The following is a 1,153,433-nucleotide window of genomic DNA, read 5'->3' on the forward strand; positions in this document are numbered from 1 at the left end:
ACAACCGTAGATGGAAACATAATAGACCAAAGACACTATTAGCAAGAAACTTAACATCTATGGTCCATAGCACGCTAACACGACAGTACTGGTGAGCCCCTGCAACACAGCTACTACTAGCAACCCCAGATGCTCGACCCGCCGAAAAACAGGCAATCGCAGGGAAGCCGTACTGTACACAACACGCAAACCAGCCACACACACACACACCCTACACTGTGAGCTGATCTATGGTCTATCGCCCACTAATGTATGACGACCTGGAACTGTTACAGGGACGCAGCAGCTGCAGCAGGCCCTACAATGAGCACCCGCAACGACAAAGGCGATACACGATACCTCACACTAACATAACCACATCTTGCATGCAATGTTGCAGCTAGCAAGCCGCTACTGCCCTTACTACCCGTCCTACTGTCGCAGAGGTTTTTTTTCCTCCTCTTGGCGCTTGCCTTGGCACTTTTTCCCTCTGCCCTTACAAACCGCTACCCTTCCATCGCTTTCGTCCACTTTCTGTCTCCTGATGGACCATGTCAATGAGTAATCCTACCCAGACGCATGGACAACATCACAGCCTGCGTCCTGTGACTCCTGATTTGAAAACTAACATGTTATACGTACGGAGGTGAAAGTAGAACTTTTGGTTTGGTCACCACGTCGGTGTGGGCGTGGAAGGGCCCCATCCTTAGCAGAAACAAAAACATCCACGCGCTAGCCAAGCCCGGTAGCGCGTAGCTTCGATGATCTGACGGGAGCCGGTGCTATCACTGCGACAAGGCCGTTGGCGAGAGTAAATAATAATGTACATTAGATGTGTTCTATCTCCGGAAACCATTAGGAACAGATCATTTATCCATATTAAATTTTTTCTTTCAAACGATCGATCCTGTCATACCCCTAAATTATGACCATTCTTTGGGGACCTTGTATAAAAGGGTTATGCAAGGGAAATGAACTTTAAGGGAATATTATAGGAAAGGAAGAGGATGTAGATAAAGATGAGAAGGGAGATACATTGCGAGAAGAATTCGACAATGCACTGACAGACCTAAGTTGAAAACAAGACCCCTGGCGGTAGACGACATTCCCACAGAATTACTGATGTCCTTGGGAGAGTCAGCTGTAACAAAACTCTACATTCCCACAGAATTACTGATGTCCTTGGGAGAGTCAGCTGTAACAAAACTCTACCATCTGAGGAAACTATTCCACCTTGTGTGCAAGATATATGAGATAGGCAAAACACCCTCAGACTTCAAGATGAAATTATAATCCCAATTCCAATGAAAACAAATGCTGTCAGACGTGAATATTATCAAACCGTCAGTCAAATAATTCATGCTTGCAATATACTGACACAACTTTTTGATGGAAGAATGGAAAAACTGGCACAAACTGACATCGGGGAAGATCAGTTTGTACTCCAGACATGCGGGGCAATACTGACCCAACGACTTACCTTAGAAGATAGGTTAAGCAAAGGAAAACCTATGTTTATAGCAATTGTTGATTTTGGAGATAGGTTTTGACAATGTTTACTGCAAAACACTCTTTATATTTATGGCGGTAGCAGGGGAAGATACAGTAAGAGGAAGGTTGTTTACAACTCGCAGAGAAACCATGCGGTTATTAGAAGAGCCGAATGGCGTGAAAAGAAAGCTGTGGTTGAGAAAGGAGTGAGACAGGGTTATAGCGTATCTCCGATATTACTGAATTTGTACACTGAGCAAGCAGTAAGAGAAACCAAGGAGCAATTTGGAATGGGTGTTAAGGCAAAGAACTTAGAAGAGCAGTTGTATGGAGTGGATTGTGCCTCGTCAAGAGGTTATAAGATGAACATTGACAAAAGTAAAACGAGGGTACTGGAATGTAGTAGAATTAAATCAGGCGATGCTGAGGGAATAAGATTTGGAAATGAGACACTCACTGAAAGTAGTAGATCAGTTTAGACATTTGGGCAACAGAGTAATTGACTATGGCTGAAGAAGAGAGGATGTATAATGCGGACTGGCTATAGCACGAAAAGCACCGTTTGAAAAAGAGTAGGCTGATTTGTTAGCATCTACTATAAATTTAATTGTTAGAAAGTCTTTTCTGAAGGTATTTGTCTGGAGTGTGGCCTTTTTGGGAAGACAAACGTGCACGATAAGAGGTTCAGATACGAAGAGAATAAGTAGAAGCTTTTTAAAAGTGGTGCTACAGAAGAACGCTGGCCATTAAAAGAGGTAAAACGAGTAACTAATGAGGAGGTACTGAATAGAGCTGGGGAAGAAAAAATTATATGGCACAACTTGACTAAAACACAATGTTGATACGACACGTCGTCCGTTTGGTAATGGAGATGCCCTCGTAGTTATTCCAAGACGAACTGCCTAACAAAGGATGGATAGCGTGGAGAGCTGCACCAAACCAGTTCTCGGATTGAGACACCACCACCAACAACAAGAAGAAACAAAAGAAAACGAACTGTTATTTTCTTATCATTGCATTGATCAATTCGTGCTCCTTGTACTTTGATCTGGTGCTTGTCGCATTTCAGATATTTTATCCGACGCATGAGAGAAGACCGGTATGGCACCTGAGCGCGAACTGTTGTCACAGTTTCCTTATTGCAACACTTCAACAATTTACATACCGGTATATCAAGAGTTCTGTTAGATTTTACCTACCTACAGGGGCTAAATGCTGTTTCCTTACGATATTAGTGCGTAAGTCTCAATTTCTGTTTGAAGAAAAAAAAAATCTGTTTCAGTCCATCTCTCCATTTCCTGAAATTTTTTACCAAGGCTTCATCAACTTTTTGATATGTTACACCGTATTCAGCAACGTTCACTTGCACATGCCTACACACATGTTTCACACACACACACCCATTTTTATTACGATTCACGTATCGTTATTTGTTGCCTCTAGTTGTGATTGTTACATTCATAAAAAAAAAAAATAATAGGATTCGCAAAAGGGGCCACTTCAGGAATTCTCCCCAAGGTCCCGTATGATAATTACATATTTGTTCGACAACTCTGATTATTTGAAATCAGCAGAAAGTTCAGAAAATATACCGAGAATCCACCCAGACTTACTGATTTGTGATTTGATCCAATTACACAAATCGTTTATAATGTTTAGCGGATGGACTACAACAGCCTGTTGTAATGGTTCACGTTTTACCTTAGCATTTGTGTATTGTTCTTTGTCAGAAAGAAGCAAATCATACGCCGATGGGCTTCGATAAGATCTTATTTATGTCTTCTTAGGAAAATGATATTCGCATACCTTTCACCGAAATGCTGGTACAAGCTAATTGTCAGTTCCATAGACCACAACAGCTCGTTATAACGGTTCACATGTTCCCTTAGCACTTGTTTGTTATTTGGCAGAAAGAAGCAAATCATACGCCGATATGTTTTGATAAGATCTTATGTCTTCTTAAGAAAACAATATTCGCATTCTTCTCACCGAAATCTTGGTACAAGTTAATTTGCCAGTTCCATTCTTTCAAATAACCTAGATTTGTTCTTGTGTGTTCAGCTAGATATGAATGTTAATTTCATTAACACTATAACTGCAGAAAAGCAGGACGCGGTCAATTTAATTACGTAAATCCATGAAACTCAGATAGCGTACTAAACTACTGACATTGAAAAACCATACAGGCTCCGCGATCGGCCAACAATGGGTTACTTCTGATTATACGATCACAAAAGCAATCAGGCGCTTTTCTATGTAAGCATGTTGCCACCATCACGAGGCAAAATACTTAAGAAATGCATCGTTTTCCACAATTCATTAAAACTGCTTCGGCAGTTTCTTGAGCGTCGGCTTTTGAAATCACTCTCCAAGGACAAATTTCCGTGACATTCGAAGAATAGGAAACCATAGTCTAGGACTACTCACTTTTGAGTGACCGTGGCTTGGCTTGTTTGCGACGTGACATCCTGAGGAAATGATGCGTTTCGGCGTCTTCTAATTGATCACAGCATCAGCATGCGAAAATAGCCGACCTGTTGTCACTGACCTGCATCAACTGACATCGCGCAATTCAGATGAAATTAAGGATATAATAAACCACAGTTTCTTTCACTCGCACGTTTTTCAGATGGGCATTTCCGAAATATGAAGATATCGCACTTCAGGTTTTGGTCGCCGCTTATGAAAAAGAATAACATCATTTTTACTGAATAGCATTTACTCATAGGCCATTTCATTTTAGCTCTTGAAAGTATTCATTGTTATTGTCTATTCAAATCGAAATCATACAGCTGTTTTCTCAAACCGAAGCTAGCCAACGCGACGCGAAATAACTGTGTGTACCACATAGGACCTACAGTCTGTCCGGAGCCAGACTGTCTGCTCAACTGATATAACTGAGGACTTTATTGTAGGGGGAGGTGCACACCCCAAGCTTCGCGCGCAGAAGCGAAGTAAGTCTATCGCCGACCGCACCGAACTGTGGAGCCACCCGTCGATGTATACCTTGCAGGCTTCGGTAAGTCGGGTGTTCTCTCGCACGAGAGCCATCTATGGCCGATTAATGCAACTAAATTTAGCCATCTATTGGCGCAAGAAGTAATTACAACGGATCAACTAATCCTGGATGCGCTAAGACTTCCTCGTAATTGTCAGTTAAGCGCTGATAGTGTGGAGAGTATTGTGTTAGGTAGATAGTCAACATAAAGTAAGATTGCTGTTCAAGTCGGACAGCATGGTAGCAGGCGAAAACGGTTAGTAACATTGCTTACTGTATAAGCAGTTGAGTTGTTTATTTTTGTGCGGTAATGAAGTGATGCGGAAGCTGCTACTGATTTTGTTGTGATTTTCTTCTCTAATATATTTTGAGATTTTGAACAGACAAGGACTCAGGCCAACAATAATGACGAATGGTTTCCAATCCGTCCAGTTTCATCTTCCGATAGAGGTAAATAACAACGACATATTCATTTTAATTTCATGTGTCTTTGTTATATTGTGTGAACTTGATATTGACCTTGAAGTGCGCTATAAAATTACAAGATCTTATTACCACGTATTACTTAACTGATTAGACAAACAATGAGTAAAGTAATGTACAAATTCAAGGTTCCTACGTACTTAGTTTTCTTTATATCTATCGATGTATGTAATTGTGACGTAAAAGCCGAGCGGTGAACAAAGGAAATGCTTAATCATTTGAGTTTTTGGTACTGGCTCTGTAAATATTAATGTTTGCATTCAAACAAAACTATCCTAATATACTATCTAGTACTGTATAATTCTCTATCTTAAGACTATGAGCTGCTTCTGCAGAAAGTCGAGCTTTAATTTTTTCACACTTTGTTTCAGATCGTTATTCATATCATGAAGTACCTGCCACTTGCTGACAGAATATGTGCTAGTCAAGTGTGTCGTTTGTGGTATGAAGCTGCACAAGAATTCGGTCTTCACAAGAATGAAGTTGTTGTCTTGCATGGTGACTTAACTCGCCCACTGGAAGTTCTGGAAAGCAGCAGTGGATCGTTCATGCATTTTGTTTTTAAAGAAGTTGAACTTGGAAATAAGTTAAAGGGGTTTTGGGATAAATTTTGCCCACAAATGAGATCCCTAGCATTGCATAATTGTGATGTTTCTGAAAAAATGTTTGTTGATATACTACTGAAATGTGTTAAGCTCGAAAGCCTAAGCATTAACGGTTGCAGAGAGCTGTTAATGTCTGGGCGAGTGCTAGAAGTTGACACAGACATAAGTAGGCTCATTAAAACATTAAAGAAGCTTCGCAGGCTATGTCTTGCATTTAACAGATACTTGTCTGATGCATTGTTCAATAGGTTTGTAGCTGTAGCTTCAAATTTGGAAGATTTGTCATTGAAGGGTTGCTATATATCTTTTAACAGGGGGCTGTATAAGAAATTTTATCCTGATTTTATGATGAAGTCTGGCAACTGTGTTGCATCAGAGAGTGTCCTTACATTTCATAATATTCTGACTTATGTCACAAAGCAAGCAAAAATGTTACAGAAACTACGGTTTGGTTGTACACTAATTGATAATGCAGCTCTGATGCAATTGGCAACTGTGCCTCATCTTTCTTTGACTACTCTTCACTTACAGTCGTGTGATCAGCTAACTGATGCAGGTATTGTAAGTCTCGCAGAACATCAGAATCAACTGTTAGAATTAGATCTGAGTGCTTGTTCGCGTGTTGGAGATGTAGCAGTAAATTCAATCTCTGATAAACTCGTTCATTTAGAAAGCTTAAATTTAAGAAACTGTAGATCATTGACTGACTCCGGTGTTAGTACTTTAAATAAACTTAAGAAATTAAGGAATCTCAATCTGTCACATTGTGAGCAAGTTACTGGTAAAGGCATTGAAACTGCACTCTGTTGTAGCATAAATCCACGATTCCGAAGACTGTATTTGACAGCACTTGCTGTTGATGAACGTACTGTTTGTAAATTAGCTGAACATCTTCCAGGACTCACACATCTTGACCTGGGGTGGTGTTTTAATGGTGTTACTGACAAGTCATTGCAGATGATTTGTAAATATCAGGTTCGCCTTCAGTTTTTGAAACTTGCTGCTTGCAATAAGATAACAGATGCTGGACTTACTGGTATGGGGCTTACAACTGAGCAAGATGGCACAACTGTTATGTCTGATGACAATTCTGAGGCAATGCAGTATCAAGAAATAATTGGAAGTGAACAAGTGATTAATGGTGAAAATGGGCATTATGGTGAAAACGTTGATCCAGGATTTAATATATCACTGAGAACTAAAGCCGAGCAAGAAATCATTAATGACGCCAAGAGAAAAAAAATTGTATCACAGCTATGTGAAGAAAATCTTACTAGTACGGATTCTAGTGGACATTCCCTCATCCATTTAAAAGGTATGTCTTATTTTAGATTATGTTGTTACATTTGTTACCATGTTAATAACTGTTAATCTGTAAAACTGTATAAAATCAATCGGTAATTTTAATGTGGACCTTTCAGCTTACTGGAGTAATCTATCTGAAGGCCCTGTAATTTTAAGAAGTGACCTCCAATCCAGTCATTTCCATGTCATCACATCTGTCTAGCTATCCATGCTTTAGTCAATTATCTGTATACCAGATGTCTTCCAGTTTTCAACATTAGGTATTTATATGACCAATTAACTGTTTGTGAGCCACTTTTCTCGTTCGTCCGTAATGCTCATGTATTTGATGCACGTAGGCATTTCTTCTTTTTAAAACTTACTACTTTTAATAATGTAATAGGTTTATTATTTATTGGTATGGGAGCTGTCCTTTAAGAGCTGCTTATTGCTGCTAACAAAAAGTCTTTCTCCTGGTCTCTTCTTGGGGACTCTGGTCAAAGCATATTTAGGAGGCCTTGTCAGGAGCTCTTTGTAGTCTGAATGCCTCATTTTCAACCTTAGCTTTCTTCAGGTAGTTTCAATTGTTATCTTGTCCATCGTTGGTGGTAGTATGGATGGATTTCATATCTGCTGCCTTAATTGTGTTAAGTATTCCTTGCTATATCCAGCCTCATGTGTTCCTTACACATGAAAAATATTTGGTGATGCTGTATTATATAATTTGGAAACTTTTTGTGTGCTGTTATCCGTGCCTTTATTTGTCATGAAAGTAAACAAAAATAACTTAAAACAAAGTTGCCCGCAATGGTTACTGTTTTTCCACTTCTATATGGAACTGCCGCTCAACACCAAACTTGGCATCATGAATGCTGGTTTTCAAGACTTGACTGTAATAAATTCTCCAAATTTATTTATTTATTACTGTTTGTGAAACTTTAGCCATTATGATGAAGAGAAATTATGAAAGGTAGGTTCCTTGAATATTTTTTATCCTTATGTGTACTTCAGCACTAGAATACTAAAGGGGGATAATGTTACATTATTACTAAACCTTTTTAAATTTTACTGCTCCATAAGTCATTCAAAAGCAGTCAAAATTTATTGTTTATGCAGTAGTTAATTACAATTATAAGATATCCAATGGTGTCTCATACAAAATAAGTACAGCATGATCTGTTTTACACGCTATACAGTCAATACCAGATTGGTGGGAACCATGAATTGGTACCATCTGCTATGATAAAGTTTACATGGGTGTAATAATCTAAGGCTGAGTAAAGCAGTCATCAACTCTAAGATTGTTTTGGACACCACATCGCTTTGCTGGGCAAGGACCTGTTAGAGGTGGTATGCCTATTCCTTCCTCTGACTTTTGAATTGACTTACCCTGTCATTTACAGGAAACTCACAATTCATCGTGGATTCCGAACCACAGAGCAACTTGGCATTTTTCACACCAGGAAACATTATGTTGATGTAAAGAAGATGAATATTAATAGTAACTAGGTGTGAGGTATGTCCAGAAAGGAAGTACTTTTCTGAAAAAAAACTCATAAAATTGTTTTCTTCAAGCCAAAATTTATTTTTACGAGAGCATTTCACGAACTGTTTTCTACAAAGTTGCTACCATTGTTCAGACATTTGTCGTAATGAGAAACCAATTTTTTATAAGCTCTTCATAGAAAGATGTCACCAATGAAGAACACTGTTTCTTGTGTTTTTTCTGCTTGTTGAGTTCCTTCCCAGCAGTAGGCCTAAATCTCTCACTGTTGTGTGATACTGTGAAACATTGAGAAAACTTCGGTGCACAATTCAAAACAAATTGAGTGGAATGCTCGGTTAAGGCATCTTGTTGCTTCATGACAAAACAAGTACCCATTCAGCGGGCGTCACACAAAACCATTTTCAGCAATTCGGTTGGGAGTAGTTTGATCACTTGTTATCAGCCCTGACTCTGCACCTTCTGGCTACCACTTGTTCTTGACGTATGATTTTATAGGAAGGCATTTTGACACATGACAATGCAAAGAAACTGTTCGGCAATGGTTGCCTTCACTGGCAGCATCTTTCTATGAGGGCATTGAAAAGTTGGCTTCCAGATATGAAAAATGTCTGAACACTGCTGGTAACTATGGCAAATGCTCTTTCTTGGGAAATACAGAAGCGTCAGATCCCACCCGTCTGCTTTGATACATGACGTCACAAATATGGTGGAAACGACCATAAACCATGATTCCAATATGGCGTATACAAAGTTGTTACGTACACATTATGAGGACGAAAATACATCGAAAAACAAACACACACACGTTCCACAAAAAGCCTAAACAAATTTAGAAACCCACCCCCATACAAAACCACGCAAGACGATGAAAAAAACCGACAGCACAAAACTCCCCAAATACCACTAAACACAATATCATCTGGAATCGGACACTTCCCTTGACCTACATAGCTCAACAGCAGCTCCCGATCTCATAAATTGGGATCGAACACTTCCCTTGACCTGTTATCCTTAAGATATCTCCACATACAGCCGTCTCTGGTCCAAGACGCCGGAAATAATCCTCATTTCTTCACGACATACTGAACACTTCACGACTTCATCCAAAAATCTGAATAGTTGAAGAATTTTATTAGAGACAACGCACTGTCCCACATTATAGCCGACAACCGAAAACTGTTGACCCTGTCAGTCATATCCAAACCTACCAAAGACATAAAAAAAGCAATTTACCAAAATTCACACACGACGCCACACTCGCAAACTAAACCAAAAGCACCACCTAACACACCACCAGAGAGCACCACCAATCTCATCAAAACGACACCTACAAACACACCACTCTCACAAACTAAATTCTGCGCCGTCGTGACATCACACACCACAACAGCCTTACATCACGGGTCAAAGCCGACAGGTGGGATCGGACGCTTCGGTTGACCCCTTTCTTGTAAAAGTAAATTTTGGTTTTAAGAAAGTATTTAAAGAGTTTTATTTCTCCAAAACTGTAATTAATTATTTGACATGCCCTTTATGATGTTGGGGTTGCAATGTAAATTTTGTAACAAAAGAAACAATTGTTTAAGATACTCCGAATATTATTATAAGAACAGACAATGAAAACTGCTTGTAGCAAGGAATGACTATTATTACAGAAAATCCTTTGCTGTCCAATCATTTGCCTCGCATAAAGATAATCTGCTTATGTCATAAATAACAATCATATAGGTCAAGATGTAACAGACCTATTTCCTTCCATTCATTAAGTTTTGATGTGGTCCTTAAGAAGACTGCTACATGTTATAAGTTAAGATGCACTCTATTGATGCTGTATCGTATGTGCCACATACAAGTAAATTGGATGGTTACAGTTCAAACAAAAATATGTGATTGTGGTGGTGGTGGTGGTGGTTGTTGTGGTTTCCAGTCAGGAGACTAATTTGATGCAGTTCTCCATGCTACTCAATCCTGTGAAAGCTTCATCATCTCCAAATAACTACTGCAACTGACATACTTCTGAATCTGCTCACTATATTCATCTCTTGTCTCCCTCTATGATTCCTCCCCCCCCCCCCCCCCTTTCCTCCAGTACTAAAATGGCGATCCCTTGCTGGCTCAGAATGTTACCTATCAACCAATACCTTCTTCTTGTCAAATTGTGCCATATATTTTTTCTCCTCCCCAGTTCTATTCAGTACCTCCTCATTAGTTACGTGATCTACCCATCTAGTCTTTATCATTCTTCTGTAGCACCACACCTCAGGAGCTACTATCCTCTTTTTGTCTAAACTGTTTTTGTCCATGTCTTGCTTCCATGCGTGGCTACAGTCCATACAATAAGTTCAGAAAAGACTTCTTAACACATAATTTATATTTGATGGTAATAAAATACGTCTTCTTCAGAAACACTTCGCTTGTCATTGCCCTTCTACTTTTTTGATACTTTCTACTTTGACCATCATGAGTTATTTTATTACCCAAATAGCGAAATTCAACTGCTTTTAGTGTCTTGTTTCCTAATCTAATTCCCTCAGCCTCACATTATTTAGTTAGACTACATTCCATTGTCCTCATTTTCTGTCTGTTGATGTTCATCTTACATCCTCTTCCAGGTCCATTGCTGTCTCTAACAGAATTACAGTGTCATCAGCAAACCTCAATGTTTTTATTTCTTTTCCCAGAATTTTAATGCCTACTCAAAATTTTTCTTTGGTTTCCTTTATGGCTTGCTCAATGTAGAGACTGAATAACACTGGGGATAGCCTACAACCCTGTTTCACTCCTTTCTCAACCACTGTATCCCTTGCGTGCCCTTCAATTCCTATAACTGACGTCTGGTTTCTGTGTCAAGTTGTAAATAGCCTTTCGCTACCGGTATTTTACCCCTTCAATTTTCAGAAATTCAAAAAGTGAACACTGTCAAAAGCTTTCTGTAAGTCTATAAATGCTATAAACGTGGGTTTGTCATTCCTTAGTCTGTCTTGTGAGATAAGTCGTAGGGTCAGTAGTGCCTCGCTTGTTTCTACATTTTTCCAGAATCCAAATGGATCTTCTCCAAGGTCGGCTTCTATCAGTTTTTCAGTTCTTCTGTATGGAAATTGTGTTAGTTTCTTGCAACCATGACTTGCTCATTATTCAAAACATTCACACCTGTCAGTACCTGCTTTCTTTATATTTGGAATTATATTCTTCTTGAAGGCTGAGGATATTTTGCCTGTCTTATACATCTTGCACACCAGATGGAAATGTTGTCATGTCTGGTTGTCCCAAGGCTATCTGTAGTCCTGACAGAATGTTGTGTACTCCTGGGGTCTTGTTTCAACTAAAGCCTTTCAGTGCTTTGTCAAATTCTTCTCACAGCATCATATCTGCCATCTCATCTTCATCTGCACCCTGTTCCATTTCTATAATACTGCTCTGGAGAGTACATCTCCCTTTTATAGGTCCTTTACACTCTTTCCAGCTTTCACTTCTTTGCTAAGCCCTGATTTTCCATCTGAGCTCTTGATATTCATACAGCCGCGTTTTTTTTCTCCAAAGGCCTCTTTAATTTTACTTTAGGCGGTATCTATCTTAACCTTAGTGATATAGCTTCCAAATCACATTTGTTCTGTGTAGCCATTCCTGTTTAGCCATTTTGCAGTTCCTGTCAATCTCATTTTTTGGATGTTTGTATCCCATAATGCATTTTTATATTTTCTCCTTTCATCAGTTACATTCAGTGTCTTGTGTTATCCAAAGATTTCCACTGGGTCTTGTCTTTTTACCCATTTGATCATCTGCTGCCTTCACTATCATCTCTCAAAGCTACCAATTTGTCTTCTCTGTTCTCCTTTCTCATGTTCTAGTCCATCATTGGCTAATGCTCCATCTGAAACCTTCAACAACCTCTGGTTCTTTAAACTTATCCAGGTCCCATTTCCTTAATTTCGTATCTTTTTGCTATTTCTTCATTTTTAACCTGCAGTTCACAACCTATAAATTGTGGTCAGAATCCACATCTGCCCTGGAAATGTCTTACTATTTAAAATCTGTCTCTGATTTGAGATCTCTTCCATGTGTATGACCTTCTTTCATGATTCTCAAGGAAACATAAGAGGCTAAATAAAATCAAGCAGTTGCTTCTCTACATTGGTACCTAGAAACTAACTTCTTTGTTTAGTGTGCTACAGTGAACCTACAGTATCTGCTTTGGAAATGTGTGTGATGCAGCTGCACATATCCTTTTCATAAGAAGAGTGTCCATATTTATTTGTTAAAAAGATTGCACAGTTAACAAAACTGAGCTGAGTGTGGCAATCACAACCTTGTACAATAGCTGACAATAGCTTACAGTAATATTAAGACACCACAGCAGGGAATTTTATTGCATGTGTGACCATCTTCAGTGCATTCTGGCTTTAATTTTATTGCTGAAATTTTGTGTTTACTTTCAGTATATCAACATTAGAGCTACAATATATAAATATTTATTATTACTTCACTAAAATATCATGACAGCTCAAGAATTGACACAGGCTTTATAAAGGAAAATTGTTTCATATTTGACACAGTTGATTCAAATTGAGGGGGGGGGGGGGGGGCAGGACTTTTTCACCCTTAAAGAATTGTGCAGCATAGTCCAGAATGTTATGAGTCACCTTAATTTTTGCTTCTGTGTCCATAGCAATCACTTATTCCCACATTGTTAAGTGCTGCTTTAATGTAGATAATTTTTCCAATGTAGATGGCTTTTGGTTACCAGTTAAGTAGAATACATTGTGGTAAATCAAATACAGAGTGGAAAACTTCCTGCTTGCCAGGTAACAGCACACAGCAAGACTGCACAGTACACAGCGAAAATTCACAAACACAAATTCAGAAAAGACGTGCACATGATTATGTTCCAGAAAAGTATGAGAAATTTATCAAAGGCCAAGTGTAGGCACAAATAATAAATATTGAAATGCTAGCAACATTATAAGTGCATTTAGTAAGTAAGAGAGGAGGAAATCATTGAATTGAAATACATGCATTGAAAGTAACCAAAAGAAGAAGAGAAGGAAGAGAAACCACTGAGAAGAATCAGCTGAGGGAAGAAAAGACAGCAAGATATAAGAGAGAATGATTAAGTATGTGAAGTGACAGGAAGAATTAAGGGAGGAAAGAGGGAGGGGAGAGGTTATTCACAGTGAAAAGAACAACTAGTATATGTTTAGCTAATGCTTACACTGCAGAGTCAGTGCCCCAACAGTGAAGTTCTGAGATACTGTTTCATTCACTCATTCATAATGTCTCAGCCGTATTATAAATGAGAATATGAATGAATCGGGTAGGTGAATGTAAAAGTATGCAATTTTGTTTTTACTACTAAATATTTAAAAGGAACCTGCAACAATGTTTTATTAATGATGCACACACGCCTAGTTTGACATCTTGGTGACATTGAGTAAAAATTTCAGTGCCATCCAATAATTATTAGAAGGGTAATAAAAGGTTTCGTAAAAAGTAATTTTGCATACTGTTAACCTACACTGTGGGGTAAAAGTACGCAGGTCTTGAGCAAGACTGCACAGTACAATTTTTATCCCCAGCTACAGAAAATAAAAAAGTTTGCAAACAAAGACATGGAAAAATAAATTAAGAACTCTATTTAAAAAAAAAATCACATAAATGCAATTATATTGTAATTAGGAACAGCCTGTTATGCATTATAATTTCACAAGTCACTGAAATTAGTTTACTAGGAAGGTTTATTGCACCTAACTTTGAATAGAGACATAACTAAAATGGAAATGAAACAAAATACACATTTCTCTTGTTGAACAGTGGAAAGTAACAGAAATGAGCCATTTTGAAAGTAAGATTCTTTAACCTGATGAATAGAAAAGGGAAAAGTGTAAAGATCAGAGGTTGCCTATCCTTACCTGCATTTGAATGACAATTCAGTAAATTGGTAAGCTGGACAGATCGTCAGCAAAAGTAACTGTATTCGCAGACCTTCCAGGGCGTTTATAAATTGGTCTTGGTAGCTTTTTAGAAATGTCTTTATTTTTGACATAACCTTCTTTGTCTGTTTCCCGAAATCTTGGTGTTTGTGAGAGACGCTTGTAAAAAAACTCCCTCCTAACCATGACTGAAGCAACAATGCTCTTTCAGTAGGTAAAGACGAAATGAAGTTCTAGTTTTTCCGTGGACCTGTCACTGGTTCAGCTATGTTATACAAGCTCAAGACTTGTGTGGGATGACATACATTCCACGAATCTACGGCCCTGTCGTAAGATGCCTTGTAAGGCTGGAAAAAGTTGCAGTCATGTGGCTGCGTCTTATGGCTGCTATGGGGTGGCAAACTGAGCATGTGTATGTTACTATCTTGGACAAACAAAATGACCTCCGGGCTTGTGTGGGTGATAAGGTTATCCAAGATTAATAAAATGGGTTTGACGACTGTGGGATTTGTAAACTTTTGAAATGATTAAACCATGTAATAGATGTTATTGTGGTCACGTAGCCTTTATCAGGTACAGCCATATCACATCCCGTTGGACCCCATTTATCAGTGAGGGATTACTTTGCTTCCATGCAAAAAGGAAGGATGGGTATGGTGTCCCACAGCACTCGTGGATTAGACAACGGTGACTGTTTGCCCCTGTTTTGCAGTCATGATTTCCCTACTTCTCTCTTCCCTGTTGGAATGAAATGTTTAGGGAACTTATTAGGACAGTTCAAATGCCTGTCTTGTTAATGTTGTAAATATGGTCGGGAGGAGACCCAAATTTCTTGAAGGCTGCTTCCAAATTGACCACCGAGCGAGGTGGTGCAGTGGTTTGCACACTGGACTCGCATTCGGTAGAACAACGGTTCAATCTCGCGTCCAGTCATCGTGAGTTAGACTTTCCGTGATTTACCTAAACCGCTCAAGGCAAATACTGGGATGGTTCCTTTAAAAGGGCACGGCTGACTTCCTTCCCCATCCTTCCCTAATCTGATGAGACCGATGACCTCGCTGTTTGGTCTCTTCCCCCAAACAACCCAACCCAAATTGTCAAAATATTTGTTTCAGCCTTGTAAACTCCATCATTCATGCCATGCTGGTTTTCCAGGCAATTCCAAGGAGCAATTTATTTCTTTTCGTAAACTTATAGGTGAATTCTCTACCAGCAAGTCGTTTTTCATCTGGGATTTCCCTCCCTCTCCCCTCCCTTCCTCACTCCTTTTTTCCGCCGAATTCCAAAAGTAAATGTTGTAATGATCTGAGAGTAAACCCAAAAAAAAGGTTTATTGTGGGAGGTGCAATGCTGCACTATTGCTTGTTCTTCCTCCAATGAAAAAGCTTTTGTGAATCGGCCATGGTGCTTAGTACCTTTGCCAGTTGTAAGATGTTTTTGCAAGGCAGCCTCTGAAAACTTAATAGCTTTGAATGCTTGCCATATTGAGTTCCCATTTTTGACAAGACCAACAGTTTGGCGGTAGAGCTGCTCTGTTAAGGACTGTTGAGTTGATTTTCTTGGTCAGTGTATGGAAAAAGATGCTGTTATGGAAGATGTGGTTGTATTAGAAGTGTATTTGAGAGGTATGTCTTTGAAGGGGGGGGGGGGGGGAGGAAAAAAAAGCACTTCCCAACAAAAGAAAAAGTAGAGAAAAGAAAAATTAATTTAAATTCTCTTAAGTGAATGACGAGGCATCCGAGGTAAATAAACATGGGCGAAATATGCTAGAATGCCCCGAAGGTACTGCACAAGTCAAAGTACTGATTATGAGGCAAAAGTTTGCAGATAGTTTCTTGATGGGTTGAAAGTGTGCACTGCAAACTTCTACCCCCATTACAGCTGCATACTTTTACCCCGTTCTGCTACTTTCTTTTTCAGCAATCTACACAACACATATAACTAAAGTCATGGAAATGAAAGTGGATTTTAGAAGCTAATAGCCACCAGTTCCACTAATCCTTTATCTAATTTTTAAATAGATTTAGGTTCATGTAACTTTCAATGAAAAGTAAACAAATTTTACATCAAAAACATACAAGTGACTTACCACATCTTCTCCAGCTGGTAAGCATCTGACTACCATGTGGTTCCAGATTAGAAATGAGGAAAGGACAACGTTTGCGCTGCCTGGTGGTAAAATAGTGAACTTCTGCTTTAGGGACATGAAAGATTGATGCGTACTCTTGCCCCATGCGTACTTTCACCCCCACCAGTGCTGTGGAGTGAGACAATGAATACATTAAAAAATGTAGAAATGTGTTTCAGAAACCTAATTCTGTATGCTAAATGACTGGTTTTTAATATTTGTAGTATTCTGTTGCAACAAAAAATAAAAATTATGAGAAACACGTCTACTCTGAAACAAGCTTATTCTATAGTTGTATTGAGTGCTAGGAGGAAAAACTGAAATTGCCCATATTGCGAAGAAGATGCCGTAGTCACAGCTGTCATTGCTGTGCCACTCTGTACTTTTTTGTCATCAAAATAGACTTTTTAACACAAAGCTATATCACAGTGATGAATATTTCATGATCAAAATAACAAAAAATGGAGAAAGGCCATCACTCTCCCATGGTTCATTTATGTGTGTCATGTGGTCACATGTAACAAGCTCTACTAGCTTTGAAACTACAATTGTTTCTCTAGCTTAAGTACACTGCCAAAAATGAGAAGATTTGGATGTCTGCGTGCTGTTTTCTGGGAAAATTTGTACATAAACTAGGAAAAAAGAGCTGTTTTTAGAAGGTTAGTAAAGTCTGTACTTGTATTGATGTGCTATGTGTGAATAAATTTCAAGTGATTAGCTGCCTTTCCTCATTTTTGTTTATTGTGAGCACAAGCTGTTTCAAACATAATTGTCCCATTGTGTATTTGATGAAGTGTGTCAAGGTATATGTGAAACCAGTGTGGGAAGGAAGTTGAACTTTACACTATTATTTGCATGTGCATCATCCTTAAATCCTTAAATGTGCCCCCCCGCCACCCCCCCCCCCTCCCGCCCCCCCAATCGTAGGAGAGCATTTGTGGATTTCACTCATGTATAATTTATAAACACTGATTTTTTTTGCAGACTAGTATGCTTTGAAAGAAGGCATCAGTGGATGTAAATGTAGATGGTAAGGTAACTGAAAATTTTGGGATCAATGAAAGCCAGATGTGTCCACCAACTTCTATAAATAGGTTTTTTAATGATAAAATTTGGTAAGAGGCTGGTCTGTTTGCTACTAAAAATACAGTCAGTAAATTCAAGAGTGTATTATGTGAAAACTATAGAATTGTGAGACAATTTTTGGTCCTTATCTACCTTCGGGAGGCAAAATATCTGTTCTGCCACGAGGCACGTGTAAAATTACTCGACGCTATTTTAACTTTGAGAAGTAACATTTCCTTCTTTGGTGATTAGAGATGGATAGGTTAACACACTATTTAGCTTGAAGAATACTGCCTAGCAAGGCAGTCATCAGAAATTTGACTCACTTTTTCCAGAGCTGATTGGTATGATATCTGCACAAAATTTGACACAAATTTGCAGTAATCAGACTAGAGTCTCTTCAAATCTCTGGGTGCAGGAAGATTGTTAGTCACTTAAACATGGGCCTCAGACCATATTTGCCCAATATATGGTCAAGATAGTCAATGCTTTGTTGGAGAAAGACTACACTTTCTTAATTTACATTTGATCCAACCAGTTCTTCTTAATTTAATTTGGTCCCACTCACTCTGAAGTCTGTTAAATAGCTATTATAAATTGAGTTGTGCTCCCAAATAACCTTGCTGACTATAATCTCATCTATGTAATTCACAGATTAAGGTAACCCCCCCCCCCCCCCTCCATGTAAGATACACAGTTGTCTTAAAAAAATAATCTAAGAGCATTTTCTATGTCAAAAGGTCATCTAGTTTGGCATAAGCCAAAAAGAATATTGATCGCCATAAAACATAACTTTGCCAGTAGCTGTTCCAGATATGGAATCAGATAAACCTCTATAATAGGTTGAGCTTCAATAGGTGATTTAAAATCATCACAAATCCAAGTTGTGCTGATCCACTTTTCAGTTACAACCATAAGTGTCATCCATTGGATGGATATGATTGGTGTCACAAAACCGGATCACCATAAACTATTGAGTTCCACTTTTTCCTCCTTCATAACGAAAAGCATGGGTCTAGTTAGGTTTTACTAATATATGTGCCACAAAGTTTTGTGCACGGCTTCTATAAGATTCAAATAAAGCACAACATTCCTTATATAAAGCATCCAAATCACGAAACAGAATAATATTAGATAATATATTAGCTGAGTCTTGTATTTAAGTCCAAGACTGGTAAAGGCGTCCAGACCAAAAATTCTATTTGCTACTGGCACAAACACTACAAAAAAGTTTGATTGGTCTGCTAACATGTTTGTAGGTAATGGTTTTCTGTTAGTTTGCCTATTAAAGTAATATAATGGTTACTGTGTTTGAGCATATGTTGTTTAATTGCCTCAATAGGTGGTAATGGCTTACCTGTGTGTTTCATTGTTAATTAGGTAAAGTCCATACCCTCAGTGTTGCTGACTAATGGGATCATCAGTTTCAGTGAAATTTTGCTATAGGCTGATGGTACGTGCCTGATGGTATACGATAGTGCCTTTGACAAGTGGTGGTCACATGGCCACATTTGTTACAAGAAAGATATGTAGGTTTGTGTTGTCTGTGACTACAGAAACACTCAGTGCACATTTCCTTGTTTTTACTACACTTTGTGAACTATAACTATGATAACTACTACTATAGTTTGTATTTATACCACATTACATTTTTCCTAGCACTGATGAGGAGGAATTTCTGACTAACTCATAATCAGCTTGCTTGCACATTCATGTGATGGTGCTGTGGAATCTGTGTAGATGATGACATTATTTTACCACAAGTTGAATTTAGAAAATAATGCTGTCTGGAATATACTTTTGCCATGTTTAAGTCAATGTAGGATGCACATTATGCAGCTGACACTTTGTGATGACTGAGCTATTTCAAGACCCTCATTTAAATCAGTATCCAACTCCCTAAGATAGATAGCTTGAATTTATTGGTCAGGAGCTAGACACTCAACCACACCGTGCAATAAAAGTTTACCGAGTACATGACTTGGTGCTGAAATAATCATCATTTGGATGTTGTGCATTTTTTTAAAAAGATCTTGCGTTGGACAGTGTCGCACTTTGACAACAAAAAATTGCACTGCAGGCTAATAAACTACAGGTTATACGACCGGGAGATATATAACTAGTCTGGTTTTTTCTGACACTGATGGAAGCTCAGTGTAGCAGCCACTGAATGCATTTGGACAAAAGCCACACAAGACTTTGAACTGCAAGCAGTGAGGATCTGTGAGTGGTCATAATTTGCGGACCAGCTCGTAAATGGGACTACTGAAGACAATAACAAAGCAGGCTTAACTTGAGTATCAGAAATTGTACTAGCCTTCAAAAACAGTGGAAACCATTGGATTAATTAAAAGTTTTCTTCAAATCGTCAAACACCAGAAATGTAGGAATTGACACTGCCTGTGTAGTGCCAATAGTGTTGACCAAAATATTGCCCCGCTTTGTTACACTTTCAACAAGTTGCTCTGCAATTTCTGTTATATCTGAAAAGTTCTGTATCTGAGTTTACTTTTGATGGTGCTGTTACTGTTACAGCATGAGCTGTGGATGTCACAATTAAACAAACTTTCCATTAACAATGCACTAATAACCCTTAAGGCTTTGATTTCACCTACATCTACATCCATACTCTGCAAATCACTGAAGTGCATGGCAGAAGGTACACCTCATTGTGTCAGTTATTCATGTTCTTTTTTTTCCCCCATTCCATCACATATGGAGTACACAAAGAATGATTGTTTGAATGCCTCTGTGCATGTTGTAATTATTCAGATCTTGTTTGCATGACCACTATGTGAGCTATATGTAGGAGATTGTAGTATATTCCTAGAGTCATCATTCGAAGCTGTTTCTTGAAACTTTGTTGTTCTTGAAACTTTGATGCCTTGTCTTCAAGAGTCTGCCAGTTCTGTTTCTTCAGCATCACTGTAACAGTTGCCCATGAGTGAAACAAACGTGTGACCATTTGCGCTGCCGTTCTCTGTGTATGTTCAATATCCTCTGTTAGTCCTATTTGGTATGGTTCTCATATACTTGAGCAATATTCTCGAGTGATTTGTAAGCAGTCTCTTTCACAGACTCATTGCACTTCCCCAATGTTCTACCAATAAACTGAAGTCTACCAACACCTTTATCCACAGCTGAGCCAATAACATAATTCCATTTCATCCATCTATAAAATGTTACACCCAAACATTTGAATGAGTTGGCTAGCTCCGTCTGTGACTCATTGATATTATAGTCATAGGATACTAGATTTTTTATGTTTTTTTAAGTACACAATTTTATATTTCTGAACATTTAGAGCAAGTTGCCAGTCTTTGCATCACTTTGAAATCTTATTGAGATTTGACTGAATATTTATGCAGACAGTATTTCACTGCAGGTAACTGCATCACCTGTAACTATTAATACTGTCTCCAAGGTTGTTAAAGTACTACATGAACAGCAGGTGTCTGAAAAAGCTTCCCTGGGGCACACCTAAAGTTACTACCACATCTGACAATGACTCAAAATCCAAGATAACTTGCTGTGTCCTCCCAACCAAAAAGTCCTCAACCCAGTCAGAAATTTCACTTGATACACCATATCACTGAACTTTCGAGAATAAGCTTAGGCGTAGCACTGAGTCATATGCTATTTGGAAAGCAAGAAATACTGCATCTACCTGATTGCCTAGATCCAAAGCTTTCAGTATGTCATGTGAGGAAAGTACAAATTGGGTTTCACATGATCATTGTTTTCGGAATCCATGCTGATTGGTATGGAGGAGATCATTTTGTTCAAGACACCTCATTATGTTTGAACTAAGGACATTTTTTTAAGATTCTACAACAAATTAATGTCAGGGATATTTGACAGTAGTCTTGTGTATCACTTCTGTTATCCTTCTTGTAGACGCGCGTGATTTGTGCTTTCTTCCAACTAGGGGGCACGGCTTTTTGTTCGAGGGATCTAAGATACATTGTAATTAGAAGAGGGGCTAAATAAACCACATAGTGATTCCATCAGGCCCTGGAGCTTTCTCCGGTTTTAACGATTTCAGGTATTTCTCAACACCATTGAGACAAATGTGTATTCCACTCATCTTCTCAGTGGTAAGAGGATTAAATTGGAAGCATTTCAGCTTTTGCTTTGCTACCTCCAGTTTCAATTGCTGTTTCATTTGCTAGGGACTGGACACTTACATTTGTGCCACTAACAACCTTTACATATAACCAGAATTTCTTGGGGTTTTCTGAAATATCATTTGACAATATTATGCTGTGGTGGTCATTGAATGCTCCGTGCATTGCTCTCTTGACAACCAAATGCATTTTATTCATCATCTCCCTATCTGTAGTACTATGCTTTGTTTTAATCTGTTACGCAGCAGTCCTGGTTTTATTACAGTGACTTTATACCGCAGAGGGTCCATTCTATTATGAACTGTTCTACTGGGTTCATATCTAACCATTGCTTGGTCAACTATTCTTTTATATGTGAGCCATAGTTCCTCTGCATGCTCATGCCCTGCGCTGAAAGTTTGAAGTTCCTCACTGAGACCAGACACTACTGATTTTTTTTAACCTACTTTACTGTATATAATCTTTCTAGTCATTTTAGTTATCCTCTGTATTTTGGTAATCATTATTGCCCATCATCACTTAAATATCATAGCCTGACACTAAATTGAGCAAGTTATTGCAACATGCCAAAGCATTTGGAAACAAGATTGGTGCTAAGTCAATAGTCAGAAATGTCAGAAGCAAATCATACAACTACTATTAACAAGAGTGCGAATCAGAACCAACGAATGAGATTTGTCTTATCAGTAAACAAAAATATAAACTCCAACAGAGTTCAACACAACAGAGTTCAACACTCAAGCTCCAGGTCCAGAAAGCAAGGTAATAGCTGTATTCAAGAGTCAGTGTAACTAAGCTTTCAGCAATTAATTAAAACTGCTTGCTCTGCCTGCTGTGCCGGATATTTATTTTAGGAATAATGGTCATACCTATGTGATGTGTTTTCTGCAACCCGTAGGTTTGTGGCTGCCGAAGGCTATGAGCTGTACAAATAATATTGCTGGCAGTCTCTGAGCCCATGTCTTTATCATTGGGGAGGCAGGATATTAAGTATGGAATTGTAAATTAATAGGAAGAGAACAAGGTGTAGAATTTTATGCTTTCTGTTTTAACCCATTAGCGCCGGAATTAATTTTTTCGTGATTTAAAAAAAAAAATTGCATTATTATGTCTGTAAAAGGCATAAATTACACAACAGATTTGTTTCGACGAAAGTCACTACCGCCATTAGCGAGATATTTGATGTTGCCATATGGCAACGCTAAGCGCTTTCACTACCTAAATTTATATGGATTACAACTTCAAGTAAAATAAGTAGGTTATTGAAATTTCTTATTACATATACAAGTTTTGTGCTGATTTATTATTCAGTCTTCATCGTACAATTGATACTTTATAACACAGTACAATTAATAATCAAAAGTCAAACCTTGAACTCAGCATTATTTTACATGAAATGGTATATAACAGTCAATACACAATCCCACATTACACTTTGAACACATTGTTCTCACAATAGATTTACAGTTCTTGTGTGCACACCTTTTCTTCTTCTTCTTTCCTTCTGTGTGCTGGACGAGGTGGTCAGTCTTATCAAACCTAATTGAATCTGATAAGTGACTGTCAGAACATGCCCTTGATGCAGGTCTCCTGGCTCCTTTTGGTAAAGCTTGGTGTCTTTGCAAGTACACTGTTGCTACTTCTCTCTTGAAATCAAGCTGAGAAATAGTTTGGTTCCTTGCTTTATTATACAAAATCCAACTGTTTTGTATGGCGACATCTAACATCCATGTAAAGAGACACCAGGGCCATTTCTTGCTTCTTATTGCAATGCAATAGCATGCTAGATTCTGATCCATCTGATCAGTACCTCCCATTATGTATTATATTTGGCTACCAGTTTTGGTCTGGGAATCATTATATTTCGCTTTTTTAGTTCCGAGAATCTCTTGACTTGGCCAACTTCTGGTACACCACATGAAGAAGAGATCATTGTGACAAATGAATTGTCCAGCCACAGCACATACAATAATCCATCGTTCTTCTGTATTCGGATCTGGACACATCACCACCTTCAATATCGTCATTATAAATAATCTCCAGCGCCTCAGCAAGCGAGAAAACTCTTCTAAAACAAAAAAGACAAAATTCGTCCTTTTACTGAGTACAAGCGCCTAGCGTTGCCATATGGCAACACCGACGTTCAAACGGCCTAAATGAACGTAATTTATTTCACAGCAAGCAGTAACCTCCAAAGAATATATATTTGAGTATTTAAAGCACAACCACACTAAAAAACCAAATTATATATTGTAAGTTACTGTGCAAAACATACTTACTCAAACTTATACTCCATTTTTCTTCGTCGTTCAGCAAATGACGACTTCCAATACTGCTTACGTCGCAGAATTTAAATGTATTGTTAAAACTGTTGCATTGTAGTGATCTTTACAGTCTTGCGGAACGGAATCCAGTGCTGCTAACACTCTCGCTTCATTGATGTCATGGAATCAACAATTTTAAAAAACTGTTACAAATGTTGCCATATGGCAATGCACGGCACTAATGGGTTAAATTGCATTTGATGTGCAGGGTAAGTCACTAGCTATTGCCACCAAGAATAACTCCAAAAGAATGATAGGAGCTGAAAAGTTTGTGGGACAAAAGTTACATGGGACAATGGGGGCCATAATATGACGTTGGATTTTTGTCGCTAGGTGGGGTCACTTCAGAGGTATGAAGGCCAACTTTGTTTTTTTTAATGGGATGCTATAGTTTAGTGCTTACTTCTGATAGTAGTTATCAAGATGCATCCAATGATGTGTAACAGTAAGGTCTTTGAAGGTCAATGAAGGTCACAAAGGTGGCATGAACATCCATTTACAGAAGGTGTTCGAAGTGATGACCGTTGGTATCAATGCAGTCCTGCAATATTCTTATCCTGGGTTGACTGATATTCCTTATCATACTGGCACTTATCGAAGCACGTGCTCTGACAATTCTCTCTCACATATCTTCAGGTGTAGATAGAACATCTTTATAAACAATGTCTTTTATGAATCCCCACAAGTTAAAATCCAGAGGCTTCAAGTCTGGTGAAGAAGCTGGCCACAACACATCTCCTCCGCGTCCAATCCAACAATTTGGAAGTTGTCTCTGCAACTCATTTCTAGCCATTAGCAAAAAATGTGCCGGACACCTATTGTGTTGATACCACATTCTGTTCCTTGTTCCTGAAGGTATTTCTTCCAATAACAGACCTAATGTTTCTTGCAGGAATGCAGTGTACTTCCTACCATTAAGATTTCCTTCGGTGAAATAGGGGCTTATATGTCCTTCAGAGTCCCACACCGTACATTCACCGACCACGATTTTTGGTGTGCAACTTGCCGCAGCAAACATGGATTTTCAGTTGCCCAATAATGCAAGTTATGCAAATTAACATTTCCATTCTTCTGTAGCCTCATCAGTAAATAAAATCAAATTAATAAATGTGTCATCCTTCTGAATCTGAAGTTGAACCCATTGGCAGAATTCAGTGTAACGCATACAATCTGTACCAGTTAGTTCTTGGTTGAGACTGATATGGTAAGGATGATATTTATGGTGATGCAGAACACAAACAACACTACTCTGGCTCATGCCAGATTCCCTTGTGATGTGATGCAGACTAACACAAGGATCTCAAACCCCAGTGGCAGGAGTACCAATTTCTGTTTCCTCGTTATTATCTTTCCTTTGCCAGGTATATTTCCGATGCGTTAAAAATCCAGTTGTTCACAATTTATCATACACACATTTAAATGTATGACGTGTAGGGTGAGTACATTGAGGATATCTTTCAGCATATAAGTCCTTAGCTCTCACTGAATTTTGTTGGCATTCTGCTTAAATGAGAAGCATATTGACTTGTTCTTCGAAGGAATACATCATTCACATTCACTTGATTTCATGATACTAGTCTTACTGTTCCTGTTAGTGTTGCATTGTGAAACTGTTGAATGGTATTTACTTGTCAGTGGCACGTTAGATGGATATGCCGTATTCGATGAATATTTACCATTTGCACAATATACGAGAGAGAATAGTCAGAGTATGTGCTTTGATAAGTGCTGAAGTGATAAGGAATACCACTCAATCCACGATAAGAAGATTGCAGCACTGCATTGATACCAATGGTCATCACTTTGAACACCTTCTGTAAATGGGCATTCATGCCACCAAAGACCTTTGTTGACCTTCAAAAACCTTACTGTTACACATCATTGGATTTGTCTCAACAGCCGCGGTCAGAAAATGAGTACCAAACTATAGCATCCCATTTAAAAAAAAAAAAAAAAAAAAAAAAAAAAAAAAAAAAAAAAAAAAAAAAAAAAAAAAAAAAAAGTTGACCCTCATATCTCTGAGGGGACCCCACCTAGCAACAAAAAACAAACATCATATTATGGCTCCCATTGTCCCATGCAACATTTGTCCCACAAACTTTTCAGCTACTGTGGTGTCACCACCAGACACCACACTTGCTAGGTGGTAGCCTTTAAATCGGCCGCGGTCCGGTAGTATACGTCGGACCCGCGTGTCGCCACTATCAGTGATTGCAGACCGAGCGCCGCCACACGGCAGGTCGAGAGAGACTTCCTAGCACTCGCCCCAGTTGTACAGCCAACTTTGCTGGTGATGGTTCACTGCCTACGTACGTTCTCATTTGCCGAGACGATAGTTTAGCATAGCCTTCAGCTACGTCATTTGCTACGACCTAGCAAGGCGCCATATTCAGTTACTATTGATATTGTGAATCATACCTCACGCCAGTCTGCGTGAGCTAAAACGCGTGCATTTCGGCCTCCTCTAGTAACACGGTGTTGGCTCTCCTGCCAACCACAACAGCTACTATCATACTTTCACAGTTACTCTAGGTGGCATTATTACTTACCCTGTATACATGTAAGATGTAGAAATATTTTTGTGTGAAACTGATAGTAGCAAAAGTATCTAGACGAATAAAGAATATCCAGTTTCATTATATGCTGAGGTTGCAGAACAAATGCCACTTTTCTAGATTACATTTTTAAGAAGGGTTACAGAACTTAATGTAACCGTGTGGAACAGGTTCTAGTTTATCACTGAAATCAGTTTGATATTGATTTCTAGGACAGTATTTGTGCTGGAACTTGACATTTGCATTGTTGTTAAACAATGCACTGATGGAATTGGCACCAAAATAAACAGCTCTTTCTGTTCAGTGAATATAAATGCTGAATTTAACTTTTATTCTTCAAAGGGCTTTTAACATTCTTCTACATTCTTATCTACATGTTTTTCACTCTTCCATCCATTCTGTTCTCTATTACTCCTCACACATCCCCTGTTCTCTGCCACATGTGTCACTGCAAAAATGTCCAAACCTTCCTCTTCCCCTTTAGTTGTGCTTCTTTTTTGTTCTCTCTGAATTTATTGTTGCCTTTGTCTTGCCCTTACCTCTTTTTCTTTCATCTTTCTTTCTATGGCCACTATTTACTTTATTTCAGATTTGCATCACACATTTGTTTCTTTATTTTGACATTTTTTTTGTCTGCTGCCTTCTATAATATTTGTGTCTCCTACTGCACAGTGCAGTGTTTTCAGTTATTAACTATTTTCATGGGCCCCGAAATAACCATCATCATTTTCGTTTTTCATGTGTGGGCTTCTATCATCTGTCAAGTAGGTATCATAATTATTACTCTTTGTCAGATGTACACTTTACAATTGCCACTGCACCAGTATATCTGAAGTTTATAAAGGGGAATATGCTGTACCAAATTTTTTATCTGTTTTGCACAATGCTCTTTTTTTTCCAATCCAACATGTCCGGTCACTCAGTTCTAGGGAGTTACACATAAAATTAAGTCCTCTTCTCAGAAGACTTATGAAAAACTGTGTCTTCTCTTTTCCAGGGCTTCAAAGGCTTGATCTAAGTGGTTGCAATCGAATCACAGATGTCAGCCTGAAATATGCCTTTCGTTTCAAGGAGTTGAGGTATTTGGATCTCAGTCAGTGTCAGCAGGTTAGTGTCAACAAACAATTTCTATTTCGTGTATGCTTGTAATTTTATGTTTCTCTCTTGTTAAATATTGTTTTGTTCTGTTGCAGATAACGCATGTTGGTTTGTCCTACTTAGCTGTCCATAACCCCAGCATTGAAACATTGATTCTCAGCCATTGTTATAATATTGCTGATAGTGGTGTCCTCAGTTTTATTAAATGCCTATGCAGGCTTAAGCATCTGGAATTAAAGGTATAGAACAATAATTTTGTGAATTAGTGATGAAACTGAATCTCATTTGTATTGCTGTTTGGTGCAGTGGACACTGTAAACAGAAATGATAAGTCTCACATTTCTTTGTCTTGCTTCTATAAGCTATTTCCTTTTTTTATCGTTTTGTACAAAATAATGTGGTGAAAGGTTTGTAAGATGTTAGGTGTGTCTTATCATCTAACTAAGGATATAATATAAGACATATGTTGGAGCAAAATTAAGCTAACAGTAATTTTTTATTGTAAATATGAGTACCTTTAATGTGACACTTTTTTATTGTGAATATTTGTGTTCACTAAAGTAGGCGTTGTTAGCAGATGTAGATATTTGTGTCATGTTTAGAAAAGTAACATTGTGTACATTGTTTCCTGTTGTGTTTGTTACATTAGTTACATGAACAAAGTTGTCTTAAGTATTTGGCTTTCTGTTTCTGTGTTTGTGTTGTGCATGTAACTTGTACTGGATGTGTGTGTGTCTAGAAATATTTTTTTTTACTCTGTCCTCCTCCCTGTGTGTTTTTTGTATACTTTGAACAGAACTGTTAAGTAAATAAACTACAAATGTGACTGTGGCTTCCATTTCTTCATATAAAATGCAAAACGGTTATTGAAATAAAGAGCAGGCAGATGATTGTATAGAATATATGCATATAACTTAATTTGTTGCCTCAAAATGTTTATGATGGGTAGTAGGCATTTATTCAACTGTTATGTTTTCCTGGTAGACCTAAGTAACAGCATTGGTAATTCCTTTATCATCTCTCTCTCTCTCTCTCTCTCTCTCTCTCTCTCTCTCTCTCTCTCTCAGACCTCTTATTGTTTCATTTATTAAACTAAATGCTCCATAAGCACAGAGCAGTGTGTTTGCATGCTCATCCTTTGCCATGTTTTGAATGATTACTTTTATTCCACCTTTTGTTTCTGATGTGATCTGCAAGAGTCGTCCAGAAAATAAATTTTTGATTGCATCCAGAGATGGCATGGGTAGTCAGGCAGGGGACACGGGTCTATAATGTGGTGTAGTTTAATTGTTGGGATGGAAATCATTATAAGGCATGTTCAGAATATAAATGAACTAAATTTATATATTTTTTTTCTTTAGAAAATGTATATTTGAAAAAAATTACAAGATGTTGTTGATATGCTTCTTAATTATTTTTGCACATAAGCATTATCCCATTTAGTGTATGTGGTGAGCCACGGCACAAGCTTCTTTATTCCCTCCTCATAGGAGGAGGTGGAGGTGGTTGTTTAGAACCTCCCAACTAAATCAGTCCCAAGGGTGCCTTGGTGGCTGTGGTCATGTGGTGTGTGGGAACCTGTGGTGTCATGAAACAAGTATACTTGTCTTGTCAGCACTCCCCTCCTCCTGTTTTGAACGTGCCTTCATGGTATCAAAATATCGTTGTGCATTGATGATGTCCACCTGAGGCAGAAATTCGTCCAAAATGATGCCTTTTTGGTCCCAAAACACTGGGGCCATGATTTTTTCGCCCAAAATAGTGATTTTGAATTTTTTGGTAGGTGGGGAATTGATGTTATGCCATTGTGACAACTGTCTTTTTGTCTCAGGCATGTTATGATCCAATCATGTTTCATCTCCAGTCACAATAGAGTTCAGAAAATTGTTACCGTCCAGTTCAAGTCACTCAAGAAACTCACAGGCACTATTGACCACAATTTTTCTTGTGGTGCTCTGTCAACTGTTTTGGGACCCATCTTGCACACAGTTTCTGGTATTCCAGCATTTCTGTAACTGGCTATCTTGTATAAGAGAGTTCTGGAGAGTAGTGGAAACATTGCAGAAATTTCATCCACAGTCAAACAGTGGTGTTTATGAACAGTTTCCTCCTTTTTTGCACCAACTCATCAGTCAAAATGGAAGGTTTCCCACACCTCTGTTCATCATGCGCATTTGTTCTGCCTCTACTAAACACTCTACACCACTTAAACACACTCATTCTGTTCATATCATATCACCTCCATTGTAAATGATTTTGATTCTTGAAAAAAATTGGTTGTTGTTCCTTCCATGAGTAGCAAGCAGTTCACGGGGATTTCTTACCGACTTCTTTCATGCAACAGGACATAACAACATGAGTTTACGTACTACCTTGTTCCTGCGATGGTTGCTCTGATCAGGGGATCGCCCACTACCTGTCAGTGTTGTCACCCCTCAAAGAACAAAAAATCACAGCCCGTTATGGTCACAGTACATTTACTATCTGAACACGCCTTGTATTTCACAGGGCCAGGAGAAAGTGGCAGCACTAATATTGTCTTCCACCAACAGCAAAGCATAGTGATACTTGCAGTTCACTGAAAGTCAAATCAAGGAATGCAGTGAAGACATAGCCACAACATTTTCAAATCTTTGTTAATGTTTAAGTGTACCTGACAATATTAAATTTTTCTTTAATTGCTGTTTTTAGAAAGGTCCAGGTGATTAATTTTTTTCAGTGATGAACATTCATATGTGTTAGGAACACAAAGGAAATGAACTAGAAAAACATACAACAGCAGTATATACAGTATCTAAGATATAATACATCATCTTAGCATACTTAAATATAATGTCCACTTTAAGACACTGCCGTTGTACTTATTTCAAGGTGGTTAACTTTGTTTTAAAGAGATCTTAAGGTGTTCATTGGTGAAAACATTTAAATATCTAGATCTTTTTATTTTAAAAACTAAATAAGATAATAACAAAACAGATCATAGCGGCTGACCACTTCAGATGTTGCCAGAACTGATGAAACTTGTGCAGCAAGCAACTTCACAATTACAGTACTCTTTGATTAATTTTTCCAGATCTCTTGATAATTACTGCGCAAAATCATCACTTGCTGGCTTGGTTTTCACGGAGTGTGTGCAAGATAGGTACCAATGTTGTTGAAAGTGAATGAAAGCCAAACATTTGAGTGCAGCATTGAGATATCTCTGGTGGTATTAAGTGAAGATTATGAGTTTCTTGCTAGTATCGTCACCGTGGACGAAATATGGTTACCACCTTTCACACCAGAAATAAAATAACTATCTGTACATCAGCAGCACAGTGGTTGACCTGGGAGAAGCTAACCCAAGCAGACTGTATTCATTAAAATATTCATGTGCAGTGCCTTCCTGGGCCAATATGGTGTATTCCTGATTAAATTTTTACTGTGAGGAGAGGCTGTAAATGTTGATCAGCATCATAGGTGCCTGAATAGGGGGGCTGGGGGGCAGGCAAATGTGAGGGCATTTGCGCCCTCCTGGAATCTGGGGTACAGAATTCTCTCTCAGGTTGCTCATGGGAAAGTATTCCTTGTCTTTGGTGTAGCAGTGATTGTGGCCTTCTGCTGCAATCAAGGTGGCTGCGAAGATTTACACAACATTGCCAAAATAGTTCCCAAACTTTTCTGTCCTTCCTCATATAGTCTCTATTGGGCTTTAGAAAGACTTCATCCCAACATGCTGAGGCACAAATTCTGGAGTGTCCCGGGATAAAATTAACATGGCTGATTGTAAGTGTCCACTATCCATCCCCAATTCCCACAAAGATGACTCCTTCTGCTGCTGCATAACTTAATCACAACATTAGTTAACCATTTGTCTGTGGTCAAGAAAGACACTTCATGACTTGCTGACACCACATTCACTTGTACAATCACAGAGAAATTGGTGTAGACTGTGGTCGTGTGTTCGTCTTTAAGTCCTCTGTTTACCAGAGTACATGAAATAGAAGCTCCTAAAATAAAATAAAAAAATTTTTTTTTTAATGACATCTTGGGTTGTCGGGTATTCTGCCGGATATCAGCGTCGTACTTGCACGATATTTTGGTCACGTAGCTCGTGGCCTTCATCAGGTATGACGCTGATATCCGGCAGAACACCCGACAACCCAAGATGTCATTAGATCACCGGGAAAGCCTGAAGAGTTACAACATTTTTAATGTTTATTTCCTCTTTCTTCATTTTCAGATGTGTTAATCAGAGGCAGGCTTGCTGGTTATTTTTATTAATAAACAGGACATTCTCAAGTGTTCTGATATAAAAATGACAGTTTTAAAATCTTGCCCTTCTAGTGTCAATTTCTGTGAGCATCCGCAATCGGTATTGTCAGGCATCATAAAATGTTTCCAGAATGAAATTTGCACTCTGCAACAGTGTGTGCGCTGATAGGAAACTTCCTGACAGATCAGAACTGTGTGCCAGACTGAGACTTGAACTCGGGACCTTTGCCTTTCGCGGGCAAGTGCTCTACTATCTGAGCTACCCAAGCATGACTCACAACCCATTCAAGTCTCGATCTGGCACACAGTTTTGATCTGCCAGGAAGTTTCATTGTAAAATGTACAAAGTATGACCTGTACAAAGAGAAGTGGAATGATAAATGGTGGCATTACTGTTTTCCTTGCCTTCATGTAACCCAGATTTCACAGAATCAGTTGATTCACTTTTGCTTGCATATCTTCAACCATCCATCCCGAAGTCCTGATCTTGCAGCATGTGACTTGCATTTGTTCCATCTCGTGTACTTTCTGGCAGGAAAAAGATTTCTACAGCTATTCTGAGGTAGAAATAGCAGTGATGTCAGGGCTCTAGGCTTGGCAGTGAAGTGACAAGGGCATATAGTTTTTGGTACACCACTAGTACAAAAAATATGTTAATAAAGGTGATGACTATGTTGAAAAGTAGGTGGTGAATCCCTGTGAATACTGAGCTGAAAGATCTTTAATCATTGATGTTTTTGTTTTCTTTATGAGACTTTCAAAATTAATCTCTGGATGACCTAATACTTAAAAACGAATGTAAAAAGTTAAGTATCAACATTATTTGAGACAGAAGAGAATCATCATAGTTGGATCTTGATGGACAAATACATAAATTAGAAAATACAGCAGAACACTAAGTTTGGTAACTTTTAAGAATGCTCAAAGCACGAGAAAATGATGCATTGGAAATCAGAAAAACAAGGGATAAGAATGGGAAAAGTTTCTGAAAAGAAAAAAAAAGTTGCTGCACGCCATGGGCCACCTTCAGATGCAGTTTGAGAAGATTTTTCCACACAAGCAACTTATCATTTGGCCTCCCCTGCCCCTCTCTCAATCCCTCCTCCTCCCCCTTTTCCACTGTACAATTTCACACGTGGTGGTTTTCGCTGCAAAATATATACGGATCTTGCATTTGGGTGCCTCTCTCAGCTTGCGCACAAAGTGCCTGCTACTAACTGTGATATGTCCTGTTTAGAAATCTTACAGTTAAGGAGCCTCTGGTACACCTCTGTTTGATTTTGCTATTTATTGCAATATTTGTGTTATGTTTAAGTGTTATATATTGGTACCTGTTTCTTTCTGCTTATCTGTAACATATTGTTTATTCCTTCTATCATATGTTTTGTGTGGCTTTTAGTATGTTCTCAGTTACACATTAAATTTATCAGATATTGTGAAATCCATTGAAGAAACAGAAAGACAAAGCTGTCCACATATCTAAAAAATAATTACTGCAACCAGTTAGCTCTTCATTTGTACTACATCTACATAGTTTTACTACATATGGTTGAAACATAATTTTTCAGTAGCCTGTTTGTTATGTAGTTAGCATATGTCCTTAATTTATTCTATGGTAAACCTGTTGGCATATTTGTATCAAAGTGATGTCCACTGATAATAGTACTTAGTTTATCTGTGCTTTCAGTAACTGTTGTTGCCAAACATTTCTTTAAATTAGTTCACATGGGTTTTTTGAAATATTGTCTTTTTGGATGCTAATAATTACACTGCTGTTCGGAAATAGATTCTTCATTGCAGTTTCTCATCACAGTTAAGCTGTCTTATGAGGTAAATAGTTCCTTCATTTCAGTTTATTTTCTTTTAGTCCTGCCAGTCAGGAGATTTGTCTTGAATTAGAGAATTACTTTTATTGACTAGATTTCTTGAGTGTTTTTCTCCAACATTTGAGACACAACAAATAATACGATTGGTGTATTCCTGCACTGCTATGCTGTTGCTTCCACACCAGTTGAGTGAAGTAGAAATCTGCCTTTGTCTTAAAAATTTTGTTGGCAGCAAACATTTAAATAGAATGTTGATGATGATACATAAGTAGGCCATGGTGTAAAGAGACAGTGTGTGCAAAGTTATTTCTGTGCTTTCACTTGATGTGGAAACAACTGCTACAACTTAGTTGCCTGCACTTGACTGAGACAATATAATCACCTGACTGAGATGACACAATCAGCTTGTTTTTAAATGAATAATGCTTTCAACAGACAAATTGTCTGTGTTTTTTCATTTAGTGGGTTTTAACTTCAGCCATTGCAATGAACAGCATACATAAAACTGGCAGCAGTTTCATTTTTTTGTTTGTGAAATGATAAAACGTGTCTTATGTATTGTAATACTAATAATCATATTCATCCAGTTCAAGTCATCTCCTCCAACTCTCTTGTGGTGGAACTACATGGGCAGCTGTACTAGGGAGGTGTGTGTGTTTTTCATATATTTGGGTTAATTTTTCTCAAGCTGAGGCAATATGAGGTTGTTGGTCCTCTGTCTATGCATGCTCAAATAAAGATTACTGAAAGTGGCAGTAATATATTGAGTGTTAGTCAGAGCATAGATGGGCATTTTGTTGCAAGATAATGAGGTCAGGTAAAAAAGAACACTCTCATTCTTAATGTGACATAAATTTCAAGGGAGTGAATTGACATTGAGTGAAACGTTAACCAATGTGAAACATTGCACAAGTTATACTTTTCCAACATCTGAGCAGAATTTTATTCCCCAGGCTGTTTTCAAAACTAACATTGACCCGAGAATCAACACTATAGTTGTGAAGTTGCTCTTAACAATTAACAACAAGACTAGTCCTGATCAAATTTCATGAAGAGTACTAGAGTCATAATGCCTTTGTTCCAGTAAAATGTCTAGACGGCTTGTTTGAGAAAGTTCCTTCTAGTGTGTGTGTGTGTGTGTGTGTGTGTGTGTGTGTGTGTGTGTGTGTGTGTGTTACAGATTGAGAAATATGTTGGTTCTTTAGACAACCCACTTCTGGTTCTTACCCTCATTCTTCTCCAACTAACAAGAACTTTGACTCCATTAGGACATTTAACTCATGTGACCCTTCCTTGTTTTTACACCATGAGTGTTTTGATGTACAAGATATTATGAACAGTGTCACATTAATGGTTAATAAAGATTTAAGTTTCATCAGTTGTCATTATACAAAATTGCATGAAAAAGGTTAATACTGCAATACTAATAACAGAAGACTATATATTGATTTTTAATTCACGTTTCTCACTTGTCTGCTTTGAAACACCACAAGTTTACCTTCATTCCGATTAAGTATGTGAATCAGTAAAAATACAGCTATAAACTCTGATTTCTAAAACACTAAAGATTCCTACATAGTGGTGTATGACTTTGCATGAATGAGGTAGAACATTTCAGTCTGCATTAATATTTTAACACAAAGGCTGTGCTGTATTTTTGTGCATGAAAAAGAAATAATTACTTGAGGCTGGGATATAGATGTTCCATGAAGACCAGCTCATACAATTTGCAACTACTTTTGGATCAGCACTGAGGACAACAGCAAAAATTGTGCTGGTGCAATCTACTGATGCACCCATTAACACATGTACATTAAAGCAATGTGCAAATGCCCTTTCTATAAAGTGTTTGTGAAAAATGGGTAATCACTCATATCTTGCTTGCTTGATTCTGGATTCGTGAAAAGGGAAAGCAGGTTTATATATGATGAAGGTTAAGTGTTGCAACAGAAGACATATAGAAGATGGCAACTGTGACTAGTAAATACTATTTAAAAAGATAAAAAGAATTGTAAGAGCATTGCAGATAAGGTACAGTTGTAATAGGGTTTAAAAGAAGAAAACACAATTACCAACTTTTTTGTATTTATCCTGTATTGTACCCTAAAATGAGCGATGTTATCCTCAAAAATCTTGTCATCCATCCCAATTGGTATTCTACTGACTATTTCAAATACATAACCCAACCCATTCTCAAATCACACCAAATTATGCCCAGTGGGTGTAAATCTTGTGAAAGACATACGTGCTCAACACTCTAATGCATCTACTACTTGTTCTACTTCAGTCTGATCAGTCACATACACTGAAGTCATATACCTACTTGATTAGAATAGATCCACAGTGTTCTGTGTGGATATGAACAGGCAAACCGCCACTTCATATGAATGAATGGGGGAAAATTTTATGGTAAATGATGTAATTAGGTCGCATAAGCTCACAAGAATGATATAGATGTTGTTTGATAAAAAGGAACTTCGTGTAATCTCGGAAGAGTCATAACAAATGCCAGGTATCATTTCAGTGATTAATAACTTGAGCATTGTGTTGTATCAGAAAGTAATATTTTGAGTTGGGACCTTTCAAGTGTGTAGTTAAAGTAGCAAAAAGGTAAGGCAGTTACTGCTCGTGAAAGTAATAGTCTAATTGGGGTTTTATGAGATATTTTGTACCTCTCTCTTGTCTCTCCATATGGAAATGCCATTTTCTGGAACCAAATCAGTTTTAGAACCTTGGCATGAAAACTTTTTCCATGTGACAAAATTTGATTGGACACCACATTCATAAACATTTCAGCTATCAGAGTTACTTGTTTGTACAGTATGTTGTACTTAATGTGGAACATGGAGATCTTCAAAGAACAGGGCCAAGAAATTGCTTCTTTTATACCTTTTTGCAATTTGTGAACATTAGAAAAAGAGTTTTGGATATGTGTTACAGAGACAACTTGCAGCACACACATAGTGAATGTTACATGTGAGGCTTATAAACTACCTGACTGATTCATGTTTGCCCATGTGCTGCATTCTGTCACTCAGTTAATATAGGCAATACACATTACTGTCACACTGTAGGGACAACATTTCTCAAGTGACTGGCAAGGGGGTGCAGTGTTTAAGGCACTGGACTCGCACTCAGGAGTAATGGGATTCAAATACCTACACAGCCGTCCTGATTTAGGTTTTTCATAGTTTAATTTACTTGAGATGAAAAAAGGTATGGTCCATTAAAGGGATGAAGCTGTTTTCCTTCCTTGCCGTTATCATAACTGTGCTTGTGCCCTGTCAGTAATGATCTTTACATCCTAATAGTCCTTTCTTTTTTTCCCTTAAGGGCTTCAGCATTCATAAGAAATTTATGGAATAGAACAATGTCAGCAGTAAATCTGCTGTTCACAAAAGGAATATGCTGCTGTTGTCGTTAATTGTGTGTGTGTGTGTGTGTGTGTGTGTGTGTGTGTGTGTGTAGGAGGGGGAGGGGGGGGGGGGGAGGTCACTGGCACCTTTGATGATGACTCCTCCTCCCTCTCCCCCTCCTTCCCTACCATCCTACCTCTTAAAATAATCATCTTTAGTAGCGAAGACACTAGAAGAGTCGTACCTCAAAAACAAATCAACCATAACAATACTTACAAGTAAAGTCCCCAGTGGCGGGATCAAGTTTTTAAATCATATATACGGTGATGTAGTTTAAGGTCCCAGGTATCGCTACTTGCAGCCATTCACTCTGGTGGACCCTCATTTGTGAGTAATCAATGAACAAATATTTAGCATTTTGCAAGGGGGACTGTAGTTTTATTAGACCAATATGTGACAGACTGGTTGTGTAGCATAATGGTGAAGGCATAGGCATCACAAACAAAAGGTTCTGGATTCAAATCTCATCCAGAGGTTCAAAGACTTTAATTTTTTATTGAAACGAGTTTTTTTTCCATTATTTATATTGAATTAATTGAGTGAAATGTAATTTTTTGTTTCTGTTCCTATGTCATTATTTTAATCACCATATTATTGTTTTCAGTTTCTCTCATTTTTCTTCCTGTCATTCTTTTCCATTTGGAATCTTTGTACATATCAACTTAATACTTTTAATTTATCTATTGTAGTATTTAAACATTTGAAACTGCCGATGAACTGGCTGAAAAATAAACAGATTGGAAGGTGTCAGTCAGATTAACAGATGCAGTAGAGATGGGAGGATAAGAGAACAGCATTGCCACAAAATAATAAAGACTGATGACTTCCAGAACAAAAATAAATACACGAAAACAGAGCAACAAATTGAAGGGCACTGTATTAAGTGATTGGCATTCAGACTTGTCCAGATGTGAGAAAGTAAATAAATTTCTTTTCCATCTATGGTACAAAAAACAGAAGATAATTGACTGAGGCCCTTTCATAGCAGATTTAACTTAGATTCATTTTCACTAACTCTGGCATTTACTGCGATATAAAACTGGCTTCTAGACTTATACGCCCATTACAGTATGCAGCTACATGCAGCCAAGATGCCCTTGCTTATTTTCTAATGTTTTATGCCCACCTGTGATTTGTTCCTTGTCTCAGCCGTTTCTTATCTCTTCAAACCCAGCAAAAAGCTTTTTCAGTAATCAACCATGCAATTGATTGGCCCATCTCCATTTAATTTTCATTATGGTCATCATTAACTCTTCTGCCACAGACTGTACCCTTACTGGTTTGTTAGATTTCTTGTCTCTAGTAATTCCCATTATGCATCTCTTCATTGTTTGCCGAGCTTCTCTCTGGAAGTCAAAACCACCGATTATAAATTTCTCTTTCACGCACATCAGAAGCATTGTTTATACCAAAACGTCTCCATGTAAATTTTGCTCATTTGTTTATACCTTTGATGTCTGTTCAGTTATCTTCAGCTGCCATAAATCATCAACAGGTTGTTAAATTGTACACATTTTTTTTCTTTTTGGTGGGTTGATTTTTATATTATGTCAGTCTTGTTGATTTTCAAGCTTACTTTCAAACTTGCTCTATTAATTAAGTTCCTCCATCCCTTGCTGAAGTTCATCTGCACCAGAGATAAGCAGTACAGTGTCATCAGCAAAATAAATTGGTTCAGATATGTCGCACAAACACACATTCCTTCATTGTTTTTCCAGTTAAAGGGTCAGAAAGTTTTCTGAATGAGAATAGCTTTGATGATAAGGAACCTCCACCTCCTTTCCTGACTCCTATTTCAATTCCAGACTTGTTACTATCCCGAAGAAATCTAAGGGAAGCTTTTGCATTTACATGTATACTCTTTAGTATACTCATATATAAAAACAAAGATGAGGTGACTTACCGAACGAAAGCGATGGCAGGCCGATAGACACACAAACATACACACAAAATTCAAGCTTTCGCAACAAACTGTTGCCTCATCAGGAAAGAGGGAAGGAGAGGGGAAGACGAAAGGAAGTGGGTTTTAAGGGAGAGGGTAAGGAGTCATTCCAATCCCGGGAGCGGAAAGACTTACCTTAGGGGGAAAAAAGGACAGGTATACACTCGCACACACGCACATATCCATCCACACATACAGACACAAGCAGACATATGTCTGCTTGTGTCTGTATGTGTGGATGGATATGTCTGCTTGTGTCTGCATGTGTGGATGGATATGTGCGTGTGTGTGAGTGTATACCTGTCCTTTTTTCCCCCTAAGGTAAGTCTTTCCGCTCCCGGGATTGGAATGACTCCTTACCCTCTCCCTTAAAACCCACTTCCTTTCGTCTTCCCCTCTCCTTCCCTCTTTCCCGATGAGGCAACAGTTTGTTGCGAAAGCTTGAATTTTGTGTGTATGTTTGTGTTTGTTTGTGTGTCTATCGACCTGCCAGCGCTTTCGTTCGGTAAGTCACCTCATCTTTGTTTTTATATATAATTTTTCCCACGTGGAATGTTTCCTTCTATTATATTGATATCTTTAGTATACTCAAATAGATAGATTTAGTGCCATGTTTCTGTTTGGCTGCTCATTCATAATGAGTCAAAAAATGTTCTCAAAATCTATGGTTATATACTCTGCTAAATATACTTAATACGTCTGGTGAATGACACTTTTCTAATTTCTTAATATGATGTAAAAAATACATAAAATTTTGCCATCAGTATTTCCTCCTTGAATCCATATTTCATAACAGAAGTTATTGTCCCTATCTTTCCCTATACGAGAATAAAATTTAATTGACCTATGGCTTGTGCAGCAGCTACAGTCGCCTGTTGCCCAATATTTGTAATTCTTGTTTACACATTTAATGTTTCATATTTTTGTAGTCTGTTTACTTTTAATAAGTCAGTAAGCTTTCTATACTCAAAAGTGAATTCATAAGCATTCTGTAAACATTTTGTGCCATTTCCCAAGATATTCTCTTCTTATGTTTTACATTAACTTTTCAAGTAATTACAATACTGATGAATATTGTGTCTCCAGCATGTACATGTGTTCTGTGTATTTACAATATGTGTCATTCTTGTGTTATAAAATCACAAATATACAGAATAGCTTGTCAGTAACTTACCTGTAGAGGTGAAATTCCAAGTACTGCTGATAGACATACTCATACAAAAGAAGAAAAAAATTATGCTAGCATCTAGAACTGTTAGTTTCTTTCTCAAGGAGAAAAAGAGGACAAGATTGTGAAAGGCTGGAAAGGAGGTGCAGGTCATTCAGACCACAGGCTGAGGGATGCCTATTGTGAGGTTGAGGGGAGCTTGACAGGGTCTGCAGATACAAAAACATTTGTTGCTTGAACAAGGCTTTTAAGCAACACATTGGCTGGCACAAGGCCTCTGTCATTTGACTCAGTGAATATTCACCTGTAGTTTGTTTTTTCTGTTTTTGTTTTTGTGTGTCTATTGGGAGTATTGGGATTTTGCTACTATCGGTAAGACTTGGGTAGCCAAATCTTAAAATGATTTCGACATGAGCTGCACATTCAACTGTGTAGTTATTATAGGAAGTTTTATATACTCAGCAGGTTGTAATCTCTGTACTCTGTAACTCTGATAACATCATTTCAGCTCAGTGGCTGAACTGTATCAAGTGTTGTCACCGTTTACTTTTATTGACATTACTTTAAGAAGGCCATTTTATGATTGACAAACAAAGCACTTATAAAATGAGTTATGGAATGATTGTCTTTACTGAAACCATATTACGCCATTTTTTCATATATTGTTTTGTACAAACTTGAGATACTTCTTTTGTTATAATTATTGTTTTCAGACTAGTATTATCATTCAAATATCATTAATGCATGCACACATTAATGTATTTCATCATCTTTCATACTTTAGGGCTGCACCCAACTAACAGACATCACTCTAGAAGGCATTGGGAAGCACTGTGACATCCTGAAATACCTAGATGTCAGTCTTTGTAGTACTATGACCACTGAAGCAGCAGAGGCTACAGAGCTGGCATTACCATCCTTGTACACTGTTCATAAGTTGGGATTAATATCAAAGAATAATTCACAGCCTAACACTGAGAAATTTAGTTGCCCTTCACCGCCTCCACCCCCAAGAAGATTTAAGTGTTCGTTAATGTGCTGAATAATGGATGGTACCTTCATCATGCAACGTAATCTGAGAAGAGTTTTCAGTGGCAGTAGTGCAAATTAATTAATAATGTTCTTGTTACTGTTGAAGTTGATTGTTAATTTTTTTCTCTCGCCGTACCAAGATGACACATCATATTGTGTGTTTTAAATGCTGTTATATTTTAAAAATTGTTTGAGTGTAGTAGTCGTAAATGTTACAGAGTTAAATAATATTCAGTTTTCTTCACTCAGATTCTTGTTCATCTGTTGATTAAAATGCTGGGTATTGTCTGAATGCCAATCAATAAAATCGTGCAGAACAAGTGTTGTTTTAATCTTTTTTAATTGTTGTTTTCATGGTCATTAAAATGAAAATACATAATTTAATGTCTCCAGGATTACTTGATCCAACATAAGTGTAAAGTGAAGTTATGTGGTAAGTACCAGTTATTGCTGCATGGATTATGCAACAAACAAAATAGGAATAAGCTCCTCTATGGTAATTTTTTAATTGTTGTTTGCGTGTGAGACCCATTTATAACATACATTTTTCTTTCAGATCTAAATAACTTGTTGTAATGTGAAGTAGAATAACGTTTACCTTGAGAAAAAATTAGATCATTTTTGTCCACCGAGTAACTGTGGTTCTGGAATATGTATAAATGTAAACAAAGTAGAATATTGATGACAAAAATGATATTTCTTCTATAGAAAAATTGTTATCCATACAGTTCAGGGAGAGTAATTGTCGCAATTACCTTTAATGCCTTGTTGATTGACATGATGCACATGGTACCTGAATTTCAGTACTCTGTGCACTGCAACTGTAGAAAAAAGCATTTTTTCCCCCCATCCTTACATGTGGAATACCTGAAGTTGTGTACTGTAATCTGTACAGTTACCTTGCTTCAGCATATAACATGCAGATTAAAGGAAATTAATTTCTACATATTACAACAACATTATACTGTATATATTTTTGGTATAACAATTGGCCTAGTCACTTTTTAATACTGTTAACTTAATGTACAAACATATAAAAAATATATATTTATTGGAAAACTTCCTTGTATTTTTTTTTATGTATCATAAACCATAAATGTTAGAAATTTGATTGATAGTGAAGAAAATAACTGTTTCTGATCTCACGAAGGAACATTGTCAGAGTTTCGAAAACAGTGGTATTAAAGTGTTGATTAAGTGTAGCGCACTCTTTGCAACAGTGTATGGAATTAATCCAAGATAAACAGTGCAAAAATTTTCTCAGAAGTGGTATAGTAGTTTGGAACACTGAGTTATGTATAAGAATGGGCAGTATGATGGTTTCTCACTGTCTGCAATAAATTCATGTATGTGCAGATCTGTGTCTTCATATTACAGCAATTAATTTTGAATGACACACATAGCAAAAATCCTGTCACTTTACTGTGAGATCTCCAAATAACTGCATTTTATAAATACTAAAACCACATTTTAAATGTCTCATCTGTTTCTTGTTGTTTTAAAGTCCATTACCTTTTAAACCAGTATTAAGTGTTGACTTATTGCTACAACTTGTCTGTCCATCTCACTTTTTCAAGCATTTTTCAATATACATTCATATTCAGACATGGAATATAATGAAACCCTTCTAACAAACATTTTCCTCACAGTTTTGTTTTCTTTGTGCTTTACTAGAGCGCAGCTGGAACTGTACAATACAGTGGAAGCCCAATATACTGCGGATTTGGATACAACTCAATATAAAGTATGTCCCCCAAAATAAAATATCATTTATGAATGATTTTTACATTCTGTGTACTTTATAAACTGTAAAAAAATGTTATTACAGTCTACATGAGGTCTTTCTGCAGTGTAATTTACTGCTGCATTCTACATGCTCCCTAAACAGCAACCAAAACCGATGAACATGATTAAACTCAAGCTTTGGTTTGCCTTATTGACATCAGGATTGTTGCTGGACAGAAGCTTTGAATACATATCTCACAGTTAACATTGTGACACAGTTGATAGTGATTATGTGACAGTGCTGGGTGATAATTGAACACAATCATCATGTGAATCATAAATTATTCATTGTCTAGATTTCTGTGTCCTTGTTGCGATGTACTAGAAATAGAAAGAGTACTCTGTGACTGAGAAATTAAAAATTATTGATTATGTGAAGAAAGATGGAACTAAAGCAGGTTCATCCCATGAGTGTCGTGTATTGCTTTAAGAAGCATTCCATTGAAGAAAGTGCGACATAGATTTCAACAGCTGTGACATCCATTCTGCATGTGATGTTGTATAGTGCACCTTGATATTGAAGACTTGAACTGTTGAGTACTTGTTGACAATGAAGAATTGATTTCAGAGATCATAAATGACAAGGACATTGTTAATGCTGTCCTAAATGAGAGTAGTGTAGCTGTCGAGGATGAGGACGATGAAGTTGAAGAAGAAAGTATAGATGATAATCCCAGTAAACGTGTAATATTGGATAATATAAGTACAACGATAATGTAGATGGAGCAACAAAGTGAACCAAGCCAAAGTGAGTTGTTGCATTTGGTGAGCATAAAGCAATACACACCAAAGAAAATGCATGAAATGACCTGCCAAAGAAAGCTGGCGGATTTCTTTAAAGCAGTAGAACAATGACTTGCTGCATCTTGTGTGTAAAGTTGTAAATTATCATACTGTATGTGATAGTGTGCTTTATCTACTGTATTGAAACTCATGTTACTGTTTGGTTAACATTCGAGTGAAGTTTGTCTAATTGATGTACCCTGTTTGGTAAATTTCTGAGATGTTTTTACCTCTAATGTCCTTTAAATTTAAATATAGCATAGTACAGTATGCATAATATTACATTATGTGTGCTTCCTAACTTTCCATGCATAGTTTGTCATGGTACATATCACTCGCAATGTACCAGGAGTAAAACATCTCCCCTGACAACTGCATTATATCAGGCTTCCACTGTACTAATAAAGGTATGTTAAATAAATTGCGATCCTATGTCCCATTCATTCCATTAGGAAGCATAGTACTTGCGTATTGTAGCAGACTAGTAATTTTCCATACCAATTTGGCAGCATATGATCTGACATATATGAAGTTAATATTGTGTAACTGAATTTCATACTCAACTTTTTGAAATTCATATTACTTATTTGGATACATACTACAGTTTTTTACATTCTGATGATTTTTGCCGTATAGTACCAACAAGTTTTATTTATTAGTTCTCCTGAGATGTCTTTTAGGAAATACTTTTCTATCTGAATGAGAATTACTAGATGTTCCAAAAAGATTGTCAGTGTTTTAAAGCTTTGCATTAGATATTAACATTGACATGCAATGATAAACAATTCAGAAAATGTTAAATATAGCTCAGTTTGGTCTAAAAATGTTCAACATTAGCATCACCTGTCGCACATATACATTTCGATTCTGAGCAATTATCTCATGTCTGTTGACGGATGCTACATTGGGGAAATGATTGACAGTAACCATTAGTGTAAGCCTAAAGTACTATAATTGCAGTGTTTTGGTCATTATGCAAGATACATGTTCAGGTACTACAACATGAACCATGGACCTTCCTGTTGGTGGGTGGCTTGTGTGCTTCAGCAATACAGGTAGTTATACCGTAGGTGCAACTACATCAGAGGGGTCTCTGTTGAGAGGCTATGCATATGTGTGGTTCCAGGGTCAGCAGTCTTGATGAGTGACTGGTCAGGTCATGTAACATCAACCAAAACAACCTTACTGTGCTGGTACTGCGAACAGCTGAAAGCAAGGGGAAACTACGGTTGCAATTTTCCTCGAGGGCATGCAGTTAAACTGTATGGTTAAATGATGATGGCATCCTCTTGGGCGAAATTTTGCAGAGGTAAAATAGCCCGCATTCGGATCTCCAGAAGGGTGCTACTCAGGAGGATGCTGTCATCACGAGAAACAAAATTTGTGTTCTATGAGTTGGAGTGTGGAATCCCTTAATCAGGTAGATAGGTTAGAAAATTTAAAAAGGAAAATGGTTAAGTAGAAGTTAGCTATAGTGGGAATTCGTGAATTTCAGTGGCAGGAGGACCAAGACATCTAGTCAGGTAAATGATGTTGTTGTTGTTATTGTGGTGCTGGTCTTCAGTCCAGAGATTGGTTTGATGCAGCTCTCCATGCTACTCTATCCTGTGCAAGCTTCGTCTCTGAGTAACTACTGCAAACTGCATCCTTTTGAATCTGCTTAGTGTATTCATCTCTTGGTCTCACTCTATGGTTTTTACCCTCCACGCTTCCCTGCAATACTAAATTGGTGATCCGTTGGTGCCTCAGAACGTGCGCTTCTTTTAGTCAGGTTGCGCCACAAATTCCTCAGCTCTATTCAGTACTATCTCATTAGTTACATGATCTACCCATCTAATATTCAACATTCTTCTGTAGCACCACATTTCAAAAGCTTCTATTCTCTTCTTGTCTAAACTATTTATCGTCAGTGTTTCACTTCCACACACAGCTACACTCCATACAAATACTATCAGAAATGCTTTCTTTGCCATAGCCAGTCTACATTTTGTATCCTCTCTACTTGACCATCATCAGTTATTTTGCTTCCCAAGTAACAAAACTCACCTACTACTTTCAGTGTCTCATTTCCTAATCTAATTCCTTCAGCATCACTGATTTAATTCTACTACATTCCATTATCCTCATTTTGCTTTTGTTGATACTCATCTTATATCCTCCTTTCAAGACACTGTCCATTCCGTTCAACTGCTCTTCCAAGTCCTTTGCTGTCCCTGACAGAATTACAATGTCATTGGCGAACCTCCAAGTTTTTATTTCTTCTCCATGGATTTTAATTCTTTCTTCAAAATTTCCTTTACTGCTTGCTCAATACACAGATTGAATAACATCAGGGATAGTTACAACCCTGTCGCACTCCCTTCTCAGGCACTGCTTCCCTTTCGTGCCCCATGATGCTTATAACTACCATCTGGTTTCTGTAAAAATTGTAAATAGCCTTTTGCTCCCTGTATTTGACCCCTGTCACCTTCAGAATTTGAAAGAGAGTATTCCAGTCAACATTGTCAAAAGCTTTTTCTAAGTCTACAAATGCTATAAACGTATGTTTGCCTTTCCTTAATCTACCTTCGAAGATAAGTCGTAGGGTCAGTATTGCCTAACATTGCCAACATTTCTTCGGAATACAAACTGATCTTTCCCGAGGTCAGCTTCTGCCAGTTTTCCATTTGCCTATAAAGAATTCGTGTTAGTATTTTGCAGCCATGACTTAATGACTTATTAAACTAATAGTTTGGTAATTTTCACACCTGTCGGCACTTCCTTTCTTTGGGATTCGAATTATTATATTCTTCTTGAAGTCTGAGGGTATTTTGCCTGTCTCATACATCTTGCTCACCAGATAGAAGAGTTTTGTCATGGCTGGCCCTTCCAAGGCTATGAGTACTTCCAATGTAATTGTCTACTAGTGGGGCCTTGTTTTGACTCAGGTCTTTCAGTGCTCTGCCAAATTCTTCACGCAGTATCAAATCTCCCGTTTCATATTCGTCCACATCCTCTTCCGTTTCCATAATGTTGACCTGAAGTACGTCGCCCTTATATAGACCCTCTATATACTCCTTCCACCTTTCTGCTTTCCCTTCTGAGCTCTTGGTATTCATACATGTGGTTCTCTTTTCTCCAAAAGTCTCTTCAGTTTTCTTGTAGGCAGTATCTCTCTAACTCTTAGTGATTTGTGCCTCTACATCCATACATTTGTCCTCTAGCCATCCCTGCTTAGTCATTTTGCACTTCCTGTCAATCTCATTTTTGAGATGTTTGTATTCCTTTTCGTCTGCTTCATTTACAGTAATTTTATATTTTCTCCTTTCATCGATTAAGTTCAATACCTCTTCTGTTACCCAAGAATTTCTACTAGCCCTCGTCTTTTTACCTACTTGATCCTGCCTTCCCTATTTCATCTTTCGAAGCTACCCATTCTTCTTCTAATGTATTCCATTCCCTTGTAATTGTCGATCATTCTTTAATGCTGTCTCTGAACTTCTCTACAACCTCTGGTTCTTTCAGTTTATCCAGGTTCCATCTCCTTGAATTCCTACCTTTTTGCCATTTTAATCTACAGTTCATAACAAATTGTGGTCAGAGTCCACATCTGCCCCAGGAAATGTCTTACAGTTTAAAACCTGGTTCCTAAATCTCTTATACCATTATATAATCTATCTGAAATCTTCCAGTGTCTTCAGACCTCATCCACATATACAACAACCTTCTTTAATAACGGCAACGGCCTTGCCGCAGTGGATACACCAGTTCCCGTGAGATCACCGAAGTTAAGCGCTGTCGGGCGTGGCCGGCACTTGGATGAGTGACCATCCAGCCGCCATGGGCTGTTGCCACTTTTCGGGGTGCACTCAGCCTCGTGATGCCAATTGAGAAGCTACTCGACCGAGTAGTAGCGGCTCCGGTCAAAGAAAACCATCATAACGACCGGGAGAGCGGTGTGCTGACCACTCGCCCCTCCTATCCGCATCCTCAACTGAGGCTGACACGGCGATCGGATGGTCCCGATGGGCCACTTGTGGCCTGAAGACAGAGTGCTTTTCTTTAATAACAGCTGTCAGGTAAATAAAGGGTTGTAAATGAAAAGCTCAAATTTTCAAATGTGTGTGAATTCCTAAGGGACCAAACTACTGAGCCCATTGGTTCCTAGACTTACACACTACTTAAACTAACTTATGCTAAGAACAACATGCACACCCATGCCCGAGGGAGAACTCGAACCTCCGGCAAGATGGGCCACGCAGTCCGTGACATGGCGCCTCTAACTGCGTGGCAAATAAAAATCAAATAGTGTTAATGCAGGAGTGAACAGCATAATGGACACATTATAGTAGCCAAGGTAGACACAAAGCCCACATCTACGCAGTAGTGAAAGGTTACGTGCCAACTAGCTTCACAGATGATGAAGAATTGAAGAAATGTATGGTGAGATAAAAGAAATTATTTGGATTGTTAAGGGAGATAAAACTTTATGGGGGGGACTGGAATTTGATAGCAGGAAGAGGAGAAGGAAAATTTGTTGGCGAAAATGGACTGGGGGAAAGAAATGGAAGAGGGGTAGAACTTTTAGACAGAGCATAATTTAATCAGTGTTAGCACTTTAAGAATCATGAACAAAGGCTGCATATGAAGAAGAGACCTGGAGACTCCGGAAGGTTTCAGATTGATTATATAATGATATGACAGACATTTAGGAACCATGCTTTAAATTGTAAGGCGTTTTTAGGGATAGATGTGGACTCTGGCCACAATTTATTGGTCATGAAATGTAGATTAAAAACTGAAATTGCAAAAATTAAGAAGTTGGGACCTGAATAAGTTGAAAGAATCGCAAGTTGTTGAGAGCTTGAGGAAGCATTAGGCAATAATTAACAGGAAAGGAATACAGTAGAAGGCGAAGGGGTAATAGCGAAAGCAATCAAGGATCAAATAGGTAAAGAGACAAGGCTTAGTAGAAATCCTTCGCTAACATAGGAGATATTGTATTTAGTTGATGAAAGGGGAAATTATAAAAAAAGTGGCTAAGTGGGAATGGCTAGGGGACAAATGTAAGGCTTTACAAGCATATTTCTCTAGGGGAAAGATAGATGCCTACAGGAAAATTAAAGAGGCAGCTGAACAAGTATCAGAACTCAGATGGAAAACCAGTCCTACACAAAGAGAAAACTGAAAGCTCAAAGGTGAAAGCAATACATAGAGGATCTATAAAGGGGAGAGAAAATTGAAGGAAATATTATAGAAATGGAAGGGATTATAGGTAAAGATGAGATGGAGATATAGTACTGCAAAAAAAAAAAGTGGGGGGGGGGGGGGGGCGCAGAGTACTGAAAGACCTCAGTTGAAATGAGGCCCCAGGAGTAGACACTATTTCGTCAGAACTACTGATTGTCTTGGGAGAGCAAACCATGAGAAAACTCTTCCATCTGGTGTGCAGGATGTGTGAGACAGGTGAAATACCCTGAGACTTCAAGAGGAATACAATAACTGCAATCCCAAAGAAAGGTGTTGTCAGGTGTGGATATTACTGAATTATCAGTTTAATAAGTTGTTGCAAAATGCTGACACACATCCTTTACAGAAGAACGAAAAATCTGGTAGAAGCTGACCTTGCGGAAGATCAGTTTGGATTCTGGAGAAATGTAGAAATGTGTGAGGCAGTACTGAGCCTACAACTTAACTTAGAAGATAGGTTAAGGAAAGGCAAACTTATGTTCATAGCATTTATAGACTTTGAGAAAGCTTTTGACGGTGTTGGCTGTTTGAAATTCTGAAGGTGGCAGGGGCAAAATAGAGAAAGCGAAATACTATTTACAACTTGCACAGAAACCAGATGGCAGTTATAAGAATCAAGGGGCACAAAAGGATGCAGTGTTTGAGGAGGGAATGAGACAGGGTTGAAGGTTATCCCTGATATTAATCAATCTGTACACTGAGCAAGCAGTGAAGGAAACGAAAGAAAAATTTGGAGTAGGAATTAAAATTCAGGGAGAAGAAATAAAAACATTGAGGTTTGCCAATTACATTGAAATTCCGTCAGAGACAGCAAAGGACTTGGAAGAGAGCAGTTGAACAGAATGGACAAGGGGGGATATAAGATGAACATCTACAAAAGGAAAACAAGGATTAGGGAATGTAGTCTAATTAAATCGGTTGATGCTGAGGGAACTAGATTAGGAAACAAGGCACTATAAGTAGTAAAAGAGAGTTGTTGTTTGGGCAGAAAAATAACTGATGATGGCTGAAATAGAGAGGCTCTAAAATGTAGACTGGCAATGGCAGGAAAAGCGTTTCTGAAGAAGAGTAATCTGTTCACATCAGATATAGATTTGAGTGTTAGGAAATCTTTTCTGAAGGTGTTTGCCTAGTGGTCTGTAGCCATGTATGGAAGTGAAACATGGACAATAAACAGTTTTGACAAGAAGAGAATGTAGTGCTACAGAAGAATACTAAAGATTAGAGGGAGTAGATCTTGTATCTAATGAGGAGGTACTGAATAGAATTGGGGACACAAGAAATTGTGACACAACTGGATTAAAAGAAGGGATTGTTTTATAGGAAACATTCTGAGACATCAAGGGATCAACAATTTAGTACTGGAGGGAAGTGTGGGGGTAAAAATTTTAGAGGCAGACCAGGAGATGAAAGCAGTAAACAGGTTCAAAACAACGTAGGTTGCAGTAATTACTCGTCTTACACAGGATAGAGTAACATGGAGAGCTGCATCAAACCAGTCTTCGGACTGAAGGCCACGATGATACATGTTGAAGTAAAGAATGATTCTTGAATCATATTGGAATATGAATTTTCAGAAATTTTGAAAAAAAATTTTGTGATTTGTGACACCTTTCGTGTATGCCTCCCACTGGTGTTTAAGAATCATCATGTAGTTCTGCTTTGAATCTTCTTTATTTCTAACATTGACCTAACAATGGAAAGCCCTGGTTGGAATAGCAACAATATTAAGAAAAGGATAGATTGTTACTCACCATACAGGTGGCAGGGGTAAAATACAGGGAGCGAAAGGCTATTTACAATTTGTACAGAAAGCAGATGGCAATTATAAGAGTCGAGAGGCATGAAAGGGAAGCAGTGGTTGGGAAGGGAGAGAGACAGGGTAGTAGCCTCTCCCCGATGTTATTCAATCTGTATATTGAGCAAGCAGTAAAGGAAACAAAAGAAAAAAACCGGAGTAGGTATTAAAATCCATGGAGAAGAAGTAAAAACTTTGAGGTTTGCCGATGACATTGTAATTCTGTCAGAGACAGCAAAGGACTTGGAAGAGCAGTTGAATGGAATGGACAGTGTCTTGAAAGGAGGATATAAGATGAACATCAACAAAAGCAAAACAAGGATAATGGAATGTAGTTAAATTAAGTCGGGTGATGCTGAGGGAATTAGATTAGGAAATGAGACACTTAAAGTAGTAAAGGAGTTTTGCTATTTGGGGAGCAAAATAACTGATGATGGTCGAAGTAGAGAGGATATAAAATGTAGACTGGCAATGGCAAGGAAAGCGTTTCTGAAGAAAAGAAATTTGTTAACATCGAGTATAGATTTAAGTGTCAGGAAGTCGTTTCTGAAAGTATTTGTATGGAGTGTAGCCATGTATGGAAGTGAAACATGGACAATAAATAGTTTGGACAAGAAGAGAATAGAAGCTTTCGAAATGTGGTGCTACAGAAGAATGTTGAAGATTAGGTGGGTAGATAACGTAACTAATGAGGAGGTATTGAATAGGATTGGGGAGAAGAAAAGTTTGTGGCACAACTTGACTAGAAGAAGGGATCGGTTGGTAGGACATGTCTTGAGGCATCAAGGAATCACAAATTTAGCATTGGAGGGCAGCGTGGAGGGTAAAAATCGTAGAGGGAGACCAAGAGATGAATACACTAAGCAGATTCAGAAAGATGTAGGTTGCAGTAGGTACTGGGAGATGAAAGAGCTTGAACAGGATAGATTAGCATGGAGAGCTGCATCAAACCAGTCTCAGGACTGAAGACCACAACAACAACATACAGGTGACTTGGTGAGTTACCGACAGGCATGATGGGGAGGGGATTTGGCACTGCCTTGCAGAGCATGCAGTGACTAGATCTGGCCGAAATCTTATATGTAAGTCTTTTTGTTGTGCCTGTCTGCAACTCAGTGTGTCATCTGTACAGTAAGTAGAAATCTGTCCTTTTCATAATAGTGTCTACTTTAATGTAATACATTAGGGGTTTGAGACTGATGAACAGTTCTCAAGAATTTGGTCAAATGAAGGCTTCGTAAGAGACGTCTTTCGAGGTTAAATTAAAGTTACTTAAGGTATGGATGATATTCATTCATTAGGTGAATTATTACGTTGACTGCCACATGGTCGCCCCACCACACCCGACGCAGTGGTCTAGCCTGATGGTGAAACATCCATCACTAGGCATGTGGCAGTCAGCACTTTGGTCAGTATTCCAGTAGGGGTACAACCATTACAGCCAATCTAGTAGTTGGGGAAAAAGTTGTTTAAAAAGTCTACAAAATTGGACTATTTTAGAAAGATGCATGGGAAGCAGAGAAAAGGAGCCTAGCCTCACATGTAGATAGCTGTGGGAAGAGAGACATTGTGGAGTGATCATGCATTACACTGCTCACACAGTGCAGGCACCACATCCATGCTCTACCCTGGAAGTAAGAAGAAATGACACACTGGTCTCTCTCATTTAAATACGTAAACTGGAGTAATGTGCTGTCTAAAAGTTATTTGTTTTGAGTCATTGGGGCATCTACATAATCACCCAAAAGTTGTGAAGCTTAAGTCTGCCACTTGATTTTCAGAAGTTACAAAGTTCACACATCATCTATGCATCTCTCAAAAATGATTGACATAAAGGACTTTTAAACTGTATTGGATGAACAAAAGTTAAAGGAACATGAAATAGCTGATACATCATCTACATCTATACACTGCAAATCACCGTGAGGTGCATGGCAGAGGGGTACATCCCATAGGGCTTCTTGCTGTTTCATTCACATATGGAATATGGGAAGAAATATTGCTTGAATGTCTCCCACACACTTACCACTGGTACTAAGAAAAAGTTTGCTGCATTTTACGTGAAGACATACTGATCAAAAGATAACCAATTTCTCAACATTTTGGGCCATTTTAAAAAGAACTGAGCAATTTTGTTGACTGCTCTGTTAGTGTGAATGAGACATTTGCAGAAATGCAGCATCAACAAAAGCATTGGGTGTTAGTGGCTCTGCCAAAAAAAAAAAAAAAAAAAAAAAAAAAAAAAAAAAAAAAAAAACCACACATTATTCTGAAGGATGTAAATAGGCAGAAAACCACTGTCTTAAATTTTCTACAAATATGAAGAGGATTACTGCTAGCATTAAGTGTCAATTGCTAAAATGAATTGTTGTATAACTGACTGAAATGTAACAAAACTCTAGACGCTATCATCTATCTTAAGCAATGATGTGAATCCATAAACTGATGGGAAAGCAAATTGCAACACAAAAAAATAATTAATGTAGAGTGATGAAATTTCAGGAATACATCTGTCTAGGTAGCATATTTAAGTGATTAACATTGCAAGATCATAGGTTAATGTGAGCTTGCAATAAGCCATTGCAAATGGGAAATGCTGATGTGTTACTAACCAGTGTAACTGCCAGAATGTTGAATCCCAGGATGCATTGTGTTGTACAGGTGCTGGGTGTCAGTATGGGGGATGGAGTTCCATGGCTGTTACACTTGGTCAGTCAATAGAGGGACAGTTAATGCTGTTTATGGATGATGTCCCATATGTGCTTGATTAGAGATAGATTTGATGAGTGAGCAGGCCAAGGCAACACGTTGCCACACTGCAAAGCATATTGGGTTACAACAGCAGCATGTGGGTGAGTGTTGGAATACGCCCCCTGGAATGCTGTTCATGAATGGCAGCACAACAGGTCAAATCACCAGACTGATGTAAAAATTTGCAGTCAGATGCACGGGGTAACCACGAGAGTGCTCCTGCTGTCATACAAAATTGCACACCATTCTATAACTCCCTGTGTAGGTCCAGCGTGTCTAGCACGCAGGTAGGTTGGTAGCAGACCTTCAACTGGCCTCCTCCTAACCAACCCACAGCCATCACTGGCTCCAAATGAAACAAGCTTTCATTAGAAAACATAACAGACCTCCACCCTGCCCAGCAATGAGCTCTTACTTGACACCACAGAAGCCGCAAATGGTGCTGGTTTGTGGTTAGCGGAATGCAGCTACAGGACGTCTGGCTTGGAGCTGTCCTTGAAGCAACCGATTTGCAACAGTTCGTTGTGTCACTGTGGTGCTATCTGCTGCTCAAATTGCTTCTGCAGATGCAGTACGATGCGCCAGAGCCATTCGCTGAACACGATGGTCTTCTCTCTCAGTAGTGCCACATGGCCATCTGGAGCCCCGTCTTCTTGTGATTGTACGTTCTCATGACAGCTGTGACCAGCAAATATGTACAGTGGCTACATTCTTGCAAAGTCTATTCTGCAGTGTCACAGAAAGAACATCCAGCTTCTCATAGCCCTATTACATGACCTCACTGAAACACAGTGGTGTGCTGATAACGGAGTCCTTATCACCTTAAAGGCATTCTTGATTAGGATTAATTCACCACGTCCAATCTTTAAGGTAATTAATGCTCACGACCGTTACAGCATATATTTAAAGCAAATGTGATTTCCATCCTCATAGCCATGCTAGTGGCACTCTTACGTGACTGGTGCAAAATTCGAGTAGACATCATCTTTCAGATGTAGAAACACACCTACTAACTTTCATTTCTGTAGCACAACTTCTCTTTAGTGTGGCGATCGCCCCCCCCCCCCCTTCTTCCCCAGTCATTATATTTAGGTCAACTGATTTAATTCACTGAAATAAAATATTTGTGGATGAAATTAATTAAGTGCAGTGATGTGAAATCTGTTTAGAAAAGCTGAACCTAACAAATATATACTGGCAAATGAAAATTGGTGGACAACTGATTTCAGTCCAGATCACTTGTACTCCAGGGGCAAATGTCTGGTATTAGTGTTTATAAATAATAGATGAGCAACATCAAAGACATTCATACAGAGGAGCTTTGCCTAGATGGTTGAAATTGCTGCTTACAGGGTATTTGAAACCTGATCTGGCACAAATTTTCATTTGTTGCCAACATTTCTGAAAGGTTTGTGAATCTTGTAGCATAACATTAATCATTTTGATGTAAGTTAAGCCTTAGTGTGTCACATTCTTTCCTCTGGTTGCGCTTTTCTGTCAGAACAACACTTTTTGTTATTTGTCCAGGATAATAGAAGGAAAACATTAGATACACTGAATGTTTAGACCAGTCTCAAGAATTATGCTCTGATGGCTTAAATGGTTAAGTTAAATGTCCTTAAATTTTATTTTCACTACAGGAATTAATCAGCATTAATGATGTCTTAAAAAAAGGTAAAATCACTAAGCTCATACAAAACCTTGTCACACTGTAATCATAGATGTTATCAATACCCAGGTTCAACTGGTGGTGATAATTTTTCATTGCAGAGTTATGAAGTAGAAAAATTCTCAGATTATGAGAAGGGCAGATTGCCCTACACAAAGGGTTACTGAATAAACCCATAACGTTATTGTTTAAAATTATGTAGTGTCACACATCTGCTGCATAATCCACTTGTTTGTATTGTACTGCCTGCTTTCAGACAGTACTACAACCTGGAGTAATTTTTGTCTGGGTTTTACATTTATTGGTTTACATATCAAGTACTGCTGTTCTTATACTCACTGAAGAATCCAATCAATGGGTTTACCCATAAAGTAACCAATAATGTTAATAATATAGTCTCCCAAAATAATGAATTTTTTTATAGTGCCTTCATTGTTTTTAAGATTAAAGCTGTCAGCATTCTGTCCATCCAATCAGCAACTCAAGTAGCAACTATATGACATACTGCATGTGCATATCATCTAAAATAATCTTATGGAGTACTACTATTTATATAGCTCGACAGGTACTGAGCAACCAACTGGTCCACAATGCTGAGAGTATGTTGCTTGCGGTGTATCTTAGTGAAGGTAGTTTTGTACAATGAATGAGCAAACAGCATTGGAAAGAAAGATAACATATGAAACTTCAACTATCTCTTATGTAGTCAAGACTTTTCTTAATAATTCCTTGCTTTGAAAGGTATTAAGCATGTAAAAGTTGATTTACTTCCCTAGATTGGGTATCAGTAATTCGATTCTATTCGCTGAATAAGATTTGCAGTGCATTTAACCAACTACCGATGTAACAAATTTGCCTATGTGAGCAACAATTTCCTAACAAACTTGACTGAAAAGTATGTAAAATTGTATTTAATTATAAAGCTACCAGAATTTGAAGGTTGCTATGAAATTTTACTTTATGTTTTATTATAATGATTACTCACCCTTACATTACTATAATCATTCTGCTGTTCTGCTTCAACAGAAGAAGTGGCTGATGAAGTTTGCTGTCTCAGAAATTTTTGTGGTGTTATTTTTTGCAAGGTACAGCTGAAGTAAGACACCCTCCACTTTCAACAATGGCAAAGTAAGAAGACAAGTAGTTTGATAAAATTGTTGCTGACAGTTGAACACCTGTTTATAAATGTGTAAGTATCCCTTTTGTCTTCTGTACACCTATTAACAGAGGTCTCATGAACTTAATGGCCACTTAAGGTGATTTACATTGTGTTGTGTTGAAAGGTGGCACAATGTGGGCTCATCCATTGTGATACAATTACTGGAAAACACACTTGTGTTCCTACACTGGTGCCATAGGTCCATGTTCTTACCAGTAAGAATATGACACATTACACTGCCACTTGCATCCGCCTAGATTCATTATATGATAGGTCAATAGCCTCATAATAGTGATCATTAATCTTTCACTATGCTCCATAGTTACATAAGGAGTTTGCCATTTCTTTACATTGGTACCACTTCTCAATTTGTGTCTCATTTTCATGTTTTTGGCTTTTGTTTCTTGTCACTGCTGAATTTCAAACTCTTGTTTATTTATGCTCAATCCAATTTACTGGGCTCAGCTAGTTCTACATTCATGTGTAACAGTTACAAGTCTGTTACTGAGCTGCAGCTTACTCTTTGTTTGGCCTGAGTGGGCATGACGACTCCAGTTGAAAACCAAGTAAGGTTATGTGCAGGGAGGAGACCCCCCCCCCCCCCCAAGAGGGATCATTGCCAACAAAATTTTATTAAATAAATTTTCTATGCATAATGTATGGCCGTAGCCGGCTTGGGCATACTGTGGTGGAAGGTGCTGGCCGGAAGGCCGTGGTCGGCACATTCCTGCCACGTGCTCCTCGGTCAGACTCAAGTCCCACGGGTTGGTTGCGCTGACGGGGGTACGCTACTAGCAAGACGCGTTGGCGGAATCAATCCTCCAATCAGAGACTAATCGTGTGACCATGTGAGGACACGGCCATGAGCGGCGAGGGCGGCTTGGAAACAGCTCCGCGCTCTCTTAGCTTCAGACCTCGGCCCCGAGTAGTCGCTCCTTTAGCCTCTGCCTCTCTGATGAGCAGACGGCAACCCCTCTTGGGGCTGCTCAGCCCTACGTAGGCACCAATGCATCATTCTTACAGGAATAAACTGGGTCCATTCCACTTCATTACTTTTCATTTTACAACGCCTTCCGCTCCTGACCTCTATCCTGACGAACAAGTGTTGTCAGAAGTGGGATACGACCCACCTTACGGTTGTAAAATCAACTCATCAGTTGAGTGTGAGTACTACAAAGGGGCCGAGGCTGAGCAAGTAAAGGAAACTAGACCGAACGTGGCGAGGCTGCAGCGCGCCATGCGCGTGCCAGCCGGTCGCCTGCGTTGCAGAATGTGCGTGGCCGCGCACTAGCGCGCCACAAGCGTAAGCAGTTCGCCGCCGGACGCGAGCCGAGGAGGGTCCCCGATGCAGTCACGCTCGCCCGCCGCCGCTATCCGTAGCTGCCATGGGTCACCGCCTGCGCCAGGGTCCGGGGTGCGGTCCTCGCGCCGCCCCGCCGTCGCAGCTGTCCGTGCTGTCGCCCGCCGCCTGCTGCGCCCGCGCGTGATCAACGCGCCTGCCGCCGCTCATCGACACCGCCGCTGTCCGTCGTCTGCACGCCACCAAATAATTTAAGTCGCTAGCGACGCTACGGTGGTGTAGATGCCCACACTATTGTAACATGCCGATCACCAGGCAGCAATCGGAGGCAGGAGCAGCCGGAGAGGATAAAGATCCCCTCTTGGCGCTGCAGTCCCAGTTAAATCAATTAATTTTAACTAACGCGGAGCTTAAGCAACAGATAGATGATCTAAAAATGGCTTCTCCGCAGTCTAATGTTGCTAAGCAAGTGCTAGTGGAAGAACAGCCGAAGCAGGTGACTCCACCACTCACTAGTGCAGAATCACCTGTGGCAGTAGCCACCTCTACTTTGGTGCAGAGCTTTCCAGCAGTAGCGTTTATTCCGGCGTTCGCTGGAAAGCCGCACGAGGATATTCAAACGCTTGTCCAGAATATCCAGGACATCGGAAAGCTTTGCGGTTGGCCAGATGAATTTCTCTTAAACGTGATGAAAATGAAACTCACCGGCGAAGCGCGGAACTACGTGCAGTCGGTCGAGAGCTTGAAAAATGCCCCTATCTTCCAGTCCCTTGCAACAGGGTTGACTGAAAGGTATACAGACAAACGTGGTACTAGTTACTATCGCGACTTGCTTTCCACCCTTAAGCAAAAAACGGGTGAAGATTTAGAAGCACTCGCAGACAGGATTAGAAGCGTCGCATGCCACACGTACGCACTAAGTGCCAGTTCTGCTCGTAACGAGGTTCTGTTGGAAGAATCAGAATGTCGTGCGATAGACGTGTTTATTCGTGGCATAAACCCTCAAATAGGGGGCGAAATCAAGGTAGCTTCCCCCCGCACCTTACACGAAGCCGTGCGATTAGCACTCTTGAGAGAGGAGGCGAGCCGATTTGTGGCCGTCTCCGCGCGGCAAAGCGAGCCCCGACGTGTCTTTTCGAACGATACTAAGTGTGGCCGCTGTAATAGACAAGGACATGTGGCAGAGCAATGTCGCGTGCCATATTGTCATCAGTGCAGGAACATGGGTCACCAAAGCGTGCATTGTCCAAATAGTAGGCCACAACCGCCTGCAAATTCCAGGCGAAATGCAAACCAACCACAGAATTCGGGAAACGGCCGCGGGGCAGGAAGTGCCACCCCTCCCGGCCACCGTTAAAAATAGTGACCCCCCTAGTTGATAAGGGAATCACGCAGGTGCCAAGCGTGGTTGTCGATGGTGTTAGAGGCCGCAAACCAATACGCGTGCTAATTGACACAGGTGCACAGATCAGCTTGGCTTTTTTATCGAAGAGAGATAAAAGAACATTGCAACCGCCGCGGTACCATATCAGTGGTATTGGTCCCGGCATAGTGAAACCTGATGGCAGCTGTTGGGTTGAGTTCATGTTGGACTCCACAGAATATGCTTTTACGATGGAGGTTGTACGGAACAGGCGCACGGATTATGACATCATCCTGGGAAGTGACTTTCTGCATCATTTACAGGGGGTTATTGACTATAGGTTAAATACCGTCCAATTCGGCAACAACGTGCACCGTTTTGGACGTGACTGCACGTTGCGGGCGAGCGGAGCTGGGAAAAAGGATCCGTTTCCCAAGTTTCGGAGTCTCCCGTAACGATGCTAAAAGCCGATAATCCCGTGGAGATACCAGAAGGCACAGGAAAGATCCTTTGGGTGCCTGTCGGGACACGTGAATCCGAAGAGGTTCATTTCTTGGTAGATCCACTCCGCCAGAATGAAACTCTTGACCAGATGCAGGTCCACGTAAAACGTAGCCTGTGCAAAGCGCAGCAAGTACAGAAAGAAAATTGCGTACCCGTGTGTTTAGACAATTTTAGTCACAAGCAAGCTTTAATACCGCGTGGTACAGTATTATCCAGCTTACAGTTTATCACAGAAGATGAGTTGCCAATGAGAACCCCTTCTCTGAAAAAGAAAAAGACTGCTGCCGCCTCTCAACACCTTTTGACAATCACGTCACATCTGACAGATAAGTTTAAAGCTAAGCTTAGTCACCTCCCATTGCATGAACAAAAGCTAATAAATGAAGTATTGAATGAGTATTCATGGTTGTTTGAAGACAGGAAATATTTACCAGCAACAGATCTAATCCAACATGAGATTCCAACCAGAAATGCTAGGCCAATAGCTCAAAAAGGGTACCGAATTCCCTACCATCTTCAGTCAGTGGTAGAGGAAACTATACAACAGCAACTAGAAGCAGGAATAATACAATCCTCTTCTAGTGCGTGGTCTAGCCCAATTGTAGTCGTTCCAAAGAAATCTATAGACGGAGAAAAATCCTATCGCCTCTGTGTAGATATGCGAGCAGTAAACAAAGTTACTACTCCAGATCATTATCCATTACCCCGGATTGATGAAACACTCGATCGTCTGGGCAATTGCCGGTACTTACAACATTAGACACGCGCAGTTGCTCCTCAAGATCGAGCTAAGACAGCTTTCGTTGTTCCTGGTGGCTTATATGAATTCTTAAGGATGCCTTTCGGGCTTCGCAACGCGCCAGCAACCTTTCAGCGATTTGCAGATCTGCTATTACGTGGGTTGAAACCTACTATGTGCCTTGTGTATCTTGATGATATAATTATATTTTCAAAATCCATTGCCGAACATGCTGAACATCTACGCGGTGCACTGTTGCGCTTGAAAAATGCTAATTTAACCTTAAAATTAGAAAAATGTTCTTTTGCTCAATCACAAGTGCAGTATTTAGGTCATGTAATCAGTTCCAGCGGAGTCAAGCCAGATCCACGATTAACTGAAGCAGTAGACACTTTTCCTATTCCAACAAATTTAAAGGAATTACAATCCTTCCTTGGCCTTGCAAATTATTACCGCCGTTTTGTTAAAGATTATGCTACTATTACCAAACCACTTACTAAATTGTTGAAAAAGGATACTCCTTTTGTTTGGACGGATGAATGTTCGACCGCCTTTCAAACAGTGAAAACTATTTTAACTAGTTCACCTCTACTTGTTTACTCAGACTTCGCTGAACCTTTTATTTTATCGTGTGACGCATCTGATTTTTCTGTAGGATGTGTCCTAAGCCAAGTGCAAGATGGTGAGGAAAAACCCGTTGGGTATGCCTCTCGTCAACTGAATAAAGCAGAAACTAATTACAGTACTACCGAAAAGGAATTGCTTGCCCTTCTTTTTGGAATTAATTATTTTAGATGTTACCTTTATGGTCGCAAGTTTACAGTTCTTACCGATCACTCTGCTCTGCAGTGGTTATTGAATCTTAAAGACCCTAGCAGCAAACTTATGCGCTGGGCCATGAAACTGTCAGAATATGATTTTGAAGTTCGGCACAAGCCTGGTCGGTTGCATCAAAATGCTGATGCGTTAAGTAGAACAGTGCGTGTCATTCAATCAGATGAGGTATCAATTGAAGAGTTAAAAGAAGCACAGCAGGTGGACGTTCAATGTCAAAGATACGCCACCTTGCCAGAATTTGAAGTAATAGACGACCTTTTGTATCGAAGAACTCCCCATGGAAATCGTTTGGTAATACCGGAATGCATGCAGCAACGTATAATACAACAATGCCGTGATACAATCCCAGCATGTCACAGCGGAAAACGCGCTACGAACGCTCGAATTGCGACACGTTATTGGTGGCAATGAACCATAGACCTTGCCGTCGGTGGGGAGGCTTGCGTGCCTCAGCGATACAGATGGCCGTACCGTAGGTGCAACCACAACGGAGGGGTATCTGTTGAGAGGCCAGACAAACATGTGGTTCCTGAAGAGGAGCAGCAGCCTTTTCAGTAGTTGCAGGGGCAACAGTCTGGATGATTGACTGATCTGGCCTTGTAACATTAACCAAAACGGCCTTGCTGTGCTGGTACTGCGAACGGCTGAAAGCAAGGGGAAACTACAGCCGTAATTTTTCCCGAGGACATGCAGCTTTACTGTATGATTAAATGATGATGGTGGCCTCTTGGGTAAAATATTCCGGAGGTAAAATAGTCTCCCATTCGGATCTCCGGGCGGGGTCTACTAAAGAGGATGTCGTTATCAGGAGAAAGAAAGCTGGCGTTCTACGAATCGGAGCGTGGAATGTCAGATCCCTTAATCGGGCAGGTAGGTTAGAAAATTTAAGAAGGGAAATGGATAGGTTAAAGTTAGATATAGTGGGAATTAGTGAAGTTCGGTGGCAGGAGGAACAAGACTTTTGGTCAGGTAAATACAGGGTTATAAATACAAAATCAAATAGGGGTAATGCAGGAGTAGGTTTCATAATGAATAAAAAAATAGGAGTGCAGGTTAGCTACTGCAAGCAGCATAGTGAACGCATTATTGTGGCCAAGATAGACACAAAGCCCATGCCTACTACAGTAGTACAAGTTTATATGCCAACTAGCTCTGCAGATGATGAAGAAATTGAAGAAATTTATGACGAGATAAAATAAATTATTCAGGTAGTGAAGGGAGAAGAAAATTTAATAGTCATGGGTGACTGGAATTCGTCAGTAGGAAAAGGAAGAGAAGGAAACATAGTAGGTGAATATGGATTGGGGGGAAGAAATGGAAGAGGAAGCCGCCTTGTAGAATTTTGCACAGAGCATAACTTAATCATAGCTAACACTTGGTTCAAGAATCATAAAAGAAGGTTGTATACATGGAAGAATCCTGGAGATTATATAATGGTAAGACAGAGATTTAGGAACCAGGTTTTAAATTGTAAGACATTTCCAGGGGCAGATGTGGATTCTGACCACAATCTATTGGTTATGAACTGCAGATTGAAACTGAAGAAACTGCAAAAAGGTGGGAATTTAAGGAGATGGGACCTGGATAAATTGAAAGAACCAGAGGTTGTAGAGAGTTTCAGGGAGAGCATAAGGGAACAATTGACAGGAATGGGGGAAAGAAATACAGTAGAAGAAGAATGGGTAGCTCTGAGGGATGAAGTAGTGAAGGCAGCAGATGATCAAGTAGGTAAAAAGGCGAGGGCTAATAGAAATCCTTGGGTAACAGAAGAAATATTGAATTTAATTGATGAAAGGAGAAAATATAAAAATGCAGTGAATGAAGCAGGCAAAAAGGAATACAAACGTCTCAAAAGTGAGATCGACAGGAAGTGCAAAATGGCTAAGCAGGGATGGCTAGAGGACAAATGTAAGGATATAGAGGCTTGTCTCACTAGGGGTAAGATAGCTACTGCCTACAGGAAAATTAAAGAGACATTTGGAGAGAAGAGAACCACTTGTATGAATATCAAGAGCTCAGATGGCAACCCAGTTCTAAGCAAAGAAGGGAAGGCAGAAAGGTGGAAGGAGTATATAGAAGGTTTATACAAGGGCGATGTACTTGAGGACAATATTATGGAAATGGAAGAGGATGTAGACGAAGACGAAATGTGAGATAAGATACTGCGTGAAGAGTTTGACAGAGCACTGAAAGACCTGAGTCGAAACAAGGCCCCGGGAGTAGACAACATTCCATTAGAACTACTGATGGCCTTGGGAGAGCCAGTCCTGACAAAACTCTACCATCTGGTGAGCAAGATGTATGAGACAGGCGAAATACCCTCAGACTTCAAGAAGAATATAATAATTCCAATCCCAAAGAAAGCAGGTGTTGACAGATGTGAAAATTACCGAACTATCAGTTTAATAAGTCACAGCTGCAATATACTAACACGAATTCTTTATAGACGAATGGAAAAACTGGTAGAAGCCGACCTCGGGGAAGATCAGTTTGGATTCCGTAGAAATGTTGGAACACGTGAGGCAATACTAACCTTACGACTTATCTTAGAAGAAAGATTAAGAAAAGGCAAACCTACGTTTCTAGCATTTGTAGACTTAGAGAAAGCTTTTGACAATGTTAGCTGGAATACTCTCTTTCAAATTCTGAAGGTGGCAGGGGGAAAATACAGGGAGCGAAAGGCTATTTACAATTTGTACAGAAACCAGATGGCAGTTATAAGAGTCGAGGGGCATGAAAGGGAAACAGTGGTTGGGAAAGGAGTGAGACAGGGTTGTAGCCTCTCCCCGATGTTATTCAATCTGTATATTGAGCAAGCAGTAAAGGAAACAAAAGAAAAATTCGGAGTAGGTATTAACATCCATGGAGAAGAAGTAAAAACTTTGAGGTTTGCTGATGACATTGTAATTCTGTCAGAGACAGCAAAGGACTTGGAAGATCAGTTGAACGGAATGGACAGTGTCTTGAAAGGAGGATATAAGATGAACATCAACAAAAGCAAAACGAGGATAATGGAATGTAGTCGAATTAAGTCGGGTGATGCTGAGGGAATTAGATTAGGAAATGAGACACTTAAAGTAGTAAAGGAGTTTTGCTATTTAGGGAGTAAAATAACTGATGATGGTCGAAGTAGAGAGGATATAAAATGTAGACTGGCAATGGCAAGGAAATCGTTTCTGAAGAAGAGAAATTTGTTAACATCGGGTATAGATTTAAGTGTCAGGAAGTGGTTTCTGAAAGTATTTGTATGGAGTGTAGCCATGTATGGAAGTGAAACATGGACGATAACTAGTTTGGACAAGAAGAGAATAGAAGCTTTCGAAATGTGGTGCTACAGAAGAATGCTGAAGATAAGGTGGGTAGATCACGTAACTAATGAGGAGGTATTGAATAGGATTGGGGAGAAGAGAAGTTTGTGGCACAACTTGACTAGAAGAAGGGATCGGTTGGTAGGACATGTCTTGAGGCATCAAGGGATCACAAATTTAGCATTGGAGGGCAGTGTGGAGGGTAAAAATCGTAGAGGGAGACCAAGAGATGAATACACTAAGCAGATTCAGAAGGATGTAGGCTGCAGTTGGTACTGGGAGATGAAGAAGATTGCACAGGATAGAGTAGCATGGAGAGCTGCATCAAACCAGTCTCAGGACTGAAGACCACAACAACAACAACAACATTGGTGGCAATACCGACAACGTGACGTGGACAGGTATGTAAGATCTTGCCTGCCGTGTGCACAACGAGCACAAAATAGGCATCCGCGAGTGCCGCTGCAAACACTTCCTCAGGCATCTTCACCTTTCGAAATTCTTGCTTTAGGTTTCCAAGGTCCTTTTCCACAGTCGCAACAAGGTAACAAATACATTTTGTCTGTTATTGATCACTTTTCACGTTATCTAATTTTGGTTCCCCTCTCCGACATGACAGCTGAAACTGTGGCGAGAGAGTTTGTAAATCGTGTGATACTACCTTTTGGAAGTCCTGATGCCATTTTAACGGATCAAGGAACCAATTTCATGTATGCTTTATTTGTACAAGTTTGTAAATTGCCAAGAATAAAAAAATGGCGTACAACTCCCTTCCATCCTAAAGCCAAAGGTCGCGTTGAATGCACACCGTACAATTTGTAAAATGTTATCCTATTATGTTGCAAAAACGCACGCTGATTGGGACAGATATGTACCGTATATTTCTTCTGCATACAACACCCGAATACATGAATCCACGGGGTATACCCCTTACGAAGCTGTGTTTGGACGGCCGATGAATTCGCCGTTCGAAATAGACAAACTACCTCAAGGTGTAGAAATAAAGGAAGTAAAAGGTTTAGCCCGCCGGCTAAAAGCGATCTGGTATAAGGTAAAGAGGAATAATATCAAAGCTACTAATAAACAGTTGCGCAGGCAGAACAAAAATGCTGTTTTATCGACTTATCAAACAGGTGATTTAGTGTTACTACGAAACCCGGCAATCAAAAAGGGACGAACTAAAAAGTTCTCTCCCCGCTTTGAAGGACCGTATCGGATTGTACGGTTGGCCTCACCAGTCAATGCAGAACTGCAATTAACCGATCGTACGGTGATAGTGCACTTTGACCGCCTGCAACCTTACCACGGTAGGGCTGTCACCACAACAGGTCGCAGCCCCCGATCCGCCTGTGTCACCTCCACCTCAAGTGGAACAAAGAAAAAACGGAGGAGATTACCTCCACAGGGTTGTAGATACCCTTTGCGGAATCGACACCCTTATGGGTTGAGGTCGCGTGATTAATCACGCCTAATTAGAGTTTTATGTTATGTTTTATTGCAGCTTAGTTTAAGTCATTTTCTCCAGGGACTTGGAAGCAAGAAATGCCTGGCCACCACGGAGTTCCCAGCCATTCTCAATTGTCAATTTCCAGTCCTGTCATGTATTTTTGCTAATTTTTATATGTATGATTATGTTTTATGTTTTGCAAGCAATGCCACGCATTAGGCGTCACGCAACTAACTTGCTTCAAATGCAACCATTACACTTGGTGTTGGCAGTACCGCGGCTGCTAACTCCGAACAATATTCTTCAATGTCCTCTATTGCCATCTATTTGGCAAACCAGTACATGTGGATTATTTTTACTCCGAGCTTCTCTTAATACTTGTTACGTTGACGACTAGTGTATTGTATTATATGTCGTGGTTCTGTATTTGCTGCAGCTAATCGTAAGTAATCGGAACAGATAAAGCCAGGACTTGAAATGCACACGCCTCGTATGCTTTGTTTACGGGACCAGCTGTTGGCGGGGCAACACATCAGCAGGCGCCCCCCTTCCTCTCAGCGCTGTCCCATCTCCTCGCCAAGAACCAACACCGACTCAAAGGAAGGCCTCGGCGCTTGTTCGTGACGTCACGTCAGCTAGGCATGGCGAACGCCAGGTCTGTTGCAGGCACACTCATAATGGTGGTGTCTCCCTCTCTGACACAGGAAAATGTGAAACTATTAGCGGTAGTTGACCAACACACTGTTCCGAGAGATTTCTGCAATCAATTAATTGTGCAATTCATTACACTTCTTAACAAATAGTGTACTCCTGAACTTAAATTTCCACCTGTTTTAAGGATTGACATACAAAAACAACTTCATGGTCCAGCAGCAACTGAATTCGTGCTTCTTTACCTTATTTGTAAACCTGAGGAAGTTACGTTTGTACTGGGTTGCTTTTACAAGAAACTGTGAACATATTGGTGCTCTTCTTTAGGTATCTTGGTTGACTATGGGGTGAGGAGCACTGAATGTTAATGAAATATCTTGCGATTGTACACGTTGGGGGAGGGGGTGGGGGACAGAAGAAGAGGCAGAAGAGAGATACTTGTTTTATCAAATAAAATTTTTTTATGTTATAAAGTTTCTCCTTTCAGTTGCAAGAGGGGAATGTTTACCTTTTCTAATGTGCATGTTAAAAAAGTTTAAGCTCAGTAGTATTTTCGATGTATGAAGTTATTTTGTTTCCTGTTTAGAATTCCTTTCGTTGAAAACGACTGTAATCTAATGACTGGCAACAGTTGGACATTTACACGTCTAAATTAGTTCACATTTCCAGTGACGATGTCAAACGAAAATAAATAAATAAATAAAAGAAACGATTTCATTGTAAGGGGATTGGGTTAAGTTCCGATAACAAAATGGATCAAGTAAATATAGTTACTTGAATGTAAAATTTCCAAAGCTTGCAATGGGGTAAAGCATCTTCTGATATTGATCTACGTTTGTTTCGACAGAATTCAGTAATACAGAACTATGATCTTCATTTGTAGCTTTACAATAGCAAGAAAATCTTTCATTTAAATAAAACTGCAGAATACAAAACAATACCAAACATTTTGTCCAAAAATAAGAGATTTATAGTGATAAGCATGCCCAGGCATTTCTGCCTGCAACAGACCTGGCGTTAGCCGTGCCTAGCTGACGTGACGTCACCAACAAGCGCCAAGGCCTTCAAATGGCTCTGAGCACTATGGGACTCAACTGCTGAGGTCATTAGTCCCCTAGAACTTAGAACTAGTTAAACCTAACTAACCTAAGGACATCACACACATCCATGCCCGAGGCAGGATTCGAACCTGCGACCGTAGCGGTCTCGCGGTTCCAGACTGCAGCGCCAGAACCGCGCGGCCACTTCGGCCGGCGCCAAGGCCTTCCTTTGAGTCGGTGTTGCAAGAACTGGCCAGCGGCCATCATTTTTTCTCAGCCAGTAACAGCGCTCCGCGCGATGACGTATCTTATCACCACGTGCGCTGCCGCCTCCAGCGTCTCAACACGCGGCGTGTCCGAGTAGTTACAAGAACAAACCGCAAATTACTGCCCTATCCTCCGTGTATGACAGACTGCAATGCACTTACCATCATTTTATATAACTAACAGCCTTTTTTTTAAAAAAAAACTCTTATTCTAGATAATTAGCAATTTCTAATTCATCGTTATTTCTTGTACACGCTAAGCGCGTGATATTTGTGGCTGCAGTAGCGGCCGGTCTCTCGCGGCTACACGCCGTCTCACATAACCGCTGACGTGCCGGTGCCTACTCCGCACCTACGCGTGCGCTGCGCGCTCGCTAACAGCTCCAAGCTGGTTTCTTTCATGCAGCCGGAAGACACGGCAAACAAAATTCATTCAAACATCCCAATAAATCTTAACATAAATATTAAGTAGATGTGATTCATTGTTTAAATTCTTTTCCTTGTTTTGTTTCACATTAGCTGGATAAATCACACGAAGTTCTTAACGATTTACATTATTCTGCATACCTTAGTCTGTGAAGTTTCACTACTGCTTTGATTCATTGCATAAGCTACAAACTACAGCCCTAACCCTCTTACACATCGAACTATGAGGACATTTAACGTTATCTTCCTTGGACAAGGCCAGATATGGGCAAACCAATGCAATGCCACAGGTACAGTGTGCACCCATCTGCAGGTGGTCGCTCATGTCGGCACTAATGATGTGTGTCGCTATGGATCGGAGGAAATTCTCTCTGGCTTCCGGTGGCTATCTGATTTGGTGAAGACTGCCAGTCTCGCTAGCGGGATGAAAGCAGAGCTCACCATCTGCAGCATCGTCGACAGGACTGATTGCGGACCTTTGGTACAGAGCCGAGTGGAGGGTCTGAATCAGAGGCTGAGACGGTTCTGCGACCGTGTGGGCTGCAGATTCCTCGACTTGCGCCATAGGGTGGTGGGGTTTCGGGTTCCGCTGGATAGGTCAGGAGTCCACTACACGCAACAAGCGGCTACACGGGTAGCAGGGGTTGTGTGGCGTGGGCTGGGCGGTTTTTTAGGTTAGATGACATTGGGCAAGTACAGAAAGGGCAACAGCCTCAACGGGTGCGGGGCAAAGTCAGGACATGCGGGGACCAAGCAGCAATCGGTATTGTAATTGTAAACCGTCGAAGCTGCGTTGGTAAAGTACCGGAACTTCAAGCGCTGATAGAAAGCACCGAAGCTGAAATCGTTATAGGTACAGAAAGCTGGCTGAAGCCAGAGATAAATTCTGCCGAAATTTTTACAAAGGTACAGACGGTGTTTAGAAAGGATAGATTGAATGCAACCGGTGGTGGAGTGTTCGTCGCTGTTAGTAGTAGTTTATCCTGTAGTGAAGTAGAAGTGGATAGTTTCTGTGAATTATTATGGGTGGAGGTTACACTCAACAACCAAGCTAGGTTAATAATTGGCTCCTTTTACCGACCTCCCGACTCAACAGCATTAGTGGCAGAACAACTGAGAGAAAATTTGGAATACATTTCACATACTAAAATGTAAACTTTCACGGCCGGAAATATCATGTCCATTATAATTATCTGGGCTGTTATGCCGTGGTCGGTTAATGAATTCTGAGGTGATTCCCAACGTTTCGTCTCCGACTGCGGGAGATAACTTCAAGGGGGTCCGTAGCTTGATGGAAGGTCCAACACACACACTGGCTCGCTACTGACTGCCGCTAAATTCCGTGTTCGCGCACCCCCGCGCCGCGGCGTGACGTCATGTGTTTTGAAAACGTCAGTACAATTGGCCGCTGTCCGTCGCCGTCGATCGCCGTTGCCATCACCCAGTAGTGGACGAGTGGTATACATCTTCTTTAACACCGGCATCCATATACCGTTTAATTTGACGCCCTCCTCCTTTCGGTTGAAATTATTTGGGTGTTTAGCAATTTCGATTGCCTCCCTGTAGAGCCTTTTGTAGTATCCGCTCGTGGTCGCTAGTACTTGCGTCTCCTCGAAACGAATATTACTGTTCCCTGGCTGGAAAGCATGCTCCGCAACAGCTGATCGTTCCGTTTCTCCTCTTCTACAATTTCCCTTGTGTTCTTCCAAACGTTTAGAAACAGTTCTTTTGGTGGTACCCAAATAAACATCACCACAGCTGCATGGGATCCTTTACACTCCAGATTTTTCCAATGGTTTGCGAGCGTCCTTGGCAGGCCTAAGGTATTCCTGTATCTTCCTGGTGGGCTCGTAAATTACGGTAATATTCCGCTTCGTCAAGATCCTCCCTATTCTTTCCGTAACATTTTTAACAAACGTCAGGAAAACCTTAGATTTTGCAGTAGCCTGTACGTCAGTATGATTTCTGCGTGGCTGCCTCAACACACGTTTTATTTCGGCGGACGAATATCCGTTCTTCGTTAGTGCATTGTGGAGATGTTCCATCTCAGCGTCGAGCAACTCAGGTTCACAAATATTTCTAGCTCTGTCCGCTAACGTCTTGATAACACCCCGCTTCTGTTGTTGGTGATGGTTCGAATCCCGGTGCAAATAACAGTCCGTGTGCGTGGGTTTGCAGTACACTGAGTGGCCCAAACTACCATTTTCGTTTCTAAACACAAGCACATCGAGGAAATGTAGTTTGCCGTCTACCTCCTCCTCCATAGTAAACTGAATTCTTGAGTTTATACTGTTCAGATGTTCGTGGAATCGGCTTAGTTCCTCCCTACCATGTCTCCACAACACAAACGTGTCATCCACGTATCGGAACCATACATTTGGTTTCTTGCTGGCAGTACCTAAAGCCTGTTCTTCGAATTTCTCCATAAAGAAGTTTGGAATTACGGGACTTAGGGGGCTTCCCATAGCCACTTTATATACGAGTCCGAACGGCCCACATGTGGTTTTAACAGCGTAGTCAAAAACTTGGCTAACGAGTAGGTGGGCGAACCAATGGCACTTAGTATCGGTCTTAACGGAACATTTTCTTTATGAATTTTGGGCAATCCATAAAGCCTCGGTGGTAGTGCAACCGAACTGCAGAGACCTTTCTCTCACACTCTCTTCAATGGAGGACTTTTTTATTAACCGCGACACAGTTCTGAGAACGTTCAGCTTCCTATATGCTTGCGGATCCAGTAGATCCGTAATTTTTCTCTGATAGTCGGCCACATCCATAACCACCGTTGGAGAGACATTAACTTACAGTTTGTGCTTGCCAAGTCCCGTCGGGTCTGCTGAATGCGCTCTCGTAGTAAGGCCTCGCTCTCGTAGTAAGGCCTCCTCAGTCCGTTTGAAAATGCGTTGTGCCTTTCCCGAATAGAACAGTCGCTTTATCTTCAGAAACTTTGGTATAACGCAGACGGCTCTGCAACGAGACAGGAATGTGAGGGAACACAAAAGCTGCACTCTCTTCTTCTGGAGTCCTTCCAGGCGTCGCACTTCTCTTGACATCTCCTCCCCGTAGAGGCGTCTGATACTAAAATGTAAACTTTCACGGCCGGAAATATCATGTCCATTATAATTATCCGGGCTGTTATGCCGTGGTCGGTTGATGAATTCTGAGGTGATTCCCAACGTTTCGTCTCCGACTGCGGGAGACATCTTCAAGGCATAACAGCCCGGATAATTATAATGGACACATTTCACATAAATTTTCTCAGCATGTTATAGTCCTAGGTGGAGATTTCAATTTACCAGATATAGACTGGGACACTCAGATGTTTAGGACGGGTGGTAGGGACAGAGCATCGAGTGACATTATGCTGAGTGCACTATCCGAAAATTACCTCGAGCAATTAAACAGAGAACCGACTCGTGGAGATAACATCTTGGATCTACTGATAACAAACAGACCGGAACTTTTCGACTCTGTAACTGCAGAACAGGGAATCAGCGATCATAAGGCCATTGCAGCATCCCTGAATATGGAAGTTAATAGGAATATAAAAAAAGGAAGGAAGGTTTATCTGTTTAGCAAGAGTAATAGAAGGCACATTTCAGACTACCTAACAGATCAAAACGAAAATTTCTGTTCCGACACTGACAATGTTGAGTGTTTATGGAAAAAGTTCAAGGCAATCGTAAAATGCGTTTTAGATAGGTACGTGCCGAGTAAAACTGTGAGGGACGGGAAAAACCCACCGTGGTACAACAACAAAGTTAGGAAACTACTGCGAAAGCAAAGAGAGCTTCACTCTAAGTTTAAACGCAGCCAAAACCTCTCAGACAAACAGAAGCTAAACGATGTAAAAGTTAGCGTAAGGAGGGCTATGCGTGAAGCGTTCAGTGAATTCGAAAGCAAAATTCTATGTACCGACTTGACAGAAAATCCTAGGAAGTTCTAGTCTTACGTTAAATCAGTAAGTGGCTCGAAACAGCATATCCAGACACTCCGGGATGATGATGGCATTGAAACAGAGGATGACACGCGTAAAGCTGAAATACTAAACACCTTTTTCCAAAGCTGTTTCACAGAGGAAGACCGCACTGCAGTTCCTTCTCTAAATTCTCGCACAAACGAAAAAATGGCTGACATCGAAATAAGATTCCAAGGAATAGAAAAGCAACTGGAATCACTCAACAGAGGAAAGTCTACTAGACCTGATGGGATACCAATTCGATTGTACACAGAGTACGCGAAAGAACTTGCCCCCCTTCTAACAGCCGTGTACCGCAAGTCTCTAGAGGAACGGAAGGTTCCAAATGATTGGAAAATAGCACAGGTAGTCCCAGTCTTCAAGAAGGGTCGTCGAGCAGATGCGCAAAACTATAGACCTAGCTCTGACTTCGATCTGTTGTAGAATTTTAGAACATGTTTTTTGCTCGAGTATCATGTCGTTTTTGGAAACGCAGAATCTACTCTGTAGGAATCAACATGGATTCCGGAAACAGCGATCGTGTGAAACCTAACTCGCTTTATTTGTTCATGAGACCCAGAAAATATTAGATACAGGCTCCCAGGTAGATGCTATTTTTCTTGACTTCCGGAAGGCACTGTCGCCTGATAAACAAAGTAAGAGCCTACGGAATATCAGACCAGCTGTGTTCCTGGACTGAAGAGTTTTTAGCAAACAGAACACAGCATGTTGTTATCAATGGAGAGACGTCTACAGACGTTAAAGTAACCTCTGGCGTGCCACAGGGGACCATTGCTTTTCACAATATATATAAATGACCTGGTAGATAGTGTCGAAAGTTCCATGCGGCTTTTCGCGGATGATGCTGTAGTATACAGAGAAGTTGCAGCATTAGAAAATTGTAGCGAAATGCAGGAAGATCTGCAGTGGATAAGCACTTGGTGCAGGGAGTGGCAACTGACCCTTAACATAGACAAATGTTATGTATTGTGAATACATAGAAAGAAGGATCCTTTATTGTATGATTATATGATAGCGGAACAAACACTGGTAGCAGTTACTTCTGTAAAATATCTGGGAGTATGCGTGCGGAACGATTTGAAGTGGATTGATCATATAAAATTAATTGTTGGTAAGGTGGGTACCAGGTTGAGATTCATTGGGAGAGTCCTTAGAAAATGTAGTCCATCAACAAAGGAGGTGGCTTACAAAACACTCGTTCGACCTATACTTGAGTATTGCTCATCAGTGTGGGATCCGTACCAGATCGGGTTGACGGAGGAGACAGAGAAGATCCAAAGAAGAGCGGCGCGTTTCGTCACAGGGTTATTTGGTAACCGTGATAGCGTTACGGAGATGTTTAACAAACTCAAGTGGCAGACTCTGCAAGAGAGGTGCTCTGCATCGCAGTGTAGCTTGCTCGCCAGGTTTCGAGAGGGTGCGTTTGTGGATGAGGTATCGAATATATTGCTTCCCCCTACTTATACCTCCCGAGGAGATCACAAATGTAAAATTAGAGAGATTCGAGCGCGCACGGAAGCTTTCGGACAGTCGTTCTTCCCGCAAACCATACGCAACTGGAACAGGAAAGGGAGGTAATGACAGTGGCACGTAAAGTGCCCTCCGCCACACACCGCTGGGTGGCTTGCGGAGTATAAATGTAGATGTAGATGTTTTTCACGCTACTGACGAGGCACAAACGACCAATCGTCCGGGCTGCCGTATGTCGGTGGGCGATTGTTCCTTGGTTGCTACGCAGTTATTTTTGCCCTCCCCATTTATTTTACTCTACCGCCGTGGTCATTGTTCTATCCTGTTTTCCTTCTTCTGTCGATGAGGAGGCCCCTACAACATGTTAGGTACCCTCTTCCGACAGTACCGGTCTTTTAATCTTACCACCCATTTACACCGAGATATTGCTCTCCCTTGTTGCAGTCTCGCCCCAAAATATCGGCCGATGATCCATTGTGAGATACGTACTTTGCCTCTAATTAGCCGGTGATGTAAGCGCTATGGGAACTGTGCCTAGTTGTCCTTTCGGTTCAATTTGTTATCGTCAGTTTTAAAACTAACACACACGCAGCCTAGCAGCCAGCCCCAGATGGCCAGTGTTACACGTTAACGTTGAGCGTTCCGACTACTTACAGCGTTATTATTATACATCATTGTGTTTTTATTTTCCTGTCAATATATGTCTTTGTGTTTAATTATGTCATTATGCTAGCGCTAGTGATTTATAGTTCATGATTTTCATTTTATGTAGTGTTATGTACTGCGCGCACAAAAAGTGACGCTATTTATGCGTGTATGCTATTCTAGCTTCAGAGCTATTTTTATTGCTTGAACAGTCGACATTTTTCTAGTACAGCAGGTCGCTAATAACGTCGCTGATACTTTTATTCCATGTATCGCAGGAAACCCATGTGCCTACACTAATTCTTATTAAGTCAGACGGACGCCCTTAGGCCCGCTGAACCACGGTATCGCAGATAGCTCCAATGCACTGCCTATCCCTCAATTATTAGACAGGTTGCCTTAGCACTGTCAAAAAAATGGCTCTGAGCACTATGCGACTTAACTTCTGAGGTCATCAGTCGCCTAGAGCTTAGAACTAATTAAACCTAACTAACCTAAGGACATCACACACATCCATGCCCGAGGCAGGATTCGAACCTGCGACCGTAGCGGACGCTCGGTTCCAGACTGTAGCGCTCAGAACCGCAGGGCCACTCTGGCCGGCTTTAGCACTGTCCGCAGGTTGCTCCATTGCCCTGCAAATTATATAATCATCAATCCAAGTCTGCAGATTGCACTAATGCACTGCTGAACTTATTAGTCGAGTCACTCGCAGGTAGCTCATTCGCACCGCGAACTTGTACTTACACATCTCCGAATCCTAGGCTCCTCGGTTGACCACAAAACAATTCATACATTAATTACCGTGAGACAATTTGCGCTCACACTACGCCTTTGGCACTCAACCACAAATGAACTGAGCCCCAGACGGTCTTTTATTACATTTTATACAACGCCACTTTCTTCTACATGGCAATTCCATTGCAAAATCATCGGATTCTGCCAAAGATTCAGATACTGTTCCCCAAATGGTAGCCTTTTCCGTTGCTGAACGGATTCGTTGCTTTTCACCATCTGACAGTGCAAACTGCACTTTTAAGAACAATGTTGTTATATACACACACTGTCGGATTCTACTGACGTAGTCCCTTATGCACTTCGTCAACCGACTAAAAAACAACATCCCCTGACGGATTTCGTATCCGATTCGGAAGTTTATGTTCGGGAAATATTCCCTTTATTTTATTTCTTGTCAATTATTACTACTTCAATGTCATGCTTTATTGTTATCAATTTATAGTTATGATTAATGTTTGTACACTTTATGGTTATACGTTATTTTTGTGTCATATTCGGCATTCCCTTTTAATTTTCATTGTTTCTCGACTGGAAGTATCTCTGATAGCACCTATTGGCCTTCAATTCGTATCCGCCATCAGCTACCATTAGTCACACATTTACACAACGCTTCATACGCCCAATAACTTACAACACACTCACACTGTTCATATCCACACTACCTTGGTGTAACTTGTTGATGTTACCAGACCTCTATTGTCATATACTAAGTACATGAACAAGGCTTTTATCGTTTATGCCCTCCGCTCTTCGGAAGGGGAAAGGGAAGTACGTACGTATGTACATTATGTTCAGTAGCAGTTTCTTTTAATCAACAATGTAATCAACTTACCTGTTGAACACTTAAGTTGTTCTGTTAAAATGGAATCAAACGTCTTTGTGACATCAGCTATTTGTTTATTATTGCTTTGCAATAAACTGTTACTTTTAAGTTGCACTTAACAATGTCCTAGTCTCGGACGCAGAGCCACTAGCGCTCTCCGACACTGTTATCTGAGCTCAGCACTCTGCCGGCTCAGCGCTGATAAAGCTGCGCTGCGCCGCCTCCACTGCTTCACGCCCAGCCTCTGTATTCACGAGCAACAGACTCGCTCTCGCCAACATTCATTTCCGACTTCAGTACAGTTAATCTCTCTATTGACCACTTCTGTAAGTAAAGATCCTATGATTATTGAGTTGTCCTACCCTCATTCGGGTTTTCTACAGCTGAAAAACCACTCAGTATTATTTCTGAAATTTATGAAGTACTTCACCTGTCTCGCCGTGTCGAGCCTTAGCGGGGTGGGTGCCCCTGTGTAGTGGCCAATGCGTGGGAGGTGCCTAAGCTGTGCAGGTTTACACCGCGATCACAGGATTCCGTCTCATTTTATTCATTAAAAAAAAAAAAAAACTTTCTTCGTACAAAATCTCAAATTAATTAACGACACTTGGCCTTCGTCCCGTAGCAGGTTGAAAAATTTTTCCAACGAGTTACGCTTAGTCTGCGCTGCGTAGTACTGCCTCCGCGTTCAGCGTCTTTTTTGCTGACACGTGATTGATCAGCGGATACTCAGTGTTGAATTACACCATTGTCTTGCCGCCTTGTTACCCCCACGGCTGCCAAACTGTTGCCTGCCTGCCGTGATTCTACACTCCTGGAAATGGAAAAAAGAACACATTGACACCGGTGTGTCAGACCCACCATACTTGCTCCGGACACTGCGAGAGGGCTGTACAAGCAATGATCACACGCACGGCACAGCGGACACACCAGGAACCGCGGTGTTGGCCGTCGAATGGCGCTAGCTGCGCAGCATTTGTGCACCGCCGCCGTCAGTGTCAGCCAGTTTGCCGTGGCATACGGAGCTCCATCGCAGTCTTTAACACTGGTAGCATGCCGCGACAGCGTGGACGTGAACCGTATGTGCAGTTGACGGACTTTGAGCGAGGGCGTATAGTGGGCATGCGGGAGGCCGGGTGGACGTACCGCCGAATTGCTCAACACGTGGGGCGTGAGGTCTCCACAGTACATCGATGTTATCGCCAGTGGTCGGCGGAAGGTGCACGTGCCCGTCGACCTGGGACCGGACCGCAGCGACGCACGGATGCACGCCAAGACCGTAGGATCCTACGCAGTGCCGTAGGGGACCGCACCGCCACTTCCCAGCAAATTAGGGACACTGTTGCTCCTGGGGTATCGGCGAGGACCATTCGCAACCGTCTCCATGAAGCTGGGCTACGGTCCCGCACACCGTTAGGCCGTCTTCCGCTCACGCCCCAACATCGTGCAGCCCGCCTCCAGTGGTGTCGCGACAGGTGTGAATGGAGGGATGAATGGAGACGTGTCGTCTTCAGCGATGAGAGTCGCTTCTGCCTTGGTGCCAATGATGGTCATATGCGTGTTTGGCGCCGTGCAGGTGAGCGCCACAATCAGGACTGCATACGACCGAGGCACACAGGGCCAATACCCGGCGTCATGGTGTGGGGAGCGATCTCCTACACTGGCCGTACACCACTGGTGATCGTCGAGGGGACACTGAATAGTGCACGGTACATCCAAACCGTCATCGAACCCATCGTTCTACCATTCCTAGACCGGCAAGGGAACTTGCTGTTGCAACAGAACAATGCACGTCCGCATGTATCCCGTGCCACCCAACGTGCTCTAGAAGGTGTAAGTCAACTACCCTGGCCAGCAAGATCTCCGGATCTGTCCCCCATTGAGCATGTTTGGGACTGGATGAAGCGTCGTCTCACGCGGTCTGCACGTCCAGCACGAACACTGGTCCAACTGAGGCGCCAGGTGGAAATGGCATGGCAAGCCGTTCCACAGGACTACATCCAGCATCTCTACGATCGTCTCCATGGGAGAATAGCAGCCTGCATTGCTGCGAAAGGTGGATATACACTGTACTAGTGCCGACATTGTGCATGCTGTGTTGCCTGTGTCTATGTGCCTGTGGTTCTGTCAGTGTGATCATGTGATGTATCTGACCCCAGGAATGTGTCAATAAAGTTTCCCCTTCCTGGGACAATGAATTCACGGTGTTCTTATTTCAATTTCCAGGAGTGTACTTTGTGGCCTTCTTCATCAGTAAGCGTGACTGAACTGGTCCATCGTCACTACTTGCCAGGTAATTATTGCTACAACGTTGTACCCCCTCTGTCATCTCTGAATTACTCATCAAGTAAGCCAGGAAATTTTTACTTGAAGGGTCACTAATACTTTCTCTCGCAGTCGACCGTTATCAACATTGGAAGCTGAAAGCAGCCGCCGTTCAAATGGCTGTCAATTTATCATCCGCAATGGGAAGCATGTTAACCTAAATGGTTGTCGTCGTCGCCGTTAAGGCGCCTCCATGTCACGTCTACCCTTCCACATCTGCCGTGCTTTTTGGACGTCGTCACAATCTGGTGCATACTCCACATTATGCTATTGTGTTAGCTGATGTCAACTTAACATTATTAGAAGAGGAAGACCGTGCTTTATATGATACAGCTCAGCAATTGTCAAAATATGAAACCTTCTTGACGCAGACGAAGGAACATGAGTTTCTCCGATCTTTTTGGGAAGTGACTAGAATTATTTCAACCCTTCGAAGTCAATTGAACAGTATTAGGGATGCAGTACCACGGCCTCATTTCAAACGAGCCTGGTTGCCCGTTGGAGGTACATTATTAAAATCTCTCTTTGGGACTCCTGACGAAACAGACGCAAAACGCTGGGATTTGGACACACAGCAAGCGCTTTCGGAAACACCAGTTAATCACGAAGTGTTGGTACATCAACAGGTGCGCCTGACACATCTTGAGAATAACCTGTTAGCCACAACTAGACAAATAAAGTTGTAGCCAACAGATTAACACGACACTATGGTGCACTTGAACAATCCTTTAACCAAGAGGGGACTCATCTTTGCCCGGGATTACGTAATCTGACTATCACACTGGACATTGTGAAGACCACGCAGATTCTTTTATTTAATATACACACAGCACAGTTACACGTGCACATGTTACACTCGGCCATTCAACTCGGACTGCAAGGAAAGCTCAGTCCACATCTGTTACCCTCAGAGCCCTTCTTGCACATCCTACACCATGTGTCGTTGCAAATTTTGGCCCCTAAACAAATGCTTTATGCTGTGCGGGAAAGCAACCTCTCCTTTTACTATGCTGCGTTGGAGGTCTGACTTACCCGTAATTCGGATGCGAATGAGGTTGCCAATCACGTGCGCAAATTGCGAATACGAGTGCTACCCTTCACCACCATGTTGTTTGGCAGACTCAAGAATTTTTAATAGTTAGTCGGGATCGACAAACTCACGCCACACTTTCTCGCGCTGAACTATCCAGCTGCTTCCATACAACACATTACTTATGCTCCACGCTAATTTTACACACTAACACTACTGAGTGCGAGATGTCACTGTTTTTAGCTGAAACTACTACACCTCCATGTCCCTGTGTTCTAGTCTCACTTTGTCAACCAATAATTCAGCCTGTTGGCAACAGTTTTCTGTTCGCTGTTCCACAGACTGTCACCGCCACCCTGGTGTGCCACCGTTCAATGTCAGAGACTGAATCGTACCGGGTAACACTGAATAATAGTGGCCTAGTGTATAATAGTTCAAGATGTGACATATACGCTGCTTCCATGAGGATATCAGCTCAATTGCACTCCACCTTTCATGTCACCATTCCCACATTTACCTTATACCTTCCTGAACTCTCTTTTAAACTCCATCACCATGAGAAGCTAAAGAATGTACCGAATACCAGTGATTCAGATCTACTCCAATTGATCAATCATCTCCTTACCCAGGAACATAACCAAGTTGCTCTTGACCAAGTGGCCTCACATATTGCTGATTGGCACCAAACTAAGTGATTAACCACTTGTATTGCCCAGCGCTGGTTCGGTAATCATCATTGTAATAATTCTGATTATAGTATCCTGGATACTCTGTAAAAGAGGATTTTGCAAATGTTTCACTTCCTTCCGAGAAGTAGTACCACCCCCACAACCTGAAGGTGAATATTACACCTGAAACTAACTGCCAACCTTGGTGCATGGAATCAGGCATGATCCCCCCCCCCCGCTTATTAGAATTAAGTTGTAGTCTAGGTGTCAGGTCAATGAACTAATTTTTTAATGGATTTGTATTTCTATGTAAAGTCTATGGAATCACAATTTAACTGTCGAGTCTTAACCCTCATGTAAGTCATTTTGTTTTCTCTTTAAATTTTTGTCATTTTGTAATGTTCTCATTCACCCACTTGGGCAATTACTATTGTAATCCTAGATTTAAGAACTCAAAGTAATATTACGGGGAAAACCCCCTTGTGACTGTTAGGCCTGGGAGCATTCTCTCAACCCCACGAGGGTGGAGTGTTTCAGTGTGCTGTGCTCCAGTGCCCCTCATCATCGCCTGGGTACCCACCACCACTGATACTGCTGACACACTCACAGCATGGCGTCGCCCCACTGCCGTCGCACCAACTTCACAAGTTTGTTATTCAAGAGCCTTCCTTCAGGCCACTTTGTAACTTTTGCACTTATTGATATCACTATGTTATGGATGTTAATTTCTGGGACCCTAAATAATGATCATATATTTTTTAAATGGAATAATCAATTAGAATAAGCTCATTCATTTTCATCCAGAGAGCCTTCTTCGGAAGGGGAAAGGATGTGCAGGGAGGAGACCCCCCAAGAGGGATCATTGCCAACAAAATTTTATTAAATAAATTTTCCATGCATAATGTTCGGCCGAAGCCGGCATGGGCATACTGTGGTGGAAGGTGCTGGCCGGAAGACCATGGTCAGCACATTCCTGCCACGTGCTCCTCGGTCAGACTCAAGTCCCACGGGTTGGTTGCGCTGACGGGGGTACACTACTAGCATGGCACGTTGGCGGAATCAATCTTCCAATCAGAGACTAATCGTGTGATCACGTGGGGACACGGCCGGGAGGTGAGGGCGGCTTGGAAACAGCTCCGCGCTCTCTTAGCTTCAGACCTCGGCCCCGAGTAGTCGCTCCTCTAGCCTCTGCCTCTCTGACGAGCAGACGGCAAACCCTCTTGGGGCTGCTCAGCCCTACGTAGGCACCAATGTATCATCGTTACAGGAATAAACTGGGTCCATTCCACTTCATTACTTTTCATTTTACAACGCCCTCCGCTCCTGACCTCTATCCTGACGAACAGTTAGCACAAAGGACTCCCGACAGTTCATATCCGCATCCAAAAACCATCTTGATGTAGGTGTTTTGACATTTCCCTGAATCACTCCACGCAAATGCCAATGCAGTTTTTTTCAAAGGACAAGGCCAATTTCCTTCCCCATCCTTGAATCATTCCGAACTAGTGCCCCATCTCTAACGACCCCAGTGTCAACAGGATGTTAAAGCCGAATCTCGTAATCTTCCTTCCTTCCCAAATGAAAAAACACCTACTCCATGATGTAAGTATGCAAGCAAATGGACAGTACCACACCCCACCAACCAATATGTGCAGCCATGGCTTACTGTAGCACAAGACAACATTATTTGGCAAGCCTCTAAAAGTGTTGGGCCCTGAACTAGCACAATTTTAGAAGTGTCTTAATGTCAGAAGTAATTATTCTAAGAATACATGCATAGGTTGCATAAACCAATATAAACTGAACTAACATAGTTCACGGCCAAGTTTGTTATCCAAAACAACCTGAATGTTCTTACAACTAAATTCTGACTAGGAGACCATGAGATTTTGTACCATTCCAACAAAACCGTTACGATTTCTTAGCAGTATTACAGGAAAGTACAACATTTTTAACTTTTGTTTCAATAATATTCTAATCAAATGCGAAAGACATGTACGATTTGTTGATTCACCTTTGTGGTCATCAGACACATGTTGAGTGGTGTGCTATCAGAGCCCACTAGAAACCATGACATGATCATCCAAACCATCACAGAACCTCCACTATTCTCTACAGATGAAATAAAATAGTATGGATTGGAAGCACTGATGGAATAAAATAGTCTGGCTTGGACGCTTCCCCTGATGCTTTCTAAACGTCAACAATGTAAAAATGACTCGTTCAACCACTTTACAATTTCCATTGATCAATACTCTAGATTTTGTGTTGCTTTCACAACTAAATACTCTTATTTCTATTCAACTGGTTTAATGCATGTCTGGCAAAAGCTAGTTATCCATGGGTGTTGTATACATGCTATAAATACATTAGTTCTAGTCACCTCTAGTAGATTTGCTTGTGGGTGGATCACAAGAATGTTATGACGACTGCAGCTTTCATGTTAGATTATGAAACTTCCAGAGATGTTGCAGCCAAAGGGGGTACACAATGTCAGTGCATTATAGGTAAGTCAGGAAATAAACCCCTTGAAATATATAGGATGTATCTGAAATGAATGTAGAAAATGTGGGGGCTGGTGGAGTGGGTCATAAAAAGAATATTTCACATAAGAACCCATGTCCACATCCCTTAGTGCTGGAACACACTCTCAACAGGCTTGTATGTTCAACAGCCACAATCAAAATGTGTGGGCGTAGAAAATCTTCACACTGTCTTTGTTTGTGGTCACCAAGATCGCTTTGCACTCAACATTTGGGCCAGGTTGGTAGGTGATAATTTGGTCAGTCCATCATGTCCCTCCAGCGAAAGAACGTAACCAGATACTTAATCTTTGTATGAGAACTCTGCCAGAGGTTTTGGAACACGTTCCACTCAACATGCAACAACGAATGTGATACCAACGTGATGGTGCTCCTAAGTAATTCGCAGATGCAATTAGAATGCATTTGGATGAAACTTTTGGCGAGTAATGGATAACGTGCAGTGGGCCAGCTACAGGGCCTGCACATTCCCACCCCAACTTGATGCCTATTGATTTTTTCTTCTGGGGCCACCTGATCTGTTGTATATGAAACACCCATTGATACTGATGAAGATAGCATAGTGTGTATTATAGCAGTCTCCCCTATAATTTTTACATTGCCAGGAGTGTTTGAAAGGGTGCAACAGTCACTCCAGTGGCATTGCATGGCACATATTCAAGCAGGAGGGCGTAATCTCAAGCACTTTTTGCAACCGTCTTCAAACAAAGGTTATAAAACTTCACTCCAACTTCTCATTTACCTTGGGGGCCACAAATACATTGAAAACGTTACCCTGCAGACCTGATACCACAACAGCTTACTTGGCATGTCTTAAGTCTATCCTCTTGGTGGTATGCAATGCTGTTCAACAATGCCCAGTGCTAACTGAAATATGCTTGTTATGACCCACTCTATCAGCCCTCTCATTTTCTCCATTCGTTTCAAATACACCTTATATATTTAGATTAGAATGTTAACATTATTTTATCAAACTGACTTATAGATACATCATATGAATAGTTTACAGTAGCGATAAAACTGTGGAAGTCATGTATGAATATCAGAACAAATCTAAAAAAGAAGGTCCCCCGTGTAACGTCACTGCCTGGTAGAAATAAGGTGTTACACAAAATCCATACAGAGGAGAATATAATCTTCCAAACAAGTTGTCAAAATAGGAAAAGGTAATTGGATATCAATTTGAATGGCCTCAAAAGAGACATTCTATCTCCTTACACAGAACTCATGTGATTTTAGGTATTGTGAATAATAATATTAAAAGCATTCCCTACTCATATATCTAGTTGTTGTTGCTGTTGGTTTAAAAGGAGAGAGAAAGGGACCGAACTGCTTGGTCATCAGTCCCATATATCTAGTTCTCTCCATTAAACTTGTGCATGTAAAATAGGTGCATTGTGTGTGTGTCTGTTGCGTGACGAATCTGTCAGGTGTGATGAACTATTACTGCAAAGCTCAGCAAAATAACATCATGTACAGGGAAGTGAGCATCAGGCTGAAGCCCTGACACCATTTGACAAGAAGGCGTATTCAGAACAAAAGAGTGGTTATTCAGGGGTTGATGAAGTGGGAAAAGTTCGCCTACACCTCTGAATGGTGACGTTAGGCAATAGTACAGCTCCGGCTAGGCTCTTGCAGAAGCTAGCTAAACGAGGAAAGCTGAACCCAATGCTGACACCTGTCTGCTATAGTCTGTTGTCTCTTCCGCAGTGGGGGTGCTGCTGTTGGAGAAGTACTGGTCAGCTGACTTCCTATAAATACTCCCTCCTAAATCAGGTACTCATTCACAGATCCTTGCCAACCTGTAGATGACCGTATGAGAGTGGACATGATGCCAACCACCACTAATCTTCATAAGCTGCTGCAAAGACTGCTGCAGTGCTAAATGAAGCATCTAGTCGCCTTGTGAGGACTTTGTCTTCAGTAGTTGCAGGCAACTGCCTGGGCTGGCGACCACATCCAGACTTGATGCCTTCCACTGCTGCTTGTTCAAGCCTTGGTCAGGGGCTGCCCAGTCTACATTGATTCGTGAGGGCATTCATCACTGCTGACCACTATCCAGTGTGGGCTTGTGTCTTGAACTTTGGTGACGCTGAATGTTACAGTTTAAACATCGTGGTACATGGCGACCGCAAGTTAATCAGGCTGCCAGGAACTGTCTCTGAAATACTTTGGCACCAGTTCCATTGGTGTCAACATCCGGAGCTGCTAATGTGAGTTGTCCTCTGAGGCTGACCTATGAATGGCCAATTTCTCTGCCCTCCACCTCCCCTCCCCACACCCTTCCTGGGTTGTGTCCTAACCACAACACTTCTTTGATGTCAGTTTCCTGTTAAAGACAATGGTGGACATTGTCAAAAGCTTAGCAGTTTAGTAAGAATTAATGCAACAATGCTCTGACAACATTTAATACTACAAATCACATTCCTAAAGCATTTAAGAATACACATTTTTGTGCCTTGCAGATTAGCAGTAAATGTAGTACATTCATGGTACGACTATAACTGTGCATGTAATTTACGAATTTTAAGATCACTACGATTTTATCTTTGAAAACTATTTATTTGTTCATAGACATTCCACAGATTGCATTAGAAGGGATGGCATTTTAGGCTTCATGTACAATTTTAAATACATTAATAGAGAGAAGCACCTAATATATAAGGTTACGTCCAAAAATTAAAATTCTTCAAAGTAGTTACCGTTAGTATATACACAGTTTTTTCTAGCACTTCACTCATGATTGGTAAGCCACCAGGAAGGCTTCAACCGGAACCTCATTTAAGATCGTTGTCACAGCCTTTTGGATGTACTCAGTGCTCTCAAAATGGCGTACTTTGAGTGCGGTTTTAGTCCCGGGGAACAGGAAGAAGCCATATTGTAGGGATGGCAGCAGCAGCATTGCCAAGTTATGCTTGGCCAGATACTCGTGTACGTGCAGAGACATGTGGCTGAGCACATGGTTATGATGCAGCTGCCAGGTAGCAGCAACATCTTTTTGCATTAGGAGGACCTTTTTTCTTAATCTTTCCAGATCAATGACGTAGCAAAGAGCATTAATGGTATGTCCTTCGGGTACAAACTCTGTGCTCCACACCCTTGCTGTTGAAGAAGACAATCAGCATAGTTTTCACCTAAGATTTGCTCATTCTTGCCTTCTCGGGTTTTCTAAGGTGTGCTATTCTGATCTTTCGTGTTTTATTTCCAGCTCATATGTGAAAGTCCTTGTCTCCTCACCAGTAACAAAGCTATCCAAATAATCCAGCTCAGTGTCCATACTTTCCAACAGTTCAGTCACAATCAACACTCAATTGGCCTTTTGCTTGTCAGACAAAATTTTTGGAACCAGCTTGGCACACACCTCCCCCATGTGCAACTCCTCCATAACAATGCTGAACACGGAACTTTTTTGAAATGTTCAGTGTGTCAGCTAAAAAGTGAACACTCACTCAGCAGTCAGAATTCAACAATTCATGCACACGATTAACATTGTCTTCGTTTCTGCTTGTCAATGGTCTTCCAGTGCACGGGTCATCACTCATCCCTTCCTAGCCATCCTTAAACTCTTCACCCACCTTGTAACTTGCTTGTAACTCATCGCAGACTCCCTATAGGCTTGCTTTAACATTGCGTGAGTCTGTGAAGGCTTTTTATGAAGCTTTGTGCAAAACGTGATGCCCATGTTGTTCAACTGAACCAACCATCACGCATTGTGACAAAGCCGCGAAACAGAGGTACACTTATTCAACTCCGCTGATGCAGACTGAGGTTTGGTGCACTGTAACCCAACTGGTCCAAGCTTGCTGTGATAAATAGTGACACAGCAAACAAATATATTTCATGACTCTTTTTGAACACACCTTGTACAGTGCTTCACCATAAATTATTCTGGTCCGAGCTGCCGGAGATGGCAGTTATGTATGCATGAGGTGTGCTCACTTGTGTGAATGAATTTGTGTGTTTCTTTTCTTGAGAAGGCTTTGACCAAAAGCGAAGTGCGTAACTATCTTTTCATTGTGCCTATCTACAACTTGTCTTCTTTACAGTGAGTAGTAATCTCTTTTTTTCCTTATATTGTTATTTACATTTAAAATACACACAGGATGTATACCTCATTTGGGGAAAAAAAGGACAGTGAACAAACGCTGCTGATTTCCAGATATAACATCCACCATTTTATTGACTATTGGATAATGTATATTTATGTGAATGCAGGGACACTTACTATAAATACAAGAAGCTATTTTTACTTTATTACTCTATAAGTAGTAACTGGTCTTCATTCTCTCTGTTTAAATATTCAGATAATTTATAGAAGTCATTGACATAGCAACCTTTTAATTTATTTTTGCAGTATCCCAATTTCATGAGTTATGCCTATTGAAAACATGTCAAAGGCTTCTGCAACAGAATGTAGAACTCTGCACAACCTTCAACATGAATGCATGAAGAAGAAAAAGAGAGGAGGGATTGACAAGAGCTTAATACAGTGCATCTGAAAACTATTCTTCCTATAAGTCGCAAATTCTTCTACAGAAAATGTATTGATATTTTGGGTTTAATTACAACAAATGACATAACAACAAGAAAATTGTTTTCATCGTTTTGTGTTGTTGTTGTGCGTTAACAGTTTCCGGACAACTTATAGCAAGGGACAAGATCAAAAAGTATACAGAATGTGGTGGTAAAGCTATCACTTTCACTTTCTCCTTAGCTTTTACTTTCTCTGTGTGCAGTGTCTCATGATTTAGTTAAGTAAACCCATCAGCTAACAAGCCATTACAAACAAGAAACAGCCATGTCCACCAAAAAAGTGTGGAGCTCTTTTATTATAAAAGAAGAGGAGTACTACTACTGAAAGTCACACTGCGAATGTAAGAGGAATATTCATCCGGAAAGATCTGATGTATATGCCTTTCATGCTTAAGCTGCAGCATGCAACATCATAAGAGCCAAAATTAAGATGGCTGCACACTGCAATTTCCTTGAAGAATAAGGCAAATGTTTGTTACGATGGTCTCCCCCCCCCCCCCCCCCCCCCCATTCCACGTGAAAAAGTCTTTACTGTGGATGCTATGGAGTGTCACAACAATGGGATTTGTTAGCTCATGATCATGAGGGTGTTCCTGATACGACCAAACCACGTTCCCAAGTAGAGTTTATCTATGCGGAGCTATTTTGAGTAACAGTAACATCATACTGCCTCAGTTTATTTAGAATTAATGAAAAATAATTCAACTGCTCTCTCTTATTAAAATGTAAGAAAAAAATCTACAGGACTGCATGTGACATTGAATTTTAAATGTTGAGAAAAACATATGAACAAATTTATGTATGTATGGATGATGATAAAATAGATTAATGTAATGGATAGAGGCATTTATTACCAGTGTAGCAACACCAAACAGCTCCAAAAATAGAACATGGTATGACATAATTTTGTAAAAAAGGACAACACTTAAGGATGTTAGAGAATAATTTAAGTTTTTTGTGCCTGAATGCAGAATCCTTACTTATATTCATCTGAATTGCAACAGTCATGGTCATTCCTACCGTAATGGATAAGATTTAAGTCGCAATTGAAACATCAAATTAAGTATTATGTTATCAACAGACTTTCAAGCAAAAATCACTAAGCAGCTAGAATAAAATTTACTTTTTGGCGCTTTGCAAATATTAACAGCAAATTATAAATCTGAAAATTCCAGGAAAAAAAGGAGGAAAGGCAACCACTAACCTAAAGATGAATGGAAAGTGGCCCACACACTCTTATTAACTGGAGGAAAACACGACAAGCTTTTGTACTGTTTCTAATAACAATGTGCTCTTCACACACTAGTTCAAACATAGAGAAACGCAAATTTACAACTCTGCAGCCATGTGAGCTTCAAAGTGTGATGTGATCTCTGTGTGTGTGTGTGTGTGAGTGTGTGTGTGTGTGTGTGTGTGTGTGTGTGTGTGTGATAAGAAGGGCGAAGGATCAAAAGCTTATGCAGTTTTCTGACCTATTAAAGTTGTTCATGTGCCACTTGTCATTAATCTGAGGGGTTGGTTAGCTTTCGTGCTTTTTGTTTTACTGAGCAGTATGGAAAAAAAAGGAAGATACATTATTTATAGACATAGGTTAACAGTATGAATATTTAGTTCCTATACAGCTGATTTTATACAGTATATCAATGTATGTTCAGATCCTGAGACATTCAAAGCTTATAAGTTAAGGTACTATTTGTTGTTACTTAAATGAACTACGAAGCGAGTCCTAAATGAAATCTGTGAAACATATTTATACCATGATTCAAAATTACTTTTGTTACAAATTATAAAAACAAAATGTTTTAGCAGATTCCATGTAATGAGTGGAAATTAACTGCCAATGCAGTTCTACATAAACGTTGACGCAGCGCATCATGTAGCATAACCTTGCTACATAATGCATGAAACTCATCAATATGCAGAACAAAACTGAAAGAAACTATGTTAGTTTCTTAGTGTATCTTACTTTGTTGCTCTCAAGTGTTCAGTAAACTGTCTGTCATACCAGCTGCAGCAACACACACACACACACACACACACACACACACACACACACACACACACACCTCACTTCCATTGCAGCTGCCTCCCCCCCCCCCCCCCCCCCGTGCCACACACACACACACACACACACACACACACAGACCTCACTCCCCCCCCTCCCCCCAACACATAGTAAATACTTTTACAAATATATTAAACAAATACAGGAAATTATATTACATATATTTAGGTACAATAAGGAGATTAGATTACTTAATATTTAACAAATAACAATGTATTCTTATTTCATATGACCCCATTATTCATATAAGCAGCTTCTAAGAACCTGTTAATAACAAGTACTACAGCTTGATACTGTCACTTGTAAGAAGAATGAAACGATGACATACCTTGCTCATGACTTTTCTGAACAAGACTTCAGTCATTTAAAAATGAAACACAGAAAAGACGACTAAATGAAGCCTAATGTACCTCATATTTTTTGGAAAGTTAACAGTCTGGGCCAATGAAACACAAAAGAATACTGTTTACTTCACACTCACACATAGTATGATGAATGATTTTTGCTACATTGTAAGTCTCCATTACAAGAAGTAGTCTCGAAACTTCGAATTATTTTCACTTAATTCTCTAAGGAAGGATAACAATATACTGAAGAAATTAATGCTCAAAGTTTGTGCCAATTAGAATTTTATGAAAATAAAAAAGTAATGTGTGTACAAAATTTCATTTTAGTGAAAGCGCATGAACAAGATATGTATTATACAAAAACATCCATGTTTTCACCCATGTAATTGTACATGCTATTGTCATACAACAGCTTTCATAAATACATATGTGCAAGTAGTAGCTCCATTACTTCCATAAGTATGAGTTTCTTTTTATACAATTATTTTTATTTACACTTTCTATGACCGTATCCAATACCAAAACTAGATTACAACATTAAATGCACATTTAAAAGCACAGAAGTAACACAGTTTCAATAACAGTCCTAGAACACTCAGCTGTTCCAGTAAACATTGTAGCTGGCTGAATATAATCGCTTATTCCAGATGCTTTTACATTTGTGTGTATGTTTACATATAAAACAATATTTGTTAAATGTATAGCAGCTAAGATCACAATCTATAAATAATACCAGGCAGACAAATTTTACAAGCAGAAAGTAAAATTCATTGACATATTTTAGGGGTGTTCAGACTCTGCGGACTAGGCGTTGCTAGATCTGTAGTTGGGTTGGCTGAAGGTGACCCACTATTGAAGTGGAAGTCTGGTGGTGATCCAGGTAAAATCCATTCTTCCTCTGAACTCTGGCACATATCAGAAAAGTCTAAAATGTCCCCAGGATATGTCATTAACTCACTTCCTGAAACGAGTGGATCTGCCATAAGAAAAAATAAATAAATAAATAAATCTTCATTACACAAGTGTATTTAATCACAGTAATGTCAACTCTACTTTGACTGCCTCAAATTCAGTAGTAACCCATTTAAAAATGACTAATAATCAACTAGAAATCAGTGACAGTAATGTCTCTGGAGCATTAATAAATTTCTTATTTGCACAAGAGTTGTTAGCATTACTGCTGATAAAACTGTAAACATACCAAGATGGAGCAAAGTGATGTACAGAAAGACTTCATTAAAATTAAAATTTTGTCTAAGTCCATAAACCCTTAATGGATGCACTGAACAGAGCTTGTGCAAAATGTGTAGTTTCTTACCTCTCAGTATGTTTATACTAACACATACTAATGAAACAATAAAATTTATCTGAATATTATTTGGCACATCCCTTTGAAATACGACACAAATAGCTTCAATTTATGAGATAAGATAGGAACTGAACAGATGACCTCAAAAAGTTATTGCAGGAAAATGGCACCAGTAAGTGACTCATGTTTAGACAATGGAAACAATACCCGACTTAACTGTAGTACTGTTGAATGCAATGAGACACCATTTTCTCAATGGAACAATACAGAACTGTCAGTGGGTGGTGGTTCTTTCCAAACAGGAAACCATCAAAGTAACAATCAAATGAAAGTTCAGTTGACTACATTAGAAAATATGCAGGACAACCTTGTAAACAAGACAAAATTGCATACACAAAATTTAAAATCATTATGAATGGAGAAGCTTGAAAGAGGCTGAATGCCAAATAGTTGAAGGTGCACAGTACTCATGTATTTAGAAATAGTTCAAAATATTACACGATGATTTCTACTTGTGCCTTTAGTTATCTATTCTCTGGTAGCCCTGTGCCAGGCGAGACATCCGAGTTTTTGTGCTCGTTTTCACTTTCCTTTACGCATTAGTCCATAAAATGCAGAAAAATTGTAAGGTTGGATTGTAATAGTATACCTGTTTATGTTTTGGCGCAATTAACTTGGGGAATCCTGCTTAACTGTTCTGCTTTTCTTTCTGACAATTTAATTTGAGTGTGTCCATTCACTGTTACATTCATATTTCCAGAAATTAGCATAAATCTTAAATTTGTTTGATTTAGAATCTTTCACACTAGTCAGTCATTTACATGCAGTTTGCACACAATAAAGTTATATTCTGTCGTGAGTAACATAATTTAATGGATACTACAGTTGAGTACGACAACTTGTACTTACAGGCATTACTTTGCCCCTGGTGGGGTACAGTCTAAGCTGGGTTGCTGTTCCTGCAGTTAATTTTCTTTTAGGTCCTTTTTTATTCCTGGCTTTATGGATCGGCTTGTGATGTTATGTGGTATGGGTATGTCCTCTGGCTGGTGGGTGTAATTTTCACTCCCTCAACAGATCACACCATCTTGTTGGCCTATGGTGGACTGGATTCCCTAAATCCCTAATCAGCTGATTTGCTGATAGTTCTGACTTGGCATAAAAGGCCCTGGCAGACTGGCAGATGTGATTGTGCAACAGAGAAATGCCTGTATCCTCATGGAATAAATGTGTTGGGTATTTGCGTGGAAGGCGTAGGGCAAGCTTGACAGCATGGATTTGTGCCCACTGGAGCATTTTGATATGGGTTGGGGCAGCTTTGCCTCACACCACGACCACATACTCCAGCAGTAGTCTGACCACTACCAGATACAGCGTGATGCTGTGGTGCAAAAGCATAATTGATTCTGGGTTGAGGAGTGGGTACAATGCACGAAGGTGCCCCAATGTCCTACCCCTAATGTGCCTGACATGCGGAAGCTTGGTTAATCTCAAGTCTTGGGTTACCCCAAGGTACTTCCCTGTCTTGCTCCATGGGATGGGGCATCACATAATGGTGACAGGTGTCAAGTCTGGGGGCAGCATCCTCCTTGTAAATACCATGCCTGGGTTTTTGTGGCATTAAATTTTGAATGACATTTTGTTGACCAGGCTCCTAATGCCTCGCACCCTGACTGGAGCCGATGGTGCATTGTTGTTGCATTCATACTCCAGGTATGCAACACAATGTTGTCGGCATATAGTGTCAACGACATGGACACCAATCTCAGAGCGTCAGCTGTGTACAGGGAGTACAGCGCATGGCCAAGGACTGACCCCTGCGGCACACCTACATGTATCAGCAGCCTGGTTGATGTGCTGTCGTTAGTCCTGACATGAAAGGTCCTCCCTATGAGACAGGATCTGACCAGGACCACATGTGCCTTCGGGACCCCGAGTACAAACAATTTGTACATGAGCCGGTGTGCCACATGGAGTTGAAGGCCTTAGACATGTCGAGCAGTACTGTCCCAAGGTGCTCTCAGATCTCCAGGGCTCTCGTGGCTTCCTCCACTAGTTATAAGAGCTGGTGGGTGGTGGAGTGGCTGGGACGAAATCCGAACTGTTAATCCTGTAGCTGGTTTTCCTCTGTTATGTGACACATCAGGTGCCTGGCATATAGTCTCTTTAAGACTTTAGAGAGAGACGGGAGCAAGCTGGTAAATCGGTAGTTCTCAGCCAGTCGTGGGTCTGTCTTTGTTTTTGAGACTACTACCATTTCTGCATGTTTCCACGTCGAAGGGTAGATTCCTGAGCACACAACCGATTTAAAAATGTCCACTAAGGGGTGGTAGATCCCCGGCAGTAGAAGGAATAGCAGCATGTTATCGTCACCTCCCACTCTCGTAGGGACGAGCATTTTAATATATGTGCCTACTTCCTCGTTGGTTATAGGTTCAATGACATCATCATCAGCCCCAGCCACCAGGAAGGTGGGCAGTTCCACAGCGACACGGTGGACGTAGTCAGAGTCGACGACGTCCTCCATTGGCCTGAAGTCTACTGTGAAGGAACTGGCCAGGATGTCTGTCTTTGCGTCAGACCCACATATGTATTCCTGGACTACTTGGGGTAGAGGGATTATCTGTCTGCGGCACAGGAACCGTTTTAATATCTGCCAGGTGCCGCCATCGTCAGGGGAGAGTGTGTCTACAAGGTCAGCCCATTCTCGACTACGGAATTCCTCGACCACTACCTTGATTTCACACTGCATTGTGTTTAATCAACACTTCGTTTAGGGATGCTGCATTGTTCTCAGCGTGGCCACATTGGCAGCTCACAAAATTTGCCGACTGAAGAATGCCATTTACACAGTCACTCACCAGATTGTACAAATACGAGGGTTGAAACTTAAATACTGGCAACTATTTATTCACAATCGATAAAAGAGTTACATGTTTGCACCTGTTACTGTCCTTCAATGTAGTCACAAGCGTAGTGTAGAACCCGTTGCCAGCGATGTGGAAGGCGTAGTATACTGTTAGCAGAGGCTGTTCTGTTGATGGTGCGAATGGAGTGGTCTACTGCCTGTCGAATCTCTGGAGCAGTTCTAAAGCAAATGCCACCAAGTGGTTCCTTCATCTTCGGAATCAAATCAAAGTAACAAGGACTAAGTCCAGGGAGTATGGTGGATGGTACAGTACTTCCCAGTCCCATCGACTGAACAGAACAGCCACAGCTTGCGCTGTATGCACCCGTGCATTGTCATGCAAAACAATGGGTGGGTTGCGCAGAAAGTGTCGGCGCTTCTTTCACAAAGGTGGTCGCAGGTGATGCTCCAAAAACGAACAGTAATACTGTGCACTGACGGTCTGCTGCGGAGGAATGTAATGCGTTAGGATAATGCCACCACAGTCCTACACGACAATCACCGTAACTTTCACCACACTGGGGCTCTGATGCACTTTCGACTTTGGCGCCAACCCGTAATGACGCCATTCATTGGATTGGCGTTTCAATTTTGGCTCGTACAATGTGGCCCATGTGTCATCCAATGTTATGATATGGCGTAAGAAAGCCCCTCCCTCGCACTCATTGCACTCCAAGTGCATCTGAGCAGCGTCATAATGTATACATTTCTGCATTTACATCAAGTCATGCAGAACCCATCGTGATGCAAATTTTCGCATGCCCAGGCGTTTCTTCAGGATGTGAAGCACAGTCGTATGTGCTAATCTGGTTACATGGGCAAGCTCGTGAATCGAATGGCATTGATCTTGTCTACTAACGTGGCAACAGCATGCACTACTTCTTCAGAGACAATAGGACGACATACCCGATGCATGTCTGCCACAGTTTGCAAACCTTCGTTGAAGCCTTTTACCCAATGTGCCACTACTCTGTATGCCAATGCTGATTCCCCACATGCCTCTTGAAGACCTTGATGACACTGTCGTGCTATATGACCTCTGGCGCATTCAATCTTGATCCAACTCTGTTGTTCCTGTTTCAAAAACATAGTGACACCATTAAATTAGACCGCTCGCTCACAAATGACGGCGTTTCCCTCAATTGTGTGCACGCCGGTGTCATGGGACAGGCGAGTCCATTTGCTCGGAGGTAAGGTAGATATGTCAACAACGCGTGCTATCAGTGACAATAGTAGATTCCATTGCGTAGTGTCTGCACAGTAGTGTTGCCACTATTGAAGTTCCAACCTCCGTAAATAATAAAACAGTGCTGGCTGGTATTTTCTGCAACTTTTCTAAGACATCTGACACTGTGAATCACAGTATTCTCCTATGCAAAATGAATTTTATGGGTTTGTTGTTACAGTCAATCAAAGAAATATGTCATATCTAATGAAAAGAATGCAGAAAGTCGTACATAATTCAAGCAATATAGTCCATGAACATAATTCTGACTCGGGGGAAATCATGTATGGGGTTCCCCAACCCTCAATCTTAGGTCCACTACTGTTCCTCATATATGTAAACGATCTTAGCATACAAGCAGAATTATTTCTTTTTGCAGGTGACACTAGTATTGTAATCAATCCAAGTGTACATACTGAAATGGAAGAAATGGGAAACAAAGCTCTTAAAAGTATCATTGACCGGTTTTCTGGAAACGATTTCACCCTCAATTTTACAAAGACACAACATTTTAGGTTCTGCACATAGAGGTACTACATCAGTGGTAAGAGTAACATATGGTGAGGAAATAATGAATAAGGTGGGAACTTCAGAATTCTTAGGGATCCATACTAATGAGAATTTAGATTAAAAAAAAAAAAAATCTGATCTTCTAAAACAACTTAGTTCAGCCACATTTGCACCTAGAATCATTGCAAATCTTGGGCAGAGACAAACCAGTAAGTTGACATATTCTGCATATTTTCACTCAATAATGTCTTAAGGAATAATGTTCTAGGGTAATTCACCTTTAAGAAAGAAATTCTTCATTGCACAGAAACATGCTGTAAGAATAACGTGTCGTGCTCACCCATCTTGTGGACATCTGTTTTAAGGAGTTGGGCATTCCGACTATTTCTTTACAGTGTATTCGTTCCCTCATGAAGTTTGTTTTAAATAATCCACTACAGTTCAAAAGGAACAATGAGGTACATAGTTGCAATACCAGAAGGAAAAATGACATTCATTACTCCACATTAAGGTTGCCTTTAGCACAAAAAGGGGTGCATAATGCTGCAACAAAAAGTTTTGATCACTTACTCAGTGATATAAAATGTCTGACATATAGCACAATAAAATTTGATAACAAACAGAGAAAGTTTCTCCTGGACAACTACTTCCATTCTGTAGAAGAATTTCTTTCCTTGTAATGTGTGAAAGGTAGTAGGTAGGTGTTACTAACTCACATCTATTTTTACAATATAGAAATGTTCAGAATGTAACCGTATGTACAAATTAATGCAATGCAAATGTAAAATGACTTATTCTACATCATTGTGATCTATCATGCCAAATAATCTGTGGAATATGTAATTAACTAACTAACTAACAACTAAAGCAGAGAGCACATACAAAAGCAGTCACAGTACTACCATGTACCATAAATGATGAAGTACGTGATCTGTCAAATTCATTCATTCTTCATTATGATTATCATTGAATCTGAAAATACTATGCAAATTAAGCTTACTATTTCTGGTATTTCAGTAATACAACTGATCCAAGTTTACTCATAATCTCATATTAACCCTCTAACAGCGGGTGATTTTCTAATTTTTCCATCCAAAATCAAGGAGCATTTTTATTTGATAATTAGAATGGTTTTAGGGATAGAATTACAGGACTTTACTTTAGATTTGATTTTTAATTAACATTTAACATAAATAATGTTGGAAACAGAAAAATCATGTTCAACATTACACAAGCAGAATAAACTTATTGATTAATGTTCTGAGCATTGAACATCTTAAAGCAAGATTCTACACACAAGCCTAGGAATTTGGATATGAATTGCTGCCACAAGAAGGTGTATGTGTAAGTATATAAGTGAAATGGGAGAATGTGTAAAACACAGCTCCCGTGGCTTTAGGCAGGAAAATGGCAACCTCCAATGTTTCGGAGAAGAAGAAAAAGATCTGACAGGAAAATAGCAGTCTACAATAACCCAGAGCAACAGAAAAGTATTTGAGCGGAAAACTGCAACTTGCAAATAGAGCAGAAATTACATATGACGTGATAATCGCAGACCACAAAAATTGTCTAGAAAGAGTGGAATGCACATACCCGTGTTGCTTGTGGCTGGAGGGTTAAAGACAGATATACAAATGACTCTACTGTTTCTTCATTATAATGTCTACTGTCATCATCACAAGCATTTTCTTTGATTTTCCAGCAATTGATATACCTACCTAGGTTTTGCTGATTTAATCAAATCAACATGAAGGGAACTCGAGTAGTACCGCAATATGAGCCTCCCAGCATATTTTTTACAAAAATGCAATTTAACAGATATTTACTTAGCACAGTGGTCAATCAGTTATAATCAAGAAATATGACAATTGAAAAAAGGATAGTGGCATTTTGATATAGTTCTATTGAACTCACTGCTCTTTACATAAATCTGATTTCAACTGCGACCATATATCTATTTCAAACTGACTGCTTCATATGAAAACTCTTTTGCAAACAATAACCTAAAATTATATGTAATAAAAGTTGGTTCTGATTTAACACAAGACACACTATCAGCTACAACATAAATCTGCTTGAAATTATCCGGCCCTTTCCACATCAATCTTTATATTTGTTTCTACTTTATCAACTTTCTTTGTGTGGTTCAAGTATTTGTATTTGGTTTCTCTTTCAGAAATTATCCCCAGATTTACTTACATGTATTGGGATTCACTACCAGCTCTTATTCACAGTGACATAATAGAGTTTGGTGGTTTGCTACCCAGAACTAATTCTGCAAAGCCTGACACTCTTTTAAAAAAGCCTTTTGAAGCAATTACAGTATTTCAATTGAAGAAAAATATCAAAACACCTGAAATCGGGTGACTAGTTTTCCTTAAATGATGACACTTTAATTACTATCAGTTAGTTAAAAGACAGAGAAAGAATCATTCTCATAATTCTTTTCCTAGGCAAAATTTAATTTCAGTTTTCTAATCCTCTGACTGAATGGAATTTTTTGAGATACGCCATGACAACATTCTGTTTGATTTTTGTCCCTGGCATTTTTCTAGTGATTTTTATTTTTGTATTTTTTTTCTCCCTTTCAACTCCCATTCAACTTGGTTAAACCAATATACAATAAACATGATTTGCTTGCAAACAGAAATGGCAGTTTGTGAGAGACTCCCAATGTCATCTGGATCTACCGAATTATCTGTATAATTATTCATCAGCATATCTTAAAATTATATTACATTTAAATTGATTCATAAGACACATTGTAATGCTGACAGAGGTCTTGTATGATGCCATGGCAATGATGTCACTAGCTACAACATAAACGTGTAACCTCAGGTGAATGTGGGCAACTGTGGGGACAGTATTCACAAAATCGATGGGTTTAGCAAGCAGACACTTTGATAGCTACATATGTAATATTTCAGTGCATTACAACTGTGTTATTGTTTTTGTACTTAACAATGATAAATGAACATTACACAAAGTTTAGTTGTTTGTTATTTATAAAGTTAAAAAACACTCCAATTGAAATGTGAAGCTGTGGACCTGCGACCCTGGACAACTAATAACCACACAATAAGTAAATCCACATGAGTTGTGGATTTGAGAATTTGCTGATGAAGTTTGTATTTTATAAACTAAACAACAAAACATAGGGAGCTCAGCACACCATTTTGTGGCACAATTTGTATTTAGAGCTCACAGCTGATTCCTGCTTCAACGAAATATCTTGAAGAAGAATGATTTTTTTGTTGTTGTTGCAAGACATTCAAATATTACAGAATGTGAAGAATTGCTTAAGCCTTGAGGAAGATCTCCTGAATTTCTGCACAATGTTATTGTCATAAATGATTTTATGGCTTCTGCACACATCATTTTGTGAGCTACCTAACAAAATTGAACAAGTGTTTTTTTCCATCAGAAAATGGTGAAATATATCATACTTTATCATCTGGGTAGGACTCACTACCAAATTGCAAGTGTATAATTTATTTGTATGTTTCAATATTTTATTTTTTCATAAATTGTATTAAGTTGTTAACATAATGGTTAATACAAACATTAACTTGCATATGTAAGTTATATTTTAACAGTGAATTACAGTTTATTATAATATTATAACTGAAAGAGAGCCACCAGAACAGATTAGCAAATTTAAGTCCATGGGCAGTACTATCACTGCAGAAGAGAAGAAGGAAGAAGGATTTATATTTAAAGCAGATGGAAGGGATATTAAAAGGGACAGATTAGCTGTATATAGATCTTACTACATCCCAAAATTAACCTAAGGATGCAAAAGTTGAACAGTGAGGAAGTGAACAAAAAAAATCTGATCTAAATAGTAGATGTGAAATACCTCTGAAAAATAGAAAATAATATTTGGAAGGGAACAATTAAAAAACAGCCATACAAAAAATTTGTAATGCAAATAAACAGACAAAAAGGACAATTAATAAATACTTCTGTAATTTGACAAGGAAGAATATATTTTTACTATTAATTAAGGGAAAAAAAATTAATTTCGTACCTGTCAATTTTGAAAAGGGCTATCAGTAAAACTCAGGCACGACAAAATCTAACAGTTTTCAACATACTCCAGCTTGATAAAAATAATTCTTATGGGCTACAAAATACAATAATTCATGCATTACAAACAGGATACTTCAATGAAAACACATCTACTTAGATCATAGGCCAATGATTTGTAGATGAACAAAACAATCTAGAAGAAATGCATAACAACAGCAGCGGGCGTGGTGAACATTGATTTGGAGCTTTCTTGATGAATTAAGAAGATATGTGATAACTGGAAAAGGCTTTACACAATAAAAGTTGTTTAACATAACACAGACAAGAAATAATATAATACACACTACAAATCACATGCTAGTTCAACTTTAAAGTCACACTTGTGGCCTTTTTAACTTCCTGCAAAAAGTCTTGAGAAAATGTTTTGTCATAAAAGGGACCAGAACTCCTGGGCTTCAAAACAGAATCAGAAATTCATTGTACATGGATGAGCTGAACTCTGTTCTATTTTTCTTCACACGGCTGAAAACACAATCACAGTCTGCACTGCTATGGGGCATGGTGAGAATAGAGATCATTAATCGAGAAATTCTGTTATACTTAAGAAGCCTATCAGTTACACGAATTCTTGATATTTGTGCCCAACTGGAATCACTTGCAGCATGTTCATTTGCTGCCAAAGTGTCATCTACCTGAACAGCTGTGAACTGCCTCTGAAGCTCATTCACCACCTTAATTGTAGTTTCATTCCCTTCCTTGCATAACATGATACGAAACTATTCCAAGAGAAAAGGAATGGAAGAATACTGTGTATATTACATTTTGTATAATGTAGCAACTTGAGGATGCTTTAACACACCATCCTTGAGTGGAAACTTGTTGATGATGTAGTCACAGGGAGTATAAAAGTAGTTTCCCACTGATGAAAAGAAAAGGGATTGAGTCAACGGAAGTGACTAATTCTGTCTGCTTTGACCTGTGACGTAATGGTGTTGAGGGGTGTGACGTCATTACGGCGCAGAGTTTTTGAGTTGGTTGTGTTTGTAGATGTTGTGTTGTTTGTTTTATATGCCAAAAGAGAATTATAAGAGCCATAGAAAATGCTGCATCAAGTAGCTCATGCAAGCCCTTATTCAAGAAACTACATATTCTTCCGCTACCATGTCTGTACATTTTACAAGTAATCATATTTGTAAGGAAAATCTTAGAAAATAGCAACAATCTTGTGTCAACTAACCAGAGTATCCAACTGTATAACACAAGGAGAAAGCAGGACATACATATTCAACATGCACACACAACACTAAAACAGAATGGACCACTGCAAACAGGAAACAGACTATACAATAAGCTACCTACAAACATTAAAACAATAAAAGACACTTCAAAATTTAAAACTGCTATCCATAAATATTTATTGTAAAAATGTTATTATAGTACAGATGAATATCTTGAAACATAAAAAACATTGAATTACTTGGGTTAAATACAATGTATGGAAGCTGAACCTTCAGTTGTGATAAAATTAAGCCTAAATCAATGTAAATATTATTGTAAATCACAATTACTTGTCCAGTATCATATTGTATACCTTGTACAACAAGTGACCAAAAGGACCAATAAAAATTTAATGTAATGTATTTGATGGTACCCTCTGGTGGTGTGTGTGTGTGTGGGGGGGGGGGGGGCGTTTTAATTAGGTTTGATTAGTTTGATGTTTGTAGTGTGGAAAGATGTCTAAATTCTTTTTACTGCTTATCTGTTAGGTACAGATATAACAGTGAAGTTCACAAGTGTATCATTACGTTCTGAGATGGGTGATGATATGATGTCTACCATAAATTTGTATTTATTTATTCACACGTCAAGTCCGTAGGACAAAATTGTGGAGCAAATCTCCAAGGTCATGGAACGTGATTGCACATGAAATTACAATGTAAAAGTAATAACAGATAAAAATAAAATGTTTATGAACCCAAAAAAATTCAAGGTATAAGTAAATGCAATCAACAATACGACATAAGAATCAGCTTTATTTTTCAAGGAGCTCCTCGACAGAATGGAAGGACTGACCCATGAGGAAACTCTTCAGTTTCAAATTGAAAGTGCATGGACTACGGCAAAGATTTTTAAATTCTTGTGTTAGCTTATTGAACATGGATGCAGCAGTATACAGCATGCCTTTCTGCACTTGTGTTAAGGAAATCCAATCCAAATGCAGGTTGGATTTCTATCGAGTATTAACTGAGTGAAAGTTACTTATTCTTGGGAATAAGCTGATATTGTTAACAAGAAACGATAGTGAAGAATATGTATATTGAGAGGCCATTGTGAAAATACCCAGGCTAGTGAAAAGGATCGACAAGAGGTTTGTGAACTTACACCACTTATTGCCTGAACCACCTGTTTCTGAGCCAAAAATATCCTTTTAGAATGGGAAGAGTTACCCCAAAATATATTAACATACGACATAACTGAATGAAAATAAGCAAAGTAGACTAATTTTTGTGTCAAATGATCCCCTACTTCAGATACCATTCGAATAGTAGGCACCATTAAGTCATGGACAAGATCCTGAATGTGGGCTTTCTACGACAGTTTACTATCTACCTGAACACCTAGAAATTTCAACTGTTCAGTTTCACTAATAATATGCAACTGTTCAGCTTCACTAATCGTATGTCTATACCGTGAAATTAAAATGTAGGGTTTTGTTGAATTGTGTGTCAGAAACTGTAAAAACTGAGTCTTATTGTGATTTATCATTAGTTTATTTTCTACAAGCCATGAACTTTATGTCATGAACTGTACTATTTGAAACCGAGCCAACATTGAACACAACATCCTTTACCACCAAGCATGTGTCACCAACAAACAGAAATATTTTAGAGTTACCCATAATACTAAAGGGCGTATCATTTACATAAATAAGGAACAGGAGTGGCCCCAACACTGATCCCTGGGGCACCCTTCACTTGACCGTACCCTACTCGGACCCCACATCACAGCCATTCTCAGCACTGTGAATAATGACCTTTTGCTGTCTGTTGCTAAAGTAAGAAGTTAACCAATTGTGAACTACTCCCAATATTCCGTAATGGTCCAACTTTTGCGATCAACACAATTAAACGCCTTAGTTAAATCAAAAAAATGCCTAGTGTTTGAAACCTTTTGTTTAACCCATCCAGTACCTCACAGAGAAAAGAGAATATAGCATTTTACGTTGTTAAGCGACTTCTAAAGCCAAACTGTATATTTGATAGCAAATCGAGTGATATAAAATGATCAATTATCCTTACACACACACAGCCTTTTCAATAACTTTAGCAAACATTGATGGTATAGAAATAGGCCTAAAATTGTCTAAATTATCCCTTTCTCCCTTTTTACAAAGCAACTTTACTACTGAGTACTTTAATAGTTCAGGGAACTGACCATTCCTAAAGGAAAAAATTTCAAATATGGTTAAATACAGGGCTAGCATGTGCAGCACAGTAATATTCTGCTAAGCACTCCATCATATCCATGAGAGTCCTTAGTGATTTAATTATTGACTCAATCTACCCCTTGTCTGTATCACTGAGGAGTCTTTCAGGCATCAATCTCGGAAAGACATTTGCCATAGTTTGTAATTATATGTGACACTTGTTTGAGTACAAAAGTCTTTTAGTGTTAAAATTTGTGCACCATGGTCTGAAAGGCCATTCACCGTTTTACTAATAGAATGTGCACCTAGTAATGAAGAACGAATAAAAATATTGTCTATGTCTGTGTTACTGTTGCCCTGCACCCTAGTTGGAAAAAACAGTCTGCATCAGATCGTATTACTTTAGGAGATCTACCAACATCCTTTTTCTTGCACTACATATACAAAATTAATATTGAAGTCACAACATATTATTAAACAACATATTATTAAATTCTGGTACTTTCTATAAAGTGAATCAAGAACCCTCTCTAGCTTGAGCAGAAATGCTCTGAAATCAGAGTTAGGGGACCAATAAACAACAAAAATTAGAAGTTTAGTTTCACTAAATTCAACTGCCCCTTCACAACATTCAAATATCTGTTCAGTGCAGTGCCGTGATACATCTATGGACTCAAATGGAATAATGTTTTTTACATACATGGCCACTTCCCCACTCCACAAGGAAGTCCTTGAAAAACAGCCAGCTAATCTGTATCCTGGTAAAGGAAGCCTCTGAACTGTCAAATTATTTAACTGGTGCTCCGATACACCAATAATTTCAGAGTCAATATCTTCATCTCTAATACTGCTTATATTTTAATGAAATATGCTAATTCCTTCTCTGCTTGGAAACATGACATCCGCTGAAGGCGATTCTTTAGTTAAACGGACTTTCTTCAAGCACGTATTCCTATCAGCTGACTTAATCTAAAAAAGGTGCAGCTCTAACACTAAGTATTACAGGAATTTTTCCGTAAGTGATCCCACCACCACCCATTACACTGTCACCTATAAGCTTTGCCAGCCTCCCCTTCCCATACCTACTGAGGTGCAAGCCATGCAGATGTTCGGTCTTTTGGCTACGTTGAGACTGACGAGAGTTCCGGTGGCTCAGACCATGGACAAGTATATGTGGAGTCGTGTGTGTGTGTGTGTGTGTGTGTGTGTGGGGGGGGGGGGGGGCTGACATAGGTGGTATTGCCAGAAGCTTTTCTTGGCAAGTAGTTTTGGTTTTATTCTGTAGTAATTGTGAGGTTATGTGTATATGTATGGTAGGTTGGTGGTTGCGTTTTAACTGATGTACTGAATATGGGATGTATGGGATATTTGAGTTTTTGAGTTGGTGCAGTTTGGCTCCACTTTTTAGAGTTGTAGGTGGTGTTTTTTTGGTATTGACAGCTGCAGTTGAGCTATATCGGTCAAGGTAAATGTCTGGTTCCACTTTTTGGGGTTATTTGTATTGTTTTTTTGATATCAATAGCTGCGGCTGAGCTACACAGGTCAAGGAAAATGTACAGTTCCTGTGGTTTTATTTCTATAGCGGAAAGCTGTAATTTAAACTGTTTTGGGATGGTGCAGTGTTTTTTTTATTGTTGTGTACTTAGCTTGCCCCCATCCTAAACCCCCAATTTTCTGCAATTGTCCTGTTAGTTCCATTTACTTTTTAGAATGAGACGTTACTGTGTCATTTTTATTTTTGTTTGCGTTTGTTGGCACGTGTATGCAGTGACATCATTGTGATTTTGTATATGTTGGAAGAAGCCATTTCCACCATATTAATGATGTCATGTGTCAAAGCAGATGTGTGGAATCAGATGTTGCTGTGATGCCAAGGGATTTATCTGTATCCTGGAGATCATTCACTATGTTCGAAGTCTGAATGCCAATGACTAACTCATCATCTCTTCTTTGATTTTGAATCAAGTTGTACTGAACTTCAAGCAATGGGGAGATTTTGACATTTTTGGGCTTAACAAACTTGGTGAACAACTGCTTTAGCAAATCTATAAGAAATTCTACTAAAAAGTGAACTTGTGGGGAAGAAGTCTGAAGGGCAAAATTAAATTTGTCAAATACAGGAATAGTCACATGAAAGAAAGTGCAAAAGGTCTTGTTGAAGTTTGAGAACAGGAACATAGACAATTTTTTTTCACATGTTGTAGCAGAAGTCTTATTTTTACGCTGAGTTTTTCACATTTAGGAGAATATGCTATTTTATTAGGGGCCTGTGTAGTAGCAGTATCAAGAATGCTCTTCTTCTGATACTCTTTGGACCCAGTTTGCTCAACTCTAAGTATTCTGAAAGATGTCATGCTTCTGCAAATGTATTGGGTACTTCCTCCTTAAAGAAAGAAAGAAGCGGATCCCACTGGTCCAACAGTCTATCCACATATCTGCATAAAGATAACCACCTAATACACACATGCTTCAGAATTTTCTTTGCTTCTTTATTGCCCGAGTTCCGAAATTTATGAATGCAATCTTTTCTTTTGACACTCTTCTTTAAGAAATAAAATATATCAACAAGTATCTCATCCACTTTAAGTAGTAATCTTCCAGCACCTTTCTCAGCTGCTTGATTATTAATCAGGTAGCAAATGCCACCTACGATAGCAATACCTGGTTGAAATTACTTCAGAACTGCTGAAACCCCAATTTTGAGTCCTATCATAACAGGAGTATTGTCAGAGTAGAAAGCCACACGGTTTTCAGTTAGTATGCTATGAAGATTCAGCTGCAGTAACATCAGGTTACCTATGTTTTGCCCTTTTGAGTCCCTGTCTAATGTTGGTGTGGACAGCACAGTGCTCACTACTTCTTCCTGCAGAATATCATAGAATGTAACAATAGGATACAATTTGCCACTTGTATCGCTGCTTCCATTTGTTGCCAAAGAAAATGGTCCATTCTGAAAGCACTTAACAACTTCAGCTGATGCATTTTTTGCGATTTCATTTACAATTCATGTTGTTTTTGTGTGACCACAGCTATATTTCCTTGCAACTTCTGATGTGGGAAATATCTTCCTAAAAAATGCACCAGCATGATCAGCTGCACTTAAGGGCCTATTGTGTTTCACCAAAAAGGAAGTAAACAGCCACACTGCCCTAATTACTTTACTGACTTGGCAAAAAATATGTTGATTTTCTCGTCATCTTCCTCTGATTTAACATAACTTACATGTTTACTGCACTTCACATGATTACTTAAATTGCTGCTTCCACCACATGCAATATTAATATCACAACCACATACCGTGCATAAGGCACATTTTTCTCCCTTTCTTGATTTTAGTATGCATGGAAAATCAACAGAATATGATCCTTTAAATGTCTGGAAGTACTGTTTCTTGTTGGATTAATTCATGAATCCTACAATAGGAATATAACGTATAAAAATGTCTGAAAACAAATGTCTTGGTATGTACTGAAACATCGAAAGGAACCTAGATCATTGAATGTCACATAAAATTATAACAAACAACCAATAAGTGAACATGATGTTTACCTCATGACAAAGAATATGCACATGGTACAAAACACACACACACACACACACACACACACACACACACACACACACACACACACACAAAGGTGGAATGAATGTAATTAGCCCACACGTGGTCAAAGAACATGGGTTAGATCACAAGAAGCGAATGGAACGGAACAAAGAATTTGCGGAACAGAGCCTCTTGACACACGAGATTCACATGGAAGAACTGTTATCCCAGCTTAAACTTCAATTCCAATGACAACATGGACATGATATCAAAGAATGAGTTATTGAGTATTGTGCACTGGCCTTCAATCCATGTAAACTATCGGCTGTACAGAAGTGGGCTGATTAACAAACGTCAAGGTTTCAAATTTTTGTCCACAAAGTCGTAAAATGACACCGTCCATCCTTAAAACCGTAAAATATAGCAATTACCATAAATTTTACGGATACATCATAAAAGTCGCTACGATAAGTGCCTTAATTTAAATGGCAACTATGTAGAAAAGTAGTATTTAAGTGTGGCTTTCATCTGTATATAATAAAAAAATTTCCAATACTTTATTTATTTTTAATTCCAAAACGTAACGTACTTTGTGGATAGCCCTCGTATTCCAAGAAAGACTACTTACAAAGTTCCAAGAACTTATTTTAAATGATGACTCAAGGAATATATTATAGCCCTCTATGTATCGCTCCCATAAGGATCGCGAAGGGCAAGATTACACTAGTTCCAGCAAAAACAGAATTTTGTAAACAATAATTCTTCTCACACTCCATATATGAATGGAATGAGAAGAAGCCCATATAAATGGTACAGTGGGGAAGTATCCTCTGTTGTGCACTTTACAGGGCTTTGGAGAGCATGAATGTAGTTATAGGATGTAACCTAGTTGCTTCTCTTAATCTTCAAAAAAATTTGTAATCAAGGGCCCTTTCTCTAGTGGTGATAGTAGTGTGTGTGCGTGTGTGTGTGTGTAGGAGGAGGAATGTGAGGGGACGGGGGGAGAGGGGGGAGAGAGGGGGGAGGAGGGGGGAGAGGGGGGGGGGGATATTGAGCCCAAATTTTACATGGTGGTTTTTTTTACTCTGCTTATAAATATAAACTGTACAGATAAATCACTGATATTATAGCCCTTCCTAGTTTTTTCGGACTGTCTTTGTTTTACTGACGTGAATGCTTCATTCAGGTCAGAAAGAGGAGGGAGTGGGAGGAATGAAGGGAGCGAGCAAAAGGAAGGTCAGTGGAAGAGAGAATATCAATATCAAGGACTAAATGCTGTTATATCTATTATGCACCTTTGTTCACATATGCAATATGTTTATGACATGTTTCCCTCATCAAATGCCATCAAAAGAAGTGGCGAATGTGGAACTACAAATTTCTATCTGATCGATCACTTGGTTGTCACTGCATTTTCATAAAGCTAACACAAAAAGGAATATATAATTAGGGATATATGTACATCTTTAGATTATTACATATCCCTTGTTTGAATCAATATTACTTATTAAATTTTACCTCTTTAATTAATTATAATTCAAAATAAATTTCTGCATTACACTCATACATAAAGCAAACTGTCTTCATAAATCTTATTTTCACTTACCAGCCACATTGTTATCTTTACGTTTTTGTTCACCTTCTGGTCCTGGAGCTAGATGAATACCATACGAAATAAGGTCATCTCCTCCAAATAGCTGAAAACGTAAATGATCATCAGGTTTGAAGTCTATAAATAAAATGTCTCTATCACATTTAAAAGTACGTTTATCCACTGGCTAAGATGCTACAAAAACACTGTATGATACAAATAATACCAATTATTAAAATATACTTGTTGACTCTTCTGCCAAAAAAGCTTAAGAACATTTATAAGCTCACCATTCACCTTTCTCATATGAGTACTGTACTCTTACGCTCACCTACCATCTCAAAATACTCAACGAATTTCCAAAGGAAAAAAGGCTGACCTAGTAAACACTATTAGAAATAAAACACAATAAAAGAGGTTATGTAGCACAAGATATTATAGTACTGATAGTTCACTTGATAGACAGGGGAAATACCCTCAGACTTCAAGAAGACTTGGGAAAGATCAGTTTGAATTCTGACAAAATGTAGGAATACATGAGGCAATAATGATCCTATGACTTCTCAATACAGGTCAAGGAAAGGCAAACCTATGTCTATAGCATTTGTAGACTTAGAGAAAGCTTTTGATAATGCTGACTGGAATACATTCACTGAGTCTGAAGATAGCATGGGTAGAATGCAGGGAGCAAGACATCATTTCCAACTTGTACAGAAACCACACTTCAATTATGGGAGTTGAAGGGCATGAAAAGGAAGTAACAGCTGAGAAGGGGGAGCAACATGGTTGTAGTGTATGTCTGATCTTGATGTTATTCCATCTGCATATTGAGCAAGAAGTATAGGAAACCAAACATACATTTCCATAAGGAATTGTAGTTCAGAGAAAAGAAATAAAAGCTTTGAAGTTTGCTGATGACACCGAAATTTTGTCATAGACAGCAAAGGACTTGGAACAGCAGTTGAATGGAATGGAAAGTGCCATGAAAGGAGAATACAAGATGAACATCACAAAAGCAAAATAAGGGTAATGGAATGCAGTAAAAATAAATCAGGCAATGCTGATGGGATCAGATTAGAAAATGAGACACTAAAAGTAATAGATGAATTTTACTATTTGGGCAGTATATAATTTAAGAGGAGGATATAAAATGTAGACTGTCAATGATAAGAAAAGAGAAAAGTGAAACAGAAAAAAAGAGAAATTTTTTACAACCAAATACAAATTTACGTGTTGTTATTGTTGTTGTTGATGTGGTCTTCAGTCTTGAGACTGGTTTGATGCAGCTCTCCATGCTACTCTATCCTGTGCAAGCCTCTTCATCTCCCAATACCTACTGCAGCCTACATCCTTCTGAATCTACTTAGTGTATTCATCTCTTGGTCTCCCTCTACAATTTTTACCCTCCACGTTGCCCTCCAACACTAAATTGGTGATCCCTCAATGCCTCAGAACATGTCCTACCAACCGATCCCTTCTTCTAGTCAAGTTGTGCCACAAACTCCTCTTCTCCCCAATTCTATTCAATACCTCCTCATTAGTTATGTGATCTACCGATCTAATCTTCAGCATTCTTCTGTAGCACCACATTTCGAAAGCTTCTATTCTCTTCTTGTCCAAACTATTTATCGTCCATGTTTCACTTCCATACATGGCTACACTCCATACAAATACTTTCAGAAACCACTTCCTGACACTTAAATCTATACTCGATGTTAACAAATTTCTCTTCTTCAGAAACGCTTTCCTTGCCATTGCCAGCCTACATTTTATATCCTCTCTACTTCGACCATCATCAGTTATTTTGCTCCCCAAATAGCAAAACTCCTTTACTACTTTAAGTGTCTCATTTCCTAATCCAATTCCCTCAGCAACACCTGACTTATTTCGACGACAGTCCATTATCCTCGTTCTGCTTTTGTTGATGTTCATCTTATACCCTCCTTTCTAGACACTGTCCATTCGGTTCAACTGCTCTTCCAAGTCTTTTGCTGTCTCTGACAGAATTACAATGTCATCGGCGAACCTCAAAGTTTTTATTTCTTCTCCATGGATTTTAATACCTACTCCAAGCTTTTCTTTCATTTCCTTTACTGCCTGCTCAATATACAGATAAAATAGCATCGGGGAGAGGCTACAACCCTGTCCGACTACCTTCCCAACCACTGCTTCCCTTTCATGCCCCTCGACTCTTATAACTGCCATCTGCTTTCTGTACAAATTGTTAATAGCATTTTGCTCCCTGTATTTTACCCCTGCCACCTTCAGGATTTGAAAGAGAGTATTCTAGTCAACTTTGTCAAAAGCTATCTCTAAGTCTACAAATGCTGGAAAGGTAGGTTTGCCCTTCCTTAATCTAGCTTCTAAGATAAGTCGTACGGTCAGTATTGCCTCACGTGTTCCAACATTTCTACGGAATCCAAACTGATCTTCCCCGAGGTCGGCTTCTACCAGTTTTTCCATTCGTGTTAGTATTTTGCAGCTGTGACTTATTAAAATGATAGTTCGTTAATTTTCACATCTGTCGACACCTGCTTTCTTTGGGATTGGAATTATTATATTCTTCTTGAAGCCTGAGGGAATTTCGCCTGTCTCTCACATTTTGCTCATCAGATGGTAGAGTTTTGTCAGGGTTGGCTCTCTCAAGGCTGTCAGTAGTTCTAATGGAATGTTGTCTACTCCCAGGGCCTTGTTTCAACTTAGGTCTTTCAGTGCTCTGTCAAACTCTTCACGCAGTATCATATCTCCCACTTCATCTTCATCTAAATCCTCTTCGATTTCCATAATATTGTCCTCAAGAACATCGCCCCTGTATAGACCCTCTATATGCTCCTTCCACCTTTCTGCTATCCCTTCTTTGCTTAGAACTGGGTTTCCATCTGAGCTCATGATATTCATGCAAATGGTTCTCTTTTCTCCAAAGGTCTCTTTAATTTTCCAGTAGGTAGTATCTATCTTACCCCTCGTGAGATAAGCCTCTACATCCTTACATTTGTCCTCCAGCCATCCCTGCTTAGCCATTTTGCACTTCCTGTCAATCTCATTTTTGAGACGTTTATCTTCTTTTTTGCCTGCTTCACTTACTGCATTTTTGTATTTCCTCCTTTCATCAATTAAATTCAGTATCTCTCCTGTTACCCAAGGATTTCTACTAGGTTTCATCTTTTTACCTACTTGATCCTCTGCTGCCTTCACTATTTCATTCCTCAAAGCTACCCATTTAAGTGTTAGGAAGTCTTTTCTGAAGACATTTGAGTGCAGCTTTGCACAGAAGTGAAATATAGGATGCTAAGCCACTGAGAACAAAAATAAAATTGAGGCTTTTGAAATGTGGTGCTACAGAAGAATGATGACAGTTAAATGGGTAGATTAAGTAACTAATGAGGAGGTACTGAATAGAATCAGAGAGAAAACAATTTTGTGGCATAATTTGAATAAAAGAAGGCACTTGTCGATAGGGCACATTTGAGTCATCAAGGAATTGTCATATTACTATTTGAGGGAAGTGTGGATGGGCTACAAATTGTAACAGGAGATCAAGAGATGAGTACAGTGAGCAGCAGGTTCTAATAGATGTGGGCTGCAGCAGTTATTCAGAAATAAAGAGGCTTGCACAGGATAGACTAGCGTGGAGAGCAGCATCAAACCAGTCTTTGGACTGAACTGCAGAACAACAGTTAACCTGCACCTGTAAGAGTTGTGTGTGATTCTAATAATTAATTGAAGCTTACGAGGTTCAATTTCCTATTCCCTACTTCCCATTAAACAGGTGACAAAAAGAAAGCAAACATTTTTAAGTTAATAGAATAAGGAAAAAGCTGCATACAGGCACAACAAAAAGACACTTACACATTAGCTTTTGGCCAAAACCCTTCATCAGAAAAGGAAACCCGAACACATTCATTCATTCATACAAGCAAGTATATCTCACACATACGAGATGGCCATCTATGGCAGTGCTGACTGGAGCTGCCATAGATGGGGATCATCTATATGGTAAGCCGCAATCTACCTTCTTCCTTATATTGTTGATACTCCAATCTGGAGTTTCCACTGTTTTAAATTAAACGAACAAAAACATATTTGCAGAAGAGACTGTTGTATCACAAGCTGCCACATCTTGCAGGTTTTCATCTGCCATTAGTGCAGCGAAGCTGACTGGCACAAGCCACCACTGCCATACAGGCACTGATTAAAGTAATCAGTTGATACAGCATTTCACCATCACAGCCAGACTCAGTAAATTTGTAAGGCTACTTGGTTGTCAATCAGCAACGTTACCAAAATTCAGGACACTTCTGCGACAATGCTACAGGAGAGCTACGTGACACCTGAGGTATCTGCATGTCAACAATCTTGATCTTGGCATGTATATCCAGCTGGAAAAAGGGATAGAGTCAATGGCCATTGTGGAGTGGGCGACTGCCATGTGGCCTGGAGAAGCATCGTCGGTCTACTGTTATCTGCTGGTGCAATCATAAAGTCTGCCATTCTGCAAGACCACTTGCTGTACTGTCCAACATCCTATAGGCCATGATTCAAACAAGGATCCTTCCAGTCATTGACCTGCTTTGCGACTACCATTGCCATGTGCCATCAGCCACACATCAGTAGCCACAGTTCACTCCCTGGATGACACTCGCCCTCACTGCAAGTTTCTGCCTGGTTGGCCACAAAGACCAGCAGCGTCAGGTGTTGGTCCAACATGCAAGTACTACTACGAGTCATACTGCACTGCTGTTTACATGCTTGAACCAATATCCTGACAGGCACTGCTTCCAAGTAAGCAAGGAACGTGGGTTCAATCCCCACCACTGAATGTAAGCATTGTATTTCTGACATATATGCTGAACTAGAGACATAAATCAACTTTCACCAACCTGAGTGTGACTGGATATTCTCCTGCTCCAACCAAAAAAAACCCATCCACATGTTCGGTACCACCTAATACCATTACTTTACACTGACTATTTACTGGTGATTACACTCCTCCTTTGTTTAACAACTTCAGACTTAATTTGTTTTTTATTTTCATTTGAGGACTACTAATGAAACATTTCTGTTTAGAATTACTTATAATTTTTGTTGTACTGCTGACAGATACCGCTGATTACGATGAAGGAATGCTTAGACCAGCCTGTCCTTGGGATACGAATAATTTGCCACCACACTCCAGCAACACACTCCAACATTTTCAATTGTTGCAAATCTTTGTAACTCAATCAATCAATTTCGCAGTGCTGTCCCCAGACACTGAGAAATAATGTAATATTTTTTAGCTTACTCACTTTCAACACTCAGTTCCTGATTTGTCAGTAGTGTGGTAAGTTTCTAAGATGTAAGTTACATTCACCACAGACGTACTCTTCATATTGTGAACAAGCTAACTGCCACACTACTTACTTGTTCTAGCAATGTAAGCTATATGAGCAATTGCCAATATTTCCTCACATGATGTGTTTCTAGCAATCCACAACCACAATACTAGAAATATGATGGACAACCAACAAATGGACTGTGGAATGGTTCAATTCAAAAGTAACTGCCATACATATTAAGGCATTTAACCCCTTGGGGAGATGAGACAATCTATTTCTGTTCTTTAGAATGCAGTCAGCTGCTGATGGATCCACAATAGCACCCATTCTCACACTTCCTTGTCCAACATCCACCCAAATGTCACCAAAGATATGAAAATCACACACTGAAAGATCTGGGCTGTACAGAGGATGCTGCAGTGTTTCCATCCAAATCACTGGAGCGTAGCCTTTGTCAGACTGGCAGTGTGGGGCAGGCATTATCGTGCAACAGGATGACTCTGCCTGACGGAATTCTTGGGCATTTTGTATTTATGGTTTGTTGCAGATTCAGCAAAGTGTCTTTGTAGTGCTGCACACTGACTGTGTTTCCACGCTCAAGAGGCTTGACAACCACAGGGGGCCTTCAGTAAAAGAAGTAGTTCATCATGACCTTATTGGGACTAGTGTGTACAGCTTTTGATTTTTCTGGCAGGGGAGATGTGCAATGTTTCCACTGTTGGCTTGACCATTTGCCTTCAGGCATGAGGTACCACATTTTGTCCTCTGTGACGATATGGGCTAGAAACACATGTCCTTCCTCGTGGTACCACAGCAGATGACTCAGACTTAACACAGTTCTGTCCATCTTTTGTCCCTCTGTCACGTGATATGAAACCCACTGTGCACAAACTTGTTGGTAATGCATATGGTCTTTGAAGATGGCATGCACAGAGGCATAGCTAATGCTGACCTGAACACAAATTTTATCGTCCGTGATTCATCAGTCTTCCAGATAAGGCCACCAATCCGCCCCATCAAATCAGGGGTAATGGCTTGATGGGCCTGTCCTGGGCTTAGATCATCTTGCAGTGATGTGCACCCTTCCCAGAACCTACTCCGCCACTTGTGCACCAATGTCAGGGATGTGTAGTGTTCACCATACACAGCACACATATGACTTATGAATATTGTGTTTCCTAGCACTCACAGCCACCAAAAAATGAACCACACCTCAGTGCTGTTCTTGGCTTGCCTCCATGTCAATAGCTGGATGAAAATACTAGACCAGTCCACCAACAACCAAGGTCATAACAACAGTATGCACCTGTGGTGTGGCACTATGCCATTCCCCCTACAACAGCAGTAACAGTATCTAAATGTAACAACAGTGAGGCCACTTGTGCAGGTTGTACTCATATATTATGGTGGGAGTTCAGTTTTCATTCGACCGCCCCTTATAGAAATAATTTTCATATCGACTATGCATCCCTCTCTTGGATTCATAATAGAGTTTTATATTCTGATGTAGAAGTCTATAACCTGGTTGCCAGTAAACATCAGGCAGGAAACTGACAAGCCCCAAATATTTAAATATGAAGCAAAAGAATACCTCAGTAGCCACACCTTCTACAATACATCAGACTACTTGGACTCAAGAAAGTAAATTCTGTCAAACTCAATTATTTGTGTCGGATACATCCTGATTTTGACAGTACAAAGACAGTTAATAGTCATTTTTGTAACGTTTTAATACTTCGTTTGAAGCATAAGATAATAATGACAGCTGAGTAGTACAGGAGAAGGAACAGTGGCTTTTTTTCCAAAATTATTGTTTTTCTCCTAACAGAGACATATAAAGCAATAAAGAAGTAATTATCATAACTATTAGTGTGAACAGATTAGCATCATCCGCATTTGTTGTGTGTATATGTTGCAGAAGTAGCTAGCAGTGATTGCATCTGCATGTTAATATACAACTTTGCTAATTCTATATATCTGAAGGGATGGGATTGACAAACACGATAGTGTGAATAAATGAATTTAAATAGCTTTGTATTATGTAAAATGAACATGATAACTATCTGTGGTGATAGGCCAGCAAATAATTTAGAGCTTCACTAGCTGTATCAATATCCACTGCCCCTGTATATTCTATGTCCAACAAACCACTCTTTGAGGCTGCAAGCAACAATGTAAGTGTCCAGGTTCAGGTACGCTAACTGGTAAATACTACAGTTTCAAGGCAAACATCTCATTACCCACCATCTTGTTAATACCGAAACTGACCTACATCGTATAAAGCATTTCACCATTTACACTTTGCATGTGAAGAATTTTCTACCCTCTGCAGTGCAGTTACCAAACTTACACAGCCTGTTCGGTTGTAGACCATTTCTATTATGTGAAGTCCCTCTTCCATTTTCTTGTATGCAACAAACTCAAAGTGGTCTTCCTCCGAGATAAAATGGGCGACAGAGCATCTACACAGATATAGATTGGCCTGTGTACTAAATCAGTGAGAGAAATTTGAGTGCTTAACAAAAGCTGTTGAAGCACGTTGCAAAACCATATTGCTTGCACATGAAGCAACTCAAAATAATTTTGCATATAGGATCTAATGGGTCAGGGAGTCAGAGAGAGAGAGAGAGAGAGAGAGAGAGAGAGAGAGAGAGAGAGAGAGAGAGCTCATCAAAAGACTCATGGATCTCATGTAAGGAGAAGTTTCCCTTTCTTCTGCAAAGTTTCGTTCTCAACACACTACATTGTAACAAATTCTGCAGTTCTCGCGTCTGAATTGCGCAGTCTTTTTACTGTGGCATACCGTAATTGTACAGTGTAATTTGAACAGCCAACTCCCAAAACACTTTAAAGTGACCATATATTGTGAGTTACTGATGATTCTTGATTTTGTTTAGGAGATGTTAAATACATTTGTAAAAAACAAGTATGCAGAAAGTAAATCACACAGACTAGCAAACAACTGCTTAACTAAGGTACCACTATCTAAAGATACTTTTGTTTAGTAGGCCTATCCAAGTTGCTTTATGACAGGATGATATATTTCAACAGAGTTTCATACTTTCTTCAAACCCTAGGTAACAAAATGATGAGCCTCATTCTTTCAAATAGTTCAGTATCAGATCCTATTATATGAGGTGCTTTCAATAAGTAATGCAACGCTTTTTTCTGAAAGCAGGTTGGTTTTATTCCAGATTCCAATACACCATATTATTCTCCACCCTGTTGGCTACAAAACCCTACTGTCAACATAATCTCCAGTCAATGATCTCCGTTCAATGTGAAGGCTTGCATCACCTTACTGGGAAGGCCTGTATGTCTGCATGGTGCCACATTTCCCGTTGACATCGGAGCCAATGTCTTGCTGCATCAGTAACCTCTACATCATCCACGTACTGCACGCCACAGAGTGCGTCCTACATTGGGTCAAAGAGATGGAAGTCAGAAGGTGAGAGGATCTAAGCCGTAGTGTGGATGAGGAAATACAGTCCAATGACGTTCTGGGAATGCCTATGGGCCGTGCGGACTTGTGTGAGGCCTTGTGTTGTCATCGAGAAGAAGTAGTTCGTTTGTATTTTGGTGGCGACAAAAATGCTGCAGTCATTTCTTCAGTTTCCTAAGGGTAGCACAAAACACTTCACTTCACAAATTGATCACTGCACCATGAGGGAGATATAGAATAACCCTTCAGAGTCTCAGAAGATGGTTGCCGTGACTTTACTGCGAGAAGAAATTCCGCACAGACAGTCCTTTGTTGTTGTTTATGGTCTTCTGTTAGGCGGCGAGGAGCCCAGTGGGCATACACCTTAGAGAACCCCAACTGGTGGACAAGAGTGTCAGCACTACCAACAGAAGTGTACAGTTGAGCAGCGAGGTGTCTGACTGTGATCCATCGCTCACCTTGAATGAGAGCATCTGCACATCCCAACATTGCAGGAGTCACAGCCATGTGTGCCCTGCCAGCTCACGGGAGATCAGACATGTTTGCGTGACATTTTTATTTTTGTTCGCTGCCACGTCTCCGCAGACATTCTGAAAGTGCCTAGGAATATCTGCAACTCTCTGTTTTTCCATCAAGAAAAACTTAACAACATCTATCTGCTTGGAACACAAATATTTAAAGGTATGTACAGTGCCACCACCTACAGCAGCTGAAGCAGGAATATTCCACGATGTCCCTAAACAAATTCCACATTTTTTCAACTGAAACAGGTTGAGAATAAAATGTGTCACATTACTTATTGAACACCCCTCGTAGTTATAGGAATTTTCTCTTGCAGTACTGAAAGAATGCCAAAAGATTGCATTAATAAATGTCCTCAACATTAAGTTACAAATATTTACTTTTCAATACCCATGGACCATGGAGCTAGACCCACTGACGAGGCTTTTGCGACTATGTTGGAGGTGTATCTGTGGAGAGGCCATGTTAGCATATGGTTCCTGAAAAGAGGCAAGTAATTTCCATGGAGTAGAATAACAAGTAATCCACACATCCAATTACTAATCGGTACAGACAATAAGAATGCAATACTGACAGCGAATAAGGCAGTATTTATCGGAGACCAAACGACAACCCTGCAAACTCTCCAATACAGAAAAGACTGCATAAGGTGTCATTGTAGCAGACCATTCGAAGTCACTGTCATTCACCTCACAGTATGTCCGTAACCCCCACCCCCACCAATATTCTAAGCTTTATGAAAACTTCCCAATTTTTAAAACTTCTAAATGTACGAGGGCGGTTCAGAAAGTAACCTCCGATTGGTCACAGTGCGGGTTGTGGGGGGAGTAGCGACGCCATCTGTGCGTTCACGCACTCAACAGGTCAGTCGGCATCAAGCCGTGGTCGAGTGAACGTCATACCTGCGCTAGTTTAGTTTTTGTGGCAGTTTGAAATGTGTGCTGCAATAGAAAACCCCGCCAAATGTGAAGTGCGTGCTGTCATAAGGTTTTTTACAGCCAAAGGATATTCTGCAGCAGATATTCATTGTGAGCTTTGTGCCGTGTACGGACCAAGAGTTATGAGTGAAGGAGTTGTCCGTGAATGGGTACGTTTATTTAAAAGTGGACGAGAAAACGTTCATGATGAAGAGAGGAGTGGTAGACCATCATTGGTGACTGACGAACTCGTTCAGACAGTTGATGCAAAAGTTCGTGAAAATCGACGTTTCTCAATGTCGGAGTTGTCTACTGGTTTTCCACAGATTTCTAAGACTCTCTTGTACGAGATAGTGACAGCAAGATTGGGTTACCGTAAGTTCTGTGCACGATGGGTGCCCAAAATTCTTACCGACCACCACAAAACTCAAAGAATGGCCTCTGCATTAGACTTTCTGTCACGTTATGAGGACGAAGGAGAACCATTGTTAAACAGAATCGTGACCGGTGACGAAACCTGGATTAAGTACGTGAACCCTGAGACAAAAGAACAATCAAAGATGTGGGCACATTCAAATTCACCTACCAAACCAAGAAAAGCCTCGGAAGATTTTTCTGCCAGAAAACTGATGGCAACGGTGTTTTGGGATGCCAAAGGGGTGTTGTTGGTTGAATTCATGGAACGTGGTACGACCATTAATCAAGACGTGTACTGTGAAACAATAAAAAAGTTACGACGGGCTATACAGAACAAACGCCGTGGTATGCTGACTTCCGGTATCATTTTTTTGCATGATAACGCCCGTCCTCACTCTGCTCGCAGAACAACGGCCCTTCTTGAGTCCTTCAAGTGGGACGTTATCAACCATCCACCTTACAGCCCAGACCTGGCGCCAAGTGATTATCACCTCTTCATGCATTTGAAGAAATGGCTCGGGTCACAGCGGTTTGATGACGACGAAGTGCTCAAAGATGCGGTCACAGGCTGGCTCCAGGCACAAGTGGGTGATTTTTATGCAGAAGGAATTTCAAAGCTTGTGAAGAGATACGATAAGTGCCTCAATCGCTATGGAGACTATGTAGAAAAATAGTGCAAAGATGTAGTTGTAAGATGTATATATTAAAATATTTTTATTTAACTTGGTGTATTTTTTTAAATCAACCGGAGGTTACTTTCTGAACGGCCCTCGTATTATACAAAAATATTGTAAAATATAAACATAAAATTATATGTGGTCTATAGTGTCATGGAGTTTGATTTAGTTTAGTTTATGATCAAGAAACATTTTTGAACTTGTGCTGCCCTCCCCTCCTCCCCAAAAATGAGACCCCAAATTACACCCATGATCTTTACTGTTTTTCAATAAAATTATTCTTTTCACACAATACAACAAATAGGAGATGACTTTGACAACACAAACTTGCAGCTACAATGTGAACCACCTTTGAAGTATAATCCTTTAAAATAATTTTTATTTATTTAAAGTTTACATTTTAAAAAATACAACATTTATACTTTTATTAGTAGCTTTTTTCCAGATATGTAGCTTATTTTCATTCTACACCAAATGTTTTTATAACTGACTTCTTTATTCCTGCTAGTTGCTTTCCTATATTGTTGATTAAAGTCCTATATCTCATTTTTTATAGGTAGCCAACCAGCATCGTCCAAATTATGTACACATTCATTACACTTACGTCGATCATTTAGAAGAAAACCACCGATGGCCAGGCCTTGTGTCTCTCTTCTCACTGTAGCATCATATCTTCTAGTTCATGGTGTCACTGCCACCTTCTGTGGCTTTGTATGTCATTATAATTTCAGGCTTCTTTATTTCTGATAGTGATAACTTTTGTTGGTCATGAACAGAACTATGGACTTTAACAACTTTGTTCATCTTAAGAACATAGAAGGCTATCATAACATTTGATAGAAGCCTAAACAATAGAGAATGTACTTTATGTCCTTTAGGTGTAATAAATTCGCTAGGCAGTTCACTTTTGTTTTTCAAATTAGTACCAAACAGTGTCAGATCTTTTGACAACAAATAGTGAGCTAAATAAAGCTCTGTAAAAAAATTATGGCAGATGATACTATGTCCAGATCTTTTAAGTTCAATCACGTTTCCACGGCATTCTCTCCAAGTCACACAGCTGTGGTTTCTTCCTTCCTTCCCAAATACACTTTCCTATACCAGCAGTAGCTTGTTGCACTGTCACACACTGCCCAGAACTTTATTCGGTATACTCAGGATGAGGCAGAAAGGTTGGACCTTTTTTAGAACAGCTAGTATTCAGGCTCAGGCAGTCGGAGTGGGGCAGAGTGATATGGTAATGTGATCAGTAGCTCCAGCCATTTTGTTTAGTCAAGGTCATGGAGCCGCAATAATGAGTCTATAATTGCAGTGCAGTGCGAGTTTTGTCACCATTTCAATCTTGCTAGACATGATAGAGTTCCCACTCGTAACACCATTTTCTGTTGGGTAGAATCATTTCGAACACGAGGGACAGTTGTGAATAAAAAACCATCAGGAGCTCCTCGCTCAGTTTGGACGCAAGAAAATGTGGACAGAGTTCGGCAAGCCATATTCCGTAGTCCTGGTTGATCTGCTAGAAGACACTCGGCTGAGCTGCACCTCAGTAATCGCTCGGTAAGGCATATTTTGCATACTATCCTAAAATTTCATCCCTACAAACAGGCCATTGTGCAGAGATTACGAACAGCAGCTAAATTTTGCCCGAGAAATGGAAGCCATATTTGAGCAAAATGACAACATTATTTTGCTTATGAGTGATGAACCTCATTTCCATTTGAATGGAATGGTAAATCAGCAGAACTGTTGTTACTGGGCCAGTGAAAACCCAAAACTACTGGATGAGAAACCATTACATAGTCCCAAGGTGACTGTTTGATGTGCTGTCACAGGTACAGATGTTATTGGTCCATACTTTTTCCAAGCCAAGAACGAGAACACTGTAACCATAACATCTAAACAATATAGAGAGATGATCACTGAATCCTTCCTACCGGAATTAAGAAGGAAACATATTCCTATCCAGCAAATGTGGTTTCAGCAGGATGGAGCTACAGATAAAATGGCAAGTCGACTATGGAAGCAATTAAGACTGTTTTTTGTGGTAGAGTTATTTCCCGGTTCGGGGACCATTCATTGGCCTCCTCGTTCCCCTGACCTATCCATGTGTGACTATTTTTTGTGGGGTTACCTAAAATCACGTGTGTACGTGCATAAGCCACGTACACTTGAAGAATTGAAGGAAGCTGTTTGTGTGGAAATCAGCCAAATAGACAGGGGCACGTCACAGAGAGTTGAAGCCAGGTTCCGAGAACGCCTTGAGCAGTGCATTGCTGAAAACGACCGTCACCTGGGAGATGTTGTTTTCAAGCATTAATTTTGTTAAATATCAACATTATTTGAGTGTTATTATGTAGTTAAAATTTTTTTTGAAGCATTACTAACGATGTATTGTTCATTTGAAAACCGTTCATCCTTTATGCCTCACCCTGTACCAGGTCTCGATAGCATGTATTGTCAAAATGGATGACAACCTTGAAATGTGACCAACTGCTCATCCACAGTCATGCACCAACCTGAACACAGGCATCCCTCAGCGTAGTTTCACACATCACTTGACCTATATTAATGTTGGGGTGCTGCAGTGTCAAAGTGCAATGTCTTAGAAGAGCATGGAAGCGGTTGTGAGACATAAATTCACCAAACAGTGATCAGCCATCCTCAACACTCCATAGCTGACTGATACTTCCATCACTGAACTTGTAAAACCACTCAGGATCAGAACATCAAAAAACTTTTTTATTTTATGCAAATCTATATCTTTTCAGTCTTTGTAAGAGATTTGACCTTCCTTGTTGGTCCACATACACATTTCTCAATGAGGGGAACACAAGAGAACAACAAGAAACAAGACTTTTCATTATCATAGTTCCTAATCAAGTACCTTGTAGATCCCTGGTTGTCTTTCCTGAAGGACTATAGACCATATTTAACTCCCATTACGAGAAAACAATAAGTCACACTCAAATCAATTTGTGCTAAATTGTTCTTTTCCTTCTTTTTCAAGGGATTCATCATAATTCTCATCATCTTCATGTTGTTCTGAGCTTTCAGTGATGTCTATCTCCTCATTATCATCATCACTGGAAAATTCAAATTCACTACATGGGTTTTCAGAATCTTTTCATCTGATAGTCCTTTTACCCGTAAGAGTTTCAATTTATAGAACAGACAACTGTTGTGCAGTTAGTTTCTCAGCCTCTGCCACTCCCAACACAATTTGCTGGTTTCAATGTGTCTACAAAAAAGGTGGTAGAATTACCTGTGACAGTTCTTGCTGCACTGCAATGTAAGGCACATCGTCAATCTAATTGATAATACCGCTCTTCTGTTGTCCAGTAGCATGGGTTTATACAAAGTTGTCAAAAATCATAAGACCTCCGCTGAGCCTGACAAGCTTCCCTTTGATAAGCTTTTTATGTTGCTTTTGCTGTACTTCGGACATCAAACCCATGTGATGCTGGCATGGTTGCAGTTATACCAGCACCACATGCTCCCTGGCCAGTCGTATGCGTCATGGATCACTGATTTGTAGAGTCTCTCGTGAAGTGTCAGTTTGAGTATTGCAAATGTGCTATCCCTTATGCAAGTCACTAATCTGGGATGTGATTGTCCTGTTAGCTCCCAATATCAAGGTTCAGACGAAGGAGTTAACCTTGTCCGACCCTTCATTAGTCGACATTGCCCACATTGCAGAATTGCATGAACTCCGTGGTAGCAAGACATGTCCTTTTACACAATTGGCAGGTGGCTGAATTAGGCGCCACTGCTCCATGGGGTACCCCAAGCAACCTCAACTCCTGCAGAGTCACTGTGTGTTGCCACCATTAATGATTCCGGTGCAGTAGCGTCACAGCACTACACACCTCTGCCCTTGTCGAGTTCAGCAGGTTAGTGACAATCACAGCCATGTAATTCATGTTCACGACAGTTTTTAGGTCCTCAGCATCATTTGCTGCACGTTTGACATGACTGCCTGCAAATGGACGCCACGTGTGGGGTATGCCATTGTTTGTTACAGGCGGTGGGCTGCAAGTCAGTTGTCAGACACCCCTGTGTTTTCACTGGACTCTGGGGTTGTCTTTGATGCCCCACGTATTGCCCTGGTGTATTTTCCAGATGTTAGTAGTGGATTGGTGACCAGTCAGATTTCAGTTAGACATGGCAGCAACTGTCAGCCTCATTAATTTAGATACATACAGGCTCTTGGGATGCCCAGAGTAGCAATGGTTGCTTAGTCAGGTTGTCTCTTATAGTAAACAATGGATTCTTCTGCGTAGGTGATTCTCCGTCTCTGTGTGTTACAAGGAAGTGGAATGGCGACTTAGACAGTTAGTGGTCAATTCACTGTTAGTGCAAAATATTTTCTGGCCTGATGCTTTCCCTGTTTTTTTACTTCCAGATGGAGGAAGTGCATTTAGTGTCTCAATCTGTACCTTTTCACGATTTGGACTCCTTACTGTGGTCACATATAGTTCACTGTCTGAGAATACTTTGAGATGGGCAGAAAATTTCAAGTGACATGTTTCTCTTAAGCCATTGGCAGTACTTAAATACTGTCGCCCTCCATGCACGAGAAGGTAATGGCCGAGTTGCAGTGTTGGCTGGATCAAGGCATCATTTCTTCTATTTCGTCGAGTCATTGGGCTACCCCTTTGATTGTGACTCAGAAGCTCGATGGTGACATGTGCTAACTTTAAACAGATGGTCACATTATGTAATGTGCATCAGATTCTTATCCAATGCCAAAGCTGGAGAGTTCTTGATGAAACTGTCGGTAGTCAGCATTTTTCACAAATAGACTTGCACTATGCCTACCTGCAGCTGCTACTGGATGCAATTTCTCGGACTTCCTCAGTCTTCAATACTTCCTGTGGGCTCTGCCAGTTTTATAAGTTGCCTGTTGGAAATTTGCCTGCACCATAATTTATCAACAGTATTTAGAGCAGTTGATTCCGGACATTGCCTGCTGCATCAATTACCTGGATGACATCCAGCTAACATTCCAAGCAATTCCAGAACCTCCAGTTACTTTCCCAACGTCTCCTGGAGAATGGCCTTACCTGTGAGCTGGAAATGTGCAGTTTTTTCTCCCCAAGGTGCATTTTTTGGAATATATGCTTCACAAAGGTGACCTCATCCCTATTATTTTTATTATCACAACAAATATATTTATAATTAACAACAAGTTAATGAGCAAATGCATAAAGTTTTCCTGAAAATGTGCCTGTAATGGTTTCTGAAATCCCTTATGTCTGCAGTCATGTAAGGTACAAAGAACTGCTTTGCACCTGGATGTTTCGATCTGCACACACAGGTTTCTATGACAAGGGACAGGCTTAGAAAGCCCAAGTCAAACATTGACAAACAAAGGTGTAAATAACTTTATTCAATCATACAATGAGTTACAATTGCAGAACAATCACTGGAAGCAATTACTTCCACAAAATATCTGGGAGTATGCATCAAATTAATCGTAGGGAAGGTAGACGCTAGCCTGAGATTCCTTGGAAGAATAATGAGAAAATGTGATCGGTCAGTAAAGGATGTACCTTATGAAGCCTTCATTCAATCCAACTTGAATATTGCCTGTCACAGTGGTATCCGTATCAGATAGGATTGATAAAGAAAATAGGAAGCTCCAAAGAAGAATAGCGCATTTTGTTACAGTTTCATTCAGTAAGCATGGAAGCATCTCCAGGGGCAGACGCTGCAAGAGAGGCATTCTACATCACTGCATCAAGGTGTGGTAGACTGCTAAAGTTCCAAGAACGTACATTCCTAGAATAGTCAACAAATGTATTGCTTCCTCCTGTGTATACATCACAAAAAGACCATGAGGATAAAGTTACAGACAATTGGGCCCACGAGAAAGCTTACCTGCCCTCATCTTTCTGTGAACCTTTCACAACTTGGAACAGGAAAGGAGGTTAGTGTGAGTGGTAAACCAAGGGCCCTCTACCATACACTACAAAGTGGCTTGTGGAGTATAGATGTAGACTTAGAGAGGGAGGATGAGGTTGGTTGGTTTAAAGGCAGGAAAGCGACCAAACTACGAGGTCATCAGTCACTTATTCCTAATAAAACAATGCCACAAGTGAGAGAATAAAATGGACGAAACATATAACACAAAACAGAAGGAAAGGAAAAGCCTCAAGAACAAAGAGAAGGCAACGAACACTAAAAGTAACAAGAGAGGCCAAGAAAACAACAAAGAGATGCTAGAAACAGAAGAGAGTAAAACATGAAAGCAGATTACAGTGGCTGGCCAACCACGAGAATAAAAAGCGAAAGCCAGCCACTCTGCAACACATTAAAACCTCCACCCTAAAAAGCACTAGGGTGGAGGACACAGAGGGGCAAATGACATGCGCTAAAACCTACACAGAAGTATAAAACCCACTCTCACGGATAAAATGTAAAACTAAAGCTGCTGTGGGAGGCATTGCCGCCCAACACTGAAGGCAGGGTGCTGGGAAAGTTAAAAGTCTGCCGCAGAGCGGCTAGAAGTGGGCAGTCCAGCAAGAGGTGGACGACTGTCATTTGGGAGCCATAGCGACACTGAGGTGGGTCCTCGCGACAGAGTAGGTAACCATGCATTAGCCACTCATGGCCAATGCGGAGCCGGCAGAGGACAACTTATTCCCTGCGAGAGGCCTGCATGGAAGACTTCCACACATTCATAGTCTTCTTAATGACACGCAGTTTGTTGCACGTGCTGTTATGCCATTCCGTCTCCCAAAGCAGGAAAACCCTGCGGCGTAAGACAGAACACAGGTCAGCTTCGGAGATGCTTATCTGCAGAAACGGTTTCCGCATCTCCTGTTTGGCCAGCCTGTCGGCAAGTTCGTTTCTGGGGATTCCGACGTGTCCTGGGGTCCACACCAACACCACGGAACGGCGGGACTGTTCCAGGGCATAGATTGACTCCTGAATGCATGCTACCAGAGTCACAGTGGAGAGCGGCGGGCTTAACAGAGTCCTTGGGGTCATGCAAACGGTCCAGACAAAGCTGCGGCCGAGGTGTACACCATGGAGGCATACGTGAACGGACCGCAAGTAGAGGTGGTAAAAGGGAAGGCCTCCATTTCTGAGAGAAGGGACTGCACACAAACCATAATCGTTAGCCCCGATCTGGGCTGCTGATGCCAGAGATGGACTGCCTCGGGCGGGAAAAGGAGACAGTTATTCGCATGCTCAGGGGAACTATGAACGTGTGCTGCGTAACTGGCGAGCAGTTGCGCATGTCTGATCTGCAGTGGAGGGACACCAGCCTCTACCAGTACGCTGGTCACTGGACTTGTCCTAAAAGCTCCTGTCGCTAATTGAACCCCACAGTGGTGCACAGGGTCGAGTAAATACAATGCTGAAGGTGCTGCCGAACCATAAACCACACTCCCATAGTCAATTCGGGACTGAACAAGGGCTTTGTAGAGCTTCAGCAGTGTACCGCGATCTGCACCCCGATTGGTGTTGCTCTGTCGTCTTGTTTAAGAACGGATTCAGTGAATTGTGGATAGTTAACTGTCGCCAAGAACCACAGATCCTTCCAAGATGCATGTGTGTAGCAAATGCTGAGCCATTAATTGCAGAACAACTGAGCGTCATAGAAACCTCCCATGCCTAGTCTGTGCGCGAAATTAGTGCTACCACTACGAGACAAGATCTTCTAGCTCGACTATCACCAAATTTCACTAAGGAACAGCAGAAGAAGCTACTTAGCATTCATCAAGAGTTCTCTGAATGCTTCAATCCACAGGTGAAGAGCAAATTAGACAAATCAACAGTGAAGCACCGGATTAGCACTGGAGACCATCAACCAATAAGCCAGAAAGCATACTGTGTGTCAGCAACGGAGTGTCGAATAATTCACAGCGAGGAAGAGAAAATGACTAAGAATGACATCATTCAGCCTTCGCAGAGCCCACGGTCATCACGAGTGGTCCTCATCAGGAAGGAGGATGGCAATTGGTGCTTTTGTGTTGATTACAGGAAGTTTAATAAGATAACTAAAAAGGACGTTTACCCTCTACCACGAATTGACGATACACTAGATTGCCTGAAGGGGGCTAAGTTTTTCTCAACCATTGACATGTACTCGGGATACTGGCAAATCGAAGTAGATGAGGCTGATCGTGAGAAAACTGCATTCATCATCCCTGAGGGCCTGTATGAGTTTAAGGTCATGCCATTTGGTTTGTGTAATGCACCAGCAACTGTTGAACGGATGATGGATAATCTTCTAAGACACCTGAAGTGGACAATGCGCCTTTGTTATTTAGATGACATTATGGTGTTCTCAGAGACATTTGATGAACACATAAAAAGACTGAGGGCCATTCTAAAGTATCACCAACAAGCCAGACTGAAACATAATCCAAGAAAGTGTTTCTCTGGAGCAAAAGAAATCAAAATATTTGGACACCTTGTGTCAAACGAAGGTGTGCGGCCAGACCCACGAAACGTGAGATCTATAACAGAATTTCCTATTCCTAAAAGTATTAGAGATGTGAAAAGCTTCCTCAGATTATGTTCTTATTACTGTTGTATTAGCAAAGACTTTTGTATCAAAGCCAGGCCACTCCAAGAGTTGTTAAAAGCTGATTCTAAATTTATCTGGGGTGGTGCTCAACAAGATTCTTTCGATGCGCTGCGAAAAGCTCTGACGACTGACACTGTACTTGGTCTGTATGATGAAAGAGCACCTACATAACTACACACAGATGCCAGTGGGTATGGGATTGGGTGCTGTTCTGGTGCAGATTTGGGATGGGAGAGAGAAGGTTATAGCCTATGCTTCTAGGGCACTTACAAAAACCGAGAGAAACTACTCAACTACAGAAAGAGAATGTCTTGCTGTGATCTGGGCCATGCGCAAATTTTGTCAGTATCTCTATGGAAGGCCATTCACAGTTTTTACAGACCATCACTCACTTTGTTGATTGGCAGGTCTTAAGGATCCAACAGGACGACTCGCCAGGTGGGCACTACGTCTTCAAGAGTATGACATTACCACAGTGTACAAAAGTGGAAGAAAACACCAAGATGCCGACTATCTCTCAAGAAACACTGTGCAAGACCATCAAGACTTTGATGAAGATAGTGACTGTCTCGCTGCACTCCAGGATCTCTCTGCTAAGCAAAAGGAGGATGCCAAGATATCTCAAATTATGCTTGCCTTAAATCAGTCAGAGGATGTGAAAGGACAATTTAAGATAGTTAATGGATTACTTTGCAAGAAAAACTTCGATCCGTTTGGAAAGAGGTGGCTAGCAGTGATTCCTAAACACATGCGCTTAGATGTTCAACAGAAATTCCATGACACACCCGAGGCCGGACGTTTAGGATTTATTAAGACATACGATAGAATATGCAAGAGATTTTTCTGGCCAGGTTTATTTAGGAGTGTCTGTCACATGTGTCGCACTGTTGAGAGTGCTAGAGGAGAAAGGCAGTTCCTCAGAAACCACCTGGCCGACTCATACCAATTCCACTAGCCGAAATGCCTTTCCAGCGTGTTAGGATTGACCTCCTCAGACGGCTTCCAACGTCTGCTGGTGGCAATAGATGGATTATTGTTTTCACTGATTATCTGACCCGCTATGCCATTACAAAAGCTGTGGAAACAGCTGAAGCATTTGAGGAAACCAAATTCATTGTAGAAGACATTGTATTAAAATATAGTGCCCCAAGGTTGTTAATTACGGATCGAGGGAAAAGTTTTTCAATTGAATCTTGTGACAAACATAAACCGTCGGTGCAACATTACTCATCATATGACGACTGCCTACCATCCACAAACTAACGGGCTTACTGAATGCTGTAATACGACCTTGGCTGACATGCTATCAATGTTCGTCAATGTTGAACAGAGCATCTGGGGTGAAGTGCCACCTTTCGTGACGTTTGCCTACAACACCACCAAACAAGACACCACAGGATTTACGCCATTTTACCTGGTGCATGGGCTTGGGGCCACAATGACGATGGACACTGTGTTTCCGTTACATCCTGATGACGTGGACAATGACTACATCGGTCAGGTGTTAACCAGAGCTGAGGAAGCTTGGCAGTTAGCTCAACTCCGCACGCTCAAGGAAACGATCACTGAAGGTATGACGCGAGCCATTGCTCTGTTGTCTACCAGCCTGGTGACCTCGTTTGGATCTTCACTCCTGTTCAGAAGGTTGGTCTTTCTGAGAAGCTCCTCAGGCGCTACTTTGGATGTTATAAAGTTGTAAGACAGTTGTTTGAAGTTACCTATGAAGTTGAAGATTTCGAACCCGACACAAGACAACGAAAGATCAGAGATACGGTCCATGTCCTTCGAATGAAGCCACATAAGGATCCTGCAACACCGGGTAAATTCAAAGCTTCAGCGACAGGCAACAAGCGGAAAGGTAACGAAGAACGTAGCAGCAAGAGAAGTTCTAACAAGATTACCGTCAGGGCGAACATCAATCATCGGGCGTGGAAGTATGGAGGACCAATGACTTGTTCTCGAACTAGGATGACGTAACACTGAGACGCTGTTCTCTTAAGGAGGGAGCAATGTCGCAGAAGAAGCTGAGTAACACAGTCGTTATAGTGTAGTGGTTATGACACTAAACTGTTGCGTGGAGGGTTGTGAGTTCAAACGTCACCTGAACTGAAAAATTTTAATTTCTATATTTGGTTCGAGTTTCTTCTATAAGTATAAACACAACTGACAAGAATCATTCATTGGAATGTTTTGTAGCTGTACATATACCGTATGTGTTCTGGCCGGAGGCAGTTCGCTCCGCACTCTTGTATGTGCATGTGCTGAATAAACCTTTGTTAAGTGAAGTTAGTGTTCATCATTCATCTACTTACACCCTCTTCTACGTGACAATATTATGTTTGCTTCTTTTCGGTCAGTTAGCCATACTGCCTTAATTTTTTTTCTAATCAGATGTGATCATTTGCATAGTGAGATAAAATAAAAATGAAAAGCTACTTTTTCTGTTCTATACCTTTTTTTTTTCCAAACTGCGTTTCAAAGTAGTTGTTGTTGCTATGTTACTGCTACTACTACCAAGTGAAGTGATGCAGTGTAAGACACTGGTTATTTTTTTAAAAGGACAGCAGGTCAAATCAAAATCTAGGTTTTCTGGTTTCTCTAAATTGCCAAAAGGTTACGCAAGTATAGTTGCATTCAAAAGGACAAGGTCAGTTTCCTTCCCCATTGTTCCATAATTCAAACCTGTGCTTCGTCTGTAACAACTTTGTCATTGATGGAACACCGAATCTTAATATTCATATTAGTTTTTCATTTATTACTACTGCTGTAAACAATATCACTAAAGTACACTCATCAGGTGGTGGTGGTCAATGAGGAAATTTCCATTCCAAATATTGGTGTTGGAAGAAAAGGGAGGTGAGGTTGTGATGGAATGCTTCTGATCAGTAACATATACACCTACTCTGCATCCCACATTAGTGCGATCACACAGTAATGGTCTCTCCGTCCCCCATATATATACAGCATTTTGACTTCTCTGTATAAAATAGCATCATCCACAAAAAGCCCTAATGAACTTCCAGTGTTGTCTATTACATTCATTTATACATATCGTGAAAAGTTTTTGGACCCATAACATTTCCTGGGGCACGCCCGACATTACTTTTACATCTGAAGACTTCTCTCCATTGAGAATGACACGCTGTATTCTGCTTGCTAGTAATTCTTCAATCCACTCACGCTGTTGGTCTGATATTCGATATGCTCATATTTTGCTCTTTAAGCGGCATTATGGAACAGTATTGAATGCCTTACGGAAGTCGAAGAACACAACATCTACCTGGGAGCTGCTATCTCTCACCTTCTAGGTCTCGTGGATGAACCGACTGAGCTAGATTCTACACGATCATTATTTTTAAAACCCAATCCATGTTGATTCCTACAGAGTGGACTTTTAGTCTAAGTATAAAATAATGTTCCAAAATTCAACAACAGACTGATGTCAGAGTGGCCTATTGTTTCGTGCATTTGTTCGATGACACTTCTTTAAAACGGGAATGACCTGTGCTTTTTTTCCAATCATCAGGAAAACTTCATTCCTCCAGAGACCCCACAGCTAGATGAGGGGCACTTTCTTTTGCATACTCTATGTAGAATCACACTGGTATCCCATTAGATCTAGCGGACTTCCCTGTGTTGAGCAATTGCAGCTGCTTTTCTATCCCTTGATCACTTACTTCAATATAAGTCACTCTGTCATACGTGCAACGATTTTAAGGAGGTATTACAGTTCATTGTTCTTCTGTGAAACAGTTTTGGAAAAAGATATTAGTATTTCAACATTTTCTGTTTCATCCTCCATTTCAACATCACTGTTATCACTCAGAGCCTGGACAAATTGCTTTGATTTGTTTACTGATTTAATCTAAGATAAAAATTCTTAATATTTTCTGTCAAGTTGGTGGACAGAATTTTACTTTTGAATTCACTGAACACTTCAAACACAGCTTTCCTTACAATAATTTTGGCTTCATTTAATTCTTTTGTCTGTGAAGCTTTGGCTATGTCTAGGTTTGCAATGAAGCTCTCTTTGTTTTCATAGAAGCTTTCTAACATGGCTGTTTAAGCACAATGGGTCTTTTCCATTCCTCACAGCTTTGGGTGGCACATACATGTCTAACAAATATTGTACAATCCTCTTGAACTTTGTCCATTGATACTCAATGTTGTTAGTGCTGGAAACAATCACTGACTCCCTGTGTTGTGCTAATGGAGTGGAAAAGTTCAGGTCTGTTTGCTAACAGCTGATTTAAGATGTTACCTTCACGAATCAGTTCTTTGATCAACTGCTCAAGGTAATTATTGGATACAACATTTAGAACAATTTCACATGATTCCCTGTCACTACCACCTGCCTCCGTCACTTGAGTCTCCAACTCTGTAGCTGCTACATTGTGATCTCCACCTAATACTACAATATGATCACACAAATATTCTCCACATTTACCCTCAAATGTTCTGTCACTACTGTTCCTGAGGCAGGAGATCTATAAAAGTCTCTCTCTGCGTCCATCTCCTCCTCCCCCTCTGCATGTCCATCTCCTCCCTCCTCTCAATATACATCTCCTCCACCCCCCTCCCGCTGCTCAGTCATGCCCTGAAAGGCATGACAATACTAGCCAATCCACATGCCTGTCATGCAGGGCAGTCTACAAGTCAGAGGTGAAAAAACCTTTTCTGCTTGTATCTCCATTCCTATAGGAATTAGGTCTGTGGTCGTCAAACTGCAGCCAAATCAAGTGTTAGTGCAGCCTGAAATTCTCTGTGTATCATAGCAAGTCTAGATTTACTTCATTAGGAAGTTGATCAGTTACTACAACACACAAAAAACATTCGTTCATTTTACTATAACTCTTTAATGTAAAATGCTTAACTTAAATGCTCCTTGCACATTTAATGACAATATCTAATTGCTACTGTTGCAGAGCACAACAAATGGTTTCTACTTGAATAGTACTAAAAGATAGCCAAGGTACATTTAACTTTAAATTATTTAATAGGGTAGATAAAAAATGTACTCATCTAGTGATGGCAGAACACACACATAAAAGACAGTTGTAATTGGCAAGCTTTTGCAGCCAGTGGCACCTTTTCAGGCCGAAGGGGTGAAGGGGAAGGAAAAGAACTGGAGACGTCTAGGAAAAGGGGTAGATTTTGGAACAGTCACTCAGAACCACGAGTAAGGGGAGACTTACCGTATGGGATGAGAAAGAAAGACTGATTGTTGGGGACTGCATCGGATGAGATTTCAAAACCTGAGAGCTTAAAGATGGAACAGGGTAATATGCAGACACTCATTACTGCTTAAACATCATGCAGGAGTTAATAAGAGTGAAAAGGTGTATGTCACAGAGGTGGGGGGCAGTGAAAAATAGATGGGAAAGACAATGAAAGGATGTAGAAAACTAAAACAGAGTAAAGCAAAGAGTAGTTACAGTGAAGAAATGCTGAGACGGAAGAAATTACCATACATTAAAGCCAGGAGAGTGGCAAGAACTAAGGACATGTTGCAGTGCTAGTTTCCACCCGCAGAATTCTGGGAAACTAGTGTCTGGGGGAAGAATCCAGATGGCGCTTGTGATGAAATGCATTGAGGTCACGAATGTCATGTTGTACAGCATGCTCTGCAACAGGATATTTTGAGTTGCCAGTATACACCCTCTGCTTATGCCCATTCATCCTAATTGATAATTTGGTGGTAGTCATGCCAATGTAGAACACCAAACAGTGTTTTACATAACAGCTGGTAAGTGACGTGTCGTTTTGCAGGTGGCTCTCCCTTTGATAGTATATGTTTTGCCAGTTACAGGGCTGTTATAGGTGGTGGTAAAAAGGTGCATAGGGCAAGTCTTGCAGCAATGCGATCTCAGGTGTAGGAGCCACAGGGTAGGGAGATGGGTGCAGAAGGAGCATAGGGTATGACAAGAATATTGCAGGGATTGGGAGGGCAATGGAAAGCTATTCTGTAGTCTACTCAAAATTACTTTAGTATTGACAGCTGCGACAGAAGTGGTAGGGAGAAGGCCACGCCGGAGGCACCGCTCAGATTCAGCTAATCCTGTGACGCCTGTAGCCTCATCCCAGTGGGCACATGCACCCTGAGTTACTAAATCTCAGTCCACAACACTTCCAATTGTACCACAATTTAGTTGCGGTGAGTGCCTGTGCGATCGCTGCACGTTGTATTTGTTTCATTGCAGTTTAGGAGCTACCATATTGTTTTTGTGACAGTTATTTGTTGTGTCTTATTTGACAGGTCAGAAGAAAGTACACCGAAAGTTAGTAGCGGAAAAGTTCGACGTCATTCTCATGGACAGCGGATTGCTTTATGAGGACAGTGTAGAGAATTGGTTTGTTCGTTAAGAGCTTATGTTGAGAGTGAAAAACTTAATGGTGGCCCACTACTCTCCATTAGCAAGGTAGTAGATAGAATGGCAGCAGCACTGAATATCAACAAAAACACTGTTGTAAAAATTGGGAAGGAACTGTGAGACAGAAAAGGAAGTTGGAGAACTCTCCAAATTTGGTACTCCCGGGAAGAAACGTTCTATGGATAAGCATGTTAAGAATTTAGATTCATTTGCAGAGGATGCAATTCATCGACATGTTTACGATTATTATCGCAGAAAGGAACATCCCACACTCTCAAAGTCATTGATGACACTTAAAGAACCAGGACTTTTTCAGGGCAGTTGAACATCGTTATTCACAGTTTAGCACAATGTAGGATTTCACTATGGACAATTTTGTGGCCGTAAGCTATTGATGGAAAGGAAGGATATTGCTGCATGGTGATGCCAATTTTTAAGACAAATATTAAACATAAATGTTAACGAAGTGGTTTGGCTCGATGAAACATGGGTTAATTCTGGTCACGTAGTTAATCAGGGGTGGACAAACAACACGATTAAAGGGAAAATGCAGATGCCGTCTGGTAACGTGGGCAAATTGATTCTACTGCATGCAGGCACTTCGCAAGGTTTCGTACCAAACTGTCTCCTTCTCTTTAAATCAAAGAAGATAGAAGATTATGATGAAGATATGAACCACATTACATTCACAAAGTGGTTTGTAGAAGCTCTAATACCCAATCTAGATAAACCGTCAACAATTGTTTTACACACCGCTCCATATCAGTCAGTTGTTGTTGATAAAGCACCTACCATGGCAAAGCGAGAGGAGGAAATGATTAATCGGCTTGAGTGTCTTAACTTAAATGTATCTGATGTCCTTGAAGAAGGTTGAGCTTACGGAAAAAATAATTTTCCATAAACCGCAATTTCCAAAATATGAAATCGACGAACTGCCAAAAACATATGGGCATACAATCGTCAAGCTGCTACTGTACCACTGCCGCTTCAACCCTATAGAAATGATATAGGCCTAAATTAAAGGTTACGTTGCCAGCAGAAACCAAAAATTTACGCTCTCCACAGTACAACCATGTACTAAAGAAGCTATTACTCACGTTACCGCTGAAGACTGGAAGAAAGCCATACAAGAATGTACTAAAGAAGCTATTACTCACGTTACCGCTGAAGACTGGAAGAAAGCCATACAAGACTGTACTAAAGAAGCTATTACTCACGTTACCGCTGAAGACTGGAAGAAAGCCATCAAACACACACTCAACATTATGGAAAGAGCATGGCAGGATAAAGGTGCTTTGGAGACTTCAGTGGAAGAGATGATTATCTCTTTAAATGACAAGAGTGACAGGGAAACATCAAGTGCCTGTAATAGCGACAAGAGTGATGTCAGTGGAGTTTTACCATTATCCATATAGAGATGCAGCACAAACGGATTCAGCTACACGTATGGAGTGCCCAGTTTGCACTTGTAAGAACTAGCATAACAAAATTAATTCACACCACGTTTTGAAATTTTAATATGGCAAGATTATCAAATATTAATTCCAAAGAAAGTACATTTCTAGAATTCAATTTGTGCATACATATTACAGTATACAAAATAATGTATGCAATACAATGACCGTACTTGTATTGTTTTAGTTTCTCAGAATAGATGTTGCCCAATTTAAGGTACCAAACAAGCATTATTTTATTTTTTGTTGTGTTGGAAATAAGGATGCATATCAGAAATATATCAGGTCTTTACAAATATAGATATCTGTTGCCTATCGCTACTGTACATGAGCAGACAATTATGTGTCATATTATTTACAGTCCTGTATCTCGCGTTAGAGATCTTCGACACAGTTAATGTTTGAAACAGATGAAAATTTGATGTTTTCTTGACATTTCATTCTTACTCAAATAACAAAAAACTTTCTCGCATGTCGAAAATTTGATAATGTCGTCGGAAAGTTGTTTCTCAAAAACTGTAGTATGTCTGCTTGTGTCTGTATATGTGTGGATGGATGTGTGTGTGTGTGTGTGTGTGTGTGTGTGTGTGTGTGTGTGGGCGCGCGCGCGCGCGCGCGCGGGCGAGTGTATACCCATCCTTTTTTCCCCCCTAAGGTAAGTCTTTCCGCTCCTGGGATTGGAATGACTCCTTAGCCTCTTCCTTAAAATCCACATCCTTTCGTCTTTCCCTCTCCTTCCCTCTTTCCTGATGAGGCAACAGTTTGTTGCGAAAGCTTGAATTTTGTGTGTATGTTTGTGTGTCTATTGACCTGCCAGCGCTTTCGTTTGGTAAGTCACATCATCTTTGTTTTTAGATATATTTTTCCCACACAGAATGTTTCCCTCTATTATATTAAACTGTAGTTTTATTGTCACAACTAATTACAGTCGGCTCCACATTTAAAGATCTAATAGTTAGCATGTGTGAGTTAGTTGAATGAAACATGAGATTACGTGCGAGTTCCGTGCGGGACTTGGCAACTCTGTTCCGCACTCACCTATGCTACTTCCGAACTGTCAATCCTTAAGTAATTCTGAATGCACTATAGGTGTGATGGTCAGAATTTCAGACAGAATAGATCTCATTTCAGGGCATGATTTTAGGAAGTCATGGCCCTGTTGAAGTAACTGATTAGCACATTCCAGACCAGGACAGTACTAAGTCACAAATGGTGTGCTCCGAAGTTGTTTTTTGGAAGGATCAGCAGTACCAGGATTGAATGTGATGGCCCAGGAAATCTGCTTTTTAACTAAGCAGGTGGGGTAATTATGTGCAGGAAGGCTGAGGTGAGAATGGTGGGGTATTACTGTAAAGAGTCTGCATTCGAACAAATACGTTTGTCTCAGATGCCAAGGCTGTATGGGTGGGAACATTTGACATGGACAGGGTGGCAACTGTCACAATTTAAGTACTGTTGTTTGTTGGTATGTTTAATGTGGATAGAAGTGTGTAGCTGGCCTTCAGTGATGACAAGATCAACATCAAGGAAAGTGGCATGGGATGTGGAATAGGACCAAGTGAAATTTAAATGGGAGAAGATATTTAAAGATTCCAGGAATTTTAGCAGGTTAGCCTCACCATGATGGTCAGGATGTCATCAATGTATATAAACCAAACCAGGGGCTGAAGACTTATGGATCCCAGGAAAGCTCCCGCCAAGCGGCCCATGAAAAGGTTGGCACAGGAAGGAGCCATCCTGGTTCGCATGGCTGTAGCCCTGATCTGTTTGTATGTCTGCCCCTCAAAGGTGAAGTAGCTGTTTTTCCTACTCACCTCAATCATCATCTACTTCACCTTTGAGGGGTAGACATACAAACAGATATCAGGGGTACAGCCATGAGAACCAGGATGGCTCCTTACTATGCCAACCTTTTCATGGGTTAGCTGGATGGGGCTTTCTTGGGATCCATAAGTCTTCAGCCACTGATTTGGTTTAGATACATTGATAACATCTTTACCATATGGACTCATTGTGAGACTGACATGCTAAAATTCCTGGAACTCTTAATACCTTCTCTGGATTAAATTTCACATTGTTCTATTCCAAATACCATGCTACTTTCCTTGATGTTGATCTTGTCCTCACTGAAGGCCAGCTACAAGCTTCTGTCCACATTAAACCTACAAACTAACAACAGTACTTACATTTTGATAGTTTCCCATCCTTTCCATGTCAAATGTTCCCTCCCACACAGCCTTGGTATCTGAAACAAACATATTTGTTTGGATGCATACTCTTTACAACAACACACCACCATTCTCACCTCAGCCTTCACTGCACATAATTACCCCACCTGCCTAGTTAAAAAGCAGATTTCCTGAGCCATCACATCCAATCCTGGTACTGCTTATCCTTTCAAAAAACTACTTCAGAGCACACCATGGGTGACTCAGTACTATCCCGGTATGGAATGTGTTAATCAGTTACTTCAACAGAGCCATGACATCCTAAAATCATGCCGTGAAATGAGATCTATTCTGTCACAAATTTCGGCCACCACACCTAGAATAGCTTTCCGTCACCCTCCCAATCTCCGCAATATTCTTGTCAGACCCTATGCTCATTCTGCACCCATCTCCCTACCCTACGGTTCCTACCCCTGAGACCGTCCTTGCTGCAAGACTTGTCCTATACACCCTCCTACCACCACCTGTAACAGCCCTGTAACTGGCAAATCGTATACTATCAAAGGGAGAGCCACCTGCAAAACGACATGTCACTTACCCGCTGTTATGTAAAGACTGTTAGGCTTTCTACACTGGAGTGACTACCACCAAATTATCAATTAGGATGAATGGGAATAAGCAGAGGGTGTATACTGGCAACTCAAAATATCCTGTTGCAGAGCATGCTGTACAACATGACATTCATGACCTCAGTGCATTTCATCACAAGCGCCATCTGGATCCTAACCCCAGACACCAGTTTCCCAGAATTCTGCAGGTGGGAAATAGCACTACAATATGCCCTTAGTTCTTGCCACTCTCCTGGCTTTAATGTATGGTAATTTCTTCCGTCTCAGCATTTCTTCACTGTACCTACTCTTTGCTTCACTCCGTTTTAGTCTGCTATATCTATCACTGTCTTTCCCGTCTATTTTTCATACCCCCCCTACCATCTGTTATGTACAATGCACTTAGCTTTTTTCTCTTTTTAACTCATGCATGATGTTTAAGCAGTAATCTGTGTCTGCATATTACCCTGTCTTCCACCTTTAAGCTCTCAGGTTTTCAAATCTTGTCCGATGCTGCCCCAACAATCAGCCTTTCCTTCTCATCCCGTGCAGTAAGTCTCCCCTGACCCGCAGTCCTGGGTGACTTTCTTGGTATCTACCCCTTTTCCCAGACCTCTCCAGTCCTTTTCCTTCAGCCCTCTTCCTTCCCCTTCAACCCTTCCACCTGAAGAAGAAGCCACTGGCTCCAAAAGCTTGCCAATTACAACCATCTTTTATGTGTATGTTCTGTCGCTGCTTTGTGAATAAACTTTTTGTCTATCCTATTAAATAATTTTGTAAATAATTGATTGTTTTCATTGTTTTAACTTTAAACTATAATACACAGTTCTGACTAATAAACCTTGTGCTGCCATATTAGAGCTAGGTTGATGCTGTAGTCGTTGTTGGCAATCAAGGCGTATGGAACCTCTTGAGGGTTGTCTTCACCAACAAGTCTCATTCATGGCTGCATCTGCCAATGACTGTCTTTAGCTTGTGGTGCTACTATAATGTACCAACTGCAACCTGGAACCTCACTCTTTGGACAAAACCACAATATGTATCTAGCAAGTAACAGCTGAATCAAGTAAAGTCAACACTCTTTAGAGTGCAGCTTTCTTGCTAAGTGAGAAAGAAACACACATACAGGCAGAGTTATATCTTAACAGGTGTTTAATTTTTAATCAACGCTGGTGAAATTGTCCATGAGCTAAGTAAAACTGGCTGCTTACCTCAGGGGCAGAGAGGTAAGCAGTGCAATCACTGCAAGGTTAGCAGATGTGAGAGGAGGAATTATTGTTTGCATTCCAGTTCTGACAACTCAAGGGCTTGTGTGCCTCGTATCGATCAGCTGCTATGGTACAAATTTCAACAGAAGCAATACAGATTCATGAATGTGATTACAGAGACAATCAATGTTAGGTGTGGGACATTCATAGCAAGGAAAATTAAACTAAACTAAGACTGTTGTAATACATTATACACTTTGGTGATCATGTTGCATATTATATACTGCATTAAAATGTAAGTACAATTCCTATTATTAATCAATTAACCATCCTTTCACTCAGACAACACAACACTTTGTCATGCAATTACAGTATAAAAACTTTGGGGTTGCTGAGGGTGGTGGCAATCTGAATCAGAGTACAATTGACACAAAGTGTTTTGATCAGTTCTTTGAGGAGGGCAACCAAATTATCTTGAGTCTATTGGGGGAACATAACATACTAACTTATGTAGGTAACCAATTATTAATAAGATGCATGACCCAAGGTGCCGCCCCATAATATCCGTATTGGCTCTTGAGCAAAAAAAGTTGGACAAGCACTGAGCTAGGCAATTCTCTCGCCACAGTGTTGATTCTTACATAGCACAAAGAATATGTACCACATTTGGTTGAAATCAATCCACTGGTTTAGGAGGAGATGCTGGACATACTCATATACATTGCATGCATACTTTTTTTTTGTACACACACACACACACACACACACACACACACACACACACACACACACACACACACAACTGCGGTTTGATAAGTCTGGTAATAAACCAAGGAAAAAAAGCTTGTTTCATAAACAAATCACCTTGTTTCTAGGCATAGTCTCCTTTGAAGGATATTTCATTGGACCAGCAATCCTTCAGCTTTTTCATCCCATCAGAAAAAAAGATTCAGTCAAACTTTACAAAAATGTTTGTCGACTTCCTCATTTAATGAAAATTTCTTCCCAGAAAGACAAAGTTTCAAGTTAGGAAACAAAAAGTCACTTGGGGCTAAGCCTTGTGAATAGGGTGGATGAGGAACCAATTCAAAGCCCAGTTCATGCACTTTTGCCATAGTTATCGCAGAGGTGTGGGATGGTGCATTCACTTGGTGAAACAGCACCTTTCTGCAAGCTAACCTTGGCCTTTTTACAGCCAACGCAAGTTTCGAACGATTCAACAATGAAGTGTCATAGGATCCAGTTATGCTTCTGCCTTTTTTCAAGTACTCTATGTGGATTATTCCTCGGGAATTCCAAAAAACATTGGCCATTGCCTTAAGAGCTGACAAAATGGTCTTTGCCTTTTATGGTGCACTTCCACCACCCTTTGTCCATTGTTTTGACTGCTGTTCTGACTATCATATGTAATGATGGATCCTGGTTTCATCAACAGTCACAAATTGGTGCAAAACGCCTTATGGATTGTGATTAGTCATCAACAGACATTGTGTTGAAAACTTGTGCCAGAAGTGCTTTTGGCCAACTGTGAGCAATCGCGTTGCCCAACTCGCACATGGCTTCTTCATAGCCAATTCTCCATGTAGGGTATCATGCACTCACTCAGTTGAATGCCGACAGTCTCACACCAATCTCATGAGTTTTTATTTGGTGGTCTTGCATTACCTTATGATTGATTTTGTCAGTGGTTTCCTTTGTGGTGACAAAAGGATAACTGGAGAACACTTTGTCTCCGGTGCTTGTATGACCATGTTTAAAATTTTTATAGAGTTGAGCCTCTATGGACTGCGTGGTAATAACCAATTTCATTTTAGTGTCTAGGTCTTGCTCTTGTTCCAGCTTTGACTTCCTGCCGGTATCTTCTGAGCCCACCAAGAAGTGCCTGTTTATGCTCTTCGGATAAAGGTCCTCTCCGTCTTTTGGATGTTGATGCCATTTTAAAACCTTGGTAGTTGTTCACTAATCTTCTAAATTTGTTCCTGTCAGTAATCTCTCTCTCTGAGATACCAATCTGCCTAAGATATTTTTCACATTCTTCGAACCATCTCAGCCTTGTTTTCTTAGATTGGAGGAAACTCCATTTTGTTTTTGTTTGTCGGTCACTGTCCATCCTCATGAGATGACTGTAAAATAACAATCGCCTCTTCTTAATGGATGACGTGATAGGTTCTGTCTTGCTGTTGAAGTCCTTATTTGCTCTCCACCAACCTATCTATTACCTAGGATTTTCCTTAATATGCTCTCGCTTTTCCAGGTCAAAGTTTCAGACACATGTAAGCCCTCAGGTTTTACAACTGTATTATAATGTCGGAACTTGGGCCCTATACTCATAGACTTTTTGTTATAGATATTCTTTGTCAGTTGGTGTGCCTGGTCTAACTTCCACATCCTGACATAAATTGCTGCTTCTTCTAATCCATTTTCCTGGATAACTTCACCGAGATACCTGAAATTTTTAACTCTTCCGATTTTTACCATATTGGTGATCACCCATCCAGGTCCATCATAGTTGTTTGTCATACATTTTGCTTTTTGAACAGAGATCTGGAGTCCAACTTTTTCATCAATTTCTGACAGCCTATTGACCTTGTTGACTGCTGACTATGTTGTAAGCAAAAATGGTCAAGTAATCCGCAAAGGCCAAGCAGTCCACGTACACCCCTTTGTTCTTAGGACCAAGTCTGAACTGCTCTTCATTTGTTTCTTCTTGGGCTAACAACTACCTCCACTCTTGAATGACCTTTTCCAAGACGCAGTTGAAAAGGAGTGGGGATAGTCCATCTCCTTGTCTTATGCCCATTTAAATTTATTAATTCAAAAGTAAATAGTCTTCAACGATTGTGCAGAGACTGTGTGAACTTACTTTCTGTTTTGATTTGTATAGCAAAACAATGCTTCCAATGAAAATGTTTAATAACACCACAAAAAACTGTTTTCTTAATTTTCAATCACAGTTGACACACTAATCAATTCAGACTGCTATCAACAATGAACTGTACACTGTAAATTGTTGAAATTCTTTATACACAGCTTGGAGTAATCAAGCTTATTGACCATGAAAGCACAACAAAAAATTTTCCGTTCTTTCATGGAAATTTACCAGACTTAGCAAACCAACCTTGTATAAGGATTCAGACCTATTTTTTACACACCTGCTTAAGAAGGAAACTAAGGGCCAAAGATGGTTTGGAAAACGTGAATTTCAGAATGACTATAACAGAAGTTGGTTTAGATTCTCATTGTAATACTTCATCTCAGCTGAAAGTGTGACACTAGATTTGTTCACAAACACATTTAATTCTGTACATGGGGAAGAAAGGAGAGGGCTAGACACACATTACGAGAGACCTTTGAAGTGTAATCACATCACTGAAAAACCTGGTTAAGAACAACCATTAAGGTACAATGCGCAATTCCTAGGAATAAGGTCTGAATGTTGAATGTTTGTAACACCACCCCGCTCCCCCTCCCCCCAGACAATTATTTCCCCTTTTCTTCCCGGGAAGAAGTAACAAGTGGTAATTAAATGAATCAGAATTTTGAAGCCTCATCTATTTTAACTTGTCATGCAAACAGAGAGTACTTAATTTGTCTGCATCATGTACTGCTGATCACAGTATCATATTATTAAATATTTAAATTCCAGTTCATACGATACTTTCGTTAATAAGGCTTACAATAGAGATGCTAGTGTAAATGATTTTTCAATAATGCTGCATACACTTTGAAAGGTCTGATATCACAGAATTAAAAATTAGTGTAACATAAATAAAGGCATAGATATATTAAAACACTAAAAACACCACCAGAATCAAGAATACCTACATTAGAAAATGAACCATTACTGTTTGAGCAACATCAGGAATTAAAATATTACCGCTAAAGGTGAAAACTACAACTAACAAAGACACACCATTAACAAAGTGCCATCAAGACAATGTCAAAATTCAACAATTGTAACAAATGGACATAAACAGAGACATCAAACTTTGAATTTCATTATCAAGGGATACATTTTATTCTCTATACTGGTTAATTTGTAAGCAGGTATTATTGTGTCTGGCAGTGCATCTACCTTTAGCATGGCATCTTTTTCAAGGCCAAGCACGGTTTGACGTACCCCCAGAAGGGTGTTGGCATCCAAACTGTAGCCTTCACCTTTCAGTAACTCCTTCAGACCATCCAGATCATTCTGCATTGAATCCAGATGGGAGTCCAGTTCTTCTCTACATAAAACAAAATACCTTTCAACTGTTTGCCACACTATAAAGATGCAGAAGACACTAAAATGAAGTGAGAAACTAAGGAATGAATTCTCAACAGCTATCACGCTGAGGAAAGTGTACTTCAAACTCTGCATTGTTACACCATGAAGGCTGATGTGAAAAAGTACACGTCATCAAGTCACGAAAATGGGGGAAAATGGATGGGCAAGGAAGATAACGGGCATCAAGAGGCATGTTTGTTTGGTGGGACAACAAAAGGCATCCTCTATGGAAGTGAATTGGTTACTTCATTGCTACCATTTCCACTATATTCCTTTTCACAGATTTGTTTGTAACCTATAGTTTGTCAAATTTTTAATCTGTACACTGTGCACAGAAGTTAACAATAACATCACTCTTCAATTAACAAACTGTCACTCCATTCACAGCATACATGACAAAACAAGTTGAGCTCAGTTTTCTAGAAAAGTGTATCAGAAGAATGGCATAGCTGTGTTAAGGCAATGATCTACAAATGGAAGTAGTTGAAGTAATCTACATGTTGTTGTTGTTGTTGTGGTCTTCAGTCCTGAGACTGGTTTGATGCAGCTCTCCATGCTACTCTATCCTGTGCAAGCTTCTTCATCTCCCAGTACCTACTGCAACCTACACCCTTCTGAATCTGCTTAGTGTATTCATCTCTTGGTCTCCCTCTACGATTTTTACCCTCCACACTGCCCTCCAATGCTAAATTTGTGATCCATTGATGCCTCAAAACATGTCCTACCAACCGATCCCTTCTTCTAGTCAAGTTGTGCCACAAACTTCTTTTCTCCCCAATCTTATTCAATACCTCCTCATTAGTTATGTGATCTACCCACCTTATCTTCAGCATTCTTCTGTAGCACCACATTTCGAAAGCTTCTATTGTCTTCTTGTCCATACTAGTTATCGTCCATGTTTCACTTCCATACATGGCTACACTCCATACAAATACTTTCAGAAACCACTTCCTGACACTTAAATCTATACTCGATGTTAACAAATTTCTCTTCTTCAGAAACGATTTCCTTGCCATTGCCAGTCTACATTTTATATCCTCTCTACTTTGACCATCATCAGTTATTTTACTCCCTAAATAGCAAAACTCCTTTACTACTTTAAGTGTCTCATTTCCTAATCTAATTCCCTCAGCATCACCCGATTTAATTTGACTACATTCCATTATCCTCGTTTTGCTTTTGTTGATGTTCATCTTATACCCTCCTTTCAAGACACTGTCCAGTCCGTTCAACTGCTCTTCCAAGTCCTTTGCTGTCTCTGACAGAATTACAATGTCATCGGCGAACCTCAACGTTTTTATTTCTTCTCCATGAATTTTAATACCTACTCCGAATTTTTCTTTTGTTTCCTTTACTGCTTGCTCAACATACAGATTGAATAACATCGGGGAGAGGCTACAACCCTGTCTCACTCCTTTCCCAACCACTGCTTCCCTCTCATACCCCTCGACTCTTATAACTGCCATCTGGTTTCTGTACAAATTGTAAATAGCCTTTCGCTCCCTGTATTTTACCCCTGCCACCTTTAGAATGTGAAAGAGAGTATTCCAGTCAACATTGTCAAAAGCTTTCTCTAAGTCTAGAAATGCTAGAAACGTAGATTTGACTTTTCTTAATCTTTCTTCTAAGATAAGTCGTAAGGTTAGTATTGCCTCACGTGTTCCAACATTTCTACGGAATCCAAACTGATCTTCCCCGAGGTCCGCTTCTACCAGTTTTTCCATTCGTCTGTAAAGAATTTGCGTTAGTATTTTGCAGCTGTGACTTATTAAACTGATAGTTCGGTAATTTTCACATCTGTCAACACCTGCTTTCTTTGGGATTGGAATTATTATATTCTTCTTTAAGTCTGAGGGTATTTCACCTGTCTCATACATCTTGCTCACCAGATGGTAGAGTTTTGTCAGGACTGGCTCTCCCAAGGCCGTCAGTGGTTCTAATGGAATGTTGTCTACTCCCAGGGCCTTGTTTCGACTCAGGTCTTTCAGTGCTCTGTCAAACTCTCCACGCAGTATCTTATCTCCCATTTCATCTTCATCTACATCCTCTTCCATTTCCATAATATTGTCCTCAAGTACATCGCCCTTGTATAAACCCTCTATATACTCCTTCCACCTCTCTGCCTTCCCTTCTTTGCTTAGAACTGGGTTGCCATCTGAGCTCTTGATATTCATACAAGTGGTTCTCTTCTCTCCAAAGGTCTCTTTAATTTTCCTGTAGGCAGTATCTATCTTACCCCTAGTGAGATAAGCCTCTACATCCTTACATTTGTCCTCTGGCCATCCCTGCCATTTTGCACTTCCTGTCGATCTCATTTTTGAGATGTTTGTATTCCTTTTTGCCTGCTTCATTTACTGCATTTTTATATTTTCTCCTTTCATCAATTAAATTCAATATTTCTTCTGTTACCCAACGATTTCTATTAGCCCTCGTCTTTTTACCTACTTGATCGTCTGCTGCCTTCACTACTTCATCCCTCAGAGCTACCCATTCTTCTTCTACTGTATTTCTTTCCCCCATTTCTGTCAATTGTTCCCTTATGCTCTCCCTGAAACTCTGTACAACCTCTGGTTCTTTCAGTTTATCCAGGTCCCATCTCCTTAAATTCCCACCTTTTTGCAGTTTCTTCAGTTTCAATCTGCAGTTCATAACCAAGAGATTGTGGTCAGAATCCATATCTGCCCCTGGAAATGTCTTACAATTTAAAACCTGGTTCCTAAATCTCTGTCTTACCATTATATAATCTATCTGATAACTTTTAGTATCTCCAGGATTCTTCCAGGTATACAACCTTCTTTTATGATTCTTGAACCAAGTGTTAGCTATGATTAAGTTATGCTCTGCGCAAAATTCTACAAGGCGGCTTCCTCTTTCATTTCTTCCCCCCAATCCATATTCACCTACTATGTTTCGTTCTCTCCCTTTTCCTACTGACGAATTCCAGTCACCCATGACTATTAAATTTTCGTCTCCCTTCACTACCTGAATAATTTCTTTTATCTCATCATACATTTCATCAATTTCTTCATCATCTGCAGAGCTAGTTGGCATATAAACTTGTACTAATGTAGTACGCATGGGCTTCGTGTCTATCTTGGCCACAATAATGCGTTCACTATTCTGTTTGTAGTAGCTTACCTGCAGTCCTATTTTTTTTATTCATTATTAAACCTACTCCCACATTACCCCTATTTGATTTTGTATTTATAACCCTGTAATCACCTGACCAAAAGTCTTGTTCCTCCTGCCACCGAACTTCACTAATTCCCACTATATCTAACTTTAACCTATCCATTTCTCTTTTTAAATTTTCTAACCTACCTGCCCGATTAAGGGATCTGACATTCCACGCTCCGATCCGTAGAACGCCAGTTTTCTTTCTCCTGATAACGACGTCCTCTTGAGTACTCCCCGCCCGGAGATCCGAATGGGGGACTATTTTACCTCCGGAATATTTTACCCAAGAGGACGCCATCATCATTTAATCATACAGTAAAGCTGCATGTCCTCGGGAAAAATTACGGCTGTAGTTTCCCCTTGCTTTCAGCCGTTCGCAGTACCAGCACAGCAAGGCCGTTTTGGTTAATGTTACAAGGCCAGATCAGTCAATCATCCAGACTGTTGGCCCTGCAACTACTGAAAAGGCTGCCGCTCCTCTTCAGGAACCACATGTTTGTCTGGCCTCTCAACAGATACCCCTCCATTGTGGTTGCACCTACGGTACGGCCATCTGTATCGCTGAGGCACGCAAGCCTCCCCACCAACGGCAAGGTCCATGGTTCATGGGGGAGTAATCTACATATGCATAATAAATTTCCATCTCTGTTGCTTGATTGATAACAAGCAGGCATCTTTTACATTGTCCCTTTCCAATGCTTAATTCCTGTAATGATTCCATAGTGAATATGTTGAGCAGTAGTCCACATCGAAAACGCTTCTCCTCTTTCAATTTCACAACCTTCCTGTCTCAGAAAAGTTGCAGGGTGACAGAAGATGTCTTTCACACTTTTTTTCCCAGGCACACATCTGCACGCGCAGATGCATACATAAAGGTACGTGCACGTTCACATGTGCGCACCCCCCCCCCCCCCCCCCCCCACACACACACACACTATTTTTCTCTGCACATTTCAACTATTCTATTTATCATGGCCCTTATATTCTTTCATGAGAACTTTGGAGTATGAAAGAACGTTCCTGCTGCGAATTTTACAATGCCTTACCTCTCCTGAATTACATAATTTATAATTTAGGATACCATCACATTTCCAACAGTAAATGAATTATCACAAATTTGAAGTTACTTTCATTGGTATTTACATATTGCCACCAGATTTAACAAAAAGGTTGCATTACCATAAAAAAATATCACTTTCAGTATCTCGAATCTGTGACATATGGTCATCTCCCTACAACATGAATAAAAATAGTCCTAATTTTGGTCCCTGTAATGCAGATATGAGTCATTATGCACACATCCCACACATCTTAATAAAAATGTGTGCATTCTTTTTGTTAATGCAAGATGAAAACCCGTTAGTTAGTTGGCTGCGTGTTCCATTGATCAATCACACGGTACGGTACCCGTTATGATGTGGAACGTGTCAAAAGCATAAGCAATGCACATATGAAACATGATATATATATATATATATATTTTACAGAGTTAAAGATCAATATTTCTATTATTTACCCCATTCCCTTAAATGGCACAAAATGCATATACAATATTTACAGATTTATTTATTCCTATTCAAGAATTCATCCATGGTATAGGAGTTGTCAAGAAGATACGATTTCAATTTATTTTTGATGCTATTACTGTTTCATTTTATTTCAACTGGTAATTTGTCAAAAAATTTTATAGCAGCATATTTTATCCCTTTCTGTGGCAAAGATAGGTTGAGTAAAGGATAGTGTAAGTCTTTCTTTTTTCTGGTATTATAATCATGAATGTCACTGTTGTTTTTAAACTTGTCCATGTTGTTGAGAATAAATTTCATTAGTGAGTAACTGTGCTGTGAGGCTGTTGTACGAATTCCCAATCTTTTAAAAAGATGCCAACAAGATGTGTGACTATGAACCCCACATATTATTCTAACCACTTTCTTTTGCGCAGTGATTACTTTTTGTCTAAATGTTGAGTTACCCCAAAATATTATTCCGTATGACATCAGAGAGTGAACGTATGCAAAATATGTTAGCTTACTAATTTCTGTATCCTCAGTATTGGCAATTATTCTGATTGGTGAAGTTGCTGAACCTAGTCACTTTAGAAGATACAAAATATGAATTTTCCAATTAAGATTCTCATCTATATGTACACCTAACAACTTAGTATGCTCTACCCTGTCTACTGACTTCTGTTGAGTGTTATATTTATTAAAGGAACTGTACTTTTTGCAGCAGAAAATTGGATGTACTGTGTTTTCTCAAAGTTTAGAGCAAGCCCATTTGCAGAAAACCAATTAATGACTTTTCCAAAGACCTTATTTGTATAATATTCAATTGGAGTTTCTTTTACTGGATTAATAATGATGCTTGTATTATCAGCAAACAGTGTCAGTTAAGCTTCCTGTTTCAGATAGGAAGGGAGGTTGTTCACATATATCAAGAACAGAAGGGGACCCTTGATTGAACCCTGTGGAACACCTAATGTAATTTCACCCCAGTTAGATGAAGTCACAAATTTATTTAAATCACTTAACTCATATAAAGAAACTTTTTTCTTCCTGTTCTGTAGGTATGACTTAAACCACTCATATGCTATTCCATTTATACCATAGAATTGTAAATTCTGTAACATTTGCTGATATTTGACTTATGGGCATAATTCACCGCCTAATGGTTCATCTTCCACTGCTGAAGACATCATCAGAGACTTTATTGACACAGAAAGCTGTTACAGGCTCAAACAAGAGCAACAAGCTGAACTGTTTATATGTCACCCAACAGTCAGTTCGTGATGTCATCAGGCCACATCTTAAGATTGCGGAGTTGTGCCGAGGTGGCAGTGTTTGTTTTATTTGGTACTGAGGTCCACAACTTGTCTAATTTCAATCCATCTTCTTTTCAGTTGAAATTGTGAGATTTTGAATTCCTATGGTCTCTCCCTGCATCTTAGTGTAGCCATTACTAGATCTTGTTAAAACCACAGTGTTAGAGAAATGAATTTAGTGGTTTCCTAGTCCTAGTGCATGATCTGGTACTGATGATTTACTACTTTTGCAGTGTTTAAATATACATGCACCTTTCATGGTTTAAACACTGTTAACAATACAGTGTTTTCTGAGTACTTTGCTAATGCAATCTGTGACAGTTCTTACAAATAGAATGAAAAGTTTCCCTTAGTTGGTTCTTTCCATTAAAAGCTCTAGATCTTTTAGAATGTAGTGCCCAGGTTGTCTCTTTGTCAGAGCAGCCGTTTCTTCTGAAAGCTGTAATGGATCTGGGAGATGTTATTTTTTTACCGTATTTGTCGATACCGAATTGTAAATGTTTTCTTATATTTTTGTCAGAATTTATTATAATTTGTCTTATTATATGTTAATTTACTTCTGTTTTTGAGAGTAAAAGCATATTGGTTACTATTAGAAAATGTATCGAAGAGTAGCAAAGAGACTGATTACAAGTGGAAACTTGTGAATTGTGTAAAATATCTTTGACGCTGGAGTCGTCTTTGACTATAGTCAGTCGGCAGCTAACTCTTGGTGTGTGTTGACGGAAGAACAATGTGAAGGTCGCAGTCATAAATAATTTTGAATTACGTTACTATTATTTTTGTATTAACTAAAAAGAAGAAACTACATTTGAAGAAACTGTATTTGAAACACCGAAATGAGAGAAACACGTTGAACCACGTCATTTCTGCAGCTGACATAGATGCATTGTGGAATCATACTTAGACAACTGAAGCCAAGACTAATATCGCCTTGCAAACGTCTAACGGAAAAGGTACTGTCACGAAATATGGCAAATTTAAGTAAATAAAAAATAGTGACCATATTTTCAACTTGTGTCAGCCGGGAAGCCATATTTCAACTGTGTCTCAGCCGGCATGCCACATTTCAAAGCTGATCTTAAGTGATCGAGCTCGTCTACCAAGTACTGTTGCTGTTGTTGTGGTCCGTGCTACTCTATCCTGCGCAAGCCTCATCATCCCGGAGTAGCTAGTGCAACCTCCACCCTTTTGAATATGCTTAGTGTATTCATCTTTTGGTCTCCCTCTACGATTTTTACCCTCCATGCTTCCCTCCAGTACTAAATTGGTGATCCCTTGATGCCTCTGAATGTATCCTTCCAATTGATTCCTCCTCCTAGTCAAATTGTGCCACAAATCCTTCTTCTCCCCAATTCTATTCAGTACCACCTCATTAGCTACGTGATCTACCCATCAAATCTTCAGCATTCTTCTGTAGCACCACATTTAAAAAGTTTCTATTCTCTTTTTGTCAAAACTGTTTATCGTCCATGTTTCACATCCATACATGGCTACACTCCATACAAATACTTTCAGGAAAGATTTCCTGACACTTAAATCTGTACTCGATATTAACAAATTTCTCTTCTTCAGAAATGCTTTTCTTACCATTGCCAGTCTACATTTCATATCCTCTCTACTTCGACCATCACCACTTAATTTGCTCCCCAAATAGCAAAACCCATCTACTACTTTGAGTGCCTCATTTCCTAATCTAATTCCATCAGCATCACCTGATTTAATTCTACGACATTCCATAATCCTCGTTTTGGTTTTGTTGATGTTCATGTTATATCCACCTTTCAAGACATTGTCCATTCCATTCAACTGTCTTCCAAGTCCTTTGCTGTCTCTGACAGAATTACAATGCCATCGGCGAACCTCTGAGTTTTTATTTCTTCTCCATGGATTTTAATTCCCATTACAAATTTTTCTTTGATTTCCTTTACTGCCCATTCAATGTACAGATTGAATAACATCAGGGATAGGCTACAACTCTGTCTCACTCCCTTCTCAACCAGTGCTTCCCGTCCATGCCCCTAGATTCTTATAACTGCCGTTGGTATCTGTACAAATTGTATATAGCCTTTCGCTCCCTGTATTTTACTCCTGCCATCTTCAGAATTTGAAAGAAAGTATTCCAGTCAACACTGTCAAAACTTTCTCTAAGTACAAATGCTAGAAACAGAGGTTTGCCTTTCCTTAACCTAGTTTCTAAGATGAGTCACAAGGTCAATATTGCCTTGTGTGTTCCCACATTTCTATGGAATCCAAACTGATCTTCCCCAAAGTTGGCTTCTACCAGTTTTTCCATTTGTCCGTAAAGAGTTCGTGTTAGTATTTTGCAACCGTGACTTATTAAGCTGATAGTTAGGTAATTTTCGCACCTGTCAGCACCTGCTTTCTTTGGAATTGGAATTGTTATATTCTTCTTGAAGTCTGAGGGTATTTCGCCTGTCTTTTACATCTTGCCCAACTTCCATATTCAGGGATGCTGCAATGGCCTTATGATCACTGATTCCCTGTTCTACACTTACAGAGTCGAAAAGTTTGCGTCTGTTTGTTATCAGTAGGTCCAAGATGTTATCTCCATGAGTCGGTTCTCTGTTTAATTGCTCAAGGTAATTTTCGGATAGTGCACTCAGTATAATGTCACTCGATGCTCTGTCCCTACCACCCGCCCTAAACATCTGAGTGTCCCAGTCTATATCTGGTAAATTGAAATCTCCACCTAAGACTATAACATGCTGAGAAAATTTGTGTGGAATGCATTCCAAATTTTCTTTCAGTTGTTCTGCCACTAAATGCTGCTGAGTCGGGAGGTCGGTAAAAGGAGCCAATTATTAACCTAGCTCGGTGGTTGAGTGTTGTTCTGCCGAGTTCCATTTGATACACAGTATTTTGATAGCTGACTCAGCCATCTTCTTCAGGTGCAGAGAGTTTTTCTGTTACATGTTCTCGCTGACTCAACACCAACCAGACTGAGAACATCATCATTGGTTGCATGCTGCTATTTATACCGGAGTTCAATTCCCAACACCCACTACATCCTTTGATAATCTTTTGTTTTTCAGAGCAGGCACTGATATTCTGTGAACTGCAAATTCTTGCATTATCTGCCAACTGTGCTACAAGTGATGGCCGGCAAGATATTAATAAACTGAGTGCCGGATCTCACGCACTATTTAAATTGGGTCTGAGAACCCTGTTTATTGTTTTTTGACATCTTTGACATCTTTATTTCAATAGATTCCTTAATTATGCTGTCCCAGAACCTTCACTTCTCCACTATGATACCGGTCTCATGGTATTTCATGCCATGATTGTATTCCAGGCAGTGCTCGACGCCATCTGGTTGTCTTAGTTGGATATGTTGCTAATATTCCTTGCATCTCTCTGCAATTGTTCTGATGGTCTCCCCAATGTAAAAGAGGCCACATTTGCATGGAATCCAATGAACACCCAGCTTTCGGAAACCTGGTGGTTCTTTAACATTACAAAGAATATTTTTTATCATGTTGAAGGGAATAATGCACACCAGATGCTATGTTTCTGTAGGAGTCTACCAGTCTTTTGGCATATTGAGCCAGCATAAGGTAAATAGTGAGTTTTGCCATTTCTTCCATGGTCACAAGTCACAAGTCTCAACCTCTTTGTCAGGTGTTCTTGATTTTGTTTGTATTGCCCATTCAATTTGATAATCTGTGTATCCATTCCTTCAGAAAACTATTTGTAGGTGTTGTAATTCTTTGGTGATCTCTCTTTGTATGAAACTGCTTGAGCTCTATGGACAACAGCCTTTAGCATCAAATTTCTTTGTGACAGATGGTGATTGCTCAAAGCATGGAGACAAGAGAGCAGTGTGCGTAGGTTTTCTACATACACCTGTAACCCAAGGATCCATCCGTTGTTCTCTTAACTAACACATCAAAGAAAGGTAGTTGGCCCTCTTTTTCTATTTCCATCATGAATATTACATTATGATGCTGGAGTTTAAATGCTCCAGGAACTCTTGAGGCTTCTTTGCTTAATGTGATCACACTACAAATGTGTCATCCTTGTAACTGATAGAAACACGATGGCTTCAACTTGGCGGATTCTAGAGCCTTTGTGTCAAAATGTTCCAGGTATAGCTTCACCATGACAGGTGATAACTGATTACCCACTGCTACACCATCAGTTTGTTCATAATATTTCCCATCAAGTAGGAAATAAGTAGATGTCAGAAAATGCCTAAAAGGTTCTGTGAAACAATCTTCAAACTTTTCTGTGACTACTTCCATGGAATCAAAAAGTGCAGCTCTTTTAAAGGTGAAGACTATGTCAAAACTGACTGTGATATCCACTTCCTGGAGCCACAACTGACAGAGTTGTGGATGTAGTGAGTGCACTTCCCCACACATTCGCTGAGAGTGTTTTTACACGTATTTTGTCAGCTGGTATGTAGGTCCACCAATATTAGTAACTATGGGTCTTAGCAGAATTCTTCCTTGTGTACCTCAATAAGGCCATATAGTCGTGGTGGCACTGCTGATTCTGTTTAAAGAGTTTTAACGATATGATGTGGTAAGCCTGACTCATGGAGAAGAGTCATTACCTTCCTCACAATTTTATTTGTAGAATCAACATCCATCTGTCTGTATGCAACATCATCCAAAAGATCGAAAATCATCTTATTGTACCCCACATGTGACAGTAGAACCTTAGCACTGCTCTTGTCCGCTGGCAGAACTACAGTTCTTGTCCTCCCACAGATTTCTCGGTGTTACTTATTCTCCCTTGGACACGTTTGATCTTAGCATTGGCGACTTTTATTAAGTTCTGCGGTGAACCTCTTCTGCTGTTCCTGGTGGGAGAGAAGCTACAACATGCTACACATACTTGATGTAATCTGTTATTGGTAGCATTTTTGCAGTGAGCACAAAATTAACCTTTTAGTGAGTAACTTCACTTTAACCTCACCAAGAAGTTTGTCATTGAGAATAATTATAGTATGGGTCCCAGTATCTTGTCTTGGCTTTTTGTGCAAATGACAGAATTTTGCTTTCTGGTGTGAAGACATTTTCTCCTTGTGACCGCCCATGCCCAAGAATCAACAGGGTGTTTAGCTGACATGAAAAGATGGGGATGAAAAAGCTCTTTTAAAGTTAGTTAGTTTTAGCATCTGTCAGGTGTCACAAATCCTCTCTCTACTAGAGCCAGGCTTGCACGTCACATAATTGTATTCACCACTGGAATGTTACAGTAATGTTTGATTTTAGCACTTGTAGGTACAACTTTTTCATCTCGACACCTTGTTAGGAAGATCAGTGTACTGAGAAATTGACCTTTCTTTCGGTGAATTTTTTCCAACTTCTGTACATTGTGAACATCTTCTCACTATAGAGTGGAGTAATGTCATCTCTTAGGTTTTTTTGGCACGACTGTGTTTCCGGGTGTTCTGCCAAGTTGTTGTTTCTATTTGATGCACAATATTTCAACAATCAACACAGCTGCCTTCTTCAAGTGCTGGGAATTTTGCTGTTATGTGTACTCACTGTCTGAACTCCAACCAGATTGTGAACTATGTTGGTCTCATGCCACTATTTATAGCAGATTTCAATTCCCAATGTCCTCTACACCCTTTGCTGCTCTTTTGTTTTTCAGAGCCAGCTTTGACAGTCTGTGATATCATAATTAAGGAGTCTACCAAAATAATAATATCAGAAAAACAAACTAACAACAGAGCCAGTGGTTTCAATTTAAATAATGCACGAGGTCTGGCTCTGAATTTATTAAACTCTGATGAAGTGATTCAAGGGACAGAGGCATCAGAGCTGCATGGACACAGCAGATGAACAGCTCAGTAGCCGGTCAAAATCATCTGTCAAAAACGCCAATCGACGACATACTGATGAAGTGATTCAAGAGGCACGTTCATCAGGGCTCACAACCAGCTACTTTAAAATCATGAGAGAAATGAATCAAGAAGAAAAACACTGAATTTTTTCCAAACCGACAATTTATGTTGCTAACTGGCTACAGCTGTGAGATATTTACCAGGTGTAAAAGTATGAAAGGCACATTTTAGACAACAGATGTTGCACTAATGCAGTTTGTGCTATAAAGATTTGACACTTCGCCGTTTTGTTGTGTCATCAACAAGTGTAAGACATGCACGAGTGATAAATTGGAAAACTGTGTGCAGAGTGTTCTTTTGTTGCGTTCAATATGTCGAAATCTATACTGAACAAAGGTCATTTGTGGACAGCATTCATTTTTTTTTTAACTGAAGAAAACTGCTGCTGAATCATACTAATTACTACGAGATGCTTATGGTGAACCTGCTCCATTGCAAGATACATGTGAACGATGGTTTTGGAGTTTCAAAAATGGTAACTTCAATGTTGCAAACAAGGAATGTGGAAAATGGCCAAAACAATGCAAAGATTTGGGATTGGAAATGTTGTTGCATGAAGATGATTCACAAAAACAAAAGCATCTCACCAAGCAATTGGGCATGAGTCAACAAACTGTTTCCAAATAGTTACAAGAGATGGAAAAGATTCAGAAGACCAACAGATGGGTACCACATCAGTTGAACGATAGGCAAATGGAAAAGCACAAAAACACACATGAGATTGTGCTCAATCAGTACAAAAGTCATTTCGCATTGTATAGTTACAGGGGATGAAAAGTGGATTTATTCTGAGAATCCCAAGTGCAAAAGATCACGGGTAGATGCAGGCACATCGACTGCAAGACTGAATCACTTTGGCAGAAAGATGATGCTCTGTGTTTGGTGGTACCAGAGGGGTGTGGTCTATTACGAGCTGTTAAAAACCTGGGGAATGATTAATATTCAAAGCTACCAACAACAATCAACTGATATGAATAGTTTGCTGCTTGAAAAAAAAAAAAAAAAAGGCCACAGTACCGAAAGAGGCAACAGAAAGTCATTTATCTTCATGATAATGCTCCTTCACATACGGAAAAACTAGTTCGCAACATGTTGGAAGCACTACCCCATGCAGCTTACTCAAGACTTGGCCCCCTCTGATTACCAACTGTTTACATCAATGGGTCACGGACTTGCTGAGCAGCACTTTGTTTCATAAGAAGCTGCGAAAAAATGGCACGATGAATGGTTCACAACAAAAGGGAAAAATGTATAATAAATGATGGAACATACTTTGAATACCGCACTATTTATCATTCTTCTGAATTTAACATTTTTTAAGAAAAAAAAAGATCCACATTTCATACTTCGACACCTGATATAGAAGAATGATGATATCATGAAAAGGATAGATCACTATTCGCCATATGATGGACATGCTGGGTCGCAGGCAGGCACAACAGAAAGACTGCTAAACAAATGAGTTTTTGACCAAAGGGCCTTCTTCTCAATTTTGGGGGGGGGGGGGGGGGGGCACGCACACACACACACACACACACACACACACACACACACACACACACACACACAAAAACCCTGAGTGTGGTGAGGTAAGGAGGAGGCTGGGGCAGGGAGGGAGAGGGGATAACCAGACAGGTCTGGGGGACAGTAAAGTACTGCTTGTGGCAGCATACAGCGGTGAAATGGGGAAAGGGTAGGGCATCTAGGTGTACCTGGGATGTTAGATGGGATGAGGAGGGGAGGACGTAAAAGGAGAGAAGTGAAAAGACTGTAGGTGCAGTGGTGGAATAGAAGGCTGTGTAATGCTAGAGTGGAAACAAGGAAGGGAAGAGGGGATGAAGGACAGTAACTGACGAAGGATGTGATCAGGAGGGCTATGGGAACATAGGATGTATTGCAAGGGGAAATCCCACCTGCACAATAAAAAAAGCTGGTGTTGGTAGAAAGGATCCATATGGCACAGGCTGTGAAACAATCACTGAAATCAATAACATTGTATGGGCAGTGTGCTCAGCAACTGGGTGGTCCAGCTGTTTATCTTGGCCACAGTTTGTCGGTGACCATTCATGTGGACAGATAGCTTGTTGGTTGTCATGTCCACATAGATCACAGCACAGTGGTTGCAGCTTAGCTTCTGGATCACTTGACTGGTTTCACATGTAGCCCTGTCTTGATGGGATAGGTGATGCTTGTGGCTGGACAAGAGTAGGTGGTGATATGAGGAAAAGCCTTTATCTAGGTCCACTGCAGGGATACGAGCCATTATGTGTGGGTTTGGGATCAGGGTTTGAGTAGGGACAGACAAGGATATTGTGTGGGTGTTCTGTAGGTGGCAGAAGGTGGAATCCCACTGCGGGATAGTGGGTAAAACATTTGGGTAGGACATTCCTCATTTCAGGGTATGACGAGAGGTAGTCGAAACCTTGGTGGAGAATGTAATTCAATCGCTCTAGTCCTGGGTTGTACTGAGTCGCAAGGGGAATGCTCCTCTGTGGCCAGACAACATGGAATTTTGAGAGGTGATGGGTGACTGGAGAGATGAGGCATGGGAGATGTGTTTCTGTGCAAGGTTGGGACAGTAATTACAGTCTGTGAAGTCCTCAGTGAGACCCTTGGTGTATTTCGTGATGGACTGCTTGTCACTACAGATGTGACGACTGTGAGTGGCTAGGCTGTATAGAAGGGATTTCTCGGTATGGAATGGGTGCCAGCTGTCAAAGTAGAGGTACTGATGGTGGTTGGTATGTATGATATAGATTGAGGTACTCATGTAGCCACCTTTGAGGTGGAGGTCAACTCAAGGAAGGTGACTTTTCACGTTTAGGAGGACCACATGAAGCAAATATGGGAGAAGGTGTAGAGGCTCTGGAGAATGTGGATATGGTGATCTCACCCTTGATCCAAATCATGAAAATGTCAGCAAATCTGTACCAGATGAGGGGTGTGGGATCTGAGAGGTCAGGAAGGATTCCTGTAGATGGATCATGAATAAGTTGGCATACAATGGTGCTGTGTGGATGCTCATTGCCACACCCAGATTTGTTTGTAGGTGACGCCTTGAAAGGAGAAGAGATTGCAGGTGAGGATATAGTAGGTCATGGAGACCAGGGAACAGGTTGTAGGTTTGGAATCTTTTAGGCACTGGGGAAGGTCATGGACACAAGGGATGTTAAGTGTCCATATCAAACTTACCAACCACCAGCAATACTTCCACTTTGACAGCTGCCACCCATTCCATGCAAATAAATCCCTTGCATACAGCCTAACCAACTGTGGCCATTGCATCTGTAGTGACAAGCAGTCCCTCTCGAAATAAACCAAGGATCTCCCTGAAGCCTTCACAGACAGTAATACCTTTCCAACCCTGTACAGAAACAGATCTCCCGTGCCTTTTCTCTCTTGGCTTTGGGTTGAGTATGACTGGTAGGGTTGGTGGTGAAAAAGTGTTTCCACTGTAACACCTAGGAGAAGGAGAGTCTTTAACAAGTCCATCACGACTGTATTTGAGAGTGGAGCTAGAGATAAGGCCTTTGGAAAGGACTCATACTTCTGTGGAGCTGAGGTTTTTGGAGCAAAGGTTAATGATTGTGTTTCAGGTCTGATTAGATTCTGGATTCTATATGGTGATGGGAGGGAGTTTCTGAAGGAGTGGTAAATGCTGTAGGTGTGTGAGGCATTGTTTGCTGGTTATGAGGAGTCGGGGAGGTTTGGAGGCTGTTGTAAAGGTGGTGGAAGGTGGGAGCAGGAGGTGAACAGGTTGGAAAGTATTTTGAGGTGGCGTCTGCATACTGCTCTTGTTCCTGGAGGCCAAGTGTTCCAATGTGAGAGATGGGATGCAGGAATTTGGGATTACAGAGCAGGAGAATTTTATGGATGGAGATGAGGAATTAGGATGGCGAGGGCTGACGGAATCTGAACAGATGGAGGTCACCATGGAAGGACGGGTTGCAGACAGAGATGGGTAATTTGATGGTACGGTCATTTGGTGATAAGATTCTATGAGCTAGGCAACAATGCAGTAACAATATGTGGGACTGGGTTCTCACGAGGGATGAGGAAACTTTTCTGTATTGGCCCAGATGGAAGGGGCAAGGATCTACAGAAGAAGATAAAAATTGGGTAAAAGTTAAGTAAATTACATAAAAATATGTGGATGAAAACCACGAGACAAACGGAACAGATGAGGTATGAGGAAAAAAAGTGAAAGCTGAGGGAGTAGGCCTGACATTGAAAGGTAAAAATGAACTGAACTAATTATGAAAACACAATGCGATCAAAGACAAAAATTAATAGAAAGATGACAATGTGGGATGCAGCTCGGTGGGTGGATGTATGTGTGAAGAGAGATGACAGCATTTGTAAATGTATTGAAGAAGGTTAGTACCTGCATTCTGGAATAAGGGAAGAAAACTAGATATTTTTTTTTTTTTTTTTTTTTTTTTTTTTTTTTTTTTTTTTTTGGGGGGGGGGGGGAGGGGGAGGGGGGCTGGTGGTCGGGAGGTAGGTCGAGGTTCAACAAGTTCATATGGCACAGGAGGAAGGTACAGAAAATAACATGCAAAAATACATGAGAATGAGTGAGGAAGAGTGGCAATTTGAAGGTCTAGGATAAATTATATCACCCACCCAGCAACAAAGGAGCACTGCCTTCATGACTCAGTACCACACAGGACTGAAGCAACTGAATCACATTCTCCACCAGGGTCTCAACTACCTCTCGTTGCACCCTGAAATGAGGAATATTCTACCCACCATCCTCCACACTCCTCCCAGAGTGGTATTCCACCACCCACAGAACCAACACAGTATCATCGCCCAACCCTACACAACACCTGCACCCAATCCCTTGGCTCACAGCTCACATCCCTGCGGCAGACCTACATGCAAGACCAATCCCATACATCCTCCTCCCACCACCACCACCACCACCACCACCTACTCCAGGCTGGTAACAGGCACCTCCTATCCTATCAAAGGCTATCTATGAAAGCAGCCATGTGATCTATAAATTAAGGTTGAACCATTGCAATGCTTTCTACTCGGACATGGCAACCAACAAGCAATCTATCCACATGAATGGTCACTTACAAGTTGCGGCCAAGTGACAACTGGAACACCCCATTGCTGAACATGCTGCCCAACACACTGTACTTCACTTCAATGACTGCTTCACAGTCTGTGTCATCTGGATTTTCCCTACCAACACTAGCTTTACAGAACTGTGCATGTGGGAACTCTCCTTGCAATATATCCTACGTTTCCGTAGCCCCACTGGCCTAAACTTTTTCAAGTCCCTCAACTACACCTATCCATCCCGTTCACAACATACCCACAAGTCTCCATACCCCTCCTTTACTCCGCCCCCGAAGAACGTCCTCACAGCATTTAGCAGCCCTACCCTGTCCCCACCATGTCCCTGAAAGCTCCCACAGGCAGCACTACACTTTCTTCCACATTTACCCTGGTACACCTCATCCTCCTGCCTCAGCCTCCTCCTTATTCCTACCAACCACAGATCACTGTCCCATCAGGCACAGTTGCTCTACACAGTTCACCCTCAGCAGCCAGAGATAGTGGCCATGCGTGTGTGAGTTGTGCTTTTGTGGTTGTGTTTGTTTTCTACTTTAGATTAAGGCCTTGTGGCTACAAGCTCAAATGCACCAGTCTTTTTGTTATGCCTGTCTGCAACTCAATGTCTCCTCTACATGATGAGCAATCTATCATTTCCATAATATTGTTGTTTACTAATATAGACTACATTACTCCAAGAAAGATAATTTGTATGCATTTCAGTTCTTTTAAACAAACTGTTACATTAAACTATGCTAAGAACACAAAAAACAAGACTGAGAAGAAGTCCTTCCCTTGCTGTTATTTGAATTCTTGGGCCAAATTAGCTTAATTACAAATTAAAGGGTGTAATAAATTAAGAAGTAATGAGTGCATATCATTCTGATCCTTGGATGCAGAGAAGTATATATAACAGAAACAACAGACAAAAAGAGAACCCAATGCTACATAAATTAAAAAAAGAGTGAAAAGACAATGATTCAAAGACTGCAAAACCAAAGTATACACGATTACAGAAAACATTAGAAAAAGAAGTACATTGGAACCTTCTTTTTTGGACTATTCAACAATAAGTCATCTGGATACTTAAAAATCTGGATACTCCAGGTCACAAAAAACTGAGTAACATGGATTAAATGTTGTGACATATGTTGTATTTATTTTCAGATGAAGAAAAAAATATACATTAGCTATATTATTCAAAGGACATACTGCTATTCACCATGAAGAGGACATACTGAGTTGCAGACTGAAAAGAAAACACACACACATTTACACAAGCAATCACACCTCACGCAGTCATGGTCACTATCCCAGTCCGTTTTTATTTCTGACGAAGGATTTGGCCAAAAGCTCATTGTGTAACAGTCTTTTCACTGTCCCTGTCTGCAACTCAACATGTAATCTTTACTGTGAGTAGCAATCTATCGTTTTCATAATATTTTGATATTACAACCTAGACTTTCTATTGTCAAATTATACATTATTTTCACATAAATACTGACTGGATATTGAAAGGGAAAAAGGAAGTTTTATACACTGAAACAATCAGGAACTTTCTTTTGGGCCATATTTTTATGTGACTTATATGCAGTACCATCACATAGACATTTCACTAGCAACAGTTCAGCTGACATTATTTTCATCTACCATTCTAAATAAGCCATTATTAAGACCATCTGTATTGTTGCCTCTGTACATGCCATAATTGTGGTAAACCCACAGTTACCAGTACTTTTCACCATCTGCCTCACTCCCGATCTGTATGCTGTGCTGGCTGCATGTGCAACTGACTGTGCCAGCAGACCACAGATGTTGTTCGATGCACTGAGCTAAAGCTTGCTCGCCCTAGATGCAGGGATCGACACCAGAGGCTCCACTGTTGGCCTACTGTGCACGGCTACACCACCAGCTCTGCACACAGACTAAAAAATAGCACCACAACATCAGTGATGTCTACGCTTGTCTATATCTAGGCCAACAAGAGCCTTCCACCTTCAGTCAACACTGTGCTGTCACCTGTTACTTATCATGCAGCCCCCAAGATTTAGACGATGTTATGTTACTGACCTTCTATCTCCTCCGGCCAGTTTCATGTTATTGTACAGTGTGCCATCATGTGTTTTAGCCTACCAATAAACAGATTCAATAACCAATTTCATTTGCTGTGTGCCACAACAATACTGTCTTCAGATTGAATACTAATTTTGTCAGATACTCCATCATAGTTGGCATCATAGTCATTTCACAGCCACTCGTTCACACCTGTAACTTGTGCCTGACAAGGAGAGGTCCCCAGCAGTGGGACTGACTTTTTGAAATTATCTACATTCTGATTTACGTCAAGGTCCCAGGTCACACCCTGTAGCCATACACTCTGGTCGGCCCTAATTTGCGAGCAATCGGTGAAAAAATATTAGGAATTTCGGGTGAGTGTCTACAAATTTGGAAAAGGCATGCCATTCACTCTGGTGGGCCCTAATTTGCGAGCAATCGGTGGAAAAATATTAGGAATTTCGGGTGAGTGTCTACAAATTTGGAAAAGGGATGTTTAAGAGACTGGATGAGCAGTGTAATGGTCAAGGAGGAAGCCTCACATCCTAAAGGTTGTGGGTTCAAACCTCATCAGGGGGTTGGAAAATTTTTATTTTTTATCTTTATTAAAATGACTTTCATCATTATTTTTAACCAATTAATTGGTTTAAATGTAATTTTTTATTTCCACTGCTTTGTCACGTCAATTAAATTTTTTCGTTTACTCTCATTTTTCTTCCTAACACCCTTTTTCCACTTGGAATCTTTGTTCATGAGATTTTAATTACTATTGTGCATTCACTTACATTAATTTCTACCATTTTAACATCCTATATTTATGTCCTCATTAATGCATTCGTTATTTCTGTTCCTCAATTTGCTTGAATTTTGAATTATTTGTCATCCTCTTTTTTGATTAAATCTTCATCTGCATTATTTCATCCATAGAGCAATAGTAATTTATTACAAATGAATTTTTGACACTACTACATAGTCAATATAAACAGGTTTTTTCTTCTTTTATTTTGTAACCAATACTTCGGCAGTTTCAAATGTTTCAGTATCATGACAGATAAATAAAAAAAATTAAATTCAAATGCACAAAGATTCCAAATTGAAAAACAATGATGGAAGAAAAATGAGAGCAGTTGAGAAGGTTAATACAGTGATTAAAATGAACTGACAAAGAAATATAAATAAAAAAATACATTTACCCCAATTAACTGGATAAAAAATTGCCACAGTATTAAGATAATGATTTAAAAATACAAAATTTCGAAGTACCTGACAAGATTTGAACACACTACTTTTTGGAAGTGAGGCTTGTACCTTGGCCATTAGGCTGCTTAACCTGGCTGATGTGACAAAGAAATAGAAATAAAAAATTACACTCAACCCATTTAATTGGATAAAGAATAGCCAAGCTGAATAAAAAATAGCCAAGGTATTTAGATAATTATTTAAAAATAAAAAAAATTCAAAGTATCTGATGTTATTAGAATCCACTATCTTTTGCATTGATGTCTGTACCTTGACCATTATGCTGCACTACCAGTCTGTTAAACATACCTTTTTTATAAAGTTAAACAGCATCAAAATATTCTGAAATTTATTTAGACAATTACTCGCAAACTAGAACCCACCAGGGCGAATGGCTACAGGGTGTGATACTTGGGACCTTGATTTAATCACCATATAGATGATTTCAAAAAGTTAATCCCACCACTGGGAACCTCTCCTTGTGAGCATCATGGAATCAAAACAATGCTTCAATGTAAAACATGTCAGCAATATTTTTCTACAATTCTTTTTTATCCGTCCTTGGCAGTGCATCTAACTTTTTGTCCATGGACACTACCGCCTTCTTTCTCTTTAATGTCATTTTACACTCACAACAAAAGGGGACAATATAGTACTGTACAAGTAATGCCAACTTGTTAACTGAAAAATTGTCAGAATATGCGTAAGGTGACTGGGTGAACTTAAATTTAATGATTCTGGGCATATATTGTTGCCACTATTGATCTTGAGTATCAATCAAACACTGTCCAGTTACTGCCCTATTAAGGAAAATGCTATGGGTCAATCAGATCCCGATAAATGAGTTCCCACAATACAACAAAATTAGGCTATAAATAAAGGTCATTAAATATAGATCAGAGGTTCAGGTGGGGAAGGAAATTGACTTTGTGACTTTCTCTCTTCCAAATAAAACATTTAAATATTCAATATAATTAATTTACAGAAACCACATAATCAGAAACCAATAAATCGGATGTTTAGAGGGATTTGAACCCCCACTTCTCCTGAAAGTGACATCTGTGTACTAAACGCTGTGTCATGTCGCTTTCAAAGATATTAGAAATGGATGTAAAGGAATTAACACAAGCAGTTCCAAAACTGTAGACATTGTTGAGGAAAGAGGAATGGTTTGAGCTAACAGAGAAAATTAGTACACATGACGTGAAATGAGGAATATCATCCCCACTATACTCCCCACCCTTCCCATGATGGTCTTCTACTGTCCACACAACCTAAACAATCTCACTGTCTGTCTCTACACTAACCCTGCTTTCAACTCATTGCCTCATGGCTCATACCCCTGTAACAGACCTAGGTGCACGATCTGTTCCACACATCGTACGTACATACCACCACCACCACCACCACCACCACCACCACCACCACCACCTTCAGCCCTGACAGGCATCTCCCAGCCCTGTTGCAGGTATCCCACACCCCCTCACAACCAACTAAAGGCAGGGTCATCTGTGAAAGCAGCCATGTGATCTACCAACTTAGCTACAACCACTGTGCTACATTCTACATGGGTATGACAACGAACAAGCTGCCTGTCCACATGAATGGCTATCGTCAAACTGTGGCCAAGAGACGGCTGGACGACCCACCTACTCAGCATGCCTCTCAACACGTTGTACTTCATGTTAACAACTGCTTCAGACAGCCTGCGCCACCTGAATTTTTCCCACGGACACCAACTCGTTTGAACTGTGCAAGAGGGAACTCTCTCTTCACAATATCATTCATTCGCATAACCAGTTTCAACCTCAGGCATTGTGTGTCCTTCACCTGCTTATTCCCTTCCCTGCTCCCAATCCAGTAACACACATGCCATCTATCCTGCATAGTAGTTCCCCTTCTTTACTTCTCTCCTCTCCTCTCCTCTTTCTCCCTCATCCAATCTCCCCCCCCCCCCCCCCCCCCCCGCTCCCATCAGCACAGTTGCATCTAACAGCCCTAGTCGATCGCCACTACATCCATAGCCGTTACTACAGGCAGTACCAGCATCTTCCCTCACCACTGCCTATGTATTGTGCTTGTGTGAAAGTGGGCGAGATTTCTGCACCTGATGAAGACTGTGGCATTCTAATCACTCATCCACTACTGCTGCTATTTTGACACTGATAACTCTTAAATGTAGAATCTGTATCAAACAGTCTTTCCTTCTCATCCCACCCAGTAAGTCTCCCCTGACCCGGGGTTCTGGGTGACTTTTCTGAACTGTACCCCTTTCCCTAAACCTCTCCAGTCCTTTTCCTTCACCCCTCTTCCTTCCCTTCCAACTCTTCTTGCCAGAAGAAGGAGCCACTGGCTCCAAAGTTAAATCCTTTTGTGTGCATGTTCCCTTGCCGCCACTTGGTGAGTAGATTTTTTTATCTATATGTTTATATTATATTATCATAATTGATTATTTTCATTGTTAAACATATTCATCTGATGGTTTGGAACAGTATTAGAGTATGGCCTCTTTCCTATAACAGTTCAAAGTTCCACTACGCACTCTGCCCTAATACTATGCAGAAAATACACAATATCTTAAAGTCAAAATCTTCTACCATCACTTTATAGCTGCCTAAATATCAATTACTATGTCCTCTCACTTGTCAGAAAAACCACTGGTTCATTATTATTTTAATGATTCTTTGGGACTAAGTGGTGAGCATTAGCTACAGAGTCATGGAAGGTACCAACTGGTAAATAATAGAACGATATCTTTTCAATTAAAGAAGTGGTTGCTTTCAAGAGCATTAACATGAAACAAAGAATATTTTTTTCACACAATAGCAAACACATTTTCAGCAGTGCTTTTCACATAAGTTCTTGAAACATCTATTTCCCACTGTCCATTCTGTCCTACCAATTTGTACCTGAAATATATACAAAATTGCGTGTTTCTTTTCAGATTAAAAAAAAAAAAAAATGCCTCTTGGACATAAGGTCTTAAGAGCAGAGATGAGTGGAAAGAATCAGTCACAGCCTAAACAAAGGATGCATTCCAGTACTTATGTGTGATGGTTTATATGAAAAAAACTAAATTAGGATGACTGGAAAGATGCAATTCCATAACATAACAACTGTACCAGCTCACACAGTATAAGCCAGAAGAGAGAAACTTTGTATTTACATATTACTTATGCTGAAACTGAATGAAAACTACACTATCACAATTTTTTAATTAAAAAAATAAGGAAAAGAATTTATTTACACTGCCACAAATAATTAAAGTCACATAATTGCATTTTCAGTATCTGTAATTACTGGAAGAGGCTAGAATGCTCCTTGTGAATTTACAAATATAAAAAGCTACTGGAAATACAGGAGCTTAACATGAATAAATTATATTAGAAATAAAAAAAAAAAAAATTTGCAAGTAACTCAAAATAACCGCACCTGTTAATAAAATTCTCAGATGCATTGTTGCCAGCACATGCAAGAGTCAAGTTCGCTTCTCCATTTGAAGCACTGGATGGTGGCACTTTGTCAATATTCAAAGGCTCACTTGGAACAAATGTTTTGCAATCTGATGATCCTAATGTATCAGTCTCAGTCTTTGCTACTGCTGCAGCAGCTGCTGCTGCATTACTAATAGCAGAAATAGCAGCATCATTTGCAGCCACCAAAGATATCTCAATGTCATCTGTTCCACTTTTTGGTATTGTCTTCCCACTATTTTCATATACGTAGGAGTTTACTTTGTCATTAACTCTCTCCAGTGTAATGGACCTGAAGAATAAAATAAACTATGATCACTCTTAAGATAAAGACTAAGGCTAAAAGAAATAATTACCGTAGATAATCACTGAAAAATACACTTCAAAGAAATGAGGCACATTTCTTCAATGCCACCATTCATTGCCTTATAAAACAAAAACTCCGGCTCTGCAGTGTATAAGATTCACACATGACTGGATGCTGGAGTTGGAGAGGAAGAAAACTGATGATCTCTATGGTAATCCAGATGTGGATTTTATTGTTCCCATGGTGTCTGGTGGCAGTTAGGATATGGTCAGTTTCTTGTGTATCTTCCACAGAAGTGTTTGTGGCTACCTCTTGAGCTCAGTCTATTCGTTCACTAGCTACTGCTGGCAGCCACGATAATGGATTCCTTAAACCATCATTGTAGTTAGTGGAGGACTTCACTATCTCAGTCAAAACCTTTTACAATATTTTACAAGATGAGATAAACTCTGGCCCTGAAAGCCTACAAATTTTCTTGAGACTTTAGCGGACAAGAGAATCCCCTAGCTCTGAACATTTGAACTCATCCCTTCTTCTGTCAGTGTACACTGAGCCTCAACATTCTTGCTACATATCTGAGGTGTATGTTGGCTTGTATTTCTCCCTTATTTACGATAGATAGTGTGTGGTCAAATTTCGGTACTAATATGAAGCCTTACTACAAGTTTTTGTAACTGCAAGTATTATCAAACATGAAAAACATCATTTTAACAACACTACCTTTACTACTCATGGCACAAAAAAAAGACATTCTTTAGAAGAAAAAAAACCTTGTCTGATATTTTCATTTGTGGTGTATTGATGTGCTTACCTGTCAAGTTGATATTTCTTCTGAGGTACAGTTTTATGTTTAAGATTATTCAGCAGTTTACTTTTGCGCTTCTTTGCCTTTGAACTTTCTATTTTCACTTTTGATTTCTGTGTTTTTGATACATTTTCTGTCAAATTATCTGTTTCAGAAACTGATATAAGAATTTCTGGATTTAATGGATATTCTTCAGCCAGTTCTAACAGTACATCAGGATCTTCCAATGTAGAGTTTCTCGTGTTCTGAGTTTTCTCTGCAGGAGATGCTGGACTACGCACTTCACCAATTTCAGCACTGTATAGACTGAAATTATTAGCTTCTATGAAACTCAATATTATATGCAGTCAAAAATATACACAAGTTTGGAAAACTGAACACTTACTTTGATGCTAGGAAATCATTGTTAGGCATCTCTTCCGTAACTGTTCCACAGTCGTCCAGCAGTTCTGTTGGATCTAATTCATGAATGACTGGCCCAGTAGGAGAGTGATTATCCTACATAAAAGAACCATAAGTACTACAAAGATATGCTAGCAGAAGACAGAATTTTTCAGTGGCACACTTACTGTAACAGAATTCATTTCTGAAGTGTCTTCACTCAGCTTGGGTGACTTGCTTGGTCGATTTGTGATATCATTGAGCATAAGGGGGTAATGCCTCTTCACTCCAATGCCTCCATTTCGTGATGACTGCACCATTGATACGAGGAATTGAATTAACTGTAAGCGACAGACACATGTAAGTGTATGTACAAATGACCTTGAGCTTTACGTAAAGCTTACATCCGTAATCTCCAACCTTGTTCACAATTTGTTGCTGTTTCATGTGTTTTTGTCTTAATACAGCCACTTCCCTCCACAGAACTTCATTTTCTCTTTTCATTGCAGCAAGTTGAGAATCCAAAGTGTCCTGACGTCCTTTCATATTTTTTACTTCATTTAAAACCTTATTTACAAGTTCTGGCTTTGTTCCCGAACGGCCATCTTCTGTTTTGTTAACAGGTATCTGTAAATAATATATTGCCAGCCGATAACAATCAATAATTACAGCATTTAAAAAAATTGTAACAAAAATTAAATACACACAGTGAACTTCCAGTTAGTTCCTGTCTGCTCTTCACAGCTTCACACAGCACCTTTAGACTACTACAAAACATTATTATGAATTTCATTCTTTCATTTTGTTGTATATATTGTGTCAAGAAATAATATTCAAACACTCCATTTTTGATGCAAGTTAACAAACCACTCAGAGAAGGAAGTTTCTGTTTATTATGAAAACAATAGTGCCTTGTACTAACAAGCACTTGCACTTTTGAAGTTCTTAATATTTTTGTGAATTACTATGGTAAATAATATAGATTCATTCAAAAGTAACTGCAAAACTCAAACAATAAACACTGGCCAGAGAAATGATAAACACCTTGACGACACTTCTTCAACCACTGTTTATAAAGGTATGTACTATTCTGCAGGTTTTGCTTTCAACATACTTCCAGCAGAAATGAAAAATTTGAATGACAATTGCAGTGACGCATACACTTACTTTTAAATGGTTGCACATTCGGCAGTGCTGTATCCTCCACACATGGCACCTCAGTTGTGTGTGTGTGTGTGTGTGTGTGTGTGTGTGTGTGTGTGTGACCACCTTCAGAGCCCGCCCCGGATCCAGGATTTGATCAGGAGGAATTGCTTTGTTTCCACATTGATATTGCCAAACAGCAGATGGTTGACGGTTTTTCTGTAACATCAGCATCATGAGCACTATCGCCAGAGCCGATGTCTGAGGTCAACATGGAAACAACCTAGGTGCCCTGGTGTTGCCATATGATTTGACATGGGAAGATGTGTGCAGAATGTGTCTGCACCCAAAGCACTTCCGGCCATATGCTCCCGTTGCAGCATGCCACCTTAGCCAGGGACCAGCAAATGAGGACAGCATGGATGTCTCAATAACCCATGACCACCCTAACAAAGAAGGAATGCAGTGATGTGTGGGCATACTTTAAAAAAGCCACGCTCCTGTGGAATAAAGTTGTGTTCAGTCTACTGGTTGTCTTCTAATTATACCAAATTCAACACAAATCACATATTTTGAACTATCAAACATGGGAAAATCCAGGATGAAGTGTAACAATATTAAGAAAAGGATAGTTGCTACTCACCATACAGTGGGGATGCTGAACTACAAATAGGCAAACAAAAAGACTGTCAGAAAGTGAGCATTCAGCCAACAAAACCTTCATAGAAACTGGAAAACACACACACACACACACACACACACACACACACACACCGACAAGCCAGACTGCAAGTAGCAGTGCATGATGGGAGAGGCAACCAAGTGTTGGGTGTAGGTAGGAGTTGGAGACAATGAAAAACATTTTTCATCTCAATGACTGCTTCACAGCTTGCACCATCTGGATCTTTCCCACCAGCACCAGCTTTTCTAATTTGCACAGGTGGGAACTCTTACTGCAGTAAATCCCATGTTCCCGTAACCCTCCTGGCCTCAACCTCCGTTAGTCATTTTCCTTACCCTTCTACCCCATTCCCTCTTCCCATTCCAGCACTACACAGCCCTCTATTCCACCAACAGACGCTCAGTCTGTTTACTTCTCTCCTTTTCTGCTACCCCCCCCCCCCTTCCGTCTAACCTTCCGAATGCACCCAGCTGTCCCACCCTCGCTCCACCTCATCCCTGTACGCTCCCACAAGCAGCACTACTTTACCATTTCTACCTCCTCCTCCTCCTCCTCCTCCTCCTCCTCCTCCTCCCCCCCCCCCCCCCCCCCCCGGTTAACTCTCACATCATGTGCTGCTGCTCAGTCTGGCTTTGCCAGCTACAGACTGTGTGTGTGTGTGTGTGTGTGTGTGTGTGTGTGTGTGTGTGTGTGGTGGGGGGGGGGGGGGGAGGGGCATGTTATGTTTATGTGAGTGTGTATGTAGTCTATTTTCAATGAAGGACTTATTGGGTGAAAGCTCACTTTCTGATTGTCTTTTTGTTGTGCCAATCTGCAACTCAGTATATATGCTGTATGGTGAGTAGTAACTATTCTTTTCATAATACTGTTATATTTTGAACTACGTGTAAAGGCCTCCTTTGGCACACTAATTTTATTGTGGACAGGTATTTGTTGCAGTAATTGAGAGCCTTGTATGGTGAAGTACTGCTGTATACAGTACAGTAAATGTTTATTTCTCTAATTTTTATAGTCCTCTCCATTACTTTTAAATTTAATCAGTTTTCCGTGAATCATGTAGTGACTCATTCCACATAACTCTGGCTATCTATGTTCTCACAGAACCTGACGAATTTACGGATAAATAAATGAGAAATTAAATTACACTGTAAGCTGCTGCTACACGAAGAAATGAAAGTGAAACATATGTAAGTGGTTGTTAAACCAATAAAACTGCTACCCTTCCGGAATTCTTGATCAAGACGAGTTCCAAGACTCAGTCTTTCACGTCACCTTCATATATATCTTTTTTCAAGTGAGGGAGAATGGCCAGAAAACAAAAAAAAAAATTACATTGCCTTATTTGTAATTCATCAATGTGATTTCTTCACTATGCCTTCAGCTTCTGAATCTACTTCTAATTCATCCATATGCAATTCAGTCACAGAAGAAGCAAGTATAAAGCAAAAGCAGTACAAGCCTTAGTTTTATTTTTTTCAATTCCTGACTCAATTGAGTATAGTGATCTATTCTAAACACAATTATTCTAAAAATAATGTACCTACCTTCCTTTTAATGTGCTCCAACAGGTAAGGATGACCCATTAGGAAACACTGATGTGCAAATTCCATCTCGTCTTTATCAACTTTCAAACCACCACTTTCAATTGACACAACTTTATGGAAACCATCTGTAACAAGAACAAGATAAGACAGAAAAATAAATTATTTGCTTCTGTTGCTGTAAGTCTTAGATAACTCTTAGACCATAAGGAACATTAGTAACATCACTTCAAGCTAATTTAATTGTGCTTTCAACATCAAAAAGCAAGCAATTTTTGTACATTGGATAATGGGTGTTGATAAATTAAAGCAATTTTGGGAAATGTATTAAATAAATTTTAGTGCAGTGAGAGTGCAAACATTAAGCCATGTCCACGTTACGAGGTGCAGCACCATGCACGATTGCACAGAGCAGATCCACAAAAAATGTAGTCGAGTGGTCGTAGGTACGACACCAATGCCAAAAAGTTGAAAGATATTTGGCAGAAGTGAGTGATTTATATATTAGTAATGATTGGTAGTATATCAACGATAAGATTTGCAAATGGCATTTCTATTCTCAGTTAAAGCAATAAAGACTTGCAGGATATACTGAAAGAGAGAGACTGACAAGGGGAGGCTGCCAATTGTGAAATTCAGATCCGATTCATACTGCGCATAATAAAAGCTCATGGCCAGAGGTGTAATGTGGCAAAGCACCAAGATGCACTTCTCAGCCGTTCTCGAGAAAATCGACAGTTAAAAGAAACCGTTGTGGTGAAATACTCTCTACGATTAGCAATTTTCTACAGCGTGGTGGTGCAGCAGTAAGCGCTTGAGTTCGAAATCCGAAGCTCGCCGGATCGAATCTCGCTCCATGCAACTTTTCAATTATGCTTATAATAAGTTGTTGAAAGTCGTTTTGTCGTGGAAAAACTGGCGACTTCGAACATCATTATGTTTTCCGCAAACAAAGTTGTATTTCACAAATGTTATTAATTGTCTTCATAATGTTAACCACGTATAGTTAACAGAAGACATAGAAACGAATACGTATAGCGTAAGTCAAACGTTCGAATTAGAATAGAGACCCCACGAACACAAACTTGCTGTGGCAGGTATGAAATATAAACTCCGTTACTCGCTCGTTACACTTGAAGGACAGATGTTGAATGGGCCGAAACGAGCCGCCCCATAACAGCGTAGTTGCCTGCTAACTTCGAAAGAAGGTAGATGCGGTCCCTAGCGCAACTTATAACACCATCGAAAGTCAGTGCGGACGGGACCCTGTTAAACAAACGGAAAAATGGAGGCGGTACTATTGGAGAGCGATCCGCCTTCACCAACATGCATAAGCAATTCATTAAAAAAAAATTATATATATATATATATATATATATATATATATATATATATATATTGCAAAAAACTAATAATAAAAAGATATTGCATGGCGAGAGATTCGATCCGGCGACCTTTGGATTACGAACCGCTGCGCTATGACGCTGCAGAAAATCGTTAATCGTAGAGAGTATTTCACCGCAACGGTTTCTTTTAACTGTCGATTTTCTCGACAACGGCTGAGAAATGCATCTTGGTGCTTTGCCACATTACACCTCAGGCCATGAGCTTTTATTATGTGCAGTATGAATCGAATCTGAATTTCACAATTGGCGGCCTCCCCTTGTGAGAGTGAACTGGAGAAAAATTAAAGAAGTGAAGAGTAGCAGAAATGAGATTAGTGAGACATTTACCTTCAAGTAGACGACCATTAAGTAGAAAAACTGAAGCAATCGTGCTTTCTTGGAAGCAAAATAACACATGACGGTTGCAGCAGACATAAGAAGACAAAGAGGACATTCCTGGCATGTATCAAACATAGACCTTAATTTGAGGAAAAAATTTATGAACATGTACATTTGGAGCCATCATTGTATGGAACTGAATAAGGGACTGCGGGCAAATCGGAAAAGAGAATTAAGCATTTGAGATGTGGTCCTATAGAAGAATATTCATAATTAAGTTGAATGCCAAGAAATGAGAAAGTTTTCGACAGAATCGGTGAGGAGAGAAACATATGGGAAATCAACAATGCAGGAAGAGACAGATTGCTACCTACCATAAAGAAGACTATCCAAGTCGCAGACAGGCACAGTTAAAAACAAGCTAGAACACCTCATGCACACACAACTGCCAACGCCAGCATCTCTGGTCAGAATTGAACTATCACATTGGACGTAAGCAGCAATCTGGAGAGGGCGGGGATGTGGAAGGGATAGTAGTGTATGGGTGGAGTGAGACGAATGTTCTCTGGTGGAGTGTGCAAGGACTAGACTGTCTACACGTGCAGCGTCACGAGATAGCGGGCACGGAGGCAGGGAAAAAGGAACAAAAAAGGAGAGCAGCAGAGAAAGATGGGCATATGCATTGGCAGAGGGCTGCAAATAAACGTGGGCAGGGGGGTGGGGATGAGAATGGGGAGGAGGAGGAGGAGATGATAGGACAGTGGGGGTGGAAACTGTTGGATGGGTTGGTTGGTTATTTGTTTTGTTTAAAAGAGGGGGGGGGGAAAGGACCAAGCTGCTACGTCATCAGTCTCTTGTTCCGAATAACAGAATGCCACATGGGTGAGAATAAAACAAGCAAGACTGACAACATAAAAAAGGAAAAAAGGACAAGAGCGATGGAAGGGCAACAAACACTTACATGGAAAAAAGGGGAGAAGAAAACCACAGAAACGCAAGAAACAGGTAGAAGAGATTAAAACGACAAAACAGATTACCATGGCTGGCTGACCATGAGAATAAAAATGAGAAGCCAGCCACTCTGCACCACATTAAAACCCCCACCCTAAAAGCACTAGGGTGGAGGGCACAGCGAGACAAAGGAAATGCGCTAAAATTTAGATCAAATGATAAAACCCATCATCATGAATAAAATGTAAAACTAAATCAGCCGAGACACGTTGTCTGATAAAATTTGCGTCAATGAGCCCGGTAACCAAAGATTTTGTAACAAAGCACTCAAAGTGGGACAGAGCACCCGCTGTCATCCGGGCACCGCGTCAACACTGAGGCGGGACTTCATGGCACAGGAGGTAGCCGTGGATCGCCCAAGCGTGGCCAATTCGGAGCCAGCAGAGAACTACCAAGTCCCTGCGAGAGGCCCGCATGGAGGACTGCCACACATTCGTAGTCTCCTTAATGGCACGCAGTTTGTTGTGCATACTGAGACTATGCCATTCCGTCTCCCTAAGCCTGAAAACCTGTTGACGTAAAAACGAACGCAGGTCAGTTATTGGAATGCTGATCTCCATAAGCGATTTCTGTGTAGTCTGTTTGGTCAGCCTGTCACAGCAAGTTTGTTGTCTAGGATTCCGATGTATCCTGGGGTCCACACAAACACCACTGAACGACCGGACCATTCCAGGGCATAGATGGACTCCTGGATGGTCACTACGAAAGGATGACGAGGGTAGCACTGGTTGATAGCTTGTAGGCAGCTCAAGGAGTCATTACACAGAAGAAACGAATCCCCAGGGCATGAATGGATGTGCTCAAGAGCATGAGATATAGCTACCAGTCCTGCAGTGAAAACACTGGAGCCATCAGGCAAGGAATGCTGTCCAATATGTCCTACATGGGCACACGGGAAGCCGACGTGACCATCAGCCATTGAGCCGTCAGTGTAAACCACTTCATGGCCTCAGTACATGTCAAGAATCGAGATGAAGTGACAGCGGAGAGCCACAGGGTAAACTGAGTCTTTTGGGCTATGTGAACGGTCCAGGTGAAGTTGCAGCCTAGGTGTACACCATGGAGATGTATGCAACTGGACCTCGAGTATACATGGTAAAGGCAAGGACTCCAGTTCAGATACAAGGGATCGGACGTGAACTGGAATCGTAAGCCCAGACATTGGCTGCCGATGCAGGATATGAACCGCCATGGGTGGGAAAAGGAGACGGTAATTTGTATGCGCAGGAGAACTAAGAATGTGTGCAATGTACTTGGGGAGCAGTTGTGCATGCCTGACCTGCAATGGAGGGACTCCAGCCTCCGCAAGGATGTTGGTCACTGGACTCATCCTAAAAGCTCCCGTTGCTAGCCGTCCTGACGGAGCCAGTAAGCCACGTGACTCCAGGACCCAACCCAACTGCCGACATACCATACATTCTAGCAGCATACAAAGAATGTTGGTGACGCTGATGGGCCGATAGCTATCCACATCAAGCTGGTTTTTATTGGGTTTGAGCACCAGAATGATGGTGCTCTCCCACCACTGCGATGGAAAGATACCATTGCACCAGATCCAGTTGAAGATGACGAGAAGATGTCGCTTGTAGTCAGATGAGGGATGTTTAATCATCTGGCTGTGGATGTGATCAGGCCCAGGAGCTGTTTCGGGGCAATGTGCAAGGGCACTGAGGAGCTCCCACTCTGTAAATGGGGCGTTATAGGATTCACTGCAGCGTGTAGTAAATGAGAGGATGTTCCCTTCCTGCCGCCGTTTGAGTGTGCGAAAGGCTGGCGAGTTATTCTCTGATGCAGAGGCTCGAGCAAAGTGCTCCGCCAAGTGTTCGGTAGGTGATTTGGGAGCAACGGAGGAAGATTTGCCCCCTACCATCAAGGAGGCAGATGTATTCTGGTTGCCTGGAGGGCCCACTGTTCATGGCACAAAGTGAGGAACCACTGGCACTCGGGACGGTGATGGTGATGTAGCTGCAGCGTATGTCAGCATCAACCGAATGGGGCATAATTTTTCGAATTTACATTTAGCGTCTGAGTAAAGCTTAACAGTTGCCGTATCTCAGCCAGTTGGTGGAAAAAACCGACACAATTCCACTGGAGGATGACGTTACTGTGAGGCTGGGAAGGCATGAAGCATGCAGAGAGGCAGGTTATGCTTCACGGTCACCTGCTGTCAGTTCAGGGTCTTGTACTCCATCATTTTCTGCTCCTTTTGGGGTACTGAGCAGTCTGGCGAGCAGGGGGAGTGGTGCCCTCCACAGTTGATGCAATTGGGAGGTGGCGCACATGGAGTACCTGGATGCAGTGGACCTGCGCAGTCTCAACATGTGGTACTGAAAGTGCAGCGGGAAGACAATATTTTCCCATTTCAGCAGTTGCCAGAGAGCGCAGATAACAGGTGACACCGCACTTGCGCAGCTATCATGACGTAGGAAGCCCATATGTACGTATGTGTAAAACATTGAAAGATCATACATTAGTCATAAAAGAAACAAGACGTCAGAGGATACTCCTAGAGCATCAGAATTTCGTGACCCATACTAAAATGTGCACATTTAGAGTACATATTTAAAGTGCACATTTGTATGTCCAGATTCCCAATGGAGTAGAACTTGACCTGATATTAAGCTTTTCAGTGTGGTTTTCGGGGTGTAAATTTTCTTGGAGCACCAGTACAGTATTATATTATGTTTGGTTCTTTATTATGACATGATGCCATATGTGCCAGAAGATGAAAACGTGCACTTGAAATGCAGCGAACAGTTTAAACTAGCCAGTACTGTGGCATTAAACATTTCGCTTCAAATACATTGACTGCCTCTGCGGAAATGGTTAATAAAAGTCCAATTTTTAGTTTCAGATTTTATTTTCCAAAATTATGTGAATGTATTTTAATGCACTTGATAGCTCCCGGCCACAGATATCCGTTTTGTTTTCATTTGACGTGAGAGTAAACGAAGAGAAAACAGCACAATCACTAAATGTAAACACTGGTCACATGGAGACTACCCACTATAACTCAAGACTGTTCTGCGTATCAGATCCAGATCTATGGTATTTGCGAACCAGGACAATACTGAAAAAAAAATCTAATTTTCAAAAATATCTTCATCTTGTAGCGCACATCTTTCTGAAAAGTGTGAAACATAAAACATGTGTGTTCGAGGAAATGTAAGACACATTATTTGGTCTTAAGTGTGCCAAAGTGCAGTGCCACACCTCTTCATAAAGCATTCTTCTATCACACGTCACTGTATTTCGCTCTGTGGAAATGAAACATGTATATTTTCTAATGAATGCCATCAAACTATATTCAGGACAGTGGAAATTGAAATGTCCTCTGGTTCCTCTCCTGCTCCCAGTCGGCCGGCTTGACAATCGGGAGAACAAGAACTCTTTCAGAAAATTTGCACTCTTTATTGCCTATTAGCTAATAACTTGCTGTTTTGTGTGACATAAAATTAAATATAGGATACATAAAACCAATAAAGACAAGAGACAAGCAAGAAAGTACACATTTCTTCAATCCTTAGCTCCTAGCATTTTTCTCTCTGTAATCTTGCTACAGCTTTACACGGAGTGCTTTCCTTTCTGCAAAAGAATCTATTACCTCATCAAAGTTCGTCAAACGTTTCGCTACATGAAAAATCAGTATGTCGTTATCTAATACTGAAAAAGCTGTTAACACAAATAATATCCAAGACTGGTGTGGTTTCTTGATCTGATTGCATCTATTTTGTCACTGTCTGCTAGATAAAACAAAATAGCCCTTTCTAATATTGCAGCAATTTTGTATCACACACACCAAATAAACGAGACTGTTTTGGGACAAATGGCCATTCTTATAACATGACAGAATTCACGAAGCACCAATATCAAATGCCTCTTAGGCCTACTACAAGCAAAAAAGCTTTATGTTAGGAAATAGTTTCACATTTCATTCATACACACCAGTTTCTCAAGCATGAGACAGAAAAATAGTATTACGAAATTTTTATATAAGTTTGGAATAATCTTATTCTTCCATAATTTGTGTGATGTCCCCGTTTCTTCCTTCCTCGTTCTAACAAACAATCTTGTCATCACCAATTCTGTAGCTATTCCTGCCATGGTCAAAATTTGTTCGCCGATTAACTCCACTAACCCTGCCAGAATCACAGGTTTATTTTCCGGTTAGGCATTATTACGTGTTCGTACAACATGTTTTCCGCGTTACTTCCAGAATAGAACTTAAGCAGCTGCTAGCCAGGTACTGTGCAACTGGTCCTTACTAGTGTTGTGATCTGGCCAAAAATTTTCTGTCAAAATTTCACTTTCTTGGATACACCGAGAAGATAATAAGTAATCTTTCTCACCTGTTATTCCTGTCAGTCGTTTATTTCCATTCTGGTAGTCTGAATCTATGGATTTTGCTAGTAATTATAAAAACGCTGATCATTCGCAGACCCAAATCAACCACATAATCAGACAGCGATTGGCATTCATCTGTTGGGCTTTACTCTGCTCAGCTCGTATAGCCCCATCCCCTTTTGTCTGTAGAAAGTTTATTTCCACATGGGATGAGGATTCTCCTGACAGAGACATCACGTACACTATGCACGCATTCAGAAATCAACTCACGATTCCTTCAGAAATCAACTTAAAGTGTGTTCAAAAACCAACAGGAAAGTGTTTCAAAATCATATGAATAATCAATAGACAAACGCCGCTGGATGCAAGGCGCTTCCTGAAGAACATGAATTTGGCGCCCCCTTTTCCGGTAGCATCTCGCTGCTTGCTGCTACTGCTTGCACAGCCCAGCTAACAGCCACATTCCTGTAGCCAGAAGCGGGAGAATCTACTACTCAAATACGACTCAACTGCGCATGCGCATGAGCCCGCTCGTAACTGCTAAAGCGAGTCTAATGTAAACAGTTGTGACTTCATGCTCATCGGAGGCAATTTGTTGTTATGAAGCATTGCATAGTCTTCTTAAAGCATTTGACACAATTTGCTGTTGCCAGACGCTTTGCATGGGCATTGTGTGTCGTTGCATATGCTGCATTTCCTTTACAATTTTAGTTATTTTAGTTTTTTTCTTTCATTTATGTTTTACTGTTGAAGTATTATTCTGCAGTAGCGGGATACAGTAATATCCTTTGTTAGAGCATCGGTTCTTACCATTCAAAAAAATTAACTGAAAACTAAAACAATGAAAAATTCTCGAAATTCTAAAAAATTTCCGGGTTTTTCAACGTTTTCTCCCAGATGAAAACATTCCCAGGTTTTTCATGGATCTTCCGGTTGTCCCAGCTCGTATACACCCTGCCATCGGTTCTGCTGCAGACTAAAAACCGAGGCGAATATGACTCACTCTGTTCTGTAGCTCTACGTTCCTCCAATGGTGTAACGAGGGAGGGAAACGATTTAAGGTCATACCTGTCGACAGTGTAGTCTATCTTGCCGTTCTTAGAAACTACTGGTGCCATACAGTCACCAGCAAGAGATGACTTAGTCCACTTCATTGCGGTTCATCCGCCCTGATGCCACCAACTCCAATCAGGGGCTCTCCTCAAGGGCGCCACCCAGCCACAGCAAAGGCAAACTGGCATGATAGCCGTTGCTGGGAGTCCTGTTGCCCCAGGAAGACAGGCATCTACTCCTTGGCACACGTGGGGAGTTTACAGCTCAGGCATCAGCAGTGTTGTCAGGGCGTTACAACCAAATGGATACATGAAGGCCCCACCACAATGGACGGGCTACCGTGCTGGATATTGGGTGCAGAGAAATCCAATATTGTCATGGGGACGAGGGAGGACAGGAGACAACGGAAGAAGGTGACATACCCCGTAAAGTGTCCTCGCCCAAATAGTTGAATCACAGGTGGGGATGCCAAGCTATGACAAGAGATCGAATCTAAGGGCACTTGGGCATCACGTAAGGCATCCTTCCCCATATGGCCTGCACTTCTGTAGAATTTTGAAAGTGGCAGGTCAAACCATAGAATGGGACCTTAACTCATAGGGCCAGAAAGTGTGAGACCCCTTTTAGTCACCTCTTATGACAGGCAGGAATACCTCGGGCCTATTCTAACCCCTGGACCCGCAGGGGTGTATGTTGGATGGGGAATGCGGGGTCAGTATGTTACCATAGGTTGAGGCTGGGATAATTACGGGAGTGGAGAATGTGTTGTAAGAATAACTCTCCCATCAGCACAGCTCAGAAAAGCTGGTGATGGAGGGAAGGATCCAGATGGCTCTGGCAGTGAAGCAGCCATTGAAATCGAGTGTGTTATGTTCAGCTGCATGTTGTGCATGTCGGCCATAGATGCTGGGAGATGGCAGTTGCGTGTGTGTGTGAGGTGTGCTTGCTTGTGTGTGCGAATGGTCTCTCTCTCTCTCTCTCTCTCTCTCTCTCTCTCTCTCTCACTGATGAAGGCTGAGGCTGAAAGCTTTATGTAACTGTGTTTCAATTGTGTCTGTCTGCAACTCGACGTGTCTTCTTTACAGTAAGTAGCAATCTGTATTTTCCTGCATTGCATCAACCTTATGTTTCCACTGTCTGATTTTTTCCAAACGTATGGGAAACATTGACAAGAAGAGACAGGATGATAGAACATGTGTTAATACACCAGAGAATAACTTCCAGGTGTACAATGTATATAAAGTACCCGTAGTCTAGGGGTTGCGTCTTTGATTCATAATCAAAACGTCTTCGGTCCCGGGTTCGATCCCCGCCACTGCCTAAATTTTGATAAATAATCAGCATTGGCGGCCGAAGACTTCCGGCATAAGAAGTCAGCCTCATTCTGCCAACGGCCTTGTCAAAGAGGGCAGAGGAGCGGATAGAGGTTCAGGGCACTCTCTTGTCCTAGGGGTGGGAAATTGCCCCTAAAGGCGGAAGAATCAGCAATTATCAATGACATGAGGATGCAGAAGGCAATGGAAACCACTGCATTAAAGACACGTAACGTGTATCCTCAGGACATGTGACCTGTAATTGAAGAAGGGTCATGATGATCTCTCCATTGGCAAAAGATTCCGGAATAGTCCCCCATTAGGATCTCCGGGAGGGGACTGCCAAGGGGGAGGTTACCATGAGAAAAAGATTGAATAATCAACGAAAGGATAATGTTCTACGAGTTGGGGCATGGAATGTCAGTAGCTTGAACGTGATAGGGACACTAGAAAATCTGAAAAGGGAAATGCAAAGGCTCAATCTAGATATAGTAGGAGTCAGTGAAGTGAAGTGGAAGGAAGACAAGGATTTCTGGTCAGATGAGTATCGGGTAATATCAACAGCAGCAGAAAATGGTATAACAGGTGTAGGATTCGTTATGAATAGGAAGGTAGGGCAGAGGGTGTGTTACTGTGAACAGTTCAGTGAACGGGTTGTTCTAATCAGAATCGACAGCAGACCAACACCGACAACGATAGTTCTGGTATACACGCAGACGTCGCAAGCTGAAGATGAACAGATAGAGAAAGTGTATGAGGGTATTGAAAGGGTAATGCAGTATGTAAAGGGGGACGAAAATCTAATAGTCATGGGCGACTGGAATGCAGTTGTAGGGGAAGGAGTAGAAGAAAAGGTTACAGGAGAATATGGGCTTGGGACAAGGAATGAAAGAGGAGAAAGTCTAATTGAGTGCTGTAACAAGTTTCAGCTAGTAATAGCGAATACCCTGTTCAAGAATCACAAGAGGAGGTATACTTGGAAAAGGCCGGGAGATACGGGAAGATTTCAATTAGATTACATCATGATCAGACAGATTCCAAAATCAGATACTGGATTGTAAGGCGTACCCAGGAGCAGATATAGACTCGGATCACAATATAGTTGTGATGAAGAGTAGGCTGAAGTTCAAGACATTAGTTAGGAAGAATCAATACGCAAAGAAGTGGGATACGGAAGTACTAAGGAATGACAAGATGCATTTGAACTTCTCTAACGCTATAGATACAGCAATAAGGAATAGCGCAGTAGGCAGTACAGTTGAAGAGGAATGGACATCTCTAAAAAGGGCCATCACAGAAGTTGGGAAGGAAAACATAGGTACAAAGAAGGTAGCTGCGAAGAAACCATGGGTAACAGAAGAAATACTTCAGTTGATTAATGAAAGGAGGAAGTACAAACATGTTCCGGGAAAATCAGGAATACAGAAATACAAGTCGCTGAGGAATGAAATAAATAGGAAGTGCAGCGAAGCTAAGACGAAATGGCTGCAGGAAAAATGTGAAGACATCGAAAAAGATATGATTGTCGGAAGGACAGACTCAGCATACAGGAAAGTCAAAACAACCTTTGGTGACATTAAAAGCAACGGTGGTAACATTAAGAGTGCAACGGGAATTCCACTGTTAAACGCAGAGGAGAGAGCATATAGGTGGAAAGAATACATTGAAAGCCTCTATGAGGGTGAAGATTTGTCTGATGTTAGAAGAAGAAACAGGAGTCGATTTAGAAGAGATAGGGGATCCAGTATTAGAATCGGAATTTAAAAGAGCTTTTGAGGACTTACTGTCAAATAAGGCAGAAGGGATAGATAACATTCTATCAGAATTTCTAAAATCATTGGGGAAAGTGGCAACAAAACGACTATTCACGTTGGTCTGTAGAATATATGAGTCTGGCGACATACCATCTTACTTTCGGAAAAGCATCATCCACACAATTCCGAAGACGGCAAGAGCTGACAAGTGCGAGAATTATCGCACAATCAGCTTAACAGCTCATGCATCGAAGCTGCTTACAAGAATAATATACAGAAGAATGGAAAAGAAAATTGAGAATGCGCTAGGTGACAATCAGTTTGGCTTTAGGAAAAGTAAAGGGACGAGAGAGGCAATTCTGACGTTACGGCTAATAATGGAAGCAAGGCTAAAGAAAAATCAAGACACTTTCATAGGATTTGTCGACCTGGAAAAAGCGTTCGACAATATAAAATGGTGCAATCTGTTTGAGATTCCGAAAAAAGTAGAGGTAAGCTATAGGGAGAGACGGGTCATATACAATATGTACAACAACCAAGAGGGAATAATTAAGAGTGGACGATCAAGAACGAAGTGCTCGTATTAAGAAGGGTGTAAGACAAGGCTGTAGCCTTTCACCCCTACTCTTCAATCTATACATCGAGGAAGCAATGATGGGAATAAAAGAAAGGTTCAGGAGTGGAATTAAAATACAAGGTGAAAGGATATCAATGATACGATTTGCTGATGACATTGCTATCCTGAGTGAAAGTGAAGAAGAATTAAATGATCTGCTGAACGGAATGAACAGTCTAATGAGTACACAGTATGGTTTATTAGTAAATCAGAGAAAGACGAAGGTAATGAGAAGTAGTAGAAATGAGAACAGCGAGAAACTTAACATCAGGATTGATGGTCACGAAGTCAATGAAGTTAAGGGATTCTGCTACCTAGGCAGTAAAATAACCAATGACGGACAGAGCAAGGAGGACATCAAAAGCAGACTCGCTATGGCAAAAAAGGCATTTCTGGCCAAGAGAAGTCTACTAATATCAAATACCGGCCTTAACTTGAGGAAGAAATTTCTGAGGATGTACGTCTGGAGTACAGCATTGTATGGTAGTGAAACATTGACTGTGGGAAAACCGGAACAGAAGAGAATCGATGCATTTGAGACGTGGTGCTACAGACGAATGTTGAAAATTTGGTGGACTGATATAGACCTATATCTCTGACGTCGATCTGTTGTAGAATTTTAGAACATGTATTTTGCTCGAGTATCATGTCGTTTTTGGAAACCCAGAATCTACTATGTAGGAATCAACATGGATTCCGGAAACAGCGATCGTGTGAGACCCAACTCGCTTTATTTGTTCATGAGACCCAGAAAATATTAGATACAGGCTCCCAGGTAGATGCTATTTTTCTTGACTTCCGGAAGGCGTTCGATACAGTTCCGCACTGTCGCCTGATAAACAAAGTAAGAGCCTACGGAATATCAAACCACCTGTGTGGCTGGATTGAAGAGTTTTTAGCAAACAGAACACAGCATGTTATCAATGGAGAGACGTCTACAAACGTTCAAGTAACCTCTGGTGTGCCACAGGGGAGTGTAATGGGACCATTGCTTTTCACAATATATATAAATGACCTAGTAGATAGTGTCGGAAGTTCCATGCGGCTTTTCGCAGATGATGCTGTAGTATACAGAGAAGTTGCAGCATTAGAAAATTGTAGCGAAATGCAGGAAGATCTGCAGCGGATAGGCACTTGGTGCAGGGAGTGGCAACTGACCCTTAAAATAGACAAATGTAATGTATTGCGAATACATAGAAAGAAGGATCCTTTATTGTATGATTATATGATAGCGGAACAAACACTGGTAGCAGTTACTTCTGTAAAATATCTGGGAGTATGCGTACGGAACGATTTGAAGTGGAATGATCATATAAAATTAATTGTTGGTAAGGCGGGTACCAGGTTGAGATTCATTGGGAGAGTGCTTAGAAAGTGTAGTCCATCAACAAAGGAGGTGGCTTACAAAACACTCGTTCGACCTATACTTGAGTATTGCTCATCAGTGTGGGATCCGTACCAGGTCGGGTTGACGGAGGAGATAGAAAAGATCCAAAGAAGAGCGGCGCGTTTCGTCACCGGGTTATTTGGTAACCGTGATAGCGTTACGGAGATGTTTAATAAACTCAAGTGGCAGACTCTGCAAGAGAGGCGCTCTGCATCGCGGTGTAGCTTGCTGTCCAGGTTTTCGAGAGGGTGCGTTTCTGGATGAGGTATCGAATATATTGCTTCCCCCTACTTATACCTCCCGAGGAGATCACAAATGTAAAATTAGAGAGATTAGAGCGCGCACGGAAGCTTTCAGACAGTCGTTCTTCCCGCAAACCATATGCAACTGGAACAGGAAAGGGAGGTAATGACAGTGGCACGTTAAGTGCCCTCCGCCACACACAGTTGGGTGGCTTGCGGAGTATAAATGTAGATGTAGATGTAGATAAGGTAAGGAATGAGGAGGTTCTACGCAGAATCGGAGAGGAAAGGAATATGTGGAAAACACTGACAAGGAGAAGGGACAGCATGATAGGACATCTGCTAAGACATGAGGGAATGACTTCCATGGTACTAGAGGGAGCTGTAGAGGGCAAAAACTGTAGAGGAAGACAGAGATTGGAGTACGTCAAACAAGTAATTGAGGACGTAGGTTGCAAGTGCTTCTCTGAGATGAAGAGGTTAGCACAGGAAAGGAATTCGTGGCGGGCCGCATTAAACCAGTCAGTAGACTGATGGGGGGGAGGGGGGGGGGAAGGGTACTGTAACAGCCTCCATTTTCTGATCCTCCTCCTCCTGAGGCTCGGACATGGAAATGAGGTCCCACAAGATGAACCACCAGTGCTGGTACTTTGGTGTCAGTGAAGATGGTGCGGCTCTTTCCAGATGACGAATGCGCTTTTTTCCAATCAGATCAAGAGAGTTTTACCTAATTGCCTCCTCCTGTGTAGGACCCTTATATACTTCTTTCCAATAAATCATTTTGGTGTCAATTATGCCTTCATTTTGTTACCTCTGAATTCACAGCCTATCCTGTCACCCATTCTCCTACCTTGGCCATTCTGTGCATTGTATGGTGAACTGGGATCTGACCCGTAGCCTTTTAGCCTACTATAGTCCAATCCAAGAACAAAGACGGTTCACTCACGTCGAGACAATGACATGGACTGAATTGTTGGTGGTTCAAAGCAACAGGTTCAGTATGCGGATACACATGCTATGCACTTGTTGAAAGCATGTATCCTGCAAATTATGTCTCTTGTGTCCACATGCAAAATTTGTCACTTACCACCACCATCAACCATGACAACTCACAATAAATGGAATAAAAATTCACTTAAACAATTCGCTGCTATCATGTTAAATGGTCGCACTGCATGCAAATTCACAGCAGGGCGCATGAGTTGTGTACATCTATAGGATGCTAGTATCTCACTGCCTGGACAGCTGCCTGCCTCTTTGTCATAGCAGAGGGTCGTGGGGGTCAGCTCCTGCTCCGCTACACAACTGCGCATCGGCAGCTGGCTGTGCTCCACCGACATCACCACTCTCCTCACAACCAGAAGATGCCAACTGTGAGTGCTGAACTGTTGTTATTCTAGGCCACCTTGGTGACTGTTGATCCAGAAAACATTAAGGAAAGTAAGAAAATCTATTTTGAACTGAATCCTAAAAATTCGTTTGGGGGGGGGGGGGGGGGGGGATGTGGAGCCCCCGCAATAATTTATGAAAATTATTATTTATATTATGCTTTGTAAAATTAGAAAATTATGCTGGAATTTTTTATGATGAGTTGATGATACTGCAAGTCAACCTCCAACAATTATTGTATCGTCAATTGCTTCGTCATCTTCAGGCAAGAACCAATCACAGCTGAAAACTGGACATCCGGTAAGGGAAGATCATTTCAACAGAACACAGCTGAAAACTGGACAATCCGGTAAGGGAAGATCATTTCAGAAGTCTTGGTTGATCAAATGTACATGGCTAGAATATGAAGCATCTACCGAAAAAGTTTTTTACAAAACCTGCAAAGAGGCAGATGATAAAAATCTATTACAATTTTCTTCAAAAAATATGCATTTACTTCCATAGGGTTTTCTAACTGGGAAAAGGTTTTGGAAAATTCCGTCTTCATGAAAATACGTTTGTGCACAAAGAAAGTGTTCTGAAACTAAATTCTGTCACTAACCGAAGTATGGCCTCCCAATTGAATGAACAGTTAGATAGTGATACGAAGAAAGGCCGTTTAGCTCTTGAGACAATGTTTGCTTCCATGCAATTTCTATGCCAACAAGGACTAGCAATTAGAGGGCACGAAGATGTAAACTCAAAAGTTTTTTCAATTGTTGGAATGCCAATAAAATGACATACCTGATTTTAAAGATTGGTTAGAGCATTCAGGGTATAAGTGGACGTCCCACAATATTCAAAACAAAATCATTGATCTGCTAGGAAAGTCTGTGCTGAGAAAGGTACTGGCTTCAATCAAGACGACTGAACATTTTTCTATTATGGTTGACGAAACAAGTGATTGTTCAGTTCACGAACAAGTTTAATTTGTATTTGTACTGTCAATGATTCCTTAATCATCGACGAAGACTTCATTGGCTTATACGAGACCCCCAACACTGGTGAAGTGTCAGTGCAGCAGCAGTGCAGTAGCGAGTCACATATTTAGCTTTCATATTTGTTTTGTTCTTCGATTCTTAATTTCTTTCTGAGTGTTTGTGCGCTTGCATATTTAATTAAATAAAATCCTTGCATATTCTCGTATTTGAGAGGAGTTATATTGCTTATTGATAGCTGTAAGGTATAAATTCGCGGAGTTGTTAGTCAGTTGTTTGTTTTGGACAGCCAGTGCTTTCTGTTTACTTCGTAGAGTCAGTTAGCAGCAGACAGATGCCAGTGCAGTTTCATCTGTGCTTGCGGAGTGACGTGTGCGAGCAGAACCTAGTCGTATATTCAGTTTTTCGTATTAGTTCCGCAGGTTTAATTCAAATTACTTTGTGTGTTTGTGTACTTGCGTGCTGAAATTTTTCGGATCTTTGCGTATTTTCGAATTAGAAAGGGGTAGTATCAAATTTTAATAACGGTAGAGTGTAACATTGCGTAGACAGTTGTGATTTGTTCTAAGACAGGGGTAGGATCGCACTGTAATATCTGTACAGTGGCGTAATCGTGGTCATTTGATTGCTTAGTTCGTAAGTAATTGTTCATATATCGCAGCTCAATCTGGCGCTGGTGACGCAACTGTGCAATCGCATATTGCTGTTTGATTTGTCGCAACTCTATACATCCAGATATTAGCAGTAGGATGGATAGGGTGTGTGCATGCTGTGTGCGGGCGCAGGAGGAACTGGCCGCACTTCGTGAGCAGCTGAGCATGCTGTTGGCCAAGGTCAGCTGCCTTCAAGCTGCTGCCTCGAGGTGCAGTGACAGCGTAGGGTCTGGCGCGTCACTTGAGACACCCCAGGTGTCACTTGCTGCGTCCGCTGACTCAGCCGCCGATGCACCTTCTAGTGTACTCGGCGAGTTGGGGCCAGCCTCACCTCAGGGTCGGTGGCGGACTGCAACGCGTTCGCGTCGCTCGAGGTGGAGGGTCAATGTGGAGGCTGGCCGGATGGCCTCGCCTGTTCATCCTGTCAGTGGGCAGGTGGCCGCTCGTTCAGCAGGGTCCGAGCAGGTACACGGGGGCAAAGGCTTGCTGGTTACTGGGAGTTCCAACGTTAGGCAGGAAATAGTGTACAGGGCTGGAAAGAATTCCAATGTGCATTCAGTTTGTCTGCCGGGGGGCCTCATCCAAGATGTGCAGGCGGCCTTGCCTGCGGCTGTCAAGCATACAGGGTGCAGTCACCTGCAAGTAGTTGCTTACGTCGGCACCAATGATGCCTGTCGCTTGGGTTCTGAGGCGATCGTACAGGCGGCTGGCAGATTTCGTGAAGATCGCTGGCCTCGCACGCGGGTTGCAAGCAGAGCTCTCTATTTGTAGCATCGTTCCCAGAGTGGATCAGGGTCCTTTGGTTTGAAGCCGAGTGGAGGGTCTCAACCAGAGGCTTCGTCGACTCTGTGATGGTCTTCGCTGCGGATTTCTAGACTTGCGCCATTAGGTGGGGAATTGTAGGATGCCCTTAGATAGGTCAGGGGTGCACTACACAAAGGAAGCGTCTACTCGGGTAGCAGAGTACTTGCGGCATGCACATAGGGGTTTTTTAGGCTAGGCAGTAGAGCGAGGTGTCCTGATGAACACTCACCAGTCGACGTGCAGGCAGGGAAATCAGGATGCGCTCAGTGTAAAGACACTTCAGCTATCAAGATATTAGCAGTAAATTTTCAGAGTGTTCGGAATAAAGTTCCTGAATTTACTGCCCTCCAGGAAGCCATGTGGCGTGCAAATTATTCTCAGGACTGAGACCTGGCTGAACCCTGAGATAGGAAGTTCTGAAATATTCAGTGAGCGTTGGAACGTGTATCGGAAAGACAGATTAGACACCGTAGGAGGTGGTGTCTTCACTGCAGTTGACAAAAATATTGTGTCTACTGAGGGCGAAGTAGAGTGTGATTGTGAAGTTATCTGGACACGTTTAACAGGGCTAGGAGAAATAAAGTTAATTGTTGGGTGTTATTACCAGCCACCAGGTTCCACCGTGACAGTTCTAGAATCATTCAAAGGGAGTCTACACTCTGTATTGCAGAAGTACCCGGATCATGCTATATTAGTCGGAGGCGACTTCAACCTACCTAGTATAGACTGGGATGTCTATGGATTCATTACAGGTGGTACAGACAAAGCCGTCGTGTGAATTACTTTTGAACACATTATCCGAAAACTGTCTTGAGCAGCTAAATTGACAGCCAACGCGTAATGGAAATATTTTAGATCTGGTAGCCACAAACAGACCAGACCTCATCGATGGTGTCAGTGTTGAGACAGGGATTAGTGAGCATGATGTTGTCATTACGACTATGGTTACGAAAGTTAAAAAGTTGGTCAAGAAGGCTAGGAGGATATTCTTACTAGAAAGAGCAGATAAGCAGTTGTTAGCATCCCACTTAATAAATGAATTGACTTCATTTACTTCTGGTACGATGGACGTGGAAGAATTATGGGCAAATTTTAAACACACTGTAAATCGTGCATTGGAGAAGTATGTGCCGAAAAAGTGGGTTACGGACGGAAAAGACCCACCGTGGTTTAACAGCGCAATTTGGAGAATGTTCAGGAAGCAATGACAGTTGCACTCGCGGTACAAGAAAGATTGGGAGAACGAGGACAGGCAAAAGTTAGTAGAGATTCGTGCTGCTGTAAAAAGAGCAATGCACGAAGTATACAACCACTACCACCGTCATACCTTAGCAAAAGATCTTTCTGAAAACCCAAGGGGAAATTCTGGTGTTACGTAAAATCGTTAAGCGCGTCGAAGGCTTCCATCCAGTCACTCACTGATCAGTCTGGCCTGGCAACAGAAGACAGCAAAACGAAAGCTGAAATTTTAAATTTAGCATTTGAGAAATCTTTCACGCAGGAGGATCGTACAAACATACCGCCGTTTGAGTCTCATACAGATTCCCGTATGGAGGACATAGTGATAGACATCCCTGGGGTTGTGAAGCAGCTGAATGGGTTGAAAATAAATAAATCGCCAGATCCTGATGGGATACCAATTCAGTTTTACAGAGAGTACTCTACTGCATTGGCTCCTTACTTAGCTTGCATTTATCGCGAATCTCTTGCCCAACATAAAGTCCCGAGTGACTGGAAAAAAGCTCGGGTGACGCCTGTATATAAGAAGGGTAGAAGGATGGATCCTTAAAATTACAGACCAATATCCTTAAAATCGGTTTGTTGCAGGATTCTTGAACATATTCTCAGTTCAAATATAATGAATTTCCTTGAGACAGAGAAGTTGCTGTCCATGCATCAGCATGGCTTTAGAAAGCATCGCTCCTGCGAAACACAACTCGCCCTTTTTTCACATATCTTGCGAACCATGGATGAAGGGTATCAGATGGATGCCATATTCCTTGACTTCCGCAATGCGTTTGACTCGTGTGGGAGTCTCTGGAGGAAAGGAGGCATTCTTTTCATGAATCGCTACTGAGGAAATTTAGAAAACCAGCATTTGAGGCTGACTGCAGTACAATTTTACTGCCGCCACCTTATATTTCGCGGAAAGACTACAAAGATATGATAAGAGAGATTAAAGCTCGTACAGAGGCATATAGGCAGTCATTTTTCCCTCGTTCTGTTTGGGAGTGGAACAGGGAGAGAAGATGCTAGTTGTGGTACGAGGTACCCTCCGCCACACACCGTATGGTGGATTGTGGAGTATGTATGTAGATGTAGAATCACAAACTCTGTTTAGTACTTTAAAAGACTTTTATGCTTGTCTTGATCTGTCAATGGATAACTTAAGAGGACAGTGCTATGACGGTGCCTCGAATATGAGAGGTAAGTTCAAAGGACTAAAAAAGTTAGCTTTGGATATACAACCAAAAGCACGTTATGTGCACTGCACTGCTCACAGTTCAGACTTGGCAGTTGTAGACAGTCTCTGCCATCTTACGTCTATGAGGGATACTATGGCTTTAGCCAAGGACTTAGTAAACACCGTAAGGGAATCCAACAAAAGGCTGGGACTTTCCAGAAGCATACGCTGAAAGTGCCAACGACCAAGCTGGTCTACGACCCCTTTGCCCGACTCGATGGACTATGCGAGCTTCTAGTACCTTGAGAATATAGAAAAATTTTGAAGGAGTTCGAGTTTTTTGAAACATTTTCTGCATAGGACGAAACAGAGGCAGGTTACAAATGTGCAGGCTACCTTGAGTCAATGTTACAATTCACGACTTATTTCTTTTTATGTCCTTATTGCCATGCAATGAACCCAGTAGAGGATGTCAATGAAAAAATTGAATGCTTTCATCTAAGTGTTGCTGAACTCGAAAAAATAAATGAGGGCTTGATTTGTATATCAAATGGAAGCCGTGATAGTTTTTAACACTTTTGGGAAAGGTGTTTAAAAGAAAAGCCTTCACAAGTTGATGACCCTTCACTTCCTCGGAATCAAAGTGTACCAAAGAAATATGAAAACAATGAAGCCAGCTCACTACACACTTTCAAAACCCCAAAGGAATACTACAAAGCTATTTACATTGAAGCTTGTGAAACTGTGCAATTTTGCATTACTAAGCGGTTTGCTTCAACTGGATTCACACAGGTCATTGCAGCTGAACAAGAGTGTTTGCTTTTAGTAAACATGGTGAAAAATTTGGAAAAATCAACTGAGTTTTTCAAAAATGACCTAGACATTGAGAGACTGCACTTACACTTGAATATGTTAGCCGATATCGCTAATAAAAAACAACTGGTCTTATAAAACATGCGTGATGTAAGAAAGTTTACTGCACAAGGGCCTGCAGTTGGTGAAATGTTATGTGAAGTATTGATGTGCATTAAGCTTCCCTTCCAATCATGACAACAACAGCAGAACAGTCATTTAGAGCCCTTAGACGTCTGAAGTCATATCTCCAATCATCAATGGGACAGAAGCGATAGAACAACTTGGCTGTTCTTCATGCCCACCGAGATGTTTTGGATGAATTGGATATCTGACTAGTCATCAACGACTTCATATTCAGTAATCCAGTCAGACGGTCAACATTTGCACCTTTCTAAAGACACTCTAGGCCTAATAATAGCATTTAGAGCAATATTAAAAATCTTAATAACGTAGAGAATTAAATACATACATAATGTTAAGTTTTCAGTTTCGAAATATTAGTACTAGTTTAGTACTGTACTACAGTATTACTATAGTACTGTATTAGTTATTTTCAAATACTTAAATATTTTTGGGTGTAAGACCCAATCAAAACCCGCTATTTACATACTTTCTGACAAAGTATTAGGCTTACTGTATTAAAGCATTAACTTTGAGATATTGTTTTTATTTAATGATAGCCTAATGTTTTATTCTTTTGATCATAGTTAAGGATTTATTTAAATATAATTTCAGTCTTTTCAGAGCTACTGGAAATTAAATTAGCTTTTTACAAAAACACTGTGCGTGTTTATGTTTTGTTTCTTTTTTCAAAACCAAAAAAAGCGTCAGGCTTGTCGATGATGATGATTTGGTTTGGATTTGGGGGCGTTCGACATCATGGCCATCAGTGCCCTGACGAAAAGTCAACATGCAAATCTCATGGGTGGGGACAAAGGCTGTCCCCGCCTGCAGAGCAGTTTATAACGTATTTAAGTCTGCCGCCCTTCCCCACCAGTTTAGGGATGAGGCCTGACAGTTCACAAAATTTCACCACTCTTGTAACACTGGCATCGGTATCTGCGAGGATAGTGGGCAGATCTCCAGCGAGACCAAGGGCTGCCCTAATACCAGTATACAGAACAAACGTAGCCTCAATATGCTGAACTGAAAGCGGCACGCCACAAACTTCACAGAATGGTGGATCCTCCCACCAGAGGAGGAAGCCATGTGTGTAAGGGATATGCCCAATGCGCAGTCTGGTAAGCAAAACTTCCTTCCAGCGGAGAGGCTAACATGAAGTCCGCCAAGCCTTTGTGGTCGATTTAAGAGACTGCAGTTTGTTGTCTGTCACCTGTGACCATTCAGTCTCCTATTGACCCAAGATGCACCTGTCAGAAAATGAGATAATGGCGTGCAATGGGATGGGACATTGATGGACAGCACCATCCCAACACGCTTCCTTGTCAGCTTTATCAGCCATGTCGTTACCCTGTATCCCAATATGGCCAGGTATCCAGCAAAAGATCACTTCCTTGCCACGGTGTCGGAGCCACTGTAAGGAGTCATGGATTATCTGCATCAGCGGGTCTACCGGACACATTTGGGGAAGTGTCTGCAGTGCATTAAGAGAGTCGGAACAGACAAGAAAACTTGTACAGTGATATCTGTGAACCCTCTCCAGTGCCATCAGAATGCTGTATAACTCTGAATCATAAATTGTAAATTGTTCTGGATGACACATTTTAAAAACCCCATCAGGGAAAACCGCAGAACAACTGAGAGCATTCCCCTGCTGGGATCCATCTGTATAAATAACAATAAAACTGTGGTACATACTTAAAATAAACGAAAACAAAGTTGTAAAAACCAAATCTGAAGTATAACTTTTTGTGTACTGTGTCAAGCTTAAAATCACGTTGGGCCTACGAAGACATCAAGGCGGCAGTGTGTTCCATCCGTGGGTGTGTATTTTCATGCCCGAGAGATCCAGATCCTTGAGACAGTCTGTAGCACGTATACCAAATGGCTGGGTCACTTGGGGCCGATTCCTGAACAGTCGTTCAAAGGTGGGTTGGATCACTGAACTAAATACCAATGACTGAGGTGATGCTGAGATTTTCAGTGCCTGTCAAACCAAGAGGAGACGTCGCAACTCAAGATTGGTGGTTCACCAGCCTCTGCACACAGACTCTGAACTGGGCCGATTCGAAAGGCTGCAGTCGATATGCAAATGCCCTCATGGTGGACAGCATCTAATATCTGGAGGCAGGAAGGACGGGCCGATTCATAGACCATGTTGCCTTAGTCTAAGCGTGATCAAACAAATTCCCTATAAAACTGCAGGTGGCGAGACCTGTCAACCCCCCATGTTTTTCCGCCAAGGCATTTCAAAATGTTCAACAACCGGAAGCCCTTTGTTCATAGGTCTTTCCGGTGTGTGAGCCATGTTAATTTAGAGTCAAATTATAAACCCAAAAAGCGCACAGTGTTTTGAAAACGTAAAATATGGTCTCCCCATTGTAAGCTCTGGTTGGTTAAAACTCCGACGTCATGATTAAAATGGACACATACAATCTTCTCAGGTGAGAACCGAAAACCAGTTGTCTGGGCCAAGGTTTTCAGCCTCCTGATGCTCAGCTGTAGCTGCCTTGTCGTCATCGTAAGATCAGAAGATGAGTAGAAGATTGTGAAGTCATCCACAAACAAAGAGCATTTGACAGGGCTCCTGACTATGGAGGAAATGCCATTGCTAACGATGGCAAACAATGTGACACTGAGGACATTGCCCTGGGACACACCAGTCTCCTGATCATAGCAATAAGACATAGAATTGCCAATTCGATAACGAAAACAACGGTCCTCGAGAAAGGACTGGATCAGAAGCGGCAAGCGTCCACATAGTTCCCATTCATGAAGTTGGCGAAGGATGTTGTACATCCAAGTAGTGTCATATGCTTTTTCAAGGTCAAAATAACACAAACTAAATGGTTTTGGCATGACTCCTATATTGCCGTCTCCAGTAGAATGGTAGCACTGGAAGCGGCTAAGGTGACCTCGGGACTTATGCAGCCAGACGAGGCGGCGGTTGACCATGTGTTCAAGAGTCTTACCCATACAACTGGAAGGGCGACACTCCGATAAATGTTAGGGGCGCTACAGCCCTTGCCTGGTTTTTAGAATGGAATTAATATTGCCTCCTTCCAAGTGGTGTACTGTCCATCAAACCAGATCTGATTGAAACAAGAGAGGACATGACCTTTTGCTTCAGAGCACAGATGATGAAGCATGGTATAATGGAGCTCATCAGGTCCTGGAGCAGTGTCTTTGGCTGCAGGTAAATCTGATTCCAGTTCCCAAATGAAGAATGGAAGGTGGTAAACTTCCTCATTACGTGAGAAGAAATTGAGCTTCCTCATCTCTGCAGTCCGACGGAATGCCTGAACAGCAGGAGCTTGTCTGGCTGACTTAGTAACGTAAAGAAGTAAAACTTCCTGGCAGATTAAAACTGTGTGCCGGACCGAGACTCGAACTCGGCACCTTTGCCTAGGCAAATGCTCTACCAGCTGAGCTACCCAAGCATGACTCACACCCGGTCCTCACAGCTTTACTTCTGGCAGTACCTCGTCTCCTACCTTCCAAACTTTACAGAAGCTCTCCTGCGAACCTCGCAGAACTAGCACTCCTGAAAGAAAGGATACTGTGGAGACATGGCTTAGCGACAGCCTGGGGGATGTTTCTAGACTGAAATTTTCACTCTACAGCGGAGTGTGCCCTGATATGAAACTTCCTGGCGGATTAAAACTGTGTGCCGGACCGAGACTCGAACTCGGGACCTTTGCCTTCGCGGGCAAGTGCTCTATCAACTGAGCTACCCAAGCACGACTCATGCGCCGTCCTCACAGCTTTACTTCTGCCAGTACCTCGTCTCCTACCTTCCAAACTTTACAGAAGCTCTCCTGCGAAACTTGCAGAACTAGCACTCCTGAAAGAAAGGATATTGCGGAGACATGGCTTAGCCACAGCCTGGTGGATGCTTCCAGAATGAGATTTTTCACTCTGCAGCGGAGTGTGCGCTGATATGAAACTTCCTGGCAGATTAAAACTGTGTGCCAGACCGAGACTAGAACTCTGGCAAAGGTAAAGCTGTGAGGACAGGGTGTGAGTTGTGCTTGGGTAGCTCAGTTGGTAGAGCATTTGCCCGCAAAAGGCAAAGGTCCCGAGTTCGAGTCTCGGTCCAGCACACAGTTTTAATCTGCCAGGAAGTTTCATATCAGCACACGCTCTGCTGCAGAGTGAAAATCTCATTCAGTAAAGAAGTATTCAGCTAAAATGAGAGCCATGTCTTCTGGCGTGTCCACCAAGATCACATTATTTGACAATGCCGTAAGGGGATGTGGATTACCCTTGCCTGAAATCCGTCTTGTTGATTCCCAAATGTGCGCAGCGGAAGTGGACTGATTAATGGAAGTTGTGAATTCCCTCCAGGAAGCCCTCTTCTGTTCTTTCCTCACTCGCCTTGCATGTGCTCTCGCAGACCTGAAGGCATGAAAATTGTCTGTAGTTGGGCACTGTTTGAAGTGTCTGCAGAGCTGTCTGTCTGGCCCTGATGGCCAATCAACAGTCATCATTCCACCAAGCTACAGGCCGTCCGTCGTCGGAGGCGGTTACTAGACCTGGGGATGGATTCTGCAGCAGCCCTTTGGACCTCAGGAGTGATATGGGCCACCACCTCCTGTGCACAATCCTTTTGTTCGAAAATAGCCTGATTGTACTGTAACCAATTTGCTCTTTGTATCATCCATCTGCGTGGTCTCCTGTTGGCCACCGTCCTAGTCAGCAGACAGATCCACACTTGAAAGTGGTCACTAGAATGTAAATCTGGAGACACTTCCCACTGAACCGAGTCTGCAATAACTGGGGAACAACAACAAAGGTCAATAGCTGAAAAAGACTCTGTAGCTGTGGAAAAGTGTGTCATCTGACCCGCATTCAGAAGGCAGATATTCTCAGAATGGATGAGTCGCTCGATCATCCGACCCCTGGTGCAAGTAGTAGCTGAGCCCCACAGCACATTGTGGGCATTGAAGCCCCCCGCAACGAGGAATGGGTGTGGGGGTGCCTGGAAGAGGTCTGCCATTGCGTCTGCATCCAAAGCGTCATTGGGGGGGGGGGGGGGGGGGGGGAGGCAGGTACCAAGAACACACTGTGATAGTAAAGGATGCGAGAACTATCACAGCAATTGCTTGCATCATTGTGGTAAGAGGGACAGGAGAGGAGTGGCACCTGTCATCAAGGAAAATAGCCACTCCACCTTTAGCCCTGTCTCCAGTAGTATCGTCCTTCCTGTATACATGGTAGCCCCGTAATACAGATGTGTCTGTGACTTTAAGATACGTTTCTTGTAAGCAGATGCAGAGAGATTTATCCTGGATCAGCAGCTGCAGTTCTTCCAAATTTGAGCGATATCCATTCAAATTCCACTGCAAACACAAAAGTCCCTGTGGAAGCCATTGGTTAGCGATGGTGGTTCTTTTCTTTCCCACTCGGAGGAGGTGATTTACAGGGGAGGTCAGGGGGAATGTTAGCCGGTTCCGTGATCTCTGGTTCCTCCGACTGGAAGACCATATCCTCAAGAGCATAGTCTCCATCAGAAAGTGAGAGAGCTCGCCGATCCAAAGGTTTACCTACCGCTTTCTTGGACTTAGAACTACTTTTCAAAGAACGTTTTTCTTTACTGACAGGAGGAGGCAGTTGCCTGGGTTGCGGGGATCTCTTAGTTGGCTTCTGATGTTGGGGAGTGGTATGTGGCTTAGGTGGTAAGCCTTCTGCTGATGGCTTCTGAACCACATAAATTGCAAGCAGAGCATTTCCCCCACAGGTACATCGACAAGTGCATGTGCTCGTACGAATCTGTGGTCTGAGTTTGTGTGGAGGCATCACACTTAGCAATTGGTGTCTTAAGGGCTGATGCAAAAGAAGTAGCAAAAACCAGAGGTTGCATGGCTTTGAAAGCCTTTTAGCTTCACCATAGGGTATGCATCTCTTTACTTTCAACTCTTGAATTTTCCTTTCCTCGTTGTAAACCCCACACTTTCTGCTCCACAGTGGGTGATCCCCAGAGCAGTTTACAAATTTCGGAGGAAGTGCACAAGTCTTTGACTCATGAGCGGAGCCTCCACAATTGCCACATGTAGCCATTTACATCCCATAGTGGTATGGCCAAATCTTTGATGTTTACAGCATCACATGGGGTTAGGAACAAAAGGGCGAACCTTAAAGTGGATATAGCTTGCAAAACATTAGAATAAACGTTGCCGATTTTTCCAATTTGCCACTGACTCTCCTCATATAATTCTGCACCTCCATGACGCCCACATTCTTCCACTCTTCACGTAACTCCGCAGGGCCCACCTCCATTGTATCAGAGCAGGTAACCAAGCCCTTACTAAAGTTAAGGGTGTTATGCAACTCAGCCTCGACTGTGTAGTCACCTAAGGCCTTACATCCCAGAAGCTTAGACATTTGGTTGGAATTAGCAGTTTCAACTAAAGCATTCCATTACAAAGTCGTTAGACATTTTTCAGAGACCCAGCAATACCTTCCAATGCCTAATGAATATAGAAAGGGGATATCTTCTCAAAGCTTCCCCCATTTTGCTTGATTACAATGAAAGTGTTATGGCACACTAATGCCCTGTACTATTACTCTGAGGCTTTTTTTCGGGAGGACTCCCCAACTGAGCTCTCTTTGACGAGTGGGTGTAGGTGCTGCCTAACAGTACACCCATCTTGTCAGGAGTAGTAGTTTCATGAGACAGTTCCATAGGGATCCCATGAGACGCTAGAGAAACAACCGTCAACCCATGCAGAGGGGGGGCATAAGATGCCCCAGAGGTTGCCCACTAAAGACTGTTTTACCTCAACAGCCATTCACCTCCTCAGCACATAGCACACCTTGAGGTTGAGGTTTTTTTTTATAGCGGAGTGCACCTTCCTCGCAGTTCAGATGGTGAAGCCAAGACACCCATTCTCCAACACACACAACATTCCACTGCTGCACTGCACGATGGTCGCTGAAGTATGACCAGAGCTTACGGTGACAAGAGGACTGGTGGTGCTTAATAGTACTCAGCTCAGGAACCCTGGGGTCGCCAAGCCTGTACAACGAATGCTGAGCCCCTGAGGGGCTTGTCGAGTTTCCTGGAGTGTCAAGTTATCGAGAGTCCAGTTTTTGGGGTTCCAATGTTGATCATATGACTCTAAAATGCTTAGAAAAACTTTAACACTCATTATTTTCCATCTCATCTAAATTTTAGCAAATTTCCTGGGGGCAAGACCCCTAGTATGGGGTCCCCCAAATATTTTTTATCAGTCAGCACCCCTGAATTGGGGAATGGATCTTGGTCCCAGAGAGCCATCGGGGGTCGTCCCACCTGGCATTTTTGCTATCCCAAAGTACACAACAACACTGTGCATGCAACTGTTTACAATGAATGCAGTTTGCCATAATAGGATGATGGCGAAAAACATGGAGAGCATGTCTCCATGCGCGAATTACGCTGCATCATGCCCCAGTCCACCAAGGGACCAGAACGCGGCGTAGTAAAGAGGAAGTATGGGGAATGGAATGTTCTGCGGCAGTAAGGATAACATTTGTAAGATATTGGTTGGTTGGTTTAAAGGGGGGGAGAAGGGACCAAACTAAGAGGTCATCGGTCCTTTCTTCCTAATAAAACAATGCCACAAATGTGACGAAACATACAACACAAAAAAACAGAAAGAAAGGAAGACACACAAGAAGAAACGGAAGGCAACAAACACAAACACTAGAAGCAACTAAAGAGGACACGAAAACAACAGAGAGACACTAGGAACAGAAGAGAGTAAAACATGGAAGCAGATTACAGTGGCTGGCCAACCATGAGAATAAAAAGGGAAAGCCAGCCACTTTGCAACACATTAAAACCTCCACCCTAAAAGCATAGGGTGGAGGACACAAAGGGACAAAGGACATGTGCTAAAACCTGCATAGAAGTATAAAACCCATTCTCACAGATAAAACGTAAAACTAAAGCTGCTGTGGAGGCAATGCTGAAGGCGCTGCCTAACTATAAACCATGGTCCCATAGTCTATATGGGATTGGACAAAGGCTCTGTAGAGCTGCAGCAGCGTACAGCGATCTGCACCCCGATTGGTGTTGCTCATGCAATGGAGGGCATCGAGGTGCTGCCAGAACTTCTGCTTAAGCTGACGAAGATGAGGTAGCCAAGTCAATCAAGCGTCAAAAACCAGTCCGAGGAAATTTTATGTCTCCACTACAATGAGTGGGTCGTCATTAAGGTAAAATGCATGTTCCAGATGAACAGTATGACGCCGACAGATGTGCATGACACACCACTTTGCGGTTGAAAACTGGACCCATGGGATACAGCCCATGACTGCGCCTTATGGATGGCTGCCTGGAGGCGCCACTCAGCAACAACAGTACTGGAGCAGCAGTACGAAATGCAAATGCTTCTGCATACAGAGAAGGTGAGACGGAGGGCCCGACAGCTGCTGCTAGACCGTTAATGGCCACTAAAAATAAAGAGACACTCAATACAGAGCCCTACGAGACTCCATTCTCCTGGATATGGATGCAATTATGGGTGTCACCAACTTGGACACAGTATGGAGCGACAGGAAGTGTTGGATAAAAATCAGGAGTGGTCTCCGGAGACCCCACTCGTACAATAGGCAAGGATATGGTGTCATCAAATCGTTCGTATGCTTTACATAAGTAAAAAAAGATGGCAATCAGGTGTTGCTGTCCGGAAAAGGCTGTTTGGATGACAGACTCGATGGACACAAGATTATCAGTGGTAGAGCGACCCTGGCGGAAGCCATCCTGACATGGAGCCAGGAAGCCACGTGACTCCAGGACCCAACCCAACTGCCGACATACCATACATTCTAGCAGCTTACAAAGAACGTTGGTGACGCTGATGGGCCGATAGCTATCCACATCAAGCGGGTTTTTATTGGGTTTGAGCACCAGAATGATGGTGCTCTCCCGCCACTGCGATGGAAAGATGCCATCGCACCAGATCCAGTTGAAGATGACGAGAAGATGTCGCTTGTAGTCAGATGAGGGATATTTAATCATCTGGCTGTGGATGTGATCAGGCCCAGGACCTGTGTCGGGGCGTTATAGGATTCACTGCAGCTTGTAGTGAATGAGAGCATGTTCCCTTCCTGCCGCCGTTTGAGTGTGCGAAAGGCTGGGGGTATATTCTCTGATGCAGAGGATCGAGCAAAGTGCTCGGTAATCGCGTTTGAGACGGTACATAACTCACCATTTATGGTAACACTGGGGATAGCTGTTGGGGCCTGGTACCCGAAAAGGCGTCTGATCTTTGCCCAAACTTGGGAAGGTGACGTGTGGCACCCAATGGTGGAGACGTATCTCTCCCAACACTCCTTCTCCCGTTGTTCCATAAGGTGTCAAACACAGGCATGGAGCCGTTTAAAGGTTATGAGGTGCTCCAGGGCAGGGTGCCGCTTATGCCGCTCTAGAGCTCGCCGAGGCTCCTTAATTGCTTCAGCGACTTCTGGTGACCACCAAGGGACTGCCATACGCCTCAGGCACCCAAAAGAGCAAGGGATAGCATTTTCTGCCGCAGAAACAATTGTGCTAGTCACCCGCTCAACCATCACATCGATGTTCCCGTGTGGGGGAAATTCAGCGGTGACAACAGTGGTGAAAGTTCCCCAGTCCACCTTGTTTAAAGCCCATCTGGGCAGGCTTCCATGCACCTGACACTGGGGCAATGACAGGAAGATGGGCAAGTGGTCACTACCACACAGGTCGTCATGTGCTCTCCAGTGGATAGATGGGAGAAGTCCTGAGCTGCAAATTGATAAATCAATGCCTGAGTAACTAGCATGAGCCACACTGAAACGTGTGGCGGTCCCAGTACTCAAGAGGCAGAGATCGAATTGGAATTGCGACATTAAAGTTTCAACGTCTCTGCCTCGGCCAGTAACCATGGTACCACCCCACAAGGGGTTATGGGCATTAAAATCTCCCAGAAGTAGGAAAGGTTTATGGAGTTGATCAATCAACGTAGCTAATACATTCAGGGCTACTGCACCATCTGGAGGAAGATATACACTGCAGACAGTTATTTCCTGTGTCGTCCTTATTCTGACAGCCACAGCTTCAAGAAGGGTTTGAAGAGGCACAGGCTCACCACAGATTGAGTTAATGCATAAACGCAAGTTCCACCTAACACTCAATTATAGTTGCTATGGTTCCTGTAATATCCCTTATAGCCGCGGAGGGCAGGGGTCCACATTGCTGGGAACCAGGTTTCCTGGAGGGCAGTGCAGGTAGCAGGTGTAATGCTTAACAGTTGCTGTAGCTCAGCCAGGTGGTGAAAGGAACCTCCGCAATTCCACTCGAGGATGATGTCTTCGTGAGACTGGGAAGCCATGGAACATTCAATGAGGTAGTTTATGCCTCATAGTCACCTGCTGCCACCAATTTATTGCCTGAGCAATCTGTATCCATTATGTCTGAGGGTCTGGTGAGATCTAGGTCTTCAGCAGATGCCAAATTCTCCACCCCATCCCCAGATGCAGAGCTTGTAGGTAGCGTGGAGTGGAAGACACCGCAATTTCCTTGGTCTTAGGCGTTTTCTTTTTGGATTTCTCTCACTGCTACTTGGGTTTTCCTGGCTGGGAGGACTTCACTGGCTTAGTCTCCGGGACTGACAATGAGCGTGAAGCCCTACGACCAGATGCTTTTTGGCTCTTCAGCCACTGACAGGTGTCATTTTTCCCACTAGCAGAAACCTGGGAAGGGAGTGACCAAGGGACCTCTTCCTAGTGAGAGAAGCCGAAGAAGACTTACGCTTCTCCGTCTTAGAAGTGGGGACGGACATCTCCGATGGTTGGAGGGGTGTTGCTCCTGAAGTAGGTAGTGCAGGAGCAACAGGGAGGGAAATGTCCCCCCCATCATCAAGGCGGCAGGTGTAGCCTTCCGGCTCTGAGAGGTGACTGGGGTTGGTGGAGCTGATGGTGGGAGAGCTGTTGTAGCGGCAGCGTAAGACGATGTCGTGCGCACAAGATGCAGGCGTTCAAATTTTCTCTTAGCCTCAGTGTAGGTCAGTCGGTCCAGGGCCTTGTACTCCGTGATTTTCCTTTCTTTCTGGAGAATCCTGCAGTCTGGCGAGCAAGGCGAATGGTGCTCTCCGCAGTTGATGCCGATGGAAGGTGGGGCACATGGAGTATTCGGATGTGATGGGCATCCGCAATCTCGACACGTGACGCTGGAAGTACAGCGGGAAGACATATGGCCAAACTTCCAGCACTTAAAGCACCGCTTCGGGCTTTACATCACAGCGGTAGACCATCACTTTGACCTTCTCGGGCAATTTATCACCCTCGAAGGCCAAGTGAAGACACCGGTGGCAACTTGATTATCCCTCAGACTCCGGTGGACATGCCGGACGAAATGTACACCTCACCACTCTAAACTGGCATGCAGCTCATTGTCAGACTGCAAAAGAAGGCCCCTCTGAAATATGATACCCTTGAACATATTTAAGCTGATATGGGGCGTGATGGTTACAGAAACATCCCCCAGCTTGTCACAAGCGAGTAACACCCGTGACTAGGCTGAGGATGCTGTTTTGATCAAGACTGACCCAGATCTCATTGTGGACAAGCCCTCCACCTCCCCAAATTTGTTCTCTAAATACTCAACAAAAAACTGGGCTTTGTTGTCATGAAAGTTTCCCCTTCAGCTCTTGAACATAGAAGGTACCGGGGTGAATAAGATCTGCTGCCATCCTTTGGCTGACGTTCCTCCCATGGTGTGGCCAGGGAGAGGGAACGATTTGGGGTCATACCTCTGTGCGTTGAATTGAGCTCATGAACACTTACAGACTGCTGGTGTTTCACCACCAGCAAGAGATGATGGACTATGCTTCATCATGTGTCATCTGCCCTGATACCACCCACTCTGACCAGTGGCCGTCCCCACAGCCGCCACTCAGCCACAGCATAGGCCACCTGGCAGGATGACCATTGCCAGGAGTTCCGATGCCCCAGGGGGATGGGCATCTATCCCTTGGCATACGTGGGGAGTTAACGGCGCAGGCATCACCAGAGTGATCCTTGTGTGGTCAGGGGGCTACAACCAACAGGGTACATGGCGGCCCCAGCACAATGGACTGGCTACCATGCTGGATATCAGGTGCAAAGAAGTCCATGGTCATCGTCGATGCAGAAATCGACACTGCATAGTGCTTAGTGGAAAACGCAGCCAGGAAGGTGTCCTTGCCCATGAGATGGAGAATAGGTGGGATTGCAATGTGACAACAAGAAAGTGGGCTAAAGATCTCAATGCATGATGGACACAATGCACCATGTAAGGCGCCGTTTCCCAATTGGCTCACTCTTCAGGAAAATTTTGAAGAATTGAGGTCAAACCTTACAGAGGACCATCACATAAGGCCGAAACCTGAGAGACTCATTTTAGTCGCCTCTTACGACAGGCAGGATTACCTCGGGCCTATTCTAACCCCCAGACCCACGGAAGAAAAATGGTTGGCGGTGCGGATTGGCGACACGAACGTGGGGTGGGAGTATCATATGGAGACACTGTCAAAGAACATCTCCGTGTCGACAAAGGAGACGACCACTTGCCTTTTTTTTGAGTTCTTGGAGCCTTTCCGGTTGGCAGATGAAGACTCAGTTGTTTGTTGGCTGGAGGGACATAGGAAGTCCTCGCAGGAATATTCCTTCTGTCCTTTCCAGCCTGCCAGTTGTGTAGCCATTGACTTTGCCCCAGGAGGCAAATGCTTGGTGACTTGTTGCACACACGGACAAGGAGACAGTGATGCTACCATGACGCTGGGCGGTTTCACAACCGCAGTGTTGAATTTGACGTCGCACATCTACGTTGCCATATCCTTCATGGAACGAGATGTAGCAAGAACACTACTGTAAGTGCCCGACAGTAGAATGAAGGGTTTGCTACTAGCCAATAACTTTCAAGCAACTAGGTGAGGCACTTTCTCATTTACCCAGATCTCCTGGACAGTCTGCTCATCGAGATACAAGGGACAATCTCGAGAGGCAATGACATGGTAGCCACTGCAGTTGATACAGTGGGGAGCAGGAAGTGGACAATCACCATTGTGCGCATCCCTACCACAGGTTACACATTTGGCCGGGTGTCGACAAGACATTCGAAAGTGGCTGAAACAATGAAACTGGCAGCAATGCATTGGGTTAGGAATGTATGGTCGTATTGTGATAACTTTATAGCCTGCTTTGACCTTGTACGTAAGCCCCACTCTATCAAAGGTGAGAAAACAGTTTGTGTGGGCACTAAGGATGCAACTACCTTTTTTTGTCACCCGATGGACAGCAGTGACACCCTGGTCAGAGAGGTATGTTCGAATTTCTGCCTCGGTCAGACCATCGAGCAGCCTAGTGTAAATAACACCACAGGAAGATTCAGAGTTCTGTGGGCCTCAACACGAACAGGATAGCTGCAGAGAAGCAAATTGGTAAGCAGCTGCTGTGCTTGAGAATCAGAAGTAGTCTCCAAAAGCAAAATGCCAGCAACTGCATCAATACCTTTCTGAATAAGAAACGGATTTACCATTGTGAAAGAGTGACTGTTTTCAGTACGTGAAACACGAGTGACCATGGTGCAGCTGGGAGGATATTTGAATCGGGACCTTCATTCCGTTTAAGGTTGGTAGACATGGACTGCGAAGATCCCTCAGAAGGGGGCGCACCCACCTTAGGTGATTGTTCGCACCTCATGAATACCTGACAGAGGGACCAATTGGCAATTTGAGAAGGTAGCAGCTCAGGCAATCACCCCTCCCTGGGCCTGGCCTGTACCAGGGGGTATGTGCAAACCCTACCTGTCAACCCAGGGCTGGGAATTACGTGTTACCCAGCCACCTGTTACATGTCAGACGCATGGGCCGGACTTCAAGAGCACACAGGTAGGGAGAAGAAAAAGAAGAATCTCGAACACCAAAGTGAAGGAAGGATAGGAGAAGGCGGACGAAGAAAGGAAAAAAGGAACAAAAAAAGTAGTGACTCTGGTCTTATGTCAGCTACTGAAAATGCAGAACATATTCCCAAAAACACCACAGCAATGTTCCCTAAGGGAGGGAAAAAGGAATGGCAAGAGGTTAGACACACAACATGGAAGGGAAAAGGTGCTGCAAAGGCTGGGACCCTGTGGTGGCCAAGCACAACCTGCCAGACAGTGGTGAGCCCCCTGAGCGGATAACTGTGTGATGAATTTAGTAAATATGGATCAATTAGGTTGGTAGCAGCTGCCAACTGCTGCACTCTTGTTAGAAAAACAACAACTGGAAGAAAGTTTAAACAAGACAGTTGCAGCTGCAGCAGTGTCCAATGGAGACGAAAAGATGCAAACCATTTCTTCAGTGGCAACTGCATCAAAGTTGCTGTGGCTGCACCATCTGTGGCAACAGCACTTAATCTGGTAATACACGTTTTCTTGAGTAATTTTGTACAGTCTTTTTCAGGGAAGCAAAATGAAAACATGCCCATATTTCTTCAGAATATTCGAGATGTGTGTCATACGTGCACATGGTCGTGTTAGTTTCAACTGATAATAACTATTTGAACTGCCTGGTGATGCGAGAGGCTATGTTGAGGCTGTAGATTCATTCAGAAAGGATTCCTCTTTTGAAACATTTGTGTGCAAGTTGATGCAATGTTTCGCAGACAAAAAGTGTTAGCTTTCGTCAGCATAAGTTACTCACATTGAGGAAAAAACCTGCCAAAGACGTTGAATAATTTGCAGACAGAATCTGGGCTGTCTTGACAGAATGGTAAGAACACGATATCTGGTAGCAATTGATGTCTTTGTAAGAGGGATCAGTTCAAGAATAGAAAGCAAGATGAAGTTCGCATCCCCTGATACCTTACAAGAAGTGATGATACTTGCTCTATGAAGGGAGGAGGTAAACTAATTTGTAACAACTGCAAGCTGTGGGGCTAATGTATGCCCTGTCTTTGTAACTGGCACTCTGTGTAGCTGCTGATAATGACCAGGACACTGTTCGCATGAGTGCTGAGCGCTTTGTTGCGCACCCTGTCCAGAAATACGTCATATGCAACAGGCACGTCCTTGGCTACGATACCAGCAAAATAGGAATTCCTTGAGTGAAAGAGGTGACCGCGGAGGAGATAATAGAGGCCAAAATTTGGGAAACACATTGGAACCTGGAGTAGCCCCACCCTGAGCACACTGTCTCGGATTAACACTGTGATGAGCCGAAGATTAAAAAAGACGGGAAATGTGACGTTGAACAGAGAATTAGACAAAAAACTGAAGATACTTTCTGATCCTGGAGTGGAGGTATGTTTAATATTTGCTCCCCTTAGAGACAGGTGTGGCTCATGGCAGCCTTGCTGTTGTCCGAGTGGGTTAGGAAGTGAAATAATACAACCTATAGGCTTACCAGAGATTAATTTGAAGATTGACAAATAGTATGTGTGTTTATAGTAGAGGTATTGTCACAGGAAAATCCAAATTTTGTGGTGCTCCTAGACTGTGATTTTCTGCTCTGTACTCACGGTGCAGTTGACTTTGAGCTGTGCACTGTCCAAATCGGTGACCAAGAATTACTATTTGGCAGTGAAAGTATTATACAGGCATCGAGGAATGGCAGGAAAGGATCTGTCATACCATTCTTAGAAGATCAACACACATAGGTGAAACAAAGTTGAATGAGAAGTATTCTCTGGATCAATGTTGAACCTAAATTCCCCCACGGACTTAGTTGTTCTGGTAGATCCGATTCAGAAAAATGAGTTGCAAGTACACACAAGAAGAATTGTACATCAACCAGTTGCACTGAATGAAGAAATGTTTTTGCCAACTAGTACTGCTAATTTTTACAACACAGATGTCATGATACCCAAGGGAATAGTTTTAGCAACTATATAAGAGTAGTCAGCAAATGAAATTGAGAAACGGGAAGACAAAGGAAAAGGAAAGAACAAGAGGAAATTAAGTTGTGGAAGAGTATTTGTAAATAATGTAGATGTGACAACCCACTTACAATAAAAGTTGATACAGCAGCCTGAGAAGGATATAAATCTGTTGCATTCACTATGTGAAGAATGTAGCACTGTTTTTGAAGAGCGGTAGAATTCGCTTACTACAAATCTGATGCATCAGGAGATTCCCACTAGAGACGCTAGACTGATCAGTCAACAACTACACAGAATTCCACTTTATTTGCAATCTCTGACTGAACAGAACATCAGAGAACAGTTGGAAGTGGGGATAGTACAGGTGTCATGTAGTCCCTGGTCTTCGCCTATTGTCATGGACAAAAGATGGAGAAAAAGCTTACCGAATATACTTCGAGATGCAAGCTTTGAATAAGTAACAACTCCAGATTCATATTCTCTGCCCACAATAGATGGAATATTGGACCATTTTGGCAACTGCCAATATTTCATAATGCTAGACATGTGTTCTGGCTATCAATAAATACCCCTTGCCTGAGCTTACTGTGAGAAGACTGCATTTGTCATACCATCAGGGCACTATGAGTATCAGAGGACAGCTTTTGGATTATGAAACACATCTGCAACATTCCAACGGATTTATTGCTGAGTTGACTGCAATCTTCCATGTGGCTAGTGTACCTAGATGATGTTACTGTGTTTTTCAGTTGCCTAGAAGAAAGTGTACAACTAAGAGCTGTACTTTCATGTATACAAAACACAAATCACAGCCAAAATGCAAATCTACAGAACCACAAGTTAATTATTTGGGCCACATAATATTGGGCAATCAGGATCAACCCAATACACGGTTAACTGACAGTTTAAAAGACTTCTCCCTTGATAACATGAAAGAATTAAATTGGTTTCTCAGTTTAGCAAACTATTACCATCATTTTCTGCCCGAATGTGCCACTATTGCCAAACCTCTTCCAAATTGTTAAAGAAGGGAGTAATATTTACGTGGCTCCTGAGTGTGAAACAGCAGTGTTCAGATTAAAAGAAATTCCAACACAATCAGGTTTTGCAGCCCCAATTTTGAGAAACCATTTATAATCTATGTGGTGCCAGTGATTTAGCAAGTGAGTGTATCCTTAGCCAAGTAAACAGGGAATTTGAACATCCTACTGGATGTGCATCTCGACAATTAATTCACACCGAGCTAGAGTATAGCACAACACAGAAGGAGCTAGTAGCTCTAGTGTAAGCAGTGAAATATTTTAAATGTTACTATGTGGGAGAAAATTCACTGCTGAGCAAGTATGACTACTCAGTAAGGCACAAGCCAGAAAAGCTCCATCAAAATGCTGACACCTTAGGTCGAAGAGTTTGGTATATATGGGCTGACAAGGTCCTGATTGCTGAACTGGAGAAAAAAACAGCAAGTGGATGAAGAATGCAAGCAATCTGCAGCACCCCTAGACTTCATGGTTGTTGATACAATCCTTTATCATAAAGCGCCCCAAGGCAATCAGCTGGTTTTCCCAAAACCCCTAAGGTAAAGAATTCTGCGACAGACACAGGACAGTATACAAGCATGCCTTAGTGATAAGAAGGCAACTAATGTACGAACAGCCTTACAGTTTTGGTCGCCTACTCATAAGAAGAACCTTGAACGTTATGTATGGTCTTGCTTACTATGTGTGCAAATGGTACATCATGTAAAACTAAAAATTCTCCTTCAAACTTTTCCAGAAGCCACCAAACCATTTGAACTGGTTGGCTCTTACAATGTGGAACCATTCAATTACTGATCACTTTTCCAGTTTTTTAATTATGACGATTCTGGCAGATATGACTGCAGACAAAGCAGCCAAAGCTTCAGTGACATTTATTTTGCTGCATGGAAGCTCAAAATAATCATAACAGATCAGGGGAGTAAATTCTTGCTCTCTCTTTTCACACAGGTTTGCAAGTTACAAAACAAGAAATGGCAAACTATCCCCTTCCATTCAAAAAGTAATGGCTGTGTAGAGTGTACATAACTCTCTTCTCAAAATGTTCTCATATTATTTGAATCAAAGCCATACAGATTGGAACTAACTGTTTCAGTTCATCATGTCTTCAAGATGGTATAAGGAGGAAAAATGTGTTCGCCATTTGAACTAGACAAGTTGCCCCCAGAAGTTGATGCCTTGTCAGTATAACCGCTGTCCAGATGCTCAAGAGCTGTCTGGAAGCAGGTAGAGAGGTAGAGAAAAGTAATGCAGCTGCTGTTGCTAGGCAAAGTAAACCAACTGAAAAGAATGCAATAATTTCCAATTGTCAGCCTGAGCAGGCAATAAGTCTTGTGCAGAAATTTTGTTGTAAAAATGGGGCAAGACTAAAAAGTTCACACCTCTACGATAAGGCCACTGCCAGATAACATTTCTAACCTTGCCAGTAAATCCAGAATTACAGCTGCCAAATCGAGTAGTTGTGGTGCTCTCTTTGGCCAGCTGCAACTTTACCAGGCATACAATGGCAGTGATCAGTAGAAATCAGCCGACACAATGCTCTAGATTCTTAAAGGCTAGCCATGCATACCAAAACAGTGTCTTAGCAGGGAGCGTACCATTACATGCTGGTTAATCTACAATCAATCAGCACCTCCATATCAGCTTCGTTCTAAGGACCGAACAGCTACCAGATATGAGAGTAGAAAGATTTAAGACAGTTATTGCTAGCAGCCAGAACAGCTACTATTTCTACTGTATACAACTAATATATACATGATTAAAGACCGCAGCTTGTGGTCTCGCGGTATCGTTCTCACTTCCCGAGCATGGGGTCCCAGGTTCAATTCCTGGCAGGGTCAGGGATTTTTAACTGACCTGAGATGACTGGGTGGTGTTGTGTCGTCACCACCACCACCACCACCACCACCACCACCATTCATCCCCATTATGGTTGGAGGAAGGCAACGACAAACCACCTCCATTAGGACCTTGCCTAGTACGGCGGTGTGGGTCTCCCGCATTGTTCGGTTACGCTCTGCCAAGATGCATGTTGACTTCATTTACATTTACATGATTAAAATTATGTGTTATTCACTTTGTCCCTTGTTTTGATGTGTACTGAACGAAAAAGTTATACGAATGGTTGACAGCTTCTCAATGATAAAGTAGGTTAAGTATGGTAATGTGTTCTGTTTTATGGTTTATGAATATGTACCTTTTATGTATGATGAATACAAATGAAGAGATAAATAATGTTAGCTTAGGCAGATATTGATTGATATAATGAATGCCTCTACCTCAGTACTTGTATTAGAGTAGGGTTCAACAGCAAGTAGTACAGATTTGTGGTAATAGACATGTCAGTGGATATGTTGACAGAAAGGTGTGAAGCTACGCCACACTTGCGCAGTCGCCCTCGGAAATGAGAGTCGAGTGGACTAAATTTTTTCTTTTGTTTGTAAAAAGAAGAAAGTGAACTTTTATTTTATTTTATTTTTTTTTTTTGACGCAAAACTGCTACGTTCATTAAGGCCCGGTCTGTAACTTACGAAAAGGTAAAAAAATGAAACCGGAAACCAGCAGCAATGGGAACGAAACTCAAAAAATTGGAGAAACTAAAAACAGAAAGAAAGCTTCAAAAACCACTATAGAAGGGGGTTGGTTGTCCCCAAAAAGAGTGTCAAATGACTGACGTCATATCACTGGCATTAATAAACTCGAGAATGCGATCGGCTGAGCGCGTGTCATCTGCTAAAATGGAAGATATATCAGGCGACAGCTGTAGACGGGCGCGTAATGGAGTAAAATAGGGGCACTCAAGTAAAAGGTGTCTTACCGTCCACAGCTGAGAGCAGTGGGGACAGAGTGGGGGAGGATCGCCACTTAAAAGATGTCGATGGCTAAAAAGACAGTGCCCTATCCTGAGTCTAGTTAAAATTACCTCCTCCCGACGACGCGTTCGGGAGGAAGAGGTCCAAGCACAGGGAAGAGCTTTCACGTCCCGCAATTTATTATTGGGAAGTGTCGACCAATGTGCGTGCCATAAAAGAGCAACACGACGACATAAAACTCTCCATAGATCAGCGAAGGGAATCATGCGAATAGCTGGCTGAAGAAGAGAGACTGCAGCCTTGGCCGCTATATCGGCCGCCTCATTTCCACAGATACCAACGTGTCCTGGGATCCAGAGGAACGCCACAGAGACGATCCCCAAGTGGCGGCAGTCCTGAATCCGGTGGACCAGAGGGTGGACAGGGTAGAGGGCTTGGAGACTGAGGAGAGAGCTGAGAGAATCTGAACAGATAACATACTGTAGCCGCTGATGGCGACGGATGTATTGGACAGCCTGGAGAACAGCGTAAAGCTCCGCAGGAAAAACCGAACACTGGTCGGGAAGCCGAAATCGATTTGGGGTGTCGCCAACAATATAGGCACGCCCTACACCAAACAATGTTTTTGAGCCATCAGTGTATATAAATGTGGCTTCCTTCATTTGTGCACATAGAGCAGCAAATGCCCGACGATAAACAAGTGAAGGGGTACCATCCTTGGGAAACTGACAAAGGTCATGGAACAGGCAGGTCCGGCGACGGAGCCAAGGCGGTGCTGTACCCCAAGATGTCAAGAAAGTTTTAGGAAAGCAGAAGGAAAGAGAATGGAGCAGTTGACGGAAGCAGACTCCCGGTGGTAGTAGGGAGGAAGGGCGGCCTGCATACCCTAAATCCAAGGAGGTGTTAAAAAAAGTGTCATGGGCCGGATTAGCAGGTATGGAAGACAGATGGCTAGCATAACGACTCAGAAGGACAGCTCGCCGATTGGACAGCGGAGGTTCAGCAGTCTCAGCATAAAGGCTTTCCACAGGGCTCCAGGCACTAAACGTAATCCACAGTGGTGGATAGAGTCGAGATGCCGAAGAATAGACGGCCGAGCGGAGTAGTAGACTATGCTTCCATAGTCCAATTTCGAGCGCACTAAGGTGCGATAGAGGCGGAGAAGGACCACTCGGTCCGCTCCCCAGGAGGTACCATTCTGGACACAGAGGGTGTTGAGGCATCGCAGACAGCGAGCCGAAAGATAGGAAACGTGGGAGGACCAGCACAGTTTTCTGTCCAACATAAGACCCAAGAATTTAGCGACATCCAAAAACAGAAGGTTGACAAGTCCTAGATGTAAGGAAGGTGGAAGAAACTCCGTACGATGCCAAAAATTAACACAAACGGTCTTACTGGGAGATAAGCGGAAGCCTGTTTCGATGTTCCAAGAGTGGAGGTGATCGAGACATCCTTGAAGACGTCGTTCAAGAAGGCTGGTCCGTTGAGAGCTGTAGTAGATCGCAAAATCATCCACAAAGAGCGAGCCCAAGACATCAGGAAGGAGACAATCCATAATTGGATTTATGGCGATGGCAAACAGTACAACACTTAGCACGGAGCCCTGGGGTACCCCGTTTTCTTGGGAGAAAGTATGGGAGAGAGCAGTGTTCACCCGCACTCTAAATGTGCGCTCTGCCAAAAATTCGCGAAGAAAAAGGGGCAGCCGAACTCGAAAGCCCCAAGAGAACAGTGTGCAGAGGATGCCTGTCCTCCAACAGGTATTGTATCCTCTCTCCAGATCAAAAAATATTGCTACTGTATGGCGTTTCCGGAGAAAATTGTTCATGATATAAGTGGAGAGAGAAACAAGGCGCTCAACTGCAGAACGATGCTTTCGGAAACCACATTGGGCAGGTGTTAAAAGACTGCGGGACTCCAGCCACCAAGCTAAACGGCAATTCACCATACGCTCCAAAACCTTACACACACTACTCGTGAGAGAAATGGGGCGATAGCTAGAGGGGAGATGTTTGTCCTTTCCAGGTTTCGGAACAGGAACGACGGATAGCTTCCCGCCATCGTCTGGGAAAAGTACTGTCGGTCCAAATTCGATTATAAAGGCGAAGGAGGTAACGCAGACTAGGGTATGATAAATGCAGCAACATTTGGATGTGGATACCATCCAGTCCTGGGACGGAGGAGTGAGAAGAAGAGAGTGCATGTTGGAGTTCCTGCATGGAGAAAACAGTGTTGTAGCTTTCGCAATTTTGAGAGGAGAAAGCAAGAGGTTGCACTTCCGCTGCAGGTTTCTTCGGGAGAAACACTGGCGGGTAATTAGAAGAGTTCAGCAAAGTGTTGACTCAATGGGTTAGAAATTGCGACGGGGTCCACTAATGTATCATGCGCGACAGTGAGCCCAGAGACCGGAGAGAAACTAGGCGCGCCAGATAACCGTCGAATCCGACTCCAAACTTCTGAGGAGGAAGTGAAGGTGTTAAATGAGCTAGTAAACAAGTCCCTTCTAGCTATCACAGATGATGCGACGGCATGGCGCACGGAACTGCTTATAGCGGATACAGTTGGCCAAAGTAGGATGGTGTCTGAAAACGTGAAGAGCAGCCGCCACTCACTCACGTATTGCATCACGGCATGCCTCATTCCACCTAGGAACTGGGGGGCGCCGGGGCAATTCGGATGTGCAAGGTATTGAACGTTCCGCAGCTGTAAGAGTAACGCCTGTAATATGAGTGACCTCATCATCGACGCTAGGAAAGTGACTGTCATTGAATGTCGCTAGAGAAGAAAAAAGTGTCCAATCAGCTTGGGGAAACTTCCAGTGTCGCAGGCACATATATGGCAGTTGTGGCTGCAATCAAAGGACACATGGAAAGTGGTCACTGGAGTGTGTATCAGCAAGGCCGAACCATTAGAAGCGCCGAGCTAGCGGAACAGTACCGACCGAAAGGTCCAAATGAGAGAAATTTGTCGTGGAGGTAGACAAAAATGTATGGTCCCCAGTGTTGAGGCAAACTAGATCCACTTGGTGGAAGACGTCTATCAATAGTGAGCCACCCGGATAAGGATGTGGAGATCCCCAAAGCGGGTGATGGGCATTGAAGTCCCCAACCAGCAAATAGGGGGGGGGGGGGGGGGGGGGGGGGGGTGGAAGCTGATCAAGAAGATGAAGGAGATCAGCTCATGCCATTGGTGTGGACGATCGAATGTATACAGTACAAAGAGAGAAGGTGTATCCAGAAAGGGAAAGACGGACAGCGACAGCTTGGAAGGAAGTGTTTAAGGGGATTGGGTGATAATGGTGAGTATCATGGAGAAGAATCATGAGTCATCTATGTGCTGGAGTGCCTGCAACAGAGGGGAGATCAAATCGGACTAACTGAAAATGGGGGAAAACAAAGCGGTCGTGGGGACGCAGCTTTGATTCCTGAAGACAGAAGATGACCGGCGAGTAGGATTGTAAGAGGATCGACAATTCAGCGTGATTGGCTTGAATGCCGCGTATATTCCAATGGATAATGGATATAGGGTGTACAGAAAATGGATGAATGTGACCAAGGCTGCCCTCATCTCAACGACTGCTCAGAGCTTGCGACCGACAGCGTGGAACGGCAGTCAGCCGAAGACAGAAGATCCTGATCCATAGGTTGTTCAGGAGCAGCTCCTGCCACCAGCAGTGCGCCTCGGCGACACAGAAGATGGCCGAGGGCGGCTACCGCCAGGTGGTGCTGTAGATGAGACACGCCGTGGCAGAGGAGGAGAGGAACTGGGTTTCTTATTAGCCTTCTTGGAAACAGAACGTTTAGATGAAGGAGGAACTGATGGTTGTGAAGTTGGGGTACGTAAAAAATCTTCACGAGTAGGCTCTTTTTTGGAAGTCCGGGTGTCTGACTTTTGGGCTCGAGATTTAGCAGAACCCAATGAAGGGTGAGCCACAGAGTGAGCAGACGAAAGTGGCGAGGTTGAACGGGCGATCTTTGCACTGGCCGATCTGACGACTGTGGCACTAAAGGTGAGATCACAAGTCTGCGTGGCCGCCTCCTTTGTTGGCCGAGGAGAGGCAAGGACAGTGCTGTATTTACCTGCCTGAGGCACAGTGGGCTTTCAACTGGCGAATAATTTTTGAGCAGCAAAGGTTGACACCTTTTCCTTCACTCTGATTTCCTGAATGAGCTTTTTGTCTTTAAAAATGGGGCAATCTCTAGAGGAAGCAGCGTGGTCACCCATACAGTTGACGCAATGAGGGGATGGAGGTGGACAAGCACCCTCATGGGCATCCTTGCCACCTGTAACACATTTGGCCGGATTGGAACAGGACTGGCTGGTATGATTGAACTGCTGACACTGATAGCAACACGTAGGGTTTGGGATGTAAGGGCGAATGGAAAATTATCTCATAGCCTGCTTTGATTTTCGATGGGAGTTGAACTTTGTCAAATGTCAAGAAGACAGTACGGATTGGAACGATGTTCGTGTCAACCCTTTTCATGACTCTATGAACAGCTGTTACGCCCTGGTCAGACAGGTAGTGTTGAATTCCCTCGTCGGACAATCCGTCGAGGGAGTGTGTATAAACGACCCCACGTGAGGAATTTAAAGTGCGGTGCACTTCCACCCAGACAGGGAAGGTGTGTAGCAGTCAAGCACGCAGCAATTTTTGTGCCTGGAGGGCACTGACTGTTTCTAACAACAAGGTGCCATTTCGTAATCTGGAACAAGACTTTACAGGACCTGCAATTGCGTCAAAACCTTTCTGAATAATGAAAGGGTTGACAGTGGAAAACTCGTGACCTTCGTCAGACCGAGAAACAACGAGGAACTGTGGCAACGATGGAAGAACTGACTGTGGCTGAGACTCATTGAACTTACGCTTGTGAGCAGACATAGTAGAAGATGAGGAAACCATTGCAGAAGTATCCCCCATGATTACCGGCGTCTCCGATGGCGCGCTCCTCCCTCATGGGGGCCCTCTCTGAGGGCACTCCCGCCTTAGGTGATTGTTCACACCTCAGGTCACACCTCCCGAGAAATGGACAGAGGGACCAATCGGCACTTTCGGAAGGTATCAGCTCAGGTTATCACCCCTCCCTGGGCCTGGCTGTTACCAGGGGGTACGTACGTGTCCTACCTGTCTACCCGGGGCGGGGAATTACGCGTTACCCCGTCACTGGCTACGCATGGAAATGTGTGGGTCAGCCTTCAGACACGCACAGGGAGGAAAAAAGAGAAAGGGAAAAACAAAGAAAGGGAAAGGAAAGAAGAGAGGTCTCAAACGCCGCAGCGGAGAAAACGGTAAACAGAAGAGGTAAGGAAAAGAGAAGGACAAAGGAAGGACGAAGACTTGCAAGCAGAGAAAGCGAAGAATGTGTTACATTTTTGAGCGTCCGTCACCGGACGTAGGCACAAAACATACTCCCAGAGGGGGAGAAAGGGAAGGAAAGAAGAGGCGGAGGTGGGGGGGGTGGGGGTGGGGGGGTGAAGATGGGGGATGGGGAAGGATGCGGAAAAGGAAGGTAAGCAGCCCGGAAAGGAAGGAGGGCCACATTAGCTCAGGGTCCCGTGCTCGCTACGCACGTATCCGTAAAAGAGTTGTGGACCCCCTGGGGGGATCTGGTTTGTGTTGTGATTTGTTAGCAGAAGTAATCTTCCACGAGGATGGTGTGATACAGCCCATTTTGTATTCCTGTGATTTCCTCATACCTTCTGAACCAAAGCCTAGTTTACTACAGTAGCTTCAAGGAATCCACCACCCTCTATTTCGTTCAGAGAAGTACACAGGTTTCTACTGCACTTCATGACAATGTTGACAGCTTACAGGTATAAGAAAAAGACATAGAATCATGTGCTCCTTTGAGCCAAACCCTGATTCATCATTATCCCTCATAACCAGATAATTCCATTTCACTATAGTGTGATCGTGCATTCTCGATGAAAGAGAAATAGCTTGGATGACCAGAGAGACCATTTTCCTAGCCCGCCATGATTTCATGTATGCATTGGATATCTTTCACAACCGAATAATGTTTTTACTATAGCATGTCTATTCCCTTTTTTAAAAAAATCAGTACCCACAGTTCCTATGTTTATATTCCGTTGATCAGTCCTGCTTATAAATTAATATCAGATCTACAATGGGGCTACCCAAACTAGCATTATGTAGAACCATCCAAGCATGTAATAATGCCACTGAGGTTCTCTTATAACTAGTGATATTTGTTCTATAGTATATAAAAAACCAGCTTATCAAATAACAAAAATCACTGATCATAAACAATAGCCTTTTTGCATCAGAATTTTCATTGCTGAGTTCATTTGCTGTAGGTTTGCCATTCTTACAAGTCAGCTTTACATTATCATAAACTCTGTGCTACTACATAAACTAGCTGACTGCAAACATCCCCACCTACCACACAAGTGTCTCTTATCACTTTCACTCTACTGCACCTTGCCCAATCTTAGCTCTTGTGTCGTTCTTAAGCACTATTCTGCTATCACCAGCAGCCATCGGCTGCTATTTTTGCACATTTTCTATCTATCAATTTAACAGTTTTGTTATAACAAAATACTTAACCCAAAGTATCTCATTAATAATCACAACTATATTAATCATGGGAATGTTTGAACCACTGTAGAATGGAAGATCCCCCATTTCCTGCTGACATCCTGCCTAATCCATATACTAAACGAAATCACAGCCGACAAGAATCAACAGGTACTGGTGTGTAACTGTATATGATTAATCTAATATTGGTTATGCTTACACACGTGCAAATCACTATATATGTCAGTTGTAGCATTTGAAATAAAATTTTTTGGTGAAAGCTGTAGTTTAGGACTTTATTCCCTAAAATGTGTTTAGCTTTCTTAAGGGATAGATCGGGATGCATTACCTTGGTGTACCCTTGTCATTTAACTGGTGTACCCACTTTAGAGATCATTCTATTTAAAACAGCATCCACGGAAGAAGTCCAAGCTATCTTATCTATCCCCCCCCCCCCCTTTTCATCCTACCTCACCAAAGAGAGTAATCTTATTTCTTGTATATTATATTTACCTTTTGCGACACTGGATGCACATAATTCTTGCATACAGGCACTTACGAATGTTCTTCTAAGTTTATATAAAAACAAAGATGAGGTGACTTACCGAACAAAAGCGCTGGCAGGTCGATAGACACACAAACAAACACAAACATACACACAAAATTCAAGCTTTCGCAACAAACTGTTGCCTCATCAGGAAAGAGGGAAGGAGAGGGGAAGACGAAAGGAAGTGGGTTTTAAGGGAGAGGGTAAGGAGTCATTCCAATCCCGGGAGCGGAAAGACTTACCTTAGGGGGAAAAAATGATGTCTGCTTGTGTCTGTATGTGTGGATGGATATGTGCGTGTGTGCGAGTGTATACCTGTCCTTTTTTCCCCCTAAGGTAAGTCTTTCCGCTCCCGGGATTGGAATGACTCCTTACCCTCTCCCTTAAAACCCACTTCCTTTCGTCTTCCCCTCTCCTTCCCTCTTTCCTGATGAGGCAACAGTTTGTTGCGAAAGCTTGAATTTTGTGTGTACGTTTGTGTTTGTTTGTGTGTCTATCGACCTGCCAGCGCTTTTGTTCGGTAAGTCACCTCATCTTTGTTTTTATATATAATTTTTCCCACGTGGAATGTTTCCTTCCATTATATTGTTCTTCTAATTTCATATTCATGTTAACATTTTCCTAACTGAAGACTTATGTCTGCATCCATGTGATTTCCTATAAAGCCCCATTGCTGCAGAAATGAAATCTGTGTAATGCCTATGTTGTCCCATTACAGAATTTTTTGAGTAAGGGTAACTAGAGGAGGATGTTATTGCTATTATGACATCTACAGAAGAAATCTCTCCCTTTCTTTTAGATAAGTTCTGAAGATGATCTGGATCCTTTTGCTGTACTCAAGTTATACCTAGATGATCAGTGTAATGTCCACATATTTTCTTAGTCTACTTTGAAGTAAATATTTTAAAACCCAATAAACCACTGTGAACATGCAGCTATTTAGATAATTTAGTGTGGCATATTATGACGGATTAATTATATTTAGTTTAAGGCAATCTTTCACGATTCCCAGTAAGAGATACGAATTATTTAACTTTGATTTTTGTCACTGCTCTTCTTAATGCAATAATACGTTGCCATTTCATTAAAAAAATACAATAAAATAAAAATATAAAACCAACAGGGAGGGAGGGGACGGGGGAGGGGGGGAGAGAGGGAGGGGGGGAGAGAGGGAGGGAGGGAGAGAGACAAATTACTGTTCATTTCTAATTTCTGTGAATCAACTGACAGTTTTAAATTCTAATGTTCCACAACCTTCCTTGTAGTATCATAATGTGGTACTTCCCCAGTCACTACATTCATAGAAGCACATGAGTTCTAGCTCACCTCCATGAACCAAGCAGCCAGTACCAGCCTGGCAACTACTTTACCTTGTCTGCTGCCTTTGTCTGACTGCCACGTCACAGCCATTGCTTGTTGGAAAACCAGTCGCATAAATGTTATTGTTATAGTTGCTTTCATGGCCTTTGACAATTGCATTTAGTAATGTAACCTCTTTAAACTCTTCTCCTTCTTTAATAATCTCTCCCTTAGTTTTAAGCCCCCAATCAGCGAAAAACTAAGTTAACACATGTACCTTTGTCAAGGGGGAGAAGTGTACAATGTATAACTATTAGTATGTATTGTAACAGTCTAGATATTTATGATCCTCCTCCCGACGCTGAGGCAAAGCAGCGAGCACTCTGATGCCATACCAACAATGTTGAGAGTGCCATGTCCACGCTTCCCAGACGATTAATGAGCTATTTCCCCAACAGGTCATGGAACTTTTACCTACAGTGGAGGTGGGAGGCTGCTCACTCTCTCTGTTACTGGCGTGGAAAACATTGGATTGATCTCGCACAGACTGAAGTTTCTTGCAATGCCTCTCCCTACGTAGGATCTCTGTATCCTTTCTTACCAATAAATCATGTCTTATTTCTGCATATTAAACTATTAGGCTACTGCTGGGGACACTTTTTTATGTTGTTTAATAGATTGATATAAGGGTCACCTTACATTTACAGATGAAGCTTGGGCTACTGAGGTCCAATGCACATTTATTTTGAAGAATTTGAAAAGTTAGGTAGGAAAAAAGCACTCGAACGGGTCTGAGATTTCCTGATATGCCAAAGCACTCAATAAAATAGCGGCCTAGCTTGAACAATCACATGGCGTTTGACTCATGCAGCACTAGTCCAAGGGATATATGAGGAACTATGGTCTAGCCACCAGCACAGTCTACTGCTCTGCTTAACATTTGACAATTTTGTGTAATATAGCACGACACACAATTCAATGCTATCATCTTACAAACTCTTGTTGTATCTGAACAGGTTTGCAATAAAAGTTCTCACACATGTATTAGAATACCGTGAAAGAAAACCATTACCACCTTTTAATTAGCTTAACAAGATGGTTACATTCAGGTGAATCGATAAAGAAAATTAACGCAAAATTAAATATTTAAGAAACAAAATAAATCATGAAAATAAATTACAGCAGGAAGAGCTGTCCTGGAGATAGCATTAATAGAGGTCACTAGATCGCAGGATGAGTGAAAGATTGAGAATTTTGCGGAATATCAGGAGTTATAGAAAAGATGTCATTACTACTACTTCTACTCGTGATTTTACATTTCATTGCTGAGACTAGGACACACTATCTTCTCTCGAACTCAAAAGCAACATATAGGATGTGTAAGTGAAACTTTCAATACCACTGAAACATCGAAGTCATATTTTATTTATTAAATAACACATTTCACAAAGCATACTGTTATGATGGTAACACTTAAAACTGTGTACACAAGATATTACTGCAGACATTGTATGGAAAACATTGGCATACTGCAAATAATTTCAGAGTAAAGGTTACTACTCACCAAACAGTAGAAGCATTCGCGTTGTCGACAGGCACACAAAAAAATAACGAAAACTGCAGTTTTCGGATGAGACCTTTCCGAGTCAGATAGTGAAGTTCTCATTTATTTGGTGTTTTGGTAATCTTACCCCTAAATTAATTACACAATTAATTTTTTAACAAAAGGTGGCTATTGTGTGCCACCTTATAACAATGTCTGTTATCCAAAACTAATACCTTCTTGTACTCTCAGAAAGCAATCCTCCTGAGTCCAGCGATATTCAGTCTTTCTAGAAATCAATTCCTGATAAGAGCAAGGGTGCAATGCAGGAACTCCCTAATTCTTAAAAAAAAAAAAAGGGAGAAAGAATTGCAGATATCAATTTAATTGTCTTTTCTTTACATACAGATATATTCAATGTTTTATTTCATTAGGTTCCGAAAACAATATCTTGAAGGTGGCATATGTTCTACTCAGTGCACTCAGAGAGTCAAAATCTGAAGTTTTGCCCACTTTGTTCAGCACGTCTCTGTCTATGTTGGCAATAGCAGCACAAATATTATTTTACAGTTCACCCAAGGTCCATGGACTTTCGCTGCACACCAAGGATTTAAGATAGCCCCCATAAGAAATAGTTGTGGGGGGCTTAATCTGGCAAGTGTGCTGGCAACTGAAGATCCTCCCTCAAAGAGACAAAACAGTTGGAGAAGTGTTCATGAAAGAGTGTCATTGACATTCATGCCATGTAGGCTGTTGGAATCAGACATTCTGTTGGAACCAGACATTCCACATGGCTGTTTCTTCAAACCTGGGAAGAAAAAACTCCTCAATCTTCTGGATACATTGCTAAGAAGTGATCATAACTGCCCTATTGTTCTTCTTAAAAAACCGTGGGCCACTAATGCCAATTCTGACTAATGCTTACCAAATAGTCACACATTCTGCAGGCAGGGGCTGCTCTTTAAGTTCTTTGGGATTCATGCCACTCCAATATTGTGTGTCTTGTATGAATCACACTTCTAGACAAATGAAAATGTGACTCATCACTGAAGAACATGAGGACGTAATGAGGTAGGTTCTCGATCAAAGCATCATATGCATTTTTTCATGAAACAAAATTATGTGAATTAAGTGTATGCACCAGTGCCACTTTGTATGGACGAAATTTCAAGTCTTCATGAACAATTTGTCTCACTATGCAATCAGAAATTGCAAGAGCAGCTGCATGTTTGTGGACAGATTGTTTGGGGAATTCAAAATCGCCGGTCTTACTTTCTTGAGGTTTTCTGGTGTCCTGATGGTTCTCGAGGGTCTCGATTTCCATTTTTGCACACTACCAATACCCATCCCAAACACATGTCCAGCCACATAACAATTTATTTTTTATCAGGAACACTGCAGTGCTTCGAGAATTTCAGCATAAATTCTAGAACCGCTCGTCCTTCAGCCGTCTCGAACACACGATATTTTAAAAATAAGTGGGAGAGTGAAAACATATCTACTACGCCACCTGTTTCTGTGTGCAGGTTGGAAGTTTGTTATGAGAAGACTATAAGCATGGAGGTCGAACGATGTCAACAAGTGTTTGCCACTAGCACCACAGAAGCTGTGATGAAAGAACAAGGAGTAATTATGTAGTATTCTTTGCTGTTTTAGTGACTGTGATTATCGTTAAAGAAAAATGAACAATTTAATATAGACTTTGAAGTACTTCACGCATTGGACTCGCTAGAGGCAAGACGGATTCATAAATTATGTGGTTGTTAATCCAATTTTATTGCAGATGTATTTTATCGAGTCTAACATGAGACGAATCGGTTGACTTGTAAACACTCTAATATTAATGTTAGAAATGGTGAATGTGTTCTTGGTGGAAGTTGAAATATACCGAGACTGAACTAAAAGTATTCTTCAAGTACTAAATTATTTCAAAAGTATAGAGAGAGTCTTATAAATTCCTGTAACCAGCATTATTCTTAGGGGAAGAAGGTTTTGGAGATCGACGGAGCTGGCAATCCAGAGAAGAAGATCGGCTGTGCAGATCAAGTAACTCAACTGATGTGAGAGAGGTGTGAATTTTCCAATCCAACTTCACATCACTTCGGGCCGTCTACAGCATTAGAACATGGCAACCAGTGAAAAGAACTAAAAAAAAAAACGGGTATTTTGAAAGGAAATTGAAACAGAATATATGATGCATTGCAATAGCAACTAGGTATAACAAGACAAGGGGACTATTTCGCGTAATTGAATTAAGTCCAAAAATCAAATTAAAAAATTTGTGAATGCAACACAGTGAAAGACGTACGAAAGTGATAACATTAAAAGAACAGAAAGAAGACCTCAATGTATTAGACTAAGAAGAGATACAACGAGAATAATTCAACTAAGAAGATCCAGTGTGGGAAGTGTACAGCTCTCTCATGCATTGCGGGGACGGAGGTGCGGAGACAACATCCAACACCACCGGCACCAGTTGCTAACCAGTGCTGATTCTACATCAGCTCACCGATGCCGACGCTGAAACCAGTAACCGACGCCACCAGCACCAGTTACTGTTCAGCGGTGCTGATTCCACACCTGCTCACCGACGCAGCTTAAAACTCTACGCCAGACGAGAGAAAAACAATAATTGTTCGCGTATAAAGTTGAAAAAAACCACTCACTAGACTGTATTAGTGTAGTTATTATGCTCAGTTTTTTTAATGATTACTAGATCTAAAGTTGATAAAACCATGGAAAACGTACAGCCAGCTGAAGAGACTTCCGAACCAGGAGTGGCTATGAGAATTGCTAGAGAGGGACCTGACTGGTCTGAGTTAGCAAATCTCATCAAAGCTCAGAGTTTGCAGTAAAATTCTAGATTAGATGCACAAAGTAAAGAATTAGGCTTAATGAATGCCCAAAATGTTTCTTTAAAAAAAGGAACTAAGTGAAGAACTAGGCTTAATGAATGCCCAATATACTTCTTTAAGAAAGGAACTACCTCTTAAATTAGACTCAGTAAATACTCAATTAAATGATAAAATAGATGACCAGGGTGCTTCTTTGAGAAATGAAATAAGTGCAATTTTAAGTGAAAAACTTGGTGCACAGAGTGCTAATTTAAGTAGAGAGTTAGATACAGTTAATACTCAATTAAATAATAAATTGGATGTTCAGAATAAAAATTTAGGATTGTTAAGTGCTAAGGTAGATTCACAAAGTAAAGACTTTAGTAATTGATGTGAAGGTATCGGAAATTTGAAGACTGAATTTGATGCTTTAACTATTAAAGTAGAAAATCTTAAAATAGATTTGAAAGGTGAATTAACTAGTTCTTTAAGCAGTCATGTAAATCAACTGTTCACTGACTTTAATCAGGGGCAGAATGATCAATTCCAGAATTTGAAAAAAAGTTAGAATTTGATATTGAAGATAAATGTAATAGTGTAGAAACTGAACTGAGTGGAAAATTTAGGTCATTTCAAAATGTATGTAATGTTACGTTTGATGCTGTAAACTAGAAGTTGCATACTTAAAAGAAAATGTTGAAAAGCAGGCTAAGTTAATACCATAGTCCAGTCGCAAACTGCAAGCATTAACATTAAAGTAGATAATGTGGAAAGAAAGTTTAAAGAGAAACTAGCAACCTCAGACATAATAAACATAAGCAGTCTGGAGAACAGGTAGAAGACATGATAAGACTGAAAAGTTGCCGCGAGAGTAATCTCCGAAAACGTATCTCCTGTTTTATCTTCTGAGCTTAGTAAACCAAGAGAGGTATGGATGAACTATGGAAAGAATTCAAACTTATTCAGGACAAAATAGATAATAGGCTGATGTCTCCTAATGCGGTATTGACTAGTGAGGTAATGACGGATTTACAATGGGGAGCCAATTCTGGATTATCCAGGCAATTCCCTAAGTTTAAGCCGGATGGGGAAGTACATCTTACCCATTTTTTGAAAAGGTTTAACCAAGCCTTGCCCAAGAACTGGGAGGATTAAAAAAAAGATTGAGTTTGCTGTGGGGTATCTATTAGGGGCAGCCTCAGAGAGGGGTACAGTAAACATTGAGAACTTTTCCTCTTGGAGAGATTTTCAAAAGAAGTTTAAAGAGAAGTATTGGTCAGGAAGTGCCCAGGAAAAATTAATATCGGACTTGTGGGACCCGAAGTATTACAATAATACGTGGGAGACAACGAGAAAGTATTTCGACTGGCATTTAACACAGGCGAAGTACTTAGATAAGGCAATGGAGGAAGAGAGGTTAGTTCGAATTTTAATAAGACGATTACCCATTTACACACGGAAAGATATATTATGTAGTGGGTGGAAAACAGTAGAAGGGTAGTTGTCCTTTATGGACGCACTGGATGCCTCAAATAAAGAGCGCAATGAGAACGTACACCAAAGTGAAAAATCAGAATTACAAAAGGAATAGTAAAAAAAAAAAAAAAAAACCATGAGGCCAACTTAGCCAGAGTACACCAGTGCAATAGAAATAATGGTAATGGTAATGATAATTATCAGAAGCAGCTTCCATCTTCGAATTTAGGTCCAGTAACTTCACAGGAATTCGTGCCAAGTAATAACAGAGCACAAAGTGGTAACGTAGTACCCCGATTTGGTAACCAACCAGTGATTACTAATAATGACGAAAACACCGTGTGATCTGGATCCAGGGTCGCGGTCCAGGTCGTAGACATACACTAGGAGGCCTGGTTCATATTAAGTATGTTAATTTCACGCACAAAATACCTACAAAAGAATGGTTGTTGCTGGGAGAACCAAGCTTGACTACCCAATAACCCATAACCAATAATAGCAGGAACCATTGAGACTTCTAGAGTTATAGATTCAGGAAGTGACATATCACTCATTTCTAGCATGTTCTTTAGCACATTACAGACTAGACATCAATTACTTCTGTTACCAATAACAGAAGTTTACATAGTTGGTATAACAGCAACGAAGAGCAAAGTTGTGAAACATGAAACCCAGGTGAACTGTTACATTGGAAACAATTTGTTTCGTCAGACATAGTTAATAGTAGAAAGCATCAATAGATGTATTATTTTGGTTAGACTGGCTATTAGAATTTAAAGTCAATTTAAACTTTGAGGAAAATCTTCTATGTTTTGGGAAAGGGGACAGTAGATATTGTGTACCGTTTGTGACAAGACAGCTACATTGGTAAACAAACAACTGAGTATCAATGTCGACGATTAACGGCTACAGCACAATTGTCACCAGAGATTGATAATTTAAATCATGTATCACATCGAGCTGATGTACAAAACAAAGTAAATGAATCTCCACTATTAATCAAAGAACAAAAACTAGATTTATATAGAATTCTAATGGAATATGAAAAAGTATTTTCCAATTGTCCCAGTAATATCAGCGATTACATATGTAAGTTTAAAATCAAAGATGACACTCCATTTTTCTGTAAGTCATATCCAATACCAGTAAGTCTGAAAGAAGCAGTTACGGAGGAATTGACAAAACGATTGACAACAATATAATAGAACGTAGTTCTAGCATCATGAATAACCCTTTAGTAGTGGTAAAAAAAGTTACAGGAGGTGTGGGATTAGTGCTAGACACATGCACATTGAATAAGCATATAGAGACAGAACGAGACAGACCCATTAACATCGATGAATTGTTATCCAAATTTGAGAAAGCAAGGTTTTTTAGCACAATGGACCTGACTGTGGGATATTGGCAAATTAGGTTACATTCTGAATCACAGAAGTATACTGCGTTTCTGTTTGATGGTAAATCGTATCATTTCAGTGTGTTACCGTTTGGACTTAACATCTCAGTATCAATATTTATACACGCGTGGGACGAGGCATTAGGGAGAGATTTGTCAAAGGATTTAATAATATATGTAGACAATATCCTCATAATCTCAGCTATCTGGGAAGAACATTGCCTAACCTTGATAAAGACCCTGAAAAAATTTAAAGAAGAAGGTATTACAGTGAAATTGTCTAAATTGCACTTTGTGTGGCAAGAGCTTAAGTTTTTGGGGCATATTGTAGGGGTGCAGGGGCTTAAGACAGAGACATATACCAGAAAGCAGATATATATCAGCTACAGTGTAACACCTGTGAAAGCACATACATAGGACAAACAGGTAGAACATTTGATGTCAGATACAAAGAACACACGAGAGCTTGAAAATATGGGACAAAACACTCCACATTTGCAGAACACCTAAGAGAAAATACCCACAAACCAACCACTATAGAAGATGACATGAAAATAATTAGAATCAACAATAAAAAAATACCTCCTAACTATGCAAGAAAATTACCACATACCAAAAACCAAAGCAGAGGGGAAAATCCTGTTGAATGACTAAATACACATGCCAAGCAATTCATTATTTACACTAATAGATAAAATAATAGAATAACATTTGCAAAAATGTATTAATATAATAATACTGCCCAATTTAATAATAATGAAACCATAATAATACTGCCCAATTTAATAATAATAAAACCAAACATCTTTACACTCACTCATCCATGAACCCCTCCACAGAATATTGAAACGCAAAGTCAAATCCGCTGTCACCAAAGTTTTCAACCACCCGCTAACAGCTAGTACCCCCCCCCCCCCCCCCTCTCTCACTCATACACACACACGGTATAAACATCATAAATAGAAGGTAGTCTTGAACATGTACTTTGTTAGGTTGGCAACAAATAGGTAAACATAACAAAGAAGATGAAACACGTAATGGACTCGCAATATTTACATTGTGAAAAACAGTTTATTACAAAATAGTTGTATCGAGTGACAAAAGAACAATAGTGCACCACAAAAAAGAGTGAGAAACAAGGTGAACAGTGTGTGGAAGGTGAGAGCACAAAAATGTGATTATACGGCAGTGATAAAAGTGGTAGTGCGACCTCCAGGTCAGATGTGACGAAACGCAGATCACAGCAAATCGTAAGTAATTACTTTTTTACAAAAAAATCATGAAGTGAACTGTTTAATAATCGAAAACTGACAAAACTTTATTTTTATAGATCCCACTGATGATGCCTTAGAACAGGAGAAGGAGAAACACGTATGGGATAAATAAAGTAACTAGCAGCAGGAAAAGGCAATTTTATTTACAAAACAAGTATAAAAACTTTGAGCTAATTTTAAATGAATTATCACATTTATCAACTGGATTAACACATTTAGAAGTAATAGGCAAACCTTTTGTAGGAGAACGTCTGATTAAATGTTTCAATTGGCCTGAACAACCTACTGTTGATTACTATCTTAATCAGGAAATAGTTTCCAGACATTTAGTTGAAAAGACACAACAAAGAGTGAGTAAATAATGAGAACTCAGTTGAACCTCAGTACAAGTTTGATGACCTAGTTCTGGTAAAACAACATCTTCAGAGCTCTGGCCTGAAGAAAGAGACACAAAAGTTTATTCAGAAATATGAAGGACCTTACTGAATACAAACAGTAATACATTCCAAATCCTTATTCTTAGTAGATCCTACAACTGGATCAGAGAAGTGAAAAAAACAATATAAAGGACATAAAGTTGTATATCTCCCAGGGACATTAATGTTCAGTGTTAACGGGCAGAGTGACGACCGTCGGATCGTTGTACATGGTGTTTCTTCTGTGATAAAACTTTCCTGCACCAAATTCCCCAACTTCTTACACAACCCCCCCCCCCCCCCCTACTTCTTACACTATTGTATCATTCCCCACTTACAGTTTATTAGAGAAACATACCAGCGAGAACTTGTTATTACGTCACCCAAAACTGCTCCTAGTAGGTGACTGTGTCATCCTCGGTTGTTAGAGAGTTGTGCCCGCTAGGAATTTTGATTGCGTCGTCTTCGGTTATTCCAGGGTGTCCCTACCTGTCCTCATGACTCATCCCGTCTTATTCCAACTTATTCTGACTTGCTAGGTGGCGACATGAGATGGGAATTGGTGCACACATTACCCCTGGGGCAAGACAGACTAAATCTGCCTAGCCAGCCAGTCTCTCCTGCTCTCCACGTATAGTTAGGTTGAATTCTTGCGTGATTTAATCTTTGTAAGTAATCGCTTCATCATCAGTTTCTGTGCAAGTCTGTGGACAGAAGTCTGGGTGAAGTCAAGGTCATTAAATCTATTAATATGAATAATTCCAAAAAATGATTTTCTTGAAAGCTGCCTGGTGATCCTAGTCTTAAATAAATAGGAAGAACCATACCTGGCACATAACTTTTGAAGTAATTTCCGAATTCATGAGAATACCCTTCTCACACTGAATGTAAGGTAATCAAGTTAAAGTCGCTGAAGCATAATTTTCATAGTAAACTGAATGGAATATTATATTTGTGGAAAACATAATATTGTGTGACTAGTTAATGACTGTGATAATGGAATAGAAAATTTTATACTTGGTACAGAATATTTTATACCTTTTATGAGATGTGATTTAGAGGGGAGGGTTTGTATCAATTTTGAAAGGGGGTGCGTATTATAGGTAAAAGTACGATTTAAACTAACAGATAAACCATGACTAACACAAAACACACATCACACCTTTCAAATGACCCTCGCAAACAAGTGTGCCTGATTCTTCATCATTTTTCGTTTCCGTAGCGTTGCTAAGACTTTCATCAGGGACCTCAAAAGCGAAGGTGGGAATGTCCGTTCTGTAGGAGGTGATTTAACACTATACCTCCTCCGGCTTCTCACTCAAGTACCGGTGAAGTATGGGTCCTGGGGAAGGGGGTGGGAAGGGTTTCCCATTTTTGGGGCTGTATTCTTTCTCTTCTTTGATCTTGGCAACCACATCTATTTTTTTTCCTTTCTTACTTCTCGTTTGAGGACCTATCTATTTCTCCCTCTTTCCATACTCATCTACTTCTATTGCAGAAGTCCTTCCTGGTTTCTGGGGCTTCCTATAACCCACAACTTATCTTCAGATAAGAAGGTCGAAGCACCAAGCTGCACAAATACACATCAGCATACACACAAAGACACATGGGTATGCAAACAATGGAACTACTGACGAGAAACCTGTCAAAAAATGAGAACCGTCAAGTGTTGTAGGGGGAAGGTATGTGTATATCGGGAAATATGCACACATTGTTGTCTATTGTGATGGATATATATTAAAATAATTAAGGATGCCACATCGAGTATATAAGAAGGAGGCGTGAGAAAGGAAAGAGAACGTAAGCCAGAGAGGAATCGATTGAGATAATTATTAAGGAATGTCAGTTTAACAAATATTCTGACAATTTGTAGCATAGTGGGACTAAGTAAACATATTATATAAACAGTAAGTATAAGTAAACATATTATATATTAAATAGTGTATAGAGACATAGTATATACCAAGTAAGTAAAAGTTGAAAAGTAGGGGAGGACTCCTGGGTCTAAATGAAGTATCAAGACGTGAGAGTGAAGTGTAAAATAGATTTTTATTTTTACCAGGAAATATTTAATTATAGTGTACATAAATATGTCTACTAGGGCAATGAACCATGAGGCCTACTCACAAAATACAAGGAGGGGGGGGGGGCGTACCTTGCTTTTGCTAAGGATATAGGGCAGGCGTACCTACATAGAGATAGGACAACCTGTGGCCTGATGAATAGGGATGATTTATATGGGGTGTACCTACCAGAACGGAAGGAGGAAGTGCAGTCATAGGGTCAACCCACATGTAAGGTACAGGTACTGATCCTAGGGGAAAAGAACAGTGTGTTGTTGTTGTGGTCTTCAGTCCTGAGACTGGTTTGATGCAGCTCTCCATGCTACTCTATCCTGCGCAAGTTTTTTCATCTCCCAGTACCTACCGCAGCCTACATCCTTCTGAATCTGCTTAGTGTATTCATCTCTTGGTCTCGCTCTACGATTTTTTACCCTCCACGCTGCCCTCCAATACTAAATTGGTGATCCCTCGATGTCTCAGAACATGTCCTACCAACTGATCCCTTCTTCTAGTCAAGTTGTGCCACAAGCTCCTCTTCTCCCAATTCTATTCAATACCTCCTCATTAGTTATGTGATCTACCCATCTATTCTTCAGCATTCTTCTGTAGCACCACATTTTGAAAGCTTCTATTCTCTTCTTGTCCAAACTATTTATCGTCCATGTTTCACTTACATACATGGCTACACTCCATACAAATACTTTCAGAAACGACTTCCTGACATTTAAATCTAAACTCTATGTTAACAAATTTTTCTTCTTCAGAAATGCTTTTCTTGCCATTGCCAGTCTACATTTTATATCCTCTCTACTTCGAACATCATCAGTTATTTTGCTCCCCAAATAGCAAAACTCCTTTACTACTCTGAGCATCTCATTTCCTAATCTAATTCCCTCAGCATCACCTGACTTAATTCGACTACATTCCATTATCCTCGTTTTGCTTTTGTTGATGTTCATCTTATACCCTCCTTTCAAGACACTGTCCATTCCGTTCAACTGATCTTCCAAGACGTTTGCTGTCTCTGACAGAATTACAATGTTATCGGCGAATCTCATAGTGTTTTTATTCTTCTCCATGGATTTTAATACCTACTCCGAATTTTTCTTTAGTTTCCTTTATTGCTTGCTCAATATACAGATTGAATAACATCGGGGAGAGGCTACAACCCTGTCTCACTCCCTTCCCAACCACTGCTTCCCTTTCATACCCCTCGACTCTTATAATTGCCATCTGGTTTCTGTACAAATTGTAAATAGCCTTTTGCTCGCTGTATTTTACCCCTGCCACCTTCAGAATTTGAAAGAGAGTATTCCAGTCAACATTGTCAAAAGCTTTCTCTAAGTCTACAAATGCTAGAAATGTAGGTTTGCCGTTCCTTAATCTAGCTTCTAAGATAAGTCCTAGTGTCAGTATTGCCTCACATGTTCCAATATTTCTATGGAATGCAAACTGATCTTCCCCAAGGTCAGCTTCTACCAGTTTTTCCCATTCATCTGTAAAGAATTCGCGTTAGTATTTTGCATCCGTGACTTATTAAGCTGACTGTTCGGTAATTTTCGCATCTGTTAGCACATGCTTTCTTTGTGATTGAAATTATTATATTCTTCTTGAAGTCTGAGGGTATTTCGCCTGTCTCGTACATCTTGCTCACCAGATGGTAGAGTTTTGTCAGGACTGGCTCTCCAAAGGCCGTCAGTAGTTCTAATGGAATGTTGTCTACTCCCGGAGCCTTGTTTCGACTCACGTCTTTCAGTGCTCTATCAAACTCTTCACGCAGTATCATATCTCCCATTTCATCTTCATCTACATCCTCTTCCATTTCCATAATATTGTCCTGAAGTACATCACCCTTGTATAGCCCCCTATATACTCCTTCCACCTTTTTGCTTTCCCTTCTTTGCTTAGAACTGAGTTTCCATCAAAGCTCTTGATATTCATGCAAGTGGTTCTCCTTTCTCCAAAGGTCTCTTTAATTTTCCTGTAGGCAGTATCTATCTTACCCCTTGTGAGATAAGCCTCTACATCCTTACATTTGTCCTCTAGCCATCCCTGCTTAGCCATTTTGCACTTCCTGTCAATCTCATTTTTGAGACGTTTGTATTCCTTTTTGCCTGCTTCATTTACTGCATTTTTATATTTTCTCCTTTCATCAATTAAATTCAATATTTCTTCTGTTACCCAAGGGTTTCTACTAGCCCTCGTCGTTTTACTTATTTGATCCTCTGCTGTCTTCACTATTTCATCCCTCAAAGCTACCCACTCTTCTACTACTGTATTTCTTTCCCCTATTCCTGTCAATTGTTCCCTTATGCTCTCCCTGAAACTCTGTACAACCTCTGGTTCTTTCAGTTTATCCAGGTCCCATCTCCTTAAATTCCCACCTTTTTGCAGTTTCTTCAGTTTTAATCTACAGGTCATAACCAATAGATTGTGTTCAGAGTCCACATCTGCCCCTGGAAATGTCTTACAATTTAAAACCTGGTTCCTTAATCTCTGTCTTACTATTATATAATCTATTTGATACGTTTTCATATCTCCAGGGTTCTTCCATGTATACAATCTTCCTTCATGATTCTTGAACCAAGTGTTAGCTATGATTTAGTTATGCTCTGCGCAAAATTCTACCATGCGGCTTCCTCTTTCATTTCCTAGCCCCAATCCATATTCATCTACTATGTTTCCTTCTCTCCCTTTTCCTACTACCGAATTCCAGTCACACATGACTATTAAATTTTCGTCTCCCTTCACAATCTGAATAATTTCTTTTATTTCATCATACATTTCTTCAATTTCTTCGTCATCTGCAGAGCTAGTTGGCATATAAACTTGTACTACTGTAGTAGGTGTGGGCTTCGTGTCTATCTTGGCCACAATAATGCGTTCACTATGCTGTTTGCAGTATCTTACCCGCACTCCTATTTTTTTATTCATTATTAAACCTACTCCTGCATTACCCCTATTTGATTTTGTATTTATAACCCTGTATTCACCTGACCAAAAGTCTTGCTCCACCAGCCACCGAACTTCACTAATTCCCACTATATCTAACTTTAACCTATCCATTTCCCTTCTTAAATTTGCTAACCTACCTGCCTGATTAAGGGATCTGACATTCCACACTCCGATCCGTAAAACGCCAGTTTTCTTTCTCCTGATAACAACGTCCTCTTGAGTAGTCCCCGCCCGGAGATCCGAATGGGGGGACTATTTTACCTCCGGAATATTTTACTCAAGAGGACACAATCATCATTCAATCATACAGTAAAGCTGCATGCCCTTGGGAAAAATTACAGCTGTAGTTTCCCCTTGCTTTCAGCCGTTCGCAGTACCAGAACAGCAAGGCCATTTTGGTCAGTGTTACAAGGCCAGATCAGTCAGTCATCCAGACTGTTGCCCCGGCAACTACTGAAAAGGCTGCTGCCCCTCTTCAGGAACCACACGTTTGTCTGGCCTCTCAACAGATACCCCTCCACTGTGGTTGCACCTACGGTACGGCTATCTGTATTGTTGAGGCACGTAAGCCTCCCCACCAACGGCAAGGTCCATGGTTCATGAGGGAAGGAAAAGAACAGTATCGTGACAGAAGTCACATTTTATAGGAATTATTCTGGTATTTGAATTCTATATACCACTAGCATTATTATGTGTTACGAGTATCGGAAAGAACACTTTCATTTGCCCAGTGTTCCTCCAGACTACAAACTACTGTGAATACTGAAACTAGTACGTGCTCAAGAAAAAATGGTACAAAGAATTAGAATAAAGGATGAAATAATCAAGTGTCTATTACACCTGGAGTTTATGATTGGAAATCAGAAATGTTGTCCGCACGTTTCCTACATACTAAAGAACTGACTGGAGCAATTTTGTAGTATTCTTTCTGTTTTAATGACTGTGATTATTGTTAATGGAAAATGAACAATTGAATATAGACTTTTAAGTACTTCATGTACTGGACTCACTAGAGGCAAGACGGGTTCATAAATTATGTGGTTGTTAAACCAATTTTATTGCAGATGTATTTTTATCGAATCTAACATGAGACCAATCTGTTGACTTGTAAACATTCTAATATTAATGTGAGAAATGGTGAATATTTTATTGATGGAAGCTGAAATATATTGAGACTGAACTAAAAGTATTCTTCGAGTACTAAGTTATTCCAAAAGTAGAGAGAGAGTCTTATAAATTCCTGTAACCAGCATTATTCTTCGGAAAAGAAAGTTTTGGAGATCGACGGAGCTGGCAACCCAGAGAAGAAGATCGGCTGTGCAGATCAAGTAAGTCAACTAATGTGAGAGAGGTGTGAATTCTGCAGTCCCACTTCACATCACTTCGAGTCATCTAAAGTGTTAGAACACGACCTGCAGCTGCAATTATAACTGATCCTTGAATGCATGCATGCTGGGTTACGATGACCAAAGGGCCATTGGAAAAATAAGTCGGCATGGTGAACGTGTGCTCCACTCTCGTCGTTACTAAAAAGAAAACAACACCCTTTCGAAAGTGCTCAACCCCACAGAACAATGAATAACAGCCACTGTGCAGTACACATTTCAAATAAGCAATTAGCAGGTTACCTGTACAATTAATAAATCTAAGAAAAATGATATAAAATGAAATTATTAAGTAAATGAAAGAAAATATCTAGGAATACTGTTATTAGTAAATGCCCACTCTCCACATGTTGTTAAACAAGATAAGTTGTCCTCCTACATCTGCACCCAACTCTGTAGACTATGTTCTTAAATGGCAAACAGAAAGGAGAATCCACGAGACAGACAGCCATGCACAGATGTGTTAAAATTCTCTATCTTATCACATCTGTCACTGGTGTGGTCATCACAGTGGCTGGCCAAGTGTTTGCTGTGGTTACTGCACCTCTCTTTCCTTCCTGGCATGATTTCTAACAGCCGTAAGGAAACCTTATTTGTTAAATTGTTCAGTTTGCGCTATAACCTTCTTATAGATATTGCTTTTTATACAGGCTGTTTTATTCTGGAAGAAATTCCCATCATTATCTGTCACTACTCCCAAATCACAAGATATTAGGAAGATCCAAAGTTCTTTCACAGCCTCAGCCACATTAACTGCTCAATCTTCAGTTTATTTTCAGATAGTTCAGGCATGGCCTGCAACCAGTCATATAATGAATCATTCCCAAATGGGTTCTGTTACTGCTGTGTCCTACGAAAGCTCCCAGAATAGTTCTGTATGCATATGTGATACTAAGAATAATGCTGCTTCATTCCTACATAACTGGGCTTGTGCTAGTTTCACCAGCAGCAACATGTGAGCCCAAACACTAGATATGTAGACTGAAATAGCTGACTGAATGGTCGATATATTTGGCTACTTTGTAACAGGAATTTTAAACCTTGCATGTCCCATAAAAAATAATTTGTTCATTATGTAAAGTCCTTATGTAGCAGACGTTGTATGTGGGAGCAGAAATTTTGTCTTGTCTAACAGCAAATCTAGATGTCTAGTGGCCTCTTGTCATTTTGGCTGTTTTTAAATTATTTTTACTTTAAGATTTTTGCTTTGTGGAAGCTTCTATTTGAGCATTCAGCAGATTGATTTGTGTGCAGGCATTTCAAGTTTATTCTCTGAATACCATTCTTGCAGTGTTTGTAGAATGTGTTTGCAGTTGTATTTTAGACTGTGTCTAAAATCAGCTACTAGTACCAATAGTATGAAATCCAAGTGTGCGATGCAATCTCTTGCGTGTCTCATCTTTTTTGCTTTGCCAATGATGACCTAAGGGAAATGTCCCATAAAACAGGCCAAGAAACAGAGCCTTTGTTTAGTTATTTCAAAAATTATTCTACGAGGAAAGTCACTCTGGCTCTTATGACACAGCAGTAGCTCCTGAGAGAATTACTGAGGGCTCCTGGACATCTGATGTCCCCTCCATTGCAAGAACAAAATGGGCACAGGTTATCATTACAAAACACTGCTGCACGATAGTTTCATTGAAAGAGGAGCGTCTGCTGATGCTTCGCGTATGTAGCAAAAAAGGAAGTGTGTTAGTCAGCTAACTTTACAACAGTTAAAATATTTTTCTATGAAACCACATTTTGTTTCAACATTTGCAAACTACACTGTTGAAATAAAAAAAGAATTTAAATATGTTTTGTAAATGACATCATGATCGCCTTCGACTGTAATTGTTTATTTGTACAAACCCTTGTCGGGTACCTATGTTACACGGTTTTTTTTTTTTTTTTTTTTTTTTTTTTTTTAGAACTGATATGTATTATGGCACACTGTAAGTCTTATTGTTTGCATTTTATTTTATTACACAACTGTTATGATGTGAGCCCCAGTTTATTTATACACTGCGTTTTTGCATTTTCCCTTCTGTAGTATACTACTTGAAATGGTCACACAGTCGAATTTACAACAATGTGTTGCACAAATACACAATTACAGTCAAAGGTGACCATGATGTCATTTACAAAATTGTTCACGATTGTGAACCCGCTTATGAGAAGTTAATCAATTTAATTACATTTTATGGGCTTTGTGTAAGGAGTTTTTGAAGATCCATACAAAATGTTAAAGGGTAAATACTTACACATGTTCAACTGCCGAACAAAGCTAGCCATATTGTTATGTTTATAGTACAAAGGTAACAGTTCTCGAGCAAATCGAGCCTGGTCGCGTATAAAGAAACTTGTGCCAGTCTGAAACAAAATTCACAGACTCAGCACAATAATAATGAAATGAAAGATCAGAGTATAGTTTAAAACAATACAATAACATTTTTAAAGATTTTAAATAAATTTTACAGGATATTTAGCAATCTGTCTAACAAACACATACGTAGAATTAAAAGAAATATTTATATGCTAACAATTGGATTCTGTAAAGGAAACTGAAGACAAACTAATGATTTATGCACTGAACAACTATTAAGATTCCAGTCTTCCATCAAACTCAGTTATCCAACACAATGTGGAAATTAGAACAATTTATCTTTACAATTGTTATCTACTTTCCTTGTTTACTGTACATCCTATTTAGCTGAACTGTTCCTGACAAACTGTGTACTATAACTACCAAGAATACCAGCTGGTAAAATTTTTCTCCAACTACAAGAAAAAGTGCAGGTGTAATACTGTTGTCTGCAAGATATTTTGCATTATATACTTCAAATTCTGCTATATGTACAGAACACTGATCTACAAGAAACACTTATTATTCTAACACTTTGTAATATGAAAATAGCTCATCTTCAAACTCATAACAATGACTGTAATTCCCTGTTGGCTGTGCAAACTGTAACGCTTGGAAAAATATCTATGTAAAAAATTTACAGTACAGGTGTATATCTCCAGACAACTGTAATAGAATCATTGTACATGTCGTCAAGCACCAGAAACTTCCGAGTTGAACAAGCTTAGATGTAAACAAGACATCACTGCATAAATTTCATCTCTATAGGAATGTGTCTCAAATCTCATCACAGTTAATCACTACAAAAAGAGTGCATTACAAACAGCAAACAAATTTTAAACATAATGAGATTGCTGGAGCAGTCTACCTAGTCCAAAAACACCATCTGATTGTAATGTAAAAGATATAAATCAGAAGTATGGTGGTCTGGGAGGCAGGTGTGGGTAGGGGGCTGGGGGAGGTCAGTGGTTAATGGATGGTTACATACATCAACAATGCACAACGGGACCTCACAGATGAACAATGGTGCAACTGGTACACTTCTACAGCACCACTGACCTCAACTGGTCAGTAACACCTCATGTTGGTGCTAAAGCACACTAAGAGTTATATTATGGTAGTGGTGCCAACTACATCTTTAAAGAATGTAGTCTATTTTGTGTCCATTCCGGAAATTACAAATGACCTTTCATCGTGAGTGACATTTTAAAATCTTGAAATTTATCACACAAGTTACATTTGAAGACGCAAATGGCTCCACAGTCAGGGTAATGGCTTGCTTCACAAATCCGACATGATATGTTTCAATCAAGGAAAATGCAATGTCATTTCTGCACCACTGCACTCAATGGTCTCTCAGAGAATTATCCTTAGACCCAAATTAAACAAACTGTACAAAAGGTCGTATTCTGTGGAAAGGGAATATTACAACTTCCTAGTTCCAAAATCACCCAATGTGTAGCTGCATGAACATATGAGAAATATGCCAGTCCTGCCCCCAGAGGAGTTCCGTATTTTCCAATCAACTCCATGTTTTGATGCCGTGTAGAAACTTTTGTTAGTCCATTCACTTGGGGGTCTTCATCCACAACCAATTTTGTCAGTGAAAATCCTTGTGTAGTGCTGAAAATGAAATGAAGTATACTTGTGTCACAAGTCAATTCTGGAGTAAATTCTCCTGGTTTCATTATTTCCAGGTGCTGCGATTTTTGCAAACAACACTGTAATGATACACAGTCTGTATACAACAGCACACCTGATTTTAGTTATAGGCCACACTAATAATAATGATGATGACAGAAAACTTAGGAAGACAAATTAAATTATTTTAAAGATAAAGAATCAATCATCTTAAAGATGAAGCCACAAGTAATATAACAGGACAAACTAAAAACAGCTCAAAGTTTATTTGCATTTGAATCCCTACAATATTTTGCACATATTTAAAGCATTTAAAGCATCTAGGTTACGAGTGACGTCATCTACTACCACTCTATTCCTATAGCTGGAAATGACTGTAAGGGGCCCAGTAAGGGCAGCAAGGAATACGAAGTTGGAGCAGCAAGTGCCTCTAGAATTCGGAAGGGAATGATCGATATAAGTAGAAACAACGTTGCATAAGTAATTTCTGCAGGTGGCTCCTGTTGTTAAAATGTCCCCACAAGCTCACAGGAAACCTGTGCTGGAGGGCTTGTGGATGTTCCAGCCACCTTAGTTTAACACTTAACAAGAGTCCTGAGAATACTAACACAATACCATCCTTACCTTGTCAGCTGAATTTTCTCAGCAAAAAATTCATTTAGGAGTACCTAAGTTAGGAAACTGTCAGGGTCTGCCCCAAGGATGGACTTTATAGTTTAGCAGGGAAGATGAACACCTACACCAATTCTAGAAGATTGTTAATAATAATTCAAATACAACCAATCAGGAAGTTTTACAATACGAACTGGGTAGCAGGTAATCATTCAAGGACAGGGAAAAATGGATTGAGTGATAAGCGAGATACCAGAACAGGAAACTGAAGATGACAATGGCCTAGTGAGTTCAGCAGTGGCAGGAGAATAGGTAGGAGCAGCAGTGAACAAGTGCAGTCGGCAGCAAGTAGCCATCTAACTGACATGAATTTAAGACACTGAATCATTTCATCTGTAATGGCAGTGTGTGGCTGGAAGGAAAACACTGAATCTTCCCAGCAGAAGAATGGATGCAGTGGTAAAGAATTGTACAGCAGAGTTTGCCGCAGCAAACTGGTGAGAAGTGTGCAACCATTTACATGTGTTACCAATGCTAATTTTTTTATCGAAACTGAGAAAGTATTTTTTTGTAGTTTAGTGAGTTCAGCAGTGGCAGGAGAATAGGTAGGAGCAGCAGTGAACAAGTGCAGTCGGCAGCAAGTAGCCATCTAACTGACATGAATTTAAGACACTGAATCATTTCATCTGTAATGGCAGTGTGTGGCTGGAAGGAAAACACTGAATCTTCCCAGCAGAAGAATGGATGCAGTGGTAAAGAATTGTACAGCAGAGTTTGCCGCAGCAAACTGGTGAGAAGTGTGCAACCATTTACATGTGTTACCAATGCTAATTTTTTTATCGAAACTGAGAAAGTATTTTTTTGTAGTTGTATTTCAAGTGATAAACCCCCCCCCCTCCCCCCCCCCCCCCCCAAATAAAACAATGAACAATGTACCTTGCCAAGGTGCGATGGCTTGGGGTATCAATCATAGACGTAGTTGAACTGTAAGCAAGTCTGGATGACCAATTTCTTCAACCTTGCAACAATGTCCAACATGGCTTAGCTATGTTGGTATTGCAAACAGTTGAAAATATGGGGAAATTATAGCCATTATTTTTCCCCGTCAGCATGCAGCTCTATTGTGTGGCCTTATGATAATGGTATCCCCTTGTATATAACATTCTGGAGGTAAAATAGTCCTCCACTTGGATCTCCGTGCAGGGACTACTCATGAGGACATTACTAGGAAAAATGAAACTGGTGCTGTACTGGTCAGTGCATGAAATGTTAATCACTTAATTAGGTACATAGGGAGAATTTAAAAGGAAAATGGATAGCTTGAAGTTAGATACAGTAGCACTTAGTCAAGTGTGGTGGCAATAACAACGGGACTTCTGGTCTGAGGAATATAGGTTTGTAAATAGAGAATCAAATAGAGGTAATGCAGGAATGCCTCTTATCATGAATAAGGAAATAAACACATGGGTAAGCTATTACGAACAGCACAGTAAACCCATTATTGTAATCAAAATAGAAACAAAGTCAAACCCACTACATCAGTACACATTTATATATCTACTAGCTCCACAGATGATGAAGAGATTGAAACAATGTATGATGAGATAAAAGATATTATTCAAATGGCTATGGGAAACAAAAATTTAATTATCATGAGCGAGCAGAATTCAATAGTAGGAAAAGGACAAGTAGCAGGAGAAAATGAAATTGGGAGAAAAGAAATGAAAGGGGAAACCATCTGGTATAAAACTTCCTGGCAGATTAAAACTGTGTGCCGGACCGAGACTCGAACTCGGGACTTTTGCCTTTCGCGGGCAAGTGCTACGAGCTGAGCTACCCAAGCACAACTCACGCCTCGTCCTCACAGCTTCACTTCTGCCAGTACCTCGTCTCCTACATTCCAAACTTCACAGAAGTTCTCCTGCGAACCTTGCAGAACTAGCACTCCTGAAAGAAAGGATATTGCGGAGACATGGCTTAACCACAGCCTCGGGGATGTTTCCAGAATGAGATTTTCACTCTGCAGCGGAGTGTGCGCTGATATGAAACTTCCTGGCAGATTAAAACTGTGTGCCGGACCAAGACTCGAACTCGGGACCTTTGCCTTTCCTTTAAAGAAGCTCTCCCCCCCCCCCCTCCCCCAAATCACCAGCAGGTGCCAAAAAAAGGGGGACAATTCTCCGGCCAGGTAGGGAGGGTAAGCCCACCTGGAGGTGGTCTTGAGAGCCCCAGGAGAGGGGGTGACGGGACTGGGGTAAGGAGGGGGGACGAGCAGGGAAGAATGTAAGAGAGGCAAAGTTAGATATCATAGACACAGGGTGAAAATGGTCATATATCTGACAAGCCTCAGTGTATAATAAACAATCAAGGGTCATATCCTCCTGTATCTCCTATTCCTTCTTGTCGGACAATCTGGCGAGCAAGAAGAGCGATGGTCATGGCCATTAACACACATGGGCGGTGGAACACAGGAGCTCCCCTCATGGAGTGGGTGTAAACATTCACTGCATAAAGGGTCTGCTGTACAGTGGGAAGACATGTGCCCGAAATGCAAACACTAAGAACACATCATGGGTGGCGGGTTGTATGACTTCATATTACACCAATAACACATAACACTTGACTTTCGCTGGGAGGGTATTCCCATCAAATGTCACAATAAAAGCACTGGTGTCAATGCAATTATCCTTATGGCCTTTCTGAACATGCCAAACAAAATGATGCCCCACCTTTTCAGATTGGCCTGGAGTTCCTCTTCAGAATAATGGATGAGATCCCTACGAAAAATGACTTCTTTAACCACATTCAAAGGCTGGTGTGAAGTAATGGACACAGGGATGTTGCCAGGATGGTCACAGGTATTAAGGGCCACTGTCTGAGTGATGCAATAAGTTCTGATCAACAGTGAACCCGACTGCATCTTACTCAGTGTGTCCAGTTTGCCAAACTTGTCTTCGATAGATTCTACAAAAAATAATGGCTTACTAGAGGTAAAAGTGCCCACTTAAGTCCAAGTGCAGACCAGTTATTGGGAAAAGGGATCCAAAGCTGGCACACCTGGCCCTCCTTCCGAGGTTTAGGCCGGGAACTGAAGGCCACAAAGTTATAAGAAGCAACTTTAAAAGAACCACTGTCAACTAAAGACACTAAGAGGAACAGCCAGCTTGAAACTTAATGCATTTCTTATGTAAAGTGTTTGCCCTGATACCACCCACTCCAATCAGGGGCTCTCCCCCTGGAACCATCCATCACAGTAGGGGCCACTTGGAACAGCAGTCATTGCTGGGAGTTCTGATGTTCCAGAATGACAAGCAACCACTCCTAGGCATACACAAGGATGTAGCAGCTCATGTATCAGAAACGTGATCCCCACATTGTCAGAGAGCTCAACCAAAAGAGTAGATAATGATCCCACTACACGGACTGGCTACTGTTCTGGCTATCTAGCATTAAAGAAAATTGGTTCTGAGGAAAAGATGGAAGAAGCCATAAAGCGACATGCCGAAGACACTAAATGGTGTTGTCCAGTTAGCTCACAATGCAGAGAGAAAATTTAGAAGGGACTTCAAACTTCGCAGCATGACAAAATATGCTTTTTTAAAAAAAAAAAAAAAAAACCAGGTACAAAAACCTGAAGGAATACTGGAATTCAGCCCGGAGGCTGGCCATGCCGACATAAGCATGGACATCAAGAGAGGGGAAGGAAGGGGCAGAGAGGAGTGAACAAAGACAGGGAGGAAGGAGCATGAGGAAGGGAATATAGCCCAGAGGGAAAAAAGGGCCACAACAGCTCGGAGCCCTAAGTGCGCCATGTATGAACTCGTGTAAGAGCTGTGAGGCCCGGGGGTTATTGGGTTATATTGGGATGGTTTGCTAAATTTGCTAAAAACACAAGAAAAAATGTTCGTTTCATAAAGAACTTGCCTCACTTCTCGGCACATATTCTTTTGAGGGATATACACTCGATAAAGTGATCCCTCAGCTTTCCATCCCATCGGAAAAGCAGGTTCTGTCAAACTTTGCAAAATACTTGTTGACTGCAACCATCACTTTCTCATTTGATGAAAATTTCTTCACAGCAAGCCGAAGTTTCAAGTTAGGAAAGAAACAGGAAGAAGTCAGTTGGGGCCAAGTCTGGTGAACAGGATGTATGAGGAACCAATTCACAGATCAATTCATGCACCTTCACCTTTGTTATCACTGATGTGGATGTGGTGCATTATCCTGGTGAAAGAGCCCTTTTTTGCGTGCCAATATATACCCAACACAGGTTTCAAACAATTTAACAATGAAGTGTAATAGGCTCCAGTTATGCTTCTGCCTTTTTCTCAAGTAATCTAAGAGGATTATTCCTTTAGAATCCTAAGAAACATTGGCCATCGCCTTAACAGCTGACAAAATGATCTTAGCCTTCTACAGTACACTAAGCCTTTGCCCTTTGTTTTTGCTGCCGTTTTGACTTTGGTGTGTAATGATGGATCTAAGTTCCAGCAACAGTCACAAATTGGCATAAAAGTCTTGTGGATTGCAATTAAACATTGCCAGACACCGTTTTGAAATAGTGTGATAGATGTACTTTTGGTCATCTGGGAACAATCGTGGCATTCACCTCATATACAGCTTGTTTAAGGCCAATTCTTCGAGCAAAATATTATGCATTCACTCAGTTGAGCTGCCTAGTCTCAGCAATCTCACGAATTTTTATTTGGTAGTCTTGCATTACCACGTGATGGATTTAGCCAATGATTTCCATTGTGGTGACCTCAATTGGACAGCCGGGTGCACTTTGTCTTCTGTGGTTGTCCGATCATGTTTAAATTCATTAATATAAAAGTAAGTGTCTTCAACGATGGTGCAGATTCCAGATGACCTTCATTCAATTCAGTTTTGATTGAGTTCAACTTTTCAAATTAAAATGTTTAATAAAAGCATGAAATTCAGTTTTCTCCATTTTCAATCACAGTACGAGCTTTTGTAGATGCCAAGATATGCAAACATTTTCATCTGTAAGTTCCAAGAAATTGTAGTAATATGGGTCTTATGAACAATGTGATCCATCAGTGTATTCTTTATTCCTGAAAGCTTACATTGCATACTGATGTCTGTGATGTTTTAATTAGCGTGTTTCAGTTGTAATGTTGTTTGTGTTGTTCATTTAGTTATTATGGGAATAGCTTACATCAACATGTATGCCAGATATACAGGTCCAGTGCATATTGGTGCACCTATTGAAGATCATGTGGCTGCTAATTTGTTTTCATAGTTGTCTTCCTGGGAAGAAAGGGAGTGGGCAGCAGGACGGGGTGGGGGGGGGGGGGGGGGGGGGGGGGCAAACAAGAGGGGGCATTTGTTACAGGATTCTCAACCTTTCCTCGAAATGAGTGTCTGTGGTGCTGCTACATTTCAGATTTAGCAATGCTGAGAACAACAACAAATACTGTAGCTTTTAGTAAGCAGTATACAACTTGGGTTTGTTTGATTGTCTGGATGTTCACAGTAAATTTCAGCATTTACCTCAACTGGTTCCCATATCGGCTCATTTTACAGTAATGGCAGATGCAGGTATCATGTTACCAATTGCATGGTCCATGTGACACAACTGCACAACAATGTATCAAACTGAGGAGACGCAGACTATATTCATTCAGTCTTAGGTTGACAAGTCTTGGTTCTACCAGTCAACTCGAGGGTTATGTCAATAGATTTCTCACATTTATCCCATCAAATGCTTACACTAAAAAATTTTGCTTTTGAGATAAATTTTGTTAATACTGTATTACGGCAGTCAACATAACAAAAAGAGTCATAAAATAATGATATAAAACCATTAGAATGGCATCAAAGTTGAATAAGCATGATTTTTATAATTATTTCCTGTGTCTCCACTTAGAGGAGTTTCAAAGAGGGGAATTTTTATGGTTATTTTTGTTAATATCGTGTAGTGTTTCCATTGACATATTAATAAAAATGCAATTTGCAAATATTTTAAGGCTGTAGTTTGTAACATGTATGATTTAATAATGTTACAAAAATTGTACTAATGAAATATGCTCATCTTTTAGATACGAAAACAATCTTATGTTCAGATGCATACCAACGGGATAATTGTGGAACATTTGAGGAACAGTACGCTTTGTGTACTTCAGTCAGCTTAAGTTGGTAGGACACAATTTCTCAAACTCCTCAAATTAGTTATATAAAAAGGGCAATTTTAGAATCTTGCCTTCTCTTGGTAAACTTATGAGTACCCCCATGTTTGTTTAGAATATTTCTTTGGAATTATTTGATGGCAGCTGCAATGACACTTATCTGTAGCATCCAAGACTTACATTAGGTTGGAAGTTGACAAATTAGTTGAGAGTCAGCAAAGTCAGTTAATGTTTCTGGCAATTTTCTTTTTTTTCCCTCCTTATAGGCCTACACTGTGTAGTACCCCTATTCTATTACATGTCTGGTGAAAACCTCTACCTTTTTTTCCACTAGCAAGACTGTACCCATAAAAAACTACTACTGTTGTGGTGCCATTAATTTGTCGGTTTTGTGTTGCTAACGTTTTTGTTTTGTTTCTTCAGACATGTATCTATGGTACCTTAATTATGCCATCATTCTGTTGAGGCTTTACTGAATCGTTTACTAATTCCTTACAATGGCTAGAGGTGGAAATGTGCCAGACATCATTTATTACAACTAAATTAAATTACATGAATTGTATTTAATGCACCCCACAGTGAGGAATATCTGGACTTTAGGAAGAAGTCAAGGATGTTCATTTTATTTTGAGTGAAATGTGATAAAATTATGCAACTTCAGGACACATGCGCGCGCGCACACACACACACACACACACACACACACACACACACACACAACTCTAATACACACATCACAGAGACAGTATGTGTATGTGAGTTGTGCTTGCATGAATGTGTGTGTATGTTTTCTACTTCAGAAGATGGCCTTTTGTCGGCAAGCTCAAATACGTCTTTTTGTTGTGCCTATCTGAGATTCTTTGTTTGACATTAATTTCCGAAGTTTCTGTGAAGATGCTCCTCAACGGAGTAAGAGCTGCACATTAGAAAGTTTTTAATTTGGTCTTAAATTCAACTGCATTATCCATAAGGTAGGCTTTCCAGGTTGCTTAACACATGCATACCTACACATTCGACTCCTTTCTGCACCAATGTTAAATACTTGAGGTTATGTAATTGTTGTTTTTGGTCTTCTTTTTGAGAAAAGAGAAACACTGGCAATTAGAAGTTTTTATATTCTGAAACTGTTGTCTCTTAAGTTGAATTTCTCCAACAACTGACTTTATAACCCATTAGAGAATGTAAATCTGTAGAATTAATTAAACTCTTGATTTTTCAAGTACCTACAGCTGCACTCATGCATAGTGCAAATGTAGTTGAAATGAGAAGATTCATTAATTCCAGTGCAACAGTTTGCCAATAACTGTTGTGATCCTACCTGTAGTTCTATAAAAATTGTGACAAACAATTTCAATCAACTTCCTTCCAAATTCACTGGAAAATTATAGACTAGCAGCTTGTGTAGGACAAACATACTGACTGGGACGTACTGTAAAGATTACTGGAGGGGGGGGGGGGGGGGGGGGGGGAAATTGAAGGAAGATAAAGGCTTGATTTCAAACTGAGACCACTACAGAGAGATTGAAAGAGGAAATTACTCGTGTTCTTTTCAGAGGAAATTAACAATTAACATCATGACTTTCGTCTAAGTGATTAATATCAACCAAAGAAAAATCTAAATTAGGATTGTAAATCAAGGAATTGAACTGTCATCATCTTGAAGGCAAGTCCAATCTGGTAACTCATTCATGGGTATAAAGCAAGAAGTCACCTGGAACAGAACTTTTACCACCGGAAATTTGAATGGGTAAGCATACTGATTCCCTTTCTAAGATACTTAGAAAACAGCCTGACACAAGATATATCATTTTATAGTGAAAGCAAATACATTGTGACTCACAAATTTTCTGCTCGAAAAGTTTTGCAAAATTACATTCTGTGGAGGAGGCAAGGAATATATTATTGATTTGCTACATGTTTATGGCATCATTACTACCACAATCAATTAAAATTATGTGATCATACAGAAATATACAAGCAGTCATTTCACATGCACATCATCCACAAATGGGATATAAAAGGGAAGTAATGATACCAAAGGCAACTGATAACTCTAACAAATAAATGGCATGTCACTGTTCATGGAGAACAAATATAAATACAGACACGCACTCATTTATTTGCCTTGCCTGAAAGTAATATTTGGCAATCAACAGCAAGTGGTGCTACTTTTAATGACTATTTCAATAACGCCCAACAAAAACACAGAATATACCAAGAGTAGTTTAAATTTGCACAAGATTCCAACAACATGACAAACAATTCCACAAACAAAAGCGATCTCTGGGAGAAAGCGTTACGGATATGGCAGACATACTAGTCTTGTCAGGTGCACAGCACTGTCTTTAATAGTAATAATATTATGGATTATTTTGCGCAACAAAGAAAGGGGGCTGATCAATTCTTAATTGCTCCTTTCCAACTACATGTGATCAATAAAAACAGTAATAATACCCTTAATTCTGCAACGGTATGGTAGTTATCGTATAAGAACTGTTGAAGAAGGTAACATTAAACAAACTACTCATTCAAACTGTTGAAGAAGGTAACATTAAACATAATCTACTCTTTCGAACACCTCATATCGCGAATACTGCACTTGTCTATTGCAACCCGAGTTAGGCTTGGCGTGGGTTCAATAGACCATATCAATGAAACCCTTACAATTTCATATAAACACTTCAGAACGAGTTACACGAAAATCATATACTGTTCTCAAAGTTGAAATCTAAGAAAACAACAGTTACAACACAAAGCAGACACTTTCGGTAATTCTTTGTATGTGACAACTCATTTCACGTCATTTAAAACTTTTTCACAATAACAGACTTCTCTCTTATTCAAAATAATTAATGTTTCAAAATCCTATTTACATACCGAACTCCAACTTATTAAGTCATTCGTCTGAGGGTCTTCAACCATTTTCCATAATTTTGCTAGGAATGCGGGAACGTTTGTCCCGAGTTCTTCAATAGAATGCATCCTGAATTATGTTTGGAACGAAAATATCAGATCTACTGCCTCTCAACACCTTGACACATCAGATCATAACGTTCAATGGCGAATAAACAACTGAACTAAGTGCGAACAACAAACTTGAAACCATAAATGGCACATATAGACTCTCTGAAATTCTATTAAGTGTAATAATTTTCTTCAGCTATTTTGCTTCGCACTTGCTCTTCAAATGTAAATAATCAACAGCACAACACATTCAACGTCAGTATGTCGGCAACTGCTTCTACAGTTCTTCCAACCAATTACATTGTGACTTTCCTAAGTTGTCACGTTGCAGGCAGCGTGTTACCAGGCTCTGTACAGTACGACTAAAATCTTCTGAAACAATTATGTAAACCCATGGGTACTTATACGCCAAATCTCACGCAGTTTCTCCTATATAAACTAACCAAAGTAAGCACTGTGTTTAAAAATTTCACGAGTAGAAAACAAACGTTTATGACATGCTGGGTACCGTAAAAACAGTTTCTGCTTCTAATGGTGCAATACTTTTGGAGACTTCGCCATACGGAGAACGTGTTAGTACACGTGACTACGATCAAAGACATACTATGTTGTTGTGGGTCTTTCTCTTTCTACATTTATTTTTGTTTGTCAAATGATGTGTGTTTTTTGATGATATTCTGTTGAAATAGTGAAATCAAGCGTGGAATTATATTAGTCTTACAAATAAACATTTTAACGAAAATAAGTATATAATATGACGGCACCTCTGAGGCGAAGCTATTATCGATTTTGGAACAGTAAATACTTGTGCATCGAACATGCTGTAAAGTCAGCTGATTAAACTATTAAAGATCAGTACTGTTAATCGTAAAGGCTGAGCAATGGTTGCAGTGGAAAACCTCGGACGCGTACTGAGTGATCTTTTTCAGAGAAAAGGAAAAGGTTCTAATTTGTGATCTTCTTGATGATACTTCCCGTTCTTTATTTACATTAAAATAGTATTTTTGTAGAACATTTATGCTTATTACAATATTTAGATACACCGGAATACTGTCAACAAAAGATATCATTACTACTAAAGTGCTGTAGTGATACACAAAAGTATTTTGATATTTCACTTTGTATAATTGATTGTACGCATGCTTTTTTCCGCATGAGCATGTTCCATTACGTAATGTTAACGAAGTTATTGACTGATGCGAAGCGCGAGTTTGTCAGTGTACATAAACAAGTTTGACTACCAATATTTTTGAATGTTTGAATATTATTGCAAGGAACACAAGATAGATTCTGCAGTCTGTTTTTGTGGAGTCTTATTATTTTTAACGATTCATCATTGCCAGCTTTGTCGTATTTTGATTGCGTATTGTATCGACAGCTTTACAGGATAAATTCAGTGGCATGAAATAGGATTTGTTAGAGCAAAGGGCCACATAAATATATTTAGTTTATGGTGCAATATTATGCGGTCCTATGATTTTATGTCATTCAGTTGCCTTTAGCGCGTCGTTGTACTATCTGTGGAACTAACTTCGCATTCTGTAACAGAAATTTAGAGTAGAAACTGGAAATGGAAAAAAACTGATCTCTCAAAGGCCTTTGATTGTGTAAATCATGGAATTATTTTAGATAAGGTAAATCATTATGGTTTGAGGGGGGCGTTGCAGAAATGGTTTAATTCATACTTAACTGGAAGAATGCAGAAAGTTGAAATAAGTGGTTCATGTAATGTTAAAACAACAGTTGATTCCTCAAACTGGGGGGCTATCAAGTACGGGGTCCCACATGGTTTGGTCTTAGGTCCTTTACTGTTCTTGATATACATTAATGACTTACCATCCCACATTGATGAAGATGCAAAGTTAGTTCTTTTTGCTGATGATACAAGTATAGTAATAACATCCAAAAACCAAGAACTAAGTGATGTAATTGTAAATGATGTTTTTCACAAAATTATTAAGTGGTTCTCAGCAAATGGACTCTCTTTAAATTTTGATAAAACACAGTATATACAGTTCCGTACAGTAAATGGCACAACTCCAGTAATAAATATAGACTTTGAACAGAAGTCTGTAGCTAAGGTAGAATTTTCAAAATTTTTAGGTGTGTCCATTGATGAGAGGTTAAACTGGAAGCAACACATTGATGGTCTGTTGAAACGTCTGAGCTCAGCTACGTATGCTATTAGGGTTATTGCAAATTTTGGTGATACGAATCTCAGTAAATTAGCTTACTATGCCTACTTTTATTCACTGCTTTCGTATGGCATCATATTCTGGGGTAATTCATCGTTGAGTAGAAAAGTATTCATTGCTCAAAAACGTCTAATCAGAATAATTGCTGGAGCCCACCCACGTTCATCCTGCAGACATCTATTTAAGGATCTAGGGATCCTCACAGAATACATATATTTGTTGTTAATAATCCAACCCAGTTCAAAAGTAATAACAGTGTGCATAGCTATAACACCAGGAGAAAGGATGATCTTCACTATGCAGGGTTAAATCTGACTTTGGCACAGAAAGGGTAAATTATGCTGTCTTTGGTCACCTACCAAACAGCATCAAAAGCCTGACAGATAGCCAACCAACATTTAAAAATAAATTAAAAGAATTTCTAGATGACAACTAGGCCTACTCCTACTCATTGGCTGAATTTTTAGATATAAATTAAGGGGGGGGGGGAACCCTTAAACATTAGTGTCATGCAATATTTTGTGTAATGTAATATCTTGTACAGACATCTTTTATTAAACTGACACGTTCCACATCATTACGAAGTGTTGTATTCATGATCTATGGAATATGTATTAATCTAATCTAATCTACTGTGAATCCGTCATCACATGTCAGTTAAAATATTAATAATAGAATTGAGTACCTTGTGTATAGTTAAAAATTCATCTGTCACCCTGAAAATGAAAGAGTGGACATTTGTTTCTGAATGTTAGATTTTTTAAATTTTAAATGATTTTTTTTGTACTTAGCAGTATTCTGTCATATGATTGAGTACTTTTAGTTGCTGCTGCACATTTGATAGTGTACCGCCAGTTTCCCAAAATTAGTTGGAACAAAGGCTTGAAATGAAGAGGATTACTATGGTTTCTTCATCTTGACAACTATTTTCTAGTGGACCTACCGTGTTGTAATGCAAATTGAGTTAGAGTCAAATGCCTGCATGATGATGGTCATGTTATTTCACAACATATCTACACTCCTTTACATTATTCATAGCAAATGCCCTTCAAACAAACTAACTAACAAAAGACCTTAGAATGTGGTACCTGGTTAATACTTTTACACTGAAAATTATTTACTCGCTGTACATTCCGAATGTAGATCTGCTATGGGATTACCCACATAGAAACTTTTTTAAATGACAAAGATTTATTCTACCTATTACAAGATTCATAACCATACAACTTGAAACAAAGCCCTTGTTGACAAACATAATTTCAGCAACATATGTTGTTAGCAGTTTAATGGCAAAGTTCGGTACTGAGTAACACCAGAATTCTAGTACAGTTGCTTCTTGATTTCAATATTTTCTCAATTCTTTTTAAAGTCGTTTAGTACACTTTGTTGCTAGATGGAGGAGAAGACCATGGTAAAAATTACATGTTGGATTCCCCTTGCAAATTTCAATGTAGTGCGAACATAAATTTTTGGCTGGTTAATTTGTTACCCCAGTCAGAGTTACTGCCTTTACATTTTTTTGGCTTTGCCAACTAGCAGCCAAACTGTAACCTTTCAACCTAACCACCTAGACCATGGGTTGTGCTACAGATCAGTCTTTTACAGCAACAAAGATTTTTTAATTTTTTTTTTTTTTGTGGGGGGGGGGGGGGGCTGCCCTGTACGTAACTTTTGCTAAAGACAATTAATACTGCCATGTAAGGGTAAGGCTTAAGTACCCTCTGACAAATGGATGCATGTAACTGACCATTGGGATAACCATCATACAAAGTTTTCACATGTTTTTAGTGGAAAAAACCTGTGTAAGTGATTCTTATCACTTTATAGTGTGGAACAGTATTTGTGAATTAAGTCTACACCCCTTAAATTACATACTAGCAGGTTCTTAGCTATGACACTGAACAGTTCTTCATTTTAGTTACCTGAGTAACTTATCAACAGTAACAAGAGTGACAAATTAATAGTTGTACAGGTGTAAGGAATCATTCTTGTAACATATCGCATCAGGTTTTTGCATATATTTATCCATAAATGTATTGCTGAATAAATCAGTTGAATTGTTATTGACAGTTTTGTCTTCCTGGGAATAAACCATTTTTTCTTTGTCATCTTTTGCAGCGAATATGCTTCGTAAAATTTCCAATTTTTTTCCCCCTGCACTAATGCAGCAGGTTCTGGAATAAGCAAAAAATTTTAGTTTTGATTCAAATTCTGGGAATAGTGGTTTATTGAGGAACTTAATGATATTTTGTAGGTAAAGATGAGTAGTTCTCTATAAATATGTGTGAGCATTTTGAATGTGTTGCACAAATTCAAAATTTTAAGTTATGCTTTATCGTTCTAGAGGTGGATGTATGCAGACTGATAGTGAAAATTATATTATAAAAGCAACCTACTATTTTAAATTCTTAGAAGTTAACCTCGCTGTATTTCTCAAACCTTGCTTCATCATGTGGTGTAAACTCTACTGACATGTCTTGTCTTTCAATGTGCTGCTAAGCTACCTATGGCCACTATTAAATGTTTCCAGGAGTGGGGTCCCAGTCCGATGTGAACTTGTGCTCTAGTTTACTACAGTTTTCTTAAATCACCTCAGATGATGATTACTTAAAACAGCTGCTTGGGTGATTTCTACATTATTTTTTTGTAGTGTGATCCAACTCTAATAAGGTCAACTAGATATTGGGCGTAACCTTTGTTTTATCTTGACACACAATTTAAATTTAGAAATGAAGAGCAGTGTCAAAGATTCTATAGCCAAAGAGGCAATGTTCAAGTACAAGTCAGCATTGTTTTGCTTTAAGGAGGAGGAATAAAATTGTATGAATGCAGCATGAAATCTTGGGAACCAGGCTTGCTTTTATGCTGTAGATGTCCTTGTGACTGCATAATTCTGGAAATATTATTGGAATATGGCATTACTAAGAAGTGTAGCCAAGAAAAAGAATTATACCGTGAAATTGAGGGAAAACTCTGAAAAGAAAAAAAAGATGCATTTGAAATATGTTGATTAAAAGTAATTCATGTGGTTTGCACTGCCAAAAATGATTTGTGATGTTTCTCAAGATGGTGCGGTAAATGTATATGAAACACAAAGATGATTAAAGTATATTGTCTGAAAGTTTTTATTTCAAAACACACTTCAATCTTCTTAACAAAACACTGGAAAAATTAATTAAATCATGAGAAAAGTTGAGAATCACTGGATTATTAGCAGTGATAATATTTTTAAGAAACTAAGCATTGATCATGAAATAGTTGTGAATCCTATAGATTAGACTGTATTGTAATAACATAGTTCCACTTTGATGGATCATAATTCCTTCTATGAAAAATATGTAACAGAACAAATTTCCATCTTTTTGTGACTGCTTGTTGCAGCTGACAATAACCAAAACATCAGTGACTGTGAGTTGGGGCAGATGGCCTCTTTAGTATGGTCCCTTCAAATCTCACAAACCAACCAACTGTGAGTTGCTTTTGAATCAAACTGTTTCAAAATGGTGCCCTATTGGCATTCTATGAGATTTTACTCCTACAGATGAAAATTTTAGACTAATAGCCCATAATAGTAGAGAAGCACAACACTCTTGGCTTCAACAGATATGTTGTAAACTACAGGAACATGAAAGTTATAAATACCACTGAACTGGAAAAAGACTGAGAAGTGGAAGGATTCAAAGAAGTGGAAAATTTTATTGAAAAAAGTCCACTGTGACAAAAAAACTATTGCTCCTCTTTTAACAAACAGTTCTCTGATGGCCTCAGAACTGTGTTTACCTGCCTTATGTATCCTATTTTATGTGTTGCAATAAAATGTGGGAGATATTGTTGTACAATGGCAACCTGGGAAAAATGTGCAGAAATCTTACCTTCCGTGTTCATTCCCAAAAATGTATATAGACTCAGGGTTGCAACAGGTTCTGGAAATCAGGCTTTATCAGGGAATTTCAAACAAGTCAGGGCAATATCAAGGAAGAAAAGGAAAAAAAAAAAAACCTGGAAAAATCTCGTTTTTGTCTCAGTAGATGAAATTGTTTGTTTATTGAAGTGTCGTGCATTGTTGCTGGCTGGTTGCAGCTGAGTACCTGCACCGCTTCCCTACTCCTTCATTACTACTGCTTCTCCTCTTCCTACCACTTCCCTCTGCTTGCAGTCAGTGCTGCCACAACTTCATGTCACTAGTCTAGCAGCTGCCGACAAGAGGCAGGGAAGCATGAAATGTCTATTGTTCGTCTATTGTTTGGACACGATTCTCAGAGATTGTAGACGCAGTGGCCAGAGACAGTGGTCAGTGTGCATGAGTTGTGTCTGAATGATTGCGTGAATGTGTGTGTGCTCCCATTTTCTGGCAAAAGCTATGGCTGAAAATTTAATTCTGAGAGTCTGATTGCCTTTTCTATGTGCCTGTCTGCGACTCAGCAATCATCTTTACGGTGAGTTGCTTCCTATCCTCATTATTATTGATTCTCAGAGTACTTGAACATTATATTTGTTGCATGGATTGCTCACTGTTATCTCATTTCATCAACATGCTGTCAGTGGCTCATGAATATCTGGCCACACAAGTGGATTTCTGCACCCAGCCAAAACTGAAGGCCATTTTATGGGTGTCTGTAATGGATTGGGCCTGCCAATCTGAAGCCATTCGGTTCCCACTAATGTGCAGGCCCTGCCCATAGGATCTAGTCTCACCAATCAGCCCGTAGGCCGGGTCTGTTGGTGTGTGGCGTAATGCCGCGGATTTTCATGGTTTATCCGTAGACCCAGGACTGCAGTGCTTCTCAGCAGGCGAGAGACCAGGGGCGATGTATTTCAGGAATTGTGACTGTCTCATAACAAGTATGTTGTACAGTGTGGCGTTTTATAGACATTTTATTTGCCCTAGTACATTCTGGCACTTCAAAAGTACTTTATATCCTAGACAGTATGGATGATAAGAAGAAGAAAATCGTGTCAGTCGCTGATGGTTTGTATGCTACGTACTCGTGCATTTCTCGAAAGAAAAATCACACATTACCTGTAAAATCATAGATATAGCACAGTGAGTAATTACTAACAATAATGGACATAGTAGAGCCAACATTTTATTGGTTGTCACCCACAGTGTTGGTTTACACATTTCTTCCTTGCCTTATACACTTCTTTCAAGAGGCCTACTTTCTTCTGAGGTTATTTCTGAAATCAGTAAAGGTAGGCTATTTTAAATGTCTTGTGACTCCAAGCAAAGGCGTATTTTTGTCACAAAATGTGTTTCATTTTATTGAAATAAAATAACATCTCTGGTCTTAATGGAACACGTGTACTATTTGGCTTGCTTTCTCCATCTAAATACAGTTCATTACAAAAGATGTTGATTTTAGTACTTAAGTTTTTTGCTCACATCAGGAAATGCCATCTGCTTGCAAGTTCATTTTCATACATCATAACTTACCGTTCAGATCTCAAAATTTGTCAGGGAAAAATGCTAAAACTTGTATGGAAATCAGGGAAATGTCACGGAATTTCACTTGGGGAAACTTGTGGCAACCCAGAACTACTAAAATACTCACTTCACTAGAAACAGGAACTGTTCAGTATACATAAGTGAGACCCTGTAGCTCATGAAGAACTAACCGTGTCAGCTCCTCCCATCTCGGAGACTTCAGAGCTTATGATGGGTCGTGGGGCTCTGCGTACATCTGCTGCAGGGGTCATTTGGCTGAGGTTTGCTTCTAAACAACTGTACATTGTTCCAAACACAGAAACAGCAACACACTTACAAGAGCTAGCCATAAAGTTTTAGTTACTATCTTGAAAAACATCTAGCTGTGACCATGAAACATGTTGTTATTGTTGTGGTCTTCAGTCCTGAGACTGGTTTGATGCAGCTCTCCATGCTACTCTATTGTGTCCAAGCTTCTTCATCTCCCAGTACCTACATCCTTCTGTATCTGTTTAGTGTATTCATTTCTTGGTCTCCCTCTACGATTTTTACCCTCCACGCTGCCCTCCAATACTAAATTGGTGATCCCTTGGTGCCTCAGAACATGTCCTACCAACCGATCCCTTCTTCTAGTCAGGTTGTGCCACAAACTCATCTTCTCCCCAATCCTATTCAATACCTCCTCATTAGTTATATAATCTACCAATCTAATCTTCAGCATTCTTCTGTAGCACCACATTTCGAAAGCTTCTATTCTCTTCTTGTCCACACTAGTTATCGCCCATGTTTCATTTCCATACATGGCCACACTCCATACAAATACTTTCAGAAACGACTTCCTGACACTTAAATCTATACTCGATGTTAACAAATTTCTCTTCTTCAGAAACGCTTTCCTTGCCATTGCCAGCCTACATTTTATATCCTCTCTACTTCGAACATCATCAGTTATTTTGCTCCCCAAATAGCAAAACTCCTTTACTACTTTAAGTGTCTCATTTCCTAACCTAATTCCCTCAGCATCACCCGACTTAATTAGACTACATTTCATTATACTCGTTTTGCTTTTGTTGATGTTCATCTTATATCCTCCTTTCAAGACACTGTCCATTCTGTTCAACTGCTCTTCCAAGTCCTTTGCTGTCTCTGACAGAATTACAATGTCATCGGCAAACCTCAAGGTTTTTATTTCTTCTCCATGGATTTTAATACCTACTCCAAATTTTTCTTTTGTTTCCTTCACTGCTTGCTCAATATACAGATTGAATAACACCGGGGAGAGGCTACAACCCTGTCTCACTCCCTTCCCAACCACTGCTTCCCTTGCACACCCCTCAACTCTTATAACTGCCATCTGCTTTCTGTACAAATTGTAAATAGCCTTTCGCTCACTGTATTTTACCCCTGCCACCTTCAGAATTTGAAAGAGAGTATTCCAGTCAACGTTGTCAAAAGCTTTCTCTAAGTCTACAAATGCTAGAAACGTAGGTTTGCCATTCCTTAATCTAGCTTCTAAGATAAGTCCTAGTGTCAGTATTGCCTCACATGTTCCAATATTTCTATGGAATGCAAACTGATCTTCCCCAAGGTCGGCTTCTACCAGTTTTTCCATTCGTCTGTGAAGAATTCGCTGATTGTTCGGTAATTTTCACATCTGTTAGAACATGCTTTCTTTGGGATTGGAATTATTATATTCTTCCTGAAGTCTGAGGGTATTTCGCCTGTCTCGTACATCTTGCTCACCAGATGGTAGAGTTTTGTCAGGACTGGCTTTCCAAAGGCCGTCAGTAGCTCAGGAGAGCTTCTGTAAAGTTTGGAAGGTAGGAGACGAGATACTGGCAGAAGTAAAGCTGTGAGGACCGGGTGTGAGTCATGCTTTGGTAGCTCAGATGGTAGAGCACTTGCTCGCGAAAGGCAAAGGTCCCGAGATCGAGTCTCGATCGGGCACACAGTTTTAATCTGCCAGGAAGTTTCATATCAGCGCACACTCCGCTGCAGAGTGAAAATCTCATTCTTTCCATTTCCCTTTTTAAATTTTCTAACATACTTGCTCGATTATGGGATCTGACATTCCACACTCCGATCCGTAGAACGCCAGTTTTCTTTCTCCTGATAACGACATCCTCCTGAGTAGTCCCCGCCTGGAGATCCGAATGGGGGACTATTTTACCTCCAGAATATTTTACCCAAGAGGACGCCATCATCATTTAACCATACAGTAAAGCTGCATACCCTCGGGAAAAATTACGGCTGTAGTTGCCCCTTGCTTTCAGCCGTTCGCAGTACCAGCACAGCAAGGCCATTTTGGTTAGTGTTAAAAGGCCAGATCAGTCAATCATCCAGACTGTTGCCCTTGCAACTACTGAAAAGGCTGCTGCCCCTCTTCAGGAACCACACGTTTGTCTGGCCTCTCAACAGAGACCCCTCCGTTATGGTTGCACCTACGGTACGGCTATCTGTGTCACTGAGGCACGCAAGCCTCCCCACCAACGGCAAGGTCCATGGTTCATGGGGGGGGGGGGGGGGGTGATATTAATTCTTCGTTACAGTTCCTTCTTCAGTGGGACACTTTTTCCTTTCCATGTAATGGATGATTTCTAGTTCATCTCCTTGTCATTCTGAAAATGCTTGCAACTCAACAGTTTCTCCAACAACAGAGAGTAAGAAATTTCTGGGTGCAATTCCAGGAGAAGGGGGGAAGTGGGAGAAGGCAAAATTTTGGAAATTTCGGTAGTATTTTCCTGAAACAGTTTGCCCGTAACAAGTACAACCTGTTACCTGTTACTACTACATCATAACAGATGCTCACTTTTGTTAGTGAGGATCTGGTCTTTGCCGTTTTTGGTAGTGGGAATTCATATATTTCCACTGCATGCAATGCTGTTTAGTCACAGTGATGCAACCAGCACTCGTCCATGGTGATTAGGTGGCCAAAGAAGTCATCTGAATTAGACTGACACAGCTGCAACATTTCCACTGCTGCCTTGGTTTGGCTGGATTTTTGAATGGGTGTGAGCATTTGAAGAACCCAGCTGGTGGCTGCTTTCATCACACTCAAAGTATTGTGCAAGATGTCAGAAACTGATTCCTGAATTGATTATTCACATTTTTCAGCATTGCCTCGATTCTGGTATGTCAGCTTTCGCACACCACACTCTACGCTTCTCATGGAATTCCTGGTTCTTCGCAGAGAGGTGGCCTACCTCTCTGTTCTTTATCATCCAGACTGGTTTGACCACACTGGAAGCATTTGTCCCATCTAACTAGAGGCAAATGATGGTGCATTGCTGCTGCATACTTCCACCAACTCATCATGGATTGTTGCAATGTTGTTCACCTTCAAACACAGAAAAAAAAATTCCTGCACAATTCTCCACTTTATGAGGACGTTGTCTTTCTGTTCAAGGTCCTCTGCTGGTGTGCTACGGTACTGTGCCTTGATGATTTCAATGTGAATTAGGAGTGCAGATAAATGTCTGCATATGAACACAAAAAAAGAAAGGTTAAGTAACTATTTTTAAGGTGTTATTTCCTTAACGATGGATCTACCTGTTCTCTTTCATCAGTCATTGCAGTGCAGTGGGAAATGGCTGATGATTTCAGTTTGAGTGACCATTTCCTTCTAAGGAGAGAGACAGAGAGGATGGGAGAGGGAAGTTGCTGTGCCCTGTTCAAAGGAACCATCTTGACATTTGCCTCAAGCAATGTAGGGAAATCATGGAAAGCCTAAATCCGGGTGTGTGGGTGGGATTTGAACAGTTGTCCTCCCAAATGTGAGTCCAGTGTGCTAACCACTGCCAACTCGTTCGGCATCTAGAACAGCCTGTCAAGTACAGCATGGTCCAAAAGGAAGCTGCCAGAATGTTGACGCTTACCAGAACCAACACTATACCACCAACCAGGGAAGGGGGGGGGGGGGGGGGGGAAGAAATGTGTCCTGGACTTGATAGATCAACACTGTGTTTATTGTGAGTTGCTCGATCTTGCACATCTTCATCTTGGGCCATTCACGGTTTCTATTTTACTTCTTTTTTTCACAGTTCAGTACACCTTGTTCTTGTTTTCGTGCTTGATCTGCACTCAGTTGTTGAGGGGCTATCTGCTTTGTGGGGCTGCAGTGGGGAGTTTTCCTTGTCAGCAGTGCCCTTAGTGAATAATGGTGTTGTCACAGCCACAACACGTGCTGTCAGTCAGATAATGACATGAAACTTACACAGAATAACATGAGAAGTGAGCCTTTCACCTTGTCCCACTGTAATAATCAGTCCCGGCAAAGGGGCACACTAACACAAAAAAGTACTAACCTAATAACACAATACTAAACATCAATATTATGCACCTCTTCAGATCAAAACTTTACAGTGAACAGAGCATGAATTATCTTATGAGGGAAAAAAAAATACATTTGTACCAAAGGGAGAACACGAGGATACATGATCATCATCATCAGTTATCTGCTTTATTAACATGTCCTTTGCCTCTCCATTTTCTGCGATCCATTGCTTCCTTCTTAAGGCTACTGTATGTTGTACTGTCCATCATGTCATCCAGTATCTGGAATCTCTTCCTTCCTCGCTTCCTTTTCCCTTCTACATAACCTTCTAAAACTGTTTTTATCAGTCTGTCATTCTTTCTTAATATATGCCCAATCCAATTTCTTTTTCTTCTTTTTATTACATCTAGTAACTGTCTTTACTATCCCAGTCTTCTCATTACCTCTTCATTTTTTACTCTGTCCATCCAACTTATTCTTTCCATCTTCTGCCATGTCCAGATCTCAAAAGCCTCCACCCTTTCTCTTGTCTTTTTTCCTCATAGTCCACGTTTCAGCGCCATATAGAAGATCACTCCATACAAGACATTTTATGAGTCTCTTTCTGAGTTCTGTGTCCAGACCGCTACAGAAGATTCTCCTTTTCTTATAAAACACTTCTTTTGCCATTGCTATCTTTGTTTTAATTTCTGTAGTGCACTTCCAGTCGGTGTCTATCCTGCTTCCAAGATACTTAAAATTTTGCACCTGTCATAGTATTTCTCCATTCAGCATAATTTTTATTTCATTATTTCCTCCTAGTGCCAATACTTTTGTTTTATTTGTGTTAATTTTCATTCCATATTTTTTTCCGTTAGTTGCAATGGTGTCCACCAAATCCTGTAATTCTTTTTCCCCTGTGGCTAGAAGGACCATGTCATCAGCAAATCTCAAACACCCTACTCTTCTTCCTCCAATTTCTACTCCTTTGTCATCTAATGAGCATTGGTCAATCATATTTTCCAAGTAGAGGTTGAAAAGAGTAGGTGATAAACAGCATCCTTGTCTTACTCATTTTCCTAGTCTGATCCAGTCTGTACTTTCTCTTCTCACTTTAATTGAAACTTTTTGATTAAGATATAATGAGTTTATAAGTCTTCTGGTTTTCCAGTCCACTCTCTTTTCCCTCATTATAGTCGCCAGCTTGTCCCAAACCACACTGTCAAATGCCTTTTCTAGATCGATGAAGCACATATATAGGTCTCTTCCTTTTTCAATAAACCTTTCTCTCAAGATTCGTAGGAGCCCTATCGCATCTCTGGTGCCCGTATTCTGTCTAAAGCCAAACTGCTCCTCACCAAGATTCTCCTGCATTACTTTTACAAGTCTTTTATTAATTATTCTTAACATCACTTTGGCTGTATGTGAAATGAGGCTGATTGCCCTGTGCTCGCTGCATTTCTTGGTTCCTTGTTTTTTCGGTAATGGAATCATTACTGTTGTCAGAAAGTCCTCAGGCCATTCACCACTGTCATGTATTTTATTGCATAACCCCAATATTTCTCTTATTCCATTGTGGTTCAAGCACTTTAGTATTTCTCCCGGTATTGTATCTGTACCTACCGCTTTGCCATTTTTCATTGCAACTATGGCAGACTTTACTACTTCCATTATGATGGTCGGTCCTTTCTCGTCATCACTTACACTGTTGTGCAATTCAAGTTCCAGAGTTTCTGGTTTGCTAATTGTGTCATATAGCTCCTTTATATATTCTTCCCATCTCTGGAGGACACCGCCACGATCTTTGTACACTACCTCTTCATCTTTACTCAGCCCCCCTGCGGGTCCGGGGTAAGAATAGGCCCGAGGTATTCCTGCCTGTCGTAAGAGGCGACTAACAGGAGTTTCAACCGTTTCGGCCTTCTATGTGATGGTCCCCCTTGGGGTTTGACCTCCATTTTTCAAAATTCTACAGAAGTACGAGCCTTTTGGGGAAGGACACCTTACATGGTGTACCACTGGTCCTAAGTGCACTAAGACCTTGGCACTCAGCATTGCACCGGCGTTGTCACCATACCCATTATTCCTCAAATTGGGCCTAAACGCCTGATGGGTTGTCCAAGTTACGCCCATAGTGCATCTCCATCTGCACCAGCGATCATGATGGACTTTCCATGGCACCAGAAATCCAGCACGGTAGCCAGCCCGTTGTGGTGGGGTCGTCATGTACCCTCTAGGTTGTAGCCCCCTGACAACACAGGGATCGTACTGCCGATACCTGAGCTGCACCCTCCCCACGTTGGCCAAGGAGTAGATGCCCGTCTCCTTGGGGCATCAGGACTCCCGGCAATGGTCATCCTGCCAGGTGGCCCTTGCTGTGGCTGGGTGGCGCCCGTGGGGAGAGCCCCTGGTCGGAGTGGGTGGTATCGGGGCGGACGTTTCGCACATGCAACGTCAACACGTATCAGGTCGCTCTGCGGCCGAGTCTTCCAAAAGAAAAGGTACCGTTTCTAGTTCTGGTTCTCCTGCCCTTTCCCCCTTGGCCACTCCATGGGAGGAGGGACAGGCCCGCCGGCTTGGGGCGAAGTACTTCCCCCGCTATTTGGTCTGTTCTCGAACAGATGGGGGGACGTTCGCCACCTCCAAGCCCATGTTCTTTGTTCAGCACATTGAGGACGTCTTCGTGGAAATCGAGGCTCTCAGCAAGATGCAATCAGGGTCCGTTCTTATCAAGACCACCTCTGCCACACATTCGGCGGCACTCCAGGCGTGCGACCGCCTAGGGGACATCCCAGTACCCATTGTCCCACATCTGGCACTAAATAGGACACAGGGGGTTATTTTTCATCGTGACCTCCTGCTACAATCTGATGAGGAGCTCAGGGCCAACCTGGAGCGCTGCGGCGTGCATTTCGTCCGGCGAGTCCAGCGCGGCCCCAAAGACCGTCGCATCGACACCGGGGCCTTTATCCTCGCCTTCGAGGGGGACGTTCTCCCGGAGAAGGTAAAGGTGATGTGCTACCGGTGCGACGTGCGACCTTACGTCCCGCCTCCTATGCGCTGTTTTAGGTGTTTGTGCTTTGGGCACATGTCGTCCCGGTGTGAGGCTGAGCCCCTTTGTGGCGACTGTGGACGTCCTCTTCGTGAGGAACATACTTGCACCCCACCACCTCGGTGCCCTAATTGTCCTGGCGTCCACTCGCCTAGATCCCCAGACTGCCCCGCCTATCAGAAGGAGAAAAAGATACAAGAAATCAAAACTTTGGATCGGCTCTCTTATTCTGAGGCCAGGAAGAAGTATGACCGCCTTCATCCCGTGTCACTGGCCACTTCGTTTGCCTCAGTTGTGTCCACTCCTTCCGCTGTATCCTCACCTCTATCCTGTCCCCCCCTCCGCCTCCTCTGCCCATCAGGGGGCTCTGCCTCCGCCTCCCAAATCCCTCCCTTCCAAATCCTCCTCCCCCGCGGCCCCCACTCCCCCCTGCCCCAGGGGCAACCCTTCCTCCTCCTCCTCTCCCCACGCCACCTGAGAAGCGATCCTCTTCTCAGGCGTCCATCGGGGAAACGTTCCGGACCCCAGCTTCCGAGGTCCGGCGTTCCAAAACGGACCCCGCGCGTGAGGACCTTCTTCGGGTCCAGCCCACCATCCCTGTGCCTCCTCGGCCTTCCAAGAAGAAGTCTCTATCCCCCTCTCCACCCCGGCGCGTTTCATCTGACGCTTCATCCGTGAGTCGCTGCTCCCGGCCGTCCTCAGTTTCGCCGGGACGCTCTGCTGCCAGGCGTTCCGCCGGCCTTTTGTCGGCAAATGATGCGGCCCCTCCTACACAATCAGGGACAGCGGCCGCAGCTGGCGACGAGTCGATGGAACAGGATCCGCCTGCCGTCAGTTGTAGCGTTGTTGCCTCGCAACCTGGCCCTCCGCGGCCATCGAGGTGACCAGCTCTTCCCCGTCTCGTTCCCCCAACATTTTGACTAGCAATGGCGTTGTTTCATTGGAACATAAGAGGTATTCGATCTAATCGGGAGGAATTACAACTGCTCCTCCGCCTGCACTGTCCGCTCGTCCTTGGTCTCCAGGAAACCAAGTTGCGCCCGACTGACCGTATTGCCTTTTCCCACTATACCTCGGAGCGGTATGACCTCACCCCTGTGGACGGTATCCCAGCTCATGGTGGGGTCATGTTGCTCGTTCGGGACGATGTCTATTACCATCCCATCCCATTGACCACCCCACTCCAAGCAATAGCTATCCGCATTACTCTTTCTGCTTTTACTTTTTCAGTTTGTACCGTCTACACTCCACCGTCATCTGCTGTTAGTCGGGCTGACATGATGCACCTGATCGATCAGCTTCCCCCGCCGTTCTTATTGTTTGGCAACTTCAATGCCCATCATCCCCTTTGGGGCTCTCCTGCATCCTGTCAAAGAGGCTCACTCTTGGCGGATGTCTTCAACCATCTCAATCTTGTCTGCCTCAATACCGGCGCCCCGACTTTCCTCTCGGACTCTACTCATACCTACTCCCACTTGGACCTCTCGATCTGTTCTACCACTCTTGCCCGTCGGTTCGAGTGGTATGTCCTTTCTGACACCTATTCGAGCGACCACTTCCCCTGTGTCGTTCGTCTCCTGCACCACACCCCATCCCCACGTCCTTCGCGCTGGAACATACTGAAAGCTGACTGGGGACTTTACTCCTCCCTGGCGACCTTTCCGGACCACGATTTTCCCAGTTGTGACAGTCAGGTCGAATACCTCACGGCTGTTATTATCCATGCTGCCGAACGTTCCATACCTCGTACTACTTCTTCTTCACGTCGCGTTTCCGTCCCCTGGTGGAACGAGGCTTGTAGGGACGCTATCCGTGCTCGACGACGTGCTTTACGCACCTTTCGCCGCCATCCTACGTTGGCGAATTGTATTGAATACAAACGACTCCGAGCGCAATGCCGTAGAGTCATCAAAGACAGCAAAAAAGCTTGCTGGGCCTCTTTCACGAGCTCCTTTACCAGTTTTACTCCCTCTTCCGTTGTTTGGGGTAGCCTGCGCCGGCTGTCGGGCATTAAGGCCCACTCCTCAGTACCTGGCCTGACCTCAGGTAATGAGGTCCTTGTTGATCCTGTGGCCGCTTTTTCGCGGAGGTTTCAAGCTCCGCCCATTACCATCCTGCCTTCCTTCCCAGGAAAGAGGCAGACGAGGCTCGGCGACCTTCCTTCCACTCGCTGAATCTGGAAACTTACAATGCCCCCTTTACTATGCGGGAACTCGAACGTGCGCTTGCACTGTCCCGGTCCTCTGCTCCGGGGCCAGATGCCATTCACGTTCAGATGCTGGCTCACCTTTCTCCGGCGGGCAAAAGCTTCCTTCTTCGTACCTACAATCGCGTCTGGACCGAAGGTCAGGTCCCCATGCGTTGGCGTGACGCCGTTGTTGTTCCTATACCCAAACCCGGGAAGGATAGACACCTTCCTTCTAGTTACCACCCCATTTCTCTTACAAGCTGTGTCTGTAAGGTGATGGAGCGCATGGTTAATGCTCGGTTAGTTTGGATTCTTGAATCTCGACTACTACTTACTAATGTCCAATGCGGCTTTCGTCGCCGCCACTCCGCTGTTGACCACCTTGTGACCTTGTCGACATTCATCATGAACAACTTTTTGCGAAGGCGCCAAACGGTAGCCGTGTTCTTCGACTTGGAGAAGGCTTATGATACCTGTTGGAGAGGAGGTATCCTCCGCACTATGCACAAGTGGGGCCTACGCGGTCGTCTGCCCCTTTTTATTGATTCCTTTTTAACGGATCGAAAGTTTAGGGTACGTGTGGGTTCCGTATTGTCCGACGTCTTCCTCCAGGAGAACGGAGTGCCTCAGGGCTCCGTCTTGAGCGTAGCCCTTTTTGCCATCGCGATCAATCCAATTATGGATTGCATTCCACCTACTGTCTCAGGCTCTCTCTTTGTCGATGACTTCGCGATCTACTGCAGTGCCCAGAGAACATGCCTCCTGGAGCGCTGCCTTCAGCGTTGTCTAGACAGCCTCTACTCATGGAGCGTGGCAAATGGCTTCCGGTTCTCTGAAGAGAAGACGGTTTGTATCAACTTTTGGCGATATAAAGCGTTCCTTCCGCCATCCTTACATCTCGGTCCCGTTGTTCTCCCATTCGTGGACACAACTAAGTTTCTAGGGCTCACATTGGACCGGAAACTGTGTTGGTCTCCACATGTCTCTTATTTGGCGGCCCGTTGTACACGTTCCCTTAATGTCCTCAGAGTTCTTAGCGGTTCATCTTGGGGAGCGGATCGCACTGTCCTGCTTCGCTTGTATCGGTCCATAGTCCGATCGAAGCTGGATTATGGGAGCTTCGTCTACTCGTCCGCTCGGCCATCCCTCTTACGCCGGCTCAACTCCATCCACCATCGGGGGATACGTCTTGCGACCGGAGCCTTCTACACTAGTCCTGTCGAGAGTCTTTATGCTGAAGCTGCCGAGTTACCATTGACCTACCGGCGCGACATACTGCTGTGTCGGTATGCCTGCCGGCTGTTGTCTATGCCCGAACACCCCTCTTACAAGTCCTTCTTCGCCGATTCTCTCGACTGTCAGTACGGGTTGTATGTGTCTGCCCTGCTGCCCCCCGGAGTCCGCTTCCGTCGCCTGCTTCGACAATTGGATTTTGCCCTCCCTACCACCTTCAGAGAGGGTGAGAGCCCGACACCACCTTGGCTCCAGGCTCCGGTTCGTATTTATCTCGACCTCAGCTCACTCCCGAAGGAGGGTACTCCGGCTGCAGTGTATTGCTCACGGTTTGTCGAACTTCGTGCTCGACTTGCTGGTCACACCTTTATTTACACCGATGGCTCCAAAACTGACGATGGTGTCGGCTGTGCCTTTGTCGTCGGGACCGCCACCTTTAAATACCGGCTCCTTGACCAATGTTCCAGCTTTACGGCCGAGCTTTTTGCTCTCCATCAGGCCATTCAGTATGCCCGCCGCCACCGCCATTCATCGTATGTACTCTGCACTGACTCACTCAGTGCTCTTCAGAGCCTTGGGGCTCCCTATCCGGTCCATCCCTTGATTCAACGAATACAGCAGTCCCTCCATTCTTTCGCTGATAATGGCGGTTCTGTCAGCTTTCTGTGGGTCCCCGGACATGTAGGAGTGCCTGGGAATGAGGCTGCGGATGCTGCAGCCAAGGCTGCAGTCCTCCAGCCTCGGCCAGCCTCCCATTGTGTCCCGTCATCTGACGTTTGTGGGGATGTATGTAAGAGGCTTGTGTCCTTGTGGTGGGATGCTTGGTCATCCCTCCAAGGAAACAAGCTCCAGGCAGTAAAACCGCTCCCAACTGCTTGGACAACTTCCTCCCGACCATCTCGGCGCGAGGAGGTCCTTCTGACCAGGTTGCGGATTGGGCATTGCCGGTTTAGCCACCGCTACCTGCTCTCTGGTGACCCAGCCCCGCAGTGCCCTTGTGGTCAGGCATTAACGGTGCGCCATGTTTTTATTGTCGTGTCCCCGTTTTAGTCAATTTCGTGTTGTCCTGTCCCAGCCATCTACCTTACCGGATGTTTTAGCTGATGACGCTTGAGCAGCTGCTCGTCTTCTGCGTTTTATAACTTTAACTGGCTTGACCAAAGACATTTAACCTTTTTACTTATTTAATCTGCATCTTTGTCAGGTCCTTTTGATGTCCCCCCATCCCCTTGCGTTTTAGCAGGTTCCTTGTGCTCTAACACCAGTGACTGGGCGCTAATGACCTCAGCAGTTGAGCGCCCTTAAACCCTACCAAAAAAAAAAAAAAATCTTTACTCAAAATTTCCATAGTAGCACTTCCTGCTCTGTTGTGTTCCCATGTCATAGTCTTTACTCTGTTGTATAGTAAGTCGTATCTTCCCTTCTTCAATTTCATCACATTCCTCTTTTAGCCATTTTTCCTAGCCTGCTCTGTTTCTCTTCGCAGTTCATTATTTAACCTTCGGTATATCTTTCTTGCATCTTCAGTGTTCTTGTTTTTCAATTTTCTTCTCTCCTCCAGCTTGGAAATCATTTCTTGTGTGACCCAAGGTTTTTTTGACCTTTTCCCTTTTACATATCTTATATTTTGCTGTCCTGCTTTAATGATTCCTTCTTTCAGCATATTCCAGTACTCGTTGGCATTATCAGGTGCTTCTTGGTCTCGTAATGTATTTAGAAACTCCCGAGACAGCATTTCTGTAGTTTGTTCTTTGTTGGATCTTATCTTCTCTAAATCCCACTTCTTCACCATGGTCGCCTTCTTCAGTTTTTTCATTCTTATTTCTATTTCTGCCATAAGGTAGTTGTGGTCGCTATTAATATCTGCACCTGGTAATTTGTGCACCTTCTTGATTCCATTCCTGTATCTTTCTTCTACCAGTATAAAATCAATTTGGTTTCTGTATTTATCCCCTGGTGATTTCAAAGTGTAGAGCCGTCTCTTGTGGTTCTTGAACCATGTGTTTGCTGCTATCAGCTGCCTTTCCCTGCAGAAGTCAATTAACCATTCGCCTCTGTCATTTCTCTTTCCAAGACCATGACTGCCTACTATGTTTCCCTCTTTCCCTTCTCCCATAATGGTGTTTGTCTCCCATTACTATTTTGCTGCATTTTTTATTTTCGTCCATTATTCTCTCTATTACATTGTACGTTTCCTCTACAATTTGGTCATCATGTTCTGAAGTTGGCATATACACCTGGACAATCAGCAAATCTCTTTGTGCTCCTTTCAGCCTTACACCAATAACCTGGTCATTTGCAGTCTACATATTCCACACATTTAGCCAATTCCTTTGTCATAATCATTCCTACTCCACCAATTCCTTTTACTTCTCCTCCTGAGTAGTAGAATACATATTCATCTGACTGTAACTCTCCATGTCCATTCCATCTTGCCTCAGCAACTCCTACGAGGTCCATATGATTCTTTTCCATCTCTCTTTTAAGGTCTTCTAGTTTTCCTGCTTGTAGCAGAGTTCTGACATTCCAGGCATCAATTCTCATTTTGATTTTTTGCCTCCTTTCAACTTGTCCCCCCCTCCCCGGAGATCCGAATGGGGGACTATTTTACCTCTGGACACTGATTTAACATGAGAGGAAGCCATTTTTTGTGCATAAAATGGAGACTGCATTATGCAGGGAAGATAATCTGCGGTGGTATTCCGTTGCCTTACGCAGTTCTGGAGGCCGCCCCTAACATGGGATACAGAAGCCTTTTGCAGCCACCCGCTCCGGGTCAGACACTGCATGTGAAGTATAGGTTGGAAAATGAAAGACCCCTAGCCCTCGAAACCTAATAGTGTCAGAGTCGGAAAAGAAAAAGAGCTGGCCAAGGGTGGCCAGATAGGAAAGATAAAAGTGAGGAGCCTGGCGTAAGTAAGTGGAAGCAATGACAGGACTCAGCTCGGGGCCCCGTGGTCGCCAGCCACGTATCACTAGGTGTGACTCCCTGAGGGAATGATCATACAATACACCTAACCAAGGCTGACTGACACCTTGCGCTGACTCTAGACAGACAACACAAAAGGTAGACACAGTTAATAATAAGGCATTAATAATATTTACACCCAGTAGCAAGACAAAGAAAGCAACAGCAATAAAAATCAAAATTCTGCATAGAACACAATTCAGTCAAACTGAGCACTGCTCTGTAATTCCATGGCTAACTGCAACCTCGTTGTGCTTCTGCAACATAAAACTTGCTTCTGCAACATAAACTTGGCATACTTAGGTAGGCCAGCACGTAGGCACAACTGTTTGCACAATAAAATAACATGAGGCACCACAATACACTGTCTTCCAGTGGCACATAGCAGGAAACACTATCTAGCAAGCAGTTCAATACTGCCAGCTATGCCATATCCCCTGCACTTGCAGAAACTGTACACTTCTCCAGCTGAGACAATGACCTAAGTTGGCAGCAAGCTACACTTGTCCTCGGCTGCCCAGCTGCCTTGCTGCTCCAGTTCCTTCTCCAGTCAGCTGCTCTTGAGCTCCAACGTGCTAGCTCTGTTGCTTTTGCTGGCCAATTATAGCACACCAAGTCTTGTCAGCCACTGCTATCGGCTGCCCGGCACTTCCTCCTAGTTGAAGTCACCACTTCAGTTGTGTACATTAGACTGTAATCCACTCCTACTTGTGTCCTGTGGCACTGTTCTCGGCAACTGGCTGACACACTTACTCTCTGGCATGTCAAATGCATGAACAGCAACGGTGCAGCAGATATATGGGGCAGGAATTAGTGTGTGCTGTGGAATTGGTAATTCACGGCACAAGACCTTAGCAGCAAGGCCAGATTGCCAATCCCCTGCCCTTCCTATGAGAAATCTGTATGTTTAAATTATTACAGAGGGTGTTTCATTTTTAATTAACCAAATTTATGACAGGGAGCATTTCTAATACCCCCACCTAACCTAACAGATCTAAAATGCAGAACGCTAAAGAGAGAGGAAAACTGGGATGGGACTACAGCAATGAGATGAGATGTAGAATGAAAGAAAGGCCAGAGGGGAAAGGAGATGCTGAAGAGGTGAACTTGTTGAGGTTTAAGGCAGACTTCCTTCTTTGCTTCAGGAGTTGAACTGGTTTGCAAAATGAATCGCTACTGACAGGTAGCATATTGTTCTGTTGCAGGGAACTTGGGAAACGTCCTTTGAACTGTGCATGTAACTTTTGCATGTATTCATTTATTTTTCATTCATCACTAACAACTATAAAAGAAATGTGTGGTATTTCTTCAATCATGGCACCTCTCCATTTTCTGAATTGTTTTGGCAATCCTAGGCAAAGCACATACAGAATCTTCACCTTTTGATGTATTTGGCTTCCTTTGCCATTCTACTTTATTGTATAATGTAATTGCGAAGGCTATTGACTTGCTGCTGTGTAATGTGTATTTCATGTCACTCTGCAGCCAGTCAATGTAGACCCTTCCTCATGATCTTCATGTTTCAGCATTCATCTCGTACAGGTGTGGTGCTTTGTCATGCACAGTGATATTGGGCAAGACTTCCCCCCTCTCCCTCCTTTCCCCCCTCTCCCTCCTTTCCCCCCTCTCCCTCCTTTCCCCCCTCTCCCTCCTTTCCCCCCGTCTCCCCCCGTCTCCCCCCCCCGTCTCCCCCCCCCGTCTCCACCCCCCCGTCTCCACCCCCCCCCGTCTCCAACCCCCCCCCGTCTCCAACCCCCCCCGTCTCCAACACACCCCCCGTCTCCAACCCCCCCCCCGTCTCCAACCCCCCCCCCCGTCTCCAACCCCCCCCCCCCCGTCTCCAACACCCCCCCCCCCGTCTCCAACCCCCCCCCCGTCTCCAAACCCCCGTCTCCAACCCCCCCCCCCCGTCTCCACACACCCCCGTTCCCACCCCCCCGTCTCCACGCCCCCCCCGTCTCCACCCACCCACCCCCCGTCTCCACCCCCCCCCACCCCCCCCCCGTTCCCCCGTCTCCACCCCCCCCCCCCCCGTCCCCACCGCCCCCGTCTCCACCCCACCCCCCGTCTCCACCCCCCCAGTCTCCACACCCCCAGTCTCCACCCCCCCCCCCGTCTCCACCCCACCCCCCCTCTCCACCCCCCCGTCTCCACCCCCCGTCTCCACTCCCACCCCCGTCTCCACCCGCCTCCCCCCGTCTCCACCCGCCTCCCCCCGTCTCCACCCGCCTCCCCCCGTCTCCACCCTCCCCCCCGTCTCCACCCTCCCCCCGTCTCCACCCTCCCCCCCGTCTCCACCCCCCCAGTCTCCACACCCCCAGTCTCCACCCCCCCCCGTCTCCACCCCACCCCCCCTCTCCACCCTCCGTCTCCACCCCCCCCCGTCTCCACCCCCCCCCCCCGTCTCCACCCCCCCCCCGTCTCCACCCCCCCCGTCTCCACCCCCACCCCCGTCTCCACCCCCACCCCCGTCTCCACCCCCACCCCCGTCTCCACCCCCACCCCCGTCTCCACCCCCACCCCCGTCTCCACCCCCACCCCCGTCTCCACCCCCACCCCCGTCTCCACCCCCACCCCCGTCTCCACCCCCACCCCCGTCTCCACCCCCACCCCCGTCTCCACCCCCACCCCCGTCTCCACCCCCACCCCCCGTCTCCACCCGCCTCCCCCCGTCTCCACCCGCCTCCCCCCGTCTCCACCCGCCTCCCCCCGTCTCCACCCGCCTCCCCCCGTCTCCACCCGCCTCCCCCCGTCTCCACCCGCCTCCCCCCGTCTCCACCCGCCTCCCCCCGTCTCCACCCGCCTCCCCCCGTCTCCACCCGCCTCCCCCCGTCTCCACCCGCCTCCCCCCGTCTCCACCCGCCTCCCCCCGTCTCCACCCGCCTGCCCCCGTCTCCACCCTCCCCCCCCCGTCTCCACCCTCCCCCCCCGTCTCCACCCTCCCCCCCGTCTCCACCCTCCCCCCCCGTCTCCACCCTCCCCCCCCGTTTCCACCCTCCCCCCCCGTCTCCACCCGCCTCCCCCCGTCTCCACCCGCCTCCCCCCGTCTCCACCCGCCTCCCCCCGTCTCCACCCGCCTCCCCCCGTCTCCACCCGCCTCCCCCCGTCTCCACCCGCCTCCCCCCGTCTCCACCCGCCTGCCCCCGTCTCCACCCGCCTGCCCCCGTCTCCACCCTCCCCCCCCCGTCTCCACCCTCCCCCCCCGTCTCCACCCTCCCCCCCGTCTCCACACTCCCCCCCCGTCTCCACCCTCCCCCCCGTCTCCACCCTCCCCCCCCGTCTCCACCCTCCCCCCCCATTTCCACCCTCCCCCCCGTCTCCACCCTCCCCCCCCCCGTCTCCACCCCCCCCCCCCGTCTCCACCCTCCCCCCCCGTCTCCACCCTCACCCCCCCCGTCTCCACCCTCACCCCCCGTCTCCACCCTCACCCCCCCGTCTCCCCCCCCACCCCGTCTCCCCCCCCCACCCCGTCTCCCCCCCACCCCGTTTCCCCCCCACCCCCCACCCCGTCTCCCCCCCCCACCCCGTCCCCCCCCCCCCACCCCGTCTCCCCCCCACCACCCCGTCTCCCCCCCACCACCCCGTATCCCCCCCACCCCGTCTTCCCCCCACCACCACCCCGTTTCCCCCCACCACCACCCCGTTTCCCCCCCCCCCCCCCCCCCCCCCACCCCGTCTCCCCCCCCCCCCCCCCACCACACCACCCCGTCTCCCCCCCGCACCCCGTCTCCCCCCCACCCCGTCTCCCCCCCACCCCGTCTCCCCCCCCCCACCCCGTCCCCCCCCCCCCACCCCGTCTCCCCCCCCCCACCCCGTCTCCCCCCCCCCCCCCCCCCCCCGTCTCCCCCCACCCCGTCTCCCGCCCCACCCCGTCTCCCCCCCACCCCGTCTCCCCTTCCATTATGTGAGAATATCATCATTATAAATATTTAGTAATGTGTGAGAAATGCTAAAAATCTTGTCTTTGATAATTTCTTGCTAATGATGTGTAGCAAGTTTTATTTTAATGTTATATTTGTATAAATTCTTTTGAGAGACCATGTTACTTGTTCTTGTCTCCATATCTTTATATGAGTGGCATCATAATGTTAGTTATTTTTGTTTGTTTCTAAATGTTGTAACTCTGTGTTATCTCCTAGTGATCTGCCAACCACATTTGTCATAGGCAAGCAGGTGCAGTGATTTAGTCTCCTGCTCGTTTTATACAAGTCATGCTGTGGCCAGCCTTTAGCAAGTGACAAGTTATACATAATTACAATGTTGTGATGGTTAATACTATATTCAGGCACCAATTGAAGTGCAAGTGTGGTATTTTTTAATGTTGTGCACTCTTATAAAAATCCATGTTTTTTAAAAGAACTGTTAGATTTTTGCATAAATGGAAAAGCAATTTTTTCTATTTATTTCTTAGATCTGAGGATGGCTGCTAGTGAACTGGTTATCATCTAGTTGTTGTTATATTGCAATTAAGAACAATAACATTTGTACTAGATCGTATTTTGTGCTTTGGAAAACCTCTTCCATTAGTTACAGACCACAACTTCACCCTATTTACTAAGTTACAGTCTAACATGGACAATTCCCTGGTTAGCTATTTCAAATATCATTAAAATTAATCTTTGTGGCTTCATGACAGTGCTCTCATCATAAATGCACCATGACATAGTTCTGAGTTAAACCCAGAGACCTCATTTCTCACACTGAAAACAAAATCCTTGTCTGAGGGACAGCAGTGGTTTTTCATTAGGATGCTGTTAAAATTATTTTGCATTGTATAAATCAGTACATTGTTATATTACCATTAATCCTTCCCAAATACAGTTCACACTAAAACACACTTCTTGCTGGTTACATTTTTGTTGTTTATTGAGTTAAGAAACAAGTACTGTAAAACTTCCTGGCAGATTGAAACTGTGCGCCTGACTGAGACTCGAACTCGGGACCTTTGCCTTTCGTGGGCAAGTGCTCTACAATCTGATCTACCGAAGCACGACTCATGCCCGGTACTCACAGCTTTACTTCTGGCAGTATCTCGTCTCCTACCTTCCAAACTTTACAGAAGCTCTCCTGTGAACCTTGCAGAACTAGCACTCCTGAAAGAAAGGATACTGCGGAGACATGGCTTAGCCACAGCCTGGGGGATGTTTCCAGAATGAGATTTTCACTCTGCAGCAGAGTGTGCGCTGATATGAAACTTCCTGGCAGATTAAAACTGTGTGCCTGACCGAGACTCGAACTCGGGACCTTTGCCTTTCGCGGGCAAGTGCTCTACCATCTGAGCTACCGAAGCACGACTCACGCCCGGTCCTCACAGCTTTACTTCTGCCAGTATCTCGTCTCCTACCTTCCAAACTTTACAGAAGCTCTCCTGCGGAGGTCGGGCACACAGTTTAACTAAGGATTCATCACACTCAGAATTTCTGTCTTGATGAGGGAGTCTTGAGCTTTAATACAAACTGAAATCTGAGTCTTTATAGCACGTAAATTCATATGGAGTAAGCTTTATCAGTGTCAAACATGACAAGTGTTCAGAAGAGACCTGTGGTTGGAGAGACTTTATGTTTTTAACAGAAAAGATTGACAGGCTGCTTAACTTAACCATAAAATTTCAAGTGCATAAATTTTGTTATGTGACAGTGTTATTGTCATTTAAAAAAATCATTGTATCTACATCTATGTAGCAAAGTAGCTACTCATAATAAATCACCTGACAGAGGGTTCAATGAACCACCTTCAGACTGTCTCTCTACCATTCAACTCTTGGATGGCGTGGGGGAAAAACAAGTACTTAAATTTTTTCGTGTCAGCCCTGAGATTTCTCTTATTTTATCATGATTATCATTTCTCCCTATGGGGTGCCAACAGAATGTTTCCACAATCAGAGCATAAAACTGGTGATTGAAATTTCATGAGAAGCTCCAGTCGCAACGAAAATGTCTTTGTTCTAATGATTGTCACTCCCATTCACATATCATGTCTGTGGGACTATCTCGATAATACAAAATGAGCTCCCTTCTTTGAATTTTTTTAATAACCGTCAGTCCCACCTGATTCGGATCCCATACTACACAGTAATACCCGAGGATAGGACGGACAAGCATGGTGTAAGCAGTCTCTTTAGTAGACGTGTTGCACCTTCTAGCTGTTCCGCCAATGAATCGCAGCCTTTGATTTGCTCTAGCCCCAACATTATCTATGTGATTGTTCCAATTTCGGTTATTTGTAATTGTAATCCCTAAGTATTTAGTTGAATTTACAGCCTTCAGATTTGTGTGACTTATCGCGTAATCGAAATTTAGTGGATTTCTTTTAGTACTCATATGGATAACTTCACATGTTTTTTTATTCGGGGTCAATTGCCACTTTTTGCATCATACAGATATCTTATCTAAATCATTTTTCAATTCGTTTTGGTCATCTGGTGATGTTACAAGACGGTAAATGACAGCATCATCTGGAAACAATCTAAGAGGGCTACTCAGACTGCCTCATAGGTCGCTAATATGGCTTAAGAACAATAGAGGACCCATAACACTTCCTTGTGGAATGCCAGATATTATTTCTGTTTTGCTCAATGACTTTTGCATCTATTACTATGAACTGTGACCTTTCTGACAGGAAATCACAAATCCAGTCACACAACTGAGGTGATATCCCATAGGCACGCAGTTTGGTTAGAAGATGCTTGTGAGGAATGGTGTCGAAAGCCTTCTGGAAATCTAAAAATATGGAATCAATTTGATATCCTTGTCAATAGCATTCATTCCTTCATGAGTATAAAGAGCTAGTCATGTTTAACAAGAATGATATTTTCTGAATACGTGCTGACTGTGTGTCAGCAATTTTCCAGTCCTTAGATATGTATCTTTCTGTGAGCGAGCAGTTGTATATAGTTGCTAAATATGGAGCTATTGTATCAGCATACTCTGAAAGGAACCTAACCAGTATACAGCCTTGACCAGAGGCCTTGCCTTTGTTAAGTGATTTAAGCTGCTTTGCTACACTGAAGATATCTGCTTCTATGTTTCTCATCTTGGCAGTTGTTCATGATTGGAATTCAGGAATATTAACTTCATCTTCTTTGGTAAATATTTCTTAGAAAACTATGTTTAATAACTGAGCTTTAGTGACACTGTCATCAGTGACTTCACCGTTGTTATCGCCCTGTGAAGGTATTGATTGCGTCTTGCCACTGGTGTGCTTAATGTATGACCAGAATCTCTTTGGGTTTTCTCCCAGATTCTGAGACAAAGTTTTGTTGTCGAAGTTATTAAAAGCTTCTCACATTGAAGCACGCGCAATATTTCAAACTTCTACAAAACTTAGCAAATCTTGGGGATTTTGCTTTCTTTTAAATTTGGTGTGCTTTTTTCGTTGCTTCTGTGACAGTGATCTGACCTGTTATGTGTACCATGGGGGATCAGTACCAGCGCTTATTAATTTCTGTGGTATATATGTCTCAGTTGCTGTCAATACTATCTCTTTGTAATCATTCCACATCTTTTCTACACTTACTTAATCAGATCAGGAGGAGTGGAGACTCTGTCTTAAAAAGGCATTAAAGAGCATTTTTATCAGCTTTTTTAAATAAATGTACTTTGCATTTATTTTTTATGGTTGTGGGTATTATGATATTCAACCTAGCAGCAACTGCCTTGTGGTCGCCAATCCCTGTATCCATCATGATACTGCCTATTTGTCCAGTATTATTTGTTGCTAAGAGGTCAAGCCCCCCCCCCCCCCCCCCCCCCCATGAACCATGGACCTTGCCGTTGGTGGGGAGGCTTGCGTGCCTCAGCGATACAGATAGCCGTACCATAGGTGCAACCACAACGGAGGGGTATCTGTTGAGAGGCCAGACAAACATGTGGTTCCTGAAGAGGGGCAGCAGCCTTTTCAGTAGTTGCAAGGGCAACAGTCTGGATGATTGACTGATCTGGCCTTGTAACAATAACCAAAACGGCCTTGCTGTGCTGGTACTGCGAACGGCTGAAAGCAATGGGAAACTACAGCCGTAATTTTTCCCGAGGGCATGCAGCTTTACTGTATGATTAAATGATGATGGCGTCCTCTTGGGTAAAATATTCCGGAGGTAAAATAGTCCCCCATTCGGATCTCCGGGCGGGGACTACTAAAGAGGATGTCGTTATCAGGAGAAAGAAAACTGGCGTTCTACGGATCGGAGCGTGGAATGTCAGATCCCTTAATCGGGCAGGTAGGTTAGAAAATTTAAGAAGGGAAATGGATAGGTTGAAGTTATAGTGGGAATTAGTGAAGTTCGCTGGCAGCAGGAACAAGACTTCTGGTCAGGTGACTACAGGGTTATAAACACAAAATCAAATAGGGGTAATGCAGGAGTAGGTTTAATAATGAATAGGAAAATAGGAATGCGGGTAAGCTACTACAAACAGCATAGTGAACGCATTATTGTGGCCAAGATAGATACGAAGCCCACACCTACTACAGTAGTACAAGTTTATATGCCAACTAGCTCTGCAGATGACGAAGAAATTGAAGAAATGTATGATGAAAGAAAATAAATTATTCAGATTGTGAAGGGAGACGAAAATTTAATAGTCACGGGTGACTGGAATTCGACTGTAGGAAAAGGGAGAGAAGGAAACATAGTAGGTGAATATGGATTGGGGCTAAGAAATGAAAGAGGAAGCCGCCTGGTAGAATTTTGCACAGAGCACAACATAATCATAACTAACTCTTGGTTTAAGAATAATGAAAGAAGGTTGTATACATGGAAGAACCCTGGAGATACTAAAAGGTATCAGATAGATTATATAATGGTAAGACAGAGATTTAGGAACCAGGTTTTAAATTGTAAGACATTTCCAGGGGCAGATGTGGACTCTGAACACAATCTATTGGTTATGACCTGTAGATTAAAACTGAAGAAACTGCAAAAAGGTGGGAATTTAAGGAGATGGGACCTGGATAAACTGAAAGAACCAGAGGTTGTAGAGAGTTTCAGGGAGAGCATAAGGGAACAATTGACAGGAATGGGGGAAAGAAATACAGTAGAAGAAGAATGGGTAGCTCTGAGGGATGAAGTAGTGAAGGCAGCAGATGATCAAGTAGGTAAAAAGGCGAGGGCTAATAGAAATCCTTGGGTAACAGAAGAAATATTGAATTTAATTGATGAAAGGAGAAAATATAAAGATGCAGTGTATGAAGCAGGCAAAAAGGAATACAAATGTCTCAAAAATGAGATCGACAGGAAGTGCAACATGGCTAAGCAGGGATGGCTAGAGGACAAATGTAAGGATGTAGAGGCTTATCTCACAAGGGGTAAGATAGATACTGCCTACAGGAAAATTAAAGAGACCTTTGGAGAAAGGAGAACCACTTGCATGAATATCAAGAGCTCAGATGGAAACCCAGTTCTAAGCAAAGAAGGGAAAGCAGAAAGGTGGAAGCAGTATATAGAGGGTCTATACAAGGGCGATGTACTTGAGGACAATATTATGGGAATGGAAGAGGATGTAGATGAAGATGAAATGGGAGATATGATACTGCGTGAAGAGTTTGACAGAGCACTGAAAGACCTGAGTCGAAACAAGGCCCCCGGAGTAGACAACATTCCATTGGAACTACTGACGGTCTTGGGAGAGCCAGTCCTGACAAAACTCTACCATCTGGTGAGCAAGATGTATGAAACAGGCGAAATACCCTCAGACTTCAAGAAGAATATAATAATTCCAATCCCAAAGAAAGCAGGTGTTGACAGATGTGAAAATTACCGAACTATCAGTTTAATAAGTCACAGCTGCAAAATACTTACACGAATTGTTTACAGACGAATGGAAAAACTAGTAGAAGCCGACCTCGGGGAAGATCAGTTTGGATTCTGTAGAAACACTGGAACACTTGAGGCAATACTCACCTTACGACTAATCTTAGAAGAAAGATTAAGGAAAGGCAAACCTATGTTTCTAGCATTTGAAGACTTAGAGAAAGCTTTTGACAATGTTGACTGGAATACTCTCTTTCAAATTCTAAAGGTGGCAGGGGTAAAATACAGGGAGCGAAAGGCTATTTACAATTTGTACAGAAACCAGATGGCAGTTATAAGAGTCGAGGGACATGAAAGGGAAGCAGTGGTTGGGAAGGGAGTAAGACAGGGTTGTAGCCTCTCCCCGATGTTGTTCAATCTGTATATTGAGCAAGCAGTAAAGGAAACAAAAGAAAAATTTGGAGTAGGTATTAAAATTCATGGAGAAGAAATAAAAACTTTGAGGTTCGCCGATGACATTGTAATTCTGTCAGAGACAGCAAAGGACTTGGAAGAGCAGTTGAATAGAATGGACAGTGTCTTGAAAGGAGGATATAAGATGAACATCAACAAAAGCAAAACAAGGATAATGGAATGTAATCTAATTAAGTCGGGTGATGCTGAGGGAATTAGATTAGGAAATGAGACACTTAAAGTAGTAAAGGAGTTTTGCTATTTGGGGAGCAAAATAACTGATGATGGTTGAAGTAGAGAGGATATAAAATGTAGGCTGGCAATGGCAAGGAAAGCGTTTCTGAAGAAGAGAAATTTGTTAACATCGAGTATAGGTTTAAGTGTCAGGAAGTCGTTTCTGAAAGTATTTGTATGGAGTGTAGCCATGTATGGAAGTGAAACATGGACAATAAATAGTTTGGACAAGAAGAGAATAGAAGCTTTCAAAATGTGGTGCTACAGAAGAATGCTGAAGATTAGATGGGTAGTGTAGTGTCGGTAGCTGGACCGACACCGTGAAGTTTATTGTTGAAAATGAAAGCTAGACTAACGCTGTAGCCGATAGTGCACGCAAGGCTAAAGCAGACGGGCGTGAAGTCTGGAACATGAGAACTTATAAATGAATAAGAAGAAAAGTAGGTAGATGCTTTTTACTTATCTTCTATTTAGGCCTTGGAATACATCTCTCTTGAATACTCGTAAGCTATAGGCACTGATCAAATGGCTCCTTGCTAGTTCGTAGCCATTAACTTAGCTGATGGCTATTCTGTCTCTCGGCTAATGAGAGAGAAAGGCTTCGTACAACTGGGCGATAGCTAGGTTCGCGTACAACTGGGCGGTAGCTTGGTTCTCGTACAACTGGGGCGAGTCCACTCTCGTATCACGAGACCTGCCTAGGTGGTGGCGCTAGGTCTGCGATCACAGTGGCGACACGCGGGTCCGACATGTACTACATGGACCGCGGCCGATTTAAGCTACCACCTAGCAAGTGTGGTGTCTGGCGGTGACACCACATTCCTCCCCCGCAAATCGGCGAACGGTCGTGAGATAAGGCTTCCGCCCGCCGTGGGGAGGACCACATGTTGACGTATGCGATGAGGTGGGGAGCCTAACAACAGGCGAGGCTGTGCCACCCGCACCCGGCCATCCGGTCCGAGGGGAGCTAGGAAACGCCTGCAAAACTAGTCCAGGGTGCACGTCAACATGCGGTGTATGCGCCCGTAAAGAAACAGGAGGGGCCAAAGTGTCGACCTCCATTGCGTCGGGGTAGCCGACGCGCGATGACGTCATGTGGTCCGGAGCGGTCGGGAGTTCCATGGCGGCGGACAGCTGGTCACGGGAAGCGATCGGCGGCGCGTGACCCTGGGAGGCGCCTGGCGGCTGCAACGAAGCGTCGAATGCGGGCGCCGGCGGCGGCGGCGGCTGCTGCTGCTGCTGCTGCTGCGGCGGCGGCGGCGCGTCGCCATGGGGCAAAATGGAAGGCATCGTCGGTAACACCTGGGGATGAGGCGAGCCAGTAGATGGGTCCCCAGGGCGCTGACCGGACGGCACCGTCGCTGAAAGCAGACGGGGAACGGCAGAACCCGAGCGACGACAGAGGCGCAGCTGATTGAGATGCCGACGCACCTCACCAGAGGCCCCCAAAACCAAATACATCGCGCGGCCGAGGCAGCGAAGAATGCGCCCTGCGAGCCAACGCCGTGAACCTCGATAGTTGCGATAAAATACAACGTCGCCTGGAGCAAAAGCAGGAGTCTGCCGCTGCACAGGAACCTGATGCGGCGGATGCAGCAAAGACATCAAGGTGCGATGAGGACGACCGTGGAGCAACTCAGCCGGCGAGCGCCCATCTCGGGGCTGAGAGCGATACGAAGACAAAAAGAGCAACAATGCGTCCTCCCGAGAATGCGACTCTTTCAATTTCAACATCTGCGACTTGAAAGTCCGGACCAATCGTTCAGCGGCACCGTTGGACTGAGGCGAAAACGGCGCGGATGTCAGATGTTGAATACCATTGGCCTGGCAGAAAGACTGGAATTCTGCGGACATGAATTGTGGGCCATTGTCGGAAACAATAGTCTGCGGAAGACCTTCAATGCAAAAGATAGCAGACAACGCTTGGATGGTGGCGGAGGACGTCGTGGAAGACATCCGGACAACAAAAGGAAAATTACTGAAGGCGTCGACCAGAACCAACCATCGAGCATTCCAGAACGGACCAGCAAAATCAATGTGCAAGCGTTGCCAAGGGGAAGTGGCTTTTGGCCACGCAAAGACTTTCCGCGGCGGTGCGGACTGTTGTTCGGCACACGCCGGGCACGAAGAACACATATTCGTAATCGCAGCATCGATTCCGAACCAAGTACAGTGCTGACGAGCAAGTTGTTTCGTTCGCACTATACCCCAATGTCCTTGGTGAAGAAGCCGTAAAACAGAGGACTGTAACGAACGTGGGACCACGACTCTGGACTGATCATTATCAGAACGCAACAACAAAACACCACGTCGAACAAAAAGTCTCTCCTTGTGAGCAAAAAATCGGCGAACCAACGGATCCTCGATCCGAGACTTTGACAAAGGCCATTGCGTAGCAACAAAACGTAAAACAGTAGCAAGGACAGGGTCAGCAGCTGTGGCTGTAGCGACACGACGAAAATCAATCGGAAACGATTCGACCACTTCATCGGTTTCCGAATCAATGAACATGCAAGCAAGTTCGGAAGAATCGAATGCTTTATCCTCAGCAACAGGCAAACGGGACAACGCATCGGCGTTTCCGTGCTTAGCAGTGGACCGATACAAGATATCGTAGCGGTACTGCGAGAGGAAAATAGACCAGCGAATGAATTTCTGCGCTGTACGTGGAGGTACAGGCTTGGTCGGATGAAAAAGCGATGTCAAAGGTTTGTGGTCTGTGATGATGGTAAAGTGACGACCATACAAGAAATCATGGAACTTAGTAACACCAAACACGAGAGCCAAAGCTTCTTTCTCTATCTGTGAATAATTTCTTTGCGCAGACGAGAGCAATTTGGACGCAAAGGCAATAGGGCGATCATGGGAGCCAACTTTGTGCGCAAGCACAGCACCGATCCCGAAATCCGATGCATCTACCATCAACAAAAGGGGTTTCTGGGGATCGAATGGCGTAAGGCAAGTATTAGAAAGCAACGCCGATTTCAACTGGCGAAAGGCGCGTTCACATTCCGTCGTCCAGACGAACGGAACACCTTTACGGCGTAAGCGATGAAGCGGAGCTGAAATGGAAGAGGCATTGCGCACATATTTATGGTAATAATTAATTTTACCCAACACACTCTGTAGCTGTTTGAGATTTTGAGGGGACGGCAAGTCTTGTATGGCACGGAGGTGCTCTGGACTCGGATGTATGCCTTGGGCATTAATGACATGTCCCAGGTATGGTAAGTCACGAGCAAAAAACACACATTTGTCCTTCCTCAAGCGAAGACCATTTTGCCGCAAGACCTGAAATAATGTTCGTAAATTCTCAAGATGATCTTCTTCTGTCTGTCCGGAGATCACTATATCGTCCAGATAGTTTGCTGCAGTAGGGACCGACGCACAAATAGTTTGTAAATATTGCTGAAACAAGGCAGGGGCGGATGCACACCCGAATGGCAGTCTTTTGAAGCGGTACAATCCAAGATGCGTGTTAACCACCAATACGCGCTGGGATTCGTCGTCCACCGGTATTTGCAAGTACGCATCTGCTAGGTCCAACTTTGAAAAATATTTTCCTGGGCACAGTTTAGCAAAAAGATCTTCCGGGCGGGGCAAAGGAAAAGTAGCAGTCACTAGCTGTGGATTCACTGTGGCCTTGAAGTCCACGCAAAGTCTCAATTTTCCGGAAGGTTTTGGCAAAATTACTAAGGGTGAGGCCCAGAGAGAAGCTTGCACACGTTCAATTACACCCTGTGATTCGAGATCGTGTAACGTTCTTGCGACCTCATCATGCAATGCGTGGGGAACATTGCGCGCCCTGAAAAATTTCGGTTGCGCGTTTACCTTCAGTTCTAAATGTGCTTCATAGTTTTTAGCGCAACCTAAGCCCGGTGCAAAAATATCTGCAAATTCGTCACATAAGCGAGAAACACTGTCTGTAGGCACAGTCTGATTCACTGATAGGACCTGATTTACAATAGACATGTTAAACAACTTAAATAAATCTAGACCAAACAAGTTCACTGCAGAAGAAGAACGAAGAACGTAAAATGACACCAGTTTTGTTTGTCCCTTGTATGTGGCAAGAAGACTGCACTGTCCTAACACAGGAATTTTCTGTCCGGAATATGTAGTTAGCTTAACATTTGCGGAACGCAACGGAGGTGCGCCCAGTTGTTTGTATGTGTCGTGATTGAGCAATGAAACTGCAGCTCCGGTATCGAGCTGGAATGGTATCACTTGGCCGTCAAAGTCTAAGTCCACAAAAAGTTTATTGTCCTGCTGACGACAAGAGAGACTGTTTTGTGCAATTTGAATAGACACTGGTACAGAATCACTTGCTAATTGACGTGATTTCCGGCGACGTCGACGCACAGTTTTTGTGGGACGATCACAGTTACTGTTAGAGAAAGTGTCACTGGACGAAGCGGAATGAACGACATGAATGTCCATAGGCGAAGGTCCACGAGCCTGAGTGTCCTTGGTTCGATTCCGGCGCAAAGCAAAGGGCCTGGAATGATTGTGATTGTCTGATCGGAGCTTTTTCTGGCAAACACTTTGAACATGTCCTTTCTTATTGCAGAAAAAGCAAATAGCTTGGCGTGACGGGCAATGTTCACGCGAATGTCTAGTAGCACACCGCGGGCATGATTTCACTGCATTTGTGGGCTGGCGCGGCACACCTGGCTTAGCACGCGGCGTCAGCTGTGCGGACGGCCGCGAGGGCAGTTGACCGGGCCGCGTTGCGCGAGCGCGCCCGGCGGGCCGGTTAATGTTACACACAGCTGGCGAAGTTTCAAAAGATTCCTGAGCACAGTCAAGTGTGTCCTGTCTATCCAATATGTCTATCACTTGTTGAAGGGAGGGATTAACTAGTTTCAAAATTTGCTCCCGTATGCGAACATCAGAAACGTTCTGTGCAATTGCATCACGCACCATTGTATCTGAATAAGAAAGACCACAGTCACATTCAAAGGCACAGTCCCTAGTAAGTCCTTGCAATGTTGCTACCCACTCCCTATTAGTTTGACCGGCCGTACGTTTTGTACGAAAAAACGTATACCGCTTTGCAACCACATTAACTGTTTCTTTGAAATAGGCATCTAATGCAGACAAAATTTCCTCGTATGACAGAGTTGCTACGTCTCGTCGGGGAAACAATTTCACTATCACACGGTAGGTGGACACACCGACACAAGAAAGCAAAAACGGCTGCCGCTCTTTACCTTGAATTCTGTAGGCAGCGAGGTGGAAGGCAAACTGGCGGGACCACTCTTGCCAGGTCTCGTGGTTCGGGTCGTAGTGCCTAAAAGGCGGCGCAACGGCAGGTTGTGGCTGCGGTAGCGGTGAAGCGGCTGCGGCCGCATCGGTGTGAATGGTACGTTGACCCTGGACGAGCTGTCCAAGGGCATCCAGTAACGCCTGCGTCTGCTGAGTCTGCAAGCGATAAAATTCGGACAGTACATCTGGAGAATGTGGCGAAGCCATGACACAATTAAATGTAAGCAATCAGAAATAAATGTAAGCAATCAGAAAAAGGTCCTTTTCCCTCGTCGCCAATAATTGTAGTGTCGGTAGCTGGACCGACACCGTGAAGTTTATTGTTGAAAATGAAAGCTAGACTAACGCTGTAGCCGATAGTGCACGCAAGGCTAAAGCAGACGGGCGTGAAGTCTGGAACATGAGAACTTATAAATGAATAAGAAGAAAAGTAGGTAGATGCTTTTTACTTATCTTCTATTTAGGCCTTGGAATACATCTCTCTTGAATACTCGTAAGCTATAGGCACTGATCAAATGGCTCCTTGCTAGTTCGTGGCCATTAACTTAGCTGATGGCTATTCTGTCTCTCGGCTAATGAGAGAGAAAGGCTTCGTACAACTGGGCGATAGCTAGGTTCGCGTACAACTGGGCGGTAGCTTGGTTCTCGTACAACTGGGGCGAGTCCACTCTCGTATCACGAGACCTGCCTAGGTGGTGGCGCTAGGTCTGCGATCACAGTGGCGACACGCGGGTCCGACATGTACTACATGGACCGCGGCCGATTTAAGCTACCACCTAGCAAGTGTGGTGTCTGGCGGTGACACCACAGGTAGATCACATAACTAATGAGGAAGTATTGAATAGGATTGGGGAGAAGAGAAATTTGTGGCACAACTTGAACAGAAGAAGGGATCGGTTGGTAGGACATGTTCTGAGGCATCAAGGTATCACCAATTTAGTATTGGAGGGCAGCGTGGAGGGTAAAAATCGTAGAGGGAGACCAAGAGATGAATACACTAAGCAGATTCAGAAGGATGTAGGTTGCAGTAGGTACTGGGAGATGAAAAAGCTTGCACAGGATAGAGTAGCATGGAGAGCTGCATCAAACCAGTCTCAGGACTGAAGACCAGAACAACAACAACAAGAGGTCAAGTATGCTTTCGCAACCATTTATACTTGGAGTGGGCTTATGAACTAATTGTTGAAAATAATTTTCTGAGAAAGCATTCACTACAATTTTGGATGATGTTTTATGCTTGACACAGGCTTTAAACATATATTTTTTCCAGCATATTGAGGGTAGATTGAAGTCACCACTGACTATAATTGTTTGAGTGGGGCACCTATTTGAAATGAGACTCGAGTTTTCTTTGAACTGTTCAGCAACTATATCTTCTGAGTCGGGGAATTGGCAAAAGGCTCCAATTAATATTTTGGTGTGATTGTCAAGTATAACCTCTACCCATACTATGTAACAGGAACTATCTTTCAAGTATAACCTCTACCCATACTATGTAACAGGAACTATCTTTCAAGTATAACCTCTACTCATACTATTTAACAGGAACTATCTACTTCAATTTCACTACAAGGTAAACTACTTCTGACAGTAACTGTATTTAATCTTCTTTTGAGAATACTGTTAGCTTGTTTGAAAAACTTTCGGCTGGTCTTATTTCCAGCTTTAGCCAACTTTCCATACCTATAACTATTTGAGTTTCAGTGCTTTCTATTAGGGATTGGAGCTCTGATTCTTTCCCAACAGAGCTATGACAATTTACGACTACAATTCCTATTGTTGCTACAACTACCTTACTGTCTTTTACCTGCCCCCTTTTAGATGGACACCCTTTCTGTAGTTTCCTGATACCCCCTAACCTAATAAACCACGCAGTTCTTTCCACACAGCCCCCACTACCCGTGTAGCCGCTTCTGTGTGTAGTGAACTCCTGACGTATTAAGCGGATCCAGAAACCCACCATCCAATGGTGCAAGTCAGGGAATCTGCAGCCTACATGGTCACAGAACCGCACGGGCCTCTGATTCACACACTCTGCTCTGCTCTGCATCAAAGGACCACAATTAGTTTTATCGATGATGCTGCAGATGGTGGGCTTTACCTTAATCCCACAAGCAAGACTGGCAGTCTGCCAGCCGCCCAAAACCAGAGAGAATCTCCTCTGATCCAAAGCGACATGTCATTGGTACTGACATGAGCCACCTCTTGGACCTGTACTCTTCAAGGCATCCGGAAGCAGCCTTTCCAATGACTACTCCTGGTATGCACACGGAGTGCACACTGGCTTCCTTCCCCTCCTTGGTAGCCATGTTCTTAAGGGGCCTCATTACGCGTCTAAGGTTGGAGCTCCCTGCTACCAGCAAACCCACCCTCTGTGAATGCCCTGACTTTGCGGGCCGAGTGGCTTCCTCTGGAACAGGGTGGACGACTGCATCCAGATTAGAGACTTCATCAGCCACAATAAACACCCAAAACCTGTTCGTTAAATGTACCAGGGAGGCTCTATGATTGGCCGCTGGGAGAGTCTTTCACTGCCTGTCAGACTTTTCGAAAGATCTGCCACTTGACCTTGGGTGAGGGGTCACCTCAGTGCAGGCAGTACCCAGGGCGGCCACAGCAGTGGACCATTTGGAGGACACGTGGGATGTATTTTTTGACGCCCCTCATCCCTACATCCCTGCGTCCGACCCCCCCCCCCCCCCCCCCCCACACACACACACACACACACACACAATGATGCCCCTTGGCAGCTGCCCCATGCCGTGTGACGGAAGCAAACATTGCCTGGAGCAGTAAGTGAAGGGTCACCAACTCAGCTCGTATCTGTACACTGTAATCACAGTTCCTATCCATTACTGAAGTCGCTACTGTTTGAAGCTTATAAAAATATATAACAAGTGAATGGTGTACTTGGCTTATTAACAGCAGGAACTCGAGGTGCTCTTTCACTGATGGTCTAACCGACACTGGGGTACACTAAACAAAACAAACAAGAGCCTATGTGACACAAGGGTCAATACAAGCATCGATAACAACGCCGGTACTGTATGCTACACTGTTATTAAAAATAAAAAATAAACTAGTAACTACACAGATAACTGAAAATAAGTCATTCCTGTTTGAAGCTCCAAAAATATATATAACAAACCAATGGTGTACTTACCTTATTAGCAGCAGGAACGCGACATGCTCTTCTCACTGATGGTCTAACCGACACTGAACTATACCAACCAAAAAAGAATAGTCACCGAAGTTGGAAACAATGCTAGACATTCAACATTTTTGAGTTCAGTTGTATCTGAAAGTAAAAGTAAGTATGATTCAATATTTTCTTTCACATTGATGATTCTTTCATGCATTCTAATTGTTTGCTGTTAATAAAAGTATATTTCAACAGATCCCTAACATCATTGTATTCAGCAAATGATCCAAAATATTTGTGCAATAAAACCTGCTTTTGATGTGCTGTTTTCTTTCCAAATTTGAATGGCAAAATGTTGTAACATTACTAGTGAGTGTTATAGAAATTCTGTCATAGAAAATTCCCTCAGCAATAAACTGTCAACACTGCAAAGTATGGTGTATAAATCTTTCTAACATTAGATCCTAAATATGGTAGTGACTTCGTGTTTTTTGTCTTTGAAGTTCATAAGATCCAGATCTAGACTATTTTTATGATAATGTCCCTCATCAGTGTTTTTACGGTCATACACTTGTTCCATTTATTGATACTGTAGCAGATGTAATATGATATACAAATAAACAATAAATCATGCAACAAAAATTAAAAATTTATTTTAAGAATATTGTGTGGCATAGCGTTCCATTTCCCAGTACTGCTTCCTGTCTTTGAGTGCATAAACTGTATATTTATTTTAAATTTGAAAGAGATCGGCTGTCTTTCTGGCTGGCCAGTACTTAACTTCAGAAAGTGAAAATCTGAATACTTGCCAAACAAACCACTTAAAACTAGAAAATATGCATCCTACTTTTAGAACTTTGAGGAATTGAATGGAAAAGGGGGTAAATCGAGGAAGGTTTGGAAGGAGAGACATTTCACTCAGACCACAGATTGTGAGGGGCATGCCTGTAGTGAGGATGAAGAGAAAGTTGTCATTAAGAATATGTGATAACTGGAAACACTGTTATAATGAGAAATTTTAAAAGTGAAGCCAACATTGTTCTACACTGATCAGCCATATGATTATGACCACTTGCTTAATAGCCTGTAGGCACTTCAGCAGCGATTCTGTGCGGCATGGATGGGCTGGTGATTTGTGGATGTGGAACGTCTTCGATGTGTTCCGACCAGTTCAGCTCAGGCAAAATTGATGGCTAAAACATAAGGACGAGTTTAGTATCATGCCTCCCAAACCACTGTAGCACAATTCTGGGTTTGTGACAGACAGTTATGCTTCTGCAAGATGCAGTTATGATCTGGGAAGACATCGGGCCTGAAGGGATGCAGATGGTCCTCAGTAATGGGCTCATTGTCCACAGGCATCATAAGGCTGAAGATTATTACTACAGGCCGCACAGAAACTGAGGTGAGTATCCCCCCCTTCGTGTAATACTGCCTCCACTGGCCTGCATCCTTGGTGCAGTGAATATTTTGAGCAGTCGTTCTCTTGGATGACAGGGTATATAGACCTGACCGTTGACCTAGTGTGCCCAGAAATGGGATTCAGACGACCAGATGGCATATTTTCACAGATTCATAATCCAGTCCTGATGATCTTATGCCCATTGCAGTCTTAATTGACACCATCATAGGGTTAATGTGGGTACGTGGAGACTGTCGTGTTGCGAAGCTCTGAACTGAGTGCTCTGAAACACTTGTGCCTGCACTGACATTGTACTGCCTCATCAGGTCTGCCCAACATCGTCTATCATGCTTTAGATGAGCAAATTACTCTGGCTTTATTTTATACACAACTTAATCATGCATCAGCCTGTTTGCTTTGGCGGTATGAGCCTGCTTCTCTCTCTCTCTCTCTCTCTCTCTCTCTCTCTCTCTCTCTCTCTCTCTCTCTCTCTCTCTGACATTCAGTGAGTCTGGGATGATAATAGATAATAGGGAGTGTTAACCTCTCATCTTTTTTTTTTTTTTTTTGTGTAAAACCTGAGAGCCCTTTCCAGGTGATACAAGTTGTTTTAATTTTGCAGGTATCCATTTTGGCCTCTACCATGGTGTGGCAGGAAACTGCAACCCTTTTCATATAAAAGTATTATTTCTAAATGAATCATTATAGTGTAAGTGGCAGTCAAATGAAAACAAGGCAGACTGTATAATGAGCATGGCATGGATGTTAGTAATGCAGGTAAGTTTGTGTACAGAAGTGCCATCTAATGGGAACCAGGAAGGAACAGGGTAAACATTCAGTACTGTGTCATTTGTCTGTTAAATGTGCTCGATGTGAGGTCAGTGAGTTTGGTGTGCATCCAACTTCACTGTGGGGGACAGGAAAGAGAAACAGCAAGACCTGGTGTGTTCTTCTTTTTTTTACTGTGGAGGGCAAGTCAGAAAGTGAAATTCATGTCCAAATGTCTGCTGTGTATGATGAACACAGTAAGTCACATGTATGTGTTTGTGTGGAATAAATGATTTCGAGAAGGTCTGGTGTCATTGAAAGATGACAGTCAGGTAGAACAGACTCATCATGTCATTACCAGATCTGTCAGTGCCGGTGTAGACGCTACCATCAGAAATGACAGGGGTAGACGCTACCATCAGAAATGACAGGGGTAGACGCTACCATCAGAAATGACAGGGGTAGATGCTACCATCAGAAATGACAGGGGTAGACGCTACCATCAGAAATGACAGAAGGTGGACAGTGGGAGACATAAGGCTCATGGGCATCAGTCCCAGTGTTGCTGTCACTATTATGACTGAGCATATAACATTCCAGGAAATCTGTGCACAGGGGGTTCCACAGAAGTTGAGCAGAATGTCGACATCATTGTAGCAGCTGGAGCAGTATCGTGATGAAGAATATAGTTTTCTGCCTCATATTGTTGCGGGAAATGGAACATGATGTCATCATTTTGAGCCAGTGAGCAAGCATCTGAACAGATAGCGGGAGCACATGGATTCATCCTAAAAAATCCAAAGAAGGGCATGCAAGCTCTGAGAAAGTCATACTGATATTTTTCTTTGACTCCAAAGGCTCACTTTTCATTGGCTTTCTGGAACATGGTGCCACAATTAATGCACAGTGCTGTGTGGACACTTTTCAGAAATTGACACACGCTATCAAGTGGAAATGCCCAGGAATGTTGACAAACGGCTTCATTCTGTTGTAAGATAAAGCTGACCGACATGTTGGCAAGGTTTTTTAGACTATGCTGCAGATGTTTTGCTCGGGGCCTTTACACATCCTCCATACAGTCCTGATCTCTTCCCATGCAATTTCCATATTTTTTGAACACTGAAGCAAGAAGTTTGTGGCTGTCAATTTGCTTCAGACAAAGAGGCAACTTCTAGGTACAATGATGGTCCATGGTCCCCTAGGCAGCAGAAGGCATTTTTCCATTAAGGCATTGTCTGTCTTGTCCCACAGGTGGATAAATGTATTAATAGTTTTGGTGTTACTTCTGAAATAATAAACAGTTCACTTACTTTTTTCCCAACTGTCTTGTTTTCATTTGACTGTCCCATATACTGTATAATAGAGGGCCTGATAACCAGGCAGTTTAATCCATTAAAATCTCAATGTAATCCAAACCTCATCATTATCAGGGTTATCAGAAAAAAAACTACCAGCAAGGGGAAAGTAAATATAGGCATTGGCAGTGGCCTTCTAAAATAGCTATACCAACATTTATTTGAAGTGATAGAGGGAAATTGTGACAAACGTAAATCTGCACCTAATATAAACTTTTCATTTTTCTATAATGAGATATCAATTTCTTAAGCCTTGCACTATCACACTTAGTTCACTGGTTGGCTTAGTGATAACTTAATCAGTTTTTCACTGTTAATGACCTTATCTTTCACTATCTATAAAATATTTATGTAAAATTAATGTAGACGACATGATGGTTTATTGTTGTTGACAGTTGATTAAGTTTTTTGTACCATCTGTTTTCCTACTGGTAGTTCGTCTATATCCAGGAGGCGCTCAACTCTTTCTTGAGTGAGAGCATGGCATGGTGCCCCAAGTCATTGCAGTACTTTTTCCTTTTCTGTACTGTAATCTTACTGTCTGACCTTATCTTTTCTCAAACAATGGAAAATCCAGGATGGAATGTAACAATATTGTGAAAAGGATAGTTGCTACTCACCATATAGCAGAGATGCTGAGTCGCAGATAGGCACAACAAAAATACTGTCACTGAATAAGCATTCGGCCAACAAGATCTTTTGTCAAACATAGGTCACACACACACACACACACACACACACACACACACACACACACACACACACACAAGCGCAAACGCAGCTCGCAAACACGTGACCACAGTCTCTAGTAGCTGAAGCTGCTCTATGAGCAGCAGCAGCAGCAGTGCATGATGGTAGAGGCAACTGGGTGGGGGTAAGGAGGAGGCAGGGGCAGGGAGGGGGAGGAATAGCGGGGTAGGGGTGGGGGACGATGAAGTGCTGCTGGGGAGTGTGCAGGGATGAAATTGATTTGTTACAAGTCACGCAGTGAGACTGAACCGCAGAGAACAGTCTGTTGTGAAATCGTGAATGTGAGAAAAGTCAGAACAGTGCATTGAGTTTTTATAATATTAATTGCTCTGTTAAGGCTGCTTCCAGTATACTTTCTGGCTGCAGGTGTCTGTTATTGCATTTGGCCCCTCAGGTTGGCAGATTTATCTTTTGTTGGAATGTGAGTGCAAAGTGAGTTTCATAATATGTCATATACATACATCAAGAAAAGTTTTGCATCAGCCCAGTTCCCAGAACTCCTGAAGTTAGACGTCGACTGTGGATATTGTATCACAGACACAGTCCCATTGACTGTTCAGAGATGTCACTAAACCTGCCCAAAGATTTAAAGAACCATGCATGAGCAGTGCTTATTAGACGGAAGGGGTCCGACAGCTGATCAGTTCCAGTCATTCCACCAGGAAGGAGGTACATGGATTGTGTTGTCTGTAGTTCAACCATGCCTGGACGGTCAATACCACTGTTTGATCCGTCCGCATTGTTACTTTGCACCAGTAAGGGCTCTCAACAAGGTAAGTGTCCATGCATCTCGGCGTGAACTAAAGCGATGTTGTTTGGACATGGAGGAGAACAAAGAGACAGGAACTGTTGATGGCATGCCTCGGTCAGGCCGCCCAATGGCTACTACTGCAGTGGATGACCGCTACTTATGGATTTTGGCTCGGAGTAACCCTGACAGCATGTTGAATAATGCTTTTCGTGCAGCCACAGGACATCGTATTATGACTCAAACAGTGCGCAATAGGCTGCATGATGTGCAGCTTCACTCCTGACGTCCTTGGCGAGGTCCATCTTTGCAACCACAACACCATGCAGTGTGGTACAGATGGGCCCAACAACTGCTAAGGATTGGCATCATGTTCTCTTCACTGATTAGTGTTCCATATGCCTTCAACCAGACAATCATCAGAGACGTGTTTGGATCCAACCTGGTCAGGCTGAACACCTTAGACACATGGTCCGGCGAGTGGAGCAAGGTGGAGGTTCCCTGCTGCTTTGGGGTGGCATTATGTGGGGCCACCATACGTCGCTGGTGGTCATGGAAGGCGCTGTAACAACTGTACGATATGTGAATGCCATCCTCCGGCTGATAGTGCAACCATATTGGCAGCATATTGCCGAGGCATTCATCTTCATGGACGACAATTTGCGTCCCCCATCATGCACATCTTGTGAATCACTTCCTTCATGATAATGACATCACTCAACTAGAGTGGCCAGCATCTTCTCCAGATATGAACCCTGTCGAACATACCTGGGATAGATTGAAAAGGGCTGTTTATGGATGACATGACCCGCCAACCACTCAGGGATGTACGTCGAATCACCATTGAGGAGTGGGATAATCAGGACCAACAATGCTTAGATGAACTTGTGGATAGTATGTGATGACGAATACATACTTGCATGCATCAATGCAAGAGGACATGCTATTGGGATTAGAGGTACTGTTGTGTACAGCAATCTGGACCACCACCTCTGAAGGTTTTGCTGTATGGTGGTACAACATGCAACATGTGGTTTTCAAGAGCAGTAAAAAGGGCGGAAATTTTTATGTTGATCTCTCTTCCAATTTTCTGTACAGTGTTTGGAATTCTCGGAACCGCAGTGATGCAAAACTTTTTTTGGTGTGTGTAGTTGTAATATAAACATTTTCCCAGTCAAAACAGGGGTGGCAATCATACAGAGGAAATAAGAGCAAGCACAATGTCATTTCAAGCGATGCTTGTCACACAATATTATTTGCCATTAATGCTGCATGTTCCCTAGTGTAATCTCTTACTTGAGAACTTTCCTCTGTTTATTCAAAGATATACAAGGATGAAGAACACTGTATTCTAAATATTCCAGCTATCATATTTTTCCTCTTAAGTTTCATCTACAGATGGTTGGAAAATTCAGATGTGATGCTAAGAGCAAAGACAATCACTCTGCATACCAAGAAATTCATTGAAAATTGGGAGGAGGACAAACTCAATACAAGAGCTATAAAGTAGTCATCAAGATTGCTGATGATAAAGTGTTAGGTGTTACTCTCATATAATACATTACATGGCATGGTATCTAAATGGGTCGTGTCTGCCATGTAAGTAATGATAATGTGAATGTCAACATGGTGGGCCCAATGTACGAACAAGCTGTGACCTCAGAGAATGTGATAGGCAAGCCAAGAACAACTGATTCAGCATTTCAGCAACAATATGGAATAGACAGAATGTGCTTCTGTAATGAAGCTAAATGTAGTAACTTCACTTAGATGTGTCATAAGACCACCCTTCAGGATGCAAACTTCGTGTCCAGGAACTCTCTGATACCCTGAAGTTAGAGATTACAGCAGCCAAGAGAACTGACAGGCTCAGAAAATGAGAGCAAGTTCGCTTACCAGTGTTGTGGGGAGGGGGGGAGGTCATATCATCGCTTACTATAAAACCACCGCCCTCCACAACCTCATTCTCAGTGTTAAGTCATCCCATCTGTATTACAGATGCTGATGGAAAACCAGCTGTACTAAGTTGCAAGATGCTCTGGTGAATTCAACAAGTGTGTGTAAGATGCTGCCAACTTTGAGTCCACTGCTTCAAATCCATAGCTGTCTGGGCTTGTAGGGGACTTATGATCTGCCAGCTGCATCCCTGCCAGTCACAGCGGTGACTGAGGATGGGGACTGAGCCTATCTTTCGTGGATGAACAACCAATATGCCCATCTGCAGGCTGTTCAACTCAGGTGATGGGCACGTGTGTCACCACTGCCTGGACAATCCTTACCAACTGTACACTGGGTCCTCCACTTGGGCTGTCATTCTGTTGCTGGTGGGTCTTCCACCTACATGCCCTCTCAACTACAGACAACAGGGGTATGCAGACTTCTGGAGCTGAGCAGAAATGCAGCTCCACTCATTGAGAGTGCTGAGGCTCTGATGCCAGGCCAGGCTGCAGGTATGCATGGCTACCACCTCCTCCTGCAACAGAGCTACAGCACTGAAAACTCGCAGTGCAGGATCTGTGTTCAGCAATTTCCTTGCGGGGCACCGACATGCCACTTCATGCCTTCAAGCAGTGTAGACTCAGCGTAGTCACAGAATGGTCAATTGCAAAATTCTGACCAATGGAAAAAAGTGGAAATGTCGTGTGACGAGGGCCTCCCGTTGGGTAGACCATTCGCCTGGTGCAAGTCTTTCGATTTGATGCCACTTCGGCGACTTGCGTGCCAATGGGGATGAAATGATGATGATTAGGACAACACAATACCCAGTCCCTGAGCGGAGAAAATCTCTGACCCAGCCGGGAATTGAACCAGGGCCCTTTGGATTGACAGTTTGTCACACTGACCACTCAGCTATCGGGGGTGGACACTCTGGCCAATAAATGATTGTTAATTGAATGATGTTTCATTGGTCTCCTAGTGCTTAACAGGATCACTCAACCCCGCTCTTCACACAACCTCCTGATAGCATGAAGATCCTGGCTTGTATTGTAACCATACATTTTCAAATTAGAAAATGACAACAGCTGTGTCAAAATGATATATTTATGATGAGTAGTGTCATGACATTATTGTCACATCTTCAGGTAATAAACTGTTGACCAAAAGAAGATAAAAAAATTGTAATTAGAAGTAGCTTGAAACAGGAACTACTGAATTAATATAATGTTGATTAGCAGGTGAGGTATAGTGAGCTTTCAATACATGTCCTTAAAATCTCCATGAGGCTGAGTGATGGAAGTCCTCTATCTTCCTGCACAGAATTGATGTCATTAAGTACACAGCCTTCAAGACTAAAGTAACCAATATAAATACAAAAAGACATAGTCATATCTAAAAACAAAGATGATGTGACTTACCAAATGAAAGTGCTGGCAGGTCGATAGACACACAAACAAACACAAACATACACACAAAATTCAAGCTTTCGCAACAAACTGTTGCCTCATCAGGAAAGAGGGAAGGAGAGGGAAAGACGAAAGGATGTGGGTTTTAAGGGAGAGGGTAAGGAGTCATTCCAATCCCGGGAGCGGAAAGACTTACCTTAGGGAGGAAAAAAGGACGGGTATACACTCGCGAGCGAGCGCGCGCGCGCGCGCGCACACACACACACACACACACACACACACACACATCCATCCACACATATACAGACACAAGCAGACATATTTAAAGACAAAGAGTTTGGGCAGAGATGTCAGTCGAGGCGGAAGTGCAGAGGCAAAGATGTTGTTGAATGACAGGTGAGGTATGAGTGGCGGCAACTTGAAATTAGCGGAGATTGAGGCCTGGTGGGTAACGGGAAGAGAGAATATATTGAAGAGCAAGTTCCCATCTCTGGAGTTCGGGTAGGTTGGTGTTGGTGGGAAGTATCCAGATAACCTGGATGGTGTAACACTGTGCCAAGATGTGCTAGCCGTGCACCAAGGCATGTTTAGCCACAGGATGATCCTCACTACCAACAAACACTGTCTGCGTGTGTCCATTCATGCGAATGGACAGTTTGTTGCTGGTCATTCCCACATAGAATGCATCACAGTGTAGGCAGGTCAGTTGGTAAATCACGTGGGTGCTTTCACACGTGGCTCTGCCTTTGATCGTGTACACCTTCCGGGTTACAGGACTGGAGTAGGTGGTGGTGGGAGGGTGCATGGGATAGGGTTTACACCGGGGGCGGTTACAAGGATAGGAGCCAGAGGGTAGGGAAGGTGGTTTGGGGATTTCATAGGGATGGAACTAACAGGTTACGAAGATTAGGTGGACGGCAGAAAGACACTCTTGGTGGAGTCGGGAGGATTTCATGAAGGATGGATCTCATTTCAGGGCAGGATTTGAGGAAGTCGTATCCCTGCTGGAGAGCCACATTCAGAGTCTGGTCCAGTCCCGGAAAGTATCCTGTCACAAGTGGGGCACTTTTGGGGTTCTTCTGTGGGAGGTTCTGGGTTTGAGGGGATGAGGAAGTGGCTCTGGTTATTTGCTTCTGTACCAGGTTGGGAGGGTAGTTACGGGATGCGAAAGCTGTTGTAGCATGAGGTTTTAACTCAGAACCTTTTGCTTAGCAGCTAAACACCTTAACCATTACGCTAACGCAACTTGTCATTCAATGGAAATCCTGGTGTACTTTAAACAATCACTCAAAATACCGACAAACACTGTTGGTATGAGTATGAATTACTCACATTTCATCGAAGTACAATAGGAAATAAACAATTACCACTGTTCTTTATTGCGAAAAAGCATTTAGTGAGAATGAATTTCCTTGCTATCGCCTAAATTAGGAGGCTTATTGCTTGTTTGGTTTGTTTAATTAATTAATAGAATATGAAACAGTTGGTATAAAGAATGCTTTTTCCAAACTTTCTTTTATTGAAAGTCTGCTATCAAGACATTGCTTTTGTTCAATTTGTTGTGGATTGGCAAGAGAGCCAACCCGTTTTGGAGAGGAAGCCGAAAGTCACCCATTTTAGCTCACGCAGGCTGGCATGAGGTCTGGAACAGGTCAAGGAAATTAGACTAGCAAAAAAGGACGTAGCTGTGGAATACTTAACTTTAATACACAAATGGTGAACAGTGCTCTTGACGGTACATGTTTTACAGCATCAATAGTAACTGGTAATGGCGCCTTGCTAGGTTGTAGCAAATGACGTAGCTGAAGGCTATGCTAACTATCATCTCGGCAAATGAGAGCGTATTTTGTCAGTGAACCATCGCTAGCAAAGTCGGCTGTACAACTGGGGCGTGTGCTAGGAAGTCTCTCTAGACCTGCCATGTGGCGGCGCTCGGTCTGCAATCACTGATAGTGGCGACACGCGGGTCCAATGTATACTAACGGACCGCGGCCGATTTAAAGGCTACCACCTACCAAGTGTGGTGTCTGGCGGTGACACCACACAATTTCTTTATTTATGACTGAAAGTTTCTAAAACTGAAGACACTCATCCATGCTCTGCACTGCAGTCGAGCTCTGGCAACGTTATTCTCTGTTCATTGGCTGACTGTGTTTTGTGATGTCAGATGCGCAGAACGAACCTAAACTCGGCCACCGTCGAAAATGACGTGCACTTTAGTAAGTATACTTTGTCTCATCGTAAAAGCACTACTTATACTGGATAGCACACCTTATGAATAACTTAGTACTAAGCAGCTCTAGGTTTTTAGCACTAGCCTTGGTATTTATAACAACTTATGGCAGAAAAGCTGCAACAAATAATCCCTTAATTAGCAATCAGTGTAGCCTTATTCACCATTCAGATCTTACACTGATAATTAATCTTAGCCTAGAACTGCAGAGCTAACTCAGCGTATTTGATTGTAGCCACCTACTTGTAGCTTACGAAAAGGAACGAGAGAGCTGCACTTTATCACATGTAAACAAATCAACAGCAGTAAGCATGGCTACTAACACTGTCCACACACTGCACTGATGACGTAAACCAACATTTGGGCACATCCACAGTGTAGCCTCCATAGTAACGGCCAACAGAATGTTTTAATAAATTTAATCAATGCACAAGGAACACTGATTTCAATCTTCATAAATGAACACAATAGGTTAAATAACTCATCATTCACCAAATACAGCACCTCAAGCAAGCTGCACCAACAGCCAACTATGGTGAATTGAGCTAAAGCCACTAGCACAGGACCAAGACAATTCTTCGGCATGGGAAAACAGCTTGCCCACAGGAAACTTAACATGGCTAAATGCTCCATACCAACGACATAGTAAGTAATACACATCCTTATCTGCAGCACCTGTGGTGAGCAGGAATTACTCACTTATCCTGTCACTTTAGTCCGTAGTAATTGTTGTGTGGGTAGGGCAAAGCTTATGCAGAACCATTGATTCTCATAGTTGTCGCATCATTAGCAACCCCATCGTTCACAGCAAGACTACACCACCTTGTAGTAAGAAGGTACCAGCACACGCAGCAAACAACTTAATTATTGTAATAATGCAGAGCCTCATGGCAGTAATGTTCAATAAAAAATCCTCGGGTTTCCAGCTGCATAAAGAGATTAAAATTACAAGAGCTTTCGTCCAAGCACTCCTTCACGACTGTCAAGAGATATGACTGCCAGTGGGCTACTGGTGTGCCTCTTCTATACAACAGCTGCCAGCTGTGATGTCACTGGTGCTCATGGCATCACCATACATGGGTGTATGTTGACTCGGCATTTGATATGCCCGCTTCAACTGAGCAGTTGCTAGATCCCAGGCTATGCTGAGCTGCTGGTCACTGTCTCTATTTAGGATGTTATCAGTTATTTTTATTTCAATGGTTTCCTTAATTACACAGTCATAGGAGCCATTAGTATGTTTCATCAAATTTAATTTAGTGATGACTTTCTAAAGCATATTCAGTTACAGCATGGGGCAGGGTATCAGTGTCTGATATCATTCTTGTATAATGCATCAATGTTTACACAATACACTTCTGTGGTGTGTGGTGATGGCTGATGGTGTGCAAGTACAGATTGTGTGTGGATTTTCTACAAATGCTGTGGCAGAGGCTTCCATCTCATTTATGGCTGTTGAGGATTTTGAAAAAGGGCAATGGTTTGTCTTTTTCTACCTCCATGGTGAACTGGATGCTACTGTTAATGCCATGTAGGTGTTCAAAGAACTTGTCTAATTTCCCATGTCCATGGGGCCAAATGACAAATTTGTTGTCAATGTATTGAAAGAAACATCTAGGCTTTAATGGCGTCATGTCAAGGGAATATCTTCAAATTTATCCCTGAACAGCTTTGCAACAGCTGGAACTAAAAGGCTATCCATTTCCGTGCCGTCCATCTGATCGTAAAATGGGCCATTGTACAGAAAGTACAGTGGCCACTTCACTTACAATGAACTGAGATACTATGTCTGAAGAGGTTTTGATAGTCACATTCATACATTCATAAACAGTGCCACTGTATCAAAACTGTCCATTATATCACCCTCGCTAAGTCAAAGACAGGTAAATTTGGCTGATATAATCTTCTGACTTTTTAACATGAGGCTCTCGCAGTGTCCAGCATGTTGAGTGAGAAGATTGGCAAGTACTTCACCAGTTTGTATGTTGCTGAACCAGTGATGGGTAAAACGAGGCAGAAATGTGTCTCTTCCTTGTTGTTCTTTGGTAAAGCGTAAGTAATAGGTGGCCTATGTGCCCGTGGGAGAAGATTCTTGACCACACTGTCTTCTACCGATGACTGCTTGGGAAGTTCATATGTCTTTCTTATTTATCTATGTTGCGTCATCTGAGAGTTTCCTATAAGTATCTTTGTTAAGTAGTGCACAGATCTTCATATTATAGTCGGCATATTCAGTAATTATAGCTGCATTTCCTTTGTCAGCAGGAAGGAGCACAATGCTTATATCATTACATAGTGCTTGCGGGCCAATGCACTCAGCCCTGGACATGTTTGGTGCCGGTAACTGTATTTTTGTGAAAATATGTCTTGTTTCATGTTGTATTTTTTCCGCTGATTCATTAGGGAGTCTGTGAGTCTGCAGACTGCCCGTTTGACATCACTTATTTCACAGACAGGGTAGTCCCTTGCCAAACATACAAAATTGAATCTTTTCTTAAGAACCGTCACTGTAAATGAGTCTGTTTCTTGTCGTCAAGTTGATAATGGGGTATTCTGAAAATCTGTGGACTGCACTGTCTTATTGTCACCAAAGGCGGCTGAACTCTTCAGTGTGAAACAAGCCGTTTTCTCACAAAAGCCAAGTTACCAGCACCAACATGTCCAGGGCTGATGAATGATGAAAGCATTGTGGTCCTTCCTGCTGATAGGAGTAATGCAGCCATAATTATGGAATATGCGGACTGTAATACGAGGATCTGTGCACTACTGGATGAAGACACCTACTGGTAAGCCCATGTGACCCAGCACCACGAATAATAGGAAAGAGGTCATAACTTCTCGAGTGCTTATCGATGGAAGACAGTGTGATCAAGAATCTTGTCTCACAGGCAGACAACCTTCTGCTTATGCTTTACCAAAGATCCACAAGATTGGGACACCATTCTGCCTCATCGTATCCAACATACGAGGGGTGTTTGAAAAGTCCATGCAAAAATAAAAACTGCTTATGTGTTTGGGGTAAACCTTTTTTATTTTTCGACATAGTCTCCTCTTAGGCTTATACACTTCACACTACGCTGTTCTAATTTATTGAGCCCTTCTGAATAATTGTCCAAGTCTGCAAAGTAGGTATTAGTTGCTGCAATCACCATCTCGTTCGAATAAAATCATTGTCCCGCCAGCCATTTCTTCATATTGGGTAACAAATAGTAGTCTGAGGGAGCCAAGTCTGGAGAATAGGGGGGATGTGAAATGAGTTGGAATCCTATTTCCATTAATTTGGCAACCACAACTGCTGAGTTGTGTGCTGGTGCATTTTTGTGATGAAAAAGGACTTTTGCGGTCCAATCACCGGTGTTTTTCTTGCATCTCAGTTTTCAAACAGTCCAATAACGATGAATAATATGCACCTGTAACAGTTTTACCCTTTTCCAGATAGTCAATGAGGATTATCCCTTGCGAATCCAAAAAGACAGTCGCCATAACCTTTCCGGCCGAAGGAATGGTCTTCGCCTTTTTTGGTGCAGATTCTCCCTTGGTAACCCATTGTTTAGATTGTTGTTTGGTCTCAGGAGTATAGTAATGTATCCATGTTTCATCCACAGTGAGAAAACTACGCTTAAAGTCCTGTGGATTCTTCCTGAACAGCTGCAAACTATCCTTGCAACACTTCACACGATTCCGTTTTTGGTCAAGCATGAGCAATCGTGGAACCCATCTTGCGGATAGCTTTCTCATGTCCAAATGTTTATGCAAAATATTATGTACCCATTCATTCGAGATGCCCACAGCACTAACAATCTCACACACCTTAACTCTTCTGTCATCCATCACCATATCATGGATTTTATCAGTGATTTCTGGAGTCGTAACCTCCACAGGGCGTCCAGAACGTTCAGCATCACTTGTGCCCATATATCCATTCCAAAAATTTGAAAACCACTGATAAACTTTTCTAATCAAAGGTGCAAAGTCACCATAATGTTTATCAAGTTTCTCTTTAGTTTCCTGAGGCATTTTGTCTTTCAAAAAGTAATGTTGAATCACTACACGAAATTCTTTTTTGTCCATTTTTTGACAGTCACTCGACTTCCTTGATTCACACGAATGCGAACCACAAAGAAATAGACCAATATGGCTGAAACTTGGTATGCATTCTTTCCAAAGGTGCTACCAACTAAACATGACCTCGATACATGCCGGTGGTGCCATCTCTCGGACTTTGCATGGACTTTTCAAATGCCCCTCGTACAAGCTGCTGAAGTACCTAGCCAAGCTCCCTGTGCCACATATGAAACACTGCAAACATCATATTAAAAGCTAATATGATTTTATCAGCCGAATTAACTGTCTTTGACTTAGTGACGATGATATTATGGTCAGTTTTGATGTGATGGTGTTGTTTATGGATGTACCTATTAAAGACTCTTTGGACATCCCAGTTCTTTGTAGCTGACGTGGTCAGGCTATTTAGGCAAACTCTTCCGTCTTCTTGTTTTCTGTACAACAGCCAGGATTATGATCAGGTGGATGGCATTAAATTGGGTAGCCTGTTAGCTCCAGCTGTTGCAAACCTGTTCATGGGGAATTTTGAGGATATCATCTTAGACATGGTGCCATTAAACCTAGCATCAATACTTTGATGACACATTTGTCATTTGTCCCCACAGACATGAGAAACTGAGAAACTTGATGAGTTCTTGGAACATCTGAACAGCATTAACAGTACCATCCTGTTCACCATGGAGGTAGAAAATGACAGTGCATTGCCCTTCCTCGATGTCCTTGTCTCCTGCAAATGAAGCGTGTGCCTTAGCCATGGTTTCTATAGAAAACCCATCAACATGTACTTGCGTGCCATCAGCCATCATCACTCTGCACAGAAGTGTTCCATGTTACAAACATTTGTGTACTGCGCAAGAATATCAGATGCTGATAGCTTGCCCCATTATCTAAGTGACCTGTGCAAGGTCTTCAGAAACAATGGCTATAATGTTTATCAAATAAATGAAGTGATTTCTAACAAGAATCACAATAAACCACTGACAAGGAGCAGGAAAACAACCTTGCTTTCTTGTCATTCTGAGGCTGCATGTTGGGCAAGATAAGCCACATGCTGAAAAAGACACAAGATCAAATTGACTTTCAATCCTCTGACAAAAATGTGTCAATTACTGAGACCAGTTAAAGATTCAGCTGGTCTCAGAACACCTGGAGCCTACAGGATACCTTGTAAATGTGGCTAGTCTTACATCAAACAGCACACATTGTGGAACGACGCAGGAAGGAGCATGAGAGGCTTTATTGCCTATGCTACACCAAGAAATCTGTTTTAGCTAAACATGCTGTAGAAAATGGTCACCAGATAAAATTTGATGAAACATCCGTCATGGCTCGCATTAACAGTTCCTGTGATTGTGTAATTACGGAAGCCTTTGAAATTATAGTAACCAACAACATCCTAAATAGAGGCGGTGGCCAGCAGCTCAGCACAACATGGGATTCAGCTATTGTGCAGTGGAAGCAGGGACGTTGAACGCAGAGTCAATGTATGCCCACATATGGTGACGCCGCAAGCACCAATGATGTCACAGCCGGCAGTTAGTGTATATGAGGGGCATGCCAGAAGCCCATTGGCAGTCATATCACTTGGCAATGGCCAAGGAGTGCTTGGCCAAAAAGCTAGTGTAATTGTAATCACTTGACTTGACTTAAATAAGCCCACAGCAGAAACCGCCTCAGCATGACATCCACAAATTTAGCCAGACATGGTTCCTAAACATGAGCTAGTATAAACCTCGCAACCAAGGCATCAACTCTGATCCCAATTCAACAATGTAATAAGGACAGTAGCAACTACAATGTATCCCACAAAATAAAATGTAAAGAGAAATTGTGTGACTTTGAATGTTAATTATTCAATGTTGAGACACATCACATTGACGACATCAAGAGGATAACAACAACAATAATAACAACAGTAATAATAATAGCTTGGAGCTGTAAACTTTTCAATTTGTAATAAAAATCAAAATTCTTTTGTGTTGCTTTATCTTTAAATAGTAATTTTTGAAAGCATTTTTTATGGAGATAAAACAGCAATCTCAGTAGAATATTTTATTATTGAAATTAAACAGTCTTAGTAGCAATAGAATTGTGATTAAGACTTTTTGTAATGTAGTTTTATAATCTTTAAATACCTGATAGAATTAAAAATTGAAATGGTCAGGCACAGAAGCTGTTTTGGGAAGTGGTAAAGTGTGTAGATAGAGGGCTGTGATGATGATTTGTTTAAATGCAACAAATGATTTGCACAGTAACAACAGTTAAAAGGTATAAACTTCAGGCTGGCCTTGTGAAAACATAACTGTGCACAAGATAGTGCACTAATGACACATGACCATTGCATTATCAAACTGTCCATTTCCAACTGACTCAATAAGCTGAAAGCATATAAAAAGCTTACAACCAGTAGAAATTCATCCACGAAGTCAATGGAAGACCGAAATATCCACCTTGTTCCACAACTGCAGGAATCCAAAAGCCTACGCGACATCTGAACTACAAAGACCTACTGGTCCAACAAAGCTGCCTCTGGCACTCCTTACAACAAAACAGTCACTGTATTGCAGGAGTTACACATCATGTCATATTGGTATAGGCAATATAATGAATGGCTTGTGGTGGAAGATAGGGGGTTTATATTATTGAGCCTTATGGGGATTTTAAGGGCATTATGTGCTGAAAGGTCCATATACCTTACTTACTAATCAACAAATTATTAATTTGGTAGTTCGTGTTTTAAGGTAGTTCTGATAATATCTTCTTTAGGTTAGCAGTTTCTGAATATGAGACTATAATATCATGAAACTAGTTGGGTTTTATAAATCATTTTGATGCAGCTGTCGCAGTTTTCATAATTTGAAATTTACTATCACAACTGTACTTGCCCCTCATACCAAGTGATTCACCTGCTATTTTATTTCATGTTATCTGATGTAGAGCTATTTCTCCAAAAATTTAAGACAAATCATCCAGTTGTTCAATTTCTGCACATTGCCGTGACATTGATTTTCAAAAATTTATTGCAATGGTAGAGCCATAAGCAATGAAGACACCCGCATTGACAACATTTCAAATTGTTTAAAATGACAATAATTTACTTTTGCAAACTTCTCACATTGTATCTGGTTGCATGTTTAGTTATCTTTTCACTAAAACTGCAAAATATTATTGATTCTGGCATGATTGGAGCTAATCCTTATTTGAGTTAGAAATTCTTGGATGAACTTTATTCATTATGTGTGGAAATGACATTGTGGTTTCATAGTAAAGCTAAATGTGCAACTATAAATTACACAAAAATAATGATTGAGAACATACATCTTTACAGGAAAACATATTAACCATTCCTGAAACAACAGATTTATAAACTAAATTGTGTGTTTGGAAAGCAGTGCTTTCCTGAAAATGCCTGAGTCTGAGAATATGAAGGAAGGAGTTTGTCATCCCATGTCGGCTAGCATATGAAACCATACCATTTCCTCTTTGGAAAAGATATTATAAAATGTTTAAAATTTTCTTCCATAATTTTGCTAGAAATTTTTTTGGCTGGATGTTATTTTTCAAACATTATAAAAATATTAAGTTTCATACAATCTTGTTCTCACTTTTAATTGAACTACGAATACTCACTAACAACATGACAGTTCAAGAAATTCACTCACAGCTAAGAGAACTTGTAAAGCAAAGCTTTCATGTACAACGAAAACCAGTTTGGGGAAAGCTGGCATTTCCTCTTGGAAATTTTTAATTGGATAAAACTGTTGTATTTTAATCTTCCACAATCATCACTAACATCACAACAGAAAGGGAAAGGAAAAAAAGAGAGAGACTTTTTTGGGCATTGTTTCCATTTTCCAGAACATGAGCCACTGAGAACTTATATGGTGACAATGAGGATATTTTAAATTGACTCTTGCTGCCGTTTTTGTTATTACAACACAGATACTTGTGCACTCTCACTGATGCTCCCCTTTCCTTGCCCTGTTCAACTGCCTGTACATCAGTTTCTCATTTGTAAAGACTCATGCTTATTGTTAAAGTAGGTATTCCAACATTCCCCATTACAGGTTATCTCAAAACATACGGTTTCAAGGTCCATAATCTCCAGCTGACTCAAGTTGTTGATTGGAATATCATTGTAATAGATTAGTAAGTTTTGAGTAAATAACAAATCATTACTTTCAGGACTGCTGACTTGTGGCTTTATATTCCTGTATATCTGTCTAATTGCAGCCAGTCATTTATTTCGTAAGTTCAACACAGTGTACATGCATGCCACATGTCAAGCCTCTTTACATTGTATGTACAATGATGGTTCATGTTTAGAGTACATGGGAACAGCATAATTAGCAAACATGTTGAGTGTAATAATTTCAACACTAATTGTAGCACTAATAAGTCTGGTAAATGGAAATGAGCGTTTGGCGTCATTGGCCGGGAGGCCCCTTATGGGGCAGGTCCGGCCACCTTGGTGCAGGTCTTATTACATTTGACACCACATTGGGTGACCTGCGCACCAATGGGGATGAAATGATGATGAAGACAACACAACACCCAGTCCCTGAGCGGAGTAAATCCTCGACCTAGTCAGGAATCGAACCCAGGCCCCTTAGGACGGCAGTCCATCATGCTGACCATTCAGCTATAGGAGTTGACAATAAGTCTGGTGAATTGTGAAATGCAAGACTTAACATAGTTTCTGAGGGTAAGCAAATATTGCACACTGTTAAATTCAGTGTCGACATGCATTTAGTTTTGATGGTGGTGTCACTGCAGCCAGTGTCTGGAAGTAATAATGTGTGTTACTAAATGACTAAAATGGTGCAAGTTTCCAATTCCAGTTGCTTGCCTGACGGCTTCGGGGGTAAACAAAAATTAGAGTTTCAGTATTTCAAAAAATTACTGACCAACTTTAAAAATTTAAAATGCTAACATAATTGAATGATTAATGGGTATAATCTGACATTGAAGGTTGAACACAGTAAGTAAAATATGAAAGCTAGAAACAGTATATATGCCTTGAGGCAATATAACTCACAGTGTGCAAATTATCCAGACTACATTTGTAATAAACCACCTATTACTATACCTACTGCCCACAGTAGGCTTGAGTTGGGTCAACGGCAAGCTTAGTGCACGCTGACATTTAGTCAGTGTGCTCACAGCTATCTGAGGCGGTCGCCAGGAGCAGCCCAGTCGGGGACCGCAGCCACCTGTTCCACTGTGCGCATGCAGCACAACTCCAACAATCTAGATGGAGGCAGTGTTTTTATAATGCCATACAAGGGCCTCGGAGCTCTCGGTTATCAAATTAATTCCTTACTTAACTACAACCAGTGTATCCTTCTTGTTGTCACTCCGTGACCTAATAAATCATATTTGTTTTACAACTTTGTGCTTCCTTGTCTTCTAGTTAGAACACAAGTGACAACAAGTGAGGGCTGGGTTTTCATGTGTTTCGGATGATATTTATGTTGTTCGGCTCTTCATTAGAGGCTCTACTCCAGTCAGTCCTGCAACAACAGCAGATGAACATGACTGTATTGGTATGATTGTTGGCTACGTTGACAAACACATTGTTGGCATCAGGGACAGTGAATGCAATTTCCTTCACGCCCATCTTGATTTGTGCAGCATGCCACAAAGGGTGGATCTCCTGTGGCGGGGCGGGGGGGGGGGGGGGTCATGTAGTGGCATGCTGTGCAAACCACCATGAAGTGCATGGTAGAGGGCACTTCCTATTGTACCAGTTATTAGGGTTTCTTCCTGTTCCATTCACTTATGGAGCATGGGAAGAATGATTGATGGATTGCATATGTGCATCTTGTCCTCATGATCTGTATGTGAGTGATAAGTAGGAGCGCATACTGTATTCCTAGAATCATGATTTAAAGATGGTTTTTGGAACTTTTTTAGTATATTTTCTCTGGATAGTTTACATGTGCCTTCAAGATTGCACTTGTGACTCACTGATATTATAGCCAGAGGAACTATTAATTTTTTTTCATTTTGTGAAGTGCATAATTTTATATTTCCGAACATTTAAAGCAAGTTGCTGATGTTTGCACCACTTTGAAGTCTTATCAAGATCTGATTGAATATTTGTAAGCTTCTTTCAAATGGTACTTCATTATAGATAACTGCATCACCTGCTAAAAGTCTGAGGTTACTATTAATATTGTCCACAAATTCATTAATATAAAATTTGGACAGCAAGGATCCCAGCACTTTCCCCTGGGGCCCACCTGAAGTTAGTTGTATACCTGACAGTTATGCTGTATCCTAGATGACACACTGCGACTTCCCTACCAAAAAGGCATCAGTCCTGTCACAGATTTCACTTGATACTTTTGACAAGTGTAAGTGTTGTACTGAGTCAAATGCTCTTTGGAAATCAAGAAAAATTCATTGCATCTACCAGATTCCCTTGATCCAAAGCTCTTATAATCTCTTGTGAGAAAAGAGTGAGTTGGGTTTCACATGATTGATGATCTTGGAATCCATGCTTTTTGCCACTAAGGAGGTCATTCTATTCAGGATTCGTCCTTATGTTTGAGCTCAGAATATGTTATAAGATTCTACAAGAAACTGATGTCAAGGATATTGGACAGTAGTTCTGTGATCACTTTTGCTACCCTTCTTGTAGATGTGTGTGACCTGCACTTTCTTCCAACTACTGGGCACCTTTTTTTTGAGATGGATCTACAATAGATTATAATTAGAAGAGGGGCTAACTCAGCCACAAATTCGGTATAGCCTCTGACTGGGATTCCATTGAGCCCTGGAGCTTTGTTCTGTTTTAACAATTTCACCTGCATACAAGCATCATTGACACTGATACTTATTTCAGTCATATTTTCAGTGGTACAAGGATTAAATTGGGGCATTTTACTGGGTTTTCCTTTCTAAAAGAACAATTGAAAATGGAGTTAAGCATTTCAGCTTTTGCTTTACTACCCTCAATTTCAGTTCCTTTCTCATTCACTGGGAACTGGACACTAACCTTACTATCACCAACGGCCTTTACATATGGCCGGAACTTCTTTGGGTTCTTTGAAAGATCATTGGACAATATTCTGACATGGTAGTCATTGAAGGCTTCACCCATTGCTCTCTTGACAGACAAATGCATTTCATTCAGCATCTCTCTTCATTACTATTATAAACTCTTCAACTGGGTACATATCCATCTAGTGCATGGTCAATTATTCTTTTAAACTTGAGCCATAGTTCCTCTACATGCACATGGCCACTGACACCAGTTTTGACATGGATATCATCAAAGATGTCAAGTCTGTCTGTTGTCACTAGATCCATTGTCAATCTCTGTCCCCTCAAGAGTCGTTGCAGGACTCAATCAACATCGATATTTATATTCCTTGTCATTGTGTTCGCTACTGTCTGCCAGCCACAACAAACTTTTCACTTAAGCACGGGTGGTGGATCAGCTGTTACGCCTACAAATTGACATGAGAACTGCCATGTCCCTATTCAACTCCCAGACTTGGGTACCCACTGTTGGCGTGCATCGAGCACAGGTTGGTAAGGTGTAACAAACAGGAGATTCATATTGGTGTCCAGTTCATGGCTGACAAACCTTACAGGTGAGTTGTCTGTTCCATCACATGCTAAATGGTTAATGATGCGAGTACTGAAACTTTGTTTAGCTTAGATGCTTTTCTACTTTTGGTCTTTCTTTTATGGGTGCAGTGCATTTGGTGTCACAACCTGCCCAATCATGAATTGAGTTTCCTTGTGTTCTGAATTAAGTTGTGCAAATAATTTCACAGTACACATCAAGCTCAAACTCTCTGCCTGTCCGCACTTTTTTCAGGAACGACCAATACCAGTAGATTTAAGTGACCAAGCCATGGCGGAGCTAGATCGCTTAATGTCACTGAGAGTGATTGTATTGGTTTTTTCAAGTGAATGGGTTATGCCCTTAGTGATCATAAAGACACTGTCTAGTAAAATTTAGCTCTGTGGCGACTTCAAGGTCCCTGTTAATGCATGAGCAATCATGGACACCTACCTGCTCCCTGTCTTGGAGGTGTTGCTCACGAAGTTGGCTGGGGATCTGTTCTTTCTGAAAATCGATTGGCTGAAGCCTACCTCCATATTCCATTGGATGAAGCATGAATACAGTTCTTTGTGGTTAATACGCCTTTTGGCCTCTGTCAGTATCAACGGCTAATATTCAGGTGCACCTGCCATCTGTCAACATTTTTTTTTTTAACGGGTTACATTGGTTGTCCCTCAGTGCATTAACTGTCTCGATGATATTATTGTGACAGGTGCTACCACAGAGTATCACCTCTGTAACCTTCATATTTTGTTTATGGTTGTATAAGCTGTGCACTTGAGATTTAGCTTTGCCAAGTCTCGTTTTCTCCAGCCTGTGATTGTTTATTTGGGTCATAAAATTTTCCAGCAGGGCATGTGCTCCTTGTAACAACATACAACCATGATCACGATTATGGCTTTGCCCTGTCTGTTTATTTGGATCATAAAATTTTCCAGCAGGGCATGTGCTCCTTGTAACAACATACAGCCACCATTATGGCTTTGCGCCATCTATTTAATGTACAAGAATTTAAGGCATTCCTCACCAGTGCCGCATACTATCATGATTTCATTCCCATGGTGGCTACTGTTACCCACCCCTTGCATCTATTGTTGTAGAAATGTGCTTCTTTTTTTGATCTGCAGCTTGTGAGCATACTTTTGTGCAGCTTAAGAATAGTCCTTGCTCTGAGCCATGTCTTGCAACTTTTCAACCTGACAAGCATCTTGTTCTGGCCATGGACACATCTGAGTACAGGGCAGGGGCAGTCCTGGCCCACTACTGCCATTCAGATGTCTCTGAACAGCCTATTGCCTTTGCATTGAAAATGCCCATCTTTTCTCAGCAACAGTATTCCCAGTCAGAAAAAGCAGCTCTTGCTATTGTCTATGCCTTAAAAGATTTTAATGTGTTCTAGTATGGTACAAAGTTTCATTTAATTACTGACCATAATCCTTTGTTTCCATGTTTATCCAATTAGCAATCTTACTGGACAAAGCCGCTCATTATCTTCAGCTTTGGGCTCTGTTCTTGCCCCAGCACAATTATGAAATTTATTTTCTTAGCATGTCATAACATGCTCTGTCCTGACTTCCTATGGGCCCTGACAAGGAGGATCTGCCTTTTTCAACTGGGTATGGAGGCAAGGCCCATGGTGGTTGGCTTCCCCATCACCAGTTCTCATATTGCTTCTGCTTTGGCATTGGGGTTGGTGCTCTGGCAGGTTGTATGTGTGGTAGAGCAGTGGTGGCCCGACAATATGCTGGGCCAGGCTTCAGAGCTGCTTCACACTGCGCCATCATTTCTCCCTCTTGTATGGTGCTATTCTCCTGCCAATGGAAGAGTGAACTCCCCATGTTGTGGTTCCAGTGGCTTTGCAGCAGGAGGTCCATCAATAATTACATCAAGGTCACAGGGTAATCTCTTGCACAGACTTGTTAGTGCACCTTCATGTGTTTTGGCTGGTATCGATTGGGAAGTGGAATATCCTGTCACGGCCTGCCACAGATGCTTGTGTCAGCAGGTGGTGCTGCACGCACTTTTTTTCCACCATGCTTGGTCCCTACACAGTCTTGGAAAAGAGTCCACATTCATTTCAATGGTCCATTTATTAGACCCTTTCTGTTTATTGAACATTGGTGCTTTTCATCATTTTTCTTATGTTGTTTATTGTCCATCAATGACAGCAGACACAACTGACAAGGTATTGTCGAAGATATTCTTCATAGAAGGCTTGTCTTACACTGTGGTTTCTGACAGTGCTCTCCAATTCATGGCACAATCTTTCAAGGACTTTTCTACATGCAATGGCATTCGCCACATCATGGTGCCTCCCTTCTATCCACAGTCAAATGACAAGGTGGGACACCTTGTTCAGATGTTTAAGATGCAGATGTGCAAGTACATAGGATATTTCCAGGCCACAGAGTCTGTCACAGCTTTTGAAACTCTTAGAAACTGATGCCAATTGGGACCAAAAATTCCACCGAGCTCTTGCACAGCCGACAGCCACAGATGCCACTCGCCCTTCTGCTACCGAGCAGGTATCCCTAAACAACACTGGTTTCATCGAAGTTTGTGCCCAGTGCACCAGTCTGGGCCTTGGGTTTTGGATGTCACCCTCACTAGATTCCAGTTGTCATCCTCAGCCGATGCGATTTTCATTGTTCACACTGAAGATTGACTTATGGCATGCCACCAGAACTAGTTCCATTCCAGGAAGGCCCCCCCCCCCCCCCCCACCTATGGCAAAGTGTGATATCTCATTCTTCAGTGCCCCTAGCCACTCCCAGTCTCGGGCAGGCCTAATGGTGGCCCCTTTCTGGTGTTCGGGGTTTTGTCAGCACTGATGGAAGGTTTGCTTCTTGCGGCCAGGGCCTCCATCTCACATTGCGCTGAGCTGGCGCTTTGTCAGTGGGGACAGAAGCAGCATCTTTGTTGTTACAGCCTCTTCTCTCCAATCTGCCATTGACGGTCTCTGTAACGACATCCCTTGTGGCGGACTACCAATGTCCAGATGGCTCCTGCCTGCAGTTGCCAGTCCCGTACATCAATCACCCAGGCATCTGTGGGCATTGGGGGTGTCCTTGTACCAGTCACTTTTGTCTATATGTACATGGCTGAGTGGATGAGATACTTCTCACACCTTGACTATCACCACCTGACACTGCCACGCATACGTGGATGTCTATGCAGTTACAGCATCATGGATGGTGATGCCTGGTTCTTCCCCATGCAAGGAAGGAGGAGTGTCATCACCTGCCAGTTACTGCACTCCCGCCACAGTAGACGTGAGTTGGGCCATTACAGCTATCGTAGTGCGCGTCAACATTCAAACGGCACACCCACTGCCACTTCAGGTGGCCGCCAGGGGTAGCACAGTCACCGACTGCCATCACCTGTTCCGCTGTGTGTACACTGAACTACTCCAGCGACACAGTAAAGAGACAGCATCTTTATATGGCCATGCATGGGCCTCTGGGCTCTCAGTTGTCATGTGTATTCGTTACTTGTAATGTCTGCCCCCAGTAGCTGAATGGTCAGCATGACGGATTGTCTATCCTCTGAGCCCGGGTTCGATTCCTGGCTGGGTCGGGGAATTTTCTCCACCCAGGGACTAGGTGTTGTGCTGTCCTCATCATCATCCTAGCATCCTCATTGACTGCAGGTCGCCAAAGTGGCATCAAATTGAAAAACCGGCACCTGGCAAATGGCCTGCCCGACGGGCAGCCCTAGCCATATGATTAAATAATTAAATTACTTGTAACTATATCCAGTGTATTCTTGTTGTTGTCACTCTGTGACCTAATAAACCATAATTGTTTTATGACAGTGTGTTCCCTTGTGTTCTTGGTTAGAACAATATTCATCCAGTATTTGTGAATGAGAGCTCTTAGATACTTCCAGCAAACTTTGAACATGTGTTTCATATGTGTGAATGCAATTTTTAAAGAATTAGGGCTGTTATGTTACTGGTCTTTGACTTGGGGGAACAAGCAATCATGATTCATAATGATCTGAAGGAGTTTCTGTTATCTAGATCCATTGAAGTTAAAAGAGTCAGCAGTTGATGATTATGGAGTCACAGTAACTGCCCAAAAGTGTCATATGCCATTTTGTATCAAATTGTTAGTGAACAGTTTCAGTATTATCGAATCTATGTGTGATGGATACCACAAATGTTTATATGGCTGGCACTGTGTAAGTTAAAGTACCAATTTTTTTGAGCATGGTAATATATATTTTTCTGCTACTCTTGGAATATAATAATTCCATTTTCAAACAAGTATTCATAGATAGATAGTTGAAATTAACCTTACCTTTCAATAAAAAGCATTGCTGTAAATTATCCAATTTACAACTATGCTATATTGTATTAAGCTTTTACAAAGATTTTGAGAGTGTAAGCATGTAGATAACACAGTTTTTCAAAATTGTATACAGCCACGCAGGCTAAGCACATGGTCTGAGTCAAGTTGGTTTCTTTTATTTATAATTACTATAACTCTGACTAATTTATTACAACTCTGACTAATTTCCAATGACGTTGTTTACTGATTCTCGTTATTAGTTGCAATTACTTCATCTGTGCCGGTTCTTTTGAAATGAAACAAGTATATTCCGGCACTAGAAGCAAAAGTAAAGATTACCAATTGCAATAAAGGTGGTGCTTTAAAACCAGAATCCCGTAATGCTGGTTGAGAAATGTCCATCAGAGGCAAAGATTCTGGGTTGATATCCTGGTCAAGCACACAGTTTTAACCTGGCAGGAAATTTCAAATCAGTGCAGACTGAAAATTCGTTATGGAAACAATCCTTTAAGCTGTGTCTAAGTCATTTCTCCGCTATATTGTTTCTTTTCAGAGTATGAAGCCGACAAGGTATGCTGGAGGACTTTTGTGAAACTTGGAAGGTAGGAGAGAGGAACTAGCGGAAGTAAACTTGTGAGTCGTATCTGAATAGCTCAGTAGCTGGAGGAATTGCCTGTGAAAACCAAAGGTTCTTGTTTCATGTTCTGGATCAACACAAAGTTTTAATCTACCAGGAACTTCATCATCAGTCCCAGATTCAGTCTGCTGCTATAATATGTATTTAAACATGCAGAACGTAATGACTTTTTTAGTTATCTGGAAAAATGACATCTCTGTTATGTGCTTGAGTTATTACATATTATATGGGTATACAGTCATAACTAAATTATCTTACAGGATGTATATGAGCGTCAAATAATATGCGATGCCTTGCAGTGCAACCATTACTTGTACACTTGATGATATTTGGATAAGTACCTTTTTATTTACTTTTTCTACACATAATTTTGCTTGATGACACTGGTTGCATGTTGTTGTTGTTGTGGTCTTCAGTCCTGAGACTGGTTTGATGCAGCTCTCCATGCTACTCTATCCTGTGCAAGCTTTTTCATCTCCCAGTACCTACTGCAACCTACATCCTTCTGAATCTGCTTAGTGTATTCATCTCTTGGTCTCCCTCTACGATTTTTACCCTCCACGCTGCCCTCCAATACTAAATTGGTGATACCTTGATGCCTCAGAACATGTCCTACCAACCGATCCCTTCTTCTGGTCAAGTTGTGCCACAAATTTCTCTTCTCCCCAATCCTATTCAATACTTCCTCATTAGTTATGTGATCTACCCATCTAATCTTCAGCATTCTTCTGTAGCACCACATTTCGAAAGCTTCTATTCTCTTCTTGTCCACACTAGTTATCGCCCATGTTTCATTTCCATACATGGCCACACTCCATACAAATACTTTCAGAAACGACTTCCTGACACTTAAATCTATACTGGATGTTAACAAATTTCTCTTCTTCAGAAACGCTTTCCTTGCCATTGCCAGCCTACATTTTATATCCTCTCTACTTCAACCATCATCAGTTATTTTGCTCCCCAAATAGCAAAACTCGTTTACTACTTTAAGTGTCTCATTTCCTAATCTAATTCCCTCAGCATCACCTGACTTAATTCGACTACATTCCATTATCCTCGTTTTGCTTTTGTTGATGTTCATCTTATATCCTCCTTTCAAGACACTGTCCATTCTATTCAACTGCTCTTCCAAGTCCTTTGCTGTCTCTGACAGAATTACAATGTCATCGGCGAACCTCAAAGTTTTTATTTCTTCTCCATGAATTTTAATACCTACTCCAAATTTTTCTTTTGTTTCCTTTACTGCTTGCTCAACATACAGATTGAATAACATTGGGGAGAGGCTACAACCCTGTCTCACTCCTTTCCCAACCACTGCTTCCCTCTCATACCCCTCGACTCTTATAACTGCCATCTGGTTTCTGTACAAATTGTAAATAGCCTTTCGCTCCCTGTATTTTACCCCTGCCACCTTTAGAATTTGAAAGAGAGTATTCCAGTCAACATTGTCAAAAGCTTTCTCTAAGTCTACAAATGCTAGAAACGTAGGTTTGCCTTTCCTTAATCTTTCTTCTAAGATAAGTCGTAAGGTCAGTATTGCCTCACGTGTTTCAGTGTTTCTACGGAATCCAAACTGATCTTCCCCGAGGTTGGCTTCTACTAGTTTTTCCATTCGTCTGTAAAGAATTCGTGTTAGTATTTTGCAGCTGTGATGTATTAAACTGATAGTTCGGTAATTTTCACATCTGTCAACACCTGCCTTCTTTGGGATTGGAATTATTATAGTCTTCTTGAAGTCTGAGGGTATTTCGCCTGTTTCATACATCTTGCTCACCAGATGGTAGAGTTTTGTCAGGACTGGCTGTCCCACGGCCGTCAGTAGTTCCAATGGAATATTGTCTACTCCGGGGGCCTTGTTTTGACTCAGGTCTTTCAGTGCTCTGTCAAACTCTTCACGCAGTATCATATCTCCCATTTCATCTTCATCCTCTTCCATTTCCATAACACTGTCCTCAAGTACATCGCCCTTGTATAGACCCTCTATATACTCCTTCCACCTTTCTGCTTTCCCTTCCTTGGTTGCATGTAATGATGCTTGAAGATGATTGAAGCGTTTGTATTTAGTTCTAATAGTTATGGATATATATTGGTATTGTCACTGAGATAAGCCACAGAACCATGCTCCAATGTGACAGTTGTTTGTTCATGACAGTGCATGCCTACAGTCTGATATTATGCAGTAGCTTTCACTGTATAACTTATTATTGCCCACACAATCCAAACATGATGCCCTTAGACTAATATTTGTTGTGTGACTGCCAAATAGCTGTGCAGACAGAGACACTTCTTAATTGTGTGGAAAATCCTGATGCCCCTGACTACTTAACAGTTAGCCAACATCACATACCATTATTGCACTCAAGCAATCACACTACCAAAATACCTATGGCAACCCTATCTTTTTAAGATAAAGCCATAAAAACCACAGCTACATCTATTGTTGCTTTCAGAGTATATTACAAGCAGGGGGCCAGTGAAACAAAAACTTATTCTACAGTTTCAGAAGTGTCATTTATGTATTTTTATAATGTTAATTATCATATTATGTTCATTTTAACTTTTAACAAAAGCTTTCACTTCCAACCCTGATAAACTTTTGGCTGACTCTATAATTTACTACTTCAGGTCTTCCATTGTTTAACTGAGACTTGACTGTTAGTATTGAGAAATACATTGATCAGCCAGAACATTATGACCACTGACCTACTATCAATATAAACCCATCCAAGCAATAGCATCATCACCTGATGAGGAATAACTACTAGTTAGGAACACACACGGTGCACGTTGTATTGGTGAGTGTGCTGTCCATGTGTAGAATGGGGAAGGAGTGTGATCTATCTGAGTGCTGTGGTGTGCATCTATAACATGTGGCGGGGTTGGATGACCACCCTTCATTAAAGATGTCAGACATTGTGAGCTGGAAGACAGGTAAAACAGGGCAGTTGGCAAACTGTGGCAGAACAAATATCAGACTTTAGTACTGGGCAAAGTACAAGTGTGTCTGAAAACGCAGTGCACTGAACACTCCTAAGAATGGGCCTTTGCAATTGATGACCCATGCATGTGCCAATGTTAACACCACGACATCACCAACTACGATTGAAATGGGCACGTGACCATGAGCACTTGACATTGGTGCAGTGACAGAGTGTTGTGAGGTCTGATGAACCCCAATATCTTCTTTGTTATGCCAGTGGGAGGGCACAAATCCGTCGTCTTGTAGGGGAACAGCTCCTTGACACCTGCACTGTGGGATAGAGCCAAAATCGGTGGCAGCTCCATTATTCTCTGGGAAACTTGCATGTGGGCATCCATGGGTCTAGGGGAGCTTGTGCAAGGCACCATGACAGCCACAGAGTATTGTACCGTGGTTGCAGACCTTGTACACCCCTTCAGGATGATCATGTTTCCAGATGGCACTGGCATTTTTCGACAAGATGGTGCACCATGTCATAAGGCAAGGAGTGTGATGGAGTGGTTTGAACCCCTTAAAACACATCTGGGATGAGATTGAACGTGGTATCAGAGCTCAACACCCCCTCCCCACAATTTTCAGGAAGTAGGTGACTTGTAAAGGAAGGTGTCATGCCAACTCCCTCCAGCCACCTACCAAGACCTCATTACTTCCTTGGCACGATGTGTTGCCCATGTTATCCTTGCCAAAGTTGGACATACCAGCTATTAGGTCAGTGATCATGATGATGTGGCTGATCATTGTATGACAGATGCGTCTCCTCTCAAAGACCATGATGCAACTGACAGGTATCTATGCTTAATGTTGGACTTCAGAATCTCAATTTCTTATTTCTAAATCTAAACCTACAGAGTGTTTCACAAGTACTTTTACAAACTTTAGGGACGGGTTCCTTACATCAAAAGAAGAAAAAATGTTCACTTGTACACACATCCGAAAAGCCTTTATTTTTTGGTTATTAATGAACATTTACAATTCAGGTTATATGAACTCAACATATAAACTTGTAATAAATGGTATAAATGTATCCTCTACAAATCACAGTGTCGTGAATGGCAGAGGGTACTTCCTATTGCACCTCTTGCTACAGAAAGCTCTGGAGTAACAATAATTTATACCCCATTGTGCATTCTGTTATTTGTCTTGTCTTGTCTTTGCAATTCCTGGGGGAGTGATTGAAGGGGCGTGTAGTATATTCCTGAATTTTTCACTCAAAGCTAATTCTTGTAGGTAATCTTTCATCAGGTGGTTTTTTCAGTTTTTTCAGCATCTCTGATATTTTCCCATGGGTCAAACAAACGTGGGGCCATTTGTTTGCCCTTTTTTGTATACATTCAATATCATCTGTTAGTTCTATTTGGTATGAGTCCCACACATTTGAGCAATATTCCAGGATGGGTTGGTTAAGTGTTTTGTAAGAAATCTCGGTGTTTATACATTCATTCACTCATTTTACTTAGCTCCCAAGTGCTAGCAAATTATAAAGAAGAAAACACCAGCAGAATTTAGTGACATGTTTGTTATACATTGTCTTTGTAAAACATACCAAAATATTCAAATTCTTGCAAAGATTGAGGCTTGGAGGTTTGCAGAATCTATAGAGATATTGGAAGGAAGATACTATTATCAGTGTAATTAATATAAGTTAGCATGGGGGGGGGGGGGGGTCCAGTTGGCACAATTTGTGAATCAGCCATTAAAGTCCAACATGTTTTACTCAGCAGCATGTCAGCCACAGGGTGGTCATCCATGCTCTTGACTGTAGTTTGTCAGTGGCCATTCTTTTGGGTGGACAGTTGGTTGGTGGTTCTGCCCACTTGAATGGCAATGCAAAAGTTACAACAAAGCCAGCAAATGATATGACTTCTTTCACAAGGATTCCTGCCTCTGACTGGGTAGAATATGTCTATGACAGAGTGGAATATAGGGATGTGTTGGATGGGTGTGTAGAACAAGTGTTGCAGCTTGGTCTTCCGCAAGGATATGACCCACGTGGCAAGGTGTTCAGAGCTGGTGTGACACAAATATGGCTCAATTATAAAAATAAACTAATATTTCATTAAACAATTGGTTGCCACTGTTTGTACCTAAAATTAATTTTTCTGAAGTTTCTTAGAAACTACACTCAATGTCTCAAGGATTGTCTCAAAGATGACTTAGAATGTTGACTTGGTACTTAGTAATTTCTGCAGCAAGAACAAATGCAATTTATGGAATGTATTACTTTATTGAAAAACATGTAAAATACAATGAAGTACAGGTTGTACAATGAACACATCGACTGGATAACAGTAATACAGGTTATGGAATAGGCCAAGCACTTGTTTGCAATCACTTAAATAGTATTGTTTCATTGGCAGTCACCAGAGCATGCCAGGAGGCCAACCCAGATAGCCCCTCTGAATGGGCCTGTGAACTGTGGATGTGCGGTCTCTGAAGTTGTGTGCATCATAAGTGGAGGTACATCACCCCTTCCTTCCAGTTGTGGGAAAACCACATACATACATAAAATCACTAGGCAAAAAATTACTGGTACAAAAAAAGCACTGGTACCATGAAAGGAGAAAAAAAGCAAAAGAAAGGGGAAAAAGGCACTTATCTCTCACAAGGCACTGAGACTAAAAGTCATGGGGAACACCAGTGACAACGCTGACGTCCACTTTATCGCCCAACGACAGTGACTGCAGCAGCATGCAGTGGGCAGGCACCAGTGAATAGGGGTAGATGTGATGAGGGGCTGGTTTGGTGTGCCATCCCACCTCTTGTGAGAGGTTGTAGGGCCTGGACCGGGGATGACATCTTGATAGCGATGTCCTCTTTGAGGTCAGCAGTTGGCACCAGAGTCATCAGCGGGGTTGTTGGAGATGATGGCTGCATAGGACCCAGCAACAGAGGTGGTGGCAGCTGCGGCATCCATTGCAGAGGGGGCTGTGTCGGCGATGACAGTCAAGGAGTGCAGGAACCCCAGACAGTAATCTTCCAGGCAGCGACCCCCATTTTGGTGCAAACTGACCATCTGTAAACCAGGAACAGGCATTGGCAGCATCGAGAGCAGGGGAGATGGTGGGCCCTCCAGAATAGACAGTGCTGTGCACAGCCACAGCTGGTTGAAGTGACAGGATGACCACCCGTAAGGAGTGCACACAACGCACAGGTGCAAGCCCCGATGACGCTCAATGAAGGCATGAACCCAGTTGAGCCGGTGGCCAAAACCACAAGCCCTGACAGACGCACCTGGCTGGAACTGTTGCAGAACCAGTGTGGTCATTGGATGTGGCATTAGATGAAGTAGGTAAAAGAGGGCCCGTGGGTGACACCTATGTGGCAGCTTTACTGGGCTTTTGTCCTCAACTGGAGTGAAACAGTACCAACTCAAAAAATGGTTTGACACAGTTTCAGGTGACCTGCCAGATACATCTAAGTTTTAAACATCTGAACAAAGTGTTCTTCCTCATCATTAGACAGAGGATGAGATGGGTGAGCTGAGAGATGGCAAACACCACTAGCCTGACAAAAAGATGTATGCTGTGGATGTGGATAGACAATGCACCATGTAGGGAAACTTGGAATAGATGTCCACTACAATAAGCGAAGACTGATTTAGGAAGGACCCAGCAAAATTGACATGTAGACGCTCCCACGGATGCCATGTCATCAGCCAGGATGAAAAAGTCATCTGCGAGGCCACATGTTGCTGAACACAGTAAGTACAAAGCAATGATAAGCCATGTAATATCCCCCTCTATGCCCGGCCATCCCCCAATGACCAACATGCAGAAGCCAGAGTACATTATGGCATTAGGAAGCAGGAATCACAACCTGAGGAGCTGCATCCTCCATAGCTAACAAAAAAACTCTGTCAAACACATAATGACAGTGCGCAAGGAATCTGAGGCACTAGTCGGGGGTTTTTCCAGCCAACAGTGCTGCACAAAAGCGAGGAACCAGCTAAGTACAGGATCCACAGTGATGACGAATGCTATAGTGGCACTAGTGATGTTAAAACCATTGACCATGTTGTGGTTCTCAATATCTAAATAGAAACAAAGCAACTCATCGTGATTGAACTCATGGTTCAACCAGATCAGAAGGCGAGATAAGGCATCGGCATTGGTGTATTGCACCGTCAGCCAGTAATGGATCTGATAATGATAATGGGAGAGAAAGAGAGTCCACTGCTGCAAACAATGCTCTGCCTGACTGGTACGGATGCCGAAGGGTTAAAAAGAGTAACCAATACCTTGTGCTCTGTGATTAAATGGAACTTTGAACCATACAAGAAGACATAAAATTTCTTGATGGCGAACACAATCACTAAAGCCTCCTTTTCAATCTGAGAATACTGCTGTGAACGGGAGTTAAAGTCTTAGAATCATAAGCAGTGGGTCATTCAGACCCATCTGCGTATTTTTGCACCAACACCAAGACCATGCTGAGAGGCATCTATAGCCAACAAGAAGTGCTGACCCAGCTGAAAAGTGGTCAGACATGTGGCAGATTGAAGCTTAGATTTAAGCAAAGAGAACACTCAGCCACAAGCTGGGGATCACGGAAAAAAGGCACATTTTTACACAGAAGTGTGCATAGTGCCTGAGCAACAGTGGATGCGTCCTGTAAAAAATTATGGTAGTACGCAACTTTATCTAGAAATGCCGACAGTTCCTTAATGGACGTTGGTTGCGACAAATCTGCAGTTGCATCAGCATGGTGACGCAATGGCTTGACCCCTGTGTGGTATACCTCAAAACCTAGGCACTCAGTTGATGATGGCTGGAAAAATTGATATTTTTTGAAATTGCACTTTAGCCTCACAGACAGCAAAACAGAAAACAATGATTGGAGTTTGATAATGTGTTCTTTGGGGGAAGAACCCAAAATAGCGATATTGGCGAGGTAATTGATGTAGCCAGGTGCAGAGGCTGTCAGCTGTTCTAAAAAACTGAAAAATTGTGGGCGTGCTAGTGATGCCGAAAGACAAGTGTTGTTATTGGTATAGCCGAAAGTTGTATTGACAACGAGAAGGTGCCTAGTGGCCTCATCCAAGGGGAGCTAGAAGTCCACTTCTGATAAATTGATCTTGGAAATGTAGTGGCCGCCTGACAATTTTGTGAGCAACTCATTGGGGCAGGTCAGAGAATATATCTATCATGAACTGTGCATTAATTGTGACACTGAAGTCACCGCAGAGGTGAAGCTTAGCCGTCAGCTTCTTAACAATGACCTGTGGTGTAGCCGATTCACTGGAGGAAATAAGCCAAATGACATCGACTGATGTCAGATTATCTAATTCGGCCTTGACAGAGTTGCACAACACAACAGGCACCTGTTGGCCCTGAAAAAAATGAGGGCGGGCAAACTCTTTCATAGTAATGTGGGCCTGTCAAATGGTAGCACAGCTGAGCCCAGGGGAAAATGGAGATGAAAACCCAGAGCAGAGGGACTCCAGTTGCTGATACAGAAACAGATCTGACACTAAATTTAGCTAATTGGCAATGGAGATACAGAAAGCACTAAAAGCGTCTCACCCAAATAGGTTTGCAATATGGAAATGATCCACAACAAAGAAGGTGAAAGGGTAAACAAAAGATTTGTAAGAGACAGGAGCAGAGAACTGACCTATGGTCAGAATCTACTGTTTAATGTAAATAACAAACTTACGTGAAATGTGAGATGAGGGGAGCCCACGTCCATGTTTACTAAAGCTGTGCAGCCCCTGTGTCCACTTGCATTTATAGCGGTTTATTAAACACACACAGGTCAATAAACAGTTTGTTTGGAGAAACAGTCATTGTAGCAACACATTTTATGTCAATCAGTACCACTGTGTTTTGCCACGTTTGAAGAGGAGTTACACACTGATGCAATGTGGTCTTTCTTTCAACACTTACTGCAAACTGCCCAGTGCTTAGTGCACACAGCATGCTCATATTGAATAAAGCTTTATGGACAAGACAGAAGTAGGGAACGTGGCTGCTGCTGTGTCATGGCCTGTTGCTGCTGTGATCATAACCGACACTGCCTCATGTGACGCTGAGTCGTAGGTTGTACTCCTGCAATGACTTCCCCATTATCCTGAGCACTTACTGCATGCCTAAGAGTGGTTGACTGCAATTTCTGATACCTCTTCACACACTGCAATCTGACTGCCTGTGGTCGGTGTCACTTCAAAGGACTTTGCTGTATCGAGCACATCCATAAGCTTCGGATTCCCACATTGACGTGCTTTTTCACAGACTTCCCTATCCAGGACCAGACAAATAATATCATCATTCACCACATGATTAGTGTAGGATTCATGATGGTTACTAGGGACAAATTTACAATGATGGCTCATCCCATGTACTTCTGCAGCCCAGGCTTTGTAAGATTGGTTTGGGTGTTTCTGACAATGGTCACGTGTCGCAGTGACATGTGTTCTATCACAGTAATAGGTTGAGAGAAGCCTGCATATTTCATCAAATGATGAACTAGCCGGTTGTTGTAAAGGCAAAAGTTGCTACAGCAACTGATAAATGCACGGTGAAAGCAAGCCTGACACAGGTTTACATCATCCATGAGAAAAACCTCAAAATGTTGGTGTAACCTTGTCTTGTAGGGGGGAAAGTAAACCGCCACAAAAATGCTGATGCCACTTGATTTAGAATAGTGGTGAGAGCCTGTTGATGTTCCACAAAGGCTTGCTGCTGGACAATGAGATGTTGGAATATTTCTTCCATTGAGATGTTTGTCAAGTGACTTAGCATTGACACTAAGGTGTAGAGAAAATGTAACCCTCACTTGTTGCCAAGTTCGCTACAGCAAGAACAAATATGATTTATGGAATGTAGTACTTTATAGAGAAATGTGTAAAATACTGTGAAGTATAGGTTGTGCACTGAACACATTGATTGAACAACAGTAATACAGGTTACAGTATAGTCCAACCACTCATTTGTAATTGCTTAAGTAATACAGTTTCTTTGGTGGCTCACTGGAGAGTGCCAAGGGGCTACCCAGGTGGCCTCTTTAAGTGAGTTTGTGAACTGTACGGACAGGCTTGTGTTATGAGTGAAGATACATCAGTAATGAACTGTTTGAAAGTGATTTTAAAATTTTTATGAATTGTTAAATTATGATACTAGAATGCAAGTACTAACTGCGAAAGTATGTTTCTGGTAAATATTAGCTTGTGATGTCAGCTTGCACATCACTGCTATTTATATGTCATCCTTGATATTAAAATGCTATTCTATCTAATGTTACATTACAAAGGTATTAGTTCATTACATAATTTTAATTATATTGCAAGTTGATTTTAAATGTGACAATTTAGTTCTTATCTAGACTGTGTTCTGTGAGTGTTCACCAGATTTATAGAAGTACTTATATACAGAAAAATGTATTCTGTGACATATATGTCATTTGAAATAAAAAGAGATTTATTTCTTTATTTTTTAGGTACTGTCAGAGAATGGAAGCCGTTGGGTCAGGAGCAAGATGGGTGCCTAATAATAGGATGGTGGCTGGAACTGCAGACTGAAGATGAGAACTGTCACAAACTTCAGACTTACATTGGAAAATACTATCATGAAGGCAACAGTTTAAAGGTTTGTCACATAATACATAACTCAAGACTGCTCCATAACTTTTAATTAGAGCACAGCTTGTGGTGATGAACATGAATATCACACAATCAACATAAATGTTTACTGGGTATGGTGCTATGTTGTATTATAAAATTACTGTCACTAACGTTTTGGTCATGGTCATGGTGGTCTTCATCTGTGTGTACTGGTATAATGTGTTGCCCAGTGTCCATTATATTTGTCATGTCCTCCTAGTGATTGTGAAATTGCATCTCATTTTTGGAAACAATTGATATTATTGGTCTCCTGTGGTGGAAGGAGTGGAAACTTTGTTAGATTGCTTTCCATTGGTGGACGGAGTGGGTATGTAGTGTTTGTTGCTTCAGTATAGCATGAACCATGACTGGCAGGCATCAGAGAACGGGGTTTTCCTCCTGGTTGACATTACTCGCTCAGCGGCAGTTTCTCGATTGTAATGCTCATGTTTCAAGTTGTATCTGCAGTCTGTAGGGCTCTGATGGCTGGCAGCCAGTGAGGTATAAGTCTATAGGGAGTCTCTCTGTTCATGTCATTATGACATTTTAATGTTGCAGAGGCCTCCTTGGTCTTTCACTTGACCACTTCTTGCTGCTTGGCGAGCACACAGATTTAACTGAATTTCATTTTCCTGCCACAGTTTTTCTGATGTTTGGTCTCCCAATGTGTAGCACTCGTGCTCCCATGTGTGTTTTGCAGCTGGCATGCCAATTTCTCTGCTGTATATGTCTCCACACTCAGAGTCCACATTGCACATATCTGCAGTAGATGGAGCTTCCTTCACATAAGGTAAGCACGCTGCTGGCTGCAGTTGATCTATGTCCTGCCTGTCTTTCATTCTTTTATTGGTTTTTGTAGTTCTGTGTATTAGTTTGGGATGGTAACCATCAGGCAGGGACATTAATGAGTGGGCAGGTGGCTTGAATTTGTCTGTGTTGGGTGATTGTGAGATACAGCATGGAAGTACCTGTCCATATGTGTTGGGTTTTAGTAAGCTCTATGTGATAGTGTCCCATCCAGTGTCATTAATATGTTCACTTGTTTGAATATTGATAAAACATGTATAGTTCTGCCTTACTGGCATGGACCATACGATGAACAGTTTGTCCATTGGAGCTGAACTAAGTGCCATTGCTTCAAATAAAGGCACCTGTTAATATGTCAGCTGCTAATGAGAAGAGGAGAGAACTCAATGCTAAACTGTCTGTCTGTGATATTTTCCTCATGATTTGAAGCAAGTTGATAACAAAAATAGCTCAGTCTGGTCTGGCAGATCAGTTTCATATAGTGACAAGTTTCTAAATAGTGTTTTATGTCGAAGCTAACCATGAGATCCATTGTTAAAATTGTCTCTCTCTTTGTGCGTATTAAACACACTGGACAAAAGGTGTTAGTCCCTCAGAAAACACAATGCTAATATCATGTCAAACTAACTCTAGTATTGAATTTAACTCTAGTATTGATAACACTGTCAATTCACAAGTTTCTTCTGGTATGCCAGAGCCATCTGAAGCCACTCATTGATAATTAGATCCAATAGAGCTACTGAATTACAGAAATATTGACTACTATTTTCAACTAATGTTTCAAATAGTTTTCATTTGATCTGTGTCTGAGTGATTTAACAGGCAAGTTGAGATGTGATAGGATGTCTTACACCCTTGTCAAACAGTGAATGTGGGCATGCAACTGTCATCATGAAGAACAAAGAACGACACTTTGTCACCAAGAATGTTGAAATTAACATCCTTGTCCACATTCGTGGTACCCTGAATGAGTGGACCCAAGTCATTGTATGGAAAATGCCCTCAAAACATTGCAAAACCACTTACAGTGAACCATACCCTCCACACACTGAGGGTTAAATGCCTCATTGGATTGCCAGTCCACTCTAAATCTTACATAATTGGAAAAGTGGCAATCCGCAACTTGTCAAATCACACTACACGTGTCCAGTGAGGTACTCTCCAGTTTTTGTGTTGTTTGGTCCATTTAACATGTGTGCTTTATGTACTGCTGTGAGCAAAGGCCTGTTGCAAGATACTCAATTTTACATGTTCGTTGCATGCAGTTCACTTCAAAATGGTCACTCGGAATGGTTGAGGTGGTCCTGCAATTACTGAAAGCAGTAATTTCTACGATTTGATTCCGATTGTCATTGACAAGGCTTGACACTTGCCTCCGCCACTCTCAGTTATGATATTTTTTGTACAACCACCTTGCTTATGTAGGCAACTTCATTCAGAATGTAGTTATGAGCAGGTCCAAACACAATAGCTGCTTTCTGCCATTCTCTTATGTCTTCACATCATTCCATCCTAGTCTGTTGGTTCAAATGGCTGATTGGCATATATACATCATTTAACAGCCATTACTTAAGTCAATGGCGAATGGACACATGGCCACCATGTACCAGTTCTGCACTGTCATTAGCACTCCAAAGTAATTAATGTGCTCTTTGAAACAAATAACTAATATTTTGTTTGGGGAGTTTATAAAGTGTGTAGAAGGCTTTATGTAAGAACCTGTTTTGCCAACTAGATATCTTAATTTACAAACTGAATAATGGATGCGTACAACTTAAATATGTTACAGCATTAAAACTAATTAAGATGCTTGTACCATTTTTGGCTTATGTAACGCATTATTTCGCAAAGTTTTTGTATTATCACAAAATAGGGGAGATAGTGCCACAGACATGATACGTGAATTGGAATGGCAATCATTAAAACAAAGGCATTTTGTGTTGCGACAGGATCTTCTCATGAAATTTCAATCACCAGTTTTCTCCTCCGATTGCAAAAACATTCTGTTGGTGTCCACCTACATAGGGAGAAATTATCATTTAAGAGAAATCAGGGCTCGCACAGAAAAATTTAAGTGATTGTTTTTCCTGTGCATCGGTCAAGAATGGAATGGTAGAGAGACAACTTGAAGGTGGTTCATTGAACCCTCTTCCAGGAGCTTTATTGTGAATAGCAGAGTAATCACTTAGATGTAGATGTAGATGCCGCTCAATCAGATTCAATATGTGCATCTTTGGTGAACACACAACAACCATGAAAGTTCCTGGCAGATTAAAACTGTGTGCCCGACCGAGACTCGAACTCGGGACCTTTGCCTTTCGCGGGCAAGTGCTCAACCATCTGAGCTACTGAAGCATGACTCACGCCCGGTCCTCACAGCTTTACTTCTGCCAGTATCTTGTCTCCTACCTTCCAAACTTTACAGAAGCTCTCCTGCGGAGAGCTGTGAGGACCAGTCATGAGTCGTGCTTTGGTAGCTCAGATGGTTGAGCACTTGCCCGCGAAAGGCAAAGGTCCTGAGTTCGAGTCTCGGTTGGCCACACAGTTTTAATCTGCCAGGAAGTTTCATATCAGTGCACACTCCACTGCAGAGTGAAAATCACATTCTGGACTCAACAACCAGTTTGTATTCAAGTTCTATCCACACTCAGTATAACATACCCACATCAACTGTGGCTGTGGCAGCAATGATTCAGTTCTTTAAATCTTCGATGTGGTTGACAGGCATTTGGTAGACTGTGTCTTTGAGGTACCCCCATAGAAAGAAGTCCATCAGTTTAATGTCAGGTGACTTAGGAGGCCAGGGAATTGAGCCATCCCTGCCAATAACGTGATCTGAAAACACCTGATCTACAACATATCACACAATCTCAGCCTAGTGTGATGGTGCATCATCTTGTTGGAAAATGACAGTGTCTTGGTGCTCACTCAGTTATGTTAACACTAACAGCTCTAGTATATCAAGGTAATTGTTAGAGTTAAGTGGGCTTTTTCCGAGAAAAAAATTGTTCCACAATGCATTCAATCATCAAACGGCACCACACATTCATTTTCAGGCTGTCACACGCTTCTTCCAACACATATGCAGATTGGTTGTGCTCCAGATCCAAACATTGTAACTGTTTACTGGACCACACACATAGAATGTTGTCTCATCAGAAAATAATAGATTGTTTAGAAAATTTACACCTTGCTCTAAATGGTAAAGAACATCCACAGTGAACTGCATACCTTATGGTTTGTCATCTGGTTTCAATGCAAGCAATAGCTGCAATTAGTATGGGTACGTCTGTAATTGTTTCCAGAGGACCCGGTGCACGGTCACCTTTGGGGTTTGCAGCACCTGTGTCACTCCAAACAGACTTCTCAGGTGAAAAACCAACCATATCCATTCTGTTTTGGCTTCACTTGGTCCAGATCATCGATTATGATGCTTCATGTCAACGCTTTGTGTCTGTGTAAAATTCCTGTACCACCAGTGTATTGATGTCTGTGAGAATGAGTGCTTCCTATTCCATATTTGGAAGTTCCTTTGAACCTGGGCCTTTTCTTAAAATGTTGTCATTATACTTCACTCATGACAACCTGGAGCACACACAAACAAAACTTTGTGAGTTTGTCACATAAGCCAAACATGGTGTGAATACCTTAATTAGTTTGGGTGATATAAGGCACTGAAGTTGTTGCATACCTTTTGAGACACACTGTATGTTGCCAAGTTGTATGCTGTGTAAGTTGATTACATTTACTATCGCACACTATGGCCTTCATTGTGTATTTTTGGTACTCCATAAATTCTAGGCATGAGTGAAATTCTTTGCTTGAGTCCCTTGACTATGTCAGCCTCAGTTCCTTAAGGTCTTTGTCTTTAAAACTAACTCAACCATAGAGTGCTCCCTCGTTTCTTTATAAATGGATTAGGATCAGAGAGGCCATTGAAATATTAAAACAACCTAACAATATGAATAAGAGGATTGCTATAAGCTTGCTCTTTCTTGGTTGCCAGCTATCAGAATGCAATAAGCTGCTTAAGCAATTTGAGACAAGAGCATTACCAGGAAGAAACAGCTATTGCATCACCCATGTCTAGCATGAGGAAAACAGGAATCTACACCCCATTTGCCAATGACTAACTGTCATGACTCATACTATATGGGGAAATAGACATCAGCAGATCCCCACTCCCTCTGGCACAGGAAAACAATCAATTAAAGTTTCTCACATCTTCACCACAGGAGATGAATAAAGTCAGTGGTGTTCTGAAATTGTGATGTAATGTCAAGCTCAATAGAGGGACGTGATGAAATAGCCAGTGTCCTAAAAAGAATATCTGTATTTTGAACTCATATATTTGTTAAGCTGTAAGACAGACAACTATGAAGCCTGGGACACACATTTACGAATCTCTAAAATTTAGGTTACAGATGTTCAATATGCCCTTTAGCAGCAATATGAACAAGATCACATTGGTACTCGAATGCCTCCAGTAATCAGGTAACCATGCCCATCGTCAGTGATGTTATGGCAGTATGAATCCAGCTCTTCAAGTGTTCTAGGCTATGTGGTAGTGTTGGTGCATAAATATTGTCCTTAATGAAAACCCATAGGAAGAAATCACAGAGCATCAAATCCATTGACCAAGGAGGCCAAATGAGAAGTCTGATGACTTTTCCAAGGCTCAGTAGAGTTTCATTCAGATATTCATGCACTTTGTGACTCTAGTGATGGTGTGCCCTGTCTTGTTGAAAAATAATTTTCCCTCATTCAGCCTCGGATACAACTAGTTTTGTTATACAGGGTGAGTCACTAACTATTTCCACCAAGAATAACTCTGAAAGTATGATAGGTGCAACATGAAGAAACGTTTATACTGCTGAATTAAACTTCAGAGAGAATAATAGGTAAATGATGATACACAAACAAAAAGGGTTACAGAACTTTAAATGACTGCTAAGTTTGAGAGTTTAATATGGTGTGAATCCCTGTGTACTCTAGTATCAGCCTCTAAATATCATAACACTGTGGCAGCGGGAGGGGGGTAATTATTCTATCTCCTTCCATGTGGTGTGTATTTTAAACATATAATCTATTTAAGACATAGAATCCATAATGGTTGCTAGAGAACTATGACAGACATGTTTCCTAGTAATTATGTGCCATACACAACTGCTGGGTGATGTATCTTATGATTATACAGGGAATGGGGGAAGTGGTACATATAATTATTTGAAGAAGGTTTGTACATTCCTCGCCACATATGGCTGGGTACTTTCCTGCAATAGTATGACATGTGGAGATACTGTGAAACATTTGTGATTAATTGTTACTGATCAAATTGTCCTCAAAATGTGAAACTCAGTTCGTGTATCACACACTGGCAAGAACAGTGACACAACTCAAAAGTGCAATACTTGAGGAGAATAATCAACTGTGAATACAGAATGACATATTCATATCAATGTTGCATAGAATGTAATGAAATTTACTGTCTAAAATACTTACTTGTAATTAAAACGAAGCTTATACTGTTTCAATATAAGTAGTGTTGATTTCTTTAATTCTATTTTTCTTGGGTATTGCACTTTTGAATTGTGTCAGTGTTCTTCCTGGGGTACGTTGTACTCACTACCTGCCTGTCCACCACAATTGTCCCATGTACATTACACAGCTCGCAATAATGCATACTATCAGACTTGCCACTAAGGAGCACTCAAATGAAAAGGTACAAAACCTCGTAACAACCAAACCAGTTGAAGAACATGTGCTGCTGTGGGATAACTTAGCAAGACATCTAGACCCTGGTAGCATGCATTATCACCTCCCCGTAAAACATTCAAACCTTTGCCCTCAGTGGGCAAGGTGGTGCTCATCATCTTTTCAACATCCAAGGTCTGATACTCATTCAGTTCCTGGAGCATGGAAAAACCATTAACAGTGACATGTACTGTGAAGCACTCCATAACCATCAAAAGCAAATGAGATGGGCTGCTCATGAAGGGAATGATTCTGCTACACAATATAAAATGCACATCCAATGTTCCAGTCTCACACAAAATGCAATGGCCAAGCTCAAATGGGAGTAGTTTGACATCTGCCCTACAGCCTGGTACACTAAATAAACATATCAGAGGAAAACACTTCAACTCAGATGACAATCTGAGGCGCACAGTGGGTGACTGGCTCCTGTCACAGTACAGGAATTCTGGGAGCAGGTAATTCTTCAACTCATGGAACTGTGGGATAGTTGTGCTCAGGCCTCTGGTGATTACTTTCAAATAAAGATTTCAGTTGCACCCATAGTGTAGTTTCGTACACCCCTCATATAATGCCATCACTAAAGAACAGGTTAAAGTGGGAGTCACCCAAAAGGACTACATTTGGTTTACCACCTAGCACACCAACAATTCTGTTTGTGTGTCCATTGCAATCTGTGGTGTTTCTGTTTTCTGGACAATAAATAAATGGTCTGTGTGCCACCAGTCCAAGCTGCAGCATGTAACTTCAAACTGTTGAAGCAGACATGTTCATACCTGTTGAAGAGCTCCACTATTGTGGCAACAATTTGGACAAAACAGTGGAACATTGCAAATAAGAGGATGGTTATTCCTCATTTTGTTCCAATTGTGTGGTCCAGCACCCACTCATCACTGCATATGACCCTCTTCTGTCCACTGTGTGCATACATAGTTCACTACATTTGCTGTATGCCTTGCACAAGTTGAATCAGAGGTGACAAAAGAATTACACTAGGGATACTACACTTGCTTTAAAATTTCCACTTTTTAATGGACTGTCTTTGACTTAGCTTGAAGTGACTGTGGTCTTTCCAGTTACATAAGACAGGCTGCTGCTAAACCGACATGTACTGGTTGATCAAACAGTCAGTATAAATTTGAAAAATTAATAAACCATGGAATAATGTAGATAGAGAGGTAAAAATTGACACACGTGCTTGGAATGACATGGGGTTTTGTTAGAACCACCCCATATTGCTAGACGCGTGAAGGATCTCTTGTGTGCGTCGTTTGGTGATGACGTGTGCTTAGCTGCCACTTTCGTCATGCTTGGCCTCCCAGGTCCCCAGACCTCACTCCGTGCGATTATTGGCTTTGGGGTTACCTGAAGTCGCAAGTGTATTGTAATCGACCGACATCTCTAGGGATGCTGAAAGACAACATCCGACGCCAATGCCTCACCATAACTCTGGACATGCTTTACAGTGCTGTTCACAACATTATTCCTCAACTACAGCTATTGTTGAGGAATGATGGTGGACATATTGAGCATTTCCTGTAAAGAACATCATCTTTGCTTTGTCTTACTTTGTTACGCAAATTATTGCTATTCTGATCAGATGAAGTGCCATCTGTCGGACTTTTCTGAACTTTTTTATTTTTTTGGTCCTAATAAAACCCCATGTCGTTTCAAGCATGTGTGTCAATTTGTACCTCTCTATCTACATTATTCTGTGATTTATTCAGTTTTCAAATTTATACTGACTTTTTGATCACCCGGTATATCATTCATGAAAAGCTTAATCAGATGCATTTCATGAAAAGCTTAATCACATGCTGATACAAGGTTCTACATGCCCTCCATGTTTGGATTCACATGAGCCTTTCTTTCTGGGTAACATTAATGAGTGTTAGCATAGTAAAAAAAAAGAAGATAATATAGTGGAAATGAAAATTAATCTTCGTATATAATGAAGATTTCTGACCAGCATAGAGCTCTGTTAAACTGTAACCACAGTATTTATTTTGGCCTTTCAATAAATTCCATAATCTGCACATGACTGTGGAATTTAGTTTCACATACTATTATCAACTAAAACACTTTATTACCAGGATGTATTTTGTTTTGTAAATCCGTAGATTTTCTTTCTGGTCACAGCTGTGCTCAGCTTTTATTGACACAGAACAAGAACAGTTCACACACGTAAATGAATGGAAAGTCAACAGAGTGGCCTAGTGGCTGTTGACTAGCACAAAATGTGATGTGAAAGGTTTCCTCACAAATCAAGTCCATGCAACTTGTAGGTGACCAGTCCAATCCAGAATGCATGATTATATTCATATCCACCTGCAAAGTAGTGGTTCCATATGCCAGTTCCACCTGTGTTGGTGCCTCGTGCACCATGAGTACACCACCTCCGAGTACCATTGCAGACCAATTTGTTTTTAGTATCAATAAGCAGGGTTGCCACAAGTTATGGAAATCAGGGAATATCAGGAAGTTTCTAACATATCAGGAGAATCAGGGAAATATTGTACATTTTATAGTGCATTGTTTTATAGACATTTTATTTATTCTAGTTCATTTTGTCACTTCGAAAGTAGTTTATATCTTAGAAACCATGGACGATAAGAAGAAGAAAATTGTGGCAGTCACTGGCGGTTAGTACACTGTGTACTCCTGTATTTCTTGATAGAAACATCTGTAGAATCACAGTGGGTAATACCTGACAGTAAAGAACATGGTAGAACCAAAATTTTATTCGATACATTTCTTTCAAGAGGCCTACTTTTTTCTGAGGGTATTTCTGAAAGAAGTGAAGGTATCTTAAATCTGTCTTGTGCCTCCAACAAAATGTGTATTTTTATCGCCAAATGTGTTTCACTGTATTGAAATAAAATAACATTAGTGGTCTTAATGAAACGTATATACTATCTGGCATGCTTTCTCCATCTAAAAGCAGTTCATTATACAAGATGTTGATGTTAGTACTTAAGATTTTTGCCCACTCGTTTAGAAATGCAGAAGTCCTTAAAATTTTTGTCAAGTTATGTCTTTACTAACCCTTGAGATCTCAAAATTTGTCAGGGAAAAATGCTAAAACTTGTCTGGAAATCAAGGAAATATCACGGAATTTCACTTGGGGAAACTTATGGCAACCCTGATAAGTGTTCTGCTGCCTGGACACCTCTACCAAGAAATCCTGCAAAATGTTGCTATTTCACACCAGCATCTGAGCCACAGCTATCTTTGTTTAATAAAAGATCTGGCTTTCCCCCCCTACCCTCCTCAAAACCAGCTGATGTGGCTGGGAAAAGTCTCAGTCTTTGGCAGGAGCTTCACCAGTAGATTGGGAGGGGGTAAAATTTGTGGATATCCTGGGTGTTGGGAGCTGTGTCTCTATATTGGTTGGCAGTTTGACCTTGGTTGGTACTGGGAGCCCAACAGATGCCAACAGTGGCAGCAGTACTGAGTGCTCCTCTCGTGTATGTGTGGTCAGAGTTGATTGGCATGCCCTGTTACTATTCGCCTCACATATATTTGAGCTGAAAACCATGTTGATAATGTTGGGGAAACCATCCTGGGGTCTTCCCCAGGGTGTGTGTCCAAACCACTCAGCTAACTCCATTGGGCTGCATGTCTGGTAGTTTGGAGTGCTGGTGCTGAGAGTACAAAATCTAGTAATGTGATGTGGCAGAAGCCATGAAGAAGTACCACTGATGACTTCCCTTTGACTGAATCATGCAGCAAGATGCCAGGAAGCAGTTAAGAATGCCTCATTTGCTAAAAGATGTCACCACTTTTATCATCTGCATTTTAATTTTTCAGATGAAGTGTTTGGCTTTGCCATTCGAGGCCAGATGTAATGATGCTGAAGTGAGATGCCATTCCTTTTTCAGAAATCCTGAAACAGGCCATTCATAAACTGAACACCATTATCTGATATGAGGGTTTGTGGGGAGATGAAAATGTTCTCTAAGACTTTGATGGTAGCTGCTGACATCACACTGTTTGCACACATCACATATAGGAAGTATGAGTATGTGTCTTCTACCAAGAGCCGAAAGCTCACATAGGTGTTGCCAAGGTGGCCAAGATAAGAACTTTTGTAGTGGTACCACTTGTGACACATTACAGAGGTGTAGGCTCTTTGCTTGATCTGTGCTGAGATGCCTGGTGAGTAGATGTGGCACAGGGCAAGCATCTTCCATCTCATGATGGTTTAATGACTGAGACATGCGTAAGGTCTGGAAAATGAACTTCCAATAGTCATTTAATTTACTTAAAAAAGAGATTAGTTCATTGATATTTGTAGATGGAGTTAGCTGACTAACTGCTTCAACATAATTCTGAGTTGAATGAAAACATTTTTTGCTAATGATGTGTTCCAGTAGTTTGATTTCAGGTGTGAAGAATTCACGCTTCTGAAGATTACATCACAAACCATATGTTTGTAATGTCTGGAATAATTTAAGATTTTTTCCTTTAGAACTACCACTGGCTGTGATATTGCATTAGTAGTTTGCATGATGAGGAATGTCCTGTATTAATTGTTCTAGGTATAGTGGAAAATCACTGGAGTGGTAGCTACACCTAATGGTAACCACTTATAATGATACATACAAAATGACTCTCTAGACTAGTCACCTAACTGTAGCTGAAAATATGCTTTTGACATGCCCATCATGGAAAAATATTGTCCAGAGGCTAATTTTGGAATGAGCTCTTCATATCATGTAATCGGATGTATGTCAATGACTGACTGAATATATATTGTGGCTTTTAATGTTGTCACATACACAAAGTTGGCCATCTTGTTTTCTTAAAAACAATACAGTCCATCGTGACTAAGAAACTGGTGAGGGAATATGGAATAGTTGTAGGTAAACAACTAGAATTCACTCAGATACAGATTTATTCACACTTAGCTTCTTCACAGATACAAGTCCGGAGGCTAACTGCCGTTAGCATCCCACATCCTGCCCAAAGCCCTCTCCTCAAAGATAGCACACTTACGCACAGAACAAATATCAATATTTATGGCGCTCTACGCCACATAGACCCCCCCCCCCCTCCCGCACAGTATGGAGTACGTCCCTGTGAATGGAGGGGGGGGGGGGTGAGAAGTTAGGAAGGTAACACACAGTTCTTCTGCGTCAGGTGGAAGCGGTCGACTGGTAGGAGACCGGGGGGTGAATCCCGGTACATCGACGGTGCAGTCAGCAAGCGACGCCGGCGGCTGAAGACGACGTCCCGTCCTGGAGTGGAGGTGTAGCACTTCGGCAGCCGGCAGGCAGAGAATCACCTTGCCAGAAGGCCTAACAAAGGCACGCAAATTGCCGCGTGCAGCACTTCTGCTCAATTTAAAGCAGTGCACCACACAAGATTCTGCACTTCCTCCCTCAATATTGTCACACACGAGTACCACACACACCGTATCGCCATCTACGACAACAGATAATTTATGTATGTCAGCAGGGTGCACATATGTTGTGAATTCTTGGATGGCACCTGTACGAGCAATGGTAGGGAGGCAGGGAGGTGTGAGAAAGCCATGGCAGGGGGAAGCATCTGCTAAGAGGGGGGTGGCAGGTGCACTGGACTGCGCAGGAGACAACCTCGGGCGATCAGCTGACAGACGAGGGAGTGTGACCGAAGGCAATGAGGAGCCAGCGTGGATTGAACGGTGTGACAAAGAGCTGTCACACGAAGATGGTAACCCAATGGTAGAATCCGAGTGGTTGGCAGTTTGACTGCGAGGGCTGTGAGGAGTGAAGCCCCGAAAAGATTGGCCACTCGAATTAGATGAATGCGGAGAAGGATCAGTGCTCGGCAGAGAAGCACGCTGTGGAGAATCAGTACCCGAATGCATGGTGTGGGAAGATGGATGGCCGCTCGAAGCAGGAGTGGGAGAAATAGGGGCAGAATCAGGGAGGTTCACCTGAGGCTCAATGAAAGCTGGTTTCACTCGGTTGAGTGAGACCGTGATTACAGAGTCTTTTACGAGGAGATCCATGTTATTCTCAGAGTGTTTGACGACCTTGTAAGGACCTGTGTAGGGCGACTGAAGCGGGGCTTTGACTGAGTTGTCTCTGAGAAACACGTACTCACAAGAGTCTAGTGTGCGCGGCACGTACACGCGCGGAGGTGTATGAGCAGCCGGAGGTGGCGGCTGAATTTTGCTGCAGTGCAAGCGCACCCGCTCGAGAAGTGAAGGGAGCTCAGAGGGCCGTGGAAGTGGGGTCGGAGTGACTAATTCTCCAGGCAAAACCAGAGGTTGGCCATACACAAACTCGGCTACGGAACCCTTGAGGTCTTCCTTGAAAGTCGCACGAAGGCCAAGAAGCACGAAGGGCAGTGCCTCTGTCCATAGTGAGTCTTGGCAGCGCAGGGCAGACTTGAAGGTGCAATGCCATCGCTCGACAAGCCCATTGCTTTGGGGGTGGTATGCAGAAGTATGAATTTTGACGATACCACACATTTTACATAAGTCAGAAAAAACTGAAGACTCGAATTGTCGCTCCTGGTCAGTGGTGAGGTAAACAGGTGAGCCAAATCTAGAGATCCACGAAACTAAGAATGCTCGACTTACTGTCTCGGAGGTAATGTTCAGAATAGGCACAGCCTCAGCCCACCGAGTCACCCTGTCAATAGCTGTAAACAAGTAACGGAAACCCTCGGAGGGGGGCAAAGGGCCTACGAGGTCGACATGAACATGGTGAAACCGGCCTGGCGGTTAGGCAAAACAGCCAAGGGGTGGAGAAGTGTGCCTGGAAACTTTGTTCTGTTGACACACCATGCATGCCCTTGCCCAAGACTGACAGTCACGGCGCGTGTCTCTCCAGACAAACCGTTCAGCTACCAGACGGGTGGAAGCTTTGACACCGGGGTGTGCTAATGTTTGTAGTTTGTCAAAGACCTGGCGTTGAAGGGGCTTAGGAATGAATGGCCGCAATGTACCAGTCGATTCATCACACCACACTAAGTCAGATATGCCAGGGAAAGTAGAGTGTACCAGTTGGAGAGAGGAGCTGTGGTCTGAATTTAACTGCATGGTATCGGGGTCTGCCGATTACAGCCGAGGTAGGTCCGTTAAGTCAATTAAGGCTGTGACAGCACCAACACGTGAGAGAAAATCAGCAACCACATTGTCCGCTCCTCGGATGTAGCGAATGTCATTTGTAAATTGCAAGATGTAATCGATGTGACGAAAGCGTCGTGGGGGCGGATCAGCCGCAGGATTTTTTATGGCAGGAACGAACGGCTTGTGATCAGTGAGCACATAGAAATCTCGTCCCTCAACATCAGTTCTGAAGTGTCTTATGGCCTCGTAAACCACAAGTAATTCTCTGTCGAATGCTGAGTATTTCTTCTGCGAGTTGTTTAGCTTTTTTGAGAAAAACTGCAGGGGGGTCGTAACATCGTTGTATGTCTGACTCGGTACTGCGCCGATAGCATTGTCATTGTCACTAGCGTCAGTAGTGATAAACAGTGTGGCGTCTGCCCATGGGTGAGCAATAGTGACAGCGGAGGCCAACAGCTGTTTGAGTTCATTAAATGCCTTGTCCACGTCTGGTGTCTATGGTACCTGGCGGGTGCCAGAAGTTTGTGGGCCAGTGAGAGCATCTGTGAGAGGAGCCTGCACTGCAGAAGCAGCTGGCAAATGTTTCTGGTAATAATTAACTGTTCTGATGAACCTGCATAATACCCTATAGGTCTGAGGGCGTAGCATCTCGAGAACAGGCTTGATCTTGTCCTGTGGTGGTGTCAGACCGTCCGATGACACAACATAACTTAGGAATGTGACGGATGACTGGTGCAATTGAGTCTTTTTATTGTTCAGTTCAATACCAGCGGCTGCTAAAATATCTGTCACGTCTTGAACACGCTCCTCACTCTGTTCCAAAGTAGAAGCAAAAACCAATATGTCGTCCATGTATACAAAACAAAAGTCTAGATGGGATAAAGTTTGATTGATGATACGCTGCCACGTTTGGGGGGCGTTTTTCAACCCAAACAGCATAAATTTGTATTGGAACAGCCCGAAGGGAGTGGTTATGGCAGTCTTTTCAATATCCTCCGGAGCCATAGGAATCTGATGAAATGCATGCTTACAGTCCAAAACAGAGAAGTACTTTGCACCTGCGAGCGCATGATTGAAGTCTGCAATGTGTGGGACCGGATATTTATCAATGATGGTGTGGGCATTTAAACACCTATAGTCTCCGACCATGCGCCAAGTACCGTCTTTCTTTTGGTCGAACAGGATAGGACTAGCCCAGCAACCGGAAGAAGGTTCAATTATTCCCTTTTGTAACAGATCGTCCAATTGTTCTTTTGCTATTTTCATAAATTCCGGCTTGAGGCGGCGTGGGCGTTCGATATGGGCGGCCCATCAGTTAGACGTAGCCGATGAACTGTGCCATTAGTGACTACTGCAATACGTGGCGCGGCATGACAGTCAGATGTCCGTGAAGCGGAGCAGGCAGTGGTGGACGGGCCAAGCTGTGGCGCTGAGGGCACGGAAGTACAGGTGTGCCACCCGCTCGTAGGCTGCGTAAAGGCCGCACACATGTTAACATGGGCGAGGTTGGTACACTGGTTCTTGGTAGCGGGCCGTGCCACTACGAGCGCTGTAGGCACGAGTGGGTGTGGCCGAACAGCAGATGGCCGTAGTTCATTGCCACGAGCTTGACAAGTTAATTGTCCATTCGGAACGCAAGGAGCATGAGCACTCGGGCATACCCTATCATTACAAAAGGGGGTGCTGACACAGTTTACAGAGTTCACGACATTGTCGTTAACGTGCGCGGGCACGGGAACACCAGATTGGCATGGACTGACCTTGTCTGTAGCCGACGAGTCGTCTGCTTGTAGTGCCGCGAGGCGTTGTTGTGTGGAGGCCAACTCGTGGTGTATGTCGTGGAGATGCAGCAGCATTTCCGTACGTTCCATCCGCAACTTCGAAGACTTGGTGCACTCCACTAGCCACTTGTTTGTCCAAGATTGCAGTTCCAAGGATAGGTTTACACACTTCTTAGCACAGCACACATGTTTGGTGTTAGCCGAACTGTCACTCGGTGAAGCAAAAGGAATATGTTTGTTAAGGGGGGGGGGGGGGGGGGTAAAACACAGTATTTTGCACAAAATCTAGTGACAACTGACAGTGCTTGAGGAAATCAATTCCGAGAATAGGTTCTTCAATTGTTGACACTAGAAACATCCACTCCAGCTTGCACTCGGACGAAAGTTTCACTGTATACAAAGTGGAACCCGAACACTGTAGGGTAGACAAGTTCACTGCACGAAGTACTGTTTTGTGTGGTTGCACTTTATTGGTTGCTAGGCGAAACGGCAACAAAGAGACGTCTGCGCCAGTGTCTACCAGAAAACATACACTTGATCGTAAATCACGAACATAGACTCGACCACACTTACTGTTATTGTCCGAAACGGAGTGCAACGTAGGATGGTGCCCGTTGTTTACATCGCAGGAGGTGGCACCGTAGCCTACCTGTGGTTGGAGTTTGGGTAAGAACACGGTGACTGGCATTTGCGAGCTTGCTCCCCGAATCTCGCGTGGAAGAAACAGTAAGGTTGGGCGGGCCTGTGCTCCTGTGGGTAGTTGCTAGGTGACGGAGTATGTTCCCCAGAGTCTTCCACAGAGGCCGATGCACTGTCGTTGTGGGGAGTTGAAGGTGCAGGCAGGGCGGCTAGTTTAACAAACTTGTTATTAGCAGCACCAGACAAGGGCGTGGCGTCAGAAAGCGTCTTAGTGCGGTCACGTCCAGAATGCAGTGCACGGAGCTCACGTTGCCTGGCGGAGTATGCCCTGTTGGCGGCGCGTAAACGTTCATTTACTGGCCTACCTTCATACGCAGACATTGCAGTCTGGACAGGCAAAGGCAGCTTTTGAGTCCAGATTTCTGCGAGCGTGTCATCAGGCATAACTTGCTCATCGACGAGAAGATGGATGCACCACCACAGCTGGGACAGAGACCTGTCTCCGAGACGCTCTTCGTAGATGAGCTGTCGCACATTTTCTCTCCTGGTTTTAGAGACACGCTCCAGTATCGTCTGTTTCACCACAGCATACTTCCCTGCTAGGGGGGGGTGCTTTGACCAAATCGTAAATTAAATCGACGCGGTCGTGAAGATGGTTCATGAGGCAGGCGAAGCGTGCGTCATCGTCCAAAGCACAGACATTGAATGTTTGCTCAACCAGGTTAAACCAGAACTCCGGGTGAGCGGGTTTGAATTCTGGTAATTTCGGCAGATTCGGCACTACAGTCACTGCGGAGGTGCGCCTATTACTTCGGACGGAAGTAGAGCATGCAGAAGATTGCGAGTCCGAATTATTGGCATCCCGTAATGCGGGAATCGCGAAATTCACTTGACGCCGGGGGACGGCTGAGAAACGACGGACGCTCGAACGGTGTGAGGATCGTAGTTAAAATGTGCATTCTCATTGACGTTGTAGCTCGGAGAGAAGCCACAAGTGCTTAAGTACGCCGGTGAATGTCCGTTATGCACACAGTATTCACTCGACCGTGAGTGGTGGGGCTGGTTGCAGATGTCGGAGTAATTACTGTCCAGCACAGAATTGTTGATTTGATTAGAAGCAACACAAGGATCCTACACACATCCACTAGGATGCACACTAGGTGTGATATTTGCTGTTTGGCGAGGATTGAACACCTGTTGACTAGCCGGCACGGAAGGATATACACGTGGCGGGAACTGATTCGAGTTTGAATTTACTACTGGATTTTCCAAAGTAGCAAAACCTAGCTTGACGCCACGAACTGTATTGAATTGTGTGTTCGACACAGGAGTAGGAATGTTCCGACCAACACTCTGTGGAGAACACGTGGGAAGGTCCAGGCTAACAAAGCCAGAGACCGTTGGCAGTTGGAAGAAACTGGCGGCACTCGATGAATTCCATTGCATGTTCTGGCTGAAGGATTCTGAAGATTCTTGCGGCATGTCCACTATGATGGCAGGAGTGCTGGAGAGGTGTTGCTGGAATCTGGGCGGCGGTGATTGCTGAAAGGCCATTGTCTGGAGCTGAACAAAGGCCCTCGCGATCACGGAGAAACCCGACGCGGTAGGCGCGTAAATAACCTTCGGGCAGTAACTCGGACGCGTATTACACAAAAACGGGGTCACCAGTGAGGGAATATGGAATAGTTGTAGGTAAGCAACTAGAATTCACTCAGATACAGATTTATTCACACTTAGCTTCTTCACAGATACAAGTCTGGAGGCTAACTGCCGTTAGCATCCCACATCCTGCCCAAAGCCCTCTCCTCAAAGATAGCACACTTACGCACAGAACAAATATCGATATTTATGGCGCTCTACGCCACACTGGTATAAGAATACCTTGTGCTATTGATCTAATTCCTTATTGAGAACATTGCGTATTGCTACAGAGATAGGATTGGCTCCTCAGAAATGAGATGTCGTTGATGACTGTAATGAAATGTGGACAGATAAATTCTCAGTACATCTTAGACCTAGCTCTAATAATTTACCCAAAATGAATCAGTATCATGAAAAGGTAATTCTGTCGAAATTGCATGGACTTCATCTAATATTTGAAAGCCATATGCTTGAAGTGCATCTAGACCAAAAAATAGTTGGAAGTTGTTCAGATGCCACAACATAAGAAGCTGTATTACTTAATTGTACATGGTATATTTAGAACACAATAACAGTATAAACCTCCCCATGAACCATGGACCTTGCCGTTGGTAGGGAGGCTTGTGTGCCTTAACGATACAGATAGCCGTACTGTAGGTGCAACCACAATGGAGGGGTATCTGTTGAGAGGCCAGACAAACATGTGGTTCCTGAAGAGGGGCAGCAGCTGTTTCAGTAGTTGCAGGGGCAACAGTCTGGATGATTGACTGATCTGGCCTTGTAACATTAACCAAAACGGTCTTGTTACACTGATACTGCCAATGGCTGAAAGCAAGGGGAAACTACGACCGTAATTTTTCCCGAGGGCATGCAGCTTTACTTTACGGTTAAATGATGGCATCCTCTTGGGAAAAATATTCTGGAGGTAAAATAATTTCCCATTTGGTGGCCGTTTTAAACGTTCTGTAGGACACTGTGAGCCTGCATTTCTATCAAAATGGTTTGCAGTCTTTCGGAGCACTGCACGACCTCAATTTTTGCTCATGTGTACAGGATGGTGCCACGAGGGAAGTGATCCGAAGCAGAATGGGTACTTAGGCTTTTTCAGTGTGCAGACTCAGTAGGCATAAATACTACATATAAATGGACAAGTGGAAAGTTTGAGAACAAAAGACGTCATAGTACTAGAAGTGTAGCTGAAAATGAATTTCTCTTAATTGGTGATTCCATGTTGAAAAATGTCATAGTGCCTACCTGTGAAGTTGAAGTCTGCCCAGGAATTAGGTGTCATCAGGGAATTAGGTGTCATCAGCTCAGTAATTATTTCAAAAATATTAAAAATTCAAGAGAAAACATCAAAAAGGAATCGAACAAAAATTATAAAGCCGTTTTCATCCCTGTTGGTACAAATTCCCTCAAAGGATACAGCAAAGAGGAAATTATTAACCGATTAAAAAAATATAATCCGATCATCCAGAAAAATTTACCCTGCTTCGGGATAGTAATCAGCGGAATCATAAACAGGAGGTCGGTGAGTGACAGTTACATCAATCGAATCAATTGCAGAATTAATGAGTGTTGTGACAGACTAGGTGCAATATTTATAAACTCAAATATGTTTTTGGGCAAGGAATGTCTAGCCAAGGATGGACTGCATCCAAACAGACTAGGATTGATGGCCTTCAGCAAAATGTTTATGGGTGTTTGTAAAATCATTAAAACTAAGGGAAACTAATATTTACTGGAGGGGATGTAAAAGAAAAATGCCTGTTAGCTGAAAAAAAATCTGCTAAAGAGTGTCTACGAAAATGTATGCTTAATACCATTAAAACAAGCAAAAGTTCTTATTTGATGCACTGGAATATAAATGGCTTAAGTTCTAAATCTTCCAGCAGCCTAAGCTATAAACTCAACGAGTTACAAATTCTTCTCTCAGAATATAAAAACATAAAAATTTGTTTAAATGACCACTGGCTTAGCTCTAATACAATAAATATTTTAAATAAAATTGAAAACTTCAATGTTGCAACCAGCTATTGCAGGGAGAAAAAATCTCACGGAGGTTGCTGCATACTCCTGGACTCTTCTATAAGCTGTGAAGTGAAAACAGATTTTAATTGTTTAAATGGTGATGCATATTCGAAAGTTGTTGCGTAGAGCTTAAAGACCTTAATATGTTGATCATTTCAATTAATAGAATTCCGGAAAGGGCTTTAGTTGCGCCATTCCTCTCTAAATTCCAGTGCTTGCTAGATAAACTAAAGAAACAAAAGAAGAAAAAAATTGTAATAGCAGCAGATTTTAATATAAACACTGCAAATTACAATAAAGAATCAACAACATTTATTGATTCAATTAAAAAGTCTGGTTTTAAACTAAATTTTTCGGAGTTCCCCAGAGAAACTATTCACTCAGCAACATGACAACATTGTAACAAATTACTACTTTGATATTGTACATAAATTCTGTCTAGACTTAGGACTTTCTGATCACTCAGCCTTATTTGTCCCACTGCCAAAAACTGACAAACATAATATAAGAAAAACGTATATCAAAAGAAGTTTCAGTAAAACAAATATTGAAATATTCTGTGAGAAACTAAGTAAAGTTAAGTGGTGTTTTGGGGATGGTGATTAAACAAATGTTAACTTTAGTACATTCTTAAACAGTTTTCTTGAAGTATTTAATGAAGCTTTCCCACCAAGATCATATTGCAACAAAACATCAAGTAAGATAAGATGGATCACACCAGGAATAAAAATATCAAGTGAGAGGAAAAGGAAGCTGCACCTCAACTGAAGTACAACGAAGATCCTGATTTTGTAAAATATGTTAGAAACTATAAAACTACTTTTGAAAAAGTTGTGAAAGCTTCAAAACAAATGGCAAATAATGAATTCATTCTAGGCCAGAAAAATAAAACAAGGGCAGTATGGTCTGTAGTTAAGCCTGAATTAGGTGTCTGAAATCGTAAACAAGACATTTTAGAAATCAAAATTAAGGAAAAATCGGTTGTAAATCCAGCTCAAATATCTGAGTGCTTCAATGAGTACTTCATAAATGTAGCAAAATCTGATTTAGACATAGCAAATTATGAGCAGAAAGTAAATGGTTTTGGGTTAAAAGGCAACACCAGTGAATGTCTCAAAAAATTCAACACAGTCTCAGCAAAATTTGTTGAAAATGTCATACTCTCCTTAAAAGACAAAAACTCTGCTGGCTGGGATTGGATACCCACCAAAATAATTAAAAAAGTTTACAGCATAATAGCTCATCCTCTCTCTCTCATACTAAACAAATCCTTGAAGAAGGTTACTTCTCTGATCTCTTGAAATGTGCGGAAGTAAAACTATTGTTTAAGAAAGGTTCAAAATATGATATGGGAAATTATTGCCCCACCTCTATACTCCATGTCATATCAAAAATATTTGAAAACATTACTGCTTTACAGATACAAAGCTTCATCGCACAGTATGATATCATTTCACATAACCAATTTGGCTTCCAACAAGGCAAAAACACAGTAGATGCGATAAATGAGTTTATCGAAAAAATTACTTCATCACTAGATAGGAAAGCTAAGGTCACAGGAATATTCTGTGATCTTACAAAAGCATTCAACTCTGTAAACCATGCCATGATGCTTTTCAAACTCAACTGGTATGGAATAAGGGATGTTGCTTTGAAATGGTTTGAATCAAATCTTTTGGAGAGGAAACAAATGATAGTAATCACATCAAATGGAGCAGATCACTTCTCTGAGTGGAAAACAGTGTCACAAGGTGTTCCTCAAGGCCCAGTCCTTGGACCCATTTTATTCCTGTTCTGTGTAAATGACCTGCCTCTCAATGGAAATGGTCATTTAACTTTGTTTGCAGATGATACTTCTGCCCTAGCTGAAAATGAAAATTCTGACAACATACCACAGAGTGTAATGAATACGTTAAGTAACCTGGAAACAGGGTTCAGTCAAGTGGTTGTTCCTTGTTACCATAGATAAATCCATAGTTAGTTTCTTCTTTCCATGACAGAGTTTATTGACATAAATCAAGAACAGTTCACATATACAAAACAAAAGTCAGTGGAGTGATCTGGCTGACAAAACTTGTTTCGAAAGTTTCCAGTCAGGTTTATAATCACAAACCAAGTTCATTCACAGGATGCAACTAAACAGTCTGATCCAGACTCCAACACTCGTAAAACTTCACAACACTGGCAGGATCCTAGTGGTGTTCTACTCAAAGTTATAGAAGCTACTGATTGAGACACAAACTGCTGGTTTCATCTGGAGTTTCCACTCTTATTGGATTTTCTTTTCTCAGGGTATCACCTCATGTAATACAATTGGTGCATCCCCTGCAGGTTCGGGGATTAGAATAGGCCCGAGGTATTTCTGCCTGTCGTAAGACGCGACTAAAAGGACTCTCACACATTTCTGCCTTTATGTGATGGTCCCCTGTAGCGTTTGATCTCCATTTTCAAAATTTTCCTGAAGAGCGAGCCAACTGGCAAAGGGCACCTTACATGGTGCATTGTGTACATCATGCCTTGAGATCTGTAGCGCACTTTCTTGTCATCGTTTTGCAGTCCAGCTCATTCTCCATCTCTTTGGTGAGGATACCTTCCTGGGTGCATTTTCCACCATGCACTATGCAGTGTCACTTTCTGCACTGACGGTTACCATGGACTTCTTTGCACCTCATATCCAGCATGGTAGCCAGTCCATTTTGGTGGGGCTGCCATGTACTCTGGTGGTTGTAGCTCCCTCACAACACAGGGATTGCTCTGCTGATGCCTGTGCCATTAACTCTCCAAGTATGCCAAGGAGTAGATGCCCGTCATCCTGGGGGGCATCGGGACTCTCAGCAAAGGCCATCCTGCCAGGTGGCATTTGCTGCGGCTGGTTGGCGCCCATGGGGAGGGCCCCTGGTTGGAGTGGGTGGCATCAGGGCGGATGACACACGATGAAGCGTACCACATCATCACTTGTTGGTGATCAGACACCAGCAGTCTCTAAGCATTCCAAGTCTCAGTACAATGCAAGAAAGTATGACCCTAATCATTCCCCTCCCTGGCCACACCATGGGCAGAATGCCAGGCTAAACCTTATTCACCCCGGTACCTTGTATGTATGAGAACTGATGGGGACTCTTTTGTTTCGATGAAGCCACAGCTTTTGTAGAGCATTTAGAGGATAAGTTTGGGGAGGGGGAGGGCTTGTCCAAAATGCGCTCTGGGTCAGTGTTGATAAAAACAGCATCCTCTGCCCAGTCACAGGCTTTACTCGCTTGTAACATGTTGTGCGATGTTTCTGTTACCATCACGCCACATAAGAACTTAAATATGGTCCAGGGTATTGTATTCCAGAGGGACCTTCTTTTGCAGTCTGATGACGAGCTGTGTGCCAGTTCAGAGTGGCGAGGTGTTAATTTCATGCGGCGCGTCTACCGGGGTCCGAGGGATAATCAGGATGCCACTAGTGCCTTCATCTTGGCCTTTGAGGGTGACACCTTACTCGAGAAGCTCAAGGTGATGGTCTACCACTGTGATGTCAGACCATACATCCCTCCTCCAATGTGGTGCTTTAAGTGCTGGAAGTTCAGCTATATTTCTTCCCCCTGTACTTCCATCATCACATGTCAAGATTGTGGACGTCCATCAAATCCCAATACTCCATGTGCCACCTCACACAAGCGTCAACTGCAGAGAGTATCATTCACCTTGCTCACCAGACTGCAGGATTTTAAAGAAAGAGAGGAAAATCATGGAATACAAGACTGGACCGAATGACCTACACTGAGACTAAGAGAAAATATGAGTGCCTACATCCTGTGGCTATGACCTCCTCCTAATACGCCACCACTACAAGAACAGTTGTAGCCCCATCAGTTCCGTGAATTCCAGTTGGCCCTCAGAGCCAGAAGGCTACACCTGCCTCCTTGATGGTGGGGGCAATTCCCCCCACCCCTTCCCCTCCCTGTTGCTCCTGGACCACCTACCTTGGGAGCACTGTCCTCCCAACCATTGGGGACATCAGTCCCAACTTCCCATCCAGAGAAGCGCAAGTCTTCTATGGCTGCTCTCGCCAGGAAGGGATCCCTTGGGTCACTCCCTTCCCAGGTCTCTGCTAGTGGGAAACATGACGCCCGCCAGTGACTGAAGTGCCCAAAAGCAGGCCCATAACCCCTTATGGGGTGGCACCATGCTTACTGGCCGAGGCAGAGATGTTGACACTTTACTGTCTCAGTTAGACCTCTGCCTCCTAAATACTGGAGCCACCACACATTTCAGTGGTGCTCATGGTAGTTACTTGGCCATTGATTTACCATATGCAGTCCAGGACTTCTCTCATCCATCCACTGGAGAGCACATGACGACCTGTGTGGTAGCGACCACTTCCCCATCTTCCTGTCACTGCCCAAGCATCATGTCCATGGATGCTTGCCCAGATGGACTTTAATCAATGCTGACTGGGAAACTTTCACCTCTGTGGTCACGGTTGACTCTCCTCCATTTGGTAACTTCGATGTGATAGTTGAGCAGGTGATTACAACAGTCGTTAATGCGGCGGAAAATGTGATCCCTCACTCTTTAGGGTGCCCCCAGTGAAAGGTGGTCCCTTGGTGGTCGCCAGATGTTGCTGAGGCAATTAAAGAGTGTCGGCAAGCTCTACAGTGCCATAAGTGGCACCCTTCCCTGGAGCATCTCATACCCTTTAAGCAGCTCCATGCCCGTGTTTGCCAGCTTATCAAAAGAGTGAAGCAGGAGTGTTGGGAGAGGTACATCTCAACCATTGGATGCCATATGTCACTTTCCCAAGTCTGGACGAAGATCAGACGTCTCTTTGGGTACCAGACCCCAACGGGTGTCCCTGGCATTAACATCAATGGCGTCTTGTCTACCGACGCTCACACGATTGCTGAACACTATGCTCGAGCCTTCTTGTCAGAGAACTACCCCCCAGCCTTTTGTACCCTCAAATGGCAGATGGAAAGGAAAGTCCTCTCGTTCACTACATGCCACATTGAACCCTGTAACGCCCCATTTACAGATTGGGAGCTCCTCAGTGCCCTTGCACATTGCCCCGACACAGCTCCTGGGCCAGGTCAGATCCACTCAGATGATTAAACATCTGTCATCTGACTACAAGCGACATCTCCTCGTCGTCTTCAACCGGATCTGGTGCAATGACGTTGTTCCATGACAGTGGCGGGAGAGCACCTTCATGCCGGCGTTTAAACCCGGTAAAAACCACTTGATGTGGTTAGCTATTGGCCCATCAGTCTCATCAACATTCTTTGTAAGCTGCTGGAATGTACGGTGTGTCGGCAGTTGGGTTTGTTCCTGGAGTCACGTGGCGTACTAGCTCCAGGGCAGCTTCCGCCTGGTTCGCTCTACCACTAATAATCTTGTGTCCCTTATGTCTGCCATCCGAACAGCCTTTTCCAGATGCCCACACCTGGTTGCCATCTTTTTTTATTTATGAAAAGCATACGACATGACCTAGCGACTTCATGTCTTTGCTTCATTATACAAGTGGGGTCTCTGAGGCCTGCTCACAATTTTTATCCAAAATTTCCTGTTGCTTCATACTTTCCGTGTCCAAATTGGTGCCTCCCATAGTTCGCCCCATATCCAGAAGAATGGGGTCCCGCAGAGCTCCGTATTGAGTGTATCTCTATTTTTAGTGCCCATTAATGGTCTAGCAGCAGCTGTAGGGCTGTCCATCTCACCGTCTCTGTATGCAGACGACTTCTGCATTTTGTACTGCTCCACCAGTACTGGTGCTGCTGAGCAACGCCTACAGGGAGCCATCCACAAGGTGCAGTCATAGGGTCTAGCCCATGGGTTCCAGTTTTCGGCCACAACGTCATGTGTTATGCACTTCTGTCAGCGTCGTACCGTTCATCCGGAACCAGAACTTTACCTTAATGATGATCCATTCACTGTAGTGGAGACATATTGATTCTTAGGACTGGTTTTCGATGCCTGATTGACTTGGCTTCCTCACTTTCGTCAGCTTAAGCGGAAGTACTGGCAGCACCTCAATGCCCTCCACTGCCTGAGCAACACCAACTGGGTTGCAGATCACTCAACACTGCTGCAGCTCTACAGAGCCCTTCTTCAATCTTGCCATGACTATGGGATACTGGTTTGCGGTTTGGCGGCATCCTCAGCATTGCGTTTACTCGACTCGGTGCACCACTGAGGCATTCGCCTAGCGGCAGGAGCTTTTAGGACAAGTCCGGTGACCAGTGTCCTGGTGTCAGCTGGAGTTCCTCCATTGCAGGTTAGGCATGTGCAATTGCTCTCCAGTTATGTTGGACATGTTCGTAGTTCTCCTGTGCATCAGAATTAGCGTCTCCTTTTCCCGCCCACGGCGGTTCATCTCTCTCATCGGCGTCCTAGGTCAGGGCTTACAATTGCAGTTCGTCTGCGATCCCTTCTCTCCAAACTGGAGTCCTTGCCTTTACCACATGTTCTAGAGGTTCATTCATGAACACCCCTATGGTGTACACCTAGGCCACGGCTTCGCCTGGACCTTTCATGTGGGCCTAAGGACTCAGTTAACCCTGCGACTTTTCGCTGTCACTTCCTCTCGATTCTCGACATGTACCAGGCTCCATGAAGTGGTGTACACTGATGGCTCGATGGCTGATGGTCACGTTGGCTTTGCCTATGTTTATGGAGGACGTATAGAACAGCACTGCTTGCCAGATGGCTGCAGTGTTTTCACTGCAGAGCTGGCGGCCATATCTCATGCTATTGAGCACATCCACTCATGCCCAGGTGAGTCATTTCTCCTGTGTACTGCCCCCTTGAGCAGCCTACAAGCTATTGACTAGTGCTACCCTCATCATCCTTTGGTAATGACCATCCAGGAGTCCATCTATGCCCTGGAACAGTCCAGCGTTCAGTGGTGTTTGTCTGGACCCCAGGTCATGTCGGAATCCCATGCAACAAACTTGCCGAAGGCTGGCCAAACAGGCTATGCAGAAACTGCTTATGGAGATCGGCTTCTCTGCAACTGACCTGCATTCAGTATTACGCCGCAAGGTTTTGTGGCTTTGGGAGATGGAATGGCATAACCTCAATACGCACAATATGCTGGGTGCCATTAAGGAAACTACGAATGTGTGGAAGACCTCTGTGCGTGCCTCTCGCAGAGACTCTGTGGTTCTCTGTCGGCTCCGCATTGGCCATACGCGGCTGGCACATGGTTGCCTCCTGCATCGCGAGGACCCACCTCGGTGTTGCTGTGGCTCACAAATGATGGTCGTCCATCTCTTACTGGACTGGCCACTTTTAGCCGCTCTTCAGCGGACTTTTAACTTTCCCAGCACCCTACCTTTGGTGTTAAACGACAGTGCCTCAACAGAAGCTTTAGTTTTACATTTTATTCATGAGGGTGAGTTTTATCATTTGCTCTAAGTTTTAGCACATGTCCTTTGTCCCTGTGTGTCCACCAACCTAGTGCTTTCAGGGTGGGGGTTTTAATGTGTTGCAGAGTGGCTGGCTTTTCCTTTTTATCCTCATGGTCATGCAGCCATGGTAACCTGCTTTCTTGTTTTAACCTCTTCTACCTGTTTCTTGCATCTTTGTGGTTTTATTGTCCCCTTTTGTCCATTTAAGAGTTTGTTGCTCTTCAGTCATTGTTGTGGTTTCTCCTTTCATTCTGTTTTGTATTGTCTCATTGCCTTATTCTCACCCCTGTGGCATTGTTTCCTTCGGAACAAGGGAACGATGACCTCATAGTTGGTCCCTTCCCCCCTCTTTTAAACCAACAGTTAGTTCACCATTTGGTGATGCCATTACAGATCAATTAGTCCATAGTATTGATAGGTGTTTTGCTGTAGTATTACCTCTGGCTACATGTCTTCTGCCAGAAATCCAGTGAACTTCATCATTTCAAAGTCAGTACCTGAGCTGTTATCTTTAAGGAAAGACTGTTGACAAACTTGCATGTTCTGTAAGGAAGAATTGATACCTAATTCATTCTTCCTGCAAAAGTCATTAAAGCTGAGTCAATGGCTAACCCTTCAAAAGAGACAGTTAAAATTGCATCTTATTTGTGCAGAATTAGTAAATATAGCCAAATTCTTTCACTTATGAGTTGGAGCCTGGTATTGTAATTCATGAAGTTGTTCTTGGTACACTAAATTTTAAGGTAAATGCTTTCCAGTTGCTTGGTAACAATGATCTCGATATAACAACACCTGTATTCAAGAAGCCATTTTATTGTGTGTGGCAGAAGCTACTTTTGGCACTATGTTTTCCTGTTCCATTTGTAGATGGCACATGAGCAGAATGATTGTTGATAAACCTCCGTATTAGTTCCAGTGTCTCTGATTTTCTCTTCATGATGATTTTGCGATACATGTTTTTGAGGAGGTAATCTGTTGGCCAATGGTTCTTGGAACATACACTCTCTAAATTTCAACAGTAAACCTCTGTGTGATGCACAATACATCTTTTGCAGTAGCTGCTACTAGAGTTTATTGAGCATCTTCATAATGCTCTCGCACCAAGTAAATGATCCCGAGATGAAATGTGCCTCTCTTCTGAAACAGTAGGGAGCTAGGTTGGTAAGTGGTAAGGTGAAAATCAAATAAATTGATACAGCTTCAATTTGGTGATTTAGCAATTAGATTAAACATAAAAAACAACAAGTAATTTTAGCTCTTTAAATGTTCCAGGCAGACACTTTAGAAAAGCAATTTACACCCTAATAACTTTTTCACTCTGGTAAACACTCAGAATAATGAGGGAACAATCAATAAAAAATGAAAAACAAATGAAACTACACTGACAAATAAATAAATAAATAAATAAATAAATAAATAAAAATCGCAACACCAAGAAGGAGCTGATGTTAGTGAAGAAGCTTTCAAGGCAACAAAGATGCTATTATCAGCACCTCACTGAGTTTGAACAGGATCATGTAATAGGGCTACAAGAAACTGCATGTTCATTCTGCAATACTACAGGGAGGCTTGGCAGGAACATAGCCTCTGTATGCCATTGCTGGCAGTGGTGATCAGGAGACTGTATGGTCGCAAGAAAATCGCTCTCTGGACGGTCATGAGGCTTACCAGAGGTAAGACTATTGTGTTCGGCATATGGCTCTGTCTCATTGTACTGCATCTGCAGCAGCAATTTGAGTAGCAGTTGGTACTACAGTGACACAACAAACTGCTGCAAATCGGTTAAGGACAACTCTGAGCCAGATGTCCCATAGCCTGCATTCCAGTGACCTCAAACCAATGCCATATGTGGCTTCAGTGGTGTCAAGCAATAACTCATTGGAGGGTGGTATGGAGGTCTGTTGTGTTTTCTGATGAAAGGTGGTTCTGCCTCAGTGCCAGTGATGGCCTTGGAGTTATGATCTAGGGTGCAATTTTGTATGACAGCAGGAGCACTCTCATGGTTTTCCTAAACACCCTGACTGCAAATTTGTACATCGGTTTAGTGATTTGACCTCTTACATTGCTAGTCATGCACTGCAGACAGTGTTCTCCTACATACCACTGTCATATCCCAACATCTGCTACAGAGTGTCTACACATTCCCTTGACATGCTCAGTCACTAGATCTGTCTCCAATAGAGCACATATGAGACATGATCAGATGACAACTCCAGTGTCATCCATAAACAGTATTAACTGTCCGTATATTGACTGACCAAATGCAACAGCCACAGAACTCCATCCCACAAACTGGCATCCTGCACCTGTATAATATAATGCATGCACATCTGCATGCTTGCATTAAACAGTCTATCAGTTACACTGATTATTAATGTACCAGCATTTCACATTTGCAGTGGCTTATCCTGCACTTACATTACCCTGTGATCTTGCTATGTTAATTAGTAAAATATGTTACCTAGACAAATTCATTACTCTACATTAATTATTTTTTGGAAAATTCAGGATGGGATGTAACAGTATTATGAGAAGGAAAGTTGCTACTCACCATATAGCGGAGATGCTGAGTCACAGATAGGCACAACAAAAAGACTCTCACAATTAAAGCTTTCAGCCATTAAGGCCTTCGTCAACAATACACACACACATACGCACGCGCGTGCACAGATTAATCTGCAGCACCTCCAGCCTCCGTCTTGCTGCCATCATTGGCTTAGAGGTCTTTGGTAACCCTGACTGTGACCTGCGAGAACCCTAAAAACAATTTCAGGTCTTGCTCTCGCATCGCCTCTCCAACCTCCACCACCAGGGTTTGTGCTTTTGGTACAACCTTCTGGTTGATCACTCTCCAGTCTTGTATCAAGACTTTTGGGTTCCAAACCCCCATTTTCCCGATCAGAGTCTTAGGGGAGACATCCTTAATGATCTTAGGTACCCATAGTGATACCTTTGTGGTCCCATATTGATACCTTTGCAATCTTAAGAAGCTCTGCTGCCATCTTGGCCAGGAGCTTCGCATCTTCCCATGGGAATATCATGAGCACCTTGTCCTTAAGCCATTCCACCATGTACACCCCTTCACAGACAAAAATGAGGGCACCACGATCCAGATAGACCCTCTTGAAGTTGGGTCCTAGACCAGTGTCCCCCCACCCCCACCCCCACCCCAAATCTTTTCAAGGAGGACCATCTGTACAAGTTCCTCCTGCTGCGAAGTGATGGCCACCAGTGGATAGCCTTCCTGGTTAACTGCCATCTTAAAAAAGTACTATAGGTCTGTTTCCCTATTTCTTGCTTCAGTTTTTTCTGGGCTCACGTATCCATGGAGGAGGGAGTCTTAGATTCCTCCCTTATCCTATCGCTACCAGTCTTCGATGTTGTGGGGGTTTGCGTATTCCATTCAACCTGAGACAGTTTTTCTTGGGGATCTTAGATTCAAGCCCCTTTAATTCCCTCCACTTGTCTTTAGGAAGCCATTCTTTCCCTTCCTTTTTCCCTGTTCCCTGAGTAGTTTCCTCCTCTGGGCCCCAGACAATTCTTTAATCTTCAACTGGTCCATCTTCTCGGTTACAGTTCCCACTTCTGGCTCAGGTCTAGACCCTGATTCAGTAGTGGGAATGCCTTCTATCGGTCCTGACACCAATGTTTGCATGTCTGAGGTCTCAGTTTGCCCCTCAGTTTGTTTTAATTTATTTTCTTTAGTCATTTCAATGCTGGTGCCATGAGATTTTGGGATCTACCTGGTCCACACCACGAATACCCCGACCGGTGTAAGGCTACTTACTCAGGGAGGTTCTCCGGTATGCCTGAGGCTCCGTTTGCGACATATATTCCCACGTGCCACACACCCCTTGGCATGGATCGCATCACACCTTGGGTTGGGAAAGGGAATTCAGTAAGGCCTAAGAGTGGATAGGGAAGATGGGACATTGTGGGACACTCTTAGTCTGATCCATCAGCTGAGGCCTTTCTGGCAGTAGGTCCTTCTACCTTTGGCACAGCCCTCAGATTCATGCGGATACGCAAGCCTCTCCACCAGCATGGATAGTGCTTTGTCAAGGTGATGTCCCCAGAGAGGAGGTTAAAGTTAGTATTGGATCCATTTTAACACAGCATTTTGATGTTAGGAGGATCACAGCAAAAATTGTGCCAAAGTTACTAACAGCTCAGCAGAAGCAACTTCATTTGGAGATGGCACAGGACATGATGGATACTGTGAAGAGTAGTCCAAATTTCTTAACACTGTGATCACTGGTAATAAGTTCTGGGTTTATGGGTGTGGCCCAGAAACAAAGTTCCAGCCATTGGAATGGAAACATCCATAATCCCAGAGATCCAAAATAGTAATGGAGGTCCGCAGCAATGTGAAAGATTTTTTTTTTTTTAAATGGCATGGTCCATCATGAGTATGCCCCAGAAGGTATTAATGTCAATAAGAAGTACTACCTAGCTGTTCTGCATTACCTTTGTGAACCAGTGAGGCATGAATAGCAGACTTGCGGCAGCAGACTGTTGGCACATTCGCCATGATTATGCACTCACTAATCATTCTCAATTAATTCAGAGTTTTCTGGTGAAACAGAATATGACTGTGGTTTTTCAGCCTCCCTGTTCCCCAGACCTAGCACTGAGTGGCTTCTGATTTTTCCCTAAACTGAAAAAGATCCTGAAAGGGATCAGATTTCGGAACAGGGAAGACATTATACCGAATTCAGCAGAGCAGCTGCGCACCGTGCTAAAAAAGGATTTTCAATGATGCTTTCAGCAGCAGCAGCAGCAGCGTTGGGAGAGGTGTGTAGAAGCTGAAAGGGACTACTTTGAAGGTGACTAGTGCCAAACAATACTCAAGCTAGGTTTCTCATTGTACCAAGTAGCTGCAGGAACATTTCCTTCCTAAGCTGCAGTAGGACTTCCATTTATTAGGTATACAGCAGAACCAACAGCTTCTGATCAGAATGTCTTACGTAATTTGCATTGATGTATCAAACAGTGAGCCTTCTCAGTAAGAGTTCTGTTCATTTGCTCTGAGACACCATTTTTTGTGAGGGGTGCATCTGATTCTAAACTCAAACTGTGTTCCTTGTTTTTCAAAAAATTGCTTCCACTCATTGAATGTAAATTCACGATTATTGTCATGCCACAATCTACTGATCTTCAAGTTGAAATGAGCTGTAGCCATGGCATGAAACATTTTCAGATAGCGAGCTACCGCCGACTTCAGTTCCAGTGCATAGGCCATTGTGAAATGTGTAAAGTCGCTTATGGTTGGTTGGTTGGTTTGGGGAAGGAGACCAGACAGCGTGGTCATCGGTCTCATCGGATTAGGGAAGGAGGGGGAAGGGAGTCGGCCGTGCCCTTTCAGAGGAACCATCCCGGCATTTGCCTGGAGTGATTTAGGGAAATCATGGAAAACCTAAATCAGGATGGCCGGATGCGGGATTGAACCGTCGTCCTTCCAAATGCGAGTCCAGTGTCTAACCACTGCGCCACCTCGCTCGGTAAAGTCGCTTATGAACATGAGCACATATGTCTTACCATCGAATGATTCTGGTGAGATTGGTCCACACAGGTCACTGTGGATCAACTCAAAGAGATCTGTTAGCATGTTTCCTTGTATGATTGTATGGTAGCTGTGATTGTTTTTGTTCAACACAATCTAACCATTGTTCCATGGAGACTGTTCAAGTGTCCAGTTCCATATCATCAACTTGTGACTGAAGGCATTTAATGTTATCATAACTAAAATGGCCTAATCTGTGGTGCTACAGTTTCACATCAGTTTAAGTCGAAGCTGCTGACAACGCTTTATGTTGCAAAAAATTTAAAACATATAGCTGAGATTCATTTCTATTTGCAATGGCAATTATTTCTTTTCCCTTTTTAATTAAACATTAAGCTTTTTTAAATTTGGTAATAAAACCAATTTTCTAATTGACAGCATATTATAATTAAGATCAGGTACAGATGAAACATCTTTGATTGTTATCCGAATTTCCTTTCCTCTTATAAGACTATGACTTTAATTTCTCATTTTACTTTAGCCTCAAGAAAATTGCCTGTCTTAGCTACTTTAACTTTAATTCGTTGTTCCAGTTTCTTTAAATGAGTGGGAGGTGTTTTATTGTTGTAGTGGCTACTTTTGCCACTGAATGTATCAGGATGACCAAGTGTAGCGGGAAGAGGTAGTGAGCCAAAAAGTTGCCCGCCGCTGGCTGGCTATGGACCCCGCGTCAGCCTCAGAGAGTCAAACCAGCGACCCGCTGTGGACTGGAACGCTGGCGCCCCATCTGCTGCTGCGTGTAGCTGGTAGTGTGACATGCCCTGCCGTCCAGGAGAGCTGCCACACTTGAATGAATCTCGTTAGAAACCTATTTATACGCGACTGTGCGCCTCTGTTTTGCCATACACGTCACTTTGTGTCACGTACTCATAACATGCTAGGTTGGCCAGTGGGCCCCTTCTGCCTGTGATTTGTGACATGCAAAACCACTATGTATACTCTTTCAGCAATTTGACGGCCCTGTGGTCTCTATTCTACTTCACAATTGTTGGTATGCGTAACTCACTGCAATCCGGCTCGCACCTGGCTGTAACTTGTGCTCAGAATATTGCACGAAACTAACTTTTCCTATCCTAGAGTGTGGTGCCGCTACACTGTTAATCAAATGTTCCATTGCTCCAGAGTCCAAGAACCAGTTTATGTTCTTGACTGATTGACTATCACTTGATGCTGCAAAACAAATACCATTTTTCTCTTTAACTTAGCCACAACCACTGAACTGCTGGTCCCTGAGTTCTGGTTTGATAACTTAACCCTGCAGTTAGCCCTTTTGCGACCAGGCTTTCCACAGCAATGATGAGTAAAGTTGAATGAGTTCCCTATTTCTTGTTTTACTGGCACCTGACAAATTTTTTCTGACACCATTGAGTCTGAAAAGCCATCAGTGGTGGTGGTGTGTCTTCATTTTTGTTTTTCCTGATGACTACCTCCCACTTTGACTCTTAATCCAGTAGCCTGTTTTTCATGAAGCTCAGCATAAATCTTTCATTGAGAGCATTTTGACTGCAGTGACCTCTAAATTGTATTCTGCAGGTATTGTTAAAAGTAGATGGCATACAATGTCTCTTTCTTTGACAGTAGCTCCAGTCATATGTAAATCTCAAATAAGTTTGTCAGAGTTAAGATAGTGATTAATTAGCACATCATTTGAAGCATTAGATTTCATAGTTAACAACTGTTTTCTCAACAGAAGTTGACTTGCAATTCCTTTTCTTTCAAACACGTAGCACAGAGATGTGCATAAATCGAAAGAGAGTGCCTTATATTTCCCATATTCCAAGTTACTATTGTCTATGCATTGAATAAGATGAGGATTAAATTTCTGATATTGTTTAGTCAGTTCAGTCAGTTGTGTTTCCTTTGCGACACACTGTGTGTCCACCTCTCCTTCAGCAAAATCCACCTTTGTGAGATAATTCACTTGCACAAATGGTAAAAGTTCCATTCCTCGAGAAGAGTTTCAATTCTGAATTTTCAGTTGCTGACATTTGTTCCATCAAATAAAGGAATACGATATTTTGCCACTTCAGTTGCCATATCAAAAATGAATGTCCACTCATGACAAGGTATTTCATTACAAATTCTATTTTAAAACAAACATGGGCCCTTAACCTGATAAATTTTCAATTTCTCACCCTTAAGTGTAACACTCATAAAATATTAAATATTATTATCAGTTGGTTTTATTAAAATTAACTGAAGACAACTGAGCACAGAGTAATGACAGCAGCAAATACTTTTTTTATCTTTGGAGTTATTTTACATAAATCACACCTATTATCATTGAAATTGGACTCTCAGAGTCACTGAATTCTTCACAGAAGTAAATATGCTTCCTGCCAATATATGTGTCAAACCTACCTTACCATTATATTTTCCAATCTATATGTAGGATTTTGCTGTTTTTTGCTTCTGGTTTCAGCCAACTTTCTGTTCTCAATACAACGTGAGCATTATCACCTTTAACAAACAGTGCCAATTCTGGGACCTTGCCATGGATGGTCTTGCAGTTTACTAATCACATTACCATCTTCCCCTTTCAACCTGCAAGGATGAATGTTCTATGAGAGAAATGTGGCTGATTTAGCTTTGATTTCGGCCAGCAGTTGATTATTGACCCAAAGGAAAAGTTCCTCTAACCTAAAAAGTGTCCATGTGTATGCCACATCTACTCTACTACCTGATTAACAGCTTACTTTGTTTACTGCAAACCTGGCATTCTGAGGGGGACACTACAATTCTCGGCCAGATAGCAGAGGTTGAGAGATCTAGACTCACGTAAGCCTATGTAGTATACCTTCAGTGGCTCTAAACCAGATATCCATAATCAACTATGGTAGGATTCTGCAGAGAGTGAGCCATGCTTGCTTCCCGTATTCTTTGTATTTTGCCATCACAACCTAGCCGACCACCTAAGAGAACTGACGGTGGCTTCAGAATCATGGCAGCAAGTGTTAATGAGCTATGGTTTGCAGCCTGTAATTTATGTTTTCCTCATAATCATTATAGTGTTGTTGTGAAAAGTACTGGCAGCCATTTTGTATCTTTCTAATTTTACAGAATTATTATGTAAGTAAGATTGACTGTACTATTTTTCCTCTTAATTTATGTTGTTTGTTTAGTTTATTTCATCCTCACTGTAAACATTCCTGGATTCAATTTGATTTCGCTATATGAAGGTCTCTTGATTTATCCTTGATTTAATCATTACTATTATTAACAGAGAGCATATTTTCCTCAATGTCTTTAAAGTTTCTATTGTAGTCTAAATAACCCAACATTAAAAAGTAGGAGGAAGACAACTTTGCTTGAAGGAGAGAGATCAGTTTTGGATGTGGCTGTACAGTCTGTAGTGGTTATTGGAATGTGCCAGTTGCAGCTATTTCTAGAATAGAACTGATTTAAATATTCATGTTGTTACTAGCCATATTAGATAAAAGGAGCATTGGTGGAATTATTAACTGTTTGTGTTTGTACAGAATGTAACTTAGAAACAAATGTCGCTATTAATCAGATGCATTCATTTTATGATCATCATCCGTTTTCAAAGAGAAACGCTAATAATTCCTTTTACTTGATAATATGTGTTTGCTCAGTGCTTTTGTATGATTTTATATTGGTGACCGTACTTCATTATTTACTTCTTCAAGTCAAGTCATATATTTGTATATTTTAATGACTTGGTAAACTGTTGGAAGGCAATATCTTATGAATCTATTTTTGTTTTTGTTTGTTGCAGGTCTTGTACATCATCAACTCTCTTGTCAATGTTGTTCAGGCATCAGTAAATGCATCAGACACATTACTGGGTAAGTGCAGAATCGAAAATACTGAACTTTCCAGAATGTGTTACTTAATTTTTGCAATATTTGCACTTAAGTTGTTTCTTTCTCTTTTACATGTTGTTGTTATTGTAGGTAATAAACATTTCTAATTTTTGTTTTCTGCCTGTCTCATTTCAATAATGATTTCTTCTTCAGCACAATTTCTGTACTTTTATTTTATAGTCAGGGAAGAGCCTACCGTTTGTGCTTGTTACATAATTAGTAATGAGTTCCTTGATTGTGTTACTCTTAATCAGTTAGTGTGCTTCTGCAAAAGCTTCTCAGTAGGTTATTTACCATTTATATATAGATGCTCATGTGTATTTTAATGTCCACCTGTTGGTTGGTCATTCTTGAAGTTTAAATCCGCTTCAAGCAGTGAATGCTAAATTTTATAATTGCCTCTGATTGACTGTGAAGGCATCAGTTGTAATCTTCTTCACTGAGTTATGCAGTATATGTTGGAACACCGTGGTTGAGTACAGCATTAAATTACTTGAATAAATATGATGCCACTTCTCATAAACTTGTGTCACATATCTTTTCATTTCAGTACAATAATCTTCCTTTAACAAATACTTAATTCTTCAAGATATGTATTGATAATGAATGTGAAAATCAGTGTGACAATTCTGAGTGACATCTCTGAATACTAATTACAATACAGTCTTTATTTGTCTTCCAAAGTGTATACAGTCATTGTTTTTGTACGGCATTTACTCTGAGATGACCCGCAGCTCCAGCATAGGCCAGTGATACACAGAGCATTGATATTATGTCTATGCAGATATTTCCTGTGACTGCTATCCCACCTTGAAGACACATATTGTTCCTGAACAAGGCTCACAACATGAAAATAAATAATATATTCTCACAGTAGTTCCACTCTCCTATATAATAATATAATTCTATCATTCATGGGTATCATTTGTCGGGAAGGCAACTATAGGGCTACACATCACTCTTTCAGAGTAATATAGTACACCACAGTATTCTGTTGATTGTATGTGACACCAGAATCCAAACACAGATCCCTCCCCTTTGTGGACATTATGCTACAAATTATACCACCCAAGATTTCTCCCAGACCAATGCACAGATTCAGCTTCTCATTAGCTCACCCCTTTTCTTTGTTCAGTTCACTTCATCATGAGGTACACTAAGGATTTGGAACAAGTTAAATGAATGTGTAAGTGAACTGAAAAGATTTATAACTTTCTCTATTTGTCAGTGTGAGTTGCTGTGAAGAAAAAATTCTACGTTAGCTCTAATGTAACAGTTAGGCACACCAATCTTCTTCCTTTGGTCATGACGAAATGTGATTGTTATTGAAAGCTACATTTTACTCCTGTCAAAGTTACTGTGTTCCTGACCATGTAGTGCAAATTGAATATGTCAGTTTAAACCACTGAAGTTAGATGAATGTGTAGTATGTTATTGGAGTATTGCTGATACATGTATACAAAAATACAAAGGCCCAAAATTTGGTTTTACCCTACATCAAGGTATTAGCTGAGGAAAATAGAGAGTAAGCAATTGATATGGAAGTTATAGCTGAAATAGGGAATTAACTCAAAACCAAAATTAACAAACACATTTTTGAAGGCTTGGACAAGAAATAAAAGGCAACAGGTAAGATTTAAATTCCAAATTGCTGAAAAAGAAAGAAAACAGTTCTCAGAGATAACAGTCAACAAGTCAGAGAGCTCATTATAGTGTAGTTTACAGTGTAATTGGAGGCTAATTGATTTGGAGAGGAGGGGGATTAGTGGGGCTAAAACAGAAAAAGAGGGAGAAGTTGTCTGAAGCAGTGAACCCAATGGGCGCTATGCAAGAGCACTTTTACTTTCAATCTCAACTCCCTGTCCTTCAACTGGCAGACCCTGCAAGACTTGGCACAAGAAATATGATCTCTCCCAACGTGGTTGGTTAGCCTCTGAAGTGTCTTCATTTACTAGCAATTATTGACACTTTTGTGAGCATTCGTGTTATGAGCATTGAACCCCAAGCCACTGCAAGTATTTTTTCCATTCCTATGTTGTAGTTTCCTCCCTGAAAACATTACTTTCCCTCTGACTTACAGTTTATCTTCTTGATTTGGACTTGGCCTCCCTGTGGACTCTAATTTTACTTGCCCTTTTCCCCTTCTCTGCCTATATTTCACTCCTTCCTATTTTGGATAACTATCATGCCAGCTCTTAGCAAGGTAGATGTTCCCCTCCTCCTTTTCATTGACACTTTGCAGTAGCTCAGGCCATAGGGGAAAGTCTCTCAATATGGCACACATCCCATTCGTTCTGCTCTTCTAACCTAAGTCTAAAGTGCCCAAAACTGCAATCGTCATCGGGGAAGGGGGGGCTGGGGGGGGGGGGGGTGCTCTAAAGTACCTGCACCATATTAACCTCCAGACAATTCAGGGATTTCACTATCAGTGCCAGAGCTGTGAACTCACGATTGATAGTTAGGAACATGTATCTGAGATATGGTAACTCTGTGTAGCAGTTTCCATGAGAGTTGTGTTACTGTAGCAGAATGGCACCAATTAGGAGAGCCCTATTTCAGAGCAGGTGACACCAAGATGGACAGATCACATTGTAAAGACTTGAACCTTGTCAAAAAACTCTCAGTAATCCAGTGGGTAAATTCATCAAAAGCTGCCAATATTTTTGTAGGTAACCGCTGTATTTCCAAGGCACTAACTGCATCCTAATTTGCTGGTACTCAACAATATAAAATCACTGTGAGTGAGGCGGCACAGACACAGACTTCCCCTGCCAAAAATAGACCATGTAATTGACACTAATGTCACTGCCAATGATAATAGAGAACAGGAGTTACATTTTCAGTAGAAAAAGAGCAGCAGCCCATACAGAATCCAAACAAATTTTTCCTTCCATATTTTGTGGTCACAAACTAATTTAATTTCAATGGATTCTGTTGTAACACAGTTGCAATAGTTGGAGCTGTAGACCAAAATTTTCATACTGTTGTACTCCATGTGCCGGCCAGTATCAGAGCAACGTTATGCAGTCACTGAGTTACTGCTGCAACTGTGTGTAACTGTATTGTTTTGTATGACACAGTTTTTAACAGTCCTGACAGTCTGGCTGATGCAAAGCTACGAATATAATGAACCTGATTGACACCTGCCTTACATAGACCTACATTATCCTTCACGGACCGTGAAAGAGCCCTGATCTTCGAGGGACGCTAGAAAGCACACTTAATTCAATAATGGCCAATCTTGTTTTTAAATGATACCTGCACAGGAAAGTTTGAATTTGACTAGACTCCCAGGTGTTTACGCATTGATGATTTTTATTATTTCTGTTGAACAAGCAGTTTAATAATTACTTTGGTACAGTGTTGAGGAGGTCCCTCTTTCTTGGCCTCCCTCATAGTGGAGGGAGAGCAAATTATCCTAATATAAAAACCAGAGAAGATACTTCATTTGATGTACAGTTATAGACTCATCTGCCTTACAAATTTCCTGTACAAGTGATATGCATTACCTCCTGCCCTGCCTGACGTCCCCATCATCAACATCTCATTGATATTTTGTCTTTCAAAGAGGCTGGAATACTATATGGCATCATCATTAGTGTTTTGTTACCACTCTACATGAGTAGACATTAGTGGCCCCCTCCCCATTTTCATCTGAAACTTTTTGTGTTATCAGTCCTTTCAAGTTGTAAGTAATCACTTCTTACTATGCTCATGTACAGTAAAATGGGATCCCCCTTCGGTTCTGTTCACAGTGCATCCCCTCTTCTTAATAGTAATCAGTTGACTGTGTGGTTTGTAGTCTGAACAACTTAATATGTTGATGATTCGTGTAGCTGTTATAGTTCTTCATATGAGTGTTGTTGATCACCATCTCCAGGGTGCCATAGTATAAATGCACACTCTTTGGTCCATACTCATGGTTTCTATTTAATCACTATCAGAATGTTGTTACATGCTTCTGTCTGCAAGTGCAGAACTGCTCATCTACACCAAGAGCTCTAACAACACTAAGATATACCTAGTTTAGTCAAGAAGTACTTTATGGGGCTAGGTTTTGGCATCAAACTAGCTGTGCTATTTCACATGTATATTATCTCCTACTGAAGTGCTAGTTAAAACTCAAAACCCTATGCTACCTGAGTAGTACCTCCAAGAGTGTGGATTGTTCCATGTTTTTATAGCTCTACAAAGTCCTTATCGTATCCTTCTTCAGTTATGGAAGTCTGGCTTACATAGTGGCTGGTCCATCAGTGCTGTGGCTCGGTCCTGATTTACCAATTTTGGATCAATCTTGATTGGTGCTTTTTAGATAAGCCCTGTTGGCAGCCTGTTGACAGAGCCAAGGGTTACTCTTTATGGATCAGACACCAACAGCTTGTACTTAACTGTGTTTTGCATGTCCATCATCATCTGGAGTATCCAAATCACTGAATTCTTCCCCCAGCTAGAGGATACAAGTGCCACAAAAGTGAACCCAGTCTACCCTTGCCACTCATTGATGCTGACTTCATGTGTGTGGTAATGGGATATTGATGAGATCCTTATAGACTCCAAAACAGAAGAGATAGAGAAGATCCAATGGAGAGCAGCACGCTTCGTTACAGGATCATTTAGTAATTGCGAAAGTGTTACGGAGATGATAGATAAGCTCCAGTGGAAGGCTCTGCAGGAGAGACGCTCAGTAGCTCGGTACGGGCTTTTGTTAAAGTTTCGAGAACATACCTTCACTGAAGAGTCAAGCAGTATATTGCTCCCTCCTACGTATATCTCACGAAGAGACCATGAGAATAAAATCAAAGAGATTAGATCCCACACAGAAGCATACCGACAATCCTTCTTTCCACGAACAATACGAGACTGGAATAGAAGGGAGAACCAATATAGGTACTCTCCGCCACACACCGTCAGGTGGCTTGCGGAGCATGGATATAGATGTAGATGTAGAACTCAGAAAAGGCTTACTTGAAGTCCAGTTAGCTAAGGAAGCTACCAAGAAAGACACTGGAAATAAAGATGCCAGGACCTGACCTGCAGATGACACTATTGTCAACTCATGGAGGTATGTCATGGCCACCATAAATAAATTATGTACTATAAAAAGCATCCATAATTATATGACAGTATTTCTTTTGAGCATCTCAATAAGAATGTACAATTTTCTTACACCCTTGTTTTGGCCTGTGTTCACATCCTTAGAAAAGTTGCTCCCTCACTGCATTTGTGACATCCACATCAGTTGCACATTTCTTGTTAGTGTATCACAGTTTTGTTGCTACATTGTGAACCATGAAAACAAGCTAACTCACTAAATTTAGTCTTAGCTGATGACGGCCAAGCAGCAAATCACTGCAGCTGGTAAACCTGCCTGAATCCATATTGATTGTTTTTTTTAAGCTTTTGAACTTCCTGTTCTTTTTATCAAGGTACTTTTTTAATTCGTAATGCAATTTAATAGATTTGACCAACTTATCAGCTGGGGGTTGCCAATTGGATGTGGAAGGTGTGGCTCATGCCGTACTGCAAGCCCTGGGGGGGACTCTGCTGCTTACAGACAACATATCTCGACCACCTCACTGTATTTTATTCTCCTTTCACAGCTGTTTTACTGTTACTCATCTTTTACTTGTTTCATCATTTTAAAAGAACCCATTAAGTGTCAGTTTGGCTGATTGCAGTGTTTCTTCTAAGAGGAACCTTACTTGATATAAAACCATAGGATGAAAGTACCAATGACCCTATAGTTTGTTCCCATTATCTGCATCGATCATATCCAGCTCCTTTCCCTGACTTGCTCTCTGCTCTTTCTCTTACTGCTTTCACAAAACAGGCTGGCTCTTCTTCACTTTAGCATCTTTTATTTTATTCATATTCCCTATACTTTTTCCGCTGATCTCATCTTGTAGAAGGTGCAATACCTAGGTCTTCCTTCAGTTTTCGTCATCTGTCCTGGGATTTTTACCTCAAGGTAATTACTTATCAGCCCATGTTTTTTATGTAAATATAAAATTTTTATGTTTGAATTTCATTTATTCATTAGATTGATAGTCATGGTATTGGTGTAAATTGTTTAGATTTGCAAGTTATGTTATTGGCACTTTTGATTTAATACTTAGGCTGTAGTCAAAGCACAGAAGTATGTTCATTACACTACATTTAGTATGCCTAGTGTTGCCTTCCATCGACTGCTCCAGGTACTTTTTGTTTTGCACATTTTTTTAATGTCCTCACAGTTCTTAAAATAAAATTCTTTTCCATAACCAACACCAGAATTATCTGAAGACAGTTCATAGATATGTTGATATCTGACAAATCATTTACAAACTTGCAGCATGCTGTATGTAAAAACTAGGTCTGCAACTTGTCTTACAACTGAAATAAATGGTTGTAGCTCCATCATAAGTTGCAATGAGAAGTACCTATTTTTTATGTCATGATAGTGACCAGTTTCAGACACCAGTGACCATTTTTGAACCATCCATGCTGTAAGTGTGACAAATACAGGCAGTAGCCCATGTACAGAAACTGCCCACACAGTAATCAAAGCAGAACACACCCAACTTAACAACGGCAAAATATTCCATGTAGGATGGACATTAGAATTCTCTAATATCCATCCTATGCGGTGTATTTTCCTTTTGTTAAATTGGCCATAGACCGCTTTGATTACTGCAGGGGCACAATCTTTACATGGGTTGTCATCTGTATTTGTGATGCTTACAGCATGGATGGTTTGAAAATGGTTACAGGTGTCCAAAACTAGTCCCCACCATCAAGAAATAAAAAATAGATCCTTCTCAATCAACTTATGACAGAGCTACAACCATTTATTGCAAATCATGTACGTGTGACAAAGAGCAGCAATTCCATTACACTTCCTTGAGGCATGTCTGATGTTACATTCATGTCTCCACCTAGGACAACAAACAGAATCGGCTAATAATCCTCTGCTATCTCCGCTCATATTTTGAATGCATGTGTCTTGTTTAACCACGAAGTCTCTCGTGGCAGATTTGTTGCAGTAAATATTCTTGGTGTAGTTGTCACATTAATTTTCTATGAAAATACAAAAGTCTGACAATATCCACCTGTGTCTTCACCATGAAAGCAACTGACTGTTGAAGAAATAATGGAATCACACAGATGTAACTGATGCAGTATTTCCCATTGTGCCCGGAAGTTAACATTTGCACCAGTGATGACATGTTACTCACAATGTCTTTGTTTCCATCATGATCTATATGTCAGGACATACCTGAGTGCCTGCTTCCACCACATAGTGATTGTTTGGTTGATTCATGCAGGGAGACAAAACAACAGTGGGATTGGAAGATTAAATGTGGTGTGGTTTCAACTCCCTCATCACATCATCTGCGTTTAGGGACTTCTTTCTCTGTGCCCATTGTGTGTAGATGTTTCCCATGGCAAGTCATGAGTCCTACCATCAATTTATTCTCTCTCCTGTTCAAGCCCAGGATTACAGAACTTCTCTTGAAACATGGTTTTGGCATCATTAGCTTGCCATATTTCTGTTTTTGGATCTTAGTCCAATATTCTGTGTGCTAGCTCCTAACCCAGCTACATAGGTTTGTTCTTGCCATTACCTTAGTGAATGCATGTAGATGCCACAATCCTTGTAGCACCAATGGAAACTCTCCTCCACTCTTACTGCTACAGCAGATATTTCCACTTGGAGTACCATGGCCAGAGAGCACTATAGAGAGATATCACTCTGTAGCCTAGGCTGTACTCCATATACCCTGACCTCAGCACCTCCATCTGTTTTTGATCCTCCAGTAAGCCAGCCATATTAAGAGTCATTCTTCCACTGCTCCCTGCTTCCATTTAATTCCTTGAAAGGTTTATGAAGCAGCTGGAAGTTATTGTATAGTCAGTTGGTATTTCCCTAACCAGTTGTATATTTATACCACATTCAGTATATTAGTGTGGGATTTTGGGTTTCCTAATGGTTTCCAGTTATTTCAAGTTTTTAACCTGTTTGACCCTGCTGCTGCCTCAAGTGTAACTCAAATGTCAAGCATGGTCTCCATCCCAGCAGTTGGTATGCTGCTAATTCTGCCTGTTATGGTTTTCAGATGGAAAACCAGTTCTAAGTAAAGAAGGGAAAGCAAAAAGGTGGAAGGAGTATATAGAGGGTCTATACAAGGGCGATGTACTTAAGGGCAATATTATGGAAATGGAAGAGAACATACCTCCCACAAGTCCAACCCCTCATCCAAGTCGTGGCAGATGAGCAATGGCATTAGGTAGGGGATTGCCTGTAGGAGCAAGGTACAGTGAGGACTGTGTGTGCCTCGGGACACAGTAGCTGTGAAGGTCCTACAGGAACCCTGTAAAGTGGCAGCTAAATAGGCTCTGGTGAAGCTATGATAGGCCCAGCAAGGCAGTAGTGGATTATGATTTCTGCTTTCAAAAATAGAATGGGCCTCAGAAGGGATAGATTTAATTAATGAAGAGTTGGCTATAAACAAGGACTAAGATTTGGAACATTAAATATACAAACATTGACTGGAAAGGTAGAGGAGATGGTAGACATGATGGAAAGAAGGAAGATAGACCTATTGGGGTTAGCTGAAACGAGATGGAAAGGATAAGGAAGGAGAGAACTGAGGGAAGGCTACCAGCTGTACTGGAGTGGAAATCAGGAGGGAAAGAGAAATGGAGTTTGAATAGTAGTAAGAGATGGATTAAAAGAGGAAGTGAAGAGAATAAGTGATAGGATGATGAAGACCAAAATATCACTCAAGGGGATGACCATAGAGGTAATTCAAGTGTATGCGCTGCAGGTGGGTTGCACTTCTGAGGAGAAGCAAGAGTTTGAAGAGGAAATGCAGAAGCAGATGGGAAGGAAGAATATGATAGTAATGGGGGATTTAAACGCACATGTTGGAGGAGAAAGATAAGGCTGTGAAAGTGTGCTTGGACCAGACGGTTGGGGCTGCTGAAATGAGGAAGGTGAAAGGCTATTGGAGTTCTGTCAAAGGAATGGCTTGCTGATTGGGAACTCTTGGTTCAGGAAAAGAGAGAGCCACAAGATTACCTGGTACAGTCAAGACTTAAAGAGAAAGTCAATAGTTGACTACTTCCTGTACGATAGTGAGATGAATAGGAACATCATTGACATTAAGGTAATACCATCAGAGACCTTGGATACCGACCACCATTTGCTGGTAATGAACTTGAGAGGGACTAAGGGTAATAAAGGGACAGAAAACCAAGAAAGACATATAAGGTTACGGAAGTTGAAGCAGGAAGAAAGCAGGCTGCAGTACCTACAAGTAGTAAAGAAAAGCATCCCAAAGGATGAACCAAAAATGGTAGAAGGGGAATGGGGTGGATTTAAGGGAACATTAGTAAGTGCGGCAGAATCAATATGTAGGGGGACAAGCAAAAAAAGAGATGGAAAGAAACACACTGGTGGAATGATAAAACAAAGGATATAGTATAAAAGAAAAATATAGCCTTTAGCGTATGGTTCCAGAAGGGAACAGTAGAGACAAGAAAAGAGTATCAGGCAAGAAAGAAAGAAGCAAAAAGAGTGGTGGCAGAGGAAAGAAGAAAGTGGATAGAACAGTGGACCAGAATGATGGAGGAGGATAGTGAAGGTTCAAAAAAGGTGTTATGTGGGATGATTAAAAGTAAGAGGAAGAACGGTATGACAGATTATGCTCGAATGGTGAACAAAAGTGAACAAGATGTGGAGAATAAGGAGGAATTCAAGAAAATGTGGAAGGAGTATTTTGAAGTACTCCTGAACCCAAATGGAGACCTGGATGAAGAGGAACAAGCCGAGGAGAAAAAAGAGGAGGAACAGCAAATAGAAAAAGACCTTACATGGGGAGAAGTGGAAGAGGTATTGGGCAAGATGAAGGGAGGGAAGTCACCAGGTCTGGATGAGATATGTGTAGAGATGGTGAGAGCAGCAGGAGAGGTGGGGATACAATGGGTATATTGAGTAATGAAAATTGTGTGGAAACAGAAGGTGATCCCAGAAGACTGGAAGAAGGGAATAATTGTCCTGATATTTGAGAAGGGAAATAGAAAAGAGTGCAAGAACTATTGCGGGATAACATTGATGAGTCATTATACAGTGATTTTTGAGAAAATTTTGGACGCGTTAATTCGGGCAAAATTAGAAGGAAGAATGAGAGAAGATCAAGGTCCACGGTGGATCCAATTTTTGCTAGAAGACAACTGCAGGAGCAGCACTATGAACATGGAATAGATCTACTACTGAACTTCCTGGACATTGAAAAAGCATACGATACTGTACGTAGAAGCAAACTGTGGGAAACCCTGGAGAACAGAGGAGTAGCAAAACAGATTATTTGGAGGATAAGGGAAATGTACCATGGAAATGTGAGCTGTGTGAAAGTGGGAAGAGAGAGACCAGCTTGGATTGATCAGAAGAATGGCTTGAGGCAAGGAAGTACACTTTCACCATTACTCTTCATTGTAGTGATGGATGATATTATGAGTACAGTAGCACAAGTAATTGGTGAAAGGAAGATGAAAGCTATGGCATTTGCAGGTGATCCGATGATTTGGGGGAATAAGGAGGAGGAAGTATAAGAGCAGTTGGACGTATGGGAATGAAGAGTACAAGAATATGGGATGACATTTAGTATAAGTAAGAGTGAGATGATTATCACAACAAGAAAGAAGGAGAGAGGGCCAACTGGAATAACAAATGGTGACAAATGATTGAGGAGAGTAGAGAGTTTCAAATACCTAGGAAGCCTGATACAGGAAGATGGAAAAAATGACAGAGAAATAACGAACGACCGGGGGAGAAAAGCGGAAGCATTTCGGAAGAGTGTCAGAAGCCTGATATGGAGCAAACATGTACCCCAAATCAGTAAAACGGTTATATACCCGATCCTGACAAATGCATCAGAAACCTGGGTTATGAAGGGAAGAGAGTAAAGCAAAGTACAAACTAGTCAGATGAAATTCTTGAGAAACAGTATTGGAGTGACAAAGATAGACAGGTTAAGAAATGAGAGGATCAGAGAGTCAATGAAGGTGGAATCATTACAGGAGGAGATAGAGAAATCAAGGCTGAGATGGTATGGACATGTTAAGAGAATGTAGGAGAAGAGGATACCCAGGAGGATACACAAGATGAAACTGGAAGGAAAGAGACCAAGAGGATGACCGAGAGACAGATGGCTAAAAGGAGTAGAGGAATGCATCCAGAAGAAAGGAGAAGACTGGACCAAGACGAAGATGGTGGCAAGACAGAAGACAATGGAGAGGCCTATTTTCCATACAGACCCAGCCAGAGGCTGGAAAATGTCGAAGATGATGATGATGGTGAGGATGTAGGTAAAGATGAAATGGGAGATATGATACTGCATAAAGAATTTGACAGAGCACTGAAAGACCCAAGTCGAAACAAGGGCCCGGGAGTAGACAACATTCCAATAGAACTACTGACAGCCTTTGGAGAGCCAGCCCTGACAAAACTCTACCATCTGGTGAGCAAATTGTATGAGACAGGCGAAATACCCTCATACTTTAAGAAGAATATAATAATTCCAATCCTAAAGAAAGCAGGTGTCGACAGGTGTGAAAATTACCGAACTATCAGCTTAATAAGGCACAGATGCAAAATACTGACACGAATTCTTTAGATACTAATTGAAAAACTGGTAGAAACTGACCTTGGGGAAGATCAGTTCAGATTCTATAGAAATGTTGGAACACGTGAGGTAATACTGACCCTACATCTTACCTTAGAAGATAGATTAAGGAAAGATAAACCTATGTTTCTAGCATTTGTAGACTTACAGAAAGCTATTGACAATATTGACTGGTATACTCTCTTTCAAATTCTGAAGGTGGCAGGGGTCAAATACAGGGAGCAAAAGGCTATGTACAATTTGTATAGAAACCAGATGGCAGTTATGAGAGCTGAGGGCCATGAAAGGGAAGCAGTGGTTGGGAAGGGAGTGAGACAGGGTTGTAGCCTATCCCTAATGCTATTCAATCTGTATAATGAGCAAGCAGTAAAGGAAACAAAAGAAAAATTTGGAGTAGGAATTAATATCCATGGTGAAGAAATAAAAACTTTGTGGTTTGCCGATGACATCATAATTCGATCAGAGACAGCAAAGGACCTGGAAGAGCAGTTGAATCGAATGGACAGTATGTTGAAAGGAGGATATAAGATGAACATCAACAAAAGCAAAACGAGGATAATGGAATGTAGTCGAATTAAGTCAGGTGATGCTGAGGGAATTAGATTAGGAAATGAGACATTTGAAGTAGTAGATGAGTTTTGCTATTTAGGGAACAAAATAACTGATGATGGCTGAAGTAGGGAGGATATAAAATGTAGACTGGCAATGGCAAGAAAAGTGTTTCTGAAGAAAAAAAATTTGTTAACATCGAGCATAGATTTAAGTGAAAGGGAGTCTTTTCTGAAAGTATTTTTATGGAGTGTAGCCATGTGTGGATGTGAAACATGGACAAAAAATCGTTTAGACAAGAAGAGAATATAAGCTTTCAAAATATGATGCTCCAGAAAAATACTGAAGATTAGATGGGTAGATTGTGTAACTAATGAGGAGGTACTGAATAGAATTTGGGAGAAGAGGAATATGTGGCACAACTTGACCAGAAGAAGGGATCGGTTGGTAGGACATGTTCTGAGTCATCCAACGATCACCAATTTAGTATGGGAGGGCAGTGTGGAGGGTAAAAATCACAGATGGGGACCAAGAGATGAATACACTAAACAGATTCAGAAGGATGTAGGGTGCAGTAGTTATTCAGAGATGAAGAAGCCTGCACAAGATAGAGCAGCATGGAGAGCTGCATCAAACCAGTCTCTGGACTGAAGACCACAACAACAACAACAACAACAACATGGCTAAGCAGGCCAGTCTGTGATCTTACCAATCTCCTTAGCTGGTAGCTTCTGTTGTACTTTATTCCACCATACTGGAGCCCCATAACTTATCTTATTACTGTGGTGTATATCTAGTCCAAGGTAGTTGCACATTTAGGATTATGCTTAGATAGTTCACTGTTCCCTCTACTCATAGAGGTTTCTTAAAGAGCTTGAGATTTCAGTGTATTTTCCGGATATGCTTCCTTACAAATGGTACTACAACAGTAATCTTGGGACTGATCCTTAGATCCTGTTTTCTGCACCAGTTCTGCACTGTGCTCAACATTGTACCTTTGTTCTAATTGTACTAGCAGATTTGCCAAACATTACTATGAATAAATTATCTTAATATCACTAGCAAAAGTAACATGTAATAGTTAACTTTTTGATGAGTTTGTTCACTGCTATATTCCTCAGTAATGGGGACAGAACCCCTCCTTGTGGATACCATCTTCTGGTGTTTCTCATTCAATGTGATAGCTTCTACTTTTCATTAACTCAGCATGATCTTACAATCGACCTACTTATGTGGTCTCAAAGTGTAATAACTTCAAGTTGAACAAATATATTTCAAGGAAGACGCAATACATGAAAGTCACAGATCAAGTAAACAGAGTAAGACGTGTGTACACTTTAAAGTCAAATCATAACTGAGTCCAAGCCTAGTGGCCGCTGGCTGGCTGGTCGCTTAGGCGGCGCTGCTGCTGCATGGCTGGCAGACAGCGCCTCATGTAGGGGACGCGCGTAACTGCGCGGCGGCACTTTGAAAGATCGGCGAGTCACAACACTTTTTCCCCCTCTGAAGTTTTTGCACAGGTCTTGATGGAGGTGACCTGTAGATTACTAATGTCCATAAGTGTTGTTTGAATGGCCGTAAAGTCTCAAGGAGGAGGCTTCCCGTAAGGACGGAAGTGTCCCCGATGATAACGGGTCGAGATGACAGGAGACATGGGGGTCGAACCTGCTGGGGACCCGTGCACCAATCTGCCCATTGCGGCAAGTCCGGTTGTTATAACAGGAGACATGGGCGATGTGTCCACGTCCATAGGAGAAGGAGGCGAGTAGAATTGCTCCGACAGATGATGGTCATTTGGTTCCTGCATGGGCATGTGTCCTGGTGGCGTCAGTTCTTGTACTGGCACCGATGTGATGGTGAGAGGACTGCGCTGTGAGTAATGAGAGATTCCAGTATGCCAAGTGTCAGGTAGAGCCGAAGGTGGTATAGCGTAATCTGGAACAGGCGTTGCCAGCACACGAGGCTGAAGCTGGTCCGAATGACGCACTGCAACATCCGTGTCCATCTGGATTTCATACAGGCGTTGGCCACGGTGTCGTAAGATGCGGCCAGGACTCCATTTTGGCCACCTGCCATATCCCCGTACCCAAACAAGGTCTTAGACGGTGAACTGGCCAAGTGAAGGCACCCACGGCCATGAGGTGGAAGGCCGCAGAAGATGAAGTAGCGTGCGGGGCTGTCAGCCATGTAAGAGCTCAGCCCATGGGGGTTAAACGGGAAGAATCCAGAAATTGGAGAAGCACATCTTCAGCAGAAGAAGTCAGGAGCTCCCTCATCTGAGCCTTAAATGTGCGGACCAGTCGTTCAGCCTCACCGTTTGACTGTGGATGGAACGGAGGGGCTGTGACATGCATGACGCCATGACAGGCGCAAAAATCCACAAAATCAGAAGAGGCAAATTGCGGACCATTATCAGTAACAAGAGTAGAGGGAAGGCCTTCCAAAGAGAAAATGGTGGTTGCCGCGGTGATAGGCGAAGTGCTACGGACAATGAAAGGAAAGTTAGAGTAGGCATCAACAATGAGAAGCCAATAAGTACCTAAAAAAAGTCCCGCGAAGTCAGCATGAATACGCTCCCAGGGCTTCTCAGGCGAAGGCCACGGTGACAAAGATGACTTCGGGGCGGCGGCCTGTGACGCACAAGGGCCACAGGCAGCGACCATGTGTGCGATTTCAGAGTTGATGCCGGGCCAGTACACATGACAGCGCGCCAGAGATTTTGTGCGAGAGGCACCCCAGTGCCCTTGGTGAAGGAGGCGCAAGATCGAAGCACGCAAAGACGCAGGTACCACAACACGCGGAGAAGCATTTTCGGTGGAAAGGAGGATAACACCATCCCTAACCGTGAGGCAGTAACGCAAAGCGTAGTAGTTCCACAACGGATCAGAAGTCTTAGTGGATGGACGATCTGACCAACCCTTCTGAATACAGTGTAAAACCCGGGAGAGGGTAGGGTCAGAACCCGTAGCAGCTGCCAGCCGGTCCCCGGTGATGGGGAATCCATCCACAACCCGCTGCTCGGCAACATCCAGGTGGAAACACAAAAGTTCGTCCATATCGAATGCCAGATCAGGACCCATGAGAAGGTGAGACATTGCATCAGCATTCGCATGTTGAGCCGTCGGCTGGAAATGAATCTCATAATTGAAACGAGACAAGTAAAGAGCCCAACACTGGAGGCAGTGTGCAGCCTTGTCGGGAAGTGAAGTTAATGGATGAAACAAGAAAACGAATGATTTGTGATCCATAACAAGATGAAATTTGGATCCATAGAGAAAAACACCAAACTTATGAAGAGCATAAATAATGGCCAAAGCTTCTTTTTCAGTTTGAGAATACTTTTGTTGGGCACCCATGAGCGTTTTGGAGGCATAAGCAATGAGTTGTTCAGAACCGTCAGAAAAACGGTGCACAAGGACTGCACCTACCCCGTATTGAGAGGCACCCATGGCAAAAACAAGATGTTGGCCAGGTCGGTAAGTAGCCAGGCACAGGGCCTGTTTCACCACAGTCTTCAATTTCTGGAAAGCCGCATCACATGACATGGACCAGTGAAAAGGCAATTTTTTATGCAACAGACGATGCAACGGCTGAGCTGCCGAAGCAGCAGATGGTAAAAACTAGTGATAGTATGCTATTTTCCCCAAGAAGGCCTGCAGTTCCTTAACAGATGTAGGGCGAGGAAGGGTATCGATCGCAGCGACAGTTTGCTGAAACAGACGAATACTATCCCGAGAGAGTTGAACCCCGAAGTACGTGATAGATGCCTGAAAAAATTTTGATTTCTGAAGATTACACCTAAGACCGGCAGTCTGTAAGACATGAAAAAGTGTGCGGAGATTTTGAAGATTTTCATCAGTGGTGGAGCCAGTGACAACAGTGTCGTCCTGGTAATTTATACACCCAGGGACAGTGAGCAATAATTGTTCCAAGAATTGCTGAAATAGAGCAGGGGCACTGGCAACCCCGAATGGCAATCGTTGGTATTGATAGAGGCCAAAAGGCGTGTTAAGGACCAGAAACTGCCGGGAAGCAGCATCGAGAGGAAGTTGATGATAAGCTTCTGACAGGTCAAGTTTAGAAAAATACTGGCCTCCAGCAAGTTTAGTGAACAATTCTTCAGGTCGAGGCATAGGGTAAGTGTCGATAAGGCATTGAGCATTTACAGTGGCTTTGAAATCGCCACAGAGATGAATATCTCCATTTGGCTTAGCAACGACAACGACAGGAGAGGACCACTCACTGGAAGTGACATGAAGCAAGACCCTTGAAGCAGTGAGACGATCCAGCTCCCGTTTGACCTGATCACGAAGGGCCACAGGAATTGGCCGAGCCCAAAAAACTTAGGCCGAGGAGTGGATTTGAGCGTGATAGGAACTTCAAAGTCATTTGCATGGCCTTACCCAGGAGAAAAAAGGGACGAAAATGTCGTCGACAAGGAATCCACTTGAGCATAAGGAACAGCATCAGAGATGATATTGACAGAGTCATCTATGGAGAACGCAAAAATGCGAAAGGCATTGAAACCAAAAAGATTCTCCGTGTTACTATGGTCGACCACAAATATAGGAAAAGTGCGAATGACAGATTTGTAAGATACCTCAGCATCAAATTATCCCAGAGAGAAATCTTCTGTTTATTGTAAGTCCGTAATTGCCTAGTGACAGGTGACAGGATTGGAGAACCCAACTGAAGATACGTGTGAGAATTGATGATAGTGGCAGCAGAACCAGTATCCACCTGCATGCGAACCTCTCGACCAAGTATTTGGACAGTGAGGAATAACTTCCCTGAAAGGGAAGAAGTACAATTGACAGACAACACAGAATCAGAATCAGCATCATGTTCATGAACATCATGTATGCGGTCGGATTTGCAAACAGATGACACATGACCCTTTTTTTTTGCATTTGTGACACACGGACACCACGGACATGGAGGAAGTTGCTGTGGGTTTTGCTGCAGTTTCTTAGAGGTTTGTTTACGGTTAGGCTGAGGCTGTGCTCGGGAGTGTACTGCGGCCATGTTGGCTGGCAGGGACACACCACACGCTTCGTCAACATTGCACAGAGGTTGTATTTCCCCAATGTCGCCCCATGCCTCTATTTTCGCTCCAGCAGCGCGAGAAATTTCAAAAGACTGAGCGATGGATAGCACTTCATCTAGAGTCAGATTTGCCAACTGAAGGGCACATTGCCTAACTTCTTTGTCAGGCGCCGATCGGATAATAGCATCCCATACCATGGAATCAGCATAGGATTCTTTGTGAACTTCAGTAACAAATTGACACTTTCTACTGAAGGCGTGAAGTTCAGCAGCCCAAGCTCGATAGGATTGATTCGGTTGTTTTTGACAATGATAAAAGGCAACACGAGAGGCTACCACATGTGTTTGCTTTTGAAAATAGACGGACAGAAGTGAGCACATTTCAGCATAGGACAAAGACGCAGGATCTTTCAAAGGAGCCAATTGCGACAACAACCGATACATTTGAGGTGAAATCCATGAAAGGAACAGAGACTTACATGTTTGTTCATCTGTGACATGAAATGTCAAGAAGTGCTGTTGAAGACGTTTTTCGAATCAGACCAGTCTTCCGCCATCTCGTCGTAATGAGGAAAAGTAGGTAGAGACAATGACGAGAGACGCCTCGCATTTGATGGTGCAATGAAATCACGAATCGCATTTGTGAGAAGCATTTGCTGTTCTATGAGACCTTGCAATAGTTGCTCTAAAGTATCCATGGAAACATGTGGGTCAACTATGGAAAAGAAAAATCCCATCCTCGTCGCCAATTGTAATAACTTCAAGTTGAACAAATATATTTCAAGGAAGATGCAATACGTGAAAATTACAGATCAAGTAAACAGAGTAAGACGTGTGTACACTTTAACAGTCAATTCATAACTGAGTCCGAGTCTAGCGGCCGCTGGCTGGCTGGCTGCTTAGGTGGCACTGCTACTGCATGGCTGGCAGACAGCGCCACATGTAGAGGACACGCGTAACTGCGCGGCGGCACTTTGAAAGATTGGTGAGTCACAACAGAAAGTCATGCTCTTTTGCAGCTCTAACCATGGATTTGAAGGTCATGTTGTTAGAAGCCCCTTCAGCATCTAGGAAGGTGCAGAGGGCAATTTCCTGAATGTGTAGTGCTTTTTCCAGCCTCTCAACAAGTTGTGAAGTACTGTTTCACATTATTTTCCTGGCTGATATGCACGGTGGTTTTCATTCAGAGAAACCTTATTTAACCTCCCTTCCCTAACATGCACGTTAACCAGTTTTTCTAATTCCTTGAGGAGGAGGAGGACAGGCTGATGAACTTCACATCCTCAGCCTTGGTATGATCAAGTCCCCTTGCCTTTTGAATGAAAACAACCTTCACTGTCCTCCTAGCATTAGGAATGACTCCTGCTTATAAGCTGACTCCAAACAGTTTGCATAGGAATATAATTCACCCCTCTCTTGCTTGTTTCAGTACAGTTGGAAAATATCCGTTAGGTCCTGGTGATTTGAACGTTTGAAACATTCCCAAAATCTACTAGATAAAAAAAAAAAAAAATCACATTCGCTGGCATGTTCCCAGTTCTCCAGTTGGCTTCCCGTAAACCAATACCTCAATACCTCCAAGATACTGAATCATGGTCTGTGTTACCTACCAGAGTGCACTGGGTGAAGTGAGTCTTGAGCAGCACATCCAGCATCTCATGCTCTGTCCTTGTCTATTCACAATACTCCTTCCTCAGGGATCCTCATGGATTGTTTGGTATTATAGTGAGGCACATGTATATGTACCTTCCACCTCCTCACAGAATAAATTTCAGGATGGTAACATTGCTTGCTTAATCACAAGGTTGTGTTTGGCTAAGACCTTCCAATAATTTGCCCATCGACCTTTCCATCTTACTGTGTTGGCGGTTTATCTGCATCATTTACAACCACCAACTTACCGCCATGGTCACTTCTGATGTCTTTGTAACCTGATGGTAACCTGCGAGAACCTCAAGTACAAATCCAGGCCTTGTTGTCATGTTGCCCTCATGGACTTGTCACCGACTTCCACTACAAGGCTTTGCTGTCAAGAGCTTCTGGTTCTGTGCCTGTACTCGCTCAAACAGAGTATTTTTAGGAGTAACTGTAAGAAGTTTTGCTATCCAAATTGATATCTTTGTGGTCATGAAGACCTCGGCCACTCTCTGGACCAGCATCTTCATCTCCTCCCATGTTGATATCTTGGGCACCATCCTGTTAAGCCAATCCACTGTCCCCACCCTCAAACAGACAGAGATTGGAGCACTTTTTTCCAGATAGATCCTCCTGCCTTTGCTTCCCACTCAGTTTTGTCAAAGAGAGCGTCTGAATGAGCTCCACCTGCTGCAAGGTGATGTTGACCAGTGGATATCCCTTTTGGATAATTGCCATCCTGAAAACCAAATCTGTAGTGCCATAGGTCTGTTTCTGTACTGTTTTGCCTTGGCTTTTTCTGAATCTGATCATCCTGAGAAGTGGGAGTATTAAACTCCGCCTATGTTCTCTTATTCCCTGTGTTGACAGTAGACGAGGTCTGTTTATCCCCTTTACTCTGAGACTGTCTTTCTTGGAGGTCTTAGGTTCAAGACCTTTTAATTTCCTCCATTTATGTTTAAGGAACCATTTTTGGCTTCCTTTTTCTCTCTGTTATTTGAGAATTTTCCTTCTCTGAGCCCCAGACAAGGATTTGATCTTGGGCTGGTCCAACTTCTCAGTGATGATTTTTACTTCTTGGTCCAGTTTATTTCCCAATCCAGTTGTGTAAACAGCTTTCATTGGTTCCAACCGCAATGATTTGGCGTTTGAAGTCTCACAAAGTCCCTCAGCTTTTTTTTGTCTGTTTTTTTTTTGTGTTCTCCATTTTAGTCCCGTGGGAACTGGAGATTTATTCAGTCGACACCACAGAGCCCCATGTGGTGCAAACACCACAGAGCCCCATGTGGTGCAAGTCTCATTACTCAGGGAGGTCACCCAGCATATCTGGGCACCATCCATGACACATCTTCCCACCCGTCACCATGGATTGCATCATATCTTAGCTTGGATACCTGGGATATTGGGGAAGCACTGTGAGAGTGGGTGTGGGAGAGTTGTGGCATTATGGAACACTGAATCTGGTTCATCCCCTGAGGCCAAACTGGCATGGGAGGCCCTGCCAATAGCTGCACTACAGACAGCATAGCCATCAGCTTCAAGAAACGTACAATCCTCTCCTCCCACATGGTCAGTTCTTTGACAAGGTGGTGTCCCCCTGGAGAGTTCCCGCGCATTACTGTGTGGATGTCCCAAATCTCTAATAAAAGTGTTGACATACATTCTAATTTCAACAAATAAAGTGTACCTCCAAGTCCTACTTTTAGTACAGTTGGCCCCCAACATATAGATTGGCCAATAAATAATGCACATGTATTGTTGGTCACTTTGATCGATGATTTACAAACTTGTGGATGTTTGCTGACATCACCAAACAAAGAAGAATTGATGCAGATCGCCACAAGGTCAGTAATGTTGTTGTATATCTATTTACAAAAGTGCTTCATACACAGAGTTTACTCCCTGACCACTTCATTCCAATAATCTGCAAATCTTTCAATACAAATTGAATATAATTTTGTGCCGCTGGGAAGTATTATGAAATGACCAATGGGTTCACTTTTGTGGCTAATTTTTTCATAGGTTGTACCTTTGTCATTTGGCCCCAGCGAAAGGAAACATTGGAGTAATTCATTGATCACATCCCACCAAAAAGTTCAACAGAAGTAAAATTACACTTCTGTTGTTGTGCAATGGAAGGTAGATGAACAGCCTGATCACTCAAGGAAATGTGACCTGACCTACACAGACAGTTATCTCAACAGGCACAGTTCCCATTATTCCACCCAAAAGAGTGCTGTGCTGAATACTCTGATATATAGAGGGAAATGCTGTACTGGTGCCATAAGAAGATGTTAATAATTTGGATTATTTTGAAGTGTGGGGCTGGCAGGTACTTTCACCATCAGAAACTCACGTGTCTAAGTCTGTACCTCCACAGTCTCTTGCTATGATTACCACTGTAAAAGTCTAAATTGATTGATGTATTAACTCTCTTTGGAACAGAGTGATATTTACCTCTTCTTTCTTGAAGAAAAAGATGCAGCATCCAGTTCTGTGATGAAGAAGGCAGTATAGTACAATCACAAATAATGTTGCCATGTTTTCTGAAGTTTGCAGGCTATGATGTATCCAGCTATCATTTTCAAGATGAAGCAGTTTAGAAAAGAAAGAAACTGTCTCCCTTTCCAGAAGATGTATTGTAAAAACTTTACACAAATATATATTATTGTCTGACATATACACAATATGTCCACACAGAATCACAGATGGGAAGAGACCAACAGTTGAAGAATGAAAAATTTGCTATAAACTTTAGAAAACAGTAGAATGCCTCATCTTTATTTCTGTACATATCTCATTTTGGTGTGAGCATGTTTATATTGCATCTCTGCCTGGTACAGTGTTCATATACTTATGAAACAACATATGATATATGGCTAAACCAAAATAAGATCTATCACAACTACCCCCCCCTTTCACTGTACATACATAACATAAATAATAAAATTTCATGTGGAAGCACCACTTAAACTTCTTTATGGCATGGCTGGAGTTTAAATCTCCTTATCTGTGGCCTGTTTATGTTTTATTTATCCCCTGAGTGTGTCAGCTTTGTTTGTGTTCTAATTAATTTACATGAAATTTAATAAACTTTGAAGGTTCAGTTTCTGAGAGATCGTGACTTGACAAAGGGTATGTTTGAAATAGTCTTTTGCTTCATTATTGAGGTGTAACCACCACCCATGATTTGCACTGCCACATCTCCACACATTAAGGGGTGTTCATTGTTTGCATACCTTGTGGTGCCATCACTGCAATTATGGAAAACAGTTCAGCGTTAGATTAGATCTGTACCTTTGTAGACAACGACAAATTGCATGTCATTATAGTGCCCATAAGATAGCTCTGTAAGGTAAGTGCACATTGATGTGTGTTTGGTTAAAAAAACTGATTCTGCGACATAGACACTATAAAGTTCTAACCATTGTTGTATAGACCACATCATCTGTCACATATTTCAGTGGCCCAAAGGCCATCCTGTATCATCAGCATCACATTCAGGGTTCACCATATTCCAGGTAAGTCCATAAATTACTTGATTTCATTCCTCCTTCATAGACAAGTTCAGCACCCAACACCACCATGAAGGGCATTTATACCTTTTTTGTCATTGTAGACATACACAAGTTTGATCACTACTTCACATGAGTGTGTATTCCTCATTCAACACACACACTAAACATATGATATTTAGACACTTTTTCTTAAAGTCTCTTTTCATTTCACATATGCTACGCTTACTTTTCATCAACAGTTTTCCTTACATGTCATTGTACAAGTGCGTAAAATTTTAAATGATTTAAATAAAAACATGATGTAAATTTGCTCCTTATAACTACACATAAATCTCATTTTAATATTAGCTGACAAGCAATGTCTAATACATGTTACATATATACAAGTTTATACATGTATTTGTCACATCATTTTCAATGTTTGTATAACAATATTATACAAGCCAATAACATTTAAGAAGTCATTTTCACCTTAAAAATTCATAAGGCAGCATTTCCATGACAAGTTATTTCATGTTAATTCTCACCATTGATAACTCATTTATGTTTACAATTTTTATGATGAGCTAGTACTCTCCTTAACTTTTAAACTCATGGCTCATGATGTAATCTTTATTTACACAAGTAATTTGCAAAACGTATTAAATGTCAGGACAGACTCTATATAGCATTTCCAACATAAGCAAACATAACTATGCTTAGCCATGCCTCTCTCAAATATACCAGGTGGTGGTGTATGAGTGTACAGAGAGTTATGATAAGGAATGGAATGTACCCTTTGTCATCTCCTGCTGAAATCCATCGTTTGCACATCACATAATAATTGAGCAAATTCTCTGTGAACATTTCTTTGTGTTTTGTGACAAACTATTTACTCAGCATTTGCAGCACTTATAGATAAAATTCTAACACCATTGTGTCATGCATGTTTATTAATGTCATTTGGTTAAAAGTACCTATAATAATTGTACTTCAGTGTACTTAATTTATACTTTTCACTGCGGGGTGCAATTCCCATATACTACAATATGTATATATGTAAATACTTTACTACGAAACTTGTGTCAAAAGAAATGTTCATGGGAGGACATTCAGGTAAGCCATAACCATGTGTAATTGTGTTGTGAACACTAATATTCGGCATTCATATCTATTACTTGCATTTTTCAATGTTCGGGTCACACTACCACGTTCATACAAAAATTTATCTATAAATAATCAGTCATATTACATGTGGCCCATTTCTTTTGGGACCAGCTACCTAAATTCTCTTTCTTCTTATTACTGGGATGTGTCCTTGCATCATTCCATGTAAAAAAACCTTAATATTAACTAATAAACTATGTATGTAGTTGCTCCAAGGCCAGTCAATGTATCATTCACACTTACCACATGTATATTTTCATTCACCACACAAATGTTTTTAGTTCATTATTTTCTGACTGATTCTCAGATTTCAACCCTTTTTTGTAAGAGTGCAAATATTACAGCATGTCCTTTGCTTTGACTTATCATTTCTGTCTCTTCCACATTTATACATGAGTGCACATGAAATGAATAGGTATCTTTCTGGAAGAGGCACCGTGTCATTATCCTCTCTCATAGCTTATTCAGAGTGTGAGGCTATCTCTAGATTTATTCATTCTACCATGGTATATACAGATTTCTTATAGCATAGTGCTTAATTTATTTTGTTTATAGCCATAATGTAATTTTTGTGTGTAAATTGTAAACAGTAACCTTATATGTAGATGTCTTCCTGTAGTTAGTTCATTTTCTTTCCTTCCATGTAAATATTTCCTTATCTTGGTTTTCTTTCTTATATTAGTTTTATTCTTATAGTGTAGAACTCAGTATTTATTTTAGTAATCAATTTATGTTCATAATCTTTCGGGTGTATTCTACTTTATATACAGATACTTACCGTATTTACTCGAATCTAAGCCGCACTTTTTTTCTGGTTTTTGTAATGCAAAAAACCACCTGCGGCTTAGAATCGAGTGCAAAGTAATTGGAAGTTCTGAAAAATGCTGGTAGGTGCCACCACAACTAACTTCTGCCGTCGAATATATGTAGCACTATATAAAAGAAGAAGAAGAAGGGTGGAAGATGAGCTTTTTTTCTCCGCCTCAATTTTTGACCACTGCATTTTCATACATTATCCAATGAAGTAAATACAAATTCCGTATTGTTAATCTATGAATGTAGCAGCATTTCAATGTACTACAAAAGTATAATACGAATATAAACATTTTGCCATGTATTCTTTCATATTTGCTGCTATCTCATTTAAATCCTGTCTGCCTAATAAACTACGAAGCTAGAGTGAGACAACAGTAAATGCGGAAAAATATACTTATCATGTCATGTTTATATTCCTATTATTCTTATGCTGATAGTGATACAGTCAGAAATGAAGCACGACAATTGACTAGATTTTTAAATCTAAGATGACTATTATTTCTGTGCAGAATGTAATGTACTAAAGAGACGTCTGCAAAGATTTTCAAACGGACAAACATTTTTGCTAAACTCTCGTTCAGAACATCATCTATCATACGCAGTCCATTATTTGATTCTTGTTCATCATTATCAAAGTAAGGAGCAGTGTAAGTAACAACAAATCTCTTGCCATTGTTTCGCTAATGAGATGATTCCTCTCTTTTTTTTTTAATTGTAAGCGGCGGTAGTGTGCACAAAAGCAAGCCACGCCAGAGCGGCGACAGGCTGTAAACACTCATTATCAGAATGCGACAAACAATGCATGACACAGTACAGTAATGCATTTTCAGCTTAGAGTGACGTAAACACCTATAACAAAGAGGATGGCACTTACCAGATCAAAGAAAAATAAGCTATCAATTCAAACCAGACAAAGCACGTGAAAAAGGAAGGATAGCCGTATAAATACGGACGGAGCGCCTGACGCATAGCAATGGCCACCTGGTAAAGCTTAACTGCTAAGCTTACGACTCAAACCAAACTACTGTAGCTGTATAGTCATTCATTCGACCTAAATTGTGTCTCATATTACAATGGACCAATTTTTTTTCGATTTGGAGGTGCAGCCTAAAACATTTCTCTCCCCTTGAATTTCGAGTCTCAAATTTCAGGTGCGGCTTAAATTCGGGAAATTTTTTTTTCCTTGATTTCGAGTCTCATTTTTCAGGTGCGGCTTAGATTCGAGGGCGGCTTGGATTCGAGTAAATACGGTATGTTAGCTGAGCATCTGGAATGTTAAGCAGCATGTTGGACTCGTTTTGCCTTCTTGCATGCACTGAGGTCACTGTCCTGCATTGCAGATATCTGCTGCTCTTGTGCATTGCCTCTTGTTGTAATGCTACATCATTTATTTCTCCCCACCAAATTCATCAAATTGCAGTTGTGAGGCATATGTATTTTAGTAGTGAATTCGCATCATGGCGATTAAATTCAGCTTATTACTTATTTCACAACATCTCTTTGTCAGTGAATAAGATCTTAAATTACTAATTACTTACCTCATATCTTTCTACACACATATAAATAGCAAGAGAGAAACTTATCCTAAAACTAAGTGAACATCTTTCGTAATTTATAGTGAAATGTTTTCATTATACTTAAGCGCAATAACTTCATGAGTTGGCTTAACCTTCTGTCAAACCCATTCCACCTACAAATTCTTTTAGGCCTGTGTGTGGATAAGGCCATTCTCCTTTTCACTTATAGGGTAAGGTAGTCTATTTGATCCTGGATGAGGGTCTGGGCCAGTGTATAAGAGTTGCAATTTCCATGTTTGGTAGACTTGGGTTCATTTGCAGAAATACTTTTTGTCTTATCCGGAATTGTCAGTGCACCTTAATCTATTGTCAAAAGACTTTTTTTCTGTTCTCGGCCTTTTCTCCTAGATTAATCAAGGCTCGGCATATTTTTTCCTCAAATGACATACCTCCCTTGGGTAATTAGGCAGTGGTTTTTCCCACTGATCCATACCTCATTTCTTCTATGTTGATGTAAAACCTGTCAAAGTAAGTGGCAGGTTATTAATGATTTACTGAAGTGGTGAGACAAACTTGACCCATTTTGTACTTTTCTGTGGTGTATAGCAACGCATCAATCTATTAAATTCCACAAACCCTCTTCCTATGGGGATTTTTGGGGTGGGGTGGTGATACTTGTATGCGTTTTATTTTATTTGTGATCATGAATTCCTCCCATCTGTTACCTGTGAAGTACGATGCATTATCCCTTAACACTATCTGTGGCTTCCCTACTCTCGGGAGATAATCATATATAATTATTCTAATAATAGAACTAGCAGTCTCTGACCTCACTACATACAATTTAACATGATTGGGAAAAACACCATATAAGGCAATTAGATGCTTAACACCCCCTTTTCCTTTTGGATAGGGGCAGCAGCATCCAATGATACTAATTTTAAAGGATTTGTGGGAACTATTGGATGCAGTTCAATTCATTTTGATTTGTGGGAATGTTTGGTCTTTGGACATTTTTGAATTAGTTCAAAAATTTGGTGCAGCACATTGGGGAAGTAGCAGTAAAATTTTATCTTATCAGTGCATTTAGAAATACCTCAATGACCCCATACATTGTGAGTGTAAGATGAATTCATTTACAAGCTTTTCAGGTAAACATACACACCACTGTTCTTAGTTAGGTGTACGTCAGTGAAACAGTACTCCTGTATGAATAGTATAATTTTTTTGAAAGTCATTATTATCGTCTCCTTCACATAGTTTGGGTCTTATCTTTTTCCGGCATGGGTCTTCTTCTTGCAATTGCTTCAGGCCATTCTACATTTTTACATAATAGGGTTGGTGTTTTTCGTCTTGCATAAGCAGGACACAGATTTCAGAATTCTGTTCAGTCAGTTATGAAAATTAATTTAACCTTAGCGATAGCCTTCACAAGGTCTCAGCAGTTATGTTGTGTTTACCTCTGATGAATACTACTTCGAAATTGAATTCCTGCAATTAATGGTACCATCTGGCTATTCTTCTGTGCAGCAATTTGCATATCAAGAGAAAAGAAAATGCTTGGTGGTTACAGTAGACTTAGCCATGTTTTCCACACAAATAATATTCGTATTTCTTAAAAGCCCACACTATAGAGAGAGCTTCGAGCTCTGTTTCCGAATATAATCACTCACATTCAGTATGAGTTCTGTTTGCAAAACAAATTATCTTGGGAGTTCATTGTCTACCTGTTTCGGTGACTTGGAATAAGCCTGACCCCAGACTTTGTGAAGATATATCAATGCTTAAACAAAACTCTTGTGTCATGTCTGGGCGATGCATTATATTTGCGTTGGGTAGAGCTAGTTTTATGTTTCTCAAATTTGGTTTGACATTGATTGGTGTATATCCATGGGTTATTCTTCTGTAACAAGTTTAACAGGGCATCTCTGTTCAGCAACTAGTCAGGAATAAAATTCTAAAGAAAAACACTAAGCCCAGTTGTCCTGAGTCAGGGGAAAATGTCTGATTGCATCTAGTTTTCCCGGATATGGCAAAATACCTTGTGGAAATATGATGTGTTCTAGGAATTTGGCTGTTTTCTCTGTGGTTTCATATTTATTTAAGTTTGCTGTAATGCCATATTCTGAATATTGATATAGTACTTGTCCCAGAAGTCGCAAATGTTTTTCCTGTGTAGACATTGCTATTTGCAAGTCATCCACATAGACAGTGACTTTATTAAGTAGTTCTGGACTGAAAACTTTGTCTAACAAGGAAATGAAGACTCCTGTGCTCACATTTAAGCTGGAAGGCAAGACATAAAATTCATAGTTTCTGTCCCCACATACAATGGCTGGTTACTTCCTACTGTCTTGATGGAGACCTATCTGCCAATATGATTCCTTTAAATTGAATATGGTAAGATATTTGACTCTATGGAACCTTAGTAACTGTTCTTCTAATTTGAGTACAAGCCTGACCCTACCACTGGGTTCGGCGACAGGTAGAATAGGCCTACAATATGGTGAATATGCGTGTTGTGTGTCACCCCAATCTATCATCCTCTTAATTTCCTTTCTTATTGCCTCCTTCATGGACCAGGTGTGGGGTATGATGAAAACAGAATATTCTGTGTCGGTAAACATCCATTTTGTATGTGTAACCTTTTATTACTCCTGGACATTTTTCGAATACATGCGCATTCCGAAGTATTAATTCCAGTAGCCCTCTTTCTGGTCTTCTGAGAAACGAACTGATTCACTTCACTTTGCTTGTACTAGTGCTAGATCCATACTTGTTTCATGTAGTTGTTCGTCTTTTTGTGCATCATGGTGAAATACGTCTGAGTAAAACAATTTTCTCTTATGTCTGTATTTGGCAGAGTTTTGTTTTCTGTTGTTGTGGTTCTGATTAAATCTACTGATAAACTTTACTCATTAAGTGTAAAGAAACACTTTTCCTGTCCTATGTCAATCTGTATCTTGTACTGTCAGAAGGTATCCACACCAATAAGGTAATTGATAACAACATTTTCCACCACTAGAGAAATGCATTTTAAAGAATTTTTTTATAGTAATGGGTATTGATGCCTGAAGTTTCATCCCTTTAGATTTAGATTCTGCACAGGGAAGTTTGGTATGTGTTTTCACTTTTGTAACTCATTGAATAAATGTTGTGAGGTTACATTTGATGATGCACCTGTATCCAGTACAATGTGCATATCTAAATCAGCTATCCTGGCCTTTTTTAAGGCCTATACAGACTCCTTATTGTTCTTTTCCAAATTGTCCTCATTGCCCTGATACAAGTTCTCCTTGATATCTACTTCTTTGTTGTATCTCAGAAAATAATTAGGAACTAATTATACGCCCCCATCCTCTTCCTCCGTCTGTGAATGGGAGCCTATTGCTACCTGTTTTAATTTTCCTGATTATTTGGGGAGGTAATCTCTTCTTCCTGGGTAACCTCCACTATATTCACAGTGTGGTCATGACTTTGCCAGTTGTGTCTTGCTACATCCGTGATTTAAATTCTCTTTGACCTTGATCTCCATCTGGTACGTAATTGTTGTAGCACTGGTTGTAGCTACCAGGAGAAGGACTGTTGGGCTGTCTACCACCAGTCAGGTCGTGCCAATAATTATATTGGTTATTACCACCAACTGGTGTTATATTTTGAATCAGCTGTCCGAAACGCCTCTATTGGATATATGCTAGTCCACTGTAATTAGGGTTGTGGTTTCCTTTAGAAGCTTGTTTGTGTTCTTGTTTATCTTGGTTACCATGGTTACTTTTTGTGTGATTGTTATTATGTGGGTGATATGTGTGCCCACTGCGTTGGTTGCTTTTGCGGTTACTACTTTGTGGATCATTATTTAGCAGAGGCTGACTTTGCACATTATTGTTCTGGGGTTGTGACCTTTGGATATTTTTAGTATTACATCCACATGAGAGATTGAATTTGTCCAATACATTGTTTTGTTCAAGTATTTTTCAAAATATTTGCACAGCCCCCATGTTTACTATTGAATGGTGCTGGGTTAAGTACCATTCCCTGTACTCTCTCATAGGCTGCTGTGGACCAGAATTTGTCCAAGAAGGCACGCTCGAGCTGTTGATAAGCATGGCACCGGTCAGCTATATCAGTTGCCTATAATAAAGCATCACCTTTGGTGTACCTCACAATGAACCTGATCTTCAGTGCCTCAGTCCAGTTGCATGGTAACACATTTAGGGAGGCTCTGATGAATACCTTATGGTTTGTTCTTTTACCCTCTGTAGTAAAAATCAGAAACTGCGTATGCTGGAACAACACTTTGAAGAGTAGACATGCATCAGGTACCATCTGCTACTGCTGTTGCATTGTTCAGGTGCATACTTGTATACTCCGTGTATGCTGGTGCAACTGATATTGATATTAGCAGTGCCTGTTGCATTTCATACTTCTCTTCCTCTCCACCTGAAGCACTATTGGTAAACGGCAGATAGGTATTGCAGCTCTGTATTCTGCCCGATTGCATGTGGTTGTTAGCTATTATTGGCTCCTTTGTGATATCAGTACCACTAGTGAAACTATTCCACAATTTTTCTTCTGCTGCCTCTAAACCTGACTCAATCCTGGCAATTAATTCATTCTCCTTATCCTTCATTACCTTTTTGACTGCTTCTACATAGGTCTTATGCTCTTGCACTAACTTCTGTGCTAGTGTTGTACCCTTACCTAGTAATACTAATTTGGCTCTCTCCATTAAGTTCTTTACATCCTTATCAATTCTTTCTTGGTTTTATGTACAGACTTAGTTCTCAGTTTTAAATTATTCAGTTGTATGGATAGCTCCTGTTCACCCTCAGGCAAATCTCTACATATAGTTTGCAACTTGGTAATAGTATCGTGCTTCTCCTTTACACTTTTATTAATTTCTGATTGAATCCCCTGCATATTAATCTGTGTGTTGCGTATGTTTTTTAGCTTAACTGCCATTTCTTCCTGTGCCTTATCAACATCTGATGCATTTTTACCTCACTTATCTGTTTCCTTAGACAGATCTGTGAATAACTCCACTTTCAGTTCTTTTCCCATTTTGGGGAACTTTCATGTTATATCATTTGACATGTCAGTGCACAACTTTTTACTTAGGTCATCAAATTCATTCCTAATTGGCTTTTTGTGTTAAATTGTTATATTTTCATATCAGTTCATTAAAGTTTTGTGTTTGTTCATTCCTTAAAGTCATTAAGCATTTTCATCATCCCTTCCATAATTGTTGGGCTATCATCTTGAACTCCTACTGAATCATATTTGATTACATTCGGGTCCATTTCACCCAATGCGGAAATTTTAGACATACTAGAATCTGCGGTATTGTGCCTTTCACTAGCTTCATGTGAAAAAATGCTTCCCAGAGATATTTGCAAATTTACTTTATCTACTGTAAGTAAAGTCATGTCATTAATCACAACATTGCTATCCTCAATCATAATTGACCTTAAATAATACTCACGATTGCATCCGATTCACTGATATGTTCACGCTCACTACCATCTGTCATCACATTAGTTGCAGTGACATTTTGTGCTTGTACATTAATTATTGAATTTTCAACAATGGTTTTATCACATGTATCCATTTCTGTCCTTGTGATTTACTAATTGCAAAATTTAACATAAATATCCCTGTCTTAATAACTCTGATAAAATTTTCTAAATTATCCTGTGCTGTGTTGCGAACATACTGCAACCCATTGTTGTCAATCTTACACTCACTCAAAATTACCAGCCAGCAGTTATTTGTAATAAACATACTATTTTACTACAATTTACAATGCTCCAATTTTTAGGATGGGAGGGCTGATGTACTATTACTATTAGATACAAGTGAGCTGCTACCAAGTGCAGCTATGCAAGCTAGAAGTTCTAATTTTCCTACCTTCTCGATGGGTTTCCCATTTCTTTCTGGTAGATTCCATACAAATTTTATTCTCTGTGGGTCCTTATCCTTATTTGGTGATTCTTCCTCTCTTTATCTTGGGAATATTATTCATTTCATTTAATAAAAAAAGATAATAAATGCAAAATTTTTACAACATGTTTAATATATGTTTATTACTTCAGTTACCTATACCTGACACTGTGCTGTCATCATCACTGGTTATACTGTTTTTAAGTCCTGGCTCCATAAAGAGGTGCAGATAACATGGCTTATTTCGAGGTGTGTGGCTGGCAGGTACTTGCACCAGCAGCAATTCATGCATCTATGTTCGCACCTCCACAGTCTCTCACTACGATTGCCACTGAAACAGTCTAAATTGATTGATATCTTAACTCTCCTTTGAACAGAGTGATATTTTTCCCTTCTTTCTTGAAGGAGAAGATACATTGACGAGCTCTATGATAAAGAATGCAGTATAATACAATCATAAACAATGTTGCCATGTTTCCTGAAGTTTGTGGGCTATGGTGTATGCAGGTATCATTTTCAGGATGAAGCAGTTTAGAAATGAAAGAAACTGCCTCCTTTCCAGAAGATATATTGTAAAAACTTTTGCACAAATATATATTGCTGTCTGACAAACACGCAATACGTGCACTCAGTATAATGAACGAGAAGAGACCAATAGTTGAAGAGTGAAACATTAGAATACAGATGTATGTTTATCTGTCTTTTTGTACCTCTTTTTGGTGCCAGCATGTTTATATTGCATCTTCCCCCCATTCGGTGTTCCAATACTTACTAAATGACATATACTTTATGGCTAAATGAAAATAAGATCTATCACAATGCATATGAGAACCACTAGAGCACAAATATAAACCATCTAACCCCTGAGTTCAGACAAAGTAAATGTCGGACACACAAAATTGAGTGAGTTCTCTTTGGAAAATACAAATCTAAATCTAGTCAAGTATTACAAGATCATCACACTGTACCCCCCCTCCCTCCTGTAGAGCAACATAAAGTAAAATTAGTAAAATCTTAAACAGAATTTAGATTATTAAACAGAATTTAGATTAAAAGCAAGGAAGGAAGGTTAAGGGTTAATGTCCCATCACCGATGATGTTGTTAGAAATACCGACTCAGACTATGGAAGGAAATCAACCATGCCTTTTCAAAGGAATTATCCTGGCTCTATCTGTAACCAAAATCATGAAAAACCTAAATCTGGCTCGCCAAAAGTGGATTTGAACCACTGTCCTCTTGAATACCAGTCCAGTGTTCCACTGCGCCACCTCGCTCAATAGGCCATCTTTTAGCCACTTAAGAAAGCAGAGTGATGTGTTCTGGGAAGGATAGCTGAGGCCTCAGTGTCCAAGCGTTTATGGTATTCCATGTGAATGTTGTTGTACCTGTATGAAGCAGTCAATTCAGACCCTTTCTCTGCACTGTACAGAATGCCAGCAACATGTCAGGTACAGATCTATAGGAAATTCTGGGGTTGTCAAATAGAGCCTTACAAATGAGCACAGAATGTTGTTTGTGCAAACATAGGTTCCAGCCCACACTTCAAACTGCTAGGACTTACCATCAAAGAGCCTTTGAAAATTAGAAATGTGTGTCAAAAATTTAATAGAGGTGTGGGATACAAACTCAGCAGTTCATAGATGTGTACCTCTGACACAGAGAGACTGCATTGGATTATGTCCAGATTTATAGAACAGGATGGAAACAAAGACACTGCACGTGCTATTTCACCATTGGTACCAATGTAACATCTGATTGCAGTGGCCACTAATACAGGCGTGATTCCATTTCTTCTTTGACAGTCAGATGCTCTACTGACAAATGGTGAATATTTTCTAAAATCTTGGATTTTAAGAATTCAGATGACAAGTGCATTAAGAACATTTAATGCCTGTGCCTTGTCAATTAAAAAATATTGTGATACTGTATCAAACAACAAAAAATCCAGGATGATATAAAGACAATATTATGAAAAGATTAGATTACTACTCACAATGTAGTGGAGATGCTGAGTTGCAGATAGCCACAACAAAAAGACTGTCAAGCAAGTAAGCTTTCAGCCAAAAAGGCCTTTGATGGAATTAGACAACACAGACACACAAAGTCATGCAAATGCAACTCACACACACATGACCACAGTCTGGCAGCCAGAGGCTATGGTTGAGTGTGTGAGTTGCATTATGGTAATGCATGATATGAGTTCAGTTTATAAATTCATCTTTCACAAGAACCTATTTGTCGCAAAAATATGAAACTTCTGTCATTCATTAATGTTATCTTTCTCATTAGGGTGTAGATGATAAATGAATGCTGAAATATTTAGCTCAATTTAAAACCATTTTAATTTTCTGTCATGTATTTTGAGTTGATTGATTCATTATCACACACACTTAACAAACAAGACAAAAAATAAGTCACTATCTATATGGACCACAGTGAAGCCATTTTTATTGTTTGTAAACACTTCATCATGGCATTTATTTATATGGAACAGATGATCACATACTAATCGATGTTAACATAATTTTGATTTTTCACTGTACAGCTTTTCTCGAGTGATAACGCTTGTAATAAGTGAAACTGGTTGAGAAATATAGTTGTATGTGTACAGCTGAAGGATCATGATGCTTTACTTCTGATATCTTAATGGCTGTAAGCAGTTACCTTTATAAAGCTCTTAAAAACTAAGTACTGTGATGAAGTGATGTATATTTTGTGTGTGTGTGTGTGTGTGTGTGTGTGTGTGTGTGTGTGTGTGTGTTTTGTCATTTGAGAAATTCGGGGTTGTCTTATATTCACAAATTAAACTATACTCATGCTCATAAATTAAGGATAATTGCAGAATGTGTTGCCACACAACGTGGCACTACACAAAACTGGTACTAATAGCATATTCACGTAGGGAACACACACGACACAGATTTGTAAGTCCACGGTATTGGTGATAAGTTGATAAAACCATCCCAAAACACATATGCTACAAAATGCCACTGTTTCATGTGCATGTACCCTGACATCAATACGGGATATGATCACCATGCACACATCCACAGGCCACACAATGGGTTGGCATACTCTGGGTCAGGTGGTCGAGCAGCTGCTGGGGTATAGCCCCCCATTCTTGCACCAGGGACTGTCGGAGCTCCTGAAGTGTTATAGGGGTTTGAAGACATTCAGCAATACATCGACCGAGAGCATCCCAGACGTGCTCAATGGGGTTTAGGTCTGGAGGACAGGCAGGCCACTCCATTTGCCTGATATATACTGTTTCAAGGTACTCCTCCATGATGGCAGCTCAGTGGGGTCATGTGTTATCATCCATCAGGAGGAAGGTGGGATCCACTGCACCCCTGAAAAGGCGGACATACTGGTGCAAAATGACGTCCCGATACACCTGACCTGTTACAGTTCCTCTGTCAAAGACATGCATGGGTGTATGTGCACCAATCATAATCCCACCCCACACCATCAAACCACGACCTCCATACAGGTCCCTTTCAAGGACATTAAGGAGTTGGTATCTGGTTCCTGGTTCACGCCAGATGAATCCCGGTGAGAATCACTGTTCAGACTATACCTGGACTCGTCCGTGAACATAACCGGGGCCCACTGTTCCAATGACCATATACTGTGTTCTTGACACCAGGCTCTATGGGATCTCCAGTGACCAGGGTTGTTGGGGTTGTTTTTGGGGAATGAGACCAGACAGCGAGGTCATCGGTCTCATTGGATTAGGGAAGGACGGGGATGGAAATCGACCATGCCCTTTCAAAGGAACCATCGCGGCATTTGCCTGGAGTGATTTAAGGAAATCACAGAAAACCTAAATCAGGATGGCCGGACGCAGGATTGAACCGTCATCCTCCCGAATGTGTGACCAGGGGTCAGTGGAATGCACCTTGCAGGTCTCATGACAAATAAACCATGTGTGTTCAGTCATAAGTAGACTGTGTGTCTGGAGACAACTGTTCCAGTGACTGCGGTAAGGTCCCGAGCAAGGCTACCTGAAGTACTCCGTGGCCGTGATTTAAACCTGCAGACTGCCCACCAGAGTGTTGTTTCACCATGTATCAGCATTATCCTTAATTTATGAGCATGAGTGTATTTTAAACTGTCATTGCTAAGGTCAATATTTTTACTTTGTGTAATAGACTAATGTAGGTGTCTTTCAACATATACAATTACAGTGACACCAGCTTGGCTGAAAACTAGAACAAATGTGAGGAGGGGGAATGGTGAACAGAAAGTAAATTTCATCATGCTGCCAACCATGCATATTCACACTGCATAGTTTAGTTTTTATTAATATCTGTCATGTTTAAACTGCATTTTTCATGAATCCATTTGTAATTGGAATTGCATTGACTTTAAGATTGGGCAAATGTACATTTGTTCAGGAGATGGTAAAAGTCTAGATAGGGGCCAGCGTTACATATATGTATTTTGTGCAACAGTGTTGTCAACACTCAACATGAGGTATGGTGCGGAGGAAAGGTTGTGTGTCCACTGCTGGTTCTACACAGCTACTGAGCCAACAGTGGACAGACTGTGTGGAAGCAAGAGACAAAGTAATATTATCACATTACCACGTAAATTCAGATGCAAAATCCACTTTGTTTTACAAACAAAACAGCCAAACATTTGTGACAACCAAGATTAAAAATTCCATTGACACACATTTTATTTAACGTTTGCTATTAGGTCCCACCCTAACCTCCCTCTTGGAAATCACTACATTTCAGAAGAAAGAGCCCAGTATATGTGATAACTGAGATAATAAATTTCATTGCTGTTAATCTCACTTGCAGCAGTTTCAGCTGTGCTATTACGATGATGATGATGATGATTAAAAGTAGTGATATCACAAATGCCTGGCTTTACATAGTAAGCAAAACAGAAAGTAAAGCTAAAAATTAATGTTAAACAATTCCTTTTTGTTTATTTTATTTCTCCTTGTATTATGAAAATGTAGCAATCAATGGCGTAAGTTAAGAAAATGTGTACTGTTAACTTTTTTAGGCAGATATTATATGTCAATAAAATAGTTTCTAATTTTGATTAGTCAGATGGTTTTTGTCAAGGAGCCTCTTGATGAAAGGGGGTAATTTTATACTTGAATAAATAGAGAAAGAGAGAGAGAGGGGGGTGGGGGGTTGGGAGGGGATCTGGTTCCACCCACTCAGCTCATAGTGACCTCCTCTGTGCATCTGTGGAATTGCTCAGCTGCCATGGAAGAAAATTGGTGCAACTGATTTTCTTATTCCTTACACTTAAGCCTGGCTTGATACTTCAAGCTGACTGGAAGATCATATCATATCTCTTTGCCAGACATTGGCATTAAATGATACAAAAATTTTATAATTTAGAAATTAAAGACTTGTTTTACCTAATTATTCCATGTTATTTAAAAGATAAACATTTTCTTCTGTCTCTCATGATTTATATTAGTGAAAAGTCAGTTTCTTAGTGGCTCACAGCTGTGACTTGTGGGTACTGCATGAAAATGTATCTAACTAGGTAATTTTACAGATAAATTTGAATGATCCCTATCTGTGAATTACCTCTAGCTAAGCAGCACATAGATATAGCCTGTTCTAACTATTTCTACTAATTCCCTACTTTACCTGCTGTACATACCTGTCAGTTCTCCTTCATTTTAGAATCTGTAGTACTTTATTAGATACCCCAATATTGGTAAAATAATCGACTATATTACTTTAAAGATGTATATTTTCTTTGATGCAGGTTATGTCATAAAAAAGAAAGTTCCTGCATCTGTTGATATTGCTGAACCAGATGGTGGAAATGAGGTTTCAGAACTATATGAACCATTCCTTGTGGAAATTTCAGAGGATGAAGAACGCTATCCAAAAGCAATAGGCAGAGAAGATACTCATCAGACAATGGTACAATTTTTATATCGAAAAAAGGGAGCTACAGCACCTGAAAAACTACTGATGCTTATCCATCAGGATTGTAAGTTTTGCCTTCTGTTGCAAATTACTCTTAAGTTTACAACAAAAAATCAAATGAAGTGACAATCTGGAGTGATTTATTGTGAGACAGTGCATTCTAAAGCAAAGCTTACAAAATTGTTTTGTTAATCTTATTAAAAAGGATTTATCTTCTTCACATTGCATTACTTTTAGGAAATGCATGTAGATTCTACCAACATTCATCACAATATGATAGTTATGTTCCCATATTCAAACGTTTCATTTTCAGGTATGCATTTTCTATTATGAATTACCAAATAACTTTCACTTTTGTACTGCAAATGTACATTAGTGTGAAGAAAGTTCAGGAACTGGAAATAGTACTATCAAATAGCACAGCTTCTTCTTCTTCTTCTTCTTCTTCTTCTTTAAGATTAAAGTAAAACTGTTATCAACTCAACATTTTTTCAACTCCACAGTGGTTTACTGAGCATGAACTCCAAACGAAGGCTCAGCTTGTTTTTTTATATCTTGCCGGATGTTAGAGAATCAGTAAGGGTTAGAAGAAATCCTAGGACTGACTGGGACACACTCTAGATCTTTGATTATGTGATGTACCATTTACCAAGAGAACCATCGTGCAAGACAGGTAGAGGATTTGAAATGTATCTTACCTGTCCTTTTGTGTTTACAGCCATAGTTAGTTGATGGCTATGCGTTGTATTGCTAAAATTTAGGTTTATGGCAGATTCTCAAATATTGTACTCAACACAGTATTTAGTTAATTTGACATGTTTCCATTTATTATCACTGATAGCAACATGCTGACCAATCTCATACCTTACATAGAATATTAATCACAAACAGATACTCTCAATAACTTACAAATCAATATGACAGTAACAAAATTTTTCACACCTGACGGCCAAATGTCACAGGGTTCGTTTCTGATACCACAGTCATTGAACACAATAAACTTTCTGATCATTGACAGAAATAAATAGTTGTCCACATTATTGACACAAAATTACAATTGGAATGGAAGTTACTTGTAGAATGATTTTTGCTACAAAAGTTCACAAAGAGGAAAGACTACATGGTGATTAATAAGTGAGTGAGCATGGTGATTGCTGCACATGGACTTATTACATACAGGGTGTACACAACCCGGGACAACTGGGAAATCTGAGAAAAACCCGGGAATTTTTTCATCCGGGAGAAAACCGGGAAAAACCCGGAAATTTTTCATTATTTTAACTTTCAGTTAAATTTTTGTAATATTGACTGGTAAGAATTGATTGTCTAGCAAAGAATGTTACTGTATCCTGCTACTGGAGAATGATACCACAGCAAAAAATATAAATGAGAGGGAAAACAAATAAAACTTCTGTGGCAAAGGAAATGCGCCATTTATGACAACAAAACACCATGCACGCACAAGCGTCTGCGAACAGCAAAATTTGTCAAAGGCCATAGGGCGAAGACTATGTAATACGTTGTAACAATAAACTGCTTTCTATGAGCATCATGTCACAACTGTCTACATTAGGTTTGTTTGACCAATTGCCAAGTGGCGCATGCGCAGTTGACTCATACATGAGCAGTAACTTCTCTCGCTTCCCACTACTTGAAGTGTGGCTGTTAGCTGTATCCACAGAACAAGAAAAAAGAGAAACGCAACTCCCGTGTTAAAAGTGGGAAACACAGACCAACAGCAGCACCTCAAGTGGTATGGAGATGAACTAAAATATGAAAACATTGCAGGTTGCATCTTCCCCTAGTTTACTTACGTTGTAGGTTTTTATTTTTATTTTAATTCTATTACCTTATTTTTCTGGGTGTGCAATGTAATTATTTTGGCTGGCATCATAGTAAAATAATTGAAACACAGCTATAGCACACTGTACCACAGCAGAGAGAAACCTATTCAGTAATATTTTCAGTCTGTTTTTGATGTTTGCATCTGACAGACAAGAAAACGTGATAGGAGCAACGACTGTCAGGCGCAAACATCAAAAAAAGACTTTTAAATTGACATGCTTATATTCTTATCGATCAACATGTAAAAGCTCCAGCATGTTTTATGGCGCATAAGAACTAGATGCAACACTTGAAACTGAGAGTAAGACGAAACAAGCTTGTGGTGTAAATAATTGAAGCAAAAGAAAAATAACATTGTAGCAGCTAAACTGGACTACAAATATTCCTGAATAATGTTATAATTTTTACGTCATACCAGCTGCTGGATCAATGGAGGGAAAAAAAAAAAAAAAAAAAAAAAAAAAGCCTATTATTAAGAGAATAAGCAGCAGTTAAAGAGGTTCAATTAAGAAATATTTATCACAGTATTAATTAATGAAGAATTCTAAAATTTGTTACAACTATGTCTCAGGACTATAAGTTCTGAGTAACTGCCCAGAAAACTTGCACTACTGACCATTAATTTCTTAAAAAGGTTCCTACATCTTACTACTGTAAGTGCTTCAACACAAAAAAGAAAACATCAATACCAAGTACCAAAAGCAGGAAAGGTGGATAAAAACAGTGAAATGAAAACAAAACTTACTTTTTATTTCTCAAGCACACAAGAAAAATTTTCTTTTAACTGTTATAAAGCTTTAAACCATTTACTGAATTTATCTTTAACGATATCAAGTCTTTTATTACTGATGGTGTGTTTCCAATCTTTCACATACTTGTAAATCAATAGAGGTACACATTGTCTTAAAATACACTGTTCAGAAAAATGGGCCTTGCAAAATGTTATTTCCTCTGGAAACTTAAACAGTAAATAGAATGTATTATCCAATTGTTCCTGGTGTCCACATTTGTCTAAGAATGCATACAACTGACTATGAACATTTGCTACAAAGGACATTAAGCTGTCACTAGCATACAATAATTTTGGGTTTAAAGCATCATATTCTTTGAAACTTGTAAATAAATGCTGCTCTGTGGGTGTTGGTGAGAACAGAGTTGTTTTACAGTCACTACAGTTGGTTTCAGGTGCTACACCCATCTTTCGTAGAATGTAACCAGCTACATATGCTAGTGCTTGTCTGTCATTTATTACATCAGCCCCACCACTACCAGCATTATCAGCAAGGGCACAATATAAAGCACTTTGATCCATAATGGAATGGTCTATTGTGGAGTCAAGAAAGTTGTCATCACTAGCTCCCAAAAATTGCCTTAAATTGCTTAATGTCATGCATCTAACATCCTCACAATTACCTAGTGACTTTGTAGGTAAGGACATGTTATTTACTATAACTGTTTTCAATGCTGCTTTGAACTGAAAGCAAGTTGGGTTGGTGTTTGCAACACCATGCTGCCTCACACAAAAAAATACATGCTCTACTGGGTCTTGATTGAAAGCCCTCATGCTTAAAAAATTAAAGTCATTTTTTTATCTGTTCCAAATGAACATCAGTGATCTTATTGTAGTTTGCCACCCACTTATGAAACTGGACATATTTGTCTTATCTCTCACTGTGCCTAGCTCCAACACTTTCCAATTTTCCATTTACTTTAACAGACTGTACCACATTTCAATATGTGAAGACTCTGCAGAGAGGGCACACTTATAAGACTTGCCATCTTGTGGATAACAATAGGAACTGTACAGTGAATCAAATAAACAATCCATCTTGTCAACAAATTCTGCAGTGTATATTGCCTCAGCAGGTAAGATATTAAATGCAACATAAGTTTCAATAACTGCAGAAACTGTATGACTAAGCTGGGCTGCAGCTACCTTGACTTTCATTTTAGTAAAACAATCCTTTAATTCAAAATGATTCCTATGTAGTTTTGGCAATATCTTAAACATCTTCTGCTGATCCAGAAGAAAAGCCCTGTGAATATACAAAACTGGCCTCTTTTTTAAACCCAAACTGTATTTTATTTCCTAGCAGAGCATTTCTAGTATTTTTTAATAGGCGTGGGACATCATAAATGACTGCAATAGGTTCATCTCTGACTTCAAAATGAAATGGACTGGACTCAGCAGAGTCCTCACAGCAGAGTTCCTTCAGTGCTCTCTGGTTGGTTGCACCCTGGTCTCAAACTGTACAAACTACCTTTAGCCCTATTTCTTGCAATTGCCTTATGACATAGGTAATAAGACTTTTTAAAGTGGTACTTGAAACTGAGTTGTGAGTGAAATAATAAGCAACAACCTCCTTCCAGCTTTTATGTATGCCGCTAACCATGAAAGCTAATAAATGATTTCCATGAACATTTGATCTCCCTCAATGCCCCAAATCTTGAAACCCTGAAATTTCTTGTTTGCTTGCATTATAATACAACCCTCTTTCTAAAGACATTTCATCAAACAACAAAGCACAATATTAGTCACTGTCGTTCATTACTTCAACTTCTGCTTTCATTACATTCATGACTGAAGTGTTCAATCCTGGTTCAAAAGGTACAGAAGATAACAGACATTTCAGATACCTCACAGAAGGAAGATAAAAATGAACTGACAAATATTTGTATAGGCGGGGACTTCATTTGTATATGTTGTTGTTGTTGTCTTCAGTCCTGAGACTGGTTTGATGCAGCTCTCCATGCTACTCTATCCTGTGCTAGCTTCTTCATCTCCCAGTACTTACTGCAACCTACATCCTTCTGAATCTGCTTAGTGTATTCATCTCTTGGTCTCCCTCTACGATTTTTACCCTCCACGCTGCCCTCCAATGCTAAATTTGTGATCCCCTGATGCCTCAGAACATGTCCTACCAACCGGTCCCTTCTACTTGTCAAGTTGTGCCATAACCTCCTCTTCTCCCCAGTCCTATTCAACACCTCCTCATTAGTTATGTGATCTACCCATCTAATCTTCAGCATTCTTCTGTAGCACCACATTTCGAAAGCTTCTACTCTCTTCTTGTCCAAACTGTTTATCGTCCATGTTTCACTTCCATACATGGCCTTCACTCCATACAAATATTTTCAGAAACGACTTCCTGACACTTAAATCTATACTTGATGTTAACAAATTTCTCTTCTTCAGAAACGCTTTCCTTGCCATTGCCAGTCTACATTTTATATCCTCTCTACTTCGACCATCATCAGTTATTTTGCTCCCCAAATAGCAAAACTCCTTTACTACTTAAGTGTCTCAATTCCTAATCTAATTCCCTCAGCATCACCCGACTTAATTCGACTACATTCCATTATCCTCGTTTTGCTTTTGTTGATGTTCATCTTATATCCTCCTTTCAAGATGCTGTCCATTCCATTCAACTGCTCTTCCAAGTCCTTTGCTGTCTCTGATAGAATTACAATGTCATCGGCGAACCTCAAAGTTTTTATTTCTTCTCCATGGATTTTAATACCTACTCCGAATTTTTCTTTTGTTTCCTTTACTGCTTGCTCAATATACAGATTTAACAACATTGGGGAGAGGCTACAATCCTGTCTCACTCCCTTCCCAACCACTTCTTCCCTTTCATGCCCCTCCACTCTTATAACTGCCATCTGGTTTCTGTACAAATTGTAAATAGCCTTTCGCTCCCTGTATTTTACCCCTGCCACCTTTAGAATTTAAAAGAGAGTATTCCAGTCAACATTGTCAAAAGCTTTCTCTAAGTCTACAAATGCTGGAAACGTAGGTTTGCCTTTTCTTAATCTACTTTCTAAGATAAGGCATAGGGTCAGTATTGCCTCACGTGTTCCAATATTTCTACAGAACCCAAACTGATCTTCCCCGAGGTCAGCTTCTACCAGTTTTTCCATTCGTCTCTAAAGAATTCGCATTAGTATTTTGCAGCTGTGACTTATTAAACTGATAGTTCGGTAATTTTCACACCTGTCAACACCTGCTTTCTTTGGGATTGGAATTATTATATTCTTCTTAAAGTCTGAGGGTATTTCGCCTGTCTCATACAATTTGCTCACCAGATGGTAGAGTTTCGTCAGTGCTGGCTCTCCAAAGGCTATCAGTAGTTCTATTGGAATGTTGTCTACTCCCAGGCCCTTGTTTCGACTTAGGTCTTTCAGTGCTCTGTCGAATTCTTCATGCAGAAGAGGAATTTTGAGCAAGGGCATACACATTCTCCATGACAACGCTCACCCACACATCGCTCGGCAAACTGTCGCTCTCCTGTAACAGTTTCAGTGAAACATAATCACCCACCCACCTTATCGTCCTGACTTGGAGCCCAGTGACTATCACCTGTTCCCTAGGTTAAAAGAGCTGTTGGCCGGAAAGTCATTCAGTTCCAACGAGGTGAAAGAAGAGGTTCATAACTTTCCCAACGGTATGGCGGTGAGTTGGTATGACATGGGCATACAAAAACTGCCACAGCGTCTACAAAAATGCATTGAAAGAAATGGTGATTATGTCGAAAAATAACCATTGTAGAAATAAAATGGTATATATATATATATATATATATATATATATAGGGAAACATTCCACGTGGGAAAAATATATCTAAAAAGAAAGATGATGAAACTTACCAAACAAAAGCGCTGGCAGGTCGATAGACACACAAACAAACACAAACATACACACAAAATTCTAGCTTTCGCAACCAATGGTTGCCTCGTCAGGAAAGAGGGAAGGAGAAGGAAAGACAAAAGGATATGGGTTTTAAGGGAGAGGGTAAGGAGTCATTCCAATCCCGGGAGCGGAAAGACTTACCTTAGGGGGAAAAAAGGACAGGTATACACTCGCACACACACACATATCCATCCACACATACACAGACACAAGCAGACATTTGTAAAGGCAAAGATATATATATAAAAAATGGAAGGAAACATTCCACGTGGTAAAAATTATATATAAAAACAAAGATGAGGTGACTTACCGAACAAAAGCGCTGGCAGGTCGATAGACACACAAACAAACACAAACATACACACAAAATTCAAGCTTTCGCAACAAACTGTTGCCTCATCAGGAAAGAGGGAAGGAGAGGGGAAGACGAAAGGAAGTGGGTTTTAAGGGAGAGGGTAAGGAGTCATTCCAATCCCGGGAGCGGAAAGACTTACCTTAGGGGGAAAAAAGGACAGGTATACACTCGCACACACGCACATATCCATCCACACACACAGACACAAGCAGACATATTTAAAGACAAAGAGTTTGGGCAGAGATGTCAGTCGAGGTAGAAGTGTAGAGGCAAAGAAGTTGTTGAAAGACAGGTGAGGTATGAGTGGCGGCAACTTGAAATTAGCGGAGATTGAGGCCTGGCGGATGACGAGAAGAGAGGATATACTGAAGGACAAGTTCCCATCTCCGGAGTTCGGATAGGTTGGTGTTGGTGGGAAGTATCCAGATAACCCGGACGGTGTAACACTGTGCCAAGATGTGCTGGCTGTGCACCAAGGCATGTTTAGCCACAGGGTGATCCTCATTACCAACAAACACTGTCTGCCTGTGTCCATTCATGCGAATGGACAGTTTGTTGCTGGTCATTCCCACATAGAATGCATCACAGTGTAGGCAGGTCAGTTGGTAAATCACGTGGGTGCTTTCACACGTGGCTCTGCCTCTGATCGTGTACACCTTCCGGGTTACAGGACTGGAGTAGGTGGTGGTGGGAGGGTGCATGGGACAGGTTTTGCATCGGGGGCGGTTACAAGGATAGGAGCCAGAGGGTAGGGAAGGTGGTTTGGGGATTTCGTAGGGATGAACTAACAGGTTACGAAGGTTAGGTGGACGGCGGAAAGACACTCTTGGCGGAGTGGGGAGGATTTCATGAAGGATGGATCTCATTTCAGGGCAGGATTTGAGGAAGTCGTATCCCTGCTGGAGAGCCACATTCAGAGTCTGGTCCAGTCCTGGAAAGTATCCTGTCACAAGTGGGGCACTTTTGTGGTTCTTCTGTGGGGGATTCTGGGTTTGAGGGGACGAGGAAGTGGCTCTGGTTATTTGCTTTTGTACCAGGTCGGGAGGGTAGTTGCGGGATGCGAAAGCTGTTTTCAGGTTGTTGGTGTAATGATTCAGGGATTCCGGACTGGAGCAGATTCGTTTGCCACGAAGACCTAGGCTGTAGGGAAGGGACCGTTTGATGTGGAATGGGTGGCAGCTGTCATAATGGAGGTACTGTTGCTTGTTGGTGGGTTTGATGTGGACGGACGTGTGAAGTTGGCCATTGGACAGGTGGAGGTCAACGTCAATGAAAGTAGCATGGGATTTGGAGTAGGACCAGGTGAAACTGATGGAACCAAAGGAGTTGAGGTTGGAGAGGAAATTCTGGAGTTCTTCTTCACTGTGAGTCCAGATCATGAAGATGTCATCAATAAATCTGTACCAAACTTTGGGTTGGCAGACTTGGGTAACCAAGAAGGCTTCCTCTAAGCGACCCATGAATAGGTTGGCGTACGAGGGGGCCATCCTGGTGCCCATGGCTGTTCCCTTTAATTGTTGGTATGTCTGGCCCTCAAAAGTGAAGAAGTTGTGGGTCAGGATGAAGCTGGCTAAGGTGATGAGGAAAGAGGTTTTAGGTAGGGTGGCAGGTGATCGGCGTGAAAGGAAATGCTCCATCGCAGCGAGACCCTGGACGTGCGGAATATTTGTGTATAAGGATGTGGCATCAATGGTTACAAGGATGGTTTCCGGGGGTAACAGATTGGGTAAGGATTCCAGGCGTTCAAGGAAGTGGTTGGTGTCCTTGATGAAGGATGGGAGACTGCATGTAATGGGTTGAAGGTGTTGATCTACGTAGGCAGAGATACGCTCTGTGGGGGCTTGGTAACCAGCTACAATGGGGCGGCCGGGATGATTGGGTTTGTGGATTTTAGGAAGAAGGTAGAAGGTAGGGGTGCGGGGTGTCGGTGGGGTCAGGAGGTTGATGGAGTCAGGTGAAAGGTTTTGCAGGGGGCCTAAGTTTCTGAGGATTCCTTGAAGCTCCGCTTGGACATCGGGAATGGGGTTACCTTGGCAAACTTTGTATGTGGTGTTGTCTGAAAGCTGACGCAGTCCCTCAGCCACATACTCCCGACGATCAAGTACCACGGTCGTGGAACCCTTGTCCGCCGGAAGAATGACGATGGATCGGTCAGCCTTCAGATCACGGATAGCCTGGGCTTCAGCAGTGGTGATGTTGGGTGTAGGATTAAGGTTTTTTAAGAAGGATTGAGATGCAAGGCTGGAAGTCAGAAATTCCTGGAAGGTTTGGAGAGGGTGATTTTGAGGAAGAGGAGGTGGGTCCCGCTGTGACGGAGGACGGAACTGTTCCAGGCAGGGTTCAATTTGGATGGTGTCTTGAGGAGTCGGATCATTAGGAGTAGGATTAGGATCATTTTTCTTCGTGGCAAAGTGATACTTCCAGCAGAGAGTACGAGTGTAGGACAGTAAATCTTTGACGAGGGCCGTTTGGTTGAATCTGGGAGTGGGGCTGTAGGTGAGGCCTTTGGATAGGACAGAGGTTTCGGATTGAGAGAGAGGTTTGGAGGAAAGGTTAACTACTGAATTGGGGTGTTGTGGTTCCAGATTGTGTTGATCGGAATTTTGAGGTTTTGGAGGGAGTGGAGCTGGAAGTGGGAGATTGAGTAGATGGGAGAGACTGGGTTTGTGTGCAATGAGAGGAGGTTGAGGTTTGCTGGAAAGGTTGTGAAGGGTGAGTGAGTTGCCTTTCCGGAGGTGGGAAACCAGGAGATTGGATAGTTTTTTGAGGTGGAGGGTGGCATGCTGTTCTAATTTACGGTTGGCCTGTAGGAGGATGCTCTGAACAGCCGGTGTGGATGTGGGAGAGGAAAGATTAAGGACTTTTATTAAGGATAGGAGTTGACGGGTGTGTTCATTGGCTGAGTTGATGTGTAGGTGAAGGATTAAGTGGGTGAGGGCAATGGATTGTTCAGTTTGGAACTGGTATAGGGACTGATGGAAGGAAGGGTTGCAGCCAGAGATGGGAACTTTGAGTGTGAGGCCTTTGGGGGTAATGCCAAATGTCAGACAAGCCTGAGAAAATAAAATATGCGAGCGTAATCTGGCTAGGGCGAAGGCATGTTTGCGGAGGGAATGTAAATAAAACTTAATGGGGTCATTGTGGGGGTGTTGTGAGGGTGACATGGTATTAGAAGGTGGAAAGTGTAACATGAGGTGAAATGAAAATGAAAATAAAAATATATGGGGAGAGATAAAGGTGAGCCGGAAAGAAACTGGAGATCTGGAATGAAAAAAGACGAAAAGGTGTTGGTTACAGCTGGGCTATGTTGGACTTCGGTTGGTAGACAACGATGTGCATAAAGGTTAGGTGGTTGTGTTGCCGCCAAAACACGTTAAAGGACGGAGAATTTCGGGAAAATTTCGAAAAAACTGCGTGTAGTATATTAAAAGGAGTGGTATTGTGGTGGCAGATTATGAAAATGAGGCTAACAATTGTCTGACGAAGAAATAATGGCGTTAAAACCTGTGGGAAGCGGCTAAAAATGATCAGTGATGTGGGAAAAACGGAAATGGAAATAAAGCGAAAGTTATTAGAACTGGCCGAAATGGTTGTTTAAAAGGTGAAAGGAGCTGTTTTTGAACTAGAAACTGTGGATATTATAGTGGCGGTAGTGCTGAAAGCGGCAAACAAAAAAATATTTTTTTGGTTATGGTTTGGAAGTGGGTTATGTATTATTGAGTATATATATAGGCGGGATAAAATAGTATAGCAGATTACGGTAAAAAGGAGAAGGTGAATACAAAGTGAAACTACTGGCAAAAACAGAAAGAGGAAAATACGACAGAAAAGATTTCGAAATGCAACAGTGACAATAACAAACGTAATTGTTGGATTCAAAATATGATATCAATATAATGGAAGGAAACATTCCACGTGGGAAAAATTATATATAAAAACAAAGATGAGGTGACTTACCGAACAAAAGCGCTGGCAGGTCGATAGACACACAAACAAACACCCTCTCCTTCCCTCTTTCCTGTTGAGGCAACAGTTTGTTGCGAAAGCTTGAATTTTGTGTGTATGTTTGTGTGTCTATCGACCTGCCAGCGCTTTTGTTCGGTAAGTCACCTCATCTTTGTTTTTTTTTTTTTAATATATATATATATATATATATATATAAAAAAATTGCGTTACTTTTTAGTCACACGTCATATAGCACTGCAGCTTTCACACATAGTCTTTTATTGGGTTGTAAATGCCTGTGACTGGGCTGTGGTAGGGGGTGGTGGGTGGATGTATGGGACAGGTCTTGGTGTGGGCCAGGGAACGGTCCATGGTGTACAGGATTGTGCATAGGATTGAAACAAGGGTGGCCAAGAAAATTCTGTAGGTTAGGTGGACACTGGAGCACTACTTTGGGAGATGTGAGTAGGATATCCTTGGTCACAGGTCATGACAAGAGGTAGTCAAAGCCATGATGGATGATGTGGTTTAGCTATTCCAGGTCAGGAGTGCTGGTGGATGGTTAACAGGTTTGCTAGTGTAAGAGGAGCAGATGGCATAAGAGGTTTGTTCAACAACTCCACTGCATATGTGACAACCTCAGATAACAAGGCTCCCACAGAGGCGTTTCAACATCTAACATGTGACAGCTGCGAACTGGAGATACTGCTGGTGGTTGTGCACTTAGTATGGACAGACATATGTAGCGACCCATCTGAGAGGTGGAGATTGACATCAAGGAAGGTGACTTGATGAGTTTGAGAAGGATCAGATGAAGCAGATGTGGAAATAGGTGTTGGGATTATGAAGGAATGAGCAAAAGGTTTCCTCACTGTGAGTTCAGATAATGAAAATTTTGTCAGTGAATCTGAACTGGGTAAGAGGTTTTATGTGTTGGCCACATAGGCAAGATTCCTCCAGAAGGTCCATAAAGTCCATAAGAAAGTTGGCGTTGAAAGGTGTTATGCGAGTGCCCATGGCAGTACCATGGATTTGTTGGTAGATTTCGCCTTGAAAAGTGAAGTTGACTTGAAGGATTAAAAAAGAGGTGATGGTTTTAGTATGAGAAGGATACTGGTAATGGTAGTGTTCCGTAGGAGTTTGGTGGTGACAGATCAAGAACTGTGGAGGGGCTGTGAAGAAAGTGAGCAGTGTCTTGAATGTAGAGTGAGAGATTATGGACTGTAGTTTGGAGATATTGATCAACAAATGCAGAGGTTCGTTCTGTGGGAGCATTGTACCCGGCCACAATAGGACGACCAGCAGGGAGACCTGTGGGGTCGGAGTTTTGGACTTTGGGGAGTAGGTAAAAGGTTACAGTGCATGAGATTCATGGTATGAGGAGGGAGATGGATTCATGAGTCAGGTTTTGGGGTGGACATAAGGTCTTGAGGAGCTGCTTGAGGTCATGGTGGAATTCTGGGCAGGATCTTCCTAAGAGTGACTACTTTAGTACTGAAAGAGGAGAAAATAGACATACAATGGAAAGAAGAGATAAGATGCTGCACATGCAAGGAGGGAGATCAGTTAGTTACATAACTATCTTCTCCCAATAATTCAGAGAGAGCAATGGGGCCTATCAATGTGCATTTCTACCAGGAAAGTCAACTATAGATCAGATCATAGAGAAGATAATCAAATATGAGATTGGCATGCATTACCTCTTTATAGACTTTAAAGATGCATGTGGTTGTATAGATAGAGAGCAATTATATCCTGCCCTGGCTAAATTGGAGATGTCTAGAAAACTGCTAAGGTCAGTGAGAATAACAATGAGTGAGACACGAAGTAGCGTAAGAATAAGAAGAGTGATGTCTGATACATAAAATATATATTACAAAAATAAAATAAAATAAAATAAAAGAATGGGCTACAACAAGGAGGTGTCCTGGGGTGCCTCCTTTTTAATGCTGCCCTGAAGAAGGTGGTGAAAGATGCGTACCATTTGAGCTGGCAACAATCTTCCAAAAATAAGTGCAGATACTTACTTATGCAGATGACATTGATATTGCAGCAAGAAAGGCAATGGAAGAGACATTCATAGAACTTGAACAGGCTAGCAGGAACAGGGGATGTCAGCCGAAACAAAATACAAGGCTGTCAAAAAAGGACACAAGGAAAACATGTTGGCCTCAATAACAGTGGGAAACTATACCTTTGAGAGAGTTGAACAGTTGAAGTATTTGGGTTCAGCAGTCACCTATTTGAACGGCACTTCCCATGAAGTCAAATATAGCTAATAGCAACCAGTAAAGCTTATTTTGCTCGAGCAAAACTTTTATTATCAAGGCTGCTGATCTGCACTACCACGTACATCTACAAAATATTTCTAGGACCTGTGCTCACATGCGGACCCTAATACCAACAAACATTGAAATGCTGGATGCATTTTAAAGAAAGATTCTTCGAAGAATCATCAGTCCAGTTTCTGAAAGAGGAATGTGGAGGAAAAGATACAATCATATGTTGTGGGACACTTGTAAAGATGCACCTATCAGAACAATAGTGAAACCATCCATATAGAGATCATCCAGACTGAGATGGGCTGGGCATGTGGCACGGATGACTGGTGCTGGAGTACCCAAAAAGGTATTGCAAGAAAATCCAGGAGGACAGAGACGGTGTGGTCAGCTAAAATCCAGCTGGGAGGATGGGGTCATTGAGGCTCTCCAGAAAATAGGTTATAGAAATTGGAGAACTGAAGCAACAGGCCAAGATAAAAGGCAGAAAACTGCTGAAAGGGCCAGGGTTGACAATGAGCTGTAGAGTAACAAAAGAAGAAGTTGGTACAATTACTGTAAAGCATTCTGTGTGGGCATGACAAGTAACCAGCTGTCTTCTCTCATAAATGGCCACTGCCAAACTGTAGCAGAATGCGAACTTGACCATACAGTTGCCGAACATGCTGCACACCACAACACAAGTGACTTCAACAGCTGCTCCAATAAGCAGACCATTTGTTTACTCCCTACCAACAGAAGGTCCTCTGAACTACATAGATAGGAAATGTTTTGTCAACACACCCTTTGCTCTCAAATCCCCTGGCCTAAATATAACTTACCTCCTCCAACAGCCTCACCTTACTTTTTCCCTTCTCCTTCTATCCTCACCACTCCTTCTCCATCCAGATTGTGCAGTGCTTTCTCACACCACTCTTCCTCCCCTATCCCCCATACAGGCATTCTCCCCCTCCCCCCCCCCCTCTCCCTGTTTTCAACCCCTCTCCCTTCTCTCTCCCCTCTCCCTTCTCTCTCATTCTTCATCTTCACTTCTATGTCTCCTCCCCTCTTTTTCCACCCCCTCTTTTTCCACCCTCTCCCTCTTCCTAAATCTCTATTTTCTCTACCCTCTGTACTCTTTTCATATTGTTGTGCGGCTGTGAAGTGATCTCTCCAGAGACCTGCCTTGTTCTTACTCCCCCTTCCTTGCATTCTTCCCAACCCCCTCCCCCTTTTTCCTCACCTTCAGCTCGGGCAACTGCCTTCAATAATCGAGTATCAAAAATCAGTCTTGCCGTAGCCACAGTAGTGCATGTGTTTGATGTCCGTGTGATTGTGTGTACTTTAGCTAGAAAAAGAGTTATTGCTTGAATGCTGTTTTCTGTTATGTTTTTGTGTGCTCCACACATTGATCTGCTGTAGGTGAGTTGTTGGCTTTCCCTTATTTTATCCTGAACCACCAGTTATAATAAGTCATGGTTGTAAAATTCTGACATGAAATATCTAGTGTGGTGACATACTGATCATACACCTTAACTCAAAAAGTAAGTTGAAAGAGACAAACCAACGTTTATAGAGTTGTATTTGTAGAAAAGCCTTTTGACATTATCGACCAGAATAGAACTTTTCAAATTCTGAAAATGTCTGGAATAAAATGGGGACCAAACGTTTTTTAGCTTAAATAGAAAGGATGTGAACCACAGACTGGTAATAGCAAGAAACGTATTTCTGAAAAAGAGAAACATGTTAACATCTGCTATATATTTATGTACTTACCTATAGATATATAAAGTTCCGTGCTGCAGTTTCTGACTGTGCGACTGAGCTAATCACAGTTTTGTGTCCATGGCTTGGGAGGGGGTAGTGACTCGATTAGTTGGTGGTGGGAGGATGTATACGACAGATCTTGCATCTAGGTCTATTACAGGGGTTCGAGCCATGAAGTAAGGGGTTGGGATTGGGAGCAGGGGATTTTTTGCACTATTTTGGTGTTTTTTTGCATAATTTTTTGGATGTAGTGCTATGTTATTTATGAAATACACAAGTGCCGTAACTACTGGTTATTACCGATAAAAGGAACAGAATTCAAATGCAGTGTTCATGCATGAATGCCTGCACAACATAAATACAAACAGAAATGTGCCAACATGATGAAATCTGTGAGTGGTAGTAGGTGACAGAGCAGGAGGAGCCAAGGATGATCAGTGGTAGGATCTAGCCTGGCATGTGGAGTGTGCTCTTGAGTACAATGGGCTTCCGGGGCATTGGGCATCTACAAGTTTTGGAGGCATAGCTTGATGACAATAGCTGCCAGTGGGATGATGCAGGACAGAAGGCTGCCTCAACCAGTCCTGAAAACCATAGATTTGAAGGGTCATTGTAGGGAAAGGGAAAGGACACCTGGTCAGGGGAGGGGAGGGGTAGGGACAGTAGGATAGGGTTGGCAGGCAGTGGTGGGCTGTTGGGTAGCACACAGGGACAAGGTTGGAAGAGGGTAGGGAAGCTATGTGCAGTCTCCAATTGGGAGGTTAGAGGGAGGGCAGCGGAGTGGTGGAGGAGGGATAGCAGAAAAGGAGAGAAGTAAAAAGACTGGACATGATGGAGGAATGAGGATTGCGTAGTACTGGAATGAGAACAGAGAAGGGGCTGGATAGGAGAGGGCAATAACTATTGAAGATTGAGACCAGGAGGGCTACAGGAACATAGGATATATTGCAGTGAAAGTTCCCACCCTCACAATTCAGAACAGCTGGTGTTGGTGGGAAGGATCCATATGGCATAGGCTGCGAAGCAGTCATTGAAACGAAGGATTTCGTGTTGGGCAACATGCTCAACAACAGGGTGATCCACTTGTTTCTTGGCCACAGTTTGTTGATGGCCATTCATGCAGACAGCTTGTTGGTTGTCGAGCCCACAAGCTTTAGCTTGTAGATTACATGACTGGTTTCACAGGTAGCCCTGCCTTTGATGGGGTAGGTGATGTTTGTGGCCTGACTTGAGTAGGTGTTGGTGGGAGGATGTATATGACAGATCTTGCATCTAGGTCTATTACAGGGGTACGAGCCATGAAGTAAGTGGTTGGGACCAGGGGATTTTTCACACTATTTTGGTGTATTTTTGCGTAATTTTTTGGATGTAGTGCTACATTATTTATGTAATTTTTCGCATCGTTTCCACCACCATAGATCTTTGCTCCTTCCATCTGCGTCGATACAGAAAAGTTTCCATATCCCTAGCCAGAACCCAGTCCCATATACTGTTCCTACGTTGTTGGATGGCTCATGGAATCCCCCCAAATGGCCTTACCATCAAATTACCCATCTCCAGCTGCCACCCCTCCTTCCACAATGACCTCCATCTGTTCAGATTCTGCCAATCCTTAGACCTCACCAACATGGACCTGCAAAACCATATCAATGAAGCCCAAACCTCCTTGCAGTACCTTCTCTCCATCCGCAAAATTCTTCTGCTATGCAATACCAAATTCCTCTAACCCATAACACATGTTGAGACTCTTATCCTCCAGGAACTCTAGCAACAGGCAAAATGCCACCTCAAAAAACTTTCCACCCTGATCACTTCCTACTCCCATGTTGTAATACTACTATCCACCTCCTCCACAACAACCTCCTAACCTCCTCCACAACAACCTCCTAACCTCCTCCACATCCCCTCATAGCTGACAAACCCTGCCTGCAGACCTACTACATTTACCCCACTGTCCAAAACTCCCTCCTACCACCACACATAATCCAGCACCTAAACAGACCTGAAACACAGTCATTAACCTTTCCTCCAGAAGCCTTAGCCCCACAGAAATATCAGCCCTTTCCAAGGGCCTCACCTTTTGCCCCACTCCCAAATTCAATCATGCAGGACTTGTTAAAGACCTTCTCTCCTTCTCCTGGTCCCTACAGTGGAAACACTTTTTCACCGTAAACCCTACCAATCATTCTCAACCAAAGACCAATGTTGAACCCTGCCTAACTCAGTTCACTCCTGCATTCAACTGTGATCGACCCCCATTGCCTTCCCCCCCTCTTCCCTCCCAAAATCACCCCCTGTTAACTTTCTAGAATCTCTTAACCTTGAAACTTTCCTCACCTTCATTCCCCAAATCCCTCTTCATGTAAACTAACCTTACATCCACAGAAAGAACTGCAGTCCACTATCCAAAACTGATCCCAACCTTATTATCATACCTGCGAATAAAGGCTCCACCACTGTTGTTTTGAACTGCAACGATTATCTAGCAGAAGGACTCTGCCAGCTGTCAGATACATCCATGTACAAACCATGCCACAGTGCCCCCATTCCAGAAATCCAGCAGGATCTCCAGTCAGTCCTCAAATCCTTAGGCCCATCCTAGAACCTCTCCCTGGAGTCCATCTACACACACCTACCACTCCACTCACCCACATGCTTCCTAAAGTCCATAAATCCAACCACACAAGATGCCCCATTGTGGCCAGTTATTGTGCCCCCATTGAGTGAATCTTTGCTCTTGTAGACCAACACCTTCAACCTATTACCCAGAACCTACCCTCCTACATAAAATATACCAACTATTTCCTCCACCAACTCTGCACAGTTCCTGTCCCTTTACCAAATGGTGGCCTGATCATCACTATTGATGCCACCTCCCTTTATACTAACATTCCTAATGCCTATGGCCTTACCACTATTGAACACTACCTTTTCCAACACCCAACAGATTCCAAACCAACAGCCTCCTTTCTAGTCGCCATGATCAACTATGTTCACATCCACAATTACTTCTCCTTTGAAGACATTACCTACAAACAAATATGGGGTATGGCTGTGGACACCCGCATGGCACCATTCTATGCCAACCTATTCACGGGCCATCTAGAGGAATCCTTCATAAACACCCAGAATTCTAAACCCCTCACCTGGTTCAGATTCATTGATAACATCTTTGCGATTTGGATTGACGGTGAGGACACCCTATCAACATTCTTCTAGAACCTCAACAACTTCTCCGCCATTTGCTTCAACTGGTCCAGCTCAACCCAACAAGCCACCTTCCTAGATGTTGATCTCCACCTTGAAGATGGTTACAGCGGTACCTCCATCCGTATCAAACCTACTAACCATCAGCAATACTGCCACTTTGACAGGTGCCACTCAATCTATACCAAGAAATCCCTTCCATACAAACTAGCCACCCATGGCCATTGCATCGGCAGTGATGAGCAGTCCCTCAAAATATACCGAGGGCCTCACTGAAGCCTTCACAAACCGTAATTATCCTCCAGCTTTGTACAAAAACAAATCTCCCGTGCCTTATCTTTCCAGTCTCCCACCACCTCACAAAGTCCCACTGTCTGGACACAGAGGAGCTTACCCCCTCATAACTCAGTACACCCAGGACTGGAGCAACTGAATTACATTCTTCACAATGGTTTTGACTACCTCTCGTCATGCCCTGAAATGAGTGTAGCGGCACCACCGTTTAAGATGGGAAAATGTTAGCTTCAGTGCAATATTTCTGAGCGCACAAGTTACAGCCAGGCTTGGGCCTGTTAACAGTACATTATGCTACCAGTGGTTGCGAAGTAGAATGTAGGCCACAGGGCTGTAGACCCGCTGAAAAGAGTAAACGCAATGGTTTCCATGGCGCAAGTTACAGGCTGAAGGGGCCCACTGGCCTACCTAGGTGTTATGAGTACATGACTCTGAGTGGCACGTTAGCAAAACAGAGGTGCACAGCCGCGTATAAATAGGTGCCGGTTCACTAACAAGGCATTCAAGTGTGGCAGCTCTCCTGGACAGCGGGGCATGTCACATTACTGGCTACACGCAGCAGCAGATGGGGCACCAGCATCCCAGTCCACGGCGGGTTGCTGATTCGACCCTCTGAGGCCAACGCGGGGGGGTACATAGCCAGCCAGCGGTGGACCACTTGATGGCTTGTAACTGCGGGCAGTCTTGTTGGCTCCCAACACACGCTGGAGGCATTGCGAGGGGAGGGCTGCAGATTTGGCTGTCACATCCCAGGCAGTTGTTGTCTCCGCGATCCTAGCCACGACGGGGAAGAAGCACTTAGCGGGCCACCCTGCAGCTTCCAGCGAGCGGTGCTGAGCCAACAGGGACGGAGATTGTTGAGTCAACTGCTGATGCATCCTGACATCGTCACAACTCCGTGACCATACAAGGCCGACACGTAGCAGGGCATTGCACAGGTCGCTGAGGCAGCCATTCTGCACCAAGCCGTTTGCAGACAGTGAAGTGGTGACCTCAACATTGTGGGACCCGGTGATGCAGACCTTGATGACGGGGGGTGGGGGGGGGGGGGGGGGGGGGGCACTGTAGTTGGAAATAATAAATCAATTGGGAAACTCGGATGAGTTTTAATACCGCGCATCCTGACAGTTTCCATCCTCGTGCAACATCCCCTCTACATGAGAAGTGTCCTGCCCACTATCCTTCCTACCCCTCCCACACTGTTATTCTGCCGTCCACCGAACCTACACAATATACTCGTCCATAATCTACACAACCGCTGCTCCCAACCCCTTACCTCATGGCTCATACCCCTGTAATAGACCTAGAAGCAAGACCTGTCATATACATCCTCCCACCACCACCACCACCACCTACTCGAGTCAGGTCACAAACATCACCTGTCCCAACAAAGGCAGGGCTACCTGTAAAACCAGGCATGTGATCTACAAGCTAGTCTGCAACCACTGTGCTGCATTCTATGTGGGCATGACAACCAACAAGCTGTCTCCACATGAATGGCCTCCGACAAATTGTGGCCATGAAACAAGTGGACCACCCTGTTGCTGACCATGCTGCCAAACATGACGTCCTTCCTCTCAATGACTGCTTTACAGCCTGTGCCATATGGATCCTTCCCACCAACACCAGCTTTTCTGAATTGTGCAGGTGGGAACTTCCCCGGTAATATACCCTATGTTCCCATAACTCTCCTGGCTTCCACCATCATTAGTCACTGTCCTCTCCCATCCAGCCCTTCTCTGTTCCCATTCCAGCATTACACAGCCCTCATTCCTCCATCACACCCAGTCTTTTTACTTCTTCTCCGCTATCCCCCCCCCCCCCCCCCCCTCCCCCACCCAACCTCTCCGCTGCCCTCTGCCTAACCTACTGACTGCAGACTCCACATAGCTGTCCTACTCTCTTTATTCCTCATCCCTGCATGCTTCCAACAGCACGTCACTGCCCGCCACCCCTAACCTACTATCCCTCCCCCTCCCCAGCTTCCCCCTTACCCCTACCCAGTTGCCACTCTCATCATGTACTGGTGCTGCTGCTCGCAGTGTGACCTCAGTTGCCTGAGACTGCAGTTGTGTGTCTGAGTTGCATTTGTGTGTGTGTGTGTGTGTGTGTGTGTGTGTGTGTGTGTGTGTGTGTGTGAGTTTGCCATCTAATTTCAATGAAGGCCTTATTGGCCAAAACCTATATATGTGACAGTAATTTGTTGTGCTTATCTGTGACTCAGCATCTCCATTGTATTGTGAGTAGCAACTTTCTTTTTCACAATATTGTTAAAAACACAAAGCACTATGACGTAGAGGAGCAACCTGCAACCAGTGCAGCCAAAGATAGGAGCAGCATGCAATGGAAGGGAGAAATCACTAGAATGTGAGTGCACAGCAGGTGCAAGACCTGCAGGAAACAAGATGTGAGATAAAATCAAAAATGCCCTATTATGGGTGCTTCAATGTGGTAATGAGGCCAGCTGCCAGATCAGTTGTGGTGGTGGCAGGGACATCGGCAGCAGAACTGGTGGTGTTGGCACCAAGGCCAGCCATGAAGGGCTGGAAGTAGATACAGGGCTGGCTGGCACATGGTTAGTGGCACCTGGGCCAATGACAGAGGGGCTAGTAGTGCAACAAGCCAGCGCCAGAAGATGGAGAGGCTTCACCTCCTTCATCTAGTGTTGGGGGTAAATGTGTCCCCACAGTCACCCAGGCCAACACCGGCACACCAAATGGGGCAGCAGAACAGCAACCAGTGGCATTGGAAGTGACTGCCTCAATAGCTAAGGTGGTGGCAGTGGGTGGAGGATCATCGACACCACTAGCTGGTGTCAGGGGTGGCAGAGTAGAAGGAGTCTATGCAGTCACCTGGGAACACTAGTGCATCAACAGGCATTGGAGCTTGTGCCAATGGTCCCTGGAGTGACAGAGGATGCTGAGGGTTATGGAAATGCAACTGACAAAATGCAGTATAGTAGTCTGTGATCTGGTCCTACAGGTGCACATAGGAAACAGAGGAAAGTTTGACCTCAGGATTAAAAGCTTGAGGGCAACTGTGTGATGAAGCGCCAAATCAGAAGAGGAAAAATGATTGATGATGAGAACCCTCACAGATTGTGGAGACCTTGAAATATTTTTCCAGTTGGAAAAGGAAAACTGGTCACAGCTCCTCAATGTCATTGAAGATCCCTAATGGCAGGTGACAGTGTGGGCACATCAGGATGAGGTAGTGGCCAGGCGAGTGGGCCTCAGCAGAAGAAGCTCTCTGGTGCACTGCATTGACTGTAACAGGAGCAACTATAAAATCAGTGCACCAAAATCAATGTCACCCTTTCAGCACACACAATTACTGAGCCAGTGTTACTCCTTCGCTTATTCCACCTACGCCAGAAGTGTGGCAATGAGGCCCGAATGTAATCTTTGCCATCAGTTTTGTCTGTAAACCCAAACGAAAACAAAAAAGGCACTCTGCTCCAACAAACAAACAGTTACCATCATCCAATGCAAAGAACAGTCTTGACACCAGCTCATTGTGACAGAAGAGGCTGGGAGATCAGAACAGTACACAGGGTGACTCTGAACACACTGTAACACACCTACAGATGGACATGTAGCTAATTTTATGCCTGTGGCTGAGGGATGCTAAGGACTACCAATGAAGTGTGTAAGTGCAACAACAACTGTATATTATTGATATAAGAAACAGAACTCAAGTATAGCGTCCTTGGACAAATGACCACACAACGTCAATACAAAAAGTAATGTATCTCGTAGATGTTGCCTAGGATGCATCTACATCAGTGGTAGTAAGTGGTAGAGCAGAAGGGGCCAAAGATGATTGATGATATCGTCCTACCTAGCATGCATGAATAGGAAAAACAATACTGTAATATTTTAATACAGCATAACTAGTGGACTGCTTGACACAGTCACATTGATTAAATATCTAGGCATAACACTGCAAAACAGTATGAAATGGAGCAAGCATATAGAGACATTACTAGGGAAGGTGAATGGTTGACTTCAGATTATTGGAAGAGTTATTGGAAAGTGCAGTTCATCTGTAAAGGAGGCTGTTTATAGAACATTAGTGCATCCCATTCTTGAATGCTGTTTCAGTGTGTTTGGGATCCCCAACAGGTTGGATTACAGGAAGACATCGAAGCAATTCAGAGATATGCTGCTAGACTTGTTATCAGTGGGTTCAATCAACATGTGAGTATTACGATGCTTTGTGAACCCAAAGAATCCCAGGAGGGAGGATGACATTTTTGCAAAACACTGCTGAGAAAATTTGGAGAATTGTCATTTGATGTTGACTGTGGAACGATCCTACTGCTGTCATGGCTTAAGGCCATGAAGCTTAAGGCCATTAAGATAATAGGAATTAGGGCATATAGATAGTTGGTTTTCCATCACTCTGTTTGTGAGCGGAACAGGAAAGGTACATTGTGCCATGTGACATGTGCCATGTGGTGGCTTGCAGAGCATGTATGTAGTTGAAGATGTACACCGATGGAAAAAAATTGCAACACCAAAAATATAATTAATGTAGAACGAAATTTTGGGAATATATTTTTCTAGGTACATCTTTAAGTGATTAAAATTGCAAGATCACAGGTTAATATAAGCACAAGATAAGCCATTGCAAACGTGAAATGACAGTGCAGATGTGAAATGGCGGTGCATTAATAACCAGTGTAACTGCCAAAATGCTGAATGCAATCATGTAAATGTGTGTACATTGTGTTGTACAGGTGCCAGATGTCAATTTGTGGGATGGAGTTCTGTGTTTGTAGCACATGGGCAATCAATACAGGAATGGCTAATACTGCTTGTGAGTGATGCTGGAGTTGTCGTCGGATGATGTCCCGTACATAATTGATTGGAGACAGATCTGCTGATTGAGCATGCCGAAGCAAGAAGTTGACACTCTTTAGAGTATATGGGTTACAGCAACTGTATGTGTGCGAGTGTTATTCTGTTGGAAAACACCTCCTGGAATGCTGTTTGTGAATGGCAGCAAAACTGAGGGTTGATTACAAAGTAGTCATGAGATGACATGTTGGTATTACTAGGAGAGGCTGGGAAACAAATACATGGATCAGGAAACACACTGACGTAGATATAAATGTGGTTTTAAGAAAAGTGAAGTGGAGTTGGAAGGGACATTTAGTGAGGAAAATGGGCAGTAGACTATAAAATTACAAGGTGACAGAATAGCTGACCAATACTTCCAATACGCACACAGAAAAGTGGAAAACTATTCTGCCTTTCGAAACTATTAATTCATTACTCATGATGGAAAGGAGGACAGACTGGAGAAGGTTAGAAAAGGAGATGCTGGTCAGACAGACCCGTAGTTGATAGATGTTCATATGTTGTGAGAATGATATGTGTGTGTCTTCTAATGGCAGTACTTGGAATTTTTGCCTCATGAAGGTATATAGTGGCCAAACATGTTATCTCTTTGTGATTTTATAACTTTTTCAAGTGAATTTCCTTTTGACATATGGGTATCGTGTTTAATACTGCCTTTCGTAAGATGTGATTCATGATGTCTTCACCTTCTTGTAGCTGAATTAACAATGTATCATGTTCTGTTTCCAATATCAAAAATAACAATACTGAATGAAATAATTTTAATTTTAGAACTGGAAAATTGTGCATGGATTTTTGAAGAGAAAAAAAAATTAAAATTTCTGCAGTTTCTGATGTCTGTCCTCTCATGATACTGTCTGTAGAAGTTTCCAGATCACTGCATAAATATCCAAAGATTGATGCTAATTTAAAGATTGGTTCTTAGGCTTATTTTGGTGGCAAAGTATTTAGTTTAATTATTTCAGACACAATTTAATTGTAGCCCTATATTTATTATTAATATATGGTAATAACATTTAGTATGAAAAGTAATTTTATGGTAATACTATGATGATAATTTGTTCATGAAACTGAAGGAAATCATTCTCTTTTTTCTTTTTTTTTCCAGCAATATCGCTTCATCATGTTCAGCTAACTCGAAATGACAAAGATCAATGGGTATGTTCCCTGAGTATATTACTGTTTCTTATTGCATCTTCAGTTATTGAGATACAAATGGTTATAAATTTTAAGAACTGGACATACTTATTACAGTGTTTTCTATAGTGATATTTGCTTCCATAGCTTCTGTACTACATTTGCAGAGGCTTGAATTTGTAAGTGCAGGTGGTAATTAATATAACATGCTGCATGGACTAGATGCTCACTACAGGGTCTGGCTTCAGAAGATTAACTTAACAAGAGGAAAAGTATATATGGTGTCTCTTTGCATGTATTGGTCTTTGTAAAAACAGTTGTGCTGTTCATTTACCACAGATGGTTTTGCTTTTTATCTATTTGTGCTGTAATTATAATACTGGATAATATTCGTGACCCTCCACGAAATTTTGAAGTGATTTTGTTTGTAGGATACACTGAATTTTTCATGATGGTATGTTATAAAGGAACATGTTTACCCAAAAAATTGCATCATGGGTCAAACTGCACATTGATTATGGATAAAGGATCATAACATATCCAGGCAGTTGTGGCAACATCCCTGTTCAAAATTTTATCACTGACTAAGGAACCATACGCAACAAAAATAACAGCAAATGAGTTCAAAGGCAGGTTTCATGGTGTCCAGCCAAAATTCTTGCTTTAACTAAAGACCAGAAGAACAGGAGGGAGAGTACTAATATAAGATGATACTTTGTAAAATGTAAAGTATGGAACACCCTGTGTTCTAACTGGAATTTAAGGTTGTCTGGGCAAAAAACAATTAATTTAAATGTCATACAGCCAGGTTTAATATGAGACAATTGTTTCTACACAAATGTGGACTTGAGGGGTATCAAAGAAGCAATGGAGATTTATGAGACCAGTAGTATTTTGTTTTTAAAAATTATGAATTAGTGGAAGTGCTAGCCAGCGTATATTTTTAATATAAACAACATATCAGAGTCGAAGTTGTTAGATCAAACGAAGTATAATATGAAAAGAAATGCCAGTACGTATTATCATCAAAGTTCTTGCATTACACTCTACACATACACCATGCCAAGTGTTTTCCTCTGGGCATGACAATAAAAATATGAAATCTCAACTTTGCACATACAAAATAATAGCATTAACACACATAGTTCCCCACATCACTAACATGTGATGCAACTTGTTATGTTTACCATACCTTGGTGTATGCACTGAGATACAGTGAAACCCCGCTTTTGCACTTTTCAAGGGACTCTTAAAATAGGCGAGGAATTACTTTTTAAGCAGTAAAAGTTGTGTACACAACCCCCCTCCCATCATCATTATTACTCAGATCTGGTAAGTCAGATCCATTTCCTTCATTGAATGAATCCCACTTTTCGAAAGCAGTTTGGGGTGGTGGACTCTTTAACCTCTGTCCATTTCTTAGCTGTATAGTGCAGAGCATCTAAAACTGGCTCTTTAAAGGAGGCTGAGTCTTTCCCAATTTCCATCATACTTAATGCCTTCTGTACAATGGCTTTCCTGTTACCAAGTCTTGAAACCATGGATAATGCGCAAATCCTTTTTTGGACATGTAGGGCAACAATCCATAAACAGGAGAATTCCCTGTTATAGGCTCCTATCAAGGATATGCAATTGCTTCTTTAACAGTTCCAAAGTCATCAGCACTTTGTTATTGTCAGTGCATTTTGTGGGCAATGTTTTTAAATTTTTAAAACAAAGTGGGTTATTTTATTTGCCAATTACAAATGGCTTAATTTTTTCAGAACCATCTGATTTGTGCATAACATTACTGCAGGGTGAACTTCATTGTGTTTCACTCCATTGCAGTTTTTGCCTTTAAAGGCAAGTGTTTTCTTTGGACACATGCTGAAAAAGAGACCAGTTTCATCTATGTAGAAAATACCCTTTTGTTTATGCTACTTTATATTTCTTGTAATCTACCACTCTGCCATTCACTCCCAGGTTTTGTGTTTACACGATTTATTTTGCTATATATACTTCTGTACTTCATGTTATACTGCTTTTTGAACCCATCAATCCGTCCATGATATGTGGTGAAGTCCTCAATTCCAGACATATTGGCCACCCTCAGAACCTTTTGACACACTATCATATCTTTCTTGGGGATGGTGAAGGCATCTTCATAATTTCATCCAGCACTGCATGTTTAAAGAATTGGCATCCTTTTTTAATCTGACCCACAGTTATGTGCACTTTCCAAAATAGTCTTTATTTGTGGCAAAAGTGTTTAGCGTAGATGCAGGTATCCCTAAACTCTGTGCTGATGCAACATGTACTTGATGATACACTTCAACTCTTTAGATAGTCTTTATTTTCTATTCCATCCTAAGGGTTTTGCCGTGTCTTTTCTTAATATTTTCTGTTTTAAAACTGCAACAGTAAACATTAACTTTCTATTTGAAAGAAACAGTTAACAATACAACAGCTCGATCACTTATGCAAGGTTACGACGCTACACAATACACACATTCTACACCTGGCACATTGGCTGATGGGAGTAGCTGTGTTAATTAAATTTCGGTCTAAGGCGCTGCAGGCAAGGACTGTGCGGCTGGTCCCGGTGGAGTTTCGAGTCCTCCCTCGGGCATGGGTGTGTGTGTATGTCCTTAGGATAATTTAGGTTAAGTAGTGTGTAAACTTAGGGACTGATGACCTTAGCAGTTAAGTCCTATAACATTTCACACACAATTAAATTTGACTCACTTCAGTCTATAGTGACAGCTTTGTTGGCACAGCCAACATAGTCAACCTGAGCTGCAAACGATGCTTTGTTTAGTGCTTAAAGAAACCATAAATGGAATTATGTTGTTACTAACAAATACTGGGAAGTGAATTTCCTCTGCATGTGATCTTGATCAAAGGAAGAAACTGACACAGAAACAATATAGCTACAATAATGTCAGCATACTACTTTTTGTAGCGCACACAGTATTGAAAGCTAAGGTTGATAGTGACAAGGAGTGAGTGACTGTTCATCTGAAGTCAGACATTCTTCCAACTTCTATTGAAACAGTTACTTCTGTCAGACACCGAGCCAAGTAGAACTGGCAGCACCGGTACCACAAATTGTTCTGAATTTTACCAATTCAGCTCTCCTGAGCAGAGAACCCTGGACTAAGGAAAGTTATTCACACAATATTTATAAACACTACTTGAAAGTCAGCACCACACCAGTGCCACCTTATGTCAGTTATGTCGGTTTGTTCTCCATTAACACCATTTCATAAAACATAAATTGTGGCAAAACTATAAATACGTTAATACAAAAATGGTTATGAATTAACATTTTGGACACAGGAAATTTGATGGGAGTGATGAAAAATATTGCAAATGGCAGGAAAACATTGTTTCTGGGTTTATACCATACTTCAAAATGAATTACTTAACAAACTGACACACAAAAGAAGAAAACTATTGCGTGTCTTAATCAAATTTACTGTGTTGTTACACATGCACCTTCAGTTCAACATGGGTTTTGAAGAGACAACTTTTGGTGAATTGCCTTAGACAATGCATCCGTATTAAAAATATGTTACAGAATCACCTGGAAATGTGTAACTGTCCAGAAACTTACAAATTACACATGTAATTGACAGACACTGTTTAGATAAAAATTTCTGTTAATGATTTAATGTCACAGAACTAAACTCAGTGCAGTAAAAAGAGACTAGACACTGACTGATCTGAATCAGCCCTTTTAATGTTTAACTGATGCCCCTAGAAATGTGTATTTGTTTGTGTTGTCTGGCAAACATTGATCTCATCCTCATACAGTGAAACCAGTACCATCAAAAATGTAATTAATGATTCTTTAACAAAATAGCAAAACAACTGAATGTTAGTCATAACTAGATATATCATGTGTCATTATGGCAACAACTTACCCAAAAATGCATTTCTAAAATATTAAGGTTAACATAATTGTAGAAATTATATATACATTGTATATGAATGCATGGTTTTGTGCCGATATGTGCTGATAAAATTCTCTTAAGCTCCAGCCATGTCAAGCGGTTGTGGATTTTAAACCACTTGACACAGCTGGAACCTCAAGAGGATTCTATTGGTATATATATGTTATTTCATCAAAAGTTTTAAAAAGTACAGAATTTTCTTTATGCTTAACATGTCACCTTTACAATAAAAGTGTGTGTGTGTGTGTGTGTGTGTGTGTGTGTGTGGGCGTTTTCTGTTTTGGAAGCTGGACTTTTGGCCTAAAGCTTACAAGTATTGGCACACACATGAAAAATGCCTTTGGGAACATTTCCAAGCTTTTGGAGCCACTGACCCCAATGTGCATAAGGCTTTCTTTCTGACATATATATACACACTTTTTTTGCTAGTTATTGTAATGATGACATGTTAAGCATAAATAAAATTCTGTACTTTATACATATATTTACTGTAAAGATGAAAGAAACTTATACATTAACTTTTGGTCAAATCCTTCAGTAGAAAAGGAAACACACATGGACATTCAATTACACAAGCAAGCACACCTGACACACACAACTGCCGTCTCTGCCAGCTCAGACCAGAATGTAACTGTCTTGTAGACTGGAAGCGGCAGTCGGGATGGAGGGGGGAAGGGGAATGGATAGCAGGTTATGGATTTGAGGGGGGAGGGGGAGGGGGGAGGAGAGCACTATCTGGAAGAGAGTGCAGGGACTAGGTTGCCAACAGGCACATTGTCAGTAGGCTGTGAGGTGAGGAGATGAAGGGGGGGGGAGAGAATGGAGAGTGTGAAGAAGGAGAGGAGCAGGGAAGGGGAAAGACGGCAAGCACATTGGCAGAAGACAGAACACAAAGAAAGTGAGGAGAAGAAAGTAAGGAGGATGTGATAGGACAGATGAGATGGTAACAGTGGGGTGGAAGGTGGGAGGACAATAGGTTACTGTAGGTTGAGATTGGTATAATTTCAGGAGTGGAGAAAGTATTGTAAGGATAACTCCCATCTGTGCATAAGAAAAGCTGGTGGTAGATGGGAGGATCCAGATGTCTCAGGTAATGAAGCAGCCATTGAAATCGAGTATGGTATATTCAGCTGCATGTTGTGCCACAGGGTTGTTTACTTTGCTCTTGGCCACAATTTGGCAATGACTGTTCATTCTGGTGGACAGCTGGACAGTAGTCATACCAGTGTAAAAAGCTGAGCAGTGATTGCAGCAGAACTGGTAAATGACACGGCTGCTTTCACAGGCACGCCCCCTGATGGAGTGGGATAAGCATGTGACAGGACAGGACATTTTTAATGATTAACTCCGAACTGGAACGAAGTATTATAATACATATTATAAAAATGGATGTATGTGTGCATTTACTTCCTGCATCTCTTCCTAAACCCTGTGACCAATTTCACTCAAACTTGGTAAACATATCCCTTATTTTCATACAACAATCATTGTGGGAGGTTAGAACCACCTACCTATAGTAGTTCAGGAGATATGATGATATAAATTCTGAGATGCGTGAAAAACTGCCGCATTGTGCATGATGATTAAATTTATTACTTATTTGCTACTAATACTATTCACAACACATTTTGCAGCCAATATCCACTTATGCCACTGAGTGTACCTATGGAAATATATCATTGTACAAATTGCAGTTCAAGAGATTTGATGTCATAAACATTGAGATGTGTGAAAAAATGTCACATCATGTATGAAGTTTTAATATATTTATTCTTTACTACCAAGACAGTTGCGTCAACTTAAGGGAATCCCTGACACCTGGCAGCACTTTTCATAGCTCTCAGTTGCATAATGCAAATGGTTGCAAGTGAAAACATTAGCCATCTCTAGAGGAATGAAGGAATATTGTCGTAGTGATGTTTATGAAGTTGCATTGTAGACACATGAAGCAGCTGCACCCAGTGTAGTAGTAGTAGTAGTAGTAGTAGTAGTAGTAGCAGCAGCAGCAGCTTTATTCATCTCTTTTTACAAGGATATGGGACATGTCGAAGTATTTACAAGTTTATGAATATAATAGAGGGAAACATTCCACATGGGAAAAATATATCTAAAAACAAAGATGATGTGACTTACCAAACGAAAGTGCTGGCAGGTCGATAGACACACAATCAAACACAAACATACACACAGAATTCAGCTTTCGCAACCAACGGTTGCTTCGTCAGGAAAGAGGGAAGGAGGAATTTTGTGTGTATGTTTGTGTGTCTATCGACCTGCCAGCACTTTCGTTTGGTAAGTCACATCATCTTTGTTTTTAGATATATTTACAAGTTTAGATCAATTTAAAATTAGCTAATTTGTATACACATATATTTACAGACTTCTGGTTAGAGACAATCATTAGATTTACTCCTGGTATACGATACTTTATTTTACAAATAACTTATTAAATAATGTAATGCCACACTGTTCACTCATATCTCACTATCAGTCACTGCACCCACTATACACACATTGTTTCATAATACTTCACTCACTCACTCTCTCTCTCTCTCTCTCTCTCTCTCTCTCTCTCACACACACACACACACACACACACACACACACACACACACACACTGGTGATCTTTGGGCCATTTTCTGTACCACAACTTCCCATTTGCTACCCTGAAAAACTGAGTCAGCATCAGTCCATAATTGACATTTTTGCAGCAGATAGAAATTTAAGAATTCTGTGTAAGGATACTGTCCAGGATATTACACGATAAACACAGTTCTGTTTTGTTTTCATTTCTAATAGAAATTTGACAAGATGAATACCCTGGCAATGCCGGTTTTGTCTGCTAGTAGTAATATAAAATTATTTATATTAACTAGCAGCCAATATATGTTATCATTAGTGCCTGCTTTCTTCATCAAGTGGCTGCTAAAGATGTAACTAGTCAAATAACCCAGTGCACTGTACTAGATGTTGCTGTTTACAATGCAATATATTGACACACCTGATAGTTTTATGTGAATTATTCTAGTTGTCGTAACTGATAAGAACGCTGTGGCAGTGTCGTGTCAGGTGAAGGAACTTGTGGAACATTGCCAACTGTAGGTGAGATGCTCACTGATGGCAGTAGCAGGCTGATGTACCCAAAGCTACCGAATTTTCTTAATAAAAACCAATCTTGATGTTATAGTGAAAAACCATTTTGTGTGTATTAATTAGCTATATTAACAACTGCTGCATTTAATGTCAAATAATTACCCCTGATACATTTTTGTGATAGGTTGCTTGTTGATAAACTTGGTAACCACTTATTTATTGGTATTGCCGAGCTCATATCACTTGTATTTTGTCATAAATTAATTGCAATTGGTGAAAATATACTTAGGATTCATGTTAAATAACAACACTATTTACTATTTGATGTGGTGATGAAGCTACAAAATAATAGTTTAAAGCTGTACAGGTTCTAATATTATACATGTTTAATAATGCCACACCTTTTGCACGACCATTCATAACTAATTTTTCTCATTGTTATGTTTGGTTCCTCTTCTAAATAATTTGTAAATATTTTTCATGTACAGCAGTTGCTACTTGCAAGGCTGCCACTGTGTGATTTATTATCTTCTCCTTGATGTATTTCAACTGATACATAATTATTGTGTAACATTGCATGTTTAGCCTTGGTTGATAGCAGTTGGAAATTCTTCCTGTTTGAAAGCAGGGTTGTCACTTGCAAGGGATCCCATCTTAAATTTTCTTGAAGTTTACCCTTGTGTGAGTCTGGCAATACCTCCACAAATACCAGAAAATCTTCATAGATTAAAACTCATACCAGGAAGTGAAGACCCAAATGCTGAACAATGTCTGGATTTATTATCTGTAGAATAACTCATTAACAGTAATACATTAGTCTTTACAATCATTTACATTTGTGTAGAGTTATTATGCAAATTGTCTCATATCCTGTACATTAAAGAAATGTTGATTATTGATGGGAAATCAAAACCATGGAACTTCACTAGGAGAGGCTCCATGGCATGGTGCATGGCATTGCAGACACCCAGGAAATACTGGTGGTGATGCAAGTGCATAGAATGGAGACCTTGTATCACCACACAACCCCCAAAGACTACTTAAAATATAAAAATAGGAGCATCTTAAACCGGAATTGTGCTACTATATCACTGATAAACACTAACTTCATTTTTGATGAGTTACAGTTTGAACTGATCATGATTGCTCAATTATAAAAGCCATTGAGAGTACTAATGCCACCCACCATTCACCACTCATTTATTTCACAAAATGCTCTTGTACCCTCACAAAACACTATAATAATTTTAACAGAAAATGAGAATGAGTTAAGTTAAATGAAACATAAATGCAGACTTTTCCCAATGAGATGATAATTGATTACTTGTAATTGAGAATGATGATACCAGCAGATATAATCAAACAACTGACGTTACATGACAAATGGCAGTGTCCTCGATACAGTTTTAAAAATTTGGGGTCCCTCTAATCCTTGATGCAGTGGCCCATTTACGTCTGAAGATGTCTTCCATAGCCAGAAACAAAATGTCTGGGAATTGTTTTATATATTGATGACAGCCTCTCAGTCTGGAAGTTTTAACTGAAGTAAATCTCAGCCATGAAAGCCTGCCTTACATGATCGATGACTTCAAATCCAAAGGTTCTGTGTGTGAGTCCAGACACACCTAGGATTTTGAATTAAAATTTGATTAGTAGTAATTTTATTCATTTGTTGTTCAGTTTACAAGGATTTTGGACGTACCATGGTATTATAGTGTAAGAAAAAGAAGTGATCATTATATGATGGCATTTACATACATACGGGTCTAGTTTGACAAGGATTGGATAAGTAGTTGGTTGTGACTCAGAACTCCGTATTGTCCTTGAATTTGGAACTACCATGAAAAGTGGGAGAAGTAGCAGTGACCAATGCCAACCAAGCACTTGCAAATGCTCTGAACTGGTTCACAGCAAATTCTCTAGAAATAAACCTACGTAAAACAAATTACATGCAGTTCCAATCCAGTTACATAAGCCCAGAAGAGATTAACATTGCACACGAGAGCCAACAGTTACAAAGTGTTCAGTGCACAAAGTTCCTAGGCGTTCACATAGATAACTGGCTCAACTGGGAATTCCACATACAGCAAACACTAAAAAAGCTTAGCTCAGCAACATTTGCCATCCGAATAATCTCCAAAATTGGAGACATCAACATATCAAAGTCCGCATATTTTGGCTACAAACAGTTAGGTACATTAACCACTACCTCACAATATCTTCTCTCACTCATGGCTTCCACACTTCTCAATTCCTCTGAATATGAAACAAATGAGTCATACCATCATTATAACACAAGATGGAAAGGTGATATGCACTGTGAATGGAAAAATCTCTCTCTGGTACAAAAAGGGGTAAAGTACACAAGTACAAAAATCTTTAACACTCTCCTGAGTAATATTATCTAAAAGAATGTTGTCTAAAAGAAAATGAAACGCTATTCAAAAAAAGCTAAAGGAATTTCTACTGGAAAAATGTTTCTACTCTTTAGATGAATTCTTCAGCAGAGATAAATAATTTTAGTAGTAATTCAGATTATTTCATTTGTCATTGTATCTGTATTGTTTTTTATCACTATTGTATTTTTGTATTGTATTGTTTATTATCTTTATTATATTATTGTATTGTACCAGTTTTGAATCATTCATCTACCATGTGTAATATACCAGTATGTATTGTATTGTATGATATCTATATTGTATCTGCTTTGGCTCAGTCCACATCCATGCATAATCATTAGGTATCTCAAATAAATAAATAAAAATAAGCAAAAAAGATGCAGAGGGCCATAGAAAGCACTGCACTGAAGACACAAAAATCTTCTAAAGTACTGTAATGATGCCTACAACCTTTTTAAAAGTTCCAGTATAAGAGTAAGCTAGTCACTGCATGGGTACTAAGTGGTAAAGATGTAGATATAAAAAAATTGACTGTAGATCAAACTAGGTGCATACATAAGATTTAGATCATTACCTAGGGTTATTCAAGAAACTAAAGAATATGGTGAACTCATGAAGTGGAATATCAAAAATTTAAAACTTAATAAAATAAAGCATAAATTCTCTGAATTAGAGGCCAGAATTCTCGGTACAGTTTCAAAGAGTAGTTCAGTAGATTAGCAGGATATAATCAGAACAGAAATAATTAAGTCAGGGTATCTCACTTGGTTTCAGTAAATTAGCAGACACACAAAAGCCATTAATGATGCATAAAATACTCCAGCTTGTTGACCAAAGAAGAAAATATGAAAATGCTAGGAGAAAGGTAGGAAATTAGATGTACAAGTTGCTTAGGAATGAAATAAATTTGCAAACAGACTTATCATAATGGGTTAGCAAGACATGTAAATGATTGGTAATGAGATGTTTGTAGGATACAGTGAAATGGTGAATAAGAAGATTAAACATAACATCATATAACTAACATATAGAAGTGTTGAACTATGAGAAGCAGTTGAGAAACTTCTGTTCAGTGTAGAGAAAAGAACAGGTGAGTGGGCATGTGCACACCGAATACATGTACATTGGCAGAAAGCTGTTAAAAGATGTGATGGAGGAGATGCATAAGGAGTAAGTTAATATGGGGGTAACAAGAGAGCCAATTATGTGATTAGAGTTTGACTGAGTACTGACTGATTATGAGTCCAAACAAATCAATACGGGCAGGCTGTATATGCCTCAGGAGAATGGGCAAAACCCGGGAATTTTTTCATCTGGGAGAAGTCCAGGTAAAACCTGGGAAATTTTTAGAATTCTGGGAATTTACATTGTTTTAGTTTTCAGTTAAATTTTTGTAATTTTGATTGGTAAGAACCGACACTCTAACAAAAATTTTGCTTTAGTCCACTACTGCAGAATAATACTGCAGGGTAAAATATAACTGAGAGAATAACACCAAAATAAAACTGTAGTTGCAAATAAAATATGCCATTTAAAACAACAAAACACAGTGCACACACAAGTGCCTGTTGACAGCAAAATGTGCGAAGGCTTTAGTACCAGGACTATGCAATACTTCGTAACAACAAACTGCTTTTGATGTGTATGACACCACAACTGTTTACATTTCTAACAGACCGCAGGAAAATATTGCGAATGGTGGTTTGAGAAGCGTTACTTCCAATGTAAATTTCCTTTTAAGGAAGATGAATTATGTTGTGTGAGAGAATGTGTGATGAATTACTTAAATCACAAAATGTTAGTCTCTTATTCAAAACTTAACGTGGAGGATAAGCCACTTAAAAAAAAAATTGGGCCCAGGAGACCAGCTATTTACAACATTATTTACAATTTTACTTGCACATTTGTGTTTGATATGTCTTAAAGGCTAATACAGGCTAAAAAAAGACCAAGTCTCAATGTAAGTTTTTCATATACAGGGTGGTCCCGAATTCATGGTACAAACTTTAATGGTAGGTACAGGACATTGTAACAAGGATTTATTGTATAGGAATGTATAGTCGCAGGTGACGCGGTGAGGCGTAAACAGGGGAAAGAGAAATGGAGTGATCGGTTGGTGTCACTGCCGGTAGAGGGCAGTAGATGAACATGATGTATCGCAGTAGGGACAAGCGCCATTCACAATTGTGCTGCCGTAGACGATGGGTGACTTTACGTATGCAGAAAAAGCAGACATGCATTACATGTACGGCCGTGCAAATGGTAACGCCAGAGCTGCGTTACGAATGTATCGCGCGGAGTATCCTAATCGACGAATGCCGGATCATAGAATTTTTCAACAGTTACATCGTCAACTTTGTGAAACAGGTACGTTCGACGTCAACAGACATGACGCTGGTCGATTAAGAGCTGTACGCACTCCAAGACTGGAAGAACGCATCTTGAACATAGTGGCTGATAGACCCGAGTCAAGCACAAGAACTGTTGCGCGTGACGTACATGTGAGTCATCAGACTGTATGCAGAGTGTTAAATGAAAATCGCTTACACCCCTTCCATTTTCAAAAAGTACAAGCATTGAATCCGGCAGATTATCCTCTTCGCGTGAACTTCTGCCAGTGGTTGTTGCAGCAATGTGCGTTGCAGCCGGATTTCGTAGGTCATGTGCTATTTACAGATGAAGCGACATTTTCACGCGAGGGTGTCTTTAATGCGCACAATTCCCATGTGTGGGCAACAGATAATCCACATGCAACGCGTCCACATGCGTATCAACAACGTTTCGGTATTAATGTGTGGGCTGGTATTGTGAACGACTTTTTGATTGGGCCATACTTACTACCCACGCAACTCTGTGGCGAAAGCTATCTTATTTTTCTGCAAGAAGTGTTACCAGAACTGCTGCAAGATGTTCCGCTCGCCATTCGTAACCGCATGTGGTTTCAGCACGATGGAGCGCCAGCACACTTCAGCACTGCTGTACGGAATTACCTGAATGCCACGTTTGGTGCTAGATGGATTGGGCGTGGTGGACCAGTCCCTTGGCCACCCCGATCTCCTGATTTCTCTTGCCTCGATTACTTTTTATGGGGACATCTTAAGAGTCTTGTTTATGAGACTCCAGTTGACTCAGATGAGGATCTCGTTGCTCGCATATCTGTAGCTGCTGCAGGTGTGCGTGAAATACCAGGCATCTTTGAACGTGTACGCCAATCGCTGCACCGACGCTGTCAAGCATGTATCGCTCATGGTGGACGCAATTTTGAACACTTACTGTAAACATGACACTTGTCAACAACGATTTCAATAAAATCTTTCGTTTTCCTTTCGGCCGTTATTTCCCCTGTTTACGCCTCACCGCGTCACCTGGGACTATACATTCCTATACAATATATCCTTGTTACAATGTCCTGCACCTACCATTAAAGTTTGTACCATGAATTCGGGACCACCCTGTATATTTTAGTTCTTCCACAGATCACAAATTATGCAATAACAATGACAAGAAGTATATTATCCTTAAAAATAAAATCTAAAGTGAGTTCTTGAGCAATTTAACAAGTAATTGGCTTTTCTATAGAAAAGCCCAAATGCTTGATGGAACACGTATTCAGCCAGGGATCCATGAAATGTTTGGTGCACAGCAGTGAAATTTATAATCATGCTTGTCAGAAATATTCAGCTGCTGTGTTTTAAGCTGTGCTCTTAGGACCCTGCCTAACCACACCCTCAGAAAGAAGACCAAAAATTTTTGAGGACCAGTATTATATGTGAAAGCTTAGCTTTTCTTGTAGCTATACTGTATGTGTATTAATTTAAACCATTAACTTTTCCTATTTGTGTCTTCATGCTACTTAACAATGATGTTGCTATTGGTTGATTACATCACGTGTCCTATGCTCTGGATATCTGCTGGCATTGGCTGGTGAGATCACATGACATGCCCCCCTGCGGGTTCGGGGGTTAGAATAGGCCCGCGGTATTCCTGCCTGTCGTAAGAGGCGACTCAAAGGAGTCTCACATGTTTTGGCCTTCTGTGATGGTCCCCTCTCGGGTTTGACCTCCATCTTTCTAAATTCTTCCGAAGAGCGAGCCAATTGGGGAAGGGCGCCTTACATGGTGCGCTGTATCCGTTGTGCAATTAGACCTTTGGCCGGCTTTCTCGTCATTGCAATGGTGTCCCGCTCGTTTTCAATCTCTTGGGCGAGGATATGTCCCTGAGTGTGATTACCACGCTGCACTCTGCAGTGTTTCTCTTAACTGCGACGACGACCTTGGAGATTTTTGCACCTAAGATCCAGCACGGTAGCCAGTCCGTTGTGGTGGGGCTGCCATGTACCCTCTTGGTTGTAGCCCCCTGACAACACAGGGATCGCTCTACTGATGCCTGCGCCGTTAACTCCCCACATCTGCCGAGGAGTAGATGCCTATCCTCCTGGGGTATCGGGACTCCCGGCAACGGCCATACTGCCAGGTGGCCTTTGCTGTGGCTGGGTGGCGCCCGTGGGGAGGGCCCTTGGTCGGAGTAGGTGGCATCAGGGCGGATGACCCGCAATGAAGCGTGGTACATCATCTCTCGCTGGCGGCCAGCCGCCAGCAGTCTCTAAGCGTTCTCGGGCTCAATTTAATGCTCAGAAGTACGATCCGAAAACGTTCCCCTCCCTGGCCACGCCGTGGGAAGAGCGTAAGTCTCAGGATGGCACGAGAGCTGATGGGGAGTCTTTTCTCTCCACAAAGCCTCAGTTCTTCGTCGAGCATTTAGAGGACAAGTTTGGGGAGGTGGAGGGCTTGTCTAAAATGCGCTCTGGGTCAGTACTGATACAAACGGCATCCTCCGCCCAGTCACGCAGGTTACTTGCTTGTGACAAGTTGGGGGATGTTACCGTTACTATTACACCACATAAGAGTTTAAATATGGTCCAGGGTGTTATTTTCCATAGGGACCTCCTTTTGCAGTCTGATGACGAGCTGCGCGCCAACTTAGAACATAGAGGTGTTCATTTCATCCGGCGCCTTCATCGGGGTCCGAGGGACAATCAGGTTGCTACCGGTGCCTTCATCTTGGCCTTCGAGGGTGATACGTTATCGGAAAAGGTCAAGGTGATGGTTTACCGATGTGACGTCAAGCCCTATATCCCTCCCCCGATGCGGTGCTTCAAGTGCTGGAAGTTCGGCCATATGTTGTCCTGCTGCACTTTCAGCCTCACATGTCGAGATTGCGGACGCCCATCTCATCCCGATACTCCATGTGCCCCGCCTCCCATCTGCGTCAACTGCGGGGAGCACCATTCACCTTGCTCGCCAGACTGCAGAATATTACAGAAAGAGCGCAAAATCATGGAATATAAGACCCTGGACCGACTGACTTATACTGAGGCCAAAAGGAAATACGACCGATTACATCCAGTGAGAATGACATCTTCCTACGCCGCTGCTACAACACCTGTGCTCGCCCCATCAGTTTCGCGACTTCCGGCCGCATCGACGAGTGGTACAACTCCTCCTGCCCCCTTGCCAGTGGGGGGCTCTACCCACCGGGTTGCTCCTGTGCCGCCTACCTCAGGAGCAACACCATCCCCTCCATCGGGGACGTCGGTCCCCGCTTCTAAGCCGGAGAAGTGTCCAACTTCTTCGGCTTCTCACGCTCGCAAGGGGTCCCTTGGGTCCCTCCCTTCCCAGGTTTCCACCAGCGGGAAGGCTGACTACCGACAGTGGCGTAAGTGCCCACAATCAGCTGGTCGAAGGCCTTCACGATCCTCCTCCGTCCCGGAGACTGAATCGGTGAAGCCCTCCCAGCCACTTAAACCCAAGGAACAGCGTGAGAAATCAAAGAAGAAGAGCTCTAAGCCCAAGGAACTGGCGGTGGCAGCCACCCCACCGCAACCTTCCAGCTCTGCTTCTGAGGACGAGGTGGAGATTCTGGCGTCCGCTGAGGACCTCGATCTCGCCGGTCCCTCAGACGCCATGATTAGCACTAGCGCAGGTGCTCAATCGGAGGCAACAGGTGACCCAGCGGCGTAATCTGCCTCCCCAGTCCCTTCACGCCTTTGCCATCCATCGCCAATACCATCCTCCAGTGGAACTGCAGCGGTTTCTTCCACCATCTAGCTGAGCTCCGCCAACTTATCAGCCTTCATCCTTTCCTTTGCATTGCTCTGCAGGAAACTTGGTTTCCAGCAATGCGAACCCCCGCCCTCCGTGGCTATCGGGGTTATTTTAAGAACCGGGCAATTTATGAAAGGGTGTCTAGTGGTGTCTGCATATATGTCCTTAACTCTCTTCACAACGAGTTTGTACCTCTACAAACAGCTTTAGAGGCTGTCCCTGTTTGGGTGTGGACGCCACAGGCTATTACCGTCTGCAGTATTTACCTTCCACCGGATGGTGCTGTCGCGCAGCATGTCCTGGCTGCTCTAATCGCCCAACTGCCGCCACCTTTCTTGTTGCTGGGCGATTTCAATGCCCACAACCCTCTATGGGGTGGGACTGTCTCCGATGACCGCGGTAGTGCCGTGGAGCATTTGTTGGCTCAGCTCGACCTTAGCCTCTTGAACACCGGTGCTCCCACGCATTTCAGTGTGGCCCATGGCTCGTTCTCAGCCATCGATCTCTCTCTTTGCACCCCCGGACTTGTCCCATCCCTCCACTGGAGAGTGCATCCTGACCTGTGTGGTAGTGACCATTTTCCCATCTATTTGTCACTGCCCCAGTGTCATTCTTCTGGGCGCCTGCCCCGCTGGACTCTCCACAGGGCTGACTGGCCGAGTTTTACTTCCACGGCAACTGTTGAGTCTCCCCCACAGGGTGACATTGACGAGGTGGTCTGTGTCTTAACCACGTCAATCATTTCGGCGGCCGAGGCTGCCATCCCCCGCTCTTCTGGACTCCCTCGGAGGAAGGCTGTACCCTGGTGGTCGCCGGAGATTGCTGAGGCTATTCGGGACTGTAGGCGGGCCCTCCAGCGTCATAGGCGGCACCCGTCTCTCGAGACCCTCATCGCCTTTAAGAGGCTCCGTGCCTTCGCCCGTCGTCTTATTACACGGCGTAAGCAGGAATGCTGGGAGCGGTATGTCTCATCCTGGGGCTCCCGTGTCTCCCCCTCGCTCGTGTGGTCCCGGATACGGCGGCTTTATGGACACCAGACCCCTATGGGTGTCCCTGGGATCTCCTTGGACGGCGCTGTCTGCACGGACGCTGCCGCCATTGCTGAACACCTTGCTGCGCACTTTGCTAAGAGCTCTGTGACTGCTACTTATCCCCCCGCCTTTCGCTCTCTCAAGGAGCGAGCAGAGCAGACGCCGTTATCATTCCGCACGCGTCGTTCTGAAAAATACAATGCTCTTTTCAGCGAGAGGGAATTCCTCGCTGCCCTCGCCGATTGCCCTGATACAGCACCAGGACCGGACTGCATCCACGCACAGATGCTGAAGCATCTCTCCAGGGACTGCCAAAGACACATCCTCACCATCTTTAACCGCATCTGGAGCGAGGGCGTGTTCCCGTCGCAATGGCGAGAGGGTCTTATTGTCCCCATCTTGAAGCCCGGTGCGGACCCACTGGCAGTGGACAGCTATCGTCCCATTACCCTCACCAACGTTTTGTGCAAATTGCTCGAACCTATGGTGGGGCGGCGTTTGTGTTGGGTCCTTCAGTCGCGCGGTCTCCTCACTCCATCCCAGGGTGGCTTCCGTCGGGGCCGGTCTGCCACGGACAATTTGGTGCGGCTGGAATCTGCTATTCGTATGGCCTTTGCCCGACGTCAGCATCTCGTTGCTGTATTTTTCGATCTGCGGAAGGCGTATGACACCACATGGAGGCATCACATCCTCGCCACGTTGTATGAGTGGGGTCTTCATGGTCGACTCCCGGCTTTTCTTCAAACCTTTTTATTGCGCCGCTCTTTCCGGGTGCAAGTCGGTGCCGCCTCTAGTTCATCTTATGTGCAGGAAAATGGGGTCCCGCAGGGCTCGGTGTTGAGCGTCTCCTTATTTCTAGTGGCCATTAATGGTCTGGCTGCAGCCGTGGGGTCGTCGGTGTCTCCTTCTTTGTATGCCGACGACTTCTGCATCTCATTTAGCTCCACGACTACGGGAGTCGCCGAACGCAGGCTGCAAGTCGCCATTCGCAAGGCAGCATCGTGGGCTCTGACTCATGGTTTTCAGTTCTCTGCCGCCGAGACTCGAGTTATGCACTTCTGCAGGTGTCGGACGGTCCACCCTCATCCTGACCTTTACCTCGACGGCCACCTGCTTGAAGTGGTGGACACTTGCCGCTTCTTGGGACTCGTGTTTGATGCCCGGCTCACATGGGTTCCTCATATTACTCAGCTGAAGCAAAAATGCTGGCGGCACCTCAACGCCCTCCGCTGCCTTAGCCACACGTCTTGGGGTGCAGATCGCTGCACGCTGCTGCGATTGTACAGAGCCCTTGTGCAGTCCCAGCTTGATTATGGGAGCCTGGCCTATGGGTTTGCATCACCCTCAGTGTTGAAGTTGTTAGACCCCATACACCACTGTGGGGTTCGGCTTGCAACTGGCGCTTTTCGTACCAGCCCCGTGGATAGTCTCCTGATGGAGGACGGGGTTCCCCCACTGCGGATTCGCTGCCATCGACTGGTCACCGACTATGCTGTCCACGTGCATTGCTCGCCAGGCCATCCCAATCATCGCCTGCTTTTCCCTGCCAAGGTCCTCCATCTGCCCGAACGGCGACCTAGGTCTGGGCTTTCAATGGCTCTCCGCGTCCAATCCCTGCTGTCGGAATTGGGGTCATTCCCTCTTCTGCCTCCCTTCCGGGTCCGTGCACCTACGCCTCCCTGGTGTTTGTCCCGGCCGTCCGTCCGTCTGGACTTGGCACAGGGACCCAAGGACTCGGTTCCACCTGTGGCCCTCCGTCGCCGTTTTCTTGCGCTCCTCACCTCATTTTCGGACTGTGAGACTGTCTACACTGATGGTTCCCTGGTTGATGGTCGCACTGCCTACGCTTTTGCTCACGCTGGCCATGTTGAGCAGCGCTCCTTGCCGGCTGGCTGCAGTATTTTTACTGCAGAGCTGGTGGCCATATTGCGCGCTCTTGAGCATATGCGTTTCTGCTCAGGTAGGTCCATCGTCATCTGCAGTGACTCCCTGAGCAGCCTTCAGGCCATCGATCGCTGCTATCCCTCTTCTCCTCTGGTGTCCTCTATTCAGGAGTCTGTTTCCGCCATTGCCCGTTCTGGTCGTTCGGTGGTCTTGGTTTGGACGCCAGGTCACGTTGGCATCCTGGGGAACGAACGGGTTGACAGGCTGGCCAAAGGGGCGATCGACGCCCCAGCTTTGGAGATCGGCCTCACGGCTCGCGATCAGCAGCTGGTGTTGCGCCGTAAGGTGCTTGGGATGTGGTCTGCTGAGTGGGGAGGCATGACAGCGCCTAATAAACTGTGGGCTGTCAAGGAGACGACCGATGTGTGGCGCTCCTCCCTGCGGTCTTCTCGCAGGGACTCTGTTATCCTGTGTCGGCTCCGCATCGGCCATACATACCTGACGCACGGCCATCTTTTGCGTCAGGAGGATCCCCCCCCTGTGTCGGTGTGGGTCCCGGCTGAAGGTCGCCCACATTTTATTGGAGTGTCCCCGACTGCGCACCCTCCGGCAGTCTTTTAATCTCCCGGGCACCTTGCCTTTGATTTTATGTGACGATGCCTCCATGGCTGACAATGTTTTACATTTTATCCGTGCTAGTCCTTTTTATGGATCCATTTAGGGGGGTCCTGCACCTTTCCGTTTCTGTGTCTTTTGTCCTCGCGTCTCTCCATATTTGTTGCTGTTTTGGTGTGTCGTCGGATGGTTGACTCTTTCCCTTGAACTTAATTGACAAAAGGAGAAAATGCAAAAATGCAGTAAATGAAGTAGGCAAAAAGGAATACAGACGTCTCAAAAATGAGATTGACAGGAAGTGCAAAATGACTAAGCAAGGATGGCTAGAGGACAAATGTAAGGATGTAGAGGCTTATCTCACTAGGGGTAAGATAGATACTGCCTACAGGAAAATTAAAGAGACCTTTGGACAAAAGCGAACAACTTGTATGAATATCAAGAGCTCAGATGGAAACCCAGTTCTAAGCAAAGAAGTGAAAGCAGGAAGGTGGAAGGAGTATATAGAGGGCCTATAGAAGGGCGATGTACTTGACGATGAAGATGAAATGGGAGACACGGTATTGCGTGAAGAGTTTGACAGAGCACTGAAAGACCTGAGTCGAAACAAGGCCCCGGGGGTAGACAACATTCCATTAGAACTACTGATGGCCTTGGGAGAGCCAGTCCTGACAAAACTCTACCATCTGGTGAGCAAAATGTATGAGACAGGCGAAATACCCTCAGACTTCAAGAGGAATATAATAATTCCAATCCCAAAGAAAGCAGGTGTTGACAGATGTGAAAATTACCGAACTATCTGTTTTATAAGTCACAGCTGCAAAACACTAATGCAAATTCTATTACACACTAATGGAAAAACTGGTAGAAGCCGACCTCGGGGAACATCAGTTTGGATTCTGTAGAAATGTTGGAACACGTGAGGCAATACTGACCCTACGACTTATCTTAGAAGCTAGATTAAGGAAGGGCAAACCTACGTGTCTAGCATTTGTAGACTTAGAGAAAGCTTTTGACAATGTTGACTGGAATAATCTCTTTCAAATTCTGAAGGTGGCAGGGGTAAAATACAGGGAGCGAAAGGCTATTTACAATTGGTACAGAAAGCAGATGGCAGTTATAAGAGTCGAGGGGCATGAAAGGGAAGCAGTGGTTGGGAAGGGAGTGAGACAGGGTTGTAGCCTCTCCCCTATGTTATTCAATCTGTATATTGAGCAAGCAGTAAAGGAAACAAAAGAAAAATTTGGAGTAGGTATTAAAATCCATGGAGAAGAAATAAAAACTTTTAGGTTCACCGATGACATTGTAATTCTGTCAGAGGCAGCAAAGGACTTGGAAGAGCAGTTGAACGGAATGGACAGTGTCTTGAAAGGAGGATATGAGATGAACATCAACTAAAGCAAAACGAGGATAATGGACTGTAGTCGAAATAAGTCAGGTGTTGCTGAGGGAATTAGACTAGGAAATGAGACACTTAAAGTAGTAAAGGAGTTTTGCTATTTGGGGAGCAAAATAAATGATGATGGTTGAAGTAGAGAGGATATAAAATGTAGACTGGCAATGGCAAGGAAAGCGTTTCTGAAGAAGAGGAATTTAACATCGAGTATAGATTTAAGTGTCAGGAAGTCGTTTCTGAAAGTATTTGTATATAGTGTAGCCATGTATGGAAGTGAAACGTGGACGATAAATAGTTTGGACAAGAAGAGAATAGAAGCTTTCGAAATGTGGTGCTACAGAAGAATGCTGAAGATTAGATGGGTAGATCACGTAACTAATGATGAAGTATTGAGTAGAATTGGGGAGAAGAGGAGTTTGTGGCACAACTTGACAAAAAGAAGGGACCGGTTAGTAGGACATATTCTGAGGCATCAAGGGATCACAATTTAGCATTGGAGGGCAGCGTGGAGGGTAAAAATCGTAGAGGGAGACCAAGAGATGAATACACTAAGCAGATTCAGAAGGTTGTGGGTTGCAGTAAGTACTGGGAGATGAAGAAACTTGCACAAGGTAAGGTAGCATGGAGAGCTGCATCAAACCAGTCTCAGGACTGAAGACCACAACAACCTGTTTATACCTTTGTGATACAAAAATACACAGTGTAAATGTTGTCATGCATCAAAGATCTTTTCAAAAAGCATTGCTTTTTTGGTGGATTTTATTTCCTAAAGTGCCAGGATGTTCCATGTCAATATGTATAACCTTCACCATGCAAAGAATTGCTGTTTTACAGCTCGGAGGGGAAGTATATTGTCACTTGACAAGGAGAACAATGTGCTTTCACCAAGGTGTAATCTATGTTCACGTGGAAAAAAGAGTAGTTTTAACAGGGAAATCCAGGAAAAATTCAGTTTTTTGTTCCCCCCCCCCATGCTTCCCCTCAATCCACGTATATACCCTGAAAGGCATCAATGAAATATATTTTGCTACAACCAAAATCTGCAGGATAAATAGAAACTAGGAGGGTGTTTCAGCTGACATAAAAAAATTCTAGTATTGATTAATTACCATTAGAGTTCCAGAAAAGCACTATCTTTTTATTAACAAAGATAAATGTGAAAATTATTGAATGATCAACCAATCTGATGGTGCTTGTAAACTGTAAGAATAATATACAGAAGAACATAAAGAAAAATTTGAAGAGGTCATGGATGAAGATTAATTGTTTCAGAAAAACAAAATGTGTCTGTGAAGTAATTCAGGCTTGGTGCTTATCAAGGAAAGAAAAGATAAAATCAATAAGGAATCATTCCTAATGTTTTTAGACCAAAAGAAAGCTTTCAGCGATGTAAGGTGGAACAACATATGATCAGTTATAAAATGAGAGGTAGATTATAAAAAAGTGATAGTCTATAAATATGAAAATGTGTAATGAAAGATGGATATCAAGAAACACAAATTTTTGTTAAGGATGGTAAGAAAGAGGATTTTTATATATTATCATTGTTATTTAACTTGTACATTGAAACGCAGTGAGAGATGGGAAATAAAATCTCAGAAAAGCGGTAAAAATACAGGAGCAACAGACAGATATGCTAAGGTTTGCAAATGATGTAGCCCTTCTGACAAGAGCTCCTGTATGATAGTCGGGTGGGGGGGGGGGGGGGGAGGTAGACTGATGGGAATGGAGTCTTTTTAATATAAGTTGCCCAGTGTGTGACATCAGCTGAAAAGACTGGCAACTTGGTGGCCGATCTTGCTCATGTGGGTATTCCCAGCTGTTAGTGCCATACGATGAATCATTTCTTTTCATTTTGGAAGACAAATGGTGAGTTGTAGATAGCTGTTAAAAAGTTCCAGTTCAGATCCTGTTGTCCTTTTACTAAAATACTAGGCCACAGTAAGCATACTTTTTAAAAAAGAATACACATTATCGGAAGAAAAACACTTGATTACACTATATATTTTTTTCTTTCCCTGACAGCTTGGGGAGTGCCCTTGCCATCTGGGCAAAAGAAGTCACTTACAAGACCTGCTGAAAGGATTGATCTGTATATTCATGTAGAATAAGAGCTAAGAATAAAAAAGCTAAGAAAAAGATGGTGCTGAGTAGTGGGAAGGTAAACTGTCATTTGCTTAATTTTGAAATTGATCATAACACACTAGCCCAACAAGTGAAAGAACTCTCCTACCTAGGCAGTAAGATTAAACAGTGTGGCTGAAGCAACGAAGATATCAGGAATAGACTGGTGTAGTGGAAAAACCTTTCTTTCGTAAAAGAACACTAGTGATAGCAAATGTTGATGTGGAATGGGCTAAATAATTTTTCAATGTGCGTATCTGAAGCACAGAATTGAATTTAGCTTAAATATTGTTCTTGGGAAATTCAGAGTAGAAGGAACTGGAAATGGGCTGCTATTGAAAAATCTTGAAAATTAAGTGGACAGATGAACCAAATGAAGAGCTACTAAGATGCAATAGGCTAAAAATGAGTCTGTGGGAAACCCTTACCAAAAGAAGGGCCAGTTATTGGAAATAAACTTGGTGCTGGAAGGATCAGTGGAGAGTAACAAATTATTGAGGTAGACAAAGACTAGGATATACGATATAAATTACAGGGCATGTCGCGCATAACCCTCACATACAGAAGAAGACAGTTATAACAATAAAGAATGCCAAGTCATGGAGGACAGCATCAGAGCTGTCATTTATTTTGTTTCTACAGACAGGATAATTAAAAGGAACAAGTAATAAATGTAACTGAGAGAAAAATGTAGTGAAACTACAGGTGCATGTAACGTTGAAGAACAACTTGTGAGATCACAGGAATGTAAATTATACTCAAAATATCTAAGTACAGAGATAGATGAATTGGTTAGTGAAGTAACATCTCTGTATGCTTTGTTAGTGAGGCAGTTGACAAATTCGTCAATCTTTTTAACTTGTTGTTGTTGTTGTTGTCTTCAGTCCTGAGACTGGTTTGATGCAGCTCTCCATGCTGCTCAATCCTGTGCAAGCTTCTTCATCTTCCAGTGCTTACTGCAACCTACATCCTTCTGAATCTGCTTAGTGTATTCATCTCTTGGTCTCCCTCTATGATTTTTACCCTCCACGCTGCCCTCCAATGCTAAACTTGTGATCCCTTGATGCCTCAGAACATGTCCTACTAACTGATCCCTTCTTCTTGTCAAGTTGTGCCACAAACTCCTCTTCTCCCCAATTCTGTTCAATATCTCCTCATTAGTTATGTGATCTACCCATCTAATCTTCAGCATTCTTCTGTAGCACCACATTTCAAAAGCTTCTATTCTCTTCTTGTACAAACTATTTATCGTCCATGTTTCACTTCCATACATGGCTACACTCCATACAAATACTTTCAGAAACGACTTCCTGACACTTAAATCTATACACGATATTAACAAATTTCTCTTCTTCAGAAACGCTTTCCTTGCCATTGCCAGTCTACATTTCATATCCTCTCTACTTCGACCATCATCATTTATTTTGCTCCCCAAATAGCAAAACTCCTTTACTAATTTAAGTGTCTCATTTCCTAATCTAATTCCCTCAGCATCACCCGACTTAATTCGACTACATTCCATTATCCTCGTTTTGCTTTTGTTGATGTTCGTCTTATACCCTCCTTTCATGACACTGTCCATTCCGTTCAACTGCTCTTCCAAGTCCTTTGCTGTCTCTGACAGAATTACAATGTCATCGGCGAATCTCAAAGTTTTTATTTCTTCTCCATGGATTTTAATACCTACTCCGAACTTTTCTTTTGTGTCCTTTACTGCTTGCTCAATATACAGATAAAATACCATCGGGGAGAGGCTACAATCCTGTCTCACTCCCTTCCCAACCACTGCTTCCCTTTCATGTCCCTCGACTCTTATAACTGCCATCTGCTTTCTGTACCAATTGTAAATAGCCTTTCGCTCCCTGTATTTTACCCCCGCCATCTTCAGAATTTGAAAGAGTGTATTCCAGTGAATATTGTCAAAAGCTTTCCCTAAGTCTACAAATGCTAGAAACGTAAGTTTGCCTATTTGATTTTGTATTTATAGCCCTGTATTCACCTGACCAAAAGTCTTGTGCCTCCTGCCACCGAACTTCACTAATTCCCACTATATTTAACTTTAACCTATCCATTTCCCTTTTTAAATTTTCTGACCTACCTGCCCAATTAAGGGATCTGACATTCCACGCTCCGATCCGTAGAACGGCAGTTTTCTTTCTTCTGATAACGACGTCTTCTTGAGTAGTCCCCACCCGGAGATCCGAATGGGGGACTATTTTACGCAAGAGGACACCATCATCATTGAATCATACAGTCAAGCTGCATGCCCTCGGAAAAAATTACGGCTGTAGTTTCCCTTTGCTTTCAGCCGTTCGCAGTACCAGCACAGCAATGCCGTTTTGGTTAGTGTTACAAGGCCAGATCAGTCAATCATCCCGACTGTTGCCCCTGCAACTACTGAAAAAGCTGCTGCCCCTATTCAGGAACCACATGTTTGTCTGGCCTCTCAACAGATACCCCTCCGTAGTGGTTGCACCTACGGTACGGCCATCTGTATCGCTGAGGCATGCAAGCCTCCCCACCAACGGCAAGGTCCGTGGTTCATGGGGTTCTTTTTAAGTTCAGCCTCCTATTTATCACTTGCACCTGTGCCAGCAGCCATAAAGAGGGCTCAAGTGTTGGTATCTGATTACAGATCACAATACTTGCCATCAGCCCCTCAACACTATAAAGCTAGTGCATAAATCAGCCACCACCATGTGCCACTGTTGTATGTGGTATTTCTGACTTGCTTTCATGAAGCCTTGAGGTAAAAGTACTGAACTGGTGAAACGAAAAAATACTTTCTCTAAAGCAGTATTTGACACACCTGATGGATCTGTTGTGTTACCCATCCTCACAAGTGTCACATTATGTAGAGACGGTGTTAACAGCAATATGAGAGAAAAAGTATGCAGAGAGAGAGACAGAGAGAGAGAGAGAGAGAGAGAGAGAGAGAGAGAGAGAGAGAGAGAGTGGGGGGGGGGGGGGGGGGGAGATGCACTAGCTCCCTTACTGACTAAATTAAAATAATTTGTTTGTATGTCATATAACTAATATCTAGAAGTGCATATTTATATATAATTTCGTTGAAAAACTTCACTATTAAATATTGTAGTCCTCCTTCATGTTTAGACTTCTTTTACATGCTGTTATGATTGTATTTTTTCACAGACATTAAATGGAGATCCACCTTATGAGTCTATAGTAAAAACATTCTGTTGGGCTCAGTGGGACTGTGTACACCAGTCACTTTATTACATTCACTACCGAAAACCACAAATCAGTGTTGAAGGGGAAGAAAAAGAAGAAAATCAAGAGGAAGAGATGTCGCCCACTCTGTCATGCTTGCAATTCCATGATGAAATGCCACATGAGACGGTGGTAAGTGTTTCAGTAAAAGTAGAAGTATGGATAAGAGGAATTACTGAAACGTGGCTGTCAGTACTTTTGTGCTCACTGCCTTACAGTAATGTACCAAGCTCAAAACAATTTTTTAAAATTTAATAATGAATTAGTTTTCAGTGCCTGCTCACAGACTACTGAAAGATTGTTCCGCACACCATTGTTTTAGTAAGGAGAGAGAGTTATCAATAGTTTCATGCTGTTAATGCTAATTCTTGCCCTTTTCCCTCGCCATTTCCTATTCTTTCCTTTTGCACTTTCTGTTGCCTTTCCTGATCTAATTGAAAGGTTATTGACTTGTTAATTTTGTACAATGTCTTCATTGCATTTCATTTGGTGAATGAAGAGGCTGGCAAAATTTTGTATAAACAAGCTGATATTGCCTATATTTAAATTACTATTGATGAAGAAATTGAAGAAATGTATGATGAGATAAAAGAAATTATTCAGGTAGTGAAGGGAGGTGAAAATTTAATAGTCATGGGTGACTGGAATTCGAGAGTAGGAAAAGGGACAGAAGGAAACATAGTAGGTGAATATGGATTGGGGCTACGAAATGAAAGAGGAAGCTGCCTGGTAGAGTTTTGCACAGAGCATAACTTAATCATAGCTAACACTTGGTTCAAGAATCATGAAAGAAGGTTGTATACATGAAAGAATCCTGGAGATACTAGAAGGTATCAGACAGATTATATAATGGTAAGACAGAGATTTAGGAACCAGGTTTTAGATTGTAAGACATTTCCAGGGGTAGATGTGGACTCTGACCACAATCTATTGGTTATGAACTGTAGATTAAAACTGAAGAAATTGCAAAAAGGTGGGAATTTAAGGAGATGGGACCTGGATGAACTGAAAGAACCACAGGTTGTACAGAGTTTCAGGGAGAGCATAAGGGAACAATTGACAGGAATGGTGGAAATAAGTACAGTAGAAGAAGAATGGGTAGCTCTGAGGAATGAAGTAGTGAAGGCAGCAGAGGATCAAGTAGGTAAAAAGACGAGGGCTAGTAGAAATCCTTGGGTAACAGAAGAAATATTGAACTTAATTGACGAAAGGAGAAAATACAAAAATGCAGTAAATGAAGCAGGCCAAAAGGAATACAGACGTCTCAAAAATGAGATTGACAGGAAGTGTAAAATGGCTAAGCAGGGATGGCTAGAGGACAAATGTAAGGATGTAGAGGCTTATCTCACTAGGGGTAAGATAGATACTGCCTACAGGAAAATTAAAGAGACCTTTGGAGAAGAGAGAACCACTTGTATGAATATCAAGAGCTCACATGGAAACCCAGTTCTAAGCAAAGAAGGGAAAGCAGAGAGGTGGAAGGAGTATAATAGAGGGTCTATACAAGGGCGATGTACTTGAGGACAATATTATGGAAATGGAAGAGGACGTAGATGAAGATGAAATGGGAGATACAATATTGCGTGAAGAGTTTGACAGAGCACTGAAAGACCTGAGTCGAAACAAGGCCCTGGGAGTAGACAACATTCCATTAGAACTACTGATCTCTTTGGGAGAGCCAGTCTTGACAAAACTCTACCATCTGGTGAGCAAGATGTATGAGACAGGCGAAATACCCACAGACTTCAAGAAGAATATAATAATTCCAATCCCAAAGAAAACAGGTGTTGACAGATGTGAAAATTACCGAACTATCAGTTTAATAAGTCACAGCTGCAAAATACTAACGCGAATTCTTTACAGACGAATGGAAAAACTGGTAGAAGCGGACCTCGGGGAAGATCAGTTTGGATTCCGTAGAAATGTAGGAACACGTGAAGCAATACTAACCTTACGACTTATCTTAGAAGAAAGATTAAGAAAAGGCAAACCTTAGTTTCTAGCATTTGTAGACTTAGAGAAAGCTTTTGACAACGTTAACTGGAATACTCTCTTTCAAATTCTGAAGGTGGCAGGGGTAAAATATAGGGAGCGAAAGGCTATTTACAATTTGTACAGAAACCAGATGGCAGTTATAAGAGTCGAGGGGTATGAGAGGGAAGCAGTGGTTGGGAGAGAAGTGAGACATGGTTGTAGCCTCTCCCCGATGTTATTAAATCTGTATATTGAGCAAGCAGTAAAGGAAACAAAAGAAAAATTCGGAGTAGGTATTAAAATCCATGGAGAAGAAGTAGAAACTTTGTGGTTCACCGATGACATTGTAATTCTGTCAGAGACAGCAAAGGACTTGGAAGAGCAGTTGAACGGAATGGACAGTGTCTTGAAAGGAGGATATAAGATGAACATCAACAAAAGCAAAACGAGGATAATGGACTGTAGTCGAAATAAGTCAGGTGTTGCTGAGGGAATTAGACTAGGAAATGAGACACTTAAAGTAGTAAAGGAGTTTTGCTATTTGGGGAGCAAAATAAATGATGATGGTCGAAGTAGAGAGGATATAAAATGTAGACTGGCAATGGCAAGGAAAGCGTTTCTGAAGAAGAGAAATTTGTTAACATCGAGTATAGATTTAAGTGTCAGGAAGTCGTTTCTGAAAGTATTTGTATGGAGTGTAGCCATGTATGGAAGTGAAACATGGACGATAAATAGTTTGTACAAGAAGAGAATAGAAGCTTTTGAAATGTGGTGCTACAGAAGAATGCTGAAGGTTAGATGGGTCGATCACATAACTAATGAAGAGGTATTGAATAGAATTGGGGAGAAGAGGAGTTTGTGGCACACCTTGACAAAAAGGAGGGACCGGTTAGTAGGACATGTTCTGAGGCATCAAGGGATCACAAATTTAGCATTGGAGGGCAGTGTGGAGGGTAAAAATCGTAGAGGGAGACCAAGAGATGAATATACTAAGCAGATTCAGAAGGATGTGGGTCGCAGTAAGTACTGGGAGATGAAGAAGCTTGCACAGGATAGGGTAGCATGGAGAGCTGCATCAAACCAGTCTCAGGACTGAAGACCACAACAACAAACATTGATGTACATTTTTTTCACATGCATACAGATGTTGATCAGACTGCAGTTTACATTTTTAGTTGCTCTTGACAAAATTAGGTCACTAACCTACATAGTCTCCACGGAATCTTCTTATTTATATGTGCGGCACTTTATAATAACACTAATATGGCAATTTCATGATATCCGTCAGATTATGATTATGTTTTAGTGATGACTGGCTGTCAATATTTGATCCTAAATGAGACTGCTTTTTGGTGACTTACTTCAACTCTGTCCTAGCATTGATTCAGCACATCTGACTGGCTCTACTTTGGCTTGGTCATGACCGACTGAAATATTATCCTTTGTGCAAATTAAAAACTAATGTAGAAAAGTCTTAAAGAAAGGTTAAATACAGATCAGCAATATATTTACTAATAATAGAAAAGGCAAGAATTTTAGGCAACACTTACACACATTTGGAAGTGAAATTATTTTATTTAACATTTGGCCAAAAAGTATTCCTTAAGTGGCCTATACTTGTCTCCTAGGGATGAAATGTACAGTACTGCCAAGGAACACAGATGAAAGTAAAAGTGACACACTACCACTGGTAGTGACGATGACAGATGAGGGTGGACAAATATGAAGGGGGAGACTTTAGAGAAAGGAGGACCGACTCAGTGTGGTTCCTCCACCTTTATTAGTCCTTATCCTTGGTTCTCACTGCATCTGGTTGTGTCTCTTTCTGGGGTCTGACTGACTTGCACCCCCTTTTTTAATGTTCATTGACCTATCCATCTCCTCTCTTCAATGAAGAAACTATTAATTCGGAAACCTAGATAGTGTGTTACTTTTGTGTGTGCCTATGGAATGTACTACACATTTTGCTGTCTGAAGGCACATACTAACAGCAAATCTCTCATAGCTTATTAGTTTTCTCGAATTTATTTCCCTTTGTTACAATTATTCTTCAAAGGAATCTGGTAATGAGTTGTGTTTTTACAAGTGGATTATTTGGTGCACAAATTTTACTTTCATTTTCTATGAAAGCCCATTGAGATTATTCTAGCACCCAAAATCTTATATTTAAGACAATTCATTAACTAACATGTTTTCTCAGTAAAATTTTGTATTTTTAGATACAGAAAAATCAGTGCTACAAAATGGTAATGCTGTTTTGTCAAAGGTCTACATTCTACTACAATTTGATCAGTCTATCCTTTTTATAACAACATTATGAAAAGGATAGTTCCTGCTCACCATATAGCAGATATGCTGAGTCACAGATAGGCACAACAAAAATACTCTCAGAGAGTGAGCTTTTGGCCAACGAGGCCTTCATTGACACACACACACACACACTTCTATGCAAACACAACTCTCACACACATGACCACCATATTTAGCTGCTGTAGGCAGACTGAGAGGAGCAGTGCATGATGAGAGAGGCAACCAGGTGTTGGGGGTAAAGAGGAGGCTGGGGTGGAAGGGGGACGGATAGCTGGGTAGTGGCGGGAGATGTAAAGTGCTGCTGTGGGGAGCATAAAGGGACGAGGCGGAGAGAGGGTAGAGGAGTTAGGTGCAGTCGGGTGGGTAGAAGGAGAAGGATGGTGAGGGGGGGGGGGGGGTAGAGGGACGGAAGAGAAGTAAAAAGACAGAGGATGCATTGGTGGAATAAAGAGCTGTACAGTGCTGGAATGGGAAGAGGGAAGGGGCGAGATGGGTAAGGACAATGACTAACGAAGGTTGAGCCCAGAAGGGTTATGAGAATGTGAGATGTAGTGCTAGAGACAGTTCCCTCTGCACAATTCAGAAAATCTGGTGTTGGTGGGAAGGATGCAGATGCACAGGCTGTGAAGCAGTCATTGAAATGAAGAACATTGTGTTGGGTGGCATACTTAGCGACGAGATGGTCCAACTGTTTCCTGGCCACAATTTGTTGCTGGCCATTCATCTGGACAGATAGCTTGTTGGTTGTCATGCTCATGTAGAATGCAGCACAGTGGTTGCATCTTAGATTGTAGGTCACATGACTGATCTCACAGGTAGCCCTGTATTTGATGGAATAGGTGATGCTTGTTACCGGACTGGAGTCATTGATGGTGGGAGTATGTACGGGACAAGTCTTATATCTCGGACTGTTACAGAGATATGAGCCATGAGGCAAGGGGTTTTGAGCAGGGGTTGTGTAGGGATGGATGAGAATATTGTGTATATTCGGAGTGCAGGGGAATACTAGTGTGAGGGGGGGGGGGGGGGGGAGGATAGTGATTAGGACTTTCCTCATTTCAGGGCATGATGAGAGATAGTTGAAACCCTGAACTGTGCAGATGGAAACTGTCCGTGCATTATATATAATATGTTTCCATAACCCTCCTGGCCTCAACCTTCGTTAGTCATTGTCTTTACCCATCCAGCCCCTTCACTGTTCCAATTCCAGCACTGTGCAGCCCTCTGTTCCACCAATGCACCCTTGGTCTTTTTTCTTTTCTCCCTTTTGGTTACCACCCCATCCTCACCCTCCATCTAACCTCCCGACTACACCTAGCTGCCCTACCCTCTCTCCACCTCGATCCCTTTATGCTCTCACAAGCAGCACTTTCCATCCCCCACTGCTACCCTGCTATCCTTACCCCTCCCAACCCAGCCTCCTCTTTACCCACACCACCTGGTTGCCTCTCACATCATGCACTGCTGCTCGCAGTCTGGCTACAGCAGCCAGAGACTATGGCCATGTGTGTGTGAGTTTCATTTGCATGAAAGTGTGTGTGTGTGTGTGTGTGTGTGTGTGTGTGTGTGTGTGCACGCGTGTGTGTGTGTGTGTGTGTGTGTGTTGTATATTTTCAACGAAGGCCTTGTTGGCCAAAGAGTCTTTTTGTTGTGCCTATCTGCAACTCAGCATCTCAATTATATGGTGAATAGCATCTATCCTTTTCATAATATTGTACATCCCATCCTGGATTTTCCATTGTTATCCTTTTCATAATGTTGTCAATCCATTCTGGATTTTCCATTGTTTAAATGTAACTGGAAATAGAAATAAATCGAATCATAACTAATATGATTTTACAGTATTAAAAATTACTAATAAAAGTAAACTGTACTACAAGGTAATCATTTTAGGCGTTAAACTAATAGTTTGTAAAATATCTGTAGGAAGTAGTGGATAGACAGGATAGAATTTGTAAGAGGAAAGAAAAATTGTGCACCCTAAATGCATCCTTCAAGTTAAAGAAGCTGCAAACAAACTAAAATAGAAAGAATCAAATGGAATGTGACGAATCTAATAATAAAGAAATTGGACCATGTCACTCCCAAAACAATGAGAAACCTAACTTACAACAGTAAAATATGGAGTAATAGTAGAAGCTGTCTAGAAAGAACTTGCAATGTCATAGGCCTCTTTGGATACTTATATCTAGTTTTTTTTTTCCTTTTTTTAAACTGAAATAAACATTTGTCAGTATTTGGTTTATTTGATTTGATTTTTTTATTGGTCCATATTTATCATAAAGCACAAATTGTACAATTGATATTGGGCAGGTCAAAGATAAGTTACAATAATACATAGTATTAGCAAAATAGCAGGCAAATTAAAAATAGGTACCTATTACAATTAACTTTGTTATGTATTCAGAAATTCTCTGACAGAATAGAAATAGTGCTTTATTAGAAATGCCTTTAGTTTAGCTTTAAATATTGGATGAGTAGCATTTTTTATTTCCTCTGGTGTCTTATTGTGCAGTATTACACCAATGTTAATTATGCTCCTCTGATAGGTGGTGGTTCTGTGATATTTTTGATGTATATTTGATTTCCCTCCAGTAGTATAGTGGTGTACATTTTGGTTCGGTAGCAGTTTGCCTGTTTTCAGGAGGTAATCCCTAGTGAACAAGATAGTTTCATAAATGAATAAACTTGGAACATTTAGAACACCAAGCTCAATAAAATGGGATTTACAGGACTCCATCTTTTTAAGTCCATAAATTATTCTTAGAGCTCTTTTTTTGGATTCTAAAAACGTTTACACTGTGAGTTGAGTATCCCCAGAAAACGATCCCATATCGGACTAGTGAGTGGAACTGTGCATAATATGCCTGCAGTACTGTTGTTTTGCTTGTTGTAGCCTTTAAAATTCTTAGGCCATAGCACACAGATGATAGTTTTCTAGACAAGTTATTTATATGTGTGTCCCACTTTAAGTCTTGCTGAACACACAGACCCAAAAATTTTGTGACACGTTTTCTAGGGGATCATTTTTTAATTGTGCTTGAATAGACATTTGATTAGTTGGAGGAATTAAATGAAAATCGACACACACAGGTTTTTCAGTATTTATAATTAGTTTGTTTTTGTGAACCACTCAGAAAGTCTTTTCATAGAACATTCTGCTGTGGACTGCAAAGTTTCAGGACTGGATCCAGTGAGCAATATGCTGGTGTCATCGGCAAACAGGTTAGTTTTTGTGGGACTCATATATTCACCTAAGTCATCCACATAAATCAAAAAGAGTAGTGGACCTAAGATTGACCCCTATGGTACACAATATGCTATTGGTAATTTGCTAGAAAGAAAGGAGTTGTTTCTTGTTTTATTCAATTTGTTGAATTCTTACTGAAGTGATATTTTCTGCCTGCAGTTTTTATGAATGAACACAACCAGCTATGTGCTACACCTCTTACTCCTCGTCTTTCTAATTTTTCGAGCAGAATGATTTTAAAATGCAGTCTAAGAATTCGAAAATTGCTGTCTGTGTAGATTTAGACGTTCTAAAACCATGTTGTTGTACTGTAAGAGGTGCATATTTATTTATGAAACTTAAAAGCCTGTCATAGAAGAGTTTTTCCAGAATTTTTGAGAAGGAACTTAACTGTGACATGGGTCAGTAGTTTAATATTTTTTCAGAAGAACCTTTTTTAGCAGTGGTGAAACTTTTGCTATTTTAAAAATGTCAGGAAGTACACCAGTTTTTAAAGAGAGGTTGAAAATTTTTGCTAAGGGGTTTGCTATGTGGTGAGCACATGCTTTTAATATGAAATCAGGTACATCATCAGGACCAGTTGATATTTTATTGTTTAATGATTTAATTTTACTTATAATTTCATTGAGATTTGTTTCATAAACATACATAGAAGCAGTCGAGATCACTGACTTGCTGGAGAAACTTGGGACTAGTCCTTGACAGTGTACTTGAATGAGGTCTTCAGCTAGTGAAGTGAAGTATTCATTGAATTTTTCAACAACTGAATTTGGGTCTGTGACTTTTGAGCCTTCTAGTGTTAATGATACATTCTTTTTCTTTGGCACTGAACTACAAGTTTCTTTTTTTGTAACTCTCCCCGTGAACTCATTTTGTTAGATGAGTTTCTTATCAAATTGTCATTCCACATAATTTTTGCCTCTTTGACTACTCTACCATAGATTCTTTTGAAGGCTTTTGAATAATCTGCAAATTCTAGGGTTACTCTATATTTCTTACAACAGTACTGCAGAAATCTGTTGCTCTCACTTAAAATTTTTATGCCTTTAGTTACCCATTGCTTATTATTTTTAGGTTTTGCTGTTTTTACTACTTTTGGAAATGCTACATTAAAATAGTGAAGAAAGATGCCCGGAAAACTTATGTACATGTTATCAACATTGTACTGAGTGGCGATGCTTTCCCAGTTTTCCTTCACCAGTAAGAGATTAAAAATTCTAATCTTATCCTCAGAAAAGGTTCTTTTTTCAACTACTTTTTCGGAACTGCTACTGCTTGTTGGCATTTCTATACACAGCAGCTGTGCCTAATGATCACTATAACCCATGCTCAGTACTCTGCTTGTGAATCTGTAATTTGTTTCTGAGATGACTATTTGGTCAATAATGGAATTTGTACATTCTGTTAATCTTGTTGGGCAGTGTATTGTGGGGATCATATTGAATGTGTTGGTCATATTTATCAAAGCATCTCTGGTGCTGCTGTCTTTTGAAAAATCAATATTGAAATCCTCACAAAGCACTGTCTTCATATTTAGTGTACTGATCCTGTTCAGAAGAACCTCTAGTTATTCATGAACTGGCAGGTTTCCACTTGGTGCTCTATATATGTTAATAACTATGAAATTAAGCTCTGGCAGTTAAGTAATGGAAAGTTCAAAGTCTTTTTTCAGTGAGTCAATATAACTTTTACTGACATCACAGAACTTTACTTGTTCTTTCACAAAGATAGCAGAGTCACCATGTCTGCAAAACTCTCGGTTGAAATGACTTGCTAATCTGTATCCTGAAATTGAGGTTAATTTTACTTCGTCATTTCGTACACAATGTTCAGTAATGCAAATTATGTCTACATTTAGTGCATACTGGAGTAGTACTTCCAACATGGAAATTTTATTTGTGAGTGACTAAACATTATGGTGTAGCATAGCAAAATCTGGGTATTTAGTAACTTTAGTTGAAACGGTTTCTGATTCTTTATCTAATAGCATTTGTAATACAGCACTTACCCTAAATTTTTTTCGGTATCTTTCTTGTGTGTGGCTTCTGTTTGCTGGTGTCAATCAGCAGGTGAGTTAACTTCTGGAGCTTGTATAAGTTTTGCTTCATCCACATCTGTCCTCTTTGGTTTAAACCATTTCGTAATTTTCGTTTGGCTAATGACTTGATTGTTTGTTTCTCACCTAATCGGTTTAAACCGCTTGGTAATTTGCGTTTGGCTGATGGCACAGCTTGTAACTCGTCTAAAGCACTTCTTAATCTCCGTTTGTTTGTCACTTATACTTTCTTCTTCAGTCTTCTTCGAAATGCTAGTGCATATTTTTTCGGCTAGTGACTTCTTTCCTGGCATTTTTAAATGAAGTCCATGGACTGTATGAAACCTTTGCTCCAATCTGTTTATATCTACAATATCGACATTCTTAAAGTTAGTGCATATTTCAGTGATACACTTGTTTGAAACATTAATTTCGTGGTTCACACATGACCGGGGTGGTAAATCGTGACGATGTGGTATGTTCACAATGAGTACATTTGTGTGGGTTAAATTATTTAAACATTTCCTCATTTCTGTAATAAACTTGTATGTCTCATTTCTATAGACATCGTTTGATCCTCCTATTAACACAGCGAAATCGTCTTTATTCAAACTAGCCACGTCAGTTGATGTTGTTAGGTCCGTTATTTCACTCAGTGGAGCCCCTGGCTTTATGAAACCAAATGCCTAGAAACTACATGTTCTCATCAACATTGCAGAAATTTCATGGCCGTGACTATCACCTAAGCCACAAATTGTTTAGTGTTTCACACTTTTCGTAACTGAAGGATTTAAGGTTCTTCGTCTCACCTGACTAGTGTTGTTTCTTTGCAGCATGTATTCTAAAAGTTCTTCAGTTAGCAGTTTCACATACATTTTTTAATGTAGTTTCCTTTGTTGCATTTAAGTCTATGGTAGTGTAGGTGTGGGCACTTATTTTCGGAGTTTTTAGAATATCTCCTGACGCAGTATTTTCTGTGTTTGACCTAATTACAACCAGCAACAGTTCACCTACTATTTTTTCCAACTTTTCAACACTTTTTGACATGTTCACTGAGTCCACCGCAGAAAGCACTTCAAAAGAGTTTTTTTGCATTAAATTTTGACTGTCTTTCAGATCTTTTACCTTCTGAGTACAACTTCCTTCAGTCATTATCTTCCATTTTCCCGAGACCGAGTCTACTTTCTTCATTAGCATCTTACGTTTTCCAGATTGTAGTTTACTTATTTCCACCTTTTGAGTATCGATTGTAAACTGTAGACTGGATATACATTCGTTCAGCTTCAGTATTTCATTCTTACAACTTGCACACATTTTCCTTTACTACCAAAATTTACGTTTTTTCGTTCAGACACACATACACTTTCAACTTGGCCGCCATCTTGCGGGGTCACATTAAAGAATAGCCAGAAGGCCTACACACATTATCATGAACACAAAAGCAGCCATGATATGTTTGCCAAATAAAGAATGAGATTGTAAAGTGAGTCCCTTTCTTTGCAGTGCGGTAGAATAAAGTTTATTTATTTTTATTTATCATTTATTTATTTATTCATCTGTAGACAACTTGTGTTGTATGGATGTCGTCAACTGTATACATGGAATGAGTATATACATAATAGTACTTCTGGTGCAACTTAATCATTTGTACACAAAACAAATACACACCAATCTTAGTTACAAATAAATATAAATTTACAAATGTATTCTTGCATGGGTTACACAAAACAAATACACACCAATCTTAATTACAGATAAATATAAATTTACAAAGGTACTCTTGCATGAATTGAGGTGAACACATGTCATTTACAGTATTCTTTGACAGTATAGTAACATTTATCTGCTAAATAACTTTTTGCAGCTTTCCTAAAGGCATGCATTCCAGTTTCAGCTTTGATCTCCTCTGGAAGTCTATTATACATTTTTATTCCATTAAATAATAAACTATTTTGGGTTTTTGTTTTGTTTTTTCGTAGGAGATGCAAATGGTGGCAGGATCTAGTCCAGTGTTGGTGTATAGATCTGTTTTGTGTGTACTGGTCAATGTGTTTCTTTATATATATCACAGTCTGAAAGATGTATTCACATGGTAATGTCAAGATTCCCATGGTTTTGAATAAATCAGTACAGTGAGCTCTCTTGCTGCTTTTTGTTATTATTCATACAGCCCTCTTTTGCAGCTTGAAAATTGCTTGTATGTTCTGCACATTTGTACCCCAGAAGGTTATGCCATAACTAATTATTGAATGCACATATGCAAAGTATGTAGTCTTAGCACATGAACTATTACATACTGACATAATTATCCGGAGTGCATAGCAAGCAGTAGCAATTTTCTTTTCTAGTGCTGCAATATGGTCAGTCCAGTTAAGCTGTGAGTCAACATGCATTCCTAGGAATTTTGTGTTTGTGACACAATCTATAAGTTCATCTTTAACTTTTAGGCCTATCCTATTATGTTTTTTATTTATGTGGAAATTAATACTGTTTGTTTTTTTAATATTGAGGCTTAATTTGTTGCTTACTACCCACTTGCATACATGATCGAGAGTTTCTTCAGCTTTGTCTCTCAGTTTGTCTGGTGACTCATCACTGATAAGGATGCTGCTATCATCTGCAAATAATATTGCTTCCTCGTATTTGACACTCTGGGGAAAATCATTGATATATATTAGGAAGAGTATTGGCCCTAACACACTTCCCTGAGGGACTCCTATGTTAATATGTTCTGGTTTGGAAATGTGTTTTGTCAATCTGCTGAACTTCGTTTGTGAGATCTCTACACACTGTACCCTATTTTCCAAGTATGATTGAAACCAATTATTTACTGTTCCCCTTATTCCTAGTGCCTCCATTTTGTTTAGTAGTATTTTGTGGTCTACCGTGTCAAATGCTTTGCTAAGGTCAAGGAATATGCCTGTTACATGTTCACCTTCGTCAAGTGCTTCTAAGACAAAATTTGTGAAGTGAGCTACCGCTGAACCTGTGCTTCTTCCTGGCCTGAAACCAAACTGTTCTTTACACAGTAGGTTGTACTTGTTTAGGAAATCCATTAGTCTCTTTTTCATTATATTTTCTATTACCTTGGAAAAGGATGAGAGTAATGAGATGGGCCTATAGTTTTCTATATTTTCTGGATCGCCGTTCTTAAATAGAGGCAGGACTTTTGCACATTTTAAGTATTCTGGGAAGCAGCCTGCAGTGAAAGATTCATTTATGATGTGTGCCAAACGATGTTGTATGCTGTCAATGCAGTCCTTCAGTAAGCACACTGGCACTTCATGTAAACCTGCTGATGTTTTATTCTTTAGATTCTTCACAACCATCCTTACTTCTTCTGTAGAAGTCGGTAACAGTAACATTGAGTTAGCCATATAGTTCAATTTTTGTTCAGGCTGTTTTTTGCCAAACTTTTGCTGTAGCTTGGTAGCAACACTGCTGAAGTACTCATTTACAGTATTTGCTAGTGTATTTGGGTTATGTATAATAGCACCATTATGTTTAATTTGAATGTTTACTGTTTTTAATTTATTACTGTTTGTTTCCTGTTTGGTAACAGTCCAGGCTGCTTTAATTTTATTTTCTGCCTTTTCTATAATGCTGTCATTGTGGGCTTTTTTTGCATCTCGTAATACTCTTCTGTATATTCTTTTGTATGTGTGGTAGTAGTTTAGGAAACCAGGATCACTATGGTAGTTTGTTAACCTGTTCAGTTGTTTGAGTGTTGCAGAGGATTTCCTTATTCCTTTGGTCACCCAGGTATTTGTTTTGTGTGAGTGTACTGCAGTTTGCACCTTTGGGAATGCTTCATCAAATCTGATTTTAAATAGTGACATGAATTTAGAAAATTTCTTATTTACACTAGTTTCAGCATACACTTCTTCCCAAGTTATACTGTTTATTTGCTTGGCAAATTCTGATCTGTTTGGTTTGGAGAAAACCCTTCTGTATGTGTACGTTTTAGTTGTATTGTCTATATTTATGTTTAATTTTAGGATTTGACAGGAGTGATCAGAAAGGCCAAGGTTATCTACAATAATTTCACAACTTTCTTTATCTATGTCTGTGATGATGTGATCAATTGTTGATGATGAGTTTTTGGCTATCCTCGTGGCTCTGTTAACTAATGGTGATAACTTATAACAGCGCAATATATTCAAGAATGAGTTACAGAACCTATCTGGGTTTTGTGTGTTTATACTTAAGTCTCCACAAATGAGAACCTTCCCTTTAGGATTCGAAGCCATGTCTAGAATCTGGATTAGTTTTGCAGTGAAAGTATCTATATCACCACTGGGTGAACGGTAAATACATATTATAGTTAACCTTTGTGCCTCATCTGTCTTACTTACGTCTATGGCTGATATTTCTATGTGTTTTTCCTCACTTACAGAATTAATATCATTTCTAATTTTATAGGCAATTCCTTGCTTAACATATATACATGATCCACCACCTCTAATGGTGGTTCTACTATAATGACATGCTAGTATATATGAGTTTAAATTTATTAATGTTATTTCAGTTCCTCTACACCAATGTTCAGTAATGCATGTGACTGAACTGTTTAAAGTTTGTAGTTCCACTTCTAATTGTTCCACTTTGTTTCTGACAGATTGTATATTTTGATGAAAGACTGAGAAACGAGCACAGCTTACCTTGCCTGTATCTTTTGTTTGCATTTTGTTGACAGTGACTGATGCTTTGCGCCGGTTTGTCCCAGTTTTTTTCTCCTCTTGGTGCTGAACCATAAAAAATCCTCCTTTGGAGTGATGTAGTTTCTTGTCCTCTGGCTCCTTCTGATGGGGTGTGGTTTAGCTGGTGGCTTCTCCATTGGTACTGTTGTTTCTGGTGCTACTGCTGTTGTTGGCTTTGCTGTTGTCTGTCCCACTGTTGCTGTGTCTCCTGTTCTTATTGTTGGTGGTGGTGGTGAAGGTTATGCTGATGTCAGTTCTGCTGCTGACGAGATGACTGCCTTTGTTGATTTTTCTTGTATTGTGGAATGTTCTGATTGTGGTATAACAGTTGTTTTTGTGTTGAAGGTGTTTTGAAGTAGTTTTAGTTCCTTCATTATCATGTTCGCCAGATATTCTTTCCCAATACTGTTTAAGTGTAGTCCATGTTGTGTATGGAATCTACGACCTATATTATTTATATTAACACATTTAACATTTTTAAAATGTCTACAGATTTTGGCAAACTGATAGTTAGCTTTTTGTATTACTGTATTTACACATGATTGGTTATCCAGATCGTGCCGATGTGGTGTATTCACGATTATCACGTTTGTATGCGTGAGGTTCTTCAGACACTGTTTAAGATAACGTGTAGCATTTGCAGTTTCATTTTTATATACATCGTTTGAACCTCCGATGAGTATTACACAGTCTTTATTGTGTAGATTTTTAACCTCTCTAGATTCAGTCGTTTTTATTATTTCTGCTAGTGGGGCTCCCGGTTTTACTATGCTACACAAACTTCTATTAGTTTTCTCTTTAATTTTCTTTGCGAGTCCACGGCCATGACTATCTGAAAGCATGAGTATTATATTATGCGAGTTATCTGTTACAATGTTTTTCGTTTGAGTGTCTGTTTGTATCGGTATTTTGTGACGTACTTCAAGGTCATTTTGTACCAGTATTGTCCCATGAAGTTCATACGACACTTTATCGCTGTTTCGAGATTTTTTGATGTGTTTAGACTGTTCACTGGTGGTTTTAGGCCTACTATCTTGAATGTTTTTCTTCCCAAGTGACTCATAACGGCTCGTTTTACCCTCGCTGTCTACAATTGCGAGTACTTCAAACGAGTTTTCATGCACGAAATTAACGTTGCGGTCATTGTTCACACGATTTAACACTTCTTGTTTGTTGTTTTTAAACGTAGCTTGGTTGTTTTTAAACGTAGCTTTCGTAGCTTTGTTCCAGTTTTTGGAAGCAGGTGAAATGTGTTGCACTGAGCCCCGCATGTAGCATGTACCTTGTTTTGATCGGAGATCATAATTTTCTTTCTTGAGCCATGAAATTTCTTTACGAAGCACTTCAAAAATTTTCTGTAGGCTGATAATACGTTCATTTAATTTTGTTGCAACACCATTATCATTCACATAATGACTGTTTTTCACTACGGAGCTGTAATTTTCGCGCACAGGAATATTACGAACACTTGAATCTGTCGCCATGTTTTTAAAGGGAAGCAATGTAAATTACAGTAATTTAAGATTCTGTCTGATGTCAAAAGGCTACATAAAGCCTGAAAATCGAACACGATTGTGGTGATGCTGGTTCATTCTAAAATATGTACATTTCCCAAATACAATGTGATAATGAGCTTGAGATGTAAACACATGAAGCAGCATTATGAGAGGGAGAGGACACACAGTCATAGTAGGAGCTAACACATGGGTCAGCAACATTTGAGGAAAAGTTATTGCAAAATCATTCAGTGACCATTAACTCTGCTCTGACCTCCTGCTCTCCTTGATTTCTATTGCTCAATTACCTATGAAATCAGTGTCTCCTGTATTTTCTTTAGTTAATTGTATTATTATTATTATTATTATTATTATTATTATTATTAGTATTTCAAGTAATTAAAACCACCAACATGAAGTTAAGCATCACCCTCAGTCCTAGTAGAGGATCATTTTTTTATAACTATTCATTAACACTTAAGCTAACTTAAGTCACTACCCCATTCAAAATATCCCATTTCCTGATTATTGCCACAAGCTGTGCTGCATTCAGTGTGTCATAGCTGTTAGCACCATTGGTTGGTGTGCTGCAGGTCATTGGTTCAAACTTGATCACCATAAATTACTTGTTATCTAGTATTTATAATTTCTGTAAAGTTCTTGAAATTGCTTATGTTTGTAATTTTTGTATCTTGTGGCATGTCTGTTGTTCGAATAAATAGCAGCCAGGCATTAAGTTCTGTTCTATCTGTACATTGGTATTCATATGAAATGCTCTTTCAGTGTGAAGTATTGTACTTCACTGATGAACGTGCTATCAGATTTGGACCTAAGTGTGGTTTTGATGTGACATAATATGGTGGAGACACCAGGTACTTCAAAACATCTGCATCACCATGGTTCCAATTAGGCAACATAAAAGCTATATCCTACACTGGCAAGAGCTGGAATACAAGCAGTATGTTTTTCCCAAGGCCCATGTATTCAGGAAATTATTGCATTCCAAAACACCAAGAAGCCAGCTACACATCAGGCGTCCATCACTGAGTTCTAGAGACGTTGGTTAGGATTGTACAAAATGGCTGAAAGGATTCGTCCAAGTTGCCAGATACTGCAGGTGGCATGACATGATGTGTGTGGCAAATGTGTACTTTTACATGGATGGGTCAGCCCAGCAATGGTTTCAGAACAATGGAGAGAAGCCCAGTAACAGCAATAAATTCCAGGCCAAAAGCAGACCAACAAATGAAGAACAGGGCCCAACAACATGGAGAAATGACACTGTGCTACATAAGAATGTTTTGGCCCCATGCTACTTAGTGAATCCGAGTATGACAGAAGCCGACAAAGGTGTTGCTGAAGACATGTACCTTGATCTTCTGCTAAAGGATGTCACAACACCATAGGAATTCATTAAGTGCTGCCAGTGCATTGAGGAAAAGCAACCAAAAAAGAGTCAGATGAAAGAAATATGGTTGGTTGACTCCTGAATGAGGTCCCTGTGGCAGTTTTGGAAGACCACCATGACCTAGCCTCTCATATGCCAGGGAGTAAGAGTAGAAATAGCAGCCATGAACATCAACTCCATATGTTGAGATCTAATAGAGAGTTATATAGAAGAGTTGTACTGATCTTTAGCACCAATCTCCACCACCATTCAAACACACCAGAAAGAACTGACTTGGTCAACTCTGACTTATGGCACAACCACCAAAAAACATCCCAACATACAACCAACACAGGTACAACCAGCTCCTCTGCCAAGTATAATGCCTTACAGAAAACAGGCACTTGGTAGACAGAGGACAACATTCTGGTATGTTTCCATTGTGGATGCCATGGACATGTTTTTCCCTACTGCAGAGAAAGAAGGTGATTGTTTGACAGCTACTGTTACTCCAGGCATTAGCCATCACAACAGTTCTAGTCATGTTGGTCAACTGCAAATGAGTGTAGTTGATCTGCAGGGTGAAACCCATCACCATACTCTGGACAGAACTGCTCCCTAATGCACCATAGCATTCCCACTCACTATACAGAGATACAAACAGCTCACCTAACCGCTAAATTAAGGAATACAAAGGTAGATGACCATCTAAGCCGATGAGGCCACCACAGTTGAAAATCCCCCATAGACTACAGTTAGCAAGGTGTGAGGAAATCTCATCGACAGTCAACCTGCCTGGGTGCTAGTCAGCTCAGGCTTCTTTTTTTGTAATGTCGAATGGTTATCATCACCATCCTAAGAAAACTATATTTTGTGATACAAAAGTGATTGTGCTGAAGATCATAAAAAGGGAAATACAACCATATGTCTGCCACACTGGATCATAGTTCCTCTCATACAATTATCCATTTACTCCTTTAGTCAGTTCCTTCTCCTTCAAGACTTCTATCAATTTCAACAATGCTGGATCTTCCTCCTGTTCAGCAGCAATGTTGTTTAATACAGCAATGACTGAGATTTTATCTGTGCCACTGTGTTTTCCAAAGGATGCATTGGAAGGCAGTGGATACTCTTATGTAGTGCCTTTTCTTGTATACCACTGTGGTGTCTTATTCCTGAAGCTGCAGTACCCAACATGCCATTTGACCTGACAGATCCTTCAAACTAGTCAGTGAGCATAGAGATTGATGGTCCATCTTGGTGGTGAATGATTTGCCAGATAAATACAGCCAGAACATGTTGATGACCCAAACAACTGCAAGGCATTCTTTTTCAATTATAGAGTAGTTCATCTCAGAAATAGAGAGTACTCTGGAAGCATAAGCTATTACCTTTCCAATACCTTTTTAATTTTGTAGTAGAGCTACATTTATGCCATAATCGCTAGTGTAAGTGTGAAGTTCTGTCTTGACATTCTCATCATTTACTGCCAGGTCTGGAGATGACAATAGCGCCTCCTTAAGGACAAGGAAATGTCATTCTTGCACCTTGTTCCAGAAAATTTGGCCTCCCCCTGCAGTAGTTCTTGCAGGGGATGTGACTTGGTACAAAAGTCTTTTATGGATAACCAATAGTACAGGCACCTTTTGAGAAAACTTCTTACATTAAGAATGTGCTGAGAAATTTTAAAATCTCTGGTTGCTCCTATTCGCTCTATATCAAGATGGAAATCAGCACCCTTAACTATAATATTGTGTACTTGAATAGATGGGTGTGGGGCAGTGGCAAGGAGCAGTGTACCACGTTATGCTCAGGCCATTCTAGTGCATCTGCCTGTAGAATGTACTTCAGGGGGCTTATAGAAATTTGGCATTAATTTTCATGTTAATTTAGGTATGGTGAGGTTACTTAACCACTGTAATGTTCACTATGGGTTACATAAAACACATGACATGTATCAAAATGGCATGTAACTTTTACTTGGAAGAGTCAGAAACAAACAGTGACGCAGTATAGTTCTGATCCCGGCACTGTCAGTCTCCAGGATAGGCTATGTCTAGAGTGTGAAGCATGGGACAGACACTTGCACGCTGGTAATGCTGCAAAGTATTCTTCATCTCTCTCTCTCTCTGTGCAGAATGTGTCTCCCTGCTGTCTTCTTATGTGCAAACCAATATATGTGCCCAATGAAGAAGCACTTTTTTGGGTTCAAGTGGAGGCCTGCAGGCCAAATACACTTCAATATGATTGTCACGCAGCTTAGATGTTCATCAAATGTATTCAAGAAAATGATGCTGTCACCCATTTAAGGTATAGAAGCAAGTTGTCCATCATATGCTTGAAGGTGGCTGGAGCATTACATAGTCAAAGTGACATAGATTTGAACTCATAGACCCCATCAGAAGTTATGAAGGCAGTCTTTTCATTGTCAGTCTCATAAACCTTCATTTACCAGTTCCTGTCTGCGTGTCCATGTTTGAGAAATTATAAGTTGCTCCTTTCAAGCAGTATAAGGTCTCATAAATGAGTGTCAATGGGTAGACATTTTTCGTTGTGATTTTGTTGAGTCATCAGAAGTGCAGAAGTGATGTCGTTCTTTACGAGGATCACAAGAAGGGCTCAAAGACTCTCTGAAGGTTCAATTTTGTCATCCTGCAGCATCCTCTCCACCTCATCCTGAATAATGTGCCATTCAGCCAGAGACGCTCTATATCAGTGCTGGGTAATTGATGGATGATGCCCAGTGTTGGTATGGTATTTTACCATTGGCCACATGGTCTGTCTCTTTGTCACTCTGGATTTGAACACATCCAAACATTGACACTAGTCAGTGTTGTTTCTCAGGCATTCCGGAGCCTATTTGCCCCCTGTATTACCTGTATTGGTAGTGGAGCATGATTCTTTATATATAAAACTGAACTGCCCGTGCTAGACTAGTTTAGCTGTTCCTAAGCAAATATCTTTAGAGATGAGTTCTGGCTGCTCATGAAAGTTAATGATCCAAAATTTTCTTAGTATGTAATTCTTATTATCATCTTTGGTATATAAATCCCTTTTGTGAGCCTGAGTAGCTTTTTGCAATTGACAGGAAGCTTCATAGTTTAACTGAGTATCTAGATAGCTGATGGGAATTTATTTATGATGGTGGAATAACAGTATCTTCAACAGAAACAACCCCATAGAGCAATCTTTGTTAATGTGCTTCTTGGGATAGCTATGTCAATCTGGAGCCCTGTTTTTCCACAGTTTGTGACATCTTGTGATGCCTATAAGAAGTCTCATCCGAGAATAACATTATGACTACATTCTGTTAAAATGACAAATCATTGACTGTGCCCAGAATAACAGAGAGGCTGTGTTCCCTGCTCATCATAGTGAAGAGTATGTGACTGAAAAACACGTGGATCCACAAGTGCTGCCATATGACCACTGACAATATCTAGGTCAAGGTTGCTGTAGTCAGCTCCAATGAGAACTTTTGAAACAGTGAATCATTGATTCTCCAGGAGAGACAGCAGTGCCATGAGCTGTGCTGCATGCAGTGGGCGTAATGGTTAGTGTCATTGGCTGATGTGCTGCAAGTCACCAGTTTAAGCCTAACCACCTACAGTTATTTAGTACTTATCATTTCTGGAAGGTTCCTGAAATTTCTTATGTGCATAATGTTTGAATATTCTGGAACATTCGATGTCCAGGAGTTGAGTTCTGTTCTAACTGTATGCTGGTGTTTGTTATAAACATGCTTTCAGTGCTAAGTGGCGTACCACATTAATGACCCTGTTTTTGGATTTGAGCTTTATTGTCATTATGAAGTGACATATCAAGGTGACAAATGGCTTGTCCCAGAGAAATGCCATTAGTTATCAGTGCCAAATGACTCCACTTCCTAAAATGCAAAAAACTGTGAAGAGAAATGTCACACATTCACCTTGAAAACTGTGTTTTAAGGTTGTAAGTTTTCAAGTTTAAAAATATTAGTTTGGAAAAATAAATTGGCATGCATGTTCCCTGTGAATTTCAGAGGCCACTTTTACTTTTCATAATGCAGTAAGCTTTAATATATTGTACCCAAGAAAAATAGTGGTAACTGAAGGCTGCTCTCTTGCATTTATGACCACAGATAACTGTATAGTAGATCTCCTCACTTACTCAAAATTTTGAATAATAGCACGTATACTCTCCTTAATAAATTTCGACATGCTACTTACCATGCAGATGATACATTAAGTTGCAGACAGGCACAGTTAAAAGACACTTACACATAAGCTACAGCCTTTGTCAGAAAAGAGTGAGAAATACACATCATTTACTCACACGAGGAAGAACACCTCACACACTCACGATCGCCAACTCCGGCAGTTCTTTCACAAACAAAGCCCAGTCTTGATTACATATTTTTATTGCATCTACATCTACATCCATACTCTGCAAGCCACCTGACAGTGTATGGAGGAGGGTACCTTTGAGTAGCTCTATCGGTTCTTCCTTCTATTTCAGTCTCGTATTGTTTGTGGAAAGAAACATTGTCGGTATGCCTCTGTGTGGGCTCTAATCTCTCTGATTTTATCTTCATGCTCTCTTCGCGAGATATACATAGGAGGGAGCAATAGACTGCTTGACTCCTCAGTGAAGGTATCTTCTTGAAACTTCAACAAAAGTCCGTACCGAGCTCCTGAGCACCTCTCTTGCAGAGTCATCCACTGGAGTTTATCTGTTATCTCCGTAATGCTTTTGCAGTTACTAAATGATCCTGTAACAAAGCGTGCTTCTCTCCATTGGATCTTCTCTATCTCTTCTATCAACCCTATCTGGTTCGGATCCCACACCGGTGAGCAGTATTCAAGCAGGGGGCAAACAAATGTACTGTAACCTATTTCCTTTGTTTTCGGACTGCATTTCCTTAGGATTCTTCCAATGAATCTGTCTGGAATCTGCTTTACTGACGATTAATTTTATATGGTCATTCCATTTTAAATCACTTATAATGCCTACTCCCAGATAATTTACGGAATTAACTGCTTCTAGTTGCTGACCTGCTATACTGTAGCTAAATGATAAAGGATCTTTCTTTCTATGTAGTCGCAGCACATTCCACTTGTCTACATTGAGATTCAGTTGCCATTCCCTGCACCATTCGTCAATTCGTTGCAGATCCTCCTGCATTTCAGTACAATTTTCCATTGTTACAACCTCTTGATATATTACAGCATCATCTGCAAAAAGCCTCAGTGAACTCCTGATGTTATCCACAAGGTCATTTATATATATTGTGAATAGCAATGGTCCTACGACAGTAGCCTGCGGCACACCTGAAATCACTCTTACTTTGGAAGACTTCTCTCCATTGAGAATGACATGCTGTGTTCTTTTATCCAGGAACTCTTCAATCCAATCACACAATTGGTCTGATAGTCCATATGCTCTTACTTTGTTCAGTAAATGACTGTGGGGAACTGTATCAAACGCCTTGAGAAAGTCAAGAAACATGGCATCTAACTAGGAACCCGTGTCTATGGCCTTCTGAGTCTCGTGGACGAATAGCGCGAGCTAGGTTTCACATGATCATCTTTTTCGAAACCAATGCTGATTCCTACAGAGTAGATTTCTAGTCTCCAGAAAGGTCATTATACTCGAACATAATACATGTTCCAAAATTCTACAACTGATCGATGTTAGAGATATAGGTCTATAGTTCTGCACATCTGTTCGACATCCCTTCTTGAAAACGGGGATGACCTGTGCCCTTTTCCAATCTTTTGGAATGCTATGCTCTTCTAGAGACCTGCGGTACACTGCTGCAAGAAGGGGGGCAAGTTCCTTCGTGTACTCTGTGTAAATTCAACTAAATACCTAGGTATTACAATTATGAACAACTTAAATTGGAAAGAACACAAAGAAAATGTTGTGGGGAAGGTTAACCAAAGGCTACGTTTTATAGGCAGGACACTTAGAAAATGTAACAGACCTACTAAGGAGACTGCCTACACTATGCTTGTCCGTCCTCTTTTAGAATACTGCTGCGTGGTGTGGGATCCTTACCAGATAGGACTGATGGAGTACATTGAAAAAGTTCAAAGAAAGGCAGCACATTTTGTATTATCGCCAAATATGGGAGGGAGTGTCACAGAAATGATACAGGATTTATGCTGGAAATCATTAAAAGAAAGGCATTTTTTGTCGCGACGGAATCTTCTCACAAAATTCCGATCACCATCTTTCTCCTCCAAATGCGAAAATATTTTGTTGACACCGACCTACATAGGGAGGAACCATCACCATGATAAAATAAGGGAAATCAGAGCGCATATGGAAAGATATAGGTATTCATTTTTTCTGCACGCTATACGAGATTGGAATAATAGAGAATTGTGAAGATGGTTCGATGAACCCTCTGCCAGGCACTTAAATGTGATTTGTAGAGTATCCATGTAGATGTAGAAAATCAAACAGGTATCCCATCAGCTCCAGCGTCCTTTCATCTTTTGAGCGATTTGAATTGTTTTTCTATCTCTCTGTCATCTATTTCGATATCTACCATTTTGTCCTCTATGTGACAATCTAGAGAAGGAACTACAGTGCAGTCTTCCTCTGTGAAACAGCTTTGGAAAAAGACATTTAGTATTTAGGCCTTTAGTCTGTCATCCTGTATTTCAGTACCATTTTGGTCACAGAGTGTCTGGACACCTACCGCTTTGACATAAGACCAAAATTTCTTAGGATTTTCTGCAATTGCAATGAATAGTTTCACCCAAATTAGCTATCATCAGATCTAAAAATATGGGTGTAATGATCCCTGTTACTGATATCAACTGCTGTTGATGATAGTCATGGTAAACTCCATATTTTAGATCTGAAAATTGCATAATTTGGCTGAAACTGATCGTAGGCTTTATAATGCATCGTGGAGTCTGTGCTTTGTTTATAAAATTATGAAACAAGACCTTTCTTTCCTGCAGGAGATACAGCACCACTTTCTGTGTATTTGTCTCTTCCCATTTTATTTTTTCTGTGATTCATTGTAGTGACTTGGTGGCTTAGTGGGCACATGGCAGACTACAAATCCAAAGGTCTAGATCCAATACCCAGTTGGTCCTAGAATTTTTTTCTGTCACTTATCACTCCTTTCACCTCTGGCAGTGAGTTGTTAATATGAAAACTGCTACACTGCACAGTCATGCAAAGTCCACTTTAATCTGTTGGTCCTATAAATTTTTGTGTAAATCAGTTCAAAGCATGGAGGAAGGCAAAGGCATAACATCTGCCATAAGACTATGCATTGCGTACATTGCTGTTCAGATTGAGAACAGCTATAAATCTAGCTTTATTATTATTATTAGTAGTATTATTATATTGGAAACTGTCTCCTTACCACTGTATGTCAGTCATTACTGGTTATAACTGATGGCTGTGTCTCTCAAACCATAACTTGTGTAGCTAGCAGATGGTGTTTTCTTCTATGTATGATATTACCTTTTGCCATGTGTTATTGGTAACCACTTGCAATGTTAAAGGTAATGGATTTAATTTTCTGCTTTATACTAAACCTCTGGAGTGCAACTGCAATAGGTCCATTGTGTGATCTGAAAAAAGAAAAGAAAAATGAAAAAAGGGAATGTTAATGTAGTTCAAAAACAGAACTGAGTCATAATATTGAATTTATTCAGTCACTCACACATTTAAATAGCTTCAAACAAGAGAGGCACTTGGTCATCTATTCACCAATGAGAAATGTGTAGTATCTAAATTATGAATACCATTTTATAGTAAAACTTATCAAATAAATTATTTTGTTGTGTTGTTCTTTGTGTTTTGCTACATAGTGTTTTAAGCATTCTTTTTGTTTTTTTGTTTTGGTAGCCCACTGTTTGTGTGTGTGTGTGTGTGTGTGTGTGTTTTTTCAACTTCCAAATGTTTTCTTTAATTATGTGTCCTGTTAAAACTTTTGTGGTTGAAAAATATTATTTAAATTAACAAAAAACTGTGGCAATAATTGCAGCTAAATATTCCACTGAATCTACCTCAGCTTCCGAAGAGTGTGGATTTGCCATGTGACTTCTATGAAGATGACCCAATTCCATTGCGAATTCACGATTGTTCCCTAGACCTGCAAGTCATAACGGACCCAAAGGGCATTATTTGCATTTGCCATCATTACTTGTATCAGGTAAGAGCACATGTATATTGTTTTATTATAAATACAAGAGAAACAGTAAAGGGAACAAACAGGAAATAAAAATAATGTGAATAAGAGTAGAATTTATTAAAATTAGTGAACATTTTTGAAGACATGCACAATATTCATTTTGGAGTCTTATAAAGTCAGCAAAACTACATCTATATAGATACTCCACAATCCCCCTTATGGTGCGTGGCAGAGGGCACCCTGTACCACTACCAGTCATTTCCTTTCCTGTTCCATTCACAAACAGAATAAGGGAAAAATGACTGTCTGTATGCCTCTGCATGAGCCCTAATTTCTCATTTATTGTCTTCCTGGTCTTTATACGCAATGTGTGTTGGTGGCAACAGAATTCTTCTGCAGTCAGCTTCAAATGCCGGTTCTGTAAATTTTCTCAATAGTGTTACCGAAAAGAATGTTGCCTTCCCTCCAGAGAGTCCTGGTTGAGTTCTCAAAGCATCTCTGTAACACTTGTGTGTTGTTCAAACCTACCAATAATAACAAATCTAGCAGCCCACCTCTGAATTACTTCGATGTCTTTCTTTAGTCTGACCTGGTACAGATCCCAAACACTCAAGCAGTACTTAAGAATAGGTCGTGCTACCATCTTATACTGAAGAGCTAAAGAAACTGATATACGTGCCTAATATCATGTAGAGCTCCTGTGAGCATGCAGAAGTGCCATAACACAACGTGGCGGACTCAACTGATGTCTGAAGTAGCACCGGAGGGAACTGACACCATGCATCCTGCAGGGCTGTCCATAAATCCATAAGAGTATGGGGAGATGGAGATCTCTTCTGAACAGCATGTTGCAAGGGTTCCCAGAGATGCTCAGTAATGTTCATGTCTGGGGAGTTTGGTAGCCACTGGAAATGTTTAAACTGAGAAAAATGTTCCTGGAGCCACTCTGTAGCAATTCTGGATGGTTGGGGGGGGGGGGGGATGTCGTATTGTTCTGCTGGAATTGACCTATTCTGAAAATGCACAATGGACATGAGTGGATGCAGGTGATCAGATGTGATATTTATGTAGTGTCACCTTTCAGAGCCGTATCTAGACATACACTATGTGATCAAAGGTATCTGGACACCCCCAAGAACATATGTTTTTCATATTAGGTGCATTGTGCTGTCACCTTCTGCATGGTACCCCAAATCAGCAATCTTGTTAGTCATTAGCCGTCATGAGGGAACAGAATGGGGCACTCCGCGGAACTCATGGACTCGGAACATGGTCAGGTGATTGGGTGTCACCTGCATCATACATCTGTACACAAGATTTCCATGCTCTTGAACATCCCCAAGTCCACTGTTTCCAATATGATAGTGAAGTAGATACATGAAGGGACACATACAGCAGAAAACTGTACAGGCTGACCTCATCTGTTGACTGACAGAGACCGCCGACAGTTGAAGAGGGGTCGTAATGTGTAATAGGCAGACATCTATCCAGAGCATCACACAGGAATTCCAAACTGTATCAGGATTCACTGCAAGTACTCTGACAGTTAGGCAGGAGGTGAGAAAACTTGGATTTCATGGTTGAGCGGCTGCTCATAAGCCAGCAAATGCCAAACGACACCTCGCTTGGTGTAAGAAGCATAAATAGTGTACGATTGTACAACGGAAAAACATTGTGTGGAGTGACAAATCACAGTACACAATGTGGCAATCTGATGGCAGGGTGTGGGTATGACGAATGCCTGGTGAACGTCACTTGCCATCGTATGTAGTGCCAACAGTAAAATTCGGAGGTGGTGGTGTTATGGTGTGGTCATGTTTTTCATGGAGGGGGCTTGCACCCCTTGTTGTTTTGCATGGCATTGTCACAGCACAGGCCTTCATTGATGTTTTAAGCACCTTCTTGCTTTCCACAGGGATGGCAATTGCATCTTTCAACACGATCGAGCACCTGTTCATAATGCATGGCCTGTGGTGGAATGTTTACCTGACAATATCATCTCTGTAATAGACTGGCCTGCACAGAGTCCTGACCCAAATCCTATAGAACACATTTGGGATGTTTTGGAATGCCGACTTCATGCCAGGCATCATCAACCAACATCAATACCTCTCCTCAGTGCAGCACTCCGTGAAGAATGGGCTGCCATCCCCCAAGAAACCTTCCAGCACCTTATTGATGTATGCCTGCAAGAGTGGAAGCTGCCATCAAAGCTAAGGGTGGGACTACAACGTAATGAATTCCAGCGTTACTGATGGAGGGTGCCATGAACTTGTAATTCATTTTTAGCCTGGTGTCTGGATACTTTTGATCACATAGTGTATCAGGATTCCCATATCACTCAAACTGCACACGCCCCACACCATTCTAGAGTCTCCACCAACTTGAACAGTTCCCTGTTGACACGCAAAGTCCATGGATCATGAGGTTGTCTCCATACTCACACATTTCCATCTGCTCAGTACAATTTAAAACAAGACTCATCTGACCAGGCAACATGTTTCAGTGTTGATGGACTCAGGCAAGATGTAAAGCTTTGTGCTGTGCTGTGCTGTACACAAGTGGGCCTTCAGTTCCAAATCTCATATCGATGACGTTTTGTTGAACGGTTCGCGCACTGACTCTTGTTGATGGCCCAACATTGAAATCTGCAACAATTAGCATAAGGGCTGCACTTCCATCACATTGAACGGTTCTTTTCAGCTGCCATTCATCCCATCCTTGCAGGATCTTTTTCTGGCCACTGCGAAGTCGGAGATTTGATTTTTTACCAGATTCCTGATATAGATGGTACACTCATGAAATGGTCGTATGGTAAAATCCCCATTTCATTGCTACCTCAGAGATACTGTGTCCCACCGCTCGTGCGCCAACTGTAACACCACGTTAAAATTCAGTTAAATCTTGTAACCTGCAATTGCAGTAGCAGTAACTGACCTAACAAATGCGCAAGCTGCTCATTGTCTTATATATGCATTGCCAACTGCAGCACCATATTCTGCCTGTTTACATATCTCTGTATTTGAATATGTGTGCCCATACCAGTTTCTTTGGCACTTCAGGGTATATGCGCTCTCCTTTACAGATGAACCACACTTTCCTAGAATTCTCCCAATAAACTGAAGTTGACCATTTGCCTTTCCTACCACAATACTCACATGCTCATTCCATTTCATATCACTTTGCGACAGTATGCCCAGATATTTAAATGACATGACTGTGTCAAGCAGGACACTACTAATGCTGTATCTGAACATTATGGGTTTGTTTGTCGTACTCATCTGCATTAACTTATAGTTTTCTACATTTAGAGCTAGCTCCCATTCATCACACCAACCAGAACTTTTGAATTATTTAGGAATAAAGGAAATGACTCATCTAAAGGCAGAAGCGCTGTGTCCTCAACAGATACGCACACAAAAGGTACAGAGCTTTACTTTGCTACCATTTGGAATGGAATTCCTTTTTTGCACACACACACATGCACACACCTGTCTCTCTGTGGTGCAGGAAGTGATTGGTATCTTTGATGTGGGAGGCTAGGTTTTGGACTGTTGGTTCCTGCACTAACTTTCCATCATCCCTGCACCCTTACCTCCCAGGTTCCTATTCGTCAGTGTAGATGCAATCTCCTTATACACCAACATCCCTCATGCTCATGGCCTCTCCAAATGTCCTGCAGATTCCAAACCCACCACTTCATTCCTCATACACCTAACCAACTACATCCTAATGCATAACTATTTCACCTTTGAAGGGAAGATATACAAACAAATTCATGGCGCAGCCATGGGCACCCAACCTCTTCATGGGCCACCTAGAGGAAACATTCCTAGCGTCCCAGAATCCCAAACCCCTGGTCTGGTTCCGGCTTATTGATGATATCTTTGTAATGTGGACCCAAGGCCAGGACACTTTATCTTCATTCCTCCACAATCCCAACACCTTCTCTCCCATCCATTTCACCTGGTCCTCCACCCATCGTGCCTTCATAGATGCTGATCTCCTCCGCTCAGATGGCTCCATCCACACCTCAGTCAACATCAAACCCACCAATCACAAACACTACCTGCACTTTGACAGCTGCCACTCCTTCCACACCAAAAATCCATGCAGCCCGGCCACCCATGGCAGATGCATCTGCAGTGATGAGAACTCCCTCACACAGTATGCTGAAGTCCTCAAAAAGGTCATCGCAGACAGACCTAATACACAAAAAGATCTCTCATGCCATATCCTCCCCCACACACACCTGATCCTCACATCCATTCAGAACCTCCCTTGTCACCCAATACCACCTGGAACTGGAACAACTTAATCATGTCCTTCATCAGGGCTTTGATTATCTACCATCGTGCCCTGAAATGAGCGACATCCTACATAGTTCTATCCGCTCCCAAAGTTGTGTTCCATCACCTAGACTACCTCCACAACATCCTAGAATGAATGGTCACCTTCAAACTGTTGCCAAAAACAAGGTGGACCACCCAGTGGCACAACATGCAGCAGAGTACGACATGTGAGATTCAATGGCTGCTTCATGACCCGTGCCATCTGGATCCTCCCCACCACCACCTCCACCACCACCACCACCACCACCACCACCACCTTTTCTGAACTGCGCATATGGGTACTATCGCCCCCCCTCTCCCCCAGTAGTGTGTGTGTGTGTGTGTGTGTGTGTGTGTGTGTGTGTGTGTGTGTATACACTAACCCCTTTCTCATTACCCCCGCCCAATTCATATCAGCTAGCTGTGTGTTGCCATCTCATGCCTTAATCTGTGAAATCTAGAGCTCATCCACCTGCCACATGCCCCCTCTGCCTGCACCCCTAGCTAGCCCACGGACAGCTCCCCACTCTCCCACGAGCTGCTAGACACTTCCCCCCAACCTGCTCCCTGCCTCCTGCCTCTCTCCAGCCCTCACCCCCATCCCACACTGCACCTCCACCTCACTCCAGTACCCCAGTACTCTTGCCGTGGGCCAGGAAAGAAACTGACAATCAAATGGGCACAATCTAGGGAGACGTGTGTGTGTGTGTGTGTGTGTGTGTGTGTGTGTGTGTGTGTGTGTGTTCCTGTTTCTCCTACAGCTTGAGAAAGGAATTCCATTCTGAAAGCTAGCAAAGTAAAGCAGTCTACCTTTTGCGAGTGTGTTTGTCGACAACACGGCACTTCTGCCTTTAGGTGGGTCATCTCCTTTATTCCTAAATAATATGTTATTCTCAATGAGAACTTTCTGTACAACTAGAAATTATGTCTGAGTCATCTTTTATGCTCCTACAGTCACTCAGCTTTAACACCTTATCGTAGACCTCAGCGTCGTCAGCAAATAACTGCAAATTTTCTCCACCCTGTCTTCCCAATCATTTATGTTTGTGTAGAGAATAATAGCCTTGCTGTCATACTTCTCTGGGGCAATTCTGATGACAACCTTGTTTCCGATGAACATACGCCAACAAGGATAATGTACTAGGTTCTGTAACTTAAGAAGTCTTTGAGGCACTGATATACCTGTGAACCTGTTCTTTCTTTAACAGCCTGCAATGGGGCAACATTTCAAATGCTTTCTTGGAATCTAGAAATATGAAATCTGCCTGTTGCCATCATCCATAATTCACAATATGACATGCGAGGAAAGGGCAAGCTGAGTTTTGCACAAGCAGTGCTCTCTAAAACCCTGCTGATTTGAGGACATACGTTTGTCAGACTCAAGAAAATTTATTAGTATAAGCCCACTTTTACCTTCCCAGAATTAATGTTTTCCTGCTGTTTATGACATGTTTTATTGCTCCCATCAGATTTCCTATTTTCAGAATGTTAATTGGCACCCGATTTTACGTCAACATATTTATAATTTTCCCATGATTTACACTTTATGAAAAAATGTTTGTGGAGAGAAAACTGACATAAAATGGCAGTGACTTGGCATTGGCCATCAAGCAGTGTTTACAGACGTTACATGGTTAAGTTTTTGATGCCAGGGCGCTCTATTCAGCGGACTAAACTGATAAACGGGTAAAAGATGGAACAATTTGTGCCATATCTCCTGCTGCTGCCAAACTCTTCTCGGTATGGTGGGTGATGTCTAGGTTTGTTTGAAAAAGAATGTCATGACCAGTCACAACCATTTCCAAACTGTCTCTATTGCACATGCACAGTTTCATGATTGTTGTGACACCTTTGTCAAACTATATTTTGCATGTTCCATCATTTGACCAGTTGCAGCACTATTTCACAGCTTCCCTCACTTTCTGTTGCTCAAATGTATTTGGTTGAAATACAGTGCCAGTTACTTATGTTTTCATGCTTAACAAAATGTATTTTGAGAATTTTTTCTCTTTTACAAGCACATTATTTACGAATATATTTAATGTGATGTTACACAAACGGACAACGTGAGTGATAGTTAGCATGCATGCAGTTTTATACATAACTGGGGAGTCACATTACCTGATAACCTCAAAAAGATGAATACAGTGGAAGAGATGCGGAGCAACATGTTAAGAAAACACCACATGAAATACTTATGCAGTATTTGCACTTGACAACAAGGAAAAATTCTTTAAACACATCGTTCTAAGCATAAAAAAATGCGTAACTGTTGCAGTGGTTCATAATTTAACTGATGAATGACAACTTCAGGCTTTCCAATAACAAAGATTATGATGTATATAATTGAGTCAAACATTTCTACTTCCCAGACAGTTACCAGTTCCAGTTACATCAGTGGTTTTTATTAGATAATAAGCCTTTATCAGATAATAAAGAACTCCCTGACAAGTATTTTGATGCCTATTGTGTACATATTGTTATATTGCTAGCGAAGACCGAAATGCACGCTATAAGCTCACGCAGGATGGCGTGAGGTCTGAAACAGGATACGTAATGAATGCTATAAAGAAAAGTACGTAGCTGCTGGAATACTTAACTTTAATCCATCATTTGTATACATCGTTCTTGATGAGACATGCTTCATACGATAACTATCAATTGCTATGGCGCCTTGCTAGGTCGTAGCAATTGACTTAGCTGAAGGCTATGCTAACTATCGTCTTGGCAAATGAGAGAGTCTTCGTCAGTGTCTGTTGCTAGCTACGTCGGCTGTACAACTGGGGCGAGTGCTAGTAAGTCTCTCTAGACCTGCCGTGTGGCGGCGCTCGGTCTGCAATTACTGACAGTGGCGACATGCGGGTCCGTCGTATACTACCGGAGCGCGGCCGATTTAAAAGCTACCACCTAGCAAGTGTGGTGTCTGGCGGTGACACCACATTCCTCCCCCACAAATCGGCGAAACGTCGTGTTATAAGGCTTCCGCCCGCCGTGGGGAGGACCCCATGTTGGCGTATGCGATGAGGTGTGGAGCGTAACAAGAGGCGAGGCTGTGCCACCCGCACCCGGCCATTCGGTCCGAGGGGAGCTAGGAAACGTCTGAAAACCTAGTCCAGGGTGCACGCCAACATCAGGTGTATGCGCCCATAGATAGTCAGGAGGGGCCGAAGGGTCGACCTCCATCGTGTCGGGGTACCCGACGTGCGAAGACGCCATGTGGTCCGGAGCGGGCAAGAGTTCCATGACGGAGGACTGCTGGTCACGGGAAGCTATCGGCGGCGCGTGACCCAGGGAGGCGCTTGGCAGCTGCAGCGACGCGTCCACTGCGGGCGGCGCCGGCGGGAGAACAGGCGGCGGCGGCGGCAGCGGCGGCGGTGGCAGTGGCGGCGGCAGCGCGTCGCCATGGGGCAAATTGGAAGGCAGCGTCGGTAACACCTGGGGATGAGGCGAGCCAGTAGATGGGTCCCCAGGGCGCTGACCGGACGGCACCGTCGCTGAAAGCAGACGGGGAGCGGCAGAACCCGTGCGACGACAGAGGCGCAGCTGATTGAGATGCCGACGCACCTCACCAGAGGCCCCCAAAACCAATTACATCGCGCGGCCGAGGCAGCGAAGAATGCGCCCTGCGAGCCAACGCCGTGAACCGCGATAGTTGCGATAGAACACAACGTCGCCTGGAGCAAAAGCAGGAGTCTGCCGCTGCACAGGAACCTGATGCGGCGGATGCAGCAAAGACATCGAGGTTCGATGAGGACGACCGTGGAGCAACTCAGCCGGCGAGCGACCATCTCGGGGCTGAGAGCGATACGAAGACAAAAAGAGCAACAACGCGTCCTCCCGAGAATGCGACTGTTTCAACTTCAACATCTGTGACTTGAAAGTCTGGACCAATCGTTCAGTGGCACCGTTTGACTGAGGCGAAAACAGTGCGGACGTCAGATGTTGAATACCATTGGCCTTGCAGAATGACTGAAATTCTGCGGACATAAATTGTGGGCCATTGTCGGAATCAATAGTCTGTGGAAGACCTTCAATGCAAAAGATAGTGGATAACGCTTGGATGGTGGCAGATATCTTGACAACAAAAGGAAAACAAACCAAGATGCATGTTAACCACCAATACGCGCTGGGATTCTTCGTCCACCGGTATTTGCAAGTACGCATCTGCTAGGTCCAACTTCGAAAAATATTTACCCGGGCACAGTTTGTCAAAAAGATCTTCCGGGCGGGGTAAAGGAAAAGTTGCAATCACTAGTTGTGGATTCACTGTTGCCTTGAAGTCCACACAAAGTCTCAATTTTCCAGAAGGTTTTGGCAAGATTACTAAGGGTGATGCCCAGAGAGAAGCCTGCACACGTTCACTTACACCTTGTGATTCTAAATCGTTTAATGTTCTTGCGACCTCGTCATGCAATGCGTGGGGAACATTGCGCGCTCGGAAAAATTTCGGTTGCGTGTTTACTTTCAGTTCCAAATGTGCTTCATAGTTCTTAGCGCAACCAAGGCCTGGTGCAAAAATGTCTGCAAATTCTTCACATAGACGAGAAACACTGGCTGAAGGCAGAGTCTGGTTCACTGATAGGACCTGATTGACTATAGACAAGTTAACAACTGAAATAAATCTAAACCAAACAAGTTCACTGCAGAAGAAGAACGAAGGACGTAAAATGACACAAGTTTTGTTTGTCCCTTGTATGTTGCAAGAAGGCTGCACTGTCCTAACACAGGGATCGTGTGACCCGAATATGTAGTTAGCTTAACATTTGCGGCACGCAACGGAGGAGTGCCCAGTTGTTTGTATGTGACTTTATTGCTCAATGAAACTGCAGCTCCGGTATCAAGCTGGAATGGGATCACGTCACCATTAATGTCCAAGTCTACAAAAAGTTTATTGTCCTGCTGACGACAAGAGCGACTGTCTCGTGCAATGTGAACAGACACTGGTGCAGACGCGCTCGCGACTTGACGTGATTTCCGTCGAGGTCGACGCACACTTTTTGTGGAATGAACACAGTCACTTTTAGAGGGAGCGGCACTGGGCGGAGTGGAATTAACTACATGAATTTCCATGGGCGAAGGTTCATGAGCCTGAGCATTCTTGGTGCGATTCTGGCGTGAAGCAAAGGGCCGGGAATGGTGTTTTGTGTCCGATCTGAGCTTTTTCTGGCAAACACTCTGAACATGTCCTTTTTTATTACAGAAAAAGCAAATAGCTTGGCGTGATGGGCAATTCTCACGCGAATGTCTAGTAGCACACCGCGGGCATGACTTCACTGCATTTGCGTGCTTGCACGGCACACGTGGCTGTGCGGACGTGCGCGAGGGCTGTTTACAGTTCCGTGCAGCTCGCCCGGCGGGCCGGTGAATGTGACACACAGCTGACGAAGTTTCAAATGATTCCTGAGCAAAGTCAAGTGTGTCTTGCCTATCCAATATGTCTATCACTTGTTGAAGGGAGGGATTGACTAGTTTCAAAATTTGCTCCCGTATACGAACATCAGAAACGTTCTGTGCAATTGCATCGCGCACCATAGTATCTGAATAAGGGAGTCCACATTCACACTCAAAAGCACAATCCCTTGTAAGGCCTTGCAAAGTTGCAACCCACTCCCGATTAGTTTTACCGGCCGTACGTTTTGTACGAAAGAACGTATACCCTTTTGCAACTACATTAACTGATTCCTTGAAATAGACATCTAAAGCAGACAAAATTTCTTTGTAGGACAGAGTTGCTACGTCGCGTTGGGGAAATAATTTCACTATCACACGGTACGTTTGCACCCCTACACACGCCAATAAATGAGGCTGCCGCTCGTTACCTTGAATTCTGTAGGCGGCGAGATGAAATCCAAACTGGCGTGACCACTCCATCCAAGTTTCCACCTCCGCATCGTAGTGCCGAAACGGGGGTGCAACAGCATGTTGTGGCTGCGGTAGTGGTGGAGCGGTGGCTGCCACATCGGTTTGCATTGCACGTTGACCCTGGACGAGCCGTCCAAGGGCATCCAATAACGCCTGCGTCTGCTGATTCTGCAAGCGATAAAATTCGGACAGTGCATCTGGAGATTGTGGCGAAGCCATGACACAAGTAAATTAGAGCAATACGATCGCGAAATCCTCATTTAAGCCTCGTCGCCTCTTGTTATATTGCTAGCGAAGGCCGAAATGCACGCTATAAGCTCACGCAGGATGGCGTGAGGTCTGAAACAGGATATGTAATGAATGCTATAAAGAAAAGTACGTAGCTGCTGGAATACTTAACTTTAATCCATCATTTGTATACATCGTTCTTGATGAGACATGCTTCATACGATAACTATCAATTGCTATGGCGCCTTGCTAGGTCGTAGCAATTGACTTAGCTGAAGGCTATGCTAACTATCGTCTTGGCAAATGAGAGAGTCTTCGTCAGTGTCTGTTGCTAGCTACGTCGGCTGTACAACTGGGGCGAGTGCTAGTAAGTCTCTCTAGACCTGCCGTGTGGCGGCGCTCGGTCTGCAATTACTGACAGTGGCGACATGCGGGTCCGTCGTATACTACCGGAGCGCGGCCGATTTAAAAGCTACCACCTAGCAAGTGTGGTGTCTGGCGGTGACACCACACATATATTATACATACAGTGTGACAATGCAAGGGGGTAATAATGCTGGTATACTGCAAAGCATTCGTATCTGCCATTAGTGCTTGGTGTACTACAATCACATTCACTTCTCTATATTGATTTATTTCTCGATTTTAGTGCATATGGCAAGGAACATACAGCTTGCTCACTTTGTCACAACACTTGTCCTTGCTTACTCCTTGCCCTGGTCCCACCCCAACTTTTTTTTTCTTCTTGGGGGGGGGGGGGGGGGGGGCGGGCGGTTGCTGCTAATGCTGATAAATCTAAATCTACAGTCCTGACCAGAAAGGTTCAAATGTGTCCAGCATCGACAACTGCTCTTCTGTTGTTTGAGGAGGACATTCTAATTTCACATTTATCAGTAAGGTCTTGACCAATTGGTATAAATTTTGATCAAAATAATTATTAAATTTTTCCTTCAGGGTGTAAGTGTTTGTGGACATTGTCTGTTGCCGTTATATGATTTATAGGCAACATGACATTTCATGTCCCATTTGCTCCTGCCATTCTAGGGCCTTCATTTCACTTCCACACTCAGCTCCATACCATCTGTGGTGTGCCATTTTCCCCCTGCTTGGTGTTTCAGTATCTCAAATGGTGATGGCATCTTCTGCCTGATGATAGACCCATAATCTTTTTTCAAATTTTAAGCAGCCACCATGTAAGTCAATAATTATTATGGTGTCTTGATGTAGTGACTCAACATCTTCCCTGTCGTTCTGTGAATCTGTTTCATTCTTCCAGTTGGTTGCTAGCGTAATGTGCTCATTCTTAATTTATGAATTCATAACAAACAAGAATGTTGCTATATCAGTTCTGACTCAAAGTTAGTACCATGGTCCATAAGCAACACATCTGGAGTACCCAACTTTAATAACCAATTACTAACCATGACTTGCACCACTCTGTTGCCTTATTGATACAGAATAGCCATAATCTTTACATAGAGCAAAAAATGGTCTGTTGTCATTATCACATAACAATTTCCCATCAGTGTCTGCCTAAGGGACCTAAGATGTCCATGCCGATATTATCAAATCAAATTGTTTGCTGGCCTGTGGTAATCTCTGCAACAGAATACACTAATGACTTAATATGGCTCATTGAACGCATGATACACGGGTCCTTACATGTTGCTAATGTGTTCACCACCAGTACTGTTCAAGTACATGGCATTCCAGTGTTCTATGACCCTCACGGCTTGCTAACACACAATCATGCACCTGTTTTAATACTTCATTTCACAGTGTAGCTGGTACAACAAAATGAGCTCTGAGATTTCTTTGTTTACATAACATTCAGTCACACACAACAAATAATGATTGCATTGCAAATAAATTGTGATTTTCATCAGCTTCTTGAGTCCTCTGCCACTCTGCATTTGGGGCACCCATTCATTGCATTGCATGCACTTTCCAGATCAGCCCTTTGGTGGTTCTGTGTGATTTGTCAGGTCAGTGAATAACATCAGAAACAAGTTCAATGGGTTTTAGTGCCCAGTGCATTAACCTATTCAATGGATCCCTCAAACCACATAGCCATTGCAATGCGTCATGATCTGACATGGCTCGAAGTTTCCTCACATGTAAACAATGTCAATAATATATTAGCCATACATGAGATGCTGTATCTCTTTCTACTTTGTGGAGTAGTTGTTTCCTACTCTATTCAGCTGCTGTGAGGCACAGGTAAACAGGTGTTCTGTACTCTCCCTTTTGTGACATAATACACAGCAAAGTGTTCAATTGTTTGTGTTGCATGACAGCACAAATTCCTTCTCATAATTTGTGGAAACTAATTCTGGTCCAGCAGGTAGCAATTCTTCAAGTTGACTGAATGCACTCCTCATGCAGCTGAGCAATGCAACTTCACTCCGTTCTTCAGTCGATGAGTATGCGGCCATTGTGTTTCCACAGATTTCGGTATAAGCTTCCAAAAATAATTAGCCAGACCTAAAAAAGACTGCAACTCTTGTTCTGTACATGGTACCAGTAAATCCTGTATGGTTTTCAAACTGGTTAGAATGCGGGGATCCAGGAGTGGTAAGCAGTCAAGCCCCCACTCTGCTAAATAAAATTTCACTGTTTATTTTATACCAACAATTTTACGTTAGGCACACATTGGTAACCTTAGCACACTTATTATTAAATTAAACAGTCATAAGATAATTACTGAATTGTTTCAAATAACCAATAAGTAAATTAGAAACTTTAAACAGCAAAATACTTTGTCTTAAAAGGACCTGTGCCTCAGGTTCCAGTTAATTCAGAATTAATGACTTACAGAATTCCAATAACAAGAGTTAAATTACAGTCTCCATTACCAAAATAGCAAGCCAGCAAAGGAACTCACCCTGAAAAAAATTGTCCGGAAGCTGATACAAGAATTATTTACATTCACCACAGGTCTCAACAGGCTTTCATGTCAGACTTAGACAAGTATAATGAGACAGTTAGGTTTTAGAGCTCTAAAACAGAGAAATTACAATATTACCACACATGCCATAACATTTTAAAACAATTACATATAATGTAAGAGAAGGTACCAGATTTGCAACTTTTCCACTAATCAACAATATAAATCAGTTTATGATATCAGTTTTCCAGCAACACTACATAGATCCTTTGGCCCAGTCGCAAACATTTAAACTGAATACTGGGTAATACCTAGGTGTTAACATGTCAGGTTTGGTGAGGAAGGGAAAGCAGTAGGCACCCATTGAGGTGAAGGAGTTACTCGTTTTTAATAAGAGCATTGTCGTTTGATGTAGTAAAGAAAGGCAGGCCTAGAGAAGTCGCTGAATCTGAATGGGCTGCTGCCCAAGAAAGCAGGAGAGGAGAATATCCTGTCGGGTCGGTAGCTGCCAGCAGAAGAGAGCAGACAGTGTGTCCACTCCCGGCAGCTAGCTGCAGTTCCACCCCCATGTGACCACCTCCAACCCTCCCTAATTGACAGCCAAGTTGTAGACGTGCGGTTTGATAGCGTTACCTCGTCAACAATCTGTGAGTTTAGCTGCTGATGGTTCAACATGTGAGTTTCAAAGTGGTTCTGTCCAGTTTTGTGCAATGTGACTGATACGCTGCAACTAGCCATCAGGCAGAAGGCACTGACAAACATTGAGTAAAAAATAAAAATAAAATTTTTATACTATCAAATCCATTCAGTAATGGCCCCCACTGTACACAGGGAACCACGCCTGTGGAGTTCATTCTTAACTGGTGTCATTAAATAAATTCAGCCCATGAAAACACATATCCACAAAAGGTTGTGGTAAAATGCCACGCATAGGGCGCAATATTTACAGATTACATTTAATCATGGGAGTGCATAAGTTGTTGTTGTCAGTCCATTTGAAATCTTAAGTAAGAGGAACACATAAATTGAACATATTGTACCTCAATAGTAGGCACATGATTTCTGAACATCAAACACAGAATCAATTGTCATTAATACATGAAATATGGGGCAGCCAATCTTGCATGAGCGCTATCAGTATTTACCCAGACAAGCAATATATTCACTCCCTTTTGTACAACTAAGCCGTGGTTAGATGTAACTCAGCAGATTGAAGTTCTGTTATATCATAACAATGACTGCCACAATACTTTCATGCAGGTACACCTCAGTGCATTATTTTTGTCACAGAAATAGAATGTGGGTACACCACATGGAAATATTCCAGGCCAGTGATGGAAATGACATGAAAGAACTAAGGAATTGATATGTGTCTACCCATCACATAGCCAGCTCCAAACTGAAAAATCCATTGCATTTCCAAGTTGGCAAACATCACTGTGTATTGGCTATGTTGTCGTGCTTGCTGCTGCAAGGAGGCTCCATGATCAATGTACTTCCAAAGCCCATCACTCATACCGTGCTTGCACACCATCTTAATACTGGTACATGTGGAACTCACGTCCTCATGCAATGTTGCCTAGAAAGCTCCAGACACTGTAAGATAAAGCACTATGCTAGCTTACAATGTACCAATACAAATGTATCAGTTTTTACCATCCTAGGGTTTGCCTGGACTCACCGTGACCAACTGCATGCTCTAAATACCACACTTCTTCCTGCATGGAATGATGCTTTCCTAATCTTGGTGTTAGATGTGCCATGTGCAACTGCTCATCTAAATACACTGTACATTTCCTAGGTTGCAATCCCCACAAAACTCTGTCTAAGAGTAACTGAAATGTTGCTGGTGCATTTTTCAATCCAATCAGTGTATGTTTATACTGATATGCCCTGATGGGACTGCAAATGCTGTCTTCAGACATTCCCCTGGCACTAATTCTAACTCCAAAGATCAGTGGTAGAAAAAATTTGCATTGTCCCAGATTATCCGAGGTGTCTATTATATTCAGAACTGTATAAGCATCTGGAACTGTATACTTGTTTAGGTACCTGCAGTTACAACAAAACTGATATGCCTTCATTCTGTTTGCACCTTTCTTCAGGCTGATCACTGCTGGTGCTCCACAATGATCTGTACTTTCCGTAACAATACAGTCTTGTAAATGCTGGTTAATGAATTTAACCACCAAGAGATTAGATTAGATTAGATTTACTTTCATTCCAATTGATCCATAGTGAGGAGGTCCTCCAGGATGTATAACATCTCAAAAAAACAATAATACATGGCAAATATTTACAACTAAAACAAATAAGCTAATGTACCTTCCACTGGTCCCAATGATCGTCATTTTTTTGCAGGTGATGTGCTATGCAGCATGGTTTATGAAATAGAGGCAGTTCATTCCCAGTTGGGATTCTACACAGTGTCACTGGTGTCAGTGGCAATGTCCCATGAGTATTAAACAGATCCTCATATTCTAAACAGTAACTGCTTCATTGGTTACTTTCTCTCTCCTTCCAAGTTCATTGCCTTCTCCATTAACTTAGCTAAGCTGGTGGCGTACTTAAGCATAGGGTCTGAAATTATTCGATCATAAGTCCTTTGTAAAATTTCATGTCTGCAGTCCCAAAAGTATTTATCTCAACAGATAATGCTTGCTCATTGTCTAACTCCTGTGCATAGAACAACCCTGTGTATGAAACACTAAGCTTTATCTAAATCGTTATTTTCATGTAATGGTCCACTAAACACACTCTACAGACCACAAAATTAATTCCTAAGGTCACCTTCATTAGTTTTCCCATTCCTTGCAATACACTAGTGTGCAAATTGATCCTTAATGGCCATGCCTGCAGTCTAAGTGGCTCCCATTGGACCAGGAATGAACCTTGCAGCAGTGTGGCCTGCCAGCAGTTTCCCCAAGTTCCAACATGCGTCTATCAAAGTCATTTTTAGTGCGAAGTTCAAACAAGAAGTCCAGCCCTAACATTGTCTAGTAACTATCGCCCTTATAAGAAAAAACTTCCGTACACACACGCAAATCGTACGCTCCACCCTAAAACTCAGCATCGCTAAACCCAGTGAATGCAAGTGATTTTCATCCGCTCTGCTTAACCTATATTATGGCGAGCCAAACCTTCTTTTCCCCCATTGGGTGCAAACTTACCATGGACATCTGTAAACTTGTGTCCTATAAAAACTTTTATTTCCTTCCTGCCACTAATCTACCTAAGCAAAACTTCACCACTGCAGATGTTTCGTCTGTTCTTATATTCACTGGGAGTGCCATGCAGCGAATACAGGACACCATTGCCACTTAACAGTGAGTCATTATTCCCACCTTGTGTTTTCTTATCGCATCTCATGTTAGGCTTTTGCCTGCAGTCCCATTGTGGGTGCCCTATTTGCTCATGTTTCTTACATCGCAGTTCACAGAATGCCTGCCATATATGGCATGTTCATCCACCCATGCCCTTGGCATTCAACACACACAGCAAGAATAGTTTACTATCACAAACTGGGCTCATCGTGTCAATTTCTTCTAGTGCCATCACAGTGACTAAAGCTTCAGCTAAGTTCTTAGTGAACTCCACCTGTACTTTTCTTGAAACATTGGGCAGCAACCCCTGCAAAATGTATCCTGTGTACTGCAGAAAGACTCTTTTGGTATCATCATATTTGCTCAACTTGTATGTATTGACATGCAGTTTGCTAATCTTGTCCGCAAAGTCTACAATGTACTCTGCCTGTTCTTGTGACATATAGTTTAATTATTTCCTATAATACCTACATCTATTTTTTCTTCTGTATCACTGTGCTAAGCTTGAATTCATAATATCAAATGTTGGTGGATTCCTTTACCCCTCTTTATGCATCATGTATACTTCAGAATCTCCCATCAAATGTAATTCAGCCATATGCAAAAGCTGTTCCTCTGACTGACATCACAGCTTAGTGGCTGTTAACAGCTTGTGTATGAATGCTAATAAGTCCTCTCCTGCATTACCCAAAAATGGGGATACTAGGATAGGAATAAGTGGCTAGACAGCAACATCTTAATTGTTCTGTTCAATTCTTGGTGGTGTACTGGATGTGACTATTACGAAAGCCTCACTGGCATGATAGAAGGTGCATTCTAATGCCTCTTTGTTGATAGGGTTATGGATGTTTGTGAAGTAGTGGTCAGTGTACTGTGCATGGCAACATTGAAGGAACGTCATTATGGTGAGTAGCTTAGCATTCTTATTCACAGTTTCTCTAGTTGGTGAACACAGCAGAAAGAATTCTCCTTATAGATGTGAGTGATATCAAATGAAGTTTCATGTCGCACATCAGTAAAATAAAATCCTGTCAAGTTTTCTGTCAGTCTGTAGGGCCTTTGTGGTGTCCAGAAGGTATGTTCCCTATATCTATCTTCAGGTGAAATACCAGAGTCTCACAGTTCATTTCCTAAAACAATGGAAAATCCAGGGTGGAATGTAACAATACCAGAGAAGGAAAGTTGCTACTCACCATATAGCGTAGATGCTGAGTCACGATAAGCACACCAAAAAGATTCACACAATTATAGCTTTCGGCCGTTCAGGCCTTTGTCAGCAGTAGACACACATGCACACACACACACACACACACACACACACACACACACACTCACACTCTCACATAAATGCAATTTGCACACACATCTGCAGTCTCAGAGAGCTAGACCACACTGCGAACAGCAGCACCAGTGCATGATGGGAGTGGCGACTGGGTGGGGGTAAGGAGGAGGCTGGGGTGGGGAGGGGGAGGGGGAGGGATAGTGATAGTGTGGTGGGAGTGGCAGATAGTGAAGTGTTGCAGTTTAAATGGAGGGCAGGAGAGAAGGTGCCGAGGGGGGAGGGGGAAGTTAGTGGAAAGGAGAGAAATAAGAAGAAATTAAAAGACTGGGTGTGGTGGTGAAATGATGGCTGTGTGGTGCTGGAATGGGAACAGGGAGGGGGCTGGATGGGGGAGTACAGTGACTAACGAAGGTTGAGGCCAGGAGGGTTATGGGAACGTAGGATGTATTGCAGGGAAAGTTCCCACCTGCGCAATTCAGAAAAAGCTGGTGTTGGTGGGAAGGATCCATATGGCACAGGCTATGAAGCAGTCATTGAGATGAGGGATATCATGTTTGGCAGCGTGTTCAGCAACAGGGTGGTCCACTTGTTTTTTGGCCACGGTTTGTCGGTGGCCGTTCATGTGGACATACAGCTTGTTGGTTGTCATGCCTGCATAGAATGCAGCACAGTAGTTGCAGCTTAGCTTGTAAATCACATGACTGGTTTCACAGGTAGCCCTACCTTTGTTGGGATAGGTGATGTTAGTGACCGGACTGGAGTAGGTGGTGGTAGGAGGGTGTATGGGACAGGTCTTGCATCTAGGTCTATTACAGGGGTATGAGCCATGAGGTAAGGGATTGGGAGCAGGAGTTGTGTAAGGATGGATGAGTATATTGTGTAGGTTTGTTGGACGGTGGAATACCACAGTAGGAGGGGTGGAAAGGATAGTGGGCAGGACATTTCTCATTTCAGGGCATGACGAGAGGTAATTGAAACCCTGGCAGAGAATGTAAATCAGTTGCTCCAGTCCCGGATGGTACTGAGTTACGAGGGGGAATGCTCCTCTGTGGCCAGACTGTGGGACTTTGGGAGGTGGTGGGAGACTGGAAAGATAAGGCACGGGAGATTTGTTTTTGTACAAGGATGGGAGGATAATTACAGTCAGTGAAGGCTTCATGAAACCCTCGGTATATTTCCTTATATATATTTATCTATGGTGTCAGACACTGCACATGTTGAGGAACCTACCTTTGGAGCTGGATTGTCTGGAAAAGATTTTTGCTCCCAGTAGCTACAAGAGGGAGAATATTAAGAAGGCAACAATAAAAAAAAGAATAAAGAAAGAGATCACAAAATCGCCTTCTTAACGTATGCTGGTGCTACCTCCACAAGAATCAGTCAAACTGTAAACTCTAAACAAAAAAGGAATTAACCCTATCTTCTGACCACCAACAAAAGTAAGAAATCTTCTGTGTAGGGGCAAAAACAGTGTAAACCTTCAAATATCAGGAATGTAGCAAATTCCTTATGAGGCAGCAGTTCATACAGGTGACAGACGTAGCACTGTGTGTCTGATGGACACACTCCAAATTAACACTTCAAGAAACCCAAGTTTTCATGGGTATCAACACGCTATAAGAATCCATATTTGCACTTCATAATATGCAATGCAGGTGACATGACATATGGAGGACGAACTTCTAGTCTCGCTTCTTGGAATGGAATCAGCACTACTGGGCAGAGGGTTTATTGTTCTTATATGCTATCCATGTTGATCATAATATACCGAACTGGAAATTCTAGTGAGGGGTGTGGTTCTTCACAGAAAACTGTTCTTTAAAATGTGGCTAAACTAGTATTGGCAGCAACAATTTATTCAACCAACAATAATTTTACTATTTTGCAGGATTTATCATCCTAATACAAGCAAAACACAAGAAACATATACAGCCATATTGATGTACACACATTTTTAATGAGGAGAGAACGGGACTAGACTCTTTGTATTTGGTAGACCATTTTTTGTGTATGGGTTGTCTAGAAGATATGTTGCCCTCTCATGCAGGAGGTGAGTCTGCATTGAATGCTGATGAACTTTTTGGTCTCTCAGGTTATGAAACTATTGCATATAACCTACAATTCTTCATGTACTGTGTCTTGTGAGTAAAAAAAAGTAACAAATCGTGACAGTATCTGGCAGCAACACTTGTGTGACATTTAATGAAAGAATGAAAATTAAAAGTAGACAAAATGTGAGCCCAGAATATATCCACAGGAGACCAAATTCCAGCTCCTTCCTAATATAAATACTTAAAAAGTAGGAAAAATGGAACATGTAAAGATAATCACCACTAAGTTGGTTGAGCACATAAATGGACACAGAGGAACTGTCTACCTTGGGGTCGTACAGTACCCAGTTGCAGAGCATACTCAGCAACTTGACTCAAGGTATCTGATTGACTGTTACATCACAAGGACCACTTGGATCCTGTCATCCTGCACTAGTTTCCTTTTTTTGAAACCTACAACAACAAATCATCAAAAAATACACTCCTGGAAATGGAAAAAAGAACACATTGACACCGGTGTGTCAGACCCACCATACTTGCTCCGGACACTGCGAGAGGGCTGTACAAGCAATGATCACACGCACGGCACAGCGGACACACCAGGAACCGCGGTGTTGGCCGTCGAATGGCGCTAGCTGCGCAGCATTTGTGCACCGCCGCCGTCAGTGTCAGCCAGTTTGCCGTGGCATACGGAGCTCCATCGCAGTCTTTAACACTGGTAGCATGCCGCGCCAGCGTGGACGTGAACCGTATGTGCAGTTGACGGACTTTGAGCGAGGGCGTATAGTGGGCATGCGTGAGGCCGGGTGGACGTACCGCCGAATTGCTCAACACGTGGGGCGTGAGGTCTCCACAGTACATCGATGTTGTCGCCAGTGGTCGGCGGAAGGTGCACGTGTCCGTCGACCTGGGACCGGACCGCAGCGACGCACGGATGCACGCCAAGACCGTAGGATCCTACGCAGTGCCGTAGGGGACCGCATCGCCACTTCCCAGCAAATTAGGGACACTGTTGCTCCTGGGGTATCAGCGAGGACCATTCGCAACCGTCTCCATGAAGCTGGGCTACGGTCCCGCACACCGTTAGGCCGTCTTCCGCTCACGCCCCAACATCGTGCAGCCCGCCTCCAGTGGTGTCGCGACAGGCGTGAATGGAGGGACGAATGGAGACGTGTCGTCTTCAGCGATGAGAGTCGCTTCTGCCTGGGTGCCAATGATGGTCGTATGCGTGTTTGGCGCCGTGCAGGTGAGCGCCACAATCAGGACTGCATACGACCGAGGCACACAGGGCCAACACCCGGCATCATGGTGTGGGGAGCGATCTCCTACACTGGCCGTACACCACTGGTGATCGTCGAGGGGACACTGAATAGTGCACGGTACATCCAAACCGTCATTGAACCCATCGTTCTACCATTCCTAGACCGGCAACGGAACTTGCTGTTCCAACAGGACAATGCACGTCCGCATGTATCCCGTGCCACCCAACGTGCTCTAGAAGGTGTAAGTCAACTACCCTGGCCAGCAAGATCTCCGGATCTGTCCCCCATTGAGCATGTTTGGGACTGGATGAAGCGTCGTTGCACGCGGTCTGCACGTCCAGCACGAACGCTGGTCCAACTGAGGCGCCAGGTGGAAATGGCATGGCAAGCCATTCCACAGGACTACATCCAGCATCTCTACGATCGTCTCCATGGGAGAATAGCAGCCTGCATTGCTGCGAAAGGTGGATATACACTGTACTAGTGCCGACATTGTGCATGCTCTGTTGCCTGTGTCTATGTGCCTGTGGTTCTGTCAGTGTGATCATGTGATGTATCTGACCCCAGGAATGGGACAATGAATTCACGGTGTTCTTATTTCAATTTCCAGGAGTGTATGTGTATGTATCAATGTGACTGCTTAAGGTACATATGTACCGTATTTACTTGAATCTAAGTACACTCGAATCTAAGCCGCACCTGAAAAATGAGACTTGAAATCAAGGAAAAAAAAATTTCCCGAATCTAAGCCGCACCTGAAATTTGAGACTCAAAATTCAAGGGGATAGAAAAGTTTTAGGCCGCACCTCCAAATCGAAACAAAGTTGGTCTATTGTAATATGAGACACAATTTAGGTAGGATAAATGACGATACAGCTACAGTAGTTTGGTTCGAGTCGTAAGCTTAGCAGTTAAGCTTTACCAGGTAGCCATTGCTCTGCGTCAAGCGTGCTTAGTCTGGTTTGAATCGATTGCTTATTTTTCTTTGATCTGATAAGTGCCGTTCTCTTTGTTATAGGTGTTTACATCACTCTAGGCTGAAAATGCATTACTGTACTGTGTCATGCATTGTTTGTCGCATTCTGATAATAAGTGTTTACAACCTGTCGCCGCTCACAGCATGGCTTGCTTTTGTGCGCGTTACCACCGCTTACAATTAAAAAAAAGAGAGGAATTGTCTCATTAGCGAAACAGTGGCAAGAGACTGCTATTTGTTGTTACTTACACTGCTGTTTTCTTTGATAATGATCAACAAGAACCAAATAACAGACTGCGTATGATAGATGTTCTGAACGAGAATTTAGCTAAAATTTTTCTCTGTTTAAAAATTTTTGCAGACATCTCTTTTGTACATTACATTCTGCACAGAAATTAGTCATCTTAGATTTTAAAATCTAGTCAATTGCCATGCTTCATTTCTGATTGTATCACTATTAGGCATAAGAATAATACGAATATAAACATGACATGATATGTATATTCTTCCGCATTTGCTGCTGTCTCACTCTAGTTTGTAGGTTATTAGGCAGACAGGATTTAAATGAGAGAGCAGCAAACATGAAAGAATACATGGCAAAATGTTTATATTCGTATTATTCTTATGTTGAAGAGAGTACTGCATGTGATTCACAATTCATAAAAGTTCCTATTAGCAACCATCTCTTCTCACAGGTAGGAAAAAATTCAGAACGTAGAGTTGTCCATATTGACAAACATCCAAATAGTCATGCCAGTCGGATTTTCGTAGTACATTGAAATGCTGCTACATTCGAAGATGAACAACACTGAATTTGAAACTTCCTGGCAGATTAAAACTGTGTGCCCGACCGAGACTCGAACTCGGGACCTTTGCCTTTCGCGGGCAAGTGTTTAGAGCACTTGCCCGCGAAAGGCAAAGGTCCCGAGTTCGAGTCTCGGTCGGGCACACAGTTTTAATCTGCCAGGAAGTTTCATATCAGCGCACACTCCGCTGCAGAGTGAAAATCTCATTCTGGGAACATCCCCCAGACTGTGGCTAAGCACCGAGCGAGGTGGCGCAGTGGTTAGCACACTGGACTCGCATTCGGGAGGACGATGGTTCAATCCCGTCTCCGGCCATCCTGATTTAGGTTTTCCGTGATTTCCCTAAATCGCTTCAGGCAAATGCCGGGATGGTTCCTTTGAAAGGGCACGGCCGATTTCCTTCCCCATCCTTCCCTCATCCGAGCTTGCGCTCTGTCTCTAATGACCTCGTTGCCGACGGGACGTTAAACACTAATCTCCTCCTCCACTGTGGCTAAGCCATGTCTCCGCAATATTTTTACTTTCAGGAGTGCTAGTTTTGCAAGGTTCGCAGGAGAGCTTCTGTAAAGTTTGGAAGGTAGGAGACGAGGTACTGGCAGAAGTAAAGCTGTGAGTACTGGGCGTGAGTCGTGCTTTGATAGCTCAGATGGTAGAGCACTTGCCCGCGAAAGGCAAAGGTCCCGAGTTCGAGTCTCGGTCGGGCACACAGTTTTAATCTGCCAAGAAGTTTCATATCAGCGCACACTCCGCTGCAGAGTGAAAATCTCATTCTGGAAACATCCCCCAGGCTGTGGCTAAGCCATGTCTCCGCAATATCCTTTCTTTCAGGAGTGCTAGTTCTGCAAGGTTCGCAGGAGAGCTTCTGTAAAGTTTGGAAGGTAGGAGACGAGGTACTGGCAGAAGTAAAGCTGTGAGTACCGGGCGTGAGTCGTGCTTCGGTAGCTCAGATGGTAGAGCACTTGCCCGCGAAAGGCAAAGGTCCCGAGTTCGAGTCTCGGTCGGGCACACAGTTTAATCTGCCAGGAAGTTTCATATCAGTGCACACTCCGCTGCAGAGTGAAAATCTCATTCTGGAAACATCCCCCAGGCTGTGGCTAAGCCGTGTCTCCGCAATATCCTTTCTTTCAGGAGTGCTAGTTCTGCAAGTTTCGCAGGAGAGCTTCTGTAAAGTTTGGAAGGTAGGAGACGAGGTACTGGTAGAAGTAAAGCTGTGAGTACCGGGCGTGAGTCGTGCTTCGGTAGCTCAGATGGCAGAGCACTTGCCCGCGAAAGGCAAAGGTCCCGAGTTCGAGTCTCGGTCGGGCACACAGTTTTAATCTGCCAGGAAGTTTCATATCAGCACACACTCCGCTGCAGAGTGAAAATCTCATTCTGGAAACACTGAATTTGTATTTACTTCGTTGGATAATGTATGAAAATACAGTGGTCAAAACTTGGGGAGGAGTAAAAAGCTCGTCTTACACCTTTTTTTTTTTTTTAATTTATTTACTGACGCAGAGGTTTTGGTGCCAGTATTTATCTTTGTGCCAGCAAAGCATGCCTGTGTAGCGCTACATATATTCGACGACAGAAGTTAGTTGTGGCGGCACCTACCAACATTTTTCATAACTCCTGCTTACTTTGCACTCGATTCTAAGCCACAGGTGGTTTTTTGCATTACAAAAACTGGAAAAAAAGTGCAGCTTAGATTCGAGTAAATACGGTACATCTTTTATTGTAATACTGTCATACTCAGAAACTTGACTCAAGGGATCTGATTGACTGTTACATCACAAGGGCCACTTGGATCCTATTATCCTGCACTAGTTTCCTTTTTTTGAAACTTACAACAACAAATCATCGAAGAATATGTGTATGTATCAGTGTGACTGCTTAGGTTACATATGTATATCTTTTATTATAATACTGTCATGGAAAACAAATCTACTATTATAGCTAAAGATTATAATAAATCAACATTTTTACTGTTATTCACTTGCTATCAAATAATTAATACACCTTGAATAGCAGGATCCTTGTGCTTAGAAAAAAAGTAGTCTATAACAAAATAAATGAAGTAGAAGGAACTAACAATTGAAATTCCAGAAGTTAAGTGTCTAACACAGGGTGCAATAAGTAAGACTTTATACTGATGTAAATTCTGTGTGTTCTATATGACATAAAAAGATATATAGAAGAAATGTTTCAAGGTCTATTACTTGTAGTCAGTCACTACTGACTGAGTTAAAAGTCCTATGGCAGTATAGCAGTGTGAGATAATGAATTCAGCAGAGTCCTATAGATCAGAGTGGCATCATACTACGACATTACTCTCAGGGTTTTTCTTCCTGCTCCACATTTTGTGTATCCCATATGATGCAAACAGTTAAGATGCAGTAGTAAGTTTTGCCAGAGTTTGTGCCATTAATGGCCATTAATTTTGAGCATGGCTCACTATAATCAATAGGGGTTGGCTGTACACCATTTTAACTTTAATATAAATTCCTTTTACTTTTCATTGAAGTGCAGCATATGCAAATGGTGACCACATACATTACTCATTGAATTTGGTAAGAGTTGAGTACCTCTCAGCAGTGTAAAATATGGAATTAGTATAAGCAACACATAGCATTTACACCTGGCAGCATGCACTAAGTAATTAAGTACAAGTCCTGCTAAATGAAAATAACATCTGTGGCATACAAACCATCCATAACTTTACCAACTCCAGATGAAACAGAGATAAGAATACCACAGCCAAGTTCTGTACACAAGATGACAGACAAAAGGCCACGAGCTCTGCCCTGGTTCGGTCACACGACCACAACCAAGGTTCAGTGCAGATACTTTCATCCTGATCACCATTTCTAGTTTTCACAGTAATTTCATGTAAATACTGATGATAAAACACACAAAAATTTTGCAGTCATTTTACAACTCCTTAATAAACTCACTTATGCATTTTTCCAACAATTTTAAACAAAATCTCAAACATATAAATTGCCATATTGGCACTCAAGTCTAAATGCTAACTTGACCTAGTTTATAAATCAAATCTTTAATTAAATACACATAAAAAGTTATTGGAATGTAAAGTAGGAAACTCATTCTGATAAGATCATTTGTGTCTTTGTGGAGGATTCTATAATTATGGCACTTTTTACATAAATGAACTAAATTGTTTATAACCTTTTTTATATTTGTTTAGTAGAAAAATAATCTGTTCATTATATTGCAGGATTATTCCCTTTCATCTCGTGTATCACAAGTCTGACTTCTGTGATGGGGTTCAGTTGTTAGAATATACCATAAATCATAATGGTAATAATGTTAAAACTATTAAAGCTTCAGACATGGATTTGTGCTCAATGAGCTCATTGCACTGCTGTGGTTCCAAAACTATCGTTCATTTTCTCTAGCATGCATGTAACAAATTTTACATATTTTCATTGCAATTATATTAGTGACAATATTCCAAGTTACAAGTCCCTCCATCTTCGGTCATCCCAGGACCATGCCACCAGACCACACCCCTCTTTCTGCCTGGGAAAACCCAGATGATTGCCAGATCACACCCCTCTTTCTGCCTGGGAAAACCCAGATGACCGTTGGGCCTCATGACATGCTAGTCACCTATATTTGCACTTTGCTCACCGACCACAGACTGTCTGACAGCTGGCCACCCCAACAAACTTTTATCTTGACCCACAGCCAACCTGTCAGATTCAGTCCATCTTGCGACAGTCAAACCAGCTACTTATAATGTTTCAGTACTTAGACTTCATCCGATGGTGGTGATAAGACAGTGACTCAGAGTAGTTGATGCTGACCTGCTTGAGGTGACTACCTGAAAGGAAGTTACTTCCATCTGTTGTACAACCTGTTATACTGCAATTTTTGTAGTTCACCAGATGGCTGTCATCTGGCTGGTGGACATGTACTGGAGTCAGTAAACTTGTAATATCCATACTCTCTGCTGTCAATATATCATTGTCCATTCACACCAAATATATGAGACCCTGAACTAGAGAGACAGGAACTTGCCCCCCTAGATCCTCACATGCCATTACTCTCTTTGTCTTAAACTTTCATAACATTAACAGCCATCCACCCCTACCCCCCTTTTTTTAAAAAAAAAAAAAAATTCAGTATATGGAAGTTTCTAAACTGCCCTAATTAAAATTACCAGACTAATGCTCCTTCCATTCGTATTAGTAACTAGTGAACATATTGGATGTACATTATAAACTACTTTGCCCTCTCTCTTTGCCCGTCTCCTTCTCCCCCCTGTCTTTGTTCATCTCCTCTTGGTCTCTCTCTGTGCATCACCTTACCCCCCCCCCCCCCTCCCCCACACTCTGTCAGTCTCCTCCTCACCCCTCGTTACGTCTATTTTCTCTCTCCGCTGCAGCCTACCCCCCACCCTGTACTCTTATACCTTTCTCTGAACTTGAGCCATGTTTATCCTCATTACAAATGAAACCTCAATTGGCAATTGAAGTTGCTTAAAATGAATAGATGAATTAGTTTGGGATCATTCATATAGAGGGTGTGAGAGAGAAATCTCCAACTACTGGGTCTGTGAGGATAGTAGCCTCAACAACCATATTTCATGCACTTTTAGTCTGCAAGTGGGTAGAATTAAATAAGTATTGGATGACTGAGATTCTGCAGTAGTACTCCAACCATAAGCCAATAAGCCATAGAAACAACTTTCTTGTCTTTTGTAAAATTGGTGCTGAGGAAGAAAACAAATCATCATAATGTTGTGTATACAGTTTTTGTTTCAAATTATACATAAAGGGAAAAAGTATAAATGGCAAAAACAATTTGTGTAATGGTAATGGTTTACATGCCGTGCTATCGTAGTTGGAACTGACTGTGAGAAAGAAAATGAAACCACATTTTTTGCCACACAGCACAGTATTTCTTTCCTGCATTCAGTTTTCACTGGAAACCAGTACACTGTCATATAAGAAAGTGCATAGCCTATTTCTGTCTGAATGTTTATGAGTGGCTCGTGTAAAAACATGAAGTAAATCGGTCAAGGATTTTAGAGATTATTGGTAACAATGTTTAATCTTTATGTATAAAATATCTAGCCTGTGCTCTTCCGAATGTTCATTAGAGTATCACGTAAAAACCTGCAGTAAATTGGTAAAGAACTTTTAGAGATTTTTGGTGCAGTGCTCCCTCTTTATTTATTACGTATACACCAAAGCGCCAAAGAAACTGGTACAGGCATGTGTATTCAAATACAGAGGAGAAGTACGTAACAGGCAGAATACGGTGCTACAGTTGACAACACCTATACAACAAGTGTCTGGTGCAGTTGTTAGATTGGTTTCTTCATTTCTGCTGCTACACTGGCAGGTTATCAAGATTTACATGAGTTTGAACATGGTGTTAGAGTCAGCACATGAGCAGTGGGACACAGCACCTATGAGGTAGTGATGAAGTGGGGATTTTCCCATATGACCATTTCACAAGTGTACAGTGAATATCAGGAATCCAGAAAAACATCAAACCTCTGACATCACAAAAGATCCTGCAAGAATGGGACCAACAATGACTGAGGAGAATCGTTCAACGTGACATAAGTACAACCCTTCCACAAAATGCTGCCAATTTCAATGCTGGGCCATCAACAAATGTCAGCGTGCAAACCTTTCAACAAAACATCATTGATAATGGCTTTCGGAGCCGAAGACCCACTCTTGTACCCTTTATGACTGCACGACACAAAGCTTTACACCTTGCCTGGGACCATCAACACAGATATTGGACTATAGATTACTGGAAACATGTTGCCTGGTCAGACAAGTCTCGTTTCAAATTGTATTGAGCGGATGGACATGTATGGGTATGGAGACAACATCATGAATCCATGGACCCTGCATGTCTGCAGGGAACTGTTCAAGCTGATGGAGGCTCCGTAATGGTGTGGGCCATCTGCAGTTGGAGTGATATGGGACCACTGACACATCTAGATAGATCCATTGTGTATTCCGACGGACTTGGGCAATTCCAACAGGACAGTGCAACACCCCACGTGCCCAGAATTCCTACAGAGTGGCACCATGAACACTTTTCTGCATTTAAACACTTCTGCTGGCCACCAAACTCCCCAGAATGAACATTATTGAACATATCTTGGATGCCTTTTAGTGTGCTGTTCAGTAGAGATCTCCACCCCCTCGTGCTCTTACGGATTTATGGACAGCCCTGCAGGATTCATGGTGTCAATTCCTTTCAGTACTACTTCAGATATTAGTCAAGTCCACGCGACATTGTTTTTTGTGTTGTGGCACTTCTACGTGTTTGTGGGGGCCCTACATGATATTAGGCAGGTGTACCAGTTTCTTTGGCTCTTAAGTGTGTGTGTGTGTGTGTGTGTGTGTGTGTGTGTGTGTGTGTGTGTGTGTGTATGTATATAAATGTGCAGCCTATGACCTTCTGATTGTTCATTAGTGAAAATAATCAATTTTTGAAAATATAGTGTAAATGGATAAATAAAATACCTACTCACCAAGCAGTTGCAGGAGAACACATGTATAAGTTATTAAAGTTTGCAAGCTTTTGGAGCTAGTGACTCCTCCTGCTTTTAGAAGCGTTAAAGAAGGAGGATTGATGAATGAAAAGGGCTGGTGAGGTTTAGGAAAACGGGTAGAATTTGAAAAGTCACCCAGAAACCTGGTCCAGGGGTGACTTATTGATCCAGTAAATCTCCCCTGACCCAGTATTCTTGGTGACTTTTCTGAACTCTGCCCCTTTTCCTAAACCTCACCAGTCCTTTTCTTTCATCCCTCTTCCTTCCTCTTCAAATTTCCTGCCAGAAGAAGGAGTGACTGGCTCCGAAATCTTGTAAACTTTAATACATTCATATGCATGTTCTTCTGCTGCCACTTGGTGAGAAGTTTTTTTTATCTATCCAATTACATTGAATGAGTATCATGTAGAAATTTGATGTAAATCAATCAAAAACGTTTTGATATTTTTCATAATGTAAAAATGTGAAGTAAACTGGTCAAATACTTTTTGAGATTTTAGGCAACAACATTAAATGACGACCTGTCCCTCCCTGCATGTTCGGGGGGGTAGAATAGGCCCAAAGTATTCCTGCCTGTCAGATGAGGTAGTAGAAAGGAGTCTCCCACATTTCAGCCTAATACATTGTGGTCCCCTTTCAGGGTTTGACCTCCCACTTTCAAAATTCTACAGAAGTGTGGGCCATTTGGGGAAGGACGCCTTATGTGATGCACCTTATATCCATCGTGCGATTATACCTTCTGCATCTCTTATCATCATGGCTCTGGAACTCTACTCACAGCCCAGCTCTTTGGGTGAGGACACCTTAAGGGGTACATCATCTACTTCCATTGCTGCTGTCCTCTGTTGCCCCCATGACAATATTGGATTTCTCCACACCCAGTATCCAGCATGGTAGCAGTCCATCATTGTCAGGTACTCTCTTGGTCATAGCCCCCTGACAACACAGGGATTGCACTGCTGACACCTGAGCTGCAAACTCCCCATATATGCCAAAGAGTAGATGCCCATTTTCTTGGGGCATCAGGACTCCAGGCAATGGCCATTGCACCAGGTGGCCTTTGCTGTGGCTGAGTTTCACCTGTGGGGAGAGTCCCTAATCGGCGTGGGTGGCATCAGGGTAGATGACCTGCAATGAAGCGGACCATGTCATTTCTTGCTGGTGACTGAATGGTGCCAGCAGTCTCTAAGAAGGGCACAGTAGACTATAATGCTGACAGGTCTGACCATCAATTGTTCCCCTCCCTAGCTACACCATGGGAGGAATGGAGGACTATGGAAAAGAGAGAGCCTTATTTGCCAAGATATATAGTCTGCAGCAGAACAGATGGGGACTTATTTTCTGGCTACAAAGCCTCTATTTTTTGTTGAGAACCAGGAGGACAAGTTTGGGGAAGTGGGTGCACTGTCCAAAACGAGAAATGGGTCAGTCTTGATTCAGACAACATCCCCAGCCTAGTCCCAGACAATGCTCACCTGTGACAAGCTGGGTGATATTCCCATTTCTGCAACCCCCCCTCCCCATAAGAGCTTAAGCATGGTCCAGGGTATTATTTTCCATCACGACCTTCTCTTACAGTCTCGTGATGAGCTATGTACCAATTTAGAACGACAGGGTGTTCACTTCATCCGGAGCTCTATAGGGTACCAAAAGATAATAGGATTGCCACCAATGTCTACATCTTGGCCTTTGAAGTTGATACATTACCTGAAAAGGTCAAGGTGATGGTATACTGATGTGGCATAAAACCTTACATCCCTCCCCCTATACAGTGCTTTAAGTGCTAGAAATTTGGACACGTCTTCCTGATGCAATTCCAGCACCACATGTAGAGACTGTAGACGTCCACTGCATCTGAATACTCTGTGTACACCTCCTCGCACCTGTTTCATTTGTGGAGAGCACCACTTCCTCTGCTTGCTGGACTGCACAGTACTCGAAAAGTAGTGGAAAATTAGGGAGTACAAGTCCTTGGACTGGCTGACTTACCAAGAGGCTACACGGAAATATGAACGGTTGCACCCCATTCACTTGACATCTTCATATACTGCAAATACATAGGTGTCACCCTCACTAGCGGCGGTAGTTCCCGCTTCTCTGCCTTGTACAGTGGGCCCTCACGGTCACCCAAATACATCTGCCCCCTTGGTGGCTGGGGGCACCTCTTCTTCCATTGCTCTCAAAGCACCTACTTTGGGAGCAATACCACCCCCCGTCCCCCCCCCCCCCCAAACACTGGGGACATTGGTCCCCTCCCCCAGCCAGGGAAGCAACAGCCTCCTCCAGCTCCTCTCCCATGGAAGGGGTCCCATGGGACTCTCCATTATGAGCTCTCCACCAATGCAAAAGCAGACACTCACCAGTGGCTGAAGGAACCACAAGCTGCTGGACAAAGGGCTTCACAGTCTTCCTCAGTACCTGAAGGCACTTCAGACAAATCCTTCCAGCAAGTTCCTAAAGAGAAGCAAGGGGACAAGCAGACAAAGAAGACACCTCATCAAAAACAGGGAACTCCAGTGGCACCAACACCATCACACCATAGTGTCTGAGAACGAGGTGGAGATTTTAGTGCTGTTCCCCCCCCCCTCCCCCCCCCCGCCCCGCCCCCCCCCCCCCCCCCCCCCCCCGCCCACACACACACACACACACACACCAAGGACCTGGATCTCACCGATGCATCAGCTGCAATGGAAGTGGATACAAATACTCAACAGGTGGCAAAAGGTGACTCGGAGGCATAAACTGCCTCCTAGGTCTGTTTATGCCTTCCCTGGCTACAGGAAGTGTCATCCTCCAGTGGAACTGGCTGAGTTACAACAACTTATTACAAAAATCATACTGACTGTAACAAGATGTCAGGTAGAGTATGTATCTATGTCCATACCTCTGTACATAGCACACCTGTACCCCTTCAAACACATTTAGAAACTGTGGCTGTCAGGGTGAGGGCAATGCAGGAAATTGCCATCTGCAACATCTACCTTCCTCCAGATGGTGAAGTACCACACCCTGTATTGGTTGAGCTGATTTCCCAACTCCCCCCACCTTTTCTACTTCTGGGTGATTTTAATGTCCATATCCCTTTGTTGGTCAGAAACAAGATTTATGGCTGTGGGAAAGATGTTGATAATCTGCTAACTCGGCTTGACCTATGCCTCTGAAATACAGGCCCCCACCCATTTCATTGTGGCATATAGCACATATTCGACCATTGATCTCCCCCATTTAAAGTCCTGGCCTTCTACTGTCTATCACTGGAGAGCTCATGATGACTTGTGTGGTAGTGACTACTTGCCACTCTTCCTGTCCCTCCGCCAGCATCATTCATGTGGGTGCTAGCCCAGATGGGCTCTTAGTGAGGGTGACTGAGATGATTCCACATCCGCTACCACTACTGAATCTCTGTTGCATGGCAGCATCAATGAGGTGATCTAGACCATCACTATTACCATTGTTGCCACAGCTGAACTGGCAGTCCCTTGTTCCTCAAGTTGCTCCCTGCAGAAGTGTGTTTGTGATCGCCGGAAGTCATTGTGGCCATTAGAGACCGCAGGTGGTCCCTCAAATGTCATAAATACCACCTGTCCCTGGAGCACATCACTGCCTTCAAGCAGCTCTCTACCAAGGTCCATATATTTGTCAAACGATGGAAGCATGAGTGTTGGGAACAATACGTCTCCACCATTGGAATATGAACCTCTCCTACCCAGTTTTGGACCAAGCTCAGACACCTTTATGGATATCAGACCCCTGCAGGTATACCTGGAATTTCCACCCATGGAGCTGTGTTTACCAATCCAGGCATAATCCCAGAGCATCTTGCTGAGAATTATGCTCATACCACTGCATCTCAGAGTTACCACACTGTCTTTCATCTCCTAAAACAGCAGGTGGAATGACAACACCTATCTTCTGCTCCATGCCAACCTGAGCCACATAATGATTCCTTCAATGAGTGGGAATTTCTCAGTGCCCTTACCGGTTGTCCTGACACATCTCCTGGACTAGACTGCATTCATTTCCAAATGATTAAACAACTGTCAGCATATTACCAGCACCAACTCCTTGCTGTCTTCAACCACATCTGGAGCGATGGTGAATTCCCATCACAATGGCAAGAAAGTATCATTGATCCAATGCTGAAACCTGGTAAGAACCCTCTTGATGTAGATAGCTATTGTCCTAGTAGCCTTACCAACATTCTGTGTGAGCTGCTCAAACATATGGTGAGTTGATGGTTGTGTTGGATCCTTGAATCTCAGTGCCTTCTGGCTCCATCCCAGGGCGGTTTTCACCAAGGTTGTCCAGCTTGATCTACCTGGAGTCTGCCATCCAAACAGTCTTTTCCTGGCGTCAACACCTTATTGCCATCTTTTTTTTGACCTGATGAAAACCTGTGATACCACTTGGTGACACCACATCCTCGCTACTCTGCACAACTCCCTATTTTTATATGGAACTTTTTGTTGCTCCACACTTTCAGAGCTTTTGTCAGTGCTTCCCCACAGTTATCCTCACATCCAAGAGAATGGGGTTCCACAGAGCTCTGTACTGAGCATCTCGCTCTTTTTAATTGCCATTAATGGTCTTGCAGCAGCAGTGGGGTCCTCAGTATCCCCTTTCTTATATGCAGATGATTTTTGTATTTCCTTCTACTTGTAATGTCTCTTGCAGCAGTCTCTACGCGATATTTTCAGAAATTTTATAAATTATATAACTCAGTACATATCTCGAAATATCTCTACTTATCTTACCGATTATCAATGCAAAGTAGTTTCAAGCCCAATTATTCCTTGGAGCGTCCATTTACTCCATGGAATAGCTTCTCTGCTATCTATGTTTTCTCTTATGAAAAGAATGAAGGACTTCTTGCCGATTAGTCGTGAAAAAAGGAGGATGTATATGTATGTATTGTTGAGCTAGTCGCCATCTTGATGAGATTCTGTATGAGAAGGAATTTAATACATGAACTAAACTAAAGTAAGTGTGTTCGCATATTATTTAACTGATTATTATTGACAGTGTCTGCTTACTACGCTGTGTTTCACGGGATCAGTGGGGAATGTCTAATTTACACTGGACGAACCTGCCGTTTTGTATGCTCAAGATATCCAGTTACTTCAAATAAATAGGCTAACACAGTCTTACCAGCAGATCTCTGGTCTTCCCCATGTGATCACCGAAAGTTAATAATTATTACAAATGTTTCCAGGAGATCGACTGACAATTTTCGTCGCACCAAGACTTCGAAATTGCTTCACTGCCTTATGGAATTTAAGTTAAGCTCAATTTAATCAGGATAGAACAGTATTGAACTGTGTGAATGTGATAAGCCTGCTTTGTGAATGAAAATTCCCTTAACATACGCATGTTTTTACTATCCTGATCAGTGAAGCTAAATCAGGCCGGTGTGAGAGAGGTTTTTAAATTTTAGATCCCACAAAAAATATTCTTATCTCTCTCTCTCTCTCTCTCTCTCTCTCTCTCTCTCTCTCTCTTCTATTGCTGTGGCTGAACATCGACTGCACCGAGCCATACAAAAGGCACAGTCATGGATCCTCTCATGGCTTTCAGTTTACAGCCACCAGTACCTGCATCATCATGCACTTCTTTTGTCATCATACTGTCCACCTGCATCCAGAACTTTACCTTGATGATCAACTACTTAATATCATGGAGACTTACAGCTTTTTGGGACTGGTCTTCGATGCCTGCTTAACTTGGCTTCCCCATCTTCGTCAGCTTAAGGAAAAGTGTTGGCAGCATCTTAATATTATTCATTGCCTGAGCCACACTGACAGACGTGCTGATTTCCCTACACTGCTGCAGTTGTACAATGCCCTTGTGCATCCCATCTTGACTCTGGGAGCCTGGTGTATGGTTTAGCATCACCCTCAGTATTGTAGCTGCTGGATCATGTACACCACTGTGAAGTTCACTTGCGATGGGAGATTTCTGAACAAGCCTGGTGAATAGCCTCTTCAATGAAGCTGGCGTTGCTCCAGTGCAGACCAGGTGACAACAACTGCTTGTCAGTTATAGTGCCCACTTTCATAGTTCACCTCACCATTCAAATTACCCCCTACTTTTCACTAACACAGTGATCCATCTCCCGTAACTGCTGCCCAGATTGGGGATTTCAATTGCAGTCCATGTCCAGTTGGCTCTTACTGAACTTGACACTTTCCCTATACCACCTTTCCTGTGGGTCCACTCATGTATGCCTCCTTGGGCCATGCCTTGGCCACACTTTCATCTGGGCCTGTTGCAAGGCCCAAAATGTTCAGTTCCACCTGAGGCCCTCCACCAGCAATTTTTCTGTACTCTCCGTGAGTTCAAGGGCTCAGAAATTGTCTACGCCGATTGTTCGGGTCATGTTGACTTTGCTTATGCTCACATTGGACATACTGAACAGCACTCCTTACTGGATAGCTGCAGTGTTTTCACAGCAGAGTTGATAGCCATCTCTTCTGCTCTTGAGCATATCCGCTTCTGTGCGGGTGAGTCCTTCATCATCTGTAGTGACTCCTTAAACAGTATACAAGCTCTCAACCAGTGCTTCCCTCACCATCCTATGGTAATGGCTATCCAGGAATCTCTTTATGCCTACAGAAGCAGTGCATGTTCAGTGTCCTTCACGTGGATCCCAGGACATGTCAGGATCCTGGGCAATGAACTTGCTGACAGGCTGGCCAAACAGGCTACTAGTAAACCAACTCTGGACACATCAGCCCACCGGAGACTGATCTCCGATCGGTCTTACGCCTTAAAGTTTGCGGACCTGGGATACTGAATGGTGCACGCTCAGTACAACAAATAAACTATGTGTTATCAAGTAGACAATGAATGTGTGGTGGTCATCCATGCGAGCCTTTCAGAGGGACTCTGTTGTCCTTTGCCAGCTCCACATCGGCCATACATACCTGACTCATGTTCACCTCGTCCATCACGAGGACCCATCTCAGTGTTGCTGTGGTTCCCACTTGACTGTTGTCCACATCTCACTGAACTGACCAATTTTAGCTGCTCTGTGGTGGACTTTTAACCTTCCCACCACACTGCCAATGGTGTTGGGAGACAATGCCTCAACAGCTGATACAATTTTACATTTTATTTGTGAGGGGGTTTTTATGACAGAATCAAAGGGTGCGTGTCTGGCCTTCTCTCCCTGGCCTCCCCCTTCCTCCATTTTAACTCTTCCTCACTCTTTCTTTGGTGTTTGTTCACTGTGGTGTTCATCTTTTCCCTATCCATGTTCCTCTAGCCTTGGCTTTTAGGCTGGAGATTTTAGTGTGTTGCTTAGTGGCTGGCTCATCCTGTTTTATTCTTGTAATTAGCCAGCACAGGCCATCTGCAGTGTTATTTTAATTCCTTCTACCACTTTTTTCCTTTCAGTGCATGTTTTCTCCTTTTGTCTTGCTTCTTTCATTTTCTCTTTCAGTGTGTTTCCCAGTTAGATTTCTGTCTTTCTTCCTTCCGAGACTTCTTTGGTTTTACTTCATGACCTGTTTGAATATGGAAAAATGGACTGATGACCATGCAGTTCGGTCCCTCTCTCTCCAAACCAACTAACCGACCAATGATTTGTTTTATATAGTAATATAGATTATGGGACCAACCATGTAAAATCAGTACATAGAATTAAATAAAAGGTCTTTAATAAAAATGGAACATGTAGCTCGTTGAAATGATATTAGATGATCCAACAACACTGTTTATTAGATTTCAAGAGGTGAAAGAAGGCTGATCCAGTGACTGAATGGAGAATGGCTAGATATGAAGGAGCAGCAGGAATGTTTGTAGCTACAGATATAACGTTTGGAAAAACTGTGATCTACTGTAAGATGTCAGAAGATGATCATGGTTATTAAAATAAAAAAAAAAGAAAATATTGCTGAAGTTACAGATTTGAATTTTTGCAGTATGTCTTGGTATCAATAAAATGATAATTTTGTATATATAGATTCTTTTTTGATTTGCTTCCTCTTCATTCCTCAATGGTGTGTTAAGTGTCTACACATGTGTCTAGCGACAGATACCAGTGCCATGAATGTTAACTTCTAGTAGTGTATTGTCAGTTGTAATGAAAATGTATTTTTGCGGTGACATAAGTTTATTTGTAACAATGTAAGCATCTTTTCTAAAAACTCATTGTGTATACTGTGTTTGTCTGAAGATTTACATTATGAGGCAAAGAGCATCTTTCCTAACTGTGTAATGGGTGAACAGTACCACTTAATAACTGTCTTATCCTTTCCAGCCTGTGAAGGCACCTGTACTGGACACTGGAAGTTCAGAAGAATTAATGGCAACTGTTCACTTTGCATATTCTGTCACACTCCTACATCATGGCAGTGTCATTCATTGTGTTGTACCTGGAATACTTTGGTCTCAGGCCCGCAGTATGAAACCTACTTTTATGTTACATGGGGGTATGTAAATGATTTTATACTTTAATTCCTAAAAATACAGTTAGTATGTATTGGAGCAAAAGAGATAAGTTCAGGCATATTACCTGTCTGAAAACTTTCTGAGTCAGTTAAATGCCCTTGCATCAATTATAAGAGTACATGTGAGAAAAAAAAGCATCTTTCAAATGGTTCTTATCTCTCTCTCTCTCTCTCTCTCTCTCTCTCTCTCTCTGTCTCTGTCTCTGTCTCTGTCTCTGTCACTCACTCACACACACACACACACACACACACACACACATACACCAACACCTACCTTTATCCATATCCATAATTTATTTTATGCTGTATGTCATCATAATAAAGTGTGTGTGAAGTCACTGTAACTATATTATGTATAGTGTAATTAGATAGATAAAAAATTGACTCACCAATCGATGGCAGAAAAAGACATGTACAAAGGCAATTACATTTTCAAGCTTTCGGAGCCAGTGACTCCTTCTTCTGGGAGAAGGGTTTAAGGGGAAGGGCCGGCCGGTGTGGCCGAGCGGTTCTGGGCGCTATAGTCTGGAACCGCGCAACCACTACGGTCGCAGGTTCGAATCCTGCCTCGGGCATGGATGTGTGTGATGTCCTTAGGTTAGTTAGGTAGTAGTTCTACGTTCTAGGGGACTGATGACCTCAGAAGTTAAGTCCCATAGTGCTCAGAGCTTTACGAACAAAAAGTCAGAAGTTGAAAATATTTTTAATAATCATTTTCTAAATGTTGTGGATATAGTAGGATCCAGGTGTTCATTAGAAGATGCTAGGCTGTTAATGGAAGAGGCCATACCTATGCAATTTGATACAATTGAAATCTCACCCACTTCTCCCTCTGAAATTAGGAAATTAATAAACTTGCTTAAAAGCAAAAACTCACATGGAATTGATGGCATTTCCAGCAAAATACTAAAAGCTTGTTCTCAACAGATAAGTAAGATTCTCAGCCACCTGTGTAATAGCTCTCTGGAACAGGGCATTTTCCCTGATAGACTGAAATATGCTATTGTTATACCTTTGCATAAAAAGGGGGATAGATCTGATGTCAACAATTACCGTCCAATCTCTCTTCTAACAGCTTTATCCAAAAAGTTTGAGAAAGTAATGTATTCAAGAATAGCTTCACATATCTGTAAAAATGAAGTACTAACAAAATGTCAGTTTGGTTTCCAGAAAGGTTTTTCAACAGAAAATGTCATATATGCTTTCACCAGTCAAATTTTGAATGATCTGAATAACCGAACACCACCCATTGGGATTTTTTGTGATCTCTCAAAGGCTTTTGATTGTGTAAATCATGAAATTCTGCTAGACAAGCTCAAGTATTGTGGCATGAGTGGGACAGTGCACAAATGGTTTAATTCGTACCTAACTGGAAGAGTGCAGAAAGTTGAAATAAGTAGTTCTCGTAACATGCAAAAATCAGCACATTCCTCAAACTGGGGAACTATCAAGAATGGGGTTCCACAAGGGTCAGTCTTGGGACCTTTGTTGTTCTTATTATATATTAATGACTTGCCATTCTATATTCATGAAGAGGCAAAGTTAGTTCTCTTTGCTGATGATACAAGTATAGTAATCACACCTGAGAAACAAAAATTAACTGATGAAATTGTCAATACTGTCTTTCAGAAAATTACTAAGTGGTTCCTTGTAAACGGACTCTCACTGAATTTTGATAAGACACAGTACATACAGTTCCGTACAGTGAATGGTATGACGCCATTAATAAATATAGACCTTAATCAGAAGCATATAGCTAAGGTAGAATATTCCAAATTTTTAGGTATGTCCATTGATGAGAGATTAAATTGGAAGAAACACATTGATGATCTGCTGAAACGTTTGAGTTCAGCTACTTATGCAATAAGGGTCATTGCAAATTTTGGTGATAAACATCTTAGTAAATTAGCTTACTACGCCTATTTTCACTCATTGCTTTCATATGGCATCATATTTTGGGGTAATTCATCACTGAGGAATAAAGTATTTATTGCACAAAAGCGTGTAATCAGAATAATAGCTGGAGTCCACCCAAGAGCATCCTGCAGACATTTATTTAAGGATCTAGGGATATTCACAGTAGCTTCTCAGTATATATACTCTCTTATGAAATTTGTTATTAACAACCAAACCCAATTCAAAAGTAATAGCAGTGTGCATAACTACAATACTAGGAGAACGGACGATCTTCACTATTCAAGATTAAATCTAACTTTGGCACAGAAAGGGGTGAATTATACGGGCACTAAAGTCTTTGGTCACTTACCAAATAGTATCAAAAGTCTGACAGATAACCAACAAGTATTTAAGAAGAAATTAAAAGAATTTCTGAATGACAACTCCTTCTACTCCATAGAGGAATTTTTAGATATAAATTAAGAAAAAAAAGAAAAAAAAAAAAAAAAAAAACAAAAATATTAAAAAAATAAAAATAAAAAATAAAGAAAAACAAAAAACACAAAAAAAATAAAGTTGTTATATTAACTTAAGTATGTTGTTAAATTAACCTAATTATGTCATGTATTGGAAAATTCGACTCATTCCACATCATTACGAAATATCGTATTCATGATCCATGGAACTAGTATTAATCTAATCTAATCTAGAGCCATTTGAACCATTTGAAGGGGAAGGGAGAGTGGTGAAGGAAAGGAACTGGTGAGGTTTATAAAATGAGGAGATTTCAGAAAAATTACTCAGAATGGTGGGTCAAGGAAGACTTACCAGACGGGATGTAAAGGAAAGACTGATTGTGGGAGACTGCACCGGATGAGATTTTAAAACCTAAGAGCTTAAAGGTGGGAGTTAGGGTAATATACAAGACAGAGATTATTGCCAAAACATTGTGCATAATTTAATAAGAGCAGAAAGATAAGTGCACATGATAGAGTTGGGGGCAAATGGAAAAATAGACAGGTCAGAAAATGAAAGATGTAGAAAATTGAAAGGGAATGAAGAAAGGAGTAGTTACGACTATAATTGCTGAGAGCAAAGAAATTAACCTGAATTAAGTCCAAGTGGTTGGCAAGAACCAAGGACATGTAACACCAGTTCCCACCTCCACAGTTCTGAGAAACTGGTGTCTGGGAGAAGAATGCATATGGCACATGTAGTGAAACAGGCACTGAGGTCATGAGTGTCATGCTGTAGAGCATGCTCTGCAACAGGAATTGTTGTTGCCAGTAAACACTCTCTGCCAATGCCTGCCATCCTAGCTGAAGACTTGATGGTAGTCATGGCAGTGTAAGAGATCAAACAGTGTTTGCATAATAGCTGGTGTAAAACATGTGTTGTTGTACAAGTGGCTCTCGCTTTCAAAGAATGTTATGCCAGTTACGGGGCTGGTATACGTGGTGGTAGGAGGGTACATAGGGCAAGTCTTGCAGTGGGGATGGTCATGGGGTAGGAGCCATTGGTATGGAAATGGAGCAGAAGGAGAATAGATTCTGATAAAGATATTGCAGAGATTGGGAGGGTGACAAAAAGCTGTTCTAGGTGTGGTGGGCAAAACGTTGGACAGAGTCCTAGCCTTGTCGAAGTAGCAGATTAATGCATTCGAGACCAGAATAATACTGAGTGACAAGAGGTGTTCTTGTAAGTTATTTTTTGGAGGCACGAGCAGTACCAGGATTAGATGTGATGGCCTGGGAAATCTACTTTTGAGCTAGGCTGGTGAGGTAATTATGTACTGTGAAGGCCAAGATGAGAATTGTGGTATACTGCTGCAAACAGTCTGCATTGTAACAAATATTTTTGCCTCAAATGCAAGGGCTTTATGGGAGGGAACATACAACGTGCAAAGGATGCCAAAATGTGAGTACTATTGTTGGTTAGTAGGTTTAATGTGAACAGAAGTGTGTAGTTAACCTTCGGTGAATATGAGGTCAATATTGAGGAAAGTGACATGGGATTCGAAATAGGACCATATGAAATTTAATGAGTAGAATGTATTTAGAGAGTCCAAGACTTTAACAGGTCAACCTTACCACGAATCCATAATGCAAAGATGTCATCAATATATCTAAACAAAGCCAGTGGGTGGAGGCTTATTCCAGGAAAGCTCTCTGCAAGCAATCCATGAACAGGTTGGCATAGGAAGGAGCCATCATGGTTCCCATGGCTGTGCTCCTAATCTGTTTGTATGTCTACCTCTCAAAGGTAGAGTTGATTACATCTGGACTCTTTGGTGTGACATCATGTGTACTGGACTGCTGTTAAAGTTGCTTGTGAATATTTTGTAAAGTTTTAGTCTTCAGTTACTTATTCTAAAGTTTATTTGTGTTAACATTAGCTGTAAAAGTAGCTTATTAGTGTATTTTCATTTATCTCAGTCTTCCTTTCTGTGTTATTGATTCGAGTGGTCTGGTATTTGTGAGTGTGCTTACATTGTTCATCCAAGTCCCAGGACTCAGTGGTATGCTTACATTTTGTGGTGTGGAGTTGCAGCTGTAGCGGTTCTAAACATAAGTGCTGTCGAAGTGCTGTATTCGAATATTGAATTTAGTAGTTTTCAATCGTTCATCCAAATATTAGCAGTAACATTTCGCGGTGTGCAGTTGCAGCTGGAATGGTTCTTCATTTAAGTTCTGACAAAGTTGTTTGTGCACTGTTATGTAGTTATTAAATTTAGTAGTTTTCAATGGTTCCTCATGCTGTTTGTGGCAAAATAACAGTTTAATAAACTTTTGGAAATATTTGCCCACTGTGTTTTTTAGTGTTGTCTGTGTGTTGAAGTCATTTAGTAAATTTTGTGTGGTAATTTTCAGCAAATGCTTCTTATTGTTTCTACTGAAATACTTCAGTAAAATTTTCATTCACTATTTTAATTTCATTGAGTCTTCCAGGGGCCATTTGAATTTTAGTTAACAAATTGTATGAAGTTTTGGTGGTATTGGTATTAGTTGGGGTTTAGTAGTTAGATTAGATTAGATTAGATTAGATTAATACTTGTTCCATAGATCATGAATAAGACACTTCGTAATGATGTGGAACGTGTCAGGTTAATAAAAGATGTCTGTACAAGTTATTACATTACACAAAATATTGCATGACACTAATGTTTAAGTAGTTTTTTTTTCCCTTAATTTATATCTAAAAATTCAGCCAATGAGTAGAAGGAGTTGTCATCTAGAAATTCTTTTAATTTATTTTTAAATGTTGGTTGGCTATCTGTCAGGCTTTTGATGCTGTTTGGTAGGTGACCAAAGACTTTTGTGGCAGCATAATTTACCCCTTTCTGTGCCAAAGTCAGATTTAACCCTGCATAGTGAAGATCATCCTTTCTCCTGGTGTTATAGCTATGCACACTGCTATTACTTTTGAACTAGGTTTGATTATTAACAACAAATTTCATAAGTGAATATATATACTGTGAGGTTACTGTGAAGATCCCTAGGTCCTTAAGTAGATGTCTGCAGGATGACCGTGGGTGGGCTCCAGCAATTATTCTGATTACACGTTTTTGAGCAATGAATACTTTTCTACTCAACGATGAATTACCCCAGAATATGATGCCATACGAAAGCAGTGAATGAAAGTAGGCATAGTAAGCTAATTTACTGAGATTTGTATCACCAAAATTTGCAATAACCCTAATAGCATACATAGCTGAGCTCAGACGTTTCAACAGACCATCAAAGTGTTGCTTCCAGTTTAACCTCTCATCAATGGGCACACCTAAAAATTTTGAATATTCTACCTTAGCTACAGACTTCTGTTCAAAGTCTATATTTATTACTGGAGTTGTGCCATTTGCTGTACGGAACTGTATATATTGTGTTTTATCAAAATTTAAAGAGAGTCCATTTGCTGAGAACCACTTAATAATTTTGTGAAAAACATCATTTACAATTACATCACTTAGTTCTTGGTTTTTGGATGGTATTACTATACTTGTATCATCAGCAAAAAGAACTAACTTTGCATCTTCATCAATGTGGAATGGTAAGTCATTAATGTATATCAAGAACAGTAAAGGACCTAAGACCGAACCCTGTGGGACCCTGTACTTGATAACCCCCCAGTTTGAGGAAGCAGCTGTTGTTTTAACATTACATAAACCACTTATTTCAACTTTCTGCATTCTTCCAGTTAAGCATGAATTAAACCATTTGTGCACTGCCCCCCTCAAACCATAATGATGTAGCTTATCTAAAAGAATTCCATGATTTACACAGTCAAAGGCCTTTGAGAGATCACAAAAAATACCAATGGGTAGTATTAATAAAAGTTGTTGCTTTCTTAGTAGAGAGAGAATTTGGAGATCACTATTGTTAGTTCTTTAAATAGCTGTTGTAATTGAATGTAGGTAACACAGATGTTTAGTTTTTTCAGTAACTGTTAAAATTTTACTATTAGTGAGAAGTGTGGACTTTATCGTAGGCTTGCGAGTAGTGGGTTACAGTGTGGTATTTGTTCAAAGTATTTTCATTATGGGGAATACAGTGGGGAGGCCAGTGGGCACTCTAGTGAGGTCCTCTCCTGAGAATGCAGAATCTGTAGCCGAAATAAGCTGATAGAGGAGCAGGAGCTTAAGATCTGTGCCATTCAGGTGCAGTTACAAGATGCAAAGGAGGAATTAGATAGGTTGAAGAGGGTGAAGGGTGCTGGAGAATGGGAACTGGCAGTTGGTAAGAATGCAGCTAGGAGAAGGAGATATTCAAACAGTTGTACTTTGCGTGTATGCAACGGATAGGAAACCTAAGTCAGTTGCAAATGCTAACAGAAAGAAGAAGGTTCTGCTGCAAGGTAGTTCGCTTGGTAGAGGTGTGGGCCAGCAGTTGCAGGAAGTATTGAGGACTGAGTACCAGGTCACCAGCATTGTGAAGCCTAGTGCAGAGTTGGCTCAGGTGACTGACAGCATAGGAGAGTTATGTAGGAATTTTCCAAAAGAGGATCAGGTAGTGATAGTGGGTGGAGCAGGGAACGGTCTTGGTAGGGACAGGGAATATGATGTAGATGGTGACCTGGTAAAGATAGCTACTCACACTGGTGGCACTAATGTGCACTTCATGCAATTGTTTCAACACCATGAGCCCTCATCTAACTGCTGCTGGTAGGCCTGTTAACAGGGGGATGGAGAAGGGAGGAGGAGGAGATAAGTGTTTAACATCCCGTCGACAATGAGGTCATTAGAGATGGAGCACAAGTCGGATGAGAGAAGGATGGGGAAGGAAATCGGCCATGCCCTTTCAAAGGAACCATCCCGGCATTTGCCTGAAATAATTTATGAGAATCATGGAAACTCTTAATCAGGATGGCCAGAGACGGCTTTGAACTGCCATCCTGAATGCGAGTCCAGTGTGCTAACCACTGCACCACCTCGCTTGGTATGGGGCTGGAGAAGGCACTGATGGCAGAGGGCATGGCTGACATTGCGGTGATGTCAGTTGACTCTATCAATACATTGGGTTTCACTAGGTATGGCCTGCACTTCAATAGGTATGGGAAGGAGAGGCTGGAAAAGCTTATAGGCGACATTGTAGTGGGTGGTGGTTTCATCACTCATGGGAAAATTCCTGCAGTAGTTGGTGTTAGAGCTGCACCTTTTTTAGACCGAAGTCAGCTGATAGGTATACCTGTGTAAAGGAAGTCCCTCTAACAAAGGAATCACTTTCAGAGGTGGTCAGTTACCCAAGAAGGGAAGGAATTAGCATATTTCAGCAATATATAAAAGGTATAAGAGATAAAGTTAGTGAACTGCTTATAGATGTTGACTTTGACCTTATTGGTTTATTGGAGCACCACTTAAATAATTTGACAGTTCAGAGGCTTCCTTTACCAGAATACATATTACCTGGCTGTTTTTGAAGGAGTTCTTTGCAGAGTGGGGGAGTGGCCATTTACGAAAAAACAGTATTCCATTTGAGTCTGTAGACATATCACGACACTGCACTGAACAGGTATTTGAATCTTGTGCAGGGGCAGTTGAATTTAGTGAAACTAAACTTCTAATTGTTGTTGGTAATAGGTCCCGTAACTCTGACTTCAGAGCATTTCTGCTCAAGCTAGAGAGGGTTCTTGGTTCACTTTATAGGAAGACCAAAAATTAGTTATATTTGGTGACTTCAGTATTAATTTTGTATGTGATTGTGCAAGGAAACATATGTTGGTAGATCTCCTAATCTCATATGATCTGATGCATACTGTGTTTTTTATCCAACCAGAGTGCAGGGGAACAGTAGCACAACTATAGACAATATTTTTATTCATTCTTCATTACTAGGTGGGCATTCTGTTAATAAATGGGTGAATGGCCTTTCAGACCATGATGCACAAATTTTAACACAAAAAGGCTTTTTTACTCAAACAAATGTTATATGTAGTTACAAAATATGTAGAACAACTAATCCAATAACAATAGAGAATATTTTAAACCTCACTAAAGAACAAGAGTGGCAGGATTTTTATAGTTCTGATGAAATAGAAGGCAAATATAATGCTTTCCACAACACATTTCTCATGCTCTTTGAGAGTTTATTTCTTTTAGAACATTCTAAACAGGGTACTAGTAGTAAAAGGCAGTGTGGGTGGGTGACTAGTGGGATAAGGATATCACGTAGAACAAAGTGGAGATTATATCAAAATGTTTGAAGTAGTCAAATCAATCTACAGTAGCCCATTACAAACTATGTTGTAAGGTGCTTAAAATGATATTAGGAAGGCAAAATGTAAGTGGTATGCAAATAGAATAGCTAATTCACAGGATAAAATTAAAACTGTATGGTCAGTTGTGAAGGAAGTGTCTGGTCAACAGCACAAGGTGATTGATATAAAGTCAGTTCGCAGTAAAAATATTGCTGTTACTGATAAGTCAGATATATGTGCAGTATTTAACAATCATTTTTGAGCATTGCTGGTGAATGAAATAATAGCTTAGTTTCTACAGGGAATCATGTAACACCGTTTCCTGAATGATTTAATTACTCAGTAGTAAAACTGCTTTATAAAAATGGAGGAAGGGGTACTGTAGACAATTTGGACCTATTTCTATGCCATCAGTGCTGAAGTTATTGAAAAGGCTTTGTATGTAAGGGTAATTGTTCATTTTGTATCACATAATTTGCTATCAAATGCACAGTTCAGCTTCGGAAGTGGTTTAACAACTGAAAATGCTATATTCTCTTTTCTCTGTGAGGTACTGGATGGATTAAACAAAAGGTTTTTGCTTTAACTAAGGCATTTGATTGTGTTGATCACAAAATATTTCTCCAAAAGTAGGACCATTATGGAATACGGAGAGTAACTCGCAATTACTTTACCTTTTACTTTAACCACAGACAGCAAAAGGTCATTATTCACAGGATTGAGAATGGCTGTGGTGTGGGGGATATTTCTGGCTCAGAATGGGCAGTTTGGGCAATAAGTGTGTGTGTGTGTGTGTGTGTGTGTGTGTGTGTGTGTATTCTTTACTGTTGTTTCTTGTTATTAATATGAGTAGCAGCTTACACTCTATTAATGTTGTTGTTGTTGTTGCTGTTGTGGTCTTCAGTCCAGAGACTGGTTTGATGCAGCTCTTCATGCTACTCTATCCTGTGAAAGCTGCTTCATCTCCCAGTACCTACTGCAACCTACATCCTTCTGAATCTTATTAGTGTATTCATCTCTTGGTCTCCCTCTACGATTCTTACCCTCCATGCTGCCCTCCAATACCAAATTGGTGATCCCTTGATGCCTCAGAACATGTCCAACTAATCGATCCCTTCTTCTAGTCAAATTGTGCTACAAATTTCTCTTCTCCCCAGTTCTATTCAATGCCTCCTCATTAGTTATGTGATCTACCAATCTAATCTTCAGCATTCTTCTGTAGCACCACATTTCGAAAGCTTCTATTCTCTTCTTGTCCAAACTATTTATCATCCATGTTTCACTTCCATACATGGCTACACTCCATACAAATACTTTCAGAAACGTCTTCCTTAAATGTATGTTAACAAATTTCTCTTCTTCAGAAACGCTTTCCTTGCCATTGCCAGTCTACATTTTATATCCTCTCTACTTCGACCGTCATCAGTTATTTTGCTCCCCAAATAGCAAAACTCCTTTACTACTTTAAGTGTCTCATTTCCTAATATAATTCCCTCAGCATCACCTGACTTAATTCGACTACATTCCATTATCTTCATTTGCTTTTGTTGATGTTCATCTTATATCCTCCTTTCAAGACACTGTCCATTCCATTCAACTGTTCTTCCACATCCTTTGCAGTCTCTGATAGAATTACAATGTCATCAGTAAACCTCAACGTTTTTATTTCTTTCCATGGATTTTAATGCCTACTGTGAATTTTTCTTTTGTTTCTTTTACTGCTTGCTCAATATACAGATTGAATAACATTGGGGATAGGCTACAACCCTGTCTCACTCCCTTCCCAACCACTGCTTCCCTGTCATGCCCTTTGACTCTTATAACTGCCACCTGGTTTCTGTACAAACTGTAAATAGCTTTTCACTCCCTGTATTTGGCCCCTGCCACCTTCAGAATTTGAAAGAGAGTATTCCAGTCAACATTGTCAAAAGCTTTCTCTAAGTCTACAAATGCTAAAAACGTAGGTTTGCCTTTCCTTAATCTATCTTTGAAGATAAAGTCATAGGTTCAGTATTGCCTCATGTGTTTCAACATTTCTACGGAATCCAGACTGATCTTCCCTAAGGTCGGTTACTACCAGTATTTCCATTTGTCTGTAAATAATTTGTGGTAGTATTTTGCAGCTGTGACTTATTAAACTGATAGCTCAGTAATTTTCACATCTGTCAACACCTGCTTTCTTTGGGATTGGAATTATTATATTCTTCTTGTAGCCTGAGGGTATTTCACCTGTCTCATACATTTTGCTCACAAGATGGTAGAGTTTTTTCGGGGCTGGTTCTCCCAAGGCTGTCAGTAGTTCTAATGGAATGTTGTCTACTCCAGGGACCTTGTTTTGACTTAGTCTTTCAGCGCTCTGCCAAACTCTTCACACAGTATCATATCTCCCATTTCATCTTCATCTACATCCTCTTCGATTCCATAATATTGTCCTTAAGTGCATTGCCCTTGTATAGACCCTCTACAGGGTGTTACAAAAAGGTACGGCCAAACTTTCAGGAAACATTCCTGACACACAAAGAAAGAAAATATGTTATGTGGACATGTGCCCAGAAACGCTTACTTTCCATGTTAGAGCTCATTTTATTAATTCTCTTCAAATCACCTTAATCATGGAATGGAAAAACACAGCAACAGAACGTACCAGCGTGACTTCAAACACTTTGTTACAGGAAATGTTCAAAATGTCCTCCGCTAGCGAGGATACGTGCATCCACCCTCCGTCGCATGGAATCCCTGATGCCCTGGAGAATGGTGTATTGTATCACAGCCATCCACAATACGAGCACGAAGAGTCTCTACATTTGGTACTGGGGTTGCGTAGACAAGAGCTTTCAAATGCCCACATAAATGAAAGTCAAGAGGGTTGAGGTCAGGAGAGCGTGGAGGCCATGGAATTGGTCCGCCTCTACCAATCCATCAGTCACCGAATCTGTTGTTGAGAAGTGTATGAACACTTTGACTGAAATGTGCAGGAGCTCCATCGTGCATGAACCACATGTTGTGTCGTACTTGTAAAGGCACATGTTCTAGCAGCACAGGTAGAGTATCCCGTATGAAATCATGATAACGTGGTCCATTGAACGTAGGTGGAAGAACATGGGGCCCAATCAAGACATCACCAACAATGTCTGCCCAAACGCTCACAGAAAATCTGTGTTGATGACGTGATTGCACAATTGCGTGCGGATTCTCATCAGCCCACACATGTTGATTGTGAAAATTTACAATTTGATCACGTTGGAATGAAGCCTCATCCGTAAAGAGAACATTTGCACTGAAATGAGGATTGACACATTGTTGGATGAACCATTCGCCGAAGTGTACCCGTGGAGGCCAATCAGCTGCTGATCGTGCCTGCACACCCTGTACATGGTACGGAAACAACTGGTTCTCCCGTAGCACTCTCCATACAGTGACGTGGTCAACGTTACCTTGTACAGCAGCAACTTCTCTGACGCTCACATTAGGGTTATCGTCAACTGCACGAAGAATTGCCTCATCCATTGCAGGTGTCCTCGTCGTTCTAGGTCTTCCCCAGTCGCGAGTCATAGGCTGGAATGCTCCCTAAGATGCCGATCAATTGCTTCGAACGTCTTCCTGTCGGGACACCTTCGTTCTGGAAATCCGTCTCGATACAAACATACCGCGCCACGGCTATTCTCCCGTGCTAATCCATACATCAAATGGGCATCTGCCAACTCCGCATTTGTAAACATTGCACTGACTGCGAAACCACGTTCGTGATGAACACTAATCTGTTGATGCTACGTACTGATGTGCTTGATGCTAATACTGTAGAGCAATGAGTCGCATGTCAACACAAGCACCAAAGTCAACATTACCTTCCTTCAATTGGGCCAACTGGCGGTGAATCGAGGAAGTACAGTACATACCGACGAAATTAAAATCAGCTCTAACATGGAAATTAAGCGTTTCCGGACACATATTCACATAACATCTTTTCTTTATTTGTGTGTGAGGAATGTTTCCTGAAAGTTTGGCTGTACCTTTTTATAACACCCTGTATATACTCCTTCCACCTTTCTGCTTTCCCTTCTTTGCTTAGAACTGGGTTTCCATCTGAGATCTTGATATTCATACAAGGGTTCTCTTTTCTCCAAAGGTCTCTTTAATTTTCCTGTAGGCATTATCTATCTTACCCCTACTGAGAAATGCCTCTACATCCTTACATTTGTCCTCCAGCCATCCCTGCTTAGCCATTTTGCACTTCCTGTCAATCTCATTTTTGAGACGTCTGTATTCCTTTTGGCCTGCTTCATTTACTGCATTTTTGTATTTTCTCCTTTCGTCAATTAAGTTCAATATTTCTTCTGTTACCCAAGGATTTCTACTAGCCCTCGTCTTTTTACCTACTTGATCCTCTGCTGCCTTCACTACTTCATTCCTCAGAGCTACCCATTCTTCTTCTACTGTACTTCTTTCCACCATTCCTGTCAATTGTTCCCTTATGCTCTCCCTGAAACTCTGTACAACCTCTGGTTCTTTTAGTTTATCCAGGTCCCATCTCCTTAAATTACCACCTTTTTGCAGTTTCTTCAGTTTTAATCTACAGTTCCTAACCAATAGATTGTGGTCAGAGTCCACATCTGCCTCTGGAAATGTCTTAAAATTTAAAACCTGGTTCCTAAATCTCTGTCTTACCATTATATAATCTATTTTATACCTTTTAGTATCTCCAGGGTTCTCCCATGTATACAACCTTCTTTCATGATTCTTGAACCAAGTGTTAGCTATGATTAAGTTATGCTCTGTGCAAAATTCTACCAGACAGCTTCATCTTTCCTTTATTACCCCCATTCCTTATTCACCTATTACGTTTCCTTCTCTTCCTTTTGCTACTATCGAATTCCAGTCACCCATGACTATTAAATTTTCGTCTCCCTTCACTATCTGAATAATTTCTTTTATCTCATCATACATTTCATCAATCTCTTCATCATCTGCGGAGCTACTAGGCATATAAACTTGAACTACTGTGGTAGGTGTGGGCTTCATGTCTATATTGGCCACAATAATGCATTCACTATGCTGTTTGTAGTAGCTTACCCTCATTCCTATTTTTTATTCATTATTAAACCTACTCCTGCATTACCCCTACTTGATATTGCATTTATAACCCTGTAGTCACCTGACTAGAAGTCTTGTTCCTCCCGTCACTGAACTTCACTAATTGACACAATATCTAACTTTAACCTATCCATTTCCCTTTTTAAATTTTCTAACCTCCCCCCATGAACCATGGACCTTGCCGTTGGTGGGGAGGCTTGCGTGCCTCAGCGATACAGGTGGCCGTACCGTAGGTGCAACCACAACGGAGGGGTATCTGTTGAGAGACCAGACAAACATGTGGTTCCTGAAGAGGGGCAGCAGCCTTTTCAGTAGTTGCAGGGGCAACAGTCTGGATGATTGACTGATCTGGCCTTGTAACATTAACCAAATCGGCCTTGCTGTGCTGGTACTGCAAACGGCTGAAAGCAAGGGGAAACTACAGCCGTAATTTTTCCCGAGGACATGCAGCTTTACTGTATGATTAAATGATGATGGCGTCCTCTTGGGTAAAATATTCCGGAGGTAAAATAGTCCCCCATTTGGATCTCAGGGCGGGGACTACTCAAGAGGACGTCGTTATAAGGAGAAAGAAACCTGGCATTCTACGGATCGGAGCGTGGAATGTCAGATCCCTTAATCAGGCAGGTAGGTTAGAAAATTTAAAAAGGGAAATGGATAGGTTAAAGTTAGATATAGTGGGAATTAGTGAAGTTCGGTGGCAGGAGGAACAAGACTTTTGGTCAGGTGGTTACAGGGTTATAAATACAAAATCAAATAGGGGTAATGCAGGAGTAGGTTTAATAATGAATAAAAAAAATGGGAGTGCAGGTTAGCTACTACAAACAGCATAGTGAATGCATTATTGTGGCCAAGATAGACACAAAGCCCATGCCTACTACAGTAGTACAAGTTTATATGCCAACTAGCTCTGCAGATGACGAAGAAATTGATGAAGTGTATGACGAGATAAAAGAAATTATTCAGGTAGTGAAGGGAGACGAAAATTTAATAGTCATAGGTGACTGGAATTCGTCAGTAGGAAAAGGGAGAGAAGGAAACATAGTAGGTGAATATGGATTGGGTGGAAGAAATGAAAGAGGAAGCCGCCTTGTAGAATTTTGCACAGAGCATAACTTAATCGTAGCTAACACTTGGTTCAAGAATCATGAAAGAAGGTTGTATACCTGGAAGAATCCTGGAGATACTAAAAGGTATCAGATAGATTACATAATGGTAAGACAGAGATTTAGGAACCAGGTTTTAAATTGTAAGACATTTCCAGGGGCAGATGTGGATTCTGACCACAATCTATTGGTTATGAACTGCAGATTGAAACTGAAGAAACTGCAAAAAGGCGGGAATTTAAGGAGATGGGACCTGGATAAATTGAAAGAACCAGAGGTTGTAGAGAGTTTCAGGGAGAGCATAAGGGAACAATTGACAGGAATGGGGGAAAGAAATACAGTAGAAGAAGAATGGGTAGCTCTGAGGGATGAAGTAGGGAATGCAGCAGAGGATGAAGTAGGTAAAAAGACGAGGGCTAATAGAAATCCTTGGGTAACAGAAGAAATATTGAATTTAATTGATGAAAGGAGAAAATATAAAAATGCAGTAAATGAAGCAGGCAAAAAGGAATACAAACGTCTCAAAAATGAGATCGACAGGAAGTGCAAAATGGCTAAGCAGGGATGGCTAGAGGACAAATGTAAGGATGTAGAGGCATTTCTCACTAGGGGTAAGATAGATACTGCCTACAGGAAAATTAAAGAGACCTTTGGAGAGAAGGGAACCACTTGTATGAATATCAAGAGCTCAGATGGCAACCCAGTTCTAAGCAAAGAAGGGAAGGCAGAGAGGTGGAAGGAGTATATAGAGGGTTTATACAAGGGCGATGTACTTGAGGACAATATTATGGAAATGGAAGAGGATGTAGATGAAGATGAAATGGGAGATAAGATACTGAGTGAAGAGTTCGACAGATCACTGAAAGACCTGAGTCGAAACAAGGCCCTAGGAGTAGACAACATTCCATTAGAACTACTGATCTCTTTGGGAGAGCCAGTCTTGACAAAACTCTACCATCTGGTGAGCAAGATGTATGAGACAGGCGAAATACCCACAGACTTCAAGAAGAATATAATAATTCCAATCCCAAAGAAAACAGGTGTTGACAGATGTGAAAATTACCGAACTATCAGTTTAATAAGTCACAGCTGCAAAATACTAACGCGAATTCTTTACAGACGAATGGAAAAACTGGTAGAAGCGGACCTCGGGGAAGATCAGTTTGGATTCCGTAGAAATGTAGGAACACGTGAAGCAATACTAACCTTACGACTTATCTTAGAAGAAAGATTAAGAAAAGGGAAACCTTAGTTTCTAGCATTTGTAGACTTAGAGAAAGCTTTTGACAACGTTAACTGGAATACTCTCTTTCAAATTCTGAAGGTGGCAGGGGTAAAATATAGGGAGCGAAAGGCTATTTACAATTTGTACAGAAACCAGATGGCAGTTATAAGAGTCGAGGGGTATGAGAGGGAAGCAGTGGTTGGGAAAGGAGTGAGACATGGTTGTAGCCTCTCCCCGATGTTATTCAATCTGTATATTGAGCAAGCAGTAAAGGAAACAAAAGAAAAATTCGGAGTAGGTATTAAAATTCATGGAGAAGAAGTATAAACTTGGAGGTTCGCCGATGACATTGTAATTCTGTCAGAGACAGCAAAGGACTTGGAAGAGCAGTTGAACGGAATGGACAGTGTCTTGAAAGGAGGATATAAGATGAACATCAACAAAAGCGAAACGAGGATAATGGAATGTAGTCAAATTAAATCGGGTGATGCTGAGGGGATTGGATTAGGAAATGAGACACTTAAAGTAGTAAAGGAGTTTTGCTATTTAGGCAGTAAAATAACTGATGATGGTCGAAGTAGAGAGGATATAAAATGTAGACTGGCAATGGCAAGGAAATCGTTTCTGAAGAAGAGAAATTTGTTAACATCGAGTATAGATTTAAGTGTCAGGAAGTCGTTTCTGAAGTATTTGTATGGAGTGTAGCCATGTATGGAAGTGAAACATGGACGATAACCAGTTTGGACAAGAAGAGAATAGAAGCTTTTGAAATGTGGTGCTACAGAGAATGGCGAAGATAAGGTGGGTAGATCACGTAACTAATGAGGAGGTATTGAATAGGATTGGGGAGAAAAGAAGTTTGTGGCACAACTTGACTAGAAGAAGGGATCGGTTGGTAGGACATGTTTTGAGAAATCAAGAGATCACAAATTTAGCATTGGAGGGCAGCGTGGAGGGTAAAAATCGTAGAGGGAGACCAAGAGATGAATACACTAAGCAGAAGGATGTAGGTTGCAGTAGGTACTGGGAGATGAAGAAGCTTGCACAGGATAGAGTTGCATGGAGAGCTGCATCAAACCAGTCTCAGGACTGAAGACCACAACAACAACAACAACAACCTACGTGCCCGATTAAGGGATCTGACATTCCACATTTCTGATAACGACGTCCTCCTGAGTAGTTCCCACCCAGAGATCTGAGTGGGGGACTATTTTACCTCCGGAATATTTTACCCAAGAGGATGCCATCATCATTTAACCATACAGTAAAGCTGCATGCCCTCAGGAAAAATTACGTCTGTAGTCCCCCTTGCTTTCAACCATTCGCAGTAGCAGCACAGCAAGGACGTTTTGGTTAGTGTTACAAGGCCAGATCAGTCAATCATCCAGACTGTTGACCCTATAACTACTGAAAAGGCTGCTGCCCCTTTCCAGGAACCACATGTTTGTCTGGCCTCTCAACAAATACCCCTCTGTTGTGGTTGCACCTACAATACAGCTATCTGTATTGCTGAGGCACGCAAGCCTCCCCACCAGTGGCAAGGTTGATGGTTCATGGGGGGCACTCAGTTAATACTATGCAGAAATCCGGTCTGCATTTAGATTGCACTTCCTTGATTCTTGTGCAGAAAGGTGTGCAGTATACTTTTGCATCCATTTTCAGTAAGATGCCACAAGGGTTCAAAAACCTTAGTAGTAATCCATGCACTTTTAAATTGAAACTGAAGAAACTTCCTGGCAGATTAAAACTGTGTACCAGACCAAGACTCGAACTTGGGACCTTTGCCTTTCACGGGCAATTGCTGTAGCAACTGAGCAACCCAAGCTTGACACATGCCCCGTCCTCACAGCTTTACTTCTGCCAGTACCTCATCTCCTACCTTCCAAACTTCTTGAAACTGAAGTGTTTCCTCGTGGGTCACTCCTCCTCTTCTGTTGAGGAGTTCCCTGAAAAATGAAGTTGATTCCTGTGTTATATTGTTGATTGCGTTTACTTAAACTTATGGCATGTTTTTTGGGTTTATATACATTTTATTTTGTCTGTTATTAGTTTTATGTTGTAATTTCATGTACTGACACATTCCATGACCTTGGAAATTTGCTCCTCGATTTGGTCCTACAGAACTAGAAATGTAAAATAAATAAAAAATAATTAAATATTAAGATGAGCAGAAATGTTGTCATAGGTTTTGGAATCAGATGGGCACTGACTGAGGAAATGTTCAACTGCATACAGACCAGGTACGTGGGGGCTGTTGTTATAGAGGGATGTGGCATCTATGGTGACGAGCATCATGTGTGGTGGGAATGGGACAGGCACATATTTTAGACAATCTAGGAAATGGGAGGTGTCTTTAGTGTAGGAGGGAAGTGTTTGTACTGTAGGTTGCAGGTATTGATCAACTTAGGCAGATATATATTCGGTGTGTGCTTTGAAGCCAGAGACTGTGGGGTGGCTAGAGTGATTTGGTTTGTGAATCTTAGGAAGAAGGTGAAAGGTGGGGATATGTGGTTTGAGTGAGTAAGAAGTTCTGTTGATTGAGGTGTTAGTCCTTGTGAGGGGACTGAGGTTTTAAGGAGTGGCTGCAGGTTAGTTTTTATCACGGGGATGAGATCTTGATGCCAGATGCTGTAGGTAGAAGCGTCATACAGCTGGCGTAGACCTTTGTTTACATACTCCCATCAGTCAGGTACCACAGTTGGGCTGCTTGAAGGATAAGGAAGCAGTCATCAGTTTTTATGAAACAAAGAGTGTGGAGTTCTGCAGAGTACAGATTGGGATCATGTTGTCAGTACCTATGGAAGGGTTCTGATGCAATGCTGGATGTAAGGAATTCTTGGAGTGTTTGTATGGTATGATTTTGTAGTGGCGGTGGGTTCTGGGTGACTTTATGAATACTCCCCATTTTCAAAACCTCACCAGTCCTTTTGCTTCACCACTCTTCTACCAGAAGAAGGAGCCAATGCCTCCAAAAGCTTGCAAATTTAATTACCATTGTATGTGTGTTCTCCTGCCACCACTTGGTGAGTAGATATTTTATCCGTCCAGTTACATTATATTTTTAAAAATTGATTATTTTTGTTGATATAACTATATGTTGTTTCAAAACACATTGAAGTTGCCACAGTTTAGTTTAGTTTAGTTAATTTCCAAATACAAAGCCTGTAGACAAACCTTCAGAGAAGCGTTTAAGACATTAAAAGCACAGATGTATGTAGAACACATGAGGCAATCTAGCAATATTAGCAAAATAGCATGGAGTTTAGTAATAAGGAAAGCAGGGGAAGCGAGAATACTGTATGCAATAACATAATAATAAGAGACAATGAAAAATTGCTGAGTTACCCAAAGTAAGCATGTGAGAGAGTCATAGACCAATTTAGTAAGATGAGTAGGGAGGATGTGATTGATCCACCACAGGTGCTAAATCCCACTAATGTCAGTAATTCATTCTTCCAGAGGTGAGTTACAGAACTGGAAATCCTGAAAACCTTTTCCAACTTAAAAGCAAGTTCATCCAGTGGCTGGGGTGACATCACACCCAAATTTATGAGAGAAAGCAGTAATGAATTAATAAACCCACTACAACATTTAATAAACAGCTCTTTCAGTCAGTGGTCATTTCCTGACTTGTTAATATTCACTAAAATAAGAACAGTACACAAAAGGGAATAAATACCGATGGGCAAAATTATAGGCCTATTTCATTGACATCAGTACTCAGTAAGTTGTTGGAAAAGCTACTTCTTGATCAATTTGAGTCATTTTTCTGCAAGTATGATCTACTAAAAAGCTCTCAGCATGGTTTCAGGAAGGTTTACAATAACAGCTGTAGCTACATTTTTCAAGTGGTGCTGGATAACCTCAATGATGTAAACAAAGTTATTAGCACCTTTTTAGAACTATCCAAGGCCTTTGACTATGTAAATCATTCCATTCTTCTATATAAATTAGAAACTTACGGAGTCAGAGAAGTGGCATTAGACTTGTTAAGATCATAACTTACCGATGGGAGACAATGTGTTAAAGCTGTATCATATAGCTGGGGGACATACACAAACAGTAAAATCAATAAAATTCTCAACTGTGTCCCTCAGGAAAGCATTATTGGGCCTTTTTTTTTGTAGAGTACAAGTAGCGACTGAACCCCAGAGGGGTGGCTACAGACAGCATCTGACTCATGGTGAACGGCTGACTTTAGGCTGGGCATCCTACTGCCTATGTGGAAACTACCACATTACATTCCCAACCAGTACGTGGTATGTCTGTCCATGTGAAAGACTCCGAAGTTAAAACTTCCCCTCATTCGGATCTCCAGGAGGGGAACACATTGAGAGTAGACACATTTGAAAGGAAGAAAGGAATAGTGAAGGGAGGAAAGATACGGATTGGAACATGGAATGTGAGGACACTTCTGCAAGCAGGAAGGCTAGAGAATGCAAAACAGGAGATGAAAAGGAACAGATTAGATGCCCTCGGTTTGTGTGAAATGAGATGGGGAGAGAATGGAGAGATAGAAAGTGGAGATTATAAACTCTTTTACTCAGAGTAAATCAAGAGTGGTGAAAACGGAGTAGGAATATTGATAGGGCAAAAGTTGAAAAATAAGGTAATGAAGGTACAATATATTGATGGAAGACTGATGATGATTCGACTAAAGGGTAGTTCAAAAGATTTGGTATTAATACAGGTATATATGCCAACCAGCCAGCACAGAGATGAGGAAGTGGAAGAATATTATGAGAAAATACAAGAACTCATTGAGAAAGAAAATAGAAATGCCTGCATTATCATCATGGGGGACTGCAATGCAGTGGTGGGTGAAGGAAGAGATGAAGATACAGTAGGAAAATTTGGATTAGGAATAAGAAATGAGAGAGGTGAATGACTAATTAGTTTTTGTAAATAAAATTCATTAGCAGTGGGTAACACATTATTTGAACACCACAAAAGGAGACGTTACACATGGATATCAAATTTGAATAGGGAAAGATATCAGCTGGACTACATCCTGATACAAAAAAGGTTTAGGAACTGTTTGAAGAATGCTAAAGCTTATCCAGGAGTGGATATAAATTCAGACCACAACCTAGTGATGGGAGAAATACAAGTGAAGTTGAAAAAAGTCTGGAGAGGTAAAGCAAAGGAAAGACTAAATATAGAAAGACTCAAAGAGGTAGGAAAGGCATCAGATTTGGAGAACAGATTTATGGAAAAATGGCGAAAAGGTAGTGTTGATGAAAGTGTTAATGACAAGTGGATAAAAATGAGGGAAGGACTCATGGACTCTGCCAAAGAAGTACTAGGAATTAGAGTATCCCAAAGCACTAGGAAAGAATGGATAACAGAAAACATGTTGAAAAAGATGGAAGAGTGCAGAAAGTGGAAAAGTGTAGAAACTGAAGAAGGCAAAAAGAGGTACAGGAAACTGAATAATGAATTAAGAAGAGAAACTGAAGAAGCAAGAGAAAAATGGATGAAACAGAAATGCGACAAAATAGAGAAAATGGAGAGAAAGGGAAAGTATGAAATGACTGGCTAGTGAAATAGTTTTTGAACGTAAAAGAAAGAGGAATAACATGGAAATAGAAAGAGCAGAAGAACCACAGGAGGTTTTGAACAGATGGCAAGAATATATTGAATGTCTGTATAAGGGGGATGAAATGCAAAGCGAAATTAAGGTTGAAGTGCAGCAATATGTGCCGGAAGATGGAAAGGGATTTACCATCTTGGAAGCAGAAGTAGAAAAGGCACTGAAGGAGATGAAGAATAGGAAGGCATGTGGAATAGATGATTTGCCAGCAGAACTGTTGAAGAGTCTGGGAAACAAAGAAAGAAAAGAAATAGTCTACCTCTGTAACGAGATATATGACAAAGGGGAATGGCCTGAGGACTTTGCTGCAACAGTTATGATACGAATAGAGAAAAAGAGAAACGCTAAAAAATTTGAAGAGCACCGGACCATCAGTCTAATTTCTCATGCAGCTAAAGTCTTGCTGAGAGTGTTGGATAGAAGGTTATACGGCAAGCTGGAGAGAGGGATTGCAGAGGAGCAGTTTGGATTTAGATGAGGGAAAGGAACAAGAGATGCTTTGGCCTGCTAAGAACTATAGGGGAAAGATATATGGAATAGGGTATAGAAATCTTTGCTGTTTTTATAGATTTAGAAAAGGCTTTTGATAGAGTTCAGTGGAACTTGAAGAGGAATGGAGTAGCTTGGAAAGAACGACGACTGATATAGAATCTATATTTACACCAGAAAGTAAGGATAAGGATTGGAAATGAAATGTCAGAAGGAAGCAGCATTGGACGAGGTGTTAGACAAGGTTGTTGCCTTTCCCCACTGTTGTTTAACGTATACCTTGAAGAGATTATTGCGAAAAGCTTAGATGGGAAAAGAGGAATATTTATTGGTGGAGAGAGAATAGACTGTATAAGATTTGCTGATGACATGGTATTAGTGGCAGAAAGTGAGCAGACAGTGAATAACATGCTCAAAGATCTGAATGAAGCTTGTGTGGAATATGGGATGCAAATAAACACAGCAAAAACAAAGAGTATGGTCATCAGTACAAGACGCAGACTGTCCAATATTAAAATAGGACAATCTACCATTAGCCAAGTAAGTGAATTTAAATATCTCAGAAGCACAATAACTGAAGACTTGAGATGTCACCATGAGGTGAAAACTCGAATTGCCATAGCGAAGAGGCATTCAACAGAAAGAGGAGACTCTTATGTGGCAAATTAGATAAAGAACTAAGGAAAAGGCTTGGCAAATGTTTTGTCTGGAGTGTGTCACCATATGGGGCAGAAACATGGACACTGAGACGAGAGGATCAAAAAGGTTAGAAGCATTTGAGATGTGGATGTGGAGGAGAATGGAGAGAATAAGCTGGATGGAAAGAGTGAGTAATGAAAGAGTATTGGAAATGGTTGGTGAGAGAAGATGTCTGCTGAAGGTTGTAAGGGAAAGGAAAAAGAACTGGTTGGGACATTCATTGAGAAGGGAGTACTTGCTAGTAGATGCTTTGGAAGGATTGGTTTGTGGGAGAAGACTGAGAGGAAGAAGGAGATACAAGGTGATAGATGACATAAAGGGAAGAGGAAATTATGCAGACCTGAAGAGGATGGCAGAAGACCGGACAGACTGGAGAACTACCATGTGAAAACCTGTCTTTAGGCAGAACACTGATGATGATGATGATGATGATTTGTTTATTGTGTACATCAATGATACGATAATTCCACAAAATTCAGACCTAGTAAATTATGCCTATGATACTTCCTTCATAAGCTGGGGCTCTAAAAAACAGTTAGCAGTGCAAAATAATACATTAGCCTCATCACAGAATATCTCACCAAAAACAAATTGGCACTAAATAAGGACAAGACAATTCTGATGGAGTTTCTGCTAAATTATAAATCAGGACAAATGGATACAAAGCTAGAGTATTCAGTTGAAACAACTGATAAATGTAAATTCTATGGTATTATGGTAGATAAACATCGTACATGGAAGGAGCACATCAGCTATATTTGTAAAAAAAAAATCACCTGTAACACATACCTGCTAAAACACCTTTCTAGCGTAATAGAGCCACCTGTCTTAAGATAAATCTATTTTGGGATCATACATTCCCACCTACAATATGGTATCGAAATTTGGGGTGGGGCACCAGTGGTATACATGGGTAGGGTTTTCAGAGCCCAGAAAAGAGCAATTAGGATAATAGCTAATATTAGGAAATGTCAGTCCTATAGAAAATACTTCATTATGTATAACATACTAACAATGTATTCATTGTATGCTCTCAGGACTATACTGTTTGTAAAAGAAAACATGGAACATAGTATAACCGATAGTGAAATCCATGATTATAATACAAGAAAAAGAGGATTACCACATAAAATGTAGTAATAAAAGAGCAATAGATCATAGTCCATTTTCTGCTGGAAGACATTTTCATAACAGACTGCCAAATAATATAAAACTGTTAAATGGAAACATATTTAAGAGAGAATTAAAGCAACTGTTAATTGCTAAATGCTTGTACTCCATCAAGGATTTTTAATGTATGTTGTGTATAATTTATCTTTATTTCTAAACTCTTATTAATGTTCATATGTTTATAAACAACAGACTATGTCCATGACTGTAAAAGTTATCATGGACAAATAAATCATTAATTATCATTAATATTATTATTATCATTTTGTATGATAAATTGTAATGATATGGATGAGTCATTTTACATCCACATTGCAAATTAATTTGTAAAAATGGCTACATGCTGAACATTTAGAAGGTCTCTTTTTATAAAATGTACAGATATGAGTTAGTAATTCATACCCACCACCTTTGACACATTACAATAACATAAATCTTCTACCGAATAGGGACTGTCAAGGAGTAACTTTAGTTTGTTTTCAAATTTTATTTTTCTGTGAGTCAGATCATTTTATATCATTAGGTAAGTGATCAAAAATTTTTGTTGCATTATTGTGCATCCCTTTTTCTGCTATACAACCTTAATGTGGAGCAATGAATGTCTTTTTACTTCTGGTATTGTAATTATGTACATCATTGTTCCTTTTGAACTGCATTGGACTATTTACAACAAACTTCAAGAGGAAATAAATATTACTGTGAAGCAGTATTCAGAATACCCAACTCCTTAAACAGATGTCTACAAAATGATTGGGGGTGAGCACCACATATTATTCTTACAGTACATTTTTGACCAATGAAGACTTTCTGTCTTGAATATGAGTTACACCAGCACATTATTCCATATGACATTATTGACTGAAAATATGCAAAATATGTCAACTTACTGATTTTTCTCTTCCCAAGAGTTGCAATGATTCTAAGTGTAAATGTGGCTCAGCTAAGTCATTAATGTAATAAAAAAGCATATGTTAAATCTTAGGGCTGTATGAGTAGTTGAAACTAACAGGGTCATTAACTCAGGTAAACTGTAATTCTTCATTTGCATTTACTGTAGACAGTCACAGCAGGTGCTATACGACATAAGATTTACAGTTACAACACAGTGTCACAAAAAAAAAAAGAAAGAAGGTTGGTACCCCCATATTCTCAACATGCTTGCTCAAGGTGAATGGAGTACACAAAAATATCAGATGTGATGTTAGGATTTTGCATGTGTTGTTTACATGTGCATCTCACTGTCGATTTAATCTGGGTCATTGTGTTTGCAGTAGGCTATAGCTTCATTTGACCACAATGGTAGGAGAATTTCTGTGTCCAGAGGGCTTTGGGCATGTTGTAAAGCTATCCAGAGTTCAGAGAATAGAACTACCTCATAAATCACAATCTATATCCAGGACAGCTCTGTTCTTCAGAACAACCAAAGTAGGAGGTGTCAGTGGGATCTTCCAACCAAATCAGAGTAGAGTAGGCCTCTGTAATGCATATTGGCTCTAGTTACATCTCAGTTATGCCCCTCCAAGTTGGTTCTCTGTGACCGGGCTAATTTCTTGTGAGCCGTGCGGTTTGAGGCGCCATATCACTGATTGCACTGCCCCTCCTGCCGGAGGTTCAAATCCTCCCTCGGGCATGGGTGTGTGTGTTAGCATAAGTTAGTTTAAGTAGTGTCTAAGTCTAGGGTCTGATGACCTCAGCAATTTGGACTCTCAGAAATTCACACACATTTGAACATTTTTTTTTTCCCTTGTGAAGCGTTGTGGACTTGTTCTTTTACCACCAATGAGAGATTCTTGCACAGCACTGTACTTGCTCTCCTAGCTTTACTTCAGTGTTGATCAGATCAAAAACATGGTTATTTGATTTGGCTTCATCTTTGTGGATTCTTTTCACAGCTACTGGGTTAGCTGTGTCAGTAGATAGCTTCAATATAGTGCTGATCATATCAGAATCATGATTATTTGCTTTGGCTTGACCTGTGTGGGTTCTATTCACAGCTACTGGGTTAGCTTTCTCAGTAGCAAGACACTGCGGTGCTGAGATGCTCCCCTTAGTACTGACCAAAGTGATGTATTGGTTAAGACAAGGGACTCTGTCAGGAATGTCAGTGTTAAACCCACATCTGGCCATCCAGAGTTAGATTTTCTGTGTCTTACCGAAATCACTTGAGGCAAATGCTGTGATGAGTTCTTTGGTTACGTACACATCCCATTTCCTTCCTGATGCTTGTCCTACCCGAGTAGGGGCTCCATCTGTAAAAATTTTCTTGTCAGAGAATGATATGATTATAATTGTTTTTCACCTTTTTTCCACCTTTTGACACTCTTAAGCCTTAAGATAGCTATTGTGGCTGTAGCTCTAAGGAATGGGTATTTCCAATGTAATTGCAAGTGGCTTTGGAGAAACCTTGAGGATGTAGTTGGAGTACAGTAGGTATTGAGTGAGCATTGGAGGATGTAGTATGAGTCTGCATTTGGTGTCACAGTCAGTTCACTACAAGTAAATACACACTTATTGCTTGCTGACATGGAAGCTGCCTCAACAGGGTTGACAGATTTGGAAGTATAGAGAACAGGCACAGGATGTTTAAGGACTTTAAATAATACATTTTTTGTGAGGGAAAGTGTATGTTCTTATTGCTTATCTTCCATTTCTCCTGATATCATGAGTATATGTCGATGTTACCAAAGATTTTCATTCTTATATGCTTGTTGTTGTTGTTGTTGTTGTTGTCTTCAGTCCTGAGACTGGTTTGATGCAGCTTTCCATCCTACTCTATCTTGTGCAAGCTTCTTCATCTCCCAGTACTTACTGCAACCTACATCCTTCTGAATCTGCTTATTGTATTCATCTCTTGGTCTCCCTCTACGATTTTTACCCTCCATGCTGCCTTCAAATACTAAGTTGGTGATCCCTTGATGCCTCAGGACATGTCCTACCAACGTATCCCTTCTTCTAGTCAAGTTGTACCACAAACTCCTCTTCTCCCCAATTCTATGCAATACCTCCTCATTAGTTATGTCATCTACCCATCTAATCTTCAGCATTCTTGTTTAGCACCACATTTTGAAAGCTTCTATTCTCTTCTTGTCCAAACTATTTATCGTCCATGTTTCACTTCCATACATGGCTACACTCCATACAAGTACTTCCAGAAATAACTTCCTGACACTTAAATCTATACTCGATGTTAACAAATTTCTCTTCTTCAGAATGCTTTCCTTGCCATAGCCAATCCACATTTTGTATCCTCCCTACTTCAACAGTCATCAGTTATTTTGTTTCCCAAATAGCAAAACTCATTTACTACTATAAGTGGCTCATTTCCTAATCTAATTGCATCAGCATCACCCGAGTTAACTCGACTACATTCCATTATCCTCATTTTGCTTTTGTTGGTGTTCATCTTATATCCTCCTTTCAAGACACTGTCCATTCTGTTCAACTGCTCTTCCAAGTCCTTTGCTGTCTCTGACAGAATTACAATGTCATCGGCGAACCTTAAAGTTTTTATTTCTTCTCCATGGATTTTAATACCTATTCCAAATGTTTCTTTTGTTCCCTTTACTGCTTGCTCAATGTGCAGATTGAATAAGATCGGGGATAGGCTACAACCCTGTCTCACTCCCTTCCCAACTACTGCTTCCCTTTCATGTCCCTCGACTCTTATAACTGCCATCTGGTTTCTGTACAAATTGTAAATAGCCTTTCGCTCCCTGTATTTTACCCCTGCCACCTTTAGAATTTGAAAGAGAGTATTCCAGTCAACATTGTCAAAAGCTTTCTCTAAGTCTACAAATGCTAGAAATGTAGGTTTGCCTTTCCTTAATCTATTTTCTAAGATAAGTCGTAGGGTCAGTATTGCCTCACGTGTTCCAACATTTCTACGGAATCCAACCTGATCTTCGCCGAGGTCGGCTTCTACCAGTTTTTCCATTCGCCTGTAAAGAATGCTTCTATGCTTACTCGCTAATAATAAGAATTTATGATACATTACTTGGCTGTTACTACCTTTATCGTAGTCTTGGGCTCACTATTGTTTCTCATAAGCTAGAGATGATCTAAACTATTAATTATGTGTAATAGACTACAACATTCAAATTCCAACCAGATAATGGGTTCAAGAAACCTATTCAGTATTTAATAGGTTTCACATAGGCCGTGGAGTATGCTGAAACCAGTGAAATAGAGTTTGCTTTACTGTAGTGATATTTTCAAAGTATTTTATAAGGTTAAGGGAATCACTTTGAATTTTGATTTATTTAAAGTTTATTGAAGATTTGAAATACCCTTCAACAAATGAGAGTTCATATTAAAAATAGAATTTGAAAAAATATATATATATTTTCCAAGGCACTGTCATTTCCAATATGTGGAATCTAGAACACAGGACTCCTGATAATATTAGATAATGATGCTAGTTCCATTAACATCACAATAATAGCTCTTTCTTCTTGTTAAAGTAGTTTTCTTCCAAGCAGCAATGTGTGTATACAGTGGCAGTAGATGCTACTGTCACTGAATTTTGAAACACGAACAGCTCATAATAAAAATAATAATAATATTATGAAAATGATACATTGCTACTCACTATACAGGGGAAACATTGAGTTGCAGACAGGCACAACTAAAAGACTGCTATATATTTAAGCTTTCAGCTAAAAGGCCTTATTCTGATGTAGTAAACACACACACACACACACACACACACACACACACACACACAAGTGCAAGTCACACACACGCATGTCCACTGTCTCTGGCTGCTGGAGCCAGACTGCAACTGCACCTGGTGGGAACAGCAATCTGACGTGTGTGGTAAGGGTAAGGAGGTGGCATTGGTCAGGGAGAAGGGGTCTGTAGGTTTCTCTTTTCTTTTCCTTTTTTCCCCCTTTTTTCCCCTTTTTTGGTGGGGATGGGGGAGACAGAAAAGCAGAAGTAGAGAAGGGGGAAAAGACTAGCAAGTGCAGTGGTAGAATATAAGGTTGAGATGTGTTCGAGTGGGAGCAGGGAAGGGTGTGCCAGTGAGGTTATGGGAATGGAGAAAATATTGTAGGGCGAGTTCCCATCTGCACGATTCAGAAAAGTGGGTATCGATAGGAAAGATGTAGATGGCACAGGCTGTGAAGCAGTCATTAAAGTGAATCACATAATGTTGGGAAGCATGTTCAGCTACTGGGTGGTCCAGCCATCTCCTGACCATGGTTTTTTGATGGCCATTCATGAGAACAGACATCTTGTTATTTGTCATGTTCACATTTAAAGCAGCACTGTGGTTGCAGCTTAGTTGGTAGATCTCACGGCTTCTGTCACAGGTAGCTCTGCCTTTTCTGTGAAACCAGCCATGTGTTCTACAAACTAAGCTGCAGTCACTGCTCAGTTTTCTATGTGCATATGACAATTAACATGCTGCCTTTCTGCATGAAGGTTCACCAACAAAATGTGGCCAAGAGACAGCTGCACCACCCAATTACTGAATAATTTGCCCAACACAATGTGCTTCATTCACTTCAGTGACTGCTTTACACCCTTTGCCATCCAGATCCTTCCTACTAACACCACATCTTCTGTATTGCACTGGTGGGAAGACTCCCTGTAATACTTCCTATGTTCCCATAACCCTGTGGCCTCCTCCTCACTAGTCCTTGAGCTCCATCTACCTATCCCCTCCCCTGCACCCACTCCAGCACTACACAGCCTTGTATTCCACCAACTCACCACTTGATCATTTTCCCAAACCTCTAATTCTCTCCTCCCCCCTCCCCCCACCATCTCTCCCAACCTCCTGACAGCCCCAAGCAGCCATACTCTGCCCCCACAAAGTCCCTGCACACTCACACAAGCAGCACTACACCTACCCCCACCCCAGCCCTGAGATCCCTCCTCCTCCCTGCCCCTTGCTACCTCCTTACCCCCACTACCCATGCCAGATTACTGCTCGCAGCAGATGCAATTGCAGTCCGTGGTGTGGTCACAGTGGCCAGAGACAGTGATGATGTTTGTGTGAGTTGCACTTGTGTGTGTGTGTGTGTGTGTGTGTGTGTGTGTGTGTGTGTGTGTGTGTGTGTTTTCTACTTCAAAAATGGTTCAAATGGCTCTGAGCACTATGGGACTCAACATCTGTGGTCATCAGTCCCCTAGAACTTAGAACTACTTAAACCTAGCTAACCTAAGGACATCACACACATCCATGCCTGAGGCAGGATTCAGACCTGCGGCCGTAGCGGTCACGCGGTTCCAGACTGACGTGCCTAGAACCGCACGGCCACACCGGCCGGTGTTTTCTACTTCAGAGGAAGATGTTTTGACCAAAAGATCAAATATATAGCAGTCTTTTAGTTGTGCCTTTCTATGGCTCAACATCTCCTCTATATGGTGAGTAGCAATTTGTCCTTTACATAATGTTGTTGTTATTCAATCCTGGACTCACAGAATGAAACTAAAATATTTGCAGTAGATATGCTAAAAAGATTGTGTAATTTGTCTTCTGTGCACTAAGAACACAATGATGTCAGTAAAAGCAGCCAAGAACTCTCTTGAAATTGTCTATAAATGTTTGTTTAAGTAAATGTGTAACAATCCGTTCAATGTCAAGAAGTCTCATCCTTATTGCCTTGCCTTCCATGAAATACACCAATAATCTTACCAGAACCTTACAATATCCTATCCATTTCATTCATTAAAAGAAAGCTCCTTGCCATCTGCTCTTATGACACTAGTAAACCTGTTAGCCAGCCATCAGCCAGCACTCTTATCCAGTATCACCCTGGCATTGAAAATTTCAACCACATCCTCCACCAGAGCTGTGCCCTGAGATGAAGGATATCCTACCCAGAACCCTACCTACATCCCATAAAGTAGCGTTCTGCCACCCATCCAATCTACAGAATATCCTTGTCCATCCCTATTCCCTTTCTTTTCCCAACCCTGCACCCCATGGGTTCTTCCCGTGTGGTCAGCCCAGGAACAAGACCTGTCCCATACTCTCACCAACCACCTGCCACCACTATCCAGTGACAGGCATTGCATAGCCAATAACAGGCAGGGCCATGTGTGAAAGCAATGAGCTACGCTGCAATAACTATACAGCAATGTATGTGGGAGTGACAAGTAACCAGCTGTCTCCTCTCGAAAATGTAACCACCTAACTGTGGTAAACCACAAACTTGACCATCCAGTTGCCAAACATGCTGCTCACCACAGCATAAATGACTTTAACACCTGCTACACGATGCAGGCCATTTGGATACTTCCTTCCATCACGTTTCTCTAAACTATGCAGATGTGAATTGTCTATCCACTATATCCTGCACTCTCACAGTCCCCCCTGGCCTAAACCTCCACTAACCTGAGTATGTGTTCTTCCTCCTCATGCACTCATCTTCAGATTTCTCTGTTTTTCTCCCCTCCCATTTTGCCCTCAGCATTCCTCCCCCCCCCCCCCCCCCCCCCTCCTTTTTCCTCTATCTCTTTATTCTGCATCCTCTGTACTCTTTTTGTTTTGTTATGTGGCCACGGAGTCATTTGTCCAAAGTCCAGCCTCTTTCTCGCTATTCCCTCCTTGCATCCTTCCCTACCCTGTCTTCCCTTCCATGAGCATGGGCAACTGCTTTCAGTAATTAAGTATCAATTATCAGTCTTTCCATGAGCACAGGAGGTTGTGTTTGGATGTCTTGTGTGTGTGTGTGTGTGTGTGTGTGTGTGTGTGTGTGTGTACTTTAGCTAGAGAAAAAGTTAGTGTTCAAAAACTAGTGTGAATGCTGTTTTCTGTTATGTGTTTCTATGCTCCACATATCAATCCACTATACAGTAGTGGTGATCTTTCCCTTATTTTATGTATTTAAATAATTTGATGTACATGAAATTTCTTAGAGGTCAACTTTTTTTGAAACAGTTTCTGAACTGAGACCTTAAAACTATTTCTGAAGTCTTTGCTTGTTCGTTCTCCATGACTTCTTCTGATTTTCTGCATTTTTCTAGTCCACGCTTTTGATGTTAATTATGTGCAATGGGTTTTGGTTGAGTGGACAGCATACTTCAAACATGGTGTACAAAAAAGTTGACAAAGCATTTGTTTTGTTATACTCAGTGACACCATCCATCCAGAAAGTTGTGAGACTGATTTTATTCCTGGTGTATAAGCTACATCGGGAGGTAGTGTTAAGTAGTGGACGTGCAGTCATAGTGTGTCAACTGTCATGAATCACAATAGAGGAAAACCTCTAAATCAAGTATTCAAGACATCCTCCAGAATGTTTCGAAGAAGAGAATGACATGTGCAAAGTTTGTAGGCCAGAATGTCATCAATATCAGTGAAGCAAAGGATTAGCCCTTGCAGCATGGAGTCAATGAACCTTTGCCATGTTTGCACTGTGTTTTGTAGGCCAAACATCAGAAACTGACACTCAAAAAGGCCAAAAGGAGTGATAAATGCTGTCATTTACAAATCTGCTTCTGCCACCAGAATCTGCGTATATGGCTGTGCACAGTCTAAAACACTGAATACAGTCACACTACATAATGCATAATTATAGTCCCAAAGTAATGGTATGGGATAATGATTCAGGACGGTTCTAGCGATTAGGGCCTGATAACCAACACAAGGGGGCCATACGCCATTCTTCTTTGGTACCATGTATAGTGGAGTGACAAGGGGTTATTCAACAGACGCATCACACCTTCATGAATCATGCTGTCAAATTTCACTGTCGCTATGGGAAGTCAGTCTGGTACGAAGCGCCAAGGTTGGCAGCAGTCTGGTGGGCCTTCAGTAGACTGTATGTGATGCACCATGTCAGGGCATATCTCCTTCAGTGCTCCCAGAGGTCTTGTCAGTGTTGGGAATCTCGTCAATAATCCTCACTGCTGGTGACTTCATAAGTTAAGCCTTGTACAATGTCTCATCTCAACGAAAACCTGCAGCTGTTAACCCATTGATACCATTGACAACCCACTTATTCACCACGTCAGGAAGCAGCTGTGCCAAAAAATGCACACCTGTTGTAGGTTCTGAAATGTCTGCAACCGTGAAATCCCACATAAAGTCGCATCGTAATTTGAGGTCCAGGCTGATTCACGGTGTTCTGTATGTCAGTGTAGTTGAGTTGTTGGCAGCAGTCAGACAGAATGGGGTGCATTGCCATTTGCTGTGCAACTTCGTCACAGAAACACACGTAAGTCACAACCAGTATCTACGAGATATTTCTGCTCAGACTTACAGTAACTGATGAACAGATGCTGAAATGACACCCTGAAACGGGCTGATGTGCCTACATCCAATTGCTGCTGACATTTGGGAGTGAGCAGGGCATTGTACACTTGCTTGCCTGGTCCCCAAATCTCCTGTGATACCAACAAATGGGGCTTGTCAGTACCTGATGTTGAGGAAGGGGTAAATAAGTGGCTCCTTGATAGATTGTGATAATGATCCCTATCTCTGCTGTGGCCATGCCAAGAAAATAATTCTTCCTTCTTCTTGGCCAGTAAATCCACTTTGGTGGACAGCATGTAATCGGCCCATGCCACCCTGTGTGACAACAAGCTGTTGCACACCGCCGTCACTGTACTCACTGGTGCAGGCATTATAGCATCAAATATTTTGTCAGCTAGTTCTGCTACAGCATCTAAGGGCATGACCATTTGTGACACAATAATGGCTTTCACCTGAGGTGGCAAGTGATTACTCTACAGCACGTGCCTAAGACTATCAGGCACAGTTCCTGTATCAACCTTACTCCACAAGTGTGGTAAATATTGTGAAGATCTTCTGTCACCAAAGTCTTCTTGTGTTAGGACTTGTCTGATGCATTCTTCCTGTGAAGCAGAAACCCATCGTATCCGTTCTGTTTTTAACTTTTCTTATGTGACCATCTTAGGCAGAGAGATGATCACATCTTCGTTCTCCGCTATGTATTTGCGATCTAGCTGGTTCACTACAACTGCAAATTTAGTTGTATCCACATAATTCCAGCATGAAGAAAGCTAGTTTCCAACTGCACAAACCATGACACCAGGTTATGTGGCCAAATTGATAGGAAATGCACGACAATTCATGAGACTGAAGGCACAGGCTCTGTTGATGAATCCATCGTGGCAAAAGCAGGTCCTTTCGGTGATATAATGCAGCTAATTCTCTCATGGTGAGGTCACTTGTGTACTGTTAGCTTTCAGTGCAGTGAAAGAGGCTCTTCACATCAGAATCAGTAAACACTTTATTGAATTGCTCAATGTCTTGGTTAACTATGAATACTAGGTCAAGGCATTTTACATGGACGTAGAACAGACTAGACAACTAGAACATTCAGTAGTCAAATATAACTCTACCCTATTAACAATGGAATGAGAAACTATTCTATGAGTAAACTTAGAAGTGCCGTAGTATGCAGCGCTCTTAAAGCTGGCACTGGCACAGAAGCACTTCGACAGCATTACAAAATTATGTACAAAAATGACACAACTTGCACTGCACTGTAGTGTCACTTCTGTCTGCTACAAGAATGCTTTCCATCCTATAGAGGAATATTTGACTGTGCAAAAGAAGCTCTAAAATTTGAACTTATACGCATTATACATTTGTGTGCAAATCAACATTATTTAACTGTTTTCTTTATTATTGCATATGCCATTATGCGTTATTCAATTTGTACAAACCATTAACATCAATAACATGTGAAATGCTCAAACATGAAAATAAAGACATAAATAAATACTGGAAAATCCAGTATGGAATAATGACAGTATTACGAAAAAGATACATTGCTACTCACCATATTTTGGAGATGTTGACTTGCTGACAGGTGCAACAAAAAGACATGTAAGCTTGTAGTCAAAAGGCCTTGTTCTGGAGTAGACAACGCACACATACACACATTCACAATTCACACACTCAGGTCGACTGCCTTGTGCTGAGGGTTTGGCAGCTAGAGACAGTGGTCATGTGTGTGTGAGTTGTGTTTATGTAAATGTGTGTTGTCTACTTCAGAATAAGGCATCTCAGCTGGATGCTTACTCGCTTAGCAGTCTTTTTATTGTGCTTGTCTGCAACTCAGCACTTGATGATATTTCTACCTGTATTTTCCATTGTTTTCTTTTTATAAAATTGACAATAAATAAATAAACGGACCTCCTTTAGTTTGAGAATTTCTGCTGAGAGACCATCTTCATCCACTGTTTTTTTGTGCTTTAATTGTTTGATGTAATTTTTTATCCTGTCAATGCTTGTTGGTTTTGAATTTTCATTTGGAATATTATCATGGAACTCCAGTTGTTTGGCCAGTTTTGCACAGTTCAATAGCTTTTCGAAATATGCTGCCAATAACTTATAATTTTCTTTATTGTTAAGTGCAAGTTTTCCATATTCTTTCCTGAAGCATAGTGACTGCTTAATGTATCCAGACATACAGTTCTCGGCTGTTTTGTAATAGCCTCTTGTATCATATTTTTGAAAATTTTCATCTATATTTTCAAGTTGTTTCTTTTCAAAGCACCTCTTTTATGCCCTAATTATTTTATCTATTTTTTCTTCTCAAAGTAACAGATTTTCCAATTGATGCTCATTCTCATGCCATACCAATAGATCCAAACTTGCTTTTTTTGTGTGTGTGCTTCTTCACATTTACTATTCCACCATCTGTGCTTCCTTTGCTTGTTCTCTGAGGCTATTACAAATGCAATATGTTTAGTTGTTTCTGTAAAGTTTTTGGCATCAATATTCACTTCCTTCAGTATCTTTAGAAAATTGCCTTCCTTTTTTCCCTCAAAATTTCATTATAATTCTCTTAGTCATATTAGTTTGTTTCATCATTTTGCACTTTAGAACAAATCTCAAGTGGGTCTTACAAGGGGAGGCCGCCAATTGTGAAATTCAGCTTCGATTCATACTGCGCATAATAAAAGCTCATGGCCAGAGGTGTAATGTGGCAAAGCACCAAGATGCACTTCTCAGCTGTTTTCGAGAAAATCGACAGTTCAAAGAAACTGTTGCGGTGAAATACTCTCTACCATTAATAATGTTCCACAGCGTTGTGGCGCAGCGGTAAGCGCTCTGGTTTGTAATCCGAAGGTCGCTGGGTCGAATCTCGCACCATGCAACATTTTTTTTTTTTTAGTATTTGTTTTTTGTAATTCAAATGTGTACACACACACACATATATATATATATATATATATATATATATATATATATATATATATATATTTGAATTACAAAAAAACTAATAATAAAAAAATTGCATTGCGCGAGATTCGATCCGGCGACCTTCGGGTTACGAATCCAAGCGCTTACCGCTGCGCCACGACGCTGTGGAAAGTTATTAATAGTAGAGAGTATTTCACCGCAACGGTTTCTTTTAACTGTCGATTTTCTCGACAACGGCTGAGAAGTGCATCTTGGTGCTTTGCCACATTACACCTCTGGCCATGAGCTTTTATTATGCGCAGTATGAATCGAATCTGAATTTCACAATTGGCGGCCTCCCCTTGTTAGTTGGATAGTGGTCTGAATGAACTGGACTTGAATGTTCTGGATTTCTGGAAAATTACATCTGGAGATGGTGACATGGTTATTTGAAACGCTTCCAAGTTAGAATTTGTTGATATGCATGTTTTTTGCTTTCTAGGTAGTTTTTAAAATATGTTGTTTTGATTTTAAGCTTGAATGAATTGCATATACAGGGTGAGTCAAAAGTCCTTGGACACCTTCATAAGTTGAAAGATTAAAGGGGGAATTGAAATGTGGTGATGAGAACAAAGGTTTTATGTGGGGCCGCAACTTTTGGAGTGAATATCGTTTATGGCCGCCATCTTGAAATCCGCCATTTTGGATTCAAGTCATTTTTTAAAATGGGAATGGGGTGTATGACACATCAAACAACACTCACTTGAGCTCTGGAATTTAGTGGTGTAATTTGTTTTTGTCTATCTTGTACAGTTTAGAGGTTATTAATGTTCAAATTTTGGAAATTATCTTCATACCAACTGCTGCAACACATGTTCTACGTGTTGTCCATCCCATGCAATGCACAACTGTAGTCGCCAAAACCACTCTGACTGCATACGGAGGAGTGTGTATCCTGCAATGTGGTCACAGGCGTGTTGTATGCGTTCCTCCAGGTGTCTCAAATCACGGATGCCCTCAGCATACACTATCTGCTTAAGATGTCCCCATAGATAAAAATCAAGGGGCATTAAGTCAGGGGACCTGGGCAGCCACTCCACGGGACCACGGCGACCAATCCACTTCCCTGGCAGTTGTTCCTCCAACCATTCACGGACACCAATGCCATGGTGTGGAGGGGCTCCATCGTGCTGAAAATAAGGTGGGAAAATGCCGTCAGCATTCAGTGTGGAAGGGAACACAATGTCCTGCAGCAGCATCAGATACTGTGGTGCAGTTAAGGTGCTGTAAATGAAAAATGGCCCAATAATGCAGGTGTCCCATATGCCACTCCACACCATCACCTTTGCTGGACTATGTTCCCGAATTGGGGCAACCCAGTTCGGATTTGTGTCACTCCAGTATCGACAATTATGTCAATTAACCTCCCCATTCAAAGTGAAATACGCCTTGTCACTGAACAGTATGCCCTTGGCAAACGAAGGAACCAGTTCGTGTTGTTCAGTAGCCCACAGGCAGAACTCCAACCAGTGATCAGGGTCATCCTCGTTAAGTCGATGTTGCATCTGCAGCTTGTAAGTATGCCACTTATTGGTGTGCAATATCCGGACAATGGAGGTTCGGCTTATTCCACATGCTAGGGCCACACAAAAGGTACTTCGTTTAGGACTTTTCACAAATTATGCAACAACCGCAGTTGCAGTTTCCTCATTGGTGGCAGTCCTTGGTCACCCACTATGTGCCCCATCGTGAACAGAGCCTGTCTCCCGGAATTTGGTGATCACGTGAGCCACCGTGCTGTGCGATACCGGTTCTCTTTCTGAATGCTGTCTGTTGGGCTAAGCTGCTATTGTTCGGTAGCTGCGTTCCCCAGATATTAGGATGATTTCGATCTTCTGTTCATGTGTCAGACCCATTTTAGATCACCTGGAACAAAGAGAGACATGAGTCAGTATCGAGGTAACTTTGAACATTAATAACTTCTAAACTGTACAAGATAGACAAAAACAAATTACACCACTCAATTCCAGAGCACAAGCGAGTGTTATTTGATGTGTCATACACCCTTCTTCCCATTTTTTAAAAAAAAGAGTTGAATCCAAATATTTAATATTTAATCATGCATTTAACTGTTAAATCAGAGATTCTGTTGTACCGGATGAAAGTACACTAGTTGGTGCAGCAGTGGATTCTTGCTTGGCTCCAGGAGCAGACCTAGTGCGTACTATAACACAAAAAGTATTACATGAAAATAATAAATTTTTGAAAATATATTGTAACATTAATTGGACAGCTAAAAAATCTACTCACCAAGCAGCAGCAGGAGAACACGCATATAAAAGTTATTGAAGTTTGCAAGCTTTCAGAGCCAGTGACAGAAAAGTTGAAGGGGAAGAAAGAGGGATGAAGAAAAAGGACTGTTGAGGTTTAGGAGAAAGGATAGAGTTCAGAAAAATCAACCAGAACCCCAGGTCAGGCGATACTTACTTAACTTTATACAGTCCTTTTAAGTAGAAGAGTGGATGCATTTGCATAGTGAAATGTTTGTGAGCAAGGCTATGCCTGCATCACTCGTTTGTTACTGCATCTTGCAGCGACTATCATTTCTTGTGTCTGCATTGCAAGGTACCAACCTTGTGTTGGCAACTTCTCTCCAGATGACACCACAGAGTCTCCCATTGACTAATTCAAAATCAACTACGTTTTGAATTATACTTTTGTGAAATGTGAAGGTTGTGCCTAAAATTCAGAGCTTTGAGGTGGGAAGTCTAATTGCTGGCTTACCTATAAAAGTTTTATAGTTTTCACACATTGTTAGGTCATCTCCATGCTATGTTTCTTGGATGGCTTCTAGCTGGATGTTGTTAGTGCTGAAATGGTCTATCATGTGACTGAGTTTCCCAGCTTTGCAGAGGCAGTTAATATTTATGGCTGTAATTTTATGTTTCCTTTTAAATTTAAATTTCAGATTACAAAGATTTTTTCACGATTCCCCAACTGTTGCTTGGGTGATGGTGCAGAAACTCCAGAATCCGAACACATGCTTGTATTACTTTCAGGAGTGGTGTATTGGCTATCTGGAGTAATTTTGTAGTTATCCTGTTTTTGCATTGTGAGTAGACATTTGTTTACCAGAGTTAAAACTAAGATTGTTAGTCTTAGAGTGTTCTTTTCCACCTGCCATAACATGGGATACAGATGCTGACGAAACACCACACAATCTGGGAACAGACATGTTTGGATTTTGATTTCTAGCTTTTATGTTAACATTCAGAGTATGGCTGCTTCTTCCATCAGTTCTGGCATAATGATAATCTTCATCACTACCTTCTATGTTCTTGAGGATTGGGCCCCAGGCTTGGGACAATACATTATGGTAAACATTTTTGTACAAACAATTTCTCAAATATGTTTTTATTGTCCCTAAAAGTTTATCCAAAAGCTATTGAAACAGTATGTACCTTCTGTTTATGAGCGTATATTAATTCTGGGTGGAGATTTTAATTTGCCGGATATAGACTGGGAGACTCAAACGTTCATAACGGGTGGCAGGGACAAAGAATCCAGTGAAATTTCTTTAAGTGCTTTATCCGAAAACTACCTTGAGCAGTTACACAGAGAACCGACTCGTGGCGATAACATATTAGACCTTCTGGTGACAAACAGACCCGAACTATTTGAAACAGTTAACGCGGCACAGGGAATCAGCGATCATAAAGCGATTACGGCATCAATGATTTCGGCCGTAAATAGAAATATTAAAAAAGGTAGGAAGATTTTCCTGTTTAGCAAAAGTGACAAAAAGCAGATTTCAGAGTACCTGATGGCTCAACACAAAAGTTTTGTCTCAAGTACAGATAGTGTTGAGGATCAGTGGACAAAGTTCAAAACCATCGTACAATATGCGTTAGATGAGTATGTGCCAAGCAAGATCGTAAGAGATGGAAAAGAGCCACCGTGGCACAACAACCGAGTTAGAAAACTGCTACGGAAGCAAAGGGAACTTCACAGCAAACACAAACATAGCCAAAGCCTTGCAGACAAACAAAAATTACACGAAGCGAAATGTAGTGTGAGGAGGGCTATGCAAGAGGCATTCAATGAATTCGAAAGTAAAGTTATATGTACTGACTTGGCTGAAAATCCTAAGAAATTTTGGTCTTACGTCAAAGCGATAGGTGGATCAAAACAAAATGTCCAGACACTCTGTGACCAAAATGGTACTGAAACAGAGGATGACAGACTAAAGGCCGAAATACTAAATGTCTTTTTCCAAAGCTGTTTCACAGAGGAAGACTGCACTGCAGTTCCTTCCCTAGATTGTCGCACAGATGACAAAATGGTAGATATTGAAATAGATGACAGAGGGATAGAGAAACAATTAAAATCGCTCAAAAGAGGATAGGCCGCTGGACCTGATGGGATACCAGTTCGATTTTACACAGAGTACGCGAAGGAACTTGCCCCCCTTCTTGCAGCGGTGTACCGTAGGTCTCTAGAAGAGCGTAGCGTTACAAAGGATTGGAAAAGGGCACAGGTCATCCCCGTTTTTAAGAAGGGACGTCGAACAGATGTGCAAAACTAAAGACCTACATCTCTAACGTCGATCAGTTGTAGAATTTTGGAACACGTATTATGTTCGAGTATAATGACTTTTCTGGAGACTAGAAGTCTACTCTGTAGGAATCAGCATGGGTTTCAAAAAAGACGGTCGTGTGAAACCCAGCTCGCGCTATTCGTCCACGAGACTCAGAGGGCCATAGACATGGGTTCACAGGTAGATGCCGTGTTTCTTGACTTCCGCAAGGTGTTCGATACAGTTCCCCACAGTTGTTTACTGAACAAAGTAAGAGCATATGGACTATCAGACCAATTGTGTGATTGGATTGAGGAGTTCCTAGATAACAGAACGCAGCATGTCATTCTCAATGGAGAGAAGTCTTCCGAAGTGAGAGTGATTTCATGTGTGCCGCAGGGGAGTGTCATAGGACCGTTGCTATTCACAATATACATAAATGACCTGGTGGATGACATCGGAAGTTCACTGAGACTTTTTGCAGATGATGCTGTGGTGTATCGAGAGGTTGTAACAATGGAAAATTGTACTGAAATGCAGGAGGATCTGCAGCGAATTGACGCATGGTGCAGGGAATGGCAATAGAATCTCAGTGTACACAAGTGTAATGTGCTGCGAATACATAGAAAGATAGATCCCTTATCATTTAGCTACAAAATAGCAGGTCAGCAACTGGAAGCAGTTAATTCCATAAATTGTCTAGGAGTATGCATTAGGAGTGATTTAAAATGGAATGATCATATAAAGTTGATTGTCGGTAAAGCAGATCCCAGACTGAGATTCATTGGAAGAATCCTAAGGAAATGCAATCCGAAAACAAAGGAAGTAGGGTACAGTACGCTTGTTCGCCCACTGCTTGAATACTGCTCAGCAGTGTGGGATCCGTACCAGATAGGGTTGATAGAAGAGATAGAGAAGATCCAACGGAGAGCAGCGCGCTTCGTTACAGGATCATTTAGTAATTGCAAAAGCATTACGGAGATAATAGATAAACTCCAGTGGAAGACTCTGCAGGAGAGACGCTCAGTAGCTCGGTACGGGCTTTTGTTAAAGTTTCGAGAACATACCTTCACCGAAGAGTCAAGCAGTATATTGCTCCCTCCTACGTAAATCTCGCGAAGAGACCATGAGGATAAAATCAGAGAGATTAGAGCCCACACAGAAACATACCGACAATTCTTCTTTCCACGAACAATACGAGACTGGAATAGAAGGGAGAACCGATAGAGGTACTCAGGGTACCCTCCACCACATACCGTCAGGTGGCTTGCGGAGTATGGATGTAGATGTAGATGTACAAATAAAGTGTTATAAAAACTGTAATTAATACAAAATAAATGTAAAACAGGCAGAAAACATTTAATTATAGCTTAACATAGTGGAATTGAACATTTTCAATGATGTAACTATGAAAAAATACATCAGATATAATTACCGTAAGTACTCTGAATGTTGCATAGGCTGGGAGAAACTCAGGTTTCATATTGTTTACCTCTACAGGAAAGAAATATACTATTGTTTGAGATTGGATAAACTTCAGTAGAGTAAGAATGCAGTGTGCATTGTCGTTGTTGCTGACATATCATGATCAAATATTGTTCCAACATTTGCCAAAGTTGTGTACCATATTAAGTCTCCTTCCACCAGTCACTGGTTTACTGAATGTGAAAGTGAGTTGCGTCCATATATAGACAAGAAACGTAATGCTCATATACAGGTTATGAATAATCCTAAAGACCAACGAGCAATAGCTGAATACAAGGCCTGCAAAGCAGATCTACAACGAGTTTCTCACCATTGCGCAAATAGATATTGGACCAACCTTTGTAAAACTATTCAGATCTGCCGAGACAAAGGAGATTATAGTGGCATGTATCAAGGTACCAAAAAGGCCATTGGACCAACAAGCAGAAAGTTCGCTGCAATAAAAGATCTAAATGGAGACCCAATCAACAATAAAAACCGGCAGCTAGATAAATGGGTGCAGCACTATGCTAAACTATACTCAGAAGAGGTCAACATTTCTTCAGAAGCTCTGGGTACTTTACCAACTTACCCAGTTATGTCTGAGCTTGATGATCCTCCCACTGTTGACGAATTAAAACTGGCACTTAAAAGTCTAAAGCTAGGCAAGAGTACAGGCCGTGATAACTTACGAGCAGAAATCATCAAACTTGACTGCGTTTTGCCAATATTGTATCAAATCCTACTGCAGTGTTGGGAAGAAGGCACAGTACCTCAAGACATGCGAGATGCAAGTATATTAACAATCTATAAGGGAAAAGGCGACAGAGGTAATTGTAACAACTATAGAGGAATATCTCTCTTGAGCATTGCTGGAAAGGCATATGCAAGGATAATCCTGAAGAGACTGGAAACCTTGGCTGCTCGGATCTACCCTGAGTCACAGTGTGGATTTCGAACTGGCAGACCCACAAGTGACATGATATTCACCTTGCGCCAACTACAAGAGGGGTTGACCTCAACAAAGCCTTTGACACCGTCAGTATGGAGGGACTCTACAGCATACTGGAAAAAATTGGATGGCCCTCAACTTTGCTGTCTTTAATAAGATCTTTTCATGACAATATGTGTGGCTCTGTAATCTTCGATGGCAGTACATCTAAACCATTCAGTATGAACTGTGGCGTAAGACAAGGCTGTGTGTTGGCACCCACACTTTTTGGATTTTTCCTCTCGGGTCTGCTCCAAGTGGCTTTCGAGAATTGCAATGCTGGAGTACATCTGCATACTAGGAAAGATGGAAGGCTTTTCAATGTCAGTCTTCTGAAGAGTAAGACACAGCACTACGAGATAGTCGCTCGTGAACTCCTGTATGCTGATGAAGCTACAATTGTTGCGAACTCCGCAGAAGAGCTGCAAGAGCTAGTATCAAGATTTAGTCACGCATGACACCTATTCTCGATGAGTGTAAACAGCAGTAAGACCGTAATTATGGTTCAGGGTACTAACACAAAGCCAAATATCACACTAGATGGCACTACTCTGCAAATCGTAGATAACTTCTGCTATCTTGGATCTACTACAGAATCAAACATGACTGTTGACAAGGAAATTGATGCTCGCATTGGAAGAGCTACGACAACTTTTGGCAAACTCTCTACACGTGTTTGGAAAAACAACAAACTCTCTTTGACCACCAGAATTCTTGTATATCAAACTTGCGTCCTCAGCATCCTTCTGTATGCATCAGAAACATGGACTACCTATGCCAAATAAGAACGTCGCCTTTCCACGTGCAGTGCCTGAGATCCATCCTCACAGTAACGTGGAAGGACCGAGTGGCCAACGAAGCAGTGGTATCTAAAACTAACTGCAACAGTATTTCAGATATCTTGAAGCAGAGATGACTCCGCTGGCTGGGACATGTCCACCGTATGGATCCTGACAGATTACCACGTGAGGTGATGCTTGGAGAGATCTCTATAGCCAAAAGACCTGTAGGACGTCCTGTATTGAGGTTCAAGGACTCCTGTAAACGAGATATGGAGAGCTTTGGAATCGACACAAACAGGTGGGAGGCACGGGCTAGCATGAGACCAGAGTGGCGTGATGATATATCATCTGGAATGTCGAAGCATGATGAAGGCTTGTGAGACAGATTAAGGCAGAAAAAGCTTCGCAATGCTACCACTGCTCCTGCCTCAGCAGCCAGATACACTTGTGACAATTGCGGCAAGAGATGCCGTGCTGCCATTGGCTTGACAAGTCATATGAAAAAATGCAACCCATAAACACACAGACACTGCAACAATCATCTATCAAGATGTCGTGGCTAATAATAACGGTCACATCAACAATGGAATAGCCTAGCTCTTGTCCATGAAAGACTTCGTTACATTCATCAACAACTGGATTTTGTTTCCAAGGAATTGTTTTGGCTTTGTTTAATGAGTGCTTAAAAAAGGTTTGCTTTTTCTTGCGATTGACTGGTCAGTGCTTCATGGCCACAGTGTGACTGGTAATTTCCAACTGCCCAGCATTTGGTGAAGTTCGAATGTTCCTGCAGCTTTGGGTGTAACACTGTATCTTGACATTCTGTGATAAATCTCATGTAGAAAGCTTCTGATGGCACAACTTTACCAGTGCTAGAAAAACCTTTAAATTTTGCACCGACAACCGAGTGTTTGCCAGTGGTTGATTTTAATTCTGTTGAACAGGCTGTTTTTAAACTACCTCCTGATGTTGCAGAGGAGCCTAGGAGGGAGGTATATCGTCTGTTAACTGGGCCATGTCCACCCTAGTGTCATATCGAAGTAGCTGAGAGGGCTGCTTTATGTTCACATAGAGTTGATCTGGATATTATTTTACCTGTTGGCAGCATAATGAAATTTACTGCATGCTGACTACTCCCTTCCCCACATTTGCATTAGTTCTCAGCAAAACAGCCCTTTTGATTCAAAATAAATTTGCACATGGCCTCAATTGCCAGAGCTTCATCTGCAAGTGTAAGGTGACACTAATATTAATCTATTGCATGATGTAAAAATGTTGACATCAGCAGCAATCATTTAATGTGCAAATATGAGATGACCTTGCGTTTTACAAACATTGAATCTGGGGGAAGAAACCTTATCAATTTGGTAAATGTTGTACCTTAGATTGCTCAAACAGTGAACTGCTATGCCAAGTAGATAGGGAAAAGCACAAGTCACACAATCTACAAGAAGTGTAGCAGAAGTGATCCTAAAAATTACCAGTCTATATTACTGACATCTATCTGTCATAGAATTTTAGTATATATTCTGAGTTCAAACATTAAGAGGCATCTCAAACAGAGTGACCTCCTGCATACCATCCAACAGGAAAATTCAGTTACGTGAAATACACCTTGCACAATCTTCACATGACATACTTAGAGCCATGGGTCAAGGTAATCAGGTAGACACAGTATTTCTAGACTTGCAGAGAACATTTGGCTCTGTAAAATGTTTACATTTATCAGTGACAGTTTGATCATATTGAGTATGAAAGGAAATTTTTGACTGAATTGATGAGTTGGGTAGGCAGCATGTTATCATGGATAGAGGGTCGTTCTTAACAGTAAACTCAAAATTGTTGCAAATGATGCAGTTATCTTCAATAAATTCTGTGTGAAAAATTTACATAAGTATTCAGTCATATCGTGACAACACTTCAGAGTGGTTCAAAGGTTGACAACTTACTTTAAATGTACAGAAATGTAAAATTATGCACTTCAAAAGTGCAAAAACTTTGACTGCAATGTTATTGTTTCACATTTGGATAAAGTCAACTCATCCAAACACCTGAATGTAATACATTATTGGAGTATGAAATGGAATGAAGACATAGGTTCAGTCTTGGTTAAACCTGGTAGAACATTCAATTCATAGGAATGTTACTGGGAGAATGCAATCAGTTTACAAAGGAGATTGTTTGCAAAACACTTGAACATTCTAGAATATTGTTCAAGTGTGTTGAATCCATAACAGACAGGACCAACAAAATATGTCAATGTTTACAAAGTAGAGCAACATGAATGGTCACTGGTTTGTTAGATCGTTGGGAGAAAGATTGTGAGATGCAGAAAAACATAAATTGGCAGCCAGTCCAATATTGATACCTAGTATCATGTGAAATCCTACTTACAAATTTTCAAAAAGTCAGTATTAAGTGAGGAATTTAATAATGTACTATCACCCCCTACATATTGTTACCGTAGGGAGCACAAAGATAAGATTAAAATAATTTCAGTATGCACAGAAGCTTTTAAACCATAATTCATCCTTCACTTCATACACAAGGGGAATGAGAGGAAATACTAATTCGTAATGTAACAGGAAATTACCTCTTCCAGCGATATGCAGAATGTTGATATGGTTATAGAATGTGCAACTCATAGACTTCAATGTTTTTGCAAATGACAGCAATTTCTGATCAAAATATTTTAAGTTGACAGGAACATGTATTATCAAAGCAAAAAGAGTGATGTTAAAAGTGGAGCAACTCCATTAGAGTCAATTGAAAAGGTAAACTACTTAAATTAATTAAGCACATGAGCTGAGTAGTTTTCAAGGTTTATATATGTTTGACAGTTGTTTAAATGGATCTTTGTGCTATGTTATATTCATTAAATTATTACTAGTAGAAGCCAACCTCGGGGAAGATCAGTTTGGATTCCGTAGAAACACTGGAACACGTGAGGCAATACTGACCTTATGACTTATCTTAGAAGAAAGATTAAGGAAAGGCAAACCTACGTTTCTAGCATTTGTAGACTTAGAGAAAGCTTTCGACAATGTTGACTGGAATACTCTCTTCCAAATTCTAAAGGTGGCAGGGGTAAAATACAGGGAGCGAAAGGCTATTTACAATTTGTACAGAAACCAAATGGCAGTTATAAGAGTCGAGGGACATGAAAGGGAAGCAGTGGTTGGGAAGGGAGTAAGACAGGGTTGTAGCCTCTCCCCGATGTTGTTCAATCTGTATATTGAGCAAGCAGTAAAGGAAACAAAAGAAAAATTCGGAGTAGGTATTAAAATTCATGGAGAAGAAATAAAAACTTTGAGGTTCGCTGATGACATTGTAATTCTGTCAGAGACAGCAAAGGACTTGGAAGAGCAGTTGAATGGAATGGACAGTGTCTAGAAAGGAGGATATAAGATGAACATCAACAAAAGCAAAACAAGGATAATGGAATGTAGTCTAATTAAGTCGGGTGATGCTGAGGGAATTAGATTAGGAAATGAGGCACTTAAAGTAGTAAAGGAGTTTTGCTATTTGGGGAGCAAAATAACTGATGATGGTCGAAGTAGAGAGGATATAAAATGTAGGCTGGCAATGGCAAGGAAAGCGTTTCTGAAGAAGAGAAATTTGTTAACATCCAGTATTGATTTAAGTGTCAGGAAGTCATTTCTGAAAGTATTTGTATGGAGTGTAGCCATGTATGGAAGTGAAACATGGACGATAAATAGTTTGGACAAGAAGAGAATAGAAGCTTTCGAAATGTGGTGCTACAGAAGAATGCTGAAGATTAGATGGGTAGATCACATAACTAATGAGGAAGTATTGAATAGGATTGGGGAGAAGAGAAGTTTGTGGCACAACTTGACCAAAAGAAGGGATCGGTTGGTAGGACATGTTCTGAGGCATCAAGGGATCACCAATTTAGTATTGGAGGGCAGCGTGGAGGGTAAAAATCGTAGAGGGAGACCAAGAGATGAATACACTAAGCAGACTCAGAAGGATGTAGGTTGCAGTAGGTACTGGGAGATGAAAAAGCTTGCACAGGATAGAGTATCATGGAGAGCTGCATCAAACCAGTCTCAGGACTGAAGACCACAACAACAGCAACAGTTATTGCATGGGAGAACACAATTTAAAAATGTATTTGACTTGGTTCACTTCCCCCGTGAAAATATTTGAAACAAGATGTATTGTCAGTATTGGTTGTTGTTGTGGTCTTCAGTCCTGAGACTGGCTTGATGCAGCTCTCCATGCTACTCTATCTGTGCAAGCTGCTTCATCTCCCAGTATATACTGCAGCCTACATCCTTCTGAATCTGCTTATTGTATTCATCTCTTGGTCTCCCTCTACGATTTTTACCCTCCATGCTGCCTTCAAATACTAAGTTGGTGATCCCTTGATGCCTCAGGACATGTCCTACCAACGTATCCCTTCTTCTAGTCAAGTCGTACCACAAACTCCTCTTCTCCCCAATTCTGTGCAATACCTCCTCATTAGTTATGTCATCTACCCATCTAATCTTCAGCATTCTTGTTTAGCACCACATTTTGAAAGCTTCTATTCTCTTCTTGTCCAAACTATTTATCGTCCATGTTTCACTTCCATAAGTACTTCCATAAGTACTTTCAGAAATAACTTCCTGACACTTAAATCTATACTCAATGTTAACAAATTTCTCTTCTTCAGAATGCTTTCCTTGCCATAGCCAATCCGCATTTTATATCCTCCCTACTTCGACAGTCATCAGTTATTTTGTTTCCCAAATAGCAAAACTCATTTACTACTATAAGTGTCTCATTTCCTAATCTAATTCCCTCAGCATCACCCGAGTTAACTCGACTACATTCCATTATCCTCATTTTGCTTTTGTTGGTGTTCATCTTACATCCTCCTTTCAAGACACTGTCCATTCTGTTCAACTGCTCTTCCAAGTCCTTTGCTGTCTCTGACAGAATTACAATGTCATCGGCGAACCTTAAAGTTTTTATTTCTTCTCCATGGATTTTAATACCTACTCCAAATGTTTCTTTTGTTCCCTTTACTGCTTGCTCAATATGCAGATTGAATAACATCGGGGATAGGCTACTACCCTGTCTCACTCCCTTCTCAACCACTGCTTCACTTTCAAGTCCCTCGACTCTTATAATTGCCATCTGGTTTCTGTACAAATTGTAAATAGACATTTGCTCCCTGCATTTTACCCCAGCCACGTTCAGAATTCCAGTCAACATTGTCAAAAGCTTTCTCTAAGACTACAAATGCTAGAAATGTATGTTTGCCTTTTCTTAATCTTGCTTCTAAGATAAGCCGTAGGGTCAGTATTGCCTCACATGTTCCAACATTTCTACGGAATCCAAACTGATCTTCCCCGAGGTCGGCTTCTACCACTTTTTCCGTTCATCTGTAAAGAATTTGTGTTAGTATTTTCCAGCCGAGACTTATTAAACTGATAGTTCGGTAATTTTCACATCTGTCAACACCTGCTTTCTTTGGGATTGGAATTATTATATTCTTCTTGTAGTCTGAGGGTATTTCACCTGTCTCATACATTTTGCTCACCAGATGGTAGAGTTTTGTCAGGACTTGCTCTCCCAAGGCTGTCGGTAGTTCTAATGGAATGTTGTCTACTCCCGGGGCCTTGTTTCGACTTAGGTCTTTCAGTGCTCTGTCAAACTCTTCACGCAGTATCGTATCTCCCATTTCATCTTCATCTACATCCTCTTCCATTTCCATAATATTGCCCTCAAGTGCATCGCCCTTGTATAGACCCTCTATGTATATACTCCTTCCACCTTTCTGCTTTCCATTCTTTGCTTAGAACTGGGTTTCCATCAGAGATCTTGATATTCATACAAGTGGTTCTCTTTTCTCCAAAGGTCTCTTTAATTTTCCTGTAGGCAGTATCTATCTTACCCCTAGTGAGATAAGCCTCTACATCCTCAAATTTGTCCTCTAGCCATCTCTGCTTAGCCATTTTGCACTTCCTGTCAATCTCATTTTTGAGACGTCTGTATTCCTTTTTGCCTACTTCATTTACTGCATTTTTATATTGTCTCCTTTCATCAATTAAATTCAATATTTCTTCTGTTACCCAAGGATTTCTACTAGCCCTCGTCCTTTTACCTACTTGATCCTCTGCTGCCTTCACTGTTTCATCCCTCAAAGCTATCCATTCTTCTTTTACTGTATTTCTTTCCCCCATTCTTGTCAATTGTTCCCTTATGCTCTCCCTGAAACTGTGTACAACCTCTGGTTAAGTCAGTTTATCCAGGTCCCATTTCCTTAAATTCCCACGATTTTGCAGTTTCTTCAGTTTTAATCTACAGTTCATAACCAATAAATTGTGGTCAGAGTCCACATCTGCCCCTGGAAATGTCTTACAATTTAAAACCTGGTTCCAAAATCTCTGTCTTACCATTATGTAATCTATCTGAAACCTGTCAGTATCTCCAGGTCTCTTCCATGTATACAGCCTTCTTTTATGATTCTTGAACCAAGTGTTAGCTATGATTAAGTTATGCTCTGTGCAAAATTCTACTAGGCGGCTTCCTCTTTCATTTCTTACTCCCAATCTATATTCACCTACTACGTTTCCTTCTCTTCCTTTTTGTACTGTCGAATTCCAGTCACCCATGACTATTAAATTTTCATCTCCCTTCACTATCTGAATAATTTCTTTTATCTCATCATACATTTCATCAATTTCTTCGGCATCTGCAGAGCTAGTTGGCATATAAACTTGTACTACTGTGGTAGGCGTGGGCTTCGTGTCTATCTTGGCCACAATAAGGTGTTCACTATGCTGTTTGTAGTAGCTTACCCACACTCCTATTTTTTTATTCATTATTAAACCTACTCCTGCATTACCCCTATTTGATTTTGTATGTATAACCCTGTATTCACCTGACGTGAATTGGTACCTGGAATGTCAGAACTCTGCTACAAGCAGGAAAACTAGAAAACCTTAAAAGAGAGATGGAAAAGAATCATATGGACCTCGTAGGAGTTGCTGAAGTAAGATGGAATGGACATGGAGAGTTGCAGTCAGATGAATATGTATTCTACTACTCAGGAGGAGAAGTAAAAGGAATTAATGGAGTAGGAATGATTATGACAAAGGAATTGGCTAAATGTGTGGAATATGTAGACTATGCAAATGACCGGGTTATTGGTGTAAGGCTGAAAGGAGCACAAAAAGATTTACTGATTGTCCAGGTGTGTATGCCAACTTCAGAACATGATGACCAAATTGTAGAGGAAACGTACAATGTAATAGAGAGAATAATGGACGAAAATAAAAAATGCTGCAAAATAGTAATGGGAGACTGGAACGCCATTGTGGGAGAAGGGAAAGAGGGAAACGTAGTAGGCAGTCTTGGAAAGAGAAATGACAGAGGTGAATGGTTAATTGACTTCTGTAGGGAAAGGCAGCTGATAGTGGCAAACACATGGTTCAAGAACCATAAGAGTAGGCTCTACACTTGGAAATCACCAGGGGATAAATATAGAAACCAAATCGATTTTATACTGGTAGAAGAAAGATACAGGAATGGAATCAAGAAGGTGCACACATTACCAGGTGCAGATATTAATAGTGACCACAACTTACTTATGGCAGAAATAGAAATAAGAATGAAAAAACTGAAAAAGGCGACAATGGTGAAGAAATGGGATCTAGAGAAGACAAGGTCCAACAAAGAACAAATTACAGAAATGCTGTCTCGGGACTTTCTAAACACATTACGAGACAAAGAAGCACCTGATAATGCCAACGAGTACTGGAATATGCTGAAAGAAGGAATCATTAAAGCAGGACAGCAAAATATAGGATATGTAAAAGGGAAAAGGTCAAAAGAACCATGGGTCACACAAGAAATGATTTCCAAGCTGGAGGAGAGAAGAAAATTGAAAAACAAGAACACTGAAGATGCAAGAAAGATATACCGAAGGTTAAATAATGAACTGCGAAGAGAAACAGAGCAGGCTAGGAAAAATGGCTAAAAGAGGAATGTGATGAAATTGAAGAAGGGAAGATACGACTTACTATACAACAGAGTAAAGACTATGACATGGGAACAAAACAGAGCAGGAAGTGCTACTATGGAAATTTTGAGTAAAGACGAAGAGGTAGTGTATAAAGATCGTGACGATGTCCTCCAGAGATGGGAAGAATATATAAAAGAGCTATATGACACAAATAGCAAACCAGAAACTCTGGAACTTGAATCACACAACAGTGTAAGTGATGAAGAGAAAGGACCGACCATCATAATGGAAGAAGTAAAGTCTGCTATTGCTGCAATGAAAAATGGCAAAGCAGTAGGTACAGATACAATACCGGGAGAAATACTAAAATGCTTGAACCACAATGGAATAAGAGAAATATTGAGGTTATGTAATAAAATATATGACAGTGGTGAATGGCCTGAGGACTTTTTGACAACAGTAATGATTCCATTGCCGAAAAAACAAGGAACCAAGAAATGCAGCGAGCACAGGACAATCAGCCTCATTTCACATGCAGCCAAAGTGATGTTAAGAATAATTAATAAAAGACTTGAAAAAGTAATAGAGGAGAATCTCGGCGAGGAGCAGTTTGGCTTTAGACGGAATACGGGCACCAGAGATGCAATAGGGCTCCTACGAATCTTAGGAGAAAGGTTTATTGAAAAAGGAAGAGACCTATATATGTGCTTCATCGATTTAGAAAAGGCATTTGACAATGTGGTTTGGGACAAGCTGGCGACTATTATGAGGGAAAAGAGAGTGGACTGGAAAACCAGAAGACTTATAAACTCATTGTACCTTAATCAAAAAGTTTCAGTTAAAGTGAGAGGAGAAAGTACGAACTGGATCAGACTAGGGAAAGGAGTAAGACAAGGATGCTGTTTATCACCTACTCTTTTCAACCTGTACTTGGAAAATATGATTGACCAATGCTCATTAGATGACAAAGGAGTAGAAATTGGAGGAAGAAGAGTAGGGTGCTTGAGATTTGCTGATGACATGGTCCTTCTAGCCACAGGGGAAAAAGAATTACAGGATTTGGTGGACACCATTGCAACTAACGGAAAAAAATATGGAATGAAAATTAACACAAATAAAACAAAAGTATTGGCAATAGGAGGAAATAAGGAACTAAAAATTGTGCTGAATGGAGAAAAACTAGAACAGGTGCAAAATTTTAAGTATCTTGGAAGCAGGATAGACACCGACTGGAAGTGCACCACAGAAATTAAAACAAGCATAGCAATGGCAAAAGAGGTGTTTTATAAGAAAAGGAGAATCTTCTGTAGCGGTATGGACAGAGAACTCAGAAAGAGACTCATAAAATGCCTTGTATGGAGTGTTCTTCTATATGGCGCTGAAACATGGACTATGAGGAAAAAAGACAGAGAAAGGCTGGAGGCTTTTGAGATCTGGACATGGCGGAAGATGGAAGGAATAAGTTGGATGGACAGAGTAAAAAATGAAGAGGTACTGAGAAGAGTGGGAGAGAAAAGGCAGTTACTAGATGTAATAAAGAGAAGAAAAAGAAATTGGATTGGGCATATATTAAGAAAGAATGACGGACTGATAAAAACAGTTTTAGAAGGTTATGTAGAAGGGAAAAGGAAGCGAGGAAGGAAGAGATTCCAGATACTGGATGACATGATGGACGGTACAACATACAGCAGCCTTAAGAAGGAAGCAATGGATCGCAGAAAATGGAGAGGCAAAGGACCTGCTAATATAGCAGATAACTGATGATGATGATGATGATTCACCTGACCAGAACTCTTGTTCTTCCTGCCACCGAACTTGGTATACATGTCCATGTAAGTATTGGTTATAGATACAAAACATCCTCAGTTTCCACTGAAGTGGTGGTTATAAAACCTAATAACTTACGTTATGTTGTTACAGTTGTCACAACTGTGTGTTGAAGTGTTTCTTAACATTCTAGTCACAAACAATGTCATTGTCACCCATGTACTGCAAAATTACATTGCTGGAGTATGTGTTCTGCTGTAATGACATTATATTCTTAGAGGGACATACAGAACTGTTACTTCGATTGTTCATAGTTAATAAAATCCGCTACAGTTATAATACTTGCATAAATGCATCTGCACTGGCTGTGTGGGATCCTCTCCAGTTGCCTCTTATAGGGTGCCTAGGAAGCTGTTTTCTCAGATAGCTAGACAACATACAAGCAAATCATTTTAATTGAGTTTATTACAGAAACTGAATTGGCAGTACTAAACTTTCATTTCTACATGATTGGTCGCAAGTGTGGGCTTTTGCCCACTCGTCTCGTACAGGGTGCCTAAATTATGCTGTATTGTCGGAATGCTATGCAGTAATTCAAGCGAATCACATTAACAATTTTTATTACAAATAAGAAGGTTGACAAAACTTAAGTTTGAATTTACAATGGTGTCGCAAGCGATGGGCAACATGCAAACAAGTAATGATCATCATTATAGACAATGTCCATGTAAGCAGTTGATATGGATCACTACTAACTGCTATTGTAGCACTCTCTGCTAGGCTGTGCTAATACTGTCTGGCAGAGGCTGGCAGGAGTGGCGCTTATATTCTCTTTGGCTAGAAGGTGCTCCTGTCGGGTTGCGGTCCTTGTCATTGCGCTATTGGCTGACGTCATCTCGCTGCCCTCTTTGCTCTTGGGATCTTTGTCTTTGTGCTGGTGCTTGTCCATATGCTGTAACATTCCCCAAAGCAATGGACCGTCATCATGTAGGGAGTGCGACCATGGCGGGGGAGGCAGGAGTGTTGGCGCAATGTCAGGCTGGAAGCTGTTGCTGCAGCGGATGTTAAGCTTCCAGCCAAACCCTGCTTTCTTTGCCTGCACTCTGCGGAAACATTCCCTGGAAAATGACCAGAAGGGTATGTGTCCTCCTCCTGCTGTCAGGAACCAGATGAAGAAGATGGTGACTGCTGCTGTTTGGACCGGTCCAGCTCCATCGGTAGGATAAGAGGAGGCGGAGGCTTTGTCTCCATGAGGTCATCCTGCAGTGTCCTGATGATGCCCTCTGGCAGCTGCTGTGGCTACGCTGTCCTCTGGATCCATGAATCTGGGAGAAGAGACACTGAAATATCATTTTGCACATAACAGAGGCGAAGTTGATTTTGGGAGTGGTGCTGCAAGCCATCAGGACCTGAAATAAGATACATGCAAGTGCCAAGTCGATGGATGATCTCACCTCACACCCACCATCTGCTCCCATTAAAAACCCTGAGGAGGGTGGAGCATGTGGAGCAGTGTCCGATGGTGGTGGCTGTGAAGCAGTTCCGCCGGCGATGGACCATCTTGGAGGTGCAAACGATATGACACGAGAAACAGAAACACTGCTTGATCCCTGGTGTTTGCGGAGCGAAGTTTTCCATCTGCTGCTTGAAGGTTCTGACAAAATGTTCCTCTTCGCCGTTTGACTGAGTATGGAACAGTGCACTAGTTAGATGCTGTATGCCATTGCATTCACAAAATGTTTGAAGTTCATGTGATGTGAACTGAGGGCTGTTGCCATCTAGGCAAAAAATTGATGATAACACCTGAATTGCGCTATGTGACATTGTTGAATTCATCGGCACAGCAAATGGAAACTTGCTATATGAGTCAACCACAATCAACCAGCAAGTATTCCAAAAAGGTTCTGCAAAGTTTACATGCAGACGTTGCAATGACGATTGTGACTTACACCAAGCAGAGAGTTTTTGTGGCGGAGTGGACTGATTTTCCGCATATGCGTGACACTATGAAGTCGTCTGTTCTATTTGTGCATCCATACCCTGCCAAGCACAGTGGCGATGCACATCTCCCCCAGTATCCTTGGTGAAGTAACTGCAAAACTTATTTTTTAAAAGCTTTAGGGATTAACACACGTGACTGTCCACTGTCATTTTGAACAAAGATCACACCTTTCTGTACAGCTAGGCTATGCCGACATGCAAAGTATCGGCATTCTGCAGAGTTCTGTATTCTGTTCAAGGAACAAGGCCAAGATGTGCGAACGTACTTTAGCAAAATGTTCAAATCTGAATTAGTTTCCATGGCCTGTGAAATTTTCCTATAGTTCAGCAGAAAAGATTGAAGCATTTCAGAATCCTGAGCATCGATGTGATAACAAGACACAGCAGAAGTGTCAAACTCTGTATCAGGGCCGATCGGAAGACTTGATGAAAGTATGCCCACATTACCATGTTGAGCTGTCAGATGATTCACAATGTCATTCAGGTACTGAGAAAACAGCCCATCTTTGCAATTTTTGGGTAGTTCTTACTGGAACCAGTTTCGCTGGATGACACAAGAACTGCAAAGGCTTGTGATCTGTTACTAAGTAGAATTTTCTGCCATACAAATACTGGTGAAATTTGGTGACACCATACACAATAGCCGAAGCCTCTTTCCAAATTTTGAATTGTTGCACTGAACTTTGGACAACACTTTTGATGCGAAAGTGGTAGGCCTGTCTTTTATCACCAGCTCTGTGTGAAAGCACTGCACCAGTTCCATAAGAGGAAGCCTCAACTTGCAGTACAACTGATTTGTCAGGATCAAAGTGAACTAAGCATCAATCATGGAGCAATGCATCTTGCACATTCTTAAAAGCAACTTGGCACTCATCTGTTCAAACAAAGGGGACATTCTTGGGGTGCAAGCAATGCAATGGAGCCACTATTTGTGCAGCATTTGGTAGGAACTGAATATAATAGTTCGTTTTCCCTAAAACAGACTACAATTCTGTAATATTGTGAGGAACTGGCAAATCCCATATAGCTAACAAATGCGACTGAAGAGTATGTACAACTTAACTGTTTGTGACATAACCAAGATACTGCAACTCAAGTTTTAAAAAATCACACTTGTCCAATCTACACTTAAGTCCTGTATCAGACAACACACAAAACAAAGCACACAAATTTGCAGTATGTTCTTCAGGTGTATAAGTAGCCACGACAATATTGTCTAAACAGTTTGAACAGTTTGGTACTTGCGCAGTCAGCTGTTTCAAATACAGTTGTAAAATGAAGGGCGTGGTAGCACTGCCAAAAGGCAAACACAAATATTTAAACAAGCCCAAATAAGTATTTACAACATGCACTTTTTGAGATTCTTCATCGAGTGGTATTTGAAGATAGGTGTCACGCAAATAAGTTTTTGAAAAGTAGTGTCCAGTGCCTAATTTGTCCATGAGATCCTCTGGGCGTGGGAATGGGTAAGTAAGTATCAATGACAGTTTGCGGGTTGAATGTAGACTTAGAGTCAACACAGAGGCAAATGAGACCTGAAGGTTTGGGTAGCAAAACCATTGAACTAGCTGATATGGGCACAATAACTCCGCTATCTTGCAATTCTTTAAGTTCAGCAGTGACTTTGTCCTGTAATGCAATGAGAACACTTTTGGGCCGGCAAAATTTCAGCTGATTATTGTCTTTCTGAGTAATATGTGCAACAAAATTGATAGCTTTGCCTAAACCTTCAGGAAAGAGTTCCAGGAATTCCTTTACCAAGCTAGCTACTATGTGTTTTGCATGGAATGTAGACACTGACAACACATTTTCCTGAATGTTAAAGCCAAACAAATCAAGGAATCAAGACCTAATATATTCTCACACTTATGTGATTGTGGCACCATAAAAGTCATCTTTTGCATTTGTGAGTGATACATGGCAGACAAAGTACAAGTTACCAGAACGTGAATGACTTGTTTAGTTGGCTTGGCTAGTGCAAGCTGCCGCTGAATGGGCCAATCGCAACCAAGGGGCTCAGCCTTGATATACAAAGTTATGCAAGTGTTTTCTTGCAAACAAGTGAAATTTCCAAAGATTCAGTTACATGCCTTGTAATTGCTAACAGCAGACCAACAGTGAAAGAGAAAGAGTACATTAATTATTATACATGTCTCCATCTATAAAGTAACTATTTAAATAAAATGTAGAAAGAAAGGAAAAGCTACATCTTCTTACATGCACTTAATTTCTTTGTTAGGCTCAGTTTATTCAGTATACTACTTTGTTTAATACAAATTAATTGTGTCCTTTGATTTCCTTCACAGACCACCACATGCTGGTCTTTGCACCAGGGTTATTTGCACATCTTCTGGATATTGGACTTTCACATGAACCGTGCTGCCATGTTTTGGCAGGGCCTGCATTGCCTGGGGTACCTGGGCATGTTGCACAGCTCGTCCCCTTGTTGCCACACTGTGAGAGTGCTATCACACTTGACTTACCCTCACTAGATTTAGTACCACTATCAATGCCACCTTCTCATCTCTTTGAAGCATTTAGGGATGCTGCAGCTGCTGAATCAACTGATGACTGCCTAGCTATTTTGCACTACTTCCTTGTCCATGTTGGGGATTCAGATGCTGTTTCTCAGGTATTGTTCCAGTATTCTACATTTATTAACTTTTCATTGTATGATATTTAAAAAAATGTGCAGAAATCCCATTCACATAGTCTTTCATAGTAGCAGGCATGCCTTTTTGGTATATTTTGACACATATAGGTAAGCAAATTTCGAAAATATAAGGATTCTGTGACACAAATTGGAGTAAACTATAGTGAAATTATTCCCAAGCATGGAACTCGCTATCTTTTGTTGATAATTCAATGAATATCTTTCATGTTTTTATTTTCTAGTATCTATTATTAAAAAGGAACGAAAAGTAAAAATCACGTAGTAGAAAAATATGGTGCACATTTTTGCAATACTAAGGTGATCTTTTCTGTTCGCTACTTGAAATTTATGTGCATAATAACCCCTTTAACAATTATTCTGAACTGCCTTGGTTTTGACAATTTTCTCACTGTATATTATCCCAAGGAAGCTTTTGTGGCTCTCTATATTTTCCCTGGTTTTGAAGATTAGCTTGTCTTATTGATTTTCAAAGTTAACTTCCCTATATATAATTTTTGTTACTTAAAAAAATCGAAAAGTTTACACAAATGTCTATGAAGAACAGGCAAAATTCATTGATGTTCATCTGCACTATTCTTCTTCAATTAATTAACAGGTTCTTCCAAAAATATGTAATGAATTAACATCACAGCACAGTAAAGTTTAACTGTTTGAAATTTATTGTTATAAACGGGCAATGATCAGCTTTTTGTTAATAACGTTTACTGTTAATGTCACACAAATTAGCAACTCACTGACTAATAGTTGGCAGTATGTCAGATCATGTGCTGTTTTTGTATATCACACAAAAAGTGTTCATGACATGCTTATAAATGTGGAAAATAGCAGCCACAACAAGCAGACTAGAAAGGCAGTTACAGCATCCAGAATGCAGTCAATGTTTTTAACGATGTGCTAATTGAATATTTAAATATGTTTTATACCAATTGAAGCTGGCCAATAGCCCAAAAGCCATATTGGTATTAATAAAAATATGTAAAATGTTTTGGTTGCTGAATTTCTTAAAGCAAACTATTAGTGGGTTTGAATTTTGAATAGTGCAATGTTTTAGTAAACTGTGAATTTGGAATATTTTCTCAAAGAAACTGTTTCCACAAAAACTAATTATGTTAGTATAATCTGTGATCTGAAAACTGTACATTGAATGATAAAGTTGAGTGAAATACAGCATGGATAAGAATTTAACAATTTCATGTACTCATGGTATACCTATTATGTTTGTTAAAGAAAACAGAAACAATTTTTGAAAAATATTTAAGGAGTGGAATTGTAGCAAATGGCACTGGCCTTACTATGTTTCAAAAACAATAAGTGTCTGCGATAAAATCTAATGGCAAAGAGGAGGCTGAATGTTATCAACTATTCATGGTAATGATGCAAGAGAGTTTACAGAGAGATGGAAAATTATGAAGAAGTTTGGAGTGCTTGAATATAATCACCCAATGATGAGATGTGCATTGAGTAGACCAATGTAATACAATGCAGCCAGTACTACTTCACAAGTTGATGAGGAGGTAATTGGGAGATGTGAATGGCAATATATTCTTAGTTGATTGGAGTGCTGCATTAGGAAAGAGTTTGAAAAACCAAAAAAATTGAAAATGTGGGATGGGTGGGAGGGGGGGGGGGGGGGGGGGCTCATGTGATGACAAAAAGGCATCTAGAGTACTACTCAGGGTTTTAGGAAGTTCTAATGAACATTTTGTTCCAGAATTGAAAGAGAAGAAGGCATGCTTGGAAAAGACCAGAAATCGTGGAGTGACATCAAACATCAACTATGAAACATACTCTGGTATGCACATGGCTTTAAATCAGAACTTAGTAATGAGGAATAGCTGGCTGCAATTCAAGCAGATAAATAAAATGGAAAATACTATGAGTCAGACTAATGAAATATAGAATTTAATGACATAAAATGTACATTCTCTGAGGCAAATGGTCAAAGCCAATACTAATATTATAACAGTTGTTCAGCATAAAATGAGCAGAATATAATAGAACTGAAATGAATAACACAAACCAGAATACCCTATGTACTTTGATAGCAGAACCACAGAAGCCTTGAATACTTCAAAAAATACTCCGTCTAACAGAAGAAAATAGAAAATATAACCATGAAAAGGGAACACACAATACAGATTGTTTAAAAATGAAATAAACAGGATCTGCAAACAGTCAATAAATTATGTGTACAGGCTGTTGCTTCCATATAGGTTATTGTAATACTCCTTGACTAGATTTCAGTACAACTAGGGATATCTTCTTCAGAAGGAATGAAATCACATATTTAGTCTATGCGTGTCCAAATGTTTATTAGACTACCACATAAGCATTTGAAGAAAATCAGTCAAGAACTCTCGAGTTTTTTGACAACAGTGTTAAACAAAACACTATGCAATCAAAAGTATCCCGACACCTGGCTGAAAATGGCTTACAAGTTCATGGTGCACTCCATTGGTAATGCTGGAATTCAATATGGTGTTGACCCAACCTTTGCTTTGATGACAGCTTCCAGTCTCACAGGCATATGTTCAATCAGGTTCTGGAAGGTTTCTTGGGGAATGGCAGCCCATTCTTCATGGAGTGCTGCAGTGAGGAGAGGTATCGATGTTGGTTGGTGAGGCATGGCACGAAGTCAGCGTTCCAAAGCATCCCAAAGGTGTTCTATAGGATTCAGATCAGGACTCTTTGCAGGCCAGTCCATTACAGGGATGTAATTTTCATGTAACCACTCCACCACAGGCTGTACATTATGAACATTTGCTCGATCATGTTGAAAGATGCAATTGCCATCTCTGAATTGCTCTTCAACAGTGGGAAGCAAGAAGGTGCGTAAAACATCAATATAGGCCTGTGCTGTGATAGTGCCATGCAAAACAACAAGGGGTGCAAGCCCCCTCCATGAAAAACATGACCACACCATAACTCCACCACCTCCAAATTTTACTGTTGGCACTACACACACCGGTAGATGTTGTTCACCAGGCATTCGCCATACCCACACCCTGCTATCAGATTGCCACGTTGTGTACTGTGAGTGATCACTCCACATAACGTTTTTCCATTGTTCAATCATCCAATGTTTATGCTCCTTAAACCAAGCAAGGCATCGTTTGGCATTTACCGATGTGTGACTTATGAGCAGCCGCTCGACCATGAAATCCCCTTTTTCTCACTTCCGAACTAACTGTCATAGTACTTACAGTGGATCCTGAAGCAGTGTGGACTTCCTGTGTGATGGTCTGGATAGATGTCTGCCTATTACACATTATGACCCCTCTTCAACTGTCAGCAGTCTCTGTCAGTCAACAGACAAGGTCAGCCTGTACACTTTTTTGCTGTATGTGTCCCTTCATGTTTCCATTTCACTATCACATTGGAAACAGTGGACCTACAGATGTTTAGCAGTGTACAATCTCATGTACAGACGTATGACATAAGTGACACCCAATCACCTGACCATGTTTGAAGTCTGTGAGTCCCGATAGTGCCCCATTCTGATCTCTCATGATGTCTAATGAGTACTGAGGTTGCTGATATGGAGTACCTGGCAGCAGGTGGCAGCACAATGCACCTAATATAAAAAACTTATGTTTTTGGGGTGTGTCCGGATACTTATGATTACATAGTTTAGCTTCTCTTTAGTAGTAGTATTCTATTGGTGTGATAAGTTCATTTCAGTTTAAAGTGTAGGGCATTTTGTTTTTGCATAGTTCACGGTTTATATGGAACATATGTGTACTGATGAAAAATTGTATCAATGTGTTGCTAGGGACCATGTTGGCTTAACCACTTTAGTTTCTTTTTAAGTGAAAAAACCAGCATCTCCATGCCTGATACCTGTGCAACCGCAGCCACAAGCGGGTTTCTTTACTACAAGATGCCAAGCCAGATAAGGGTTTCTTCATACAGGATCACAAGTCTGTTAAGGGTTTGTTTTCACAGGGTTCCAAGTGTGATGAAACATTTCTTTAAGCATCCAGGCCAAAGTAAGAGATTTCTTTTAGGATCCTATGCTTATGTTTACTTTAAAATACTTGAATTTTTTAGGGGTTTCATTAACTTGCTATTGAATATCAGGAGGAAAACTATACTATATTTTTGACAAAATCCATTATGATAATATCCACATCTACATCTACACTTTGAAAACGATGCCATTTCCTACTGTACCAGATACTAGGGTTTTCTCCCATTCCATTCATGTATGGAGCATGGGAAGAATGGCTATTAAATGCCTCCGTGCATGCTGTAACTAATCTAATTTTGTCCGCACAATCCCTGTGGGAGCTGTACATGCAGTGTTGTAGCATATTTCTTGAGTCATTATTTAAAGTCATTTCTTGAAACTTTTGTATGTAGCTTTCTCAAGATAGTTTGCATCTGTCTTCATGTGTCTGCCAATTCAGCATCCTTGTGACACTCCTCCACAGGTCAGAAAACCTGTGACCATTAATACTGCTGTTCTCTGTATGTGTTCAGTATCCCCTGTTTGCCTCATTTTGTAAGGATCCCTTGAGCTATAGTCTAGGATAGGTCACATGTGTGATTTGTAAAACATCTCATTTGTACATCGATTGTATTTCTGTAGTATTCTACCATTAAATTGAACTGTGCCATCTACTCCAATACATTGAACTCTGCCACCTACTTGGCCTACAACTGAGCCTGTCTGATCAATCCATTTCATATCTCTCCAAAGGGATTTGTACGAGATGGTGGGATCCCAACTTTGATATTGTAGTAATAGGATACAACTTTTTTTTTTCTTTGTGAAGTGTGGAGTTTTACATTTCTGGGCATCTAAAGCAACTTGCCAATCTTAGCACCACTTTGAAGTCTTATCAAGATCTGACTGAATATTTGCAATGTGGGAAAAGACAGATTGCTTCTTACCATAAAGAAGACATGTCAAGTTACAGACAGACACAATTAAAAGACATTTGATTGTGCCTGTCTGCAACTTGACGGTAAGTAGCAATCTGTCTTTTCCTACCCTGCTGATATTCCTACCTGGAGTTTCCATTATTTGACTGAATATCTGAATATTTATGCAGCTTCTTTTAGACAGTATTTCATTTTAGATAATTGCATCATCTTCAAAAAAAGTCTGAAAGTCTGAGGTTGGTGTTAATATCATCTGCAAGAGCATTAATATACAACATGAGCAGCAAGGGTCCCAACACACTTTCCTCGGACATACCCAAAGTTACTTCTACATCTGTCAATGACTATCCATCCAAGAAAAATTGCTGCATTCTCCATACCAAGAATTCCTCAGCCTAGTCACAAATTTTGCTGATACCCCACATGACTGTACTTTTGCTAATAAGTATAGTCATTGCACTGAGTAAAATACTTTTCAGAAATAGAGACTCACTGCATTCACCTGACTGGCTTGTTCGATCGTTTTCAGGATGTCGTGTGAGAAAAGTGCAGTTTGAGTCTCACTTTATAGATTTTTTTATCGTGGATCACTTCTGCTACCCTTCTTGTAGAAGGGTGTGATCTGTACTTTCTTCCAACTACTGGACACAGTATTTGGTTCAATTGATGTATGACAGATAATAGTTAACAGAGAAGCTAACTCAGCTGCAAATTCAGAATAGAATGTGGTAGAGATTCCATCACACCCTGGAATGTTTAAATAGGTGAAATTGAAGCTTTATCAATGTTCGTGCGGAACATGTGCAAATGTTAACACAAAATTTCATCAAAATCCATGGTCAAGAGACTTTTTTTTCTAAAAGAAGACCACTTGACATGCAGTGACCCGTATAGTACATTGTTTTGGATGTATAATGAAATATTAATAATGTAGCAAGCCAACAGGTATCTGCCTGACAGAAATTAGGTGTGAATAAGTTTGATTATACCGCTTTAGTGCTATGGCTAAAATAATGTCTTTCCATCTTCGTGATCTCTTGGACATGCCTTGCCATGTTATTCAGTTTTGATTCTGTCTTATGCATATGTTAACACAGGGCTCATTCAAAGAACTGTGGAAGTGTTCATTTAACCCTCACTGAACTGAGGATCCAGAATTTTGGTGGGTCGCAAAACACATGTCTGAAAAATTTAGTGTTTGGTGCTTGCACTGTAAAATTAACTACTCGCTCAGCATTATGGACAAGCAGCCATCATCAAGACATCCGTGCTAATTTTTGCAAACAGCGACGGCCTCAATGCTACTGCATCAGACTAGATCCTGCAGTGCTGCCTACCACTACTGAATGTAGCCAACTGATCATAACTTCCAACAATTGTGACAGTGTCCTTGCGTCAGTAAGTGCACTCAGAAATAAAACTATCAGTTTCAGTGAAGAAAAGTGGTACTTCTAAGTAGTCTCCAGGTATTTTTAGTGAGCTATGGTGCAGGGAAGGAGTCCCTCGTGTTGTCTTGTACAGGAACTTCTGGATGATAGCCAATAATGCTGGATAACATGCAGAAGGGTGCTGTGACAAAGAAAGAGATCTGTTTGCATCTGTTGGGTGCAGTGAGGCATCACTCTCCTAGGGACATTGGTAACTTTGTTAATCTTTTACCAGATATGTTCCCAGACACTGCGATTACCTCCAAACTGTAACTTCAGAAGTCAAAAGTAAATTATGACGTTATGTTCAGACTGAGGCCATTTGTCACTCAAAAACTACAGGATACTCGTGATGCATGTGTCCTGGGCACACTTGGGTTTGATGAGAGTTTGAATAAAGTAGCCATAAGGAGCAGATTGACCTGTTTGTACATTTCTGGGATAGTGCATTGGGGCAGATTTTGAGCAGGCACTTCACTTTATTGTTTTTGGGAAGAAGTGTTATAAAAACTTTAATTGAATGATTTGAGGTAATTGCATCCCACTCTAAGGTAAATCTGAAGCAGAAAGGTGTCCATGGATGACCAACTGTTAATAAGGCATTTCTGAGAGAACTGAAATAGCTGTAGGACTTTGGGACATGTGGCTTAGATAAAGTGGTTTCTGATAGCTTTGCATAATCTATTTAAAAATGTTCCCTCTTGCTGATTTCACCGACATTGCAGACATCTCTGTTTTCCCAAAGAGGTTTACTGCCATTTAGTCAGTGGAAAATAAAATGATGGCTGTCAAGGCTCAGTAAACATTAATGGCTGTTGAAAAGTATTTGAAGGAAGTAGAAAGGATAAAGAAGGAGAGGAGGAGGTGAAACGAAACCATGTTTAGACCTAGAACTGGTAATTAATGCTGACTTTGTGAAGAATATATCTAAAAACAAAGATGATGAGACTTACCAAACAAAAGTGCTGGCAGGTCGATAGACACACAAACAAACACAAACATACACACAAAATTCTAGCTTTCGCAACCAACGGTTGCTTCGTCAGGAAAGAGGGGGGGAGAGGGAAAGACGAAAGGATGTGGGTTTTAAGGGAGAGGGTAAGGAGTCATTCCAATCCCGGGAGTGGAAAGACTTACCTTATGGGGAAAAAAGGATGGGTATACACTCGCGCGCGCGCGCACACACACACACACACACACACACACACACACACACACACACACACACACACACACACACACATATCCATCCACACATACACAGACACTAGCAGACATTTGTAAAGGCAAAGAGTTTGGGCAGAGATGTCAGTCGAGGCGGAAGTAAAGAGGCAAAGATGTTGTTGAAAGACAGGTGAGGTGTGAGCGGTGGCAACTTGAAATTAGCGGAGGTTGAGGCCTGGTGGATAACGGGAAGAGAGGATATACTGAAGGGCAAGTTCCCATCTCCGGAGTTCTGACAGGTTGGTGTTAGTGGGAAGTATCCAGATAACCCGGACGGTGTAACACTGTGCCAAGATGTGCTGGCCGTGCACCAAGGCATGTTTAGCCACAGGGTGATCCTCATTACTAACAAACACTGTCTGCCTGTGTCCATTCATGTGAATGGACAGTTTGTTGCTGGTCATTCCCACATAGAAAGCTTCACAGTGTAGGCAGGTTAGTTGGTAAATCACGTGGGTGCCTTCACACGTGGCTCTGCCTTTGATCGTGTACACCTTCCGGGTTACAGGACTGGAGTAGGTGGTGGTGGGAGGGTGCATGGGACAGGTTTTACACCGGGGGCAGTTACAAGGGTAGGAGCCAGAGGGTAGGGAAGGTGGTTTGGGGATTTCATAGGGATGAACTAAGAGGTTACGAAGGTTAGGTGGACGGCGGAAAGACACTCTTGGTGGAGTGGGGAGGATTTCATGAAGGATGGATCTCATTTCAGGGCAGGATTTGAGGAAGTCGTATCCCTGCTGGAGAGCCACATTCAGAGTCTGATCCAGTCCCGGAAAGTATCCTGTCACAAGTGGGGCACTTTTGTGGTTTGGGAGGTTCTGGGTTTGAGGGGATGAGGAAGTGGCTCTGGTTATTTGCTTCTGTACCAGGTCGGGAGGGTAGTTGCGGGATGCGAAAGCTGTTTTCAGGTTGTTGGTGTAATGGTTCAGGGATTCCGGACTGGAGCAGATTCGTTTGCCACGAAGACCTCGGCTGTAGGGAAGGGACCGTTTGATGTGGAATGGGTGGCAGCTGTCATAATGGAGGTACTGTTGCTTGTTGGTGGGTTTGATGTGGACGGACGTGTGAAGCTGGCCATTGGACAGATGGAGGTCAACGTCAAGGAAAGTGGCATGGGATTTGGAGTAGGACCAGGTGAATCTGATGGAACCAAAGGAGTTGAGGTTGGAGAGGAAATTCTGGAGTTGTTCTTCACTGTGAGTCCAGATCATGAAGATGTCATCAATAAATCTGTACCAAACTTTGGGTTGGCAGGCCTGGGTGACCAAGAAGGCTTCCTTTAAGCAACCCATGAATAGGTTGGCGTATGAGGGGGCCATCCTGGTACCCATGGCTGTTCCCTTTAATTGTTGGTATGTCTGGCCTTCAAAAGTGAAGAAGTTGTGGGTCAGGATGAAGCTGGCTAAGGTAATGATTAAAGAGGTTTTAGGTAGGGTGGCAGGTGATCGGTGTGAAAGGAAGTGCTCCATCGCAGCAAGGCCCTGGATGTGCAGAATATTTGTGTATAAAGAAGTGGCATCAATGGTTACAAGGATGGTTTCCAGGGGTAACAGACTGGGTAAGGATTCCAGGCGTTCGAGAAAGTGGTTGGTGTCTTTGATGAAGGATGGGAGACTGCATGTAATGGGTTGAAGGTGTTGATCTACGTAGGCAGAAATACAGAAATACATTCTGTGGGGGCTTGGTAACCAGCTACAATGGGACGGCCGGGATGATTGGGTTTGTGAATTTTAGGAAGAAGATAGAAGGTAGGGGTGCGGGGTGTCGGTGGGGTCAGGAGGTTGATGCAGTCAGGTGAAAGGTTTTGTAGGGGGCCTAAGGTTCTGAGGATTCCTTGAAGCTCCGCCTGGACATCAGGAATGGGATTACATTGGCAAACTTTGTATGTGGTGTTGTCTGAAAGCTGACGCAGTCCCTCAGCCACATACTTCCGACGATCAAGTACCACGGTCCAAGGGTTCCACGACCGTGTATGTTTGTGCTTGTTTGTGTGTCTATTGACCTGCCAGCGCTTTTGTTTGGTAAGTCTCATCATCTTTGTTTTTAGATATATTTTTCCCACGTGGAACTTTTCCATCTATTATATTCATATCATTGACTTTGTGAAGAGGAATTTAAGTGTAGCATTGATGCATCTCACTACCTTAGACTGATATTGTTTTCATGAGGCTGATGCTATTGCTCATGTGTTCCAAAAGTGATCAGGTCAGTAAAGGAATTTCTCAAAGAATTTGATTGAGATCGTGATTGCATTGATCAGTTCTGAATTATGGTGATTGGGGATGAGAGGGGACATGAAAATTTGAAGACATTTATAAGGCTTATTTGCATTCTCTTCTATGTCAATGCCAGCCTTGAAGAAGTAGTTCTGTCAGTAAATAATACCTGTCAGTGATTTCACTTAATGTTTATTAAAGAATCCTTACTTTGTTTTTAATTTGTATTTTATTTATTTGTTGTCCATATAACAAACAGTTTTCAGACATTGCCACAGCTAAGTTCACACATATGTTGAGATACATTGTTGTACTAATTGTACTTCTTTTATCAATGAAAGGTAAATGGATAAATTGATACAAAAAGTGAAAATGTGAAGCTACCTGTTTTTGTTACACAAACAACCTTATGGCTATGCACAGTATCACTTTCACAAGGAGACATTACAGTTTGAAATCTTCTATTGAAAAACAGCAATTCTCTCTTTATAAATGCTTCAGTTTATTCTGTAAGGTGTTTAAATTGACTGTCTTAAGATCAGATGGTAATCTGTTATAAAAAATTGTTCCTATTGTATGTGGACTGCAGTGTGTAGCTTTTATATTAGCCATAAACCTGTGGAAGTTTTCCCTCTTCTGTGTCTTGGAACAGTACATTGCTGTTCATTACATTATGTTCTGATTTAGTTTAACAAACTTGATTCCCTGCGGGATGGACATAGAGCAGATGATGAGTGTTTTATATTTTCTGAAAATTTGTGCAAAAGTTTCTCTCTTTTTTTACCTTAGCTACCACTCTTATTGTCTTTGTTTCAGTCAAAAAAGCCTGTCTGTATAGACTGCTGGTGCCCCACCACCAATTTCACTACCATGCTAAAGATACAGATGTCTCAGTTCGATACACGTTTGCATGAAGGAATCATGGTCCAGGAAGACTAAGACCATTTTCAGTAAATGCACATTTGTACTGACTTCCTTACAAATATGACCTATATCCTCTTTGCATGACAGGTGTTCAACCACAATAATACCAAAAAAAATTTGTTTATTTGTATATAGAAGAGCTAGTGGAGGTGTAAATGGAGTAACATTTATGTTTATATTGTAGCTTAGCAGGAAATGTGTTGTCACTATTATCTTTTTATTTACCAGTAGCTTATTTGCAATAAAGTAAATTGACAGGATATGTAATTAATTGATTTAAATACTGATGACAGCAGTTCCAAACAAGTCCTTTACTATTCCTTCCATAATTGTTTTGTTTTTCTTTGTAAGTGTCTACGTTTCACTTATACATTTTAGAATAGGAGTAGCCATTACTTTCCAAAATTTTAACTTTATATCCTGTCCTGCCTTGCCACCCATTGTTCTGTGTATTGTGCTACATACCATTTGAAGCTTATTTACTTTATTAGTGACATCATTGCCATGTTCACTACTAATACTGAAGCCTAACAAATGATAAGTGACACCTGTTCTATTGACTGTTTATACAGTACTATTTTGGAGTGAACTGGAAATTTCCCTTTGAAGGCCTTAACTTCAGTTTTTTTACTGAAATTCTGAGCTGGCAGATCTTCATATTTAATTTAGGTGACATATTGCAAACTTTCAGCCTGTTTTGTCTTTACTGAAGCTCTCTGTTCCTCAGTCCTCATATATATCTATTTCCTATTGGTTTAAAATTGTTTTGCTTACTTTTCTGTCTTATGAATAATTATTTGCTCAATACTAAGAAGCAGAATATTTATGTTTGTGTGTCCTATGTTAATCTCACACCTTGTTTAACTCCGGTTTCCAGTATCTAAAACTGTTGTCTAATCATGGTTTTCCAAACTGTGTTCCTTAGAATACTGGTGTTCCATCGGAAGTGCTCCATGAAAATTATTAATAACTTGGCTTTTTTGCATTTCAACTATACTGATTATTTTTTAAAAGTTTTATTATGATTTCTGCGTTATTAGTTAGAATTTAAAATTGAAATAATCGTTGAACAAAACAAGTTTTCTCATTAAATAAACTTTATTAACAGGATTTTCTTTGTTTGAAAAACTTTATTAACCGTCAAAATAAACAAGGTGTTCCATCAGAGTACCTGGATTCTTGAAGTGTTCTATCAGAGGAAATGTTTGGGAAGCCCAGGTCCTAGTATATATAGAATACATTAAGTCAAAGGCTACACCCCTGTCTCACTTCTCTGTTGATCTTAATTGGTCCTGTTTTCTCTTTCTCTGAATTTGTTTATAATTTCTGTTCGCAGATGTGAACCCTTTATTATCTGTGTTAAATACCTTGGTAATCCTAGTTTCTTCAATGATGTTCCAAGGCTGCTTCTGTTCACATTGTTGAAAGCTTTTTCATTATCTATGATATGATCTGAGTATTGAGGTTGTGTTCTTGTCTTTTTCAGTTAAATGTCATGCAATAGTAAATTCTCACTACAAAATCAACCCTTTCTAAAGTAATTTTGTTCCTCCATTAGGAGGTCATCAAAAACATTTCTCACCCTATTTTTAGTACTTCTTGTGTAGAGTTTGTAAGAAATATGTACAGTGAAAATGAAATGTCGTGTGGCTAGGGCCTCCCGTCGGGTAGACCGTTCGCCTGGTGCAGGTCTTTCGATTTGACGCCACTTCGGCGACATGCGCGTCGATGGGGATGAAATGATGACGATTAGGACAACACAACACCCAGTCCCTGAGCAGAGAAAATCTCTGACCCAGCTGGGAATCGAACCCGGGCCATTTGGATTGACAGTCTGTCACACTGACCACTCAGCTACCGGGAGTGGAATATGTACAGTAATAGGCTTATACCTCTGTAGCTCTCACAGGCATTTCTTCCTCCCTTTTTGTAAAGTGATATCACCTCCACTGTCTTCCATGATTCAAGTACCATTCTTGTCTTGGAGCATTCATTTGAGATGTATAAGAGCCTCAATTGTAACTAAAATCATCCTTTCCTTTTATGACTTCCAGTTCTGTCATGTTTATATTGATAAGATGAAATGTGCTTGCTATTGAGAGTTTACATGTTACAGAGGGATGAAACAAATTTTTGCTGTATGTCAATTATAATATTCATGGCCTTGTGTGATAAATTCTGTCTTCCTTGTCTGTGTTCTCAATTACACATCCTACAGTTCTTGTCTTTGCATCTTTTTATCTTTTGTAAATCTCTTGATTATACTAAGATTAATTATTTATCATTTTCTTTTAACCCTTCTGTTCAGCAGATACGACATGGCTGACCTCTTCAGTCCATATTGTTAGAGATTTTTGTCTGTGATGCCTTATTTTTATCCCATAAGGTTCATAAACAGTGTCCTTTAGATACATTGATGACTAAATTGGGAATTTTACCTTCTAAGTGGTATTTAAATTCTAGTTCTCCCACCAAGTAAACATTGTTCTTGTTTCCATTCGCAAATCAGTTTTCTTCACTATGTTTTTGTAATTTAGTTACATGTAAATAGTGTTCCTAAGCAGATGCACAGCTTCTAAATGTCTGGTGTCTCTGATATGAGCCCATAACCTTTCCTTTTCATGATGTAATGTGTACTGATGCTGAACCTCATACTAATGATGCCATGCTCCCTGAAAAAGATGTTGGTAATTTTATAGTAGTTGTAGGTAGCAAATTCTCAAAGTATTTCTCAATTGCTAATAACCATATTTTTCCAACAATTCCTACTCAACTGTTTGGGAGTAGATTGAGTGCAAGAGTTAAATATTATGTACAACTGCTTGCAGAAAATGTAGCAAAGACTCCCATTAATTTAGAAGAAGCCACTATCAGCTTTCTGCCAAGTATATATGATAAATTCATTCAAATGGTTGTGGTCTATTTATTGTGAATAATCAGTGTGTTTACAACCCATTTTCAGTTGTCTGTGTTCTTGAAGTGTAAGGCTGTCCAGGCTATGAGTGTGTTTTTGGCACTATGAGTAACTAGACCTTTAGTGTTTATGAGCTGCTTACTCCCGCACAGCCCTATTTCTGGTGATTTTATGTCAGTGATTCCCCTTAGTTTAAAAGGTCTAGTTGATTTAAGCTAACAACATCTAAACTCTGAAAGGAGTGCATTGCCTAGGTACCACACATCTGCTGCCTTTGGGAAATTGATAATAGGATTTTTTGGAATAGCTGCTAAGAAAGCACAATAGCATTTATTAATGCTGACAAAAGTTGGGACATTAGAGATTATGCTAGCTAGCATTTGGTCTCCGACAACAACTACTACTACTACAACAACAGCAACAATGAAAATAATAATAATAATAATAATAATAAAATATATTGGAGTAGGAGATTAATGATTGTATGGAACAGTACTAACTGTAAATTAAAGCATGAGAAAATTAACATCTGCAAGAAAATAAAGAAACCAAGAGGAAGAAATTTCAACACATTAAGGACAAGTTCATGGTGTATGGTGAACTGCTATGCTAGTTCTGATCCCCAAAATTATGAGTCATTGTTATTGGGGGGGGGGGGGGGGGCAATTTTGAAACAAAACCCTTATTCATGAATTTTTAACAACATTACTATGAAAAGGATAGATTGCTACTCGCCTTATAGAGAGGAGAGCTCGAGTCACAGACAGACACAATGAATATTCTGCTATACACTTACGCTTTGAGCCAAAAGGCCTTCTTCTAAAATAGAGAATGCACTCACATGTACATAAGCACAATTCACGCTCGACCACTGTCTCCTCCCACTGTGGCCAGACTGCAGACTGCAACTATGCATGATCAGAGCAGCAATCTGACATGGATGGTGGGGCTAAGGAGGAGGTCTGGGGTGGGGAGGGTGATGGATAGCAGGGAGATGTAGGGTGTAGTGCTGATTGTGTGTGCATACAGGGACATGGTGGGAACAAGGAGGGCTGCTAGGTGCAGTCGTAAGGTTGGGGGGAATGGGATTGGGATAGGAGAGAACTAGAGAAGAGGGAGAAAACTAGTAGGTTCTTTGGCAGAACTGAAGCACATAATGTTTGGCAGCAAATTGAGCAGCTGGGTAGTCCAATTGTATGTCGGCACAGTTTGTTGGCACAAATTGTTGGTGGCCATTCATGCAGACAGGCAGCTCATTGGTTGTCGTGCGTTTAGAAAGCAGCACAATGGTGGCAGCTTAGTTTGTAGTTCACATTGCTGCTTTCACAGCAAAGGCAGGGTTACCGGTGAAAGCAGCCATGTGATCTACAAACTAAGCTGCAACCACTGTGCTGCTTTCTACATGGGCATGACAACAAACAAGGTGTCTGTTATCATAAATGGCCACCGACAAGCTATGCCCAAGACGCAGGTGGACCACCCAGTTGCTGAAAATGCTGCCCAACTTAGTGTGCTTTACTTCAGTGACTGTTTCACAGCCAGCACCATATAGATTTCACAACCTTCTATTCCACCAACACTCCCACTAGGTTTTTTCCATTTTCTACTTATCTCTTTTTCCAGTCATCCCCCAACCACACTGCACATAGCAGCCTACCCTTTTCCCACAATGCCCCAGTATCGTCCCACAAGCAGCACTACACTTTCCCCCTCCCCCACCCTTCTCCCTTCTATCCCTCCCCTTCCCCACAGCATGCCTCCACCATACCCCCACCACTCAAGCCAGATTGCTGATACCCTTAGTGCATTGGCAATTCCCAATGCAGCCACAGCAGTCAGAGACAATGGTCGTGTGTGTGAGTTGTGCTACTGTGACTGTGTGTGTGTGTGTGTGTGTGTGTGTGTGTGTGTGTGTGTGTGTTCTGCTTCACACTTAGCAACATGATATTGGGTGTTTCTGGTTTGTGCACATCTTCATTCAGATGTGATAGTAAATCATTTCTCCAAAATTTGTCTTGCATCTCTTTTGTCTTGTATTTATATGATAATTAACTATCATTTAATAATTAAAAATTCTTATCTGTAATGGTGTAATAAACCTTCACATCACTGCAGATTCTATTACTTTGCATGGTTTTATATTTTTTATTTGACTTAATTTGCTTATAACTGCATGATTTGGAAGTTGGGCCTCTCATCAGTCTTTGCTCTTCTTGCAGTTGCTTAAAACTTTTCTTGAGAAGCCACTGAGATTGAATGTATCACAAATTCTACAGGAAATGCTAGTTGGTGGTGCTTATGCTTCCTCCTACAGAACAATAACTTCCGATGCACTGCCTTTGTTAGGATTATTGCCACTAACTACCATTTCACGAATCACTAATATTGAAGTAAAAGTAAGTACTGTCATTTATACAGAGATTATAGTCATAAAAGTAATATACATTATACAGAGCAGTAATTTGTTTTGGGAAAAATTTATCAGCTGGAAAATGTAATATCCATTTGAAATATATCACTTTGTATTTCAGATCAACCGTCTCACAATGTCCATATCACAAGAAACGCTGTGGAATACTGCTATGATGCTGCTGTCACCCCAGCAGAGACTTGTTCCATATCGTGTTGATTTGTGGACCAAGTTGTGGGATCATTTAGCAAAGAGAAATGAAAAAGATAAAAGACGTTTTAGCTCCAGTCAGGTGGCAGAAAAGCTTATGGTGTCACTAGTTTGCTATCAGGTAAAGAGATCTTGCTTTTCACCTGTAACAGATCCATTATTTTCTAATCTGGTTGAATGCGACCCTAGAGTTCTAGACTATACTTGCAATAAATTGCAACACTCTGAGAGAGAATATCTCTCTAAATCTCTCATTTCAATGGTCATTCAAGTTATTTCAGCTCTGCCTATAGACACAAAAAACTACTTTTTTCTGAAATAGAGAAGAGTATAGAAACAGAAAATGGCAACTGGGTAATAGTGACTCCTAACTGCACAGGGTATTGCAGTAGCAAAAGTTGAAAATGTCTGGTGAACCAAGAGTTGAACCTGGATGCTCTACTTCTCTTGGACAATTGCCTTAACCGTCTCGGCCACCAGTACATACCTTCCATCGGACTCAAATTCTCAACTTGTCGCATACTACATTGCAGCATCCCTCGTCCTCTACACCTCCTACACACAAATTCTTGATTCCCTTAGGTGTCTGAACAATATGTGTGCCTCCACACTGAAACTTATGTCATACAACCACTGTGCTTGTTTATATTTGTGTAACTGAGTATTGTCAGTTCTTTCGAACTTTCAAAGGTGGTTAAGGCAACCATTCTAGAGATATGGAGCATTCAGGATTGAGTCCCAGTCTGACACCAATTTTCAACTTCCGCTATTGCAACACCACATTTCCCTGTGCATCTGGAATTCATGATTACCCAACTACCCCTCTCCCTTTCTTCCCCCTTCCTCCATTTTAGAAAATGAAGTACAGGCTGCATAATCCTGAGTGTTGTCCGTTCTGTTGGACATGCACGACAAAACAGACAACACTCATTTACATAAATAGAAAAACTATACCTAACTTTAAGAACTGTTAGTCCCTCAGTTAGGGAAAAAAGTAGTTGGAAAGGAAAAAATGTCTCTGTCCTCCACTACTAGATATCTCTGTAGCAAGTTCAATAATTTGCCCATGCCATGTACCTACATTCATGAAACTGCCACTTCATTTATGAAAATTTGCATATTTACACAAAAATAAAGATGTCCACCATCATCAAACACATAATTCAATGATGTATTCACTCAAGAAACTGTAAAACTTGATCTGTAAGTATGTAAATGCCTATATGTAAGCATTTTGTTATTTTTGTTCTTAAACTGTAATACTGGTACATGTCCAGTATCCATGTAAAAGTGATCCAGGGATGAAACTACTACTTCTGCTGCTGCTGCTGCTGCTGCTGCTGCTGCTGCTCCTCCTCCTCTTCCTCCTCCTCCTCCTCCTCCTCCTCCTAAAACTACTACTACTATCATCTGATCCTTCAGCTCATTTTTGTCAAGGCTGCTGTGGACTAAATGAATGACGCTTTATATCATACATCTTTGACTACAATAATCATATATGTATTCAGAATACAGGTTGTGGCAAAATCATTGTGGAACATATGGATTGATAGGCTAGGATGTTAACCCCTAGACCATGGTGTTTTAGTTTTATAGAACCAGAAAATGTTCTCAGATTTATTTAACTTTTTGTGTCATCTAGAACTGTGTCAAAAATTAACTTACATAAAAATTTAATAGCTTTAACCAGGACAGAGGTTATATTTCTGTTTTCCTTTTTTGATTTCACCTAGCACTAACATTTCTAGATAAGTTATGAACTTGTATCATTCTTCACAATGTTCCAAAGTAGTGTAATGGAAACCATTATAATATCTCAAAATTAATGTGCAGTTAAACTTGTCATTCCAGTTTATAATTAGTTTCATCCTTTCTCCTTGTCTTTCATTGGCTGTTGCTCTTTTTGCCACAAGGTATAAAATGTCTACTTTCATTGATCTGCTAACAATAATCATCATTAGATCTGCTAATTTTGTTATTTGTTATTTGCTTCTCCTGTTATCACAAGACATATAATTTCTCATTGCATTGATCTGCTACTGCTAGTCATAATGAGATACGAATCTTCATTGTAGATTCAAAACTCACATAATCACATGTCACTCCTTTGACACAGGCAAAAGAGTGTTCAGAAAAGTTCGTTGTAAATGTCATACATAGACTGCCAAAACTGCATTATGACTAGTTCTTTGTTGGAAAAACAGTTATGACTTTAACAGAAACTGTTTATGATCAGCACTGTTTCAAATTATGAAGATGAATGAAATAAAAAAATGCAAAAGAATGGGAAAATGTTATTTGCATCTTCAGCAGAAACTACTCCACATTATTTGGCTTCTCTATTTTGTCACTTGCCCACTGGCAGGAAAACTTTCACATCCCTCATACCGAGCGAGGTGGCGCAGTGGTTAGCACACTGGACTCGCATTCGGGAGGACGACGGTTCAATCCCACGTCCGGCCATCCTGATTTAGGTTTTCCGTGATTTCCCTAAATCGCTCCAGGCAAATGCCGGGATGGTTCCTCTGAAAGGGCACGGCCGACTTCCTTCCCTGTCCTTCCCTAATCCGATGAGACCGATGACCTCGCTGTTTGGTCTCTTTCCCCAAAACCAACCAACATCCCTCATCCAAATCCTACATTAACAGTAGACAAAGCTATTCTCTTATATGTCTACCTCTACTGTACACCATTACCTGGCATATACAAACACAAAAACTCTGGTTTGATGTGATCTATATTGATACCTGGTATTGTACAGTGTGTTGTTACACATAGACATGTGACAAGTCAGAGAAAATCTATATACTCAGTGTGATCAAAAGTATCAGGACACCCCCAAAAAACATAAGTTTTTTATATGAGGTGCTCTGTGTTACCACCTACTGCCAGGTACTCCATATCATCAACCTCAATAGTCATTAGACATTGTGAGAGAGCAGACTGGGGCACTCCGCGGAACTCACGGACTTCGAATGTGGTCAGGTAATTGCGTGTTACTTATATCATATGTCTGTAGGCGAGATTTCCACTCTCCTAAACATCTGTAGGTCCATGGTTTCTGGTGTGATAGTGAAGTGGAAACGCTAAGGGACACGTACAGCACAAAAGCGTACAGGCTGACCTTGTCAGTTGACTGACAGAGGCCGTCGACAGTTGAAGAAGGTCGTAATGTGTAATAGGCAGACATCTATCTAGACCATAACACAGAAATTCCAAACTGCTTCAGGATCCACTGCAAGTACTATGACAGTTAGCAAGAGGTGAGAAAACTTGGATTTCATGGCCGAGTGGCTGCTCGTAAGCCACACATCAGGCCAGTAAATGCCAAACGATGCCTCGCTTGGTGTAAAGAGTGTAAACATTGGATGATTGAACAGTGGAAAAACATGGTGTGGAGTAATGAATCACGGTATGCAATGTGGTGATCCGATGGCAGGATTTGCTTATGGTGAATCCCCGGTGAACATCATCTACCAACATGTGTAGTGCCAACAGTAAAATTCGGAAGTGGTGGTGTTATGGTGTGGTCATGTTTTTCATGGAGGGGGCCTGCACCCCTTGTTGTTTTGCATGGCACTATCACAGCACAGGCTTGCATTGATGTTTTAAGCACCTTCTTACTTCCCACTGCTGAAGAGCAATTCGGGGATGGCGATAGCATATTTCAACATGATCGATCACTTATTCATAATGCAGGGCCTGTTGTGGAGTGGTTACACTACAGTAACATCCCTGTAATGGACTGACCTGCACAGAGTTCTGACTTGAACCCTTGGGATGTTTTGGAAGGCTGACTTCGTGCCAGGCCTCACTGACTGACATTGATATCTCTCCTCGGTGCAGCACTTCATGAAGAATGGGCTGCCATTCCCCAAGAAAACTTCTAGTACCTGGTTGAATGTATGCCAGCGAGAGTGGAAGCTGTCATCAAGGCTAAGGGTGGACCAACAGCATGTTGAATTCCAGCATTACCGATGGAGGTTGCCATGAACTTGTAAGTCATTTTCAGCCAGGTGTCCGGATACTTTTGATCCCATAGTGCACATTATAGTTACAAACATATACTTTTGAATTATTGAATAATATGAGTCATGCATTGTTAACAGCAAATCATAGCTCTTACAATATTTTTTAACACAAAGCTATCCGTTATGCCGGGTGAACTATTACTGTGTGATACACAGTGCACCTACACACCAATTACACTAGGTTATCATGTTTGTAAATAAGGTATAACAAAAATCAGGAGCTACATGTAAACATAAACATATAATGACAATATTAAGAAAAGGATAGATTCAAAATTGTTAAGGCTTTCATGGGCACTTGTTGACAAACTGCCTATTGGCTTCTGTATCGGGTTCTTCGGCCGACGTTCATCTAACGATTTCACTGATGTTTCGCCAGCACGAGTGGCTGGCATTGTCAAAGCTTCACCCTCCATTGCCGGTGGTGAACTGGAGCTGAGCTTGCGGCCACAGACTATATGTACCTGGCACCCCAACATCCGAGGGCTTCTCCTCAGTCATTTCTGGTGCGGTTCTCCTCTTGCTACCTGTGACGGTTGTTCGTTGCAGTACGGGAAGCCAGGATCCATTTATCTTAAGGCTTTCCTCTTTCTTGTTGAAACTGTTCGCATGTTTTTGTATTTCTTCAGCTTCTCTGAACGAGTGCGTGTGATTGTGCTTCTCTACAGCCAGAACTTCCATGTTGGCGAATTTTGTTACATGGTTGGTCTCTCTCAGTGCGTGCTCTGGCAAAACACTTGGCCTCTCTGCTCCAGCCACACGTGGGGAAGAATGAAACATACGTAAAGGACTCAGGACATTTCATTGAGCAGCTGAATAATCTGAAACTTGCACCAAACGACATCCTGGTCAGCTTCGATGTTGTTTCTCTGTTTATGAAAGTGCCACTCAGTGATGCTCTGGAGCACATCGGTTCCATTTTCCTGCAAGACATCACAAAGCTCTTCCATGCCTGTCTCACCATGAGCTATTTCATGTGGAATTGCAATTTCTACCAACAGCTGGAAGGTGCCACCGTGGGTAGTCCTCTTAGCCCAGTAGTGGCCAACTTCTTCATGGAACAATTCGAAGCACAGGCACTGGACTTGGCGACTTGCAAATATAAGGTGTGGTACAGGTACGTCGATGATACTTTTGTCATGTGTAGTCATGGTGAAGAACAGCTCGGTGACTTCCTAAGACACTTGAACGGCCTCCATGTGAACATGAAATTTACCATGGAAGTAGAAAAGGACAAAAAACTGCCATTTCTAGATGCGCTGGTCACAAGGGATGGTGAAAACCTGGGACACAGCATGTATCAAAAACCAACACACATGGACCGATACCAGCACAAACTATCAACCACCACCTGAGCCAGAAAAGAGGCATGATTAATATGCTCGTAACGTGAGCAAGATGAATATGTGAGCCGCAGCACCTCATACACGAAATGCAACACCTGGACAGTGTTCAGCCTCTTAATCACAACCTATGCTCCTGTATAAAAGACACCACCATTCCATCCACTGACTACCTACAGGTCCTGTTCCTTTACCACATGGTGCCCTGCTCATCACTATTGATGCTACCCCTCTTTACACTAACATTTCTAATCCCCATGGCCTTGCTGATATTGAAGACTATCTTTCCCAACGTCTGATAGATTACAAACCTACAACCTCCTTCCTTGTCACCATGACCAACTATGTCCTCACCAACAGTTAATTCACTTTTGAAGGCTTTAACTACAAACAGATCTTTGGTACAGCAGTGGGCATCTGCATAGCCGTATCCTATGCAAACCTGTCATTGAGCCATCTGGAAGAATCCTTCCTAATCACCAAGGATCACAAACCACTTACTTGTTTCAGGTTCATTGATGACATCTTCGTGATCTGGATTGAAGTTGTGGACACCCTATCCACATTCCTCCAGAACCTCAACACCTTCTACCCCATTCACTTCACCTGGTCCTCCTCAACCCAACAAACCATCTTCCTCAGTGTTGACCTCCACCTAAAAGATAGTTACCTCAGTACCTCTGTCCATATCACACCTACCAACCACCAGCAGTACCTCCACTTTGACAGCTGCCACCCTTTCCATACCAAGAAATCAAGCAATGTGGTGCAGTGGTCAGCACATAGGACTCGCACTCAGGAGGATGACAGTTCAAACTTGCATCCAGCCATCCAGATTTAGCTTTTCCATTATTTCCCTAAATCACTCCAGGTAAATAATGCGATGATTGCTTTGAAAGGGCGTGGCTGATTTCCTTCCACGTCCTTGAAATAATCTGAGCTTGTGACCTGACTCTAATGACCCTGATGTAGATAGAATGTTAAACCTAATCTTCCTTCCTTCCTTCCTTCCTTCTTCTATACCAGGAAGTCCCTTCCATACAGTGCAGCTGCCTGTGGCCATCACATCTGTAGTGAGGAGCAGTCCCTCTCCAAATATACCAAGGGTTTCACTGAGGCTTTCACTAAAAAAATTACCCTTCCAAGCTTTCACATAAACAGATCTCCTGTGCCTTATTTCTCCAGCCACCCACCCAAAAGCAAAAGTCCCACCATCTGGCTGCAAAAGAGCATTCCCCTGAAATGAGGAATATCCTACCCATGATTGTCCCCCACCACACACACACACACACACACACACACACACACGCACAGCGGAATTCTGCCACCCAGTAAACCTACATATTATCCTTGTCCATTCCTATTCCACCGTTGCTCCCAAACCCTTGCCTCATGGCTCATATCCCTGTAGTTGATCTGGATGCAAGACGTGTCCCATACATCGTACCACCACCACCACCACCTACTTCAGTCATCACAAGCATCACCTATCCCATCAAAGGCAGAGCTACCTGTGAAAACAGTCATGTGATCTACAAGGTCAGTTGCAACAACTGTGCTGCATTCTGTGTGGGCATGACAACCAACAAGCCATCTGGCTGCATGAATGGGGACCAACAGACTTTGGCCAAGAGACATGTGGACAGTTTCTGATCATGCTGTTCACCACAACATTCTTCATTTTGGTGACTGTTTCACAGCCTGCACTGACTGAATCCTCCCTACCTTCCTTTAACCCCCCTGACCTCAGCCTTTCTTAGTCACTGTCCATCACCCACCTACCCCCTTACCTGCTCCCACTCTAACACTAAACAGCCTTCTATCCCACTAATGCAGCCACTGCCTCTGTGCTTCTCTCCTTTTCTGCTTCCTTTCCCATACACCCCTACCTACCTGATGACTAACATCTTAACTGCACCTAGCTGCACTACCCTGTCCCCACAAAGATCCTGTATGCTCCCACAAACAACACTATACCGCTCCTATCCCTACACTGCTACCCTCCCCCTTCCTGCACTAGCCTCCTCCTGACCCACACCAGTCAGACTGCTTCTCCCGCCATGTGCAGTTGCTTGCAGTCTGGCCATAGTGGCTAGAGATAGTAGTTGTGTGTGTGTGTGTGTGTGTGTGTGTGTGTGTGTGTGTGTGTGTGAGTGAGTTGTGCTTGCATGAATGTGTGTGTGTGTGTGTGTGTGTGTGTGTGTGTGTGTCATCTAATTTAGAAGAAGAAGGCCTTTTGGCCAAAAGCTCATTTGTTTAGCAGTCTCATTGTGTCTGTCTGCAACTCAATATTTCTACTTTACGGTGAGTAGCTATCTGTCATTATTGCATCCTGAATTTTCCACTGACTGATGTTGTACAAACATTTTGTACATAAATATTAAAAAGATACATACACATTCATAAGGGAGACTAAACTTCATTATTTATATTGGGATTCATAAATTCTTGAACAGAATAAAAAGAGTGTTGCTGTAGCACTAATTTTATTTTGTCCCTGGAACTTTTCTTCCACACAGCTTCTTGTATAGAAGTACTGTCATCTACTTAATCCTGCTGTCACCTATAGCTGTTGAGCACCTATAAACATGTCATTGAGATGGTGGGTATGATATTGGTGATCATATTTATTTTTGGTTAAATATGCAAATTCTCATGCATAAAGTACACAGTTTCATAAATATAGGAACATAGCACTGGCAAGATAGTGACCTCATTAAAGAGATATGTAGTAGCAGAAGAAGAGAGAGACCCTTGTTCCATTATCTTAATTATTCGTTGTTGCTTAATGTATATCTTTTTGTGAAATATGCCCCAAAATGGAATGCTGTATGGGGTTAGATGTCACAGACTTTACTGAGAACACAAAAACTGTAGCCCAAACTTCTCAGTCTGGTTCATGGGTCCTCTATATCTATATCCCATGGTACAGTATCATCTATCCACACTCTGAGGATGTGTAGGCTCTGTCATATCTGTCACTGATGATATCCACTTTAATGAGGAGAAATTTATGTATTTAGTTTTGTCTGTATACAGTAGCAGCTTGCAGTATTTAAACAATTTCTGAATTTGCAGTTGGCATCATGTAATCTTACCCTGCCACACATCACTATTAAATTTTTCTTAGTGTCTTCATTAGTTTCAAAAGCTTCGAGAGGCATAAGATATACAAAAGAAAAACTTTTTACTTATCTTCATTATCTCTTGTTGTTGGCTCCAAAGCTTATGTCTAGGGGTACATTCTTGCAGCTGAAATTTTGATTTAACGTTATGTGTTCCTGCTAACTAAATAACTGATGAAGATCTGCCTGTATATTTCTTGAATTTTATTTTTTATCACATTATTAAATATGACACTGTCTTTACATTTTCCACAAACAAAAAACCAATAACTACATTGTTGTTACAGGAGGACTGGTTAAGGAAGAAAATTGGTCACCAATGTTTGTGAAGTGATTGTTAAATATTTTCTACAGTTGGTTAAGGTCAAACAGTGGAAACTCCTTGTAGAAATATCAACAATATAGGAAAAGACAGATTGTTACTTAGTGTAAAGAAGACACAGCCTTCGTCAGTAAAGGGTGCACACACTCGCGCACGCGTGCCTGTCCACACACACACACACACACACACACACACACAAACAAGCAAGCAGGCAAACCTCATGCACACGTGACCACCAACTCCAGCATCACCTGAGATGCTGAAGTTCGCGGTCATGTGTGCATGAAGTGTGCTTGCTAGTGTGGCTAGTGTGTGTGTGTGTGTATGTATGTGTGTGTGTGTGTGTGTGTGTGTGTGTGTTTTATTGATGAAGGCTGCAGCTGATAGTTCCTACATTGTTGCTTGTCTGAGGTCAGAAATAACACCATCTTTGTTCTTAATTCATGGTTGAGTAACTGTTATCTTTCATTCCAGCTGTATCATTTGTAATTTTCTACAGGGATTTTGATTTATTATCTGAGTTGATTATAAACTGCTAATTATATATTCTCTTGACTTCAGGGATGACCTTTTTAGTACCCAAAGAAGGCTAGGAGAACACTGTGATCTGTCACTGTTGGCAAAATGTAAACTAGATGAGCTGATGGTAGCTTGTCAACAACCCAGAAGAGTGAATGAATCTCAGTGTATGAATCAGTCTACAGGGGAGCAGAGAGTCCATATAATGCAAAGAGTCAAAGCACTGAGATAAACCCAAACTCAATCAAAGTGAATGACTCTTACTAGCATGTGGAAAACTGCATGTGGCATGTGGCAATGGACTGGTCCACAATAGTTGTAATCAGCATAAGAACTGGTAGGACAGGTCTCTTGCCACCAATGGGTAAATAACTGAATTAGTGGTAGTGGCCCTGTCTATGCCTTGCTTCACATGCACCCTCCATGGCAGCATTCTGTACCATTCTACTTCAGTACCACGCCAGCTCATATGAATTCATCTACATGTTTGCTAGAGGGAATAGTAAGTCCGTCCCCCCCCCCCCCCCCCCCAAAAAAAAGGCCAAAAATGGCCTGGCTTCTGCCACAACCTGTGATACCAGCAATGGCAAGAGATCCCCCATTAGTGGACCAGCGACCAAAGAAGGCAATGCTGATGCTGCTAACACCACTGGAGGAATGGAAGATAGCAGAGGCTAGGGTGATGGTTGGTTCAGTTGTCAGTGACAGGGGCAGAGACTCAACCTCTGATGAATGAGGGGGTAGAGGGGCACCGGGGCAAATTCCATGGGCTCCACATCAGCAGTTGTGGCACCAATTGCCTCTAGTGCCCTAATCCACAGTCAAAGACAGAAGGCATGGAGGGGCAGGTGCAGGCAGACATGCTCCCACAATTGGGAGTCATCCACCATACCAGTGCCATTGCCAACTTCATCGCATTTCTGACTTAGAGACATCAACTGGGCAGGCCCATGCATGTGGTCTGCCAAACTGCTCCCATTTGTCGATCAAACTCAGGATACATATGAGGCAGCAACCATGATAGTTCATCTGCATTAACATGCTGGGCAGTGGACTATTAACAAATGTCGTACTGAAATTACTGAGGGACCTCCTCAGTAACTGGTGGGCAGTCTGATCCAGTAGCTTAGAGCAAGTGCCAAATAAGGAAACCAGGTGCTTATAGTTGGTGATGAGTCCAAACTTCGATCCATACAAGAAAATGTGAAACTTTTTATGTGGTAAATGATAGCCAGCACCCCCTTTTCCACATTTAAGTAGTTATGTTGTACCAGAGAAAGCATCTTCCTTGCATAAGTGAAGGGCTGCTTGATGCCATCTGGGCGCAGTGGGAAAAACTGCATTACCATTATACTGGGAGGCATCAGCAGCCATGGTTAACAGTTTACCTGCATAAAGAAAGTGAGGCCGAGAATGGAGCACAAAAACTGCTTGAGAGACTGAAAAGCCCATTGTCAGTCCACAAACCACACAAACATTGTTGCCCTTTTGGTGAAGCCTTACCCAAAAAGTACTGGATCTTCTTAATGTTCTTGGACACTAGCAAGTTGAGAAGGCTTTGATGTGCTCATCAACAGGAATAAGACTATCTATGCTGAACACATGTCCCAAAAAATGCAACTTTGTGGTGAAAAACCTGCATTTTTATAGCTTGCAATGAAGGCCGTTTTCTAGAATGCACTGAAAACCACCTGCAGATTTCATAAATGCTCCTCTCATGTAGAGTCCATTACCCAGATGGCACAGGTGTAGTTTGTGGAACAGAGAAGCCCTGACTGAGTTAACTGTTACAAATATTGGTGATAATGTCCTGGAGCAAGCAAGATTCCTAAAGGCAAGCAATTAAACTGGTGAGGCCCAAAGGGGTATTGACCACCAAGAAATTCTGAGAAGTTGCATCCAATAACAGAAGTGTGTTGTGCAATTTGATGCATGAAAAATGCTGCCACCTTGGCAATGTGGCTGACAACTCCTCTGGCCATGAAAGTGGTTACAAATCCATCACACATTGCACATTGGCTGTCTGTTTAAAATTGCCACAAAGGCTTATGGCACTGTCTGCTGTGTGAATCCCCTCCAAAGAGGTAGCCCACTGACTTGATGAAATAGGAGAAACAATGCTGAGGTCCTGCTGATGTTGTAACTTGATGTTGACCTTGTAACACATGGCTAAGGGAATGTGGCAGGAGTGATAAAATTTAGGTATTGCTGATGGCTTAAGGGAGATATGTGCCTGGAAATTTTCTGCCTGACCCAAGGTATTCTCAAACAGCTGGTTGTATGGCCGTAGCAAACAGTCCAAAATCTTGAAAGGGACTGATTGAGCCACTAAGTGTACTTTGTTAACCATCTGGAAACAAAAAATTGAAAAGATATCCAACCCAAAAACAGTTTGCATCAATGATGAATATACCACTACAACTTAAGCTGGCATTCCACAATGTTCAGAGATGGATGATTACCCCTCAATGGAGCAGACTGTTTACTATAAGACACAATTTGATGTAGTGGCCATTGCAACACAGGGAAGCCCAAGAGTCTCTCGTATCTACCTGACTCTCAATTGGGCAACCTTCCATTACCATTTGCAACAGAATACATCAGAGTGATGCTTGCAGGGCATTGGAGGCAGCATCAGAGTATAGTGAAAATGCTGTGGCCTCTGACGACCATTCCGCAGCACACCTACTGTGACATCACAAACTGTGTCAAATGGGCTTTTTTTGAGGTAGACCACACACATGGCCTCAATGTGCAGGCAATCCTATTGAAATTGCATCAAATGACAGTTGGGACAGGACACTGGATTGCCCGTTGACCGGAAACAGGTGTAGAACAAGAGCGAACTCAAAAAACAATGTTAGAGGGGTGACGATACTTTGACTGACATGTACCCACAGAGCCCAATGCAGCCAAAGATGGGCAGTGCAGTCATTACACCCTCATCATCAATGACACCCAGCCACAGTGGCCCAGCAGCAGGCAAGGCCACCTGGCTCACCCTACAGGATACTGGGGACTGTTTGGTTTACCATACACTCTTGGCAGGTCGACGGGGACTGTTTGGTTTACCATACACTCTTAGCAGGTCGACGATCCACACCACATACAACTACCTGGATGCTTGTGGGTTCGTTGAACTGTAATCATGCTGCCACCTCATGGGTTTGATGACAACAATACTGCATGAGCAACTGACGAAGTTCGTGAAAGTTAAGTTTCTCAAGATCGGTAGAGGGCTTCAAATTCTGCATGATTTTTTATAATCCCACACTGCTGGTCGGTAACAAGACAGGCTTATCAACTGGATTGACAATCCATCTTACTTGGCAGTGCACCAGGAACCTTTTCCATAGCCTCATTGAAACCAGCAAATGGCATTGGGGGTGACAGGGGAGAAAGCACTGTTCCTTCCAGTATTGCAAAACTGCTGGGTCCATAGTGACTGCACTTTAACACCATGGAAAAAAGAAGAGTATCAAACATGTAAAAACATTCAACATCACCACTTTAATATCTGCACAAGGCATGACAATGCCGCAAATTGTCACTGTCAGTACAAATCTAAACTATATGGGCCAATGGTGGCTTAACAACAAGCTGCAAGCTGAACCCCAGAGGGAATGAAACTTGAAGGTTGAGTCAATCAATATGAAGCAGAGGGTATGAACACTGCTTAGAGATGAAGCTCAGAGACAAACACAAAGTTGAACAATGCAAATGACTGTCACTAGTATGCAGAAAACAGAGTACAGCCTGAGGCGAAAGACTGGTCCACAACAGTTGCAATCACGGTAAGAACTACCAGGCCAGGCCTGTCGCTGTTGACAGATAAACAACTGAGTCCAGCATTCTGTACAATTCCACTTTGATAACCACACCAGCTCATATGCATCCATCTTGATGTCCACTGACGAGGAAACTAAAATCTTATTTGGATTTTTGTCCCCCCTATTTGAAACAGTTATGGAATAACTTGATGACAATAGTTTCACTTAAGCATCATCATTGTCTTGCTCTAGTGCAGGTCTTCACTTGTAGCTCTCCATGCAGTCCTGTTGTTTGCTACCATCTTCATTTTCTCATAATTGTTTTCTATCCATATACTGTTTACCATCTGGTATCTTCTCCTCCTCCTCCTCCTCCTCCTCCTCCTTCTTCTTCTTCCTATTTTTCTTTTCCTTCTGTTCATTGTTCCTTCCATAGCATCCATCAGTAAACAATCTCTTCTCATCCATTGTCCAAGCTAATTGTGTTGCCTCCGCCTGATTAGCTGTAAAATTTCTCTCTCTTCTCTCACTTTGTCTACCCATTTTATCCCTTCTATCTTCATCTAATCTACATCTCAAATGTTTGAATTCTTTTTCCTTTCTCTTTCCTCAGTGCCCATGTCTCTGCTCTTTATCATGCAATGCACCATATACTGCACCCATATAGAAGCTTTCTCTTATTATTAAATGCCTTCTCAGGAATTTCTATACACTTTTTCACCTCCTTATTGCAGCTCATGTCTTCAGTAATTATGCTTCTGAGTTATTTGAAAGCACTAACTTATTCTGTATCTTCCTCCCCTAACTTTATAGTTGTTCTTATTTTTCTAGCACTTATCACCATACATTTTGTCTTTTTCTTATAGATTCTCATAGTGAATTGCTCACAGGTCTTTTTTAATTATTTTAACATTCCAATCGTAGTTCTTTCTCTCTCTGCCAATAACTCTGTATTATCCGCAAATCGAATACATTCTATCCTTCTACCACCAATGCGCATTTCTCTTTTTTGTTTCAAACATTTCTGAATATGCACTAAATATATATTGGGGAGAGACAGGAGCCTTGCCTCACTCATCTTCCAGTTGTACTTTCCTCTGTCAGCCTTCTATCTCTTTTGTCAGCTTTACTCTTCCTTAGAATGTCCATTAATTTATTTCACTGTACTCTGTCAAAGGCTTTCTACAAGTCAATGAAAACAATATCAACTTCTTTTCTTCTTTCAGTGTATCTCTCACCTATAATTCTCAACAGTCAAATTGCATCCCTTGTACCTCCTTTCTTTTAAATCCATACTGTTCCTCTGCAGTACTTTTTCCAGTCTACCATGAAATCTTCTATTTATCATCCTTAGTAGAACTTTTCCTGCATGAAAAATCAAACTTAAGATTCTCAAATCCTCACATTTCTTAGCATTGCTTTTATTCTCAATCAGTATCATTATTTCTAGCTAAAGTCCTTCAGCCTTCCGTGTTTTTCATATATCTTCTTATATAGATAAGTTACCTCTTTCACACCTCTATTCCAAGGCTCTTAAGCAACTCTGCTGGTAATACATCAATTCCACATGCTTTATGATTCTTCATCTCTTGTAAAGCTGTTTCTACTTCTCCATCCAAGATGTAGCACCCTTTGTCCTCCTCTATAACTCTCATCCACTCTCTTGTATTTCAAAAAGAGGTTTTATATTCCTGATGTTAGCATTTTGTACTATACTTAGATGTAAGTTTGATTAGAAAAGCTACATTATAACAGTGCAGTGTTCCTTGTAGTGTTAACTTAGCTGTTCATTCACATTGTACTTTATAGGCATACAATAAAACTCTACAAATGTGAATATATTTCGTTTTTGTGGCAATAGTGTAAAATAAATCACAGTAATATTGCTCTTTTTTGTGGAAAGTGATCTACACTCTCAAACAGTGTTCTTATTGATAGCAATGGAGATTATATGAGGTACTACTAAAAGCAGTGCAACCTGTCTTAAGTTTGTATTCCCAAGCGAAGTCCAAGCCAAGTGATATCATAGTTCTGTTTGTTACAAATAGAGTCCACCAGAACAGCACCATAAGCAATATGATAACACTCATGGCATACAGTCTACTGCTCACATCCTCACTGGCTGAGGCTGACCCTGTGTCAGATTATACGCTGGAGACTGGCGGGATCCCAACACAGGGCATGCCTGACGATCATCGCCATCTGAGTAGTGATGCCACAGCAGTTGATAGTAAACTTACACCAGCTGCTCATTTCCATGGCAACATCAGGTGCTACCACTAGAGTGTCTAGGCAGGTTCATGATATGATTCAATATAGAAAATAGGAAAATGTTTTATGATTCATTATTTTCACCTTTAAAAGTTTCCTAGCAAATTACTACTGTCAGTAATGATGAGCGTCAAGTAAGGCTGTATCTTTGAATAATATGTGTGTTCACTTTGATGGTTTTTAAATATTTTCAAGTTCAAGGATGTCAGTTATTTCATGCTCTTGGCAGAAAAACATGGAATTCTCTAACATTTATTTCCTAAAAACCTTTTCTCATTGCCATTTATTAAATGTTTATATACAGATTATTTCTCTGACCCTCTGCTACTACTAACATAATATGGCATTAATGGACTATGACCATTGGCTGTCAGGCTCGAATCAGAACTGCTCATTTACACTACAGAATACAATGCTGTAGACTTCCTTTTTTAAAAGTATTGTATGATCTATGATGTAGTTAAATTAGGAGGTAACTTGGCTGCAGAGTTCTGTATGGAATCTGACAGAGATTCCATTGGGCCCTGAAGCTTTGTTTAGTTCTAACAATTTCAGCTGTTCTCAAACACTCATCTTCACAGTGGTTTGAGAGTTAAACTGGCCAGTACTTCTTTATCTTCCTTTGTAAAGAAACATTTGGAAATGGAATTCAGCATTTCTACTTTTGACTTGCTACCCTCAATTTCTGTTTCTCTGTCCTGAGTGATTGGACACTAACTTTGGTGCCACTGAAAACCTTTACATGTAACCAAAGTTTCTTTGGGTTTAGTGAGAGATCATGATTAAAATTTTGCTACAGTACTCAATGAAGGCTTCACGCATTATCGTTTTGACAGCCAAATGTGTATCATTCAGCATCTATTTACAGGGTGCGTCCCCTAAGAGTTGTTAGGTGCATTTTCTCTGATGTACAGTAGATATTTTCAATTTCATTTTTACATTCTGTAGCTGGAGTCAGTCTAAACAAATGGCACTTTTGATTGTATGCTCAAATACAGATTTCGTCCCTGTATATATAATTTATAAGCTGGGTTCTATTTGTAGTGCTAGTTACATTAGTGAATAAGAAGCAAAGAGTAATCAAAGAAAGAGAAATGTCAAACAATACATAATGGAAAAGAAGACACACAGAATATTTATGTACATCGTATCACTGTGTTTGCATATTTACACAAGTAGGATGAGTCACTACATGATTTCCCCCCCTCTCCCCCCCCCCCCTCCCCCAGTGTCAACAATATTTCATGCTGAATCTGACATGATGCTCAGAATGTATTGTCACAGCACTCTTGAATACAGGGACATCAGGTTAAGAGTGGGTAAGCTTGGCATAATCTTATGCACGGTAACATCTGGTGTCTGTTGTTGCATGTCAGCAAGACAGCACATAAAGGGTTTTCAGTTATGACATTTTCACTTTTTGCAACTGATGTTACTGTCTTTGTAGTGGTGTATTGCACATCAAGAAATGCATGCTTGATCTGGTCAAGGGCAACTGTAGTCGGCACATCATGAATGTCAACTCTGAACGTGTTTCTGCTTCTACTTAACACTGAGTATGGTCCATCATGCAATGGTTTGTGAACAGAATCATTGTGGAAAAGTACATGTATGCAGCTGTCTAAATCTTTGAAAATGAATGGATATCATCCAGTTTACTCTCTGGAGACAACAGGTTGAAGCTGGCGTGTATCCACTGAGCAAAATGTAATGTGCTACATTGTCATGTGTACCATCTTGCATTAATTCTGCCAGCAGTCATAATGTTTAAGTGTAGACAAGTTTGGCTTCTGTGGCCATAAGATCACTCTTGAAAGATGTTCACAACCCAAGGAGCACAATAGGCAGTGCCTAAGTCCACTTCTGTGTGGTGTGACACCATAGAGCTGACTTGAGCTACTGATTTAGGGAGTCGATCATGTCGTTCATCGTAGGGTGGTAGGTCATGGTGCATATGTGTTTAATACCTAGTACATTGCCAGTACCTTGAAAAGATATGCTTTCAAATGATGTCCTTGTTCAATATTGATGTGTAAAGGCACACCAAATCGAGTGATCCAGCCTCAAAAGAATGTCTGCTCTACTGTCTCTACCACGATATCTCTTATTGGAAACATTCCCGGCCACCTACTCCTGGCCACCTGGTAAATCAGTCCACTATTGTGTGGCAGTAGTTGTAGCCTTCAGAAATTGTGAGAGGTCCTGCAGTGTTGACATGGGCAAGTTCAGATCGTTGGTTAGGGGATACAAATGTGCCCAATGGTGCTATGACGTGTCATGAGATTTTATTCCTTTGACATTCCATGCAGCTCTTGGCAAATGCTTTTGCAAGTCCATATTCACTGGAATGTATAAAACTTTCCTTGACTAAGTAAATGGTGCCTTGAACTCCAGGATGTGATAGACTGTGTGTAGCTGTGATCACCTGAGTTTGAAATTTTTATGGTACAAATGGTCGTGGTCTTGTTTCAGAAATGCCACAGTAAAGTCTGACATTCGTTTCAGGTGTGATTAGCTGACATAGTTTTGGCCCTGACTGATTGCTGCATGAGCAGTCTACATAATTCCTCATCATACTGTTGTCCATCCATAAGAGCACCAAAATCATTGGCTGTAGCTTTAGTTTCAATCTATGCTGTTGTATGCTCTGGTGTGGTCAAGACTGCAACATTGGATAATAACACTGAAGTTGCCTTGTGCATAAAAAAAGACTTGAAAATTGGCTAATGTAGTCTAAGTCCTTCAACTGTCTTGGAGATGCCTTGCTTGGTTTCACTTTAAAGGCGTAAGTCAAAGGCTCGTGGTCTGTGTAAATACTAAATTGTCGACCTTCTACCTGATGATGTTTGAATTTTTTGATAGCAGCATATGCAGCATACAATTCACAGTCATATGTTGCCCAAGGTGACAGCTTGTGGCTGTAAAACAGGTCCGGTTGCCAGCAATGGTCCACTGACTGTTGCAGTACAGCTCCAGTATAAGAGGTGTCAACCATTAATGCAAGCAGAGCTTGCGGTATAGGATGTGCCAGCCCCGTAGCTAACATCTGATATTGCTATGTGTATGCCTGGGAAGCATAGTCTGTTTCATTTGTCCACTGTAAACTGTCATAAGGTTTTGGTGCTCCCTTAAGAAGTTTGTTTAATGGAGCTGCGATCAGAGTATGATAGGAAATGAAGTGCTGGTAAAAATTTAAAACACTAAGAAACTGACAAAGCTTTATAATTGTGACTGGATAAGCATATGTGATTATGGCTTGTACTTTATCTTGAGAAGGGGGCATGCATTTATGTTCACAGTATATCCCAGGAAATGAACTTCTGTTGCCCCAAAAATACATTTTGAAGGGTTTATTACTAGTCTGTGCATGCATAAATGTTGAACAACAGAGTTAAATACTATAAAAATTCCTCCTCAGGGAACAACATTACAAGAACATCATCTGTGTAGGTGTAGCAGAAATTGAATTCCTGCATGACCTCATCCATAAATCCACTGGAACATGTGTGCTGTGTTACAGAGACTGAATGGCACTCTCGTGAACTGAAACAGTCCAAAAGGAGTAGTGACAGCTGTTTTAGGACATCCTCCATGGCTACAGGTATCTGGTAATATGCAAGCACTAAATTGATTGTGGAAAAAGATTGTCTTACAGAGCACATCGGACAGGAAACCCTGTATATGCAGTATGGAATACTGGTCCAGAATGGTCATTGCCTATAGCTGGTGAGAATCACTTCATGAACATCAGCCATTGTATTTCTTTGCAATGACGTGCAATGGGGCTGCCTCTGCTACTTGAAGTTCGACATATGGCTTCTGCTAACAAACTACGAAATTTTTGCTGGACTATTTTTAGCTTTTCAGGTGCCATACACCTATGATGAGCATAGATAGGCAGGCCTGGTGTGGTGAGAATGTAGTGCACTGTCGTAAACTTAACTGGCAGTGATATAGGTGACTGCCTCATAAATTCAATGGCCATGTGTATTGCATTTGCATGGCAGTTAAACGTACTGCCATTTGTACATTCAACAGAGACCAAGACTGAGTATTAATGTAACTCATCCATAGGTCTTGATCTTCGAGTCATTGGCATCATAAGTAATAATCAACACAGTTGTGACGGGGTAATTTAGTTCCTGGATACACCAAGACTTCATCTCTCATGTCCATGAAAAATTTCAACTTTGTGCTGTTATCTGTGCATTACTGTAGCTGCCACAGACTCTGTGTTGTGTATCCATTTGCATCATGTTGTGCATTTTCATGTGCTCTTACCAAATTTTTTATGGTACCAGCAGCTGTTTGACACTGCAGGTGAATGGTTATGACTTTTTGACAAATGTGGATGTGGCCATTGTTTGGTGTGTGCTTTTTGCAGTGTGGCAACCTGTGTAATTAGTTCTGCTAAATGAGAGAGCAAAGATGCTAAAGTCATTGCAGCTGTGTTATCCTGTTGCATCATCAGTGTTGCAATGCTTGTTGAGGAATACATCTCCACGATCTTGTCTACTGTTTGTGCTAATGCATACAGATCTACTGGACACACCATTAGAATTCTCCATATATTGGCAGATAACCTCGTAAAACAAATATATCATAACACATCATCACTGACTGTGTGCTGGCTGGTATGTGTAGGCACTGTAGGAGCTGTGATGGAGTGCGGTCTTTTTCCTTCCATCCATAGAGGTTTCTCAAGGAGCTTTTCTTCTGCCTGAGGCAGGTGTATAATCAGAGCATTCTTTATTGCAGCATACCATTGCACTTCTGTCAATGTCACGAGGATATCTTGCACCTGAGGAGCAAAGTCTTTTGTTAGTGCTGCAACCATGTAACTAAACTTCATTTCATATGACAAAATTTGCACTAAAATTAACTGGATCTCTAGTTGCGCAAACCATAGTACTGCACTATGCTACCAGAAGGGCAGTGGTTTTATCATGACTCTTCCATTCATCCTGCTACTCTGGCCTGGCTTGGTAACAGTTGTTGAAATATTCATTTGCATGCATAAATAAACCGCACACAGCTGGCACGGCAGTAACATTCATGTATGTCCTGACACGACTCGGAACGTCGAAGCTGGCGCAGTAATACTAACATATTTTAACCTCTTCTGGGTCACCAAATATGTGGTGGCCTGCTCAAATACAAATTTATTCCACATATATATTCATTGCAAGGGGCATGCTGTTCATAGTGCTAGTTACATTACTGAACAAGAAGCAAGGAGTAATCAGAGAAGTAACATCCAAGAATACATAATGGAAAAATAGACACACATCATTACTCGCTCATCATGTCCTTCATATGAGACCCAGTGTTGACCGAAAGCATTGACTTATTTCCCACTACAAACAAAATGATTTTTAAAGCTGAATTTTACATGCCTATTTGATAGAAATGTCTCGGATTAGTCTAATGTGATACTTGTTTTATTGATATGCATTAATACGAACAGTAAAATGTGAAGCACAACCAGTACTCTAGCAGTGACAGCATCGCCCTCGTCCGCACTGACTGCTACCACCAAGCAAGCAGCACTACTGAGTTAGCTGCTGTAGTGCTGATTATGCATCTTGATGTACTGTCCTTGCAAATAAATATAGATAAAACAAATACAGCACTAGACTAATCTGGGACCACTCTATCAAATGGACACATAAAATTCCACTTTAAAAATAATTTTGTTTGTATTGGGTAACAAATCAATGCTTTACATCAATACTGGGCATTTCATGAAGGATGTGACAAACACTGTTTGTCTGTGCTGACTCCAGCTACACAATGCAAAAACTAAATGAGAAGTATCCACTGAAATACTGTAGAAAATGCTCCTGATCACTCTTAGGAGAGACACCCAGTTTAGCCGTATGCTTTGTTTTACATCTGTGATGCAATAGTCACCATTTTTTTCTAAGTTTCTTTACAGTGACTGTATACAAATACATGTCTCATATTTGCTGCTGAATCACATTGCACAAGTCCCACAGTATTTCATTGAAACAGCTGTCTGACATGTTCAGGTGGTAGTAGTCTGTGTCATTACTGCTGCAAGGTGCGACTGATGGTACTCAATCAGAGGTGAAGAAATTTATTGGCACTAGCATCAGAAATTATATATTCACTGAGTGATACTTACAGTTGGAGGAAAATAGTGCTCACAATGCTCCTGCTGGAAGCCGATGAGAGCCCTTTCATGTTCACACACAAGGCAGTCACTGTGCTGCAGGATGGTGCTGTGGTTAAAAGCTAAATGAACTCTCTGCAGCACATTGTGTTGGGTCATAAATCAGAAGTGCTTGTTCCTCCTGCTTTATGAGGGCGGTTTGAAAAGTTCTCAGAACAGAATGGGAAAAAAGTACTTAGATCACTGAAACATTTTTTTTATTTTTCCATGCAGTCTCCTTGTAGATTAATGCACTTGGTCCAACGATGTTCCAGTGCCTTGATCCCATCTCGAAAATGAGTTTCCTCTAGGCCTGCAAAATAGTTATTGACTCCGGCTATCAATTCTTTGTTTGAAGTGAATCTTGGTCCACCAAGAAAAATTTTCAGTTTTGGGAAGAGATGGAAGTCTGACGGAGCCATATCAGGTGAATAAGGTAGGTGTGGCAACAATTCATACCTTAACTTGTGTAATTTTTCCATGGAGATGGCACAGATGTGTGGGCACACATTGTCTTGATGTAAGATGATTTCTTCCTTGATAAACTTGGCCTTTTTTTGTGTATCTTTTGATGCAATTTGGCGAGAAGGTTAGCATAGTATTCTCCACTAATTGTTTTCCCATTGGGGTGATAATCTACTAACAGAATCCCCTTCGCATCCCAGAACACTGATGCCGTGACCTTTCCCACCGAAGGAATTGGCTTTACTTTCTTTGGTGGCAGAGAATCAGTATGTTTCCACTGTTGTTTTGTCTCCGGGGTATAGTAGGGCACCCAAGTTTCATCTGTGGTCCTCTGGTCACAAACTGGCACAAAAAAATCTTTTCTCCTAAAATGGGCCAAATGTTGTTCCGAAATGTCAATTCTCATGCGTTTTTGATCCAGTGTCAAGAGTCAAGCCACCCATCGTGCAGATAATTTTTTCATTTCTAATGCTTCAGTTAAAATGTGATACACCCTTTTGATGACATCTGGCAAGTGTGACCAATTTGATGCACTTTCAATCAGCGATCCTCCATGACCATTTTGTGCACTATTGCAATGATTTCTGGAATAGCGACACATCTTGGTCGACCACTGCACGGACCATCATCTAAGCTCTCCCGATCAAATTTAAATTCATTTGTCGACTTGGCAAAAGTTGAATGTGAAGGAGCAGAGTCCCCCAGTGTATTCTGTAAATTGACAAGAATGTCCTTTGCTTTCATACCTTTCTTTACGAAGTACTTAATCACTGCTCGAATCTCGATTTTTTCCATCTTCACAAATCACTACAGAGGAACAACAACGGAGCCACGTCATGGCCACAACTATCTTCCAAGAGCACTGATGTGGCACGTGTTTACAGGCATATGGGCAACAGTCCAATGAATATCACGTGAACAACTCATTGCGCTAGCGCTGACCCCTCGTGGTGATTCCGATTCCGGTCAAATAGGACAGAAGGGATGGCTGAAATCCCATCAGAATTTCTACAATCATTGGGGGGAGTGACAACAAAATTACTATTCATGTTGGTGTGTAGAACATACGAGCCTGTCGATATACTGTCTGACTTTAAAAAAAAATGTCATCCATACAGTTTTGAAGACTGAAAGAGCTGACAAGTGTGAGTATTATTGCTCAGTCATCTTAACAGCTTATGGATCCAAGTTGCTGACAAGAATAATATACAGAAGAATGGAAAAGCAAATTGAGAACGTGTTAGATAATGATCAGTTTGGCTTTAGGAAAGGAAAAGGCACCAGAGAGGCAATTCTGAAATTGCAGTTGATAATGGAAGCAAGACCAAAGAAAAACTGAGACACATTGTTCAAAATTATGAGGTAAATAGGGGTAAGCTATAGAAAAAACTGAATAGCATACAACAAGTACAAGAGCCATGAGGGAATAATAAGAGCGGAAGACCAAAAACGAAATGCTCAGATTAAAAATAGTGTAAGACAGGGATGTAGTCTTTTGCCCTACTGTTCAGTCTATATATTGAAGAGAGAATGGTGGAAATAAAAGAAAGGTTCAAGAGTAGAATTAAAATTCAAGATGAAAGGATATCAATGATAAGATTTGCTGATGACATTGCTATCCTCAATGAAAGTGAAAAAGAATTACAATGATCTTTTTTAAGGGAATCAACAGTCTAACAAGTACAGACTATGGACTGAGAGTAAATCAAAGGAAGACAAAAGTAATGAGAAGTAGCAGAAATGAGAACAATGAGAAACATAACATCAGGATTATTGGTAATAAAGTAGATGAAGTTAAGGAATTCTGGTACCTAGGCAGCAAAATAACCCACGGTGTATGGAGCAAGGAGGACAAAAAAAAAGCAGAATAGCACTGTCAGAAAAAGACATTCCTGGCTAAGAAAAGTCTGCTGGTATTAAATATAGGCCTTAATTCAAGGAACAAATTTCTGAGAATGTACATTTGGAGCATGGAGCACAGCATTGCATGGTGGCGAAACATGGACTGCGGGAAAAGCAGAACAGAAGAGAATTGAACCATTTGAGAGTGGTTCTACAGACAAATGTCAAAAATTAGTGGGGATAAGGTAAAGAATGTGGTAGTTCTGCGTGGAATCGGAGAGGCAAGGAATATGTGGAAAACACTAACAAGAAGAAGGGACAGGATGATAGGACATCTGTTAAGACATCAGGAAAGAACATCCATGGTTCTAGAGGGAGCTGTAGACAGTAAAAACTGTAGAGGAAGACAGCGACTGGAATACATCCAGCAGATAATTGAGGATGTAGGTTGCAAGTGCTGCTCTGAGATGAAGATTCTTTATTTGCCGTTGACTACATGCAGTGAAATAGGCATTACAATTATGTCAAGATACATAAGAAGTTATTACATTAGTTAGTGTTCACATTAAGTGTACAAATTATTTATGCTACATTAATCAATTTTACAGCATTACAATAATAGACTTAAAACTCAATTTCTATGTTACTAATAGCCAAGAATTCTATGAGACTGTAGTATGGATTGTCTATTAACCATTTGTACAGTTTCCTTCTAAAATTATGGAAAGGTGTATTGAGTACAGTATGTGGCAATTTGTTAAATAATTTCAAAGAGTTCACTTAGTGAGAGTTGCCTGTTTTTGTCAGCCTATGTCTAGATATGTCAATACTCTAACAATGGAAAATCCAGGATGGAATGTAACAATACCAGAGAAGGAAAGCTGCTACTCACCATATAGCAGAGATGCTGAGTCGCAATAGGCACAGTAAAAAGATTCACACAATTAAAGCTTTCGGGCCTTAAGGCCTTTGTCAGCAGTAGCCACACATACACACAAGCGCACACGCGCACACACACACACACACACATAAACGCAATTTGCACACACATCTGCAGTCTCAGAGAGCTGAGACCACACTGCGAACAGCAGCACCAGTGCAGGATGGGAGTGACGACTGGGTGTGGGTAAGGAGGCGGCTGGGTTGGGGAGGGGGAGGGATAGTACGGTGGGAGTGGCGGACAGTCAAGTGTTGCAGTTTAGATAGAGGGCAGGAGAGAAGGTACGGAGGGGGGAGGGGGTAAGTAGCAGAAAGGAGAGAAAATAAAAGACTGGATGTGGTGGTGAAATGACAGCTGTGTAGTGCTGGAATGGGAACAGGGAGGGGGATGGATGGGTGAGGACAGTGACTAACGAAAGTTGAGGCTAGGAGGGTTACGGGAATGTAGGATGTATTGCAGGGAAAGTTCCCACCTGCGCAATTCAGAAAAGCTGGCGTTCGTGGAAAGGATCTATATGGCACAGGCTGTGAAGCAGTCATTAAGATGAGGGATATCATCTTTGGCAGCATGTTCAGCAACAGGATGGTCCACTTGTGTCTTGGCCACAGTTTGTCGATGGCCATTCATGAGGACAGACAGCTTGTTGGTTGTTATGCCTACATAGAATGCAGCACAAAGGTTGCAGCTTAGCTTATAAATCACATGACTGGTTTCACAGGTAGCCTGCCTTTGATGGGATAGGTGATTTTAGTGACTGGACTGGAATAGGTGGTGGTAGGAGGATGTATGGGACAGGTCTTGCATCTAGGTCTGTTACAGTGGTATGAGCCATGATGTAAGGGATTGGGAGCAGGGGTTGTGTAAGGATGGACGAGTATATTGTGTAGGTTCAGTGGACGGCGGAATACCACAGTAGGAGGGGTGGGAAGGATAGTGAACAGGACATTCCTCATTTCAGGGCATGATGAGAGGTAATCAAAACCCTGGCAGAGAATGTAATTCAGTTGCTCCAGTCCCGGATGGTACTGAAGTACGAGGGGAATGCTCCTCTGTGGCCGAACTGTGGGAGGTGCTGGGAGACTGGAAAGATAAGGCATGGGAGATTTGTTTTTGTACAAGGATGGGAGGATAATTATGGTCAGTGAAGGCTTCAGTGAGACCCTTGGTATATTCTGAGAGGGACTGCTCTCACTGCAGATGCGATGACCATGGGTGGCTAGGCTGTACGGAAGGGACTTCTTGGTATGGAATGGGTGGCATCTGTCGAAGTAGAGGTATTGCTGGTGGTTAGTAGGTTTGATATGGACGGAGGTACTGATGTAGCCATCTCTGAGACGAAGGTCAACGTGTAGGAAGGTGGCTTGTTGGGTTGAGTAGGACCAGGTGAAGCAAATGGAGGAGAAGGTGTTGAGGTTCTGGAGGAATGTGAATAAGGTGTCCTCACCTTCAATCCAGATAGCAAAGATGTCATCAATGAATCCGAACCAGGTGAGGGGTTAAGGATTCTCAGTTTTTAGGAAGTATTTCTCTAGATGGCCCATAAATAGGTTAGCATAGGATGGTGCCATGCGGGTGCCCATAGCCGTACTGCAGATTTGTTTGTAAGTAATGCCTTCAAAGGAGAAGTAATTGTGGGTGAGGATATATTTGGTCATGGAGACTAGGAAGGAGGTTGTTGGTTTGGAATCCATAGGGCATCTGGAAAGGTAGTGTTCGACAGCAGTAAGGCCATGGGCATTAGGAATGTTAGTGTACAGGGAGGTGGCATCAATAGTGATGAGCAGGGCACCGTGTGGTAAAGGGACAGGAACTGTGGAGAGTCAGTTGAGGAAATGATTGGTATCTTTTATATAGGAGGATAAGTACCGGGTAATAGGTTGAAGGTGTTGGTCTACAAGAGCAGAGATTCTCTTAGTGGGGGCACAGTAACCGGCCACAATGGGGCATCCTCATCTTAATGACTGCTTCACAGCCTGTGCCATATGGATCCTTCCTACCAACACCAGCTTTTCTGAATTGCGCATGTGGGAACTTTCCCTGCAATACATCCTACGTGCCCGTAACCCTCCTGGCCTCAACCTTCGTTAGTCAGTGTCCTCACCCATCCATCCCCCTCCTTGTTCCCATTCCAGCACTACACAGCCATCATTTCACTGCCATACCCGGTCTTTTATTTTCTCTCCTTTCTGCTACTTACCCCCTCCCCCCTCCGCACCTTCTCTCCCGCCCTCCGTCTAAACTGCAACACTTGACTGTCCGCCACTCCCACCATACTATCCCTCCCCCTCCCCGCCCCAGCCTCCTCCTTACCCACACCCAGTCGTCACTCCCATCATGCACTGCTGCTGCTGCTGTTCACAGGGTGGTCTCAGCTCTCTGAGACTGCAGATGTGTGTGCAAATTGCGTTTATGTGTGTGTGTGTGTGTGTGTGTGTGTGTGTGTGTGTGTGTGTGTGTGTTTGTGTGCGCGTGTGTGTACGCACGTGTGTGTCTACTGCTGACAAAGGCCTTAATGGCCGAAAGCTTTAATTGTGTGAATCTTTTTATTGTGCCTATTGTGATTCAGCATCTCAGCTATATGGTGAGTAGCAACTTTCCTTCTCTGGTATTGTTACAATGTCAATACTCTCTTTGTTTCTGGTGTCATGTAAGTGTATGTTCTCTCTGGTGTTAACTTTTGTTCTGTTCTTTTTAGCATATATCAGTGATGATGGATAAATATAAAGATTTATCACTTTCATTATCTACATTTTGATGAATAAGGGATGGCAGTGTTCCCTTGGACCAACCTTGTACATTATTCATAGCACCTTTTTTCTGCATCAGTAGTACATCGTTGACATGACATGAGCCATCCCATAGTAACAGCCCATAAGATATATGAGACTGCAAAAGTCCAAAGTAAGCTGTTCTGAGATATTTGTTACTCACTAGATCAGACAGTTTCCAGATGAGACAGGACACCCTCAATAACTTTTTGCAGACCTGATTGATATGAGGTTGCCAGTAAAGTTTGGAATCAGTGTGTATTCCAAGCAGTTTTACGGATTTTGGTTCTACCTCCTTAGCCAATCCCAACTGCAGATGCTGAGTTTTCTCTGGATTACATAGGAGTTTGTTAGCTGAGAACCAGTTTAGTGTTATGGTGAGAGTGTCCTGTTGAGACTGGCACAGGAGAGAAATTCATGGTGGGCAACATCAACCCAGTTGGAAGACTCATTAAAAAAATAAAATAAACTGTCTGCTATGCGAATATGCATGGCTTTCTTAAAAACACAATCCCAGAATGATGATACTGAGGATAAAACTTCAATCTTATAATAAAACATGATGGTCCATGCTCAGGCAATGCTCCATTACCACTGATTTATCATATTGGCACAGGCCTGAATGTCGATGGTGTCAACACAACATTCTTGCATGCCTGCCCCATATAAGTTTCCCACACTGAAATGGAATCTTATTTACAATGCATTTTCTAAGTCCAAGATCATCTGACCAAACACAATTCTTGAAGACATGTCAATAAAACATGGCAAGAAGGCCATTTGCAGAGTGTCCCTACATTGAACTCACTTTTTTCAGAACACATTGCATATATGTTTATCAGAATTACCATTGAGCACTCTTCTAAGGTGTTGCAGCTCACCTGTCAGGCTGTCAGAATCTGAGACCACATGTACTCTGAGTACCAGGGAAAGTAAGATCCTACTTCACTGTGCAGGGTGATGATAGCTTTTCTCCCTGGAATTATAAGTCTGTGTAAGTGAGTTTGCAGTAGACACTGTGTCCCATCATTCTGTCGGATTTTCTACTGCTCATGACACTGAGAAGTGGTAAGCTGCCATCTTTTACCACCTGCATGGTGAACTAAACATTCAGATGGATTGATTTCAAATGTTGAAGAAATACAGGTAGTGTTTCTATTCCATAAGGCCACATCACAGATACTCCATTAAGATACCATCACAAGTAGGAGGGTTGAACTCGCTGCTAATAAGCTGTAATGAGTCCTTTAATCACTCTTTTGTAAATAATGGGTACCACATCAAAGCTAACCAAAAGAGCCAACAGTTGTAGTTTATGCATCTTCAAGCCTCATATGAAATCCTCTGAATTCTGAATATAAAGACCCCATTTTCCTACAACAAGTCTCAATAGGGATGTAAGATGTTAACAAAGAAACAAGTAAGTGCTCCATTGGTTCTTACTATGGGATGAAATGAGGTCCCATCCTTGTGAAACGTCAGTAGGCCATATGGTCTTGGGGGAATGCAGCCTGTTGGTGTATGGCCTTGATGATGTTATCTGGAATAGAACTCTCCTTGAGGAGGTCTAGTGTTTTTCTCTGAGTCTTGCCAGTCGAGTCATCTCTTAGCTTGCGATATGCAGGTTCATTGAGTACTGTCTCTGTCTTGCTGCTGTGTTCAGTTCATGAGAATAGAATGATGGTGTTACTTTGTCAGCAGGTAAAAGGGTCTTTATCTACTCTCAAATCTCACAGAGCCTACCTTTCTTCTGGAGGAATATTGATCTGTTTTGGTGGATCCAGGATTAAAATTCAGCTGTTGTCCAATCATTTCCGTAATCTCAGTAGGGGGGTTCAAAAGTGCCTATTCTATCCGTATCAGTATCTCAGATTGGAGCTGTCCTGATGGTTGGTGCAAGTTTAGACCCTTCTCAAAGACATGTCATGTTTAATCTCATGGACAAGTTTTTGAATGAGGCAATGGCTTCAGTGCACAAGAGGGATCTGAACTTTTCACTAACACCTGGGACAGCCCTAATCTGAGATGCGATAGCTGGGATGAAGAGTGCTATTTGAGTAGAATGATTATTCTGATAAGCAGATATGTAATGCTTTCTGGTCACAATGAGTTCAATTTAGGGATATAAATGAAGATGCAGAGGCACTCACTGCAATGGCCTTCTCATCATATTTTTACAACATGTCTTTCAAAATCAAAAGGACACTCAGAAACATGACATTAAGAGTAGTTTTTGTCCACTGGCAAATTGAGGAACCTGCTATGTTTGGTCAAAGATAACTTTGGGCTCAGAAAATGGAGCATGTATGTAAGACCCCATGTCAGTGTGGGAAATCGTATATTGGGCAGATACATCACACTGTGCAAGAACATTTTGCTGAACACCATCAGCATACATGCCTGATCTAGCCTGTCAAATCAGCTGCGATGCTGTTCTGCTTGAAGACAGAGCACTGTATATTTTACAAGTTAAGTTTTATCCTCAGCATGGTCGTTCTGGGATTGTGTTTTTAAGGAGGTCATACATATCTGTACACAGATAATCTTAGCAAGAGGGCCATGGGATTTCAGCTAAGTGCTGCCTGAAAGCCAACAGTGACTGCCATTAAACTAAAACCAGAGGAACAAGGACCCATAATTCGTGAACCAACATAGCAGATTGCAGATAGTTAATTCATCTGTTAACCACATTGGTGTCCTAGAGCACATTCCCCACTGCACACACACACACAGAATGCTTCTCCTTGGCTTCCAGCAAGGGGCACTTTGAGCACCATTTTCCTCCAACTGTGAACATCTCTTTGCAAATGGATAATTCATGCTCATGCCGCCAATACATTTCATCTCCTCTGTGAGAGTGTTGCAAGTCACATCTTGCAGCAGGATGTTAGTGGCTACTACCACCTGCGTATGTTAAATAGTTGTCTCGATGAAATATTGTGAGACTTGCACAGTGTTATCCAGTGGCAAACCTTAGTAGTGTTTTTGCAACAGGTCTATTGGGAAAGCTTGAAAAGTCTCGGTTCTGTCAGAAAAGTATCCAAACATGATGCAATGTGTAGTGCTCATGTCAGTTTTTCATTGTAAGAGATATGATGGAACAACTGGAGTAGCATTACTGCATCAAATTTTGCCAGGTGGAAACCATTCAGAAGATTTAGATGACCTTTGCTGATTATACTATGGGTACCACACAGATTAAGGAGTGGTACAACCAATTTAAAGATGGCTGTGTATCACTGGAGAGTGAGCCATGCTCAGGTCAGCATCGGCATGCCAAAATGACCAGCTCATTGCCAAAGTGAACACTGTGATAATGCGATACTGTCCTGTGACTATCAGAGAAATTGTGGAAAAGATGGACATCAGCACTTTTTTGACACACTCCATTGTGGTTGAAGATTTGGCCATGAAGAGAATGTCAGTGTAATATGTGCCGAAGCTGCTGAAGGTGGAGCAAATGCAACTTTGTGTCGAAATCTCACAGGATGACGCCACAAACAGTGACCCCTACTTCGTGAACACCATAATCACTGGTGACAAGTCCCTGGAAACCAAATCCCTGTTGTCACAGTGGAAGCATTCCTCATCACCAAGACCAGAGAAGGCTCACCAAGTGTGCAGCAACATCAGAGCAATGCTGACTGCTTTCTTTGTCTCCTGCAGTGTGGTAAACCATGAGTACACATCACAGGTTGAAATGTTCACCAAAGAGTACTGCAGGGATGTTGTCTGTCACCTACATGGTGCAGTGTAGTGTTGTGACTCGCCGATCTATCAAAGTGCTGCCGCGCAGTTACGTGCATCCTCTACATGCGGCGCTGTCTGCCAGCCATGCAACAGCAGTGCCACCTAAGCGGCCAGCCAGCCAGCGGCCTCTAGACTCGGACTCAGTTATGATTTGACTGTTAAAGTGTACACACGTCTTACTCTGTTTACTTGATCTGTGACTTTCATGTATTGCGTCTTCCTTGAAATATATTTGTTCAACTTGAAGTTATAACAATTGGCGACGAGGTAGTGATTTTTCTTTTCCATCGTTGACCCACAAGTTTCCATGGCTACTTTAAAGCAACTATTGCAAGGTCTCATAGAACAGCAAACGCTTCTCACAAATGCGATTCGTGATTTCGTCGTGGCATCAAATGCGGGGCGTTTCTCATCATTGTCTCTACCTCCTTTTCCTCCTTACGACGAGATGGTGGAAGACTGGTCTGATTACGAAAAATGTCTTCGACAGCACTTCTTGGCATTTCATGTCATGGATGAACAAACATGTAAGTCTCTGTTCCTTTCATGGATTTCACCTCAAATGTATCGGTTGTTGTCGCAATTGGCTCCTTTGAAAGATCCTGCATCTTTGTCCTTTGCTGAAGTGTGCTCACTTCTGTTCATCTACTTTCAAAAGCAAACACATGTGGTATCCTCTCGTGTTGCCTTTTATCGTTTTCAAAAACAACCAAATCAATCCTATCACGCTTGGGCTGCTGAACTTCACGGGCTCAGTAGTAAGTGCCAATTTGTTACTGAAGTTCACAAAGAATCCTACGCCGATTCCATGGTACGGGATGCTATTATCTGATTGGCGCCCGACAAAGAAGTTAGGCAACATGCCCTTCAGTTGGCAAATCCGACTCTAGATGAAATTCTATCCATCCCTCAGTCTTTTGAAATTTCTTGCGCCACTGGAGCGCAAATAGAGGCATGGGCGACGTTGCGGAAATACAACCTCTGTGCGATGTTGACGAAGCGTGTGGTGAGTCCTCGCCAGACGACGTGGCCGCAGTACGCTCCCAAGTGCAGCCTCGGCCTAACCTTAAACAGACCTCTAAGAAACTGCAGCAAAACCCACAGCAACTTCCTTCCTGTCCGCTGTGTTTTACAAAACATTCACGAGAAGATTGTCCACAACGTTGGGCCGTGTGTCACAACTGCAAAAAAAAGGGTCGTGTGTCATCCGTTTGCAAATCCGACCGCATAAATGATGTTCATGAACATGACGCTGATTCTGATTCTGTGTTGTCTGTCAATTGTACTTCTTCCCTTTCACGGAAGTTATTCCTCACTGTCCAAATACTTGTTCGAGATGTTCGCATGCAGGTGGATACTGGTTCTGCTGCCACTATCATCAATTCTCAGACGTATCTTCAGTTGGGTTCTCCAATCCTGTCACCCTGTCACTAGGCAATTACGGACTTACAATAAACAGATTTCTCTCTTGGGACAATTTGATGCTGAGGTATCTTACAAATTTGTCGTTCGCACTGTTCCCATATTTGTGGTCGACCGTAGTAACGTGGAGAATCTTTTTGCTTTCAATGCCTTTTGCGTTTGTGGGTTCTCCATAGATGACTCTGTCAATATCGTCTCTGATGCTATTCCTTATGCTCAATTGGATTCCTTGTTGACAACATTTTCGTCCCTTTTTTCTCCTGGGTTAGGCCATGCAAACGACTTTGAAGCTCATATCATGCTCAAACCCACTGCTCGGCCTAAGTTTATTCGGGCTCTGCCCATTCCTGTGGCCCTTCGTGATCAGGTCAAACGGGAGCTGGATTGTCTCACTGCTTCAGGGGTCTTGCTTCCTGTCACTTCCAGTGAGTGGTCCTCTCCTGTCATTGTCGTTGCTAAGCCAAATGGTGATACTCGTCTCCGTGGTGATTTCAAAGCCACTGTAAATGCTCAATGCCTTATCGACACCTACCCTATGCCTCGACCTGAAGAATTGTTCACTAAACTTGCTGGAGGCCAGTATTTTTCTAAACTTGATCTGTCAGAAGCTTATCAGCAACTTCCTCTCGACGCTGCTTCCCGGCAGTTTCTGGTCCTTAACATGCCTTTTGGCCTCTATCAATACCAACGATTGCCATTCGGGGTTGCCAGCACCCCTGCTCGCTTTCAGTGATTCTTGGAACAATTATTGCTCACTATCCCTGGGTGTATAAATTACCAGGACGATATTGTTGTCACTGGCTCCACCACTGATGAACATCTTCAAAATCTCCACACACTTTTTCATGTCTTTCAGACTGCTGGTCTTAAGTGCAATTTTCAGAAATCAAAATTTTTTCAGGCATCTATCACGTACTTGGGGTTTCAACTCTCTCAGGATGGTATTCGTCCGCTTCAGCAAACTGTCACTGCGATCGATGACCTTCCTCGCCCTACATCTGTTAAGGAACTTCAGGCCTTCTTGGGGAAAATAGCATACTATCACAAGTTTTTACCATCTGCTGCTTCAGTGGCTCAGCCGTTGCATTGCCTGATGCATAAAAACATGCCTTTTCACTGGTCTGCGTCATGTGATGCAGCTTTCCAGAAATTGAGGACTATGCTGAAACAGGCCCCGTGCCTGGCTACTTATTGACCTGGCCAACATCTTGTTCTTGCCACGGACGCCTCTCAATACAGGGTCGGTGCAGCCTTGTGCATCGTTTTTCTGACAGTTCTGAACAACCCATTGCTTATGCCTCCAAAACACTCACGGATGCCCAACAAAAGTATTCTCAAATTGAAAAAGAAGCTTTGGCCATTATTTATGCTCTTCATAAGTTTGGTGTTTTTCTCTATGTATCCAAATTTCATCTTGTTACGGATCACAAACCACTTGTTTCCTTGTTTCATCCATCAACGCCACTTCCCAACAAGGCTGCACACCGCCTCCAGCATTGGGCTCTTTACTTGTCTCGTTTCAATTATGAGATTCATTTCCGGCTGAGGGCTCAACATGAACATTGATGCACTGACTCGCCTTCCCATGGGTCTTGATCTGGCATTCGATAGGGATGAACTTTTGTGTTTCCACCTGGATATTGCCGATCAGCGGGTTGTGGACGGGTTCCCCGTCACCGGGGATCGGCTGGCAGCTGCTACGGGTTCTGACCCTACCCTCTCCCAGGTTTTACGTTGTATACAGAAGGGTTGGCCAGATCGTCCGTCCGCTAAGACTTCTGATGCGTTGCGGAACTACTACGCTTTGCGTTACCGCCTCATGGCTAGGGATGGTGTTATCCTCCTTTCCACCGAAAATGCTTCACGGCATGTTGTGGTACCTGGGTCTTTGTGTGCTTCGGTCTTGCGCCTCCTTCACCAAGGGCACTGGGGTGTCTCTTGCACAAAATCTCTGGCAAGGTGTCATGTGTACTGGCCGAGCATTGACTCTGAAATCACACACATGGTCGCTGCCTGCGGCCCTTGTGTGTCACAGGCTGCCGCCCCGAAGTCATCTTTATAACCGTGGCCTTCGCCTGAGAAGCCCTGGGAGCATATTCATGCTGACTTCGCGGGACCTTTTTTAGGTACTTATTGGCTTCTCGTTATTGACGCCTACTCTAACTTTCCTTTCATTGTCTGTTGCACATCGCCTACCACCGCGGCAACCACCAATACTCTAGCTCGCATTTTCTCTTTGGAAGGCCTTCCCTCTACTCTTGTTACTGATAATGGTCCACAATTTGCCTCTTCCGATTTTGTGGATTTTTGTGTCCGTCATGGCGTCATGTATGTCACGGCCCCTCCATTCCATACACAGTCAAACGGTGAGGCTGAATGACTGGTCCGCACATTTAAGGCTCAGATGAGGAAACTCCTTACTTCTTCTGCTGCTGATGATGCTCTTCTCCAGTTTCTGGCTTCTTACCGTTTCACCCCCATGGGCGACCACAGCCCGGCTGAGCTCTTACTGGGCCGACAGCCCTGCACACTACTTCATTTTCTGCGGCCTTCCACCTCATGGCCGTGGGTGCCTTCACTTGGCCAGTTCACCGTCTAAGACCTTGTATGGGTACGGGGATATGGCAGGCGGCCAAACTGGAGTCCTGGCCGCATCTTACGACACCGTGGCCAACGCCTGTATGAAATCCAGATGGACACGAATGTTGCAGTGTGTCATTCGGACAAGCTTCAGCCTCGTGTGCTGGCAACGCCTGTTCCAGATTACGCTATACCACCTTCGGCTCTACCTGACACTTGGCATACTGGAATCTCTCATTACTCACAACGCAGTCCTCTCACCATCATATCAGTGCCAGCACAAGAACTGACACCACCAGGACACATGCCCATGCAGGAACCAAATGACCATCATCTGTCGGAGCAATTCTACTCGCCTCCTTCTCCTATGGACGTGGACACATCGCCCATGTCTCCTGTTATAACAACCGGACTTGCCGCAATGGGCAGATTGGTGCACGGGTCCCCAGCAGGTTCGACCCCCATGTCTCCTGTCATCTCGACCCGTTATCATCGGGGACACTTCCGTCCTTACGGGAAGCCTCCTCCTTGAGACTTTACGGCCATTCAAACAACACTTATAGACATTAGTAATCTACAGGTCACCTCCATCAAGACCTGTGCAAAAACTTCAGAGGGGGAAAAAGTGTTGTGACTCGCCGATCTTTCAAAGTGCCGCCGCGCAGTTACGCGCATCCTCTACATGAAGCGCTGTCTGCCAGCCATGCAGCAGCAGCGCCACCAAGCAGCCGGCCAGCCTGCGACCGCTAGACTCGGACTCAGTTATGATTTGACTTTAAAGTGTACACATGTCTTACTCTGTTTACTTGATCTGTGATTTTCATGTATTGTGTCTTCCTTGAAATATATTTGTTCAACTTGAAGTTATAACGTGTAGCACAAGAGATTGGACTTACAGTCAACAGGAAATTGGCGGCTCCATCATGACAATGCTCTGGCACATTCCTCACACTATATTTTGACTTTTTTTTTTTTTTTTTTACAAAAAACCAGATTCCTGTGCTTCAAGAAGCTCCTTACACTCCTGATTTGGCTGCTGCAACTTCTGGCTATTTCCCAAACTTAAGACACCATTAAATGAATGCGATTTCAGACAAAAGAAGACATTATGACACCAATAATAGCTGACCTAAACTCCATTCCAAAAGAGGCTTTTTTGGCATTCTTGCAGCAATAGTGGCACCACTGGGAGAAATGTGTGGAGCCCCAAGGGAACTACTTTCAGGGTGATTAGCAGTCCAATGCTCCAGGTAAGCCAGGTTCCCCCCGCCCCCAGCCAAAAGTTGGATACTGTTCTAACAGACATCGTATACTATGTAATTTCTAAATGTTCAAAGTTCCTACTTGAGATATGACACTACTGCCTCTTTATGTAGTTTACTGAACACCTAATTCCTCCTACTTGTTTTAGTTACCCTTTGTACTTCATAATCATTGTTGCTTCAATGGCCTTATGTTTGCTGATGCCAGCCAGGTCTAATGTTGCCATTGGATATAATTTATTTCCATCATGAGTGAGCATCTAAACTATTTATGGTTTGCAGGTAAAGCATTTAGTGTTTTTCTGCAGGATGTCTTGTTTTGTCCACCATTTACAAAACTCTTATTATCCAAATTCAAATAATGATGATATGATTGGGGAACATAGGCATTAGTGAGTTGAAGGTTTCTCTGAATTTTTTGCTTGCATCTGGGATTGTGAGTCTGTTGGTCTGCAGAATGACCTCATTATAAGTTTATGTCCATCCTTGATATTGAATCTTAGCTAAACAATCTCAATCAAAGCTCCAGTTTCTATTTTAGTAAATTTGATTTTGTTATGTACTGCAAAATCACACTACATCTCCATATTTTGTTGATTTGTTAGCAGCACAGTGATACTCATTCAACTCTAGAGGCAACACTACACGTAAGATTATGTACTGCACAGAGGCTTATTGTTACAATTCCATGAATACACATTTCAAATGAGTGCTCCCGCATACACTCTATGAAATAACCAATGCTTAACAATAAATAACAGATATCACCACATTCCAACTATCACATTCATGCATTGTTACTGTTATTTGCTTTCATTGCATCTCCAAAGAGCCAATAACTCATATTGTTGAATTATTGTGTGATTGTTTTTTGCACATAAAGATTATGCCTGCTTTCCCCCTTTTTATAAAGGTCTCATTGGGGATGCGCATTTTTGAGGATATGTTTGAATTCAAACAAACCTGTGTATTAACATCTTACAGTGTGAATGACACTCTCATTTAAAAGGCAGCTTTGAAACTGTATTTATCCTTGTTATGATGTATTGCAGCCAGAAGCATTATCACGTTCCAGTACACCACTATCTCCTGGTGCTAGCTTGGTTGGCTCAGGTGCAATTGCAGATATGGCTGCAATAGCAGGCAATAGAAAAGGTGGTTTTGCTGACATGCTGCCCTTCTGTGAAGTAGAAAGCTGCACAGCAAGTAAACAGGAACACGTAATTTCTGTTGTAAGTATTTGCTTTAATTTAAATTCATAGATATTACCATACATTCTGTCTTCCCATTTATAACATCCTTTTAATTCCTGTAGTATTTTATGATCATAGATACCATTAACAAGCTCTCTAATTAAAGAATTGGCTTTGTCACATCACACTATCCAGGCTTACCTTTTTGTTTATTCTGTGATGCGTGAAAACTATAAACAGGTCTGCACACTACCATGTAAGACCACTACAGCCCACATTTTTCTGTTATACATATTCTGCAGCAAATTATGTTTACCAACACAGTTTGGCTGGATGACAGTCAAAAAGTCTTGCATTCGGCTGTCTTCTCTAGTGGAAAGAAGTTAAACTCACAAGGTTAAGATCAGAGCTATAGTGACTGCATTTAAGATTTTGATACTTAATTGTGTCAGTGCATGTGGTGTATAATATTAACCCTTCTCAGAGGTGAAAGGGGGAGGGGAGAAGTTAATAAACTGTGACCTCCTTTCCCCTTCCTAGAACTGAACCATCGATCTGTGCCTGCTAGAAAGGGAGGAGAAAGATAGGAAGGATTATGGATAAATGCTATACATCAACAAACAGTTTAAATTTTGTAGCTACTCATTTATGTGGTTTGTTGCGCACACACACACACACACACACACACACACACACACACACACACCCGTCCCCTTGACAAAGTTCTACTCCATACAAGATTATATATATAGAGTAGGACTTTGTCAAGCAGATATCTTTTGGGTTTGTGTTTGAAGTTAATAAGTTAATTTTACCATGTATTAAATTCTTGGGAAGATGGGCAAAGATTTTTTATGACTGAATACCGGAATCACGCGCGCGAGTGTATACCTGTCCTTGTTTCTCCCTAAGGTAAGTCTTTCCGCTCCCGGGATTGGAATGACTCCTTACCCTCTCCCTTAAAACCCACATCCTTTCGTCTTTCCCTTTCCCTCTCCTTCCCTCTTTGGGTTGTGAAAGCTTGAAATTTGTGTGTGTGTGTGTGTTTGTGTTTTTTATTGTGTCTATCTACCAGCACTTTCTCGTTTGGTAAGTCACAGCATCTATGTTTTTTTTTTTTTCATGTGTGTCTGCTTGTGTCTGTATATGTGCAGATGGATATGTGTGTGTGTGCGAGTGTATACCTGTCCCTTTTCCCGCCAAGGTAAGTCTTTCCACTCCCGGGATTGGAATGACTCCTTACCCTCTCCCTTAAAACCCACATCCTTTCATCTTTCCCCCTCTTTCCCTCTTTCCTGATGAAGCGACCTTGTGTTGCGAAAGCTCGAAATTTGTGTGTGTGTTTGTGTTTGTTATTGTTTCTCTCAACGTACAATGTACCAATGCTTTCGTTTGGCAAGTTACAGAATCTTTGTTTTCAGATGATGAGACTTACCAAACAAAAGAGCTGCCAGGTCGATAGACACACAAACCAACACAAACATACACACAAAATTCTAGCTTTCGCAACCAACGGTTGCTAAGTCAGGAAAGAGGGAAGGAGAGGGAAAGACGAAAGGATGTGGGTTTTAAGGGAGAGGGTAAGGAGTCATTCCAATCCCGAGAGCGGAAAGACTTACCTAAGGGGGAAAAAAGGACGGGTATACACTCGCGCGCACGCACACATCTCCATCCGCACATACACAGACACAAGCAGACATTTGTAAAGGCAAAGAGTTTGGGCAGAGATGTCAATCGAGGCGGAAGTAAAGAGGCAAAGATGTTGTTGAAAGACAGGTGAGGTATGAGCGGCGGCAACTTGAAATTAGCTGAGGTTGAGGCCTGGCAGATAACGAGATGAGAGGATATACTGAAGGGCAAGTTCCCATCTCCGGAGTTCTGACAGGTTGGTGTTAGTGGGAAGTATCCAGATAACCCGGACGGTGTAACACTGTGCCACTGAACCATTACACCAACAACCTGAAAACAGCTTTCGCATCCCGCAACTACCCTCCCGACCTGGTACAGAAGCAAATAACCAGAGCCACTTACTCATCCTCTCAAACCCAGAAACTCCCACAGAAGAACCCCAAAAGTGCCCCACTTGTGACAGGATACTTTCCGGGACTGGATCAGACTCTGAATGTGGCTCTCCAGCAGGGATACGACTTCCTCAAATCCTGCCCTGAAATGAGATCCATCCTTCATGAAATCTTCCCCACTCCACCAAGAGTGTCTTTCCACCACCCACCTAACCTTCGTAACCTCTTAGTTCATCCCTATGAAATCCCCAAACCTTCTTCCCCACCCTCTGGCTCCTACCCTTGTAACCGTCCCCCCGGTGTAAAACCTGTCCCATGCACCCTCCCACCACCACCACCACCACCACCACCACCTCCAGTCCTGTAACCCAGAAGGTGTACACGATCAAAGGCAGAGCCACGTGTGAAAGCACCCACGTGATTTACCAACTGACCTGCCTACACTGTGACGCATTCTATGTGGGAATGACCAGCAACAAACTGTCCATTCGCATGAATGGACACAGGCAGACAGTGTTTGTTGGTAATGAGGATCACCCTGTGGCTAAACATGCCTTGGTGCACGGCCAGCACATCTTGGCACAGTGTTACACCGTCCGGGTTATCTGGATACTTCCCACTAACACCAACCTATCTGAACTCCGGAGATGGGAACTTGCTCTTCAATATATCCTCTCTTCCCGTTATCCACCAGGCCTCAATCTCTGCTAATTTCAAGTTGCCACCACTCATACCTCACCTGTCATTCAACAACATCTTTTCCTCTGCACTTCCGCCTCGACTGACATCTCTGCCCAAACTCTTTGCCTTTTAATATGTCTGCTTGTGTCTGTATATGTGTGGATGGATGTGTGTGTGTGTGTGTGTGTGTGTGTGTGTGTGTGTGTGTGTGTGTGTGCGCGCGCGCGCGCGCGACTGTATACCTGTCCTTTTTTTCCCCCCTAAGGTAAGTCTTTCCGCTCCCGGGATTGGGATGACTCCTTACCCTCTCCCTTAAAACCCACATCCTGTCGTCTTTCCCTCTCCCCCCCTCTTTCCTGATGAGGCAACAGTTTGTTGCTAAAGCTTGAATTTCATGTGTATGTTTGTGTTTGTTTGTGTGTCTATTGACCTGCCAGCACTTTCGTTCGGTAAGTCACATCATCTGTGTTTTTAGATATATTTTTCCCACGTGGAATGTTTCCCTATCAAACATGAAGAGATGCTGGTGGCTTGCAGCTGTCAGTGTATCTTCGATTACTATGACAGGTCCCATGCAAGCATAGGAGAATGTTTCCCATAGTATAATACTTCTCCCACCAGCTTGCATCCATGATGTGCTGCATGTTTTGAGCCAGCATTCACCTCAATGGTGGTGTTAATGGAGGTGACCAGTAACCTAATGTAGGAAAAATGTGACTCACCCAAAGAGCTAACATGTTTTCATTGATCGACAGTTGGATCCCAAAGGCTCCTTGCCCATTGCAATCATAATTGACAATGCCTTATGTAGGGGTGGTCCACTGTGGAGCTCCATGTTCTACAATGTATGGTGAACAGTGTGCTCTGAAACAGTTGTGCGTGCTCCAGTATTGCACTCTTTCAGCAGAGATGCTACAAATCGTCATCTGTCCTACTTTACAGAGCAGACACTCCTCTTAACCCCATGTTCTGTGAAGAGCCATGGACATCCAACCATTTAGCACCTAGTGGCAGTCTCACTGTCCTCTTACCTCTTTCCGTAGATGCTCATGACAGAAGCATGTGTATATTTTACCAGCTTTGCTGTTTTCTCTGTAATAACAATCTGCCCTTTGTAAAAATTGCGTATTGCCAAGGATTTCCTCAGTTGCAGCCCATAGAGTGATCCACCATTCGCGTGTGCTCTGCTTATGTACTTTTGTTACCATGTCATGTGCCCACAATGCCACCAGGCAGCATCCAATGCTGGAGTGGGTGGTGGTCATAATGTTTTGGCTTATCAGTATATGCCCTTTTGGGTCGTAATGATCCTAATTACATTTAGAGCATCATACTGATAAATTATTAAAAGCTACTATAATTTTAAATTTAGGTTATGTTTCCTTGTTTGTGGCTATATTTGCTCCAGGATTATACGGTTTCAACAGTATTTCCAACAGAACTCTTATAGGTGGTAGCTTGTCATTTGCTCTTTGATCAGATTTGTGATAGAAGTGTTTCACATGCAAGTTGCAACAGAATTGTTTTTATGACATTACAGCAGGAAAAATGGCTCTACCTGCTTCTGGTTTCCATAGACTGTTTGTTGATTCACTATACAATTTATACACACCAGACAGTAACAACAAACCAGTGTGGGCTTCAAGTGTAATTTGATCTGATTTGCCCTAGATGCCACCATAAACCTTTTGACACTCAATATTAGTATTTTCCACCACATTATCCTGAACATCATTTTTATTTATTTATTTATTTATTTGTATACTTGTTCCATAGATCTGTACATGTGAGCAAGTCACTCAGATGTGGAACGTGTCAATATACATAATAAAATACATAGAATAAAGACAGTGTTATAGTATTAATAACAGTGCACAAAAGTCATACTTATTAGCTTAAAAACTAGTCAACATAAATGTGAAGATAGCAGTTTCATATTTAGGGCATTATTGCATTTATTTTAACCTTGAACAGTAATCAAAACTTCCCCCTTTGGGTTTAAAAGTGACCCAAAAATGGAAATGAGAAAAACAGGAATTTTTACATTAGGGCATTATTACATTAGTTTAACAGTAAACAGTGTCAAAAAATTTAAAAATATCTTTCCAATCTGGGTTTTACTTATTTCTCTGAAAGAATTCCTCTAGTGAATAAAGTAAATAATTTTTCAAGCTATGTTTAAATACTGATGTACTACCCCTTATACTTTTGATGCTGTTGGGTAGGGAATTGAAAATTTTCGTTCCAGCGTTTCTGAATAAGTGTCAAGTTCTTTAACTCACAGTGGAAATCCTCTTTTCTTCTGGTGTTATGTTCATGATGTAGGCAATTTGTTTCGTACAGAGTCGGGTTATTTATTATGAAGCACATCAGTGAATATATGTACTGAGATGTTGCTGTCAGTATTTCAAGTCGTTTAAAAAGATTTCGACATGAGGTTTGTGGGGATACACCAAAAATGATTCTTATTGCTCTTTTTTGTGCTGTGAGGATTTTCTTTGCGGCAGGTGTATTGCCCCAGAAGATGATGCCATAACACGTGACTGAATGAAAATAGCCAAAGTAAGCTGACTTTGAGATGGTAATGTCATTGAAGTGTGACAAAATTCGTAAAGCAAATGTTGCCGACGTCAGCCATTTTAGTGTTTGTAGAACGTGATGTTCCGAGTTCAGCCTACTGTCCACATATACGCCTAGGAATTTTTATAAGTACACTTGTTTTATCATCTGATCATTCTGTGTGATAACTATTTCTTTTGGGTTTTTGTGGGTTGTCTGGAACTGGATAAAATTGTTTTTTTTTTTTTTTTTTTTTTTCAGATTTATTGAAAGGGAGTTAATACTAAACCAACCCAGAACTTCTTTAAGGATATCATTGACCTCGGATTCTAAGTCAGTAGTTGACACATTATCCACCACAATGCTCGTATCATCAGCGAACATTGTAAATTTACACTGCTTATTGATGGATAAAGGCAGGTCATTAACATATATGAGGAACAGCAAGGGCCCAACCACTGATCCCTGTGGCACTCCATGCTGCACAATTCCCCACTCAGAGTCCACTATATAGTGTGATACACTATCTGAAACATCTAGAATAATCTTCTGCTTCCTATTTTCGAGGTACGATTTTAACCAGTTCCCTACAGGTCCTGTAATTCCATAATGACAGGCCTTCTTGAAGAGTATCTGGTGATCTACACAGTCGAACGCCTTTGATAGGTTGCATAAGACACCAATTGGCAGCCTCTTGCTGTTTATAGACTCTAGAACATCATTTGTGAATGAGAAAATTGCGTTATCTATTGAAACTCCCTTTTGAAAACCAAACTGCTGACTGTTAATGATGTTCAGGTCACCAAGGTGTGCCACAATCCTGTTGTACAGAGCTTTTTCTAGGACTTTTGAAAATGTTGTTAATAGAGAGATAGGGCGATAGTTTGACACATTTGTAGCATCCCCTGCTTTGTACAGGGGCCTGACAACAGAGTATTTCATTCTGTCTGGAAACACTCCTTGTTGCATGGATGTGTTGCAGATGTGAGACAAAACTTCGGCCACTTCACTACAGCAAGCCTTCAACAGCTTGCTTGAAATATCGTCGATACCAGCAGAATGTTTATTTTTCAAAGACTGTATGATTTTTTTGACTTCATTGGCAGTAATGGGAAGCACACTTATTTGACTGAAAGGTTCTGGAAAATTATTTTTCATTATACAGGCAGCTTTACCTACAGAACCATGGCAACCTATCTGTGTTGGGACAGTTAAAAAATGTTGGTTAAAGATTTCAGCAATTTCCTCACTATTAGTTATCTCTGAGTTGTCAACAGTTAAAACAATATTTTTGTCTTTGGTGTAGTTTACAGTCCCTGTTTCTCTCTTTGTCACATTCCAGATTGTTTTAATTTTATTTTCAGAATTAGTAATTTCAGATGCTATACACATACTTTCAGAGTTTTTAATTACTTTGGCAAGAATTTTACAGTAGAGTTTATAATGTTTTAGCTGAGCAGGGTCTTTGATGCTATGTAGAGTTATCTTTTTCTCTGACAGGAAGCTATGATGCCCTTAGTGAGCCATGGTTTTTTTGCAGACCTAGCAGGTTGTACTCTGTATGACTTTTTTGGAAATACACTTTCAAAGGTACCTGCTATCTCATTTGTGAATAAATTGTATTTTGAATTAGCAGTTTCTGCTAGATAAACAGGTGTCCAGTCAGTATGCTGAAGACATGATCTGAACGTTTGAATAGCTTCCTCACTTATTTTCCTTACTGTTTTCCATCTAAGTGAGGTGTCACTCAGAGGAATTCCCAAGCCGTTGAAAGTAACTCGTTGTCCGTCATGGTCAGACAGACCATTTATAACCATTTCAATATTAATATGGTCGACTTCACTCTGATCAACAAAAACGTTATCAATGAGAGTACTGGAAGAGGTTGTGGTTCTGGTGGGCGAGCTAACCACGGGAACAAGGTTGTATGTGCCCATGAGATTTTCAAACTCCACCTTGCAGGGAGAATTAACCAAGAAATCTATGTTAAAATCCCCAACAACTACCATGCCCCTATTTTTTCTACTTAAGTACAACAAAAGAGTATCTAATTGTTTAACAAACACTTTAAAATTTCCAGATGGTGCCCTGTAAACTGCCACAACTGTTAATCTGGAGACAGTGTCTGGCACCTCTATAGCACATACTTCAAAATGTAGCTCAAAGCAGAATCTTTGTACATCTATTGCCGTGAACAAGACATTGTTTTTTACATATACAGCTACTCCTCCTTTGTCCATATAGTTCCTGCAATAAGACGTTGCTGAAACATAGTTGGGAATAGGGACGACTTCAATACCAGCAGTGATGTGGTGTTCTGTTAGACACAGAATGTGGGCACTGTTTATACCTTTTGTGTCTTCTATATTTGCTGTGAACTGATCCAGCTTGCAGTATACGCCTCTTATGTTCTGATGAAACACTGTTAACTTTTGTTTGTCTTTAATTGTATTGCTGTTTGAGTGAACTTTCGTTTGTGTATTAATTACTTGTTGCAGATTTTTGTTACTGGACCAAATCCTGCTAGAGTTGGCCCAGCTCACTAGTTTCCCTCGTTAGTTAGGGCTATGACTGGTCTGCTTTCATGATCGTTATTGTTTAGGCCTATTATTTCATGAAAAGCTTTTCCAATGTCTGCTGCTAGTTTATTTTTGCCAAACTGATTTAGATGTAGTCCATGCTTTGTGAAGCAGTGTCTCTCATACCTGTCCGTATCCAGTAATGTCACATTCGTAAACTTAGTGCAAAAGTGTTTCAGTTTACTATTCGTTAGGCGAATTTCTCTGTTCACACAAGACCAGTCTGCCAGGTCATATCTCGTGGGCACAGTTGTTAATATTATGTTTGCATGCTGTAATAACTGCAGCAATACGAGTAGCTTTTTCCATAAGAGGTTAAAAAGAGGATTTTATATCACTTACTCCAGGTACAAAATATCTTGTTGGACCAGGAATCATTTTTTATAACATTTGAACTGGATGGTCTTCTAGTTTGTGGGTAAGGTTCTAAGTTCCACAGATTTTTTTGTCTTTTGACCAAACCACTTGTGCTGGTTGCATGTTGCCATGTGAGGTATAAGTGTCTGAAGTGTCTTCTGACTTAAATGTAGGATGAATACTGTCATCACGGGTGTGATTTTCTTCTTCAGAAATATTCTTATTGCTGTCAGATGTATTTACTGATAATTTCAAGATATGCAAACTTGTGCCTTTTTTGGAGCGTAATAACTAGGATAAAAGGGTCCTGGTGTGGTAAGCGATTGAATGATGAACTAATTTTAATATTTAAATACATTCATAGAATAAAAATGCATACATTGGTACTTGAGCAATATACAGCTTCAACAAGTAGTAAGCAACTCTTGTCACTGAAGCTTTTTAAAATGCTGGCAGTTAATGCTCAAAGCCCCTGGCAGTTAATTTACTTGATTGACGCAGATGGTAACAGTAAAATTACCTAAGACAAGTTGTAACCATTAGTCTTTCCCTACATGGAAACCCAAGACAGGAAATATAATCAATAAAGATTGGGAACTAGCTCCTTAAAATGTCAAAATGATTTGAATATAATGAAGATAAACAGACGATAGTCACTGTAAGAAGTTAAAGAAAATTTAGATATCGATGTCGGACACTAGTCCCCACAAGTATTAAACAAATTTCCATACAGAAAAGATAAGTAGGACGTTAGCCCTTATTTGATTTGAAGTGATTTTGAAACAATTAACTGGTCTATAGAATATCACTTGCGTTTCAGTGTCTTTTACTTTCACTTTTAACAACCCCCTATTTACACATTTATATGGCCAGTGCACTATTGTTTAACTTTTGATAAGCCTCATTAATAGTTTGCCAGTGAACCTCCACATACTGCTACAATAGTTTTCTGTTGAACATCTACGAGCAGTAAAAACATAACCACATAGTTTCTAATGGTTTTTGGACGACAGGAGACAGTGTGGCACAGGGGTGCAAGACTCACACATGTCTCGCAGTTGACACACGTATTGTGTGCAGCCGATCTTCTTCTCAGGTCAGACGACTGCGTCGATCTTCACAAACTCTTCTTCTCAGAAGATTATAGCTGGTTAAGGAAATTTCAAAATATACTTCTTTTCTACTCCTGAAATGGTTCTGTACTCTCAGGATACTTTTGTTCAACTCTGTTATATTTTTGTCTCCACAATAAAACAACTACAAAAGTTTCACACAAGTGTTCACCTCTTGCGAATCAACCCCATCTTGGACCATTAGATACTAACAGATACAATTACAATATGTGTGGTATAATAACCACTACAAAACCAGTTCTTGCTTCTCGCAAGTCCAACACCAGAAAATCCAATGTAACTGTCTTTAGTTCAATACATAATTCATTTGTTCACAACAATACAATCATTACACCATCAAAGAATAGAGCATGCTTGCTCCTTGTACTGGACATACAGCTTCTATGGCGCATGCTGGAAACACTTGTCCATGCCAATCGACCGTCACTATTGCAGTATTCTCCCAATACACGTCCATCCAGCACACACAGAAATCGGCAGCCTCTCTTTATCTTTTAACACTGTTCTCTTTCTACTAATAACCGTGCATATTTTACCACAATTATAATACATGACCCTTTCAATCCATGTAGGAATTAGCTCTTTTCAATCTCCAAAAAATTTGTGGGTACCAAACCTCTGTTTTTTATTCCTCTCCCAGTCCTAAATTACAGGTGCACATAACTCATGAATACTATACTGCTCATTACTTATTGTAATCTGGAGGAACTCTGAGTAGAATAAAGTGGTCCCTTCTTCTGACACTTATAAATCTAAAATGTAAAAATGCTAGTGCTGCATAGAATTCAAACTTACCAGATTCATCCCTTTAAACGTGTGACTTCTGTCATGATATGTCCTTTTTACCTTTAGGAACAGTACCTACATCTTACATGGGTTGATCCTAGGAGTATCATTTCTCCTTCTGTTTTGGTAGGTACACCCCTTTCTTATTCCTATCCTCCTGTGGTACAGGTCAATCCCCTTCTTGGTGCCCCTGTCCGCTCAGTATAGGTCAGCCTTTCATAGGTCTGTTTATCCGCCCTTTTTCTTATCCAATAAATGTCAAGTGCACCCTCCGTATCCTTCTTGAGTAGGCCTCCTGGTTCATTGCCCTAGCATACATCTTTATGAATTCTATTCTTAAATATTCTCTGGTGAAATTACAAATCCACTTTACATTTCTATTCCACTTTCTAATACTTCATCTAATACCCTAGAATCCTCTTTCACTCCTCACTTTTACCATATAAACAGATATGATGTCCACACATAGTAGATGCTATGTCTACCTGTAGTTACCAACTCCCAGTAGATACTATGCCTTTTGTCAAAGGACGAGCACGGCACATGTAAATATTTATTTGAAAAATAACGATGCAGAACAGTCACATATCAACAATGTAATATGTACATCGAATCAGATGTACATATATTTTTATTCCCCTACATCCCTTGGCAGTTCTGGCATCACTTCAGGTTCCTAATTCATAATTCCTCTTTTTGTGCTTAAGTATATCTTTGTGTGTATGTAGATGTGTGTTTACATATCCTGATTCTTCGGCCTACTTACATGAAATAAGTTGAAGGTTATTGGAAACCATGGAAAATGAGGACTTCAGCTATAGAAATATATGCATATGGAAAGAGGGAAAGATAGACCGGTACTCAGATGAGAAGTAAGAAAGGAAAAAGTAGAACTGGTTTCTAAGATCGAAGAAGAGAAAGAAGGTAGCTACAAAGACAGGAAAACCCTTCCCCCCCCCCCCCCCCCCTTCCCAAGGATCCCTACTTTGCTGGTAATTTAGTGAGAAGCCATAGGAGGTATGATGTTAAATGTCTCCTACAGAACGGACATTCTCACCTTCACCTTTGAAGCCTCTGAAGAAAAATCGTAGTAACCCCTATGGGACAGCAAATGGTGAAGAATCAGTCACACTTGTCTGCGAGGGTTGTCTGAAAGGTATGATGTGTGTGTAGTGTTAGTCATGCTTTTACTTACACTAACCACCCCTTTCAAAATCGATAAAAACCCTCCCTTTGACATTACATCTCACAAAATTATACAATACAATAATATAGCTGTTTAGTCATTCACTTAACACTATATTTCATACACACGTATAGTACTCTGTTCAGTTTATCATGTCTATATATCACTTTGTTTGAATAATACCATGATGATATACATTTCACTCAATATTTTATTCATTTCAGTTCATGTCTAGAGATCACTGTTCATCTGTGATTCTCTTAAATTGGTCCTAATCTTGTAGTCATATCTGGTTTCCTATGTATTAAAATTATAGGATAGTTTAGCAATTTAAGAATTGATTACAGAATAGTTTAAGATTTGAAGGGAATTTGGTGCAGGAAAAAATAGTACAGAAGAAACAATGAGAACAACTAGGGATCCAACAGTTGTCACTCCGCCTGTTTACACAGAATGTTAACGTCCCTGGGGGATATACAACCTTATGTCATTTACATTGTATTTTCCTTTTTCTGATCCCATTAAAGGATCCATTAAAACTAAGGCTTTGAGATGTACCACCGTTTGCACTCGGTAAGGTCCCTCATACTGTTGAAAAAATTTATGTGTTTCTTTCTTCAGAGCAGAGCTCTGGAGATGCTGTTTTACTAAGACTAGGTATATTAGCACTATACTTAGGTTCAACAGCCTTCTCATTATATTTACTCACTTGTTGTTGTGCTCTTTCAACCAAGTTCTTAGAAGCTATTGTTTCATTAAGTTGGTAATCAACAGTAGGTTGTTCCGGCCAAGTAAAATATTTAATAAGGGGTTCTCCCACAAAGGGTTTACCTATTTCTTTCAAAGGAGTTAATCCAGTTGATAAATGTGGTAATTCATTTAAAATAAGCTCAAAGTATTTAACTTTTGTTGCCCATGACATATGTTTTTCTTGGCAGTATGTACGGCATAATTTCCCACTTTATTTCATAACCCTTTCACCTTGGTTAGCAGATGGATTATAGTTGGAGATTGATTCCTGAAGAATATCTTCCCACCCTAAGAATTCCTTAAAGTTGTTGCTAACAAATTGTGGTCCATTATCGGAGAGGAATCGTTTTGGTTTACCCACCTTGAGAAAGTATTGTTGCAGACAGTGTATCACTGTTGGTGTATTTGCTTTCTTAATAGGATACAACTTAACATACTTATATCAACACTCTATGAGAACAAAAATGCATGCCACTCCTCCTTTTCCTATCGGAATTGGTCTGAAGACGTCCACTGCTGTAAGATCGTGTAATATCTCAGGGATGATTGGATACATTTTGTATCTAACATGAGTGTTACTCTCTTTTACTTTCTGACAGGTTTCACAAGTTCTAATTAAAGATGCTACCTTATGTCCCAACTTGTGGGCTATACACTTATTTATTCCGAAGTGTCCATACCCTGTATGGACATACCACACAAATTCGTCCTCCATCAACTTCGGGATGCATGAATGCCACCATCAAGATGTTATACTGTCTCTCCAAAATAGATTTTGCCCTATAATTGTCCATTTCTCTGCTTAATTAGGAGGAAAAGATTTTCTATTACACATAGCATATATTTCTATAAAGTAGGAATCATGATGGATACTGCAGGTTATTCTTTGAGCCATTTCTTGTACCCTGTTGTGCGGATATTCTGTTGTCATAAAATTAATTGCAAAATTTACGCCAGGTCCTTCTGTACATTTTAAGTCTTTCATACCTACAGGTAATCTCAGGTACAGTATTTTCAGTCCCCTTTACATACTGTATTTTAATGTCATATTCCTGTAGGAACAACATCCACTGCATTAATCTACTAAGTAATAAGCGACTACTCATAAAAAAAGATAGAGCTTGATGATTTGTATATACATGGATCTCTAATCCCCATACAGTAGAGTCTTGATTATCCGACCTAAACCGGCCGCGGCAAGGTCAGATAAGTGGGGAGGTAAGATATAATGGAAAATAATACAAAAAAAACACAAAAATTAAACTAAAGTAGGCCAAATGAGCTTATACATTTAATACAATACAAATCAAATTAGACTGAATAGATATTTACTGTGTGAAGAAGTTAGTAATTGTCTTTTATTTGCCTGCTGTTTGTCGTTTTTTTGCCACTAAATCACGTAGTCTCTTAAGAAGTAAAACCTCGGTAGACAATGTTTCCTCCAGTTGCTCTACATATTTTAAAGCAGTTTCTAAGGCATTGTGTCCTTCGTTGTGAGAAATCTTGGGCGCACTTTCCTCCACTATATCTGCTTCTTTGTCTTCTTCCTTTTCGTTTACCATCTTGACTATTTCTTCATCTGTCACTTCAAATTCTTCATCTTGGACAATCCATTCATTTATGTCATCTTCTGTGGCGTCAGCACATCCCAGAACTTTTTGTAACAGTGAAAGCAGGGTATTATTTACTGGTTCGGTCTGCTACTGTAGATTTTCATCATCTGGAGAATTTTCTTGATTTTCCTGTAGCAAAATTTTCAAGAATTTTGCAATTGCATTTGCTGCAACACTCTCCCAAGATTGGGCCACATTATAAGCTACATCTTTCAAATTAATACGACACAACTGCTCTAGCATGTCTTCTCCCTTGTCCATAGCATTAATTAAAGAGAAAAGCAAGTTTCTGCAGTAGTTTCTCTTCAGTGTCTCAAAGGTCCCTTGGTCCATAGCCTGACATAAGGACATAAGGATGTGACAGGTGGAGGCAAAAACATGGACTTTATATCTTGATCTTGAAGTTCATCTTCATTAGGATGGCAAGTGGCATTGTCTAGAAGCAACAGTGCTTTGCAAGGTAAATTGTTGGCATTCAAAAACTTTTCAGTTTGTGGCACAAACTCATTAAAAAACCATTTTTTAAAAATGTCTGAGCTCATCCAAGCATTTTTTTGGTTGTAATATTTCACTGGTAAAGCATTTTTAGATACATTTTTAAATGCTCTCGGTTTTTTTGTCTTACCTGTCATAGACAGTTTCATTTTAAAATTTGCTGTGGCATTACTGCATGCAAGAATTGTCACTCTTTCTTTGCTAGGTTTGTAGCCTGGCGCTGCCTTTGATGCTAATGTTTTTTCTGGTAACATTTTGTAATTGAGACCAGTCTCATCACAGTTAAAAATTTGGTCGCCTGTTACGTTTTCCTTGTCCAATACCTTGTGAAGTTTATTCCTTAACAATTGAACAGCTTCAAAATTTGCTGAAAGCTTTTCACCACAGTTGCCGAATTCCATATCTTTTCTTCCACCTGTTGAGCCAGCCTACACTAGCTGTGAAATCAGGTTCACCTTCCTTTAGTTCATTACGAAACTATAAAGCTTTTTTCCTGCAAAATAGGTCCCGACATGGGTACACCTTTATCTCTATGTTGAGTAAACCATAGGAACAAAGTTTTTCATAATCACATTTTTTCATTGTTTTCCGATCTTCCAAAATGGCCGAAGTTGTTCGCTGAGAACACCACTTCTCGATTTCATTGCAGTTCCTTTTCCAGTCTCCAACTGTTGTTTTCCTGACGTTATAATCTTGCGCCACTTTTAATGAAGTTTCACCATTGTCTATTCTTTTTAAAGCTTTAAATTTTTCTTCCATTGAAAGACCACCTTGTTCCATTTTGAAGCCATCACCACAAATTTTTAAAATAACCAATGTGCAACACGTCCATTCCACTACAGATCTAAGTTAGCACTGAGGAATGAGGAGTAGCAGATGGTGACAATGAACTGAGTATCAACAAACAACACATTAGTCACTGACCTGTCATCGGCTGGCACACGGCCGGTGCGGTGAAAGGGTCGGATAACACAGAAGGTCAGATAACCAAAGATCGGGTAATCGAGACTCTACTGTACTAACATTTGGAATTTTTGGATACTCCATACTACTGCTAATAGTTCTTTCTCTGTAGCTGTATAGTTTAATTAATGTTTGTTGAGACTTCGGCTAACAAAAGCTTTTTTACCACTACTAAAGGGTTATTCATAACACTCGTACTACATTCTATTATTTTATTTTCAATCATTTTATCTATTTCTTCCTTAACCGCTTCTTTCAGGCTTACCGGTATCGGATAGGGTCTACAAAAAAATGGAGTATTATCTTTGATCTTAAATTTACATACATAGTCACTAATACTACCCGGACTATCAGAAAATACCATTTCATATTCCAATAGAATTTTAGTTAATTCCAATTTTTGGTTGTTGGTTAATATTGAGGATTCACTTACTTTATTTTGTATGTCAGCTCGGTGTGATGCATGACTCAAGTTTTCAATCTCTGGTGACATTTGCACTGTCGCTGTTAATTGTAAATGCTGATTCTCCGTTATTTGTTTACTACACTCCTGGAAATGGAAAAAAGAACACATTGACACCGGTGTGTCAGACCCACCATACTTGCTCCGGACACTGCGAGAGGGCTGTACAAGCAATGATCACACGCACGGCACAGCGGACAAACCAGGAACCGTGGTGTTGGCCGTCGAATGGCGCTAGCTGCGCAGCATTTGTGCACCACCGCCGTCAGTGTCAGCCAGTTTGCCGTGGCATACGGAGCTCCATCGCAGTCTTTAACACTGGTAGCATGCCGCGACAGCGTGGACGTGAACCGTATGTGCAGTTGACGGACTTTGAGCGAGGGCGTATAGTGGGCATGCGGGAGGCCGGGTGGACGTACCGCCGAATTGCTCAACACGTGGGGCGTGAGGTCTCCACAGTACATCGATGTTGTCGCCAGTGGTCGGCGGAAGGTACACGTGCCCGTCGACCTGGGACCGGACCGCAGCGACGCACGGATGCATGCCAAGACCGTAGGATCCTACGCAGTGCCGTAGGGGACCGCACCGCCACTTCCCAGCAAATTAGGGACACTGTTGCTCCTGGGGTATCGGCGAGGACCATTCGCAACCGTCTCCATGAAGCTGGGCTACGGTCCCGCACACCGTTAGGCCGTCTTCCGATCACGCCCCAACATCGTGCAGCCCGCCTCTAGTGGTGTCGCGACAGGCGTGAATGGAGGGACGAATGGAGACGTGTCGTCTTCAGTGATGAGAGTCGCTTCTGCCTTGGTGCCAATGATGTTCGTATGCGTGTTTGGCGCCGTGCAGGTGAGCGCCACAATCAGGACTGCATACGACCGAGGCACACAGGGCCAACACCCGGCATCATGGTGTGGGGAGCGATCTCCTACACTGGCCGTACACCACTGGTGATCGTCGAGGGGACACTGAATAGTGCACGGTACATCCAAACCGTCATCGAACCCATCGTTCTACCATTCCTAGACCGGCAACGGAACTTGCTGTTCCAACAGGACAATGCATGTCCGCATGTATCCCGTGCCACCCAACGTGCTCTAGAAGGTGTAAGTCAACTACCCTGGCCAGCAAGATCTCCGGATCTGTCCCCCATTGAGCATGTTTGGGACTGGATGAAGCGTCGTCTCACGCGGTCTGGACGTCCAGCACGAACGCTGGTCCAACTGAGGCGCCAGGTGGAAATGGCATGGCAAGCCGTTCCACAGGACTACATCCAGCATCTCTACGATCGTCTCCATGGGAGAATAGCAACCTGCATTGCTGCGAAAGGTGGATATACACTGTACTAGTGCCGACATTGTGCATGCTCTGTTGCCTGTGTCTATGTGCCTGTGGTTCTGTCAGTGTGATCATGTGATGTATCTGACCCCAGGTATGTGTCAATAAAGTTTCCCCTTCCTGGGACAATGAATTCACGGTGTTCTTATTTCAATTTCCAGGAGTGTATTATAAGGGTCAGTCACAAACTTTACACAATATTTATCATCACCTAGTCCAGAATAAAGATAACTGTCCTCAAAATTCAATGTTAAATTCTGATAGCCAGTCTGGTCCCAATAACATATCTCTAGTGATGTTTTCCTTTACTAAAAGTGTCTGATGCACTGGGACATTCCCAATGTTGCAGTTGACCTGAGTTTCGTGTTTCACAACTTTACTTTTGGTTCCAGTAATGCCTACCATATACACTCCTGTTACCGGTAATAGCGGTAAGTTATGTTTAGTTTGTAAAGTATTAAAGAAACCATTAGAAATAATTGACACTTCACTACCAGAATCAATAAATATGTCAACTTCAAAATCTTCTACCTTTCCAACTATAATTGGTTGTGGATTAAGATTAGATTAGATTAGATTAGATTAATACTAGTTCCATGGATCATGAATACGATATTTCGTAATGATGTGGAACAAGTCGAATTTTCCAATACATGACATAATTAGGTTAATTTAACAACATACTTAAGTTAATATAACAACTTTATTTTTTGTGTTTTTTTGTTTTTCTTTATTTTTTATTTCATTTTTTTTAATTTTTTTTCTTTTTTTTCTTAATTTATATCTAAAAATTCCTCTATGGAGTAGAAGGAGTTGTCATTCAGAAATTCTTTTAATTTCTTCTTAAATACTTGTTGGTTATCTGTCAGACTTTTGATACTATTTGGTAAGTGACCAAAGACTTTAGTGCCAGTATAATTCACCCCTTTCTGTGCCAAAGTTAGATTTAATCTTGAATAGTGAAGATCGTCCTTTCTCCTAGTATTGTAGTTATGCACACTGCTATTACTTTTGAATTGGGTTTGGTTGTTAATAACAAATTTTATAAGAGAGTATATATACTGAGAAGCTACTGTGAATATCCCTAGATCCTTAAATAAATGTCTGCAGGATGATCTTGGGTGGACTTCAGCTATTATTCTGATTACACCTTTTTGTGCAATAAATACTTTATTCCTCAGTGATGAATTACCCCAAAATATGATGCCATATGAAAGCAATGAGTAAAAATAGGCGTATTAAGCTAATTTACTAAGATGTTTATTGCCAAAATTTGCAATGACCCTTATTGCATAAGTAGCTGAACTCAAACGTTTCAGCAGATCATCAATGTGTTTCTTCCAATTTAATCTCTCATCAATGGACATACCTAAAAATTTGGAATATTCTACCTTAGCTATATGCTTCTGATTAAGGTCTATATTTATTAATGGCGTCATACCATTCACTGTACGGAACTGTATGTACTGTGTCTTATCAAAATTCAGTGAGAGTCCATTTACAAGGAACCACTTAGTAATTTTCTGAAAGACAGTATTGACAATTTCTTCAGTTAATTCTTGTTTCTCAGGTGTGATTACTATACCTGTATCATCAGCAAAGAGAACTAACTTTGCCTCTTCATGAATATAGAATGGCAAGTCATTAATATATAATAAGAACAACAAAGGACCCAAGACTGACCCTTGTGGAACCCCATTCTTGATAGTTCCCCAGTTTGAGGAAAGTGCTGATCTTTGCATGTAGTTAAGCTAGGTTCTTCTAGTAACAACCATTCTTTGGTCAGTACTTTGTGCATAAAGCTGACATATTTATTATAAGCTAGGCCTCCTAATGTATTTCTACGATCTGGGCCCCGGTCCTGGATCCAGATCCCATAACGTTTTCCTCATTGTTTGTAATCACAGGCTAGTTACCAAATCGGGGTATTACATTTCCACTTTTTACTCTATTGTTACTTGATACAAAGTCCTACAATGTTACTGGACCTATATTTGAAGGTGGATGTTTCTTTTGATAATTTTCATTACCACTATTCTGTCTACATTGGTGTACTCTAGCTAGATTAGCTTCATGTCTCTTGTAATGACTATTACTACTATTGTTATTTCTTTGGAAATTCTGACTTTCACTTTGATGTACATTCTCATTCCTGTCTTTGTTTTGGGCATCCAGTTCATCTACAAAGGATAACAATTCTTCTATGGGCTTCCACCCAATCCATAATATATCTTTCCTAGCATAATAGGGAATCGCCTTATTAAGATCCTAACCAACCCTTCTTCCTCCAATCGTTTATCTAAGTACTTTGCCTGTGTCAAATGCCAGTCAAAATATTTTCTCATTGTTCCCCACATACTGTTATAATATTTTGGGTCCCACAAATCAGATAATAATTTTTCTTGGGCACTTGCTGACCAATACTTTTCCTTAAACTTTTTCTGAAAGTCTTCCCAAGACAAAAAATTCTCAGTGTTCACAGTCCCCCGTTCTGAAGCCTCTCCTAAAAGGTACCCTAGTGTGAATTCTATCTTTTTGAGTCTTCCCAGTTTTTCGGCAAGGCTTGGTTAAACAGTTTCAAGAAATGAGTTGGGTGTACGTCCCCATCTGGCATAAATTTTGGATACTACCTGGATAGTCCTGAATTTGCTCCCCATTGTAGGTTGGTTATTGCCTCACTGGTTAACACCACGTTAGAAGAAGTCCCATTTTTGTCTACCTTATCCTGGATAAGTTTGAATTCTTTCCATAAACTATCTGTGCCTTTCTTCGTATCATTAATTTACGAAGCTAAATCTGAAGAAACGTTGTTAGGAATTAAACTATCGGCCACTTTTCTGTCTATTAACCCTTCTACATGTTCCTCCAGATTGCTTATATTTAAGGTATCTGACGTTGCTAGTTTCTCTTTAAAATCCCTTTCCACAGTATCAACTCAATTGTTGACACCTGCAATTTGGGATTGGACAAAAGGAATTAGCTTGTCTTGTTTCTCAATATTCTCCTTCAGGATGTGCAACCTCTGATTTACAACATCGAAGGTAACATTGATTATGCTTTGAAATGATCCTAATTTTTTGACAAGTCCCGTTTCTACATTATTACATTCACCTTCAGTGTCAAGTTCTAATTTTTTAGTTAAATCTTGAAGTTGCTCATCCTGTTTCTGGTTAAATTCAGTAAATAGTTGATCAACATGAGTGTTCAAAGAACTAGTGGGTTCACTCTTTAAATCTAACTTCTGATTTTCTACCTTATTATTGTCCGCCCCCTGGTAGCTGAGTGGTTTGCGCAACAGAATGTCAATCCTAAGGGCCCGGGTTTGATTCTCAGCTGGGTTGGAGATTTTCTCCACTCAGGGACTGGGTGTTGTGTTGTCCGAAACATCATCATTTCATCACCATCAACGCGCAAGTCGCCGAAGTGACCTCAAATCGAAAGACTTGAACCCCGCGAACTGTCTACCTGACGGGGGCCCTAGTCACACGACATTTACATTTACCTTATTATTTAAATAATCAAATTCAGTCTTTAATAAAACTATATTTACTGCTTGACTGTTCAAGCTTTCACTTTGATTACTTAAAACTTATCTCTGAGCATCTAATTTACTGTTTAATTGGGTATTCACTGAATCTAACTTAAGGCTTAAATTCATACTCAGTTCATCTCTCAGTGAAGCATTTTGAGCATTCAGTTCATCTCTCAATGAAGCATTTTGAGCATTCAGTTCATCTCTCAATGAAGCATTTTCAGCATTTAACTCTGTTCTCTGGTCATCTAATTTAGCATCTAATCTAGAATGTACTAAACCTACTTCTCTCCTTATAGTTTCATTCTGCATTTTAATTAAATTCACTAATTCAGACAAGTCTGGCATTTCCCTGGTCACTCTAATCACTGTGACTGGTTCTGCTAGTTGTTGTTCTTAATCAATATTTTTATTGAACTTAGACCTAGTAATCATCTAAAGAAAATTCACCACTGAGTGCAATAGCTATAATAATAGTTTTTCATTCCTCCATCCCCTCAACTTTTGTCAAATAATAATTGGTTTTCGCTCACCCAGCTTAGAGTTCTGGCTACTTTGGTGAGCAGATGTGTAATCAGCGCTGGTGAGCAGCAGGTGGTGCAGTCGGTGTCGGTGGCTGATTACTGCATCGGTTTCCTTTAATTTACGTCTATGGTCACAATTTTTTCTGACCATAGACGTAAATTAAAGGAAACTTATTACATATACGGGTCACTGTGTTTTTTTGCGACGATGTCACAGCTTGTGATACTGCATTGGTATCGGCACGATGTACGTGTGTGAAGACTGCTTACTGTCTACACCCAATCTTCATAGTCGAAAAGTTGAGGTCTTCTCTCCAGTTTTCTCTGCCATTACTTTCACATGTCTTTTACAGCATTGCACTTGCAACTTTCTTCCATTTGTTTATTGGACTAAATACGATTACTGGAAACAGTTCTCATATGTTGTTAGGCTAGGTTGCTATGGCAATGCCTAATATCTTGTTCCCATTTCTGTCTTTAACTTCCCGCTTTCTTCGAGTCCTGTTGCTTAGGTCACCATGTTCTAACAGTTAGCAGATGACAGGAGACAGTGTGGTACTGGGGTGCAAGACTCACATGTCTCTCACAGTTACTCATGTATTGTGTGCAGCCGATCTTCTTCTCAGGTCAGACGGCTTCATCGATCTTCACAAACTCTTCTTCTCCGAAGACTATAGCTGGTTAAGGGAATTTCAAAATAGACTTCTTTTCTGCTCTTGAAATGATTCTTTACTCTCAAGATACTTTGGTTCAACTCTGTTATATTTTCATCTCCACAATAAAACAATTTCACAAGTTTCACACAAGCATTCACCTCCCGCGAGTCAACCGCATCTTGGACCAATAGATACTAAAAGATACAATTACAATATGTGTGGTTTAATAACCACTACAAAACCAGTTCTTGCTTCTCGCGAGTCCAACACCAGAAAATCCAATGTAAATGTCTTTAGTTCAATACATAATTCATTTGTTCACAACAATACAGTTGTTACACCATCAAAGAATAGACCATGCTTGCTCCTTGTACTGGACATGCAGCTTCTATGGCACATGCTGCAAACACTTGTCCATGCCAATCGACCATCACTATTGCAGTATTCTCCCAATACACGTCCATCCAGCACACACAGAAATCGGCGGCGAGGTATACACATCTCTACTCTCTCACACTCGTACTTAAAATATTGGGTGTTCTAGATGGTGGAAAGCTGAGTGTCTCTAGAACTTACACCAAAATTCTTGAGGCACTACAAGTTCACAGTCCTTCAGATAAATTGAATAGTCACTGTCATTGTTTTAACACATGGTCTATTGCTGTAACATTTATTTCACTGTTCAGTTGACACAGTGTTGTCATTCTAAGCAACACAAGTTCCTCGTCTAAAACTCGGCCGTGGATTGACTGACTCGTGACCCAAAATCGGGCCGTTATATATCATCACAATAATACGTGCTGAAACTACACTTACTTCAGAAAATTACAATTAAAACTTAACTCATTAAATTAACTGTATACATCAAAAAATTGTGTCTTTTTAACAGTTTCTTCTACTACGAGGGTTAAGCTGAATTATTTGTTTAAATCATGAAATTAACATATATACAAGTGCGAGTCAAATGAAAACCTTAAATTTGTAATAACAAATTGAAATTTCATGCCGTTATCCTGTGAGTTGGTAAGTGTGCTACAAAAAGTGTGCAGAATGGCCTGTAAGTGGAAGCATAGTGCAGATGCACTCATTCGGTCACAGTATCAGTATAATGATGGCCACCCCACTTGCTACTTGCACCAGGGAAGAACAGCGTTCTGTTATTCGGTTTTTACACAGTGAAGGTGTGAAACCTATTGAAATTCATTGACGAATGAAGGTTCAGTACGGTGATGCATGTTTGTCTCAGCAGCAAGTCTACGAATGGAGTAGGAAGTTTGCAAATGGTGTGACTTCAGTGGAAGATGCTTCTCATCCAGGTCAGGCACAACGAGTTGTGACTCCACAGAACATTGCAGCAGGTGAAGCCATGGTGAAGGAAAACCGCCGATTGACACTGAATGACACTGCAGCACATTTACAGATTAGTCATGGGTCAGCACACTACATTGTGCATGGTGTGCTCCAGTTTCACAAAATGTCTGCAAGATGGGTGCCACGGCAGTTGACTCCTGAAATGAGAGAACGATGTGTTGATGCTTGTGAAGAACTTCTTCGGCACTTTGAATGAGAAGGTGATGGCTTCCTTGCAAGAATCGTTACTGGGGATGAAACCTCATTTCACTTCCACCAACCACTTCCTCATCCACCATATTCACCAGACCTTGCCCCAAGTGATTTCCATATGTCTGGACCACTCAAAGATGGAATGGGAGGAAAGAAGTTCCGTTCTGATGAAGAGGTATGCCATGCGGTGCATGAGTGGTTGCATGGACTAGCAAAAGAATTTTTTTCTAAAGGAATTTATGCACTTTGTAAGCACTGGAGGACTTCCATTGAGCGTGGGGGAGATTATGTTGAAAAGTGATGCAGCTTTGTACCACTTCTACACAATAAATAATATTTAAAAAACTATTTAAGATTTTCATTTGACTCACCCTTGTAGTTACGCAAACAATACTTTTGACAAAACTCTTAATTAATTTGGAATCAATTAGGGGCTGGCTTTGCTAATATGTTTTTGAATAGATCCAAATGGATCCTTTAAAATGTCTGCTAGTTGTTCCTCCAAATGTTTATTCTTGGTGCAGAATTTGCATTTGTTTATATGTCAACAATAGAATTTAAGTTACAAAACAATTATTAATTTTGCCCTATAATGAAAGATACTAACTAGTAATAGTCAAAATAAATTAGAAAACCAATTACATACATAAAACTAAGCACAAAATTATATCTGGTGTTATATTCTTTAAAACTAAGGGCCAATCTTCCTCTTTTATGAAAATACAGATTATGCTCTCGTATGCTAATGTTAATTAAGTCAAAATGAAAAAATGAATGTTAAGGAGGCAGATAACAAAACAAGAGGGTAATGAAAATTATCCCAGCTTGCTTCTTCACAGCCTTATCCTTATTACACACTTCTGTTCAACTAACACTTTTTCCTTATGATGAGTTGCCCCAGAATATGATGCTATAAGACATTAGTGAATGAAAATAGGAAAAGAAGTCAACACTTTTACATTTTCACATTCAGAATCTGGTATTGTCCGTAACACAAAAGTTTCAGAGCCAAGACATTTAAGGTGACCTATAACATGTTACTGTCAGTTCAGGTCCTTATCAGTGTGAACATCTAAGAATTTAGAATATTCTGTTCTTTTTATTGATTTCACTTGTACCTTATTTCTAAAGGAGCAGTCCTTCAACTAGCAGATAACTATGATCTAAGCTGCTAAGTTATTTAGATGGGCAATACATCAGTTTTAACTTACCAGTTGATTTAATAAATAAAAATTTGTGATGTAACTATTAATGTACACTATCAAATGAACAAGGTGTGAGATTTATAGAATGTCAAGAAGTAATAATGATACTGACTAATCCTTGGCTAACATATGAAAGTACAGCCCTCACACACCGGCAAAATTGATTTTTGCTCCTGCATCATTAATAGTGATTTGACCATGGACTCTTTTGCTTAAGTTTTCTTGGCAGTATGCCAAAGGTACCACAAGATTTCTTTAATGGTTAATTCCTTATGCAACTTGACATTTTGTGGATTTTTTAGTTTGAAAATAACAGAAACCCTTTCATAAGTAAGAAGACCACATACTCCCAATCTGTTCTTATGTGAAAACAGAATAAGATTTTGAGTGTCGGATTGTGTTTCTTTCTGTGGACATGATTTTGGTTTCCATATTGACAGATTTGGGGGATGATGATGAGGTAAGCTTCGAAGTCAGGAAATTCTGGGAAGTTGCTGGGAATGATTTGTGGTCAGTAGGGGTGATCATAGTTAGAAGGAGTAGTAAATTGAGTCAGATAGGGTTCGAGATTAGTTTTGAATTGAGTCTGGATGAGAAGGTTAGGGGAAAATAGTGTTTCCACTGTAGGAACTGCAAAAAGGAGAGAAGGTCATTAATAAGTCTAGCACACCAGAATTTGGAAGTGGGGCAAAAGGTAAGGCCTTTGGAAAGGACTGGTACTTTTGTGGGACTGAGGCTTTATGAGAACAGGTTTATGACTGTGTTGCATGTCTTTTAGGCTCCAGGTTCTGCATGGTGGCAAGAGGCAGGTTTTAGGGTGTAGTGAATCTAGTATATTTGGAAGGCATGTTTTGGAGACTATGAGGTGTTGCAGGAGAGTTTTGATGGAGACTCTTCTGGTGGTGGTGGTGGATAGTAGTAATCCAAGGTGGTAGTATGAGTTGAAAAAATTGGACAGCTTTTTAGATGGTAGAGTGCATGTTGCTCTAGTTGCTTAAGGGCAAGGATTTCAATCTGGAAAATGGGATGCAGGAATTTGGGGTTGCAGAGCAAAGCACACATCTTACTGACCTCACATAATCCAGTTACATCTGCTGGTGCCTCTCTGTTCACACATATACATCCAATGATCTACATCCCATGCTGTTATCATCTGTTTGCTTATTAATTTATTGTTTCACTTTGATCTCATCCTATTTGCACTTCACTTATATTTCATTTTCAATTTTCATTAGATGCCTTACTTCTCAGAATTGATCTTTTTTCATTATACTTCATTCATTTCAGAGCTGTTGATGGCGGCGGCTGAGCGTGTGTGAGATGTGCTTGTTTGTGTCAATGTGTGTGTGTGTGTGTGTGTGTGTGTGTGTGTGTGTGTTTTCTTTGCTGAGGAAGGCCGTGGCCGAAAGCTATGTGCATTACAGTCTATCTGTTGTGCCTGTCTGCATCTCAGCAGGTCATCCTTATGGTGAGTAGTGGTCTGTCCTATTCCTTATATTGTTGTTACTCCAACCTGAAGTTTCCTTTGTTAGATGTGTGATATTCTCACCTTGAACCTCAATTCCATCAGAACTCTTATGGAAAGCTTCCCTCATTATCTTTTTGAGAACCAGTTTGGACAGTGTTGATGACACACCATCAACTTGTCTCAGATATAGCCTGTGATTATGTTAATGTTCTCTGTGACTTTGTTCCCAAACTTCACTTTGCCTTTAAAATCAATGAGACAAATTCTCAGTAGGCTGATAAATTTCTAGTGTATTCCAAACTTGGTTAGGCAATTCATCAGGCTCTCCCAGTTCAAACTGTGATTTGCCTTGTACAAAATCTGTGCCTCATAGTCAGTTCTCATTGGCACCTCTTCTCTTGGCCAATGCCTTAATACATTTTTCCCCTAAGCAAATCTTGCGCCTGCTCCTCTTGCTGATGGCTGTATTTGCCATCTCATTTACAGCATCTGTGACTTGTTTCTGTACTAGTTCTGAATTCTTTTCCTACAAGATTTCAAAGTGGTTGCTGAACTGGAGCTGCAGTTATTCTTACTTTGTGGTGGCTTTGAACATATTGATGTGTTAGTGCACTACTTTCGTAAGATTGTTTCTATCTTTGGCTGTGCATTGTACTTATAGCTAGCTTTGTACTAGGAAGTGATAACTCCCTTGCTTCTCACCTGTGCTGTCCATCTCCCAATACTTTACTTTAATGGCAGTTGCAAGGTGATCCATCTAATTAACTGTATTAACATCTGGTGACATCCTAGTTCCTTTGTGTATATTTTTCTGTTGAATACTGGTGCTGCTGAGGAACATCCCTTTGATAATTAGATTTTCACTCTGCAGCGGAGTGTGCGCTGATATGAAACTTCCTGGCAAATTAAAACTGTGTGTCCGACCGAGACTCGAACTCGGGACCTTTGCATTTCGCGGGCAAGTGCTCTACAATCTGAGCTACCAAAGCATGACTCACGCCTGGTCGTCACAGCTTTATTTCTGCCAGTATCTCATCTCTTACCTTCCAAACTTTACAGAAGCTCTCCTGTGAACCATGCAGAACTAGCACTCCTGAAAGAAGGGATACTACAGAGACATGGCTTAGCCACAGCCTGGAGGATGTTTCCAGAATGAGATTTTCACTCTGCAGCGGAGTGTGCGCTGATGTCAAACTCCCTGGCAGATTAAAACTGTGTGCCCGACCAAGACTTGAACTCGAGACCTTTGCCTTTCGCGGGCAAGTGCTCTACCATCTGAGCTACCGAAGCACGACTCACACCCGGTCCTCACAGCTTTGGTAGAGCACTTGCCCACGAAAGGCAAAGGTCCCGAGTTCAAGTCTCGGTTGGGCACACAGTTTTAATTTGCTAGGAAGTTTCATCCCTTTTGATGTTGCAAATGTGATGAACCTGATGTCTCTGTCATTGCTTTGTTCATGCAAACTGTATCTTCTAGATGTTGAATGGAATACGAGGCCTGTCTAAAAAGTAACCGACCTTTGGGCAGAAAAAATATTTTTAGTGCCTGACGGGGTTGGGACCCTAATCCCCTTCAAAGCAGGCCCCTTGTGCTTGCACACACTTAGCCCACCGATTCTTCGAATGCTGGAAACACCTCTGGAAGTCTTCTTTTGGAATGGTGTTCAGCTCCATTGTTGTGCTACGCATTATCTCTTTTCTACTCTCAAAATGGGATCCTTTCAGTGGCATCTTCAATTTGGAAACAACCAGAAGTTTCAGGGAGCCATGTCAGGAGAGTAAGGAGGTTGGTGAACGGCTGTAATTCCATGTTTGGCCAAGAAATTTTGGATCAAGTGGGATGAATGTGCAGGGGTGTTGTCTTGATGCAGTTGCCAGTTTTTTGCCTTCTACATGTCTGGTCTTTTGCACCAAACTGCATCACAGAGTTGCCAGAGAACATCAAAGAAGACAGTCAGCATCACCTCGGATTTGCTTTGCACCTGCCACACTTTCTTTGGCCTTGGAGACTCAGGATACTTCCATTGTGACAACTGTCTTTTTGTTTCTGGATTGTACCTGTATACCCATGACTCATCTCCAGTAATCACGGTGTTCTGAAATGCAGGATCAGTGTTGGTGGTGTCCAGAAGGTCCTGTGCGACATCAAAACAGAGGTCTTTTTGTTCCAGCAACAACAACTTGGGCAAGAATTTCGCAGTCACTCAGTGTATGTTCAAATCATCATGCAAAATTGCACCTGCAGAATCTTTACTCACTCCAACCTCTTGGGCAATGTCCCGCATGGTCAAACAATGATCTGCCATCACCAAGTTTTGCACCCTCTCAACAACAGATGCACTCGAGCAGTTTGGGGCCTGCCAGAACGCTGGTCACTCTTCACTGATGTGCGGCCATTTTTGAATCCACTCCTTAATTTGTGTTACACCCATCACATCTTTTCCAAACACTATCTGAATCTTATGAATTGTTTCGCTTTGAGAATCACCAAGCTTTTGGCAAAATTTGATGCAATATCTTTGCTCAACACATTCAGTCACCTTGAGAGAATCGGTAATTCGACAAACACATTGTGTAGCACCTCACTCAGCAGCTGACAGGCAGCGACTGACACGCTGGAAGGTGGCGACAAAATTCACACATGCGCATAAAGGTCTCTTCCTTTACTGTGTACAGTGGTGCCACACTATCGGCTCTATTTTGTGTGGGAAAATCAAAGGTTGGATACTTTTTAGACAGACCTCATTCAACTTTCCTTCCCACTTCAGCATTCACATTAACAAGTAGAATTTTACAATTGCTTTTTACAATGACATCCACTATATCCAGCACCAGATAGAATTCATTCTCCCCTTGAGGTGTACTTTCTGCTGTGAGCACATAGCAGTTCACAAATGACACTTTACATCTCTTCGTGTCAGTTGTTAGTACTTTTGTTCTAGGGAGCTCTGATAAAAGCCCAAGCATTTTAGCAGCTGGAGCCTTACTCACACAAAATCCTGTACATAATTTGTGTCTTGAATCACAGCTCCCATAAAATATTGTATAGTTCTTAACATCAAGGATACCAATATCCTCGCAGCAAACTCCATGTGATGTGGCTAAAGCCATCCAAATCTTTTGATCTCCTTGAGTAGACTACCTGAGGCATCTGTTTATGTAAACTTAAAATATTCTATGTTCCAACTCATTTACTTTTTCTGCACACTTTTAATCTATTTTGTATTATGGAAATCCAAGATTTCATTGCACTCTATTCACAGTTGCCAAGTTTTCTGTGATGGGATGGTAACCCGTTTCCAACTTTCAGCCAGGAGGACCAGGGTTTCTCATTTTGGGGTAACCTTCCTCTAGATGAACTGTTCCCCTAGAACTGTTGAGGTTCATTTCTCCTTTCTTAAAAAATCTGAAGGGTTTAAGAATAGGGAGTGAGAAAATAGGGTACTTTGAGGCATCATTGACGAGGACCTGTCCAGCTTGGAAGATCCTGCCAGTTGCTACACTACTGCTGGCATTGCTCTTAGTGTTGTATCAACACAGAAACCTTTCTGCATGCCTTGACAGTGCTACTTAAAAACACTGTCTTGTGGAGAGTGAGCTACTGTTTTTACTAGTAATTCACAAAAGTTTCATTTGAAGTATGACTTACTCAACTACAATGAAAGATGCAAAAATAACCTCCCTATATATTTTGCTGCCTCTTGTATGGTCAGCTTAAGTGCCTCGCCTATCTGTAAATGCTTCCTATCTAACCTAAATTTCCAACTTGTCACATCCTAGTACCAACTGCTTCCCAACCCCATTTGCTCGTAGCTTTTGGCTGAATCCCAAAAAGGTTCAGTCATACTATGCATCTGCACTGAAATTACTGTGTGCTGTCTAAGCTAATAGACAATACTAAGTGGTTAAGACTATTACTTGTGTAAAGTAGGAAATCCAGGTTTGAGTCGTGGTCTGGCACAAATTTTCACTTGTCACCATTGAATTTAATTTAGTGCCCAATTGTGGCAAATGTCTTTTTGCATCACAAATTAGTGTCTGTTCTGTCAGACAAGAAAGTTCCTTGCCATGCCAGGTTGCCATGAGCAGCATACACACTATGCCAAAGAGGGTGCCAGAAAATCTGTGCAACCAGCAATGAGAACAGTACCTACCAAGAGAATACAAACATATACCTGTAGTAGAAAATCCCAGTTGATTGTTGCCTGGCAGATAGAAAATCAGCAACATCAACAGCAGACTTCCAGTAGTGTCAGTCAACTGACACAAATGTTTACATCCTGTTGTGCTAACTAAAACTTGTGAAGTGCCAGTGGTGTGATACCGACAGACACAAATAGATGCCATGATGTTTGGAAGGATTTCCAAATTACTGCAATAGTTTCTGCCAACAAGGATACCAAAGCATGACCAATACCTGCTTAAAAGAATAGGTAGGAAAAGCTGGCTAACATATTTCATTTCAGAAAACCAAATCCAAGGCAAACATTAAATGATGATGATGAGGATGATTATGATTATGATGATGTTCACTTTGCGGGGCACTTAACTGTGCAGTCATCAGTACCCATACAAAGTCCAAATTTTTTCGCAGTCCAATCTGCCACTGTCACAAATTATGATGATGAAATAATGAGGACAACACAAACACCCAGACCCCGGGCAGAGAAAATCCCCAACCCGACCAGAAACCAATCCCAGGACCCCATGATTCAGAGGCAGCAATGCTAGCCACTAGACGACGAGCTGAGGACGTAAACATTAAAGCACTACAGACTGCTTAGGGACCGGCCTTGGTAGCATTGTAAGTTTTGATAGCTTTATGTGCTATGGAGAAGTTGTACATCTGAAAAGCTATATGGCGAGTTGTTACCTTTTTTCCTTCCATTATTTATATTCTTCCCATGAATTTATAAAAATGTTTGAAAAAATGTTACAATCATATAAGATCTACTTTCTCCAAGGTATTCATAGTTTACAATCTTTATATTTTGTTATAAACCATATTTAATGGTCATCATAAATAGCAGCACTCATCTTCTTGTGTATATTTGTTGGAAATATCAAACACCATTTTTATTCCAGTCCACAAACTGTGGCATCATGTCTAACTAGATTTGAAATGGGGATAGTAGTATTTTATTGTGATCAAGAGGAGGCTGGTGCTTCATATTATTTTCACCATCTTGAAATGTGTCCCTGGCAGACAATTCTTTTCCTATCCAATGTTCTTTCTTTGCATGATGTGACATGGATATTCCATATAGCCTCTTTTCTGACTGAGTGGTTTGAATATCACCATTAGGTTGTAAGTAGCATGAATAAAAGGTCGCTATGTGTAAGAAGTGTGAAGTGCACTTTGAATGTATCCTGATGGCTAAAAGAGCCATGCGCACTTTGAATAAGAAAATACTATCTGACATTGAAATCAACATAAAATATTGGGTCACCACCAACTCTAGCCACACGACAAATAAGAGGTTGTACTGAGTTGTAAAATTACTTAAGTTATTCATAAGAAAAACTCACAAAAGAACATTCATTGTAAAGTCACTGATAAAGAATGGGATGTAATCCAAGCATTGTTCCCATGAATGAAATATTGAGTAAAGTAAAGAGTGCGCGAACACTGTGCATAAGTGCAGCTTGCAGCAATATTCCTGAAAACAAGATCTATTCCAGAGCATTTGTTTTAAATAAAAAAAGGACACTAATTGTTGTGACAGTGCCATGACATTTAACAGTGCCGCCAAGACAGTACGCGCAAACGGCGATAGAGGCGCTCCGCTACTCGGCTGAGCGTGGGAGCGCCACCTAAATACGAACGGCGCCGGCCGCATGTCACGGCACGGCAGTCGAATAAGAGATACTGAGTTGTTATCACGTAACCAGCTATTGTTTCTAAGTGAGTGTGTTTGAATATCCACGCAATTATTGGTGATCAAAGGTTATAACACTTTTTGGCGACGAGGATGGGATATTTTCACTGCGTTGTGGATTTGTGTGTTCGTGACAGGCCAGACATGGAACAGCTTATGCAAGCGCTCATTGAACAATAAACACAGCTGACGGCTGCTATTCAGGCATTGTCGAGGTCGCTTACTCATCGTCTGACTTCCTCTTCTCCGCCTCCATTCCCTCCTTACGACGAGGCCACTGAAGACTGGGAGGATTATGAGAAGCGTTTATGGCAACACTTCTTGACTTTCGGCATTGTCAATGCTCCTATGTGTAAGTCGTTATTTCTATCTTGGATTTCCCCACGGATCTATCAGCTGCTATCTCAGTTAGCCCCTCTGTAGGAACCTGCCTCTCTGTCCTTCCAAGAAATGTGTGACTTATTGTCTAATTATTACCGAAAAAACACCCACGTCGTTGCCGCCTGCGTGGCGTTCTACCGGTGTCATAAACAGCACCATCAATCTTACCGGGCTTGGGCGGCGGAACTACACGGTCTGAGTAGGAAATGTCAGTTTGTCACGGACACTCATCATGAGTCTTATGCTGATTCAATGGTTAGGGATGCTATTCTACAGCTTGCTCATGGTAAAGAAGTTCAGCAACGTGCCCTACAACTGCCAAACCCGTCGTTGTCGGAAGTTCTAAGCATCGCTCAATCCTTTGAAGTGTTCACGCTGCTGGCGCGCAAATAGACGCGTGGTGTGATGTGGGCACTGTACAATCAACTTTCAACACGGACAATTTGCCTGTTTCGCAGGAGAACGAAGATGTGGTGGCGGTTCACTCGCGTAAACAACATCGAGTTGGGCCGCAACGCTCGCAGCGAACACAGCAACCACCGAAGCAGGTTATCAACAGCTGGATGGATTGTGTTCTGAATTTTCATCCGTGTTCTCTGCTGGTCTAGGTCGTGCCAAGGATTTTGAAGCCCACATTACTCTTAAACCTACAGCTTGCCCTAAGTTTTCCCGGGCACGCCCTATTCTGGTGGCGTTGCGTGCGTCTGTCAAGGCTGAGATAGACAGGTTAACAGCTTCAGGGATTCTCCTTCCTGTTACCTCCAGCGAATGGGCATCGCCAATTGTGGTGGTTTCTAAACCAAACGGGAGTCTGCGATTGTGTGGTGATTTTAAAGCCACTGTCAACACTCAGAGCCTCATTGACACTTATCCTCTTCCCCATCCTGAGGAGTTATTTACCAAGCTCGCTGGGGGCCAGTTCTTTTCCAAACTTGACTTATTGGAGGCGTACCATCAGTTGCCGTTGGATGCGTCTTCCAAGGAATTTCTCGTCATCAACACTCCTTGTGGGTTGTATCAGTACCAGCAGTTACCATTTGGCGTCGCTAGCGCGCCGGCCATTTTTCAGTGGTTTTTGGAACAGCTCACGGCTTCCGTTCCCGGCTGCATAAACTATCTGAATGACATTGTTGTCACGGGGGCCTCCACTGAGGAGCACCTTCGCAATTTGCGTTCACTGTTTCGGGTTTTGCATTCGGCTGGGTTGAGGTGTAATCTGGACAAGTCACAGTTCTTCCAACCCTCCATTGTGTATCTTGGTTTCCACTTGTCACGTGAGGGTATACATCCTCTACGTCAGCATATTGCGGCCATTAACGCTCTACCCCGGCCGTCTAAGGTCGAAGAACTTCAGGCGTTTCTAGGCAAGATTGCTTATTATCACAAATTCATTCCATCCACGGTGGCGGTAGCTCATCCTCTCCATCAGCTGTTACACAAAAATGTCCCTTTCTGTTGGTCCGACGAGTGTGAGCAGGCTTTTGTCCGCCTGAAGGCTCGCTCATTTGCAGTCAGTGCCTTGTCTTGCCACATTCCGTCCGGGTCAGCTTTTGGTTCTGGTGACTGACGCGTCACAGTATGGCCTAGGGGCTGTTCTCGCCCATCGGTATGAGGATGGGTCGGAACGACCCATCGCCTATGCTTCCAAGACCCTCAATGATGCCCAACGGCGTTACTCTCAAATCGAAAAGGAGGCGCTCGCTATCATATATGCTCTAAAAAAGTTCAGCGTTTTTTTGTATGGTTCTAAGTTTCACCTCATCACCGACCACAAGCTGCTGGTCTCTCTGTTCAGCCCATCGGCGTCGCTTCCGGATAAGGCAGCTCACCGCCTGCAACGTTGGGCCTTATACTTGTCTCGTTTTCACTATGAGATTCACTATTGCACCACGGCCCAGCACGCCAATGCTGACGCATTGTCGCGATTGCCGATGAGCCCCGACCCGGTTTTCGATCGTGATGAACTACTCTGTTTCCACATTGATGAGGAAGAACGTCATGCGGTCAAGAGTTTTCCACTTCCAGGTTCGCAGGTCGCGTCGCCTACTGCGCGGGACCCGGTTCTGCGTCAGGTGATCGATTTTGTTCAACGGGGTTGGCCAGACAGGACCAAGGGCCGGGCATCGGATCCCCTTCGCAACTACCATGCCTTGCGCCTTCGTCCGTCTGTTCATGATGGTGTTGTTCTTCTGGCCACGGATGGCGCATCTCCACGGGTCGTGGTGCCAGCCTCTCTTCGCAAAGATGTTCTCAAACTGTTGCATGAAGGCCATTGGGGTATTTCTTGGACTAAGTCCCTGGCCCGCAGGCACGTTTATTGGCCCGGTATTGATTCGGACATCACCCACATGGTTGCTGCGTGTGGTCAGTGTGCTCAGCAACTGGCTGCACCTTGTACAATGCCCTCTCCGTGGCCTGATCCAGCGCAGCCATTGGAACGGGTGCACACTGACTTTGCCGGCCCCTTCCTCGGTACTTATTGGCTACTGTTGATTGACGCCTTCTCGAAGTTTCCGTTTGTTGTTCGATGTCCGTCACCCACCACTGTGGCGACGATGCTGGCTTTCTCCAAAACCTTTGTGCTAGAAGGACTTCCATCCACGATCGTCACAGACAATGGCCCTCAGTTCTCTTCACAGGCCTTCCATGATTTTTGTACTGGACAAGGGATTCATCATGTTACAGCACCGCCCTTCCATCCGCAATCGAATGGGGAGGTCGAGCGCCTTGTCCGCATTTTCAAAAACCATATGAAAAAATTCCTTAGTGATTTTTCCACAGATGATGCTCTGCTACAATTTCTGAGTTCTTATCGCTTCACGCCTCTGGGTGATCGCAGCCTTGCTGAACTCTTGCATGGCCGCCAACCGCGCACTCTACTGCACCTGCTTCACCCTGTCAGGCCTTGTGCTGTGTCCCCTAGTGCGGGAAAATACTCGGTGGGCGCCGATGTGTGGGCACGAGGGTATATATCTCGCCCTAAATGGGTTCCAGGGGTGGTCAAGGCTCTTTGCGGCCACCGGCTTTGTGAAATACGTACGGACGACGGCATGGTTGTTCCCCATTACGACCAGATGCACCCACGAGTGGTGGCCACGCCGGTGCCACCGCCCCTTCCTTCGCCTCCACCAGCCCGAAAGCCAGTCCTGTTGCTGCTGCTGATCTACCGTACGTGTTGATGCAGCCGACGTCGCTACCGCTTCCGAGTTCGCCGGAACTGGCCCCAGTCGCGACGCCGCCTTGTCCGGGACCCATCTCGCTGGAGCACACCCCCAGGTCCACGACACCTATGGATGCTGCTCCAGAGTTTTCACCCATCATCTCGTCCAGGAGGCACGTTCCACGCACGAGCTTCCGTCCTGGACATTTTTGACCATACTCTCGTGTCTCTCCGCGGGATCTTCTCAGAGCCTCACAAGAGGCCATGGATGTCTCCGCACTGTTCATGTCTCCAAGGAAGAGAGTGTTTTTTTTTTTTTCAAGGGGGGAAAAGTGTTGTGACAGTGCCACGACATTTAACAGTGCCGCCACGACAGTACGCCCAAACGGCGATAGAGGCACTCCGCAAATTGGCTGAGGGCGGGAGCGCCACCTAGCTACGAATGGCGCCGGCCGCATGTCCCGGCATGGCAGTCGAATAAGAGATACTGAGTTGTTATCATGTAACCAGCTATTGTTTCTAAGTGAGTGTGTTTGAATATCCACGCAATTATTGGTGATTAAAGGTTATAACGCTAATTAGTGGACCTTTGCGCATAGAAACGCTATGGATGGGCTAACAAGGAAAACTACAAGGTAAATGGCATAGGTAATGGAGACATAACACCGGTACACTGAATAAGATTGGAGGCAAAATTATTTATTCCTTAAAACATTGATGTAATGCATCTATAGACTGCTGTTGGCTGGTAACTAAGTACAATTGCTTGTGAAATGCTACACGTTTCACAACAGACTTGTGTGCCCACGTGGTTCGTGGAGACACAATTTCTACGTACCGTGACCAAATTTTAGTAACATCAAACCACGCAGTCATGAACAATTACCATCTTACAGAGGACACATTTGAATAGACGAAGGATAATGGCAGAGGGCCAACAAACTCTAATATTAACCCATGTGTTTAGTTTCCACTGGACAAAAGTAATGAGACAAAGAAAATTCATAAAGAAGCAAAAATTACAAAAATTTGGAGAATATTAGACTGCATACACATGTAGTTGCAGGCGCACAAACATTCACACTGAACCAAGAGCACTTCAACATATGCAACACCTTTGTGCTACGTTCTTCTTATGGATCAAAGACAAGTCTGCATTAGGAATCAAACTTAAAGTCCGCAAAAGCCTTGCATTCGTTGCTGCAACCCAGCAAATCAATCTTTATAAGATGAAACAGGAGACCAAAAGCTAAAAGCTCGCCTCTTCCTATGAGACAATGCACCACACGGTTAAATCAACTCACCCTTCTTCGAAGAGACTTTGGCTGCAGACCCTCGGCGAGCTGGAAGCAGACTGATCATCTCACACACTCCAACATCTCCCACACGACCCCCTGGCCAGGAAAACCCAGAGACAAGGCTTCCGCCACCAACCTAGCACTGGTAACTTTCACACAAAGGGAGCAAACCTCTTTGCCTACCTGAAAACTACAAGGGTTGGCCATTCTGCATGACTACTGCTGATTCTCCGCAGCAAACTAAACCACTGTACAGAAAAATGAAACACACCCACATTCATTCATTCCCTCACGCATGCCAGAGAGTTCAGTATCATTGGGAAGCAAATAAAATGATGATGAACGGAGACTACAGGACACTTTCAAGTTCACCACAACAGTCTAATAATGACCAACGTAAATAGACATGATTCAACCAAACACACTTCAAACTTATCTTTGATTTGCTTAAAGAACAGCCACTATTCCATTGTAAGGTACTGTTATCCCATAGCTTCATTGATCCTTTAACATTGCAGTTCTTCACCCATTTCAAAATATTTCGCCACACACTTCTCATTTTGTCTATAAATGATGGTTGTTCCAGGGGATAGCACATTCCTCTCCGTAAGTCTGAAATGTAATAATTCTTATGACACTTTTAGGTGGATCAAGGTCATGCACAAAATTATTTAATTCACTTTGAGTGAAATGCTTGTATAGAATGAGTGCACCAGACAATATGAAGTCATAGCATCAGTATCTGGTTTTGTCAAAATGCTTGAGTCGTAACTGGAACTGAACTGAAAGTTGAAAATACTTAGAAAGAAGGAGCAGTGGCATCATGATTTCATAGTACGTGTCTTAAAATCAACTGCAAAAATTAGGATACTGACTGGAATCAGAATCAGAAGCCGATTGTCTCATAACATACAAGTTAAGTCAATGATTTATTGCAGTCTAATTATAATACACAATTTAATTTCACACACTATATGAAAATGGATAATTGAAAGCTCCTTTTGCTGTATTATTACTAGGATAGATCAGGGTAGTTATGCATAAAAAGATTTAAATCAAATACAAACAGGGAAGGAGCACTTGATATATTCAGACCTCTTAATGGTGGACAAGAAGGCACTCTTGGCCTTTCTTTGCACATATTTCTGACAATTTCTGTTTGCAAGTTCAGTATTCTTTTCATGTTTCCAGTGTTTCCTCTAAAGATAATCCCATACTTCACCACAGATTCAAAATAACTGTGGTACAATATATTTTGTGTGCATATCAGTTGTGTTGGCTAAGTTTGTTGTAGCAAATGCCAGGATGTTTAATTTATTTGCGAAGTGTGCCATATGTAACAACCTTGACAGGTTTTCACCCAGATGCATTCCTAAGAATTTTACACAGTCTGCTTCCATTAGTTCTTAATTTTTATTGATTATCTGAAGATCATTAGATATTTAAAATATTTAATTTTAATCTATTTACATTAAATGGAACTAGGTATCAAGTTTTCTAGTCCACCTATGATATTTTCAGGAACTTTGCATTATTATTTTCAACCAGAACTGGTGTATCACCTGAAAATTGTACTGAATAGGAATTTATGTTGCATGATAGGTCATTTATATCAAAAAGGAATAGGATTGGCCTTAATATGGAGCATTGTGAAACTCCATTTAAAATATTTTTTGCTGAGCGATTTTCTATCTTTTAGGTATGAGTTGAAGCATTTTAAAATGTAGCTATCCGTTCCATATTTTTAATATTTGTGCAGGAATAAAGGTTGGTTTACACTGTCAAAGGCTTTAGTAAAGTTTCAGAAAATTCCTGTAGATTTCTGAGACTTGTAAATACGTGAATTATTATTTTTCACAGAATTGTCAATAGCATAAATTGTGCTTCTGCTGTTTTGCTAACCAGTTTAATTTATTGAGAGTGCATTATTGTATCTTTTATTGTAATTTACAACTTGTATTGTAATAAGTTTCTCAAAGATTTTAGAAAACACGGGAAGAAGAGAGATGGGACAGTAGTGTCTCATGTCTTCTTTGGAGCCATTTTTTAGTTAGGGTTGGACCTGGGTTCAGTTTAGCATCTAAAAAGTATGCCTCTTCCAGTCATTGATTTATGACCATGGATAGTGGTCCTTCTATTATACTGGAAGCTGCTTTAAGGACCTCAGTGGGAAGATCATCCCATCCCTCTTTTTTAAGGGTAATGTTCCTTTTTCTACCTCGTTGTGGGTCACTTTATCAACTTTACTTAAACATTCAGTCATATTTTAATTAAAAAGAAGTAACTGTTTATTTTCTAGGTAATGTTCTTCATTTACATATTTTGCTGCATTTATAACAAAATCGGTTACATATTATGGTACTAAACAGTTGCAATTAATGTATATTGTATCTTAATTTTTGCTATTTCCTGATTGTTGACTTTAATTCCAGGTTGTGATTTAACAACTGCCTAAACTGCATTTGATTTTTTTCTTTGTTTCTGAATGAATTTATTTTTTGCTGTTCATTTCTTCTCTTTACAACATTCTTAAATGTGTTTATAGGTTTTAACATAATTTACGAACTCAGGACTTAATTGTTTTTAAATTCTGAATGTGTTTTTTTGCCACTAGATTTTATTCGACACTGAATCTTCTTTAACCTACAACAAAAGAAAATTATGTTTTACTCACTGTGTTTTATTTTGTGAAGATTTTTCTGATATTTTGTACATCAATTTTTGGCAATTTGATCTGAAATTCATGGTTTGAAGTAGAATTTAGCAATTTTACTGTTCCCACCACACCATTGGAACTCAAAACTTAACCTTTTTCTCTGTCCTCTATTTGACTATCTGATGTTTTGACAGATATTCAACATTTTATATGTCGTGCAGAGCATTTAACCCCAAAACATGCCTAATGAGCATAAGATAAAAAGTCTGACTTATTTATCCTCTCTTTGGGTGTCATGACAGTAGCAAAATATGGACTTTTTAAAAATGGCGGCCAGTTCTTACATACATCTATAATGAAGAAAAATGCATTAACTTAGTATGTTTTCAAACAACACATAAAATTCGTGGCATTTCTGTTTTTTAAAACAAACTTGGTGTGATGGTGCAAAATTGTTCTTAATGCTTGATCTATCCAACAATGATTAATACAGAAATATGTGATGCAGGAAAATTTATAACTTCTAATTTGTGAAGAAACAATGGGTAGAAAACCTGACATCATGGTGAAACTTGGATAGATGCATCAATTTTGGACCCTGGAAAATATATATCAGCTGTTAGCTTATTGAAGTAAAACTGATGAAGACAAGTATTATTAGTATCTTAAACTTCGTTGAAATTTGATGAACTCTAAATGAGCTAGCAATAATCTGATATAGAATGAAATTCTTTGTTTCACTCGTTGCAGAATCTACGAGAACTGAGCATGCATTTGTTAAAGAATGGGAGCAGGCAAACTCCAATGAATGTCCATGTTGTAGCAACACGCTATGTTGCAGCTCAACTAGAAGTTTCAAAACATTTGTGTGCTATGTTATGCCAGTGTGCTGGCATTGATTCGTACAAAGAGCAAGAGAAAGGATTTGCTCTCATGTAAGTAGAATAGAAGAAAATCTTAGATCAGTTGCCATTGGTCCCCCTTTCTCCTTATTTCTCAGTAATTGCTGTGTAAAATCTTTTGAACTAACACTGATATACTACAGTTTCCCTGTTAACCCTTTCAGTCAGTTTTTTCATTTCTAGGATGAAAATTTTCTAATCTGGTACCCAAGCAGAACTTATTTCTAGAACATTTTTCATATAGCAGAAACCAAAATTGGTCTATCCAAACCCAAATTGTGGATGATCCAGTACAAAGGACCTGTGAGTTACATGCATATTTAATGGCAAAACTTATTGTGACCTTTTTTAAAAAATGGAACATTTAGGTAATACTGAAATATGGCATCCCGGCCAAGACACAAGTTGAAAATATGGTCACTATTTTTTATTTACTTAAATTTGCCATATTTCGTGACAGTACCTTTTCCGTTAGACGTTTGCAAGGTGATATTAGTCTTGGCTTCAGTTGTCTAAGTATGATTCCACAATGCATCTTTGTCGGCTGCAGAAAAGACGTGGTTCAACGTGTTTGCCTCATTTTGGTGTTTCAAATACCATTCCTTCAAATGTAATTTCTTTTTTATAGTTAATAAAAAAAAATAGTAACATAATTCAAAATTATTTATGACGGCGACCTTCACATTGTTCTTCCATCAACACACACCAAGAGTTAGCTGCCGACTGACTGTAGTCAAAGACGACTCCAACGTCAAAGATATTTTACACAACACACAAGCTTCCACTTGTAATCAGTCTCGTTGCTATTCTTCGATACATTTTCTAATAGTAATCAATATGCTTTCACTCTCAAAAACAGAAGTAAATTAACATATAATAAGACAAATTATAATAAATTCTGACAAAAAATATAGGAAAACATGTACAATTCAGTATCAACAAATACGGTAAAAAAAATAACATCTCCCAGATCCATTACAACTGCTCCCCAGGGCTTTTGTAGTTATGGACATATACAACAAAATCCCGACCACACTCAGTAATGGATCTGTATTACACAATTAGTACATTAATGATGCAGTCTGATAACCTCTTCCAAATTTGGACTCTCTGAATCTGTGGACATGTTACTGGCTGTTGTTGCAATGATACTTCCCCATCAATCTCATACAAAAAAAATTCAAGTAAAGAAATTATTTGACATGACAAATATACATGGTATAAAACATACATGAGAAATATTCTAACATACAGCATACAGATTGAAAATAATAGGAAGATAAAACTCATTTCCTAGAATAAGATTTTATATATATATATTTGCCTTATATATTTTCTTTTACTTTGATTTTTTTTACTCATGGTTTTTTTTTCTTTTGTATATTTTTTTGTTTATGATTTTCTTTTTAAAATTTTTTTTACTCATGTTTTTTTGTATTTTTTTTCTTATGATTTTCTTCTTTTAGTACAGCTAAAGATACATCAGTGTTATCTAATATTTTTTTTGCAATTATTTATGTACACTTGCCTCTCTACTACAATATTACTACAAGTCACATTCTTGTGAAGAGTACTTTTGCTCCCCACAACATCAGTATAAACAACAATAAACTGCTCATATATCATGAGGCTTTATCTAAAATTGGTTTTGAAACTTATACCTTTGCATGCATGTCCTCACATGCATGCCTTCACCCACAGGGAAGACTTAGCTTCCAAAAATTAAAAATATTCGGAAATGCTCACTATGGAGACCTTTTTTTTGTAAAAAAGTAAAAATAAATCTTTCTCTCATTTTTTGTTACAACAGTGTTTTTTCATCAGTTTCAATTAACATGTGACTTCAAATTATTAATTTATACATGCAAATATACATACTTGTTTGTGCAGGTAGTTTTGTTCTAACAAGCATATTCCAGTGGAGGACTTTCGTTTTAGGTGATAATAGTTTATTTAAATTTTGAAATTATGATTTCTGTTTATACAGTTTTAAAGAGACAACACTCCTGAGACCAAATAATTTCTTTGACTTAGGATACACCAAACGATAAGCATTAGGGTGTGGATTTTCTATGACCTCAAAAGGCCCAATATAGATATCAAAGAATTTTTTAATTTCTGAAGTTAACATTTTTGATTTTTCATGAGATTTGACCAGAACAAGATCCCCAATTTTGAAAGTGGTTAATTTTACCATATTGTTATGTCTTTTATTCCTCTTTTCCCCTTGTTTCCTCATAGTTTCCCTAACAATATCTTCTCTCTCTGGCATAGTTACAGGTGTACATTTAGGAAATTCAATAAGTTCTGATATAAGATTTGGAGGTCTAATATTAAACATACTCTCATACGGTGAAAATCCTGTGGAACTATGTTGTATGCTATTCATAATATCTTCAAAATTTCGAATGTGCTCAAACCAAGTTGGATGTTTATGGCTACAATAGGTTCTATAAAGTCTCCCAATTTCGCTCATATATCTTTCTGCAGGATTGGTCGACGGAGAATAAACAGATATAAGTATATGCTTCAATTTTGATCTTTCAATAAACTTTTTCCAAATTTTAGAGGTGAACTGTGAACCATTATCTGATAATATAGCTTTTGGTTTACCCACCTGTGCGAAATAATCTCTTTCAATTTTTATTATAATTTCATGGCTAGTAGCTTTTTTCACTGGATATAGTTTAATTAATTTTGAAAATACATCTACCATAACAAATATATAACAGTGACCACCTTTACTCTTTGGTAACATTCCATATAAGTCCACTGCGATAAGATCTAAAGGTTTTTCCGGAATAATGTTTTGCATCTCTCCACCACATCTTTGATTGCTCACTTTAACTCTCTGACATTTGTCACAGGTTGCCAATTCTTTTCTTACCTTCTTTCCAATATTGTAAAAATAAACATTTTCTTGTATCTTTTGAATGCACTTCTGTATCCTACAATGGCCAAAACTTTCATGTATGTAAATGATCAGCTTATCAGCATCTGCCTCTGGCCAACACAGTTTCCAATTATCAGAATCTACATCTGTTCTCCGAAATAAAATCCCCTTATGTAATTTGTAAAATTTATCAAGTTTCTCATACCCCTTCTTGCCTAAACATTCTTTGATTAATTTCCAACTCTGATCTAAATTTTGATTTTTTCTAATTTTGTTACACATAGCTCTAATTGTTTTTTCATTTTCCACCCCTTTCAAGTATCTAATTTTAAATTGCTTTTCCTCCTCTTGTTCAAAAATCTCCTTTTCTCCCCCAATTGGTAACCTTGAAAGTGAATCAGCTACTACATTCTCAGAACCTTTAATGTGCTTGATTTCAAAGTCAAACTGTTGCAGAAATATTGCCCATCTGGTCAATCTACTGTGGTATAATTTGCACTCTTGTAAGTAACTCAAAGCTTTGTGATCCGAAAATACTATGGTTTTATGTCCAATAAGGTAAATTCTAAATTTTGTAAAAGCCCAGTGAATTGCCAAAAGTTCCTTCTCTGTGACTGTATAATTTTTTTCATGCTTGAGCAACATTCTGCTTGCAAATGCTATGGTACAATGTATCTTAACTCCATTCTCTACTCTTTCTTGAAATAACTCTGCTCCAAGCCCATAATTACTGCTATCAGTGTTCAAACAAAATGGTAAATTAAAATCAGGTCTGTGTAATAAGTGTTGCTTCCTCAACTCTTGCTTAATTTTATCAAACTCTTCCTGACAACTTTTATCCCAAACCCAAACAGTGTTTTTCTTAAGTAATTGACTTAAACATGGTGCATTCAGACTCTGATCACTTATATGTTTTCGGTAATAACCGCATAACCCAAAGAACGACTTTAATTGTTTTTTAGTCTTAGGAATAGGAATTTCTGAAATTGCTTTAATTTTTTTCTGGATCTGCCAAAATTCCCTTGTCTGTGACAACATGACCCAAAAATTTTAATTCAGTAACTGCAAATTTACATTTCTCTAATTTCAATGTCATCCCCCCTTTTCTAAGTTTTTCACAAACTGACTTCAAAATCGAAAAATGTTCCTCCCAATTTTGCCCTGTAACCAAAATGTCATCTACATAAATTATCAGTTTAGACGCAAGTTCTTGCCCCAGTACATGATCCAAAGCTCTTATAATTTCGGAAACAGAAGAATTTAACCCAAATGGCACAACACAATATTGGTAACTCTTACCATTGTACAAGAAAGCAGTATATTTCCTAGAATTAACCGAAAGTGGTACCTGATGAAAACCCGAAGTTAGATCCAAACTTGACATATATTTTATATCTGTAAATATATCGAGTAACTCATCAATATTTTCGGGATGGTCTGTCTGTCTGAAAAAAATTTTGTTTAAGTGTCTAGAGTCCAAAACCAATCTTACTCCACCATCTTTTTTCGTAACTACTACTAGAGGATTATTATATGCACTGATACTCCTTTCAATTGTATTACATCCATCCATCTTTTTCAGCTCTTTCTCGACAGTAGGTCTTTTTGATATTGCAATACTGTATGGTTTTATGAAAAATGGTTCATGAGGTTTTACCTGAAGCTCACACTGATAACCCTTTACCCTACCAGGTATGTCACTGAAAACATCACTGTATTCCCACAGCAGATTTTCTAACTGTTGTTTTTGCTCCCCAGATAAATTTTGTTTTTCTGAAATTTTCAAATTTACTAAATTCCTAAATTCAACTTCATCAGTATCAAATCTATGAGTTTCAATATTCTCCAATCTATTTTCTTTTAGTAAATTGATACTGTCAAAATTTCCATTACTCTGATCACCAAGTGTGTTCACAAAATTTGTCTGAATGTATTCCCTTTCACTAGTTTCTATCAAAAGTTTTCTTCCAACCCAATCAAATGCTGTATTTACTTTTACTATCCAATTCATACCCAAAAGAAAATCCTCATTAAATTCCTGAATTACAAAACATCCATGTGTGAACAACTTGCCTTCAATTAAAAATGTCACTAAAGCCTGGCTTTTTACCAATTTACTGCTCTTCCCAGTAGCACCTTTTATCTTTACCCCAACAACTGGCATTTCAACGTAATCTTTCCCCACTTTCAGTTTCTTGGTTAACCTTTCAGATATTCCCGAGATCTCACTTCCTTATCAATTAAACATTTACCAATCCATGACCCAATTTGAACTTTTATATAAGGACTGCAAAATTGATCACTTTTCTCAGAACCTGTATCCTCATGTAATAAATCACTTTCAATTTCCCCGAACCTATACTTATCAGAATCATATGGTATATCATTACATGTATTATTTGTCACAGTTATAAAATTTGCACAAGATACAAAATTGTCATTAGTACTCTCTATTATGTCAAATAGCCAAGAATTTTCATCCAAATCACATTGTATACTATTGAAGTACTTATCCTTCAGCTTTTCAAAAATAAAATATCTCATCTTTTTCCACCACTCAGGACATACAGTTTCACATACATTAATAAGCATCTTTCTAAAGTTCTTGTCAAAAGAAATAGTTTCACTGTTCAGCCATATATTCATAAGAAATGTGTGTGTATCATTACTATCTGTAAAAGTTTCACTCAGGCTAGAAGTTATACATATGTCATCGTTATTTGTGTAGTCAGATTCTTTACCAACATCATCAAAATTCACACTTTCACCTACACCCAGCTTGTGAGCCTTATTCATCCTGGTAACATCCCTGGGAATTTCTATAATATTCTCGCTATTTAATCCATTTTCAACCATGAGTATACCCAACTCCCTATTTAAACCAATGAAATACCTTTCCTCAACATCATCATCAATACCATTACCATCATTATCAACTTTATCATCAACATCATTATCATTACACATATTCAGGTCATACACATTCAAATTATCCCCCAAAATATTATTTCCCCTTTCTAAAGTTACCAGATCCCTTTCACCAACATTTTCATTCTCACAGCATGCATTCTCTCTTTCATTCACACACATCTCTGAACTACTACAAATTACATCATCTGACAAAGTGTTGTTCTTTTCTGCCCAAGTGTAAAACTCTGTTAAATTAAATGAATCACAATTACTTTTATCTACTGTATGTTCTTGTGTACTGAAAATTTTATCTTTATCAATATCATCATTATTTTCCTCTTGAAATTTTTTCAATAAGTAACAACTAATGACCTCATGTGATAGCTTAGGTTTGGAACTGTCATGTTTGGGTTTATGATAGTCACATCCATTGGTCCTTTCATCTTGCTCACCTTCTGCCTCAACCTTGCGGACCTTCAAGGGGGCGTCTACTCGTTTTTTATTTCCTGAAGTACAACTGGTTCCTGTTTGAACTGCTGATTGTGGTTCTGCCAATGCCTCTGATCCACATTTCTGTTCCCATTCCTATGCCAAACATTACCTGATTGTTGGTAGTTTCTATTGTACTGATGTCTATCAAAATTTCTGTGATTTTGATCCCTAAAGTGTTCTCTATTTTGTTGATTATTTCCGCAGAAATGTTATTCTTGTTTTGGATAAAAATTATGGTCCTTCTTTTGAAAATTGTTATATCCCCCTGAATTTTGACTGACACCATGATAATTGTTTTGTTCCCTTTTTTGAAAGTTGTCATTTCCCCAATTTTGACCATTACCTTTCTGAGTAAACCCACTATGTGTTCTTGTTGTTACTCTATCCAACTTTTCAATATAATTGAGAAACTGCTCTACATTACTATCAGGACAATGAACTAAACTCAACTGCATTGCTGATGGCAATCTTCTCTTTAAGGTATCAATTTTGATCAAGTCATCCAAAGGTTTTGTTAAATGAATAAGTTTTTGAAGTTCACTTTTGCAAAATTGTTTCATGCTCCCATCTGATTCTCTATAGTTTCTCCCATTCAAAAATTCACTTTTGATTCTAGTTTGTTTAAGATCATCCCAAAATTTTTCCAGAAATTTTGATTCAAAATCTGAAAAGGTCATCCCCAAAGTTACAATCTGGTTTGCCCAAGTCAAAGCTTCCCCTTCCAAGAATTTTTTCACAAATTTAATTTTCATATCATCTGGTGAGTGAGGTAAAAAACAATCCTTACAATACTGTATAAAATCAACGGGATGTAGGGGTCCATCTACCGAAAAGTGCTTCACTGGAATATTAGATACAAGATTGCATGTGTTGACATTGTGATTTTTGCTTTGAGATTCAATGTCAAAACTTTCAATTTTTTCGCTAAGTTCTTTGACAGATTTTTTGTTTTCTAAATCATTGCAATCTATTTTTTTTTTCCTAGAGTAACCAAACGATTGTCAGTTTCTGGTTGTACATTTTTTACTAAAACTTTTGTGTTCTCATCCAAATTTTTAATTTCCCCTTTTATCTCATTAAAATCAATTAAATTTGTTTCCCTATCTGCCAGTAACTCATTTTTTACAGTATTAATTTCACCGCTCAATTTAGCATCAATTTCATTTACTTTTGCTTCCACAGATTCAATTTTTTCCTCGACACTGCCAACTCTGTTCGGAAGATCACCCACTTGGGTATTGACTGCTTGGACTTGCAACAAAATGTTATCAATTTTTTTCATCCCAGTAAGTCTTATTGTCGTCAACTGATTGTTTAATTTCTTTCGTGAAATTTACAAGAAAACTTTTTAAATCAAATTGATCGGTTCTTTCTGTTTCATTTGACCTGACCTGATGTTCGAAGTCTATTAAATTACTACTTTCTACTTTAGGCACAATACTCTTGAAAATCTCATAAGTCATTGTGAAGAACAAAAATTTATACACAACAATACAAAACGAGATAAAAATATTGTTTCAACAAAATACGAGGGTTTCATGACTTATCTGGAACACTCTTCTACTGTTGCAAAACCACGTTTTCCATCCATGTGATTGTTGACCAAAATTCTTGAAGTATTTCCTTCTGTCGAAAATTATATTTTTTGCCGAAACATTTGTTCTCAAAACTTTTACTTCCCGATGAACACAAATACTGTAACACACATTCTGAAGAAACTTGTATTAACACACAAAAATTTTCTTCCTCGTAGCACTGTTGAGGATCTCGTGAACACAATATCCCGGCTGAGCCCCCAGTTGAAATATGGCATCCCGGCTAAGACACAAGTTGAAAATATGGTCACTATTTTTTATTTACTTAAATTTGCCATATTTCGTGACAGTACCTTTTCCGTTAGAAGTTTGCAAGGCGATATTAGTCTTGGCTTCAGTTGTCTAAGTGTGATTCCACAATGCATCTTTGTCGGCTGCAGAAAAGACGTGGTTCAACGTGTTTGCCTCATTTTGGTGTTTCAAATACCATTCCTTCAAATGTAATTTCTTTTTTATAGTTAATACAAAAAAATAGTAACTTAATTCAGAATTATTTATGACGGCGACCTTCACATTGTTCTTCCATCAACACACACCAAGAGTTAGCTGCCGACTGACGGACTGACTATAGTCAAAGACGACTCCAACGTCAAAGATATTTTACACAACACACAAGCTTCCACTTGTAATCAGTCTCGTTGCTATTCTTCGATACATTTTCTAATAGTAATCAATATGCTTTCACTCTCAAAAACAGAAGTAAATTAACATATAATAAGACAAATTATACTAAATTCTGACAAAAAATATAAGAAAACATTTACAATTCGGTATCGACAAATACGGTAAAAAAAATAACATCTCCCAGATCCATTACAATACGCTCATAAAATAGTTGCGCGAAATTGTTAAAGAAAGCTTTATGAATTTTAAATGATGCTGGTGACATACAAAGTTTATTTTGCATGGAATTGTAGAAAGCAGTTGTGTTGATTTTATTTTATTTCATTTTATTTCATTTCATTTCATGTTCCATAGGTCCAACTGTGTTGGGTTCACAAGGTTCTGGAACAAGTCAGTTTCTTACAAAAACAATATGCTAATCTTATAGCATATACAGACATTTGAGTACATAATTATATAAAAATTTATACAGTACATTCTTTGAGCAGCAATACAGAAAAAAGATGATACATATTTTCTTAGAATCATTAAAGCACTATGGAAAAACAGATACAGAGCACACACAGATACAGAGCGCAAGTTAAATAACGTTCTTAGTGGCATTATGTCAACTTGTATTATATAATATTAAAATTTTACAATTTATTTGTTTAAGAATTCATCTAGACCGTAAAAAGCTTTTTCTAGCAGAAATATTTTCAGTGCTTTCTTAAACTTACTCTTGTTATGAATCTCTGTATTTATTTCAGGAGGAAGAGCATTGAAGAGTTTTGTTCCAGTGTAGTGGACACCGTTTTGCGCCAAGCTCAAATTTCTGTGCCCGCTGTGTATGTCATTCTTCCTCCTTGTGTTATGCTCATGATAATTACTGTTTGGGTGACATATCTTTATATTTTTACAGACAAAACACATGAGAGAAAAAAATATATTGGCATGTAGTTATGTATATTTTAAGTTTTCAAAAGCTATTTCTACAGGAGTCTCTTGAGCACAGTCACATATAACTCTTAAAGCTCACTTCTGACCGTTGAACACTTTCCTTGCTAATGGCTGGTTGCCCTAAAAATAATGCCGTATTCAACGATTGAGTGAAAATAGCCATAGTATGCCACATTGCAGTGTTAGGTTCATTCCATGTAGTGAGAACCCATAAAGCATATGTAGCAGAGCTAAGCCTCTTACAAAGATCTGTAATATAGGAAGACGAGATCATTTTCTTGTCAATGTGCACTCCAAGAAATTTGGTTGTTTCCATTCTTTCTATTGGCTGATTACCACATGTCACACTTATCTCTCTCTCCTTTACTGTTTTTATACAGTACTGAATAAATCTGGTCTTACTGGAATTTAATGAGAGACCATTCACCTTGAATCAGTTAACCACATCTGAGAGTATGTGATCAATGAACTCCTCAAGATTACTATCTGTTGTACCGCTCATAAAAATTGTGGTATCATCAGCAAATAATGTAAATTTACACGGCAGGCTTGTACATGATGGTAGAACATTTATAAAAATCAGGAATAATAGTGGCCCAAGAATTGAGCACTGAGGCTCTCCACATGTAATGGAACTCCCTTCAGAATGTGAAGAAACATCACATTCTCCACCTGAGCTATTCAAGAAAACTTTTTGTTTTCTGTCTTGGAGATATGACTGTAGCCAATTGCCTGCAACACCACTTATTCCTACTAATTTTGGTTTTTGCAAGAGAGTCTGGTGATCAACACAGTCAAATGCTTTAGACAAATCACAGAAGACACCAAGTGCTAGCATCTTTTCATTAAGGGTTTCTAGGATTTCATTTGCAAGTGCATAGATTGCATCTTCTGTTGAACGGCCCTTTTGAAAGCCAAATTGGCTCTTGCTGAGAACTCCATTCTTCATGAGATGATGAATAATTCTTATATGTCTTAGCTTTTCTAGAATTTTAGAGAAAGTTGTCAGCAAAGAAACAGGTCGATAGTTAGTTAGTTCAGTTTTATCACCCTTTTTGTACAGGGGCTTCACAGTGGCAATTTTAGAAAAAGCTGCCAGCAAAGAGATAGGTCGATAGTTAGTTTGTTAGTTCTGTTTTATCACCCTTTTTGTACAGGGGCTTCACAATGGCATACTTAAGTCTACTGGGAACAACACCTTTCTGAAGGGAAACATGGAAAATATGACAGAGAATGTCCCTTATGGTGTCTTGTTTGGCGGTGTTGTAGGCAAACGTAGAAGAAGTTGTAATTAGATGGATGATGAACACTAACTTCACGTAATGAAGGTTTATTCAGCACTTGAACATACAAGACCATAGAGTGAACTGCCTCTGCCCCATACAGTATATATACAGCTACAGAACATTCCAGTACAATGATTCTTGCCATTTGTGGATACTTCTAAAAATGTACTCAAACTGAATATAGAAATTAAAATTCTACAGTCCAGGTGAGTTTTGAACTCACGACTCTCCATGCAACAGTTTAGTATCATATCCACTACACCACGGTGCTACTCAGCTTCTTTTGTGACATTGCTCCATCCTTAAGAGAACAGTGCCTCATCGGTCCTGCATACTCCGGCTCCTGATGACTGATTTTTGCCCTGTTGATGATCTTCTTAGAACTTCTTTTGCCGCTATGCTCTTCATCAGCTTTTTGCTTGTTGCCTGTCGCTGGAGCTTCGAATTTACCCTGGGTTGTAGGATCCTTATAGGGCTTCATTCAAAGGATGTGGACCGTATCTCTGATCTTTTGTCGTCTTGTGTTGGGGACACAAACTTCAGCTTCATAAGTAACATCTTATAACCTTATAAGGTCCAAAGTAGAGCCTGAGGAGCTTCTTAGAGGTACCAACCTTCCGAATAGGAGTGAAGATCCAAACGAGGTCACCAGGCTGATAGACAACAGAGCGGTGGCTCGTGTCATACCTTTGGCGATCGTTTTCTTGAGCCTGCAGCATGCAGAGTTGAGCTAACTACTGAGCTTCCTCAGCTCTGGTTAACACCTGGCCGATGTAGTCGTCGTCCATGTCATCAGGATGTAACAGAAACACAGTGTCCATCATCAGAGTTGCCTCATGCCCATGCACCAGGAAAAATGGTGTAAATCCTGTGGTATCTCGTTTAGCAGTGTTGTAGGCAAACATCATGAAAGGTAGTACCTCATCCCAGTTCCTCTGTGCAACATTGATGAACATTGAAAGCATATGCGCCAAGGTCGTATTAAGGCGTTCAGTAATCCCATTAGTTAGTGGATTGTAGGCAGTCGTCATGTGATGAGTAATGTTGCACCGATGGTTTATCTCTGTCACAAGATTCGATTAAAAACTTTCCCTTGATCCGTAATTAATGACATGGGGGAAACCGTGTTTTAATACAATGTCTTCCACGATGAATTTGGCTACCTCGGGTGCTTCGGCTGTTTTCACGGCTTTTGTAATGGCATAGCATGTCAGATAATCAGTGCAAACAATAATCCATCTATTGCCACTACCAGACGTTGGAAATCATCTAAGGAGATCAACCCCAAAATGCTGGAAAGGTGTTTCGGCTGGTGGAATTGGTATGAGTCGGCCAGGTGGTTTCTGAGGAACTGCCTTTCTCCTCTAGCACTCTCAACAGTGCGACACATAGTGACAGACACTCCTAAATAAACCTGGCAAGAAAAATCTCTTGTGGATTCTAGCGTATGTCTTAATAAATGCTAAACTTCCGGCCTTGGGTGTGTCATGGAATTTCTGTTGAATATCTAAGCGAATGTGTTTAGGAATCACTGCTAGCCACCTCTTTCCAAATGGATGAAAGTTTTTCTTGCAAAGTAATCCATAATTTGAGATATCTTTGTGTCCTTCTTCTGCTCAGCAGAGAGATCCTGGAGTGCAGCGAGACAGTCACTATCTTCATCAAAGTCTTGATGGTCTAGCACAGGGTTTCTTGAGACACAGTCGGCATCATGGTGTTTTCTTCCACTTTTGTATACTATGGTAATGTTATACTCTTGAAGACGTAGTGCCCACCTGGTGAGTCGTACTCGTAGATCCTTCAGACCTGTCAACCAACAAAGTGAATGATGGTCTGTAACAACTGTGAATGGCCTTCCATAGAGATACTGTCGATATTTGCACATGACCCAGATCGCAGCAAGACATTCTCTTTCTGTAGTTGAGTAGTTTCTGTCAGTTTTTGTAAGTGCCCTAGAAGCATAGGCTTCTCTTTTCCATCCCTAATCTGCACCAGAACAGCACCCAATCCCATACCCACTGGCGTCTGTCTGTAGTTCTGTAGATGCTCTCTCATCATACAGACCAAGTACAGGCTCAGTCATCTGAGCTTTTCCCAGAACATGGAAAGAATCTTGTAGAGCACCACCCCAGATAAATTTAGCATCAGCTTTTAACAACTCTTGGAGTGTCCTGGCTTTGATACAAAAGTCTTTGATAAAACGAAGGTAATAAGAACATAATCCAAGAAAGTCTCACATCTCTAATACATTTGGGAATAAGAAATTCCGTTGTAGATCTCACATTTTCTGGGTCTGGCCGCACACCTTCGTTTGACACAAGGTGTCGAAGTATTTTGATTTCTTTTGCTCCAAAGAGACACTTTCTTGGATTAAGTTTCAGTCCGCCTTGTTGGAGACACTTAAGAACAGCCCTCAGTCTTTTTATATGTTCATCAAATGTCTCTGAGAACACTATAGTGTCATCTAAATAACAAAGACACATTGTCCACTTCAGGTGCCTTAGAAGATTATACATCATCTGTTCAAAAAATGCTGGTGCATTACACAAATCAAACAGCATTACCTTAAACTCATACAGGCCCTCAGGGGTGATGAATGCAGTTTTCTCATGATCCACCTCATCTACTTCAATTTGCCACTATCCCAAGTACATGTCGATGGTTGAGAAAAACTCAGCCCCATTCAGACAATCTAGTGTATTGTCAGTTTGTGGAAGACGGTAAATGTCCTTTTTAGTTATCTTATTAAGCTTCCTATAATCAACACAAAAGCACCAACTGCCTTCCTTCTTCCTGACAAGGACCACTGGTGACGACCATGGGCTCTGCGAAGGCTGAATGATGTCATTCTTCATCATTCTCTACCTCATCGCGAATTATTCAACATTCCGTTTCTGACACACAGTATGCTCTCTGGCTTATTGGTTGATGGTCTCCAGTGCTAATCCGGCGCTTCACTGTTGATTTGTCTAATTTGCTCTTCACCCTGTGGATTGCAGCATTCAGAGAACTCTTGAAGAATGCTAAGTAGCTTCTTCTGTTGTTTCTTAGTGAGATCTGGTGATAGTCGAGCTAGAAGATCTTGTCTCGTAGTGGTAGCGCTAATTTTGCCCCCAGACTTGGCTTGGGAGATTTCTGTGACGCTGAGCGCTGTTCTTCAATTAATGGCTCAGCATTTGCTATGCACATGCGTCTTGGAAGGATCAGCAGTTCTCAGTGATAGTTAACTATCCACACTTCACTGAGTCCGTTCTTAAACGAGATGACTGAGGCTGGGATGACTAAGTCATTCTTCAGTGGTATGCTTCTCTTACATTCCACACAAAATCCATGGGTCGATGCATGGCTTGACATGTGACAGCTACCTTTCTAGTGCTGACTGCAAGAATGATCACTTAATCCACCACACAGTCTCCACACACACGGATGCACATCTTCCTGTCCATAGTATCTCATCTCATCTAGCATAATCTTTGAGCGACCACAATCTGTAACCGCTTGAGAAGCTTTCAAAAAGTCCCATGCAGAATGATGTCATGACTACACTCTTGTAAGACAATGAATTCTGAGGGTTGTGTATGGCCACTTATACCCACACCAATGGTACATCTCCCTGTGGATGTTACATATTTCCCATTAGCCACCTTCAGCAGAGATGTTTTGTTGTCTATGAATACAGTTTTCTGCAACTGCCAACGGTACTTCTCCAAAATGACTTAATATGATGCTCCAGAGTCCACAAGAGCTTGGGCTGGATGGCCATCCATGAGGATATTGATGTAGTTTCCTATCCTTTTTGTACTGATCGACGGCGGAGGATTTTTCTCTTCGGCAGCTTCACCTCCAAGGAAGGTTGCATCCTTTAGTTTTCCAGGTTGCAGCAGCTATGTGATCAGCTGGAACTTCTAAACGGCGATGAAGGCCTTGATCAGCATGTTGGGGAGCGTCCTCTCCAGTGGCTAGCTTGTGGCGATGGCGACCTACGTCGTCCTGTAGCCACATCTTCTTGTTCATCTTTGTCAGCCTGGAGTTGGTGTCGGCTAAGATCGGTCTGCTGTCTTCTGGCGCGGACATCATCAAATATCTGCTGCCTTTCCTGACAGTAGCGCACCACATGTCCCGGTTGTCCACAGTGAGAACATGTTGGTTGGTTATTGGTTATCCGGGTCCTCCAGACGTCACTCTTCCTCATGCGGCATTGTAGGAACGTAACTCCACCTGGGTCTTGCCGACTTTTTCACTGTTTTAAAGGGACGAGAGACTGGGTTCAATGTCTTTTCCACTTCCTCCCTTATGGCCTCTTGAAGTGTCTTGGTTTTTTGCTCACTGTACAATCCAAGTGCCATCTGAACTTCCTCTCTCACTATCTGATGAAGAACACTTGTGAAATCAGTTACTTCCTCCATCACAGACATCGATACGATGTTTGAAAGCCGTTCAAACTTCTTGTGTGTAATTCTTTTTTGATTCATTGTCTCGATATACTGGCACCATTTTATGAAGTCGTCTGCTGTCGAAACCTCTTTCATGGGTAGGGCTTGATACATGTCCTCAGCAACACCCTTCATGAGATGTGCAACCTTATCTTCCTCCTTCTTTCTAGGATCCACTATTTTACACAGCTCCAAGACATCTTGAATGTAGGATGCTGAGTTTCTCCTGGATGCTGTGCCCTGCACTTTAATTTATCTTCAGCATTGCACTTCTGTCATTGTGTGTTGCCAAAATGCTTGGGCAGTTTTGCCTGGAATACTTCCCAGCTTGTGAACTTCTCCTCATTGTTCTCATACTGTAGCTTGGCAGTGCCCTCCAAGTACAAAAATGTGTTAGCCAAACACACGGTGTCATCCCATTTATTAAATTTGGCTATACGCTCATATACCTTCAGCCACTTGTTTGGATCTTGGCAATCATCACCAGAGAACTCGGAAGGATGTCTCGTGTGGTGGCACGCCATTGCTGTCATCGTATCGTCCTCTTCTTCTGTTTCCGGTAGATTGTGATCTGTTGAATATGGCTTGAACTCAGGTTTCCGTCCACATAAACGGCAGCTCTGTCATGGCCTGATGGGAGCCACTGTATCGTCGATAATGTACAATATCACAAATTCCAATACCCAGCGTCTCCACCAGAATAATGTCACGTAGAAGAAGGTGTAATTAGATGAATGACGAACACTAATTTCACTTAATGAAGGTTTATTCAGCACTTGCACATACAAGAGCGCGGAGCGAACTGCCTCCGGCCCGAACATATACAGTACATACCCGGCTGCAGAACATTGCAGTACAGTGATTTTTGTCATTTTTTGATACTTCTAGAATGTACTCGAACTGAATGTAGAAATTAAAATTTTACAGTCCAGGTGAGTTTTGAACTCACAATCCCCAATGCAACAGTTTAGTATCATATCCATTACACCACAGTGCTACTTAGCTTCTTCTGTGACAATATTTCAATACATTACTAGAAATATTATCAACCCCTGCAGAGTTCTTACTTTTTAGAGAAATAATGTTTTTTTGAATTTCATCTATAGTGACAGGATTAAGGTGCATTTCTGAAATTGTGTTTGAATATACAGCTTGACAAAGAGTTACAGCTTCATCAACATTGGGCTTGCAACCAATCTGTTGAGTTACAGACAGGAAGTGTGTATTACAAATCTCAGCCACACTTTTGGGTTTATCTACTAGGGTACCTTCATATCTGATTTTATTTACATCTTCTTTGCTTGTTGTATCTCTTCCTGTTTCTTTTTTTTTTACAATGCTCCAAATTGTTTTTATTTTATTATTAGAATTATCTATTTTCTTCTCATAATAAAGGGCTTTCGATTTCTGAATTAGTTTCTTTAAAATTTTAGAGTATAATCTATAGTATTTCCATTTTTCTACATATGCAGATAATCTTATTGCAGCATAAGTTTCCCTTTTGGTTTTACATGACTGTTTTATACCATTTGTAATCCAAGGCTTACTTACAGAATTGGGAGCACTGTTTCTGACCCATTTCTTTGGAAATATTTCTTCAAAAAGAGCATAGAATTCATTTATAAAACATTTAAATTAAGTTACAACATTATCAAGGCTACATGCTAAAGACAAATCCATTTGCTGCAACCGTTTCTTTTGCCTCTTCGTTCATTACTCTTATGAATTTCCATTGAGGAAATTGTTTTTTTGAACAGATTAACATCATAAAGAGTGAGAGTTTGTCCATCATGATCTGATAGCACACTTATAACCTGCCTGACTGTATAATTCCGATGTCTACTTACATCTAAAAAAATGTTATCTATCATAGTTTGGGACTCGGATGTACTTCTTGTTGGGAAGTTTCCTGTTGCTTTACAAAGATGGAACTTGCATTTTGGACACTGCGTGTGCATTATAGCTTTTCACTCATGACTTTTACATCTGGATGCTGATTTACACTAATGCATGGCAATGGTCTATAGTATCATATCCAGTATCTTCTACCATTTTCAGTTCATTTTTATGCTTTGTAGGCACATGTAATGGGGTAGCTTCATTTGAAGGTCTGCCTCTCTTTTTCATAGTCCAATTTCATGTCATAATCTGTGATTCTACAGTAGACTGACAAAAATGATGTAGATTCAAAGTTTTCTTTCCAGGAAGCCCAAGACAGTTTGCTCAAGCACATACTCCAGCCATGAATTGGTTAATGTTACAGCCATATCAATGGCCAGAGCATTGTGTCTGCTTTCATATTTTAATAAATGTTCCATGAACTGAAATAAAAGTGTCATAGCTGTCAATACCATCCATGGTAATGTTATACAGTTTCACAACTTCAAGTCTCAGAACATCAAGGTAAAATATTTCCCTCTTATCCCAACAACTACAGCCTTGTTTGATTCCGGTGCCTTTGAAGTTTGAGCTCAAAGTGACTGAGCTGTTGTCAAACCACTTTGTGAGGATTACAGAACCATCATTGCTGATAAGCTCTTGAATAAATCACCGTAGTTCATTTTGCCTTCTGGCTGGATCAGTATATCAAAATCAGTCTAAATCTTCTTCCTTGAGATAGTCCAGTTTCTGGTAAAATTCATCATTGCTGTCAGCCACTGAAGAAAAATCATCATCATATTCAAGTTCTTCAGTATCAGATACATCACTATTTTCGAGAAGTTCTAAAGTCTCTTCCATGCTGAGTTTTTTCTTTATAATTCCTGATCATTATTGAAAACATTTCAACTAATTACTAACAACTAACTGTTGTAAAAAAAAGTACAAACACTTAGAACTGGCACACAAACAAAATGTGAATTTTTGTAGTAAACCAAAGATAAGGACTAATGATTTTTTGAAACTTTTCCATGGCATCTGCAATTCTGCTGACTTATAGTTGTAACTAGTTTTGAAATTATGGAAACCTCTTTCAACAAGAAAAACATATCAGAACATTACTGAACTTTTACTGAGCTCGTAGCCACAAACTTTTTCACGGCCGACACTTTGTGCGTGTATGGAAGTTCAAACATAGGTCAACAGATGGCACTGGCATGCTTACTAGTAGAAGAGAATGTCCAGTACAAAGTACACTATGTCGGTTGCAAAGCCTTTAGAATGCATATATTGGCTGAAAATGAAATAAGCATATTCAATATATGCTCTACATGAAATATGTCTAGATCTGCATGATTAAGATTAAACATTTTGAAAATGAGTTTAGCTTCATTCCATTGTGTGCTAGGAACATCATGGTAAGTCTAGAAGCAGCTAATTCAAAACACCCCATAGGTTTTTTAATTTCAACTAAAATAATATGACCACTGGTTTAATTTGGTCCAAATTTTGATTGCAGTACAGCACCAATTCTGCCCGACATGGATTTGACCAGTTCTTGGTAGGTTTCCAGAGGTGTGTGACACCAGATGTCTATGCACAGATCACACAACTCACATAAATTGCTGGCTGGTAGTTTGCGAGTGCAAAGGGTGCACTCAATCATGCTCTTCAAGCCATTGTAGCATCATTCTGGCCTTGTGGCATGGACAGTTACCCTGGTGGAACATGCCACTGCTACCGGGGAAGACATCCAGCATAAATGGATGCAGGTGGTCCGAAATAATGTTCATATAGTTCACAGCCATGATAATTCTTCAATTGCTACCACAAGTCGCATGGAAGCCCATGTGAATGTCACCTTTAGCATAATACTGCCTCCACTGGCCAGCATCAGTGGTGCAGTGTATGTTTTGAGCAGCCAGTGTATCCAAACACAACCACCAACTTGAAGTAACAACAAACATGATTCACCCAATCAAGCGACACGTTTCCATTAATCCAATGTTGAATGTTAATGATCCAATGTTCACTGTGGTCATAACTGATGTTGAATCAACATGACAACATGCACCGTATTTACTCAAATCTAAGCCACACTTTTTTTGTGGTTTTTGTAACCCAAAAACCCACCTGCAGCTTAAAATCAAGTGCAAAGTAAGCTGAAGTTCTGAAAAACGTTGGTAGGTGCCACCACAACTAACTTCTGCCATCGAATATATGTAGCGCTACACAGGCATGCTTTGCAGGCACAAAGATAAATACTGGCGCCAAAACCTCTGTGTCAGTAAATAATTCTTTTAAAAAAAAAAGGTAGAACACGAGGTTTTTTCTCTGCCCCGAGTTTTGACCACTGCATTTTCATACATTATCCAATGAAGTAAATAGAAATTCCATATTGTTCATCTTCGAATGTAGCAGCCATTCAAATATTTGTAGCAACAAAAATAAATTTCTCTAGACAAAAATACCAACAATGCACAAGGCTTTAAGATTGTTGCACGAATTCATACACTGGGGCTCATTAAGATTTCACGTAGCAGCACCTATTGCTTCGTGGAATTTTGTGAAGTGCTTGTTGATGTTAGTGAACCATAATGAAGCGCTTTCATTATAGTGCCAAATTCAAGGGGGGAGTTATTTCTTCTGCGGAACAAAGTGCTAATCGTGCTGCAGGTCTGCGATACGGGACTGATGAGAGCAATGTCAGGCGATGGCGACTGCAGAGAGACAAATTATTTGAATGTTCAAGTAGCAGAAAAGCATTTAGTGGCCCAAAGTGTGGCCGCTATCATGCACTAGAAGTGATTTTAAATGAATTTGTTAAGGAACAGTGTCAGACATTCCTGCCTGTGAATGCCAAAATTTTAAAAATTAAGGCACCTGAAATTGCTAGAGAGCAAAAAATTGAAAATTTTAAGGCTAGTCGCAGCTGGATTGATCTGTTTATGAAGCGCTGGGGTTTTTCACTTCGGAGGCATACTTCAGTTGCACAGAAGCTGCCCAAAAATTATGAAGAAAGCATTGTGGAATTTCAGTGCTTCATAATTAGGTGATGCACAGAAAAGCAATACCTTCTTGGTCAGATAGGAATTGCTGACCAGACTCCCGTATATTTTGAAATGCCGTCAAATTATACGGTTGATGGCAAAGGAAAGAAAGACAAAAGTGTTCTTACATCAGGGGGTGAAAAACAGCGGGTGTCCGTCATGGTTGCTTGCACAGCAAGTGGAAATAAATTACCCCCATTTATAGTTTTTAAGAGAAAGACTTTACTGAAATTGGAAGTGTTTCCAAAAACTGTAATTGTACGAGCAAACAAAACTGGGTGGTTTTCGGAGGACATGGTGCTGGAATGGATTGGGCGTGTTTGGTATCGTCGTCCTGGTGCAATGCTTGGTTAACGCAGTCTGTTGGTATTAGATGCATATGCAGGCCATATAACAACTGCAGTAAAAGGAAAATTAGAGGAAAGCAAAATGGACATGAGAATAATTCCAGGTGGGATGACGTCAATTCTGCAACCACTTGACATCTGTTTGAATAAACCATTTAAGGACGAGCTTAAACCCATGTACACAGACTGGCTTTTGAAAAGCGACAGACAACTGACACCAACAAGACGTGTAAAACACGCAAGTTTGTCACAAGTGTGCCAATGGATTTACGATGCATGGAAGTGTGTTCCAAATCAGACTGTGCAACAAGCATTTAAAAAAGTTTGATATCCAATGCACTAGATGGTATGGAGGACGATGCTCTGTATGAAGAAATGAGCAACAAAGAATTGAGTGATAGTGATTCAGAATCATGACTGATATTTTAAACATTTCATTTAACTTGACTTTAGGTTCTGCCTTACAGCAGGTCTTGTCTTGGGGGAAGTCTCGTCAGAGAGGTCCACCGCATGAGCGTCTAGGGAAGTGATTCCAGTGGTGGTTTCGCGTTGTCTTCCACTGATGATGATGAAAAGATAATGAGGACAACACAACACCCAGTCCCTGAGCGAGAAAATCTCCGACCCAGATAGGAATCGAACCCGGGCCCCTTGGTGTGACAGACTGCCGCGCTGACCACTCGGCTATCGGGGCGGACATTTTGTATACGATGTATTACAAACCTAATAAAATTTTGTTTTAAATTTCAGTGTTTAATTTCTAAATTATTTTATAAGTGTTGCTACTCTGCATTGCACAGGATACAAAAGCGTGGAGAGCTGCATCAAACAAGTCTACAGACTGAAGACAACAACAACGCACTCTGCATTTGAAGTCCTCACTCAAAATCTACTACAAAAATCTGACTGGCAGGACTGTTTGGGATGTATGTCAATATGGCCAACTCTAAGTTTTGTATTTTTTCCTACCTGTGACAAGAGATGGTTGCTAATAGGAACTTTTATGAACTGTGAATATCATGCTGTATTCTCTTCAGCATAAGAATAATATGAATGTAAACATTATGCCATGTATTCTTTCATGTTTGCTGCTATCTCATTTAAATCCTGTCTGCCTAGTAAACTGTGAAACTAGAGTGAGACAACAGCAAACGCAGAAGAATATACATATGTCACATTTATATTCATATTATTCTTATGCTGAATAGTGATACAGTCAGAAATGAAGCATGGCAACTGAATAGATTTTTAAATCTAAGATGACTCTTAATTCCTGTGCAGAATGTAATGTACTAAAGAAGCATCTCCAAAGATTTTCAAACAGAGAAAAATTATCACTAAACTTGTTGATAATTATCAAAGAAAGCAGCAGTGTAAGTAACAACAACTAGCAGTCTCTTGCCATTGTTTCACTAATGAGACAGTTCCTCTTTTTTTTATAGTAAGTGGCGGTAGCACGCACAAAAGCAAGCCATGCCGCGAGCGGCGACAGGTCGTAAACACTCATTATCAGAATGCAACAAACAAAACATGACACAGTACAATAATGCATTTTCAGCTTTGGCGTAAACACTTAACAAAGTGAACAGCACTTATCAGATGAAAGCAAAATAAGCATTGATTCAAACCATACAAAGCATGTGAAAAAGGAAGGGTACCCGTATAAATACGGACGAAGCGCTTGATACATAGCAATGGCTACCTGGTAAAGCTTAACTGCTAAATTTATGACTCGAACCAAACTACTGTAGCTGTATCTTCATCCATTCGACCTAAATTGTGTCTCATGTTACAATGGACCAACTTTGTTTCTATTTGGAGGTGCGATCTAAAACTTTTCTCTCCCCTTGAATTTCAAGTCTCAAATTTCAGGTGCAGCTTAGATTCGGGAAATTTTTTTTCCCTTGATTTCTAGTCTCATTTTGCAGGTGTGGCTTAGATTTGAGTAAATACGGTAGGAGACATCTGCTATGGAGTCCCAGCAAAAAAATTCCTGGGGGTTCAGACTGTGTCAAAAACTGTGTTTAATCTGTTAAATATTGTTTCAATATTAACACTAGATGATCAGTACACACAAAGATAATTAAATTTCCTTGTAAATGCCAGTAATATCTCTTAGTTCAATACCAGATGTTACAAAATGTTTATGATTACTAACTGTGATGTCAAACTGTATTTCCTGGTGAGTATAGTCGCTGTGTCTTTCATTATTCCTGTTTATAACTTTTATATTTTTGACATGTTGAAAAATGAATGATGCTTATCCTGTCTTGCATTTTGGATTTAACACATTGAATTGCTTACCCGTAATATTTTTGTTGCTTTTGTTTTCCAAATACAAGTTTTGTATTGTCTACAGAATTGTGCTGATGTTAGTTAAAATTTTTCAGAGACCAGCTAGATGAAGACCGACGCAATGTAATGTTTGTCCTCTTGGAGCGTTATTACTATGCCATAGAATCATTAGCTTTTCCTCTGCCTCAAGGATTTACCTCCTTTTTTACGTATCTTGGATACAGGACGTTGTCTTTCTCTATGTTTTTGCAATACCTTCAGCGCAGCGTTTTTGAACTGCAGATTGATGTCATGAAGGCTATTATGGCAGGTAATTGTAACTTCCTTGAGTGTAGCAAATTAAATAATATCTAATTAAGTTAAAAATGTGTAAAATTTTGAGAATCAATTTCTGACTGTCATGTAAAATGTCCGAGTGTCTGCTCTATTTCATATCTGTTCCATTTCATAGGAAATGAAATAATGTTGTGAGCTCGAGAACATACTTTGAACGTACGGTCAATGCTGTAGGAGTACAATATAAGTACACAGTTATAACTGTGTACTTAAGAGAAGAAAAAAGAGAAGTTAAGCTACCATCCCAGGGCTAAAAGCAATGAGAAACCACAGTCGCTAATTTTCCCATGGGCAACAGCTCTACTGTATGGTTAAATGGTGATGGCATCCTCTTTGGTAACATATTCTGGAGTAAAATAATCCCCCATTAAGATCTTCACGCAGAGATTACTCAGGAGGATGTCATCACCAAGAAAACAAAACTGGCATACAGTAGGGTGGAGCTTGGGATGTCAAATCCCTTAATCAGATTAGTAGGTTATAAAATTTAGAAAGGAAGATGGGTAGTTTGAAGTTAGAAATAGTGGGAACTAGTGAAGTACAGTCAGGACTTCTGGTTAGTTGAGTACAGGGTAATAAACACACTATCAAATAGGGATAATGCAGGAGAAGGCCTAATGGTGAATAAGACAATAGGAGTGTGAGTAAGCTTCTATGAACAGCATAGTGAATGCATTAGCACAGCCAAGACAGACATGAACTAAACACTCATCACAGTTGTATCCTTAGATGCCGACTACCACTGCACCTGATAATTTATTTGCCACTGACACTTAGTGTGGAAGAGACTGGAAGATACTGGAAGGTTTTTTATTGATTATATAATGGTGAAACAGAGATTTCAAAACCAGATTTCAAACCATAAGTCCTTCTCAGAGGCAGATGTGAATATTGACCATAATTGGTTGGTTGTGAACTGTAGATTAAAACTGAAGAAACTGCAAAAAGATGGGTAATGAAGGAGATGGGACCTAAATAAGTTGGAAGAACCAGAAATTTTTGAGAATTTCAAATGAGCAATGATTGAAACAGGAGAAAGTTTACAGAAATAGAAGGGGAAATAAATGAAGTTGAAATGGGAGGTATGATACTGTGAGAAGAATTTTACAGAGCAGTAAAAGATCTTAATTGAAACAAGCCCCTTGGAGTAGATGACATTGCCTCAGAATTACTGATATCCTTGGGAGAGCCAGCCATGACAAAATTATTCCACCTTCTGTCCAAGATATATGAGACACATGAAATACCCTCAGATTTCAACAAGAACATAACAATTCCAATTCCATAGGAAGCAGATGCTGTCAAGTGTGAATGTTACTGAACTCTCATTTTAATGTGCCATGGTTGCAAAATACCAACACCAATTATTTGCAGAAGAATGGCTAAACTGGTAAAAGCTGATCTGGAGCTTGATAAGTTTTGGGTTCTGAAGTAATGTAGGAACACACGACGCAGTGCTGACCATACTACTACTCTTAGAACATTGGTAAAGGAAAGGAAGAAAGGTTGAACAGAATGGACAGTGTCTTGAAAGGAGTATACAAAATGAACATCAACAAAAGCAAAACAAGGATAATGGAATATAGACGAATTAAATCAGGTGCTGTTGAGGGAATTAGATTAGGAAATGAGACTCTGAAAGCAGTGGACGAGTATTGATGTTTGGACAACAATATAACCAATGATGAAAAAAGTAGAGAGGATATAAAATGTATACAGGAAATAGTTAGAAAAGTGTTTACGAAGAAGAGAAATTTCTTACCATTGAATTTAAATTTAAGTGTTGGGATGCCTTTTCTGAAAGTATTTATCTGTGGTGTAGCCTTGTAGGGAAGTGAAATGTGGATGATAAACAGTTTAGACAGGAAGAGAACAGAAAATTTTAAAATGTAGTGCAACAGAAGAATGCTAGAAATTAGATGGGTAGATCATGTAACAGATGAAGTGCTGAAAAGATTTAGGGAGAAAAGAAATTTGTGACATAATTTCACTAAAAAAAGAGATTGGAGATATCAAGGGATTTAGTATTGCAGGGAAAGGGGGGGGGGGGATCATAGGAGGAGACAAAGAGACAAATGCAGTAAGCAGGTTTGAATGGATGTAGGTTGCAGTAGTATTTGGAGATGAAGAGGCAGTAAAAGTTTTCAAATCATGTAACAAGAGGGGCCAAAGAATGGAGACAAATAAGTAATCTGCAACATCTACAGAAACCAAATATGGCTATAAAAGTGGAATATTAAGAAGGGCAAGGTCGTGGTTGAAATTCAGGATTAGTCTTCTCAACATTGTTGTTTAATTGTTATACTGAAAAAGTAATGAAGCAAATGAAAGAAAAATGTGGAAAAAGAATAAAACTGCAAGGGCTACAGATATTAGAAACATATCCTTTCTGCTCAAGAGCAAGGAAAACATAGAAGACCTGATAGAAGGAGTCAACAGTATGCTTCACACAGATTGTGGGTAGGGATATCACAAAACTAAGTATATTGGAATGATTTGTTTAACATCAAAACTGAAGTCTCATTCAAGTAAAAGAAGTGAAAGAGTATTCATATCTAAGGAGTAAGATTACGTAGAGTGACTGAAGCAAGAAGATAGCATAAGTAGATTGGCATGGATAGCGTTCCTCAATGAAAAAAAGATGCTGCTGGCATCAGATATTGAAATGAAACTGTCAATGCAGACCCTGAAAACGCATGTCTGAAGCTTGCAATTCTATGATACTGAAACATAGACCATGAGGAATTTGAAGAGGAAGAAATTGGAACCATTTAGAATGAGATGTTACTGAAAAAGATACAAATTTAGTGTACTGGCAAGTTACAAAATAATGTGTGACTGTACTGGAATGACAGGTTGACAGGGAAAATTTTAAGGCCAGGAAAGTAGTATAATTTGCAAACCATATTGTATATGATTGTCACAGATGACAGACACGCACACACACTCACACAAAAGCAACTCACACATGACTGCAGTCTCTGACAACTGAAGCCACACTGTGAGCAGCATCCCCAGTGCATGATGCGATTGGCACTGGGTGGGGGTAAGGAGGCTGGGGCAGGAAGGAGGGGGGGGGGGGGGGGGAGGGATAGTAAGGTAGAGATGGGAGACAATGAAGTGCTGCTGGTGAACATGCAGGAATGAGGTGGAAAGTGGGTAGGGTAACTATGTGCAGTCTGGAGGCTAGACGCAGGGCAGGGGAGAGGTGGGGGTGGTGGTGGTGGAAAAGGAGAGAAGGAAAAAAACTGTGAGGAATGGTGGAATGAGGGCTGTGTAGCACTGGAATCGGAACAGGGAATGGGCTGGGTAGGTGAGGCCAATGACAACTGAAGGTTGAGGCCAGGAGGGTTATGGAAACATAGGATATATTGCAGGGAAAGCTCCCAGCTGCACAATTCAGAAAAGCTGATTTTGGTGGGAAGGATCCATATGGCACAGGCTGTGAAGCAGTCATTGAAATGAAGGATGTCATGTTGAACAGCATGATCAGCAACAGGGTGGTCCACTTGTTTCTTGGCCACAGTTTCATTCATGCTGACAGGCAGCTTGTTGGTTGTCATGCCAACATAGAATGCAGCACAGTGGTTGCAGCTTAGCTTGTAGATCACATGACTGGTTTCACAGGTAGCCCCCAAATCACCCCGTGTCAACTTTCCAGAACTTCTTAACCTTGGATTTGCCTCACCATTGTTCCCCAAATCCTTCAACATGCAAACTAACCTTCCATCTGCAGCCCACCATCTAAAAACTGATCCCAACCTATCTGCAGACAAAGGCTCCACCACTGTTGTTTTGAACCGCAAGGATTATCTGGCGGAATGACCTCTGCCAGCTGTCAGATACATCCACCTACAGATCTTTCCACAGTGACCCCATTCCAGAAATCCAGCACGATCTCCAGTCACTCCCCAAATCCTTAGGCCCATCCCAGAACCTCTCCTTGGAGTCCATCTCTCTTCTCCCCCTTACCACTTCCTGCACTCCTACCTTCTCCATGATTCCTAAAGACCCTAAATCCAACTACCCAGGATACCTCATTGTGGCCAGTTACTGTGCCCCAACTAAGAAAATCTCTGCTCTCATAGACCAACACCTTCAACCTATTACCCAGAACCTACTCTCCTACATAAAAGATACCAACCATTTCCTCTACTGACTCTCCACAATTCCTGTCCCTATGCCACATAGTGCCTTGCTTGTCACTATTGATGCCACCTCCCTTTACATCAACATCCCTAATGCCCATGGCCTTATCACTATTGAACACTACCTTTCCCAACACCCGACGGATTCCAAACCAGCAGCCTCCTTCCTAATCGCCATAACCAACTGAATCCTCACCCACAATTACTTCTCCTTTGAAGGCATTTCCTAGAAACAAATCCAGGGTACAGCTATTCGAGGGTGAGGGCACTCTATCAACATTCCTCCAGAACCATAACAGCTTCTCTGCCATTTGCTTCACCTGGTCCTACTCAACCCAACAAGCCACCTTCCTAGATGTTGACCTCCACCTCAAAAATGGCTACATCAGTACCTCTGTCCATATCAAACCTACCAGCCGTTCCATACCAAGAAGTTCCTTCCATACAGCTTAGCCACCTGTGGCCTCCGCATCTGCAGTGACGAGCGGTCCTTTTCAAAATATACCAAGGGTCTCACAGAAGCTTTCTCAGACCACAATTATCTCCAAAATTTGTACATAAACGAATCTCTTGTGCCTTATCTTTCCAGTCTCTCACTACCTCCCAAAGTCTCATCAAATGGCCACTAGGAGCATTCCCCTTGTAACTCAGTACCACCCAGGACTGTAGCAACTGAATTACATTCTCCATCAGGGTTTCAACTACCTCTCATCATGCCCTGAAATGAGAAATGTCCTGCCCACTATACTATCTTCCCACCCCTCCCACTGCGGTATTCCACTGTCCACTGAACTTGCGTAATATGTTCGTCCATCCTTACACAACCCCTGCTCCCAACCCCTTACCTCATGGCTCGTACCCTGTAACACACCTAGATGCAAGACATGTCCCATACATCATCCCACCACCACCTACTTCAGCCCGGTCACAAACATCACCTTTCCTGTCAAAGGCAGGGCTACCTGTGAAACCAGTCATGTGATCTACAAGTAAGCTGCAATCACTGTGCTGCATTCTATGTGGGCTTGACAAACAACAAGTTGTCTGTCCACATAAATGGCTGCTGACAAACTGTGGCCAAGAAACAAATGGACCACCCTGTTGCTGAGCACACTGCCCAACACGACATCCTTCATTTCAATGGCTGCTTCACAGCCTGTGTCATATGGATGCTCGCCACCAACATCAGCATTTCTGAATTGCACAGTTGGGAACTTTCCCTGCAATATACCCTACATTCCCATAACCTTCCTGGCCTCAACATTCATTCGTCTTTGCCCTCATCCATTCCAGCACTACTCAGCCCTCATTCCACCATTGCAGACAGTCTTTTTACTTCTCTCCATTTCCGTTACTTCCCACCCCGACCTCTTTCCTGCCCTCCATCTAACCAACTGCACATAGCTGCCTTACCCTCTCTCCATCTCATCCCTGCATGCTCACCTGCAACACTTCACTGTCCCCCACACCCACCCTACTATCCCTACCCCTCCCTGCCCCAGCCTCCTCCTTACCCTCACCCAGTCGCCACTCCCATCATGCATGGGTGCTGCTGCTTACAGTGTGGCTTCAGCTGCCAGAGACTGCAGTCATGAGTGTGTGAGTTGCTTTTGTGTGTGTGTGTGTGTGTGTGTGTGTGTGAGAGAGAGAGAGAGAGAGAGAGAGAGAGAGAGAGAGAGGGGGGGGCTATTTTTGATGAAGGCCTTGCTGATCGAAAGCTTATTTGTAACAGTCTTTTGTTTGTGCCTATATTTGACTCAGCATCTCCACTATATGGTGAGTTGCAACTTTTGTTTTCATAAAATTGTTACATTTCATCCTGGATTTTCCATTGTTTGATATTCTGTATGATGTTAAATGTAATTATTGGTACATGTTGTAAGAAATGTCATACCACAAAGTAAAGAAAAATAATCTTTTAGTTTCATAAGGAAATAATAAACATTTCTTCCTGGCAGTTGAAAACTGTAGTGGTTATGAATGGTCATTTTTGAAGTACCACATTTATTGTAAAATCTGTACAGTACAGTGTTCTCTAACATTGAGGTCTCACTATCATGTTGAAATTAAAAATTGTAAAAGCATAACTTGTTTATAAATGTGAGGAAAGCGCCATAGGGGTTCACATACCCACTTCTCTTGAACTACCTCAAGTTGGATGATAAAGAAGAGCAAAAGAAATTTGCTAAAGCATATTTCCATTGTTTCTTATGTGCCAAGAGTTATGTTTGAGTATGTCTACTGAACAGGGACACAAGCACTAATGTTTATTATAAAAAAAATTGTATGTATTAGTATTTCAATTGTTAATTCAGCTTGCTAACACTCGACCATTTTAACCAATGAAGACACAGGTGATTCCAAGGAAGGTGTGAAAAGGAAGTTGCGACTGCTGCTTTTTCTGCCAAGATCTAGAGCAAAGCGTTTGTTGAATCAGTGGACACATCCAGCAAGCTTAATGTTGCGGGCTCGAGAACATGCTTTAAACATATTGTCTGGTGTTGAAGGAGCACAAGCTCGAGGTCATCCTTCCCAGAGGACAAAGAACATTCAGTTGGGTTCAAAAGGTATGTTACAAACATTCTTTAGAAGAAATAGTTTAACATCTCTTCTACACGGAAGAGGCGAAGGAACTGGTAAGTCTGCCTAATATTGTGTAGGGCCCCCGCAAGCATGCAGAAGTGCTACAACATGACTTGGCATGGACTCGACTAATATCTGAACCAGTGCTGGAGTGAATTGGTACCTTGAATCCTTCAGGGCGAATCATAAATCCGTAAGAGTAGATGGGGGTGGAGATGTCTTCTGAACAGTGCATTGCAAGGCATCCCAGATATGTTGAATAATGTTAATGTCTGGGGAGTCTGGTGGCCAGCAGAAGTGTTTAAACTAAGAAAAATGTTCCTGGAGCCACTCTATAGTAGTTCTGAATGTATGGGGTGTTGCACTGTCCTTCTGGAATTGCCCAAGTCCATCAGAATGCACAGTGGACATGAATGGACGCAGATGATCAGACAGGATGCTTATGTATGTGTCACCTGTCATAGTTGTATCTAGACTTATAAGGGGTTCCATATCACTTCAACTTCACACACCCCACCAGCCTGAACAGTCCCCTGCTGACATGCAGGGCTCACAAATTCATGAGATAGTCTCCATACCCATACACATCCATCTGCTTGATACAATTTGAAACAAGACTCGTCTGGCCAGGCAACATGTTTCCAGTCATCAACAGTCAAATATCAGTGTTGACAGGCCCAGGCAAGGCATAAAGATTTGTGTCATGCAGTCATCAAGGGTACATGATTGGCTTTTGGCTCCAAAAGCCCATATTGATTATGTTTCGTTGAATGGTTCACATGCTGGCACTTGTTGATGGCCCAGCATTGAAATCTGCAGCACTTCTGTCATGTTGAACGAATCTCTTCAGTCATCATTGGTCCCGTTCTTGCAGGATCTTTTTCCGGCCACAGTGATGTCAGAGATTCGATGTTTTACCACATTCTTGATATTCACGTATTCAAAGTACACCCGTGAAATGTTCATATGGGAAAATCCCCATTTCATCGCTACCTCGAAGGTGCTGTGTCCCATCGGTCAAGCACTGACTATAACACCAAGTTCAAACTCACATAAATCTTGATAATTTGCCATTGTAGCAGCAGTAACCACTCTAACAACGTGGGCCAGACTCTTGTTGTCTTGTATAGGCATTGCTGATGCAGTGCAGTATTCGGCCTGTTTACATATCACTGTATTTAAATACGCTTGCCTATATGAGGTCTTTGGCACTTCAGTGTATTTTGCACCATAATTGAGAGGCTGCCTTTAGAGTAAGTTTGCAGTTAACTAATGTAGAGAAGCATCATTGTACTTATTAATAACAATAATTTTTAATGAAATGTGTTGTAATTTTCACTTTAGAGCCAACAATGGATATTGAACACAAATCAGCTCCTGTAGCAACAGATTAAAATTGTCTATTATTCCATGAAACCAAACAACAATAGTTCTGATGAAATTTAACATATGCCATAGTTTCAGATAGAAATTTAATATGCAGTAGTTCACAACTGATACTGATACACATCAAGCACTTCTGACTCACTGTGCACACACATTGCAAGTATGATATTAAGCAAAGTTCCGTTAAGCCTATCAAAACACTATGCAATATGTCTAAATCAATCCAAGTAACCAGCCGTAACAGTCATAGCTCACTTTGGACAATATAACTGAAAGATTGTGTACTGCCAGCCTGCTATAGTAGTTTATGTCACCAGCCTTTGATACTGACAGTGTTCCCACCACCTGCACCCTTGTTAGATGTGGGAAATGTTACACATATCAGTACATCCATATCTTTCATTTGCACATCAGGTGTGATGTGAGAGGTTTGGTGATTCAACTGTCTGTGAAGCTGTATCATTGTCCAAGGGTGTGCTCATCAGCTTGCAGGAAAGGAGGACCAGGCAGCTATCCTGTGTTACCCGGGAGTAGACAGGGCTACAATGTGGTTGCAACTGTGAAGATGGTGGGCTCCTCAGTGAGGGAGGTCGCTGACCAGGGTGCCAAAACTAGTACTGATTGATGTTTAATGAGGGACCGTTGTCAGTCACCGGCATGTGGGGTGCACCCTGTATTGTGAATCAACCATTTTTGTCTGCTGGAGGCAAATGACATGAGAGCAGCTGGCGGAGTAGTCCACATTGATTAACTTCACAACCTCAAGAAAAGGCCCACAGAGATGGCATGAACTCTGGCTGACAGCACTATCCAGTACCATAATGACTAGTGTGAGTCTGGCTAGTGTGCCTGGAAGATGGCACACTGTCAGACCGCTTGTGCAACTTTGTTGTCCATATGAGGCCGGTAGACGTAGTGGTGTGCCAGTTACTTCATCTGCAGCGAAGAACTTGGTAAACTGCACAATAAAAATTACCCCATTCACATTTTTCATGTTTGTGAAACACTTTGGTTGTGTTTATCATAAAATTCTGCCAGGAAATTCAAATCTTACAGTGCAAAAGGCTTCTCGATCCATTCATTACCAATAGAAAACAAATTTTCACATTAAGAAATGATACCACAGGACAAGACAAAATTTGGCTGAGGAAACATTAAGTCTGATATCCCACTACGTTTATGCATTGCCCAGCCCTGTTTTTGACATACACGATTTGCCTGCAACACAGGAGGACTCTTCAAAAACTGTGATGTTTAATTGTTTTATGGTGACATGAGTAAACTGATAAAGGGCCCAAACGTCCATAACAGACACAGCCAGGAGAACAATGGAATGAGCTTATAACAGGTTGATGGCAAACAGCTTAACCCTCTATCTTACAGGGAATCTATATATTGGCCACGACATCTTGGTAGATGATTGTTGCAGTGTCTGTGTGTTTATGGGTTGCATTTTTTCATATGACTTGTCAAGCCAATGGTAGCACGGCATCTCTTGCCGCAATTGTCACAAGTGTATCTGGCTGCTGAGGCAGGAGCAGTGGTAGCATTGTGAAGCTTTTTCTGCCTTCATCTGTCTCGCAAGCCTTCATCATGCTTCGACATTCCAGATGATATATCATCACGCCACTCTGGTCTCATGCTAGCCTGTGCCTCCCATCTGTTTGTGTCGATTCCAGAGCTCTCCATATTTCGTTTACAGGAGTCCTTGAACCTCAATACAGGACGTCCTACAGGTCTTTTGGCTATAGAGATCTCTCCAAGCATCACCTCACATGGTAATCTGTCTGGATCCATACAGTGGACATGTCCCAGCCAGCGGAGTCGTCTCTGCTTCAAGATAGCTGAAATACTGTTGCAGTTAGTTTTAGATAGCACTGCTTCTTTGGTCACTCGGTCCTTCCACGTTACTCTGAGGATGGATCTCAGGCACCGCCATGTGGAAAGCATTAAGGCGACATTCTTGTTTGGCATAGGTAGTCCATGTTTCCGATGCATACAAAAGGATGCTGAGGATGCAAGTTTGATATACAAGAATTCTGGTGGTCAAAGAGAGTTTGTTGTTTTTCCAAACACGTGTAGAGAGTTTGCCAAAAGTTGTTGCAGCTCTTCCAATGCGAGCATCAATTTCCTTGTCAACAGTCATGTTTGATTCTATAGTAGATCCAAGATAGCAGAAGTTATCTACGACTTGCAGAGTAGTGCCATCTAGTGTGATATTCGGCTTTGTGTTAGTACCCTGAACCAGATCATGAAGATGTCATCAATAAATCTGTACCAAACTTTGGGTTGGCAGGCCTGGGTAACCAAGAAGGCGTCCTCTAAGCGACCCATGAATAGGTTGGCGTATGAGGGGGCCATCCTGGTACCCATGCTGTTCCCTTTAATTGTCGGTATGTCTGGCCTTCAAAAGTGAAGAAGTTGTGGGTCAGGATGAAGCTGGCTAAGGTAATGAGGAAAGAGGTTTTAGGTAGGGTGGCAGGTGATCGGCGTGAAAGGAAGTGCTCCATCGCAGCGAGGCCCTGAACGTGCAGGATATTTGTGTATAAGGAAGTGGCATCAATGGTTACAAGGATGGTTTCCGGGGGTAACAGATTGGGTAAGGATTCCAGGCGTTCGAGAAAGTGGTTGGTGTCTTTGATTAAGGATGGGAGACTGCATGTAATGGGTTGAAGGTGTTGATCTATGTAGGCACAGATACGTTCTGTGGGGGCTTGGTAACCAGCTACAATGGGGCGGCTGGGATGATTGGGTTTTTGAATTTTAGGAAGAAGGTAGAAGGTAGGGGTGCGGGGTGTCGGTGGGGTCAGGAGGTTGATGGAGTCAGGTGAAAGGTTTTGTAGGGGGCCTAAGGTTCTGAGGATTCCTTGAAGCTCAGCCTGGACATCAGGAATGGGATTACCTTGGCAAACTTTGTATGTGGTCTTGTCTGAAAGCTGACGCAGTCCCTCAGCCACATACTCCCGACGATCAAGTACCATGGTCGTGGAACCCTTGTCCGCCGGAAGAATGACGATGGATCGGTCAGCCTTCAGATCACGGATAGCCTGGGCTTCAGCAGTGGTGATGTTGGGAGTAGGATTAAGGTTTTTTAAGAAGGATTGAGAGGCAAGGCTGGAAGTCAGAAATTCCTGGAAGATTTGGAGAGGGTGATTTTGAGGAAGAGGAGGTGGGTCCCGCTGTGACGGAGGACGGAACTGTTCCAGGCAGGGTTCAATTTGGATAGTGTCTTGGGGAGCTGGATCATTAGGAGTAGGATTAGGATCATTTTTCTTCATGGCAAAGTGATATTTCCAGCAGAGAGTACGAGTGTAGGACAGTAAATCTTTGACGAGGGCTGTTTGGTTGAATCTGGGAGTGGGGCTGAAGGTGAGGCCTTTGGATAGGACAGAGGTTTTGGATTGGGAAGGAGATTGGATAGTTTTTTGAGGTGAAGGGTGGCATGCTGTTCTAATTTGCGGTTGGCCTGTAGGAGGATGCTCTGAACAGCCGGTGTGGATGTGGGAGAGGAAAGATTGAGGACTTTTATTAAGGATAGGAGTTGATGGGTGTGTTCATTGGCTGAGTTGATGTGTAGGAGAAGGATTAGGTGGGTGAGGGCAATGGATTGTTCAGTTTGGAACTGGTATAGGGACTGATGGAAAGAAGGGTTGGAGCCAGAGATGGGAACTTTAAGTGTGAGGCCTTTGGGGGTAATGCCAAATGTCAGACAACCCTGATAAAATAAAATATGCGAGCGTAATCTGGCTAGGGTGAAGGCATGTTTGCGGAGGGAATGTAAATAAAACTTAATGGGCTCGTTGTGGGGGTGTTGTGAGGGTGACATGGTATTAGAAGGTGGAAAGTGTAACATGAGGCTGAAATGAAAATGAAAATAAAAATATATGGGGAGAGATAAAGGTGAACTAGAAAGTAACTGGAGATCTGTTGTGAAAAAAGGCGAAAAAGTGTTGGTTAAAGCTGGGCTATGTTGATCCTGTGGTGAACTTGGGTTGGTAGACAATGATGTGCACAAAGGTTAGGTGGTTGTGTTGCCGCCAAAACACGTTAAAGGATGGAGAAATTCGGGAAAATTTCGAAAAAACTGCATGTAAATGTATTAAAAGGGGTGGTTTTGTGGTGGCAGATTATGTAAATGAGGCTAACAATTGTCTGGCGCAGAAATAATGACGTTAAAACCTGTGGGAAGCGGCTAAAAATTATCAATGAAGTGGGAAAAACGGAAATAAATCGAAAGTTATGAGAACTAGCCGAAATGGTTGTTAAATAGGTGAAAGGAACTGTTTGTGAACCAGAAACGGTGAATTTTATAGCAGCAGTAGTGTTGAAAGCGGGGAAAAAAAATTGTTTTGGTTATGGTTTGGAAGTGGGTGACGTATTATTGAGTACATATAGGCGGGATAAAATTGTATAGTAGATTACGGTAAAAAGGAGAAGGTGAATACAAAGTGAAACTACTGGCAAAAACAGAAAGAGAAAATAAGATGACAGAAAAGATTTCGAAATGCAACAGTGACAATAACAAACGTAATTGTTGGGTTCAAATTAATGATATGAATATAATAGAGGGAAACGTTCCACGTGGGAAAAATATATCCAAAAACAAAGATGATGTGACTTACCAAACGAAAGCGCTGGCACGTCGATAGACACACAAACAAACACAAATATACACACAAAATTCTAGCTTTCGCAACCAACGGTTGCTTCATCAGGAAAGAGGGAAGGAGAGGGAAAGATGAAAGGATGTGGGTTTTAAAGGAGAGGGTAAGGAGTCATTCCAATCCCGGGAGCAGAAAGACTTACCTTTGGGGGAAAAAAGGACAGGTATACACTCGCACACACACACATATCCATCCACACATATACAGACACAAGCAGACATATTAAAAGGCAAAGAGTGTGGGTAGAGATGTCAGTCGAGGCGGAAGTGCAGAGGCAAAGATGTTGTTGAATGACAGGTGATGTATGAGTGGCGGCAACTTGAAATTAGTGGAGATTGAGGCCTGGTGGATAACGGGAAGAGAGGATATATTGAAGAGCAAGTTCCCATCTCCGGAGTTCAGATAGGTTGGTGTTAGTGGGAAGTATCCAGATAACCCAGATGGTGTAACACTGTGCCAATATGTGCTGGCCGTGCACCAAGGCATGTTTAGCCACAAGGTGATCCTCATTACCAACAAACACTATCTGCCTGTGTCCATTCGTGCGAATGGACAGTTTGTTGCTGGTCATTCCCACAGTGTAGGCAGGTCAGTTGGTAAATCACGTGGGTGCTTTCACAGTTTTTTTTTTTTGTTTGTGGACTTTCACCACTTATTGCCCGAACTGCCCATTTCTGAGCCAAACATATCCTTTTAGAATGGGGAGAGTTACCCCAGAATACAATACCATACAACATAAGCATATGAAAATAAGCAAAGTAGATTAATTTTCGCATTGAATGATCACTCACTTCAGATACCATTAAAATAGTAAAAATGTCAGCATTAAGTCTTTGAACAAGATCCTGAATGTGGGCTTTCCATGACAGTACACTATCTGTCTGACCACTAAAAATTTGAACTGTTCAGTTTCACTAATCATATGCCCATTCCATGAAATCAGAATGGCAGGTTTTATTGAATTGTGTGATATAAACTGTAAAAACTATGTCTTACTGTGATTTAGTATTAGTTTATTTTCTCCAAGCCATGAACGTAGGTCATGAACTGCACCATTTGAAACCGAGCCAATGTTGCACACAACATTCTTCACTACCAAGCTAATGTCATCAGCAAACAGAAATATTTTAGACTTACTTGGCATACTAAAGGGCATATTATTTATATAAATAAGGAACAGGAGTGTCTCCAACACTGATCCCTGGGGCACCACCCACTTGACCATACCCCACTCAGGCCCCCACATCACAGCCATTCCCAACACCGTGAATGTTATGCTGTCTGTTGCTAAAGTAAGAGGTGAACCAATTGTGAGCTACTCCCCGTATTCGATAATGGTCCAACTTCTGGAACAATATTTTGTGATCAGTACAAGCAAGTGCCTTAGTTAAATCAAAAAATATGCCTAGTGTTCTAAACCTTTTTTTTTTTTTTTTTTTTTTTTTTTTTACCCCATCCAGTACCTCACATGAGAAAAGAGAATATAGCATATTCAGTTATTAAATGACTTCTAAAGCTGAACTCTATATCTGATAGCAAATTTTGTGATATAAGATACTTACATACACAGCCTTTTCAACAACTTAAGCAAACATTGATGGCATCGAAATAGGTCTAAAATTGCCTACATTATCCCTTTCTCTCTTTTTATAAAGTGGATTTACTACTGAGTACTTTAATTGTTCAGGAAACTGACCATTCATAAAGGAAAAAATACAAATATGGCTAAATACAGGGGTAACATGTGCAGTACAGTACTTAAATATTCTGCTAGTCACTCCATCATAACCATGAGAGTTCTTAACCTTCAGTGATTTAATTATTGACCCAATCTCCCCCTTGTCTTTATCATAGAGGAGTATTTCAGGCATCAATCTCGGAAAGACATTTGCCGAGAGAGTTATATGATTCCCTGTAGAAACTAAATTTTTATTTGATTCACCAGCAATGCTCAGAAAATGATTGTTAAATACAGTAGACATATCTGATTTATCAGTGACAGAAATATTTTTCCTCTGATCTGACTTTATATCGTTGGTAGCCCTGCGCCTGCTATATGGAAGTCTGAGTCACAGCTCTCGAACAAGATAAGTAATTTAAGTAGTAATAAGCTGTTTTTAACACTTTAAACTAATTTATTACATTAATTATAGTGCTCTTCAAGCGTACCATTAAAGGTTTTTGTCTTACTCGCGTATTTTCACAGTAATCACATAAAGTTCGTTTTGTTTACATATCGCAGTCAGGCCGAACTTTTGAGCTTTCAGATTAAACTTCATACCGCTATTTTAAGTGCATTTACTGATAGTTTAGTGTGCTAAATACGTTTGCTGACCCTTTATATCTGTAGAGTATCGTCATCTCATACGTAATTTCCAGTAATAAACTTCTGAACCACTGTTTACATTGTCGCGAATAGGCCTAATTTTTCGTACACGTATTTTCATTGTTTTCCGGTAACTTAATTGTCTTTCTGTCACTAAGATCAATTTGTACCATGAGTGTAAAGTGCCTGACGTGCCGTAGAATCGTTAGCTCCGGGGTCTGGTGTGATGGATGTAGTAACTTTTTTCATTGGGGCGATTGTAGTGGTGTGGGAATTGGGAAAATGAGCGAGACTCATCAGTGGTTCTGTAGGCTATGCAGTAGAGATAGAAAGATTGTGGAACAGGAGGGGGAAATTGCTGCCCTTCAGGCTGACTTAGATGAGGCTAGGCGAGAACTGGACAGGTTAAGGGGGGGGGGGGGGGGGGAGGGTAAACAGGGGTGGGAAGTGGCAACAGGCATAAGGAACAGGCCAAGAAATTCTTCTGACAGCTTTGTTATTAATGTAAAAAATAGGTTTGACCTGTTGCCTCAGTCAGAAACTGATGAGCCTCTCACAGAAGTAGATGTAGACAGGGCTCAACAAGCTTTCAGAAGCAAATTGAATAAGAATGTAGGGAAGTCTGCAAAGACTTGTTGCTAGGTAGTTCGCATGCTAGGGGTGTGGGCCAACTTCTGCAGGATGAATTAGGGTCAGAATACCAGGTCACAAGTTTTTTCAAACCTAGTGCTGGACTGGGGCAGGTTACAGAGGATTTAGGTTCACTATGTAGAGGTTTTACTAAGGAAGATACTGTGGTTATTGTGGGTGGGCCAGGCAACAGTATTGACAGAGATCCGGGGTACAGCATAGAGTGTGACCTGGCAAAGATTGCATCAACATCGAGTCATACCAGTGTTGGGTTTGCGTCAGTTCTGGAGCGCCACAACCGACCTCATTTGAGCTCTTCTGTCAGGAGAGTTAATTTGGAGTTGGAACAGCTACTTGGATCTGGTGCAGGGTCACACATTGGTGTGGTTCCTGTTGATTCACTCCGTAGGTGGGACTATACTAGACATGGCCTACACCTCAACAAGAAAGGGAAGGGTAAACTGGCTGGGCTGATAGCAGGATATTTAAAGGGGGGAGGAACTACATCTCATGGTGGAAACTCTTTTTTATGTGTCAGATCAGTGTCCAGTGGGAAACTCAGCCAGGCGAGTACTAAAGATGTTAAAAAAGTTCAAGATACTCACAAAAGTAAAGTGAAAAATAATGTTAGTATACTTCATCAAAATATGGGGGGATTGAAGAATAAAATGGCTGCTTTGTTTAGAAGATATAGAAACTGAGAATGTAATAGATGTACTATGCCTGTCTGAGCATCAAATTGTCACTGATATGCAAAAGGTTAGCATCAATGGGTACAAATTAGCTGCACATGTAAGTAGAGATAATATAATGAGAGGAGGAGTTGCCATATATGTCAAAAGCTTCCACAGTGTAAAAAATTTAGAAACTAAAAAATTTTGTGTAGAGCAACATATGGAAGCGTGTGCCACTGAAATAAAACTAAATGATGGCACTTTCATAATTGTAACAGTGTATAGGTCCCCCTCAGGGAATTTCCAGCTATTTCTAGAAAACTTGGATGCTTCGTTGTGCTATCTGTCAGACAGGGGGAAGCAAATTATCATTTGTGGGGATTTCAGTGTTGATTCCCTGAAAGAGTGTAATAGGAAGATTGACCTTGTAGTATTACTCAGTTCTTTCAATTTGAGCTCCGTCATTGATTTTCCTACTCGGATAACAAAGAACAGCAGGACATTGATAGATAACTTTTTTATAGACCAAGATAAGTTTAAGGACATAAATGCTTATCCTGTTGAGAATGGTCTTTCAGATCATGGTGCACAGCTAGTTACAGTACATGACATAGCTCCATGCCGTAAATATTGCAAACTTTAGGGAAAGCCTACAGCAGCTAGACTGGGATGAAGTGTATAAGGAACCCGATGCAAACTTGAAATATAACTTATTTCATGATACATTTTTAAGGGTATTTGAAAATTGTTTTCCCAAGAAAATAGTTAAACATAATTCCAAGAAAACATATAAAAAACCTTGGCTAACTTAAGGAATAAGAATCTCTTGCAACCGAAAAAGAGAACTGTATCTAACAGCAAGAGGGAGTACTGACCCCAAAATTGTTCAATATTATAAAAACTATTGTGCGGTACTAAGAAAAGTTATTAAAAAGTCCAGAAGCATGTGTATCATGTCTGAGATCAGTAACTCTGATAATAAAATTAAAGCAATTTGGAATATTCTTGAAAGGGAAACAGGGCAACCAAGAGCACAGGAAGACTTTAGTGCCATAAAACTGAATGACAAGTGTACTAACAAACAATCAGAAATTGAAAATATTTTCAATAATCATTTTTTAAACGTTGTGGAGAAAATAGGATCTACATCTTCACTAGAAGAGACAAGGCTACTAATAGAAGAGGCCATACCTGTGCAGTTTGAAACAACTGTATTTCCACCAGCCTCTCCCTCTGAAATCAGTAAAATAATAAACTCACTGAAAAGTAAAAGCTCTTACGGAATTGATGGCATTTCCAGCAAGGTACTTAAAGCTTGTTCCCCACAGATAAGTAGGATTCTCAGCCACGTATGTAATAGCTCTTTGGAGCAGGGTGTTTTCCCCGATAGATTGAAATATGCCATTGTAAGACCATTGCATAAAAAGGGGGATACGTCAGATGTCAACAACTACCGCCCAATCTCTCTTCTGACAGCTCTATCAAAAATTTTTGAGTAAGTAATGCATTCAAGAGTAGCCTCCCATATTTGTAAAAATAAAGTACTAACAAAATGTCAGTTTGGTTTTCAGAAAGGCTTTTCAACAGAAAATGCTATATACGCTTTCACTGATCAAATATTAAATGCTCTGAATAACCGGACATCACCCATTGGTATTTTTTGTGATCTCTCAAAGGCCTTTGAGTGTGTAAATCATGGAATTCTTTTAGATAAGCTAAATCATTATGGTTTGAGGGGGGCAGTGCGCAAATGTGTAAATCATGGAATTCTTTTAGATAAGCTAAATCATTATGGTTTGAGGGGGGCAGTGCGCAAATGGTTTAATTCATACTTAACTGGAAGATCGCAGAAAGCTGACTCCTCAAACTGGGGGGCCTATCAGGTACGGGGTCCCACAGGGTTCGGTCTTAGTTCCTTTACTGTTCTTGATATACATTAATGACTTACCATTCCACATTGATGAAGATGCAAAGTTAGTTCTTTTTGCTGATGATACAAATATAGTAATAACATCCAAAAACCAAGAACTAAGTGATGTAATTGTAAATGATGTATTTCACAAAATTATTAAGTGGTTCTCAGCAAACGGACTCTCTTTAAATTTTGATAAAACACAGTATATACAGTTCTGTACAGTAAATGGCACAACTCCAATAATAAATATAGACTTTGAACAAAAGTCTGTAGCTAAGGTAGAATTTTCAAAAGTTTTAGGTGTGTCCATTGATGAGAGGTTAAACTGGAAGCAACACATTGATGGTCTGCTGAAACGTCTGAGTTCAGCTACGTATGCTATTAGGGTTATTGCAAATTTTAGTGATAAGAATCTCAGTAAATTAGCTTACTATGCCTACTTTCGTTCACTGCTTTCGTATGGCATCATATTCTGGAGTAATTCATCGTTGAGTAGAAAAGTATTCATTGCTCAAAAACGTGTAATCAGAATAATTGCTGGAGCCCACCCACGGTCATCCTGCAGACATCTACTTAAGGATCTAGGGATCTTCACAGTAACCTCACAGTATATATATTCACTTATGAAATTTGTTGTTAGTAATCCAATCCAGTTCAAAAGTAATAGCAGTGTGCATAGCTATAACACCAGGAGAAAGGATGATCTTCACTACTCAAGGCGAAATCTAACTTTGGCTCAGAAGGGGGTAAATTATGTGCCACAAAAGTCTTTGGTCACCTACCAAACAGCATCAAAAGCCTGACAGATAGCCATCCAACATTTAAAACTAAATTAAAAGAATTTCTAGATGACAACTCCTTCTACTCATTGGCTGAATGTTTAGATATAAATTAAGGGAGGGGGAAAAAAAACCAACTTAAACATTAGTGTCATGCAATATTTTGTGTAATGTAATATCTTGTACAGACATCTTTTATTAACCTGACACGTTCCACATCACTACGAAGTGTCGTATTCATGATCTATGGAACAAGTATTAATCTAATCTAATCTAATCGACCTTGTAGTGCTGACCACACACTTCCTTCACAACTGGCACTATGGTTTTAATTGTATCCTGTAAATTAGCTATTCTATTTACATACCCCATACTCTTTGCCTCTTTAATAACATTTTTAAGCACCTTACAGTTGTTGTTGTTGTTGTGGTCTTCAGTCCTGAGACTGGATTGATGCAGCTCTCCATGCTACTCTATACTGTGCAAGCTTCATCATCTCCCAGTACCTACTGCAACCTACATCCTTCTGAATCTGTTTAGTGTATTCATCTCTTGGTCTCCCTCTACAATTTTTACCCTCCACGCTGCCCTCCAATACTAAATTGGTGATCCCTTGATGCCTCAGAACATGTCCTACCAACCAATTCCTTCTTCTAGTCAAGTTGTGCCACAAACTTCTCTTCTCCCCAATCCTATTCAATACCTCCTCATTAGTTATATGATCTACCCATCTAATCTTCAGCATTCTTCTGTAGCACCTCATTTTGAAAGCTTCTATTCTCTTCTTGTCCAAACTAGTTATCGTCCATCTTTCACTTCCGTACATGGCTACGCTCCGTACAAATACTTTCAGAAACGACTTCCTGACACTTAAATCTATACTCGATGTTAACAAATTTCTCTTCTTCAGAATTGCTTTCCTTGCCATTGCCAGTCTACATTTGATATCCTCTCTACTTCAACCATCATTAGTTATTTTGCTCCCCAAATACCAAAACTCCTTTATTACTTTAAGTGTCTCATTTCTTACTCTAATTCCCTCAGCGTCACCCGACTTAACTCGACTACATTCCATTATCCTCGTTTTGCTTTTGTTGATGTTCATCTTATACCCTCCTTTCATGACACTGTCCATTCCGTTCAACTGCTCTTCCTAGTCCTCTGATGTCTCTGACAGAATTAAAATGTCATCGGCGAACCTCAAAAGTTTTTATTTCTTCTCCATGGATTTTAATACCTACTCCGAATTTTTCTTTTGTTTCCTTCACTGCTTGCTCAATATACAGATTGAATAACTTCGGGGATAGGCTACAACCCAGTCTCACTCCCTTCCCAACCACTGCTTCCCTTTTATGCCCCCTCGACTCTTATAACTGCCATCTGGTTTCTGTACAAATTGTAAATAGCCTTTCGCTCCCTGTATTTTACCCATGCCACCTTCAGAATTTGAAAGAGAGTATTCCAGTCAACATTATCAAAAGCTTTCTCTAAGTCTAAAAATGCTAGAAACGTAGGCGTTATAACCTTTAATCACTAATAAATTGCGTGGATACACAAAAGTAGAAACAATAGCAGGTTACATGCTATTAACTCCGTATCTGTCATTCGACTGCCGTGCCGTGACATGCGGCCAGCGCCGTTCATAGCCAGGTGGCGCTCCCGCGCTCGGCCGAGCTGCGGAGCGCCTCTATCGCCGTGTTCGCGTACTGACATAGCGGCACTTTTAAATCTCGTGGCACTGTCATAACACTTTTCCCCCCTTGAAAAAAACACTCACTTCCTTGGAGACACGGACAGTGCGGAGACATCCATGGCCTCTTGGGAGGCCCCGAGAAGATCCCGCAGAGAAACACGAGAGTATGGTCAAAAATGTCCAGGATGGAAGCTTGCGCATGGAACGCGCCTCCTGGACGAGACGATGGGTGAAAGCTCCGGAGCAGCATCCATAGGTGTCGTGGACCTGGGGGTGTGCCCCAGCGAGATGGGTCCCGGAGAAGGCGGCGTCGCGACTGGGGCCGGTTCCGGCATACTCGGAAGCGGTAGCAACGTCGGCAGCAGCGACAGGACCGGCTTCTCGGGCTGGTGGAGACGAAAGAAGGGGCGGTGGCACTGCCATGGCCACCACTCGTGGGTGCATCTGGTCGTAATGGCGAACAACCATGCCGTCGTCCGTACGTATTTCACATAGCCGGCAGCCGCGAAGAGCCTGGCCACCCCTGGAATCCATTTAGGGCAAGATCCATACTGTCGTGCCCACACGTTGGCGCCCACCGAGTATGTTCCCGCACTAGGGGACACAGTACAAGGCCTGACAGGGTGAAGCAGGTGCAGTAGAGTGCGCGGTTGGCAGCCATGCAAGAGTTCAGCAGGGCTGCGATCACCCAGAGGCGTGAAGCTATAAGAACTCAGAAATTGCAACAGAGCGTCATCTGTGGAAAAATCACTAAGGAATTTTTTCATCTGGCTTTTGAAAGTGCGGACAAGGTGCTCGACCTCCCCATTCGATTGCGGATGGAAGGGCCTTGCTGTAACATGATGAATCCCTTGTCCAGTACAAAAATCACGGAAGGCCTGCAAAGAGAACTGAGGGCCGTTGTCAGTGACAATCATGGAGGGAAGACCTTCTAGCGCAAAGATTTTGGACAAAGCCAGCGTCGTCGCCGCAGTGGTGGGCGACGGACATCGAACAACAAACAGAAACTTCAAGAAAGCGTCAATCAACAGTAGCCAATAAGTGCCGAGAACGGGGCCGGCAAAGTCAGCGTGCACCCGTTCCCATGGCTGCGCCGGATCAGGCCACGGAGAGGGCATAGTACGAGGTGCAGCCAGTTGTTGAGCACACTGACCACATGCAACGACCATGTGGGCGATGTCCGAATCAATACCGGGCCAATAAACGTGCCTGCGGGCCAGGGACTTAGTCCGAGAAATCCCCCAATGGCCTTCATGCAATAGTTTGAGAACATCTTTGCGAAGAGAGGCTGGCACCATGACCCGTGGAGATGCGCCATCCGTGGCCAGAAGAACAACACCCTCATGAACAGACAGACGAAGGTGCAAGGCATGGTAGTTGCGAAGGGGATCCGATGCCCGGCCCTTGGTCCTGTCCGGCCAACCCCGTTGAACAAAACCGATCACCTGACGCAGGACCGGGTCCCGTGCAGTAGCCGACGCGACCTGCGAACCTGTAAGTGGAAAACCCTCGACTGCACCGACATTCTTCCTCATCAATGTGGAAACAGAGTAGTTCATCACGATTGAAAACCGGGTCGGGGCCCATCGGCAAACGCGACAACGCGTCAGCGTTGGAGTGCTGGGCCGTGGGGCGATAGTGAATCTCATAGTTAAAACGAGACAAGTATAACGCCCAACATTGCAGGCGGTGAGCTGCCTTATCTGGAAGCGACGCCGAGGGGCTGAATAGAGAGACCAGCGGCTTGTGGTCGGTGATGAGGTGAAACTTAGAACCATACAAAAAAACGCTGAACTTTCTTAGAGCATAAATGATAGTGAGCGCCTCCTTTTCAATTTGAGAGTAACGCCGTTGGGCATCATTGAGGGTCTTGGAAGCATAGGCGATGGGTCGTTCCGACCCATCCTCATACCGATGGGCGAGAATAGCCCCTAGGCCATACTGTGACGCGTCAGTCGCCAGAACCAAGTGCTGACCCGGACGGAATGTGGCAAGACAAGGCGCCGACTGCAAATGAGCCTTCAGGCGGACAAAAGCCTGCTCACACTCGTCGGACCAGCAGAAAGGAATAATCCTCCCAGTCTTCAGCGGCCTCATCGTAAGGAGGGAACGGAGGCGGAGAAGAGGAAGACAGATGATGAAACAATAGCGGGTTACATGCTATTAACTCCGTATCTGTCATTCGACTGCCGTGCCGTGATATTCATAGCCTGGTGGCACTCCCGTGCTCGGCTGAGCTGCGTAGCACCTCTAGCGCCATGTTCGCGTATTGACGTAGCGGCACTTTTAAATCTCGTGGCACTGTCATAACAGTAGGTTTGCCTTTCCTTAATCTAGCTTCTAAGGTAAGTCACAGGGTAAGTATTGCCTCACGTGTTCCAATATTTCTACGGATCCCAAACTGATCTTCCCCGATGTCGGCTTCTACCAATTTTTCCATTCGTCTGTAAAGAATTCACGTGAGTATTTTGCATCCGTGACTTATTAAACTGATTGTTCAGTAATTTTCACATCTGTCAGCACCTGCTTTCTTTCATATTGGAATTATTATATTCTTCTTGAAGTTTGAGGGTATTTCGCCTGTCTCATACATCTTGCTCACCAGATGGTAGAGTTTTGTCAGGACTGGCTCCCCCAAGGCTGTCAGTAGTTCTAATGGAATGTTGTCTACTCCAGGGGCCTTGTTTCGACTCAGGTCTTTCAGTGCTCTGTCAAACTCTTCACGCAGTATCGTATCTCCCATTTCATCTTCATCTACATCCTCTTCCATTTCCATAATATTGTCCTCAAGTACATTGCCCTTGTATATACCCTCTATATACTCCCTACACGTTTCTGCTTTCCCTTCCTTGCTTAGAACTGGGTTTCCATCTGAGCTCTTGATATTCATACAAGTGGTTCTCTTTTCTCCAAAGGTCTCTTTAATTTTCATGTAGGCAGTATCTATCTTACCCCTAGTGAGATAGGCCTCTACATCTTTACATTTGTCCTCTAGCCATCCCTGATTAGCCAGTTTGCACTTCCTGTCGATCTCATTTTTGAGACGTTTGTATTCCTTTTTGCCTGCTTCATTTACTGTATTTTTATATTTTCTCCTTTCATGAATTAAATTCAATATTTCTTCTGTTACCCAAGGATTTCTACTAGCCCTCTTCTTTTTACCTACTAGATCCTCTGCTGCCTTCACTACTTCATCTCTCATAGCTACCCATTCTTCTTCTACTGTATTTCTTTCCCCCTTTCCTGTCAATTGTTCCCTTATGCTCTCCCTGAAACTCTGTACAACCTCTGGTTTAGTCAGTTTATCCAGGTCCCATCTCTTTAAATTCTCACCTTTTTGCAGTCTCTTCAGTTTTAATCTACAGTTCATAACCAATAGATTGTGGTCAGAGTCCACATCTGTTCCTGGAAATGTCTTACAGATTAAAACCTGGTTCCTAAAACTCTCTCTTACCATTATATAATCTATCTGAAACCTTCTAGTATCTCCAGGCTTCTTCCATGTATACAACCTTCTTTTATGATTCTTGAACCAAGTGTTAGCTATGATTAAGTTGTGCTCTGTGCAAAATTCTATCAGGCAGCTTCCTCTTTCATTTCTTAGCCCCAATCCATATTCACCTGCTACATTTCCTTCTCTCCCTTTTCCTACTACCGAATTCAAGTCACCCATGACTATTAAATTTTCGTCTCCCTTGACTATCTGAATAATTTCTTTTATTTCATCATACATTTTATCAATTTCTTCATCATCTGCAGAGCTAGTTGGCATATAAACTTGTACTACTGTAGTAGGCGTGGGCTTCATGTCTGTCTTGGCCACAATAATGCGTTAACTATGCTGTTTGTAGTAGCTTACCCACACTCCTATTTTTTTTTTTATTCATTATTAAACTGACTCCTGCATTACCCCTATTTGATTTTGAATTTATAACCCTGTATTCACCTGACCAAAAGTCTTGTTCCTCCTGCCACCGAACTTCACTAATTTCTACTATATCTAACTTTAATCTATCCATTTCCCTTTTTAAATTTTCTAACCTACCTGCTCGATTAAGGGATCTCTGACATTCCATGCTCCGATCCGTAGAACGCCAGTTTTCATTCTCCTGATAACGACATCCTCCTGAGTAGTCTCCGCCCGGAGATCCGAATGGGGGACTATTTTACCTCCGAAATATTTTTCCCAAGAGGACGCCATCATCATTTAACCATACAGTAAAGCTGCATGCCCTTGGGAAAAATTACAACTGTAGTTTCCCCTTGCTTTCAGCCGTTCGCAGTACCAGCACAGCAAGGCTGTTTTGGTTAGTGTTACAAGGCCAGATCAGTCAATCATCCCGACTGTTGCCCCTGCAACTACTGAAAAGTCTGCTGCCCCTCTTCAGGAACCACACGTTTGTCTGGCCTCTCAACAGTTACCCCTCCGTTGTGGTTGCACCTACGGTACGGCTATCTCTATCGCTGAGGCACGCAAGCCTCCCCACCAACAGCAAGGTCCATGGTTCTTGTGGGGGGGGGGGTTCACCTTACAGTAGCCCATTATTACAAACAGCACCTTACAGTACTGTTTGTAATAATGGGCTACTGTAGCTTGATTGTGACTACTTCTAACATTTTGATATAATTCCTGCTTTGTTCTATATGACGTCCTTATCCCACTAGTCAGCCAACCGGGCTGCCTTTTACTGCTAGTACCCTGTTTAGAACGTTCTAATGGAAAGCAACTCTCAAAGAGCATGAGAAATGTGTTAAGGAAGGCATTATATTTGTCATCTATGTTATCAGCAGTATAAACATCCTGCAACTCTTGTTCCTTAACGAAGTTTGAAACATCCTTTTTATTGCACCATCGTGCACAAAATTTATATTGAAGTCATCACATATAACTAATTTCTTCCATTTCCTATAAAGTGAATGACGAGCCCTCTCTATCTTGAGCGGAAATGCTCTGAAATCAGAGCACTTTCGTTCAATCAGTATTTTCTCTCTAAATAATGAATTACCCCAGAAATTTATTTTGTAAGACTGAGTGGAAATATGCAGAATATGTCATGAGGTTGATTCATTTGTTTCCAAGCCTAGCAGTTACACAAAGAACAAAAGTAGCTGAACGTAATTGTTTCAGCATTTCTGAAATATGCTTCTTCCTCTTCAAGTTTTCAGCAATATGTATGTATACCCAAAATTTTTAAGCCTTCTACCTGTTTACTGACTCTTGTTCATGCGCTACATCAGTTGTTGGTGAGGCTCTATTTGCTGTTCAGAACTGAATATAGCGTGTTTTCTCAAACTTAAGGAAGTCTGTTTTCAGAGAAACACTTAATAATTCTTTGAAAAACATTGTTAACAATCTCTTCTGTTGCATTCTCTCTATTGGATTTATTTTAACACTAGTATCATCTGCAAAAAGTACCAGCTCTGCTTGATCAGTATTAAGTGGAAGGACATTCACATATAAGGAATAGGGAATGGACTCAAAATTGAACCATTTTGGACTCTCTCTATGATTTCTCTCCCCAGCCACTAAAATTTTCTCTCTTTAACAGATTTTAAATTATTCATAACAATTTTTTGCAACTGTTTGCATTTATTCAGATCAGCTGCATGCAAAGCCTCAGTTGTGTTAAATTTAAGTTTTTCTATGAGAGTAACATGGTCTCTATAATTAACCACCTTGGATAGATCATAAAAAATACCAACTGATGGGGTTTTATTAATTCCGGCTTTAATATTTGGTGAGTCAATGTATGAGGTCTCTTCAAAAAATTCCAGAATGTTGTCCATAAAAATTTTCTGTGTTTACCTTTTACTTATTGTGCATGGTCTCCTCTGACAAACTGTCCTCCACAATGGATACACTGCTCCCAATGCCATTTCCACTTCCAGAAGCAGTCTTCATTTGCCTTTTGCAACCTATGAATTTTCTTTTATCTCACCTATCATTGCAAATCTTCATCCTTTCAACTGATTTTTCAACTTTAGAAGTGAAGAAAAGAAAAGACCAAAGGGGGCAGGTCTTGTATGGATGATATTGCAACACGGTGATTTAGTTTTTTGTGTAATAGTCACGCACCAACAAGGGTGAATGTGGGAGGGTGTTATCATGACGCAAAAACCGTGAATTGTTTTGCCACATTTCAGGCTGTTTCATTCTCATATTTTCTATGAGGCATCACAAGTTTCTATAGTACCATCGATTAACAGTAACACGTGCTGGACTGCTGTCGAAGTTGCTCATCAATATTTTATAAAGTTTTAGTCTTCACTTACTTATTTTAAAGTTTATTTCTGTTAATATTTGCTGTAAAAGTAACTTATTAGTGGATTTTCATTAATCTCAGTCTTTCTTCCTGTGTTATTGACTTGAGTAGTCTGTTATTCATGAGTGTGCTTATGTCGTTCATCCAAGACACTCGCCTCAATAGTGTATTTACATTTTGCGGTGTGCAGTTGCAGCTGCAACGGGTATAAAGCTAAGTACTGGCAAAGTTATTTGCGCGCACTGTTATACAGTTATTAAATTTAATAGTTTTCAACGGTGTTTCATGCTGTTTGTGGTGAAATAAAAGTTTAATAAACTTTTAGAAATGTTCACTTTTTAGAGTTTTCTGTGCATACAAGTCATTTTGTAAATCTTGTGCTTCAGTTTTCAGCTGACGTTTCTTATTGTTTCCAGTGAAATATTTCAGTAAAATTTTCATTCAGTGTTGTAACTTTATTGAGTGTTCCAGTGGCTGCTTGAATTTTTGGTTTTAGCTAATAATTTTGTGAAGTTTTGCTGGTATTGATATTAGCTGTGGTGTAGTAGTATTAGTACAAGTAGTTGCTTTCTTAGTAGACAGAGAATTTTCAGACCGCTATTGTTAGTTTTATAAATAGTTCTGCTGGTGTAACTGAACTTAGGTAACATATATGTATAGTTTTTTCAGTAACTGTAAAATTTTATCATGAGTGAGAAGTGTAGGCTCTGTCATAGGTATATGAGTAGTGGATTACAGTGTGGGATTTGTTCAAAGTTTTTCATTGGAGGGAATGCAGTGGGGAAACTAGTGGGCATTCTAGTGAGATCCTTTCCTGGGAATGCAGAATCTGTAGTAGAAATAAATTGATAGAGGAGTAGGAGCATAAGATCTGTGCCCTTCAGGTGCAAAGGAGGAACTAGATAGGTTGAGGAGGGTGAAGGGTACTGGGGAATGGGAAGTGGCAGTTGGCAAGAAGGCAGCTAGGAGGAGGAGGAGGAGGAGGAGGTATTCAGACAGTTATACTTTGTGTATATGCAATAGATTTGGCTAACTGTCAGAGTTGAGTGGAGAGGACCCTCTTGTAGCTGTAGATGTAGGGAACATGCAGCAGTCCCCAGCAGTTAGGAGGCCTAGGCTAGTTGCAAAGTCAAACAGAAAGAATATGGTTCTGCTGCTAGGTAGTTCGCACAGTAGAGGTGTAGGCCAGCAGTTGCAGGAAGTGTTGGGGAGTGAGTACCAGGTCACCAGCATTGTGAAGCCTAGTGCAGGTTTGGCTCAGATGACTGACAGCACAGGGAACTTATGTAGCAATTTTACAAACGAGGATCAGGTAGTGATAGTGGGTGGAGCAGGGAACAGTCTTGATCAGGACAGGGAATATGATGTAGGTGGTGACATGGTAAAGATAGCTACTCAAACTGGTGGCACTAATGTGCATTTCATGCAGCTGTTTCAGCGTCATGATCGGCCTCATCTTAATGTGGTTGTTAGGTACATTAACATGGGACTGGAGAGGGTGCTGATAGCAGAGGGCGTGGGTCACATTGCAGTGGTGCCAGTTGCGTCTATCAGCAGATCAGGTTTCACTAGGCCTGCACCTCAATAGGTATGGGAAGGGGTGGCTGGCAAAGCTTCTAGGTGACACTGTAGTGGGTGGTGGTGGGATCACTCATGGAAAAATGCCTATAGCAGTTGGTGTTACAGCTGCATCTTTTTTAGATTGAAGTCAGCTGATAGGTATACCAGCTTAAAGGAAGTCCCTCTACCTAAGGACACACCTTCAGAGGATGTCATGGTTACAAGTAGAGAAGGAATTAGCATATTTCATCAGAGGTATTAGAGATAAAATTAGTGAACTGCTTACAGATGTTGACTTTGAAATATTGGTATGTCAGAGCACCACTTAAATAATTTGATAATTCAGAGGCTTCCTTTACCAGGATACAGATTAGCTGGCTGTTTTTCAAGGAGTTCCTTGTGGGGTGGCGGAGTGGCTATGTACATAAAAATCGGTATTCCATTTGAGTCCATATATGCATCACGACACTGCACTGAACATATATTTGAATGTTGTGCAGCAGCAGTTGAATTTAGTGAAACTAAACTTCTAATTGTTGTTGTTTACAGGTCTCCTAACTCCAACTTCAGAGCATTTCTGCTCAAGCTAGAGAGGGTTCTTGATTCACTTTGTAGAAAGTACCAGAAACTAGTTATATGTGGTGACCTCCATATAAATTTTGTGTATGTTGGTGCAAGAAAAAGCATGTTGGTAGAACTTCTAAATACATATGATCTGATGCATACTGTATTTTTTCCATCTAGGGTGCAAGTGGAACAGTAGTACAGCCATAGACAATATTTTTATTCATTCTTCATTACTAGATGGGCATTCTGTTAGTAAAAGGGTGAATGGCATTTCAGACCATGATGCACAAATTTTAACACGAAAAGGCTCTTGTACCCAAACGTATGTCACATATAATTACAATCTATGTAGGAAAGTTAACCCAATGGCAATGGAGAGCTTTTTAAACCTTGTCAAGGAACAATAGTAGCAGGATGTTTATAGTGCCGATACCATAGATGATAAATATAATGCTTTCTTTAACATATTTCTCATGCTCTTTGACAGTTGCTTTCCATTATAATGTTCTAAACAAGGTACTAGCAGTAAAAGGCAGCCTGGGTGGCTGACTATTGGGATAAGGATATCATGTAGAACAAAGCGGGAAATATATCAAAATGTTAGAAGTAGTCACAATCAAGCTGCAGTATCCCATTACAAACAGTATTGTAAGGTGCTTAAAAATGTTATTAGGAAGGCAAAGAATATGTCGTATGCAAATAGAATAGTTAATTCACAGGATAAAATTAAAATCATATGGTCAGTTGTGAAGGAAGTGTCTGGTCAGCAGTACAAGGTCGACGATATAAAGTCAGATCGCAGCAAAAATACTTCTGTCACTGATAAATCAGACATATCTACAGTATTTAACAATCATTTTATGAGCATTTCTGGTGAATTAAATAAAAATTTAGTTTCTACAGGGAATCGTATAACTCTCTTGGCAAATGTCGTTCCGAGATTGATGCCTGAAATACTCCTCTGTGATACAGACAAGAGGGAGATTGAGTCAATAATTAAATCACTGAAGGCTAAGGGCTCTCATGGATATGACGGAGTAGCTAGCAGAATGTTAAAGTACTGTGCTGCACATGTTAGCCCTGTATTTAGCCATATTTATAATTTTTCCTTTAGGAATGGTCAGTTTCCTGAACAATTAAAGTACTCAGTAGTAAAGCCACTTTATAAAAAGGGAGAAAGGGATAATGTAGACAATTTTAGACCTATTTCTATGCCATCAATGTTGCTAAAGTTATTGAAAAGGCTGTGCATGTAAGGATAATTGATCATTTTATATCACAAAATTTGCTATCAAATATGGAATTCGGCTTTAGAAGTCGTTTAATAACTGAACAAGCTATACTCTCTTTTCTCTGTGAGGTACTGGATGGGTTAAAAGAAAAAGGTTTAGAATACTAGGCATATTTTTTTATTTAACTAAGGCATTTGATTGTGTTGATCCCAAAATATTGCTCCAGAAGTTGGACCATTACGGAATATGGGGAGTAGCTCACAATTGGTTCATCTCTTACTTTAGCAACAGACAGCAAAAGGTCATTATTCCCAATGTTGGGAATGGCTGTGATGTGGGGTCTGAGTGGGGTACAGTCAAGTGGGGTGTGCCCCAGGGATCAGTGTTGGGGCCACTCCTGTTCCTCTAGTATTACGGGTAACTCTACGATATTTCTTTTTGCTGATGACACTAGCTTGGTAGTGAAGGATGTTGTGTGCAACATTGGCTTGGTTTCAAATGGCACAGTTCATGACCTAAGTTCATGGCTTGTAGAAAATAAACTAACATTAAATCACAGTAAGACATAGTTTTTACAGTTTCTAACACACAATTCAATGAAACCTGACATTTTGATTTCACAGAATGTGCATATGATTAGTGAAACTGAACAGTTCAAATTTCTAGTGGTCAGATAGATAGTGAACTGTCATGGAAAGCCCACGTTCAGGATCTTGTTCAAAGACTTAATGCTGCCATTTTTATTATTTTAACGGTATCTGAAGTGAGTGATAGTTCGTAACGAAAATTAGTCTACTTTGCTTATTTTCATACGTTTATGTTGTATGGTATTGTATTCATGTTGTAATTTCATGTAATGACACGTTCCATGATCTTGAAGATTTGCTCATAGAGAAGTTTACGTGTAGATAAATAAAATAAAATTTGTCCCTGTGTTACAAATTCATGATGAACTAATCCTTCAAAGTTGAAGAAAATCTCAGAATGGATTTGACATTTTGCCTGACTGACAAGCTGTTTTTGGTCTTGGAGAACCTTTTCCAACCTATTGTGAAGATTGTACCTTGGTCTCAACATCATAACTCTAGACCCACATCTCATCACCAGTTACGATTCTCTTAACACTTTGTCATCCGGCAACACCACAGTGGTGTCGTGAGCATAGTATCTCACAGTGGCTGGTGACAGCATTCTGTTGGTGTTTTGTTTAGGTAACAATAAGTTACACACGTCAACAAGTTTGTTGGTTTTATAAGTACTTGTGCACTTTCATCATGGCAGACAAAAGAGACAATACAATTATTTACGATGAATGCGCGAAATTCATGTCTGATGTTCCAGATGACTTGGGCGATTGGGAAGAAGATATTGGGTGAAAAAAATTAAAGTGAAGCAGAATTGTCGGAAGATAGTGAAATACATCCAAGGAGAATTTGGCGAACGCTACGGTTGCCAACTGATTCAGATGAAGAAGAAAGACTATGATTTACTGAGGACCAATAATAAATTTGAAGAATCTCTGGGTCCACACATATTTCCCAAAGATACACAGAGCATTGTGGATAAAATAGAATTATATCTTGGGAATGATCTATTTGAATTTATTAGCAATGAAACCAACAAGTATTACAGTCAAAATTGCAATAGAAGGAAACTGGATTTAAAAAAATGCCAAATATGTCGATGCTACGGGACCCGAACTTAGAAAATGGTTTGGGCTTGCTATCCTTATGGGAATTGTAAAAAAAGCAAGGGTCAATGATTACTGGTCAACGAAACCGTTGATAGTCACACCAATATTTCGCAAAACAATGTCCCGCAACTGATTCAGACAAATATTATCATTTTTACATTTTTCTGACAACAACAATAAACCAGATAATGCTGACCAGATTTTCAAAGTGCAATTCATAAGTGATTATTTTTCCAGAAAGTTGAAAGAATCATTTAATCTAAGTCAAAACAACTCAGTTGATGAAGGAATGATACCATGGCATGGACAGTTAAATTTTAAAGTTTACAATCCGTCGAAAATTACGAAATATGGCATACTCATTCAGATGCTGTGTGATTCGAGTACAGGATACATTTCCTCATTCAAGATATATTCTGGCGCTGAACAACCTGTAGCAAAAACAGTGATGGAACTATTGACACCTTCTTATGGAAAGTGGCATCACCTCTGCGTGGATAATTATTATAACAGTGTAGAACTTGCAGAGAAGGTACTTGAAAAGAAAATTTGAGTTTGTGAAATGATACGGCAAAATGGAGGATTTCTGGAAAAATTAAAGTGCGCAAAAGTCAATGTGTTTGAAGCTTCTCAGCAACGGAAAGGTGACAAGCATCCGGTGACAAGCCAAGTAATCCGAATTAGCACTGCCGGCACCAAGCAAATAAATTTGTATGAGATGTGCGGATGGCAAAGTGTCAAGGATTATCTTGTTCTCATTTGTGTGATCCAACAGCTCTTCACAGACTGCGAGGTGAAGGTCTTTGTGGTCTTGAGTCAAGAGGCATGGGACAAACTTTGGGGGGGGGGGGGGGGGGGGGCGGCAACACGATGTATTTGAGATGCTATGTCAGGATTTTGTGACATGATCCAGCTGAGAAGTTATACTCTTCTGCAGTTTCTTGGACAGTCAGTCTTCGATTGGCATTTACAACTTTGTTGATATTCGTGAGATGAGCATCGTCCTTATCGTCCTTAGATGTTGAAGTGCGTCCTGAACAAGGATCATCTTTAACTTACCTCCGGCCATATTTAAACCATGTGAACCATTTGTAACACCAAGTAAGGGTTAAGAATTCATCACAGTAGCCTTCTTGCATCATTTGGTGTGTCTCTGGAAGGTTCTCTTGAGTTTCATGCAAAATTTAATGCAGACGCGTTGCTCCTCTAACTTTGCCATCACGAAATTCACAAACTGTGCAACACAGCATTCTACTCGATACAGAGCTGAACAGTAACTAACAGATATACAACAATGAAAGTTGTGACTGTTACACATTGAACACAGGCATGTGCAGGGATACCAACCACATTTCACTCCAACACATCATTGGCATAAAATTACGAATCTCCCAGAATTTTTTGAACAGAACTTGTACAAACAGTGTTCTCAGCAGCCCTTCTTGAATTCAAACTTTGATGTGTAGAGAAAATGTTTTTATTTGAATGTGCAACTACTCTTGAGTATGTTACTTTTCAGACATTTTGGAAAAAAGATGTCACTAAGGAAACTGATTGATAATTATTTAATTCTTTATTGCTAACTTTCTTTTAAAGAGGTTTAACAATAGCATATTTTAATCTGTCTGCAAAAATTTCTTGTAGCAGTGATGTATTACATATGTCACTAAGCACATTTTTGTTGTAATATTGTACAAACACAATATCAGAATTCCAACCAATAACTTAACTTTTATTCCATTTCCAGATGCAGGGATATACTTAAGGCATTGAGTGAAGTAATACTTTGCACAAACACACATAATCAAGACTTACATTAACAAGAAGTTAAGCCAGTGCACTGGCTTGTATAAGGCTGTTCAGCATATGGGGTAGCACTTATTTTGCCATCTGTGCCACTGCACAGAGGCCTCTTCAGGGTGGCTGTGGAGGCACACACTGTTTAATTATGTGCATTCACTGTATAGGGTTACAAAGTTCCTTCCCCTTTGGGGAAAAATGTTCACTGTGGAGATGTCCATGTCATTCTCTGAAGGGGATGACTGTTGGAGCAGTTGTCATGTTGTCACAGGTGAATAAAATCTGATACGGCGTGGGCATGGACAGGTGTGGTGCCCACTCTACTTTAAGGATGTACCAGTGATGGAGGCATTGTGTCCATATCCTCATCCAGGCAGGCACTCAATGATGAAAGCAGCAGAGAAGACAAAGGCGGCATCAGGGGCTGCGGAGATGGAGGCAGCCCAGCACTAACCATCCTGGCTTGTGGCAGCGGCAACCAGAACAAAGATGGCGCAGGAGCCAGAGTGGGCGCAGACTGCACTATGGGGTCCAGTGTGGACGGTGGAGGCAGCCTTGGGAGCAGCAAGGACTCTGGCACGTGGTCAATCAGAGTGGAGATGATCATAGTGTCGTGACACAAAGCCATTGGAAATGGGCACAACACAGAGGCATTGGCTCGACTGTGATGGACAACCCCTAGTATCCACTCAGGATGCTGGCCAAACCCGCAGGCCCAGATGACGTAGTCTGAACAGAACTGCTGCGAGGTGGACACTGATGGGTGGCCGGGCATCAGCCAGAGCAGATGGAGCAGTATATAGAGCTGGAGGGCTTGAAGCTACTCCACCAGCTATGGGCACCAACTAGAGTGAACCTATGACAGCTCAAGAACCTATTGAAGCCTTCTCAGGAGATTGTGTGATATATCTTTTCATCTGAGTTTTGAAAGTACAGTGCAGCTGCTGTGCCCCACCATTGGACAGAGGGTGAAATGGAGAGGATACAACATGCTGGATGCCACTCTTTGTGCAGAAATCTTCAAAATCCTGAACCAAAAACTGTGGCCTGTTGTCTGTCACAAGTGTATATGGCAATCCTTCCAATAAAAAATTTATTGCGAGGGCCATGAACATAGCCATCATGGATGTGGGTCAGCAATGAACCAAATAAGGAAATTTTGAGAAAGCTTCAACTACTACCAACCAAAAGGAGTTAAGGAAGAGACCCGCAAAATCACCATGAATACTCACAGGGGCACTGGGTGATGGGCCACAGGGAACAAGAGACACATTGTGTTGCATGATGAGGGGCAGGCTTAAAAAATACATATAATATCATTGTCAATACCTGGCCAAAACACATGGTGGTGGGTCAGCAATTTTGTACGAAAAACTCCCCAGTGGGCAGGTGGAGAAAGCACATGATGTCCTGCCACTGTGTGGGCAGGATCACAACCCTGGGCAATGATTCTGCAGTAGCCAAAAGTAGCACACCATCAAGAATGGATAGGCAGTGTCTAATAGCATAATAATTATGCAAGGGATCTGATGCTCGGCCCAGTGGTTTGTCCAGCCAGTTGTGGTGGACAAATTGAACAACTTGGTTTAAGACAAGATCACTTGCAACAGTGCCGAAATCCAAGAACTTGTAACAGGAAAACCATTTATAGTGTTCTTGGCTTTGATATAAAAATGGAAACACAACAGTTCATCCTGATCAGATGCTGGATCAGGGCCAATCAACAATCAGGAAAGAGCATCTGCATTAGCATGTTGCAGTGTGTCGCAAAAATGAATCTTGTAATTATAGCATGACAAAAACATAACCCAGCATTGCAGGTGATAGGTCGCTTTGTCCGGTAGGGATACCAAAGGATGGGACAGAGAAACCAGAGGTTTATGATTAGTAACCAAATAAAATTTAGAACTGCAGAGGAAAACATGAGACCTTCTCTTTTTTTTTTTTTTTTTTTTTTAGTGCATATGTAGTAGCAAGGGCTTCTTTTTCTATCTGCAAGTAGTGCTTTTGTGCTTTGTTCATGGTTTTGGAAGCATAAAAAATAGAGCATTTGTAACTATCTGTGTATTTATGTTCAAGAATGGCCCCAAGGCTGTACTGGGAGGCATCTGTGGCCAAAACAAGGTGTTTGCCCAATTAGAAGGTAACCAAGTAAGTTACCAAGTGTAATTTTGACTTCAGAAGGGTAAAAGCATGATTGCAGGTGAGCAACCAGTGAAATGAAACACCTTTAGGTAAGAGAGTGTGCAGGGGCTGAGCCACAGTGCCCGCATCCGGAAGAAATTTATGGTAGTATGGAATCTTTCCAAGAAAGACCTGCAACTCTTTGACTTTGGTAGAACATGGCAAAGTCATGATGGCATTGACATGGTGGTGTAAAGGCCTGATGCTAGCAAATGATACTTCAGAACCCAGATAGACATAGGTGACTGGGAAAAAAATGCAATTTTTTTTAGTTATATTTTAGTTTGGTAGCCTGGAGCACCATGAACAAGGCTCAAAGGTCCCACAAGGGTTCTTCAGTTGAGGAACCAGAGATAATGATATTATCCAGGTAGTTAATGCACCCCGACTCAGAGGCCATGAGTTTCTCCAGAAATCATTGGAAAATAGCAGGAGCACTAGCTATGCTGAATGGCAGGTGCTAGTATTCACTACAACGATACACTAGCGATCATCATCCAGAGGCAGTTGCATGTAGGCCTTCAACAAATCTATTTTGGAAAAATATTTGCCCCCAGAAAGCCATGCTAAGAGTTCATTCTGATGTCGAAAGGGATAGGTATTAATAATAGATAGCGAATTTACAGACTTTCTAAAATCGCCACAGAACCAAAGGTTATCCTTTGGTTTTACAACTATCACCAGGGGAGTAGAGGAGACAGGCGTGATAACACTCAAAGACATAAGTCTGTCAAGTGCTAATTTGACCTGCTCCTGTAAAGCTATTGAGATTGCGTGGGCATGAAAAAAATGAGTGCATACGATTGGCTTTATTGTGACGTGAGCCTTGAAATTGCTAGCATATTCTAGACCTTCTGAAAACAGGGAGAAATATTCTGAGCATAGTCCATCCAGTTACTGGCGCAGAACTTGATCTGATACCAAATGCACTACCATAAATAGAGAAACCAAAAATTTTGAAGGCATCTAATCGAAATAAATTTTTAGTGTTGGCATCATCCATTACTAGAAGATCAAAGGCCAAACAACTGATTTATACGCTACGGGAGCAGAAAACTTACCCAATATGTGTATTTGATGATTGCAGTAACTCACCAATGAATGAGAGACAAGGAACAGTGCTGGTGGTCCAAAGTCCACATGTTGTTGTTGTTGTTGTTGTTGTTGTCTTCAGTCCTGAGACTGGTTTGATGCAGCTCTCCATGCTACTCTATCCTGTGCAAGCTTTTTCATCTCCCAGTACCTACTGCAACCTACATCCTTCTGAATCTGCTTAGTGTATTCATCTCTTGGTCTCCCTCTACGATTTTTACCCTCCATGCTGCCCTCCAATACTAAATTGGTGATCCCTTGATGCCTCAGAACATGTCCTACCAACCGATCCCTTCTTCTGGTCAAGTTGTGCCACAAACTTCTCTTCTCCCCAATCCTATTCAATACTTCCTCATTAGTTATGTGATCTACCCGTCTGATCTTCAGCATTCTTCTGTAGCACCACATTTCGAAAGCTTCTATTCTCTTCTTGTCCAAACTATTTATCGTCCATGTTTCACTTCCATACATGGCTACACTCCATACAAATACTTTCAGAAATGACTTCCTGACACTTAAATCTATACTCGATGTTAACTAATTTCTCTTCTTCAGAAACGCTTTCCTTGCCATTGCCAGTCTACATTTTATATCCTCTCTACTTCAACCATCATCAGTTATATTGCTCCGCAAATAGCAAAACTCCTTTACTACTTTAAGTGTCTCATTTCCTAATCTAATTCCCTCAGCATCACCCGACTTAATTAGATTACATTCCATTATCCTTGTTTTGCTTTTGTTGATGTTCATCTTATATCCTCCTTTCAAGACACTGTCCGTTCCATTCAACTGCTCTTCCAAGTCCTTTGCTGTCTCTGACGGAATTACAATGTCATCGGCGAACCTCAAGGTTTTTATTTCTTCTCCATGAATTTTAATACCTACTCCAAATGTTTCTTTTGTTTCCTTTACTGCTTGCTCAATATACAGATTGAACAATATCGGGGAGAGGCTACAACCCTGTCTCACTCCCTTCCCAACCACTGCTTCCCTTTCATGTCCCTCGACTCTTATAACTGCCATCTGGTTTCTGTACAAATTGTAAATAGCCTTTCGCTCCCTGTATTTTACCCCTGCCACCTTTAGAATTTGAAAGAGAGTATTCCAGTCAACATTGTCAAAAGCTTTCTCTAAGTCTACAAATGCTAGAAACATAGGTTTGCCTTTCCTTAATCTTTCTTCTAAGATTAGTCGTAAGGTGAGTATTGCCTCACGTGTTCCAGTGTTTCTACGGAATCCAAACTGATATTCCCCGAGGTCGGCTTCTACTAGTTTTTCCATTCGTCTGTAAATAATTCGTGTTAGTATTTTGCAGCTGTGACTTATTAAACTGATAGTTCGGTAATTTTCACATCTGTCAACACCTGCTTTCTTTGGGATTGGAATTATTATATTCTTCTTGAAGTCTGAGGGTATTTCGCCTGTTTCATACATCTTGCTCACCAGATGGTAGAGTTTTGTCAGGACTGGCTCTCCCAATTCCGTCAGTAGTTCCAATGGAATGTTGTCTACCCCGGGGGCCTTGTTTCGACTCAGGTCTTTCAGTGCTCTGTCAAACTCTTCACGCAGTATCATATCTCCCATTTCATCTTCATCTACATCCTCTTCCATTTCCATAATATTGTCCTCAAGTACATCGCCCTTGTATACTCCTTCCACTTTTCTGCTTTCCCTTCTTTGCTTAGAACTGGGTTTCCATCTGAGCTCTTGATATTCATACAAGTCGTTCTCTTATCTCCAAAGGTCTCTCTAATTTTCCTGTAGGCAGTATCTATCTTACCCCTAGTGAGATAGGCCTCTACATCCTTACATTTGTCCTCTAGCCATCCCTGCTTAGCCATGTTGCACTTCCTGTCGATCTCATTTTTGAGACGTTTGTATTCCTTTTTGCCTGCTTCATTTACTGCATTTTTATATTTTCTCCTTTCATGAATTAAATTCAATATTTCTTCTGTTACCCAAGGATTTCTACTAGCCCTCATCTTTTTACCTACTTGATCCTCTGCTGCCTTCGCTACTTCATCCCTCAAAGCTACCCATTCTTCTTCTACTGTATTTCTTTCCCCCATTCCTGTCAGGTGTTCCCTTATGCTCTCCCTGAAACTCTGTACAACCTCTGGTTTTTTCAGTTTATCCAGGTCCCATCTCCTTAAATTCCCACCTTTTTGCAGTTTCTTCAGTTTTAATCTACAGTTCATAACCAATAGATTGTGGTCAGAGTCCACATCTGCCCCTGGAAATGTCTTACAATTTAAAAAATGGTTCCTAAATCTCTGTCTTACCATTATATAATCTATCTGATACCTTTTAGTATCTCCAGGGTTCTTCCATGTCCAAGTCCACATAGGTTTGAGAATTTAACAGCCACTGTTGCACCCAAGCCCCTTGCATTTTTAGCATCTTGTCCATAACATATATTTCAATATTTAGTTTTTTTGGGACTACTATCTCTTGAGAAACACTGTTCAGATCTGTGTTTATGTCTGATGAAGGAGACTGAGAGTTGCACACTGATGCAATATATTCCTTTTTATTTTTTTGTTTTTATTTATTTATTACTTTTTTTACAGTGGTTAAACATCCCCCAACACTTTGGGCATGTGGCTCACTCATGTTGAACAAAACAATACATGCATGGTGGGAGAGGAGAATGCAGTTGCTGCTGTGATGCCGACTGCTGTTGCTGTTTAGCATGGCACTGCCCCATGCATCATGAAGATCGTGGTTGCTCAGCAACAACATTGTCTTCCACCCAGGAGCTAACCAATGGTGGCTGAGTAGAAGAAGCAATGACAGCTACGTCACACTGAGCTTCTATCTGATTTCCAGTGTCTCTAGATACCTCAAAAGATTGGGAGACGTCAAAACTGCTGTGAGAGAGAGCTTTTCAGATTGTTGAGCAAGTTCACAAACTGCCCTATTAGGGGCCAAGCATTGTGAAACATCAAATCAGCATATGAATCCCAGTGAGCTTGAGTAACAAACTCGCAATGATGGCTAAGCCTGTGAAGCTCCACTGAGAAAGCTCAATGAGAGCAGCAATAACATGAGTACATTTGCAGTGATAAATAGAGTAACTGATACATTTCATCAAAAGGGAGACTGGCAGGTTCCTGGAGAGGAGCTAGCTGACACAAAAGGTGATTAACACAAGGACAGAGCCATGTCAGAAAGAAATCCTTATGCACATTGGGGTCAGTGACTCCAAAAGCTTGGAAATGTTTCGAAGGCGTTTTTCATGTGTGAGCCAGTACTTGTAAGCTTTAGGCCAAAAGTCCAGCATCCAAAACAGACAACACTCACACACACACACACACACACACACACACACACACACACACACACAACTCACTCACTCACTCATTCTACTCCATAAACTACTAACTATTTCTTCTTGTCTGACGGGTAGTTAAATAATGCATATAAATTTCTCACAAATAACTTGAAGTTTTGTAGAGGGGCTCTCTAACCTGATAAAAGAGAAGTATTCTGCAGTAACAACTCACAAGCACCTCCTTCTAAGTTCTAATCCACATGAAAACTGCTTGTTTCAATATTTTTGACTTTGCATCCAACTTTTACAAGTGTCACAGCTCCCCTTTTTTTTCATGTTAACTCTACATGAAATTTATGAATGAACACAGTCCAAACAGGCCTTAAAGGCCCAACAGTACTGACTAAAATTATGCTAGTCTATAATCCCTTATATATATTTACCGTAACTTCTCTGTCCACGTGGTTACATGGTGTTCAGAGAGGCACAGAACATAAATCAATCCAGAATTTTCCACATTTTGTAGATATACAAGCAGCATGTCTACCTTATCTTGCACCCCAAATGTTCTGATGAAACAAACTGGGAGCTAAAATTGTGTGTGGCAGACAGAATGGTCACCAGAATGCATTAATGTTGTGTGTCTTTATTGGTGTTATCAGCCCTGGCAGGGTGTATAAGAGGCATGAACAGCGGTATATGTTGAGTGATTATTGTGAAGGACATGGAGATTGTGTTATCAGTACCTTACAGAGATTCACTTTGTAAACCCTTCACATCCATGCCTGCCATCCATGAACAGTGAGTATGGTGGCAACCTGGTGATAAGTCTCATTCTCCCACTGTTTTAGAGAGGCAAAGTGGTGTTACGCCTGGTGTCATTATGTGGGGGGCCATTGTGTGTGACTTCAGGTCACAGCTGATAGTGACAGGGTGAACTCTGATTGCACAACTGTGCATCAAAGGCATCCTGCATTCTCATGCGTTACCTCTCATGTGACACTATCGTAGTGCCATTTTTCATCAGAGCCATGATTGTTCATACACAGTACATATCCCTGCAAATTGTCTGCATGATGTTGAGGTACTCCAGTGGCCAGCAAGACTCCAAGATCTGTCCCCAATAGAACATGTATGGAACCAGCCCTGTGTCAACTCTGTTCCATTATCTGTATCCAGGATATCAAAGACCAGTTACAACAGATGTGGACCAGTTTGCCTCAGGAGGGAATACCACAGCTTTATCAGATCCTTCCCATTCAAATCATTGCATGCATCCAGGCCAGGGAGAGTGCAACACTGTATTGATAAATGGGCTCATACTGCCAAGTTCTCTGTAAAATGGAATCAGTTCTAATAACATAAATAACATCAAATACCCTCTCAACCCATCAAGATTCATTCTGTCTTCTCCTCCCATTCTGGTTTTTTCACTTTCTTGTCAGGTAGTGTATTTTGTTCTTAAGAGAATTTTTTTTTATACTAGAAGTGAAAATATTAACAGAATTTTCCAATGAGGGTTGAAAGCATGTTTGTTTTTAATGATAGAAATAAAAATAGTTTTGCTATAGACCGGGCATCCCTAGTCTTTTAATCAGTTGGTCCTGAGAAGGTTTATTTTTAAGGCTTTTTGATTTTGATTTGTCTGCTTGTTTGTAGCCAGGAAATTCAATATTTGGTATGGCTGCTGATTCATTCTAGCTCATTTAGCATTACCCAGAGTGCACATGTGTAGAATGACATGTGGAGCTTCAGCAGGTACCTTGCGCAAATCGTCCATTGCACTGGTCTTCTGAGCAGCTGAGCATTATGCTGTGGTTTAGCTAAACAGCTGCCACACCAACTTGATTGACATCCAGTTAAACCACACTATGCAGTTAATAACTGGAACAATCCAACGAACACTCATTTATTGGCTTCCTCTGCTGAGCAACATTTATCCACCCACAATCCATAGAATCAAGGCCTTCCTTAGAGAATACCACAAGCTATGGGAGAACCTGGGCTTACTCATACAGGAAGACATACCAAGTGTATGACAAAATAGACTCCATTCAAGAAACCCACTATTATGGCAAGCAGAACAGCTAGATGCCAGGGATATCGAGGTGAAAGACCTGTGGGATCAGAACTGTCGGCTTATTGAAAATACCAAAGAGCATTAGTGGTTCTGAAAGCTTAGCTGTGATACTGCTGCCACAGAACTCAACAGGAAACTATGGGTCAAATTGAACAGAGCTCGCACTGAGCATGGTTTATGTGAGACTCATTTTTTAAATGGGGTGCTACAGAGTCTTCGGTTTGTGACTGTGGCGCTCCGAACCAGACAATCAAGCACATTCGAGATTAATGCCCCTTACATTCCTATCAGGGGAGTTGGAGCGACATCACGAAAGCTGACAATACAACTCCTATATATGGATTAGAAACTTGGATATTGACATTTAGGTAGTTTTGTATATAGATTTGTCTTGTAATATTCATATACTAATGTTATATACCTATAGTTGTACACTGCATGTGAGCCATATGAATAAATAAATGAATATGCATCCCTTATGAATTCTGAAAATGAAGTTTTAGGTGCAAAAGTCTGTAAGTGGTTATTTGTAGACATCAGGCAGGAAACAGAAAATCCACAGCCATTCAAAAACAAAACGGAAGAGTACCTTATTATCCATTCCTGTGCCTTATCAGAATACCTGTATTTGGACTCTAGGATACAAATTTAATTTAAAATAATGTACGTATTGAGCTGGTTTTTAACTTTTCCCATATGTAGGTAGGTGGTAGTGTTCTCTGGAAGTAGTAATAGATAAATGTGGCAGCTGCTTGATGTGAGTGGAGGAACAGTAGAGTTTTTTCAAGCTAGGTACTTGTTTCCCTAATGTAGATTTATATATATAAATATATCAATGTGAATAAATTAGCATTCCTCACAGTTTGTTCATAGGATACTTGTGGAAGTTCCATGCAGTGGTTGCTTCTGCCGTTTTATATAAAATTTTATTTATTTATTTATACACATATTCCATAGAACATTTTATGCATGTGAGGTACTAGGCTGTGGAATGAGTTATAAATGTATGAATGCAAATTACATGGAACATCCTACAGCTAATTTACAAATGAATAAATAAATAAATATGCATTTCCAATGAATTTTGGAAATGAAGTTTTATATTTTGGTGCAAAAGTCCGTTATTGGTTATTTGCAGACACCAGGCAGGATTCACAAAATCCCCAGGCATTTGAAAACAAAACAGAAGAGCACCTTATTGACCATTCCTATGCCTTATCAGAGTATTTGGACTCTAGCATACAAATTTCGTTTAAAATATTGTTCGTATTGAACCGGTTTTTAACTTTTCAACTAGGTAGGCAGTTGATTGTGTCCTCTGGGAATAGTAGTAGATAAATATGCCAGCTGAGTAATGTGAGTGGAGGAACAGAAGATTTTTTTCAAGTTAGGTACTTGTTTTCATAATATAGAAGTACATATATAAATATATCAATATTAATAAACAATAATTCATCACAATTTGTGATTACAATAAAAACATAAAACTAAAACAAAGCAGACGCAAAGTGAAAAAAATAGATCATACAAGCATTAGCCTATGTTGTACAATACCTCTCAAACAAACAGCAGAAATACATGGTGAACATTAATAAAACTGGCAAACTGCGGGGACAGATTCCTGACTGGAACTGGAGAAAAAAAGGTCCTTTGAAAATGCGCACAGAAATGCATTGTTGCCTTGGTAAACGGTGCTGACAAATGAAAGTTCTTCTGACCATGTGCCGTCTGTAACCCACAAATGGTGATTATGAAGATTGATGATGCCAGTTCTGGTAAAGTTTGCTTCATCGGTAAAGAGGACTGATGACAGAAATCTCATAATTGTGATGGTATGGTGCAAAAACCATCGACAAAATCCTTCTTATAGAAGAAAATCCGCTGCTGATACTCCTTGCACTTGTTGCAAGTGATAGGGTTAGTTGTGGTTTTCATGTAGGACATACATAATCATACTTTTACTTTACATGCCACTTGCTTGGAGATTGTACTAGGGTTTGTCTCAATATCCAATAGAACCCAATCTTCCAAACCTGGTGTATGCACAGTCACTGCCTCCCTGCACTTTCATCTGTCTCAAAGGACCCATGATCGCACAGCCGCCCAAAACGAGCTTAAAATATTGTGTGATGTCGTTGGTGTCTGTGAGGGTACTTGTTTTGGTATAGTTGTGCTGCCTCTCGACCATTTCCATCTGGCTTGTTCCCGACATCAATACCCCAGACCATTCTGCTGCTTACTGTATGCTGCATCAATCACCCACCCTGCAATGCATAAGGAACACATGGCATGTAGTCATAAGAACTTTCATTCATTAGTGCCGTTTACTGTGGCAATAACACTTTTCCAGACACATGTTTGTAGGACTTTTTTTCCTCCATTTTCAATCAGGGATCCATCCCTGTCGTTTGTCGGTTTTATGATTACTCACCCTGTATATGCATAAAAAATCTCTACTTCTGTGTTGAAAAATTTATCAGATAAATAAAATACTTTACCTAGTAAGTATATCTTTACTTTATTTTTAAATATGCACTGTTCCTACATAGGCCTTTGATGTAGCTTGGTGGGGAATTAAATATTTTAATGCTGGAGTACTGTAACTTTGACTTGTTTTGTACCCCTGAATGCTCTCCTTCATGATTGGATTTAAGGTATACAGTGTGTAAATGAACGAATAAAAATTAAACAGCAAAGTGCAGTTCTGATGTTAAGTTTGTAATTTTCTTATTCTGTGATTAATTGTCAGATAATAAATCAAAAGATGTATGCTTTTATCACATTTGATGTTAGGCTTCATTCTGTCACGTAATTTAATCTTCACTTCTGGTACAACTAGCCTAAAAAATGCAAACTTACAGATATGAAAGAAAACACATGAGAAACCACAATATAAAAACAAGAAAATAAATAGAAAGAAATTGAGGACACTGATGTACTGAGGCTTGTGCGTACGAACACAGATGTAAATATGAGGCAGACAGCAACACATGTCATTGCTTGAACATTTTTTGGTTGATGAGATAGATAAACTGAACGATAGTGAGTGAAGGGTACCTTAAGGAATATCCACAGAACATGCACAAGCAAATTTTACTTTCAAACTCAATGTAGAAATCGGTAGCCACAAAAGTGAAGAAAGCTGCTGAATGAAGAAAGAAGGTAAAATAAACTGGATGGAGGTAGAGCTATCAGAAACAGAAAAGTTGTATAGATTGCAGAAATTTATGCAGTGGTGTAATTCACCCTGTCTAGATATGACTAAAATTGCAAAACTGAAAAAGAAGAGAATGGGAGTTAAAATAAAGAAAGGTAAGAGTTGGTGCATCAGAGAAGAATTTGGAGGGTCTGTAATGCAAAGTTGTGAGCATATGATAGTGACGGTGGTCGTGGTGGTGATGGTGGAGGTGGTGGTGGAGGTGATGGTGGATACATTTTATGGAGACGGTAAGATGATGATGATGATGATGATGATGATGATGATGATGTTTTAAATTGTAATTATATTCATTGTTTTTCTTTGTGCTTGTGTATTGTATTTACGAAGTCTGCATGACTCTCTGTAGTAATAGTGTTTGTATTTCATATCATCAGGTCTCGCTGCCTTTCCTTCTGCAGATAGGTTATCACCTCTAGACACATTCCTTAACTTACTAACTGCGAAAGGTAAGTAATAAATAATATTGTCTGTTGCTAACTTAAATTGTTTAATTGATGGATTGATTTAGAACAGAACTGAAAAGCTTATTGCATCTCCACATTCATTGAGCAATTGTCAAGAGGACAATAATAATTATTCACTGACTGTCTCAACCAAATGAATATGGATATTTTTGTCCTGTTATATTTATTTCTGGAAATCATTATTCCTTTTTATACTCAAAATAAAAACAATTGTTGAATTTAGAATACAGATATATGCATCAAATTAATTTTAGTGTCTGAATAAAAATTATTCATTGAGAGCCCATGGTAAATATGGGGAAATATTGTATTTTACAGAGAACACTCTTTCAGTGGTAGTTCTAGGAAATGAAAAATCTTCTTCTAATCTGAGATTATCCTGACTATCTCACATTACCCAAAAAGTCTAAAACTGTGCATCCTAATTATAGCATGCCTTATTTGTTGTGACAGAACCAATAAGTTAGACAAGAACATAGTATAGCCTAGAATATTTATATGCAAAGGTTACTGCCAAAGGAAGAACAGACATCTGTGTTAGAATCAGAAAGAGGATCCATGTGTTTTTGTTGTTGCTATTATTCACATGTTCGTTTAGTTAGCAAACAGCTACTATAAGAATCGCTCTTTTTAGAACTTCTTCCTTCAGTTAATAACAGAGAATAGTCTGTTATAAAATTGAACTTCTCATAAGTTAGTGAGCAGAGTCATCCTGATCCAGAAAATAATGGAGATAAAGTGAAATGGGATAAGATAGAGCATAATGAGCATGAGATTTGATAATTAGAAATATTAAGAGCACAATGTTAGGTAGATCAGTGAAGACAATGTGAGCATGCATAAAACAGAGAGGGTAGAACAGAAAAAAAGAGAAACAGTAACAGATGGGAAACAAAACAGAGCTGCAAAAACAAGTGCAGGCTAAAAAAGAAAAGAAACGTAGACAGAAAGTGGGAGAAAGAGTAAGTCTGGGAGATGACTGTATTCATTGTTCAAGACTTAACCTCATTTAATCAGGTTAAACATAAATGACAGAAATAGGGGACTGTACTCCCAGGCACGCTGACAAAATTGACACCAAAGTAATGGCCTCAAATAGTGCCAGTCTTGTGCATCATTTAAGGAAGAGCTTTATGTGCCAAAAGATTGATTACACAATGGCTCATTCACTATGTTGAAACCTGTTGAGACAATGAAACTGCTTTTGCGGGCAATGATCTTATTGACTGATCTATACAGTCTTCATAGCGTCATCTGTACCAGTACCTCCCTCTTATGTTTCAAACCCACAAGAAATTTTTTCTACATATCACATTGGACTAGTACTATTGAAAAACAGACTGTCATGAAGAAAAGGCTTCATCTTCACATAGGGTTTGATTACTGAAAGAATCTTTCATATATCTCAACCATCAAATGTTGTGACCTTCAATACAATTTTTTTTGATAATTTATGATAACTTCTGCTTTGAAAAAATAAATTGCGTATTGTTTACAGAAGCTGTTTAAATCAAACACACAATTTTAAAAATCTTGTTTTGAGATAGCAAATTCAAACTCAAAAACATTTTATCAAAGCTTTGAGTCTTAACATCTGCAAAAAAACAGCAGAGAAAGATTTTCTAGACTTTTGTTGGTGTAAAATATTGTATTATGAGAATCTGACATCAGTAGGCAAATGGGCCTGCCAAAGGCATAAAAGCATTATTATGTACCACATAAAAAAAGGTATTGCATCACCTCAGTTCCCAGAACTCCTGAAGGTGGACATTGACTGTGGATATTGTATCACAGACACAGTCCCTTTGACTGTTCAGAGATGTGACTAAACCTGCCCAAAGATGTAAACAACCATGCATGAGCAGCACCTATTAGATGGAGGGGGCCCAACAGCTGATCAGTTCCAGTCTCAGTACCGCAGTTCAATCATGGCCGCATTGTTACTTTGTGCCAGGAAGGGCTCTCAACAAGTGAATTGTCCAGGCATCTCGGAGTGAACAAAAGTGATGTTGTTCAGACATGGAGGAGATACAGAGACACAGGAACTGTTGATGACATGCCTGTCTCAGGCCGCCCAAGTGCTAATAATGCAGTGGATGACCATTACCTACGGATTATGGCTTGGAGAAACCCTGACAACAATGCCACCATGTTGAATAATGCTTTTCGTGCAGCCACAGGACGTCATGTTATGACTCAAACTGTGCGCTACAGGCTGCATGATACACAACTTCACTCATAACGTCCATGGCGAGGTCCATCTTTGCAACCACGACACCATGCAGCGTGGTACAGATGGGCCCAACAACATGCCAAATGGACTGCTCAAGATTTACATCATGTTCTCTTCACCAATGGGCATTGCATATGCCGTCAACCAGACAATCATCGGATATGTGTTTGGAGGCAACCCGTTCAGGCTGAACCCCTTAGACACACTGAGCAGCGAGTGCAGCAAGATGGAGGTTCCCTGATGTTTTGGGGTGGCATTACGTGGGGTCAACGAACGCCATTGGTTGTCATGGAAGGCACCATAATGGCTATACGATACGTGAATGCCAGCCTCCGACTGATTGTGCAACCATATTGGCAGCATATTGGTGAGGCATTCGTCTTCATGGATGACAATTCTTGCTCCCATCATGCACATCTTGTGAATGACTTCCTTGAGGATAATGACATCACTTGACTAGAGTGACCAGCATGTTCTCCAGACATGAACCGTATCAAACATGGCTGGGATTAATTGAAAAAGGCTGTTTATGGATGAGTGACCCACCAACCAGTCTGAGGGCATACTCTCTCTTTCATTATTGCATCTTTTTCTCATGGTCACCTCCCCTTTGGCAGTGCCCTCCTGGAGATATGAATCTGGGACTAATCTGGAATCTTTTGTCCATGAAGACATCATCAGGATACTTTTCTCAGTTTACAGGCCACATTTCCTGTGGATACATCTTATGTGTCTTTAATGCACTGGTTTTCATTGTCTTCTGCATCCTGATGCCATTTTTCATTGCTGATTCCCTCACCTTTTAGGTACAGTTTCCTACACTGAACATCAGTCCACTCCTCGACCCCCTTTGAAAATGCCATTGGCAGAACAAGTGTTACTTCTTACGTCTGTGGCTATGATTGCTGATGATTTTATTCATAATTTAAGTAGTGGCTAGGTTCAAACCTGGGATCCAAGACGTTTTGCTTATTATTCAAGTACATTACCCCAAGACCAAGGGGCCGTCACACAAAGCACATTCCACGTGGGAAAAATATATCTAAAAACAAAGATGATGTAACTTACCAAATGAAAGTGTTGGTATGTTGATAGACACACACACACACACACACACACACACACACACACACACACACACACACACAAAATTCAAGCTTTCGCAACCCACGGTTGCTTCATCAGGAAAGAGGGAAGGAGAGGGAAAGACGAAAGGATGTGGGTTTTAAGGGAGAGGGTAAGGAGTCATTCCAATCCCGGGAGCGGAAAGACTTACCTTAGGGAGGAAAAAAGGACGGGTATACACTCGCGAGCGCGCACACACACACACACACACACACACACACACACACACACACACACACATATATATCCATCCGCACATATGCAGACACAAGCAGACGCATGTTTGGTAATTGTAACTAATGCTTTCTACAAAATAGTGTTGAACACTACTATAGATGTGGGAGGAGGAGACGGTCAGTCAGTGAGTGGGGATGGAGGGTGGGAGGTGAGGGGTGTATGAGGAGATAGTGAGAAATGGGGGACGACAAGTAGAAGAGAGGAGGGGGGAGGTAAGGAGAAGTGTGCAATTTATGTGAAATATGTGGTGGTGCCCCCCCCCCCCCCCCCAGGCACTGAAAGAACACAAATGCGGCAACAAACACTACAGACAAGAAGAGTACAGATGAACACCAGACAGAAAGAAACAGAAGAAAAGAAGATGGACGGAGACTGGTTGACTGACCACGAGAACAAAAAAAGGGAAAGAGTCAACCATCCGACTACACACTAAAATCTGCAACCAAAGATGAGAGACTCGAGGACAAGAGACACAGAAAGGGAAAGGTGCAGGACCTCCCGAAATGGAACCATAAAAAGGACTACCACAGATAAAATTTAAAACGTCATCAGCCATGGAGGCATCGTCGCATAAAACCAAAGGCAAAGTGCCCGGGAGATTAAAAGACTGCCGGAGGGTGCGCAGTCGGGACACTCCAACAAAATGTGGGCGACTGTCAGCCGGGACCCACACCGACACAGGGGGGGGGGGGGGGGGGGGGGGGGGGAGATCCTCCTGATGCAAAAGATGGCCGTGCATCAGGTAGGTATGGCCGATGCGGAGCCGACACAGGACGACAGAGTCCCTGCGAGAAGCCCATAGGGAGGACCGCCACACATCGGTCGTCTCCTTAACAGCCCGCAGTTTATTCGGGGATGTCAGGCCACGCCACTCATCAGTCCACATCCCAAGCACCTTACGGCGCAACACCAACTGCTGATCACGAGCCGGGAGGCCGATCTCCAAAGCTGGGGCATCGATTGCCCCTTTGGCCAGCTTGTCGACATGTTCACTCCCCGGGATGCCAACGTGACCTTGCGTCCAAACAAAGACCACCAAACGACCAGAGCGGGTAATGGTGGAAACAGACTCCTGAATAGAGGATACCAGAGGAGAAGAGGTATAGCAGCAGTCGATGGCCTGGAGGCTGCTCAGGGAGTCGCTGCAGATGACGGATGGACGTACCTGAGCAGGAACGCATATGCTCAAGAGCGCACAATATGGCCACCAGCTCTGCAGTAAAAATACTGCAGCCAGCCGGCAAGGAGCGCTGTTCAACATGGGCAGCGTGAGCAAAAGCGTAGGCAGTGCGACCATCAACCAGGGAACCATCAGTGTAGACAGTCTCACAGCCCGAAAATGAGGCGAGGAGCGCAAGAAAATGGCGACTGAGGGCCACAGGCGGAACCGAGTCCTTGGGTCCCTGTACCAAGTCCAGACGGATGGACAGCCGGGGCATACACCAGGGAGGCGTAGGTGCACTGACCCGAAAGGGAGGCAGAAGAGGGAATGACCCCAGTTCTGACAGCAGGGACTGGATGCGAACAGCTATGGAAAGCCCAGACCGAGGTCGCCGTTCGGGCAGATGTAGGACCATGGCAGGGAAAAGCAGGCGATGGTTGGGATGGCCCGGCAAGCAATGCACAAAACAGCATAGTCAGCGAGCAGCCGTTGGCGGCGAATCCACAGCGGGGGAACCCCGGCCTCCACCAGTAGATTATCCACGGGGCTTGTACGAAAAGCGCCAGTTGCAAGCCGAACCCCACAGTGGTGTATGGGGTCCAACAACGTCAACACTGAGGGTGATGCAGACCCATAGGCCAGGCTCCCATAACCAAGCCTGGACTGCACAAGGGCTCTGTACAATCTCAACAGCGTGCAGCGATTGGCACCCCAAGACATATGGCTCAGGCACCGGAGGGCGTTGAGGTGCTGCCAGCACTTTTGCTTCAGCTGAGTAATATGAGGAACCCATGTGAGCCGGGCATCAAAGATGAGTCCTAAGAAGCGGCTAGTGTCTACCACTTCAAGGAAGTGGCCATCGAGGTAAAGTTCAGGATGAGGGTGGACTGTCCGACGCCTGCAGAAGTGCATAACTCGAGTCTTGGCTGCAGAGAACTGAAAACCATGAGTCAGAGCCCATGATGCTGCCTTGTGAACGGCTACTTGCAGCCTGCGTTCGGCGACTCCCGTAATCGTGGAGCTAAATGAGATGCAGAAATCGTCGGCATACAAAGAAGGAGACACCGACGACCCCATGGCTGCAGCCAGACCATTAATGGCCACTAGAAATAGGGAGACGCTCAACACCGAGCCCTGCGGGACCCCATTTTCCTGTGTATAAGATGAACTAGAGGCAGCACCGACTTGCACCCGGAAAGAGCGGCGCAATAAAAAGGTTTGAAGAAAAGCCGGGAGCTGACCACGAAGACCCCACTCATGCAACGTAGCAAGGATGTGATGCCTCCATGTGGTGTCATACGCCTTCCGCAGATCAAAAAATACAGCAACGAGATGCTGACGTCGGGCAAAGGCCGTACGGATAGCAGATTCCAGCCGCACCAAATTGTCCGCAGCAGACCGGCCCTGACGGAAGCCACCCTGGGATGGAGCGAGGAGACTGCGCGACTCAAAGACTCATCACAAACGCCGCCCCACCATACATTCGAGCAATTTGCACAAAACGTTGGTGAGGGTAACGGGACAATAGCTGTCCACCACCAGTGGGTCCGCACCGGGCTTCAAGATGGGTACAATAACACCCTCTCGCCATTGCGATGGGAACATGCCCTCACTCCAAATGCGGTTAAAGATGGTGGGGATGTGTCTCTGGCAGTCTCTGGAGAGATGCTTCTGCATCTGCGCGTGGATGCAGTCTGGTCCTGGTGCTGTATCAGGGCGATCGGCGAGGACAGCGAGGAATTCCCTCTCGCTGAAAGGAGCATTGTATTTTTCAGAACGACGCGTGTGGAATGATAATGGCGTCTGTTCGGCTCGCTCCTTTAGAGAGCGAAAGGTGGGGGGGGGTAAGTTGCAGTCGCAGAACTCGTAGCAAGGTGTGCGGCAAGGTGTTCAGCAATGGCGGCAGCGTCCGCGCAGACAGCGCCGTCCAGGAAGATCCCAGGGACACTCATAGGGGTCTGGTATCCATAAATCCGCCGGATCCAGGACCACGCGAGCGAGGGGGAGACACGGGAGCCCAAGGATGAGACATTCCTCTCCCAGCGCACCTGCTTACCCTGTGCAATAAGACAGCGGGCCAAGGCACAGAGCCTCTTAAAGGCGATGAGGGTCTCCAGAGACGGGTGCTGCCTATGACGCTCGAGAGCCCGCCTACGGTTGCGAATAGCCTCAGCAATCTCCGGCGACCACCAGGGTACAGCCTTCCTCCGAGGGAGTCCAGAAGAGTGGGGGATGGCAGCCCAAGGATGAGACATACCTCTCCCAGCACTCCTGCTTACGCCGTGCAATAAGACGATGGGCCAAGGCACGGAGCCTCTTAAAGGCGATGAGGGTCTCTACAGACGGGTGCCTCCTATGACACTGGAGGGCCCGCCTACGGTCGTGAATAGCCTCAGCAAACTACGGCGACCACCAGGGTACAGCCTTCCTCCGAGGGAGTCCAGAAGAGCGGGGGATGGCAGCCTCGGCCACCAAAATGATTGACGTGGTTAAGACACGGACCACCTCGTCAATGTCACCCTGTGGGGGAGACACAACAGTTGCCGTGGAAGTAAAACTCGGCCAGTCCGCCCTGTGGAGAGTCCAGCGGGGCAGGCGCCCAGAAGAATGACACTGGGGCAGTGACAAATAGATGGGAAAATGGTCACTACCACGCAGGTCAGGATGCACTCTCTAGTGGAGGGATGGGACAAGTCCGGGGGTGCAAAGAGAGAGATTGATGGCCGAGAACGAGCCATGGGCCACACTGAAATGCGTGGGAGCACCGGTGTTCAAGAGGCTAAGGTCGAGCTGAGCCAACACATGCTCCACGGCACGACTGCGGTCATCGGAGACAGTCCCACCCCATAGAGGGTTGTGGGCATTGAAATCGCCCAGAAGCAGCAATGGTGGCGGGAGTTGAGCCAGCAGCGCAGCCAAGACATGTCGGGGGAGCTCCCCATCTGGAGGAATGTAAACAGAGCAAACAGTAATAGCCGGCGAGAGCTCAACCCTGACAGCGACTGCCTCTAAAGGCATCAGAAGGGGTACTGGCGAGCTACAGACAGTGGTGAACAAAGAGGCAAACTCCACCTGACGCTTGTTGACAGGCAGCTCGGTTCTTATAGTATCCCCGATAACTGCGAAGGCTGGGGGTCCGCATTGCTGGAAACCAAGTTTCCTGCAGAGCAATGCAGAGAACAGGGGAAACACTCAGAAGCATCCGGAGCTCAGGCAGGTGGCGGAAATAACTGCCCTAATTCCACTGGAGAATGGAAGCAGTAAGAGACTGGGAGGGCGTGAAGGCGATGAAGAGGCAGATGGCACCACAGAGCCAATTGCCGCCACCGGGGGAGAGTCAGCTGTGTCCATAGGAAAGGCCCCCGAGGGTTCCGTGAGGGCGAGATCTGCGTCAGAAGCGAGGATCTCCACCTCATCCCTGGAGCCAGAACTATGTACAGCAGGCGGTACTGAAACCACCGGAACGTCCTTCTTCTTGGACACGTTCCGTTCCTTCTTCTCGCATCTGTCCTTAGGGTTAGAGGGCTGGGAGAGCTTCTCTGAAGGAGTGTCGGAGGCTGACGACAACGCAGAAGCCCTACGACCAGCAGGTGGCGGAATCTTCAGCCACTGGCTGACATCCAGCTGCGAAGGAGAAGAAACAGAGGAAGGGAGAGCCCCGAGGGACCCCTTCCGCGAGAGAGTAACCGGCAGAGGCAACGCCGGCGGAGAAGGAGGGGGAGGGATCGAGCCCCCCGGTTTTTGAGCAGATGTCACTCCCGAAGTAAGCGTGGGGGGAGCGACAGAAGAGCGTTTGCCCCTAACTGCTAAGGGGGCAACAGAGGAAGACTTGCCCCCAGACACTAGGGGGGCAGACAGAGATGCGCGGCCCCGAGGGCCCACTGAAGGCGGCACAGATGAGGTGACAACTGTCGCTCGCGAGGGCGATGATAACGTGGCTGCAGCATCAGATGTTCGAAGGGAAACAGGATACAACCTTTCAAATTTCAGTTTTGCCTCTTGATAAGTGAGCCCGTCCAGGGTCTTAAATTCCATTATCTCCCGCTCCTTATGAAGAACGGGGCAATCCGGCGAGCATGGAGACTGGTACTCCCCACAGTTGACACATACAGGTGGAGGCGCACATGGAGAATCGAGATGAGAGGGGCGTCCGCAATCTCGACATGTGGCGCTGAATGGGCAATGGGAGGACATATGCCCAAACTTCCAGCACTGGAAACACCGCATCGGGGGAGGGACGTATGGCTTGACGTCACAACGGTAAACCATTACCTTGACCTTCTCAGGCAATACAGCACCCTCGAAGGCCAAGATAAAGGCACCGGTGGCCACCCTGTTAGTCTTGGGTCCTCTATGTACACGACGGACAAAATGTACACCACATTGTTCCAAGTCGGCTCTCAGCTCGTCATCGGATTGTAACAATAGGTCACGATGGTAAATAATCCCCTGGACCATATTTAAGCTACTGTGGGGAGTGACGGTAACAGGGACGTCACCCAGCTTATCACACAAGAGCAACACTCGTGACTGGCTGGGCTGGGGAGGACGTCTTGAGGAGGATGGACCCATTCCTCATTTTAGACAAACCCGCCACTTCCCCAAACTTATCCTCCAGGTGTTCCACAAAAAACAGAGGCTTTGTCATAAGAAAGGAGTCACCATCAGTCCTGCTGCAGACAAGGTATTGTGGGACGTAAGGCTCCCGCTTGGCACTAGATCTGCGTTCCTCCCACGGCGTAGCCAACGAGGGGAACGACTGACGGTCATATTGCGCAGCATCAAAGTCAACTCTGCCTCACTTAGAGACGCTGGTGGCCGTGCGACCACCAGCTTGGTGTGATTTATTGCGCTTCATTGCGCCACATCCGCCCAGATGCCACCTACTCCGAATGAGGGCTCTCCCCAAGGGCGCCACCCAGCCAAAGCAACGGGTACCTGGCCGGTATCCCTTTGCCCGGAGTCCCTGTGCCCCAGACAAGATGGGCACATACTCCTTGGCATGCATGGGGAGGAAACAGCTCTGGCATCTGTAGTGCGATCCCTGCGTGGTCAGGGGGCTACCACCAAGAGGGTACATGACGACCCCACCACAACGGACTGGCTACCGTGCTGGATTTTAGGTGTTGAAAGGGTCCACAGTTGTCGTGGGCGCTAAGAAGGGGATTGCGCACAAGACGAGAAGGAGGCAACCCAGAAGACGTTGGGTGTAAATCCCGCCACACGACAATAGGTAGCATGCAAGATGGTGATGGATGATGGACCAACAGAAAAACACCACATAAGGCGTCCTTGCCCAAATGGCACGCACTAACAATGGAAATTTGGAAAAATGGAGGTCAAACCCAAGAGGGGACCATCACAGAAGACCGAAAAGTTTGAGACTCCTTATAGTCGCCTCTTACGACAGGCAGGAATACCGCGGGCCTATTCTGCCCCCGAACCTGCAGGGGGTTGTGAAATATGTGCACGTGGGAAAAGCCATCAGTAAAAAGCTAGAAAACAATTAATAAGGAAATATAGTAAAACTATTTAGGAGTACAGGAGACCACTCACTAAATATTAGAAGCATTGATTTGTCAACAGGCACACAAAATAGAATGACATAGAATACACACACACACACCATGCACAAAATGTAGGTGCATGCGTGGGTAGTGGGAGGGGGGAGAGGGGGAGGGGGGGGGGACTGGATGGGTAGGTTCACTTGCTTATATTTGTCCTCTAGCTTGTTGTGTGCATGTCAATGACATATCGCTTCTGCTATCCGATGAGTCATATCCTTTACTGCGAAAAAGTTTTTTTTACAGTAAATAAATAAAATTTTGATGAATGGTGACATAGTTTTCAAGAATTCTGAAATATTAGTATTTAAGTTATTTTCCTATACAGTATTTGCATACATTAATATGATACTTACATGTATTGTTATGAACTGTACATCAGTAATGAAAACATGATTATTGCCTAATAATGTTTCTTGACTTTCAGATATGACAATGAAAGCCTGCCTGCCTGCCTGCCTGCCTGTGTGTGTGTGTGTGTGTGTGTGTGTGTGTCAGAGAGAGATAGAGTGCAAGCTTATACCTGTGATCTAATTGTCTTATGACTGAGCACTGAATCATCATTATCACTCCTTATAGCAGTAAATCTTTAATGTCAACAATCTTTGTTTCAGCCAATCTGAATGAACTTGATTTTGGACTCCTTGTTGAAGCAACTGTAACATCGACAGAAGACTTTCTGTAGTCATTCAGTCTTCAGTCTTGCCTCAGTGGAAAACCATATTAACTGTGGAAAAGCCTAAACGGTACACATACTTACAAAGTGGATTCCCATTCACTTTGAAGATGAAAGTACAAAGAAGCAATGCAAAACTCTAACTGCCATGGTCATCTCTTCCACTTAGAAATTTAATATGCTTATCAAAAATTGTGTAGGTGATACTATAGCCAAAAAGAATATTACATGATGTTTGTCTTTGGTAAAAGTTGTGTGTAATTTAAAACCAAAATAGACTCATTTTGTTTTGTGCTATTTATTGTTTGTGAGATCACAAACATAGTAGGTAATAATATGTCCTTCATATAGTTATTGCTCACACCAAAGATATGGTAAAATATTTACTTGTCAAAGAATAGTGTGTATGATAATAGTGTATATAAATACTGGACATAGTCTGACTATAAGGTCTGTTAACATTTATTGTAAGAGTGGTCATTTTGTACTTGATATAGGCTATGTGGAGCTTCCAGGTTACATGTATTTTTTCATGTGCTTTTACAGTATAATTAGCACCATGCCACCAACTCTCTGCTGACTGTACTGATATTATTTTCTATCTTGCAACAATCCTTTTTTATGTATGATAATCTCTACACTCCACTCATTGCCTGCTGTTACCCTGTGAAGTTAAAGCATTTACCACATTCACTGCTTCTTTGTATAAGCTCAGCAATGGCTTTGTAAGCCAGAACTAGCTGTGTTTCACAGAAGTAGTCTAATAAATACAATGTGAGTGTAAAAATGTTGCCAACAAGTGGAATTATTAAAGCAACACAGATTTCATTAACTGACTTTAAAATATGCATTTTTATGAGGTTTTGTCACCATTTAAATATATTGTTTTTGCAGTTTATTTTATTAGAATGTTGAATTCTTGTTCCATATCACTGCCACCGCTGCCCCCTCTCAGTTTTGCTAATATTGTAACTGTCGGTTTCCAGCATGTATAATATTCACTGTGCTGCTGTTGAAGTGAAAATGATAAATATCTATACTCAAATTTGTGTGGCAGGCAGTCAGTGATGTAAAAGTTTCAGCATCAATTTTATTTTAAGGCCACTGCATGATGCTCTTATGGGCCTGTGCACTTCTCATTTTCTTCTTATTAAGTGATACCAATGTCTGCAGATGAGAAGACCAGAAGAGATTGCCTCTAGTTGTGGTAGCAAACTATTACTATGCTGTCTGCTCAAGAGGATTTGTGTTACTTTGGTATTTGTGGAAATGATAGTTGATAATGGACACTTTGTAGAAATGATGCTTGATAATGAACGCAGTAACAGGAAACAACTTTTATTGGAACTGAGTTTTCAGACAATGGATAAAATAACGAGGATGGAGTAAGTGAACAACAGTATTGCTATTTCGTTTTGGACACAGCGCATTCTTTCTTCCTCAACCTCCCTGTACCCATCTGAATGAGGCTGTATGTTGACACAGCATTTCAAAAGAGTAAGCAAGGATCAAAGGGTACAGTTTACTTGGTGGACATAGTAGAGTCAGGAGAAATGAGAAAATAGGAAGGTTTGACAATTATGATGCTGAAAATGAGAGAGAGAGAGAGAGAGAGAGAGAGAGAGAGAGAGAGAGAGAGAAGGAGCAATTTAGAGACAAATTATAGGATGAAATAAGGAAAAGCAGTATAGAGAGGAAGGAAGTGAGGGCTGTTTATGTGTGTTGCTTCTGTAAGGGGACAACAAAACTGCTTTCATATAGCAGCAACTACCACAACCAGCAATTTAACTGCTTAAGACTCTTCCATGAGTGCTGCAGTTGACTTATTTTCCACTTCTTTCCTGTTCTTTGTACTGCACCAGCACAGTAAGTTTTTTATCACATAGTTAACTATACCAACATAATGCTTTTGTATGGCTCCTACTAATGTGTAAACTTTTCATTAATCTCATTCTTCGCCAGCACATATTTCTATCCCCAATATGTATTTTGATAAAATAATATTTAAAAGCTACATTTATATGCTGATTGTGGTGCAGTCAGCCAGCTGATAGCTGCCCGAATCAGCCAACCAATAATAATAGTTATCTAATTATTTTGTAAGAACAAACTAGAAATTTTGCTATTGAATTGATTTCATTTTAATTACAGAAGGTTTCCTACCTTCCTAGTCAACATTACTAGATGCCGTACATCAGTATTTCTGAAAATTACAATGTAATGATGTAATTGCTTCATCAGCTTTGAATGGTTATACACTGTCATGTTTAGGTTTTCTTTAAACTGTAATATATGAGAATTGCCATGTACAGTAATATTGATTAATAGAAGTGAAGATAGTTGAAACTGGTTTTCTTAATGGAGGGACATGGTAATATACTCAATGTTCTCCTAGAAAGCATAAAATGTTTGGAGCTTTCGAACATGTTTCATAAGGATGTAAGAGAAAGGTTGAGAAATATGTGTGAAAGATGAAACAGAGTAGTTGGAGCTATGGAGAAAAGAGTGAAAAAAGTCCTATAGTGAAATGGAAAGAGAACTCAAACAATCTAAGACAACAGGTGGGTCTTCAGATTTCAGTCCTCTAGCACAGACATCATTTTAAACAATTTTTACTTGTCAAGACTTTTATGTATTGTTTCATTCTGGATAATTATAGTATGTTATGCACATTCCAGTAAATTACGATCATCTTTCCTTTTCCTTTATTTTATCCAGTTTTAAACAGCACAAAGTAGTACTTATATTTTGCTTATATGTTTATTTTTTAAATGTAATGTTTAACTCTATTTATGTGATACTAGTCAGGAAAGTCAATAAAATTATTATGTTACGTTATGCAATAAGGAGTTCTTCTTGTACAAAAACAGATATAAAGTAATGCTAGACCTTTTTCACGTATACATCACTACTCAGCAATTCACATCCAGGTATTTGGCAGAGGGTTCACAGAACCACTTTAAGTTTATTTCTCGGCCATTCCAATCTTGAATAACACACGGGAAAAGTGAACACCTATACCTTACCATGTGAGCTCTAATTTCCCTCATTTTATTACCTGGTGATTTTTTTTATGTAGGTAGGAGTCAACAAAATATTATCACATTTGAAGGAGAAAGTTGGTGATTAAAATTTTGTGAAAAGCTTGCTGCAGCGACAGACATCTTTTTTTAATGATTGCTGCCCCTACTCATGTATCATATCTGTGAAACACACACTCCTTTATTTTGCAATAATACAAAAACAAGCTGCCCTTCTCTGAACTTTTTCAATGTCCTCTGTTTATCCTGTCTGGTAAGCATTCCTTATCACATGTCTTGGTACTTTTTGCCGAGGATACAAGTATAGCTATCACACCCAACAGACAAGAATTAACTGGTGAAATTGTTAACAATGTTTTTCAAAAAATCATTAAGTGGTTCTCTGCAAATGGGCTCTCATTAAACTTTGACAAAACACAGTACATACAGTTCCACACAGTAAATGGAATGACACCATTGATAAATATAGACTTCGATCAGAAATCGGTAGCTAAGGTAGAATATTCAAAATTTCTAGGTGTATGCATTGATGAGGGGTTGAACTGGAAAAAACACACTGAGGATCTGCTGAAACGTTTTAGTTCAGCTACTTATGCTATTATGGTCATTGCAAATTTTGGTGATATAAATCTGAGTAAATTAGCTTACCATGCCTATTTTCATTCTCTGCTTTCCTATGGCATCATATTCTGGGGTAACTTATCATTGAGTAAAAGAGTGTTCATTGCACAAAAGCGTGTAATCAGAATAATTGCTGGAGCTCATCCAAGATTATCCTGCAGACTCTTATTTAAAGAGCTAGAGATCTTCACTGTAGCCTCACAATATATATATTCACTTATGAAATTTGTTATTAACAATCCGAACAGATTCAAAAGTAATAGCAGTGTACATGGCTACAACACTAGGAGAAAGGATGATCTTCACTACTCAAGGCGAAATCTAACTTTGCCTCAGAAGGGGGTAAATTATGCTGCCATGAAAGTCTTTGGTCACTTACCTAATAGCATCAAAAGGCTGACAGATAGCCATATAGCATTTAAAAGGAAATTAAAAAGATTTCTTAATGGCAACTCCTTCTGCTCATTAGATGAATTTTTGGATATAATAAGTGGGTAATTTCCCCAACCCCCACAAAAAAAAAAAAAAAAAAAAAAAAAAAAAAAAAAAAAATCAAGTGTCATGTAATATTTTGTGTAATGTAATATCTTGTATAGACACCTTTTATTAACCTGACACATTCCACATCATTACAAAGTGTCGTATTCATGATCCATTGGAACAAGTACTAATCTAATCTAATCTAATCTAATCTCTTGCACAGCCAGTCTCTTTAGTAGATTTGTTGCATCTTCAGGTGTTCTGTGAATGAAATGCAGTCCTTGGTTCTTAGCTGAATTGGCAACCTTCAGCTTTTTGCTATTTGTCATGTAACTGAGATTTAACAGATAATTTTTAGTACCCACACTTTCTATTGTTCAGGGTCAACTGCTACTTTTCACATCATGCAGATATTTTGTGTAAACCATTTTGTAATTTTTATTGATCTTCTGATGACTTTATTAGACAGTAAATTACAGTACCATCTGCAAATACTCTATGAGGGCTATTCACATTGTCTCCCAAATTGTTTATGTGGATTAGAAACAGTAAAAGTCCATAACATTTCCTTGGGGAATGCCAGATATATTATGAACTGTGTCCTTTCTGACAGGAAATCACAAATCCTATGACACAGTTGTGACACAGGCACACAATTTTATTAGATTGCTGCCTGTGAGGAATGGCGTCAAAAGTGTTCCGGTAATCTAAAAATATGAAAACAACTGGAGGTCCCCTGTCAATAGCACTCACTACTCTGTGTGGAAAAAAGCCCAGTTGTGTTTCATTAGAATTGTTTATTTAGAATCCACATTAAAAGAGCATTTTCTTCCAGGTATTTCATAACATTCAAACACAAAACATGTTCCAAAATCTTACTGCAGTTGATTCAGTGATATGGGTTTATGATTCTATTTCCTTTCTTATTTATTCATGAGACCTGTGCAGCTTACCAGTCCTTAGGTATGGATCATCCGTTTAGCGAGCAGTTGATTGTTAAATGTGGACATATTACATCAGCATACTCTGAAGTGAATCTAATTGGTAAACAACCTGGGCCAGAAGATACCTTTATTAAGTAACTTAAATTGGTTTGCTACTCTGAGGTACCTATACTTCTTTTTAAAAAACAGGAACTTAGGACCCAGAGCAAAAAGGTCACAGCAAAATTTGCCCAATTTGTAGTACTGATTCTCAATTAACTGAAGCTAATCACTGAAATGAAACTACAATGAAGTAAGAAAAGTATCAAATTCCAGCAGATATCCACACAAACAAACTAATGAAGCAGAAGTTTTGGATCTAGTAGGACATTCCATCTAGTTTGATTTTAGAAATAAACAATGTTTACTGATTGCAATCACTGTAGAAATACATAACAAGCAAACCTCATCACAAATACTCCTCTGGGCAGCCTCATAAGTAGATTTCACATGAGCATGAACACAAAGATTCAGTATTGGCAACACATAATGTCCAGTCACAGAACATACAGTTCAACACAAGGCTAGACCTGGGTGCCTGATTCAGTACATAGACAATTTGGACTCATCCCAACTTTATCAGTACCTCGAACTTGGTCTTCAACATTTAGTTTATTTCTGTAGTCCAATAAGCTCTGTAACTTTTACATTACAAATAATGTGTGACTTTGGAGATAAAAATGTCAAAGAAGTTCTTTTGCTATTCCTGTTGTTTTTGTTAACTTGTTTTATGGCATAATATTCAGGGGCAACTCACCATCAATGAAAAATCATTTCTTGCATAGAAGCATGTAATAAATACAGTGCACATTTCCACTCTAGAACAGACACTCATAATATTTACTACTTCATGAGCTTTGTTGTTAACAATCAATCACAATTCAAAAACAAATCGCTTTCATGTGTATAATACTAGAAAGAGAAATTATTTCTTTTAAAATTATCCATCTCCTCCTTTCTGCCTGTTATATTTGTCCAGTCATTGTCCTACTGAGTCATATTCATTTGTCCATATATTTACCTTTTCAACTTTCTTTTGTTTCCTGGGGCGAGCGGTTCTAGGTGCTTCAGTCCAGAACCGTGCGACTGCTACAGTCGCAGGTTCAAATGCTGCCTTCGACATGGATGTGTGTGATGTCCTTAGGTTAATTAGGTTTAAGTAGTTCTAAGTTCTAGGGGACTGATGACCTCCAATGTTAAGTCCCATAGTGCTCAGAGCCGTTTGAACCTTTTTTTTGTTTTTGTTTCCTGTTGGTTCTTATATTTTCTCCTTTGACTTCTTTCCTATTGTTCACTCCTAATTCTGTTTCCTCTGTGGCTGCTCATCTTTGTCTGTTGGGGTCATAGTTCATCTGTCCTTTTCTTATCGACGGTTTTAGACTGCACTGTCTACCTCTTCTCACCTCTCATATCTTTAAAATTTCCTGTTGTTGGCATTTCATTAATTATTGCCCTCTCACTAGAGATTGGCAAAACCGTTATTTTCAGAGATTAGATCAGAACTGCTCACTCACTGGAATGAGCTCTTTTTCACAACCCAACACTCATCATTCACTCCCACAAATAAATAAACCTGACTTGTAAATGTACACCCGAAGATGTGATTCGAAATCTTGAAATCGGTCATCTTCCTGTAAAAGTTCATAGACAGCTGAAAGCCATTTATTTCAGAAACATAAATAATAGGTAGACATCTTGCCTTTTTAATTCATGTCATTGTACCAGTATTTTTATCTGATTAGTCCGAAATAAAACAACCCTTTTGTTTTACATTCCTGTTTTGAAAGTTCCGTAATTACAATGGTATGTGGCACTGATTCACGGATCGATAGACCAAAACATCACACGTGTATTATGTCTTCGACTTGATTGTTTTTGTATACTTCCGGGACCTAAGTTCCCGCCTAGTCTTCAACCTGTATGTTTGTTGTGTAATAAAAGTATTGATGATTAGAAGAGAGAATCGTGGTCATTAACTTACCACCTTGATATCTCCTTCAGCGGTGACTCCGAAGTTTGAATAATCTGTCAAACCGAGTACAAAGTGACTATCACGCCAGCTTCCGCGTGGACCTTTGTCCGCTTCACAATGGCCTTCTACAACACGCCGCTGCCGCCTGGTTTTCGCCAGCAACAACAACTAAATTCAAGCACGCCAACTGTAGTCGGTGCCCGACGTGAATTTCCGCAGTCCTATAGCCTCGAGAACCCAGGCACCTCGTCAGGTGCAGTAGTTTTGAACATGACGCCAGAGATCTCCGACTCTGACTATGTTAGCTCTGAAGTGCTTCAATTTTCACCGAACAGCAGTACAAGAAACCACTACACACTGATACCGAACTTTAATGCAAGTACTGTAAATAGTGTGGAGCATAGTTTTCATAATTTGCCACAACAGGATGCCTTTTTGAATGTGCAAGCTCCACGTGTGTATCACTCCACGCCGGTTGCACACTACGTGAATGACATTCGCCAGTCTGTTACTCCGAGTGTTCATCAGTGCAGTAATTTGAGTGCGTCAGGTTCCACCAAGCTCATCAGTGACTCTGTGATGGACAATTTCGCTGCAGATGTGGAGGACCAATTGCATAATAACCTGTTGAGCAACCGCCGTGACCACTTTGACCTTCCGCCGCAACAACCGGTCCCGCTTCGCTCCACGCCGGGCTTCCTGCTAACAGATTTCACTTCCCCTCCAGCTACTATGACACTGGTTCAACCTGGCTGAGCAAACTTTCAGTGTCTGTGCACTTGATGACAACGCCCGTTTCACATGCCTCATGAACCACCTCCACGACTTTGTCGACTTAATTTATGACCTGGTTAAATCACCTCCTCCGAACGAGAAGTACGCTACAGCTAAACAGGCAATACTGGAACGTGTCTCCAAGACAAGAAGAAAAAATGTTCGACAGCTCGTCTGTGAAGAATGCCTCAGCGACAGATCTCCGTCCCAGCTGTGGCGATGCCTTCGACTTCTCGTCGGTGAATGCGACATGCCAGACGCCACACTCACTGAGATTTGGACGGAAAAGCTGCCTCTGTCTTTCCAAACGGCCATCTCCGCCTACAAAGATAGACCATATAGCAAACGCTTGCGCACTGCCGACCGAGCTTACTCAGCTCTACTACGTGAACGCCGTGCCCAGCAGTCCGGCAGCTACACCAGTTTCCAATCACAACCAGGGCCCCAACGTGGATGCCCCACTAAACCTAAGTCTGTCAAGCTCGCCGTACTACTTGCACCTTCACATCCACACAACAGCAGCACATCTGACTCCGCGGAAGATTCCGGGCCACCGCCGTCCGACCACTCACAGGAGCAGACATCCGCCCATAAATACTGTTTCTTCCATGCAAAACTCGGGGAACAAATACACAATTGTAAACTGCTGTGCTCCTACTCAAACTTCAACCGCAGGTAGGCAGCGGCGCCACCTCCTGCGACGTAAACAACAGGCGCCGTCCCACGCTCCATTCAGTGTCCAACACTAATGCTTCGAATGGACGAGTCTATGTCCACAACTTGAACTCTGGCACAAAGTTTCTCATTGACATGGGCGCAGATGTTTCCCTACTTCCATCTCATCTTGCTACCAAAAACATCCGACTACAAAAAACTGTCCTACGTGCTGTAAACTCATCTAGTTTGTCGTGCTTAGGTTCTACTTCATATGCAGTGTCTCTCTCACCTGAGTGCAACCTGAAGTGGTCCTTCCTGGTGGCTGACATTGACGATCCCATTTTTGGCATTGACTTTTTATGACACCACAAACTGTGGCCTGACCTCATCAAGAATACAGTGTTCTACCACCATACACAGGAACACATCCTGTGTGCTTCATCGAGTGTCAATAGTACCGCTAAACAGGTCCACCTGGCTAGGAAGTGTAGTAACCCCTCCTCCGAGCTCTTCTCATGGACCAATAAGTGGCTCACGGAGCGTGTTGAGTCTGCACGCCTGTGCTTGGAAAACTTGAGCTACGCCGTCACCTCAACAACTTAAGTAATGAGTTATCTTCAGCACGGCAGCAGCTTGCAGCAGATGACGCCTCAGCAACACACAAGGTTAGTCGGTGCCACAACAGTGTTCTCGCGTCCGAGTGCATTTGTGACTGTGTGCCACATAAACTATACAGTGTCCGCGCTCCCACCAGCTCTAACTGTGTTAATTCGAGCGCACATTCATCCCCCTCCTCGCTTGGGCAGATAACTTCCGTGGTGCAAGTTAATGTTTTTGATTTACTGCCATCAGCTGTTCATTCGCACCCACTACCACCACCAAGCTCGACAGCGGCGCCTTCGGTTACTAATAAACAGTGTACCAACCTTGTTTCACGTAGCTCACTTGTTTGTCACTCCCAGCCACCCAACAGTTGGCACTTATGCAAACTATCACCGTCCGCCCCACAACCCAGCCTAGCGGCCGCCATGCACACTATACCACAGACAGTCGCCTCGTGTACCGCGTCGCGCGTTTCCGTGGTTACAGACGGCACCGCCCACAAACTTTGCTTGCAAGACGGACTGCCTGTCTCTTGCTGACCACACCGTCTCAAGCCAGAACTCATGGAAGTGGCTCGCAAACAAATAGACGATCTCTTAACAGCCAGCGTCATTGATCCATCTGCTGGATGCTGGGCCTCGCCTATCCACTTCATCACAAAAAGTGACGGCACCAGGCATATGGTTGGCGACTATACTAAGTTGAACTCTCGTACTATCATAGACAAGTACCTGGTTCCTAACATCACGGATTTTAACCATGCTCTTGCAGGCACCAAATATTTCTCGGTAGTGGACTGTAGGAGGGCCTATCATCAAATTCCATTGGCACCAGAGGATATTGAAAAGACAGCTGTTACAAAACCTTTCGGCCTTTTCATGTACTGGTTCATGCCCTTTGGCCTCCGCAACGCTGCACGAACTTGGCAGAGATTCATAAACAAGGTGTTGTTTCATCTGGATTTTTGTTTCGTTCTTGGACAACATTCTTATTTTCAGTCCTACTTTGCAAAAGAACAAGGAACATTTGCAGATTGTTAAAGACACTCTTACCACTGCCGGTGTTGAACTGAATAATAGGAAGCTGCAGTTGCACCAGACTTCAGTAAGTTTCTTAGGCTACATCGTGTCAGCTAAGGGCCTCACTCCTCCCGAGGATAAAATCAAACCTGTTTTGGTTTTGCCACGCCCTCACTCGTTTAAGGAGCTGCGCAGATTCATTGGAACAGTTAGCTATTATAGGAAGCACTTGCCTGCCACAGCCGAGGTTCAGGCTCCCCTAACAGACGCCCTTGCTGGCAAAAATACGACCTGTATCTGCCCGGTCCCCTGGAATGGAACAAGCTTTTGACAAACTGAAGCACCTACTAGCAAACACAGTGACTTGCCCACCCACATCCGGACACTATATTTTTTATTACCGCGGATGCCAGTGATACCGCAGTAGGTACTGTCCTCACCCAAACCGTCAGAGATACTACCTCTCCTTTGCAGTTCTTTTCTAAGAAGCTCAACGACACTCAAAAAAAGTACTCAGCCTTTGATAGGGAGCTCTTGGGAGTTTACGAGGCTGTGAAACACTTTCGCACCAAGGTTGAGGGTAGGGACTTCTACATTTTAACCGACCATAAACCTTTGGTTGCTGCTGTAAAGAACGCCCCGACTGACCCTCCACCTAGACACTTCCGTCATTTGGACTTTATATTGCAATTTACCTCTGACATACGATACATCAAGGGTGAAGATAATGTGGTTGCAGATTTTTTGTCTAGTGTCGGCACTCTCACAACTCTGATAGACCTCTCTAACTTGCCTCAGCTGCAATCTGTTGACACGGACACTATGGACCTTATTTCCGATCACAACTCGTCACTCAAACCTGTGCAATCCACCCTTCCCGGTGTCATAGGCGAGGTTTGGTGTGACGAATCAACTGGTACGCTGCGTCCCTTCATACCCAAACCTCTACAGAGACAAGTGTTCGACAAATTACACAACCTAGCTCATCTAGGTGTGAGAGCCTCTACCAGACTTATTTCAAAGCACTTCGTTTGGTGTGACATGCGTCACGACTTCCAAGCCTGGGCCCGTGCCTGCATTCTGTGCCAACAAAATAAAGTTTCGCGGCACACATCGCTGCCACTAGGCAGCTTCACCGCTCCTCCCAGTTGCTTCCAGCATGTTCACATCGACTTGGTGGGCCCCCTCTCACCCCTCTGAGGGTTACAGATACGTGCTATCTATATAGACAGAACCTCTCGTTGAGTGGAAGCTACCCCACTACCCAATATTACATCCGAATCAGTGGCACAATCCTTCATAGACACTTGGATTTCACACTTTGGCTGCCCTGTTTACTTGACGACTGACCAAGGACGTCAATTTGAGTCTGCCTTGTTTTCTGAACTATGTAGGCTATGTGGCATCAAGAAAATTCATTCAACAGCATACCACCCCCAAAGAAACGGCCTCGTGGAACGTTGGCATAGGATGCTTAAGACGGCACTACATTGCCATGGCCTCCTTTGGAGGGAAGCCCTACCATTTGTCTTACTCGGTTTGCAGGCCACTTTCGAGGAAGACCTTGAAGGCTCAGGGGCTGAGTTCATCTACGGCCAGTCCCTTACACTGTCTGGCGAACGTGTTATTCCTAGTCCAGTTGCCAAACCGTTCGAACTGCCACCCTTGGTAGAACGGGTGTGGTTATACTGTAACAAGCTTCAACCCCTGCCCCCTTCCAGCCACACTCCGCCGCAGACATATGTTCCCAAGGCACTCGACACCTGCAAATTTGTGTTCCTTCGCAATGACACTGTAAAAGCCCCGTTACAGCCCCCTTACACGGGCATGTACAGAGTCGTTCCCGCCTAGTCTTCAACCTGTACGTTTGTCGTGTAATAAAAGCATTGATGATTAGAAGAGAGAACCGTGGTCGTTACCTAACCAACTTGATATCTCCTTCAGGTATCTAGTAATTACATATCTGTTTTGAAAGTTCCGTAATTCCAAAGGTATCTAATAACTGAAAATTTATTATTCCATTTGTTTACTAGTAGGTCATGCTTGTCCAATATATGTTCACAATATTTTGCGTGTACAAATGAAGCCATAATTAAGAAAATTTAGGTTAGCATTGTTATCTTTCTGTATTTTAGATAATACGATGTATATCCTATGCGTCTTTTCTATTGTATACTCCGGTCTCGGCATAAAATAAGAAGGTTTTGTGGATAGTTACTCATGAAAATGTTAAACTTTTAATTGTTAATTTAATAAATATGCACTGTAGTTTTGTTTACTTGATTGTTAAAAAAATGTGTAAATAGGAGGAACACAAGGCTTAAGAAAGGTCAGTTGGAGACAGTTTTGAGATGCAACCACTATGTCGTGTGTCTGTGCAATAATCTAATTGTAATACAGTATTGTGACTATGTAGCCTGTTATGTGGAGCAGGCTCCCACTAAGAAGAAATGGTGCAGCTTGTCATAAATAAACCACTATAAAATGACTTGGTACCTGAATTATTTCATGGAATTCAAATAACTTGACCCAGTTAGCAGGTGAAATGGATTTAGGCAACAACTACTTCAGCAGCAGCAGGAAGCAGATTACTCCGAGTTACCCTGAACTAAGATACGTATAAGAAATCAACTGAACTATATAAGTGTCACTGCAGAACTAATTACTAAAGTGTAATGTTTTGGAAACTGTTCTTGCAGTAAACATTTGCATTTGTCTCAAAGTAATTCCTTGAGTGGTGGAGGCCAATGTGATCAGTAAGAAACACCCCCATGATCACACATTTCTTGATGTCTGTGGAACACAAGAGTAACAACAAATTTTTGAGGTTTTTTTGTTTAAATCAAATTATTCTTTTCTATGTTGAAAATTTTCACCCAAGTAAAATTTCACTGTCTCCCCAAGTAACAATAGTTTCGTTACAGGTCCTATTTTGAAATATTATAGAATGCAAAGTAATATGTTTATGTTACATCCCTAGTAAGTTACAGATTTTAATGTTCGACATTTTGTCTACTGTAAAAATTAAACATATACACAAAATCTTAAATTTTTTTATCAAGTGGAAAATTTTAAAGTTAAGACTGATTCTTGTAATGTTTTCATAGTTTTATTGGAGACAACATACAATATAAGGATGATAGCATAATTTGAATTAATTTAAGTAGCAGCAGTCATCATTTACTCTCAGCATTACAGTATATGTATCCAAGAAGGGAAACATGCTCAATATTATGATTTATAAATAAAATTTGATTTATTTTAATTGTAGTGAGTCAGTTTCCTTTCTCATTGAGTAGTTGTCCTGCTCACAGGTCACTGATGTAGCTGGGATACGTAACATTTTCAGAACTAATTGGTATAGCATTGGGTACAGCAATTTTCTGGTTTCTACCAGTTTAAGTGATTTCTGTTTCCAGACAGACACCCCTCAGACAGATATTTGTCTGGTTCTAAAATTGCTGCACATATTGCATCATGAGTTACTTGGAGCTGAGAAAATACTGCAAACAGCTATTAATGTTTTATCCTCAACAGCTAAGGTATGTAATCTGTTTGTCTCTTCTAAGAAAATGGAAGTAGTGGCTTTCAGGGGCCAGAAGCCAATTCTCAGCAAAATAATAATAAATTATCAGAAAATAGAAAGAGTACACTTGTTCAACGTCTTAATAAATACCATCTCGTGCATGACAGAAATGAACATATCAAAGAAAGTAGAAAGATTTAAATAAAATAGAAAGAAACATTCCACATGGGAAAAATATATTAAAAACAAAGATTCCATGGCTTACCAAACGGGAAAGCTCTGGTAGATAGGCACAATAAAAAAACACACAAACACACACTCAAAATTTCAAGCTTTCGCAACCCATGGTTGCTTCGTCAGGAAAGAGGGAAGGAGAGGGAAAGATGAAAGGATGTGGGTTTTAAGGGAGAGGGTAAGGAGTCATTCTAATCCCGGGAGCAGAAAGACTTACCTTAGGGGGAAAAAAGGACAGGTATACACTCGCGCGCGCGCACACACACACACACACACACACACACACACACACACACATATCCGGATGGAAAAACACACAAACACACACACAAAATTTCAAGCTTTCGCAACCCACAGTTGCTTCGTCAGGAAAGAGGGAAGGAGAGGGAAAGATGAAAGGATGTGGGTTTTAAGGGAGAGGGTAAGGAGTCATTCCAATCCCGGGAGTGGAAAGACTTACCTTAGGGGGAAAAAAGGACAGGTATACACTCGCACACACACACATATCCATCCGGATTAAATGCACTGCAGAATGCCACACAAACCGTATCAAATATTTTCCTAATTTTAAACAAACTGTCATCTCCACGATTGGCTGAGTTGTCACTAAAATACAACATTCTCAAAAGTAACATAAAACCTTAACGGAACATAACTTCACCAAAAATTGGAGTACTCAGAAGTACATCTCTGGACCAATATTCCTTTTTCTCAACTTTTTAACACAAGCCATGAGAAGCCAAATACCAATGTATATTTCCTGAAAATCTGTTTCTTACCAGGTGGATATTTGAGAACAAACTGATTCCGACCTATTTGCCATGGTGAAAGAAAAAAATTGGTTCGTTTCAAGTGTTGTAAACTTCAACAGATCTTCTGATAGAAATAGCATGAAAAAGGACAGAACGCATGAATCAGGCGCTAGTTGGCAATGGGGTATGTCCTGAAGATGAGTCATCAAATGCATGAAGTGCTGGACTGAAATCACGTTTTTGCCAATCAAATGTCTCATTCTCACTATGGCATGGCCTTTTACGGATTGGTTCGTCTTCACTTTCAGAATCTGAAGAAGAACTGTCCGGGCGAGCTCTACTAGGTGAAGTATTTGGAGGTGTATTACTACGAGATTCTTCTGATGAATCTTTGTCACTAGATTCATTGAAGATGCTACACTCACTGTCACTGTCACTCCTTGTCAGTATCTCTTCGTCAGTGCAATGATGCCGATGTGCCATTTGTCTGTGGAACTCAAAAGTGACAGCACTCTAAAAATCCTGATGAAACAGCAGATAGCTAAACGACACCACACAAGCAGAATACAGAAGTTCACATGAACCAGCTAGCATGAATGTCGAACAGCAACTGCGAAATCTGTAGCAGAGTATTTCCCAGATAGCAGGGACAGCGGTACAGTACAATAAATAGGGTACATCCATCCCAGGGAGAGCACGGGACAAAAGAACTTGCGACGGTCCTGCAAGCAGCCCTGAGCGGCTATTGACGTCCACAGGCCCACGGGCAGTGGAACTGGCTGCGGTATAAGCCGTCATTAGCACTCAAGTACCGGCCAGGCCACGCGGCGAATGCCTTCTGCAGGTCCCATGGGAAAGCCCACTTCAGCAGCAAACAAAGTCCGCAGGCCCCGCGCAAGGTGGAGTGCCGCAGCATATCACGTCTGCAGTACTCAAAGAGTTAAAGTCTTGGCTTGTTGCATCTAAAATTTTAAAACTGCCCTATCTTTAATTGAGGAAAACATATCATTGCTTGAGTCTGGTGAATCTATTGCTAACCAACTGCATAACCAGGAGTTCTTTATATTTTTTACACAAATCCCAAGGAGTGCTGGTCTATGTACTGGGTTCTGTCTCATCTTTTCTGTTCACAGACATGTAACAGAACTCAGAAAAGCTATGTTCCACTGGATTATGAGAAAACTTTTTATGTCCTCATATTTATCTTTATTTATTCGCCATTGATCTTTTATGTGAAATAGAATTCATAGTTAGTCTCAGGGCTACTCATAAAATTCTAATTATAATCTAAATAAATAAATCAAGCTGAGTTCGTGAAACTTGATGATGGCTTTATTCCTTATCTTCATATTTACCCCTAAATGTAACACATATTTACACAATGATGAATGACTTGGCAGAGACCTTGGTGGTAAAAGTCTGCATTCTGGCCGTTCAGGAAACATTCCGCCTCAAAATTCACCTCATTGTCGTTCCAGAAATCCTCGACAAAAAATACTTTCTTCATCTGAGGAAAGAGTAAGAATTCACTGGCTGCCTGCCACGGGTGTGAGGAGGGGGCTCATGAAGCAGCATGTGTGGCTGTGTCTTCTGCAGAATGAGTTGGGACATTGGCACGGAGCAAAAATAACCTCTTGGGCATCTTCCCACAATGCTTTGTCCTGACAACCTTCCATAACCTCATTAGGAGATTTCAATACTATGCTTCTGTGACAGTTTTCCCCTTCCACTCATACTTCGTTAACACCACAACATGGCAGTTGCACAAGATACTCAAGTGTAACGTTGGATGTTGATGGATCCCCACTATTTTCAGTGGTGGTGAATCCATTTACTTCTTCTGCTAGCTTTGGTACTTCATCTTGAGGTTGTAGTGATACAAAACAACTCATCCATGGTGACAGGACTGTCTGGACACAGCTGCAAATTTCTGCAATTGCCTCACTTCAGCTGGTTTTGTAAATGAATGTGAACAGTCACAGATCCCAACAGGTAGCAACCTTTGTCATGTTCAAAAAGATGTACAAGATATTGAAAACTAAACCATGACTGTTTTTCACTTTCTTTTTCCACTGTCACTTCGATTGTGGTATGTTGGTCTTTAAGCGCCAGGGCCTCCACTTCTCTTGCGATTCCAGGTTCTTCTCAGAGATAGTGTTTGCCACTTTGTTATTCACTGTTCAGACTTATTTGACCACACTGGAAATGTGTGCACCATATAACCATAGTGTCATATGATTGCACTGTCATATCATTGCACCGAAATTCCACCAACTCAGAATGAATTATTGCAGCATTGTTCCTCTTCAAATGCAGGAAACTATTTACTGCATGATACTTCACTTTATAAGTGGGTTGTTCCATTTTGGTTTTCAATGTGTATCAGGGCTGTAAGCATGTACTGGCATACAACTAAAAGGAATTAAGTAACTATATTCTCTTGAGGTAATAATTAAAACTCTGTGATTACCCACTGCACATTTTTCAGGATATGACAAATGGTGATTTGTCCTTAATAATTTCAGTTTTAGTAGAGATATTATCCTGTCTGGCATGAATATTTATGGTGGGCTTCAGTTTACCATCATAATATTATTGGCAGTTCCCCTTTAATTATGTCCGCAGCTCGTGGTCGTGCGGTAGCGTTCTCGCTTCCCACGCCCGGGTTCCCGGGTTCGATTCCCGGCGGGGTCAGGGATTTTCTCTGCCTCGTGATGACTGGGTGTTGTGTGATGTCCTTAGGTTAGTTAGGTTTAAGTAGCTCTAAGTTCTAGGGGACTGATGACCATAGATGTTAAGTCCCATAGTGCTCAGAGCCAGCCAGCCTCTTTAATTATTATTATAGTTGATTTTGTTGCATAACAGCTAATTTTGTGTTTGGGTTGTGGTTATGCCTCTCTGTGCCCCCTACACTCTTTGTTCCAATAATCTTTGTTGCAAAGATATCCACATGCTACAAAGGTAGCTCATCTGATGTACCTAACTCACGGGAAACCATAATAGTGGCTACATTGATTTTGCTAACTTTTATGTTAAGTACAATTGTGTTTCATGAGTACTGTTGAGGTGTCATATGAAGAGTTATCCTGTATAGTATGGAATGTAGAAACCTTTTAGCTCTCTTGACTATATGTATCATAATTTCCTCACTATTATTAAGATCTTGGCGGAATACAAATAATACAATGAATAAAGGTAACTACTCAACATACAGTAGAGCCATTCAGAAGTGAATAAACAACACAGAAATTGTCACTCAATTTTTGAACAATGGAGGTAACAGTTGTAAAGGGACTGGAATTACATTTTCTACACAAGTAGACTATACCAAAACATATTCACGAATTTTCAAACAGGTTAATATTATCTCAACTGTTGCTGCTGATTTTAACATAGATACAGAAAGCAAAATAAGCATGTCAACTAAGTTTATTGATGTAATTCAAGAATATGGCTTTAGACTAAATTTCACTGACTTCACCAGAATAAATGAGTGAACAGCAACATGTATAGACAATATCTTAACAAATTATATATTTGAGGACACTGCTAAATTCTCTTTAAACCTAGGTATCTCAGACCACTTCTCTGCTTATAGAATTAAACTTACAAAAAATAAATAGCAAAAAAAATGGGAGGGGATGCTTCATGAAAAGACAGTTCAGTGAAGAAAACATAAACTTGTTCTGTTATAGATTAAATGAGGTAGACTGGTCATTACAACAAGAAAACTCATGTTCAGAAAATTTTGATAAATTTTTAAACAGGTTTTTCCATGTCTTCAATGAAACATTTTCACCCATAGCCTGCCCAAGAAGGGCAACAAATAAACGAAAGTGGATTACCACTGGCATAAAAATAGCTAGTAATAGAAAGAGAGCTACATGCTGAGCTGAAATCAAATAAAAGTCCTGAATTCATAAACTATGTTAAAGCATATAAAAAAACTATTTAAGATGGTTGCAAAAGCAGCAAAGGAAAAAGCAGACACTAAATTCATTGAAAAACACACAAATAAATCTAAGGCAGTACGGACAGTAGTCAAATCTGAACTTGGAATCAAACCTAGAAACCAGGAAATCTGTGAAATAAAGGTACAAGACAAAATAATTGTACATCCTGCTCAGATATCAAAACATTTTAATAAACTCCACATAAATGTAGCAAAATCTGTTGTTGACGTACACTCTTATCAAGATAATTTACATTTTTTTGGCTCAAGTCAGAGCAAGAAAGAGAGCCTTATTAAATTTTACAAAGTAACAGAAAAAATGTAGAAAACACTATGCTAAACCTAAAAAATAAAAAATCTGTAAGATGGGATGAAATACCTGCGAATGTCATTAAAGCAGCTACAAATTTAATAGCACACCCACTACACAAAATAATTAATCACTCACTTGAAGAAGGATACTTTCCAGAATTTGTAAAATATGCAGAAGTCAAACCAGTATTTACGAAAGTCTCCAAAGATGATATGGGAAATTACCACCCAATTTCCCTTCTTCCTGCGTTTTCTAAGATGTTTGAAATGATTGTTGCAATTCAAATTCAAAATTTCTACTACAAGAACAATGTAATCACAAAAAATCAATTTGGATTCCAGAAAGGCAAAAGTACAATTCATGCAATGAATGAATAATAATAATAATAATAATAATAATAATAATTTTATTGTCATTCGGCCATTACAGCAATAGACAACGTCATATACATACTAAAATACAATTAATAGTTTGAAAGAAACAACAGGTTTCTTGTTAACATTATAGTATTATATTACAGTTGATAAATTCTCTTATGTCATAGAATGGGTGGAGGACTAGCCAGTCATGAATTGTTTGTTTGAATAATTGTTCAGGTAATTCTTGAACAGATTGAGGAAGTTTATTAAATAATTTGTACCCCATGATTTCGTAGCTGTTGAGTGACTTTGACAACCTGTGGTAAGGAATATAGAGGCACCTATTCCTTCTTGTATTGTGGCCGTGTACATTTTCTCTGGTTTTTGTTTCTGGTAATTTCTTCTTCGTATAAATTAGAACATAGTATATGTACAAGTTTATAACAGTCATGATTTTCTGTTCACAGAACAATGGTTTACAGTGTGCCTTATATGCAGAACCAGTAATTATCCTAATAGCTTTTTTTTGCAGTATTAATATGTCATGTACACAGCTAGAGTTCCCCCACAAAATAATTCCATATGTTATTATACTCTGAAAGAATGAAAAATAGGATGTTCTAACATATGTTTCAGGAACACAATCCTTAAGTCGCCTTAACAGGTAAATAACTCTAGACAATTTACCACTAATATATTGTACATGTTGACCCCAAGATAATTTATCATCAATGTATACCCCCAAAAATTTGACATAACTTGGATCGTCTGACAGAAGCTTGTCTCTAAGACTACAGACCATCTGCTGTGTTTTGTTTTCATTCAGCAGGAATCCATTTGCCTTGAACCAATAGGATGCTTGGTCAATTGTCTTTGCTGCACAAGTTTTAAGGCTATTGAAATCCTCACTAGCATGAAGAAATGTTGTATCATCTGCATACAACACAGTGGTGGACTTGATAAATGACGGCAGATCATTTATCATTATCAGGAACAAAAAGGGGCCCAGCACAGATCCCTGCGGAACACCTACCTTGACTTGCTCTATACTCGACATTTCTCTCCCTACACAAACAACTTGCTTACGATTCTGAAGATATGATTTTATTAATTTAAGGCTGTTATGTCTAATGCCATAGAATTCCAGTTTTTCTAGGAGTGGCTTATGCTTTACACAGTCAAAAGCTTTGCTTAGATCACAAAATGTGAGTTGAGCATAGCCCTTATCCTCAAACACTTGATGTAAGTATTTGACTACAAAGTCTATAGCATCCACAGTAGACAACTTTTTCCTAAAACCATACTGAGATTCACTAATTATTCCTAATTTTTCAAAATAGACAGACAGCTGTTGGTAAATTACACATTCCAGTATTTTAGAAAAAGCTGGGACTATGGAGATTGGTCTGTAACTGCAAGGTGAGTCCATATCTCCCTTTTTATATATTGGAATTACCCTAGCCACTTTGAGTTCTTCGGGAAAATATCCTTCAGATACGCATTTATTTATACAGAATGTTAAGGGGTACACAATATAGTCTATTACTTTCTTTAGTAAATTACAGGATATGTCGTATATATCTACACTGTCTGAAGATTTCATCCGTTTTACAATGCTTAGGACATGACTAGGTGAGACCTCGGAGAACATAAACGTACCTGTGTCTGTTGGTGTTCTGCAAACATTTTTAGAAAGTAACTCTGATGAATTGATATCAGGTTTGATTATAGTATTTCCTACATTTTCAACAGATTTAATAAAGAAATCATTGAATTTTTGGGGACTTATATTAATTTTTTTGCTTCTTACATCTTTAGCAACACCATTTATTAATTTCCATGCAGCTTTGCACTTATTTGTAGAATTATCAATGGTATTGAAATTATGTGCTTTTTTGGCTTCCACGATGGCTTTTTTATACTCATTCCTGCATTTTATATAGGCTAATCTGGCATGTTCTGTTTTCTGATTGCTACATATATTGTGCAACACCATAACTTGGTTTTTCATACTTGATAGTTGTTTAGTGAACCATGAATTTTGTCTGTTTGTAGCCCTGTTTGTAAAGCCTTTGTCAGTTAATTTGCATTTCTTTATGGGGATATTGTCATTAAATTGCGTCAGAAATGTTTTAAAAAATCTCTCAAATAATAGTTTCCCTGACAAATCAGCACTAAGACTATAACTTGTGTCATCATGACATTGGTTGAACCAGTCTCTCTCAGCAAGGGACTTACAGAGCTGAACAATTTGTAACTAAACTTAGTTCCGCTTTGGACAAGTCACAAAAAGCTGCAGGAATGTTCTGTGACTTATCCAAAGCATTCAACTTCGTGAATTACTCCTTGTTATTATATAAAATAAAAAAATATGGAATTATGGGTAGCACCTTACAGTGGTGTAAGTCATATCTAACGGAGAGAAAGCAAAGGGTTGTCATAACATCAAACAAAGGGAAATACTCCTCGAAGTGTAGAATCATCTCACAGGGACTACCACAGGGCTCAATTCTCATTCTTTTTAATGTACACTCATGCTCATAAATTAAGGATAATTGCAGAATGTGGTGCCACACAACGTGGCACTACACAAAACTGGCACTAGTAGCATAGGTTCATAGGGAACCCACACGACAGCGATCTGTAAGTCCACGGTATTGGTGATAAGTTGAGAAAACCATACCGAAACACATGTGCCACAAAAAGCCACTGTTTCCTGCGCATGTACCCTGACATCAATGTGGGATATGATCACCATGCACACATACAAATGCCGTACAATGGGTTGGCCTACTCTGGATCAGGTGGTCGAGCAGCTGCTGGGATATAGCCTCCCATTCTTGCACCAGAGCCTGCCGTAGCTCCTGAAGCGTCGTAAGGGTTTGAAGACGTGCAGCAATACGTCAAATGAGAGCATCTCAGACGTGCTCGATGGGGGTTTAGGTCTGGAGAAGAGGCAGACCACCCCATTCGCCTGATATCTTCTGTTTCAAGGTACTCCTCCATGATGGCAGTTCAGTGGGGCCATGCGTTACCATCCATCAGGAGAAAGGTGTGATCCACTGCACCCCTGAAAAGGTGGACATACTGGTGCAAAATGACGTCCCGTTACACCTGACCTGTGTCCCTTTCAAGGACATAAAGGAGTATCTGGCTCCTGGTTCATGCCAGATGAAAACCCGGCAAGAATTCACTGTTCAGACTATGCCTGGACTTGTCCGTGAACATAACCTGGGACCACTATTCCAATGACAATGTACTGTGTTCTTGACACCAGGCTTTACGGGCTCTCCTGTGACCAGGGGTCAGTGGAACGCACATTGCACGTCTCCGGGCAAATAAACCATGCCTGTTCAGTCGACTGTAGACTGTGTGTCTGGAGACAACTGTTCCAGTGGCTGCGGTAAGGTCCCGGGCGAGGCTACCTGCAGTACTCCGTGGCCGTCTGCAGGCACTGATGGTGAGATATCAGTCTTCTTGTGGTGTTGTACACTGTGGACGTCCCATACTGTAGCACCTGGACATGTTTCCTGTCTGCTGGAATCATTGCTATAATCTTGAGATCACACTTTCTGGCACACGGAGGGCCCGTGCTACGACCTGCTGTGTTTGACCAGACTCCAGTTGCCCTAGTATTCTACCCCTCATAACATCATCTATATGTGTTCTTTGAGTCATTCTCAACACACAATTGCCATTAGCATGTCTGAAAACGTCTGCACACTTACTCGCTGTGCTGTACTCTGACATGCACCAACACACCTCTGTATATGTGGACTGCTGCCCGAGCCACCGTGCAATGACCGCAGGTCAAATGCACCGCACGATCATACCCCGCGATAATTTTAACCCGCAAACCACCCATGAGAGTGTTGTTTCACCATGTATCAGCATTATCCTTGATTTATGAGCATGAGTGTAAATGACTTACCTATAAATATAAATTATCATTCAGGTTTATTTGCTGATGAATCATCAGTAGTGGTGGAAAATAAAAACACAGAAGAAATTCCTAAAAGTGTCACAGAAACTCTAGAAAACCTAGCTGTTTGGTTCCATCTAAATGGCCTAAAGCTAAATATTTCAAAAACACAGCTGATTCAATTTAAGACAAAACAGTCTCGAATAAATGATATTCACATTATGCACAGAAGCCAGGAGCTAAATGTAGCAGAACATGTTAAATTCTTAGGAATGCAATTGGACAGAAACCTATCATGATCCTCACACGTAGATTCTCTAAAAAATAAACGTAACAGCTTGGTGTTTGCTATGACAATCTTAGCCAAAGTCACTAGTATAGACGCAAAAAAAATAGTATACCATAGTTACTACTGAGTGAGATCCGGTTTTGTCTTCTGGGGGAATGCTAGCAACACGACAAAAATATTAACCTTGCAGAAAAAAACTATCAGAAACATATGCAGTGCAAAGCCAAGAAAATCTTGTTTGCCATTATTAAGAGATCTTAAGATACAAAGCATTCCCTCATTGTACCTGTATGAAATAATTATTTTCACAAGTAATAACCCTAAACTCTTTTTGTCAAATAATTTCCAGCATAGTCACGAAACTAGAAACAAAGAAAACTTATGCTGCCTACACAGAGGCTTAATCTTTTTGCACACACTCCACAATATATGGGAATGAAGGAATACAATAACCTGAAAGAGACAAATTTTAGAAAGGTCCAAACTGAGGCAGTAAAAAGAGAATTGTATAGCACCCTGGTGCAGAAATGTTATTACTTTGTTGATGAATTTCTTAATAATCTGAGCAGGATAAAAACAATAATAATAAATAATATTCAGATTTTATCGTGATTTACTTAAGAAATATTGTATTCCATGTATTATTTATCATAGTTATAAGCTGTTAAGTCTCCTTACATAAAATCAATGATTTAACTTGTACGTTATGAGACAATAAAATTCTGATTCTGTTTCTGATACTGAAACAACTGCATATGATTTTGTATATGATGTGGTATATTTCAGGCTAAAATGTGTAAAAAGAAATTACGTTATTTTCGTTGTTACAATCGAAATGTACTAGCTCTGTATGTACACTTGACAGCAAAAAAATGGGTCACTGCCGAATACAACCAACATAAAGTAGCTGTGTTGCAGGTCCTCTAAACACCAAAACCCCGTGGGGTACAATCGTTTGACTATACACAATGGATACTGCAAGAGACTACCAAGAGACCAAAGGTCTTTATGGCAGTCAGTCTAAGCGTCAACTAATATCGTCATACAAAACATATTAGAAAACACGTTATTAGCGATGAGACACCCCATAACACTCATAAACCAACCTCAATTACAAGAAGTGACATTCCAAAAGTTCTGAGAAAACTGATTATTTTACATATATCGTACAGTAACCATTAGTCACAATTAAATACTTGAGACAATATATGGAGTTACAAAGCTGTACGACAATTGGAAAAAAGTTTTTCGCTCTCTAAAAGGTTTTCCATCTACGTGCTGAAGGTCGCTCAACGGCGAGTGGCTGTGGAAACTGGATATTGGATGAACCGGTAGAAAAACGCGATTAACGGCAACAAGCACTCTAAGGAAATCTCAACATTAACAGCGAATCACCAGTAGTATCATTGTTCTCGTAACACATAAACAGCTACGTGTACACAAATTTGAGCTTTAAATGGCATGAACAACGTCGTCCTTCTGGACCTGGATTCAAACCCAGCACCTATAGCCATTGCTAACTAAGCTAAGCTTTGTTTGTGCCTTATTGAGACCGGATCACTAGGCATAAAGAGACATGAAGTATAGACGTTTGCACCAGTATCGGTTATCAATTCAGATCCTGAAAATAAATGACGAAAATGTTTGTACTGAACTTTGAATCCTGTCATAACAGTTACCGTCCTGGGAACTACCCCCTGTTGTGGCGTAACAAGCTAGTTACGCCACTCTGAGAAGGGAGCCGAAAGGCACGCGTACACACATGCCGACTGGCGTCAAGTCTGGAACAGGATAACTATTGAATGGTAGCAAGAAAAGTACGTAGCTGGAATATACTTAACTTTTAATCACTCCTTGTGATACATCTCTCTTGACTATACCAATGAAACTCGTAAGATACATGCACTGTTACAATTGGCGCCTTGCTGGGTCGTAGCCATGGACTTAGCAGAAGGCTATTCTAACTGTCTCTTGCAAATGAGAGGAAAGGCTTCGTCCGTATTGTCGCTAGCAATGTCGTCCGTACAACTGGGGCGAGTGCTCTATCGTATCTCGAGACCTGCCTTGTGGTGGCGCTCGGTCTGCGATCACACAGTGGCGACACGCGGGTCCGACATGTACTAAATGGACCGCGGCCGATTTAAGCTACCACCTAGCAAGTGTGGTGTCTGGCGGTGACACCACATTCCTCCCCCGGAAATCGGCGAACGGTCGTGTGATAAGGCTTCCGCCCGCCGTGGGGAGGACCCCATGTTGACGTATGCGATGAGGTGGGGAGCCTAACAACAGGCGAGGCTGTGCCACCCGCACCCGGCCATTCGGTCCGAGGGGAGCTAGGAAACGCCTGAAAACCTAGTCCAGGGTGCACGTCAACATGCGGTGTATGCGCCCGTAAAGAGACAGGAGGGGCCGAAGGGTCGACCTCCATTGTGTCGAGGTATCCGACGCGCAATGACGTCATGTGGTCCGGAGCGGGCAAGAGTTCCATGGCGGAGGACGGCTGGTCACGGGAAGCGATCGGCGGCGCGTGACCCAGGGAGGCGCTTGGCGGCTGCAGCGAAGCGTCCACTGCGGGTGGCGCCGGCGGGAGAACAGGCGGCGGCGGCGCGTCGCCATGGGGCAAAATGGAAGGCAGCGTCGGTAACACCTGGGGATGAGGCGAGCCAGTAGATGGGTCCCCAGGGCGCTGACCGGACGGCACCGTCGCTGAAAGCAGACGGGAAGCGGCAGAACCCGTGCGACGACAGAGGCGCAGCTGATTGAGATGCCTACGCACCTCACCAGAGGCCCCCAAAACCAAATACATTGCGCGGCCGAGGCAGCGAAGAATGCGCCCTGCGACCCAACGCCATGAACCGCGATAGTTGCGATAGAATACAACGTCGCCTGGAGCAAAAGCAAGAGTCTGCCGCTGCACAGGAACCTGATGCGGCAGATGCAGCAAAGACATCAAGGTTCGATGAGGACGACCGTGGAGCAACTCAGCCGGCGAGCAACCATCTCGGGGTTGAGAGCGATACGAAGACAAAAAGAGCAACAATGCGTCCTCCCGAGAATACGACTCAACGATTTCAACATCTGTGACTTGAAAGTCTGGACCAATCGTTCAGCGGCACCGTTTGACTGAGGCGAAAATGGCATGGATGTCAGATGTTGAATACCATTGGCCTTGCAGAAAGACTGAAATTCGGCGGACATGAATTGTGGGCCATTGTCGGAAACAATAGTCTGCGGAAGCCCTTCAATGCAAAAGATAGCAGACAACGCTTGAATGGTGGCAGAGGACGTCGTGGAAGACATCCGGACAACAAAAGGAAAATTACTGAAGGCATTGACCAGAACCAACCATCGAGCATTCCAGAATGGACCAGCAAAATCAATGTCCAAGCGTTGCCAAGGGGAAGTGGCTTTTGGCCATGCAAAGACTTTCCGCGGCGGTGCGGATTGTTGTTCGGCACACGCCATGCAAGAAGAACACATATTCGTAATCGCAGCATCGATTCCGAACCAAGTACAGTGCTGACGAGCAAGTTGTTTCATTCGCACTATACCCCAATGTCCTTGGTGAAGAAGCCGTAAAACAGAGGACTGTAACGAACGTGGGACCACGACTCTGGACTGATCATTATCAGAACGCAACAACAAAACACCACGTCGAACAAAAAGTCTCTCCTTGTGAGCAAAAAATCGGCGAACCAATGGATCCTCGATCCGAGACTTTGACAATGGCCATTGCGTAGCAACAAAACGCAAAACGGTAGCAAGGACAGGGTCAGCAGCTGTGGCTGTAGCTACACTACGAAAATCAATCGGAAACGATTCGACCACTTCATCGGTTTCCGAATCAATGAACAGGCAAGCAAGTTCGGAAGAATCGAATGCTTTATCCTCAGCAACAGGCAAACGGGACAACGCATCGGCGTTTCCGTGCTTAGCAGTGGACCGATACAAGATATCGTAGCGGTACTGCGAGAGGAAAATAGACCAGCGAATGAATTTCTGCGCTGTACGTGGAGGTACAGGCTTGGCCGGATGAAAAAGCGATGTCAAAGGTTTGTGGTCTGTGATGATGGTAAAGTGACGACCATACAAGAAATCATGGAACTTAGTAACACCAAACACGAGAGCCAAAGCTTCTTTCTCTATCTGGGAATAATTTCATTGCGCAGACGAGAGCAATTTGGACGCAAAGGCAATAGGGCGATCATGCGAGCCAACTTTGTGCGCAAGCACAGCACCGATCCCGAAATCCGATGCATCTACCATCAACAAAAGGGGTTTCTGGGGATCGAACGGCGTGAGGCAAGTATTAGAAAGCAACGCCGATTTCAACTGGCGAAAGGCGCGTTCGCATTCCGTCGTCCAGACGAACGGAACACCTTTACGGCGTAAGCTATGAAGCGGAGCTGAAATCGAAAAGGCATTGCGCACATTCACTCACACCTTGTGATGCTAAATCGTGCAATGTTCGTGCGACTGCATTACGCAATGCGTGAGTAACATTGCGCGCTCTGAAAAATTTCGGTTGCGCGTTTACTTTCAGTTCCAAATGTGCTTCATAATTTTTAGCGCAACCTAAGCCCGGTGCAAAAATGTCTGCAAATTCTTCACAAACACTAGAAACACTGTCTGTAGGCACAGTCTGATTCACTGATAGGACCTGATTTACTATAGACATGTTAAACAACTGAAATAAATCTAAGCCAAACAAATTCACTGCAGAAGAAGAATGAAGAACGTAAAATGACACAAGTTTTGTGTGTCCCTTGTATGTTGCAAGAAGAGTGCACTGCCCTAACACAGGGATCGGCTGTCCTGAATAACTTTTTAACTGAACATTTGCGGCACGCAACGGAGGTGCGCCCAGTTGTTTGTACGTGTCGTGATTGAGCAGTGAAACTGCAGCTCCCGTATCGAGCTGGAATGGTAGGACCTTGCCATTAAAGTCCAAATCTACAAAAAGTTTATTGTCCTGCTGACGACAAGAGCGACTGTTGTGTGCAATTTGAACAGACACTTGTACAGAATCACTTGCTAATTGACGTGATTTCTGGCGACGTCGACGCACAGTTTTTGTGGGACGAACACAGTCACTGTTAGAGAAAGTGGCACTGGACGAAGCGGAATTAACTACATGAATGTCCGTGGGCGAAGGTCCACGATCCTGAGTGTCCTTGGTTCGATTCCGGCGCGAAGCAAAGGGCCTGGAATGATTGTGATTGTCTGATCTGAGCTTTTTCTGGCAAACACTTTGAACATGTCCTTTCTTATTACAGGAAAAGCAAATAGCTTGGCGTGACGGGCAATGTTCACGCGAATGTCTAGTAGCACACCGCGGGCATGATTTCATTGCATTTGTGTGCTGGCGCGGCACACTTGGTTTAGAGCGCGGCGGCAGCTGCGTCGAAGTGCGCGAGGGCAGGTTACCAGGCCGCGCAGCGCGTCCTGCTGGCCGGTTATGTTACACACTGCTGGCGAAGTTTCAAAGGATTCCTGAGCACAGTCAAGTGTGTCTTGTCTATCCAATATGTCTATCACTTGTTGAAGGGAGGGATTAACTAGTTTCAAAATTTGCTCCCGTATTCGAACATCAGAAACGTTCTGTGCAATTGCATCACGTACCATTGTATCTGAATAAGAAAGGCCACAGTCACATTCAAAGGCACAGTCCCTTGTAAGGCCTTGCAAAGTTGCAACCCACTCCCTATTAGTTTGACCGGCCGTACGTTTTGTACGAAAAAACGTATACCGTTTTGCAACCACATTAACTGTTTCTTTAAAATAGGCATCTAAAGCAGACAAAATTTCTTCGTAGGGCAGAGTTGCTACGTCGCGTCGGGGAAACAATTTCACTATCACATGGTAGGTGGACACACCGACACAAGAAAGCAAAAACGGCTGCCGCTCATTACCTTGAATTCTGTAGGCGGCTAGATGAAAGCCAAACTGTCGGGACCATTCTGGCCACGATTCTTGCGCTGGATCGTAGTGCCTAAAAGGCGGTGCAACTGCGAGTTGTGGCTGCGGTAGCGGTGAAGCGGCGGCTGCCGCATTGGTTTGAATGGCACGTTGACCCTGGACGAGCTGTCCAAGGGCATCCAATAACGCCTGTGTCTGCTGATTCTGCAAGCGATAAAATTCGGACAGTACATCTGGTGAAGCCATGACACAAGTAAATGTAAGCAATCAGAAAGAACACTTCTCTCGTCGCCAATCTGTTGTGGCGTAACAAGCTAGTTACGCCACTCTGAGAAGGGAGCCGAAAGGCACGCGTACACACACGCCGACTGGCGTCAAGTCTGGAACAGGATAACTATTGAATGGTAGCAAGAAAAGTACGTAGCTGGAATATACTTAACTTTTAATCACTCCTTGTGATACATCTCTCTTGACTATACCAATGAGACTCGTAAGATACATGCACTGTTACAATTGGCGCCTTGCTAGGTCGTAGCCATGGACTTAGCAGAAGGCTATTCTAACTGTCTCTCGGCAAATGAGAGGAAAGGCTTCGTCCGTATTGTCGCTAGCAATGTCGTCCGTACAACTGGGGCGAGTGCTCTATCGTATCTCGAGACCTGCCTTGTGGTGGCGCTCGGTCTGCGATCACACAGTGGCGACACGCGGGTCCAACATGTACTAAATGGACCGCGGCCGATTTAAGCTACCACCTAGCAAGTGTGGTGTCTGGCGGTGACACCACACCCCCAACGACGTTTAATATGGTATAATTCACAAGGAACAAGGTATGCTCATGTTTAAAATTGAAATGCCATCATATAAGGCTTTTGACAGGGATGCGAACCCAGCACCTAATCGGATTGTAAACGAAGCACAGTCATGCTCAAAAGTATCCGAACGACCTGGATTGCATTACGCTTGATTCCCATGCAACCCACATAACGCAGCTGTCTAGCAGGTCCTCTCATCGCTCCTTCATACAGTCATTTGACTATTGAAAATGGTTCCAACATGTCACCACTAGAAAACACTGCTCTGTGTCGCAATAACTCAGGATGTAAAGTAATACCACGATACCAAAAATATCAAGGAACACCTCAACACAGATAAGAATGTCCTAAAGGCTTGTAAGCTCGCATTTATTGCAATGACTGACATACCTGAAATGTTAGCACTCTCATTATTACGTCAGATAGGTAATGCACGTAGTAAGTTCGTTGTATTCATGAGTTCCTCTTCAAAGTAACATACCATATTTGTTATTTAACACAAAATGTCATTAAAAACTTACGTTATTCACGGGCAGCTAGTTGAGAATATGTATGAATTTCAATTGACACGACGAACCGATTCGTTCTGCATATGGATTCAAACCCAGGTCATGCAAACTAAGATTTCGTGACTGCCGGAAATTTACAGTCATTCCTGACTACGCATAGAGAGAGTGATATACCTCGATTTTAGACAGTGTCAGTTAACAAATATCACCTTTAAATTACATAACGTAAACATTTTTAACAGTCGCGAATTCCTACCCAAAATCTATTGTCCCTCTTAACGAACTACGAGAGATGTTAAATACTGCTTCTTCACAAGTAACTTACTTGAAATGCAGTGAGGTAAAGCTTTGTTGGACAGGGATACGAACCCTGAACCTAATCGGATTGTTATCGAAGCACAATCAACTTTGACATATCGGATTTTCTCGGCAGTAACTAAATGTATTAACTGAAATGACGAGACGAAACATTAATTTTTTCCTTCCCAGGACTCCAACCCGGCACGTATCGCTGTTATATTCTAGAGAAATGGAATGTTAAGTATGGGTTTGTTACACCAGCAGCGACATGTGATCATGTTTGAATTGGAAATAATGTGACGAAGTGTTCAGTGCTGACTGATAATCGAACCCCAAACATATCGTTGTTGACTACACTCAAAGAGACGACACTTACTGATTTTTCTCCACCAGCAGCTCGGAATAACACCCTTGAACTTACAGTGATCTCGCTAATAGTTCTGTGTCTCACTGGGAGTCAAAAACGTCAGATATCGTTAGTGTTGACAACGAATGAAAATGCATTAAAAAGACAAATTATTATCCACCAGCAGATAGGGGTTCTCATGCTAGAGCTTGATAATACATAGTGAAAACTTTAGTGCTGGGCCAGGATTCCAATCCATTCGTGCGCAATATGTGGAGATGTTGAGGAATCTGCAGTTTTGAACAAACAAGTTGTAGTCGAGCTGTATTGTCACGAAGGGATCAAATTTCGCGTTAAGGGCGGTCTGAGTTGCATTCCCAGTTCGGAACCAATTTTATCGACATACAGAAGCTCAAATAAAACATGGAATAAGTGTCCTGTGACCATACACAGGGTTTGTTTCGTCACTAGAAATAAATAAGTGGTATAAGAGAGGTTACTGGTGATAGAGTTTCTACATGTCCCCACTCCTTACTTTATTGTGGTTCCACCCAACGTCTACTTGGTAGAGAAGGAATGTCATGTTTACTGTGAATTTCAGACTACAATGCCATTATACCTTCTTCACTTGGCGTAGCCAGAAGAGAATAGAATCTGCCTCTCCCTATCAAAAAACATCGGCAGAAGTCGGAACCGAACCGAGACCAACATCGTATGAAACCATCATCATTCCAACAGACCGCCAAACCCTCTTCTCTACTACTCATTTCTCTATCATAACACCGTTGCGGCACACACGATGAGAATTTTGACACACAGGCTCCCTGCAATGGTTTGCAGGACGTTCAGTACATTCATTTACTTGGTTGACCGAATCGCCATGAACTAGTTGCCTTGGCTACCCAGTGCATACATTCGACTCTGTTTTGTAATCACCGAAACAAAATAACGTAACTGCCACCTACACAGAACTGCCAACAGTGTAGGACTCAGAAATTTAAATAGGAAGTGTTCCTTTCCATTTGAGCTACTCTATTGCGCTATCTGTTTGTTGAAACCATCGTGCAGTGCAAAAGAAATGCTGTAACTGTCTGTCTCTCAGAAGTCTAGATCCGGCCATATGCATTATCTCACAGCACTGTGGAATGCCGAAGTTCTGGAGGAGCTGTCATTCACTTCCAGAGGTGCTGTAGCTACGTCACACCTAGTAGCGTAACGGTAAGCGTCGCGCACCGTTGATAAGACGTCGCGTGTTCTATTACATTCGCTACTACATTTTTTTTTTAAACGCAATTCTGCTGTCTGCTGAAGTTATCAATTTAATGGAACTTTGAACATAATCCTCTTCATTTCTCAACCCAAAATAGTCGCACGTGGAAAAAAGGCTAACTTCTGCGTCATTTTGTTCTTTTCAGGTTTAATAGACGGCCAGACAGCAGATGCGCTCGAAGCTTTTGTATTATGTATGGGGAGAGCGCATCGTGCCAAAATAGTCAGAAAAGTATTTTCTACATTAGCTGTCGTCTGGTAGTGGCATTTTATTCTTCTTCAAACCTTGTTTGACAGCTTTAACTCAGAACAAGTTTTCTACATGCATGTAATCAATAAACTGCATGTGCTCTGTCTGACTGTTATAGATAACATCAGAGAATTCGCATATATCGTTGATGATTAATTTCTCTCTCATGTTTAGTATTGTTTTAACAACACTAAAAGAAACCTTACGAAAACTGTGCACTGTATTGTAAGAAATGAAATAAAATTACCCACGATAACCTTACGACGAAAGTAAGTCTGTTTTAACAAAACTGAGTATCTGTACACAAGCGTGCCTCTATCTGCACGAATTGGTAAAACACTGCTCACTTAGATTTCGATTGGGTATGTGTTGAAATGGTATGCTGTGTCATACTCAACAGGTATGCAAACGTGGCATTTCATAAATAAAGTTACGTATTCCTAGAAACCCAAAATTTGCTTGTCAGCAGCGGAAAGAGGCGTTACCTGTTGTGCAGCATTGTAAGTTTTTCATCATTGCACTGTGAGCTGAAAGTACTTTCTTACGATTTGCTTATCGATGTTTGCTCTGACTGCTTGCAGCTCTTACACAGAAGGGATAAAAACGTTGCATTCAGCAAGGCTAGAACCGCGAACCATAACAGTCATGTTTTTACAGGTCAGCACGTCTACACAGAGCTAGCGAATAGAAATGGTTTACGCCTTCCTCTTACGAGGGCAATAGTGGCTAGAACTCGTAAATCGCTATTTACAGGACGAGATTAGTTGCGATTGCCACGTTCAGTGACTTTGCTGGGCTGAAAACTGCAAATTTACAATCTTCTGTTACATCTCAAGCGATAATAACTCAGGTTATCCAATGGAAATGACACGAGAAATCAAGTGACTTTGACGCTTAATTCCGTGCGCACCAGGAAGTAACTCGTCGATCACAGAGTTGTCAAACATACCTTGCGTTGTTGCCAAATCTCAGTTACATTACCAGCAGGAAGAAGACCGATGTGATCCTACAGCGGGCTGGAAAGTGACCATAGCTGGCGCCTCAAAGACACGGCTGCTACGGCCTGGAATACGTAATGCGTCTGATTCGGATTTCTGTAACTAGGTTTAGGGACTGGAGCTTAGTTGCTAATAATAGTCAGAACTGACTGCTACTAAGCATCATAAATCAGTAACTCTCATAGTTGTTTTTATATTTCTTTCGTAACTGTACTCAAAACTAAGAAACTCATTCACGGTCGTTTTCGTGCCTCGCCGATAGTCGAGCACACCAAACAAATAAAAATAAAAAGAGAATGTGGGTGTTTGTGTGTGTGTGTGTGTGTGTGTGAGAGAGAGAGAGAGAGAGAGAGAGAGAGAGAGAGAGAGAGAGAGAGAGAGAGAGGGGGGGGGGGCTTAAAATTGTTGTAAAGAAATTGAATACTGGTATGTAAAGAAATCTTTTATTAAAATGACTCGTTCCACATCATTACGAAATGTCGTATTCATGATCTATGGAACAAGTATTAATCTAATCTAATCACATCATGTTGCTGACTATCCATGAAGAGTCATGAAGTACCGAAATTTTCGCCTATATCAGTAACCAAATCTAAACTTGAAAATAAAAGACGACAGTTTTTGTAATAAACCGGGACTCCTATCAAGACCCTTTCATCCCTGTTAACTAACCATGAAAGATGTCTGATATACCTCAATTCAGAAACAACGAAGTGTGTATGAAGCCCATGATGTGAAGTTCTGCGACAGAGATACGAACCCAAGACGAAATCGGATTGTTAACTAAGTAAAATAAAATGTTAGGTATTGGTTTTTCTTGCCAGCTGCTGGGTGTTTAAAATTAGGACACAAATTTTTGTGCCTGAGCGACATTCGAATCGCACTCCTATCGTTCTTCTTTATTGTCCACGAATATTGGTTAAGTATCAATTGTTTACTCACCAACAGTAAGATGTATGCGTGTTTGTCCAGAAATTGTTGGCAACATGATCATCATCATCAGTTATCTGCTATATTAGCAGGTCCTTTGCCTCTCCATTTTCTGCGATCCATTGCTTCCTTCTTAAGGCTGCTGTATGTTGTACCGTCCATCAAGTCATCCAGTATCTGGAATCTCTTCCTTCCTCGCTTCCTTTTCCCTTCTACATAACCTTCTAAAACTGTTTTTATCAGTCCGTCATTCTTTCTTAATATATGCCCAATCCAATTTCTTTTTCTTCTCTTTATTACGTCTAGTAACTGCCTTTTCTCTCCCACTCTTCTCAGCACCTCTTCATTTTTTACTCTGTCCATCCAACTTATTCCTTCCATCTTCCGCCATGTCCAGATCTCAAAAGCCTCCAGCCTTTCTCTGTCTTTTTTCCTCATAGTCCATGTTTCAGCGCCATATAGAAGAACACTCCATACAAGACATTTTATGAGTCTCTTTCTGAGTTCTCTGTCCATACCGCTGCAGAAGATTCTCCTTTTCTTATAAAACGCCTCTTTTGCCATTGCTATCCTTGTTTTAATTTCTGTGGTGCACTTCCAGTCGGTGTCTATCCTGCTTCCAAGATACTTAAAATTTTGCACCTGTTCTACTTTTTCTCCATTCAGCACAATTTTTAGTTCCTTATTTCCTCCTATTGCCAATACTTTTGTTTTATTTGTGTTAATTTTCATTCCATATTTTTTTCCGTTAGTTGCAATGGTGTCCACCAAATCCTGTAATTCTTTTTCCCCTGTGGCTAGAAGGACCATGTCATCAGCAAATCTCAAGCACCCTACTCTTCTTCCTCCAATTTCTACTCCTTTGTCATCTAATGAGCATTGGTCAATCATATTTTCCAAGTACAGGTTGAAAAGAGCAGGTGATAAACAGCATCCTTGTCTTACTCCTTTCCCTAGTCTGATCCAGTTTGTACTTTCTCCTCTCACTTTAACTGAAACTTTTTGATTAAGGTACAATGAGTTTATAAGTCTCCTGGTTTTCCAGTCCACTAGCAACATGAGCAGACATTAAAAATGCACGTTAATTTTCACTAGCAGGCCGGTGTGCACGTGATAGGGCTTGAAATGAAAATATGAATATTTTTGTACTGGATCAGGATTCGGACCCACATATTTACCTTTGGAGGAGACCTAGAGAAGACTGCAGTCTTGGGAAAAGGAATGAAATGATTGAACTATACTGTTCCGAGAGATTCAGATCCTCGAAAGAGGAGATACGAATTCGAATCACAGTCCAGCACCAAATTTTTCAACGTCTCTAGTTCAATCAAGTACGAGTAAGGTAAGAGCCCAGTTCCTTTAGACGGCTATCAGTTCATCAAATAAAATAAAATTTTCTAATGTAAGTAAGTTTACTGGTGACAGTATTTCTGTTTACCCTGACCTCCACCTATGTCATTTTCCAACGTAAACCGGCGCTGCCCAGTTTGGAATGAAGGAACGTGATGTTTAATGCGGATTCTGGATTATAACAGCTTTCTGTTGAGGTTACCACAGGTAAAGTAAATCTGTTTGTGCCTCTTAAGAGTAAATGCCTGAACCCACGCATTGCACTTGTGATAGTTCGTTCCTCCAGACCATAGTGGCCACATTTCCCAGCCCCCAGGAGTGTGCTGTAATGGATGATGTGCTTAGCTTACTAAACTAGTCACGGTGGAAAAAAACGCGAGTCTATTAAATGATTAAGTAGAAGCAAGCTTCTGACGTGGAGATTATGCTATTCTCATGTCAGCAGGATGTAAAGACTCTTCTAGGCGTCATAGCCTCGATTTGAAGCCATTTTGAAATTTTCACTAATTCAGGAAATTTCTTAGTTCGAGAAAATCCACTGTGAAGTGTGAAGTTACCGGATAATTCGATTATCACCGTCATTATTACTATCATTTTCTTCATACCGCTGCTGGAACACATGTGCTTGAAGATCATTTAAGTCCATTTGGTCATTATAGAAGTAGTTGCCCAAGAACAAGTTCTTTCCCTGTCTACGGAATCCTTTTCATGTTAATATCAAATATCAGCAATTACTCGTAGATCACATTAAAACTAAAGTAATTGATGAAGACGTCACTTGATAACGAAAACACGCTTTCTTCATTTACTTGTGCCTAGAAATGGCTGTCGGATGCTGCCAAACCAAAATCCAAGGGATCTTCCTGTCTTCCAATATCCGTCGCTGTCGGTTCTTCCATATGATTTGGTCGACGTGACCCGTTTCAAGTTGTGTATGACACAGAATGTTTTAGAAAATCAATTGTTTTCCTTTGCAATAAACAGAAAGATTTTCATTCTAAGCTATCCAAGTCCAAACTTTTCGCAACATTAGTTCAAATTTAACACTCTCTTCCATAATGTAAGGAAAGTATTTCACAGTTGCAAAACCCGCATCCGACTCACTGTCCTTACACTTAGTCGCTGGCCGTAAATTCTAGCTGAAAGTCACGCCAGTTTAAGTAACCTAATGTAGCGAATACTGTTTGCCAGCGCTGTTTCTCACCGGAAAATATGCAATTCACTCATTGGGTTCCATAAGTACACTGTAACAGTAAGTTCGGTGTGTATGTAATGCATACGGATTGTAGAATTTAGTGGTGCCCTCTCTTCCACTTCTGTATACAATATGCCTGACCTAAATCGGGCCCTTTATTATTACAGGCCCTGGGCGCTGCAACATCATATTGACAACAGTAATGTGCTTATACTGACAAACTCATTGTTCATTTTACCCGATTTTGTAATCATTTAAGTAAAACAACATGACCTTCGAGTGGGAGACATTTCGTCCCTCTTTTCCTTCCTTGAAATTTGTCAGTAAGCTTTTTGCCTTCGAACCAGCGAAATGTGGCAGAGTACGGCTGGTAAACGATTTACAAACCACGATTTAGTGCCGTTAACACGATTTCTTTAAACATTGGCGTAGCTGAAGGAATTTAGTTTCTTCTTAAATCGTCTTATGCAGCAACGTTCACAGATATCTCAAATAGGAAAAGCTCTTTATTCAGGTACGAAGGTTGTAAAACAAACTTCCCACAGTTTGTGTCAGGTTGATCTTTTCGTCTGAGAGCACTGCGTAAGTGTTTTGTGTAAGAGGTATTGAAGTAGTGTTCCTGTAGCTGTGGGAATCATTGGTAGAAAACGAGTTTCACACCAATGGGTACAGTACCGATAAATATTCAAAATGATTATCAACCTAAGTCTGCGTTCATCCACAAACATAGGCGTATTTGTAATATTGAAGCTAGACTAGGTATCCTTGTCTTTCTTGAGTGGGCATTGGAAGGCGTTTACACACACGTATACGAGGGTAATCCCAAAGGTAAGGTCTCCTAAGGAACACGCAAGTGCCAACGCAGGCACAAACGAGAGATCCTTAATTTTAATGGCAAGCAGAAACCACAGTGTTGGCTGCATGGTGGCAAGGTGGTAAAGAGCAAGACTATGGATACGAAGGTCTCAGGTTCGATTCCTCACCAGTCCCACGATTTTTATGTGCCGTTTTACACAAATTTCCCCTGGGGCAGTGTTTGTTGATGTGAAAAATGCCGAGTTGCACTGTGGTCCGAAAGCCACGTAAAATTGTAGGTTCCCCTAGTAACTGGCTAGGTAAGTCAACTCAAGGGTTGGATGAAAGCAACAGCATACCACCTCCAACAAGTCCGTGCCTAATAAAGCACTGTGGTGTTCAAACCACTCTTGCGCTTGATGACTGCATTACTTTCTATGGATTCCAGAACTAATGATCTTCGGGTTATTAACATTTTTGTGTTTTCATGCTGTAGCTTTGATACCAGTAAACGTAAGTAACCGGCCGAGCACTGTCACCGTTCGAGTTGTCAAGGTGGTAGACGACGATGCTGTTGACCCCAGTTAGAAGTTTGGTCATGACTATGTTTCAATCGAATACCTCTATGGGCCTTTCCCCGTATTTCAAGATATACTTTTATACACTTGGTACGCTTCCAAATTGATATCTGATAGAGGTGTATTTAGCAACATGAATCAGTTATGTTTTCTGTGCAATATATCGGACAACACGTAAGTGCAGCGAGATTTCGTTTATGTGTTGCGCATGGTGCAAGAAATAATTGTGTTTTGCTTGCTTCTGTGATAGGTTTCACCCCACTGAATGCGAGCAAGCTCACGAATAGACTGTCAATAACTGGAATTACCCAATAACATACTTAAAAGTTGTATTTTTGCATTATGTATCCCGATGAAAATAACTGTAAACAGGTTATATGCCTACTTGCTTATTATAGCGCTTTTCGATGCTTTCCTCAAAAAATTAAAATAAAAATAAAAAGAGAGAGAGAGAAAACAGAAATGTATTTCAAATATCATCTCAGTGACGCCATATTCGTCTCGTGATTAAAGCAAGGATATTTGATAGGTAATATCTCGTTGTACTAGCGATATGTATGGCTACAGAGTTCTTTGTTTTCTCTCGGCAAACAACTAGAACAGAATTCAGTAACAAAGTGGTAAGAACACCTACTCAGTGCGCCAATTAAACACTCAGCCATTCTTGGTTATTTTGTTAATCGACTGTAATGCAGTAAACATCCTTGATTATTGATTTATAATTACTACCATTGTTATTGTTATTCGTCACCCCACAACAGCTTTCCTATCACTCATTGCCGCCGATGCACGTAACGAATGGATCAGGATGAATGGAATGTGGGATGTTTCGTCACGGAGAATATACACATTTATCTCGGCATCTTGTGTCAGGGTAATATGAAAATCTCAATAAGAAAAGACGACAATAACACCAGACTATTTCTGTCCACTTAACACCATGACGACAGACAAATTGGCGTCTCACTGTATTTTGATTAGAATTCGCTAGCCTTTTTGCGACCTCATTTTAATACCTCGTGGGAGCAGGCACAATATATTGCTTTTTGAACACCAAACAATAACACACAAAGATAGTAGATGGAAGGATACAAAGAAAAAATCAGACTCATGGGTATGGATCCAGTTCATCATAAGAAGACTAAACAAGAGGGAAACATTACGAAAGCAATGAATACGCTGGTTAGTATACATTATTTGTATAGATCTGAAGATGAAAAAGCGCAGATCTGCACAGTGCCCGCATCTGCACTTTAGTTTCTGTCTTAATGGGCATCATTTTTAGTTTCTTCTCTTCTGAATTATCAAATGAATTGATTATTACGTGGTACAGAATAATTAGGTAACTGTGTTTCTCACAGCTTCCATTCGCACCAACAGTTTTCTACATTCTCGTGCAATTCATGAAATTCTACTTGTATGATCACAAGACTGCACATAGATGCAATCGATTTCGATGTGCAAAGTGTTTGTTATCTTACGTTTCGTGACAGGTTGGCAAAGTTGATTTCCAAAGACTTTTTATTGTACTGAAATATTCTTTTGTAACAAAGTAACAAGGGAAGTGTTTTATTCGTATATATTTTGTGGAAAACTCTAATCGTGATGGAAGATTACACACCTGAATGTTTGACACAGCTGGTAGGAGAAAACGCTGCATAATAACCAAACCCCGCGCCTCCTCTCCGTGTCCTCCTATGACACGAGCACAGGATTCTCCTCCTATAACGCTACAGAGCTGTTCCTACCACAGCTGAGAATTGGCAACATCGTCACAAACATTTGGCAACACTGTGACAGTGTAATCACTTCCGCGTATGGTACTGAACTGACTCGCTAAATTCACTTGATATTCCCTTTCCATTTGAATGACTCGTGGTATATAATTCTCACGTAAACTAAGACACTGAGACCGAAATTTAAATTTTTTGGCTAAAGAAATGCTATTCTTCACATAACTGACAACTTTTAATATCTTTCACGATGCGTTATAAGGCTGAGCGACAAATACCATGACGAGAGTTGCGTGCTGGCAGCAGTGTGTCAGTAGCCCCGTGGTACCGCCCGTGTCTCGTGTTCCAACGGTTAAGAGAATCGTTAGTTCTAACCGTGGCAGGGGCAGCGAGTGCGAGCTTTTTTTGTGTATTATTTCATGTTGTTGTTGTTGTTGTGGTCTTCAGTCCTGAGACTGGTCCGATGCAGCTCTCCACGCTACTCTATCCTGTGCAAGCTTTTTCATCTCCCAGTACCTACTGCAACCTACATCCTTCTGAATCTGCTTTATTATTTCATGGAGCTGCGAATTCCCAGAAAAAAATCTGTAACAAAATCAGAAGAAAACCTTCACACATCAAATCCTCTTGGCAACTCGACTCAGTAAGTTGTGTTAATGGTCGTAGATCTCGGCTTTCTGACTGCCAAGCTGCTATACAATACAAGCGTCTCTGAAGAAATTCGAATCGACCGTCAACGATACAAAATTCAGTAATGTTCTTCGCTTAAGACTCCCATGCCAGGGTGATAAGTATAAAGGAAATAAATTGATTAGCAAATCGCAAGAAAATACTTTCAGCGCTAAGTGCAATGGTGAAAAACTTACAGTGCTGCACAACAGGTAACGCCTCTTTCCGCTGCTGACAAGCAAATTTTGGGTTTCTAGGAATACGTAACTTTATTTACGAAATGCCACGTTTGCATACCTGTTGAGTATGACACGGCATACCATTTAAACACATACCCAATCGAAATCTAAGTGAGCAGTGTTTTATTCGTGCAGATAGAGGCACGCTTGTGTACAGATACTCAGTTTTGTTAAAACAGTCTTAGCCGGCCGCGGTGGTCTCGCGGTTAAGGCGCTCAGTCCGGAACCGCGCGACTGCTACGGTCGCAGGTTCGAATCCTGCCTCGGGCATGGATGTGTGTGATGTCCTTAGGTTAGTTAGATTTAAGTAGCTCTAAGTTCTAGGGGACTGATGACCACAGAAGTTAAGTCCCATAGTGCTCAGAGCCATTTTGATTAAAACAGACTTACTTTCGTCGTAAGGTTATCGTGGGTAGTTTTATTTCATTTCTTACAATACAGTGCACAGTTTTCGTAAGGTTTCTTTTAGTGTTGTTAAAACAATACTAAACATGAGAGAGAAATCAATCATCAACGATATATGCGAATTCTCTGATGTTATCTATAACAGTCAGACAGAGCACATGCAGTTTATTGATTACATGCATGTAGAAAACTTGTTCTGAGTTAAAGCTGTCAGACAAGGTTTGAAGAAGAATAAAATGCCACTACCAGACGACAGCTAATGTAGAAAATACTTTTCTGACTATTTTGGCACGATGCGCTCTCCCCATACATAATACAAAAGCTTCGAGCGCATCTGCTGTCTAGCCGTCTATTAAACCTGAAAAGAACAAAATGACGCAGAAGTTAGCCTTTTTTCCACGTGCGACTATTTTGGGTTGAGAAATGAAGAGAATTATGTTCAAAGTTCCATTAAATTGATAGCTTCAGCAGACAGCAGAATTGCGTTTAAAAAAAATGTAGTAGCGAATGTAATAGAACACGCGACGTCTTATCAACGGTGCGCGACGCTTACCGTTACGCTACTAGGTGTGACGTAGCTACAGCACCTCTGGAAGTGAATGACAGCTCCTCCAGAACTTCGGCATTCCACAGTGCTGTGAGATAATGCATATGGCCGGATCTAGACTTCTGAGAGACAGACAGTTACAGCATTTCTTTTGCACTGCACGATGGTTTCAACAAACAGATAGCGCAATAGAGTAGCTCAAATGGAAAGGAACACTTCCTATTTAAATTTCTGAGTCCTACACTGTTGGCAGTTCTGTGTAGGTGGCAGTTACGTTATTTGGTTTCGGTGATTACAAAACAGAGTCGAAAGTATGCACTGGATAGCCAAGGCAGCTAGTTCATGGCGATTCGGTCAACCAAGTAAATGAATGTACTGAACATCCTGCAAACCATTGCAGGGAGCCTGTGTGTCAGAATTCACATCGTGTGTGCCGCAACGGTGTTATGATTGAGAGATGAGTAGTAGAGAAGAGGGTTTGGTGGTCTGTTGGAATGATGTTAGTTTCATACGATGTTGGTCTCGGTTCGGTTCCTACTTCTGCCGATGTTTTTTGATAGGGAGAGGCAGATTCTATTCTCTTCTGGCTACGCCAAGTGAAGAAGATATAATGGCATTGTAGTCTGAATATCACATTAAACATGATATTCCTTCTTTACTAAGTAGACGTTAGGTGGAACCACAATAAAGTAAGGAGTGGCGACATGTAGAAACTCTATCACCAGTAACCTTTCTTATACTAGTTACTTATTTCTAGTGACGAAACAAACCCTGTGTATGGTCACAGGACACTTATTCCATGTTTTATTTGAGCTTCTGTATGTCGATAAAATTGGTTCTGAACTGGAAATGCAACTCAGACCGCCCTTAACGCGAAATTTGATTTCTTCGTGACAATACAGCTCGACTACAACTTGTTGTATGTTCAAAACTGCAGATTCCTCAACATCTGCACATATTGCGCATGAATGGATTGGAATCCTGGCCCAGCACTAAACTTTTCACTATGTATTATCAAGCTCTAGCATGAGAACCCCTATCTGCTGGTGGATAATAATTTGTATTTTTAATGCATTTTCACTCGTTGTCAACACTAACGATATCTGACGTTTTTGACTCCCAGTGAGACACAGAACTATTAGCGAGATCACTGTAAGTTCAGGGGTGTTATTCCGAGCTGCTGGTGGAGAAAAATCAGTAAGTGTCGTCTCTTTGAGTGTAGTCAACAACGATATGTTTGGGGTTCGATTATCAGTCAGCACTGAACACTTCGTCACATTATTTCCAATTCAAACATGATCACATGTCGCTGCTGGTGTAACAAACCCATACTTAACATTCCATTTCTCTAGAATATAACAGCGATACGTGCCGGGTTGGAGTCCTGGGAAGGAAAAATTAATGTTTCATCTCGTCATTTCATTTAATACATCTAGCTACTGCCGAGAAAATCCGATATGTCAAAGTTGATTGTGCTTCGATAACAATCCGATTAGGTTCAGGGTTCGAATCCCTGTCCAACACAAAGTTTTACCTCACTGCATTTCAAGTAAGTTACTTGTGAAGTAGCAATATTTAACGTCTCTCGTAGTTCGTTAACAAAAAAATGGTTCAAATGGCTCTGAGCACTATGGGACTCAACTGCTGAGGTCATTAGTCCCCTAGAACTTAGAACTAGTTAAACCTAACTAACCTAAGGACATCACAAACATCCATGCCCGAGGCAGGATTCGAACCTGCGACCGTAGCGGTCTTGCGGTTCCAGACTGCAGCGCCTTTAACCGCACGGCCACTTCGGCCGGCAGTTCGTTAACAGGGACAATAGATGTTGGGTAGGAATTCGCGTCCGTTAAAAATGTTACGTTATGTAATTTAAAGTTGATATTTGCTAACTGATACTGTCCAAAAATGAGGTATATCACTCTCTTTATGCCTAGTCAGGAATGACTGTTAATTTCCGTGAGCCACGAAATCTTAGACTGCATGATTGGTTCAAATGGCTCTGAGCACTATGGGACTCAACATCTGAGGTCATCAGTCCCCTAGAACCTAGAACTACTTAAACCTAACTAACTTAAGGACATCACACATATCCATGCCCGAGGCAGGATTCGAACCTGCGACCGTAGCAGTCACGCGGTTCCAGACTGAAGTGCCTAGAACGGCACGGCCACCGCGGCCTAGCCTGCATGACCTGGGTTTGAATCCATATGCAGAACGAGTCGGTTCGTCGTGTCATTTGAAATTCATACATATTCTTATATAGCTGCTCGTGAATAACATAAATTTTTAATGACATTTCGTGTTAAATAACAAGTATGGTGTGTCACTTTGAAGAGGAAATCATGAATACGACGAACTTACTACGTGCATTTCCTATCTGTCGTAATAATGAGAGTGCTAACATTTCAGGTATGTCATTTATTGCAATAAATGTGAGCTTACAAGCCTTAAGGACAGTCTTATCTGTGATAAGATGTTCCCTGATATTTGTAGTATCGTGGTATTACTTTACATCTTGAGTTATTGCGATACAGAGTAGTGTTTTCTAGTGGTGATTTGTTCGAACCATTTTCAATAGTCAAACGACTGTACCAAGGAGCGATTAGAGGACCTGCTAGACATCTGCGTTATATAGGTCGCATGAGAATCAGGTGAAATGCAATTCAGGTCGTTCAGATACTTTTGAGCGCGACTGTACATAAAATCAGAAGTTAAATATCAAATGTTTTCGCCAATAGCGAAATGCTGGAAACTTAATTGACGATAGAATTGTTTTTGCCTGACTGGGATTCGGACCCAGCATCTAGCACCGTCGTTTTGTAGCCAGGAACAGACGATAAATAGCTGTTGTTAGTTCACCAGTAGCGATATGGGCGCATGTTTAGCTAGACATCAGGCGACGAAAAGTTCTGTGCTGAATAGAATTCAAACCCCGCACACGTGGTCATAAAGAAACTTTAACTATCAAATTCTTTTCCAATAACAGCTAGGAATGGCATGTTTGTGGTGGTGGTGGTTGTTGGGATGTTTAAGGGGGACTAAACAGCTAAGGTCATCAGTCCCCACATGTTTGTACTTTCGATGATGTGATGGAAAGTACTCTGCTGGCTCGAAGTTGAATCCACAATATGTCGTCGTTGGTGATCGCAACGAACACAACGTCTAACCCAAATCCGTTTTCACCAGTAGGATAGAGAGGAATGTTTGAACTTGAAAAGATGTAAGGAAACGTTTGACCTTGTAATGTTGTGATAAAAAGCGCATCATGTGGCTGTGAGTTGAAACGAACAAGTTACAGCTGACAACGCACGACGAGACGTTGAAATGCAACTACTTTTCACCAGTAGTTCGGAGTGCACATGCTAGGGCTTGAAATGAAATACTGAATATTTTGTGCTGCTCAGGATTCTAAACCAGATAGGTGCCTTTCGAGGATGCCTAGCAGAGTTTGCAATCTTCGGGAACTCAGTGAAATCGAATTCTAATCCCAGTCCAGCACCACAATTTTCAACGTCTCAGTTTCAAATAAAGTAAGAGCCTTGCGAACTTACATAGCCATTGGTACATTAAATGAAATACGTTTTCTAGTTTACGACGGCTTGCTGGTGACAGAGTCTCTGCCTTTCGGGGTTTCTCCATCTGTCACAGCTCAAACGAATGCCCAGTCGGCAGCGAAGGGATGTTATCTTTACTGCGGATATTGAACTACGGAGCTTACTGGCGTTCTGCACTTGGCGTTACTTGGGGTGAAGGAGAGCTACTTGTGTGTGTTAAAAATCTACGCCTGACGTGATATGTGAACCTACACGTTTTACACATCAATACAAGATTAATCCACCAGACCACAGAACCCCATGCCAAGCACATCATCATGATTTGGAGAGTATTCATTTAGATGTAGAAGCAGATGTCAAGGGACGCGTAACAGGAAGGAGGGCGGGATCTGGGAATGGATAGAAGTGCAGAAGTGCAAAATATAAGCGTGAAATGCTTGCAAAGTATTTCTTACTTAGATGTGTGCCACAGTTCGTTTTATCTTAGGACCGAGAGATAAGGAAGGACTCTTCTCAAAATGGCTCTGAGCAGTATGGGACTTAACATCTGTGGTCATCAGTCCCCCAGAACTTAGAACTACTTAAACCTAACTAACCTAAGGACATCACACACATCCATGCCCGAGGCAGGATTCGAACCTGCGACCGTAGCAGTCGCGCGGTTCCTGACTGAGCGCCTAGAACCGCTAGACCACCGCGGCCGGCGACTCTTCTCAGAACGAAGAATGAGTTATAGGGAAGGGGAGATCAAAGAATACGGTTTCATAAGTGGTGAGAGGAATGATATAGAGTAAAGACAGCAGCAATTAAAAGAGAAAATGTAGCGTCATCGGAAACCGCCAGATTTGTTTACAAAGTTTTGGGGGAGTGTAATAGAAGGGCGTTTGCGGCGATAGTGTCAGAGAGAGAGAGTGTGAGAGAGAATAGAAGAGATATTAACGAGTAAACATAAATGTTCAAATGTGTGTCAAATCTTATGGGACTTAACTGCTAAGGTCATCAGTCCCTAATCTTACACACTACTTAATCTAAACTATCCTAAGGACAAACATACACACCCATGCCCGAGAGAGGTCTCGAACCTCCGCCGGGACCAGCCTCACAGTCCATGACTGCGGCGCCGAGACCGCTCGGCTAATGCCGGGCGGCGAATAAACATAATATGAAATCGTTGGCGTAATGTGTAGAGGACGGAGGGTGTATTCATGGATGGAGGGGAAGAGAGAGACGTATTTGAAATAACAAAACCTACTGTGACAGAGTCCATCTACGCTGATTAGTTTGTAAGTATGTAGACAGGGTATAAATGAAATGAAAATAGAATACTTAACAAACTGTATATTCAAAAGAAACCCACTTAAATTAAAAGGGCAACTCAAAGGGAAGCTAACCCATATTGTATCTTTTCTGTTGCCACGCGATCTTCCACTAGCTCCCAATGAGGAAACATGACGAAAAAGAAGACATAACAAAACATTTTAAGAACTCTAATATTTTATCCACAATCCTTCATTTTGTACTTCTATCACGCGTCTTGGCATAGAATGTATAAGCCGTCGGACGTAACAGCCTGAAGAAGTAACTTCCCCCTAGGCTTCCAGGACGCAGTCCGAAAGAGCATCCGCAGTAGTTGGTTAGTTTCGTGGCCAGTTCTCTGTTAATGTTCTGGCGACCTCAGCCCACACGTTTTCCATAGAGTCCATATCAGCCGCCCGTGGCGGCCAGTCCATGACGTTGACGCCAATCGTGGAGAGCAGCTGCTGAACAAATGCAACCTTGTGAATGGGAGAATGGTCCTCTTCCATTGTGACGTCCCCTTCTGCATACAGCATTCGCACTGACGGAAGCATCACATTTTCCAATATGTGGGCATACTGCGCGCTGTCCAGAGTTCCTTCTATCCTGTGAAGAATTCCCGCCCCTCTCGCAGAATTCCAACCCCAGCAGGTAACAGATAGCCGGCCACTTCTTCTCGTCGCGATTACATATTCGCGTCGATGGCGAGTCCCTTGCGGCCTGAAAACGATTCGTGGACCGTCGTTATTGGTGGAAAACATCTTCTCATAAGTAAAAATGAAGTTGTCCCTCGATGCCCTCAGATGGAGCTCCGCAAATGCTAGCCGGTATAAAACGTTGTCTTCGCTGAGCTCTTGTTTCACGGCGGATCGTCGTGCATGCAGTCCAGCGTCCCTCAGCCTTCGGCGAATCGTGTCACTGGAGCCGGGGAAGTTGGTCTCCCGCCGCAACTTCTTCGCGTTCAGAAAGGGATTTTCTCTGCTCCTAGACACTAGGTCCCTGTCTTCCTGCTGTGAGATCACTCTCTTCCTGCCTGAGCCAGGAGCCCTGTTGGTGGTGCCTCTTTCAAGGCAGATCCTCCACCATCTCGTTGCAGTGGTATGTGGTATGCCGTACCATCTGCCAGCTTCTCGGATGGAACATCCTCCTTCCTCAGTGAGAGCGGCGACTCTACCTCGGCCGGCCGCAGTGGCCGAGCGGTTCTAGGCGCTTTAGTCTGAAACCGCGCGACCGCTAGGGTCGCAGGTTCGAATCCTGCCTCGGGCATGGATGTGTGTGATGTCCTTAGGTTAGTTAGGTTTAAGTAGTTCTAAGTTCTAGGGGACTGATGACCTCAGATGTTAAGTCCCTTAGCGCTCAGAGCCATTTGAACCATTTTTTGACTCTACCTCGAATAGACCTCTCCCAGTGAGCCATTACGGCAGACAGCCTGATGTGTATTTTTTTTTTTTTTTTTTTACTTTATTGTTATTTTAAAACCTGTACAACAGGCAGGCTGTCAGCAGCACACTACGCTGCTCTTCAGCCATAGAATATACAAGGAGCAAAAACAGTGAGAAGACACGTAAGTCACAGAACGGTGGGCAATAAAACAGGAGACACATAGAGACAAACACGGAGCCGTTCACACTCGTCGATAATCCACACTCCTAGCTGATGAGACGACGCACAAACACTGAAGATGACGATGGCACTGGTGAACGATGGAGTGGACGGTGAACACTGAACACTAAACACAACGGCACACACACAAAACACTGATGGCGGTGATCTCCGGCGCGCGAATGTCCACGTAACGTGTGTGAGTCCGGGGACCTGCCAAGAGGGGAACAGGGGTGAGGTGGGGGAGAGGGGAGAAAAAGGATGCCAATGGCTGAGGAGTCGGGGGCAGGAGGAGAGGAACAGGGGAGGGGAGGCCCGGGGGAGGAGGGGGGAGAAAAGGAGGAGGGAGGGAAAAGGGAGAGGAGGGAGGGAGGGTGCCCAGAGGAGTAAGTACAGGAGGAGGGCGGGAGGATCAAAGTTGGTAGGAGGGGTAGATGGAGGGGAGGAGGGCATCATCAGGGAGGGGGAGCTGGCGGAAGCCACCTTGGGAGAGGGTAAGGAGGGTGGAGAGATGGAGACCGGGTGGGACGTGTGAATACAGGCGCGGCAGCGGGCGGGGGTGGGAGAGGATCGGGGAGACGAGCAGGTGAGGAGGATCGAGTTTGCGGGAGGTGTACAGGATCCGTATCCTTTCAAGGAAAAGGAGGAGGTGGGGGAAGGGGATGAGATCGTAGAGGATCCACGTGGGGGAGGGGAGACGGATGCGATAGGCGAGGCGGAGAGCATGGCGTTCAAGGATTTGGAGGGATTTATAAAGGTAGGGGGAGCGGAGATCCATGCGGGATGGGCATAACAAAGGATAGGGCGGATGAGGGATTTATAGGTGTGGAGGATGGTGGAGGGGTCCAGACCCCACGTACGGCCGGAAAGGAGCTTGAGGAGACGGAGGCGGGAACGTGCCTTGGCTTGGATTGTCTGGAGATGGGGAGTCCAGGAGAGGCGACGGTCGAGGGTGACGCCAAGGTACTTAAGGGTGGGAGTGAGGGCGATGGGACGGCCATAGACGGTGAGATAGAAATCAAGGAGGCTGAAGGAAGGGGTAGTTTTGCCTACAATGATCGCCTGGGTTTTGGAAGGACTGACCTTGAGCAACCACTGGTTGCACCAAGCGGTGAACCGGTCAAGATGGTATTGGAGAAGGCGTTGGGAGCGCTGTAGGGTGGGGGCAAGGGCAAGGAAGGCGGTGTCATCGGCAAACTGGAGAAGGTGGACAGGGGGTGACGGCGGCGGCATGTCCGCCGTGTACAACAGGTACAGAAGGGGGGAGAGGACGGAGCCTTGGGGCACACCGGCGGAGGGGAAAAAGGTGTAGGAATCGGTGTTATGGATGGTGACATAGGAAGGACGGCGGGAGAGAAAGGAGCCAATCAGACGGACATAGTTAATGGGAAGGGCGAAGGTTTGGAGCTTGAAGAGGAGACCGAAATTCCATACGCGGTCATATGCACGTTCGAGGTCCAGGGGGAGGAAGATTGCGGAGCGACGGGAATTAAGCTGTTCGGAAAGGAGATGAGTGAGGTGAAGGAGAAGGTCGTCGGAAGAGAAGGACGGCCGAAAGCCACACTGGGTAACGGGAAGGAGGCGGTGCTGGCGGAGATGCTGGTGGATGCGGTGGGTGAGGATAGATTCCAGGACCTTGCTGAAGACCGAGGTAAGGCTGATGGGACGGTAGGAGGAGACGGCGGACGGCGGTTTGCCAGGTTTAAGGAAGATGAGGATACGGGAGGTTTTCCACAGGTTGGGGTAGTAACCGGTGGACAGGACTACATTGTAGAGCCTGGCCAGGGTGGAGAGGAAAGAGACAGGAGCTTCACGAAGGTGACGGTAGGTGACACGATCGTGACCAGGAGCGGTGTTGCGTTTGGTGCGAAGTGTAACAATGAGATCCTGTGTAGTGATAGGGGCATTGAGTTCCGTGTGTGCAATGTTGCCCAAGTACTGGAAACCAGGGGCGAGGGGAGGGACGGAGGTGTCAGTCCGATCGCGGATATCCGGGAAGAGGGAGTAATCAAACTGGGGATCATCGGGGATGGAAAATACATCGGAGAGGTAGGAGGCAAAGTGATTGGCATTACTAAGGGTGTCAGGGAAAGGGTGATCATCATGGAGAAGAGGATAATAGGGGGAGGGTTTAGTTCCGGTAAGGCGACGGAAGGCTGACCAGAACTTGGACGAGTTGAGTGGTAGGGTAGTATTTAAACGGGTGCATGTCTGTCGCCAGTCCCGGCGTTTCTTAGCCGCGAGCAGATTACGAATGTGTCGCTGGAGTTGCCGGTGGCGTCGTAGTGTGTCCGGGTCACGCGTGTGGAGGAAGGCACGGTAGAGACGACGGGATTCACGGAGGAGGAGAACGGCCTGTGGGGGTAAGGTAGGACGGTGGGGGTGGATGGCGACAGTAGGGACGTGGGCCTCCACGGCCTCAGACAAGGTCTGCTGGAGAAAGGAGGCGGCATGGGTGACATCGTCAGGGTGGTGGTAGGTGAAGGGGTGGCTATCGACCTGGGTGGAGAGGGTATCCCGGTAGGCATTCCAGTCGGCACGGGAATAGTCATGGACAAACTTAGGGGGAGGGTCAGTTCGAGGGTCGGGTCGGGGGCGACGTCCGTCTGAAACGGTGATGAGGACAGGGAGATGGTCACTACCAATAGGCTCTAGGACATCCACCGTTATGCGACCAAGGAGGTTGGGGGAGGAGAGAATAACATCGGGAGTGGAGTTGGATTCGGGACGGGTGTGCGAGGTGATGGGGATGAGATCGCCTTGAAGGGTGGAGAGGAACCGATGCCACCGCTGTAACTAGGCAGCGGAACGACTATGGATGTTGAGGTCAGCGGCGATCACGTAGGAGGAGAAGTACGGTCGACGTGGGAGAGGAAGTCGAAGGGAAGAGGAGCGTTGGGGCGAACATAGATGGTGGCGCAGGTAACAGTAAGGCCAGGGAAGAAGAGACTAAGGATCAGGTGTTCGGTGGGGTCGGGAAGGAGAGGTTGGAGCCGAACGGAGATCTGGCGGCGGTGACCAATAGCAACTCCACTACGCGCAATTGGGAGGGGATTATCGGAGCGGTGGAGGAGATAGGGCGAAGTGTGGATGGTGTGGTGGGGTTGGAGGAAGGTTTCATTAAGGAGGAAGGCATCCACGCGGTGGGTGGCAAGGGTGTGCAGGAAGAGGTTCTTGTTGGCGGTAAGGGAGCGGAAGTTGTTGAAAAGGATACGTTGCTATCGTGCCATGACAGGGATTTAGATGAGGGTGTCAAAGCGGGAGAAGGTGAAATGGGCCTGGTTGCCTGATGTGTATTTTTGCTTGCCGCTCTTATACTGATTCCAGGAGAGGAGGTAAACATATTTACGTCAAACGGAGCGGCAGAGGCAGAGGCATGTGGCGCAGCCGTGCTGGCTCGTCCCGGGCTGTTGGCCCACCAACGCCACCGCCAGCTCGCTCACTTGCGTCTCGGCGTCTCGCCTCGGCCAGCCTGGCTGGCCCGTAGCTCGCGAGCCGCGGCTAGTACAGACCCGGGCCGCATGGCCACGATCACCGCTTGAAGGATCAAAAGTTACACCTAACCTACCCAAGCCTGTAGTATAAACTACAGCTACAGCTATTATGCTATAACATGTGCAGGCACACCTACAGTTGACGATTTATTCAAATATTTGACAAACAATACTTTCAAAAATACATTCATTTTAAACATAGCTACCACAAAATATTTCACCTAGCTAGCAATAGCATGACGCAGGAAATTTTCTTTCTTGTAAGCGCTGTGCATTTGATGTAGCCTTAAGAAACCCTTTATTCAACCACGACAACTAAGCGTAATGTAAAAGTAAACAGGTTTGGCGGCAGCTTCCCAAAATAATAGTATATACTTATTATATAATACACGTTTTGTGCACTTATAACATGTACTCTGTGTCTCTGAAACAATACGTGCTGCACGACGGAAATTACTTTCTGCTGAGGCACTTCATTTACATCTGAATGATACACGACTACTAGAGAACATTGCTCTTTACGGCAGTCATTCCACTTGTAAATTAACATCATGATGAGTAGGGCCTTAAGGTTTGCAACTAAACATGCTACTCCTAGCTACTACTGAATACGAAGTTGATTATGACGTGTCTTCATAACCATGTGTTCAGCGTTCGACTCTCAGTCAACATAAACGTTGTCACCTTATTTCTAGTTAAACGTGTGCACATCTCGCTGATGGTGGACCAACAATGGACATTTCTCGTCTGTTCCTGGTTAGACAACGGCGGCGGTAGGCGCCGGGTTCGAATCCCGGTCAGGCAATACAACTTCAGGCGTCATTTAAGGTTCCAACCCCACTACTGGTGACAAACTGTGATATCTACATTCTGATCAATCCGATTAGGTGCTGGGTTCGCATCCTTGTCCCCAGCATTACATGATGTCATTTCAATTTTAAACATGTGCATCCTTTATTCCTTGACAATGCAACACTATACAACGTCTTTCGAGGTTAGTTACCAAGAAGGTATTTATCATGTTAGGGTTCCTGCTTTCGTACAAACATTATCGTCATTTACGTTCAAGTTGAGAATTGATAGCTGATACTGGTGCAAACGTCAATATTTGACGTCTCTTTCTGGCTAGTGATCGAGTCTCGATAAGGCACAAAGCTTTGCTTGGTTAGCAATGGCTTTACGTTCTGGGTCTGCATCCGGATCCAGAACGAAGACGTTGGTCATACCATTTAAAGTACAACTTCGTGTACAAGTAACTGTTAATGAGTAATGTGAAAAATGATATTACTTGTGCTTCGCTGTTAATGTTTGGATTTCCATAGAGTGGTTGCCGCCATTAATCACGTTTTCTTTTAAGTGCTTAGTATTACATAAAGTCGATGCGAAACCACTCTCTGTTGAACGTTGAACGGCGTTCAGCATGTGTTGGGTAAACCTTTTAGACAGCAAAGAACTTGTTTCCAGTTTCCATACAACTTTATAAATCCATATACTGTCTCAAATATTTAATTGTGCCTAAGGATTACCGAACAATTTATGTGACGAAACTAGTTGTCCCATAACATTTGAAATGTCACTTATTGTAATTAAGTTTAGTTTACAAACGTTAAGGATTGTCTGATCTCTTCTGTACTATTGTGGTGTTACTTTACATCCGGGCAGACTGTCATAAAGACCGGAGTTCTGTGGTAGACTCTAGCGGTACCCATTCTGTGTCTTACAACGACTGTATTGTGGAGGGTTGCGACTATCTGCAACACAGACATGCAATGTTGGTTGCAAACATTCAGGTGCAGTCTACATGTTGGAATTCAGGCGTGACCCACTCTTTTTGCTGTCGAATGTACAGCTAAAATTACTTTCTTCAGAAATATTTGAGGTTATGAAATATCTGGCACACTTAAAATTCCTATCATAAATTGCACAATCTGATGATATTTATTACGTTTACTTCTGGATTCATTTGAAAAATAATGATATAAATTGGTGAAGATTCATTTGTCAAGAAAATTTGTAAACTCTTTGGAATATTTCTATAGTTTTCAGTTTGAAGTGGAAATTGTAAGGACAGTGTGATATAGCAAAATGTGAGAGAATAAAATTAACTATTCAGGCAATTCTTCAGAAGTTATTGGATCAATTGGAACCACAAGAACCAATGATATATAAATTTCAGCTTTAAGAATCAGTCAGTAGACTTGAAGAACTGGAGCCAACTACGAGAAAAGAAAATAAGTAAAAAAGTTTATTGTAAATCTTATTCATCTTCAAGCTTATTAAAAGACTTTATTATGAAGTCAGTGACAGTCAACAAATGAGAGAGGGGTAGATTACAAGTGGTGGCATCATCCGGGATCAGTTGACTGATAATGAAGCTTTGTCTGTTGCAGAAGAAGGGAGAGTGATTTGTGTCATTTGTAGTTTATGTATGGACAGATTTCCATTCACTTGAAGAAAGAAAGCCAAGAACTGCCCAACAAAGTCGTATCAACAGTGACCATTTTCTACAAACAATGACAGACTTTACAACTACAATGAGGGACATCAAAAAGGAAAGATAAGTAACAACTATTTGTGAAATTAATTTATTTGTGGACTCCTGTGCTTGTTAACAAAATTAAGAAAGACAAGGGTAGTGATGATATAGAAATGAAAACTGTAGGACATAGCCAAGACATGTTTGAACCGAATGAAATCGTAGTCAGCAAAGAAACAGTAAAAACTGACATTTTGCAGTTAATTTTGGCAATACTAGAAGACAGATAACAATAGCAAATTTAGTGCAATTAATGATCAGTTAACAAAAAAATTTACTTCACTACAGGGACAAATAAACGACCTGAAAAATGAAGACAGTACTAAAATGGATAGGGTACAATACCAAATAGGCCAATTTAGTAATCAGGTTTCGGAGCTAAAAAACGGGTTGTCAGAAGGGGTTAAAAATGCGAATGAAAAAGTTGATGTCCTAGAAAATAAATTTATTGTTTTGGAAAATGAGTTAATTGTCAAATTGGCAAGACAGTTGATGAATGTTAATGATGTCAGCATTGAACAGAAGGCTGTAACAGAAAAAATGGAACAAGACATTATCGGTTTAGACCAAAAAATTTTAAATGTTGAAAACAATATACAAACTAATGTAAATGTTGGATCAAAAATTTTCAGCAATTCAGTAAAATTGCATTCACAAAAATCTGTATTCGAACAACAGTATTACATGGTCCAACACTCCAATCAAAAGTTTTCCTTCAGAAAATTTACATCCAGTGGATTTTCTGCACCTCTGTAGAGATAGTTTTGTGTCAGGCATGAGTGACAATCAAAAAATTAAATTTGTTAAAAGATGTCTTGAAGGTGAAGTTCTGTCTTGGGTAAATTTAAATTGAAGTCAGTGGGAATCATATCAAAGTTTGGAAAAAAGTTTTTTAAATAAATCTTGCACAAATTAAAAGTGGCTTTCTGAATGGTCCTAATTGCAGAAATAGGATCGGTACTCTGAATGAGTTTTGTAAGAACCAACTTAAGAAATTAACACAGTTTGACAAAGCATTTGACGAAATGACATTGATTGATGCACTTAAAAGGAGATTACCAGAATGGTAGCAGTGGGATTTAGTACATGGACGTAATAATTGTCTTGAGCAGGTTTTACAATATGTTGACAGACTGGATATGGCAGTAGAAAGAAGTATGTACCATAACAATCGGAATGATAGAGATCAAAATGGGAATAACTACAGAAACAAAGATAATGGTAACTTCTATCAGTTTCACAATGTTAATAGAAATTTTAAACATCAGCAGGATAGGAATACAGGGGATAACCACGGACAATTTAATAGATGAAACAATGATAGAGGTAACTACTTGGGAAATGGCAGACCACCTCAATAAAGTTCCACAGTTTTGGAGTGAGGAAAAACAAGCACAGGACCCCCAGTTTACAGTCGCAATTAGACAATCATAACAGTGTTAATTAATGGCACAGCTATCTGAAGTTGAACAGAGGGAATTTCAGATTTCTCATTTATGTTTTGATCAAAATTTTTGGGATATTATGTTTAATTATGTTGATGTAGGAGCTAAACACGAACCAGAATGTGACAGTAGTGAGAATTTTGATGTAGTATGTACAGTACTAATGATTTCTTCTCTTGGGAGGAAAAGAGTGTTATTGATGTATGTAAATCAGGTGATGACTGTATTGGATCTGAACTAGGTGGTATTTTTGACGTAGATGTGAATGAGAGCTGTGAAAAAACTAAGGTTGGTAAGTCTGAGACTGGTTGAGACTGGTAACTTATTGCAAATGAATGTAGTTGAGGTAAGTAACTTTGATGGAGATGAGACATTTTTTTGTTGTTAATGATGTTGCTGATGAAGTCATTTTGGAAGAATATTATGATGATGATAAGGTATTCGTGGAATTTAAGAACAGTGAAGTTTCAGAGTAATTTGTGAATGATGTTGACAATACAAATAAGGTAATGTATGATGAGATAAACGAAATTATTCAGGTAGTGAAGGGAGACGAAAATTTAATAGTCATGGGTGATTGGAATTCGAGAGTAGGAAAAGGGAGAGAAGGAAACATAATAGGTGAATATGGACTGGGGCTCAGAAATGAAAGAGGAAGCCGCCTGGTAGAATTTTGCGCAGAGCATAACTTAATCATAGCTAACACTTGGTTCAAGAATCATGAAAGAAGGTTGTATACATGGTACATGGAAGAACCCTGGAGATACTAGAAGATATCAGATAGATTATTATAATGGTAAGACAGAGATTTAGGAACCAGGTTTTAAATTGTAAGACATTTCCAGTGGCAGATGTGAACTCTGACCGCAATCTATTGGTTATGAACTGTAGATTAAAACTGAAGAAACTGCAAAAAGGTAGGAATTTAAGGAGGTGGGACGTGGATAAACTGAAAGAACCAAAGGTTGTACAGGGTTTCAGGGAGAGCATAAGGGAACAATTGACAGTAATAGGGGAAAGAAATACAGTAGAAGAAGAATGGGTAGCTTTGAGGGATGAAATAGTTAAGGCAGCAAAGGATCAAATAGGTAAAAAGACGAGGGCTAGTAGAAACGCTTCTGTAACAGAAGAAATATTGAATTCAATTGATGAAATGAGAAAATATAAAAATGCAGTGAATGAAGCAGGCAAAAAGGAACACATACATCTCAAAAATGAGATCGACAGGATGTGCAAAATGGCTAAGCAGGGATAGCTAGAGGACAAATGTAAGGATGTAGAGGCTTATCTCACTAGGGGTAAGATAGATACTGCCTACAGGAAAATTAAAGAGATCTTTGGAGAAAAGAGAACCACTTGCATGAATATCAAGAGCGTTGACGGAAACCCAGTTCTAAGCAAAGAAGGGAAAGCAGAAAGGTGGAAGGAGTATGTAGAGGGTCTATACAAGGGCGATGTACTTGAAGACAATATTATGGAAATGGAAGAGGATGTAGATGAAGATGAAATGGGAGATATGATACTGCGTGAAGAGTTTGACAGAGCACTGAAAGACCTGAGTCGAAACAAGGCACCCGGAATAGACAACATTCCATTAGAACAAATGACAGCCTTGTGAGAGCCAGTCCTGACAAAACTCTACCATCTGGTGAGCAATACCCTCCGAAGAAGGGTAAATATAATAATTCCAATCCCAAAGAAAGCAGGTGTTGACAGTTGTGAAAATTACCGAACTATCAGTTTAATAAGTCACAGTTTCCAAATATTAACGCGAATTTTTTACAGACGAATGGTAAAACTGATAGTAGCCAACCTCGGGGAAGATCAGTTTGGATTCCGTAGAAATATTGGAACAAGTGAGGCAATACTGACCCTACGACTTATCTTAGAAGAAAGATTAAGGAAAGGCAAACCTACGTTTCTAGCATTTGTAGACTTAGAGAAAGCGTTTGACAGTGTTGATTGGAATACTTTCTTTAAAATTCTGAAAGTGTCAGGGGTAAAATACAGGGAGGGAAAGGCTATTTACAATTTGTACAGAAACCAGATGGCAGTTATAAGAGTCGAGGGGTATGAAAGGGAAGCAATGGTTGGGAAGGGAGTGAGACAGGGTTGTAGCCTATTCCCGATGTTATTCAATCTGTATATTGAGGAAGCAGTAAAGGAAACAAAAGAAAAGTTCGGAGTAGGTATTAAAATCCATGGAGAAGAAATAAAAACTTGGAGATTCGCCGATATATTTCTGTCAGGGACAGCAAAGGACTTGGAAGAGCAGTTGAACGGAATGGGCAGTGTCTTGAAAGGAGGGTATAAGATGAACATCAACAAAAGCAAAACAAGGATAATGGAATGTAGTCGAATTAAGTCGGGTGATGCTGAGGGAATTAGATTAGGAAATGAGACACTTAAAGTAGTAAATGAGTTTTGCTATTTGGGGAGCAAAATAACTGATGATGGTCGAAGTAGAGAGGATATAAAATGTAGACTGACAATGGCAAGGAAAGCGTTTCTGAAGAGGAGACGTTTGTTAACATTGAGTATAGATTTAAGTGTCAGGAAGTCGTTTCTGAAAGTATTTGTGTGGAGTGTAGCCATGTATGGAAGTGAAACATGGACGATAAATAGTTTGGACAAGAAGAGAATAGAAGCTTTCGAAATGTGGTGCTACAGAAGAACGCTGAAGATTAGATGGGTAGATCACATAACTAATGAGGTGGTATTGAATAGAATTGAGGAGAAGAGAAGTTTGTGGCACAACTTGACTAGAAGAAGGGATCAGTTGTAGGACATGTTCTGAGACATCGAGGGATCACCAATTTAGTATTGGAGGGCAGCGTTGAGGGTAAAAATCGAAGAGGGAGACCAAGAGATGAATACACTGAACAGATGCAGAAGGATGTAGGTTGCAGTAGGTACTGGGAGATGATGAAGCTTGCACAGGATAGAGTTGCATGGAGAGCTGCATCAGTCCAGTCTCAGGACTGAAGACCACAACAACAACAAGAAGTGATGTACATGATGATGTAAGTGAGAGTTATGGAATACCTGTTCAGTCAAAGGAGTTTTTCATTAATGTCATGCAGAGCCAGAGAGTAATGGTGAAAACCTTTTGAAGTTTTTTTGGGACAAGATTGACAGTAACATAGATAAATGTGCATTCTGGAATAAGTTAGCTTTGGTTAGTCAAAATTTGTATCCAGGTTGGTGGAATGAAGTGAAAGAAGATCTAAGTATTGAATAAATTGGATTGAATTGAATGAAATTTTATTGTCGTTTAGCTATTACAGCAATTGACAAAGTCAGGTTACATATATACAAGTTATACAGCATATATACATGGGTTGAAGATCAATATGTCACTATTGATTTTCCATAAAATACAATATTTAAAATAAAATAATATGAAAAACATTGCATCTTAAATTACTGTTAAAGAAATTATGCTGTACTCTCCAAACCGGTACCACTACAATATTTTACAGTCATAAAATTCCTGAAATGAGTAACAAGGATTTGCAGCTAACCAACTGAATAATTTGTCTTTAAATAAATCAAATATAGCTTCTACCCATTCTAATGGCAGTTTGTTAAACATCTTCATACCCACCACTTCGTATCTGTTCACTGACTTGGATAATCTGTAGTAAGGTATGTCAAGATGGCTACTACTTCTGGTCCTATGAGAGTGTACATCTCTTCTACGCTGGTATTCTGATAAGTTGCTCATTATATGCAGTAGGGCAGTGTAAATATAGATGTTTATAATAGTTAATATTTTTAAGTTGATAAACAGTGGTTTGCAGTGGCCCAGTTTATAACTGTTTGTGATAATTCGAATTACTTTCTTCTGAAGTACCAAAATGTCCTAAAGGTGTGAGCTATTGCTCCATATTGAAAGCTCAAAAGATATAATGCTTTGAAAAAAAGCAAAGTAGGCCGATCTTTCATAGGCCACAGGTACATGGTTGTTTAAATTCCTTAATGAAACACCGCTATAGACAGCCTTGCACTAATGTATTTAATATGTGGCTCCCAAGTTAATTTACTGTCTATAACTATACCTTAAGAACTTAACACTATCCATGAAGTCTGCTACTGGCAGATCTCTTAAACTACATACAATCTTTTGAGTTTTACTCTCATTAAGCAGGAACCCATTAGCTCGAAACTAGACCGATGCTTGTGATATTGTGTCATTTTCCACAGTTTGGAGCATATCCATGTCTGAGCTGATACTGAAAACGATGGTAGATCGTTTGTCATTAGGATAAATAGCAGACTTCCTAATATTGGGCCTTGCGGCACACCGCACTTAACTTTAGCTAGCTTTGATTTCTGTTTACCAATACAAACAATTTGTTTACAGTTGCTGAGGAAAGATCTGAATATGTTGTCAACTTCACTGTTTGTAATTCCACAATAAACTAGTTTGATGAGGAGTGAAATATGCTCCACACAATCAAAAGCTTTGCTGAGATCATGAAAGGTAGCTTTAAGCACTATTGTAATCAGGGAGTCAATGACATGGAGTGTGGATTTGCCCTTCCTAAAGCCAAATTGTACTGCAGTAATAATGTTATTACATGTCAGATAATCACCCAACTGGGAGTTGATGATGGACTCCAAAACTTTAGATAAAATAGGTGTCAGAGATATTGGGCAATAGCTAGATGGGCAATTTTTGTATCCTTTCTTGTAAATGGGCACTACCATGGATAATTTTAATACATCTGGGTATACTCCTTCACTTAGACATCTGTTTATAGATTTAGTAAGAGGATATACTATGGGCCCAATTATCTTTTTTAACATATTAGAAGAAATACCATATACGTTTTCACTATCAGAGGGCCTAAAATTATTTACAATAGTTAAAACAACATCTGGTGTGACCTCTGTTAAAAGGAATTTATCTTTCAGAGTGTAGTCTACATTATGATATTCAATGAGATCAGCTACAGTTTCTTGCAGCTCCTAATGCTTTCCCTAATTTGGTTAACAGATTTTATACAGTAGTTATTAAATCCATCTGCTGAAATTTCTACCTCAGCTTTCTGCTTGCTTTTGGCCACTGAATTTATTATAGTCCATGCTTTTTTGCATTTATTTTTTGATGACTCAATGCTGACTAGGTTATGTTGTTTTTTGGCCTCATTTAAAGCATACTTATATCCCTTTTGTGCTCTTGAGTACCATTGTTTAGCCATACCAGTTTTCTGAAGTCTGTAAAAATCTCTATACAACAACAACCTCCTTTTCATATTGGCTAGTTGAGCAGTATACCATGGATTCTTATCCCTATGTCTATTACTGTTACTTTTAGGGTTAATTTTACATCTGTATTGAGGGCAGTTGGTCTCGAATATATTTAAGAAAGAATGAAAAAAATCTACCGAACAATGTATTGGCAGAGCCCTGGGCATTATTGTTAAATATATGTGACCAGTCTTAATCACTGAGTGAGACCATGAAATTAGATAATTTTTCTTGCGTTGCTGTTTCTTGTGATGACTATTTTAGGCTCTTTAAACTCCTTATAGTCTGTATTAGGCCTTTCTGTACCTATTTTTACTCAAACTGAGACATGGTCCGATTAATCGAAGATAGCTACATCTGAAGATAGTAACTCTCTATTGACATTTGTAAGGATGTTGTCGAGACAAGCGGACTGTCTTGTGGGTTTGCAGTTCGTAAAAATGAAGTTGAACTGTCATAACAGATTTTTAAATTCATTTACAGTGTGCACATCTTTGTTTACATCAAATTTCGCATTGATGTCACCACCAATCACTATACTGTATTTCTTCCACTGAGAACTAAGAAATAAATTTATTAAAGTCTCAAGTTTTTCTAAAAATATTAGTGGACTTCTGTCTGGTGATCTATAAAGAGATACAACAGCAATTTTTAAATGATACAGCTTTTCACCTATGGATTCAAAATGTATCTCACTGTACAGAAATCCTAGATCTAGTTCATTACTACAATTTATTAATTCTTTATTAATTTGTTTGTTTGTTTGTTTGTTTATTGAGCACCCATTTTATCATGTACAATGATATGGGATTTGTCATATGTTACATACAGAAAAAATATGAATAACAACATATTATGTAAAAACTATCAGTGAACAATCTGAATCAAATATATGGGCAAAACAATTATAGCTTGCATGATATAAATTTGTAACAATATAGGACACAAATAAGTTACATATATTCTGTGTATAATGGACACCAACAAGAAACAATGATTATAACACTCTATATTGACAGATTAATTAATTTTTGTGTGTACATAAAAGAGTCTACCCCACGACACAAGTTTGTATATGAGTAACTTATAAGATAGGTGAAGGTACGCTATCTTTCTGAAGAATTCATATATTCACTAACACTGTAAAAACTATTACTGACTAACATTCTTTTGAGTTCACTTTTAAAACTACTCAGCTGCTGAATCCTTTTTATTTTTAAGGGAAGAGCCCTATAGAGAATTTTTGGGTGGTATATTGCACTCTTGTTGTAATGGGCTTTCTTATGCACTTCTCTGTGAAATTCATTACTCTGTCTTGTTGTATAGTCATGGAACTCACTGTTTAAAGAAGAAAACTGGGGGTGAGACTTCAGGAAGCATATACTTTCATAGATGTAAATGGATGGAAGAGTCATGATTTTATATTCCTTGAAAATTTCCCTACTTGGATCTCTAGGTGCAGCTCCTTTTATGATTCTTATCGCTCGTTTTTGAATAATAAAGAAGCGTTTTGCCTGACTTGAATTGCCCCAAAATATGACACCATATCGCAAAAGACTATGCATAAATGCATAATATGTACACAATACTGTTTGATCACTGCAGCAATTTTTGAGCATTCTAAATACATAGCAACATTTACTTAACTTTTTATTGAGCACATCTATATGGTTGTCCCATTTTAGATGCTCATCTAGCCAAATTCCTAAGAATTTTGTATTTGGCGTTTGTAGTATATTCTGTTGGCCTAGCTTCACAGTTGTATTGAGCTTCATATTATTTGAAACATGTCTGTAATTGATCCATAATGTTTTTTTCTCATTCACAAATAAACTGTTGTCCCTGAACCATTTACTTGCTTCAACTGCTGTTGTTTCAATTTTGCAGTTAAGGTCAGTCTCATTCTGAGCTTTAATAAAGAGACTTGTATCATCAGCAAAAAGTACACAATCAGCTTGTGTTAAATAGTTTGGCAAGTCATTTATAAAGATCAAGAACAACAGGGGTCCCAACACCGAACCTGGGGGCACCCCATAACTAACTTCCCTATAACCAGAAAAGTATGACTTTCCATCATGAACTATTTCTACTTTCTGGCATCTGCCAGATAAATATGACTTAAACCATGCATGAGCAGTACCACGGAGTCCATAGCAACTAAGTTTTTCGAGCAGTAGTTTATGATCAAAAACGTCAAAGGCCTTTGATAAATCCAAAAAGACCCCACAATTTACTTCATTATTATCAATGGAATTTAGGACAAGTTTTAGAAAGTTGTATATAGCTGTTTCAGTTGATCTATTCTTTCGAAAGCCATTTTGTTCATTGACCAATATTCCACTTTTTTTTTAGGAAAGTAGAGAGTCTTCCATACATTACTCTTTCTATAATTTTAGAAAAACAAGATAACATTGATAAAGGCCTGTAGTCATAATGATCCCCATTTTTGTATAATGGTTTTATAATTGATTGTTTCAGCTTTCTAGGGAAAGTGCCAGTACTGAAAGATGCATTAATTATATCTACAAGAAGAGGAGAAATATATCTGCTGTGTTTAATGATTTTGTCTGGAATGCCATCGGTGCCACAGGATAATTTATTTTTTAGTTTGCTGATGGCATTCTCTACCTCATGTACTGTTACAGGATACAAAAACATAGTTTCGGAATTCAATGTGATGTTATGACTGATGTCTGTACTACTTTGGGTTTGTATGAGGTTTTGAACTACACTTGTAAAATGACAGTTGAATATATTGGCAATTTGTAATGGATCATTTGTAGTTTTGTCCTCAGTTTTAATAACAATGTTGTTTCTCGCTTTGCTTCTTCCTAAGTTACTATTGATCACTTTCCAAACTGATTTCATTTTTTTGTTACCATTATTTCTACTGATATATGAATCATTATTTCCTATAACACTTAACACATTTCTTCAAAGCAGGATTATGCCTTGCTGATTTACTTAACACTCTGAGTTGCTCTCCAGATTTTCTTATGCCCTGTGTTATCCATGTGTTAATTTTGCCTTTTACTCTCATTTTCTTAAGGGGAAAAGCAATTTCAAGGTTATGTTTGTAATCAGCTAGAAATGACTCAAACTTCATGTCTATACTATCATGTTTGTCTAGATCCCAACTTGTATTTTTTAACAAGGAATTAAAAATCCTAATGTTGTCCTCATTAATACATCTCCTGTGGATGTGTTTCTCACTTGGCCAAGAGTTTTTACAGAGTACATTATTTACACTAAGTTTTAGTGCTTTATGATCAGAGAATCCAGTGTCAATCACTTCTACAACATTGTCTAGTTTATGTAAGTCAAGAAATATTTGGTCTATTATTGTTTCAGAGTTCTTTCCATGTCTAGTGTATTCAAAGATAGTTGGTGCTAAATTATGCGAACGAAAGACATTGGTCAATTTTGTAACATTTAAACAGTTGATTTTAAAGTTGACATTGAAATCTCCAAGTACAATAATGCTTTCTGTAGAATGTCTTAACTCACTAAAAAGACTTTGATACAACCCCATGAATACGCTGCTCTCTGCTAAAGCTGTTTGCTAAGTGGAAATCATCTAGTACATAAAAGATATTTCATTTCCTTTACACCAGTGCTCACTTAAGCATAATGCATCAAATAAGTTCTCATTTGCAAATTCGTTTAAAATTACGTGTTTTCCACTTATACTTTCAATATTGAGATAACTTATCTCGAGAGACAAAGTTGGTGAGATTTTTTTTTTTTAGGGCAATCGTCATTGCTGCTATATTTCTCTCTAGTGTCACCGACGTTTATTATATTATCTTTATATTTAATCTGGGGGTAGCATTCATCTCACTCTACGTTAGGAGAGCCCTACGTCATAGTGACGTAGGCACGCGTCATCATGAGTTCACGAGTTGTCCTATCGACTGTTGTGTGCATTCTGTATATGTCGACCGTTGTGTGCGTCTTGAATCTGCATTCTTATTTGTTTATGTGCTATCATTGTCCTATTGTCCGGTGTAGCTAGCGTATATGTCGTTCTGAACATGGGCTCTAACGGAGATGTGAACTTTCGAGCAGATCCATGAAGAAAGTCTGAAAGATTTCACTGTCTTTCTTAGTAGATTTACAACACGAAGGCAAAATTAAATGGAACTAGATGGTTTAATGTTTCTAGCAACATTCGGAATTATCTTCAGAACCACTTCAATTTCTCAGTTTAGCGTTTATGCCCACATGAATTATGTACAATTCATTGAATTTTATAAAAATACGAAACACATTAATTTCTTCCTATTTCACGTTTTTATCCACATGATTTATTCAATATTAATCGGATTGAAAACATGACTAGACAGTTTTTTAACTGTCGTTATGGTTATGATTCCTTCATTTGGATATTCGTTACGTTCACGAAACACACAATAACATCCCACATTCTTTGGATTGCAGCTTAATAATTAATTAATTCGCTTTTCTGTCCACATGATTTATGCAATATTCATCGGATTTAAAATGAATGACAAGCTTTTTTTATTTCGTTATGGCTCCTTCGCTCAGACATTATTGGGACTACATTTGACAACTCATTCAGCTGGGATGAGCATATCACACAACTCCTACAACTTCGTTTGCGCAGCTAGTTACAGTATATGACATAGCTCCATTCAGCAGTACTAAACAGTCCTCCAAAGTATTACGTTCAGTCAACGATTTAACAATTGCAAATTTCAGGGAAAGCTTACAGCAGTTAGACTGGAATGAGGTGTACTGTGAACCTGATGCCAATTTAAAATATAATTTATTTCATGACACTTTTGTAAATGCATTTGAAAACTGCTTCCCCAAGAAAATAGTTAAATATACTCGTAAGAAACCATGTAACAAACCATGGCTGACTAAGGGTGTAAAAATATCTTGTAACCGGAAAAGGGAAATGTATCTGACAGCAAGAAAGAGTAGTGGCCCAGAAACATTATGAAAACTACTGTGCTATATTAAGAAAGGTTACTAAAAAATCCAGAAGTATGTGTATCATGTCTGAAATCAGCAACTCTGATAATAAAATTAAAACAATTTGGAATATTATTAAAAGAGAAACAGGTCAACCAAGAGCACAGGAAGACAGTATTACCATCAAATTGAATGAAAACTTTACGAACAAAAAGTCAGAAGTTGAAAATATTTTTAATAATCATTTTCTAAATGTTGTGGATATAGTAAGGTCCAGGTGTTCATTAGAAGATGCTAGGCAGTTAATGGAAGAGGCCATAGCTATGCAATTTGATACAATTGAAATCTCGCCCACTTCTTCCTCTGAAATTAGGAAAATAATAAAAAGCAAAAACTCACATGGAATTGATGGCATTTCCAGCAACATACTAAAAGCTTGTTCTCAACAGATAAGTAAGATTCTCAGCCACCTGTGTAATTTCTCTCTGGAACAGGGCATTTTCCCTGATAGACTGAAATATGCTATTGTCATACCTTTGCATAAAAAAGGGGATAGGTCTGATGTCAACATTTACCGTCCAATCTCTCTTCTAACAGCTTTATCCAAAATTTTTGAGAAAGTAATGGATTCAAGAGTAGCTTCACATATCTGTAAAAATGAAGTACTAACAAAATGTCAGTTTGGTTTCCAGAAAGGTTTTTCAACAGAAAATGCCATATATGCTTTCACCAATCAAATTTTGAATGATCTGAATAACCGAACACCACCCATTGGGATTTTTTGTGATCTCTCAAATCTCTCAAAGGTTTTTGATTGTGTAAATCATGAAATTCTGCTCGACAAGCTCAAGTATTATGGCATGAGTAGGACAGTGCCCAAATGCTTTAATTCGTACCTAACTGGAAGAGTGCAGAAAGTTGAAATAAGCAGTTCTCATAATATGCAACGATCAGCACATTCCTCAAACTGGGGAACTATCAAGAATGGGGTTCCACAAGAGTCAGTCTTGGGTCCTTTGTTGTTCTTAATATATAATAATGACTTGCCATTCTATACTCATGAAGAGGCAAAGTTAGTTCTCTTTGCTGATGATACAAGTATAGTAATCACACCTGACAAACAAGAATTAACTGATGAAATTGTCAATAATCTCTTTCAGAAAATTACTAAGTAGTTCCTTGTAATCGGACTCTCACTGAATTTTGATAAGACACAGTACATACACTTCCTTACAGTAAATGGTATGACGCCATTAATAAATATAGACCTTAATCAGAAGCATATATATAAGGTATGTTGGAATTATGTAATACATTTATATCGGATATGAGAAAGTTCCAGAACATCGTTCTAGAATAAGTTATATCGAGTATGTTCGAGAAGTATCGATTGTGGTGACAGCTATGTTTGTGTATATATGCGTGAGTGATGAGGCGCAATAGATAGTCTTCGTGTGTCTTTTGTAAAGTGAACATATGAATATTTTAATAAAGTATTTTATAAGTAAAAGTGTGAACGTGATTCAAAACATGGTAGCAGAGCGTGGTTGTTGAAAAGAAAAGTAGAAGTTAAATATTATATTGTGGCCGTCGCGTGTTATTCAGAAAGTTCGACATGGCTGATATAACTATTCCTGTATTTGATGGCGAGGACTATGGGAACTGGAAGCAGTGGATAATCATGTACCTAAAAATGAAGAAATGCCATACAGTGACCACGAGGGCAAAAGTGAGCTCAGGCAACGAAACGTGGGATGAAGAGGACTTGAAGGCTATCAACTATACTTATGGTGCAATCACAAATAAGCAACTAGAATTCGTGAGTGACAGAGAAAGTGCTTTCGAGATCATGAAGAAATTTGATGAATTATATTCGAAAGAGTCTATAGCCCTTCAAATATTATGCAGAAACAAGTTGGACAAATTGAGGTTAAGTGATTACAGTGATACGGGGACATTTTTCAGTGCATTTGAAAAAACTGTAAATGAGCTGAAATCTGCAGGCGCTAAAGCAACGGAAAAGGAGAAGTTAAATTATATGCTGCGAACGTTACCAGAGTCAATGAGCTATATTGGGGACTTAGTGGATGTCTTGAAGGAAGAGGACCAGACAGTTGAATACGTTAAAAGTAAGATTCAATTATTGAATGCAAAAACTGGAAATGAAGAGGTAAAATCAAATGCATTTCACACAGAAAGAAAATTGAATTAAAGAAATCAGGAGCAAGTATGTTATCGATGCGGCAAAGCAGGTCACTTCAAACGTGATTGTAACCAGGGAAGAACAAGTAACAGAGGCACATGGCATCGTGGAGTACATTTTCAAAGTAGCGACAGAGGTAATGGAAATATGCAGCGTGGAGGCTATAGCAATGTACAGCGTGGAAATTACGGCAACATGCAGTGTGGAGGTTATGGCAGCAGGCAACGTGGTCGAGGAGAGCAGCATGGTTTTAGCAGCGGTCGGCATCACAGCAAGCAAGGTTACCATCAGAGTGATCATGGTATGAGTAGTTTTATAACAGAGGTTAATTCTATGATAGGTCAAAATAGAACAGTAGTGTCAAGTAACAACAATCAAATTCAAATCAATTGGTTATTAGACAGTGGCTGTACTGATCATGTTATTAATAATGAGGAATATTTTTCTAAGAGTATAACTTTAAAACAACCTATAAATGTAAAAATTGCTGATGGAAAAATTTTGCAAGCTACTAAAGTTGGTAATGTAATTAGTGATTTTCCTGTCTATGATCAAATGGTTCCAATTAATATGCGAGATGTATTCTTTGTAAAAGACATAGACAAAAACTTGATCAGTTATGCCAAAATTACAGATAATCACAAAATTGTATTGGTAGGGAATAATGCTAAAATTTTTGATAAAGCTAATGGATTGATTGCGATTGCATGAAAAGAGAGTCGGTTGCATAAAATGAGTAGTACTATTAATAAAGGAGAAGTTAATGTTAATGTTATGAGTAAAGGCAATAATATGACAACAAAGGAAAAATGACACCGCATTTTGGGACATGTTAATTTCAATTATCTAAATACTTTATGTAAACATCAATTGTTAGATGGGGTTCCTTCAGAACTAGAATCAGAATTTATGAAATGTAAAATCTGTATCGAAAACAAAATGCATAATGTTCCTTTTAAAAATAATAGAACCAAAGCAAAAGAAATCTTAGAAATTGTTCACACAGATCTAAATGGGCCTCACTCAACTACTGGAATGCATGGGGAAAGATATTTTCTTTCTTTCATTGAAGATTACAGTAAGGCAGCTCGTGTTTACACCATAAAATCTAAAGATCAAGTATACAATTGTTTTGTAGAGTATATTAATGAAGTTGAGAATCTCACTGGAAAAACTGTTAAAAAGATAAGATGTGACAATAGGAAGGAATATTTAAATGAAAATGTCTATGAATTTGTGAGACAAAAAGGAATTGTATTGAATGCTTGTCCACCTTATGTGCATGAGCTTAATGGTACTGCTGAAAGGTATAACAGATCCATCATGGACATGTCTTGGTGTCTGCAAGCCGAAGCACGAGTAGACACAAGATTTTGGCCTGAAGTGGTTTGTGCAGCAGCATACCTCAAAAACAGAACTTTAGCTAACACCATTGAAAAGAAAACTCCTTATGAGATATTACTGGGGAAAAGACCTAATGTAAATCATTTGCAGTTGTATGGGAGTAGAGTTTTTGTAAGAGTACCTGAGCAACTGAGGAAGTCGAAATGGGATAGGAAAGCCGATTTGTGGGTTTTAATGGGTTATTGTGAAGTAGGCTACAGAGTGCTAATAAATAATAAGATAGTTGTTGCTCGACATGTGGACATTGTTGAAAGTGGTGTTAAATGTATTGGTTTAAAGATTATGATTCAGTAAGTGAATATTCTAGTGATTCTGAACACGAAAGTATAGAAAATGAAACTGAACTAATAAAAAAACAGAAGGAAATTGAGAAAAATGAAAAGCTTTCTGATAATCATGAACCAGAGAAAGTACTTGAGTTGAGGAGATCATCTAGAGAAAGAAAACCAAAAATATTAAGTTATTATGTTTACAGCAATTTTATCTACTGTATGTAAACTTTTGCAGTGCAAATAGTCTGGAAAGCTTTGAGGAGGCGATTAACAGCGCCGAAACAAATTATTGGGAAAAAGCGATGAAAAAGGAAATTGATTGTTTGAACAAAAACAAAACATGGGAATTAGTAGATAAACCAGTTGATATCAAGTGGGTTTTCACAAAGAAATCAGAAAGTGTTTACAAAGCAAGATTAGTTGTCAGGGGGTTTCAACAAAAAGAAGTCGTTGAGGATAATTATTCTCCAGTAACCAATATGCAAACATTAAAGATTTTGTTGTCATACTGTTGTCAAGAAGGTTTGGTTATAGAACAAATGGATGTAGAGACTGCGTTTCTAAATTGTAAAGTTTTATCTGAAGTTTATGTAAAGCAGCCAAGAGGATATGATGATGGTACAGATAGAGTCTGTAAATTGTATAAAGCATTGTATGGTTTGCGAGAAAGCTCACGAGCTTGGTACAATTGTCTTGACGAGTTTTTAAGAAGTTTAGGTTTTAAAAGGAGTAAATATGATTATTGTCTTTATGTATTGCGAGATGGAGATGTCCTGATTTATTTGATTATTTTTGTCGACGATTTGCTCATTTGCTGTGTGAGAAAAGAAAAAATTGTTAAGATTAAGAACTTATTGTCAAAACGATTTAATATGAAAGATTTAGGTGAGGTAACAAGATATCTTGGCATCGATATTAATTATGATTGTGAAACAAGAGTTATGAGTTTGAGTCAAGAAAAATATATAGATTCGTTAGCTGCGAAATATAAAATTGAAGATTCGATCTTGTACAAAACTCCAATGGAAGTAAATTTAAAGTTAGAACCAGCGTATGAAGATTGTAATGACGTTTGATATAGAAACTTGATAGATGCACTCTTGTACGTAAGTTTGGGTACTAGACCAGATATTAGCTATAGTGTGAATTACTTGAGGAGATTCCAAAGTTGTTACAGTAGTACTCATTTTAAATATGCTTTGAGAATTTTGAAATATTTATATTTAACTAAAGATTTGAAATTAAACTATTGTAGGAATGAAAGTGCTGAGATATTAGATTGTTTTGTGGATTCAGATTGGGCAGGTGATAGTGTGGATAGAAAGTCAACTTCTGGTTATGTAATTAGATTATTTGGTAATGTTGTATTTTGGAAGTCAAGAAAACAAGCGAGTGTTACAAAGGCTTCAACTTTCGCAGAATATGTAGCATTGTCTGAAGCTGTAAGCGAGGTGAAACTTGTACATGATATTTTACACATTTTTAATGTTAAATTTGAAAAACCTATTGTCATATATGAAGATAATTCAGGAGCATTAAATATAGCAAAGTTTGGTAATTTTACAAAGAATTCAAAATACATAGAAGTGCATTACCATTTTGTGAATGAGTATTATTTACAGGGACTCATTGATATTGTTAAAGTAGATTCAAATGAAAATGTTGCAGATATATTCACAAAGTCGTTATGTAAAGAAAAATTCGTTAAAATTAGGAATATGTTAAACATCGCGATATAAATGTAAGGAGGTGTGTTGGAATTATGTAATACATTCATATCGGATATGAGAAAGTTCCAGAACATCGTTCTAGAATAAGTTATATCGAGTATTTTCGAGAAGTATCGATTGTGGTGACAGCTATGTTTGTGTATATATGCGTGAGTGATGAGGCGCAATAGATAGTCTTCGTGTGTCTTTTGTAAAGTGAACATATGAATATTTTAATAAAGTATTTTATAAGTAAAAGTGTGAACGTGATTCAAAACAAGGTAGAATATTCTAAATTTTTAGGTGTGTCCATTGATGAGAGATTAAATTGGAAGAAACACGTTGATGATCTGCGGAAATGTTTGAGTTCAGCTACTTATGCAGAATGGGTCACTGCAAATTTTGGTGATAAACATCTTTGTAAATTAGCTTACTACGCCTATTTTCACTCATTACTTGCATATGGCATCATATTTTGGGGTAATTCATCACTGAGGAATAAAGTATTTATTGCACAAAAGCGTGTAATCAGAATAATAGCTGGAGTCCATCCAAGATCGTCCTGCAGACATTTGTTTAAGGATCTAGGGATATTCACAGTAGCTTCTCAGTATATATACTCTCTTATGAAATTTGTTATTAACAACAAAACCCAATTCAAAAGTAATAGCAGTGTGCATAACTACAATACTAGGAGAAAGGATGGTCTTTACTACTCACGATTAAATCTAACTTTGGCACAGAAAGGGGTGAATTATACTGCCACTAAAGTCTTTGGTCACTTACCAAATAGTATCAAAAGTCTGACAGATAACCAACAAGTATTTAAGAAGAAATTAAAAGAATTTCTGAATGACAACTCCTCCTACTCCATAGAGGACTTTTTAGATATAAATTAAGAAAAAAAGAAAAAACAAACAAAAATTATAAAGAAATTTTAAAAAATAAAAAAAATAAAAAGTTGTTATATTGACTTAATTATGTTGTTAAATTAACTTAATTATGTCATGTATTGGAAAATTTGACTCGTTCCACATCATTACAATATATCGTATTCATGATCCATGGAACTAGTATTAATTTAATCTTATCTAGTCTAATATAATGTATTCACATTTAGCTTTGACGTTATCGGTACAACTGCAAAGATCGATATACGTACTCATTTAGTCGATTTAGGTTATTTACGTCACGATGACGTAGCGTTACGTCATTATGACGTAGGGTTCTCCTCACCTAGCGTGAGATGAATGCCACCCTTAATCTGGTCGTCCAGTGTGAATCTGAGCACATCTGTTAGTCTCGGCCCTTCTTTGCTACCTCTAAAAAAGAGTTTTCCCTAAATCTAAGTGGTATTGACTCAGAGCTATCGATTTTTGCTATGCCTAACTCATTGGCTACTCTTTATGATTTCATTACCCACATACTTCTTTCCAATATGACTCAGATGGCGACCATGAGCAGTGTGGAATCTTGTACCTAAGTTAGTTATGTTTACAAAACAGACACTTTTAAAGTATTTACAATTTTTCTTCATTTTTTCATTTACTCTTCTCACTTCAACATTCACACAAGATCAGGATGGAAGATCATGCCGACATGGTATTGAAAAGATGAGGATTTTAGTATTGTGTAGTTCCTGCAGTTTCTTCTTTAATGATAACAAGAAGTCTTTTCCTTCATTTCTCACTACGTCACTTGATCCAGCCAGAAAAACTGCCAGTTCAGTAGCTTCTGCTGATGAAGAACCTGCTACAACATCTTTAAATTTTGCACTAGGTTTTATTGTAGCTGAGATATGTTGGCTTGAATTGTTCTCAACTATATATCCCTTAATTTTCTTCCTCGACTGCCTGCATATAAATGTATTGCCATAGGCCTAGGTCTGCAATTGTGGCTTGCTTTCTTGGGGTTTTCAATTTCATTACTTCTATTGACAGTTGACATAATATTTTTTTGCACCCATTATTCACTTCACTTCTATTGACAGTTGATGTAATATTATTGCTACACCTATTACTCACTTCACTTTCATTAACCTTACTTGTGAGTCTACTTTAATGTTTTTTCCTGTGGCATCAACATGTTAAAGGACACTAAATCTGTTTTCCAAGGGTGGAAAGTTTATGTTTTGTGACAGGAACAGCTTGCCATTGTCTTTGTAGGCGGTCTATTGGCCTACATTGATTGCTTCATACTTGGTTCTGTGTACAGGACGCTATCCTCTTCTTGGGAAATTTGTTTACTGGTTTTCGGAACAGGAACAGCAGCATCACACGGAATTTGAGGATCTCCTTGTTGAAGTTCAGAAGCGGTAGTGCATTCAGGAAGAGTTACTGTAGCAGTCGATGATTGAGAATGTTCTGTGTGAGCTTCAAGAGCATCATCGTTACTATCTACATCAAGCACTTCAAATCTTTTTGTTAGCGGGATATTTGCGGCCCTTCTTAGTATATCGGTAGGCCTACACGTTTTACACTCATTCCTTTCAATGAGCAGTCCACCTTTGCGCATCGAAAGTGAAATCTTGTTTACATTTTAGTCATGCTATACCACTTTTAGCGGTTTTCCTGCATTTTTTACAGTTGGTAACATATTTGTTACCGCTGGTTCTAGTATCATTATCAATTACAAGATCACTGTCTGTTTTATACTTACGCTGATTGTTATTGGTTTATTTGTATTTCAAGGCGTGTACCTCTTCTAACAGCATAACAATTATTTCGACTTTGCAGTCGCTCTTCTGTAGTGCTTTGTCTAGGCCATATTCATTACACCTTCTGCAACATCAGCAACATCATAATTTTTGTCTTGGATCTGCCTTTACACACGCAAAATGGTATACAGCTTCACAGTTTATGCACGTTATGCCCTTAATGGCGCGCGATTTGCAGTAGCAAAGTCTTTGTATTGGCTCTCGCGATTTGTAAGATGAGATACTAGCTCCATGTGGGATTTCAGTTTCGCAATTTTGGGCCACCCCATGTCTTCCTTCCAAACCTTTTTTAATAAAAAAAACATGCGATACACATATCATCACAATATGCATCAAAGTTTTTACATGTTAAACACTTTTTTACGTTTATGTTGAGTTTTATCTGGTAACTAACCTAACCACAATTTATACTCGGCGTCATCTTATAAAACTTAGGAAGTTTAATTTTGACAGTAATATATTTTGTGTTTATTCTCTAATAAGTGATGTTAGTTGTGCTATGGAATCTATTCATTGTGTTCAATCTTTACCCGAAAGCATGCATAACCAAAGTTATGCTATGATACCAGTAAAGTTGATAAAACCCTGTATAACAGTGTGGATGTAGCATTTGATGAAACTAAAAGTAATCTTTTATATCAAGTTTCTAATAACGGAGATGATGATTAAGATTAAGACTGATCAGTGGGAGGGAACTATTTGATTGATACAGGTACCCAAATTTGCGGTATATCTGAACAATTTAAAAACGATGTAAAAAAAGCGATCGACCAGTGCCCCAAAAAATGATACACAGTGAAAACAAGAGACAGAACATGTTAATTCTTTCTGACAGTCATGGTCGTCACTGTGCAAAAATTATGATCAGTTCTCAAAATTAAAAACACTACATTTCTTCTTTAATAAAACCTAATGCACAGTTAAAGGACATGGTTTGTAACATAGACGGGAAGACGAAAGAATTTACGAAAAATGACAGTATCATCATCTATGTGGGACAAACGACATCCTAATTAAATCTCAGGATTTCAAATATGCCTTAACAGATTCTCTTCATAAGACAATCCACACAAAAGTTATCTTGTGCACAATTCTGTACAGATACGATGAACCAAAAGTGAACAACATAATCTATGCTACAAACGAATTCTCAATTAGGACTGCAAAAAATTTTGAGCATGTAATGGTAATGGATGTCAATACATTCCTCAGTAGAAGTGGTTATACAAAGCATGGACTTCACTTGCGAATGTAAGGCAAAGAGAAATTATGTAGATATTTACAGCTAGCAGTAGGTGGTAATCTGCAAATACCAGCTCTAACATACATACAATGTGAAGACCTTTCAGCAAATATGATGGTGAGAACACAAGAAAAATCGGCAGCAAATAACGGACTTATCCAACTCAATAGTTATGGAAGATAAACGAGAAGCCGCAAAAAGAACTATACTACACCTTCATCACTCACAGAAGACACAGCGAAACAAAACTACCATCGACTAAACTAGGCTGTGATACTGACAAAAGCATCTAACCCAAAAAAAGCATCAGAATCAAGTTCCACACCCGAAGATATTCAAGATACAACAAGAAGAACTGGGCACTGGAAACCAGAAATAGTACTCAAAGGAGAACCACTAAGGATATCAACAGATCCAGTCTCAGTGAACACCAACAATCAACTACTACCACCCCAGCAACAAGAGGAAGTTCAGCAATTCCAGTGAGAAGAAATGTAAGGCGACCATGTCATCTACAAGATTTTTTATTCCCAAAAAGCCTCAAAACCAAATTAGGATAACTAGTGCACCTATCAACACCACCTCCAGTAGCAGTCCTTGCAGCAAAAACAGAAACCACCTCAACATCGACCACACAAGTGAAATGACCAGAGAGATGGAGAACTGCACCATATCACCATCAGGACATTTTCTTATGACCAATGGAAAAAATCAACTCACGCTTCTAGATGAGAATGAAGATTTCCCACATAATTTAAATTCAGGAATAAAGGTAAGTGGTCAACCAAGTACAATCAGAACAAACCTAAAATCTTACCAGGTTATTCTTCTTCATCAGAATATACAGTCACTTAGGAATAAAGTAAGAGAGCTTGAAATCTTGCTATCAAGTGAACTCAGATATGTTAATATACTTTGCTTAACGGAACACTGGCAGAAAGAAAATGAGTTAAAGACAGTGAAAATAACGGATTATGTGTTAGCAGCACAAATTTGTTGAAATCAGTTTACACGTTGAGGTAACTGCATATACATAAATAAAGATATCAAATTCAATAACTTAGACAATACTGAATCCTCAAACACCGAGAAAGATTTTGAAATATCATGCATAGAAATTCAAGCATTCAAGTTAATTGTAATATGTTTATATAGATCTCCAGATACCTACCTAAAAAATTCAAAACTAGGCTTGATACTTTACTAAATAAAGTAGTAACAAATCAAAAAACAGTTCTTATATGTGAAGACCTAAATGTAGACTTTAATAAGCGAAGCAATTCAAAATCTGAGATGATGAACATATTAGCAGCCAATAATTTGGAGATTACAATCCACTCCCCTACACATGAAACAATTCGTTCTAGTATTAATATAGACAAAATAATAATTAGCTCCAAAACAAAATATAAATCAGTTGTAATTAAAGCTGGACTGGCAGACCATCATGCACAGGCTATAAGCTTTTGTGTAAGCAGCAATCCATCCTATAATTACACTCCTGGAAATTGGAATAAGAACACCGTGAAATAATTGTCCCAGGAAGGGGAAACTTTATTGACACATTCCTGGGGTCAGATACATCACATGATCACACTGACAGAACCACAGGCACATAGACACAGGCAACAGAGCATGCACAATGTCGGCACTAGTACAGTGTATATCCACCTTTCGCAGCAATGCAGGCTGCTATTCTCCCATGGAGACGATCGTAGAGATGCTGGATGTAGTCCTGTGGAACGGCTTGCCATGCCATTTCCACCTGGCGCCTCAGTTGGACCAGCGTTCATGCTGGACGTGCAGACCGCGTGAGACGACGCTTCATCCAGTCCCAAACATGCTCAATGGGGGACAGATCCGGAGATCTTGCTGGCCAGGGTAGTTGACTTACACCTTCTAGAGCACGTTGGGTGGCACGGGATACATGCGGACGTGCATTGTCCTGTTGGAACAGCAAGTTCCCTTGCCAGTGTAGGAATGGTAGAACGATGGGTTCGATGACTGTTTGGATGTACCGTGCACTATTCAGTGTTCCCTCGACGATCACCAGTGGTGTACGCCCAGTGTAGGAGATCGCTCCCCACACCATGATGCCGGGTGTTGGCCCTGTGTGCCTCGGTCGTATGCAGTCCTGATTGTGGCGCTCACCTGTACAGCGCCAAACACGCATACGACCATCATTGGCACCAAGGCAGAAGCGACTCTCATCGCTGAAGACGACACGTCTCCATTCGTCCCTCCATTCACGCCTGTCGCGACACCACTGGAGGCGGGCTGCACGATGTTGGGGCGTGAGCGGAAGACGGCCTAACGGTGTGCGGGACCGTAGCCCAGCTTCATGGAGACGGTTGCGAATGGTCCTCGCCAATACCCCAGGAGCAACAGTGTCCCTAATTTGCTGGGAAGTGGCGGTGCGGTCCCCTACGGCACAGCGTAGGATCCTACGGTCTTGGCGTGCATCCGTGCGTTGCTGCGGTCCGGTCCCAGGTCGACGGGCACGTGCACCTTCCGCCGACCACTGGCGACAACATCGATGTACTGTGGAGACCTCACGCCCCACATGTTGAGCAATTCGGCGGTACGTCCACCCGGCCTCCCGCATGCCCACTATACGCCCTCGCTCAAAGTCCGTCAACTGCACATACGGTTCACGTCCACGCTGCCGCAGCACGCTACCAGTGTTAAAGACTGCAATGGAGCTCCGTATGCCACGGCAAACTGGCTGACACTGACGGCGGCGGTGCACAAATGCTGCGCAGCTAGCGCCATTCGACGGCCAACACCGCGGTTCCTCGTGTGTCCGCTGTGCCGTGCGTGTGATCATTGCTTGTACACCCCTCTCGCAGTGTCCGGAGCAAGTATGGTGGGTCTGACACACCGGTGTCAATGTGTTCTTTTTTCCATTTCCAGGAGTGTATATGTGGAAGACTACACACATGGGCAGAACTTTCAGTAACACTGCAGTACAGACATTCCAGAATTATCTCCAACAAGAATCATGGGAGCTAGTGTATAGTACAGAAAATATTTCTGATAAGTTTCAGACATTCATGAATATTTTTAAATACTATTTTGATCTTGCGTTTATATTGAAAGCCAAAACAACCCAAACCACTAAAAGCAACAAGTGGATTACTAGTGGTATAAGGAAATCTTGTGCTGGAAAACAGTACCTTCACAATATTGCAAGAAGCTACATCACAACTCAGGAGTTTGATAGTTACTTTAAAAAATATAAATCTATCTTAAATAAAATAATAAACGAGGCAAAGAAACGAGACAATGACAAATACACAGAAGATGCTTCAAACAGAACCAAAGCAATATGGCAAGTTGTAAAGCAAGAAACCAAATCTTACAAAAACAGAGTTAATAATTTAGTATTAAAGGCTGGCTTGGAAAACATTAGTAACCCACAGGAAGTAGCTAATATGTTTAATATTTACTTTATAATTGTAACAGAGAAACCACTACAACAGACCTCTAATAGAAAATAGCATACAGAAACAGGAAAAAAGTCTCAAGCAGATCAATGTTACTGTACCCAACAAATGTAGAAGAAGTACAGCTTACAATAAAAAGTCTCAAAATGAAACACTCTGCAGGTGTAGGTGATATACCTGATTTCATTATAAAGAAGTGTGGGGACTTGATTACTGAGCCCTTAACCCACCTGTGTAACCTATCTTTTGCTACAGGAACTTTTCCTTCATGTTTGAAAATGGCAAAAGTAAAGCCATTATACAAGAAAGGAAACAAAGACGATATTTCCAACTACAGACCACTGGCACTTCTGTTTGTTTTCTCAGAAAATTTTAGAAAGGCTTTTCAATAAGAGCAAACAGACTTCTTAGAGGATAATGGCATTCTGTCAGAATCTCATCATGGATTTAGAGCAAACCGTTCAACGGAATCAGCAGTGCACTCCTTTCTGTTAGAGGCACTGATAGCATTAGAAAACAAAAACACTTACAATGGGCATATTGTTAGATTTTTTCAAAGGCATTTGACACCATAAATCATGACAAATTGCTACACAAGCTAGAAAATCTTGGCATTAGGGGAACAGCTAACAACTGGCTCAGCTCTTATCTTAAGATCAGGGAACAATATGTGGAAATAGTTCAAGAAAGGGACAATGCCATTAGGAAATATAATTCCAAGCTACTGACTGTTAAATATGGAGAGCCACAGGGATCAGTAATGTGTCCTGTCCTGTTCTTACTCTATGTAAATGACCTAAACATAAGCTATGACAACAGTAAAATATTTCAATTTGCTGATGATATGAGTGTTCTAATTACAGGAAACTCAGAAGAAACTCTTATTAAAAAAACATAAAAGAAGCCACTGGAGGGTAACATGTTACTTTGATGACAATGACTTAATAATAAACACTGAAAAAACTGTAGCTATGGATATACACAAAGCACAAACAAAAAATCTGATATCACTCAATCTAGAGCTATATGGACAGACAATTGCCAAACCAGCCTGTACCAAATTTCTTGGACTTCATCTACAAGACAACTTGAAATGGAAAGCACATATTGAGCAAATGAACAAAAAACGAAGTACTTCTTGTTTTGTGAATTGTGATTTATTCATCTCATCATGTACATTTGGTTTGCGTATAGGAGACATGTCAAAAATTTATAAAACAATTAAAATGATTTTTACAATAATAAATAGTAGCACTATAATAAATAACAACACTATAAGGATAAAACATTCTACCCAGCTCAAATTTCCAGTTTGTCCTGCATGAATTCATCCACTGAGTAATAACACTTCAATGTCAGTTCCTCATATAGCTTTCTTTTAAGTGAACCTAAATTCATCTGCATCAACTTTTTCCCTTTTAATTTATTACAAATTTTCATTCCCATGTATTCCCTGGGCATACAGTCTGAGGTGGTGGGTGGGGAGCATAAAATTTTCTTTGTTTCTGGTATCATGCGAATGGTTAAAATGGTTTCCCTCAAATAATTCATGTGTTGGTGAACAAAAATATAATAATTTCATATATGTATAAGGATGGCAGAGTTAATATTTTAAGTTTTCTAAATAATGGTCGACATGGTTCTTTGTGATTTGCAGTGCACATATTTCATATGATTTTTTTCTGTATTTTTAGTATCCGCACTATGTTTGTTGAGTTACCCCAAAAACAATAGCATAGCTAATAATGGACTCAAAGTAGCTCGTATATGCTACTTTTTGTGTGTCCATATCAGTTGCAGTTAACAATATTTGCATTGCAAATGCAAAGCTGCTCAGTTTGTTTGCCATGTATTCAATGTGTGCCTGCCAGCTCAAATTTTTATCTACATTGAAACCTAAGAATTTGACTGAGTCATCTTTTTCTATGCCTTGGTTTTTGTGTATAATCTTAATCTGCTCACGTTTTGACTGTTTGGTTCTGAACTGCATCATATGAGTCTTAGATATGTTTAGATTCAACCCATATAGCTGAAATCAAGTCTCTAAGGCACTGATCACTGGGGGGGGTAATTTTTTCCGAGTCCTGATCTTCAACTAAGACAGAAGTATCATCTGCAAACACAACTGATGGGGAGCTGATATTTAATGGTAAGTCATTAACATAAAAGAGTAATAGGACTGGGCCTAATATGGAGCCTTGTGGAACACCCTGAGATATTTCTTTCCAATCAGAAAAATAATATATGCCATTTGAAGAAATGCTAACTCTTTGCTTTCTGATGGATAAGTAGGATTTAAGCCATTGAAGGGCACTGCCACTAATGCCACACTTTTCAAGTTTGTAAACAAGCAATACATGGTTTACGGAATCAAACGCCTTTGTGAGGTCGCAGAAAATTCCTGCCACCTTATTTCTCTTGTCTTATGGTGTGCTTATTTTCTCAATGAAACTGTTTACTGCATCAACGGTGTTTTTACCCTGCTGAAAACCAAATTGGTCATTTAGAATACCACAACAGAATGTTTTGCAATGAAGGTTAGGATTTGTGCAACAGCAAGTTTTTGAAATATTTTAGATAGAACTGGGAAATCGAGATGAGACGATTATTTCCCATGATCTCTCTTGATCCCTTCTTGAAGAGTGGTTGACTTCAGCACATTTCAGTACCTCTGGGGAACAGCTCTCTTCAAAACACTAATTTATTATCTGAGCTAGTGGGTTTGCAATTCTACTGTGCACCACTTTAATAACTTTGGTGGGTATTCCACCCCAACCTGCAGATTTTTTGTTTCTTAATGTTAGAATAGCATTTTCTACATCCTCCACAGAAACATTTTTAGAATTTTGTAAAGTTTTCTGAGTTTTCGGCTAGGCCAAAGGGATTTACTTAGTTGTGATAACCTGTTACATCTACATCAGACTTTGCTACATTTATAAAGAATTCATTAAAGTACTCTGGTATCTGAGTTGGATTTACAATAGTATTTCCTTCAATGTCAACTTTTGAAATTTCTTGGTTACAGGCTTTAACACCTAGCTCAGATTTAATGAGAGACCACACAGCCTTTGTCTTATGTTTATGATTTAAAATTAGCCTGTTATTTGCCAGTTGTTTTGCTGCCTTGACAACTCTTTTAAATATGGTTTTATAGAGTCTAACATATGTAATGAAACCAAATCTTGATTATTTTTTAGTCCTCTGTGCAGTTGCCTTTTCCTTACACTGGAAATTTTTATGACCTGGGTAATCCACTTTACTGTGCTTGTTATTTTACTGCTGCAGAGTCTAGGTGGAAATAGTTTAAGAATTTCTCAAAGTTTTCGTCATTTGAGTTACAATAATCAAAAAGTCATATTTTATCTCTTGTTATATTTGTTTGGTTCTTCAGTTTCTTTTTCTTTCGTAATGGTGGCTGAATTTTTTCGTTGTTTGTCAGTTGTATCACTCCGCGTATTTACCGAAGTACCTTCATCTAATACTGAAGTTTTTTTCACATGCACAACACTTTTCACGTTTCAATGTAATATTTTCTTGCTTTAGTAACGTCAGTTCTGCTTTCAGAGCATCAATGCCACTTTGAAGTACACGAATAATTTTGTCCTTAGAACTTGGTGCGGATGTTAGTCGCGCATTTTCGTCACTAGTAGAGTCGAGGCGTGTCTACTGAATATCGTCATTTATAAATTTCAGACACACGTTTGCGCACTTCTCATGTAACCAAAAGTTTCACTTAATGCACAGAATTACTTTGACTACACGTTTTTTACATTTTATGCACGAACAACAACTTAATTTCAACTTATTTGGGAGCATCGTAACACCAGACAATTCTGCCGGCGCCATCTTGTTCTTCTGAAAAAACGTGTTACATACATTAAAAAATTCTACCAGCTACACCACACCACCCATCAGTGTGTACGGTATATTATGCAGTTGTACACTCTCACCTCCGGTATGGGATTATGTTCTGGGGAAATTCAGGAGATGCCATCAAAACATTCAAAATTAAAAAAATTGTAAGAATAATGGAAGGGGTAGATAATCGCAAATCATGTAGACCATTGTTTCAAAAAAGGATGAACCTGCTACTTTCTTGCAGATATATACTTGAAAATATAATGTATTTAAAGCAAAACTTACATACAAAAAGACCACTCATCACTCAAAATCACACAATACACAGGTATGATACAAAACAAAAATTGGATGTACATGTTCAAAGCGCCAACACAAAATTATTTCAAAACGGCCTTATCCAACCTAGTATCAAACCATACAATGCCTTACCAGATACCATGAAACACATACAAAACATTGGTCACTTCATATCTAAATTGAAGTCATATATATATATATATATATATATATATATATATATATATATATATATATATATATATATATATGCCATGAGACTAAATGAGTAGATCATTTTACAGTTTTGAAATGAGACAATGTTCATAATTTGAACTGTAAAAATTAGTTATAATATCTTAATATATCTGTGTGTCACCTTGTTAGTTCATTTTTTTTTTCATTGCATTTAGCTCTGTTTATTAAAGTTTCATATGTGAACACTTTTTAAGCTCATCTTACGTAAATCCTTTATACTTGCTTTTGCAATAGAAATAGGGAGAGCAGGTGCCATGTGATGTTGAACAGCATCTTTAGTACACAAAACAATGTTTCAGGATTTGATGCGAATACTAGACAGGAAGCTACCCATCCAATGGAGCATGTGATGAGAAATCTAGGGAAGAAGCTGAGAAATGTGGGTAGATACAGTCCCACATTGCTTAATGGCTGTACCCTGCTAGACCAGTAGACTTACAAGAGATCATAGGTGCTGGGTAATTTACTCAAGCATCTGTCAACTACATCAGTGTTCTGGCTGAGATTTGTAAATTGTTACCCAAGACTGCCAAAGACACTGCTATTCCAAATAAATGTATGTTTTTACAAGTAAGGAGATTGACTTCCCAATACATTATATAACTTGATATCAGTATTTTTTAAAATCAATTGTAAATGACTCTTCTAGGCTTTATGTATGTACATTACTTTGTATGGACATATAGCAAATAGTGTGGAAGACGTTCACTATTTTAGACGTTCACTATTTTAGACAATATAACAAGATGCATACGTGTCTGCTTTCATACACTGCTTGTGGTCCTCAGGCTACTTAATTAAGTCATCATTCAAAGCTATTTATGACTCTGTTTTGGGTACCCCTGGTCATCGTGACTGCGTGTGTGTACTTGAGGAGAGCATACAACTGTTGATTGAGGCTAAATGCTTTTTACAGTTACTGTTTACATATGACTGAACTTACTGATATGATTATGAACTTTATTCATTTTGTTGTGTCAAAGCATTTTTTGATGGTTTGTACCCGGTGTGGTTTGGATTGACCCATCAGTCTCCACATTGTAAGCTTAGGCTCTTATATTATTTCATTATTTTGCCCTTTCATGAGTCAACATATCCTTAAATACTCTGATTTATGTGACTGATTGATTTTGTTCTATAATCCTAGTCTTTATTGAGTATATTCTTGTGGTCTGCACCCATCATTGTGAGTTTATCGAGTTGGCTCACTCGTTGTATTCTTAGGCTCTGTATTTCCCTCCCCCCCCCCCCCCTCCCCCCTTTCTCTCTCTTCTCTTTTAAAGATTTTGATGATGTAATTCTACAGCTGTAAACTTGCAATTTATAAATCTAGTAATTTACATTTTCTCTATATTTATTTCTATAGTTTACTGTTGCAATGTTGTAGTTTTGACTTTGTATCAATTGTCTTGTGAGAGAATGTTCCACAGACCTGAAAATCTGAATGCCATGTCCTGATATATGTACAAATTATGACTTGTATAGTAGATATTTTTCTTATGTTTCTTGTAATGTGTTATGTATCAGAGACTTCTATATATTTTTATTCTATCTTTTGGCATCATTTTGTACACTGTTTGGCTAACCTTATAGTCTGTCACAAAATATTGTAAACATATTGTTTTCTAATTTTCTCTCTCTGTGTGCGTGTGTGTGTGTGTGTGGGGGGGGGGGGTGATATTGTAAAGAGACACCCTCCTCTAGCATTACTTTTCTTGTACAAAAGTAGACAACACCAAAATGATATTCACGATTTTTCAAATTGGTTAATATTATCTCAACTGTTTTTTTTAAAAAAAGAATTGCTTCTGATTTTGTATACAATGTGGTATATTTCAGCCTAAAATGTATAAGAAGAAATTACTTTATTTTCGATGTTACAACTGATATGTACTAGCTCTGTATGTACAGTTAAAATTACTTTTTTAGAAGTATTTGAAATTATGAAATGCCTGGCACACTTAAAATTGCTATTAATAACTGTGCAGTCTGATAATATTTATTATGTTCACTTCTGGATTCATTTATGAAATAATAATATAAATTGGTGAAGATTCATTTGTCAAGAAAATTTGTAAACACTTTGGAATATTGTCAATACTACAGAATGGATTAGTAGTGGGCAAGCCTTTGATGCAATCAGACATGTTTTTATTTCTGGCAATAACAATGTAGTTGTCAGTTTTGAAGTGGAAATTGTACAGACAGTGTGATTTAGAAAAATGTGAGAGAATAAATGTAATTATTCAGGCAAACCTTTAGAATTTGTTACATCAATTGCAACCTTGAGAACCAATGATATCAAACATTTCAGCTTCAAGACTCAACCCATAGACATGAAGAACTGGATCCAACAATGAGAAAAGAAGATTTGTAAAAAAAGTTTATTGTAAATCTTACTCCTCTCAAAGCTTATTAAAAGAGTTTATTATGAAGTCAGTGACAACCAACAAATGAGGGAGGGGTAGATTTCAAGATCAACAAAGCACTCACATACATTCTGAACAGTTACGTTACTCCAAAGCTTAATTCAAATAGTCCCATTCTTCTCTAGATTTCGAGTTGGCTATGAAACAGCTCATTCTTGATGGTTTTCTCTACATATAAAAATGTCCACACTACAGTGGTACCTGGCTAACTGTTTTCTTCTTTCCATTATTGTCACTTAATCAGAAAGACTTTTATTCACCTTTTCTGAAACATCACTGCCTCTTACATTTTTCACCATTTTCTTCTACGTTCTTTAGATGCCCATAAAAACTTAAAAGTTTATATACTTAAAAGTTTATATACTTATTTATTTATTTATTTATTCATCCGTGGAACAATAAATATTGTATGGATGTCGTCAGATTACAACACATGAGCTCACATTTACATTTACAATTAAACAGGTTTCTCATATTTTGTGTATATATACTATATACTATATACTAACTTAAAAGTTTGTATACTATTAACATTTCCTCAAGCTCTGCTACAGCTATTGATTATAATACACAAGCAAGCCCATTTATTTAAAACCAGTAAAATCTTTCTCAAAAGATTTCTTTTCTTGTTTCATTTAATAATAATACTTCTTAATATTATTTATCTTTCATCTTTTATCATACATACTAGACAATGACATGCAAGGAGAGAGGCAATAATGAAATATGACTGAATTATCTGATTTAATGCAGATGAGTTATAAATAGTACATTTATTACATTACATTGAACTCAGTGCTGTCAGAACACTCCCACTACACTAAATAAAAGACCAAACACATTGTCACACACAGAGGCATGCTCCGAGTCTGCACGGCCCACCCAGGACTGTAGTCTTGACTACTGGGTGAGCCTCAACTCGTGCTGCCCGGTCATCCAGTTGACCTGCATTGGGACCTACCAGGCCGTGCAGTGCCCCACCAGAACCCGAGTCCACCAGGGTGCCCATGAGGCTCGGCTGCTTGTCAAGTCACATGCCCACCAGGCGTCATATTGTTGGGGGGGGGGGGGGGGGGGGGTGAAACGAAACCTCTGTGGCCGATTTGCAAGCAGTATTCTACTTCGCACAATGTTTACCAACACAGTACTTCACCTCCAGTCTTATATATAAATAACTGATGACTGTAACATCAGCAGTAAGATGATTACTTAAATCTCCACTGTTGCTTGTAATTATTAAATCAACTTATTGTCAGGTGCATGTGAAAAACCTCTGTACCTTACACTTCTGAGAAATAATTACACTACTGGCCATTAAAATTGCTACACCAAGAAGAAATGTAGATGATAGATGGGTATTCATTGGACAAATATATTATACTAGAACTAACATGTGATTACATTTTCACGCAATTTGGGTGCATAGATCCTGAGAAATCAGTACCCAGAACAACCACCTCTGGCTGTAATAATGGCATTGATACGCCTGGGCATTGATTCAAACAGAGCTTGGATGGTGTATACAGGTACAGCTGCCCATGCAGCTTCAACACGATACCACAGTTCATCAAGTGTAGTGACTGGCGTATTGTGACGAGCAAGTTGCTCGGCCACCATTGACCAGACGTTTTCAATTGGTGAGAGATCTGGGGAATGTGCTGTCCAGGGCAGCAGTCTAACATTTTCTGTTTCCAGAAAGGCCCGTGCAGGACCTGCAACGTGCGGTCGTGCATTATCCTGCTGAAATGTAGGGTTTCGCAGGGATCGAATGAAGGGTAGAGCTACAGGTCATAACACATCTGAAACATAGCATCCACTGTTCAATGTGCTGTCAATGCGAACAAGAGGTGACCGAGACGTGTAATCAATGGCACCCCATACCATCACGCCGGGTGATATGCCAGTATGGCGATGACGAATATACGCTTCCAATGTGCATTCACCGTGATATCACCAAACATGAATGCGACCATCATAATGCTGTAAACAGAACCTGGATTCATACGAAAAAATGGCGTTTTGCCATTCGTGCACCCAGGTTCGTCATTGAGTACACCATTGCAGGCGCTCCTGTCTTTGATGCAGCGTCAAGGGTAACTGCAGCCATGGTCTCCAAGCTGATAGTCCATGCTGCTGCAAATGTAGTCGAACTGTTCATGCAGATGGTTGTTGTCTTGCAAGCATCCCCATCTGTTGACTCAGGGATCGAGCTGTGGCTGCATGATCCATTAAAGCCATGCAGATAATATACCTGTCATCTCAACTGCTAGTGATACGAGGCCGTTGGGATCCGGCACGGCGTTCCATATTACCCTCTTGAACCCACCAATTCCATATTCTGCTAACAGTCATTGGATCTCGACCAACGCAAGCAGCAATGTCGCGATACGATAAACTGCAATCACGATAGGCTACAATCTGACCTTTATCAAAGTCGGAAACGTGATGGTACGCATTTCTCCTCCTTACACAAGGCATCACAACAATGATTCACCAGGCAATGCCAGTCAACTGCTATTTCTGTGTGAGAAATCGATTGGAAACTTTCCTCATGTCAGCACATTGTAGGTGTCACCACCGGCACCAACCTTGTGTGAATGCTCTGAAAAGCTAATCATTTGCGTATCACAGCATCTTCTTCCTGTTGGTTAAATTTTGCATCTGTAGCATGTCATCTTCATGGTGTAGTAATTTTAATGGCCAGTAGTGTAATTTTATTAATGGTCATGCTACTAACTAGTGCATTTTTTTAATACTAATGTAAATATTTAAAAGTTTGTGTTTAAAAAAAACCATGGATGTAAGATGGTTATATCACAGCAGAACTGTTTTCATATTGTATGAGATTTATCTTTTTAATCCCAAATACACTTTATCTCCCTTTCCCTAGGTAAAGCCTGGCTTTCAACTGTAGCTTATTTGACAGAAATTTTGTTAAAAAATCAGCAGTTGAAATTCATTACTTGAAGGACCAAACAAAAACCTGTGTAATGTGCAAGACCATATGAACAGTCATTAAAGGTCTTGAAGTCTGGGAAATCTGTCTAAATTCCAATCAAATTGAGTGCTTCGATACCCTCTGCAATTTTCTAGTACAAATTCATCTTACTTCAGACGAGAATATCAAGAATAAAATTAAGGAACATTGGGATATGAAAAAAATTTAAACACTGTTTCCTTGCTCTATCTAGTAATAACAACTGGATTCACTATCACTTGGAAAAGACAATGAGTTTGAAATCCATATTGAATGTAAATTGAAATGAGCAGCTACTCAAAACTTCCAGTGACTAAGTTACAGAAAATAAATCTTTTTCACCAACAACTTCTTGGTTAAGTTTAAAGAATTTCCAGTGCTGTCAGATAAAGTGGTATCAAATTTATTACCTGTCTAATCCACATGTATGTGCAAAAAGGCTTTTCCTTCCTTCATATATATAAAACATAAATCTAGAAATAAACTTCATAGTGGATGTAATTTGAACTGTATTTACTTTCTGTGGTTCCTGATTTCTAAGTTATGTCACATGCAAAGCAGGCAGGCCCTCCTCAATAAATTTCGAGGGATGGCCAAGCCATTCAGTTCCATAATGAAAATTTTTAGATTAACAGAAAAGTGTAAAATACTGAAATGCCACCTACTAGACCTACCCATTGTGCAAAAGCTTCATCAGTCCTTTTGATGTCGTCCAGATGAAATCTAAATCATTATATAAGTGTTAAGTCTATTAAATCATTTGCAGTGATTCAATTACTTTTTTGTGTTAAATCCATCATTTTACATTACATGTAATTTTTTTGTAAAGGATCAGGAACACCCTGTTCCTAGCATATCAAACCTTCACTATTCTCAAAGGACTGCAGACAGTTAGGAAGTAATTCCACATGTGTGTGGCGAGTCAGTCTTGCCTTCCCAGCACTGCCTGTTTACTGGTTGGCAGGCCTCGATGGCACATCATGACTCACGCACTCCATTGCTGGTACAGTTCAGTTCAACTACCCATGGTGCAGGTAACTGACTGCAGTCAGGCTTGGGGCGGGTAAATGTGTAGTGATGCATGGCTCTGGTCACGAACCACGTATTTTGAAAAAACATTTCCATACATTCAAAAAATACTAAGACAACACCTCTTCACCATGTGAAGTGTTGAGCCCAGAAGAAGTAGGAAATCATCAATAAGGAGAATGCTGGACACCTCAGTAAAGAAATGATAACATTTTGCGTCTGGACATTATAGTCAGAAATGTTGCCATTTATAAAATAATACAAGATTGTGGGTGGAAGTAAACCAGTTATTATTTATATTACAATAATGGAAATTCCGGAATGGAAACAACAACTAAAAATGAGAAAAGGAAATCACTTATCTTCAAACAATTTATGGGTGGCACTTAAACATATAATACCCAGTAAAATTGCACTGACTGTTGAGCTTTCACAAGTAATATGTGCAGATGTGAGTGTGGACCCATCCACCTGCCCGCCCACCCGCCCACTCACTCACGCATCCACCTACCTACACACCTACCCACCTACACACACACACACACACACACACACACACACACACACACACACACACACACACACACAGAGGAGAGAGGGGCGGGCGGGGGGGGGGGGGGTTTGGGTGAGGGGGGGGGGGGGGGAAGTATTGTAACTTCTGGAAACGAGAAAATGAGTAGGCCAAGAAGCTGGATGATATAATTACATGGGACGAAAGTTAGGATTAAGGACTGATGCAAAATCAAAAGTCAAAGTACAGGAGAAACAGAACACAAATGATATAAGTGCCATGGTTGAAAGACCAGGAGGTTTGCAGTACAACAATCACTCTGTCTCAATTGACCATTACAACAAAAAGTTTCAAATTGTGCAATACTGGATGACCTTTATGGGTTCAAACAACCGATACAGTGAAATGAGGTGTTGTAATGACACGTCAGAAAACTGCACTACCTTTTCAGCAACTGACCTTTTGCAGTTAAAATATACGAACACTCAAATAAACACATTCACAGCCATAGCAGTAATTATATTTTACAGATAATTGCTCACGTTGTTGGTTCGCTACATCATCTGCACCTGCCTGTGCTGCATCTGCAATTAGCAGCAGTAGTTATCCAAAAATGCTGAATACTATTATCCCTCATGACTCGCAGCCTGACGCAAGCAATTTTCTATGTGACACCATTTCAGCATGTAAAGTATGTTAAATATAACTGTTTCATTTGGTGACTATATTGTTCATAATTGTGTTGTTGTTATTGTGGTGGTAGTGGTGGCGGAGGAGGAGGAGGAGGAGGTAGAAGAGGGTGAAACCCATTGTCATCAGCTAGCCAACTCCTTTTGAATAGCAAATGGTCTCCAATAGGGCTGATCAGTAGGTCTGGCTAACTGTCAAGTAAGTCACAGTTCCAATTACGTGTGCTTCCTCTAATTATATCTGGTACTACTGTAGGAGCCAACAAATATTCAGAGCCCATTCAAAGTGTACAGAGTGGCATTCATTTGATTGGAATGTAGCAAATTAATGGTTCTGGTTAACTGATGAGTAAACTGGAGCTTCTGACTAGTATACTCCCACTGTTTATCTATAATGCTACCAAGCATATAATATGATGAGGAAATATGTCTCCTACAGAGAAGCATATGCATGGAAGTTTGTATAGTGTCAGGGAATATTCTTAAGAAAGTGCTCTATCTTTGTTCAGAGCAAAATTATGACTCCCCAGAAAATACATAATGGATTTTTGTCTGAATTTTCATAGCCAAATGAAGAATAAGAAACGGATGGACGGGGTTCAAGTTCTCCGAAAAAAATTTAATTGCTTGGAAGTAATCTACACAATTAAGAAAAACTTAATAAGTGATTTGAAGAAAAATTGAAATATTTGATGAACTGCTGCAACTAGCTGTTTAAATAAAGTGTCAAAAAGTTTTCTGCATAAAATGTTACACTGGTGTAAAAGTTGTGGAATTCTTTCTTCCTTGTTTAAAAAATAAAGTAAATATCAAATTATAATAAAATAAATATCAAATTACAGCATGTATTGAAACATCTCTTCTTTCCCTTGACCAATATACTCTTAACAACAATATAATGCTGACTGATATTTAAATATGTTGTATTTCATATTTTGTAAACAAAACTGGAAAACAAAATAAAATTAGAAAAAAATACCATCAAATATTATGTGAAATAATTTGTCTAAAAGTAACATTATTCAAAGAAATGTCTAATGTTTCTGTAATCTATTTTACTTCTTACTCTTAGAAAAATCATTTCACAAAACACTTGACAATGTCTCTAAATTTTTTAAATTCTATTTGTAACTAAAAAATAACGGCAAATCTAATCACAACAATCATGTAAACTGATGCCACATAGATTATTATAGCTGTGAATGCCCAAGAAATAAGGAATTTTTACAGTACAAAAAGGGAAGCATGTACATGAAAATTTCTGAAGATAATAGTGTGTAAACGTATTGAAAACTATTAAAAAACAGGAATGGGGGGCATATCCACACACACAAAGGTGTGCACTTCTGCGTGTGCGTGTGAGTGTGAGGGGCAGGGGGAGGGGGTATCTGGGTGTGAATACAGGTACAAATAAATATATACCTCCTTGTGTGTGTGTGTGTGTGTGTGTGTGTGTGTGTGTGTGTGTGAAAACGCGCGCTCGCATGCGTGATGTAATTCAGTGATATAACAATTCTGTAGGTCTGGGAAAAACTTATGTTGTAAAAATGTGGATTGAATCTATATCAACATCTATAATCTGCAAATGATCATGAGATGCAAGGCAGAGGGTGTGTCCCATTGTACCAGTTATTATGGCTTCTTCCTGTTCCATTCACATATGGAGTATGGGAAGAATGATTGTTTGAAAGCCTCTGTACACATAGTAATTATTCTAATCTAACACTCACTATCACTATGTGAGCAGTATGTAGAGGGCTTGCAGTATATTCCTAGAGTAATCATTTAAAGCCGTTTCTTGATACTTTGTTAATAGACTCTCTGGGGATAGTTTACATCTATCTTCAAGAGTATTCCAGGTCAGTTCCTTCAGTATCTCTGTGACACTCTCCCATGGATTAAACAAACCTGTGACCATTCGTGCTAGCCTTCTCTGTATACGTTCAATATCCCCTGTTAGTCCTATCTGGTATGGGTCCACACACTTCAGCAATATTCGAGAACTGATTTGTAAGCAGTCTCCTTTGTTGGCTGATTGCACTTTCCCTGTGTTCTACCAATAAACCAAAGTCTACCAGCTAGTTTACCCACAGTTGAACCTATGTGATCATATCATATTATATCCTTACAATGTGATACACCCAGGTGTTTGTATGAGTTGCCCAATTCAAACTGTGACTCATTGATATTGTAGTCATAGGATACTACATTGTTTCGTTTTGTGAAGTGCAAAATGTTACCTTTCCAAACATTTAGAGCAAGTTGCCAATCTCTGCACCACATTGAAATCTTATCAAGATCAGAGTGAATACTTATGCACCTTCTTTCACATAGTACTGCTTCATCTGCAAAATTCTTGATTTTACTAATACTGCCTGCAAGGTCATTAATGTACAACATGAACAGGGTCCCAAATACTTGACTGGGGCACACTCGAAGTTACTTCTACATCTAATGATGACTCTCCATCCAAGGTAACATGCTGTGTCCTCCCTACCAAAAAGTGCTCAAACCAGTCACAAATTTCAATTGATACTGCATATGATCATTTTTCCCGAGGACATGCAGCTTTACTGTATGATTAAATGATGATGGCGTCCTCTTGGGTAAAATATTCCAGAGGTAAAATAGTCCCCCATTCGGATCTCCGGGCGGGGACTACTCAAGAGGACGTCATTATCAGGAGAAAGAAAACTGGCATTCTACGGATCGGAGCGTGGAATGTCAGATCCCTTAATCAGGCAGGTAGGTTAGAAAATTTAAAAAGGGAAACGGATAGGTTAAAGTCAGATATAGTGGGAATTAGTGAAGTTTGGTGGCAGGAAGAACAAGACGTTTGGTCAGGTGATTACAGGGTTATAAATACAAAATCAAATAGGGGTAATTCAGGAGTAGGTTTAATAATAAATAAAAAAATAGAGGAGTGCGGATAAGCTGCAACAAACAGCATAGTGAACACATTATTGTGGCCAAGATAGACACAAAGCCCACACCTACTACAGTAATAAAAGTTTATATGCCAACTAGCTCTGCAGATGATAAAGAAATTGATAAAATGTATGATGATATAAAAGAAATTATTCAGGTAGTGAAGGGAGACAAAAATTTAATAGTAATGGGTGACTGGAATTCGACAGTAGGAAAAGGAAGAGAAGGAAGCGTAGTAGGTGAATATGGATTGGGGCTAAGAAATGCAAGAGGAAGCCACCTGGTAGAATTTTGCACAGAGCATAACTTAATCATAGCTAACACTTGGTTCAAGAATCATGAAAGAAGGTTGTATACATGGAAGAACCCTGGAGATACTAGAAGATATCAGATAGATTGTATAATGGTTATACAGAGATTTAGGAACCAGATTTTAAATTGTAAGACATTTCCAGGGGCATATGTGGACTCTGACCACAATCTACTGGTTATGAACTGCAGATTGAAACTGAAGAAACTGCAAAAAGGCGGGAATTTAAGGAGATGGGACCTGGATAAACTGAAAGAACCAGAGGTTGTAGAGAGTTTCAGGGAGAGCATAAGGGAACAATTGACAGGAATGGGGGAAAGAAATACAGTAGAAGAAGAATGGGTAGCTCTGAGGGATGAAGTAGTGAAGGCAGCAGAGGATCAAGTAGGTAAAAAGACGAGGGCTAATAGAAATCCTTGGGTAACAGAAGAAATATTGAATTTAATTGATGAAAGGAGAAAATATAAAAATGCAGTAAATGAAGAAGGCAAAAAGGAATGCAAACGTCTCAAAAATGAGGTCGACAGGAAGTGCAACATGGCTAAGCAGGGATGGCTAGAGGACAAATGTAAGGATGTAGAGGCTTGTCTCACTAGGGGTAAGATAGATACTGCCTACAGGAAAATTAAAGAGACCTTTGGAGAGAAGAGAACCACTTGTATGAATATCAAGAGCTCAGATGGCAACCCAGTTCTAAGCAAAGAAGGGAAGGCAGAAAGGTGGAAGGAGTATATAGAGGGTTTATACAAGGGCGATGTACTTGAGGACAATATTATGGAAATGGAAGAGGATGTAGATGAAGATGGAATGGGAGATAAGATAATGCGTGAAGAGTTTGACAGAGCACTGGAAGACCTGAGTCGAAACAAGGCCCCGGGAGTAGACAACATTCCATTAGAACTACTGATTGCCTTGGGAGAGCCAGTCATGACAAAACTCTACCATCTGGTGAGCAAGATGTATGAGACAGGCGAAATACCCACAGACTTAAAGAAGAATATAATAATTCCAATCCCAAAGAAAGCAGGTGTTGACAGATGTGAAAATTACCGAACTATCAGTTTAATAAGTCACAGCTGCAAAATACTAACGCGAATTCTTTACAGACGAATGGAAAAACTGGTAGAAGAGGACCTCGGGGAAGATCAGTTTGGATTCTGTAGAAATGTTGGAACACGTGAGGCAATACTAACCTTACGACTTATCTTAGAAGAAAGATTAAGAAAAGGCAAACCTACGTTTCTAGCATTTGTAGACTTGGAGAAAGCTTTTGACAATGTTAACTGGAATACTCTCTTTCAAATTCTGAAGGTGGCAGGGGTAAAATACAGGGAGCGAAAGGCTATTTACAATTTGTACAGAAACCAAATGGCACTTATAAGAGTCGAGGGGCATGAAAGGGAAGCAGTGGTTGGGAAAGGAGTGAGACAGGGTTGTAGCCTGTCCCCGATGTTATTCAATCTGTATATTGAGCAAGCAGTAAAGGAAACAAAAGAAAAATTTGGAGTAGGTATTAAAATTCATGGAGAAGAAGTAAAAACTTTGAGGTTCGCCGATGACATTGTAATTCTGTCAGAGACAGCAAAGGACTTGGAAGAGCAGTTGAACGGAATGGACAGTGTCTTGAAAGGAGGATATAAGATGAACATCAACAAAAGCAAAACGAGGATAATGGAATGTAGTCAATTTAAATCGGGTGATGCTGAGGGGATTAGATTAGGAAATGAGACACTTAAAGTAGTAAAGGAGTTTTGCTATTTAGGGAGTAAAATAACTGATGATGGTCGAAGTAGAGAGGATATAAAATGTAGACTGGCAATGGCAAGGAAATCGTTTCTGAAGAAGAGAAATTTGTTAACATCGAGTATAGATTTAAGTGTCAGAAATTCGTTTCTGAAAGTATTTGTATGGAGTGTAGCCGTGTATGGAAGTGAAACATGGACGATAACCAGTTTGGACAAGAAGAGAATAGAAGCTTTCGAAATGTGGTGCTACAGAAGAATGCTGAAGATAAGGTGGTTAGATCACGTAACTAATGAGGAGGTATTGAATAGGATTGAGGAGAAGAGAAGTTTGTGGCACAACTTGACTAGAAGAAGAGATCGGTTGGTAGGACATGTTTTGAGGCATCAAGGGATCACAAATTTAGCATTGGAGGGCAGAGTGGAGGGTAAAAATCGTAGAGGGAGACCAAGAGATCAATACACTAAGCAGATTCAGAAAGATGTAGGTTGCAGTAGGTACTGGGAGATGAAGAAGCTTGCACAGGATAGAGTAGCATGGAGAGCTGCATCAAACCAGTCTCAGGACTGAAGACCACAACAACAACATGATCATACTTTTGACAATAAGCAGAGGTGCCTACTGAGTAAAATGCTTTTAGAAAATCAAGAAATACTGCATCTACCTGGTTGCCTTGATCCAAAGCTTTCAGTATGTTATGTGAGAAAAATGTGTGTTGGTTGTCACATGATTGATGTTCTCCAAATCCATGCTGGTCAGCATTGAGGAGGTCATTCTGTTCAAGATACCTCATTACATCTCATCTCAGAATATGTTCTAAGATTCTACAACAAATCGGTGTCAAGGATACTGAATGGCAGTTTTATGTATCACTTCTTGTGGGTGGGTGTGACCTGTGCCTTTTTTGAAGAACTGATCACAGTTTTCTGTTAGAGGGATCTACAATAGAATATAGTTAGAAGAGGGTCTAACTCAGCCACAAAATCAGTATAGAGCATGATGGACTGCATTGGAGCGTGCAGCTTTGTTCAATTTTAAGAATTTCAACTGCTTCTCAACACCATTGACACTAATGCTTATTTAACTCATCTTTTCAATGGTACAAGGATTTAATTGGGGCAATTCTCCATGGTTTTCCTTTGAAAAGCAACGTTTGAAAATGGAGTTAAACATTTCAGCTTGTGCTTTGCTACCTCCAATTTCAGTTCCTTTCTCATTTGCAACAGACTGGACACTAACTTCAGTGCCCTCAACAGCCTTTTATATGACAAGAATTTCTTTGAGTTCTGTGAAAGATCACTTGACAATATCCTGCAATGGTAGTCATTGAAGGCATCATACATTGCTGTCATGGTGGTCAAACACATTTCATTCAGCATATCTCTATCTTTAGCCCTTTGTTTTGTTTTACACCCATTACACAGTAATCTCTGTTTCTTTAGTAGTTTCTTTACAGTGACTGTATACCATGGAGGTTTGCTTCTACCATGAACTGTTCTACTGGGTACACATCTATCCAGTGCATCATCAATTATTATTTTAAACTTGAACAAGAGTCCCTGCACATGTCCTTGCCCTGTGCTGAAAGTTTCAAGTTCCTCATTGAGATACAACATGATTTTTTATCTAGTTTACTGAATGTATATGTCATTCTGCTTGCTTTAAATGTCCTTTATACTTTGATAATAATTGTTGCTACAACTGCACCATAGTCACTGATAGCAGTTTCAGTGTGGACATCCTCAAAGAGGTCAGGTATATTTGTTGCCATTAGATCCAATATATTACCATTATGAGTGGCTCCGAACTATCTGTTCTAGGTAGTTTTCAGAAAAGGCATTTTGTGAAGTTTCACTGGATGTATTATCATGCCCAACACTAACAAAAGTGCAATTTTCCCAATTGATTGTTGGATAATTACAGTCTCCACAGATTATTACAGTACGATTGGGCAACTTGCATACAAGTGAACTGAAGCTTTCTGTAAAGTTTTTGGTTACACCAGGAGAAGAATCTGCTGGTTGACAGAAGGATCCATTTGGTTATGCCCACCCCTGATACTGAGTCTTGCCCAAACAATCTCACATGCAGCTTCAGTTTCTATCTTGATGGATTTGAGCTTTTTGTCTACTGTGACAAATACACCACTCCCATTTCCCATTAGCCTATCCTTACAAAATACACTTATACTTTCCCCAAAAATCTCACTACTATCAGTTTGTAGCAACCAGCTTCTTGTACCTAATATTATGTGAGCATCACGCTTTTCATGAGTGCTTCAAATTCTGGCACTCAGTTGTGAATGCTTCAGCAGCTCACCACTAGGATTTTAACACTCTCACCTGTTGGAAGCATTTATTTCAATCTTACAATGGTAGTTCTGAGTTTCCTACAGCTGTTGTTATTCTGCAATGGATGGAGAGTCACCTAATCTAAAAACAATCCTTATGTATACCCCACACACTGTAAGCTACCTGAGTAGCAAACTCTGATATGTAGCACACATCTGACCTATTTAGGGGGACCCTACAGTTCTTAACCTTATGGTGCCAAGTCCAGGAAGTTGTAGCCTAGCTTGTCACAGAACCTTCGGAGTCTCTGGTTCAGTCCTTCCACTACTCAGAACAAAAGGGCCGCAATCAGTCCTTGGGCTTGTGAACTTCATTGAAACTCCATGTACAAGACTGGTCTTCTCAACCTTCTCTGTTATTCACTGAAATGACCAAAGAATGACCTTGGAGCCCAGATGACAGGCATCATTTGTTCCAGCATGCACCACAATCTGCAGTTGGTTGCAACCTGTTCACTCAATGGCCACCTGAATAGCCTCATCAACATGTTAAATGAGGCCCCAAGGTATACACAATGTGTGCAACTGATAGCAGTGAGTGCAATTGGTATCCTTTCCCATCCCTTGCTGCTATTTCCCTAAGGGGAACCACCATTCTCCACACGTTTCAACTGCCGATGATTTGTAGGACCCTCCTCCTGACACCTGACAAAACAGATTTCACCGAAAGAGATGAAATGAGTCTCACTGGTTCAGTTTCAGTGAACGACAGCACTTCAGACTTTTTGGTGAGAAGGGTCAGTACAACGACCTGGTCCCTGCCCACCCTGTACAGCATGCCCAGATCTGCCATTGACACACCACTTGCCCTCAAGTGGGTAGGTAACAACAGATTTTCTACTTTCTGCAGAGGAGACAGGATCCATAGGCAAGGATAGTACTTGAGGTACCTCTGGTACAGGTATCACAGATACATGACTCTCAGGAGCTCCTCCAACACTCCAATTTGCAGCAGCTGACAGTAGTCAGGACGATTTGCAGCTGCTTAGGAACATCAACGAACTCATCCCGTGTTTGAAAACAAGATTCACAGTGGGGATGCATTTTGGCTGGTGCAATGTATTACAAGGCAGTAAACAAATAACTTTAAATTAATCCCATTGATTATCTTTTAGTCTATTGAGCCAAGAAGCCGCTAATTACCTGTAAGATTGGAAGCAAATACACAAAACAAGATTTCTATTAAGGCAACACAAAAATCTGTGGTAAAAATTACTAGTTTCCTAACACATTTTGATGCTATAATTGTTAGTATACTTGAAAACAGAGTTAATTTATGATAAATGCATATAATATATAGGTCTACTCCTCTTTAAGGGAAAACAAGATTTAACAGAATATGTTAGAAAATTTGCCACAGTAACTAAATCAAAACACCAGTTGCTACATATTGCTAATAGATTATGCAAAGGACAATGGTAGCTTCCAAAAATTCTCAAAAATGCCGTTTGTTTGAGTTGATATACAATGAAATTCAGGAACTGTGAACCACAAACACTGATTTTCTACAAAACAAGTTATGTATCCAAAACACTTGTACCGGTAACTTATGGAAATACAGCTTCTTAAGCGTCCAAAAATCCTTAAGATAACCTTTTTCTCATGTAATTGTGCAATGAAGTTAGAAGGTGATATTTTGTACAAGGATATTCCTACTGTTCTCAAAATTTTTTAAAGAGCACCATTTACTTTAAGTCTGCAGTTGACAGTAGCAGTACAAGTTTATCGCGGCACACGTGAATGTTCAAAATTTCACAGTATACCACAATACAAACAGTATTGACACAATAAACGAAAGATTATACAGATGCAATGCAAATAGAAAAATATGTGAATCTAGAACTTTAAAACAGCACATGACCTTGTACATGCTGTCTCACACAAGGGAAAAGTCAGTTTTTATGTATAAATAAACATGCATATTTCACGGATCTTTTGCTAGCTAAGTCTGTTTACAACTCTACACTCGTGTGCCAAAGGAGAACATTGTAGCATGAGTTTATCTCGATTAAAACAACTAAAATGTGCAGTACCATCATACATGTCTACTGCCTGTTGCAGCTAACAATGCAGCACCTGGAATCTTATGCTTCTCTCAAGAATCTTTACTGATACAGGAGTTGCTGTACTAACTGCATATTGATCTTCTGAAGACGTGAATGTAGTACAGTGGAATCAAAGTTGTTGTGGATCAAGAATATTGGAAATGTGACAAACGTTTTTATTTATACTACCCATAAAATATCAGTCTTAGCATTTTTAGTTAGTAAATGATTTTTAGGTTCACAATACCTTTTGGTTATGAGGAATCAGCAACTATTGCACTAACTTACAGAGAGTGCATAAAAAGCAGCAGAACTCATGTAGAACTACTGTCCTAAACCAAAAAACCACTTGTTAGTTTCATTTGAAGAAACGAATTTGTTAGCTGTATCTTGATGGTTAATAAAATAACAACAATACTCTGCCAACTGTTTTTTGAAGCCATATTGTCTATACATCAAAATGAAAAAAGATTATCAACCTCACTAGCATGTCTAAAGTAAAACAGATGATTCACCCTATATGTGGAATTCAAGGAAGTGACAGTACTCAAGAGCTTGGAGTACAATTGTGTGAAATTCCTTTACTCCCTATTCAACAGAGCAACTCAGAGGCTCCAATTGAAATAGCATGAAAGCTCAGCGTCCGAAAAAAACACTCCATGACCATCGTAAGTCACCAAGATTAATGCCCCATCCAGACAGGAACAAAATCTGGAATTTTACACCACTGACTCTCTCTTCCCTTGCCAGTCAAATATTGACTCTTTTTTGCACAAGCATTTTAATTGACTACTGGCACTTACGAGCCTAGCACGCAAACACAGGTGTCCTTTAACAACCATGGCTATGAAGTTGAATGACTATGCTGATAACCTTGCAGAACCATTACAGACAGTATACCTCATGCCCAACTGACAGGAACTAAGTGCCTGTCCTTTCCCATGACACCAACAAACCACTTGTCACTGCAAACCAGTCACCGAACAGTGCCGTCTGTAGCATAAAATAATATCCAGATCTTAAACCACTCAATAACATCCTTTGCCAGATCTATGACTACCTCTTATCATGCCCTGAAACATGTAATAGTTTATCCAGAACACTGCCGTCATCCTCCAAAGTAGCATTTCAGCCCACTCAGCCTCCACAATAACCTAGTCCATCCCCATGTGTTCAGGTAACATGTGTGTGACCTCTGACACTGATGACTACCGAACTTCTTACCAGGTACAAAAATCAGTGTTCATGTATGAAACAGATACAACTGAAGTAGAGGGAATCATAAATAAAATGCAAAACAAATTCTCTACAGGATGGGATGAAATCTCCTCCATTATATTAAAATGATGCAAACATTCACTCAAACATGTTCTGGTCCACCTCTTCAATGAAAGTTTGAATAAAGGTGTGTTTCCTTCTGAATTAAAATAAACAATAGTCAAGCCATTGCACAAATCAAAAACTACCAACCCATTAGCGTAATTCCAATCCTCAGCAAAGTATTAGAAAAGATTATTTCACTACAGTTAGAAAATTTTCTTGTCAAAGAAAAAGTGCTACAAGAAACCCAACATGGTTTTAGGAAAGGCTACTCAACATCATCTGCCATATGTGATGTAGTACATATGATACTTAAGAAATTAGATGAAAAAGAAAGGGTGGCATGTTGGTTCCTAGATTTATCATATGCATTTGACACAGTATCTCATGAGCTGCTACTTGAGAAACTGGAAACTTATGGTATCAGAGGAACAGCAAAAAGTCCCATACAGTCATACCTACAAGACAGATATCAGGTCACACAAGTCACACACAAAGTGGGCAACATTATTAAGAAGTACAGCTCCAGTACAGCTATAGTAAAGTATGGTGTGCCCAAAGGGTCAGTTCTGGGTCCTTTATTGTTCATACTATATGTTAATGATCTGCCCACAAAACTCAACAGAAAGTTACTTAACTATGCAGGTGACACAACTGTTGTTAACTGGGGAACCAACAAGAATGATTTGGCCCAAAATTGTTCTGGTGTCTTATTTGGATTGAAGAATTATTTCCAAAACAATCACTTAAGCTTAAAAATCAATAAAACAAATCTAATGGAATTTCAAACACACCACAAACAAGATTAAATGCAATGGATTGTTGTGTCTGATGAGGGTTCAGAAATAAAATTTAAAGATAAAACTTCCCTCCTTGGTGTAATGTTAGATCAGCATCTCTCTTGGTAGCATTGTATCGATTTCTTATGGCAAAAGCTAAGCAAATCAATTTATACAATGAGGACAATGTCACAATTTCTTAAATATGAGCAGATGAGTATAATCTACTATGCTTTAGAGTATCCATACCTCACATATGGAACTGAAGTATGGGGATGTGCTGCTGCCAAGCATGTAAATAGGGTATTCATCCTTCAAAAAAAGACAGTTAGGATCATGTGTAAGCTTAGATATAATGAGTCCTGCAAAGCAGTTTTCAAAATTAAGAAACTACTAACACTCTAATCACTATATATTTATAAAACTGTTCAGCTGGTGCTAAAATACAAGCAGTACAATCATCTAAATAGAGATGTGCATATGTACAATACTAGGAGGCATGATGATTATCACCTGGAAAGAAATAATACAAAAAGTGCAGACAAGAGCCTCTATTACATGGGGATCAAATTTTATAACAAACTTCCAAAGAAATTAAAAAGTTTAAGTGGAAGCTGCTTTGAAATTTCCTTGAAGGAGTTCCTCAGCAATAAGTGTTTTTATAGTATTAAGAAATTCTCTCAGAGGAGTAGAATACTTCCATTTGTATAAATAGTATTTACATGTACCAAAAGAAGCAAAATAATTTTTTATCTGTAGGCCTATTGTATATAATTGTTTCCCACAATATTATAAGGGGAAATGATCAATATATAAACTATCCAAAACAAATCCTTGTATTTGTCCACGGAGAATAAATAAATAAATAAATTGCTGCAGATTGTGCACCCCTCCAATTTTTCCCTTGTTGGTGACACAGATACAGGACCTCCCACAGCAGTCCATTCACAGTCACAGCCCATTCAATCAAAGGTAGGGACTTCTGTGAAATCACTCACACCATATTATACTAGCTGTGTTGCAATCACAATAACTATTTGATATGAACACGATGACTAACCAGCTCTGCATGCATGAGTGACCACTGCCAATAGTTATGGCTGACAGCAACTTAGACTTCTTAGTTGCTGAACATGCTGCATATGGCATTTATTACTGATAAATTGAACAGCTGTCAGCTGCTATAATACCAGTACCATCTGGATATTTCACCCCCCCCCCTCCCCCTCCTCCTGATAAAAAAAAAATCATATCACAAATTCCTCTTGCACATACAGGTAGGAATTGTCCCTCCAGAACACCCTCACAGTCCCACTAGCTTAAACCCCCACTAGTTTCCATCTTAAGCTATTCTCTCTCCCCTTTCTTGCTCTGAATCTATTGTCTCCTGTCATTTTCCCTCACATAGCTCTCCAGCAACTGTTTGCTTTCGTAGCATACCTAAGCTACACATGTCCCCTGGTTAGTGCTCAAGAACAGTCATTTTGAGGCAGTCAAACAATCCTTGATTTTGAGTGTTGAGCTCCTGGCTAATTGTACATCGACTAACCCCGATGTGAGACACACCAACATACCTGACTATAGAAAAGGCGTTTCTCAGAGCCCATGGATGAGGCCCCTTGGACCTATCATCAAGATGTGCCAGATTAACAAAGAAGGAATAAGTTAGGCTAAACACCAAGTATTAAGTAACATTTTATATGATGACAACATCTATCTGGTTGCAGTTCAGGAAACATTCACTGAAGATGAAGATTAACTTAAACAGAGAGGCAAGATCCCAGGTTACAATGTACTTGTTTGATCTATGACTGGAAAGGCACACCTGTGCTCAGCGACAGGGCACGACAGCATACATGAAGCTGTTGTCAAGATAAGACAATTGTCAGTGAGAAATGTGTACAAATAACCTGCCTCAATAAGTCCATAAGTCCTTCCCTACCGAGCGAGGTGGCGCAGTGGTTAGCACACTGGACTCGCATTCGGGAGGATGACGGTTCAATCCCGTCTACGGCCATCCTGATTTAGGTTTTCCGTGATTTCCCTAAATCGTTTCAGGCAAATGCCGGGATGGTTCCTTTGAAAGGGCACGGCCGATTTCCTTCCCAATCCCTCCCTAACACGAGCTTGCGCTCCGTCTATAATGACCTCGTTGTCGACGGGACGTTAAACACTAACCACCACCACCACCTTCCCTACCCACCACACCCAGCCATATAAGTTTGATATTTTAATAGCCCCCCCCCCCCCCCCCACTCCCATGGAAATACAGAGCAGCTGATGGACATGGTGAGGCCTTTATTAACTGGGCAGATGATAACAACTTATTCTCAGTTTTCGATCCCAAGGACCGAGGTCAGCAGCTTGGAGGAAGGAATACAACCCATATCTCTGCTTTTTGCTGACTAGCAAAAACCAAACACAAGTAAATTCTACAAGACATGAATTAACAGACTTTCCTCACAGCCAACACCATTCATTCCTGATTGAAACTGGAACTATACCACTAATAACAACCATGTGATGGCCAAGGTGGAATTTCAGACAAAATGGAATATATACACAGAGAAACTTGATAAATTCTTGGGATGGATCCATCCAACAGCTAATAACTATCACGGATTCATAGGTGACATTAAAAGTGCAGCGAAAGCAACTGTCCCAAGGGGGTTCTGCAAACAATATGTACCAGGCTGGGACAAAAAGTGTGAAAGCAAGTATCAAAGATGCCTTGACAGTGGAGACCTTGAGATTACAGACAATCTGCTGAACGCCTTAGACAATGGGTCAGAATTGTAGAGTTGCTTGATTTCAAAACATCTGTTAGAAAGGCCTGGTCTTTCCTCTGAAAACTAGGTGGAGCTAACAAAATACATTGAACTCTACAGATATTTCTGCAAATCGGATTGAAGCTCCCACACAAGCTACATCCAGAGCTACAAAGGACAAAAACCATACAAGAACAATATGCTATGAAAGTTAGAGCACCCTTAAGACAAGTAGCACTTCTTTGAATCAATATTCTCCTAAATTTACCATTATTGAAATCAAAGACGCGCTGAAGAACGTCAAGGCAGGAAAAGCATCTGGACAGGATGGAATACACCCAGAATTCCTTATTCACTGTGGGAAGCATGCCAAAAAATGGCTTGCAGAGTTTTATACAAATGTAATTATAACAGGAAGCAAACCACAGAAAATGAAGAACTCAAAGGTCATTGCACTGCTTAAGCCAGGAAAACCAAGTCATCAGCCAAAGGGCTAGAGACCAGACACACTGCTCAATTTCATATAAGCTGCTGAAGAGTTTCCTATATAACAGACTGAGCCCAAAGATATTGGAATCAATCCCAAATGAACAAGCAGGATTTTGACCTAAGAGAAGCAGCACTTACCAAGAGCTTTCCCTGAAAACCTATACAGAGGCAGGCTATCAGAAAAGCAAAAAACATCAACTGCATTCATAGATCTGAGAAAAGGCTATGAGACTCTCTGGAGACAAGGGCTATTGTACAAGCTAACACAAATAATGTCATGCTGGGAGAGATTTAAAGTTTTTGCTGAAGCAAGAAAGAGCTCCACCAAGGTACTCGAGAACAGGCTACCACAGGGGTCAGTCCTAGCCCCATCATTCTTCAATGCTTACATCTGCAACATTTCAAACACATAATTTAGGAAATTTGGCCACGTAGACAACTGGGCCCTAGCTGCACAACATGGCTACTTTTGCAAAAGAAGACTGCAGCAAAACTCAAACAAGACTGAAGTATGATGCTTCCACCTTTGCAATCACTCAGCAAGAAGAGACCTCAGTGTTATCTTTGACGAGAAGTGTGTTAACCATAACAGGTACCCCAAACATCTAGGAATTACACTAGACAGGAGACTGTCTTACAAGCACCACCTGACAAAGACTGCAGGCAAAATGAGGACAAGAAACGTCATCACCTATAAACTGTGTGGCACTACTTGGTGTTCCACAGAAAACATGCACTCTGTACATCAGTGTTTGGGCTTGTTTGCTTAGTAGCCTGTACACAAATAGGATTGATGTGGTATTAAATGATACCATGTGCATCATCACGGTACAGTAAAGTCTACCCCTACCTTATGGGGGTCAACCATGAATCATATACCACCATAAGAGCTATGGTGAAAAAAATGCTCTCTGGAGAGGATACAACATGGTAATTCATAACTCTCAGCTGTCCATATATAATGATACAGCTGACCTGAAGCACAGAATACTCAAATTGAGAAGACCACCACTATTCACTGCTAAAGAGATGACAAACTCCAACTCTGACATCCGCAATCTCTGGATACAACAGTGGCAAGAACACTGCCCACCAAAATTCCAAAGCTTCATGACAAATGAGAAACTGCTCAGCTTTACTCAGTCACACAAAGTGTGGAAAACTTTAAATCACATATGCACTGGCCACAGAAGAAGTGCTGATGCCCTCCACAAACCGGAAAAGATACCAACTCCAAATTGTGAGTGCATGCTGAACAACAAACAATCCAGCACATAGTGGAAGAATCCCAATTCAAGCTTACAAGGGAACCTTCATTGACTTCCTAGCTGCAACAGAGGGGGCTATCAATTATATTCAGGGTCTGGATGTCAATTTGTAATTAAATTGTGTGTAAAGTGTATAAGAATAGTGATGTGTGTCATATGATCAATAAATAAATGAGCTCTCCAGTGCTGAGAATCTACTCCATATTCTCTTCTTCTCTACTCTACCCCCCATCCCCCCCTCCCCCCCCCCCCCTCTCTCTCTCTCTCTCTCTCTCTCTCTCTCTCTCTCTCTCTCTCTCTCTCTCTCTGTCTATCCCTCCTCCACCCTCTGTGACATATGATTATGTGATTGCTATCATAATTAATTCTCATGTTTACATTACAGCTCAGAGAGCCAGCTATCTTCCTCTCTCCTGCCTCCCAAATACTTTCCTTCTTCTCAGCATGTCTTCCCCAATCCAGTTGCTACAATACCCTACACCCATATGCCCTGACAACTGCTCATTAAACAGTATGCTACACCCATAAGAATATGCATTTGAGTGTCTATTTAAACTAGAAGAAGAATACGATTTCAAAATGTAGTTCTACTGTTTTAGGAAGCTAGAAAAGCATTTATCTCTGACAGTTTAAAGAGAATGACAGAAGTTTCATGTTGTTCTTAGAGCTATAAAGAATTTCAAGAATAAATATAAATAGAAGATGTTTGTAAACTGAACTGTTTAAAACAGTTAATACACTTAATAGATCTGTATCAAAGTGAATAACTAGTATACTGGTCAGTACTGCAGGATCTACTACGTGCTTCTTTTTTAATCACCCAAAAAAGTGCACAACATAATTACTGTATAATGATATTATGTAACTGACAGTAACAATTGGTTTTCTATGAGCTGCATTTTTCACAACTATGGACTGAGACACAAAAACAATATAGATTTTTACCTCTTTGTCTAGGGTTCTGGGTGTGATGCTGTATTTTGGTGCAAAGACCTGTCGCAGACTTTGTACAGACAAGGGGAAAAATATTAGGAACCCCAGTCAATTTTAAAATGTGTTGGTAAATGCTGAATATTTAGATTTGAGAATTGTAAGTTTCTATCAGCAGAATGTCATATCAAGTAATAATTTCCATTTTAATATGCTAGTATTCTTACAGATATAGGTAATTTCTGGCAATTATGAGTGTACTCACGTAAATACTGAGAAGTTGAACAGCACGTTCTTAGTACAAAAAGAAGGTATTATCATTTCTCCAACTATAGATTTTTAAGATTATTGTCTTATGTTCTTTTATAGACTTTTTAAGTACAAATAAAAGTTAACAGATTAATTAATTTTTTAATGCCTCCCACAGAAGAACTTTCTAACTACTACTTTTCTCTGTTAATATTGTACCTTGACTCATTCCATATCTCTGAAGATTCTCTCTCATGATTAGAGCTACAGAATATATTCTAAGAATAAAGCAATGAATGGATTTTTAACAAGTTTATTAAAAGTCTCTGTTGTTTCTTTTATAACATTGTGAATGTTTCAGAGCCATTATCATCTTCATCAATAAATATTTAAATAAGGCAGACTTGGATAACATGCTTTAATTTGCACCTCAAATCCATTCTGTATGCCATATTGAAGGAATGCAAGTGATTATTGCCTGATATATCATGCAAGTAGAATCATTTACTTCTTTTTAGATTTTGTAATCCTTGTCACAATACACTGCTGTGATAATTATTCTGTTTAGTACTGAAAGGCTCTAGTCTGTGAGTACTCAAAACCCCTGCATACAGAGCTGATTTTATTTGTGATACTGCTAATACTCCATTTATGGACATAAGGCCATGGTCCAAGTCATAATTTTCTACATGTTTCATCTTCCACTGTTGGAGAGTTCATTGGAACCTTAATTGACTTGGAAGGCTGTTACAGACTCAAAACAATCTCAGCAAGCCAAACTATTTATTTGTTTAAAACAAGGCTTTACATACTGGATTAACAATGATGCATTTCTACTAGTGTTGCTCTATTCACATTGATAATTATGGGAATGAGTGCTATTTGACTACCATAATCATACAAACCACTTTTTATGGAGCTTAAAGCTATTTCATAAAATACAGTTGAGTTTAGTAATAAATTATCAGTTGCTATTGTGGTGTATCCTAGTCTTGTTGTGGATATTACTGTGGGGAATAGACAAAAACTGGGAATCAGTAAGTCTGCTCCCCTTCATCACTACCATCTGAGAGCGAAGTTGGTTGGAACTGAAGTCTTTCCTGGTGGACATTTTGAAAGAAAAAATTCTAGAGTTTCACACCTGATGTATTTTGACATCAAACTGAGATTCCCTCTTCTGGTAAGCATTGTGCTAAGGTACTAGCACAATAACCACTGCATATGTATTTGTTAAAGGTACTGCCATCACTAGTGTGTGTATATGGAAGCTTTGCCCATTCAACATGTCCAGTGGCAGCTGGCATTCAGAACAGTGCTGTTGCAAGGTAATTAGCAATTTCATTGCAATGTCCCATGCTTCTCCTGATGTAACCATTATCCTTGCTCATGAGATTTCATGGAAGATAGGTTTCACAGCCTCCTTTATGATACTTTCATAACAGAGTAATATATGACACTATTCAAGAATGAGGGTTTACAATTAAAACCATTCCTGTTTTTCCCCTTATTCATAATAAAGAATTGCTTACCTTGGGACACAGGGGTCTACTGTTCCATTAGTATTTGTGTTCCTCTGGTGTGTATGTAATTCACAACTAACATTGGCAGAGATACAAAATTTTTCCCCATTCTAAAATGGGACTGTATGATGATGTGTGCACTCTGAGAACTTGATAAAGACCGTGTATGGTGTAACTGTGTCATATTTTTGGCTTTTATGTATGGTATAAAAGAGGAAATAAAAATGCGATTGTTAAAGCAGTTAACTTGTCTCCCTTAGTGTTATCTCAAGTGAATCATCATCAGACACCTAGCAAGACTGAACTCAATATGTGAGTTGTGGTAAACTGTTCATTTCATACCCTATGAGTAATTTTCGTGCTTTTAACACTATTATCACTGAAATTATCTACAGTTTCTTCACTACATAAATCAGTGAAATTCTATTTCAAGAAATAAGTTTGTATTTATAAAAGGAGTTTGTTTGTATAATATAAGAGTTTATCTTAATTTCTTTGAGTTCCTTTTGATAATATATCTAGACACAAGTGAAGTAGCAACACTTCTGAAAATATGTGAAGCTTGGTGTGAAAACATTGCCCATCAACATGAATAAAATGCTGTCCAGACTGACAAGATATGAAATGGATATCTGATAAGAAAGTAGCATTGATCAATTATGTATTACAATTCAGAGCAAATTATAAAAGAGTTTAGTAACTACTCATCATCAGCAAATTTGAGTGATAATGTTACAGCCGTAAATTACTATTATTCTTACATAAATAATTTATAGAAAAAGTAACTAAATAGTATTAATCATAACACAGCGAAAATAAGCCTAAAGTAAAAAGAATCTAATGTTAAAATAACACAGTTGAAATCTATTATTGTGTCTTACACAGTCAGTTACGTTCTTTCTCTCTTTCTTTCTTTTCCTTTAAGCATTTTCAGATTTATAGATTAATGTAGAATATTAAACAATATTCTCAGGCATTCAAATAAGATATTTTTGTTCACACATGACAATATTAAATAAAAAATATGGGGCTATTTTGCATTGTGAGGACTGGTTTTTAGTGCCAGTGTAGTCTTGATTTTTTTTAGGCTATAAATACTGCATTTGTATACATTTCAAAATAATGGCTAATGAAACCTTATGCTTCTAGAGTATAAGAAAATATTTGCTGGTTGCCAATTTTAAGAAATAAAGATAATTCATGTAATTCTTGTTTTACTTCTTTGAGCTTAAATCTCAATCATTAATTTCTTCTTCACTTCCTGAGTACAGGTTATTTGAAATAATAGCTGGTATAATTTCCTGGGATGACAAAAATCTTTGCTGTATGTAGACTGTTCCATTGTGGAAAGTTAAACACACAACCTGAGGATTGCAAAACACTGCATGATCTGATCTATGTCAAGCTGACCTCTGCTTCTCCTCTCTTGCTGATAGTACATTAGATCTACAAGGCTATGTGGAGAGATTATGAAGCATGTTTCAGGTCCCAAAATCTTATTACTGGCATACACTGATCCATTAAAACATATGTCCATATTTCTGAGCTGTACAGAACTGCAGATATTGATCATAATTTAAAAATTAAATAACTTATTTTTCAAATGGAACTGTGTTCATGTCTTATAACTTTGATCCCTGGTGCTATCATTACAGATAACATCTTGCCCCACATTATTACTTCCTCATATTATACAATAATGACACATTTATAATTTTTCTTCTTGCTATTAATGCCTGCACAAAATATGCTACAGATATCTATCAGAGTCTAACTGTAAAGCAGCTGGAGAATTCAGGCAATTTCAGTGCTAAATGGACAAAATCCATAGGTGAAAGTGCCCCACTTTGAGAAATGTCTGCTTCCTTCAAAACCTGAAATAAAAGAAAAGTATTGAATAGTAATGAACCTTTGTGCACATTACTGAAATTGATGACTGTTAGGCTATCCTTCAGGACTCTAACAGCAAGATCTTAAGGCTTGTGAAACGACTTTAGTATGTAAGTGATGCACCAGATTTGTAACTGTATGCTGTGGATGGCTACTATAAGTGCTATATAAGGATTTTAGTTGTTATGGGTAAAGGGAAGAAAGCCAGCATAGAGTCTGCCCCTCTGGAATAGTACCAAAGGGGGAGCACTGAATTTAACATTCCCATTATTTATTACAGTACAAATTATTATAACTTTAATGTAAATTCCTGACATGTCTTCTGTGTGAAAAATTAAATGGATTTCAAAAAAAGTTACGAGAAGAATAAATCACAATTCACTCATCCAGCAAAGAGTCATAATCATCAATAGCATCATATGTCCATGCTCACCAAAACATTTACTAATTTTTTAGACTATTCTGGATGAATACAGACTTCACTAAGAAAATTTTAGTGTTTTTTCAGGCATATTTTCTTAGTGTTTTCATATAAGGGATCACTGGTCTCTAAGGGCTTGTTAGAGAGTAATAACCTAACTATGATTAATTTGGTTTGTTACACCAATTCTTTTTTTCCCCTGTGAAAACCCTTTTCAACAGTGAGAAAGAATGTTACAGTATATGCTAATATCTTCCATTCTAACATTTGAGGGCCTGGTTTTTTGACAGGCATCAAAACACAGATGATAAACTATTGTGATATGGTTCTCATCACTGCAGAAAAAGTCCAGCACAGTGTCATTGTACCACTGGTCCATCACATGTCAGTCAATTCTTCATCAGTAAACCTAACTATACTGCTGTGCATCATTGTTGATGTACAACTAACACTGACAGAAAAATAAAACTCAAGACAGAATCGAGCAGTACCGAATGCAAGCTTGAGGGCAAAGAGTTAAATGGATATCATTGTTGTCAACAGCAAGTACCATGAGTAAAAGGACAAAGTTTGTTCCCGAACAAGACACAGTTACAAACAATTTACATTTGTCCCCTGCTTCAGATAATATCAGTGCAATACAGATACATAGCATTAGCTTACAATGAAATCTCGAATCTCAGGAAAGTTATGCATGATTTTCTCACTTAACAGGATTGACTAACAATATAAATGGTTTCTTTTTTCCTCACTAGAGCATAGCACATAGGTCATTACATCTCATTGGCTTACTAACGGTTGGGATATGAAGTTTTCTGATTAGTAAAACAATACAAAGATTTTAGTTTTATGTAAATTGAAGGCAGAGGGCAGAGAAAGGGAAGAATGATACACTATGTGATCAAAATTATCCAGACACCCCCAAAAACATATGTTTTTCATATTAGGTGCATTGTGCTGCTACCTACCGCCAGGTACTCTATAACAGCGACCTCAGTGGTCATTAGACATCGTGAGAGAGAAGACTGGAGTGCTCCGCGAAACTCACGGACTTCGAAAGTGGTCAGATGATTGAGTGTCACTTGTGTCATACATCTGTATGTGAGATTTCCACATTCCTAAACATCCCTAGATCCACTGTTTCCAATCAGTTGAAGAGGGCTGTAATGTGTAATAGGCAGACATATATCCAGACCATCACATACGAATTCCAAACTGCATCAGGATCCACTGCAAGTACTATGACAGTTAGCCGGGAGTGAGAAAATGTGGATTTCATGGTCGAATGGTTGCTCATAAGCCACACATCATGCCAGTAAATGCCAAACATCAACTTGCTTGGTGTAAGGAGCTAAACACTGGATGAGTGAACAGTGGAAAAGTGTTGTGTGGAGTGACAAATCATGGTACACAGTGTGGTGATCCGATGGCAGGGTGTGGGTATGGCGAAAGTCCAGCATGTGTAGTGCCAACAGTAAAATTCGGAAGCAGTGGTGTTATGGTGTGGTTGTGTTTTTCATGGAGGGGGCTTGCACCCCTTGTTGTTTTGTGTGCCACTATCACAATACAGGCCTACATTGAAGTTTTAAGCAGCTTCTTGCTTCCCACTGTTGAAGAGCAATTCGAGGTTGGCGATTGGATTTTTCAACATGATTGAGCACCTGTTCATAATGCACGGCCTGTGGCAGAGTCGTTACATGACAATTATTACATCCCTGTAATGGACTGGCCTGCACAGAGTCCTGACCTGAATCCTATAGAACACCTTTGGGATGTTTTGGAATGCCGACTTTGTGCCAAGCCTCACCAACTGACATCAAGACCTCTCTTCAGCGCAGCACTCCATGAAGAATGGGCTGCCATTCCTGAAGAAACCTTCCAGCACCTGACTGAACATATGTCTGTGAGAGTGGATGCTGTCATCAAGGCTAACTGTGGGCCAACACAATACTGAATTCCAGAATTACCGATGGAGGGTGCCACAAACTTGTAAGTCATTTTCAGCCAGGTGTCCAGATACTTTTGATCACAGGAGGTACATGGTGTATCAGCTGCATCAAGACTTTGACCAGCATGTTTCACAGCTGCAGATTCTGCATGGAGTCTGTTCTTTTTGATGTGTCCAAAAGAAGAGACGTCACGCATTTATATAATTTTAGTTTTAGTTTTGAGATACGAGGCTTGCATTCCAAGACAATGATAGATAAATGAAATAAACCGAACAAAATGTAATTACTCTATAACAAGCCACTGGAGTCCACAAGTAAGTTATACCAAAATACTCCAAAAATATTGTAGAACAACCTCCAAAATGTAATTGTTGGGATTCAGTTTCAACCTGTATATGGCATTAATTTAGAGAGACAAATTGTAAATGATATTATTTACTAATAACTCACTTTGCCTGCTAAAATTTTATTTAAATCTTAACATCAGCAGTGTTCAGGAAGTAGTCATCCTCTACATTCTTATAAATATGAACCCTGCACATGAATCAAAATATTGTTTTAATAAGTGCTTAGTTATGAAAGAAGACAATTGTCGTATATGTGTGTGAATGTATTAAAACAGAAAGAAAATTATTTTTAATATTTTCCCCCTTTGCCCATTACATCCCTTTTATGAGTGGGCTGAGTATGACATTTATAACAAATTTTACAAACTCCAAACAATACTAATTTCATGGCAAATTAGGCAATATTTGCTACAATACTTGCACATAAATAAGTTTATGATCAGTAAACATTTTTTGTATAGCACAGGATCTGACAAAAAAGAAACAACATTGCTCAGGAACTGTATATCACACTATATTAGTGTAAAGTGGCTATTCTAACTTGAACTATTTCATTATGCTGCAACAAATTTCAGTTTAATAAAGTCAGCAGATGAGCATTGCATTACAGATGTGTCCTTGCACTGGAAGGCTGAAACTGCCCAGCTCCTACATAACTTCAGAGAAAATGAAACACAGAAATTTTTGGAACAATAGAGATAACAAAAGCAGAAGTTTGAACTCAAATGACTCTGTTTTGAAGGTGAATACTGCTAACTGAACATACACTGCCTGACAAAAAAAGTGAAGCATCAAAACAAGGAGAAAACAAAATGAAACATCATGGATTGGGAGGGTACATGATGTTATTTCAGTGATTATAAAGTTGAGTCAAATTTACAAAGACCTTCACAGTGTGAGCACACTTATCAGTATGATGCTGCACACCCTCTGGCCTGGATGTCTGCACTGATTCAGTTGGGAAAGAAATCACAAAATCATTGTACCCTTTCCTGAGGCAAACTAGCCCATAACTGTTGTAACTGGTCCTTGATCTCCTGGATACTGGTACTGAGACAAAGCTGTCATCCAAGCTGGTTCCATGCATTCACAAAAGTTCTATTGGGGACAGATATGGAGACCTTGCTGGCCACAGGTGTACCTCAAGATCATGCTGATAGTTAACAGAAACTTAAAATGTGTGGATGAGCGTTGTCTTGTTGAAAAATGGTACCATGATATTATCGCATGAGAGGTTAACACATGAGGAAGCATGATGTCTGTGACTTGAAGTCACAACTGTGGCTTTACACTCTAAGATGCCAGGAATAACACTGTTGTGTCCCTCCAAAACAATGGAAGCATGGGACCTCTACCCTGATCACAACCATACAAGCCAATGATGGTCATTTGGGGTAGCACAGAATTGTGATTCATTACTGAACACAATGTGACACCATTCATCAGCAGTCCCTGGTTCCTGGTCATGACAGTACTCAAAATGAGGCTGTTTCTGTTGTGGTGTTGATGTCAGCCTACACATGGGATGATGCTTTCCTAGCCTGGCTTCTGTTTGTCTCCAATCAATGATCACTCATGCAAAATGCAGTTTGTCCTTTGATATCCCGTCAACCATGAAGGAAGGACAATAAGCAGATTCCATATTCATAGAGTTCCAGAAAACATTTCACATGGTGCCATACTGAAGACTGGCATGACATGTGCATTGTAACTTACAAGTTACAAGAAAGAAATGATTCTCCAGCCTCCAATGTTTAGGCTATCCGGCACAACAGGCATGTAGTAGAAAAGCATTTCACATGGTGCCACACTGCAGATTGGGATGACATGTGTGTTGTGTGGGAACAGTATTGACTCGCTTTGTAGGGCACTTAAAAGTTAGGAGAAATAAATGATTTTCCAGCCTCCATTGTTTAGGCTGTCTGGCACAACAGGCATGTAGTAGTACTAGCTCATTTTGTCAGCCTGCTTTGAATGACATCATGGGAATAAAGGATTTACAAACCCTTGGCAAATAGGCTGTGCAGCATGAGACACATGTTGTGTGACTAGTAGCAGCCTGCTTGATTGACCTTGTTTTTGCAGGGGCTACACATGTAGATGAGCATTCCTAGGAGAAAGGTGAGATGGATACAACAGGAGATGGTGAGAGGGTGGGAACAGGAGGGGATGGATAGGGAGAAAGGGGACAGGAAGTGATGTGTAGGGAGAGAAGTGTGTAGAGGGGATTTACAGAGAAGGAGGGGGTGCATGAGATGAACAAAGAGAGAGGGGAGGAGAAGGTGGACCAAGAGATGTGTGCATTAAATGCAACATACATGCATGAAACCAAAGCCATGGGGAAAAGGCTAGTCTTAGTTATATAAAGCTGATAATTTGTGTGTGTGTTCAAGAACTCCTTCCAGGCCCTTGGATGAAACTGGACCAAACCTAAGTAGGGGTGGGGGGGAGTAGGGGGGGGGTCTGTAATAATGTTATAATGTTCTTGCACCAATACTAATGGAAATAAAGACATGGAATATTTTTAAGGCCCTGCCATGAAGGCTATCCTGCATGACAGGTATGCTGTGTGGGAATAGCAGCGACCAGCCTTATCTATCTTCCTTGCATGACAGCCTATACGGCTCCTGACATGTAGACTGTCAGGCACAACAGGTGTGTTGTGGTGTAGTAGTATTAGCCTTCTTTATCAGACTGCTTTGCATGGCAGCCTATACACTATGGGAAAAAAGGGATCTAGACCCTTGAAATATGAGCTCTGCTGCACAAGACATATTGTGGGAGTAGTAGCTGTCAGGTTTATTGACCTCATTTGCAAGGGTTTCATGTGCAGATGGGCCTTCCTGGGGGAACAACTGAGATAGACAAAAGAGCAGATCATGAGAGAGATGGGCAGAATGGTTTGGATAGAGAGAGAGGGGACAGGAGGTGTTGGTTAGAGAGAGAGGTGTGTAGGAGGGGAAGTACAGAGTGGGAGGGGGTGGTTGAGAAGGACAGAGAGAGATTGGGAGGAACAGACAGACCAAGAGACGTGCACATTATATAGACACAAAAACCAATGCTGAAACACCCATATTAGTACGTGTGTAGCCTCCATGGGTGGCAATGCAAGTACTGACTCTGGAATACAGTTGATTGCACAGATGGCAAATACCATCTGCATGTGTTATGCCACACCTCCTCAACCTGTTCTGGTAGTTCTGTAAGAGTTGTTGGTTGACGAGTAACACAAGTCACTTCTCGTCCCATCATATCCCATGCATGCTCAACTGGAGACATATCCAGAGAGTGCGCTGGCCAGGGAAGTTGCTGCACGTCTTCCAGGGCACATTGAGTTTCATGGGCAGTGATTGGGCAAGCATTATCATGCTGGAACTACACATTAATAAAAATAGATATCCAAGCAAAATCAAAAAGAAAAGACTGAACTGGTTTACAGAAGAGTAAACAAAAATTAAAGGAAACGTGCATACGCTGTACCACGTACATAAGCAAGCTGCTACCCAAGGGCAGACCAGAGTGTGAACATTCATAGGTCATAACTGAAATGCGAAAATTTCTACAAAGCTAAACTTCTTCTGGCAAAAAAGCAAGCAGTGGAAAACCATATAGAAAGGACTCCCAAAATGTAAGGCAGAATGGCAAATAAGAAAACAAAGAAATACGTCAAAATGCACAGAAATAGCTCTGCTTGAACCTGAGGAATTAAATCACTACTTTTTAAACTCAGTTAAAGAAATAAGTACAGTATTAAGTAACAAATTCATCTGCAATGGACCTTGCTGGAACACCACTGCCTGTTAACCTGGTATTTCAATAGAGGGCTGCCATACCTGCTGATATTATAAAAGCTGTATCCAAATTTTCAGGTTCTACAAGTATGGACTGTTATTGGTTATTGAATAACATCATTAAAAAGACAATACACTCAATCACCAAACCATTAGATTTTATTTTTAATAAATGTATGGAATTTGGAGTTTTTCAGGATGCACTTAAGGTATCAAAAGTTGTCCCAGTTTTAAAAAAACGGGACAAACATCTTCCCCAAAGCTACAGGCCAATTTCCACTGTCCCAATATTCTCAAAGATATTTGAGGCATTGATACACACACAAATAAGCAGCTTCTTTCAAAAACACAATATCCTATGCAGCAATCAGTTTGGTTTTTGCAAGGGAAAAACACAACAGGGGCCATCTTGGAAATCATTGACCAAACCTCAACAGCTTTTGAAAACAATAACATCGTATCACTGGTAATATGTGACCTAAGCAAAGCTTTTGATTGCATTCTTGTTGATGTACTACTGAGGAAACTAGAGTTTTATGGTGTGAGAGGGAGCACTTTAGCTGTGATAAGTTCTTATTTAAGTAACAGAAAACAATTTGTCTCAGTCATAAATCTAAATTCTTCAGCAATGGAAATCAGCACAGGTGTATCACAAGGGTCTATCCTTGGGCCCTTCTTCTTCATTGTAGCTATCAATGATTTACCTAATAACATAGCCCACCCTGTCGTATGTTATGCTGATGATAAAACACTGCTTACCACACATCAGAACATTTCAGATCTGAATAGCGTAACAAAAGAAACACTTGACAAGGCCATGGACTGGTTTGTACTGCAATCCCAATAAAACCCAACAACTATTAATGGGAATATCAAATGAAGTAGGCAATAAGTCAATAATCTCTTAGGTATTTGCATTGACTCAAAACTCTATTGGGAGGAACATCTCAATCACATATGTGAAAAAATATTGCAGGTGGCATACCTTATCCTGAAACTAAAGGAGGTAGTGAGCTTGGAGCACCTTAAGATGACATGTTTTGGGCTATTACAGTCACATATTTCATATGATCTGATCATATGGGGGCACTCCCCTCACACCAAGAACATCTTGAAATTACAAAAAAGAGTCTTATGCATAATATATGAAAGAGGTCATAGGGAACACTGTCGTCCTTTTTTTTTCCAGACTCACAATTATAAATTTGTACATTTATGTGTCTGTACTCTATACTAAAAATAATATTTCAGAATTTATTGCCAGAGGGGATATACATGAAGACAGCACCAGAGCTAAGGGTAATTTAGACATACCATGCCACAGATTAGCAAGAACAGGAAATTCCCACAAAGTAAACCCACTCAAAATGTTCAGTAAACTGCAATTCATGTTTAGTCTATGGATATAACTTTTTTATTATGTGGTACAGCTGGTTGCCAGAACATCCATTTTATGACATTAAAGAATTCTTTGAGATGCCTGAGGAGGATATTAGTATTTAAACATTTTCTATAGTTAAACTTATAATTGTGTGATGTGGTTAATCATGTGTAATTACATAGTGTATACAATACACAAAACACTATGTACAGAGTATACTATACTATACTATACTAGCCTATATTATATTATAGCTTATTGCATTAAGTTTTATTTATTTATTTATTTACATTTTCTTTGCGTGGAGCCATCGTAATGATGGCTTTTGCAAACGTCAGACTTATTACTATGGTTATATTTATACTTATAAAGTACACTATATTCTGTAGCTGTTGCTTCTTACGTCTATTTTTACATTTATCACATTACAACTGATATGCTAATGCCTCTCTCGTGGTCGTGCGGTAGCGTTCTCGCTTCCCACGCACGGGTTCCCGGGTTCGATTCCCGGTGGGGTCAGGGATTTTCTCTGCCTCATGATGGCTGGGTGTTGTGTGATGTCCTTAGGTTAGTTAGGTTTAAGTAGTTCTAAGTTCTAGGGGACTGATGGCCATAGATGTTAAGTCCCATAGTGCTCAGAGCCATTTGAACCATTTTTTTGCTAATGCCTCATGTTACAATCACTATCTTAAAATCAATTGAAAGAATATAAACATTTTTCTATTAGTAAAGATTTTAATTTTGTTTTAAAAACATTTCCCGTGTACATTCTTAGAGAGTTTGGTAGCTTGTTATACCAAATCAAACCACTGATATATGGAATTCTATCAGTCATTTTTAACGTTGTTCTGTTACAGAAATAGTTACACTTTGTTTTAGTGTTGTGATCATGTACATCACTGCCCTTGATAGCTTCTGTTGGTTGACTTATAAAAAATACAACTATTTTGAAGACGTACAGAGAATACATTGTCAGATATTCGTGCTGCACAAACACTCCATGACATGAATCTCTATGTCCCATCCCATGTATAAGTCTTATTGCTCTTTTCTGTAGTAGTAGTATTCTTTTTAAATGCACATCAGCTGCACAGCCCCATAGTTCAATTCCGTAATTGAGAAAAGGGGAAAGTGTTCCATAATATACTAATTTTAGTGCTTGGCTAGGAACTATCTTTGTGAGCTGGCTGAGGAGATATATGGCATTACTGACTTTTCCGCATACGAAAGTAACATGGTATGTCCACCGCAACTTTTCATCAACATATACACCCAGGAATTTACAGTTACCATTTCTGTTGCAGAGATATTACACACACTATTCATATTGTTGTGATGAGAACTGCCTGTTTTAAATGTCAGTAGTTGAGAATTGGTGACTTTCACCTTGAGTCCCTGATCATTGAAGTATTTTGTTACTTCTGTTACACCACTAGAAGCAAGAGATTCTAGTTCTTTAGATTCACTCCCATAGAATAAGATAGATGTGTCATCTGCATAGCTTACAATATGGGAGTTAATGGGTTGTGCAATGTTGTTAATATATATAAGGAAGAGAAAGGGTCCAAGGATTGAGCCCTGTGGCACACCTCGTAATACAGGTTCACTGGTGGACTGGGTGTTCATGATTTCAATATCTAGTTTGTTTGACAATTTAGTGCTTTGCTTACGATTCAACAGGTACGTGGTTAGAGGATTCATCACTTGATCCCCAACACTATAAGATTTCAGCTTTTTAAGAAGTACGCTATGGTTTACCATATCAAATGCTCTTGTCAGGTCCAAAAATATACCTGCAGTCTGCATCTTCTGGTCCAACAGACAGTAAACTTCATGGATGAATTGTGTAATTGCTGTGGTTGTACTTAGCTCTTTTCTGAAGCCATCCTGCGAATCTACAAGCAGTTTATGTTTTGTGAAAAAGGCACTTAGTTGAGAAAGGATAATGCTTTCGAATATCTTACTAAAAGTGGGAATTAATGATATTGGTCTATAGTTGGAGACTTCTTCCTTACTTCCCTTTTTATACACCGGTTTCACTACACTCATTTTTAGAACCGTTGGATACATGTTTTCTCTAATGCTGCAGTTAATCAGGTGAGTAAGAGGTTTAGAAATTTCTTTTAAGCATGCTTTAGTAATAGCACTGGATACGCCATCCCATCCAGATGAAAATTTTTTTTCTTTAGCGTGTATATTGCCTTGCGAACCTCCTGCTCATTCACTTCCACAAATTCAAATTCGGTACAATGGGTGAGATGGCATCAGATCTCTATCTGTGAATCTGTAATATGCGTTGATTGTCCACCAGAAATGTAGTAGTTATTAAAAATATTACATATGGTATTTGGGTTTTTTATAATGTTACCATCATGTCTTATGCTGAGTGGTTCCATGTTCATCTTGTTGGGAACTTTTCGGTATTTGTCAATCAGCTTCCAAGATGCTTTGCTTATGTTGTCAGACTGTTCTATTGTTTTCCTGTTAATCTACTTCCTTAGATTGACAATTTCAGTTTTAATAGTTTGCTTGGCCCTATTGTATTTTTCCTTGAAAACCTGCATAGTAGTAGCTGTATAAAGCTGGTTTAGATCATGTACTTGCTGCTTGAGCCTAATCAGATTTGCTGGGAGTTTTAGTCTAGGATTACTTCCATTTTGACAGTGTTTAATTACCTTCTGGATTTCTCTGACTGGACAACTATATTCATAATGATGCAATAGGGTTGAGTAGAATTCATCCCATTTCTCATCCGACCCTTTTACCTGGTACACAGAATCCCATTTCTCATTCGCTAGTTTGTCTTTAAGAGCATTAATATTTGAGGTATTCAGCATTCGTTTATGTAGCACAATTTTTGTTATTTTAGGCACAACTGAATTTTTGTATTCTATCACCTGACAGAAGTGGTCAGAATAAAGAAAATCTAAGTTACTGTAATTTACCTTATCTATAACATCTTTGTTTCCAGAATGAGATTTTCACTCTGCAGCGGAGTGTGCGCTGATATGAAACTTCCTGGCAGATTAAAACTGTGATCCGGACCGAGACTCGAACTCGGGACCTTTGTCTTTCGTGGGCAAGTGCTCTACCAACTGAGCTACGCAAGAACGACTCACACCCCGTCCTCACAGCCCTACTTCCACCAGTACCTCGCCTCCTACCTTCCAAACTTTACAGAAGCTCTCCTGCGAACCTTGCAGAACTAGCACTCCTGAAAGAAAGGATATTGCGGAGAAATGGCTCAGCCATAGCCTGGGGGATGTTTCCAGAATGAGATTTTCACTCTGCAGTGGAGTGTGCGCTGATATGAAACTTCCTGGCAGATTAAAACTGTGTGTCAGACTGAGACTCGAACTCGGGACCTTTGCCTTTTGCGAGCAAGTGCTCTACCAACTGAGCTACCCGAGCATGACTCACGCCCCGTCCTCACAGCCCTACTTCCACCAGTACCTCGCCTCCTACCTTCCAAACTTTACAGAAGCTCTCCTGCGAACCTTGCAGAACTATCACTTGCCCTTGAAAGGCAAAAGTCCCGAGTTCGAGTCTTGGTCCGGCACACAGTTTTAATCTGCCAGGAAGTTTCAACATCTTTGTTGATTATAGCATAATCTATTCTAGTGGAACATGTGCCCGTCACTCTGGTGTCAGAGTTCACTATATTTACAAGGTTGTATGAGGTCAGTACATCACTGAGTTTCAAGTTTACTATATTATTTGAGTTTGCATCTATATTAAAGTCACCTAATGTAGTAAGGTTATTAGAACCAGCCTGACCAGCAACACTACTAAGTTTATCCATAAACAGCATTACATCAGCATTTGGTGGCCTATACACTCCAATCACTTTATGCTTTGGTAACTTAAGATCATTACTCTGGAGTACAATACCTGTCATTTCAACTGATCCTTCTTTGGTGTGGTGTTCAAGAAAGGAAATTTTTTTAGCTTCTACATTCTTATTAACATACATTGCCACACCACCACCTTTATGGTTTTGCCTACAATAACTACTTGCTAGTAAGTAACCTTCTAATCTATAGTATATTATTTCACTGCATTTTAGCCCATGTTCCATTATTATAATACATGTGGCAAGTGTTCCTCTATGAATATTTGTAGAATGTCTAGTTTGTTTCTGAGATATTGCACATATAAGTGCATTAACTTTAAGGGTGTTATCCCTTCTTGTTTATTTACCATTTTGCACGAATCAAAATTGTTTGAGTTACACTTTTTACGACATTTTGCATACACTGGATTTTTGGAACTGACCTGCAATGACTGAGCACTTACTACACAGCCAGGCTTTTCTTTGCACACATGGGACTCAGTCATATCCGAAATACATCCCTGAAAACTATTATTATGGTCCTTTATTCTAAAAAAAGTCTCACTGTTGTAGCCCAGAGCAATTGGAGGTTTCTCCACACTGTCTTTCTCCCACAGTTTGCTAATGTGGGAAACTAGCTTGGCCTTCCCTTTCCTGTTTAAGTGGAATCCGTGTTTTGTATGTTCATCATGACTCATCTTATTTAAGTCTATCAAATGTACATTGCTAAATTTATCATACACTTTCTTTAGCTCGGAATTGTAGTGTCGAATCTCTTTGTTTACACAAGACCGCAGTGGTAAATCATGTCGCACTGGCACGTTTGTGATGACAATGTTCGTTTGAAATAGTTTTGTTAATATGTTACGGAAGCCTCGCAGGGCTGTCTTGCTTTCATTTTTGTATACGTTTTTGCCGCCGCCAATAATCACAACGTGAGCGTCTTTGTCCAACTGACCTGTTTCTGTAGTAATATTCTCCACCACTGCATTTAATATTGCCCCAGGCTTGATTTTCGTGAAAACTGAACGCTTTGAAGGCATACTTTCGCAAAAACATTTGGATAGATCTTTTCCATGACTGTTGGCATACAGAAGAAGCCCTTTGGTGCATCTTAAGGTTGGCAAGTTCTCTTTTGGTTCTTTAGCGGGAGTTTTGTGATTACTTTCTGGTTTGTTTATGTCTATTGTGTCAACACAATCTGCTACAAGTGCTGAGAATTTGTTTGATAATGGTATCACTGGGGCTGTACTTACATGTAGTTCTTGCCTGTTTGTTTTTTTCGGCACATGCCACATTTTCTGCGTGGAATGACTATTAACAACGGCGTTGTCTTGAGTTAGGCGATAATTCCGATCCACTGCTTTATATTTAGTTTCCAGCTCTTGATAGTTTCTCAGAAGTTCTTGATATTTTGTATTGGTTGATACTAAATCATCTGTTAACACGGTTATTATTTTTTCTTTTGTCTTTAGTGTGTTCGTTATTTCATTTTCTGTGGCTCTTACGAAGCACTGTCGGCATGTCCAGTCATGTTTGTCTTCTATATATTTCAAATTGACTTTGACACATTTATCGTGGTACCAGTACTTGCAGTCGGCACACGGGATATCTCTTTTGACCTTCTTCACGCAAATTTTGCAAATCTCATTATCACTTTTTAAAGACACTAGGACATCACTACATGAAAAATGTTCACTCGACGCCATCTTACATTTGACTCCTGCTGTAATTTGGTACACTGCTGTGCTTAATATGTATACTATAATGTAGTGACACTAGTTTATTTTACTATTATGTCTGCACTACTACATCCTGTATGACGAAGCCAATATCATTGTAAAATGATCTACAGTGGATAAAATTCTTGAACTTGATTCTCAATTCTTGATCACCTTCCTCTTGCAAGAATGGCAAAAGAACAGGTCTAACAACATCTGCATATGGTTAGGATCCCCTCCAGAAAAACCAAAGATGAATGAGAATTGCTGCTTATTGCATCCCAGATCATAAAGGCAGGGGTGGATCCAGGGTTTCTAGGATGAATGCACTCTACGACACTATGCTCACCAAATCTATGTGGTACATGCAAACAATCATCACTTGTGTGCAGGCAGAATCTGGTATTATCATTGAAGATCACAGCATGCTATTCCATCTTCCAAGTGATTCTCTGATGGCACCAGTCAAACCATGTACATCGATCCTTTGGTGTTAGTGGCAAATGGCCTAATGGTGTGCATGACTATAGTCCCACTGCTAATAATTGGTTTGCAACACTTCACACAGATGTTTCTGGGCTCAAGCCTCTTATCTGTGCTGTGGTAGCTGTACAATCTGCCACTAGTGCCCTTACAATATGGCGATCCTGGCAGGTGCCAGAGCTGCGTGACCCCTGGCACCAGCATCGTTACCCAGCTGCCTTAGCATTTTCTCTGAAAGGACCATACCACCACTCAGAAGGCCACAATTTGACCGCTTTCAAACTCACTCAATTGGCTGAAGGAAGCACAAGTGCATCTCCATGGCATAGTTGCCTGCTTACTTCACACATTTGCAACACATTGAGCCTTATAGCTGTGAGCATTCCCTATCAACGGGTAGAAACAGATAGCACTCTGGCAGTATGTCACTACGCTATCTGTTGGCAGATGGCATTGGAACCATCATCACTACATCTACTACCCCCCAGGTACCATATGCTGTCATTAGATCAAAATCAACATCGTTTTTCCAGGTGTACTAATTTTTTCCCGGGACTTATATAGGTAGAGAGAAGAAGAGGACAAGGAAGAGGGGAGGGAGGGAGGGAGGGAGGGAGGGAGGGAGGGAGGGAGGAAGAGAGGGAAAGAGAGAGAGGGAGAGACAGGAGGGAATGGATAGGGAGAGACGGGGCAAGAGGAAATGTACAGAAAGGGCAGTGTGGGGGGTATAACAATGCATTGTCCAGGCCCCTGGACCAAATGCCACACACACAAACTCCTTGCCCTGAGAGGACCAAGATACAGATATGCATTTTCTTTAATCACTTGCTGTATGGGCTGCCCTGCACATCAGGTGTGTGGTGTGGGAGCAGTAGTGACCTATTGTCAGGGCAGACTACACATCGGGCAAGAAATGGTTTTCCAGCCCCCGGCATGTAGGCTGTCTGGCACAGCATGCTGTGTTGGAGTCATATTAGCCTGCTTTGCACTGTGTTTCCAAGCCCTTGGCATATATAGACTGTGTTGCTTGAGAGGTGTGTTGTGAGAGTAGTAACAGTCTGCTTTATCAACTTCTTTTGCAGGGTCTACATATGCAGATGGTGATGCCTAAGGGAAAGCTGAGATGGACAGATGAGGAGATGGAGAGAGAGAGAGGGTAGGAAAGGATGGATAGGGAGAGAGGGGCAATAGGGGTGGGTAGGGTGAGAGGGGGCAGGAGGAGATGTAAAGACAGAGAGGGAGGGGGATGAGGAGATGGACAGAGGGAGAGGGTGCAGGACGTGATTGACAGATTGAGGGTATGGGTTGGAGGAGAGAGATGTGGAAGGATGAGATGAACTGATACCAGGGTGAGGTGATGATGGGTGCAGAGGGAGAAGAGGAGAAGATAGACCAAGAGATGTGTGCATTATAAGTGACATACATGTATGCAAGTGAAGCTGCAGGGAAAGGTCTACTATATATAAAGCTGAGTGTGTGTATGTACATATGTGTAAGAATTTCTCCCAGGCCCCTCGACTGAAGTGAACCAAATTTGACACACAATCTTCTTGTGCTGAAAAGGGAGGCTTATTAACACTGTAGCACTAATATTTGTGGAGATGCAGATAAATGTGTCTTTAGGGACGAGGAGATGGGCTGATAGCGGGTGTAGACATCACTGCGAAATGTAAATGTTGATGTGCGGTGGAGGAATGTTGGACGTGGATGGAAACTGTCAGGCTGTGCCATATTAAAAATCAGTGGTGATCTCCAAGTATTTTCCTAGTACCCTCCACCGCGGAAGTCGAACACGCGCCAGAACAAATGGACGTGATTAGCCCATAGAGGCCGCCGCCTCCGCGGCGGCTATTCTACGCAGCGGCTCTCGTGCAACGAGGGCGCCACCACTATGCCATGTGCAGACAGCAGCCAATAGCCACTCCCTCTGGTTTTGTATATAGGGACCTGCTCTGCCCTAGTCCAGTCAGTCTGGTACTCGCTCTGGATTGTGTTTCTATCTCGGCGGTACAGCATTCTGTTCATTGCTCGGTGTTGACATTTGGCTGGCTCTGGTTCTGAGTGGATTTCCTGTTGGTGTTTGGTGTTTGGTGTTGTGGTTTCCACAAGCCTCCATTGTTTATCTCTTCCTTGTTGTGTCGGTCATAGTTGGTCGTGGTCGGTTGTTGTCAGTTGTCGTTGATCTGTCGTCCAACTTGTCCTTGTGTTTACCCGGTGGTGGGTGCTCCACCGCTGGCAGCTTCCCTGCCTGGCGGCTCCGATCCCCAGCCCAAGGCATTCCTGCGGTTGTTTTTGGTTACTACAATTTTATTATTCCCAGCTACAGTGCAGTGTCCCTCTCTGTCTGCGTCACAGGGTCCTGTGATGCCGAGGATGCCACTTCACTGTCTGCAAAACAGCTTGGCACAGAAGGGCTACCTCAGCAAACCATGCAATGTACTAAGGTGTGCCAGCCTTGTACAGCCGCAGAGTTTTGACGATGTCAGGATACATCGGCAGCCGACTCAGCAGCCTCCGTCCCCGTTGTCTCAGTGCTGCTCGCGGGAAGCTGCAGGGCGGCCCGCTGCATGCTTCTTTGGTGTCGTGGTTAAGGTCACGGTGACAACAAGTGCCTGCAATCTGACAGCCAAATCTGTAGCCTTCACCTCGGGATGCCTCTGGCATGTGTTGGGAGCCAACAAGACTGCCCATGGTAGTGAGCCATCGAGTGGCCTGACGCTGGCTGGCTATGGACCTCGCTTTGGCCTCAGAGGGGTGAACCAGCAACCCGCCTTGGACTGGAATGCTGATGCCCTATCTGCTGCTGTGTGTAGCCGGTGGTGTGACATGCCCTGCCATCCAGGAGAGCTTCCACACTTGAATTCCCTTGTTAGAAAACCGTCACTTATTTATACGCAGCTATGTGACTCTGTTTTGCAATGCGGCGCTCCAAGTCATGTACTCATAACACCTAGGTAGGCCAGTGGGCCCCTACCGCCGGTAACTTGCACCATTCAAACTGCTGCATTTACTCTTTTCGGTGGTTCTACAGCCCTGTGGCCTCCTCCTAATTCACAACTGCTGGTAAGTGTAACTTACTGTCAACAGGCCCACACCTGGCTGTAACTTGTGCACTCAGAAATATTGCACCGAATCTAACTTTTTCCTATCTTAATGGTGGTGCTGCAACATTATTCCCCACTTCGGAAAGACCTGGTCCCCAGGTCGACCTCTAACTACTCTTAAAATTGTTTGGGTTGGCACATACTTATGACATATTTACTGCTACTATTAGAAAACTTAAGATGTGGTCTAGTCCTCTTAAAACACATGACATGAGACAAAATGTAAAAATTCCTTACTGGATGACCACTCCACTTAATGTTCGATCAACCCATTACCTACCCGTCTTACACCCTCTGTATCCAATCCACTGGGATTTGGACTACTGTCGGCTCCCTCTTGGAATTGGCACTCCGCCTGATCAGAATGAAAACAACACACAACAAAGTTAAGGCTGCGATAGCACTTGGCACAGAGGTGCTCAAAACAATCATTACTTGTCATTGCCTTTCCCTCTATTGAGCAACATGCTGCACAAGCTGATCAGCTGATATGAGCCCCTCTTGCTCTGAAATGAACTGGTTTATGGATCTCAACAGACCTGACTCCAGAGTTTGATTTATCAAGGTCAGATTCTGCCCTGGCCAAAATTCTCAAGTTGCTTCTGGCCAGTACAGCTGTGGCTGTGTAACATTCAATTGCGTGATTCCTGAAATTGGCACTGGCAAATGGAAGGTTGGTCCAATTATGTTACACACAGTTCCATTGATTAAAATTCCACTCCCCTTGAACTCTATACATTTAGCTTCTGCAAATACTCCTTGCCCAAAACAACTTGCTACTACTATCAAATTTCCATAGGTGAAGAAGATCCAGAGCATCCTGACCCATTGCAAGCTCAATTTTGGCTCCATAGTGTCCCTTGGACAGTCTATTTCTTTCCTCCTGGCTAAAAATAACTGTACCATGCACGTGTCCAAATTGGTGCTTATCATCCTGGCTGGACAAACCATTACCTTCCCTCTTTGGCAGTTCCATAATTCCTCCCTTGTCATCTCGGTGTACCAGGCTGTTGACTGCCGAGATCAGCAATATACCTTCTCAGTTTTTTACTTCTACCACTTGCTCAACACTCCCCTTTTCAGTGACCTGAGGACAGTCATCACCATCACCCTTCCTCCCTCTTCAAAAAGACTGCTGTGCCCAGCAGGCTCACAATACTCGAAAACACATACCCAATGATACATAACAAGAAAACAAAAAAACTACAAATACTCTACTACTTTCTGGATCACAAAGCATACAGTACATCATGCTGTACTCTATCTTCCTGGTTTTCCCTGCGCTTAACACCTCTCTCCACTCTCTCTTTCTTCTTGCTCTTCCCTTCCTGTGACATGCCTGGAATCACATCTGGACAACCCTTAAATGGCCACAACCACCCAATGTGTACTATCATTGTTCTAGTTGGCAGCTGAAGCTTAACATAAATGGGGGTACTTCAAGGTATGGCCCTTGACACCTTGTGACGAACTTCTTCGTTTTCCCTTTTGGCATATAGGGGCTGGATAGCATTACCCATTGCCCTACTCTATACTGCAGCAAACTTCCTTTCTGCTTCACTTCATCTTCCTGCCTTTCCAAAGCCTTCATATTTGCCTTTTGTACCCATTTCCAAACATCCCAAATTGTCCTTGTGAACTGACATACAGATTCACTGGTCCTTCCTTTCTGTAGCTTCAGTAAATCAAATGGAGATGGCATTTTTCACCCATACACTACCTCAAATGGAGACAAACCAGTATTGGTATGGACTTTTGCATTGTATGCACATACAATATGCTGCAAATACTCGTCCCACTGACAGTGAGGAGAATCCACATAAATACTCAGCATCTTCCCGATTGTTCCGTGTACTCGTTCTGTCCTTCCATTGGCCTATAGATGCAACAAGCTCATCCTCAGCTTCTTTATTGTCAACAATTTACACATTTCTTTAATTAAATCTGACATGAAGTTCGTCCCTTGGTCAGTAATTATTGTCTCCAGTACACCAAACTAAAAAATCCAGTTGTTTATTAATGCTTGCGTGACCATTGCTGCCTGTTGATTTGGCATAGCCACCATCTCCACATACCTCAAAAAATGGTTTATTTTTGTCAGAACAAATCTGTTCCCCAATGGTGTTCGACTGAAAGGTCCCAAGACATCAATTTCCAACACAGAAAATGGACATGTCGCTTCCGGCAATCGTTGTAGCTGTATCTGTTTCTGACTCAAATCTGCTTTCTGTGCACATGGTATACAATTCTTGACACACTGATCCACATCTACTTTCCTACCTCTCCACCAATGCCTCTCCGCCACTCTCCTATTCATTGCTCTACTCCCACCATGACCAGATAACACGTGATCATGTGCTTCTTTTAAAAACTCATCTCTCAGCTTCACTGACAATACTATCCTTGGCCCTAACTTCGTTTCCCTGCACAGAAGACCATTGTACATATTAAATTGTGGCTGTGTCCGATACAATTTACAATCATTGTTAGCATCCTGTAATTCTTGCCATACTGCTAGGTCATAACCTATGACTTCTACTTTTGCCACCTTTCTACTCAGTGCATCTGCATTACCATGCTTCTTCCCAGGCTTGTGCACCACCTTGCAGTCAAATTCACTAAGCCTCACAGCCCACCTAGCGAGTCTAGTGGACGGATCCTTCAACACCAACAACAACTTCAATGCAGCATGATCTGTCATTACCTGAAATCTTCTCCCATGTAAATAACATTTAAAATATGTGATTCCATAGATTATGCTAAGCAACTCCCTCTCTGTTGTTGAGTAATTCCTCTCTGCTGCATTCAAGTGCCTAGACGCATAGGCTACAGGATGTTCTTTCCCATCAATTTCCTGACTAAGAACACACCACAATGCTTGATTCAATGCTTCACATGCTAGAATAAATTCCTTTTAAAAATCCGGAAACACAAGAACCTGACTTGATGTTAACACTTCTGTCAGTTTGTCAAACACCTTCTGACATGCTTCTGTCCACTCAAATTTCACACCCTTCTGTAACAATCATGTCAATGGCTGTGCAACATCTGCAAAACCCTCCATGAACTTTCGATAGAAATTGCAAATTATGACGAATGATTGCACTTCCTTAGCTGTTGTTGGCTCCTGAAAATCCCTTACAACCTGTACGAACGTTGGTTCTGTTTGCACTCCATCCTTACTGATGATATGACCTAAATATTTCACTTCTTCCAGTGCAAAATGACACTTCTCCAGCCTCAACGTCAAACATGCTGCTCTTAACCTCATAAAGACTTCCCTTAACTGCTGTCTATGCTACTCCATACTACTTTAAAACACTATAATGCCATCCAAATAGACAAGACACTGCCGTGGTTTCAAACCCCTTAACACACTGTCTAGCAACCTCTGAAATGTTGCCAGAGCGTTTTTCAAACCGAATGGCACTCTGATGTACTGGTAATGGCCTCCAGGAGTAGAAAAAGCAGTTTTTGGACAATCCTCTGGAGCCACCTCTAACTGGTGATAACCACTTGTCAAATCCATCGTAGATGGCACCATCCTAAGTGATCCAAAGTCTCCGATATGTTTGGAATGGGGTATGTGTCCATTACTGTCTTATTATTGAGGTATCAGTAGTCACAACAGTTCCATCCATAGATTTTTTTAGGCACAACAACAATGCCCACTCCCCAACAACTATTACTATGCTCTATAATACCATCCACAAGCTGCTGATCAATGAAATCCTCCACAATTGGCTGCAAATACCTCAGTATTCTGTATGGTTTATGGTAAACAGATGCTTTGTTCCCTGTTGGTATCCTATGCTGAACTAATGGAATTGCTGGTAAGAGCCCTCACGGAAAAAGCAAATCCTTAAATTCCCACAACAATTCTTCCACATGCTCCTTTATTCCTCCTTTCAAATGCTTTACTTTGTTACACAATGCAGTTGCATTGGGAGTTAGTGGTTGGTTGCTATGCCTACCTCTCAAACACCAGTCTTCATCATCTGGTACATCCAAATTCACTACTAAAACTCCTTTTCCCAAATTTGTGTCAACTGCGATAAAATTATCCACGTTCATGGGGACTACTCATCCGTCACTTCCCTTTTGAATGTGTACAATACTACGATTCACAAAACAACCTAATGGATCCAAAACTTAATTATCCTCCAATGGTTCAATAACACATACCGTACCCACAGGTAGATTTGAATCTACACTTACCCAAAGCGGCTTGCCGGAGCCACTAGACATACACTCATGTGAATTAAGCCTTAATGCTATTGTACATGGCTCAATTCGTTTGTTCATTATGCTAAATGCCCCTCGTGACAGCTCTGAATTGACAACAGTTTCCCCTAGCTCAAATAACATTCCACCAAGTTCCACAGTCCGTTGTCCAAGGTCAATTTTGGCATGATGTTGATGCAAGAAATCTTCTACTAGGATCATGTCATAGCCCTCACTTACCCATGGTACTACCTCCAAACATGCATCAAACTGGACTTTCCCTATGCAAAAGTCAACTGTCACTGATCCCAAAGGTGTGAGCTCCTTATCCCCCACTCCACGCAACCTATAATGTGGTGGTTCTACCTTCCTTCGTGCCATTGAAATCTTAGTAACCACTGACACTTGCACCACTGTGTCCAACAAATCCCTAAACTTTTTAGTTCCTATGGATCCTACCACTGAACATTCCACCTCTGCATACATATTTGTAACATTGAAATTAAACAGGAGCTCCATTAGGTGGGTCTTGGGCCCTCACTGCCATTTAACAATAGTCCACCTCTACTAACTCCACTTCTCCATCCTCCATGCTGCTGATTTCCACCCCCTTCCTCTATTCATTGGTGACTGGGTACATTGCCTCTGCACATGTCCCGTACGACCACACTGATAACATTTTATACCTACTGTAAACACTGTTTGTCTATCACATATCCCCGTTGTCACATCTATTTCCTCACAATAAATTGCCAGCTGAATGGCCAAATACAAGTCTTTCAGAGTCCCTCCACACACACTTTCCGCACCATATGTGCTGGTAACCCCCTCAAAAATACATCAAGTGCCCTTTGCTTGGCCTCCTGCAACAGAATACAATTCGCTTCAACGCTCTGACCCAACTTGTAAGTTTGTTGTTGTTGTGGTCTTCAGTCCTGAGACTGGTTTGATGCAGCTCTCCATGCTACTCTATCCTGCGCAAGCTTCTTCATCTCCCAGTACCTACTGCAACCTACATCCTTCTGAATCTGCTTAGTGTATTCATCTCTTGGTCTCCCTCTACGATTTTTACCCTCCACGCTGCCCTCCAATGCTAAATTTGTGATCCCTTGATGCCTCAAAACATGTCCTACCAACCGATCCCTTCTTCTAGTCAAGTTGTGCCACAAACTTCTCTTCTCCCCAATCCTATTCAATACCTCCTCATTAGTTACGTGATCTAACCACCTTATCTTCAGCATTCTTCTGTAGCACCACATTTCAAAAGCTTCTATTCTCTTCTTGTCCAGACTAGTTATCGTCCATGTTTCACTTCCATACATGGCTACACTCCATACAAATATTTTCAGAAACGACTTCCTGACACTTAAATCTATACTCGATGTTAACAAATTTCTCTTCTTCAGAAACAATTTCCTTGCCATTGCCAGTCTACATTTTATATCCTCTCTACTTCGACCATCATCAGTTATTTTACTCCCTAAATAGCAAAATTCCTTTACTACTTTAAGTGTCTCATTTCCTAATCTAATTCCCTCAGCATCACCCGATTTTATTTGACTACATTCCATTATCCTTGTTTTGCTTTTGTTGATGATCATCTTATATCCTCCTTTCAAGACACTGTCCATTCCGTTCAACTGTTCTTCCAAGTCCTTTGCTGTCTCTGACAGAATTACAATGTCATCGGCGAACCTCAAAGTTTTTACTTCTTCTCCATGAATTTTAATACCTACTCCGAATTTTTCTTTTGTTTCCTTTACTGCTTGCTCAATATACAGATTGAATAACATCGGGGACAGGCTACAACCCTGTCTCACTCCTTTCCCAACCACTGCTTCCCTTTCATGCCCCTCGACTCTTATAAGTGCCATCTGGTTTCTGTACAAATTGTAAATAGCCTTTCGCTCCCTGTATTTTACCCCTGCCACCTTCAGAATTTGAAAGAGAGTATTCCAGTTAACATTGTCAAAAGCTTTCTCTAAGTCTACAAATGCTAGAAACGTAGGTTTGCCTTTTCTTAATCTTTCTTCTAAGATAAGTCGTAAGGTTAGTATTGCCTCACGTGTTCCAACATTTCTATGGAATCCAAACTGATCTTCCCTGAGGTCCGCTTCTACCAGTTTTTCCATTCGTCTGTAAAGAATTCGTGTTAGTATTTTGCAGCTGTGACTTATTAAACTGATAGTTCGGTAATTTTCACATCTGTCAACACCTGCTTTCTTTGGGATTGGAATTATTATATTCTTCTTGAAGTCTGAGGGTATTTCGCCTGTCTCATACATCTTGCTCACCAGATGGTAGAGTTTTGCCATGACTGGCTCTCCCAAGGCCATCAGTAGTTCTAATGGAATGTTGTATATTCCCGGGGCCTTGTTTCGACTCAGGTCTTTCAGTGCTCTGTCAAATTCTTCATGCAGTATCTTATCTCCCATTTTGTCTTCATCTACATCCTCTTCCATTTCCATAATATTGTCCTCAAGTACATCGCCCTTGTATAAACCCTCTATATACTCCTTCCACCTTTCTGCTTTCCCTTCTTTGCTTAGAACTGGGTTGCCATCTGAGCTCTTGATATTCATACTTGTAAGTATACTCATTAATTTCTCTTATTCTGTCTGCAAATTTCTCTACTGTCTCCCCCTGTCTCTTCGTCATTGTACTCAACATCTCCCTAAAGTACCAAATGCTATTCTATTTCTTGTACCTGTGTAAAAGCCCCCCCCATTCAACTGCCTAAACTGTCCTGTCTTCCTTAAGGCCTGAGAACACCTTACATACGTCTTCGCTTCACCCATTAATCTAATCTTGGCTACATGTAAGAACTGTCCATCAGACCAGCCATTCATCACAGCTGAAGTTTCCAAGTCTTCCACAAATGAATGCACATCCTCAGGTACCTTGCCAGAAAATGGAATAATCAAACTCATGGCAGCTGGATCAATTTTCTGCTGCGGCACCCTAGGCAACAGTGACTGATCAGATGAAGTTTCCCACTCACTCCTATATGTTAATTCACTTCTCAACTGTGTATTGTCTGCTGTTAATTGTGCTACCTTTTCTAACAAAATCCATACCACTTCTGGTTCTGACACACCTTGCGTCCTTGACACTGCCATTGTGTTGCTTTTGTTCCCAGTTAGCCCCATTTCAACCTATAAAATCCCACAGAAACAAAACATTTAACTACAAAAATAAACTGATTTCCTACAGCTCAGTATCTCATCTTACATTTTAGGAGGAGATAAATAAAACACTATACTCAGCCCAATACAAAAGTAATTAAATGCCATGAAAAAAAAGTATATTACTGCCCCAAGTGCTCTAACACTTACTCTGACAACACAAAGAAAGAAAACATCCAACACTCAAAAAGATAAATTGGTCAACACATTTTGTGACTGTAATGCAGGCGGTGGGCTCAAATGTCATATGTACAGATGACGCCCACTATTTTGATACCAAATGTAGCCATCACTGCCAAATGTAGAAGTTGACATGTGGTGGAGGAATGTCGGACATGGATGGAAACTGTCAGGATGCGCCGTATTAAAAATTGTCCATGATCTCCAAGTACGAGGGTAATCCCAAAAGTAAAGTCTTCTATTTTTTTATAAGCACAGAACTCTGTTTGTGTGGCAGTAGGTCACATTGTTATGAAGAATGCTTCATGCGCTGTGTGTAAACATGTGCACACCACGCTGAGGCACTCAGTCTAGGATTGGCAGCTGTTGAGAATGGAGCTCCCATTGAATGTTACCGCCAAGTGCAAATTGCACAAAGTTATTCAGTTTTTGAATGCAAAGGGCACTGTGCCAATTGAAATCCCTCGCTAATTGACAGAAGTATATGGTGAGTCATCCATGGATGTCAAAAATGTTCATAAGTGGTGTAGAGAGTTTGCAGCTGGTAGGACCGAAATTCATGACAAACAAAGGAGCAGGAGACCATCAATTTCTGAGGAGACAGTGTTGAAGGTTGAGCAAAGCATGCATGAAGATCAGTGGATCACCCTGGATGATGATCTCTGCATGTTGGTTCCTGAGGTTTCCCGAAGCACCGCTCACAGAATTTTAATGGAAACATTGAACTACTCAAAATGGGGGCCACGCATGCTGACTGAGGACCACATGTGGCAACGAGTCGATGCTTCCCACACATTTCTTCACTGCCTTGCAGTCAAACAGGACAACTTTCTGGACTCAATTGTCATGGGTGACGAAACCTGGGCATACTACTTTACACCTGAGAACAAGCAACAATCACGCCAGTGGCAGCATCCTTCTTTGCCAGTGCCGCAGAGCTGGTGGTGAGCTGGTATGACATGGGCATACAAAAACTTCCACAGCATCTACAAAAATGAATCAACAGAAATGGTGATTATGTCAAAAAGTATCTAAATGTTCAAGCTGTAAACTGATGTAAACCCCTGTAGAAATAAACCGGTCTATGTACTTATAAAAAAAACAGGAGACCTTACTTTTGGGATTACCCTCATATTTTAGTATTCCCAGCTACAGTGCTGTGTTCCTCTCTGTCTGTGTCACAGGGACCTGCGATGCTGAGGACGCCACTTTGCTGTTTGCAAAACAGCTTGGTGTGGAAGGGCTACCTCAGCAACCCATGCAACATACTACGGCGTGCCAGCCGTGTACAGCTGTGGAGTTTCGACAGCTTCAGGATGCATCGGCAGCCGACTCAGCAGCCTCCATCCCCGTTGCCTCAGCGCCGCTCACGGGGAGCCACAGGGTGATCCGCTGTGTGCTTCTTCACCGTTGCAGTTAAGGCTATGTTGACAATAAGTGCCTGTGATCCAACAGCCAAATCTGTGGCCATCACCTCAGGATGCCTCTGGCATGTGTTGAGAGCCAACAAGACTGCCCGCAGTAGCAAGCTGTCAAGTGGCCTGCTGCTGGCTGGCTACGGACTCAGAGGGGTGAACCAGCAACCTGCCATTGACTGGAACACTGGTGCCCTATCTGCTGCTGCGTGTAGCAAGTGGTTTGACATGCCCCACCACCCAAGAGAGCTGCCACACTCAAATCCCCTTGTTAGAAAACTGTCACCTATTTATACGCGGCTGTGCACCTCTGTTTTGCTAACGTGCTGCTCCGAGTCATGTACTCATAACACATAGGTAGGCCAGTGGGCCCCTTCTGCCTGTAACTTGCGCCATGCAAACTGCTGTGTTTACTCTTTTCATTGGTTCTACAGCCCTGTGGCCTCCATTCTACTTCGCAACTGCTGGTAAGTGTAACCTACTGTCAACAGTCCCATGCCTGACTGTAACTTGTGCACCCAGAAATATTGCACTGAATCTAACTTTTTCCTATCTTAATGGGAGCAGGAGATGGCCACCAGATGGGAGGCAAGGAGGTGATGAGGTGATGGGCAGAAAGGGGGAGAGGAGGTTATGGAAATAGAGCAATCGATGTGTGCATTATATGTGATGTACATGTAAGCAGGCAATGTCAAAGAGGAAAGGCTAGCGTATGATATTTTCCAGTGGAGTGCTACAACAATTTAGTTAACTGCTCTTTCACTGCTACTGAATTGATCATGCAAGAAACTTGTTACAGCATAAGGACACAGTTCAGAGTAAACAAGCAGTCTTGGCATACTATCATATTCTAAAATGTTAGGGCTGTTAGTTCGCTTCTAATACAAGCAGCCTTGTTACTTTTTTGTCAGACATTGCCCTTAAATTCAACTGAATAAACATAAAGTTTACCCTTTTAACTCTAATATCAATGCCCTTGATGGCCTTACATGCTCTCCATTTCCAAATATTTTATTGTGCTCAGTCACAATACAAGGTTAGCACTTTCCTGTTCACCATGGGCTAACTCTTACAGTAGCAAGACAAAAACTGCTCGGTGTGACACAGTAACAGTAATTGTGCCGCAAGCTGTGGTGCATGCAGTATGGTCTAGTGGTTAGTGTCACATGCCAAAATTCAATGGGTCATTTCTTCAAAATTAATCACTAAAAATTACTTGTTATTTAGTATTTATAATTTTTGGAAATAACTTAAAATGTCTTATGTTTGTGAGGATTGTATACTCTAGAATATTAAATGTTTGTGTAAATACCATCATGCTGAAATATTCAGTGTTGTTTAAATATTTGCATCTCTGTCCCGGAATTCAGTTTCATTCTGGCTATATGTTGGCATTCACAGTAACTTTGTTTTCAGTGCTAAGTGTTGTATGTCAGCAGTGACCCTCCTTTTGGACTTGGAATTGACTATGGTTCAACACAACATTGGTTGATGAAGACGCCAAGTACATCAAAACACTTAAAGCCTGTGGCTCCAAATTAGCAACATAAAAGCTATCACTTACATGACCAGTTAGCGGAATACAAGCAGTACATCATTCCTAATGTCTGTATATTCAGGAAACCAGTGAGTTTGAGACATCAGTAAGTCAGCTGCACAGCAGGCACACATTAGTGTTCTCTGGAGAATTTGCTCCAGAACCAATGGAATGGCTGAAAAGATTCAATCAAGTCACAAAATACAACAGATGGGGTAACATGATGCATAGTTTTACTCGGATGACTGAGTGGTTCATGGACAATGAAGAGAAGCTCAATAGCTGGCACTAATTACAGACCAAACTGAAGAAACTGTTTGGTGACAATCAGCAGCAAGTTCACTTAATGGAAGAACAGTTGAAGAACAAGACCCAATATCATGGGGTAAATAACTGAATCATACATACAGAACATTTTGGTCCTGTACCACTTTCTGCATCCAGATATGACAGAAGATGATAAAATCTCATGCTTGATTAAAGGAGTCACAGAAGACATGTACCAAGCTCTTTTGGTAAAGGACATCAAAATGGCAGAAGAATTTATCAAGTGGTGCCAGGAAATGTAACAGAAAAGAGGTGGATGAATGAGGTACAACTGACTGCCACATGTGGTCCCTTTGAGAGCTGTGGAAGACCACTATGAGCTCACCTCTCTTATGTGCCAAATAGTAACAGGAGAAATGTAGCAGAGCAGTGTATGGCAGCCATAAATGTCAGACCAAATACACAAGAGATAGGAGCCACATAAGTCCGCCCCATACCTCAAGATGTAATAGAGAAGTCAAAGAAGAAATTTGTTGATATTTAGAACCAATCTGCAATGCTAGTTGAATCTGCAATGGAGAATGTACTCTGCCAGCCTGGACATATGCCGCAATCATCAGATGATAACACAGCATCAAACCAATGCGGGTATGACCAACTGCTCTGACAAGTACAATGTCCTGCAGAAGAACGCATTTATAAGGCAGAGAAAATGTACTAGTATGCTTCCGCTGAGGATACCCTGGACAATTTGTACGCAGATGTTGAGGGAGAGAAGAAAAGTGTTTGAAGACTATTACAACACAATACATCAACCATCACAACAGGCCTATTCCCACCAGTCAATTGAAGTTATTACAGTTGACTTATTGGATGAAGCCCATCACAATACCTGGGTCGAGATCATTCTCCAGCCTGCTGTAGCCATTCTCATCTCTGTACAGATGTACTAGTCACTTGCCTAGCTGCTGACTTCACCAAAACTCCGTAGACAATAGTCAGATGTCAGGAAATCTCACTGGCATCATCATAGATGGTCAACCTCCCAGGGCCCTAGTTCACTCAAGGGCTTTCCTTTTCTGTGATCTTGGATATTCATCATAATCAGCTAAAGAAGACTATTTTCTCTGATACAAAAGCAGTTGTGCTGAAAGTCATAAATGGGGAACATGTCCAGTGACAGGTACATGTATTCCAAGTACAAATATCAGTGTCAGAACATAGCCTTTCGAATTTGTCATTTTAACAGTATGTAGTCATAATGTTATTTTCAGATGGGACTTCTTACAGACATCACAAGCAGTCATAGACTGTGGAAGGTCAGAGCTCCATACTGAAGAAGCTGTTCCAATAAGCACACAGAACAAAAATTACTCTGGGCTGTTGTCTGGCAAGTGCATAGGTACAGCTACACCAGTCCAGGAATGGCAGCTTAGTGTCATGGATGAAGAACTGTGCTCCACTACCACAACAGATAAAGCTACTGTCGAACTGCCAATAGGGTGTGGCCTGACCAAGGAACTTTGGCGAGTGATAGCCATTATGCATCAATTTTCTGATGCTTTCAAATGCAGAATGGATAAATGGCAGACCATGTGGCCCATGGTGAAACACAGCACCAACACTGGTGATCATCCACCAATTATCCAACACTGATATAGAGTATCATCAGCTGAGCAATAGACAGTCAGGAAGAAAGTGGAGAAGATGCTGCAAGATGGCATCATTAACCTTGAGAGAGTCTTGCATCATCTTTTGTGGTCCTTGTGAAGAAGAAGGATAGTAGTGTTGTTTTTATATTGACTGTTGATGACTGAACAAATTCATGAAGAAAGAAGTCTATCCAACATTGTGGATTGATGACATCATAGGCTGCTTGAAAGGAGCAAAGTATATATCAATTATGGATATGAAGATAGGCTGTGTAACATTCACACCACCTTCAGATATATGGTGGACAACCTTCTTTGATATCTTAAATTGCTATTTGGATGACACTGTCATTTTTCAAAGACATTTGGAAGACATCTGAGTGAATTGACAATTTTATTGAAATGTGTTCAGACTGCAGGTCTCTGCCTGAATCAAAAAAAGTGTCCTTTTGCCACCCACAAAGTAAAAATCTGAGGCCACCTACTGAAAGGAGATGGCATCAGTCTTGATCCAGAGAAGGTACAGGCAGTCACAGAGTTTTCAACTCCTCAGCACATGTGAGAAGTTTTCTTAGAATGTGCTTGTACTACTGGCAATTCAGACTGAACTTCTGTCCTGATGTTTGTCCCTTGTGAGAATTATAGCAGGGAGATGCCAAATGTTCATAGAACAAAGCACAAGAAAAGTCATTCTATGTCTTTAAAGAAGTGCCAACAACTTCTCCAGTCCTAGCACTGTATGAGGAGAATACCAAGACAGAACTCCATACCAATGCTTGTGGTCGTGCGATAGGTGCAGTTCTAGCTCAAATTCAGCAAGGTGCTGAAAAGATGTTAGTTTATACTACCAGAGAGCTATTCAAGACTGAGATGAACTAGTCTATACAACTGAGAGAGTTCTTGCAGTTGTTTGGACCATTAGGAAGTTCCACCCATATTTATTTGGCAAACCATCACTATTGTGACAGATCACCATTTCCTGTGCTGGCTGATAGTACCGCTGGGTTGACTGGCAAGATGGGTGCTAAAGCTTCAGGAGTGTGATGACACAGTGGTATACAAAAGTTAATGCAGACACAAGGACATCAACTGTCTTTTGAGTAATCCCCTGGCAGAACACAGCAGCATAGATGAAATCTGTGTTATCAACCCATTAAATGACATAGCTGCTGATGTGAAGGAAGATCCAGCACTGCTGAAAACTATAGAAGCCTTGAAGGAGAAGTAACCACTGAAAGGAGAATTCCAATTAATAATGGTTCCAGCTCATCTATAGTCTGCTATCACGAAGTATTTCTGTGATACTACAACATCTCGTCACTTGGGATTCGTGAAGACTCTAAACAGGATGAGAAATAGGTATCACTCTGGCCACCTCTGCCTATCTGTTAGACACTATGTGACCCACTGTAAGTAATGCCAACAATGGAAGCCCAGGCTGCAATTAACTCTAGGGCATCTAGTACAAATCCCACCTGCAGCAGTCCCATTGAATCAAATTGGAATTGACCTCTTGGTGAGGTTCCTGAAGTCTACAAAGAGGATACACTGGAAATGGGTAATAGTCTGTACTGATTACCTCACCTGCTATGCTGCCACCAAAGCTTTGCTGATTCTCAAAACTCCAGAAGTTGCAAAGTTCCTTGTAGACATCATTTTGAAGCACAGAGCACCCTGTGTGATGATTTCTGATCATGAAAAAGTTTTTTTTTCAGTTGAGACTAGTATGAGAAGTAATTTCATGTTGTAATATCATCCTCAGGATGACAACTGCCTACCATCCTTAGACAAATGGCCTCACAGAATGCTTTAATGAGACAACAGCAGATATGCTCTTGATGTACATTGACGCCAAACAGAGAGATGGGATACAGTACTACCATTTGTGGCCTTCACATGTAACACAGTGAAGCAAGACACTAGCGGCTTCATGCCATTCTTTCTGCTCCACAACCATATGGCCAAAATGACATTGGATACATTGTTCCTGTTTCAGCCAGATGGTACTCAGAGTGATTACATGAATTATATCATCAACAGGATGAAAACGTATGGGAACTGACTCACATACAGACACTGGACATGCAGGAGAAAGAAATAGAGTACTGTAACACCAAGCACCATCCAGTGAGATACAGCCTATGCAAATTAGTACAGATTTTTACACCTATGCAGAACGTTGGACTGTCGGGAAAAGTAAGTTATTTTGGGCTGTATCATATCCTTTGTTGCTTACTGAATGTCACATGTGAAGTCTAAGGTTAGATCCTTGATCAAGAAGACAAAAATGCAGAAATGTTATGTGTATCCTCTGTGTGCAACCCTACTACAGTCCAGATGTGTAGATTGATGATGGGAGATTCAAAGAAACTGAAGATCCACTCAATAATTGTGAAGCTTCGACAAGAAGAGCTACCTCTAATGGCCATCATAGTCAAAGGCATGAAGAACATGGCCTTAGTGTAAGGTTCTGACAGTGCCACCGTACGGAGAACCATTGATGAGATCTAGGTCCAGGATCCTGTAGTCAGTTCCACTCAGAACTTCTGAAACAAGATGTTGTAGTTTCTCCAGAAGAGTGAGCCAATTTGGTGTAGTGGTCAGTGTCACTGGTTGATGTGCTGCAGGTCACCAGTTCAAACTCAACCACCAGCTATTTCTTGTAATTTAGTATTTATCATGATGGAAGGTTCTTGAAATATCATGTTTGTAATGCTTGTGAATTATGGAACTTTAAATGTTTGTGTAATCATCAGCATTCTGGAATATTTGAAATTTTTTATTTCTGAATATTTAGAGCAAGTTGCCAATATCTGTGCCACATTGAAGTCTTTTCAAGATCTGGCTGAATATTTATGCAGATTTTTTTCAGATAGCATTTCATTGAGATAACTGCATCATCTACAAAAAGTTTGATGTTATTATTAATTTTGTCTGCAAGGTCATTAATATACAATATAAACAGCAATGGTCCCAACACAATTCCCCCTGGTGCATACTCGAAGTTACTTCTACATCTGAAAATAACTTTCCATCCAAGATAACATGCTGTGTACTCTCTACCAAAAAGTCCTCAATCCAGTCACAAATTTTGCTTGATACCCCATATGATCATACTTTTGACAATAAGCGTACATGCAGTACTGAGTCAAATGCTTTTCAGAAATCGAGAAATACTGCATCTACCTGATAGCCTCGATCCAAAGCATTCACTAGGTTTCATGTGATTAATGTTTTCAAAATTCTTGCTGGTTGGCATTGAGAAGCTCATTCTATTCAAGATACCTCATTATGTTTCAGCTCATTCTACAACAAATCAATATTCGATGGTAGTTTTGTAGATCACTTCTATTATCCTTCTTGTAGAAGGATGTGACCTGTGCTTTTTTCCAAGAACTGGGCATGGTTTTTTTTCTCCCCAAGGGATCTGCAATAGATTATAATTAGAAGAGGGGCTAACTCAGCTGCAAATTCAGTATAGAATCTGGAAGGGATTCCATTGGGGGCTGGAGCTTTGTTCAGTTTTGATGATTTCAGCTGTTTCCCAACACCATTGACACTAATACATATTTCATTGATATTTTGAGTGGTACAAGGTTTAAACTGGGGCTATTCTCTTGGGTTTTCCTTTGTATAGTAACATTTGAAAATGTAGTTAATCTCTTCAGCTTTTGCTTTGCTACCCTCAGTTTCAGTTCCTGTCTCATTCACTGGATACTGGCCACTGATGCTGGTGCCGCTAACAGCCCTTACATATTAACAGAATTTGTTTAGGTGGTAGTCATTAAGGCTTCAGTTATTGCTCTCTTGACAGCTGACAGCCAAACTCATTTTGCTCAGCATCCCTCTCTCTCTCTCTCTCTCTCTCTCTCTCTCTCAAGCCCTATGTTTTATTGTACACCTGTTGTGCAGCAATCTCTGTTTCTGTAGAAGGTTCTTTACGGTGATTATATACAATGTCCATTTAGACCCTCACACTGTATGCCTCTCCTAATATCCTTTGACCTCTAATCAATTTTTGTTGTATTTCTATGAACAAAAGACATATTCAAAGTACTGATATTTGAAAAACAGTTTATAAACAATTCTTTCTGTCAGCTCTGTGATTAGTATTTTTCACACCTTGGAAACTGCTTGTAATCAGCTACTTCACAACCATATAAGATGTTTACAATCTTAGAAAATCAAGAGTGAAGTACAGAGGAAGACTAATAATCTACAAAACCCAATCAGAACTAATAAAATTTGAAGAACCATTTCATTTCACAAAGAGCACATGGAAGGGTTACAGCTTGTGACTGCAAATCAAAGACAAGATGAAGAGTAGCAGAAAGAAGAATGACAAAGAAGAATGACTTGTTTAATATTGAACTGTGGAATGACACAACAGTGGAAGAACTGAAAGAATTCTCGCATCTATGAAGCACAATTACACAGGTTGGCTGCAGCAAGGAAGACATTAGAAGTAGATTGTCACAGGTAAAGAAAGCTTTCTTCAACAAAAGAGCTCTGCTGATGAGGAAGTGAGAAAGAAGTTCCAGAAACAGTGTGTATGGAGCACAACACTATTGGGAGTGAAACATCGACTATGAAGAATCAAGAGCAAAAGAAACCAGAAAGAAGGAAAATTAATGTTCAACATTCTATCAACAATGAGGCCATTAGGAATGGAGCACAAGCTCAGTTTAGGTAAGTGTCGGGAAGTAAATTGGTCATTCAAAGGAACCAACTGGCATTTGTCTTAAGTGGCTTTGTGAAACCATGGAAAACATAAATCTGGATGGCCAGATGGGGATTTGAACCACCGTCGTCCTGAAAGTGAGTCCAGAGTGCTAACCACAGAGCCATCTTGTTCGCTAATGAAATTGGAAGCATTTTAAATGTGGTACTACCAAAGAATGTTAAAAATTAAGTGGGCTGAAAAAGTATAAAACCAAGGAATACTAAAAATATTAGTTGAGGGAAAAAGTATATTGAAGATTCTTTCCAGAAGAAGTTCTGTAACAAATCAATAATGAACTAACAGGCAGATGCAACATATTTTGTGAAATTTGCTAACAAGTTATAGCTAGTCTTAACCTACTGAAAGTGATAATTATAGTTAAACAATGGAAAGTCCAAGTTGGAATATAAACAATATTTTGTAAAGGATGAATTGCTACTCACTGTAAATATGACAGATTGAGCTGCAGACAGACATGATGAAAAGACTATTACATATAAGCTTCATCCAAAGCCTTCTTCAGAACAGAAAAACAAGCACACATTCATGCAAGCAACCACATCTCACATGCACATTGCTGCTATCTCAGGCCTGTCTGGCTGGAGCAACAGCTGTTGCACGTGTGTGTGTGTGTGCTTTTCTTTTCTGTAGAAGGCTTTAGCCAAAAGCAGATATATAACAGTCTTCTTGTCATGCCTATCTGCAACTCATCGTGTCATCTTTAAGGTGAGTTGTTACTTCTAGATTGCTTTGTACATGTATGTTATGAGGAAACAGCTACTTTGACAAAAGGCACTGTTTTGATTGTACTAGATACTGCTAATTAGCTGTGCAAGTATCATCTGACTATAAGCATTTAGACACAAACAATGTCACTTATGATGTGATTGAATGAGGAGTCAGTTATGAACAAAAGTTCTGAAGTAGTGGTGGTGGGAAGAAGAGTCCAGATGGAAGGAATCGTAGAAGTGACAATAAACTATTGTGCTGCATAATATGCTCTGCAAAAGGATATTATGATTCACCAGTAGTCATTCTCTGCCTGTAATTTTCCATCACTCTATTCAAGATGCTGATATAAAAGTTAAGTAGTGATTAGATTGTTCTTGGAAATTCTTGATGTTTATGTTTCATTTCTGTAAATCATCATCTCTTGGAACCATTTAGATATTTCCTTCTCAATCTTTGGATTATGTTTTGACACCAGTAAATTTTTTTGCAGGAGAAAACTTTCTTTGGTTGTGGTAGTCCATTTCATATGTCTCCATTTCATCAGGCATCATCTGTAATGTTTCTGATTAAATAATAAAATACCTTCACTACTTCTATTTTAGGAATACAATGTTTAGCACATCAAAGCATTAACATCTGTTGCATGCTGTTAAGCTTTCTTTTGTTCCCCATCTGGCAAAACGGTGTGCTAAATTTCCAGTTAGTACTCATCTAATCTAATTTCAGTTAATAAAGGAATCTTTCAAGTAGCTTAAAGCAAGAAAACCCAGTAACAAATGCTCTCAGTGATCATGGTGCTCAGTTATTTAGGATAAACAAGATTACATTCTCCACGGTGGCATTCAGAATAATTAATGTCTCCAGGAAAATCACTTTTAAGAATAAGCTATAGGAGACAATCTGGGTTAAGAATAGTTTACAATAGACAACCTGAGTTGAAAATTTTAGTGGACTAAACTCTGACAAAAAGTTTAATTTATTCCATGCTAAATTAATACCATTATTTGAAAATAGCTTTCCTCATAAACTAATCAGAAAGGGACACCAAACAGTCATCACTAAAGGGATTAAATCACCTCATGAAAGTAAAACGGAATTGCATCTGTTGACAAGAACAAGTAAGGTGCCAGAAAGGTATTACAAATGAAAGAATATGCACATTATGTCAGAAATATGTAAGCCAACAACAGGCGTAAGTCTGTATAGGCTGCAGTGAAATGAGAGACAGGACAACAAGCTACAGAACAGGATAACATCACTTTTGACTTAAATGGAAGGGCTATAAATGATCTGTCACAGGTAGCAGGTATGTTTAATAATAATTTCTCAAATGTGGGGGAAAATATAAGGGCAATCAGTTCAAGAGCAAAATCAAAGTAGGATGTCAAAAATGTGACTCACATAAAATTCAGTAGTATGGATGTTTCACCTATTTCTTCTGAAATTAAGAAAATTATATATTCTCTCAAAAATGAAAGCTCTTCTGAATTTTGTTGTGTTCCAAAGACTTGTTCCCATAAAATAAGCAATGTCCTTTCTGAAACAGATAATGCATCACTAGCTAAGAGTATTTTTTTCAAAGAGACTGAAATATTCCATTGTTATACACCTCCATAAGAAAGTAATAGAAGAGATGTCAGTAACTACTGACCAATTTCACTGTGGTATCGTGTTCCAAACTTTTTGACAAGTTAATGTGTTTTAGAATATTACACCACCTAAGCAACAATAATATGCTAAGTAAATCACAGTTTGGACTCCAGAAGAGCTAAACAACTGAGGAATGTCATTTACATGTATACACACCAATTTTTTCATGCATTAATTAGGAAAATAGCTTCAGTTGGCATTTTCTGTGGTGTATCTAAGTCATCTGATTAAGTGAATCACACTATTCTCCTAGAAAAACTGATAGTATAGTCAATGAATGGATATTAGGTCCATTATTGTTTCCTACATGTAAATGACATTCAGGCTAATATACAACAAGCATAAATGAGTTCTTTTTGCATATGACACTAGTATTGTAATCAGTCCAGAAATGTGCAACAATAAAAGAAACAGTAAATAATGTTCTTAAAAATATTATTGAGTGATTTTCTGCAAATGATTTCACTCAAAAATGTAACAAAGGAAATAAAATCTACTGTTGTGGAATTGCAACATTCATACTCTTTAGGTACCGCACTCCATGACTCCTTCCTATTTCTGGAGCTACACAGAACAATGGAAGGACAATGTGGCATTCACATGGAAAAGACAAAGAATCAGTAAAGATCTAAACAAAATATTGTTTGTTCATGAATGATTGTGACACAGAAGTGCATCAAAGATTGAAAATATACTGTCACAAAAGTATTTTCTTTGATGAGTGCTAGCCTGAAGTGGAGAAATTTAATATCAATGAACAAAGCTGAATTTTTACATAAAGATGAAAATTCTATGTATTTTTTGATCAGACTTTGTACATATCAGTAATCTGCTCATTCTATGATAATGATAATGGAAAATTCTGCATGTCATTCAAACAATAGGATGAGTGAAGACAACTACACACAGTGTTGAGGATACACTGGGCAGCAGACAGCCACATAAATCAGAAGTTTAACATGTTAACAAAATCTTCCGTCGGTTCTTGGTAGAACAAGCACCAGTTTTCTTTTCATTTATTATAAGAAGTTTAACATAGTACACTGCACATAGTTGCAGAGCTCCCTCCACCCCCCCCCCCCCCCCTCCCACAACCCCCACCCACCACCCCCTTGAACACACCTGTACAGGTATAATTTTTAACTTCTTGCTTACAAATATATGCCTATATACTACTCAGTTCTATTTAAATCTACTGTTCTGTTTACATACACCAAAATTCATTGAGTGCTCTTAGTTGATTGTGTTTGATGGGATTAATACATCAAACGTTCAGCACCTGATGTTAAGTAAATAAAACAGTACTTACATTATTTGCTACGGTTTCCAAATCTCTGAATTCCAGAGTATTGATACCTGTTAATCTTCTTATGACATTGATAAGATCTGATTTCTTGAGGAAAGTGTCACCATCAAAGTCTGAAATGAACATTGGTGTGATTTAAAAACCAAAATATAAGGGACAATCAAAAAGTTTCAGTTTGAAGGCTATAATAGGACATCCTCCTCTAGCATTACTTTTCCTCAACCATAGTTGTCGATACCAGCAATATTTTTCATATTCTGGACGGGTCAATATTATCTCAGCTGCTTTTCTGAAATATCTCAAATAATTTTATATACAATATGTTATATTTCAAGCTAAAATTTATGAAAAGGAATTACTTTATTTTCGATGTTACAATCAGTAAGTACTAGCTCTGAATGTACAGTTAAAGTTGTTCTTTTTAGGAACATTTGAAATTATGAATTATCTGGCACACTTAAAATTTATACCATTAATTACACAATCTAGTGTTGTTTACCATGTTTATTTCTGGATTCATTTATGAAATAATAATTGAAATTAACAGAAATTCATTTGTCAAGAAAAACTGTAAACCCTCTGGGATACGGTTATTACCCCAGAGTGAAGTAGTAGTAAGCATGCCTCTGAGGTGATTGGATGTATTTTTGTATTTTGGGTGAAAAATGTAATTTCAGCCTTGTTGATGTGAAAATTCAAAAGACTATCATATACTAAAATGTGACAAAATATATTAATATAAAAACAAAAATTACTTAGATCAGTTCCACCATTAGGACATAAAATGTAAGAATTTCCGCTTCATGAATCAGACCCCTAGACAAGAAGAACTGGAGACAACTCTACAAGAAAAGATAATTAAACTAAAAAAGTTTGTTGAAATCTTACTCTTCTCAAATCTTTGGAGAAGACTTTGCTTAGCGTAGACATAGCTGGAATTAGGAAGGAAGGGGGAGATTACAAATGGGGGCTCATCCAGGATTAATTGACTAATAATGAAGTTTTGTCTGTTGCAGAAAGTAATTTATTTTTTTGATTTTTGAAATTTATGTACGAATAAATTTTTGGTCACATGGTGTAAAAAGTGACGATTTACTACCAATAATGATGGACTGGATAGAATGAAAGTGAAGAGGACTTTACAACTGCAACCATGGGCATCAAAAGGAAAGGTAAGTACAAACTATGTGTGAAGTTAATTTGTTTGTGGACTCATGTGCTTGTTCACAAAATAAATAAGGATGAAAGCAAAAGTGTGGTAGAAATGAAAGCTGCAGTGAAATCACAGTCTGTAAAGAAATAGTAAAAACTGATATTTTGCAATTAATTTTAGCAAAACTAGAGGAAATGAAGACAGATAACAATAGCAAATTTAGGGCAGTTAATGATCAGTTAATTGAAATAAGAACTGAAAACAACAGCAAAATGGACAGAGCACAAGATCAGACAGATCAACTTATTAATCAAGTTTCAGAGTTAAAAAATGGGTTGTCAGCGGGGCTAAAAAGTGTGAATGAAAAACTTGATATTTTAGAAAATAAATTTATTGTTCTGGAAAATGAGTTTGTAGCTGGGTCAGTGAAACAATCAAAGAATGATGATGACATCAGAGTTTAACAGAAGTCCATAGTGGAAAAAAACCAACAAAATATTGTCAGTTTAAAACAAAAAATTTTAAATGTAGAAAAAACATGCAAACTAATGTAACTATTTTAGATCAAAAAATTTCAGCAGTTCAGGAAATTTGTATTCACAAAAATATGTGCGCAAACAATGGTATTGTGTGGTCCAACATGCCTATCAAAAGTTTGCCATCAGATAATTTACATCCAGTGGATTTTCTGCACCACTGTAGACAGCTTTGTGTCACACATGAATGACAATCAAAAAATAGAATTTGTTCAAAGATTTCTTGAAGGCAAAGCTTTGTCATGGGTAAACTTAAATTTAAGTCAGTGGGAAACATATCATAGTTTCAAGAAAAGTTTTTTAAATAAATTTTGGTCGGAAGCTGAACAGGGGAGAATCAAAACTGAATTTTTGAATTGTCCTAATTAAAGGAATAGGGATGGCACTTTGAAAGAGTTTTGTAAGAACCAACTTAAAAATTAGCACTTCTTGACAAACCATTTGACGAAATGACCTTGACTGATGCACTCGACAGATTACCAGAAAAGTTGCATTGAGATTTTGTAAATGGACCTGACAATTGTCTTGAACAATTTTTACAATATGTTGACAGGCTGGATAGAGCAGTAGAAAGAAGCATGCACCACAATAATAGGCATGATAGAAATCACAATGGGAGTAATCACAGAAACAAATATAATGGTAACTTCTGTTGTTGTGTGGCCTTCAGTCCTGAGACTGGTTTGATGCAGCTCTCCATGCTACTCTATCCTGTGCAAGCTTCTTCATCTCCCAGTACCTACTGCAACCTACATCCTTCTGAATCTGCTTAGTGTATTGATCTCTTGGTCTCCCTCTACAATTTTTACCCTCCACGCTGCCCTCCAATGCTAAATTTGTGATCCCTTGATGTCTCAAAACATGTCCTACCAACCGATCCCTTCTTCTAGTCAAGTTGTGCCACAAACTTCTCTTCTCCCCAATCCTATTCAATACCTCCTCTTCTATCCAGATCATAAGTGTGAATAAAGGTAGAAATTTTGAACATTAGCAGGATAGGAATAATGGGGACAACCATGGGCATTTTAATAGAAGAAACAATCATAGAAATAACTACTTGGGAAATGGCAGTTCACCTCAATGAATGGCCACAGTTTTGGGTGAGGAAACATAACAAGAACAGGACATCAAGTTACATTTGCAATTAGACAATAATAGCATTGTTAATGATATCGTACATGTATCTGAAGTTGAACAGAAGGAATATCAGATTTTTCATTTTATGTTTCGATCAAAAATTGTGGGATATTATGTTAATTATATTGATGTAGGTGCTAATCACAAACCAGAATGTGAGAGTAGTGAGAATTTTGATGTAGTATATACTAATGATTTCTTCTCTTGGGCAGAAAACAGTGTAATTCATGTATGGAAATCAGATGATGATTGTATTGGATCTGAACTAGGTCAGCTTATTGTAAATTAATGTAGGTGAAGTAACTTTGATGGAGATGAGACTTGGGTTGTCAGTGATGTCATTGATGAAGTAATTTTGGATGATGATGATGATGATGATGATGATGATGAGTATCAGGTATTTGTGGAGTTTAAGAATAATGAAGTTACAGAATTAGTTGTAAATGATGTTGACAATACCGCTAAGGTAAGTGATGTACGTGGTGTCGTAAGTGAGGGTCATGGAGTACCAGTCCAGTCAAAACAGTTTTTATTTAATGTCATACAGAGTAAAGATCCAAACAGTAAAGGTGAGGTATCTGTGAGTCTGGAGAATAAAGGTGAAAACTTTTTGAAGTTTGTTTGGGACCAGATTGATGACAACATGGATAAAGGCACATTCTGGAATAAGTTAGCTATGGTTAGTCGGAACTTGTATCCCAATTGGTGGAATTAAAGGAAAGAGGTTCTAAGCAGGAAGTGCAATTTTGAAAGCAATGTGTTTTGTGTTCCTTCTGTAACAAGTGATATTAGTTGTGCTATGGAATCTGGTCATTGTGTTCAATATTTACCCACTACATGAGTGATCCAGGTAATGTTATGATACCTATAAAGTTGATAAAACCTTGTGAAGACAGTGTGCATGGAGCATTTGATGAAATTGAAGTGTCTGACAACAGAGAGGATGATTTAGATTTCGGGTGTCCTTACATTAAAATTAAGACAGATCAGTGGAAGGGATCTGTTTGATTGATACAGGTAGCCCAGTTAATGGTACGAGAAGACAAGACCTTTGAATATGAGTGCTCAGTGCTCCCTAGTCCGGAAGAAAATATACACTATATTTACAGGTTCATACAACTTTGTAATTGTTATGTAATAGATTTGTGCTTTAGAATTTGATATGTATATGCCTTGTGACTGAATGAGTAGATCCTTTTACAGGTTTGGAATGGAACAATGCCATTAAATGTCTAGTAATAAATTTCTTATTTTAGAATGCTATTGGTGTTATTACTATTATTATTATTATTATTATTATTACTGTGTACTCTGCAGAGAACAATTAAATTTAATTGTCATGAACTCTTTTGGGAAAAGTCATGGTGTTGTGGTAAATTGAGTGAAAACTCATTTTATTCATGTATAATGTAAATATTAGGAATAGTATCTTAGAGTTTCATATGTGCAAACTAAACCCATATATATGTTAAACACAGAATTCTTATGTCAGTACATTGTGGATTATGGTCCATATCTCATTTTGTAGGCATTTGTTGAATGCTGCCTCAGTACAGTCCAACTTGTCTTGCTTTTGTAGATAATTTCTTCTAATCTGCTAATTGCTAAGTAAATGTTACTTTGAGACATCTTTAGTATATCTGTGAATATTACCTTACTAGTTCTTTTTTCCATTGCATTTAGCACTGTTTATTAACGTACCATATATGTGAACACTTTTTAATCCCTTTTAACATGAACCCTGTATACTTATTTTTTCAAAATAGATAGGCAAAACATATGCCAAGTGATGTGAGGGAGGTATTGAACAACATACTTAGTACACAAAACAATATTTCAAGATTTGATGTGAATGCTAGATAGGAAGTAACCTATGTGTTGGAGCATGTGATGAGAAATCTAGGGAGGAAACTGAAAGATGTTGATGGATCCACTCCCATACTCCAGTATGGCTGCACCCTTGTTGGTCCAGTCAACTTACAAGAGATCATAGGTGCTGGGTAATGCACTCAAGCATCCATCAACTACATCAGTCTCGTGACTGAAATTTGTAAATTGTTAGCTAAGAAATTTTCTTATATGAAGAATTCGTGGAACTATTTAGAAAAGTAGTCACTGCTATGGACAGTGTTATTCCACATAAATATATGTTTTTTTCAAGTAGGGCATTTAATTTCCCAATACATTATGATTACTGTTGATTTGTTACGTTCGACACAGAAATGTGAAAACTTAAAAAGTTCAAGAGTACATTTTACGAACCATGTTGTACATAATTATCAGAATCTGATAAATTTAGGTACTGTTAGGTTTATTTATTTATTTAGTGCTTCAAATCCTATATGTATAGAATATATGCAAGGATATTGGACATGGTTAGGTATTTACAAGATAAAATGCAGTTTGTATTGCAATCCTAAGGATTAGATATTGAAGTAATTTGGCACAGATTCATAAATACAACAAATATTACAGGCAGCATACAAAGTAGAATATTATTATGCATCTTTATTTTTGTTGTTTGGCTTTTATATATTCTGTAAGACTGCAAAAGCAATGATCAATTAAATATGCCTTTACTTCAGCCTTAAAACTACAGAGTTTACCTATTGATTTAATATGTTTAGGTAGATTATTGAAAATCTTTATCCCAGTATGTAGTGTGCCTTTTTGGCACAATGATGTTCTCACCTGTTTCATATGAAGGTCAGATTTTTGCCTTGTATTGTGTGCATATATATATTCAATTTTTAATAAGATATCTGGGTGTCTATTGATATATTGTTTGATGAAAACTGATGTTTCATAGATAGTCATCTCATTTTTTCATCGATTGTAAATGATTCTTCTAGACTTCTATTTACATAGGTTAGTTTGTGTGAACAGTTAGCAAATGGTGTGGGAGACATTTACGATTGTAATCATACATCGAGTATAGACTGATAACAGGATGAATACATTTCTGATTTCACATACTGATTTTGGTCCTCAAGCTACTTGATTATGTTATCATTCAAAGCTATTTATGACTCTGATTACCTTGTGACAAAGCAAGCTGGGATATGTTTACATCCCTTCTTGTTTTGCCATTTGCCTCCTTAAAATTAATTTTTTCATGTCTGACTAATTGTGATTAACATACATGAGTAGAATCTGGATTTTCACGAAAGAGAAAGGTTGGCCCTCAGTTTTAAAGAATATAACAACAGATCTAATTGTGTGCTTAGTTTTATCTATGTAATGAATTTCCTAATTTATTTTGACTATTACTAGTTAGTATCTTTCATTATAGGGTGAAATCAGTAATTGTTAACTTATAAACAAATATAAATTCTGTGCTAATTATAAACATTTGGAAGACAAAACAATAGCATTCTTTAAGCCATTATTTGGATCTATTCAAAAACATGTTAGCAAAGCCAGCCCTTAATTAAATCCAAAATAATTAACAGTTTTGTCAAAAGTATTGTTTACATAATGATATCTGTTAATTTCATCATTTAAACAAATATTCGGCCTAATTCTTGTAGTAGAAGAAACTGTTAAAAAGACAGAATTTTTCGATGAATTCAGTTAATTGAATGAGTTATGTTTTAATTGTAATTTCTGTAACTTTAACTTCGAACAGTATATAGTTTTAGTATCTGTTATTGTGTGGATATATAAAGGCCCAATTATTGAGCCCACAACAGTCAGTCCCCAGCCGAGTTTCAGACAAGAAACCTGTATTGGTTATAACAACAACAATGCATCAGCTTAACTGTGAAATAAGTGTAACACAATTAGGAGATGTGTAAAAACAATGACAGTGTCTGTTGAATTTATTTGGAAGACTGTTAAATGTGTGGTTAGGTTTTTACTGCTCATAGATATTCAACAGTAAACTATTGTAGCAGTGTGTGGATGTTTGCCTGCAACCTATTAATGAGGCTTATCGAAAGTGAAACAATAGTGCACTGCCCATATAACTGTGTATTATTGGCGGGTTGTGAACAATGAAAGTAAAGAACTGTGAAATGCAAATGTGCACCTGTCGGCTACATCATTTAAAGTAGTCAGTGCTGAACTTCTACCCCCATGATTCAGCCAGTGTACCAATACAGTACGTCGACACCAAGGACAAGCAATGATGAAATAAAGAATGTGAACATCACAACTTGTATTTATCCTGAGTATCTTATTGGAACTTGAATTGTGTGCAAACTCATGCTTAATTCCTGGGTATTCCTGATCATCATGACTGTGAGTGTGTACTCATGGAGAGTGCACAACTATTGATTGAGGTTAGATGCTTCCTCTAATTATTCTTTACATATGATTGAACTTGTTTGTATATGATTATGAACTTGATTCATTTTATTGTGTTGAAACATTTCTGCTGGTGTTTACCCATTGTATTTTGGATTCCTGGATTGGTCCCCACATTGTAAGCATAGGGCGTAATATTTTTTTCATTATTTTCTCCTTGCATGAGCCGACATATCCTTATCTATTGTGGTTTATGTGACAAATTGATTTTGTGCTATACTCCTACTCATGATTGAGTATATTCTTCTAGTCTGTACCCATCGTCGTGAGTTTTTTGAGTTGGCTCACTCATTGTACACTTAGTATTTGAAATTTTTTTCTTCTCTTTTCATGTTTTTGAAGGTGTGACTTTATAGACATAAACCTGCAATCTGTAATTCTAGTAATTTGCATTGCCCCTGCACTTGTGTTGCAAAGTGTAGTTTTGACTTTGTATCATTTGTCTTGAGACAGAATGTTCCACAGATCTGAGTATCTGAATGCCATGTCCTCACACATTTATAGATTGTGACTTGTATAGTAGATATTTTTCCTCCAATGTATACTTCTATACATCTATATTCTATCTTTTGGAATCCTTTGTACCCCATTTGGCAAACCTTATAGTAGGTCACAAAATATTGTAAACACATTGTTTCCACATTATGTGAGAGGGATATTGTAATGAGACATCCTCATCTAGCATTACTTTTCCTCAACAGTAGTTGTTGATACCAGTAGTATTTTTTGAATTTTGGACAGGTCAATATGATCTCAGTTGCTTTTCTGAAATATTTCATATAATTTTATACACAGTATGTTATATTTCAAGCTAAAATTTATGAAAAGGAATTACTTTATTTTAAATGTTACAATCGACAAGTACTAGCTCTGAATATACAGTTAAAATTGTGTTTTTTTAAAGAAATATTTGAAATTACAAATTATTTGGCACATTTAAAATTTCTATCATTAATTACACAATATAGTATTGTTTACCATGTTTATTTCTGGATTAATTTATGAAATAATAATTGAAATTAATAGAAATTCATTAGTCAAGAAAAATTGTAAACCCTTTGGAATATGGTTATTACCCCAGAGTGAAGTAGTAGTAAGCATGCCTCTGAGATGATCAGATGTATTTTTGTGTTTTTGGTGAACAATGTAATTTTGGGTCTGTTAATGTGTAATTCAAAAGACTGTATGATATACTAAATGATACAAAATATACTAAGTAAAAACAAAAATTCTGCAGCAACAATCTTCAAAATTATTTAGATCAGTTCAGCTATGAGGACCAAAAATGTGACAATTTCAGCTTCATGAATTAGATCCTTGGGCAAGAAGAACTCGAGCCAACTCTACAAGAAAAGATAAGTAAACTAAAAAGTTTATTGTAATCTTACTCCTCCCCAATCTTCAGAAAAGACTTTGCTTATTTTAGACAATAGCAGGAATTGGAAGGAGGGGGAGATTACAAGGCCTGAAAGACCAGAGTCAGTATGCCAATCAGGCAAAATTGCCATGAACATTGAGGTAATCATCCGACTGATGCACCAGGTTGGAAATACCCAGTGGTAAATCACTGTGTCCTGCTGCATGAAGAAGTTCTAGATACATGCTGCACATCCTCCTCCAACAGCAATCATCAAACCTTAAAGGCTTTGTCTAAGGAACTAAAGGCATGGTAATTGCATGGGGAGAGATCAGGACTATAAGGTAGGTGCTTAAGTGTCTCCCACTTGAGTTGGTGCAACTTCTGCATTACGACATTTGCAGTAAGGGGATGTATGTTATTGTGAAGCACCAGCAACCATTGGCACACCATTCCACAATGGTGGTTTTCGACAGACATACTAGCCATACACATCCTTCATTCTCCAATGGATATCTAGCAGAGCTTGTCCTTCAGAGCCAAGAAGATAACAGCACATTGGTCCTGTTTGGACACATTTTGTAATAACATCACCATATTTCACTTTTGCACAATTACCACATGCATGTCAGAAAGATACAAATACCACACCAACCCCTTGCCTGCATGCTGGTGCTTTATACTGGAATCAGAGTCATGTTTCGTCACACATATGGGGTGATTTTTTCCATGGTGTACAAACACTAGCAATTGATCGATGAGAGGATACAGAACAAAAAAGGTCTAATGAACTTATGTCTGGAGGTGTATGGTTTTCTTGCCAGAGACCGTATATTCAGTCAAACATCATTACAGAGACTTCAGTCTAATATGCACTCTACCATGCAGCCACAGTTACAGTATGTGTTGAAAATGGTTTCCATGTGCCTCAGCGCATGTGTGTATGTGCTGTAGCATGTTCCATTTCCAATGTTCGATTTGGCCAGGCTGCATCCGAACAGTTTCAAAGGCAGCATGAATGCTCCAGTGTTTCCACATCTGGAATGGGCTCTGCACACATGATACTTTTGAGATGGCCCTGTAACCAGAAATTGCACAGGTAGAGATCCAGTGAATTGGGAGGCCATGCAACTGGAGCCCCTTGTCCAATCCATTATCAGTGAAGACATGATTGAGATGTGTCCAGAATTAATGGTGAAGGGTGCTGGAGCGCCATTATGTAGCCACCACATAAGCCTTTGAATCATCAGTGACACTTATTCAAACAGAGGAGGCAAAGTCACTTGCATAAAACAATGATAGTTCTGGTTAGGCAGCATGGAAGGAAGACTGGTCCCAAAATACAGTCCAAATTATCCCAGCACACACATTCTGACTGCACCAATCCTAATAATTCACTGTTCCCATACCATGGGGGTTCTGCATGCTCTCTGACAGATGACTGTTATGGAAGTTGAAGATACCACTCCATGTAAAGGTGGCATCATCTGTGAATGGGATGGATGACACAAATCCCAGAATCATCATTGCCTGTTGAAGAAATCTGTGACAAAACTGCTCCTGATGTGGAAAGTCTGTCACTAGTAAGCCCTGTACATGCTGCAAGTGGTAAGGTTGTTAACTATTGTCATGGAGAATGTTCCATACAGTCGGCTGACTTTACCCTATATTAGTGGGTCAGCTGCCCGGTACTGACATGGTGGTCACCTTCCACAGTGTTAAATACATTTTCCTCCAAGTCTGGTGTCCGAACATTTCAGGTATGTCCTTCATGATTTCCTGCTTCCTGAAATAACCCTGCCTGAGACAAACAGTGAAACATTGTTGCAAACATGGAATGTTTTGGTTTTTGTTGTTGGTGAGGATAGGTCTCCTAAAACAACCTTGCTGCCCGCTGCCTGTTGCCATCTGGCTTTCTGTAAGTAAACACCATGTCGGCAAGCTCTCAATTCGAATATGGAACCATTGTGGACAATGCTACATCACATCCACTACAAGGTGAATAAGGAATAGAGGTGAATTGTACATGGCATTACCAGTTACTATGACAGGAGAGGGCACTAGAGCATGACGTATGAGGAACACGAGGAAACCATGCATACTGTAACTGTGGCTGCATGGTACAGTGCGTATTAGACTGCAATGTCTGTAATGTAGCGCAATTGAATAAATGGTCTCTAGCATGGAAACCATGCATTTCTGGACATAAATTTAAAGATCTGTTTTGTTCCATATCCTCTCATCAATCAATCCCAATAGTTTATACATAGTGGAAGAATGACTCTGTATGCTGCAGCAACACCCTCAAATGTTTCATTGTTTCAAAATGATTTAAGCTGTTATCAATTCATTTTATGAAATTAATCAGTGATCTTTTTATGTAACTGCCCATGCCCATAAAAACTCATTCTTCTACTTTCAGCTGAGTTGTGAATGTTGGAGCTATCTCTCTCTCTCTCTCTCTCTCCCCCTCTCTCTCTCTCTCTCTCTCTCTCTCTGCTCTCAGGAGTACTAGGTCCTCAGCAACATGAGAAAGTTTCTAACGTTTCTGCAGAGTTTGAGGGTGTAGAGAAGTCTAACAGTAAGTTGAAGCTTTGAGTCAGTATGCACCGTGAGCTGTAATAACACAATTGATAACACACTGCTTGGAAAAGACATGGATAAGTGTTTGAGCCCTCATGCCACACACAAAAAACTTTTAGTACATTATCTCATCAACTTCCTATTTGCAAAATTATTCATGTACAATACTAATAAAACCAGTTTCCTTTATTTGCGATAATGGTATTTATACATAAAGATACAAAATTTTAATATTTGATCTTTTTTCCATCACATGCCATCAGTTTCCAATCTATGGGTGTGGTGTCCATAATGACTTAAGGTTGCAGAAGGATGTGGACTGCATGTATATATAGACCAAATAAATACCAAATAAATCCTCTGCATGTTGGTATTACACATCAGCTATTTTTCAGTGAGTTCTGTAGTGCATCAACATCATCTTTGATAACTGTTAAAAGAGATCATTGTGCATCCATTAGGATGAAATTACCTCTACAAAATTCTCTAAGGCATCTAAATTTGAGTCCAGATTTTTTAAGCACTGGAGACATCTTCTCAAAGCAATACACCTCTGGCACCATCTGAGAAAATTTGCATTACAAAACTAATTGTTACTCTGCTTCCTTCCATCATAATACCTGTTGATTCTAATAGATAATAATTTCAGCAAAATTTGTAAATGAAGCTGCAATATCCCTCTAGAGTGCAGATACAAGCATGTCCCAACAAGTACTTTACCACATTGCAAAACTTCTGTGATACTGTTTATGATTCTAGTTCTTACCTCTTTATACATTTGTACTATAAACACAATATTACGAGGTGTGATTGGAAAGTTTTAAGAATGGGCTTGTATCTGTACAATGGTGGGACGTACATGCTACTCACCTCACTCCAATGGTGTTTCCACTTTTGGAAACATTTCTGGAAACTTTTTCCTGAAGTTTGTTAAGGACGCTCTCCATATTTGCCTGGATGTCTTCAGTCAAGTCAAATCACTTCCCTTTCAGTGAAAATTTCAGTTTAGGAAACAGGTAGAAGTCCACAGGGGCCAAATCAGGGGAATATGGCAGTCGTGGAAGCACAGGAATTTTGAATTTGGTCAAAAATTCAATGATGTAGAAGGTACGATGAGCTGGAGCGTTGCCATGATGTAGCACCCAACTCCTGTCTTTCCCCAGTGCAGGCCTTTTCTTCCACCATTTCACGCAAACGCTCAAGGACACATTTGTAGTATACCTGGTTAATTGTCTGTTCTCCAGGGGTAAATCCATGATGCACAATTTGGTAGAATAAAAAAAAAATCACCAACATTGTCTTCACCTTCAACTGACTTTGCCATGCTTCTTTCGGTAGTGGTGAACCTGGAGTCTTCCACTGCGAAGACTGCACTTTGGCTTCAAGATCATATCCATATACCCATGAACTGTCACTTGTAATTACCCTATTTAACAAATCTGGGTCATTTTTAGTCTGATTAATCAGTTCTTGGCACACTTCAAGTTGGTATTGTCTCTGGCCACTTGACAACACTTTTGGAATGAATTTTGCGGACACTTGACGCATGTTAAGATCTTCAGTTAATATTGACTGAACTGCTGAGAAACTTAAATTAAGTTCAACAGCCATCTCCCTAATTGTAAGTCTATGATCAGAGCGCACTAAGTCATAAACTTTCACAACATTTTCATTCGTTTTTGAGGTGGAAGGATGGCTGGACCATGGTTCATCTTCAAATTATTCATGGCCATTTTTAAATCTGTTGAACCAGACAAAAACATTTGGCTGGCTCATACAGTTATCTCCAAAAACTGTTTTTGACAGTTCGTAAGTCTCAGTATCTGATTTCCTGGTTTTAAAACAAAATTTCACACAAACTCATTGCTCCATTTTTACATCCATTTTCACCCAGACAAAATCTGGGAACAAGCCCTAACAGACCCACATTCAGCCGGCTCCCACTACAAACTGAATAAAGGAAATGCAGTTTCCTGTCAGAGGGCATTCAAGGACAAGGAAATGACTCACTCCCCACCCTCCATGTACCTGCCCGCCAAACCAGTAAGCAGTAGCAGATCCATTCTTAAAACTTTCCAATCACACCTTGTATATGCCAACAAAACTTAACCCTTGAAATTCCAAAGGGGGTGGGGGCGGAGGAGGGAGGTACTTTATACTTACCTTTTGTAAAGTATTGTAATCTAGTCAGTTACGTTAAATTTTAAAATTTTGAAAATTTTTTATAATTTTTAATTAATTCTTCTACCAGGCTGCATAAATGTTTTAAAATTTTTAGTTAAACTTAGGCTAAAACTTTAAATGGATGTCCATTTTCCCAGTGAGTGTCATATTCAATATTTTCTGTTTCAAGACCTTACACATCAATATCCCTTTAAAAAATGTGAGTGTGTGACAACATCAATTAATGAAATATACATTTTTTTGTTATTTTATTTTATTTTATTTTATTTTTTTTTTTTTTTTTTTGGGGTGGATATAAACTCCCCCTCAGTGCCTTGGTAATGTACATTATGGAAAATAAGCTGAAGGGTTAATTAAGAAGTTCTGGCTATTGTCAAAATGTTTGTGAATAAAATACATAATATGACTATTGATTTACATCACTATCTCTCATTACATATTGATTTTTGAAATGTGATTAAACAACATTTACCATATATTTTAAAGATCCACAGTGCTTTCACTCTGTCAGGGCAGTTTTCTGAGAGTACTGAAAACATGTCCAGCAAATCCTCAAAAGACAAATGGTTGTCATTTTGAGAAGAAAATACTTCTATTATGCGATCTGCAAAAGGATTTGCCTGTGAATAAATAACACACAACAAATTAGTACTTCTCCTCCAAGTAGTAATATTGTTTACTTCATGCACCATACATTAGTAATTAATCACAGTTCTTGTAGGAGTTATTTATAGCTATTTCTTAGTTTAAGTACATAGTAGTATATTTCTGCTGCTGCTAATATTGTGTCCTTTCAGTGGTCTCACACTTACGAATTTACTGCATTTCTCTGATTAATTACTGTCATTAGGACTATATTTTGGCCTTGTGTCATCATTGTAAACTAACAAAAATTCTGTTTCTGAAGCAATAAACCTTATTACACATCAACCAATAGCCAGAATCAAAGTTTTTACTCAAAACAAGTTGCCTTTGTTAATAGGTTTAATATTATTTCCTGTAAATAGTTTCATTGCTTCTGAAATACATGAAGGAATAAATATATGTAGGAATAAAAATAGTATATAAAATAATGTAGTGTTATCACATTAAAAAAGTTCCCATGAATTAGCAATTTTTGCCAAATTATCGTAGTTAGAGTTTCAGTAATAGTTATCTCTAATTGAACAATCTTCTTTGACGGCACAATTAGCACAAAATTGTGCTATCAAAAGGAGTAACTATGTAAGCTGTCACAGAATCATCAGGAATATAAATTAGTGTTATAGCCGTCACAATTATTTTCATTAAGTATGTTGTGTTACAATCCAATGGAGAAGTGATACTGATCATTTTTGCTGCAGCTGTATTTGCCAATATCACCATATTATAAGGAAAAATGAGCATCAATTTTGAAACTTCAAGTTGATTTGGCAGTTGGGCAGGAAGGGTTAATATGGTCACAAGATGCAGTGCATAACAGTTTGGACCATAACCTCAACTACATAGGTGCAGCACTAAGAATGTTTTTTATACTAAAATCAGGATTCACTCAGTAAAATGGGAGAAATGGTGTTGTAACTGATGTAAACCAAGTATTGGCCACACTGCATCTGGAGTTTTGGAATATTTACAAAATTAGTTTGAAATGAACAAGTTAACTTTAAATATTTCAAAAACTACTGCATCCATTACAAAACGACCTGGGCGTCAGAACACAAAATAAAGAAGTTAAGAGAGCAGCTGACACAAAATTTTTAGGTGCCCATGCAGATGAAAATTTAGATTGGAAAGCCCATATCCACCATCTCACTAGCAAGTTAAGATCTGCTTGCTTTGCACTATGTGTAATTAGTAATGTGTACATACATACATGCATGCATTAATCCTTGTTCCTTAGATCATGAATACTACGTTTCATAATGACATGAAACGTGTCACTTTAACATAAGTTTTCTTTATACAAAATAATTATTTATTTTAACAGTTACTACTTCATATCCAAGAAGTCATCTATTGAGTAGATGGTGTTGTCATTCATAAATTATTTTAATTTGCTTTTAAATGTTGGTTGGCTACCTGTCAGACTTTTAATATTATTTGGCAAATGATCAAAGATTTTTGTGGCAGCATAATTAACCGTTTTCTGTGCCAAAGTGAGATTTATTCCAGAATAGTGAATATCAACCTTCTTCTAGTGTTGTAGGTATGCACTTTGCTGTTATTTTTGAATTAGGATGGGTTATTAATGACAAATTTCAAAAAAGAATATATGTATTGTGAAGGTACTGTGAATATCCCGAGTTCCTTAAATAAATGTCTGCAAGGTGATCTTGGGTAGGCTCGAGCTATTATTCTGATTACACGCTTTTGTGCAATGAATACTTTCTCTCTTAATGACGAATTGCCCCAAAATATGATGCCATATGTAAGCAGTGAATGAAAACAGGCATAGTAGGCTAATTTGCTGATATGTTTATCACCAAAATTTGAAATAACCCTAATAGCATAAGTAGCTGAACCTAACCATTTCAGCAGATCATCAATGTGTTTCTTCCAATTCAATTTCTCATCAATGGACACACCCAGAAATTTTGAGTATTCTCCCTTAGCAGCACACTTCTGTTCATAGTCTATATTTATCAATGGTGTTATGCCATTTACTGTACAGAATTGTATAAACTGTGTTTTCTCAAAATTTAGTGAGAGTCTATAATGAAATGGCCTCCCCCAAAAGTCATAGGAAATATCTGATACCACCCTTTTGTATGCATCCGGGTGGTTGTCGGACGATTTGATATTTCCTAGGATGTTATAGAGATAAACATGCAAGTGTCATTTGACTCAGTTTGCTATAAAGCTGAATATTTTGTGAAGACTTTTTGGAGGAATATATATTGTCATCATTATCAAGAGATTGTTGTCATTAACAAAATTATGTACATATGCTAGATTGAGTGTATAATAAAGAATTTGAAAAGACAAATATTTGGTGGAAAATATTAAAATTCTGTGGAAATGTTGGCATAGGTGGCCAGCACCTCTAATTACCATAATTACAATCGAGTAACAAGTGAACACAAAGAGCCTCATTATCTCGAGAAACAGCTTGAAAGGTATTAGCAAGCAATGTATTTACATTTCTTATCTATTTTTATGTCCTGTTCTGTAACTGATATTCCTTGTAAATACTTTTCTGATTGGCTATCCGCTTGTTTACATTACACAGTTTTCCGATTTCTATAATTTGAAGTCTCGTTTGAGCACTTTATGCATGTAACTGGATAAAGCATGAGTTCTGTACCACTATTAAATATTAGTATCCAAAACTGAACTGTAATTAATTACATAACTAAAATAATACAAGAGACATTACTGTAATTAAAGTTTAGATCGATTTTCATATTTGGAACTAGTGATGATACTATAAAAATTACACCAATTAATTTTGTAATTTTTTCTTTATTCGGCTGTAACTTCAGTTTACCTACATTTTGTAAATTTTAATTGTAGCATTGAAATTGTACAAAATTAACAATGGAATATTTTGGAAATGATTGTTAAAATTCATATACAAAGCGATGCAGCGAGACTGCAAGTCATTTGTTGCTGAGTCTGCTTGAGAGTCTGTTTGAAAGTCAACCTGTGAGGTCAGTTTGTCAAAGAGATCAGTGATGTCCACGAAGTGCTTTGTTTAAACATGCCGAGAATGTCAATAAATAATGAGAAGTTTCAAATTTATGTTGTTACATCAAAAAGAACTCCAGGAAAAAGTTAAGTAATTTTAAGTAACGATCAAGCAGAATGTAGCATTGTTATAAGTCCATTTGTGGAGCACCACTTAATAATTTTTTGAAAGATATTATTTGCAATTTCCTCAGCTGATTCTTGCTTCTTGGGTGTGATTACTATACTTGTATCGTCACCAAAAGAACTAGCTTTACATCTTCATATACATAGAGTGGCAAATCATTAATATATATTAAGAACAATAAGAGACCCAAGACTGATCCCTATGCGACACCATTCTTGACACCTTCCCAGTGAGAGGATTCTGCTGGTTTTGCAGACTATCTGTACTGTTGATTGCAACCTTCTGCATTCTTCCAGTTAAGTATGAATTAAACTATTTGTACACTGTCCCACTCATACCACAATACTTAAGCTTATCTAGAAGAATTTCATGATTCACACAATCAAAATCCTTTGAGAGATCACAAAATATCCCAATGGGTGATGTTTGGTTATTCAATGCATTTAACATTTGATCGGTGAAAGCATATATAGAATTTTCTGTTGAAAAGCCTTTCTGAAAACCAAATTGACATTTTGTTTGTACTTCATTTTTACAAATATGTGATGCTACTCTTGAATACATTACTTTTTCAGGAATTTTGGATTAAGTTTTCAGAAGTGAGATTGGGCGGTAGTTGTTAGCATCAGATATATCCCCTTTTTTATGCAATGGTTTAACAATAGTGTCTTTCAGTCTATCTGGGAAAATGCCCTTTTTCAGTGAGCTACTACATATGTGGCTGAGAATCCTACTTATTTGTTGGGAACAAGTTTTTAGTAGACTCTGTTGGAAATGCCATCAATTCCATGTGAGCTTTTATTTTTGAGTGAATTTATTATTTTCCTAATTTCAGTAGGAGGGGTGGGTTGAATTTCAATTTTATCAAATTGCTTAGGTACTCCCTCTTCCATATATTGCCTTGCATTTTCCAATGAATAGCTGGATCCACTTTTCTCTACAGCACTTAAAAAATGATTATTAAACATGTTTTCTGCTTCTCACTCCTTGTTAACACACTTTTCATTGTGTTTGATAGAAATACATTCTTCCTGTGCTCTCAGTTCCGGTATTTCCCATTTAACAATATTCCAAATTGTTTTAATTTTATTATCAGATGTACTAATCTCAGACACAATGCACATACTTCTGTCCTTTTTAATAACTTGTCTTAGTACAGTGCAGTAGTTTCTATAACGTTTCACTGTTTTGGGATCATTACTCCTCCTAGCTATAAGATACATTTCCCTTTTCTGTTTGCAAGATATTTTTATCCCTTTAGTAAGCCATGGATTTTTAGATGGTTTCTTACAATTATATGTTCCTGTTTTCATAGGGAAACTGTTTTCAAATATACTCACAAAGGTATCGTGAAATAGGTTAAATTTTACATTAGCATCATGATCCCTGTACATCTCATCCCAGTCTAACTGTTGCAAGGTTTCTCTAAAATTTTAAATTGTTAATTGAATGCACTATTTTGGAGGACTGTTATGCATTACTGTATGGAACTATATCATATACTGTAACTAACTGTGCATGATGATCAGACAGACAATTCTTAACAGGAAAAGTTTTTATTTGATTAAATTTATCTTGGTCTAAGAATACATTACCTATCAGTGTGCTGCTTTCCTCTACTACTCAAGCAGGAAAATCAATAACTCATGTTAAACTGAAAGAAACAAGTAACACTTCAAGATCAAGCTTTCTATCAGACTCTTTCAGAAAATCTACACTGAAATCCCCACAAACAATAGTTTGATTTCCTCTGTCTGACAGATAGCACAATAAAGAATCCAAGTTTTTCAGAAATAATTGAAAATTTTCCAATTGGGACCTAGACATAGCTACAATTATAGAAGTGCCATTACTTAGTTTAAGCTCACATGCCATATGTTGCTCTATGCAAAAAATTTTAGTTTACAAATTTTTTGCACTCTGACAGATTTTAACATATATGGCAACTCCTCCTCTCTCCATAGTGTCTCTACTTACATGTGCTGAAAGCTTATATCCACCTACATTTACCATTTCCATACCTGTGACCATGTGATGTTCAGACAAGCATTGTGCATCTATTCCACCCACAGTTTTTAAATCTTCTAAACAAACAAGAAGCTCATCTAATTTGTTTTTTAATCACCTGATATTCTGATGCAATATATTAACATTATTTTTCACTGTGCTTTTATGTGAATTTTGTGACATACTAACATTATTTTCCGGTGTACTGTTATGAGAACCTTGTGATTTTTTCACATCTCTAGTACCTGCCTGTCTGAACTTCTCATTAAGCTTAATTTCAACCAATGTAGGATGATTTGACAGTGATCTTTGCCTAAAAACATTCCTGTACATACAAAAAAATGTAACTAACATAAATAGGTGCATTGAAAATTTCAAAACCAACTCAGATCTGCATTCATAAAATATAAGTATGTGCAATGAAAAAAGAATAAACAAGGCTATTACACAGAAACAAACAAACATTCAAGGTACAAAATTGTGTAACAAACTTCTAGCATGTGTAAAAAAATGTAAAAATTACCTACATTTAAGGAAGAAGTGTTCAAGTTATTAATGACCAAATTACAGTGTAAACAAGTACCTTCAATAACCTAGCAGCAAGTAATTATATTAATGTACTACACTGAGACTATATGCCATAGTCAATGTCAATAATATTTTCAGTCAAATGTTTGCTATGATCTGAATTAGTATTTTGAACAGAAGTATTGCAACTATTATTTGTTTTTACTTAAATCTTAAAAATAAAACATGACAAATATCTTTTATGGAATTATTCAAAGTTGTATACACTGTTTTAATGTAAGTTTGTGTAGGCCACCGTGCATTCTTGCATTTGTGTGTGTGTGTGTGTGTGTGTGTGTGTGTGTGTGTGTGTGTATGTATGTGTAAGTTTATTTTTATATCTTATGTATTTTCTGATGAATCCATGCATTGTAAATTGTCTCTGGATGAATGAATTACTACTACTACTACTACTACTACTACTATTATTATTATTATTATTATTATTATTATTATTATGGACACACGAAGTGGCTGATTCATGGCCTTTGATCTACATCTGAAAGCTCCTGGTAAGAGGTTACTTGCACAACTAATTTCTAGAACATTTCATGCAACACAAAGTACTGTCTATCCAGTACCTGTGATTTCCAAAATTTTCAGTAAGTCCCTTTTGGGTAAATGCACACAGTGGCAGCATTTAGTGAACAAATAAAATATGGACATTTCGTCAGCACAAAGGGTGACAGTCATTACACATTTAGACTTTTCCATCAAATCTGAAGAAGCATGTTAAATAAATGAGATGATCATATAATATTATTACATGAAACTGAAAAATCTGAAGGTATTTCTACAGATGAGGTATGCAAAACATAACTTCTAAATGAAGCCGCAGAAGCTGACCAGATGCACTCAGATAGATACAAGTTAATGTATGATTACTACATTACAAAAGAGGAATAATGATCCAGGCTATAATGATAAATAATTACTGCATTGAACGGCTCACTAAGTGTTGTGCTTTGGTAACAAGCTTGGAAATATACAAGATAGGAAACATTTTAAACTTCATTAATTAGAGAGGATACTAAAAACCCTTAGTGTAAATAACTGGGATGTCATGCATGTCAAGATTTCAATACTGATTTCATTTCAGGGACCACTAATCAAAAGCATTCAGAGCTGCTGATGTTCAGTATTTGTTTATTCCACACAGTAACATTCCAACAAGAACAGGACACAGTGGAACAGCAGTCACTAATTTATTTTTAAATCCAATTGTCTTTCATAAAATAGATGTGAGGCACAATAAATGGTTTGTCCAACCATAAAGGTCAAATTGCAGTAATAAAGCACATCCATTAAATCAGGTTTAGGTAAGAAAGTAAAAGTACCTTTTCATAGATTTAGAAATGCAAATTCAAAGAGAATGTACAGGATGAGCAATGGAAAGAAGTTTACTGAGATCATGTGTTAGACAGGACATTTAATTTTTTCTTTAAAATGTTCTTACAACACTATGATTCAGTTTTTACTTCTACTTTCTACATCTACATGGATACTCTGCAAATCACATTTAAGTGCCTGTCGGTAATGATTACAGCAGATGCCAAGAGAAAGGTTGTTATGAATCTGGGATCAAAGTATCTAGAGATGGGAAGAAGCAGCTTTATTTAATGCATAGGACTAACTGTAATCGAGAATAGGACATACACTACAAGCAGTGCTACAAAATTTGTACAACACACATTACTGTTTTAAGATTAACCAAAATTTGTAGCATGCATCTGGTAAGGCAGAATGCTATCAAAGATAAGGACACAGTTTTCTGAGGTCCAGCACATCACCATACTTCTCCCAAGTAAATTATGATTTATAATATTGCTCTCCTATTCCAGATTTTCCACTGTAAGTTTAGTTTACTTCTAAGTTATCTCAATACTTTGTCATTTGGGTTAAAAATTCATATATTTATCCTGTAAATAGGACAGTGAAGTAGAAATTGCCTTAGAAACTGTCTGTAATTAAGTCAGCAAGAATGTTTTGATGATATCTTCCAAAGCCTTAATTAACTTATTCTTTAGCTGTACTAACCTGTATTTGAGGGAATGTATCTTTTATCAAAGAAGCAGGAAACCTGTGCTGTAAACTTACTTTATGCCCATCTGCCATTGCATAAAATATCTTTTCAATCCTGCAGCAGAATCAAAAATTAGTTACATTAATGTGAGTATTAAGTACAATAAATTATTTTGAGATGAATTGCAGAAAATTGTTTCACAGGTGATATAGCAGAATCAGTGTTACATTTCACTCTGTACCTGGACACAAAACTTAGTAACATAGACCCTATTGTACTGAGTTATAAATAAATAAATAAATTTTCACCAGTAAAACTGCACAGTTGTTTCACTGTATGTTGTTAAATTACCAAATGAGGACGGTATCCATGCACAAAATAGTGCTCTTTAGTGGTGTTCATAATGTTAACAAAACAAAAAATTATACTCACATTTTAATTTCTCCCATATTTAAGTATGACAGATCAATATAATCTTCCATATCTTCTTTCAAAATTGTTGAATTTTTACCTCCCATTATGAAAAAGTAATCTGAACCCTTGAGCAGCTCAGATATGAAATGGAAGTATCAGTGTCCACTGAAAACTTGAAATATTCCAGATGTGCTCTTTCCGCATTTGTGTTGCTGCTTTTGTTTGCCAGAAATGACATTGGTCCCACAAAACTGTGATAAAAATGCTTATCTATATTTATTATCAGAATACCTGAGATAAATGCTGAAAGCTTATCTTCCTTGACAGCACTGCCAGTTACTACCATTGACTACATGTTCCATAGATGTAGACAGTACTATTAATCACTGTTCTATTTCTTCAGGTCTAATGTTTGTATGACTTCATGTGTTACTAATGTGAACTTGTGCGAAGCGTTATTGTGACTGTGGCTGTTTAGGAAACTGAATTGAATCAATATCATAGTGTGAAGAAATGATATGTAAAATGAATCTTTCACTCACTTTGAAGCTTCCTTGTAGATTAAAACTATGTGTCTGACTAGAACTCAGACTGAGAATGTTGTCTTCTCCAGAAATGCCCCCATCATCTGAGATACCCATAACTCAAAACTCAACCTCAAATCTTCAGTCCTAACACTACCTCTCTCTTGATGTATCTCCATCTACTTTCCAAATTTCACAGTAGCTTATCTGAAACGCTTACTTGAATTTTCTGCAAGAAAGTAATGCTAGTATAGCAGTTTACGACAATAAACTTCTGTGAAATTTGGAAAGTAGTCAAGGTGTAAACCAATGCCCCTGTTATTAGGCTAGTTCCATAGTGGCACAGCAAACATTTTTTTTAAGTGACTGTCTTGTTGAATCATAAGCAACAGATCCCTAGTCAATGTGAGATTTGAGAAATGCCTTGGAGAGTTGTAAGAGGAATGCTTGGTCACTTCCCGAGATTTCTTATTTAGGTCATATTTTCAATTTCCTTAAGTGTGATAATCAGATCAAACCTGATAAAAAGAAAGAAGGCCTACAACTTTCACAATTTTTCTTTTTTGGGTTAAGAACTTTGTCCCATTTTTGTAACTCTGATACACTGAAAAAGTGATATTCAGCCATCAAAAATCTGTAACGAGTGCTCTCAGGCCCAGTTTTGCAGTATGCTAACATACATTGCTACTGGTTAGTTATTGTGAGAAAACTTGGAATGCAACAGAAAATAGAAGAGGCACAAAAACCAATTTATGGGGCTCCTTGCTGTTGATATTGCTGAATTTCTGGTTTTGTTAATGAGCAGACTTTTTGGGGCAAGAGGCAGGGAGAAGGACCATATACTCGTTCAAACAAACCTGAGTGTATTTGTGGCATGATACATGAGTTGTTTCACATTTTTTTTGATCAACTCCCTAAGGTAATGAAGTAGCAGAATGATACAGAGGGATATTTCAGAATATTATTTATGAATTTTCTTAACATTCTTTAGCAATAGTGGAGACTTCGACTTGTTGCCTATTGATTGGGAAACTCACATGATTAAAATAGGTGGTGGCACAGTGGCTCATCTGAGATTCTCTTAAACAACATTCCTGAAAATTACACTGAGTAGTTAAGAGTACCCACTCATGCAGGCAATGCCTTAGATGTGTTTGTTACTAACAGACTTGAAATTTTCCACTCAGAATTAGAAGGAATTGAGTGACAACAAGACTGTTATGCTGAAACAGATTGCAGATTATAAGAACATCAACCAATGTAATGAAACACTCTGGTATGAGGAAAGTAAGCGGTCATTTTCAGATATTTTTGTAATATTTTTGTCATTTTCCTATACTCTTTCATTGCAGTATGTATTTACTTTTCTTTTCTAGTGCATTAGATTATCACTTCAACAAACAGCTAACATTTTTGGATCAGTCATTTTAACATTTGTTGGACTTAATAAATTTATATGAAGTAAACAAGAGCAAAGTTCAGACACTGAAATTTGTTTCAATATCTTGCTAAGGGAAAGAAAATTTAAATTTTTTATTATTTCTTTATTTTCCTTTCTTTCTGAATCTGTGTTTACATAGATTCAAAGTCTGTGGCTTTAGATTTCAGTGAAATATTGCTAGAGATGAAGCAGACAAGAAATATTGATGTATAAAAGACTTCTGTCTCAAAACAAATTTGCAATCAGGGTAGAGCAGAAGAGATCACACACTTGACAGGTTCCAGCTGATAGGTTTCTACTTACTGTGTGGTTCCTGATATTGTGATTCGTGGTACCAATATCAGATATTCATCTCTGGGAATGGAGATGTGGAGTAACAATGGATAAAACTCAACAGGATTGACCCTACGTTGCAAAAGTCCACTTACTTATTACTTCTTGACTCCTGTTCCGAGGACTACAGTTCTGTGTTAATCTCCATCCAGGAACCTTGTGCAGATTCCTTAAGCATAGGTGCAGTCAAACTGAATACTTTGATTTAAATACCAATAATTACCAACACATCCTTCACATGTATTCACTTTTTATTATAATATTCAGATAGCTTTTTTGAGCTCTGCTTACTGCAACACACACACCCACACACATATCAGTACATTCCGATTCCAATCCTTCATATTCCCATTAGCTTCCTTAATATTTTTATTATTATGTCTTAGTCCTATTTGTTCCCTACTTTTAAGAGCATTATTACAGAGCCTCCATCTGACCACCCAGCAGCGGCTGGCACCTGTGGCCTTCATCTGAACTCTGCAAGTGATTGTCACAGGATGCATGCCAATGCCCTGTGACTTGGAGCAAACTCTGAGACTCACTATGTATCATAATAAATAGTAACATACCATGGCTCTGTAGATGAACACATTCCAACTCATTTTCCATCTTACTTAAATAGGATAGATGATAAATGTGGCACCTCCAAAATTAGGCCATTGTTTGAAACAGTAAACTTACCAATTGATAAGCTGTCTGTCCACATGAATGGCCACCAAAAAACTGTGGCCAAAAAACGGCTGGACCACCCTATTGCTGAGCATGCAACCCAACAAGGCATTCTTCATTTCAATGACTGCTTCACATCCAGTGCCATCTGCATCCTTCCCACCAACACCAGTTTTTCTGAATTGTGCAGGTGGGAACTCTCCCTAAAACATATCCTACATTCCTGTAACCCTCCAGGCCTTGAGCTTTGTTAGTCATTGCCCTTACCCATCTATCCCCTTCCCTGATCCCATTCCAACACTGCACAGCACTCTATTCCACCACCACAACCAGTCTTCCTACTTCTCTTCTTTTCCGCTAGCCCCCTCCCTCTCCCCTGCCCACTGACGTACCTCCCAAATGCACTTAGCTTCCGTACCCTCTTTCCACCTCATCCCTGCACATTCCCATAAGAAGCACACACGCGAGCGCATGTGCATGTCAGTCTCTTCCTTTTGTCTGTGCATCTAGCATATGGTATAACACTATGCTTCTTGGAGGGTCCCTTTCTAAACCTTGAATTTTGTATTGGAACTTACACTGGTTTTCCTATATGGGTTCATGTTTTATTTTTCTGTGTTAATTTTTAGTCATTAATTTGTCTAAGTAGTTTATGGCAAAGATTAAAATGCAGTATGCCCATACAATAAAGCCTGTGAAGATAACGAGGAAAATGGAGAATATTTATTTTCTTATGTTTTGTAAAATCTCCTATCGGATGTTTCATCAGTCTTGCACTGTTTGTTTTTTCCCATCCGTGATAGGGAGAGGACATGAATTTCTGTTTGGTTCACTATTAAGGTGAAATATATTGATTCTTATAGTATTAAGCAAAAGTTGCATATTAGTTCTTTATTTCACCTGATCTATCTATCTGTGTCACTGGTACCTAGAAGCAAGAAATTTAAGCAGAGCAATCTGTACAGCATAACATCGCCTTGAAAGAAGAAGAGGAGAAAAATAACTTCAAGGCTAGAAGAAATATCATCTAATAATCTAGCATTATATGTTACATATTTTTTGCATATACAAAAAACCATGATCCTGGCTGGCTGCAGTGTGCGTTCCTCTGCAGAAATTAACTGCAACACACGCTCCCGAGTGAACTCACTATTGTTGCACCTCTTGCATGACATCAGAAATTTTTCATCATAATTATTATTCTTAAAATTATTAATTAATCAGTAAAACTTGCGACCAACCCCTGGACGGTGCCAGATTGATGAAAAGGTGCAGTAATTACATAATATAAAACATGTTGTGTAGCATTCTATTGCACTATTTTTTTATTTATTTACTTCGTTTCATGATGGGCAAACACCACATGGTATGCATAAATTACAAATGGTTAACTGGAGTATTTGTACCAACAACATTTAAGAAGTTTGTCTACAACATAGGACAGAACTCCTACTTATAGCTCCCATGATTGCATTTGGTAATGCCTCGATCAAAAGTATTATCAGTATCTTATCCTCTACAATCATAAATCTGAATCATTTTTCTTAAGCAGTAGAGTTTTGGGTTGAAATTATTTTGACTGTTTGGAATGTGGATACAAAAACGGTAAACGGCAACAATAAGCTGCAATACTGGCATGGGATAAATCATGTACTGATCAGGAAAGTTCTCACAATCAATTTCAAGTTTAAAATACAATTTTATTTCATATTTAAAACTTGAAAAAAGATTTATGAAATAATACTGTTTACAAAGGTTGTGCCAACTAGTGAAAATAGTGTACAGATACAAAATGTGACTGCTGTGGGTGTGATGACAAATGATCACGACACCAAAAATTGCCGATCATATCGATGGCAGCCAGCAATATTACACTTATTAAGTTTTTTGTTGTTGTGGTCTTCAGTCCTGAGACTGGTTTGGTGCAGCTCTCCATGCTACTCTATCCTGTGCAAGCTTCATCATCTCCCAGTACCTACTGCAACCTACATCCTTCTGAATCTGTTTAGTGTATTCATCTCTTGGTCTCCCTCTATGATTTTTACCCTCCACACTGCCCTCCAGTACTAAATTGGTGATCCCTTGATGCCTCAGAATATGTCCTACCAATCGATCCCTTCTTCTAGTCAAGCTGTGCCACAGATTTCTCTTCTCCCCAATTCTATTCGGTAGCTCCTCATTTTCTACCCATCTAATCTTCAGCATTCTTCTGTAGCACCACATTTCAAAAGCTTCTATTCTCTTCTTGTCTAAACTATTTATCATCCACATTTCACTTCAATACATGGCTACACTCCATACAAATACTTTCAGAAACGACTCACTGACACTTAAATCTATACTCGATGTTAACAAATTTCTCTTCTTCAGAAACACTTTCCTTGTCATTGCCAGTCTACATTTTATATCCTCTCTATTTCTACCATCATCAGTTATTTTGCTCCCCAAGTATCAAAACTCATTTACTACTTTGAGATTCTCATTTCCTAATCTAATTCCCTCAGCATCACTCGATTTAATTTGCCTACATTCCATTATCATTGTTTTGCTTTTGTTGATGTTCATCATATATCTTCCTTTCAAGACACTGTCCATTCCATTCAGCTGCTCTTCCAGGTCCTTTGCTGTCTCTGACAGAATTACCATGTCATCTGCAAACCTCAAAGTTTTTATTTCTTCTCCATGGATTTTAATTCCTATTCTGAATTTTTCTTTTGTTTCCTCACTTGATTGAATAACATCGGGGATAGCCTACAACCCTGTCTCACACCCTTCCCAATCACTGCATCCCTTTCATGCCCCTCTACTCTTATAACTGCCACCTGGTTTCTGTACAAATTGTAAAGAGCCTTTCGCTCCCTGTATTTTACCACTGCAACCTTCAGAATTTGAAAGAGAGTATTCCAGTCAACATGTCAAAAGGTTCTCTAAGTCTACAAATGCTAGACACGTAGGTTTGCCTTTCCTTAAACTATTTTCTAACGTATGTCATAGGGTCAGTATTGCCTCACGTGTACCAACATTTCTACGGAATCCAAATTGATCTTCCCCGAGGCCGGCTTCTACCAGTTTTTCCATTTATCTGTAAAGAATTTGTGTTAGTATTTTGCAGCCATTGCTTATTAAACTGATAGTTCAGTAATTTTCACATCTGTCAACATCTGCTTTCTTTGGATTGGAATTGTTATTGATGATAATAGCATCTTACCTCATGATGCAATCATGCTCATGGCAGACAAGACTAATTCTCAGATCTCACCAAGAACCATTTTCTTGAATGAAGCCCTTGTAGCAGGGGCTGGTGTGGAATCAGTAAATTTCAGTTTCTCCATGTGAAAAGGATTTGTTTCGAATGTGACACGACAAGACATGGTAGGTACACAGTATGCTAATATATTATCAATACATGTAGGACATGTATGTCAGCCTAACTGACCTAATGAAGACTTATTTAACAAATCTTCTACATAACAAAATGAGAAACTTGATGAAAAATTTCATGATTTTACAAATGACCATTCACAGATGTTTGATAATTTAACCCAAAATCTATGCACTGACATTTCTAATGATTTAACGTGCAGATTTGTCAACATGGGGAACAAATTGAAGGTGGAATTATTAACTGATCTGCATTGTTTATCTTGCACAGATAAACAACCTAGATCAAAAAGTGTCATCTATAGACAAAGCACAGGAAGAAGTGGCAGGTAACCTAAAGATTGTGAGTGACGTGCAGACTCAGGTGCAAGAGGCTCACTCAAAAATTTGCAGAAATGTAGAAACTATGACAGGTACTGTTAATGAGTTGCAGTCTTTATGTACAGATTTACAGGAATAAGTATGTGTGCTCTCATTAAAATTGAATAATTTAGATTTAGGCACTAAGTTCATAAAGAAAGCACAAGAAAAACTGAAAAGGAGGTAAAGAATTTAAAGGACAGAGCTGAAGCAGGAATGTTAGATAGGGGTACGACCCTTGCACAGAAGGTCATACAAAATGTAATCTGCCCCCTCCTTCCTTCTTCCAGCTATTGTCCACATTAAACAGAGCCCAGTGCAAGTACTTAATAAACAAATTCTTTATCAAGATTTTGAGAGGAATGAAGATTACAATAATCTTTCAAGTTTACTTAGCTTGTCATGTTGAGATGACTCCAGTTGTTCTTGTCTAAGGGTCTGATTCTTGAAGCTGAAAATCTCATATCAGGTCCTCATGGTTGGTTAAAACTAAATAATTTTAAGATTGTGCATTTTCAACTTCTCGTGGCATAATGAATAGTCCATTAAATTTCAGGCATGCAGCCACGCAAATAATATTTTGTCCACTGATATTTCAGCTGCGTATCACCCGGCCATCCTCAGAGTGAGTCACAAGAATGACAGAAAGATGCCAAGTGTGGCCTTATGGGCTCCACTGTGGCAGTACTGTGCATGCAGGTCACAGATGCTGGTCAGTAGTAAAGAAATACGCTTACACATGCGCCGCCTGTGGTGAAGGCGTACAGACATTTGATTTGCTTATTGATGTACGATCGGTGGCAGTGACACCATCAGGACTTCTCTGCAGTTTAATTACCCCAAGAGCTCTATTTATTAAATTATTACCTAATCTAATCTCTATAGTTTCCTTGAAGACGGATTCCCAAAAGGAAGAGGTGGATGTTAAAATTTTCACGTAACTGTAACTCATGGAATGCTCTGTATCAATACAATGTTCGGCCACAGCTGACTTGTCTGGCCGTAATAAGTGTGTGTATCTTCGATGCTCCACACACCTCTCATGAACAGTGCAAGTTGTTTGACCTATGTACAACTTCTCACAATTTCCGCAAGGAGTCTGATATACACCTGCTTTATGAAGCTGTAAATCACCCTTCACAGAGCCGAGTAAAGCTGCAATCTTTGTGGGGGGCCAGAAGGTCACCTTAACACAGTGTTTCTCAAGAATACGGCCTATCTTCGAGGAAAGAGCACCCACATAGGGCAAAAACACACAAGATCTGTAGGAATTACTATCTTCTTCCCCATCACATACCTGCATTCTAGGTTTTGCATTGAATGCTCTTAGAATCTGTTCTCGAGGAAAACCATTCGATTTAAAAATGCTCTTGAGGTATGAGAGCTCTTCTTGCAAATTGTCTTTATCATATATACAGTGCACCTTATGCACTAAGGTCTTAAGGACACTTATGGTCTGTGAAGTGTAATGGCAGATACTGGCATGAAGATATAGATTTGTGTGTGTTGGTTTCCAATATACGGCATGTCATAATGTGCCATCAACTTTACGGTGAATGACAACATCCAAAAAGGGGAGGCAGACATATTTTTATATTTCCATAGAAAATTTGATGTTAGCATGGATGGAATTCAAATGCTCAAGAAATCGACGTAATTCATCCATCCCTTGTGGCCATACCCCAGATGTGTCATCCATGTACCTCCAGAAGACTGTTGGTTTAAAACTTGCTGAGTCCAGTGTCTTGTCCTTGAAGTCTTCCATGAATAAATTAGCTACCAGAGGGGAGAGGGGGCTTCCCATAGCAACGCCATCAATCTGCTCATAAAGTTCACCATTAAACTGAAAATAAGATGATAAAAGCACATGTTCAAATAAGGCCGTAATGTTCTAATCAAAATGTTGGCCAATAAGAGATAAAGAGTCCTTTAAAGGTACCTTGGTGTATAATGATACCATGTCAAAACTAACAAGCACATCCATACTATTTCGCCTGACATTGCTAAGTCTCTGAATAAAATCCATGGAATTACAAATGTGGTAACTACATTTTCCTACCAATGGTTTTATTAAGGAAGCTAAATATTTGGCAGAAAAATACATTGGTGAACCAATAGTGCTCATTATAGGTCTCATAGACAAGTCCTCTAGACAATCATCCTTACCCATCTTGTGAACTTTAGGGAGACCATAAAATCTCAGTGGTTCTCCACCTCATACTTTTAAACTCCTTATGACTTCCCTCGGTATTGATGAAGCATTCAGCAATGCAGCAGTCTTTGTTGTCACCTTGTTAGTAGGATCTTTGTTAATCTTCTGGTATGCACCAGTACTAAGTAGACCACATATCATTTCCTTGTAGACTTCCTGAGGCAAAATAACGGTAGCATTACCTTTATCAGCATGCAGGGCAACTGTGTCAGTATCCTCATGCAGCTTTCATATCGCACATCTTTCTTCGTTGGAAGCATTGCTTCTTTGTGGACAATGCTTCATAATTGCTCAACAGGTTTCTCATCTGATTTCTTCAGCAGAATCCTCTGATAGTGGTCGGACAGCTTCTTCAATGGCATTGATGAAAGATGATATCAGTCTTTGGAGTAAGGGCAAAATTTAATCCTTTACTTAAGACAGACAACGTAGCTTTGTCCAGATTCTTACCTGTCAAATTTATGACAGGACGTTGAATAACAGAGTCCACCTGAGAAGGCTGGTCCAATCGGCTGTACTTGGTAATCTGTCTTTTTGTGGCCACTTCACGAACCCAGTCAGACTTAGCCCATGTCATGCCATCAGTCCAGTCCCATGAGTCAGGAGATAAAACAACTGCTACCTCCAAAATGCAGATGATACAGGTATTCAGAAACAATGTCCAACTTCCAATGAGTAAAACGAATTCTTTCCCTGGCATAGCAGAACCAGCCCTATGTAAAATTCTATTTACTGCAGGGTTCTTAACAAAGTGAACCAACCTTGCAAATTTTGGGACAACTCCATGGTAACGGCACTTCAGTAAGAAACTTAAGGAGCTCAATAGTTTTGCTCTCTGGTGTCATAATTTGTCCAAACTATGAACCCATGAAACCATCTCCTCCCCGAAGAGATACTTGATGTGCATTTTCAACTTCTTGCAGCTTAATGAATAGTCCATTAAATTTTGGGCATGCAGCTGCACAAGTAATATTTCGTCCAATGATATTTCGGCTGCATATCATCTGGCCATCCTCAGAGTGAGTCACAAGACTGACGACAAGATGCCAAGCTCGTCCTTATATGCTCCACTGCAGCAGTACTGCGCATGCTGGTCACAGATGCTGGTCGGCGGCAAAGAAATACCCTTACACATGTGTTGCCTGTGGCGAAGGCATAAAAACATTCGATTCGCTTACAGATGTATGATCAGCGGTCATGACACCATGATGACTTCTGTGCAGTTTAATTATCCCAAGACCTGGATTCCATGCTTTGGAAAGCAGGTGTGTATCAGATTCCTTGCGGAAATTGTGAGAAGTCGTACATAGGTCAAACAACATGCACTGTTCATGCAATTGAAGAGGTAGTAAAGGTAAGGGAAAATGAATTGATTGCTGTGATTGAGTAGACTGAAAGGCAGTGGAAGAGAAGTTGCAGAACAATCTAATTAAGGTTGTGGGTATCACGAGAGAGATGCCAATAGTAAGCAATTAGGTGCAGTTGGACAGGATAGACAGTAGTATTACTTACCAACCATTTGCTACCAGCCCTTCTGGTGGAGAAGAAAAGGAATACAAAATGCAACAAGGCACTGCCAATGTCAGTACTAGTTGAGCAAACATATACAGAGTATAACCAGGTGCATCCAAATGATGCCAAGGCACAACAGACAATACTGCATATTTATCTGTTTTATTAGCAGCATATGCATAGGAAATTTCTGAATTTTTCAACTGAGGTAAGAAAACAAACCCCACAGTGTATATTAGAGCTATTTGCAACATGTTACCCCTAACTGGACATAAGCACAGGTGATCTGAGATACATACAGGGCAATGTTTGATCAGGGCAACAGATATGGCTGAGAGATGCCGTAGCTATGAGCAATTTTAATGGGCTTTCTTGAACAAATATTGGTCTATAACAGTCCAAGAGAGACTACATCAAGAGGTTTTCAGCACATTGCCATTCAGTAGTGGATACGGGGGATGGAAGGAGTATTTTGAAAAACATTTAAACAAAACCATGTGTTGGAGACACCCAGTTTTCCACATGGGCATATTGAAAATACTGAAAAATCACCTGCTCACCTATATCAGGGACAAGCTGATCACTACACCAGAAAATGATATAGAGTATTTCTTATCCATACTTGAAATATTGAAAATACTGAAAAGTTGCCTGCCACACTTTTCCTTGAAAAGCTGATCACTACTCCTGAAAATGTTATAGAGTATTTCTTATCCCTACTTGACTTGATTGACCTACTATATGAAGAGAGGCCATCACAACCACAGAACATTAATATGCAGTTGCATCTCTGCAAAACTGTCAGCAGCAGAATGGCAACAGTGGCAATAACTAACATGGTTGGCACCCATCAGCCCCATGCGACAACAATAATACAAGAAATAATTATGGTAATGTGAGAAATCAAAAGTACTAATGAGGTTTCAAAGGAATTCACAAACATTATTACAATAGGATGGTTTATGACCAACAGAGAGGTTGTGGTCAACAAGTTCACAACACACACACCCCTCCCCTTCCCTTCCCCCACTGGTGGCAATAATGAAAACAGTAATTGGCAGGAACTGACCACAAACAGACCATCTGGCAATCCTCCACCTGGCAATTACAATCAATGAAATACCAATTATATAACCAATGGGGGTCAAGGTCAAGGAGAATTTAATTCCAGGGCTATACAGGATATGAACTGGTGAGATAAAACCCACAATATGCATATAATTGAAGTTAATCACAATGAAGAAGTTAACCCCCAACCAATTAGGAAAACTCAAACAGTTCATAACAAGCCCCCATCACAGACCAACAAAGAAGTGAAGGCATGCAGTTTATTCCAGATAACTTTCTCAAGTATGGCCAAGGGGTAGATGTGAAAGAAGAACTGTGCCACGAGGGTGTAAACGACTTACATAAGGATAAGGAGGAGTCAGTGCAAGCCGTAATTAACACCTGGATATTTAATTTAAATGTAACTGTGTCAAGTGCCATAGGTACATCAAAAAATATAATATCACAAGGTCTGTTTAACGAGCTTCAGAGACGATGTTTTATGCCAACCTTTCCAGTGCAGAATTGTATTCTGACTGCAGTGTGCAGCAAGTCAAAAGGAGTGAAACTTCAGACATTGATACCCATTATCGTCAGCAATTTTTCTCTAAAGTGTATCTTTCTGGTAAAAGAAAAACTTGTAGTAAACTGTCTTATTGCATTGGATGCCTTTAGACAACACAAAGTACAGAATGACTTAAGGCAAGAAAAATGTTTCTTTACGGTCAACAAACAGAGGTTATCAGTAAATTTAATTTAAACCAGCACAACTGAAAATATACACAAAGTGAGTACTAATATGAGAGTGCAATTCTCATATACAAATTTACTGACTCATGATACACAAAAAGGTGAGCAGCTGTTGAAAGAAAACATGAACCCAGAGACACAGGTAAGTGAATCTGCTTGTTTGTCAGAGTATCAGAAGGAGGAGTTACAAGAAGTAATACTAGGGTATGTGTGAGTATTTAGAAGGCCTCCCAGGGTAATAAAGGGTTATGAGTAGAAAATGAGACATTCTACTTTTCTTCATATCCAATTCCTTTGGCAAAAAGAGAAGCTTTGAGGAAAGGAATTGAAAGGACGCTAAATTGGAAAATCATACAACCCTCCTATTCTGCATGCCCAATGGTAGTGTCAGGCTTGTGCTTGATGCCCAAGTATAAATGAAATCATTGTTCCTGTCAGATCATGCCCTGACAACCTCGAAGAACGGTTATTGAAATTTCACAATGTTAAATACCTGACTACCATAGATTTAAAGGTGTTATATTGGACAATAGCATTACATGCAGATAGTAGGATGTACACGGCCTATGTGTGGAGGAGGAGGAGGAGGAGGAGGAGTTTAGTGTTTAACGTCCCGTCGACAATGAGGTCATTAGAGACGGAGTGCAAGCTCGGGTGAGGGAAGGATGTGGAAGGAAATCGGCCGTGCCCTTTCAAAGGAACCATCCCGGCATTTGCCTGAAGCGATTTAGGGAAATCACAGAAAACCTAAATCAGGATGGCCAGAGACGGGATTGAACCGTCGTCCTCCCGAATGCGGCCTATGTGTGTGGGGGCAGTAGCTATGAATTTTGTGTTTTGTTGTTTGGCTTGAATGTTAGTATGGTTGTTTTAATTTCTGCATTGGACAAAGTTTTGGGACCAGAACTCCTCAGTAGAGTTCCTCTCCATGTTGATGACCTGTTAACAGCTATTCCCACATGGGAAGAACATGTGAGGCTTTTGGCACAAGTTTTATACCAATTTACGGAATATGGGGTCACAATAAATTTAAAGAAGTCGTCATTTGGAATACAAAAGGTCAAATTCCTGGATCATATTATTTCACAACAGGGTACGTATTAAAATAAGTTTGGCTGTCAACAAAGGTATTTTAAACCCTGGTCCGGTCAAAGAACAATACAAGTTATGACTTAAAATAAATTTTAATATGTTTTTTTGATTGATTTCTTTATTAAACCATGTAACAACTTACATTGTGTGGATTTCATCAGCAAAATCATATACAATACAATACAATATACCTACAATTTATATACATAAAATTAATATTTACACACATTTTTAAAGTATCTTACATTAGTTTTATATCCTTATTTAATTTTCTTATAGTACTGTACAATTCTGGATTTCATATTATTATATATTATATTAACATCATGTATTACAGTGCAGGCTACTTTAATTACACTACATGTTTTAATTCAGATAGTCTGTTACTGCGTAATAACTTTTATTTAATAAAATATTTTTTAGTTTTGTTTTGAACTGTCCAATTGTGTCAATATCTTTTATATTTTGGGGTAATTTATTATATAATTTAATGGCATTGTACAACAAGCTCTGCTGAGTTTTAACTTTACGTAATACTTTGAAAAATGTATTCACAGGGGACAGTTAGGATTTCCAGCTTTTGGAAATGTTCAAGGCAGTGAGCCCTTCTGCCAGTCTTGGTTATTATATGAATTGCTCCTTTCTGTAATTTGAAAACTGTTTGAATATTTTTACTGTTGATTCCCCAAAATATTATTTCATAGGTAATAACAGAGTGGATATGAGAAAAATATACAGATCTGACACATGTAGTATTACACACTGCAGTCAGAATTCTAAGAGCATAGCATGCTGTAGTGATTCTGTTACTAAGTATTTTAATACGTTGTTCCCACTTTAACTGACTGTCAACATGCATACCAAGAAATTTTGTGTAGACTACACATTCCATAGTTTCATCGTTTAACTTAAAGTTGTTATAGTGTGGTTTTGCAGACATAGAAAATAACAGCATTTGCTTTTTTTTTTTTTTTTTTTAAATTTAGTGTTAGTTTATTATTGGATGCCCACTCACATACACTGTTAAGTGTTTGTTCGGCTTTTTCTTTCAGTGTATCTGGTGATTTGTCACTGATTAGAACATCTGAATCATCTGCAAACAATATTGTTTGTCCATGCTTGATGCTCTGTGGGAAGTCATTTATGTAAATGAGGAATAGTATTAGGCCAAGGACACTACCCTGTGGGACAACTATATTTACATAATTTGAGTCTGGAGTATACTTTGCAATATAGTTTGAGCAACTTGAAGTATGTGAGATTTCAGTTAACTGTTTCTCTTCTCGCATGTTTCTCTGTGATCTGATGGCTCCAAATGTCCATTACAAACTTCTTTAAATCTTGTTAACTACATAAGCCACATTTTCTGTCACTATTGGGGTGAACGAAAACAGCTGGTTTTGGGTGGGGAATGGCTCTGATATGGAGTGGTTCTTCAGAGAAACAAGTTTTTTAGTTTGCTTATCAGGTTTGGAACTCAGCTGATGATTTGAAACAACACCAAATCCCCCACAGTGAGTGTGACAGTATACTCCTGTTCCCTCATTTCTTTCTGATTCCCAACTTCCTGCAGCTGACTGTGAATATTTTTCCTGGTTTCTTTTTCTGATGTAGTTTCTTTTTATGGCCAATACAGCCACTGCTACAACAGTTCCTCCTGCTCACTTGCCCAGCTATTGGGTACCATTAGTAGCGTCGAATACAGCAGTTCGTTCAGTACTTTTCAAATTCTGCAACTAGTCAATGTAATTCATTTGCCTTTTGAACAATCAGTTCACAACAAACTTCCTTAATCTTTTATCACTCTTTCCACTGGTTTCAAAAAATGGTTCAAATGGCTCTGAGCACTATGCGACTTAACTTCTGAGGTCAAGAGTTGCCTAGAACATAGAACTAATTAAATCTAACTAACCTAAGGACATCACACACATCCATGCCCGAGGCAGGATTCGAACCTGCGACCGTAGCAGTCGCTCGGCTCCAGATTGTAGCACCCAGAGCCACACGGGCACTCCAGCTGGTCCCACTGGTTTCACCTGAAGAAGGTAACTGGATACCAAGACATGTTTAATCACTCCTTCCAAGACTAAAAATTTAATGAAGGCATTTGACACAAATTGTTAACCATCATCAGCCAAAAACCTTCTTGGCCTACAATTGTGTTTCAAACAATGATCTCTCAGGCATCTTACCTCTGAATAATGGCAATGCCTTGTTGGATATAACTTCACTGATCTAGACCAATATTCCAGTGGTAGAGATATATATGCTAGACCTCCCTGGCCATAAGGCAGTGGACCAAGAAATGCACAGCCACTAAGTCCCATAAAGCAATAGGTATTATAGGATACAATTCAGTATGTTGGTATTTCTGTTTATTTTTGTTTTGTGCAGACACTGCACCAACATACAGATCTTTTGACATAATGAGTCACATTCTTGAAATAACATGGAAATAACATTAATTCTAACTGTAAAAAAAAATAAACAAAAACTCCTCACATGCGGTGATTTTAATATAGACTTCAGCAAACCCCATGAAATAAGGCCGGCTGGTGTAGCCGAGCAGTTCTAGGCGCTTCACTCTGGAACCGCACGACCGCTATGGTCACAGGTTCAAATCCAGCCTCGGGCATGGATGTGTGTGATGTCCTTAGGTTAGTTAGGTTTAAGTAGTTCTAAGTTCTAGGGGACTGGTGACCTCAGATGTTAACTCCCATAGTGCTCAGAGCAATTTGAACAATAAAATAAGAACAGAACTATTGAACCTCTTAGTTTAAATGATTAATGGAAAATCTCATATAAGATGTGAAACAAATACTAACAAAGAGATAGAGGGGCTGGCCAGTACTTACCTCAGCTCAGTACAGCCGATAGATACACATAAAACAGAACTGAAAATTTACATTCCTAGCTTTCGGAACTTTGTTCCTTCATCAGGGAGGAGAGAGGGGAAAAAAGGGAAGAAGGGAAAGTGGATTCAGTTACTCACAACCCAGGTTATGAAGCAACAGGGAAAGGTAAACAGGGAGGGTAGCAAGGATGGAGGCATGGTTGTCAGAGGGAAGCCAAAGATATTCTACTGTAAGTACTGTGCCAGCTTCAAACCAAAGAGGATGCATACAGAAGTAAAGTATAAAGATAAACACAACTATGTAGGATGAAAAGATGCGTGAATGGCTAAAGAGGAAAGGGAAAGAGGAGAAGACTGAAGAGTGAATGGGAGTGAGGTTGTTTAACGTAGGTTCAGTCCAGGGGGATGGCGGGATGAAAGGATGTGTTGGAGTGCAAGTTCCCATCTCCGCAGTTCAGAGGGACTGGTGTTGGGTGGGAGAAGCCAAATGGCACATACGGTGTAGCAGGTTCCTAGGTCCCTAGAATTATGCTGGAGGGCATGCTCCGCTACTGGGTATTGGGCATCTCCTAGGCGGACAGTTCGTCTGTGTCCGTTCATTCGCTCAGCCAGTTTGGTTGTTGTCATGCCGATGTAAAAGGCTGTGCAGTGCAGGCACGTCAGTTGATAAATGACATGTGTAGTTTCACACATAGCCCTGCCTTGAATTGCGTATGTTTTACCAGTAGCGGGGCTGGAGTAGGTGGTTGTGGGCGGATGCATGGGGCAGGTTTTGCAGCGGGGTCGGTTACAGGGGTAGGAACCGCTGGGTAGAGAAGGTAGTCTGGGAATATTGTAGGGTTTAACAAGGATGTTACGGAGGTTAGGGGGGCGACGAAAGGCAACTCTGGGTGGTGTGGGGAGAACTTTGTCAAGGGATGATCTCATTTCAGGGGTTGACTTGAGAAAGTCATATCCCTGGCGGAGTAATTTGTTGATGTTTTCGAGGCCAGGATAATATTGGGTGACAAGGGGGATGCTTCTGTGTGGTCTGGGGGTAGGAACATTGTTGTTGGACGGGGAGAAATGTATTGCTCGGGAAATCTGTTTGTGGACAAGGTCTGCAGGATAGTTGCGGGAGAGGAAAGCACTGGTCAGGTTATTGGTGTAGTTATTGAGGGATTCGTCACTGGAGCAGATACGTTTGCCACGAATACCTAGGCTGTAGGGAAGGGAGTGTTTGATGTGGAAAGGATGGCAGCTATCAAAGTGAAGCTACTGTTGTTTGTTTGTGGGTTTGATATGGACAGAGGTGTGGATGTGAGCTTCAACAAGATGAAGGTCAACATCCAGGAAGGTGGCTTGGGTTTTGGAGAAGGACCAGGTGAAATTCAGATTCGAAAAGGAGTTGGGGTTATGGAGGAAATTAAGGAGTGTTTCTTCACCATGAGTCCAGACCACAAAGATGTCATCTATAAACCTATACCAGGCCAGGGGAAGCAGCTGTTGGGTCTTCAGAAAAGCCTCCTCCATGCGGCCCATGAAGAGGTTGGCATAGGAGGGAGCCATCCTGGTTCCCATGGCCGTTCCCCTGATTTGTTTGTAGGTCTGGCCTTCAAAAGTGAAGTAATTATGGGTGAGGATGAAGTTGGTAAGTGTGATAAGGAACGAGGTTTTTGGAAGATCTTCGGGTGGGCGTTGGGAGAGGTAGTGCTCAAGGGCAGAGAGACCATGGGTATGTGGGATGTTTGTGTAAAGGGATGTAGCATCTATGGTGACAAGAAAGGTTTCAGGTGGGAGAGGAGTGGGAATGGATTTGAGGCGTTCTAGGAAGAGGTTTGTGTCTTTGATGTAGGATGGGAGTCTACCAGAGCTGAGATACATTCGGTTGGGGATTTGAAGCCTGCTACAATGGGACGGCCAGGATGGTTCTCTTTGTGGATTTTGGGTAATAGGTAGAAGGTAGGGGTACGTGGCTCAGGTGGAGTGAGTAAGTCTATGGAAGCCGTTGTGAGGCCTTGTGAGGGACCTTGGATTTTTAGGATTTTTTGCAGCTCAGTCTGGATGGAGGGAATGGGATCCTGGGTAACAGCTTTGTAGGTTGAGGTGTCAGAGAGTTGACGCAGTCCTTCTGCCACATACTCCACACGGTCAAGTATGACAGTTGTGGAGCCTTTATCCGCCGGGAGGATGACAATAGAGTGGTCTATTTTCAGCTCTTTAATGGCACGGGATTCAGCTGGGGTGATGTTGGGGGTTGTCGGGATGTTCTTCAAGAAGGACTGGGAGGCAACACTGGATGTGAGGAATTCCTGAAATGTCTGCAAGGAATGGTTTTGGGGGAGGGGAGGAGGATCCCTTTGAGAAGGCAGTCGAAACTGTTCTAGACAGGGTTCAACACTGGGTCTAGTACTTGGGGGCTGTGTTTGGGTAGTGAAGTGATATTTCCAGTTGAGGTTCCGGGTGAATGAGAGGAGATCTTTAACCAGGGCATGGTGGTTGAATTTAGGTGTGGGGCTAAAGGTTAAGCCTTTTGATAGAACAGATGTCTCTGGAGGAGAGAGAGATCTGGATGAGAGGTTTAGGGCTGAATTGGGACTGGTGATATGTGGCATTTGACTGTGGTTATAGTTGAGATTTGGTCTGTGTGGGGTATGTGCTGGGATGGGGAGATTGAGTAGGGTGGCTAGGCTAGGTTTGTTGGCTATGAGGGGGGTTTGTTGAAGGTTCTGTTGTGGTTGGTGTTTGTGAGGGATAGGGAGAGGGACCCCACTTCTTAGGTTTTGCACTAGCACTGTGGATAGTTTTTTCAGGTGTTGTGTGGCATGGAACTCAAGTTTGCAGCTGGCTTCTAGGATGATGTTCCTCAGTGTGTTCTCCAAGCAAGGGTTTGAGAGGTGGAGGACTTTGAAGAGAGATAGGAGCTGTTGGGAGTGGTGGTTACATGAAGTAGTGTAGAGATTCAGGACAAGTTGGGTAAGGGCTGAGGATTGAAGGTTCTGGAAGTCCAGGAGAGACTGGTGGAAGGAGGAATTGCACCCAGAGCTGGGAACTTTTAAGGTAAGCCCTTTAGGGGTAATTCCAAAGGTTAAGCAGGACTGGAGGAAAAGTATGTGGGATTGCAGTTTGGCTACAGTGAATGCATGTTTCCGGAATGAATGTAAATAATGTGGTATAGGATTAGGGTACATAGTGGGTAACTGGTGGATAGGGAAATTAAATAACTTAAGTTGAGATAGTAATCATAAGAAGGAGTAAAACACGGAGGGAAGGACGAGAAGGAAAGAAATTGTGTTGGTAATGTTCAATACCAAAGGAAGACCAGTAAATAAGAAAAATACGGAAAAAGTTGACCAGACCAAGCAAGTATGTCCAGATCAGGGGAAAAAGAACACACGTAGCTCAAAAACAGAGATAGCGAGTGGCGAAAAAAAATCGCGCGTGCCGCAAAAGCGATGCAAAAGCGATCGCGCGTGCCGCAAAAAAGATCGCACGTGCCGCAAAAAAGATCGCGGGTGGGGCAGAAATGTCCCAAAAAATTTTTCTTGTGGCAGAGAAAGATAGCCAATGGCACAAAAATATCGCCAGCAACAAGAAATCGACGGAAATGGATGATACTGGTAGGTGTGGAAGAGATTGTTGGCTGGGAAACAGCGAATAACGAACGTTAAAACTATGGAATGTTGAATAAATAAATCAATAAATAAAAAAGAGAAGAGGACTATAAACGGAACAAGATAATAGGAGGAAGATGAAACTAGCACAGTTGGTGACGAAAATATTTATTTATGTATATATAAAACACTAAAGAAGAGAAAGTGTTAAGATGACAGACGTAAGTATAGCTAACAAAAGGGACAAAACAATGAAGGATGTGGACCATATAGGTGATCTAAATGATTAATGGAAAATCTCATATAAGATGTGAAACAAATAAGTCCTCCACCTCTCAAACCCTTGCTTGGAGAACACACTGAGGAACATCATCCTAGAAGCCAGCTGCAAACTTGAGTTCCATGCCACACAACACCTGAAAAAACTATCCACACTGCTAGTGCAACACCTAAGAAGTGGGGTCCCTCTCCCTATCCCTCACAAACACCAACCACAACAGAACCTTCAACAAACCCCCCTCATAGCCAACAAACCTAGCCTAGCCACCCTACTCAATCTCCCCATCCCAGCACATACCCCACACAGACCAAATCTCAACTATAACCACAGTCAAATGCCACATATCACCAGTCCCAATTCAGTCCTAAACCTCTCATCCAGATCCCTCTCTCCTCCAGAGACATCTGTTCTATCAAAAGGCTTAACCTTTAGCCTCACACCTAAATTCAACCACACTGCCCTGGTTAAAGATCTCCTCTCATTCACCCGGAACCTCAACTGGAAATATCACTTCACTACCCAAACACAGCCCCCAATTACTAGACCCAGTGTTGAACCCTGTCTAGAACAGTTTCGACTGCCTTCTCAAAGGGATCCTCCTCCCCTCCCCCAAAACCATTCCTTGCAGACATTTCAGGAATTCCTCACATCCAGTGTTGCCTCCCAGTCCTTCTTGAAGAACATCCCGACAACCCCCAACATCACCCCAGCTGAATCCCGTGCCATTAAAGAGCTGAAAATAGACCACTCTATTGTCATCCTCCCGGCGGATAAAGGCTCCACAACTGTCGTACTTGACCGTGTGGAGTATGTGGCTGAAGGACTGCGTCAACTCTCTGACACCTCAACCTACAAAGCTGTTACCCAGGATCCCATTCCCTCCATCCAGACTGAGCTGCAAAAAATCCTAAAAATCCAAGGTCCCTCACAAGGCCTCACAACGGCTTCCATAGACTTACTCACTCCACCTGAGCCACGTACCCCTACCTTCTACCTATTACCCAAAATCCACAAAGAGAACCATCCTGGCCGTCCCATTGTAGCAGGCTTCAAATCCCCAACCGAATGTATCTCAGCTCTGGTAGACTCCCATCCTACATCAAAGACACAAACCACTTCCTAGAATGCCTCAAATCCATTCCCACTCCTCTCCCACCTGAAACCTTTCTTGTCACCATAGATGCTACATCCCTTTACACAAACATCCCACATACCCATGGTCTCTCTGCCCTTGAGCACTACCTCTCCCAACGCCCACCCGAAGATCTTCCAAAAACCTCGTTCCTTATCACACTTACCAACTTCATCCTCACCCATAATTACTTCACTTTTGAAGGCCAGACCTACAAACAAATCAGGGGAACGGCCATGGGAACCAGGATGGCTCCCTCCTATGCCAACCTCTTCATGGGCCGCATGGAGGAGGCTTTTCTGAAGACCCAACAGCTGCTTCCCCTGGCCTGGTATAGGTTTATAGATGACATCTTTGTGGTCTGGACTCATGGTGAAGAAACACTCCTTAATTTCCTCCATAACCCCAACTCCTTTTCGAATCTGAATTTCACCTGGTCCTTCTCCAAAACCCAAGCCACCTTCCTGGATGTTGACCTTCATCTTGTTGAAGCTCACATCCACACCTCTGTCCATATCAAACCCACAAACAAACAACAGTACCTTCACTTTGATAGCTGCCATCCTTTCCACATCAAACACTCCCTTCCCTACAGCCTAGGTATTCGTGGCAAACGTATCTGCTCCAGTGACGAATCCCTCAATAACTACACCAATAACCTGACCAGTGCTTTCCTCTCCCGCAACTATCCTGCAGACCTTGTCCACAAACAGATTTCCCGAGCAATACATTTCTCCCCGTCCAACAACAATGTTCCTACCCCCAGACCACACAGAAGCATCCCCCTTGTCACCCAATATTATCCTGGCCTCGAAAACATCAACAAATTACTCCGCCAGGGATATGACTTTCTCAAGTCAACCCCTGAAATGAGATCATCCCTTGACAAAATTCTCCCCACACCACCCAGAGTTGCCTTTCGTCGCCCCCCTAACCTCCGTAACATCCTTGTTAAACCCTACAATATTCCCAGACTACCTTCTCTACCCAGCGGTTCCTACCCCTGTAACCGACCCCGCTGCAAAACCTGCCCCATGCATCCGCCCACAACCACCTACTCCAGCCCCGCTACTGGTAAAACATACACAATTCAAGGCAGGGCTACATGTGAAACTACACATGTCATTTATCAACTGACGTGCCTGCACTGCACAGCCTTTTACATCGGCATGACAACAACCAAACTGGCTGAGCGAATGAACGGACACAGACGAACTGTCCGCCTAGGAGATGCCCAATACCCAGTAGCGGAGCATGCCCTCCAGCATAATTCTAGGGACCTAGGAACCTGCTACACCGTATGTGCCATTTGGCTTCTCCCACCCAACACCAGTCCCTCTGAACTGCGGAGATGGGAACTTGCACTCCAACACATCCTTTCATCCCGCCATCCCCCTGGACTGAACCTACGTTAAACAACCTCACTCCCATTCACTCTTCAGTCTTCTCCTCTTTCCCTTTCCTCTTTAGCCATTCACGCATCTTTTCATCCTACATAGTTGTGTTTATCTTTATACTTTACTTCTGTATGCATCCTCTTTGGTTTGAAGCTGGCACAGTACTTACAGTAGAATATCTTTGGCTTCCCTCTGACAACCATGCCTCCATCCTTGCTACCCTCCCTGTTTACCTTTCCCTGTTGCTTCATAACCTGGGTTGTGAGTAACTGAATCCACTTTCCCTTCTTCCCTTTTTTCCCCTCTCTCCTCCCTGATGAAGGAACAAAGTTCCGAAAGCTAGGAATGTAAATTTTCAGTTCTGTTTTATGTGTATCTATCGGCTGTACTGAGCTGAGGTAAGTACTGGCCAGCCCCTCTCTCTCTTTGTTAGTATTTGTTTGAACCTCTTAGTTTCTTATAACTTGAAAATCACAACACATTCTCCAACATGAGAAACTCGTTCTACAAAATTGACAATAGACCAAATAATAAATAAGTGTGATCAGCAACATTACAGAGCACAAATGATAAAGACTGGACTTGGAGACCACTATGGAAAAACTATAAGCTTTAATACTGAATGTGATAAGTCCTACAAACCAACAAGTACATATGAGACCAAATCTTACAACGATCAGAATATAGAAATATTTAGAAATCATTTTAAAAAAAGAATCATGGGAGCAAATTTATGGTGCTAGAAATATATCTGACAAATTACATATATTTATGGATACAATTAAATATCATTTTGATGTAGCATTTCCACTTAAAATTAGGATCTCAAAACTCACTCACACAAACAAATGGATCACCACAGGTATCAGAAAATCATGTGCAGGGAAACGATTCCTCTACAGAGTTACAAAAACATGTCCCACAACATGAGAAATTGATAGGTATTTTAAAAACTACAAAATAATTCTCAGGAAAGTAATAAAAAGTTTCAAAATGATGGAAAATGACAGATACATAAGAAATGAATCCAATAAAATGAAGGCTGTTTGCATTATTGTAAAGAAATAAACAGGAAGTAACAAAACAAAAACTAATGATATACAGTTGAATGAAAATTAGCAGACTATCTGCAAACCAAACAAGGTATCTAATACATTTAACAGTTAGTTTTTAAATGTAGCAGAAAACCGTATTGAGCAAAACGTCACCCATAAACATCCCTCACAAATAACATCAAAAATTGAACAAGTAGAAAACACAATATTTCTCATGCCAACAAATACACAAGAAGTACAGCAAGAAATCAAGCTTCTAAAAGCAAAACATTAATCAGGGATAGATAACATACATACACAAAAAAGGAAACCCAGACGAGGTGTCAAACTATAGACCAGTTTCTATACTATCTGTGTTTTCTAAAAGTCTGGAGAAATTCTTTTACAAAAGAATATCAAATTTCATAAATAAATATAATATACTAAAGGCATCTCAACATGGTTTTAGGAGAAATCACTCTACTGAAACAGTAATCTTTTCTTTTTTCCACAGGTCCTAGATAGGCAGGAACATATCTCAAGTATATTCCTAGTCTTGTCGAAAGCGTTTTATACCATCCATCATGATAAATTACTGGGTAAGATTCAGAACTGGGGTATTAGGGAAGCTGCGCATAACTGGATTAAATCATATCTCCATGAAAGAAAACAGCTCATATAGATAATACATGAAGTAAATGGGACAATCAGAACTCATAAGTCAGATTTATTGGTGGTCAAACATGGAGTTCCCCAAGGTTCCATATTGGGTCCAATTCTGTTCTTACTACAAGTAAACAATTTACATATAAACAATAGAACAGTAAGCTGTATCAATTTGAAGATGACACCAGATCTTAATTACAGGAAGTAGCAAAGTAAACTTCGAAAACAACATTAAGACAGAGAAGTAATACAGTACTCTGATGCAAACAATTTGATTATAAATCTGGAAAAAATTGTTGCAATGGATATTTTCAACACCCAGAATAGGACACTAGCTAATCCTCCTGTAGAAATAAGTGAACAAAAAATTGGAAAAAAACAGAGTGTACAAAATTTCTCAGTATATGCATTCAACAAAACATGAAATGGGATACACACACATGGTCTATGTGACCAAAAAATTGAGCAAAACATGTTTTGTAATGAGAGTAATAAGACTGCATATCACATGAGAATCTCAGGACCATATATGTTGCTTGTTGTTGTTGTGGTCTTCAGTCCTGAGACTGGTTTGATGCAGCTCTCCATGCTACTCTATCTTGTGCAAGTTTCTCCATCTCCCAGTACTTACTGCAACCTACATCCTTCTGAATCTGCTTAGTGTATTCATCCCTTGGTCTCCCTCTATGATTTTTACCCTCCACATGTTGCTTATGTTCATTCAATATTGAAATATGGTGTAGTGTTTCAGTAAATTGTGAAGCTGGTCAAAAATCATTTAGATTGCAGAAAAAGATAAATAGATAGTGGAAGGGTTAGATCAAAGATCATCATACAAGCCACTATTTAGGAAAAATAAAACGCTACCAGTTCCATGTATTTATATACTTGAAAATGTATTTACTATAAAAGAAAACCAAACAGCAGCAGTCCAAGCATCACCTGTAATGAATCTGTACATAGCTACCACACAAGACAAATAAATGATGTACACGTACAACAGACAAACACAGTGCTGTTACAGAAAGACATACTCCACCCTGGCATCAGATTGTACAATGCACTACCCAAATCCACAAAAACAATAATGGACTTAAACAAGTTCAAATCAACTGTGAAGGATTACTTGGTCGAGCACTGCTTCTACACAGTAAGGGAATGCCTAGAAAAACAAAACTGCCTCACTGATTAAGAGTGTTTATATAAAATGTGAAGAGTAAGAAAATACTGTATAATTTTATCTTTTGTTAAAATGATGTCTGAAAAAAAGAAAAAATCAAGGAATGTGTGTTGTAATTAATGAATGGTTCAATATCTTTTGTACACTGTACAGTCCTAGATTCACAGGACCAATAAATAAATAAATAAAATAATATTTACTTAGATGTAACATGCTCTTCTTAGCTCCAAAATGGGTGTACCCCATACGTAAGTAACATATTAAAGACTCTATTCTTGTTACTAGAACACATAAGAGGCATGTATTATTGTTATAAGCTTCCTTAAACATAATATTGTGTATACATCTCCAAACTAGAGGTGAGTGGTGTTGTCCAATTTCTACGGAAATACTTACCCCCCTTCATGTAGCACTATTTCTTTAAAAAATAAAATAAATAAATAAACTAGCAAACATCCTTAAGGTACAGGTAGTCAAGGCACTACATCAGATACTATATTTTCAAATCTTTCAATACCTAATTTGGAAGCAAAATTCTTGTAAGTACAAAGCCCATCTAGTAAGTCATGAATCTAATAATTCGCTGCTCCTTAAAAATGTCAGAACTCTGTGATCAGTAAGAACTGTAGTTTCATTATTGCACGTTGATATCTAATTTTCTTAAAACTCCCTACAACACACACAGCTTCCTTTTTGGTACCTAATATCCATAATTTAATGGATTTCTAGTTAGAAATTTGCTGGCAAATGCAGTTGTGCAGTGACCATCAAACCTTGCCATTTAATAATTTGAAAAACAGTGCATCCCAGTCAGTTATCTGATACATCTGCTTACATCCAGAAAGGATGCTCAAAATTTGGATGAAGTAATAATGGTGCATTTAAAAAATACTGAATTGTATCAAATGGTTTTTGTGAACATATGTCAATCTCCAATTTCTTTTAGCTTTAGTTGAGTCCCACAACTCTGGAGCATTCAAATTTTGATCTTTTACAAACTTATGATAAAAGCTTACAGCACCTAAAAATTGTTTAACTGACTCTCATTTTGTAGCTCTGGACATTTACTTATAGCTAATAGTTTCCCTGGGTCATGTGTAGTACCACTCCTATTAAAACTTCGTTGCAGATTAAAAATGTGTGCCGGACCGAGACTCGAACTCAGGACCTTTGCCTTTCACGGGCAAGTGCTCTACCAACTGAGCTAGCCAAGCATGACTCACGACCCAGCTTCATAGATTCAGTTCTGCCAGTACATTGTCTCCTACCTTCCAAACTTCACAGAAGCTCTTCTGCAAAACTTGCACATCTAGCACTCCTGAAAGAAAGGATATTGTGGAGACATGGCTTAGCCCAGCCTGGAGGATGTTTCCAGAATGAGATTTTCATTCTGCAGTGGAGTGTGTAATGATACAAAACTTCCTGGCAGATTAAAACTGTGTGCCGGACCAAGACTCAAACTTGGGACCTTTGCCTTTCACAGGCAAGTGCTCTATCAACTGAGCTACCCAAGCATGACTCATGACGTGAACACTCAGCTGCAGAGTGAAACTCTCTTTCTGGAAAAGCCCCCATGCTGTGGCTAAGCCATGTCTCTGCAATATCCTTTCTTCCAGAAGTGCTAGTTCTGCAAGTTTTGCAGAAGAGCTTCTGTGAAGTTTGGAAGGTAGGAGATGAGATACTGGCAGAACTGAATCTGTGAAGATGGGTTGTGTGAGTCATGCTCGGGTAGCTCAGTGGTAGAGCACTTGCCCCCATAAGGCAAAGGTCCCAAGTTTGAGTCTCAGTCTGGCACACAGTTTTAATCTGCCAGGAAGTTTTGTATCAGTGCACATTCCACTGCAGAGTGAAAATCTCAGTCTGGAATCATTCCTATTAATAATATGACCTAAAAATTTCAGTTCCCAATCCTTAAATTGTGACATTGTTGTTCACAGTGGCCCTCCCTTGTAGAATTAACTCTTTTGCTGCTGCAGGCATGTATAAATGTCCTGCTCTGAAATTATCTGGGTCCTGTAGATGTGTATACGTGCACCACTTTGGTTTTCTTACAGTGTTATAGACATCTGTATGCGTCCTGAGCTGTCAAATTCTCACTGCCACAGATGAGTTACCTCCACATCTCATGGAATAAAAAAGTTTCAAGTATTTATCATATAACATATGTGCCTCATTGTGTGCTATGATTTGCAAAAAGCCTTGCCGCAGTACCTTAAACCATTTATGAAACATAACAATTGTTATAACCACATGACTTATGATGTGCAAGTATGTGAATGGGCACGTCGCGCAGTTCTATCCATCAGATATAAAACCCAATAACTACAGAACAAAATGAGATATTGTTCTCCTCTCAGTTTTAAATAAAATTTCTATATCTTATTACATTTCATTCAGTGCAATGTATGATCAAAAACTGACCATATGCAAAGTTAATGTAATGCGTTTTTACCTCTACAAAACCTTTAAAATTTCATGCAATGTTTCACTGATTTTGATGCAGTGCAGTAACTATAGCATATAACAAAAAGAAAGTATTTCATATCAGCTGGCAAGTCTGCAGGGACAGAACCAGTTGCATTGTGAATGACCATCTGTTGGATAGAAAACCCAATAACTCAAGACCAAAATGAGATATCATTCAGATCTCAATTTTAAATAAAATTTTGATATCTTATCTATATTTCATTCACTGCAATGTGTGAACTAAAATCAATCAAACTCTTTAAACTTTCATGCAATGTATTACTTAATTTGATGCAGCACAGTAATATGACAGATAATGAAATGAAATTTAGTTCTTTATTAAGGGAAGGTATAAAACTGTAACATATACTGCTGTCTCGCAGTATAGGCACTAGCATTTGGCAAGCAGTACAGTCATAAAAAAGCCCCCTTCAGCACAGAACACAGAGAACACATCTGTAGCAGTGAAAGGGTAAGGATAATATCATTTACATATGTCAAAATCCTATCACGTAGTTTGTTATTAGGTACTCATTTTAAAGTTCTAATAAAAACTTTAAATTGGTGACTCATTCTTTCAAAGAGGGAAGCAATGTACTGCCTGGATTCCTTAACTAATAGCACTGCTGTATTATATATACTGGTAGTACTAATATACTAAGCTCCTGTAAATCAAGTCAAGAGTCCAACAATGGGTGGTCAGGGCCACTTTTAGTGAATCATGAACTTTGTTTACAGTTATTAAAAGGCTGTTGTAACTACATTCTATTTCTTTCTGTACAACAATTTTAGCTGCTTCCTGGATAGGAATAGTTTAACAAAAAGAGTGTGATTTTTATCTTTAATTCATAAACAAAACCCTTTATAATCTTAGGATTTGGTGAACACATATCACTATATCGTCTCAAGCACAGAGCATTTGTGACTATTTCTGTTTGTTTAACATTGTTTTATTGCCAATATTTATTTATTTATTTATTCATCCGTGGAACAATAAATATTGTATGGATGTCGTCAGTTTACAACACATGAGCACACATTTACATTTACAATGAAACAGGTTTCTCATATTTTGTGTAGTTTTTATAACTAGTCATACACACATTTATAATTACATAATATTTTGGTGATAGTGTCATATGTTGCTAATAATCTACATCTATGTTAAATATTCTTTTACAGTATAACAACTTTTACTTACTAGAAAGGTTTTAAGCTTTTGTCTGAAAGTGAGGGGCTCATTTATTTCTTTAATTTCTTGTGGTTATTTGTTATACAGTTTTATCCCATTATAAAATATACTTTTTTGCATCTTTGCCTTGTTCTTTCTATCTAGACAGAAGTGGTGACAAGCTCTTGTTTCATGGTCGTGTATTAGGCTGTTTGTGTTGTACATGTTGAGAGTTTTCTTAATGAACATTATTTTCTGAAAGATATACTCACAAGAAACAGTTAGAATGCCTAGCTTTCTAAATAATTCTAGACAGTGGGCCCTGTTGTTGCTGTTTGTTGTTATCCTTATGGCTCTTTTTTGTACTTTGAACACAGTTTGTATGTTACTGGCACTTGTTCCCCAAAACATGATCCCATAGCTGAGGACTGAGTGTAGATATCCTTAATATGTTATTTTAAGACAGGTATTATTGCATACCGGTGCAAGGATTCTAAGAGCATAGCATGCTGTGGATAATTTCTTTGCCAAAATGTTGACATGGTTTGTCCATTTCAGTTGGCTGTCTACATTCATCCCCAAGAATTTGGTACTTGTTACACATTCTAATTCATTATTATTGACTTTTATTCTAGTGGCATTGTGTTTTTTGTTCAATTGGAAGTTAATATAGTTAGTTTTCTTTACATTTAGGGTTACTTTATTTTTTAATGACCAGTTGTGGACAACATTAAGAGCCTTGTTTGCTCTTTCTGACAGTTGTGTTGGATTTTCACCTGTTATTACTATGTTGCTGTCATCAGCAAAAAGTATTTTTTCTCCATGTCTGATACTTTGTGGGAAGTCGTTAATGTGTATAAGAAACAACATTGGGCCTAATACACTTCCCTGTGGGACGCCTATATTCACATTTTCTGGGTCAGATGGGTGTTTTATAAGGGAATTGTTTGAAACTTGTGATATCTCAACTCATTGAACTCTGTTTTCCAAGTATGATTTGAACCACTTCTTTGTCACACCTCTTATTCCTATTTGCCCTAATTTATAAAGTAAGATTTCGTGGTCAACTGTATCAATGGCCTTGGACAAGTCTAAAAAGATACCACTTACATTTTCACCTTTGTCCAGTGCTTCTAAAATTACTTTAGTGAACTGTGCTATAGCAGATTGCGTGCCTTTTCCGGGCCTAAAACCAAATTGGTCATTGGAAAGAAGATTATATTTATTCAGGTAATTTAGCAGTCTCTTTTTGCCTAGTGTTTCTATTATTTTAGAAATGATAGACAGTATAGAGATTGGCCTGTAGTTCTCTACATTTTCCACATCTCCGTTTTTAAGGATAGGTATAACTTTTGCTTATTTTAGGTACTCTGGAAAGTATCCAGATTCGAAAGATTCATTAATTATGTCTGTTAAAGTGCCCTTTATGGAGTCTATACAATCTTTAATTACGCCGACTGGGATTGAATCAAGTCCTACTGAAGTTTTATTTTTTAGTTGGTGTACTACTAGTGCCACTTCCCTTTCTGTAGTTGGCAAGAGCACCATTGAGTTTGTTGGCTGATTCTGAGTAGGTAAATCATACGTATCTGGAAATTTCTGCTGTAATTTTTTTGCAATACTACTGAAATATGAGTTTACAAAATCGGCTAATTTTTTAGGGTTACCTACTGGTACATCTTTGTTTTTAATATGTGAGTTGAGGTACTTTTTAGCAGAGTTAGATGTTTCCTGTTTGACGATGTTCCAGGCTGCTTTGCTCTTGTTTTCAGCTTCAAGTAATATAGCTTTAGAATAGTTGTCCTCTCCTGCCACACCTCCCTTATCATTCTGCCTCTCTTATTTTCTTTGTTCTGTTTCAGATATCATTAAGAATATGTCAGCTAAGCTTGTTTTAAGGTATTATAGCCTAGAATAAAATAAGGATATCTCATTAGCTCATTTTCTATTAACTTTAATTCCTTGCATTCCCTTACATGTATCAAACGTCCACTGCTCAAATCAATGACTGCATGACAACTCATCATCCACTCAACATGCAAAATTAACGATATATTCATAGAGTTCAGCCCAAGCATATGTTTCTCAGATTCTAATCCTTCTATTTTAAAACTATCTGCCACTTTCTTTGTTACAACTTTCCCATAGTCCCTGCTAATTCAGATATGTTAACACCAGATACCAGTAAAGTATGGAAACTTCTTACACACAATTCATTTTCAAAATAATATTTGTTAATAATACTTAACATTACTACACTAGTTGAGTACAATATTAATATTTTTCTGTGCTATTTGTCCAGCCATGTGTTTTCCCTTGGTGGTTCTTCCAACAACTCACGTCACAATTTTTGCCGATCATGGAACCAAGCATTTCTATTATTCTTTGTTATGTTTAGTTTGACTGTCACTATATTTTGTTTTATAATTAAAGTCACTAATATTGTTGTGATAACCCTGTGAATTCTGATTATTTATTTATTTATTATCATCCCAATGATCACATTTGTGATGTGGGATTTGTCAGGATACACTTCAACAACTATATAATATCTTTACAAAATTCTGAATTCATATGAATCTATCTTATGTTTAATATAATATACAACTAATAAGCATTTTTATAACATAATTTCTTAAGTGCTTGACAGACCTATTCCTTGATGTTATGATTTCATTTGTCATATTTATGATGTCATATATTCTTATACAGTTAAGGAGAGCTATTCACTTATACTGTAGTGACATTTGTTTAGCATGTGGTTCTTAATCTTCTTATGTGCTTGACAGACATATTCATTGATGTAATTTCATTTGTCACACTAATTTAAACATATATTATTATACAGTTGCGCAGAGATATTCACTTCTGCTGTAATAACATTTGTCAAGCACATGGTTCTTTATATTCTAATATAGTTGAGCATAGAAATTCACTTACACTGTAATAACATTTGTCAACCATGTGATGCTTTATAACAGTTTTAAATTTATCCTCATTTTCCAGCTCTTTGATATGTTTTGGTAGTGCATTAAAAAGTTTGATGCCTTGAGTACATACATGTTTCTGACTTGGGGTCCTTGTTACTGCTTGTAAGTGGAGATCTTTACATTACCGTGTATCATAATTATGGTAGTCTGTATTGGCTTTCGTTTTGTCCTGATTTCTTTTGATCACCAACAGACATTTCAGAATGTATAATTATGGAATTGTTAAAATTTTCAATGCTTTAAAAAGGGGCCTACAATGTGTCTGAGGTGGTCTCTGGGTCATTATCCGAATAGCGCATTTTTGTAATTTGAAAATCTCATTTAGATGACAACTTGTTTTTCCCCAGAATACTATCCCATAGGATGCAATGGACTGAAAATAGCCAAAATATACTAATTTGGTACAGTCATTACTACAAACTCCAGAAATTATTCTAAGTACAAAACACGCTGAATTTAGTTTTAGTGCTAAGCTCACCACATGGTCCATCCAGTTTATCTTCTCATCAATGTGCATACCCAGGAATTTTGCACACTGTACTCTTTCAAGTTGTTTGCCCTCCATGGTGGGATTTAGGTCATCATGTTCACTTATTTTTCCATATTGCACATAACTAGTTTTTTTTGCATTCAGTGTTAGCTTGTTTGCACTAAACCATTTTTGTATATCTTGTAGGACATGGTCCACAGTACTGAGCAATAACTGCTTCATATCACTAACTATTAAATTAGTATCATCAGCAAATAACATGATTCTAGCTTTTCTCTCTGACACCTGCAGATCATTAATGTAAATGAGGAACAGCAAGGGGCCTAATACACTTCCTTGGGGTACTCCTACTGTGACCTCCCTTGGATCTGATCTTAGTTTAATTTTTTGATTAATATTTGGTGCTGTAATTTCAACCACCTGCATCCTCTTATCCAGATATGACTCAAACCACTTTTTTACCGGTCCTCTGATCTATAGTTTCAAGCTTTTCCAAAAATATGCTGTGGTCAAAAGTGTCAAAGGCTTTTGACAGATCCAGATTTATCCTGACTACACTTTTTCCCTCTTCCAATTTACTGATTATTTCTTTTGTGTCCATGCACAAGATAGGCAACATCAAGGAGAGTGTGGGCTCAGTAGCGCCGTGGTCCCATGGTTAGCGGGAGCAGCTGTGGAACGAGAAGTCCTTGGTTCAAGTCTTCCCTCGAGTGAAAAGTTTAATTTTTTATTTTCAGACAATTATCAAATTTCAGGTGTTCACACATAATCAACTTTGCTCTCCAAAATTCCAGGACATGTTCAGTTTTGCTTGGACATATGCAGGATTTGACAATCTACACACGGAAAAATTTGAAAACGTTAAAAACGTATGTTTTGACAGAGCACAGGGAAAACTGTGTGACTGTGGAACTGTTGCATTCATTTGTTGCAGTTTATGTGACAAACTCTTATGTTTTCATCACTTTTTTGGGAGTGATTATGACATCCACAAGAAAACCTAAATCGGGCAAGGTAGAAAAATCTTTTCACCCATTCTCCAAGTGTAGAAGTTAGGTGGGACGACAACATATTCCTGTCATGTGACGCACATGCTGTCACCAGTGTCGTATAGAATATACCAGACGTGTTTTCCTGTGGAGGAATCGGTTGACCTATAACCTTGCGATCAGATGTTTTCGGTTCCCATTGGAGAGGCACATCCTTTCGTCTACTAATCGCACGGTTTTGCGGTGCAGCCGCAAAACACAGACACTAAACTTATTACAGTGAACAGAGACGCCAATGAACGAATGGACAGATCATAACTTTGCAAAAACATAGAAAGTAAAAATTTTCACTTGAGGGAAAACTTTAACCTAGGACCTCTCGTTCCGTAGCTGCTCACACTAACCACAGGACCACGGCGCTCCTCAACCTGTATCATCCTTGATGTTGCCTATGTTACGCATGGACTAATCAGTTTGTATATTTTGATTTTTTTTTTTCATAGTTCCACACAACTTCTTCCTGTTTTCTTGATTGATCTGTATTCAGTTTCTCAAGGCCTATCCACTGTGCCAACTTATAACTAAATCTGAGGGGGGTACGATGGGGAGGTTTCCTTGTTAGTAACTTTGTATTTGCAATTACTCTGCAGTATATTTTCCTATATCTTTTTACATATTCTATAAAATCAGTATCTACACATTCCCTCAACTCTGAATGAGTTTTTTCATGTTTTCACATGATTTCTTAATGCCAAGAGTCATCCAAGAACTTGACTTTATGTATCCAGTAGACTTGATTCTGGTCAGTTTCTATGGAAAACCCATCTAAAAATTCATCATATAATTCAATGCAAATACACTATATGCCTCATCTGTACTTGTTTCTTTCATAACATCTAACCAATTTTCATTTTCTAATATGATTCTTCTTAGTAGAATTTCTATTCTGCAATGAAAGGGAACACACTATCAAATTTTCTGTCACATGTGTTTCATTTTCATTTAGGAATTCAGTGCTGATTGGAGTCCCATCACTTTCCTCCTCCCATCATAACGTTTGGGAGACTATATATATATAATGTGTGTATCTGTTCCATACATAATCCTACAATGCCAACATTTTAGTGCTTTCTTTTCCTAACAGAGTTCCCTTTAGAAAACTGGTAAGCACTTCCACTAAATTACCTTCCCTTACTGGCTCATCTAAATATTTTGAATTGATGAAATCTTAAACAAGCTGGATGAAAGAGATGAGGTAAGGGGCACTTTGTTGGATGTGGGTAAGGCTTCTGATATCGTGAATCATACCACTGTAGTGCATAAATTAGAAGAATACAGAATGAGAGTAGTAGTCTCACAACAACTTACCTCCTATTTGAAAGACAGGAAACAGTATGTTATGCTAAATTATAAAAGGAGTGAACAGTTGCTAACAACTAAATCAACCCTAGGGGTATCATCAATGGAGTGTGCCTCAAGGAAGTATATTTGGGTCTGTTATGTTCCTTGTGTAGTGAAATCAATCACAGTATTCTGTCAACTTACCTTACTAAAAAAAACATTGTCCAAACAGGCCTTGAAGGTCCAGTGGTACCAACTGGCTGTTATGTCATCCTCTGTCCTTAGACAGTACCATATGCATATACAGAGGGGGTATGTGGTCAGCACACCACTCTTCCAGGTGTTGTCAGTTTTCGTGACCACTGTTGCTGCTTATCAATCAAGTAGCTCCTCAATTGGCCCCATAAGAGCTCAGTGCATCCCACTTGTCAACAGCATTCACAGACCTAGACAGTGACCCATCCAAGTGCTAGCCAAGCCTGACAGCACTTAACTTTGGTGATCTGATGGGAACCGGTGTTACCACTGTGCCAAGGCTGTTGGCTTACTGTAAATAAGCTACTTATAAACAAAGAGAAGATGGTGACACTGCAATTCATGCTTAGCTATAATCTCAATTTAAATGATACTCCATTTCATTTACACCTCAGCTGGCACTTTGTTATAAAAATAAACACAAATTTTTGGACATTATTATAGATAAACACCTGTTGTGGAAAGAGCACATAGATCATTTTTATAAGAAAATTGGGTCAAATGTGTATCTACTGAAATGGGCCTCAGACTGCCTGGGCCATGATACCTTAAGGCAGATATACTGATGGAAAAAACATTCAGCACCAAAAAATAATTAATGTAGAGTAATGAAATTTTGGAAATATATTTGTCTAGGTAACATATTTAAGCGATTAACATTGCAAGGTCACAGGTTAATGTAAGCATGAGATAAGCTATTGCAGATGTGAAATGCCCATACATTAATAACCAGTATCACTGCCAGAATGTTCAATGCAAGCATGCAAATTGTACAGGTACCAGATGTCAGTTTTTGGTATGTAGTTCCAGGCCTGTTCCATTTGGCTGGTCAATACAGGAACATGAATGCTGCTTGTGGATGATGCTGGAGTTGTCATCCGATGATGTCCTAAACACGCTCAATGGAGACTGATTGGATGACTGAGCAGGCCAAGGTAACGAGTTGACACTCTGTGGAGCATGTTGGGTTACAATAGCAATATATGGGTGAGCACTATCCTGTTTGAAAACACTCCCTGGAATGCTGTACATGAATGGCAGTGCATCAGGTCAAATCACCAGTCTGACACACAATTTTGCAGTCTGGGTGTGTGGAATAACCATGAGAGAGTTCCTGCTGTCATACAAAATTGCACTCCAAACCATAACTCCCAGCGTAGGTCCATTTGTGTCTATCATGCAGAAAGGTTAGCTGTAGACCCTCAACAGGCCTCCTCCTAACCAACAAATGGCCATCACTGGCACTGAGACAGAACCAGCTTTCATCAGAAAACACAACAGACCTCCACCCTGCCATCCAGTGAGCTCTCATTTGACACCACTGAAGTTGCAAATGGTGGTGGTTTGAGGTCAGTGGAATACATGCTACAAGGCATCTGGCTCCTTGAAGTAACCGATCAGTATGAGTTTGTTGTGTCATTGTGGTGCCAATGGCTACTCATATTGCTGCTGCAGATGTAGTACTATACAGCATAGCCGTATGCAAAACATAATGGTCTTCCCTCTTGGTAATGCCATGTGGCATTACCATCTGGTGACTGTACAGACTTGTGACCTCTGTTACCCACAGTCATGTACAGTGGTTACATTACTACCAAGTCTTTCTGCAATATTACAGGAGGAACATCCAGCTTCTCATAGCCCTATTACATGATCGCATTCAGACTAGAGTGAGATGTTGATAATGGTATCTTTGTTACCTTTAAGGCACTCTTGATTTACATTGTCACCACATCCAATCTCAAAGGTAACTACAGCTCATGACTGTTACAGTGCATATTTAAAGCAAACTTGATCCGTATCTTTGCAGTGGTGCTACTGGAGTCACTCTTATGCGACTGGTGCAAAATTCGAATAGACATCATCTTTCAAATGTAGAAACACGCTACCAACTGTCGTTAATGTCATGCAACTTCTTCTTGGTGAAGACTTTTATTTTCAGTCTATATTTTGGACTGATACATCCACATCTTCAGTGTGGTGTTGAGATAAAGGATGGGGCACAAGCAGTTTATACAGACAGGGTTTTTAGACTGCAAAAAGGGCAATAAGATTGGTAGCTAAGAGAAAGCTTATAGAGAAATTTTCAGAAAATATAAAATACTTACCATCCACTCTATGTACATCCCGCAGGCATTCATCTTTGTGGAACTAAATCCAGAACATAATTTAATAAATGGTAATGTACAAAACTACAATATACAGGGAAGGGAAAACTTTCATAGAATTGAAAGTAAAAAAAGGCTGCAGATTGTAGACCATAGGCAACAAGAACAATCTTTTTACAATAGACTACCATCTGATCTCAAGATAGCTAAATTAAACACCTTACAGAATAAACTGAAGCATTTATTAACAGAGAAAAGCTGTTATTCAGTAGAAGGTTTCAGTTTGTAATGTCTCTTCATAAAACAGTGCATATAGCCATAAGTTTGTTTTTGCAACAAAAAACTGATAATTTTTTACCCTCACACTTTATATTGATGTATGCATTTATATATGTGTGAACTAAACCTTTGTATATGTGAGCTAAATCTATGACAATGTCCAAAAACTGATAGATACTGTTGTTGTTGTGATCTTCAGTCCAAGGACTGGTTTGATGCAGTTCTCCATGCTACTGTATCTCGTGCAAGTTTCTTCATCTACAAGTAACTACTGCAACCTACATCCTTCTGAATCTGCTTAGTGTATGAGGTGGAAACCAAAATTTTCAGGACTGGTGCTGCCATCTGGAAAATAGGAGTAGTAGATCTTTGCACCACTAGGTGGCGAGAGCTGCATATCTGATGAGTCAGTGTGCAGAGTGGCATTCAGCTGGGAGGACATGTTGTGTGTCCACAGTGATTTCCATACTACTCTGTGTTTGGTGTGTGGCAATTTTACAATGGATCCGTGAACAGAACAATGCGTGTGTATCACATTCTGTGCGAATCTCAGAAAAAGTGCTACGGAGACCCTTGCAATGATTCAACAACTGTTTGGGGGACAGAGCATGAGCCGTATGCGTGTGTTTGAGTGGCATACTTGTTTCAGGGACAGCCATACAGACGTCGAAGATTATGTTCACACAGAAAGGCCGGTTAGCTGCACAACACCAGACATTGTTGCCAAACTTCAACAATTGGTTCATGCAGATCGATGTCGAACCATTTAAGATCTTGTGGATGAAGTGAGTATTGGTTATGAGACATGTCAACGAATGTTGACTAATGAATTGGGCATGCATCGTGTCGCTGCAAAATTTGTGCCAAGGATCTTGACTGCTGATCTGTGCACGGACCTTTGTCACACCACATCTGATGAACCAACCTTCTTGCCATGGGATAACGTTGGTGACGAGAGCTGGATTTACGGTTATGATCCAGAGACAAAGCAACAATTCTCCCAGTGGAAGAGCCTGGGCTCTCCAAGACCCAAAAAAGTAAGACAAGTGAAGAACAAAGTGAAGAGTATGATCATTGTTTTCTTTAATACCAAGGGAATTGTGCACAAAGAATTAGTCCCACCCAACCAGACAGTGAATTCTGCTTACTACTGTGAAGTTTTGCGATGGCTCCATGAAAACTTGCAGTGACAATGGCCCGAACTTTGGTGTCAAGGGAACTGGCAGTTGCATCATGGCAACGAGCCCTATCACACATCCTTGCTCACCAGGACCTTTTTGGCAAAAAACAACATGCGGTTGTACCCCACCCACCGTACTCACCAAATTTGACACCTTGCAACTTCGTGCTATTACCAAAACTGAAACTCAGGTTGAAAGGCCATCAGCTTGACACTCTAGAGACGATTTAAGAAGCATTGCTGGTGGTGATAAACACCCTCAACGAACAGGACTTCAAGAAGATATTTGACAGTGGCAGCAGCGCTGGGACCAGTGTGTATGTGCAGATGGGAACTGCGTTAAGAGTGATGGTGACCATTAGTCCAAAGGTAAGGTTTTCAACAGATGGCAGCACCAGTCCCAAAAATTTTGGATAACATCTCGTATTCATCTCTTGGTCTCCCTATATCAGTTTTACCCTCCACGCTTCCCTCTAATACTAAATTGGTGATCCCTTGATGCCTCAGAACATGTGCTACCAACAGATCTCTTCTTCTAGACAAGTTGTGCCACAAATTCCTCTTCTCCCCAATTCTATTCAGTACCTCCTCATTAGTTATGTGATTTACCCATCTAATCTTTGGCATTCTTCTGTAGCACCACATTTCGAAAGCTTCTATTCGCTTCTTGTTTAAACTATTTACCATCCATGTTTCACATCTATACATGGCAATACTACATACAAATACCTTGAGAAAAGACTTCCTGACCCTTAAATCTATAATCAATGTTAACAAATTTCTCTTCTTCAGAAATGCTTTCATTACCATAACCAGTCTACATTTTATATCCTCCCCACTTCGACCATTATCAGTTACGTTGTTCCCCAAATAGTAGAACTCGTCTACTACTTTAAGTGTACCATTTCCTAATCTAATTCCCTTGGCATCACCTGATTTAATTAGACTACATGCCATTATTCCCATTTTGCTTTTTTTTATTTTATCTTATAGCCTCCTTTTAAGACACAATCCATTCCGTTCAACTGCTATTCCAGGCCTTTGCTGTCTCTGACAGAATTACAGTTTCATTGGCAGACCTCAAGGTATTTATTTCTTTTCCATGGATTTTAATTCCTACTCCAAATTTTTCTTTACTCCTTTACTGCTTGCTCAATGTGCAGATTGAATAACATTGGAGACAGGCTACAACCCTGTCTCACTCCCTTCTCAACTACTGCTTTCCTTTTGTGCCCCTCGACTGTTATAACTGCTTTCACTCTCTGTATTTTACCCCTGCCACCTTCAGAATTTGAAAGAGAGTATTCCAGTCAACATTATCAAAAGCTTTCTCTAAGTCTACAAATGCTACAAATGGAAGTTTACCTCCCCTTAATGTATCTTCTAAGGTAAGTTGTAGAGTCAGTATTGGCTCATGCATTCCTACATTTCCACGGAATCCAAACTGATCTTTCCCAAGGTTGGCTTCTACCAGTTTTTCCTTGTATCTGTAAAGAATTTGTGTCAGAATTTTGCAGCCATGATGTATTAAATGGATAGTTCAATAATTTTCACACCTGTCAACACCTGCTTTCTTTAGGATTGGAGTTGTTATATTCTTCTTGAAGTCTGAGGGTATTTTGCCTGTCTCATACATCTCACTAGATGGTAGTCTTCCCAGGGCTGGCTCTCCCAAGGCTATCTGTAGTTCTAATGGAATGTTGTCTACTCCCGGGGCCCTGTTTCGACTTAGGTCTTTCAGTGCTCTACCAAATTCTTCACACAGTACCGTATCTCCCATTTCATCTTCACCTACACCCTCTTGCATTTCAACAATATTGCCTTCAAGTACACCACCCTTGTATAAACCCTCTAAATATTCCTTCCACTTTTCTGCTTTCCCTTCTTTGCTTAGAACTGGTTTTCCATCTGAGCTCTTGATATTCATACAGGTGGTTTTCTTTTCTCCTAAGATCTCTTTAATTTTCCTCTAGGCAGTATCTATCTTACCCCTAGTGATATATGCCTCGACATCTTTAAATTTGTCCTCTAGTCATCCCTGCTTAGCCATTTTGCACTTCCTATCAATCTCATTTTTGAGATGTTTGTATTCCTTTTTGCTTGCTTCCTATACTACATTTTTATATTTTCTTCTTTCATCAATTAAATTCAATATCTCTTCTGTTGCCCAAGGATTTCTACTAGCCCTCACATTTTTACCTGCTTGGTCCTCTGCCGCTTTCACTATTTCATATCTACTGTATTTCTTCTTCTACTGTATTTCTTCCTCCATTCTTATCAATCATTCCCTAATGCTCTCTGTGAAACTCTCTACAGCCTCTGGTTCTTTCGGTTTATCCAGGTCCCATCTCCTTAAATTCCCACCTTTTTGCAGTTTCTTCAGTTTTAATCTACAGTTCATAACCAATAGATTGTGATCAGAATCCACATCTGCCCCTGGAAATGTCTTACAATTCAAAACCTGGTTCCTAAATCGCTGTCTTACCATTATATAATCTATCTGAAACCTTCCAGTGTCTCCAGACCTCTTCCATGTACACTACTGGCGACTAAAATTGTTACACCAAGAAGAAATGCAGATCATAAACAGGTATTCATTGTACAAATACATTATACTAGAACTGACATGTGATTACATTTTCACGCAATTTGGGTGCATAGATCCTGAGAAATCAGTACCGAGAACAACCACCTCTGGCCGTAATAAGGGCCTTGATACGCTTGGCCATTGAGTCAAACAGAGCTTGGATGGTGTGTACAGGTACAGCTGCCCATGCAGCTTCAACACGATACCACAGTTCATCAAGAGTAGTGACTGGCGTATTGTGACGAGCCAGTTGCTTGGCCACAATTGACCAGACGTTTTCATTTGGTGAGAGATCTGGAGAATGTGCTGGCCAGGGCAGCAGTCTAACATTTTCTGATGTTTCCTAAATTAACGGAAAGACAGGTAACTAATACTACCTGATAGGGATGAAAAGTCAGGTGTGCCAGCCAAAAGAGTAAAATATAAACACCATCTAAAAGAGACCAAACTGCACAATATGCTTTCAGAAAGCAGTCCATGACACAAATGCCAGTAAAATGAAAATTACATAAACGTAATACAAAAGGGTTTAAATTAGAAGTACTTCTAAATGAAATGAAACCAAAACTTCTATTTATCAGTAAATGTTATCATCTTTAGAACATCATTGATCAGGGGACATGGGACTGAAATTTCCCAGGCACAGAAAGTAAATGAAAAGTTTGGTTAATTTATTACTACAATCACATATCATTTTAATGTAGCATTCCGCAAAATAAAGAGTTAACTAAAGCTGAAGGCTGTAGTGCACTGCATTGTCAGTGAAATATTAAAACACCACACAAAGCTTCAGAATGGGTGAAGCTGAAAACTTAACTGTATTACAAAAGATATACAAGAAAATAATGAAAGAGACAAAGGCACGATAAAATACCACCACCACAGTGACATCAAAAATTAAAATGAATGCAGCTTGGAATATTTTCATTGCTAGACTAAAGAGAAAAAGGTAGATCAAACAAAGAAATAGAGATAATGTCAAAAAAATGTACAACACAATGTTATGGGCAGCCTACCCAATGATGTCCGCCCCGGTAGCTGAGTGGTCAGCGTGACAGACTGTCAATCCTAAGGGCCCGGGTTCGATTCCCGGCTGGGTCGGAAATTTTCTCCGCACAGGGGCTGGGTGTTGTGTTGTCCTAATCATCATCATTTCATCCCCATCGACACGCAGGTCGCCGAAGTGGCGTCAAATCGAAAGACCTGCACCAGGCGAACGGTCTACCCCACGGGAGGCCCTAGCCACACGACATTTCCATTTACCCAATGATCATCATCATCTTACCATTAACCCCAAGTAGTATGGAGTCTGCTGTATCAAGATTCAGTAAATTTGTTTTATTTGACTTTGCGACCGGATGCCCTTCCTCTCATTGCAGTCAGTAGTTGCCTAACACTATGCCCATGCACCACACAGGCACGTATGTATCAGCCATGTGAACTGCACACATATCCTGTATGGGTGCAGCTTTTCCATTTGCAGAAATGTTTTCTTCCACATACTACATGCTGGCTGTAGGATAGCCACAGTAGTTCATACACTGAAGCGCCAAAGAAACTGATATAGGCATGCGTATTCAAATACAGAGGTACGTAAACAGTCAGAATATGGCACTGCGATCGGCAGTGCCAAGTGTCTGGCGCAGTTGTTAGATTGGTTACTGTTGCTACAATGGTAGGTTATCAAGATTTAAGTGAGTTCAAACATGGTGTTATAATCAGTGCATGAGTGATGGGACACAGCATCACTGAGGAAGTGATGAAGTGGGGATTTTCCCATACAACTATTTCACGAGTTTACCACGGATATCAGAAATCAAGTAAAACATCAAATCTCCAACATCGCTGCGACTGGAAAAAGATCCTGCAAGAGCAGGACCAACAATGACTGAAGAGAATTGTTCAACATGACAGAAGTGCAACCCTCCCACAAATTACTGCAGATTTCAATGCTGGGCTGTCAACAAGTGTCAGCATGCAAACCATTCAATAAAACATCATTGATACGGGCTTTCAAAGCCGAAGGCCTACTCATGTACCCTTGAAAACTGGACAACACAAAGCTTTACACCTTGCTTGGGCCTGTCAACACCAACACTGGACTGTTTGATGACTGGAAACATGTTGCCTGGTTGGACGAGTCTCATTTCAAATTGTATCGAGCAGATGGACATGTACGGGTATGGAGATAACCTCATGAATCTATGGACTCCGCATGTCAGCAGGGAACTATTCAAGCTGGTGGAGGCTCTGTAATGGTATGGGGCATGTGCAGTTGGAGTGATATGGGACCCCTGATACCTCTAGATACAACTCTGACAGGTAACACATACATAAGCAACCTGTCTGATCAGCTGCATCCATTCCTGTTCATTGTGCATTCTGATGGACTTGGGAAATTCCAGCACAACAACTGGTTCAAATGGCTCTGAGCACTATGGGACTTAACTTCTGAGGTCATCAGTCACCTAGACTTAGAACTACTTAAACCTAACTAACCTAAGGACATCATAAACATCCATGCCCAAGGCAGGATTCGAACCTGCGACCGTTGCGGTCGTGCGGTTCCAGAGTGTAGCGCCTACAACCGCTCGGCCACTCCGGCCAGCCGCACAGCAATTCTGGGCCACCAAACTCCCCAGACATGAGCATTATTGAGCATATCTGGGATGCCTTGCAATGTGATATTTAGAAGAGATCTCCACCCCCTCATACTCTTATGGATTTATGGACAGCCCTGCAGCATTCATGGTGTCACTTCTCTCCAGCACTAATTCAAACATTAGTCGAGTCCATGCCACATTGTGGAGTGGCACTTCTGTGTGCTCATGTGGGCTCTACATGTTAGACAGGTGTACCACTTTCTTTGGCTCTTCAGTATATTTTGTCTGCTAGATACAGTAAGAGTTGATTTACAAGTGTATCTTTACTGAACATGTTGTAGGTACATCAGAAGACACTCTCTCTCAGAACTTCATGAAGAACCCAAAGTGCTTACCAACAATGAAGCTGAAGCAGAGTGATTTTTTTTCCTTTTCTTTTTTTTTTCCTTTCCTCAAAGAGAGGCTCTTAGTCTAGCACTCAAAAGGACAAATAAATTTAATGTACATTGCTTCCTATAAAACATCAGGCAACCAACAAAGATGTTTCTGTATGTTCAAAAGAATGTTTTACAAAGGCAATAAAGCCAAAAATTATCATAATATAACATGAACAAGACTGCTGGAGGCCACGTCAATCAGCTCTACAGCTACTGCCCATTCACAAGAAAAACAATGACGTGATGGAAAGAACTTCTCTTCCATATTTCTTCAATGTCTACTTTGAATGGTTTTATTTTGTACAAAGGTGTTACCAAGTAAAAAGATATATCTCGTGGAGCCTGTAAAAAAAAAAAAAAAGCAATGGCCTTGGTAGCTGCAGGAGGAGATGCTCAGTCAGTCGAACCTACACCAAACTTTCCAGAAAAGGTACCACCCAATGCCGAGAAAGTAAATGCCACTTGCAACAATAAAGTTTACTCTGACAAAGAAAAGAAAGAGGCTGGCAAGCGAATAAGGAAATAAAGTGGATGGGGGTTACAAAGATTGTAGTGTTAAATAAATATGGACTTGTCAAGTTATTATTTTGTTATTGTATGCGAGCAAACGTAAATCTTTTTTCATGTTCTTGGCAACACTAATACACCAGTAGGAAATGTATTTCCTAATCTGTCATCTATGGGGTTTAAAATGATGATAGATGTGAGCCTCTAAGATGCTTCATTACTCTTTAAATCTGGCAGAAAATTACCAGTTCACTTACGGAATCAAAAAGGAGAGAGAGAGCAGTATTGAATGTGCTAATGAAACTTGCCTGTGAATTGTGTAAACTCCTGGCTGCAAGTACGTGTATTTTAACTGTTTGTGTATCATATTTTACAAAGCGGAAAAGTAATGGCTGGCTCAGCATTTGCCTAAATGAACATGAGGAAATACCTAAAAACCACACTCAGGCTGGCCACTTCACCAGCCACAGTTGTTGATCTCCCGCACCTCTGACTCACTTTGCTATCTTGCAAACTAGTGAACAGTACATTATGCTAAGTGAACAGGTCAGAACTGATACAATGATAATTATATAAATGTTAACTAAAACTTAAAACATGAAAGAAACAGTCCAAAAAAGAAGATTGCAGATAAAGTTTTTGAGCTACAGTCTACTCATCAACAAAGTTGCAGTGTGCCATTGTATTTTGATGGCGCAAAGCCACGATAATCATTAGTCTCTTAATTAGGGGCTGAAATAAATAGGTTGACAAAATATCTGTTGGATCTTATTGTGTAAGAGCATTTAACTTTCAAGTGAAAAGGGAAAGCATTGTAATGACTTGAGTAAGCATAATATCCTTCCCTAGTTTCAGGAGGATTATGGAATCACTTCCCTCCACAGGTCATGATGCTGACATAAAATTAGATTAGATTCAGCTGAAGTCTGCAAGAGTTCTAATTTGCAAGATGAAATGTTGTAGCAAGCTGCACTAAATCTTATCAATGCTAGACGAAATACAATTGGACAGTGACAGCTGATTCCAGTTTGTGTGTTGAGCATATGTAGTTGTCTATTGAAATAATTGTTCATATACATGGTGTCTCTGAGTTTTGCCCCATCTAAAATAAAACCATGTATGTTTCACACATACTCTGCCATGATAAAGGCTGTTTCTGGTGTACAGGGCTTACCAGATCCTTCCAGGCCGACTCTGGAAGTTTCCGATGTGTAGGTCATAAAAAATTAAGATTACATAGCTGATCTTGTCACATACACTGGACAGTTTTAAAACCATTAAGGAGATCTGAGAGGTGTGAAACTTCCCTCCACAATATCTCATCCCTCCACACATAGTATTGCCCAAAACTCTACAAAATACACCAATAATTCATGCAATAGATGAAACCTGATGGCGTGACAACAGAAAATAATGGAATAAATAAGTCCACAGTCCATGGTAACCTATAAATGTAAAATTCATAAATATGTGCTGGAATAAACACTATTTCCATTTGAACAACATATTCATTCCAAAGTGCTTGACAGTGAATACACTTTCTATACTTAAGTAACACAAAATTCTCAGGTTTCCAGTCAAGTGAGTTCATCAAAATGGTGGGACATTTCAGTGCGTGTCACTCCCCTTATCTTATGACGAGAAGATTAGGAAAATGACTCGTAGAAATATAGTGCCATTTCAGTTAACTCCCTCACTGGGTTCAAAAGGTTCAAATGGCTCTGAGCACTATGGGACTTAACTGCTGTGGTCATCAGTCCCCTAGAACTTAGAACTACTTAAACCTAACTAACCTAAGGACATCACACACATCCATGCCCGAGGCAGGATTCGAACTTGCGACCGTAGCGATCGCGCGGATCCAGACTGTAGTGCCTAGAACTGCTCGGCCACCCCAGCCGGCCCCTCACTGGGAATCCAAGAAGTTTATGTTAGTTAAAGTCAACTTAAAATACAATGAAAAACATTTCAAATGGTCAGTACTTTAATATTAGATTGGCGAATATGTTCATGGTGTTTTTCTTTTGCATGGTGGTATTCCAGATGCTATATATTTATTTATTGATTGTCTTTTTTACTTGTAGTTCACTGTTGCTATTTGTGTTTACATGTCATTTTGACATCTGGAGATAGTGAGTGGGGCTGTGGATGCTAGAAATGGAGTGCCAAGTGGAGAAATTGGAACATTACTGACATATTCTTCTGTTTAAGTTCAGCAGAGGGGTGAGAGCAGTGGAAGTGGCCAGAAACGTTTGTGTATTGTATGGAAAAAATGCTATTGGACAGAGCATGGCAAGAAAATGGTTTTCTCATTTTAAGGAGGATTGTTTTGTCATTAGTGACTCACCACATTCAGGAAGACATTTGGGGGTTTAATGAAGACCATTTAAACACATTCATGTCAGTGTACTTGAGAACGGGCAAATGTGATCACTCCACCATTGAGTAACATTTGCATGCAGTGGGAAAGGTTCAAAAATTGGATGTATGGGTACAACACGCTCTACGCCAAAATCATAAAATTACATGCACCTCTGCTTGGTCGTCATCAGTTGGTTCTTGAACAACACTGACTATTCCTATCTTGTATCATTACTGGTGATGAGAGTTAGCTAGTTAGTTATGTACTCCACTGATCAATGTCACAATAACCATTATGATGTGGAACATGTCAAGTGCATAAGAAGTGCACACGTGAATCAAGAGTTTCTTTTTTTACAAAAAAAAAAAGACTAACATAAGGAAAAGAATGGACTGGTTGGGCCTAAACAAAGCAACAACTCCCTTACAAAGAGCTGCATGCATTCACAAAAGATAATGTTTAGCATCTGGTGGAACAGTGACAGTGTGGTGTACTATGAATTGCTTCCCCGAGGTGTAATCACCACTGCTGACATTTCTTGTCAACAACTGAGATGTTTTGCAGATGCAGTACAAGAACATTGACCAGGAAGAATGTGGAAGTGCCGCTACTCCACAACAGCACCCATCTGCATCCTGCTACAATGACAAAAAATACTATACGGAAGCTGGGTTGGGAAGTCATTCTATGCCCACCTTATTCACCTGATCCTTTACTCTCAGATTTTCACCTTTTCTGCCCCCTGTTGAACAACCTTCAATGAACTTCCTATCCATATGAAAATGTGCTCCAAATATGGCTCAATGAGTTCTTTATTTCAGGCACAGGCACAGGAATGAAAAGTTAACCCAGCATCAGCAGACTCTTGTAAACAGTGAAGTAGAATATATTATAGATGACTAAAGTTCTGTCATGTGTATCTGCTGTGTTTATTAAATTTATGGAAAAACACTATAAACCTATGCACCAACCCAACTTAGCCCACCTTTAGATTCCTAAGGTGAGGTACTGATTTCAATCCCAGATTAATCTCTCCTACTTACCACCACCCAGTTGTCACTCCCCTCATGCACTGGTGCTGCTAATTGCAGTGTGGTTTCAGTTGCCTGAGACTGCAGTCATGCTTGTGAGTTCTATTTGCATGAGTGTGTATGCATATGTCTGTCATCTATTGTCGACAAAGGCCTAACTGGCCAAAAGCTTTATTTGTAACAATTTTTTGTTGTGCCTATCTGTGTCTCAGCATCTCCGCTATATGGTGAGTAGCAACTTTCATTTTCATAATATTGTCAGATAAAATGTAACATTCACTGAGTTTCTAAAGCTAACAACAGTTTCTCGTAACACCAATTTGAACATATTAAAAACAAGGTTAAAATTAACTCATGGAAAATCATGGATGCAGTTGTTGTTGTGTTGTTCAGTCTGTAGACTGGTTTGATGCCGCTCTCCATGCTGCTCTAACCTGTGCAAGACCCTTCATCTCCAAGTACCTACAGCAACCTACATATGTTTGAACTTGCTTGCCATATGCATCTCTTGGTCATCCCTGGCAGGGTTGTTAGCAAAATCCATAAGGGGGGGACACTAGTACTCACCAACTAGGAGAAAGGATGATCTTCACTACTCAAGGTTAAATCTAACTTTGGCTCAGAAGGGGGTAAATTATGCTGCCACAAAAGTCGTTGGTCACTTACCTAATTGCATCAAAAGTCTGACAGATTGTCATATAGCATTTAAAAGGAAATTAAAGAATTTCTTAATGGCAACTCCTTCTACTCATTAGATGAATTTTTGGATGTATGAAGTGGGTAATTTCCCCAACCTACACAAAAAATTGAGTGTCATGCAATATTTTGTGTAATGTAATATCTTGTATAGACACCTTTTATTAACCTGACACGTTCTACATTATTAAGAAGTGTCATATTCATGATCTAATGGAACAAGTACTAATCTAATCTAATCTCTCTACCCTCCTAACTTCCTTCCAGTACTAAATTGGTGGTCCCTTGATGCCTCAGAATGTGTCCTACCAACCAATCCCTTCTTCTAGTCAAGTTGTGCCACAAATTCCTCTTCTCCCCAATTCTATCCAAAACCTCCTGATTAGTTATGTGATCTACCCATCTAATCTTCAGCATTCTTCTGTAGCACCACATTTTGAAAGATTCTATTCCCTTCTTGTCTAAAACATTTATTGTCCGTCACATTCATACATGGCTGCACTCCATACAAATACTTTCAGAAATGACTTCCTGACACTTAAATCTATACTCGATGTTAACAAATTTCTCTTCTTCAGAAATGCTTTCCTTGCCATAACCAGTCTACATTTTATATCCACTCTTCTTTGACCATCATCAGCTATTTTGCTTCCCAAATAGCAAAACTCATTTACTACTTTAAGTGTCTCATTTCCTAATCTAATTCCCTCAGCATCACCTGATTTAATTTGAGTACATTCCATTATTCTCATTTTGCTTTTGTTGATGCTCATCTTAAATCCTCATTTTGCTTTTGTTGATGTTCATCTTATATCTTCCTTTCAAGATACTGTCTATTCTGTTCAAGTGTTCTTCCAGATCCTTTGCTGTCTCTGACAGAAATACAGTGTCATTGACAAACCCTGCAGTTTTTATTTCTTCTCCATGGATTTTAATTCCTACTCCAAATTTTTATTTTGCTTCCTTTACTGCTTGCTCAATACACAGCTTGATTAACATCAGGGATAGGCTACAACACTGTCTCATTCCCTTCTCAACCACTGCTTCCCATACATGCCCCTCAACCCTTATAACAGCCATCTGGTATCTGTACAAATTGTATATAACCTTTCACTCCCTGTATTTTACCACTGCCACCTTCAGAATTTGAAAGAGAGTCTTCCAGTCAACATTGTCAAAAGCTTTCTCCAAGTCTACAAATGCTAGAAACACAGGTTTACCTTTCCTTAATCTATCTTCCAAGATAAGTCGTAGGGTCACTATTTCCGTGCATGTTCCAATTTTTCTATGGAAACCAAACTGATCATCCCTGAGGCCGGCTTCTGCCAGTTTCTCTGTTTGTCTGTAAGGAATTCATGTTAGTATTTAGCAGCCATGACTTATTAAACCGATAGTTTGTTAATTTTCATACCTGTCAACACCTACTTTATTTGGGATTCAAATTATTAAATTGTTCTTCAGGTCTGGAGGCATTTTGCCTGTCTCATAAATCTTGCTCACCAGATGGTAGAGTTTTGTCATGGCTGGCTGTCCCAAGGCTATCACTAGCTCCAATGCAATGTCGTCTAATCCCGGGGCCCTGTTTCGACTTAGGTCTTCCAGTGCTCTATTAAATTCTTCACGCCATATTGTATCTCCCATTTTATCTTCACCTACGTCCTCTTCCATTTCCACAATATTGTCTTCAAGAACATCGCCCTTGTATAACCCCTCTAAATACTCCTTCCACCTTTCTGCTTTCCCTTTGCTTAGAACTGGTTTTCCATCTGAGCTCTTGATATTCATACAGGTGGTTCTCTTTTCTCCTAAGATCTCTTTAATTTTCCTCTAGGGAGTATCTATCTTAACCCTAGTGATATATGCCTCTACATCTTTACGTTCTGTTACCCAAGGATTTCTACTAGCACTCGTGTTTTTACCTACTTGGCCCTTCTGCTGCCTTCACTATTTCATCTCTCAAAACTACCCATTCTTCTTCTACTGCATTTCTTTCCCCCGTTCTTGTCCATCATTCTCTAATGCTCTCTCTGAAACTCTCTACAACCTCTGGTTCTTTCAGTTTATCCATTTCGCATCTCCTTAAATTCCCACCTTTTTGCAGTTTCTTCAGTTTTAATCCACAGTTCATAACCAATAAATTGTGCTGAGAGTCCACATCTGCGCCTGGAAATGTCTTACAATTTAAAACCTGGTTCCTGAATCTCTCTCTTATCATTATATAATCAGTCAGAAACTTTCCAATGTCTCCAGGCCTCATCCACGTATACAATCTTCTTTCATGGTTCTTAAGCCGCGAAGTGTTAGCTATGATTAAGTTGTGCTCTGTGCAGAATTCTACCAGGCAGCTTCCTCTTTCATTCTTTATGCCCAGTCCATATTCACCTACTTTTTCTTCTCTTCCATTCCCTACTATCAAAATCCAGTCCACCTTGACTATAAAATTTTTGTCTCCCTTCACTATCTGAATAATTTCTTTTATCACGTCATACATTTCTACAATCTCTTCATCATCTGTGGGACTAGTTGGCATATAAACCTGTACTACTGTGATAGGTGTGGGCAAAAAAATGTTGTGAATTTTCATTACAATTGAAGAAAAATTATCTTTAATAACTGAACTAAAATTTTGTAAAATCCCGGTGTTAAATTGTAGCCCATATTCCAATAAATAATCTGTAAAAAGCTCAACTTCCTACCTCAAATACTTTGTGAGGAAAGATGTAAGCGTTATTTTAACATTGCAAGTATAGGGCGTTCCGGAGCCCCTTAAGGGGTCTGACATTCCATGCTCCAATCCATAGAATGCCAGTTTTCTTTCTGCTGATAACAATATCCTCCTGAGTCGTCCCCACCTGGGGATCCAAATGTGGGACTACTTTACCTCTGGAATAATTTACCCAAGAGGATGCCATCATCATTTAACCACACAGTAAAGCTGCAAGCCCTCGGGAAAAATTACGGCTGTAGTTTCCCCTTGCTTTCAACTGTTCACAGTACCAGCAGAGCAAGGCCATTTTGGTTAATGTTGCAAGGCCAAATCAGTCAATCATCGAGACTGTTGGCCCTGCAACTACTGAAAAGGTTGCTGCCCCTCTTCAGCAACCACACATTTGTCTGGCCTCTCAATAGATACCCCTCAATTGTAGTTGCACCTATCGCTGAGGCATGGAAGCCTGCCTACCAATGGCAAGGTCCAGAGTTCATGGCGGTGGGGCTTTATCATTCACATTTCACTTTCACAAGGCTACTGCAGTGTAACAGACAAGTCTTGTAACTGGACTAACCCAAAATGAAGTGTTACATTCCAAATGATTTGATACACTGATGCTAACTGTGATACCCTCTTCCCTCAGTTATATTTTTTTTTTCCAGTCACCATTCTCAAGGGTTCTTTATGCAGTAGACCTCCTATGCAGTACCACAGAATCTTGCTGTGTGACTTCTTCACCTTCTGCAGAGGGCTGAGGGTTCTAAGAGAGCTTCAAACTATGCAAGCTACTACATGACACAAATGTCTTTCAGTAACTCTTCTCTGTATTTTGTATCCAGTGTATAAGAACATTTACAACTGTGGGTGGACAGATCTCTTTCCAATTCGTCAATTGCATTAATCATTATATATAATAATTTCTGTACAGAATTCATAACAGAATGACATTTTTGTTAAACTTCCTTCAACTGTTTCTGAGCATTGTCATTATCACCAGTATCTCTTGCTCTATGCCTTCCAAGACACTGCCATGTTGTGACATCAAAGTATAAGTGAACTCACCACCCCAGGTGGAGACGCTCGATTGCCATCGCATCTTGACTATATTCTGTGCTCACGGTCCTCTCCCCACATCTGCACATACATCAAACCACAGCACACACAGTGGGAAGTTCACTACTTAAATACTACGTAAATAACACTTTTTTAAGTGCACATCTTTCATCAACTTGAGAGGAAGAAGTGTATCATGTTGTTCTTCATCAATAACATGTCACACCACAGTTCAGCCCCCATCCACTATGATACAAGATATCATGTCAAACAACTTACGTAACTGTGTACAATCATTTTATAACCTTTAACTTTTGTTAAATTGTTATTATTAAACTTAAGGTCTCTTACGAACTCCACCATTGCCAGTCCCAAGCCCGGGGCCCCATCTCGCAAGTCATGGGGAAGGAGGAGGGAGAGGAGCAACAACCTCATTAAAAAATCTGTGTCCATCTGGCTCTGGATGGTAGCACCCAGTTAGGGCCCCTACCTAGGGTTGCAGGCAAAGCCCGGCCAACAGTCTCGAAGGTGGAGGAGGAACATCACTTCCCAATGGCAGAGAGAGCGGAAGAGCCACTGAAACATATCAGATAGCAGCTGTACTCCATGTTAGGGGTGGCTACCAAAGACGTCTGTCTCCCCATGTCAGGGGCGGCCTGAACACTTCTTCTGGCTCTAACAACTTCAGTTGTATAACTGGATGGACATGAGCCGTCCCATCAAAAAAATTTTTTAGCTCATGGAATGGATCACACTATGGAATTGAGATTACCCCAGGGGGACAATCCCCCCCGTTGACCAAGGTTGACGCAAGCAGGCATTCGGATTCTGGGGGACCTGCCAAAAAGTGCATAAGGAAAGAGTCGGAGCTCCCAAGAACCTCAAAGAAAATTAAAACTAAAATGACTTCCAGAATTGGAACCATAAATGTACAGACAATGATTAAGACTGGTAAACTTAAACAGGTAATAGATGAGATGAAAGAGAGAAGCATTGGAATATTAGCGATGCAAGAAACAAGATACACTGACGAAGATACATTGGAGTCAGAAGGCTTCATAATACTGAAGGGGACACCAGGAGTTAAAGTGGGAAAGGAAAGACATGCACCTAGATGCTTTGGTACAGAGTTCATAGTAGACAAAAGATAAGAGGATGGAATAACTGAAATGAGTAGCAGGTCAGAAAGGATATCAACACTGACATTTCAAGCAGGGAACAAAAAGTACACAATAATAAATGGACATGCACCTACAAATGACAAGAACAGGAAAGACAAGAAAGTTGCAGATAGTTTCTGGGAAGAGCTAGATGATACACTGAAAAACATACCAAATAGATATGTAAAGATACTCGTAGGAGATTATAATGCACAGATTGGAAGAGAGAAGCAACATAAAGGAGTAGTGGGCGAGTACCTTGCACACCAGCAGACAAACAAAAATGGAGAAAGACTAATTGAACTGTGTCGAGAACACAAAATGAGATTGATGACAACACACTTCAAGGGCAAACCGTATAAGAAAAAGACATGGGCAAACCCATGCACCGGCCTTGGGGAATTCCAAATTGACCACATAGCAATCAGCTGGACAAACGCTAAAGAGATCATGAACACAAAGGTCAGGAAGAACACAAGAATAGAATCGCATCACTATCTTACAGAAGTTAAGTGTCTTTGGATTCCAAACAGGACAGACTGCCACAGACGAATAGAAGAACAGAAAACATAAAGGTAGACAGAGACAAATTAAGACACAATCGATCAAGATATGAGGAAGGAATTGAATCATTCAATGAATGGGATGACATGAAGCAAAACATGGCAAAACAGGCAGAACTATCGGGAAAGGAAGAAAAGAAATGGAAGCACTGGTGGTGGAACAAGGAATGTGAGGAAGCGGTAGAGACTCGTAGGAAAGCCTGGAGAGACTGGAGCAGCAAGAAAGACCCGGAAAAATGGGAAGTTTTCTTAGGAGCAAGAAACGAAGTGGCCCAAACAATAAGATGGACCAAAAGACAGAAGACGAAGCAGGAACTGGACGAGATTGAGACCAAATTCAAGAAAAACAACAGCAGACACTTTTTCGGGAAATTCAAAAAGAATCTGATTGGATACAAGGGTAGAGAACTGTTTATAAGAGATAAGAAAGGGGAGCTGGCTGTCAGTGCAAAGGAGAACTATCGGATTTTTGCAGAGTACTTTCATGACCTGCTGAACTGTGAACCACCTGAAGAAGAGCTGGAACTGGGGACTGACACAGAAGAGAGAGAGCCACGCCCTCCAACCAGGGATGAAGTCGCACATGACATAAGTGATCTAAAGAATAATAAGGCAACTGGAGAAGATGGTATAGCAGCCGAGATGATAAAATGGGGAGGCAACAAAGCAATAGACAATATGACCAACATAATTCACCAGATTTGGAGAACAAAGAAGTTGCCAGAAGGATGGAAGAATGCAATTGTAGTACCAATACATAAGAAGGGGGACAAGAGAGATGCAAACAACTACAGAGGAATATCGCTACTAGAGGTTGGATACAAGGTGCTGTCAAAACTATTGCTCAAGAGAGTAGAAGAACAGGTAGAAAGTACAGTTGGCGACTACCAAGCAGGATTCAGGAAGGGAACAGGTTGTATAGAACAGATATTTATCCTGAAGCAACTGATAGAACATAGGGCCTTAAAAAAAAGACAGTAATAACCTTCGTGGACTTCACAAAGGCTTATGACCCCATCGACAGACAGACTCTTGTTAGGATCCTGAAGAACAGAGGACTTGATGGAACTACAAAAGAGCTCATAAAAGAAATTCTGACAGATACAACAGCAAGGGTGAGATTCAGAGGAGCACTGTCAGAAGAATTTGAGATCAAGACTGGTGTTAAACAGGGAGATGGATTGTCACCATTGTTGTTCAATATAGCACTGGATGAAGTGATCAGGCAGTGGAGAGCAATGGACGAGGAAATGGGAATACCAAAGACCCATATGGGGGACAAAAAAGACAACAGGGCTCAAGTGGACTCCCTAGCCTTTGCAGATGACGTAGCAATAGTAAGTGAGACAGAAGAAGACATAAAGACATAACTCGACAACTTAAGGAAGGTAGCCAGAAAGGTGCGACTGAGGATCGCCAATAACAAGGCAAAGACATTAAATACCACTGCAGACAAGGAAACATCAGAAGGCACTGTGCAAATGGTGGGCAAATTTAAATACCTGGGAGAATTTATAACAGGAAGGAACATGAGCAAGGAGGGAATAACAGAGAGGATAAAGAAGATGAGGTCAGCCTTCTGCATGACGAGAGAGATATACAATAAAAAGAATATATCCACAGAGGCAAAGATAAGCCACTACAAGGCAACGATGAGGAATGCAGTATTATATGCTGCTGAGACGATGACTCTAGGAAGAAATAGGGCAGTACAACTAGAGAAAGAAGAGAGGAAAAAAAAACTGAGAAAAATACTAGGTCCCAAAAGAGGTGGAGAGAGGTGGATGTGAAGACCTAGGGAAGAATTGTACCAGAACATGAGAACAATATCCGGGAAATCAGACTCAAAAGGGCAAGGTTTGCTGGACATCTAGTTAGGATGAGTATGGACAGAATGACAAAGAGAGTGTGGGAAACAACAGGGAGGACAAGGGGAAAGACAGGAACCAAGTGGGTTGTTGAACTTCAGAAGGACTGGTTGGAATTGGGGATCAAGGTCGAAGGAAAGGAAAATTGGAGGAACAAATGTACACTGACCAATATGCCGGAGATCAATGACAGAGAAGAATACAGGAAAAGATTAGAGTGTCACCAGTGGAACCGACAGGAGAAACGGAAACTGAAGATCTTGGAAGAAGAGTGGGAGAGAAGAAGAAAAAGAATGAAGAGGTTCTGGAAGACGAAGAGGAAAATGCAGTCCACGATGGGGCTACCTGTGGTCCTACAGAGGCTGTAACGCAAGAAGAAGAAGAAGAAGAAGAAGAAGAAGAAGAAGAAGGTCTCTTAAGACTGAATTCCTTTCCAGTTACACAATAAAACACATCCAAGCATATTTCTTATCTCATTTCTTTCAATTAACAATTATCTAGTTTACCAATACTAAATATCATAGTACAGTATTTCCATTTTAGACAAGTATTACCTAATTCAGATTCCTTGAGAAAAAGGTATTGTGTTGTTTCAATGTCCTCATTTATTTCTTAACATTACTTGTTCAAATTTCTGGCAAATACTGTACTTTCCATGAGGTTATTTCGCATATTCCAATCTAGTAAATGACTTTCCTGTTTCACATTTTACTCTACTATTTTCACCCTTCATCTCCCTTGCTTATACATTGCTGCAGTGTCTTAAAAACTCATGAGAGGTATATTCCATTTGATCAGGTTCTATCATGTTTTCAGTATCCTTACTCAAAGGCAGCCCCATTTGAATAGCTTGTAAGAGCATAAGATTCACAAATTTATTTAGATGTACAAAGTTTATGTCTTTATTTACCTTTAGAAGTTACATACTGATATTCTAGTCTCCTCTACTTTCCAAGATTTCAAATCTCAGTTCTCTATTTAGTCAAACATGCACAGAAATGAATATTGAAAGACTTATCATTGCTCAGGAAGTCTATTTGCTTATTTTGGAGAATACTTCATTAGTGTGACTCATAGTCACTTTCCATCTTCCTGTCACTGTAAGAGCCACACCTACACCTTATCCTGCAGACAGATACTGTGGAAATACATTGTTGCCTTGCAATGTGAGTGCTCCTTTTTTTAATCTTTCCATACAAAAATGGTTCAGATCATTCCTTCTATAGACTCACCTGAACAAGTATTAGATCATGCCTTCCTTTGGTTTGCCTACCATTCCTCTCTCCTGTACCTACATAAAACTGGGTACACCTCATCTTAAATATTTTAACAGTGTGCCCGGCCTCTGATCCTAACCCTTATTCCCTGCAATGATGAAGTTTCTCTGCAGCATAGCAACATTATCCAGTTATTTTAAATGTGTGTCTCCTCATTCCTCCTCCTGTTCTCCTTTTTCTATGCTTCTTGCAATTCTATAACTCATATACATAGTTTTGAACTATGTAATAAAAAGCCTTCTCTCATGTTATTTAGCCAATTTTTCACCAATCAACTGCAAGAAATCTTCAAAGGAACAGAGACACAACATCAAAACTAACAAGCAAATCCGTGGGACTGAGACACAAACACTTCAAACACTGAATAAAAACCAGAAATTTGGAAATACGGTGTTCGAATTTTCAGACATGGGGACTGAGAATGGACAGTAAATACTTGGCTAAGTTGTAAGTAGGAGTGCCCAAATTGCTGACAATAGGCCGAAGGGGTACTCCCTGCTTGTGTACCTTAGGTAAGCTGTACAATCTTGGCGGGACTGCAGCACCAAATTGAAGTTTTTACAGAGCCACATCAAGAGCCTCTATGGGGAGGAGATGTTTGAACTTGTAACGAAGTTTGATAAACTTCATGAGAAGAAGGGGAAGTTGCTGAGTGCCCTTGCTTTTCTGCCAAGATGCCGGAATGAAGGTATAATATCTAAATTTGCCAGAATTGTTCATTACATTGGGACAAGAATGGCCAACAACATTGAGAAGTGTGCTGGTTTTGCCTTAGTAAGGGAGCACATTCATTTTAAACGTAGACAACTGGATTTCATATCCAAGGATTTATTTTATTTGCATTTGAAAGCTTCAGCATTGCTGTCTGCTACATCCTGGGACTGGGTTGACAGTTCATCCTGGGCAATATCAGACTAGGTCCATGCAAACACCGTCAGTAGGCAATCTTCAAAGTTTCAACGGCTTTCTTCTCAGTCTACAATAACGGATGATGACACCCATCGACCTGTTGTGATCAATCTCACAACCAAACAACTGGACGATGCTATGCTAGCAGTATTGGAAAAGGGATTGAATTTTGTCCCTACACCCAGGAATACTCCCATTATGGAATTCATTTCTGACATTGTACAAGCGGTGTCCAGGCTACCAAACGATCTAGCTGATGAGATTAGGCAAGAGGTCTCTCATACATTGCATCGGGTGCCACCCGCATGATGTAACATCTCCTCGCTTGAAAGAGCCACGATCCATTCCATCAGAGAAGACCAGGATTTAGTAATTCTTCCAGCAGACAAGGGCAATGCAACAGTTCTTCTTTTGCTGGATGATTATGTGGATAAGATGGATCTTTGGCTTGTAGACTCGGCATTCCAAAGGTTGAAGAACAATCCAACTGAACGTATAAAATGCAAGACACTTTCACTTTTGAAGAAAAGTTCATTACACTAGTCAACAGTGATTTTAGTACAGACAAGGTACATATAAAACTTAATTCTATCTTTTAATGTGAGATAAAATGTGAAATCAGAAAGTATCTGTCGAGTCAGGATTAAAAGTTATGACCTACAAGTTATCTAACATAGCTGAATTTACTGTATAATTTTTAAGTCTTTTGTGTTTGAAAGGAGTGTAATAAAAGTTAGCACAGTGACCTTTTTTGTTCTTAACTTTAATGTGAACTAATTTTTAACTGGAAATGGCCTGTAACTAGAGAGGTACTTTTTGTTTTGGAAAAGTGGATGAAATAATGAAGATATAACCCCTCAAAATGATTAAGTAAAAGACGTATTACTCAGTGTTACAGCTGGTCGACGCTGATGAATTTTTGATAAATATTCTACTAGTGCAGTCGCTGACATTCTGACACTCCAATATACCTAACAAAAACATTGGCCTTCTCTTTGGCAACAAAACATCACTAAATTTTGTTCATGCTTATTACTTTTTTTTACATATTAAATAAAAAGTTACACTACCCTGATTTGTTGTTATTTTTGTCCCTCTAATACCAAAAACTACATAAATGTTGTTTTACTATGAACCTATAAAGTAACAAAATGAATTTTAAAGAGGGTAACATTGCCTCAAGCTATTATCCTGTCTTAAATAATGTTTATATTAAGTGGAGCCAAGTAACCCACTCCAGGACCTACTTTGCTCCAATTTTTTAAACATTATAAAATCCCTAAATAACGCTTCAATAGCATGAATCTGAACACAACTGTCCCTAACTAGTGAAATATCTTTCAGTAACATTTTACACACTATACTACGGAAAAGGATTTCAGTTCTGGGCTGTTTACAGCTCACCTGATAGGTCGTACTGCTGACTGCCCTGCACTACTGATACGTCACTTGAGGGCAAAGCGATGAGCTGCTGTGGAGTTGTGTAGTCAGCTGAGTGTCTGTGTAGTCAGCCAAGTGACCGCTGCACTGAGAAGTGAAGCTGCGCTATTGTCACACTGACCGACACTGAGACACCGTTGAATGTTGAAATTCTTCTATATAGTCGACATAATTATTCTAGGCTCATGTGCAAAAAGTTTTTAATCAAGCACATGAACATGTCTTGCTGTTGACCTGATTCCTATTGTCAACTATTTTAGTTTATCCAATTCCTTGGTTTTCACCAAATGAAAATTACTTCTTCTTAAACCACACATACACACACACCAAACGCAAATTGCACACACGTCTGCTGTCTCAGAGAGCTGAAACTACACTGCGAGCAGCAGCACCAGTGCATGATAGGAGTAGCAACTGGGTGGGGATAAGGAGGAGGCTGGGGCAGGGAGGGGGAGGGATAGTACGGTGGGAGTGGCGGACAGTGAAATGTTGCAGAGGGGGGAGGGGGTAAGTAGCGGGAAGGAGAGAAATAAAAATTAATTAATAGACTGGGTGTGGCATTGAAATGACAGCTGTGTAGTGCTGGAATGTGAACAGAGAGGGGCCTGGGTGGGTGAGGACAGTGACTAATGTAGGTTGAGGCCAGGAAGGTTACGGGAATGTAGGATGTATTGCTGGGAAAGTTCCCAACTGCGCAATTTAGAAAAGCTGGTGTTGGTGGGAAAGATCCATATGGAACAGGCTGTGAGCAGTCATTGAGATGAGGGGTATCATGTTTGGCAGCATGTTCAGCAACAGGGTGCTCCACTTGTTTTTTGGCCACAGTTTGTTGGTGGCCGTTCATGCGGACAGACAGCTTGTTGGTCGTCATGCCTACATAGAATGCAGCACTGTGTTTGCAGCTTAGCTTGTAAATCACATGACTGGTTTCACAGGTAGCCCTGCCTTTGACAGGATAGGTGATGTTAGTGTGCGGACTGGCGTAGGTGGTGGTAGGAGGATGTATGGGACAGGTCTTGCATCTAGGTCTATCACAGGGGTATGAGCCATGAGGTAAGGGATTGAGAACAGGGGTTGTGTAAGGATGGACAAGTATATTGTGTAGGTTCGGTGGACAGTGGAATACCATGGTAGGAGGAATGGGAAGGATAGTGAGTAGGACATTCTTAATTTCAGGGCACGACGAGAGGTAATCGAAACCCTGGCGGATAATGTAATTCAGTTGCTCCAGTCCCGGATGGTACTGAGTTATGAGGGGAATGCTCCTCTGTGGCCGGACTGTGGGATTTTGGGAGGTGGTAGGAGATTGGAAAGATAAGGCATGGGAGATTCATTTTTGTACAAGGATGGGAGGATAATTATGATCAGTGAAGGCTTCAGTGAGACCCTCGGTACATTTAGAGAAGGACCACTCGTCACTGCAGTCCCACAGTCTGGCCACAGAGGAGCATTCCCCTTGTAACTCAGTACCATCCGGGACTGGAGCAACTGAATTACATTATCCACCAGGGTTTCGATTACCTCTCTTCGTGGCCCAAAATGAGAAATGTCCTACTCACTATCCTTCCCACCCCTCCTACCGTGGTATTCCGCCGTCCACCGATCCTGCACAATACTCTCATCCATCCTTACACAACCCCTGTTCCCAATCCCTTACCTCATGGCTCATACCACTGTAATAGACCTAGATGCAAGACCTGTCCCATACGTCCTCCTACCACCACCTACTCCAGTCTGCTCACTAACATCACCTATCCCATCAAAGGCAGGCTACCTGTGAAACCAGTCATGTGATTTACAAGCTAAGCCGCAACCACTGTGCCGCATTCTATGTAGGCATGACAAGCCACAAGCTGTCTGTCTGTGTGAACGGCCACTGACAAACTGTGGCCAAAAAACAAGTGGACCACCCTGTTGCTGAACACACTGCCAAACACGATATTTTCATCTCAATAACTGTGCCTGTGCCATATGGATCCTTCCCACCAACACCAGCTTTTCTGAATTGCGCAGTTGGGAACTTTCCCTGCAATACATCCTACATTCCCGTAACCTTCCTGGCCTCAACCTTCGTTAGTCACTGTCCTCACCCACCCAGCCCCCTCCCTGTTCCCATTCCAGCACTGCACAGCCGTTATTTCACCGCCACACCCAGTATTTTAATTTATTTTTATTTCTCTCGATTCTGCTACTTATCCCCTCCCCCCTCCGCGCCCTCTCTCCTGCCCTCCGTCTTAACTGCAACCCTTCACTGTCCGCCATTCCCATCATACTATCCCTCCCCCTCCCCGCCCAGCCTTCTCCTTACCCCCACCCAGTCGCCACTCCCATTACGCACTGGTGCTGCTGCTCGCAGTGTAGTTTCAGCTCTCTGAGACTGCAGACGTGTGTGCAAGTTGCGTTTGCCTGAGTGTGTGTGTGTGCGCGTGTGTACCTACTGCTGACAAAGGTCTTAATGGCCGAAAGCTATGAGTGTGTTAATCTTTTTACTGTGCTTATCGCGATTCAGCATCTCCGCTATATGGTGAGTAGCAACTTTCCTTCTCTGGTATTGTTACATTCTTTTTAAACATTTTACCTACTTGGGCAACACTATAGACAGTGCTCACCTACATCTCCTTCACTGTTTAATTAGGTTACTCTGGGCAAAGTTGTATTTTCTACCCTTATTTCTTGAAAATTCCTCTTATTTTCAATAAAGTTCTCCTTTTTGTGCCTCTTATTTGCATCTTGAACTCCGGAGTGGTACAGCTGGACTAAGCCAAAATGAAGTGTTACCCTTCAAATGCTCTGACACCTTGAAGCTATTCATGATAACTTTTACTTCAAGTATATCTTATTTTTTAATGGCCATCTTTCTCTGCAGAGGATTGAGGGCTGTAAGAGAGCTCTGAACTATGCAAGCTACTAAATGGTGTAAATGTTTTTCAATGGTTCTTCTGTATTTTGTGGCCAGTGTATAAGAACGCTTACAACTGTGGATGGACAGATCACTTCTCAGTTCATAACTTCACATAAACTGTTACAAATAATCATTTCAATAGAGAACCTCAGAACAGAATGATATTTTTAAAAAGCTTTCTTCAATTGTTCCCAGGTGGTGGTGTTATCACACAGCTTCTTACGCCTTGCCCTCTACGACATAACTAAGCTGCAATGCCAAAGTATAAGAGATACTGCCACTTCAGGTGGAGACGCTCATCGCAATTACACCTTGATGACGTTCAGTACTCCACTTCTCACACCACACCTGCACATACCTCAAACTACAGCACACACAGTGCGAAGTTCTCGACTTAAATACTACATAAACAACATTTTTTCTACATGCACATCCTTCATCGGCTTGAGAGGAAAAAGTTTAACATATTGTTCTGAACGAACAACCTGTCAAACGACACTACACTCCAGAAATATGCCTTCAGGAAAAGACTTGCTAACACTTAAATTCATGTTCAGTGTTAACAAATTTCACTTCTTCATAAATGATTTTCTTGTCATTGCTCCTCTTTTTGTACATCTCCTTCTCTTCCCTTTTTCTGTCCATTCCTCTCCTTTTCTCCATGTCATCAATGATATAAATTTGTAGGTATATTCAGCAGCATATATGAATACTGTCTGTTAAACATGCTGCAAGTAAGGTTAATAGCAATGAAGTAATAAAGTTAAGCATCATGATGTCATGCCTGATGCAACAGTTTTAATTAATGAACGGCAAAAATGTAGTAACTTATTTCCTTTCATCATTTTGTGGGAGCTGCAAGTGAAAAAAAGTTAAGCAAATGTCTGAAATTATGTGTGAAGTTTGCTGCAAGTCACTTTGGGTTCGCATTCTCAAATACTTGATAGCATGCATGATAGCTATACATTATACAATGGGTACATTATGTGGCAAATATTGTGTAATTATGGGTTAAACATATTGAAGTTGAATCATATCATGTAGCACATATCAACCAATAAAAACATTTTCACAAATAGGAGAAAGTTCAAAAGTCTAAGAGTAAATAGCATTTCTAAAGCATAACTATTTTCCAATCCATGTAATATTCTTCAAATCAAGTATTTTGTGCTACACACTTTCTAAAGTAGCTTACTCCTCAGTGTTCAAGCTATTTTGTTACCAAATCAATTCAGTGTGTGAGTTCTGATAATACACTCCTGGAAATGGAAAAAAGAACACATTGACACCGGTGTGTCAGACCCACCATACTTGCTCCGGACACTGCGAGAGGGCTGTACAAGCAATGATCACACGCACGGCACAGCGGACACACCAGGAACCGCGGTGTTGGCCGTCGAATGGCGCTAGCTGCGCAGCATTTGTGCACCGCCGCCGTCAGTGTCAGCCAGTTTGCCGTGCCATACGGAGCTCCATCGCAGTCTTTAACACTGGTAGCATGCCGCGACAGCGTGGACGTGAACCGTATGTGCAGTTGACGGACTTTGAGCGAGGGCGTATAGTGGGCATGCGGGAGGCCGGGTGGACGTACCGCCGAATTGGTCAACACGTGGGGCGTGAGGTCTCCACAGTACATCGATGTGGTCGCCAGTGGTCGGCGGAAGGTGCACGTGCCCGTCGACCTGGGACCGGACCGCAGCGACGCACGGATGCACGCCAAGACCGTAGGATCCTACGCTGTGCCGTAGGGGACCGCACCGCCACTTCCCAGCAAATTAGGGACACTGTTGCTCCTGGGGTATCGGCGAGGACCATTCGCAACCGTCTCCATGAAGCTGGGCTACGGTCCCACACACCGTTAGGCCGTCTTCCGCTCACGCCCCAACATCGTGCAGCCCGCCTCCAGTGGTGTCGCGACAGGCGTGAATGGAGGGACGAATGGAGACGTGTCGTCTTCAGCGATGAGAGTCGCTTCTGCCTTGGTGCCAATGATGGTCGTATGCGTGTTTGGCGCCGTGCAGGTGAGCGCCACAATCAGGACTGCATACGACCGAGGCACACAGGGCCAACACCCGGCATCATGGTGTGGGGAGCGATCTCCTACACTGGCCGTACACCACTGGTGATCGTCGAGGGGACACTGAATAGTGCACGGTACATACAAACCGTCATCGAACCCATCGTTCTACCATTCCTAGACCGGCAAGGGAACTTGCTGTTCCAACAGGACAATGCACGTCCGCATGTATCCCGTGCCACCCAACATGCTCTAGAAGGTGTAAGTCAACTACCCTGGCCAGCAAGATCTCCGGATCTGTCCCCCATTGAGCATGTTTGGGACTGGATGAAGCGTCGTCTCACGCGGTCTGCACGTTCAGCACGAACGCTGGTCCAACTGAGGCGCCAGGTGGAAATGGCATGGCAAGCCGTTCCACAGGACTACATCCAGCATCTCTACGATCGTCTCCATGGGAGAATAGCAGCCTGCATTGCTGCGAAAGGTGGATATACACTGTACTAGTGCCGACATTGTGCATGCTCTGTTGCCTGTGTCTATGTGCCTGTGGTTCTGTCAGTGTGATCATGTGATGTATCTGACCCCAGGAATGTGTCAATAAAGTTTCCCCTTCCTGGGACAATGAATTCACGGTGTTCTTATTTCAATTTCCAGGAGTGTACATGTAAATGTTATACATGATGCAGCAGTTTTTCACACAAGTTGGTGTTTATAACATCATATATCCTGAACTGCGTGTTATACAATTATATAATTTTGCAGGTACATTCTGTGGTATATGTGAACACTGTCTACAACATGTGTCATGAAAACAGCAAGTAGTGAAGAAGTAATAAATTACAAATCAAGACTCATGCAAAAATGAACAGCGAAAATGTAGTAAGTGATAAACTTTTTGTTTTTGTCATTTTGTGAAGGGCGTCTACAACAAGAAGTTTCATAAATGTTTGAAATTATGTGTAAAGTTTATTGCAAGTTGCTAAGTGCTATTGTTCTCGAATACTGGATGAATGAAATATGGGTATTCTTGCATTGTGGCCTACACTTCTTTTCACTCCCACCCACATCCCTTTGATAGATAGGTTATTCTTACACCCAAAATACTTCTATTCAGAGAGTAAGTAACAGACGTACCGAGTTTGGTTGAAATCAGTTCAATGGTTTAAACAGTGATATGGAACATAATACAGTTTTATAATATGTACTGGTATGTGTATCTTTTTTCCCATTATAGGATTTCTATGACAATAAGCCTATAACAGTGCCTAAAGCAATAATCAAGTTATCAGTAAAAACCTCATGAAAATTCATCTAATAGTTTTGGAGAATAGCGGGCTCAGACAGAAAGAAAAAAAAATTACTACAACTTTAAATTATGATTCTTTAACCTGGTTTTGATAAAATAAAGGCTGTACGTTGTCCCCAGCTGTGCTGAAATTACCAGTGAAAACCTCATACAAATCCATCTAGTAGTTTTGGTGATTAACATGTTCAAAGACAAACAAACAGACAACATTTTTACAGTTCTATTACTAGTATCTATTGTTTGTAGATTGCTGCTTTTTAATAATGATTACAAAAATAATGTTTTCATCATCTGCAGTGCAGTCTTTGTGATGAAATAATCCAGAGTAGACCCTGCCCAGAGTTCCCAATGGGTACTATTTTACTTCCCAATATTTTACACAACGGAATGTTATCATCATTTAACAATAAAGAGAGCTGCACAACCCCAGAAAAAACAACAGCTGTAGTTTGCCCTTGCACAGCCATTCTCAGTACCAGCAGAGCAAGGCCATGTTAGCTAACATTACAAAATCACATTAGTCCCTAATCCAAACAACACACACACACACACACACACACACACACACACACACACACACACACAGAGAGAGAGAGAGAGAGAGAGAGAGAGAGAGAGAGAGAGAGAGAGAGAGAGAGCACCACTGATAGTTCCAGTACTGCAACTCAATTGGAGTGAGCACTAACCTTGGCTGGAATATGTGGGAGATTTATGACGCTGGGTGAAGTTGTGAATCATAGCCATGCAGAACATTTAGTGCACTCAAGATGGGAGTATGGCAATGGCCCAACCATAGTAGATACACCGGTTCCCGTCAGATCACCAACGTTAAGGGCTGTTGGGCGTGGCCGGCACTTGGATGGGTGACCATCTGGGCAGCCATGTGCTGTTACCATTTTTCGGGGTGCACTCAGCCTTGTGAAGCCAATTGAGGAGCTACTTGACCGAATGGTAGCAGCTCCGGTCACAGAAAACTATCATAACAACCAAGAGAGCGGCGTGCTGACCACACGCTCTAACGTTTCCAACTTAAAGTGTGAGTGTGAATCTGGGTTATTTCGGTTTATTCCCCCAACCCCCCTTCCACTTCTTCACGAGGTGACTTACTTGGAATTTGCAGCCACTCTTCTTTACTGGATAGCCGGCTGCTGGAAACCCTCTTGACTTCTTCTCCGTTGAATAACACTAGGTACAGGAATTTTTAGACTCTTTCTACTTACAAAATAAGTAGACATACAAACTACGCTTATCGTCAATTAATGATGTATTTGACTTTCATACACAATAAAACTCTCACTTTTAACATAAATATATAACTTCCAGTAAGTCTCTAGCACAGCCGACCGTCAGAAGCAAACTGAGTTACAGTCAAAACAAAGTTGGCTTAGATACCATAGCTTTTCTTAACTTGAATCAGAAAAATAAGTCTTGCCTATAGCAAGCTTACACCAAGAGTATTCAAGAGTTCTTTTTCAACTGTCCTTATTTTAATAACAATAGTCAATGACACAGTAAGCACAGAGCTGCATATAAACTCCATGTTTGTTCCTTACACACTCACTTAAACATCTATGGATTGCCGGACAGGTACTTGTTGGTGCCGTTCGTCCGCCGTGTCTACTTTCTTCCCGCGACTGATTTTAAACCTGCACACACAAACATGTGACACGCAGTAGGTAGGATTATACCACCCCACACTCATATCCAGAATATCGTGTGTTCGAGATGGTAGAAGGCTGAGTGGTTCTAGAATTTACACAGCAATTCTTGAATCACTACATAACCCCCCCTCAGATCGAACATACAATATTTTATACATTATCATTATGCAAATAATATCACTCATAATAACATTTCTTATCTTAATGGTATACATTTCTTACATATGTTTATATACATGTCTTTCTTTCAATAACAATTCTCTGTCCTCTCTTGAACAATATTTCGCTAATTGTTTCCTTACTCTTTTCTTATTTTACTTTGTTATTAAGACCTGAGGATTTACTCATGGTTTTAGTCAGCTTTACTAATATTTAGGAATTGTGAGGACTCTTTTTTTCTTTTCTTTATTTCTTTTTTTTTCCAATCGTAAACTTCAGGTGTTTATGACACGAGTAACCTATTTTCTATTCTTATTTTTCGGACTTCATTTTTCCTAGTATGTACTATTGCCATTATTTGTAGCTTGGAGGAACTCTGGATGAAATGAAAGTGTTCTTTTGACACTCATTTGTTTCCGTGAAACCTAATAATCCTAGATGTTTGTAGAATTTACACTTCCCAGTATAATCCCTATAAAATTTGTGACTTCTGTCACAATACTGTCCCCTTCTCCTAGGATCAGCACCTATTCCTTGCTTGTGGGTTGATCTTATGAGAGCACTTCCTCTTTCCATTCTGGTAGGTATGCCCCTTACAGAACATCTCTATTTTTTAGGCCACACATCGTCCTATCTCCATGTAGGTACACCTGCCCTTTATGCTTAGTGAATGCCGGGTACACCCCCCTTATCCTTTCTAAAGTAGGCTTAAAGGTTCATTACCCTAGTATATTTCTATGTACACCGTAATTAAGTATCTTCTGGTAAAGATATAAATCTATTTTAAACTTCGCATTCATTCTTTAGTATATCATTTACTCCCTAGAGTCCTCCTCTACTTATCAACTACTATATTTTCAATATATACTATGTCTAAATATACTATTTACATCCCACTATCCTTCAATTCATCACAGTACTTATTACAATGACGTTTTGATGATCAACATGACTAAGTCCTTTCCTACTTTCATTTTCTTTCTTTGCTCACGCCTCTTTCTTATTTATCCATTACTCATTACTATTTTATAGTTCTTCATTATGTAGCATATTTGTTCCATAAACTCATATGCTTTTGTCTCTTGTTATGCATGAGTTCATTGTGACTATTTTAATCTCTATTTAGAACTGCCACTGTGCTTTGTTTATGTGCACCTCTCCTTATGTACATTCGATGTAGAACTGACATAGCTTCCTATATGTAGGTGCATATTTCCATACGTACACACATTTTCCCCTACAACACTTGGCGGTTCTGACATCGTGACAGGCTTTGTCTTATGTAATTTAATGTTTGTGTACAAGTGTATATTTGTGTATATGTGGATGTGTGTTCGCATAGTCTGATTTTTCGGCCTTCTCATCTAAAGATAAGATTTACGTTTCTAGTAAACATGGAAATAAGGAAGGACTTCAGCGATAGAAGTTTGTGAATATGAAAAGAGGGAAAAATAGGCAGGTCCTCAAATTAGAAGTAAGAAAATAAAAAATAGATGTGGATGCTAGGATCAAAGACGAGAAAGAAGATAGCTCCAAAGACAGGCAACTCTTCCAACCCTCCTTTGCTAGGATCCCTACCCTTCAGGTACTTAAGTGAGACGCCGGAGGTGGTCTGGCATTAAATCGTCCCCTACAGAACAGACTTGTCCCACTTTCACCCTTTGAAGTCCCTGAAGGTAATCCAAGCAAGCCTATGGAAACAGCAAATGACGAAAACCAAGGCACACTTGTTTATGAGGGTTGTTTGAAAGGCATGATGTGTGTTTTGTGTTAGTCATGATTTATCTTGTAAATCATGCTTTTAGCTACAATGCCCACTTCTTTCTTTTGAATGTCTCCCCAAGAGGAAAAATTCTCAGTATTTGCTGTTCCCCATTCTGAGGCTTCCCCTATAAGGTACCCAAAAACAAATTTGATCTTCTTGGAGTCTTCTCAATTTTTTGGTAAAGCTTGGTTAAATCTTTTTAAGAAATGGGTCGGATGTACATCTCCGTCCGGTTTAAATTTAGGGAATTGTCTAGATAACCCTGAATTAGCTATCTATTTCAAATCAGTCACTGCCTCACTAGTTAACACAACATTAGATGAAGTTACCCTTTTTTCTACTTTATCTCGGATAAGCTTAAATTCTCTCCAGGTCGTCCACACCCTTCCTGGTATCATTGACTTCAGAAGAAGGAATACGCGATACGTTTCCGAATGTTATTCTCTGGGTAACCTTTCAACCTATAATTTCTCCAAATTGTTCCTCCAAACTAATTACATTTATATCATCAGAGTTAGCTATTTTCTCTTTGAAAATTCTTTCTACATTATCTACCCGTGTATTGACATCTGTAATTTGCGACTGAATGATCGGCATTAATTCATTACTCTTCTCTACACTCTCTTTCAAGTATTCATTCCCTGTCTTACACAATTATATTTAATATTGTACACGTTTCAAAAAGATCCTAACTTTTCAATAAACTCATATTCTATATTATTACATTTGTTCTCAATGTTAAGTTGTAACCTTTTTGATAAATCTTGAAAAGTGTCATTCTGTTTCTGACTAAGGTCAGTAAACATACGATTTATATGAGTGGTCAAAGAATTTGTCAGCTTGTTCATCAAATCTACTTTTAAATTATCTACTTTATTACTTATATCATCAAACTCAATCTTCAAAGCACCCTTGCCTTCATATAGATTACTAAATTCTTTGCTTTGCGAGTCGGCTTTGGCATTTAACAAACCTAAATTTGTCGTCTGAAAATTTAGAGTTTCACTCTGAGCACTTAAAGCTTCACTCTGGGTATTTAATTGAGAACTTAAGACTCTGAGCTTTGATTAAATTTATCAACTCAGCCCAGTCAGGCCATTATTTGCTAATTTTCATAGCCATAGCTGGATCTTGAGTTTCCCCAACCTGTTGTATATTTTCAATACTTTCATATGCCTCAGCTCTTGTAAGCATTTAAAACTAACTTTAAATATGATAATTACACAATAAAAGTTCACTCAACAGTATATTGTACCACTTCGTACTATAGTAATCAAGCTCTGTTTCACACTCACCCGGTGTATAATTCGCGTTGCGTAGGAGAGCGGATGTGGAGGCAGGTCAGCACCGGTGAACAGCAGCTGGTGCCGGCGGCATTGGATGTATGTTGGTTTCCGCGTCTGCATCTACGTCCCCGTGATGTGTGTGAGAGCTGTATACTCCCCGCACTGGATCTTCTTGGTTGAAGCATTCTATGTGTATTTCTTCTTAGACAAATACATTGAAATCTTCTTTGCTGTTTTATTGTTGTGAATTTTTCATTTCTTCACCATTTTTCCATTTAAATTTTGCTCCATTATATACTTGAACATATTCCAATTTTTCGAAGTAATTCCCTTGTCTTCTTGTGCTTGGTTGCTATGGCAACACATAACAGCTTCTTTCTCGTTATTGACTTAAAATTCCTGTTTTCTCGGTCCTTTCACACAGGTCGCAACGTTCTAATGTTCTAACAACTTAAAGTGTGAGTCTGAATCTGGGTTATTTCAGTTTATTCCCCCAAACCACCTTCCACTTCATCACGAGGTGACTTACTTGGAATTTGCAGCCACTCTTCTTTACTGGATAGCCGGTTGCTGGAAACCCTCTTGACTTCTTCTCCGTCGAATAACGCTAGGTACAGGAATTTTTCCACTCTTTCTACTTATGAAATAAGTAGACATACATACTTTGCTTTTCGTCAATTAACGATGTATTTGACTTTCATACACAATAAAACTCTCACTTTCAACATAAGTATATAACTTCCAGTAAGTCTCTCGTACAGCCGAACATCAGAAGCAAACTAAGTTACAGTTAAAAGAAAGTTTGCTTAGATACCACGGCTTTTCTTAACATGAATCAGAAAAATAAGTCTTGCCTGCAGCAAGCTTACGTCAAGAGTTTTCGAGAGTTCTTTTTCAACTGTCCTTGTTTTAATAACAATAGTCAATGACACAATAAGCACAGAGCTGCATATAAACTCCATGGTTCTTCCTTACACACTCACTAAAACATCTACGGATTGCCTTGTTGGTGCTGTTCATCCGCTGTGTCTACTTTCTTCCCGCGACTGATTTTAAACTTGCACACACAAACATGCGACGCACAGTAGATAGGACTCTACCATCCCACACTCATATCCAGAATATTGTGTGTTCAAGATGGTAGAAGGCTGGATGGTTCTAGAATTTACACAGAAATTCTCGAATCACTACAACACCTCTCCTATCTGCATCCTCAGCTGAGGATGACACGGTGGTTGGATGGTCCCAATGGGCCACTTGTGGCCTGAAGATGGAGCGCTTTAAGATGGGAGTATGGTTGGGGTGGCGCCTATGTTTTGAAGGAGAGCGACAGACTGAGATAGAGGGCTGCTAGAAGAAACACAGAAGTAAATAGAAAAGGGATGAGTGTGGGGATGCTGAGTAAGAAAAGAGTTAAGGCGGATATATGTCAGTTAAATTCAAACAATGGAAAATCCAGGATGGAATGTAACAATATTGTGAAAAGGAAAGTTGCTACTTGCCATATAGTGGAGATGCCAAGTCACAGATAGGCACAACAAAAAGACTGTCACAAATATAGCTTTCAGCCAGTAAGTCCTTCGTCACAATTAGACAGCAAACACACACATACACACTCACACAAAAGCAACTCACACATGTTACTGGCCAAAAGCTATATTTTTGACAGTCTTTCTACTGTGCCTATCTATGTCTCAGTTAAATTCAGATGGAAAAGTAATTTGGTGGTGGGAATGTGGGGAGATGAGTAACAGGATGGCATGTTAACTAGAGGATGGAATATAGTGGGGAGAGCAGTGGTGGTACAAGAAGCAGATGGTGAACAGGGACTAGGGAAGGGTGAGACCACATGTTTGGGAGCAGGAGTTGCATAGGATAAGGATATTGAATAGCACAGGAGGATTGTACAGACAGTGAGGAGATATTCTCAGTTTATTGGTACCTGGCAGGTAATATGAGTAAGTTGTTCCATTTCTGAGTGGTGTGGAGTTATAAAAAAGGATGTTGTTTTGTGGTGGGGTAGCAGACTTGCAGGAAGTAGATTGGAGATGTGTGGATATAGTGATAACAGGGGTGGTCAAATGATGTGGAAACAGCATTAGACAATAAGTTTTGTTGTTGTATTGTTCATAGACTGTGCTAATAATTTCAAACCACAGATCACCATCCAGAACATTCAGCCAAATATGGCCAGCAATTATGACAGACTCCACTGATCAATATTTGATGTTATTACGTGTGAAGGAATAGTACTATGACACCACGCCAACTACTGCCTGCCCTTGCTGCAGCCATCAGAAGGGTTATACCAGTTGGAAATGGGTGCTGAAGGCTTCAAGAAAATAATAGGTAAGTGAAGAGACTAGCAATGTCTGTACTGTTCACCATTCATCACTGGGTTTACAATGAACACAACCCACAACATGTATAATGGACAGCAGATATAAGTGCTACTGTTACTTTGACAGATAAACCCTAGTTAACTTCTAAAGTCACAGAAGATGTACTTGTTTTGGCAGTAAGCCAGGGCCTGTAATCACCTATTAAACAATGGTGACAGAAATACTTTTGGAGGTGACAGTATACTGGAGTGTGGAGACTGACACATGGTGACACACACACACACACACACATACACATACACACACACACACACACACACACAAACACACACAACTTCCATGTGATTCCTATGCCAGTGTAACATGTGATTTTGTCCTACAATATGCTTATGTCCAATTTAACAGTGCTCATCTCATGTGCAAATATGAAACGAATGATCCAGTGGCAGTAGCAGGCAGCTCAACCTTCCATACTGCGTTGCATATATACATGTTTGGAATGCTCTCATGAGCTGTGTTGCTGCTTCTGGTTTCCAAACACCCGTTACTCTGAAAGCATCTCAGAAAAATATAAACAAATAACATCCATACCCTTTGAACCTCAAATATATTATCATTGTCGACATGTGCAGAATTGTTATTTGGAGTAATCACAATCTTAGCTGCCCTATAATGAACTGACAGACCTAATCTGAAATTCTAAACATGTTCTAAATTTGACCATAACATGTATTCTACTCTTGTGTTCTTCACTCATAAATTCTGAGTTACCATTACCTTTGGGATATTTGAATGACTAATGTAAACAAGTGCATAAGAATGGAAAAAGTTTCTCACCAGGAGGATAATTTGAGCAGTCATACACATTCTTTAACTCTGGACTGATGTTCCATGTGAAGGACCAGCATCTCTGTCTATTTCGAGTACTAATTCACAGTAGAAAAACATCTGTTCTGCTGCAGTTTCTGAAAATTTGGGAATTGAATCAAAATAAGCCTCTATAATTATACAAATCTGGTATTACTGAAGTATGTCAAGGGGACCAGAGACACCATGCTAGTAAGTTTTCCGTGTCGTATACACTGCTGACTGACTATTAAAATTGACACCAGAAGGGCAGCATGCTTGGGCATGCAAAATATTGGCATTGCAGCTCTACTTCACAAAGTAGGTAAGAATAATGCCAGCTTCATGCTGCACTACAGAAATGTTATGCAGTAGGTTTCTCATTCATAAATCATATTTGAAGTTGGATGGTTGTGATATGTCATGTTTTACATCCTGTAAGAAGAAAAAAATCTAGCAAAAAGTTTTGCAATTTGAAAATGGTAGTGTCATGACTCACTGGGTTTGAGCTTCATTATTCCACAACACTGCTGCTCGCATTGCTCGCAATCCCGCGATTGTCATGCAAACATGGAACTGATGGGTTCAGTAGAACCATACTCCACACCACATAGGATCTCAATTGCCCTAACGGAACACACATATAGTTTTCTTGGTCATACAAGGTCCCACAGCGACTTCACACACCTTGAGTCAGGAAGTAGTTTTGTTTGTAGCAAGACTAGTATCCACACAAACAGCGTGAAGACTTTTGGAGTACAATGGACTGTCAGTACAGTGACTTTGATGTGGCAGCAAAGAAGGGCGTTCCAACAGTTGTGCGCCCAACAACAGTGGACATAGGAGTGGCACTACACTGTGAAACTACCTGGCAGACTAAAACTAAGCGCTATACCGATATTCAAACGTGGGATCTTTTCTTTCACGGGCAAGTACTCTAATGACTGAGCTACCCAAGCACAACTCACAACCTGTCCTCACAGCTTTACTTCTGCCAGCACCTCATCTCCCACCTTTCAGACTTCACAGATCCCACCTGCGAGTCTTACAGGACTAGCACTGCTGGAAAAAAGGTTATTGCAGAGACATGACTTAGCCACAATCTGGGAGATGTTTCCAAAATGAATTTTTCACTCTGAAGCAGAGTGTGTACTGATATGAAACTTCCTCACAGATTAAAACTGTGTGCCGGACTGAGGCTCGAACTTAGAACATTTGCCCTTTATGCGCAAGTGCTCTACTAACTGAGGTACCCAAGTACAACTCAGGAGCCGTCCTCATAGCTTCACTTCTGCCCGCATCCCACCTCCTAGTTTCAAAACTTCATAGAAGCTCTCTTGTGGAACTTGCAGGACTACCAGTCTCGGAAGAAATTGTAGCTCAGAAGATACAGCACTTGTCAACAAAAGGCAAAGATCCCAAGTTCAAGTTTTGGCCTGGCACACAACTTTAATCTGGCAGGAAGTTTCTGATCAGCACACAAACCTCTGCAAAGTAAAAAAATTATTCTGGCACTACACCATCTCTTGAGATGACTCCCAGTTTGGTATACAGCTCATGATGGACTCGCTCATGGGGGGAAGCCCTGAGGAGAACAAGTATTACAGATTGGATTTGTCATCACTGGCACAGGGTGTCATTGGGTACACAACGTGACCATCAATGGTTCACAAAGCCTGTAGTTACATTTATGACATATTAAGGCCATAGGCTGTGCCCTATCTTCAAGATCGGTTGTTATCTCTCAACAAGATAATGCAAGACTGAAAATTGCCTGTACTGTCTTGAGCTACCTTGATACAGAAACTGTTCGACTGTTGCACTGACCAGCACATTCTCCAGATCTTTGACCCACTTAAAAATTCTGGTCTTAAGCTGGCAAGAAATTAGCAAGCAACCACTCACCAGTAACTAAGACTGATGAACACTTGGCATAGAGTTTAAAGAGCAGTCATCCAAACTCAGTATTACTCTATGCCCAGTCGAGTAAGAGCCATTGTTACTGCCACAGGTGGTACCTCTAAGTACTTAATTTTACAGCCTACGAATTTAATCATGTATTCTTCCTTCTATACTGTACATTCCCAATATAGAAAATTTCATTACTTGCTATCCATCCTAGTGTTGTATTTGTAACGATCAACAGTGTATAATCATCACATCCATCTGATGCTTATCCCACAAAGAGATATTTTTCGTTTTAATGAATACCATTGCATTATAATATTGGTGGTAAAATTAAGATTCCTGTTTCTCGTAAGCCAAAACAACCTACCACCAACATATGACTGTATATACTGAATGTCTGCCACATAACATAGAGACTGTCTTGTGGGCAAATGTATTTAATGGTAAACAATTCAGATGATTGAATGATGATGAAACCTACTTTTGTTTTTAAATATGTTGGATTCATGACTCACGAGAGAACAGCAGAATAACGTGATATTTTACTAAAGTTAGTACACTGGTGTTGTATAACAGATGCTGGTGTTTTATACCAAATGTAAAACTTAATTACTATTAGAAAGCTTAGGAGTAAACTCTGGTGTCGGGCTCCGCAGAAGTTGAAAGCCCACCAGAGGAAATGGACGTAGATCATCATACTGCTCCTGGGTCACTGATTTCCGATGTACCAGCCACAAATGTGATTTCTCGTGTGCCAATCAAGGTTGCAAGGCTTTGTACACAAGACTCCCTTGATTTATGGTGTCATAGTTTACCTGGAATCTGTTCCCAGAAATATTATGTGATAGCCTCCAGGGTCAAGTTTCACCAGTACCATAAACAGATTGGGCAATCATACTGCTCCTGGGTCACTGACTTCCAATGTATCAGCCACAAACGCGATTTCTCTTGAGCCAATCAAGGTTGCGAGGCTTTGTACACAAACTCCTTGATTTACGGAGTCGTGGTTTACCTGGCATCTGATCCAGAGGTCCGCACAGTGGCACTGAAACTGGATAACCCATTGTTGGAGGACACCTTGCGAATCGCAAACTGATTCGTAATATGCACATTGTTAACAAACAACTCACGGTGAGGCCAAAAGTGGCACCATATGTTCCACCCTCAAATTGCAGACTTCAGACAACCCCTAGCCTGCAGCAACATAGTGATTTGTCGTCATCTGACATCTCTATGATATCCGAGCCTTCAGCCATTCCTTACTGACAGACATGGAGCTGTTCGCTTCGTGCCTGCTGTATTTTCGCTTTGTGCCTGCTGTATTTTTCTGCTCACTCCCAAGCATACTGGAGATCTTGCACCAACTGTGGTAAAGAGGGACATCTCCACTCAGTGAGTGCACCGCCACCTCAAGAAAACACTGGCAAATAGTATTTCTTGCAGCTGGCATATGTACAGCCCAGTGAAATAAATATGGCCGCCCAGCAAACAGTCAGTCAGTTCCGTGCTCGCGTCTGATACTGTGTTACTATTGTCACTGTACTATTGACCATTTGATAACATCATCGCTTGGGCCTTGGTTCTGCTCTCTGGTCACATTGAGGAATGTCTCTCTCTCTCTTTGATCTTAGCCTGTTGGCATCACTGTGGCAAAGGTTTTTGTTTTCACCTTTTTGTTGCATAGGCTGCTTTGCACTTGTTCTAGTCTTTGTCTTGTCTGGCATCTGTCAACAGACTTTAGCTCGACTACTGCTCGGTATTGTGTTCTCTGCCTTGGAGCACCACCCGTTTCTCTTCTGGGTTCTGATGCATGCATTGATATCAGGCTACTCATATATATAGCAGAAACTGCAAAATTATAAGGCAGGAGAATGGATGACCAGTATTTACATTGGTCAGATCCTCCTTATTGAGTTGGGTTATTTTGGGGAAGAGACCAAACAGGGAGGTCATCAGTCTCATCGGATTAGGAAGGATGGGGAAGGAAGTCGGCCATGTCCTTTCAAAGGAACCATCCCGACATTTGCCTGGAGCAATTTCAGGAAATCACGGAAAACCTAAATCAAGACGGTTGGGCGCAGGATTGAACTGTCGTCCTCCAGAATGTGAGCCCGGTGTGCTAACAATCCACCTCACTCGATTCCTCCTCATTCTCACAAAAGGTGGGTCCTTTTCATCCCAGGTCCGAGTGACATGCCCTCCTTCAAAGCCATCTCTCTTTCCCTCCTGAAAAAGGAGCTAACAATTCGCAGAGCTAGGAACAGATTTTTTATCTGTTTTTCTGGAATTCTGCCTCCTAAAGACGTGAGAAGACTGGGCACTCATTCAGAATCTTTGTAATTTTGCTGTGAAAGACACATACGTTGTTACAAAAGGGTCAAATATTGAACCATCAAATTGAGTCGAATGATGCTTGCAATTTAAAAAAAAATGAGAGAAACTCAAATATGTTCACAGTATAAAAATATTTTATTTCAGGTTGGCTAGTAAAATCAGTTTTATATCTTTACACAAAATAAGGCCTCTATGTTACCACAACTCTTCAGTGTTTTCTCAAAAAGAAAACTGCTAGTTTAAAACCCTTTTGCTGAGTTAAATATAAAAGATGTATCTCATATAGGCATACAAAAATTTTGTCATTTTATTTTTTAAAAGAGGGAACAGTAATTGACTAATGAACACAATTTTTAACTGAGTCTTTGGCTGCTATAACCTCTCAACACACTACCAAATGCACACATTGATCATAACAAAACAACTGAACACCTACTGACATCACACACAACACAATGTATAACATGGTAATTAGAAGTTCCCTTTAATTTTTAGGTGAACATGTGAATTCTAAATACATTTCAACAAATAAACAATATATAGTAAAAATATTTGTATTTTACACTGGAGGGACTATGAACACAATCATTGCAGTACTTCCCTGAAGACAATTTCATGAGATCGTTAAATATTCTGACAAACGCACAAACATGCAAATTTGGAACCTGCATGCATTTCAATAAGCATAACTATGTACACACACACACACACACACACACACACACACACACACATATTCTGGAGAGAGCTGTACACATATTTCAATACATGAGGTGTCAAAATAAGATGCAGCTGCAAATACATCACATTCCATTGAAACTGTCAAATTCTGCATCAAATACAGTGAATAAGGCATCTCACTTTGCAGGTAAGTCAGTTCAAATATTGATAAAAATTAATATAATTTAACAGATTTTACAATCATTAACTGCAGCCAGCTTCTGTTTTCTGAACAACAGTATGTACATGCTGCAGTGCAGTTTTTAATAACTGCTCACTAGTTGTCTTACAAGTATCTTCTCTGGACTGTACAAGTAATGTGTTTCCTACAACCTTTAAAAGAAGCCTTGTCAGTGATGACGCACAAGGATGGAAAAGATGGTGAGTCATTGTGATGCCCTTTCTCCTCAGAGCCTCAGCCACAGCCCACAATAATTTCTGAAATATTAAAGAGACTGGTTCACACAAAAACTTTCAAACATTTACTAAGTGCCTTACTGGTTAAATATCATATAAGAGCTGTTCATGCTTGTGGGGGAATTACCTTCTTGTACGTGCCACTTATTCTACTCTTTGATGCTGCTTGACTTGAAGAAAGTGGCTGTGTAAGTACTTGGCTTCTATGGTTTCCATTAACATAAGACGAATTTGACTTCTTTTCTGTCAGCTGTCTGCTGACTGATGAGTGTCGGTTAAATTCTGCATTATGTGATAAGGAATGCCCCACTGGCTGAGAGGCATCAAAGACCAGTCTACGTGAAATCTTTCTTGGATGAGACTGTGAATCAGACATCACTCTTTTTCCATTTATATTGAAATTTTCATTAAGGCTGCGACTTCTGTTCTCTGCAAGCTTTGTTGTTCCTCCCCAAACATCTGTTTTCGTATTATTGGATTCTGTTCTGGATTTTAAATAAGAAGAAACTTTCTTGTCATCAACTGGGCTCTGGAAGAGTGCTCTCCTTGAACTTCTTAACTTGCTATCATCTTCTCCTATACAGATTGTGCTTCTCTGGAGTCGGCGATTATTAATTTTATGTTTCTGTTGTTTCTCTTCTTTCCTATAATACAAAACAGTCAAATCAGGAACTACACACACACACACACACACTCTCTCTCTCTCTCTCTCTCTCTCTCTCTCTCTCTCTGTCTCCCCCCTCCCAAAAAAAAAAAAAAAAAAAAAAAAAAAAAAAAAAAAAAAAAAAAAAAAAAAAAATCCCCCCCCATCTTCCAGAGGTTACTAATGTTTATGAGATTCATTTCATAAAAACAAACATGGTGAGCAACACTAGTTTTACAGTAAACAGAGTACTTGAGATCCACAACAACAAGTCTGTTTTTATCAATAACTGTGACAGTGTTTAGAACTATTGAGAGAACCAAAAAAATCTCAAAAGTTAAATACAAAATTAATCTAAATATAGGTGATCACGATGCGTGCACACCAGCACATGCGCATGGGGAAGGGGGGAGGGGGAAGGACAGAAAGAACTGAAGATAATGATGAGCATGCTGGCAAGAGTGCTGCAAATCATGCAGTAAGCTACAACAAATGAGTTAATTTATCTTCAACTTTTGTAGTCCTGTCTTCCTCAGTTGCGTGTAATATTACGGTATAATGATAATTTTTGTTATGGACCGTCTGACAGCAACTGGATAGAACACAATTTTAGTGCCATACATGTTTCGCATTTATTTTCTGCAAGGCATCATGAGTGGCCTGGAATAAGTACATATGTTTGCTATTTAATTTACATTTTTGTCACTGTACCTATAGGTTATAAAAAGTTCTGGTAGTTGGTATTTCCTATTAAGTAGTAATGTTTTGAACTGTACTTCAGGTTGCGTGGACAATTTCTTACATATTACGCTCCTGTTGCATTTTTGGTGTTGTTCTTCTTCTTATGAATGCCAATTTGTCCCCCCCCCCCCCCTCCCATTCCACAGCACTATGAACTGAACGCTTGCTTTAATGCAATGTTTTGGTTTCTGTTGCCGACTGTCAAATGTTTTTGCCAAAGATCGAATGTTATTGCCAAACTTTTGAGTGTAATTATTGAAGTATCTGTGACCTGTTTTTTGTGTTGTGTGTGTGTTTTTTTTTTGCTGTGTGTGTGTGTGTGTGTGTGTGTGTGTGTGTGCGCCCAGAAGATGAAGGGGTAAGAGTATTTTTGTTTTATCTTATCATTTCCTTTATGAAGTGTATTAGGGAGCCTGTACTGATGTGTGTTTGTTTATTTATCGCATGTTTGTTTTCTGCCATGGCTTTCTGGATGTGGAAGTTTTCTTGTGTTTGTATAAGATGTATGTCATGGTTTGTGTGTGTGTGTGTGTGTGTGTGTGTGTGTGTGTGTGTGTGTGTGTGTGTGTATGTGTGTGTGTGTGTGTGCCCAGAAGATGAAGGGGTAAGAGTATTTTTGTTTTATCTTATCATTTCCTTTATGAAGTGTATTAGGGAGCCTGTACTGATGTGTGTTTGTTTATTTATCGCATGTTGGTTTTCTGCCATGTCTTTCTGGATGTGGAAGTTTTCTTGTGTTTGTATAAGATGTTTGTCATGGTTTCTTATTCTCATTATTTTCATTTCTTGTTCCATGTTTGTAGGATGATGGTTATGGTGCTTTAAATGTTCTGCAAATGTGGAATGGTTTGTTTCATACTTCCAACATCTCACATGTTCTTTAAATCGTGTTTCAAAATTCCTGCATGTCATGCCTATGTATACTTCATCACAACTTCGACATTTAAGTTTATATATTCCTGGTTGTTGGAATTTGCCCCTCTTGGTAGCTGGCTTGCTTAGGTGTGACTGGAGGGTTTGCCCAGGCTTATATGCTATTTTGAAGCCCTCTCTCTTTAGGATGTTTGCAACTCTGTGTGTTAGTTTGTGTGTGTAGGTCATGGTGTACCATCTGGTTCTTTTCTGTATGGTGTTGTCATTGCGTGTGTTTGTTGAGTGTGTTTGTAAGTTTTTGGCATTCATAAGAAGAAGAACAACACCAAAAATGCAACAGGAGCGTAATATGTAAGAAATCGTCCACGCAACCTGTAAGTACAGTTCAAAACATTACTACTTAATAGGAAATACCAACCACCAGAACTGTTTATAACCTATAGGTACAGTAACAAAAATGTAAATTAAATAGCACACATATGTACATATTCCAGGTCACTGATAATGCCTTGCAGAAAATAAAGGCGAAACGCGTATGGCACTAAAATTGTGTTTTATTCAGTTGCTGTCAGACAGTCCGTAAGTAAAAATTATCAATATACCGTAAGAGATAATTTATCATTTAGCACTCATTTCAGTATGAAGTCTGGGTAGCAATGATACTCATTTTTAAAAACACAGTATACAGAACAAGAGAAACAAAATCACTGCAAGGTGAAGACCCAATTAGCAACTTATTTTAGCAATTATTTTTTTATTACCCTAAGAAACTGCAGTGTCCAATAATCTCCTGTCCAGGCAGTATATGACATACATGTACAATATACTGGAGGTGAAATAAAGCACATGTTAATGGTATCAGTTGTCTCTTCTGTGGAGGCTACAGGTGATAATCAAACCAAAGCAGAAAATATATCATGCCAAGAGATTGATGGTGCAGTGAGCTATTAACAACTACAGTGCATTTGAGATGCTAAGGTAGTGCTAAAGCAAATACTGTTATCAAATGGGGGGGGGGGGGGGGGGGAGGTGGGGGGGAGAAAGAGAAAACAACAATTTTCAAGCACTCTACACTGTACAGCTGAAAACAAATAGCACTGAGACAAGGAGCATACAAGAGAGATGTCAGTAAAACCTATGCTAAAGGCATAATTATGCTAAATTACAGTTCATCAAAGTAGAAATAAAAATAAATTAGTGAAAATGTCAATAAAAAAGTGTACAAACAGATGTAGCCTGAAAACATCCTACAGATAAATGGCTGATTCCAGGCGGGTTGATGACTATTCTGTACAAAAGCCAAGATGCTGACTGTAAGTGTCCTGAGCATTTCCCACTTAGTGGTCGCTTTCCCCAGGAAAACTAATGAACTGTCTTCTCATTAGAAAACTGGGTGAAACCTTCCACAACATTGCATATAGATAGCCATATGGCAAAAGTATTGCACATTAGCAGGTCTCGTTGGAGAAGGAATCCTTGTCCCAGAGACCAGTGTCCAATCAGAAGCAAGTAGAACAAACTTAAACTTTAACTTCAGTAGATGTACGAGTAGCAAAGGTACAGCAGTCATGGAAGAGCTATATGCCAGATGTTACATGGGGTGCAAGGAAACAAGTATCAGGTCCCAAATTTTTTCAAGTCAAGTGCAAGTCTCGGCCACATGATAGGGGATATACAGGATATACAGTACGTTGTTTGTGCACAGATTTTGGAAAAGAATACAATGTTGTAAAGTAGATGGAGCAGGAAACAGTGCTGACTGGGGCTATGGCTACATTATGAAGAATGACCTGGTACAGATAGCCATACAAATGTTGAGTTTATTCCTGTTTTGAGACCTTTTTACTGGCTCATCTGAACAGCTCTTTGAGATGGGTCAATATGGAGTTAGTTTAACTGGTTCTGATAGATGCGGGCTGGAACATGCTCCCCAAAATCCACAAACCCAACAATCCATGATGCCCCATTGCGATCGGTTATTGGGCCCATACTGAAAGAAATTCGGGCCTCACCGACCGATACCTCCAACCAGTTGCCTATAATCTAGCCTCCTATGTCAAAGATAACAATCACTTCCTTCACCAACTCTCCACCATTCCCAACCATTTACCTCCTGGATTCCTGTTCGTCACTGTTGATGCCACCTCCCTATACACCAACAACCCACATGCTCATAGTCTGACTGCTATTGAACAATACCTTCCCCAACGTCCATCAGATTCCAAACCCACTACCTCAGTCCTCATACACATTATTAATTTTATCCTAACCCACAACTACATCTCCTTTAAAGGGAAGGTATACAAATATATCCTCATCACAGCCATGGGCACCTGCATGGCACCCCCTATGCCAACCTGTTTATGGGTAAGCTAGAGGAGACCTTCCTAGCCCCAAAAATGCCAAAACCCTAGCCTGATTCAGGTTCACTGATATCATCTTCATGCTCTGGACTTACAGCCAAGACACTCTATCCTCATTCCATAACAATCTTTAACGCATTCTCTCTCATTTGCTTCACCTGGTTCTCCTCAACCCAGCATGCCACCTACCTAGTTGTTGACCTCCTCCTCTCTGATGACTCCATCTGCACCTCTGTTCACATTAAATCCATCAACAGTACCTAGATATTGACTTCCTCCTCTCACGACTTCATCTGCACCTCTGTCCACGTTAAACCCACCAACCATCAACAGTACCTGCATTTTGACAGCTGTCATCAGTTTCACACCACAAAATCCCTCTCATACTGCCTGACTACATGGGGACAGGAACTTCTTGCCCAGTATACTGAGGGTCTCACCAAGGCCCCAGACCTTGTCTGCAAACATATCTCCTGTGTCATTTCCCGTCACACCCCCAATCCTCCCACCACCCTCAAGAACCAGCCACAAAGGAGTGCCCCCTTCATCACCCAGTACCACTGTGGACTGGATCAACATAACCACATCCTTCGCTGGGGCTTTCATTACCTATCATTGTGCCCTGAAATGAGGGACTCCTACCCGAGATCTTCCCCACTATTGCTAAATTGGTGCTCTGTCATCCACCCAACCTTCACAACATCCTAGTCCATCCCTATGTCACTCCCACACCCAATTCCAATCTCAACCCCTTACCAAAAGGATCATCAGGGGCCTGGCCACCTGTGAAAGCAGCCATGTCATTTACCAGCTGTGCTGCAATCATTGCACAGCTTTTTATATTGTTATGACTACCAACAACCTGTCCACCAGGATGAATGGCCACCACCAAACTGCGGCCAAGAGCACAGTAGACCACCCTGTAGCACAACATGCAGCTGAACATAACAGAATTGATTTCAGTCGCTGCTTCACCACCTGAGCCATATGGATTATCCCCTCCACCACCAGCTTTCTAAATTGCACAGATGGGAGTTATCCTTACAACACATTCTACAGTCCTATAATTATCCCAGCATCACCTTCCAGTAACATATTGTCCCTACACCCTCCACTCAAAAGTTTCCACCACCTCTGTCTTCTCTCCTCCCCGTTCTTATCTCCCACCCTGTTTATTTGCAACCCTCTGCCAACACATTCGCCCATCTTTCCCCACTGCTCTCCTTTTTTGCTTCTTTTTTCCCCACAACCTCCTGAGGCTGCATCTGTTGGCAGTCTAGTCCCTGCACACTCCACCAGACAGCATCTGTCTCTCTTCTGTCAAGTTGGTACATAGAATTTTACTTTCGAATTCACTGAATGCTTCACGCATAGCCCTCCTTACGCTAACTCTGACATCGTTTAGCTTCTGTTTGTCTGAGAGGTTTTGGCTGCGTTTAAACTTAGAGTGAAGCTCTCTTTGCTTTCGCAGTAGTTTCCTAACTTTGTTGTTGTACCACGGTGGGTTTTTCCCGTCCCTCACAGTTTTACTCGGCACGTACCTGTCTAAAACGCATTTTACGATTGCCTTGAACTTTTTCCATAAACACTCAACATTGTCAGTGTCGGAACAGAAATTTTCATTTTGATCTGTTAGGTAGTCTGAAATCTGCCTTCTATTACTTTTGCTAAACAGATAAACCTTCCTCCCTTTTTTTATATTCCTATTAACTTCCATATTCAGGGATGCTGCAATCGCCTTATGATCACTGATTCCCTGTTCTGCACATACAGAGTCGAAAAGTTCGGGTCTGTTTGTTATCAGTAGGTCCAAGATGTTATCTACACGAGTCGGTTCTCTGTTTAATTGCTCGAGGTAATTTTCGGATAGTGCACTCAGTATAATGTCACTCGATGCTCTGTCCCTACCACCCGTCCTAAACATCTGAGTGTCCCAGTCTATATCTGGTAAATTGAAATCTCCACCTAAGACTATAACATGCTGAGAAAATTTATGTGAAATGTATTCCAAATTTTCTCTCAGTTGTTCTGCCACTAATGCTGCTGAGTCGGGAGGTCGGTAAAAGGAGCCAATTATTAACCTAGCTCGGTTGTTGAGTGTAACCTCCACCCATAATAATTCACAGGAACAATCCACTTCTACTTCACTACAGGATAAACTACTACTAACAGCGACGAACACTCCACCACCGGTTGCATGCAATCTAGCCTTTCTAAACACTGTCTGTACCTTTGTAAAAATTTCGGCAGAATTTATCTCTGGCTTCAGCCAGCTTTCTGTACCTATAACGATTTCAGCTTCGGTGCTTTCTATCAGCGCTTGAAGTTCCGGTACTTTACAACGCAGCTTCGACAGTTTACAATTGCAATACCGATTGCTGCTTGGTCCCCACATGTCCTGACTTTGCCCCGCACCCGTTGAGGCTGTTGCCCTTTCTTATCTCCCACCCTGTTTATCTGCAACCCTCTGCCAACGCATCCGCCCATCTTTTCCCACTCCTCTCCTTTTTTGCTTCTTTTTTCCCCACAACCTCCTGAGGCTGCATCTGTTGGCAGTCTAGTCCCTGCACACTCCACCAGACAGCATCTGTCTCTCTTCCCACCCACACACTACTATCCCTTCCCCTTCTCCGCCCCTTTCAGACTGCTTCTTACATCCCACATTGACAGTTGCATTACGACCCGCTAAATCACTGTTGGAGATGGCAATCGTGTGCATGAGGTGTGCTTACTTGAGTGAATGAATAGTGTGTGTTTCTGATGATGGCTACAGATGAATGCTTATGTGTAACTTTTTATGGTGCCTGCCTGCAACTTAGCATGTTATCTTTACAGTAAGTAGCATTCCATCTTTTCCTAAATCGTTGTTATTCCTACCTGAAATTTCCATTGATTAATTTTCAGCCTAAAATACATGAAGGTAAAAGAGAGATTAAATTTAAATGTACAGCATCAAAATATCAGAGTGTCAAAAAACAAAACTGATGAAATTCTGATGTCTTTAGATGAAATGCAGTCTGCAAATCACATAGCTCTAATACGTGTTTTTAAAAACCATTTGACAATGGATACAGGAAGGCTGAATATGGATAGATATAACTTAGCATTCAGTTAGGTGTGAAGAAAGGGGGAGTTGCCATTTACATTAGAAAGGGTGATAAACATGAAAACATTGATACTCGTAGAGTTTAGAGGGCTCAGCATTTTGAAGCCTGTGTTGTGGACAGTTAATAATAACAGTCACAATGTACAGGACTCCATCTAGTAATTTTAAATTATTTATGAAACAACTTGATACGTTATTTAACTTTTTGACTGCCAAATTTTGGAAATTTGTGGTAAGCTTCTATAGGACCAAACTGCTGAGGTCATCAGTCCCGAAGCTTACACACTACTTAATCTATCTTAAACTAACTTGCACTAAGGACAACACACACATCCATGCTCGAGGGAGGACTCGAACCTCCAATGGGGATGGCCGCACCAACCATGGCAATGCGCAATAGACCACGCAGCGACTTCAAAATACTATGAGGTAACATTAGGTGGAGATTTTAATTTGAATGTTTTACAGCATATCTAATCTAGAGTTACACTTTAGTCCCTTGCCAGTTCATGTAATCTAGCTCCGCTCATACAATTTTCAACAAGAGTTCTGAGAACCAGCAGCTCTGCTATTGACAATGTTTTTATAGATCCAATGAGACTGCAAAGTCATAGTGTAGCCCCATAGTTAATGGTCTCCCAGACCATGATAGTGGTGATGTTTAATATCAGAGCGCATGACATAAATAAAAAGAATTGGAAAACTACAAGAGTAAAAAATTTAAAAAAAGGATTAAGGAATTCAAGAATTTGTGAAATACAGGCTGGAAAAAAGTACACAACACCCCTGTTGTAAACAAAAAATGTAATGTATTCTGTTACACAGTCTACTTTGAAACTATTTCCCTAATTAATCAACCAAAGGAAGCAGATTAAACACACCTAAACTCTGGATTACAAATGGGATCAGAATATCAGGCAAAACTGTACTGTAAAATTTAATGCAAAATCATCTGAACATCAAAATGTTTGCACCTTCAAGAAAAGATAAACTCTGCCAGCAACAATATAAAAAGTTATTTTGAACATAATAAGAAATGAGACAGTGAAGATAAACCAAGAAAATGAAGAAATTTCTTCACAGGTAAAATGACCTGATCAAAAGTAGTCCTGAAATTGTAGAAGGTTTTTTTCTGTCAGTAGCAGACAATTTACCTTTGAACACATCCTAAGCAGATAAACTACAGTTACTTAAGAACTGTGGTTGAGCAGTTCTAGGTGCTTCAGCCCGGAATCGCACTGCTGCTACGGTCGCAGGTTTGAATCCTGCCTCGGACATGGATGTGTGTCATGTCCTTAGGTTAGTTAGATTTAAGAAGTTCTACGTCTAGGGGACTGATGACATCAGATGTTAAGTCCCATAGTGCCTAGAGCCATTATGCAACTTAGTTGCATAATGCAACTTATCCTATCACCCACAACTGGCATGGCACCAGAGAATACAGTGTACAGATATGTCATCGTATTTGTGCACTTTTTTATTTCGCTAGCATGTTCTTATGCACATTATCTTTCCAAACTAGACTTAGCCAGATGATGTGCAATATTAGTAACCAAAACTGGTGACATTTTTAATATTTACATGCAGAAAATAAGGCTGTTTCAAACTATCTCTGATAAAATTTTTCATCTGGATACAATTTACTATGAAATATCATCTATTAAATAATTTTTAGTTCTTGCATTTTGAGGTAGAATTCGCATTTATTGCACATATGTGAATTTTTCATGTCCACATTAATGGGTAAAGAATTTTTTTCTGGGGAAATTCAAGTTACACGGACAATATTTTCAAAACACACAAGTGTGACATAAGAATTATATCTGCTGTTAATTCAAGAACATCCTGCAAAGACCCTCTTCAAAAAACTAGGTATTCTGACAAATACTTCACAATACATATATTCATTAAGGTCCTTTGTCATTGAAATATTCCTTCACTACCAAAATAGTGAAAAAGCATGAATATAATAATAGAACCAAAAACAACCCCTACAAAGACCTTGAGGAGTTAATGTTAGTCCTGAATGGAACCAAATACATGCATACACATGTATTTGACAACCTACCGGAGCACGCTAAATGTGATGTAGATAATGTAATTGAGCTTAAGACTGAATTAAAGCACTTTCTATTGGGCAACTCCTTCTATTATATAATCTTCACAGAAACTTTTAATGTTTTAGGATAATGTACAATTAGAAATAGCATTGTAATACATTAATGTAATGTCATTTCACTGTATCGCACTTAAATGAGCATCACTGAGACAGTTGGCAGCCCTGGAGGCAGCCATATGTTTGTTTGTAAGTACTCGTGTAAAGAAAAGTGGTTAATCTTGTAATACAAGTTATTTAAGTGAATATGAGACAGGATATAGATGTATTAATGTGTTTTGTAAAGCAACTGTCAAATGTTTCACTCTTTTATATGTATTATGACAAAGTATTGAAAAGTTTGTATAGGCAGTAAATTGCGTATTTTTGACCTACATTTGTTTTCATTTACATTTCTAGTTATGACAAACAGGGACACTGTTCTTTACTTCTGTTCTAGATAACTAAATAGTATTAACCATTATATTATCTAATGTACATTAAGGGGAAATAGTAAAAATTTAAATCTCCTGATTTGGGAAAGTTGTAAAGTATTTCTTGATCTTAGGCTTAACTTTCTGAACAAATTCTTGAGGTTTATTCAATACTCATCAATTTATTCTAAGCATAATTAGGTAGTTTACCATGAGTGAGAAGTGCTTGACTTGCCATAAGATAGTTAGCTCCAGGGTGTGATATGACAGTTTCCGTAGCTTTATCCATTAGTGTACTGTATTGTGGGTAGTGGCAAAATAAATGAGGCCTGGTATTACAGTTCTTCAAGCTAACTAAAGGAAAGATCTGGCCAGGTTAAGGAAGGAGAAAGGTACAAAGAGGTAGGAAGTGGCTACAGTTAATAGAAGTAACAGACAGAAGACTGTACGAGACATTGTTATGATAAATGTGAAAAATGGAATTGTGTTGTTGCACCAGTCAGACACAGATGAGCCTCGTGTATATGCAGGCGTAGAAAGATCACAACACACTTTCAAAAATAATCTGAGAAATAAGAAGGTAGAAAAATCTTTAAGGACAAAGAAAATATTGTTGTTAGTTAGTTCACATGATAGAGGTGTTGGACAACTGCTACAGGATAATATAAGTCCAGAGTACCAGTTCACAAACTTTTTTCAATCTAGTGGTGGTCTTGATTATGAGATGTAGGATAAAGACCCATTATGTAAAGATTTTACAGAGGGAGGTATCTTGGTCATAGTGGGAGGTCAGGTAATAGAACTGACAGAGATTGTATATATTCTATAAAGTGTGCTTTGATAAAGATAGTGTCAGCAATGAAGCATACCAATGTCAGATTTGTGTCACTTTTGGGTTGCCATTATTGACCTCACTTGAACTCTTCCATCACAAGAGTTAATTTGGAGTTGGATAGGCTGCTTGTATCAGCTATGGTACCTCACATTGGTTTGATTCCCGCAGATACTATCAATAGATGAGACTACACTAGGTACAGCTTTCACCTCAACAGGAAATGGAAGGGAAAACTATCTGGGCTAATAGCAGATAACTTAGGGAAATGCACTGTCACAAGTGAGACACAGCGTTCCTTGATTCCCGGAAAGCATTTAACTCAGTACCGTACCTATGGTTATTGTCAAAAGTACGATCATATGGCGTATCAAGTGAAATTTGTGACTGGATTGAGGACTTTTTGGGAGGGAGGGCATAGCATATTATCTTGGATGGACAGTCATCATCATATGTAGAAGTAACTTCGGGTGTGTCCCCAGGGAAATAAGTTGGGACCCTTGCTGTTTATATTGTATATTAATGACCTAGCTGACAATGTTAACAGTAAAACCAGGCATTTTGCAGATGATGCAGTTATCTATAATAAAATGCTACCTGAAAGAAGTTGCATAAATATTCAGTCAGATCTTGATAAGATATCAATGTGGTGCAGAGATAGACTACTTGCTTTAAGTGTTCAGAAATGTAAAATTTTGCACTTCACAAAACAAAACAGTGTAGTATCCTATGACTATAATATCAATGAGTCACTGTTAGAATCTGCCAACTCACACAAATAGCTGGACGTAACACTCCGCAGGGATATGAAATGTAATGATCACATAGGTTCAGTTGTGGGTAAAGCAGGTAGTAGACTTCAGTTTATTGGTAGAATATGGGGAAAGTACAATCAGTCTACAACGGAGACTGGTTACAAGTCACTCATATGCAACAAGTACTAGAATCAAGTGTGTGGGTCTCATTCCGCATAGGACTAACAGGGACATTGAATGCATACAGAGAAGGCTAATACGATTATACGATTGGTCACAGGTTTGCTTAATCTGTATGAGAGTGGTACAGAGATACTGAAGGAACTGAACTGGAAGACTCTTGAAGATAGACGTAAACTATCCCCAGAAAGTCTACTAACAAAGTTTTAAGCGCCAGTTTTAAATGATTACTCTAGGAACATACTACAATCCCCTACATATCACTCACATAGGTATCATGAAGATAAGGTTAGAATAATTACTGCAGACACGGAAGCATTCAAACGATCATTCTTCCTGCACACCATACATGAATGGAACAGGAAGAAACCCTAATAACTGGTACAATGGGATGTACACTCTACCATGCACCTCACAGTGGTTTGCAGAGCGTAGATGTAGGTGTAGAAAAGCCCTACTGGTCTATTTAACAGTGAAAAACAAAGAAATTGTGGTTGCCTGTGACTACATAGATCATCATAAAAAGTCTTCCAGTAAACATTCATTACAGTCAGTAACATTGTCAGTCAATCACCTACAGTAAATTTTCCAACTAGGATAGTTAAATTCTCTAAGACAGCCATTGATAATATTTTTTAACCAAATTGTGCGGGTACAGAATTTGTCTGATTTAAATTTGGGAATTTTCTCATAAACTTTTAGAGATATGAAATTTTCTGTACCTTCGTTGTCTACAAATTAACAAGTGTGCGCACAACTAATAATTTTCTGTACCTTCGTTGTCTACAAATTAACAAGTGTGCGCACAACTAATTTTATTACAATTTTAATAACGATTAAATTGGATAACAATAGTCCAAAAAGTTGTTATTTATATGTACACGATATCTTATATACATTAAAATATTTGTTTTACGAATTATTTAGGAATAAAAGAGACCATTCACTGAAAGCCAGAAGTGCTGTGTCGCCGATAGGTACATAAACAAAAGGTACAAAGTCTGGCTAGCTTTTGGAATTCACATTCTTTTTCAAGCTCGTAGGAAACACACACACACACACACACACACACACACAGGATCAGGATCAGGATCCTCACATCCGTTCCAAGAACCGACCATAAAGAAGTCCCTCCCCCCAGTCACCCAAAACCAACCGGACTGTAATGATTGAACCATGTCCTTCGTCAGGGTTTTGATTATTTATCATCCTGCCCTGATATGAGGGACATCCTACTCCAGATATTTACAGCCTCTCCCAAAGTGGTGTTCCGCCACCCACCCAACCTCCACAACATCCTAGTCCGCTCCTATGCAACTACCACCCCCAATCCCCTCCCACAAGGATCATAGCCCTGTGGAAGACCCAGATGCAACACCCATCCAATCCAGTCATCCAGCACCACCTACTCTAGTCCCGTCACAGGCTTATTGTACCCCATCAGATGCCAGGCCACCTGTGAAATCAGCCACGTTACATACCAGCTCTGCCGCAACCACTGCACAGCATTTTACATTGGTATGACAACCAACCAGCTGTCAACTAGAATGAATGGCCACTGCCAAACTGTTGCCAAAAACAAGGTGGAACATCCAGTGGCACAACATGAAGCAGAGCACAACATGCAAGATTTATCAGGTAGTGCAATTTGAAAGCTAGCCAAGCTCTCTACCTTTTGTTTGTGTACCTACTGACGAAGCAGCACTTCTGCCTTTCAGTGAGTCGTCTCCTTTATTCCTAAATAATTCGTAACTCTCGACCAGAATGTTCTGTACATTAAAATATTTGTTTTTGATTGTTATTATTTGTATGAGATACACCTTGGGCAGTGGATGGAAACTGACGGCCAAAATTCTTATGTCACAGTAGGAGCCACCAATGTTGTATACAATACCATGACAGAACCATATTACTACGTATAACCATGGATGAGCAAGATAACAACATAAAAGAAGAACAAAGATTAATTCATGTAAACTCTTTTGTTAGTATGAGCTTAACTTCTGCTCAAACAAGATGTTTGTACTCACTTGCCCATCACAAAAGTTCATCGCCATTCAGAAAGGGAAGAACTATTTTAATCAATGAGTAACAGAAGAATAATAAATCACTGAATCACTTTTCATGTAGATTTTAGATACTGAAAATGTTGAAAAGCTAATCTGCAGTAATTGGTGAAACAAGAAGTCCTACACTGATGTATTTTACACGGATTTTATTTTATGAAAATTAAGGAAGGAGAAGAGATTTGTTGAAAAGAAAATACTAATCATTTTTAATTTCAATTCTGATACTCAGAATCACCTTTCAGACTCAAACGAACAAAATCAATAATGCAGAACTGATTTAAACTGGCAAAAAACTAGTACCAATTTTGGTCACGAGGTGCAAATCAGACACTACGAATGCAAGAAAGATGTATACAAATGTTTCCAAATAAAATGGCTTAGGAATGGGAATGAGCAGGAAAGGTCAAACAAGTGAGAAAAGCATAATGCTGATTTTTTTATTAATTGCTGCTTACACAATTTGTTCAGTATGTGCACCAGAGATGCCGAGGAGATGCTGTACAGTGCCAGATTTTCATCTGGTGGTCGAAATTGGAACTAGTTTTGCCTCCCCCCCCCCCACCCAAGTGTAAATTGGTTCCACATTAATGTGTTAGCATATCTACCAAGTTTCATTGCCATATAATAATTGCAGCCTAAACTTGAGTAGCTGCACTTTAATTATAACCACCTGGTATCACAAAACCTAAAAATCAACAGCCTACCAGACCACAACATGCAGTTACTTGTTCAAAGTATAAACACTAAGCACGTTAAAAAATCTACTAAATCTGAGTATAGAAGAGCAGTTAATATATAAAAAATTAAGTATTTTAGCAAACTGTTCAAAGATATGAACTGGAGAGATTTTACAGTGGTCAGGAGATGAATGAAAAATACAACACATTCATTGATAAAGTAAGTATCTTGATTGAAAACTGTTTTCCTCTAAAAGTAAATCAGATTAAACAAATGCCTACAAGAAAACCATGAATTACTCAAGGCATAAAATTATCTTGTAGCAAAAAAGAAAATTATTATCTTTCAGCCAGGAACAGCTCCAATGAATATTATTTAGTTCATTACAATCAATACTGCATAACATTAAAGAAAATAATCCAGACATTTAAGAAAATGCACTATGAAATGAAGATAGCAACAAAATAAAAACAATATGTGATATTGAGAAAGAGGAGGCTGAAAGAACTAGAAAGAAAGAGAAGATAGCTTTAAGTGTAGATGAAACATTGGTAACAGATGCCTGTAATGCGACAAATACCTCAGTACTTTATGTATGTTGCTGGTACCAAAAGAAGTAAAATTCATAATAAAACCTTCAAAATCAAAGCATTCTAGTGGTCATGCTGAAATATCAACGAAGTTGATTAAAGGGTATTCTTGTGGGTTTAGTAAAATTTTATGTTATTTGTGCAACCAGAACATTTCCTAATAAGCTGAAATATCCTGACATCACAACTCTGCAACTTCCAATCACCCCTTCTTTCAATAACTCATTGCTTTGTGCTGTAACAATGAGGTATTATTACACTTACGTGAAAGCTCACATTGTGCTACAGTGCGTATTATTGTCCTATCTCACTGTCTGCTACGTTTACCAGTTCATTGCTAAAAAATTCCCACATACCTTGGTACAGGGCGATGCAAAATGAATGCATGGATTTGAGTTGCAGAGGAGAAGTGGAAGGGAGCAGTCAATCACTCCCCGAGTGCTGTTATTTTGCCTGTTGTGGCATTCATTTCAGTAACAATGGCGCAATGGACTTCATCTTGTTTTCACTGTTGAATATCATTTCAAAAGTGATGAATCTTTTATCACCATTTAATGGCTTTTCCGTACACAGTTCAGCCTTGAGCCTAATGGTACGATACCTAATCACAACGCAATATTTCATTTGGTTAACTCCTTCTGCACACCTGGATCAGTTGTCAATCCAGTCAGCTGGTTGTCCTTGTACCGCCTGAACTACAGAAAATGACAACAGAGTAAGTGTGTCTATTATTCAAGGTCTCGTCACTCCACTATGCAGTGTGCTACACGTTTGGGCGTGTCACGTCGCTTGCTACAGCGCATCCTGAACTGAGAGTTACACTTCCATCCTTATAACATAATGTAAAACGGAAAACAATTATTATTGCCAAAATTATTTAATTGGATAGATAAAATCTATGTTCTAAAATAATGATGGTACAGAAGCATCACAAATGGGCTTTTGACAAAAGGAGACTGTTCTGTGAAAGAACACTTGGTGTTCTTGCTACTGACGATGTTTTGATAATGCAATGAAGCTTACTTTCACTTGGACGGTTTTTTAAATAAGCGGAACTGTCACTACTGGGCAGCAGACTATCCAAAATAATTGTATCACAAACCACTGTACAGTGCAAACGTGACCATGTGGTGTGAAGTTCCCAAAGTAGTGGTCATTGGGGAAAATTATGTTGCAGTGTTACGCAATTTCTTGTGGACACAACTTGAGGCTTTGAGAACGAACATGGCAGAAATGTGGCTCCAACAAGATGGAGCTATAGTCCACATGGCTAATGCATCCACAACAGTTGTTATAAATATTTCCTCAATACTCGATCACACGTTTCGGTGATCTCCACTAGTCTGAATGCTCACCAGATCTGTCTGTTTCCATCTTCTTCTTCTTCTTCTTCTTTTTTTTTCATTTAAAATGCCACGTTTAATACCACAAACCTCGTTCAATCGATGATCTGAAGGTTGCAATATATGTTAAGTTAAAGAAAGGCTTCTAATGTGTGTGTATGAAGATCTTTCTGATGAAATGTTATCTTTAAGAAAATAACTTCAGTTCTTAAACTGGGTAACTTTAGAGTGCACTGGTGCAAATGCATTTTACATGTGATCAAAATAAATCTAATTACATTAGCTTGTAGTTCGCGCATTCTTTTTGCACCACCCTGAACCTGGGAGAATAGCACCTACTCTACCTGCCATAAAATTGGAGCATGAACATATTACATTAAAAAGCTGAAAGTGCTGCAGGCTAGCAGCATAAAGCACAATGATGTGACCTTGAAATCTATTCCACTCAAATAATCACTGTTAATGTCCTGTGTTCCAATAACAGTAAATTTCAATAAAATGGATCTGAGCACTATGGGACATAACTTCTGAGGTCATCAGTCACCTAGCACTTAGAACTACTAAAACGTAACTAACCTAAGGACATCACAATCATCCATGCCCGAGGCAAGATTCGAACCTGCGACTGTAGCGGTTGCGCGGTTCCAGACTGTAGCGCCTAGAACCGCTCGGCCACCCCGGCCGGCTAGTACATTTCAATTAAGTATTTAAATAAGGACTGTATTTTCTGAGTCATCTTAAACTGAAGTGAAATGAGTAAATAAAAAAAAGTGTCCAATGTGTAAACTATAATTCACTTAGTGCTACTTACTTTGCATCTACCATAATAACACGACGCTCTATTGCACTCCTGTGCATAACTCCCGGCAATTTTCCTGATATACTGGCAGGCTGCAAGTTGCACGAAGAGAATGACTGTCGACGGCGAGCAAGATGACTCAACCGGCTTCCAGGAGACTGTCCAAGACTTCGTTGGTATCTTACTGAGCTTTTGCTTGCATTCCACGTTGTAAACCATGGATTGCAGCTGGATGCAGTTTCACGTCCCACAAAGCGTTCCTGAAGTCTCTGATACTGCCGATCTAGTTCTTCGGATACAGCACCGTGATTGTACCTTTCACAAATTTATATAAAAAATTACTTAATGTAGATATATATGGTGACACTGTATTTATGTCATTTTGCTTGACAGTGCTGTTTTTATGGATGTGTCAAAACTCTCAGAGTATAGCATGAAAAATACACAAGCAGAAATTACACATCTTTTCCCTTTGAAGTGGAAAATGTGAGCACGAAGGATAAAACAAAAACATAAATCAATATACAAGATATCCTAACTAAAAAGTTTTTTTTTACATACTAAAATTACAGCAACATGTTTGTGCCCATACATAAATACAAAACAAGCAAATTACATAAAAAAATTATTTCAGCAAAAATCTAAAAAATATGTATGTAATTTCGAAATCTTTAACATTTAAATAAGAGTTTTATTATGAGACCAAAAAAGTTATAAATGGGCACATCATTCATCCTGGAATGATTACAACCCAGCTGTTGCAGAAGATACTGAGATACAGATGAGCTGTTTATTTTTCAAGAAGCTCTTTGCAAAGTGGGGAGTGGCCATGTATGTCAAAAATGATATTCCATTTAAATCTGTTGAGGTACCAAAACAATGGACTAAAAGGTCACTGAATGTTGTGCAGAATTAGTTAAATTTAGTGAAACTAAAGTTGTATATAGTTATTTATAGGTCCTCAACTCCTGAATTCAAGACAGTTCTGTTCAAGCTAGGAAGAGTTCTCGGTTCACTTTATAGAAAGTAGCAAAAATTAGTTGGATGTCCTGACTTTAATATTAATTTTATAAGTCATTGTACAAATAAAATAATCTTGGAAGAGCTTCCCAATTTACATAATTTGATGCAGAATGTATTTTTATCCAACCAGTATGCAGGGGGACAACAGGACCACTACAGACAACATTTTTGTTCACTCTTCATTACTAGAGGAGAATTCCATTAGTAAAAGGGTATGCACACCCACATACATATGCATGTTAAATATAATTAGCAGCTATTTAGAAATGTTAATCCTGAGCAATAGAGGATTTTTTAAAACCTCATTACAGAACAAGACTGGCAGGATGTTGAAAGTGCTGACGACATAGATTATTTCTCATGCTTTTTCAAAACTGATTTTTTTTAGAACATTTAAAACAGGATACTACCAAAGGCAACCTGGGTGGCTGGCTGATGTGATAAGGATACCACACAGAAAATGGGGAATTATATCAAAATGTTAGAAATAGTCACAATAGGGCTGCAGTAACCCATTACAAAAAGTACTGTAAGAAGGTTAAAAACGTCATTTGGAACGCAAAAGGTATGTGGTATGCAAATAGTTCAGCTTATTCTTGAAATAAATTGAAAACAATATGGTCAACCATGAAGGAAGTGTCTGGCCAACAGCACAGGGTCGAGGATATAGTCTATATGAATGTTATGTTTTTGTTACTGATAATGCAGATGTATGTACATAATCTAACAATGATTTTCTGAATATAGTATGTGCATTGAATAAACACTTAATTTCTACAGGGAATCATATAACTCTCTAAGCAAATAGCATTCTAAGACTGCTATCTGTAACACACCTTTGTGCAACTGACAAAGGGGACATTAAGTCAATAATTAAATTGCTGAAGACTATGGATTCTCATGGATATGACAGGGCAACTAGAAGGATGCTAAATCACTGTGCTGCATGTGTCTGCCCTGTATTTAGCTACATTTGTAATTTTTCCTTTAGGAACGGTCAGTTTCCTGAACAGTTAAAGTGCTCAATAGTGAAACTGTTTTTTATAAAAGGAGAATGGGGTAGTGTCGACAATTTTAGACCTATTTCTATACAAATTTCAGTTTACATAATTTACTATTGTGATAGATCTTATTTTAGTTTAGCCACAAAATATAAGTCATTTAATAAGTATCAGAACACGGTGCAGGGTAAAGATGCAGAGTGTGTGTGTGTGTGTGTGTGTGTGTGTGCGCGTGCACACTCTAAAAGCTTGCCAGTTACAAGCATCTTTTATGTATGTGTTCTGCCGCCGTTTGGCGAGTAGATTTTTTATCTATCCAATTAAATAATTCTATCAATAATTGATTGTTTTTGTTGTGTCATCAGGTTCTACCTTTGAAAGGTGATGTGTGCAATAGAGGAAAGTGGCAGTAACAATGCCTATGACATTGCAGGGGCAACAGAAAATTTGTTATACATTCAGTCAATTGGAACCTGTTAAATATGACAGACTATTTTTGGACTTAGTTCATATCAACATAATTGTGATGTTCTGAATGATGAAGTACTTTTGTATTGTGTAGTTACTGTAAAGAAAAGAACTATATATAATATGTTGTTTAACAGAAACACTGTATTTATTTTGAGAATTGGATGTGAGATTTGTATTCTTCACTTCCAGCAGTAAGTGCAAGTCTTCGAGAAACAAAGTTCAATCCAAAGAGTTTGGCAGGTGAGTTGAAATAGTATGATGAGCAGGATTGAATAACAGCAGGTCTTAACTAGAGTAATCTCCTTGAAATTATGAGGGGCGCAGGGGTAAAATACAGGAAATGAAAGACTATTTCCAACTTGTACAGAAACCAGATTTCAGTTATGGGGCATGAAAGGGAAGCAATGGTTGCGAAGGGAGTGAGACAGGGTTGTAGCTTGTCCCTGACGTTATTCAATCTGTATATTGAGCAAGCAGTAAAGGAAATAAATAAATAATAATAAAAAAATTGGAGTAGGAATTAAAGTCCAGGGAGGAGAAATAAAAACTTGGAGGTTTGCCAATGGCATTGTAATTCTGTCAGAGACACAAAGAACTTGGAAGAGCAGTTGAATGGGAAGGACAGTGTCTTGAAAGAAGGATATAAAATGAAAATCAACAAAAGCAAAATGAGAATAATGGAATGTTGTCGAATTAAATCAGATGATGCTGACAGAATTGGATTAGGAAATGAAACACTTAAAGTAGTAGATGAGTTTTGCTATTTGGGGAGCAAAATAACTGATGATGGTCAGGATATAAAATGTAAACTGACAACGACCATGAAAGCATTTCCGAAGAAAAGAAATTTGTTAACATCAAATATAGATTTAAGTATTCAGAAATATTTTATGAAGATATTTGTATGGAGTGTAGCCATGTATACAAGTGAAACATGGATAATAAATGGATTAAACAAGAAGAGAACATGAGCTTTTGAAATGTGGTGCTACAGAAGAATGTAGGTGGGCAGATCACGTAACTAACGAGCAGATAATGAACAGAACTGGGGAGACAAGAAATTTGTGGAACAACTTCACTAAAATAATGGATTGCGTGATAGAACAGTTTCTGAGACACCAAGGAAGTGCCAATTTAGAATTGGAGGCAAGTGTTGGGGGTAAAAATTATAGAGGGATACCAAGAGATGGATACAGTAAGCAGATCCAGAAAGATGTGGATTGCAGTAATTACTCAGAGACAAAGAGGCTTACAAAGGATGGAGTAAGAATGGAGAGCTGCATCAAACCAGTCTTTGGACACAAGACAACAACAACTCCAAATCATACTTTTCTTCACCCCCCCCCCCCCCCCCCCCCCCGATATCACGGTAGAGAACCAGTGTAAAATTGCATGTGGCAACCATCAAGAACAACCCAGAACAACTACAGTTGACAGTAAATAAAACTGATGAAGAAGAAATATAGTAAACAGAAATATGAGCTTTTAACTCTCAAGAGGGAGCCTACGCATAAAGTGCAACAACCACATATAACATTGTCTTGTACCATTCCACTGTTGTTTTACAATTGCGAGCCCATACCTATTCCTTCATTACTACTTCAGCTAACACAGTGGTAAACTGTGTTATCAAATGTCCAAGTGAACAGCAGTAATATAAAATAAAAAGCGAGCTAGGTGAGAAAAAATTTACGATTCATACAAAAAAATGCAACAGATTCTGAGTTAGCAGCACAATCCCATAATGAGGCAGTTGTCTACAACATAATTAGTAATCGAATAAGTATTTGGTTGGGATCTGATGCCATTTCATTGTTTAATGGTCCAAGTGGGTCATTACTGTGAGGCAACACTTGTAAGCAGCAACATAGTGAAGCATTGAAAGTTTAGTTTATTATTGTTTAATTAAACAGTGATTTAGCTCATATAATATCCATTTTATTTAATTGTTGTTTCATTACACTGTGGTTTAGCTCGTACATGTTTACCTTGATAACATAAAGAACACTGTTCTTTACATGTCCACAAAGTACGTCACGTATTCAGTCATGTTAAGAAAATTGGCAAGCCTGCTTAAGAGTTAAAGAGAATTGGTAAATTTTGAGTATGCAGAGTTGCAGAAATTGATATCTGTTGTCAACAGTGTTGAAAATCAACAGCCAAGATTATGCTGCAGTGCAAAATCCAATGCTAGCACTGCAAGTCAATAATTCTGATGACATTTGGGTAGTCAATGAACAATTATTGAATCCTTTGACTACAATTATGATGGAGAAGAAAACAACTAGCCCATGAATCAGAAAATTTCAACTATGAGTACGAAGGGGCTTCAATTGCAATAATCCCATTACCAGCCTAGAACAGCAGTCATGGACTCCAGCTGCAGCTCATCGCTATGCAACAGCGGCAGCATCAACAATGCACTGCACCCATTTTTGGTGAAACAGCACAACTTACACATCAATACAGTTTCCCATCGGCATTTATGTTTGGCAAGAGCCTGGTGATCTGTATAAAATCTGAGTTGAATAGTTTCCAATTATTTTTTTCTGTTGTGTTTATATTGTGAAAGAGTGAAAGTGGTTTTTCAACTAGAGTTAGTGGGTGTGCTACAAATGCATAACTAGAGTGGTTACAATGTTAGGCTGAGGCCAATTAAACATGTGACAAGAAAAATGAATGCAGACGTCCCAGCTTGGTTTAGAAAATTTAGAACACAGTTCAGTAATGACCTATAGGAGATAACTGTTAATATAACAATAACAAACATGACACTTGGACAATCTAACACAACACTCGAGCAAACAAGCTTGGCACTAAAGAATACTAAAATCGAATTATAGAATGAAATAAAAGCAACAAAAATCCACACAACATATCAATGAATCATGTAAGAAAGAGCAAGAAATACAAAATAGCATACTGTAGTAACATACGATACTTCCAACCTTACCAGAGAAGATAAATTCAGAAATATTGACACAGTGTGATTTACTTCAAAATGAAGTTAATGTGCAACTTAAGAAGTGTAAAACAGCACTTCTAACAATTAAAATAATTAACTGAGCAGGAGTTCAATATAATACACAATCAAATCTTAGGCACACAAGCAAGTAGAGAGTGTTGAATTGAAGCAAAGATTACGATGTACCCATTGTTTCAAACTCAACACCTACTAGTTTGGAGGTCATCTAAATGGTCATAAAGCAGAAGGAAGGAGTGAATCGTATGTAGACACACCTCACTCTAAGGTGGAAACAGGCTGAACAGAGTGAACTACGGAAAATTTGGGATGACTTAACTAAAACCACGAAAGGAATCTCTGAACAACTAGACAGGTTGAGGAAGGAACAGGAGAAGCTATTGGTGCCCTAATGACGGAAGATTTCGAAGTAACAAACTCATTTAATGATTTTAAGCAAACATTTTCATATCCATGGGAGTGTACTTAAGTATAACATGCTCAGAAACTTAGCTTAGAAAGCTACTTAAACCGTAATGAGTATACTAATGAATATTTAAGCCTTGAGCACAGTCTTTGTCAGGAGAGGTGGAATATAAGTGGATGTACTTAAGCTTACTATAGTTTTTATTTTTATTGTGAGTCTCTCAGAAGACCAACCTCTCATCCAAGTTAAGGCATGTGGGTAACACTACAAAGTAGGGGATGACCTAAAGCAAAAAAGTACAGTGGGGACTTCTAGTGCCCCGGGATCAATACGGTAGCCACGAAGGCTCTGTAGGAACTCCAAAAAGTGGTGATCAATGAGGCTCTGTGAAGCTGTGATAGGCCTAGCTAGCCAACAGTGGATTAACAACCAGCTATCAACAAGGAAACTAGCCTCCGAAAGGATGGATCTAAAATACAATGACACACCAGGACAAACAGACTACGAATTGGAACTTTTAACATTGGAACACTGACAGGAAAGATAGAGAAGATAGTGGGTATGATGGAAAGGAGAAAGCTACATATTTTAGGTATGGGAGAGACAAGATGGAAAAGAGAAGGCAGTAGGGAACTGAAGAAAGGTTACAGACTATATAGGAGTGAAAACGTAGAAGGAAGACAAAAGGGAGTGGGCATTGTTTGAGGAATGGTCTAAAAGAAGAGGTACAGACATGGTTCAGATGTACATACCCCAAGTGGACTTTGAGGAAGAACTATAAAAGCAGTTGACTGCAAAAAGGGTAATAGTGATGAGAGACTTGAATGCACATGTAGGGAGTGAAAGACAAGGGTATGGATATGTACTGGGAGCAGAAGAATGGGGAAGCAGAAATGAAGAAGCAAAAGATTGCTGTAATTCTGAGAGACAAATGATGTATTGATAGGTAACTCATGGTTTCAGAAGAAAGAGAACCACAAAAAAGTGGTACAACAGGAATCTAGCGCAGAAATCTTTGGTGTATTACATGCTCTATGATTGGGAAACAAAGATGACTGTAATGGAGGAGTGGGCGATTCAGGGGAGGGGACCAAACAGCGAGTTCATTGGTCCCAACAGAGTAAGGAAGGATGGAGAAGGAAGTTGGCTGTGCCCTTTCGAAGGATCCATCCCAGCATTTGCCTAAAGTGATTTACGGAAGGCACTGAAAACCTACATCAAGATGATTGATGCAGGTTTGAACCATTGTCCTCCCAAATATGAGTCCAGTGTGCTAACCACTGCGTCACCTCGCTCAGTGACTGTAATGGGCAGAAAGGTCCTACCGTCACAGGCATTAGACAGTGACCACCACCAGCTACTAGCAACGAGCATGAGAATAATGAAAGAATGGAAGAATTTTGCAAAAACAGACATAATGTCTGCAGGGATACTGCAATCATTTTTTTATGCAATGTTACTTATAATCCATCTTGATTGAAAATATTTATTCACATGACCGGTTTCAGTTCCTCTAGAACCATCTTCAGATCCGCAAATTTCAGTTACAGGAGTAACCCGTCTACACTCAGCACGTCACATTGTGACGCAGCATGTGAAGGTTGCTGAGTGTGGGCAGGTTACTCCTGTAACCGAAATTTGCAGATCTGAAGATGGTTCTAGAGGAACGAAAACTGGTCATGTGAATAAATATTTTGCAATCAAAACATATTATAAGTAACATTGCAGAATGGAAGAAGACTTAGAACCATGAAGGGAGAATTAAAGTATGGAAACTGAAGAAAAAGGAAGTCAAGGAAGAATACCAGGAGATTATAAGAAAAAGGTTACCAAATGATTGGGGAGGGGGGGGGGGGGACAGGAGAAGGAGAAAGGATACATTTTAGAAGTGTTACATTAGAAGCTGCAGTAGATGTATGCAGAAGAACAAGTGGTAGAAAATGAAGGAATGAGACACGTTGAAGGACTGAGAGAGCCAAGGAGTAGTGGGGAAGGAAGAACAAGGTCTTCAGATGGTAGTTCTGAGAGAGGTCCGAATTAACAAGACAGGAGTGCCAGAAAAAGAAGAAAGAGGCAAATAAGACAGTGGCTGAGGAGAGAAGAAAGTGGATGGAAGAATGGGCAAACACGATGGAGGAAGGTAACAGAAGAACTAAGAATGTACTGCATGGAGTGGACAAAAGTACGAGGAGAGGTCTGTGAGAGGATGCAGCAATGATAAATAAAAAGGAGAATGAGATTAATAACAAAGAGACACAGAAGATAGTGTGGGAGGAGTACTTTGAGCATTTGCTAAATCTAAATGGACTTGGAGATGATGATGATAGACTACAGGAAGTAGAAGTAAACTCTGGGGGAGAAAAGGACCTGACATGGAAAGAAATGGAAATGGCAATGGACAAGATGAAAGGAGGAAATGCACCAGATATGGACGAAGTAAGTGTTGAAATGTTGAAGTCAGCAAGGGAAGTTGGGAAACAGTGACTGTATTATGAGGGTGGTGCTGTAGGAAGGACTGTAGAACTACAAGAGAGTCACACTGATACCACACTATGCCAAGGAATATGAAAAGATCCTGGAAAGCAGAATCCAAATACGAGTTGAGAACAAACAGAGTGGAACAGCATGGCTTCAGACTTGTGAGGTCAATGGTTGACCTCGTATTTGCAGTGAGGCAGCTTCATGAGCACAACTATGAATCTAGGGAAGACCTGGTGATGGCATTTCTCGATACAGAAAAGGCATTTGGTAGTGTCTGTAGAAGAAAGGTCTGAGAAGCACTAGAAAAGAAAGGAGTGGAAAAACAGACAACAAGCAGGGGATTCAGGAACAGTTGTAAGAAACTGTGAGACAGTATAGAATGAAATTTGATGTAAACAAATGTGCAATCATGGTCACAACTAGAAAGAAAGAAGATAGACCAACTAGTGGAATAAGGATTGGTAGTGAGCAACTGAAGAAGGTGGAGAGTGTCAAGCACTTGGGAAGTGCGATAGAGGAAAATCGAAGAAACGAGAAAGAGATCAGTGAATGTGGCAGACAGACGGAAACATTCCTGTGAAGTGTTAGGAGCGTGGTTTGGGACAAAGATGTACCACAAAAGAGCAAAGAAGAGATATGTGGAAGCTACTACATCCCAATACTGACCTATGCACCTGAAACATAGTTAATGAAGAAAAGAGAAGCAAGCAGAGTGCAGGCATGTGAAATGAAGTTCCTCAGAAGTATAATAGGTATAATAATGAGAGAGAAGATGAGGAACGAAAGGTTAAGGGAAAGTGTGAAAGAGGAATCCTTGGACAGCTGGATAGAAACATCAAGGCTAAGATTATATGGGCTCTTACAGAGAGTGGGAAACAAAAGTATTCCCAAGAAGATAGATGAAATGTAGATGCAAAAGGAAATGACCAAGTTGCGTGTGTGTTTTAGAGCTTACAGTCACCCAACAGTGAGGTTCTTAGAATCTTTATGCATATTAAAAGAAAAGAATGTGGATAAAATTACAAAAATGTTATCACAGTGAGGAGGAAACCTGTAAAATGACACTCATTCATGCACTCCCATCTCACTCACATTTACCACACAATCACTCTACCTCACTAGCCTTAAGACAATGGAGAAAGGGTGAAAAGCACTATAGCTGGAATTAAATCAGAAATAAAACAACAGAATGAACTAAAATAGAGGCACACAAAAAGGTGACTGGCTGACCACTTACAAAAAACGTGGGTGAGCCAGTCACCCTGTTAACACATTAAAAACATCTCCCTAAAATTTTTGGAAACATATTGCACAAATCACAAAACCTTAAAAATCTCATCACATTTATTTGAACATCACTTGAAAGAGAACGCAGATCTGTCGTCAAATCTGCCGTTGACAGCTGGTCAGAAAATAAAACAGTCTAATGAAATGTGGCACACAGTGATCTGTGCACCACACATTGGACAGTCCTCTCACTCAAGCAAGAAGCCATGCATCAAAGGGCCGTGGCGTATGCAAAGACGAGTAAGAAAGATCTTGTCCACTTGAAGTGGCTGAAAGGGGGTATGCTACTGCCATGTTGTCAGTTTTACTAGATGGAGCTTAATTTCTGCCACTTCCAGCCACTCATCCTCCCATTGATATCTCAACAGCGAGGTGACAGGATGTAGGGTTATGGCACACCTAACTAGCTCAGCCTCACGACACGCCTCTATGGCTGCTACATCTGCCCTTTCATTCCCTGCAATACCCATGTGCCCTGGCACCCAGCAGAAAGACATCTCCTTCCCCAGATGTTGTAATTTGAGGAAGGCATTCTAGATATTCTGGGCTACTACATGAGCTGGGACAATTGTTGCAGAGAACGAAGGGCACTCATTGAATTGGAACAGACAAGGACTTTAGTATTCGAATCTCATCTCATCTCATCTGCTCCAGCAGCCACAATATTGCATATAATTTGGTGTCAAAGGTAGTAAAGTTTTGAGGCAGCTGGACCTTGAGGACACAATCCAGGAAAAACAACAGAGCAACCAACCGAGTCCTCTCTTTTGACCCATCCATAAAAGCAGCTGTAAAGGTGTGGTGCTCAGTTAAAAGTCCTTAAATAAAGTATTAAAACATTGCAGGAGTGCACCCTTTCCTGTACTGCACCAAATCTAAAATTACTCTGGGCTTCTGCAGTAACCAGGGTGGCAGATGGTTAAAACCTAGGATTTGTTGTTGTACTTGCTCCACACCAAGTGACTCCACCACAAACTGCTTGTGGATCCCTAACTACATTTTTGCCTGTAGACAGTCAGAGAAAAGGCTTCCAGAGGTGGATGAGCAGCTATGGTATACATGTGAAGTCGGAGTTGCAAGGAACTTACATGCCTGACATACCATGAGGAGCTGCCACCAGATGGTGCGTCGTGGTTTCACAGCCTAAGCACAGAGACTGGGTATGGGGCTGGTCCTGTAAGCGTCTGTGGCAAGCCTAATTCCCTCAAGATGGATAGCATCAATAATCTTCAGTTAAGAAGGCCTCCCTGACCCACACACTGTGCATCCATAGGCAGCAGCAAACACAGAAAACCCCAGACTGCCCCCCCCCCCCCCAAGACCTATGGCTAAGGCACTTTATGGTATTAAGTGCCTCCTGGGTTCTGGCTTTCAGATCTTTCAGGCGTGTAACCACGATAGTTTGGAGTAAAAAAATGAGGAGCAGAAACCTCACTGGGTCTTTAAAATATAGAATGGTGTTTCACATATGCAATTCATGTAAATTAAAAATATGATAAGAATGATTAAAATGAACACATGCACACACTTATCTGCAGAAAACTGAAAAACCGTCTTCGAAGTCCACTCCTCTAACCTCCACACTGTAAGTTGTTGCAACTGACAGTTTGCTATTGCAACACTGGAAAAGGAAGGAAGGAAGATTGGGTTTAATGTACCATCAACATCAAAGTCATTAGAGATTAAGCACAAGCTCAGACTGTGTCAGGGATGGAGAAGGAAATCGGCCATGCCCTTTCAAAGGAACCATCCTGGCAATGACCTGAAGTGATTTAGGGAAACCACAGAAAACCTAAATCTGGATTGCCAGATGCAGGTTCGAACCGTCGTCTCCTCGAGTGTAAGTCCAACGTGCTAACCACTGTGCAACTTCACTCAGCTGCAACACTGGAGGAGGAACAGAAAACAGCAATATTGTCCACAAATAAGGAACACTGTACAGGACTCCTTACCACAGGCATGATACAGTTTACGGCTATGGCACAAGAGGGTAACACATGAAACACTACCCTGAGGAACACCTTTCTCCTGCTCAGAACGATCTGATAGCATGTCACCAAACTCAGGACCTAAAAACCCGGTTAGACAGGAAGGACCACATGAAAATGAGAGGTGGCCATGAAAGCCCCATCAAGGGAGCTGCATAAGAATACTGTTTTTCTAAGTAGTGCCTTACTGATATCGAAAAATATGCTGAGACAGTGATGTTCATGCAGGAAAGCCTGCTGAATAACTGCCTCTAGCAGGGTCAGGGTGTCGACAATGGACGGAAATCTCCAGAACCCTCACTGAGTGTGGCTAAGGAATTGCCCAGTCTCTAACAACCAGACCAGGCGATAGTTAATCACTCACACCAGCATCTTTCCTACACAGCTCATTACAGTGATACTCCGGTAACTACTGGGACATATGCAGTGCTTTCCTGATTTGAAAAGAGGTATCAGAACTGCCTCTCTCCACGAGCTAGAAAAGTTGCCTGTCTGCAATATAAAATTAAAACATTCAAGGAGGCTTTCCTTTGACACAGCTGGCAAATGTCGAAGCATGTAGTACCGGATTTGGCCGTGACTGGGTGCAGCATCACGAGTTTCAGACAGTGCCAATTCTAGCTCCCACGTGGAGAACAGCAGTTGTAAGACTCAGAATTATGGTGCCTTAAGTCCAACTTGTCCCTCTCTGCAGTCACATGGTAGCAGCAAAACGTTAGATCCTGGCTGGCATCAACGGTAGTCGCTGTAAAATGCTCTGCCATCATCTGTGCACTGTTGGAGACACCCCTGCATCAGCACTGCTGTCCTGGAGTCCGGGAACCCTGGCCACGATTTTTCCTGTTAATTTCCTGAACGATGCATTGACCCAAAAGGCTGCGTGGTTGTCAGCTATTGTGCAGTATTAAACTCGAAGAGCTGCATGCATGTCCCAGATTGTTGAACAGCACTCACTGGTCAACCAAGGAACAGGATACCTCCTAAGATGACCTGAGGACTTTGGATAGACAAGTCAGCAGCATGATGAATCACTCGTATGATGTGGTCCACCAATTCCTGGATGCTGTCACGGTTTTCTAACACAGATAGCAGGCTGAACTACATCCAGCTAGACCTGCTAACCATTCATTTTGGTGGCTCCACAGGCAGCTAATGATCCATCTTGTAGATGAAAGCAGAGTGGGATGCAGAGAGGTCGATAGCTGAGAATGACCTAGCAACAGCACAGAAATGAGTGGGGGAACCTGTTTTGAGGAAGCACAGTTTGTGAGACATCATGAGGCTTTCCAAAATGTGGACCAAGCAAGGTGGTGCAGTGGCGAGCACACTGGACTCACATTTGGGAGTACAACAGTTCAAACCAGCGTTATCCCATCCTGATTTAGGTATTCTGTGATTTCCCTAAATCGCTTCAAACAAATATTAGGCTGGTTCCTATGAGAGGGCACGGCCATCTTCCTTCCCCATCCTTCCTTAATTAATGACCTCGCTGTTTGGTCCCCTCCACCCAAATCTACCAACCAACCAAAATGTGACCCAGAGGGCAAGTCAAGTGTCTGCCCCATAATACATTATGTGCACTGAAGCCACCCAGTATGAGAAACGTTTGGAGGAGTTGCTCCATAAGACCTGTGAGAGCCTCGGAGTCCACTGCATCTTTTGAAGGTAACTACAGTGAGCAAAAAGTGATCCTCTAACACGCATGAATTTCAGTGTAACTACTTGCAGGTCAGTAGCCAGAAGGAGAGCAGAGCACTGGTGAGCATTACTGACAAACACATGAAAGCCTCCCTAGGCTCTTCCCCTTGTCAGGTCATCACTACAGTGGAAAGTTTAGACCTGTAGCAAAGGGGTTCAATGTCTTTAAAATGTGTACCTTGTACACACAAGTACAGAGGGTTCTGCCACCTGAGTCCTGAAACCATTCATGTTCCACTGTAGTATGGGAGCCATTTCAGTGGTGTGGTTTTAATTTAACACTGTCTTTGTACCGGGGAGATGAGGCACTTGTAGAGCATGGAGGACTGGAGAGTCTGCTGGGTCTGGTGATCAGGCATCTAACTCTATGATGTCCTCCTCATCAGTCAGACGTGCCAGAATGATGTCTGAAGGCATCCGGGACAGCTTTTGATCTGAATGTTGTGACCCTTTACCTGCTCCCGTTCCCTTTGAGGGTGATGGGGAAAGCAGATGTTCTGCTTTTCATGTGTCTTCTTGACACTCACTGCAGAACTGTTGCTGGTCTCTTTCATAGCTCCTTGGAATGCTATGTCTTTATTCAGTTTGCTTTGGCACGTACAGGTGCTTGTGGTGGATAGTGGTATGCTGGACGTTGCCTCCATCAAAGCATCCACCTTGGGAAAAGATTTCTGTACTATGGAAGCGTACAAGGTGGCAAAGACTGAAGGTTTTTCTACCTTATTCATTTTTGGCATCAGCATAGGGGATCCACTTGGTCACTTTTAGTCCCTGAATTTGCATTCCTCAGTAAAAAAACAGGACAGTCTCATCTCTAGACTGGGTGGCTCCCACAGCAATTGATACAGATCACCAGAGATGGGTAGTCAGTCTCAGTGTCATGGACTACTTTTCAACACTTCCCACAAGTAACTTCACCTCCACAACTGATTGCTGTATGGCCAATATACTAGCAATTATAGCATTGCATAGGGTTAAGCATTTAAGACCTAATTGTAAGTTGGAGGAACCCTGCCACAATATCTTCAGACAGCTTTGGAGAATTAAAGGTGGCAATGGAAGTGGCTGTCTTCTCAATTTATTCTTTCGCATTCGTTGATCCACAACCACTATTCCCTGTGATGCCCAATCTTGTTTCATCTCTGCTATGTCCATGTCCATGATATCACAGCAAGTGACCACTCTCTTGATTGAGTTGAAAGAGGTGTGCAACTCAACAACAATATAAAATCATCCAATTTGTGTGATTTCTTCAGAAGTTTCACTTGCTTTGACTGGTTAGTTTTGACCAACACAAAACCACTATGCAGTTGTTTAACAGACTTTAAGATGCCAGTAAGTCCTCCTAAATCTTTATGGATATAGAACATCCCCTACTTCCTCTTGATCACCAGAAACACATTTTAATTTCTGACTCCTTGTGCCCTGTTACTGAAATTCAGCTGATTCTGATTATAAGAGGGCAAGCCTCCTCATTCTTTCAGATGAATGGTTGTGAGTACTCCCAGGCAGTACACCCAACAAACTGGGATGAGAAGATGATTTCAAGGGTTCCATCTCAGCCCCATGAGCAGCTAGGGAAATAAGGGTCTACTTAAACAGTTTCCCCCCGCCCCCCCCCCCCCCCCCCCAGGGGCCTGAGTAAACCTAGTACAACTGAGGAGTGACAGGTTCCTCAGGATTTGCCCACTAATGACTGTTCCATCCTTAACAGCCACGCATCTCATTGGCATGCCACACACCTTGAGTTAGAGATGTTTTTTATTGAGGTTTTTACCATTCTCGTAACCCAAGAGGTTACGTCGAGATGCCCGTTTCCTATGACACACAGTACTCCACTGCCACGCTGTACAGTGGTCACTGAAGTGTGCCCAGATCTTATGGTAACAGAGGATAGGTGGTGCTCACCAGTCTTCAGCTCAGGAAACCAAACGAATGCTGAGCCCCTGAGGTTCCAGGGATTCAAATTAATCTTAATGTATTACCTTATTTATTAAGTGGGCTTTTCCCAGTAGAAGTGTTGAATAAAAAGTTTAGAGAAAACCATTCTTAAAAATTTTTTCTTGGCCTGAAATATATGAAGTATTTACAAGAATAGATAGAAAGGAATTGATTAGATGTGCACAATGTTGAGTGCAAGAATGTAATTTAAAAGCAAGCATCCCTAATTTTAAACTCAGTGACATGGTGCTAGTGACAGTCTTCCATCATACTTCACAATTAAAGAAAGAAATGAGCAAGTTTTTCCACTGTTATGAAGATCCATACAAAATTATGGGGATTGCACACCCAGAAGGTCCTTTCTTAGTAGACCCTATGAGTGGAAAAGAGAAAGGTCTCTATAATACATGTAGATGTGATCAAAAGATGTGTGTCATAAGAAATATTTCTTTACAACTACAACAGTTCTACACCAGTATGTGGCACACAATAGAAATTAACGAGACTGCATAACCCAGACGAGTTATTTATTCTAGTCTGAGCTGGATGTTACTTCCCTCACATTTGACAGGGGGATCAAGGTAGATATACCATTAGCTAGGAAGTGTAGACATGACAGGCTAACATACAGGTACAATTGTTGAACTACACAATAGAAGGGCATTCAGATTTACAGTAGCGACTCATTATGTACAGAGAAATGGTGACTGATTATGTACAGAAAAGTAACACATATTCAGTAAACAAAACAGATTAAAAACCAGGTATGAATAGGTTATCTCAATACATATGCGTAAAAGAAGAAGATAGAGTTGTAAATGCTATCAACAGGATAGTGAACCCTATTCTGTATGTATGTGTGGTGTACTGGAAGGGACAGGTGGACCTAGAAGAAAAAGATAGCCTAAATCTGAGAGAAAAGGGATGATACATAAATATGGACACTGCCATTGTGGAACAGTAAAAGATTGTTTGAGGATGGTTTTTCAGCAGAAAGAGGTGAATCTTGACAATTACTACACAAGTTGATACCATTTGTTTAGAGGTCCCTCCGAAGTAGCAAAATAGAAGGATTTACCTGAATCTGTTAATCTGTTCAATAGGCTAATTTAAAGATGACATGCAAGTGATTAAGTTTTCTTTGCTATTATCCACATTTGAAAAAGATAGGTAACTAACTACAGAACGCCAGACAGTAAATGTTTGTTAACTGTTCAAAACATGTAACTCCTCTGGTTTGGTGGCAGTTTATGAATGCTGAAGGCATTTGATGAGGAAACTGCATTCGTAACAATGAATGTGCTGTTCCCTGTAACAACTATGCAGGGCAATATCCCAGTATAGCTCTGTGAATTTTACAGTCTCTCATATTCATTTTAATTTTTTTAAATTTTTATTAGAGAAGATAAGTAATATGGCTGGGTTTGTAAGAATTTTCTAAGGGGAGGTTTAAGCAATTTAGTCCATGGAAAGTTTTATGAGCAAGGCTAGAAAAGCCTGTGTTCTGGAATAAATGTACTTGATTTGATGAAAAATGGATGATTTGACTAAATGGCTATTGGACTGCAGGTCCTGGTGATGAATGGTGCACAAGAGAAAACTACAATATATTGTAAAAAAAACTGTTTAATGATCTGTATGAACATAAATATTTGTTATCAGGGGTCCCACATACATAGTAAAAGAATGATTGCATGGTAGAAATGATAAGAAACTTAATCATAATGATATTAAGGTAAATATGTGCCTACAGTTACTAGTTTATAATACATTGTGGGGGCAGTCAGCAAGTAATAAATAGGAATCAGTATTTTTCCTACAAATGAAATGCATTGCAGAACTGATTATGCATCAAATATATACAAACTACTGACATTTCTAACGAAAAGGTGAAAACTGGTTTTGAACTTTGAATATTAACTGTTTGGTTAACGTTTAACAGTAGTGACGACGTCATTTGCCTAAGGGAAGGAATCTGTAGTATAACACATCACATTGGTGATGTGATGTGCTGCACAAGCATTTTCAAACTGACAAATAATGGTTGCCACTATAAAAAGCTCATTTTTAAAATGAATTAGATAAACTACTGTTTGGATGTATGTCTTATTTATGGGCATGTATCATGGAATGGATGGACACAGCACATCTGCAAGCCAGGATGACGATAAACATTTACCATGTTCACTACATCTAAAAGTCACGTAGTTTATTCTGTGTTATCGGATTCTGCCTTGGAGATATAGTGCGTGCCATAGAGAAAGAGTGGCTGTGATGATGCTAATGACAACACAGGTACAAGAGAAAATTTGTTCTACATTTACTCAGTTGGAATCTGTTAAATAAGACAGGCCGATTTTAGACTTAGTTCATATCAACATAATTGTGTTGTGCTGAATGCTGAAGTACTTTTGCATTGAATGGTTACTGTAAACAAGAGTGCAATATATGACACACTGTTTAACAGAAGCATCATATTTATTTTGAGAACTAGACATTGGATTTGTACACTTCATTTCCAGCAGTAACTATAGCACTTCAAGAAATGAAATTCTATCAGAAGAGGTTGGTAGGTGGGCTGAAATGTTAAGGTGAGCAACACTGAATAACAGGAAGTCTTAACTCCCAATCAGACTTTAATTCACCTCCTGATACCACGTTAAGGAGCCAGAGGAACACTGCACTAAAATGTTAACTTTATAGATTCCACACTTACTTAAATGAGATTTATACCAGAGTCATCTACATCTTGGATATAGTGAGATAGGTCTCCCATACTTAGATGTGTTGGCTTACAGGAGATCTGACAATACTTAGGACACAATGGGGATAGAATGCATACAAACACAGATAGGTATTTAGATGCCACTTCGCATCACCAACGAGCCCAGAAGCAAGTAGTGCTCAACACACTGTCTGCATAGGCATTCTGCATGTGTGACAACAACAACTTGGAAAGGAGATATTGAAAACCAGCAGCTACAATGGTTGGTCCAAGACAGGGCTTTCAAATGTTATTACTAAAGGTAAGAAGGATGAAAAGGAAGCACTTTTCTCACTTTGTTATCTTACTGACAGTTTCTAGCATTACTGACCTCATAACCAAAATTCTTTGGAAACATGGTATAGAGATCTTATTTTTCAGTCAGGATAAAATAGAAGTTTTTTTCTAACACAATACAGATGCACCTGGTCACCTCCAGATCACAGGAGTCTGTGAGCTGACATGTGGCTGTGGCAAAGTGAATGTAGGTTAAATGGTATTGGGCAGTAAAAGAAGCTATAAAAGAGCACAAATGTCGCACATGTTTAAAACAAAAATGAAATCTATGGTAGTGGAACATAAGGAGGACTGCACCCAAGATTCAGATTTCTACATAATCTGTGCCAGCCAAGGAAAGCAACATTTGTAGAAGGTAAGTCCACGAATAGGGTTACAATTTCTAAGAACAAATGTAGCCAACTGAAAAATGCTCCTGTCAGAGCACAAAAAAGATGAATGCGCTCCTCTTTAAAAGACTCTGACAGAAAAATGGGCAACCAGTCGTCTCAGTCCTCATTCCACCTTCCTCGCCAAAAATTTTGACATCTGGACACACTTTTAACACAGAACGTTCTAAATCTTTTTGCCCAGTCTCTCTTCATAATAAAGCCATCACACTCTGACCTCTCACAGTGACTGCCACTATGCCTCTCTATCACTGTCTCCTTTTTCTCCCACTGGCACTTTCTTCTGTCTATTTCTCCCATTGTCGCTGTCTTCATTCCTCTCTCTTGCTCTTCCTTACCACTGTCTTCTTCTCTGCTACTTCCACTGCCTCTATGACCCACTGCTATTGTCTTTGCCCCTTTTTTCCTCTCAAATTGCCACTGTCTCTTTCCTTCTCACTTACATGCTGCCATCTTTCTCCTGAACCACCATCATCTCCTCTCCATATGTCCTTGGGGACGATTTTCTTGGGATTTTGACCTCTATATTGCGAAACTTTAGCATGTGGGTATAGGTGATGGGGGGGAAGTGGAAGGGGTAGGGTGGGGAGGGGGGGTATGGGGGGGGGGGGGAGGAGTAGGTGTTCAGACCTTCCAAGCCTATGTACAGCCACTATTCATTTGTATTTTTCATTTACACTGTCTCCTCTGTCTTCTGCTTCCACTGCTACTATCTCTATCCATCTATCTCTCCTGTTTTGCTGACACTGACTCTCACTGACTGTCACTATCTCCTCTGTCTTTGGCTTCCATTGCTATTGTTTTCATTCATATCTCTTTCTCTTTCACTGCTACTTCCTCTCTCCCACCATCACTGTCTTCTCTCCTTCTCACCCACTGGTACTGTCTCCTCTTCTTCCCATCATTGCCGTCTCTCCTTCAGCGCAAAAAAGGGTGAACTTGTTCGAATGTCAAAGTTTTGGGTGACGAAAGCAGAATGAGGTGAAATGTGAAATATGGTTCAATAGTCTCATTACATACCATGTACAGATCGGTGGGTATGCTGTACAAGACACATGTCAAGTCTGAAAAGACTATAACGTTTTTCAAAAGATGTTTTTACATTGTTTTTAGAAAGGTATGCAAGATTAATGGTTTGGTTCCCCACTTTTCTGTCAGGGTCTTTTATGGAGGAGCTCCAATTGAAGCACGTTTCAGCTAGTTCCCTTCTTTTCCTTGTTACAGCAGGATGTGCTTTTTATATAAAAAACTTCTGTAAGTCAGTAAAGTTCTGACAATTTATTTACATACTATGACACATTTACTTACTGTGACACATATAAACAATAAATAAGTATGCGTAATATAAAGTTAACACAAAATCACCACCTATCAAAACGCTGGTTCATTTTATATTAATTTACATAACAGAATGTTTACAGGGACAAGGGAAAAGATTCCTGGTTTTCCCAGTTAAAAATACATTTTCTCCTATGCGAAAATGCACTTTCTCTGTGTTAAGTGACAGCATACTTTCCCTCGGAACTGTAAAAGTTATCAATCCTTTGAATGGCTATGGTTTTATACACCGGTGTAGAATTTCTCGGCACTTTGGAAAATGAAACTAAGAGGGGGGGGGGAAAAAAAAAAAAAAAAAAAAAAACATGTGTAGGAAAGATATTTGATGTGCAGTAACATGTATGCTGCATATTTTCATATTACGAAAGTATAAACGCGAATTCCACCAAACACCGCCTGTTACTTTCTGAAGCATTGAAATTGAGATTGTGATGCGGTTTTGTAAGCCAGTCACAGCTCAAGTCACTTGATCTCGCCAACCAATGACAGTGAATATTCAGAGTGCAGGACAGTGATGTAGTCAGCCAACAGCAACATCACTGTTAAGTAGTGTGAACACACAAATAGGAAAAGTTATTGGTTTAAATTAATGAACATAGTGTTGCTACAAGAAAAGCAAAGCTTTCACATATAATATTGGTCTCAAAGATTTGTGGGGATGTAGAACCACTGGCTCATCCCCCAATAATACCGCTACCCTACCGCAGTGAGAACAACTGTATCTTTGCCAGATCAGTTCTCTGTAGTACGCGCTCTATGCTACATGCATTGTGTATACACTGCGAGAATAAAAGTGTTCATAGTAAGTGATGGGAGTGCGAGTGATTATTTATCGTCATAATTACCATGCCCGCTCTCCGCTACCTATAGATTAATAAGCTGCAAGAGAGGCTAAGCTTTCACATATAATGCTGATCTTTTTTGCACGTGTTACACTTTAAGATACATCACATAAATGTGCCAGTAAAATGTTTAATAATGACTTAAATGTCTGATCTTCTGATCTCGAAATTCTTCTAAATGGCTAGTCCTCAAAGAGTTGATACTTAAATGAGAGTCAAACACTTTGTGATTTAAGAAATTTACTCGCACATAGTTCATCTTGTGTAAAAGGAAATTTACTTTGAAAGTATAACGCTTTTCAAACCACCATTCGCAGTATTTTACTATGACCTGTTAGAAATAGATTCATTTTAGCAGTTGCCAAAGAGTGCCAGATAACAGGCATCACCATGCTTGCACAGCTACGATGACAAAGGAAGCCCTTATGTTCCTACGTGTAAAACATTGGAAGATCTTACATTGTGTCATAAAAGAAACGAGGCATCAGAGGATACTCCAAGAGCACCGGAATTTCGTGAACCACACTAAAATGGATAATTCGGCTCATAGTGCACATTCGCATGTCCAGATTCCTAACGGAGTAGGCCTCGACCTGATATTAAGCTTTTCATTATGGTTTTAGGGATGCAAATTTTCTTGGAGTACCAGTTCTGTATAATCTCATGTCTGGTTCTTTAGTATGGAGTAATGCCATAAGTGCTAGAATATGAAAACGTGCATTTGAAATTCTGTAACAGTTGAAACTAGACAATAGTGTGGAATTACACACTTCATTTCAAATAAATTGACTGCCTCAGCGGAAAAGATTAATGAAAGCCAAATTTCTTTAGCAAATCGACAAAAATAACTTCATTGTTCTGCAAGGTGATTAATGCTCGACTGTCAGAAAGGTGAAAATAAAATAAAATCTGAAACTAACAACATTTTAGCCCTCCATAATTATGTAAATGTATTTTAATTCATTTGATACCTCCCGACCACAGAAATCCATTTTGTTTTCATTTGACATGAGAGCAGTAAATGAAGAGGAAACAGCAAAATCACTAAGTGTAAACAAGGGTCACATGGAGACTGTCCACTTCCCCACTACAAATCAGGCTGCTCTCCTCATCTGAACCAAAAATGTAAAAAAATCGACCTTTCAAAAAATGTTCCTGTTGTAGCTCACATCTTTCTGAACAGTCTGATACATAAAACACATGTTCGAGAAAATGTAAGACACTTTTTTTTTTCTTTTCTTTTTCTTTTTTTTTTCTTTTTGTCCCCCTCTCTAATCTCGCTACAGCTTTACATGGCATGCTTTCCTTTCTGCGAAAGAATCTATTACCTCATCAAAGGTCGACAAACGTTTTCCTACAGGAAAACTCGAAATGTCGTTGTCTAATACTGAAAAAGCTATTAATACAAATAATACCTATGACTGGTGTGACTTCTCGGTCTGATTACGTCTATTTTGTCACTGTCTGCTATACAAAACGATATAGGCCTGTCTAATATTGCTGCAACTGTAACACACATCAAATAAATGTGGTTGTTTTGGCACAAATGGTCATCTTCATAGCACAAAGTACCAATATCAAATGCCTATTAGGTCTACTAAAAGCAAAAAGCTTTATGTTAGGAAATAGTTTCACATTTCATTCATACGCTCCAGCTTCTCAAGAATGAGATTGAAATGCGGTAGTACGAAATTTCTGTATAAATTGGGAATTGTCATATTCTTCCATAATTTGTGTGGTGTCTCCGTTTCTTTTCTTTCCTCCTTCTAACAATCTCGTCCTCACTAATTCTGTAACTATTCTCTGGTTAACTTCACTAACCCTGCTACAATCACCAGTTTAGCTGTCCCACATTTATTCTCTGGTTGGGCATTATTATGTGTTCGTACAATGTGTTTTCTGCGCTACTTCCAGAATTCAACTTAAGCGGCTGCTAACCAAAGACTATATAACTGGCCCTTACTAGTGTAGCGATCTGGCCAAAATCTTTCTGTCAAAATTGCATTTTATTGGATACCACGAGAAGATAATACGTAATCTTTATCTGTTATTCCTGTTTGTCATTTATTTCCACTCTGGTAGTCTGAATATATGGATTTCACTAGTAATTGTAACAAAGCTGACCATTCACAAACCCAGTCAACCACATAACAAACAGCAATTGGCATTCACCCGTTCAGCTTTATTCCTCTCAGCTCATATAGCCCCATCCCCTTTTGTCTGCAGGAAAGTTTATTTCTAGATAAAACCGGGATTCCTCTGGCAGAGACATCACGTACACTATGAATGCATTCAAAAATCAACTAATGATTCAGTCAGAAAGCAACTTAGAATCTGTTCAAAAATGTTAAAAAATCAACAGGGATGTGTTTAAAAATCATGTGAATAATCAATAGACCAACATGCACTGGATGCTAGGTGCTGTGCAACTCAACTGCACATGCACATGAGCCTGCTCGCAACTGTTCAAAAGAATGTAATGTAAACACTTGCGACGTCATGCTCATCAGAGTCGTTATGATGTTGTTAAGCATTGCTTAGTCTTCCTAAAGCCCTTGACATACTTTGCTGCTGGCAGACGCTTGTATGAGCACTGTGATTTGTTGTTGTATGAGACGCATTTCCTTTGCAACAAATGCTTTGTTTTCATTTTTCTCTCTTGTTCATGTTTTATTGCTGCAGTATTATTCTGCAGTAGCAGGATACAATAACATCCTTTGTTAGAATATTGGTTTTTGCCAGCCAAAATTACAAAAATTTGAATGAAAGCTGAAACAATGAAAAATTCCTGGAATTCTAAAAAATCCCGTGTTTTTCCCGGTTTTCTCCAGGTTGTCCCATGTAATATACACACTGCATAAAAATGCGCAACATTTCAGGCTACACATACAGTATACCAAAAAATATGGTGTCTGATTTGCAAGCACAAAGAATTTTGTATGACAAAATAATTTTTTGTAAGGTGCCTATGCCACCAGATGGAACCATCGAAAAATTTCCAGGTCAAGACGGCCTGGATCGGCGTGAAATGCTCATTATACAGACATATTGCATCATATGGTTATAATGGTGAAAAAAAAGACTAACCACAACCATGCTGTGTGTTCACTATGGCAGCTAAAACAAAATTTATGCCTCGGCCCAGATGATATGTGCATAATTAAGATAACTATCAACCTTTGCATCTTTTTAATGGACAATGATACAAAAAAAAGTTTCAAGGTTCCCGGAGAACATCATCTTAAGAATATGGGGTAAAAATTTTCACAATTTGCCATGAATAGATATTGTAGAAATGGCCATCCCCAAAACTGGTACTTTTGGTACCGGTACTTGAAAATAAAGATTTTCTGGAGTTTTTCTCAGGAAAAGAACAAATGGTGCTCTTACAAGCTGGCTAATGGCCAACCTAGAGCATACCCAGTGCAACAGAACCAAGCAATTTGCTCGTTTGCAAACAAGCACCAGGAAATTGCACCTGCAGCGAGACACCGATGTTTCAGTTAACATTCCTCTCACTCAACCTGTTTTGTTATCTATATAATCTGATGGACCATCAGTAGGAGCCAAAAGAAGTTCATCCAATAACATCAACTCTTCAGAACATGCACAGGAAAACTCCATTTTATAAGCGAATGGTACCCTGGTCCTTGACAGTGTCCAACTAATGAGTAACCCCGGAAGATCCTGAATAAGATCTCAACAGAGGGACTGAGACATCAATCATGTAAGAAGAAGATGAAGAGGAACATGATGTGTCCTACAACCAACAAGATTTTACGTTCAGTCATCATTTCTCTTTCAATCTCTTATTCAACTGCTTTCATGAATTTAGATGCTTTTGTGTTCCAATCCTCTCACTAAGGAAAAATCATTGGAAATATTCAGAATCTTTGTAAATATTCCTCGAAGGGCAATCACTTCGGTAACTTCTCTTTCAGCACTTAATTAAGTGACTATACACGGTGATTCAGTTGCCCCTGATGTTGCCATTTTATGCTACCCATAATGTTATATCCAGCCTTCAAGAACCATGTGTAATATTTTCACATTCTCTGGCTCACTATGCGCAAACTATCAGTCCTACAGAAAAAATGAACTGGACCTTTTTTGTGGGAAATTTAATGTAGTTAAATTTTGTACTGGAATATGTTTTCACTAGAGGCCATAGTTTTCAAATTATTCAAAAAAAACATACAAAAAAGGACCTTTAAATGCACCCCCTCTACTGGTCAGGATTTTTAGTATGTTTCATGACACTCCCTCCTACCACTGTACAAAAATTTGCAACTCCATGAATCATTTCCCATTTTCAACACTTTTTGGTCTTCGCTCACTGGCCTTATTATGCCACCAGTTTAGTCGACCACTTAAAAAATGTAAAACTGATATCTGTGTAAATTTTATCTAATAATTTTGTGAATTTTAACAGCATAAAACAAAAAATTACATTGTTATATTAGTTAAGCACTCTGCCTATGAAACTACTGTGCTTGTAAGGGCTAATTTTGGATCAAAGTGTCACCATAATTAGTTTTAATGTAACTCTTAAAAAAGTCATCTTTGTTTCATTATCCTCACAGACACATTTAAATTAATGATGTTAATGAAATAGCTGACAATGCTGGTGGAATAACAGCCCAATCAATAGTGACCAAAAAATGTCAAACATCAGGAATAGTTCATGTAATCAGAATAATTTGTACAGTGGTAGGAAGGAGTGCCATGAACAACATACTAAAAATCCTGACTGTTGGAGGATGACTAAGGGGATGCGGGAGCATTTGAAGGTCACTTTCATACGTTTTTTCTTGAGTAATAAGAAAACTGTGACCTCCAGTGGAAAACAAATCCCAGTACAAAATTTAACTGCATTACATTTCCTACAAACAGGTCCTCTTCATTTTTTCTGCAGAACTAATAGCTTGCATGTAACGAGTGAGCGACTATAAAAATCCTGCACGTGATTTTTGAAGGCCAAATATAACATTGCTGGTTGCATAAACAGGCATTGCTATGGGTAGCTGAATCACCCTGTATATATCAATCAACAAATGACGACTCAAATGGAAACTTTTATTTCTCACTGAACAATGTCCGAATGGGGTTGGAGAGCACATTAACTGATCAGCTGCCTACAACAACCCCATAAAGGAGGAGAGGTGAGAGAACTGCGCAACCAAGTTAGTGAGAGCTTCCAGGTCTGCATCTTCATTAAGGTGCAAACTAAAGGAAACATTCAGTTAACCTGTTACACCCATTTGCAAATATAGTGGCTACTTGTAGTTGGTGGCTAGGGTAAGAAGTAAGCAGTGACACATATCATTTACACAGCTGACCATTCAACTTCAACTGAAGTCATATTTTATACAGAATGAACAATTTTTTAGCCTTCAGATGTCAAAAATTGTAAGTGCTTCTTGGAAGTAAACATAATATCTTCCAAAAACTAAGAATTTTAGCTCATTCTCATGTATTTGGAGATATTTTAATTTCACTGTAAACAGCAAGCCATTGGGCTAGTGACTGGTTGGTTCTGCCAGTAGATGTCATCACCCTCTTTTTGGTCTCAGATTCTTCCCTTAAGGTCTTCCTTCAAAAGGAATATCAGAACTACTTAACATTTTGGCAATCTGTTCAAAAAAATTTTTTTGTTACTTTTTGCTCTCATGTGGCGATCAGTTTGTTGACGTTTCCAGTACTGTGTACAACTGATTTGCTGATATACAGCATGGAGGCAACTGTGGTCTAAGGAGCATGATTTCTGTTCATGTCACTTATCTGTGTCTGAGCACACAAAATAGCTTCTGGCACAGAATTCTTTACTATGAAGTGAAAGGTCGAGAAAGTGGCTGACTTTCATGATTTTCAAATGTTGTTCACTTCAGAACAGGATAAGCAAGCCACACACTAATTGTTTCCACACTTTCATCTTTTTCCAAATACAAGACACAATCAGTGCTGTGTTACATGAATGCTGGAGCAATTGAGGAAGTTATATGGAAGCAAGTAGTGTGGTTGTACTACTGGCACGAGAAGCAACAGTCATAGGTTTGATGGTATATGCTCATAAAGTAATAAGTGAATCAAAAGTTTCTTCAATGACAATTACTTTCTTGGGCTTGTGATTACATTACTGTCTTAATTTTTTCTTTTTTTTAAATTTTCTGTCTTTTCATTCTAGCATTTTTCGGAAATTTCATTACGTGTATATTACAAGCTCATCATTTTACATAGAGGTCATCACAAACTTTGTTCAGTACTTGAGTTTAGTATTGTGAAACCATATTTTCTTCAAACAACAAAGCTTTTTGGTAAAATTCAGTGTATTGAGACTTTTCTTTCAGACGCTATGCCACAAAGTATAGACACCATCTGTTGTCCCTAATTATTTCTTTCCCTGTGGCTGACAAATATGGAATACTAAAGGATGTCATCTATTTTTTATTCACACATTTTTATACTCTGCCTCTAAAACACAATAAATATATCATGCATGTATATAATAGTTCATTATAACTAAAATAAATACACATTAAGAAAGTTTCTAGTACACATTCCGACAAACGTTCAGTCTGTCTACATTTCACAATGGGGCATTGTGTACAGCAACTGTTCAGCAACTTATTTCAAAGTTTCATAAAATTATGGATGACTACATTTTAAAGGCAAATAAAGATATTACACTACATGACTACCAACAGCTTAAATAAAGATAAAGGTATACGCAAAACACATAATCTCACATTTTATAGCCTAAAGATTACAAAAGTTTTTTTTTTTAATTTTAATTTAAGTATGAAAGAGTACTCACTGTATATCAAAGAAAGCACAATCTTTTACTTGTGGCCAACTGGTATTCAACACATCTCTAAGAGCACCGTTTGTTCTTTTTGGATCACATGATTCTGAAACAGTGACTTATTAGATAATATAATTGACATTTGAAAGCAGCTTAGATTCAAAAAAGAAAATGGGAAAAAGTTATGAACGAAGAATGAGGAATTCATGAGTAACAGGAAAAAAAACTTAAATTTCAAGTTTGTGACTGATCCCATCTAGTATCTTGATACACTTCAAAAGGTACAATACGTGAACCAAAACATCTGTCATTACATCTCACGATTCAGCATTTCTATCAAAACATTTTGGGCAGCTACAGTGCTGCCCTGTACTCCACTCATCTGATCCACTAGTACGTGGTTCCAGTTATTAGTCCGCCTTCTACATTAATCTGTTGTGGGTTGCAGCATGATTTTTGGCATGGAGTGAAATTCTAGGAAGCGGAGAAGTTTAATATCAATTGTTCTCCAGTCTCACGCTGTAACTGACTTCACTTGATGGTGTAACTAACATTACAAAACCAGTTGTTTGTTTTGAATAAAGTAACCATATAGCGCAATGGTGTATCTTTTACTCAAAATTAAAAATAAATTGCAACTTTATATGTAATTATGCTATCCACAATACTGTTTTTTACACACTAACATCATTTTGATTGCATAAAGACTTGCAACAGAAAAATGAGTACATCTGTAACACCAATAGGAAAACTTGTTTCTCATTTCTTCACAAGTGTCTGACATATTGATGGCGAAGAAGAGACAAATTCCTGTGGTCAGTGTTCACAAATGACAAATGCAAAAGAAAAACATTATACAAGCTGCCTGAAATTATTTTTTATTGCAATAAGAGTGGAGTGCGTGTGTGTGTGTGTGTGTGTGTTCATTTGAATGATCATTCTGTCACGTCCTTGAATACTGACCATTCCTTCTGGGACTACTTGTACATAAAAATCAACTATTTAAGGCTAACTCCATTACGTGCTTCTACATAATGACAGCAAGAACAACGAGAGGCAGGACATGCTCCGTAGATGCACTTTTATGGATTTGTAGTTAAGAGTGCTCTAAAAAGTTTGATACCAACCTTTGTTTCCTAGTATCTTGCATTATTCTTGTCAACTCTACATATACCTGTGAGCAATCACATTACACATATCTACCTAAAAGCAAGGATCATCCTCTTTTGCCCAGATGACTGTGGTGTCACATCATGGCATGTACCCAGTGAGAAACCCAAGGCACTGGGTAGTTATTCACATCAATGATCTCTCCATTGCCAGTTCCCTGAATATGGGGGCAAGGAGCACAGGCTCATAAATTTAGGGTTCCAAATGTCAGCCAAGCACAACCTGGTCACAACTGAATGCCGTGAAACCACATGCCATGATCATGTGAGCTCAACTGTTTGACCAATGGGCAGTACAAGGGCTGATGTCATCCTACTTATGTCACAGGCCACAAAGTGTTAAGATTTGTCATGAAAAATGATTTTTGTGTGCTCTCTCTCTCTCTCTCTCTCTCTCTCTCTCTCTCTCTCTCTCTCTCTCTCTCTAACAGCATATAAGTGTATTTCCAACATCCTCCACAATCTGTTTTTCACATTCCCTACAACACTTCTCCCTCTATTGCTCCTACCAGCACCAAGTTTACAAACATTCGATATTGTAGTAGATGTACTACTAATGTGTTCCTCCTCTTGATAATGGTTTTCCAGGAATGTTTTTCTTCATACTTTCTTCACATATCACCTGTCCACTTACTTTTTCTACATTTTATAATCAAATGTCAAATTCTCTCTGTTTCTTCCTTTCCATATACCCCATGGTCAACATTTCACTTCCAACTTCCATTCAATGCTGTGCTCCCTTTCAGAAACTTCCTCCTCCTTCACACTTTGGACACTAAGCTCAAGCATAGGTCGGATCACAATGCTGCATTCATAAGATTGCAGCTGAGTATAGCTTGGGCTGAAATTTTCTCAATGTGTGTATCACTCAGAAACTGGACTCATTTCATATGAGAACAATGTACAGGCTTAGTGCTTCCTGTAGCTGACGGGTGTTGCCTTCTGTTGTCAACTTCTAGAATTATAAATAAAAAAAGCAAACGTAACAGATGCTGTCACGAATGGTGAGCCAATAAAATTTTAGAAGTTCAAAGGGAGAAACTGCTCATTAACTCTCCTCACAGTTTCTCTTTGGAAAGATAATTGTACTTTCTGCCACCATTACTTTAAAATGTGTACTTATCAAGAAACTAAAGTGAATATGAAAAATACATCTTGAAGGTTGGTCGTCTTTTATTTTGTAAATTGCTCTTGAAGCTATGTCAATTATACATATGTCAGAAATGCTTTAAATAATGGCATAAATGGCCAGTTTTTTTGGCCCAACATTCTTCTAAGTGGCCAGTCTTCACAGTCTTAATTACATGTCTTTATTTCATACCAATCAAGTCAATTTCACGAAAAAAAATATTTCTTTATCCATACAAATGTTAATATCTTCCTTGTTTTACAAGTCCTGCGTAATCATGCTTCATAGATTAAATTCTTTCAGTACTTTTACAATTACCAAGTTGTTCCAATAATTAATATTAATATAGTCATTGATCTGCTTCCTAGTATTTGTCATTACTTTCATCTTTACTTTGCTTATGCTTAATCCATATTTGGAACTGAACAAGCTGTTAACTGAACCAACCAGCTTTTTGAATTTCCCTTACTTTCAGCCAGAATAGTTATGTGCTTTGCTAATCTTAGTGTTTGTACTTGATCATCTTGCACTTTTGTGCCTATTCCAAAATTTTGTATAACTTTCCCCATTGCTTCTTTGAAACACCGATGAAACAAGCTACAAGCCCCCCCCTCATGAAAAGATGTGTGTGTGTGTGTCTTGATCTTCCACTTTCATAGTCTCACATGCATACAGTAGAGAATAAATATTCTTCTATAGCTCATATTCACTGTCTCAAGTTTTCAAACACCTTTATCCACCTAACATTATTAAAGACTTTCTTTCCATCCATGAATACTAAGAATATGTCCTGATTTTCCTTTACTCCTCTTCCACTCCTGAGTGCAAAGTCAGAATTGTTTCACTGCAGCTTTACCTTTTCTGAAACCAAAATAATTTTGGTTCCCATTATTTTAGTTTTCATACTTCTGTATATTATTCAAGTCATTAGTTTAAAAATAAACTGACTGAACCAAATTTTCACATTTTTTCATCACTTCATCTTTAGCAGCATGAAGATGAAGCATTTTTGGAAATATGATGACCAATTTTATTCCATAGAAGCATTTCTATATTGTAATGTGTAAAAGATGGTGGGTGGGAATTACTAACTCACATCTGTAATCTTTATTTCTTTTTATAATAATAATAATAATAATAATAAACAACTTAAAAATGTTCAAAGTGTAACCATATTGACAAATTAATTTGCAATGTGATTATAAAATGACTTGTTCCACATCATTACGATCTATCATGCAAAAGATCCATGTTAACATGTCACTAACCAACCAACAAGCCGACTGACTTTTCCTTAGACACAGTCAAGCAGTCTAATTATTCCACAGCTTTCCACGGATTTCTACAACTCAAAAGATATTGTGAAGGGCAATCAAACAATTTAAAATCAGAGATGGTGAAACAGGCTATATTAAAACTGAGTGAACGTCCAAATTCACAACAGCTGTTTATTGCATCCAAGGTTTTACCAGGGAGTGGTGGTGGTGGTTAGTGTTTAACGTCCCGTCGACAACGAGGTCATTAGAGACGGAGCGCAAGCTCAGGTTAGGGAAGGAGTGGGAAGGAAATCGGCCATGCCCTTTCAAAGGAACCATCCTAGCATTTGCCTGAAACGATTTAGGGAAATAATGGAAAACCTAAATCAGGATGGCCCGAGACGGGATTGAACCGTCGTCCTCCCGAATGCGAGTCCAGTGTGCTAACCACTGCGCCACCTCGCCCGGTTTACCAGGGAGTGACACGTTTTTATGGTCACTTGTACCTTAGAATTTGTGTCAGATGAAATATTAGTTTCATGAGTACATCACTTTATTGTCTTCTTTGTTTGGTAGGTTATGTTAACTACTAGAGCTTTTACTTATGTAGTTTTATTCTACATGCCGATATGACCTGAAGATATACCTCCAGGGTATGAAACTGATTGTCATACAGTGAAAACACAATAAACAGCTATTGCGGGTTTGTACTTTCACTCAATTTTAATACAGACTATTGTACCATCTCTGATTTTAAATTATTTGAATGTCCTTCAAGATTGTGTATCAAAAGACATCTTATCTGCTCCTGCTGATTTCTTGTCTCTCAGGTGATTATGCACTCTGCTGAATTTCACGTTAATGAATCACTTGTTTATGGCACTTCACTTCTTTCTGGTTCTTTTGTCATGCTTTGGGACAGGTTTTCCCAGTGTACAAAACCTTAAATGAGATAACCTCACATGTGCAAATTTAATCTTCATGTACAACTTCTCAATGTTTCCTACGACTATCCCTCTCTGTTTTGTTGAGTCTCTTCTTATTCATTCTGATCCAGCATATTTGCCTTTGATAATTTCATTTCCCTGAAATCTTTACTTCTCACTTCCTATCCAACCCACAGAATTCTTTCTTTGCCAAGACGGAGTATTTCCAGGGTTATCCAATGGCCTTTTTGTCTCTACCTTAATTTTTCCTCAATTATTACATTCTGTTCCTCTCCCTCTGAACCACTCTTAACGCTATTACTTATGCTACTGATCCTTCCCTGAGAGAAGTTGAAGTAAATCTCATTACAATCCTCCTCTTAATTATACACTTCTACTGTTCATTAACATGTGGTTGTGATTCATGTCTATTTGTAGCGGGGTATTTGCAGCAATCCAGTATTCCATTTATAACCCTCAGAACCACTTCTGTTGGATCAAGCATCTCTTGGACCATCAATGCACTCTACGACATGCATCATTTGAAAAGAGGCAATACGGATGACAATGAATGACTGCATCGAACACTGCAGATGGATGCAGTCTTGGAATGAGAGGATACCTGGCGAATGGACTGCCCCCCCCCCCCCCTTCCCCCAAGACTTAAATTCCATCAAACACATGTGGGATAAGTTGGAGAGATGTTTATACTATGTCAACATGCACCAATGACCAGTCATAGGCCATGATATGGAGGAATAGAACACCCTACCACAAGTACTCTTTACCAATCTCGTGGCCAGAAAGAGAGCAAGTTGCAGAGCAGGCACTGCTGTCAGTGGTGATTACACACGCCTTTAAAAACCATCTGTAACATCCAGAAGACCGTCATCAACCATGGAGACTTTGGTGTAACCTTGGAAAAAAAAGTGTCATTTCTCTTAGTCTCACTGCATATTTCTTTCAGTTACTACCTGTACTGTATTGTAGCAGTTCTACCTATGTACAGTCCAAGTTTTATCGAGCTATGTTACTCGGCAGTGACACATCATGTGAAAGTTACTTTTGTCCTTAAGTTTTCATATCAAAGTGGTTAATATGTCAGAAGAAGGCAATGGCAACTAACATTTAGAACACAATCCATAACTAAAAAAACACCATTTGACAGTTGTATGTTGACAAGGAAATTAATACACGAAGTTTCATATGCCATGCTTCTTTAACAATCACATTGTAAGTGCAACTGAGCACTCTGTACACTTAGATCACATGAAAAAGTGGTATAGTGTGCAACAATCAATAGCAAAAAAAAATCCATTCAAAATCAACCAACTTCTTTCAGAGAAATTAGGGAAATAAGTAACACCCAGAAAAACGGAAAATATTAAAAGCATAATCTTATATAGCTACTGTACTTGGCCATCTATTTAATGGGTCACTTTCCTAACTTACTTTCAGACACAGTAAAGTATGCCATGCTAGGGCCCCTCTTTAAAGAAAGGTATTACAGGGTGTATACGGACAAGGAAAAAAAAAAAAAAAAAAAACCCAGATTTTTCCCAGATGTCCCCTTTAAAAAATATACTTTTCCCGGGCGAAAATACACTTTTTCCATGCTAAGTGACAGTAGGTTTTCCGTAGATCTTTCCCCTCAGAACTGTAAAACTTATCAATCCTTTGAATGGTTAACGTTTTATACACAACGTTTTATACACTGGCGTAGAACTTCCCAGAGGGGAGGAAAAAAAAACCTGGGGAGAGAAGTTTTGGAAAGACTTTTGATGAAAAAAAGGAGAGAAGTTTTGGAAAGACCTTTGATGTGCAGGAACACATACGCTGCATATTTTCGTATTAAGAAAGTATAAATTTGAATTGCCCAAACACACGACGTTAGTTTCTGGAGTGTTCAAATGGAGATTGCTATGTCCTTTTGTAAGCCAGATGTATCTCATGCCACGCGATCTCACCAGCCGATGTCCAGAGCATAGGACACGTGTTATAGTCAACCAACAGCAAGATCGCTGTTACATAGCACGAACACACAAAGAGGAAAAGTTAATGGTTTACATTAATATACATAGCATAGCTATAAGAAAAGCTAAGCTTTCACATATAATATTGGTATTGAAGATTAACAAGCTACAAGAGAAGCTAAGCTTTCACGTGTAATATTGATGTTTTTTTGTGTGTGTTATACTTTAAGATATATATGACACAAACGTGCCAGTAAATTTAAAAGTGTTCAGTTTTAAACACACTGTGATTTAAGAAATTCATCCCACTTTCTCATACTAACATAATTCACACTAACATAATTCATCTTGCGTAAAAAGAAATTAATTTTGAAAAATAACGCTTTTTGAATCATTGTTCGCAATACCATCCCGAGACTGTTAGAAATTCGATTTAGCAGTTGTCAGAGACCGCCAGAAAATAGACATTATTGCACATGCACACCTGAAGTGGTGTAGGAAGCCCGTATATTCGTATGTATAAAGCACTAAGAGAGCTTACATTTTTCCATAAAAGAAACAGGACATCAGAGGATACTCCAAAAGCATCAGAATTTCGTAAACCATACTAAAATGCATATTTCGGCGTGAAGTGCACATTGGTTATTTCCAGATTCACAATGAAGTAGGTCCCATCTGATATTAAGCTTTTCAGTGTGGTTTTTGGGATGAAAATTTTCTTAGAGTACCAGTACTATACCATATCATATTTGGTTCCTTATGAAAAATTTGTTAACATCGAGTATAGATTTAAATGTCAGGAAGTCGTTTCTGAAAGTATTTGTATGGAGTGTAGCCATGTATGGAAGTGAAACATGGACGATAAATACACTCCTGGAAATGGAAAAAAGAACACATTGACACCGGTGTGTCAAACCCACCATACTTGCTCCGGACACTGCGAGAGGGCTGTACAAGCAATGATCACACGCACGGCACAGCGGACACACCAGGAACCGCGGTGTTGGCCGTCGAATGGCGCTAGCTGCGCAGCATTTGTGCACCGCCGCCGTCAGTGTCAGCCAGTTTGCCGTGGCATACAGAGCTCCATCGCAGTCTTTAACATTGGTAGCATGCCGCGACAGCGTGGACGTGAACCGTATGTGCAGTTGACGGACTTTGAGTGAGGGCGTATAGTGGGCATGCGGGAGGCCGGGTGGACGTACCGCCGAATTGCTCAACACGTGGGGCGTGAGGTCTCCACAGTACATCGATGTTGTCGCCAGTGGTCGGCGGAAGGTGCACGTGCCCGTCGACCTGGGACCGGACCGCAGCGACGCACGGATGCACGCCAAGACCGTAGGATCCTACGCAGTGCCATAGGGGACCGCACCGCCACTTCCCAGCAAATTAGGGACACTGTTGCTCCTGGGGTATCGGCGAGGACCATTCGCAACCGTCTCCATGAAGCTGGGCTACGGTCCCGCACACCGTTAGGCCGTCTTCCACTCACGCCCCAACATCGTGCAGCCCGCCTCCAGTGGTTTCGCGACAGGCGTGAATGGAGGGGCGAATGGAGACGTGTCGTCTTCAGCGATGAGAGTCGCTTCTGCCTTGGTGCCAATGATGGTCGTATGCGTGTTTGGCGCCGTGCAGGTGAGCGCCACAATCAGGACTGCATACGACCGAGGCACACAGGGCCAACACCCGGCATCATGGTGTGGGGAGCGATCTCCTACACTGGCCGTACACCACTGGTGATCGTCGAGGGGACACTGAATAGTGCACAGTACATCCAAACCGTCATCGAACCCATCGTTCTACCATTCCTAGACCGGCAAGGGAACTTGCTGTTCCAACAGGACAATGCACGTCCGCATGTATCCCGTGCCACCCAACGTGCTCTACAAGGTGTAAGTCAACTACCCTGGCCAGCAAGATCTCCGGATCTGTCCCCTATTGAGCATGTTTGGGACTGGATGAAGCGTCGTCTCACGCGGTCTGCACGTCCAGCACGAACGCTGGTCCAACTGAGGCGCCAGGTGGAAATGGCATGGCAAGCCGTTCCACAGGACTACATCCAGCATCTCTACGATCGTCTCCATGGGAGAATAGCAGCCTGCATTGCTGCGAAAGGCGGATATACACTGTACTAGTGCCGACATTGTGCATGCTCTGTTGCCTGTGTCTATGTGCCTGTGGTTCTGTCAGTGTGATCATGTGATGTATCTGACCCCAGGAATGTGTCAATAAAGTTTCCCCTTCCTGGGACAATGAATTCACGGTGTTCTTATTTCAATTTCCAGGAGTGTAGTATAGACAAGAAGAGAATAGAAGCTTTTGAAATGTGGTGCTACAGAAGAATGCTGAAGATTAGATGGGTAGATCACATAACTAATGAGGAGGTATTGAATAGAATTGGGGAGAGGAGGAGCTTGTGGCACAACTTGACTAGAAGAAGGGATCGGTTGGTAGGACACGTTCTGAGACATCGAGGGATCATCAATTTAGTATTGGAGGGCAGCGTGGAGGGTAAAAATCATAGAGGGAGACCAAGAGATGAATACACTAAGCAGATTCAGAAGGATGTAGGCTGCAGTAGGTACTGGGAGATGAAGAGGCTTGCATAGGATAGAGTAGCATGGAGAGTTACATCAAACCAGTCTCAGGACTGAAGGCCACAACAACATTATGGCATACTGTCATACATGGCAGAAGATGAAAACATGGACCTTAAATTCAGCAAACAGTTGGAACTAGCTAGTAGTGTGTCATAATGAAACACTTCTGTTTCGAATAAACTGATTGCCTCAGCGGAAAGATTAATAAGGACAAATTTCTTTAGCAAACTGACAGAAATAACTTAATTGTTCTGCAAAGCGATTAATGCTTGACTGCTAAAAACTTGGAAATAAATTAAAATCAGAAAACTGAAACCAATAATACATTTTTGCCCTCCGTAATTATGTGAATGTATTTTAATTCACTTGATAGCTCCCGGCCACAGAAATCCGTTTTGTTTTCATTTGACGTGGGAGCTGTAAACAAGGAGGAAACAGCGAAATCACTACGGGTCACGTGGAGACTAATCCCAGCACTACTACAACTCTGCGCATGCGCGAATTTTGCAGCTAGGGTGCGAGAGAAAAATTTTTCTCGTTAGCATGTGGGTGCTTTCTGCTACTGCCTATACAACTAACGACCTCACTTAAAGTAACGGAAGGGGGAGAAAGTACTGCTCATACGATAGTCAACTGCGCATGCGCATGAGCCCATTGGCAACTGGTCAAACGTACCTAATGTAAACAGTTGTGACATCACGCTCATAGCAGTTTATTGTTACGAAGTATTACATAGTCTTCGCCCTAAGGCCTTTTGACATATTCTTGCTGTTTGCAGATGCTTGTGCGTGCATGGTGTTTTGTTGTTGTAAATGGCGCATTTCCTTTGCCACTGAAGTTTTATTTTTTCCCCCTCTCCTTTATATTTTACTGCTGCAGTATCATTCTCCAGTAGCAGGATACAGTAACATTCTTTGCTAGAGAATCAATTCTTATCAGTCGAAATCACAAAAATTTAACTGAAAGCTAAAACAATGAAAAATTCCCAGAATTCCGAAAAATTCCTGGGTTTTTCCCGGATTTCCCGGGTCGTATACAACCTTTATTAGAACAAGTATTAATAGCTGTCCACCCGTTTCAGAACGAACTTTCTCCTCGAAAGTTTTGTAATGTAAAGCAAAGTATATATGTTGAAATGAGGTTACCTACAAGTATAAAATTCTGAGTCAGTCACAATTTGGATTTCAGGAGGACTTTTCCACTGAACATGCCATGTACAATTTCACTGACTACTTATTAAAATATCTGAATGGCAAGATTTCACCTACTAGCATTTGTTGTTATCTACTTAAGGCATTTGGCCATGTAAATCACATAATTCTAGTGGAAAAATTAATAAGCATTTCTTTTGAGGTGCAATGTAAACTAATAACTTCATATGACATGTTAGGTAGGTCGTATAGCTTTCATGCCAAATCTTTTTGAAAGTGGGGAGAAATTACTACTGGTGTTTCACAGGGTTCAATTCTGGGACCACTCCTGATGTTGTAATACATAAATGTCCTTCCATCTTACATTGTTACAGCAAATATAATTTTCCTTCCTGATAATCAGGCACCATACTAAAACCCAACAGACCTGCAACAACAGAAGGAGCAATACATGAAATATTCAGAAGTATTACTCATTGGTTCTCAGTGTAAACAGTCTGTCACCTAACTTAGAAAAGACACTGTTCATTCATCAAACAGTCCATGGGTGTACTGCCAGTTCATAGTGTACAATGGGCACAACATTTCAGCGAACAGACATCTCAATCATAAGGTACACTGACGCAACTGAGCTCCTAAGGGCATGCAGCCAACTAATATCCCCCACCCCCGCAAGCCACTCCGTCCACAGTTTGTGCCCACGGTCGTACGTTGCAGGTTGTGAAGATGCTAGTGTTGGCATCTGTGACAGCATTGATATAAGTTGTCTGTCTACCCTGGTCGTGGGGGCAGGAGATATAAGTAGGCCACAAGCCTGCAGGAGCTCAGCTCGTCAGCGCATGTGTCGATGGTGACATGCCTGATTGTCAAAATACTCTGCCTGTTGGGCACTATGAATTGAAAGTACAACCGTGGATTGTTCAATCAACAAATACACCAGGAAAAACAGAATCTTTACGGGGACGAGATGTGTCACAGCATGAAGAAATTTGACAAGTTCTTGCATTTCCGAAGAGATGTCATGCCCAACATGTTGTGCCGAACTTTGCTAAGGTGACAAAATAAATCTCGGGTGAACAGCCTAGGACGCAGCGCCCAGACAGCAGGAGAACAGACGCTGTACCTGGACCACACGCGGTGCACAGACCGCATAGACTCATAGGAAGCACCTGACGGAGGAGTGGGAGGGGGGATTGTCCTACATATACATGGCACCGGCCCACCGCCAGTCAGTACATCAGCGCACCTGATGATGGGAACGTGGTCGATTGCCGAAATATTGTGTCCTATGCACACTCATACCAGGCTGTTCACCCGAGATTTATTTCGTCATAAAATACGCCTGGAGAAAATGAAGAATCACATTTTCTAAGGTAATGCATCACATTGATTCTGCAGCAGCCAGGAGAATCAAGAAGTGGGCCAGCCTTGCTTTGGTACATGAAAGTGCATTTTACCTGCCAGAGTCTTGAGTACAACTCCCAAGTGCTATTCACACTAAATTTACAATTGGCCAATCATTTTAATTCCTGGACCTGGGATTGTCTTGATGCTATTACCTGAGTGGCAACCAATACAATCCATAGGAAGGCCACAGGACATCAAATATCAAAATTCTCATGTCTCTCTGACAAAGCATCACCACTGGAGGCCCCATGCAAAGACGGTCAACAATCTGACTGACATGGAGCCAAGTGATAATGCGGTTTCCGATCTGGAGAAGGGCCTTAGCTTTGCTCCCACCCCTAAGTTCACACCAGTCATGGACATCGTCAGTGCAGCTGAACAAGTTGTGGTGCGACTACCGCCTGAAGCAGCCGAAGAAGTATGTTGAGAAACCTGATGAGAACTAAGTCTACGAAGCTGAACATTATCAGCAGAGAGATGGCAGCTATTTGGGGCCTGAGAGAGTCCCCTGAGATTGTCGTCTTACCCCCTGAAAAAGGCAACACTACTGTTACCCTTTCCCACAAGGACTACATCGAGAAGATGCAGAGCCTGGTACATGACAATACCTACAGAAAGATCAATGCTGACTCCACAAAGACAGCAGAGAACAAGGCTAGGGCTCTTTTCTCAAGGACACAGATTTACCTAAGGGGGCTGCCAAGAAACTGTTACCTCAAAGACTTGTACCGCCAAGACTTTATGGACTCCCTAAAGTTCAAAGAGATGGTGTGCAATTGCATCCCAATATCAATAACATTAGGGCACTAACATATTTGCTGGCAAAATACATGATGGAAATACTAAGCCCTTACGTAGGCAAATGCACTCATCATATTCACAATTCTGTTGATTTTGTGAAACCCTTCAACAACTTCAGAGTAAAAGCCTTGGACATCCTGGTGAGTTTTGACATTGTTTCGTTATACAGTAGGGTATCTCTGTAAGAGTCACTAGAACTTATTGGTCAGAAATTACACTATAAGACCACCAACCTTTTTAGGTATGTCCTGACCTCCGCATATTTTCTGTTTCATGAAGAATACTGTGAACAAATGGCAGGAGTTGCAATGGGCAGCCCACTCTCGCCTCTGGTCACAATTTTGTATATGGGGTACTTTGAGGAGGAAGCCCTGGCGTCAACCAAATGGAACACATGTGTTTTTTCCATTATGTGGATGACACATTCGTCATCTGGCCCCACGCAAAAACAAACTCCTTGACTTCCTTACATATTTGAACTCCACATGTCCCAACATCAAATTCACTATGAAGACCGAGGCAGAAGGAAGATTACCATTTCTGGACATCATGGTCACGAGAAGAGCTGATGGAATCCTTGGCCATAGAGTGTATCAGAAGGAAACACACACTGACCTACCTTTGCATGCAGAAAGCTGCCATCACCCTTCACAGAGGAATGGGTGCACTATCGGGAAAATCAGATGCATACTGAAGAAGCACTGAGTAAAAACTGTCTTTAAGCTGCTCAATAAATCATGAGCATTAATGGGAAGTGACAAAAATGATCTCAGTTTGCAGAACACCAGCATATATCGGATTCTATGTCAATGTGGGAAAACATATATTGGACAGACAGTGAGCACCGTTGAAGATTGTTGTCAAGTACACCAGAGGCACAGTCAACTGATGTATCCCAACAAGTCAGCGGTTGCAGAGCACTATTTGTCCAACCACCATGTGATGGATTATAAACTTACCAGCTCTCGGCACAGACTTCTGATCTGATGTTGCCGAGTACACCAGAGGCACACTCAACTGATGTATCCCAACAAGTCAATGGTTGCAGAGCACTATTAGTCCAACAATCATGTGATGGAGTACAAACTTACCAGCTATCGGCAAAGATTTCTGAATACTGGGACAGCGTCATTAGAGAAGAAATAGGAATTCACATCAGGGACGATCCTATCAACTGAGATTGTGGCTATAATCTTACCAAGATTTGGGAACAAGCACTGAGTTTACTTAAGAAGACTTTTAGCAAACAAATCGATCTGGCGACCAGAGCAGGCACCAAACTTACATCAATGATATCACTGACGCCAATGCTAGTATCTCCGCAACCTCCGGCACGTGCAGCCATGGGTGCAGACCACAGACATAGAGGATGGCGATTGCAAGGGATATTAAGTCGGCCGCACGCCTTCAGGAACTCAATTCGTGAGTGCATCTGACAATGGCAACATGTCTCATCGCTGAAATATTGTACGTGTTGGACACTTTGAACCAGCAGTATACTTGTGGACTGTTTGGTCAACAAATACGACAGGAGAAACTGAAGAATCACATCACAGTTCATCCAATTCTGTACAAGGCATGATACATCACCGTCAATAACCATACCCATCTACATCTATACTCTGCAAACCACTGCAAAGTGTGTGGCAGAATGTATGTCCCACTGTACCAGTAATGGGTTTCTTCCTGTTCGATTCATGTATGGAGTGTGGGAAGAAGGATTGTTTAAATGCCTCTGTGTGTGCTGTAATTAGTCTGATCTTGTCCGTGTGATCCCTATGTGAGTAATACATAGGAGTCTGTAGCAAATTCACGTAGTCATCATTCAAAAACAGTTCTTGTAAATTTGCAAGAAAGCTGTCTCTGGATAGTTTTTGTCTGTGTTCAAGAGTCCATCAGTTCAATTTCTTCACTATCTCTGTGATGCTCTCCAACTGGTCAAATAAACCTGTTACCATTCATGCTGCTCTCTTCTTCATACATTCAATATCCCGTGTTAATCCTATTTTGTAACAGTCCCAAACTCTTGAGCAATATTCTAGGATGGGGAGCATAAGTGATTTGTAAGCAATATCCTTTGTAAACTGATTGCATTTCCTCAATACTCTGTTTTACCCACAACTGAGCCTATATGGTCATTTGATTTCATATACCTACAAAGCGTTACACCCAGGTATTTCTACGAGTTTGTTGATTCTAGCTGTGACTCATTGATATTATAGTCACAGGATGCTACTCTTTCTTTTTGTGAAGTGCACAACTTTACATTTCTGAACATTTAAAGTAAGCTGCCAATCTTTGCACCAGTTTGAAACGTTATCAAGATCAGAGTGAATATTTATGCAGCTTCTTTCAGTCAGTACTTCATTACAGATAACTGCATCATCTTGCAAAAAGTCTGAGTTACTATTAAAATCGCCTGCAAAGTCATTAATATAAAACACAAACAGCAAGGGTCTCAACACAATTTTGCTGGGGCACACCCAAAGTTACTTCTACATCTGACGATAGTACAGCATGGCAAAAGGAAATAGTTAAAACTGAGTGTTCAAAATTCCAGGCAGTGAATACTGATCAGAACTAGAATTGGAAGCCATATATTACAGAGCATTTAAATTTTTTTACTTCAGTGACAGTTACTGTATGTTTAATTGCATATTTTGAAAATAAAACCACGAGAGAATTAGCTTACTTAGCATACTTCCATTCAATGACATGAAATAACTTTCTGGGCCTATTCCACACATGGGCACACAGTACTCACTGTATAGAAACATGTAAGGATAAAAAAGAATCTTGTGTTCAACCTCAAAATTCAATTACGCAATTGTGTAAAAAATTAAGCTTATTAACAACAGCCTCACAATAAATTTACTATTCATTTTATTGGGAACATTCAGGCACAATTTGAAAATACTATAGCACTTTATTTTTGCACAAAAAGGAGCACAGGATGTAGTTGCAAAAATTCTCGACCACTTCCTTGTGAATTAATGAGTTTGCAGATAATAAGAGTTTTAAAAACAAACTAAATTAATTTCCACTTAACAACTATTAATCAATAGGTGAATCTGTACATGGTTGTGTTACAATTATCAAAATTTGTTTTAAATTAGGATAAATCCAGTTTTCAGAAAGACAATGTATCTTACTTGTAAACACAGTGACACATTCTACATTATAGCAAGTTGTCACAAATATGATCCACAGAACATGCAAAAAAGTTAACAAACATGTCATCTTTAATGATGGCGACAAAGCAAATTACACACACGCACACACACACACACACACACACACACACACACACACACACACACACAGAAATAAGTTTGTGCTGTAAGAAAGACAGTCGATATTTCAAAATGTGCAGTACAAGTACGGCAACAGAGTACAGTAAAAAGAACTGTGTAATTCTGAATTCTACTTACTGAATTTTTGCTCTCAAAAGGAGATCATACAATAAAAAACAATGGAACATATAGAATTATGCAAGTGTTGAATTTTAAAGCAAGTGAACTCACTAGATAAAGATAAGGCCCCTCTACCACCATTACTGATATTATCGTGAATTTTTGTGGAAATATGTGCCTCATTTTGGACCAAAATATAATATTTCTACTAGAAATTAATCAACTCATCTTGAAAAGAACAACATTTCAGTCATACTGATGCCAGTAGTGACTCCATGTTTTGAAAATAATTTATTTTCAGGTACATTCACAATAACTTGAACATGAAATCAGCCATTTCCGGCAATCTTCACATCATAAGATTCAGCAGAACAAGAGAGACAGTTGAGGATTGACCTGTACTGCTCAGCATTGGCAAAATTGTTGAGTGCTTTTTTATGGTGTGATGCAAAATCATCATGTGAGCTGAGCTGCATGGGGAAAAAAAAGTGTGGAAGGTCTGCCAAGAAGTTGGAAGTTGTTGCCACCATGGAGTTTGTAGTGCTAAACAGTATGATAACGGACACGGCGGATGACAGACTGACAATCGATCATTGTTGGAAGGCAGAATTAACTGAAGATACCTTGGAATTCTTGAGGGAGAAGGATTATAGTCTGTTCTGGTACATGAGGACAAAGGGCAATCCTGCAGTGGAAAAATGCTCCACAGCTGACTGCCCAGTATCAGAAGGGCACTGCAGAAGATGCTTCGTTCCTTGCATCAAGTACATGGGCAACTGCTGGACTGAAGTACACAAGCTTACAAGTGTCACAGCATTTGAGTTTGAGATCAAATCCTTAGGCGACAGCATACTTTGGAGTATGGTAACCTGCAGGTATGACTACAAGCACATAAGGGATCTTGCACAACAGTACACCACAGATCAACCAATGTCACTAGTACTGTTGAAGACACCAATAAACACACCCCACTGATGGACCCACCATGGTCAGTGAACAAAAAGTTGGTCAGGATGGGGATGGATAACTTCGGATTATGGTGTGTGGCAGTTTGTTTGCACAACTGGACCAACAAAAAGGAAATTCCCCTATTCATCTAGGCCACAAAAACAGTCAACAATGGCTACCACACTCTAGGCTGCACCGAGATATTTGAGGTGCAGAAGCCTTTGAGCTTACAGGTAATGGTGAAGCTCCACCCTAAGGACCAGATGTGGAACTACAAAGATTCACCAGTCACAAGACAGAGTTCTGCCAGCACACATCAAGATGTGGCAAATGTGCTGGTAACCACAACTCGCACAATTGTCACTGGAAGAACAATCTGTCTGTGTGTATGGTTGTGCAGTACAACATGTGGAATGTTGGCATGGATGCAAGGTCTTTCCAGATTGCAGCCATGCCATGTCTAAAACAACTGACACTGCAAAACCAGTGAAATTTGGCAAAACAGACATGGACATCAAAAGGGTAATTGCAGTGGACATAAAGTGTCCCTGTCTGCCAGACTTGTCACAGGCAAGCAGGCATTGACTTTCTTGTAGTGTGAGCGCATGGGGAAACCTGCCATTGAGAGTTGGTGGGGGAATGCTGAGCAGTGTTTGCCCCCCCCCTCCCCCCCCAAGCTCACAGATTAGTCAGACCTTTTCATCTGGTGACATGGTCGCGAACCGCGAGTCTATTCATGTCACTGCTAGCTCATACCAGAGTGTGACTGACAGAACAGTTTGCGCCCACTATGCACGCAGACAAGTAGCATCAACAGTTAGCACTCCCAGTCAAGGTTTTTGGAGGTTTCCCTTGCTGCAATGGAGAATTTTAGAGCTGTCCCACTTTATCTAAACAAACAAATAAACAGAGCCACAATGGTACAACACAGCTTGAATCTTGACCCATTAGGACACAATGTTCTCAAAGGCCCACCCAACTACACCCAAGCTGAGAATGAAATGTTAAAAAGAAAAGATCATAAAACTGATGCCATGGTTCATTCCAACCACTGATGAAACTACACTTTATTTGATTTTGTTTTCTCAGTGATTGGTGTAAAGCTCAGCACTGGTTTTATGTACTGTAAATGGCTGGTGACTTCCAAAACTGATAACTCTTGTGGTGGTATTGGAAAATAAATTATTTTCATAACAACTCACCTGTTTAAAAAACAATTAAATGAAAAGCCTCCGACATTCTCTTCATTAGCAACATTTGGCAGAATGTAGACATTAGGACTGTTGACACTACAGCATTTTCCTCTTTTAAAAATAAATAAAACTACTGATTAGTTCTTAACCAGTTACACTGAAGCTCAGTAAACAAAATATTTCCTTGAATAACGATTATCTGGACATGAAACCATGATAAGGACTGTTTGACAACTGGATTGCTGTGTGTAATTTGAAATAGGGGACATTGTCAGAAAACAACACTTCTCAGAGGTTTGTTACACAATCATTTTCATCCTCGATAGATTGAAGCAATGGCACACAACTAATCTTCACAACTAGTAAAATGAGAGTAACACTAAACAGAGAGGAATAGTTATCTGTTTTATATATATGACAGGCTTTACTGACCTGCTTTGCATGGAAACCTGCATGTCAGAGGCAAATAAATGATTTTCAAGCCCCTGATGTGTAGTCTGCTCTGCATGACAGGCTTGTTGTGGAGTAGTATCAGCCCGTTTTACTCAACTGTATTTCAGAGGCTACACATACCATGGCTGGGGGCAGGGTGAGATGAATAGAGGAGAGGATGGACAGAGCGACAGAGGGGAAGGAATAGACAGCGAGAGGGGAAGAGGGGTGATGCATGAGGCACGTGGAGGGTATAGAGGGGTAGCAGGCAGGTGGGAAAGTAAGAGGGCCAGGAAGAAATGTAAAGAAAGTGGTGAAGGTGAATATGGTTAGAGGGAAGGAGGAGGAAGATATAGTCAGAGGGAGGGAGTGTAGAGAATGGGCAAAGAGAGGGGGAGGAAGAGATGAAGAGACAGAGACAGAATGAGGAGAGGGAGACAGATAGACAGAGGTGGGGAGATGAGGTAGGCAGACCGAGGGAGGAAGAGGTGGACACAAGAGAGGGGGAGGAGGTGGTGTGTTCCATACATGTGTTGAACGCAAACTTGGGTGATACCGCAGGAAAAAGGCTAGTATATAAACAGAAATGGGAGAAATATGAAAAGCAATGACCATCAAGTTTTTCTCTTCTAGCGTAACACCAGCAACTCAGTTCGCCACAGATCATTAGGAACAATACATAATAGGTTACTGAAAAAATATCATATAAAGGTTAAATTCATACTATATTTTCCCCATCAGCTGCAGGAAGTGTGAGGTTTCATAAGTTTTACCATTTACTTGATGTGTTTCAAGAAATTTTTTATGCAACTAACTTAGTGCTCACTGCTTCACTTGCGTAGGCAGTATGAACGAAATATCTTCATAAAAATTCACTCCCTCAGGGGTTCCAAACACACTGAAACAGGTTTTTTTTAATTTCCAAGCAAGAAGCCAACTTTTTTTTTTAGCTTCCAAAATGTTTTCATAAGGAAACATTTCCATTAAAAATTTCATCCCCTTAGTGGATGAATTTTCAAAAAACACTGAAACATGTATTTTTTTAATTTCTGACTGAGAAGGTAAATACAAATTTTCATAGATTTACCTTTAGAAATGCTTTCACAATGAAATAATTTCTTAAAAACGTTTCTTCTACTATTTCATCCCCTTCGTGGTTGAAATTCCACAAACACTGAAACACTTTCTTTTTCTTTCTTTTTTTTTAATTTCTAATTGAGAAGTCAAATTTTCATAGATGTAGCTTTAAAAATAGTACTGCTTAAATAACTATTTATTTTCAAAACAAATATTCACTCACTATTTCACCCACTTAAGACTCAAATTTCCAAACATACTGTAACATGTATTTTTATTATTTCTGACCAAGAAATTAAATGCCAGTTTTCATAGTTATAGCTGCAAAATTTCCTTATAATATTTCATCCCCTACTTCACCTCCTTCGGGGACAAATTTAGAAAAATCCATTCTTAAACGATGCGTACAGTATAAGATCAACACCCTCTCCAAATTTCAACTTTCTTCCCTTTGCAGTTTGTGATGTGTGGTGATGAGTCAGTGAGTCAGTCAGGATATTCCCTTTTCTATACAGAGATTAATTCTGTAAGATCACTAAAGTAGTTTCACCACACCAGGAGCAGTTATAGGCCTAAGCGTCACAAGCCACTGCTTGAGGTACCAAACTGAGAGGGACATCACAACTGTAAATTTCTACACATGAGGCATCACAATTCATGGCTCCCACTTGGGATGCCAAGCTGAAAAGTGCATTTGAGGTAAAATTTGTATAAGTGTGTATGACAATAAGTAGCAAAAACTGACAACGGTGAAACTTTACAAAGAAAGATGAGTTGGACCAGTCACATACCCAGTTTTTGCTTGAAACTGTACAGCCATTAAGCCACCTTCTTTGTCCAGTCGGAGGTCTCACTATCTAATGTTTCATTGTTAATGGAATCACCACTCTTCCTTCCTTCCTTTTGTAGTACCTTCACTGTAGGTATTACAAATGAGAATACTGTGAACATTGTACATTGCTACAGTCTGTACAACTTCAATAGCTTATCCTGACAAAAAGAAATAAGTAAGCCCATAAAGCACTGCAGGGCTATGAGACTTCACCACTGAGGTACTGCTCTGCAGTATGCTCAGGCTTAACAGTGATATGACTGTTAGTCACTGTAACTGACAGTCTATTCGACATTATTTTTCAAAATGCAATTTTTTCCCCTGATAATCCCGTCACAGGAATATTTACTGACACACTATCACTCACGTAATATATGAATATGTTTAGGCGTTTTTGGAATGACATTGAGTTCACCAATTTAAGTAGATAACAGAAATGCAACACAGGTGGATGGAAATGAGTGTTAAATGTGGACCACTTAATCTATAAGGCTTTACTAAGGTTCATTTCCCAAATGAAATAAATGGCGCAATTTGGTAGCTTTTGCCTCTTGCGACAAGATGAATAGTGGGCTGCTACACTCATCCTGTCTCAGTTACGCAATTTTCACACATTTTGAAACCATTCTCACACTTTTAGATGAGACGATACTAGATGCAGACTGGTGGCGTACAAAAATTACATCCTGGGAGGGCAGAGGGTTGTGCAGGAATGGCACCCAGCCATTTTTCCTTCTAGCATCACTGTTGCTTTTGAATAGTAGTGGATTATTTACAACAAACTTCATGACGGAATAAATATACTGTGAAACAGCAGTCAGAATGTCCAACGCCTTAAACAGATGTCTACTAGATGATCGTGGGTAAGCACCACATATTATTCTAACTGCACGTTTCTGAGCAACAAAGACTTACTTTCTTAATGAAAACATTATTCCATTTGACATTACTGAATGAAAATATAAAAAATATATCAACTTTATGTTTTCTCTCTCCCCAAGATTTGCAGTGATTCTAAGTGCAAATGTGGCTAAACAATGTTGTTTTAGGAGTTCCAAAATGTGCTTCTGCCAAGTTTAAATGCTCACCAATATGGACACCTAAGATTTTTGAAGTTTTCATCCTATGTTACACTTATCAATGGTGTAGTACCCCGAGATGAGCAGAACAGAATATGTTACATATTTTTTAAAAAAATTGAGGCCGAGACCATTTTCAGAAAGCCAGTCAATGATACTTTGACACTGTTTACCATTTCTTCTGTTTCTGTATGTACGCCTGGATTGGATTGGATTCTTTATGGGGAGGAGACCAAACAGCAAGGTCATAGGTATCATCGGATTAGGGAAGGATGGGGAAGGAAGTTGACCATGCCCTTTCTAAGGAACCATCCCGGCATTTGCCTGGGGCGATTTAGGGAAATCAGGATGGCCGGACGTGCGATTGAACCATCATCCTCCCTAATGCTGCCTGGATTGATTACAACAGTAGTGTCTTCTGCGAAAAGAACTAATTCTGGTTGTTGTGTATTAGATAGGTCATATACATATATGAGGAAAAATAGTGGACCTCAGATTGGGCCCTTGGGAACCCTATGTGTGATTTCTTCCCAGTCAGTATTATGTCCCTGGACAATATTGGTTGAACTGCTAAATACAACTTACGGCAGTTTTCTGCTTAGATAAGACATCTTACTGTCTATGATAGTTTCCTCCCAGTTCTCATGCAACTGAGGCCATAATTTTATCCACACTACCTGAAACATGGTCAGGATTTGTTGACGGATAAATGGACAAATTTCCAGGCACACATCTGATGACCTCAGTCATCCCAACAATGTCCTGCTCAACTGGGGATTCTAAACGCATTAGACTGGCTAACCCAAGTTGCAATTTTTGTAATCATTTTGCACTGTGGACAGAATATACATCAAGCACGGGCAGAAAACAGTGGATGAGGTAATACGCACAATGGATCAATTTTCATGACAACAGTGGTTTTCATTTATCATGAACAAATGACTGCATTGGGTTTTGCATGATTGGTGACATGGACAGTAGCACATCCTGTCGTGTGACCTCCCATGTCTTCACGCCACTGACCTCCCTGTGTGACCTACAACGAAAATCATCAAATGGATGATTCGTGTTTCCGTTTCCTCACTAAGCAGTGACATATAAATGAAGATGAGAGGACCTACATGGAGACTGAGTCCACAATTAGTATTAATGGGACAATGCACTCAGCATTTATACCTCTGTGTTGGCTACAGTTGCCTTTAGCCACTCCACAGATTTAATGAGCTGTCAGCATGGCACATTAACTTTACTTATAACTTACACAGGAGCTTGCTTGAAACACTTTGTTCCTTACAGCAGTTTTAATTGTAACTTTATTCAAGGCGCAAGGTAACATACTGTCTTTGCCTTACTTCTTGATAGTCTTGAAAATCCTCCAACATGGTTTGAATATAATTTAGATATTTTATGGAACAGATTGTGATAATTATATGACACACTAGTTATTACATAAATACAAAGTTAATGGCAAGTCTATAGAAACTGTACGATCATGCAAATACTTAGTAATAGCTATCAAGCTTGCACAAGATAGAATAACACCTGGAAGAAAAAAATGGGAAAAAAGTGCCATGCAACAGTTCAACAGCAGATCTGAGGTGATGTAACTTGTCTACCAAAAATCATTTCTTATAAAAGTAATTTGATGGACTTCTTGAGAACTGCAGTCTGATTATGATCCTGAACAAATCAGAGCATAAAAAAAAAATTCTAGAAAGGGCTGTGCTTGTTGTGGAGACTGTGTTTAATCAACACGAAGCTTTAGGGAGGTCACAGCAACTTACAAAGTAACACTACAAGAAAGGCACCACATGTCAAATGGAAATTTCTTAGGATTTTCTTTTTTAACTGATGACATTACACATAATATCTCATGTTTGATTATGTATGGCTCTCCTTGCACATATTTTGCTTGGAGATTATGATCTCATTCAATAGCAACATTTAAAGTGTGACAGATGGTAGCTGGCACCACTGGCACAGCCATTCCTTTGAAAGTAAGAAACTTACACAATAATGCTCATAGTAAGGTTGTCTCCTGTGGATGAACTGCCTTATCTTATGCTTGCCCTACTGAGTATTCTACACCACAATTTGGCTTTTAATTTATATACACCGATCTAGATGCAGGTCTACTACTCTCAAAATGAGTATTACATTGTTATTGTTATTATTATTATTATTATTATTATCATTATTAATGAAGACAAATCCTGGAAATATAAACATTTCATAAAAATAATTTACACTGAATTAATCACTCATGATTTCTACTGATGGATTGTCAAATGACGTCCAACAAGGCTCTTTCATCTTCCCTGTCTGGTTGGATCTTAAATATTTACTGAAAGTAGATTATGAACTTGCATATTACCTGGCACGTTTCCACTATTTGTAAATGATTTCTGTACCATCAGATGCTCATTCTGCTTGATCAGTCTTAGCATTTCTTCAACTGTGTGGTTAGGCATTGTGATTGATGGTGGTGGAGGAATCCCAAGAAGTAACTCCTGTATTTTCTGAAGCTTACTATGCAAGGCTTCAATAATAGTACTGTGCATCGTTACAGGTGTTACAGTTCTTGATGGGGATTTATTTTCTGTAATGTAACATTCTACTATTAATGCTACAAATAATCACAAAAACAACAATCAGAGAATACTTACAGCATATTCAGAGTATGTAAAGCAAAAAAGAACTAAGAAAAGTGAAAATCTGATGCAACTAAAAACTCATTCAACATAAAGATGTAGCTCATAAGATAAAAGCTAAGAATAGGAGCAGTTATCTCATTTATGTGTTTTCCAAGGTATGTCAACAGACAAATTTAAACAGTCAATTAGGGAATAACAGGTAGATGACATTTTTCATAATAAAGAACTCAAGCTCATCTCTCATGTCCTGATCAAAATATAAACTCCACAATCCTAAGGTCTTTCGAAAAGTGTGACAGTAATCATATACATTGAGCAGCTACTGCAAGGCTGCAAAATTAGTCACTTTGTTGTTGTTGTGGTCTTCAGTCCTGAGACTGGTTTGATGCAGCTCTCCACACTACTCTATCCTGTGTAAGCCTCTTCATCTCCCAGTACCTACTGCAGCCTACAGCCTTCTGAATCTGCTTGGTGTATTCATCTCTTGGTCTCCCTCTACGATTTTTACCCTCCAAGCTGCCCTCCAGTACTAAATTGGTGATCCCTTGATGCCTCAGAACATGTCCTACCAACCGATCCCTTCTTCTAGTCAAATTGTGCCACAAACTCCTCCCCAGTTCTATTCAATACCTCCTCATTAGTTATATGATCTACCCATCTAATCTTCAGCATTCTTCTGTAGCACCACATTTCGAAAGCTTCTATTCTCTTCTTGTCTAAACTATTTATTGTCCACGTTTCACTTCCATACAAATACTTTCAGATACGACTTCCTGACATTTAAATCAATACTGGATGTTAACAAATTTCTCTTCTTCAGAAACGCTTTCCTTGCCATTGCCAGTCTACATTTTACATCCTCTCTACATCAACCATCATCAGTTATTTTGCTCCCCAAATAGCAAAACTCCTTTACTACTTTAAGTGTCTCATTTCCTAATCTAATTCCCTCAGAATCGCCCGGCTTAATTCGACTACATTCCACTATCCTCGTTTTGCTTTTGTTGATGTTCATCTTATATACTCCTTTAAAGACACTGTCCATTCCGTTCAACTGCTCTTCCAAGATCTTTGCTGTCTGTGACAGAATTACAATGTCATCGGCAAACCTCAAAGTTTTTATTTCTTCTCCATGGATTTTAATACCTTCTTGAAACTTTTCTTTCGTTTCCTTTACTGTTTGCTCAATATACAGATTTAATAGCATCGGGGAGAGGCTACAACCCTGTCTCACTCCCTTGACAACCACTGCTTCCTTTTCATGTCCCTGGACTCTTATAACTGCCATCTGATTTCTGCACAAATTGTAAATAGCCTTTCACTCCCTATATTTTACCCCTGCCACCTTCAGAATTTGAAAGAGAGTATTCCAGTCAACATTGTCAAAAACTTTCTCTAAGTCTATAAATGCTAGAAACGTAGGTTTGCCTTTCCTTAATCTTTCTTCTAAGATAAGTCGTAGGGTCAGTATTGCCTCACGTGTTCCAACATTTCTATGGAATCCAAAATGATCTTCTACGAGGTCGGCTTCTACTAGTTTTTCCATTCGACTGTAAAGAATTCGCATTAGTATTTTGCAGCTGTGACTTATTAAACTGATAGTTCGGTAATTTTCACATCTGTCAACACCTGCTTTCTTTGGGATTGGAATTATTATATTCTTCTTGAAGTCTGGGGAAATTTCGCCTGTCTCATAAATCTTGCTCACCAGATGGTAGAGTTTTGTCAGGACTGGCTCTCCCAAGGCTGTCAGTAGTTCTAATGGAATGTTGTCTACTCCCGGGGCCTTGTTTCGACTCAGGTCTTTCAGTGCTCCGTCAAACTCTTCACGCAGTATCATATCTCCCATTTCATCTTCATCTACATCCTCTTCCATTTCCATAATATTGTCATCAAGTACATCGCCCTTGTATAGACCCTCTATACACTCCTTCCACCTTTCTGCTTTCCCTTCTTTGCTTAGAACTGGGTTTCCATCAGAACTCTTAATATTCATACAAGTAGTTCTCTTTTCTCCAAAGGTCTCTTTAATTTTCCTGTACGCAGTATCTACCCTACCCCTAGTGAGATAAGCCTCTACATCCTTACATTTGTCCTCTAGCCATCCCTGCTTAGCCATTTTGCACTTCCTGTCGATTTCATTTTTGAGACGTTTGTATTCCTTTTTGCCTCCTTCACTTGCTGCATTTTTGTATTTTCTCCTTTTATCAATTAAATTCAGTATCTCTTCTGTTACCCAAGGATTTCTACTAGCCCTCGTCTTTTTACCTACTTGATCCTCTGCTGCCTTCACTATTTCATCCATCAAAGCTACCCATTCTTCTTCTACTGTATTTCTGTCCCTCATTCCTGTCAATTGTTCTCTTATGCTCTCCCTGAAACTCTGTACAACCTCTGGTTCTTTCAGTATATCCAGGTGTCCATCTCCTTAAATTCCCACCTTTTTGCAGTTTCTTCAGTTTTAATCTACAGTTCATAACCAGTAGATTGTGGTCAGAGTCCACATCTGCCCCTGGAAATGTCTTACAATTTAAAATCTGGTTCCTAAATCTCTGTCTTACTATTATATAATCTGTCTGAAACCTTTTAGTATCTCCAGGGTTCTTCCATGTATACAACCTTCTTTCATGATTCTTGAACCAAGTGTTAGCTATGATTAAGTTATGCTCTGTGCAAAATTCTACCAGGCGACTTCCTCTTTTATTTCTTGCCCCCAATCCATATTCACCTACTACGTTTCCTTCTCTTCCTTTTCCTACTGTTGAAGTCCAGTCACCCATGACTATTAAATTTTCGTCTCCCTTCACTACCTGAATAATTTCTTTTATCTCATCATACATTTCATCCATTTCTTCATCATCTGCAGAGCTAGTTGGCATACAAACTTGTACTAATGTAGTAGGCATGGGCTTCGTGTCTATCTTGGCCACAATAATGCGTTCACTATGCTGTTTGTAGTAGCTTACCTGCAGTCCTATTTTTTTTATTCATTATTAAACCTACTCCCGCATTACCCCTATTTGATTTTGTATTTATAACCCTGTATTCACCTGACCAAAAGTCTTGTTCTTCCTGCCACCGAGCTTCACTAATTCCCACTATATCCAACTTTAACCTATCCATTACCCTTTTTAAATTTTCTAACCTACCTGCCCGATTAAGGGATCTGACATTCCACGCTCCGATCTGTAGAACGCCAGTTTTCTTTCTCCTGATAACGATGTCCTCTTGAGTAGTCTCCGCCCAGAGATCCGAATGGGGGACTACTTTACCTCTGGAATATTTTACCCAAGAGGACGCCATCATCATTTAATCACACAGTAAAGCTGCATGCCCTCGGGAAAAATTACGGCTGTAGTTTCCCCTTGCTTTCAGCCGTTCGCAGTACCAAAACAGCAAGGCCTTTTTGGTTATAATTACAGGGCCAGATCAGTCAATCATCCAGACTGTCGCCCCTGCAACTACTGAAAAGGCTGCTGCCCCTCTTCAGGAACCACACGTTTGTCTTGCCTCTCGACAGATACCCCTCCATTGTGGTTGCACCTACGGTACAGCTATCTGTATCGTTGAGGCACGCAAGCCTCCCACCAGCGGCAAGGTCCATGGTTCATTTGGGGGGGGTCACTTTGGTAGCAAAAATTTAAACTGCTGTTTACCCCAAACCTGTACAACCTCAGGATCTGCAGTGAATTTGAGGGAGGTAAGACAGCAGACTGCAATCTGTGACAGCTATTGCAGTAATACAACTCATAATCACATTAACAGTTACAATTTAAGCTAAACTTACGTGACTTAATGTAAACAATATTCAGCTGTGCTCCATATTCAAGAAATGGCAAAGAGGAAGGAACAAAATCTGAACAGTACTCAAAGCTTTCAATTTGATACTAAAACCACGTTGTCTCTTTCCCCCTTCCTCCTAAGCTACAAACAAATTTTTGTAAGTGTAAGTAGTCACTCAAGACTTCAGCTGAAAGAAGAGTAATTAACTCCACTCTTAAAAATAACTTATAAAATAAACTATGTCAAAACCTGTAAATTTTCATAATGTTTAAAAATTCTACATTAAACATCCCTGATATTTAGAGTAAAATATGGATCAGCTGTTATTAATTCATTCTCATGGAAGACAACGATGGTAGAAAAAGCATGTTCACCACAATGAAAAAGATTTTATGTCCTGTTGCCTCATATGAATAGAAACTAATATAAAACACCTCACTGATTCCAAAGTACTTAAAGGAAATTAAAAACTGAAAACATCACATATGAACATAAATTACAATGAAAGCGGCTACAAGGTTGCTCTGCAATATTATAAACAGCTTGGAATCTATAAAAAGGTAAACAATGAATCTGTCTTTTACACGTATATTTGTTCCTCAGAAAATCAGGCAACAAAAAGTGTTAGATCGTATACCTTCCACAGTCCCTACTGTAGTTCTCCTAAGCACATTCCAAGTGACATTTCTCACATTTTTCTGTCACAGTCCAAAACAAATGAGAGAGAAATATATTCATATAGGCTAGTTCACAGTTTAGTCGCTCTGATGAGGACTGCTTCAAAGATGGGCAAAACACTAGTTAATACTGGTTTTAAATGCTTCAACATTACGTAGCATAATATGCAAAACATTACAGTCCATTTTCTCGACAGTATTTATAACTCAACGTTCATCCTTTTTTAAAGGTTGAAATTCATTTCCAAAGCTAGTTCTCAATTCACTGTAACAAACTGGCAAAATCTCCACACCAGAGTTCATTATCTCATTTTCCAATGCTGAAAAGTGAACAGAGGATTGTTTTAGGTAATCAATCAAGGGCAATGTATTTGGATCATAAAAATTGAAACCATTCAGTCTTCCATGCAGTTTATTCCTAGTTACAAAGGGTCATGAAAGATAGCCTTAAATTGCTTCCATGACCACCCCCCCTCCTCTCTCTCTCTCTGTGTGTGTGTGTGTGTGTGTGTGTGTGTGTGTGTGTGTGTGTGTGTGTGTGCGCGCGCGCGCGCGCGCGCGCGCGCGCGTGTCCGAGTTTTCACTGTGGTGGTAGACTGAACTGAGTGTAGTCCAAGGACTATTTAATGTTAAAAGGTGTTAGTTTTGTGTGAAATGCCAAAGCAAACACACGTTATGTGAGAAAACACTAAGCTACAGCTACTGTAAAGTTCAAGTAGTAATTTAGAAAACAGTCGGTGAGTGGAGGTTACACATGACTCACATTAGTTTGACAATTTTGTGAAGTAGCTACTCACCATATGGTGGAAATGTTGAGCCACAAACAAGAACAGCAAAAAGACTGCTAAACAAGTAAGCTTTTGGAAAAAAGTCTTATTCTAAATTAAGCAACACACACACAGACATATTCATGAGAATGCAACCCTCACACACATTACCACTGTCTCTGGCTCCCGAGGCCAGACTGCAAGCAACTGAGCTTGATGAGAGAAGCAATGTGGGTGGTGTGCATAAGGAGACTGGAAGGGGGAGAGATAGCAGGGTATGGGTGGGGGACAGTAAAGTGCTGCTTGTGGGAGCAAACAGGGACGATGTGGAGCTACAGTAGGGCAGCCAGTTGCATTCAGAACATTAGACAGAGGGCTGGGGGGGAGTCAAACTGAAAGAGTTATGTGAAGATTCACGACTTTATAGAAGAAGTCTGCTACTACACTTCTCACAGCTCGACTGGGTAGCTTCAAATCAGTAGAAGAACTTATATGCCAAATAATTACCCCATCTAATAAGTGAAATGCTCTAAGTTTTGAAGTGAAATATGGGTGGGTAATGTGCATTTTATTGACAGGATGACTATAAACCAATGATTCTGAGCCTAGAGAATTCAGATATACCAGTAAGCAAAGACTCTATTAAAACTAAATTGTTGAAGGAAGTGAAGGAGGAAAAGTATTGTCACTCTATGAATAGTGATGCAGCTAGTGAACAAAAAAGAATAAAAAAACTTTGTGCACAATTTCTTTAAGGGACTGAGATGCTACAATTGACATAAGTATGGTGATACTGCATGGAACTGTCACGCAAAATCCAAGAGAAGTAGAAAGTCATTGAAAAAACTTCCAAACCTTACGTTTGGAATTACAAACACTGCCAATGTCATGAACCTGTGTGTTTTTGGTGACTAATTCATGATGCCATTGCAGTTCATGCCCACATTTGCACTGTCATGGTATATGTGAAAAACAAGCTGCCTCACATACATTTTGCGAGATACTTCAGTGATGGGGCAGCTAGTCAGTACAAAAACTGTAAAAATCTCAAAAATTTATGCATGAATTACCAAGATTTCAGATTCACGCGGAATGGAATTTTTTCACTACAAGTCATGGTAAAAATGTATGTGGTGGTATTGGTGCTACCATTAAGTGCATGGCATCAAGAGCTAGTCTGCAGCACCCTAGAGAAGGTCACATTCTAACATCTCTTCAATTATTTACCTGGGTACAGAAAAATATCTCTGGCATACAATCATTCTATGTTTCAAAAGATGAGGTGAAATCAGTCAAAGAGTTGCTAAAAAGCAGACTAGGACATGTTAAAACTGTTGCAGGCACAAGGAGCCATCATCACTTCTCTCCAGCGGACTCTGACAATGTGCAGATGAGCAGACTGTCCGGTTATTATAACTATAGGTTCATGCACAACATGTCTCTCCACAGTGTGTCTGACTCGGGATTCAGAAGCAAAAGCAGAAACATACAACCAGGTTGCTATGTTATTGCTGTTTATGATGACAAATGGTACTTAGGATGTGTTGCAGAGTGCTGTAAAGCAGAAGGTGATGTATTTGTGAACTTCATGGCACTAGCAGGACCAGCAAGATCATTTCATTCGCCACGTTTGGCAGACAGGTGTTGGATTCCTTTTGAACACATTCTTATGACAGTTCCAGTTCCTACCACAGTGTCAGGAAGACACTAAAATTTGCCACTCAATGTACAGTAGCTAAAGTGTGGGAGAACTTCTGTTCGAAGCACAATCGAATGGTTTTTAGTAGTTAAGGTGCAGTAAACATTAATGATGGGTTGTGTTAATCTGTCTATATGTTGTTGCTTAGTGATTAAACAGTTGTGGGAGAGGATAAGAAGAGGCAGAACAGTTTACGATATGTTTTTACAAAATTGTGTTGTGGAACAATGGCCACATCACCAAATAGGCTACATCTGTCAACTTCCATTGTACACAAATGTCTTGCAATAACATGCTGAAATTTTGAGATATATATCATTATGGTCCACTATGCAGTGTGTGAAATTTGGCTTGGATACCACTTGTCCCTTTTGTGCTACCACACTTCGAAAATCCATGTTTTTCAGGTAATTTTTCAAATTTTTGTATTTTCATGTGCATGTAACTAAGTTTTTGTGACTGATATGGGCATGATGAGTTCTGTGTGTGTTTAGGCCACATTAAGCTTACCACAAAAAAAAATTTATACCCTTTTTGAGTGAATTATATTTAGCATAGATGGCACCTACAATATGTACCTTTTAACATATTACATTTTTTTAAATCACATTTTGGAATTTTTTATTTTCCCTCAGAAATATGTTGTTGGTGTTTTGATTCATGGAGTGTGTTCGCTAAATGGATGTTACTGGGTTGTAAAAATTTCACTGGACTGTGTGGAATAGTTCCAAAGTTATTAAGACCTGAAGTTGGGTCTGAAGATAGATTGCCAGATGCGGGTTGCAATTTCCAGGTCACACCACCTTCTTTCACAAGTCATAATTCTAGAACTAATTGGTGGGGGAAACTAATACTTTGTACATGAGTGTTCCACACATGGTAGAATTAGTGTACTGAATTTCAGTCAACTCTGAGACTATGAGCTGGAGCCCCTGGTTGAACTGACATGAAATGACCCAGAAATCAAATTATATTATTAAAGAATAAAGAGTAGAAATTAAATTATATTATTAAAGAATAAAAAGGAGAAATTAAATCTGACCTTGTGAATGTGCACTAGACACTGGAATAAAACAGTGCAGCAGGTATAGTAGAATGTTAGAAGAAATGGACAGCTTCAGGCTTACCAAAAGTATACAGGGAGAAAGTAGTCTGTAAAGCTGTTTACCTCACCCACTAAATCTTGAAAAGGCATGTCACCTGAAGAAACATTATTTGGTAGTGAGGCCTTTGTTCATATAGATATAGCAAGCAGGCATAAATGGGATCAGAAGAACTCTAAATGCATACTGGTAAAATGTTGTGAACAGAGTTAGGTATATTAACTATTTCATCCCTACCAACAAAAATTAAGAAAGGAGAGAGAGGTGATATTTGAAGAAAATAGTGGTGATAATTAAAGAAAATACTGTTCAGAGTAATAATGTTATAACACCACCTAAAAAGTCTCATGTGCCAGAAATTATTCCCAAAATTATGAATGATGGATCAGAAGCCTACTAGTGACAAGAATGGTGACAACCAAAGATGAATTTTACCTGACCAAAGCAGCTCAGTAGATTCAAATTCACTGGACCCAAATGAAAATTCTGCATCCTCACGGCATACCCAAGCACCCAGATTTTCATGAAGAATAGAGAAACCAATTGAGAATGAATAAGTGACCTATTACTCTACAGGCATAGAGAATTCACATCCATCATACTTCAGGCAATTAAAGAATTGCAGTCATATGCTGACAATCATACATGGAAAAAAAGCAATCCCCCCCTACACAGCTTTCCAGATATAGGCCTAAAGCCAATTGACACCAATCAGGTCTTCACAACTAAAGAGAATCTCCAAGGACATATTTTTATATACAAAGCGTGGTTAGTAATTAAAGGAAACACACACACAAACACATGGTTTAAACTAGGAAGAGACATATCCTGCAGACATCTGCTGTAATTCATCATGGAATCTGTTTGGTTTAGCTATTAAATATGACCTACACATAGATCATTTAGATTTTGTAACGGCATTCCCACAAGACAATGCGAAAGAGGAAATTTATGTTAAAATCACTGTTAAGGACAAATGTATCATGAGACTTAAGAAAGTAGTTTATGGATCAAAACAAAAGTAGCAGCTAGTCGCAACTGGAATATTACGCTAATGAAGCATTCTTGAAACTGAACTTCACAAGAAGTACAGCAGATTCATGTGTCTGTCAGAAGAATAAAGGAAATAACAATAATTGTTGAAATTTATATTGATGATAGGCCCTATGTTAATTTTCAGTAAGTCACTTTAACAATGATCCAGGCATGCCTAACTGGCAGACAGTCATTTGAAAGGGACTACGGATTTGAAGCAGCAGTTTTCTAGAGGAGAGAATCAAAATGTCACAGGATGCAGTGGTGCAGACTGGGCAGCAGACAAAGAGGATGGTTTTCTGTTTAAATCACAAGGTGCTGTAATTTCCTGGAGCAGCAAGGAACAACCCACATCAGCATTATCACCTACTGAATACAGCCTGTCAAGAGGCATGTGGGCTACAGATGTCAGAAAAGGAAATATTTCTATGTCCTGAAAACAACCCTATTAAACTTTATTGTGATAACAAAGGTGCAGTCGACTTATCCGAAACAAGTGGCTAAAAAAGAAGAACAAAAGAAAAAAAAAGACTCAGCTCAAATTATAGTGGAACAAATCCCAGCAAAGCAGATGATCACTGATAAGCTAGCAAAATCACTTGGAAGACCTTCCTTACTCTTGGTCATGTGCGTGTTCTGAATAGTATGTGCATATACTAATGTAATAAAAGATTTCTTGTTTGCTACATCAAACCATGATCACTTTAGATCTATGTAGTGGTTCACTGGCTATTAAAACCAACAAAATCACTGAGTGATATGGAAATCTTTTATGATCTTTATTAAAAATTTCATAAGTAAAACTAATCAGAACTTTCTTAATAAACTAAACTATCAATGTTAGTGTACAATAGTACAAAATTTAAGTTCAACTACATATCAAAATTTGAAATGCAATCTGTAGAAGCTGTTAAGTTTCTCAGATAGCTTACCTTTCAAAGCTGCCTCTGCGCCTTCCCATTGGCTGCCAGAACTTTCATCATCTGATGCAAACAGAAGTGGTGAATTTTCCAACTGACTTGCACTATTAAAAGTCCTTTCTATGGTCACAGAACAATTCAGACTGTCCTCCGGAGGTATAAAATTTGGTTCCTGCAGAGTGTTATCACTACAACTGACACTATCACCGACATCCATTTGCAAATCATTTCTTACAGGATCACCTTTCGGATCTGGTGATGAACTATCACACACTGATAGATATCGAGCCCTATCGCCTACTTTTGATGTATCTATGACTGGACTGTCCAGAAGCTGGTCAAAATAATCATTGTCAAATTCTTTAACTGAATCAAAGCAAAAGTCTTCAAATACACTGTCGCTACGGGTACAACTGTCCTCATTATCTCGAATGAAAGGCTTGTTACACTTTTCACTGGCCTCCCGGTTATCTTGTTCAGGAACTGTGTCTGATGCTGGACACACGCCTGCCAGCAAGTTTTGTGAAAATCTGTCATTCTGTGAGTGGCAGTCCAGTTGACTGCGTTCTTCCATTGGAACTTTAAAGTCATTACACTTCTCTTTGACTTGAGATGTCTGATTTTCATCATATTTTTCTTCCAAGCATCCATTTTCCAAGATCTCACTGCTAGAAATTTCTTGTGTTTCATGAACACAATCACCTGCCAATAACTTAATGTCAGAATTTGCCACAGCTCTATCAGTATCAGGAGTTATGTTGTAGACATTATTTGCATGAACAATTCTGCCTTCCGAATGAATGCTGGTGTTAAAAGACACACTTGATGGTGCTGTTTCAATTTCTCCAGCATTTGACAACAATGTTTTTTCTTCCTGGTGTAAATTCCCTCCAAGAATTGAGTTTGCTCCTGGGACAGCACTACTACAGATGTCAGATGCACCAAATTTTTCATCCTCATGTAATCTTGTTGAATTGTGGAAACAGTTCTTTAATATTAATGAAGTATCACTGCAGGATTTAAATGAGTTCAAATTTTTATACCCAGCACTAAAGTTTATTATATTTTGATGGTAAATAGCTTCATCATTTTTCCTCACATTTCCACCAATTACAGAACCATCATTAACACCTTCCTGAATAGTTACTGGGCTATTTTCATCAATCCTTCCAATTTTATTACATTCCACAGTGGTTTCTGGACAGCTATCTTCCAAAATATTTAGCATTTTTTGTTTTTCCAGACTCAACACACCAATTTCTAAGAAGTTTCGCCTATCTGATGGCAGTGAATGATGGGCTGCTTCACCATCTGTTTCATGCTCTCCAACTCCACCACCTTCCCTACTACAGCAATGTGAAACAGTTCTCTGATATGAACACAGAGGAGTATCACAACTGGCAACATTATGGAGCCTTTCAACACACTTTACTTTTAAGTGGCAGCTGTTTTCACCCCTCCTTGTTCGTGTACCTTTCTGAACTTTCGAAGCGCTTCCCAAAACTGGACTCGCAGGTGAACCTGCAGATGAAATGTGTGTGTCATTAAGCACATCACTGTCATTAATATTATCCTGAGATATAATCACATCAGACATGCCTTCCACAGTGCCATAAAAAGCAAAAGTTGGTGACAAACTAGAAACTGCATTTTCGTCTAAGAGAATAGGCTCCACAGTACCATATAGCCCACTCTCCTTTGAATGTATCTGGCTGGCAGACATCTTCGAATCTGTTTCTGTAATTACGTTTGTATCCTCTGACCTTACATAAACTTCAGATTCAGGTGTGCATAGCGTTTCAACATTAGTCTCTTCTTCCAATTCACGAGCATTAGCAATGGAATTTTCTGTAGCCGAACACGCTGAACTCGATTCCAGTTGCATTATTGTGTTTCGTTTACCATTGAGTTCATTCACATCGCACAAAGGTATGTAGTTGTCTTCCTGCTGACTACATGTAGCATCAGAGGGAATGTCTGAGTTCTGTGAACCATTTACCAAACCACAATCTATTTCACATATTGCACTACCATCCGCGATTGCGTCGCACTCATTAATACTTTTCGAAATAGAATCCAGATGTAGCTCAGAACTTTTAAAGCAAGGAGCTGTCGCTTCCTCACTCGAAACGCACGCAATTTCCAGACAATGCCGTGAATATCTATCTTCCTCCACAGAAAGCTGGTTATTTCCATTGTCACTACACTGTTCACTGTTTGAAGTAAAATTGTTAAAATCACTAATCGAATTTTGCAAAATACATTTTTTAATGATTATCGATAATGGTTTACTACCCGCAATGACTACATATGATTCACCCAGACCGTTCACAGACTTTGTCACTAGCTGTGGGGACTCAAAATCTGCAAGCGATGCATCTGAAGTAACTGGAGACTTCACGTCCTCGGAAGTGTGGCTGTGAAAAGTCATATTTACCGATCAAGAAGTTAGCTTTCATTGGAGTTTTTATTATTTTCCGCAGAAATTTACAGAATTCAAGCTATAAAAATAAAAATTCGCTTGGGTTATTAAACTTTCAACCAGCATAATTCACGACACAGGGACCCACGAAGTTCTAGTGTTCGCGTAGTGGTAGAACATACAAATCATTCTTTAAATAGCCAACGTAAACTCACAAATCTAAAACGTAAACACATAGTTCATAGGCCACAAACTGTTACAAAACATAAGATATTTCAACGTCCAAGATACGGCCATCCAAAGACTACATTTCTCTTTTCGATGGCGAAGTAGTTCAAATTAGACTGTGTTGTAATCTCCTTGCTCAATCTTGCGGTAGCGTAACCTCCTTGGCGGTAGCCATTCTAGCAGACCAATTAAAGAAGCGATTAAGAAATCTTCAGTTACTACATTCCCATTTCCACGTTGACAGCTCTGTTCTGGCACATAAAAAAAAAGAGGTTGCATTTACTAAATTCAGGATGATTTGCATTCTTGTGCTGTGATTATGGATATTGCATTTTTTTGTTTTTGCAGACAGATCGTTACCGAAGACACTTATTTCAAAAAATATCAGTATTTCCGCAGTATAGTGGCGAGGCAATGCTAGTATTTATAGTTTTCCACATGGATGCCTACAAGATTCCCTACTTTTTTTTAGCATTTATTACGCTAAGGGATCTCTCAACACTCAATGTTTATTGGGCACAATATTATTGGGCAGCATTTATAACTGGAACGCGTCAGTTAGAACTCCGTCTTTGTAGCGAACATGTCGACGCTCGATGCTAAGAGAACTTGTAGCAGACGTAGATATGTGGGTATCGGAGAAAACGCGACATTAATTCACACACAGACTCGATAACAGCTTACAGTTATACAAACATGAATGCATGCACGATGTAAAACATGGAATAACTAACAGAAAAATAAACCAAAGATCTACTACATCAATACAGCCCGAAGTTGTCACTGCATGGAACTTTTATGCGCCACTGTACATTTATGAGGACAAAAAACGGAATACTATATGACCCACCCCGCCTCTTTTAGGGCTAACGATGACGCAGATTGAATTTCGTTTGCATGGGAAAGTAAATCGATTTTGTGACATATTACAAGTTCCTAAACAGGGGCGAATTATTTAGTTTCACCTAAGTCCTTTGGTAGTTAGGTTTTTGAATCTCTGAGTGTTAATCTAATTTATTAGACACAGTTCCTGCGTTTTTCGTCAGGGTCTACAGCAGAGTTGCGCAGCATGTGCCGATACTCCGTTTATCTGCATAGTTTAGTTTTCCACAGTCTTTAGTATGGACAGGAACGGCGACTGTTGTGTGTGTCGATGCAAGCAGAGATGGTGACACTTCGCTCTAAGCTTCAGCTGTGATGGCTTCAGTTAAACTGCTTGAGGCTGCAGTGGATGGGCACCACTGCTGTGGGACAGCTATGGGGAAGCAACGGACGTCCATCACGGCCTTGTCCTCCGATCGGTCTTCACCGGTTGACAGCCCAGTTACTGCTCGCACTGAGGTTGATCCCTCACCAGTGGTCGAGTGGGAGGTCACCCCCGGGCGTAGCAGGTGGCGAAAGACTTCCCAGGTGGCTGCACGTTCCACGCGCTGTATTTGGCTAACGCTGTCGCTGAGGGAGATGGTGTCGTAGCGAGATTGAATATTGTAACCCCCAAATCCTCCAAAAATAAACGAAAAATATACCTAGTCAAAAAAGCAGATAAAAATTCACTTGATGCCTTCTTGAGAGACAATTTCCACTACTTCCAAATTAATGATATAAATGTAGACCAGATGTGGCTTGAATTCAGAGAAATAGTATCGGTAGCAATTGAGAGATTTATGCCGAATAAATTAAGAAACGACGAAGCTGATCCTCCTTGGTACACAAAACAGGTCAGAACACTATTGCAGAAACAACGAAACAAACATGCCAAATTTAAACAGAGGCAAAAATCCCCAGGATTGGCGATGTTTTACAAAATCTCGAAATTTAGCGTGGACTTCAATGACGAGATACTTATAACAGTTTCCACAACGAAACTTTATGTCGAAACCTGGCAGTAAATCCAAAGAGATTCTGATCATATGTGAAGTATGTTAGCAGCAAGAAACAATCAATGCCTTCCCTGCGTGATAGCAATGCAGATACTATCAAAGACAGTGCTGCCAAAGCAGAGTTACTAAACACAGCATTCCGAAATGCCTTCACAAAAGAAGACGAAATAAATGATCCAGAATTCGAATCAAGAACAGCTGCCAACATGAGTAACGTAGAAGTAAATATCCTCGGAGTAGTCTTCTGGCCCACACGGTATACCAATTAGGATCCTTTCAGATTATACTGATGCATTAGCTCCATACTTGACAATCATATACAACTGTTCGCTCGACGAAGGATCCATACCCAGAGACTGGAAAGTTGCACAGGTCACACTAATATGCAAGAAAGGTAGTAGGAGTAATCTACTTAATTAAAGGCCCAAATCATTAACATCGATATGCAGCAGGATTCTGGTATTGCGTTCAAACATTATGAACTACCTCGAAGGAAGTGGTCTATTGACACACAGTCAACATGGGTTTAGAAAACATCGTTCTTGTGAAACACAACTAGCTCTTTATTCGCATGAAGTGTGGAGTGCTATTGACAAGGGATTTCAGATCGATTCTGTATTTATGAATTTCCAGAAGGCTTTTGACACTGTACCATACAAGCAGCTTACAGTGAAATTGCGTGCTTATGGAATATCGTCTCAGTTATGTGACTGGATTGGTGACCTCCTGTCAGATAGGTCACAGTTCATAGTAACCGACGGAAAGTCATCGAGTAAAATAGAAGTGATTTCTGGCTTCCCCAAGGTAGTGTTGTAGGCCCTTTGCTGTTCCTTATATATATATATATATATATATATATATATATATATATATATATATATATATATATATATATATATATATATATATATATACGATTTGGCAGACAATCTGAGCAGCCATCTTACATTGTTTGCAAATGACACTGTCGTTTATTGACTAATAAAGTCATCAGAAGATCAAAACAAATAGAAAAAAGATTTATAAAAGATATCTGAATGGTGCTAAAATTGGCAGCTGATCCTAAATAACGAAAAATGTGAGGTCATCCACATGAGTGCTACAAGGCATCCGTTAAACTTCGGTTACACGATAAATAAGTCAAATATAAGGGTCATAAATTCAACTAAATACCTAGGAATTACAATTACAAAGAACTTAAATTGGAAGGAACACATAGAAAATGCTGTGGGGAAGCCTAACCAAAGACTGCATTTTGTTGGCAGGACACTTAGAAAATGTAACAGATCTACTAAGGAGATTGCCTACACTACACTTGTCCGTCCTCTTTTAGAATACTGCTGCGCGGTGTGGGATCCTTACCAGACAGGGCTGACGGAGTACATCAAAACAGTTCAAAGAAGGGCACCACGTCTTGTATTACTGCGAAATACGGGAGAGAGTGTCACAGAAATGATGCAGGATTGGGCTGTACTTCATTAAGAGAAAGGCGTTTTTCATTGCGGCTCAATCATCTCATGAAATTCCAGTCACCAGCTTTCTCCTCTGAATATGAAAATATTTTACCAACAGGGCTGTTGGAAAAAAGAAGAGCTCTGTTCAACAGAGAAACTAGAACAAGTTTTGATGGCGAAAATGCAAAGGGTCTGGAATTATTCACTTTTCTAAATTTGCTCTTTTAAGTATGCAGCGTCACTTCTTGCAATGTAGAAAGATAAGTTTCTGCATTAAAGTGTGACCCAACAGACACACACGTGAGCCTAAATGAGGAGAATATGGATTATTATTTATTTATTTTATCCCTTTTAGTGGCAGGAGTCTACAGGGAGATGATTGGGTCGCCAACAATACATTGTTTTCATTTAAACAGAAAGGTTGCATCTTTAAGAGAACTGGAATCTCTCAGGAAAGAAAGAAATTCAGTAGGAATTGGCTGTGGCTTATAGTATGGGACCAATCCCGGCATTTCTTTAAAATGAAAATGGGAAACCACAGAAAACCACTTTCAAGGCTACCAGCAGATGTATTTCAACCACCTTGCCTTCTGAATCCAGGGAGTGCTACCTCGGCAGCTCAATGTGCAGAGCTACCCTCATCAGTGGAGAATTGGGAAAACTGGTTTTGTACACTGTTTAACATGAAAGAAAATGCATCACAACAAAAGAATGAATTCTGATAGTGCATAATTTTCCTTTGATTGTACATGTTTGGTAATTTGATGAATGCTTGCACATTTTAAGATTTAATTGTGCCCTGACTTGTTGGTTCAGACGTTATAGTATTATTAGAGCATAAACAGATTCCGGACGAATTTTGGGTGGGGGTGGGGGGGTGGAAGGAGATGGTAGCACGCAGGGTGTGGAGTCGGCTCAGATGAATTCAAGCAGCCCATTGAAAACATCTTTTAGATATGAACAGACCTTAGAATGCACTACATACCTGTTCTCCTCCTCACAAAACCCACTCCAGCTTTGAATATCGCAACTGGTCTTCTTAACTGAGCACGGTTGGGTGACCAAATTGGGCAATATTTTGACATTTGGGGCACAACTGAAAGAATTTTGAGCAATTTTAAAGAAATGCAACCTTAGCCGTTTGCGCGATATTTTTGTTGATCAACGTGGTCTTTTGGAGATACAGACAAATCCAAAAGTATTTTTATGCATTAATTTTAATTCATTGTTATTTATAAGGATATATGCTGACCCACTGGGTTGTGAAATACTGAAATACTGCAACCCTTAAGTTCTACTAGCCTCCAAATAATGAATCCAGTGCTAACATTACACTGATGTGACAAAAGTCATTGAACAGCGATATGGACATATACAGACAGCGGAAATTTTAATCTGCCAGGAAGTTTAATATCAGTGCACACTCTGTTGCACAGTGAAAATTTCATTCTGGAAGCATGGCATCGTCTATAGTGCCTCTCCTGGGCTTGTGACCATGTCAGTCAGACTCTGGACGACTAGAAAACCATGGCCTGGTCAGACTTGTCGCGATTTTTGTTGGTAAGAGCTGATGCTAAGGTTCAAGTGTGGTGCAGACCCCACGAAGTCATGGACCCAGGTTGTCAAAAACGCACTGTGTAGCAGTGGCTTCATAATGGTCTGGTCTGTGTTTACATGGAATGAACTGGGTCTCTGGTCCATCTGAACTGATCATTGACTGGAAGTGCTTATGGTTGACTATTTAAAGACCATTTGCAGCCACTCACGGGCTTCATGTTTCCAAACAACAATATCATGTCACTGGGCCACAACTGTTGTAGAATGCTCTGGACAAGTCGAGTGAATCATTTGGTCACTCAGACTGCCCGACATGAATCCCATTGAACATTTATGGGACATAATTGAGAGGTCAGTTCTTGTACAAAATCCTGCATTGACAGTTATGGACAGCTATAGCAGCAACATGGCTCGATATTTCTGCAGGGGACTTCAACTGACTTGATTTCATGCCACATCAAGTTGCTGGACTATACCAGGAAAAAGGAGGTCTAACACGATATTTAGAGATTACAATGACTTTTGTCATCTCAGTGTAAACAGCTGTAGATAGGTAATTAGGCTATCATAGAACTGTGTACATATGTTTAACTTGCCACAATGATTTCAATTTTCCACTTGTTTCCTGTTAAAAACATATCCATAATTAGAAACTGTTACAATAGAACACAGCACAAAAATAATGAATGGTAGCAGTTACAATACATTCATGTGCAAGTAGGAACTGAACTAATAACAAAACAATAAATTATCTGAAATAGGGCTAACAATGTACAATATTTTGTCTTGGCTAAAGCAGGGATGGGTGACAGCTTATAGTGCTATCGACAATTTGTATCCCTTTTCATTGTATGATGGAAAATCAAAATATCTTTTAATTTCGCTACACAGTCAATAGGTCTTAAGTAATTTCATTTAGGTGATGGAGTGGTGGGGGGAGGCGGAGGTTTGGAACTCCTGGAAACCCTGGACCTCCGTCCCTCCCTTTGACTGGGTCCTTGCACCACTTGTTCCAAAGTCTGTGTGCATACCTGCATACCTGGAAATATGAAGTTCTGTTTGACTAATCTGACAGTCCACATTTCTCCCCGACGCCAGAGTGTGCATTGATGTTATTTCCTGTGCTCTGAATTGCTGTGCCACAAATATGCTATGTCACAGTGTAGCTCTGTATTTCCTTTGGATGATGTCACGAGCTGTAACCTCAATTCTTTTGATTGTTGCAATAAATCACGCAGGTCACTATCACTTTGGTACCCATGTGCGAGGGCGTCGTAATCAATGGCTTTTGTCATTGCTTCCACACGTGCGGTGTCATAAGCAATGACATTCACTGTTTCTACACCCAAAAGTGCATCAGCTGGAACATTTAGCTTCCCTTCCACAAACGCAATGCTGGTCATGAAATGGCTGATATAATCTGAGTGTCGCAGTTGCCTAGGCAATGCTTTCTCTGACTTTACCTTAAAGGCACAGGTAGGTGGCTTACGATCTGTATAGATGATGAACTGTCGCAATTCTAATGCATGTCTAAATGTTTTGACTATGGCGTAAGCGGTGTTCAGCTCATAGTCAAATGTTGGCCAACGTCGTTGAAATAGTGACAACTTATGACCATGAAATGCAATGGGTTGCCAATACTGATCAATCTGTTGCTGATGTGCAGCACAGATGACAATGGATGAAGCATAAACCAAGAGTGCAAGTGGGGCGTCAATGATCAGGTGTGCTAATAGGGTGGTCTCTGCTATAACTGTTTTCACAGCCTCAAACACAGTATCTCCCTCACTAGCACATTGCACTCTGTGTTTTGTCTTTGGTGGGCTCTTAAGGAGTTCATTCAGTGGTCCTGTTATTGAATGAATCTTTGGTAGAAATTTACTACCCGTAGTAACTGTCATAGTTCTCTGGCTGAGATAGGCTGAAGTATTTGCTTACAGCCTCTACTTTTTTGTGTTGTGGTCGAATACCCTGTGCATTCATCAAATATCCTAGGAAGTGCAACTCTTTCTCACCAAAAACCGCTTGGCAGAATTTATTACTAGTCCCTGTGTGAGTATGCAGTCGAATATTTGTGTCACATGCTGTAAGTGCTCCTCTTGTGATGTGGACATCACCAACATATACCCATATACACATAGTGAAAGCCTAAACCTAATGGCATCTCATCCATAAAGCGCTGGAAGATCTGAGCTGCATTACACAGTCCAAATGGCATCCTGGTGAATTCAAATAGGCCGAATGGCGTCGTCACTGATTTTTGGGAACTTCTCCGTATCCTCAGGGATCGGATAGTGTGTTCAGACTAGGTCAATGGTAGAAAATATCGTCTTACTGTGGGTCCAGGTACCAGTCTGTGATGGTTGTTTCATTGAGTCGGCGATAATCATTGCAGGGGCGCCATCCTTTCTTCTTTTAGGCATGACATGAGTCAGTGTTGCCCAGCTGCTACTAGAAATTCTGAGAGCACAATGTGAAATTCCTGTTTTACCACTTTTAGCTTTTCAGGTATCAAATATCTAGGCTGAACGTGAGTTGGTGGCTCTGGTGTGGTCAGAATATGGTGAAAGGTTGTGTGCTGGATCAGTGGGAGAGTAGGCGACTGCTAAGTGATCTCAATGTATCCTTTCAGTAACCATATGCACAAGTTATTGCCCGTGACTATGCATACCACTAGTGCGGTGACACAACAGACTTTCCATGGTGAATGCCGATTAGCAGTGACATCGATTAATTTCTGACATTGCAGATCTGGCAGAAAGTGGCAGAAGGACAAAATAGGCTGTGATATATCTGCCACTATAAACTGCCATTCAAACTCAGTGTTCCCTCATGTTAAGGAATAATGTTACATGACCATACATTGTAATTTTAGCTGCAAACAGACAGCTAGCATCACTTCTCCAATGTTTTAGGCAGTTTGCTGGGTATACAGACACTTTTGCCCCTGTACCAACCAAATACTGTCGTTTTGTATCGCAGTCCATCACAAAAGTTGGCGCATGTTCGTAATACAAGTAGTTGTTGCACCTATGTTGGCTGATTCATGCTTCCAATTGCAAGATGGCATATTATTCCATGCTTCATTACAAAATTCCTGTGGTACCAAGATAAATCCTGTGCAGAAGGCATTCAACTACGGTGGTGGTATGGCCACTGATGGATGTGTGTTGTTCGTAATGCAGCTGCCTGTGCAGTCAGTTCTGTCAGTTGCAATTGCAGGCAGGCTTGCATCACCGTGGGCACATTTTCTTGTCGCAGCATCATTGTTGTGACGCTTGATGCAGGATACATTTCAGCTATCCTGTCAGCCGTTTGTGTTAGTGTGTTTAAATTGTCCACATGCGCAGTGAGAATTTGGTATCCTACAGCAGTCAGGACAAGCATATAGTCCATAGCACATCATCACTTACACTGTTCTTTGCCAATGTGCGTAAAGGTCTTAGGAATTGAGACGGACTGTGATCTCTGAGTTCCTAAGTGTGCAAAAGCTTCTCTAGTAATTTTGCTTCTGACTGCGACAAGCATGTGATCAATGCATTTTTAATGAATTCACACCATTTGGTATCCAGTGGCGTAGCTAGAACATCCTGGACTTCTGCTATTATATCCTCCACGAGTGCTGCAACCACATAGCTGTATTTAGTCTTGTCCGCCGATATTTGTACAAGGATGAACTGACTTTCTAGCTGGGCAAACCATAATAGAGAATTGTGTTACTAGAATGGTGGTGGCTACACATCATCCTATTAACTACACTGCTTGCTGCCAGTTCAATGTTACTCGTGAGTCATTCATTCTTATTTGGGAGTGACCGCATGGAAGTTACAAGCTTCAATGTTGCAAAACTGCATATAATGCTGAAGCCGGCACAGATGTGCCATAGTAGGAGGAGGAGATTAGTGTTTAACGTCCCGTCGACAACGAGGTCATTAGAGACGGAGCGCAAGCTCGGGAGAGGGAAGGATGGGGAAGGAAATCGGTCGCCCTTTCAAAGGAACCATCCCGACATTTGCTTGAAGCGATTTAGGGAAATCACGGAAAACCTAAATCAGGATGGCCGGAGATGGGATTGAACCGACGTCCTCCCCAATGCGAGTCCAGTGTGCTAACCACTGCGCCACCTCACTCGGTGTGTGCCATAGTAGGTCGGGGTCACCAAGTATGTGGGTATTGGAGAAAACAAGATTTATTCTCACATTTTCTCAACCACAGCTTACAGTTACACAAACACGAATCAATGCAGATGATGTGAAGCATTGAATAACTGACAGAAAGGTAAACCAAACAACAACTACATCAATACGAGTACATCTTGAAACTGTCACTACAAGGGAAAGCTTGTGAGCCACTGTACATTTGCGAGGACAAAACGTCAGAACAGGTCCCCACAGACAAATTTGTGAATTTTTAAAGAATGAACGAAAACCTTTCAAAGAATTGGTGAACTTTGTTACACCTTTTGTTGTTGTTGTGGTCTTCAGTCCTGAGACTGGTTTGATGCAGGTCTCCATGCTACTCTATCCTGTGCAAGCTTCTTCATCTCCCAGTACCTACTGCAACCTACATCCTTCTGAATCTGCTTAGTGTATTCATCTCTTGGTCTCCCTCTACGATTTTTACCCTCCACGGTGCCCTCCAATGCTAAATTTGTGATCCCTTGATGCCTCAAAACATGTCCTACCAACCGATCCCTTCTTCTAGTCAAGTTGTGCCACAAACTTCTCTTCTCCCCAATCCTATTCAATACCTCCTCATTAGTTACGTGTTCTACCCACCTTATCTTCAGCATTCTTCTGTAGCACCACATTTCGAAAGCTTCTATTCTCTTCTTGTCCAAACTATTTATCGTCCATGTTTCACGTCCATACATGGCTACACTCCATACAAATACTTTCAGAAATGATTTCCTGATACTTAAATCTATACTCGATGTTAACAAATTTCTCTTCTTCAGAAATGCTTTCCTTGCCATTGCCAGTCTGCATTTTATATCCTCTCTACTTCGACCATCATCAGTTATTTTGCTCCCCAAATAGCAAAACTCCTTTACTACTTTAAGTGTCTCATTTCCTAATCCAATTCCCTCGGCATCACCCAACTTAATTTGACTACATTCCATTATCCTCGTTTTGCTTTTGTTGATGTTCATCTTATATCCTCCTTTCAAGACACTGTCCATTCCGTTCAACTGCTCTTCCAAGTCCTTTGCTGTCTCAGACAGAATTACAATGTCATCGGCGAACCTCAAAGTTTTTACTTCTTCTCCATGAATTTTAATACCTACTCCGAATTTTTCTTTTGTTTCCTTTACTGCTTGCTCTATATACAGATTGAATAACATCGGGGAGAGGCTACAACCCTGTCTCACTCCTTTCCCAACCACTGCTTCCCTTTCATGTCCCTCGACTCTTATAACTGCCATCTGGTTTCTGTACAAATTGTTACACCTTACATACACAAAAATATACCGTTCACATATTTATCAGATTTCACTTCCAATAATGCTTGAAGCGATCTATAAATATGAAAATAGTAAAGGAATGCCCACATTGTGCCTCTTTCCTCATGTGCCCCACAGACACAAGGAAATAAAATGGCATGCACAAAAAAATTGCGGAAAGAACGCATGTACACATGGCTGTTCTCGTGTCTACATATTGCCACACTGTGATAGCAGTCTGCTATGGATCCCTTCTTTGTTTGTGAGCCTGTGCTCCATGGTTTGTAATGAAAAAGTGACATTAAAAGAAAACGCAAAAGCGACTGTATGTGAAGTAGTATCTAAATAACACACACAAGAAACAAAAAGTGACGACAACCTTTCATTTGCGAATTTCAGGAGGGGTCATAGCGAGATTTTAAATTTTCTGCTTCAGAGACTACATCAACAAGACTGGCAACAACATATCGTTAGCTACTAATTGGCGACGAATATACCAGTTTGGACTATTCAGCTCAGATGCTCCACACCTCGAGTCAGCCATATTGGGTCATCGATGTTCTTTGCCTTGATGTCCCCTGAGTGCCCTACTCCCCCCCTCCCCCCTTTCCCACTAAAGTGTGGAGCACTGGAGGGTATGGTGCAAATTCGGAATCTACCAGGTGTGCAAGCTGCTTGTTATCGTCACTGGCTGTTGCTCATGGATTGTGTACATTTCATATGGCGCAAATCATGGCATAAACCGATGTGGTTGGAAATAACAGGAGGTGGCAGGTGTGAGCGTTGGTCGTTGCTCCACTAACAATGGTGGTGAATCATCTGTGAGTAGTGGCTGATGGGGAGACATAACCATGGTCGACAAGGTGCTCGGCATATATACCGGCAGGGTAATTTCATTTGCCAGGGAGATTTGTGAAGACCCTGTCACACAATCCACTATAGTCGGCAGACATAAAGTCCTGATGAAACTAATAACAATTATCGTGCTTGTGGTTTGTGGGGTTACATGTGTTACTTGTAACTAGAGGTCTGTGTCAACTAGTTTGACAGTGACTGCATCTGATTGAAAGTCTAGTATATCACTGTGAGTGTTTCTGATTTTATCGGTTACAGTGTGCTCATGTGAGAGATGTCGAGAGTCTTGTTATCCTGTAGGTTGTTTGTATCTTCTTTGGTGATGAGGATCCACACCAGTCGTTTTCTGTAGTAGACTCGTAGTAGACTCAGTTCACACACGCAACGAATTCTGCTGGCAGCATGAACATCTCGCCATAAAGGACCTCTGTGAGTGAGGTGAATAGATCCTCCTTAGACTGTGTGGACAACGAAAATTATGCTGGAATCGTTAGCATCTCGTCATAAGGGATCTCTGTGAATGGCATCGACAGGTCCTCTTTAAAGGCTGTGTTCACACCGAAAAGCACCCACAGAAGGGGCACAGTCAGTGCACCCCCATGGCACATGAGTGCTGTCTTTGTGTCTCCATCTCACTATTTCATTAGTCTAGGGATGATTTGCCTTGGTGCAGTGGCGGGAGATGCCACAGAAAATGCAGAGGGCAGTGAAGAGTGCCAATTCGAAATGGGGGCCCTGATCCGTGGTGATGGTATCAAAACGTGATATCTAGCCAGTTGTGAAGGACTTGGTTGTTTATTCCATGGTTATTTCCATCAGAGGAGCAGCCATTAACCATGGTGAAACTCGGTGAACTATTCACAGAAGGTATTTGTACCTTTCCGACTTCGGCAGAAGTCCCACAAGGTCAAAATAAACATGGCAAAAGTGTCTGCATAATATTTCAAAACAGCCGAGGGGCGTCTGCATGAGTTGGTCCACCTTGCTTCTCTGACAATCAAGGCACAAGCGCTCTATTCAGGGCAGTCATGTCCAACATTTGGCCAAACAAAGCGCTTGATGACGAGCCAGATCGCCAGTCCAAAAACCAGGATGTGCAAGATTGTGTAGAGGTCAAAGACTGCCTGCCACATAGGTGTGGGTAGGATTGGTCTAATCTTGATTTGTGACACATTGCAAAGGACGTTGATCTCCAACCTCGGGATTGATCCCTGTTTGAGTTTGACATTGGAAGAATTGTCCATGGGTAAAGGAGGAACTGTCAAGTCCCACTCTTGCTCATTTGCTAATCTGTCATAATCCAACATGAGAGAGATTGTCTGCACTTGAGAAAGGTAGTAGGCGACAATGCTATCTGCGCCATGCAGGCGTTGGACGTCAGTAGAATACTGAGCAATCAGGTCAAGATGGCAGAAATGCTTTCGGTTGACCATTTCTGACAGGAGGCGTATGGCGTCTGCCTGTGGTTTGTGGTCAGTTTAAATGATGACATGGCGTCTCTTTGCACTTTCCAGAAAGTATTATATTGTCTCGTATACTGCCTGTGATTCATGGTCAAATGCTGACCATTTTGTTTTGGGTGCTGTTAGTTCCCTGGAGAGGAGCCTGTGGAGCTGTGCTGTACTTCCCACCTTTTGCTAGACGACCGCCCTGATAGCTTAGTCGCTGGTGTCAGCTGTGATGAAGGAGTGAGTGTATGTTGCAGGATGTGTTAGGGATACCGCTGTCACAAAATACTCATTAGAGCAGTCGAACACTATTTTCATGTTTGTGGTCCATATGAGTTTTCATTTCCCTTGGATGTGAGGGCCTGCCAGGCTGTCAGTCAGAGGTCCTGAACTTCTGCTGAATCGGGTAAGCGTCGCCGGTAGAAGTTCAGATACTCAAGAACGGGTGAAGATCGTGGGAAATTTGCAGTAACGGCAGTTGGTGCACAAATTCAGCACAGTCGCTCTAAGTTGAGAGTGTGTTCAAGAAACGTAACTTCATGTTTCCAATATTATAATTTGTCTTCATTGATAATCATACCTGTGTCACAGAGGGCAGTGAGAATGAATTCGCGGTGTCGTTCGTGACTGTGGGAGTAGTCAGAAAAAAAATAATTAAAATGCCTTCTTGAAAAGCACTCCATCAATAAAATGTTGCCATATCATTGCCATGTTTCTTCCATGCTTATGGCATTACCAAGAACTCGAATAAGGGAAAGGGTGTAATAATTTCTGTTTTATCAATGTCATCTGGATGCCTGAGGATTTAGTAATAAACTTTGTGGAAGTAAATCAAACTAAAAATCGTAGTGCCCAAGAACGAATGTATGAAATCCTGAATGTATGGCATGAGGTTTCTATCATGAATCGTCAGAGAATTCAGAGACCTAGAGTGCCCCATGTAGTCTCATGATACAGTGTTTTCTTTTCCTTTTTTTTATACTAATTTTATGGGCGACACACTCGAGCTGTCTGAGGGACGGAAGATGCCTGCTTGCAACATTTCACCTTCTGCTGTCTTAAATGCCCAGAGAAGAACTGATGTGAGGCACCATGCCTCATGGCAACACGTGCAACAAAAATGTCGCCACAGCTAGTGGCGGGTTACAGTTGCATGTGTGAAATCCCAGTTTTTAGTGGCGCAAGTTAAGAGGGGCAACTTTTGTCGCGCCACAAAAAGTTCAGCTTGGTTGTACTTTACTGAACCACTTTATAGAGAGAGACCCTATATACAGGCTCTCTGCCAGTTTCCTACCTCCACCGTTCCCTGGCGGAAGTACTTCGAAACACAAGCATTCTATTGCAGTTATTGCGCAGTAATTGCTGCTGTACTCCATTCGATTTCAGTGCGTTTTTACTTTATTTTTGAAAACAATGAAAACAGTTATTGACAGGTACACTTCCAAAGCTTCTAGAACTACAAGAACAACAACCTGCATTTGATTTTCAGCAGCAGAGTTCTAACGTTTTTTGGAGCACACAAAAATGGTTCAAATGGCTCTGAGCATTATGGGACTTAACTTCTGAGGTCATCAGTCCCCTAGAACTTAGAACTACTTAAACCTAACTAACCTAAGGACATCACGCACATCCATGCCCGAGGCAGGATTCGAACCTGCGACCGTAGCGGTCACGCGGTTCCAGACTGTAGCGCCTAGAACCACTCGGCCACACCGGCCGGCTTGGACCACACAAGACAGTGTGGTACTGGGGTGCAAGACTCACATGTCTCTCGCAGTTGACTTACGTGTTGTGTGCAGCCGAACCTCTTCTCTGGGTGACCAGCTATGTCGATCTCTGAAAGCTTCTTCTCCGAAGACTATAGCATGTACAGGAATTTATTAAGCTACCTCTCTATTCTTGCAATAATGTGTGTACTCGAGGAACACTTTTAGTTCATTCTTTCTATGTTTTCGTCTCTCAACACAAAGTAACATTTACTCTTTTTGACATAAGTAAGTAAACTCTGGCAAGTCAACCGGTGTCTTTCAACATCAAACTCGATAAAACACAAGTACAATATCACAGTAACAATCCAGTAATTTACGGACCTGCCTCATGCAGAGCAAAGACATGAAGTAAGAGAAAATTCTCCAGTCTCGATCGAGTCCAATACATGAATGTGCATAGAAATCTATATTCAATAGTTCATTAGTCTTTTAACAATCAACACAGACACTAAAGAGCACAGAATACAACATAATTATTCCTTGAGTTTTCAACACGTCTTCTGTTCAGATTCAGATTCTTTATTGGTCATTCAGCATTTTTACATGAAATACACTTCGTCGGTTCACTTAACCTATTAATATTAGAAAATAAATTTTTACATATTTTAGTTGATATTGGGCATTTCTAAAAATTCTTCTAATGAATAGAAAGGATTAGATAACAAAAAGTTATGTATATTTTCTTTAAATAATTTGTTAGGCTTGATTGACGCATTTTAGACAATTTGTTATATATTTTAATTGCCATATACTTATGACTGTTGTTAGTTTTAGCTAATCTATTTTGTGGCAACAGCAGAGAAGTTCAGGTTCTTGTATAGTAGTCATAAATTTGATTTGTTACACTTAAATTAGGTAGTTCAGCAAGTATGTAGTTAACACTGTCAAGAATATATAAATTAATAACAGTTAAAGTTCTATATTTAATGAACAATGTGTTCTATTATCTACCTTAGCTATTGCTCTGATTGCTTTCTCGTGGGTCACCATAATTTCATTTATTTTTCTGCTGTTTCCCCAGTGTATTAACTCGTACCTTAAAATAGATTGAAAAAAGGCAAAGTACACTGTCTTTGCATACTCAAATGTCACACAACACATCAGTCTCTTCAACAAACATGTAACTCTTGACAACCTAACCACTATGTGATCAACATGAGAGTTCCATGTTAGACTGTTGTCAATTATGATACCTAAAAACTTTGCCTTTTGTTTTTCTATTTTTGCAGTCTTTGATAGACTGAACCACATATTCTGGGTCTTTTCCTCCTTTAATAGTAAACCATTTGCATTAAACCATGATGTTGCATTTTCTCTTGCCAATTTCATATCACTTACAAGGTTATCAAGTACATGGTTTACAGATAGAAAAGTTGTATCATCTGCATACATATATGTCTTTACATCTATATTTCCTGGTAAGTCATTTATGTGTACAAGGAAAAGAAGTGATCCCAATTTAGATCACTGTGGCACTCCGTGTTGAACCTCAAGTGTGTTTGACAGATGACTTCCTGAACTCACCACCTGTTTCCTTTTATTGAGGCGTTTCCAGCCATCCTGATTTAGGTTTTCCGTGATTTCCCTAAATCGTTTCAGGCAAATGCCGCGATGGTTCCTTTGAAAGGGCATGGCCAATTTCCTTCCCCATCCTTCCCTAACCTGAGCTTGCGCTCCGTCTCTAATGACCTCGTTGTCGACAGGACGTTAAACACCACTAACCTAACCTAACCTAACCTTTTATTGAGGTACGATTTGATGAGTTTTAAACTGTTATCACATATTCCATAGTACTCAAGTTTAGAGAGCAAAAGTGAGTAGTCAACACAGTCAAAAGCTTTGCTCAGATCACATAAGGTTACCTGTGTGTGAGCATTGTTCTCGAATGCTGCTAAAATGTCTCTGACTAAGAGCTCTATGGCATGTATAGATGACCTCCCTTTTCTGTAACCAAACTGTGATGCACTTAACATACCATTTAGTTCTAGGTACTTATACATCTGCTGGTATATTATGCCTTCAAAGACATTTCCTAGTACTGGAATTAGTGAAATTGGTCTGTAGTTTGCAGGATCCGATTTGATACCCTTCTTAAAGACCAGAGTTACCTTGGATAGTTTGAGAGGATCAGGAAAAACCCCTTCTATGAGACACAGGTTCATAGAATATGTTAATGGTGCTGCAATGTAATGTATGATTTCTTTCAATAGAATGTTTGACGTATTAAAAATATCTGTACTGTATGTATTTTTCATTTCTTCGACTATTTTAAGAACTTCATGTTGGCATAACTGTTTAAAGTGTTTCAATAATGATCTGGCCCTATTATGATATAGGTTTGCACTCTTAAGAGAATCTATACATGTTACATTGGGTTTACCGATCGACTTTTTTATATCATCAGCACAGCTTATAAAATAGTTATTGAATGTTCCTGCTGGTATTGGGACTGTCTTGTCAAAGTTTCTGACTTCACCTTTAACAGTATTAATTACTGACCAGGCTGTTTCGCATTGGTTTTTACTATTTTTTATGAGATTTGTGTTGTATCTTTGTTTCGCCAATTTTAACTCTTTCTTATACAGTTTCTTAGTGGTTTTTTCGAGATAATTAATTTCATTAGAATTGTTTACTTTGGCAAGGTGCTTCAACAGCAGTAGCCTATTTTTTTAGATTATCCAGTTCTTTCGTGTGCCACAATTTATCCTTTCTTGTTTTATGATATTTCTTTTGAACAAGATAGGCTTTTAAAGTACCTGTAAAGTAATTGTGGAATGTTTCATAAACTGTTTGGGCACTCGAATCACAGTTTTGAAATAATTTGTCTCAGTTTGTTATGCTCAGCTGGTGTGTTAGTTTTATGAGATTGTTTTGTTGCTCTCATCCCCTTTTATAAAATGTCTTAACTCTGCTGTTAATATGAAGTGGTCTGAGAAAACAAAATCCTTTACCTTGGGGGAGTACATTTCACAAGCACAGTTGACAAAAGCATTATCCAAGCACACTTTTAGTCTTGTTGGTTCTGAATTTACATGATGGAAGTTGTTCTGCCTTTGCATATTCAGTAACTTATTTACACTGTGTTTGTTACATGTTACATCAAAGCTTGAATTACAGTTACATACTGTTTCCACTTCGTTATGTAGCAGAGTACACTGTCTAAATTATCTAAAACAGTTTTGTCATCTGAGTCAGGGGAATGGTAGATACATACTATGATAAGTTTCATTATATCCCATATGATCCTGGTAATTTCAAAGTGTTTCTCTACATATGCCCAACTAAGATCTAGTGCTCCTCAAGTCTACTTCATTTGAAACATAGATAACAGTACCACCATTACGGTACTGCAAAAACTGTTTCCATGTTTATAACCCTCTGGTACATAGTATTGTATTTGTTCTGATTTAAGCCAATGTTCTGATAGACATAAGAAAGAATACTTATTCTGTGGCAACGACTCCTCCAGAATTTCAACTTTACTTTCAAGACCCTGAATGTTTAAAAATAGGATGTTATTGTGACTCATCTGTGAGTTAGCTGGTTGGTTTTTCGCATTTTTATTTTCTTCTTAGCTTGAAATCATAAAAAATTATCACTGAATGACACAGATGTATTTTTCCTTTGGCTCCTCCTTAAGCATTGCTGTTTTACTGCTCCAGTTGTTGTTGGTTCTGATACTGCTGCTGTTATTGGTTCTGCTGATAATGATGGTGCTGCTGCTGTTTTTCTTATTTCTGGTGTTTGTTGTTCCACAACTGCTGTGCCTTTCTGTGAATTATTAACACTTGGAGTGTTCACTTGCATTAATAAAATTTCACATTTGTCTTCATTGACAGCAGATTTCACATTTGAGTCTCCAGGTAACACACACTTCATGTCCATGAGAGGTATGAATTTTCTATCATCACATTGCACATTTGAGATTTTATTTACTAGTTCTAAAATTTTTGTTACTATTACGTTTTTTTCCAAGCACATTTAGATGAGAACCGTGTGTTGTGTGAAATCTTTTCCCTGAATTGCTGACGTTCACAAATGTTACTTTTCAAACAGCTTGCAAATATTTTGCATCTCTTGATTTGCAGTTTCACTTTCTTTATTTACACAGGACCATTCTATCAAGTCGTAACGGCGTGGCACTGAAAAAACGATAACATTTGTTCCTCTCAGCTCATACAGTTTTCTTTTTAGCGAGATAAAGAGATCGTTTTTTTGGTTCCTGGTGACATCATTTGATCCCGCCTGGAAGATGGAAAAGTCCTTTTTGCTCAATAAGGAAATTTTTTCTTGACTCATTTACGTAGCAGCAGTGAATTTTGCTCCTGGTTTTTATTGTACAGTTAAAATTAAAATTCTGACTGCTTGTACGCCGAAATTCAGTGGCTATACTTCGCCCTTGGCTGTCGGCATACAGTTCAATTTTACCGGTATTTGCTGCTGTTCCGAGATTACCTGTTTTCTGCCTACCTTTGCAGTAAGCGAAGTCGTGTTTGGCACTATATATTATGTCTTTTTTGTTAACAAAGGTCGATATTATCTCAGTAGAACAGCTGAACAGTGGGAGATTTTTCGTGAGCACTTTCGCATATGATCTTTTACTTAACTGCTGCGGAAATATTCCATGTTTTACCTCATTCACAAAGTTGTTCGGTTTTCCACATGGTACACTTGAACTGTCAAGAACACTGTCACAATCTGTAGTTGAAAGAGCTTGAAAGTAATTTTCGTTCACTACATTTATGTTTCTTTCACCATTTTCTGTATCTTGCATTATCTGTTTGCGTCTTTTGTACTTCACTTTCGTCCTATTCTCCGACATATTCGTACGATTTTGTCATGTTCCGTTCACTTTTTTCTTCTTTAAGTTTCTTGAAATCCATCTTCAAGGAACTGGTAATAAATTGTAAACTAGACACACATCCGCTGAGCTTTATAATTTGATCCTTACAACTGTCACAATTTTTCTTTTTCACAGCAAAATTCACACTTTTTCTCTGAAACACATATTGAATTCTTACACTAGCCACCATCTTAGCGTTGGCGGCTAATACGTGTCGTCAGTGACTCGCCCCTCTTACAGTCTTCTAATAACAAACTTTCGACCTGCACATAAAAACAGGTGGATCGGTAGAAACATTCTCACTCTCCCACACTCGTACCAAAAATATCTGGTGTTCGAGACGGTGGAAATCCGTGTTTCTAGAATTTACCCCAAAACCCTTGAGGCACTACAGTGTGTGTGTGTGTGTGTGTGTGTGTGTGTGTGTGTGTGTGTGTGTAAACCGATGACATATCCAATGAATAAACAAACAAACTTAATATATGTAACCAAAAAAAAGCTAGTCATATAAACTTCGTAATCTGTGTGACCAAGCATTGTATAATTTGAAACAGTAAACGCAGAACAAGGAATCAGTGATCACAAAGCGGTTATTGCATCAATGATTTCAGCTGTAAATAGAAATATTAAAAAGGGTAAGAAGATTTTTCTGTTTAGGAAAAGTGACAAAAAGCAGATTACAGAGTACCTGACGGCTCAACACAAAAGTTTTGCCTCAAGTACAGATAGTGTTGAGGATCAGTGGACAAAGTTCAAAACCATCGTACAACATGCGTTAAATGAGTATGTGCCAAGCAAGATCGTAAGAGATGGGAAAGAGCCACCGTGGTACAACAACCGAGTTAGAAAACTGCTGCGGAAGCAAAGGGAACTTCACAGCAAACATAAACATAGCTAAAGCCTCGCAGACAAACAAAAATTACGCGAAGCGAAATGTAGTGTGAAGAGGGCTATGCGAGAGGCGTTCAATGAATTCGAAAGTAAAGTTCTATGTACTGACTTGGCAGAAAATCCTAAGAAATTTTGGTCTTATGTCAAAGCGGTAGGTGGATCAAAACAAAATGTCCAGACACTCTGTAACAAAAATGGTACTAAAACAGAGGATGACAGACTAAAGGCCGAAATACTAAATGTCTTTTTCCAAAGCTGTTTCACATAGGAAGACTGCACTGTAGTTCCTTCTCTAGATTGTGGCACAGATGACAAAATGGTAGATATCAAAATAAACGACAGAGGGATAGAGAAACAATTAAAATCGCTCAAAAGAGGAAAGGCCGCTGGACCTGATGGGATACCAGTTCGATTTTACACAGAGTACGCGACGGAACTTGCCACCCTTCTCGCAGCGGTGTACCGTAGGTCTCTAGAAGAGCGTAGCGTTCCAAAGGATTAGAAAAGGGCACAGGTCATCCCCGTTTTCAAGAAGGGTCGTCGAACAGATGTGCAGAACTATAGACCTATATCTCTAACATTGATCAGTTGTAGAATTTTGGAACACGTATTATGTTCGAGTATAATGACTTTTCTGGAGACTAGAAATCTACTCTGTAGGAATCAGCATGAGTTTCGAAAAAGACTGTCGTGTGAAACCCGGCTCGCGCTATTCGTCCACAAGACTCAAGAGGGCCATAGACACGGGTTCACAGGTAGATGCCGTGTTTCTTGACTGCCGCAAGGCGTTCGATACAGTTCCCCACAGTCGTTTAATGAACAAAGTAAGAGCATATGGACTATCAGACCAATTGTGTGATTGGATTGAAGAGTTCCTAGATAACAGAACGCAGCATGTCATTCTCAATGGAGAGAAGTCTTCCGAAGTAAGAGTGATTTCAGGTGTGCCGCAGGGGAGTGTCATAGGACCGTTGCTATTCAAAATATACATAAATGACCTTTTGGAAGACATCGGAAGTTCACTGAGGCTTTTTGTAGATGATGCTGTGGTGTATCGAGAGGCTGTAACAATGGAAAATTGTACTGAAATGCAGGAGGATCTGCAGCGAATTGATGCGTGGTGCAGGGAATGGCAATTGAATCTCAATGTAGACAAGTGTAATGTGCTGCGAATGCATAGAAAGATAGATCCCTTATCATTTAGGTACAAAATAGCAGGTCAGCAACTGGAAGCAGTTAATTCCATAAATTATCTGGGAGTACACATTAGGAGTAATTTAAAACAGAATGATCATATAAAGTTGACCGTCGGTAAAGCATATGCCAGACTGAGATTCATTGGAAGAATCCTAAGGAAATGCAATCCGAAAACAAAGGAAGTAGGTTACAGTACGCTTGTTCGCCCACTGCTTGAATACTGCTCAGCAGTGTGGGATCTGTACCAGATAGGATTGATAGAAGAGATATAAAAGATCCAACGGAGAGCAGCGCGCTTCGTTACAGGATCATTTAGTAATCGCGAAAGCGTTACGGAGATGATAGATACAATTTTTCATATAATCTATGAAGAAAATTGTTCACAATAAGGTCATACAAAACGGATTAAAATAATATTATTTCGCCCAATGAATTTGGTCACTGTTGAAAAATTCTTCAAGGGAGCATAAAGGCTACTGTTTCAAGTCAAGTGCAAATTTCCTTTTGAATGCTTCTGGCAGCAGGCATTGCACTTCTTGGCAGAGTGTTGAATATTTTTACAGTAACCACTAGAAAACTATCTTGTGTTTCACATTGTTGATAGCTTGCTATTTCAATGTTCCTGTTACGTATTTCTTGCAGCATGCTGAAAGCTGCTTGATTTTCGTATTGGACTGATGAGACACATAAACACATACTGGTTGAAAATGATCTCGTGTGACCTACTCCAGGTGTGCAAGGAGGAGCGCTATCTGGCCCTGCAGAAGTGACGAGCGCTATCCTGTCCTGCAGAAGTGACAAACTGGCAGTTGCATGACTTGATACACATGAACCTCATGTCAGAGTCTGCCTGGGCTATGCCATGCTCCAAGTTTTGTTCTAGAGAAATGGCTCAGTGGACTGATACTACCTGCCTTTGATTTTCACAATAAGACTGAAGAGCTGCAGAACATCATCTCCAATGCCACTGTATTAAACAGTTTCTGGTGACTAGATGCAGTCAAATGCCTTGCTGAGGTCAGAGAGTGTCGGTGCTATACTTTCTCTGTCCTTTTGCCCATGCCTTATCTTTGTAATTATTAAGTCCAATGCTGCACTAACTGTTCACTTTCCTTTGTGAGAACCTTGCTGTTTGTCCTGGAAGAGTTCATTGTCTTCAGAGTAACTTAGTTTATGATGTTATTTGCTATGTAGGAAAAAAATATATAATGGATAGGGGAAAGAGGCTCTGTGTGTTCCCTAATAAATATTGTTTGATGTGTTTGTAAGTATCTATGTAGTAATCAAGAGTGCAACCTTCTTCAGTGTCAATAGAGTAGTTACACAGTATTCGACTAAAGAGAAAGTTCTACTCATATTTAGATCTTCTCTTAAGCTGCTTTTCTTAAAAGGTTATATTCCTTCTGTGTTGTGTTAAATAAATATATTTTTCTGCAGTGCACAAAAGTTTAAACGGCGTCCACGAATTCTTTCCCCGATTACAAACATGCAGAAGACAGAAAACATATGGTCTTATCTTGAAGTGCTGGTAACATATTTAGGTATTTGTGTACACACACACACACACACACACACACACACACACACACACACACACAATTAATAACATTTGATGTGTGTTGCTTTTTGCCAGAAGGATTTTCCAGGCAATACTCCAATTTCACCCAAGTGTTCGTCAGCATTTCATGGGGGGTGGAAGTTATAATGTCATTAATTCTGCACCACAATGATTTGACATCATTGTTCAACACTGTTTGGTAAACCTAGTCCTTGACATAACCACAAAGGAAGAAATCCAGTGATGTTATGTCTGGAGATTGCAGAGGCCAGTTGATGGGACCACCAACCCTGATCCATCATCTTGGAAATGTTGTATCCAAATAGGCATGAACATCTAACACCCAACAAGGTGGTGCACCATATTGTTGGAAAATTATGTCGAGAATGTCCTTAATCTGTGGTATAACAAATAACTGCAACATGTACAGATAGTTACTGGCTGTGATTGTCATTTCACTGAAGAAAGAAGGTCATATGATTTTATTGTGTATAAGATCGCACCACATGTTCAGCTTAGGGCTGTCTATGATGGTCTCTAAAGCAGCATGGGAACTCTCAGATTGCTAGATCCTGGCATTGTGTTGGTCAACACCACCATTCAGTTGATATGTGACTTCACCTGAGAAAAGGACATACTTCAATAGTCATCACCTTCCTCTGTCTCAATCAGGATGTCAACAGCTAAGTCATAATGTGCACTGTACTCTGTTGGTGGGGTCGACTTATGGCTAGGACTTTGTACATATGGAAAGGAAGTTATTTTTGTAGGATGTGGTGCACTAATGTCTTCGGAATTTGCAACTCCCATAACACTCTAATATCACACTCTAATAATCACTTTCTGAATATAGCAGGTGAACTAAATAGAAACCTAGTCCCAACAGGGAATCATATAGCGCTCTTAGAAAAAAAGTGTTCCGAGACTGTTACCTGAAATGCTCCTCCATGATACTGACAAGAGGGAGATTGAGTTAATAATTAAATCACTAAAGACCAAGAACTCTCATGGATATGACAGGGTATCTAGCAGAATACTGAAGTATTGTTCCACGTATGTTAGCTCAGTACTTAGCCATATCTGTAACTTTTCCTTTAGGAGTGGTCGGTTTCCTGACCGATTAAAGTACTCGGTAGTGAAGCCACTTTATAAAAAGGGAGACAGGGATAATGTTGACAATTATAGACCTATTTCTACGCCATCGGTGTTTGCTAAAGTTATCGAGAGGGTTGTATATACAAGGTTACTGCAGCATTTAAATTCACATAATTTGCTGTCAAATGTACAGTTTGGTTTTAGAAATGGCTTAACAACTGAAAATGCTATAGTCTCTTTTCTCTGTGAGGTTTTGGATGGATTAAATAAAAGGTTGCAAACGTTAGGTGTTTTCTTTGATTTAACGAAGGCTTTTGACTGTGTTGACCACAAAATATTACTGCAGAAGTTGGAACATTATGGAGTAAGGGGAGTAGCTTACAATTGGTTCGCCTCCTACTTTAAGAACAGAAAGCAGAAGGTAATCCTCCGCAATATTGAGAGTGGTAATGATGTTCAGTCCCAATGGGGCACTGTTAAATGGGGCGTTCCCCAAGGGTCGGTGCTGGGGCCACTGCTGTTCCTTATTTATGTAAATGATATGCCTTCTAGTATTACAGGTGATTCAAAAATATTTCTGTTTGCTGATGACACCACCTTGGTAGTGAAGGATCTTGTGTGTAATATTGAAACATTATCAAATAATGTAGTTCATGATATAAGTTCGTGGCTTGTGGAAAATAATTTGATGCTAAATCACAGTAAGACTCAGTTTTTACAGTTTCTAACCCACAATTCAACAAGAACTGACATTTTAATCAGACAGAATGGGCATGTTATAAGCGAGACGGAACAGTTCAAGTTCCTAGGCGTACGGATAGATAGTAAGCTGTTGTGGAAAGCCCATGTTCAGGATCTTGTTCAGAAACTAAATGCCGCTTTATTTACCATTAGAACAGTATCTGAAATAAGAGACATTTCAACACGAAAAGTAGTATACTTCGCATATTTTCATACGCTTATGTCATATGGTATTATTTTTTGGGGTAATTCTTCTGATTCAAAAAGGGTATTTTTGGCTCAAAAACGGGCTGTTCGAGCTATGTATGGTGTAAGTTCGAAAATCTCTTGTCGACCCCTATTCAATAGTCTGGGAATTTTGACATTGCCCTCACAGTATGTATTTTCTTTAATGTCGTTTGTTGTTAGCAATATTAGCTTATTCCCAAGAGTTAGTAGCTTTCACTCAGTTAATACTCGGCAGAAATCAAATCTGCATGTGGAATGCACTTCCTTGACTCTTGTGCAGAAAGGAGTGCAGTATTCTGCTGCATCCATTTTCAATAAGCTACCACAAGAACTCAAAAATCTTAGCAGTAGCCCAAACACTTTTAAGTCTAAACTGAAGAGTTTCCTCATGGCTCACTCCTTCTATTCTGTCGAGGAGCTCCTGGAAGAGATAAAAAATTAAGCAAATTCCAGTGTTACATTCTTGATTTTCTTTATTTAAACTAACGACTTGTCGCCTGAATATGTTTCTTATATTTCATTTTATCTGTTTCTACAATCGTGTTATAATTTCATGTATTGACTCGTTCCATGACCATGGAGACTTCTCCTAAATGTGGTCCCACGGAACAATAAATAAATAAATAAATAAACTGACTTCTTAGGGCCTGTCAAAAAGTTGCTTCTCACTGTATGCATAGTCTTGGCACTAGGTCTAGGCCGCCTGTTCTAGGAAGATCACTGACAATCTCTGCTTCCTTAAACTTTGCGTACTACATCTCGATGTTTTTACCATCTGGTGGCTGACTTTGCTATGCCATCTGGAATTTTTCTTTGGGCTGTTTTTTGTGACTGTGTCTCACAATACCAGATGACACATTGGGCTTTCTCCTGGTTTGAGTACATGTTTTTTGCAAATGGGATCTAATTCCACTCTTGTTACATCACTGGACCCTGTAACAAACAATGTAACAGTGTACACAAAAATTTTAATATGTCACAAGCAATCCAAGATAAAAAGTGTTTGTCTAATTGTCATATTTTATACCTTATGAATGTTTGTAATCAGGGGAAGACTTCTGGGACACCTGGTTTTGGGTTTATAATGATGCTTTATGTGGTGCAAATGTGTTCAGTGTGCTTGACTATACTAAGATCTTCACTCAAATTCTGGTGGTAAAAAAGGACAACCCTAATACAGCCATCATCACTCTATTTGGTTTACTAGAGTGTTTTTTATGACATTTGGCTTACATAATGCTACACAGTCATGGCAAAGGTTTATCGCCTCAGTACTGCAGGGTTCACTATTCCTTTTCGCCTATCTGGGCGACATCCTTGTCTTCTTGGCCACTGCAGAACAGCACCAACACCACCTAACTGAAGTCCTGAAACTCTTAGAATACACAGAATGGTTCTTAACACTGCTGAGTTTGTGTTTGGCCAGTCGCAAATTAAGTTTCTAGGCTACCAGATTTCTTCTTTAGGCTCACTACCACTGCCAGAAAAAGCACAAGTCAGTCTGAAGACTATACAACTGAATATTGTTAAGGAATTATGCTGCTCCTCAGGCATGTTGAAATCTTGCCATCATCATTTGACACATACAGCTGAACTACAGGAACCTTCGACTGCAGCACTTGCTGGTCCGAAAGCCAAAGGAAATTCTCCAATTCAGTGGACAGACATGATGAACTCTGCCTGCAAAATGGCAAAACAGAGCATAGCAAATGCTGCACTTCTAGCACACCCTGAGCTGGATGCAACCCTTGTGTCAGTGATAGGAGCAAGCCATACTGCTATCAGAACAGTGTTGCAACAGTCATACGATAGTGTATGGCAGTAACTTGTTTTTTATACACATAAGCTTTCACCATTGTCAGAAAAACTCGTGCATGTATTATCAATAACTTTTCATAGTCTGTGAGGTAATCAAGTAATTTTGCCCTCAATTAGAAGCCAGAGAGTTCACTCTCTTCATGGATCATAAGCTACTTACCTATGACTAATGACAAAGCAGCAGCAACTGCTCACCGCATCACTGCAACCATTTGCAATTTATTGCTCAGTTCAGTATCAATATCAAGCATGTCTCAGGCATGGACAATGTCATAGTTGACTCTCTGTCTTGCATCAGCAGTGTGTTAAGCAGCACCGATTTCACACAACTTGCCAAAGTGCAACATAAGATCAGGAGCTCCACAAGCTCCTTAATGATGTATCTTCAATTTTAGAGTTGCAACTAGTCGACGTTCCTTGTGCAAATGTTAAGATACACTGTGATGTCTCAAGTGAAAGGCCTTATCCCTTCTTACCAACTATATTTTGCAGATGTACCTTCAACAACTTGCATACTGGCATCAGACCATTATCTTGCCTGGTCTTGAAACAATCTGTTTGGTCAAAAAAGCAAAAAGAACCCCACTAATGGACTTGTGTGTAGCCAGTGTCAACACAAACACAACAAGATATCCTGCCATGTGCATGCACCATTGGGAGACTTCCCTCACACAATTTCATGATTTCTGTGATTATATATCAATGTTGTAGGCCCACTAGAACACTATCCTCTAACAATGATTGACTGCTTCACTTGCTGGCCAGAAATAGAGTCAGTTGACAACATTTTAGCAAGAACTCTAGCCTTCACCTTCGTGTCAAGTTGGATATATCGTTTTGTTTGTCTTCTACATGTCACAATGGACCACATTGGCAATGTGAATCTGATCTGTTTGCCCAGCTTACAAATTCTGAAGCACTGTTCACCACAAAACTACAAGTTATCATCTGGTGAACAATGGTACAACTGAATGTTGGCTCCATACCCTAAAAGCAGCACTGATGTATTATGAAGCTAACTGGATGATAGCTCTATCAATGGTCCTACTTGGTCTCCGAAAAAACACAGAAAACAGGACTCCTCATCAGAGGGCTATGGAAAATTGTTGCAGCTTGCTGCAGAATTTATTAATGTGAATTCCTTGCATCCTCCTGGCCAAAACCAGCCAGACTTCATTGATCAGTTGAGAAAACATATATATAGCATGCATTCACCCTTGCAAAGCTTTGATACATGGTATAACATGAAGTTATGTGCATCATGACTTGGAAACATGCAAGTTCATAACACTATGTACTGACAGTGTTAAGTCCTCACTGCAGCCACCTTACAAAGATCTGCACTGTGTCTTACGAAGACGAGCATGAACAATGGGTGTACCAGTAAATGGCAAATGCTGTTCAGTTTCCAATGACCAAGTCAAACCATGTACATGTCCTAAAATGTACTGCCAACTGATGTGTCATGGAACCAGCCTCATCCATAAGCATCAGCAGCACCCAATGCAGATCTGCCTCCAACAAACCACAGCAGTTGCCTTCTCCCCTCTCACAGACAAACCAGCATGGAACAAAGATATCTGTGGGAGTTACAGGTTAGCTTTCCCTGCCTTAAAGCAGAACTTGGGGAGGAAGGAACCAGATATTTTGCCCTAGTGCCCATCTCTTGAAGGTTTAGTTGTTTCGCTCATATAGCCCTTCTTGATCTGACTCAGATGAGCCCTGGTGCTCTTCCCAGGCTGGGTATCGTGGAGCAGGAAGTTCACTGGTGAGAGCCTCTTAACCACTACATAAGGTCCCACAAATTTGGGCAACAACTTATCAGTAATTCCTTGGCTGCCCTGATTCTGCTTTCAGGAAAACCCTGTCCTTGACCACAACAGAGGCGACCCATTTGCCATTGTTGTATCTAACCTCCTCCTGGTAATGTGCCAGCTTGTTATTATTCTTGGCAGCCTCCCATTTTTGCTTAATCTCTTCTAGATCCCACTGTTAGAGTAGGAGGTCATTAAGTGACCAAAGGTTGGTTAATGGGGAATACAAGGGAAATGCAAACATCAACTTAGCAGAAGTAGTCTTATGTGCTTCATTGGTCACTATGTTGAAGGTAAAGTCCGCAGCTCATGGTCGTGCGGTAGCGTTCTCGCTTCCCACACCCGGGTTGCCGGGTTCGGTTCCCGGGCCTCGTGATGACTGGGTGTTGTGTGCTGTCATTAGGTTAGTTAGTTTTAAGTAGTTCTACGTTCTAGGGGACTGATGACCATAGATGTGAAGTCCCATAGTGCTCAGAGCCATTTGAACCATTTTTTTTAAGGCAAAGGATAATGAATTCAATGATCCATCCCATCGCCTCTGTGACCCCACATGATATGCGATGAGAGCAGACTTAAGATTTCGATTAATCCTTCCAGTAAATGAGTGTTGGGTGTGTAGTAAGGTGTAGTGATGATATGTGTTATTCCCTGAACAAAACAAAACTTCCTAAAACTCTTAGAAGCAAAGGCCACGGTGTTGTAACCACAACCAAAATATAGTGATTCCTTTCTGTGTATGGGACAACAGACCTAGATAATCGACAAACAATTTGTTCATAGGTTAGTATTCACAGGTTGACTGCAGTAAAGCTTGCTTAGGGCTGATATCCGATTTCACCACCTTACATGACTCACATTCTGCTACCAATCTATGAATGTCGCAGGCCATTCCCTTTCGAGCCAGTTGTTCCCTCACCTTGAGCTGGGGTCTGTCATACCCCAAATGCCCCCCACACATGGGCTGATGGAAGTACTTGAATACGCCAGGGATTAAACTACTGGATACATACAGCTTAGCTCTCTTGCTATCATGGGGCTGAAACCATAGCAAGCCCTTCCGCGCAGAGTAGCTTCCCATAGTTTTACCCTCATCTAACTTACTACAGATGGACTGTAATTCTTGATAACATCACTGCTCATCCTTAGGACTCACAAAAAAGAATGGTATTTCTGTTAAAATCGCTATCATGCACTTTGCTTCCCCAGGAGACTTTCACTCTTGCTTGGACTCAGCCTCTAGCTTAAGGCATCGAAAACCTGGTTTTCCCCTCTTCTAATATGGAAGACATTAAACTGAAATGCGGAAATCCTCACCACCCACTGCGCTATCCATCCAGTCTTACATAGGTGGGCCAACACCCAGCTCAAGGCCTGGTTGTCCATTTCAAAGCAAAACATGTGATGTTTCAAATAAAATTTGTACCCTTCCAGGGCAAAAAGGAAAGCCATAGCTTACAACTCATATACAGAATATTTAGACTCAGTGCCCAATAACATCCTTGAGGCAAATGCAAGAGGCCATCCTCACCATTCTCTTCTTGTAACAGCATGGCTGCCACCCCTACACTGGAAGCATCAGTCTGTACAATAAAAGGAAGGTTGAAATCGAAAATCCCTAACATCAGAACCATACTTAAGGCCTGCTCCTATCCTTGGAATGCTACATGTTATGACTCTTCCGTACCATGCTGACAAAATGAGCAATGGCTTTTTAATCACATGGCACCAGAAACTGTAAGACGGCCTTAGTCTAGCTTTGATCAACAGCAACTCCCTTTTGCGAGACAATGTGTCCTAAGAAGGAAACTTCACTCCGAACCAAGGTTACCTTAGTAGGTTTTACTGTCAAACCAGCTTCTCTAAGCCATTCAAAAACTTGGCATAGGTGACCAAGATGTTCCTCAAAATGGCATTATACACAACTATATCACCCAAATAGTTATATAGAAATTTGAATATAGTCGTCTAGAAAAGAATCTAACAGACGCGAGAAAATGCCTGCATTGGTGGCTAGCCCAAAGAAGGTTTTTTTTTTAAATTTAGAGAGATTGTAATCTGTACAAAATTCCATACTTGGTTTAGACTCTTTGTGAGGGAAATTTGGTTTAAATCCAGGACCAAAGAAACTTTGGTTACAAGCCAGGTAAAACAATTAATGTGACTCCAGTAGTGGAACAGACTCCAAAAAAATCTTCTGGTTTAAGATACAGTAATTAACCACAGGCCTAAATCCTTCACCATGACTTTTAGGGACTAAAAGAATTGGGGCTGCATAGGATTAAACTGAAGGTCAAATCACATCATTTGCTGGCAACTGATTAATAACCTTGCACAACTTCTCCGCTTTAGGCAGAAACAACCAATATGAGGTTCTGATCGTTAAGTCTTATGAGATACGTAATTTTATTGGTCACCCCTAAACAATTGGTAAATGCTTCTGGAAAGTCACCCAATAAATCAATCAACTAGGAGGCTTGGGCTTCTGGTAAATGTCAAACACCTTGATTCCTGCCCCATGGGAGCACATTTTAAAACTTTCCCCAGGCCTGAACTTAAAAGGAAAACTGACCACCAGTATAGCCCACCAAACACTTCATCAACTGCAAAATATGATAAACTGGAATAAGTTTAGCTGACAATCTCTTGACAACCCAGCACTTGTGAGGCCATGTAAAACCCTGAATTCTTAACTCAAAGAAAGCATGACCTACTACCTCAAGAGGGCAACCATGAGCAGCGATACACAATTGATTCTTTAATTTTAGCCTGGCAACCCAGAAATTCACCTATAACTTTTACATCAGGCATAATTTAGAAGAGATACGCTACAGCTGGAATCCAACAGGGCACAGACAGGTTCCATACCCAGTAAGGTACACATATATGGTAGCCTCTAACACCTTACAGCATACACTCTATGACAACCCACCAGGGGCCTCTGACACAATGGCAAAGAGACCCTTTTCTTTTGGCATCAGCTGTTTCCGTACATATTCGTAGGGACCAGAAACCCCCTCCCAAAATGCTCCAGTTTGCCGCAACGATAACACTCCTATTTAGCAGCCACAAAGGACCATCCCAGTAGAACATTGATATTATTCACCCTGTCCTGACAACAATCTATGTCTAATACTCCCCACTTACTGTCACCGTAATGAATATTTTCAATGCTGACCAGTATTTTGCCTAAGTCAGTAGAACACAAAAGCTTGTCATAAAAGAGAACCCTTGATCTGTCTTCCAGCTTCATCCCTTCTAGGATATTAGCCACCACCTCAACTTCAGAAATTTCTATACACAAGGCTAAGATGGCAAAACACACTCCACTGATACATATGTTTATTTATCAGCTCTTTCTTCTCATGATTCCCAAGACATTTACTCAAAAGTGACTTCCGGAATTCAACATATCCTCATTCTCTGACCCCTCAGCAATAATGCTGGCTAAATGACCCACAGCAAATGGATAAAAAAGTTGTAACACAGCACTATGATCTACCTGCAACATGTTTGTCTGTTCATTTAACGTAGCCAGTAACCATAAAAGTTCCATTAATTGGTCAGTACTATCAACAGATAAGCTCATCACTCCTTTGAGAGTAGCCATTAGTGGATTAGGCAGTCTTCCAAATGGAGTCTGAAGTTCCAGTTCACGTTTACCTTCACTGAAATTAGTACTAGCATTTGGTTTCTCATCACACCAACTTTGAGAGATGAAATAATGAAGGCAGCAGAGGGTCAAGTAGGTATAAAGACAAGGGCTAGTACAAATCCATGTGTAACAGAAGAGATATTGCACTTAATTGATGAAAGGACAAAACATAAAAATACAGTAAAAGAAACAGATGGAAAGGAGTACAAATGTCTCAGAAATCAGAGTGACAGGAAGTGGAAAATGACTAAGCAGGGATGGCTAGGGGCCAAATACAAGGACTGAGAAGCATGTATCACTTGGGTAAGATAGATACTGCCTACAGGAAAATTAAAGAGGCCTTTGGAGAAAAGAGAATCACCTTTATGAATATCAAGAGCTCAGGTGGAAAACCAGTGCTAAGCAAAGAAGAGAAAGCAGAAAGGCGGAAGGAGTTTGTAGAGGGTCTATACAAGGGTGATGTGCTTGAGGGCAATATTATGAAAATAGAATAGGGTGTGGATGAAGATGAAATGGGGGATATGATACTGGATGAAGAATTTAACAGAGCACTGAAAGACCTAAGTCAAAACAAGGCCCCAAGAGTAGACAACATTCCATTAGAACTACTGATAGCCTTGGGAGAGCCAGCAATGACAAAACTCTTCCATCTGGTGAGCAAGATGTATGAGACAGGTGAAGTACCCTCAGACTTCAAGAAGAATATAATAATTCCAATCCCAAAGATAGCAGGTGTGGACAGTTGTGAAAATTACCAAACTATCAGTTTAATAAATCATGGTTGCAAAATACTAACATGAACTCTTTACAGACTAATCAAAAAACTGGTAGAAGCCAACCTCGGGGAAGATCAGTTTGGATTCTGTAGAAATGCTGGAACACGTGACACAATACTGCCCCTTGACTTATTGTAGAAGATAGGTTAAGGAAAGGCAAACCTACATTTATAGCATATGAAGACTTAGAGAAAGCTTTTTAAAATGTTGATTGGCATACCCTCTTTCAGAATCTGATGATAGCAGGGGTAAAATAAAAGGAGCAAAAGACTATTAATGATTTGTACAGAAACTACTAGATAGCAGTTATAAGAGTCAAGGGGCATGAAAGGAAAGCAGTGGTTGAGAAGGGAGTGAGACAGGGTTGTAGCTTATCCCCAATGTTATTCAATCTGTATATTGAGCAAACAGTAAAGGAAACAAAAGAAAAATTTGGAGCAGGAATTAAAATCCATGGAGAAGAAATAAAAACTTTGAGGTTTGCTGACAACATTGTAATTCTGTCAGAGACAGCAAAGAACCTGGAAGAGCAGTTGAATGGAATGGACAGTGTCTTGAAAGGAGGATATCAGATGAACATCAATAAAAGCAAAATGAGGATAACGGAATGTGGTCAAATTAAATCAGGTGATGCTAAGGGAATTAGATTAAGAAAGGAAACACTTAAAGTAGTAAATGAGTTTTGCTATTTGGGGAGCAAAATAAATGATGATGATTGAAGTAGAGAGGATACAAGATGTAGTCTGGCAATGGCAAGGAAAGCATTTCTGAAGGAGAGAAATTTGTTAACATTGAGTATAGATTTAAGTGTCAGGAAGTCTTTCCTGAAAGTATTTGAGTGGAGTGTAGCCATGTATGGAAGTGAAACATGGACACTAACTAGTTTAGGCAAGAAGAGAATAGAAGCTTTTGAAATGGGATGCTACAGAAGAACTGTGAAGATTAGGTGGGTAGGCCATGTAACTAATGAGGAGGTACTGAATGGAATTGGAGAAATGAGGAATTTGTGGCACAACTTGACTAGGTGAAGAAAATGGTTGGTAGGACACATTATGCGGCATCAAGGGATCAGCAATTTTGTATTGGAAGGAAGCATGGAGGGTAAAAATCATAGAGGGAGACCAAGAGATGAATACACTAAGCAGATTTAGAAGGATGTAGGTTGCAGTAGTTATTCAGAAATGAAGAGGCTTGCTCAGGATAGAGTAGCATGGTGAGCTGCATCAAACCAGTCTCTGGATTGAAGACCACAACAACAACAACAACATATCAACTTAAGGATAACATCTGTTGTTGCAGGAGATATCTTCATCCTGCAATTTTTGAGTTTCAGTTAACACCAAGGGTTCTTTACTGACAGAACAAATATCATGACTCTTTTACCCAAATGGTCATAGAGAGCCTGTGCTCACCAAATTTGCTTATGATATGGGGAGGTATTTTTGAATGCCAACACATCATACTGGAGCTCGCCTAACAAATTTTTATGAAACAGAATTGCCTCAGTCACCTGTCCCACTGATATTGCCAAAATGTTTATTCACAAGGTTAAGAAAACAAGCAAGCCTTGACAAGTTCACCAACACTGCCTTCCTCATCCTGTTTACATATACGCAGCTCATATTGGAGACATGGCTTTTGAAGGATGACTGCACTGATGACTTTCCTTACTCCAACAGTACCCATCCTGAAACATAAAATGATACAACAGAACCAGAGCTTGGCAAGAAAAGAGCAAATATAATATACAAAAACAAATACACCAACATTATGCTAGTACCAGTGTGCAGTTTTGTATCTTCACCACAATGAAACTCAACCACTCTCACTGCTGCTAATGGTAGATAGGAAAGTGGAGCACAGGGGCTGCTGGAATAGAAATACTGAGTCCAATAGAGGATACACATTTTAATTTCTAATTTATTCCAAAAGACATTAAACGAGCTCCACTGGTATTAGCATATACAATGACTGACTAACATCCAACATTTCAAACTTATTACAATTAAATCAGCTTTAAATAAAGCAGCAAGGCAACAATTTTACAAGAAGCACACTCTTAAAAGTTCTTCTTCTCCTTTTTTTAAAAAATGAAGCTTTAACAGCAATTGAACAACACTGTTATTGTTTCTCTCTTTTCTTTGTTCCACTAGCCTTTTGCTACATACAATTGTTGCACAATTTTACAAAAATAACTTCAGGCATTTATTGGCACCAAATTATCTGGTAACAGCAACACAGATTACTACTAATCACTCAATTTAATGAGACATTTGTTCTGAAAGATTTGAGCATGACAACTAATAATGATAAAAGAAAATCCCCACACAAACATTGCCTTGCTCTGATCTCAATAAGGTCAAATTAAGAAGCGGGTAACCAATCATTTTACTACTAGGTGCAAACTTATTTGTAAAAACCTTTCTGGTTACCATAAATTAAACAAATTGGCACAAAACAGGTTACAGCTGAACAGTGAACCCTGACTCCCATCAATTGGTGTTAATTTAAAACAATAAACCTCTTACCCCTTTTACAAATTACAAACTACAGTTACTAGTAGTACTAGCAAGAGCAAAAAGTGGCCAGTTATGACAGCACAAGGTGCTTAGCCAACTTTGTCACACAATCACACTCTGTGTCCTAGGTAGGCCATTTAGACTACAAACAGCTAGATCCACAACATAAGAAAACACTAGTAACACACAAAAGTTGCTTCAGCAACTAAACCTTGCTACATTAGCCAACAGGCAATTTACAACCTTGGGCACTGTCGTAAACAAGGGCACTAGTGGTTAAATTATCTGCACAGTTATAGTTAGTGCTCATATTCCAAATTATTTTTCAAAGGAACAGAAAGCATGAACCTTAAACATGCCACCGAATACAAATTTTGCACCTGTAACTGTCAAGTTTGGTTCTCTCACAACAGCATCTTTTGTACAAGGCATAACAACAACTAGAAATATTAACCCATCAAACAGTTTTGAACTATGCTTAAACAGCATTTGTTTAACATGTTAGTTGGGACAGTCGCACAATAACAACTGACAAAAAAAAATTATAACCCTCAACAGAGATTTCACAGAAAGAAATATGTCCCTTTAGCACTACAAGAAAGCAGTCAGCTTCCTTAATATATTCTCAACATTATGTTCAGAACAGCCAGAGCACAGTCTGAACCAAACAAAAAGCTCAGATGAGGCACCAAATTGTTACAACTATTAATGCTAGACATAACAGCATCAACAGCCTGACAGCATAGAGCTTGAGCCCACTAGATCGTCAGATGTGGAGCAGGGAATATGGCTCACCATTCAATATCAATGTCAGCAGTGCAGCAAGACAGCAACTCCACCTCTTCCCCAGATCAACTATGGCTGGTGAAGACAAATACCGACAGCCCTTGGCACGTTCCCTGCCAAACATTAGTTTTGCTGTAAAGAAGCCACCACACCATTATGTCCCACAGAGTCATGCTGCCAAACTAACCACTGTGCCACTCACTGCCCAATGCTCGGTACCAATTACCTGCCTCACAAGCCACCTCACCCTCTCTTTAAGCCACTGCCAACTGACTGCAGTGGTAGCCAGCAAACTTCTCCACTGATGTGGATAAAACAGAGTGAAACAAGGTATCAGTGGGAGTTATGGCTCACAGAATGCACAACAAGATCTGAATGATGCATACACCTCCTTGCACATTTTTTGGACAATGCTCCATTTCCCTGGAGAGAACTGATGTAGTGTTTGTGATTGCTTTCCACTGCATTTGTGTTTGTGCCTGGCAGTTGTGAAAGTATTTATGCACCATATTTCATGTACCAGCATGGCTGATTACTTTGAGATGCAAAATTAATTTGTTTCTACACCACATTCCTAACCTTTCTGAAATATATTTTCACTAGCAACTAAATGTCCATGTTTTAAATATTGTATCACTTCTCAGCAATTTACCATACAAAACTGATCAAGAATATCTGTTATGAAATTTCTTTTGGCCATTAATAAACTTTAAATGTTCAGAAATGCAATATTTTGCACTTAACAAAACGAAAAAATATAGTAGCCTTTGACTGTAATATCAATGAGTCACTGTTGGAATTGGCCAACCTGATTGTAACACTTAATAGGGTTATGAAGTGGAATGATCACTTAGGTTCAGTCATGGGTAAGGCAGATGGTAGTCTTTGGTGTGTTGGTAGGATATTGGGGAAGTGCAATCAAACTACAAAGGAGATTGCTTACAAATAACTTGTATAAACAGTTCGAACATGGACTATTGAATATTTATGGAAAAGCACAGCACAAATGGTCCCAGGTTTAATCCATGGGAGGGTGTCACAGAGATACTGAAGGTACTGAACTGAGATAAAATTAGAATAATTACTGCAGACACAGAGGCATTCAAACAATCATTCTTCCCACACTCCATATGTGAATGGAACAGGAAGAAACCCTAATAACTGGTACAGTGGGACATACCCTATGCCATGCACCTCATGGCGGTTTGCAGAGTATAGATGTAGATAACATTGTCAGTTCCTCAATTATAGTCATATACTCTGACTTTTTGTATCTCAATGGTATCTCGTAAGCTTGCTTGCACCGCTGTCTGTTTGAAGACCTCAGTATTTTGTTTGTTGATGGACAAAAATGAGCTGGTTACGTTGAGTGTTGTTGATGGCCTTGTTGTCTTGAGCACTTCTATATGTTAATCTGTGCTTAACTGTGTTGTGTGATGTTATAAAAATATATCTTTGATTTTCTTTATCTCCATGGTCACTGTGTCACTTTTTGGTTCTAGTAACAGAGTGATTTGTTATTTGACTCTAAATCTGTTTCATTATGTGGTTCTCTGCATAAAATAATTACAGGCATTAGGTTATGGGACAAGGCAATCGTACATGCCTATATATGTTTTCTCAGAATTCAGTGCATTAGGTCACAGATTTATTCAAGTGAACATGATGCTCAAGTATGGATGTTAAAATTCTGAAACTGTCATATTTCACTGATCTTTTGCTGAAAGCCTTCTCTGCTTTTCTGAACTAATTAGATAATGTAAGTCTGATTTACATTCAGGTTTACATGAAAAACTTACATGAAGGTGAATAAATTGAAAAGTTGCAGTATCCAGGAATTTTATGGTAAGAATTTCTGGCTGTGAAAATATCAGTTGCAAAACTGAGGTAAATGAAGCTGTTGGGAGAGAAATAGCTTGGAATGACTTAAACGTGAATGTGATGCTCATTGTATCTACTGCCATGAAACCTGACCAATTGAAATTGAGTGGTTGTTTGATTTTTTTATTTGGTCCCATGGTTAGATTATGTACAGAGTGGTAGTCCCGTACATCATCCTACCACCACCTACTCCAGTCCGGTCACTAACATCACCTATCCTATCAAAGGCACGGCTACCTGTGAAACCAGTCATGTGATTTACAAGCTAAGCTGCAACCTCTGTGCTGCATTCTATGTAGGCATGACAGCCAACAAGCTGTCTGTCCGCATGAACGGCCACCGACACACTGTGGCCAAGAAACAAGTGGACCACTCTGTTGCTGAACATGCTGCCAAACATGATATCCCTCATCTTAATGACTGCTTCACAGCGTGTGCCATATGGATCCTTCCCGCCAACACCAGCTTTTCTGAATTGCGCAGTTGGGAACTTTCCCAGCAATACATCCCACATTCCCATAACCCTCCTGGCCTCAACCTTCGTTAGTCACTGTCCTCACCCATCCAGCACCCTCCCTGTTTCCATTCCAGCACTACACAGTCGTCATTTTACTGCCACACCCAGTCATTTAATTTCTTTTATTTCTCTCCTTTCTGCTACTTACCCCCTCCGCACCTTCTCTCCTTCCCTCTGTCTAAGCTGCAACACTTGACTGTTCGCCACTACCACCATACTATCCCTCCCCCTCCCCGCCCCAGCCTCCTCCTTACCCCCACCCAGTCGCCACATCCATCAGGCACTGATGCTGCTGTTCGCAGTGTGGTCTCAGTTCTCTGAAACTGCAGACGTGTGTGCAGTGTCTATTGCTGACAAAGGCCTTAATAGCCAAAAGCTTTAATTATGTGAATCTTTTTATTGTGCCTATTGCGACTCAGCATCTCCACTATATGGTGAGTAGCAACTTCCCTTCTCTCGTATTGTTACATTCCATCCTGGATTTTCCATTGTTTGATTTTAACCTAATATCATAAAATATATAGCCTACGTGTTACAATATAAAACAACATAATGTAATGTAATGTCCATTCATGAGCATTATAGTGTGAGCCTGAGCAGTGTATTGCAGCAGTGCTGACATCAGGTGAATGTAAGATGTTGCCACTGCAATAATTCAACAATTCTCATGTAATGTTGCAAGATAGGTTAGCTTGCTGAAACAGCAAACCCAGCTGTACTACACATACTAGTGCAGTAAGGGGCAAAGCAAATTTCCATACTGACAGTGACAGTAGTATCTCAGGATATGTGACTGATAGTGTACCACTGCTGAATACAAGTACTGGTCATTTTTGTAATAGAATTACTCTGAGCCTCACAGCTCAACCAAGATGATGGAGCTGTGCCAGATGAGGATGTCACACAGATCTGCCAGTAGCAACCATGCAGTAATGATGGACAAGGAGTTACAACATTATCGAAGGGGAAAGTAATGGAGTGTCCCACCAGGATAATACAAACCAGCCAGAGCACATGTGCAGTGCAACTGTTCAGAGCCACCCCTTAAATTAACCTTCCCAAATCCGACCTTAACCATGCCAACCCTGCGAAACTGTGGGACAAAGGTGCAAGCAATAGAGTAGAAGTCAGAGCCACACTGCTAGAAGCAAAGAAAGTATCTGTTAACCTGCCTCAGGCAGACATCAAATAGGTTGTTTTTTTACAATTTGTACCTTTGTTATGTTTTTTGACTGCTTCACTGTCTGCAGTTCCTGAAAGCCTAATATTGAGTGCAAGTATTCCCATCTCCCCTCTTACTGAGTGTATTTTCTTCCAATGTTCTCGCTTTAGCAATACTGTGTTTTTAGTTTTCTCAATTTTTCTGGCTTCAGCTGTCTAAATTCTAACAGTATTTTTGTACAGCAAACATTGATTCCTGATATTTCAGCTATGTGTCCACAATGATCTGAGGTTGTTTATTACTTGTGTTGTTTACCTACTGTTTGTAATTACATGATCTACCTATGTTTGTAAGATCTGACATCATCTTGTTGGGCTTTATAGACCTAACTTGAACCAGTCCACTTACAATTGAAATGTGGTGCCTTTACATTTTAGACTATAGTCAGACTTGACTATAGTCTAGACTATATATAGACAACTTGACTAGAAGAAGGGATCAGTTGGTAGGACACGTTCTGAGGCATCAAGGGATCACCAATTTAGTATTGGAGGGCAGCGTGGAGGGTAAAAATCGTAGAGGGAGACCAAGAGATGAATACACCAAGCAGATTCAGAAGGATGTAGGTTGCAGTAGGTACTGGGAGATGAAGATGCTTGTGCAGGATAGAGTAGCATGGAGAGCTGCATCAAACCAGTCTCAGGACTGAAGACCACAACAACAACAACAGTCAGAGCAATTAGTACACCCATAAATGATGTTAGCTGGGATTTTTGATCAAAATGTTTCCATGACACTCAGTATCAGAGCACCAGAAGCTTTTGGGCAACTAACATGGTAGATATCAGCTACATGTGGGGAGACATGTTAATGACACATTTTGAGTATGCTGAACATAACACTGATACAAGGTTCTCTTGTGTGTGAGTGGACCCTCATTTCACTCACAACATTTTAAGCTATTCTCTTAGGTTGTTGTATAACCACACCCTTGGAAACTGTGATGTATTCAGAAATAAACAGCAAAATATTTGTGACAAGCAAGAATGTGAATGTTATTTAAACTGTATTCTTAAGTTCATGCCGAATCACACTATTCGAAATTGTGAAATATTTGGAACAATGGACAAATATTTGTGACAAGCAAGAATAAAAATGTTATTGCTGGTTGTTTCACTTGCAACAATTACATCTTTTGTATTTTAATCAGTCAGAAGAAACAAAATTGAAGAAACTCATTTCTGAGGAAGTGTGCTCTTGTATAGTATATAAGTAACATTGAATGTTCCAGAACATACTTGTATTACACACATAAAAAGAGTTCAGAATCTGTTAGAATAGTGAAGATCAAAATGAAAAGAAATAACTTACTGCATGATGCAAAGCTGCCATTTTCTACTCTGTAACTGCATGCCTCTACACTCAATGCTGCTCCTTTTGTCTTCTATCTTTCTATCTGTTTCTTCACTGTTTTATTGTTAGCGGTCTGGGTGGATGTTGCATTATATCTTTCATATTCTGTCAATGAGAAATGTGTTTGTGATAAATCTTCAATGTGCCACTACCCTGAAATGGCATACTGCTATAACATGGAACTTATAATATGAAAACAACAAAGTATGTAAATCGAATATGGCTTCTCCAAGTTTGCAGACTGTGTGTTGTATTAAAAAAAATGAAAAATAAGTAATTAAATACATATGAGTATGAAAAACGTTTTAAAGGGATGACACAACTGCATTATTAGAAATGTTCTGTGCTTGTACAAATTTTAGGCTGTCAAACTTATTCTCTTACATTTCAATTGCAGTTGCAGGCAACAGACTTCACGTACACCAATGTGTGTCATAAATAAGAAAATCTTCCTTACTCAGTTTCACTTCCCTTGAATAAAAAAGACTTAATACTGATATCAATTTTTTTTTTTTTTAATTTTTTTTTATTTTGAAACATATATGATACAAAACTCGTAGCCCCTCATCCTCCGAACGGCACTTCTTAATAGAACTTCTGCATAAAAGAGAGTGAGAAACAAAACCATGTATAAAGAAAAAGAATTATGATTTTTCTTTTTTTTTCATTTATCCGTGCCTTACTGCGCATTCTTACTTAATGTCTTTGCTAACGCTTATGGTCGATCGGTGTTTCATTTTTTGTTTTTAATAAATTTTAAGTTTACAATATCCTGGGGGTCTTTCATCATGTACCTACACAATGGCCCCCACACTGCACATTGACATGGTATGGAGACATAAAGTGTTTTTTTGCTTGTGCACGTTTACTTTTGCCGATGGGGGTCGATGCCCCTTATTCGTCTGCTTCTCTTTTATTTAATCGAATGGATAAGTCAGCTTATCCTATGTATGTTAGAGTTCTATAGGAAATTAAAGATTATACACATAATATGATAGTCCATTACATATTTCAATTTAGTGCCCTGACAATATTGTTCAGTTTGCTTCAGTCTCACTGCCAGGTTTCGCGCTTGCGCACTGGCATATTTGGTGGCAAAAGAGATAGATGCTAATGGCCAACATGTTAGATACTACCATCACATGTGCATACACTCATTTTCTTAGTTTTGATTTCACATTGAGTGTCACACTTTCACCTGAGTGTCACATATTGAAGAATTGCTGTGGTATTTGTCTTCATTCTGGGTGCAGAGGATGTGTGCTTATTGTTCAAAATCCGATGCTGTGGCAGAATATCTCCATTTTTACAGCCTGGGTATCATTATTACCCATCATACTCGCATTTTCAGTGGAGAGAACCCTGATCAACAGCATATGTCGAAGAGGTAAATAGTGGCTTGAACAAATATAGTTCACTTGTTTATGTGTCAAGCATTGTGAGTCATGATACTCAGAAATTATTTTGTTGCACATGCATGTTCATGTCACCCCAATTGACCATCCACTATTTGAAAGACACATACGAGGTGGAATCCAAAATTTTTGAGACTCGTGCTACCATCTGGAAAGTAGGAGTAGTAGATCTTTGCACTGCTAGATGGCGAGAGCTGCAGATCTGATGAGTCAGTGTGCGGAGTGGCATTCAGCTGGGAGGACATGTTGTGTGTCCACAGTGATTTCCATAATACTCTGTGTTTGGTGTGCGGCAGTTTTACGATGGATCCGCGAACAGAACAGTGCGTGTATATCAAATTCTGTGCGAATCTCGGGAAAAATGCTACAGAGACCTTTGCAATGATTCAACAAGTGTTTGGGGGACAGAGCATGAGCCATGCAATCATCCCAGTGGAAGAGCCCAGGCTCTCCAAGACCCAAAAAAGCAAAGTGAAGAGCATGATCATTGTTTTCTTTGATGCCAAGGGAATTGTGCACAAAGAATTCATCCCACCCAGCCAAACAGTGAATTCCACATACTAATGTAACGTTTTGCGTCGGCTTTGTGAAAACATGCAGCAACGATGGCCCGAACTTTGGCATCAAGGAAAGTGGCTGCTGCATCATGACAATGCTCCCTGTCATACGTCCTTGCTCACCAGGACCTTTTTGGAAAAAACAACATGGTGGTTGTACCCCACCCACCGTACTCACCAGATTTGGCACCTTGTGACTTTGCACTATTCCCGAAACTGAAACTCAAGTTGAAAGGCCATCAGTTCGACACTCTAGAGATGATTCAAGAAGCATTGCTGGCGGTGATAAACACCCTCAAAGAATTCGTCTTCCAGAAAATGTTTGACCAGTGGCAGAAGCACTGGGACCGGTGTGTACCTGTGGATGGGAACTACTTCGAGGGTGATGGTGCCCATTAGTCCACAGGCAAGGTTTTTAACAGGTGGCAGCACCAGTCCCAAAAATTTTGGATAGCACCTCATATAGTTGTCCAAAGCACAATATAAATTGCTTGTATTTAAAGTTCATTTCTTCATACGGAGTTTGGTTTCCAATGAAAATTCATACTAGTTTTGAGTTACAACAATATACACAACATGATAGCTTATACCTATGGCTGACATTCCATTCATTGCTTATACTATGAACATAAACTTCTTAAGTTTTAAAATGTCATAAAATTTTCATTAACTGGGTTCTGTTACTACAGTTTGTTTGTTAGCTTCAACTTCTCCTCGTTCACATCACACATACAAATTAATTACATACACATTATCATGATACAATACAAGTGTATGATATATTTATGCTTCATTTTGTAGATAGTTTTTTTTAACACTTATGGGAGCTCATTTCTTCCTTAGGTAGGGGAGGGAGAAAAACATGGGAAATAAGAACAAAACATTGCGCATTTCTGGCCTAACTATGCTTGGTGCCACCTCCTTTGTTTGGGAGGGAAAAAAAGGAAATAATCATTTACTGGTTCAAGGATTTATGAGGAAATGTTACTTGTGCAGTCATAGACTAGTTGACAGGGTACTTTTATTTCAAGGAAATAATGTGTTCTGACTAATCATTCATGTAGTATCGTGTTGTTTTTTCATGTGTTAGTGCTGTTTACTTCAGTTAACATGTAGCTTAGTGTGAAAAATGAAGTTTTTACCATCATAGACTTATCTTTATCAAATACCCGGAAATGTCATTATTCAAGCTTTCATGTGATATGATAAAAATTAATTGGTTTTTGTAAAATCACATGCTTAAATGTTCATGTGTACTCTGCAGCAAATAGCTACTGCTAAATCCCATGGAGATATACTGTGATGTTACATATTTTTATTTTTCATTGCCTTATGACCTTTGTGTAAATATCCTTATAACTAAATAGTTTACTTGAGGTGCAATCCATTTCTTCATTTGGTACCTGCAACTCTCAACATAATTCTCTTCTTCTGCACCATGATGATGCACTGGTCACTGAAAGAAAAAAACTTAAAACTAATTTCATTACTTAGCTCAGTGCCACTGATACATTTGGTCATTACATCCACCTGCAGATATTTCCATACTTTGTTTAAATTTATAGACATTCGATTATTCTGTTTCCCTTTATGATCATTTGCTCTGCAAAGAAAATTATTTGACATTTCTAATGGTACTTTGTCGTCTCTCCTTAGCTTACATGTCTCATATAATTTTTCATAATGTTTCCTTTTGCTTGTAAATATGTTGTATATAGCTTAGTATTTAATTAAATCTCTGTGTACACATATCAATTGGTTCCTTAGTTCTTAGGCAATAGATGTAATTGCTTAGTATTTCCGTTTACTTTGTATTTAAGTTAGGTACTTGTACATATTTCTTTCCTATTTGGTTGTGCCTTCTGCCAGTCTGTTGCACTTGAACACGGGTCAATACCCCCTCTCCTACCACTGACGTCAGTGCATATTGTAGATCATGGACAGCTGAGACATAAGCTAATTTTGTATATCCTTTTGCTTCCCATGAAGTGGTGTATTACTTCTCATTGCTTTTAATTTTATGCCTACGTATACAAATCAAAAGAATTACTTATGCCTATACACATTATTTTATCTTAAAATACACCCCAGAAGAAAAATTACATTTAAGAGTTATCTACACTATGTACAAGTATCTTGTGATAGAAAGAAAAAATGCTACCTAGTTTCATCATTCTATAATAGCTTTTATATTTTTGTGAGGGTGGAGACCCTTGTCTCCCCCTATTTTCTCATAGACTAATCTGTACATCCCAGGGTATGGTATTTTGTAAATTGCATATGGTCCTGGATAGAGTAATTGCCACTTCTTATTCAGTTTGCCAAATTTTGTCAATTTAGGGTGCGTCCGTGAGAGGACTCGTTGCCCTTCAAAAAATTATGTAACACGTTTCAGTGTCTTATTATAAATTTTCTTTCTCTACTCGGCCCTGTTTTCTAGTGTAACCATGGCTTGTTTGATTTTGTCTTGTAGTGTCATTTCTGTAGAGGGTACCTTCGGTATGGGCAACTCCCACTCATTTGTTTGTTTTGTCCAGAACATCAATTTGTTAGGTGTGAAACCTGTTGAAGAATGTGGAAGGTTATTGACAACTTGCATGAAAGGAATTATGTATTCTATCCATTGGGTGTGTTTGTGAGGGGTGTATGTCCTAATAAACCAGTTGAATTCTTTAAAGACTTGTTCTACTGGGCTTGCTACTGGATGAAAAAAGCTTAGTAATATGTGCTTTATGCCCTGTTTATGCCTTGTTTCCACTTTTGCCCAACGAAATATGAAGCATTATCAGTTAGTAGTACCTTTGGTTTACCTACTCTTCTCAAATAGTCTCCCTCAATTCTTTTTCTGATATTTGTGGCTGTTGCATTTTTAATGGCAAACATTATGTTTCGAGGAAATATCGTATAGTGCTACTATGTATCTAACTCCACCTTTACTTCTTGGATATGGACCAGCTTTGTCCAGGGATACTATATCTAGAGGGTATTTTGTGAGTATTGGGTGTAGTTCAGTATATTTTGACAAAGCAGACTGTTTTGATTTTTGAAATATTGCACATTTTTTTAATACCTGTAGGACTCGCTCTCTCAAATTTGGAAAATAACAAAGTGTTGCAATTTTTTCAGTACATTTGCCTACATAATGTCCCCATACTTCATGTATGTGTCTTATAAATTTGTCGATATAATCTTCAGGACCACACACGCACCACTGATCAGGTTTTTCATGTTTCCTCTGAAACAAAACTCCCTTGTATTCCTGATACCATTTACTTATCTCTCTACCTTCATCCTGCTTAAGGTTTTGCATGACTTTACTCCATCTGCAATCTTGTGGTTGTATAATTTTCATTTGCTTACAAAACTTATGGTAATCAGACTGTCGTGTTGTACCTTACATTAATAATGTTCTGAGTTCTGCGTCTTGCTCTGTTAATTCACTAAATTCCTCTAAACCTTGTGGTAACCTAGACAAGGCATCTGCAATAACATTCTGACTTCCTTTCATATAAATGACCTCGAAATTGAATTCTTGTAATACAGACACAACCTAGCTAATCTACAGTGTAATAGTTTACATGGTAAAAGAAATTACAATGACTGATGGTCACAGTAAACTTTGGTATTCTCGCCCCACAAAAAAATTCCAACTTTTTAAATTCCCATCTTACAGCTAAACTTTCAAATTTTGACTCAGAGTAAGATCTTTCTGCTTTTGACTAGCAAAACTGATGACCTTTTGTACTTCTTTACCTTCTTCTTCTCACATCTGGAACAAGCATGCCCCCAGCCCCTGAGATGAGGCATCTGTGCATAGACAAAAATCCTTGGACATATCAAGATGGCTAAGAATGTTTCCATTGACTAATGCATGCTTAATGTTATTAAAGTCCTCTTGACACTTATCGTCCCAAAACCAAGACCTATTTTTTCGTAACAAGTTGAGCGATGCATCACTGTTCATCAGTTGCTGCGGTACAAATTTACGAAAAAAAGATGCTTGTCCTAAAAAAAGCTTTTAGTTGTTTTTTATTCCTTGGAGCTGTATAATTGCGTATGGCATCAAATGTTTTTCGGATTAGGTGATATACCGTGTTGTGACACAACATGTCCTAAAAATTTGACTTGCTCTCTACCAAAACAAACCTTTTTTAAATTGGCTGTTACACCATAATCTGCATATCTTTGAAACACCTGTTCAATGAGACTGATATGTTCTAAGTGGGTGTGGCTCTTAGTAGGTCATCTACATAAACAGTGACTTTGTTAAACAATTCTGGTCCTAAAACCTTGTCCAATGCAGACATAAACAAACCTGCGCTAATGTTCAGTCCAAAAGGTAGAACATGGAGTTTGTAACTTCTGTCACCACAAAAAATTGCTGTATATTTTTGACTTTCTTCATGAAGCTTTATTTGCCAGTAGGACATCTTGAGATTGAGTATACTGAAATATTTTGTATTGTAAAAGTTTAAAAGCTGTTCGTCCAAGTTGTCTGGTCTTAGGCATACTGGTACTATAATCTTATTGATACCTCTAGCATCGAGAACTAATCTTACAGAACCATCCAGTTTACTTACTGGTAATATAGGACTACAATAGGGTGAAAATGAAGGTTGTGTAATTCCCTGTTTAATGATATGATTGATCTCTTTCCTTACTGCCTCTCGTTTTTCCCATGGAAGAGGATAGGACATAACACAAAATGTTTCATGTGGATGGACTTCAAATTTATATTCATAGTCCTTGATTACTCCTGGCTCATTAGTGAAAAAATTGCATACTTAAATAACAAGTTAGAAAGTTCTTGTCATTGCATATCATTTAATATCTGTGATTCACTTAGTTTCCGTTCTATCATTTCGTAACTAACCTCGGTGTTTGCTTCTGTTCAGTATCACATTTGTTTGTGAGACATACAGATGGAAAGGAATATTGTACTATTATGTTTCATTCTGGTTTGTTTTCATTTCTTTCATCAGGTGTTTTGACTAAATCAATTTAAAAAATCTGATCCTCTACATAAAAGTCTCATTTACCATTACCTATGTCAGTCTGTGTTTTGTATGTTCTCAACATGTCCATGCCAATAAGACAATTAACTATAAGTTTGTCAATAAAAGAAAATTACACTTCACTGTAAAATGTTCAATTTGTAATGGAATAAGTGCCTGATGTTTAACCAATTTAGTCGTACTGCCTGTAGCAGTTTGCACCTTGAAATTTTGGACAGGATATGTTGGGAATTTGACTCTCTTCATTTCACAGAAAAATGCATTTGACATTAGGCTGGTAGTTCAACCTGTATCTAAAATTAACTGTATGTGAATATTCAATATTTTCACACTAATGATTGCTTGTACTTATTCTTCTTGGATATTATTTGTTGTATCTAACTCACGCTGATACAGATCATCCTTGATGTCACCTTGTTTGTTATACGTTTGAATGCTTGTAGTTTTGCTTTGCTCCCACACCCAGAGAGGTCAATAGCCTGGGGCTTAACTACGACCAGTTTGTGTTTTCTGGAGGTGTAGTGTGACTTAATTCATTACCTGGAGTAATTTCAGTCAGTTGCACTGTGTGGGTACTTCACCAATTTGTGTCGTTAGCTGCTGTGCCATTATTTAGCTGCCCAAAGATCGGCTGCGGTGCAGCGTAAGGAGTGGCATTGTTGACACGCGTCGGCCACTGCTGCGGCTGACTGTTTCTGTTCGTGTTTGGCATAGGGCCTTTTGCTGGTGGATTGAAATTTGCTCGTGCACTGAAATTACTTCTGTTGTTTTGAAAATTTCCTTTAGTCCTAAATCATTTGTTTTTTCTATTTCCATTACCATACTCATTACCTCTAGGTATGTAATTTTGTTGTTGTTTGTACCACCCTTGCTGTATGTTTAGATCACGTTTTACTGACTGATCTACATAACTATGTTGTTGTTGTGCTGATTTTCTGTTGCTTTGTTGGATACAGATCTTTCCTCATAGATTAAGTTGATAGAATCAAGCACTGACAGAAAATATTCAGCGTTGTGCTCTGGCGTTGTGACTAATTTTCCTCTAATGTGCGATGGTAAATGACTTTTCAAAATGTTTTAACATGTCTACCTGTGATATTGGGTTCATCCAGTAGCGTGTCTTGTTCAGGTATTTTTCAGAGTATCCATATAGACTACCGTATTTGCCATTGAATGGTGCGGATTGAAAACCTTGCGTCTGAGTCTTTCTTGCACCGCCTCAGACCAGTATTTGTCGAGGAAAGCTCATTCAAATTCAATGTAAGTGCTGAAACATTCAACCATTCAGCCGCCCATAAAAAAATGTCACCTTGCATATATCCCACGACAAATCTGATTTTCTGTCCTTCCATCCAGTTGCGTGGAAATACATGACGAAAAGCACTGATAAATACTACTGGATTCATTCTTTTACCTACAGTAGTGAATGTTGGAAACTGTCGATGTCTCAGCAAACCTTCATCTGCAAAAATTGTTGATAGACACATGGCATTTTTGGTCGTATGTATGTTGTTATTGTAGTTACCCGAAATTCCGATTGGTAATTGCTCAGGTATTGGAGTTGTGGGTATGTTTACATTTTGCACTCTACAACTGGCACTGGTACCTGCTGTAGGACTCGTGACAATTTGTGGATAAATACTGACAGGCTGTGGTTTGTTCACTGTGGCCTGTGCATTATTTATGTGCATATTTTGAGATACGGTAATATTTTCTTCTAAAAGATTGTGTATCCTATCCTCCACTGCTTGTAGGTTAATGTTTAATTTTTTCAGTTTCTACTACATCTGTGTATAACTTACAATAATACAGTTATGGGATACTTAGTAAATCACAGTTCGGATTTCAAAAATGCTGTTCCACTAAGACAGCAATACACAATTTCACTGTCCACATAACAGAGTCTTTAAATAGTAAAATGTCACCAATAGGAATTTTCTGTGACTTGTCCAAAACATTTGATTGTGTGAACCATGACATTATGTTACAGAAATTACAGTTCTATGGTATAAATGGAATAGCATATGAGTGGTTTAAGTTGTACCTACAGAACAGGAGGCAAAAAGTTTCCTTATATGGGTCAAGTGATTTAAATAAGTTTGACACTTTATCTAACCAAGGTGGAATTACATTAGGTGTTCCACAGGGTTCAATCATGGATCCCCTTCTGTTCTTGATGTATGTGAACGACCTCCCTTCCTATCTGAAACAGGAAGCTGAACTGACACTGTTTGCCGATGATACAAGCATCATTATTAATCCGGTAAAAGAAACTACAATTGAAAATGATACAAATAAGGTCTTTGGAAAAGTCATTAATTGGTTTTCTGCAAATGGGCTTGCTCTAAACTTTGAAAAAACACAGTACATCCACTTTTCTGTTGCAAAAAGTACAGTTCCTTCAATAAACATCAACAGAAGTCAGTAGACAGGGTAGAGCATACTAAGTTTTTGGATGTATACATAGATGAGAATCTTAATTGGAAAATTCATATTTTGGATCTTCTAAAGAGACTAGGTTCAGCAACTTTTGCAATCAGAATAATTGCCAATTTTGAGGACACAGAAATCAGTAAGCTAACATACTTTGCATACTTTCACTCTGATGTCATACGGAATAATATTATGGGGTAACTCAACATTTAGACAAAAAGTATTCACTGCTCAAAAGAAAGTGGTTAGAAGAATGTGTGGGGTTCATAGTCGCACATCTTGTAGGCATCTTTTTAAAAAATTGGGAATTCTTACAGCTGCACACTACATTTACTTACTAATGAAATTTGTTCTCAACAATATGGACCAGTTTAAAAACAACAGTGACATTCATGATTATAATACCAGAAAAAAGAAAGACTTACACTAACCTTTACTCAACCTATCTTTGGCACAGAAAGGGGTAAAATATGCTGCTATAAAAATTTTTGACAAATTACTAGATGAAATAAATGTCTGACAGACAGCAGTAATAGTTTCAAAAATAAATTGAAATCGTATCTCCTTGACAACTCCTTCAATACCGTAAATGAATTCTTGAATAGGAATAAATAAATCTATAAACATAGTATATGCATTTTGTGTCATTTAAAGGAATGGGGTGAAAGATGATGTGACTTACCATACGAAATCGCTGGCAGGTCGATAGAAATACAAACAAACACATACATACACCCAAAATTCTAGCTTTCGCAACCAATGGTTGCTTTGTCAGGAAAGAGGGAAGGAGAGGGAAAGACGAAAGGATGTGGGTTTTAAGGGAGAGGGTAAGGAGTCATTCCAATCCTGGGAGCGGAAAGACTTACCTTAGGGGGAAAAAAGGACAGGTATACACTCACACACACACACATATCCATCCGCACATACAGAGACGAAAAATATATCTGAAAACAAAGATTCTGTAACTTACCAAATGAAAGTGTTGGTACGTTGATAGAAACAATAACAAACACAAACACACACACAAATTTAGAGCTTTCGCAACCCAAGGTTGCTTCATCAGGAAAGAGGGAAGGAGAGGGAAAGACGAGAGGATGTGGGTTTTAAGGGAGAGGGTAAGGAGTCATTCCAATCCCGGGAGCGGAAAGACTTACCTTGGGGGGAAAAAGGGACAGGTATACACTCGCACACACACACATATCCATCCGCACATATACAGACACAAGCAGACATATGTAAAGGCAACGAGTCTGGGTAGAGATATCAGTCGAGGCAGAAGTACAGAGGCAAAGATGTTATTGAATGACAGGTGAGGTATGAGCGGCGGCAACTTGAAATTAGCGGAGGTTGAGGCCTGGTGGGTAACGGGAAGAGAGGATATATTGAAGGGCAAGTTCCCATCTCCAGAGTTCTGATAGGCTGGTGTCAGTAGGAAGTATCCAGATAACCCAGACGGTGTCACACTGTGCCAAGATGTCCTGGCCGTGCACCAAGGCATGTTTAGCTACAGGGTGATCCTCATTATCAACAAACACTGTCTGCCTGTGTCTGTTCATGCAAATGGACAGTTTGTTACTGGTCATTCCCACATAGAAGGCTTCACAGTGTAGACAGGTCAGTTGGTAAATCACATGGGTGCTGTCACACGTGGCTCTGCCTTTGATCATGTACACCTTCCAGGTTACAGGACTGGAGTAGGTGGTGGTGGGAGGGTGTATGGGACAGGTTTTACACCGGGGGTGGTTACAAGGGTAGGAGCCAGAGGTTAGGGAAGGTGGTTTTGGGATTTCATAGGGATGAACCAAGAGGTTACAAAGGTTAGGTGGATGGCGGAAAGACACTCTTGGTGGAGTGGGGAGGATTTCGTGAAGGATGGATCTCATTTCAGGGCAGGATTTGAGGAAGTCATATCCCTGCTGGAGAGCCACATTCAGGGTCTGATCTAGTCCCGGAAAGTATCCTGTCACAAATGGGGCACTTTTGGGATTCTTCTGTGGGAGGTTCTGGGTTTGGGGGGACGAGGAAATGGCTCTGGTTATTTGCTTCTGTACCAGGTCGGGAGGGTAGTTGTGGGATGCGAAAGCTGTTTTCAGGTTGTTGGTGTAATGATTCAGGGATTCAGGACTGGAGCAGATTCGTTTGCCACGAAGACCTAGGCTGTAGGGAAGGGACCATTTGATATGGAATGGGTGGCAGCTGTCATAATGGAGGTACTGTTGCTTGTTGGTGGGTTTGATGTGGACGAATGTGTGAGGCTGGCCATTTGACAGATGGAGGTCAACGCCGAGGAAAGTGGCATGGGATTTGGAGTAGGACCAGGTGAATCTGATGGAACCAAAGGAGTTGAGGTTAGAGAGGAAATTCTGGAGTTGTTCTTCACTGTGAGTCCAGATCATGAATATGTCATCAATAAATCTGTACCAAACTTTGGGTTGGCAGGCCTGGGTAACCAAGAAGGCTTCCTCTAAGCGACCCATAAATAGGTTGGCGTATGAGGGGCCCATTCTGGTACCCTTGGCTGTTCCCTTTAATTGTCTGGCCTTCGAAAGTGAAGAAGTTGTGAGTTAGGATGAAGCTGGCTAAGGTAATGAGGAAAGAGGTTTTAGGTAGGGTGGCAGGTGATCGGCTTGAAAGGAAGTGCTCCTTCGCAGCTAGGCCCTGGACGTGCGGGATATTTGTGTATAAGGAAGTGGCATCAATGGTTACAAGGACGGTTTCTGGGGGTAACAGATTGGGTAAGGATTCCAGGCATTCGAGAAAGTGGTTGGTGTCTTTGATGAAGGATGGGAGATTGCATGTAATGGGTTGAAGGTGTTGATCTACGTAGGTAGAGATACGTTCTGTGGGGGCTTGGTAACCAGCTACAATGGGGCGGCTGGGATGATTGGGTTTCTGAATTTTAGGAAGTAGGTAGAAGGTAGGGGTGCGGGGTGTCGGTGGGGTCAGGAGGTGGATGGAGTCAGGTGAAAGGTTTTGTAGGGGGCCTAAGGTTCTGAGGATTCCTTGAAGCTCCACCTGAACATCAGGAATGGGATTACCTTGGCAAACTTTGTATGTAGTATTGTCTGAAAGCTGATGCAGTCCCTCAGCCACATACTCCCGACGATCAAGTACCATGGTCGTGGAACCCTTGTCCGCCAGAAGAATGACGATGGATCGGTCAGCTTACAGATCACGGATAGCCTGGGCTTCAGCTGTGATGATGTTGGGAGTACAATTTAGGTTTTTCAAGAAGGATTGAGAGGCAAGGCTGGAAGTGAGAAATTCCTGGAAGGTTTGGAGAGGGTGATTTTGAGGAAGAGGAGGTGGGTCCCGCTGTGACGGAGGACGGAACTGTTCCAGGCAGGGTTCAATTTGGATAGTGTCTTGGGGAGTTGGATTATTAGGAGTAGGATCAGGGTTATTTTTCTTCATGGCAAAGTGATATTTCCAGCAGAGAGTACGAGTGTAGGACAGTAAATCTTTGATGAGGGCTGTTTGGTTGAATCTGGGAGTAGGGCTGAAGGTGAGGCCTTTGGATAGGACAGAGGTTTCGGACTGGGAGAGAGGTTTGGAGGAAAGGTTAACTACTGAATTGGGGTGTTGTGGTTCCAGATAGCGTTGATTAGAATTTGAGGTTTTGGTGGGAGTGGAGCTGGAAGTGGGAGATCGAGTAGATGGGAGAGACTGGGTCTGTGTGCAATGAGAGGAGGTTGAGGTTTGCTGGAAAGGTTGTGGAGGGTGAGTGAGTTGCCTTTCTGGAGGTGGGAAACCAGGAGATTTACCAACTGACCTGCCTACACTGTGAAGCCTTCTATGTGGGAATGACCAGTAACAAACTGTCCATTCACATGAACGGACACAGGCAGACAGTGTTTGCTGGTAATGAGGAACACCCTGTGGCTAAACATGCCTTGGTGCACGGTCAGCACATCTTCGCACAGTGTGACACCATCTGGGTCATCTGGATACTTCTTACTGACACCAAACTATCAGAACTCTGGAGATGGGAACTTGCCCTTCTATACATCCTCTCTTCCCGTTACCCACCAGGCCTCAACCTCCGCTAATTTCAAGTTGCCGCCGCTCATACCTCACCTGTCATTCAATAACATCTTTGCCTCTGTACTTCCGCCTTGACTGACATCTCTACCCAAACTCTTTGCCTTTACATATGTCTGCTTGTGTCTGCATATGTGCGGATGGGTATGTGTGTGTGTGTGCGAGTGTATATCTGTCCCTTTTTCCCCCCAAGGTAAGTCTTTCCGCTCCCAGGGTTGGAATGACTCCTTACCCTCTCCCTTAAAATCCACATCTTTTCGTCTTTCCCTCTCCTTCCCTCTTTCCTGATGAAGCAACCTTGGGTTGCAAAAGCTCTAAAGTTGTGTGTGTGTTAGTGTTTGTTATTGTTTCTATCACCGTACCAAGTTACAGAATCTTTGTTTTCAGAGATGATGTAACTTACCAAACGAAAGTTTAGCACATGCCGAGTCAACTTCTAATGTTGCTACTCTTAAAGTAAGCTCTTCTATAGCTAGAAGTGCAGCTTCATAGTCTTTATTTAGTTTTTTAATGACAGTGATTACCTTTTTTACTATCGAACACAACTGGTTTTGTGTGGCTTCAATATATGTGTTTGCACCTGTGATTTTCCTTATCTGTTGTTCTACTCAATTATGATGGTCATTAAAAGATTCTACCTTGTGTTTTAACTCCATAATGTTACTGTTAACTTCAGGAAGTACTTCATGCTTAACTTGTTTTTTTCATGTCATTCAATTTTGTGTCAATTTCAGTGTGAAAATTTTTGGCTAAGTCATTGAATTTCTGTGAGAACGTGTCTTGCAAATCCTTGAATACTTGCTTTTGTTCTTGTTTCATTATATTTAGATCCTGTGTGAAATTGTTCAGATTGTGAGTCAAATCATCAATTTTGGTATTCATATCTTGTTTTATATCACTGAAATTGGTGTTCATATTGTGTTTCACATCACTGAGTTTCGTGTTCATATGATCAAATTTCATGTTTATGTTACACAGTAACTGCCAAAGCAGTGCTTCAGTTGTACTACTGTGGTTGCTGTCAGCCATACTATCCAAATTAATGTTTCTGTTGTGAACAAGTGGTGTTTGTAATGTGTTGTCAAGCTTGATATTTGTATCCCTCTCTGACATTTCATTCATGAGTGGTACAACACTCTGGGAGATGCGTGACATTGTCTCATCAGTTGTAAACATTGTGTTGTCAAGGTTAGTCTGCTGTGGAGAATTCCTAACATTTGTCACAGCTGCAACACTCATCTCTGACGTATTTAAACCTTCTGCAATAGGCATGCATGGTGCCTGAACTTCAATTGTTCTATCACGCAGTTCCACATCATCTTGGCTGATTGCATTTTCGCTAATGCTATCAACTATGGACATATATTTTTCTGCCATATTGTATGAATATGCAAAAATAAAAATTTCACAGAAAATATTAAAATTTCATATGCTAATTTACGTGATGTCAAAGCCTACTTTACGTTTATTATGATACACAAACTATTGCGTCACAATTCTTTATGTTTTACTGACAATGTGTATTGCACTGAAAAATTCCTGTAAATTTTCCATCATAAAATTCAAGGAAGGGAATAATGTGGAAAAGGTTTCTCTCTACACCAAAGAGGCACTACGAAGCATAGCCATGTAAGCAACTTGTGAAGCATCCCTACCTTTGCCGTGCTGAACAAAACAGCTTACTATGCAAAATTTTATGTAATCTGTGTCCAGTTCTTTTTCCTTTCCAAAAATTCTTCCTCAGTTTTTGCCTTCCTACTTTACATGCTCCCCATTGTGATTAATGTAAACAGAAAATGCAGACAATTAGTTTTTTATGACTAATAACAATGGCACAGAAATTTCTTACTGTAACAATAGTTAACAAACCCTACTCACAACCAGTGCCCTGAAGTCCTAGCACACAGGTCGACAGTTGTAAATAAAAATAAAAAAAAAAGTAATTAAATAAATATGCATATGAAAATCATTTAAAAGGGGTGATACAATTATGTTATTAGTAATGTTCTGTGCTAGTATGAATTTTAGGCTATTGGACAACTTCTCTTAATTTCAATTGTAGTTGCAGGCAACAGACTTCAAGTACATCAGTGTGTGTCATAAATAAGAAAATCTTCCTAACCTGGTTTCACTTCACTTGAATAAAAAATACTTTATACTGGTATCAAATATTTTTTCTCTTTCGAAACATGTATGATACAAAACACTCATAGCCCATCATCCTCTGAACAGCAGTTCTAACAGAAGTTCTTCATACAGGAGAGTGAGAAACAAAACCATGTATAAAGAAAAATGAATGATGATTTTTGTTTCAGTTGTCTGTGCCTTACTGTGCACTGATAATTAACATCTTTGCCAAAGCTTTTGGTTGATCAGTGTTTTAGTTTTTGTTTTTAATAAATTTTAACTTTACAATATCTTGGGGTTTTTCATCATGTACTTACACAACTGCTATTGAGTTTTGTGGTTACATCATGCTGCACTCATCTTGACATAAGTTCTGAGCAAGCCAGGAGTGACACAAATGCATGATACACCACATCAATGGCCGGCTGGGTGCTGAATCCTGCTGGGTTGGCTGCCTGCCTGGGTGCAGCCTCTGCAGAGTTCACAGCATCCCCAAAGTGTGGCTGCAAAGTGTAAACAATTTCCCCATTGCCAGTAAAGACATTCACTCATTGTTGCATCTTGATGATGAGCCCCCAATTCACCCTTCATATCTGCACATAAACCCAAAAAAGCCATGCACAGTGTGTCATTCTTCCCACACTACTAATTAAAATTGGTTTTCCACAAACATCTTTCGTAGTTACAGTTGAGAGTAGTGAGACATGTTGCTATATTTGATAATGATATGTACCAGAATGAGATTTTCACTCTGCAGAGGAGTGTGCACTGTTATGAAACTTTCCTGGCAGATTAAAACTGTGTGCTGGACTGAGACTCGAATTCGGGAACTTTACCTTTTGTGGCCAAGTGCTCTACCATCTGAGCTATCCAAGCACAACTCATGGCCTGTCCTCACAGCTTTACTTCCACCAGTATCTCGTCTCCTATTTTCCAAACTTCACAGAAGCTCTTCTGACAGCACCCACGAAAGGCAAAGGTCCCGAGTTCAAGTCTCGGTCCGGCATGCAGTTTTAATCTGCCAGGAAAGTTTCATAATGACATGTACCAATTCAATGTGCAACAGGGACATAATACCTGCGAGATTCAGTTTAGACATTAACCATTCTCCAAACTACCAATTTTCCAAACCAATCCTAAGGCCACATGGTTTCCCAGCATCAAATGATCCTACAGAGACACAGCATTACAGATGACACATCAAGCTTTGCAGAATTACTGAGCAACATGTCCATCACATGTACACTCCTGGAAATTGAAATAAGAACACCGTGAATTCATTGTCCCAGGAAGGGGAAACTTTATTGACACATTCCTGGGGTCAGATACATCACATGATCACACTGACAGAACCACAGGCACATAGACACAGGCAACAGAGCATGCACAATGTCGGCACTAGTACAGTGTATATCCACCTTTCGCAGCAATGCAGGCTGCTATTCTCCCATGGAGACGATCGTAGAGATGCTGGATGTAGTCCTGTGGAACGGCTTACCATGCCATTTCCACCTGGCGCCTCAGTTGGACCAGCGTTCGTGCTGGACGTGCAGACCATGTGAGACGACGCTTCATCCAGTCCCAAACATGCTCAATGGGGGACAGATCCGGAGATCTTGCTGGCCAGGGTAGTTGACTTACACCTCCTAGAGCACGTTGGGTGGCACGGGATACATGCGGACATGCATTGTCCTGTTGGAACAGCAAGTTCCCTTGCCGGTCTAGGAATGGTAGAACGATGGGTTCGATGACGGTTTGGATGTACCGTGCACTATTCAGTGTCCCCTCGACGATCACCAGTGGTGTACGGCCAGTGTAGGAGTCGCTCCCCACACCGTGATGCCGGGAATTGGCCCTGTGTGCCTCGGTCGTATGCAGTCCTGATTGTGGCGCTCACCTGCACAGCGCCAAACACGCATACGACCATCATTGGCACCAAGGCAGAAGCGACTCTCATCACTGAAGACGACACATCTCCATTCGTCCCTCCATTCACGCCTGTCGCGACACCACTGGAGGCGGGCTGCACGATGTTGGGGCGTGATCGGAAGACGGCCTAACGGTGTGCGGGACCGTAGCCCAGCTTCATGGAGACGGTTGCGAATGGTCCTCGCCGATACCCCAGGAGCAACAGTGTCTCTAATTTGCTGGGAAGTGGCGGTGCGGTCCCCTACGGCACTGCGTAGGATCCTACGGTCTTGGCGTGCATCCGTGCGTCGCTGCGGTCCGGTCCCAGGTCGACGGGCACGTGCACCTTCCGCCGACCACTGGCGACAACATCGATGTACTGTGGAGACCTCACGCCCCACGTGTTGACCAATTCGGCGGTACGTCCACCCGGCCTCCCGCATGCCCACTATACGCCCTCGCTCAAAGTCCGTCAACTGCACATACGGTTCACGTCCACGCTGTCGCGGCATGCTACCAGTGTTAAAGACTGCGATGGAGCTCCGTATGCCACGGCAAACTGGCTGACACTGACGGCGGCGGTGCACAAATGCTGCGCAGCTAGCACCATTCGACGGCCAACACCGCGGTTGCTGGTGTGTCCGCTGTGCCGTGCGTGTGATCATTGCTTGTACAGCCCTCTCGCAGTGTCCGGAGCAAGTATGGTGGGTCTGACACACCAGTGTCAATGTGTTCTTTTTTCCATTTCCAGGAGTGTATTTGAACAGTGATGTCGTAAGTGCACTGCAAATTACCAGCAGATACAAGGCAGCTAAAGCTGCACTCTCTTACAGTGTTTCATTAAAACACCAGAACAACTTCTATGTGAAATTTTGTATGAAAAGAAGATTGGTCCATAACACCTTTGCAATTTTGGAGACATCTGCAAGCAACAAGGGCCCTCATAGCACATCAGATGTTACACTGTGGTCCATTTGGATGCTACGATTAACTCCCTTACTTCAGTTCTTTTGAAGGAACAGGACATGATTGATATTAAGCTAAATTTGGCAGACAGACATTAGACAGTCGAACTGAGACAACTAGAAGCAATTGCAAGACACAACAATGCCTACACTTTGAATTTCAAATGAGCTGCAGAGATGCATCACCCTGCTCTTCACTGTAATCAGTAACAGCATGATAGCTGACATGGGTGCAGCCTTATCTTTGCTGGTTTCACATATAGTTCAGTAGCAGAGAGCACAATTGTTAAACTCCTTGTAGGTTCCAAAACTCCAACGGTGGACCACAATAGGCGCACTGGGCCGCCAAACGAAATCAAGGTGCCTACACAATGACAAAAAAAAGCCAAACCAGTTTGGCTATTCCTACACGAAATACCCAAGTCCTTGTCTCAATCAAATGTCAAAGAAGCAGTTCTTGGCAGATACAGGACAGGCAGTCAGTATCATCCTGGGGAGAGCACCATCAGCAACAGCAGGATCTTCACACACACACACAAATGACAGCAGCTAATGGCATGTCAGTGCAACAATTCAGAACTGTCAAATTAACAGCAGATCTCAGACTGACAACAAAGTGCACATAGTAGTTCATAACGGCAGACAAGTGTGAACTGATATTAGGAGCAAATTTCCTTCAGCATTTCCACCTTGTGCCAGACCTAGTGACAAAGTTCTTAGGCAAACCAATTCAGGTGAAATTGTACTTAGGTATGTCAGTTTGAAGGAAGAACTTCACACATGAATCTCCAAACTTCTCCTACAGCAGGCAAGTGAGCCACCTACTATCAGATATGAGCATGAGATACAAAGGAGTCAAGCGTGAAAGAATTCAACTGTCAGAGTAGAATGCAGCATTTAAAACTTCAATACGGACAGCAGAAGAAGAACTATGCAAGGCGCAAGCAGACCTCATGAAACTAAAATGTGAACTGCAATGGCACCATGTACTTCAGCACCAAACAAAATCAAGATGCCTACACAATGAGAAAAAATGCCAAACCAGCCCCCATTGTGTGATGCTCATATCAAACAGTCAGTGCAGCATTCAAAGTGTGTCATGCTCATATTAAACAAATGTTACATGGACAGGGTCTACAGCAGGCAGTCAAACACAATACTGTGCATTATATACACACTTCATCTGGAGTGCCGGAGCATTTTAAAATATGGTGCCTAGCACCAGATAGACTGTGTGCATCTAAAACTGGACAATGAGCTACTGCATGTGGAAATAGTGTAGCCACTGGACAGTTCATAGGTCTCACTCATATTTTTAGTAACGAAAAAGGATGGTTCATACAAACTTTATAGGGCCTATTGGGCTCTAAATGCATGGACAATAAGTGGTAGATATCCAATCACGAATATTCAAGACTTTTCCTATGTGTTGGCAGGTGCCACCTTTTTGAGTGTAATAGACTGCAAGAAAGCATATTTGTAAGTTCTTATGGTAAGTGGAAATGTGCAAAAATGGCTCCCATCACCTCTTTGAACTCTTAAGAGTTTTTGTTTATGCCGTACAGTTTAAAAAATGGAGCACAAACTTGGCAGTATTTCATTGACAAGTTATTACTCCAATTTACATTTTTATTTTCTTATCTAGATGACATTCTAGTTTTGTCAGCTTCCCCAGATGAATATGAGGAACATCTCTGCAAGGTTTTTAATGTGCTAGAACAGTGCAACATTATAATAAATGAAGACAATTGTCAGCTACGAAAGCGTGAAGTCATTTTGCTAGCCCATCTAGTAAATCAGGCATCTGTGCCTCTCCAAGAATGTACAAAACTTTCGCAAGCTCCATCTAGTTACCAGGAACTGAGGAAATTACTAAGGACAGCGATCTTCCACAGGCATTATTTACCTCAGGTAGCAGCACTACTAGTACTGCTCACTGATGCTCTCACAGGAGAAAACAAACTGGGGAAACAACTGCTCAAGTGAACTCAAGCAATGCAAAGCATGTTTAATGACATTAACCTATGTTTAAATAGGCTGTTACATTAGAACATACCTTACCTGATGCTCATCTCTCATCAAAACTGATTTGAGTGATACAGCTACTGTGCAGTACTGCAGCAATGCAGAGACAGCAAGCAACAACCACTAATTTTTTTCCCCACAGAATTCATTCACTTTCTGACTATCCTCATTCTCTTGTTGCCCAAGGTTAGTTTATCAATGTTTGGAGTAAGTTAGTAACTTGGGTGGCTGATCACTTTTTCACAGTACTTGCCATGCTGAGATAGTGACACACTGCAACAAGTGACAGGAACAGTCAAATTTAAAAAACCAGTTCTGTTAATAATAAAAATGCTCATCTTTTTTATCGCTCTTCTTTGTTGTACATTGATGGCTCATTGTGCATTTCCTTTCTGTGGTTTATCTTTCGATAATAATCTAGGGGATTATTGGGTTGATGTTTCAATAATAATATGAATTCTGGTGGACTTTCTTTAGAATTACACATATATTTTCCGTCATTTCCCTTCACGATACAAATAAATAAAATACACATAACTCATTCTCCATCCTTGCACTTCAAACTCATACAGCCATCTGCACAGAAGAACAACAAATACACCTCTAACAATATGCAGCAAATATACTGCTATCATATATCAATCTATTTAAGCAAAGCAATCTTTGGAACATACATTTCATAAATAAAATACAATTAATTGTCTATCTTCTTTTAGAAGACCATGATCATCATTGTAATAACATTAAATATTTATAAATGTTGACGTTTAAACATTTTAGCAAAGTATTTAGTAGTGGATTTTTGATTTCTATGTCTTCAATGCGGTACCATTCACTTCATATGATAGCCCTTCAAAAATTTTGAAAGCATAAAATGCAAGAAAAATTTTGATACAACATAATAAAATAAAACTGGTTATGCCAACAAGTTCTGGACTATAACAAATCAATATTCAACGGTTATTCATTACAGGATATACAGTATTTTGACTCCCTTAGCATCACCACTTCATTCAAATGAGGTCAAGAACAAAATTTAGCTTTACTGAGCTCTTTCCTCTAATCTTCAGCATTCTTCTGTAGCACCACATTTTGAAAGCTTCTATTCTCTTCTTGTCCAAACTATTTATAGTCCATGTTTCACTTCCATACATGGCTACACTCCATACAAATACTTTCAGAAACGACTTCCTGACACTTAAATCTATACCCGATGTTAACAAATCTCTCTTCTTCAGAAACGCTTTCCTTGCCATTGCCAGTCTACATTTTATATCCTCTCTACTTCGACCATCATCAATTATTTTGCACCCCCAAATAGCAAAACTCCTTTACTACTTTAAGTGTCTCATTTCCTAATCTAATTCCCTCAGAATCACCCGACTTAATTTGACTACATTCCATTATCCTCATTTTGCTTTTGTTGATGTTCATCTTATACCCTCCTTTCAAGACACTGTCCATTCTGTTCAACTGCTCTTCCAAGTCCTTTGCTATCTCTGATAGAATAACAATGTCGTCGGTGAACCTCAAAGTTTTTATTTCTTCTTCATGGATTTTAATACCTACTCCAAACTTTTCTTTCGTTTCCTTTACTGCTTGCTCAATATACAGATTGAATAGCATCGGGGAGAGGCTACAACCCTGACTCACTCCCTTCCCAACCACTGCTTCCCTTTCATGTCCCTCGACTCTTATAACTGCCATCTGCTTTCTGTACAAATTGTAAATAGCCCTTCGCTCCCTGTATTTTACCCCTGCCACCTTCAGAATTTGAAAGAGAGTATTACAGTCAACATTGTCAAATGCTTTCTCTAATTCTACAAATGCTAGAAATGTAGGTTTGCCTTTCCTTAATCTTTCTTCTAAGATAAGTCATAAGGCCAGTATTGCCTCACGTGTTCCAATATTTCTACGGAATCCAAACTGATCTTCCCCGAGGTTGGCTTCTACCAGTTTTTCCATTCATCTGTAAAGAATTCGCATTAGTATTTTGCAGCTGTGACTTATTAAACTGATAGTTCGGTAATTTTCACATCTGTCAACACCTGCTTTCTTTGGGATTTGAATTATTATATTCTTCTTGAAGTCTGAGGGTATTTCTCCTGTCTCATACATCTTGGTCACCAGATGGAGGAGTTTTGTCATTGCTGGCTCTCCCAAGGCCGTCAGTAGTTCTAATGGAATGTTGTCTACTCCCGGGGCCTTGCTTCAACTCAGGTCTTTCAGTGCTCTGTCAAACTCTTAACGCAGTATCATATCTCCCATTTCATCTTCATCTACATCCTCTTCCATTTCCATAATATTGTCCTCAAGTACATCGCCCTTGTATAGACCCTCTATATACTCCTTCCACCTTTTTGCTTTCCCTTCTTTGCTTAGAACTGGGTTTCCATCTGAGCTCTTGATATTCATACAAGTCGTTCTCTTATCTCCAAAGGTCTCTTTAATTTTCCTGTAGGCAGTATCTATCTTACCCCTAGTGAGATAGGCCTCTACATCCTTACATTTGTCCTCTAGCCATCCCTGCTTAGCCATTTTGCACTTCCTGTCGATCTCATTTTTGAGACGTTTGTATTCCTTTTTGCCTGCTTCATTTACTGCGTTTTTGTATTTTCTCCTTTCATCAATTAAATTCAATATTTCTTCTGTTACCCAAGGATTTTTACTAGCCCTCGTCTTTTTACCTACTTGGTCCTCTGCTGCCTTCGCTACTTCGTCCCTCAAAGCTACCCATTCTTCTTCTACTGTATTTCTTTCCCCCATTCCTGTCAATTGTTCCCTTATGCTCTCCCTGAAACTCTGTACAACCTCTGGTTCTTTCAGTTTATCCAGGTTCCATCTCCTTAAATTCCCACCTTTTTGCAGTTTCCTCAGTTTTAATCTACAGTTCATAACCAATAGTTTGTGGTCAGAGTCCACATCTGCCCCTGGAAATGTCTTACAATTTAAAATTTGGTTCCTAAATCTCTGTCTTACCATTATATAATCTATCTGATACCTTCTAGTATCTCCAGGATTTTGAACCAAGTATTAACTATGATTAAGTTTATGCTCTGTGCAAAATTCTACCAGGCGGCTTCCTTTTGCATTTCTTCCCCCCAATCCATATTCACCTACCATGTTTCCTTCTCTCCCTTTTCCTTCTCTCGAATTCCAGTCACCCATGACTATTAAATTTTCTTCTCCCTTCACTACCTGAATAATTTCTTTTATCTCATCATACATTTCATCAATTTCTTCATCATCTGCAGAGCTAGATGGCATATAAACTTGTACTACTGTAGTAGGTGTGGGCTTCATGCCTATCTTGGCCACAATAATGCATTCATTATGCTGTTTGTAGTAGCTTACCCACACTCCTATTTTTTTTATTCATTATTAAACTTACTCCTGTATTACCCCTATTTGATTTTGAAATTATAACCCTGTATTCACCTGACCAAAAGTCTTGTACCTCCTGCCACTGAACTCCACTAATTCCCGCTTTATCTAACTTTAACCTATCCATTTCCCTTTTTAAATTTTCTAACCCTCCTGCCCAATTAAGGGATCTGACATTCCACGCTCCGATCCGTAGAACGCCAGTTTTCTTTCTCCTGATAACGGCGTCCTCTTGAGTAGTCCCCACCTGGAGATCCGATTGGGGGACTATTTTACCTCCGGAATACTTTACCCAAGAGGACGCCATCATCATTTAACCATACAGTAAAGCTGCATGCCCTTCGCAGTACCAGCACAGCAAGGCCGTTTTGGTTATTGTTACAAGGCCAGATCAGTCAATCATCCAGACTGTTGCCCCTGTATATATCCATACACAATACCATAAATATATGGGATAAACAAAGGGATGGTACACATAATAGTGATTTTATTGTATTAGCATGGCAGTAGAACTTGAATTTAATGAGAATGTCCGTATAGTAATATTTATAAATCCTTCTTTAATAGGTGAAATATATTGATTGATAATGCCCTATGATAAAAAGAATAACATCTTAGTTCATATAGAGTTATTTGAAGTGTTTTTTTAAAGGAAATATAGCAAAATGCTTTAGATTACAGGACAAAATTAATGTAGCCAGTTAGCAACTTAATCCTTTTTCTCATAACACCAATGGAATGGCTTTGTAACAACGTTTTGCAATGTCTTGCTTCTAAATTTACCTTTTTTTCAAAATGTTTAACCCACAGCATATAAAAATATGCTATAAGAAAAATTATTTCTTGCTATATTTTGGAAGAAGTTTTTTTTCCACAACAGGGCAGATGCTACAAGGGTAGTACTGTCGGATAGTATCATTCACAGAAGTTGTGGTGGCATAATTAGGATGGACTACAGATAGAAAAGAGTAAAAAAAATTGAGAAGCACAGTGGGTACAGAACACAGATAGGAAAGAGTTAGAATAGAGTGCACCAGAAATTAAGAATGGATACATCCAGCTAGAGAAGGCACCACTCGCCATGTGGTGTGCCTATCAAAGTCAGCAGACACCCTACCTATTCCATGGCAAAATTATCAATTTTTATCACTCATGAGGAGGATTACGGGGTTGGTTGCACCAATAATCACACCCATTTAGCAATACTTCATTTATTAACCTTAACACATACAAGGATTACAAAGAATTGAACTGAACATGGTGAAACAGCCAAAGATAATGCTTAGAGTCCAAAGATGAATGCATATCATTGTTGGTGTCGGTTTTCCTCGGCGCCCCACATAGCCCACATAGCTCCCCCCCCCCCCCCTCGCCCCCTCGCTATAGAGAGGACAGGAGGCGGGGGGGGGGGGGGGGTTACTATGGCATTGGCAAAGGTCAGCCCGACTGCATCGTCGAGGAGCTGTGTGGGTAGATGTCGTGAAGGAAGGTTCGGCCCCTGAACCTGGAAGTCATTGAAGCGCGCCAGGTGTCATACTGGGCGTGCTGGTCGTACGGGGACAGGTAGGCTGGCGGTTTGCGGGTGGAACGGAGCGACAGTGACAATGTCTCTGGTGGGTGTGGCAAACACACGAAGCATGTCCAGGTCGATGTTGGGCGGGAGGGGAACACATTTCACCAGGTGGCAGGGAATGGCGAAGGTTGTGTCATGAGCACTGGATGAAGAGAAACACATGATGAACAGTGTATAATCGCGCAGTATTATTGAGGTGTCGTGGATTATGTCTGGGGGGATAGGCACAAACACCTCCAGCAAGGGCACATTCAAGACGGGGGGGGGGGCGTGAGAAACCTCGACAGGCGAAGGCAGGCGACGGTGGAGAGGTTGAAGGGACCGGTGGCGAGGGTGTTATCGTAGGTAAGCACGACATGGGGAGCATGTGGGCATTTGACGGAGTGCGTGAGACCAGAGTAGAGGGTGAGGTCGGAGGAGAGCTCGACGATTGGAGCTGGAAGTCACTCGACGGAGTGTGTGAGACCGGCATAATAATAATAATAATAATAATAGTAAAGATTTTATTGTCTTTAGGCCATTACAGCAATTGACAACATCAAATGAAGTTACAATTTATAATACAGTGTGATAAGGTATTGACTACTGAAATATTTTAGCTTATATTACAATAAATGTACAGTGGGTCATCTGTTGGATTACTGCATTTTACAGTTGAAGAATTCATTAATATCATAGAACGGGTGGGAAATAAACCATTCCTGCAGTCTTTCTTTGAATGTATGTTCAGGAAGATCCTGTATAGCATGTGGCATCTTATTAAATAATTTGTGCCCTGTGACTTCATAGCAAATTATTGATTTTGATAATCTGTGGTAAGGCGTGTATATGTGTTTGATGCTTCTTGTATTGTAACAATGTACATTTTCTCTACATTTCACATCTTGTAGGTTCTTCTTCGTAAAGATTAAGACATTGTATATATAGAGGTTTATTACTGTCATAATTTTTTGTTTAGTAAATAAGGGTTTGCAGTGAGCCTTATGTGAAGAATTTGTAATTATCCTAATGGCTTTCTTCTGCAACAATAGGATGTCATGTATATGACTACAGTTACCCCACAAGATAATGCCATAGGATATTATACTTTGGAAAAATGCAAAATAAGATGAACTGATGTATGTTTCAGGTACACAATTTCTGAGTTGTCTTAATAAATAAATTACCCTAGATAGCTTACTACTAATATAGTCTACATGTTGGCCCCAGGATAACTTTTCGTCTAAATAAACTCCCAGGAATTTAACAGAACTAGGGTCATCAGATAGTGGCTTGTCTCTTAGAGTGAAGATTATCTGCTGAGTTTTATTTTCATTTAGCAGGAAACCATTTGCTGTGAACCAATATGCTGCGTGGGTGAGTGTATTTTCAGCACAGGTTTTAAGATCATTAAGACCGTTATTGCTATGAAGAAAAGTCGTATCATCTGCATACAATACAGTGGTGGATCTAATAAACAAGGGGAGGTCATTGATCATTATCAGAAACAGGAAGGGCCCCAATACAGATCCCTGAGGCACACCTACCTTAACATTTCCTATGTTTGACATTTCCTTACCAACACAAACTACCTGTTTACAGTTGTTGAGATAAGCTTTTAATAGTCTGAGACTGTTTCCTTTGATGCCGTAGAATTCTAGTTTCTCTAGTAGTGGCGTGTGCTCAACACAGTCGAAGGCCTTGCTTAGGTCACAGAACAAGACCTGAGCAAAGCCTTTGATCTCAAAAACTTTGAGGATGTAACTGACTAACGTGTTGATTGCATCAATGGTCGGCAGATTCTTCCTAAACCTGTATTGCGTAGCATTAGTTATTCCTAGATTCTCAAAGTGAGATGATAATAGTTGGTACATGATGCATTCTATCACCTTGGAGAATGCGGGTACTATTGAAATAGGCCTGTAGCTAGATGGAGAGTCTTTATCTCCCTATTTGTATACTGGGACGATCCTAGACAGTTTTAACTCATCAGAAAAATATCCCTCAAGTAAGCACTTGTTTATGCAATGGGTTAAAGGGTACAGAATGCAATCACACACTTTTTTTAGCAGGTTGCATGATATGCCATATATATCTAAGCTATCAGATGATTTCAGTTGTTTTATGACCCCTTGTACAAATCTAGGCGATACTTCAGAGAAGGTTAGCATGCTTGTATTTAGTGACTGTCTACCACAATTTTGGGAGAGTAACTCTGATGGACTAATGTCTGGTTTGATAATTGCATCTCCTATTTCTTTCACTGAATTAATAAAAAACTCATTGAGTGTTTGAGGTGGGATATTAATTTTGTCTTTTTTAGTATCTGTGGCAGCACTGTTAATTACTTTCCAAGCGGTTTTGCATTTATTGGTGGAATTATGTATGCTGTTGGCGTTGTAGGTTTTTTTGGCTTGCAGGATGGCTTTTTTGTATTCATTCCTGCATTCCACATAGGCTGATTTGGCATAGTCAGACTTCATACTATTGTATATGTTGTACAGTAACAAAACTTGTTTCTTTAGATCTGTCAGCTGTTTAGTGTACCATATATTTTGTCTGTTTTGAGATCTGGATTTGTGGCTGCTGTCCATTATTTTGATTTTCTTTATGGGAATACTATGGTTAAATAGGGTCAAGAATGCATTAAAAAATCTATCAAATATTATTTTGGCTGGCAGGTCATTACTTGATGTGTAATGTCCATCAACACTACAATGGCCAAACCAGTCTCCGTCAGCAAGGGAATTACAAAATGTGTTAATTTTATCCTCAGTTACGGGTCTGGTAATCACAGCTGTTTGCATTGCTCCTGTTGACGGGAATTTTACTTGCATAATTTAGAGATACAGAGTCATGGTCAGAGAATCGGAACACTACAACTTCACATGTGTTTTCAGTGGTCTTGAAGATTACAAAGATGTTATCTAAACATGCTTTGTTTCTTGTGGGCCTGTTATTGACATGACGTAAATTGTATTGTCTTAGCAAGTTTTCCAGATCTGCAACACTACCCTTACATTTAGTAACATCTAAATCATCATTCAAATCACCTCCTATTGCAATATTATAGTGTAGCCATTTAATATTACTTAATTCACTCAATAGCATGTCCATTTTTTCTAAAAATATGTTAATGCTTCCCTTTGGTGATCTGTACATGGATACTACTATTAGCTTATGACTATTAATGATTATACCCGTAACTTCAAAGTGCTGTTCATCACACAAGGAATTTAGGTGTAGTTTGGTTATTGTACAATTGAGTGACTGGTTGGAATAAATTGCCACACCACCTCTAATGTGCTCTTTCCTACAGTAGCTATTTACTATACTAAAATTGTCAAATTTGGTAACTGCAAGTTCATTCTCATTAGCCCATTGTTCACTCAGACAAAAAATATCAAACTGGTTATCAAGACCAAACTCATTTCTTTATCTTTCAGTCCTTGAATGTTAAGGTAACATATTTTAAGATCCTTGCTCTTATTGCTTAAACACTGAACACTATGGTGATTGGTTTTCAAACCTTTTACAAGGCTTATCTTTTGGATTTCTGCCTCTTGTTGCCTTTTACTAAAAAATTGTTCACTTGGAGTGGTAGCACATCTACTGTTGTATGCCTACTCTTCCCTCCTTGTGATGATATTGTAGATGAGGCTGCTACTACAGGAATTGATGGAACTGATGTTATGGTGTGTGGAGGCACTGTTGTGGCATCTGGTGACTGAGGAGATAAGGTTGTTGCTTCTTCTTCTGCTACTGTTGAATCTTACTGATGGAGTGTGATAGGTACTGCTGCTGCTGCTGCTGTTGTTGTAGGCATTGTTGTGGCAACTGGTGACAGTGGATATTTGGATGGTGCTTCATCTTCTGCTGCTGTTGAATCCTGTAGATGAAGTGTGGTAGGTACTGCTGCTGCAGCATTTGTTATGTGTGTAGGTACAATTGCTGCTTTCACCTATACTGCTGCAATAGAAATAACCATTTCTTCAGGCTCTGCTTGCGTCAAGCAAGAAACTGGAAGAGCAGCAATTACTTCTTGGCTGTCAGATGCTTTCAGTATCATGCTGATGTTTTGGCACAGAATCTTCTTGCCTCTGTTATGAAGGTGCATGCCATGTCTCGTGTAACAGTCACTTTGCAAGGAGTCCATACTGATAAAATATGCATTTTGGTAGGCACTGCAAATCTTTGAGTATTGCCTGTTTGCTTTTATGATTTCCACATTCACACATGACCATTCTGAAAGATCATGCCTATGTGGAATTCCGACTACAAAAACTGGTTTCTCTTCTGTTGAATTTAGTATTGCCTTAAGGTTTTGTGTTGCACTGTGGAGATCATTTTTATATACATTATTGGCTCCAACTATGACGACAATATGATGATCATTTTCAGTTTCTGTGTTTCGTAGAGGGCGAGGTTGGAGGAGAGCTCGACAATTGGAGCTGGAACTCACTTGATCGAGTGTGTAAGTCCGACGTGGAGGGAGTGGCCGGAGCATCGTGAGCCATGACAGTGAGTGGCGTGGTCGT

General features: G+C 40.7%; 5 protein-coding genes and 1 non-coding gene across 13 annotated transcripts; 3 read left to right on the forward strand and 3 right to left on the reverse strand.

Moving 5' to 3' along the window:
• Positions 1–4,575: 4,575 nt before the first annotated feature.
• On the forward strand, positions 4,576–41,529 carry LOC126473951 (F-box/LRR-repeat protein 14-like). Its single transcript, XM_050101313.1, has 6 exons — positions 4,576–4,724; positions 4,852–4,918; positions 5,323–6,871; positions 27,471–27,580; positions 27,667–27,810; positions 40,962–41,529. Exons 2-6 carry the CDS (start codon positions 4,874–4,876, stop codon positions 41,217–41,219), a joined length of 2,106 nt encoding a protein of 701 aa, XP_049957270.1. The 5' UTR covers positions 4,576–4,724; positions 4,852–4,873; the 3' UTR covers positions 41,220–41,529.
• Positions 41,530–89,751: 48,222 nt separating this feature from the next.
• Positions 89,752–250,636, reverse strand: LOC126473952 (heat shock factor protein). Of its 5 annotated transcripts, none has more exons than XM_050101318.1 (11): positions 250,211–250,636; positions 238,831–238,939; positions 172,523–172,647; positions 169,574–169,780; positions 169,342–169,494; positions 169,158–169,270; positions 168,779–169,078; positions 167,620–167,952; positions 143,798–143,903; positions 108,049–108,139; positions 89,752–90,448 (listed from the first exon to the last, which is right to left on the reverse strand). In XM_050101318.1, exons 1-11 carry the CDS (start codon positions 250,313–250,315, stop codon positions 90,255–90,257), a joined length of 1,836 nt encoding a protein of 611 aa, XP_049957275.1. In that variant the 5' UTR covers positions 250,316–250,636; the 3' UTR covers positions 89,752–90,254. The 5 variants fall into 5 exon arrangements, with proteins under 5 accessions (XP_049957275.1, XP_049957273.1, XP_049957274.1 ...); XM_050101316.1 differs by having other exon boundaries at positions 143,753–143,903; XM_050101317.1 differs by having other exon boundaries at positions 89,752–90,463; positions 250,211–250,635.
• Trnal-caa (transfer RNA leucine (anticodon CAA)) lies at positions 197,194–197,268 on the forward strand. Its single transcript has one exon. It is a non-coding gene; the product is annotated as a tRNA-Leu (tRNA).
• A 367-nt stretch (positions 250,637–251,003) lies between the features above and the next one.
• Positions 251,004–751,494, forward strand: LOC126473954 (protein pigeon). Of its 4 annotated transcripts, none has more exons than XM_050101319.1 (17): positions 251,007–251,239; positions 328,046–328,194; positions 364,624–364,693; positions 402,291–402,521; positions 426,792–426,841; positions 452,553–452,762; positions 477,779–477,946; positions 515,723–515,894; positions 573,849–574,174; positions 590,028–590,204; positions 590,340–590,549; positions 628,066–628,245; positions 668,203–668,387; positions 691,192–691,406; positions 697,929–698,147; positions 737,570–737,641; positions 748,595–751,494. In XM_050101319.1, the coding sequence occupies exons 1-17, from the start codon at positions 251,179–251,181 to the stop codon at positions 748,663–748,665; spliced, it is 2,766 nt and encodes a 921-aa protein (XP_049957276.1). In that variant the 5' UTR covers positions 251,007–251,178; the 3' UTR covers positions 748,666–751,494. The 4 variants fall into 4 exon arrangements, with proteins under 4 accessions (XP_049957277.1, XP_049957276.1, XP_049957278.1 ...); XM_050101321.1 differs by having other exon boundaries at positions 402,396–402,521; XM_050101320.1 differs by lacking the exon at positions 737,570–737,641 and having other exon boundaries at positions 251,004–251,239.
• A 108,238-nt stretch (positions 751,495–859,732) lies between these two features.
• LOC126474103 (calcium and integrin-binding family member 3-like) lies at positions 859,733–917,155 on the reverse strand. Its single transcript, XM_050101526.1, has 4 exons — positions 917,028–917,155; positions 912,367–912,514; positions 898,640–898,749; positions 859,733–860,720 (listed from the first exon to the last, which is right to left on the reverse strand). Exons 1-4 carry the CDS (start codon positions 917,079–917,081, stop codon positions 860,610–860,612), a joined length of 423 nt encoding a protein of 140 aa, XP_049957483.1. The 5' UTR covers positions 917,082–917,155; the 3' UTR covers positions 859,733–860,609.
• Positions 917,156–999,278: 82,123 nt separating this feature from the next.
• On the reverse strand, positions 999,279–1,082,196 carry LOC126473959 (uncharacterized). Its single transcript, XM_050101329.1, has 6 exons — positions 1,079,539–1,082,196; positions 1,069,263–1,069,487; positions 1,045,515–1,045,608; positions 1,017,804–1,018,106; positions 1,000,418–1,000,934; positions 999,279–1,000,311 (listed from the first exon to the last, which is right to left on the reverse strand). Exons 1-6 carry the CDS (start codon positions 1,081,955–1,081,957, stop codon positions 1,000,078–1,000,080), a joined length of 3,792 nt encoding a protein of 1,263 aa, XP_049957286.1. The 5' UTR covers positions 1,081,958–1,082,196; the 3' UTR covers positions 999,279–1,000,077.
• Positions 1,082,197–1,153,433: the final 71,237 nt, after the last annotated feature.

The sequence above is a fragment of the Schistocerca serialis genome, chromosome 4, assembly GCF_023864345.2.
Source record: "Schistocerca serialis cubense isolate TAMUIC-IGC-003099 chromosome 4, iqSchSeri2.2, whole genome shotgun sequence".
Lineage (NCBI taxonomy): Eukaryota > Metazoa > Arthropoda > Insecta > Orthoptera > Acrididae > Schistocerca > Schistocerca serialis.

Excerpts from the sequence above, each read along its gene's own strand:
- LOC126473951 (XM_050101313.1), top strand. The coding sequence starts at position 4,874 with ATGACGAATGGTTTCCAATCCGTCCAGTTTCATCTTCCGATAGAG. Across the intron at positions 6,872-27,470 it reads TTCCCTCATCCATTTAAAAG|GGCTTCAAAGGCTTGATCTA; the intron begins GTATGTCTTATT and ends TCTCTTTTCCAG. Across the intron at positions 27,811-40,961 it reads TTAAGCATCTGGAATTAAAG|GGCTGCACCCAACTAACAGA; the intron begins GTATAGAACAAT and ends TTCATACTTTAG.
- LOC126473952 (XM_050101314.1), bottom strand. The coding sequence starts at position 250,315 with ATGCATTCTATTGAAGAACTCGGGACAAACGTTCCCGCATTCCTAGCA. Across the intron at positions 172,648-238,830 it reads TGTTCGGCAGTTGAACATGT|ATGGTTTCCATAAAGTTGTG; the intron begins GTAAGTATTTAC and ends TTCTTGTTACAG. Across the intron at positions 169,271-169,341 it reads CAGAAATGAATTCTGTTACA|GATAATCACTCTCCTACTGG; the intron begins GTAAGTGTGCCA and ends TCTTTTATGTAG.
- LOC126473954 (XM_050101319.1), top strand. The coding sequence starts at position 251,179 with ATGGTTGCAGTGGAAAACCTCGGACGCGTACTGAGTGATCTTTTTCAG. Across the intron at positions 515,895-573,848 it reads TACTTTTATGTTACATGGGG|ACCACCACATGCTGGTCTTT; the intron begins GTATGTAAATGA and ends TTTCCTTCACAG. Across the intron at positions 590,205-590,339 it reads TCACTAATATTGAAGTAAAA|ATCAACCGTCTCACAATGTC; the intron begins GTAAGTACTGTC and ends TTTGTATTTCAG.
- LOC126474103 (XM_050101526.1), bottom strand. The coding sequence starts at position 917,081 with ATGTACAGGGATCATGATGCTAATGTAAAATTTAACCTATTTCACGAT. Across the intron at positions 912,515-917,027 it reads ACCTATTTCACGATACCTTT|GCAAATCCTTTTGCAGATCG; the intron begins GTGAGTATATTT and ends ATTTATTCACAG. Across the intron at positions 860,721-898,639 it reads TGGAAACCGTAGCAAATAAT|GTTTTGAAGGAAGCAGACAT; the intron begins GTAAGTACTGTT and ends CTTTTATTTCAG.
- LOC126473959 (XM_050101329.1), bottom strand. The coding sequence starts at position 1,081,957 with ATGACTTTTCACAGCCACACTTCCGAGGACGTGAAGTCTCCAGTTACT. Across the intron at positions 1,018,107-1,045,514 it reads TGTGCTTTCTTTGATATACA|GTACAATCACGGTGCTGTAT; the intron begins GTGAGTACTCTT and ends AATTTGTGAAAG. Across the intron at positions 1,000,935-1,017,803 it reads GTTATTATGGTAGATGCAAA|GAAAGAAGAGAAACAACAGA; the intron begins GTAAGTAGCACT and ends TTTGTATTATAG.